This window comes from Macaca mulatta, chromosome 3 (genome assembly GCF_049350105.2).
Source record: "Macaca mulatta isolate MMU2019108-1 chromosome 3, T2T-MMU8v2.0, whole genome shotgun sequence".
NCBI classification, from domain to species: Eukaryota; Metazoa; Chordata; class Mammalia; order Primates; family Cercopithecidae; genus Macaca; species Macaca mulatta.
In genome coordinates this window covers 90,829,825-91,914,407 of record NC_133408.1, presented here as the reverse complement: position 1 = coordinate 91,914,407, position 1,084,583 = coordinate 90,829,825, and the positions used below count along the sequence as shown (strand labels likewise).

Sequence of the window (1,084,583 nt, the reverse complement as noted above, 5' to 3'; positions counted from 1 at the left end):
TTGGGAGGCTGAGGTGGGAGAATCACTTGAGGCTAGGAGTTCAAGACCAGCCTGGGCAACATAGCAAGACCTTGTCTCTACAAAAAAAAATGAAAAAATTAGCCGAACATGTTGGCACATGACTAGTCTCAGCTACTTGTGAGGCTGAAATGAGAGGATTGCTAGAGCCCAGGAGGTGAAGACTACAAGTGAGCTGTGATCACACCACTGCACTTCAGTCTGGGCAACAGAACGAAACCCTGTCTCTGAAAAAAAAAAAAAACCCAAAATTAAAAAAATAAAAAGAACCAACAAGTGGTTCATTGTTATCGCATTGGGAATTAGGTAAAAGAAAAACAAAAGAGCTCCTATGACTGGCTGTCTGTGAGCATTTGCTACGTGCCAGGCGTTATTCTTGGTGTTTTACATGCAGTATCTCAGATCATCTTCATAAGACCTTACCAAATAAGCACTGAAGCTAAAGTTTTGGTCACTTTTCTGAGGCCCCACGTTGAGCAAGTGGCAGACCAGGATTTGCACTCAGTCTACTCCAGAATCCACATACACTCTGATGTTTCTCAAATAAATAAGAAAAAGAAAATTTAACCTAAAGAAGAGGGGCAAATAGTATTAGCAGGAATTGCATACACAAATTCAAAGAGCTGGCAAACATGTAACAATAATACTAATAAAAATACAGATTTAAATGGCAATGGGTTGTTGGCCCACAGGTGGTGAAACTATAACCAACATTACTGAGAAACTTAACGCTCTTGGTGGGAATAGAAACTGAAACAGACTGCTTGGACGGCAACTTGGTAACTTCCAGGAATCTACTAACACACAGGATCAGATTGTCAAATCTGACTTCCATGAATCAGAGATCTTACTCATATCAAGCTTTCCTCATAGTTTCAAGGACACAAGGAATCAAAAAGTCCTGGCAAAGCAAGGAGAGGCCTGCGTCATCCTGCATGCCTCCCATGCTCTCGTTCCCACAGGAGACACCTGCTCTGTGGCCCAGGGTAATAGATGAGACCTCAAGGGAGGTTTGCGGTCCTCTCACTCAGCAGGGAGGCCTTAGGTATGGAAACATTGCATTTTATACCCTAGGTGGTATAGTTTTGGTGACTTTCTTAGGAGTTTTGTCTCACAAATCCATAAATTCTAAGTTTATTTGCTGTAAGCAACCCTTAACCAGCCATATCCTACTAAGCACATTCCACAGATAAAGAGTTCTCTCAGCAAATACCATTTGTCTATTTACTAGGAGATTCAGTTCTTAGGATGTTTACCAGGAATTTCCTTTACTGAAATCAAAGGCCAGCTGTGCTAACTCCCCACTTCTCAGACAAGCTTGCATGTGAGCAGAGATATATATAAAAGGATGATCATTACAATACTATTTTTATCTATCCATCTTCTATCTATTTATCATCTATCTATTTATTGAGACAGAGTCTCTGTCACACAGGCTGGAGTGCAGTGGTGTGATCTCAGCTCACTGCAACCTCTGCCTCCCTGGTTCAAGCAATTCTACCTCAGCCTGCAGAGTAGCTGGGATTACAGGTGCCCGCCCCCATGCCTGGCTAGAGACAGTTTTTAAAGGGAAAAAAATAGAAACTAATAGTGAAAAAATGAATAATCTGCAAGCCCATTAGCAGGAAATTCTGGTACATTTTTCCTACAAGACACCATGTAGTGGTCAAAAAGAATGAAGCAAGTGTATATCTAGATATTCACTTGGAAAATTTTCCAGAGCAACTTATGGGGGAATGGGATATACCACACAACATGGAGCCATGTATGTAACATAGATGCACATAAATAGATAAAAGTGTGAAAGAAACCACATGAAGTACATGGGGAAAAGGTTGGGAGCAGTGTGGGGTGGAGGAATGCTTTGACCTTTGACTCTGTTTTTAGAGTATTTGATATGTTTACAATGAGAGTATTTTCATATATCACTCATGTATGTGGGCTTGCGAACACTTCAAAAATAAAATCAAAATGAAAAATTGAGTGAATGGAAGACCAAATAGAGACTTCAGGATATTGGACTGTGAAGAGAAAGGCCTAACTGGGACAATAGTTTGGTGGGAAAACATTCAGGGAAGGATATTGTTGGGACTCAGAAAACAATACTCCAAAAAGAAGGTCTCAAAAGCAAGAGTTTTTCTCTGATCTTCTCCCACCCTCCTGTCTCTCAGTCCCATTCTCCGCCAGGGATAGCCATGGAAACTAAAGCCCCTCTTCCCCATGGTGAGTCATGGAAACAACAACCTCTTTTCTCCAAAGCCAGCCACAAAACCTAAACATATTTCTCTAACTTCCCCTTTGCCTTTCTGTATAAAACTGGCCATAAAGAAATGATCTGACCTACCTTGTTTGAGTGTAGGTCATGAGACCCTTATTCCAGACCGGGTCCTGCTCCACACCCAGAAGGAAGGAACGCGGCTCAGAGATGCCAGGAAGAATCTAGACAAGCCTTGCTGGCTTTCCCTGCACAGTCTATTCGCATTAGATCTACCCTTTTTGTCCAACTTCTACACAGCGGTCAATGCTTTGTTGAACCTAAGCATAAAAATGGCCAATTTCTCTGGTATTTTTGTGTCTTCATTCTGAATGCCCCTGTGTATACACATTAAGTAAATTTGTATGCCTTTTCTCCAACGAATCTAACTTTTGTGAGTTGATTTTTCAGTGAGCCTTCAGAGGGCCAAAAAGAACTTTCCCCTTGACCCCAAGTTCCCCTCAAAATTATTTTTAATGATAAACTTAATTATTTTTAGCTGATGTAGTAAGCAGGGTACAGACTATGCTACTATAAAAAAAAAAAAGAATCATAACAAAAATAGAAGAGGTAAAACAAGACAGAAGTTTCTCATAGGACAGTCCAAAGAGAGGGGAGTGATTCTGGGCAGAAAGATGGTTTTGAGCCTTGAGGGTGTTCAGGGTCCAAGGTCCTTGTCCCGGACATAGCCTGGCATGTGGCCCTTGTCCTCATGGCCAAAGAAAGCTCATCTGTATTACATCCATGGTCCATCTATCAGGAAAGGGGAAAGTGCAGAGCTCATTCTCAGTCATTTTGAGATTAAGACCAAGAAAATGTAGTCTTTAGTTGAGTGACCACAACCCCTGTTGAAATTCACCAGGGTTCTACTACACAAAGGCAAAATATGGTGCATTCAGGGGACTATCAGCAGGCCTTACCACTGCTTCTAAATCCTTCAATTTTGTTGAAAGCAAAGATATGAAAGCCACCTAACTTGCAAAAGGATTTGTTATTCTGCCTTTAGGGTCCAGGAAAACCAGTATTTGGACTGTCCCTTTTCTTTTAGTATTGGGAGGGTTTTACATCCCAGGAAAGCGACTGTAGAGAGTTAGGCAGAAAGCACGCCTTTCCTGTGTAAAGTGGGAGTAGAGGGATGACATTGGGAAGGCAGTGGGGAGGGAAAAAAGAACACCTCAGGCAATTTGGCTTATTAAACAGAAGGATGGCAAAGTGGCTTCATGCGCATGCGCCCTTTAGTAAGTCTTCGGCGCTCACGGGCTTGTGGCTGCCCAGATCTAGGACATTTGATTGTAACTGGGCAGCTTAACTTCAAAATACATTTTAAAACATTTTTTCGCCGGGCGCGGTGGCTCAAGCCTGTAATCCCAGCACTTTGGGAGGCCGAGGCGGGCGGATCACAAGGTCAGGAGATGGAGACCACAGTGAAACCCCGTCTCTACTAAAAATACAAAAAAATAGCCGGGCGCGGTGGCGGGCGCCTGTAGTCCCAGCTACTCAGGAGGCTGAGGCAGGAGAATGGCGGGAACCCGGGAGGCGGAGCTTGCAGTGAGCCGAGATCGCGCCACTGCACTCCAGCCTGGGCAACAGCGTGAGACTCCGTCTCAAAAAAAAAAAAAAAAAAAAAAAAAAATTTTTTCTTTTTCTTTTGGGTTTCAAGATATACCCTGGAAGCATACTGCAGGAACATTTTCCCTAAGCCTTAAAACAGACTCCATGTCCCTCCCTTTCTCACCATATATACTCCCTTCACGTTTATCCAACGTTCTGCTAGTGTCTAACTGTGTGCCTTCTTAGAAGTTCCAGAGGCTCATCTTGAGACAGACACAGGCTGGAGACTCAGCTGCAAAATTCCAGAGATTACTTCAAGATGGCTAATTAACAACCTAGTCATTGTTGAGATGACACCAGCCCAAGATCCAAGCAGACTGGAACCCAAGATAACCACCAGAGGCAGACATTGTTCTCAGCACAATCCTTGCATGCCTTCCTTATCAAGGTTTCCTTTTTTAAACTCCTGCCTTCCATCAAAGTGGCTGCTTTGGATGGGAATATGGCCACTTCTCCTTTACTAATTTTGGTTAATAAAATCATTTTCTTTCCACCAGACCTCGCTCTTCATTAGACTCTGCAAGTGATGAGCATGCAGACCTGCCCTGGGTTACACGGTCATGGGGTGCAACGTGAAGGTGTTTACCAAAGGGCAAATCAGGAGTGTCCAGAGTACATGGCAACACCTCCCAAGCATTGAACTTTCATGCTCATTTCATTGTCAGGACGTCCTTGAGAAGGAGGACCACCGGAGCCACAGCTGGAGGGAGTATTGAGTAGCGATGCTGCCCTTCCTGCAGGCAGCGAGGTGTTCGCTTTCTCATGCTCATGTTTAGCTCGCCGTTCTCTCCTTCCTTAGAGAACTCAAGTTTCTCATGTCTTTAACCGTATCTGTATTTATTTACTTGCCAAATTTATATCGACTGTATTTTCTCCAGTACTTTCTTTCCTCCAGTTTTGTTTTGGAAGTTTTGCTACCTATAAGCACTACTCACCTTACTGAACTACTTTATTAGTTATAATAATTTTTCATGGTTCTTTTTGGTGTTCAGAGATACCAACTTCAAATAATAATAATGTCTGCACCTTTCCAACATTTGTATCACACTTTCTAATTTTGTTCTCCCAGAACAATATAATAGTGGTGATAGCAGGCATTTCTGATTTAGTAAGAATATTCTAGTATTCACTATTAAATATAATGCTAATTGTTCACTTGACATAGATCTTTATTGTTTGTTATATAAAGGAAATTTCCTTATATCCCTCTTTTTCTATGGCCAGCTTCCAAATTTATAATCCAGATACAAAAATATGACATTTCCCCTAAAAGGAAAAGTATGAACCACGTTACTTCATAAATTGATGCCAGTTTGTGTCTGTGCTCTGGAAAAATTTAGATTTCAGACAATTTTTTTTTTTTTTTGAGACAGAGTCTTGCTCTGTCACCCAGGCTGGAGTGCAGTGGCTCAATCTTGGCTCACTGCAACCTCCGCCTAAGGGAATCTCCTGCCTCAGCCTCCCAAGTAGCTGGGAATTCAGGCATGCACCACCATGCCTGGCTAATTTTTGTATTTTTTAGTAGAGACGGGGTTTCACCATGTTGGCCAGGCTGGTCTCAAACCCCTGACCTAGTGATCCACCCGCCTCAGCCTTCCAAAGTGTTGGGATTACAGGCGTGAGCCACTGCACCCAGCCTACTTCTTGAAGATGTTAAAGACTTGCCTCTAGAACAACGTAACCTGGGTACATGTTTTGCAGATAGTTTGTGTATTCGTTATCTATTCCTGGGTAACAAATTACCCTAAAACTGAGTGGCCTAAAATGACAATAACACATTGCATGTCACAGTCACTATGGGTCAGGAATCTGGACTCCACTCTGGTTCAGAGTCTGTCACAGGGCCACAATCAGGTGTCAGTCCTGGGACTACAAGTCCATCTCAAAGCTCGGCTAGGGAAGGGTCTGCTTCCAGCTACTTGTCTGGTTGTGGAAGGATTCAATTCCTCACACCATGTTAGAACGAGGACCTCAGTTCCTTGCTGGGTCTTGGTTGGAGGATGCCCTCAGTTCCTTACCATAGGGGCCTCCCCATAGGGCATGTGGTAGCTTCAATAGAGTGGGCCAGTGAAAAGAGTCGAGGGAGTACAAGCAGGATGGAAGTAATGTTTTGCAACCTATTCTTGGAAGTGACACCCCATCACTTTTGCTATATTCTATTTACTAGAATCAAATCACTAGATTAAATCATGCTCAATTGGAGGGAATCACTGGGGGGCATTTTAGAAGCTTCCTACCAATTGTATTATAATGTTTAATTTTTTCTGTGTTTCTTGGCTCATATAATATTTCTACTTCATTTCTTTAAAAAAAATTTTTTTGAGAGTGCAGTGGCACTATCATAGCTCATTGCAGCCTTCCTGGGCTCATGGGATCCTCCCCACTCAACTTCCCAAGTTGCTGGGACTGCAGGTACACTCCACTGCACCCAGCTAATGTTTATTTTTTATTTTTTTATAGAGATGGGGGTCTTGCTATGTTGCCTAGACTGGCCTCAAACTCCTGGTCTCAAGCAATCCTCCCCCTCAACCTCCCAAAGTGCTAGAATTGTAGGCCTGAGCCATCCTACCTGGCCATATTTCTACCTCTTAAAGAGATTTGGTAATTGATCTATCTCTAGACACTCATTCATACTTCAGACTTTTAAATGTAAAACTGTACATTCGGCTGGGCACTGTGGCTCACGCCTGTAATCCCAGCACTTTGGGAGGCTGAGGCAGGTGGATCACAAGGTCGGGAGATCGAGACCAGCCTGCCCAACGTGGTGAAACGCTGTTTCTACCAAAAATAGAAAAATTAGCTGGGCATGGTGGCACGTGCCTGTAATCCCAGCTACTCAGGAGGCTGAGGCAGGAGAATTGCTTGAACCTGGAAGGCGGAGGTTGCAGTGAGCTGAGAACACGCCACCGCACTCCAGCCTGGGCAACAGAGCAAGACTCTTTCTCAATAAACAAACAAACAAACAAACAAACACCCACCAAAAATCAAAAACAAAACAAAACCCAGAAAAAACACTGTACCTTCTATTTTCAAATAATTTTTTAAAAATTGCTTTTGTTTTTGTTTTTGAGACAGGGTCTCCCTCTGTTACCCAGGTTTGAGTGCAGTGGTACAATCATGACTTGCTGCAGCCTTGACCTCCTAGGCTCAAGGATCCTCCTGTCTCAGGCTCCCAAGTAGCTGGGCCTTCCAGTGTGCTTCACCATGCTTGGCTATTTGTTTTTGTGTTTTTTGTGTTTTCCAGCCTATTTTCTCCCTATTGTTCAGGTTGGATACTTTTTTTGTCCTATCTTCCAGTTTACTAATACTTTTTTCTGTTCTCTTCATTCCGCTGAAGTAAAAACATCCATAGAGTTTTAAATTCTGATTATTGTATTTTTCAGTTTGACATTTCCACTTGATTCTTCTTTGTATCTTCTACTTCTTTGCTGAGACTTCCCATTTTTTCATTTATTTCAAGCATGTTTGTTTAACAGTTGCTCACTGAAGCATTTTTGGGATGGCTGCTTTAAAATCCTTCTCAGATAGTTTCAACATTTGTGTGATTTGGCACCCATCAATTGATTCTTCTTCTTCAAGTTGAGATTTTCCTGGTCTTGTATAAGTGATTTAAATATTGTGCAATGGACATTGAGGGTATTACGCTATGAAACTCTGTATTTTATCTAAACCTTGTGATTTAGTAGGTCTCCTCTGACATTATGCTGGTGGGAGGGAGGGGGTCTTGCCTTATTTCTGTCTGGTGCAGGGTGAAAGTCCAGATGCCATTGGCCCTTGAGGAGGCGGGGCTCCTTGTTAGTGTCAGGTGGGTGGGAATGGGAGTCCATGCTCCCACTAGGCCTCTGTTGGTAGCACCCAGGCTGGGAGTGAGGCATCTTGCCAGTGTTCCTCAAGTAATGTTCACTGCCAACAAGGAGGAGAAGGAGTGGACGGCAGTGAGACATCCGACTTCCCATTGAGCTCCTCTAACACTGGTAGGTGAGGGGAGATCATCACCACTGGGTAGGGTTGAAAGTCAGGATCCCAAGTGGCCTCTAGTGACTCAGTATGGGCTCTTGATCCCTGCTGTCAAGGGTAGGAGTCTAGGTACCCCACCTGGCCTTTGCTGACGTGAGTGGGGGTAGGAATGTATATTTTTCTGTGGTGTTTGACTGGGCTATGGTGATTACTGTTGCAAAGTTTTCTGTCTTGCTGGGCTGCTTCTTTTCTGCTCCTTTGGCTAGAGAGTGCGGGCTTCCCTTGGGGGCTTTTCTTTGTCTGCTGCCACTGGGTTGTTAACTTTGCCAGCATCCAATTCAAGATAAAGCGTGCAATAAGAACACCGAGAGAAATCACCTATAGGATGCTACATATGCAGCATATAGGCTTGAGTATAGGTTCCTTGGGTCTCAAGGTTTCTAGAGGGCTTTCCTTTTTCTTTCCACCTTTCAGTCTTCTAATGTTTGTTTTATATATAATGCCCATGATTTTAGCTGTACTTAGCAGGGGGAATTGGGAGAAGTTTTTCTACTCCGTCTCGGACTTGTTGATTGAAGTTTAACAGTTTGTAATTTCATGGGTTCTCAAGCACATCTTGTGGGATTTACTTATGTCACTTTAAAGGACCCTTTCTGTTATGGAGTAAATTGTTTTCTTTTCTTTTCTTTTCTTTCTTTCTTTCTTTTTTTTTTTTTTTAATGAAACAGGGTCTCTGTTGCCCAGGCTAGAGTGCAGTGGTGCGATCTCGGCTCACTGCAACCTCTGCCTCCTGGGCTCAGGCAATCCTACCATCTCAGCCTCCTGAGCAGCTGGGGCTACAGGTGCACACCACCACACCCAGCTAATTTTTGCATTGTTTTGTAGAGACAGGTTTTCACCATGTTACCCAGGCTGGTCTTGAACTCCTGAGCTCAAGCAATCTGCCCACCTCAGCCTCCCAAAGTGTTGGGATTACAGGCATCCCTGGCTGTAGCTATAAATTGTTTTCTTTAATCAATTCTATCAAGAAGTGCTCCAAAAGCTGTGCCTTGTTTTTAACTGCCTAGGCAATATTTGGTAGATTACTAGTAAGGTTGAGTATCTTTCACATGTGTTTATTGGATCTATGTATTGCTTTATTTGTGAATTTCAGGTTAGTGTCCTTTGTCCGTTTTTCAATTGTCCTTCTTATTTGACTTACATGTTAGGGATATTAGTATTTGGTTGTATGTGGTTGCAGCTATGCTCATCTCCTTTACAAGCTGTGCATTCTTTAGCTACAAATTGAATATTTTATCACCTACCACATAGATCTGTTGGGAGCATTAAATAAGACTATGAATGTTAACTCCTCAGACCAATAAGAAGGCAAAGAGTAAATTCCCAGTAAATGGCAGTGATTATTTATTGTGGAATTAACTGCCCAAGGAGATCTGGAGACAGGCAGAAATAAATCTCTTCAGGCTAGTTGTCTTCCCAAGACCAAGCTTTCTGCTCTTGCACTCTGAACAGGTTGCTGGGAATATGAAAATGCCTAGAAATTCCCTTGGCAAAGAACAACGCTTTGTGGCATTTGTTGAAGTTTTGTCACAGAGAAAATAACAGTAATACTATAATTTTAGAATTGCCTACTCTCAATTATAACATCTTTTATTAATTTCAAAACTTCCTTGAGAAGTTAAAACAACTTTTACTTCCACAAAAAGGCTGTATAAAATGGATTTAATTTGCCTTCTTCCAAAAGTTAACAGTTTATATGATTGAAGTATTAAAAAAATAACATGTACTTCACAAGGTTCAGAGGTTTGGGTGTAGTATATGAAGTTTAGCAAAATGTGAGACTTCACACTGAAAATGTACCGAGTCCAAACTCATTCTACTCACTGAATGACAGCCAATAAGTGAAGAGACAAGGAGTTGGAGGAAGGAAAGCAACTTTACTTCGGAGAGCCAGCAACCAGAGAAAGTGGCAGACCAGCGTTCTAAAGAATCATCTTAAAAGGCATGAATCTCAAGCTTCTTTTTAAATTTGGGATGGGGGAACAATGAGGTGACTGGTGACTATGGGTATCTGGGCATCAGAAGAAGGAGGTTGCAAAACTCCTTTGTCCTTGGTCAGGTCACAGTGCTCCTATAAATCTTTTTTTTTTTTTTTTTTTTTGAGAGGGAGTCTCGCTCCGTCACCCAAGCTGGAGTGCAGTGGCGTGATCTCAGCTCAGTGCAACCTACACCTCCCAGGTTCAAGCAGCCCTCTTGCCTCAGTCTCCCAAGTAGCTGGGATTACAGGCATGCATCACCACACCTGGCTAATTTTTTATTTTTAGTAGAGATGGGGTTTCACCATGTTGGCCAGGCTGGTCTCAAACTCCTGACCTCAGGTCATCCACCCACTTTGGCCTCCCAAAGTGCTGGGATTACATGTGTGAGCCACCACGCCCAGCTAGCTCCTAAAGTCGTGGAGGGACTGGCTGGAGCTGTGGCAGAGGAACACAAATTGTGAAAATTTCATGGACATTTATCAGTTCCCAAATAATACTTTTATAATTTCTTATGCCTGTCTTATTCAATCTCTTAATCCTGTTACCTTCGTAAGCTGAGGATGTACATCATCTCAAGACCACTATGATAATGGTGTTAACTGGACAAATTGACTGTAAAACATGTGTGTTTGAACAATATGAAATCAGTGCATCTTGAAAAATAACAGAATAACAGCAAATTTTAGGGAACAATGGAAGACAACCATAAGGTCTGACTGCCTGTGGGGTCAGGCAAAAAGAGCCATATTTTTGTTCTTGCAGAGAGCCTATAAATGGATGTGCAAGTAGGGAAGCTATTGCTAAATTAGTTTCCTAGCAAAGAATATTGATATTAATACTTTGGGAAAGGAATTCATTCCTGGGGGGAGGTCTATAAACAGACGCTCTGGGAATGTCTGTCCTATTCAGTTGAGATAAGGACTGAGATACGCCCTGGTCTCCTACAGTACCCTCAGGCTTACTAGGATTGGGAAACTCCATCCTGGTAAATTTTTGGTCAAACCGGTTCTCTGCTGTTGAACCCTGTTTTTTGTTAAGATGTTTATCAAGACAATGCCTGCACCTCTGAACATAGACCCTTATCGGGAGTTCTGATTTTGCCCTTGTCCTGTTTCCTCAGAAGCATGTGATCTTTGTTCTGCTTTTTGCCCCTTGAAGCATGTGACCCATTCCCTGTTCACACACCCCCTCCCCTCTTGAAATCCTTAATAAAAACTTGCTGGTTTTAAGGCTCAGGTGGGCATCACATTCCTACCGATATGTGATGTCACCCCCGGTGGCCCAGCTGTAAAATTCCTCTCTTTGTACTTTTTCTCTTTATTTCTCAGCCGGCTGACACTTACGGAAAATAGAAAGAATCTACGTTGAAATACTGCAGACGGGTTCCCCGATACTGCAAAGTCTTCTACATACTCAGAATGGCAGTACAAGTTGTATTGTTTCATCTGTTTTAAATCAGACCCTGAGACCAGTGTAAATGGTGAGGTTTACTCTCTGTGATGATTTGTGTAGATTTCTTGGGGCTTCTCTAAGTGGCCACTGAAACATGATTCCTAAGATACACCTGGCCATCCTGGGCTCTATTCCTTACAGAACACCCTTTCTGCTCCATCCTTTTATACCAGTGGCAAGTGTTGTTTTGATCTGAACTTCATGCTTTGTTGAGCATGGCTTGGGATACTTTTTTCTCTCTCTCTCTCTCTCTCTCTCTTTTATTTATTTTTTTTTCCGAGACGGAGTCTCACTCTGCCACCCAGCCTGGAATGCAGTGGTGCGATCTCAGCCCACTGCAACCTCTACCTTCTGGGTCCAAGCAATTCTCCTGCCTCAGCCTCCTGAGTAGCTGGGATTACAGGTGCCCACTACCACACCTGGCTAATTTTCATATTTGTAGTAGAGACAGGATTTCATCATGTTGGCCAGGCTGGTTTCTAACTCCTGACCTCAAGTGAACTCCTGACCTCGGCCTCCCAAAGTGCTGGGATTACAGGTGTGAGCCACCTTGCCTGGCCAAGGGATACATTTTCTCTTTGAGACTCCACAGTCCTCTCTTGAGATTTCCTCTTGAAATTTGTGTTTTGTCATTCCCTCTATCCACCCACTGTCGGGAGGGAGTTTTCCATGATTTCTTTGCATTTCTGCATGGCTTGTACATCTTTTGTAAGGAGAGTCACGGACTACTTTTGTTCTGGGCTATCTTTTCAAGGATATTTATATACTAAGAGAGCCTTGGAAGATACAGAAAATATTTACCTCTAGAACAAAGAGCAGATTTGCTTACAACCTTGGAAGATAGAATTTTTATTTTTATTTATTTTTATTTTTTTACAGGTAAAAGGCAGCCATACTGCTCATTATGAAAGATCCTGGTTCCTTAAGCACAGACTTTTTCTCCTGTAATGCAACTCAGAGGATGTGCAGATATCATCTGGACCTCTTTACATTGCCCTATGGGAATTAGGGTTGGTGAACCAGTGCAAATGCTGATACTCTGACTACTCTTCTTGCTATGTATAATATAGTCCTTTGTCTCTAACCCAGGAGCCTTGTGTCTTGTGATGCATCCATGAAACTGGAAGACCAACTCATTAGCCTAAAAGCAGGGAATAATCTTAGACCCTTTAGTTTGCTGCAGATGCATCATGCTTCTGAACCCCAATATTAGAGAGGCCCCTTAACCTGGGACAAATATGGAGACACTAGGGGAGACAGCCTGGACTGTGAGAAGCAATATTCACTGAGGACTGCTGAAGGATGTGCATTTCTAAATGTTATGCTTGGCACATGCACTTTTGGCTCTGGGATTTATATTAAATTGTGCTTCTATTTTTTGCAATCTGCCGATTTTGATGGACATGATAAGAAAGAGCAATGTAAAATGTACTGTTGTATATATCATTGGGATGGTCTGAAGGACACAGACTACAACATTATGCAGCGTTCCCTTTATGAGGGCCCACGGGAAAAATTTATCTCAGGTATTAGGAAAAGCTACATTCTGTTGAACAGCTGTGGTGTTTTTGTCCTGTGGACACTATAAATCTTGTAACCGATTGTGTCTCTTTATTGTCACAGCATCTCAGAAGAATAGAGCGAAATTTGTGGTCCAGCTTTCAGAATTACTCAAGACTAGACAGAATACATTTGAGAGTACTAAGTTTACTGTAGGTTGTTTTTCTTCATTGCATTTTCTCATTCATTTATTGTTACATTTTTGCACTATGTGTGTGTTTCTATTTTTATCTTAATCAAATTTTCAGGAGCTGATATGTCTACCAAGTTTATTGTAAGACCAGCAGCTTCCTGCCTCCCTACCCTCCTCCTTCCCATGCCTCCTGCACCTGGTGTCTTCCTCTCCCTTAGCTTAAGTCCTTGTTTTGTTGGACCATCTGAGACAGATGCTAGAAAGCACATTTATTGAGAGCTAATGTGTCTGAAAATGTTATCAGGTGACTATCACACTTAGCAGATAATTTGGTGAGTCACAGAATTCGAGGCTAGCAATAGCTTTTATTTAGACTTTTGAAGGTTTTGCTCCATTGCTTCTAGGTTTAGCACTTCAGTTGTGAAGTCCAAAGATCTTCTGATTCTTTTGTTTTCTTTTTCTTTTTTTGAGCTGGAGTATCACTTTGTCACCCAGTCTGGAGTGTAGTTGCATGATCTTGGCTCACTGCAACCTCCACCTTCCAGGTTCAAGTGATTCTCCTGCCTCAGCCTCCCAAGTAGCTGGGATTACAGGTACCCACCACCACGCCTGGCCAATTTTTGTATTTTTAGTAGGGACAAGGTTTTGCCATGTCGGCCAGGCTGGTCTCGAACTCCTGGCCTCAAGTGATTTGCCAGCCTCGGCCTCTCAAAGTGCTGGGATTACAGGTGTGAGCCACTGCACCTGGCCTTCTCTTTATTATTATTTTTTTTTACTCACGGAACAAGTTCTGATTCTTGATACTTTGATGTGACTTTTTTTTTCTCTGGAGGCTTTGTTGGATCTTTTCTTTGTTCTCAGTGTTCTGAAATTTCAGGAAAATGCTATACCTTTGTGGAGTCTTTTGACATCCACTATGCTGCGCCTTTGTATCTGAGAACTTGGGTCCTTCAAATGCAGGATATTTTTCTCGATTGTTTCTTGGATAATCCCCTCCCCTGTGTTTTTCTGGGCTTCCTGTTTCTTAAATGACTTTAATTTGGTTTTGGGACTTCTGGGTTAGTCTTCTCATGGCATTTCTTAATACTGATTTTCGTTCTCTCTTTGTAAGTTCTATTTCTTGCAAGATCCTTTGTACTGATTTCTGTTGCTGCCAGAAAACATTACGACATACCTGGAGGCTTAAAAGAGCCCCCCTTTATTATCTCACAGCGTTCGTGAGTCAGAAGTCTGGGCCTCACGTGGCTCAGTTGGGTCCTCTGCTTAGGGCCTCACAAGATGGAAGTCAAGGTGTTGACTGGCTTAGCTCTTACCTGAATGCCTTGGGAAGAATCTGCTTCCAAGCTCACTCAAGTTGTTGGCAGAATCCAGTTCCTTGTGATTGTATTAGGTTGATGCAAAAGTAATTGTGGTCTTTGCCATTTAAAAGTAATGGCAGCCAGGCGTGGTGGCTCACGCCTGTAATCCCAGCAATTTGGGAGGCCTAGGTGTGTGGATCACCTGAGGTCAGGAGTTCAAGACCAGCCTGGCCAACATGGTGAAACCTGTCTCTACTAAAAATACAAAAATCAGCCGGGTGTGGTGGCACACGCCTGTAATCCCAGCCACTCGGGAGGCTGGGGCAGAATTGGCTTGAACTCTGGAGGTGCAGATTGCAGGGAGCCAAGATCGTGCCACTGCACTCCAGCCTGGGCAACAGAGCGAGACTCCATCTAAAAAAAAAAGTAATGGCAAGCCAGGTGCTGTGGCTTATGCCTGTAATCCCAGTACTTTAGGAGACTGAGGCGGGTGGATCACTTGAGGTCAGGAGTCCAAGGCCAGCCTGACTAATATAGTGAAACTCTATCTCTACCAAAAATACAAAATTAGCTGCGTGTGATGGTGCATGCCTGTAGTCGCAGCTACTTGCTGGGCTGAGGCAGGAGGGTCGTTTGAACCAGGGAGGTTGAGGTTGCAGTGAACCAAGATTGTGCCACTGCACTCCAGCCGGGGAGACAGAATCTAAAAAAAAAGAAAAAGAAAAAGAGAAGTAGGTGTCCTAAGCCAGGGCTAGGACAGGGTACTTGACACAGGCTAAGAATCTGGCACTTCTCCCAGTGAGCATAGTTTCCATGTTTGCTCAATATTTATTTAGCTAACCATCAAAGGGACGGGATGGATTTTTCTCTTTTAAAAATTACATGAGCTGGGTGTGGTGGCATATTCCTGTAGTCTCAGCTACTTGGGAGGCTGAGGTGGGAGGATCACATGAGCCCAGGAGTTCAAGTCCAGCTTGGACAAAATAACAAGACCCTCTGTTTAAAAAAAAAATTGTGTATGTCTTTTCTTCAAATTTAAATCTAATTATTAGACTAAACTTATTATTAGACTAAATTATTAGACTAAATGTTTTAACTTCTTTAGGCATATCTTTTATTTTATAATTTTTCCATTGCTCATACTTCTATAGCATTACTCATTTGACTAATGATAAATGATAACAAATATAGCTGTAAAATGTTAAAATATGTTTACTTTTTTTTTCTATCATAGTGGCAAATGATTTTTGTTTTTTTGGTAGACTTACCTTGTATTCCTTCAGTTTTATTTTTTTCTGGATGGGGCATCCTTTTGGGAGGTTTATTAGAGGGTTACAACTTTTTTTTTTTTTTTCAGACGGAGTCTCACTCTATTGCCCAGGCTGGAGTGCAGTAGTGCAATCTCAGCTCACTGCAACCCCTGCCTCCTAGGTTCAAGTGATTCTCGTGCCTCAGCCTCCTGAGTAGCTGGGATAATAGGTGCCCGCCACCATGCCTGGCTAATTTTTGTATTTTTTTAGTAGAGACGTGGTTTCACCATATTGGCGAGGCTGGTCTCAAACTTCTGACCTCAAGTGATCCACCCACCTTGGCCTCCCAAGTGCTGGGATTACAGGTGTTAGCCACGGTGCCCAGCCTAAAGGGTTACAATTTAAACAATAAAGTGGAACCCTCATTCTTTGTCAACAGCACCACATCAAACATCATTGGGGGCCAGGACTTCTGCTGACGTTGTTCTCATTGTAGGACTGCCAGCTTATTCACATTTCATCACTGAGAGAGAGGCCAAAAGCGGCACCATGCAATGAGCACGTGGGAGGATTGCTTTTCAAATGTTTACTTCCACTTTGAGGGAATCAGAACAAGACCAATTATTGTTTCCCAGTAAGGTAAGAAAATACATGTAGGAATCCTAGCTAATGAGCTAACTGGCACAATATTTCCCCCTATTGCAAGGGATATCTTGGTGCTCGTTATGGGTTGGCCACCAGACAGGCTTGTCCTTTGATCTAGTTATGCCCTCAGCCTCTGCATTGGCCACCTTTCCTTCCTGGTACCCAATATCCTGATATTCTCTCTCCTGCACCCCATGATACAGCTCTCAGTGTCTTCATTCACACTCAGGTGCTAGTGTCTGATAACAGCATAAAGACTTCTGCCATGCTCAGGGTCAGGTTCTAGCCCCAGCTGAGGGCTGAGGGGAGTGGGTGGATGTAGGGCAGGGAGCTGGAAGAACACTGGAGAGAGAGCAGGTAGATGAGAGGTGGCTTTATTCAGCAGCTCCTTCACAGAGTCAGTGTTACATTTATGCACCACACAAACAATAGTGGCTGAGAGCCAGGTGATGAGCTTCTCTATGTTATGTCTACATGCTTATGATTATATAAGACATGGGACTGTGTGCCTGCGCCACAAACCTGCTGAGTCATCTAAGCTGTTTACCTGGGCCTATGCCTGCTGCCCTGTGCCTGCTTGGCTGCAGCACAGCCATGTTCCTTACACTACACTCCTTAGGCCAAGGGGATCCTCTTGATGGGGACCCATGCACATACAGCAGCGCCCTGGATCCACAGGCCACAACAACAATACAGAGAGCAAAAACCTATCACTAATATTCCTGCTATACTACCTATGATTATGAGAGCCCAATAGGCCAGAGCCCAGAGATGCCCACCATCTCTGCAGGGTCATCAGTAAGGTGCTCAATTACCTTAATCTCCTGTGACACCCTTTGTAAAGCTGCTGTTATGTTCTGGTGGTTGTCAGGGATAAATGTACAACATTGTGTCCCTACAAGGGCACAGGTGCCACCTTGGGCAGCTGTGACTAGGTCTAAAACCATCTGGTTTTGCAGCACCACCTTCCTGATCTGATCAACTTTGTCACTTAACAAAAGGAGAGCAACTCGGGTGTCATTCAGGGCCCCAGCTGTATGCTCTGCAAAGGCTGTAACCTGCTTTTCTACAGTAATGACATTTACTCCAGGGATAGTTATTGCTAAGGGATAGAACCACCAGGGGGCCCCCTGCACTGACAAAAAGCGGGAATGCAGTGCCTCCCAATTATGCCGGCGACTAGGCAATGTGGGAAGCACAATGGCAGCACATAGGGCCACCCCCAGGTACAACATCTGGTCCAACTGACTGGCAGATATGGCCATCCTGTGTCCCCACAGACCCATAAACTCTCAGGGGGCACAAAGTCCATGGGGGGGCCCAACCTTGGTAAGGCCACTTGTTCTACCACACCCTTGGTGTGGTGACATGTGTTGTGTTTGCACAAACCTCAGTAGGCAGCCATCCCACAGTGACTTTTCCCCAGTGCTGCTCTATGCATTGTGGCACCTGCAATGGGGGCACCACGTGGTCTCCCATTAGCCAGCCCCATCCATCATGGACACTATGAGTCAGCCAGGGGGCGGGGTCACCATGGGTTTTGCGACACCCCCGTCCAAAGCCCACTGTGTTGCATTCCACCCATTGTCCATGGGATCCCAAGTCTCTAGTGATGTTCAGTTCTCCACAGAAGCTGGATGCATATGACAAGGCAAGCCGTCCACAGCTACTGCTGGGAGGGCAGTGCAGATCCAACAGTTGGAGACATTGGTCACCTCAGTGTATGCCTGGGCCCAATCCACGATGCTGTTGGAGCACGACAAACTACGGCTGGAACGACAAAGCAGGCACAGGTACTAACAGGGGCAAATCATGTCCCTCAGGCAAAATACAGGCCAACTTTTCATCTCTGGATAATAATGCAGCTGCCAAGGGCTTCTGCCCTGAACTATGATACCACACCTTCTCAGCTCCCCATGGTTCTTTTGGGTCCTGTACCCGTGCCAAAATCACAGGGGAGCTCATAATAGGCCACACAGACAGTACATACGTCCCCCAGAGAAAGGTCCCTTCCCTGGCTGGTTTCTCAGGAAACATCTTAGACCACACGAAGGAAAGCTCTAGCATGCATGTGCCATATAACATTATGAATCACCTTCTTTGACCACTTCCTAACTCCTTAATCTGCCTTGCTGCCAACCTTCCAAATCCTGTTTTTGATGCTTTTTCTTCCATTTTTGTCTTGGTCTGTCTTTGGGTTGAGTGCTTGAGTGATTTGGCTTCTGCCGGCAATAATTCTGACTCTTCTCTCTGGCCAAGCTCCTTCAGGTGGGTACCCTTCCTGCTTTCACTTGACCTCCTACTTCGGCTTTTTCAGGCCTGGGAGTGGGGTCTGGGCAGCATGTGAAGCCAAGCCAGGGTATGCATAGAGAGCCCATGCTAGGGTAACACATGGAGAATCTGTTTAAAAGACCATTGGCTTATCTCCTGGACAGCTAAACCCACAGTGATATATACTGTTAGGGCCTTCCAACATCCATTCTTCCCATCCATTCTTTGTTTTAACATCAGAGTCACTATATAACTGGGGCGGGAAGTGGAGCAGGGAGGAAGAGAAGGACACTCTGACAGTGAAATTTAAGACTACATTTCTAGGTATGGCCATATGACTTAGTTCCAGCCAATGATATGTAAAGAAGACTCATTCGAAGGGGACCAACAACTAAGGAAGTTTTTTTTTTTTTCCATCTTCCTCTTTGAAATAAAGGCATTAAAGTTGGAGCTGCAGTAGCCATATTGGAGCAAGAGGATAGGTGCCATGTGCTGAGGACAGTAAAGCATAAAGATAAACACAGGTTCCTCATGACTTAATGATGCCACCAAATCTTCTTAGACTATCTCTAAACTTATTTTATGTGAGAGAATAAACCTCTGTGCGTTTAAGCCATTGTCACCTTTGGATTTCTGTCATATGTTGTAAAACCTAAGCTAATCATATATACCAACATCTTCTCTTTTCCTACTTTTATCTTGTTGCCACCTTTAAAAAAAGAGAGGAGTATCTTATCAATGATGACAACCTGCGGTTTTGGATTGCTTTTCTAAGTGGTTGCTGCCACCATTGCTGTTGAAGCAAAAGTGAAGCACATTGTTTTGATACAGTTTTAGTACTCCCCATGGCCGCAGACGCCAAATCCCAGGTACTTAAGACATTGACATCTACTGGAAATATGTAAGTACTAGTCCTTACCTCCACTCTGTATCCATGGTGGTGCGTCCTGTGTGGAAAATGTGCGTACAGTCTTTACATACAAGTTTCTGAATCACTTTTTCAAAGTCATTGTGAAAAAATATGATCTTTAGTGGGATTCCTGGGTGTTACCTGAGAACATTCAGCCTATTGTTCAGATTCATACTTCGCTTGGCCCCCAACTTTTTAATATCAAAATTTTCAAAAATACATAAAAGTTGAAAGAATGTTACAATTCATATTCATATCCCCACCACCAAGGTTCAATAGTTGTTAATATTTTGTTATATTCGCTTTATCTATATACCCACACAGATTTAAAGCTAAATCTGTATCTAGAGTGACATTTTTTTTTGGCTAACCATTTGAAAGTGAGTTGCAGATATCATTTTTTCACTCTTAACGTATCCTGAATTTCCAAATTGTGTTCTACATGGTCATGAGAGTGCCAAAGGCAGATTCCTAAGTGTTTTCAACCCAACAGTATGTGTAGCTTGGAAGCCCTTCAGCCTCAATATGGGCCAGATCAGGAAGGATGTTTTGGGACTGTTACAAAGTATATAGCAAAGATACTTTAAAAAAAGAAACGTGTACTCTTTTTTTTGTTAGTGTAGGGAAATATCTGCTTTGTTCCTAAAATACTATAAATTCAGCAAAATTCTACTGAATCAGTTTAAAAATATCTGAGCCATGATGTTGACTAGTGGTTATTTCTGGAAAGCCTTTATCTATTCATTTATAATTAAAAAAATTAAAAAAAAATTTAGGTTCAGGGGTACATGTGCAGGTTTGTTATATAGTTAAATTGCATGTAACAGGGGTTTGGTGTACAGATTGTTTTGTGACCTAGGTAATAAACATAGTACCCAATAGGTGGTTTTTCAATCTTCTCCCTCCTCCCACCTTCCATCCTCACGTAGGCCCTGATGGCTCCTATTCTCTTCTTTGTGTCCATATGTACTCAATGTTTAGATCCCACTTACATATGAGAACATGCAGTATTTAGTTTTCTGTTCCTGCATTAGTTCACTTAGGATAATGACCTCTGGCTCCACCCATGTTGTTGCAGAGGACATGGCCTCGTTCTTTTTTTTAAGGCAGTGTAATGTTTCATGGTGTATATATACCACATTTTCTTTACCCAGTGTACTGTTGATGGGCATTTAGGTTGATTCCATGTCTTTGCTATTGTGAATAGTGCTATGATGAACATACGCATGCATGTATCTCTATGGTAGAATGATTTATATTCCTTTGGGTATATACCCTGTAACAGGATTGTTGGGTCAAATGGAATTTCTGTTTTAAATTCTTTGAGAAATCACCACAGTGCTTTCCATAATGGCTGGACTAATTTTCATTCCCACCAGCAGTGTATAAGCATTCCCTTTTCTTTGTAACCTTGTTGGCATCTGTTATTTTTTGACTTTTTAATAATAGCCATTCTGACTGGTGTGATTTGCATTTCTCTAATGATTAGTGACATTGAGCATTTTTTCATGCGCTTGTTGGCTGTGTATATGTCTTCTTTTAAAAAGTGCCTGTTCATGTTCTTTGCTCACTTTTTTATGGGTTTTTTTTTTTGTTGCTTGTTAAGTTCCTTAAAAATTCTGAATATTAGACCTTTGTCAGATGCATAGTTTGCAATATTCTTTCCCATTCTGTAGGCAGTCTGTTTACCCTGTTGATAGCTTTTTCTCTGTGTAGAAGCCCTTTAATTTAATTAAGTTCTATTAGTTTTGTTTTTGTTGAAATTGCTTTTGGTGTCTTTGTCATGAAATTTTTGACAGGGCCTATGTCCAAAATGGTATTTCCTAGATTATCTCCCAGGGATTTTACAGTTTTGGGTTTTACATATACGTCTTTAACCCACCTTGAGTTGATTTTTGTATATGGTGTAAGGGAGAGGTCCAGCTTCAATCTTCGGCATATGGCTAGCCAGTTATCCCAGCAACATTTATTGAATAGGGAGTTCTTCTCCTATTGTTTGTGTTTGTCATCTTTGTCAAAGATCAGATGGTTGCAGGTGTTCAGCTCTATTTCTGGGCTCTCTATTCTGCTCCATTAGTCTGTGTGTCTGCTTTTGTACCAGTACAATGCTTTTTTGGTTACTGTAGCCCTGTAGCATAGTTTGAAGTCAGGTAATGTGATGCTTCCAGCTTTGTTCTTTTTGCTTAGGATTGTCTTAACTATCTGAGCTGTTTTTTGGTTCCATATGAATTTTAAAATAGTTTCTTCTAATTCTGTGAAGAATGGCATTGGTAGTTTGATAGTAATAGCATTGAATCTGTAAATTGCTTTGGGCAGTATGACCATTTTAATGATATTGATTCTTCCTATTCACAAGCATGAAATGTTTTTCCATTTGCTTGTGTAATTTCTGATTTATTTTCCGTCCCCTCCCCTCCCCTGCCGTCCCCTCCTCTCCCCTCCCCTCCCCCCCTCCCCTCCCCTCCCCTTCCCTTCCCTTCCCTTCCCTTCCCTTCCCTTCCCTTCCCTTCCCTTCCCCTCTTCTTTTCTCTTCTTTTCTTTTTTGAGACAGGGTCTTGCTCTGTCACCTAGGCTGGAGTACAATGGTGTGTGTGATCATGGGTTGCTGTAGCCTTGAACTCCTGGGCTCAGGTGATCCTTCCACTTCAGCTTTCCTGGGTAGCTGGGACTACAAGCATGCACCACAATGCCTGTCTTTTTTTTTTTTTTTGAGATGAGGTCTTGCTATGTTGCCCAGGCTGGTCTTGAACTTCTGATCTCAAGTGATCCTTTCATCTTGGCCTCCGAAAGTGCTGGCATTATAGGTGTGAGCCACAACACCTGGCCATCTCTGATTTCTTTGAGTAGTGTTTTGTAATTCTTGTGGTAGAGATATTTCACCTCCCTGGTTAGCTGTATTGCTAGGTATTTTATTCTTTTTGTGGCTATTGTGAATGGCATTGCATTCTTGATTTGGCTCTCAGCTTAGATGTTGTTGGCGTATAGAAATGCTACTGATTAGGCCAGGCATGGTGGCTCACACCTGTAATCCCCGCACTTTGGGAGGCCAAGGCAGGTGGATTACCTGAGGTCAGGAGTTTGAGACCAGCCTGGCCTACATGGGGAAACCCCGTCTCTATTAAAAATACAAAAAATTAGCTGGGCATGGTGGCAGATGCCTGTAATCCCAGCTACTCGGGAGGCTGAGGCAGGAGAATTGCTTGAACCTAGGAGGTGGAAGTTGCAGTGAGCTGAGATCGTGCCACTGCACTCCAACCTGGGCAACAAGAGTGAAATTCCATCTCAAAAAAAAAAAAAAAAGCTACTGATTTTTGTACATTGATTTTGTATTCTGAAACATTGCTGAAATTGTTCATCAGATCTAGGAGCTTTTGGGAAGAGACTATAGGAGTGGTGAGAATGGATACCCTTGTCTTGTTCTTGTTCTCAAGGGGGATGCTTCCAACTGTTGCCCATTCAGTATGATGTTGTCTGTGGGTATGTCATAGATGGCTCTTATTGTATTGAGATATGTTCCTTCAATGCCTGATTTGTTGAGAGTTTTTAACATTAAAAAATGTTGAATTCTATTGAAAACCTCTTCTATATCTACTGAGATGATTATATGGTTATTGTTTTTAGTTCTGCTTTTGTGTTGAATCACATTTGTTGATTTGCATGTGTTGAACCAACCTTGCATCCCATGAAGCCTACTTGATCATATCATGGTGGATTAGCTTTTTGATGTGCTGCTGGATTTGGTTTGCTAGCATTTTGTTAAAGAGTTTTGCACATCTGTTAATTAAGGATATTGGCCTGAAGTTTTCTTTTTTTGTTGTATCTCTGCCAGGTTTTGGCATCAGAATGATGCTGGCCTTATAGAATGAGTCAGGGAGGAGTCTCTCCTCAATTTTTTGGAATAGTTTCAGTAGGAATGGTACCAGCTGTTCTTTATACATCTGGTAGAATTCAGCTGTGAATCCATCTGATCCTGGACTCTTTCTGGTTCATAGTCTTTTTATTACTGATTCAATTTCAATATGCATCATTGATCTGTTCAGGGGTTCAATTTATTCCTGGTTCAATCTTTGGGGGGTTGTGTGTTTCCAGGAATTTATCCATTTATTCTAGTTTTTCTAGTATGTGTACGTAGAGGTGTTCATAGTCCTTTCTGAGGGTTTTTTGTATTTCTGTGGGTTCAGTGGTAATGTCCCTTCTGTTTTTTCTGATTGTGTTTATTTGGATCTTCTTTCTTTTTTTCTTTATTAGGATAGCTAGCAATCTATCAACCTTATTTATTCTTTCAAAGAACAAACTCTTGGGTTCACTGATTTTTGTATGGTTCTTTTGTGTCTCAATTTTGTTGAGTTCAGCACTGTTTTTTATTATTTCTTATCTTCTGCTAGCTTTGCAGTTGGTTTGCTCTTGTTTCTTTACTTCCTTTAGGTATGATGTTAGGTTGTTAATTTGAGATCTTGCTAACTTTTTGATGTGGGTGTTTAGTGCTATAAACTTCCCTTTTAACACTGCTTTAACTATGTCCCAGAGATTCTGGTATGTCATATCTTTGTTCTCATTAGTTTCAAAAGAACTTCTTGATTTCTTCCTTAATTACATTGTTTACCCCAAAGTCATTTGGGAGCAGATTGTTTAATTTCCATGTAATTGCATGGTTTCAAGTGATTTTCTTAGTTTTAATTTCTATTTTTATTGTGCTGTGGTCTGAGAGTGTGGTTGGTATGAATTTAGTTTTTTAAAATTTGATAAAGATTGCTTTATGGCCGACTGTGTGGTTAATTTTAGAGTATGTGCCATATGCAGATGAGAAGAATGTATATTCTGTTATTTTTGGGTGGAGAGTTCTGTAGATGCCTGTTAGGCCCATTTGGTCAAATGTTGAGTTCAGGTCCTGAATATCTTTGTTAGTTTTCTGTCTTGATTTTCTGTCTAATACTGTCAGTGAGGTGTTGATGTTTTTCACTATTATTGCATGGTTATCTGAGTCCTTTCATAGGTCTCTAATAACTTGCGTTATGAATCTGGGTGCTTCTGTGTTGGGTGCATATATATTTAGGATAGTTAAATCTTCTTGTTGAATTAAACTCTTTAATATTATGTAATGCTCTTCTTTGTCTTTTATTGGTTTGGAGTCTGTTTTGTCTGAAATCAGAATAGCAACCTCTGCTTTGTCTGTTTTCCATATGCTCAGTAGATTTTTCTCCACTCATTTACTTTGAGTTTATGGGTGTCATTTCATGTGAGATGGAACTCTTGTAGACAGCATAGAGTTGAGTCTTGTGTCTTTATCCAGCTTGCCAATCTGTGCCTTTTAATTAGGGCATTTAGCCCATTTACATTCAAGGTTAATATTGATATGGGCAGGTTTCATCCTGTCATTGTGTTGTTAGTTGGTTATTATACAGACTTGATTGTGTGGTTTCTTTATAGCGTCAATGATCTATATATGTAAGTGCTTTTGTGGCGGCTGGTAACTGTCTTTCCTTTCCATGTTTAGTACTCCCTTAAGTACCTTTTGTAAAGCTGGTCTGGTGATAACAAATTCCCTAAGCATTTGCTTGTCTGAAAAGGATCTTAATTCTGTTTTGCTTATAAGCTTAGTTTGGTTGGATATGAAATTCTTGATTGGGATTTATTTTCTTTAAGAAATGCTGAATATAGGCTCCCCAATCTCTTCCAGCTGGTAGGGTTTCTGCTGAAAGGTCTGCTATTAGCCTGATGGGGTTCCTTTATAGGTGACTTGCCCCTTTTCTCTAGCTGCCTTTAACTTTTTTTTCATTTTTTCATTTTTTTTTTTTTTTTTTTTGAGAATCTGATGAGTATGTGTCTTGGGGATAGTTGTCTTGTATAAAATCTCACAGGGCTTCTCTGCATTTCCTGTATTTGAATGTTGGCCTCTTTAGTGAGGTTGGGGAAATTTTCATGGATGATACCCTCAAATATGTTTTCCAAATGGCCTGTTTTTTTCTCCCTCTCTTTCATGGATGTCAGTAAGTCATAGATTTGTCTCTTTACATAATCTCATATTTCATGGAGGTTTTGTTCATTCTTCTTTATTGTTTCTTAAAAATTTTTATCTGACTGAGTTATTTCAAAGAACCAGTCTTTGAGCTCTGAGATTTTGAGATTTTTTTTTTTTTTTTTTTTTTTTGAGACCAAGTCTCACTCTGTAGCCCAGGCTGAAGGGCAGTGGCATGATCTCAGCTCACTGCAACCTCTGCCTCCCGGGTTCAAGCAAAGGTTGTGTCTCAGCCTTCTGAGTAGCTGGAATTATAAGGGCATGCCACCATGCCCAGCTAATTTTTGTATGTTTAGTAGAGATGGGCTTTCACCATGTTGCTCAGTCTGGTCTCAAACTCCTGGATTCAACCAACCCACCAGCCTTGGCCTCCCAAAGTGCTGGAATTATGGTGTGAGCCACCATGCCCGGCAAGCTCTGAGATTCTTCCCTCAGCTTGGTTGATTCTGCTGTTAATACTTGTGATTCTGTTATGAAGTCCTTTAAGTGAGTTTTTCAGCTCTATCAGTTTAGTTTGGTTCTTTCTTAAAATGGCCATTTTGTCTTTTATCTCCTGTATTGTCTTATGGTATTTCTCACAGTCCTTGGATTGGGTTTTGACTTTCTCTTGAAATGTTGACGATTTTCTTTTCTATCTATACTCTGAATTCTATTTCTGGCATTTCAGCCATTTCAACCTGGTTAAGAACCATTGCCGGGGAACTAGTGTGGTTATTCAGAGACAAGAAGGTACTCTGGCCTTTTGAGTTGCCAGACTTTTTGCACTGGTTATTTCTCATCTGTGTGGGGTGATGTTCCTTTAATCTTTGAAGTTGCTGTCTTTATATATATGTATTTTTTTCTTTTATCTCCTTTGATGCCCTTGGGGGTTTGATTATGGTATAAGGTGGGTTTAGTCAGCTTGCTTCGATTCTAGTCCACTCTTGGATCTTGGAGAAGCCCTTTCTGATTACTGTCTCCATACCCACGTTTTGTTGTTGGGTGTTCTGGTACACGGGGCTCCCTCAGGCAGGGGCCACAGTTGGCCAACAGGCTGTATGCCTGCTGGGTTGGCCTTAATTTGCTGTCTGAGTGCTTTCTGGCTGGGAGAAGACAGGGTTGTGCCTGCCCACAGAGTTCAGGTAGAAGCAGGACTACTGGGCTTGAAGCTCTAGCAGGCATGGCTGCCCTGGCTATGAGAGGCAGGGGTGGGTGGAGTCACCTACTCTGCCATTTGAATGTTTTTCCTAGGACGACAGGAGGCTGTATCTGCCAGCTAAGTTCAGACAGAAGTGGGACCCCTGGGCTGGAAATTCTAGCAGGTGTTGCCCACCTGGCTACCAGCAGCCAGAGGGTGGATGGGATCACCCGTCCTGCCACCTGGGTATTTCCCAGGGCAGTGGGAAGTTGCAACTGCTGGCTGAATTCAGACAGAAGTCGGACTGTTGGGCTGGAAGCTCTAGCAGGCATTGCCCACCTGGTTATCGGTGGTAGGGGTGGGTGAGGTTGCCTACCCTGTCATCCAGGTGATTCCCAGGACAACAGGGGGCTGCAGCTGTCAGCTGAGTTCACACAAAAGTGGAACTGTTGGGCCAGAAGTTGGTGCCAAGCTCCACCTGGTGAGGGGCGGATAGAGCATTCTTACTGCTCCCAGGCACCGTGACTGTGGTCCCTATTGAGTCTATGGCACTGGTGCTGGTCTTCTCTGGGGTCCCAGGCCTGTAGAGGTCCCCTTGGACTCAAGAGTTGACCCTGCAAATGTCCAGGTGGTTCTCTGCCTTAGTCTAGAAGTGCGGTGGGAGGTGTGGGAGGGCTAGGAGGATTCTCCCATTCTCAGTCTTGCACAGGTCCCCATGGGAAGTGTGAATCCCTCAGGGAGCTCTCACTCATCCTTTCTGGTATTGGAGAGGTTCTCTTGGCTCTGCACTGAGCCCAGACAGGCTGGTGCCCAGCTTCCTTCCTCTCTGCTCTCTGTGTTTCTTGGCTACCTTGATGGATCCCAATGTGTGTGTGTGTGTGTGTGTGTGTGTGTGTGTGTGTGTGTGTGTGTGTGTGTTGTTAAGATGGGGTCTTGTTTTGCTGTGCAGGCTGGAGTGCAGTGGCACCATCTTGGCTCATTGCAACCTCTGCCTCCTGGGTTGAAGCAATTCTACTGCCTCAGCCTCCCAAGTAGCTAGGACTACAGGCATGTGTCACCACACCCCGCTAATTTTTGTATTTTTAGTAGAGACAGGTTTCACCATGTTAGTTAGATTGGTCTCAAACTCCTGACCTCAGGCAATCTGCCCACCTTGGCCTCCCAAAGTGCTGGGATTACAGCCGTGAGCCACTGTGCCCGACCCCAGTGTAGTTTTTCAGATGATTGGCCTGCAGGGTCAGTGTTCACTAGCCCTTTTGTTTCCTTTCTGTGAGAGCAGTGCACATGAGCTGCTTCTTGGTCCAGTTCCATCTTGAAAGCCTTTAAGTAGGATGACTAACTCATTCTAGTTTGTCTAAGACTTTCCCGGCTTTAGCATTGAAAATCCTGGGAAACACCTCTGTCCCGGACAAACGAGGATGGTTTGCCATTTTACTTAACCTCCCTCCTAGAAAAAGTTGACCATATTTTCATCATTTACTTGATACATCTTTACTGAGTAGCTGTTGGGTGCAGACCCTGAGGTAGGGCTGGTGATGTCTAGATAACTATGACATGGTCTTTGTCCTACAAGAAGTTCACAGAATCCTCTATGTTTGCCATGAGTAGTGAAAGACAAATGTCTGTGCTTTAGAATTAAAATTCCTCTTCAGTGTGACTCGTAGAAGAAGAAATTAGAATGGTTTTATATAGGGAATCATCTTGACATCTAAACACACTTTGTCTAATTGAATGGGAATTTGACTTTCTTCATGTTTCCAACAATGGTTTCTTGACACAGAAAAGTTAGTGAGGAAGATAAGTTGTGGCCATAATCACCGGATATTTTCTGGGCTCAGTGCCTTTTGAAATATAAGCTGAAGGCTTTTCAAACCTGACAGTCCACTTGTGAAAGAAAGTTGTTGATAGATTCCTGGCAGGTTTTGCTCATGGCTTAGAGACAGTGTCTCTGTCCCTGAAGAAGGTGATAATGTTACAGGTGTTGCATTCTGGGCTAGATAGCTTGGTAACTTGGAGCTTCTTTATGAAAGAGTAGTGCTTGTCAGGCAGAAAATGCTTTGCAGCCACCAGACCTTTGAAATCTAAAATGCTGGGCAATATCTGACTGCTGGATAACAGTTCCTTATGTGGGCGTCTGGGCTTCCGGCACCAACCCAGTGCCTGGCAGAGAGGAGAGACTAACTGCAGTTCTTGTATCATATCAATGTGGATGGAAAAGGGAAAAAAAATCAGGTTATTTTAATATGTGGTAAAGTACAATTTTAAAAAATACAATACATTAAAACTTTAGTTAAAATATAGAATTATTGCAGACTGGAGAGGATGCAGGAAGCAGATGCTCGTGAATCCTGCGGAATTCATCTTCCGCTCTGGTTTGATTAGGTTTCCGCTGAAGTTACCTGAGTAAAGATGCAAATTACTGCTCTCTTGTTTAAGCTAAAAAAAAAAAAAAGACAAAAAAACTCCTAGGCAGAAAGTTGAAGAGCCTGTAAGTTGCGCCTCTCTCTGTCTATAGAGCTCTTGTATATCCTGCTTCCTCTGGATGGACTCACTTCTCAGGGGAAGAGGCCAGTTCTAAGCTTCCATTCATTAATTCAACCTTCTGAGCAATGCTATTACCACCTCCCCTTCACTCAAACTAGCAGCTTTTGTTACAAAGCCTTAGGGGCTGTCAGTAACATTTTATGTGGGGAAAAGGAAACTCACTCACTGACCTGTACCACGCTGTAGTTTGATCTTCTCAACAACTCTAGAAGCAGGCATTATTATTATTCCCACTGAACAGATGAGGAAGCTGTCTCTAGTTGCTTGGGTGGTTTGCTGAAGATCATGCAGCTAGCTAGTAAGTGATAGAATCCATACGTTTTAACTCCAAAATTGGTGGTTTATTTTGTCAAGTTTCTTCTACTTTCTACCAGAGACATGGTGACTGATAAAGTACTATTTTCAAAAAGGTAAAAGCATGACTATCATATATATACAAAATGAACACGTGAAAAGATTTCTGCATCTCACTAATTAAAGAAGGAACCAGTAAGATGCTAAATCCAGTTTAAAGGACACTTGAGAACTAAGGTATTTAGAAACAATATTTGGATAAGGTGGTTTGTTAGATACAAAACTGGTTAAAGTCCAACAGGATGATAAACTATAACTCTGGGTTTATCTCTTTGACTGAACAAAAATTACTTACATCTCTACTGGACAAAAGTCTGTAAGTTAATTTCTGTCCCTGAAGATTTGTAAAGCAGCCCAGTCAGCAGCAAGTCAAGACCAGCACAACACTGTGAGAACACCCTGTAATCTTTTATGCCCCTTTCTCCCTGCTTCCCTTTCTCCCTTTCTCTCCTTCCCTCCTTTTCTCCTTCCTTCCCTCCTTCCTTTCTTCCTTCCTTCCTTCTCTCCTTCCTTCCTTCCTTCCTTCCCTCCTTCTCTCCTTCCCTCTCTCCCTCCCTCCCTTCCTCCCTTCCTTCCTTCCTTCCTTCCTTCCTTCCTTCCTTCCTTCCTTCCTTCCTTCCTTCCTTCCTTCCTTCCCTCCTTCTCTCCTTCTCTCCCTCCCTCCCTCCCTCCCTCCCTCCCTCCCTTCCTTCCTTCCTTCCTTCCTTCCCTCCTTCTCTCCTTCCCTCCCTCCCTCCCTCCCTTCCTTCCTTCCTTCCTTCCCTCCTTCCTTCCTTTCTCTTCTTTCTCTCTTTCTCTCTCTTTCTCCCTTCCTTCCTTCCTTTCCGAAGAAAGGAAACTATAAAGTAAGTGGTATCAGTACCTTTACCTTCTTCCTTCAAGAAAGAAAACATTAGTTTCCTCCTTATGTCTGTTAAATTCAAGATATTTGGATATTTATACTTGTACAGAATTTAGATTAATCAAGTGCTAAAACTGGTCTTAAGATGATTTTTTAAAGGGACAGTTATATTTTGGTTAAATATAACTTTCTCCCTTCCTTCCTTCCTTCCTTCCCTCCTTCCCTCCTTCCCTCCCTCTCTCTCTTTCTCTCTTTCTTTCTTTTTTCCTTTCTTGTTTTGCTCTTGTTGCCCAGGCTGGAGTGCAATGCTGTGATCTCAGCTCACTGTAGCTTCTACCTCCTAGGTTCAAGCAAGTCCCCTGCGTCAGCCTCCCAAGTAGCTGGGATTACAGGCATGTGCCACCATGCCTGGCTAACTTTTGTATTGTTAGTACAGATGGAGTTTCACCATGTTGGCCAGACTGGTTTTGAACTCCTGACCTCAGGTGATCTGCCCGTCTTAGCCTCCCAAAGTGCTGGGATTACAGGCATGAGCCACCGCAGCCTGCCTTTTATGTCTATTTCTAAGTTTCAAATAATTTCAGATAATTTTTTGGACATGACCTTTGGTTGAATTTAACAGACATAAGGAGGAAGCTAATGTTTTCTTTCTTGAAGGAAGAAGGTAAAGGTACTGATACCACTTACTTTATAGTTTCCTTTCTTAGGCCATGTGTGATACATTACTATTGTTGACAAGTAAATCATCAGTAATACACATGGTAGCTCAAAACCTTCAGGAAATCTGTCATCAGCTTTCTAATGTAAAGAAAACTATGAAAAGCTTTTACATTTGGTTTAAAAAAAAGACTTTGAAACATGCTGTGATTACTACCCCCAAAATCTTATGTTCTTGTAGTAATTCACTGAATTTCTAATTAATTGAAATTCCAAGGACAAAAAGTGTCTATTTCTCTTTATTAGGCAAGTAATATTTGCCTAATTAATTTTCTCTGCTATAGGGAAAAGACAGACTGGACTTGGAATCTCTGACTGCTGCCAATTATGATAACTTATTGGAACCTTAGTTTTATTATTTACAAACTGATAATAGTGCTGAAATGCATGCATTCTTCAGTTTAAAAGCATTAAGTCTCACTTAATCTCTGTGCCACATGTAGCAAAATATTTAACCAAAATATAACTGTCCCTTTGAAAAATCATCTTAAGACCAGTTTTAGCACTTGATTAATCTAAATTCTGTACAAGTATAAATATCCAAATTTGGAAATGATGCAAAGTGACAATTGTATAAATTTTAAATTTTAAAATATCATACGATTTTCTGATAAGATTCCCTTGGGGGATGTAACTTGCTTTGACCAACTAGCCACAGCTGATGAAGGCCCATTCTTTTAACTGCTCCCATAAAGTTAGAGGTTAACTTAGAGAAGGCTGATATATGTGTGTGTGTGTGTGTGTGTGTGTTTTGACCTGATAGAAGATAACCCCAAATATTATGATTTTATGTAGAAAGTTAATCAGCTTTACCTCTCAGTTGTCATTCTCATTTCTGCATTCGTTTTCCTACTATTATATTCCTCATTTTCAAATGCTTTTGTCAGTTTTTTTATCTTTCTGCTGGTTTCCTCATTAAACAGTTAAGTAAAACTTTGCTTCATGTTCTCTATTTCTAAGAGAGGTAGCTTTCCTCAGTTTGAGATTAAGCTTTTCACCAACCAAACAGAAACAAAGAAAAACAGCCACCCACACCTGATTCCTAAATCTTTGAAGAGCTATGTAGATTTTTGCTGAAAATTCCCAGAGACATAGTGGATGGGATTAGACACCAAGCTGCCAAAATGTGTCCTGTAAATTTCTGTGTCCAGATGCTTTGCTGGCTGCTTAACTTCTCTGTATCTTTCCCAACTCACTGTCCCCCGGGCACCACTTTTTCCAAAGCTCTGCTCTTCTCTCTTGTGGTAGACACTCCTTAAGGCAATCCCTAATTCACACCCTTCCTCTCCCTAGGTGAGTGTGGGAGGGGTATGATGTGCTTCTGCCCAATAAAACTTGGCAAAGGTGATGGGATATCCTTCCCTTAATTAGGTTACGTCATATGACAGAAGTGGCGGGAAGTCAGTCCCGTGATTATCTAAGACTATCTGAGATGTCTAAGACTTCATGTCAGCATAAGGGAGAGGGCGACTCTCCTACTAGCCTCAGAGAAGCAAGCTGCTCTCATGTGAACTGTCTATGGAATGGGCCCAGCGGCAGGAAACCAAGCAAATCCTCCAGGAGCCAAGGTTCCCAATCCTACAGCTCAAAGAAATGGAATTCTGGCAACACTCATGTGAGATTGGACAAAGACCCTAAGTTCCAGAAAGAAACATAACCTGGCTGACACCTGGACTGCAGCCTTATGGGACCCTGAGCAGAAGACCCAGCTAAGCCAGGCCTGGATTTTTGATGCACTGAAACAGTGAGATATTGAATGAATACGGTTTCAAGCTGCTTGGTTTGGGTTACTTTGTTATACAATAAAACACTCTATCCCTCCTGGCTTTGCTCATTTGCATCGTTGTTAACATCCTTCTCAGCAAAACTAAAGGATCTCCCTTAAGATGCACATTCCTGAGAAGTCAGGGAGTGTGTGTGTGTGTGTGTGTGTGTGTGTGCATGCGTGCACATGTGCATTCATCATAAATAGACTGTAAGTCCCACTTAACCATATCACTATATTAATTTGCTCATTCCCTTGGTAAAATTCATTGACTGGTAACCATCAGAGGCCAGTGGAATGCTCCCTAACAGGTGTGTGCATTTCTGTTTCTACAAGCAAATATCAGAAGAGTCAATAGTGTTTACTCCCAAACGTGATCGTACCAGTTGTAAATGACATACTGTAAATGTCACAGTTAAACATTACATAAACTGAAAGTGTGAAAAGGAAATTTTTAAATGATAACTCAGAGATTCTATAAAGAAACTGCCGAGCACAGTGCCTCACGCCTGTAATCCCAACACTTTGGGAGGCTGCGCGGGGCAGATCACGATGTCAAGAGATCGAGACCATCCTGGTGAAACCCCAACATGGTGAAACCCCGCCTCTACTAAAAATACAAAAATTAGCTGGGCATGGTGGCACGCGCTTGCAGTCTCAGCTACTCAGGAGGCTGAGGGAGGAGAATCGCTTGAACCAGGGAGGCGGAGGTTGCAGTGAGCTGAGATCATGCCACTGCACTCTAGCGTGGGTGACAGGGTGAGACTCTGTCTCAAAAAAAAACAAAAAACAAAAAACAAAAACTGCGGCCATATTAAGTACAAAAGGGAATAAAGAGTAGAAATGTAGAAGAACAATGCTCTGAGATTATTTCATAAATTTCTTTAAATTTAGTTATCTTTAGAGACCTGGACAGTGCACATTGTTTGTTTACATAAGGAAGAGGTTATGTAATTCATTCTACAGACTCCTGCTCAAAGAAAAGGGGTGTCTTTACAATACATGTGATGAATAAAAAGGAATATTTGATCTGTGTGTGTGCAATCTCTTATTATGCTTTCTCACTTTACGTGACTTTTTCAATTAACTGATTGCGTTAGATAAAAGGGTTTCTTCTGAATTTTAATTATAACACTTTCCCCTGTCACAGTAAGATTGTGTACAATAAATTCTGTTTTTAAGAAAAGGAATGTTTTGAGCTCACTGGCTGGAAGTGTTTTAGAAAAACTCTTAGGCCTTGTCATAAAACTAACTCCTGAATTCCACTGTTTGTCTCAGAGCAGTGGCAAGAATAGCTGAAAAGTTAAACAATAGGTTTGACAACAAAATAGGTAAGTCATCTCAGGCGACTCTTGACGTGTTTCAAATGCAGAACATAATAGGGTTGGAGGATACTGTCATTGCTGACCTTGACACATTGGCTAGTGGGAATTAATTTATAAAAGGTAAATAACCAAGGACTCTCAGATAGGACTCCATCCCTTTCTCCTTCCCTCCTTCCCTCTATCTTTTAACATAAATAGTTTATAACCTCCATTTGTATTAAGGCATAATGAGATCCCAGACCTATTCCTGATGGCCAATACAAACACACACAGTGATCATATTCCTGGAACTAGAAGTCCAGTAAACTAGTTTACCAGTGAGACAGAATATTTGAAATTGGGACATTAATTTTACTTTTGTTATAGATTTATGTAAATAAAGGTTTGTGGCTATTGCTAAAATTACTGAGAATATAAATTTGGAAACTGCCTGGAGGGTTGCCTGTAATAATTTTTATTCTTTCCCTCAGTAGGCCTTTGGAGACAGGAGATACCTCTCTTAGCCAAGGGAGAATTCAAAATCTCACTCCAGGATCTGCAGATAAGAGGCTGTTAGGAAGTGGAAAAGAGCATCATGGGAGATTAGAGTTTTTACAAAGACTCAGGACAGTGGCTTCTCAGACAACAGAGCCCCTCCCTTGGGCTCCAAGCTTTAGACTGCCTCCCTGCCCCTCTCCTCTGGCCCATCTCCAACCTTGCACCTCCTCTGCAAGGCCAAGGGGACATGCCCACCCAGGGCCTGTGTTTCCCTTTCTGGACCATGCACCAGCATCAGGTCCTCAGAATTCCCCACCCAAATGGCTGGAGTCTGCTTGTGGGGCTGTGTGGGCCTCTTCCCTGTATGGAAGAATAACCAAGATCCCTAACCCTGAGAGGTCACTTAATTACTAATTGACAGCTTCCATAGTTTTTGTCCATTTCCAACTTAGGACCAACCAGAGAAAGCCAAATATGTTTCCCTAACCAATCACACAGGATGCCCTGCTTCCACCTAACCACCTCCAGCTTCCCCGTGCCAACAGCCTCTAATCAGGGCACACTGGGAGCACTTCCTGTTTTTTTTCCCTGCTACAAAGCCTTCCTCTGCCTGCCTTTGGGTCTCTGCCAAATTCAAGTGACAGTAGCTGACTCCCTTGCTAGAGCAAGCTCTGAATAAATAGTCCTTCTCTGTTCTCCTTTGGGTAGTCTTTGTTTATTTCCACAATTGCCACAGTTTTTCAGTCTCCCTGATTTTCATGTCTAAGCTGAAGGTGAAGAATGATTAATCAAAATATTTGTGTCTTTATTATTTATTTAATACACTTAAATGTTATGTAAAGTTTTCTGAGGAAGAGTGAAAAAATTAAAAGTATTGACTGTTGGGAACCATGAAATATATATATATAATTGATTGCATTAGCTAAAAGGGCATATATATATATATATATATATATATATATATATATATATATATAAAATACACATTCAGAAGAAGCACCCTACCTTTGCTTTTTGAGACAGGGTGTCGCTCTGTTGCCCAGACTGGAGTGTAGTGGTGTGATCTCGTCTCACTACAACCTCAGCTTCCCGAGTAGCTGGGATTACAGGCATGTGCCAGTGTGCCTGGCAAATTTTCGTATTTTCAGTAAAGACAAGGTTACACCATGTTGGCCAGGCTGGTCTCGAACTACTGACCTCAAGTGATCAGCCCGCCTCAGCCTCCCAAAGTGCTGGGATTACAGGCATGAGCCACCATGCCCTGCCCAGAAGAAGCCCTTGTATCTAATGCAATCAGTTAGTTTAAAAAGTCACATAAAGTGGGAAAGCATAAAAAGAGATTGCCCACGCACATGTAAAATAAGGACAGGGCTTTTCTTTGAGCAGGAGTCTGTAGAATGAATTATATTAGGTTGGTGCAAACGTAATTACGGTTTTTGCCATTACTTTTAATTGCAAAAACCACAATGAAAAGTAATGGTAAAAACCGCAATTACGTTTGCACCAACCTAAATATACAACCTCTTCCTTACGTAAACAACCAATGTGCACTGTCCAGGTCTCTAAAGAGAACTAAATTTAAACACACTTGTGAAAAAAAGATATGTATATTTGTGTATATCTTTTAATTTTTATAAAATAATTATTTAAAAAAATTACATTTATGTTTTTCTTTTAACAACTTGATTAATATCTCAGTCTACTAGTGTGACTATAAGTCTGTTAGTGTGAATTTGCAGGATTTATGATGAAAATTTTGGAAGGAGGTCAGCACTTGAGGAAGTAAGACTGGCTTGTCAATCAATATAACCTCTTTGAGTTGAAAGATTGAGTTTATAACTTTAGCGTTAAGTGGTACATGTACACTTGCAGTTTCCAATCTCACCCATCAGATGGTGCCAATACTTCACTAGCAGTTTTGCCACATTGCTTTGGTATCCTCCGATGTGGCATTTGAGAAGCACTGAAAGACTGATTACTTATGCTCTTGATAAAGTTAAGGTTTTTATTATTAATTCAGCTTTAGATGTAGTTAAAAATGTAGTGTATGACACCCTTCAGATAAATTTATGCCAAAGAATTAAGCCGCCTAAAATGAATGGAGAGCTATTTATTTTTCATAGCTATATCCTACTTTATATTTAATTTATGCAATTCCCCAAGACCAGTTTCTTCTTCTTCTTTTTTTAAATTATACTTTAAGTTCTGGGATACATGTGCAGAATGGGCAGGTTTGTTATATAGGTATACACGTGCCATGGTGGTTTGCTGCACCCATCAACCCCTCATCTACATTAGGTATTTCTCCTAATGCTACCCTTCCACTAGCCCTCCAACCCCCAACAGGCCCCAGTGTGTGATGTTCCCCTCCCTGTGTCCATGTGTTCTCATTGTTCAACTCTCACTTATGAGTGAGAACATGCGGTGTTTGGTTTTCTGTTCCTGTGTTAGTTTGCTGAGAATGAGGGTTTCCAGCTTCATCCATGTCCCTGCAAAGGACATGAACTCATTGGCTCCAAGTCTTTGCTATTGTGAATAGTGCCGCAATAAACATAGCGTGCATGTGTCTTTATAGTAGAATGATTTATAATACTTTGGTATATACCCAGTAATAAGATTGTTGAGTCAAATGGTATTTCTGGTTCTAGATCCTTGAGGAATCACCACACTGTCTTCTACAACGGTTGAACTAATTTACATTCCTACCAACGTGTAAAAGCTTTCCTATTTCCCCACATCCTCTCCAGCATCTGTTGTCTCCTGACTTTCTAATGATCGTCATTCTAACTGGCATGAGATAGTATCACATTGAGGTTTTGATTTGCATTTCTCTAATGACCAGTGCTGATGAACTTCTTTTCATATGTTTATTGGCTGCATAAATGTCTTCTTTTGAGAAGTGTCTGTTTATATCCTTTGCCCACTTTTTGATGGGGTTGTTTGTTTTTTTCTTGTAAATTCATTTAAGTTCTTTGTAGACTCTGGATATTAGCCCTTTGTCAGATAGATAGATTGTGAAAATTTTCTCCCTATTCACTCTGATGATAGTTTCTTTTGCTGTTCAGAAGCTCTTTAGTTTAATTAGATCCCGTTTGTCAATTTTGTCTTTTGTTGTCTTTGCTTTTGGTGTTTTAGTCATGAAGTCTTTGCCCAAAACCAGTTTCTACAAGTTAGATCTTTCCAAATTTCCATGTGCTTGCCATCTGCTTCATTGCGGACCAGCCAGGTAGTATGAAAACTTGCTCTGAAGCTGCACTCCTAACTGCACTAATTATTAAATCACAATTACTTTTGCACCAACCGAATAGCTCCTGGAGTGCTTCCTGGAGTTGGCAGTTTGCACATACCCTGGGAGGCAGAGGGCAAATTGCTCAGTGCTCCTCAGTATCTTTTCCAGGCTCCTGATGGAGTTGAGCAGGCTTCTGTGGTATGGCCATCCCTTGTTTCCTTTCACTTGACTCCATTCATTTGTTCAGTGGTGTTTCCTGAACAAGAGAGGTTATAACTTTTCCTCCTTAAGCTTTGTGCCTTGAGACTCAAGCTCTGTCTAGAAGTAGCAGAATGCTTTGCCCAGAAACTCTGCTTCTCTTTTGGAAGATGACCTGGAACTCACTGATATCATAGAATTTACTCAAAACAACCATAAACGTTCACATAAGCTCTTTTATCATAAATTGAAAGCATACATAGAAGGTCTTGGTACTCAATGAACTGGGAATAGGGGATTTATAAATTAATAATCAAATGAGGATGTCCTCTGCTTCACAGTTCCTTATCTGAAATTCTTTGGGCCAGATGTGCTTTGGAATTCAGAATGTTTTGACTATGTAGAGCTAATATTATGCATATGCTATATATTACAGAATGCTCTGGAAGGGTCTAGGGTTACTCTCTATAATCAACCCATTAATTTTTCTTCAAGGAAACATAAATGTTCATATTAAGTGGGATAAATAAAACCTAAATGGGCTCATGTCAGGGCAGGTCAAGTTGTGCCTCTAAATTGAGCTATGAAACAAATCTTTGGTTGTCAGAGCTTTTTGGATTTGGGGAATGTGAATAAGGTAATGTGGACTTGTATAAGGTGCTTTATGTGTTGTTTCATCTAGTCCTCATAGAAGTCCTGTGTTAAATATAAGGATATACGATGTGAGGAGCCTGAGGATTAGAGTGGTGAAGTAGCTTTCCTAAGGTTCCACAGCAGAACCAACACTCAAACTATGGCCTAGCTCTAAACAGGCTTAATGTTGCATCGGTTTCCACTTTACTAAATTAGTAAAATGCTAAAACTTCAAGTTCCTTGCCTATGTTTGGCTTTTTGCCCATAGTCTGCACTATTTTTTATTTTCTTTGGCATCCATGAGAAAGAATATGGTTGCATAGTGAACAATTTGCTCTCTGATGGATGGAGGGAAAGGCTCTCACTTGCACCTTTGCAGAGCAGCGGACTGGCTTGGGGAGGGAGCAGAGTTGCGGTGCTGGAGAACAAAACAGTCAACTCTGCAAATGTCAGATTTTCCAGTGGTTGGAGACTCCTGCAGTACACTTGGTCCACACAGCTAGTCAACCTTGATGTTGTCTGCAAAATGATCCAACAACTCATGAATGTCTCTCACTTCCTTTTGCACATTGTGCACTAGCTTGAACTTCTGCTCCTTTGAATGGGGACATCAGAAGTCACTTGGCTTAACCAAATTGTCAGTAGGCCAGGGAGGAACTATTGGCTTTATTCTGTGCATTGTCTCAGGATGGGAATGAGACAATGCATCCTGAGACAATGCACAGAATAAAGCCAATAGTTCCTCCCTGGCCTACTGACAATTATATTTTAAAATTGTGCTTTCGAGGCAATTCATAAACCATGTTCCTTTTTTTCATCCTAATTATCCTTTTTCTCCTTTCCCTTATTTCTTTTCCTGTGCCAAATTATAACCCTATTTATAGTCTAAAGTTTAGGGGTATACAATAGTTATATTTTAAATTTGTGCTTTCAAGGTAATTCATAAACCATGTTCCTTTTTGTATCCTAATTATCCTTTTTCTCCTTTCCCTTATTTCATTCTCTGTGCCAAATTATAACCCTATTTATAGTCTACAGTTTAGGGGCATACAGTCTTTTCTTCCCTGTTGTTTCTTCCTTGTAATGAAATCAGTAACTTAGCAAAAGCATGGATCAGAGCTCTTTTATATACCTGTAAAAATATTGCAGGACACGATAAACTTTGTAACATTTTAATGGACTAAACATTTTATAGACTTTCAAGATTTGTTAGAAAAATTATTCATCTATAGAACTACATATACCAATAAGTCATTCTTAAGGTGCTTTTAAAAGTCCCCCTTGGCTAATTTTTATGAAGGTAGATAGTAGATACACATACTCATGCGTTCACACACCCAGCCTTCCATCTGTCCATAATATTTATACCCAATGATATGCACAAACCATATGTGTTTCATTCCATGAGTTTTGATAAGTGCGTGTATTTATGTAACTCAAACCTTTATCAAAATAGATTATTCCAGAAAATTATTTCATGTTGTTTCCCAGTCAATCTCCAGCTCTCCTATCCCCAAAACACTTTTCTGATCTTTTGCCTCGTAGATTAGTTTTACCTGTTCTAGAATCTCTTATATATATGCATTTATATATTCAACATATATACATTCAGCATAATTTTGAGACTCATTTATGTTGTGCATATCAGTAGTTGATTTTATATTGCTGAGTGGTATTTCATGTGTTTATCTATATTGATGGACAACTGGACAGTTTCTAAGTTTTAGCTTTTATGAATGAAGCTGTAATGGGCATTGTTGTACAAGTCTTTCTGTAGACAAGCAACAGTTGATATTTAGGAGAGAGCTTGCTGGGTCATAGGGTAGTGCATAATTAGTTTTATAAGAAGCTTTTCAAAAGGGCTTCTATATGAGAGTTTCAGTTGTTCTACATCCTTGCCAACACTTGCTGCTCTCAATGTTCTCATTTTTGGCCATACTGGTGGGTATTCAGGGGATCTCTGTGATTTTACATTGCATTTACCTGATGATTAAGAATGTTAAACACTGTTTTATGTGTTTTTTGGCCACTCCTACATCTACCTTTGTGATGTGTATGTTCAAAACTTTACTCATTAAAAACATAGATTGCTTCTTTATTATTGAGTTGTAGGAGTTCCTTAAATATTCTGGAGTCATTGTCAGACCTATGTTTTGTGAATATTTTCTCCCACTCTGTGGTGCCTTTGAATGAGCAAAAGTTTGAAATTTTGTCTAATTTGACAGAATAATATTAATTCTTTCTAAAAATGAATTTATCAAGTTCTCTTTCATTTTTGGTTATTGTTTTTGTGTCTTGTCTAGGAAACTCCTGCCTAGCCCTAAATTGGGAATATGTTTTCTTCTAGCAGCTTTTTAGTTTTGGCTTTTACATTTAATTCTATTATCTATCTTAGATTAATTTTTACATAAGATATGATACAGAGGTAAATATTCATTGAAAAAATTCAGTTGTTCCAATAGCATTCATTGAAAACACTTTTCTTTTCCCTTGGTTTCTTTGGCACCTTTTTAAAAAAATCAAAAAACCATATAAATGAGGTGTGTTTCTGGGCACCCTATTCTGCTTCCATTGAGTTAGTTGTGTGTCTTGATGTCAGTAACACAGTCTTGACTATTAGAATTATGTTATACATTTTAAGTCAGGTAGTGAAACATCTCTATATTTTCTTTCTTTTTTTCCCCCAAAATTGCTTTGGCTAGCTTAGGTTCTTTGTAGTTCTCTGTATATTTTAGAATCAGCTTCAATTTAAAAAAAGCCTCTGGGATTATATTTAGGATTATATTTAATCTATAGATCAATTTTAGTAGAATTGACAACATTGAGCATTTAAATTTATGAATATGGTATTAATATAGATACATCCATTTATTTAGGTCTCTTAAACTTTCTTTCAGCAATATATTGTTTTCTTTTCTTTTCTTTTCTTTTTTTTTTTTTTTGAAACAGGGTCTCCCTCTGTCATTCAGGCTGGAGTGCGGTGGCACAATCTTGGCTCACTGCAACCTCTGCCTCCCTGGTTCAAGCAATTCTCCTGCCTCAGCCTCCTGAGTAGCAGGGATTACAAGCGCCTGCCACCACGCCCAGTTAATTTTTGTGTTTTTAGTAGAGATAGGGTTTCACTATGTTGGCCAGGCTGGTCTCAAACTCCTGAACTCAGGTGATCCACTTGCCTTGGCCACCCAAAGTGCTGGGATTACAGGCATAAGCCAGAGCACACAGCCAGTTTTCAATATAGAGGTCTTACATGTCTTTTGTCAGTTTACTCCAAAGTATTTAGTGCCTTATGATATCATTTTAAGTGAAATTTTAAAGAAAATACACTTTCCAATTGTCTGGGCTGCAGTATATAAAAATTACATCTTTTATCAGAATATAATCTTATTTTTATTAGATAACTTATTTTTTAGAAGCATAGAAATTGTGGATTGTATAGGCAGCCATGGATAAAATTTAGTCCTCCAAATAAAATTCTACCCTGAAGGTTAACAAGAATTGGATGACACCTGCACATAGCCTAAATTCCCATGGCTGGGCTTTTTTTTTTTTTTTTTTTTTTTTTTTTTTTTTCCCCGCCTCTACTGCAGTGTACTATTGCAGCCTTTTTTCCTCCTCCCGCCCCCCATGGCCTCCTCCACTATCAACTTTCTTCCCCAGAGGAGTGGTACATTATTTGCTACAATCGATGAACCTACATTGACACATCATTATCGGCCATAGCCTAGATATTTTCTTTATGTTTCATTTTCTTCAGTTTGAGTATGATATGCCTAAGTGTAGATTTTTTGACACATTTATCCCTCCTTGGTGTTCTCTGAGCTTCTTGGATCTGTGGTTTGGTGTCTGACATTAATTTGGGAATACCTGTAGTCATTTTTGCTTCAAATATTTCTTCTGTTCCTTACTCTTTTTCTTCTCTTTGTATTCCCACTGTAGTTTATCTACAGTTCTTGGATATTCTGTTCCAGGTTTCTCCCCCCTTTCTCTTTTCAGTTTGGGAAGTTTCTGTTGACATATCCTCAAGCTCAGACATTCTTTCCTCAGCTGTGTCTAGTCTACTAATGAGTCCATCAAAGGCAATCTTCCTTTCTGTTACATGGTTTTTATTTCTAGCATGTCTTTTTGATTCTTTCTTAGAATTTGTATCTCCTTGATTACATTGCCCATCTGCTCTTTTATTTAATCTTTATTTTTTAACAGGTATATAGTAGGTATATTTATTTTTATATATATCCTTTCTATTACATGTTTTTTATTTCTAGCATGTCTTTCTGATTCTTTCTTAGAATTTCTATCTCCTTGATTACATTGCCCATCTGTTTTATTTTAATTTTTATTTTTTAATGGGTACATAGTAGGAATATATATTTATGGGGTACATGACAAATTTCGATACAGGCATACAATGCATAATCATTACATCAGGGTAAATGGGTATCCATCACCTCAAGCATTTATTATTTCTTTGCATTATAAACATTCCAATTATACTCTTTTAGTTATTTAAAAATATATAATAAATTACTGTTGACTGTAGACACTCTGTTGTGCTACCAAATACTAGATTTTTTTTTTTTGAGATAGAGTCTTGCTCTGTCACCCAGGCTGGAGTGCGGTGGGGTGATCTTGGCTCATCGCAACCTTTGCCTCACAGGTTCAAGTGATTCTCCTGTCTCAGCCTCCTGAGTAGCTGGGATTACAGGCATGCACCAGCATGCTCAGATAATTTTTGTATTTTTAGTAGAGATGGGGTTTTGTCACGTTGCCCAGGCTGGTCTCGAACTTCTAACCTCAAGCGATACACCCACCTTGGCCTCTCAAAGTGCTGGAATTATAGGCATGAGCCACTGCACCTCACCCCAAATACTAGATCTTATTTCTTCTATCTAACTATTTTTTTGTACCCATTAGTCATCCCCACTTCCTCCCCTCTACTGTGTCTAGGCTCTGGTAACCATCATTCTACTCTCTATCTTCATGAATTCAATTGTTTTAATTTTTAGCTCCTACAAATGAATGAGAACATGTGATATTTGTCTTTCTGTGCCTGGCTTATTTCACTTAACATAAAGACCTCCATTTCCATCCATGTTGTGGCAAGTGGCAGCATCTTGTTCCTTTTATGGCTGAATAGTGCTCCATTGTGTATATGTACCACATTTTCTTTATCCATTCATCTGTTGATAGACACTTATGTTGCTTCCAAATCTTGGTTGTTATGAATAGTGCTGCAAAAAACATGGGAGTGCAGATATTGCTTTGATATATTGATTTCCTTTTTTGGGGGTATATACTTAGCAGTGACTTGCTAGATCACATGATAGCCCTACTTTTAGCTTCATGAGGAACCTCCAAACTGTTCTCCACAGTGGTCGTACTAATTTACATTCCCCTCAACAGCATACGAGGATTCCCTTTTTTCCACATCCTCACCAATATTTGTTACTGCTTTTGGATATAAGTCATTTTAACTGAGATGAGATGATATCTGTAGTTTTGATTTGCATTTCTTTGATCTGTGATGTTGAGCACTTTTTCAGATGTCTGTTTGCCATCTGTATGTCTTCTTTGGAGAAATGTCTGTTCAGATCTTTTGCCCATATTTAAGTTGGAGTATTAGAATTTTTTCCTTTAGAGTTGTTTGAGCTCCTTATATATTCTGGTTATTAATCACTTGTCAGATGGATAATTTGCAAATATTTTCTCCCATACTGTGGGTTGTCTCCTTATTTTTTTATTTTTTTAATTTTTTTTTTTGAGACAGAGTCTTACTCCATTACCCAAGCTGGAGGGTAGTGGCATAATCTTGACTTACTGCCACCTCTGCCTCCTGGGTTCAAGCGATTCTTAGGCCTCAGCAACCTGAATAGCTGGAATTACAGGTGCACACCGCCACATCTGGCTAATTTTTGTATTTTTAATAGAGACAGGGTTTCACCATATTGGCCAGGCTGGTCTTGAACTCCTGACCTCAGGGGATCTGCCCACTTTGGCCTCCCAAAGTGCTGAGATTACAGTTGCGAGCCACTGTGCCTAGTCTGTTGTTTCCTTTGCTATGCAGAAACTTTTTAACTTGACGTGATCCCATTTGTCTGTTTTTGCTTTGGTTGCCTGTGCTTGTGGGGTATTCCTCAAGAAATCTTACCCAGATCAATGTCCTGGAGAGTTTCTTCACTGTTTTCTTTTAGTAGTTTTGTAGATTGAGGTCTTCTGCATATGGATATCCACTTACCCATCTGTTCTTACATGTTGTCCATTAGAGCCCTTAACATACTGGTCATAGTTATTTTAAATGCCTAGGGTAATAGCTCCAACATCCCTGTCATATCTGAGTGTGCTCTGATGCTTGCTCTGTCTTTTCAAACTGTTTTTGCCTGTTAGTGTGCCTTGCACTTTTTTGTTGAAAGCCAGTCATGACATATCTAGTACTACTTCCATTGGGCCAGGCATGGTGGCTCACACCTGTCATCCCAGCATGCCTGACATCCTAGCTGAGGAGGGAGGATCGTTTGAGGCTAGGAGTTCAAGACCAGCCTGGGCAACATCGTGGGGCCTCGTCTCTAAAAAAACAAAACAAAATGAAACACCCCTGTCCCCCACTTCCATTGGATGTTTCTGCTTCTGGGTTTCTGCTTCAGTGAGCTGGAATTCTCCGCATCTGCCTCTCTCTCCAATGCTTGGGAAATGGTTTGCTCTGTGACTTCAGATCTCTGGCAGATCTAAGAAGGGTTGTTGATTTTCAACCCGTCCAGCCTTTTTCTTGTTAGGATGGAGTGACAACTTTCAAACTCACTACACACTGGATCAGAAAACAGAAACCTCTCAGTGTAATTTTAAATCACGTTTATCTAATTATAAGTGAAGTTAAACAGATTTTTATATTTTTTATGTGTAAGGTGCCTTGGATTCTATTTTCTCTTAACTTTAGCCATTCATACCTTCTGCCAATTTAAAAACTGAATTGTTAGCTTTTTCCTTCTTGCTTTTTAAGAACTCTTCATGTCCCGGGGAGATTAGCTCTTCATCTGTGAAATGGGGTGTGTGTCCCCCCATTTTGCCACTTGTCTTTTGACTCTGCTTACGGTATGTTTTCACCGTACAAAAACTTTTACTTTTAAGAAGTCAATTTATCAATATTTACATGGTTTCTGGGCTGGGCGCAGTGACTCATGCTTGTAATCCCAGCACTTTGGGAGGCTGAGGCGGGTGGACCGCTTTTAGCTCAGGAGTTTGAGACAAGCCTGGGCAACACGGTGAAACCCCATCTCTACAAAAAATACAAAAATTAGGTGGGCATTGGTGGTTTGCACCTGTAGTCTCAGCTACTCAGGAGGCTGAGGCTGGAGAATCACTTGAGCCTGGGAAGCGGAAGTTGGAGTGAGCCAAGATCTCACCACTGCACTACAGCCTGGGCGATAGAGTGGGAACCCATCTTGAAACAAACAAACAAACAACAAACAACAAATGGTTTCTGGGTCCTGAGTCAGCCATGAATTCTAAAATAGTTTGAAATGCATACTGTTAAAGAGGAATTATTTTATTATTATTTAAAACACCATTTGCCATAATTGCTGTGTCTCCCAAGGGAGTGGCATACTTTCCCTCCAGGGCAGAGTTTTCGGCAACCCCTCCTTGCGCCTACTAATGAATCATTTAATGTGGAAAGAGCGCCCTCAGAGGAACAATATAATGAGAAAAGAAATAATTTACTCCGCACAATGATAAAGAATAGGTAAGTTTCAAGGAGTACCTCCCTTAGGGCTTTAAGGGAGGAGTGGAGGGAGAGGAGGAGCAATGAGCAGTGTGGTGGGTTCAGCTGCAGAGGAGGGGCCCAGTGGAAAATCCTGGGGTGGGGCACTAAAAGGCAGGGACGTGTGACTGACTTCCAGTTTTAGGTCATCTGCTTCTCTGTGCTGCAGGACAACTTTCTGCATTCTTCCCAAACCATCATTAAGTATACACTGGCACAGCCAACAAGAAGAAAATGGGATAAGGTACGGTCAAGAAAGCAGAAGAGGACAAATGTGGTGGCTCACCCTGTATTCCCAGCATTTTGGGAGGCCGAGGCTGGAAGATCGATTGAGCCCAGGAGTTAGACACCATCCTGGGCAACATAAAGAGAACCGGTCTCTACACAGCTGTAAAGAAAAGTTAGCTGGAGGTGGTGGTGTATGCCTGTAGTCCCCGTTACTTGGGAGGCTGAAGCAGGAGGATTACTTGAGCCGGGGGTTGGGGGACACGGGTTGAGGCTGCAGTGTGCTGTGATTGTGCCACTTCACTCCTGAAAGAAATAAAGTAGAAGAAAGCTGAAGTGGATTTCTAGCAAGGAAAATAAGAAAGTGCAGTTTGGGTCTGACTCAGGAGTCATTGTGAGACAATTCCTTTCCCCCAAATAGTCCAGAGCAGTGGTTTGACACTTTGTCTGCACAAGAGAATCATCCCGGGGAGCACTTTGGAACCACAGATGCCTAGGATTTCACCCAGGCCAATTAAATTCAATGCTCTTTGGGTGTGACCCAGGCATCAGGAGAGTTTTGAAAGTTCCCAGGTTATAGCAATGTACAGCCACAATTGGAAACCACTGTCTAGATCAGTGCTTCTCCAACTTTAACATGCAAACAAATCACCGAAGGATATTGTTTAAATGCAAATTATGATTCAGTAGTAGGCAGGCTCGCTATTTTGCATTTTTAACAAACTTCCAGGTGAGGCTGGTCTGATGACCACATTTTGAGTAGCAAGGGATAGAGGTAGCTGACAGGTCCGTTCCACATATTGCCAAATTGGTATCCAGAAGGTTCTAATTTACACTTGTAGAGATTGCTACTTGTCCTCCTATATCTATCCTCCCTTCTCTTCTGGTAATAAAACTGCCTATTTTCAGTTACCTGCTTGGCTAGACAAACATTTTTAGCTTTCTTTAAAGGTGCATGGCCATGGGACTGAGCTGGGCCTCCTGGGGTGCAAGTGGAAGTTGCATCCTCAAGGAAGAAAGAGTGGCCTTCCTCTCTTCTTCCCTCTTCCTGCTCGCTCAAATGCAGTCCTGGTGGTGTTGCTCCGGAGGCTGTCTTGAATCACAAAATAGAAGTTATATGCTGAAGGTGGCGGCAGCAAAGAGAAGTTGTGTCTGTAATTGGTTCTTTCAGGTGGATTCTTGGTCTCGCTGACTTCAGGAGTGAAGCCTCAGACCTCCACAGTGAGTGTTACAGCTCATAAAGGTAGTGTGGACCCAAAGAGTGAGCAGCAGCAAGATTTGTTTTCAAGAGCAAAAGAACAACCTCTCCACAGCATGGAAGGGAACCCCACCGGGTTGCTGCTGCTGGCTTGGGTGGCCAGCTTTTATTCCCTTATTTAGCCCCACCCACATCCTGCTGATTGGTCCATTTTACAGAGTGCTGATTGGTCCATTTTACAGAGTGCTGATTGGTGTGTGTACAATCCTTTAGCCAGACACAGAGAGCTGATTGGTGAGTTTTTACAGGATGCTGATTGGTGCACTTACAAAGCTTTAGTTTGACACAGAGTGCTGATTGGTGTGTTTACAAACCTTTAGCTAGACAGAAAAGTTCTCCAAGTCCCCACCTAACCCAGAAGCCCAGCTGGCTTCACCTCTCAGAAGGAGTCCGTGGCAACATGGAGTCCTGTCTGAGCCCTGCACCACCCACCAATGGGAGTCCTTTATGTGAAAAAAATAACCTTTTTTTTTTTTTTTTTTTTTTAAAGAAAAACCCATTATTACTCTGGATTGTACCCATAAGCAGTTGAACCTAACCCTAAAGACACTTAGGCCCTCCAATAGAGTAGGAGTGTGTTGGTATGTTTCCCTCTATAACAACCATGCAGGAGCTGGATTTTGAAGAAGGAGGAGTGTTTCAGTTTCCCAGAGGAAACAGCCTACGGAAAAGCATGGAGCTGTGAGAGGGTGAGCCTTTTCTTCAGTTCACTGTCACTGCATAAAAACCCCCTCGGAAACTTAGAGGCTTGAAAGAGGAAGAGTGCATTATATTCCATGGTTCTGTGGGTTGGCTGGGCTCGAGCTCAACTGGAAGGTCCAAAATGCTCATTCACACTTTTGAGGCCTCAATGTGGGCTGAGGTACCTCAGTTTTTTTCCATTCAGCCTTTCTCCTTCACGTGGTGTGTCATCCCCCAGGGTTTCTCTCGCAGGAGTGTAGCCTGGACTTCCCCACATTGATAAAGGAGTTAAGAAAAAAATCACTTAGGCAGATAGTTAGGGTATGGGAGTCCTTGGTAAGTCTTTTCTCTTTAATGAAAAGCAGTGCCAAATCATTTTATAACAAAGAGCAGCCTGTAAAGTCTAACTGCAGACATAGACAAGCAAGCTGGGAGCTTGCATGGGCGAATGCTGGCAGGAACTGGGGACTAGACTTGTTCAAGATGGTGGCTCCATCTTCCCTTCTCTTTGTCAGCCACGTGTGCAGTAAAGAGGAGACAAGATGGCACTAATCAACTAAGAAGTCCATTTGCCTAATACAATGAGGGTGGGGTGACTAGCCTTCCACACTATGTAAACATCGTACCTGATAGAACCAATCTGTGAGCCCTAAGTAAATCAGACACAGCCTTCTCCAGCCTGCTTATAAAATCTGCTGCAGTCTGCTGCCTCCCTGCTTTTCGGATGCCTTCCTTTCTCTCTCTCTTAGAGAGCTGCTCTCCTGTCTCCTTTCTTCTATTAAACTTTCCGCTCCTTAACCCACCCACATGTGTTCATGTCTTGAATTCCTTCTCAGGGAGAGACAACAAACGCCAGGGTATATACCCCAGACAATGTAGCCGTTTCAACATGGTGGCTGTGAGATCTAAAAGGGTGCAGAGGGCAGCTTCACCTCCTAAGGGCAAGGCTTGGGTGTGGCAGTCTCACTTGCATTTCCTTCTCTGGGCCAGCCCAGCTTCAAGGGCTGGGAATAGATGCCGCCTCTCATTGGAGGAGAAGCAGGCACATGCGGGAGGGCAGCCATTGTTGGCAACCAGCTTTGGAGACTTACCTACTGCCCGTGTTTTGTAATGACAAGCTTCCTGTGACTGGGATGCAGAATCAAAGAAGAAATGGGCGGGAAAGAGAGCCTGGAGAGACATGGACTCTGCAGGTGATGAGTTTGGAGTTTAGGCTTCAGGCAAAGCTGACTCTAGCACATGTGGTGGTCAGATCACATCCTGGTTATAATGATGCTAAGAGCCACTGTTGATTCACCACTCAGCATGGTTTACAAATGTCATCTTCTTAATAAATGCAGGATAGCCTAGCAGCTAGGGGCAAGGACCCTGGAGCCAAACGGCTTGCCTTCAACTTCATAACTCATCACATTATTATTATTGAGACAGGATCTCACTCTGTTGCCCAGGCTGGATTGCAGTGGTTCGATCGTTGAACTGGGCTCAAGCGATCCTCCTGCCTCAGCCTCAGTCTCCTGAGTAGCTGAGAATATAGGTGCGCACCACCATGCTTGACTGACTTTTTATTTTTGTGCAGGGCCTTCACCATGTTTTCCAGGCTGGTCTCAAACTCTTGGGCTCAAGCGATCCTCCTGCCTTGCCCTCCCAAAGTGCTGGGATTGCAGGCATGAGCCACCATGCAGGGCACCTGATTCCATGTATTAGCTGTGCAGTCTCAGGCAAGTTACGTAATTGTTCTTGGCCTCCTGTCTGTAAAAGTAGGGAATCATAGCAGACTTGCCACATGTGGTTGCTGTAAGGGTTAAGTGAGATCATATATGCACTGTACTTGCCACTTACCCCTCTGTAAGCATTAGCTCTTGTTAATGCTCACAACAGTGCTGGAAAACGGTACTATTGCTCCCATTTTAAGGAGGAGGTAACTGAGGCACCAGGAGCTTAAGGCTTCCAAGGCCTGTTGCTTCATGAATTCCCACCGATTGTGTTTCCATGTGTCCCCAGCTCCAGGAGGCAGCTGAACAGAATTGTGTTCTTTCCATGAGACTTATGTGAGCCTGGAGTCTCTACCTGTCCCTGAAGAGTCCTTTGCTTCCCTACAGCCTCACTCAACCTCCTGGCTCCAGCTGATATTTGCAGAAAGTCACTGTAATAATATTAACAGCTGGGGGCTTTTCTGAGCCTGTGCAAAGTACGCATCTTGGAGGGCAGAGTCCTCAGGTGATACTGAAAGTTTCTGGGGTATGAAGCTCCCTTGAGCCTGGACAGGTCATGGAAGCCCTTGGTGCATCCTCTCAGCCATCTTTCTGCTGAGGTTTATTGGCTGGAGCTTTGTGAACCTGTGAGTTACATTAGCGCTCTGAGGCTGGAAGGCTTCCTATAAATGCTCCATGTAATTAATTATAAACAAAGCAGCCAGCCAGGAGCACAATACCCAAAGAAATCCTTAGCAAGCCTCAACGTGTGCTCTTTATTTCTCCTCTGCCTTTCCGTCCATCCAAGAGCTTCAAAGTGTAATCCTCCTTAACGACAGATTCATGATGATGAGACCATTCATTTTGATACTGCAGTTTTAAGAAGTGACCCAGAAAACAGGCTTTAAAAGCAACCTCTCCCATTCCCCTTTACCCTAAGCAAAGGCCCAGATTAAAAGAGACTTATCTTGTATGAATATTTATGCTACAGCCTCTGCCAAATCAGATTAGGGGAGTTCATCCCGCCAGGCAAACACAGGTTCTGTACTCAGATTTAATCAGAAACTGACATGTTAATAGCATATTGATGCATCCATCCATCAGGAAATCCATACAGCACAGTGAATGTGCACCGTGCATCTCGGGGCCCAGGAGAGTTGCTGTCTTTGTCACTTTTGGTTCTACTAAGAGAGCTGTTGTTGCAATGAAAGGAGTTCCAAAGACATTCTGCCTCACACCAAAGATGAGAGGTTGGGAATTCTGGTCTTAAAATGCCTGGGAAATCCCTTTCTTGACACTGCCAGGGAGTGTGTGAGACAGAGGCTGATTTCTCTACACAGCATCTTCCAAGGCACTTCTGAAGAACCAGACACCACAGGGTGTTAATAAGCATCATGAGAACAAAACGCTCAGGTCAAAATGTTGGGTAAATGATGAGTTGAGCAGACTTTTTTTTTTTTTTTTTTTTTTTAAGACAGAGTCTCACTCTGTCGCCCAGGCTGGAGTGCAGTGACGCGATCTCGGCTCACTGCTATCTCCACTTCCCGGGTTCAAGCGATTCTCCTCCCTCAGCCTCTGGAGTAGCTGGGATTACAGGTGCGCACCACCACACCCAGCTAATTTTTGTATTTTTAGTAGAGACAGGGTTTCACCATGTTGGCTAGGATGGTCTCGATCTCCTGACCTCGTGATCTGCCTGCCTCCGCCTCCCAAAGTGCTGGGATTACAGGGGTGAGCCACTGTGCCCGGCCCAGACTGTTTTTACTGTAGAACTTCCACCCTGTGACTTTCCAGGAAGCAAATAAATTACGCTGTGCATCCAAACTTTTTAGACTTTGGAGTTCTTCCTTCTCAAAGCACCACCCCCTCAGAGCATACAACTTTTTTTGTGCCATGGAGCCCCTTGGCAGGTTGGGGAAGCCTAAGGATCCCTTCTCAGAATAACATTTTCATTTTATTTTATTTTAGACAAGGTCTTGCTCTGTCAACAGGCTGCAGTGCTGTGGCAAGATCACGGCTCACTGCAGCCTTGAACTTCTAGGCCTAAGCCATCCTCCTGCCTTAGCCTCCTAAGTAGCTGAGACCACAGGCATGTGCCACTATACCCAACTAATCGTTTTGACTTTTGGTAAAGACGGGGTCTCACTGTGATACTCAGGCTGGTCTGGAACTCCTGAGCTCAAGCAGCTTTTCCACCTTAGCCTCCCAAAGTGCTGGGATTACAGGCGTGAGCCACTATGCCCAGCCAGAATAACATTTTTAAGTGCAAAAAAATAAAACATGTAGGATTACAAAGAATACCAATTCTATTAAAATAAAATATCAAAGAATATTTTGAGATATTAAAAAATGAGCATATATAAATGTATGTGCTTCTTTTTGGATGTGTTAAATAACAAGATAAAAAGTTGGTTCTAATAAGTACAGTTGTTTTAAAGTATTGAGGTTTTAAAGTGTAAGATATACTTGATCCTCATGGTTCACTGATCACATATTTGTGAATTCGCCTCTTTGCTAAAATTTATTTGTAACATTAATGTGTACTTGTGGCACCTTTGCAGTCATCTGTGCCCATGCACAGAGCAATGGCAAATTTGGGTTGCCCAACTAGCATGTTCCCCAGATGAGATTGGTTGGCAAGGTGAAGTTTTGCCTTTTTTTTTTTTTTTTTTTTTGAGACAGAATTTTGCTCTTTTCGTCCAGGCTGGCATGCAATGGCACGACCTCGGCTCACTGCAACCTCCGCCTCCCAGGTTCAAGTGATTCTCCTGCCTCTGTCTCCAGAGTAGCTGGGATTATAGGTGCACACCACCACGCTCAGCGGATTTTTTGTTTTTTTAGTAGAGATGGTGTTTCCCCATGTTGGCCAGGCTGGTCTCGAACTCCTGACCTCCAGGTGATCGACCTGCCTCGGCCTCCCAAAGTGCTGGGATGACAGGCATGAGCCACTGCGCCTGGTTAAGTTTTGCCTTCTTGTTTCAGCTTTCATACTGCAAACCTGTGTCCCCTTTGCAGTATACTTAGTGCCACATTTTTGGCATTTTGTGCTTTTTCCTGATGATGTTGCTGTTTAAAATGGCTACGAAGGGCAGCGCTGAAGTTCCATCTAGTGCTGCTAAATGATGTGCCACAGAAGGCTGCAACGCGCCGCACAGAGAAAATCACCCCAGTGGTAGATGAGCTCTTTGGAGGCAGGAGTTACAGTGCTGTTGCCTGTGAGGTCAATGTTAATGAATCCACTGTATATTAAATATGGTGTCTTTTCAACAAAAACCACACGGCAAACCAAGTTATGTGTTGACTGGTTGGTGAAAATGTTCAGACTGCAGGCTCATAGGAACCTAGCCTTGTGCTTCCCCTAAGGACAATGGTTCAGCATGTGCTAATTCAGTGTTTACGGCAACTTTATAGAACATAACTGTTACGAAAAATAAGAAGCAACAGTATCTGCAACAACTGCAATATGATGTGAAAGTATTTGTGACAAAGACTAATTCAGCTGTGTTTTGTTACCTACATTCACTATGAAAGGAAATGCTAAATTTTAGCATTTGCATTTAGAAGACAGTGAAGACTTCTTTTTTTCCCCATTCAAGTTTACAGGCACTATTAATTCTGGGGATCCGTAAGGACCCTAGTTAAGAATATTTTCTCTAGTGGGATTAAATCAGTGACAGAGAGCAGGAAGGGATAGGGAAGCTGGTGCAGATTCTGGGGAGATTCAGGTCCGGTCACATTGTTTATCAATACAAGTCCCATATAGAGATTTTTTAGCTGATCTGCTTCTTCTGGGGAGCTGACTTTATTTTTGTCACCGGGGCCTGAACCCAAAAGGCTCAGCACGAAATGAAAAATGCCAACTGTGGGTGGAAATAGACATTTTGGTAATTACTCATGCGGCAAATGGTGACCTCCATTTCAATAGTGAAGGGCAAGCCTGGTCTCTCCTCTGATAACAAGAGAGAGTATCTGTTTCTCTTTTTTCTTTTTCTTTTTTTTTTTTTTGAGACAAGGTCTCATTCTATTCCCCAGGCTGGAGTGCAGCGGCGCAGTCTGGGCTCACTGCAGCCTCGACCTCCTGCTGGGCTCAAGTGATCTTCCCAAGCAGCTAGGACCACAGGCGTGTGCCACCACACCCAGCTAATTTTTGTACTTTTTGTAGAGACAGGATTTCACCATGTTGCCCAGGCTGATCTTGCACTCCTGAGCTCAAGCGACCCTCCCACCTTCGTCTCCCAAAGTGCTGGAATTATAGGTGTGAGTCACAGTGCTCGGCTGGGAGAGAGAAATTATAAGAGAGTTTTGGGGTGTTTAGATGAAGATGACACAGGAACCCCAAGTCTCCTCACCAAGTGTGCCCAGGGAAGAAGGCGCATCTGATGGCTTTTCTTTCTCACTCTTCTCACTGTGATGAGCGAGGAGCGTGATTCAATGGGTCTAGTTCAAATGTGTCAAAAAAGAGGCTGCTGATTTTGCTTTTAAATAGCAAGAAATAACAATGTGACCTGGAGAGCAACACTAACTTCTCATTCATTTACTCATTCAGTGCTATTTGTTGTGCATCTGCAGTGGTCAGGCATTGTGTTGGGGGCTGGACACAGGAGTACACGTGACCAGCCAGGTACTGATCTCATGGAGCCTGCAGTTCAGGTTTTGGTGCTTTTTTCCACAGCCCCTCCAAGAATGGGGAGATGAGGAGGGCTGCATGTCAACCCAGGAAAGCCCTTCAGGTGCCTCTCAGTGGACAATCCTCAGACACCATCATTCTGGAAAACTTGAGGCTGAAGACAGTAGCTCAAGGGGCACCAGTGCAGAAATACAGGATAAGAGCTGTTATAAGAAGTACACAAAGCACAGGGACAGAGCATTCTCAAGCCAGAGAGAAAGACTTGGTCAAATCTCAAAGAAGGAACGTGTCTGGAGCATAGAAAATGCAGGCAGAAGTGAATGAGCCTTGCCCGGGCCCCTGATCCAGGGGAGAAGGCCTGACCTCAGACTCTAGTTTTGCAGGCAATAGTGGTATTTAGTATTGATTTCCATGTAGTATTTATTTGCAGTATTTGTGTTTTCTAAAAAAGTGAGATGAGGTCACCATCCTCTTCTACCTCTCAATTCCTTGGTGCTGTGCCTCAGAGTAAGGTCAGAGCTCAGGATTTGGGTACCTTTGTTTTCCTGCCTGAGCCCATTCAGAGGATGGAACTGGTTAGATGTTAGGTTGTGGGTGGTCAGGTCTAAGATAATTTAAACAGTCTTTTTTAGAGGGGTGGGAAGTGACAGGTTCAGAAAAGACATATAGGGTGGGAGAAGGGAGGTGGTCAGGCCGGGGGACCCTCCCTTTACTCTGGAGTCTTCCTGTACAGATTAAATAAGTGTACTTTGGGTATCTATCACCTTAAATATTTGTCTTTTCTTTATGCTAGAAACATTCAAATTATTTCCTTCTAGCGATTTGAAACGAAATGTACAATAGCATTTTGTAAACTATAGTCACCCTACTGATCTATCAGACACTAGGCCTTATTTCTTTTATCCAGTTGTATATTTATACCCGCTAATCAACTAATAAAATACTTTAAAGGGAAAAAATGTATTGTCATTTTTCTGGACTTTGTGAGGTTATGTGGTACTTGTTAACTTTTAAACACTTGTAATTTGTGTGATTTCTTTCCTCATTCTAAATGTGTATTTAAGTTCATATCTAATTTTGTATTTATAGTTTTGTGTTATGTTTTTCAAGGGGGGCTCATGAAGCCTGGTCTGCCCTCTTGTGTGAGTCCTTGGCAGCTGGCCAGCCGCCTGCATAGGAGGAGCCTCAGCTCGCCAAGCCATTTTTAAGAAGTTAACAACACAGGGAGGATCAGTCCCCTGGCATGCCAAGACCTTGGGTAAATTGCTGAACATCACTGGACTTCTTAAGTGTTTTTAGAAACTCCTTTTAGAACAATTAGCTATAAAGGGCACAGATACTCTCTTGCTTGGAATGGCACCCAAAGCACTTTATTAAAGGTTATTTCAGGAACAATGGAAGGGTTACTGATCCCAGGAGCACACAGCATTGCACAGTCATCCAGATATGCTTTTCATTGAGAGAAAGACATTTTGCAAAGACGCTGCTGAAGGAGACTCCTTTGGGCCTGTGACGTAGCAGCCCACACAGGGTTGTGGAATGAGTTTACCCATGCCTCTGCCTCCCTGTGCTCCCCAGGGGTGCATGCTCCTGAAAGGCTCAGTGCCCGCCTTGGTCTCCAAACACCTGTTTAATCTGGGGGTTGAACGGATTCTCCTTTCCCAGGATTTGGGGCCACTGGAGCTGCACCTTCTCCCAGAAACGATCCGCAAACAACAGCAAAGCCACCTGTGAGAGAGAACCCAAAGGAGGAGGAAAAGGGAAATTAGGACAAATCACTTACCAACAAGATTTCTCACGTGCTTTCTGCCAGAGACAGCCTCTAGGACGGCCCCGTGACTCCCAGCCCCATGTCTCTGTATAACCTCCATCCCTTGCTGGTGGTGGGACCTATCACTTGGTTCTAACAGAGGAAATGTGGCCGTGGTGAGGAGATGCTGCTTCAGCGATGCTGTCACGTTGTGTGAGGCTCGGCCTTGCTAGTGACTCGCTTCGGAGGCTCTCCTTTCTGGGCTGAAGCTGGGGGTGATCCAGCTGCCATCCAGCCTGAAGCTGGCTCATCAGTCCTGCAGACTCACGGGAATGAATCTGCCAACAGCCCGAATGAGTTTGAAAGTAGTTCTTCCCCAGATTAGTCTCCAGATGAGAACGTGGCCTGGATACCATGCTTTGATTTTCATTTGTGACACCCTAAGCAGAGGACCTAGTTAAGCTGTGACCCACAGAAACTGTGAGATCATAAGTGTGTATTGTGTTAAGCTGCTAAGTGTATGTAATTTGTTTTTCCAGTAATAGATTAAAATTCACTTTATCAGAAATTCACTTTTTATTCATCTGTGGACAGCTAGCATTTACTGCAGGCCTAAGGCTTGGGTTTTAGAGGTGAACATGGTATGTTCTTCCTTCCAGAAAGTCTCAGCCTAGTAAGGTAACCAGACATGCAAAATGACACCACCAAGCCCACAGAGAGGGCTGGGAGGCTGACGCACACATGGGAAAGGGAAGACATGTCACTTCTGTCTGGTGGGGGAAGGGGTGGGATCTCTCTGAAGAAGGTGGTGGCTGAGATGAATTTTCTAGGAGTTCCGCAGACAGATGATGTGGGGAAACAGTGCAATGGTAGAGGACACAGCATGTGCAAAGGCTCAGAGCTGTGGGAGAGAATGACATGTTTGGGGAACTACAGGTGCTTGGGAGTGGAGGCTGGCTGGGTCCCTGACTGGGTTGGGGGGGATCCTGGAAGGCTGTGAGTGCAGGGAGTCTGGCTGAAGTGCCAGAGAGGAATCCTTAGCTTAATACACAGCAGTCTCGACTCTTGCTCTCCCAGCCTGAGACTTGCTCTCTGGTTCTGCTGTCGCATATCAGGTTTCCCTTTACCCATGATGTTAGCTGGGTCCATTCTTGGTTGTCCAGTGTCTGGCTTGTCATTAACATGCCTTTGAGGAGGACGCTTTTTCTCTGCAGACCATGCCCTCATTTAGCAAATGGGACCTGGCCAGGCCTGCAGACTCCAGATGGCTCCATCTCAACAGTGGTTTTCAATGCTGAGCAATGAGAAATATGATTGCTGAAGGCCTCCAAGAGGGGAATACATTGTTTGGGAAGGATGCTCAGGGATATCCCCGACTTCTCCCCACAGGGCAGCTCACAGTCCCCTTCCTAATAGGCAGCAGGGCCAACTCCCTCTCTGGGCCCAGCCCTCTCATCTGGACATTGAGTGGGTGACAGAAAGTGATCCAAAGTCCTTTCTGTGTCTGACTATGTGTGAGATTTTAGTAGTTAGAGAAAACTAGGCCTGATTCAGTCACTGCATAAAGTCCCCAGCATTTTAATGTGTCCTGAGCCTTCTAAGGTGGACACAAACTTCACTCATCCCACTGCATAATCTCGGTCATGTCCATGCAGTGTCTCCCTCACAGCATAACACACAGACACCATACACACATACACCACACCCCTCACAACCCCACACCACACACACCCCCCCCACAAACACCACACACACACCACACTCCTCACAACCCCATACCACACACACATACATCACACACGCCCCACAAACACCACACACACACCACACTCCTCACAACCCCACACCACACACACATACATCACACACCCTCCACATACAGAAACACCACACACACACGCCACACACCACACACACCACACCCCTCACAACCCACACCACACACACATACATCACACACACTCCCATACCCCACACACCACACAGCATACACAGAAACACTACACATACTACACACCACACATACATACACCACACCCCTCACAACCCCACACCACACATAAATACATCACACACACACCCCACACACCACATGCCACATACACACCATACACACACCACACAGATACATCACATGCACACCACACACAGATACACCACATGCATCTCACACACACACACCACACACCCCACACCACACATACTCTCATATCCACACACACATCCTACACACACCCCCCACACACCTCAGATACCACCACATGCACACTCACCGCATACACATATCACATACACACACAACCCTTACCACACACACACCACACACACCCCCTATACCCACATCACACACACACCCTACATACCACACACACACACACAAACACCACATGTACCTCACCCCCAGACACCCCCACAGAAAGCACACAGATACTACACACACACACACAGCAAAACCACACACCATATGCACCCCACATATACTTCTTTGCACTTAAACGCAGGAGCACGGCAAAGGCTGCCTGCATAGCTGGCCAGTGCCCCAGGGAGGGCCGGATCATCTCTCACACAAAGCATCAGGGTCTTTGAAGACAGAGGCCTGGGCTTGTGGCTGTTTTCCTGCCATTTCTCAACAAAGGAGGCTGCTGCCAGGTCTGTGGAAAATTACTGGTTCTTCTTTTTTATGTTATTGGCTTTCAACTTGATACACCTAAGCTGTCTTTCTAACAGTCATGTGGCATCAAGGCATTTAGTTCCCTCTCTGTGTTAATAAGGCAGGAGACAGGGTGAGGGCAAGAAGAGGGAAACGAAAATGAAAGAGCTCAGATCTGAGCATTTGCTAACTGTTTGGTTTGAACGGAATTCGTTGGTTGTCACCCTAATAAGGAATAAAATATTTATGAGCAGGCATTGAGAAAATATTGAGCTGAAATGAGACTGGCATGCTTATCACTAAACTAGAGACTTGTGATAAAATGATCCACTGTAATCATTCATTCATTTGACAAATATTTACTGAGCACCTACTGTGGGTTTCTCATACCGCCATTTCCTGTTATAACTTCCACGAGGCACTGCACAGGGCAGGGCACAGCTACCCTTTCCTCTCTTTATCCAAGTTAGTTTCTTTCTCTCTCTCTCTCTCTTTCTCTCTCCCTTCCTTTCCTTCCCTTCCTTCCTTCCTTTCCTTTTCTTTCTTTCCTTCCTTCCTTTTTTCTCTCTCCTTCCTTCCTTCCTTCCTTCCTTCCTTCCTCCCTCCCTCCCTCCCTCCCTCCCTCCCTCCCTCCCTCCCTCCCTTCCTTCCTTCCTTCCTTCCTTCCTTCCTTCCTTCCTTCCTCCCTCCCTCCCTCTTTCTTCTTTCTTCCTTCTTCCTTCTTTCTTCTTTCTTTTCTTTTCTTTTTTTCTTTCTTTTTCTTTCTTGTTTTGAGACAAGATTTTGCTCTGTCACCCAGGCTGGAGTGCAGTGGTCAGATCTCGGCTCAGTGGAAGCTCCGCCTCCCAGGTTCAAGTAATTCTCTTGCCTCAGCCTCCCCAACAGATATTCTTTTATGCTTCTCTATTCATAGTCTAAAATATTAAAGCAAAACCTGTTCATTCTAGAAAAGCTGAAAACCCACTTAAGCAAAAAGAATAAAACACAATAAAATTCATCCGTAATTAAAATAGAGGCAGCCTCTGTTAACATGGGGTGTAGAGCCTTTCTGATTTTGTATCTTTTTTTTTTTTTTTTGAGATGGAGTCTCACTCTGTCGCCTATGCTGGAGTGTAGTGGTGTGATCTCGGCTCACTGTAACATCCGCCTACCCAGGTTCAAGTGATTCTCCTGCCTCAGCCTCCCAGGTAGCTGGGATTACAGGCACATGCCACCACGCCTGGCTAATTTTTGTATTTTTAGCAGAGACGAGGTTTCACCATGATGGCCAGGCTGGTCTCGAACTCCCAGTCTTAGGTGATCTGCCCGCCTTGGCCTCTCAAAGTGCTTGGATTACAGGTGTGATCCAATGCGCCTGGCCCTGATTTTATATCTGAATACACACACACACACACACACACACACACACACAGGATTCCTCTTGAATATCATCTTGTAATCTGCTCTTATTGAAGTCGAATTTAGACACAGTAAAATGAACTCTCTTTGGTAAACAGTGCCATGAATTTGACAAATGCATATAGTTGAGTCATTGCTCCTATAATCTGTAGTCTTATCATATTTACTTTGCTCTACATTATAAACATATTTCTGTGTCACTAAAGGTGTATCTGTTTTGTTTTGTTTTGTTTGTTTGTTGTTGTTGTTGTTGTTTTGAGACGAAGTCTCACTCTGTTGCCCAAGCTGGAGTGCAGCGATGCGAACTTGGCTCACTGCAACCTCCGCCTCCCAAGTTCAAGCAATTCTCCTGCCTCAGCCTCCTGAGTAGCTGGGACTATAGGCATGCACCACCACGCCTGGCTAATTTTTGTATTTTTAGTAGATGGGGTTATTCAGTGCAAGGTATGCCATCAGATGGATGCAAGCTAATTCATTTTACCAATGGAAACTTTTATTATATACCCTCCACCCCAGCATTTGTTCTCAGGATGGGAGGATGGAGACACCCTCCTCCTGCTAGTTCACACAACCTTGGCAGCCCAGGAGGTCATCAGCTCCCCTACTAAGCATGTGTGTGGAATAATATCTATTCCAGAAGCATGTTAGGGAATGAGTGCTCTGATTAAGTAGGATCTTCTGGTTAACAGAGGTTCTTTTCCAGGTATTTTCCTTTGTAGTTGAACGTCTTTCAGAGCCCACTTTCTTGTTAAGTTGTATATAAGTACATCCAATTCATAAGACAGTAAAGCCAGAAGTGGTTTCACGGTTCATCAAGTTAGCTTCTTGTAATACAGCGTGATGCTTTATTCAATCACCTGATGATCTGGAATCATGCTGGGCCATCCTTCCATTGGCCTGTGACTGCTGTGGAGAATGTGGGAGGAGAGTGGGCAGGATCTATACTGACTCCAGGATGCACTTGACTTTGATTCCTTGAGTAAAATCTCTGATAAGAACTTGCCTTGCTGTCCTGCGACTCTGTGTTTGGTCATTTAAAAAATCTTTTTAAAATACAACTTTTCCTTTTGTTTGTCTCCATCTCTCTGGACTAGTTCCTAACCAAATCACCCTCCACGCCACTACTACAGGCGTCTTTTTAGATCACAAGTCGGGCTATTTCTTTCTTGCTTGAGAACGTCCAGTGGCTCCCCATCTCCCTCAGGACCAAGGTCAAGCCCCAGACAGATCTTCCATGATCTGGTTCCTTAATAAGCAGTACATTTCTCCCTCTGTCAACTCCACGGTCATACTCTCCAGCTGCACCGAGCCCTTTTATTTCCTCCAAAATGCCATGCTTTCTTTCATATTCAGGTCTTTGTCCATGCAGTTGCCTCTGCTCAAAACACTTCCTGCAACCCCTCTTTGCTTCCCTTCACTCTACTAGTTCATGGTCTTAGTTTCGACATCACCTCCTCTGAAAACTATTTTTTTTTTTTTTTGAGATGGAGTTTTGCTTTTGTTGCCCAGCCTGGAGTGCAATGGCACGATCTTGGTTCACTGCAACCTCCGCTTCCCGGGTTCAAGCGATTCTCCTGCCTCAGCCTCCTGAGTAGCTGGGATTACAGGCATGCGCGCCATCATGCCTGGCTAATTTTGTATTTTTAGTAGAGACGGGGTTTCTCCATGTTGGTCAGGCTGGTCTAGAACTCCCGACCTCAGGTGATCCACTCACCTCGGGTTCCCAAAGTGCTGGGATTACAGGCGTGCGCCACCCCACCCGGCCTGAAAACATTTTTGAACACCTCTCTCTCCCATCCTACCTCATAATGCTCTGTGGTGTTCTGTACTTGCACAGTTGGAGGCATTTACTGCTTTATATTTAATTGTCTGTTTACTCATCATTTTCCTACTCTATACTATAATTTTAAATGGCAGGGCGTTTTCTTGTTCAGTTTTGAATTCTCACTGCATTTGACACTGGGTAGTCACTCAATAAATAGTTTTGGATGGCACTTTGCCAATCTGGACTTTTCAGCTCAATATACATGATAAATAGGCAGGCTTTAGGCCTGGCTATCTGTTCTTGGCCACTTGATCACCGGCTACCAGCATGTGAACAAATCTTGCAGGAATAGCATAAGATTATGGCACATATTGATTTTCAGCTTTTGACTGTGTTTTCAATAACCAGATATAGTGAAACTGTTTGAGTGCAAGACAGAGCCCCAATTTGACAGACCTTGAACCTCAAAATCATTTTAAGAGTCAGGGACAGAATGGTCATTTGATAGATGGGATAAATATATGCTGGGGGATAAAACAAAGCTGTCTTTGATCCTCTTCTTTTTAGTTTGTTCCTGATACTCTACGTGACCATCTTTTCATATGCCCATTGTCTACAGAATCAGAAGGGTAAGATGCTACTCTGTGCAGAGAATGACAAGAATTGCTACCTAATAACTGCTAGAAAGAAGGGAGCCAGGCGCAGTGGCTCACGCCTGTAATCCTAGCACCTTGAGAGACTGAGGCGGGTGGCTCACCTGAGGTTGGTAGTTCGAGACCAGCCTGACCAACATGGAGAAGTCCCGTCTCTACTAAAAATACAAAATTAGCCAGGCTTGGTGGCACACGCCTGTAATCCCAGCTACTCAGGAAGCTGAGGCAGGAGAATCGCTTGAACCCAGGAAGCGGAGGTCGCAGCGAGCTGAGATCACGCCATTGCACTCCAGCCCAGGCAACAAGAGTGAAACTCTGACTCGAAAAAAAAAAAAAAAAAATAGAAAGAAGGGATATACACAAACTCTTCTAAAACCAAAGACATCATTTTTTGGGGAATAGACCCTGATATTTAACCAGAATCTAGCCAATAATTTTCTTTGATCAACTCATCCAATCGATACACAGGAAGGTTAGAAATTCTGAGGGCATTATTCTGATTTTTTTTTTTTGTGGCTATTTAAATCTGTGAGGTGGGCATTTAATACTTACTTCAAAATTTGCTCAGCATTTGTGGGACACCACTTTTACTCATTTGTTGGAGAGTGGGCACCCTTCTAGTTCCTTTTGAGGTGATTCTTACCCCTGGCATGAGCACTGGTTGAGCCTAGAGTTGGAGGAAGGTAGGCTGTGTTTACCTTCATTCAGGCTCCTGAGGGGACAATCAGCCCTCTTGTGGCCTGGGTCTCGATGGCCAGTCAGGGAGCATCCTCAGGCATGCCCCTCACGTTTGTACCCTTTGGTAGCCACACCATGCTTCCCTAACTGCTGGAGCAGAAAGCTTCTAGTGATGAGGGATTGCCTGAGAGTAAATGGCCCATCCCTCCCCATAGAGGAGCAGCTTTCTACATTTTACAAGTGGCAGAACAACTCCCCCACTTCTTTTTCTTCTTCTTCTTAATAAAGAAATGTCATGAGCAAGTCCAGGACATACAACAGATAAAAGTAGAGCTTCTCTGGTTGAAGCCAGAATAATGGGATGGGAGTGGAGCCAGGAGGGGACACAGTCCCACCCTCTGGCTCCCCTTGCTTTGTGAAGAGACCAGAGGAGAGCTACTTTACAGAACTGTACTTTGGATCCTCGATAGAAACAGCTCTTACTGTAGGATACCGCTAAGGACATTGTTCTCCTCCTATACAGCACCCTTTCTAGGAGGACCATAGAATACGTTTCTCATGGGTCTCACTTCCAAAAAATCCTTGTTATTTTCCTCTTTTTTTTTTTTTTTGGAGTGCTTGATTTATTTTTCTTATCTTATGGAAGCCATGGCTTAATGCCCCTTTTAGCATTGCACAGAGCTGCCCTTCTGGCAGTTTCTCAGGACTGCCCTGCACATATTTTATGAATTATAGAAACTAAGTCAGGAATCCAAGTATAATTTCTACTTTATTTTCCTATTGTCCCAAATTTCACTTTGTTTTCATTAAATCTTCTATCTTATACGTGTATGTACCTTACCTCAAATCCTTTCTTTCTGGAACAAAACAGGATAAAAATAAACACATGAATGTGTAAGCATAATTAAAAACTAACAAACCATCCAATAACCTTCGGCAGCCACCATGTGACTGCGCTCACCTCGTTGGGGTGGAATCCATCCACGGGCTCGATGAGCTGCCAGGGCTGTCCGCCTCTCTTCTGCCACTCCTGTATGACTGCAGGACACAAAACGAGAGGGTTACAGACACACTTGCACAAGCAACGGCCAACATCCAAGGACAAGGACATGAGAGCTGCCTATGCCCTCCCGGGCCCATGTTGACTCAGCCACGGCTGTCTCTGAGCTGCTCTCTTGCACTGGGGGATTTCTGAACATAAAAAATCTTCCCACTGTGTGTGTGTGTGTGCTTTTTCTAACTCAGGAAGGGAATACATGAGAATGTTGGATGAATGTGGTTTGTGTAGCAGGGAGGGCAGTAGGAAAAGGTGAGCTCTAAAATATTCAACACCTATTTCAGTACATGTCACTTTTCGGTGGTGCGGTAGGATGGTATTACAGTAGGGGAAAGTCAAACATTTTGTTAACATCCCCTTTCATGGGTTGCCATTTGCAGACTCTGCCTGCATGTGTCAAGCACTTGCCTTTAAAAATCATACAGTATGTCAGGAATATAATTACATAAAATTATCTCATCGCCACAGTTAGAGGGAGTATGGCTGCAGAAAAAATATTATGAACCCCAAAGTGATGAAAAGCAATGAAACTGTCCTTCAACAGGGGTGAGAGACCAAGAATGTCAGTTGCTCTAAGGCAGCAGCACAATTAACTCTACATCATTCCATCATACAGTCAGTAAGAACTCCTCAAGGAAACTTCAAATCCCTAGGAAGCCTCCAGAGAGCAGCATCTGAGCCAGCTGCTCCTGGCGAAGCTACGCCCTCACTTTCCCAGCGTCCAGTGATGGGGGCAGGCACAACTAAGATTCCTCCCGTTCTTTACTCTTCATTCCCCAGAAAACTCAAGAACATAGGTCTGTGCCCTCTGTTTCTCCCCTTCTCATCCCAAAGTAAGGATGGAAATTCTGTCAGGGGCTTTGATTGGACAAGAGGGGCTGGACTTCCCATGGCTGAGTCAATACAAGGCTGCTTCTGCAGTTAGTCCTAATATTCCAGCATGGTATCCTCACTTACTACTTAGCCTCCATTCCCCAGGGGCTGAGGATAATGCTGCCCTTCTCAAAGCTCAGGAAAAAATTCATACTAGTGGTTTGGAGTCCTACACACTGAATCTCCAGCCCCTGTTAGCTTATTCTCTGGCAGAAAGACTGCCCCTGAGCCGCAGCCTCATATTATGCTTCTAGAGGCTGTTAGAAGAAGCAGCTATTGAAAAGTGGCCTTTGCATTTCTTGAAAACTCAAATTGAGGACACTGTCCACTGTGTTATGTGGTGTCTGCCACACAGAGTCTCCAGGGAGAAGTTGCGGCGTGCTGGTAAATAACACTTCTCTCTGAAGGAATGGTAGGTACCTCCTCTTCTAATAGGAAGCTCAGAGCTGCAGCAATGCTTAAACAGCACTCACTCTCATGCAAGTTTATTTGTTCTGCCAAGCCAGCATGCAGCTTTCGACAATATCTTTCTTGCCCTTGGCCATAGTGTCTTGTAAAGGGACAGTTTTGGGGAAGCTTGCCTGGTTCAGTCTTCAGCTTGCCTGGCCTGTTTTTCCTGTTTTGCCTGTTTTTTCTTTTTTTTGGGTGGGGGGGGTGCATGACCTTGGAATCCAACCTTCTTCTTGAGGTTCAATTCTAGCTGCCCCACCTTTCCCTCTGGACTTGACACTCTGAAGCTCCTGTGGGTTCCAGACTGCCCTGCTGGCTGCAATACTGGCCCTGCCTGCTCAGGCATGTTGTCCAGCCCATTCCCTGCCATTCCTGATCTGAACATCCAACAAATTGCCCTTAATGGAGAACCAGGCGTCTGGAAAGATTTCTTCAAACGCAGAGCCAGGATCACCACTCTCAGTTCTCTTTGTCCTTTTATGATCTTTGTCTCGTCTATCCTTGCAGTCCCACAGGAGTCTCTCAAACAACAATCAGCAATGATGCAGAAAGACCCAGGCCAGGTGAAATGTCAGCCTCCCCGTCCCCTCTGTGACTTCAGAGATAACATCATCTCCATTCTACTTGTGCTCCTTTTTGCTTCACCAAAGTTCTTGATGAACATTTTGTCCCTTCTCCCACTTTTCCCTTTATTTTTAGTTGGGTTTCACTTTATGCTGTACAGATGCTAACAGAAGAAAGAAAAGAAAGAATGAAAGAAAATCCCAACAGTGTGTTGCAAGGACTGAATGTTTGTGTCCCTTTCAAATTCCTGTGTTGAAACTCGAATCCACAGTATGATGGCATAGGTAATTATTCTATGAAGATGGAGCCCCCATCATGGGGTTCATGCCCATGAATTCATGCCCAGCCAGGTGTGGTGGCTCATGCCTGTAATCCCAGCACTTTGGGAGGCCGAGGCGGGTTGATCACGAGGTCAGGCATTCAAGACCAGCCTGGCCAACATAGTGAAACCCCGTCTCTACTAAAAATACAAAAGAAAACCCAAAAATAAAGAAACAAACCAAAAGATTAGCCGGGTGTGGTGTTGGGCACCTGTAATTCCAGCTACTCGAGAGGCTGAGGCAGGAGAATTGCTTGAATCTGGGAGGAAGAGGTTGCAGTGAGCCGAGATTGCGCCACTGCACTCCAGTCGGGGCGACAGTGTGAGATTCCATCTCAAAAATCAATAAAAATAAAATGAACCCCAGAGGGCTCTCTCACTCTTTTTTTTTTTTTAAACCATATGAGGATACAATGAGAAGTTGGCAGTCAGCAACATGGAAGGGGACCCTCACCAGAACCTGACCATGCTGGCATCCTGATTTTAAACTTTTAGCCTCCAGAACTGTGAGAAATAACTTTTTGTTGTTTATAAGTCACCCAATTCATGGTATTTTATTACAGTATTCTGAGACAAGACAGTTATTAAAAAATTCCCAGGTGTGCTAATAAGAGCAAGCCAATGGGAATTGAGCCCAATCAAGACTTCAGACAGAATCTACTAAAAAGTTGTGAAGAGTTGGATGAATAAGACATGGAGGCAGAGTCCTCTTGTAATAAATAGATGCACAGCAAACCAGGACCTGACCTGGACTATCCTGGTGTCATCTGATGCAGTGGTGGTAGGAAGCCTCTTAAATACTTTTTGACTCTCTATGTCTGCAAAGAGTTAAATGACATATTGAATCAAAATACATGCCTGAGATGGCTAAGAAAAAGTCTAGAAAAGGATTATGGTGATCAGGAGCTCTGGAAAATCCACAGTAGACAGCAAATTTGAACCTGTTAAGGAAACACAGTTTAAACAAGATCGTGTTCCTTGAGAAGAATGTTTACTAGGAGCCTGATATTACAAAGGTGAGATTTGCTTATACAGGAGTTTCTTAGACTGTGATTCAATTTTGGCATCTAGGCTTAAAGTAATTCTAGGCTATTTTCATTTTGATTTGCATTTTATGTGAGTTACTAATTACCAAACTAAAACCTATGGCCCTTAGAGAAAGAAAGAGAGGTGTTGATAGATGTCTTCATGGAACAAGATGATTCAATTATCAGAGTTAGTGATGCAGGTTGAGCATCTCACATCTGAAAAGCCAAAATCCAAAATGCTCTAAAATTCAAAACTTTTTGACTGTCAACATGATGCTGAAAGGAAATGCGTATTGGAAAACTTTGGATTTTGTATGTAGGATGCTCAACTGCTAAGTATATATAATGCATATATTCCAAAGTCCTAAAACATCCCCCAAAATCCAAAATCTGAAACACTTTTTGTCCCAAGCATGCAGGATAAGGATATTCAACCTATACTGTGTTTTCAAAATGAGAAGAGATGACCATTCCCTTCTCCTTCCCTTGGAGACTTGAGCAATCCCATGATTGTGGGGATTATAAAAGGAAAACTCAGGAAAAAAAGCACAAAGAAAGAGAAGGGATATTTACTTGCCAAGCTTTGCAGAGGAACAGGGTTGGGAGCAGTGGGAGAGGTCCACCTTTTATCATCACCATAGTCCAGCAATTCTAAATGATGTCGATGACAACACATTCCTCCCTGCTAGGAAATTATTCCTGTCTGTCAACTCCCATCCCTTCCCTACATTAGGTGGCAACTACAAGGGAGTCCAGCCTTTGGAAGAACTTGCTTGCCATATAAAATAATACAATAGGTGTTAAAAGAAAATGCTGCAAGTTTACTAAGACTACACCCTGTTTATTTACAGAGGTAAGCATCATTTTTTCCCCATATGATTATTATGCCTGTGAGGGCTACGGGTCATCACATGCATGTAGCTATCAGGACAGTAAAACTTAAGGGAGCTTCAGTAACTCACAGGCAAGTGTTTATTTAGGATTTTATCTGTATCATGGCCAATGTCAAAGGAAAGATCCTTTTTTTGTTTATCTCAGTATGAATTCTGCTTTCTTGGGAGAAATGCAATACCAGACACTGGTCTTTACTTTTTCCTTGATTGATTTTAGAGTGGGAGGTCCAATCAAAGATAACATGGTAAGTTGGTCAGTTTCCTTTCTACTTTGGAACATAACTTAAAATAGACCAATGAATTCCTATTTGTCCTTCAGAAGACCTGGATTAAGTTTCTTGAATGATCATGGATGATCTGTGGAGATTTGGAGCATGATGTATTTTGTTTTGTTTTCTTCTTCTTTAACATAGTTTATTTGTAAAATCAAAGAAACGGCTAACGACCAGCTTTCCAAAGATGTAACAGAAAGAATGGAGGAAGACTCATAAAACACTTGATAGCTGTTTGATGAACAGCAACACTAGCAGATATTTTAAAGAAAAGGCTGCTTTCTGGTCAGCACCATAAAGTCATTGGCTGATTTCACAAATGTATTCATGGTGAGGGGAAGCAAGAGCCAGGTTTACTCCAATTGAGCTATCTGGGAAGCTGAGGGCAGCTGGAGATATATTTAAACTGTCAGTGTAAAAATGGCTTTGCCAGCCAAGTGGCATTTTCTTTCCTCTGTGGGGAGGTGTGGTGCAGACAAAGAAAAAGAATATCACCTGCTCAAGTTGGCATTTCCTGAAGGGAGGAAAAGTTGCTGCCTCTGTTTAGTTCATAACCAGTTGGAGAATGAGTCAGCAAGAGACAAAAAGAGTCTTTGGAGATGAGCAATCACTTTTCAGTGCTGGACTGAGGCTGCCAGGGTGGAAAATGAACGGGTCTTGTGCCTACCTTCAAGAGACAGGGACCCTCAACTGCAATTTGCTCTGTCACAAGGATGTGAAATTGTGAATTTTAATATCATGAAAAATGAGAATATTTTTAACACAATGGTCAGATCACATACAGTACCAAAATGAGAGGAGAGATTTTCATGGGACTATCAGGACTGCAGACGTAATAAATAACTCTGTAGGATTTTAATTTCTGATAAAAGATTACTTTTCTTCTTGGTAATGAGATGCATTTCTACCATACCTTCCTTGAAGGAACTCAAAGTACTTCACAGACATGAATGGAGCTGGGGGGTGGGTTGGACATCAGGAGTGAAGGAGTTGCTTCATACACACTGACGATGGTGGGGGCAGGGGGATGGCCACTAGCAGTTATTGAGTCCTTACAACTTTACAAGTTTTGTTTTACTTGATCCTTACATGGGTTAGTTATTTCTATCCTACATGCAAGAAGACAAAGGCTGGGTGGTTATTTAATTCACTTGAGGCTACCCAGCTATTCTGTGTCTGAGCTGGAATAGGAACACAGTTGTAAATTCTGGGCTCTTTCTATAACCACACATTGTACCCACATGAGGTGGGTTTCTGGGAAGATGAGCTGCCCAGGCATGGGCGGTCACCCATGGAGATGGATCTTGGAGGGGATTATCCCTCCAGCTACTTTGGAAAATGCTAAAATTTCAAGTTAAAAATGTCTTTTGCAGTACCCAACTCTCAGCTTAAGTCAGGACACTACCACAGTTCCCAAAAACCAGACAGAAAAGCTAGCTCTTTCAGAGGTGGACAAGGCGGCACCTAGACATCAAATGCAGGTGCTGTATCAGATGTTCATGGGGGTGGGCCCCACAGTGGTCCCACTGTTCTCACAGGCCTTCCCTAGTGGGGTGTCCACTAACTTCCTGAGGAGAAGACGAAGAAGGCCCCATGGAGAAATGCCTAGGAGGCTTCTACCACGTTGATGTAGAATGTTCAGTTCAGCTTAATTCAACTTTTTGCTTTTTCACTGCGTCTATTATTGCTGTGAGGACAAGAAAGGACTGATGAGGCTCTGCTTCCAAGCATGTCAGTTCAGCAGTGGAATTCTGGGCAGACAAGAATAAAGCTCTTCTCTCTATATCCTCCACAGAGATAAGGACTCTTCTGTTTTGTTGACAATTATGTTCCCAGCACCTTCATAGCTCTGGGCACATAACAGGACTTACAAATCTGATGACTGACCCAGCTCTTAATCTTGAGGCATTATAGAGCTCCATTTATTAAACTTTATTTTTATTTTTATAGAGATGAGGTCTCTGTCAACCAGGCTGGAGTTCAGTGATGTGATCACAATTCACTGTAGCCTCAACCACCCAGGCTCAAGTGATCCCCCCATCTCAGCCTCCAGAATAGCTGGGACTACAAGCATGCACCACCATGCCTGGCTAATTAAAAAAATTTTTTCATAGAGATGGGGTGTCGCAATGTTGCCCAGGCTGGTCTTGAACTCCTGGACTTGAGTGATCCTCCCACCTCGGCCTCAGAAACCATTTACTAAACTGTAATGGGCATAGAAATGATCTGTGGATTGTGTTTGAATGCAGGTTCTGATTAGGTAGGTAGGTCTGGAGTGGGCCCTGGAATTCTGCATTTATAACCAGCTCTTGGGTGGTGTTGATTTTGCTTATCCAGAAGCATACATTGAGTAGCAAGGGTGTAAGGAAATGGTACCTTTTCTGTGTAACAGGCATAACATTTAGGAGGATGGCACATTACTTCATACAATCATCACAGAGAATTGTTAGGAAGATATGGTATCCCCATTTCCAGGGCTGGAAAGGGAGTTTAAAATATTCAGAGAATTGCCTGCAGTCCCAGAGATAATAAATGACAGAGCTAGAGATCACTCTGGAAAGTAAGAAAGTCCCATGTGAGTGTTAGACATTATTATATTTTTAATAACTTTATCTATATTCAAGGTTGATGATGATCAAAGATCACTTGGTGGTGCATTTGTTTACACCAGGAATTCATTAATGAGTCTTCAACTCTGCATTTTAATGAGAAGTTATTTATCAAAATGTCTCTCCCCATGAGAGAAATGTGTATCACCTAGGCAGGAAATCTAGTTAAGGGAGATCAGTCTTGTTGAAAGGATGTTAGGAATTGAACTACTAGAGTCTGCAATGCAAAATGTGTCAGCGAATGTAATATTTGATAATTCATGATGGCCATCTGCTCCAACCCAGATGCTACGGATGGGGGCATTGGGGGTGGGGGACAGAGATGATAAACTCTGGATGAGGAATCTTCCATCTTTCGCCTACACTGTGAAACCCTTCATTAGCATTATCTCATCTGGCAGTCAACAGGGGGCTTTGCTCTTGTATAAAAATTGCTTAGCAATGAAAATGAATCAGGAAGGATTACAGTCAATAAGCAATAATTTTTCAGACTCAAGATGTAAAGGGTAAATCAGTAGCTACAGTAATCATGCCTGTTTTTGTGTGGCCCCTCAGCAGTGACTACAGTGTTTGGACAGAATGCTAAAAAACAAACTTAGTAATAGTCTTTCCAGAAAGTTGGGACATGGGTTGATCACTTTGCCACGGGCAAGTTCTTTGGTCCCTCCCTTAGAGGTTCTGATTAAGTTCATCCTGTATGGAGTGTGGGAATCTGCACTGCTCTTGAGTCCCTGGGTATTTCAGGGCCCACTGTGAGAGGTGCCACCATATCCCTCATTTCTGTCACATCCATCAGGTAACCAGGGCTTTTAACCTGGGAAGAACAGGTTAGTGAGTGCATTAACCTGTAGGTTGCCAGCCCAAATCTCTTTCTAACCAGTCGCTGGCTCTATTGCATCAGGGATTCTAAAATGATGTTGAAGTACAGAGGTAATGCTGAGCCCAATCTTTTCAGAAAAAGTCCCACATTTTATCTTTTTTCAATACTGAGAGCTATTAGTGTGTCAGAATAGGCAGGAGTAACCCTGCCTAGTCTGCGGCCTGCTGGCTTATAAAAAGCAGTATAAAACCAGCTGCCCAGGCCCTAAACTAGCTGCTGCTTTCATCTTCTGTCAACACCCAAACAAAGCTACTTACTTTCATGGAAGGCAAAATCCATGTAGAAAAGATCGAAGTTTGTAAATTTCTCACTGGCTGCAATTTTTTTCAGTGTGTTGGAGAGTTGCTCTGCTCTCTGAAGAGAGATGAAACAGGGAGAATTCCATGAAATCTAGACTTTGACTTTAGTGACATAATTCAGGCAGAACAAAGAAATCGATCATCCCCATCCTACTCTACTTTCATTTCTCCAAGCCATCAGCAGACAGCTGCTCTGCACATTAAATTCTAGTCACATACAAATGGCCAATGAACGTGAGACAAATGTTAACATTCTTTAGGAATTGAATCAGTGTAAATTAGTGATACTAGTTTTTCCACCCTTGGGATTGTCAAAAGTAAGATAACCATGATATTGAATGTTGTCATGGGTAGGTGTCATTAGCTTAACTTTTCTAGAGAGCAATTTGGCAATATGGATCAAATCCTTAAACACGGACATACCCTTTGGCCCAGTAATTCTTCTAGGAATTTGTCTCAAGGGAATAGAGATGTACACAGAGACTTACACCTTTAGATATATGATTGTTCATCACAATGCTATTTATCATAGTATAAATTTGGAAACAATCTAAATGTCCAACACCAAAGGATGAAATAAATCATAATATATTCACATGTATAAACTTTAGAATGGTTTCAATATTATGGTGTGGAGAAACAATTTATGAACACTGGAAAGCATAACAGAGTATGTGCATTCTCATACTATGTAGGCAAAAAACCAAATATATTGATCTCTGGAAGTGGTAATGGGAAGACATACACATATACTAACTTTGGGTGGTGAAATTTTGGGTGATCTTTGTTACTTTTCTTTATTTTTTTTGTGTTCTCCAAGTTCAAAAAATTGAAATATGCTTTCTATGTAAAAAATGTTCAATAAGTCTTTTGTTCATTCATTTTTGTTTTTGAGACAGGGTCTTGCTCTGTCGCCCAGGCTGGAATGCAATGGCGCGATCTTGGCTCACTGCAACCTCCGCCTCCTGGGTTCAAGTGATTCTCATGCCTCAGCCTCCTGAGCAGCTGGGACTACAGGTGCCCACCATGACACCTGGCTAATTTTTGTATTTTTAGTAGAGATGGGGTTTCATCATGTTGATCAAGCTGGTCTCAAACTCCTGACCTCAAGTGATCCTTTCACCTCAGCCTCCCAAAGTGCTGGGATTACAGGTGTGAGCCACTGCGTCCAGCCTCAATAAATATTTTACAAAGAGATTATTCACCATCCATGAAAGAAGTGCAAATCATATTCTTTGAGCAATGGATTCCCTGAGAGAAGGGAGGAAGGTTCTTATTTACCTCGGGAGAACTTCTGTCATGCATAGGGGCCAAACTCAGCCAACTCTCTCCAAATCCACAACTATGCTTAGGACCAGCTTTAAAAGGTGTGTGTCTGTGTGTGTGTGTGCGCGCGCGTGCACAGGGGAGTGTTTGTGCACACATGTGGACACACGAGAGAGACAGTGGCTGAGAAACACAGTCAGCAGAGGACAGACCCAGAGCGAGACAGAAGGAGACAGGGTGTACCAGGTTCTCTTGGCTCCCCAAGCACCTGGAAGGTTTGATCTTGTTATTCACCAGCTTGGAGACCATCCCCCTGCCAGGATCCCATCCCCAGTGAAAACTCTGCAGCAAACACAGGGAAAGAATGATCAAAGATGGTATCAAAAGGCCTGTGACAGTCGTACCTCTGAAGTGAGAGTCCGCAACGTCTTGTTGGAAGACATCCAGCCGTGGCAGGGGCTGACCTGAGAGCGGGAAAACACTTTGATTACAGAGGAACAGGGTGGGTTAGCAGGCCTTGAAGCAAGCCAGTGAGTGCTCACCTGGAGGCAGTTCAGGAAGGAGTACAAGTGCGCATAGGTCACGTCTTTATTTAGCTGGCCTGGAAAACAGAACGGTCTGGTAGATTGCAGGCACTCAGCAATAGCAGCATTTAGAGACACTCGGGGGCTTCCCTGCCTCCCTTGCAGAAGGTCGCTATTTCCAGCGGATTCCCCTGATTTTTCATGCAGCATTGCTCTTGAAGAATGCCTGTGCTTTCCTCCTTTCTGAGCCTCTAGAAATTCAGACCCAGAGTTGGGGAGGAGCCCTGAGGAGCTCACTTCCATATAGAGCTCTGGACATGGGCCAGGATGGGGCTGGGGAAACTGGCCTCATCTGGACTCAGGAAAAAGAAATCCAAGTATCCTACAGCTCGATATGAATGAGGATGCCTTGAATAAAGCCCTTTAAGAGCAGCACTTTCTCCTGGCCGTGGTATGAAATGCTCCCTGCATGGGGCACAGGGAACATTCGAGGTGGCGGTTGACCTAATTCTCTTTTCGAGGTTTATGGAACGCACAGGTCTGACCAAATTATGCCATGCCAAGGGCCTGGCAGGACGTTCTGAGTATCTGAAGCTCTGACCACGTAGTTCCCTGCAGTTGGTGAGCTGAAAGCTGTGCAAAATGCTCGGGTGGCCCATGGGATGGGGAGGCAATACCTCATGTCTCCCTTTGTGGCACTGGATTAAGGGCTGTCCAGTGGATATCTTATTTGACCCTAATTAGTAGACACCCTTATTTTCTAGTGCAGGTTACAGAGGTACATAACAAAGTGAAAAGTACCAGATGAGGGTTCATCCAGTTTTTCTGAACATCAGCTATAGTCCCAGAATCTGTGGGGGTGATTTCTTCTCACTTCCAACACTGCTCCACCCCGCCTCCAGCATATACTCCCCCCGAAGCAATTAGACTTTCATGCTGTGGCTGACACACAAAATCCAGGGCTCCCCAAAGCTCGGGGGTGAATGACTGACACTGTATCCATTAACACTCCTCACACTCTTGAACACATAAAGGAAGATAATAGGACCTATCTCAGAATGAAGAGAAAGATTGAAGGTGATAGAACACAGTCTTATTTTTCACTTATACCTCTGGTTAGTTAGACTGGAAGATAGATTCAATTTTCTTGTCATAGAGAAAAAATTTATTATCTCTCTGTGTGGTTGAGTGAGTCCCAGGACGGGAAAGCCACAGGCTCATTACGGCCACTAAAGCCACAGTGACCCGCCAGGTCTGTCTTCTGCACAGGCTCCTGTATCTTCACATTTTAAATGAATCCCAAGCCCTCGGCTTTTGTCCTTGCTTTCATTTTATGGGTCCAACACTGAGCTCCCATTTTCCCCCAAGTTCCTACTTCTACCCACAGAGGCTTTGTTCCATTTTGTGTGTGTGTGTGTGTGTGTGTGTGTGTGTGTGTGTGTGTATACTTTTTGTCATTTGCTCCCTTCCTGAATGTGTCTCAGCTGCACTGACTGATGTTTTCCTTCTCCACTCCCCACCCTGGGTTCTCCACATGCTCTTCTGGCTTGGCTCTTCCCCTTTGGGGGCTGCCACTGAGTCATGACCTTCCGTCTCCCCACCTTCTGCCAGGGCCCAGTGTCTGGCTGCTTTTGCCTTGGTGCCTGGTGCCATCTTGTCTCTATGTTGGAACTGGGGCCTCATAGTGAAACTTAGGTAGCCTGGCTGGGGCCCTGCCACCCTTCTGGGCCCTAGTGTGTCCCCTCCCACTGAGGGGCAGCATCTCTCTGCAGCCTGATAGGAGGTGGCACCTCATGCCTGATCGTGCACTCTCCCCTCCCCACCTTCAGGCCCAGATTGCTTTGATATCCAGAGAGGCCGGAGTTTGTCCTGCTCCTGTGACACTGGGAACTTCATTGTTGACTCCGCCTTGGGGATGAAGGCCCGCCTTGGCTTTGCTCCACCCTGCCTGACGCCCTCTCCTGCTGTCCTGCTGATGGCCAGCACAGTTCCCAATGAGACCCTGAGGGGTACCCCCCTTCTGCACCTCCTCAGTCCCTCTCCCTTTCCCTCTGGAGTCTCCTGGCTCCACCTCCAGCTGGACCTGATTGAGAAAGGGAACATCCTCAGTGTAGGTGGCTAGGTCTGCTCAACAGGATGAAGGCACATTAGGTACATTTAGAAGAACCTGGGAAAGTTGTAATGAGTCAGTGTCCCTCCTCTCTGGTGTGTCTGCCTGTTAGAGGGTAGGGACTCTGGGGCTGGTCATGTGGAAGATTGGCTAGAGGTGCTTGTGATGGACTTATGGTTTCGAGGAAGGGAAGAGGGAAATGGTTCTTACACTGTCTGCTTTATTGGCAACATCAGTTGGTCCCCCACTCTTTCTTTTTAAGCTTTGGCTTTGATCTTTGTTGCTTTAATGTAATTTTGGCCTATTGATCCTACCTCTATGGGGTGCATGAAGAGAGGTTGTGTCTGTGACTCCCTGGTTAGAAAGTCCATCTGGATAGGAAAGCTGATCAAGAGAGCCCAGGGGCAGGCCAGGAGGACTGTCCCACAGTGGCCAGGAATCACCAGGGGCCGAGGAGCTCTGCCTATGTGTATCTGTGTGTCTTCATGTGTGTCTGTGTATGTGTGTTTCTGTGTCTGTGTCTCTCTGTGTTTTTGTGTGTTTCTGTGTCTGTGTGTGTGTATGTGTCTGCGTGTGTCTGTGTCTCTGTGTGTGTGTGCGTGTGTGTGTGTGTGTGCCTGTGTGTGTGTTGTGGGGAGCCAGTGGGCTGTCCCAGTGTTTGCCATAAGCTCCTCTGAAGATCAAAGGCCTGTTCTTCTCCAGCTGGCTAAGTGTCGGCTTGTGTCTTCGTAATCTGTAACTTCTTTAGGGCAGGGTCTCTGGTAACTATTTAATTCTGGAAACATAACTGAAATCTTAGGTACCATAGAAACCTAGAACCAACAAAGATCAGTCTTTGAAATGAAATGCCATGTAAATGTATTAAAACCACATTCATTCAGATGGAGGGAAAGCGCATGATAAAATAGAAACACCAAGGTATTTTAAAAAGGCATTTGGTTTCAAGTTTAAGAGTAATTGGGGCAAGATGAAGTTGCTGTTTTGTGGCAGAAGCTCTTCAAGGCAGGCCCACTAGCAGATGAATTTGCAGCCAGGAGTCCCTGGCTTCCTCCCTATCGTCTAACCCTTGGGATGGCCCCAGAAGGCCTGTGACTTGCCCATCCTCATGGGCACTCAGCACGTTCGCTATCAGGGTCCATGTGCTGCGTTCCTCAGCGGAGCTGTCTTTTCTCTCTCATTTGAGGACACAGACTGCATCTTATGTCATCTTTACTCAAAAGCACAGAATAGGAATCTCAGAGATATTTCTGGAATGATCGCCTTCCTTACGGACCATGGCTGAGAGGACTTGTGACCGGCCAAGCTTGACTTTTCTCGAAAGACCCATGCCAGTAGAATCCCAGTGTGTGAGGCTTGCTGTCTGGTAATTCCTCACGAAGACAATAAACTCCCACCAGGAATTTTAGTGACTAGGAGAGACTGTGGGATGCCCCAGCCCTCGGCAGCCAGTGACAGACTGGGTAGTGAGTCACAAATCTGGCTGAGAAGGAGGGATGCCAGGAGGGATTGGTCCCCCCCGCCTCCCTGGCAGGAGTGAGACAGCCACCTGCTCTTGTTCTGGGCCCCTGTGACCTGCTGAGTGGTGCTGTGGCATTTAACCCTGCCTTCACTGGTTGCTCAGGCTGAGTTCCTGCCCATCCTTCTGAGGGGAAAGGAGGCAGCAGGGACTGTGTCACTGACCAGGGGGTCTCCTACCATGCCTCTGTTTCCTGAACGCTTTCTTAATTTTTAAGAAGTGGCCCAAGTCAAGTCTAGACACTATGTTCACCACATTTCTAGGCCCAAATAAATGGAACTCATCCCCTTCCCCCCTACTTTTTTTTCTTTGCACAGCACCCTTAGCACAACCCTTAACGTGGTGCCCAGGAATCAGACTTAAGTGTCCAGCTGCTGACTAAGATGAGATCTATGGTGGCCTAGGCAGAGCAACCAAACCCTGAGGCCGGCCCAGCACGAACCCTGCTTCACTGCTGGCTCAAGATCCAAAGACGGGGTTTGGGGTGAGAGCAGAAGAGAGACAGCGCAAGAGCAATAAATAAAATTACTGTAGTTAATGAAAGCATCTATCTCACAGAGTCGTTTTAAGAATCACACCTTCTCGGCCAGGCACAGTGGCTCATGCCTGTAATCCCAGCACTTTGGGAGTCCGAGGCAGGTGGATCACCTGAGATCAGGAGATCGAGACCAGCCTGGCCAACATGTGAAATCCCATCTCTACTAAAAGTACAAAAAATTAGCCTGGTGTGTTGGCGGGCGCCTGTAATCCCAGCTACTCCGGGGGCTGAGGCAGGAGAATTGCTTGAAGCTGGGAGGCGGAGGTTGCAGTGAGCTATGATTGCGCCGCTGCACTCCAGCCTTGGTGACATAGTAAGACTTCATCTCAAAAGAAAAAAAAAGAATCACACCTTCCTAATGTGGCCCCCTCTAGAAGTCTATCATCTTGTGTGAGTTACGAGTCCTGTCAAAGGAGGCCTGGGGATACTGGACAAATCCCATCTACTTCCCCAGCCTTTCTAGGAAGGACCCTGATGCTTCGTTGAGAAATTTATAATTTATTTCCCATGGCAACCAGGCAGCAGAGATAATTTAGGATGTGAATAATTACTTATCAGCATCAAACAAATTTTAGATGGTTTTAGCTTTCTCCTTGATTGGATTTTTTTTTTTTTCAAAACTACTGATGTTTCTATAGAACAAACTTGTTCTATCTTTTTCTTCTTCCCATTTGTGCTGTGACATGCTAGGGTGTGATTAGCAGCCAGAAAGAGTCCACTTGAGAAGGACAAGGCAAAGTCTAGAGCAGTCTCTCAACCTTGTGTGACAGTCTTGATTTTGGGGTGCTGTCTCGTGCATTGTAGATGTTTAGCAAACCCCCTGGCCTCTGTTTGCTAGATGTTAGTTGCACCCCTCTTCTTCTGAGACCGAGTTTCACTCTTGTTGCCCAGGCTAGAGTACAATGGCGCGATCTCAGCTCACTACAACCTCCCCCTCCTGGGTTCAAGCGATTCTCTTGCCTCAGTCTCCCAAGTAGCTTAGACTACAGGCACCTGCCACCATGCCCGGCTAATTTTTTTGTACTTTTAGTAGAGACAGGGTTTCACCATGTTGGCCAGGCTGGCCTTGAACTCCTGACCTCAGGTGATCCGCCCACCTCGGTCTCCCAAAGTGCTGGGATTACAGGCATGAGTCACTTTACCCAGCCTAGTTGCACCCCTCTTCTATCTCCAGATGTGATAAAAGCAGGGTGGGGGTGAGTGGGTTGCCCCCAGTTGAGAACCACTGGCCTAGAGAATCCACAGAAGTGGACAAATCCCCCAATCATCCTTTTTTCTTCCCTCAGTCCTTTCCAAATTGCATGGAGTCATTCTTACATACCATTCTTACATTCTTTTTTTTTTAGACAGGTTTTGTTCGTTGGTTGGTTGGTTTGTTTTTTACTCTTGTCACCAAGGCTGGAGTGCAATGGTGCAATCTCGGCTCACTGCAACCTCCACCTCCTGGGTTCAAGCGATTCTCCTGCTTCAGTCTCCTGAGTAACTGGGATCACAGGCGTGTGCCACCACGCCCTGCTAATTTTTGTATTTTTAGAAGAGACGAGGTTTCACTATGTTGGCCAGGCTTGACTTGAACTCTTGACCTCAGTTGATCCACCCGCCTCGACCTCCCAAATTGCTAAGATTACAGGCATACCACCGTGCCTGGCCTCATTCTTATATTCTTACACACATTTTTCCTTCCTCCAGTCCTTTCCAAATTGCATGGAGTCATTCTTACATTTGATCTCATATTTATGAAACCAAACATGTCTCATAAATCAAGTGAATTGCATGGCATATCCGAAAGAATTTATGGAGGTGGCGTAACCAGAGTTCGTGGAAAGAGAATGGGATTTGAAATCAGAAAAATGGAAGTCAAGTCACTATTACTGTGATGGAGTAAACTGGGAACAAATTTCCCTGCCCCCAGCTTCTCTTTCCAAAGCATTTCTTAGTGTCGGAGAGACATTTGGAAATCTGAAAGAATCAGTTGAGGGCAGATGTACAATTTTCATATCCCGTGGTTCAAAGAGACATTCTTAGCCCAGGTTGGTGTCCTTTATACATGCAAAGCAGCCCAGAATGGAGTGAAGTTCCATGCGTGATCATGCTATTTCTAAGGGGGCGTGGTCAAAGTTGCATGAACAGGAAGAATATGCTCTACTTAGGTGAGGCTGGACAGTGTTTTGCTTGGATAGTAATATTTGTGATACGTGAGTAATTCAAGAGAAAAATGGTTTCATCCTTATTGGTGGAGAATCTGGGATGTGGGTGTCCGCTATTGTCCCTCCAATTAAGAGACCAGAGCTCTTTGAGAGCTAGCTAAAGGACCCTTACTCTTTTCCCAGGTGGGGAGAGGCAGAATTTCCTGAGGGAGAAGTAGGGGGGTTGTCTTAGACAGGGACTGCAGGAAGAGGACAAGGGAAGACTGGAAAGATATACACAAATATGCAAGAAAAGGCTCTTGATGGCCTGAAATGGGAAATCTTGCTCTCCACCTGCCCCCTCTAAGGAGGGCGTGAAGGAATGAGTTTCAGGTCTTCTTTGAATTTCTCACCTGACTCCTGAGAAGGTGCTTGGACTGCCAGCTCCGTTTAGTGGGTTGGGCTCAGGAGGTGAGTGGGGTAACACCAGGGAAAGGATAGCCCCTTCTTCATGATAGATTGGTGCAGGTGCTGTCAATATGGGGCTGACAGGAGGGTACCCAGGCCTCTTCTTATAGATGCTCATCAGGGAAGACTTAGGCCAGCTCCCTGTTCCTCTTCCTTGTTCAATTTTCTTCCTATGGCACTTATCACCTTCTGACATACTTTTGAGTCATTCTCTCACTGTAATATAAGCTTTCTGTGGGCAGGGACTTAGGACTATTGTGTTTTCTGCTGGTTACCCTGTGCCTAGAACAGTACATTCTCCTCTGAAATACAGAAAGCAGAGCCCTGCTACAACATATGCAGTGAACTCTGTGATATTTGGCAAGCTACCTAACCTCTCTGAGCGTTGGTTTTTTCATCTATAAAATGAAATGATTGTGGTTGATGAAAACATCTATCTGACAGGGTTAAGGATCACACTTCCTAATGTGAATTACTAGCACTTTTATGTTATTTGTATAGTATCAAGAATATTTGAGTTGCCATTAGAAAGCTCCAGGAACATTTTAAAGCCTTTCAGAGCTAAGGACCCCAAGAGAGAGTAGAAGCAGGAAACGAGCAGGCTGGAGGACCGTGCTCTAGAGAATTCTAACAGGCCACCAGGAGGCACTTACCACTGAGGTTCAGAGAAATCTCTGTCTTTGTCTCCTGTTTGGGCTTCCTCAGCTCATTTTACATTTCACCTTCTGTTAGAGGAGTTTCCTGGTTTGAGCGCTTACCTTTCGATGTGTCCTAATTCTTCGTGAATTACTTCTGCCCTTTCTGCCTTTGGATCTGATTCTGCTCACCTCTGGATAATGACCTTTAGATACTGCACATGGGAGCTCTGACCCATGTTCCATAATGGCATTTTAGGCACATTTCTATATGGTTTGAACCATATATACATTGAACTGTATATACATTGATGTTATTAAAGAGTAAAAGAATCTTCAAACTGATACCGAGAGGATGATATCTGTTGTGCAAATTATCCCAGAGAAAGGTTCCATCTGGTAAGCCATATAAAATAACATGGCTGCCATCGGGCAGGTGAGAATTTAGATGCTTCAGAGTCTGCATGACGTTGGAGTAGAGTTTCTCAGGAGTGGTCATGGCTGGGACTGGGTCACTCTTCCTGTTGGTGGAATAAATAGAAAATATATTGGTTGATTGTAAGGATAGATGCATGCAAGTTGCACGCAAATACAAGATGCCTCACACACACACACACACAGAGAGAGAGAGAGAGAGAGAGAATGTGGTGGTAATTGGAGCTATTTGTAAAATATTTCTGGATTTCCACCTTTCTGGCACATAGTCAGACTGGACTTATTGACTTCCTTGTGGTTGAGTGGACTATGTGACTATTTCTAACCAATGAGTGGTGAGCTGAAGTGACATGTGTGATATTTGGTGATGAGACACCTTTTAGAATGCTCTTTTTCTTTGCATGGGTATAGGCAATGTTCTAGATAGCTGCTTCACCAATCTGAGTCTCAGAACAGAGTCCCATGGTGATCTCTGATGGACAAGTAGTATGAGAGAGACGTAAACATTTGTTGCTTTATGCTACTAAGATTTTAGGGGCCGTTTGTTCCTTTGTTCCTGTAGCATAAACTCACTGGCCTGACTTACACAGTGTTGAAATGAAAGGGGTCTGGTATTGCTTATGATTTATTTGACACTTTGAGGTCTGTAATTTGGTCTTTAAAACTTTTCAAATGTATCACAGTTAGGAAACAGAATCTTACTGACCAAGTTATATGTCCACACTATAGCTTGCTTTTTATTCTTCAGTTTCTATGCTGGATTTGGACTTGCATGCATTTCCTGATGGATTTCTATTCCAGGCTATACCCTGCAACAACATTTCCAACCATCAATTCCAGCCTGCATTGCTGTCTTTATATAGTAGTGCTTGTGCTCTCTAGAGGGTATTTGATTTTTTAAATTATATTTTCTTATTTCATAAAAGTTAGTAAAATAAAAAAAGAAAGTGCTGAAAGTAATTATGAGAGACACAGTCCTAAAATCAAAGCATGTCAGACAGAGGTGAAGCTCCTAAGTGAGCTGAAAGTGATGAATCTTTGCCCTCAATCAGACATTTATTGAATTTAAGCTGACTTACTTATTTTCATTTGGTTTGGAAAAGAAGTAAGGAATGTACAAAATACTGCAAAGACATCATTTGAAGTTATGTTAAAATTGCACCCATTGGTTGATTTAAAGTTATGTTTAATTGGGTGCTATGCTCACCACCTGGGTGATGAGGTCATTTGTACTCCAAACCTCAGCATCATACACGATATCCGTGCAACAAATGGGCACATGTACCCCCGAATCTAAAATAAAAGTTGAAATTATTTAAGAAAGCTACGTTTAAAAGGCAAAGGGTGCTAAAGTATTTTTGGCATTAGTATATGTTTATTATTGTTCATTTCTTTGTACAACTGACTTTTGGACACACCTTCAGGAACACATCAAATTTGGATTAGGATCCTAAGCTGCATTAACTCGGGAGTAGAATACAGAATTTTCTAGGGTTTTCATCCACTCTTTAGGCTCTAACTCCCTGTCTTTTCCCTAAATGGAACAATGCTACAGTGTTACTTTCTCTTTTGCATACTTAAAATTCCAGTTTCCCCAGTGATCCTATAGTGGATTAAATAGTGTCCCTGAGAATGTGACATTACTTGAAAATAGGGTCTTTATGGTTGTCATTAGTTAAGATGAGGTCATGTTGGATTAGTGTGGGCCTTAAATTCAATGACTGAATCCTTATAAGAAGAGGAGAGGACACACAGACACACACCAGGAGGAAGGCCTTGTGAAGACAGAATCAGACACTGGGGTTACAGCTGCCACGAGTCAAAGAGTGCTGAGGATCGCTGGGAGCCACCAGAAGCAGAAAGACAAAAGGAAGGAGTTTTCCCTGGAGCTTTCAGAGGGAGTATAGCCCCGTGGACACCTTGATCTTGGACTTTCAGCATCCAGAACTGTGATGAAATACATGTCTGCGTTTTGAGTCATCCAGTTTTGGTACTTTGTTATGGCAGCTCTAGGGAACTTAAGACAGATTGTGAACCAGATAAAATAAGTCCATCACTCAGAGGCTGGGCCCGGGGCATAAGTGATATGGAAAGAGGGGACAGAAAGGAGCCCCCAGGGATCCATAATTCTCACTTTTAAGGGAGCTCATAAATGAATATCGGCACTGCCTTTTTGGAAGTCAGTTTTTCAAAATATATCCAAATTTGAAGTTGGCTTAACTTTTGACCTTGGAATTTCACTTTCGAGAAGTTATCCTATAGTAACATTTCCACAAATGTGCAAAAATGTGCATACAAATACTGCAATACTGCTTGGTGTAGTGTGTAACTGGAAAAAGACAGAAGCCTGAATACATAAATTAGGGTACACCTGTGCAATAGAACTCTATATAGCTGTTAAGAAGAATCAGATAACTAGATATCATTGGTTGCACAACATTGTGAACTGGGAATGCCCCTGAATTTTTGCTTTAGAATGGTTAGTCTTACATTATGTGAATTTCACCTGAATAAAAAAAAAGAAGTAATTTGTATGTATTAATATAGAAAGATGGCTAAAAAGTATTGCTGACTACAACAATACTTCTGGTGCTGTGGGGGTAGCCAGTAGGGTGGCAGTTGTGGTTGGTGTATGTGCTTCTAAACTATGTAATGGATCGCTAGAGTCTCCTAAGGGGGGAGAAAAAAAGATGTCTAATTTTACAAACTCTCAGGGTGTAGAACTGCATGCTAAATTCATGTTTTCCATTGTCAGGAAAAAATTACACTATTTTAAAAATAAAAATCTTCCTAGCCTGATAAAAAGCAGCTACAGCAATTTGCGACTAGGTTGCCTACCTACTAGAGCAGAAGCGTGGGGAGGGGCTTTGACTTGATTCCTATATGCATAGAAGCAGCACTGAAGAACCTGCCCAAAGTACTCAGGTTCTGTATTCACTGTGTGTTTGAAGTGTGACAACAAGGGTGAAATGAAAGGCAAGTCGGGTATCTATAGCCTTTCTTCTGTCATTGGTAAAGCTGGCACACACTGCCAATTCACTTTTGTCTTGCCACACTTTTTTTTTTTTTTTTTTTTTCTGCTGATACAGCCACGCTTTGGCACAAAGCAATTATGCTGAGCTAATGTTCTCCAACCACATAAGGGCAAGATGAGTTAAGATGGACAAAGTCTTCCCAAATCCCCATTAAATAATTATTTTTTTGGTTAGAGGCACAACCCTGATGCTAAATGAAGAATCTGAGCTAATTTGTACTTATGAAAGGGCACCCACAAATTAAGCAAGCATAATCAACATGGCTAGTTGCTAAGTGAAATAAAAATGGAAGCCTTGGTGTTGCTAATGAAACATTCTCCAGTTACCTTTGTTCCACCTTGTACAACTATAGAATTTACTTTTAATTTGCATAGCAAAATCAACCAACTCTTAGCTCAGGTAAGGGCAAGGGAGTCTATGTGACTCATGGGGCGATCACCCCTTCCAGATGCCATAGAAGGTGCCTTTTGACTTCTGTCCCTGAAAAGTTTTCCTTTCTTTTTTCTTTTCTTTTCTTTTCTTTTTTTTTTTTTTTTTTGAGATGGAGTCTCACTCTGTCACCCAGGGTGGAGTGCAGTGGCGCAATCTCGGCTCACTGCAACCTCTGCCTCCCAGGTTCAAGTGATTCTCCTGCCCCAGCCTCCCGAGTAGGTGGGACTACAGGTGCGCACCACTACACCCAGCTAATTTTTCTATTTTTAGTAGATACAGAGTTTCACCATGTTGACCAGGATGGTTTCAATCTTTTGGCCTCGTGATCTGCCTGCCTCAGCCTCCCAAAGTGCTGGGATTACAGGCATGAGCCACCGCGCCCGGCTCACTGAAAAGTTTTTAATGCCATTTTGATCTGTGTACTCTTTCTCCTCTGGTGATGTTTGGGGGAGACTTTGTGCTAGTATTCTGGAGACCAAAGAACCCTAGTGGTTGAGAACTATCTCCTAGGTCTCGTCTCTCTGGTGTCTGCCAAAGGACGAATAGGCTGGGCTGAAGGTATCTAACCCTTTCAACCCAGGTGTCCCAGGCACCTGCCACCTCGGATTTGTCTGCCCACCCCAGGGTCCCAGCGCCCCTTCTCACACACCAGCGAGCTCACCCCAGACACTCAGATGGATAGGTGAGAGATCGAGAGTGCTCAGCTAACAAAGAAGATGTGAAAACCAGCCTGGGGCACAGTGGCCACACTGGGGAAAATAATGAGAGAGAAATTTGTGCTCACTGACATGCTCTCACACATGTCAGGAGCACATGGCCAGGCTTGGAACAGATGAACACCCTCACTCCTGAGTGTGACTCTGAAGCCTGTCCTGCCCTAATGAATTGTGTCTGATCAGGCAAAATAAGCCTGATCATTTCATTACCCTGGCAGGTAAGCCAGCCAGATTTCACCTGGCCGGTGCCAGAGAGAGGTGTCCCTTCTCAAGGAATAAACTGATCAGTATGCGCAGAAAACCAGTTTCCTGGAGCCACAGCTAAAGCCCAGGTCACTGTAGTGGTCAAGTGCTCACACCTTACTCACAGCTAGCATTTGTGTTTTTGAAACACCCAGGTAAGAGAGTTAGACCTTTTCTTCATGCCAGCCAGTTACAATCACATTGTTGGGCTCTCATCCAATCCCCTTGAAGAGATATCTTTTTTTTTTTTTTTAAATAGAGACAGGGTCTTGCTCTATCACCCAGGCTGGAGGGCGGTGGTATGATCATAGTTCACTGCAGGGTTGAACTCCTGGGCTCAAACTATCCTCCCACTTTAGCCTCCTGAGTAGCTGGGGAGAAGGGGCATCTCGATACAGACTGGGAATGGGATGAGGCCTCCCATATTACCCCATGCATAGAGATACATTAAACGTCCCTTAAAAGTGGGCGTGGCCTGGAACATGCTGGCTGGTTGGAACCTCCTTATCATTCCCTTTGCTACCTATGTCTCTCACTGAGGAGTCTGGGAGAGAGAATTCCTCTGAGCAGCAGGAGCTCTTTCCATTCCCTTCCCTGCTGGCTTTTCTATCATCTGAATAAATAGCATGGATGGTTTCTCACTAGTCCAGGCTCCTTAGGGCCTGTGACCTATCAGTGCCTCAGCTGGCTTCCTCTTAATGCAGTGCTGGTCAACTGCCCAGGGCATAACCTGAAGCACTGGCGTTGAAGAAAAACAATAGTTGGGGGCAGACAGGCACAGACACCCTGTGTGGGTGGTCCTGGCTCTCTCCATAAGATGAAAATGTATAATTTATACTTTCTGTGTATACTCCTAAGAATATGATGCTTGTATGAGTGCCATCTGTCCTATGATTGTCCACTGTAACAAATGAAACTATATCCATTTATGGGGCTAGTGCTAGATGCTTGTATAATTCTATGGAATTTCCAGCAATTACCATGTTCATTTCAGGGATGCTGCACTGGGATGTTGGCAAAGGGTTGTCACTGGCCTTTATGATTGGACGTTCTGAGGCCATTCCCGTTTCCCACTACTGCCTCTGTCACCCCAAGGTTCTGCTGCTGTAGCTCCCCAACATTTGCCTTGTTTTCAGGAATGTTTCTCCTTTCATATCATTCACATTACATAGCCCTCAAGGGCAGTGATCGCAAAAGCACAAAGGAAGCTGAGTTAGCCTAAATCTAATTGAGCAGGGTTACAATGAGAAAGCCAGGTTCTCTACGTGATCTTTCTTTTTGACTTCCTGATGCTAAAAGCTATCTTCCAATCATGACCCTCATTCATTTAACCAGTATTTGTTGAGTAACTAGATGAGTTTAGAGAATTGAGAAAAAAGCACATAAATGTGTCACTTCAGTAAGAGCTAGCATTGTCATAGAAAAAGAAAAGAAAAAAGTCAAGCAAATATCCTAAAACTTGTTCCAGGACAGACTTATTATGTAACTCCTTGCTGCTTGAGCTTTTTATAAAATCCCTTTGCTCATTTTGGGAAATCTACTCCACCTTGACGTTCTGGCAGATGGGGAGGTATAGTTGCCATCTGTCTTTATTTTTTTAACCCCTCCACAGGACATCACAAAGTGGGCACCACAGGGACATCCCATACTGCCAACTCTGTTCTTTCACCCAAATGCTTGCTGCTTCTCTACCCAGATCCCCAGCAGGGGAGAGGCTGGCACAGGTCTCTGGCTGATGTCTGCCTGCCCTTTAGCTCTTTGGGAAAGGAAAAGTAGGACTGGGCTGGAGGGGTCTGGGTAAGCAGGTTTTGCTGGAAAAGTACAGTTTCAGGAATTTTGGCTTTTGGAGCCAGAGTCTCTTTCTGCACATGTTCTTTATTCAGTATAGTCAGTTTGCTCTCTGTTCCTCTCTGGAAGGACACGCTCTGGGGGCTGGGGGAGCAATGTCTGATCTGACCATAGCCTTGTTCTGTTTCATGATGGCAGCTAGAGCCTGAAGCACGGTGTTTCTCCTTCCGTTAGCTCCTTGATGTCAGGGGCTGTGGCTTCTTTGCTATCATATCCATATCCTGGAGCCTGGCACAGTGCTTGGCACATCGTGGTGCTCACCATATACTTAAAAAAGTGAGTGAGTCAAAGAGGAAATAAGACAGTGTGAACTACAGACAGGGAATGGAATTTGGTTAGATAACCTGGTTTGGCTCCCAGCTTTGACGTTCGATACCAGAACAGGCAAGTTCCTTATCCTTGCCAAATCCGTTTCCTCATCTGTAAAATGGGACAATCATCCTTGCCTCTTAGGGCTGCTGGGAGGATGGAATGATATAGAGTGATGTACCTCTTGGTTTATGGCAGTTCTTAAACGTGTTTGCTGTTTACTGGAAAGTCCCAGGTGGCTCTTCACAGACTTTGGTGCCAAGCATGTAGCCTTGGCCAACTTGGGGTTCTGGGGCCAGCAGCAAACCAGCCTAAGGGCACCAAGGTGACATCTGGCATATCAGAGTCTCTGGATCATTATGGCATCTCCTCCCCTGAACGCACTTCACTGATTATGTCTGCATCTCCTTTGCCATCTGAATTTTATCTGTACGGGCAAACACACTTTAATACCATTGAGTTTTGTTTTCAGCACAGGCTTGGAAAGCGCGGCAAGTGAAATACAGGAAAGCAAACAGGGGAGTGAGCAGGATGGCCCACTTCTAGCACAGTTGGGGTGGAGTCCAGCTCTGCCATTAATCAACCCTGTTGCCTCGGGCAAATCATGAACTTCTTTTGGCCTTACTTTCCTGTTTCCTAAAATAGTGAGTGGGTGGCTATTGCTACTGGGGAGTTGCTCTAAATCCTGTCTCACCATTTTTTTTTTTTTTTTTTGGCCATAATCACAGGACAGATGGCATTCATACATGCATCATATTCTTAGGGGTGTACACAGATTTTGAGAAACCTCCCCAAATGTTATATAGGAACTAAGGAATTCACCATTTTGAAGTCACTACCAATATCAGCAGTTTAGCAAAATTACCTTCTTGCTATGGGCCATGGGCATAAATAGGATTGGCCATGAGTTATCCGCAGTTCCTTTGCAAATGCTGTAGGTCTGTGCGTCTAAGCTGTCTCTTCCACATGAGGAAGTAAAGTAGATCAGAATATGAGTGACATCGACGTTCTTATGGGGTAGCTGTGCTTCTGCCTTATTTTATTTAAAAAATCACAATTCCCAATCTTGGGTTCTCAGTCAGTAGTAGCACATTTCTTGTGATATAACTGATCAGGATGCACCCATTTGTTGTTACATCAGAGTTGATAATTAATGGAGCAGATATTTTCAAAAGAAGCTTTCAGTGTCACAGATTGGTACCGTTGATTTCACATGTGTCTAGGACTTGCTTTTTTTTTTAAGATAGAGTCTTGCTCCATCACTTAGGCTGGAGTGCAGTGGCATGATCTCGGCTCACGGCAACCTCTGTCTGCTGGGTTCAAGTGATTCTGCTGCCTCAGCCTCTCATGTAGCTGGGATTATAGGCACACACCACCACGCCCAGCTAATTTTTGTATTTTTAGTAGAGACAAGGTTTCACCATGTTGGCCAGGCTGGTCTCAAACTCCTGACCTCAGGTGATCTGCCCACCTTGGCCTCCCAAAGTGCTGGGATTACAGGTGTGAGCCCCTGCGCCCAGCCGTGCTTCTAAGATAGAGAAATTCAGCTGAACAGCAGGCTGCTATAATGGAGTGGAGTTGGTGAGGAGAGGGTGGGGAAGAGCCCAGAGTCAAAGAATCTTGAAAATACTTTTTCTCAATAACTCACCCATTGCAGACATCATTTCCAATCATGGCATATATAACGATGGCAGGATAGTCCAACATCTTGTTTCTAGACAAGCTGAGAAGGCATAGATGGAATCTGAATGTCAGATACTTGGAAACCTAGCTATGTAGCCAGTGACACAGGCTGGGCCTTTGAAAATCTTGGTATGACCACCCTCTTGGCAACCTTTTTGCTATTTTTCTTTCATTCTAGTACAGCCAACCACCATTCCCACTTCCCATTTATTCTCTATAATCATTGTCCCACTTGCCTATTAGAGAAAGGCCACATAAATGCATAAAACTGAAAAGAATGGATTGAGGTCCTGGGTAAATAGACACAATACTATCTTCTTGGCATCTTTCACAGCAATTGCATCAATAAGCACAGGTGAGTTATTGGGTTACTTATGTCCATGTTCTTAGGATATCCTGGCAGCCGTGGACCCATAGTCAACTTTGAAAAGGCAAAGCCTTCTTGAGGCTCCAGTCAGGACAACTCGAGCCTTGTTTCTGAATTTCAAGCCCCAAAGAAGCACAAAAAATGTTTTCTCATTCATAAAGCAGGAATATGACATCATCCTTTTGTCTGTCAGACCTAAGTTTTACCAACTTTGTATGCATTTTTATCATCCTTCTTTGAGGACATATGCAAATTAATCACTTTCTATGCTCACTGGCCCAAGGAGTGATATCCTAGAGTTTGGATAGTGACTAACAAGCTATGTATGCTCAGTAAAAATGATTTTGGGGTAATAACAGAGTTTTCATTCCTTATTCAAAATGAGGAACCAAATTAAAAACAACTTTTTATCTTCCACTTACCTTTCTATAAATTTTTTCAAGTTTCGGGAAGATGCACCTGAATAATTAAAATTAAGAAAACAATTAAAGTTAGTGAGTTCAATTTCACACTATCAGTATGGGAGTCTGATTGACTGAACTCATGAAAGCAGCATTACTGTTTGGTCAAAGGTTGTTCTGATCAACACATTGATGGAAATAATTTGCTTCCAATAAGCTTCTGTAGTGTTTAATCCTGGAACTCTCCTTAAGGGCTTTTCTGTTTATTTACGAAACCAAAATTTCTTTGGATTCATGGGTCTTCAGACATTTCCTAAGCATACATGAGTAAATCTTCTAGTAGATGTGAGAAAAAAGTATATATCTACTACCAAACACACAAACTACCGAAAATATTAAAGAATGAGTTGAAGAATTAGAGGAAAATGCAAAGAATGTTACAAGAACTACCCACCTCCTTGGAGAGCCCCATTTAATCTCCTCCTATTATTCCTGCACACTCCCGAGGCTCCCGCAGGCTGTCTGGCCAACACAAGGTTCAGATTGTAGAGTTGATATATTTCAACTCTTGTAACGATATACAAGACCATCCTGCCCCATCCCGTTACCACCTGTAACATATCTCTTATATGAAAATCCAGACCAGGCATGGTGGCTCACACCTGTAATCCCAGCACTTTGGGAAGCTGAGGCAGGCGGATCGCTTGAGGTCAGGAGTTCGAGACCAGTTCAAGACCAGCCTGGCCAACATGGCAAAACCTCGTCTCTACTACAAGTACAAAAAAATTAGTCAGGCATGGTGGCGTGCACCTGTAATCCCAGCTACTCTGGAGGCTAAGGCAGAAGAACTGCTTGAACCTGGTTGGTGGACGTTGCAGTGAGCTGAGATCGTGCCACTGCACTCCAGCCTGGGCGACAGAGAGAGACTTGCCTCAAAAAAAAAGAAAATCATATTTGTTGAATACTTATTTTATTCTAGGTGCTGTTACACTTTTACAGCTCATTTAAGCTGTGGTACAATTGTGTGAAGTAGGTACTGTCGTATTCCCACTTTTAAACGAGGAAACTGAGGCCCACTTAAGTGGCTTGCCCAAAGCCACACAGGTACTCATTTGAAGAACTGCAGTTCGAACCAGTTCCTTCCGTCTGCCATGCTGAACTCTGGCTTCCTGTGGACAGTGCTCCTCTAGGCTGTAGTTGAGAAAGAGTGAACCCAAACTAATGTACTGTCTTTTTGTCCCCAAGAGACAGATCTGCTAGAAATAAGCAAGTAATTCTCAGGTGGGTGTTGCAACTCAGTGGATGAGTTAGAGAAACACCATCCTGTTGCCCCTTTCCATAGGAAGATTCTATAACTTCCAGCCTTGGAAGCTTGGGGATAAGTGCATTTTACCACAGACCCAGGCGTGTTCTTCCAGTTCCATGTGGGAAAAAGGGCAGTGTGCAGCCATGAAGGGTGTGCTGGCCTGTGTCTCACTGAAGCTGTGTAGCAATGCAATGATTGCCTCTTTTTCACATACAGCTAGTGGCAAGCTGTACAGGCAGCACTGATGTTCTCTTGGCTGATTCAGGAATGTTAGTACATTAAATAAATATTGCTTTATTTCCATTTTATTATGGTAAAATATATATATATATATTTTTTGTGTGTGTGTGTGTGACAAAATCTCGCTCTGTTGCCCAGGCTGGAGTGCAGTGGTGTGATCTCGGCTCACTGCAACCTCCACCTCCTGGGTTCAAGCAATTCTCCTGTCTCAGCCTCTTGAGTAGCTGGGATTACAGGCATGTGCCACCATGCTTGGCTAATTTTTGTATTTTTAGTAGAGATGAGGTTTCACCATGTTGGTCAGGCTGGTCTCGAACTCCTGACCTAGTGATCTGCCTGCCTTGGCCTTCCAAAGTGTTGGAATTACAGGCGTGAGCCACCGCATCTGGCCTCATTTCATCTTTTAACCCCTCTTGAGTGTACAATTCAGTGGCATTCAGTTCATTTACATTGTTGTGCAACCATCATCACCACCCATCTCCAGAACTTTTCCATCATTCCAAACCAAAACTCAAAATGCAATAAAGAATAACTTTCCACTGACTCCCCCCTCCAGCCCCTGATAACCACCCTTCTACTTTCTGCGCTTTTGCATTTAACTGTTTAGGCACCTCATGTAGATGGCTCAAGTCATACTTGTCCTTTTGGGTCTGGTTTATTTTACTCAGCATAACGTCCTCAAGCTTCATTCATAACACATTTTGTTTATCCATTCATTCGTTGATGGCCATTTGGGTTATTTCCACCTTTTGGTTGCTGTGAATAATGCTGCTATGGATAGTCCCTGCTTTCAAGTGTTTTGGGCATATGGTATACCTAACTGAAAGTGCTGGGCTGTATTGGAATACTACGTTTAATTTTTTTCAGAAATGGCTATGTCATCTTCTTTCTTTTTTGTAGTGAGGCAAGGAATCATTATTATTATTTTGATTTCAACTTTTATTTTTGATTCAGGGGTACATGTGCAGGTTTGTTACCTGGGTATATTGTGTAATGCTGAGGTTTGGGGGACAATTGATCCCATCACCCAGGTACTGAGCATAGCAGACCCAATAGGTAATTTTCTTTATTTTTTATTTTATTTTAAGTTGCAGGATACATGTGCAGGATGTGCAGGTTTGTTACATAGGTAAATATGTGCCACGGTGGTTTGCCGCACCTGTCAAGCCATCACCTAGGTATTAAGCCCAGCATGCATTAGCTATTTCTCCTAACGCTCTCCCCACCCTGGTACTCCCCCGACAGGCCGCAGCATGTGTTGTTCCCCTTCCTGTGTCCATGTGTTCTCATTGTTCAGCTGCCACTTATAAGTGAGAATATATGGTGTTTGGTTTTCTGTTCCCGTGTTAGTTTGCTAAGGATGATGGTTTCCAGCTCCCTCCATGTCCCTGAAAAGAACATGATCTCGTTCCTTTTTATGGTTGCGTGGTATTCCATGGTATATGTGTACCACATTTTCTTTATCCAGTCTATCATCAATGGGTATTTGGGTTGATTTCATGTCTTTGCTACCATGAATAGTGCTACAATGAACATACACATGCATGTATCTTTATAACAGAATGATTTATATCCCCTTGGGTATATAACCATAATGGGATTGCTGGGTCAAATGGTACTTCTGGTCCTAAATCTTTGAGGAATCGCCACACTGTCCTCCACAATGGTTGAACTAATTTACATTCCCACGAACAGGGTATAAGCATTCCTATTTCTCCACAAGCTCGCCAGCATCTGTTTCTTGACTTTTTAATAATCGCCGTTCTGACTGTCGTTTTCAACCTTTGCCCCCTCCTTCCCTCCCCACCTCTAGTAGTCTTGTGCCTGTTCTTGCCATTTTTATGCCCATGAGTATCCATTGTTTAGCTCCTACTTGTAAGTGAGAACATATGGTATTTGGTTTTCTGTTTCTGCATTAATTCACTTAGGATAATGGCCTCCAGCTGCCTCCATGTTGCTGGCGATGACATGATTTAGTTCTTTTTATGGTTGCATAGTATTCCACGGTATATATACACCACATTTTCCTTATTCAATCCACTGTTATGGGCACCTAGGTTGATTCCATGTCTTTGCTATTGTGAATAGTGTTGTGATGAACAATGGGTACATATGCCCTTTTGGTAGAATAAGTGATTTTCTTTCGGATATACACCCAGTAATTGGATTGCTGGGTCAAATGGTAGTTCTCAAAGTTCTTTGGGAAATCTCCAACTGCTTTCCGCAGTGGCTGAACCAATTTACATTCCCAACAGTAGTGTATAAACATTTCCTTTTCTCTGCAGCCTTGTCAGCATCTGTTGTTTTCTGACTTTGTAATCATAGCCATTCTGACTGGTGTGAGATGGTATTTCATTGTGGTTTTGATTTGCATTTCTCTGATGATTAGTGATGTTGAGTCTTTTTCATATTCTTGTTGGCTGCTTATATGTCTTCTTTTGAGAAGTACCTGTTCATGTCTTTTACCCATTTTTTTTAATGGGGTTATTTGGTTTTTGCTTGTTCAATTGTTTAAATTCCTTATAGATTCTGGATATTAGACCTTGGTTGCATGCATCGTTTGTGAATATTTTGTAGGTTGTCTGTTTACTCTGTTGATGGTTTCTTTTGCTGTCCAGAAGCTCTTTAATTAGGTCCCACTTATCAATTTTTGTTTTTGTTGCAATTGCTTTTGAAGACTTAGTCATAATTTTTTTCCCAAGATCAATGTCTAGAATGGCGTTTTCTAGGTTTTCTTCTAGGATTCTTATACTTAAGCTCTTACATTTAATTCTTTAATCCATTTGAGTAATTTTTGTATATGGTAAAAGATAGGAGTCCAATTTTATTCTTCTGCCTGTGACTTGTCAGCTATCCCGCATCATTTATTGAACAGGGGCCTATTTTTGTTGACTTCATTGATGATCGGATGTCTGTAGGTGTGCCATCTTATTTCTGGGCTCTCTATTCTATTCCATTGGTCTACGTGTCTGTTTTTGTACCAGTCCATGCATTTTGGTCACTGTAGCCTTATAGTATAGTTTGAAGTTGGGTAATGTGATGCCTCTAGCTTTGGTCTTTTTGCTTAGTATTGCTTTGGCTGTTCAGGCTTTTTTTTTTTTGTTCCATATGAATTTTAGAATAGGTTTTTTCTAGTTTTGTGAAAAATGATATTGGTAACTTGTTAAGAATAGCATTGAATCTGTAGATTGCTTTGGGCAGTATGGCCATTTTAACAATATTGATTCTTCCAATTCATGATCATGGAATATTTCTCCATTTGTCTTGTGTCATTCATGATTTCTTTCAGCAATGTTTTTTAGTTCTCCTTGTAGAGGTCTTTGGCCTCCTTGGTTAGATGTATTCCCAGGTATCTTATTTTCTTGGGATGTTGTAAATGGGATTATGTTCTTGATTTGGCTCTCAGCTTGAATGTTATAGAAGTATAGACATTTCACTGATTTTTGTACATTGATTTTGTATCCTGAAACTTTGCTAAAGTTGTTTATCAGTTCCAGGAGCCTTTTAGTGCAGTCTTTAGGGTTTTCTAGGTGTAGAACCACATTGTAGTGACGAGAGATTGTTTGACTTCCTCGTTCCTTATTTGGATGCTTTTTATATCTTTCTTTTGCCTGATTGCTCTGGCAAGGACTTACAGTACTATGCTGAATAGGAGTGATAAGAGTGGGCATCCTTTTCTTGTTTCACTTCTGAAGGGGTGTGCTGCCTAGGAATTATTAAAATGCACATAGCCATACAAATTCGGAGTAATCAGTCCATTTCAGTGTGCATTTACTCCTTTACCTACTCCATCCATTTCTTGAGCACTGGCATGTGCCTGCCGTAAAGCAGGGATTAACAGATGAGCTGGACACAGCCTCAATACCTTCCAAATAGTATCTATGAGGGTAGACACATAATTGAGCACTGGGAACATTTCTTTCTTTCTTTCTTTCTTTCTTTCTTTTTTTTTTTTTTTGAGATGGAGTCTCACTCTATCCCCCAGGCTGGAGTGCATTGGTGCGGTCTTGGCTCACTGCAACCTCCACCTCCCAGGTTCAAGGTATTCTCCTGCCTCAGCCTCCCATGTAGCTTGGATTACCAGCACCCACCACCATGCCCAGCTAATTTTTGTATTTTTAGTAGAGATAGGGTTTCATCATGTTTCCCAGGCTGGTCCCGAGCTCCTAACCTCAGGCTATCCACCTGCCTTGGCCTCCCAAAGTGCTGGGATTATAGGCATGAGCCACCACGCCCAGACAACAATTTTAAGAGATTAGTGAAAATCCAACCCCAATGCTTGAAAAAAGGAAAAGCCAGTGTGATTTGAGGCCTATTATCTCTACTCAGGGAAGGTGCCAGCTCTCATAACACTGAGTCCTCAGTACAGGGGCTCCAGTCTTTCTGGGAGTGAGTGCTCCCTGTTGTCCTCCAGAGGACAGAAGAGAAGGAGCACAGCCCCCATGCACTGTGTGGATCTTGCGGTGGCACATGCATCAGCTGGGCCCTTCATTCAGTTCCAGTGCCATGACTCTTAGCTTCTTATTTTCGGTGAGATAATAGATCGGGAGATGTTTAATTCTCATTCTTTGATTTTTCTCTTAATGAGAAATGAAAACTAATGAAAGCTCAAGCCATGAGTGGGGAAAAAATAATTAAAGGACTAGGTCAGAGCAATAATTTTCTTCATTATCTAGGGTACAGGTGGGAATTTGAGGTGCAGAGCACCCACAGAGCTTGGGAAAAATGAAAACGAAAGCCTGTTGTGACATACCACATGAGCATCCCCTCCTGTGCCCACATCCCTGGGTCCCTTTGTCACTCAGGACGAAGATGGGAGACCAATGGCAACTGGCCGTGGTAAATTTTTACAAAGCAATCACAAACAGCCACCCAAGGAGTCAGGACTTGTCTGTTCTTCTTTACTCAAGTGTCTATTTTCTATAGTAGGTATCCACACTAGGAGCCGAGAATTCTCTTTGTTCCGAAGTTCTTGCGCCTTCCACTATTTCTATTTCCTTTCGAAACCTGTTTTTTGAGATTATGTAATTAGTTTATATAATTCCCATGTCACACTTTCTTCTTACTTTCCTTTTTTCTGTTCTGTTATCCTTTTGCCAGACTCATCGACATTTGTGTCTCTCTCCTTCCCTGTCTCTATTGTCTTTCTTCCCCTGTACATAGACTTCTCCCCAGTTGCTTGCCATGCTGCTATCATTAGAGAAAATGCTGACTGCAGCAAGAAAAGATAGATAACTCCTAGCCTGTGGGATGTGGCAAAGTAAGGCAAACATTTAAAGAACTGGCACTGTACCCTTAAGAATTCCATATTCTGATCCCTGCGATCATAGTTTGATGAAATGAAAGAGGTTTGACCTTGGAATAGGAGCATTTTATGTATTTGTCAAGATGGTCCAAATGGAGAGCCCACCTGTCTCCAGTGACGAGAAGAAAAGGGTCCATACAGGCCTTCAAAGTCTGAACTCTGATTCATCGAGTTTCTTTTAAATAGGGTGCAGGGCATTGAAAGAAGAGAAACGTTTCACATAATCCCAGCATTGGTTATCCCTCCATAAATGCATATTCAGAAACACCTTTACGGAGTTGCTTTCCAAAGATCCTCCCTTCCCATGATCTCTCGAGTACTCTCTGGTTCCCTGGACTACACAATTTGGTCCTGTAGCCAGAAAGTCGGGGCTTTAGTGCTCTGCTCTGCTGTGCTCTTCCTAAAAATTCACTCATGGTGACCCCAAGTGATGGGAGAACAGAATAAGAAAAAAGGCAGGTCAGACGCAGTAGCTCATGCCTGCAATCCCAGCACTTTGGGAGGCCGAGGCAGGTGGATCATGAAGTCAGGAGTTTGAGACCAGCCTGGCCCACATGGTGAAACTCCATCTGTACTAAAAATACAAAAATTAGCCAGGCGTGGTGGCAGGTGCCTGTAATCCCACCTACTCAGGAGGCTGAGGCAGGAGAATCACTTGAAACCAGAAGGCAGAGGTTGCAGTGAGCCGAGATCATGCCACTGCACTCCAGCCTGGGCAACAAGAGTGAAACTCCGTGCCCCCCTGCAAAAAAAAGGCAACGGGGGTTTGCCCCACCTTTCTGGGACCACAACTATTCCAGTGGAGAGGCAGTCTCCCTCCAATCTCCTTGGAATTCTAGGCAACTGTATGTCCCCACTATTTCTGCTGTTACTGCCAGGAGACCACTTTCTCATGTCTAGAGTGAGAACTAGAAGGTTTCTTCTAGAAGTGACCTCTCTGTGCTGCTTCTGGGTTTTGGGCTGCCTTGAGTCCAGGTTGGAAGACGCCAGAGGATAGCATAATGCTAATCTAATTGTTCATTTGGCGATGGTCCTAATTCTGGTTTTCTTCTTCACTTGTCCTGCTATTTACTTTCCAGAGTGCTCCAGCTATTCCATACACTCTGTTCAGGTTTTATAGCTATTTTCAGCAGGAGAGACAGGGTGGGATATGTTTACTCCATTGTACTTGAAACCAGAAACCAGAATCTGTTAAAAAGAGTATGAAAAGTTCTTGAAAAATACTGTGTCATACTATGACCTAAAATGTATCTATTAACATTTTTGAACATGAATTAGAATTTTAAATATTACAGATTTTGCTTTTATTTTTATGATTTAGAGGTATTTTCAGGAGAATGATTTGTACAATCCATTAAAAAAATCCATCATGAGAAATTTAAATTCTTTCTCTTCTCTAAAAATATTTGCTTGCAATAAGCAGAAACATTGAGACTACTATATTGACCTTGAGCTCAAAATAGTAGGCACTTAACAATTTGTTGTGGCAGTTTCTGATAGTGTTTCTACTACTGTAAATGCCTTCAGATTCACAAGTGTGGCTCTGAATTTCAGCTAAATGATTCTCTAAAACATAGATTTTTAAAAGGATGTATAATAATAGCCTTTCCACAGTAGCTGTGATCTGCCTCCAGCCTCAAAGCCTGACATAGCCCCACAAATATCTTTCAGCCATGTCCAACTTCTCTCTCTCTCTTCCTCAAAGATGTTTACCCCTCAGAGCCTCCCAGCTCTGAGTCACCATCTCCCTGTCGTTTTTGAATTCCTATTTATTTCTTCAGGGCTCTCAGCTCAAATTTTAACTCATATGTAAAGTCTTCCCCTACTTCTACAGACAGAGTTAAGTGCTTCTTACATCCAGAGGCCTCAACTTGCCTTTATTTCACTGCCCTTTCACCAGAAGCACAATGATTTCCTTTTTGTCTTTGTTTCCCATTTGGTGATGATCTCCTTGAAGGCGGGGACTTTGTCTTTCTCATCGTTCTATTTCTAGCACCTATTGCAATATTGGAGAGAAAAGAGAGGAGGGGAGTGGTGGGGCAAAGTCAAGTGGAAAATGAGCAGAAGGAAAGTGAAAGAGAATACCAGAGGTAAAAGGCTCATCCCGGGATGCTTTGGAGCTGATAGAAATGACAGCTCACTCAAGCTATCAATACAAGCAGCAGATAACTTTCCATGATGTCCTTTATCTCAAGCCCTAAACAAAAGACATCTGTTGAAAGGACATCCCGCTAGGACTTCAGGAGTCCTAGCCATTGCCAATGACATTAAAAACGTGTAAGGCATTTGCTTCTGAATTTTTCCTCTGTAGTTGTGCTGTTTCAAGCAGTGCAGGATAAAAATCTTGACAAAACAGATGGATCAAAAGCACACACTCTTCACATTACAGTCACTGTCATGCATGCCCTGCTCCTATCTAGATGGTTTGCATGAAACAATAAGCCAGGAAGAGTTGCATGAGTAAGTCCTAAGAAATAGTCCCATTTGAATCAGAATGCCTCCATTATTTAATGAAACTTTAAATTTCAAGACCTTGAAAGTATTAAAAATGGGAATAATAAATAATAAATACATGAGTCACAAAAGAGTGATTTGTTTCTCTCTATATGAGGTATGTCACATTGAATTTTTTCTCTTTTAAAAGTTTCTAGTGATTAAACACTATATCTTGGAGATGCATTTTGTCCTTAGGAGAAACAGCAGGTTTTGATGCTCTAGGCATTGAGTATATCTATAAGCATTTGTCTTTTTAGATGAAGCATCTCAAAAATTGGTACCAGAATCTGTCTCTGTTGCTGTCACCACACTGTGTCAAGGCTCTGCAAACAGAAATGTCCTCATTGTTTTGTTATAAATAACTTTTGTCATCATCCTCTCAAGGTTTTGGGTTGAAACCAAATACTCAACCCAGTAGTTGGGCTCACCAGATATTTACTGAGTGCCTGCTTGAGCTTGACAAAGGTGCCTTCTTTGCTTCTTTACAACACTCTTTTCTGTGGCTTTTAAAAAAATATTTCAAAATTTTCATTTTGAAATGATTTCAAAAAGTTGCAAAAGTAGAACAAAAGTAGAACAAAGGATTTGTACGTGCCTTCACCCAGATTATCTAAATGTAAACATCTTTTTTTTTGAGACAGGGTCTCACTTTGTGGCTCAGGTTGGGGTGCAGTGGCACAAACACGGCTCACTGTAGCCTCTCCCTCCGGGGCTCAAGTGATCCTCCCACCTTAGCCTCTTGAGTAGCTGGGACTACAGGTGTGTGCCACCACACCTGGCTGATTTTTTTTTTTTTTAATTTTTAGTAGAGAGGGGTCTCACTGTGCCCAGGCTTGTCTTGAACTCCTGAGCTCATGCAGTCCTACTCGATTTGGCTTCCCAAAGTGTTGAGATTACAGGCATGAACCACTGTGCCTGGCCAAATGTGAACATCTTCAATAATTATAGAACAATGAGGACAATCAAGAAATTCACACTGGTATAATACTATTGCCTAATCTATAGACCTTATTTAAATTTCACGAACTGTTCCACTAACGACTGTGTCTGGGCTAGGATCTAATTTAGGATCACATACTATATTCAGCTATCATATCTCCATAGTGTCCTTTTAATCTAAACTGATTGCTTAGTCTTTCTTTGTCTTTCATGACCTTGACACTTTTAAGTAATACTGGCCTTTTTTTTTTTTGGGAAAATGTTCCTCAAGTTTTGTTTTTAATATGTTTCCTCATGAATAAATTCAGGTTATGCAATTTTTGGCAAGAATACAACAGCAGAAGCTCAGTTAGCTAGTTAAAGGTACAAAACCTATTTTATTCCATAGTAGAGATCATGGCGGGGTGGGGAGTGTTATAAAAATAAGTCCTTATATGTGTAACTGAATTTAGCTAAGCCTGGATTAACACTTATTTATAGTTTGTCTCTTCATCCTTAACTTTTTGTTTGTTTGTTTGTTTGTTCATTTGTTTTTGCCTCTGTCTCTTTTCAAGAAGGCCTCTTTTGATAAAGAGGACTGGCAGAGTGCTGGGTTCTGTGGGTTCAGGTATTTAATTCTGACATTTATCGTACTCCAGGACAGGTGTTTGCTGTCTTGTCAGAATAGGTAGCTAGTCAGACATGAGTGGGGCAGGGGAGGCATCCTGCCCCCAGGAGTGTCAGGCGACCACTTCTCTAAAAGAATAATTGGTCACAGCCAGCACCAGGGAAAAGCCAGCTCCCAGTAGATAGAAAACACCTGACAGTGGTGATCAGCAGCTTCCCCATAAGATCTCAGGAGTCTGGTGAGTGGACTCAAGCATGGGCACTAAGAGGCAAAATGATGGCATTTAACTGGTATATGACCTTCCTCCAGGAACACTTGACTGGTAAGGCAAAAGTGCCTTTTCGTGAGCACGCGTGTAACTTCAGTGAACACACTCCACAGAGCCCCCTCTCAAGTGCTGGCAGACCACTCTGCACATGGAATGCATATGAAACCCCAAGTCAAAGGTCAAACTACGCACTTGAATGTCTCATGTCGTCTGCTTGGTCCTCTTCCAAGTGTACTTTACTTCCTTTTGTTCCTGCTCCAGAACTTTTTTTTCTTTTTTCTCCCCACAGACAGAGTCTTGCTCTGTCGCACAGGCTGGAGTGCAGTGGAGCGGTCTTGGCTCACTGCAACTTCTGCCTCCCGGGTTCCAGTGATTCTCCTGCTAAGCCTCCCGAATAGCTGGGATTACAGGCAAGCGCCACCATGCCTGTCTAATTTTTTATATATTTTTAGTACAGACGGGGCTTCACCCTGTTGGCCAGGGTGGTCTTGAACTCCTGATCTCAAGTGATCCACCCACCTCGACCTCTCAAAGTGCTGGAATTACAGGTGTGAGCCACCGTGCCTGGCCACTGCTGTAAAACTTTTAAATAAACTTTCACTCCTGCTCTAAAACGTGCCTTGTTCTCTCTGTCTGCCCGATGCTCCCAATCAAATTCTTTCTTCTGAGGAGGCAAGAATTGAGGTTGCTGCAGACCCATATGGATTCCCTGCTGCCAACTGTCTGAGGCAGCAGAATAGTGATTTTAGAAGCCAGAACCCAAATAGTGGACAGTATAGCATAGTTGAGAGCATGGCCTTTAGTATGAGACAGACAGGGCTTAAGGTATACCCCTGACAAGCTAAAGGACCTTGGGCAAGTTACTTAACTTTTGTGAGCCTCTGTAACATGGAGTTGCTCTGTGAACTAAATGAAGATGGAGTGTATAAAGTACTTAACAGAGTGTCTAGCTTAGAGAAGATACCTAGTATTAACTAAAAATCTGTAAAAGTAATAATAGCAACCTCAAACAACTCTCCAGCTAAATTCACACATTCTGCTAATGGATGGCTCCGGAGAATTGGGCCCTGAACAATGGTTCCTGGTAATACTGGTGGGTAAAACATATGATTAACTGTCTAGGGCCAGTGAGGACATCAACCTGTTCTTTCTGGCTTGTAGTAAGGTGTTTCTGAGCCCAGGGCAAGTTCCTTTGACAATTCTCTTGCCTATTGAGGAAGCAAATTTTTTTCTGTCAGGTTTCTTTAGGTCAGCAGAGGATGGACTGCTCCCTCATGTCTACTCTTGTTAGGATATCTCCCAGAGGCAGCATCTCTCCTTCTGCTGGACACTGTAGAGGAGGAAAAAAAACATCCTTTCCTTTACCCAGCTTAGGCTTTGCAGCTGGTGCCCGGTACATTAGAGTGGCCAAAGGCAGATTCCCAAGAGAAAAGAAATAGAAGTTTATTAATATGTGCATTGCACGTGTATACATGGGAGCACCCAGTGATGTGTAGCCCAAAGGGGCAGTTAGAACTTGGGTTTATATATATCATCTTAGGCTAAAGGAAAGGGGATTCTGGCTTCTGAGTTGGGGAGGCAAGTTATGGGAAGGTAAGGAGGAAAAATACGGTAAATAGGGGTTGTTGAGTAAGGTTTGTTACGCAGATTTAAGTTTAAGGGTAGGGTGCCTTCCCCACTGATAACAGGTGTTAAGAGTCCTTCTCTTCCTGGTACAGGGAGCAGGAGACACTTTTACAAATGTAAATTTCCTTTATAAAATAACTGTCCTTGCATCTGCTGGTTCTCAATGGCCTTTAGCTCAAAATAATCCTTATGTCAAAGAGGCACATTTTGCAGGGAAATATTTTGGTGTCTCTCAACAGCCAGGGCCTGGACAACTCTCTGGAGCTGTTCCTCACTCTTGCAAGCCTTTCTGACTCATTGGGCACCTAAATCATCGTCCTACTTTCTCCTGTGGTTCATTCTCAGAGCAGTGCTGTGTTGAGAAAACAATCCAACAGGCATCCAGAGGCAGTACCGAGGTGTGCTCACAGCATATCCACCACGCACACCCAGTTCCCCTCTCTTCTGGAGTTTCCCTTCACTCTGATTCTGCCCCAGGGCCTCCCTCCTCAATCCCCTTCAGAAACTCTTTCTTCACCCCTTCTCTGCCCATGTTTCTCTTGTCCTCTCTCCTTCTCTTTCCCCTCTCCTTAGCCTTCCTGACCTGAATATGAATTGCATATACTGGCCTGAATCGTGCCCCTTTTCTAGTTTCTCTAGGTCTGCCAGATTCTCTCCCATTTTGCAGATGGTTTAACCAAAGCCCAAAGAAGGGAACAAGCAAGATGAGATTTTTTTCAGAGTGTGGATTGGGAGTGGGGGGCAGCCTACTAGGTTCCAGACCAAACGTGGTCTGCATAAGGGGGTGGGAGGAGGGGCAGGTGAGGCTGTAAACACAGGCACTTTCATGAAGTGTTAAAATTCTCAATTTTTTTTTTTAATATCTAGACACTTCATGTGAGTCCTCTGCTCCCCGCCCTCCCTGTAAGTGGGTGCACAGAGAGAGGAGTTCCCTCGCTGTGTGAATAGAAGACTGCTCCCCGGAAAACATGCCATTACGCACTTTTGAATTTCTGAAAACAAAACAACCCAAACAGGTGTTTATACAAAGGTTTTGCTAAGCTTGCTAAAACAAAATGAGGAAGGCTGCCAGTGAAAAAAACATATTCCAAGCGAGGAAAGTCTTGTTTGGAAACTGTAAAGAGTACCTGTGTGCATCTCAGTGCCTTCTCTGCAGGCCATGGGCAGCCGCAATGCAAATTCAGACCTGGGATTGGTTTGTGTTCAAAAGCAGATGAGTCTTGTTTACTTTAGAAGTATGTGCCTTACGGATTTTTATTTACTTAAAAAACAAAAAAAAAATATATGTATATATATATCTATCAGATTTTTATATATATATATAAATAAAACTATCAGATTTATATGTATATATATAAAACTACTGGATTTATGCACACACACAGACACGCACATATATATATATATATATATATATATATTTTTTTTTTTTTTTTTTTTTTTTTAGATAGAGTTTCCACTCTTGTTGCCCAGGCCGGAGTGCAATGGCACGATCTCAGCTCACTGCAACCTCCACCTCCCGGGTTTAAGTGATTCTCCTGCCTCAGCCTCCTGAGTAGCTGGGATTACAGGCTCCCGCCACCACGCCTGGCTACTTTTTTGTATTTTTAGTAGAGATGAGGTTTCACCATGCTGGCCAGGCTGGTCTCAAACTCCTGACCTCAAGTGATCCACCCACCTCAGCCTCCCAAAGTGCTGGGATTACAGGCATGAGCCACCAGGCCCAGCCCCTACTTAAAACTATATTTTATACCACTTTAATATTTGTTTTTCTTCTACTCCTGATTTTATTTTTTGTCTTTAATCTGTTTTTTTGTTTTATTGTGGTAAGAACACTTAATAGTAAGAACTAGTCTCTTAATGGATTTTTAAGTGCACAGTACAGTACTGTCATCTCTAGGCACAACGTTACACAGCAGATCCCCAGGATTTATTCATCTTGCATAATTGACATTTTAAACCAGTTGAACATCAACTCCCCATTTCCCTCCCTTTCCCCCAGTCACAGGCAACCACCATTCTACTCTCTGCTTCTGTGAGTTTGACTACTTAGATGGCTCGTGTAAGCAGAATCGGGCAGTATTCATCCTTCCGTGACTGGCTTATTTCACTTAGCATAATGTCCTCAAGATCCATCTGTGTTGTTGCATGTTCAGAGTGTCCTTTGTTTTAAAGGCTGAATAGTATTCCACTGTGTATGCAGAGACAACATTTTCTTGATCCGTTCATCTGTTGATGAACATTTAGGTTGTTTCCAACTCTTGGCTATCGCGAAGAATGCCTCCATGAACACAGGGGTGCACGTATCTCTTTGAGATCCTCAATTCTTTTGGATAAATACCCAGAAGTGAGACTGCTGGATCATCTGGTAGTTTAATTTGTCATTTTGGGGGAACCTCCATACTGTTTCCCATAGCAGCTATACCACTTTGTCTTTCCACCAACAGTGCACAAGGGTTCTGGTTTCTCCACATCCTAAGTTTGTTGTCTTCTGCCTTTTTGACAGTGAGCATTCTACCTGGTGTGAGGTAATATCTTGTAGTGGTTCTTACATTTTATTTTAAATTAAACATAATCTTGCCAGTTGTGTTTTTTGCCCACCATTAAGGTTTTTAAGTTGGCAAGCTGGATTCAGTTGAATTACAATTTGTGCTTTAGCTCTTCTCAAAGGTTTAATGGGACTCCTGAATTATTTAGGTTTTAAAAAAAATGTGTGTTAGATGTATAAGTCCCTGCTATGCGAAACAGAGGCTGAGCTAATATCGGCCCCATGTGGCTCCTGTTCCCCATGCGACTGGACATCAGTCTTAAAGCAAATTACTGAACCATACACCAAGGAAAGTGCAACAACGGAGGCGTGAACAAAGGGCTGGCCTGCTGAGCCAGGTGGAGTGGCTGACGCATTCTGCTGGGCGTGGGGCACGAGATCACACAGGACAGGGAGGGATGAATAAAGTCTAGTATTTACTGAGTCCTCGCTGAGAATGAGGCCCTCAGGATTAATGCCCGGGTCTCGAAGAGTGAAATATACAGCACAGGGGTAGGAGGCAGTTCAGGGTCCACTTTTGCACCCGTGGCCTCCTCAGCTGGGTGCTGCCAGAGTCATTTGCTGATGGTGTATCCCCCAAAGGGAGGGCATTTTTTGCTGGAGAGAGGCTGAAACCCCTCATCTACTTCTCCTCTACCTTAAGCCTCACCCCCAGGACGTCCCAGAATTCCCAGTTCAATCAGCCAAGGCTGCTTCCCACCCCCTTCCAATCCTTAGCCCACCATCCTCAGGGCTTCTTTACCTGCCTGGCCTTCAGCACTGTCTCCTCTCCCTGTTAATTCCTGCCCTTACACCCTGGCTCCTCCCCAAGTGGAGTCCTGAGCCCACTCCCCAGGCTGCAGCCATCTCCTGCCTCTCAGGAGTCCGTCTGCTGCTGCTCACTTCTGTCAATCTTAGTTTCCATCCTGTCCCTAGCTGTCCCTAGCCCAGCTTTTTCCTTGCAGAGGGAACCCCTTCTTTCTGCCTGATACTCAAGGCCAATCCAGCCGCCCCCAACTACCCTCCCGCCTGCTGCTCTCTCTTAGGATCTGGGTATCCAATCCTAGAGCCCTTCTGCTGCCCTCTAACTCTAGGAGCCAGAGGCCTTCTTATTATTAACATGTAGATTTTGAATTTATTTTTATTTTTTTCAAATCAACTTCTTTCTCTTAAAAATTTTTTGAAGTTGATTAATGGGTGCAAACATACAGATAGATAGAAGAAATATGACCTGGTGTTCCATAGACTAGTAGGGCAACTGTAGTTAACATTAATCGATTGTACATTTCAAAATAGCTATAAGAGAATAATCAGAATGTTCCTAGCATACAGAAAAGGTAAATATTTAGGGTGAGGGATATCCCAGTTACCCTGATTTGATTATATGAATGTATCAAGTGATCACAGGTACCCTGAAGATCTGTACATCTATTATGCAGCAATAAAAAAAAATAAAATTACTGCTAACAATGACAAAAAATCTTTTGAGATTGAAAAAATGATTGGGCCAGGCACAGTGGCTCATGCCTGTAATCCCAGCTTTTAGGGAGGCTGAGTCAAGAGGATTGCTTGAGCCCGAGTTCAAGACCAGCTTTGACAACATAGTGAGGTCCCTGTTTCTTACCAAAAAAATAAAAACAAATAAAAATAAATAAATAAAACATAAAAATAATCAGGTGTGGTGGTAAATGCCTGTGGTTCCAGGATTTGGGAGGCTAAGGTGGGAGGATCACTTGAACCCAGGTGTTTGAGGTTATGATGAGCTATGACCATGCCACTGTGCTCTAGCCTGAGTGACAGAGTGAGACCCTGTCTCAAAAAGAAAAAAAAAAAAAAAAAGAAAGAAAGAAAAGAAGGAAAGAAAAGAAAGAAAAAGCAAATGTTTTTCAAAACCACTGAGTAAATAATAATACAGGTGGTAGGTGGAATTAGCAACACTGCTTCAGTGGTACCCTAATGCTGGACATTTATGAAGCCCTGTGTTTCTCATTCAGCCTTCAGCAGCCCCCTGAAGTGCAGGCATGTACCGTTCCCATCCCTGTGTGCAAGGAAAGCTGTATCTGGTCAGTCAGGCACCGGGTTTTGTGATGAATTCCACAATGTCACATGGCATAATTTAAAGAACTGGCTTTAATGGGGAAAAGCTGGGTTTGCAAAAGATGAGAAGGCAGCTATCTCCAGCACTGCCTCATCCCACTGAGTTTGGGTGCAGCCTCTCCCCAGGAGGATGGGGAAGATGGCCCACTCAGGCTGGTTTGTTGTTTGGGCAACCCTGAATGAGATCCAGGGTCACCTTTGGCAACTGTGCTCACTGAACCGTGATCCCCATTTTACAGATGCAGAAACAGGCAAGAGACATTCAGTGATCGGCCCAAGCCACACACCAATTCCTGGACCCAAATTCAAAACCAGTCTACTTTAAACTTCAAGGAAAAGAGACAATTATATGAGGCAATCAGGAGAGGAAAGGCTCTGCTCTCTGTTTTCGGGGCCCTATTTTCCATCTCAGAGAAGGACCAGAGGAGCCAGCCAGCTCTGCAGTTCTTGTGTCCTTCCCTCTTCTATGTGCTGGCTGCCTCCCACCTTGGGCCATTTCGGTGTCTAGGAAGTTCTGAGAGCCACTGCAAGCCCTCCCTCTGTTGATTGTGAACAAGACTTGGCAGGACCCTTGCCATTCCTAACCCCTGCAGCAGAGAATCATTCCTTGGATTAAAGATGACTTCCCCATTCTCCATTTTAAAATGCGTTATAGGGTCAGGCACAGTGGCTCACGCCTGTAATCCCAGCGCTTTGAGAGGCCAAGGCTGGTGGATTACCTGAGGTGAGGAGTTTGAGACCAGCCTGGCCAACATGGTGAAACCCTGTCTCTGCTAAAAAATACAAAAAATAGCTGGGTGTAATGGCGCGTGCCTGTAATCCCCGCTACTTGGGAGGCTGAGGTAGGGGGATAGCTTGAACCCCAGAGGTGGAGGTTGCAGTGAGCTGATTGCACCACTGCACTCCAGCCTGGGTGACAGAGCGAGACTCTGTCTCAAAAAAATAAAAAAATGTGTTATAATCACTGACCGGGGTTCATGATAGAGTTACGTATAGATGTTTTTGAAATCTCTTACATAAGGATCAGGATGAAAATAGGAGCTGTTTCTTTAATTCTTACTACTGAATTTTTTAGAAACACTTTAGTATTCTATTCGACTCTTCCCTTTTTCCCCTTTTTCTCTTGCTGGTTCTGAAAAATCAGTGTAGCCCTATAAATATGCAGAATGTGAAAAGCTGACTTTTCCTATATCTAATAAAAACCTTGGAGAATAATTGAAGTAATTTGGCGTGGGTAGTCAGGTTACATGCTGCATGATATCAAAAGAAAGTCCATAGCAAGGAAATACAAGAGAAAATAGGAAGAGGGACTGGAGAATAAAACCAGAACATTAAATAATGAGTAACTGAGAAACTACAAAAAATCTTTTTAGAATTACAGTCTTAGAAAAATAGTCGAGGATAGTCAAAGAACACTAGACAAAGTATACATTTTACGCATTTCTAAGGACTGCAAATTCAAAGAAAAGGAAGAAAATATCCCCTCTTCCCCGGCATCTATTCATTAGACAAAAGTCTGACAAAAGCCACAGCCTTCGAGCACATTTTGACATGATTAGGTTCTCCTCCTGTCTCCTGTGCCCCGTTTTGTCTTTGCGATCTGAATTTTAAAGGAATGTTGTCAAGACAGCAGATCACGAAAGGACAGCCATTTACTATCAATTGTCCTAGGTATACTTTTTGGATTATCTTACTCTGGTCTTTATGATTTTATGAAAGATCACTGCATTTATTGTGGGTAGAAAGGTGATGTTGACTTTGTACACCTGGGTGTTGTGAAGGAGAAATGCTGGATTAGAGTCACAAATAACAAAGAGCAGCTTGCAGCCTGCATTTCTGGCAGAATCCTATCGCTCAGTGTCCTGCTCTAACCTCATACCTTTGGCTATGGAACCTTGGACAAGCCATGTGCTACTCCTTAGACTCAGTTTCTGTCAAAATTTTTTAAAGGTTGTTTCTATATAAAAATAAAATCATCAGGACACAGAAAAGCAGAAAAAAATGAAAGCAATCACCCATAATTTATCAAACACAACGATTTTCTATATTTTCTACCAATCTTTCCTAAGTCTACCTTTTTTCCCTTTTAAAAATATGGTGGAAACTGAATTGTATGATTCAATTTTATATCCTGATTTTTCTTTTGGCAGTGTTTTGTCTTTCTAAATAAAAATATATTTGACCTTTAGCCATCATTTTATAGGACTGCATAACATTTCTCACAGATGAGTTTTTTGTGTTTTGTTTTTTATAATCTTCATTGACAGAGGGTATTTGACAGTGTTGGGGGCTGTTTGAGTATCTCACTAAAGGAAAAAGAAAGTGCAGCCACAGGCCTAATGTTCACTTTGTATCTGTGATGAGTCACATGGCCAGATTTGACTGTAACTGTCCATTAACTATTGGTTGTGTTCACTTGTAGAGGGATGAGGCCAATCTCTTTCTGCAGATCATCTGGGATCATAGCCCATTGACTGTATTATCTTTGTTGGTATCTGAGTGGAGTGAGACAACGTGGGTAGAAGTGTCTCCTCTATAACTTACTCTCTTTGTGGCTGGGGAAGAGGTTCTTGGCTTCTCTATGCCTCCATTTCCCCAACTGCGACAGTGTGAATATTATTTTAATGCCCAATTCTGAGAAGTATATCTTAACACATTTGGTATTGAGTTGAATGCTGCAATCAATGGGTACATTGTAATTTTTCCTTCCTTTTCCCTCCCTCAACACTGCTTAGAGCTATTACAATCAATAGTATCTTAATACTGAAGAAATGTAATAATACTTGCCTTACAGTGTCTGTTGTTAAAAGGATTAACAGAAATAAACATAAAGTGTTCTTAGCACTTGGTAAGAGCTCAGTTAACGGCAGAAATTATTTTATTACTAAAAAAAATCTATATTGTTCTTAGAACAGGAGAGCATTTATTCTGTATAGAATATTTGTTATAAGAAATACATTATTTATAGGTCACGTATTTAGTTTAAACGCTTGCTGCTTGGAAAATTCCTCAACATCTTTTGTTAATTAGAGATAGCACAGGGATGGCAAATAGGTTTAACTTCATATGCCAAGCCTAATTTGTTGATGATGATTGTCAGACGTGCTGTGTTTCAAGAACTGCTGAGGCAGAATCAGAGTGTAGCAGACAAGAGTGCCAAGGCTGATTAGCAATATCTTTCCCAGGCTTAGGAAGACAGAATGGCAACACATACACTGTTTACCATCTCTGCATTACGGTGTTACAAAACATTACTTGGCAATTCCTTAGGCGTTAGCCAGGCCATGGCTTATCAATCAGAAGTTTCATCAGAATCTTGTGGCAATAGACCACCTCCAGGTCCAAGGTGGAAGGCTGAAACCCACACAGGTGAAACTGAAAACTCCAACTCCAGCAGAAACATGGGAGACCTTGCACCATCTGAGAGGGCAGAGCTTTTGCAATGACCTTAGTTTTGCTCAGCTCTTGTTCTGCTACTGCGCATTTAGGTCTTGCCTCCTGAGCCTCAAACATCCTGTGCTTTGGCCTTGCTAGAACTTTGCTGTTGGACGAATGATCTGCTCTCTTGGTCAATCCCTTGACTGCAGGTTGTTTTTGTTCTCCTTTGCTGTGGGTAAATGGCTCTAAGCACAGGGCCCTTCTTTCAGAGAGGGCAATGGTGTTGGAAGGGAGACTGTTAATTTTATTCTGTGATCCTTGTTATCTGAATCTCAGCTTTTGAGGTACTTATGAAATAAAATCAATCACTACAGGGACACTGATGAAGGCTTAAATGGAAAGTTACGTACCATTTCTTGAAATATTCTGGTAGTCCCTGTGATTACAGTGGTTTCTTTTCCATAAGCGAAGGTAAATAGATTTTTCTTCAATCCTGAAACAAATATATATGTATATATTTAAGGTCAGGATAGTCACATAAAGAAGTTTAAAAAAATCATGTTTTCATCATGCTTTTTAAAAAAATACAGTTAAAATGAACTCAAAAAATCAAATCTCTGCTGACAAGTTTTCTCTGAACTGTGAATGTAGTATTGGCAGTTGTTATGAGAAGCAGTTCTATGCAAGTGAGTTGTATGGGTGTCGTAAGAATACTGTTGAAGAATAATGTTGAAGACATAAAACTTTTTATTCTGTACAAAGACCTCTAGAGTCATCCCTTTCAAATACTTTTTACCAAGAGCTGCTGTACATTTCTTGAGCAATTGCTCATCTTTACCAACTCTGTTATTTTGAACCTGACCATGTTTCCTTTCTTTTCTTTTTTTTTTTTTTTGGTTGCTATGAAGCTGTGGTTGACACTGTTATTGTCTTTCAGCTTTATTCTCCCTTCATGCAGTGTAATGGAATTTTTAGCAAGACCCATGTCTGTCTAGAATGAGGATTGCATTTTCCAGCTTCTCTTGCAGCTAGGAGTGGCACATCACTAAGTTCTGGGTGAGATGAGATGGGATTAGAACTATCCAGTGGCGATTTCTGGTAATGCTTCTTAGGAAGCCATTGGATGGTGATTCTCGTTCCTTCTTTGTACCCTTTCTCCAGTCTCTTGCCCAGAATAGGAATGCTGCCATCTTAAACTATGGGAATAAGGTCCACATTGAGAAGGCAGAGGGGTGAGCTGGAAGGAGTTCCCGAGAACTGGGTGGAGTTGAGCTCCCATATCAATTCCAGACTGCACATTTTCTAAACCTTTTCTGTGTGAGAGAAATAAACTCATATATGTTGAATCTCTGTTCCTTGAATCTAATACTAATAAACACAGAGCTTACAGACAAATTTGACACCAGTATCAAGCTATAATTTTACATATTCTAAGTCATTTTCTTGGCTCCCTTTTGTCTCATCTTTGATTTTTCATTTTCTTTTGCTTAATTTAGATGTAAGTAGTTTAATTAATGCAACAAAATTTAGTTTAAATGTAATTAAATGTTATGTTCTCTAAACTTTCATAGGCTTCCTAAAATCTTTAAAACAAGACCAGATGTAAACTAAAAAATAATAACTTAGTTCAAAATATTTGAGTAATCTTCAAATATATTTTATCTTCTTTTCATTATTATAAGTTCACATCTCACAACCTTACATACAATCACCAATTATTAAGTGTTATATGAAATCTTACTAATTGTATTACAGTGCTTGGCAACTATCTCAGTGCTTCAGAAAGGTAAGCATATATTGTGTTCGGGCATTCAGGATGCATAGAAAATAGTGTCCCTTTTTTGAAGTCTGAGAAAACCAACGATAGTGTTTTTTAATAGAAAGCCATGATGCTTGAGCAATATTTTAAGTGTGAGATTTTTGCTTTGTAGTATAATTTTGAGGTGAATAATGTACTTATTTTTTAAAATCAAAGCTACCCAAGCACATAGCTTAAAAAGTAATTTACTTAATAGATGTTTATTGAGCACCTGCTACATTCCAAGTTTTATTCTAGGCACTGAGTTATACTGGAAAATTAAAATACATGATCTCTGCTTCTGTGTTGTTGATATTTCAACAGGAAAAGACAAATAAAAGAACTAAACATTATAAAAAAGCAAATGATGGAGTATGTAGAAAGTTATAAATTCTACGAAAAAAGGAAATGAGAATTAGAGTGGCCAAAGGAAGTCTAATTGAGAAGCTAAAATCAACAAAGACTTGAGGTGATGAGTCTCATAGAACCAAATAACTTACCTATGTGTGTATATAAGATTTGTGATGACAAATAGCAACCCCACACCTCCCTCCACTCTCCATTTCTCCATTTCCACAGGCAACTAATTCCAGCCTTAATTGGCTGGGTCTTTTGATATTTTTCTCCTCATCTCTAAGTAATGTACTTTTAAGGCTACTTCTTGATTGTTAGTCTTTAACATTATCTGTTCACTTTCTACTCTAGAAGAGGATTTAGCTATTGACAACTAATCAATGATTGCTTTCTATTTTCTTTCTAACTTTTTTATTTCTGTAGAGTTAATAACTGCCTTTTGTTTCTTTCCTTAATTTTCTAAGTATTTATCATTGTATTAGCCTATTCTAATATTGCTATAAAGGAATATCTGAGACTGGGTAATTTATAAGAAAAGAAGTTTAATTGGCTTATGGTTCTGCAGGTTATAAAGGAAGCTTAGCAGCATCTGTTTCTGGGGAGGTCTCAGGAAGCTTCTAGTCATGGCAGAAGGTCAAAGGGGAACAGGCATGTCACATGGAAAAAGCAGGAGTAGGAGAGCAAGCAAATGTGCTACACACATTTAAATTACAAGATTTCATGAGAACTCACTCACTATCTTGAGGACGGTACCAACAGGGATGGTGCTAAACCATGCATGAGAAATCCGCCTCCATGTTTCAATCACCTCAAATTTTTCATAAGCCTAAAACTGCTTAAAAATAAAACCCTATTTTAAAAAAAGGCCCTACATAGCTGAACTGAACTCAGCCTTCCCAGCTGTCCCTTCCCAGGCACATCATGTGAGTGAAGCCATCTTAGATCCTCCAGCCCAGCCCAGCCATTAGGTGATGTCATCGAGTAACCATAATGTCATATAGAGAGGAATAATTGGCCAGCCAAGCTCTGCCTGAATTCCTGAACCCCCCAAATTGTGAGATATAATAAAATGACTATTGTTTTAAGCCACGAAAGTTTGGGGCAGTTTGTTACACAACGATAACATAAATCTCTATTAGGTATTAGGGTTCTCCAGAGGGACAGAACTAATGGAATATATATATATTAAGTATTAACTCACACTCTCACAAGTCCCATAATAGGCTGTAGGCAGGCTGAGGAGCAAGGAGAACCAGTTCAAGTTCCAAAACTGAAGAACCTGGAGTCTGATGTTCCAGGGCAGGAAGCATCCAGCACTGGAGAAAGATGTAGGCTGGGAGGCCTGTCCAGTCTCTCTTTGCACATTTTTTCTGCCTGCTTCTATTCTAGCCACGCTGGCAGCTGATTCGATTGTGCCCACCCAGATTAAGGTTGGGTCTCCCTTTCCCAGGCCACTGACTCAAATGTTAATCTCCTTTGACAACACCCTCACAGACACACCCAGGATCAATACTTTGTATCCTTCAATCCAATCAAGTTGACACTCAGTATTAACCATCACAGTTACGATTTTTTTTCCCTCACAAGTCTGAAGGAATTGACTGATTTTGGCTTTCAGCCTCCCCAGCGTTGTTAAGTATGAAGCAATTCTGTGTCTTTATCTTTTGAAAGCCTATGGTGGTATTTCATTCCAAGTGTTCTGAAATGTTATGATGGCAGGCTTGGTGTGTGTCTGATTTTACCCACAGTGTTAGACTTTTGATAAATCCTTTTGACTTGGAAATTCATGATGTTCAGTTTTGAGAGATGTCTTTAAATTATTTCATTGATGATTTCTTCCTTTTTTTTTTTTCCTACAACAATTGGGTCATCTGAACTGGTCTTGTAATTTTCCCTGTTTCTCTGTCCTAGTTTCATGTCATGGTCCTTTTTCTCCATTTTTTGGATAATATCCTCAACTTTATTTTTTAATCATTCTATGAATGTCATCTGCTATTACCAGAATACTTTACAAATGACCTTATTGGTTCTCTGGATATCTTTTTAATTTTAATGTTATTGTTTTATGAATATAACATCTTCTTTTATCCTTTTCTGAAGCATTTGTCTGGTATAGAATTCTTTTATCTTTTTGAAGATATTAATTTCAGTTATTTTAATATGTAGGCTATTAAACTTTCTAAAAAGTTTTATCTCCCTTAGTACATAGTCTGTGTTTCTCTAAGTTGCTTTTTTCCCCTTTGTTTTTGCATTGTCTTTCATGTTTGAGGTTTCCTTCAGATGTGTGATGATCCTGGGTTATAGGCTTATTTTTAAATATTGAAACTGGTTGCCAGCTAAAAAACTGATTGATTTTGATTGAAAACTGGGCCCCTGGCTGTGCTTGTTGACTACAGCCCTCACTGCAAGATGAGCTGTCTGGGCCTTTTTTGGAAAACCCTGCTGTCAGCATCTGTGGGACTCTCCTCTTGGGATGTTCACATTCCACAGGGAAGGGTCTTCTAGTCTGCAGCCAGGAGAGTACAGATTGGGTTGGCAGCACTCTGGGGCATGCGGGGAAGGGTCCTCAACATTTAGCATTCATGCGCTTTCACAGGACACTCCTCTCCTCATTTATGTTTGGTGTCTTCGAGTCCAGAGGCCCTTGTCTTTAGCATTTCTAGAGAACAAAGCTCTAGTCTTACTCCAGAGTAAGGAAGGGGCAGTTGACCACCTGTGGAGAGTTGGAAGGGGTCTGAGGAGCTAACTGCTCTTCAGCAATCTTCCAACCAATACTTCTGGTTTAGTCTCACCTGCATTACTAGAACTCCCACATGTAACCAATCCCTAAGTCTTCCAGGGCTTCTGCAGTGTGAACTGGGCTGCTTCTTGGCATTCCCTCCCACCAGCTTAGGATGCAGCTCTCCTGAATCTACTAAGTCAGTTACCACTCATCTGTCTGATTTCTAGCTTCTAACGTTTTGTGGCTGTTGGCTCTTCTTGTTCTCTTTGTTCTCATGGACAAATTCATTTACTATTGTTAGAGTAGGGCTTTTCAAGGGAGGGATGTAAATGCTTGTGTTCAATCTGCTATCTTACTCAAAAGCCTACTCAAAAGCCTGAAATGGATACCTTATACACTGCATCGTTTATGCCCTCTGCCTTGAATATTTTATTATATTTTGGCAAAACAGATGGGAAATGGGCACTGGATCTGAGTATGATACTAAAATAATTTTATGGTCAATAAAGAGGAGTCATTTTTCTTTGGGGAAGTAATCCTTACCTATTTAGTCACAAATGTATTTTTGATCATTCTAAGAATGGAATTTATGTACCAAAATATTGTTTTGCTCATGTCCTGCTCATGAAGAGTAAATAGTGTGGGTATTAATATTATGGATACAGTTAGTTGCACCTTTCATTATAAGAATATAGAAATCTTTTCCAATAAGAGATCATTTTATTAACATTTCTGACTAGAAATAGTATCTAGAATTTTGGGATGAAAGTCTTGTACCAAGCACTAGAAAGTATTTCACATAGTAAAATATACTGCTTTCTTTCATCCCCATCCCAAATCTATAATCTCTCTTACACATTTTAGGAATTGCATTTCTCAAGGAGTGTTCAGAAATCCTGAGTATATAGTGAGATCAATATAATATTTTGATATGTCTGCAAATTGAGAAGATAGCTTTATAGAAAATTATATATATGCAGGGTCTTGAGCTTGTAGTCATAGGACAAGCTGAGGCTACTAGGATGCTATGCATAATGAGGTTAAACTATCACGATCATTCTGGTCTTAAATCCTCCTCCTCTTGCTCTCCTTCCTCCACAAAAATCCAGTGTCCCAGTGTGATCTTGTATTTTACTCTTTCTGTTCTGTTGCGTATATCAAAATCCAGTCCAATGTGCTAGGAGGAGGTGACTGCTTTCGGGCTTGTAAGTTGAGGGATGCACAAGAGGGGTACTTTAAATTTCTTTACTCCACACTTTGCCCAATGCCTACAGAACTGAATCCTTAACTCCGGGCACAGGTGTGGAAGTTAGCCATGTTAACTTTCCAGTTTCACCAGCTCCTTCTACTGGAGGGCCTGGCAGTACAGGCATTTCATGTGAAAACACACTGGTTGGGTTTTGACTTCCAGCACCATAATTCAAAATGAGTAAAACTCAAAGAGAATGGCTGTTACTCTTCCCAACATTGGCTCAGGGAACACAAAAAAATCACTTTCTCTGAGAGCTTCCTAATGCCTCCCCAACGCATTTCGGTAGAACAAAACAGAGTAATATCAAGAATGGGCCTCAAGAGTAATGTAGACAAATTAAAGAGGTTGATTTAAAATGGAATAAATGATTGCCTCCTATGTTGATTCAAGGCAGAACCTTGAATCTGCCTGGAAAGAGGCAAAAATGGAGTTCTTCCAAAGCCTTTGTAGCCTGCCAGAGATCTCTGAGGTAAACCAGATGTGATACGAGTCAAGTAAGACTGATGTAGCATATTCTGATGAAATTTCTTAGTCAATGTTTTTTGTTTGTTTGTTTGTTTGTTTGTTTTGAGACAGATTCTCACGCTGTCACCCAGGCTGGAGTGCAGTGGCGCAATCTCGATTCACTGCAACCTCTGCCTCCTGGGTTCAAGCAATTCTCCTGTCCCAGCCTCCTGAGTATCTGGGATTACAGGCGTGTACCACCATGCCAGGCTAATTTTTGTATTTTTAGTAGAGACAGGGTTTCACCGTGTTGGCCAGGCTGGTTTCGAACTCCTGACCACAGGTGATCCTCCTGTTAGGCAATTTCTGACTCTGTCCAGAGGCACAACTTGCTTGGGTATAAATTATGAGGCTCTGTTAAGTTGAATCTTAGGGAATAAGTCAAAAAAACAGGCTCCAGCAGTAGGGTTGGTGAGAAATACCTGGGAACATTTGATGTAAAGGGTTAGGACGGGGAGTAAATTAGGATAAAATTAGGTAACTTAGAGACTAGACAGGCTTTAAGACTTTATCCAGGGACCTTTTCTGCTAGGAAAATTTAAGAAAAGGGTGGATAACTGTCTTTCTAATGCGGATGGAGGTCAGGCCAGCATGGGGCCAGGGAGATAGACTGAAGACCTTTTAAGATTCCTTTCAGTCCTTTGATATTAGCCACATCCCAGAGTTCTGTGTAACCCCTAACTCACTGCATCATAGAACAACTAAGATGCAGCCTCAGAGAGTGATAAACATACAGAATATGACTCACTGTGGACTCAGAGAACTGGCAATAGGCTAATTATGCAGAGGTGAGGATGGCTACAGAGGAGGTCCTAGGAGTTCACATACAAAAAGATTAGCAGGACGACATGATAAATTTTGAATTTGGATCAGAAAAATAGTACAGGGAAATAGACTTCAGAGGCATTGTGTTCAATAATTCATGAGCTACTAGACTCAGACAAGGCTTCCTACCTGTTAGGTTAACCTCTCACTGAGATTTCCTCCCCTCCTGTTCTTTGAGCTTGAAGCAGTTGTAGCTTTCTCCATCCTGGCCTTTCCCAGCCCCAGATTTGATTCTAGGCCACTGTATTAGGGTAAACATTAAACTGTGATAAAATGGAGACATTTAAGGCTGTGGATGCTTATACACCTGAAAAGGTTAGTTGTGACATAGCAGATGGTTTTAATGACCTAAACAGCATTTCTCAAAGGATATTCTGTGAAACACCAGTTTCTTTGAATTTTTCTCATAAAACACACTTACGAATTCTACATCGTTCTGTGGTCAAATAAGTTTAGGAAATGTTTTATATATTTTTGAATATTTTATACTTTTTTGAGGATATACAATGCTTTTTGGCATAGTGAAGGCTATAATAAGACTTATACCAAATAAACTTGTTTCCCTTTATTTAAATTAACATTTCCAAAACTTGTTTGACTTAACACGTCTTTTAAGAAATGTGTGTTAGTACCCTTTAACATCTTGTGGAACTCGTATTTCATAGAAGAGTTTATGAAGAATATTGATGAATTATCTCTGTGATCTGTATTTAAGTATTGAGGTGGCCTAAAAGTCTCAAGTTCAGTCAGTTACAACGATTCCACTAGAGAAATTTGTAGAGTGTTCATTTACTTTGATTAATCTGGGTTGTAAAGTTGTATCATTCTGGGCAAAAATTCACATCAAGGTTTGACTTATCATTAGCCAAATTCACTTCTTAGCAAATCTCCTCTTTGTTTCATTTTTTCCACTTGGCTACTGAATTGATGTTTCTTTTAAATTCATTTTCTCCTATTTGTTGATTACATATGGATAATATTTTAATGTTAATTGTGTGATTTAATATTTTAATTAATTTTGCTAATATCTTGCAGAATACTTATTATAGGACACACTTAGAATTCCAAGGGTTTAAGTGACACTGATTTATTTTTACATATCACATCATGCAGTTCCTAATTCAGCTATACTCCTTTGCCTTTGTCCTTACCATTTCCCCCAAAAGGCTAATCCCAACAAATCTTATTTGATTTAGACAATCTGAGAAAATGCACATGAAGGAGGTTTGCAGATTGTAAAGCACTCTACAAGGGCAAACTGATATCCTTATGAGTTGGTTTAGCAGTTCTTTTATTGAGCGCCTGCCATGTGTCATGTACTGTGCCAGGTAAGAGGGCTACAAAATGAAGTCACCTGATTCCCACACTCAGGATGCTCAGAGTCTGGGCATGGGAAGGTGGAGCGTGAGACAATTAGTAAACAGGTATTATAAGTGAGGTGACATTGGTATTGTAGGACATGATAGGATCTCAGAAAATAATCATCCAGTTAGATGGGGGTCAGTATGAAGGGGCTGTCTGGAGGGGTATAAAAAAGAAACATAGCTGAAGACAGAGAGGCTGGGGGATGATCCCTGAGGGGTAGGTGCTGCAGCATGGGCAGAGGGCAACATGCTGTCTAGGACAGAGACAGAGGATAGGACAGAGACAACGGGTGATGCCTATGAAAAGATGCTCAAACTCACTAGTAATCAGGAGGTTACAAGTGAGAACAACAATACAATGATGTTACAGTGGAAAAAATTAAGAAGATGAACAATATCCACTACTGGCCAGGGTGTAGGAAAACAAATATTCTCATATACTAATTGTGGGAATATAAATTGGTATAGCCCTTTTGGAGGCCTTATTAAAATTAAAAATGTAAACATTTGGATCCCATAAATTTTTCTTAAGAAATCCTCACACATATTCCAAAGAGTCAGTACAAAATGCTCATTGCAGCATTTTGAAGAGTAATGAGACTCTGGATATAAGTTGGATGTCTACCTGTAGGAGAGAAAAACAACCATACTATGAAACACTACGCAGTATTGGATAAGAAGGAAAAGAGCTCCAAGAAGTATTGTTAAAGTAGAGCACTGATTTACAGTATGTTATATACAATATGATAGCCTTTATGGAAAAATCCGAACAAAGTGTTCATTTCTTCACGTACAAATGAAAATACACAGAAAGGGCCTGGACGGAATCACACTAAACTGATCACAGGGCTTTCTTCTAAGAAAGGGAGTAAAACTGGGGACCAAAAGTGGGGACTTCGGCGTTTACTTTATACACATTAATATTTTTTGTAAAATGAAAATATATTCATATTTTGAGTAATTAATAATGAAAATTTAAAAATAAATAGGGAAAAGGGGAAGTCATTGCAGGTGAAGGGATTTGTCAATATATGGCAGGGAGAGTCCCTCCACCAGGATCCACCGTGTCTACAGATGGTCCTTCTTGCCCAAGGATGGTGCCTCCTTATGCCTGGGTCCCATCCCTTCTTGCCTTCCCTAGACCTCATTCTTTCCTTCATTCCCTTTCTCTGCCTTTTGGGTCATCCTATCAATACAAGTATGCTGCAGGATTTTCAATTTTAACACGTCTTCCGGATCTATTATTCCCTTGCTGCTATTGCCCCATTTCTCTGAAGCAAAACCCATTAAAAGTTGTGCATGCTCACCCATGCTGAAGTCATCACCTCCTGAACCCATTCTCTCCAATCAGGCTTCCAGCTTCGCCCCACTGAAATGCTTCTGCTCCAGGTCTCTCCATGTCCCTGTCTTGCACACCCAGTGGTCATTCTCAGCTCTCATCTTCCCCTGCCTCCCCCAGCATTTGGCTGATGGTCTCTTCTCATTTGGACACACTTTCTTTCCTTGACCTCCAGGACTCTAAGCCCTTCCAGTTTTCTTTCTACTTTCAGGGTTGTTCCTTTTCAATCTTCTCTGCCCAGATCTCTAAATGCTAGCATCCCCTAGCCTCTCTGTCTTCAGCTATGTTTCCATTTTATACTTACTCCTTAGAACAAAAGCTCTCAAACTTTTGCTCTCAGGACCACTTCACACTCTTAAAATTATTGAAGACCTCAGAGAGCTTTTGCTTATGTGAGTTAAAGCTATCAATGTTTATCACATTAGGTATTAAAATTGGGAAATTTAAATGTACATTTCATTATCAGTTGATTTTAGATTATTATAATAAACATGTCAACATGTCACTTTTTTTCTGAAAACAAATATGTTTTCCAAAACTCTCCAAGGATGGCATTGTTTTACATTTTTGCAAATATCTTTAATGTCTGGCTTAATAGAAGACAGCTAGAGTCATGTGCTTCTGCATTCAGTCTGTTATGATGTTTTGGCGAGAGTATATTAAGAAAATCTAGTTTTGGCCGGGCTCAGTGGCTCACACCTATAATCCCAGCACTTTGGGAGGCCGAGGTGGGTGGATTGCCTGAGCTCAGGAGTTCGTGACCAGCCTGGGCAACATGGTGAAACTCTGTCTCTACTAAAATCCAAAAACTTAGCTGAGTGTGGCGGCGTGTGTCTGTAGTCCCAGCTACTCGGGAGGCTGAGACAGGAGAATCGCTTGAACCTGGGAGGCAGAGGTTGCAGTGAGCAGAAATCACACCACTGCACTCCAGCCTGGGCAATAGAGCGAGACTCCGTCTCAAAAAAAAAAAAAAAAAAAAAAAGGAAAGAAAATCTGGTTTTATATACACATGTAGTTGGAAAAGGGAGGAGCACTTCAGTATCCTTTTTAGATAACTATGGATAGCTGTCTTTGATTCTACACAAGAATTCGACAAGTAGTAGTTTCTTAAAGATTGATTAGTTGCAAGGTGGAATCTGAAATTATATCAACGATCTTTTACACTTGTTACATTAAAATGCATTGGTCTGTCTTGCACTTTTAATGAATCTTTTACCAATGCATTATCTAAATCATACACTAATATTTAGAAAATATTGGTTCCTGAGTTATCAAGATATTCCAAATGTTGATACATTTAATGCTATAGTATAAAAAAAATCATTTTTGTTAATATTGTTACATATCACATTAGAAGAGTCTTAGACTATTAGGAAACTGTCAAGTTCACACTAGAAGATGGAAATTTTTCAAAATTCAAGTATTTTCTTTGAAAACTCAAATTTTATGATTTTCAACCAATACTGTCAATTATTTTCCTTGAAACTACAAGCTCATTTCATTCATTTTAGATAAAATATCTGCCATATATCCAAGTCTGAAAAACCATGCTTTGTTATCAAGTAATTTTTCAGCAAAAATGGTGTTCCATGAAAAGTTAACTCAGCTCTCATCTCGCCTACACAAGTGCTTTTCCCCAAGACAGCCATCATACTTTGTTAATTTATTATACAATACAAATGTTTTATGCATATTTCATATTTCATCAGATTAAATTATTTTAAAATCAATTTAATAAAATTAATAATGTTTTTTCTGCTTTGTACTATGTGACATTTTTAAGGGAGGATGTTCCCCTCTTGTTTTAAACTGGGAGTGTGTGGAGGTGAAGAACACAGTGACTACTAATAGAGTTTGGTGCCAGCACTTGATTCACGCTAATGTGTCAACAGTTCTACCTACCATTGCTTTTGTACCATCTGTACAAATGGCTACATAGTGAAAAGCCAAATACTGTTTTAGTATTGCTGTGAAAGTAGTTTTTTACTTGTGGACCCCTTCAGAGGGTTGTAGCGACCCCACAGGGGTCCATGGACCACACTTGGAGAACTGCTGCTATGGACACTATCCCACTCCAGTCAGCCTGACCCAACTTCAGAGGACCACCTCTCTGGTTAATTATTTGTTTTGCAAAGTATAATTATAACAGGGCTAATCATCTGCAATTATATCACATGTAATTTGCGAATAATGGATTTAATAAGGTTATTAAGCCCATTAGTGTTTAGTACTTACGTGTCCTTTTTCGAAACATGAAATTAGGTTAGCAAATTTTAGCTGCAATTCCCTACTCTCCAATTCTCTGGCTTTACTGCCCCAAGTGACTTGGTTCAGTGTTGTCACACTGCTTTTCAAAATTATTCTCTCATATAACATCTATTGGGTAGGAGAGAGTAGATAACCTTTAACGCTTCGATTCCAGGACATCTCTCACTAAAGACGTGTTAAAATGCCCCTGAAGAGCATTATTGTGCCACTTATAACAATGGCTTTGTCTGAGCATTTGCTACATCTTTGGTTCAATATGCCAAATTTAAGCTGGAGGCAGAAATCTAGAAAATGTCATCTGGTTTGCACTCATTTTTGCTAATTACAGATCTCAGTCTTATTTCTCCAGCTTGGTGTGATAATTTTGGTAGCTGCTTTTGGTTATTTTGGCCTTCATTGCTATTTATGATGAATTTTAACTTTTTACTTTTTTGAAAAAGCTCTGATTGTTGCCCTGTTTTTCATCCTTATCCTTGGCCTGCAGAACCCTACTGACTGGACTGACTCCTGGCCCCACCTTCAGAACAAGGGGATATGAACAGCCAGAAATGCTCAGTTTAGATATGTTGGGTAAGGGTGGCTATTTTTGTTAAGGTTTTAGATGCCTGTTTTCCTCTTTTGGGTTTGCTGGAAAGATATAGTAAACATAAAGGACAATAATGGAGTCCCACGTTTATTTACCAGCCTGTCAAGCACTCAATATCACACAACACAGGGCTTACTGTGCATGAGACTGCACTATGCCACAGGCTATATACCTTGGCCAAACACTGTTCCAAGAACATCAGGCTCTGACCCATAAAATTAGCCATATCTTGTCTCAAGGTACAGACTAGTTAAGGAGTGGGTAGCAGAAGCAGGATCATCTCTCTTGAGCAATTTTCCTCAGTACTTCTAAACCAAGTAGCATCATGAAGTAGCATCATGTTGCCCAATAACCATGCCCAGTGAGCGTGGGAGAGAACTTCAGAGATCATCTAGTCCAACTCAACTTGAGCACATAAATGAGGTTGAGGAATGCTAAATGTTCCACCTGGAATAACACAGAATGAGCATCCTTATAACTGAAAATACAGACTTCCTTTCACTCTATCATGCCTACTCTGGGATTTTAAATGCTGCTTTCAAATGAGAAGTCCTTCCTTCTTGTAAACATTTTGGTATTGTTTCCCATCTTTCTACATGTGGTATTAGATCTTTGGCTTCTTTAATGTAAGCAGGATTTTCCTGTTATATGAATTGCTTTGGAAAGTGATCTGAACATGAAGTACTATTTTTAATTTTAATTTTTTTTAAACTTTTTTATTTTTACTTTTTTAAAGACAGGGTCTGGTTCTGTTGTCCAGGTTGGAGTACAGTGGCATGATCATAGCTCACAGCAATCTCAGCAGTCTCAAACTCCTGGGCTCAAGCAATCTTCCCATCTCAGCCTCCTGAGTAGCTAGGACTACAAGTACATGCCACCATGCCAGGCTAATTAAACAAACATTTTTTTTAGAGATGAGGTCGTGCTATGTTGCTCAAGCTGATCTCAAACTCCTGGCCTCCAGTAATCTTCCCACCTCAGATGCCCAGTAGCTATTTTGAATCTTTTAAAAATACTTTTTTCTTCCTATTTACAGTTATACTGCTCTATTGCCAAGCTCTTAACCCCCACAGACCTTTTTTTCTGCTTTTGACCTACTCAATTCCTTCCTGAATCACACTGAAGAAAAATCCCAATTTTTTTTTTAAGGGATATCACTTATTGAATTTTCTGAAGCCCAAGACTCAAGAAAACAGGTTTTGTTAACATCAACTCAACTGAAAGAACTAAAGGTTTGTAAAGCTAAGGGGTTATGTTTGTAATTAATGCATGCATATAATTTCAATTAAAGTTGTCTTATGAAGGGGATAATAAATTTTGAGAGGACAAAGAGCATAAACAAAGAATGAAAGGGAAGGAGCCATTTTCTCTCCTGATGCTTTCACAAGGTACATTTTCCAAGAACGCTGTTGATACCCATAGCAGAAGGCTGATCATGATGGTAGCCAGCACATTCTGGAGATCCAGTTGAATAGAGAAATCCACTAATTCTGTGGATAAGTATTTGGATTCAAGGGACATGTGCCCAAAATGCCCACAGGAGCTGTATACACCTCTCAGAAGTGCTGCTTCTGGGTCAACATTCTTTTCATTTTCCTGATTCCACAAGACGAGGACCTCCATCATATGCTAATCTCTTTGACATTTTATATACTTTATAACTTTTTATTCCTTTAATAAGGAGATTGGCCTAGCACAGATTATCTGCAGGCATAATTTATACAATGATATATGGATAGTTTAGCTGTAACTACTGCTGGGAAGGACATAGCAAATGGCGATCCTAGGCATGCAGTGTCATGCTGCCTCTGTTTCTGCTTAATGGGGGAATCCATTGCAACTCAGATTCCAAACAGAGAATTTCCCTTTCCATCAAAAGGAGTTAGTATATTCTTCTCCACTCCAGCTGAGTGGCAGTGAACACAGGCACAGTACACAGAAACTGCTGGCAAAAAGAGCATTCTGAGAGGAACAGCTAGGGAGCTTGCGGTCCCACAAACACAAAGAAAGAAAAGTTCCTGCAGGGAGGTGAACAACCAGCTACAGTGTGTGCCTCGTCAGAAATATAACAGGTAAGGGCAGGACTTAGAGTCAACACTAAGGAAGTTGCTTCAGTAGACTATGCGTTTTTTGTAAGTAGTAATAGAGAACTGAATACAAAAAGGTACTAGGTCAATAAAGACTAGCTCAGGATAGAGATGATTTTCATATAAGCCATACCTAGATGATCACTTACTTTGTGAGATGGCGTCAGAATTTCTCCGCATAATGCTTATGAGTTAGAAACCATTCATGTCTGAAGACTCTCAACTTTTCCTCTTTCCCTTACCCCATTATCATGCTTGATGGAAGATCCTGTCTGCCTGCTGGGCACTGATCAGGATGATGAGTAGAAACTTCTGCAAGATTGGAGAGCTAGTGGGATTTTACACTGATAAGGGAATAAACCCCTGGTGGGAGGACAGAACAGATGCAGAAAGGAAGAGGGAGCTTTCCCTCTCATCTCCCAACAGAAACTAAGAACAACCGAACAGAGTCTGGGAGCAGGAGCTAAGTGTGGGTCAAGTTTCGGGGAAGTTTAGATTTAGGAAATGCAGGGCAACTACTGGTGTGTGCGAGCTGTAAGTGGAAAGAAATGAGGAAACACATTTTTATCTGTTTGCTGGGCATGGTGAGTGGATTCCTCTTGCATTCCTTGAGTGACTCCAGTAAAGATTTAAACTACCTGGAAATTAATTTTAAATATCAGATTGGTATTTCTTTTATGGCAACTTCATGGGGCCAAAAGGTAGTTGAGGTTTATAGAGTCAATATGTAAAAATTTAAGCTTTCATTAAAGGCACAGTAAACTGTTCATTGTTTATACCTAACTAATTCTTTTTGTTACTGTCATAAAAGCCTTGATCGAGAGAAAATTCCAGATACTTTTATTGAGAGATGACTAGACTGGGTGGAGGGCACTTAAACATATCTATTTTTTTCTTTTCTGATGTTGACATCTGGGGGATGACCAAGGTTCTCTCTCCCATAAACCTGCTTTGGCTGGGTTATCTCTGGATGTGTTCCAGGTAAAGACAACAGAGGCTGTAGCAGAGGGAAGAGGGGACTGAGGCTGGGGCTCAGGAGGTTCCAGATGTCTGGGCTTATGGGGACCCTAAGGAGGCATATGATGGGTCAGTGAAACAGGGCAGGCCACACCTCCACATGGGGAAGACTTCTTTGGTTCTTAGTCATTTCTCCATCCCATAGCTATGTTCTCACACAGAGTACAATGGTTAGAGTGAGCCATGTTCCCACGCAAAGAATAAAAACAACACAAAGTTTGGGAGTTGTGGGCTAGAAGCATTCTTGCTCCCCAAATTATGGGAGGCAAGAACATGTCTTTGTTATGATATGACATAAGGTTCCGTGAAAACAGACCCTACCGCTCTTGGCTGAGCAACCTTGGTCAAGATTCTTGTTCTGTCTATTTGCTGTTGGATCTCTCAACCACAAATGCAGAGACTAATACCCGCTACCTCACAAGGAGGTTAAATGAGAGAATATCTATACAACACTCAGTAAATGCTTGGCATATAGTTACTTCTTACTTCTCAAAGGTTACTTCCTACTATCCCTATTAGTAAGTATTTTAGTATTTTTACACTAATGACAAGGACTAGCCTTTAAAAAAAAAACATGATTAAATTTGAAAAGGTGTAACTACACTGGAAAACACATCTCCTTGACTTTCCCTATATTCACAGGTTATTTCTCTGTCAATATGAGTACGTTTCCCTGAAGGTCAGTTATCTTCCTAATTTCTTCTATACCCCTTTTATCACCCCAGTCTCCCATGCGTTACCCCCCAAAGGAAATGACTGTTGATCACTTCCATGAACTCTTTTTCCTCGGAACCCCATGGCTCTGTGGGAGACCTGTCATTGCTATATCTCCCTTGCATTACCATTATTTGTTCACTTGTCTCATCTGCCTTAATTGCAATTGACTACAAAGATGGGACAAGCCTTATTTACCTTTAAATGAACACCTGTAACATATGTGCCTGGTTAGGTGGTAAGTATTTAAGAAATATTTTTAAAGCAGATGAGTAAAAATCATCAAATAAATTATTCATGGCATGCGATGTCCTTTGTTCATCAGAATAATTGCTTGTTAAAATAATTAATGTCTGTCCCTTGGGGGCGTTCCTGTTCCTTACAGATTTGGGTAAATCACGCCCCATGTACACTTGCCCTCCTCACAGTTCTCATGGCTTATCTCATGGTGCTTTCCAGCCTTCTGGCGTTGTTGCCTGAGTCAGAGAGGGGCTTTCTAGCTGGTTCTGTCCTGCCTTTAGACCTAAAATCAAAGCTCTACCCTTTCTTCTTTTTTACACATGGAAGCCATTCATTTGCCATCTTCCTTGTGCTTATTAACTGTCATAAATGTTTAGGGGATGTTTGGAGAGAAATTACTTCTCATATCTGTGACATTCTACCATTCAAATACTAACCAGGCCCTGCTTACCTTCCAGAGATCAGACAAGATCTGGTGTGTTCAGGGTGGGATGGCCATAGACTCATATCTGTGACTTTCTACCATGTTAGGGACACTTGCCAAGTTTCACCAGCATCACAGGTGTCCCTGCCAAGTGTGGGCTCTGGGAAGCAGACCTCAGGCCTTAACACCAAGGCATATGTAGTGAATTGGGTTTGTGTGTCACTCAAACTCACTAGGCCTGTTCTCTACAAATCTGGGGCATTAAAGCCAGGATGATTCTAGGACCTTGAGAAGTGCCAATTAGCTTCAGCCATTATCTTTATAAATACTAATTTCTGAGAACAAATAATCAAGTAAACTTTGTTTTTCCTTGAATCAGAAAATTTCAGTGATGTGTTCAGTATATTCCATCAGAAGTAAACTATGGAACTCTATCCCTACTCTGCCCATAGCAGGAATATGCTTTTCTTTCCAGCACTGCTAAAATGTAATTTGCATTACATCCTACTGTATGGTGGATGAATTCAAGTTCATGTTCTAAAAGCAGTTCCTAATAATTCTCGTTTCAACATCTTGGGAGCAACTCCCATCTCTTGTTCTTTCTTTACACAGATGTATTGAAATGTCTGAGGGCATGCAAAGACCCTTACCCAACAGTGGAGTCCAGAAATCCTGTAACACCAGAGAGTTGGGGCCAGTCGAGCTCATCGGTAAGGGCTGTTGGTAGATTGATGAAAGAGTTCTAAGGAAAACAATAAAGTAGCAATTATCAAAATGGTCATTTATTTCCTAAAGGTAGTAAGAAAATTCATGGCCTGAGCATCGCTCTCTGTCTGTCCGCCTCCCACTCTCAATCTCTCTTTTTAAGGGCTTTTGGTATTCAAGGCAGATGCCTCTAACCTTCAGCTTCATCAGGGAAGTCACAATGATCAGCACTACCCTTGACCTGTCTTCTACTCAGCTCTTGCGAAACATGCAGGACATTTGGCATCTCAAGCACTTGGGAGGGATGCTTTAGCAGACTGAACTTCCCACTCTTACATTTTCTGAGATTTTCTCCATTTTGCAGTTTAGGCCATCAGAAAGTCAATCATCTGAAAAGTAATTAATCTGAAAAATAATGCCCAATCCCTCAGAAAAAAAAAAATGCCTTCCCTGGGTTCAAAGCTATGGCCTTAAGGCATTAAGGTGGTGCCCTCTGACCTTCCTGGGTCTCAGACATTTTAGAGAATCTAACTGTGGTTCCTTTCCCCACAAAAATGCACATGTATTTAACCTGGCCTGTGATTTCAGGAGGCTCACGGATCCCCTGCAACTCCTGCACAATTTGTCAAGAACTCCTGATACAAAGTGTTGACAAAAATAGGATTCATTTGAACCACATTTCTATGGCTTGTGCAAAATCAACAAAGAAAAATGTGATGAGCTACAACCTTGTATTGTTCCTTTTATGAGTGACTTCTGGGACTAATCTCCCCTGTGGTCTAATTTTTAGAAAAAGCGTATCTAAATTGGTATGTTTGGAATAGGGCTGCCAGATTTAGCAAATAAAAATAAAGGGTGCCAGGCAGGTGCTGTGGCTCGTGCCAGTAATCCCAGCACTTTGGGAGGATTGCTTGAGCCTACGAGTTTGAAACCAGCCTGGGCAACATAGGTAAAATTGGTTTCTACAAAAAATAACAAATTAGCTAGGTATGATGGCATGTGCCTGTGGTCCCAGCTTCATGGGAGGCTGAGACAGGAGGATTGCTTGAGCCCAGGATGTCAAGGCTGCAGTGAACCATGATCACACCACTGTACTCCAGCCTGGGCAACAGAGTAAGACTGTCTCAAAAATAGATAAATACATACATAAATAATAAAGGATGCCCAGTTAAGTTTGAATTTCAGGCAAACAAGGAATAATTTTTTGGATTAGTATGTCTCATGCAATGGTTGGAATATACTTATACTTGAAAAATTTGTTGTTTATCCTAAATTCAAATTTGACCGAGTATCTCGTATTTTATCTGGGCATCTTTCTTTGGATAAAACCTTTAAAAGCCAATATTCCTTTTTTGCCTTCACTGACAGGAAGCCTCCATGAGTGGCTGCAAGAAGCCTCTGTATTTCTCAATATTGAAAATCCATGTTCCCTTTGGGTAAACGTGAAAACCTTGAGTCCTCCTTTAATGCTATTTTAAAATTTAAAATAAATTAAAGTATATCTAAAGACAAGCACGTCAAAGCAATTGTAGTTTTAGCACAATTTTCCAAATGGCACATGCCCCTGATCTCCTGCTTTTTCCTCATCCATGAAGATCCCTCTCCTAAAGAGACTCTGATGCTAGAGGCTGTGAGGGAAAGAAAAGCCATTAACCCCTTGAAAATATGTCTTTACTGTTCTTTCTTATTGCAAGGTAGTACATGGGTTTGTTTTAGAAATGCAAACATAATCACTTACAATGCAGAAATGAAAGCCCCCCATCACCTTCCCCTAAGAGATAACTCTAGTGAGATAACCATGGTTAACAATTTGTGTCGTGTATAGGACAGTTTATATGTGAAATCTACCACAAATCTTTAAACTGGGAAAAACTCAATCCTCCTACTTTCAGAGAGATAGAGAATGAGAACTCAAAATAAATAAAATGCAAATTTATATTTCTTAATTGTGGACTGTTATGGGTTGAGTTATGTTTCTCAAAAAGATGTGTTGAAGTCTTCACCCCACCTCCCACCTCAGAATGTGACCTTGTTTGGAGTTGTTGCAGATGTAACTAGTTAAGAAGAGGTCACACTGGAATAAGATGGGCCCCCTATGACTGGTCCTTATAAAACAGGAGGAAGAGACAGAAACGAAGACACGGGGGGGAAGGCCACGCAACGGTGGAGGCAGAGATTTGAATGATGCTTCTGCAATCCAGTTAATGGCAAAGATTGCCAGCTGTCACCAGAAGCTGGAAGAGAGGCATGGAATAAATGTTTTCACAGACTGCCAAGAAGGAACTAACCCTGCTGACATCTTGATCTCAGACTTCCAGCCTCCAGAATTCGGGGACAATCCATTTATGGTGCTTCCAGCCACCCAGCCTGTGGAACTTTTATATGGCAGCCAAGGAAACTAATACGTGGCTTGAATTGGACAATATGCTTGCTGCTTTTGTTATTCAAAGGACTAAGACATGAACCCCTTTACTGTGTTTACTTTCAAAATAATTCTTAGAACAAACAAATGTGTTCAAAAGCAGCAGTCATCCTGTGATATCCTGTATATTTTCTGCAGGTCTCTGAGCTTCCTCTGCTCCTCCTTCTTCAATTGCCTCCTCCTTCCACACATGCCATGAAACCTCCATCCTTATTCTTATCCTAAGTGTGATTTCCAGCACAGTTGGGGCTGGAAGAGGGAGGAGATGGTCAGGAAGTATGGCATCCTGGGATGCACTTGTATTAATGATGATTTATCCTCTTTAAAGAACCAGAAACAACCCCATGGAAAGAAAGCTCCCAGTAAATCTTGGAGGACCATGCAGTCTCAGTGACCGGTACTCTGTCACCCCTTAGCATTCAGCACCCACCATTTTCTGCTCAAAACTCCACCATTACTGTGACTCAGTTATTCTGTTTGGGTTTCTATTTCTCCTGCCACTATAAAGCAAAACTTTTCTCTGTGTTTTATCTTATTTTTCCCTACATCTTTCTGCTTACAATGTGTGTTTACTGTAGGATTTGAGAATATTCAATTCTGCCAGACAAGACAAGAAAAACAAATAGAATGGATGAAACTCACAAGATATGTTAAGCAGAGATAGTGAGTAAGCAAGTGGCTTGTGAGATGCAGGCAGAATTTATGAGCTGTGTTGAGTCAGTAACCTGCAAAACACGTTGAAATGTACAAGAATGATAGTTCTTTTCCACCCCACTCCCTCACCTTTTTCTCTGTCATCTGTGCAATGGTAACTCCAGACTTGGGAAACTGGATGAGGAACTAGGTTTCTGATTCTGTCTGGGTCTGCTCTCCCTTTCACAGGAAGGAGTTAGACAAGAACTATGCAGGCATAGAGATACCCTCTGTAGCCTGGCACACTAAGGGAGGGGTAAATAATTCTGAAGTGTGCCAGCAAAGTAGAGAAAGGGCTTTGCTCTAGAAATCAGGTGATCTGTCTTCTATGTCTAGCTCTACAAATACAGAGAAGAAACACAAATCAAGAAAACTCCATGATTGGCTCTGACACCACTGGAAATAGGTTCCGTACCCACTGTAGCCCTCATTCTCAGTCAGGGGTGGGTGATGAAGTTCTTGTCTTCAGTGGCGGAAGACGGGATGTTGAGAGGAGGGGTAGGGTAGGTGGGAAAACGGCAGGCAATCCTGTCTTGGGAAGTGGAATCTCCATGTTCCTAACGTTCTCCAAGCTCAGTTCTCTCTGGATCAATCTGAAGAAATGGGGCTCAGCTACCTGGGAGATTCCTGGAATCCTTGCTGATATCTTGGAAACCACAGTCAGCCTTGGAATCATCCCCAACAGGATTTCAGCTGGAGTGGACAGTGGCTGGTGCTGAATCACAACTGGGGCCAGGGTAAGTTTGCATTCCTCAGCGGGAGCCCTGGAAGGCCCAGGCAGACCAGCTGCATAGGTTTATCCTGGTCATTCAATTAGCTTCAAAATATAGCAAGCCTGTGCTTTCCTGGTTGAATGTTTTAGACTTCACTTCTGATGTTAAGCCAAGGTTTTACTGTCATTAGTGTGCAAACTTGGGGAAGATGTATTTCAGTTTCAGTATCTCCAACGGCTATAGAAATATCACCTTATTTACTTCAGCAAGACTGTGGGGAAGACCAAAAGACAGTCAGAAGCAGGTTGACAAGTCAGAGCCCTACTATGTGAAGCATCATGTTTAGGGCGGACCACCTAGTGTCCCTTTCCAAGTGAACTGTCCCAGGTTTAAGAGGAGTGATATTTATTTGCCAGATAATATAAAAGGTTTGAGCAGACCAATAGAAGTAAATTTGGTAGATAAAAATGAAAAGCAGTGGCTATTAATAGCAAATGTTTTATAGACCCTAGCAAAAAGAGAATGTTTAAGTCCTATCACATTAAACACTAAAAGCTTTATTCATGCAACATTATATCCAAGATATTTCAGGCATTTGAGGCAGGAGGAATGCAAATTAAGATTTTCCTCATCAACTCCTGCTTATTCCTTTTGAGCATTTATGTTCTTAGGAAACTCGTTTTAAATGTACCTTAAATGTACATATGTGAAAAAGACTGAATATTTACCAAGAAAAATTTTCCAAACTTAAAGAGCATGAGCAACCTAGTGAGTGTTAGATCACTACCGCATTGCTTCAAAATTTCTTCTGACCTTTATCAATGATAGATATTTATTTTTATGGCATAGTTGGCACGTGTATACTATTTTGTGTAATATTTCATTTAACGTTTCCCTGTGCGTGGGTAGGTGTGTGCGTATTTCCATGCATCGACAAAGCCCACTGGTTCCCATTTTTTATGGATATTTAGTAAATACAATAATTTGAATTTGGTAATATTTTAAGCCCTAACTTCAGCAAGCAATTGATGTTCTTAAAGCTTTGTTGCATGGGAGAAAGAGAGTAATGACACCAATCCCTCATTCATCTGATTCTGCCAGTCTTCCGGCAAAACAGGCAGTATCCTCAGTGCCTTCCTTCACTGTTTATATTTGGGCTCTCTCCATCCTGCACTGCTGTGGACGATCTGCACAGTATATTCCCTTTTCTATTACACGTACCTGCATTAGACCTGAATTGATTATTTTCAAACAGTACAAAGTCACGTGGAGGAATCTAAGTAACCACTGTTGGAAAAAGATGAAAAATGTCATCACCAGTTAAATAAGCATTGTTTTATCCATTCCCCAGAATTAAAGTCTCAAAGCACATGAGGAATTGTTACTTTACCAAAAAAAAAAAAAAAAGAAAATAGCTCTTGGGTTGGTATTTTTAATAATGCTGGAGAGTTTCAAGGCCCGGGAATCAGAGACAAGGACTACCTCCTTAACGTTGGGACCATAGGTCTCCCAGTTCCACTAGCTGGCTTCTCGGCTCCTCCTCCATCTGTCCTGCAGTGGTGCCTGCAGAAGGTAAGCAGGGTTCCTCCTGCTTTCTGTCTCTCAGTCCCACCGTGCCACCACACCACCTCCCATCTGCTCAGGTCCCCACCCCTCCCATCACCTTAGTGCCTTTATTGTGGGAACACCACATTATGCAACTTTCTGAGCCTTCCTTGGCCCTCACACACACTTTCCTGCCCGACTCCCATTTCTGTAGCCTCTGCTACATGAATCTGTCCTATAAATAAATGTCTACTTATTCACGATGCTTGGATGTGCTGTTTCCTAGATAACTTGCATTAAGCCAGAGTGGGGAAGGGAACTAATTCTGGGTTCCCCTTATGTGCCAGGCACTGAGACAGGAAACTTGCACAAATTGTTCAATTCAATGACACAACTCTATGAGGCAGCCTTCCTCCCTCCTCTCCTCTCTCTCTCCCTTCTACAAACACTTTAGAGCAACTAACATGTATCAGATTGGATATTCCCTCTAATAAAGAACAAGTACTCATACCTCAGACAAACAGCAGCAAATTAAATGACCAACCCTTATGGTAAATAGCAGTTTATACCCAGGTTCTGGTGAAACAAGAAAGGGAGAGGCTTCCCATAGCCCACTTGTATCTGCTCCTTGCTTTGCCCCCAAGCTGCCAAATCCCGTAAAATGACAAAATGGGCCAAGCTGGGCTAGACAGTCCTTGAACATGAGGCTTCCTGGTTGCCTGTTTAGGGGGTAGTCGCCCAGATACTGCTTTGGGTGAAAAGTTCTGAAGTGCACAGATGATTTAAGAGCTGCCGCCATCTTTTCCTTCTGTCTTTCTCTTGTATGGAGGCCGTGTCTAATTTATGAAGAGTGGAGAATGAATATTTTGGGGACAAATACGGAAACCATATGTGACCCTACACAGAAACCCACACACACCCTACTCTTCTGCACCCAGGGCCTGTCTGGCCTGACACATCCCGGGGAAAGGCCCCCAGGGAGATGGCACACACCACTGCTCTGGAGGTCTGTCTTCCAGTGGGGCCTGGCAGATGAAGTTCTGGGAGAATGTAGACAGGATACATCATCTGGTTTCTGCCTCTGTCATCTCAGGCTTAACTGGATTAGGTAGCACAGTTCTCATAAACTAAGGATTTAATATAGACAACTTCAAGAAAGTAATTTAACTCTGTGCATTTGATTTGTAAACCATATAATCTCCCTTGCAGTGAGATGAGTCTCATATTGAGGGAAAGTCCCTGTGGCCCTATGATTCATTACACACACAGAGGCACACAGAGGAAAACAGGGGTGGAGAGAGGGGGAAGGGGAAGGGGAGGGGAGAGGGAGAAACATCAGGCACCAGACTGTGCTGGGCACTCTGTTGGACATCATCCCAGGCAGCCGTGGGCTCCTTCTTCATGGGACTCACCGTTCTAGAGAGGCACAGACAATCAACACTTCCCATCTGGGTAACCTAGAACTCTTTCCTTAACCCTTCTGTGCTTCAGTTTCATTACCAATAAAAATAACTTAATAATAGTACCTATCTCATTGGGTGGTTGAGAGAATTAAAAAAGATAATCTATGCATGACATTTAGACTTGTAAGAACTCAATAAAAGTTGGTTGTTAGTCGTATTAAGGGCAGTCCAGAGTACTGTGTCAGTACATAGAAGGGACATCTGTCCCACATCTGGGGCTTTCAAGAAAGGAATCTTGAAGGAAGATTCCTTATCTAATGTGTGAGTCCTGGAAGGCTAGGAAGAGAGAATCAAGCACAGAGGGGCCAGGGGGAAATAGTTCCAGCATTGCTAACACCGCATGCAAAACCCCAGGGCTAAATTCATCATGTCATGTCCAAAGGAGACCAACAAACACCAAGCATTGCAGTTATACATTTTCATGTAACAGGTAGCCCCCAAATTTAGTGACTTAAAATATACTACACACCAGCAGACCAGCAGCAATAACTGCTCAGCACCTGGTACGATGCTTATTTGATGTACATTCAACTTCAGTGAAATAAGTCATTTTCAGGGAAAAAGTAGAGTGTTTCCTCTTCGACCCTCTGCCAGTCCAAAAGCTTATGGGGGCAGTGAATAAACAATCAAATAAAAAATTCTAGCAGCATATGACACGTAAATACAAAGAGGACAAAATGGCAAATAATACTCCATGTTTCATCATTTTGCTTGAATGTAGCTCTTTTTATTTATTTATTTTTACCTTGTCAGCTCCTCTTAGTTTCTTTCCTTTCCTTTTCTATTATTTATTACTTAAGCTCTAACTCTATGATTTATTTATTCAATGAATGAGTCGAGGGATGCATTTCTCTCACTGCCGCATACCAAATGAGAACGCATTGTACAGTTAAACTCTTTCTACTGAATTCCCTTCCTTCCATTGTTTTTTCCCCCCCAGGGTGATTGAATAACTTTTTTTAGATTCATAAAAGCAAGAAAACAAGAGTATAAAATATCCTCTTCATATACAGAGATAATCACAAATCAATTCTTTTCTAAGGCCATTGAAACAAACAGAAAAAACAAATTCCTCCAAGGGCCAGAAATGAGCACGAAGAGGTACACATCCTCGAAGCTGATTCTTCTAATACCTTTGATTCTGTAAAAGTTTAGTCATTTCTAAAACAGCCAGACTGCAATTTGTCTGGGATGTGGGTAGTTTTTCTTTTTGGGGGGTAATAACTGGAATTTGATACCGGAAGTCCAAGGTCAAGTTAGAGGGGAAAGTGGAGAAGAGCTCACTGGGGCCACCTGCTCACCAGGACTGACCTGGGCTCTTGTTCCCCATGACTGTGATCATAAATGACGATCTCATTTTCTTTCTCTCCTCTCTTTCACTTTATACCAAGAGGCGGTCCCAAAACCTTGCCATTCCACCCCTCTGGGCATACACATCTGCTGGCCCCGGGTGACTGCAGCAACCTCTGGCCAGGGGCCCTGCCTCCTCACTGTCTTCCTACATCTTCAGTAGTGTTTCCCAGAGTCTCATAGGGAGCTTCTTTGAAGTACAGATCCTGATTGGGTAGGTTTGTGGTGGGGCCCTAGAATCTCATTTTGAATAAGTGCCCTACATGACTGCAATGACTGGCCACGAAGGGAAACCCTAATCTGCAGGCTTCTGTAGCTATTCAATGTCATCCTCCACCACAAGGAATCTCCATGTCCCCAACCTCTCCTGACAGCCCTCCTCTCCTACCCCCCTCAACAACCTGGGTCCCCCTGAACCTACCCCTACCACCTCAGACCTCCAGGTCTCTCCACAAGCTCTTCCTCCAGCTCCACTGTCTTGACTGCTCAGTTGCTAATCAACAGCCAAGAGTTGGCTACATCTGGACTTCCTCTCAGAGCCTTCCTCACCTGCCCTGGCCTTTCTCTCTTAGGCATCCTCTTCTAGGTCTCATGGTAGCTTGTGCATGCCTAGCTGATTGCACCTAACCCTCTAGCACTAGGGCAGGGGCTGGCAAACTGTTTCTATAAAGGACTAGACAGTAAATATTTCAGGTTTGTAGGCTGTTTGGTCTGGTACGATGCTTATTCGATGCACATTCAACTTCAGTGAAATAAGTCATTTTCAGGGAAAAAGTAGAGCATTTCCTCTTTGACCCTCTGCTGGTCCAAGAGTCCAACCTCTGAGGTTTCTCTTTCTTTCTGTCGTGATTGCTCAGTTCTGCTGTTGTCATAGACAATATGTAAATGAATGGGCATCGCCGTGTTCCAGTGAAACTTAGTTTACAAAATCAGGGAGGGCAGCGTCTGGCCCAACAGCCATAGTTTTCTGACCTCTACTCTAGGATCCAACAGACTCAGTTTGTGTCTGGGCTCCATGTTTAACCTTTTGTCAGTTAGCTAAACTTGCTAAGTCTCAGTTTCTTTATCTATAAAATACATATAATAGTAGAGTCATTTCAGTATTGTCTTAGTCCCTTTCCTGCTATAGTCCATATTCTGCTATATTTTCTCAGTCCATAGTCTGCTATAGCAAGATACCTTATAGTGTAATTTATAAACATCAGAAATTTATTGTTCACAGTTCTGGAGACTGGGAAGTTCAAGATCAAGGTGTTGGCAAATCTGGGTCTGGTGAAGGCCTCTGCTTCGTAAATGGTGCCTTGTTGCTGCATTCTCACATGGGGGCAAGGGAGTTCTTTTACAAGAGCACCAATCCCAGCCATGAGGATGAAGCCCTGGAGACTTAATCCCTTCTCATTGGCCCCACCTCGTCATACTAACAGTGGGTATTTGTTCCAACATATGAATTTTGGGGGACACCAACATTCAGACCATTGCAAGTATTAAATAAGATAATGCTAAATAGGATACTTGGTATTTGGTAAGCACATGGTAATGTTTGCTTTATATTATTATTATTATTATTGTTAATTATTGTGAGCTTATTTATCTTCCCAGCTAGACTTTACATTTTCTGAAGCTGAGCTGGTACTTTTCACCTCCAGAGCCCCAGTTATCCACCTTTATCTATTTCTCTGTTTTTAATAATAGAACAGTGATAGTTGGGCATAGGGCTGCCCAGCCACGGACTGCAATTCTTAGTCTCTGTTGCAGCTTGGTGTGGCCATATGACTAAGTTCTGGACAATGGGGTATGAGAAAGAAGTGATATTTACCACCATCGTGCCAACTTCTCCCAAGGGATGTATGTGCCTTCACTTGGTCTTTTTTCTTCTCTCCAGGTGACAGGTGGCAGGATTAGGGGCAGCTACCTCGGACCCCAGGATGGAAGCTGCATGTTGAGGATGATCTAACTTTCCCCCAGCCCTGGACTGCTTCCCTCTGGATTACTACATAAAAGGAAACACTTTCATCTTAAGTCACCAAATCTGGGACTCTGTGACCACAGCTGAGCCCATATCCTGCCCTGTTAAGAAGAGCTGATGCATCTACTCATTCTTGTTGGCTCTGAAATACATGTTACCAACACGAGATCATGACCTCTTTGCTGCTTTCTGCTCTGCTTTCCTTTGAGCTCTTTAGCAGTCAGGCTTAGCGATGCTATCCTCAGTTTCTGCCTCTGGAATCTTTGGACTTTGTACTTCATGCATGCTTTTCCTTATATTCCTCCAGGATTGTGGTTTAGCTCATCACTCTGCCCAAACTCCAAACCATTTCCTTGAGTAGAAATTCTGTATGATTTCCCTAGGAAATTATGTAGAATCCAGTCTTGCCCCCTAGATATTTGACTAGAGCTGGGCTAGATAATCTCTGCTTACTCCCACTCCTTCTAAGGAATTGCATGGAAGGAATTAGTTGAAAAAAAATGAATGAACAGTGTATTACAATTAATTCCAACCACCCAACATTATTTTTAAATGATGGAATTTTCTCTTTCCATATCCCAATGAACTTGAGATTCTAGGTGTTTCCCCTGTGATGAGTAATTTCATGAGCTCCATTTGATGGGTAAGGAATGTGGGGGAGAGTGAAGCAGGTTACAGACATAATTAACCAGGGGGCAAGAGATTGTCCTCTAGTTGCAGCAGCAGGCTGGATAGCACAGGCATTGACGGACTCACACTGCCTTCTGATACAGAAGTATTTCATGTACTGGCAGAGCAGGTGTGTGGGCTGAGTAATTATAAATGCTTTTCAGAAATATGGAATTTAAAATAATTTCCTCTTGTAGTTTTCATAACGACTGGTTTTTGGCTTTTTACTTCTCTCAGAAGGCAGCAGGGCCAAGATGGTGGATGTTTTCAGAACAATGAACCTGGGAGTGCACCCTACATGGCTGGCAGGTGAGAGATCCGGATTCTCACCTTGAGTAGGGAGAGAAGGGCGTCGAGTTGATCAGAATTCAGGAACGGCCCGTCTGGCCTGTTCATGAACAGGGAAAGGAAACGGAAGAACATTCTGTCTCTTGTGGCCTGATTGCTACTGGAGAGCAGAATTCACCATGGTGAACACAACTCTCTTTTTCTGACAGAATCAATGAGAAGTAACTAGGATTGAGGTTTCTCTCCTCATTACCTAGCATCTTTAATCCGCTAGCCTGCAAGATGGCTGAGGCGCACAAGATGTAATTTTGTCCAGTTTTACTAAACAATAGCTTTACTTCGTCTTAAAATATAATAAGAAAGCACTATAATGCTTAGATATTTCTGGAGTCGACACGAAGGTAACTCAGATAGAATTTCCATATTTTGTATGCATCATGAAAATCTTCCTCTGTGCTTAAGGGAGGCTTTATGTGCAGTGATAAATCCAGAGAGCAGGAAGCAGGGCGGGTGAGTGAGAGTAGGGTGAGAGCTTCGATACTGCCTGTGCTGTTTGTGGGTTAATAAAGAGTAGCCAAACCTGATATACAAAATCATCTCAACGGGAGAAATGAAGTGCATATAAGTTTGAGAGATGGAGCCACTTTGCTCTCTAGTGAATATGCATTTTCAGCAGCTAGATTAAGGATTCATTTTGTCCTTGACACAGCACGAAATTCAATCTCCGTCTACTTACCCTACAGACAACAGCCTGCCAGGGGTCGTGCAAAGATTTTATAATAGGATCGGCAACAGCCTTAGCTAGCAAAATAAACATTTGGGAAATTGTATTTCAGAATCGCTTTTCTCTCATCACCCCCTCCCCCAGCCCATCATGCAATTCTGATTCAGTGAAATGCAGCATTTAATATTTTGGAAATAATTTTTGAACAGATGGGGGAAGAGGCAGGAGGGCAGCATCCCTTGCTGGCCTCAATGATCTTTCCACCTCCTCTTCTTTTTCAACAAACAACTCAAGCAGCGATTGTTTTTTCCCTTGAAAGAAAAAAAGAAAAAAAACAAAACCAGCACGAAAGTGTTTTTGGATTTGCTCTTCGTCTTCCTTTGACATCTTTCTAAGTTGAGGTCTTTCTTGTGGTTTGAGTAGGTCGATTTGAACCTGACTACTGAGGTTTAGATATTTCAGAGAGAAGCTCAGGTTGTTTAAGGAGAAAGGGAGCAGACAGGTCGGAATGAGACTCAGAACCCTTTGTGTCTGTGGAACCATGAGAGAGAGTCTTCATACTGTCTTTATTGAACTACAAATATCTTTCCAGATGAATACACTCCTAATCTAATTAGCTGTAAACAGGACTCCTGGGTGCCCCACTACTTAAGCAGAGGATGGCAAGAGCAGGAGAGAAGAGGGGCCACTGCACGGAGAATGCCCGACAGTGGATTCCTTTTCAGCGGATACAGCTGGGATGGGGTCATGTACACACAGACGTGTTTTCTGCCTTATAGGGAGACAAAGGCAAAGAAGTATCAAGTAGCCTCATAGAAGGCACAAGGGCCCATTATAAAACAATACCCACTTGTTTTTCTATAGCATTTACTGCGCTTGCCAGACAATATGATCAGGTCCTCGGTGCAGCAAAGGAATGGAACGAAACATGTCTGGGCTCCCTGAAGGGTCTTGATTTGTAACATGCATTCCTATCATCAGACCCCAAGGGAGACTCCTGCTGGAGTTTGAGGTCTTTCGCTGGCACATGAGACAGGCAGGACCACAGGGTGCTATGAGACAACTCCTTCCTTTTTCCCACTGCCCACTCATCTGTGGTGCTAATTCATCCCTTGCCCTGGAAGAAAATCCAGACCAGCCCAATTATGCCTGTGCTCATGCTCAGATAACATATACTCTTCTGGTTATATTCAATTCCATTTCAGAAAAGAAAAATGTTCAGTCTTCACAATTTTAAGTAAAACTTCTTGCTCCCTGTCAACCCTGGACTTGAGACTGGCCATCTGTACTCAGCATTGGGAATGTGGTCCACTTTCTTTGTCGACTTGGCTAGATTTTCCTTCCACTTGCTGGCTGAGGCTTGCGGTGGAGGGAGAAGAGGTACAGTCAGATGTGATTGCCTCTAGCTGGGCAGATATCCAAAGCTGACTTTCTACAATGAGGGCTGTCGTGGGGCTCTTGAGAGGCACTGTGGAGAACGGGTGACTGAACTTGCCATGGTAGAGTGAGTGCATTCTCTGCACCCCACTCGTCACTTAAGTTTGCTGCTTCAGCCCTGCTCTGCTGGAGGTTAAGCCCTGTGAAGTCACCTTGCCCCTGCAGGCCATCCTCTGCAGGATGTCTAGTGGCCCAGGCTAGCTCTCCCTTCCTGGGGCTCATGTCCTCGTCCAGGGCCCATGCTCTTTCTGTCCTGCTGCCTCGGTCATTGCTCTTACATTCCCCATGGGAGTGTCCAACACCAGTCCTCTTGGGGTTAGTCTCTGCAGACCCCTATCCAGTTCTCTTAGTGGCATCTTTACGGTGCAGGGGAAGCACACCCACCTTACCCCACAGGGAGAGCTGAGCCCCACTGTCCCTCTGACACCGGCCATTCCCAGCCTCAACTCTTCTGGACCTTTGACTCTGGAGATAAGCGACAGGTTGTGGAATTGGCTTCACTCCCTTCCTTTGCCGGTTCTGTGGACATGGTCTCATCTTTCACTTGGAAGAAATATGATGGTGGGAAGGTGGGAATAATTTGTCCACATTGGCTAAAATGTAGGTAGAAATAAATAGTCCAATTTTTAACATCCTGTTACAGAAATGATTCCCAATTTCTGACAAGATAGTCATCATTATTTATACTTTACAGATGAGGAAACTAAAGCTCAGAGTAAAGAAGTGAATGTAGGTGGCTCAGCCAGGATTTGAACCCTAGTCTGTTTGAGTCAATGTCTGAGATTATTCTGCATGTAAGTTAGGGGCTTGAGATTCTCCACTGGGCACTGTCATGACTATGGAGTCAGCTTACGTGATTCTCCTTCCATCAGTAGGGTGGCCAGACATAGACATCTAGTCTTGTCTGAGCCAGTCCAGGTTAATGCCTGTTGTCATGGCATAATTATGGTAGCGATCCCTCTTCTCTCAAAGTGTCCAGTTTGGACAATAAATTATATTCTCACCATAACTATTAATATTAGGAGCTGGTCGGGGGGGGGTCTGGTACAAAGGGACAAAAAGCACCAGAAGTTTCCTAGCAGGGATGGCTCTTTAGTAGTCTCCAAAGGCTGGCTGAGACTCTGTGGGAAGACCTGCAATTGGCAATGAGCTCTAGGCAGTCTCCCCCAGATGCAGGGATGCCGGGGGACAGCCCAAGGTCAACCCCAACCCGAAGAACCATCTGGTTGGGATAGGGTGATGTCTTGAGGAACCCTCATCAAGTATACAGGATGGGAAGGGTGCATCATCCACTGTTGAATCCAGACAGCTTCTGAGTTTGTCCATCTTGTTTCTTCCCCTCTGTACTTTTCCAGCTTAGCACACTTTCACTAGAATTACAACTAGAATTTTCCTAGCTGCTCTTGCTGCCTGATTCGCCTCTCTCCCCTTCAACCAAATAATTCCATCCTGCCCACTGAAATCAGAGTAAATGTTCTAGAATTCAAATCTGCCCCTTTCTCAGTTTAAAACCCTTCAATGGCTCCTGCTTGTCTTCAGGATAAACTCCAGGCCCTTTGAGATCCGCCTCCCATGCACTTCTCTAGGCTCTTGTCTCACCTGGTGCTGGATGAGCTTCAGTTCAGCTGCACCGAGCTCCTTCTCAGAAGGCTGGACTCTCTTGCTTTCGAGCCTTTGCCTGTGCTCTTTCCTCTGCTAGGGCACTCCTTCCTATGTTGGCTGGGACCCAACTACCTCCAGCTCTGTTCCTCTGCTTTGAACACAGCGTCTCTCCCTTCAGGCAGCCTTTCCTCCAGTTTGCGGGGCAGCGTGTGCACACTACAGCACTGATGGCTCTAGAGCTGCCACTTGCTCGTCTGCATTGCCCCATGGGGTTTTAAGCTCTATGGGCACCAGGGATCTTTCCATCCTTTTCCCCGTTGTCATCAGTCCCATCACAGGGCTTGGCACGTAGTAGACCTGGCTAGCATTTGTTGAATTAATTGACACATGAACAGTGCTATGCTGCTGGGCCTGGAGAGATGTGACTCTAGAATTTTTACCTAAGTTAGAACTGATATTTTGTTTACACTTGCCACAAGCCTGAAAAACCAGACAATGGAAACACGAGGTGTCTGAGCTCAACACACCTCATGGATATTGGCTAAGCCTGGTATTCTTACCTAGGCTGACTCCTTGCACAAATGAAGAGATTCTGTAGATAATAGTGTCTAAAAGTTGGAAGTTTTTTTTTTTTTTTTTTTTAAAAGGACAATGCTCCATAATAGCAAAATAAATAAATAAAATTAAATTAAAAAAAAGAATCAGTTTGGCCGGGCGCGGTGGCTCAAGCCTGTAATCCCAGCACTTTGGGAGGCCGAGACGGGCGGATCACGAGGTCAGGAGATCGAGACCATCCTGGCTAACACAGTGAAACCCCGTCTCTACTAAAAAATACAAAAAACTAGCCGGGCGAGGTGGCGGGCGCCTGTAGTCCCAGCTACTCGGGAGGCTGAGGCAGGAGAATGGCGTGAACCCGGGAGACGGAGCTTGCAGTGAGCCGAGATCCGGCCACTGCACTCCAGCCTGGGCGACAGAGTGAGACTCCGTCTCCAGAAAAAAAAAAAAAAAAAAAAAAAAAAAGAATCAGTTTAACATCCTGCTATAGGTGAGTGGTTTAGTAGATTATTGCATGGCCCCTGAAAAGGACATTATGGAACAGCAATAAATATAATGAGTATAAAAACAAAGTCGTAATGAGGAAGATACCTATGAATTGATTGAATAAAAAGAGAACTGCCAACTGCAAACTTGCTCTTCTTGTACAGCATGATGTGTGTATATATAATACACATATATACATATATGCACATGGGGCGGAGTGCTGGAAAGAGTGCAAAAATACTGTGAAAAATTTAAGATGGTGGGGTTATTTTTTACTTCTTAAAATTGGCTCTATTATTGGCATTTTAACTTTTTTAAAAAAATAAAAAGGATATTAAAAGAATATTTCAAAACAAGCCTGATACTCCAAAATGTTAAGGTGACTCTCTGGGTGGTAGTATTAAGGAGGAATTTTAACAATTTCCAAATAATTTCTGTATTTTCACATTTTTCTCAGTCATATATTTAACATATGTAATTAGATAAAAACAATAAAGCATATTTACTCTCTTCCTTCTCCCACTCTGGGCAGTCATGCCTCCTTCCCCATTAGCTTGATTGTGGTCACGTGACCGGCTTTGGCTGTTGGGTTGATGGTGGACAGGGCACGGATTGCCTTCTTGCACTTTGACATCACCATGACAAGCAGACGCTCTGGATAGATTGCCCAGCCAATAAAAATGAGAGACACGTGGCACACACCTGGGCCCAACCTGAAGCTTTGCGCCAAGACCAACATAGCTCAGTTGAAAACTGCTGATCCCAGACCACCCCTGGATGCACGGGTGAGAAGAAATGATGATTGTTTTAAGTCACTGGAAATTTGGAGTGGTTGGTGGTTATCATTTCGGCAATAACTTGGGGATAAAGCTTCATGTTCAGTATCAACATCCTAAGCAAAATAGATATCTTATTCTTGTCCTGCCTCCTTTTCTTACCAAGTGGCCAGGCTGAGAGTTGCTGGGTCAATTTTTAGCTTGGAGAGGAATGTTAATCTAGAGAGATTTTAATAACCCCAGAACACCAGGGGCTTAAAACAGGTGACAACATGACACTAAAACTGTAGTGTTGTTCCTCCTACCCATAGCATTATTACCATATTGATAAGACTGGTGAATTCCAATTATCGGTTATGCCTGATTTGGGTTTCTCATCAGCCTATTCTCATAAGCATTTCTCAAAACAATTTACTGCCAAAACGTGGGAGTGGGGAGTGACCCAAACCGTTACCAACAAATGCTGCTCGACAGCACTTGAATCAGTTCATTGCTGCAAACAGCAGATGAAAACTATTACAATCTAAATTTTACTTGTTAAGTCTCTAGGATAGGGCCAGCTGCTGGGCTTGCTGGAGTGATTTTCTTAAAATGTCTGCTGGGTGGGCCCCTCTTTTTCCTGGAGAATCAGCACACTGCAGAGTGAGCCACTGTCCTCCTGGAGAGTGTGGGCCCCAGGTTATGAAGAGAGGCACTCCTTTCCTCAGCCTCTGAGGCCAGGTGCAGGAACAGGGAGGACAAGTACAAGGATTTCAGGCAGCCTCATTAACGATCACCACTGCACTGCCAGAGCCAGGTGTCAATCTACTTTGTCTGGTTGGAATTCAACATACGGGTCCACAACATTTTCATAGCCCTTAGGCTCATTGAAGCACATGGCCTTTCCTGACACTGTTACTATCATCATTTACAGAGTCTCTGGTTAAGCAGCTTGTTCAGGATTATGCTGACAGGCAGTAATTCCACCACCTGTTAGTTGTGTGACCTTGGGCAGTCCACTCAATCTCTCTGAGAATCTGTAAAGCGAGGCTGTGTTGTAGAAACACCTACCTCAGAGGGCTTTTGCAAAGATTAAATTAAAAAAATGCATTGATTTTCCTTAACTGGTTTCCTTAGCTATTGCCTAAAACAAAACCAAAACAAATAGAACAAACAAATCTCCAAAATTTTGAATCACAATATTTGGTACATACAAATTCAATGAAGAAAAATGAGAAAAAAAAAAAGTGACCTATAATTCCACCATCCAAAGATAGCCAGTGGTAGGTAACATGCAGACCTACAACTTTCCAATTATTTTTTTGTTTGCACACAGACACACATATATTCACAAAATTGGCGCATACATACTATTTTGTAACCTGCTTTTGTTGCTTAACCAATTATCATAGACATATTTCTTGCCAATAAATGTCTATTAATATGTGTATTAACTGGTTGCACAAAATTTCACTGTACAAATGTAGTATATTTTTACATCCCCTATTTTTTGATTTTTAGTTTCTTTCCTCAGTTTTGCTCTTATAAATAAATACTTCTGTGATGAATATTCCTGTACATATATTCTTGAGCAGATAATTGATCATTTTAAAAGTAAATTTGCAGATGTGAAATTACAGATGTGAAATTTGCAGATGTGAAATTTTTAGTTAAAAATCACAAATATTTTAATGTTGCCTTATACATGTTGCCAAATTGCCTTTCAGAGAAGTTCTAGTAACTTCATCTCTTTTTGGTGAATTAACATGCCTGTTTCACCATATTTTTGCTAAAACTGGGTCTTTATCACCTTTATCTTTGTTTGTTTGACAATGATAAATGAATTGCATTGTTATCTTAATTTATGTTTCTTACTGCTGAAAATGAAACTTTTATATCTACTGGTTATGTTCTTGATCATTAAAAATTAGATTTTTTTCTTATTGCTATGTAGAAACTCTGTTAATTAGAGGATTTAAATCTTGCCTTATATTTTGTAAGTATTCTAGCTTTACATTTGTCTTTTAATTTTGTGAATCTTTTTGACTTTGTACACATTTGAAAATTGTATGTAATTATATCTAGTTTTTTTGTGTGCTTCCTTTTGCAATATCATGCTTAGAGAGACTGGAGTATTTCTTAAAATATTTTTTTTCCGGGAAGGCATATGTCTTGTATGTTTTCTAAGTCTTCGAATGACTGAGAATAAGCTTCTGTAGTCCTCATGTGAGAACAATAGCTTGGTATAGAGCACTTTCGACACAATTTTTCCTTCTTAAAATTCTGTAGAGAGGCTGTTCCGCTGTTTCCTGAAATTTAGTGTTGAGAGATAAGTCTGATGCCAGATGGGTTTTCCCTCCTAGTATGCTCCCCGGTTGTTGGTTTGTTGGGCAGGATGATTCCAAGAGTTTTCTTTATCCTCAGAATAAATAAGGAAAAGCAGGGAACACAGAGTCTATTTTATACCCTGGCCTGGCACGCTGTGGGGGTTGTGGGCTGAAGACAGATTTCCCCAACTCAAGAAAATTATCTTGCATTACTTATTTAGTCACAGCTTCCTCTCTGCCTGATGTCTTTTCTTTTTCTGCAGTTTCTATTCAATTGCCAGGACCGTTCCTGCATACCTCTCCTCTTTCCGTCTTGATTTTCACATCTAGCCTTTCTCCTGAGTCCCAGAATTTCCCCAGCTGCCTGACCGCTTTGCTCTCCTGTTTTCTGCACCATCCAACTTGCAAGTCAGTATTGCCGCTGCATTTTTAGATCAGATAGTTGTTTCACCTCAAGGCAGTCTTCCCTGATTTCCGAGTTCTTCTTTTTCATGTGTGCAATTTCCTCTCAATTATTGTTGAGAACCTGAATTTAACATTTTACAAAATGTCACTCTCTTTCCTCCCATAAACATTTTTCAAAAGAGCACTCTTCATTTGTGTTCCTGAGCAGTTTTTATGTATATCCAGATGTTTCCCCACTTGCTCATCTTTACAGAGGGAGGTCTATGCTTGCCCAGTAAAGCAAGCATACTTTACTGGGCAAGCATAGACCTCCCTCTGTAAAGATGAGCAAGTGGGGAAACCCCCATGAGCAAGTGGGGGCTTGGGAGAGGTTCAACCAGAGAGTGTTTGAGTTCATATTCAATTTCTTTAGGAAGAGGAAGTCAAAGAAAAAAAAATGATAGTTTCTGCAGGTTAATTTCTCTGGATCAGTTTCAGTTTTCTGGGAGAGGGAAGAGGGAAGCGCGTCCATAGATGGCTGTATGACAGGGCTTCCCCACTGTGCCCATGTCCCTTTCTCGAGGGCAGGGGCACCACTCCTTTCTCTAACGGACAGGGTGGCTCTTGGGACAAGTCTGTTGTGGCAATGCCCTCACATTTTTTATTGTGTTGTTTGATAGGGCCATCCAGAAGTAAAGGCTGAGAGTTGCTGTTCCCTGTGCACTGTGTCAGACCCGGGCAGGGCTTTATGTGTGTGCAACAGTGGGGCCCGTGAGGTCCTCTGCTTAGAAAGGGCCCTGCACTGGGTTTAATGCTGTGCTGTCCCATCTTGAACTTCTTAAAAATCTTATTTTTGAATTTGTGTTATGTGAGTGAAGTCCAATGGGCCAACTGAGTATGTGTGAGGGAGGGGATTGGAAACGGGGTCGACTCTGGATCCTGCCTCCTGCCATCTCTCAAGATGGATTCCTGGCCACTCACTCCCCAGCCTGTCTTCCCCTTCTTGCCCTGCAGCTGCTGGACCCTCCAACAAGGTGGCAACTAAATGGTGTCAATGGGGGAGGCCTGTGTTCCAATGTTGCCCTTTGGTCCTTTTGGGAATCTGGGCACAGGCAAGAGGAGGATTGGAGTTGGGCATGGTGGCAGCTGTCACCTGCCCCAGCCGGCAGTGCTGGCATCTGGTGGGCAGGGGAGGCAAACTCATTACCCATCCAAATAATTAGCATGTTCCTGCACAGAGGTTTGAAGACTCTTGGGGGTCAGTCACCTGACTGCTGTGGGTTGGGGAGACAGGCCCTGGGAAGGAGAGATTCCTGGCTTACCTGGGGACCTATGGAGCACTGGCAGGAGGAGAAACCCAGCAGCTCTCAGGCCTGAGTGTTTCAGGATGGAAGCCTCAGTGCCTGGGAGGGTCTGTACTTGCCCCAAGCATCTCCTGGCCCGAGGAAGTGTTCAGTCTGGTGACCCTGTGCTCCTGGGAAGCCTCTATTCCTCCTTCCAACCTTCCTGAGTCTGGCTTGCCTTTTCTGTCTTCTGGGCAGCTCAAAGCACCCTCCAGGGACAAGCTACTACATAAGAATTGTGTAATTTTAGTGATTCCACCAGCCTAGGAGTTCAGTGCTGTTACAGTGGCATGTAAAACTGGCATTGCATAATGTGACGATGAACATAACATTCATGCCAATAATTTAAAAATTTAATTTTTTTTTAGAATGACATTAAATAGTAAATAAGAAAATACCATGACATATTGAGGAAGACTGCCACAGAAAGAAAAGTGTTTATATTTTAGCAGCTTTAATGGAACTTTTGAACAAGTTTTGCTGAGGGCACCTGTACTTTTGTTTTGCACTGAGCCCTGCCAAGTATGTAGCTATCTCTAGGCACAGGTTTTGTTACATTTCCTTGTGATAACTTGTGGCCACAGGAAGCCCCAGCTGCAGGTGACCCATCTGACACCACTGTACCCCCTGCTTGGGTGTGTGGCATTCAGACTGCCCTTCCCTGCACCCTCTAGCTCCCACCCTTTGCCACACAATCTCCCCAGGTGTTTGCACAATTTGAGAGGAAGATAATGGCCCTCCTGATAATGCAGCAGGTGTGTGCTCAGGTGATGAACTGGTAATATACAAAGTTGCCATTATATGTCTACCCCATATTTAGGAGTCGTTCATCTGAGTAATGCATGCAAATCTCTCTTATAGTGCCTGATGCCTGATATAGAGTCAATAAATGTTGGTTTCCTTCCCTTTTCTTTGCCTTCTCTGAGTCTGTCATTGTTTGCAATTTTGCCTTGTGGCCCTCTTCTTCTTCTTCTTCTTCTTTTTTTTTAAATTAAAAAACCCTCCCAGACAGTCCCATCACTCTTTGGGAATGGATGGCGGGCTTGTCTGTCCCCTGACGCTTTCCACGGAGCACAGCAGAGGCTATCAGGAGCCGAGCAGCCTGCTCTGCCCAGAGCTTCTTGCTTGCTCAGATGTAAAACAAGCTGGACAGGCCCCAGAATGCCTCATCCTGACCTCCACAGGGAAGCCGGCCCGGTGGGCTTTGTCCTTTCTGTGCATTCTCCACCTTCTTGACTCCGCACTACTGCTTTCAGGGTTCCTGGCAGCAGCTGGGCTGAGGCTGGGGAAGTGAGTAGAAGGAACCTTTTGCCATTTGTCTAGGACTGAAATGACTGTGGATATGCCTTTCATGGCAGATTTTGCTAAAGAGGGAAATTTGCACCTGTGTGGAGTTGGCATCACATTTAGAGACAGCAAGGGGAAACGAAAACAAAGGCCAGCACATCTGGAATGATTACTGCCAAAATTACTTACCAAAGACATCTGCGATGCTGTGATCCATTCAGGAGAGATGTGAAAATGAGCCCCAGCTGAGTCTCCCAGCAAAATGATTCCCCTGGGCTGTGAACCTAAGCAGCACAATTTATTCACATTATTTATGCACTCGAGTAGTTTGGAGCCTCCAGACTGGGTAGTTACAAAAGCAGATACCCTTGTGTGTATTCCAGGCACCGAGCATTTTAACAGTAGTGCATTACTATTTTTTGCATGTTTGAGAGTGAGGGGCATAGCATTTTGGAGCCAAATGAGATTTCCAGGCCATTGGAGCTGCTAGCTAAGATGTAGAGATGCAGGTGTGTTTCCCAGCTTAGCATAAAACAAACTGCTGTACAACATCTTGAGTGAATGATGGACGAATAAGTGTATCAAAGCTTTATCTGAAAGCAGAAATATGCCCTAAATTTTGGTTCTGGAAACTGCTTTCTTGAAAAGACACTGATGTCCATTACAATTCACTTTAAGGGTTAATGATCTTATGGAGAAATTGTGATTTTTCAAGGATATTATGCCCTTAATCCATACAGGCAAAAACACTGGATAGACAATACTGGCTGATTAATGGAGAGATGGAGATAGAAAGGTCTGCATGCAGCCCTGTTTGTTTGGAGGTTCAGAATCACTTCATCTTACTCTGAGGCCCAACCACATGAATCATTCACCTGTGAACTCATTCTTCGAAATTCCTTAAAATCCTGACTCAGTTGATGCCTCCCAGAGGCAGAGAGAGGCGCCTCCTTTTTCCACTTCCAAACTCCTCAAGTCATGCAAGAGGACGGCCTAGCCTCACTGCAGTGACTCCCCAGCCTGGGCTTCATGGAAACCACTATCTGACCACACAAATGGGGACTGAGGAGGCCCAGGACATCGTGGAGGGCACAGGGAGCGTAGGGTGTAGGGGGAATCTAAGAGGCTTTGCACCAGGGTTTCACCTAGATCTGCATATATTTCATTCATTGGTTTAGTTGTTCATTCATTCTTTACTCATCCAACAAATATTCCTAAACTGCATAAATATGTAATGAGCCTTTACATTTTCTATTCCTCTTCCTGCCCTCTGAGGGCTTAAAGACAATTAGGCTTTAAGTTAATAGAAGGCAAAGACTATACACTTTTTGTCCAAGAAAACTCAGAACCAAGTATAGCCATTGGTTAGAATTGGAATCGTTGTTCAGAAAATACCTGTTGAATGAATGAATGAGGTGATTGTGAAAGTGGGGAGAGAAGCATTGCCTAAACATAAAACAGTGATGTTACCATCAAGTGTTGGCATCACCAGGAGCATATTTTCAGTCATGTATGGGGTGGTGAGGTTTCCCCAGTGGAACTGGTGGCCCAGATGTTTGTGCCATCTGGGCACTTAGAGCACAGATCTTTTGCCCAGCTATTTTTGGGAAGCCCTCATAGGTTATAGCCTGGCAGTCTCTCTCAAGTCATTCAGACATTCAGATACACATCTTTAGCCTAGTGGACAAAGAGACTCATCCCATCAGTAGAAGTCTGGGTGTCTGACCTTGTAGTGTAATTAAAGGGAAATGCAAAAGATTAAAAATGTCAGTTATGACTGCTGCTTATTTTCTTATTCGGAAAAGTGCTGGATTTCCATTGCTCTTTTATCCATTTTGCAACCTAATCCTCAAGTAAAAACATCAATTAAACAAATTGTTTTGCTTTTTTAAGATTCTGACCCCTTTCCTACTTTTCTGAACCTTTTAGATACTTTATTTTTTCTGATCTGTCATGAAAATAAATGTAAGTTGGTCAGCATAGAGTAAATCCTAGCATCGAGCACGTTCTGACTTAGGTGGTCTGCTCACTTCAGTTTGACTCAGACTAGAAAAGAATACTCTATTGTTATAACCACACTGACATCTGCAATTCTTACCTTCACAGAATTTCTTCTCATATGGAATGCCATCTTTTGGATCAATACCCTTTAAAAGAAAAATGATGCGATTAGCAGCTTGGTTTTAAATTTATGAGATACATATATTAAGCTCTCCTAAATGGCTTTAAAAGCACAGAGGCAAATGAGTAGACAAAACCCTTTAAAGTCTCTTAAGCCCCTATTTCAACATAGCAACGCCCTGTGTGAGTGAGTCGCGCTTGAGAGGAACTGAGGGTGGGACTAAAGAGAGAGCCAGACACTGTACCATTTCATTCAAGGAGATGCCGGGCAGGGTTCTGGGAGAGGTGCCTGGACCGGGGGTCTCACCCCTCAGAGCATAGAGGGCCGACTGAGTGACTGGGACACAGGGTCTGGGTGGATTCCACAGTCTCTGAGCTGGAGGTCTAAGTGTCCTGACATCTTCAGTACCTAAGATTGATGCTTCTAAAGAAGCAATTCTCAAGGGATCCATTTTGCACATTCCTTTACCCCCTGAGGACATTGGCAATGTCTGGAGACATTTTTCGCTGGGGGTGCTACTGGCACCTAGTGAATAGAGGTCAGAGATACTGCTAAATATCCTACAGTTTGCAAGACAGCTCCAACAACAAAGAATTATCCAACCCAAACATCAATAGTGCCCAAATTAAGAAACCTGGAAGTAATACTGGGCCTGTGAATGGGACTGAATTGGCACAGTTGGCATATCCTAAAACCTAAAGGTAAAGCTACCCATTTGTGGAGCTGCTAGTCCTTGGAAGGATTATTCATAGTATTCCAAAATGAAAGCACTTGCTGATCAGAAATGTGTTAATAAGACCGTGCTCACTCTCCAGTCTTTGGAGCTCCCCACGCCCATTAAAACATGAAAGAACCTATTAACATCACACTCAACCCTGGGGTCCCCAGGACACAGTCTGGGCAAGGTTGGACTTCATGGTTGTAAGACTCCCTCTGAGTTTATGATGTTGTGGTTCTGTGAGTGGTGTTTCCTCTGTGGAAAGGGATAGGTATGAAGGTGATATGTCCTTCTCCCATCACTGATAATGAGCTCTGCATCTTGCCTATTACTTTTTCCTCTTCACTGAAGCAGATAAATGAAGCAACTATTTACAGGCAATTTAGACAATTTATTTAGGTAGGTGTAAAAATAATTGCAATTTTTGCCATTAATTACAAAAACTGAAATTACTTTTGCACCAACATAATATCTTGAAGTTAGAGAATCTTAAGCTTCAGGACCCATCACAGCCCTTGCCCATGTGAGTGCTGGGAGTAACTGGGAGCATTAGCGTATTCTAGGTGGAGAGTGGAGGCCAGGCTGCAATCAGGACATGTTTCCATGTAAACACTTCCGGTAAGTCAGAAACGAGATCTCGAAAGAAAGGGAACTGAACTTCTGAGACTCCAGGAGTTTGTTATGATTTCTATGATTGTTTTAAAAATTACTCATTTTCCTATTTGATTTTGTATTTTTAAGTAGATATTCTTTTTTTCATAAGGAACCCTCAAATCTTGTAAGCTTAACACCCCACAAACTTGAGGCTGTTGCTGTGTTAGTTTGGCTTGCCTCTTTTCTTCCCCTGGGAGCTGCAAATCCATTATTCATAGGAAACTAGGACACCAGCATTAAATGCCTCAAGGTGTGAGTGGTAGGGTAAATACTGAGTAATTTCTGCTCTGCCTGGGTAGGCTTATGAAACAGAAAAAAAATGGCTGCAACAAAATAAGGACAGCATGTGGTTTGCTCCAACAGCTGTGTGGGTTGCTGTAAAACTTTGTTAACATCACTCTTCATTTAATTTCACACTGTTCAAAACAGTATAAAGGGATTAGATGTGGGTGACCTTAAGCAAGGCTTAAAGGGGCCATGACTGAGAAAGACTCAACTCTCATGACATCGCTGACACTCTTCATGCATCATCAGGATTCTATACCCCTCTTCTAAGCAGCAGGAAAAGAGTTGCTTTAGGCTGTCGTAGTCTTCCCTGGATCTAACTAAAGCAAACATGTGATGAACTTTGCAGGAGGCAGGAACAAAGGAGAATGGGGTTCAAGCTGAATTTAGTTGCTTACCCAAATGCCATTACAGTTTGAATCCTGATGGACATCCCAGTTGTCTGGCCTAAGAAAAAAATATTAACATTGGTCTTTGACATATGCTTGTCTCTCAGTGGTTGTGTTTCATGAATGAATGAATGAATGAATGAATGCTACATTAAGTGCCATGGCGAGGCAACAGCATTCTTCATGGAAGAGTGTCACATCCCATTGCGTGTTGTGACATCAGAAGCCTCCATTCAGCTTCCATGCTTTAACCTTGGTTTGGGTATTTGCCAGAAGCTCTGGACCAAATCCTGTCTTTTTCATCATTGACTACATTCATGGACCGCATTGTTGTGGAACGGTGCCGATGAACACAATGAACAAATCTGCATCCCATTGTGCCCCTAAATGCCCAAATAACTGGTTTATTCAATGCTTTCACACTATAGTCACAACAAAGGCGAGGGCTAGCATATCTATTTTTTGATACCAGAGATGCAATTGAACCTCAGCCCAGGGCTAATGTATGACATGTTTTCCATTCGTTAGAGGCGCCTCCTTACTCCCAGAGGGAGAGGTCACTATTTCTGGGCCCAATTCTGCATGGAGAACTGATACAGAAGGCTGGATAAGTGTCTACAACAAGATAATCCATTTACATGATTGTTTTTCCCACTTGACTGTAAGCTCCAGAAGAGGAGGCATATTTCTGTTTTGTTTACCACCCAGCATGATGCAAAGTACTTGGAAAATTGTAGGTCTCTGATAAGCATTTCTTGGACAAATGAACGAATGAATGCCGTTCTTTCTTCACTGAGCTTTACTTCAATCAGAACACAAAAATCTCTTCTCTCTGTAAGTGGGAATCCCCTAGGCTGGGGGAAGGAAATGTGCCTCCTGTTTCCTTTTCTGAAGATAATTTCAAAAATCAGCAACCAGCAGAAATAGTTACCTTCTACCTGGGTACACCGATTCGTCGCTGTCATTACAGTCTCTCCCCCGCCAGTGATAGCCCCGCAGGGTCTGAAATTGAAGAGCACACACAGGAGGGGTTCAGCCCGCTTTGATGTTATCCATGAGGAAGGTCAATCAGAGCTGTCTGAATGGCATTGACATCCGCAGTTTTTAATTCAAATTCAATCTAGGATCACTAAAGAGCACTAAGAAAATTAAGATTAATATAAGACATGCTGTGTGAAGTGACAAGTAATATAACACCAGGGCCAATAACAGGTGGTAGGGTGTGTGCATGTGTGTGCATATGTGAATGTATGTGTGTGTGTGTATGACATTAAGTGCTTGCTTGTATGTGCATGTGTGGGTGTGCATTGTGTGAATGTATATGTATGGAGGCACGTGTACATGCATGTGTGTGTTTATGTGTATTCATATTGTAGATGTGTGTGCATGTACACACTTGTGTTTCTGTGTATATGTGTTTGTTCATGTATGTGTGTCTACAAGCACCTCTAGAAACAGCAGACCCTTCCAACTTCCCAAAAACCCTCTATTAACCATCAGTCCTCTCAGGCTGTAAAACAATTGGCTTATTTGGCCAAATGATTAATGTCATTGGATAATTTAAAAGTCTCTACCCAAATGGATAATTATGCAGGTTTAAATATTTGACCTTAATGATTTGAATCAAGAGTTATAATAACGCCAGATAATATTTTTATTTTCTCCATTCCCAAGTAGAATATCTGAGATTTCCCAAACTTTTGGGACTTTGTGACATGTTACTTTGTTGTTGGTTTTCACAGAGAATACCCTGACATTTTAACTGTTCTGAATCAAATGCACACACACACACACACACACGTTAAAAAGTAAGTTAAAGTAGATTTAAGAAGTTCCAAAATAATTCACAAAACCTTTCAAGGCAACCATAGCCCTCATGGAGAATTCCAGCTGGAAATGGAAACAAAACCAGTCTGGGCCTAAGATTTACTTCAATGCCTTGTGTATCATAACAATGATACAAAATCCTTAAAAAATGTGAAATGGGTTGGGTGCAGTGGCTCATGCCTGTAATCCCAGCACTTTGGGAGGCTGAGGTGGATGGATCGCTTGAAGTCAGGAGTTTGAGACCAGCCTGGCCAACATGATGAAACTCTGACTTTACTAAAAATACAAAAATTGCCGAGGTGTGGTGGTGTGCGCCTGTAATCCCAGCTACTCTGGAGGCACGAGAAGCACTTGAAACCAGGAGGCAGAGGTTGTAGTGAGCAGAGAACATGCCACTGCACTCCAGTCTGGGGGACAGAGTGAGACTTGGTCTCCAAAAAGAAAAGAAATTGTGAAATGATGTGTTGTTCATCAAATTAATAATGCGTTCAAATGAAATTTAGTCCTGTCTTACTAAAGGAAATAAATTTGTAGGAAGCAATATGATGTTAGTGAACATCTGGTTATTCCTAAGAATACTTACTGGGAAAACGCTGTATTTGTCTGAATCTACGTCTTTGAATGGCACAGACTGTTCTATAGCTCTAGGAAAAAGAAAACAAAACAATCGGTGAGCTAAGAAAAAAAGTAACAATGTTGGTGAAAACAAATGGAGAGACATTTTCTGATACAGCTGTGTTGAGTCTGTGCCACAGAGGGCCATTCTAAACAGAAAATTAAGAGTCTGTGCGGTATCAGACAGAGCCAGCGAAACTTTGCCAGTCTCTGCTCTTTACCCAACAGAACTGTTTCCTCTCTGATATTAACTTGGCCTATACAAGGAAGTGAAATAATTGAAATGAAATTTTAAAGGGCAAGGGGTATCGATGTTGAGATTCCCAGGAAATATGAGACTGCACTTTGAGTTCAGTCAATGAATGAACTCAGCACTACAAATTGAATTTTTGCCATTTTGCACATTCTGTTATAGAAATCTTTTCTTAAAATTTTACTCCTTTCAATCACTTATCCTGAGAGTCTTGACCATTTAGCTGGTATTTGCTGGCAACTTTCACTCCCATTCATGAGTCTTGGAAACCAAGGACCCTGATGTGATGACTAAATAAATTGATGCCAAAGTCACGGACATCCCATGAGGGAGGATTTCCCCTGTGGAATCCTCACTACCAGGCTTTTCCCAGCTTCTAAATGTCAAACACTGTCTTGGGTTTAGAAAATCACTTACAGAGTAGCAGAATGATATAGTCATATGTCAATGAGGCAGGAAAATAGGGTCTGGAGGCAGGAAACATAAGTCCGATTCACACTTCAGCTATAATAGGAAATAGCCTCTCCATAGGGCAACGCCGTAAATGACTTTGTAACTTGACTTCATCCTCTTCATTGACATAGGGCGTACCCCAAGTAGAGGATATTGAAACTCACAAAATCTCTGTAACTGGGTCTTTGAGCCCCTATTCTCAGGCCTACTTCTACACTGTGGAGAGAACTTTCATTTTCAATAAATCCCTTCATTCCTTCCTTGCTTTGTGTGCTTTGTCCAATTTGTTCAAGATGCCAAGAACCTGGACACGCTCCACCATTAATGGCAAGATGAGGCTTTCTGTGGAGCTGAGAATTTACAGTGAGTAACACAACCTTTTATAGGAATCACTAAATGGTCTTTTGAATAAAGAGCATCTCAACAGTTCTGAGAACCTCAAGGCAAATAAATGCAACCCGAGACCATGCAGAGCCTAACTGGCAGCCTGGAGCCTGTGTTATGAACTCTGGGATGGGACAGAAGATCAGCTTGCAGGCCTCTTTGGTCAAACACTGAAAGGCACTGTGCTGGTTATATTAGCCTCTATGGTTCTATAGCCTGTATTCTACTCTATACTTTTGGGTCTGGGAATTTTGCAAAATACACTTACCAGGTTCTCTTGGGAACTGCACCTGGCACTGGTGGGAAGAGAGAGCAGGAGGAGGAGAGGAGAAGTTGTTTTCCCTGACTTTCTCTCTCTGGATGTTCCCTTCAGTGACTCCAGCTCTAGCCACAGTGGGCCCTCCCGAGGGTCCCAGCACCCGTGGGTGACCCCTCATCCATGGCTCCAGGACTGGCCCACATGGCCTCTTGTTTTGCCCCCAGCAACCCCACAGCATGTGGTCTCCCAAGCCTGAGAACACCAGCTCCTCCCTTTTGCTTCTTCTGTCCGCCTAGGGATACTGGCTGCCTCCTGCAGTCCTCATAGCTGGGTGGCCCAGCCTTCCCCCTTTTACTGTTTCAGGCTTTTTAGCACATTTTAAAGCTGGTAGCTTATATTAAATCCTCCTTGCACAGCTCTGTTTCCTGACTGGACCACTGAGAGGAGGGCCCTGGGATGAGTGAGTGCTGGTTATGGTACTCTGGAAAAGTAGGGAGTGTGGGGAGTCGATAGCCACTTGGTGGACCCAATGAAGAGGGAGCTGCAAGCTGATGTCTCATCACTAGTCCTTCCTACATCCCTGCCCTGGGGGACAGGGGAGGCTGGATCCCTGAAAGGACAAAGCAGCAGGCTCCCTCTTAGTGTCCCCGAGAGGAATTATCCTTTTGAATTCAAGTGCTCTTGCCAGATACTGAGTTGAGCATGGTGGTTCAGTAAAGACTCCAGAGTCAGTTGGAGTCGCTGCTCCATCCACCGCTTTCTCAGCAGCTCTGCAATTCTCAGAAGTTTATTTAACCTCCCTGAGCCTCATTTTTAAATCTGTAAAATGTGATCCTGCCAGCTCCCTCCCAGGGTTTATTGGGAGGATTAAGGGAAACCACATGAAAAGCCCCTGGTATTGGTTCTCACAAAGTGCTTGCAGCTGTGATTATGAGTGCCTGCTGTCCGAAAGAGGAAATTCACCTTCCCCTTCCATTTGGGGTGGGGTGGGGTGGGTTGAACAGGGCCAGAGAGAGAGCCACCCGCAGGAAATTAGAAAGGTTCTACTTGCTGACTCCACACATCCACACTTACAGAGTGAGTGAGAACCAGCCCTGGGGAAGGTGGAAGCTTATCCAGGAGCAATTCAGGTGTGGGCTGTAGCCAAATTCCACCCCCATGATCACCCACACCTTGATTTTCCCATGGTGGGAGCAGAGGGGAATGAAGCTTCCCCAGTGGGCTCAGAGGCTGTGACGCTGCTTTCCCTCATGCAGCAGAGGAGCTAGGGCAAGATCATTCTTGAGATCCTTCCTGCTCTGATGCTCCAGGGTTTCTAGATCCACCCCATCCCTTGTCTACTCTGAGCTACGAATGGTTTTCTCTCATTTTAATTATCTGTCAAGAAATGCAGATAAAGCTTGGACCAAATGACATGCAGTCATCCAACATCAGTTGTGACTGTTGAGAATTTGGAAAAGGCTTTGAAGGTCACATTTTCTGTGAGATTAGGCAGTTTTCCCCATGTATGTATTTGGCCTCTTGGACAGCGTTTATTTTTCTAGTTGAGAAAAGGAAGATAAAGAAAGAGAGCAAGAGCAAGAGACAAAGACAGATCAACAGAGACAGACAGAGAGAGAGAGAGAGAGAGAGAGAGAAATGGCATAGACCCAAACAGCCATATTTTCAGCCTGAGAAAGAAAAAAGAGCTGGAGGAAAGGTCTCCTTTGGGCGTGCGCCAAAGCTATCCCCTCCCACCTTTGTTATCTTGGGGGTGAGAGTTTGTCCTTGAAAGAATGAACAAAGAGTGGTCTTTAGGATTGGAAAGCTGATTTGTTAACATTTGTCTGCTTACTTTAAAGGCTCCAAGTGACTGACCAAAGCCATGCATTCTAGACATGAGTAGGTAGACTGAGTACTTAAAGTGGCATAAATTGCAACTTGTATAATCTCCACAATCCCTTCTTCACAGCCCACTAATCAAAATTATTTTCCACTTAGCAACAACTTCATTTGGTAGCAAAACTTGACCTGAACTGATACAGGGCAATTTGTAAACTTTGTTATACTTAGTGTGAAAATTCATATATTTCACTCTGAAATATAAATCTGATTGATCAAGAGGTGCCAGGGATAGCAGGTGGGTTATGGTATATGCACATTTATTACTTTACTAGAATATAAAAAATCTGAATTTCAAATCATATCTGGCTCCAAGGCGTTTTGTTTGTTCGTTTTTGTGTTTGTTTTTATAGAGATGGAGTCTTGCTCTGTTGCCCAGGCTGGTCTTTAGCTCCTGACCTTAAGTGATCGTCCCATTCTGGTCTCCCAAAATGCTGAGATTACAGGCATGAGCTAATGTGCCTGACAACTCCAAGGTTTTGGATAAGGCATTGTCGACTTTTACTACAAATTATTTCTGTAAAATTGCATCTGAACTTGATACCTTGCGTATCCTTAGAAATATCTAGCTGTGTGTTGAAATGTTCATTCATTCATTCCTTCATTCCACAGGCATTTTGGGAGTCCCTGCTATGTGCTGGGAATCATATTAGATACCAGAGATGAGTACAAGACACAGTCCTACAGTTCCTGCACTTTAGGAACTTGACATGGACGAAGAAATTAATGCATCAAAAGATAACTATAGTCCTAGATGAAAAATGCTGTAAGAGCGTTGTGCATCTAGAGAGGAAAAAAACGTTTCTAACCCTATATAGTGGAAGAAGTGATCTTAAGGTGAAACCTAAAGGATGTGACAGCATTTTCAAGGCAAGCAATTGGACTGAGGGCAGCGTAGTGGGAAGGAAAAGCCACGAGAATTCTTTCAACGTAGCTCCAGGTTCTGAAATTAGACTCCCTGGGTTTGAATCCCAGTTCTGCTGTCTCCTTGTCAGGTGACCTTACTCAAATCATTTAATCTTTTTGTGCCTCAGTTTTCTTATTTGTAAAATAGAATCAATATCATTAACGATTTCCTAGATATGGAGAGCACTCGAAAAAACAAAACAAAACACATGAGCTCTTACTGTTATGTGCAATAGGAACCCTGATTGCAAGGATGGCTCCTCGGGTGGGGCAGCAGGACTCCGGTGTCTGCTCTCATCATGGTTTGGTATCTAGAGACATCCCCATCCCAATCCATGGCCCCTCTTTGGATGTTCAGATTTCTGGCCACACGGCATTCTATTCAATGACCATGCAGTCTGGTGGTGCTCACTGCCCCTGCTCTATACCTGCCTGCCACCAGATATTAGGTGAGTGGGCTTGACCCGGGGAGCAATTATAACTGCGGCTGATTGTTATTAATGATGCAGTATTGAGCTATTCAAGTTCAATCTCCCTAAAACTATTTCATGAAACTGGGTCATTACGACAGAAGAAAAATGGTGAGAATGAATCTCCATGTGTGCCTGCCTCACATGGGTCTCAGGTAGCTCTCGAGGGCTGGGTGCGGGTTGGTTGCATCTGTGGGTGGATGTGTTATGTAGGTCTCTATCACTGAAATGAGAACAGAGAAGCCACGGAAGGGCACACCTGCCTATAGACGTGGCTCAGCTTGGAGGTGGGGGTGGGACTGAAGTGGGTCGAAGGAGCAGGGTATGGGGAAGGAGGAGGCTAAAAAAGGGAAAAAAAAATAGTGTTGAATTAACACAATCAACAGGGGATAGGATGGTTTGCACGTATTTATGTGAAATAATATGGAGGTTTCTGCATATAGACATTAAATAAAAAGAATAGATTTTTAAAAAGAGGGGATCCTCCTGACTTACCACTGTTGAAGTAAAATACAGGCAGTGTGTAGGCACTGTGTATCCTGATTAAAACAGAACACCAAAAAACTTGATCACCCCATGGTCATAGCCTGATAGCTACACATTTGTTTTCCTGGAAAAGTGGTGCTTTTCCTTCGTGTATTCCCTCATTTCTTCACTGAGCTCCTCCTGCTAAGAAATGGGATCCCTGCTCCCCAGGAGCTTGTGCGTGGTGTAGGAGACCAGCCAGGAAGAAGGGATTGAAGAATGGGATGAGGCGGAGCAGGCACTGGGGGGCTGGTGGCACCGAGGAGGAGCCAGGAGCACCCAGGAGGGCTGTGGAAGCGACTGAAAGTAGGCTGGGTGCTGGAACGTGTCCCTGGGGTGGGGACACCTCAAATGAATTTTGAAAGCATTAGACCGAGTGGGACAGTGGGCAGGGAGAGGCACTGGGCAGGTAAGGCATTCCTCCTGGGGGAATTTTATCAAAGGACTATGCCACAGAAGATATGCAGGTCTTGTCTCTACCACGTGAGGACTCCGTGCTAGTGGGTCAGGCATTTAAGACCTACTCGTTCCTCTAAAGCGTAGGGCTAAGAGTTGAGGGGGTCAATGGAAAGCAAACTGTTGGATTCAAAGGTCAGATTCATCCATTACCGGATCTGTGACCTTGCGCAAATGATTTTACCCCTTTAGAAAGGAGAAAATAATGGCGCTGACCTTCAATAGTTGGATTTACAACAGTTTTTGGTGCTTAGACAGCACCAGATAACTTTTAGTTATCAGTATTATTACTGAACCACAGATGGCTTTGAAGAATATGTGAGACTGCATTTATACGTGTACGTGCTTTGTAAGTCATAAAGCACTGAACCAATTGTGACCAGCTGCATATGACACTTGAAACACAGTGATTTTCAGAAAGAAGGAAAACACAGTTTTTGCTTTTTCATAAAAGAATAATTTTCCCTTTCAAACTGGACCCAGAAAATCCTTGGCTACTGATGCTCTTGAATTCAATTTTTCAAAGGTGGTTCAATTGAAGAGTTGTCACTTTGACCCTGTTGGGTCCTGCTGGCCCACATCTAACACAGAAAATGCATTCAGCAAGGAGGGGGCAGGGGTCTCGATTTAATGGGAGCTAGGCATGATGACATGATTGGGGGCCTGGGGAGCTGGCCGCATCTCAACCTTCCAGCATCTTCTTTCATGTCTAATATCTTCCCCCTACTCCCCATGTCCTGATGCTCTCTGCATTCATCCCCAGTCATGAAAAGGGGTGTTGCTAGCATTTCCGGCACCTGCAATGGCACTTTGCATAGCTGGCTAGCAGGGGCTTAAGCCAGCAGATTGACCAGGAAGAGTTTTTAACTGTTTAACTCTTGGATCGCTCTAAGAGGCTCCAAATGTGGGTCTGAATCATAGCTTCCTCCTGCCCCTGGATATTATTACAACAGATGAGAGCTGTTCAGTGGATTTAGTACTCATGAAGCTCATGAGATGAAGGATGGCAGAATGAGGAAAAGTGTCTTTGTTAGGGGTTGAATTGTGTTCATGAAAAAAACATGATGAAGTCCTAACCCCTGGTATCTGCGAATGTGACGTTATTTGGAAACAGGGTCTTTACAAGTGTAATCAAGTTAAGATGAGGGCATTAGGGCAGGCCCTCATCCAACATGACTGGTGTCCTTATAAAAGGAAATGACAGGCATCCAAGGAAGATGACCAGATATGAAGATGAAGCAGAGACTGGAGTGATGCAGCTGCAAGGCAAGGTATACCAAGGCCTCACAGCCACCATCGGAAGCTAGGGAGAGACAGAAAGGATCCAACTAGAATCTCAGAAGGAGCGTGGCCCTGCTGCCATTTTGACTCTGGACTTCTGACCTCCAGAACTGAGACAGAATTAATTTCTGTGGTTCTAAGCCACCCAGTTTGTGGTGTTTTGTTACCACAGATATAGGAAGCTATAGCTTCTCAGTCCAGGTGTGCAGCCTAACTCTCACCTCTGTGTGTTCTCAGCCATCCACAAGGCTAGGCTAGCACAGACTAAACTAATAGGAGCTCCTGCGGGAGAGGAAGAGTAAAAGAAGCAGGGACTGGGGCAGATGCTGTAGTTAAATAAATATCTCACGGCTAAAGAACATTATTCTGAGTCATTAAAGTATCACCTGTATGTGTAGCATTGGCAGTCTTGCACCTGTACTAGAAGGCAAGCATTGGGGTGGACATGGACACCTAGGAGTCTAAGTGTGGAGTCTAATGGCCTAAGAATTTCCTGGAAAATTTCCAGGAAAACACAGCACTCCCCCACCAGGTTTGGGGCAAAGGAATCTGGATTTTAAAACATTTCAAGATGATTCTGAGACATGGGCAGAATTTAGTTTACACTGTAATTTTAGATATGGGGAAGCTGAGGCTCAGAGACATTAAGTGGCCCAAGTTCTCAAAGTCAGCTCAAGAAGCAGCGTTGCAAAGGAGTCAAGAATATGTATATTCACAAAGAACACAGGAGATCAAGTGCACCTTGAGGTGTATCTTGGGTCCTCAGTGGCCCAGCAGAAGTTACTTCTTTAAGGCTCAGTTGCTTTCTCTGTGAAATGGGAATAATAATAACCCTTACCTCATTTTATTGTTATGAGAACTAAGTGAGGAAACATATCAGAAGTTCAGCACCTGGCACCTGGAACAGCACCCATACACCTGATAGCAGCAAAGCAGCAGTGGTCATACTAGAAGTAGCTTAGTGGGATTGGCTTGGTGGCTCACGCCTGTAATCCCAGCACTTTGGGAGGCTGAAGTGGGTGGATCCTTTAAGGTCAGGAGTTCAAGACCAGCCTGGCCAAAGTGGTGAAACCCCGTCTCTATTAAAAATACAAAAAATTAGCTGGGCATGGTGGTGGGCGCCTGTAATCCCAGCTACTTGGGAGGCTGAGGCAGGAGAATCACTTGACCCAGGGAGGCGGAGGTTGCAGTGAGCCGTGATCACACCATTGCACTCCAGCCTGGGCAACAAGAGTGACACTCCGTCTCCAAAAATGAAAATAAAAATAAAAAAGAAGTAGCCTTAGTGAAAGGTAGATCCCATGCTATTTTGCCTCTGAGTCCAATGCCCTCTCAAGACATTGTTTCACCCTTTAGTGTTTTGAACAGCAGTTACTGTGATGTCTAGCATAACCCCAGACTCAAAGTGGAGCTGGAATATGGACAGGAGGGTGTGGGAATTCTGGACAGTGTCTCTGCACTCACAGTCATATTCCTATGTATCTGAGTCAGATTTTTAACGTAATAGTTTGGGCTCTGTGAAAACACAGTCCCTGTCCAGCGTTGTGAATGTCATGCACTAAAGATGCTCAGAGTCTTCTCCATGCCCAGTTGCACACCCTTGTCCGTAGCTCACACGGCAGGGAGGGGCTGTTTCCAGGTGTAGTGCAGTGGGCACCTCGCTGGCAGGCACTTGCCGGCAGTGAGCCTCACTGCGGGCTGCATTCTAGCCTGGAGGACAGATCAGCTTTGAGATGCAAAGATGCTGGCATTCAGTATATTTCCCAAACGATTTTGTTCAGAGCTCGTTTGTCTTCTGGTTTCTGTGCAATGTTTTGAGAAAGAAACACTTTAACCTTCAGGGATGACTTTTAAGTGTGAAGATCATTTTAGTCATTAGAAAAAGGGGACAAGCAAAGATGTTATTACACACTAGTGTTCCGGAAGGTAGAAATTGTATACATACGATTTAATTTTCTGGCAGATCTTGGCCAAAATCGGGAGTGAACAAATGTCAGAACCACTTCTAGAATATCTCTGGGGAGACAAAAAGACAATAAAAAGAGAGTTGTTTAGTTTAAGGAGTGGTTCCCCAGCTCCTAAGGGCCCCTCTGTACTTGAGGTTTCTGGATCCTCCTTCCTCTAGAATCCAGCCTGTTTCACCTCTCTAAATTTACCTCTTGTTTCTGTCCCCACAATCCATATCCATGCCACTGCCTGTGCCTTTGCCCACCGGTCTCCTCAGCCCGAAGCCTTCCCTCCTTCTCTTCTCCCAGCCAGCTCTTCCCAGCTTCCCAGCCACCCTCAGTCTCCACCTTGTCCAAGGAGGGTCCGGCAACAGCATTCTTCTACCCAGGTGCTTTAAAAATAAAGAACATTTTCCAACAAAATAATTCCATCTCATAATGGAAATAAAAACTAAAAGGAGAGACCAATCTGGGGTCTGGGAGGAAGGAAGGTCCCTTCCCCTGCGGAGGAGAGAGGTGCACAGACCAAGCTCCTTACACTTCTTGAGCCATGGGGTTCTAGACAGTGATTTCTACGAGGCTCCAGATGTGGGCTACACTAAAAGCCCTGACATTTTACCAAACAGTGCTTTTAGAAAGATTGCAGTTTCCACAATGCTTTCCTCAAGTTAAAGAAAGAGAAGACAACAGGGTAGAAAAGTTAGGCACCAGCATTTATCAATGAAGGGAGAGAGACAGTGGATTCCTGCCAGCCCAGAGTCCTTCAAATGGCTATGAGGAGTGTTACGGGCCTTGGTGGTGTTTGACCCTGGCAAGAGAGAATCAGCAACCATTTCAGAATATAAATGAGGTACTTAAGGATTTTTGAGATGCCTGCCCAGCTTTCTAGGAGGAGAAATAATCCTGACTGGTGGCCCAGCTCCATCTAAGACGTGGAGACAAAGAGGCCGTCCTTGTCCTCAGCTCACCATTGAGTGGAGGGCATGGGTGGAGGCCCCAGCCCTGGGCACACTCTGTGGGGTCTGCAGAGGCCAAGGCACTAGCAGGTGTCTCTAGGAACCTGGAAGAGGATGCAGATGACCCTGCAGTGAGGCAGGATAGAGGCAGGTGGGAAGGAAGAGAGACGGCCTGGCCTGAGGCTTTGTGACTCAGTGGGGGGCCACAGTCTTGCTAGAGATGCACATCCTTGCCTTCCACATCCCCATGTCAGGCCTGCCGAATCAAAAACCATGGGTGGGTCCTGGCAGCCTATGTCTTTGTAGCCCTCCAAGTCATTCTGGTGCCCACTAAGGCTTGACAACCACTGCTCTAGGTCCTTGTCACTCAACGTGTGATCACAGATGAGGAGCATTGATGCCACCCGGGAGCTTTCAGAGATGCAGAGTCTTGGACCCGGCTGCAGACCTACAGAATCAGAAGCTGCATTTTAACAAGGTCCCCAGGATGCACGCTGAAGCTGAAGTAGCCCGGCTCCCGGCAGAGGGAGCGCCTGAGCAGTGCTGTGGAGGCATGAGAAAGCTTGGTGTCTTAGAGGAACGCCAAACATTCCCACCTGGCAGGAGCATTGGAATGGCAGAACGCAGGGAACCGTGGAAGGAAGGAGACAGGATGGGGGCCTGGAATGCAGCACTACATGATACCCTGAGGACTGTGGGGAAGCCGCGGAGGTGTCAGGCCGAGGAATCACATTTGTGTTTCGGAAAGACGTCTTTAGGCATGGGGGGAGGGCCTGGAAGAGGATCATTTGAGATAAGAGACCCTAAGGCCCTATCTCACGGTTTCAAACCTCGGGGCTATTGCCATGTTGGGCCGATAACAATTTGGTCTTTGCTGTGCGGGCTGCCCTGTGCACTGTGAGATGCTGGGCAGCATCTCTGGCCTGTGACCCCCAGATACCCGCTGCACAAATCTGCCTCCAGACATTGCCAAATCTGCCTCCAGACACTGCCAAATGTCCCCAGGGTGGGAGCAAGGGCCAATATTGCCACCGATTGGGAAGCACTGATGGGAAACAGGGTGGAGGAGGGTGATGGTGCGAAGAAGGGGTGGTTAGAAAGGTGACTCCAGAGACTTAGTAGCTGACTGAGATCAGGATTGTGGACACACTGCAAAACAAGCATCAGCATAAGTTTCTACCACAACATTGACGGCGCTTTGGAAGTACAGACCCTATCTGAGATCCAGAGTCCAAAGTCAGTTTGCATTTGAATGTTTGAGGTTCTTTTAACATTCAGTTTAGACTGAAGGCCTTGATCTAATTCTCCTAACAACAATCTAGATTTTAACACTGATGATAACCAACATATTACAAATTGATATGAACAGTTTTATAATTGCTACACAAAAGGTGCAACAGAATAAAACTATATAATTGCACAGCTGTTTGCTGTCAAAATTCAGCCTGACGGCTACAGCTGTCTTTGCCATTCATTGTGTAGAAATTGGGGTTAGGAAGTGGGTGGCAGATGATGTAGGGGACCCTAGAACTCCTCCTGGTTAGACGGAGGTTTTGATTATCTGGTCTTTTCATTACATAGTATGGGAAAGACCACCCTTCTTCTTTTTTTTTTTTTTGAGACGGAGTCTCACGCTGTTGCCCAGGCTGGAGTGCAGTGGCGCGATCTCGCCTCACTGCAAGCTCCGCCTCCTGGGTTCACGCCATTCTCCTGCCTCAGCCTCCTGAGTAGCTGGGACTACAGGCGCCCGCCACCGCGCCCGGCTAATTTTCGAGACCACAGTGAAACCCCGTCTCTACTAAAAAACACCCTTCTTCTTTTACAATTTACTTGCAAAGAGAACTGAGATGGGTGCCGAGCACAATGTATGAGTCTTGCTTGCCTATTTGCCAGACTCCTCCTTTCTGAACTTTGCTAGATAGAGACAAAATGTGGGCTGTTATTAACTCAGCAATATATTTAAAATATTGCAACTGGCTGCATCTAATCCCATCTAAAATGAGAGTCTCAAATCAGGGCTGTCCCTGGGGACAGGAGTCATGCAGCATCTTTGCTTTGCAATCTATTTAACCAGCTTCCTGAGCTTCTCCATGCACCAGGATGTCAAATGAATGCAGAACAACAAACCGGGGTTGAATAAAGAAAAATGGGCTGAATGGGGTAAACGGAAGCTCAAAGTGGGAGAGTCATCACTCTTCTGTACATAACCAGGCTGAAACTGAATTTCTGTGTGGCAAAGTGCTTTTCAACCCTTGTCGTGTACTGTATTACCTGGATTTAATTGGTCTGGGGTGGGGTTTGGACCTCAGCGATTTTTAGAGGCTTCCCAGATGATTCTATTGAGCAGGTGGGTTTGTGATCAGGGCTGTCATTTATAGTTGCACAGGTTGTCCACTGTACGATTCCAACATCCACACAGCCTGTGATATGAATGGTGCTCCCCAAAGTTTAGTACTAAGGAGGCCTTGTTGAAAGCTACTGGACTACTTGAAAGGGTACTGAATGTGGGGAGAGCTAGCTCTAGATTTAAATGTGGGGTTTCTCACCTACTAGCTATGTGGGATGAGCACATAACTCAACCTACCTGAGACTCAATATTCTCATTTGTAAAATGGGACTGATGACAAAAATACTCTATCTACTTTGTAGAAGTGAGAATTAAATGATTCCATAACTCAGGTCCTCTTAGATGCTCAATGCTCTGCCAAATCCATGAAAAGTTCCCTCTAGGAGCCTCTAAGGGCCTCACTGAGATCCAGGCTTTCTCTGGAATGTTTCATTTCCTTCAATAATGCATAACTGTTTTCAGGTCTGAATTCTCACCGACTGATAGGCTGTGCTGAAATGATATGTAACCTACTGAGTTCAGCCTTCTGTGCCCCGGCCAGGTCTGCAGTTACATCAGCCATCACAGTGAAATGAATTACTCTCTAAGCAGTTTTTTCAGAGACACTTATTTGCATTTTCTTTTTATTTTTTCCTTGATAGCTGTAATCTGGAGAGCAAATAAATTGGTGGAGGTTTCAGAAGAGTATTTTTATTGTTGAATTGTTCAGTAGAATTTTTTTTTCACTTCTCACAAGTAATTATTGGAATCCTGCCCCGTGAATTATGCTTGCAATTCTGGTGACAGAAGTAAAAAATTGTAAAATTCTAATTAGAAGTTAATGCCAAGGCAGTCTTTGCTAGTGAAGTAAACAATGCCTGGAGAATACGTTTTTAGGGGTGTGTTGAGAAGACTACAATACCAATTGTATTGGTCTCCATTTCTGCTTAGAGTTCTGAAGGGGTGGTCAAGAGTTTCCTGTGGTCTTTTAATATCTTATTCAACAACTTAAGCAAATTAGCTAAATGGGCTACTGTTGGCCCTTAATTATTCACTGAATTAAATAATGATTGGCAATGCAGACATTGTGATTGATTAATCAATTATGTAGAAATGCCTACATATTGCCTGTCACTTAACATGTATTTATTGGCCTTGTTCATCAAAACCCATATGCCCTCCATGAGCAGAGTTGTCAGATAAAATATTACACTAGATATACTAAAACACTATTCGTTGTTTCTCTGAAATTCAAATTTAACTGGGCATCCCATATTTTTACTCGCGAAATCTGGCAAGCCTAACCATGAGGGATTTTCCTCCCTTTTATTTCTATGTTGCCAAATCAATAATACCTCAAATGCAGTGTATCAAGGTGAATGATGAGCTAGCCAGCAGGGATAAGCCAAGGACGAGGTCTATGCCCTCCCATTGCTGATGGATGCTTCCTTACTGCCAGTATCTTTGGCACTGAGGATAATGTCGTACTTTAATGATCTACTTTTCTGCTTCCTTTTCAAATGGGGCTGATTTGCAACCACAGCCTAAGTCAAATACGTAAGCCTGTGAGAACTGATCTGAAATAAACATTCTATCTGTTGAACCAGAGTGTTATTACACAGAGGACAAATTAAGGAAGCATGAATAAAAATTGTGATAACTTTAACTCACAATTATTGAGGACTTGGTAAGTCCTAGGCAAGATCCCAGATGCTCTCTGAACTCTCAACTCTATCAGTGCCAACACTGGAGGACAATATTATCATCCCTGTCTTACAGACAAGAAAACTGGGGCTCAGTGAAGCTGAACACCGTGCTTAAGGTCACATTTTTAGAAAGTGGAGGAGCAGGAGGATACAGCTTCCTCCAACATGGTCTACTGGAAAGCAGCAGTTCTCAAATGCGGGTGATTTTGCTTTCCAGGGGACATTTAGCAATGCTGGGAGGCATTTTTGGTTGTTGTGACTGGGGAGGGGTGGATGGTGGTGCTGCTGGCATCTAGTAGGTAGAGGCCAGGGTTGCTGCTGAACACCCTACAAAGCCCAGGACAGCCTGCACAACAAACGATTATCCTGTCCCAGATGTCAGCAGTGCTGAGGCTGAAAAACCATGCTGTCGTGTGAAGGCAGGAAACACAAGTGGAAGCAGCTTGTAGCTATGGCATGTCGCGGGCTTATATCCAGAGTAGTCCTTGCCTTTGGAATGTGAAAGCCGGGGCCAGTGAGAGACGGCATGCCAAGGAAAAGGCTGGCGTTCTACCCACTGAGTGCTTACCAGAATTGGGGACTTCTTGACAATTCGTCTTGCCTTCTCTAGTGTAAATTTCCATGTCTCCTATAAAAGCAAAGTTAGACAACATTACAATTCATGTTTGATCGTTTCTTCCTACATCTTTCCTAAAATTAGGATATTTAAAGTCCATAAGTTTTCAATAAATGAACCACTCCATAAATTTGTAATGAAATAATTCACAAGAAGGCAATTTCACATTAATAGCTCTTTTTATTTTGGACTTTGCTTTGTGTCAGATGCAGTGCTAAGTACTTTGGGAACATTATCTTATTTACTCTTCAAACAGCCCTGCGAGATACGACCATTTCATAGATGAGGAAACTGAGATGCGGAAAAGCTAAGAGATCTCATAGCTAGGTTCTGAATGGCAGAGAGGCAATCTGAACCTCTGCTTCCTGACCCTTCTGCTATGCTGATCTCCATAAGCAACTTATCGTGGTGTCTAAAACGCCCCCAGCAGGAGACTGTCAATAGCCTACTTGCGTGTCTTGTGCTTTAGCAGTGAAGAATGGCTGATCATTGCTGTGCAAGCTAACACCTCATCTCTCAGTTACCTCCTCTTCCCCTGGTTGGAGATTCCCTGTCCTCTTTCAACCATTTTGAGAGCGTCTAAGTGCATCTTCCAAGTGTACACACATTGCAGATATAAAGAGTTAGCTCATTACTACCAGTGATGATTGCTGTGAAACTCCAAAGAACACTGTGTTGGCCTATTTGTGGAGGGGTTGGGGAAGAGTAACCCTGAGGTGGGTGGGGATGAGGAGGGTTTGCTCTCAGCACTGCTTCCCAGAGCTTTCAAAACCAACTGAATGTGCATATCCTGCCCCTGCCAAATCCCTCCTGGGCCTGCCACCTGTACAGCCCTAAAGTAATCTGCTCAACAATTGGAAAGCTCTGTCCGCTGGCTGCTAAGAGTGAGTGTTGATGACTCAAGAGGAAAACATGCTCTTTAGGTGAGTTTGGTTGCCAGGATGCCCTGCTACGGTGTATGTTTCTTAAAATATTGAAAGGCTAGTGTGCCAGTTGGTGAACAGCTGTGTCCCGAAGCCCCTGAGGGTCCTCCACTCTTGCTCTGACCGCCCAGCCTCTTCCTTGGACTCCCCCAGGCCTCCTTGTGATCCGTCAGCTATGGGGCCACTGTGATAGTCCCACCCAGTGGGCATCTGCAGGCTGTGCTCCAACTGCACCCAGTATCCATTCGGATTAGTTGGCAGCAGGCCAAAAGAGCTGGTCCCAATCTTCACTTTCGAAACATGACATCTTTAATAGAAAAGCTGCTTAGGGAATGGCCCCATTCAAAAAGTGACCTCATTAAATGCACTTTTGGCCTTTTCTGAAAATTCTAGCAAACCCTAAAATTCTCCTACTGTATAAATTAAGAATCTCTGGCATAGTCAGTGTAACAGACAACAGATTTTCATGCAAACTATTCTTATGGTGTCCCTTGTGGCTACTTTTATCAGCAAAGAGCTGTGCCCCTGCTTCTCTGTCTCAGAAATATTCCTTTGCATTCTCAGGCCTACTTTAAAATCTTCAGAGCCTTGCACAGTCCTTGATGCATAGTAGGTGCTCAGCAAACATGGAAATAAAAGGAAAAGAAGATAGTTGTGATATTATGTTAAACAAGGAAACTAGGCTACCAGATTTTATGCACATAGGAAAAAACCTTGCAAAGGAATATGTTATAATAATGATGGGTGATAACTTTTTCCTTTTTGCCCTTTTCTGGTTTTCTAACTTTTAAACAATGAATACCACTTCAGCAATAAATGCTTTCAAAAAAGAGCTCAATTCATGTTGTCTTGTTTTTTGTAGAAGAAAATGATGTGCTTGGTGCACTGATATGCAAGTGAAGGCCCTGGGGATCTGGCGGTGAACCCCACAGTGAATGACATAGACATCCCTTCCCTCCCAGAGCTTTCTCCCTGGCAAGGGGACTGACCTTGAGCAAGTACAGTAAACAGAAGTAGATGAAGCAGAGAGAGGGCTGAATCCCTTTGAGAGAACCAATCTGATTTTAACCAAGCTCACTTCTCTGGGGCTCAATGTTTGCTGGGAGGTAATGACAAGCTATGAAAACAGGGTGTGGCAAGTGCTGCAGCAGAGGCTGTGCTCAGGTGGGATGGGTGGCTTGTGTGTCCTCCCGGGAGGTCTAGAGCAGGTTCATCTGGATGTAGCTGAGTCCCCGATATTGGTGCATACAGGGGTGGCAGCAGGGATCCAGGGCTGAGGCTGCAAGGAAATGCACTGGCTTTTGCCAAGGAGGGGAGTCGAAGCACCCAAGAGTGGGAACAGAGTCCTGATCCCAGATGGACATCAACACTCACCCGTTTACTCAGAACCCACTTCCAAATTCCAGTCACAATAACTGCTAGGAAAATCTAGGTTTCTGCTGGAAATTGGGGAAGTGTAGGACCCACAACTAGAAAATTAGAAGCATTTCTGTAAGATGCAGTTTGGGTAACATCAAATTGAAGCAAAGAAGGAGCAGTCAGGCTTTTATCACACTCAAAGGTGAAGGCTCCATGGAGAGTGAGGGAAGAGCCCCTAGGGTAGAATCCTACCAGCACCCTTGAGGCTGGGGCAACAGGGGTTCAGCCAGCATAGACAGAATGGCTGTGTGTAGAGTGCAAGTTTAGGTGTAACAAAGATGTGGAGGCATGCCCTCGGACCCAGGGTTGTCTGTAGCCTTTGTCGCAGCGGCACTCACCACTGCCCCTTGGTAGAGGCTGTCCACATGTTTAGGGATGGCAACCTGGTGGTGACGGTGACAGACTTGTCCTGCAGCTGCATTTGCATGTACTCTACCTAAGATTCAGAAAATGGCAATTGACTCTACCCAACAATAAAGTGAATACTGGAGGGAAGCTCCAGAAGCCACCACTGGCTCCCTCTCTGGGCATCACCCAAGGCTGGAGAAGGGCCCCAGCCTGGCCAACTTGAAGCTGCTGCAGTGGGGTAGACAAGAGCCTGCAGGAAGCTTATGGCCTTGAGTCGGTGGGGCAGGGTGAGTAAGTCAGAGATTCCAGGCTCGGAATAGCTGTGCACAGGAGCCAAGGGGGCACAGGTGCAAAGGATGATGGTTTACATCACCCTCAGGGGTTGAGAAAGATTCTCAGGGGACCTGCAGCTTGAGCTAAGCTCCTACTCAAATCCCTCTTCACCCCTAGAAAGTATACACCCTCCCTACTTTACAGCACAGTCCACCCAGAGGTCAAGTACCTCACCTGATCACACAGGTAGGGGCAGACTAGAGGGAGGTCTGCCCGGGAATGAGGCCCAGAGCTTTCAGTCTTCCAAACTCATGCACAGCTTTCTCATTTACAGTGTGACAGATGGTAACAAAAATGGAGTTTCTGGCCTTCAAAAATGGCATCCCAGGAATTCACCTGGGAACTGCCATTCTAGAAGCACCCCCCTCCACCCCCTTTGGATAATTTCCCAGCTGCAGCACTGATGTCTTGTTCCCCCAATGACTCTGAGAGCTCCTGGGCAGGGGCTTGGGGCTCTGGGCTATAATTTTTGATTTCCCTTAACATCTTCAATAACATTGAGCCCAGGGCATGTAGGCAACAAGTGCCTGTTGACTTAAATTCACAAAATTATGAAAATGAAAAGGACTAAAGAGAGACTAAGAAAAGGCTGTATTTTTCAGATATTTTCTTTGAAAGCTCATTACAAGGGTTGCTTCTTCCTGAAGCCTTATCAGCTTTCCTAGTTTTCGGGTTGAGCTTTCCTCTTCTGTTTACTTTACATTCCACATTATAATACACTCCCATGCTTACATTTCACATTCCCCCACTAAACCTCGAGCTCTAGGTAGGTGAGGATGGTAACAGGTGCCTTTATGCAACCCCCGGACCCCCTGCACTGCCTACTTTTGCACCTGCCATGCTACCTTAGAAGAAGTAACATCGACTGAACAGAGGAATTAGAAAATTTGAAAAATACAGCCCTTTCCCAGTCTCTGTTTAGTCCTTGATCATCAGCGCACACAGTAGTATACAGCCATGGTGGCTCACTAAAACACTTCTGTCTAGAATGATTTAAGCGTCTACCCAAACCAAAGCCAGCCCAAAGTCTTCAGACAAGAGGAGAGGCTTGGAGACTACTGACTGCTATTGTGGGTTAGATTTTGAATTGTCTCACCTAAATTCATATCTGAGATGATAACCCTGCAGAAGCTGAGAATGTGGCCTTATTTGGAAAAAGAGTCATTGCAGGTGTAATTATTAAGTTGATGCAAAAGTAATTGCAGTTTTGCCGTTAAAAGCAAAGGAAGAGAAAAAGACACATAGAGGGAAGATGATGTGAAGATAGAGGGAGAATGCTCTCTATAAGAAATATCAAAAATTTCCAGCAAACCAGCAGAGCTAAGAGAAAAAGGCATAGAACAGATTTTCTCTCACAGATGTCAGAAGCTAAACCTACTGATTTCTTGATCTTGAACTTCAGCCTCCATAACTGTCAGACAATTGCTTTCTGTTGTTTAAGCAACCCAGTTTGTGGTCACAGCCCCACAGACTCACACAACTTCTCTTGCTCTCCAGGGTGATTTTGTTCTTGACCTTGAGCTAAGAGCAATTTGGATGATGAAAGAGCAAGGGCCAAGTGCTCATCACCATCAGTATTTTGGGCAAAGTGGTGCCGTTAGGATTTGTACTCTGCCAGGCATAAGCCACATGGGAGCCCAAGAAAAAGAAAGAAAGTACTGTGGTCTGATTTAACCATCTGGATGTGAGCAAAGCATCCGTCTTCAGCAGAAACTTTAAATACTGGTCTCTATTGCTATTTCCTATTTAAAATGATTTTGGACCATAGAGTGTTTGTGGGTTCAAACCCTGGCTTCATTAGTTACTAGTTGTAGGACCTTGGGCAAGTTACTTAAGCACTCTGAGCCTCAGTTTCTTCATCTGTAAAATGGAGATAATAGTATTGTGAGGATTGACCAAGATTGTACTTAAAATAGTGTCTTGCATATTAGTAAGTATGACATTAGTATTAACAATAATTCGTGTTTTTATTTTGGTTTGTAATGTCACCAATACACAACTGGAAAGAGTATAATAATTGCAACATCAACCTACAGAAATGTATGCTTTTTTCAAGGATCCTGAAAATTGTCCTGAGAAGAAAGTATTACTCTTCCTGTTTTACAGATGAGAAAACTGAGGCTCAAAGAAATGACACAATTTAACCAGGCCAGTCTGCAGGCACAGCTGAGATTAGCACTCTAGTTTCTAGACTCCAGCGCCTTTCCCACCACTGAAACATTGTTTTCCCAGAGTGAAGTAAGCCTGAAATTTTAACATAAGCAAGAAAATACGATCGATGAGGTTTCACCAGGGCTTGGGGAATGGCAAGTGTTGCTCCCATGGAGTGAGGACGGTTTAATGCAAAAGGTCAGATACCGAGGTGGAGAGGACTGGCTCTGGGTGTCAAAAAGCCACGCACCTGGGTGGAAATTCGTGCAACCCAGGTACAAGCATGGTGGCAGGTAAGAAAGCAGAAAGAAGTATTCTTCCAGTCAGTCATTACATTGTGCAGTTGTTCATTCTATTCATTTATTTTACAAATATTTACTTAGTGTTTATGTTTGATATGGTTTGGATTTGTATCCCTGCCCAAATCTCATGTCGAATTGTAACCCACAATATTGGAGGAGCGGCCTGGTGGGAGGTGATTGGATCATGGGGGTGGATTTCCCCCTTGCTCTTCTCATGATAGTGGGTGAGTTCTCATGAGATCTGGTTGTTTAAAAGGGTGTAGCATTCGCTTTGCTCTCTCTTCCTCCTGCTCTTGCCATGTAAGAGGTGCCTGCCTCCCCTTTGCCTTCTGCCATGATTGTAAGTTTCCTGAGGCCTCCCCAGCCATGCTTCCTGTACCAGCCTGCAGAACTATGAGCCAATTAAACCTCTTTTCTTTATAAATTACCCAGTTTCAAGTATCTCTTTATAGAAGTGCAAGAATGGACTAATACAATGTTGTGCCATGAATTACATGCTGGGGACATAGTAGGGAAAGAGACATCAAGGCTGTTACAATGTAGGAGAGAAGATTGACAGTAAACACTGTAATTAGAAAACAGTTTAGAAAGTAGTTGCTATTCTCCCTCTTTTATAGATGTGGTAAACTGACGCTTAGAGTAGGTAAATAACTCCCCCAAAGGCACAGAGCCAATGAGTGGCACAGTCCAGATCCACTTCAGACCCACTTGGCACAAAGTCCATGCTTTTTCACTCTGCTCTGGGAGATGTTAAAAGGTGTGCTAAAAAAGAAACATTTTTTTTTTTAAAGTTTAAAAAAGTTTGGGAAATCTGAGAATGAATTCCTACCTTGAGAAAGACAACACCATGCATTCCTATATTCAAGGTTTTGGGCCGCTTTGTGGGAATAAATATCATTTAGATTGGGCATTTCCTAAACATTCAAAAGTCCATTCAGCTGTATTAACTACAATGGTAAACATTCAAAGATGATAGCGAACAGGGGATCCTCAGGGACACAACAGAATGTCCTGAGACATTTTTAGCGTATTAGTGAATTGCACAGGACACATTCAGTAATTGGGCTTTCTCAGGTTCTGTGATGTTAAAGAATTGAATTCTGGTACACGTAGAAAGGAAAGAAAAATAGTGTTTTTAGACATGAGTTTCTACAGTGAACAATTTTGAGTGATCAAGTTCTCTGTTATCAATTATAGCATCAGAAGATTTGAAAAGTACAAAACGTGCCTTTGTTCACTTCACACGTTTGACAGCAGTGACAGATTCTCACAAAGGAGAAAGCCCCTGGGACGTAAAATTATGATTTGAAACGGGCGTTTTTTATTGTCAAAGAGCATGCATGAATGAGGGGGGAGGTGGGAGGTGGGGGAGACTGCTCATCTACCCCAGATCTCTTCTAAAAGTTTATTAGGATGGGTTGTTCCTCACGCCCAAATTCACTGGTATAAATTGATTTTTTAAATGGAGCAAGATTTGAAAGATGAGATCCTCCAGGGACTTTACTGGCCACTGGAGGAGGGAAGTGCATAAATAATTACAGCATGAGGCAGAGTCTGTGCCCTCCACCCCAATCAAATTCTTGGGTTGAAACCTTAATCTCCCTATGATGGTGTTTAGAGGTGGGGCCTTTGGGTAGTGATTAGGTCATGAGGCTGGAGCCTTCACGATGGGAGGAGTGCCCTTATGAGAAGAGGCTAGAGAGAGCCAACTCTCTTTCCTCCATGTTAGAACAAAGCGGTCTGCAGCCAAGAAGAAGTCCCTTGCCAGAACCTGACACTGTTGGCACCGTGATCTTGGACTTCCAGCTTCCAGAACTGTGAAAATACATTTCTGTTGTTTGTAAGGCACACAGTCTAGGGTACTTTGTTAGAACAGCCCTGACTAAGACAGGCAGATCAGAAAGAGCCAACAGAGAGGTACAGAAAAGGGCTTCAAGGCAATTTCTATTCAGTAGGAAGACAAAGGCAAGAAGTTCCACTGCTTATGGGTTTTTAACAAATAGTGGCATGTCTAGCCTTTGAGTGGAATTTGTAGGTCTGTTATTATATCTGCATTCTACTGCATCCTACAGTAGCGATTTTCCAACACTCAGGATTTAGCTCTATCAAAGCCCAATTTGGTTTTTAGGTTCTGACATTTTCCAGCTCCAATGGGCATTTATGACTTTAAATTATATGCAAGAAATGAAGTCTGTTGACGTCATTTTCTTCTTCCAGGGGTGGAAAAAAACGGTAAAAGTAAAAGAAAAAAGCCATTACTTTTAAATGCATCCCCTTTTATCATTGAATATCTCTTCTTCATATATATTTTACCCTTAGCCAAATTTTCTTCTTTCCTGCTTCTAGGCTAATTATGCATTGTATAGCTTTTAGTATCATCAAAGTATTTAATCACACTCTTGCTATTGCTTCTTATTCTCCAGGCAATACCTTTCTTAAAAAAGCCTTATTTTAAACAGCACTACTCCCACCGACTCCTTTTCCTGACATTATTATTCATTGTTTTTACCTCTACCATCACATACCACTCTGCTGTAGAGTTCTTAGTGTTCACACCACAGAGGTTCTTCTATGCTTCAAATTCTATACCAAACATCGTACATAGTTTATCTCTAAATTTTATACTAACTTTGCAAAATAGGAAATAACAGTTCTTAACTCTACTTTGTAAATGAGAAATCCAAGACCCAGTGCTGAGTGAATTGTTCTAGGCTTCACAACTAATACCATTGTTCCATTTTGACTGTTTCTTCCCTAGTATCTGGGCTCATAAACAAGCTCTCCAGTATAGGCTCTGTGGTCTATTTTTATTTATAGCATGTTGTCCTATTCTTTACACAGATGGTTTCTGGCAAATTTTGGGTTAATCAGATGGTGGATATGGTTCAGTAGTAAGGGTCTTTTGTTACATAGTCTTTTACTTTTTTTTCTATTTGCCTTCAGGTTGTGTGATCAGTCTTACTCTATGTTACATAACACATTAATTATTTGTATTAGTTTCCTACTACTGCTGTGACTAATGACCCTAAACTTAGTGGCTGAAGACAACATGAATATTCTTTTACAGTTCTGGAGGTCAGAAATTCAGGGCTAAAATCAAGGTGTCTACAGAGTTGGTTCCTTTTGTAGGTTCCCAGGGAGAACCCATTCCTTGCCTCTTCTAGTCTTTAGTGGTGATGGCTTCACGGCTCTGAACGCTGCCTCTGTTGTCACATTTTTTTCTCTCGCTCTGATCCTAATGCTTGCTTCTTGTAAGGATTCTTGTGATCACATCAGCCTCACCCAGATAATCCAGGACAATCTCTCCATCTAAAATCCTTAACTAAATTACACCCCCAAAATTCCTTTTGCTCTCTAAGGTAACAGACAATTATTGGGGGCTCAGATGTGAACTTGGGAGGTGGTGGGAGATTATTCTTTCTATCATACTTCTCATTCAACAAATAGTTGTTGAGTAATCAATGCATGCAGTGAACTCTGTTCGGCTCTGAGGAAATTTCAGGGACTAGCACTATGTTTGAGGAATAAAACAGCCAGACTGTCTCTGCTTTCAAGGAGTTTACACCCTAACAGAAGATGTAGACATTAAATAATAATTTTACAATTATTGAATTACAATTGTAATAAATGCTGGAAAATTGGAGTGTGAAGAATGGAGAGGAGTCATGTAGGAACTGGCTTAATTTTGGGCATCAGGGAAAACTTCTTAGAGGGAATGCCTTCGAGCTGAGCTCTAACAGGGGTGATTAATTAAGTGAAGATGAGGGCCAAGAGTGGATGCTGGGAGACCAGTGATTAAAGCCTTAAAACTCAAAGGATCTTTTAGAATCATTCCCAATCATTAGTGTCATTAGCTTTTCTTGAGCTGAGGGAATTAATAAGCATGTTCTCGAGAGAGATAGTTGTCATTTTCTGAATTTCTCAAAAGCAGGCAAGAAAAATGTTCATATCTCAAATATCATAGAAATACCTTCCTTGGAATAATTTGATTTCTTCCACTTATCAGAAGTCAATAGTAACATAACATTTGCATTACTTTTGCTGTTCTTTGAAGAGTCTTAACACCTCTGTGAGTTTACTAGCCCCCATATCAGTCTTTATACAAGTTTAAGTAGATAAATTAACAAGATTTCAAATATGGATGTTAACAAAAATACAGCTTTGAATCTCTGGCATGATTATGTGAAATGCTTGGAGAAAAGATTGAACAATAGAGCACAAGTCCAGACATAGTGTTCCAATGCCATCCTCAGTTCTCTTAGAGTTCTCTTTTTTTTTTTTTTTTTTGAGACAGAGTCTCGCTCTGTCACCCAGGCTGGAGTGCAGTGGTGCGATCTTGGCTCACTGCAACCTCTGCCTCCTGGGTTCAATCCTGTCTCAACCTCCCAAGTAGCTGGTACTACAGGTGCACGCCACCACGCCTAGCTAATTTTTGTATTTTTAGTAGAGATGGGGTTTCACCACGTTGGCCAGGCTGGTCTTGAACTCCTGACCTCAGGTAATCCTCCCACCTCGACCTCCCGAAGTGCTGGGATTACAGGCATGAGGCACCGCGCCTGGCCCCCTTAGAGTTTTAAGCCTTCACATATGCAGAGAGCAACTTAATTTTGTGGTCTCTGATATTGAAAGCCTTTTCTGCTTCTGTGATAATTTATTGCCTAATCATCAAAGAGCTTTGTGAAGTCAAAATACATAAGAAGGGGATAAAATCTCATTTTAATTTTTCACTTTTTAAATTATAAGAAGGGGTGAGCATTTTCTCCTAAATTTTCAGTCCTTTGATCTTTTTCCCTAAACCATTTGTTTGTGGCCTTTGCTTACTTTTTTTTTTTCTTTTTGATTTTTTTAGGAGCTTTTTGAATCAAAGAGAAAATAATTCATTGTGTGGCATATTACAAAACATTTACCCAGTATGCCATTTGTCTTCTGACTTTGTGAAGGGGGCAAGATTTTACTAGTTAGATGTATTAATATTTCCCTTTGTGACTTTTCAAGCACAAATTACAAATACAATTGCTCAGGGTTTTATAGTTCCATTTTTTAAAAGTGATTCAGTCTTTAATCATCTGGGATTTATTTTGCTATAAGGTATAGATAAGCATCTAGCTTAAATTTTTTTCAAATGTCTAGTCTTTAGTTTATTGTATTTTTTGATTAATCCAGTGTTTTAGCACTGATTAGAAATGCTATTTTCATCAAAAACAAGAATCGCAAATGCATTGGGGTTTATTTCTAGACACTATATTTTGCTCCATTTTAAGCTGACTTTCTGTGTCTAGAAGGCTATATTCCCTTGTCACTTATGTCATTGTTCATGATTTCCTCAGATGGTTAAAGAGGAACTTTTAAAAACATTGTCAATTATACAACTTTACAACCAACAATTTGAATTTTGATTTTTTTCTCTGTAAAGCTAAGATAATGGAATAACCTTATAACTGTGTGGGAGGATTTTAGATGATGTATATATGCTAAGTACTTAGTCCAATTTCATGTCAGTTGTCATTGCCTTTTATTCTATAGCCCCTAATGTGTACACGTACAATAGAAGCTTAGTAAAGCTTTGAGCTTCAAGTCCAGGTGGGCTGGCACCAGGATCTGTGCTCTTCGACATCATGTTGAATCGTCTCTCAGTTAGAGGTAGGAGACAAATTTGATTTCTCTGGAAAGCTGGAGGGGAATGAGTGTTCTGTGAGGTTTGTTTTTGTATTTATTTTTTTAGAATGGGAGAGACTTGAGCGGCTTACTAGGCCTTCTCATTTTCTTCTTTGGGTGTAGATAACTTCAGTGCACCTTTGTAATTAGTCAGCACATTGTTTTGAAAAAATCCATAGAAAAGGAATGAATTCCAAATAGTTTGGGTCTAAAACCTTTAATTCCCTCTGTCTTTCTAAGAGGCCTTATTCCTAGGGGACTGGGGACTGGAAACCCAGTAGCTGAGGTTAAGTTGATGAATCAATCAGAAAAGGGATAGAAATCAAGGAATGGTTGGGGAAAAGGATGCAGTTAGAAGGCAAGTGGGGATCCATGGTTTTGGATGTGTGGGAGGTGAGAAGCAGGAGAAGGGACAGTGCTTTCAGTCTTGTCAATGACAGCTTTCAGGCTTGCGCCAGCCTCCGGCACAACAGTTCTCACCCTTCAGTGCTCGTCAAAAGCGTTATGCAAGTGCAGATGCTAAAACCCCACGGAGGAATACCAGAGCAGGCACTCTGGGGTGAGTCCCATGTTTATTTCTGAAAACTGCTTCACATTCTCAAAGAAGCCGAATGCTTTGATCTCTCGTATAGTCCACTGAGAGCAGATACATCCTCACAAGGGAGAAAGGAAGGTACATTCAGGACTGCCCTTCTCATCCTATTTTTTACTCAACAAATCTTACAGAGCACCTACTATGTGCCAGGTACTATGCCAGTCCAGGAATAAGATGGTGAGCAAGAAAGACATGGTCCTTGTGTTCAGATGGTATCAAAGAAATAAATAAAGCGCTGTGAGAGAGCGGGAAAGGGGACCTTCTTCAGAGAGGCTGGTCAGGGAGGGCCTTTCTGGAGAGGGGGTACTTAAACCAGTAAGTGGACAAGGTGCTGGCCATGCAGGGAACTGGGAGTTCTAGGTAAAGGGCCCAGCACGAGGGGCTGATGCAGGCGAGGCAGAGTGTGCTGGCCAAACTCTACTCTACCCTGAAGGAGTCACCTCCACTCCTATTCCCTCCAGGTCGAGCTTAGCCCTCGTCTGCTGGGGTTTCCATTCCTCCTGGCACCCTGTGTGAGAGCACTCGTCTCTTCTCACTGTTTGTCTATAAGCCTGCCTCTCCTGCTAGAATATCCATTTACGTTGCTATTGCCTGCCACATTTGCTGGAATACCGTTCTACGTAATTCATTCTACATAAATATTTCCTGGCTGATAAAAAGAAAAACAATTATTCTGTAGAAAGTATGAGACTTCAGGAAAGTCTCTCCGTCTTCTAGGTATCGGTAGACTTATTTATAAAATGACAGAATCCTATCTGTCCTGCAGACTTGGGATGGTCAAAAGAGATAACTTATGAGGTACCTGGCTGTAGGGTTGGTACATGGTAAGCGTTCAAGAAATGTTTCTTGAGGCGTGACTACGTGAGCGAACATCTCAGTGGTTTAATTGTTACTGAGAAAGTTGGGATATTGTGCAAGATTCTTGAAAATTAAGGTGTTTATGATATTTTATGAAAAGTAAAACTAAAGCTGCCTTTACTTCCCTCTGGCTCTGAGAAGTGACTACTCTGAATGTGCTCCAGAATCTATGCTAAACACAGGCAGTGCTGATGTGAAGAGCTACAGGTCTGAAGTCCAGGGCCCTGGGTTGAGTTCAGATTCTGCTCACTACTTATGAGGCTTGAGTAAAGGCTTTAAGCCTCCACTGCAAAATATGTTTGATAATTATACCTATAAAATAGAGTTTGACCCTGTGATATTGGGTTAAAATCAGAGATATCGGTATGAGCTCACATCCACAAACACACACACAGAGACACACATACAGACACAGAAACAATTGTAGGTATTTGTGTATACTTGGGTTGTACACACATATGCTTTACTTAGCACTCCACAAAGAAGACCAGGACCTAAGAAGGCCAATAAGCAATGACATCCAGTAGCAATGGGCACACCTAGCACCCAGATCTTGGTTTCCAAATATCATTCTCCAACAAAAGGGACCAGGTCTCCTTAGGGACATGCTGACTCAAGGACAGGGGCAGAAGAATACAAGATAACGAGATGAGCCTGGATCATCTGGTAGTACCAGAACATAAAGTAGTATGGAAGAAAAAGAAATAGGACAGAGGCGTGTCAAAAGGACACGGGAGCCACCCTAAGCTTCCAATGGTAGCAAAACTGGAAAACTGGATACATTTGTGCAATAAAAGAGTGTATATTTGAATTATAACTCAAAGTATAAAGTACATATACATGAATCTGTGCTAATATAAATAAATGGCTAATTAAATAAATTAGGGAGGAGAGACATGTTTTTTACATAGAAGAATTTCAAAAGATATACGTAGACATTCCATGTTCTGGGAGTGGGGGCTTGGTCCACCCTGGGCTCACTGAGTGTAGGAGGCTGGACTTAGGGACTCACTTCTAAAGAACAGAGTAGAGGAAAAGGGGGGAAATAGTGACTTTGCAGTTGGGAAGCCTGGCAAATGACCCTTTCACCGAGTGATGAAGATTGATCTCACCAGCAATACCATGTGGCATCATTTAACCCTAATAGGATGTGATGAGAAGGGTGCTTCACCTCTGTGGTGTTCTTTCCAAAAACCCCTAACACTGTTGAACCAAGATGAAGACATGAACAAATCCCAATTCAAGGAACATTTTACCGACGTGCTTAACCTGTATCCCTGAAAACTGTCAAGGTCATGAAAAACAAGGAAAGATGAAGACTCTGTCACAGACCAGAGGTCACTAAGGAGACATGAAAAAGAAATGCAATGCATGTCCTGGATTAGATCCTAGAACAGAAGAGGACATTAGAGGAGAAATGGGTGTAATCCAAATAAAGTCTGGGCTTGAGTTGCTACTAAGGTATACACAGTAGTGATATTGACTTCTTTACTTTTGACTAAGTAATAGTAAGATGTTCACATTGTGGGGAACTAAACTTGGGTGAACAGTACACTCTCTTGCAGTATCCTCACAACTTTTTGTAAATCTGAAATTATTACCAAAAGACTCTTATTAGAAATAACAGAGTTTGTTTGAGACTAGACAATAACACATCTGACAGTGTGTTGTGAGCTCTTAGGGCTAAAAACAGCATTATGAGCATCAGGTTCTGTGGATTGTGCAGAATGAAATTTAGTGATTACAGAGTCTCAGGAAGTGTCCAATTTCCTGTCCATCTTTAATTCTTTTTCTAAACATGACCACCTGAGACCACCTACTAAAAGAGATGCCAGGTGTTTTATCTGACACCTAGTGTTTAAAAAATAAAAGGGAATTCCTGAGGTCAGCTTGTTTATTGCTTAGGCGAACCAGAATTTGTCATGTGTCACTTTCTCATATAAAGAGTGCAAATTTACTTATTGCCAAACCCATTTATGTCACTTGCCTGGTAGTTTGGATTCCAGGGAAATACGTTTCCTGTGCATACACAGCCTCCCCCACACTCAGCATCAGAGAGCTTTTGCTTCTTGTAGAAACCCAACTCACTGTGGGAAAAGCTGTTTCAAAGTCTGGGTTGCTTTCCCAAGGCAGCAGGTCTCCCCGCCACCCAGCAGTTCAGGAGGCCCCAGGGAAATAAGGAGAACCTCTCTCCACACAAGGCTTACATTCCGAATATGATTCTCTTTTAATGTAGATCAAAGTGGCTGAAGTCTTGAGTGTGCCTTGGAGATGTTGGTAAATGCAGCATGTACCTCCAGCACTGCTGTGGTTAGGAAAGGGGTCAGTTCAAAGCTATGAAGTCTGCCTGGAGATCTCAAGGTTTGGGGACCCAAACGGGAGTGGCTTAAAGCTAAGGAGGCTCCAGGATGCTTCTGGCTCAACCTGGGGCTCATGCAATGTAACACTCTGATCCAAAAAAGAGAGCTTTGAAGAGCCACTGGGTACACAAGAATAAACTGCATTCGGTTTTCAATTTGTGAGCTGTGGTGTCAGAATCATGGTTTTGGACACTGTGGGAGGGCTGGGGAGGGCTCAAGAGAGAGCCAGGTGCACGAGCATGCGAGTGCACACACACACACACACACACACACACCCCAGCAGCAATCAATGCGCTGTTTTGTGTGCAAATGAGAGGAGTGGTAAAAATAAACTCCCAAGATAGGTAACACAAACCACCTGAGTGGTCTTTGCAATGAGGCCTGCGGCTATTTTTCCTTCCCTTTCCTCCCCGTCCCTCTTCTCTTCCTCCTTTTCTCCTCTCTCCTTTTTCTTCTTCTTCTTCTTGTACCAGTGGGACATTGTAGATTTTTCTCGCTTTAATTAATTATGGATGAAGTTTGTCCTTTTTGAGCATACAGTAGATGCACTGTGAGCTCCAAATGCGGTTCCACCTTTAACTTTTGGCCCCACTGAAGCCAAATCTCTGTTGCCCTGCACTGCTTGCTTCTGCGCTGTGAGCTCCCTGATACAGAGGGGCCCATCTATCCCCTCCATCCCTGCAGCATGCATATCATAGGGGAGACAGCTTGCATCCCATTATTAGTATTGTACTACAGTCTGAGATGTGTGCAAAGCCAGACATAGAGGGTGCAGAGTCCTGCTTATGAGGAATTAGCTGGCCCAGGAGCAGTGGTTGCATTCAAAGTGACAATGCCCACAGAGTCTCAGTGAGGCAGAGAGCACAGTGAATGAGAATTTGGGCTTTAAGACAAACAGATCTGGGGATGAATCCTCTCATGTTCCTCACTAGCTGTATAGCCTGGGAAATTCCTTAATTTCTCCAACTCTCAAAATTCCTTAACTGTAAAATAAATATAGACCTAAGAGCACTGTTAAATGAGATCACACATGTCAGTCAAGTGCAGCGGCTGGCAAGCCATCAATAAATACCAGCTTCTGCTATTTTCGTTTTCATCCATATACCAAGTAAGTGTGTGCCTGGCATGGTGGAGAGAACAAAGACAGGCAAGGTATAGGCCTGCCCGCCTCCATGTGCTCGCATCCTAGTGAGGAAATCTATGAGACTTTAGTATCTTGATGTCTCTCTGCCACACCTTCCTCATCTATAAAGGGTGGACAACCATACCTACTCCATAAGAATAAACGCATGAATACACATAAGCATTTAGAACAATATTAGCACATTGTAAGTGCTCGAACAGTTATTTTACAACGATTGTTCAAAGGAGAGTTAACATTTGGTTGGAACACTTAGGAATTACTTTACAGAGAACGTGACCATTGACATGAGCTTGAGAGATGACATGGAGTTGATAAAGGTGGTCTGGGTAGAGGGAATGATGAAGACCCAAGGTGCAGGGTGGGAGGGTTGGGGATGGCTCAAGGGAGAGCCAGTCACTTGCTGCAGCACAGGATTCACCAACCTGAGGGAAAGGCAAGTCAAAGGCCCTGAAAAGCTAAGTGAAAATTTGTACTTAGTTGTGTAGATAACGTGGAGATCCCAAGCTCTGTTCAGGATCAGATGTATGCACTGGAAAAATCAGTGAGGGCTTGACACGAGGAAAGTCAGAATTTCCATCAGGGATGCAAATGAGAAGCTAGTGACACATCATCCACTCATTGCGCCAATACACATTTCCTTGGTATGTGTGAAGCACCGTCCTAGACACTGGGTGTACAGTGGTGAACAAGACAGAATTTACCACTGGAATTCAGAGCCTAGTGGGAGAGAAAGGAGGAAGTCACACAGGGACATACCTTGTAAAGCAGCAAGTTCAAGAAAGGAATACACAGGAGCTATGACAAGAGGGCTATCTAATAGGGCCCGCCTCCCTGAAGAAGTGACATATAAGCTGAGCCATGAACGATGGGGAGGGATAATCCACCAAGTGGAAGGACAGAGGGAGAAATTGCTTTCCAGGCAAATGGTTGGGCTGCGGTGGGAAAGTCGTATTTATCCTACAGCAAGGCATTCGTGGCATCAATGTGGAAAATGTATTAGAAAGAGGGAAAGAGCACATTTGGTTGGACTCACTGGGACGCTAGAGCAGAAGCTACATCAAAGACAGTTGAGGGAATTCTACATGAAATGATGCTGTTCACCCAACATGGGATGAAGCTCACAGGCAGAAGCCAGACACAAAGGAGCGCATGCCGCGTGAGGCCTTTGATACGATATTCAAGGATAGTTTCCTAAAAATGAACTAGCCGGTGGCGACTGACTTCGGAATAGTGGCTACTCTGAGGACTATTGACTAGGAGAGTCAAGAGAATTCCTTCTGGGGGGCTGAACATTATCTGCGTCTGCATCTGTATCTTCACCCGCCTTCAGTAGGTAATGTAAGGTCAGCTGAGAGAAAGGATGAGAGAGAGAGACCCAAGCTTAGGCAAGCCTTTATTTAACTTGCTGGCTGCTCTACTACAGACAGAGGAGGCAGTCCTGAGCTTACAAAATGAGGGCCTTATATGGGGGAGAGAGACCCTGGGGTTGTTTGTTGGTTAACTCTGCCACATATCACCTTGTGACGTTTATGGTACCAGAGGGTGTAGGTAAAGTTTGTTTATGTTTTTTACTACTTTTTTTTGTGCGACCTTCCCCTGTGCGGTCTGGATGGTTTGTAATTGGGGTTTGCTTTATTGCAGCAAGGCCTGATAGGTGAAGTCTGCTGGCTTTACCAGGGCGCCTAGATAAGGGCTGAGAAATGTAAAGACGCTTGGGGGAAGGGGAGGGGTGGCACAAAGAGGTTTGCGGGGGGCAGGGGACGGGTTGTGTTGGCAATACCAAGAAGCTTTTTTGGGGGCGGTTTGTCCCTAACAGGTAGGTAATTCCACCTAAGCATTCATACATGCTATGTGGGAGTGATTTGTAAAATGATAAAAAGTTTTGCTATATACCACTGAAAAATGGATGCTCAAAATGTAATGTTAAGGGAACAAAGTAGGGTATAAATTGTATATACACTCTCATGACTCTCAAAGAAATTATCAATACAATATAATTTATTTGAAAAATCAAAAGGAAGCACACATTTCGACATCTGTTGTTTCTGGTGGTAGGATTTCAGCTGGCTGTTTTAAGAAGACACTCCAGGGGAGTTTCTGAAACATTGACACCACGGTTAGAGCTCAACCAATCTCTGAGTAGAACAATGGGGGTATGAACCCAGTTCTGTTCTTTCCTCAGGAAGTGACTGACAGGAAGTCACATAACTTTTCTAACCCTCAGTTTCCTCCACTGTAAAAAGGAGTCATGATGACGCCTCCATCCTAGGCTTGCTTGGGAGCAAAACAAGATCAAGTGTGAGCCCCTACACCAGCACTGGGCCCACAACGAGTGCCCAGTCAATGTCAGTGACTGCCATTCAGGGGAAGCTCAGAGGCAGAGAAGAGGGAAGCTGTCCACTTATACACCCATTATCCCTCTTTTCTGGGTTATCTGCAGAGATGTAGGCTGGAGAGAGGGACCCAAGGCGGAGGGCGAAGGCCTAGAACAGCTGTCAGAGGAAAGTGAAGGGGGCTGTCCAGGGAGCAGTTGCAAGCTGCCCAGCAGCACTGAATGCCAGCTGGGGTAGAAGGTGGCGGTTCCCACATGAAATCCTCCAATTCCCTTGTAGCCAAAGAGGTAGTGGAAATGTTACAGAGTTAGGAATTGAGAAGGGGGTCAGGGTGGGAAGACAAGGACGTGAAATTTCAGATGTAAACTCTAGAGAGTATAAAAATAAAGAATGCCATTTTAAATGGGACAGTTTAACGAACTTTTTGCGACTATGTGTAGCTGTGGGTGGAATGTATATATGACATTATTATTTAAGGAAATTACAAAAACTGTATCATTTGCATTTCTACACAGAGACCCATTTCTTCCTTGCAATATCAAACAGCAAATATTATATTATGATATAATATTCACATGCTATTTGAACACATGAAAAAAATTTTTTTTTTTTTAATTAAAGTTAACTAACTCTTCTAGGTACCAGTGGAGCCCGCAACTCCTCAGGTGGAATTGGGGGAAAAGTAATTGGCACTTAGTCGGTAACAGAGGAAGCATGAAATATACACGTTCCTTGGGTATTTGTATTTCTTTCTTCCTGCTCAATGAAACAGGCTTATGACATTTAATACCGTCCATCAGCAAAATCATGGTCATTGGTTAGGCTACAAAGCACTAAAATGGACTTCATTTTAACATGGATAAAAAGGAAATTACAATTAAAATAGAAACCTGTTGTGTTATATCCAGAAAAACTACAATTCAAGAAGGAAGGCATAGAAGTTTTCTTTACAGGGAGCTCCTGAAAATTCATATTCTGTGGCCTAACTGGATTCAATATTATCCTCTCATCCAGAGTGTGGGGAGGGAATTGTGTGAACATTTGCAGCCTCCTCTCCGCAATCCAACTAAAAGCTACACAAAAAGATATAATGCACACAGGGTCCTCTGAACAGCTATCACTGAATAATAATGTTATCAATAATGATTACTTAGCAATCATTTTTTATTAACACTTTAAAAACTGTATCAGTTACTGTGCTAAGCAATTTTTCCATAGTAGCTCACCTACTTCCCAAAATAAACCAACGTGGGAGGTAGTTTATCATAACCCATTTTATGAGTAAGAGCAATAAAGCTCGGAGTAGGGTGACCAACTGCCCAGGATTTCTCAGGTTGTGGGGCTTTCAGTGCTCATGGTAGGAAAGTCCTGGGCAAACTGGCATGAGATGGTCTCTCTATGAGAGTGACTTGCTTGATTTTTAAGTGATAGGGATTTAAACCTCTGCGTCTCTTTTTTCAGATTTCCTACCTACTGGCAGCCCAGTTCAAAATTACAGTCCACAATGGTTGAACAGCAAAGACATTCTTTGTAGCATGGGAGTAGAGATCTAGGCTGAAATGCAGAAATATTATTTCTTGCGGGGTAATTGAAAATGTCATCTTGTCTCTCCCTCCCTGTCCCCAAAACACTGAGTGAGTAAAAGCTAAGTCTCCCTTTCTAACATTTCCAAAGACCTTGTATGTCACTGGAAACAGATGTTCAGAGTGAGTACACACTCACCTTGGGAAGAGGGTAGAGATGACACAATGGTTGGCCAGTGTTCTGTTTACAAAACTCCAGAGTGTGACATACCACATCCGCATTCATATCTGCACTAAGCCTGGAGGGAAATGGGGCAAAACAAAGGCTATTCAGATCTCTCAGGCATTAAGAAATAGAAGCTACTGCAAAGAAAGGTAAATCCCCAGAATGGATTCTAATACCCTCAACTCCTTGCAGAGTGGCCTTTGAGCCCAGTCCCGGGGAGCTGCTGGATGGTAATGATTTCCTGCCACGTTGCTCTCTCCTGCATTTAGAATGAGGTCCTAAGGGCGAGGATGGGGCACGCACAGCACTGAGCTGCCAGTCAGCCTCTCACGCAAGTGCTGGGATTCTTTTCAGGCAAAGCCACACATAAAATTGGGAAAGAAAAAGTGGACGGGGATGTAATTTGATGGAAACAATATTTTGAAGTTTGGGCCTTTGAAAGATATGGTGACCTTATAGTGAAAAATCATTTATGATATAGCCTTAAACACCTAACCTTATTTTCTTAGGCACAATCCAAATAATCTATTCTGTTCCCTTATAAACGTATTTCTTTTTTCTTTTTTTTTTTTTTTGCGGGAGATCGGAGTTTTGTCAGACCTCTGAGCCAAAGCTCAGCCATTACAACCCCTGTGACCTACACATATATGTCCAGATGGCCTGCAGGAGCCAAGAAGTCTGGAGCAGCCAAAGAAAAACCACAAAGAAGTAAAACAGCCAGTTCCTGCCTTAACTGATTAAAATTACAACATTTTATTATCGTGACTTGTCCCTGCCCTATCTTATTGATCAATCGACTTTGTGACGTTCTTCTTCTGGACAATAAGTCTTACGATCTCTCCACTGTGCACCTTGCAACCCCATCCTCTGCTAACAATAGATAACCACCTTTTACTGTAATTTTCCATTACTTACATAACTCCTATAAAACAACCCCTTCCCCATCTCCCTTCGCTGACTCTCTTTTCGGACTCAGCCCATTTGCACCCAGGTGAATAAACAGCTTTATTGCTCACACAAAGCCTGTTTGGTGGTCTCTTCAACGGACACCCTTGACATTATTATTACTCAAATCAGACTCCCCAGTTATTCAGGAACAGAGTTTTTGTTTTGTTTGTTTGTTTGTTTGTTTGTTTTTGTTTTTTTTGAGACGGAGTCTCGCTCTGTCACCCAGGCTGGAGTGCAGTGGTGTGATCTCGGCTCACTGCAACCTCTGTTCCCAGGTTCAAGTGATTCTTCTGCCTCAGCCTCCCCAGCAGCTGGGATTATAGGCACCCACCACCATGCCTGGCTATTTTTTATATTTTTTAGTAGAGACAGGGTTTCACTGTGTTGGTCAGGCTGGTCTTGAACTCTTGACCTCAGGTGATACACCCACCTCGGCCTCCCAAAGTGCTGGGATTATAGGCATGAGCCACTGCACCAGGCCCAGCATGTTTCTTATTCTTATGGAAGAAAGTACAATGTAACTGACTTGTGTCTCTCCCTGGGGATGGTGTAAGGCTAATTCTCTTAAAACATTTAGTTTACATCTAGATTCGATGGAGCTAAAACAAACTTTCCATGTCCATTTTTTCTTTTCCACTCCCAAAACTCTTCTTACCAAGAAAAATGAGTATAATTTTTCGAATGATGCAAACAAGTATAAACTCTTACTACATTTTACGAGCAAATTATTGATTCAAACCACAAGTCAAACCAAGACAACAAAAACAAAAAAATCCAGCAACACAGGTTGTTAATACCCAGAGACCAATCTTTGTATTCTGCGGAGGGACAGTGATGGAGTCTAGAAGATTCTTTCTTTGGGTTTCTTCCCAGCTCACATGACCACTTCGCTGTCTCCCTTTGCCCCTGGGGGTGGGCTCCTGGTACCTGTGTTGATATGCCATAGCTCCCAGCCAGTTGATTAGATCTCATTAAACTACTGTTTCAAGCAGGACCAATCTGATTCTTTCAAACATTTGGAATCGGTGTTAAAAATGTTTGGCTTCACCCTGGACTACCCTCAGAATAAGAGAAGCTAGAGTGAGCTGGGATGGTGCTGTCGTAATTTCCTGCCATGTGAACTGAGTATCTGGAAAGCCAGTCTGCAGGATGGGTTCTGAGGGCAGAACTCAGAGGGTGTGCAGCGAGGCAGTTGGAGGAGAGCGCACTCCCTGGGTTCCTTTGGTTTACTGGTTCTATTTTCAGTCTCTTTCAGAGGCCTGGGTACTTTTCTGCCCTTCAGTCCCGTGATCTGTGTGCTCTAGGCTCTTATAATAAATCCACTCCAACCTCTCCCCACCCAACTATTATAACAACTACCTCTACAATCACTGCAATGACTAACACCTCTCTTCTCCCCCTGAGCCTCCTCCTTTTTCCCTTTCATCTTGTGATTGAAAGCAGCAGCAGCTTACACATGTGCCAGCCCTTGAGCACCCCTGGGTTAGCACTGGAGTGCATGGCCCCTTTTAATCCCTGGCCTGAATGTGAGTCACTGAATCTGCTTGCTCCCTGCACTCTCCTCTCTGCTTTCTTTCCCTGATGCCCATTTCCCAGACTCAATTAGGTTGTCTGCTCTGCCAAAGGAATTTTACACCTGGGCATGCAGAATAACAAATGGAATTTAGAATGATAAAAAGCAAAGAAAAGAAAACAGAACAGAAAAACACTCTTGATTTTTCACTTTGTGAGTAAGCAGCAGTTATAATGGTTGCTAAACATCAAAACATCCTTAAAAATCTCTAAAAATCTTATCTTGGGACCACTACACCTCCAAACACTGGGAGGTGCCTTGAGCGTTTATTTCTATCATGCACCTTCCAGTAGAAAGAACGACCCTGTGTTAATGAAAATGTACCTTATCGAAGCCTGTCACAGAAAGGGGGGGCCACCTTGGAAATCTCCAAATATTTTGAGGATAACCAACATGTGAAAACAGGCTGGAACCATGGCCACTCAAATTTCATTCCAGCTGAATGCGGCAAACAGTGTGGCTGGCAAAATGGTTTGTCAACCTTTTGTGAGCACCTGAGTTAAGAGGGAAATGCAGGGTTCATCATGAAAGTCACCTGCTTAGCCCCAGGGTCCCTTCAAGGGAAGTCAGGGGGTAAGACTGCAACGAAGAGTATCAAAGACACCATCCCTGTTAAGCAGTGAAGCAGGCTGCTTGTTGCAGATAAAGTCCATTACCAAACTAATGTCTACCAGGGGTCAGTAAATCAGGAGGGGATGGCTGTTTTCACACATCTGTTCTCAACTTAATTGTTCATTTATTTAACTGATGACTGCTGTCTTTATGGGGGTCTGGTAGTTAGTGGACTCAAGAGAGTGATAAATAGGGCTTTGGTTAATCTTTGTTTTTAACCTAAGGCCAGTATCCCATCTGTGGCAATCCAGGACTAGCAGAGCCAACTCATCACGTGATATACAAGACCTATTCTCTTTTCCCTCCCTAATAGGGCACAACTTCAAGTAAGTGAACTTGAATGTGAGAGTGGAGATGTGGACCACTCAGAGAGCGAGGCTGGCCATCTCTGAACTGGGGAGTAGAAGAGGGGAACTGGACATGTGGTGTCCCTCTAGGTCCTCTAAGATAGAGATTCATCATCAAAAAGACATAAAGTGACAAGTACTCCTTTGGATGAAAAGAGAAAATGCTGAACTCCATACATTCACAGAAATTTAAAACCATTAGAATGTGCAAGATGCATAAGAAGTGGCAGTATGGTGTGTGTACTCTTGCTCAGCCTTGGGACAGAAGGCCTAGACTAAGCATCATTTACTGAATCTTCAAGCAGTCTGCAAACTCATAGGAACCATTCCCACCTTTTCTTTCTCCTAGAGCAACAGATAAAGCCAAGAGAGTCACATTTTTCATTTTTAAAAAGACTTTTTCTTTTGAGCAGTTTTAGGTTTACAGTGAGATTGACAGGAAAGTACAGAGATGTCCCATTGACCTCCCACCCCCACACATGCATAGGCTCCCCTATTATCAATATCTGCCACCAGTAATCTCTTAAAATTGATAAACCTGCACTGACACATTATTATCGTCCAAAGTGTTTAGTTCACCTTAAGGTTCACTCTTGGTGTTGTATACTCTACAGGTTTGGACAAATGCATAATGACTGGTCTTCACCATTATAGTATCATACAGATTAGATTACCACTGCCCTAAAAATCCTCTGTCTTATGCCTATTTGTCTCTCTCTCCATCCTAACCCCTGGTAACCACTGATATTTTTGTAGTCTCCATAGTTTTGCCTTTTCCAGAATGTCACATAGTTGGAATCATACAGTATGTAGCCTTTTCAGATTGGTTCTTCTCACTCAGTAATATGCATTTAAGTTTACTCCATGTCTTTGTATGACGTGAGAGCTCATTTCCTTTTACTGCTGAATGATATTTCATTGTATGGCTGTACCACAATTTGTTTATATGATTGGACATTGTGGCTGCTTTTAGTCTTTGACGATTATGAATAATGCTACTATAAATATTCTTGTGCAAGTTTTTGTGTGGACATAAGTTTTCTGCTCAATTGGGTAAATGCCCAGTGGTATGTATCCTGGCTTGTATGGTGAGACTCTATTTTGTTTTATAAGAAACTATCAATTTTTTTCAGTTTTTAAAAAATTTTACCTATTCTATGTACAGTGGTATCTCATTTTTAAATTTGCAATCCTGTAACAGCGTATAATGTTGAGCTTCTTTTCATAAGTTTATTTGTTATCTGTATATCTTTTTAAGTGAGGTGTCATTTAAGGTCTTTAATTTTAGGTTCATTTTTTTTAAACTGGGTTGTTTGTAATTGTTGAGTTTTAAGAGTTATTTTATGTATATATTTTGGATAACAGATGTTTATTAAATATATACTTTGCAAATAGTTTCTCTGAGTCTATTTATTTGTACGATGTAAAAAGTTATCACAAAACCCAAGGTCAACTAGATTTTCTCCTACACTTTTAGGAGTTTTGTAGTTTTGTTTTTACAATTTATGTCTCTGATCCATTTTGAGTTCATTTTTGTGAAGGATGTAAGGTTTGTGTCTGGATTCATTTTTTTGCATGTAGATGTCCATTTGTTCCAACACCATCTGTTGAAATGACTATCTTTTTTTCAAATCATATTGCCTTTGCTCCTTTGTCAAAGGTCAGTTTACTATATTTATGTGGGTCTATTTCTGGGTTCTCTATTCTGTTCCATTGATTATTGGTCTATTCTTTCACCAATACCCCACTGTCTTGATTACTATAGCTTTGTAGTAAGCCTGAGTTCAAGTAGTATCAGTCCTCCAACTTTGTTCTTCTCCTTCAATATTGTGTTGACCATTCTTGATCTTTTGCCTCTCCATATAAACTTTAGAATCAGTGTGTCAATATCTATAAAATAATTTGCTGAGATTCAGATTGAGATTGCATTGAATCTACATGTGTTAAGCTGTTTTTCACTGCCATAAACAAATACTTGAGGTTGGGCAATTTATAAAGAAAAGAGGTTTACTTGGCTCACTGTTCTGCAGGCTGTACAAGCATGACTCCAGCATCTCCTTCGAGTGAGACCTCAGGAAGCTTTCAATCATGGTGGAAGGAAAAGGGCGAGTGGGAAGTATCACATGAAGAATGAAGAGAGCAGGAGTGAGAGAGTGCAGGGGAAAGTACCACACTCTTTTAAACAACCAAATCTCGTTACCAAGGGGTTGACACTAAACCCTTCATGAGGAATCTGCCCCCATGATCTAATACCTCCTACTGGGCCCTACCTCCAACATGAGAAGTCACATTTCAACATGAGATATGGAGGGTACAAACATCCGAACAGTATCACTACAGATCAAATTGGGAAGAACTGACATCTTGACAATACTGATTCCCTCTATTCATGAACATGGAATATCTTTTCATTTATCTAGTCATTTAATTTATTTCAATAAAGTGTTGTAGTTTTCCTCATAAAGATCTTGCACATATTTTGTTAGATTTACACATAAGGATTTTATTTCTAGAGGCGATAATGTAAATGGTATCATGTGTTTAATTTCAAATTCCACTTGTTCATTGTTGATATATAGGAAAGTGATTCACTTTGTATATTAACTTTGTGTCCTGCAACCTTGCTATAATTGCTTATTAGTTCTAGAATTTTTTTTTTTTGTGCCGATTCTTTTGGATTTTCCACATAGACAGTCAAGTCACCCGAGAACAAAGTTAGTTTTATTTCTTTCTTCTTGATCAGTAGACTTTTTATTTCCTCTGCCTCTTATTGCATTAGCTAGGACTTTCAGTACAATGTTGAAAAGAATGGTAAGAGGAGCATCCTTGCCTTGTTCCTCATCTTAGTGGGAAAGCTTCTAGTTCTCAGCAGGAAGTATGATGTTCATTGTAGTCTTTTTGTAGACATTCTTTATCCAGTTGAGAAAGTTTCTCTCTAGTTATTTCTAGTTTACTGAGAGTTATTTTAAAATCACAAATGAGTATTGAATTTTGTTAAATTTTTCTGTGTCTATTAATATAATCATGAGATTTTTCTTTTTGAGCCTGTTGATATGATGGACTACAATATTTGATTTTTGAATGTTGAACCAGTTTTGTATATTTGAGATAAATCTCACTAGTTGTAGTGTATAATTCTTTTTATACATTTTTTTATTTAATTTCCTAACATTTTGCTGAGGATTTTTAAATCAATATTCATGAGAGATATTGGTCTGTAGTTTTCTTTTCTTGTAATGTCTTTGTCCGGTTTTGGTATTAGGATGATGCTGACCTCATAGAATGAGTTACGAAGTGTTCTCTTAGCTTCTATCTTCTGAAATAGATTATAGAGACCTGGTATACGTTCTTCCCCAAAATTTGGTAGAATCTACCAGTGAATCTATCAGGGCTTCATGTTTTTTGTTTTGGAAGATTATTAAATATTGATCCAATTTCTTTAATAGATATAGGCCTATTCAGATTGTCTATTTCCTCTTGTGTGTTTTGGCAGTTTGTGTCTTTCAAGTAATTGGCCCATTTCTCCTAGATTATCAAATTTGTGGGCATAGAATTATTCATAATATTTCTTGATTATCTTTTTAATGTCTTTGGAATTTGTAGCGATGTCCTCTCTTTCATTTCTGATATCAGTAGTTTGTGTTATCTGTCTTTTCCTTAGTTGGTCTGGCTAGAGGCCTATCAATTTTATTGATATTTTCAAAAAAACCTAGCTTTTGGTTTAATTTTCTCTATTGATTTCCTGTGTTCAATGTCCTTGTTTTCTGCTCAAATTTTTCTTATTTACCTTCTGTTTATTTTGGATTTACTTTGCTCTTCTTTTTCTAGTTTCTTAAGGTAGAAGCTTAGATGACTCATTTTAGGTTTTTCTTTTTTTCTAATATAGTCATTCAATGCTACAAATTTCTCTCTAAACACTGCTTTCACTTCATCACACGAATTTTGATAAGTTTCATTTTCAATTTTATTTAGTTCAAAATACCTTAAAATTTCTTTTGAGATTTCTTCTTAGGTTCATATGTTATTTAGAAGTGTTTAATCTCCATGTATTTTGTGATTTCTAGTTATCTTTCTTTTATTGATTTCTAGTTTAATACCAACGTTGTCTGACAGCAGACATTGTATAATTTCCATTCTTTTAAATTAAAATGTGTTTTATGTCTCAGAATGTAACGTATCTTGGTGAATGTTTCATGTGAACTTGAGAAGAATGTGTATTCTGCTGTTGTTGGATGAAACAGTCCTTAGATGTCAATTACATCTGGTTGATTGATAGTGTTGTTGAGTTCAACTACAGTAGTCTCCCCTTATCTGAAGTTTTGATCTCCATGGTTTCAGTTATTTGTGGTCAGCTGTAGTCCAAAAGTATTAAACAAAAAACTCCAGAAAGAAACAACTCATACATTTTAAATTGCATGCTGTTTTCAGTAGGGTGATGAAATCTTGCACCATCCCACTTCATCTCACCTGGTATGTGAATTGTCCCTTTGTTCAGCATACCCATGCTCTATACACTACCTACTTGTTAGTCACTCAGTAGCCTTTTCAGTTATCAGATTGATTGTCACTGTCTCACAGCGCTTATGTTCAACTAACCCTTATTTTACTGGATAACAGCCCCAAGGCACAAGGGTACTGTGCCTAATTTATAAATTAAACTTTGTCATAGACATGGCTGTATAGGAAAAAACATAGTATACATAGGATTTAGTACTTTTATCCATGGTTTCAGGCATCCACTGGTGGTCTTGGAACATATTTCTCACAGATAAGGGAAGATTACTACATGTGTTTACTGATTTTCTGTTGGCTGGAACTGTCCATTTCTGATAGAGGGATGTTGAAGTCTCCAACTACAATAGTGGATTTATCTATTTATCGTTGCAGTTCCATCGGTTTTTGCCTCACATATTTTGATGCTTTGTTTTCAGGTGCATACATATTAAGAATTTTTGTCTTATTGGAGAACTGACCCCTTTATCATTATGTAACTTTTATCCCTTTATCCCTGATAACTTTCCTTGCTTTGAAGTATGTTCTGTTTCAAATTAATATGGCTACTCTTTCTTTTGATTAATGTTAGCATGGTATAGCTTTCTCTGTCTCCTTTCACTCTATATTTATCTTAATATTTAAAGTGAGTTTCTTGTTAGACAGCAAATAATTGAGTCTAATTTTTTGATCCACTCTGAAAATTTCTGTTTCTTAGTTGGTACATTTAAACCATTAACAGTCAAAATGATTATTGATACAGTTAATACCTACCATATTTGTTACTGTTTTTTATTTGTTGCCCTTGTTCTTTGTTTTTATTTTTGTTTTCTACTCTTTTTCATTTCTCCCTTGCTCCCTCACTCCTACCATCAGAAACATGAGAGTTTGTGTGTGTGTGTGTGTGTGTGTGTATGTGTGTGTGTGTGTGTGTGTGTGTGTGTATGTGTGTGTGTGTGTGTGTGTTTCTAATAACTACTGTGAGAAATTAGTTGAACTCCTGGAGGCAAAACTCACAAAAGAGTGAGTGGGCACACCCCTATGACTTGGTTCCCCTGGAATTTTTAACACAAACTTGTCTACATCTAGCTCCAGCAATTTGTCTATTACAGTACAGATTATCTTTCTTTAATACTGGCTCCTGTGGCAATTTTTGCTCTGGAAAGTTGTGATTCTCTGTATCCACCTGTTTCTCCCCAGTTTTGGAGCAGCAGTTTGCCCAATAATTTTACTTATTTTGTTGTTCTTTTGTTTTTTTGGAGACAGAGTCTCCCTCTGTCACCCAGGCTGTAGTGCAATGGTGTTATCTCAGCTCACTGCAACCTTCGCCTCCTGTGTTCAAGCGATTCTCATGCCTCAGGTTCTAGAGTAGATGGGATTAGAGAGGTGCACCACCACCTCCGGCTAATTTTTGTATTTTTAGTAGAGATGGGGTTTCACTATGTTGGCCAAAGTGGTCTTAAACTCCTGGCCTCAAGTGATCCACCCGTCTTGCCCCCAAAGTGTTGGGATTACAGGCATGAGCCACCACCGCCAGCCCTGATCTTACTTCTCTTAAAGATCGATGAAGTATTGTTGGTTTTTCAGTTTGTTCAGCTTTTTAACCTGTTGTTAGAAGAGTAGTGACTTTCAAACTTCATAATGTTGAGCCTATCACATTTTCATTTACTTCCTTTTACTACCTTTACAGCTACAGAAGTATATAGGAGTGCAGCATACAGGAAGGGGAGGGCTTCAACACTTTGGCATAGCCAGCGAATTGACTGCTTGAATTAGAATTATGGTAGAATTACAGTCAATGATGATGACCATCATTATCATCATAAATCTAAAGAGGAGCAAGGATGACAGAGCCTGTGGCGGGGTTAGGAGAATAGAGGCTTTTCCACTTGAAAGTGCTCATATTTAGACCTGTGACATTACTTTCAAAGGAGGTTTTATATATAAATTGTAGTCACAGAGATCCCCCCAAAAAACTGAGAGATCTTCTTCATATAACTTAATACTCTTATCTTGTTTCTAGGTCACATCCTTTATAGTGTACTATAAATTTAATCATTTCTATAAATCTTGTAATTATCTTGTGAATAACAGAATTATATTGCCCCCCCCCCCTTTTTTTTAAATGGAGTCTCTCTCTGTTGCCCAGGCTGGAGTGCAGCAGCGTGATTTCTGCTCATTGAAGCCTCCACCTCCTGGGTTCAAGCAAATCTTCTGCTTCAGCCTCCCGAGTAGCTGAGATTACAGGCACCCGCCACCATGCCTGGCTAATTTTTACAGTTTTAGTAAAGACGGGGTTTCACCGTGTTGATTAGGCTGGTCTCAAACTCCTGACCTCAAGTGATCCACCCGCCTAGGCCTCCCAAAGTGCTGGGATTACAGGCATGAGTCACAGAGTGCAGTGGCTCTGCCCTGTATTTTTAATGCCTCTCCCAAAGCCATTAATTACATTTAAGGTATACCATAATTGTTATCAATTCTGTTTTGCGTTTTTTTCTTAAAACTGTTTGTAGTTTATGCCTGTCCTGATCTCAGAGAGCTCCTGGGCTTAGGACACAAGAACTTGTGATTTAGAGAGAAGCATAAATAGATACCAGGAAGCAACACTGCCAGACAGAGACCAGAGTCAGGCTTGCTGCAGGAATGGAGAGAGCAGTGGCGGTCTGGGCCACACAGAGGGGGACCCAGCTGTGGTCACTGGCTGGGATTGAGCTGCCCGCTGAGGCAGCTCCTCCCTGCATGACTCAGGTTCTTGGGGAAAACCCTGAGTTCTCAGGTATCCTTTTTTTTTTTTTTTTTTTTTTTTTTTTTTTTTACATCTTGTGGCTCTGCCTGTGGGAAGGAAATGTAATTGCTGCATAATTAGTCCATGAATTATTGAGAACTGAGTGGTGTGAAATAATGAGGAAGGATGCCCTTTGGGTTAGAAACTACATTTAATATTGGAAGACTGATATTCAAGTAAAACTAAATCATGAGGTTGTCATTTTCAGGGTCTACGTCAATCTCAAGGTGCGTCTGATGGCTTAAAACAAGCTGTATGAAGAACATGCCCAATGAAGAAAAATTTCTATCAGCTCACAACTAATACACATAGTGGGAAACCATGGACAAACAAAACACATGGTGGACAGAACCACAAAGTGAGGATCAGACATCTGTCGTTTATTCATTTATTACATCTGTGGTTCTTCCAAAGTGGCCCACCTCATGCTAGCGAGAATAAGTCTCTTTATTAGAAAGAAAAATGTGATTCAGGCTGGAGTGCAATGGAGTCATCTCAGCTCACTGCAACCTGCGTCTTCAGGGTTCAAGCGATTCCTCTGCCTCAAGCTCCCGAGTAGCTGGCACTACAGGCGCGCGCCGCCACATCCGGCTATTTATTTTGTATTTTAGTAGAGACAGCGTTTCACCATTTTGGCCAGGATGGTCTCGATCTCCTGACCTCGTGATCTGCTCTCCTCAGCCTCCCAAAGTGCTGAGATTACAGGCGTGAGCCACAGCACCCGGCCCGCTAGTCCCATTCTTTCTCCATACCTATGCCCGCTTGTCTCTTGTACAGTTCACATGCTGTACAGTTTGCATCTGCAGTGATGAGTACTGTGTCTGTCCTTTCTCTGATCCTTGTGCTTCACTGGTTCTCACACTACTCTATAGCCAGGTACAGAAGATCTAGTTGTGTCTGAATTGCCCCAGGCCACTTCTCGGTAACTCCCAGCACACTGCTCTTGGGAGCTGTTCTCTGGCACCCCCTTTTGGTCACTTGCATGTACTGCCCTCTTTGAGTTCTGGGACTTTTCAGTTTGCTAATCTGGTTCCCTGATCTAGGCTCCTACTAGGTGTATAAACAGATTCATCGAATAGACAAAAAGGGTTTCTTTTTTTCTTTTTCTGTCTTCATACTTTGAAAAAACTTTCTTCACAGCAGTCTAGTCACGGCTCATCTGTAATCATACTTTTTTTTAAAAAATTATTATTTCAACAAACACTTATTGAAGACTTTCTACGCTTAAGTATTGCACCTGCGCCTGGAGATACAAAGCTCTCTCCTTTCCCCCCCAACCCTTCCTACCTCTTTTTCTTACTTTCTTTTGTACTTTCATAAACATATAGTCAGTATTTTGCTAAGTACCTGCAGATAGATGCAAAGATGAATAAAATGTAGTCCTAGCCCTCAAAAGGTTTTCCATCTAGTTAGCAATTTAGAAAAGTAAATGGATAATTCGATTACAAATAGCTGTGGTAAATACCATGCTAAGGGTTTGCACAGGGTATTAGGAAAATGTGTGCACGCTCATGAATGTACATGTCTGTATGAGTGTGCTTTTGTGTGTACGTGTATGTGCCTGTGTGCATGTCTGTGGGTGTGCACGTGTTTGTGTGTGTGTTTGTGTATGTGTATGTGCCTGTTTGCCTGTGTGTGTGGGAGTGGGTTCATAAGATTTGTTTGGGGTAGAGGTAGAGGGTAGAGCTTTTGGATGTGCCAAACTGAGTGAACATCTCATACAAAGATCCTGAGGCAGAAACCTCCTGGTGTGTGGAGAGACTACAAGTGGTTCGGAGTGTAGTGTGCTATGGAGTGGCAAGGGGTGAGTCTGGAAATGCCCTCAGAAACCAGTTCCTGATGAGCCTTGTGTATGGGGCTAGGAGTCCTGCAAAGGATGTGAAGACTTTGAAGAATTTTACGTTCAGGGAGTACCATAGTTAGGTTTGCATTAAAACATACTAGTCTAGCTATAATGTAGATTATGAAACAGTAGGACAAAGGGCAAGTTTGTAGGCCTGGAATCCAGTTAGGAGGCAGTGCCAATAACAGTGGCACTAGCTAAGAATAAAGGGTCCCTGCCTTCCAAACACAGCCCACGGGTTATGAAAAATTGTTTGCCGTAACAGAGTGAGATCACTATTAAGAGAGACAGGTGCACAGTACGACAGATCACTGATGACCTCCCTGCCTGTATGATTTCCTTCTGTCTTTAAAATTTTGTGACTCTAGGCTACCTGTTGTAGAAGGGAATGCTGTCCTTTGAACATCTCTGCTGTAAGGTTAATGGCCCCTTGAAGAGGAATCATGTAAGAATGTTCCTAGGAACCAATCCAAATGCCCATCAATGATAGACTGCATAAAGAAAATGTGGCACATATGCACCATGGAATACTATGCAGTCATAAAAAGGATGAGTGCATGTCCTTTGCAGGGACATGGATGAAGCTGGAAACCATTGTTCTCAGCAAACTATCACAAGATCAGAAAACCAAACACCGCATGTTCTTACTCATAAGTGGGAGTTGAACAACGCGAACACATGGACACAGGGAGGGGAACATCACACAACAGGCTCTTTTAGACGGTGGGGGAAATGGGAGGGAGAGCATTAGGACAAACACTTAATGAATGTGGGGCTTAAAACCCAGATGACGGGTTGACAGGTGCAGCAAACCACATGGCACATGTATACCTATGTAACAAACCTGCACATTCATCACATGTATCCCAGAACTTAAAGTTAAAAAAAATAGAATGTTCCTAAGAGCACTGTTCACAAGAGTTAAAACCAGAAAGCAATTAAACATATAATTTATGTATAATAAATTATAAAATGTTTATAATAATATGTATTATATAATAATGAATGATTTATATTTGTATATTTTATATATAATACAACCATAGGAAAACCTCCATAATTCTTTTTATAGAAAGCAGGAGAAGAATGAACATGGAATTTAGGATGATGCTCACTTGGGTGGGAAAAGCCTGAGAATAAAGGGGAGGGACCACAGGGGCAAAGAAAGTTATTGTCAAGGTCCTAGACTTTGTTTTAGGTGGTGGGTTCAGGAGCTTATTTCAGTATTCAAAGTAACTAAATAAGAATATAGTGAGTGTAAGACAGCTATGTATGGATCATTGATGAGAGACTGCCATGAACTGAGAAACAGGGTTTATTTGATTCAGTTTCCTGAGTTCAAAAAAAGAAAAACAGTAGCTGGGCATGGTGGCTCATGCCTGTAATATCAGCACTTTGAGAGGCCAAGGTGGCTGGATCATGAGGTCAAGAGTTTGAGACCAGCCTGGCCAACATGGTGAAACCCCATCTCTACTAAGAATACAAAAATTATACGGGTGTGGTGGCACATGCCTGTAATCCCAGCCTCTTAGGAGGCTGAGGCAGGAGAATTGCTTGAACCTGGGAGGTGGAGGTTGCAGTGAGCCGAGATCACACCACTGCACTCCAGCCTGGGCTACAGAGCAAGACTCTGTCTCAGGAAAAAAAAAAAAAAAAAAAAAAAAAAAAGGAAAAAAGGAAAAACAGTAAAAGAAAAAGCAGACCGTGATAATGCGAGGAGCAAGGGCTGGGAGTAGGGAGGTGGAGAGAAGCCAGAAAATCAGCGAAGTGGGAAGAGAAGATGTGGCCTGGGAACCCAGGGAGGCAGAGAGAGCTCAGGAGAAAGGTTCAATCACCCAAGTACAGGTTGCCACACTGTAATTCAAGGGGAGCCTTGCGTAGAGTGACGAAGGATCCAAATCAGGTTCCAGTTTTCCACTATTACTAAGAGCTGGAATAACAGCTCGAGCCCTGTCCAGTAAGCGCATCAAGCTGAACACAGAGCCTCCCACCTCCCAGTTTTCTTGTTCTTCCCATGTCCCAGCAATGGAATCAGAGTTATGTGTCATGGCATACTCACAGTTTTATAATGTCTGATCCAAACTTGTCAATGACTAAATAGCAGGTGGTTTTCAAGAACAGTTTTTCTAAAAAATAAAGAGGATATTTTTATTGCAACGAATTTAACACACCTTAATAATGATTATCTTTACTAGGAACTGGAGCTGAGTGATTAACTTATGATTAATTTGAATATTAAATTTTAAGGATTTGAAGGAAACGTTACAGCTACTGTATGCATTAAATATCACTTCTATCTCAGATTTATGTGAATGCCACCTAACCGTCCAGGTTAAAGATAAGCAATTTATTCTAAAAACACAGTTAAATGTTGGATTTTCCTTTTCTTTCTTTCTTTGTCTTTTTTTTTTTTCTACAGGGAATATCGGCTATGACTTCATTTGTTGAAGTTGAAAGAAATGAGACTTGCATTAAAGTCAATAATCTGAAACATAGCTCTGTTACAAATGGTCTTTTCTGGTGTTTATTCGAAGGAAAATACTTCACTTGGGGTCCTTAGTTTTTGCTGTTATTATCCCAGAGATAAAAGGAGATGACAGTTACAGGTGATCCTGCACTGCCACCTTCATCATAGGACACAGATACACTCCACACACATACGCCTACTAACAACATAATCTCCTCCCACCTCCTATGAGAGCACATGAATGTTTTGTGAGTTCGTCCTTCCCACAATGAAACCTGTTGGTCCTGTTTCTCCAGTTTGTGAGTCTATTGTGGAGCTCTGGCAATTCAACTGAGGATCTTAGCAGAGTTAGGGATGGATCAGTTGTCCTAGAAAGAGATAGAAAACCCTCATTGAGGAGAATCTATCTTGTCATGATGCATCTCACATAGGGGGCCCAGACCTTGCTGGATGATGGAGTGGTGAAACAAGATAAATACGGCAATGCTCCCTGGTACTTCAATTTTGCTTAATGTTAAATAATGTTAAATATTATTTTTGTATTAATATAGATATATTATATGACTTTTTAGATAAAAAAGTATGAGACTTTAAATACACTGTGCTCGGCTGGGCGCAGTGGCTCACGCCCGTAATCCCAGCACTTTGGGAGGGGTGGATCGCCAGAGGTCAGGAGTTTGAGACCAGCCTGGCCAACATAGTGAAACCCTATCTCTCCTAAAAATACAAAAAATTAGCTGGGTGTGGTGGCTGGCGCTTGTAATCTCAGCTACTCGGGAGGCTGAGGCAGGAGAACCTCTTGAACCCGGGAGGCGGAGGTTGCAGTGAGCCGAGATCACACCATTGCACTCCAGCCTGGGCAACAAGAGTGAAACTCCATCTCAAATAAATAAATAAACAAACAAATAAATAAATAAATAAATTGTGCTCTTGAAGTAGGCAATTAAAACTGTGTCCTCACATTACGAGTGACCTTACAGAAATAAAAAGGATTATAAGGGAATGTTATGAACAGGTGCATGGCAATAAATTAGGTAACTTAGATAAAATAAAAAATTCTTAGAAAGACACATAATGCCCAAATGGACTCATGAATAAATAGACATTTTTAAGAAACATTTAACAAGTAAAGAGATTGAATTAGTAATTTAAAACCTCCCACAAAAGAAAGCCTAAGATAAGACAGCTTCACCAGATAGGATTCACTGGTGAATCTACCAAAAAGTTACAGAATTAATAACAATTTATCAAGAACTCTACCAAAAAATGGAAGCAGAGTGACCACTTCTTAACTTATTTGTGAAGTTAATATTACCCTGATACTAATACCAGAAACCTTCCTCCGAAAGAATGTAGACCCGAACTTCTCATGAATATAACCACAAGGATCCTCAACAAAATACAAATAAGATCCAGCTATACAGAAATTATACATCATGATCTGGTGGGATTTATCCCAGGAATGCAAAATTGGTTTAACATCTGAAAATCAGTTAACGTATTACTCCCCTATCAACAACAACAACAACAAAAAAATCTATATGATTATCCAATATAGGCAGAAGATATTTGACAAAATATAGCACTGCTTCATGATTTTATTAGGAATAAAAGGGAATGTCCTCAAACTAATAAAGGTTATCTACAAAAAACCTGACAACTAACATGATATTTAGTGGTGAAAGTTTAAATACTGTCCCCTCAGTATTAGGAAAATATAAGAATATCTGCATTCACTACTTTTATTCAACATTATAAGTTCTAGCTAGGAGAATTAGGCAAGAAAAAGAAATAAAAAGCATTCAGTTTGGAAAGTAAAGAAGTAAAACTATCTTGTAGCTGATGTGATCTTCTATGTAGAAAATCCTAAGGAATCTATTAAAAACTATAAGAACCAACAAAAAAGTTCAGTAAGGTTGCAGGATACAAGATCAATATGCAAAACCAATTGTATTTCTATATAGCAGAAGTGAGCAAATAAAAACTGAAATTAAGGAAAACAATTCCATTTACAGTAGCATCAAAAAGAACTAAATTCGTAGGAACAAACTTAACCAAAAAAAAAGTGCAAAATATATACTCTGAAAACTACATGTTAAAAGAAGTTAAAGGAGACCTAAATAAATGGAAAGACATTGCATATTCATGAATTAGCAAACTTAATATTGCTAAGAAAGCAATTCTTCCCAAACTGATCCACAGATTCAATGCAATCTCTATGAAAGGCCTAGCTAACTTCTTTGCAGAAACTGAGCAGCAGATCCTAACATTCATACGAAAAGTCAAGTGACTCAGAACACCAAAACAACATTGAAAGAAAAGAACAAAGTTGGAGGACTGACATTTCCCAATTTCAAAGCTAGACAGCTACCGTAATCAAGATAGCATGGTATTAACATAAAGACAGACATACCGATCAATGAAATAGAATCGATAGTTCAGAAACAAACCCTAACATTCAGTCAAATGATTTTCAGCAAAAGTGCAAAGACCATTTCATTGGAGGAATTTAACAAATGGTGCTGGGACAACTGGATAGCCACAGGCAAAAGAATGAATTTGGACACTTACTTCACACTATATACAAAAATTAACTCAAAATGGGTCAAAGACCTAAATGTAAGAGTGAAAACTGTAAAATTCCTACAAGAAAACATTGGCATAAATCTTAGTGACTTTGGGTTAGGCAATGTTTTCTTAGATATGACACCAAAAGCACAAGCAAAAGAAGAAAAAAAACCAGACAAACTTGACTTCATTAAAATACAAATAAGTTTTGTGCTTCGTAGAACACCAACAAGAAAGTAAAAAGACAACTCACAGAATGGGAGAAAAATTTTGCCAATCATATACCAAATGGCCTATCACAGTACTAGAATATATAAAGGACTATTACAACTCAATAATAAAAAGACAAATAGTCCAATTAAAATATGTACAAAGAATCTGAATAGACGGTTTTCCAAAGAAGATATACCAATGTCCAAAAGCCACATGAAAAGATACTCAACGTCATTAGCTACCAAGGAAATGCAATTCAAAGCCAAAATGAGATACAACTTCATATCCACTATAATGTGCTATAATAAAAGAGAGAATAATACGTGTTGGTGAGGATGTGGAGAAATCAGAAAGCTTGTACAATGCTGATGGGAATGTAAACTGGTGCAGCCAGTTTGTAACCAGCCTATCAGCTCCTCAGACTGTTTGACATAGAGTTACTATGTGATCCAGCATATATATGTGTATATATATATGTATGTATATACACCATATATATATGTATGTGTATATATATATGGTAGAACCAAAAACATGTGTCCACACAGAAACGTGTACACAAATATTTATAGCAGTATTTTGCATAACAGCCAAGAAATGTAAACTGCTCAAATATCCATCAGCTAATAGAGAAACAAATGTGGTATACCCATACAATGGAATATTATTCAACCATGAAAAGTAATAAAGTTATGATACATGCTACAACATAGGGAATCTCTAAAACACTATGCTAAGGGAAAGAAATCAGTCACACAAGACCAGATATTGTATTCCATTTATATGAAATGCCCAAAACAGGCAAAGTCATAGACACAGAAAGTAGATCAGTGTTTGCTTAAGGCTGGAAAGAGTGGGTGTTTGGGGGATGCTAAAAGGCATGTCATTTCTTTTGTGTAACAAAAATGTTCTAAAATTGATTGTGGTGATTGATTAACATGCACCTCTATGACTATACTGAAAGTCACTAAATTGTACGTTTTAAATGAGTGAACTGTATAGTATGTGAATTGTAGCTTAATAAAAGTGTTTAAAAACAGATTCCCTCTCCCTTGGGCTCCTTTTTAGGGGTGCTACTGTGGAGAGGGTCAAGAAGCTCTGATGTCATAGTATACTCAGAGACCTGCATTTCGTTCAGTACCAGCCCACTGGCTTCTGGCCTTGGAGAAATTGCATCCCCTTTCTGGACTTCCGTTTCCTCATCTGAAAAATGTGGGTGTAGGATTTGGTCCCTTTCACTATAGTGTCTGCTAAGTTTGGGGACTTTTGTAAGAGACATTCCAAATTAAGTGAAGGAGCTTTGGAAAAAAGTTAAAAGTACTGCTAATGCAGAACTGGCTTAGCCTAGAGCAGAGCAATTTAAAAACGGACATTAGGGTGTTCTTTGATAAACTTCTAATACTGGCTGAAAGGCAGAGAAAATTCATCTTCTTTCTGGTAAGATAAGCAGTGTGTGTGTGTGTGTGTGTGTGTGTCTTAGAATTCTGTTTAGCTCAAGTCAAAGCAGACGGCTGCAGGTTCCTCCCTCCCTGAGCAGGACCATTTGAACAGTTTCCGATAGTGTCTTCTGTGACTGTTAGCTTGAGAGGCGCCTGGAGCAATGGCTGATGTGGGACATGAGATGCCCTCTGAGAGCTAAATTCTGAGATCAACACCGAAGGGTACGAAGCAGAAATATGCAAAATCTCCGGAAAGAGCCAGCTATCCCCAGTCAGCCATGATCAGATGGTAACCTGATTGTTACTGACACACCTGAAGAAAAATTTGGCATTTACATATTGACAGTAACCTAGCTAAAGTAAAAATTATACTGTTAAACTCTGCCTGTGACAAGGAACATACAGGAATACTTAATTTCTACAGATTAAAAGAGACTTGGAACAGCACAGGAAAAAAGAAAATGTGGCTATTCCAAAGGGCAAAAAGAGTTAAAATAAGACCAATTAAGTAGTTATCATAATTTGCATGTATAGAGATGTATGTGTAAATAAAATGTAGGACATTCCAATTTGTAAGTTACTTGCATGTTTACTATCACTTTCTTTCTCATAAGAATCTTATGAGGGAGTAATTATTTTTATCTTCATTCTGTAGACAAGAACATTAAGACTTAGAGAGCTTAAGATCACAAACATAGCAAGTAGTTCAACTGAGATTAAAATATTTTACTCCAAAACGCGTTATTATTTGTAGTATACATTTCAATGTGCTTAGGATATTTTATTTGATATTTTATTCTATCTCAAGTGTAGCAGGTATTGTTATACATTGTTATATGTATAATATGTACACATTATTTCATACAATATGTATACATTATTATATACAAACTTGAAGCACAGTATGACCAAGTGACCACATAATTTTTTTTTTTTTCTTTAGCCAGTCTTGATCTGTTGCCAAGCTGGAGTGCAGTGGTGCAATCTCAGTTCACTGCAACCTCCACCTCCAGGGTTCAAGCGATTCTTCTGCCTCAGCCTCCTGAGCAGCTAGGACTACAGGCGTATGCCACCATGCCCAGCTACTTTTTGTATTTTTAGTAGAGACAGGGTTTCACCATGTTGGCCAGGATGGTCGCGATCTCTTGACTTTGTGATCCGCCCGCCTTGGCCTCCTAAAGTGTTGGGATTGCAGGCATGAGCCACCACGCCTGGCCAACCACACTATTTTATAAGTACATATTCTAGGATGCATTCAGACTTTCAGAATCTCCAGAGTAGGCACGAAGTGCCTTCTTCCTTTTAAGACTACATGAGCTTTTAACAATTATATCTACGGAGATAGGATTTCTGCATAGGTGACCCAAGAAAGTGAAGTTATAGCAAGACTCTCAGGGCTTATGATTCTGTTGACCCCTGACTAGTGAGAATGATTCCATTAATCATTTTTTCATTAACAATTCTGAGATTCTTCCAAGGTGCTTCCTAATGAGAGCCAAAGGCAAAAGCAGTGGATGAAACTGAAGGTTGGAAATGCTTTGCACGATTAGGAAAAAACTGTTTTATAGGGCACAGGGAAAGGCAACATGATTTACTAAGAGATTATTCTCAAGAATGGTGCTTACGTGATTTCCCTGCTAAAGCTTTGATTTTTGTACTTTTTTTTTAGCTTTGGAGGTGAAAGTAATACTTCACTAAAAAATAATTTAAAAATAATTGTGTGTTTATGTGCTTAATTTCATATCCTTCTATCCCCCATTCACCTGGCCTACCAGATGGAAGGCAATGCAATGCTTGATCCCAGTAGACGCTGTGGGTCAGGCCTAGTAAGTCTTCCAGGAGAAATCCTCAGCTAGGAGAACATCTATTTTTGCCACCCCATACAACTCACATAACAATTCTGTTTCTGTGTCCTGTTTTCCTCATCCATAAAATGGAAGCAATACTGCCCATGGTGTCCTTTAACCTGAACTGAGTGTTCTATTTTTAGCTGGAGGTAAAACATGAATTGATAAAATGAAAATAACCCCCAACAACCTTCTTAATCCTTTAAAATTGCTCCAATTGAAAAGGCAACCCATCATTGAAAACCAAAATATCAACCTTGTTTCCCTTGGTGAAATACCAGCTTCCACTTCATCAGAATCTGACTTTCAGCCTCTCACCTGATCTTATCAGGCTCTGACATTTCCTGTTCGAAGTCAGAAGAAGCTAAGATGGTACCTTGAACACCAGCAATCCTGTGTTGGGTTGTTTTATATTTTGCTAGTATATTAAGAAGAGGGAATAATCTAGGAAATAGGATTTTTAGTCAGTCTTTCACCTTTGGATGACGCAACTTTGCCAAAAAAGAGAACATCTAACTCGAGGTTATACCTGCCAATGTTGTCTATCACACGAAAGGCAACCAGTTAAAACAAGGCTTAATGATAACTGTGACTGCTCTTCACTGTTTTCCTTCCGTAAAATGGTAATAATATTTTTCTTCTTCTTCTGTAACTCAGAGATGTGAAAATACAAAGTAAAGCTTATAACAAATTTTGAATGCTCAACAGGAATAAAGAAATAAAATACAGAACTTATATGGTAAAGAAGTATAGAGTAATTAAGAGGCTTGACCTAGGCCTATATGCCTTAACATGTATAGATCATAAAATCATGTTGTGTGAAAAACAAAAACTTGCTGAGCAATGCGTACAGTAGACCATTGACGTCAAATTAAAGCCTTTGCACGGGAGGAGTATGGAAAGATGGTGGTGGAGGCGGCAGAATTTTGAAATCTCTTTGAATCTCTACAAAAAAAAAAAGGAGTGTAATCCCAGCACTTTGGGAGGCCAAGGCAGGCAGATCACCTGAGGTCAGGAGTTCAAGATCAGACTGACCAATATGGCGAAGCTCCGTGTCTACTAAAAATGCAAAAATTAGCCAGGTGTCGTGATGGGTGCCTGTAATCCCAGCTACTCGGGAGGCTGAGGCAGGAGAATAGCTTGAACCCGGGAGGCAGAGGTTGCAGTGAGCCGGGGTATTGCACCACCACACCTCAGCCTAGGTGACAGAGCAAGACTCTGTCTCCAAAAAAAAAAAAAAAAGAATAGCAAGACCGAAAACCCACAGAAAGCAGTTACCACAAAGCTGGGCATATCCATGAACCCCAATGTGCAATTAGGTGAGAATAAACCATTTTACAACCACAAGACCTATGGGCCATCAACTTCTGTAAGGGAGAAAGTAGAGGGAAGCAATGGATTACAGATAAAACTGAGAACAGGAGAATCCCCAGATAGCTGACAGGTGTTGGGTGGAAAGCATGGCGGGCCAATTAGTGAACAACCGCTGGACAGGGAGGGGTTTTGTGCAATCAATAGTTGGTGAATACAAGGAGTTCAAGACTAGAGAGAATTAGGGACTAGAGTCATCTGGCACCCACAAGGGACCCACTGGAGCTCCCTTCCAGGGCAAGTGACACACTGAGGAGAAACTGCTGGGTATAGAGAAAGTCCAGATGAAAGTGAATAGGAAAACAGTCAGAAAATCTCAGAAAGCAAGCTGCCACAATTTTTTTTAACACTACCCCAAAACAACAGAAGAAGGAGCTCTGTGCATTTAGAAAAACTACCCTGAACCACGTCTCTTTCTAAGGGTTTTTGAAAACTAATTTCACATAAAAATGAGCAACAGAAATGGATCTAGGTCAACTCCCATACAAAGTTATTATAAGAAGACAAAGATTAAGGAACAGAATAACATCCCTGCAGATAGTAAAAGCATGCCAGAAAGTCATGCCAAAAAAGGATTAAAACATAACATATTATTTCTAAACATATTATTTTAAAATGAGCTAAGAGGCATTAATAAAATGATATAAGACATGAAAAAATAGCAAGAATAAGAATTAGAAAAACTCAGATATGGAATAAAAGAACTCAGGAAAAAATAAAACATGACATAAGGAATAAAGAAGTGAAATCTCAACTAGAATGAATACAAGAACAAGTGAAAACAGTAGATGAGGTCTTGAGTGAAATAGAAGGTGGAGAGCAGGAACAATTTTAAGATAAAAAATAAATAAAGAGATTAAAATACATTCAAGAGATAGGCAAAATAGCAAAGACTGGCAAAGAAGATTCAAAATGTGGATGATAGAAATCCCAGAGGAAAGAAACAAAATCAAGGAAGCCGAACAAACACTAAAACATTCCTAAAATCAGAAAATGTATATTTGAAGTCACATCGAGAGAGCACACTGCATGGCTGACAACATCAATACACAGCAGCTGGCCAAGTTATCTTCTAGTTAGATGACTAAATGTTATAGAAAACAAATCCTCTGAACTTCAAAGTATAAACAGCAAATAACTTGGAAGGACAAGGTCAATTAGATTATCAATAGGCTTTTGAATACTGTATTTAAGATGCTCAGGGAAAGACATTATGTGCCAAGGAGTTTTATATACAGAAAAGCCTTGACTTTCTTGTATAAAGGGCACAGACAGCCTGTTATCAACATGCAAGAATGCAAGTAATACTTGTTGCTATGAGCCCTTCTGGAGGAATGAACTTTAGACAACAATTCAACTAGAGAGACAACTCATATAAGGGCTGGTGGTGAACATTAATCATTAGGTGCTGATGCAGCTAAGACTAAATGAGGGTGAAAAGGGAACGGGTGTTATATGCAGTGGTTATATGCTCAGATAATGTAGGACAATGATTAAAAAGGGTAGAGAAATGGGAAAGGCAGATGCAAAAAAACAATTTTAACTGCTCATAAGAATTAGAAAATATATTAATGATAGTAGCATTAGAATTGATATTCTGAGACTGTTTTATGTGCAAGGAAGGATGGGTAAATGAGTAATGATTGGAGATTTAAATTCTAGTAATCCCTTTGTGCTTTACAATTGGGACTTTGTGTGGAAAGGAGATATAGATACAATACAGAAGACTTTAAGAAAAAATTTTGTGGTTCTGAACTTGAATTTGAAGTGTCAGTATGAATTCAGATATTTTATCTTAAAGTTGACATGTGTAAATGAATATACATAGGTTTCCTATTTCTGTCCACTGAAGAGGCCTAGAAAGAATGGTCAACTCAAATTCGCCAGGTGTGGTGGCAGGCGCCTGTATTCCCAGCTACCCGGGAGGCTGAGACAGGAGAATCTCTTGAACAAGGGTGGCAGAGGTTGCAGTGAGCCAAGATCGAGTCACTGCACTCCAGCCTGGGCAACAGAGCAAGACTGTCTCAAAAAAAAAAAAAAAAAAAAGAGTGGCCAATTCAGTAACAATAATGAACATTCCTAAGCATCTGGTTTATGGTCTTGAAACATTATTTCTCACTAAAAGAAACCAGGACCTTTAAGAGAAATGACTGATTTCAAGCCTTGGGCTTGATATGTACAAGATACGGCTGGAACACTTTATCATACCAGTTAGTGAGGAAACTATTGAAGGTGACTGAGGCTCATGTGCAAAGGACTTGAGTCAGCTTGAAGGAGGTGCCACTGGTCAAAGCTCAATGGGATCATCTGCGCTTCATAAGGATAATAATTGCACTTGACTGAAACCCATCAGTATGCTTAAGTTCGTAAGTTTATCATGATATTTTAAGGAAAAACTAATTGCTTGCTGTGAGATGATAACAGAAAACCAATGCATTACCTTGAAAACTGATACAAGAAAAGAATCAAACATTTATCCTGCCTTTCCTAGATGCCTTTCCACTAAGTACTGTGGGAAAAATGTCTCTAAAATATGATGTGAGAAAGTGTCCAATATATGTCAATTAATAAGTAAGAAATAAATAATAGATTTGAATATCACAGTTTTAAAATCCCAATGAATTAATAGATCTCATCATTGAACATCGACAACTGCGACGATCACCAAAAGAGAGTCCTGGCACAGTGGCTCACAACGGACCTGTCATCTCAGCACTTTGGGAGGCCAAGGTGGACAGATCACTTGAGGCCAGGAGTTAGTGACCAGCTTGGGCAACACAGAGAGACCCTGTCCCTCCAAAAAAATTTCAAATTAGCTGGTGTGATGGTGTATGCCTGTAGTCTCAGATCCTTGGGAAGCTGAAGCAGGAGGATCTCGATGAACCCAGGAGGTCAATGCTGCAGTGAGCACTCCAGCCTGGGCGACAGACTGAGACCTTGTCTAAAAAACAAAAAAGAAGGAGAAGAAAAAAAAAACACATAAAAGATAAAAGCACCTATGGCGGCCTCCTGATGAAAGAAAACAATATCATTTGTAGGCTTGTCAAAGGAATCAGATTGGAAAAGGATCAAACCTCTGATCAAGCTGCCGATTTTCAGGAAATACAGAGCACAGAGAAACATACTTAATTATACTACAGGAATGCAATCAACACCATCCAGACTGTGGGAAACTCCACAGGTCAAGTTCCACAGCTAAGTGAGAAGAAAAAGGAAGGGGTGGAAAGGAAACTTACAGATTAAAATACACTCAAAAGACACATCAAAATTGTAAATACTGGGCAAGGTTTGGTATCTAGGGATGCCCACTGAGTGATAAAGCTATAAAGAAATGCAATAAAATAATTTTACTTTAAAAATCAGCACATTGAGCTTTTTGCAGGGGGAGGATGGGATGGGGCATGTGAATGGGACTTCAGAGGACGCCATTGATCTGTTCTTTCTTGACCCAGACTATGTTTACAAGGACGTTCATCTTTCAGTAACCAATGAAGCTATATATTTGCTTCTCATGGTTTTCTACTTTTGTCTTGTTTTTACAAAGAAAAATCAAAAAAATTACTGGCAGAACAATATTACACATTATTCATGAATCCATACAAGTGAATGTGTAAATACAAAATCTGACAAGAACGATACCCATTTAGTTCACTTGAAGGGGTTCCTGCTAGGGAGGTGGGGCAGGGGAGAATGGAACTGGAGGAAGGGAAAGCTGAAGCGTTCCAAGTATAGGTGCCATGTTTTAACTTCGCAAAAGAAAGATGTAATTATGATGTGAATATGTTAAAATATTAATGGTCCATTTGGGACATTCTAAACACACATGTTTGTGTATTATCCTCTCCCAGTCTTTGTTTTTGAATTCTAAACATTTTAGCCTGTGAATGCATATTATGACTAAAGGCAATAACTTCTCTGAAAAGACTTTGATGCTATTGGCACAGCGTACTGTGTCAATCAAAGATACAATTGCCATTATTCCAGCTACCTGACTTAACAGAAAAAATAATGTAGGCACCCTAGATGAATTAGTTCCCATTAAGTGAATAAAAATTTGACTCTCAAAAAAGTTTATTCATTATGACTGTTTGAGTAACAGTATTCTATAATGGAAATATGATTAATATTTTACTTCTACTAATATTGAAAAACAAATATGCAACTTGCTTGAACTCAATCAGTTTCTTCCTTTGGTGGGTGGATAAGGTACTTTATTGAGATCCAGTTTAAATTAATGAAATGGTCTAGATTATTTTCCCATTTGAAATTTTGAGATCAGTTGTTCTCCCCACCCAAAGCTCTGTGTTGGTAGGGCTAGGTGTACATCTGGGAATGTGAATGTTGGTCAAGTTAACATAAAATTATTTATTCATTATTTTGACTTCTTAGTACTTAAGGCAATGATCAGTAGGTAAGCAAATTATTAGTAATGTGGCAGCCATTCAACAGTTTATTCCCTAAGGGTCCACAGCAATTTCATTGTGCCATGATGGAAAAGGAATGTCAGGGAGAACTTGTCTAGATCATTTTTTTTTGTTTGTTTTAATTTCTATGAGCCCCATAAGAATATCAACCTACAGAAATAGCATAATCAGATTCTTCTCTGTCAGCATGGGCAGGAAGTAAAGGCAGTCATGATGACTCAGGAGTGAGAGGACAAGCAGACCCCCAGCAGCATGACCCGTCCCATATTTACCAGGCAGGTAGCTGCAAAGTCTCTCCATCGAGGCCTGGACCGTCGAGTTGTGAACTTGAGCGAGCTGTTCAATCACAGACACCACCAGCACACACCCTGCCAGGGAGGACAAGAACATGTCATTAGTGTCCTACAGAAAACTGAACTGGAGAGACAGGAGAAAGAAAGGGGGTGTGTGTGTGTGTGTGTGTGTGTGTGTGTCCTTAAGAAGGCCAACCTTTCCAAAACAGAGAAAGTGATGATGTTTACATGAGCTAGTGCAAGGAAAACAGCCCACATGGAGCAGAAGTTCAACAGATATTAGCTTCTCTCTTCCCCCACTTTCTCTCCTTTCCGCAGTAGATGGCTGCAGAATAGGATCATTCCCATCCTACACATTCGCTTGGCAGGAGGGGAATCCAGGATACAATTTTTAATTTTGGAAAAGCGATGGAAATTGCCTAGCATTTGAAGTCAAAAGATCTGGGATTGAGTCCTGACTTAGTAATCTTGAACTCACCATGTGGCCTTTCTGAACCTGGTTTCCTCCTTGCAAAGCAGGTAATATGTTTCCCATAGGGCTGCTGTGATGGTTAAATGAGATAAAAGTGAGACTGAGTGTGTCTTTGAAATCATAACACATTGTAAAATATTATTTTACCTCACAGCTACAAAGCATACTACTTGAAAGCATGCATGAACATGGTAAGTGTCTAGATGGACAATTGTATTAAGTTAGGAATATATTCCTTCTGTTACTTTGATATGTGGTAAGTGTGAATGCCTAGAGCTCCTAGGCTGACATTCCTAGAAGATTCTATCACTTGCCTTAATTTTCTGAGCAGCAGGGGAAAGCCAAACCTTTTTTTCCAGAGAAAAGGGACTCTTTTTTTTCCTTATAAACAAGTGGTTGGTCAAAGATCAATCAGTATGTGAGAAGAAATTGTTAGATTCCATTGCAGTAAGAAGAATGGACACTTGCTGGCAGAGGTTCATTTCTAAGGAGGCAAAGGAAGGTTCATGTCCTACAAAAGATGTTCCAGGGAGCCTGGGCCAGCAGTAGGCTCATGATTGTCCCTCTGTGCAAGGAGCTACAGACCCACATTTACACACATGGTATCAGTTAAACCAAATTCCCAGCAGGATTCCTTGAGGGAAGGTGGCTGATAATGGATATGAACAATAAAATTGGGCATTTCTATACATAAAGAAGTAAAATCTTCTATAAAATGAGAGATTGCTGATGAAGAAATGAGAGACTTCTACCTTCTAGGTGCTGCAATGTCTGATGGTGCTTTGGCCTCGATGTTCTGTCCCCTGTCTCTGGACAGAGAGAAAGGTTCACCACATGTGCAACAGTGAAATCTGGATTACCACGGTCTTCCTGGGCTCTGAGAGTACCTACTGGAGGATGCATTGATCACCACTAACTATCAAGGTTGATTGGCTGTGTTTCTAACCTAATGCATGGCACTTGAGGATTTCCTTACATTGCAATTAATTTAGTAGCTGATGCTTATCAGCACTTTACGGTCTTGCGTTTTCATATACATTTGTTTTATTTAAAAAATAACTTTTCAAAAAATACAAACACAATGCAAACTTATTTTTTAAATTTTACAAAATACAGAACAGTGTAAGAAAAGATAATAAACATCACTCAACCCACCCAGAGATAACCAATTTCACTTTTATTATGAATATATCCAATGCATTTAATACAAGTAAATATTTTTGGCATTAATAATGTACTTTTACACCCTGGTTTATGTCTCTGATAATCACCTATTAAGATGGGTGAAAGGTGGAGCTAAATAAATTTTAACAACTACAACTAAAAAATAATGATAAGTAATTATATTGCTATGTGATAAGAGGATGCAGTATGGTGCAGTTGAAAAGAGAGAGGCTTTGACATAAACTTGAGCCACTTACAAATGGTGTGACTTTGAACAAGGTACCCACCTTTCTGAAACTTTATTTCTGAGAGTTTAGAATTAGACCATATGTTCCTTGAGGGCAGGAATGGGGTCTTATCATCTCTAACTCTAAGTTCCTGGCACTGTGCCTGGGTCGGAGAATAAAGGCAAGAGACTTTAAGTTTTTTTTATATATATATATATATATAATATGTAATATAATATATATATTACATATGTAATACAATATAATGTAATACAATATAATATATATTATATATGTAATACAATATAATATATATATACACACACACACACATATGTATGTGTATATAGATATATATGAGATGAGGTCTTGCTGTGTTGGCCAGGCTGGTCTCAAACTCCTGGCCTCAAGCGAAGAGCCACATGAGTTGCATTACAGTGGTTGGTTGCTAGGGGCTCCCTAGCAAAGGGCTAATGGATGCACCTTCAGTTGCTTCCCAGCTCAGTCATCTCACCCAAGTTACTTCCTCTCTGTTCCAGTCTCCACTTGTGGACATGGCTCCACTCCTCATTCTGGCATGAAACAGCCAGTGCCCTCTCTAGGGCCAAACAGCAGCTTCTGCAGCATGTGGTCATGATGTGCTGCTGCTCACAATCAAGGAAGAATACAGTGGAGACTGGGTTGTATGTTAGTCTGTTCACGCAGCTATAACAAAATACCTGAGACTGTGTAATTTCTAATAATAGAAATTCATTTCTCACAGTTTTGGAGGCTGGGAAATTTAAAATCAAGGCACCAGCTGATTTGGTGTCTGGTGAGGGCTTGCTCTCTCCTTCATAGATGGCACCTCCTGCTGCATCCTCAAGTGGTTGAAGGGGCAGAAATGCTGGAGCACTGTGTCCTCCCATGGCTTTGATGGGCCCCAGATGAATAAAATACGATCTTTGTTCACAGGAAGCTCACAATGAATTTCCAAAAATCACATGAACTGGATGGTAAATACCAGTCAAAAGCTACGGGAGATGTGATTTTGGAGAGACCATAACAGGTAGGAGAAGAGCAGGTGAGAGAAGAGGCACTCCCAAGAGAGAAACAAGACTTGGTGGCCTGAAACATCCCGGTATATTTCTCCATATGTTTCTCACTTCAATTAGCAGCAACTTTTCTTTCTCATTAATACCTAAAATAATATTCTTGCAATCAATGGCATAATAGACTTGATGAGATGCAAGAATCGAAAACCAACAATAGTTTGGTGCAGCAGGAATAGTGGGTGACTGTAGGGCATAAAGTGACCTTTCCTTGGAGTCTGTCCTTGAGGAGTCTCCATTCCTATGACCCCAGTGATCATAAACCTTGGATGCTGTTTCCTCTCCCTGAAAATTCAACTCCATCATTAGCATTTGTTTTAATCCACGGCTTAGAAGGATAAATGCAAGGCGAATGGGGCAGCTTGAAACCAACCTGCTTCTTTGTACTTACACATGTGGGCTTTTCTTCTGAATTTTACTCAGAGAAATCCCATCAAGGACTCTTATGACAGTTGTGGCTTCTCAGAACTGCTGGCTAAAATTGGAAAATCATTAGCTAGATAAAAAGAAGCAAAAAAAAAAATCTGTCTCTGAACACTGGGTGAGTCTTACTGCTATCATCACTTTGCCCAGTGAAGAGTTATGATGATCAAAAGCACCCTGCAGAAAAGGCCATAATGGGGTTTGAAATCATGAACACCCAGGTTGGGCTGAGCTCTGATCTGGAGTCCTGCTCACTCAGCCATCTCCACCTGTCTCCAGTGGGCTCACCTCTCCTTCCAGTTGAATTGTTAATTTCAGGTGTGCAGTGAGATGTGTTCTGAATCCTTTAGCAGCAAAAATGGAGAAATGGACTTTTCTACAGTTTCTAATAAGAGGTTTCACTTCCTTGACAGGCTAACGAATGTTTTTCCTGGGAGAAATGCATGGGCAGAGTAATTCCTACCATTACAGACTATTCTCTGGCTTCTAATAAAAGGCCTGGCTCAGTTAAAGTGAATTTGTCTGAGTTGCTGTTCATTTAGGAAGTGAGGAGAGGGGGCGAGAGCTATGCATTTTGCTCAGTGGTCACCATCTGAAATCTCACATATGGAAAGTCTCTTCTCACCTGGTATCTGAAAATAATGAGTATAATAGAAACAGACACTCCTGGTAGCACAGGAAAAGAAGCAAATGGGCCCGAATAAAAACACCTGCCACAGGGATCATGTCTGGCCACATACCTCAGGTAGACTGCAGACTGGGCCAAGGAATCCTTTTGATGTGAAACAGACTCTTGAAACTCTAATTATAATCATATCTGTGCTGGCTGGAAATGAAGCCAACTGCAGAGAGCGGTCTATTAGATTTCCCGTTTGTCTGAAACCCACACTTCGCTGAAAAGCCTTGAAAGCACCTGGCAGTTTTCAGAACCACAGTCAGCATGACTATACTTCCTTTTTGACCCCGAGTAGAAGCATGAATAATTCATCGCATTGCTAGTGTGTGCCCTACGGTTTTCAAAATGTTTTTTGCATATATTATTATCTCATTTGAACTTCACAACTCATAGATGTAGGAATTATTACTCTTATTTTACAGATGAGCACATGGAGGCTGAGTGGGTAAGTACCTTGCCAAGTATACAGCTAGTAACAGGGGAAATTGGGACTTGAACACAATATTTGGCGAAAAGAAAACAAGAAAGAAAGGTGTAAAAATATTCACCTAAAATGTGTCTTACTGCTAGCCTTGTTTCCCTAAGATGCTAGTTACTCAGAGACCGTGGCACATAACTCTGGCGTGAATCTCACTGCATCCCACCCTTTCTTTCTTCTGCTTCCTCCTCTTAGAGTCTGGACATGGATAGAGAGAGGCAAAGGAGGAGAAAGAAAGAGAATGGAAAGGAGGAAAAGGAAGGCTACCTAAGGTGCTCTGGTATAGTACAGAGTAGAAGAACTGGGCGTTTAGAGAGATCTGGGCTCAAATACTGCTTCTATTACTTATGAATTTGTACATTTGGAAGGATTTTGGCACCCACGGAATGGAATAACAATGCCCCTTGTTTGGTATATTAGAAACAGCCACATAGTTTTTGCACTTCCTCCCATAAAGTGATGGTGTCTATATCCCAGCCCTTTGAATCTGGCCTTGTGACTTTCTTTGACCAGTATGTGAAGGAAGGGACAGTGTGTCAGATTGGAACTGAGTCCTCCAAAAGCTTTTCAGCTTCCACTTTCCCCCTCTTTGACACTGCAGCTGTGAGCCTGAGTCAACCTGCTGGAAAGGCCCCATGATGGAAAACCGAGGTGCTTCAGCCAACAGACCACCCAGATCATTCCAGATCACCCTGCCGTTGCCATTTCATCATCTACCAGCTGAGTGCCGCTGCAGGAGTGAGCTCCAGGAGACCAACTGAAGAATTATCCAACTATGCCCACCTCACAGAATCTTGGGCTCATAAATGATGGTCGTGTAAGTGTGGGGTGGTTTGTAATACAGCAAAGGCTATCTGCACACCTGGCAAAAGTATCGTGAGACTTACGTGATACAACACATAAAATGCACATGGTGCCTGGCACGGAGCAGGCATTTAACAAAAATTAGTTCATCTCCCATCTACTAAGGCCACCACAGGGAAGACACATCTTCTCCACGAACTCTTTAAAAAATAAAGGCACAGAAGCTCATCTTTGAAAAGTATGTTGCATTATCAACAACATTTTTACTTTCCTCGGGTTGAATCTTCTTTTATTGCAGACAACTAGTGTTTTCACTACATTTGAGTAGATTACACTCTGTGGCCTAACCTAACTACTACTTGAAACATTGTTTTTATGAGAAAATGCTCAGTGGGTTCAAGGCTGCCAGCGTTGCCAGAACATTGTCAACCAGAGAGGCACTGTTTTGGGCAATTAGTGGAGAAAACAAAGGCTGAGGGCATCGATGAGTGAGCAGAGCCCAAGCAAGGCAGTGAGAAGAAATAAGTAGACTGTGTTAAGAGACGTAGGGTGACTGGGTTAGCTGATTTAGAAATTTATTAAAAATGAATAATGAAAAAATGAGAGTGAGGATGTCAGGACACATTCGTCCTGTCATTCATTCAATATGTACTTTTCCGCAGCTACTATGTGCCCAAAAGCTTGAAGAGACACATGTGAATAAAAGAAGTCACAGACCGGTGGGGCAAACTGATATATAAATAAACAATCTGAGAAACCCGTAAGTATTGTGATAGAGGGACCTGGTAGTACTTTGGGGGCACGCTGGTGTAACCTCTCAGTGATAGCCTCTCAGAGGAGCTGAGTCTTAAGGGATAGGAGGAACTCATTCATCAGAAAAAGGAGAAAACGTTTGGAGTTTTTTAAGAATTGGAGGTAAGAAAGAGAAGAGTTGGCCAAGACTAAAATTCAGAGTCAGTGAGAAAGGAAGAGTGAGAGAGGTAGGAAGGGGCTAAATTGTGAAGCACCTTGAAGGCCATACTACAGACTACAGGCTTCAAGAAGTAGCATCTAGTGTGCAGACTGTGAACTAATGGTTTTCAGTGTTTAACTCTGTATCTTCTAAAATAAACTTGAAAAACTATGAACTTACACATTTTAATGGACAACAAGAAATTATTAATGGATATCAATCTAGTTACAAAGGATATAAATTTGGACCGATTGTAAACATTGCAGTGGAACTGTTAGAGTAACCTTCTATGTGTATCCAAAGGTATCTAAATACTATAGTGATTTCTATCTAGTCTTATCAACTTAAAAATACATGACCAAACTCTTATTTCACACTGATTAATTTTGCATTGATAATTCCTCTTCTTGAATTGAAGAGCCCACCTCCTTGAATTCTTCTTCAACCACCGAATTTTATCCAAATGTAATGTGTTTTTATAGTTGAAATTATTTTTTGATCACACTATTGATCAATAAAGTATTAGAATTGATCTCAATACTAAAAACATGTATAAAACTTAAATAAAAATTTTAATTTCCTGTGATACTTCAAATTTGGAGTCTGGATTGAGTTTTCTTTGTTAGTAAAATTAACTTCTCTAAACAATAGATTGCCAATTTGATAAACTGTTATAGATGATAAAGGTAAAATGTTATTGGAATTGCACCTCTTAATGACATTATTGAGCCTTTTTAATGGGTACCTATGTCTGTTGAGAAATACTACTTATTCATGTAAAGAGACAAGGTTCCTTTTGTCACTTTTGTTCCTTTTTTTCATTGTTAAACATGTAAGTACTGAGAAACATGTTTACTTGAATAAATAGATCAGAACTGAAGGACTTTTGATATAGCAATGTCGCAGAATTCTTTGAACTTCTTCTGAGGTAAATGCCAAACATGTTGGAGTAAACTATTGTTGAAAATTATTTTAAATGATTTATAACCTGACAATTTCATTAAGTTCCCCTTCCATTTTATTGAAAGCAAAGAACTAGATGCTACCTGACTTATAAAAACATGTTAAATCAATCATCTTTTACTTTCTCATTTTTTTTGCAGGGGGAATATGCAAAAACATTTATAGCAGTTACTATTTTACTTAGCAAGATCCCGTGAAAGCCTAATACACTCAGGCCCCGGCATGGTGGCTTACACCTGTAATCCCAGCACTTTGGGAGGCTGAGGCAGGTGGATCACCTGATGTCAGGAGTTTGAGACCAGCCTGCTCAACATGGCAAAACTCTGTCCCTGTTAAAAATACAAAAAAATTAGCCAGGGGTGGTGACATGCACCTGTAATCCCAGCTACTTGGGAGGCTGAGGCAGGAGAATCACTTGAACCCAGGAGGTGGAGGTTGCAGTGAGCTGAGATTGCACTCCAGCCTGGGTGACAAGAGCAAAACTCCATCTCAAAACAAATGAACAAACAAACAAACAAACAAAAACCAAAAAACAAAAAACACTCAGAAATAATTGGATAATGAAAATATTGTCCTTTTCAATACACTTTTGTCTATACTACATTTTAAATAAAATTCCTTTACTTTAAGGTGTGCTTTATATACATTTTTGTCAAATGTTGGAGCTGAGACTTCCTCCATTCAATTTATAAAAAATGTCCTCTGTATAAACCGAAATGACAAATCCATATTTTATTATTAAAGAAATTAATCAATCAAATTTTTCTTTCAGAAGAATGTAACTTCATTTTTCAACTCACTTCAATATTTGCATTCTAAGACCAATAGTTAGACATATAAAGATATAGAGAATGGACGGATAGATGATAGGAAAATGAATGGATGAGTGGATGGATAGATTGATGGATGAATGGTTGCAAAGAGGATAGACAGATGATGCATGGAACGGATATGTAGGTAAATTGATAGGGAGAGAGGGGGAGAGAGAGGGAGAGAGAGAAAAAAAATTTTACACTCTGCCCAATATTATTCCGTGTTTATACACAAATCTACTTGCTAACGTGGAAAGTTTTCAGCTGACAACAAATGCTTACTACTGCCAAAATTTTCACAAATGTTTTGTTGACTGCCTAACTGTTCAAATTTCGAAATATAACAAAAAAAGAGAACAAGATCCAAAGCCCACAAATGTATACCTGGACGATTTTGAAAGAAAATATATCAAAATATCAATAGTGATCATCAGGATTTGGGAATTGCAATTGATTTTATTCTTTAAAAGTACTCTTCTTCATCCAAAACATGAAAACCAAGCGTTCTTTTATAATTAGAAAAAAGCAAATTCTATTTTATCAAACATAACCTGTTAAATATGCTTTTTAATAGCTGCCTTCTACCTTAATACATTTTGGGAACATGAAATATGAAAATTTCTAGAATACCATTTTGTGTTTCAGGCTGTCTACTAGGCGTTTTTACAAATTCTATCTCATTTAATCTTCACCACATTCTCATGAGATTGCTTCTTTCCAGATTTCCTTAGAAATGTGAGGCCCAGAAAGGTTAAGCAATATACTTTAATCCTTTCAGATCAGCAGGGGCTAACCCGTGATTCAAATTCAGAACTATTTTACTTTAAAATTTATGTTCTCCACACTACATATATTAAATATATGTAGTGCCACACTACATATATTAAAACAGCATCCTTCCAAATTGAAAATTATCACACATGTTAATTAAAACAATCATTGCTATACTAACGTCTATGGGATTTGCAAGTATTGCTTCCAAGTGTGTGGCTAATCTTTTGGTTTTCTAATGATGTTTTGAGGAGAGCAAAGTGTTTAAATTGGATAAAGTACAATTTAACAACTTCTCCTTTTGGACCGTGCTAAGAATCTTTGCCTCATCCAATGTCACGGAGATTTTCTTGTAGAAGTCGTTGTTTTTTTTGTTTTTTGTTTTTTTTTGAGATGGAATCTCGCTCTGTCGCCCAGGCTGGAGTGCAGTGGCACAATCTCGGCTCACTGCAAGCCCCGCCTCGTGGGTTCACGTCATTCTCCTGCCTCAGCCTTCCAAGTAGCTGGGACGACAGGCGCCCGCCACCATGCCTGGCTAATTTTTTGTATTTTTAGTAGAGACGGAGTTTCACCATGTTAGCCAGGATGGTCTCGATCTTCTGACCTCATGATTCCCCCGCCTCGGCCTCCGAAACTGCTGGGATTACAGGCGTGAGCCACCGTGCCCGGCCTCTTTTAGAAGTTTTATGGTTTTAGCTCTTACTTTTAGGTCTATATTCTATTTTTTGTTCACAATTGTGTGTGATTTGAAATAAGTATCTAAATTCTCCCTCACCCTTTTTTTTTTGCCTATAGATATCCCATTATTCCATAACCATTTGTTAAAAGACTACTCTCTTGCCTTTGAATTATCTGGGAAACTGGGTTGAAAATCAGTTGCCTGTAAATGTACCGGTTTATTTCCGGGCTTCCTATTTTGTATCATTTGTCTGTGTCTGTCCCCACACCAATACCACACTGTATCAGTTACTGTAATACTTACAGTAAGTTTTGAAATCAGGTAGTGTAAATTCTCCAATAGCATTCTTCAAAATTGTGGCTGTTCTGGCTTCTTTTAATTTCTATATAAATTTGAGAATCAGTTTTCTAATTTCTACAAAAAATCCTATTAGGATTTTGATTAGAATTGTGTTTAATCTATAGATCAATTTGGAGAGTGCTGCCATCTTAACACTATTGAATCTTCCAATCTATTGACATGACACATCTCTTCAATTCCATAAAGGCTTCTTTAATTTCTTTTAGCAATGTTTTGTAGTTTTCAGTGTAGAGTAATTGCATTTCTGCTGTTAAACTTGTTCTTAAATATTTTTATTAATTGTGAGTAAGATTGTTTCTTAAGTTTAATTCTTAAAAGTTTGGTGCTATTATAAATAAAAAATCAAGCAGGGCGCGTTGGCTCACGCCTGTAATCCCAGCACTTTGGGAGGCCGAGGCGGGTGGATCATGAGGTCAGGAGTTCAAGAGCAGCCTGGCCAACATGGTGAAACCCTGTCTCTACTAAAAATACAAAAATTAACTGGGCATGGTGGTGCATGCCTGTAATCCCAGCTATTCGTGAGGCTGAGGCGGGAGAATTGCTTGAACCAAGACCAGGAGGTGGAGGTTGCAGTGAGCCGAGATCATGCCACTGTACTCCAGCCTGGACTACAGAGCGAGGCTACGTCTCCGCCCCCCCAAAAAAAAAATAATAAAATAAAATAAAATAAATATGAATTTTTGTATATCAATTTTGAATCCTGTTAAACTCGCTTATCAGTTCTGGTAGTTTTTTTTTGTGGATACCTTAGGATATTTCCATATTTAGGATTAGGTTGTCTGAAAATACAGTTTTACTTACTCCTTTCCAATCTGTATGACTTTATTATTTTTCTTTTTTTATTAAACTGAATAGAATCTTCAATACAATGTTGACTAGAAGTGGTGAGAATGGACATTTCTACCTTCCTCCTCATCTTAAGAGGTAAGTATTCAGTCTGCTATCATTTAATACAAAAAGTCAGAAGTACGGTTTTCATAGATGTCCTTTATCAGGTTGAGGAAGTCACCTTTTCCTTCACAATTTGTTGAGAGATTTTAACATAAATGGGTGACAAATTTTTTCAAATAATTTTCCTACTTCTATTGGGCTGACAATGTAATTGTGGCCTCTATTATACTAATTTGGTGCATTCCATTAATTGCTTTTCAGATGTTAAACAAGCATGCATTCTTAGGATAAACTCTACTTGGCCATGGTATATTATTTATTTTACATGTTGCTGGATTCAGTTTGTCAATATTTTGTTAAGGGTTTTTGCATCTGTTTGTAAAATTCTGTTATTTTCTTTCCTTATGATGTCTCTGTCTGAATTTACATGACAGAAAAACATAAAATGAAGTGAAATGTATTTCTTCCTCCTCTATTTTATGAAAGAAATTGTGTTGGATTGCACTATTTCTATTTTAAGTACCTTATAGAGTTTACTAGTGAAGCCATCTAGGCTTGGGATTTTCTGTACCTGGTTGAATAGTGTCCTAAAATTCATGCCCTTCCTGGGACTTCAGAATGTGCTTTATATAAAATAGGGTTCTTGCAGATGTATTAGTTAAGATGAAGTAATACTAGGATAGAGTGGTCCTTAATCCAAAATGACCAGTGTTCTTCTAAGAAAAGAGAACCACACGCAGAGAGGACAATGCCACATGAAGACAGACACACAGAGGGAAAATGGCCAGGGGATGATGTGGGCACGACTGGAGTTATGCAGCTGTAAGCCAAGGAATGTGAAGGATTGCTGGCAACCATGAGAGGCTAGGAGAAAGAGGTGGACACCTAAGTGCAAACTTCTAGCCTTCAGAATTGTATAAGAGGATAAGTTTTTGTTATTTTCAGCCACCTAATTTATGGAAATGTTTTTATAGCATCCCTAGGAAACAGACACAATTTCTAATTATGAATTCCATTTCTTTACTTGGTATAGGTCTATACGCATTTCCTATTTTTTCTTAAATCATGTCTCCTTTCAGAATTTGTGTATTTTATCTAAACTCTCCCTCTACCTTCTTGGCACAAAATTGTTTACGATCTTCCCTTATGATCCTTTTAATTTCCTTTGGGTCTACAATGATGTCCCCTCTTGTTTTATTCTTGATTTTGATGATAGCTTTATCTCTCCTTTTTAAATGATCTAGCTAAAGGTTTATCAGTTTTACTGATCATTTCAAAAGGACTATATTTTGGTTTCATCGATTCTCTCTATTGCATTCCTGTTTTTATTTTATCATTTTCTGCTCTGATCTTTATTATTTCCTTCCTTCTACTCAGTTTGGCTTTTGATTCTTCATTTTCTGGCTTCTTGGGGTGGAAACTTACATTATTAATTTTAGATTTTTCTTTTTAATATAAGCGTTTAAAGTTATAAATTTTTCCATAAGCACTGCTTTAGCTGCATTCAATAGATTTTAATATACTATGTTTTCATTTTCACTTAGGCCAAACTATTTTCAAATTTTCAAATAATTTTACTATTTTTATTGATACTCAATAGATATACATATTTTCATGGCACCCGTGATTATTAATACAATCATATAATGTTTAAAGATTAAATCAGTGTAATTGGGATATCTATCATCTTAAAAATTTGTCATTTCTTTATGCTAGAAACATTTGAATCATTCTCTTCTAACTATTTTGAAATGCACAAGAGGTTATTGTAAACACTAGTCACTGTACTAATCTATTGAACACGGGATATTATTTCTTCTATCTAGGTATGTATTTGTACCCATTAATCAACCTCTCGGGAGGCGGAGCTTGCAGTGAGCCGAGATAGCGCCACTACACTCCAGCCTGGGCGACAGAGCGAGACTCCGTCTCAAAAAAAAAAAAAAAAAAAAAAAATTGCTATTTACTTTATTGCATAACACATGGTCAGTCCTGGAGAATGGTCCATGAATGCTTGGTTGTCATTGAATGGAGTGTTCTGTAGATGTTACGTAGGTGAAGTTAGTTGGGTTATTCAGGTCTTCTCTATCTTTACATTCTTTTTGTTTAATTCTATAGATTAAGAAGAGAGGAGTGTTGAAATTTTCAACTCTATGGTTGCATTGTCTGTTTTTCTTTTCAAATCTTTCAGTATTTGGGGGCTTTTAAATTAAGTTCATATACATAATTAATATTGACAATTATATATAAATATAATAATTATTTTTTTCTTGATATTATAGCCCCTTTTTCATTATGAAATATACCTTTTTGTTTGGGGGATTATTCTACATCTTAAAGTGCATTTTTCTGGTACTAATATATTTATCCCTATTCTCTTACAGTTACTGTTTTTATATGTTTTTCCATCCTTTTATTTTCAACCTATTGTGTGTTTGAGTCTAAAAGTTGTCTCTAGCAGACAGAGTATACTTAGATGTTACCTTTTAAAATCTAGTCTAATCATCTTGTCCTTTGATTGAAGTGTGCAGTTCATTCACATATAATGTCATTTTCATATGGCAGCTATTTCTGGACATCTTGGGTTGCTTTTTTTGCTCTTCTTTCCTTGTTTACTATCTTTTTTGTGGGAAGCAAGTCTTTTTTGCACTATTTTACTTCTTTTTGTAACTTTTTTAAGTAACTTCTTATTTAGATGTTCATATTTCCAGTGGTTACTGAGATTACAGTATGCATCTTTACCTTATCATAATGTATTTTAACTTACTACTGATTTAATTGTGGTAAGATTTCACAATTTTGCTCTAATATTGCTCCATCCTCACCTTGTATTTGGGCTATTTTTGTCATACATTTTGTATCTATAAGAGTTATAAATGCAACAATACAGTTTTATAATTATTGCTTTAAACAAATTTTTATCTTGAAGTAAGAGAAGTGTTTGCGTGCATGTGCATATACATATATACTATTATTTTATATTTCTCTACATATTTACATCCCTAGTGCTTTTCTTTTTTTTTTTTTTTTTTTTTTTTTTTTTTTTTTTTTTTTTTTTTTTTGAGACGGAGTCTTGCTCTGTCACCCAGGCTGGAGTGCAGTGGCCGGATCTCAGCTCACTGCAAGCTCCGCCTCCCGGGTTTACGCCATTCTCCTGCCTCAGCCTCCCGAGTAGCTGGGACTACAGGCGCCCGCCACCTCGCCCGGCTATTTTTTTGTATTTTTTAGTAGAGACGGGGTTTCACCGTGTTAGCCGGGATCGTCTCTCGATCTCCTGACCTCGTGATCCGCCCGTCTCGGCCTCCCAAAGTGCTGGGATTACAGGCTTGAGCCACCGCGCCCGGCCCCTAGTGCTTTTCATTCCTTCCTGTGAATGCAAGTTACCATGTGGTGTTATTTTCTTTCTGTCTGAAGGGCTTATTTTTTTTTTTTTTTTTTACCATTTCTTGCATGGCATGTCTGCCGGCAATGAGTCTTCTCAGTTTGGTTTATCTGGGAATGTGTTTATTTCACCTTCATTTTTGAATAACATTTTAACTGGATTCAGAACTCTTGGTTGATAACTTCTTCTTCCTCTCAGCATTTTAAGTAGGGTATATATTGGAGATATTCAGCTCCAGACCACCACAATAAAGCAAATATCTCAATAGTCACATGAAATTTTGGTTTCCTAGTGTCTATAAGAGTTATGTTTATACCATACTGTAGTCTATTAAATGTGTGCTAGCATTATGTCTTAAAAACAAGGTACATATCTTAATTTTAAAAAGACTTTACCAGTAACAATTGTTAGAGATCATCTGAGCCTTCAGCAAGTCATAATCTTTTTGCAGGTGGTGGATCTTGCCTTGATGTTGATGGTTGTTGACTGATCAGGGTGGTGGTTGCTGAAGGTTGGGTTGGCTGTGGCAATTTCTTAAAATAAGACAATGAAGTTTGCCACATTGATTGACTTTCCCTTTCATGGAAGATTTATCTGTAGGAGGCAATGCTGTTTGATAGCATTTACCCGCAACAGAACTTTTCAAAATTGGAGTCAGTCTTCTAAAACCCTGCTGCTGCTTTATCAACTAAGTTTATGAAACATTCCAAATCCTTTGTCATCATTTCAGCAATGTTCACAGCTTCTTCAGAGTAGGTTTCACTTCAAGAAACCTCTTTATTTGTTTGGCCATAAGAAGCAACTCGTCATCCATTCAGATTTTATCATGAGATTGCAGCAATTCAGTCACATCTTCAGACTTCACTTCTAATTCGAGTTCTCTTGCCATTTATATCACATCTGCAGTTTCGTCGCTGAAGTCTTAAACCCCTCAAAATCATTCTTGAGGGTTGGAATCAACATTTGCCAAACTCCTCTTAATGCTGATATTTTGACCTCCTCCCATGAATGTTCTTCATGGCATCTAAAATTGTAAATCCTTTCCAGAAGGTTTTCAATTTACTTTTCCCAGATTCATCAGAGGAATAAGTGCCTATGGCAGCTATAACCTCATGTAATGTATTATTTTTTCTTTTTTTAAATTATACTTTAAGTTCTGGGATACATATGCAGAACGTGCAGGTTTGCTACATAGGTATACATGTGCCATGGTGATTTGCTGCACCCATCAACCCGTCATCTACATTCGGTATTTCTCCTAATTCTATCCCTCCCCTTGCCTCCCACCCCCCTACAGGCCCTGGTGTATGATGTTCCTTTCCCTGTGCCCATGTGTTCTCAATGTTCAACTCCCACTTATGAGTGAGAACATGCGGTGTTTGGTTTCCTGTTCCTGTGTTAGTTTGCTGAGAATGAGGGTTTCCAGCTTCATCCATGTCCCTGCAAAGGACATGAATTCATTGGTTCCAAGTCTTTGCTATTGTGAATAGTGCTGCAGTAAACATACTTGTGCATGTGTTTTTATAGTAGCATGATTTATAATACTTTGGGTATATACCCAGTAATGGGATGGCTGGGTCAAATGGTATTTCTAGTTCTAGATCCTTGAGGAATCACCACACTGTCTTCCACAATGGTTGAACTAATTTACACTCCCACCAACAGCATAAAAGTATTCCTATTTCTCCGTATGTTCTCCAGCATCGGTAGTTTCCTGAGTTTTTGTCACCATTCTAACTGGTGTGAGATGGTATCTCATTGTGGTTTTGATTTGCATTTCTCTAATGAGCAGCGATGATGAGGTTTTTTTTCTTCATGTTTGTTGGCCACATTAATGTCTTCTTTTGAAAAGTGTCTGTTCATATCCTTTGGCCACTTTTTGATGGAGTTGTTTGTTTTTTTCATGTACATTTGTTTAAGTTCCTTGTAGATTCTGGATATTAGCGCTTTGTTAGATGGATAGATTGCAAAAAATTTCTCCCATTCTGTAGGTCGCCTCTTCACTCTGATGATAGTTTCTCTTGCTGTGCAGAAGCTCTTTAGTTTATAAACACCTCTATGCAAATAAACTAGGAAATCTAGAAGCAATGGATAAATTCCTCAACACATGCACCCTCCCAAGACTAAACCAGGGAGAAGTCAAATCCTTGAATAGACCAATAACAAGTTCTGAAATTGAGGCAGTAATTCACAGCCTACCAACCAAAAAAAAAGCCCAGGACCAGATGGATTCACAACAAATTCTACCAGAAGTACAAAGAGGAGGAGCTGGTACCACTCCTTCTGAAACTATTCTAAACAATAGAAAAAGAGTGACTCCTCCCTAACTCATTTTATGAGGCCAGCATCATCCTGATATCAAAACCTGGCAGAGACACAACAAAAAAGAAAATTTCAGGCTAATATCCTTGATGAACATCATGTGAAAATCCTCAATAAAATACTGGCAAACTGAATCCAGCAGCACATTAAACAGCTTATCCACTATGATCAAGTCAGCTTCATCCCTGGGATGCAAGGCTGGTTCAACATATGCAAATCACTAATCATAATCCATCACATAAACAGAACCAATGACAAAAACCACATGATTATCTCAATAGATGCAGAAAAGGCCTTCAATAAAATTCAACACCCCTTCATGCTAAAAACAGTCAATAAACTAGGTATTGATGGAACATATATCAAAATAATAAGATATATTGAAGACAAACCCACAGCCAATACCATACTGAATGGGCAAAAGCTAGAAGCATTCCCTTTGAAAACTGGCACAAGACAAGGATGCGCTGTCTCACCACTCCTATTCAACATTGTATTGGAAGTTCTGGACATTGCAATCAGGCAATAGAAATAGGTACTCAAACAGGAAGAGGGAAAGTCAAATTATCTCTGTTTGCAGATGACATGATTGTATATTTAGGAAACCCCAACGTCTCAACCCAAAAACTCCTTAAACTGATAAGCAACTTCAGCAAAGTCTCAGGATACAAAATCAATGTGCAAAAATCACAAGCATTCTGATACACCAATAACAGCCAAATCATGAGCAAACTCTCATTCACAATTGCTACAAAGAGAATAAAATACCTAGGAATACAACTTACAAGGGTTGTAAAGGACCTCTTCAATGAGAAATACAAACCATTGCTCAAGGAAATAAGAGAGGACACAAACAAATGGAAAAACATTCCACGTTCATGGATAGGAAGAATCAGTATCGTGAAAATGGCCATACTGCCCAAAGTAATTTATAGATTCAATGCTATTCCCCTCGAGCTACCATTGACTTTCTTCACAGAATTAGAAAAAAACCACTTTAAATTTCATATGGAACCAAAAAAGAGCCCCTATAGCCAATACAATCCTAAGCAAAAAGAACAAAGCTGGAGGCATCACGCTACTTGACTTCAAACTATACTACAAGGCTATAGGGCTACAGTAACCAAAAGGCTACAGTAACCAAAACAGCATGGTACTGGTACCAAAACAGATATATAGACCAATGAACAGAACAGAGGCCTCAGAAATAACACCACACAGCTATAACTATCTGATCTTCGACAAGCCTGACAAAAACAAGCAATGGGGAAAGGATTCCCTATTTAATAAATAGTGTTGGGAAAACTGGCTAACCATATGTAGAAAACTGAAACTGGACCCCTTCCTTACACTTTATACAAAAATTAACTCAAGATGGATTAAAGATTTAAACATAAGACCTAAAACCATAAAAACCCTAGAAGAAAACCTAGGCAATACCATTCAAGACATAGGCACGCGCAAAGGCTTCCTGACTAAAACACTAAAAGCAATGGCAACAAAAGCCAAAACTAACACATGGGATCTAATTAAACTAATGTATTTCTTAAATAATAAGACTTGAAAGTCAAAATGACTTTTTGATTCATGAGTTACAGAATATATATTGTGTTAGAGACATGGAAATAACATTAATCTCCTTGTACCTCTTCATCAGCACTCTTGGGTGACCAGGTATATTGTCAATGAGCAGTAATATTTTGAAATAAATCTTTTTTCTGAGCAGTAGGTCTCCACAGTGAGCTCAAAATATACAGTAAACCATGCACAAACAAATTTGCCATTATCCAAGTTTTTTTGTTCCATTTCTAGAGTACAAGCAGAGTAGATTTAGCAAAATCCCTGAGGGGCCTAGGATTTTCATTATGGTAAACAAGCATTTGCTTTGACTTAAAGTCACCAGCTGCATTAATCCCTGACAAGAGAGTCAGCTTGTCCTTTGGAGCTTTGCAGCTGAGTATTGACTTCTCCTCTCTAGCTATGAAAGTCATACAGATGACATCTTCTAATAGAAGGCTATTTTGTCTACATTAACAATCATTTGCTTAGTATAGCCACCTTCATCAATGATCTTAGCTAGATTTTCTGGATAACTTGCTGTAGCTTCTACATCAGCATGTGTTCCTTCACCTTGCACTTTTATGTTATGGAGATAGCTTCTTTCCTTAAACCTCATAAACCAAACTCTGTTAGTTTTATACTTTTGTTTCCAGCTTCCTCACCTCTCCTAGCCTTCATAGAACTGAAGAGAGCTAGAGTCTTGCTCTGGATTAGGCTTTGGCTTGGGGGAATATCATGGGTGGTTTGATATTCTATCTAGACCATGAAAAGTTTTCTCCACATCAATGATAAGGCTGTTTCACTTTCTTATCATTGGTGTGTTTAGTGGAACAGTGCTTTAAATTTATTTTCAATAACTTTCTCTTATCTTTTTTTTTTTTTTTTTTTTTGCATACTTGGCTAACTGTTTGACATGAGGCCCATCTTGGCTTTTGATATGCCTCCTCACTAAGCATAATAATTTCTGACTTTTGATTTAAAGTGAGATCTGTGTGACTCTTTCACTTGGGCAGTTAGAGGCCATTGTAGGGTTGCGAATTGGCCTAATGTTAATATTGTTGTGTCTCAGGGAATAGGGAGGGCAGTGGAGAGGAGCAGAGATGGGGAAATAGCTGGTTGGTGGAACAGTCAGAACACACACGTTTATCAATGAAGGTTGCTGTCTTATATGGGTGTGGTTCATGGCACCTCAAAACATTTACAATAGTAACATCAAAGATCACTGAACACAGAGTCACAGCTCAGATATAATAATAATGAAAAAGTTTGAAATATTCTGAGAATTACCAAAATGTGACACAGAGACATGAAGTGAGCACATGCTGTTGGAAAAATGGTGCTGATAGACTTGTTTGGCAAGGGGTTGCCATAAACCTCCAATTTATAAAAAATGCAGTATCTGCAAAGTGCAATAAAATGAAGCACAATAAAAAGAAGTGCTGCGTATCATTTTACTACCGTCTGGCCTACAGAGTTCTGATGAAAGTTCAGCCATTGGTCATATTTCTGTTTTCCTGTAAGTGATAAGTCATTTTTTTGTTTGTGCTTTCAAGATTTTTATGTTGTATTTGGTTTTCAGAAGTTTGAGTTCGACTATAAGGTATCCAGATTTACTTCTCTTTGTGTATTTGGAGTTTCTTGAGATTCTTGGATCTGTAGGCTAATGTTTTTCTTTTCTTTTCCTTCCTTTTTTTTAAACAGAGAGAGCCTGTTTGTGTCTCCCAGGCTCAAGCGATCCTCCCACCTCAGCCTATGTAGCTGATTATATATCACCACACTGGGCTAATTTTTTATTTTTTATTTGTAAAGATGAAGTCTTGTTGTGTTGCCCAGGCTTGTCTTGAACTCTGGGACTCAAGTGATCCTTCCACCTCGGCCTCTCAAATTGCTAGGATTGCAGGTGTGAGCCACTGCACCTGGCCTTTTCCTCATTTTTAAAAAGGTGTTAATCATTACATTTTCAAAGACTTTTTGCTCCTCCCTTTGCTCTTTCCTCTCTTGGAACTCTCATTTTATAAATGTTGAGATATTGGATATTACACTACATGTTTCTGAGGCTCTGCTCATTTTTCTTCAAGCTTTATTTTCTCTACTCTTGGTTGGGATAATTTGTATTGATGTGCTTTTAGGTTCTTTGATTCTTCTTTGAACTCAAATCTTCTGTTGAGCCCATCTAGTACATTTTAAATTTCAATTGTTGATTTTTAAGTCTAGAATTTCCATTTGAATCTTTATTATAATTTTATATCTCTATTGAAATGTCTTCTACTTGCTGAACATTGAACACTGTCACAATATTTTCCTTTAATTCTTTCACTATGGTTGTCTTTAATTCTGTGGATATCCCCATAGCAGCACTTTGAAGTCTTTAATTCACTCAGAGTCCCTTTCTATTGACTGCTTTTTTCCTAAGTATGGATCTCGATTTTCTGTTTATTTACATGTCTACTAATTTTTTTTTGTTGTTGGAAACTGAAAGTTTTAAATAATGCATTTAGCAACTTTGGATTTTGTCTCAGTTTTCTGAGAGTTGTTGTCTCTTCTTTTCTAGTAACTTTCCGGGCTTCAACTGTGGATCTGCTTGTCCTGGAGTGTGGAGTTTCTGACATCTCTGCTCATGTATTAGTCTGGTTTTCTAAGGATCACACCTGTGTCTACATAGCTTAGAGTCATCGAGCAACTTGTGCTGAAACACTTCAAGCTTGTAAGGTGTAGTAACCCTACAAAGGCCTCTAACTGCTCAAGTGAAAGAAAGAGTCACCATCTGTTGATCAATCCACATGTGAGCTAAGGAATATATTCAAAGTGGCAGCCAGTTCTCAAGTTCCCCTGGGCTTTCACTTTCTGCTGGGCTCTTTTAGGTCTCCCCCTACACATGCATGGTTTCCCAATCAACTAGGGATATGTAGAGAGCTTATCTCAGCTCTTCCGTGATGCTCTTCTCCAGATTGTTTCCAGGATCTCCCAGGTAAACTTCTGGCTGATCGCCGTTGCTTCATCAGGGATCAAACCTTGAGCTAGCAAAGCTGTAGGTTCTGCTTGGTAATTCCCAACGGCCTCCATCACTTTTGGCCAGGAGAGCCATGGATCTTTACATCTCGGTGAAATCATCTGTCCCATTAGCAGTAAACCTGCTGGTTTTTGCAGCCAGTTCCACAGTGATAAAACTACTGTTCTCACTAACCAAGCTGAGGGCAGGGTAGATAGAGCAGCCTCAGGCAAGGAGGCCACAGTATCATTGCTTTTACTGAAGTTCATGCAGTTTTTCAAAAATAAATATTTCTCAATTCATTGTATGCCACTGATGATTTCCTGTGCCCTGAAATGCTTGTGACAATTTTTCCAGTTTTATACTTAGTCTTTTGCACAGAGGAATTTCTAACACCTTCATGAGATCATCATCAGAATTCTCTTTTGTACTTATTTTTATCTGAAGGAGCCTAGGGGTTTTAGGTTTACTAAAATAAAGGGCAAAGTAGACTTCTCTGATTACATTTGCATTTTGTTAAATTGCAGGGGTCATTTTAAAAGACAAATTTTTTTTTTCCAAAGCAACATTCAGGCAAGCATTTTCCTAACATTGAAGAACAACTGTTTTATAAGCAAAACGTTATGACATTGGAGTGATTATGTTTTCTTTCCAGATTTCCAGAGTGTGAAATCCATGAGAAAAAACTTGCATATAAAAAACAAAAAGCCATAAACAAACCCAAACTCCCAAAACCCCCCAAATCCCAAAAAACTTGTTCAATCTGCAACTTAATCTTCATCTATTAATTTCCATTATGTATTCATTTCTATTTGGTGAATCACTCTGGAACTAAGTCACATAAATTCTCCCTTGTGATATTATCTGGGTGTTTAGTTTGAAGGCTCTTTTTGATCTTTTAAAAGCATTTCTATGTGTGGTAGGTAGAATTATAATATTTCTGCCTCCTAGTGAACACATTTAATTCCCTACTCTGAATAAGGGCAGAACCTGTGAAAATGACTGGCTATCACTTCCACGGTTATATTCTGTTACATGGCAATGACAAAAAGGATTCTTCATATGTAATTAAGGATTCCAATCAGTTTATTTTGGGGTAAACAAGATTTTCCTAGATGAGCCAGGCATATTCAGGGAGCCCTTTAAATGTAGAGTTTTCTCTAGCTGGTTTTGAAAGAAAGAAATAGCTATGCTACTCACTCCCTAGGAAGAGAGGCAGACTCTAGTTATTGAGAGTGATCCCTAGCTGATGGCTGAGAAGCAGATGGGACTTCAGTCCGGCAACTGCAAGGAACCGTATTCTACCAAAAACCAGTGAACTTGCAAGAGGACCTTAGTGTCAAATCAGACTGAAGCCCTGGCCAACATTTTGACTTCAGCCTTGTCAAAAAAACTCTGAGCAGAGAACTCAGTGATGTTATGTCTAGGCTTCTGATGTGCAAAAACTGTGAGATAATAAATTTGTGTTGATTTAAGCTGATAAGTGCGTGGCAATTTATCACAGAGCAATAGAAAGCTAATACACTGTGAAATCTTTCTTTATAAATGAATCTGCCCTTGAAACACCCAAGATTTGAGAAGTTCTATTTACTTAAGATACAGGTTGGCATGAAATTATTCAGTTACTCAGGACTTTTTGCCTTACAATAGGTTTAATTTCAGGACTTCTAGAGCACAATTTCTATGCATTTCTTTCTTGATTTCCAAAAGAATAGATAATCACACCCTTTTGTGTCCTTGCTATGTACCAAGCACAGTTCTAAGTGACAGGCTGTTCGCATCACCCTGTGTAATTTTCATTTTGCAGATGAGGGGAGTGAGGTGGCGCTGAGGGTGAAGCTATGTCCCCAACGTCACATTTGTATGGAGTGACAGAACCAGGATTCAAATCTGACAGCCCCACGCTCTGCAGCTCTTAACCCCATGCCTTACTATTGCTTCCACAAGCGCATTATAGAAAGTGTGGAAAATTCAGAAAAGCACTGAGAAGAAAATGTAAATCACTAGTAATGTCTTCATTTAGAGATAGCCATATAATCACTATGAACATTTTGGCATTCATTCTATCTAGGAAAATAGCTCGTCAGTAGAGAAGTGGGCACATTATAACTTAATGGGGATTTTACTCTGCTTAATGCTTTGTAACTTCTTCTTTTTTCCCTTTCCCATAACAAATTTTAAAATGTTCTGTATTCTTACCCACAGTATTAATACATTTACAAAAAAAAATTACTTCCTTTGTTCCTGAAGCACAGTATGCTCTCGCCATGTATTCTTTGGGTTTTGCTCACTGTGTAACCTTTCCCCAAAGTCACAGGCCCTCCTCAGAGTGTCTTTGTGGTCTTTCTCTTCAGGTTTCGACCTCAGAGCAATCCGGGAAACAGGCAGACAGGTGGTAAAAAATTCAGATGATCAGAAATCTACCATTTATTCTAAAGTTGGGGTTAAATGCAATGATAATTTAAAAATAAAGGTAGGAGATTATGGAGAAGAGAGAGTGTATGGGAACCACCACGGTAAGGGGCACGTGCAGAGGGCAGTAGCTGTGTCCAGGGAACAGGGATGGTCCAGCTAGACCTCAAGGATCTGCCTGGCCCGTGAGGGTGGAACGTGTGGTGGGTCAGATGCAGGGCCAATGTCCAGATTGCACGACTGAGCCAAGACCATGAACCTCACCAGCCCCGAAGCTTCAATTGCTGGCACTCTTAGGGCTGAGGACAGAGACCACCTCCAAAGGCCGAGAACCATAAACACCAGAGTGACGGGTAAGTCCTCCTGGAGAACTTAGATCAACCCTCACAGAGGAGGGAAGGAAGAGGAAAAGCTAAGTTACCTAAAGAAGACTAAATGTAACAACATAAATGGCAAGATGAAATGTTTTCTGCTATCAGCAGAAACAGTGTCTTATGAACAGGCGTTTAGTTATAGAGAAATAGAGTGAAATTTCTGTGTGTCTATGTTGTGATAATAAATTTTCAACCTTCTGTTGGCTCTGTCTAAATCCTTCCTATTCTTGTCAGTGATACTGTTATTTTATTGCTCACATTGGCTTGAAATTATGCGGCCACCTCTGTCTGTTCATCAATCAAACTATGATGTCATCTTGGAGCACTCTGTGTGTGGTATGCGGGTGTGGAGAGGGGATTATAACCTGACACTGAAGGCACTTTATATTTAACCAAATGTGAGTAAGGGAAAAAGTCAGGTTTTTCTTAACCTTTTAAAAAGCTTCCTGAGTACCAAATAGTGCTTTTAAAAAAACCAACATTCAGTGAATTAATTTAAATGTCAATGACTTAGAAACACAAGGATTATTTTCCCCCTAAATCAGCCATGTAAAGAAATGTTTTGCAAAAATGAACATGTCTAATTATTGATTCTGCAACATTTGAAAAGTGGCAGAAAGAGGCACAGCCTGTTTAAGCATAGTCGACCCCGCATTTGCTACGTGTTCAAATGGGACGTACTGTTCAGTGCTAACAAATATGATACACTGGGGAAGGGGACCTTGGAGCTTTCCACAGCTTCAATCTGCTTTGGGAATACATTTATGGCCATGTCCTCAGATCTTCTCGTTGGTTCCTCACTGTGGGTTGCTCTTTGAGATTGGAGCTGGGGTTGTTTGTGATGGGGATGTAGGCTCAATAGCTCAGTAACTTCCGTGAGGGCTCATTTTGGAGTATCCCTCCAGTCACAACAATACCCCCGCTTCAGTGAGAGCTCCTGCCATAAGCCTGGCAGCCATCTCCGTACTTCAAACTCTCCCCACTCCCACCCACCCCTTATTCAGTGGACTAAAGACTTAGCCCAAATTCTGTCTGCTGGGAAGTTGGAATTGGTAACCAGAAGGTGAACCCACCTCTGTGGGCTGAAATACCACATACAAACTCAGGGCTTGTGGGAGCCAGTAGTCAGCCAAAGGGTGGAGAGCATTAAACCAGCTGGTCTGTAGGGATAGAGATGGAGGCAGCGGCAACGCACCAGGAGAGAGAACTCTCTGGGATCCTGGCAGCGAACATTTTTTGTTTCCTAGCTTGATTTGTAGGCCTGTTTTCTCCTTTTGATTTTAAAATTCACTCTTGGAATTCTCACAAGCAAATTTCCTCTTTTTTTTTTTGCTTAACCTAATTTAAGTTGATTCCTGTTACTTGCAACCCCAGGAGTTTCGCTCCTGGTTGCTATATTGGTGATGAGGAACTCAGTATCTGGGAAATAAGATAAAGGAACAAGCATATGACAAGAGAAAGTCAATAACTGCAACAACAGTTTTAAAATACAGGTCTTAGATATGACACCAAAAATACAAGAGACAAAAGAAAAATTAGATACACTGAATTCCATCAAACTTACTAAATTTTGCTCTTGAAAGGACACCATTATGAAAGTGGGAAGGAAACACAGAATGGGAGAAAATATTTGTGAATCATATATTTCAAAAGAGACTTGTATCTAGAATATATGGAGAATTGTTACAATTCAACAACAAAAACACAAATTTAAACAGGAGAAAAATGTTTGAGTAGAAATTTTTTTCAAAGAAGATACACAAATGGCCAATAAGCACATGAAAAGATGCTAACATCATTATCATTTGGGAAATACAAATTAAAACAAAAAATGAGATCGCACTCCACAGCTACTATGATGGCGATAGCAAAATGGTGAATAACTAAGTGTTGGGAAGAAGGTGGAGAAATTACAACTTTCATAAACTGCTGGTAGAAATGTAAAATGGTGCAGCTTCTTGGAAAACAGTTTGGCAGTTCCTCAAAATGTTAAAGATGGAATTACCACATGCCCTAGAAATTCCACTCCTAGGTATACATCCAAGAGAAATAAAAACACATGTCCACACAAAATCTTGTACATGAATATTCATAGCAGAATTATCCATAATCACCAAGAAGTGAAAACAACTCAAATGTCCATCAACAATGAATAAGTGACAAAACCAAGTAGGTCCATACAATGGAATATTATTCAGCCATAAGAATAAATAAGGTTGATACACGCTACAAATGAATGAACCTTGAAAACATTATGCTAAGTCAAAGAGGCCTGTAGCAAAAGGCCATGTTTTATATTATCCTATTTATGTGAAATGCCCATAGAGACAGGAAGTAGACAGGTGATTTCCAGGGGCTATAGAGAAAAGGAAATGGGGAGTGACTGCTAAGAGAACTGGATTTTTGGGGGGAGCAATAAAGTGTTCTGGAATTAGATATTGGTGATCAATGCACAACTCATGAATATACTAAATGCCACTTTTACACTTTAAAAGGGTAAATTTATGATACATGAATCATATTTCTCAATAAAGCTATTATTTAAAACAATATGGGAAAAATATATTACCCTGATTTACTCATGTCTACAATGACATAATCACAATTAAAGTGAGGAATCAGCCAAATTTTAACTAGTTATGTAACCTCGAACAAGTTACTTATTTCTGTCTTTGTTTTTTTACCTACCAAATGAGGATAAAGATAATACAGACTTCATAAGGTCATTACATGATTAAATGGGTTAATAAATGTAAACCTTTTGGAAGATAATTTGTCACACAATGTCCAGTAAACGTTGGCAATTATTGTAATTATTAACTTGCAAATGTAATTTGTGTGGCTGAATAGCACCTGCCTGTTGTGACTTTCTCCAGGCATCATTCCAATTAGTCCACATTCAAGTCAGAGAAAAGATGGAAGGTACTACCCCCATGGAGAAGCACTGGGGAAACCAGTAGCAAAACAAACTTTATGAGTAAGAAACAAATATGATTACTCAACAATAATCTTCATAAAAATGGATGAAACCCAACTAATTCAGTTGATCTTGATGAAAAATAGGAAGGAAGAACTTCTTACATGTGTTGGGAAGGTGATATAAATATTTTATGTTTTCATGATCTTATAAATGGAGGCAAGGGTATCCTTTTATGATCAAGGTAAGAATTTATGTTGGAATGGCAATTGAAAGACAACTGACAACTAACAAAAATGAAGAGGGCTGGACACAGTGGCTCATGCTTATAATCCCAGCATTTTGGGAGGCTGGGGCAGACAGATTGCTTGGGCCCAGAAGTTTGAGACCAGCCTGGACAACATAATGAGACCCTGTCTCCACAAAAATAAAAATAAAACAATTAGGCAGGCATGGTGGTGTGCACCTGTAGTCCCAGTTACAGGGGAGGCTGAGTTGAGGGGATCACTAGCCAGACTGTTGAGGCTGCAATGTGCTATAATCATACCACTGCACTGTAGCCTGGGTAATAGAGTAGGACTTTGTCCTTATTTAAAAAAAAAAAAAGGATGAATCATTCTTGCTCAGTTGGGATGATCAGAAATCCAGCTGCCTAATCACCTTTTGCTCAGAAAAGTTTTTATGGCCTGGGGTCTTTCAGCAAGCATGTGAATGCAACAGAATCTTTGAGATAACTGAAGCTTCCTTCTTTGACTAGCAATATTCAGGTAGAAGTGTTTCTAGAATTCTAAAATTTCTTTTTTGATATATATATATATTTTTTGAGACGGAGTCTCTCTCTGTTGGCCAGGCTGGAGTGTGGTGGTGCGATCTTAGCTCACTGCAACCTCTGCCTCCCGGGTTCAAGCGATTCTTCTGCCTCAGCCCCCTGAGTAGCTGGGACTACAGGCATGCGCCACCACGTCCTGCTAATTTATATATATATATATATATATTTTTTTTTTGGTAGAGATGGGTTTTCACCATATTGGCCAGGCTGGTCTCAATCTCCTGACCTCGTGATCTGCCCACCTTGGCCTCCCAAAGTGCTGGGAATACAGGCATAAGCCACCACACATGGCCTAAAATTTTAAAGTTTTAAACACTCTTTTTGAGGCTATTACTTCACCTTCCCCAGGTGGCTTTATGAGCGGGGTCCGCAGAGCCCACTTCCAAGCTGTGAGCCTCTGCCCTGCACTTCATAGTGCTCTGCTGGCTCCGGCATTTGCAGTTGAAAGAGTTCTAGAGAAAGGGTATTATCAAGGGCACTAAGGGCCAAGTTCAACATTCATTTTAAAGTATTGTAATCTTTACAAGGCTCCAGGTTCTTGTTTTCCTCTAAACTGAACAGTGAATTTCCTAAAGACAGACATTCTAAACATCCGTCTTCTCCTTTGTCTGTGTATCCCTGGCTCTGAGCGCAGGGTCTTGCGTATTCAGTGGCCATGTGACGAGTGAGTGCACGGAAATGTTTGGGGGACCGCCTTTCTGCTGGAGGGTTTGAAGGCATATAATCCTGCTTTTTGTCAGAAAGTTGTTAGGGTGTTGGCAACAAATGTAGAGTTAGAAGAATTCCAATCAACATTTCCTTCTTTTCTCTCCCCTCTTCCACACACTTCTTCCTCTTCTCTCCAGCTGCAAGACAGTGGACCTCACTGCTTCCTGAGATGCTTCCCACATGCAACTCTTTCAGTAGGTACACCCCAGGATCCCCTTCAGGAGACACTCGCTCCCCAGCTTCTGGAGCCATTGTTCTGAAGGATTACGCCGGCACTAGAATCCCTTGCCAGAACTGTCTCCACCAATGGGAGGTATCTCAAAATTACAGCCCTCCCCTGGGGTCAGGTCACATCCAAGGACTGTTTGATGTGGGAATTCCAAGACCTGCACCGACTTCAGGACAACTCTGAAGAGCTATTTTAGTCCTAGAGCTCTCAGTGGGATCCACTAGGCCTTCTTTTATGGCCGCAGCATAGTCCACCTTCTCCCTGCCAACCCCAGTGCCTTCCTCTCTTGCTGGTCTTTTTGCCAAGAGCACTTCTCAATAAACTCCCCTGCACACACATTTCTAATCCTGTCTCCCCCAAAAGCCGACTTCAAACAGTGAAGCACCAAGTTGGTCTGCCTTCAGCCCCTGTCTCAGCATATAGGCAGTGCTCAGTACGTGTTCATCACAAGACTGGACTCCTCCTACACCCACTCTCTTGCTATTATGACAACAGGTGAATAAGTCACCCAGGCAGAGTTAGCCAGAAGAAGTTGTGAGTTGCTGGGAAAATGGGTGCTAAATCATCATCAAACCTAATCAGCAACAGAGTCTCAAAGCTCTTGGGGCCATGAGAATTTGTATGGGCAACCAAAGTGTACCTCTGTGAATAATAGAGATGACCACACATTTCTTGACTCTCTCCATCAAAATGAAGGGTCTACGCCCCCTCCACTGGAGTCTGGGTGGAGGAACCTGTGAATGCTTTGAGCAATGGAAGACGGCAAGTAATGCTGTGCCCATTTCCAGGCCCCAAACTTGAAAGATTGGCAGCTTCTAATTCCTATCTTTTGGAATTCTCTCTGGGATTCTTAAGCTGCCAAGTAAGAAGGCCTACTACCCAAGACAGCCATGTGTGGGCACTCTGATGGCACTTCCAGATGAGCCAACCCTCTAGCCTCTAGCACCCCCAAGGTGCCAAACATGTGAGTGAAGCTGTTTTTGTCAGTCCCAGATCCATCTATCCACCATCCAAATACCACCTCCTAACCTCAGTCACTCCTGCATGGAGAACAAGAATCACCAGCCAGTGTTTGAACAAATTTTTCACCGATAAGATCATAATACAACAAAATGGTTATTATTGTAATTTTTGATGCAGCAATAGAAAACCAGAGCAACCCCATCCTGAAATCTCTCCAACACCTCCTTTTTACCCTCTATGACCTCACTGGGAACACGGCAGATAAAGGAATGAGTATCTCCTGTCCATTTTACTGAAGTGAAGGTCCAAGGATCTCAGCCCTGACAACTTGCCCAAACTCAAACATTTAGTTTGCAATGAGCCCAGAAGTAAAACTGATTTCATCTGAGCTTTTCTCAAGTGTATTTCCATTTGATAGGCAGTAGGGTTTTGTTTTGAGAAAAATGAAAAGGTGGTAAATAATTATTTAAGGAAACCAAATACTGGGGGAGGATGATCTCCCAGGCATGGTTCAAAAGACCACACACCTCTGCCTCTTGGTCTCTGGAAAATAAAGTCTTGGGGAATCTGGGTCTTAACTAAAACAAGACTTTGGAGGCTGGGCACAGTGGCTCATGCCTGTAATCCCAGCACTTTGGGAAGCCGAGGCAGGCAGATCACGAGGTCAGGAGTTCGAGACTAGTGTGGCCAACATAGTGAAACCCCATCTCTACTAAAAATACAAAAAATTAGCCAGATATGGTCATGCGCACCTGTAATCCCAGCTACTCAGGAGGCTGATGAAGGAGAATCACGTGAACCAGAGAGGCAGAGGTTGCAGTGAGCTGAGACTATGCCACTGTACTCCAGCCCAAGTGACAGTGCGATAATCCATCTCAAAAAAACAAACAAACAAAACCTCGGAAGTAGAGGTGCACCTCCTAACATGTACAATGACCTGAGGCCATGATTTTGAGGAAGTAGGACTAATTCAGATATATTTCCATATTGTCTCCAGAGACAATTCCTAAGTGTCAGAATCTGTGTCCAGATTTTCCGTTTGCAGCATGTGGCCACTAGACTTATCCAAGAGTTATTTTCCTGACTTCTCAAGCTAGGATTCTATTTTGAGGTCTGCTCATTGAACAATTACTTACTACTCAGAGTTCTGAGTCTATGTGGCTCCATGGACTGTACCATCTAAATGCCACCACTGTTATGAGGATTCCCATGTTATGAGAGCTACAATGTGAATAGCAAAGATCTTACCTTACCTCCTACTCTCATCCAAAAAAAACAAACAAAAAAAACCTCTTGGAAATAAAACACTTCATTAACAGATAAGCCAAGAAACCATATCAGTGCTCATCGTCTCCAGATGATCACCATATCTGGATTCTCTGAGAGACGGAAGGAAGCTAAGATGGTTGAGTCCTTACCGTGTGCACATGCCACAGATTTACACGCATGGTCACAATTTCCATGGTATCCCTACGAGATGGGTCTCATTAGCTTCAGTTCACCAATAAGGACACAGAAGCTGGGAGAGGGTTAAGTACATTGCTGCAGGTTTCCACAGCCAGCAGGAAATGGGAGAGAAGAGTAGGAGGCGGGCAGTGATTCAAACCCAGATGTGTCTGTATGAGGTCAAAGCCCATGAAAAGCAGTAAAAATTTCAGGTTAAAATAGCCTGAAATAATAGTTAGCTATACAAGAAGACAAAATTCCAGTCACCAATGAGGTGGAAGAGTTTTATGCCCAATTTAAACTAGTACGCTTTGTATTCACATAGATGTAGTGTCAATGTCTACCCTTGGAGTCTACATTTCTCTATGTCGGTGAGGTTATTGCTGCCTTACTTGGAATCTTACAACTCTTGATGTAATAAAATATGTGATTTATTATGCAAGCAAAGTATTGGACCCCATTGTTAAGTCTATATAAAAAATACAAAAATATTTATTTACATACCTACACAGGTGTGCCCATTCGAGTAGCTGGGCCTGGACAGGTCATTGTAGGCTGGAGAGGCCGAGGACTGAAGAGACAGGAGCAGGAACAGAGGTGCCACCGTAAGGATTTTCCAGGGGGACTGCATCTCCGAGCTATGCACTCCAAGTGATCACCTGGCTACAGAAGCTCCCAACTGAAGGATGCTGGAGCCGAGGCCGCAGAATCAACTGATATGTCTTTGCTTCTCTTCTTCACTCTCTTTGACACACACACCCCACCCTCTCACATACACACTTTTCAAAAAGTGTGAAGTGAAGAAAAGCACACATAAACACTCACAGACCCACAGCTTGCTCTTGAAAGAGCCACACACGAAGAGCTGGAGGGAGTCTCTGGTGTGCAGTTCTGCTGAGGTAAAAACTGCAGGATAAAGAAAACCCAAGTTGCACAGTGGCAGCACTTCCGTGCTCCCTGGCTCAATGAAGTCAGTGACCATAAACCCTGTGAGCCTCGAGGCTGGCCGGAACTGATCTGTGGGGTTGGTTAGGAGGCCCTTCCCCTTTCATTCTTGCAAAACCAAACAAAGCTAAAGCTAAAACTGAGAAGAAAAAAGAAAAAAAAACTAAGCCACAAGCACACAACCCTTTAACAATTTGATCAGCAGCACCCAAATATTGTAGAAATTATAATTGGTTTTATTCAGAACTTATTTAGTCTTGTTTTCAAGAGCTTTATACGGTAAGGTTGTGATCCTTATTTTGTTGTTAAAGAATATTCTGGTCAAATAATATCTTTCCTCTGGAGAAATTGGGTTATTCCTTGAAGGGTCAAGGCCTTTTATTTGGTGTGCAGAAAATAAGCAGTGCGGAAAATAATGGGCAGTTAGCATGGTGGGATTTTAGATCTAATGAGAAAAGACATGGGTTAGAATTAATCAATTCATAGTTGCTAGGCTGTGCACAATGCATCTTTTTTTTCTCCAGAATTTTGAAGTGCATTTATATTTCCTACCTGTGGATGATTTGTTAAGAGACTGATTTTCTGCTCTGAAGAATAGAACTGAACACTGTCTTTCTGAGGAAAAAAAAATCGGAACCAGATCCTATTTAAAAGACATATAATCTAAATGCTTCACTCTAAAATAAGATACAACAAAATCATATGCCATTTTCAGACAAGATAAGAGGACAGGGCCAAAGTACCACAGTCTAGATAAGTGTAGGAGGTCTTGTGATTCTGTTTCTCTCTGCTTAGGCTCTGAGGGAGCTTATTACAAATTTTGAAATATTATAGAAGCTATCTAAATTGTTAGCAATTAAAAAAATAGCATTTGGAGTAGCAGGTAAAGTTTTAGAGTAGCATCCTTTCCAGGATGTAGGAAATACCAATTTTTATGGTTTGAAGATTTCTTGTGCAGCCATTAGTCTTACAAGTACCGATGGGGCTACAATTCCCAAACCTGCAGCAGAGATAGCACAAGCCAGAGTGTTTCCCTAATTACACCCCCAGCCCGATACCGAGGATACCGCTGGGCGTCTTGAGTCACCCATGGGCCTGTGACTTCCTCTGAGTCAAAGGTGCTGCTCTTCAGTCCTTCACTCTGTGACAAAGGGGAGCTCTGGGGTCACTAGGACCACCACTGGGGTGAGGCGTAGAGAAGTTCCAGAGACTTCCAAGGGAGGCTAAATAAAGGACTGATTAGGAACTCAGATTGTGAAGATGGAAAGACTCATGTTTACATCTCATATCTACTGTTTATTCTGAGTAATATATTAGACCAGGGATGTAACTTCCCCCCCTTCGGTGTCTTGTTTTTTTTTGTTGTTGTTTGTTTGTTTGTTTTTTGAGACAGGGTCTTGCTTTTTCATCCAGGCTGGAGTGCAGTGGCATGATCACAGCTCACTACAGTGTTGACCTCCCCGGTTCAAGTGATCTTCCCACCTCAGCCTCCCAAGCAGCTCATTTCTATTGGGATAATGGTAATACCTGCTCCATTGCACTGCTGGAAGCACTCAAATAGATGATGTATCCAAACTGCAAAGCAGCATGGCTGGCAAGAAGTAAGTGCTTAGTGCATCTGGCTATGACCCTAGCGGGAGTGTGATGAAACCTGCACCCCAGGCCAGCTTCAAGAGAATTCCAAGACACCCATGGTAGTTGTAGGCCAACATGTCATACATGGGAAACGGCGAGGACAGGAAAAGGGGGCATTTATTGTATACCTTCCAGGTGTGCTGCAGCACTCCAGGAGTGTGTGGTCTAGTTTGTCTAATCCATAGATGGGTGAGGACTCTCCTGAGGGCTTCTGGAAGAACATTTGACACAGGCTTTGGGCCTCTTGAGGCTCTCCTGGTCTCAATGTATAGCTGTGAGCAGGTCTGGAAACTCTTAGAGTGAGAGGGATTTCTTGGCATGCAGGAAATACAAGTTTTATGCCCTTCATCGCATGTATGTGGACCAGGCAGTGCCATTCACAACCATCCCAGGGATGGTCAGCTCTGAAACTCTCTGGTGTGCTCAGGCTTCGGGGCTGGTCACAGTGGACATCACTGACTTAGCTGTACAGTATTGAGCAAGCCCCTTCCTGTTTCCAGAGGTGAGAGTCCTCAGCTGGAAAAGGGAGGTGAGACTATCTATTTTGTAGGAGTATGCTATAGTAATACCTGACACATAGGTTTTCAATAAATGGAAGCAATTTTCATGCTTGGAGAGTGAGTTCTCACTGGGCAAGATCAAAGGAAGAATGCAGAAATCAGAAAGTGATTTTGCCAACAGAAGCTGGAACAAAGTGCACATGCGCACAGACCACAGAACAAAACATCCCTCTCCATCACCAGGATGGAGTGGACCCTCCCATTTGCACAGGTATCCTTCACACTGGCTGGTATCATTGCACCTGACAGGGCTGCCTTGGCTCATCGAGTACTGAGTGCAAATGACTTGGGATCTCTCATAGCTTGCCAAAAAGCCCTGGACCTACCTGTGGTTTAGAACAACTAGTCAGGCCCTGGAGAATGTTCCTGCAGCCCCCCACTGTCAGATGTTCCAATTTTGAATCATCTCAAAATCTGCTCTTGAAAATGAGATTTCTTCCCTGAAGCACTTTGTTACTGATTTCACTCAGACAGCTCTGATTCAAACCACTGCTTTCCCGTGTGCTGCAGGAGGCTAAGGCTTTGTGATCCCCAAGTGTTGCACCTGTGGTCTAGCTTGTTCAGCATGAATACGTTTCCTGAATATTTTTTGACCGCATTAGCCTCAACCACTTCATCCACAGCAAGTTCCTTAATCAGAAAAAAAAAAAAAAAAAAAAAAGAGGTAGGTGATGGGAGATCCTGTAAAAGCTGGCACTGTCACCAACACGCATCTTGTCTTAGGCTTTCTCCTCTCTCTAAGGCCCAGGTCCACGCTGCCCTGTTACTCCTGGCTACCCAGGACTGTGTATGGCAGTCCTCAGTTCCCATCTACCAAAACCAGGCCCTCTGCTGCTCCTCTCCTCCCCAGTCAGAGCTTATTAACGCTAGCCCCGTTCTATTATGTTCTGCTCTCTACTAAGGACAGAGTAAATTAACCCATGCTGAGGATGCATGGGAGCTCATTAAAAGAGCTCTGGACTCAGGATAGGGGGCCTGTATCAGGGGCTCCCCTCCTAGTAGCTGTGTGCCCTGGGTAAGCTGCTCTACCTTTCAGAATACCAGTTTATTTTACTATAAAATAGGGCATATAATGTCAATATTTAGGAAAATTGTGAAAATTAGAGAGACAACATGAATTTAAAAACATAATATTAAATGTTAGATGAATGTGAAGCTGACAATGAATTCACATTATTCTTCTCAAGTAGCACTGAAATTTGGGGGGAAGGTCTTTAAATCAAGATTTAAAAAATGGCTACATAATAACTATATATTTCTGGTGTACATGTGACATTTCAATACGTGCATACAATGTGTAATGATCAAATTAGGGTAATTAGGATATCCATTTTAAATATGTATCATTTCTTTGTGTTGGAAACATTTAAAATTCTGTTTTCTAGCTATTTTGAAATATACACTGAATTGTTGTTAACCAAAGTCACCCTACTGTGCTATTCAACACCAGGACTTATTCCATCTAACTGTATTTTTGTAGCCATTAACCAACCTCTCTTTATTCACCCTTTCGCACCCTTCCAAGTCTCTGTTATCTATCGTTCTATTCTCTACCTCCATGAGATCACCTTCTTTAGTTCCCACAAATGAGTGAGAACATGCAGTGTTTGTCTTCCTGTGCCTGGCTTATTTCACTTAACATAATAACCTCCAGTTTCATCCATGTCAATGAAAATGACAGGATTTCATTCTTTTTAATGGCCAGATGGTATTCCATTGTGTATATGTACTACATTTTCTTTATCCATTCATCCGTTGATGGACACTTCAGTTGATTTCATATCTTGACTACTGTGACCAGTGCTGCAATAAACATGGGTTTATACTACAAAGTATGTCAGTATACCTTTCCAATATACTGATTTTCTTCCTTTTGAATACATACCCAGCAGTGGGATTGCTGGATTATATGTTAGATCTATTTTTAGTTACTTGAGGAAGCTCCATACTGTTTTCTATAGTGGGCTGTACGATTTATGATCCCACCAACAGTGTGCTAGTGGTGCCCTTTCAAAGCATCATTATCAGCATCAGTTATTTTTGTCTTTTTGATGATAGCCATTTTAATTGGGGTGAGATGATATTTTAGGGTGATTTTGATTTGCATTTCCCTCATGGTTCATGATGCTGAGCATTTTTAAATATACCTGTTGGCCATTTGAATGTCTTCTTTTGAGAAATATCTATTCAGATCATTTGCCCATTTCCTAATCAGGTTTTTTGCTATTGTTTGAGTTCCTTATATATTCTAGCTATTAATTCTTTGTCAGTTAGGTAGTTTACTAATATTTTCTCCCAGTCTGCAGGTTGTCTCTTCACTCTGTTGATTGTTTCCTTTGCTATGCAAAAAGTTTTTAGCTTGATGTAACCTCATTTGTCTATTTTTGCTTTTATTGCCTAAGCTTTTGTGTTCTTACCCAAAGAGTCTTTGCCAAAAACAATGTCCTGAAGCATTTTCCCACCTTTTCCTTCTAGTAGTTTTATAGTTTTTCAGGTCTTGCACTTAAGTCTTTACTCTGTTTTGAGTTGATTTTTGTATATAGCGAGACATTGGGGTCTAGTTCTACTTTTGAGCATATGGATATCCAGTTTTCCCAGCACTGTTTATTGATGACATTGTCCTTTAGCCAATGAATGTTCTCTGAGCCTTTGTCAAAAATGAGTTGGTTGCAAATACGCAGATTTATTTCTGGGTTCTCTATTCTGCTCCATTGGTCTATTCGTCTGTTTTTATACCAGTACCTTGCTGCTTTTGTTACTGTAGGTTTGTAGTATGTTTTGAAGTCAGGTAGTATGATGCCTCCAGCTTTGTTCCTTTTGTTTTTTTTGAGATGGAATTTCACTCTTGTTGCCCAGGCTGGAGTGCAATGGCAGGATCTCAGCTAACTGCAACCTCCGCCCCCTGGGTTCAAGTGATTCTTCTGCCTCAGCCTCCCGAGTAGCTTGGATTAGAGGTGTGCACCACCATGCCCAGATAATTTTGTATTTTTAGTAGAGATGGGATTTCACCATGTTGGCCAGGCTGGTCTTGAACTCCTTACCTCAAATGATCCACCTACCTTGGCCTCCTAAAGTGCTGGGATTACAGGCACGAGCCACCGTGCCCGGCTGCTTTGTTCCTTTTTCTTTGGTTATTCAGGCTCTTTTTTGGTTCCACATAAATTTTAGAGTTGTTTTTTCTATTTCTGTGAAGAATGCCATTGGTACTTTGATAGAGATTGCATTGAATCTGTAGATCACATTGGGTGATGAACATCTTAACAATATGAATTCTTCCAATCCATGAACATAAGATATTTTTCATTTTTGTTGCGTCCTCTTCAATTTCTTGCAACAGTGTTTTATAGTTTTTATTGCAGAGATCTTTTTAAATCTTTGGTTAAATTTATTCCTAGGTATTTTATTTCTTTGTAGTTATTATGCATGGGATTGCTTTGTTGATTTCTTTTCTAGATTGTTCAGTTTTGGTGTATAGAAGTGCTACCGATTTTTATATATTGATTTTGTATCCTGCAATTTTTACTGAATTCATTTATTGGTTCTAATAGTTTTTTGATGGAGTCTTCGGGTTTTTCTAAATGTGAGATTATGTCATCTGTGAACAAATCTAATCTGACTTTTCCCTTTCCAGTATAGATACCCTTTATTTCTTTCTCCTGCCTAATTGCTCTATTTAATTTCTTCATTGACTCATTTGTTGTTCAGGACTTCCAGTACTGTGTTGAATAAAAGTGGTAAAAGTGGCAACTTTGCCTTGTTCCAAATTTTAGAGGAAAGCCTTCCAGTCTTTGTCCATTCAGTGTGACATTAGCTGTGGGTCTGTCATATATGCCTTTTATTATTTTGAGGTATGTCCTCAAACCAGGTTGTTAAGAGTTCTTAATCATGAGGAGATGTGAAATTTTATCACATGCTCTTTTTTAGCATCAGTTGAAATGGTCATATGATTTTTGTTCTTGATTTTGTTAATGTGATAGAGATCACATTTGTTGTTTTGCATGTGTTGAACCATCCTTGCATCCCTATGATGAATCCCACTTGATTATGGTGAATGATCTTTTTAATGTGTTGTTGAATTTGGTTTGCTTGTATTTTGTTGAGGATGGTTGCATTTATTCTCATCTGAGATATTGACCTGTAGTTTTCTTTTTTGGTTATGTCCTTGACTGGCTTTAGAATTAGTATCATGCTGGTCTCATAGAATGAGTTTGGAAGTGTGCCTTCCTCTTCAACTTTTGTAATAGTTTGAGTGGGGTTGGTATTATTTCTTTTTTAAATGTTTGGTAGAATTCAGCATTAAAACCAGGTTCTGGGCTACTCTTTGATGGGAGACTTTTCATTACTGCTTTAATCTTGTTACCCATTATAGGTCTATTCAGATTTTCTATTTTTTTCATGATTCAATTTTGGTAGGCTGTATGTGCCCAAGAATGTATCCAGTTATTCTAGGTTTTCCAATTCATTCACATACAGTTGTTCAAAATAGTCTGTAATAATCCTTTGTATTTCTGTGATATTAGTTGTTGTGTCTCATTTTTCATCTTTAATTTTATTTATTTGGGTCTTTTTTTTCTTAGTCTAGCTAAAGGTTTGTCAATTCTGCTTATTTTTTTTTTTAAACTAACTTTTTGTTTTATTGATCTTTTGTATTTTTTGGTTTAAATTTTGTTTATTTCTGCTCTAACTTTATTATTATTTTTTCTGCTAATTTGGGGTTTGGTTTGTTCTTGCTTTTCTAGTTCCTTGAGGTTTATTGTTAGGTTTTTAATTCAAAATCTTTACGCTTTTTTGATGTAGGAATTGCTGTAAACTTCCCTCTTAGAACTGATTTTGCTGTGTCTCATAGGTTTTGGTATTTTGTGTTTTTATTTTAATTTGTCTCAAGGAATTTTTAAATTTCTATCTTAATTTATTCATTGACCCAATTGTTGTTTAGGAACATGTTGTTTACTTTCCATGGATTTGTACACTTTCCAATGCTCTTTGGTTATTGATTTTTAGAAAACTAAAAATTCCATTGTAGTTAGAGAAGATACAGTGTTCTTGGTTGACAGGTGGCTTCTTTTAGTACTTTGAATATAGCATCCCATTTTCTCCTGGCCTGCATGGTTTCTGCTGAGAAATCTACTGAAAGCCATATTGGAACTCTGTTGAATATGAGATGTTTCTTTTCTCTTGCTACTTTGAGTATTCTTTCTTTGTCTTTGATTTTTGTTAATTTGCTTATAATGTGCCTTTGTGAATTCCTCTTTGGATTGAATTTAAGTGGTGACCTCTGAGCTTCCTGTAATTGGATGCTGTCATTTTTCTCTGGATTTGGGAAAATTTCAGCCTTATTTCTTTAGATATGCATTCCATGCCTTTCTCTCTCTCATCTGCCTCGGGAATTACTTAAGTCTACTTAAAGAAATTACTTCACATGATTACTTCACATGATGGTGACCCATAATTATCATAGGTTTCTTCACTCTTCTTTCTTTTTTCCTTCTCTGATTGGGTTATTTCATAGGTTCTGTCTTCAAGCTTTCTAATTTCTTTCCTCTCTTTGGTCAAGTCTACTGTTGAAGCATTCTAATGAAATTTTTTTGTTTTTTTTATTAGAATTTTTATTTATTTTTTTAAACTTGTTTCTATTTCTTTGTCAAATGTCTCACTTTGTCCCTGAATTGTTTTTCAAATTTTATTTAGTTTCTACCTATTTATTTTTATGATTCTCTGAACTTCTTTAAGAGCATTATTCTGAACTATCCGTCAGACTTTTTGTAGGTCTTCAATGCTTCCAGGTCCATTGCTGGAGCCTTATTGGTTTCTTTTGTTGGTGTCATATTCCCCTGAGTTTTCACAATCCTTGCATCTTTGCATTGACGCCTGTGCATTTGAGGATGCAGTCATATCTTTCCATTTTTGCAGTTATTATTTGGTGGTGTTGACCTTCACTTCTTAGTATTGGTACTTAAACACTGGCCTGTTGTTGCTTCCTGTTCTGGGAAGGACTTATAATGAACTCTGAAACTAAAACACTACACTAGAACTAACTAATTGCTTCGTCATTGATTTTTGGTTTGGGGAAGACTTATAACAAATGCGAAAACTTAAACACTGCTCCAGAACTAAATTGTTGTCCTGTTGTTTCCAAGTCAGGTGAAAACTTCTAGTGAGCACTGCATATTAAATGCTGCCCTGGAACTATATTACTGTCTTGCCATTGTTTCCTAGTCTGGGGAAGACATAAGTAAGCACCAGAACTTAATCCTGACCTTTCAGTTGTTCCTAGCCAGGGAGAGGCTCCAGCAAGCACTGGAGCTTTGTGGGAAAATCCTGCCAAGGATTCAGGCCTTCCTGTGAATCATGTCCCCTGTGGTGCCATGGTGCTGGCCAGTCTCTTCAACATGGTGTCACTGATTGGGGTGCTGATTAGCTGCCATGATTCATGTGCCAGTCGCTGTGATCAGCCCCTTGCTCTTTGTCCCCAGTTCATGCCAGGTGGCTCAGCCCTCCTGGACTCCTAGTGCTTCCCATAGGAGAGGACCAGAATGTGCTTCCTGTGAAGATTCCCACACTGCTGGGGAGCTCATACATTCATCTTCAATTTCCTCCTCTCATCTTGGAAACTGTGAGTCTAGGGAACTCCCCTGTGAGTGCATTATGCCAGGCTGGGGAAGGGGTTTGCAGTTTGAAATGACAATTTATTTCACCAGTTTCAGCTACTCTTGATTCTGTTGGCCCAAAAGATTTCTCTGCTTCTCCTGCAGAATTCTTGTATATTCAGAATGATGTTCTTGTCTTCAAATCATTTCTGGTAATATTTTTGTAGGGGGAGTGATGCTGGGGGATCTTCTGTTATGTCATCCTCCTGATGTCACAATCTAAATCGGTATTGGAATTTTAATATGGTTTCCTTTGTATGTTATCTCAGAACACTTAAATGAATTTGTTTTAGCAATGCATGCACAAAGATACACAGTAGGACTTCAGAAAAGCCCAGTGGATTGACCAACCATTGATACTGTCACTGGTGGGAGGAACATGGGATGTAATCATATAGTGGGAGAGAACCTATCTCCTAAGAGGTACGTTGATAGCGTCCAGCAGGAAGAGCTGCAGGAAATACACCAATGATCTTTGAGGCATTAATAATGTAGCGATGGTTGTCCCAGTACTGCAAACTGGCCCAGCCAACAACAGGATCTATTCTTTAACACTCCTTTCCTACCCTCTCCCCATTCATTCCCCACCCACTCATTCATATGCTTTGAGATTCTGGAGATGTTTAGAGATATATTCATATCCACAAAGAATGGGGGTTTTGTGACACTTTTATTCAATTTCCAGAAATATTACATACATTGGAAAAAATATGCCATTTATAATCACAATTCTCTTCTAAAGATGATGAAGTACATTAAATAGAAGTTCTTTTGTCTGCTGGGCACCTGGTAGAAAGTTTGGGGTTTGGGGAAAGGAACCGTGGCAAGTGAATGGCTTTTTATATGTAAGGTGGAAGAATTTGGACACATGGAAGGGGATAAGAGTGGAGAACAGATAGAGAGAAGGGAGAAGCAGGGACAGATGAGACATCAGATTCTTCTTGACTAAAGAGAATGAGAAATGTTGAGAGAAGTGTTGGGAGGTGGGGTGGCAACAAGACCAGAGCTAATAGGAAGGTCTTATATAAATTTGTAAGTTTGTTGTGCTGTGCATGGGAGAAATGATATTTTGCCCAGATTGTGAATGGCATTTCTGTGGAAACCAATGAGGAAACTGAGATGTTTGGATTGGAGAATGACAGGGCTAAGGAGACACAAGTAGAAACAAGTGCATAGGTGCAGTGGCCATGCAAATATATACCTCAGGGATTAGCAAGTATAATATCTTGGGGAGGGCTTTAGACATACATATGCTATAAATTGGGGGCAGGGTGGGATTGAACTACCTTTACCTAGACCTCCAAAGTGTAGAGTTAATTTTGAATGCACGTAACAGAATAAAACAAAATAAATATAGCATAAACAAGCTTGAAGTGTATTTATTCATTCAGTTTTAGATTTAGAAAGTCCAGAGGTGGACAGTTCAGAACTGGTATGGCAGTCCCATGATGTCTTTAGGGACCTAAACTCCTAATTTCTTGTCCCACTCTTAGAGCTGACTTGCATCCTTAAGATGAGCTAAAGGTCTAAAATGACGGCTAGAGCTTGAGTCATCATGTCTATGTTCCAGGAACTCACACCATCACATATAGGAGCTTCCCCCAAAAGTCTCCCCTGACACTTTGCTTACATTTTATTGGCCATGCTTAGTTGCAAGGGATGCTGAGAAATAGCACCATATGACCACTCCTCATTACAAGGGAAGATGTTGGCAAAGTGTTTAACAAAAAAATCAGGGTTATAAAAAAGGGAAACAGGATACTGGGAATTAATTGTCCACCATATATGCCATGTATAAAATATATAAATGTTTTGTCTAAATTAAATATATTTGATCACCATGTATTATAAGTTTTTGGAAGGTGAGAAGAAGCACACAGTTCTGCCTGTTTTCCCCAGTGGGGTTTTCTTTGAATGCTGAGCAGATAGATGTTCCCTCTTTTGCCTCCAATCTTTGTCCTTGGGAGCTCATGAAAATAAGAACTGACAAAAATCCTCAAGAAAATAGCTGAGACTCAGATGAGTCAGGCTAACCTGTGGTTGGAGGGCCATTGTGAATAACAGACAGGCTCCTGCCTTACTGGGGGTTTGCCACTACATTAAAAAAAATGTTAGTTAAATCTCCTCCGGGGATACGTGCATGGATGAAGCCCAAGTAAAATCCAGTAAGCTTCAAATTAAACATGAACAAAGTGCCAAAAACAGCTTTATGGTTCAGATGTAGGATACAGAACACTGCACTGTATGGGACTCTTAAATGATATGGCCAAACTAGGGTGGTTGTGGTTGAGTGATATGAGAGATGAAGTGGCTAAACGAATGGCAATGCTGAGAACTGACCTGTACTGCAGTGGACAGTGACTATTTACTGCAGGGGTAGGAGGGATCAACCCCTCAGCTGCCCCAAATGCACAATGTAAACTCAGACCAGTTTATCACTGGCTTCTTTGAAGTTCCTGCATGAGGCCTAAAGGTCTGTCTTTCTGATATTCCATGTCATTGTACCAGGAGTTAGGGAACAAACAGAATAAGGGGACAGGGGAGAAGATCATAAAATCGCTTTACCTGGTGCTCAGCCCAGAGCGAGAGCTCAAAATGTTAAATCCACATTCATATCCAAACAGCTGCCAAGTGCTTTCAATGGAAGGGTTGGGTGATGGGAGGAAGTTGGAGTGCGGATGAATATGCTTTTATAGATTTGGGAAAATAGCCACTATAAATATGTGCTTAAATGACTTTTCGTTAAGATAATATAGACTTTTAGAGAAAAAGAAAGGCCCAGGAGCACAATTAAAAAATAAAATTAAAGAAAAATACTAATCTGAATCTAAAACACAGTAAGTCATATCATCCTATTGCTTATGACCCGTCAAAGCTCCCCCTTGCCCTCCAGATACAGAGCAAATTACTCAGAAGGATTCAAAGAGCTGTTCAACATCTGGAACCTGCTCTTCTCTCTGGGCATGTTTCTAATCATTCACACGTGCCCTGTGGACGATCACCCCAAGTTACCTGGATGCTCCCAGACACGCCCAAATGTTCATGCCTCAGTGCCTTCGCATGAGCTTTCACCTGCCTGGGACTTCCTTCTCCTTATCTTCTAGGACAATGCCTCCTTTTCCTTAAGGCTTCCTCTTTTTAGAAGCCTTCCCTATCCCTCATGTTTGTTCCATCTGTACCACTCCCCAGGCACTTCATCATTAGGGTGCTCATCTGATTACTCTATTGGCTGTGGGTTCCTGGAGAGCAGGTTATTGAGCCCCATCACTGTAGAATATGTAGCTGACTCATGGCAGATACTCAAATGTTCATGGGGGGATAAGTGAGCAAAACAGAGAAAAATTAGGCAATGTTAGATATTATGCCGGTACGGTAAAATAGATGGGGATTTTTAAAAATGTTCTCAGGAGCATTATGTAAAGGAAGTGCATTAAAGACACCAAATTTGGGTCTCAGAACTAAACCCTGATGCAAATGCCGAGGAATCAGGTCAGCAAAGAATGTACTGAGGGCAGAGCATCAAGTTAGGATTTGAGACGCAGTCCCGAAACTGGGCAGAGAGAAAACAGGAAATGAGAGTGTTATGTTGTCAGGCTGTAAAGTCTGAAGTCTTGCAATTTCCTCCTCTTGTGCTGCTTTTTGTAATAAGATGACAAAGTTCATTTCCCTAAAGACTGCAGGCCTGACCCAGGCCAGAGGAGTGGAGAAGCGCAACACTGGTGTCACCTAACTGAGCTCAGACCCTCAAGCCAGAGCTGCTCTGAAGAGCAGCGGAGAAGGGGGCAGCCAGACTGATGTTCGCCTGCCAGAGAGAGAAGACACAGAGGGTCCTTGGTCTCTGCGCCTGCAGCAGCAGGTCCTCGTTCAACAGCTCAGAGATGCCCAAACTGCTCTTAGCTGGAATGAATTACTTCTTGCCAGCCTTGAAATTCGTTTCAGGTGGGAGGAGAACACTGCCGTAAGTGGAGATTGCAGAGTTGGCAAAGTGAAGTGAGGCTGTAGGACTGGGACTTGTACTTAGTACCTTAAGGGACTGAAGCCTAGAGGGTCAGTCTGAATTGGCCTGCATTTTTCTTTTCCACTCACGCCCCAAAGAGTGCTTTTAAAAGTGACTCCACCATGGCACACATTTACACATGTAACAAACCTGCATGTGCTGCACATGTATCCCGGAACTTAAAATAAAATAAAATTTTAATAAAAGAAATTAGGAAATATCATTATTTTAAGGAGATGTTACTGGTCCAAATAAATAGAAATATAAATATGAAGTCAATTGTTAATTATGCAGATGCAAACTTGTTTTCTTTTCTTTTTTTTCTTTTGAGATGGAGTTTTGCTCTTGTCGCCTAGGCTGGAGTGCAATGGCGCAATCTTGGCTCACTGCAACCTCTGCCTGTCAGGTTCAAGCGATTCTCCTGCCTCAGCCTCCCCAGTAGCTGGGATTACAGGCACCCACCACCATGCTTAGCTAATTTTTGTATTTTTAGTACAGACATGGTTTCACCACATTGACCAGGCTGGTCTCGAACTCCTGACCTCAGGTGATCCACTTGCTTCGGCCTCCCAAAGTGCCGGGATTACAGGCGTGAGCCACCGTGCCTGGCCCCAAACTTGTTTTCATTATTTGTCTGCAGTCTCTGAGAAAGGATTGAAGTAAGGCGGTTTTCCATGGAAGTTGTGTAAGTTGGTCACCAGTCAATATTTCTAAAATGTATAGTTTTTAAAAGTAATTACATTTGTGAATTTCATGGGACCAAAAGTTCTGTCTTGTTTGTAACATTCAAGACAAGAAATGAACTCAATATCTTTAACGGAAGCCAAAAAAAAAAAAAAAAAAAAAAATCTCTGTTGCCTTAAAAAAAGAAAAGAAAAGAAAAGTGACTCTACCATTTTGCGTTCCCTTTAATTATATAAAGTTTCGAGTATTTTTTGTGTCCAGGTCTCACAGTTGACACTACTTGAAGCAGAAGAATCGCTCAGTTGAGCCCATCAATAAAAAAGAGAATAAAATGGTCATTGTTCTAAGCCTCTAAATGTTGGGGTCATTTGTACGTAACAGTTGATAATCAGAACAGGGTGTGAGATTGGAGGTTGGAGTATGGTCAGCCAGTCGGCCTCATGCAGGTTGTCAAAGGCTTTGGCCGACCTGCATTATTTCTTTGGTGCTTGTGCTTTGGGGAGCATTAGGGTTCTTCAATTTGGGTCACATCAGTCCAAAAGCAGTGGGCTTTTCTAGTGATCAGAGTAATTGCTGCATGTCCCAAAAGAACATGAACCCTGACTCAGAAAAGAAACACAGGAAACCTTCAACAACAAGGATCTTCACATTGGGCAAAGGTTACATTGTTTTGGCTTGCACTTTTCAGGTCTCCTAATAATACCGATATCACTTGTTTTGGGGTGTGTGTTGTTAAGGTGATGGGGCAGGGAAAGGAAAGTGAGGGCAGGGAGGTGAAGTTATCTATCTGGGGCTTGTTGAACGTATCACAACTGGAGTGGGGACTGAGATTGTAGAATCTTGTTAACATTTACACCTTGGAGCAGGGTTTGGGATAATCTATTATCTACCCTCAACCATGAGGTTGATAGAATCTCCCCAGAGCTGGCAGGTGAGACATCTATCTTGATTCCACCCATACCTCCAGAAGTCAAGGAAGGGGCCAGGACTCCCGAATCAGGTTAGAAGCAGGTAACACAGGCAGAACAGTACAGAAAACAAGGACCAGGGGCTTGAGATGACTTGGCCAGGGTCAAAGCCCAGAATGAAAGCCCGGTTACTAATTTCAAAGCCAGAATCCTTTCTGTTGTTTCTTTCTACATTCCCTCAAATGTCCTTGTTTCCCATATCCTGCTTTCAAGGGACCATTATGGTACTAGTCGTTCACATTTTAATTGAATAAATGTTTTGTAGGAGGATGTAAATTTTTTTTTTTAAAGATTGTTTTCGAATAGGACGCACAGGCCAAATGCAATCCAGATAAAATAACTTTGCTCTAATATATCTACATAATTATTTAATTCCATAATAAAAATCATGTGTGTTATTTGTTTGGCTAAAACGTGTCTTCTCTCTTCAACTTCCATATAAGTAGGCAGCAATTCATGGAGCAAGGATGTTGCCATGGGGCAAAGGTCCAGGTGAAATTGGTTTTAGCTTCCACATTCCTTAGACAGGTCTGGATTTGGCTGAGACTTTGAGGCCAACTCAGACATTCCCAGGTGAGTTGCTCCAGGTTGAAGGGAATGTGAGCTCCCTTTAAGTATATCAAATCTTGTATTCCAGGGCTTCTCCCAGAAAATACAATCCTCCCAGGTCCTGATCTAATTTACCCCAGAGAAAGAAAATATGTCAGCTATCCACAGCTAGAGAGGTCTGAAATTAGGGACTAATCCATCTCAGGGTTTTGTGCTTGGGGTAAGCCCTGGTGCCATGAGCCCTCTGTGCTGCCTGCTGGCTCAGTCTCTAGGCCTGACCCTTCAGCCCCCTGCCAATCTCTCCTGGTCCTTGTCTGACCGGATTCCCACCCAGTACTCTTACACACCGGGCCCCTGCCTCCAGTGAGCTCTTGCCCCTTCCTAAGGAGCTAGAATGACATCAGTCCACCATCCCACAGATGGCTGTGGAAATCTCACTGGGGAGGGGCACTAATCTCTCAAACCACATCCCACTGTGCACCTGACTTTGCATGTTACCTGTTGCCTGCATCTCAGGAATGCCCTGCCTGCTGGACCGGGCCTTCAGGGTTATTGGTATCTGCCTGAAATAAATTCTCACTCTCTGTACCCTTTGGACTCTGAATGCGGGACCAAATATCCTCCTCCATAAGGGCCAATCTCAGTAGCAGGGTTGAGGCCATCTCAACATTGTCCATCTTGGTTTTGCAATCATTTCCATCCTCACTGGTCTGCACGGCTAGAGTCCAGTTGGCTTTTCAGCTGAGGACATCTGAGTTAGAATGTCCCCAGCTTGAAGTCACTCTAGGATAGAACCAGAATTTTGAATCATTTCAATGCCTCTTCCTGCCTCCTGGAAAAAAATGTAAATGCTCGTGATGCCTCTATTAATGCCTAAAAAATTAGCTGGTGTCTTGGGTATGACCTAGAGTCACTAGCACCTGTTCCACCTGCCCAGTTTGCTCTGACCCAGAGCGACTCTGCCTTCAGACCTCATCCCTGGGTCTTCTACTGTAACCAGACTCTTGCAGGCCATTTGCTAGACCATCCATTACCCTGGCATTCACTGCTTTGCTGGAATACACTCAGAAGTGGTTTAGCTCCTCCAGAACCACCACCTTCTCACTGCCCTTTCCAGTGCCTCTGCTCTCCCAGAGTTCAAGCCAACAGACAATGGGATCATCTAACCAGGTGTTTCCTGTAACATGACTCATATGAAGTTGCCTCTCTGCAAACCTAGCAGGTAAAACAACCAGCAAGCACCTTTCTTCAAAAACCCTGTGAGCGTTCCCTCCTGGAGTGGTCAGAAAACCTCATGGCTACAGGTCATGATATAAGAAATCTTAATTTCAGATTCAGAAGCTTTCCTTCCACTCTTTGATTGAGAAATTGCTCAGACTCTAAAACTGACCTACTTAAAGCCTATTGTTTGGTGGGCTGTCTCAAGATGCGCATGTAGAACTCATTCACGCAGGCTTATACAGGCCACGCCAAGAACAAGACAGTAAGAGCATGGCACCCAAGAATAATGTGCTTGAATTTCAACATGCAGGGAAATAGTTCATTCTCAACCAACAGAAACAGAAACCTTTCATCCTGTCACTGTCAGCTCTGAAACTTAGGTCTTCTATGTCCATGGAGTCATAGGTCTTAAATTATATGCTATGGATGGAAATAATCAGGTAGTGGCCTTTCCTTTCCATTTTCTTTCATATATGAATTTTTAATGTAAATATAAGGAAATAGTGCTTGTTTTTTGTTTTTTTTTTTTTTTTTTTTTTGAGATGGAGTCTTGCTCTGTCACCCAGGCTGGAGTGCAGTGGCACGATATTGGCTCACTGCAACCTCCGCCTCCTGGTTCAAGTGATTCTCCTGCCTCAGCCTCCCTAGTAGCTGGGATTACAGGCACACACCACCACGCCTGGCTAATTTTTTGTATTTTTAGTAGACATGGGGTTTTGCCATGTTGGCCAGACTGGTCTCGAACTCCTGACCTCAGGTGATCCACATGCCTTAGCCTCCCAAAGTGCTGGGATTACAGGCATGGGCCACCGGGCTCAGCCATATTTCTTATTAATGGTAAAATAAATTATAAAGTCAGCCTATTTTAAGTGGATCCACAGTCTTCATAGGGTTGTAGAAATCTCTTCATTAATGAATTCATTCAATGCTTTTCTATTAATCAGCTACTATTGATCACCTACAGTCAGGCACTGTTGTAGACATGGAAATTAAGAAAACTTATAAAGATTTCTGCCCTCACTGTTGACTTATGCCATAAGGCAAATAAGTTTATTTCAAAATGGTTAAATTGCTTTGCTTTCTGTTATTATTCACCCACATGATCAGGGCTGGCAGCCATATGCAAAGCCCTTTGTTGGGAAACTCACAAACCCACTATTCCTGTAAAGTAGAAAGTTGCTTTTCTTTGTGTTACAGTGCCCTTTGAGGAGTAGCGGAGGCTGGGCTCTAGCGCTTGCATATGTGCTGGTCCCTATATTGACTTTAAGCATATTCCATAGATAAAAGGAAACAACTTCTTGTATCAGGAAATTAATGACATGAGGCTTTTTTATCTGTTCCTAATTGATCACCTTATGTAAAGAATCTCAGGCTGGGTGTAGTGGTTCACGCCTGTAATCCCAGCACTTTGGGAGGCAGAGGTGGGAGGATCGCTTGAGCCCAGGAGTTTGAAACCAGTCTAAGCAGCAGAGGGAGACCCTGTCTCTACAAAAAATTTAAAAATTAGCCAGGTATGGGATGGCATGTGCCTGTAAGTCCCAGTTACTCAGGAGGCTGAGATGGAAGGATGGCTTGAGCCTGAGAGGTCAAGGCTGCAGGGAGCCATAATCACACCACTGCACTCCAGCCTGGGTGACAGTGAGACCCTGTCTCAAGATAATCCAAAAAAGAATCTTATATTTTACGGTGTCACAGACCCCTTTGAGAATCTGGTGAAAGCTATGAATCCTCTTTCCAGAAAAAAAGAAAAAAAAAAAAAAAAAAAGGAGCTAATGCAAGTACACTAAAATTTACACATGAATTTAAAAAAATCATAGACCCCTGAAACTAACTTGTTTATTTTCATGGATCTCAGGCCCAAAGACCCCTGGTCTGGAAGCTCTTACTTTTCTCAAGTTTTTACTCTGAATTCCACATATGTGAAAATTCTGTGAAATGAAGTTTTCCTCTTTAATTTTAGCCACTTAGATTGAGATATTGCATGAAAACCTTGGGGACACCTGTTTTTGTACTAGCATCATGATACAAGCTCTTCCTCTTGAGCAAGGTCATTGGAGTGAACATCAGTCCCTGCGCTGGGCTGCTGGCATGAGATGATGTGTGGGAAACCCCAGCCCAGGCCTGGTTTCCTCTCTTCAAGCCAGATACCATGTACTGGCTTTCATTTCTTCTTTCCAGTTTGTGAGAATAAAACCAAAGTTCCCTTGCACATTTACTTTACATGTTTGAATATACACTTTTGTATAAGCTTGTGTTCCTCTTTTTGCCTTTTGCAAAATCTGCTGACTACCACATCTTGGCCATTCAGAGAAGAACAGGTGGATTTTCACCTGTGTGGGCTGCCTCCATTTTCCCTGCTGAGGAGCAGTGATTCTAGACAGTAAAGTGGTGACATTAGTTATGAAATTCTTTGTTTATGAAATTCACTTGTTAATGTGGTAGCCTGTATAATCACCCTCCAGAGATGTTTGTGTCCTAATCCTGGAATCTGTGAATATAGTACTTTACATAACCAAAGAGATTGTGCAGCTGTTTAGAATGGTACAGATATTGAAATGGGAGATTATCCTGGACTCTCTGGATAGGCCCTATATAATCATAAGGATCTATATAATCATAAGGCAGAAAGCTCAAAGAAAGAGTAGGAGACCTGATCATGAAAACAGGGGTTGGAGCAATGAGAGGAAGTGAGTATGTGCTGGGAACGAAGGCAGCCTCTGAAAGCTGGAAAGGCAAAGAGACGGATTGTCTCCCAGAGCCTCCAAAAGGAGTACAGCTCTGCCCACACTTTGATTTTAGCCTGCAGATCCCATTTTGTGTTTCTAACCTCCAGAACCACAAGATAATAAGTTTGTGTTTCTTGAAGATACTAAGTTTGTTGTAATTTGTTACAGCAGTAATTGGAAACTGATATAGTTCTTAACCATTCCATTCAAAAAGAACAAAGGGTTAAAGTAGAAGCAAGATCAAATTTCCCAATCTACTTTTGCTCTGTCCTCTGCAATATCTGCAAGGGAGGACAGGCTGGAGTTCATTTAGGTGTAAGTGGTTGTTTCTCTTCACTGACTGGCTCTAGATTGTTACACGTTCGTAGTTCTTGTGCATGCTTTTTATATTCTTCCTGTCTCCTCCCTCACTGTCTTCTTGTAGATAACATGCATGCCTCCCTGCTCCCATTTGCTATCTTTAATCTGCTAAAGGCTAAAAACCAAAGAAATTATAATTGACTTTAAAAAAAGAGAAAATAAGTTTTGAATGAAAGCTCAAGGGACTCTCCTATTAAGGAACCTCTCGGGGTTTTACTGTGGCATCTATTTTGACCCTCAAGACGTTTTATTTATTTCACCTACATTTCCTTTCTCGTCTGTGTTCAGCATTGTTGGGCATTCTGGGTAAGCGTTCCCCACATAAATGGGATTGTCACTGTGTTAATAGATCTAAATCTTACAAGTTTTTTTGCATCAATCAATAATTCAAGAATGATAAAGTGCCATGTCATACGTAGGTGAAGAGAGAGGTAATTAGAAGATTACTTACCAGTCGTATTGCTGTGTGCACCTTGATGCATTCTGAACCTCCGTTTCTCCAATTGTAAATTAGGCTTTATAATATATGCCCTTTCCTCTGCCTCACTTGATCCTTACAATGGCCAGATGAGATATTACACAAAAGTGCTTTGATTGTTAGCTGCAAAGCATAATAGAATAACACTTTTTACAAAACAAAAAAAAAAATCACAGTGAAATTTTTATTTATCTCTACTGTCCTTTGGATATACCAAGAAGTCTTTGGGTTTTTTGGTGGAAATTCCCTCACTCATTCTTTCCTCATCTGATTGTTCAGTTAACACTAGGAGAGCATGTTCCGTATGGCAACTAGGGCTGGATGAGGGTAACAGACGCCCAGAAGATGGTGTACTGTGATGAGCAAAACTTGGGAATTATACATATCGAGATCTGAATCCTGCCTTCAAGTACGTGCAGTTTAACCTCTCTGGTCTTAGTTTCCTTATCTACAAAATGATGCTAATGATACCTGCTAGGTTGGCCAGCCATAAAATATAACATATAAAATATATAATATGATATAAAATATAATATTCATTAACTATAAAATATATAAAGTTCCAGAGACATACTAGGCATTCAATATATGCTTAATAGGTATAATATTTGGGGGCTGTTAAATCAATATATTTTCACTTTTGGTGGTCCCTACACCTTTTTTTGTTTTTGTTTTTTTTTTTTGAGACGGAGTTTCGTTCTTGTTGCCTAGGCTGGAGTGCAATGGCACGATCTCAGCTCACTGCGACCTCCGTCTCCTGGGTTCAAGCAATTCTCCTGCCTCAGCCTCCTGAGTAGGTGGGATTACAAGTGTGCGCCACCACGCCCAGCTAATTTTTGTATTTGTGGTAGAGACAGAGTTTCATCATATTGGTCAGGCTGGTCTCTAACTCCTGACCTCAAGTGATCTGCCCACCTTGGTCTCCCAAAGTGCTGGGATTACAGGCTGAGCCACCGTGCCTGGCCGGTCCCTACTCTTAATTGTTCTGCAACTTTCATGTTGATTGAAACTGGAGGATTCAGCACATAACTCCTTCCATAGAGGCTTTGCCTTGGGCTCCTAGGTCTGAAGATGCACTGGCCTAGGTAAGGGGAAGGGAATGACCTAAGAGGGTTTCAGGTCAAATAAAATGGGAGAGGGAAGCATGTCCCTTTTGAGGCAGCAAAGTGGAGGGAGAGAAGAGGATCAGAGACAGGTGAACACACAGTCAGAGATATATGACACCACCTTTCAGCCCCAAACCAAGGCTCCCAGGTATTAGAAATATTGAGAGGGTAGCCAGGAGCAGAGGGATTTCCCGTTTGGGATCCTAAGAGTGGTGCCTGCAGCAGAGTGAAAAGTGTGGTGTTTGGGACCCAGGGTGGGGTGCCCTGGGCGACAGAGCGAGACTCCATCTCAAAAAAAAAAAAAAAAAAAAAAAAACTGTGGAGTTTGGGACCCTGGGAGGGGTGTCTACAGCACAGTAGACAGTGTGGTACAGCAGATGTGGCAGGGAGCCTGGGTTAGCATTCCCAAGACGTATACACAGTTTGTAGAAGAAGCAGAATTTATTGAGGATGTGGCTGATGAGGTTTGCTATTCCAGAGGGAAAGAGATCCCATACCTATGGGGGGAGGGCTGAGTACCCAGGTCAGGGTGGCAGCAAGGACCTGGTTGGGGCCAAAACTAGGGGGAGGGCTACGCCGCTGAGATGGAGCCCAGAGATCAACTGCAAATGCACCAGCTACAGATTTCAGCTCCAGAGGTCAGCATGGTGTAGGGGCCATCCACGTGTAGTCCTTTCCAGGATGCCAAGGAACTACAGAAATCAAATAAGTAGAGTTAGAGTCCATTCCTCCTCACTTCCCTGAACTCCCCGATTTCCCCACACCCAGAGGTCATCTTGAAAATGAAGGGCTAGGGAGATCTGGAAGATCAAGCATTGATGCACAAGCAGCCTGGCCACCCCCAAAAGAAGACTCTAACCCACAGAAACAGAGATATTACTAACTGGCGAGTTTGAAGTGTAACTGCCCTGCACATTATGCACAGGAAGAATGGAAAATTCCTAATAAAGAAGCAACCTCTTATGAACCTGAGCAAGCAAGCTGGCAGCATGTGTACCCCAGTACACGTGGCAACAATGATAAGGATGGAGGGGCCTGGAGTGGTTGTGACCCGGTCCTTGCCTGCCAGTGGGATCTCTTAGGCTTGTGAGTGGCCTCAGGCTGAAGGGCTAAGGGCCATGGCAGAAGCTTGACAGGAGAGGCAGGGAGCACAGAGCCAAGATAGGCTAACTTAGTTTAGGGAGTAGGGACAGCTTCCCAAGGGGGTTGGTGCAGTTACTGGGGCCAGGGAAGACGCTCACCTTTTATAGGGAGTGAGGCTCTCCTGGGTCATGAAACGGAGCTACAGAAGCCTGGTGCCTTTCTCAGGCTCTTCTGGTTGTAAGTTACAGAAAGCCATGGGAGCCCACTTGAGCAAATGCAGTGGAGGGGCACTGCAGAGGCTCATGGATTCCAAGAACAGAGACTGCAGGACCTAGGGAAGGCACAGGACTGGACCGGGGACACAGTAAAGAGCCCAGGAAGGGTGTCCTTTCTATTTGCCTCTGAGCCTCTACTTCATCTTCCCTTTAGCTTTGGACTGTCTTGCCTCATTTTTGGTTGGGAAGGCCACCAACAGCTCCTGAGCTTACGCGTTGCAGGGCCAAGTTTCTCTCTGACTCGGTTGAAATTTGCCATGAAGGGACTGGTTTGCCTCCTGTACACCCATCAATTCCACCAGAAGCAAGGGAGGACAAGGGAACAAAACTGCTTTCAAAACAACAATGTGGATGGGAGAGAAGCGGGAAGGTATGAATAAGGGGGTTAGGCTCTACCCTAGGCTGCCAGGAAGGATCAGTCACTCTCCCCAGTAAATTAAGCGAAGTCCAGAAGGAAGGGAGAATGATTTGGGGAAGCAGTAGGGGTGGAGAGAAGAGGTACCCACCTCCCCTTGGACTTGGAAAAACAGAGTCAGCACTCTCCTGGCCGTGAGTCAGAAAGTGGAGCTGTAGGGGGTGGCTGTAGAACCCAGGGTACATGTTCTTTTCACTCTTTCATTATGTCACCTCAAAGAAATTAAGTAAAACTGCCAGTAAGGAAAAAAGAAAGCTAATGGCGGGGATATTGCTCAAAGGCAGAAAATTAGTTAAACATTACACTGGGATTTCACAACAGGTTGGTGTACTGATTTTCTCACAGTTCCTTAATGAGTCTTGGGAAAAAAAGACATAATTTTAATGTGGTCTTGATTGCTTTATTCTCAGGCCAGCCTGAGAATTTTCTCATGATGTTAATTATTCATTTTTGTAAGAAGCCTGCATAAATAAAAGTATGAGTACCGGCTGTCCAGTGTGGCATTTCAGGAGCTTGGAGGAAGAGGATGGAGAAGGTGAGAGCTAGGGGGAAATTGAGAGGTGGCCAGAAAGAGAGGCTTTGATCATTTACAGAGTCATGAAGTTGCAGACAACTAGCTTTAGGCATTGCATGTAATTTGATGTTCTTCAATGTCCTGTAGCCTAAGACCAGCTGGAACACACCTGTAGTCAACAAAGTTAGGCTGATTAATGGGAAACTGCATGCTGTGGGGAAGTTGGAGGCATCTCAAAAGCGAGGATTAAGGAAAGGGCACCCAATAAAGCTTTGGGGGCTGGAGTTAGTCACAAGATGGTGTTGACAAGATTTCATCAGATTCTGTAAACTGGAGAGTTTCTAGAAAGGTGAGTGGTCTTATCTTTGGGGTTCACAAGTCAGTGTGGAGTTACTGACAGTTCAATTTCTCTATGGTCTTATCTGGGAACAAATGGGCCAGAAAGAGCTGGTGTTTCAAGGTTTGAACTTAGATTGTCTGTGATGCCCATTATGGTGTGGTCGGGAGAAATTGGCCTGCTTTGTAAGTGAGGCTTATGTTTTGAAAATTGTGGTTTCTGTTTTAATTCTCAGTCCCTGTCATCCCTCCACCAATATGAACCCCACTCTGCCAGTCTACCTTTTTCATTTACTCACTATTGTTCTAGTCCATCGTTATGGTTATTCTACTGACATGTTACATGTAACATAAAGAGCCCTACAGCTGCATAACCTCCTGAGAGACGACTTCTTTAGTTTGCAATGGAGAATTGGAGATGGTGCTCATTCACAGAAATCTAACACTTAGTAAGTCATCTTGTTTGATCACTCCATCCTCACAGGTCTGTGCCTTAACTGTGTGTGTCAAATATTATATATCTTAGATTTAAGAAACAATTTTGCTCAACAAATGACAGTATCAGGGAGCTATTAGGAGTTCTAACAACTATCGTCCTCCTGCTATAGGTCCAGACAAGACTTTAGCATGGCAGGCTGCCTCCTGGGGCTGGGTAGTCAAGAAAGGCTGACAGTGAGTGAGCTAGTCAAGAAGCACAGCAGAATGACGGTAAAATGCCACCTCATACTTACTAGGATGGCCACTATTAAAAAGGAACACACACACAGAAAATAACAGATGTGGGCAAGCATGTGGAGAGATTGGAACCCTTGAGCACTGTTGGTGGGAATGTAAAATGGTGCAGCTATTACAGAAAACAATATGGTGGAACTTCTAAAAATTAAAACAGAATCACCATGTGATCTAGTAATTCCACTCTGGGATATACCAGAACTGAAAGAATTGAAAGCAAGATCTTGAAGAGATATTTATATACCGATGTTCATAGCAGCATTATTTACCTTAGCCAAAAGGTACAAACAAATCAAGTGTTCATTGATGCATGAATGAAAAAGCAAAATGTGGCATATCCATACAATGGAATATAATTCAGCTATAAGAAGGAACAAAATGCTGACATCTGTTATAACATGGCTGGACCTTGACGACATTATGCCAAGTGAAAGCAGCCAGACATAAAAGGCTACATCGTGTATGATTCCACTAACATGAAGTACTTAGAGCATTCAAATTCATAAAGACACAAAGTAGAATGGTGGTTTCCAGGGGCTTGGGGGGAAGGGGGAACAGAGAGTTATTGCTTAATGGTTATATGGAGTTTGGGGAAGATGAAAATGTTTTAGAGATATGTTGGTTATGGTTGCACAACAATGTGAGTGTACTTAATGCCACTAAACTCTACACTTAAAATGGCTAAAATGTTACATTTTCTGTTATGTATATTTCATCATAATTAGAAAAATGTTTTTAAAGCTAAAAAATAGAAAGGTCTAGCAGGGGAAGAACCCACAGGTAGCCCAAACCCAAGTCCTTGGAGGAGGCTAGACACCGTGACTAAGGAAGTCACATTCATACACTAGATAAGGGTCAGGGAATGGGGTCCAACACTGAGGTCAGGAGCTGGTTGGTGTTAGAACAGATGATTCAAGGGATTAGCTAAAGGATTCCCTTTGTTGCTTGACTTTAGTATATTGCAGGGGTGAGTCAGACTCAAAGATGCAAAATCAGAGTAGATAAGGGTTTTCCTTCTTCTTTTTCTCCCTCTCTTCAAGAATATTCAGTGGATATTTTAAATAGCCTAGAATTCTCCAGTAAAGTGGTTTGGGGAATAGAATTGTAGACTCCATCCTCTAAGCCCATTGAATTCTTCCCCATCATAAGCAGAGCCAGATGCAAGTGAGCACATAACTTCTCATGTTAGTGAGAAGCTATTCATAATAGCTGGGACATATGGCAAAACCAACATTTGTCTCTCTAATGCTAGTGTTGGGAGCTTTCAAAGCTAGAAGGACCAGCTGTGGTATATAGACATCAGAAGGGGTGTGGTTAAGGTAGGGAGCCCCTATAGCAAGTAAAAGTTATAAATCTAGGCAGGCAGTCAGAGTTAGGGGTGCTCCCAGGAGAGCTATTAGATCTCCAGCAAGGAGCCACAGATCATGGGTCCAAAGAAGAGCCCGAGGGAGTGGAGTTTTAAAGAAGCCTGACTTTAGGTGCTGGTGTGTTTCATGCGCTGTATCTTTTCTCTCCTGTACCTTTTCTTGGTTCTTTGAAGCCTTTCTGGGTTTAAGGGAATGTCTCCAGTTTGGGGAAATGCTGGGCCCACTTTCTGCACTCATGCTTGGGAGAGGATAAAGAGAAGTAACCCAATAAAGAGAGAATGACCTAAGAGATATCTCAAAGGACTGGGGACCAAAAGAGGAGATTCCCCAAAAAATATTCTGTGAAAGCAAAGTAGTCAACACTTTGCCTTCCATGGGAAGTTCCACCCTCTGAACGTGTTGGTCACTGGTTTGTTGTCTTCTCAGGGGTGACACAAGGTATGCAGAAACCCTTGAGGTCCCCTGGTGGGCAGAGTGAACCATCAACAACAGGTAGTCAGAGCCCAGCCTTGTGGTCTGGAATTAAGCATCTAGAAGGATAGGGATGACAGGGGGAGGGCAGGAACCAATAGGACCTCACTTCTGGAGTACCTACAAAAACATGGAGAGATGGGAAGCAAACCAAGGACTTGGACACAAGGGAAGACAAGCTAGAAGCCCATTTGCCAGAACCAATTTATCACATTAATATGGATTAGCCAAGAAGCTGACAATGCTGTGTCCTTTTGGAGCAATTAAAGAAATTCCTGATTGACTCTAACTCAGGAGCATCTGAAAATGACCTGGTAAGGACATTATTAACAACTAAAAAATATCTACTGTAGATTGAATGCCATGCATGGGCTAGGCAGTTTTCATTTACTCTCCCATTTACTCTGGACAGTAAGGAAGGTGTGACTAGTCCCATCTTACAGATGAGGAAAGTGAGGCTCAGAGAAATAAAATTGCTCATTAGCAAACAGTGGAAGCAGAGTGTAAGGGAATTGCATCATGATTGTACATGCTTTCCCTTACGCTCGTGGATGTTTATGATCTGAACTTTATTGACTCGAGTTAGGTTTCTTCTCTTCATCAACACCAGCTATCCATGGGAAAAGTTAAAATCCTACATTGCATACGTGCCTTGGGAGCCAAATAAATGTGTCCATGTTCTTATTGACAGCTGCCTTTCCCTCCTCTTCTCTGTGAGACTGTGGAGGTGTTTATGAATGCTAGATCTCATGTTCTGCACTGTCAGGTTGACTCTGGATGTCTTTTAATTCTCCTCTCTGGAAGGAAAAAGAGATTTTTTCCTAATAGAGCAACCACTTATCACTTGGAATCTTTGAGAAGCAAAATGGTGGTCTTCAGATTGATCTACAAATTCCATTCACCCCTGAAAGGACCTGTAAACATAGCTGTCACAAGAGATTAGTCAAAAATGCATTTTTTTTCTGACAAAATGAGTGGGAACAATCTTCTGTTAGAATGATATCATACAAAATTGAGTTTAAAAGTCTGATTCTTGTGTCTTAATACTGGATGTGAGAGGCATACACATTCCTAAATTTATGGAGACAATATTTGACAGAGGTTTACAATAATATTCAAGTAGTGACCTTCACAGGCAGGGAAAGGGGCCTGGAAGCCCCCTCTCTGGAAATAGTCACGAGTGGGCTGGACAATCACTGGATGGAGACTGGGAGAGGTGAGCTGAACCTGGAGTCAACACCTACCTGCACACAACAATCACCTCTGGTAATTTACAAACTGAGACACTCAGAGTGAAGCTCAAGAATCTCTATTTTTTAGCAAGCACCTCAAGTCATATTCATGTTGCTATGCAAGCTCCAGTTCTCTGAGAATCATTGCCCTAGATCACTGTACTCCAAACTTCCCTGAAAATAAGAATCATCAGGCAGCACTTGTTAAACGTTTGCTACACCAGGCCTCTCTCATGGACTTGGTGATGACTCGTGCAGGGTCCATGAATCAGTGGAGTTTGGGAGTAACTGAACTAAAAGATTAACAGAATCCTTTGTATCACTAAGATTTTGTAGCTTAGATGAAAGCTTCCTTTAATTTTAGCTCTGCTCACATACAGTGAGAGTAAAGACAGATAACTCTGAAACAACATGGGTGTCATAGTCTGTTTTCCATTGCTATAGCAGAATACTTCAGACTGGATAACGTATAAAGAGAAGAGATCCATTTGTCTCACTGTTCTGGAGGCTAGGAAGTCCAAAAGCACAGTGCCGGCAACCAGCGAGGATCTCTGTGCGTTATCCCATGGTAGAAGGGTGAAAGGGCAAGCAAGCACATGATACAGAGAAGAAAAAGGGGCCGAACTCCTGATAACTCACCTACTTCTACAATAATGACATCAGGCATTAATCCATTCACAAGGGAGGAGCCTCATAACCTAATCACTTTTTTTTTTTTTTTTGAGACAGTCTTGCTGTCGCCCAGGCTGGAGTGCAGTGGCGAGATGACAGCTCACTGCATCCTCCACCTCCCAGATTCAACAGATTCTCCTGCTTCAGCCTCCTGAGTAGCTGGGATTACACACACGCACCACCACACCTGGCTAATTTTTGTATTTTTAGTAGACACAGGGTTTCATCATATTGGCCAGGCTGGTCTCTAACTCCTGACCTCAGTTGATCTGCCCACCTTGGTCTCCCAAAGTGCTGGGATTACAGGCGTGAGCCACCACACCTGGCCCCTAATCACCTCTTAAAGGTCCCACCTCTTACTTCTGTCAAAATGGCAATGAAATTTCAACTTGAGTTTTGGAGGGAACACTCAAACCGTAACAATGAGGGATTCTACGAAGCAGCGTAATAATGCTATGCTTCTCCTTTGCATATCCTCAATTCATTTATTTTTCTCTGTAGCACTTCACCAAATCAAAATTTCTACTTAGATTCTATCTTCTCAGCAGCTGCTTTCTTCTTTCTCTCTTCTTATTAATCTGATGCCAGCACAACTTAGGGGGCAGAAAATGCATTGAGAGACATTTGAACACAGAACGTCTGGCTCACCTTGATATGTTTTTCTTTTCTACAGGATCTTCACTTTGTCTTTTGAAACTCCAGATTCTCGGGGAAACTTAGCTTCCTTGGTATCTTGCTGATGGCTTCAAATGGTTGTACTTATTCTTGTTTTGTTTTTATACCCAGCTTTTATAGTTATTTTCAGTGGAAGGTCTGTCTGAAACCGACGACTCCATCATGGTCAGAAGTGGAGGTCTGCCTGTTTTGGTTTTTAATTGATTCAATACAGTAGCCTTAGAGATTCATTAAAAATTTAAGATTAAAAAGTAAGATTTTTAAATGTTTTTGTCTTCCTTCACATTTTCGAGATATGATTACATACAGCAAAATGCACAGATCTTAAATGTGCAGTTAGATGAGTTTTGACAGATGTGTATACTCCTGTAAATGTGTCATTTTATTTTTAATTATATTTTATTTATATTGCCTAATAACCTACACCAAAATAGCTTTGGCATAATCGTCAAAATTCACAGATCAAGGCACATTTTCATAAATTGAAATTTGACAAGATTTACTTAAGCAACCATGTGAATTACCATTTAAGAACAGCTCACTTCAGCACACAACCATGCCTGACTCTTAGAAAATGAATGAATATCTTCTGGATTAAACTGTTGACTTTATTTTAAAAATTAAATTGCTCAAGGCTTTGCATTGAATAATAGCTCTAAGTTTGGCAATCTTGTTTGAGTCATTTTTAAACCAATTTTTATCATAAACATGAATCATTTTATTGTTCAAAGATAGAAAAATGTAGATAGAATTCCCCAAAATTTCCTCATCAGTAAGTTTATTCTAGATATAACCATTATTTACAGTTTGATAGGTACTCTTCCTGACATTTTATGCATACAAAAATTGCTTAAATAAAATATTGTACATAAATTTGTATAAACTGTTTTCTCTTAAAACTTACCAATAACCGCTTGTCTCATGTCAACAATTATGTTTCCACACTTCCCTTTTAAATAGCTGCAGAGTTTATCGTATAGAATTTACTTAACAAACACTTTATGTTGGAACTTTGGATTATTTCCATTAATTTACCATTAAAATCCTCCCAGATTCAAGCGATTCTCCTGCCTCAGCCTTCCCGAGTAGCTGGGACAACAGGCATCCACCACCACGCCCGGCTAATTTTTGTTATACATCTCCAAGTTGAAAAATTTTCCCAATTCACCACTTATTTTCTTCGGATAAGTTTATATCAGTGGAACTGCTTAGTCAATGTTATGCAGATTTTCTAAAGACTTTTATTTTTTCATACAGCAATGTTTCTCATGAGAAATTATTTGCCGATTTGTACTTCATAGCCCATAGGAGAGATCTTAATTCCTCCCTTATTTCACTAACACAAGCAGAAAACGTCATGCCCTTGTTTTGATTTGTATTTCTTTTGTTACTATCGAGGTTGAGCCTTTTTTCTTATATTTATTTCCCTCCCATGTCTTATATTTTTCTTTTTTAAATGCCTATTTATAGCTTTCATCCTTTTTGGACTGCTTATGTTTTTCTTATTGATCTGTAGTAGCTTGTTATATGCTAACTGTTGGAATTTCATGTGTGCTACAGATACTGTCCCCAGCTTGTTATTTGCCTCCTGGTTATGTTTGCTGATCCAGTGCAGAACCCCAAGCATGGGGTGCAGAGTAGGAGGACATGAGAGAGCCAAGGCTGGAGAGTTAGGCACAGGCTAGGTCACCTAAGGGCTGGCTGCTCATGCAAAGGAGCAAGGAGGTGCTACTGATGAGGGTAGGACTTTAAAATATCTAGGGGGTGAAGTCTTCAGGTTTTGCTGACTGGATAAGGGATGTGGGATCCAAGAAGGTGATGCAGGCAACACCAACTCTGGCTTTGACCGCGAGGTGCAGTAGTGTCTTGAATTATTAATAAATGGTCATCAGGTAGAAGCATGTTTTGGAAGGAAAATGATAAGCATTAGAGTTACTGTCTTTGACGTTCCTGTAACAACCAGTATTTAGCTGTCAGAGCCTCACAGCTTAGTACAGTTCCTGGCACAATGGATTGCTTAGTAAAATTGAAATGAATTCATTGTCGGCTTCCGTCAAGGAAGATGATGATCTTCTCTTTGGTACCTTTTTGATCTCTATGCCTAGTACTGGCAGCCTCACGATTAATTTAATTTAATTAATTAATTTTTTTGAGATGGAGTCTCACTCTGTCACCCAGGCCAGAGTGCAGTGGCGTGATCTCGGCTCACTGCAACCTCCGTTTCCCAGATTCAAGCGATTCTCCTGCCTCAGCCTCCTTGAGTAGCTGGGACAACAGGCACCCGCCATCATGCCCGGCTAATTTTTGTATTTTTAGTAGAGACAGGGTTTCGCCACATTGGCCAGGCTGGTCTTGAACTCCTGACCTCAGGTGATCCACCCGCCTTGGCCTCCCAAAGTGCCAGTATTACAGACATGAGCCACTGTGCCCAGCCGACAATTAATTTTAATAATCTCACTTCTGCTTCCTAGGAACCCAAAGACAGTAAAGGTCACAAATGATGTACCTTTTATATCCAGCAGAGGGCCAGGACAGTCCTGGGGTTCATATTTCTTCTCCTCTACTCTGAGGTTTATACGACCCCCCTAAGGTAAGTGTTTCTACAGTTCTCATGGATTTCCTGTTAGCATCCAACAAGTTGCTTTTACCGCTTTTCAATCTTCAGCATCTTCTTTGTGGCTGGGGTAAAGAAGCTCACTGTGGACTCTCATTCAGCCTCGGGTGCACTGGGCAACCTCTGGGAAAAGCACTCCTCTGATGAACAGGGGAATGAACCACTGCTGCCACCCAGGCAGGGTTGGGGAGCTGCAGGCCATCCTGTTTGGTGCTGGTGTTCTACCTCTGGGGGCAAACAAAGGCAAAGAGGTTCTCAGGTTGGGGTGGTGGGTGGATAGAGAGGAGAGTATGAAAGAGAGAGATCTAAAAAGAAAAGCTTGCCGGAAATTCAGGAAAAAAAAAAAACCTCTTAATTCTGTAGTTCCCAATATTCACAGCTGTTATAAAGCTCACATTTGGGCTAATTCCACAAGTTATTAATCATCCACTGCTCGCTATATTGGACTTGTGGATCACATTAGAGCTCCACAAGCAATTAAAAGTCCTTCCTTGTTTGTGAAATGGCCTAACTATAAATCTCAGGAGGGTCAGCCCAGTTCTCCACTTGAGATACATAGAAGTCATGCTGATCTCCACTCATCCACCCCATGAACAGGTCGAAGGATTTGGCAACACGCTGAAAAACCTTTGTCCTGGGTGGTCGGGAGGAGTTGGAGGTGGGGCGAGGCAGTGCTATGGTCTCTTTCATAAGTAAACCTTTGCACTCTCTAATATTTTATACTGTCTCTTCTCTTTCATCCACACTTAAAATACTATGGAGAATACTTCATGTCCTGCCATGCCAGGCATGGATGATTCCAAGATGAATAAAACACAGTCCTTGCCCTGGGCTTACAATTTAGTGTCATCATTGCTGTACAGATGCAGGCACCAAGTCCTGCGTGGTCATGACAAAGGATGCAACTAACTCTATGTATTGGGCCATAGAAAAAGGCTTTGTAGAGAGAAGGTCTTTGTGACTCAGGTTTTACCAGTACAAGGGATTTCAGCAGGAGAAAAGGCTGGAGGGAGAAGCTATGAAGCAGAGGGACCCACAGTGCCTACCGAGGCATGGAAGATTTCTGAAGACAGTGGCTGCAGCAGAGGTTGTCTGGCAAGAGAGGATGGAGTTGAGGCTGGAAAGCTACAGTGTAGGAAGAGGTTGTTGCCATGTGTGTATATTTTCTGTGGAAGAAAAGGAAAGCACTGCTTCTACGGTCATAATAGGTTGTATGTAGAGAAAACTCTGGGACACCACGCAGAAGTGGGATGTGGGATAGAAAACGTAGGCTGGAGAACTGATGCTATTAACTGTAAATTCCACTTCATTATCAGCATCAAATATTTATGCAGCCTCTGGAGGGAAGGGAGTCCCACAGCCAGTGACGAGTGGAAGATACAGAGGTCAATCAAAAGGCACGGTCCTTGAGTCCCTGTGTTTGCAATTTAAGATGCACACACTGGGATGAAACACAAGAGAATGAACGGCGAGACAGACATAACACTTTTGCTGAACAACTCTTACCTACAAAGCTTTGCTATGCTTTTGTATTTTGTTGGCATCTTAGCACGTTGGCTTTCAAATGTTTTTGGCCATAACCAAAAGTAAGAAATATATTTTCATGCCATGATCCAGAACCCATACAAAAATTTCAGCGAGTACTATTGAGAGGCACTCTGGTATTTTATAGGCTATTACATTTTAATTTTTTTTAATTGCTCGTTTCTGACCCTCTAAACTGATTCTGTGACCCACTGTTGGGTTATAACTGGTGGCTTGAAAATTCCTGCCTTCCCATGTCTGGGAGGGGGAAATGTTGGGGGAAATGGGACAGAGGGGGGAGTGAAAGAGTGAGTGGGCCTGCAGTGAGGGAAGGGGCCGCATGAGCCATTGCCACATCAAGTTCCCATCACCAAAGAGGCACTAAATGAACAGGGCCCAGCCTGGGCCACAGTGAGACGCTGCCTCTACCAAAAGAAAATAGCTGGGTATGGTGGCACACACCTGTAGTCCCAGCTACTTGGGAAGCTGAAGCAGGAGGATTCCTCAACTCCAGGCTTTTGAGGCTGCAGTAAGACATGATGGTGCCAATGCACTCCAACTTGGGCAGTGGAGTGAGCCAACGGTGCTTCACTAAGAAGAAGTATTTATTTTTCCCCATATTAGGAGACAATTTCCTGATATCTGGTAAAGCTCTAGAGTAGCACTGATAAAACTGTGTTGTGGCTGGGTGCCGTGGCTCACACCTGTAATCCCAGCACTTTGGGAGGCCGAGTGGGCAGATCACAAGATCAGGAGTTCGAGACCAGCCTAGCCAACATGGTGAAACCCTGTCTCTACTAAAACAAAAAACAAAACAAACAAACAAACAAAAACAAAGTTAGCTGAGCCTGGTGGCACGCACCTGTAATCCCAGCTACTTGGGAGGCTGAGGCAGGAGAATTACTTGGAATCAGGAGGTGGAGGTTTCAGTGAGCCGAGATCATGCCATTCCACTCTAGCCTGGGCAAAAAGAGCACAACTCCATCAAAAAAGTAAATAAATAAAATCGTGTTGCATGGCAGATTTTGAGATAATAATAAATATTTCTTTAAAAATTTGTTGAGTGGTAAAATAAGTTTGGCAGATGCCAAAATATATATCCCCAATGTGGATGGTCACAGTGCATAAAGAGCTGAAAACATTTGCAGTAATAAAATAATTTTATCCTTTAAGAAAAACAGGATTTAATTTATTTGACTCTAGAGACTTTTCTCTTCTTTTTTCTAATCCCATGTCTTGGAGCACAGGTTGGGAAATGCAGGTGTAGATGGCACCATTGCAGAAGATGGGCTGAGGGTGAGGCTTACTGGCAGAGGGTTAGTGTCCCTGGGGACCTCCCCGCTGTGCAGGGCTTAACCAGGTCAACTTTTTTCCACAAGGGGCCAGATAGTAAATATTTTAGGCTTTTCTGTTGCAACTGCTCAACTCTGCCATTGTAGTGTGTAAGCAGCCACAGACAATACATAAAGGAGTGAGCAGGCTGTGTTCCAATTCGAGTTTATGTAGGGACACTGGAATTTGAATTTCATATGATTTTCCTGTGTCAAAAAATCTTATTCTTCTTTTGATTTTTTTTCCAACCATATAAAAATGTAAAAACCATTCTTAGCTCCTAGGCTGTACAAAAACAGGCAGTGGGCTGGATTTGGCCCGTGGGCCATAGTTTGCCAACTGCTGGTCTAAATATTGAGATACTTGCCTCTTTGAAATGCAAAGGAGAGTGCAAGACAGGTAGAATGTCCCCTTTCCCTCCACAGCCACAAGACACTTTGGAAATAGCCCTGATCCTGGGGGGAAAACTTCACACAGGCCTTCTTTGTGCCCCAAGATTTCTGCTATCCGTTTTAAACTTGCCACTCCTTCTCATACTGGTAAGGGACCCCTTGGCTTAGCCTAGAAACCCTTTGGAAGCCTTGCTTGACCCCACAGCTGGCTGAGAGCTCATGTGCCCCCCCTTCCATCTTATGTCTCTGGCTGCCCTTGCCCTGCACCCCATATCTGACAGCTGTTCTGGCCAGGAGCTACTCAGGGGTCTTCCTGTTCCACCAGAGCCAGAGAGAAAATCATCTGAAGTCTCGAATTTTATCTTAAGAGAAATAAATTTTAATTCTGCATTCTACTCTATGACACTTACTCTAATATAAAAAAATTAATATGTTTTCCTCAGAAAAGGATTCTAGTAAAATCAATGCTCCATGAAGAGCTGTGCTCACTTGGTTCAAATATCAACCGCTGGCACAATGCCACTTAGCCTATTTCTGGAAGCACAGGCCTATGTGATAAATTTGAAAATCCTGGCACTTAACGCCCAGCAAATCCAGTCCCAGCCCATCTTTCCAGACTCTCTTTCAACAATTTTTCTTCTGCCTACAGATACTAGGCCAGGTGGCCCACACTCCTGAAAGCCTCCATGATCTTTTAAGCTGATGTGATCTTTGTTGCCCATGGGATAACGACGTTTCTTTTCTTTCTTTCCTTTTTTTTTTGGACAAGTTCTCACTCTGTAGCCCAGGCAGCCTCAGCCTCCTGGGCTTAGGTGATTCTCCCACCTCTGCCTCCTGAGTAGCTGGGACTACAGGTGCATGCCACCACATCCAGCTAATTTTTTTTTTTTTTTTGTAGAGATGGAGTTTTGCCATGTTGCCCAGTATTCTCCATGATATTTGACTCCTGTTGTATACTCCTTGGTGTAATCACTTCTCCTCAAGTATGGACAGGACCTGGGACTTCCTTCTATTCCACAGAATATGGCAAAGGTGGCAGATGTCACTTCTAAGTTTAAGACGCCCTCACACTGTTAAACCCATCCTAGAGGTGCTCCTGGCTGGCTCAATGAAGTAAGCAGCCACAACGGGGGGTCCATGTGGCAAAGACTGTGGGTGGCCCCTAGTTGCTAGGGACAGCCTCTGACTGACAGCGCAAAGCCCAGAACTCAGTTCCGCATCTCCTTGGCAATGAACTCTGTGGATAACCTGAGTGAACTTAGAAGGGGATCTCCCCCCAGAGCCTCCAGGAAGAAATGTAGCACAGCTGACACCTCCATCCCAGCCTTGTGGGACCCGAGGCAGGAAATCCCGCTAAGAGGTGCTTGCATTCCAGACTTGTGGAAACTATGAGACAATACATGTATGTTGTAAGCTGCTACATTTCTGGTAATTTGTTATGCTGTAGTAGAAAACTAAGGCCCTCCCTTCCCCCAGTGGACTGTGCCCTGACAGCTGTGCTCTGTGTGAAGGGCATGCTCACTAAATACTCATCCCAGGAATTCTTAATGAACTAATGAAGCTTATAACACTCCACACCATATCACACACAGCTCATGAAAACGTTGGAGGCAGAACTTCACCATGAGCGAAGTATCTGTTTTTCAGTTTGTTTCTTTTCCCACTTCTCCATCCTCATCCCCATGGAAATATAAACAACAAGGTTACAGAAATAAAAATAGAAAACCAAAACAGTAGGAAAAAAATGGAACACCTATTTGTTAACCCCCAGAGCTAGCCTAGTTGTTAATGATTAACTAAGTCACTTAAACCTGAGCTTCCTGGCAGCCTGGTGAGGAAGGAGAAATTTTATGAATTCCATGGTTCCTGACTGTGGGATTAGGAAGTCCAGAGCAGATCTTTAGGGGTCACAATATTTTGCACTGGATCCGTTTTTTTCTTCTTTTTTTGCTACTGCCCTTTGGGGCTTAGAACATGGTCTATAAAAGTGAGCTTTCTCTAGGCAGGTCTGCCTGATGCTGTGGTATGAGAATCTCTTGAAGTTGATTGAAAAAGATTATGTATGTATTGAGAACTGCAGAACTCTTGGCACATAATGACTCAGTACAAACCTCTGCACTACTCTAGCCAGCACAACTCTAGCCTGGTTTCTAGCGTCCCTGTCCATAGGATGACCCCAGCCCCTACTTAAATGCCTGCCTGAGGAAGCTAAAACCTGCCAGGATAATTTACTATTTGTTCAAGCCAACACCTGATGTTAGGTTCCTGACCCTCTTTCCTTAGAGCGTTTACAAGGAAGGGCTTAGACTTGCTCATTCTACATGTGCAACATGAAAACTATAGTTAATAACTGTGTATTGTATTCAGATTTTTTGCTGAATGAGTAGATTATAACTGCTCTGGGATGGGGACTGATGAGCAACTGTGTGAGATGATCAAATGTTATTTTGTTTCACTGTAGTAACCATGTTACTATATAGTATCTCATAACATCATGTTGTGTACCTTAAATATACACAATAGCATTTATTTAAAATAAAAACAAAAAGAGCTTACATTTGTGAATATGCATCTCCTGGGACTCTGAAGTATCCTTTGCAAGGACCCGAAAGCCATTCCTGTGAAAAGTCATCATCAGGAAAGCTAGGGCCCCTGTCCCCTGTCTCAGTAGGTGGGTAGAATCCTAACTTGTCAGCTCACAAACACAGCTGGCCCAAAGGCATTGACACTGGCCAACCCTTCACAGTTTTTGCCTCTCTGACTCTGCTGAGCCCCTGCTTACTCCCTCCCTGCTCCCTTTGCAATCCCAGTCACCTCTATGCAAATTGCAATGGGTTCAACTCTTTCTTCTCCCGTCAGTAATTACTTAATAAAATCTGTTTTCACTGCTTTAACTAACATCTGGCTGGGTCTGTCTTTGACAATGTGTATATGTCTATGCATTTGTATGTGAGATACGCACGTGATTTTAAAGGAGACCCAAGGAAGAACTCCCAAACCCACCTGGGGGCCAGCAAAGGCTTTCTGAGGGTCCTAAGCCATGTCATGGAGGTTTGTTAGCAGAGAATCCAGGAGAAAAAAAACACAGAAATGCTGGTAGTCAAATTCCTTAAGGAAATAAACCCAGATTTTTGTTTGTGTATTTGTTTTGTTTTTGTTTTGTTAAGCAGATCACCTTGATGCGACGATTTGGCCTATCCAGGCAGGATCAACCAGAGGAATTCAAGGAGAAAGCAAATTGTTTTGCAAATAGAGTAAGATATGTTTTGCATTTCCAAAGGCAATGCAAGAAGGAAGGACAAAGGGAGGTGGGAACAGGCTTACTCCAAGAAGAGGTGAGAAGAGCTAGGGAAGACAGAGAATCCGAAGAGGGCAAGAGGCAGTCTGTATCCTGTACACCAGCGCCCCAACTTCTAGCTATATTTTTGTTCCCACCAGGCCTGAAGCATGACTCAGCACTTAATTACACTCCCAGAGGAAAATCCACCTCACAAGCATGACTGGCAATTTCAGTGGAAGAGTCAGAAGAAGATTTTACATCTTACACAGTCCTCATCAATTCCTTCCTGGTCTGTCCTTTTATCCCAGATCCCATTCAGAGGCTCTGCCTGCTGGAGAGAGGAGTGGGAGGAGAAGTGTCCTTCTTCAAGGCCAGCTTCACGGGCCCATAGCCTGTGAGGTTCCATAGGGCCCCAAGCTGAAAGAGCTCCACTTAAGATTCAGTGCTGTGCTCATGCACTCTTAGAATTATTACTGAGCTCTGTTCTGTAAGTGAAGTCCATGGGGCAGCAGCGCACGCGCAGGAGCATGGAGGCAGCGTAATATGCATGTCAGTTGCTCCTTGCTGCCCATTCCCATAGAGCATTTGCAATGCCCCAGCAGCAGAGGATGGATGCTGGTGGTGAGAGGTGAAGCCGGCTGGGCTTCTGGGTCAGGTGGGGACTTGGAGAACTTTTCTGTCTAGCTAAAGGATTGTAAATGTACCAATCAGCACTCTGTAAAACAGATCAATCAGTAAGTAGTCTGTAAAATGGACCAATCGGCAGGATGTAGGTGGGGCCAGATAAGGGAATGAAAGCAGACCACCCTAGCTAGCAGCAGCAACCCACTTGGGTCCCCTTCCAGGCTGTGGAAGCTTTGTTCTTTTGCTTTTCACAATAAATCTTGCTGCTGCTCACTCTTGGGTCCATACCACCTTTATGAGCTGTAACACTCATCGCGAAGGTCTGCAGCTTCACTCCTGAAGTCAGCGAGACCACGAACCCACCAGGAGGAACGAACAACTCTGGACACACCGCCTTTATGAACCGTAACACTCACCCGAAGGTCTGCGGCTTCATTCCTAAAGTCAGTAAGACCACAAACGCACCTAAAGGAAAATACTCTGGACACATCCGAACATCAGAAGGAACAAACTCCAGACACACCATCTTTAAGAACTCACCACAAGGGTCTGCGGCTTCATTCTTGAAGTCAGCGAGACCAAGAACCCACCAATTCCAGACACATTTTGGCGACCCAAGATGGGACCATCGCCTATCCCCAAGCAGTGAGACTATTGCCTATTGCCAAGCAGTGAGTACCATCGGACCCCTTTCGCTTGCTATTCTGCCCTATTTTTCCTTAGAATGCAGGGGGCTAAATATTGGGCACCTGTCAGCCAGTTAAAAGTGACTAGCATGGCTGCTAGACTAAGGACACAGGTGTCAGGCTTTCTGGGAAAGGGCTCTCTAACAACCCCGACTCTTCGGAGTTGGGAGTGTTGGTTTGCCTGGAACCAGCTTCTGCTTTTCCTGTACTTCTGGGCTGAGCCAAGGTTGACAGATTGGAAAGCCATTCAGCTCTGGGGTCCCGATAACAAGTTCATTGACCATGTCACCATGAGTGGAACTCTGAAAGTCATGTCGCCCAAGTAAGACTCGTCCATCTATTCTATCTACCCTGACCCTTGCCTCCTGGGTCCTAATGCCTGTCAGACAAACTTTCTCTTGCCTCTCTTCTCCGAGGCTAGTCCTGCTTCTAAAAACCACTCCCTGTCTCTGGTGCTTTTCTAGTTTCTCCTGTAAGAATGATTTCTAGTATATACTCCAGGACTCTATTCCCTTCTTTTGGCACCTGGGCTCACCAATCAGAAAGACACAATTTTTGCCCAAAGCCCCACTGTAGGGGGAACTCTCTGGAATTTTAGGATCCCTCCTCAGACAAGCAGGCCTAACAAAAGCTATTCCTGAAGCTACGATATGGGGAGCCTCAGAAATTGTATCCTTCCTATTCATATAAGCGAGGACAAAAGGTGTCACTCTTCTAACTCAGGAGATCCCTTCCCTCCCTCAGGGTGTGGCCCTCCACTTCATTTTTGGGGCTTCACATCTTTATAGGACACAGGTAAAGTCCCAATACTAACAGGAGAATACTTAGGACTCTAACAGTTTCTTGAGAATGCGTTGGTAAAGGCCACTAAATCTGATTTTTCTCAGTCCTCTTTGTGGTCTAGGAGGACAGGCGAGGGTGCAGGTTTTTGAGAATGCGTCTGTAAGGGCCACTAAATCTGATCTTCCTTGGTTCTCCTTGCAGTCTGGGAGGAAAATTAGTGTTTCTGCTGCTGTGTTGGTGAGGATGACTATTCCGATCAGCAGGGTCCAGGGACCATTGCAGGTTATTGGGCAGGGGAAGAAACAAAACAAACCAAAACCATGGGTGGTTTTGTCTTTCAGATGGGAAATACTCAGGCATCAACAGGCTCACCCTTGAAATGCATCCTAAGCCATTGGGACCAATTTGACCTGCAAACCCTTAAAAAGAAGTGGCTCATTTTTTTTTGCACTATGGCCTGGCCCCAATATTCTCTCTCTGATGGGGAAATATGGCCACCTGATGGAAGTGTAAATTACAATGCTATCCTGCAGCTTGACCTTTTCTGTAAGAGGAAAAGCAAGTGGAGTGAAATACCTTATGTTCAAGCTTTCTTTTCATTGAAGGAGAATACACAACTATGCAAAGCTTGTAATTTCCATCCCACAGGAGGACCTTTCAGCTTACCCCCATAGCCTAGCCTCCCTGCAGCTCGCCTTCCTATTAATGATAAGCCTCTTCTAATCTCCCCTGCCCAGAAGGAAATAAGCAAGGAAATCTCCAAAGGACCACAAACCCCCCTGGGTTATCGGTTATGTCCCCTTCAAGCTGTAGGGGGAGGGGAATTTGGCCCAACTCGGGTACGTGTCCCCTTCTCCTTCTTTGATTTAAAGCAGATCAAGGCAGACCTGGGGAAATATTCAGATAATTCTGATAGGTACATGGATGTCCTACAGGGTCTAGGGCAAACCTTTGATCTCACTTGGAGAGATGTCATACTATTGTTAAATCAAACCCTAGCCTTTAATTAAAAGAACGCAGCTTTAGCTGCAGCCCGAGAGTTTGGAGATACCTGGTATCTTAGCCAAGTAAATGATAGAATGACAGCCGAAGAAAGGGACAAATTCCCTGTCGGTCAGCAAGCCGTCCCCAGTAGGGATCCCCACTCAGACCTTGACTCAGATCATGGGGACTGGAGTCGCAAACATCTGTTGACCCTGTTTTCTAAAATGACTAAGGAGAATTAGGAAAAAGCCCATGAATTATTCAGTGATGTCCACCATAACTCAGGGAAAGGAAGAAAATCCTTCTGTCTTCCTCAAGTGGCTATGGGAGGCCTTAAGAAAATATACTCCCCTGTCACCTGAATCACTCGAGGGTCAATTGATTCTAAAAGATAAGTTTGTTACCCAATCAGCCACAGATATCAGGAGAAAGCTCCAAAAGCAAGCCCTGGGCCCTGAACAAAATCTGGAGGCGTTATTAAACCTGGCAATCTCAGTGTTCTATAATAGGGACCAAGAGGAACAGGTCCAAAAGGAAAAGTGAGATCAGAGAAAGGCCACAGCCTTAGTCATGGCCCTCAGACAAACAAACCTTGGTGGTACAGAAAGGACAGAAAATGGAGCAGGCCAAACACCCAGTAGGGCTTGTTATCAGTGTGGTTTACGAGGACACTTTAAAAAAGATTGTCCAACGGAAACAAGCCACCCCCTCGTCTATGTCCGCTATGCTGAGGCAATCATTGGAAGGTGCTCTGCCCCAGAGAACAAAGGTTCTCTGGGTCAGAAGCCCCCAATCAGATGATCCAACAACAGGATTGATGATACCTGGGGCAAGCGACAGCTCATGTCATCACCCTCACTGAGCCCGGGTATGTTTAATCATTGAGGGACAGGAAATTGACTTCCTTCTGGACACTGGCACCGCCTTCTCAGTATTAATCTCCTGTCCTGGATGACTGTCGTCAAGGTCCGTTACCATCTGAGGAATCCTGAGACAGCCTGTAACCAGGTATTTCTCCCACCTCCTCAGTCGTAATTGGGAGACTTTGCTCTTTTCACATGCCTTTCTTGTTATGCCTGAAAGTCCCACACCCTTATTTAGGAGAGATATATTAGTCAAAGCTGGAGCTATTATCTACATGAATAGGGGGAACAAGTTACCCATCTGTTGTCCCCTACTTGAGGAGGAAATCAACCCTAAAGTCTAGGCATTGGAAGACAATTTGGCAGGGCAAAAAATGCCCGCCCAGTCCAAATCAGGCTAAAAGACCCCACCACTTTTCCTTATCAAAGGCAATATCCCTTAAGGCCTGAAGCTCATAAAGGTTTACAGGATATTGTTAAACATTTAAAAGCTCAAGGCTTAGTAAAGAAATGCAGCAGTCCCTACAACACCCCTTTCCAGCCGCTCACTGGAGCTACCTTAGCAAGTGCTCTAAGAGTATAGAAAAATTAAAACAACAAATTCACACACCTTTTTAACATACACAACCAGTTCTGTCTACCCAGCCAAGGTATATTCTTCTTATGTAGAACATTGACCTAGATCTGCCTCCTCACTAACTGGACAGGCACCTGCACCTTAGTCTTTCCAAGTCCCAGCATTAACATTGCCCCAGGAAATCAGACCTTATCAGTACCCCTCAAAGCTCAAGTCCCTCAGTGCAGAGCCATACAAGTAATACCCCTACTTATAGGGTTAGGAATGGCTAGTGCCACAGGAACCGGAATAGCCAGTTTATCTACTTCATTATCCTACTACCACACACTCTCAAAGGATTTCTCAGACAGTTTACAAGAAATAATGAAATCTATCCTTACTGTACAATCCCAAATAGACTCTTTGGCAGCAGTGACTCTCCAAAACCACCGAGACCTAGACCTCCTCACTGCTGAAAACAGTCAGGGATAGTAAGAGAAGCCACCCAGCATTTACAGAAAAATGCTTCTGAAATCAGACAATGCCTTTCAAACTCTTATACCAACCTCTGGAGTTGGGCAATATGGCTTCTCCCCTTTCTAGGTCCCATGGCAGCCATCTTGCTGTTACTTGCCTTTGGACCCTATATTTTTAACCTGCTTGTCAAGTTTGTTTCCACTAAAATCGAGGCATGAAGCTACAGATGGTCTTACAAATGGAACCCCAAATGAGTTCAACTAACAACTTCTACTGAGGACCCCTGGACTGACCTGCTGGCCCTTCCACTGGCCTAAAGAGTCCCCCTCTGGAGGACACTACAACTGCAGAACCCCTTCCTTCCCTCTATCTGGCAGGAAGTAGCTAGAGTGGTCATTGGCCAAATTCCCAACAGCAGTTGGGGTGTCCTGTTTAGAGGGGGGATTGAGAGGTGAAGTCAGCTGGGCTTCTGGGTCGGGTGGGGACTTGGTGAACTTTTCTGTCTAGCTAAAGGATTGTAAACGCACCAATCAGCACTCTGTGTCTAGCTAAAGGTTTGTAAACGGACCAATCAGCACTCTGTAAAATTGACCAATCAGCTCTCTGTAAAATGGACCAATCCGCAGGATGTGAGTGGGGTCAGATAAGGGAAAAAAGCAGGCTACCCCAGCCAGCAGAGGCAACCCACTCAGGTCCCCTTCCACCCTGTGGAAGCTTTGTTCTTTTGCTCTTTGCAATAAATCTTGCTCCTCCTCACTCTTTTTGGTCTGCACTGCCTTTTTGAGCTGTAACACTCACCGTGAAGGTCTGCAGCTTCACTCCTGAAGCCATAGAGACCACAGACCCACCAGGAGGAACAAACAGCTCTGGATGTGCTGCCTTTAAGAGCTGTAACACTCACCGTCAAGGTCTGCAGCTTCACTCCTGAAGTCAGTGAGACCACGAACCCACCCGGCAGGAGCAAACAGCTCCAGACGCGCCGCCTTTAAGAGCTGTAACACTCACCGCAAAGGTCTGCAGCTTCACTCCTGAAGTCAGTGAGACCACGAACCCACCGGGAGGAACAAACAACTCCAGATGCGCCGCCTTTAAGAGCTGTAACACTCACCACGAAGGTCTGCAGCTTCACTCCTGAAGTCAGCAAGACCACGAACCCACCGGGAGGAACAAACAACTCCAGACGCGCCACCTTTAAGAGCTGTAACACTCACCGCAAAGGTCTGCAGCTTCACTCCTGAAGTCAGTGAGACCACGAACCCACCGGGAGGAACAAACAACTCCAGACGCGCCGCCTTTAAGAGCTGTAACACTCACCGTGAAGGTCTGCAGCTTCACTCCTGAAGTCAGCAAGACCACGAACCCACCAGGAGGAATGAAAAACTCCAGACGCGCCGCCTTTATGAACTGTAACACTCACCACGAAGGTCTGCAGCTTCACTCCTGAAGCCCATAGAGACCATGAACCCACCGGGAGGAACGAACAACTCCAGATGCGCCGCCTTTATGAACTGTTACACTCACCGTGAAGGTCTGCAGCTTCATTCCTAAAGTCAGCGAGGCCATGAACCCACCAAAAGGAAAAAACTCTGGACACGTCCGAACATCAGAAGAAATAAACTCCGGACACACCATCTTTAAGAACTGTAACACTCACCACGAGGGTCCGCGGCTTCATTCTTGAAATCAGCGAGACCAAGAACCCACCGATGCTGGACACAGTGGTTCTGTGGAGTGTGGAGGTTCAGCAAGACTCAAAGTGAGTATGCCACTGACAAACTGAGTTCTTTCCCAAGTTGATGTCGGTCTCAAAGAAAGACTATCCAACTGGAAAAGGCAGTCAGGTTTCATTCACTGGCCAGAGAATGAAGAATGTGAGCTCTTGCTATAAAAGCACCTTCTCCCTAAACAACAGGAGGCGTGGGGTTGTGAAGGACTGGGGACAGGGAGGGAGAGGCATGTTAGCATGTGGAGGGTGGGACTCCAGACACACAAACTCAACGTATAAAAATGTCTTCATACATCACATGTACACAAAATGGTAGAGATTTTCTTTTAGGGGAGGGAATTTTAACATTATTATGATATGTTCATGACCCAAAGGCAACTAGGGGTCATCTATTCCTGTTTGTGCCAGTTTGGGGGTGTTAGTTCCCTCTGGTGTCTGATCAGGGGTCAAGAAGCTCTGGCGCCATCTCAGGCCATTCAGTTTCTTTAAGCAGCTGTGCTTGTAAATTAAGGGACTAAGGAAAAACAGTAAGAAAAAAGAAAAAAAAACAAAAAAACCAAAAAACTTTCCCAGTTATTTCTTCAGAGCTGCCCTGGTAACAAGTACAAAGAGAATGCATTTGGTCTACCAGTGAATAAGCAAGTCACTGATGGCCCCAACAAACCACACTTTCCATTCAAACTAAGACTTGCTTCCAACACAGAAAAAAGGCAATGTTGCTCTAACAACCAAGAATCCTATCATACCCTTTCTAACTCGTGTGATATCAGAGCAAGATAAGACTAGGAGAAATGTCTTTCAGAAGCCCCCCAGGGGATATTAGTGGGGATGGAGGTGGGAGAGGGAGAGCTCTGAAAGGTCCCCTGAGTATAAGGGAATTCCAGCCTTTAAAATTAAATATCAAGGAACAGGGAGCCTCCAGCTGGCAAGAGGACTCTGAGTAGTAAACACCTGGGTTACAGTTGTGTCATGATCCCTAGAAAGAGGGGCAATATTATTAAAAGTCAGTTCTGCTAGTTATAGGAACACTGGCTGCTGAAACAGATAACTCCTACACATAATAAAAGTTTATTTTTCCCTGGGGTAGAGTCCCAAATAGGTAGTCCTAATCATCAGCAGGTGTTGCTCTCCCAAGTGGTGATTAAAGAACCTGGACCACTGCCTTCCTATGGCCCCACCACCCTTATTCCATGACTCTCCGAGTTGGTGTGGTCCTCTGCTGTAGTCTGTAGAAGGTAAAGAAGATCTTGTGTAGGAGGTTGGAAGATCTTGTGTAGGAGGTTCTTATAGGTCAAGCCTAGAAGTGGCCTGCGTCACTTCTGCTCACATCCTATGGGCTAGAACTCAGTTACATGGCTACACCAATAGCAAAGGAGGCTGGGAAATGTAGCCTTTCCTGTGTAGCCCAGAAGAAGAGGAAATGGGATCAATGAATACCAGCCAGTGAAGAAGTAGGGAAGGCATCCCAACAGAAGGAACAGCATCAATAAAGGCATGAAGGGAAGGGAAGGGAAGAATGCTATGGTGTCAGCAGGGAATTAAAAGCTACTTTAGGGTTGTCAGAGTGTTCCAAAAACAGAGAAGTTACCAATGAAATGCCTTTAGTCTAGCACTCGAGCCATCTCTCTTGTATAGGTCTAGCCATGGTTGGAGCATTTTAATGTGAAGAGTGCAATGAATATTTGTATACTGGCCAGGGGAGTGGTGGGTGCCAACTGTCTTTCCTCTTCTCTTCCCTGCCTTCAAAGTATTAAGATAAGGCATAGAGTGGGTGCAGGGGAGAAGAAGTGTGGAGTAGGGTCATCAGCCTGTAGCCTGGTTAAGTTCTTAAGCTACAGTGCTTAGCATCATCTTATGCTTCCGGACAGCTTGCCATTGCTGTCGATCAGACAGAAACTTGGAGCTGATATTCCAGGTATCAAAACTTAGCATTCGGTTGGCAAGTTCTTTGTCTTCCTTCCCCCCAGGAGCTTCATGCGCACTATTGGTGACTGGACACAGAAAATGGAGGCAGGACTGGTTTTAACATGACTACCAGCAGGCATGTTACTAACCTAACTGTTCTCCCAGATACACCCACCTCCCACTAATGGCTTCCTCAGGCTCTTGCTGTGCTGTTTTATTTCTTCTTTCAAAATACCTAGAAAAAGAGTCTAGAGCCTTCCAGGGAAATAGTGACATCCTCCTGGGACCATGATCCATGGCCAGTGTGAGGTGTATTATAAGGTAAAGGAACCAGCCATCTGCATTAACTAAGTCTAGCCAAGGAAATTGTTTCTGTCTGCCTGTGCTTGACAAATCAATTGATCTATTACACTGTTCCCTGGGTTTTCTGAGAGCAAGCTCTCAGCTTTTCTGCACAAATATATCCCAGTATTGAACTCAAGTAAATAGACAGAAGGTTATCAGTGATTATAAGAGAAAAGAGCCTTTCTATAACATCAATTCTCAGCTTGAAATTGCTCTTATCTGAGCAGTTTAAAGGGAGGAACCTGCCTCTTTACACAAAGCATCCCTTGTTTAAGGATGCTGTCTCTGTTGTTCCTTGCAGGCTGCACAAAGTGAGCTGCTAAAGAAAACACTACAGCCACCACCTTCCTTCCAGACTGTTTTTTAATGCCCTGTGTCTCACTTCATGATGTCCATACAAGTCCTTCTCAATGTCCACTTCTGCCCCCATCACACTGCAACCAAAATGTCCCAAAGCCACATGAACTGATGCTTCATGCACTTGTGGGAAGGGCTGGCTTCATAATTTGCAGGGCTCAGTGCCAGATGAAAATGTGGGAGCCCTTGTTCAAATAACAGGAAAAATTCCCATCCAGGGTACTAACTAAAATACAGATCTCATTTCTCTTTCTTCTGCGGTTTCTCTCTGGCCTTGTCATGATGTTTGTTATCTGTTTGTTTAATATTATTCTTTTTTTTTATGATGTTTGTTATCTGTTTAATATTATTCTAAGGAAAGAAAAATTAAACTCTTAAATTATTAGCTTGAATTTTCTCATTCACATTAGTATTGTGCAATATAATTTAAAATGCAATTATAAGGTTTAAATGCAAATATAAGAGCACTTAACTCTTATATGGAATCACCAAAGCCACACAATTCCTATTTCATATTTCATATATTCATGAATGTTTATTCTCTCCAAAAGAGTGAAAATGCTGAACAAAAACGAAAACAAAACCCTCACTCTTTATATCACTTCTTTATGTGCACACCTTCTACCAATACACTCTGCCTTTGGCTTACTGATGAGGAAGGAAGGACTTAAAGGAAAGATATCAAATGGCCTACCTTTCCCTTTCCTTCTTTGCCATCATTTTCAGTACATGGTTGGCAACTACAGGGAGCTAACAAAAATAAGAAAGGCTATGGCAGGATTCCTTGGTCATTCATGTTTTTCAGGATACCACTACCTCCTTTCTGCATGTGAAGAAAGCTCTGGCTGGAACAGAAAGCACAGCCTTCAGGACTGCTCAGGCCCCCCACTCACTCAATTGTAGACATAACACACTGACCTTGAACTCCCTTTGACTCCTGCTGAACTCCAATGCATGTGGGCCAACTAGGATTCCATACTCATGGTGCTTCTCAAAGGTAAATGGGGTGGTGAGGACCAGGACCATGCACAAGATAAAGGTCTGTTCTGCTCATTGCCCATGCTCTATTGCCCCACAGGACTTCATTTACAAAACGCAAACTCAAAGAAAAAAAATTAGAAGTTTCAGGATGGCTATGGCACAGCACTGGACAAGGTGTGGGGCCCTTCTGAGGCTGGCCCTGGGTGACTGCATAGGTCACTTGCCTGTGAAGCCAGCCCCAATGGTGGACCACTCCGAGACAGAAATAAACTACATTTGGATAGCCAATCCTGCCGGCCTGTTTTTCTCCACCAGAATTTTGACAACAGTAGTCAGATAGGACACATATAGATCTTACATTATCTGGGTGGATTTTGAATTATTGGATCATAACCAGGAATGAAAATCATAACCAGTTATGATACTGCTAACTTAGATGCCATTGTATTCAACATTCCCTAAAGACCATCCACAGGGTGTTGATACTAATTCTATCAAAGAACTGGTGAAAACCTTAGTCTATATTACCTGGAATATGGTCTGGTCTGTCCCAAACTATATTTTGGTCTCTAAAGCTCTACTCCTGTCTTGTTCCACAGCAGTTACTGGCAGCTTAACCAGAAGGTTAATTCAGATCGATGTGTTTCCCTCCTGTATTCCTTTTTACATACTGGCTCATCTTCCAAGATCTGTCACTCAAACCATGCTCTATCTATGGAAACTGAGTTTGAATGAAAGTATAAAATGGAATTAATTCCTGGAGAGAAGTTAGATTCTGGCAGGAATGCTTTTCCAGTTTTAGCCTGCTTGAAAATCACGTGTAAATTATTATTGGTATTCTAAATGACTCTGAAAGGAGAAAGAAAAAAGGAAGAAAGAAAGAAAGAAAGAAAAAAGACAAAAGGAAGAAAGAAAACATTACCACAGGAGTCAGGGAGCTCACTGAGTTGGAGGAAAAGCTACCAACCAGAATTTTTAAAGAATTTTAAAGTGCAGGAGAAGAACATCTCCTGTGGATTTAAGAGGAAGAACTTGAGGATGGTCACTTTTGACAGTGCCATTGCAATACCTGCTACACCATCTCTCCTGGAATTAAAATTCCCTGGACAGAGAGAGAAAGAGAATTGGTCTAGGTGGGTAGAGTGGTGGGCTTGGCTTGGAGATGTCTCAGCTGGAGAGTGGCATATTTGATTTTCTCATGCTATGATTAATGGGGAAAGTTTAATGTCCCTGTTTTAGTCTGCTAGGACTGGTATCACAACACACACTGATAGCACATAGTCTAGATGGCCTAAACAACAGACATTTGTTTTATTAATGGATATTTATTTTCTCAAAAGGCATGTGTTTTCTCAACAGACATTTACTTTCTCACAGTTCTAGAGGCTGAAAGCCCAAGATCAAAGTGTTGGGAGGTTGATTTTCTCTTGAGGTCTCTCTTTTGATTTGCAGACAGCCACCTTCTTGTTGGCCTCACATGGTCTTTCCTTGCTGTGTGCACATCCTTAGGGCTCTTCCTTTTCCTACATGAACACTCATCATGTTGGATTAGGGGTCCAGCCTTATGACCTCATTTTACCCTAATTACTTCTTTAAAGGCTCTATCTCCAAATATAGCCCCTTGAGGATTAGGGCTTCAGTATACATATTGTAGGTACAATTCAGTGCAAAACACCTCCCAGGTAAAATGTAGTGTTGTCACCAAATGAAGGAGAAAGGCCTGCCAAGCAGGCAAGAGCAGCAGATGCCCTCAACCTTGCTCCAAGGTGCTTGCCCCACCTGGGCCTTTTTTTTTTTTTTTTTTGAATGGATGTTATTTTTTAACTGATGCTATTTTTTTAATGGCATAAATGCATTAGGGAAGCGGGAGGAGATCTAGGAAGCTAAAGGAGTGAAGGCTCTTTCCAGTTAACCTCAGATCCATTCATTTCCCCATGCTTCCGCTGCAATACTATGAGCTAAATGAAGGAAGGAAATACTAAGCAAAGTAGGTAGGGGAAGAATGTGGAGGTGAGAGTATTCAGGATAACTTGACTAGACCGTGAGCCACTTCAAGTGTTGGTCAGATTTCCTTAGAAAATCCTCAGGTTAAGTAATACAACGATACTTTTTTGAGATTCACTAGACATAAAAACCAAACAAAGTCCTCACTGTCTCTCTCTCCTTTGCTGACATAAATGAAATCTCTCCTGATGCCTCCCTCTTCCTCTCCTCTCTCTATGCCTGGGCTTTTTCTAACTCTTAAGGCATCTAGAAAATTAGAGACTCATCACTAGCAATCAGCAATTAGGTTTGCGTTATTCTCTTATGTCTCTCCCGTTATCCACAATTCATTATTTTCATCTATAAATGTATATTTTCATTCAACAGCTCATTTGTACCAGGCACTGTTCTAGGTAATTTGGATATGTCTGAGAGTAAAACGGGTGACGATGCCTGTGCCAGGAGGGGTTACTCTCTAGCAGAGAGATAGAGAACACATCATAACATAAATATAGGTAAATTGCGTATTGCTGGTGAGGAGTGTCATGGTGGAAAAGTAGAACAGGATAAGGGGGATGGGGAGTGCTGGGGTCTGGCAATGTGTTGATTATATTAGAATGCTCAGGATGGGTGGACCTCTTGGTGGGAATGATGTACTGGAGCACCTCCACTAGCCCCTCCAGGTCCATTCTCCTGGGATGATGGTCTATACAGGCTGCACCATGAGCCCTCCTGTTCTGGGCCTCAGGCTTCCCATTGGGTTGAGCCAATGGATTACATTGGTAGAACTTTAGTAGCACATTGAGGTCAGAGTATTAATTCTAGCAAAAGAGAGCTTCTGCCATCAAGCTCCTTTCCTGTTAGGCCACAGGTTAGCAGTGGTTATAATCCTCACTGAAGGTTACAGCTCTTTCTGGGTTCCAATAGCTGTTCCTTCCCCTTGGGTTCAAATTAATGCTCCCCACCTTTGCTAATACCATGTGCTTCCCTACCTCTTCTTGGTTTCCATTAAGTCTTCCCATACCTTTGTAAAAAGTCCCTTTATTGCACTCTCCAATTACCTTATTTGGAATGTACTATCTGTTTTCTGCTGGAATCTTGACTTACATAGTAATTAATATGGAGAGTAGTGGCCCCAGGGTACAGCCTCTCAAAATGAGATTCTGTGATTGGGTTGCCCATATTTGAGGAATGCACAGATAACTTTGGGAGGAGAGGGAAAGGGATAAGACACTGGTAATCCATTGCATGCAAAAGCATATCTTTTTACCTAGTTCTTATTCCTTTTTTTTTCTCCCCAAAACTATAGTGAGAACCGATATGCTCAAGTGGCTGGCAGACTCACATTAGCTCCCTACCATGCAGAATGAGGATTATGTCCATAAGAGGAACCAAGTGGAAACCCCAAAATAATAAACCCAAAGCAAAATGGCATCTCTAGAGGAACTGCAAATATAAAGACCACCATCGGAGTCTTGGGAGACGCCAATTATTCCTATCACACCTCCATTTAACCAGTCTTTCTTTGGCCAGTGCAAAAGCCAGATGGGTCTTAGAGAATAATTATGGATTGTCCCAGACTTAATCAGGTGGGTATGGCAATCACAGCTGAGGTTTGGGATGTGGTATCTTTATGGCAGCAAATTAATATCCATTCTTGGCACCTGGTTCTCAGCTATTAATTGGCAAAGGTTCTCAATAAACAGGTGGGAAAGGTGGCTGTCAGCCAGCCTCCTTTCTTGGCCACATTGGTGCTTGTTCAATAAGCCGACATACAGAGTGACCACAGGGACAAATCGGTGGACTGATTTGGCTACAGCCACTACTGACTGCCCAGCGTTCCAACAGCAGAGGCCAACTTTGAGTCCCTAACAAAGCCCCATTCCATGAAATGGGCAGTGATTCATCCTCACAGGAATAGATGCATATCCTAGATACACATTTGCCTTTCTTTCTCAGAATTCTTCTGCCAGCATTCTCATTTGTAGACCTACAAATACTTTGTCCTTTGATATTGTATCTCACAAAATGTTACCACCTTCTAAGGTTCTTATTTGCTGGCAAAGATGTGGTAATGGACTCTTGCCTTTGACATTCGCTACTCTCTCCAGTCACCCAGAAGCAGATGGCTTGATAGATCAATGGAATGGCCTGATGACAATCCCTTACAAGCATGTGTCATGAGAGTGGCTTCAGTAATGTTTGGTGTTATTCTAAGAATCTCAAGATTTCTGCCATAGGAAGGAATGTTCTACCAGTAGACAAAGTCAGTGTTCAATTAAACTGGGAGCTGAGCCTACTTCCCTGCCACTTTGGGATTCTTCTTGGCATCAAACTGACAAAGAAAGGAGTGGTGGTTACTCTACTGGCTGGGGTCATTGATGCAGTGAACTTGTCAAACCAACTCTATAATAAGTTCATAACCAACTAAATAAGTGTTTAAACAAACTGAAGCCATCAATGTAACATAAAGGAGATGACTGACTGTAAATTTATCAAGAAGAATTTCTTCAGAGAAGCAGAGGACAAAAGTTTCAATAGTTAGTAGGTAATTACCCTATTCCTACTCTTCCAAGAGAAGAGTCAGCCAAGATGTTCTCCCATTGTGGCAAATTTCTTTTGGAATCAAGGCTTTTATAGCCATATCTGTAATTTGTTCTTTATTTCTATATAATTTTTATTCACAGCCACATCAGGGTTTGATGATTGGCCCATAAAATAAACACCATGCCAAGAACCTACAGGCTTTAGCCAAGACAAAACAGTTACCAAAAATTCTTGTTTGGGAAGAAGGCAATTTTTTCCCTCTATTTGTAACAATATTTTACTGCTCTCTATTGCAGGATGTTTTAAGCACCATGATTCTGCAATAGCACTGCACTGACTTGACATTAGCAGAAACGATCATCAAATCCCCTGGCCTATTGGATGTGTCAGATATGGTGCCTGTCAGACATAGTGTGATTGAGTTTCAATAGTGTCAAAGTCATGGGGTCAGCAGCGGTGAAACAGTATCAGCAAAGCAACAGTATGATTTGGTAGTAGGGCTGTTGTTCATCGTTGGAAGCAAACAGCTTAGCAAGGCAAAGACTTGGCTGTCCTTTGTCTAAGGGTAAAGAAAGGTATCCAGAAACTCTGTAAAGCTGCATCAGGAATCAAGGGCAAGGGAAACTGTGATCATACCAGCTAGGATAGACCTATGGCTGCAGTGGTTTCAATAGTCACCTGAGGATTACTGTTAACTTTTAAGCTGCAGCTACTTGTTCAGCTCTGCCTTGCTTGGTTAGATCCTGTGAATTTAAATGACCTTCACTGATTGTGTTCTTACTGCTCATGTCTTCTGACAAAAGCAATGTAGCCAGTTGGTTGGAGCTTGGGTGAAGTATAGACATCCTAACTTTGGCATCTACTAGCTGTGGGGCCTAAGGCAAGTTAGATAGTCTTTCCACAATTCTCAGTTTTCTCATGAGAAAAATGGGAATCATACTGTCTACTTCATAAGAATGTTGTAAGGATTAAAGGAGACAATGTTCATAAAGCATCTTAAATAGTATGTAGTGCCTATCAAGGCTGAACTAATGGTGGTGATGATGTTGATGATGAAGGCAGGGTACGAGGAACATGAGATTCAAACAGCCTTGGGCCTTGTATCCATTTTGAGGCACTTTTAATTAACTGGGCTGGGAAAGAGCTACACTAAGAGACTCTAAGATGGTAAAAATGAAAAGTATACACTAGGAGGATTGCGAAGCATTTGTATGAGAAGAGAAAGAGATATAATACATGGCAATAATACTCTTGGGGAAATAACCAAAATTAAAGAAATAAGACTGGACGCGGTGACTCATGCCTGTAATCCCAGCACTTTGGGAGGCCGAGGTGGGCAGCTCATGAGTTCAGGAGATGGAGACCATCCTGACCAACATGGTGAAACTGCTTCTCTACTAAAAGTACAAAAATTAGCAGGGCGTGGTGGCACATACCTGTAGCCCCAGCTACTCAGGAGGCTCAGGCAGGAGAATCGCTTGAACGCAGAGACAGAGGCTGCAGTGAGCCAAGATCATGCCACTGCACTCCAGCCTGGGCAACAGAGTGAGACTCTGTCTAAAAAAAAAAAAGTAAAGAAATAGAAGAGGAAGCATACAAGGAGAGAGAGACAGAGAGGGAAGGAGGAGTCACTAGGAAGATAGTCTGAAGGGTACTTCCAATTCCAAGGGAAAAGTGATTTAAAGAGAAGATGTTAATCGAGGGGTCATGCAGAATGAAGACTGAGAATATTGTTGGATTGACAGGAAGGTCTCAGTCTCATCAAATAAACAGTTTCCATTAAGTCTCAGCATGAATTGGTCAGGATTCAATCAGAGAAGCAAATCCAATAGGGTATGTATTTTGATTATGCATGTTCATTAGAAACATTAAATTGGCTTGCACGTTGTGGGAATGGGTTTGGCAAGCCCAGAGTCCATAGGGCAGGTAGACAGGAAGGATGAACCACCAGCAGGCTGGAATCCCATATGCACAGGGTGGAACTGCTATCCCCAGGCAGTCAGTCAAGATGGAAGATCCAAGGGGAATGGAGGGCACCTGCAGAGCCAGCAGCTGGGTGCAGCCTCTAGCCCAGGAAAGACCTAAGTCCTCTTTTAAAGGGCTTCCAATTGATTGATACAGGTCTGCTTTGAATAATCTCCCTTCTGATGAACTTAAAGTCAACTGATTAGGTTTTTTCTATCTGTAAAATCCCTTTACAGCAGTATCTAGATCAGTGTTTGATTGCAGAACTGGGACAACATGGAAAAACAACTGCTTCCTCCCTTCTGTCCTCCTCGTCCATGAAAGAATATGCTTTGTAGCCTGCCTTGACTGCAAACATACTAGAAAGGGAATTCTGGGGCTATAGTCCAGCCCAGCCAAGTTAATACATCACAAAGGTATCATGCTGGCACTGTGGGGGAGGCATGAAGAAAGCATTTCTAAGAACTTTGGGAATAAAGTGAGAGATATCTGCAAATATAAAGAGAAACAGCTATAAGAAATCTGTGCAAGGATGGTTCTAGTAGAGAGCAAAGGAATGAAATTGTAGTTGAAGAGGACAAGAAGGCCTCAAGAGCTCAGTGTTGCCAAAGGAAGGACTCGGTGCTGGGAGAGGCAGTCCACCATGGCCCCAAGCCTCCCTATGCACTCCTACTGGGCATGTCAACAATACAAGGGTCTGACCACTCCTTACCTAGGCCATTTCTCAGAGTTGTGTTTACAGCAGGAAATTTTGAGAAATGAAACAGCATCTGCTGTAGTTTTGATGTTTACCCCTTCGAACTTCATGTTGAAATTTGATCCCCAATACTGGAGGTGGGTCCTAGTGGGAGGTATTTGGGGTCATGAGGGCAGATCTCTCATAAATGGCTTGGGGGCATTCTCAAGGTAATGAGTGAGTTCTTGCTCTTGCTCCTGTGGAACTTCCCTCACAAACTGGTTGTTAAAAAGAGTGAGCTGGTTGTTAAAAAGAGCATGGCACCCGCCTCCCCACTTGCTTCCTCTCTGACCATATGATCTCTGCACATGCTGGCTCCCCTTTACCTCCCACCATGAACGGAAGCTTCCTGAGGCCCACCCCAGAAGCAGATGCTGGTACCAGCCTTCTTGTACAGGCTGAAGAACTGTGAGTCAGATAAACCTACTTTTTAAAAATAAATTACCCAGCCTTAAGTATTTATTTATAGGAACACAAATGGACTAAGACAACATCTTACCCCAGACTAAGAACAGGCTTGCTTCCACTCACAATAAAAGCAATGAATCCTCTAATTTCAGTGTTTCCCTACTGTAATGCAACCCATGGCATATTCAGGCACCCCATAGGCTCTCTCTGTCACTCTCATGGGACTTTGGGGAGTGGGTATGGGGAACCAACAGATACAAACCAACATGAAATTGTGGTTACTTCTTTTGCCATGAGTAATAAGTCCTTTGTCTCTGGCTCAGGAGTCTTATGTCTTCTACTAACATTGATAACATAGTAACAGGCTAGCTTATTGGCTTCTAAGTAGGGTAAATTCCCAGACCCTTCATAATTCTTGACACTGAGGTAAAGATAAACACATTTTTAGGGGCTATTAAAAGCACTAGACTTTCAATCCAGCAGAAAACCATTCACAACTAAATTTTTTTATTTAAGTAAACTCTAGCCTTCTTTAAAATATTGACTGATTGGTTCTTATAATCTGGAAAGCAAACTAAGCATATCTCTATCTAACCCCCAAACTCTAGTTTCAAATGTATTATCTGGGCATTGGTGTAGTCTAGTGATTTGCTTATAGAATTATAAGACCTGAGCTTGAATGTAAGCTCTGAGACTTACTTTCCTCAAACATACGATAAGGACAGTAATACCTGACTCTTGTAGTGTTGCTTCATGGATGAAGTGAGATAGTATATATGATACCTGGGGTCTCAGATATAGCAGACACCTTGCAAAATGTTGGTTTCCCTCTCTTTTCTCTCTTCCCATTCCTATCAGATACACAGTCTCATAATTGTTTTCTAGTTTTTCCATGTTTTATTTTGCATGTATTTTTACTCAAGCCACTGACATTCAGCAGAAAGTCTGCCCTTTAGATTCTTTAAAGGAGATCTAATCATTAACTGATTTCCATATTCCTCTCTTAAGATTTCAGCTACTTAAATCCTACCTTTTCATTTCTAGTCTGTGTTTCCATCATAGTCTTTTTAAAATGTGCTGCTTTCCATGTAATAAATGCCATCTGTAAGCACTTAACATTTTTAATACAAAGAGTGCTCACATTTACTATCCCAGGTGAGCCTCCCACAGCTCCCCATGTTCTGTATGGCGGCAGGAGCACAGTCTTCCCCTCTGAAGACCATCAGACTAAAATGCTGCAGCATCACTAATGGCCCTGCTGTCGGTAAGGGCAAAGCTGGAACATTAACCCTGGGGTCCTGCCTGCTCTGTCCACTCTTCCCTCTTCCTGTGCCTGTTTTCCTCACCTCTGGGCTTGTTTCTTCCAAGGTCTCCTTTTGACAATATTTTTGCAATGACTCTGTGTATTAGCCAGGGCTCTTTCCGTTTTTCCATTTCAAGTGACAGAAATTCCACTCAAAAAAGATTTATCAGCTCATGTGCCGAGCAGGATGAGGCAGTGAGTGATGCCAGGTGAAGCTGGGGTTGAGGGCTCAAAAGTGTCATTAGGGTTTTTTTTTCCTCCTCTCCACTTCTCAGCCCTGCTTCCTTCTGGTTTCTGGCCTCCTTCACTTCCTGCAGATGCATTTCCTTTTTGTGGTAGCAAGTGTGGCAGGCAACAGGTTCTATGCACATCTCCACTACTTGCTATTCAAGAGGAGAGAAAGTCATGTTTTTCATCTGTCTGTAGGAAATTCATGCCATATGGATTATGTGCCATTCATGGGACTAATCACTGGCCAAGCTCAGCATCACATACCTGTTTCTTCAATGGGAAGGTGGGGTTCTGATTTGAATGGAGAAAGCTTGCCTCAGAGGAAAACAGTTGAAGAAGGGACCACCTGACCAGAGAAATGCAAAGCAAAGCAAAAGCTCACCATTGTGTCAACCAAACCTTGCACTCTAGACAGTAGCAAGTAATTCAAATTTAAATATTATAAAAACTGATAATTTTTTTTCTGAATTTTTGCATGAGTTTTACTCTTCACAGTAAAGCTTATTCACTGAATTTCATGAGATTTAATTTAATGTCTGTGACAGCCTTTTCAGACAAACAAATTAAAATGCAGGAGAAAAAATGCTTGTCAGACCACACATCCTCATTTGGAGCTCAGAAAATGTAATCCTCATAGGTAAGAACAGCAGAGTCTACGGGCAGGTGTGGTGTCTGTCGTGCCTCACCTGCCCACCTCCAGTGCTTCATTTCTTGGCGAGGAAGTCAGCCTGCTTGAGCACCCATTGAATATATATTTAATGGTGCGACATTTATGCGATGCCAAGGAGACTTTGAAATGACTAAATTTAAAATAGATCTTTCTACCTAAACCAAGAGAGAGAAAGCAAAAGGAAATGAAAGACACTCTGTGAGTTGAGAAGACACATTGCAAAAGCGCTAAAACCAAATATGCCTGCAGGTTTCCAAAGCAGGCTTTTATTATTTTACTTTCTCTCTTTGTCTGTCTCTTTCTTCCTCTCTACCCCAGATGTACCAGGCAAATAAGTAAACAATAACAGTAATGATGATTCTGATGATGATATTATTACTAAGGATAACAACCCTTTATGGAACACTCATTACGTGTCAAACACTTTGCCAACCTTTTTATATCAATGATCTACTTTAATCCTCACCACCAGGGAGTGACTTTTATTTGTATATTATAGGGGGAGGCTGAAGTTTAGGGACATTCACTAACTTTTCCAAGTGTGTTCAGTTGATAATACTGCCACTGGCTTCCTATTGCTGCTGCATCATGTGATCATGAATCTCATGGCTTAGAAAACACACATTTATTATCTTACGTTCAGAGGCCGGAAGTCCAAAATGGATTTCACTGGGCTAACATTAAGAGGTTAGCTATGTCCATTTCTGGAGGTGCTGGGAAGAATCCATTTCCTTACCTTTTCTAGCTTCAAGAAGATGCCCCATTCGTTGGCTTGTGGCCTCCTTCCACTCCTTCCATCATTAAAGCCAGCAATGTCAGGCTGAGTCCTTTTCACACTGCCTTCTCTCTGCTTCTCCATCTTCTGTCTTCATCTTCTGCCCAAGCTTATTTCTCCACCTTCCACTTCTGTCACAGTGCAATCCTTGTGATTGCGCTGGGGCTACTGGGATAACCCAGCATAATCTTTTTATTTTAAGGTCAGCTGATTAGTAACCTTAATTTCATCTGCACCATTAATGTTCTCTGCCCCATAGCCTAACTTGCCCAAAGGTTTCCAGGATTAGGACATGGACATCTGTACTGGGCCATTATTCTGCCTACCACAAAACTGTCCTGGTTACCCTACTCCTTCCCTTTCTAGTTTCTGTCTAGTTCCTGGTCCTTGGACTTGGCATTTGAACCCCTAACCCCAGCTTGGCCACTTAGTACTCTCTAAAGATGCTGGCTACACATGCAGCTCTGGCTCTTTAGGCTCCTGGTGCTTGTGCTTCAGTTAAGATGGCTACATCCCAGACACTCATACACATATTCACAGATACACACAGACTTCCTGTAGGGAAACTTGGAACATCAAGAGCTTCTCTGAGTCTTCACTTGTTACACATTTGTTGAACCCCAACTGTATGTCAGAGATAAAAGATAGCTCTTGCCATCAAGATGCTCACAAAGGGAAGACACACAGGTAAACCAGTGATCACAGGACTTTGTGAGGATGCTGTGGGAGCAGAGAGGAGTGTATGTGTGTGCTGTTGGTGGAGGGATATGTTAGAAAATGATTCAAATGGAAGTTGATGCCTCAGTGGAGTCCTAAGGCATGAATAGGATTTATTCAGGCAGAGAAAAATGGGAACACACTCTAGGCAGAGGGAATAGCACATGCATAAACATGAAGGACAAGAGGGTACACAGCATTTGGAGAATGCAACTTGTCTGGTATGGATGGGACATAGAGTCCAACTGGAGAAGGGAACAACAAAGGCATAATGAAAAAGCAGGTTTACTATTTAGGGCAAAGGCTGGAGCAGAGTATTAAAAGACCCCAAAATACAGTGGCCCAAATAAGATAGCTTTTTATTTCCCTCTCATGCAGCCATTCAGCAGGCCTAAGCTGGCAGGTAGCTTTGCTGTATGATGATGTTCAGGAGCCATGTTGTTCCTCTACCTTTGTAGGTAGGGATGGGCCATGGCCATTTGTGTTCCAGCTTAAGGGCATAGAAAGTGAAGAAGTCTGGGGCAAGCAATTTTCTTCCAAGCAAGTAAGGTGCAAACTTCATCATGTAAGGCCACACTTTACCTTATGGGAAATGCAGTTGTTAGCTGGACAATGCCAGGAGAGAATCAAGAGTGGACTAGATATGGGGCCAACAAAGAGTCTGCCCCAGCATGAGAGGAAGGCAGGGCTGGATTAGGAGGACAATCAATGGCCATGTAACAGAATCTAACTTTTTCCTGAATCTGTCTCTTAATGGGACAGCATCATTAAGTGGTGACAGACTTAATTTCAAACATGCATATTCTAGCAAACAAGCAGGGACTGTATATGCGACAAAGGGCAAGACTAAGAAGCGGGAAATCCACCTAAGAAACATTTTGCAGTCATGCAGCCTCTGGAAAAGAAATGATAGAAAGGAGTAGATAAGATTGAGAACTATTTTGGGAATCTACAGGACTTGATGATTGACTTAGTATGGGGATTAGGGTAGACAGAAGAAATATGGGTGATTCTAAAATTTCTGAGCAAAAGAGTGAATGGAGGTGGCATTCACCAAGATATCAAATATAAGTGGAGAAATAAGTTTGGGCAGAGGAGAAATAAAATGAGGCAATTAGATTTACTCTTTGGAGCTCAAGAGAATCGTCTGCCCTGAGGATACAGATGTGACAGTGCCCGGCATGTGAGTTGTCATTGGAAAGCTAAGAGCGAATATTTCCTAAAGAGAGAGGACCAAGTGATCAAAGGCCCAGAGATGGAACTCTGTGGAACAGACATATGGAAGGCAGCGGTATGGGGGAGAAGCACTCCATGCAAAAAACTAAGAGTGTGCTTTGGAGCAAGAGGGGGAAAACCAGGAGACAGCAATTTGTGGAAGCAAATGTAAGAGAGGGTTTTAAAAATGAGGATGTGCTCAATTGTTAAATGCCAAATAAGTCAAGCAAAATAAGAACGGAAAACCCATCCATCATTCGGCAATAGGAGCTCATTGGTCAGCTTGGCATGAGGAGTGTTGGGCAGAATGGAGAGAATTGAAGATTAGAATGGGAGAAGTGTGGAGGGAAGGGTTGGAGAAAAATGAGAGCAGGGAGTAATTACTGAAGAAAAGTACTTTGGAAGAGGGAGAGAATGAAAGTCTAAGCCCAAGGGAGGAAATCAATTCAACAACAGGACACGGACCCAGAGCCATAAACAGAGCAGCACTTCTGCCTTCAGTTGAGAGACTTAGAGAAAATACCAAGAAGGGGTCAAACACCAGCATAAAGGTGGAAGACAGTAAACCAGGGGCAGTGATGCCCATCGATGATCTAAGGGTTTACTTTGGTTGGAGAAGTCAGGACTAGATGCAGAACATAAACCAAACCTAAAGGGTTAGTACGTTTCCTGGGATTGACAAATTTAAGCGCAAGCGAAGATTACAATATGAGTTGAGCCGGAGTATTAATTAATGTAATGAATTCCCTTCAGGTACAACCCGAATTAATAGCCATAAAAAGATACATTGGAATGATGTCAATTGGTTTCCTTTCTTTCCTCCTTTTATCCCCCAAGTGTTTTCCCCCAAAGTGGATTCTGCACTAAATCATGTTAATGATGAGCCCTCTCTGACTTGCGTTTGTTCCTCTGCTGGTGGCCCTCTTATCTGATTTTTTAACTCACAGAATTCCATATAGTTGTCTACAGCATTTCCCTGGAGAGCTTGTAGGCATCTACATTCTAATTTCACTTTAGCAACTTCACTGTGTCTTTTGTATTACATCAATAGCCTGTTCATTTCAGACTTTATCTTTTGGTATCAAGTTGGTTAACATATGATTTTGAAAATGTAAATATGCATACCTGCAACAAAATGCATCAGTTTGAAAGAAGAAAGAAGCAGGTTGTGTTTGCCTAAAAGCTACAAAACCAGGCAATATACCAAGCACTGAATCTGACTTGGTTCCTGTACAAATCGGACTTGTTTCCTGCACACCCAAAAGACGCACAGGATGAGAATTTCCTAGTGCAGTGTTTGCTTCATCACAGGTACTCAAATGCTGATTTTCTCTCTTCCTTCACACTCCCTCACAGACCTCACTATCAAGTAAGGGAGACAGGCATAATTAAATACGTATACAAGAAAAGGAAGGGGACTTTAGAGATAATGGAACTTCATTTGTGGAAGAAGAGATACATGGAAAAGCAATATAGCCTTGAGGAAGAATGAATAGAAACAAGTTCACACTACAATATTTGCCAAGATTCTAGTAATAACTACACTTAGATTTTGGTAAATCACTTTTACAAAAGTTGCTTTGTCTCGAGAGGGAACTGAGGTTGACAGATTTCACAACATGGGCTATGTTCTTTTCTGCACATTTGCTCTAACCTTTGTACTCTCCATTTTGCTGTTAACTCATCCAGTGAAGTTTTTATTTCAGACATCATATTTTTCAGTTCTAGAATTTTTATTTGATTCTTTTGACCTTTTCTATTTCTCTGCCTAGACTTTCTATCTTGTCGTTCATTGCTAACATATTTTTTTCACCACTGAGCATAATTATAAATAACTGCTTCATAACATTTGTCTGCTGATTACAATATATAAATAATTTCAGGGTTGGTCTCAGTTGATATTTCTTCTCTCGTGAAAATATGTTCCATCTTTTTGTTCACTTGTAACTTAGATAATTTTCCATTGTATCCTGGACGTTATGAATATAAAGTAATGGAGATTCTATGTTCCATTATTTAGCCTCAATTAGGAAAAAAAAAATTTAACTGCAAACTGTTTATTTTGGGTGGTTACTTTTGACTCGACTAAAATATTTTGTGATCATTTGAGCTTTTAGTCTACACTCTGTATGTGTGGCTTAGGGGTCAGCCAGAGCTGAGAGCAGACAAGTTGGAAATCCTCCCTCAGACTCTTTCCCTTCCTGCATTCCCTTTCTCTTCCCAGCAGCCATGGTGGCCCTGGATTCAGCTTTCCCTTCCACAGGCCAGAGAGATTGTGATATTTTTCATATTTTTCCACCAATGCCCTGCCACCCTGCAGGCCGCTCTGACTACACTTGGGTGTAAGTGAAAAGCTGTCCCTATAACTTCCCTCCTCTGAGCATGGACCACCCCACTCCTGGGTCTGCCTGCTCCTCTCACTCTCAAATGTCTTCAAGATGCTGCTTGTATTATGTCCAAAGCTTACAATTTGTATTTCCACGAGGCTCAGTCTGGTAGGATCTTACTCTGTCCTTACCAGCAGCAGAAGTAATCTGTCTTTGCTGACCAAAGATGGATTTGAGCTCTGGATCTGAACCAACAAACACACAGTGACCTATGAATTTTTTGGACAGGAACATTGAAGATGGCATGAGCTATCCAGTACAGATACATATCCATATGCATATGCATTTTTATATATTTTTATGAAATGCATTACATGTCTTAAAAAGCCATTTATGTAGTGTGTAGGTGTAAGTATATGAAAGAATTAGAAAGGAATGTATGCCTCCTCTCATTTTGTTGTTTAGTATTCCTTAAGAAGAAGCAATATTGAATAAAATATTAACTAATTATCCGAGATTATCAGTCTGATATTGCAGTATGTGGGGAAAGGGTTTGGGTAGAAGGAGAACTTGGGCTCCAGCAGGGGCTCTGGATTCAATATGCAGGTCCTTATCCCTTAGGACTCAGCAGATACTATGACCATTGTACTTTTCTATAATCACAGCCATACCCTTAGATGTAAGCAGAATGAGCAAAGCTCTTTGCCATTGCACTAAAAAAATCTAGGTAATTCCAATAACCCTGCCTTTGGAAAAGCAAGCAACTATAAAGATATCTTTTACTGCAACATTTAAATTGCAGAATATTGGACAGAATCTAAATTTCCAATAATACAACAATAGGGAATTGGGTAAATAAATAACAAAATCATACAATAAAATATTTTTCAGTTATAAAAATGATGCTGTAGAAGGGCACGCCATAACCTGGAGAGGGATTAAAGCATATTGTTAAGTGAAACAGCAAGTTATAAAATATGTACACTTGATTAAGTTCTTGCTGGGATATATCCACTTATCATCTCTTCCCTTAGTCTGCCATTAATCGTTTGCCTATTCAAGGAGAGATACCAAACTGCTAGAACTGGTTATCTCAATATAGAAAGATGATGGGTCATTTTAGGTTTTATTTTTCTTTTGCTTATTTTTAACTCTGTAGTATTTGTCTATGTTGGACATCTCTTACTTTTAAAATAAGAAAGATGTTATGTATTATCATGAGAGAAAGCGAAGGTAAAAACTAGCACGTGCTGCCATGCTAGGGAGAGTGTGTCTGTGAGATGGCAGAGAGAGCATTCATTCAGCACTGGGATAATGGCTCAAGCCTCTGTCACACAAACTCTGGTGAGAACTCTAGCTTTTTTTCTTTTCCTTTCTGGTTTTTGTTTTTGTTTTTGTTTTTTTTTGATGGAGTCTTGCACTGTCACCTGGGCTGGAGTGCAATAGCATGATCGTGGCTCACTGCAACCTCTGACTCCTGGATTCAAGCAATTCTTCTGCCTCAGCCTCTTCAGTAGCTGGGATTATAGGTGCCTGCCACCATGTCTGGCTAACTTTTTGTATTTTTAGTAGAGACGGGGTTTCACTATTTTGGCCAGGCTGGTCTCAAACTCCTGACCTCGTGATCCACCCGCCTTGGCCTCCCAAAGTGCTGGGATTACAAGTGTGAGCCACTGCACCTGGCTCAAACTCTAGTTTTCAACACTTCTAAACTCCAGTAATTCAAGTCTTGGTTCTGGATTGAGGACTAGTTCTTTTGATTATGAGGTGTCTCTAAATGGCTTCTACCTGTAATTTGAAAGCAGAACATACCTATGTTGACCCCTCACCTTGGGGCCCACCTTCCTAAAACCACATAGTTATGGTGTAAAAAGCTTTTTGCTTTTGTGAGAAGTTGGACCCCAGATGATATACCAGGAAACATCTATCACTTTTATGACTGATGACGACTGTTTTGCAAAACATATACACATATGCATGTGGCAAACTTCTACTCTAGAATGCATATACGAGCTAATTGACAGACATCATTTATTAGTGTGCTTAGTAGTGTTTTTTTTCTTGACACTTAGAATAATTTTCCCAATTATATTACATGCCCCTGGCCCCTGGCATATATAATATAAAAATAAATGTATACTTTCACATATTATAACTTATATTTAGGTAAAACTAATAATTGAGATTTTATTATTTTGAGAAATAATTTTTATGTTTATGGCTTTATTCCTTAATGTTAAAAACAATATATTCAAAATTACTTTAAAGTCGGTTTTCAAGTCTTTTCATTTATATATCTATTTCAGTTATTCACTGTATCAGTCAGGATACTGGCAAAAATCAAAATTTAACTAATCTAGTTCAATGAAAGAGTTTAATGAATGGATGATTTATTGAGATGCAGGTGGGGTTGAAGGAACCAAAAGGATGTGAAGACATCTAGGAACTAGCAACGTAGGAAGCTGTTAACAGGCTTAGACCCCGTAGGGGAGCCATAAATGGCTTTCCTCTACCGTCCTAGGTTCTTTGGCTAGGCTATGAATTACATTGATATAAGGCCAATTAACAGGAGAAAAAAACCATTTTAATTGTGTACATATGCCTGGAGTTTCACAAAATATGAGACTGAAAGATGGGTCAGATGATTGACGTCTGTGTAGCCTCCTGAGCTACAGAAGGAATAGGGATGTGGGGCTTCTGGGGCTTAGCAGCACACAGGGCAGGGGAGGGTGAGGAAGGAAATGTGTGGTGGTAGAGGGTGTCTTGTTCTGCAGACGAAACCGCTCTCGGGTAATAAGAGTCGTCTCTGAGCAGCCCTCAGAGGAAGCGATGACAGTCTGTCTGAGCATGATGTCAACCTCAGGTCTCTCCTGTGTTCCCCAGGGAGGGAGGTCATGACAACTGAACTCCTTCCGAAGGAAGTTCAGAGAAAGCCCTTCCCTATACTTGCTGTTCCCCAAGTGCCCCCAGTGGGAACTAACCAGCACACCAAGCAGCACATTTCAGGGTGATGTTTCCTGAACTCCTTCAACCTAAAGGGAAAAGAGGAGGAAATAATATTCCTGGAACTCAGGGAGAGGTGGGGCTGTGGAGGCAGGGCCACCCATGGAAGCTGTAGCTGTGGAGGGCACAGCCATGCCAGAGCAACATGGAGGAGAGGAAATGGGAAGAGAAACCTCATGTGTCTCTCCTTCCACCTTCCAACCTCCAATGGCCTGTAGTCAGTGCAAAGCCACCCAGCAGGAGAGCTGAATAAGGAGCCCCAAGGGTCGGGACAGAAGTGGGCAGAGGAAGGTGGAGAGCAGAGAATGAATGGTGAGAGGAAAAATGAAAATAATCAGTTTATTCACTCAACAAATATTTTAAAAAGGATTGCTATGTTCCAGACACTGGGCTAAGTATACTTGACTCGACAGGCTTTGTTTGGGATTTGTAAGTAGATCTGTTGGGCACAGCCTTAGAGGCAGATTCTTTCTCTTGAATATTATTTCTATTTACAGCATTTCAATAGGAATAGCTCTGTGCGGATTAGATTGCCAATGAAGTTCACTACTTTTTGCTTCTGCTTGCTGTTCTACATAATGGCACATTGTGAAAAGCCGTAAGTATAGAGCAGGCACGACTTCTTATAATTAAGTGTACGGGTAAAAGCACAGTTTAATTTGGAATTTTGCATAGGGGAGTTTTCTAGGCTTTTTGTTGGCTTTAAAGAAAAAGCACAAATAAGGAAGCAGAATACAGGAGAAGAGACAGGAGTCATGAACAAAAGCAAATAACTTAATGAGCTATTCAAAGGCAAATTCACAAACTGCGCTTCTCGAAGCCTTAATAAGAAGGATAGAGGCTATAGAATCAGGTGAGGAGTTCATATTATTACTGAGAATGTGGTGTCTGGAGAAAGGCAATGGAGTATCATCAAAGAAGCAGCATTCTGCTAAAAAAAAAAATTCTAGATCAGAAATCATAGAACATGGTTCTTAGTTCAGAGCTTCATAACTCCGTCTGTGGAGTGGACAATGAGTGTGTAGTTCCCTATTCTACCCTCTGGCAACTTTGAAGGCCTTTCCTTTTCTTTTTAAGTACTGCCCCATCCTCTCCTGTCATAGAAGGCAAGCAGAAGGATTTCAAACAGTACAAGTGTATCTTATAGCACACGCTAGATTAGTTCCTTTACTACTTTATATAAACTAATATTTCTTAATGAATGGATAAGGCTTGAGAATTGGAGCATCTGCCTCTGCTTGAGGTCCTGCTGCTGTGGAAACTGTGGACAAGTCACTTAACTCCTCGTTTCTCTTGATTCATTCAGTCACTCAATTACCTCATCTGTGAAGTGAGGGTAGTGTCTAGGGATCAACTGGAACACAGAGGGGGCTTTAGGAAGCCAAGAATCACATTAACTTGTATAGAAAATAGTCTGTGTAGTCAGGGCACAGTGGCTCAAGCCTGCAATCCTAGCACTTTGAGAGGTTGAAGCGGGTGGATCACCTGATGTCAGGAATTCGAGACCAGGCTGGCCAACATGGTGAAATCGCATCTCTACTAAAAATACAAAAATTAACCGAGCATGGTGGCAGGTGCCTATAATCCCAGCTACTCGGGAGTCTGAGGCAGGAGAATCGCTTGAACACAGGAGGCGGGGGTTGCAGTGAGCCGAGATTGTGCCAGTTCACTCCAGCCTGGGAGATAGAGTGAAATTCCATCTCCTCTCAACAAAAAAAAAAAAAAAAAAAAAAAAAAAAGAAAAAAAAAGAAAAGAAAAAAGAAAAGAAAAGAAAAGAAAAGAAAAGAAAATGGTCTCTCTGTGTATCTGCATGTTGATGTGGATCAGCACATTTCACCAGATTCTCCAAGACATTTGTGGCCCCTAAAAAGAATTATACAACTCAAAACCAAAATAGATTAGGCAAATCCTATTTTAAACTAAAAAATTCTACAACTTTTGGTTTAGATTACAATTTTAGAACTGCCTCCCTCAAGTCCTTTTCTTGAACATCAATTGATAGTGCCTTTGCCAACTCTAGGTTTAAGTTCCCATCCTCTTCCCAGTTTTAATGATCTATAAACAAATAAAGCAGTGTCTTAACAAGGAGATGTCATCAACTATATTCGAAGCATTCTAATTTAGAAGACCATTTCTTATGGTTTAATAAATATGCCCTATTTTATCTGTTTTAAAAAAATCACGGTTTAATATTTGGTTTTTTATAACATGCGAGGAACTACATACAGCTTGAGATAGTTAATACAGTTTCAGACCAGGAGACGATCTTGCAGTAGTATTGGCCAAAAGACCTTTCTGAGATGATGGAAATGTTCCATGACTCTCTGCTGTCCAATATGGTGGCCATTAGCCACAGCTGGCCATTGGGCACTTAAAATGTGGCTAGTTCAACTGAAGAATTAAATTTCTTATTTTATTTAATGTTAATTTATTTAAAATTAAATAGTCACAGGTGGCAAGTGACTATCACATTGGACAACACAGAAAATGTTCCACATGATCCATATTAGGCACAGGAAATCCCACAACACCTTCTAAAGCAGGCCTTCTCAACAGTGATGCTATTGACATTTTAGGCCAGATAATTCTTTGTTGAGCGGGGGGTATAGTCCTGTGCATTGTAGGCTATTTAGGGGCATTCGAACCTTTACCTACTAGATATCAGTAGCACTTTGGACCCCTATGCCCACCCCACCAGTTGTGACAATGTTTGCAGACATTTCCAAATGTCTCCTGCAGGGCATAGGTGCCCCAAGTTGAGAGTAAGTTGTCCTTGAGCTTTTTCTTGAAATTACTCAGGGATGAGGCACTCTGCCAGATAGACCACTTTTATGTTGGGTTCTTGACATTATTAAGAGGTTATTTCATACATCTTGCTGCTCATCATTTCTTCTCCTTGCTAGTCTTTATACTTGGCAATTGTGGTAAGCTGCTGAGGAGGAAGGTGAAAATAAACAAGCTAGTTGAAACGTGTCAGTATCAACATGAAACACATCTATAGTGGTTAAGAGTGTGAGCACTGAAACTACAGAGAACGGGTTCAGCTTCTGGCTCTGTCAAGAACTAGCTGTGTGATCATCTGCAAGTTAATTCAGTTCTCTGTTTCTCAGTTTTCCTATTTGTAAAATAGAAATGGTATAACCAGAGTTGTTTTAGGATTGAATGCAATGATGCCTATAAAATGCTTGGCTATTATTATTAGCAAAACTAATAACAGCAGCACCCTACTTTCTTGTTGTCCTAATTGTTGTTAAATATGGTATCTCATGTGACCTTCCCAATGAATTTTTTGTTTTTATTTTTTTGAGACAAGGTCTCACTCTGTTCCCGGGGCTGGAGTGCAGTGGCTTGATCACAACTCACAGCAGCCTTGACCTCCTGGGCTCAGGCGATCTTCCCACTTCAGCCTCCCAAATAGGTGGGACTACAAGTGCATGTCTTCATGCCCGGCTAATTTTTTGTATTCTTTTTTGTAGAGATGGGATTTCACCAGGTTGCCCAGGCCGATCTCAAGCTCCTGGGCTTGAGCGATCTGCCTGCCTTGATGTTCCAAAGTGCTGGGATTTACAGGAGTGAGCCACTGTGCCTGGCCCTCATAATTTTGTAGATATTGTTATTCACATTTGATGAGTGAAAAATGTTGATGTTCATACCACTTAAGTGATGTGGTCAAGGGCCAGCCTGGTGGGTGAGAATGTCAGTTCACCCAGTTTCAATTTGAGTGCTCTTTCTGCCAGACAGAAAGACCTCTGCACTATCTCGTGATCTTACCTTCTGGGTCTGTGATGTTCAGTCTGAGTGGTCCAGGTAGGGGGAGCCTATGTATTATAGGAAGAGCCCAGGGTGCAAAGGGCCTAGAAGCCACCTACCAAGATCTCAGCCTGAAACACTAAAGCCAGGGGATCTCAGAAGCCTGTGGAAAGCTGCTGTGAAGCTCCCTCTGCACTGGGGGCTGGATAAAGCCACCAATGCAGGATAAAGGCCTCTGATAGGTGCCTCAATGGGGCTGGCACATGAGTCCTCCTGGGAATGGCATTCTGGGAATTGTAGTTTCTGCTTTGCTTCTGAAGTGCAGAGGAGACCTAGACAGGGCTGGTGGTAATGCTGAGTTGGCACCTGAAAACCCAGCACACGTCCAAGAGAGTCATTCCATCACCAGCAGATTAGAGGAGGCAGAGTGGTGTGTGGGAAAGACCTTGGGTCCAAGTGCCTCCTGTGGCACCTACGCGCCCATTGGGCAAGTCACTTCACCCCTCAGGCACTTTGCCTATTAGGATCAAGTAATATAAGACACTGACTGATTCTCACATCGTCTGTAACGCAGCGAGCACTCAGTTAAGGTTGTTCTTGCACCTCCAGCTACAGACAAGTGTATTCTGAGGGCTATTTGTCCAGAGAGCTCTTGAATATTTTGATACCAATGCTCTTTGAACAGAGATTGCCAGTTGCCCCCATCCCACTCTTCTTTCCTCCATAGCAATAGGCCCTATGGTAGTTCAGAGGAAGACCACATTCTGGCCTCTTTTGAAGCTTGGTGCAGCCACATCCTCACCTGTGTCTGTAGCCAGAGGTGATGCATGCAATGTCCAGGCTTGCCTTTGAAAGGAAATGAATTTGTGCTGCCTCCCCTCTCCCTCTTTCTGCTTGCTGGGATGGGCTGTACTGATGAGAGCAGGGCAGCTAAGCATCAAGCCAGAAGGAATTGGGCTCCTTGTCCCTCTGGGATTGCCAGAGCAGCCAGGACAGCTTGAGCTCAGACTACCAGGTAAGTGAAAAACAAACTTATCTTGTTGCAACTCCTGAGGTCTCTTTGTGATAACAGCTTGGCCTGTATTCTAACCATATATCATCGGATTCAAAAACTCCTACATAATTTCTCAATTATTATATTAAGGCAGCTTTCTGTAGGGGTGTGAAAGCTTGCTTGAGACAGATTTCAAGCCAGAATGGCCAGTATCTCACTTAGCCAGCTAATTTTATTTTGAAAGACAGAGCCTGAAAATATTGGATGAGCAAAACCAGTGTCAAAGTTAGGGAGAAGCATAAACGTCAGGCATGGACTCTGAAGGGAGCTGAGATTCCCCCAGGGGAAGCAGGCAGCCCTCTAACGCTGCAAGGTACGCTGCTACCGGTGACAGGAAGGGTGATGAGAAATGCTTCAGATGTTTAAGTGACATCTGAAGCCAGTGACATTTCCTGGCTTCCATGGGCACTGCTACTATTGAAAACAAACACATTTGATGGATGGAGCAATGCTACCCGCAGCTGATGCCTGGGCGATCTGTGTTTATCAGAGCTGCACGCATGCTTCTACCAATAATCATAATTTAAAGATTCAAAGTGATAAAAGCATCATACTGAAATATCTGCCTGCCTTCACTGCAGGGCTGGCGTCACAGACACAAAGAAATGGAAGGTATCGCCACAGTTGTGGGGATGTCGCCATACACGTTTATGGTGGCATTTACTACATCATAACCTCCTCAGTAGTATTGATGTCCTTTCTCTAGACCATGAGTCCTCTGTGAATTACTTGCCTTTGCACTTTCTCCTCCTAGAATGATCAATAAATATCTAAATGAATATGAGTCTAGTTCAACCTTCTCACTTTGCAGTCATTTGTTCAAAGTCACAATTAATTAATTGCAGAAAAAAATCTGCTTTTTCTCTGGTAAACCGAGAATAACGTTTTTCTCCAGGCTTAGATGACTTGGGCAAATCTCTTGTTAGGATTCCTATAACCCAGACCCACATAAACACAGAAAACCACATACCTATATACACAGACATGCACTTAGATACACACAAACACCCAAGCACATGAGCAAAAACAAAACCACACAGGCTTTTACACAAAACACACACACATAATCACATGGGTTATACATGTGAATTTCAGTTAAAAAATGAGCAATTTTTTCATATACATAAGCCCTAAATAGGCATGCATAAATACACATGGACATACTTATACTAAAAGAATGATTTGCTGAGATAATTTACCTGAAATTCAAATTAAATTGTGCACCCTGTATTTTTATTTGCCAAACTGGCAACTGTAACACAGACACACATTTAGATTCACATGCACAGACCCATGCAGAAACACACAAGCGCATACATCCAACTATACACACAAACACATACACACCCAAGACCTAGTTTCTTTTAACAGATCCTGACAAGACCAAACTGGCCATTAGAATAGTAGTTCTAGCTTTCCCCTGGAGAGCTGGGGAGATGCCAGGGTGGGAGGGAGTGATGAAGGGAATGGTGTGGCTTGGAAAGGAGGCAGGAGGATGAATCTCTGCTCACAGCGGTCCTGTGTGGTGGGGCAAAGGGGAAACCCATTCTGCAGGCAGGGATGTGAGGAGTTGCTTTAGAGAAAGGACACCTCCCCCAAGACACACACAGGCACGTATACACACGCATGCACAATCTTACTTCAGCATTTGGAATCACATCGGTAACCGTCAGCAATTTCTTCTGCATGATTTTGTAAATAGGTTCAAACTCCAGAGAGAAGCATTTGCCTCCAGAAATCTGTGATGCTGAGTTTACAGGTATCCTTGGCAATGAATGATGGGGTGGGCTTGGATGAAATTCTACCTCAGTTTAGGGGGCTACCATGTAGCCCGGAGTTAGACAGCTGGTGGGGAATTCCTGATTCTACTTCCCTTGCTACCCCTCACCCCATGACCCTTTTCCATGACACAGCCACAAATATCGACTGAGTTCTCCTCAGAACAGTCTCAATCTGCCTTTTGCTCTTCATTCCCATGGTCATGGCCCTCCTCAGACCCCTGTGATCTTTCACCTGGATGTTGACCTCAGCCTCTTCCCCCTCACTTCCAACCTGCCAACAAATTTATCTTCTGAGATGTTACCAGAATGAGGTTTGATCATGGTCCTCTCTCTCTTAAAATCCTTTGATGGAGGTCAGTTTTCTCCACAATGAACATGAGCATGGCCTCTAAGACCCTTCAATATCAGAACCCATTCCAACCTCAGTTCCCATCTTTTCACCTCAGACATTCTGTCTGGCCACAACAAAATGAATTCATTTTCCCACAAACATCCAACCAATTACATGGCTTAGCTTCTTTCAGCATTCTCTGTGCATGGAGCATCCTTCACCGCCTCCCTTGCCTAGTGAATTAATTATCCTTCAGATCTACTTCAAATATCCTCTCCAACCCCATCCCACACTGCCTCCCAATCCTGTGGAATTAATCACTCACTCCTCTGTGCACCCACAGCGTTTGCATACACTTCTTTCTCACTTACCATTATAGTTATTTATTGACATTTGCAAGCTTCTCTCCCCCACAAGCTTGTGAGATTGTCTGGGGCCGTGGTTAATTCTTATTCATATATGAACCACCAGTGTCCAAGATGGTGCCTGCCACAGAAGAGGGTCTTAGGAAGAGATGTTGTTGGTAGAATTTTACTGGTAGCAGTGTGCATTGGAGTTCATGGAAGAGGCTTTGGAATCAAAAAGACCAAGATTCAAATCTAGCAAACTCCATTTATTAGCTCCAAATTACATAATATCTCTATAGCAAGGCAGAATAATGCCCTGCCCCATCAAAGATGTCCATGTTCTAATTCTTGGAACCTGTGAATATGTTGCATACATATCAGAGAGAAATTTTTATTGCAGATCAAATTAAGGTTGCTAATCAGCTGACCTTAAGGTAGGGGGAGTATCCCAGGTTATCCAGGTGGGCCCAAAGTTATCCCAAATTTCCTTGTAAGAGAGAGATGGAGACAGAATTGAGGACTAGAGTGATGTGATGTGAGGACTCAACCCACCATTTCTGGTTTCAAGATGGAAGGGGTCACAAGCCAAGCAATGTGGGCCGCCTCTAGAAAGCTGGAAATGATACAGACACAGAGTCTCCCCATGGAGCCTCCAGAAAGGGATGCAGCCCTGTCAATACCTTAATTCTAGTCTGGTGAGTTCCATTGCAGACTTTTGACCTCCAGAATTATAAATTAATGAATTTGTGTCTTAAGACATTACATCAGAGGTAATTTGTTATAACAGTGATAGGAAATGTATACCAGCACTAAACCTGTCCCTTCTTTGGCAAGGAAGCCAATAATGGTCCCAGTTACCCAGGGTGGTGATGAGAACCATGAAAGTTAAGCATGTGGTGCCTTGGCACAGTGCTTTGCACAGGATAAAGGCAGTGGTCAAAGCAGCAGCTGCAGTAGTAGTAGTTCTAGGAATAATAATATTATTGCCATTTAAGGTAGTCGGGGAGGTCAGTTGGGAGTTCAAAGAAATACCCGAGAAGAAGCAATCTGATTGAGTCTTGCAGGAGAGGGCAGTGGGTCCCAGGGAAGGCACGAAGGTGGCCATACTGAGGAGGGGGATTCAGGAAAAGGAGGTGGGTGTCAACCGTTGAAGACACCCCCCTCTGTCACAGAGAAGCTGCACAAGCTCAGGTGAGTTAGGGAGTTGGTCCCATCCCTTCCCTCCCCTTTAAAACTTCCTGGCCAATTCTGTACTTTTTTTTGTTTGTTTGTTTTGCTTTATTTTTAATTTTTATTTTTATTTGAGATGGAATCTTGCTCTGTCGCCGTGGCTGGAATACAGTGGCGTGATCTCGGCTCACTGCAACCTCTACTTCCCGGGTTCAAGTGATTCTCCTGCCTCAGCCTCCCAAGTGGCTGGGATTACAGGCGTCCTTGACCATGCCCAGCTAATTTTTGTATTTTTAGTAGAAACGGGGTTTCACCATGTTGGCCAGGTTGGTTTTGAACTCCCGACCTCAGGTGATTCACCAGCCTCGGTCTCCCAAAGTGCTGAGATTACAGACATCAGCCACCAAGCCCAGCCTCCTGTACCCTGTACTGTTTTATAATGTTGGCTGGGATAAGTGGCAAGGGACAGAGAGGGGACAGGTCAGCATTCTGGGAGTCCTGAGGACAAGGCCTCTAGGCTCTTTTTCTTCCATTCTGGATATCTCCTGGAGACTCCAGAGACACCCATCTTTACCTGTGTAGCTGAGACCTTTGGCTAAGCAAGAACTGCTATTGAGGTTGGGAACCTGGGTTTAGACCAGGTGACTCTATTTACTAGCAGATGCCCCTGGACAAGGCAGCTTCTCAGACCCTGGAAGATGATGGGACCAGATCTATGGTTTTCAATCTATGTTTCAGGGGATTCCTCAGGGGCTGTCATTGTGGGACCAGGCCCAAAGAGAGTCCTTGGGCTCCTGCTTGCCAGTGTCATCCCAGCACCTCTGTGTTTACCTTTCATGGAGATTAGAATTTCACACAGGCTTTGGTTTGGGCATTGGGGGAGTTGTTGGGGGCGGGGGGAAACTTTGAAAATCACCAGAGAGATCATCATTTCCAGCTTAAAGTTCAATGATATTTGGCCCAAGCACACAGTGAACATAGGTTATATAATGGGAGAGTCAGGAAGAATCTTTTGGGGGGTTGATTAACACTGCCTCCTGTCAGAGAACAGAAGGTCTATAATCAGGAGAAAATACTCTCTTTTCAACTGGCTTCTGCCTGGAGGTCCCACCATCTGGTGGAGAATCCTCCCTAGAATGTGGACAGCTGTGTGAAGACCCACCTGCTGTGGGAGTAACAATGGCTCAGGCCAATCCTCCTTCCCCACCATGTGGGAGAGCTGGCAGGTTACCAACGCCTGGCCTCCTGCATCCCACAGCTCCAGGCCTGGGTCCTGCCCAGGTGGGTTTCCCATTTAGAAAGTGAGATCTGGAGCCCTGATTCTCAGCCCTGACTGTACATCTGATCACCCAGAGAGTTTAAAAAGCTTGATGAGGCCGGGCGCGGTGGCTCAAGCCTGTAATCCCAGCACTTTGGGAGGCCGAGGCGGGCGGATCACAAGGTCAGGAGATCGAGACCACAGTGAAACCCCGTCTCTACTAAAAATACAAAAAATTAGCCGGGCGCGGTGGCGGGCGCCTGTAGTCCCAGCTACTCAGGAGGCTGAGGCAGGAGAATGGCGGGAACCCGGGAGGCGGAGCTTGCAGTGAGCCGAGATCGCGCCACTGCACTCCAGCCTGGGCAACAGCGTGAGACTCCGTCTCAAAAAAAAAAAAAAAAAAAAAAAAAAAAAAAAAAAAGCTTGATGCTCAGGTCTTCAAGTTTCAGACCTATAAACTCATTATCTCTGGGTGTGGGACAGGAGGATGGGCCCATCCAGCAAGAGACTCCTGACTCCCCGAGGGGCCAAGCCTGCAGCCCTGGAGATGCCCTGGAACCCTCTCTGCAATGGCAAAACATGAATTATATCACCACCCCCCTTCTCACTCCAAATTCTAGAATGACTATGGCTGTGATTTTGCAGGGTGTCATCAGCTACGCAACTCATCGTAGCAGCCTATAGCTCAACAGGTGAAAAGTCTCTCTTCACTTCTCAATGGTTTTTCTCCAGTGATCATTTTACTGGAGAAATTGTTCAGGTTGGTCTTTTGAGACAGCTCAGGATCTTACATATGATATGTTTCATGGTTGTCATAAAGATGAATGCCCTTGAAGTCTGCCTTTATTTGAGTGAGAGGTGCTGAGTACGTTGAATAACAATAAACCGCATTACATATTGTTATTATTGCTCAGCAGGAAAAGAACTATCTGTACAGGGAAATAAGCCAAGTTTCATTAGTCAGCTCACCTATCATGCATTTGAAATAAACCTAGTATGTATTCTTCTTAATATGACATCTGAGATTAGAAGTCGGTGTCAAAGTCAAACACCAGGAGAAAACAAAGACAAACACAGCTCTCTGGAAGGCTCCATTCTCATTAGAGTTTGCCCAAACATTTAGATGACTTGGTTATTTTTTAGCTCGTGACTTTACAGATAAGCTAACTTTTAACCAGACAAAAACACATAATGTGTCAACCTTTGGACGTGACTACAGATGGGCAGGGGTGTTTATGTCCAGGTAGACTCTGTAGATACTCCTTAGCTGAGTTTTTAGTAGACTGTTAGCTCCCAGTGTCACAGTACTTTAGTCTTAGCCACAGAAAGCTTTACTAATTTGGGCTTGCTGTCTTTTACCATCTTCTGTCTTGGTTCATTTGGAGGAGCTACTAAACAATAGAGTGAATGATAAGAGCAAGGAAGGGAGGCAATGAGGGAGGTGGAGGTGGGGGTTGAAGAGAAAGAACAATTGAGAAGTCCCTGCTGTAGTTCACATTCATGCTTTGCAGATGTTAACCCCATCTGAAATCTCATAATAGCACTACGAGGTAGCCCCATTCTCACAAGCGGGATCTTGCTGAACCCTAAGCTCCAGGAGCAAATCTGGTTTTGCTTATCAGTGTACAAGAGGCCTCAAATAAAATGGTTTTGTTTAATATTATTTTGTTATAACACTGATGAGAACAAAATTTGATTCTTGGCCGGGGCCAATGTCTACATGAAGTTGACACATTCTCCCCGTGCCTACGTGGATTTTCTCCAGGGCCTCAGGTTTCCTCCCGCATCCCAAAGATGTGCATGTCAGGTACTTTGACGTGTCTCTGTTGTCCCAGTCTAAGTGTGGATGTGTGTGAGCGCACCCTGCAATGGGATGGCGCCTGGTCCGTGGCTGGTTCCTGTCTGGTGCCCTGAGCTGCCAGGAGAGGCTCCGGCCACCTGAGACTCTGAACTGGAATATGTGCTTAAATAATTATCTTACTTGTTTTTATGAACCTTTCTTAGATGTCCATTTTACTCACTATCATTTCAATGTTTAATATTAGAAGTGTTTTGAGTCCTTAAGAAGTTTGGGGATATTTTTGTGACCAGAAATACGCCATAGGAACTTCACTTCTGTTTATCTAACTCAGGCTGTGCTAAAATTGATTTTGTTATATGCTGTTTCACTTAAAATCACAGTTTCCAAGAACCTATTGATGACATTAAGTGAGGACCTAGCCCATCGGGGGAGGTTGAATGACTTGCTGAGGGCAATAGAGCCAGCAATGGAGTCAAGCTTTGACCCCTGGCCTGTCTGATGCTCAAAGCACTTTGCACATTGGTCCACAGTGACTGTGATCCGAACATCTGTGCTTCCCAGCCAGGACTTTGCACAGGACAGTCATGGGCACCTTTTTTGTGGTGTGGGGAATTAGGCCACAGGTGCTCCTTCTGAGCTGCAAGGCTTTATTCAGCTGAGTGTGCCTGTGTGCATTTCCAAGAGCCTGTCTTATTGTAGGTGAGAATGGAAACTGAGGGCAGTGGAATCCCCTCCTTCTGCTTGCCTGCCCCCTTCACCAAGCACACATCTGTACTAAGTGGTATTTCTACCGCTGTAAGAGCACGTGACATCTCAGCACAAGTTGAATTGAGTCTTGACTCCCAGTTTTTTTGAGGCATTCCCAGCTGCTACCAAGTGCTGCAAGATGAAGGTGGGGCAGGCTCAGCAGATGGGAAGATACTACCAGAGAGGCTACCCTATCGCTTAGCACATGTTTGTATGTTTTATTACCTTCATTATCTCACAAGTAACCAGTGCAGATTGAGGCAAAGTTAGGCAATATAACTGAATTCAGAAATCATGAACGGATGGACAATTATGCAATACATAGCCCAAAGAAAGATTAAAAATATAGAAAGGAAGTCAATGCCAGCTCTTTACCTGGAACTCTAGGCTACATTGAGTTAATTTTTAATGAAAAGAGAAAATCTAGAATAACTCAATAATACTCAGTTTTTCCCTCCATGATGTAAGTATCTTTTTTTCATTAGTAAACTATGGTCCTGTCCTGAAACCTAAAAATAAAAATACAGTGAAGAATTTTTAAATAAATAGATACATTGCCAACAATGCCACAATTTAGAGTAATCACACTAGAGATTTGGAGGAATATAATTTCAGGTGTGTGTGTGCGTGCATGCGTGTGTGTGTGTGTGCATGCGTGTGTGTGTGTGCATGTGTGCACATCTACTCTTACAAGCATGGCACAAAAGTACATACTGCATATTTTTAACTTAAATATTACTTTGTTGTAGAAATACAATTATGCAATCTTTACAAGTTTCCCTCTTTAAGAACATGACATGGGCAGCCTTGCCATTTATTTTTCTTCTTTTACGCCTCTCAGGAAAAAAAATTAGTTTCTTCAGAAAAGTCTAACACATTTCTGATTAAAATTAATCTTCAGAATTCTGTTTGTGTGGTTATTGTGTAGCTTTTTTGTTATATAATGATGGTGTAGTTGATTTGTAGGGAGGCTATATAACTTTTTTATTATTTGTAACTATCTTACTGAAGTCTCCTATGAGTTCTAATATTTTTTTCAGGCAATTCTCATATGTTTTCCAAAGAGGAAATTATATTTCCTGAAAATAGTGGTAAAGTGCCTCTAATAGTTATAGTTCTTATGTAATTTTCTGTTCAATTGCATATCTTAGCACTCTCAGAACAAGATTGCCTGATAGATGCAGGTGATGATGGGCACCTGTGTTTCATTCCTGATTACTTGCTCTACTGTTTTACTATTAAGCATAATGCCAAGTATTTGATCTAGGTATTTGTTTATCATATTAAGAAATAAATCTTCATGATCTTCGACAAGATTGTTTTATTTTAAAACTCAAGAATGAAAGCTGAATTTTATCAAATGGCTCTGGGTATCTAATAGGGTGATTTTGTTTTTGCCCCCTCCTTCGTTAAGTTAATGTGATAATTACATTAATGATTTCTGATGAGAATATATTTTTTCAGATAAATTCCAGAGTGGTATGGGGGATGAGTAGGTGAGAAGGAATCAGAGGGGAAGTGGGAGCTGGAATCAGGACTACATTTTCCAGATGAAGGAAGGGTCATCTCTGGAGAGTACTGGACTTAGAAGGTGATGAAGTTGGAGGAAGAACATCACCATGGGGTCAGAAACCCCTCAACAGGATTCCTCATTTGTGATATGTTTATATTTTTAGTAAAGTAACCATGTAAAATAAATTTCAGAACATTCAAAAAATAAATAAGGAAATTGATTTTTTTTTTTGTGGAAAAAGGAGAAGAAAAAAAGAAAAGGCTTACAGTTTGTTATGTGACCAGCCCTAGATGGCTGGCGAGAGACAGTGAGGAGGCAGAAGCCCAAAGAAATAAGGCCTGGGATTTACAAGAACTGCTTTATGTTGCTCCGTAACTCAGGACTGGAGTCCAGATTCCTGAGAAACAGGGAAACCCTAATTGATGTGTGGGTAACAGAGAGATTTTCTTTTTTCTTTTTTTTTTTTTTGAGACGGAGTCTCGCTCTGCCGCCCAGGCTGGAGTGCAGTGGCCGGATCTCAGCTCACTGCAAGCTCCGCCTCCCGGGTTCACGCCATTCTCCTGCCTCAGCCTCCCGAGTAGCTGGGACTACAGGCGCCGCCACCTCGCCCGGCTAGTTTTTTGTATTTTTTAAAGTAGAGACGGGGTTTCACCGTGTCAGCCAGGATGGTCTCGATCTCCTGACCTCGTGATCCGCCCGTCTCGGCCTCCCAAAGTGCTGGGATTACAGGCTTGAGCCACCGCGCCCGGCCAAGAGAGATTTTCTATTGTTAAACCATCCTTGCATTTCACAGCTAATTTTGCTTGCTCATGGTATATTATTCTATTATACCAAATTCTATTATACCCTGCTGGGTTCAGTTTGCTAATATTGTATTAACAATATTTATACCTATAATCCTAAGATTGATCTTTTTTTTTTTTTTGGTATTATTTTTTCTCAGGGTTTGGTATAGAGATTATATTTTCCTTATAAAAAGAATTTATAGAGTTTAATTCTTTCTATTTTTTGAAATGATTTAAATAAAACTAGACTATCTGTATTTTGAAGATTTGATAGAAATTTCCTATAAAATTGCTGGGCACAGTGGCTCACACCTGTAATGCCAACACTTTGGGAAGCTGAGGTGGACAGATCACCTGAGGTCAGGAATTCAAAACCAGCCTGGCCAACATGGTGAAACCCCATTTCTACCAAAAATATTAAAAAATTAGCTGGGCGTGGTGGCTCATGCCCGTAATTCTAGCTGCTTGAGAGGCTGAGGCACGAGAATTGCTTGAACCCAGAAGGCGGAGGTTGCAGTGAGCAGAGATCATACTACTGCACTCCAGTGTGGGTGACAAGAGCAAGACTCTGTCTCAAAAAAAAAAAAAAAAAAAACCAGAAAAAGAAAAAAAAGAAATTTCCTATAAAATTATCTGGACTTTGGGATAGATGTAGTTCAATTACCTTGTTGTTTGTTTTTTCAGTTTCTCTACTGGTTACTGTTCCATGCGAGTTTTCTACCTTTTCTTGGAATCTATATTTTTTCTAGAAAACAATTTAATTCATATTTTGAAATTCACTGGCATATCACTTTATCTAAATTCTTTCGCCATGTTTTTAATTACATGCCATGTCTGCAGTTAATGGTTTCTTTCTCATTCCTAATGTATTTGTTTATTTCTTTTTTGAGGGAATGGAGATAGGAGGTAAAATTTGCAGATTTGTCGCCTTTAGAATCAGGGTATGGGAGTGGGAGGGATTAAGAGAAATGAGTAGTGGTTTTATCAATACAGTAGAAGCTCTCTTAATCCAATATCCACTGACTCACTGCATTTATCAAATTTTTTCACTCATCGTAAAATGTACCACCTGAGCTGATGTATCTAAAATGTTCACAATTATGACTTAAGTTTTTCATAGGTACCTCTCCCTCTCTCCCCAGCTGAGTGGGATTATCTGAAAACTGTTTATGCCAGTTGTGAATGTTATTGCAATTATATAATCTACTTACATATTATATTAACCAATGAATATGAATTTAGAAAAAGTTGTTTCCTAGAAAACTAGGTTGAATATTTTGGAAAGTCTTCATTTTTTAAAAAATTGCTTAAATATTGCTGTTGAGTTAGATGTGGAAGAGGCAACTGTCAGAATCAGGAAAGAAGCCAGGTGCATACCTGTCATCCCAGCTACCCAGGATGCTAAGGATGGAAGATCACTTGAACTCAGGAGCTTGAGACCAGACTGGGCAATATAGTGAGACTCCATCTCAAAATAAATAAGTGAATGAATGACTAACATATGGGGAAAAGCTTCAAGACACTAGGATTTAGTTTTCATATTACTTCTCAAGGGGTTGTTTATTTCTCTTCTCACTTTAAAGAAATGGAAAATAACAGTTATAGAAGATGCATTATGGGAATGGTTTATGTGAAAAAGATGATGGTGCATTCCAATCAGTGGGCCCCATGTAAAGAAAAGACTGCCATAAAAGGTTGAGGAATGACTGCACGTTTATGTTGTCGGTTCAAATAAAGCATATGTTAATTTGTATGACTCCTGGCTTTCTTTGAATTTTTCAGTTAACTGCTCCTGATTGTGGTAGGAAGAGTTTCTACTGGACATTAGCTACTTTTGTTTGTTAATTCTTTGTGTTTACTGTCCTATGGTTTAATTTGTCATGTTTTTCTAGCATCTGGAATTGAATGATTAGTGCCATGGACATTTCTCATTTTTTTTTTTGGTCCAGCGTCCTCTTCTTTAGGAAACTGTTCTTTCCTCTGCCACCTGTGATTCCACTGGGCCCCCAACAATGGGATCCTGGCTCACCTTGGATAGATCACCTGAGATAATTCAGTCAGACATTCTCTCCTGGGAAGCTGAATCTGGTGTGGAGACATTCAGGGATGGATGGCAGTTGTAACTGCGGCATCCTAGTTTCAGCATCTTGAAGGAAAGGTCCATGAGTTCCTAACGTTTAGTTCTGACTTCCCTTTCTTTCCTCTTTGATTCTGTGACATATTCCAATGGAAAAATTGGAGTCTCCCAATGGATAGCTCACGGAGGGCTGGAGAATCCTTTGAATACATTCCAGAATCAGCTTTTTAGTTGTTGTTGTTGTTGTTGTTGTTGTTGTTTTTTGGCAGCTAAAGAAACTTAACAGAAGCACTACATTTATTTATTCTAAATCTTACTTCTTTAATAATGTATTAAATGCTATGAATTTCCCCCAAGTACAATTTTCACTAGAATGTGGCATAATTATCATTAATATTGTCTAAGTAACTTATAATTGCACTTTTGATTTATTCTTGATTCCAGAGTTATTTAGGGAGAAATAGTTTTTGAGTTCCTTCCAAACTCAAAAACATGAGGGTTTTTCTTCTGTTTACCATAATTTTTTTTTAATTTTCATACATTCTGACTCTATAACCAGCACCTAGCATATTGCTTGGCAAATAATAGGCTCTCATTAAATATTGAATGAATGAATGAATGAATGAATGAATGAATGGAAGAATCAGAGAATGAGACCTATAGAATTTCTACCCTTGAATTTGTTTGTCTTTTTAGTCAATTTTGACAAAGTTTTATAAATATCTTGGGGTAATTTTTAAAAACGTATTTTTTGGTGGGGTAAACAGCTCTATATCTATTTATTAAAACAAATATATGTTTCAGAGCCTCTAAATTTTTACTATTTTTGTTTGAATTCCTGGTTCATAAGAAAACTGCATAAAACCTTCCATCAGGTTTTAAACATTGCCAAAAGTAGGGATGAATATTTCTCTGAGCTAGACTTTGAATCTTCTAAAAGCCATGAGATGGAGACATGATGGCCTGAAAGACATAGCCCAAACAACACAAAACAAGAATAAACAACCTTTAGATGTTACTCAGATTGCTTTCATTCCTCTGCTAAAGAAGAACAATAACATTTTTTTTTTCTGTTACTGTCCAATCTCAAACTCCCACATCAGTCTAGTTTCCTCAAATAAAAGGGAAGCACAAGAAGTTTGCCTTGTCACAAGGAGTCAAGGTTGATGGGCTTTACTAGGTGGCTGGTCCCCAGTGGGTGGTGGTACCTCCTCTCTTATTACTTCCGCTGGAGTGTAATTAGGGTGCCCAAGGATCACATCAAGTCACAATGTTATTAGATTTGAAATGCTAAGGGACCATCTTTGTTTGTTTTTCTTTTTCCCTAATAGAAACATTAAACGGCAAGCAAGCATCATTTCCAAACACAGAGAGAGTGCTCAGAGGAATCTTGCAAACATTACAGGGTCTCCCTGGGAAGGAATATGGAGCTTGGAAAAACTGCCAGTTTATTATATTAATTCCATTTGTTTCCAATGAGAATGATGGTGTTTCACATGGCAATACTAAAGAGCCCCAGCCCATTAAAACAGGTTTTCCAGGGGTTTTTCTACTGCATATCACAACTGTGGTCTTTGCTTTTCTTGCCTTTCTGTTTTTGTTTATTTCTGGGCTAAGGCTGGAAGATCACTTGAGCCCAGGGCTATGTTATTTGACATGTAAAGGTGTGTGACTGCTATATTTTCAATGTGAATTATCTTCCTATCCACTAAAAATAAGCCTCTTTGTTCTTTTTAATGCTCTTGCCCTAAATTCTACCTTGTCAGACAATTTTGCCACCCTAAACTTTTTGTGTATTTATGTTCACTTGGTAGACCTCTCCCTTTCTCTTTCATTTAAAACTTTCTGATTGTTTGCTATTAGATGCGTCTCTTGTTTAAGAAAATCTTCTTTTATTTGAGGATCTTTTTCTTACAAGAATGTAGCCTACTTATATTCATTTTTATCTCATTCATGTCCTCCCTAATAATGTAATATTTTTCTTTTTCTGCAGTAATATGTGCTTTTCTACTCTTAATGTTGTATATTTGTGTTCTATCTCCTTTGTTTTATTAGTTAGCTTTGTCAAAATTGAATCACCTTATTTTGGTTGTTAACTGTTCTGTTTTTAATTTATGAATTTCAGTTTACTGTATACATTTATTATTCATTTTCATGATTAATAGGTCCATCAATATTGGTAAAAGTATGGGTCATGTGTTTTTATTCTTTTTGAAATGTTTTTCATACAGTTTTGGCCATAGCCAATTAAAATGTGGATTCATTCTAGTCATTATAATCACTTTCTGAATCATCCTTAATTGCAGTTTTAATTTCTTCTTTGATTCCAGTGTTACTTAGCTGTGTGTTTTTCAGTTTCTAAGTAGATTTTTTTTTTTTTTTTTTTTTTGAAACGGAGTCTCACTCTGTTGGCCCAGGCTGGAGAGCAGTGGAGCGATCTTGGCTCACTGCAAGCTCCGCCTGCCAGGTTGACGACATTCTCCTGCCTCAGTCTCCCGAGTAGCTGGGAATACAGGCGCCCGCCACCACGCCCGGCTAATTTTTTAGTAGAGACGGGGTTTCACTGTGTTAACCAGGATAGTCTCAGTCTCCTGACCTTGTGATCCACCTGCCTTGGCCTCCCAAAATGCTGGGATTACAGGCGTCAGCCATCGCGCCTGGCCAGTAGATTTTTTTTTTTTTAAAGAATTGGCAATTAGTTTGCAGTTGCATTGCATTTTGGTGAAAAATCTGGTTGATATAATGTCTCTTTTGGAATTATTGAGATTTGCTTTTTAATTTAAGATACTGATTTTTTTGTAAATATACAGTGGATGGTTGTAATAAATGTAATCAACAACAGCTAGCTACCTAGCTAGAGATATAAGCTCATTAATTATACTAATTTTTATATTCTTAGTGAATTTCTCTGCTACTCTTTTGGGACAAGTATAATAAAGTTGACTATAGGATACATTTTTTTTGTCAATGTCTCCTCCTATTTTGAATATATTTTTCAATATTTTGATGCTATGTGATTAGGTGAATAGACTCAGTCATTGTTCATGGCTGTTGTATCTTTACTGTAGATGTTGTTCAAAATTTAAAACAGCCCTCTGTCCCATTTAGTAACTCTCTTTATTTCAACTTTATTTGATATTACTATTGCCATCCCTACATTCTTTTATTGCCCAGTGTGCCTGTATTCACCTCATCATTTTAAACCTTCTTACTTAATTTTAGTCAAGTCTCTGGAAAACCACATTTAATTAATTTTTTTATTCAACTAAAGCTGAATATTTCTTATTTCTAATTCTTCTATTTAATACATTCGTATTCACTTTAATAACTTTTTTCACCGTTTTCATCATCTTATTTTGTACTTTTAAACTTTTTTTCACCTTTTTCTTACATTTTATTACATTGACCAGATTTTCCTATTTTTTTCTGTTTCTTTAGAAATTAAATTTTTGTCTACCAATGATAATCTTCGGCTGACAATATATTTCTTTTGAATACCTCCATAAACTATAGGAGAGTTAGCAGACTCATGCTTTCTCCTTTCTTCTTCTCTTCCTGCCTACCATGTCCCCTTGGGTTTTACCAATAGACACTGGACTTTCCATCCAGATTAATAATAGTAATGGCTATCTGGTTAATTTAATGTCATGAGCATTAACTTTAAAGGACTATTTTTGACATTTGCATTATTTCACTCACACTAATATCAATTATTTAGAGTAATTCCAACCTTTGAATTTTTGTTTTATTGTTCATCACCATCAATTTCCTATCCAATCTCCAGACTCAACTTCTTGGTTTGGAGAAACTGTCCATCAATACTTCCACAAGTAATTTCTACTAAGAATAAGTGTCCCAACACGCTGCTTTTTGTCCTAGCATGTATGAGACATCCTTCTGATGTTCTTGTGCATGTTAAATATGACTTTATTGGATACGGAAGCCCCAGGCCATGATATTTCCCCATCAAGTGCCACGGTTCTTCTCTGTTGACTTTTGATATCTGGTATTTTTCAAGAAGTCTGGTGCCTACTAAATTGTTTCTATATTTGGAAGACTTGTTTTTAATCCCTGAATGCCTGTAAAATTTTTTCCATGTCTCTTGAGTTTATTCCACCACATAGGTTTGCATTTCTTTCTGGATATTTTGCCTGGTACCTGGAAACCTTTTGTTCAGAAGATTGCTTGAAACAAAGCAATTTTTCTTCTATGATTTGTTTAACCATTGCTGCTTCTCCTTTGCTCTCCCCTGCTTCTGAAATTTCTCTTTCATATGAAACACACATAGATATAATTCTCTGGATCTACTTTTCCATCTTTTTTTTGTTTTTTGAGACAGGTCTCACTCTGTCATCCAGGCTGTAGTGCAGTGGCATATTCTTGGCTCACTGTAACCACCACCCCCCAGGCTCAAGTGATCCTCCCACCTCAGCCTCCCAAGTAGCCGCGACTACAGGCATGTGCCACCACACCCAGCTATTTTTTTTTCTCTTTTTTTCTATGGAGAGGGACTTTTGCCATGTTGCCCAGTCTGGTCTTAAGCTCCTGGACTCAAGCAATCCATCAGCTTCGGCCTCTCAAAGTGCTGGGATTACAGGCGTGAGCCTCTGCGCCCAGCCATTACTTTTCATCTTTTTAAATGTATTCACATGGACTTCTTTCTTTAGCCTTTTTGTCTGAATTTTGGAAGACATAATATCATCTTCTTATTGACTCACATAAGTGTCTGTAGTATTCCATTTGCAGAATGTTGCTTTCATTGCATGTCTAAAAAGAAAAAAATTGACTTATTTTGAAAAATATAAATAACAGATTAATTCATCTTTTAGATAAAAGTTGAAGCAATTAAAATACAGTGAAAACTGCCCTTAACATCTTCCCAACTCATTTCCGTTTCCCAAAGTAAAAAGATACATATCTCCATCTTTTTTTCTGTGTATTTATACCCATCTAGAAATGTATGCTTTTGTTGTTGTTGTTGTTGTTTTCCATTATTTATGTGGAAACGTTCTATTCATACTGTTTTACAACCTGCTTTTTTCCTTCAACATTAGGTAGTGGAGGCCTTTCCACACTAGCTTAGGTTAGGGTTTCCTGGGAAACAGAAGCTGAGATAGAGATTTGTATGTAGGACGTTTATCGGTCACTGCTGTAAAGAGTAACGCCCCTGGGGGAGTAATGGGAGCAGGCTTGATCAGAAGGACAAGTTCAGTGGCAAAGCAATCACAACAAAGACCTCAGCCATCTTATGGGAGGCTTTGGAGCCCTTCAGCGCTCTTCCATGTTGAGGCAAGGGGGCCTTTATTTATCCTATATAGCTTTGAAAATGGATGTGAACTGCCCCTGGGGAGGGGCAGCTCCCCTTGGCCAAGGTCGGTTCCTGGGAAGGGATTCAGCTTTTAGACATCAGTAGGCAACCCACTGAGATGCTGGGGAAATAGTTTCTCCACCCTGAAGAGGGGATATAGACAGAGCATCCCGGCACCCACCACGTACTCCAGTGTAGATCTGAAGGTGCAAAGTCCAGGTGTGATGATTTTTAGACTGAGTGGAAGATTCAGAAAAAGAAAATTCTGTTCCAATAGCTGCCTGTTATGAGTAACGAATCAGATAAACATGACGTCCATTTGACTGTAACTTATGTAATTGTTAAAAATGAACATTTAAAAAAAATCAAAAGAGAGAAGAGCACAACAAACCGCCTGAAGTGAATTCCCATAATTTTATGTTGCCTCAGCATCCATGTTTGAAATTAGTTGGACTTTATCATACCAGAAGCAGGGCTTAGTCAACCTCAACATAGTGTCCAGTTCTGTACCTCTTCCCAGTTATTCAATCTGGTTGATCTAGATATCTGCCTTATACAACTGCCTCCTGGTGACCACTACCCCATGGGACATATAGATGCCTGCTTGACTCACCCCACTGACTCCCACACCTCACAGGGACTGCACAGACGTGCCACAGTGACACCTCTCAGTTACAGTGTGCCTCCACAGAGCTGGGGCCAGCTAGTTATAACCCCATCAATTGGACTTCCCACAGGAAACCCACCTGGGTTACGCATGTTACCAGCTCCCCATTGGCCCTGTGAGGACGGCTGCCCTTTTCTCTGGGATCTGTAAGTAATGCACTGCTTCTGTTACTTCCTGTGGTTTGTTGAGTGGCCCTCCCTGTATCTCGTGTCTCCACTGACTGACACACCTGAACCTAACTTCATTCCCCATCAGGGCTCTCTTAGAGAATGACTTTCTTGGAAGGAATAAACCAGACAGAAGTCAGACAAGAGCCACAAAAGCATCTGCCGGTATAAACAAGTTTCCCATGAGTCATGGGTTGGACACTGAGGCATTAGGCCATCCACAGGTATCCTGCCAGAGACACTCTAAGCACTCACGACTGTCAGGGCAGGGCTAGCGCTTACAGCCCATCTTCAAAGGGAGACCTCAAGATCAAACAAAGAAAACTACAACACCTCCATATCACCAGCAGCCAGATTCAGTAATAATCAAGATTTTGCAACATTTTCTTTGTCTATTCCTCTTTTTCCTTTTGTTGAGATATTTTAAAACAATGCCAGCCATCATGTCATTTGTGATTTATGTGTGTGTGTATGTGAGGTGTGTTTTGAGATACAGTCTCACTCTGTCACCCAGACTGAAGTGCAGTGGTGCAATCTCAGCTCACTGCAACCTCTGCCTCCTGGGCTCAAGTGATCCTCCCACCTTGGCGTCCCAAGTAGCTGGGACTATAGGCACGTGCCACCATGCCTGACTAACTTTCTTATTTTTGTAGAGATGGGGTTTCACTACATGTCCCAGGCTGGTCTCGAGCTCCTGGAATCAAGTGATCCTCCCACCTTGGCCTCCCAAAATGCTGATATTACAGGCATGAGCCACCACACCCAGCCCACATTATGTCATCTTTATCCCTGGACTTTGACATATGCATGTCTAAGATTAGATGGACATTTTCTTGAATACACTATCACACCTAATAAAATTGACAAAAATTCCTTGGTATCACACAGTATTCAATCATGTAATTAAGATTCTCTGAACATTTCTAAAAATGTCTTTTTGCCTTGGTTTGTTTGAATTAATATTCAAACAAGTTCTTCCCTTCCCATTTGGTAATTTTTTTCTCGTAAGTCCCTTTTAATCTAGGGCAGCCCTCTTCCCTCCTTCCTTTTTGTTTTATACCAGTCAGTTGTCTTATAAAATGTCCTGTACTCAGTATTTGCATCCTGGTGGTGTCAATTAACTGGTCCTTCCTTCTCTCTTCACCCAGGTTTTCTATAAATGGTTACCTTGAAAGATTTGACTGGATTGTGTTTCACCTTTTTTGGCGAGGCTCAATCAGAGGCGGAACCATGGGCTTCCTGCTGCATCACATCTGGAGGCAGGTAATGTCTGGATGAACTGCCTTAAAGCCTCTTCCCTGATATTAAGACAATCACCACTAACAATAGTAATCACTTCAGTCTGAGCTCTCCCTTTACAAAGCACTGGGATGCCTTTGACCATCATTGTCTGAATCAGCTCATGCATTTAATAATCCACGAACCACGTTTTTCATATTCAAGTCATCTTTTCTCTCATCATTTTGATTGCCTTTCAAAGGTATGATGTTCTCTCAAATTCTGTTATGCAGAAAACATATTTTTCAGAAATGTTTGTATTTGGTTGTTGTTAGTCTGTTGTGTAGGGAGATGTTTTCTTTGATTCCTTGTGTAAAGTTCTGTCTTTTGAAGTACTGAATCTTGTCAAATGTCTGGTGATTTTCCTTCGTTTGCTTCCTCTGAGAGACAGAAGTCTTTCTTTCTCAAGTATGAATAGCGATGGTGATTTCAGTCCAATATAGGGGACATGCATTCCAAAGACAGCAGTTGTTACCAAACTGAACTGGGGTCTGCTTGCCTGGCACAGCAAAGCCAAACACTGACATCAGGATTGCAGTTTGAGAAAGTGAAGCATTAATTACAGGGCAACTCATGCCCAGGACCCAACCTCTTCAATGGCTGACAAGGAAGGGTTTTTAAAGGTAGGGAGACAGAGGTTACAGGCAAAGCCATAAATCAATACACAAAGGCTATGTATTGGTTTGGACTGAAAAAGCAGGACATCTTGAGGTGGGTAGGGGTACAGGTCATAGGTGGATTCAAAGAGTTTCTGATTTGATTTAGGAGGTGACGCTTTGTCTGAAAATTTGGGATCAGCAGAAAAGAATGCTAGCTTTGGCTCATGGGTTTGATCTCCTCCAGGCCCCTCAGGAAGAAATTTTGACGGACGAACAGCAGTCAGAGTTCAGTCCCAGTTCCCCCTTATCAGAAGTCTGTGTGCCAGCAGATTCATTTGGTGGGGGTCTGGGTTTCTGAAAACAACTCAGGGACATATGTTAAGATCCTATTCTTAGTTTTTATAGGGAGCAAAACATCTCCTTACTCTAACTTCCTTGGCTATTGTTTGTTTGTTTGTTTGTTTGAGACAGAGTCCCACCATCGCCCAGGCTGGTGTGCAGTGGTACAATCTCGGCTCACTACAACACTGAACCCAGGTTCAGGCGATTCTCCTGCCTCAGCCTCCCAAGTAGCTGGGGTTACAGGTGTGAGCCACCATGCCTGGCTAATTTTTATATTTTTAGTAGAAGCAGGGTTTCACCATGTTGGCCAGGCTACTCTCAAACTCCCGACCTCAAGGGATCCACCCACCTCGGTCTCCCAAAATGCTGGGATTACAGGTGTGAGTCACCATGCTATTGTTTAAAACTAGTATTAAACAATAGCCCCATGGCTATTGTTTAAAACTATTACTGCCTTCTTGTTTATCAAGTTGCTCATTTACATCTCAGAGTTAGGTAGGTGCCTAGAATTTTCCTTGAAGGAACTCAAGATTTTCCTTCATTTCCCTATTTGGCAGTGCCCACAGGCCCCTAAGAAGGGTTCCCGCTCCAACTCACAGGGATGAGAGCTAGAATCAGGAGGTGAACGAACTGCATTCTTTGTACTTCCAAGTGTTCATAGGCTGAGAGTTGCCTCTTTCTCTGGGCCCCAATGACTGCTCTGACTTTTGGCTCCTCTCAGCTAAAATAGTGGGTGCAGGGAGCTAGGGAATGGGGCGTATAGCTGGGCTTGTCCTGTCCACCTTCTGGTTTCTTAATTGTTTTATATCTTTGTCTTGGCAATTAGAGAGGGAAAGGAATTAAATACTGAACAATATTGCCTAGGATAGGCCATAGGAGGCCTCAACTATATATCTGCTCCAATTCCCACACCACGGTAGTTCTTAAACTTTCTCATGTGCAAATCATGTGTTGGAAGCTGCCTTTCTACTGTGAAATTGATTTTTAAATATTATAACTATGTTTGGGAGCATTTAATATGTCAAATTCTGTTTTAAGCACTTCACCTGCATTACTAACTACATCGTGACAACCCTACAAGGTTGGTACTGTTATTATCCCTGTGGAAATAAACTAAGACAGTTCAAAGGAGAACAAACAGAGGCTTTTCGGGGCTTACTTACAGGAGAGAGTCAGCCCCCACCTCTTGTGTTTGGCAGTGACTCAAAGGCAGGCAGGGAAGTGGGAAAGCTTTAGAAAGGGAGGCTTCAGATATGCTCTGTTGGCATGGCAAAGCAGAGGTTGCTAGCTAGAAGTGGGGCATCTTATGGGATTTGTTAAGGGAGCATATGTGGCTTTGGCTTTTTCTGGTTGGTTCTGGGTTGGAAGGAAGGGCAAAAAAGTAAGGAAGCTGGCAGTCATTGCCCACATCCTGACTGTTCTGGGCCAACTACTGTAGAGATTGAGGATCGGAGCTCCATTGTCATATATGGTCTGGCCATTGTCCGTTTGTATAATACCCCTAAATTACAGCTAGGAAACTGAGGCACAAAGAGTTTAAGTAACTCACCCAAGGCATTGTAGCTAGTAAGGGCGGAGCTGGCATTTAGACCCAGGTAAGTCATGCTCCAAACCGCCAGGCAACAACACCATAGCTTCTCCTGTTTGATCTGGTCCACACCCAGTGCCTCCCCTGGTCAGGTGTGGCACCTAGAGCAACTGGCTTCACTCTCTATGTCTCTGTTTCTTCATCAAGAAGAAGGCAATTAGAAAAACAAAAAACAAACAAAAAAACCAATTCCCTCACTGGGTTTTTATGAGAATTCAATGAGATTACAGTTGTAAAGTGTCTGGCATAGGCTAGACCCACTGAATGTGTGATCTTGCTTTTGAGAGAACAGGATTGCACTTTGTAAATATAGGTTCCTTTTGAAAGTCCAGTCGATAATGATTTACATCCCCAAATCTTTTTTGTTTGCTTGCTTTTGATAAGGAGACTGGGAAATTTTATTGGAAACATATTTTAGGCCGCTTTTCTCTGAAAAGAATAAGGTGTTATGGCTACACACACCTCCTACTAATTATAATAAGATGTTTAAAAACTTACACATCATTTCTTCCAATCCTTTTCATTAAACTTGTCACAGATTGAAGCCATTTCTGCTATTTTTCTTATTTGGGCAGCCTCCATGGTGGCATCTGCTTTCTATTTACAGAGCCAAACCCACAGACTCCACACTGCTCTGATTAATTAGAAATCACCATAGCAGGATGGACTCTCTTCCTACCCTCCCAAACGGTGAATCTTTTTTTTTATTTAGCTCATGTTCCAAAATTAAAGCATTTGGCCCTTACAGTCAGCTTATTTCAGGCCCAATCAGAGGCTGATATTTTGCCTGACCATATTCCTGGTTACTGAAGGGGCTGCCTGTGCTACTTTGGGGAGTGAGGGACCCAAACAAAATATAGCAGAATCACAGGCCAGTGGGAGAGTTGAAATGTGGGTAACCTTGATTGACATTTACAAGGGACTAGCATTGAGCTCATAGGGATAGAAAGCATAGGAGAATGAAGGTTGGATGTGTCCTAGGGAGTTATTTGAACAGAGACCTAGTTCTGGCTCTGCACGCACCTGCTGTGTGACCTGTGGGTGGATCACAACTCATGGAAACCAGTACCTACCTTCCAGGTTGCTATGAGGTTTAAATGGAATATGAAGCACCTTGATAAGCTCCACTCATCCCAAGAATGGCATGCTATTTTCCCAACAACCATCTTAGCAAACGGTATGAAGATTCTACGATTGTAATTCACCAGTACAGAACACAGGCAAAGGCATAGATTTAGCTAAAGTTACTATCAAATGACTGTTTTTATAAGAAATGAAAAGAAAAATGATATGGGGTTTGATGTTCAGCTGCTTTCACCAAACCTCATCATCTCCATCAGTGAGCTGGACAGGCCAGATCCCAGTGGAGACAGGGAGTAGGATAAGATGAGGGGACCTTGAATTTGTGCCTGACTATATTCCTGACTTTAGACCACTTTCTGACACTGTTTCAGTGGCTCAGTTTTAAGTGAGCCCAATGAGTTTTAAAATCTATACATTGCAGAAGAACAAACAGAGGTTTGTAAAGGTTGAGTGAATTGCATTAAGTTTCAACTTCAACTTACAGCTAATTCCGCAAGCCCATGGACTGTGACACACTGGCTTAGAGGGAAATGATCTGACAGACTAGCCCAAGCATCAGGATTGATAAAAGCAATCTTTTATGTTTTATCATCTATGTTCCCAGGCTCTTCTATACCTTTTCTCTAATCCTCACCAAACCCTACAAGAAAAGTGGTTTTCATTCTGGTTTTACAGGAGCAAGAACTGCAGCCAAGAGGGGTTAATTGACTTTCCAAATGTCATGCCACAATTAAATGCAAGAGACAGAATTAGGAGACAGGTCTTGCTTCCAAACTAACTGCATCTTCTTTCTACATCACATGAAACAGGAATGTCTGGAAAGTGATATTCACTCTGTTCAAAGCCAAAGGAATTGAACTACTGGCAATAGCAGCTCTGTCCCAAGGAGAAGTCTGCGCAAAGGAGAGGGGCTGGCAGAAAGTTTTGTCTCTACACCTTCATTTGGCCCTTGGATATATTACCATGTGCCATTTCTGCTTTGTCATTCTCTCTAGCTACTAACTTTTCACGTATTATTGCCCCTGGTGAACCTGTGAACGCTTGAGCCCAGGGATGTTCTTTTACTTCCCTATAAACTCTAAATTCATGACAAAGTGTCTGCACATAAAAAGTTCTTGGGATAGCAATTCAGACGGCAATGAAGAGGGCTACTCCTGGAGGCAGTCCGGAAGGCTGTCTCCCCACAGGGGGAATATCAGGGAGTAGGGTTTTTTTTTCCAGCTCAGCATTAAGGACCCAGAAACTTGATCTAATCAACACAGACAATGAGTGTGGCTTCATTTCTCAGAAGTTGAGTCACATTAACCATATTCATAAGGCTAATGCATTGATCCAAAAACATCAATTTATGGACTTAAATGAGAACTCAATGTTAAAAGTATAGGAATACTTGATGCTTACTAAGACTCTCTGCTCCCCAGATAGAACCGACATTAACTGGAGAAGTTCTTTCTATACTTCCTTGTCAACTCATTCTCATCCTAGTAGACTTAGTCTTACCTTGGATCTCTTGATACTTTCTGACAAGTTATTTTCAAGCCTTGTTGACCAGGGAGTCATTTTTTTTTTTAACCTTACCTCTGTATATCTCCCATGGAACAATTAGGTGTTGATTTTATAGCTTAAATCTAAGAGTGGCATCTAAGAAGGCATCAAACTATAGGTTTTAGGTACTGGTAACACTAAGTACTTGTCATGTGAATAAATGAATTGAGTTCTGTATAGGTGTTCACCACCATTCCAATGCAACCCTTCTTGTCGAGACAGCCAGTGACCACCATACTGCTAAAACTATTGGTTAGCTAGGAGTCATAATCTGACTTGACTTAACAGCATTTGACAGGTAATTTCTCTTTCTTGTCCTTAACCTGGTTTCTTTATTTGGTTTTTATTTCAATTGTTAAGCCTCCTTGGCCTTTCTGCTGGTTTCTCCTCTTTTTTCCAACAACTTAACACTGATTACCCCATGGCTAAGTCTTTGGTTGTGTTCTCCTCTCCATCTAGTAGGAGCTCATAGTCTCATGGCTTTAAATCTATATGCTGACACTTCCACATTTGTATCTCCAACCTCAGCCTTTCTCTAAACAATAGGCTTATATTTCTGTCTAATTATTTGTTATTTCTACTTAGATGTCTAATGGACCTCTCAAACCTAGCATATTCACAACTAAACTCATTATCTTACTTGCTCCAATCTATTCCTTTCACATTTTTAATAATCTCAACTGATGATAGCTCTCTTCTTCTGCTTGTGTGGCCCACAAATTTTGGAGCCATCTTTGACTACTATCTTCTCTCATACTTCTCATTCAATGCATCAGAAATTTTCTTGGCTGTACCTGCAAAATATATCCAGATTCTACTGGTACCACCTTGATCTAAGCCATTATCATCTCTCACCTAGATTATTCCCAAAGCCTCCTAATTCTTCTCTTACTTCTTACCTTGCCATCTACTCTTATTATTCTATTTGTAACATTGCAAAAATATCACTTAAAAGCAATAGCCAAATGGTGTCATCCCTCTAGTCAAGACCCCAATGTATCTCCATCCCACTCAGAGTAAAAGCCAAAGTTCTAACAATGGTCCTGTATAACCTGCCCACAATGCCTACTCCCATTACCTCTTCGGAGTCATTTCCTACTACCCTCCTCTCACCCTGCTCCAAACATGTTGATTTCCTTGCTTGACCCTGAACATGCCAGGGACAACTATCAAGGGGATTTTGCTGTGCTCATTTCCTCAACCTGGAATACTCTTCCTCCACAGATCTGCATGGCTAACTGTTTTACCTCCTTCAAGTTTTTGCTTAAAGGTCACCTTCTCAAAGAGGTCTCCCATGACCCCATTATTCTAAATTGCACCTCTTCCACTCTACACTCTTGATTGCTCCTAGGTTGCTCTATTGTTTTCTACAGCTCATATCACCTTGTAATGTACAGAATAAGTATTTATTTATTATGTTTTTAGTTCATTATATCTCTGTTCCATTAACTAGAAACCCAAAAAGGTGGAATCTTGTTCTATTTGTTCAGTTACATATTCCAAGTACCCAGAACAATGCCTGGGACATAGTGGATACTCAAAGAATGTTTAGTAAATTGAATGAATGAATGAAGGGGTGAGTACTTTGCCTACAGGATTCCTCTCAAGCGATAACATCTCTATTCTAACATAACATATAAAGCAATAGATATGAGACACTCGGTAAGGAGAGATCACGTTCATGTACATATAGAGGGTGGGTAATTAAAAAATCTGAAAGGCAATGTATGAATTTTGTTCAGTTTTTAAAATGCATCTTCTTATCGCAAAAAGCTTAGAAAATGTATCCTTGGGAGCCACTATGAAATGATGGAAAGAATAAGACTTTGAATCAAACCTGGATTTGAGGTCCAGCACTATCATTTACTAGCTGCATGTTATGATGTCAGTTGCTAAACCTCAATTGTTCCATGTAAAACTGGTTGTCTCTATCTTGGCAGTTCCCAAACTATGTTCAATGCAAACCGTACTTTGATAGGCATTCCTTGGAAAATAGAGTCCATAGACACCCATATTTAGGAAAAGCTGGATTAAACAAAATTAAACAGGTTTCTTTTTTGCAGGATTTCTCAGAGCTTTTAATATGTTAATGTACATTATGAATATTAAATTTGATAATAGTGTACAGTATTTCCAGTACTTGTAACCATTAAATATTTCTTTTTGTGGAATATCTTTTAACATTTCTTGGGGCACCAATTGAAGATCTCATAAGATTGTTATAAAAATTAAATGTGTTAATATATATGTAGTTAAGCACTGACTTAGTTGACCTAGGTTGTTTATATCCTACACATTCCAAAGGTCTTCAGGACTAGTGTTTGGCCAGCTGTTGGGAGATAATTTCTCAGCCCTTGGAATATACTGTCTGAGAAGAGTGTCTTTGTATATCTAGGGCCTTGGGCCATGTTGTATCAGTTTGATCTCTGGAAGGGCTGGAGACTGAGAAGTAAGTTAGGGTCAGCTACATGGGTACTGCTTGCCTATGTGACTGACTTCTAACTAAAAACATTTGACATCAAGGCTCAGGTGAATTCTGATGGCAGGCCATACTTTATATTCAGCAAAATTATCCTTTAGAAATAGGAAAAACTCAGACATTTCTAGATAAACAAAAATTGAGAGAGTTTGTTGCCAGTAGACCTTCTTTACAAGAAATGCTGAATGTAGTCCTTCAGGTTGAAATGAAAGAACTCTAGATAGTAACAGTAGACAATAACTTGAATCACATGAAGAAATAATAAACACTGGTAAGATAGCTGCATATGTAAATATATAAGTAAGTATTAATGAATTTTATATTTCTTAGCTCTTCTTTTTCTCCTATCTCATTTAAAACACAATAATTATGAATCTACATTTACTAGAGTACATGTTTTTCTTCCTCCAAAATTTCTATGTTAAAGTTCTGATTTCCAATATGATGGTGATTAAAAGTGGGGCCTTTGGGAGGTAATTGGGTTTTGATGATGTCAGGTGTGTGGGCCCTCAGGATGGCATTAGTGTTCTCATAAGAAGATCTCTTTCTTTCTAACATGTGAGGATACAGGGAGAAGGCAGCTGTCTTCAAACCAGGAAGAGGCCCTCACCAAGAACCAAATCTGCTGGCAATTTAATCTGGGCCTCCCAAACTCCAGAATAGTAAGAAATGAATTTTTGTTGCTTCCGGCATTTAGTCCATGCCATTCTATTACAGCAGCCTGAGTTGACAGAGACACCATATTTATGGGCACTCAACAGATGAGGATATAATTTGTGACAACAAAAACACAAAGGGAGAGGAGGTATACAGAAGTAAACTTACGAAAATTAACAAAATAGATTGTTAGAGCTTAAGATGTTAATTACAATCACTAGGGCAACCATTAAGAAAATAACTAAAACATATATAGTAAAATAAATAACGAGAGAATTAAAACAGTACACTAAAGTATCTATTCAATACACAATGGATGTAATGGAAGCAGTAATGGAGGAATTAAGGAATGTAAAGACATAAGATATGTAGAAAACAAATAGCAAAATGGCAGAGGTAAGTCCTTTCTTATCAGTAACTACATTAAATGGAAATGAGTTCAACTTTTCAATCAAAACACAGAGATTAGGAGAATTGATTTAAAAAAAAAAACAACATGGCCCAACTATATTAGGCCTATAAGAGACTCAGTTTAGATTCAAAGATACAAATAGGTTGTAAGCAAAAAGATGAAAAAAGATATTTCATGCAAACAGTATCCCAAAATGAACTGAAGTGGCTCATCTACTACCAGACTCAACAGACATTAGGACAAATTTCTTAGCTCTTCTTTTTCTCCTATCTCACATCTTATTTTAAACGTATATAATGTTTTAAATAAGGACATTATATGATAATGAAAGACCAACCATCAAGATATATAACAATTATAAATGTGTATACACCTAACAATAGAGCTTCAAAATACATGAAACAAAACTAACAGAACTGAAGGAAGAAATAGTTCAGAAATAATAGTTGGAAAACTTTATACCCCACTTTCAATAGTGTATAGAACAACCAGAGAGAAGATCAGCAAGAAAATAGAAAACCTAAACAACACTATAAACCAGCTAGGCCTAGCACACATTATAGAAAATTTTACGTAACAACAGCAAAATACATGTTCTTCTCAAGTGCATATGGAATATTTTTCCAGGATAGTTCATATGTTAGGCCACAAAGCAAGATTCAATAAATTTTAAAAGATTGAAGTATGTTCTCTGACCACAATGGGGTGAAATTAAAAATCAGTAACAAAAGAAAATTTGGAAAACTCACAAAGATGTAGAAAATGTAAAAGCACACAGTTGAATAAATAATAGGTCAAAAAAGAACTCACAGTAGAACTTAGAAAATACTCTGAGATAAAAAACAAAAATAAAACAAATCATAACTTATGAGATGCAGCAAAAGCAGTGCTCAGATGGAAATTCTATAAACAACTTTCTTATCTTAAATCAATAACATAACTTTATCACTCCTTAAAGAAGAGAAAAAGAAAAGCAAACAGAAAGAAGAAAATAATAAAGATTTGAGTGCAAATTAATGAAATCAGAAATAGAAAAACAATAGATAAAAATCAATGAAACAAAAAATTGATTCTTTGGAAAGAGCAACAAAATTGACAAACTTTTATCTAGATTTACCAAGAAAAAAGAGAGAAGACTGAAATTACTAAAATCAGGAGAGAACGTAGGTATTTTCTAGATAGTAGTACTACCAACCTTACAGTACTAAAAAAGATTTCAAGAGACTACTATGAACAATTGTATGCCAACAAATTAGATAATGTAGATGAAATGGACAAATTCTTAGAAGCGCCAAAGCTGACTCAAGAAGAAATATAAAATCTGAACAGATTTATGATAAGCAAAGCAACTGAATCAGCAATGAGAAAAAAACACTTTCAACAAAAAAAGTTCAAGATTAGATGGCCTCATTGGTGAATTCTACCAAATGTTTAAAGAATAATTAACACCAAAATATAGAAGAGAGAGGAACATTTCCTTGCTCATTCTATGGGGCCAGTATTACACTGATACCAAAAGACAAAGCCATTACAAGAAAAAGTAAAATTAGAGACCAATATTCTTTATGAATATAAGTGCAGAATCCCTAACAAAATACTAGAGACAAAATCTGGAATTGTATAAAAAGGATTAGAAACCATGACCAAGTGAGAATTGTCCCAGAAATGCAAGGGTGGTTGAGCACAGGAAAATCAATCAGTGTAGTACACTGTATTAATAGAATGAAGGGGGAAAAACTTCCATGATCATTCCAATACATGCAGAAAAAGCATTTGACAAAATCCCAAATTCTTGCATACTAAAAACACCCAACAAACCAAAAAATAGAAAACTACTCAACCCGACAAAGGTCATCTGTGACGAACCCACAGATAACATTATTCAGCATGATGCAAGAGTGAAAACTTTCTTCTAAGATCAGACACAAGACAAGGATGTCCACTTTTGCCACCTTTATTCAACATTATGTTAGAAGTTCTAGCCAGGGCAATTAGCAAGTAAAAGAAATAAAAGGCATCTAGACTGGAAAGAAAGAAGTAAAATTATATCTGTTCACAGATGACATGGTCTTATATATAAAAAAAAAAAACCCAAAGAATCCATTGAAAAACCCCAAAACATTGGTGCTCATAAAGAGTTCATGAAGGCTACAGGATATGGCCAGCCTCAGTGGCTCACGCCTGTAATCCCAGCACTTTGGGAGACTGAGGTGGGCAGATCACCTGAGGTCAGGAGTTCAAGACCAGCCTGGCCAACACAGTGAAACCCCATGTCTACTAAAAATACAAAAATTAGTTGGGCATGGTGGTGGGTGCCTATAATCCCAGCTACTCGGGAGGCTGAGGCAGGAGAATCACTCAAACCTGGGAGACGGAGGCTGGATTGAGCTGAGATCGTGCCATCGCATTCCAGCCTGGGCAACAAGAGTGAGACTCCATCTCAAAATAAATAAATAAATAAATAAATAAATAAATAAATAAATAAAACAGTTTATAGGATACAAGATCAATACACAAAAATCAATCATACTTCTATTATACAGTAGCAATGAACATTCTAAAGATGACATTAAGAAAACAATTCCACGTACAATAGCATCAGAAAGAATGCCTAGGAATAAATTTAACCAAAGAAGTGCAAGACTTGTACACTAAAACTGCAAAACATGGCTGAAATAAAGATCAGTAATTTCTTCTGACTGCTATGATTCAATGAACCTTGCCTTTTCCTTTCTATTACTCATGCATTTGCCTCACCTCTGACCATGTTTTAAATCACCTTTGTATCTCCTTAGCTGCTCAATAAATATTTGAATGAAAAAACATTAACTTGAAATTGACAAAAGACTTAATGTAAGAGCTAAAACTATAAAACTCTTAGAAGGAAAGGTAGATGTAATTCTTTGTGATCTTGGATAGATAACTTTTTAAAACATAACGTCAAAAGCACAAAAAAATAGGTAAATTGGACTTCATCAAAATATAAAAAATTGCATCACCAAAGAATACTATCAATAAAGTTAAAAGACAATTCACAAGTTAGAAAAAATATTTGCAAGTCCTATATTTGACAAAGGGTCTAATAATAGACTATTTAAATCAATTTTGCAATTCAAAAACAAAAGACGGCAACCCAATTAAAAGTGGGCAAAGAACTTGAACAGATGTTTCTTCAAAGAAGATACACAAATGGCAAAGGAGCACATGAAAAGGTGCCCAGCATCATTAATCATTAGGGAAATGAAAATCAAAATTACAATGAGTTACCACTTCACTTCCACTAGGATGGCTATAATAAAGAGAAAAAAAGGAAAATAATTTTTTGTGAGGATGTACACATTTGAACCTTTTTTTTTTTTTTTTTTTTTTTTTTTTTTTTTTTTAGTAGAGAGGGGGTTTCACCGTGTTAGCCAGGATGGTCTCGATCTCCTGACCTCGTGATCCGCCCGTCTCGGCCTCCCAAAGTGCTGGGATTACAGGCTTGAGCCACCGCGCCCGGCCCACATTTGAACCTTTGTGTATTGCTGGTAGGAATGCAAAATGCTGCAGCTGCTGTGGAAGTCTGGCAGTTCCTCAGAAGGGTAAATGTGGAGTTACCATATGACCTAGCAATTCAATTCCACTCCTAGGTATCTATCAAGAGAACTAAAAACAGAGGTACACTAATGCTACCTTTATAGTAGCATTACTCATCATAGCCCAAAGTAGAAACAACCCAATCCCCATCAACTGATGAATGGATAAAAAAAAAGTTAGTGCATTCATACAATGGAATATGAGTCAGTCATAAACAGAATGAAGTAATGATAAATGCTACAACACGCATGAAGCTTGAAAATATTATGTTAAAAAAGCTAGTCATAAAGGACATGTATTATATGATTCTATTTGTATGAAATGTCCTAAATAGGCAAATCCATAGTAACAGAAATTAGATAGTGATTGCCCAAGGCTAGGGAAATAGTAGAATGTGGAGTGATTGCTTAATTGGTAAGGAGTTTCTTTTGGGGGGATGATGAAACATTCTGGAATTAGATAGTGGTGGTGTTGCTTGCACAACATTGTGAATATACTAAAAACCCTTGTACACTTTAAAATTGTTAAAGTGGTGAGTTTTATGTTTTGTGATCTTTATCTCAATTTTAAAAATCCAAAATGAGGGTAAAAACCAAGAAAGCAGAAGCCATGGGATCCAAGAAACAGGAGATACATTGAAAAGAGTTAGGATGATAGTGAAGGAAGTTCCTAGATGCCCACTGTGCATGGAAGATAGAGAGCAACCAGTTCAGTGGCTTCTGGGAGAATATCTGTGAGAAGATGAAATTGATATTGCTCCTGATGTGTTCAAAAATATTGAGAGGAGATTTTGAAGATTGGGGAAGAATCTGAGCAAATATAAAGGAAATTAAGTGTATTCATTTGGGTTTTCCAGAAAAACAGAACCAATAAGAGAGATGATGGATAGAAAGATAGTCAAACAGATGATCGATCGATCGATCGATAGATAACAGATGGATAGATAGATAGATGATAGATGAGAGAGAAGGAAAGAAGGAAGGAGGGAGGAAGGAAAGGGAAAAGAAAGGGAGAAAAGGAGAAAGATGAAAAGATAAAGAGATTTATTATAAGGAATTGACTCACACAGTTACAAAGGCTAAGAAGTCCCAAGATCTGTATTCAGCAAGAGACCCAGGAGAGCCGATGGTAGAGTTCCAGACTGAGTCCAAAGGCCTGAGAAGCAGGAGAGCTGATGATGTAAGTTCCAGTCCAAGTTCAAGTCTGAAGGCAAGAGAAGACCAGTGTTCCAGCTCCAAGATAGACAGAGAAAGAAAATTTTCCCTTTCTCAGCCTTTGTTTTATTCACTTCCTCAGTGGATTGGATGAGGCCCACCCCATCAGCAAGGGCACTCTGCTTTACTCAGACTACAGGTTCAAATATTAATCTCATTCAGAAAACCCCTCACAGAAATGGCTAGAATAATGTTTAACCACATAACTGGGCACCCATGGCCTTGTCAACATGACACATAAAATCAACCATCAAACTAAGTCAGTTTAAAAAATAGTCCAGTTATTAATTTCTCAGAAAACAAATAGCTGTGCATATCTTATGTGACTCAACTGAGAATAGCATTTATATTTGTATAGTAATAATATCAATATTAAATATTGAATTAATCAAAAATTTGACATAAGTATAACTGGAGTTTGAGGGGAAGAGAAATGTTTGTGTGTGTGTGTGTGTGTGTGTGTGTGTGTGTGTGTGTGTGTGTGTGACAGAGAGAGGAGAGATGATAATGGTGGGGCAAAGAGTATAAAAGAGCTAAATCCTTATCTTCCACAGTGGGAAATCATTTTATGCTGCCTAATGCTGAAAATCACAGTAGTGCTAAAAATCATATGTTATTTATTGATATGCAGCTGAAAAACAAGAGCGATAGTTTAAAAAGCTGCAAAGGTAGCCTTTTAGGAATGGAAACTTGAGGTTGTAGGTGGGGAGCAGGGCATTGTTTTGGTTCAGCTTGATTTTGGTAATAATTCTGGTAAAACAATTTGACTGCATAAGTATGCATGTATAACTTCGATTAAAATAAAAATCAAATTTTAAAAATGTATGGTATATGGAGTTGGAGAAGATCAAATAACAATAACCTACTTTTCCCTGCTAATGTATTGTACTGTATGGACTCCAAGTTTGATTATGGGAGACAAATTCTTTCTGCATGGGATCACATAAGTATGTCATATGTGTTTGAGTACATATGTCTGCACACATGTGCATGTGTGTTCATGGGCATAATAAGATATGCCTATTCTTACGTGTGCCAAAATGAAGAGAGATATATTCATACATATTCATACATATTCGGATATAGACTGGCTTGTAAGCAGCAAGAGAGTAAATAATGTGATGCTTACAAGAAAAGATAAGAGACAACTGAAAGTAATGGAATTCATTAAGGAAACCATAAGCAGACATTAAGTTTTTAAAAATCTAGCTAAACAGCTCTTCTTTAGAATGTGAAGGCATTGCTAGGTGAAATAATTGAGGATATGGAAATGACTACTTTTTTTCTTTTTGCTTTGCACTCATTTTCTATAAATAGAGAAATATAATTATCATTGTCAAAAACAATGTATTATTCATTATAGAACTTATAAACATAATTAACAACAAGTTCTTGTCAGTTTCTGGAACAAATCAATGAAAGAAACACTGAAGGAAATAAATATTTAAATGCCATCTGATATTTTTAAAAAGAAAATTTGTATTCAAAACATATAAATTTGGTTGATTAAAAATTAGCAACTGTTTTAGAAGGATTTGTGTGGTCGCATAGCATTGGAGACAGTTGTATACTCCTAGAAATAAATGAGCTTTGTTGAGATAGAATTCTGGAAGGGAAAGTATACAGCTGATTTTAACCCTGGAATCTCAGCTCTCCTTGTCTACTAAGAACCACCTGGCACAATTCTCAGAGGAATAGTTTGGCTTAGACTGGATAGAGATAACCAAAGGACTCACTGAGAAAATCTAGACCTGAATGATTAATGAAAACATACGCGGTGGCTCACACCTGTAATTCCAGCACTTTGGGAGGCCGAGGTGGGCGGATCACCTGAGGTCGGGAGTTCGAGACCAGCCTGACCAACATGGAGAAACCCATTCTCTACTAAAAATACAAAATTAGCTGGCCATGGTGGCACATGCCTGTAATCCCAACTACTCGGGAGGCTGAGGCAGGAGAATCGCTTGAACTCGGGAGGTAGAGGTTGCGGTGAGCCAAGATTGTACCACTACACTCCAGCCTGGGCAACAAGAGCAAAACTCCGTCTCCAGAAAAAAAAAAGAAAAGAAATAAAAGAAAACATATACGTATATGTTTATACAATAAATAAGAAAAAAAAATTAGATATAAACTCTGTTGTTAATCCCTGGCTTATTCTCTCTGAGATTGTGTTACAGCAGCAGTCCCCAACCTTTTTGGCATGAAGACAAATTTTTTCCACAGACCTGGAGTGGGGGCATGAAACTGTTCCACCTCAGATCATCAGGCATTAGTCAGATTCTCATAAAGAGCACACAACCTAAATCCTTTGCATGCACAGTTCACAATAGGGTTCGCGCTCTCAAGAGAATTTATCTAATGTTTTTGCTGATCTGACAGGAGGCGGAGCTCAGGCTTTAATGCTCACTCCCACCACTCACCTCCTGCTGTGTGGCCAGGGTCCTAACAGGCCATGGGCCAGTACCAGTCTGCAGCCCAGGGACTGGGAACTCCTGTATTATATCCATCCTTGGCCTATTCTTTTCCTGGGTGTTACACATTTCTCTTGACTTATAAAGGAGATGACCGATTGTTCACCCTTATTAGAACTTGGTTAAAAAGTCTTAGTACTTGGTTGTGTTTTCTACAAATACCATGTTTATTCTGAGTGTTTATCACTGATTTCTAGAGTAGGCATTGTTTGCCACCAATGTACTTGGCCAGCACTGGCTATGGGTGTAGGTTCCGTGAGTCTCTGTTCTGGCTGTTCTGCCCCGTACTCTCAGCTCTGATGACTGCGTGCTTAGCATACTGTAGGCAAGTTTAAAATTCTTTTTGGAGGGAAAAATCATTTCTGACTTAAAGCTAGAGCTGAAATCATCCCTCATTATATTTAAACACAGGCACCAAGATGTTTTCTTTGCAGCACCATTAGACATCCCTCCAGGAGCAGAAATTGGGTGTGACACTGTTCAATATTTTCAAGTTTGGCATCATCTACCTCTCAGAAGAGACTTGAAGAGGTAGTTTAGCCTGTTGTCTTTTCCTCTTTCTAAGCTGGACTGCACTACTAAAAGCCACAAACTGAACGGATGAATGAATATATAATGCCAGCTGTTGGCAATTTCTCCATGGTGGCATGCTCAGGTGTCCATCTGTATTTGTTTATCCTGTTCTCTCTTCCCATTTCTTCTGGTAAAAAACTCCCTTTATAGTTGAAGAATCCATTCTGTGAGATTTGGAAGGGTCAGATTTTCCCATCTCCCTACCCACTGAGAAAGAGAAAACATGTACGTTAGGAGTTTGGGGGCTAAAAAAGTGGGGGAAAGCCAATATGGTTGGGGAATTCATTCTCAGGACTTTGCCCAAGCAAGTTACAGAAATAGCATCTCATTTGCTTTCAGGACATGTGTTAGCACATATGAAATGTTGATATGTCTTCATTTTAATGCCTCTCTACTACTTCCTATGTTTATGTTAGCCTACCCCAAGTGTTTCCAAACTTCTTTGATCATCAAAATCACCAAAGGAGCTTGAAAGTGAAGATTGACAAAATGAACCCACATATTTTGGAATCATATCTAGGAAATGGGCTTTTTTTCAGAAGCTGCCCAGGGAGTTCTTCAGATGAACCAACTTTGGAATTTATTGTGCTGCATACAATGTGGTGTCCATCCGTGAAATCATTAGTTAAGTGATTATATCTCTGACTGCTGCAGAAAGGCAAACGCTTAACTGGCCACATATGATATTTCACAGTACCACGTGTTTCTGCTGAAAGGTCTGCCACTTTCAGCCCAGACCAAAGAGAGTAGAAGGAACTCCACTCCCCACTCCACAGGGCAGGCTGAACCCAGGACCAACACTGATGTTACAGAATAAAGAGGCTTCAATTAGAGCACAGAGGCAACATGCTACCAAAAATAAACCAATTAATTAATTAACAAATTAATAAATAAAACTCACTTGAGGATAAAAGTTATCAGTGGCCAATGTTTTGCAGGCTATATTTGAGGGAAGTAAAATCACTGTATCACTGAAAATGTGTATAATTAAAGTGAATAGTGAGTTCACTCACAAGCTGAGAATGAGGGACCCTGCTTCAAAACAGACATCTCAAGACAGATGAACCTGGAGCAAGAATAGAATAGGATGTACCCTAATGATCAGCAGATCTTAGACTAGCCAGAGAGATGAGGGAACCAGACTAGACCAGAATGGAGAGCCCTCTCTTGGCCACATGGGGTGGCCAGCCTCTCAGATGATACCCAATGATCTTGCCCCCTGTATCTGCACCCTGGTATAGCCCCCTTCAATGTTGTGCCTGGTTGCTTTGTGTGACCCATAGCAGATGGCCTAAGTAATGACACGTCACTTCTGAGATTAGGTTGAAGAAGGGTGCAGCCTCTGTCTGGGGGCACTCTCTCATTTGTCTGTGTTGTCTCTGTCTCGGATCACCTGGCTCAGGGGAAGCCATTCTGTAAACCATCCTATGGGGAGGCAGCTTGGGGAGGAACTGATGTCTTTTATCAGAAACCATGAGAGTAAGCTTAGAAGTGGATCCTGCACGTTCAGTGAATCCTGCGGTTCCAAGTGACAGCTTGACTGCAACGTCATCTGAGACCCTAAGCAGGAGTCGCCTTGCTTGGCCAGTCCTGGATCCCTGAACCCTTGGAAACTGTAAGATAATAAATGATTATCATTTTCACCTGCTGAGTTTTACCGGCATTTACCACAAAGCAATAGATAACTAATACACCACGCCAACTTCACTGTGAGAAAGTCTGTACATTTATTATCAGAAATGACTCTCTATCTTCAGAACTTGTAATTTATTGATGCTTTAGTCAATTATGTCACTTAAATTCTGGGATGTTGGTCGGTAGTTCTCAACCCATTTTTGTCATTGTCAGTCCTTTATTCCGCAAACATTTGATCATCTGCAGTACCAGCTCCTGGTTTAGGCTTTATGAATATAGCAGTGAGCAACAGTGGCAAAGTCCCTACCTCATACAAGCTTCATGAAAAGTAAATGAATACTTTAAAAGGCAATTGCATTTTATGATAACATGCACAGAAAAAATAAACAGATGACCTGAATGAGGGTAACTGGCTATAGGGCTGGAGTGGGAGGCGACTTCTCTTGATAGGGTGGGAGGGAAGGTCTCTCTGCAGAGTGGCATTTGCTGAGATTGAAGGGTGAAAACAGCAGGCCGTGGGAAGGGGCAAGGAAGGGAAGCCCAGGCAGAAGAAGTCAAGAACAAGGCCCTAAGCTGGCAAAGGGGACCAGAGAGGACCTCCTCCCTTAAAAAGCACATCCGAACCCCGTGACTCCCACCTAAGAGGCTCTCAAGATGTTGGTGCCCAGGTAAGTGCCCTTCCCTTCAGCAGGTGGCTAATTCTAGTTTCCTCTCCCCCCAAACACCCCTGGCCCTTTCTGAAGAGCAATAGGAAACATTCTCATATATTATTTTATTGAAATATTGTTGTATAAGCTAGAAAAGAAATATGATTATTACTGGATAGTATTTGGGAATCCTTGAATTTCACGCCTGGCAGTTTTTAACAAGCAACTCTTATACTCTTAGCTTTCTCTTTACGGGTTTCTCTCAAACTTTGAGAGAATTGGATATTTTGGAGACAAGATGAAATGTATTTTGTCGTATTTCCTCAATCCACACTCTTACCCAGCCTCTGAGGAAGCAATCCCACGATTTTCAGTCCTAGTCAATATCCCACATCTGCTGTGTGAATGAATTAAGGAGTTCACCAGGGTGGATACATGCCATTTTGTCTGTGTCTCTCATTCCCTTGCTGTCCTAATTCTCCCATCAGCCCCATTTTATGAGTCTTGTTATGCTTCCTAAGGAAGCTTGCTTAAACAGAGCCTCCCATTCCTACGAAATGCAGGTGCTGAGCTCTGAAGGGCACGAGACACCCTCTGATGCACTGGCCAGCTGTTCTGAGCACCCAGTGAATCATTCCTTCTTACACAATCCGATTGTGTGACTCTGCTTATGTTTAGCATCAATTAATTTGGAGGAAGATAATGTTTTGCATTTTGCAGTGTGACATTGTCAGAATCAGTCATCACTGTTAGCTTGATACCAATACTGTGTATTTCGGGTGATCTGGAGAAGGCATTGTGACCCTTGGAGAGAAGGTGGCCTGTGTACAGTCCTTCTGTTTCATGTGACAGTGCAATGTCACTGAAAATCTGGTTAATTTATCTTCCCTGCCCCCTAGACTCTCTCCAACATAAATTATAATGATGCTCAAAGTGTCACCAGATTGGTAATTGAAAGAACACTTGGCATCTTCAAGAAGGGTTCAGATGGGGAGATAAATTTATCAGAACATTGCTGAGCAGCTCTTACCAGAAAGTTCCTTACTCCTGTCTGGACCAGTTACAAACTGACTTAATAGGTCATGAAGTATGGTTTATACACAGATGAAAAGACACAGATTAATGAGTCAAACTAATTGCTGCCACAAATGAGTATGATATACAAGTTGGAAAGAATTAGAGATACAGGAAGGAATACTAGTTGAGATAACCCTGGATTGGATTCCTTTAAAGGCTAACAGAGGACTGCAGTTTTCTGCCAGGTGTTGATAAATTGTACGCTATGATTTGTTCCTTTGTTCTTATTTCCATTCAGAACATCTCTAATACATTGAGTATCCCTTTTGATGAGGCCATAAGAGAAATACATTTACCATTTAGTATGAATTGGAGAAGTAATAAGCATTTCAATGTCAAAACACAATCTCAAGACCTGGGGAAGAAAAAGGTTTCTTAGACACAATATATTTTTTAAATTAGCCAAGCTTGGTGGCATGTACCTGTAATCCCAGCACTTCCAGAGGCTGAGGCTGGAGGTTCAACGAGCCCAGGCCTTTAAATCCAGCCTGTGAAACATAGCAAGAGCCTATCTCTTAAAAAATTCACTAGCCATAAAGGAAAACTGGACTACATTAAAATTAATAACTATTTCATAAGACATCATTAAGAGTGGAAAAGGTAGGTCACAGCATAGAACATATTTATAAGACCTATATCAAATAAAATATTCAAATTCAGAATATAAAGAATTTATACAATTTAATTAGGAACAGACAAATAATCCAATAGAAATATGGGGGAACCATTGAATGGACACTCAAAAACCTGGTCTTCCAAATGGTCACTAGCTATATGAAAAGGTTCTGAAATTCAATAGTCAACAGAGAAATAATTTCAAACTACAATGGTGATACCAGTATACATTCACCAGGATGGCGAAAATGACAAAGACAGACAATACTCTGTGTTGGCAAGGACATGAGTCAATTGGAACTCACATTGCTGGTGAGAATGTAACCTGACATAATTATTTTGGTAAACTATTCTGCAGTACCTGTTAACACTGAATATTGGCACACACTAGGAGCCAGCATTTGCACTCCTAGATATATAGTCAACAGAAATGTGTACCTATATTCACCAAGAATGTGTGCAAGAATTAAGAGCAGCAGAAGTAGCAATAACCAAAATAAAAACCCAAATAGTAGGATGGATGATTAAATTGTGGTATGTGTTCACACAAGGGAAACCCATCCAGCACTGAGAAAGACTACAACTATATGCAGCAAAAGGAATCAATCTCAAAAATATAAAGTTGAGTGAAAGAAACCAAAGAGAAAAGAATCCATACTGCGTGATTTCATTTGTAAAAATTTCAAAAACGGACAAAACTAACCTAAGGAGTTAGTTAGAACAGGCAAGGCTAATTTACAGAGTTAAAAGGTTATGCTTGGAGGGTGATTAGGGACTGGAAAGGGACCCCAGGGGCTCTTGGGGTGCTGGTAATGCTTTGTTTCTGGATCTGTGTACTGGTTACTCACTTGGTGAGGATTTGTCAAATGTACGATTATGATTAGTATTCTTTTCTCAATGAATTTTATACCTAAAAGTTTACATGGAAAGCTCTCCACTGATGAATGAATGACCAAAATGTGGCATATCTATACAATTAAATGTTACCCAGTGTTAAAAAGGAGTGAAGTACTGATATCTACTACCATGTGGATGAACCTTAAAAGCACTGTGCTAAGTAAAAAAAGCCAGTCACAAAAGGCCACATATTGTGTGGTTCCATTTATATGAAATGCCCAGAATAGGCAAAATAATTCAGAAAGCAGACATGGTTGCCAGGGACTGGAGGGAGGGAGAAATGGAAAGTGACCACTATGAATATAGGGTTTCTTTTTGAAGTGATGAAAATATTCTAGAATTAGACAGTGGTGTTGGTTGCACAACACTGTGAATATGCTAAAAACCACTGGAATGCACTTTCAAAGGATGAATCTTATGGTGTGGGAATTAAAGTTCAATTAAATAAAAAACCTTCCTTAGTGTTAGTATATTGTATGCAAAGGCCTACATTTCCACAACCATCAAGATGCATGGACTTTTTCATTGATTTGTCAGCTGACAGAGGCTGGATCATCTGAACTATACATTCCACATTGGTTTGGGTACCCTGGATCAGGAATCCTCAAATTTTACATAGAGCCTGACATTCTCCTTGAAAGCCTTGGGGACTACCAGTAAGCAAACAGTTTCAAACATTTCAACCAATACCAGTGGATTGGAGGAAGTAAAACTTCATGTACATTAATGGGCTTAAAGTCCTGCTATTTCCAATGATTTGTTATTCATATGCCAATAAATACATATCAGTTACAGAACACTTGTTTATAATTTGATTAGGAAAAACTAACACTTGCCTCATGAATGGGCATGAATCAGGGGTCTCAAAATTATTCATACTCTTTGATTTAGTAATTCAACTTCTAGGATTCTGTCCTAAAGAGATAATTAGCAATGCCATCTGGATTAATTTAAAAAAGCATTAACCACAGGGTTGTCCTAGTGAAGCAAAAGTGCCCAAATGATAAACACAAAGAGGGATGGAGGCAGAGACTCGCAGCACACAAGAGATTCTGGGCATGGAGGCCCTGCCCCCACACTTTCTGAAGAACTGAGAAGTGTCCATAATGGATATTAGAATACCAAGCCAGATAGACCCAAGGCCCTAATCCAAGTGCCCCACCAGATATGTGAATTGTGAATTTCCTGTCTCATTCCTTTCCTCCTCTCCCGTCCATTCTTCTTTCTATACTTACCCCAATTGCTCAGGGCCTGACCTTGGCTAAAATCCCTGGAGAGAAGACTGATTAGCTTTTAGTCTTGACCAATTAAAATCAGCTGGGGAGCTTTGATCTGGAAACATCTCTAGAAGGGGCATGAGTAACAATGTTAAAAGTAGGACAATGAAAACAGTTGGAGTGTTAAAACAAGGACATCCTCATTCACTCGCACCAATGAACTCTTTGCCAAAATGTTTATCTCTGCCAAAATGTTTGATCTCTATGCTGTAGATGTGTATAGAAGCTAAGTGAGAGGCAGGGAAAGGCAGAGAAACTGGGCCACCTTGGCTCTCCTTGATTAGCTTCCAATTTGTTGAAGAGGAATAGGGCAGGGCCAGAACAGGTGAGTTTCCTTTAGTGGTACTCCATGGAATTCTAACTTCTGTCTTAATGTAGTAGGAGATAGTCTCAGTATTTAGAGGCTATGTTCTTATCACTTGTTCTACTTTCTATCTTAAAGTCAAAGAGACTCGGTCATCCCAATAATCCAAAGGGATTGTGTAATAACATTTTTAAAATCACTTAATTAAAACTCTTGTTATAAAAGTAGCACATACTTATTATTTTAAAAGTGACATTTACTCTGACACCCTAACTCACTCTCCAAAACAAATAGTTATAACTTCAGTGTTTTTGTATGTATGTAAAAGTATATATGTAGATATATCTAAGTACAATAAAGCAATTTTTCTCAAACTTTAGTGTAGATCATGCAGTTATTCAAGAGCCTTGCTAAACATGCAGATGGGGCCCAGGAATTTATGTTTTTAACCAAAGATAATGATGAAGGGGGTCTGCACCAAGATAAGCCCCAATAATCACCATCTCCTAGGATTCATTCCCTGTGCTTCTCTTCCTGTATCAAACATGGTTGACTTTAGTAACCAACAGAATATTGCAGACACAATTAAGTACCACTTCTGTGACTAGATCATCAATGTCATTGAAACTTTCACCTTGGATTCTCTTGGGTCATCCCCTCTGGAGGAAGCCAGCTGCTGTGTCCTGAGGACACCCAAGGAGCCCTACAGAGAGGTCATCATGGCAAGGAACTGGGGCCTCCCACAAAGAACCAGTGTCAGCATGCCAGCCATGTGATGAGCCACATGGGAGCAGGTCCTCCATCCACAGTCCAGCCTTCAGATGACTGCAGCCCCAGCTGACGCCTTGAACAAGATCTCATGAGGGATCCACAGACTGAACTATCTAGCTCAGCCTCTCCTGATTTCCTGGCTCATAGAAACTGTGTGAAATGATAAATGTTTATTATTTTAAGACACTAATTTTATGGAAATTTATGGCAGAAAAATAGATAACTAATGAGGAACAATGCTGTAAAGTATATTATTGATCCCATTAGCTACCTTTAAAAATAGTTACATATTTTACATCATATATTTTATGTCACAGGTGAGGTTTGGTGACAAGTTAATGCCTAACATTATCAAAGGCTAACATTTCTATAGATGTAACTTACTTCAATTCCAAATATTAACAGTACTAAACAGTAACACCTTAAGAAGGGACCCTTTCCTGTTTTTTATTTAACAATACTGTAGTCCTCTGGCTGAAATTAGATGTAAATCTCCTCATAACCCCTAAGAGGTTTTTCTTTTCTTTTTTTTAAATATCAAATAATAGGGCCAGTACATATACATAGATAATTCAGTATTTATTGCCAACCATCATGCTACAAAATTTACTTATCTACAATCTTTACTGTTCCTTCACTAGGTAAGAATTATCACTCCCATCTTACAGATGGGAGGACTGAGGTTCAGGAAAAAGGATTAAACTTCTACACACTTTTCAGCTGGCAAAAGGAGGAGCCAGAGCTTATTATTTTCAAAATGTCAGACCAAGTGTTAGTTATTGGCATTGGATTTGCTACTGTGGCCACAGACCTGAGTGGGAGTTGGGGTAGGTTATCCTGCTTTGGAATGTTCCTTATACAGACACCAATCAGACAGTGAACCGCTAATTGTTGAGTGCTCCTTATGTGCCAGACACTATGCCATGTTCTAAGAAGATAGTGGTTTAAAAAAATGAACATGGGTTCTACCTCTACCCAGTGTATAAATTGGTAGGCTGCTTACCCAAGATTTATTCTTATTTTTTGGTGGAAGTCACTGAGGTTAAGAAGCCATTTAAGCAGATGCCCAATACTTCCAAATAATGAATGTGATAAAGTGATATAGAGTGTTTTTTAATAGCACCAATGATACTCAGATCACATCTAGTCCAACTGTTTCATTTTAGAGAAGAATCTGAGGTTCAGAAAGGGTAAATGACTAATGAAACGGGAGCTAAACCTAAACCTGTGTGTAAGACCAAGTCCAGAGCTCCTCACACTCTAATCTAATAGCTTTCTGAATTTAAGGGGCTATGAGATAAAACCACCCCAACTGTCTGACTCATTATGAACTGGAGCCTGGCTGACTTCTCAACTACACCAGCTTCCATGCAGTGCTTCTCAATCCTGGCTACACATTTGAATCACCTAAGAAGCTTTAGAAAACTCCAAAGCCCTGGCTGTACTGCCACCAATTAAATTAGAATCTCTAGAGGTGGGTCCAGGCAGCAAGATTGGTTAAAGCAGTCTAGGCGATTCCATAGTGCAGCCGAGTTTGAGAATTCCAGGTTGAGATTCTGGTGATAGAGTCTTTCAGGCTCTTCCAGGTTTTGCTACTTTGCTTTTTACCATGCACTGGGTTGGCTAGTGCTCCCCAAAATTCATGTTCTTCCTGAAACTCAGAATGTGACTTTATTTGGAAATAAGGCTGTTGTCAATGTAATTCATGAATTTAAGAGAAGATAATAATGGAGTAGGGTATGCCATTAATCTGACTGGTGTCCTTATAAGAAGAGGCGAAGAGACACAGAGAGACACAGCAGAGAGGTGAACACCATGTGAAGACACACACAGCGGGCGGGTGGCCATGTGATGATGGAGGCAGAGATGGAGTCATGCAGCTACAAGCCGCGGAACACCAAGGAATGCCTGTCATGACCAAGGGCTGGGAAGCAGACCATGGCCCTGCTGACACCTTGATTTTGGACTTCTCAGGTCCACAACTGTGAGAGAATATTGAGTTGAGCCATACAGCTTGTGGCAGTTTGTTATGACAGCCCTAGGAAACTGCACTCCTCTCCACCAGCCGGGGACTACTTCCCACTTGAATGGCATGAGTCCAGCAGACAGGGTTTGTTACTACTTCTAGTCCTACTGTGATCCCCTTCTCTCCCTTGTGTGCCTTATCTCTGGTCAATGGTGAATGTCCTGGTCTTCTTCCTCCCATTCATCTCCAGATTTCCCATGCAGCAAACACATATAGTAGAGCTCCTCTTTACCTCAGAGTTCTTAAATTCCCTGGTTATGTATTTGGAGAACATTTTCCATGTTCTGCTCTTTGCTTTCCAATCTTTTCCTCCTTCATCTTGCCCCAGGGAGGAAGGGGAGGATAGTATCTAGAGCACAGACTTTAGAACCAGAGAGCATTAGTTCATCCCCTGGTTCTAACAGTTAGTACCTATGTGGTCATGAACAAATTTTTAACCTCTCTAAGCCTCAGTTTTCTAATCTGTAAAATGGGGGTAATACCTTCCACACAGAGTTGTCATTATAAGGATGAAAGGAAGCAATGTCTATATTTAGGATGGTGCCTTCAGCACATGGTAGAGATCAAGAACTCTCTCTCAAACTGCTCTTTCCTCTCAACCTTAACTTAGCATTCAGATGACCTCTATTAATTGGTCTAATGTCCTGTTCCATTGCTCCCATGACATCTATTCTCCCTGGACAAGACTATAGCCCATTGGAATCCCTCTTGTCTATTGTTCTTTGACTTATTTGGAGGCAGAGATAAGCCCATCCTTCCTCTTTATAATGTCAAGCAGTGACACATCATTATTCCAGCCCTCCAAATATGCCATCTGCAGAGGAAGAATTATTGACCAGGAAGAAATTTTGTTTCATGAGGTAAGAGGAGTGAATGTGTGTATGTGTATATACTTTGTTTTAGAATTCATTTCTAAAAATCTATATGAAAAAATCTATTGGGTCTATCCAGAGAGAAAGTGTACAGCTAGAAGAGAAAAGAAATCTAATCTCTGGTTAGTGCGAGAATTTGGGGAAATATATCTAGAACCTTCATGAAAAAGCCTAGCTTTTTATATAACATGAACAACAGCAACAACAAATAAATGGGAAAAAATAACAGACTTAAAATAAGAATTAATTTATTAAAGAGAAATTAAAAAGAAAATGTTATTAAGACAATGATTGGGAGAGACAGGATAAAATTTTAAGGATAGAAATTTTTAAAACGTAGAATAAAAAGTTCTTTTAACCCTAGAAGAAACCCTAGGCAATACCATTTGGGACATAGGCATGGGCAAAGACTTCATGACTAAAACACCAAAAGCAATTGCAACAAAATTGACAAATGAGATCTAATCAAACTAAAGAACTTCTGCACAGCAAAAGAAACTATCATCAGAGTGAACAGGCAACCTACATAATGGGAGAAAATTTTTTCAATCTACCCATCTGACAAAGGTCTAATATCCAGAATCTAAAAGGAACGTAAACAAATTTACATACACACAAAAAAAGCCATCAAAAAGTGGGAGAAGGATATGAACAGACACTTCTCAAAAGAAGACATTTATGTGGCCAATAAACATATGAAAAAAACCTCATAATCACTGGTCATTAGAGAAATGCAAATCAAAACCATCATGCCAAATACCATCTCATGCCAGTGAGAATGGCAATCATTAAAAAGTCAAGAAACAACAGATGCTGGAGAGCATGTGGAGAAATGGGAACACTTTTACACTATTTGTGGGAGTGTAAATTAGTTCAACCATTGTGGTAGACAGTGTAGCAATTCCTCAAGGATCTAGAACCAGAAATACAGCAATTCCATTACTGGGTATATATCAAAGGATTATAAATCATTCTACTATAAAGACACATGCACAAGTATGTTTATTGCAGCACTATTTACAATAGCAAAGACTTGGAACCAACCCAAATGCCCATCAATGATAGACTGGATAAAGAAAATGTGGCACATATACACCATGGAATACTTTGCAGCCATAAAAAAGAATGTATTCGTGTCCTTTGCAGGGACATGGATGAAGCTGGAAGCCATCACTCTCATCAAACAAACACAGGAACGGAAAACCAAACACTGCATGTTCTCAATAATAAGTGGGAGATGAACAATGAGAACACATGGACACAGGGAGGGAAACATCACACACCAGGGCCTGTCAGAGGATGAGGGGCAAGAGGAGGGATAGCATTAGGACAAATACCTAATGCATGTGGGGCTTAAAACCTAGATGAGGGTTGGTGAGTGCAGCAAATCACCATGGCATATGTATACCTATGTAACAAACCTGCACATTCTGCATATGTATCCCAGAATTTAAAGTTAAAAAAAAAAAGTTCTTTTGAATGAATCAATAAAATGATTAAAATAAAAATTCAAATAGATAAAAGGAAAGATTTAAATAAAAATTTAAACAATTAAAAACAAAACCTGAACCTCAAAAGCTAAAATGAAAACCAAAACAAACCTAAATTTATATACTATGATGTAAGCTAGAATGTCAAAGATGAAGGCATGAAAAAATAATAAAAAAGGAAGCTCTGGCTCTAAAACCCAGAAGGTTAATGATTGAATGGGCAAGCAGTTAAATACTCTCTAAAGTTTCTAGACACTTTAGAAAGGCAAAAAAATATTGCAAGAAACAAAAATCAAAAGGATAAGGAACACTAAAATGACCCAACAAAAAAGCATGTTAAAGTCGAGATATTGTCTTAGTCTGTTTGTGATGTTATAACAAAATACCTTAGACTGAGTAATTTATAAACACCAGAAATTTATTGCTTACAGTTTTGAAGACCGGTAAGTCCAAGGCAAGATCAAGGCACCAGCATTAGGCGTCTTATAAGTGCCTCTTGCTGCATTCTCAGGTGGCCAAATGTTCCCCGAAGCCTCTTTTATAAAGGCCTTCATCCCACTCATGAAGGAGGAGTCTTTATGGCCTCATCACCTCCTAAAGACCCCACCTCTTAATAGTATTACACTGGAGATTAAGTTTCAACATGAATTTTGGAGTGACACAAACACTCAAACCATCACAGTTATTAAAAATAATAATATCAATAAAGAAAAGCACATGAAAATAAGTAAGTTGCTGTTTGTGGAGCAATGGACACTTCCATACCCCGGGGTCCTTCGGGGGCAAGAACTGAGGCCCTTGTAACTGAGCTTGGAGGTCAAAGCTGTAGCCCAGTTGCTCTTCCAGAATTTGAAGGGTTGGTCTCAAATGCAAAGAAACCAGTAGCTTCCTTCTTCTCCCTTCATTTCGCACCCCCCCCAAAATCTTATTGTAAGACCCTGCCTTGCCATTTCCCTATAGGTCCCCCTTTCAATTAGAAGTCTGACTAGATAAGGGAGCAGGGACCTGGTGGGTTCAAGTGAATGGGGAGAATGGCATGTCAGTGTGGGGTTGTGGCAGAGAAAGCTCACCTCCTCCTATGTTATATTTCCTGGAATGTCCCACAGGTGCTCGCACTCCTATGTCCTAAATAAATGCAAACATCTTCCTCCGGATCTGTTCCTTCCACCCCGACCCTGCCCACTCTGTGCTCATTTAGCCCTGTAATGTCTCCACCATCAATTTAATCAATCAAGCAGGCAACCTCAGAGTCACGTGGGACTGTTGAGTCAGAAAAAGGATGGTTAGTACTGGGTCCAGGTCGATGTCCAGAAGTAATTCTAGAATTAATTCCATACCACTGGTCCTGCCCCGTGCTGCCTCACTTGGCATGACTCAGCAGACTTCTGGGCATGGTGTCATTTTAAGCAATGGAAATGGACTGGCTGGCTCCTCCATTGGTTGAAGTAAGTCTGGAGAGATCAGCTTTAACAGTTCCCGCCTTGCTTAGCGTATGTTTTATTTATTTATTTATTTTAAGATGGAGTCTCACTCTGTCACCCAGATTGGAATGCAGTGGCATGATCTCAGCTCACTGTAACCTCCACCTCCCAGGTTCGAGTGATTCAGCCTCCCAAGTAGCTGGGACTACAGGCACGCATCACCAAGCCTGGCTAATTTTTTGTATTTTTAGTAGAAACGGGGCTTCACCACGTTGGCCAGGCTGGTCTCGAACTCCTGGCCTCAAATGATCTGCCCGTCTCGGCCTCCCAAAGTGCTGGGATTACAGGCATGAGCTACCGTGCCCGGCGCATATGTTTTATTCAAAGGAAGACTAGAAGAGATCTGAGTGACCATGGAAGGCTTTGGGGCCCAGAGGCTTTTTAATAATCTCCATCAATCTCTCTATTTTTATCCCTCCACAATGAAGCAGGGACTGCACAAGTCACCTATGACTTCTATTAATACAGGAGAATTCAAGTCAAGGGACTGCAGGCCATGGCCCAAGAGCCTTTCCTCTCACTAATCTGATTAGACACTCAATCTTCTGTTGCTATGTGATTCAGGCCAACACTTAAGACACATGGCATGTCTGGGCTCTTGAGAGATGCACCGGGGTTTTCCCTGTATGAAGGCACTTTGAGCTTAACATGCTGTGAACAGACAGTGTCTGGAGGGGATGACAGGAATGGGAGAGGACGATGCCACTGCAGAGACTTCTGGCAATGAACTCTGACACTGACATCCCTGGGCAAATCACTGCCACTTGTTTGAAAAACAGCCTCAAGTGGATGTCATGCTGACGGTAATAGGATTTAAAATTAGTCTTAACGTGCCTTTATCAAAGGAGGCTTAATTGCAGGGTCTAATCAGTACACAAAATACTCTAACGACAGTTTTGCTGACAAAGTAATTCTAAACAGACCAGAGGATTTAGAAATGGGTAAAATCTTTGTGGAATTACTCAGTTTTGGTGTCACTAAAGTTGGCCTCCATTCAAGCCCATCTCCTCATGCTCTAGGTCTTCTGATTTAGAATTTATACATTTAGAATTTCTAAGATTTTCTTGCCTGAGATCCAGGAACACTATCTTATCTTAGTGTATCTTGTCTGGCCAGATACACTATTGCAGAGGAAGGAGCTCTGCTGTTTACCTGCTACGTGATCTTGGGCAAGTTACTTACCTCCTCTGAGACTCAGTTTTCTCACCTGTTAAATGAAGGAAATAATGCCTGCTTTGGAACGTTGTTGAGAGGATTTAAATAAATGAGCTATGTGGATCCATTTTTATGTTGTTTCTCTCTCCAATCCCAGAAAGCTGTGATGCTCTCAGCACTAGTGACCCTAGGGATGCTGTTACTAAATGTTTTCCTGTGATTTGCAAGTAGGATTATTGCATATGTAGCTCAATGGTTCTCAACTTGGGGTGATTTTGCCCCCAAGGGACATTTGGCAATGTCTAGAGCCATTTTTGGTTGTCACAACTAGGAGGAGAGGGGCAGGTTCTACTGGTGTCTAGTGGGGAGGGGCCAGGGATGCTGCTAAACATCTCAGAACATGCAGGACAGCTCCACAACAGACTTATCTGGCCCTAAATGTCAATAATGCCTGGCCCTAGAGGATGATATATATTAGCATTCATGGGTTCCCCTAAGGAGTATGCCTTGTATCCCTTTTGTTTGAAGAGCTTTTAAAGAGGGCTGAGCAAAAGTACTCCAATGGAATTGCAGTGAGTTCCAATTACTCAGCATAAGGGAAGCAGATCTAAATCCAGCCTGACTTGGCCAGTATTTCTATGTTCTTTGTTCTTCAAGTGGAGGTCTGTGAACGGCCTGCTAGCATCCTGCATCTTCTCATTTGCCCCTGACTCGAAGTATTTCCTGCAGCTTTCCTCCATGTGATATGTAGGATTTACTTAATTTTGCTGTCCTTCTCACCCATGAATGCTGAATATTGAGAAACATACAGAGATATCTTGTGTGTGAAGTCAAGAGCAGCTAGACCTGCCAGGAGGCTTTTCCAGAGGTCAGGAGGAATGGTCACAGGAACAAGATATTAAACTTCAGAAGAAGATGAATGGGATCACTGAAGGAGACCCTGAGGAAACCTGGCTACTTCGAGGGCAAGTGTATGACAGATTCATTCTCCCCAGCTGATTCCATTCAACTGGTGATACAAGTACATATAAATATACAGAATATTCTCGGTTTTATTTGCCTGGAAGGAATATATATTAAATACTAATGATAGTTATTTTCTTGATAGATATAACTTTTTCCCCTGGGTAGCTGTTTTTGAACTTTCTAAATTTTCTCTGAGTATTTTACATATTAAAAAAACAATGGATATTTTTTACAGAAGAATTGAAGAGTCGTTCCTTATATGTCTGCCTGAACTTTATATTCTGAGGATTTCTTCTCCTCTGTAAATCACAGGTTAGATGTTGGCAAGCTGCTGCTAAGAGATAAATTGCTCTCCCACCTCCCCAGCTGAGAGTCATGTCTGGGTAACAGCTGCTTCGATAATGACTTTATTTGGTGATGGATGTATTCTTGCTTTACAGATGCTGAGATGACTTGAGCCAAACGAAATTGCATGTATGACTGTTCATTTCTCCTCACTCTACTCGCAGTAGGTGCCAGAGACAGAGGGCCTCAAGCCAGGGCAGGAGGATGTGACATTGCTTTCCTCTTCATAGAGGTGATGTCACCCTTGAGCACCTGCTCCTAGAGAGCTGCATGCAGCTGGCAACTGCACCAGCACAGCAATATCGCCCACAGCAGGCTCCGCTGAGGCCAAGCCCCACCCCGCCCAGGCTCCTACTCTCCCTTCTGCTTTGCATTTTGTGATGATGGCATATCACTCTTTTCCAAATGAAAACAGAAAAATGCAAAATCCAGTCTTGAGAAGGAATGTTCTCACTTTTCAAAGAGCTACTGGTCTGTAATGTGAGAAAGCTAGAAAGCTGTTTATTGGAAGAACTGTGGATGTTTCTTGTCGCAAAGGAGTGACCCTATGGTGCTGAAAGGCATATGTTTCGGAATAACAACTTCTAGCATATATTTTGGAATGTAACCCTCTCAAAGAACTACCTTGCAGCTTTCAAGGACCACCGTGATCTCAAGGAGAAGTTAACTAAGAGCAAATATAGAAGAGAGAAGGACCAGGTAGAGGAAAGTTGGGAGAACCCAGGATAAATCCAAGTTTGGGGGTTATACTGAGAACAGAGAGGACGTTCTCTTACAACTTATGACCAGAACATCCACTAGCAAAATGTAGTGGCCTGTTTCCTCCATCCAAAAGAGAAATGGGAAGCCCCAAACTTGGGATCAAAAAAGTGAATAACACAATTATCAACGTGTGAAAGTCTAACACAAACTGTCCTTTTGAGGACAGCAGAGCCCATGGAATCAGATAAAGCCTAACAGCCCCTTACTTAACCCCTTTCTTACTGTGTGACCTTGGGGAGTGACCTAAATGCTCTGAGCTTTTGACTTTTTATAGGTAAAGTAGGTAGTAATACCAACCTCCTGGGAGTATTCAGAGAGAGAAATGATAAAATGCAAGGAGAGTATTTAGCACAATGCCTTGCACCAGGTTGTCAGTCAACAGTAGCTAACTCGTATCAGTGGCAGCCAAAACCACATGAGCACCACATGCCTGATGTCCAATAAAGGCACGTCGCAGGGATTTTGCCATTATTTCTGGTGCCACATAGAATACCCCTTAGCTCCTGACCCTGGTGCCATTTTTTGCTGCTTCTGCCTGACTCCTGCATGTTGACTCAGGTTCCATTTTTAGCTCTACTCCTGCAGATTGAACCACAGATGTTGGTTTTCTAGGTAATATCTATCTGGAATTGGGCCTATTTGCATAACACCTAGCACCACCACATAGGAAGGTGGGGGTGAGATTTGGATAGTGGGATTTGGAAAATGAGACACTGTTAATTCATGAGAAAGAAATATGAGGATTTTAGTTAATTGTAAAATCCACATGGTCAACAACACATTTGGGAGGAGGGATGAGTGTAATCTGATTCCAAAACTCAAAGGGGGGCCTCCAAGTGGCATGAGCTTGATTTTGGGCACTAGAAAGGTCTAGCAATAAGTATTTACTAGGCACTAATTATCGAGTATTCACTATATACTAGACACTATTCGTTGAAATGTATAAACACGATTTAATATAATCCTTCGACCATTGTTAGTAAAGATTGCACAAAGTTTTACCAACCAGGAAATAACTTACCTGAAGTCAAAACAGCAAGCAAGTGTTGAATATGGAATTGACACAGGCCTTCAAAGTCAATATATATATATTTTAACAACTAAAGAACTCTAACATTGGCCCCAAATTAGGCCTTTCCTCAACAATTAGTAATTATCACACACACACACACACACACACACACATTTTGTTTCTTCCTTCCTCTCAAACACTCAGAAGAGTTAGCTAGAAAAGCACTCATAGATTATTAATTTTTAGTGTCTCATTTTTTATGCCTCTCATCTTAAAAACTATGTTTGGTATCAACAGATCTTGCTCAATCTCTTAGAGTTTTAGGGCAACATTGTTACCTGATTCCAAAAACAAAATGAAATGGCATAATAAAATTAAAACGGTTGTGTTCTTCAGCTTTAAATGTGCAAAACTACTCTGCAAGTTAAGTAAAGCCTTTTGTTTGCTGGACTGTCAAAACACATTTAGAAAACTAATGGGTTTCAAGTGATCTATTTTAAATGGAACATCACTGAACGAAAATTTATCTGTTGAAGCTAAGCTGCAAACCATGTCACATAGGAAGGGTTGAAAAGAAATAGAAAAACAGAAAACTAAAAGGGACATAATAGTTGTTTTCAAATATTGAAAGGCTGTTGTGAAGAAGTCAAATTAAATGTATCCATATGGCCTTAAGGAGTGCATAGAGGGAAGTCACTAAATGTAATGAATGTTCTTATATTCTTGTGTATATTCAGATTATTCTGTGTTCAAAGGGGGACATTTTGGCGGGTAGTTGGTTTTTGGCTCTATAGTTTTCCAGCGGAGGCTGGCTTGAGGATGGACTTCCTATACTTGGACAGTGGGTCAGATTAGTGACTCCTAAGAGTCTGTGATTTTACCCATTAAATTGCATCATCCAAATAGGCAGGTATCCTCATTGCTGTTGGAAACTTTTGCAAAAATCTGAGACAGACAGAGTAGGAGTGAGGGTAGGGGTACCACTGCCCATGAGACTACAGGAAGGCCTGGTGAGAGAAGGAGTGAGATGAGAGAAGAAATGGGAGAGCTGAGGTCAGAGGTCAAGGGAAGCAAATTGAGTGTCAACAATAGGTGGTAGATAAATAGAAGCATGGTGTATTGGTAGAGGTTGGAATGAAGCAGGAAGTTAGAGTGCAGTGGGCAAGAAGGTAATGTAGGGGATCGAGTGGATAAAGTTAGTCCAGGTCCTTAATCTGCTGACACTGAATTTAAAAATTCAAAATAAACTTTTCTTATTTCAAATGCAAGACATGCTCCCATTACAAAAATCTGAAATATAGACTTTCATTACACAAACAAGAAAACATAAATTCCCAGAGTTCTAGTCAATCAGAGAAAACTACTAAAAACACATTATTAGGGCTGAGCATGATGGCTCATGCCTGTAATCCCGGTACTTTGAGAGGCCGAGACAGGAGGATCACCTAAGGTTAGGAGTTTGAGACCAGCCTGGCCAACATGGTGAAACCCTGTCTCTACTAAAAATACAAAAATTAGCTGGGTGTGGTGGTGGGTGCCTGTAATCCCAGCTACTCGGGAGGCTGAGGCAGGAGAATCACTTGAACCCTGGAGGCAGAGGTTGCAGTGGGCTGAGATCGCCCCACTGCACTCCAGCCAGGGTGACAGAGTGAGACTCTGTTTCAAAACAAAAACAAACAAAAAAAAACACATTTGTGTATATCCTTCTGAATGCTTTTCTAGGCATATATACAACACACACACTGACATTCTAAAATAAAATCCATATGCATTTTCATAGAGTTTTATGAGCTATTTTTTTCAGTTAACATCTTATTAACATCTTTCCTTTCAATGGACCACTTCACATGATTGTGAATGTTAGTCATGTATGTCACGGTATAAATGGATGTCTCATAGTTTATTTTAGTCTGAGGTTTTACAATTTTATTTTAAACACTGGAATCCTTTCATGAAACAAAATCATACATAGGTGTGTAGCAAATAAACAGATAAAACAAACAGAGCAGCTCCATTTGATGAGTAAAATTGCAAAGTCAAGAGTCAGTCATATTTTGAAAACTTTGGCTATATATAACCAAATTTTTTCCAGAGAGATTGTGAGAGCCTGTTTTATTACCCTTTCACCATCACTGAATATTTAAAAAATGTTCTCAAATTTTGTCTTGCGATGTGAATGTGCCTTTTAATATTATTTGTGACCTTAAACATTTTCTTTGTTTATTGATTTCTTTGCTTATTCATAGATAATTTATTTACTATTTTAAGTCCACATTTATTTTGGATTATACTATGCTAAATTATTCTGGTTTTTTGTTGATTTTTTAATACCACTTATACATTAAGAGAAATCATCTTTAATCATACAAAAATTTGCCAAGTTGATAGGCCAAAAACATGTATCATTTTAATGTGTATTTCTTCAAGTTTTTTTGATGGTATTTTTTTCAATTACTCCCCGGTCAGTTATACTGATATTTTGTTAATTGCCTGTTTATTTCCTTTTTACATTTTTCATCGAATCATTCATTTTTTCTTATTTATTGTTGAATTAATTTAATTTTCTTTATCTTTTTCCTCTTCTGTTGATAGAGAAGTCACACATTTTGTTTCTAATATTTTCAATAGTTATTCCCCAATTTTAACATGTAGAGTTGATTTAAAGTCTAAAGATTATCAGTATCTCTAAGCTTCTGAAAACTGAAAGGAGGATAAAGTAGTTTAGGTTATGTTATAGACTTTCATTGTACGTTACATTATTCTGTATTTTAATTCCACATAGTTTTAAGACACCTTAAATTAGTTATTATTAGTTAAAAGGTGTGTTAAAACTTAATACACCTTAAATTAGTTATTATCATTGTGTCTTTTACACAGCTATTTCTGGTTTAGATTTGCTTTCAAAATTATCCTTCTTTCTCTTACTCTTAGAGATCATCTGTGAGTGACAAATTCCCTTTAACCTTATTGGAAATGTCTTTATTTTGTTTCCATTCTTGAGTGACAGTTTAACTGGGAATACAATTCTACTTAAAATTATCTTCTTTCAATGCTGTGAAAACATATCATCAGCCCTCCATTCCAGAGCTTCTCCACGGGTGCTGCAGCATATACCTCTCTCCTCATTGCAATGCACTGCTGACTGGGCACTGGTATGCAGAAGAATTGATGGTCTTGTTGTCAGGGTGTCAGGGCAGGGCTTGGGCTGTGGCCCTTCCTGATGAGCAGCCTTATCTGCTTACCCTCGTGTGTTGTGCAGGCATCATAACTTTCAATGTACTCTGTGACATAAAAATACTCAGGCAAACATAGAGCCAAATCATGAGTGAACTCCCATTCACAATTGCTACAAAGAGAATAAAATACCTAGGAATACAACTTACAAGGGATGTGAAGGACCTCTTCAAGGAGCACTACAAACCACTGCTCAAGGAAATACAAGAGGAAACAAACAAATGGAAAAACATTCCATGCTCGTGGATAGGAAGAATCAATATCATGAAAATGGCCATACTGCCCAAAGTAATTTATAGATTCAATGCTATCCCCATCAAGCTACCATTGACTTTCTTCACAGAATTAGAAAAAACTACTTTAAATTTCATATGAAACGAAAAAAGAGCCCGTATAGCCAAGACAATCCTAAGCAAAAAGAACAAAGCTGGAGGCATCACACCACCTGACTTCAAACTATGCTACAAGGCTACAGTAACCAAAAGAGCATGGTACTGGTACCAAAACAGATATATAGACCAATGGAACAATAGAACAGAGGCCTCGGAAATAATGCCACATATCTACAACCATCTGATCTTTGACAAACATAACAAAAACAAGCAATGGAGAAAATAAATAATGTTTAATAAATAAATAATGTTGGGAAAACTGGTTAGCCATATGCAGAAAACTGAAACTGGACCCCTTCCTTACACCTTATATAAAAATTAACTCAAGATGGATTAAATACTTAAGTGTAAGACCTAAAACCATAAAAACCCTAGAAGAAAACCTAGGCAATACAATTCATGACATAGGCATGGGCAAAGGCTTCATGACTAAAACACCAAAAGCAATTGCAACAAAAACCAAAATTGACAAATGGGATCTAATTAAACTAAAGAGCTTCTGCACAGCAAAAGAAACTATCATCAGAGTGAACAAGCAACCTACATAATGGGAGAAAATTTTTGCAGTCTATCCATCAGACAAAGGGCTAATATCCAGAATCTACAAAGAACTTAAACAAATTTACAAGAAGAAACAAACAACTCCATCAAAAAGTGGGAGAAGATTATGAATAGACACTTCTCAAAAGAAGACATTTATGTGGCCAACAAATATGAAAAAAAGCTCATCATCACTGGTCATTAGAGAAACGCAAATCAAAACCACCATGCCAAATACCATCTCATGCCAGTGAGAATGGCGATCATTAAAAAGTCAGGAAACAACAGATGTTGGAGAGCATGTGGAGAAATGGGAATGCTTTTACATAGTTGGTGGGAGTGTAAATTAGTTCAACCATTGTGGAAGACAGTGTAGCAATTCCTCAAGGATCTAGAACCAGAAAAAGTATTTGACCCAGCAATCCCATTACTGGGTATATACCCAAAGGATTATAAATCATTCTACTATAAAGACAGATGCACACGTATGTTTATTGCAGCACTGTTCACAATAGCAAAGACTTGGAACCAACCCAAATGCGCATAAATGATAGACTGGATAAAGAAAATGTGGCATATATACACCATGGAATACTATGCAGCCATAAGAAAGAATGTGTTTGTGTCCTTTACAGGGACGTAGTTGAAGCTGGAAAGCATAATTCTCAGCAAACTAACACAGGAACAGAAAATCAAACACCACAGGTTCTCAATAATAAGTGGGAGTTGAATTATGAGAACACATGGACACAGGGAGGGGAACGTTACACACCAGGGCCTGTCAGGGGTTGGGGATCTAGGGGAGGCATAGCATTAGGAGAAATACCTAATGTATATGATGGGTTGATGGGTGCAGCAAACCACCATGGCATGTGTATACCTACGTCACAAACCTGCACATTCTGCACATGTATCCCAGAACTTAAAGTATATTAAAAAAAAAAAAAAATTACTCAGAGCCCTCTTCCATTGTTGCTACTGAAGGAGCAATACCTGTTAGTCTAACACTTGCTGTGAAGGTGATCGTTTTTCTCTCTAACATTTTCTCTGTCTTTGGTGTTTTTCAGGGTCATTGTGATTTTTATCAATGCATATTTATTTATCTTGCTTGGGAGTTTTTATATTTCCAAATCTAAGGATTTGTTTTACTAGCAAATCTTCAGCCATTATTCCTTGAAATACTGCATTTCCACCAATTGCTCTTCTTTCCTTTTGGAACTTCTGTTAAGAGTTCTCACCTTCAAGCTGCCTAACAGTCATTTTTTTTTCTCAATTCTTTGCACTGCCTTTTGGGTAATTTTCTCAGATCTGTTTTTCAGCTGATTAATTCTCTCTTCAGTTGTGTCTAACCTATATTTAACATAACACTGAGTTCATTTTTTCCAAAGCCTATATTTTTCATGTTTTATTGCTTTTGTCATCTCTTTATTGTTCTGGGGATTTCAATACTATTTAAAATATGTTTATCTTAGGCCAGACATGGTGGCTCACACCTGTAATCCCAGCACTTTGGGAGGCCTAGGCAGGCACTTTATTTGATTTTCATGTTTTTATTCTATTGTGTCAAGTTTTGGGGTGTCTAATCTTACTCTTACTCATTATAGATTGTGAGTCTTTTTTCTCCCACAGCCTAGTCAGAGAAGATTTCATGTTAGCTTCGTACGCCAATGGTTAGGGTTCCCCCACCAGCTAACTTGCAAATGAGGGTGTAGCCCTCTTAAGATCCTGGCTTTTGTGGGAAAACAGTTCTCTTCCTCATTAATATGCAAATGAGGCCTGTTCTCTAAATCCCCACCTGGACACTAGAACTTACACCTCTCTCAAGACAACTACCACCCTGGGGAGGCCACAGCCTCAGCCACAAGTTTAGTGCTTTGGATTTCAGTTCTTTCCTTATCACTGACACCTGTGGATTTCCCTTTTTGTAATAGAAGATCAGAGAAATCATCTAAAATGATCTGTATTGTTTTAAAATTTTAGTCATATTTGAAATAATTGTTTTTGGGGGAGGATGTTTTGGGTATTGCTATGAAACCTTTATACTTACATTCTGTCTCATGGTGTAAAGATTTTCTTTGTGGCCATCTATATGAGGAACATTTTCCAAAGATATATTATGTATATTTTTTGTAGACTATGTATATCTAAACATCTTTATTTTTTATTTCTTTTCTCTTTTTCTTTTTTTTTTTTTTTGGTCACAGGGTTTCACTCTGTTGCCCAGGCTGGAGTGCAGTCGCTCGATCATGGTTCACTGCAGGCTTGAACTCCTGGGCTCAAGCAATCCTCCCGCCTCAGCTAAGCAGCTAAGACTACAGGCATGCACCACCATGTCTGGCTTTTTAAGTTTTTTGTAGAGAAGAGATCCAAAACATCTTTCAAATTCAGTTAATCATATATATGCCATTATTTGAAGTCTCTACCTAAGGAATGGTGCTCATCACTTCTCTTCTATATATAATAGTATTGGTTTATATATTTCAAGGTGATTTTATTTAGCATGTAGATATTCTTGATGAATAAAATATTCTATTTTATTTAGCACACAGACAGAGACATGAAAAAAAGTACCAACATAAAAGAGTACAGAGGGTCTGCAACTTACAATGGTTCACCTAGATTTTTCGACTCTGTGATAGTGTGAAACTGTTGTAATTTGGATGTACTTCAAATTTTGAATTTTGATCTTCTCCTGGGCTTGCAATATGCAGTATATGAGATACTCAACACTTTCTTAAAAAATAGGCTTTGTGTTAGCTGATTTTGCCCAGTAGGCTAATGTGTTTTCAGCACATTTAAGGTAGGCTAGGCTAAGCTCAGATGTTCAGTAGGTAGGTATATTAAATGCATTTTCGACTTAAGATATTTTCAACTTACAAAAGGTTTATTGGGATATAACTCTGTTGCGAGTTGAGGACCATGTGTATTATAAAATAACTTTCTTTTTCGTATCTTTGTATTTTCAATTTTACTTTGCCTGATGTTTATTTGCTCTTTCCCCGCCACCTCCTCTCCCGACTCATTGCACTGGGACTTTGCCTTTGCTGGTATTTCTTGGTCAACTCTGCATTTGCAATTATTGTGTGTCATTTTGTCTTAGGCACATATCTTATAACCAGCATTTGTCCAGATTTTGCTTTTTCAGCCAGTCCGAGAAAGATTTGGTCTTATTTCTATTTTTGTATTTATATATCGAACTTTGAAAATACAGTTGACCCTTGATCAACACAGGTTTGAACTGTGCAAATCCATTTTTACGTGGATTTCCTTCCGCCTCTATGACCCCTGAGACAGCAAGACCAATCCCTCCTCTTCAGCCTACTCAATGTGAAGATGATGAGGATGTAGACCTTATTAATGATCCACTTCAACTTAATATTAACAAATAGCAAATATATTTTATCTTATGATTTTAATAGCATTTTCTTTTCTCTAGTTTTAAGAATACAGTATATGGGGGGGCGGAGCAAGATGGCCAAATAGGAACAGCTCCAGTCTCCAACTCCCAGCGCGAGCGACACAGAAGACCGGTGATTTCTGCATTTTCAACTGAGGTACTGGGTTCATCTCACTGGGGAGTGCCGGACGATCGGTGCTGGTCAGCTGCTGCAGCCCGACCAGCGAGAGCTGAAGCAGGGCGAGGCATTGCCTCACCTGGGAAGCGCAAGGGGGAAGGGAATCCCTTTTCCTAGCCAGGGGAACTGAGACACACAACACCTGGAAAATCGGGTAACTCCCACCCCAATACTGCGCCTTAAGCAAACAGGCACACCAGGAGATCATATCCCACTCCTGGCCGGGAGGGTCCCACACCCACGGAGCCTCCCTCATTGCTAGCACAGCAGTCTATGATCTACCCGCAAGGCAGCAACGAGGCTGGGGGAGGGGCGCCCGCCATTGTTGAGGCTTAAGTAGGTAAACAAAGCCGCTGGGAAGCTCGAACTGGGTGGAGCTCACAGCAGCTCAAGGAAACCTGCCTGTCTCTGTAGACTCCACCTCTGGGGACAGGGCACAGTAAACTATAACAAACGCAGCAGAAAACTCTGCAGACGCAAACGACTCTGTCTGACAGCTTTGAAGAGAGCAGTGGATCTCCCAACACGGAGGCTGAGATCTGAGAAGGGACAGACTCCCTGCTCAAGTGGGTCCCTGACCCCTGAGCAGCCTAACTGGGAGACATCCCCCACTAGGGGCAGTCTGACATCCCACACCTCACAGGGTGGAGTACACCCCTGAGAGGAAGCTTCCAAAGCAAGAATCAGACAGGTACACTCGCTGTTCAGAAATATTCTATCTTCTGCAGCCTCTGCTGCTGACACCCAGGCAAACAGGGTCTGGAGTGGACCTCAAGCAATCTCCAACAGACCTACAGCTGAGGGTCCTGACTGTTAGAAGGAAAACTATCAAACAGGAAGGACACCTACACCAAAACCCCATCAGTACATCACCGTCATCAAAGACCAGAGGCAGATAAAATCACAAAGATGGGGAAAAAGCAGGGCAGAAAAGCTGGAAATTCAAAAAATAAGAGCGCATCTCCCCCGGCAAAGGAGCGCAGCTCATCGCCAGCAACGGATCAAAGCTGGACGGAGAATGACTTTGACGAGATGAGAGAAGAAGGCTTCAGTCCATCAAATTTCTCAGAGCTAAAGGAGGAATTACGTACCCAGCGCAAAGAAACTAAAAATCTTGAAAAAAAAGTGGAAGAATTGATGGCTAGAGTAATTAATGCAGAGAAGGTCATAAACGAAATGAAAGAGATGAAAACCATGACACGAGAAATACGTGACAAATGCACAAGCTTCAGTAACCGACTCGATCAACTGGAAGAAAGAGTATCAGTGATTGAGGATCAAATGAATGAAATGAAGCGAGAAGAGAAACCAAAAGAAAAAAGAAGAAAAAGAAATGAACAAAGCCTGCAAGAAGTATGGGATTATGTAAAAAGACCAAATCTACGTCTGATTGGGGTGCCTGAAAGTGAGGGGGAAAATGGAACCAAGTTGGAAAACACTCTTCAGGATATCATCCAGGAGAACTTCCCCAACCTAGTAGGGCAGGCCAACATTCAAATCCAGGAAATACAGAGAATGCCACAAAGATACTCCTCGAGAAGAGCAACTCCAAGACACATAATTGCCAGATTCACCAAAGTTGAAATGAAGGAAAAAATCTTAAGGGCAGCCAGAGAGAAAGGTCGGGTTACCCACAAAGGGAAGCCCATCAGACTAACAGCAGATCTCTCGGCAGAAACTCTACAAGCCAGAAGAGAGTGGGGGCCAATATTCAACATTCTTAAAGAAAAGAATTTTAAACCCAGAATTTCATATCCAGCCAAACTAAGTTTCATAAGTGAAGGTGAAATAAAATCCTTTACAGATAAGCAAATGCTTAGAGATTTTGTCACCACTAGGCCTGCCTTACAAGAGATCCTGAAGGAAGCACTAAACATGGAAAGGAACAACCGGTACCAGCCATTGCAAAAACATGCCAAAATGTAAAGACCATCGAGGCAAGGAAGAAACTGCATCAACTAACGAGCAAAATAACCAGTTAATATCATAATGGCAGGATCAAGTTCACATATAACAATCTTAACCTTAAATGTAAATGGACTAAATGCTCCAATTAAAAGACACAGACTGGCAAACTGGATAAAGAGTCAAGACCCATCAGTCTGCTGTATTCAGGAGACCCATCTCACACGCAGAGACATACATAGGCTCAAAATAAAGGGATGGAGGAAGATTTACCAAGCAAATGGAGAACAAAAAAAAGCGGGGGTTGCAATACTAGTCTCGGATAAAACAGACTTTAAACCATCAAAGTTCAAAAGAGACAAAGAAGGCCATTACATAATGGTAAAGGGATCAATTCAACAGGAAGAGCTAACTATCCTAAATATATATGCACCCAATACAGGAGCACCCAGATTCATAAAGCAAGTCCTTAGAGACTTACAAAGAGACTTAGACTCCCATACAATAATAATGGGAGACTTCAACACTCCACTGTCAACATTAGACAGATCAACGAGACAGAAAGTTAACAAGGATATCCAGGAATTGAACTCATCTCTGCAGCAAGCAGACCTAATAGACATCTATAGAACTCTCCACCCCAAATCAACAGAATATACATTCTTCTCAGCACCACATCGTACTTACTCCAAAATTGACCACGTAATTGGAAGTAAAGCACTCCTCAGCAAATGTACAAGAACAGAAATTATAACAAACTGTCTCTCAGACCACAGTGCAATCAAACTAGAACTCAGGACTAAGAAACTCAATCAAAACCGCTCAACTACATGGAAACTGAACAACCTGCTCCTAAATGACTACTGGGTACATAACGAAATGAAGGCAGAAATAAAGATGTTCTTTGAAACCAATGAGAACAAAGATACAACATACCAGAATCTCTGGGACACATTTAAAGCAGTGTGTAGAGGGAAATTTATAGCACTAAATGCCCACAAGAGAAAGCAGGAAAGATCTAAAATTGACACTCTAACATCGCAATTAAAAGAACTAGAGAAGCAAGAGCAAACACATTCGAAAGCTAGCAGAAGGCAAGAAATAACTAAGATCAGAGCAGAACTGAAGGAGATAGAAACACAAAAAACCCTCCAAAAAATCAATGAATCCAGGAGTTGGTTTTTTGAAAAGATCAACAAAATTGACAGACCACTAGCAAGACTAATAAAGAAGAAAAGAGAGAAGAATCAAATCGACGCAATTAAAAATGATAAAGGGGATATCACCACCGACCCCACAGAAATACAAACTACCATCAGAGAATACTATAAACACCTCTACGCAAATAAACTGGAAAATCTAGAAGAAATGGATAATTTCCTGGACACTTACACTCTTCCAAGACTAAACCAGGAAGAAGTTGAATCCCTGAATAGACCAATAGCAGGCTCTGAAATTGAGGCAATAATTAAGAGCCTACCAACCAAAAAAAGTCCAGGACCAGATGGATTCACAGCTGAATTCTACCAGAGGTACAAGGAGGAGTTGGTACCATTCCTTCTGAAACTATTCCAATCAATAGAAAAAGAGGGAATCCTCCCTAACTCATTTTATGAGGCCAACATCATCCTGATACCAAAGCCTGGCAGAGACACAACAAAAAAAGAGAATTTTAGACCAATATCCCTGATGAACATCGATGCAAAAATCCTCAATAAAGTACTGGCAAACCGGATTCAGCAACACATCAAAAAGCTTATCCACCATGATCAAGTGGGCTTCATCCCTGGGATGCAAGGCTGGTTCAACATTCGCAAATCAATAAACATAATCCAGCATATAAACAGAACCAAAGACAAGAACCACATGATTATCTCAATAGATGCAGAAAAGGCTTTTGACAAAATTCAACAGCCCTTCATGCTAAAAACGCTCAATAAATTCGGTATTGATGGAACGTACCTCAAAATAATAAGAGCTATCTATGACAAACCCACAGCCAATATCATACTGAATGGGCAAAAACTGGAAAAATTTCCTTTGAAAACTGGCACAAGACAGGGATGCCCTCTCTCACCACTCCTATTCAACATAGTGTTGGAAGTTCTGGCTAGGGCAATTAGGCAAGAGAAAGAAATCAAGGGTATTCAGTTAGGAAAAGAAGAAGTCAAATTGTCCCTGTTTGCAGATGACATGATTGTATATTTAGAAAACCCCATTGTCTCAGCCCAAAATCTCCTTAAGCTGATAAGCAACTTCAGCAAAGTCTCAGGATACAAAATTAATGTGCAAAAATCACAAGCATTCTTATACACCAGTAACAGACAAACAGAGAGCCAAATCAGGAATGAACTTCCATTGACAATTGCTTCAAAGAGAATAAAATACCTAGGAATCCAACTTACAAGGGATGTAAAGGACCTCTTCAAGGAGAACTACAAACCACTGCTCAGTGAAATCAAAGAGGACACAAACAAATGGAAGAACATACCATGCTCATGGATAGGAAGAATCAATATAGTGAAAATGGCCATACTGCCCAAGGTAATTTATAGATTCAATGCCATCCCCATCAAGCTACCAATGAGTTTCTTCACAGAATTGGAAAAAACTGCTTTAAAGTTCATATGGAACCAAAAAAGAGCCCGCATCTCCAAGACAATCCTAAGTCAAAAGGACAAAGCTGGAGGCATCACGCTACCTGACTTCAAACTATACTACAAGGCTACAGTAACCAAAACAGCATGGTACTGGTACCAAAACAGAGATATAGACCAATGGAACAGAACAGAGTCCTCAGAAATAATACCACACATCTACAGCCATCTGATCTTTGACAAACCTGAGAGAAACAAGAAATGGGGAAAGGATTCCCTATTTAATAAATGGTGCTGGGAAAATTGGCTAGCCATAAGTAGAAAGCTGAAACTGGATCCTTTCCTTACTCCTTATACGAAGATTAATTCAAGATGGATTAGAGACTTAAATGTTAGACCTAATACCATAAAAATCCCAGAGGAAAACCTAGGTAGTACCATTCAGGACATAGGCATGGGCAAAGAGTTCATGTCTAAAACACCAAAAGCAACGGCAGCAAAAGCCAAAATTGACAAATGGGATCTCATTAAACTAAAGAGCTTCTGCACAGCAAAAGAAACTACCATCAGAGCGAACAGGCAACCTACAGAATGGGAGAAAATTTTTGCAATCTACTCATCTGACAAAGGGCTAATATCCAGAACCTACAAAGAACTCAAACAAATTTACAAGAAAAAAACAAACAACCCCATCAAAAAGTGGGCAAAGGATATGAACAGACATTTCTCAAAAGAAGACATTCATACAGCCAACAGACACATGAAAAAATGCTCATCATCACTGGCCATCAGAGAAATGCAAATCAAAACCACAATGAGATACCATCTCACACCAGTTAGAATGGCGATCATTAAAAAGTCAGGAAACAACAGGTGCTGGAGAGGATGTGGAGAAATAGGAACACTTTTACACTGTTGGTGGGATTGTAAACTAGTTCAACCATTATGGAAAACAGTAAGGCGATTCCTCAAGGATCTAGAACTAGATGTACCATATGACCCAGCCATCCCATTACTGGGTATATACCCAAAGGATTATAAATTATGCTGCTATAAAGACACATGCACATGTATGTTTATTGCGGCACTATTCACAATAGCAAAGTCTTGGAATCAACCCAAATGTCTATCAGTGACAGATTGGATTAAGAAAATGTGGCACATATACCCCATGGAATACTATGCAGCCATAAAAAAGGATGAGTTTGTGTCCTTTGTAGGGACATGGATGCAGCTGGAAACCATCATTCTTAGCAAACTATCACAAGAACAGAAAACCAAACACCGCATGTTCTCACTCATAGGTGGGAACTGAACAATGAGATCACTTGGACTCAGGAAGGGGAACATGACACACCGGGGCCTATCATGGGGAGGGGGGAGGGGGGAGGGGGGAGGGATTGCATTGGGAGTTATACCTGATGTAAATGACGAGTTGATGGGTGCAGCACACCAACAAGGCACAAGTATACATATGTAACAAACCTGCACGTTATGCACATGTACCCTACAACTTAAAGTATAATAATAATAAATAAATTAAAAAAAATACAGTATATGATACATGTAATATACAAAATATGTATCGATTGTTTATATTATTGGTAAATCTTCTGATCAAAGGTAGGCTATTAGTAGTTACGGTTTTGGGAATTCAAAAGTTATACTTGGATTATTTGACTCTGCCAGCAGTTGATACCCCTAACCCCCATGTTGTTCAAGGGCTAACTGTATAGCCTTTTATTTTGCTACCTTTTGCAATAATGATCAAGTTTCATCTCTTCTACAGCACCCTGTATATAATCTCTGTTGGATTCCATTTGCTTCCAGTAATTTGATTGATTGAATGATTGATACATCCAGCCTTCTTTGAAAGTGAAGCATTTTTGACACATATTCAGCCTCCAGTCCCACTCTTCCCCAACTCCTCTTTTGTGCTGCTGCCTGTGTGACAGTCGTGATCTTAAAATGCAAATCTGGTCATGCTGTTTACCCAGGTAAAATGTGCCAGTGGTTCTTGATCACATAAAGAATATATTTCCAACTTCTTGGCAAGACAGTCAAGATTCTTTACATTTTTTTCCCATCTTATCTTCTATTCTCTCTCCCATATTCCTCTCTGTTCTCCAGCCATGAAAGTTTCCTCTTTCTAATGCCTCAAGTGGTTAGGGTATTTTTTTATATGCATTTACAGCATACACCCTTACCTCCCCACTGGAATTTATTTTAAATTGTGGTTTTATTGCATTACCTCCAATCCTTAATTCAAGAAGTATATCAAAATTCTTAAATTTTCCACCCTTCCTTTCTCTTTCTCATTTTTCTTTACCATAAAACAGACTGAATTGGTTGAAAAACAGTCCTGCATATCTACAGGTTCTGCATCCTTAGATTTAACCAACTGAGACTGAAAATATTTGGGGAAACAAACAATAAGAAACATAATACAAACTCTAAATTTTGAAAATGATAGAGTATAAGCTATTTGTGTCACATTGACATTGTATTAGGTATTATAAACAATCTAGAGATGATATAAAATATATAGGAGGATATGCATAGGTTATATGCAAATATGATGCCATTTTATATAAGGGACTTGGGCATCCTGGGTTTCGGTATCCATAGGCTCCTGGAACCAATCCCCCATGGATCTTGAGGGATTGATTGCATATCATCTAGTTAAGCTATGCTAAAGATCCCTCCCTCAAACCACCGTGGATAACAGAGGAAAGGAAGGAAAGGGAAGGGATGGGGAGGGTAGGGGATTTCCTTTTTGAGCAGTGACAGTTTTCAGCCACCTCACGTATAATCCTCACAAGTAATAACATTTCCATTATAAATGAGTAACAGGCACACAGTAAATGACTTGCCTCAAATTATCTGTTTGGAGAAGTTCACCAAATGCACACTATCTCATTATTTCATCTCATTACTGTTCCTCCTCTCTTCCTGATTTTTGCTCACAGCCCTATCTCTTACCTATTCTAGGAGCTCAGGAGTCCTCTGCACTCTTCTGTCTCTCTCACCCCCATGCTAATGAAGTCTTCGCTTCTCTTTAATAACTTTACCCTCCTCCCCATTTCTATTGCTACTACCAAAGTCTAGGCTCAAATAATGCTGGCTTGGGATTATTTCAAAAATCTCCTTGCTAATATTTCTGCTTCCAGTTTTCTCCCACTTCAAGTTTGCCCGCACAAGGCTGTTTTGTATCTGTGATATTTCTGAATGGCAAATCTGACATCACACCTCTTAATGCACTCTCTTTTGCCCTCAAGTAAACATCCTTGCCAACTCTGTCAGGATTTTCAGGATTTGTGCTTTTCTTCCTCTGCAGTGTTATCACCCTTTGCTCTCTCATAAGCATCCTGCACAGCAACCACATTGAATGACCTACAGATTCTTGAGTTGTTCCAGATCAGCCTGCCTCCATGCTTTGTTCGCACTTTGCTCTACTTAGGTTTCTCTCTTACATGGTGAAAATCCCTTTTTCAAGATCTTACTCAAGTTTCTACTCCTCTCTTGCTTTCCCTTATACCATTTTGGAAAGTGTTGGTCACAACCTCCTTTCTACTATTCTACCTTGTACCTATTTATATAATGCTATTTACCACACTGTGCTGCAACTTGTTGGTTTTATATTTGACTAAGTTGCTTGTCATTTCCCTGACTTGATAAATTTTGTTCTCATTTTTACAAATGTTAATTTTACAAATTTTGTTCTTGTTGAGTTCCTAGGGCCTATCTCTAAGCACACTTTTGATTATTGAATGGATATTTCATTCCCCTTAAAATGAAAGGTTTGTGTTAATTGTATTTTCATAACTAAAACAAAATGGATGAAAGGTATGCATGTCACTGGGGACACCCATTGCTTTGTTCACTGTAAAAGCAGGTGGACAGGACATGCTGTAGTTGATAACTGAAGGATGGCTTAGAATGGACTTGCAATTAGACTCAGGAAATATTCAGCCTTGCACTTTCTCTTTTGCAATTACTATTAGCTTTCCCTGCCCTCAAATGTTGTCACAGAAGTTTGAGAGGCCAATTCATTCTCCTTCCTCCTATGTGTTCTGAACAAGAATAAGATAGGAATTTAAACATCAGCAGATTCAAATTATCAGTTTTATTTTGAGCAAGGCGAATGGGAGAACGCAACTTGGACTTCATGACATCAGTCTTCCTACTTTACTTCTGCCTTGGATTTGGCTGAATTGCCCAGGCTTAGGAAACTGCAGGCAACAGGAGATGAGTTGGAGGCGGTAGGCTTATTGCATGGGAAAAAAGCCTTGGGCAGCCTGGAGAGAGAAGGTGAGGTGGCCAAATATGGGCAACAATCCTTCCCCACATGGTCACAAAATGAAGGGAAACAGATGGCATACTCTTCAGATCTCACAGGTCCAAAGGATGGTCTAGGGAGGAGCTGGAGAACGCTGCCTTTTATAGTCCTGAAAAGATTTATTTCTATTAAATGCACCAAAGCCGGAGTGCCAGAAGAGAGAGGGGCTGGATCTTCCCAGCCAAGGTCACAGGACAGATACATTTCTTAAACCCAGAGTCTCAGGACCTCAGAGATCCTGGTCCAGAAAATTCCCTTTTTCATGGATTGGATCTTATAACCCATAAGTAAAAAATAATATGACTTTGTTTGCTTTCTTTGACCTAACAGTTACTGTTTTATCATGATGATGGGTAGATTAATAAATGCTCTTGACAGCAAGTACATGTTAATAACATCGAAGCTTAATGATCAACGAATTAACAGCTCAACACTCAGGTGTGAGTGCTCTGATGGGAAGAAGGAACTCCTGTGAATGGCTTTGGATTGCAAAGGACTTTTTTTCCTGCAATGCATGCAGTGCTCTGGACCATATCATCTCAACCCAGGTCAATCTGTAATTGCACATCCTGATGACGGTAAAGAGCAATGACCTGGATGCTTCCACAGCTTGTGCTGTGAGGCCAGAGTGGCTTGTGCTGCACCACACTTAATACTGCACCTTGGACCCTTCTGACATCCCTCCCAGGGCTGGAAGTTTACAATCCTGATAATGCCTCCAGTGGAAATGACCTAAGAAACATCCTTTGCTGGGCTCTGACCCATAATTAATCCACAGTTAGATTTATTTAGTTCTGGCTTAATTTATTTCAGGTCTGTGGGTTTGCATTCTTTTCACTGCTAAATGTACTTCCTCAAAGTTGTGATGTGTTTAATTTGACCCACTCTATAAATTATATCATGGTAAGAAAGAAAAAGAAGAGAAAGTCATGGTCAAGAGACAACAATGTAAAAGGGATAGATATTTTCATACAGTGGGTCTGATTTTCTCAGTGAGTAGAGATGGTCTTCTTAGAAGTAACATTCTCCACTGATGCTCCGAGCCTATGGTGACCTAGTAAAGGTGGAGGGTTTCCCACAGCAGTGTTTTTCAAACCAATGTACATACACATCACCGAATTCAGCAGGTCTGGGGCAGAGCTGAAGAGCTGGCATCTCCAACAAGCTCCTAGGTGATGCTGATGACTTAGTAGCAAGCACCTAAGTTACTAAATCAAAACACCAGCTCCCCAAATCATCACAATCCATTTTATTCCACAGCATGTTTAAGGGAATGTTATTTTCAGGAAGATGTTTGGGATTAAAATAATTAAAAAAAACCTGGAAATTCACACATTTATGTATCTCTTCTTTTCATTAAATATATATCTGTTTGGCAAAAAATGTTAGACTCTTTTGTACAAAAACAAAGCCAAAAAAAAAAAAAAAGAAAAAAAAAACACTAACCCAAAACTCTTGCAAATTGTAAATACCAGTAATAATTACAATGATGTAAACTTGGATGTCTGACAGTTTGACCATCCTGTGGAACTCATGTTGCAGCAGGACCTCCCAGGAGAAGGTAACACCAAACCCTTGGATAGCAACAGCCTGTCCTAGAGGCATTTAGGTTTAGTCTATTAGAGATGGAGCGAGACTACTGATTTCACCATTTGTGCTTTCAGCTAAAAGGCTGGGAGTGTGGGTGGAAATGAAGAAGGCAGTTCTGGCCTGGGGCAGGGAGAGGAAACCCCAGACTAGCTGGTGAGGAGGGAAGATTTGTCACGATCACAGTGCAGACGCAAAGTGGGCGTGGGACCTGTGGACTGTTCGGGAAACTGATGCTAGGGAGGATCACGAGGAGGCTGCGGCTGCTGCTCTTGGGACCAAAGAGGAACAGAGCAAGGCAAAAGCAGGGAGGGAGGTGGGAGGAGATTTGAGCACAGATCTCAATTCAAGTGGAACTGGTGGTACGAGATGATTCTAGAGAGAGGGGAAAGGAGGATGTGGGGTTTGGTCTTCTTACCAAATAGCTGGGCCATTTCCTCCAGACAGGGGCCGTGGGGCACTCCCCTTGGTCTGGTGGGCAAGTTTTGGGGCAGTCTGGGCTGCTGGCTTTCCTGCCACGGGGAAGGAAGGGCATGCCTGCGGGGGGCTAGGATGGAAGGGCCCTTTGGCCTTCTTACTAGCAGTAGGCTTTGCTCTTGTCCCACCGGTGGACTGCAGCCATGGGAAGTGACCTGAAGCAGTGGAGCCGAGGAACAGAATCAGGGTGGTGAGCAAGATGCCAGCTAGGGGCTGAAAGTTGCCGGGGTTAGAGGTGATGCTGAAGGGAGTGTGGACCCACAGCTTCCCTTTACCAAAGGAGGGTTCCAAGGCGTGGGCATGTTTTCATTCCTCTCTCCTGTTAGCTAGGTGTTCCAGTTTTGGAAGGGGCGTGTCTGGGCCCGGCCACTTCAGTTACAGTCATAGACGAAGTCATAGTTGCTGGGCTCCTTGGGAATCGGCGGAGGTGCATCAGGGATCTGGATGTTTTCCAGATCCAGTAGGCGGAGCTTGATTTCCATGCTGAGCAGGGTGTCCAGGTCATTCCGCGTCAGGTCGCTCATCATGTCCTTCCCGAGTAGCGCATTCAGTCCATCCGTCCAGATACAGTACTGGCAGGAAGGGAGGCAACAGCGATCATTACTCGTGGCAATTGCAGAAGTATTAATAGTAAAAATAGCTAACAGTGAATACTCATCACTCAGTAGGCTCTGCGCTAAGTGCTCTGCCTACTTCGTCATTTCATATTCACAACATCTCAATATAAAGTCGATACTTCTGTTATCATCTCTGTTTTATAGGTGAAGGAACTGAGGTACAGAGAAGTTAAGTGACTCAGTATTACATAGACTGGGTGGGATTTGAACCCAGGCAATCTGACTCCAGTGCCTGTGCTCTTCTCTGCAAAGAATGGCTCTCCGTAACAGCTGAGGATTGGAGTTCTCCATGACTTGCAATGTAACACCTATGTGGTAGTCTATGACTTTTAGGTATTGGTGGAATCTACCAGTCCTGGACTCAACATCAGGTGAAGCTGGCTTCTTTCTGACTCCAGTCATGGCTCCTAGTCTAGTATCTCATCTCTGCCTGTCTTGTCTGATTCCTAGCATTCACAATGACAGCCCTGTCCCACCCTGGAGCCAATGGCCAACAGTAGTCCCACCTTGGTGTTTCTCAGCTAAAGGGCTAGGAAATAGCCTTCTGCTGCCCAGTGTCTAGCAGCCAAAATGGTTAAAATTATTGGGCAATCTTAATGGGAGGAGGGTTGGCTGCCTGTCTGGGGACCTCTTTAGCCTTTGTCTCCAGTTCCTAAGGTTTCTTTTCACCAGGTCTCTGGGGCCTGATCCCGGGGGACATTATCTGTTTTGGAAAGACCTTCAGAGTCCCCAACTAAGAGTCTGATTCTTCTCCTTTCATAGCCTTTTGTCTCTCCAGGAGACTATGATCTCTCTGAGGGAGAAGGAGGAACTGTGCCTTGTCTGAGGACCTGCTTTTCTCTTGTTAGCTTCTCTCCCAGAGGCTGGAGTTCTGTACTGACCTGGACAGAGAACCATGACACCTGGTGGAAGAGGCACCCCTGCTGCATCACAGAAAGCTGCTTGGCGTTCTGGATGCTGGGCTCCACTCACACACTGGAGTTAGGTTTCTAACAGTCCTGTATAGGATTCTATAACAGCAATTATTCTCCTATTTTGTTCAAGTGATCTTCCTTCTACCATGCACTTCAGATTCCCAACTTTTCTGCCTCACTAGGTCAAGTGGCAATTCCAGACCCTCCTTAACCTCCTTTGGCACTGTGGTTATCTGGACTGTATTCCATGGTAGCAGATCTCAACATAAAAGTACCCAAAGTATACAGAAAAACACTATATAAATCTCCAGTCACTATGATGTGATAGAAATCTTCTGTGATGCACATCGGTGGTCCTACTTTTTAAGCTGAGGAGGTGCACAATGGGTGTATTCTGAGATCCGTGTTTGAGGAGGGCAGCGTTGATTTGGAAGGCTTTCGTTCTACAGTGGTTAGGTGATCTCAGCCAAAGCATTTAACCCATCGAAACATCAATTTCGTGTTAAGGGATTTCTGGAAGAATTAGTGTCCTCATGATCTGATTCTGAACATGTCTAACCATCCATTTCTGCAGTGCGTTTCTTTTTAGAAACAACAGGCACAGAAAATTTTATTTGAAAGTACATCGACCAATAAATAAAAACCCTGTAGTATTGATACTGAATTTGAGTTGGAACTATCAGTATCAATTCATTATGTAGTTTATCTTTAAAAAAAAAAAAACCCTCCTAGCTCTGTCCCCAGAAAGGGCTAAAAAATAAAATAATGACCAACCAAGAACCATTGCACCATGGTGTGCAATGACCATAAACATACCTCATGCTTAGATTCTGGTCACTAAATACCATTTCCCACTACAAGTAATAAAGGCTCCACAGAGAAAAGGCAGGAAACAAAGATAAACCTGGAGCACCCCATCATACCAGAATGCCAGAAAGTTGTCAAAGACATAAGGGGTCCTCCCAACAGGACTCAGATGCCAACCCAATGGTGTTCCTATTTATTCCAGACTAGATAACTAAGAAACTAATAATGACAATAACTGCAACATATTGAGACATAATTCTGTTTAAATGCATGATTTCCTACTCAACTCCTGCCCCCAAATGCCTCATTGTTCTTCTTTGAAAGACACTATTTTGAAAACTGGTAAAGAGAATCAAGTATTTATCCTGCCTACCATATGTAAATTGTATAACTTTAGGATAACCAAATAGTTGATGAGGCCAGTTTCTCTCTATCCCTTTAATAAATAAAGAAGGAATTATAAAATTAGGATATCAACCTTTTGCAACCTCTAATGGTTCCAAGGATCCAGACAACAATCATCAGTGCCTGCTAACATCCAAGAAAGGGGAGCAAGAAATCACCATGAAAGTACAAACACCACTGCTACTGCTTAGAAAGGGAGCCTGAATTTGATTAATCCTTTAACTACAATTCATAGGACATACAGGGGACAGATGAATATATGAATTATACTGCAGGTTGTGGTGAGAACAATAATACCCGCCTTCCGAAGATACCCACATTCTACTCCCTGGATCCTGAGAATATGTCAGGTTCTGTGGAAAAGGGACTTAAGGTTGCTATCCGCTGACCTTAAAATAGAGAGATAATCTTGGATTATCCAAGCAGGCCCAATGTAATCCCAGAGGTCCTTAAAAGTGAGAGAAGGAAACAGAAGAAGAGTCAGAGTCAGAGAAGTGAGAGGTAGAGGGAGATCCGACTATGGAAGAGGAGGCTGAAGTGATGTGATGAAAAGGTTCAACTGGCCATTGCAATGGATGGAGGCCAAAGAGTGCAGGTGGACTCTTGAGTGAAAAAGACAAGGGAAAATTCTTCCCTAGAGCCTCCAGAAAGGAACACAGCCCTGCTGACACCTTGATTTTAGCCCAGGATACTCACATTTGACTTTTGAAGTCCAGAATTGGAAGATAATAAATTTGTGTTCTTTAACACTAAATTTGTGGCAGTTTGTTACAACAGCAACAGTAAGCTAATACATAAACTTATAATCAGCACAGTCTAGACTATTAACATTACAGGTTTAATGACCTGTTTTTCCCAATAAATAAATTTCAAGGAAAAAAGGCACATGCTCATGATTGTGAGAGACAGAGAAAGAGAAATCTGTAGATTCAGAGAAACCTAAGAAACATGTCAACCAACTGCTACGCATGGATCTTATTTGCATTCTGACTTGAACAAAGTATGAAAGAAAAAAACACACAAATGAGACAATTAGAGAAATCTGAAAATTGACGGCACATGGTTTAATAAATAAATACCACATTATTAATTGATTTGTGATCAGGGTATTGCAGTTACAGATTTTAAATTGAGTCTTTATTATTGGGAGACGCATACAGGAATATTTATACATAAAGTGATATCCAGATTTGCTTCAAAATAATCATGGGTGATGGTGGAAGAGTAGATGGGAGCACAGATGAACCAGATTGGCCATGAGTTGGTGACTGCAGAAGCTGAGTGATGGGCCTGCCAGGAATGTGCGAGCTCAGTGCCTGCTCCTTCTCTTCCTAGCTCCACAGTGTAGGGGTTAAGTGAGGGGCTTCTGGAGCAAGGCTGCCGGTGTTTAAATCCCAGCTCCGTCTCTTACTACTTGTGTGACCCTGAACACGTTTCTGAAGCTCTCTTGCCTCATTTCCCTCTTTTAGTAAATGGGGATTCTTTCAGAGTTATATGAGGGTTAACTGGGGTGAAATATACATATAAAGCATTAATGGTGCCTGGCAGAGAGTAAGCCAGGGTCGTTATACTTATAGTTGACCCTTGAACAACATGGGTTTTAACTGTGTGGGTCACTTATACATGGATTTTTTTTTTTTCAGTAAAACTTCCACCAAGTGTGCCTGTCCCTCCTGCTTCCCCTTCCACCTCTTCCACCTCTCCAGCCTCTGCCACCCCTGAGACCTCAAGACCAACCTGTCCTCTTCCTTCTCCTCATCCTACTCAATGTGAAGACAATAAGGATGAAGACCTTTATGATGATTCTCTTCCACTTAATGAATAGTAAACATATTTTCTCTTCCTTACGATTTTCTTAACATTTTCTTTTCCCTAGCTTACTTTACGGTAAGAATACAGTATATAATACACATAACATACAAAATGTGTGTGAATCAACTGCTTATGCTATGGGGAAGTCTTCTTTCTGGTCAACAGTAGGCTATCAACAGTTAAGTTTTTGGGGAGTCAAAAGTTATGGGCAGATTTTCAACTGTGTGGGGGGTCGGTGCCCATAACCCCCATGCTGTTCAAGGGCAACTGTATCAACCTTTCTATTGTTGAGGGTATTCAGTTCTGGGAGGTCTCTCCCTGCTCATTTGATAAATGAGAATGTCTGTAATAGAACTTTCTATTGTATGTTGTAATTATGGAAATAAAATGAGGTAATAGAGAGGAAAGTGGTCTGAAGTAATTAAAAGTGTTCACAAGCATATGGCATTTTTCTCTTCATTGTATCTATAAGAAGTGGCAGATATGAATAAAAATCTGGCAGTCCCAGAGCATTTATCTTGATCTGGAATTAATGTACACTGGGGAAAACAGCCTTGCATAGATTTAAATAACATCCAAAGTTCTACTATTTTAAGTAGTTTTGTATACAGCTCTATACATCTTGAATATGGTGGCCTGTGTAGAACCGCAATTTTATTTAAAAACAGAAACAGTAGGACACAGTATCTATTTTCAGAAAGATGAAGACAAAGTCTTACCCTTCAGCAAACTAAATGTCAAGTGACACAGAATTATATTTAAGCACCATTCTAAATGCAGGATTTGTGTCTAATCTTTCCTCTCTCTTTGGGATATACAATTTTATTCAAAAGCTTCAAACCAGTGAAAACCAGATACTGAATAACTTCTAAATGAGCTAAATGTCCTAGGGGAAATGGGGAACAAAAATCAGATTCTATTAAAATGTTCTCTTCCTTTCTAAAAGCTGTTTATACAACCACATGCAAAACAAAAATTTGAATGGTATCATCTAAAAATAAAAGTTTCAACCATGATGTTGGGTTCCAGTTTATAAAAGAAAGTTAAATCAGCCATAACTGCCACTTTATCTTACAAATGCATTTTCCTAGATTTATGCTAAATATTTTAAATATAGCTGACAGCGTGCTGCAAGAAGAGAAACAAATTATACATATAACAAGATGTCAGAAAGGAATAAAAGCATCTCGAAAATAAAATCCCAACAGCAGAGACAGCCCTAAACCTCTTAAAATAGCTTAAAGAAATTTGGTAGAAAACCTACTTCCTCAGATGTTTTAAAGAAGAGAGACCAGTTTATCTTGGGAAAATCCAGACCAAAAACGAAAAATTCAATGAAAACCAAAGCTGTAACCAGGGCCGCTTCTTTCTCTGGATTAACAACTATGCCTTTGCTGCATTTGAGGCCTTTTACATCCTTTTTCTTTACCAGGCTACTAAGAAGTTGAATCTGTTGCAAGGGGCAGTTTGTCAAGAGGTTTCTATTCTACTCCAAGTCAGCAAGATGCCCCTTGGTGCGTCATTTTTTTGGGCAGATCTATTTTTCTTAAGCAAAATTTCTTTCTTTCTAATATTTTTCTTGAGAAAAGATTACATTCTCTCATAAATTATCCCCCCTGAGACCCTTACCTCATGCTTGTCAGGAGCGATGAAGTTCAGTTGGCAGTTTGAGTCATACAAGATGGAGAAAGCGAGTTCAAGCACCTCCTACAAGAGATGAGAGAAAACAGCACCTTAAGGAAAATCGGCACATTTCATTTTGCTGTTGCAAATGGCTGCACATTGACCATGGAACAGGGCCAGCTTGTCTAGACAAGCAGAGCTGCAATGAGGCTGATGGAAGGAGGAACCATGTTCTTCAAGGTTCACGGCATGATTCCTTCTCTCCATTCAGGGCGGTCTGTGTACCATCTCATTTAATTCACATGCAGCCCATGTAGCAAGTGTTTTCATCCCCTTTACGAGGCGGGGCTTAGAGAGGTTCAATGAGTGTCCAAGGTGACAGCCCCCGCCTCCGCCACCAAAACCGTGTTATTCTCCTTTCTTTGCATCTCCCTTCCAGAGAGGCCACAAAAAAACAGTAAACTCCCAATCAACAGCATTAAGGGCTGTCCTTCCTTCTATCATCCTAAGACAGACAGAGAGGCCCACCGAGGTATGAATTCACTAAAATGTGGACGCTACGCCAGCTGTAAGGAGGCTTCTAGGTGAACCCATTATCTTTACATCTGTCCTTTGACCTCTGAGCTACTGTACAGTAAAGGCTACACAAAGCTTAGGTTTTACCCAGCAGAGACTCCAAGGTATGATCGAGAAGCATGGTCTCACTCATTGGTGATCACTTACGGAGTACACACAATTAGCCAGGCCCCAAAGGTCCGGGGACCAAGTGACATTTTCATTTCATTGCAGATGAATGACCAATGGCCAAGGCACTCAGTGCCATGTCTAATATGTACATTAAACCACACTTCTCAGACTGTACATGCTGTACCAATACTGGGTAGGACGATCATTCTAGTGGTCTGAGTGGTCAGCAGAAGATGAGAATCATCAGCTCATCTCAGCATCCTGAGGACTCCTAGTCTGGAGGGGAAGGGCCAAGTGTATCCAAACCAATGCTCTACACTGTTCCAGCATGGAGGTTCTAGTATGCCTTCCTTCTCTGTGCTTCTATTAGGCACCAGGGATGACCATCCCTCTCCCCTCCTGTGATCTGAGAGTCATATTGCTCAGTAATTGCCCACAAAGCATTCTTTCTTAGGGAGCCAGATCTCTTCACATCATTCTCTACCTTGATATCTGTTAGAGAGTTTGTCTTTCACCTGTGACTCACAGCAAAAATGCTCCAGAAAGATAAAAGGCAAAAAGATGAGGTCAGTGCCTACAGATTTCAGAATTTCAGACGGATTAAAGAATTATTCCAAAGTGGCTGCATCCCTCTCCCGACACAGTCCATCATCTAACTATTTCTGGCTCTCGTGGAGTTCTCAGTGTCTGGTTCACCTCCAGCTGTCCCTCAATGAGAGGTGGCAGGACTTGTTCTGAGGATAGACCTACCAGCATCTCACATTCATAAGGTCTCCTCACCTTGACAGAAATAGAAACAAGGGAAGGAAAGAATGCTGAGTCGTGGAGTGGGAGCTATTCTGCAAAAATGCTCTCCTCATTTTCTATTCTTCTTCTTTAGGCCCTGACTCAGGCCTACCCAGTAAAGACAATAATGTAAAAAGGAAGTTTGCTGAAACAAGCAAACAAAAACAATTTGCCATTAAGTACAGCATCTGTTTCCATAACCATCTCTCTTGGGACTTTTAATTTATAAATTAAAAGAGTCACAGACTTACTATTAGTACTATAAATTCATATCATCCTTTAAAAAAAATCAGTATGAAAATCATATCAAGAACCAGAGATGCTATGCCTGAGATAATTTCAAAAGAAAAATTCAAAAGAAAGCAAAAGCCAAATATTATTATCTGAAAGAACATTATGAGAAACTAACCTCTCCCTCTTTTGGGTAATAAAGATATCATAAATTTGCCACCAAGGGAAATATGTTTGGCCAATCATTCAGTAAGATAATTATGGGGAGCCGAAGTTAAGTGGAGAAAAGCATGAGACATGAACACCGTGTACACACTGATCACAATTATGAATAATTCCTACTTATGGACAGAGACTGGAAAGAAATATGGGAAATGAAAATAATTATGGTAAGGTGACAGGTCATAGGTCATTATCTCTTCTTACAACTGTTTTTTCAACAAAATGCTATGCTATAATTTCAAAAATTCATAAAAATTATTCTCAGATTTGGCATGTTCATTAAAATGACAATTTCTTCACTAATCTTGGAGTCATTTATTAGGCAAACTCTCTGACTCATACTTGAGAGATTGGAGAAAAAGGAGGGAGTGAACTTTGCTTCTGAACAACCAGTCAGGATATTACAGGGGGCCCTCAGAGGTAAACAGGAAAAGGTAAAGTTCATCCAGGCCCCTTTGGGCTGACCCTGGGTGACAAGTGCCTGACTGCTCAGGGAGATCACCCCTGGCTGACAGGAGCTGGTGTGAACAGCACCACAGCCCAGATGTGCTCCCGACAGGATGCTGAAGTCACTCGAGACCGGAGTGTCAGCGTGGTTACTGCTGTGATACTTTCTCTTCTGCAGGGGGATGGAGAAGGAAGGAAAAGGAGGGAGCATGCGAACTTTGGGCTTTGCCCTTCTATGACATATACCACTCACGACGTGAATGATCGGAACTGTCATGACCTAGATTCCTGATAAACACAGGCAAGAAATGGGAAATTCGTGAGAATGTCAATTCCCACTTTAATTTCACCAAAGCTGCCTGGGAGGGGGTGGGAGGAATTAATTCTCTGAGCTGCATGTCTGTGTTAAAGGGTGCTATCGCTTATAATGGGTTTTATTGATGTCTCTGGCTTGCTGTTGTTGAGTCATTAGTGAAGGTCAGCTCTTCAGCACTTGGAGCAGGGAGGCTGCAGAGCTGGGAGCAATGGCACCTCTCAGGCTAACACTCCAGAAGCTGCCACCTGTCCACACCGTCCATGAGGGAGAAGGTGCCAGGTGGTGAAGGAGTAGACTGTCACTGATCTGTGTCCCTCTCAGGGCCTACTTGCCTCCACACACCACAACACTCACTTAGACATCGAATGCTCAGGGGCTTTGTTGCTCATGACTGAAGCTCTTTTATTCCTCTGGTTTTAATGCAGTGAAAAATTACATCTAGAAGCAGCTTCTCTCCATTCTCTGCTGCACTGATGCCTGCTTGCCACCTTGTCATGTGGAGGAAGCCTGAGTTCTAGGGAAAGTGGAGGCAGAGGAAACCGAACATCCTTTCATGCCCTGAGGCCCCTGACCTTTGTACTCAACGCTCTGGCCCTGGGACAGATGACAAGGCACACTGTGTCAGCGGATGCTCAGGAAAATGGTTCCTGGGTTTGGGGACTGCCATCTTCCATGGGTCAAATGAGGGACTGATTGATGACAAGAGTAGAGTTCTATGCAACACATTTTCAGTGTGCAGTGTTGGCTGTCAATCCTTATGTTGTTGGAGGGTAACGCACCACATTTGGCCATTTTGCTAGCATTCACTTAACTATGCTGGTTCTCTATTTATCCAGGTCATCATGAGGGCAAAACCTTTTGATAAAAGACACAGGATATAACTTGGCATGTGTGTGGGTGTTAAATTATGGTCACAGAAATAGCAGTAGATTTCAGAGCTATAGTGTATTACTGCCCAGATATCTATGAATTTGAGTTTCTATTTTAGAAGGCAAAAACCAATCATTCATATCATCCACTCACTCATGTAGTACACAACAGAGATTACCTTCTTCAGGTAGTTATAACTCTCCAGCCCCCATCTATCTTAGCAGTGTAACTGGCCAAGAGTTCTCCAACTCACATTCTTCTCCTCATCCCCATCCATCCTATACTCCAAATTCAGTGTTTCCCAATTAGAGGATGCTGTTCACATGAGCAAAGGCCCTTGTGCCTTTTCAGACTGTTTCCTCCTCTTGGAAAGTCTTCTCCTCACTTCTCTGCCTGGCCAATTCCTTTTCAAAAGCTAGATCAGATGCCATTTCCGGCATCGGCCTTTCTCAATTCTTCCAGGCTCCCTCTGTGTTTAATTTTTTTTGGCATAAACATATTAAATTGTAATTGCATATTTAAATATAAATCTTATCTACTGGACACCTAGGACCAGAGGCCAGGTCATATTTATCTTTGGATTCCTGGCACCTAGGACAAAGGAGATGCTCAATACATTGCTGAATGAATGAATGAGTGGATGATGAATGAAGTAAATGTGAATAAAGGGCTTTCTGGCTAAGACCAGGATTTTCAAACTGATGCAAGGACATCAGCTTCAGTAGAATATGCTTCTTATTTCAGGTTTAAGCACCACACTAGAAAAACAAATGCTTAATTCTGGCAAATAGGAAGATGGAAGCTTCTCATATACCAAATACACTCCTATCTGAATCAATGAATCTTCACTCTGGTGGTTTCATGTTGACTGTTGAACTAAAAGCCCCAAATCCAGTCAAACAAGTACCAAGAATGCCCACCTTAAAGCACACAGCCACAAACCAGCTTATCTTTATAGAGTTTGAATTTAGAATCCTTAATCCTTGTAAATCTAAACCTTCCAACTGAATTTCCATCTACTCATGGCAATTCTTTTCAAGTCTCAATGAGAAATTTTCTGATCCCTGTGTGAAGAACCCAGCATTTCTTGTCTCCATAAAAATGTGCCTGCTGCACTGACCTCTGTTAAACAGAGTAGACTCTAAGCTCCAGAAAGACAGGACCCCGGCTACCCCATTTACATCCTATGCTATTTCAGGCACTCCCATGCTGGCTGACTGGATGACTGACTACATGAACAAATGCCTCTGCAGCAGACACCCCAAGGGAAAGGACCAATTTTCTTCTTTCTGTTCTCAGGGTCCTGCTGGGAACATCAGCAGAGACTGAGTGGGTGAGAGGATGATCAGTTACCAACACTCTGCCATTAACGAACTATCTCCTTTACTGATGCCAATGTCTCAGTTTGCCTTGCTCGGTCATTAAGTTAACCATGGGTCTCATGGCACAAAATGTCAAAAGCTGTTCCACAGCTGGAAACACTGTCCAAAGAGCCAGCAATTTGCCTTGGTTATCGTCCATCCACTGTGCACTGACAGACCTCTTATGAACACATTTTGGTCGATTCTCCTTTTAGGCTGCAGGTCCCCCTTTCCTACCCAGAAATCCCAGAGGTAGACAGGGGGGCACCTCTGGAGTACAGGGAAAGGGGTGTGGGTTGGGGGGTTCAGCAGGTAAAATTGTGGCTTTCCTTCTGCCTTTTGATATTTTTGCTTGATGACATGGTATATATGAATGCTATTAACATTGCAAAACAAGTAAATTCCATATATTTGCCAATTAAAGGGCCAGGCTGCTTGAAATTCTGCTAGTATCATCCCTCATGTCAGACTGGAAGGGCCCAGGGTAGCTAGAAATATGGGCCAGTGAGTCCCAGGAACTAGCCTCTATTTGCAGTCTTATCTGTTTACAGTAGCGTACTCCATCCATCCATCATCCTCCAGCTGTCCATCCATCATCCATCTATCCATCATCATCCATCCTGTGTTTTATGAGTGTCATGACAATACGTGAAAAATAAAGGTTGCAAAACATCATTTACTCGGTTTTACTTTTTTAGTCTCCTTTAAGTAGAGAGGAGTCTGATACAAGAAGGCCAAATATACTACCTCACATGTTCAAATGAAATCATCTCCACATCTGTTATATTGGTGACACTCATTTTTTTCTTGGTTGGCCAGGCTAAAAGTTTATCAATTTTATTCATCTTTTCAAAGTACCAGTTTTTGGTTTTGATTTTCTCTACTGATTTCAGTTTCATTGATTTCTACTCTAAATTTTATTATTTCTTTTTTTTTTCTGCTTGCTTTAGGCTTAAATTGCTCTCCTTTCTTAGTGTCCTAAGGTGGAAGCTTTATTGATTTTAGTTATTTTTTCTTTTCTAATGTAGTTATTCAATGCTATAAATTTCCCTCTAAGCACTGCCTTCACTGCATCTCACACATTTTGGTAAGCTGGATTTTCATTTTATTTAGTTTGAAACATTGTGCAATTTCTCTTGGGAATTCTTCCTGGAACTGTGGGTTATTTAGAAGTGTGTTGTTAAATTTCCAAATATTTGGGGGATTTTCCAGCTGTCTTTCTGCTACTGATTTCTAGTTTAATTCCACTGTGATCTGAGAACATACTTTGTATAACTACTGTTCTTTAAATTTTTTAAGACATGTTTTACAATCCAAAACGTGGTCTATCTTGGTGAATGTTTCCTTTGAGCTTGTGAAGGATGTGTATTCTGCCGTTGCTGAGTGGATTATTCTATTAATATCAATTAGATCAAGCTGATTTATGGTGCTGCTCAGGTTATCAATATTCTTGATTTTCTGCCTGCCTGGTGTATTGATTACTGACCGAGGGATGTTGAAGTCTCCGATATATTAATAGTAATGAATTTGTCTATTTCTCCTTTCTGTTCTATCAGTTTCATAACTCATGTATTTTGATATCTTCATGTTAAGTTCAGACATGTTAAGGATTATTATGTCTTCTTGGACATCTGACTTTCCACATTCCATGGTGATGGTTTGCCTTCAACCTCAGTTCTAGGATAGGTCCAAGAAAACTTGCTGATTTTCACTTTGTTCTGCTGCTTTTTTTTTTTTTTTTTTTTTTTGAGACGGAGTTTCACTCTTGTTGCCCAGGCTAGAGTGCAGTGACGTGATCTCGGCTCACCGCAACCTCTGCCTCCCGGGTTCAAGCGATTCTCCTGCCTCAGCCTCCCAAGTAGCTGGAACTACAGGCGCCTGCCACCACACCTGGCTACTTTTTTGTATTTTTAGTAGAGACGAGGTTTCACTATGTTGGCCAGGCTGTTGGTCTCGAACTCCTGACCTCGTGATCCACCCACCTCGGCCTCCCAAAGTGCTGGGATTACAGGAGTAAGCCACCGCACCTGGCCCACTTCTCCTTTTTGTGAGGATGGGAGCACAACTCTCAAGCTCTTTACATGTTGGGGCTGAAACAGGTGGTCCCTCCACACCTATTTTACATAATTCCCTGTCTTTATTTAGCACACTTGAACTCTGGCAGGTTGCTATTTTTCCAGGTACACCCTTCCTGGTCTTCTCTGGGTTGCAGACTCCCAGACCCCTATTATTGCCAATTTCTCCACACTGTTTCCAGCTCAGCCCCAAGTGTTATGTAAACATGGGGACCTTCTTGGCTGAAGCAGAACCAGTGCTCTCCGAGATTGTGGAGAGAACACCTGACATGGGCAGCATATGGTAATCCTGGCTGGTGTTGAAGAAAGTCTGCCCCACAAGAGGCGAACCATGAAAACTGGAGATTTGCTGCTAAAGCTAAGGATGCTTCTCTAATCTGCTCAGCTATAGAATCTCTGTCTCCCCACAGCATGCAGAAGAGAGAAACGGAAACCCCCGTCGGTGCTGTGTAACAGAGAGGCCATAGATCCTGGCCTCTTGGGCATACCCTGCCATCAGTATGCTTGCCAATCAAATGTGTTACATGACAGTGCTGTGCTGGGCTCAACAAAGTAGGAGTTCCCATGGAGTTGAGGTGAGTTATACTTATAGAACTTAAGAAGGAAAGATCTTACAATCAGCCTCTTCAGCTGCATCCCCTGCCCTCTGCCTTCCTGAACAGTATTTTCACAGCACTTTTGTTTTTCCTTAACTATAGATAGGGCCATCCTACAAAGAACTGGATTCTCTTTGTCTTACAACAATAGAAATTACAGAGTGGAAACTATTTATTTTAACTCTGATTGGTAAATAGATTGTATATCATTTTAGTGTCCCTCTTAGACACTGACACTGGAAATAAAGATGCAATCTATTGCTCTATGTGACATTTTTGGTACCAGATTATCTGGGTACTCCAGATAATCTGGATACTTTTGTTCATTAATGGTATAGATCACAAGATTCTAAGAGGCATAAACAAAGAACTGGCTCCCTGATGGCCTCTCCAGCGGGCAAGAGAAATTCTTTTATCTTTTCAAATAATGTTCCCTCCTGTGCCCTCTGTAATGGAATGATAATGGAATGGTTGGTAAACTAGGAGGGGATGGTGAAAGGTATTGCAGTATGAAAGGTATTGCAGGGCTTAATACACACCTCTGGGAAAATTTTCTCCTTCAGTCTGAGTTGGAGATATTTCACAGCCTACTTTCCACAATGCTAAAGGGTATCAGGCCTTTAAAATTTTCTAAGATGCTTTGAGTCAGCAGCTCTCTGCCTGTCCTAGGCTTCGCTGAGAGCCCGGGGAGGATATTAAGAGCATGATTACAGCAGGAGAAAATGAAAGATGTTGGGGTGGAAGTTGGAGAAGAGAGAAATAAACATAAATGGGGGAGGTGAGGAGAGGCCCAGGGAATGGATGGATGAGCAGAGGGGGCTCAAGAGAGGACAAAGTGACAATAGTAAGGGCAATTCTCAGGGTTGGAAGTAGACAGGAAGTGAGAGAATGGAAGAGATGGTGAGCATCAGAAAAGTCATCAGGAAGAGAAAGAATGAGGGTAAGAGATGTAAATGGAATCGGGACAGGAAACAGGAGAGCTGAGTAAGAGAGGTGTGTCGGAACACATGCACACACACAAACACTGCTATAAAGGAGGGCTGGGCTGGCTGCAGTTGCTGACTGCATTGGGCAAACAGAGTTATTTGCAATAATCTGGAAATCATACCTTGTTTTGTTTAAGGGCACCTTTCTCTTTCATATGAGGGCAGTCCTTTCCCGTCACCACGGCTTTGATATCTGCCACCGGCACTGCAATTCATAAAAGAAAATGCAAGTAACTACACCATGTGAAAGCTTCGATGTCAATAAAGAAGCAGGACTAAGCACTGGGTCCGCTACTGTGGTTGTCATTCCCAGAAACTACTGCAAAAAGAGAAAAGAAGATTGTGGAAAAGAGGAAGAGAAGCCAGGTACTGTCCCAGGACTATAAACTAAAATATATCTTATATTCTCATAAAAAGCATCCCTGGGGAGAAAGAACTTGCTTGTAAGCAGAATTTGGTTCAGTGAAACAAAGACCTATAAAAAAACACCGATCATAGTACTGTTTGAAGTGATGGCATTAGAAGCAGTAGTAGAAATAACAGTGACCGTAGTAATAACAGTGATACTCATACTGATATTACAGAGGGCTCCTGTGTGACAAGAGCAATGCCAAGTGCTTTACATATATCAGTATCTCTTGCTATAGCATTTGCATCTATTTAGTTTCTGAGTTTTTGGATAATGAGAGAAAGCAGCCCTCCCTCAAAAAATTTATCCCACTCTAAATAGTTCTGAACTCTCACTCTCCAAAATCTCTTTCTCTGCCATCTCATTAATTCTGTAAAGCAGGTTTTATTATCCCTGTTTTACAGACAACAAAACTAAACTCAATTAAACAAAGGGAGAATTCCTTTCTGATACAGGATTCTGGAAATAATGCAGTTAGACAAAATGATGTTATCTTATGTCTTACTCTGGAGTTGGAGGAAGATAAGAAAAGATATGGAAGGGTTTGTGCACTTAAAACTTTTGTTAAGATCAGGTGAAAGAGTCTGGGAATAGTAAGTGGATCATGCCTGTAATTCTAGCACTTTGAAGGGCTAAGGCAGGAAGATTGCTTAAGGCCAGGACATTGAGACCAGCCTTGGTAACATAGGGAGACCCTGTCTCTACAAAAAATGAAATGAAAATAAAAAATTAAAAACAAAAAGATCAACTGTAAGAAAGAAGGCAATAGGATGGTTTGGAACCTTAATTTAAAGTAATGCAAAGTCATCTGCCCCTCTCCAATCCCTAACCCTTCAGCCCCACATGGGTTTATGAATCAAGGTATGCACACTGGCTAGTGTGGCTTTACCAAGAATTTGGGATATGTGGGAATGCCAAGTAATCAATTCCTTAGACTCTCTTAATGATGAAGATGATGAGAGATTTCATAGTTAAAGCTCACATCTTTTTATTGGGCAACTGGGTTGTGAAGGTGAGAGATAAGGATAAAATTACAGAATACCTAGAATATTAAAACAATAGACAGGAAGGCCTCAAAAGCTAACATTTTCCAGGTACCCTAAAATTGCTAAGAATTTGGTCCATATCTGTTGACACTCCTAGAATATTAAAACAATAGACAAGAAGGCCTCAAATGCTAACATTTTCCAGGTGCCCTAAAATTACTAAGAACTTTGTCCATATCTGTTGACACTCCTAGGCCTCTCTGTAACCCTAAGAAGAGTGGGGTTGTGATGAATCCTCCAGGAATCTCTGTAGGTTCCCCTGCCATATCTCACCACATCTTGCAACCTGATTCTGGACCCTTCTGGTAGACATTACTTGTAGTTATGAATAGCTGTCTCTCCTTTCCTTCTGGACACATAGAAAACTACACTTCCCAGCAACCTTTGCAGTCAGGTCATGTGATTAATTTTAGCCAATGAAATGTGAAAGGAAATGCTACTTTTCTAGGTGGAGGCCCTCCATTCTGTCTTCCCCTGCCGCAGAAACTGAAGGAGTGACCTGTTCCATCCAGATGGCACAGGAGAGGCTCAGGGAATGGATGGATGAGCAGAGGAGGCTCAGGGAAGACAAGGTGACGATAGTCAGAGGGCAATTCTTAGGGCTGGAAATAAACAGGAAGTGAGAAGATGGAAGACATGGTGCACACTGGTCTGTGTTCCTGAGTGACTATATGGAGCAGCCCTTTGCCAACCTGTGTATGTTGTATAAAGTGAGTGAGAAGTAACTTTTTGTTGTGCAAGCCATGGAGATTTTGGGGTTGTTTATCCCTGCAGCACATGGTAGCAATATAGCCCCACCTGACTGATCTCAGATCCCTTTTCTGCCTCTTTGCCTGACCCCCTTGGGGTTGGCATCTTCCTGTGGGTGGTCTCTGTGATTCCTGAACCCACCATTGACCATGAACACTGACTTCAGTTCTCCTCAAATCCATTTTCATAACCAAGAACTGGCCTCCTTTCCCTCAGTAGCTGATCTGGCTGCCTAATCCCTACCCTAGGAAGGGACATTTGGATACTCTGGGAAGTTGGCTAACTTTCCAATGGAAAACCACCATTGAAGGGAATGTGATATAGTCAACAAACTCATTCTAAGAAACGTTCTCAAGATTCAAATAGAGTTTGAGTCACAAGTGCCTTGTAGAAAGTTTTTGTGTTATAATATACAGCATGGTCCATGAACTAGAGAGAGTGTCCACAGTCTACAATTGGTAAGTTAGCCCTTAGCTTTGAAAACCCATTGTATGGAATGTGATAAGAGTAACACCATAGTCTGTCCTGGGGGTGGTCTTCAGAATCTCTAACAGAAAGGCTTCCAAGGAGAAGAGTCACTTTTTCACTAGGTTTTGTGGAAGTACATGTATATTTTTTAACATGCATTGTCCCTTGTCCTAGAGACCAGCTGCTACATCATTCATAGGATTATGACTAAAAGGAAAACAAAAAGTTCTAAAAATACAGTGTAGCTTTTAAAGGTTGCTTTTTGCATAGTTTGTCTCTAGATGCACCAGAAGATTAGGCATTGGAAAGGCTCAAATGCTGGCCTCTCTATTCTCATGAGCAGAAACAGAGGGGTCAGACCCATATCTCCGGAATCTACACTCTAAGGAGACCGCAGGGAGCTCTTGATGACTTCAAAGCCAGGCTAGCATTTTGATGAGGCCTTTTTTATGGAAGCACTATAAAGAAGGGGGGTCCAGATCTGTGAGAATCAGGGTCACCAGTGAAGAACGAACCCTCCCGCCACATTTACCCCCTGGGGCATGGCCTCATTTCTTTCTATGCTTTTTATAGTTTGAGCTGGGTTGAGACCATCTTAATTCAACACTCCTATTTTACAGATGGGAAGACTGACCCTAAAGGGAAGAAATCAATTATGCAATGACACAGAGCTAGGCTAGTAGGGGAAAAGAGCTGGGTTTAGTGATTCTTCTTCCACTCCATGTTCCCTTGTTAGGCCATGATTTCTCCCTTTGTAAGGGGCCAGCCCCCTAAATCATGCTGAGCACAGCCCTAAATGTAGTTATCACTTCAGATGTTCAGGAAACTCTTTGATTGCTAATACCCGTGGAAGGAAGTTTAATTGTGATTTAAAACAAAACTACTACTGAAAAAGCAAATGTGGCCACCCACGATGAAAACAGTTTCAGCTTTCATCACTGAGATCCAAGTTCAGGCAGAAACCATTCAGAGGAAGTAGCTAGGAAGGCTTGAGCTCTTGCTGTGTGCACAGCTCCGTAGTAGAAGCTCCTGTGGGTAGAAATATGAGGAGGTACAGGCTGATCCCAGGATAGCTGCATGAAGAATCTGGTCTCTTTGGCCTAGCAGATCAGCCACATGACATGGAATGGTGGGGAGAGATGTGCCTTTGGAATCAGAGTGCCAGGGTTTGAATTCTACATCCACTAGCCCACTACTACTTTGGGCTTAAGTTTTCAGAACCTCAGTTTCCTTGTCTGCAATGTGTAACTCTAACATTATCTATCCCATATGGTTGCTCTGAGAGTTAAATCCTGATGCTGGAGCTGAGATCACTGTTGATTTTTAATCTAGGCAGTATACAGTAGTGGGTGAAAATCTGGGCCATGGAGTTAGACAGTTACATTCAGATCTTTGCTTTACTATTTACTAATCTTATGACTTTGAATAAGTTACTTAATCTTTCTGTATCTCAGTTTCCTTTCTGTAAAATATGGACAATATTATCTACCTCTTTAGGTTGTTGAGAATAATTTACGTAAAGCCCTTAGCATAGGGCCTGGTATATAGTAAGCACTCAATAAATGCCATTTGCAATTATTCCCATTATCAATAATCAGATAATGTTAATTCTGTAGATGGAGGGACCTGAATTATTCTGTGTGCTTTGGTGACCCAAATTGCCTACGGTGCCTCCCTGTGTTGCTGCTCTCCGCATCCACTGGAGCAGGCTTAATCTCCACATGGGCGGGTGAGCCAGCACTTTCCTCCCTGCCCCCTCTGATGAGGGAGTGAGGAATGCTGGCCTAGATTCTTTCAAAGGGAGGCAGTGAGGAACCCAGGGCATGGCTGCAAAGCAATGGGGTCCTGTGTGTGTTGGGGGCTATGACAACCTGTAAGTCAGCTTGGGAGGGATATGGGGAAGGTGGGGCTGTAAGAAGATGTCGATTTTCAAAGGCCAAGTTTCCTGACAAAGAAAAGCAACACAAAATGAAAGATTTCCTAAAGCTTTGGAGAAGACAGCCGAAGAGGCACCCTCAATCATGTGCACTGTCTGTATTAAGAAAACTCCATTTTACTATTTGATTTATCAATAGCTCATTATTCAGCACTGATTAACTCAAGGGGCGCAAGACGATCTCTGCCTTGGTCTCAAGAGAGGGCAATGGTACATGGCAAGAGCAAAGACACTGAACATTAATTAAAGGCACGACTCATTTTTCCAGTGGAATGGGGTTTCTGACTTTTAAGGGTTCCAAAAGGTGGCTATTTTGCTCTAGGCAGAATGCAGAATTGGAATTAAATGCAAACCAAGGTGGCAGGCCTGCAGCAGGAAACCTCAGCTTCCTAGGCCGTTTTTTTTTTTTGTCTCAGGCACAGTATTGCTTCATTTCAACTCATTACATGAGTATCCCCATTTCTCTAGCACATACGTGCAGAAGGATACAATCTTACTAGTACACACACACTCTCTCTCTTTCTCTCTCACACACACACTCTCCCACAAGGTGTGGATAAATACTTGTGCAGATAAATAGATCCGCACAAGTATGCAATCTTAGTTCATCATGCAATGGATAAACTGTTTTTGGAGCAGCTCTTTGGAACTTCATTTCAGAGGAAAACGGTTGCTAAGAGTTTTGGAGGCATGGTCAGGAGGGGCTATCACAACCCCTTCAAGAACCAGCCTTGCTCAGTGGCCACTGTGAAAAGCTGTGTGGAGATTTGCAGCTGTGGCCTTGCTCTCCTGCACTCACCCTGGCAAGCCGGCTCTCCCTGGCATCAGCACCTCTGGTTCCAGGTTAGTTATTTTCACCCTGGAGTCTTGGGGGTGAGGGTCTTAGCAGAGCTGGGGGACATCAGCTTGTGGGCAAGACCAGGAACTGCCCCTACACAAGGCTTTGTTGCTGTGGCTGCCAATTTCCTAGGTAGCTGGCCATTTAGCATGGGGGTGCTGTGCTAACACCTGGTAAACCTGTCAGTCAAGTGCCTATCTTTGGGTTGAGAAGTGATTACATCCCTGTAAACACGGGGCTAAACACTATGTCCTGTTAGTGGGAGAGCAGATTCACTGGACCATATGGGGAGTCAGGTTGTGTTTGTTCTGTCCTGACCACTTTTCCCCTTGTGACAGGTTAAGAATGGGGCTGTGGGGCCCGGACCTCCTGGGGAGCTGCTGTTTGTTTCAACCAACAATAACCTCTAACTCTTTCTGTTTAACCACTGCAGAGCAGTGATTCCACATCGCTGGGCTCTGGTCAGTTCCTAGTTCACAGGGGAGTTCACACCAGTGAGATTTTCACCAGTTAATAGCAAATGCAGAAAAATGAGGACACCGGTGTGAGTTTTTCAGCGAGCTAATTTAGTTTAGCAGAGGGGACTGTCTTTTATCTAAGATTAGGTCCTTCTTACTTTTTATTTTCTGGTAATTGAGGGACCTTTCTTTCATGAAAGGGTTGTGATATTAAACTTTAGTTAGATTTTATTTTTTTAATACCCTTTTTTTTTTTGGCCCAAGTTAAAAGTTAGCAACATACTATTAATTTACTTAAACTTTTTTTTTTTTTATAATTATTAGTGAAAGCCACGTTTGGGGAATCACAGCTCTCAAAATATGCATGTCAGAACCGCCTGGAACATCTGTTAAAACAGAGATGGCCGGTCCCCACCCACTGAGTTTCTGATTCAGCTGGGCTGGGGATGGGGTCTGAGAATGTGCATTGCTAAGAAATTCCGAGGTGATACTGCTGTTGATGTTCCAGGGACCACGTTTAGAGAATCACTGGTCTATAGCTTGGCCAAGGTGGGGTGGGGAAGGCTTGAACTGTAAAGGGAGGATCCTCATTTACAGGTAGAGGCCCAGGACACCCCTAACTCCTGCCCCAAAGCAGGGAGGCATAGACAGTGTCCCAGGCTCTCTGTAGCAGTGGATTTCAGATTTCTTTCTGTAAACCCTGACTTAGGGAGCCAATAATGTGGGCTGGGAAGAAAGTTCTCCTATGAAAGAAAACAAGATTGTTTTCTGAAACTAAATGACACTACAAAGACCAGACTGTCCCATTTTTAAGCTGGAGGAAGAGTGAATGTTCCAGGCTGTCTGCCTGAGATGTCAGCGCAGAGTCTGAATGTGTCAGGAAATTTCCCACTCCTGGGTTATTTTCGCCTTCAATGGCCGTGAGTTGTAAGGAAGGCAATCCAGATTTGACTTCCATGGGCCCCAGGGTGACAGGACAGAAGGTGTGAGACTCTGGGTAAGGACTCTATCTGGGACACGCTTATCTGAATACTGCAAGGTCAAGGTGACTTTTAAAGGTTATTTAAAAGTGCTCTGAATGTTTTCTCCCTCTCGGATTTTTCTACCTGGGATATCCTCTGAGGCTACGTTCATTTTATCTCATTTCTCCTCAAATTAATTTATCACCCTTGTGTATTTCAGTGTTTCTACAATACTTGTTTAATTTGTATGGCTAACACTGTCAAAATAACCTGGCACCTGGTTCCGTGTGGGGCTAAAAGAATCCTGCACATTACTGTCTCTTCAAAAGCATGCATGTTAAAACAGACAACATACAGAAAAAGTCAAAAAATATACAAGAGAAATATTTAGCAAACAGTAGAGGTAACTGATCATCATTTTCAGTGTCTTTGAGGGAAACTAGCTATATTTGGACCTGCCATTAACTCTGTGTCATAACTATGGGATACACAAAATTGTAAAGAATAAATGTTGTAGGGGTCAGGCATATACATTATGAAAATAAGAAATTATTATGGGTTTTCAGAAAAAGACAACTGACAGAGTCAGGTTTGTATTGGTTTTGCTCCTTGACACAGCACCTGGATAAACAATGTAAAAAGCGGACATTTGAACCCCAAGTTTACGTCTTTCAGTGAAGATACCTTTGCATCCATTTTACATTCTCCCCTGTTCAGTTCCAAAGCCCAAGTCCATCCAGGTCTTGCACTTGATGAGATGGCTCAGGCCAAGACTTACAACTAGATGAGATGTGTTCAAAGGGCTTACTTAGGCTGATAGTTTCGCTGCATGATATATTGTGATTAGGAAACAACCAACGGACCAACACTCAGGCTTCTGCCAAGGAGAGCTACTTACGTTTGTCCTGCAAGGAATCGTGAGGCACTTCTCCCTGAGGACTCTCTTCTAAGTCTCCGTAATGCAGGACTTTGTGATTTGGTGAAAGTCGACAATACCAAAACTTGTCTGAGAGAAAAAACACAAGTTTACAAGGTAAGTGATTCTGGTTTATAGAAATATGATCCTGGTTATTTCTTAATACTCTTGCCTGGAGGAAACAAGCAGTTCATCTGATTTTAAGTCCTGAGGAAGGATGAATTCTAGGGCCCTGCACAGTAACTTCCCTTTTGAGTTTGATACTTACTTATCACCTGTCCTGCTTGCTATACATTTGGTAACCATTAGTAAAGTCATCGACCCCTTCAAGCTCAACAGCAATAGATTTTAAGAGGTGGTGGTTTCCAGAGGGTATTTTATCACTAATGATAACCACCATAGGAACTGCTCCGTATTCATTTACAGACAAAAGAGGGAGGGAGATGTAGAAAAAAACAGATTTCTCAGAATGTTTCTGCTTCCACTTTCCTCTCTGAGAATTTCAGACTGTTGAGACAGTTGTGTCCAAGGCCATATTTTAGCTGATACAACAAACCCCTACCCTAGGCTACTACACACACATTAATCATGAACGAATTGTTAGGCAACTGGTGATACACACGGTGGGTGGGATTCATGAGGAATTCATCTAAATAATTCAGGGATTTAGCTACAGAATGGGGACATGCACAATCATTCTCCTAAACAACTTCCTCAACTTTACTGCCTCAGTCTCTCAAAAGTGAGAAGAAATTTTGAGTAAGCCTATGAGGCAGGAAGAAAGAGGCAAAGAGCACTTTTTATAGATTAGGGACTTGAACTGTGACAGCAATGCTTGTGCAGCTGTCTCCTCCAGGAAGCCCCCTTTGATCCCTGCAGCTGAAGGGCCTCTCCCCATCCTCTGAGATGTTCTAGAGTCTCCTTTGCACCACCAGTTTGGCTTGGACTGGCAATATTGGAGCCTAATGTTAACACCTTAGTATTTCCCATTATCTGCTACAGACCCTAGGTAAGCAACTTGCCCTTGAGGGTGTATTGTGAACAATACTGATAGGAGAAGAGGACTCCAGCCCTGACAGTGTGGAAGACTCTCAGTCTCTCTGTTGACAGTCACTGTCTTCATAATTGCAATGTCCCAATCTCTTGGCACAGTGTCTGACACATAAAAGTTGCACAGTTGGTGTTGGCTAAGCTGATAAATGAAGACCCAAGGGGACCTGATCAAAATGCCTAAGGCAAGAAGTGTCTGTCACCTACAAGCCCCTTTGCGCCACTGTGCGGTTGGTACCCTTTGAGGCCTTGGCCAAGTTACCTCATTATTGTGCCTGAAATATAATTTGTTTTGAAGCCACTCTGACTAAAAAGCTCTTCATTATATTTTAAAAAAAGTGGTTTTCTCTCTAAAATTGCTGTCACTGCAAACCCATGGTTTAATTATGATTCTTTTAATAGAAATAGAAGTTTTAAGAATGGAAGTAAAAGCCACACAATGAACAAAGAAAATGCCCAAATTTGATCCACAAAAGGAGAGCGTCTCTGTGATTCTTATCTTCCTTGTCTTTAAATAGGGTTTGAGAATTCCGAAGCATAGTCAGAATACAGCAATCCATAGATTTAAAGGAATCTGAACTCTGGTGGAAAAAATTGAGCAGGAAAAAGGTCATTTAACAGCTAGGAAAACATTTGAAATTGCTAAGTTTCAAAATTATGCCATATATATACCAAACATGGGTCATTTTGCTGGGAGAGCATTTCAAAGGGAGAAAACAGTTATTCTCTGAGTAATTCACAGACATTTAAATTAGGCAAATGTGTACTTATGGGTTTTCCATGAGGACAGCAACTTTGGGAATTTGACTTGTAACTCACAACAGGAATTGTGAATTCCAGAGCAGGAGGCAATGGCTTTCCGAACGTCAACAGTGCTGTTGGGGGCCTGTGGCAGCTGCCTCTCCGCACAGGTTCTTTCCCCTGCCCTTCGTGGCTGTGATGGTCAGAAAGCCAGCTGGAGAAATCTGCCATAAAGTTTTCCTTTCCTTGCTGCATCTAGGTGATATGTTTGGCTAAGTGAGCAACTAAAGGGTGATAGAGGCTGGGAAGGAAGACAGTGAGAAGTAGTACTTGGACATGCTGGGCTTATTGTGAGTTAAATCTTAGCCTGTGCTTTATAGGAATCCCTTACTTCTCGAGCTGGGGTAAGTAAACTCTAGGGGTCAGCAGTGGGACTTGAAGCCAAGCCAATGTGTCACAATCAAACAAGATCAATGACAATTGATTTTGAGGAGAGGAATTAAGAAATTTAACTGGTGCACAGTATAATACAAACATACATTATTGTAGAGTAAATTGCACAGCTTAATATTCACATGTAAGATATATTGATTTGTAAGATTTCAAAAATTTTGCTGCTCTACTTTCAGGATAAATTTGTTTATCCAATGAATACTTGCTGTGTGGCTGTCTACAATGCACACAGCACTCTACTCGGTGTAGTGAAACATCTTTAGAATGGAAGGCAGACATGAAAGATGAGGCCAACGAGCTCAAGGAAAAGTAGCTCCCTCAGTTCTTCATGGCAGCTAAGAGAGAAAGATGTTGTTTCCCAGGTCTGGGAAGTAGGAACTGGGACAAATCAGTAACTCTGGCTAGCCTATGGAGAAAAAGAGGAATGCAGAAATCTCTTGTGCAACACATTCTTACATTTGGAAATGATTATAGAACAGTGGCTATTTATCAGAGTTTCAAGAGGCAAAACAGCCATCTTCCTTGCAAAGTTGCAGTTGATGTTTGTTTAAAGAAAACTCAAAGGGTCTGCAGCAGACAGACTTTCCTCCTTTCCAGAGCTTAAATTCCCTTGACTTGTATGACACCATCTTGTCCTGGTTTTCCTCCTACCTCTATTCTCTTATCCTATACAAGTTTCTTTTCTTCTGTCTACTACTAAAATGATAAAAAGCAAAAAGATCGGTACATCACAGATATAAGTGATGTGTTCCACTCCTCCTCACCAATTAGAAAGTCTTGGATGGATGGCAAAATATTGGAAAAAGGGGCTGAAAAGGCTGAGAAACTTGTCTTGACTCATAATCAAATGGGAGGCTACTCAGCCAGTATCTTCCTCACAGTAAAACGGGAGTCCTAAGGTTTGGAAGGCTTAGACGTTGTGTATTTCTGTCCTGAAGGGAAAGCCGCTACAAGGATAGCATCAGCACAGTGCGTCGACATGTTGGGTGAGACAGTTTCAGTGTCAGCCACCAGCAGCAGCTTGATTTGCAGTTTCTTTTATGGCAAGAAAAATGTGTATTTTCCTTTCAAACCCCAGCATGATGTTACTCGTTCCTTTATCCCTCTGGGCGATGAAAGAGTGAGTTGCATCACTAAAAGCAATTAGCAGGAAGCAGTGAGAACATTACCAAAGATTGTTTACTAGCATTTAGGTGAAAATAAGAGTTAATATGGAGGTCTTCCAGTCAATGACTAATGAGAGTATGTTAATAGCCAGGCTTGGTCTCCAAACCCAAAACAAAATATGGGGAGAATTTTGTGTTTCAATCTTGTGTGTGTGTGTGTGTGTGTGTGTGTGTGTGTGTGTGTGTGTGTGTGTGTGAAGGATAAGAGGGAAAAGCTGCTTCCACAGCTCACGAGCCTGGTAAGAAGGGCTGATTAAAGCTATTCCCAATGTCACATAGATTGCTATGGAGCTAATAACCACTGTCAACTGTAATTTTTTGCAGTGTCGTCCAACAGAACTTCCTGCAATGATGGAAATTCTCTATTATCTGTTTTATCCAATACTAAGAAAACAAATTATAAATTTTCTTTCATTTTAAGTAACTTAAACAGCCATAGGTAGTTCTATCAGATAGTGTAGCCCACTGTCTGTTTTCATCATCCAGGCTGAAGATAAGCTTGGGGCTGGTCCCCAGGTCTCTGGGAGAGCCCAGCAAGGTGAACAGTAGCAACCACTGCTAGGTGTGAAATGCCAGCCAGTTCAGTGAGACACAGGGCACAGCAAGAACCAAGCCCCAAGACTGCCGTGGAATCAGGACACATCTTTGTCTTGAGTGCAGAGCCCGCTGTCAGCAGCTGGGGGCTGACCCCGGGGGCCCTAAGAGTCCCATATTAGGGAGGAGAACAGGTTTTTGTAAAAGATGTCTTTAGAACACTTCCATGAGGATTCTGAATTTTCCCAAGGATAACCTAAAATGTGCCAAGTCTTCTGTGTGTTCAGAACAAGGTCAGCTTTCTGCCTAAGGTCCAACCTTTCCAAGTCACAAAACAAGAGGGACCCAGCAATGTGTTTAAAGGGAAATGTCATCTTTCGGGTGATGAGATCTAAGATTTTTTTTGTTGGTGCAAAAAAGGGAAACAACTATCGATACCGACGAAGGGCATCAAATCTTTCTCACTTCATTGAGCTTTCTTTAAAAGGACAGATTTGTGTTTTGATTCTGAATTCTGCCTCCCTGGACACAGCTGCTCACAGCAAATGACCCCTGAGTCCCCAGGTACTTTTCAAGATGATTTGGTCTAACAGATGCCTTGAAGTCACACATACCTGGGTGACACACCTGGTTCTGATTCTTATTAGCTTCGGGGCCTTGGCCTAATTATAAAAACCTCAGAAATCCCTGTTCTTCATAAGTATAATGGTCATAATTATATGAGTAAAATACACATAAAGTATGGATCCTACATCTTCCAGAATTGGTTCTCAAAACATATTTGTACTTTCCTGCTCTTCCAGTCAATAGTAGTCCCTCTCGTCCACACTACTGTCCCTCCATCTTTTGGGAACAATGATTATGCATTATTCTGACCTATTGGGAAGTGCCTTTTTTTTTTCCTGAAAATGAACTGGCTTTTCATAATTTGAAAATATGTATTTATTTATACCTGCCTTTTTGTAACAAAATATTAAAATAAAATTTCAACCAAGGATGGAGAAAGGAATGACCTGCTCCCCACAACAGGGCAATATGGTTACTGTGCCCGAACACACCACTTGGCTCTAGGTCTTCTGACGGGGCCTCCAGAGCAATGTAAGATATACCAGCCTTGTTGGCAGGAGTGGTAGGCATGCATTTTGCCCAACACTGAGTTCCAAGATAAGCCTGTCATGTCAGCACTTAGGGAATGCCAGTCAATCAAACAGACACTGTCCTCCGCAGGAGGTTTCATGTTATCACTTCTTGAAATGATTTCCAATGTTAGCCCTGGACTCTCACCAAGGCCATTCAATGTAAGTGATTCTGAAAGACCTTCATCTCTGAAATACAAGAGAAGTAGGGGGCAGTTCTTGAGCCTACAGATTCTCATGAAGCAAATAGTGGCTGGTATCATTTGGATCTGTGTCCTCACCAAATCTCATGTGGAATTGTAGTCCCCAGTGTTGGAGGTGGATCCTGGTGGGAGGTGACTGGATCATGGGGGCGGAGTGCTCATGGATGTTTTAGTACCATCCTCCCCTTGGTACTGTATAGTGATAAAGTCCTCTTGAGATCCGGTTATTTAAGTGTGTGGTACTTCCCCTCTCCCTGTCTTCCTCCTGCTGTGGCCATGTGAAGTTCCTTGCTCACCCCTTGCCTTCTACCATGATTGGAAGTTTCCTGAGGCCTCCCCAGAAGCAGAAGCTGTGATGCTTCCTGTACAGCCTGCGGAACTATGAACCAATTAAACCTCTTTTCTTTATAAATTAGCCAGTCTTAGGCATTTCTTTATAGCAATGCGAGAATGGACTCATACAGTGTCCCTAACACAGACAACTTCTGGGGTTTCATCTGAAATCTCTCCTGCAGGAGTCCAGGGAACACAGAAGCCAGGCAATTTCCATGCCAAGGATTCTGTGACCAGGGCTTATACTTCATGGTCAGTAAGTATAAGCTTGGGGAGAGAGTGGAGTGATGCAGGTTAGTGGCCTCCAATGCCACTCCACCTCCTGTGTTTAGAAATCTATATTCTGGCCAGGTGCAGTGGCTCACGCTTGTAATCCCAGCACTTTGGGAGGTGAGGCAAGTGGATCATCTGAGGTCAGGAGTTCAAGACCAGCCTGGCCAACATGGTGAAACCCCGTCTCTACTAAAAATACAAAAAATTACCCAGGCATGGTGGCGGGTACCTGTAATCCCAGCTACTCGGGAGGCTGAGGCAGTAGAATTGCTTGAACTCAGGAGGCAGATGTTGCAGTGAGCCGAGATCATGCCATTGCACTCCAGCCTGGGTGACAGAGCAAGACTCTGTCTCCAAAAAAAAAAAAAAAAAAATCCTATATTCTGAGGCGCTACGAGCTAAAATTAATAGTCAACATCATCAATGAATGTTTGATAATCTGCCCAGCATCAAAGTGCTATAGATGTATAATTTTACTTACCCCCTTACGGCTATTTGATAGAGGAACTAACATCATCCCCATTTGAAAGAAGAAGAAAGAGAAGCACAAAGACATTGAGCGGATTGCCCGAGGCTACCCAGCTAGTGAGTAGGGAGCAGGGACTTCAGCCCAGCGGATTGTGTCTTTTGAGAAATATTACCTCCCAGTTCTAATGTGGTTAGAATTCCCAGAAACCCAGATCTCTAAATGTCTGCATCTGACTCTTCCAGTAGCAGAGTTGCACATGAGACAGGCAGAAGGATCGCCAAGTATCAACTCAGGGATCTTCTAGCCAAACGTGGCATAGTCGAGTACTCTCTATTTGTTCCATCACTTTCCAGTTCTGTGGAACTGTAAGTTCTTTCATATTTTCCCTTATAAAGTTAACGACTTAAAAATTCACTCATCTGTATCCTATTCATTGTCAGACAAGTTTAAAGGGAGTATGCTGCTGGCTCCTGCACTGGGAGTGTCTGCTCTTGAACCTGTGATGACATCTGGCAGGCAGTTGTCCATCCCAGTCTGAGGTCTCATGTAGAAGTGCATATTTTTTGAAGGGATTAAAAATGTCATGTTCTCATTAATCTGTGTAAATCTAAATGGAATGTTTTGATGGGGTGATAGGAAACCAATTTCAGCACAGTCTGCTTTGAATCCCTATTTTTAAGCACAGAACCAGTCACCAGATTTGAAATCCATTTACCAAATACCAAAAAGCCTTCCTTTTTGCACTCGGAAGGATGATTTTGTATTAAACACAGATGGTCATGCTCCCTAGGGAGCTCAACTCATAAATTTATAATCTAGATGCTAATATTTTTTTTTGTTCAGGAGGTAGTTCATTATTAGAAAATTGGAAAAATTTACAGATACGGGACTAACATTTTTTAAACAACAACAACAACAACAACAAAAACGCTGTTAATTAATACATCTAGAAACAGGATTATTCTGATAGAACCCATCCACTTCAACCTAGTCAGGGAATTCTCATGACGCAGTAGACTAGAAGGTTAAATTGGTGCTAGGAGCTAGGTTGTGAGGGATTCTAGCTGGGCAGCAGTAGAAGCATTGGGTGTCTATTTGCCATTTCCCATCCCCAAACTTCTGTGTCCTTTGCCCAATGTCAAGTAAGTAAAAATCTTATAAATCATCTTTATGGGGGCAGTATATCCCAAACATTGATTTTTTCCAAAGGCAAAAAAGACATCAGGGCATACAATCGGCTCTCTGACTAAATGAGATCCTGGATCCCCTAATCCTGTCCTCCCACTTTACAGATGAGAACTTGGGGCCTTGAGAGGTCATGTGTCCTTCTAAAGACACCTAGATGGTTCATTAAAGAACTGAGAAGCCTAGCACCAAGTCCACTCACTCTGGCTCACTGCTTTTTTCCTACACAATCTTAAAGAACAATAGTAGCTCCCTTTTCTTGTTGTTTATTGTTGCCACATTCATAATCACCTCTCTTCCTCACGATAGCCCTAGGAGACAGGCATTGCTATCCCCATTTCAGATGGGGAAACTGCCCAAGGTCACACAGCTGGACAGTTGTAGAGGCAAGACCGCACCCACATTGCCCGGTTCTGGGGCTATGTCCTTGCCACTGAGCCCTGTGGTCTTCTTGGAACACCATTTACTCCGACATGATACCTGATGCAAGGAATGCGATGAGAGGAGGCATGAACTCATCCTTCAGTGGCTGAACGGGAGGGAGGAGTTCCCTCTTCCACTGCTCTCACTAATAGGAGGCTTTCTCTGTAACTCAGCCCTTATTATTCTGCCTATTGTCCTCTCCCGAGGCTCAGCCTGAAATTCACTCTAAGAGCTTCTCATCCTCTGTGAAGAAACTGCATTTTCCTTCCTCCATGAAGTTCTGCCTTCGGAAGTTCCTCAATGTGATGTTTAATGGTGACATGAGAAACACTTCCAATTTACTGAATATGCAGCACAGGGCAGTTAAAGTAAATGGCCGGGGGATGAGTTCAGCTGACAAACACAAAATGATTTTTGTCATTAGTGGGTGAGCTCTGTGGCTGAGCAGGGCATTCAGCAGGTTTCAAAATATCTGCCAAAGTTTCTCCTGGGCCATAACTGGTGTTCTTAGTATAGTTGCTAATGCCTATGCTTGCTCCTGCCTCTTCTTCAATCTCTTTGCCTCTTCCCAAATCTTACTTTACAGTTTTATGTTCTGGCTGTTTGCTTCTAGGAGTGTGTGGTATGAAGACTCTAGCTGTGCAATCAGCAGCATGTCAAGAGAGCAAGAAAACAGTCAAGGGTGCTTTACTTGTCCAGGAAAGAAACAGCTAGACATGTTTCCCACCTGTTGAGTCTAGTCTTTTGACATTCATTTGGATTTGACATTTTGAAGTTAGAATTTATAGAGACAATTCAGAAATCTGTCTTGAGAAATTATGTAAGTGATGCTACCCTATCTTAGTTCATTTACTTATATCCCCATATGAAATAATTCTGTCCTAGAAGAGAAGCAGTGTGGGGGATTTGACAATAAGGGCCATCCACGCTGAAAGCTTCAAGATCAAACCCAACAGTGGGTGCCAGCTCTCCTGCACCAAGGGGAGTCATTAAAAGGAAGGGTCCTGGAGCTGTGGAGTTTGAATCCTTGCTCTTCTGTGACTTTGGGCCAGTTTCTTAGCCCTTTAGCGCCTCCATTTCCTAATCTGTAAACTGGGCATAATCCTAGTAGTTACTTCCTAGGGTTATGGTGAGGATAAAATGCATGATAAAGTAATGCATTGTAACAGGTATCGGCCAGAACACAGATCTGGAAGTCAGAAGACTAGAGTTTCAGAAGCACCTGGCACATGGTAGGCTCATATACACGTCAGCTATTGTTGACACCACCACTAGCAGTTTTGTGGCACTAAATGGCAAAGAATGGCTCTTCATTTCTGTGGCTCTTCTGGTAATTGTGGACTTTGATTCTCTCTGGATGTGCATAGGAAGCAGAAATGACCTGGACTGCTATTCCTGTCCTGAGTACAATGCTGCATGGCCTACCCTTAAACCAACACCACACCCCTGTGATGCTCCAGGGAGCAGGCCACTGTTTACCCTATCCAAGTTTGGAGTGTCCCCAGAAACAATACCTTGCCTCCGCCGGGCGTTGAGTTTCCTAAAGCAGGTCCCTTCCACGAGGCGGTTCAGGCGTTGCTGTTTGATCAGCTCTAAGATTTCTGGCTGAATCTTCTCCTTTAGTTCCCTGTTAGAGGAAAAACACATTCCACAGCATGCCTTGAGAAACAGAGTGTGGCTTGGTGGGCATCATGGGCAGATGGGCAGGGGAGAACAAGTGCATCTTTTCATGACCATCTAATACCTCCAACTTGGCGCTTTAGAGAAGTGTTTATTAAGAGTCAGTGGCCAGGGGCATAAGTACAACACCACAATAGATTCTGTGACATTTACAGAATTCCACAAAGCACCAGTCACTTTAGTGATGTTTTTCCGGAGCTAAGTGTCCTGAGAAATTTCTTCTTTTATTTTCCAAAGCCACAGATATAAACTTACACAAAAATCCATTCAGCACTGCTAAGACAATCAATCCTTGGTCAACTTTTTTTCCCCTGTACCAGGTAAACTCTGAGACTGTATTTGTGATGATTAAACAGGCTTATTAGGCAATCACACGATTACTATTCCACAGCAAACACTGTATAGTGAGCAAACCACAGGACCACTTTTGCTTCAAATTCCATCATTCACAAATGGGGACAACACTGTCCCAGATTCTAGCCCACAGAGACTGAGATAATCATGGGATAAATGAAAGATTATTTGCATCTTGTCTCAGGCTAATGCAATATAATTTAGTTTGAGATCCATTATGCTGCAAAGATATCATGATAGAGTGAAATGGTTTTATTTTTTTTTAGAGCAGAAATTTTTATCACAGGAAATTTTACATAGCACCCTAGCATTTGAGTCTAGTAAAGCCAAAACTATTCTAGTTGAAGCTGGACAGAGAGACCCAGAGCCCATTCCTCACAGCAGTGTTCTAAGAAGCATTGGCCAGAACATAGATCTACAAGTCAGAAGACTAGAGCTTCAGTCTAGGCTCTGCCCCCATGACTAGCATTTCACGTAGCTCATCTAAGTCTCAGTTTCTTCATCTATAAAATGGGAATAAGAATCTTTCCTGCTGTGACTCCCAAATGAGACAGAGTACAAGTCTTTATTAAGCACTGAGCAGGAATGTAAGGCACAACTGAATTTGCTTTGGTGACATTCTCTCCTTTCCTCAAGCCAAACAGTTCATAGGCCTATATTACCCTGTAGTCAAGGTTCACACATTCATCAGCTTCCACCTTAACTCTGGACCTGCCCTCACGCTGAACTGCCAGCAACCTGTTCTCACATGGTGCTCCATTCCAAGGCGAGAAAGGGACTCATGCATGTTGGGCATCTACTGTGAGCCGGGTAGCGCAATATGCAGTTTTAGCTCATTTAATCTTCTTCCCCTCCCTCCTGAAAATAACATCTTTTGGGGAAGGTATTAATTTCATCATTCCCATCTTACAGAAGGGGAAACAACTCACAGAGGTTACGTGTAGAATATGGGCACAGACTTAGGTTTTCCTTGTGCAAACTGCTTTGATTTACTCATCAGAAAAAAGAAAAAAGTTACATAAAAGGATAAGGCCATCTAACAGGGTATTCTAGTACTCCATTAACACATTTTTTTGAGGCTTAAGTGCCCTCAAACATTCTCTCATTTGATACTGTTGCAACTGAACATCTATAAAGCATAATATGGAAATTCAGTCCTAATAATAGTTTGGGACATTTGTAAAGTCTTCCCTGTACAGGTCTCTTAGGGTCTCATTTCAGACTTTCAGATCACTAAACTATTTATTATCAGCGCGTAGCTCTTCTAAAATGGACTCAGTAAATTGCAGCTTTGATGAACCCTGCACTGAGTGGAAAAGAAAGCTGGTATCTGCCAGGGAGTTGCACACAGCAATAAATCACTTTATTTATAAATCAACTTCCAAGTCCAGGTGACCGGGCGCACACAAAGACATGGTACCAGAGGATGGAGAAAATCTGGGAGAAAGAGTTTTGGAATTTCATCAATTCTTAGGTTATAGATATATATATTTAAATAATAGTTTCACTAGGCCAGGGTTGAGTTATTAAAATGGAGCGGAGGATGCAGTGATGAAGACCAAGAGAAGGAAACCATTGAAGGAATTCTGAGTAATCTTAATTGATGCTTTATGACTTTTTCGTGTAAGACCCAGAGGTGCCTGCCACAACACATTTCATCATGGAACCATATTGTGAGGATGCACTATCAGAATAAGAGAATCTGCTGCTACAAGAATTACTCCTTTTTTTTTTTTTTTTTTTTTTTTTGTTATAAGCCCCCAAGGACTCCAAAATGTGACCAGGCAACGAAGGAAACGAGACAGCTCTTTCCTTCTATTGCACTACTTGGCTCATAGCAGGTGCCCACCAGCTCTTTCTTTTTCGAAGCAATTTCTTCTTTCCTGGCAAATGGACTCAGTAGCCGTAGAATTCACACACGTTAAGAAAACATAAGTAAGCCCTACAGTATGTTTCTGTGGCTGATATCTGCCCTCTGGGGTAAGCCAGGTAATAGCTTCATGGGCTACAACTGGCTTTTGAAATTCTGAGCTTGGGGTCAATCAGGCCAGAGCTATGGGTTTACTAGCTTTGCTTTGATAAATATCTTTCTCATTCTATCCAAAGGCCTTGCCAATAAATAAAAGGAAGAAGATTAAAGGAGAAAGGATTTAAAGAGTGTGTGAAGAGCAATTCAAAGTCTAGCACTGTTTCTGGAAAACAATTTCAAGTTCAGGTCCAGTAAGGCCACTGCTATACACAGAAGGCAGACAGCACCATTAGACTGGTGAGATTCCTTCTTTGACTTGGGGCCTGCCCTACTGAGCAACTACCCACTGTCCATCTCTCTGCTGAACCCCAAGCTCAGCTGTCTGACTGTCTAATTGGACGTCTCGTAGCTTCATATATCCAAAGCCGAACTTCTGATCCCCTGCTCCACTTGGTCTGTCCTTTAGTTGTTAAGGCCCAAAACCAGGAGTTCATCCTTGACTTCTCTCTTTCTCTTACATCCCTAGATATTTCCTAATCAATCAGGAAATACCTTTGTCCCTTCTCTTCAAAATGGATCTCATTTTCAGTACACTATAATCATTTCTCATCACCTCTTGATTGGGTTATTAAAATAGCTTTCTCATTGATTTCCCTGCTTCCAAAAACTTGCTTTCTCAGAGTCTATTTCCAATACAGTAATAGAAAGATTATTTAAACACCTAAGTCACATCACATCATTCCTTTGCTCAAAACCCTCCAATGGCTCCCCAACAAGGCCTTGTGTAATGGAGCTCCCTGCACCTTTCTGGCCTCACCTTCCATTGCTCTTTCCCCCTCAGTTATTTTGCTCCAGCCACACTGGCCTCCTCTTTATTCACTAAACACCCAGACCTCTCCAACCTCAGGGCCTTTGCCCTGGTGGTTCTCTCTGCCTGGAATACCCTTCTCCCAAATACCCACATGGCCTGCTCCCTTAGTCCCTTGCAAGTCTGTACTCAATTGGCACCATCCTAATTAGAGAGCTACTCTAACCAACATATTTAAAACTGCACTCTATTTCCCTTATCTTGCCTTGTGCCTCCACTGCATGTATCTCCTCTTAACATGCTATCATCTTATTCACCGTGTGTATTGCCTTTTTTCTCCCTACTAAAATATAATCACTGTGGGGGCAAGAAATAGGTCTGTTCTCTTCACTACTGAATTGCCAACACATAGAATAGTGTCTGGCACGTGGCAGGCGCTCATTAGATATTTGTCAGCTGTCTGAACACTGAACATTGTATAACTGACCAGACTGTCTCCCTCGCATTGGTTATGAGAAAGCTCTGAGTGAAGCATGTGGCAGATCTTTAGCGAGGATGCAGGTTTGCAGGGTAGGCATCAGCTTTATTCCTGGCTTTGTTTTTGCTTTTCTTTCCCACTGATTTCTGTTGTACTTTCTAAGACAAGGGAGAGGCATATATTAATACAAATACATGCACAGTGTCAGTTTTATCATTTACATATCAACAGTATCACAACTTGTTAAATTCTGATTACAGGCTAGTAAGACAGAACATTTCTTCAAGTGAATATTAAGGCCCGGGCATATGATAAGTGCTTTTCATGCATTACTTTGTCAAATCCTTATGACAATCCGGTGATGTAGACACTTTGACACTTTTGATATCTTCATTTTTAGAGATGAGGAAAGCAGGCTTAGAGAGCCTTAAACTTGCTTACAGAGCTACACTTGTAAATGACCCCAGGTCAGTCTGATAGCAAACTGGGTCGAAGTTTTACACATTTTGCTTCACTGCTTTCACTGATGTTTGTCCTCGCATCTCCCCTTCCTTTCCAACATAGTGTTAAATGATCCATTTTTGGACTATTCAAACTTTTTATAACCATTAACTCCGATTAATTGTGTGGATGGACTTATCTTCCTTGGTAAGTTGCACTAAATAAGACATAACAAATACCTCCTCTTTGAAACAATTAGTCAAGAGCTAAGAAATAAAACAGAGCTTCTTCAACCCACTGAATATATATTCCCCAAAATATTTATTCACATGGAGTTTACATTTTTCTTCTCAGGAAACATAACCATTTTGTAACAACAGGGTGTATTAACAGCTCAAGTGGTCTGCATGGAGCTGAGGTTTGCCACCATGCTGTGTGTGGCATACACAGAGGCAGCAGGCAGCCTGATGGCCACTGGGATTCCCCACTGGTGGTCAGGCCCCAGTCAAGTTGCTGTCCCTGTCTGCAAAATGAAAAGCTTGAACTGGATGGCCTTAAGGGTGATTTTCAGCTCAAAAATCCCAATATCCTAACCCTCAAGCTTGGGTTAGATCCATCTCCTCTGTGCTCTTCGTGTAACTAAGCACTGAGCCCAGTCTATGGTAAATCCGCCACCCCTAATCCTAGCCTGTGACAGAAGGAGGCCAAGTGTCTCTGGGTCTCTGCCTGCCCCCAGCACCTTGCGCAGGGCCTGGCATGTAGGAATTGTTCAATATATGTTTGTGAAATGAACAAATGAATGAAAACAAGCATACATGGTCTACTCCTCTATTCCTTTCTCTTAGGTGACTTGGGTTTATTGTGTGAGCCATTTTGGCAGAAGTTAGACTTCATGTAACCCCATAATGAATTCCTGTCTAGTAGATCGCTCTAATAGGCAAAACATACCGCAGCTACCCTCTGCCGGTTTCAGAGGTTGGGGTAAATATCAAACTGGTCCCTGGCCCTCCTGCTTAAATGCTGTGGCTCCTAACCACTCTCTGTGACTTTGCTGCAGCTACAGATATGCAGCTACAGATATCAAGACCTCCAGTGGGCCATGGTACTTCTCGGTCCTTGGCCGAGGGATGATGCAAAAGCTACATCCATGCAGAAGATTCCCTTCATATTTGGATTGTTTCAAAGATAAGAGCATCTTATAATACAAGGGGAAAGAAACTTCAGAATGTCACAGGCAAAGTCTTAGGAAGTGAAGATATAAAGCCAAAGTAGGAGTAAAATGTTCGCACTTGCCATGAGGTTAACAGTCTTAACTTGAAAAAAGTCAAGGTCAAACATAATTCATCAAATGTAATTCAGAGTCACTTGCCTTTAACGGAAGTGATTCCACAAGTCTCCCTTCAGGTTTTAAGATTTATTATCAAAAGCATAATAAAGTGTCCTATGTTTATACATCTGCTGAAACATGTTATGAAATCCAGTATACTGTAGGCCCTGGGATGGGGCAAGGAGCCATTGTCCCTCTTTGCAGGTGAGAAACTGCATCTCTGAGGAGCCAGTCACTTATCCAAAGTGCATCCTGCTTGGTGTTTCTAGCTGTTACCGTCTTCTGGCTGAGGACCAATGCAAAACCCCAGCAGTACCTCTTGTCAAGGCTAGCTGATGCTTATGCAGGTATGACTTAGGTTTTGCAATGATGAAACCAAAGCACCTTGGAAGCATTTTCCCTCCCCAGCTGACTGACCTCATGCCAACTAGTCTGCAGGGTTCTACTCCACAGTTTCTAACAGTGCTTCTTAAGATTGGAAAACAAATGTACAGATATTACTGCTTAGCTATTGTCCTTTTAGACCTGTGCACTTTTTAAACCTCATTTCAGTCTCTCACATTGCAAAGAAGCTTGGGCAGGGCAAACAAAATATTAGCTGAGGGGTCATAGACTTGAGGCTCAGTCCTGGCTCCTCCACTTGTTAGCATGGTGCTCACCCCTCCAGACTAGCGTTTGCATAGGAATAAGACCTGCCTATCCTGGCCTTTGCATGGGAGTAAGGCCTGCCCATCTCACAGGGATGTGAAGAAATGAAATAGCATGAAGGGTGCTTTACAAATTGCCAAGCATTAGAAGTGTCAAATACTGGAGGTCAACAAACAAAAAGGGAAAGAATCAGAAACAGAAAGAGAGCATGTGTGCGTGGTAGGGGAGTATAGCCTTCAGAATTAAAACTATGTTACAAGTTGGCTTCATGCAAAAGCTCAGAAGAAGCTGTGTCCAGTCTTCTGAGGACAAAATGAGAATAAATATCAAACACATATGCCTTTCCCTATTTTTTTCCTCTTTAAAATTGACCCAGCTCTTAGAACAGGACAAAGGAAGGGAAACAGAGCAGTTCTAAGAAAAGATGAAGCAAGCAAAATACCCTTCATGTGTGAGTTCAGAACATTTTAAAGATTGGAATACATGAAATTTTGCAATGCTTGCAAGTGGCGTTTCTTGCAAAGTCCTGTGAAGGGGGGCATGCTGCCTCCCCACTGTAGGACTGTAGGTTCATAGTCATGAAGGCCATATAGCATGCTGCGATGCCAACCAGTGCCAACAGGGCAAAGAGGAGGTAGTTCACTCTCTTCCTCTCAAGCTCTCACTCCCACTCATTTGGACTCATGCTACTTTCATTTTCATATTGCTTTACCTATGGATGGGCCTCACTCTGGCTGGCTCGGAAGGTCTTGCTATTCAAAGGGCACCTGCATGAAATATAGTTTTACTGGACAAAGGGAAAAAAAATTGTTCCAAGTGTTGGAAAAGGTCCAAACTTTTAAGCTACAAATCCCTGGAAGACTTGTCACTAAAGGGGCCAGTTCCTGGTTTAGATCCATTCTTCCAACACCTGGCCCACTCCACTCAGCCCAGCCCTTCCTCAAGGAGCTGCTGAGACTCCCCTAACTAAATAAGAGATCCCTCGGAATGTCTTCTGCTGACCTTCCCTGAGGAGCTCACGGCACAGCCCAGCTTCGTGATAGGCAATCATTCGAGAAATAGTGGGTTAGAGTCTTTTGGGAGACAGAGGTCAATACGGGGTAACTTACAAAATCGGGCGGGACTGGAAATCTTCCTGGTTCATCCTCTCGGACTGGCGGATTTTCAGGATCTCAGTGTAGCTCAGGTTCTGCAGTTTGCTCTTGAACTGGTCCAGGGAGCTAGGCTTGGTTGTAAGTGCTCTCATAACCTGCTCCTTCACCACCTGCATTACCTGCAGATGAAAGGAAAACCATCATTTTTCTGGGGGCTGACCTTTCCCATTCAGAAAAGTCTTTCCGAGTTAAGGGCTCCCTGCTTCCCTGGTGCCCTCTGCATGCATGCTCAATATGAACCTTGAGCGTGCTTTTCCAAAAGAGTAAACTTCCATCATGCCCATCTTTCATTTTCTCTTGTATTGCTGGAACACAAGAAAGGAAATGGATTGATAACAGGGAACTGGTAGGGTGGGGAATCTTGGGGTGGGAGGCGGACTCCACTTGCTTGACATATTATGTGACTGCTGCTGACTCAACATTGTAAACAATGCCAACTCAAGAGTCAGGAATGAACGAAGGCCAAGCAGCAGCTAGAGCCCTGCATAGTAATTATTTTTTTCCAGGAGAAAATCACTGAGATACAATTAACTGTGGAAGTTTGGTTGGCGCTGCTTCAAATGAATGTGAACAGATACTCACACCCCCCTCTCCCAGACTGCTTTCCCCATGTAGTTAGGGCCTGAGTGTTCATACTAATTATGCATTTGGAAATGTGCATGTGGTATTGCCTCTTTGAGCCAGGCGCTAAAAAAAGAGGTTTATTAAATTAGAACAGACATATCCCACTGGAAGCTTCACGAAAAAAGAAGAATATGGTAATTTTCTGCCTCAGGACAGGGCTAGCCCACAAGGAGGCAATTAACCACTGCCTCTATTAATGTGGGTTCATCTTCATCAGGATGCATACAGCAGGAAAAGACCAGAAAAAACACAGAAGCATCTCAGAGTGGAATCTTGCTGCTTCTTTTTTCACCCTCCATTACAGATGATAGCAACAAGTGATACCATTTATAGGAATCTATGTGCCAGATGCTATGGTAGGTGCTTTATCTATGTTTTCTTTCTTTAGCCACTCAAATCTATGAGGTAGATATTACCATCAACTCCACTTTACATATGAAGAAACTGAGGCTTTGAAACCTTAAGAAACTTCAAAATCATACCATTGGTCGTTAAGTGGCTGAGCTGGGATTGGATATCAGGATTGTAAACACCCGACTATGCTGCCACCCATGCCACCATTCTTCGTGTCATTTGGGAACTTAAAAATAAGGCAAACGACAGATGCACCCCTGCTATATGTTGAATTCTGTGCTAGGCAGTTTGCTCTTTATCACCTTATTTAATCCTCCCTCCAATACGGTGGAGGTGCCATTACCACTATGTAAAAGGAAAGGAAACTGACTGAGAAAGGATTGATGACTTGCCCCAAATCACACATATGTAGTTGAATCCTAGGATCCCAAGCAACCCAAGAGGATGGATTTGGCATAGACTAGATGTTGAACAAATATGCATATGATGTATTTCTTGCCTTCTATGAACTAATGGTCTCAGAAAGGTGGACATGGCCAAGGATCATTACAGTAGAAGTGCAGAGACGATAGAGATGACAGGCTGATGGACTTTGTTGGCAGGTGGATAGGCTTTTCATTGAAGACATTTCATGGGAAGGGAAATAAATGAATAATCTAGAACACCACTGTGTATCAGCTGCTTTGAACCTGGGTTGCATCTGAATTGGAATTAGTCACATAAGCATTGTTTCATGCCCCCAGCATAATGTCATACAGGCAAATTTCCAGTTGATCTTTCACCAGATCTGTTTTTTTTTTTTAACTTAGGCAAAATGCCAAATTTGGAGTGCTTGACAAATTTGGAAATTGTGACCATCTAACATCATGTGGCAAAAATGATTAAATTTGGTCAAAGTTGAGCTATAATGCTTTGCTGTATCATATGAGGGGCACCATAGGGGGTGCTGCTTTGCCCACTTAGAGAGACTCAGAATTGAGCCAAGGAGATCATTACTGTTTGCCAATGATATCTGGCTTTCTTGTGGGAGGTTGGACATGATGAGAGACAAAGATATAGTGATAAGAATACCAAAAATGAAGATATGATTTTCAAACAGAATCAGGTTAAAGCTAAGAGTTTTAGAGCGATCTCCACTCCCCTCATTTTACAGATGAAGAAGGTGATTCCCTCATGTCATTTGTTTCTTAAGGGGATGTCACAGAGATAATGGTGATTACACCACATCTGCCTAGACACAGCAATGAGCCAAAGTGGTCACGTGACCTGAGCTGACCAATCAGCATCCTTCCCCAGACTTTTCTGCCTCAGACTTTTCTGTCTTGAGGCAGACCCGAAGCATGCTCTCTTTCCCTCAAATTGAGAACTGTAAGACTATGTTCCTTCATATTTAGGAAAGGGGAAGATAATGAGACTAATGCCGGTAGAAGCACACAGAAGACAATAGATGTGTGTGTGTGTGTGTGTGAGAGAGAATGTTAATAGTTAAGCCTTGTTCAACTGTAAAGGTAATTCAAGTCCTGCATTTGGTTGTTTGGTTACAAGAGCCTTTTTTTTTTTTTTTTTCCTTTGGAAGATGGCTTGGATGATGGCTTGACTGTTCCTGTCACTTGCAACCAAAGAATCCCAACAAATACATACAGTGATGTCCAAGAGGAGGACCAGCTGTGGGGCTGAGATTGTCCAGGGAAAGGGAGGAGTAGGAGAGGGAAGCTGGATAGAAATAGCAAAGTTAATTCAACAAGTGACTTTAAAAAATCGCCTGCATTTACAGGCTCATGGGTGCACCTCTGCATGGAAATCATGATGATCCCTTATGGAATGTGGGGAACTCTTTAACTCCTACTTATAGATTATGCTTAAAATCCACTCCTAGAGCCCCATTCCTCTAGCTTAAGACTTTGATCCTTGCTAGATGCAAGAATACATAAATAGAATAATCCTTTGAATTTTCCCCAAATCACTTATACTTCAGTTTGAAGAAAGTATAGAACTTTTCCTAAGACTAGGTTGACAGGGAGAAGGAAAAAGCAGGCACCTGGCCCCAGAGGAAGGGATGTAAGCAGTGGGTATAAAGCACAGGACAGAGGTTGGTGGAGTGAAAGACTAGCTTCACCTACTTCACTTCACAGTTGTGTTGGCACCAGCCCTGAGAAGTTCTATGGTCACTCTGCATGTCAAGGAAAATAACCTCAGTGAAAGGTATCATTAATTTTTTTAAGAAGACAAAAGAGTTACATAAGTCAAACATTCCTCTGTGCCTTTGCAATTTAGCTACAAGGTTTACAACTGATAGCTTTATGTCTCTGTTACTGTTTTGCATGTGAAAGACATTCACAAATCAAGACATTCACAACCACCATCCTTAACTCTATCTTCCTTAGAAAACATCACACCTTTTACTATTTGTTTGAAAAACCCACAGACGGTGTTGTGGAGGCATCAGAAAATCAATAGAATTAAGCTTTTAGTTACAGTACGTGCTTTGCCACAGACATCAAAGACAGCACACTCTTAGAATCTGCATTCGCTGTTGGTATTGCCCCCTCATTCAATCGATGTCTGGACCCTGTCAGTGGTGTGTTTCTGGAGTCTTCTTAGCCCATATTCTCTGTAATAATGTTACAAATTACAAAAAAAGTGAGAGTCCCACAAGACATTTGTACTTCGAATTAAGAAATCCTTTTGGTTCCTTGGAAGACCAGGTTAAAGGTACGAGCATAGGAGGTTCCTAAATGGAATCAAGCATTCTGGCAAAGTCCACCTATGTCCCTGCTCTCATTGTTGGTCATGTAAATGTGCTCCTGTGTTTTATCACAAGACCTACTGAGTCTACATGTGCTCCTCATCCAATCAGTTCTCCCATCCTGCCTTTAACCCACAAGCTTCATCCAGCATCATTTATCCATTTTTTTAAACAAATGTTTTGTGAGCACCTACTCAGTGCAAGGAATGATGAGACACTGCAGGCCTTGCGCCGGATGAGCTCTCGGCCTGGGACAGTGGGAAGACACATACTTGCCTCACCCAAGGGAAGACGTGATGTCACAGGGGAGCAAGGGGTCAGGTGTTCACTCCACGAACACTTATGGAGGCCCTCCCAAAGGGCTGAGGGCATAGCACCAGGACTTTAGCCGGGGCTGGTGGAAAGGTCACATGCAGACAGGCTGAGGTGCAGGGGAGGGGCCATTCTTGGTGACAGCAGCAGCCTGAGTGAAGTCTTGGAGGGGGAAGGAGAACATAGCCGTGGGTGGGGAAGAGTGTTCGGCAGTTTTGTTTAGTTGGAGAAATCAGGTGGAGCTGCAAGGTGTGGTTGAAAAGCAAGCTGGGTCAGATGGGGGATGGCTTTGATGGCTAAAATGAAAACTTTGGATTTTTTTTGTTTGTTTGTTTCTGTAACTAAGGATATGTCACCAGAGGACTTTGGGGTCTGTGAAGGAATTTGATAATATAAAGTATGTTGGAACGCTTATAAAGAAGTCATTATTTCTGCTCTAGCTGGGGTAAGGAGGGGATGTTACAGAAGTCTCCATGGCTGAGACAACATTTTGCTTGGAGGATGAATGGGAGTTACTCAGGTGAAGTAGAGGGAGAAGGGAATTCTAAGCAGAAGGACCAGCATGAGCAAAGGCAAGGAGGTAGGACGTACATGCTTCAAGCATGGAAGAAAACATGCTTTTGGAGTCTACATTAGTAGCTTTTGGCAAACAGACAGGTACTAGCTGCAGTATAGCTTCTCAGCCTTTAGAACACCACACGTGATTTTGAATCCAGCATGCATGTTTCCTGGGGCTTTGACCTTCCTCAAGACACTCAATCTCTCTCAGACTCATTTTTACTATCTTTACTCATTTTTTTTTTTTTTTTTTTTACCACTCCTAAACTAGGAGTACTAATCATTTAGAATTCAAACAGTTGTAAACTGGATAATACCCCACATCCTTTACAGTACATACTGGATATCTAGCAAATGTAAGTTCCTCTTCCTAAGCCTTAGTTTGCTCATTGTAGAGTGCTAGTAATAATATGAAATTCACAGTGTTGTGAAATCTAAACAAAATATTATAGCCAAATTACCTAATATACTGAAGAGAACATATTAGACACTCAACCAATGTCAGCTCCCTTACAATCCCAGAAGGAATTTACGTATGTAAGAAGCTTCTCCTGTAAAAATATTTTGGACAGGGTATTCCTGGGCCACACATGCATCAGCTGACAACTTGGTAGGAATGCAACTTCCTGGGCCCACCCCAGATTTACTGAATCAGAAATGCTAAGAGTGGCACCCAGCAATCTATGTTAACAGTTCTCTAGGTGATTTTAATGCATGCTCAAGTATGAGAACCACTGATTTCGGCAAACATCCAGCACCCCTTCTGAGTCTTCCATATGGCATCTACATCTTCCAGCGAGTCTTGTCATATCACCAGCAAGCAGTGAAGCTAGTTATTGGTGTACATTTCATGCTGTCTAGATTGTAAGTCCCTGGAGGGCAGGAACTATTTCTTACTTGTATGATGGCCCATACTACTTAATACAATATATTCCAGAGTGTAATATGGTTGGTATGAGCAATGCCAGAGGCTTTTAGGCTCCCACCTTTCATCTGTAGATTGACACAACAAATAAGTCCTTAGCAGAATGATGAGTCTGCCAACAAGGTTTATAAAGCACACTTTCACAAAGCCAAAGAACAAAGCCTGTGGCTGTGGGATGGTGTCTTAGGGCTCCAGCAGTCATTTTGGGCTTCTTTCCAGGGAAAGAGCTGGAAGGCGATAGATCTACAGCCAAGTGAAGGGTTTCTGGAGAAGGTACAATGGTGTATGCTACTGGGCACTGCCACTAACAGGTGGTCAATACTTACAAAAAAAGTACAGTTTACCCCCAATCAGTGGTGTCCATTAAATTGATTTATCTTCACGGTGGAGAAAAGGCTGTCTTAGGAAAAACAGATGCCAAGCCAGTCTAGCTAAAAATGACTCATGTGGGGGAGACTTTATTGCTGGACCATTTTTCTTCCTAGGAATGTTCCTTACACACAACAAAAGGACTGAAGGCTCACAACAACCGAAGAATTGGAAAGATTCTGCCTGCAGAGGGGTCTGGGGGAAGAAGACCCTAAGTGCTCATGTGTGGGAAGGATAATTTCCCAGAGGCCAGGGATCGCTTTGGGGCTACACTCTAAGGGTACAATGTGGAGAAATGGCCTTGCCCAGAAAAAGTGTGAGAAGTGAGGGTACAAACTGATGGCTTACCTGGTAGGGGCAATTACTGATCCCTCCTTGGCCTACCTCCATATAGAGGTCTTTAAAATTGGGTCAGCTTCTGGAAACTCACATAGTTTTACTTTATAGTTTTGCCAGATCAGGGAGTGGAGTACCGAGGCCAGGCCATGCATGCAGGACACTTTGCTGAGTGGTGTCATGCATATTAACACGAAGGAGAGAGAAAATAAAGGTGCTGTCTGGGCTCAAGGAGTAGCAGTTGAGGTTTCTGAATTTATTTTAGGACAGTGAGGCTTAGACAGGGGTTAGCAAACTTCTGTTAAGGGCAGATAGTAGTATCTTAGTCTTTGTGAGCCATATAGTGTCTGCTGCAATTACTCAACTCTACCATGGCAACTTATGTAATGGCAGACAATATGTCAGTGAATGGGCATGGCTGTGTTCTAATAAAACTTTATTTACAAAACACAGGTGGTGGGCTGGATTTGGCCTGCAACAGTAGCTTGCCAATGCCTACTGTAAAATAAAAACAACACCTGGCTTTATAGTTAGGCATAAGTCATTTCAAAGTCTGGTTCTGTCACTTACAAGCTGGGCAAATCACTCAACTTCTCTGAACCTTGGTTTTCTTATCTATAAAGTAGGGGTAATAATCTTTAATTAGGATTAAGAGATGTAGAGCATTATGCCCAATATGTTACGACGTTTCCTCTGAATCACAGTCCTAGACATCTTATCCAAAAAAAAATCATCTCCTTGCAGCTTGCAAACAACTTACGAATCTTCACAAGATGACTCTGGGTGTTTTATAATACATGCAGGGTGGTTCAAGATTATATTCAGGACAAATTGAACAGAATTGGTTCCGACAGATTAAAGAGAGGTGTTTTCATCAAACAGTATTCTCAACTCTTGCCTGAATGGTTTCAGGGCTCGGAAGATGCTCTGGCCTGTCCTTGCTCTTTTCTGCCTCACCTCTCACTGTGGTTCCACCACTGCAGTCCCCTGGTGAAGGGGCTCCTCGTCTAGGGTCCTGTGGGGTCAGCCTTAATGTCAATGAAGAGAAACTGCTTTGAAATCACAGCTCAGCCAGTGTGCAACCTCTGGCTCCTCTCAATTTCATCATGTGTCCTCAATTATACCAGATGAATTCAAAACACTTTGTTCATTAATAAATGCAAAAAAGCTTCTCTGAATTTCACAAAGGATGTGTGGTCTAATCTTGGCGTCCAGTAATAAAAGAACTCAGCAAGTCATTAACTTCTCCTGCCTCTGTTTCTTCAGTGTGTCCCTAATGGCCCTCTGAGCTCTAAGCTCCTGTAAGCATCTGCCCGAAGGGGTGATGACACCTAATTTAGAGCCAAAGCCAGTGCTGTGCTTAGCATGGGCAGTGAGGTCCTTGTAAGTCTTCCTCTCTAGGACGGCATTTCACAACCCAACCAACACGAAGCTTATGGTGCATCACATCAAAAACGAAGTTAAGTGCTATGAGAAAAACAATGGTCAACAACAGACTGAAACTTTCTCCATTGGTTTTATTCTTCCTGGGTTATTCTTGAATGCAAACCACTGACAACTCAAGTCTTGTTCTCTGGGCGCCATATACCTGGATTTGTGACCATATGTAACTCTGAGGGTGTCTTTGGTAAGCGATGGCAAGTGATGTAGCAGTGATCAAAATAATGAAACTTCTTGAGCTTGGGAACCTGTATGTTGATGAAAGTCAGGAATTTTGCTCTGAGGATCAGAGTTTTCAGGAGTGGTGGGACGTTGACTTTGCCTCTTGAATATCTATTCCTTCTACTTCACGTCATTCTCACTGACCTCTCCCTGGACCCTTGCCCTTCCTGGTTTAGCCATCAACCTTCTTACTTCAACTCTGCCCCTTCCAGCTCCTCCTCACTCCAGCCAGCTTATTTCCAAAATGCAAAGCTGATCATGTCATTCACCTGTTTAAACCCTGCAGGGGCCCAGCATTTCCTCTTGGGTGAAGGCCAGCCTCTCCAATGCATTGCCGTCTACCTTCCCATCTCGTAGAGACGTCCTTACCTGGCCGAGCCCTTGCACCCCTCGATCTTGTCTCACTAGGATCCCCTCAGTGCTTGAACTTCACTCCTGTGCCTTCATTCTTGCCCTTCCTCCTACCCATGACTACTACCTTCCTTCTAGCCCCTGCTCATTTGTTAATCCTAGGCCTAGATGTTACCATCCTTGATCATTCTTCCTGACCTGCCACACTTCCCCCAAAGTCAGGGTTCCTGTCCCTATTCTCCCATCACAGCCCTATCACAGCACTGACTGTACCATAATATGACCTGTGCCCTCCTTTATTACTATCTCATCTCCAGAGCCTGCACAGTCCAGTCACAGAGTAATGATTGAGAAAATATCTGTTTAATTTATGAATAATGGGCTCACCAAATGACTACCAGAAAGAAACTGCCTCTAAAACCAGTGGTTCTCAACATTCACTGTGTAACAAAATTCACGAGATGTCTATGCCTGGCCTCATCCCTCAAGATTCTGACCCTGGAATGGGTTCTGGACACGGGTCATGTTCTGCAAAGCTCTCCAGGGGAGGTGCATACGCAGCTGGGGTGGAGGAAAACTGGTCTGAATTAAGAAGCATAAGAAGGTAGGAAGGAGGAATGACTGCACTTCCAGGGAAAAGGGAGAAAGGGCCTGCACCCTTTCATCTGTGCTGCCCAATGTGACTTACAGATGCCAACCAGAGAGCCGAGTCCTCTGTGTGTTACTGCCCACAGTTCTCCTAAAACTTGGTCTTCAACTCCTCCCGACAGCATGGATAGGATTGGTACTCTCATTGGGGACAGTCAGATTGGCGGACAGGGGACTGTGCCTGCTCTCAGCCTGCTTGGGTGGGTCCCTTAGACACCACCTGCTACCTGAGGCCAGACCACTCCCCCTGGGCTGCCTCAGTGAGAGGCATGTGGAGGGCCTCAGGCTACCTGGATCAGGCACTGTGTAGGGACTGCTTTAGCAAGGGCAGCCAACGTCTTTCAAAGTAGCTCATACCTCCTTGGGCAGCAGTGATGGTCAGTGTTCCCAGAATCTCCATCAGAGGTGGGCAGCAATGAGTGCCCACCCTGAGCGGTCAGGCTTGCAGCTGGCAGCGTCCAGGCAGTGCCCGGGGAACCTGAGGACAGGCTGTGATGAAAGTATAAAAGGTGACTTTTCAAATATGCCTCGAGAGCCAAACAGATGGCACTGAAGCAGTTGGGAAGGGAGCTGCTCCCAGTGCTGCCACTGCCTTGCTTGGATTTGCAGCTTCTAATGAAACAGGAATGGATGGCAGGGGACAGCGATGCTCAGGCAGCTTCAAGCATCCTGAGAATCTGGTCATAATCCAAAATGGGAGTGTTGAGGGCCCTGGTGTTAGACCCCTAAATAACTTGTTATGCAATGCCTTACCCTGCAGTTCGGCACAGGTGCTCACTGGGTGTTGCCCCACTCCTAAGACTCAGACACAGGCCATGAATAACTGCCATGCACCTCATGAGAAAGCACTTTAATTTAGGGCTCAAGGCATCTTTATAACTGGTAAAAATAAATAGGTAAACACATTAACCAGCAATTCATCTTAAACTCAATTAGTGCTCAGTTGAAGAACAATGTTTATGTAAGCAACATCCTTCTCACTTTCTTTAGCATCTGCAGGGACCTGATGCAAAAGAGGTGACAGAAAAGGTGAGGTTTGGGGTCACCACTTTCTCTTTGCAGTCTGCTCTTGAGACAAGAGATCAAGAGGCAAACAGCCATGTGACAAAGCTGCTTTTCCCCATTTAAATTTAGCCCAATTGCTGTATTTCAATTTGATTCCCTATTTAAATAGAGAATCAAATTGAAATACAGCACTTGGGCTAAATTTGCTGGTTAGCTAATCGAAGGACCTGGTTGGACAAGAGGAAGCTATTTTCACCAGTGTCTAATGGAGCCTGCCTCAGGCAAAGCCCAAGCAAATCACATTAGTGGGTGGCATTTAATCCGCAGCTTTAAATAAACAACATGTCAAGCAAGTCAGTTCAAAACATGTGACCTTGAGGAGACAGGGTGGGGGAAAAGCAGAAAGAAATAGAGTTGGTTTCTTGTAAAGAAGGCTGGAAAACTCTTTCACCAACAGGATTGGGAGAAAATGGCTATACCTTTTTAATAATCATGCTACTGTTGGTTTTTCTAATGCCTGTTCAAATTTGTCCATACTTCGCCAAACATGGGGTGAAAACAAAGCCTTCTACAAATCATTCTGAAGTTACAAGGAATGACCCTCCCATATGGAAGGTCTCCTAAACTACATGGAGTAACTCCTGGGGTGCTGCTCTCTTGCAGCTAAGTTTTGCCTGTCCTTGGTGGGGAGGGGATGGTGGATTCACTTCCCTGGGAGCTCCCCCAAAATCAGGGGAGGAATTCCATTGAAGAAGTAACTGAGACTAGATGGATTTTTCTTTTCCAAGTTACACCATCATGATGCCAAAACACAAGATGCTAGGAAGGGTTAGCAAATCCTTTTTGTCTTTGTTAATGAATAAATGATATCCACAGGCATTCTTTTCAACATTCAGGGTGTTTACCAACAACTCTGATACTCAATCACTGCCCCTTCTTCACTCAACTCATTGGTAAGGCCTGAAAAGGGGTCAATGGTCACTGTGATGATCTCTCATCAATGCCTGTGAATAAGCCCCACACACTTAGCTCTACCAGCATGTTTTGCATAAGCTGTTAAATAGTGACAAATGAAATGGGACAACCTGCCCCTCTGGAAAGGAGATTTGATAAACTTTTCTTAAGCAGACTGCTCAGGCAAGACCACAGGGGAAATGAGGTAGGAAAAGTAAGGTCTGGTTCCCATAAACCAGCTCTGATCTGCCATCAGGCAAGGATGGTGAACTCAGAGGAAATCAAAGACCACTCCAGCAAGTCACCCTGCGAGGAGAGTACAATCAACCAAAATGAAACTGTTCATGAACTTGCCTCAACAGACAGACCAGGCAGTGGAAGTGGCCACAAAGCTGAACTTCAGAGCCTACTCGTCAAGATTCTGTGATATATACAAGAAAATATTATGTTTTCACCCTTTTAGCACAGATCAAACTAACAGTGTCACATTTTAAGTGGCCCATTCTTTGTTGAGAAATTGAAAACACCATTTCAGTTTTCAAATAAATTCAGCCGAATTATTAATGAAATATTGTAAGAATAAATATGTTCTGATTGTCTACATTTTTTCTAATAAGTTGTTGATGCCTGGTATTATGTTAGAAGCATCAGAAGTATACTCAGGCCTGTATTTGCTCAGCTAACATTTACCAAGATTAATATGTGCTAATGGCTGGGTGAGGAGGTGCTGGGAGCAGAGAAAATAACCAGACCAGTATCCACCCCTGAGAAACTCAAAAGCACTTAGGTGAGGCCGGGCACAGTGACTCATGCCTGTAATCCTTGCTACTCAGGAGGCTGGGGTGGGAGGATCGCTTGAGCCCAAGAGTTGGAGGCTGCAGTGAACTATGATGGTACCACTGCACTCCAGCCTGGATGACAGTGCAAGACCTCAAAAAAAAAAAGGCACTTAGGAGAAAGTTGGTGTGTAAACAAATTATAAGAGTAGATCTCAGTAAGTGCTATTATCAATACAATTTAGGGGCAGGAAAACAAAGTGATTATTATGCACACCACTGTTTTTTTTGCTCTTAGAAATCTATGTCCATTCTTACCCTATTGCTTTAACAACCATATATCTCAGAGTGCAGTGAAATTATTTATTCACTACTCATCTCCCCAGCAGGACCTTGAGCCCTTTAAAGGAAGAGACCATGCTTCATTTGTCTTTTTATGACTACTGAATTTTAAAATCCCTCATACTTGGAAAATGTCCCTTTCGGTCCAGAAACTGAAGGTCAACTAGATTGTATTTCTAGAGTTATGTGCAAAAAAAAAAAAAAAAAAAAAATTCTGGCAAGTCTTCATGAAGGCCAGGGATGAATCCCTGTGATCATTTTAAGCAGAGGGAAAAAGAGGGTTGAGAGAGGAGCAATGATAGATTAACTCTTACTAACATACTGCTGTACCAATGTCCTGCTGTATTTCTCCCAAATGGTTGAAAATTGGGACACCCTCATAAATCCCCAGGCCTTTTCTCTTCTATGACTGGTTATTACAGTGTTCTGGCGCAGAAGAGTGCTTTCCAAAGTGAAGTAATTGCAAGCCATTTATAATCTTTAAAGGGGAACTTGTCATCCACCACAGCTATAAAACTCAGACAATTAAAACCACCCAGAGTGCCCTGACTCTGCAAAACCTGGACAGTTCCTCAGTCGTGTGAAGTCAATGAGCCCAAGCTAGATCTGAAAAGGTTCTTGTGTTTCTTCACTCCATCCCTCTTCCTTTCTGCTCCTCTGTTCTACCCCTCACAGCTGTGAAGCCAGCTATTGTAATGGTTTCCAGAAATCTGCTGGGTCTGCCATGCTCTCACCCGAATGCAGTCCCTTTCCTTACTGATGAGTCCTTTGGAGGACACAGAATAGACAATTATGTGGCATATATCTCACCACTCCTCTCTCCCATGCCAATGGCAGACATCACTAATCCATCACGGCACTTCTTTTTTCTGCTGAACCTGGACTCTGTCTGCAAGTAGCCACCACCAATCCACTAAATTTGGCATTCACAGTGGCACCATCCTCCATCTCCTATATTGGTGGGCACTAGTTAATCTTACCTAACACATAGAACGGGTCAATAACTTTGGATCAGGTTTTCTTATAAGTCCCAATAAGCACTAACTAGACTTCCTTGAGGACTAAACCAAGTGTTTTTCGGGGCCTGAACTTGTGTTCAGTTTTATGTCCTTGTGAAAGTTATTTGATCCAATAGCTAAACAGAATTTCTATATCCCTTCCCATCTTGGCTGCTGAAGTCAATACTAACACCTCTGACAATGATGTGCTGGTTGTTGTAAGGACATGCTTATGGGTCCTAGAACAGTGCCAAGCACTCAGCTCAGAAGGAGCCTGTTGAATATTTGTTGAATAACTGAAATAGTGAACAAATTCTAGACCTACTGATGTTGAGCACAACCACCTTTTTCCTTCTTTTCAAATTTCAATGATTTTGTAACTAGAAAAAAATTTCTGACTATAATCAATGTCTAAGGAACTTTCTCAGAATTATAATTTGGGTGAAATTACTGAGGATTTTTTAGAAGTAATGTTTATTTATAAATCAAAAATGTTCTTGCTACTTGTTTATTAAAAACAAAATGATTCCCAAAAGGATATAATTTGTATTAGAATTTTGTTATATAGCAAAGCCAATACCATGTTTTGTTATTTTTTTTAAAGATAATGTGAAAGAAGGGAAAAAACAGCATACATCTTGTAAAGTGACAATCAAAGTCAGCTTCAAAAATAAATAACTTTTAAACTACATAGTGTAATGGCAGTTCTCAACTTCTTATTTAAGAAGAGCATACATCTTATGTTGGACCTCACCATGCATCTCATCCTTGAATTAGAAAACGTATCTTTAAAAACTGAAAATGAATTCAATACCCCCCTTTCTCCCACTTAATTAGGCACAGTATCAAGTGAGTCAGGTGCATATAAAGCACCTCCTATCTGCTAGAGGCAACAGAATGCTGACTATTAGCATTTCCTGGGTGTTTACTAAGCACGGGCACAGTGCTCTAAGCTTGGAGTCTTTAAACTCATTATATCGTCACAAGAATCCTACCAAATAGGGACTATCCTTTTTTTTCAGTTGCAGAAACCAAGTCTCGGGGCATTTATACTGGTAAATGACAGAAGAGAGACTTGAATCCAAGTTCTGTAATTAGAAAGCATATGCTTTAAACTATTATAATGGAAACATGGAGCTGAAGTTGACTTCAGAATGTGAGAATTGAATCAAAGACTTTTTTTTTTTTTAGAGGTTTTTTTTTTAAATTATTATTATACTTTAAGTTCTAGGGTACATGTGCATAATGTGCAGGTTTGTTACATGTGTATACTTGTGCCATGTTGCTGTGCTGCACCCATCAACTCGTCAGCACCCATCAACTCGTCATTTACATCAGGTATAACTCCCAATGCAACCCCTCCCCCCTCCCCCCTCCCCATGATAGGCCCCGGTGTGTGATGTTCCCCTTCCCGAGTCCAAGTGATCTCATTGTTCAGTTCCCACCTATGAGTGAGAACATGTGGTGTTTGGTTTTCTGTTCTTGTGATAGTTTGCTGAGAATGATGGTTTCCAGCTGCATCCATGTCCCTACAAAGGACACAAACTCATCCTTTTTTATGGCTGCATAGTATTCTATGGAATGCTCATCATCACTGGCCATCAGAGAAATGCAAATCAAAACCACAATGAGATACCATCTCACACCAGTTAGAATGGCGATCATTAAAAAGTCAGGAAACAACAGGTGCTGGAGAGGATGTGGAGAAATAGGAACACTTTTACACTGTTGGTGGGATTGTAAACTAGTTCAACCATTATGGAAAACAGTAAGGCGATTCCTCAAGGATCTAGAACTAGATGTACCATATGACCCAGCCATCCCATTACTGGGTATATACCCAAAGGATTATAAATCATGCTGCTATAAAGACACATGCACACGTATGTTTATTGCGGCACTATTCACAATAGCAAAGACTTGGAATCAACCCAAATGTCCATCAGTGACAGACTGGATTAAGAATCAAAGACATTTTTAACTTTAACCTACGATTAATGAATGCTATTGCACTAAGTTGATGAAAAGATTAGTGAGTAATGCATAGCTCCTAGTGAGTAGTAAGCAAGCACTCAAGTAGTAAGTAAACAAGAAAAGTGTTTATTATAAATGAAATCCATCCACCATGAGAATTTTACTTCTGTTATTATTGTGATAAAGGAGTCTTGGAATCAGCATGGACATCTGACAGGTGAAAACTGGGAGTCAGGGAATTTGCTGGGGGTAGAAGGGACAAAGATGGTTTCTGCTTTGCAAAATGGTGTCTGCTGATGGGGTAGGCAGAACCGCCATCTCCTACAATGAATGCCCGAGGAACTGTAGAAGCTAAAAAGCGATCAAAGATTTTAGGTGCAAAAGGGGACACGCACCATTGAACATGGCATGAACCCGATTATTTAAATTAATTGATTCTTTTTTCGTGTGTGTGGGTTGGTAACTATGGGCTTGTATGTACAGGTACACAAAGATTGATTAAATGCTGAAAAAACTGTAATGCTGAAAATGTTACAAAGTATTTATGGGTTATTTGCCTAAGTTTTGTCTTCTGAGATCTCACATTATAAGTGACTTTTCCTTATTTGCTTCGGTTATTTTAAAAAAAATGGAAAGTCCTTTTCTTCAAGGATTTAATTCCAAACCTATGACTATATTGTCCCAAAGTACTGGTGAGGCCTCCAGAAGATGTCAGAAACAATCTTGGGAAGTAACAGAAAAATTCAATGCCAGCAATAAATAAATGAACGAATGACCAAATGAATAAACAAACAAATAAATGGGAGTGAGTTACAACTGAAGACCAAAAAGTGTCTCTCATCAATACTCCACTGCCCCTTCTTCTGCATAACGCATTGCATAGACAGCAGGAAACTAGGGGTGAGGTGGGCATAGACAGCAGGAAAGTATGGGTGAGGGAGGCACAGATTAGTACAGGACTCAACTCACACTCAATATTCTTTTCAAAAATATAACAACTTTAGAATCCTGGAGTTTTTGGCTAAGCTGGACTTTAGAGGTCAGGTTGATGCATCTGCCAAGACAGAATTAATTGGCTTACTCAAAATCATTCCCCAGATAGTGCCAGAGCAGGGATTTGAACCTAAAGCTGCCTATTCCCACCTGCTCCAGGCTGTCTGCTTTACAGGCACTGGTGCCAAATGAACAGGCTGTAGTGCCATGTGATTCACAGGAGGAAAGGCCACTTCCATTTCAGGGTGGTTGGGAAACACTAAGTGAACAAAGCAGGCTCTGATGGGTCCTGCAGGATGGGTATAATCTCAATCTAAAAAGTGGAGTAAGGGGAATGGTTAGAACTTTGCAGGTCAATGAAAAGGCAACTGCTCAAGATCAGTTTGGCTCTAGTGAAATATGGAAGGAAAGAAACAGGCACTGGCATCAGGCAGAACTGATTCCAAATCCTTGGCTTGCTCACTTGCCATCTGTGTGTCCTTGGGCAAATTCCTAAACCTCTCTAGGTCTCAGATTCCCAACAAATGGAGTGTACAGTGCAGACCCTGCACTGTAGGGCAAGGATTAAAAGAGAGAATGTTGGTCAATGAGCTTTGACAGGACCAGATATAAACAATGGCTGGAAATGCAGGATCTTAGAGCAGATGAATGAAGTGGTACAGTCAAAGATTATCAGGTAAGGAGGACACCCGGCACCTCCCTGGCTTTGTGTCTTTCTTGTCCTACTGCTCCTGTGTAACCTTCAGCACATCCTTTCACCTCTCTGTATTTTCCCCCCAAAATGGGCTTGGACATCCTTGTAACTTCTCACTTGAGTATTCTGAATAAGCTTGTGAGAAAATGCCTTCTAAAGAAGGGGTTATTTATCTTTAGGAAATCGATGTTGCTACTGTCTCTGGTCAGGAGTTGCCAAAGGAACTTACAGTATGAGAGAGAAAGGAGTTCTCTGCCAGGAACAACCACCCACATGGTGCTACGGAGAAAGGGATCTATCTGGAAAGGACAATGAAAAATATTTTGTGTTTGGTTTTGCCATGCCACTAAAAGGACGGCACCCCAAGCAGGGCTGAGACATTATCTCTACAACTTCAAGATCAATGCATCCTTTCCTCACTGCCCCACCTAAAGAATAAAAAATACAAAAGATACAATTTCAGAAAAGAAGTGGATGCCAAACCAACATGACACAGTAGGTGAATGAAATGAGATAGAAAAATGAGACATAGGAAGGACATAAGGCAAAATAAATACTATATGGGGCCATATTGAAACCTTTTCCAGTGTAAAATACACTTGGTAAATAAAAAGCAAGGCTGTAAATGGTTGTTCTTTTGGCATAAGGGCTTCCAAACGAACATTTCATGATGTTTACTGGTATAAAGTGCATTTTGTCTCAAGGTATGACTGGGAAGAAGATAAGCTCTTTAAGCAGGTTTCTAAATGGTGAAACTCAAAGCACAGAAACGATGCTGTTTTGTGAATACATCTGTAACATGCCTTAGACCTGATCCTGGGGTGTCTACCAAGAAGCCAGACCCAAAAATAATGTCTATTGCAGAATCTGTCCCTTCCCCTAGTTAGGATCACCAAAAGTCATGCTGGTATCTCTCAAAATGACTCTCCTGTCTCAAGAGCCCACTTCCCTCACTCCTATCAGCCAACTTTCAGCTATTTGTCTTTAGCTAACTGGGTTTCTAAGGTGGCTCTGCAAACTGTCTGCTCTCCACACATCATTAATCAGTGCCAAACTAAGCAGGCTCCAGGCCCAGCTGAGAATACAGCAGCTCGGCTCATCACCCCAACACCTCATGAGCAAACATAAGTGATGACTGTTGGGTAAACACTATGCAGAGAACGTACATCAGCTAAATAAGTATTGCTTTAGATGTTACACTGAGGAAGGCTACATGACAAATATTGATATCCAAGTTGTTTCAGACATATAGTAATTTTCTAACGCGGCGAAGCTTGATGGCATTTATTTAAAGTGTTAAATTGTGAGAAAGATGAAATCTGGGTCATTTAGTGAGTATACCCAGCAACTTCTGATATACTGAATAGATGTACTGGAGCTGTAATAATTCCCACCCAAGAAAGGATACTATAGAGGGTTTGTCAGTAGTTATGTTAAAAAGGGTATGAGAGGCCCTGATTACAAGAAAAGGTGCTGCCACGCCCAAGTCTCCTTAAGGAATGCCCATGCTTAGGATAGCATACCTATGGAAAGTCAGCCTAGAAAGGCAGCACGGTTAATTACCTCCAACACGAGTACTAAATCATAGGAGAAAGACAGGAGGGAGTTGCTTGGCCAAATCCAAATGAATTTATTTTTGAAATTACCAGAATATCCATAATCGTTAAAGTTGCTAAGGGCCAACCCCTTAGGATGTTTCAGGTATCTACTTACCTGTAGTAGAAAGGAGGAAAAAGATCAATGAAGTCGAAAGAAAACTGAAACTAAATGGGTCATATTCTTCCTCACTGTATTATTTTGATATCTTTCGTAAGGCATTTCAGCGATATAGAGTGGAAACAGCATGAGTATTAGGAACAATGATTTCTTCAGCAGGTTATTTATCAGCTCTGAGCTTTAATTTCCTGCTCTGTAAACTGAAGACAATACCTGCCTCAAGCATAGTTAGGAATATTAAATTAGATAACATAAGTGAAAGTGTTGAAAAGAATTTTTGGTGCACAATATGTGCTCAATAAATATTAGTTTCCTCTGTTTTTCTGTATATGTATGGCATGTATCACTTCTACCTCCACTATAAAGTTTATTTTGTGTATCTTTGTGAAGCTCTGAAAGTATCTCGAAGTCAAGATTTATCTGAGGATCCATCTCCAAAGCACTTAGCACATTGCTCCGGAGGGATATTGCCGAGAAGTGAATGACTCACCCCATCAGATAAGGAACGGTGGAGCACGCACAACATGAAATTTTGGGTCTGTTGCTATGTTACTTACACTGCGTGTAATTTATAAATTCACATTGGCCACATTCATTACACTGGGTTCCTCGAGAGAAACCTAGTATGTAGCAAGTACTCAATAAATACTAAATGACAGAAAACTTTAATATATCTCTGTATCTGTTTGGGGACCCTGTTGATCTGAAAGGCTATTGTATTAGAGGAGAGAAATGTCAGCAATGTTAGATGGGGGAATAAAATGTATTTAATAAGTTTGTTTCACGGGAAATTACATACAGCTTGTAGAAAGAGGCAAAATTTGGAGGTGAAAATTGCAGAATGTTTGTATTTCTAGAGCAAAAGTGAGTTGAGTTCTGAACACAGAGTTTGACCAACTGAAGCTGAGGATACAGTGGAAGATCAAGTGTATGTTCAACATTCTTACCGTCCTTGCGGTAGAATCTTTGCCTTATGTAACGAATTGGGACAAGAAAGGCCACACACCAGTCAATAAATAATAACAAAGCCTGAACATGTGTTCTGCTAGCCCCACCTGGGAGGATAGTTTGGAGAGATGTCTGTGAAACAGGCCAAGCAGAAGGTCATGAGGAAAAGGTTCTGAGTGATGTATACAAGAGTTAAAATGAGTCCCTATGCTATAGTTTCTGGGTACTGCAATTGTTTGCTAATCTGCTGACTTGTGCTGATAACAAAGCCTGTGATCCTAGCTAGAATCCTCCAATCATACAGCAGTGGGGTAGGATCTTTGAGTCTCTCAATATAGGACTTGGCAGCTCAGAGATTTGTTTGGAGTTTTAAAACTCCATGTCCCATTTAAAGCAAGGATTATTACTTGAAAGTTCTACAAACAAAACTGAAATTGTGCCGTATTTTGTGAACATGCACGTGTGTTTTTCTACCTCCGGAAAGTTTCTGGGGCTTTGACTGAAACTGGCTAGTGGCAGCTAGGCACAGGAAGCTATCTTGAAAGGAAAGGGTAAGGAAAGCAGCTCACAAATAAGAGCCCTGGCTTCACACGGATGATATGAAGCCCTGTTTAATTCCATGAATCCTGCCTCCTTGATATTGACCTGAGTGTCAGCTGAATGACGATTCATATGAATCAGCTCTCCGAAAGTATAGTATTATTTCTTCATCAACTTAGTATTGTTTGTGGCTAAAGAAATAAATTACTTGTATGTGTTAGGCCTAGGTGACTGCAAACAAAATGTCCTTTGCTTTTTAAAGTAGTACTATATTAGAAAGTTTAATGCTTTTTGCAACTTAATTTGCTTATATGAAATACAGATGATAAAATTTACCCGATAGAGTAATTAGGTAAAACAGATCATTCATATGAAAGCACTTTGTAAAATGTAAGGTACTATATGAAATGAATGTACATTTTTTTTTCTTTTTTTGAGATGGAGTCTCACTCTGTTGCCAGGCTGGACTGCAGCAGTCCGATCTCAGCTCACTGCAACCTCTGCCTCCTGTGTTCAAGTGATTCTCCTGCCTCAGCCTCCCAAGCAGCTGGGACTACAGGTGTGGGCCACCATGCCCAGCTAATTTTTGTATTTTTAGTAGAGATGGGGTTTCACCATATTGGCCAGGATGGTCTCGATCTCTTGACCTTGTAATCTGCCTACCTCAGCCTCCCAAAGTGCTGGAATTACAGGCGTGAGCCACTGTGCCCGGCCGAAATGAATGTACTTTCTTAACTCTCCATTGGATTAGAATGATCAGACACACATGAGTAAACTGCCTTCTGGTATAAAATGCAAGATTCCAGAAATTCAGAAATTCAAATTGTGAAATCCATACAGTTTTCATTTAGCAAAGCAGTTTTTTGTTTGTTTGTTAGTTTGTTTCAAGAGATGGAGTCTCGCTCTGTTGCCCAGACTGGAGTGCAGAGGTATAATCAGCTGACTGCAGGCTTGAACTCCTGGGTTGATGCAATCCAGGCATGCACCACCACATCCTGCTAACTAAAATAAAATAAAATAAAAAAATAATAAAAAAATAAAAAAATAAAAAAAATTAAGACATGGGGTCTTGCTCTGTTGCCCAGGCTGGTCTTGAACGTGTGGTTTCAAGTGAGCCAATCTTTCTGCCCAACCCCCTGAGTAGCTGGGATTATAAGGCTCAAGCCACTGTGCCTGGTGCTAACAAAGTGGTTTCTTAAACAATCAGCCCTATTAATAAAAGGCTAAGCTTACATGCATTTATTTTTGGTAATTTTTCTATCTTGCTCAGAACACTGCTCATAATATATGCATATTTGAAACAAAATTTCTCAGCCACGTTTTTCAATATGTTTATTCTTTTATCTATGGAAGGGGAAAGAGTGATTTCATACTGTAAAGGATTCTAGTCAGAAGAGAGAAAGCAAAGATCTCCAAAGCTGCGATCACATTCAGCCCCCATTCAGGCTTCAGAGATGGATCCACCACGAAGGGCTTTCCAGCCATACACATCTTTTCGGCTTGAAGTACAGAAAGAATTCATGAATGAATAGAGAAAGCCAAGAAGAATCAACAACTTGGTAAACCAGAAGGCTGGACTGCTATCTTCCAATCTCCCTTTCTGAGGCAAAGCAAAAATAGCATGGGTTTGTGTTGGCAATCCAAGATATCAAAGCAGGAGAGATGCTAACAGCTGAGTCAAAGCGAGTGACCTGATCAATAGGGAGGATGAATGTAGCCAGAAACCAGAGATGATGCGGCTTGACCCCCAGGCAGGAGGTGAGCACTGGAAAAGATGCAAGCATCAACGTGATGCCCAATGTGAGACAGAAGGACTTATAAAGAACTTCCCCAGCCACTGCCTAAATAAGGTTCTGGGCGGCTAACTGATGTGTTTATTCGGGGTCATCCTAGTGAGTGGAAAGAACAAACAGTGGTTTGGGAGCTGGCGAGCTCAGGGAGCAAATCTAAGCTTTTCCCTTTACTTTTATGAAGTTCAGTTTTGTCACCTTTAAAATGGATACAGCAATACCTCTCTCCCAGGGTTGCTGTAAGGATTCAGTGGAAGGCGGCACCTGGATGACTAGACCAAAACAGGTGTTCCATAAACATGGGAATTTCATCGTCCCTACCTCCAACAGGCAGGAGATTTAGTTTAGGTAATTCTTTTGGTGTTAACTTTCCTCTCTCGTCATTTCCAGTCCTGACATCTTTGCACGAGCAGGGAGATTAGGGATCATCTAGGTCCAGCTTCTACCCAAGTCGGCGATAATCCCTGCCACACTCCTGAGATGCAGCCCTTCAGCCACCTGCTGGGACAGACTCTGTGATATGGAGCTTAAATTGTGAGAAAGTGTGCCATAGTGGTTGAGATATGCCTACCTTATCAGGTTTTATAAACTCAAATAATGTAACAGGGTTTTTCAAAATGTAAAGCACTATATATAAATGTAACATGAGCAGAGAGATGAAAATATATCAGTTTATATTAAGTAGTCTAGTTTTTTAAGGCAGTGCTTCCAAGCTCCCCTATTCCTTTTAGCAGTAGAATCCCTTTTCCAATAGATTTTACTTACATAGTGCCTAAAGTACAAAACCAATAAGGCAACACTTGTGTGGGTTAAACTCAGGAGGGGACCTGTGCCCAGCCTTCCCTCTGGTTCCCCAGTTTCCACCCTCGTTCCTCTTATACTGCCTATCAAACAGTTGAGCTGCATCCCAGAGCTCCTTAGAGAAATAGCTGGAAACCTCCTGCTCTGAGGAGACAGAAAATTCTGACATCAGCTTCATATTTTCCTAGGCAAGGCAGAGACATCACAGAGGAAGGACTGGTTTACAGTGTTATTGGAGTGAAATGGCTCAATTTGGGTACAAGTGGTAATTAGCTTAATGAAGGCCAAAGCTGTAATTTCAACCAGCCTGGCTGTAATGCAATTTGAGGTACTTTGCAAGAATTTAGGGGCAGAAAGGAAAATTCAGCGAAATCTGACTGACAGAAGCTGCAGGATGCAATTTTTTTGAGATCTCTGATTAAAACTCAGAAAATGTTTTTAGTGCAAATAATACTTGGTTGCTTTTAAAATGTGAATAACATGATTTAATTTATTAACAGGTAATTATTAATAGTTTCAAATCCTGCTGCTAGATAGTAGTGTGACCTTGGGCAATAATACTAAATAAGACATAACTACCTTATTCACAAAAACAGGAATGATATCCTCTTGAATGGAAAATTGTTTCATAAAAAAGATACTTAAATCACTAACCACAGTTGAAAATTGTTGGATTTATCTACATTAAATTGTAAGGATTTTTGTTCAAAAAAGAAATTATTGATAAATTATCAAATTATAAATGGAGTGAATTAGTTTAACCTCTGAAACTGACAAGGGCTTAACACACCTAGAATATTAGAAAAATAGAGAATTGGATAAAGGATAGAAAGATGCAATTTGCAGAAGGAAAAATCCAAATGGGTAAAAAGTATGTGAAAAGATGCTCAAGCTGACTAGTAATCCAAGGGATAAGAATTAAAACAATTAAATGTCACTCTCAGACATCAGAATGATGAAAATTCAAAAGGTGGTTCATACCAAATGGTGATGTAAGGAGATGGGAACTCTCATTCATTTCTATTAAGTAAAACAATCTGAAATTAAAGAGGCATACATCATATCTGGACCCCAGGATCCAACTCCTGGACACATATGCCAGATATTAGTCTCACACAGGTCCCCAAGGGTCACAAATAAGGATGTTCGCTGCAGAATTCTTTGTGGCAGCAGGGAGCTGAGTGTCTATCAACTAGTGAAGATATAAACAAAATGGAATAAATGCAGACAATGAAATACTATGCAAATGTGGGAAGTTTATACAACAACATAGATATATCTGAAAACATAATGTTGAGTGAAAAAATAAGAAGCATTCTTACTTTCTATACAGTCTATTTATATTATGGAGATTTATCATTTATGTAAATTAAAACAAACACACACACAAAATAATATATATTTTGTAAAGACACACGTTCATTTTAGTTCTAGCATATTAGGTGGTTCTCTTTGGAGGGAAGGAAATGGGCGTAGGGAATGGGGGTGAAGAGGAACAATAACCAAATAAGAGGAGGGTCTTGCATGGCCTTAGGGTGACAATAAGCTACGCACTGAGCAGTATGCATAACTCAACTCCATATCTGAGGGCCAATAAATTCTTTAAACATTGTTGAGTTCTTGTACAGATTAAATCAGATCTATAAGTCAAACTTCTGGCAATGTAGGAGGTGCTCAACACCTATTTGCTCCCCCTGTGGCTCTCAGAAAATGTAAAAGGGGATAGAGTTTCCCTTTCTTTGTTTCTCTAATAATTTTATAAGTGAAAATGAGAGTCTCAAGAGAATGAGGTATGAAGAGTAGCACTCAGATATGAGTGTAGAAGGCTGGCTCTCCACCCTGGGTGCATATCATAGTCACCCAGGGGATTTACAAAGAATTCAGATAATCAGGCTCAATCCACTCATTCCCTCCCCCAGTGACAACGTGTATCATCATCTCTAGGGTCAGGAGGCAGAGGGGCCAGGGCCAGGGCCAGGGCCAGGGTCCACAGTACATTTTGAAAAGCGTTAGCCTTGGGTCAGAGGGTCTGTCTGTCCACTGTGCTCTCAGCCACTCATGTTCTTTGGATTGTTGCTTTTGAAACTTTCAAGGGCTTTTGCTAAATAAAGCGTCACCAAATTGCTCAAAAAGAAATACATTTCAAAATATATGATTAGTGTATACAGTATGGTATCCCATCTGCTCTTCCAAAATACTTGAGTTTTAGAAAATAATGTGTAGACAGGTCTATAAATTGCTACCTCCCACAAAACAAAGTAGACTCACTTTAAGGGGTAAGGAAAAATATTTTTTTTTCTTTTGGTTTACCCATAGCATAGCAAGCGAGCTAATCTATAAGAGCAAGCAAGCATGCCTTCATTCATTCATTCATTCATTCAGTGAGTCAGTAGGCACCTGGGCTAAAATAAAGTACTTTATTCTAGGGATGGTTCAGCTAACTTACAGGAATTTAGCATCCATAATAAATATAACTTGCACAAACACAGCAACTTTTCTTCTCACAGCTCAATACTCAAGCCAGTAAATATGCACCTTGGGTTGCAAGATCCTAGAAGGCAGAGAATGTAACTCTGTTGAATGTCACTATGTGCTCCATGTTAACCAGCATTTGGTTAATAGTGACTAGGACAATCGTTCATATCTATTACTATTCCCATAGCATTTAGTATCGTGTGAGTCTCAGCCTTTTCCAACACTGCTCAGATGCTGGCTGAAGACTTTGAGACTTCAGGCTATCCCTGACAAATTCCTGAACCAATCTCTCTGGCAAGTGATTGAGGCTCAGACTGGCACAGGAGAAGTAGCACAGTAAACTAGGAAGAATGTGGGCTTTGGGGTCAGAGAACTCTGGGTTTGAAACCTGGTTCTCTCGCTTATGGTCTAAGTCTCTTCATCTGCAAAATGGGATAATGGCATCAACCTTGTTGGGTTGCTATGATAATTAAATAATGTACATTTAGTGCCTAGAACAGAGTAGGCCTGGCAACTGTGGAAGGGAGGCTGCTGGCAATCCAAGTGTGTTGCTGCACACCCAGTATCAAGTATCCTAAAAGAAGCTCTGATTCCCCATTGCTCATGAAACTCCAGTTGGTATTTCCAAGCTCTGTGATGGATGCTGGGCTCAGGGGGAAGAGTTTCTGCAATTCAAAGCTCCCATCAGAATGGGAGCCCTTCCTGAACCCCATTGCTAATGTGACTGCAACTGAAACAACCTGTCTAATCATTTCCATCTCCCTCCCCCTGATTCATTTAAGGAATTAATCAATGCCTTAATTATGTGGACCATTCAGAACTATAACGTGTCATGACTGGGAACTCCCTATGAGATGCCAAAAGCCCCACCCCTTTTGACATCAACAGTGGCCTGGATCAGGGATGCTTTGGTTCTTTCCTCTGGGTATTCTAGTCTGGACTGATGTCCAATCACTTTTTTTTTCAAGGGCCAACCTCACACTTTATCCCTTCAGCCTGGCCACCAAGACCTAGCTCTTGCCTCTTCTACTCTGGCTAACATGCCCCTTGGCCAGGCCTCACAGCCAACTATAGGGCTTAGGAACTACCTGAAAAATATTTGTTGAATAAAAGAGTCAATGAGTTTGTGAAACTGAATGAATGAGTGAATGAAATGAGTTGCTTCTCATCTCTGAATGAGATTTGGATTAATTGTTTCGTTGGACTGTTGCCCCATGCAAGCAACTATCATCTGGCAGTGCCTCTGGAGGAAGAGACTGACCTCATATAGCTCTAAATATGAAGTCCAAACATATAGTTTGTTTCCTAATTCAGCTGATTTGTGGATATTAAAAACAACTGCCACAATGTCCAAAACTAGATGGTTCTTTAAAGTTAATCACAACATGGTTTTTGGTTTATATTCTAAAATATAATCTCTCACCCAATACATTAATTTACATAACCACATAATGAGATTCATGCATATATATGTGCACATATTTTAATGAATCTAAATAGATCACTATAGTTTTATGCATGAAAGGCTTTTAAAAAAATCTGGCATAAAACATAGCATATTAAATCCCTCTCCAACATGGTAATTTAAGAACAGAATTTTCCATGTTGTTTTCTACTGCTGATTTCATTTTCTACTGTTAGACTGACCACCTTGTGTCTCCTGAAATGCCATCTTGCTTGAATAGTCCTTCTTAACTCTCCCACAAGTCACTCTCTTCTCTATGCACCCCAAATCCTTTTTATAGGTCTCTATGAGCAGTGTCAAGGTCTTCATCTATGGTCTGAATGTTTGTGTCTCCCCCCGCCAAATTCATATGCTTAAATATAATCCCCAGTGCAGTAAAATATTAAGAGGTGGAGCCTTTGAAGGGAGAGGATTAGGTCATGAGGGTTCTGCTGTAATGAACAGGATTATTGAAGTTATAAAAGAGGTCCAAGGGAGCTTATTAGTCCCTTCCACCATGTGAGGATGCAAGAAGGCATCATCTATGGAGCAGGAAGTAAGGCTTTGCCAGGTACCATATTTGCTGGTGCCTTGATTTTGGACTTCCCAGCCTCCAGAACTGTGAGCAACAAATTTTTGTTGTTTATAAATTACCCAGTCTAAGGTACGCTGTGACAGTAGTCTGAATGGACCAACACAATGTCCTTGAGAAGCAGTGTGGCCTTGTGGTCAAGACCAGGCAGGCCCACTGGACCAAATCTTCTGCCTTTGGAACCTGGCTCTGCCACTTACTAGCTAGCTGATATAGGCAAGTTATTAAACCTCTCTTGGTCTTAGTTACTTCAACTGTAAGATGAGGACAAAAACAGTATCTAAAATCTTGTGAAAATTGTGAAACCCATGAGCAGACATTTATGTCCTGGCATCAGAAACACAGCAGCAAGCAAAACGACAACTCTTATTATTATTGATGTTATTATTATTGTTATTGTTATGACTACTACTCCTTTCTCACCTAGTTTGTGATTTCCTTGACAGGTAGAAGAGGTTCTCTTTCTTGCACCTGGTTCAAGAGTCAAGTAAAATTGTGGTTATACTTGTAGGCATTTACTAACTATAATGTATTCTCTAGAATTCCTCATTTTCCACACAGAAAAGCTCCCAAAATGCTCTTCAGTGAAGAAAGTGCTAGGATAGGATTCCTTGCACAAACCTCTCAATTATGGTAGTCTTTTATTTTTCAAGGCTGTATGTCTCCTGTGAAAGTTCTCTAAGGAAGGATCTCATCTGGGGTATTTGCTGGGCTTTAAAGATTGGACAGTGCCCAGGTAAAGTCAAATAATACCTAAGAGTGGTAAGATCCCTCTGCATATGCCTGTGTGGCACCGTCACATCTCTTTTCTTGTGGAGCTTTCCCTATTCCCCGTCAAACTCTTGAAATTCTAAATATTTGCTCCTTGCTAATTTTGTTTTTTTCTAATCCCTTAAGGAAATGAAGCAAATCTGGGGGAAACAAAGTATGGTACCTGTTTGCAGTAAACCAGTTTAAAGTTCTAATAAAATCAATAGGTGGTCAGGTGTCTAGTTGTGCAACTGAAGTAAGTTAACAAAGAGGAGAGGAAGCGGACTGAATGATGCTATTTTTGAAAGCAAACCCACAGATTCATTAGCTCTTTTACTAAGACTATATTTTCTCTCAACCTCAAAATTCACAAAAGCTCATGAACTTCTATTTTATTTTCTACTCTTAAACATTTTATCACTTTTTTCTCTTTTAAAGTCAGATATCACAGACTTGCAAAAAAAAAAAAAAAAAAAAAAAAAACAACAACAGATAATTGAGTTCTTTTATCAGCCTCCTCCACCAGGCACTTTAAAAGACATTTTATTTATTCTTGGCTTTTGGGAAAATTTCAGCCCACAGATTATTTGTCATTTTTTTAATTTTGGCCAATTTGTCATTATAATTAGTTTTATTCTTGGATTGCGGGATCTTTTCTTTCTGCAAATTAAGAAACCTTCCCAAAGATGACTTGACAGAGAAGGGAAAGGAAGGAAAACAAGTAAGACAAAGAAAAAAATGACAAGCTCCGTCTTATAAATGAATATGACTTAACAATTAACTTGCTGCTGCCAGGAGGGCATCAAAGGGGCATGGTGGCTGAGTTCCAGGCAATCCTAAGTGTTTCCATGTGGATGCTACACTCAGATGCCAGCACCGATCAAGGCCTAAGAACCGCCCTTTCATATTCGTCTTTCATGACAGCTTTTTAAATAATGGCTGAGTGTTAGCCTAGAAGTTCATTCTAATGGCATGTTTTCTATGGAAAGTGCTCAGAGTCTCTCAATGCACCTCCTGTCTTAAAGGTGACGATGAGTGGAAACGACCACCAGCAAAGTGGTCATAGAGGATGGGCACACCACTGGTCTCTAGGGATCTCACTGTCACAGCCCAGTCCCTCATCTGGGAAGCTGTGTCCAGACTTTCCCACAAGCTGCCACTCCTTCCAATCGGCTCTCTCAAATTCTAGTACCTGTATCCATGGAAGCCCCTTCTGTGGGCAGTGGAACTATGAGATGGGTTAGCTACCTCACTGAACTGTGAGGTCCTTGGTATTTTTTCTTTTCTAGCATCCCTCAGATGCCAATTAATTAATTAAAGAAAAGGAGGAAAAAGACCACATTCATAGGACAGAACACAATCTTATAGAACTAATGGGTTTGTTAGCATAACAATGAGTGAAATTTCTTCTGAAACTGGACTCACATCTTGCAGTCAAACAGTGTGTGTCAATGTTATATCTTCAGGTAGGAGAGTAAAGGTCAAGAGGAAATTCAATTTCAGTTTAAGAAAACAGTTCCAAGGAAGCTATGACCATTGAAAACCTACAAGGAAGAAAATAATGATAAAAACCCTTGTATTGGTTGGATCCACAGGATCAGAGGGCCTGGTGTGTGGGCTTAAGATTATCTAGGCCTTCCCCAGAGGAAGAGGCTGGGTGAAGACTGTAGAATTTTCTAGGCACTTTCTGGAATTTAGAACTTCAGTAACTGATTTTAAAAAAATCTTCTCAAGAATGGCACATCCTAAATTACCTCTGTGGGATAAGGATCATGCCTTAATCCATTCAATTACATTCAGGGAATTTCTACTTTGTATCACGTATTGGAAATTAAGAAAGGAACATAAATAATTCCAATCGATTATGAGAACTATAATATACTATAGATATTAGGCAGAAAAGTAGCACCAAAGAGATGTTTGAGGTAGGTCATGAATGATGAGTAGGAATTTCCAGGCAGAAGGGAAGAAGAGAGGGACATTCCAGGCAAAGCTGTGGAATAGCCTGGCACATCGAGAAAACTGAAAGTGGTTCTGTATGTGTGGAACACAAACATTGAGGAAGCTTCGCTGGAGGAAAGACTGGTGATGAGGCAATTATGGGCAATTATAGGAGCCTTGCACTCCAGGCCAAGGAGGCTGAACTCATTCTGCAGGAGCCACTAAAGGGTTGTGAACAAGGAGTGCTGAGGTCATGAGAACTGTGTATTAGAACAACTGCTCTTCTAAATACCACTCATTTCAACCACACTCCACTTCCAAAGTCTAAATTTAGATCTTATAAAACATTTAGATCTTCGACTGTTGCCCAACAGCTTTGGCCTTGACTTTACGGTTTAGCTTGCCTTTCCTAGGAGAAACGCCTCTCATTCTTCTTTGGGGGTGTGCTGAAACTGGGTGCGGGAGGTGTGCAAATCCATGGGAGGGAGGCTGTGCCCACTCAGTATGCATCACCACCAGCCTACATGATATGTAGGTGCTTCCCAGCGAGGGCCCTCCTGCTGGCAGAGCATATCTCCTTGTTCTCATTCTGGAACCCCAAATACTGAACAGTGTAAAAGAAAACCAATGCTGTACCAAAAAATAGAACCCCAGAGACCTCAGGACGAGTACGTCCTCTTGGCGCTGCCTTTAAAAAACACACATAAACAAAACCAAATGGAAACACAGAGTAAAAATGTGTTTTCTCCTGCTGAAGCAGCACATTTGGCAAACTTTTACTTAAAGGAAATATATTTGGTAAATATAATGCAAATATTTCATGACAAGAACAGTGTGCACTAAACTTATTATGTTATGGGGGGGAGGAGGAATGTAGAATCATTTCATCTGATGGAGGCCATCAGAGAACGCAGGGGAACAGCACCCCCATGGGGGGGGGTGGCACTGGCCAACTGGAAGGCAGGTGGGCACAAGAGAGCTTGGTGGTCTGGGGGAATAACTGAAAACTGAAGAAAAACAATGCACCAGCTGTAGGAAAGGTTGTGTTTTCTGCCCTCGCTTTGTATTCTATGGAGGAAAAAAAGCTGATGACTTTGAGGATAGAGAAGTGATTTCAACTTGGAACAGTTTTACCCCCTGTGGGAACACAGGGCAATGTCCGATTATCTCCAGTGGTGGCGGGGGTGCCACGGGCATCTAGTGCGCAGAGGCCAGGGATGCTGCTATACATCATACAATGCACAGGACAGCCCCCCAGCCAGGAATTATCCAGCCCAGAATGCCCACTGTGCTGCGGCTGAGAAACCTTTGACTCCTTGTAAAGTTTCTGCCTGCACCCACCCTTGCCTGCACCATTCCACTTCCCAAGGCTGCATCTGAAGACAACTGCCAGTAGATTTTTAAAAACACTATAATCTAAAAATAAAACCATTTTTATACTTCAAGGAACAAACAGAGCGATCATTTTTTTCGTGACTCTCTGAGTGCTTGAATGCTTCCAGAGTCTGGGAAGAGCAGCCCTGCAATCTATACATAGCTCCCAGCCCCTCAGATCTTCCCTGTGCCGTGTCTGGCCTTGGCCTATCTGGGTTGGCTGCTGCACAAAAGATAAGACCTTAATTTATGAAAGGATGCTATTCCTGGCAGGTAATGACCAGGTACTTCCAGGAAAGCCTCCCTTCCTTATGAGCAGAGTCTCTCCTGTCCCATTATTCCTTGGGTCCCTATATTGCCCCCAACCCATTTCAATTTTCCTGGGCCCCAATGCAGGGCCTGAAAGCCCAGCAACTCGTCCTTTTCTTTTCACTTTGCCCTGATCCCTCCAATTCTAATTGCAAAGACAGGCTGGAAAATGAATTTTTTAACAAGCAATTTTTAAAAAGGCAAAAGGTCCAAATGCCATTAAGGATCCAGAGTTCAGCCTGGCTATTACCTCCGACAAATCACCTACTCGTAATTTTCTTCCAACAAATGTCTGTGAGGGCTGCCAGGCTGCAGCAGAAATTTGTTTAATGACAATCTCTGGAAGTTTAAATACTCTGAGCAATGGTGATGGATGTTTCTATCCCCCAGCACCACCCCCTCAGCCTCTTTTTCAGCCACAGACCCAGCAACGACACCGAGGACTGACTACAGATGACTGCCCAGGTCCAGAGGAATCAATCTTGATTTTACATGGGCTCTGTTCCTTCCCATTTCCCTCCAAGTCCCTTTCATCTTCATTCTTCCATCCCCAGAACCCAGTGCGGTCCCAGCTTGGCTATAACTGCGGGGTAATATTTTTACCTTCCTGCCCTCCTTTTCCTGAACGTGTTACATAAGGAAGATCCCAGCTGCCCGAGGCAAAGGGGTGGAGGAAGGGAAGAACTCCAAATTCCACCCTCATCTCTACTCTGCTTCATAAGTCTCAGGACAATCGCAGATAGTCCCTTTGTTTTACACGTGAAGAACAATGCTTGGGCCTGGAGTGACTTACTCAAGATCGCACATATAGTTAGTGACAAGGTTAGGACTCAGACCTCACTAAACTCCCATCCTCCTGAAGAATTTGGCTTTGAATTTTTAAGCCTAGGTGGGCATTTTTTTTCCTTCATTCTTCAGTATGGCAGCATTAGGGCAAATCAGTTCTTCCTGTGACCCCCCCCTAGAGTCCCATGGGAGAGGTGACCCCTCCGACTAAGGGTGGAGTCTCAGGTTTTACTTTTTCCAGCTTTGGGATCCACTCAGAATTATACTTAAACACATATGACTAAACCTTCCCCTCTCCTCCTTTTTCCCTTAGTGTGAGGAGGAAAAGGACAGAAAGAAAATCCAGCTACTTAGTGTCTTACACTAACCCTAAGAGACAATTCATTCAGATGTGCTCTTAATATATGGAGTTGCAAATAACATAAGATCTGGTACTCCAGTGTTTCCATTTAGTAACTCATTGCTGAAGCTCAGAGGCCTCTTTCAACTCCTATTTGATATTCATGAGTTACATTTTTCTTTATTTCTAATGCAACAGAATCCCATAATTTAGTATGTGTTCTGCTTTTTGTATTAATTTTTTTCCTAATTCGATACATGTTAGAGAAAAATTAAAATCCCCATAACTTATTTTTAAAGCAAACAATAATTAGCCTGATAAGATTAGTTCCTATGGGAATTGTCTCTTGGTGATTAGTACCATTTAAAAAGATACCCAGCCTTTTGGTTTCAAAAAATATAACAAGACTAACACTTCTAGAGAACTTAGCATGCATTAGGGACATTTTAAAATGCTTTATATGGTTGCATTCATTGAATTGTCTCGACAACCCTAGGAGTAGATACTATCATTCCCATTTTACAGACGAGAAAACCGAGACAACTTGCCTGGGGCCACGCCAAGAACCTAGATTGTCTGGCTCCAAATTCCTTAATCACTATGCTATCCCTGCCTCAAGAGACATTCCTTAACAAATGAGTTTAATGAACAAGGAAGAATGTAAAAGATATATAGTACTGGAGATTTAGAAACAACTAGTGAAATCAAGATTGTTTCTTTAACCTAATGCTTCTCAAACTTGTTGGGCGACAGAACACTTTTACGTGTTATGCCTGTTAACAGTATCTTGAACACTTATTCCATGGAATATAATTTACAATCTGCTGCTCAACAGCAAGCCCACATATAGAAATCCTTGTTTAAATTAGTGCTAGTAGAGTTCTAGAGTTTACCTAGGCCGATTCTCACACTAACACCAAGAAGTAAGCTATAATCTTCCCTTGTGAAGAGTCAGAGTAGCAGAATTGAAAGCTTACGGTATACAAGGCAGCCCAGAACTGGGGACCACACAGTGGTTCCATACTCAGCCTTACTTTTGGGAGACAGTCCCACACTATTTTGTTTATGGTAAAACACATACCCCTCCCTATACATTTAGCATCACTCTAGGGATTAAACTTGAAGGAACTAGTTCATACTGGAGTATGAATGACTGACAGGGGCCCAAGGGCTATTTACATATTTAAATAAATTGGTTACTTCCAAGGACTGTCATTTTAACTACAGTAATGGGCTCAAGGGGAAGAGATTTGGGAGTTCAAATATCAGTAAATAGGTGATTGATCTTGAAACAGTTCTGGAAGCCAGCCTTGGGATAATCTTAATAATTCATGCCAGTCAATCTCTGATTGTTCAGAAATCCAAAATTTATCACTTTGTGGTTTAGTACTGTCTTTGGGTGATAGTAAATCTCTGAAAATCCTAAAAGGCAAATGAGAGAAAAAGAAGATTCAAAAGTTTTATTTATTTATTTATCTGTCACTTGTTAACCAAGAAGATAAACTCCTTTGATTCAAGTGAGGCTTCAGGATTAACGTCAGGATTCGTAAGTGCATCTTCGCTCTGCATGAGAAAACAGAAAGCTGGCTGTCTCTTGCCACCTGCACTTCTATCCAAGAATAGGATTATTTTAAGACATTCTAAATCTCCTTCTGCCTCCTTTCCCACTGACTCAACAGGGCCTTAACAGCAACGCTTACCCTTCCCCATCCAATCAATAAGACTTTAAGCAAATCATTTAGCGTAACCAGGCAAAAAGAACCATCTATAAATCAGGTGCAGAGGGCAATTACAACAGCCTCAGTGACATACAAATGGCATTTTGTATTTGAAAAGTGAAGTCTCTGATAAGAACAGTATATTACACCATCGTTTTTTTTCCTTCTATTCCAAGAAGCACTGACAAGAAATGCATCAGGGGCAGTGACACCTATTTCAGCCCTGTTTGGTTCCCACTGCCTGGTTAATAATGCTCATCTTGAAGGAGCAGGCCGAGTAAACTCTCAGCCCCATTCCCAGGCCAGACTGTGACTATTACCTATGGTCTAAAGTGCAGTCAGTCATCCCAGCCACCAGGGCTGTGGGAGAGGCCTCAGGGAACCACACGGTCCTGCTGAGGAGCTAGGGATCTTCTTCCACTAGATTAAGTGTGAAAGGGAGCTTTTCTGAATGGTGAGAATGTACTAAAGTATGGCATGTGACAGACAAAGAGCTGCACAGCATGTGCACCCACAACGAGGGACCAGAAAGACAGGAGGGACTGGTAGCAGCATGACCTCACTAGCCATGGGCAACCTTCACCTATGGAAGTTTTATCTGGCCAGCCACTGAGCTACGGGCTGCATCTGCCCTAATAGCGGGGATTACTAAGAAAGGGCAGTTGAGAGAGGTTAAGAGTTTTACTCGGGGCACCTGGTTAGCAAGTAGCAGACTCTGCAAGAACCAAAGCCCATACTCTCTAGTACTGCCTCTAATGGGGTTACCTTGGTCTAGGCAGCTACAGATTGGGGTATGGACTTCTGCCGGGCTTACTTCCTGATGTCCAGAGGCTGGCTGCACCACCAGCACTGCACTGACTCTTTCATCCACATAGAAGTGGGGTCAAGCTCCACATGAAAGTGCAAGTGCTGCCACCTCCTCTTAGTTCCCTAGGGTCACTCCCCTGTTCCGTCTCCTGCCTCCCAAATCTGAGTTTTCTGACGGAGTGCACATCAAAGCATTGGTAAATACACATCAAGGCATTAGATGTGATGGAATGCACATCAAGGCACAGGTAAATACACATCAAGGCAGCAGATTGAAAATTTTTCTATTTAAGTTGAGATTAAAATGATCATATAAATATTTCTTACTGGGGCAATATGCCACTCTCCAAACCTTTATTAAGCACGCTTTATGGTCCTCCAGCTCAGTGTTTATTGTGGCCCAGTTCAGAATGGTCAGCACTCATAAAATACTTGTTGAAAAAATAAACAATGAATGGGTCAAGCAGCTGATGGTTTTTATAGAGTATGTCTTAGAGTCACTGCAACAGAACAATGTGAAAGTAGCTGGCGATGTATACTAAAATATTATATATTCAAGTCTATGATGGTCAAATCTGTTGTATTGGCTTTCAAATGCACTTGAAAACCATCACTCCCAAGTGAGTCCCCTGGAAACAAGCCAGAGCTTGTCCGGTCAATGAGTTACTCCCAAAGTATAAGTAAAGAGGTTCATCAGCTTTGCATACTCCTTCGGGAGCAATTGGGAAAATGAATAGTCTGCTGCTCCATGAGATCCAAGTGGCCTAATGAAATAATGCATCTCCACAAGGCCCTAAATTATGTTTAGAGATTACGTTGTTCATTAGGTAGCATCCCTACTGTGAAGAGCACTGGTCGACCCAAATCACAGAGAGCTGGGAAACACATCCAGTGACTGAGGAGTCATGAGCTTGTTATCTGTATAAAATGCAACCAAACTGACTACCCTGGTGTGCGGGTCTCTCCAGCTCATGGGCAAGCTACTATTTTCCAGGGAATGTTTACGCCCTCTGGACATGTCTAGAAATGGTTAGGTGGCTTTTTGGGCCCAATGTAGTTATGTTAATAAAATCAACAGCAAGCCAATGTTGGGCTAATTCAAAAGCTGTATCTTGCTTCCAAATGGCAGATTCAGTGAATTTTATTCCATGTTCATATACTGTAATATTTTTCGATGTGCCTTTTTAAGATAGAGTAGAAAGTCTAACTCCATGCAATTCCCCCAATGAAAACTACAATTTCCTAACCTTTGAAGGTTCATTTCTCTTAGGCTGTCATTAAAATTACTTATGCTTGGCCGGGCGCAGTGGCTCAAGCTTGTAATCCCAGCACTTTGGGAGGCCGAGACAGGCGGATCACGAGGTCAGGAGATCGAGACCACCCTGGCTAACCTGGTGAAACCCCGTCTCTACTAAAAAATACAAAAAACTAGCCGGGCGAGGTGGTGGACGCCTGTAGTCCCAGCTACTCGGTAGGCTGAGGCAGGAGAATGGCGTGAACCCGGGAGGTGGAGCTTGCAGTGAGCTGAGATCCGGCCACTGCACTCCAGCCTGGGCGACAGAGCGAGACTCTGTCTCAAAAACAAAAACAAAAACAAACAAACAAAAATTACTTATGGTTTTAATTTTCTGAGTTGCATTTAGTGGGAAGCCTCCCAAGTCACAGGCTGTGCTCTGTTACTCACTCCTGTATTCCAGGGGCATTGCTCCTCACAAGAGTAGTCATAATAGAAATACCCGCTAAGATAGGATAAAATCATCTTCTACAGAGCATGCTCAGGCACCTCATTTTTTAATGCTGTGTTTTTAGAACCACCTCACTGATTTTTTAAAATAAACTTGACTCTGCTTCCCTCCCTTAGTGAGAAAGTCTATCATTCCAAACATGTCACGCTCACAATTGCAACTGTTTTCCAATAAGGCAAGTGCAGAAATGGTCAAAGCATGTTTTCAAGGGTAAGAAAGACATGCTTCCTCTCTTTCTGCACAAAGGGGGCGTGCAGAAAAATTCAGTGAATCTTTTCAGACTCACCTTTGAGGTGAGAACATGAGCACCTTCAGTCTCCTATCTCTTTCTCCATCAGTCCTCGAAAGGGGTCAGAATGGATAACAGTTTCTTCCTTTCCTATTGCACTTGATCCATTTTTGTCAATTTGATAGTTAAGAAATGTATTCTAAAATAATGCAGAATTTAATAAAATGAAAGCTTTGGTCACTATCATGCTTATTGGGCACCATGCTAGAGTGAAAAGGATGGATACAAATTTGGAATAAAATGTGCTTCCTTTAGAACACTTAAGGCAGCTTTTCGGGATTTATCCCAGAGAGTCAGTCTCCCAGGACCAGTACTAGCTGCTTAAGCTGTAATGGATGCTACTGGAATAGGGTCCTGTGGTGTAAAAACTTGTGGCCTTAAATAAAACTCTTCTTAAGACCTCAGTTTCAGGCCAGGCATGGTGGCTCACGCCTGTAATCCCAGCACTTTGGGAAGCCGAGGTGGATGGATCACCTGAGGTCAGGAGTTCAAGACCAGCCTGGCCAATGTGGTGAAGCCCTGTCTCTACTAAAAATACAAAAATCAGCTGGGCATGGTGGCAGGCACCTATAATCTCAGCTACTGGGGAGGCTGAGGCAGGAGAATCTCTTGAACCCGGGAGCAGAGGTTGCAGTGAGCCGAGATTGTATCACTGCACTCCAGTTTGGCGGCGACACAGTGAGACTTTGTCTCAAAAAAAAGACCTCGTTTCATCATCTCCCTAATCACCACACTAATATATACTCTGCAGAGTTGTTGTAGTATTAAATTATAAGCACGTGGCCAGTTCCCAGTGGCACACCTAGCACATGGTGGGTCCTGAATACATGCAACCTGAACACAAATCCAATGCTTGAGCTGTATAACCTTGGGCACACGTGGAGTTACCTCCACGAAAGGGAGAATGGTATTCCCTAGCTACAGACTTCCCTTAATAACCATCTGTGTGTATTAAACACTAATTGAGCAAATTTTATGTGCTGGGATCTTTTGGGTATATCTTTCTCTCTTTAAGGATATGTAAGAAAATCAGAAAGCTCAGCATAATATATTGTTTCAGGTAACCAGAAACTATACACAAGACTTTAAAGACTGAAGATACTAAAACACATGCTGAGGTGTAAGATGATCTGCTCTTTGGAGGGTTAACCTCATTCATTCATTCACAGAACACTGAGTATAGCTGTGGGAAGGGCAACTACTAGACACCATTGAAGGCTCCTGTCCACACACAGGGAAGGGTTCCCACACAGTACCTGGCTCAGGCTCCTTCATAAAAAGTATTAGTTTTCTCTTTTCTCTGTCTCAAGGATTTCCCTGATTAACTAGGAGACAAATGAAAATCAATTCAGGATTGGGTGATAAGTGATAAGAGAAAGCAATGTGCTAAATACCCTTCTGTCACTTCCCGTTTCATGAATGGAGAAAAAAAGCATGTTAGATTTAGGAGTCTATCTACTTCTAATTAAGAATCTTGAAATGTATGGATGAAAAAATGTCCTGAATTCAAACCCTGCTAAATGAAGTCTTTGTACTTCAGAAAAGGATTGACTGTGGCTTACTCTTGTGGGGGCAAGGGCAGCAGGGAGAATACAGTGCAAAGGAAGCGAAACAAACTAAGTGAACTAAGTGAAACAAAGCTGGAAGGTTCTACGGAGTCTTATGCTTCTGTAACTGAAGAAAAAGCAGGCTGAGAGGATCAGAGAGGAGACAGACACAGAACAAAGATGAGATCTGATTTCATTCTTCTGTGTCTCTAATATCCATTAGACTCTTGGATGTTTCCAAGATGTGGGCTCCTTGTACCTCTTCAGCCTGCTCTGTCAGGCTGGCAATACCCTGTGTGTGCTCCATTCATCACTGAGTGTCCAAGCTCAGTGCCCGGACAGCAAGAGCTCTCTAGATGTTTGTTCAGGCAACAGATGAGTGGGAAATGCTTGCTGTCCATGTCTGAGATCCTCTGGGGTGCTGCAGAGACAGTGGGTGGAAGCCTTCCCAGGGCTGGTGCTCCAGCCAGGGCTCAGAGAGTCTCAGCGTAGAGACTGACTTGGAAAAGATGTGAAGCTATCACTTCTGTCCCATTCTCAATCACAATCCCGCACTGCTATGATAGAGCGACAACGAGGTGTCCTTTTGGCCCAGTTAACTTCTGTTCAAAGCAGCTCAGAGCACATGGGGCTAGACAGTACCTTTATGCCACTCACCCATGCTTTGAGAAGACTATGAGACACCAGGCTGTAGGCGAGGAATCACTGTACCCCAAGTTTGCTTAGATAGGACTCTTCACAGTGTCACCAACTTTCTACAGCTAAAATGATACAGGAACAGTGTACAATGGCATTTTTAAGGATATTAATCCATTTGGTCCAAGGTGCCCCAGATAGGAAGAACTAGTCGCTTTCTCTAACAAGTCCAGGTCATTTTCTAGTTGAAGATCCACAAGGGCTTACATCTCCACTCTTACCTTGGAACTTGGTATGGGAAGACGAATAATAGTTCCTGCTAAGCCTCTAAGGTGAGAAGTGAGCTGTGAAATCACAATTGCATGGGAAGCACTTTAAATGCTCTGTGTGAAATACTCTGTGTGCTTGGATGCCCTAGAGTGAGAGGTGTGGGGCGCTGGGAGGACAGAAGTCTAGGACCAGGGCAATAGGATGTGAGCAACGCTCTCCTGCTAAGAGGCTGCATCTCTGTGGGATGAAGGGCAACCCTGTGGGATTCTTCCAGACACATGACAACTCAGGGAGTTCTGGGGAATCTGGCGGAGCAGGCAGAAGTTGGAGAGGATAATGCAGAGGCAGGTAGCACTGAGGCACCTGCCAGACAGGCAGCAGGCCTGAGGCTTCATGGCTGCAGGCGTGTGACTTCAGGTCTCTGATCTTCGGTGTTCAAAAGAGGCAGGGCTCACCTCGGAGTGCCAAGGGGCAGGACTTCAAGTTGCCCCTCCCATCTGAATGACAACAGCTCTGCTGTACAGCAATTATTTACTGAGTTTCCTCTAAGCCTTTTTTGTTTTGTTTTGTTTTGAAGAAAGGGTTTGGTATGGGAAGGTCTGAAATGTAGGCTCTCCCAGCAGGATCCTGGCAGCTTTGGGTGGCTTGTGGGGTTGGAGAGACCCCTCTGGGAATGAAGCAAAGAGGGCTGGGTTGAGGGTAAGTCACAGTTTTGGAGGGAATTTGCAAGGGAGAGTAAGTTTTTGTAGAGATTGGGCCATGATGGTAAGAAGCGGACTTTGGCGAACTAGGGCAATGTGGATGACAAGTCACGTGCCTGGCCAATTTAACTCAGCCCTTACCCAACCAAGAAAATGAGAGAGGTTGCTGCAACGCTTTCCTAAAAGGCTCAGGAAGAGAGTGGCCTGGGTAGTGGCTCTGGAAAGTGAGGCAAGGGCTGACAATATGTGCCTTTGCTTTGGCAGCTCTGCACGGAGGGAGGAGCGCTAGGTTTCGCACCATCCACACTCTAGTCCCTTCTCCCTGCACACAGCTCAGAGACCAAACCTGCTGAGGGTGCCTTCCCAGGGAAACAGGAACCCTCAGGCATGGCTAGGTAGGGTTCACAGCTGTGTACTTTTGGGCATTATAAAAGTTAATAACATTGGGATTGTTTCTGCTTTGGATGCAAATAATTGAAATGACTGAAATGGAAATGAAAACATGTGCTTTTGATGATTAGGCGATGAAAAAAGAAACAATTAGCATAAAGGTTAATAATGGGCAAAATAGTTTTTTTCTCCTTGACAAGAAGTCAGATGCTCACTAAAGAAAATGTCCTTGAAAAACTCTTGGATTTTGTAATCCTCTTCTGGTGACACTAGAGAAAGCTTTAAATAGCCAAGGGCCAGAGAAATTCTAAAGAAAAATGCACAGAAGGAGTTCAACTCCAGGTTCGAGCCAAGGACCCACGTTGTCCCCAAGGTCTAAGCCGAGGAAGCTTGTTCTTCATTTCTCGTCACTTGAGTGAGATGCCAGGGACACAGGAAAATTTTTCTTCCATCTGGGAGATTTGCTATTACTGTGAACAATATTATCAGGACCACCGTGGTCTCCACCACTGCAAGTTTTTCCTGAGAGGCTGTTTGGGTATTGCCTTTGATATGGTTTGGCTGTGTCCTCACCCAAACCCCATCTCGAATTGTAGCTCCCATAATTTCTTCGTGCTGTGGGAAGGACCCAGTGGGAGATAACTGAATGGGGGTGGTTCCCCTCATACTGTTCTCGTGCCAGTGAGTAAGTCTCACGAGATCTGATGGTTTTATAAGGGGAAACCCCTTTTGCTTGGCTCTTACTCTTCTTATCTGCTGCCATGTGAGACGTGCCTTTCACCTTCTGCCATAATGGTGAGGCCTCCCCAGCCACGTGGAACTGTGAGTCCATTAAACCTCTTTTGTAAATTGCCCAGTCTTGCATATATCTTTATCAGCCACATGTAAAGGACTAATATAGCCTTGTCCCTTCTAAAAAAAAAAAGTACTAGTACTCTACTGGCCTAACGGCAAAGTTGAGGAGAGCAGCTCTGTTTTTTGTTGACATCCTTATCTGATGATGCAACCTATCTGATATCTTGATCAAAGTGCATTAAGGCACAAAAGGAGGCAAACAATTTAATGAGCGGTTCTGCTGAGGCTGTCTATTCAGGTGGGGCATTTTCCCAGCACAGGCACCCCCAGAATTCTCTCTAAACACTCAATGACAGCACAACAGCATTTTCATTCAAAGGGGCACACACATTTTGAGGCTATTGATGCTCTTACTACAAGGCGCACAGCTGAGGGTTTTGAAGGCCATTTCTAAAAAGCTATGACTACACTACTATTCCAAAAAGCCCAGGAAAATGGCTGGCCCCTCCAGTAAGAGAATAAGTGGTGGTATGCTAGACAAAGTCAAAGCCATTTGGTCTTGAATGTTCATCTAACACAAGCTGTGTGATTTTGGAAAGAAGTGAGCAAGCAACTCCCTAAATCTGAGTGATTTCATCTGTACCCTGGGCCTCCTGCAGTGGATACTGTTGGTTGCTTACCTAAGATTGCCCCCTTCTCCTTCCTGAGAGGACCCTGTTTTATTCAGGTGTCCACTCACCCTCCAGGCAGCCCTAGCATCTGAGTGAATGCTGACCACCGCACCCACCTGCAGAGGTAGCTCTGATTGGTGTGAGTGCAACCCCTTTTACTGGGACAGTATTTGGTTCAGAAATAGGGAGTGGGCACAAATTCAAGCCAAGGACCAAGTAGAGGGTGGACTCAGTGTTTCTGTTATGTATTTTCGATCCTTCTGGGATCACGTTCTGAAGATAGCCCTGTCTCTTCCATGGGATGCTGTGGTGTGCAAATGTCCCTCATTACTGCCACTCCCTTACTAGCTGCTGAGCAATAAAACTGCCACATGGAGGAGGGAAGAGCCCAGGGAATCATGGGGAAATGGGCTACTGCCCCTGGATTATGCTGGCCCTGAATTCTACCTTAGTCTGGCTTCCAGTTAAAGAGCCAATACGTTTTCTTCTCTCAATTTTTTATTTTTATTTTTTAGAGATGGGGGTCTCACTCTGTTGCCCAGACTGGAGTGCCATGGTGCAATCATGACTCACTGCAGCCTCCACCTCCCAGTCTGAAGTGATCCTCCTGCCTCAGTCTTCCAAGTAGCTGGGACTACAGGTGTGCACTATCATGCCTGGCTAATTTTTGTATTTTTTTTTAGAGATGGGGTCTATGTTACCTGGGATGGTCTCAAACTACTGGCCTCAAGCCATTTTCCCTTCTTGGCTTCCGAAAGTGTTGGGATTACAGGTGTGAGCCACTGAACCTGGCCCACTTTCTTCTTAGAGACCATTAACATTTGGTTTTCTGTTGCTTACAAATGAAAGCATATGAAATGCTAAAGATATCTGTTAGGATTTGAGGGAAGATACATTCAAAAAAGAATGTGCTTAACACAGGATTAAGTATAGAGTAAGCACTGAAAATATGGTATTTCCTTTTATTGTAGTTTCTTTTTTGGGCCCCACTGCCTCACCTCAGTTAGGGGGTTCTCCCAGGGATCTACTTCAGTTTTATTCAGGCACAGGGACATCACTGGCATTTTAAATGTTAGGAGGCTTTGTTTTATTTCTGGCAGTTTCTAGGGGCAGGGAAAAGAACTATATTAAACAAATCTTTAGCACCGGTTATGGGTTTAATTTTGCTCCCCCCAAAAGATACGCTGAAGTCCTCATACCAGTACCTCAGAATGTGACACTATTTGGAAACAGTGCCATTGCAGATGTAATTAGTTACGATGCAGTCATACTGGAGCAGAGTTGGCCCCTAGTCCAGTATAACTGGTGTCCTTATAAGAAGATGGCAATATGAAGACAGTCACACAGGGAGAAGGCCACGTGACAACAAAGGCAGAGACTGAAGTGATGCAGCTGCAAGCGAGGGAATGCCAAGGATGGCCAGCAATTCAACAGAAACCCGTGAGAGGCGAGGAAAGATTCCCCTGCAGGTTTCAGACAGAGCAAGGCCCTGTAAGCCATGCTCCAAAAGTAGGAGACCATAACTTTCTCGTAGCCTCCAAAACTACGAGACCATAACTTCCTGTTGTCTGAAGGCTCCTCATTGGTGGTACTTTGTTACAGCAGCTCTAGGCAATGAACACAGTGCCTATTCAGAAACACGTAATGGAAGAAAATCAACTGTAAACCAGACATTTAAAATCACTTGTCTCTTGAAAAGATTTCAGACTGTTATCAGATGTCCTCTATTGATAATAGTGTATGCTACTGCTAAAGGTCTAAGATTTCCTCTCTAAAAGCACCACAATATCCATTGTTTAAAGATAATAATGGTTTGCCCTGTCTTCCTATTTGAATAAAATTAAATGCAGCAGTGAGAGGTATGAAACAAAAGTGGAGCTCCCACAGCTGCAGGAAGCTGGGGGGTTTCAGACTTGCTGGCAACACTCTCTGGTGGCCCCTGAGGCCACCCATGGAACTGCCAGGTGCCACAGAACTCAGGCTGAGAAACACTGTTCTAGGAGCTGCAAATAATGTCCGCTTATGGTCACATCCAGGAGTACAGTAGGAGTTCTCTTAAAAGATGGCCACCATAACAGACTTGCCAGTTTAAGAAACACCCTCCATCCTTTTTGTAAAATATACTGGCTGTTGCCCAGGCTGACACTCCAAGCTCATAGTCAAGATGCTGGAATGCCCCTGGGTTTCTGCTCCTACCAGCTGAGATGTGAGATTTAGGGGTCTTTGTCTCCTAAATGTGTTTCTTCCAGTTATACTTGTCCTTGTAATTATGTAATTTGATTGCATATTATATACACTGATGAAATATGAGTAGAAAAAGCTTCAAGTTGAATGCTTTGAAAGACTGGATGAAAACGAGTTGCTGAAACCAAGCCAAACCTGCTGTCGAACCACATGTGGGAGGGTCAACCACAAAAAACTAGAAGAGATTGTACTTAGATTACTTCAAAAGTGTCTTCAGAGCTCATTCCACTTTAAGAAAACTGAAACTGGAAATCACAGATTATGTCTTTTTGGCATGGTTTATCTAAGAATGGTAATTAGAAACTCCAATCTGCAAATTTAAGAAAAAGCTTGGGTCTCACATTAAAAAGTGGGTGATTTAACATGCATTTGTATGTTTTACATTAAAATAAAATATTTAAGGTATACATATGTCATATTATGATTAACCATAACCATTGTCATCAACTTTTTAATTAACTAATTAGCTGCTAACTCCTGCTACATGAGCTAAGAGGGCCTTTACTACAGTTTCTTCATTTTGCATACTGTGTTCTTGGATGGGAAAATCCTATTTCTCTATTTTAGTTGTCATCAATGGCTACCTACAATGTAAGGTCCATGAGAGAGATTTTTTGTCTATTTTGTTCAGTGACGTCAATTTTTTACAAATTCAATTGATTTAAACATCAAAGATTAGCTGGGCATGGTGGTGCATGCCTGCAGTCCTCAGTACTTGGGAGGCTGAGGTGGGAGGATTGTTTGAGCCAGGGAGTTCCAGGCTGCAGTGAGCTATAATCGTACAACTGCACTCCAGCCTGTGTGATAGCAACACCCTCTCTCTTAAAAACAAAGCTATAGACATTGCTGATTTAAGAAAAACATGAACATGTATTTCCCTGCATAATTGTTTAAGCTAATAAAAATAGAGACTAACCCCTAAAGCACTATGGACATAACTGTATTCTGACACATCTAAGACATGAGTTTTTTTTATCTCCTAGCCACAGCATACAAAGGCCAAAGACTTGGCCACTTACTGAAGACAGAGTCTAAGAACTGCTCCAAGACTTAACCTAGTCAGGCTGGGGGCTCAAGTACTCACAGAAGACTTAACCCAGTCAGGCTGGGGGCTCAAGTACTCACAGAAGACTTAACTTAGTCAGGCTGGGGGCTCAAGTACTCATAGAAGACTTAACCTAGTCAGGTTGGGAGCTTAAGTACTCATAGAAGACTTAACCTAGTCAGGCTGGGGGCTCAAGTACTCATAGAAGACTTAACTTAGTCAGGCTGGGGGCTCAAGTACTCATGGAAGACTTAACCCAGTCAGCTTGGGGGTTCAAGTACTCATAGAAGACTTAACCTAGTCAGGCTGGGGACTCAAGTACTCATAGAAGACTTAACCTAGTCAGGCTGGGGACTCAAGTACTCATAGAAGACTTAACCTAGTCAGGCTGGGGACTCAAGTACTCATAGTAGACTTAACCTAGACAGGCTGGGGGCTCAAGTACTCATAGAACTCTTCCTGCAGGCTCTGTGTGTTTCACCTCCTGCAAGAATAAGTCTACACAGAGTAGATCCTATTCCAACTTGGATATCTGTTTTGATCCAGCTCACTTAACCAAGAACTGCATTTTTTAAATATTCTCAGAGATGAAGTGGTGAACAGAACACATGAGAAGCATTGCTGTGGCTCTGGACCATGCCACACATAGACAAGGGTCCCCATGTTCGAAGTGCAGATCAACCCTTTCCCTGGGATTGTGGGGGGGATGCCCCACTCTCAGCCAGGCCGAGAAGGAGAGAGTAGGAATTGCGAAAGCCCCCTCTCCTGCTTTTACTGCTGAGGGATCTGGGAAGCAGAGGGGCCAAGTGGCTGGTCTGAGGCAGACATGCATGGAGTGGCAACTGACCCACAGTGAGAAAACAAATCTCCTGTTTCATTCTTCACCACACTGTATGCTCCTAGCAAAAGCAAACCAGTATGAATGAATTCATAACACTCACCCTATCCTTACATGTGGCGTGTGCTCAATAAATACTGGTTGGTTTTATTGCCTGACTCCACAGGTGGCAATCGACAGGATTTTGAGTGTGGAAATGATCAAGACTTTGTAAACAGGAAGAATCTGGAGTGGCATATGTTGTTGCCATCCCCTTAACCCCATTAGCAGCTGGGTGAGTGAAGAGTAAATAGACAACCATCTCCTAGTTCTGAGGCTGCTTTCCCTGAAGGGACTTTCTAAATGAGAACCTTGCCTAAATTGGCAATTAACCCAAGCTTAACAAGGGCTTACAGTCACACTGGGGCAAATCTGGTGAAAGCAACCTTAGATAGAATAGGCCAAGGAGAGCCTTCTACACTCACACTGTATGTGAGAAAGCAATTGGGTAGTAGCATTCAAGTCTTTCATCCCTAGGGGTGATTATCTCTACAGTGGGACTTAAGGAGAATGGGGAACTACCAAGGCTCCTCTGAGGCTGCCCTTTTGGGTTGTGGGTATTTGTATATTCTTTACTCCTTAAGAGGGTAATTTAGTGATTTAAAGCACAGGCTTGGGCAAGATACAATTGTAGTTTAGAATATTAGTTCTGATACTGGGCAAGATATTTTATGAATTCTTAAAGCCTTGGTTTCTTTTTGGAGAGGGCATGTATCTACTGCAGAGTTTTGTTGACAATATTGAGTACAGTAATCAATGCAAATTGCCTAGCACATAGATGTTCATGAAATATTAGTTAATTGACAACTAATTATTAGCAACAATAATAATGACAAATTAACAATCTTAGGGAAATACAAGAAAGTCTCACCAAGTCAAACATTTGAGTGTCTAGCATGTGCAGGCTCTCTGCTAGGCACTGGGGGACTCTACAACAAGAGTTTCTTCATCAGCAGGAGAGACAAGCCACGCACACAATTAGCTCTTGCATTAACAGCGACAGTTATAAAGGAAGATTTATATAGTTAGGAAAGTTATAAATGCACAGGAGAGGCACAGATAGTGTGATAAGTGGTTTGGAGAAGGAAAAGACAACTTCCAGCTGGGAAATCTAGAGAAGGTTCATGAAGGAGGTAGCATTGGCCCTGAGCTCTGTATTTTATGAAATATGCCTAAACAATGTAAACGAAATTCCAAGTTTGTTTCCAATTATGTAGTATACTCTTTGGATATATCCCATCACTTCTTATCCAGATTGGCTCTAAAAGAATAAATTGATTTCTGAAATTTCAGCTAAATAAAAAACATGCAGAATAAAAGCCTAGTACTTCAACCAATCACCTTCACTTCCTATAAGGTATATTCAGAAGTCACATATTTGCTTTTTATATAGTGTTTGGTATTGGCATTGTCTATGACAATGTGCCTTTCTGGTAGCACAGGTGTCAAGAGCTGAGAACACTAACTGTGGAATTCCTTAGATCAACGCTTTTCAGAGTAAGCTCTGGGTTACACAGGTTCCATGATATGTTGGGTGGGGCAAAAGAAAGAAAGGAGCATGAGATAAAGGAAAAGACTTTATGATGTAACATTTTGAGAAACTCCATCTTTTATGTACAAACATATTAACATCTACATGTTAAATCTGTTCGATTTCTTAAACCTAGCATATCACAAACATTTGGTCATGTGAGGCCTTTTATCTCCTAGCATGACACCTATTAATTTCTCAGTTCCCTTTAGAAATTGTCACTTTGAGCAATTGCCATGGCATTGCTAAAGGGTCATTAGAATAGAATGTCAAACCTAATAATTTGGATCTCTAGGAAGAAGTTCCATGGCTTCGGTCTTGTGACCAGTCCTGGGTAAATGGCCAAACATGTACTTTCAAAGGATTGAACTCATCTTCTCCATTTGGAAGACACTGCATTCACTCTACAAAACATCCTGAGAGGGGGCCTCATTTCTCTAGTTTCACAGATGAGCAAACTTATGCTCAGAGATGTAAATCAACTTGCCTCGGATCAAACGCCTGGGAAGTGGCAGGACTTGAATTCTGTTTCCTAAGCCTTTCTGCTCACTCCACCCCAGGTGCCTTGGCTTTGAAATCGTGTTAGTAAGCTAGCATCACCTTAGCTTCGTGCTGAATGATTTCCAGGGAGCAAGAGTTTTAGAGGTAGAGGTTAACATTGATTTGTAATTTACATAAAACCAATGGACTATACAATCATCATTTCACCAATGGCTATACACAGACAAATTTTTTTTTTAAGGTACAATAGTCCAAAGCACTCCCCTGTCAGTCCAGACCTCCAGGTAGCTGGTTCACAACCTGGTGGACGTGGATCAAAAAATAGTAAAGGCCATTGGGAGGCATCCCACCCTGACTTACTAAGGAGGCATCCCCCTCTCTGCCATATCTAGAACGTCTTTCCTCTTCTATCAGGAAGTGCAGCTGCACATTACTTACTTCTAAGACCCCTCAGCTATACTAGAAAAACAAAATGATTTACCAGAGCATGTCAACAATGCTTAAAATAGAAATATAAAGTAATTACAAGTGACAACCTTCAAATTGTAGTGAGGCTTAAAAGTAACGTTTTCTCTGTCTCAGGAGACAGGTGGGTGCTGCCGCCCTCTGAGGCGGCTTATGACATGGAAGGGGATTTCAGGAGGGAAATGAAGAGGACGTTTTCTTTGGTGTAGACGACAGATTATCTTTAGTCACATAAAAAATATAGATTTGTATGGAGAGGGAATAAATCTGGACAAATGGCAGGGTTTACCTTTTTTGAAGAAAGCACTTGCTTTGATGGTGGGTTCACTGTGTTTTGGCTTGAAGGAATGATAACAGGAGATCATATACGGCTTTGCATGCTAATTAGATTTAGTACCCCAGCCAGGAAATTTTTTAGGCTCTGTAAAAAATCTACACTTATAATGAACACTTCCCAAGAAAATGAATACATAGTACAGAAAGGCCTTTCCCAGTAACTGATAAGATGCTCCCAGGAAAGAGAAGAAAAGATGTCCAAGGATCTGGAAGGAAAAAGGCAGTCCTGACAGCACACCACTGAGAGCTTCCAGAATTCTCATGGATCAAAAATCACCATGACCAGCCACCTTCAGATCACGGTCGCAGCAGGCTGGCATGGGGGACAGTGCAGTGTGACACAGACTACGTGCGGAACCCGGGTCCTACCTCAGACGTGCTCATGGTGAGGGCTACTGCCTCATTCCCTTTGAGCTCTAGTTCCCGCATCTGTACACTGGGGACAACACTGGCCACTACAGCGGGTTGAGGTGGGTGAACATGCAAATGAGCAGGCAACACATTCATTAAAGTCCTTCCACTGCGTATGTTCGGTATCACTTATCTACTACGGTTACGCAGTTCTGTGACTGTTAACAATACCTTTTCTTTTATGCTTAAAAAATTCAGAGTAACATGGTGTTTATATAAATCCAGTCTTCCCTTTTCCCCATCTTCTGTAAGCTCTGCCTCAGCTAAGCTGCTACACTCATCCTAACACAAGGGCCACCGGCCTCCCCTCGTCTCTGTGCTCTCTGTTGGCATTTTAGATCCTCCGTCATGAGCGGCTCTTTGTTCAATTGCTTGTATCACCAATTTCATTCATAGACAATTTGATTGGAGTTTTGGGGGATAAGGACTGTCCTGTTCCTATTTCTATCCCCAGAACCTGGCATAGAACCATGTATAACTGAACTGCTATGTAAGAAAGTTTGAATGAATGAATAACTGGAATATTTAATGCCTCGAATAAGTGAAGTGTATTATATGCCTCTGAATAGTTTATTCACTCCTTACTCAAGAAACATGTATATTACTTTTAGTTTTCAGAACACTTTGCACTTTTGTTTTCAATTGCAGAGCATATTTTCATAACAAAAAAGAAATGAAACCTTAACCCCAGTTCTGAGTAACAACATTCATCTTTTTCCTCAAGAGCTCCCTTCCTGGCTTTCCATGAAAGTCGTGCCAACATCTGCTATGAGGGGGGATATACACTAGACAGGGTCTGCACAATCCTTTAGGAAAATCACAACAATGGGGCTGGTTTCACATTCAAAAAATGATCAGGAAACATAAAAATGATCAAGAAAAGAACAGGGAGAGTAAGAGAGCAAGATGAAGGTGGGGAGTACCACAGGAGGGGCATCTCTGCTCAGTGCCACCTGGTATTGTCACAAGCACACATGCAGTTCTTATGTGCTTCACAGTGATCTTAGAACGTTACATAGATTAACTATTCCTCATGGCAACTTTCCCTATTTTAAACATAAAGACATGAACATAGAAAGACTAAGTAATTTGCTGCAGATGACTCAGCTAGTAAATGTCAGAGCAGGAATCTGAACTCGGCAATCTGGCTCCAGAATCCCTGCTTGCCACCTAACATTAGACTGCTTCTTGGACACGACAATCCTAAGAATCCAATTATTATCATGTGTATTTTTAAAATGGGGAAGTTGAGATTCAAAGAGACTCAAACTTGACCGAAGTCCACCAGCTCACTCGAAGGAGTGCACGATTCAAACTGAAGTCTGCTTGATTTCAAAGCCCACATGATTTTCACTCTACTCCTGGGACCTCCCGTATAATATTTTCTATCCTCACAGGCTGAGCAAAAGATGATTCATTATTTTCTCTGCTCAGCATCTTGCTAAGCTCTACTGGTGAATATCAAGCTGTAATTTTACTCACGAAGCATATCTCTGGTCTCTTCCCCAATGTGGAGATCAGATTCTCTGATGACCAGGGCTCCTTGAAGTCAACGGGGCTTCACAAACATTGATTTGTTGCCTGCTGGATGCCAGGTAGTATAGAAAGTACTTGGGAAGCACAATGGACTGGATGTAGCCCAGCCCGGGAAGTGTTCCCAGCCCTTACTGAAAACATAGGCCCTCACACATGGAGACAAGATTTGGGAGAAAAGGCCCAAAGCCCTAAAACACTAGTACACTTTCTTAATGTAGAATTAGAGCTAGAAGGGGCTGCCCCACCAGAAAAGCAAAGGAGCCTTTGCTAGCAGTGACTGGTTGCCTTGAAGTGGGAATAAAGGGTCCTGAATTCACTCTGTGAACCCAGAGCAATGGCAAGTGTATTTGCTGTCCTTTCCAATGCCTGCTGACTCACGGCAGCTTTGCTCTACTCTCCGGGGATAAGGGTAAAGAAAATATCACAATAACTCTGCTTTGGGTGTGGTACCATCATTACTTTGTTATTCACAGGTGATTTCCTATTCCAGTTCTCAACATTGTTTTCTTCCTAATTTTCAATTATGATTGTTTTTAAATGCACAAGGTCCATTATTATCATACATTTTCTCAAAGCCTTTGTAGGATACAAAATTGTTTAAGTTACTACTGCTATCTTAGGTACCTTCCAGAATCCTCTGACTCACTTTTATATGGTTTCTTTCTTTTCTTCTTCCCAAAGGGTCTTGAAGGGGCTTACAATACAAATGCATTAAGTCAATGAGCCCAAAGAAAGAAACTGGAGCAGAATATAAACCCCAGGGAGGGAAGGAGGGAGGTACAGGCATACCCCAAACCAGAGACCAGCCTCAGTGACGGGCATTTAACTTAGCACGAAGCTTTCTGGGCATCCCTAAAACGATCATTTAGAATGCCATCACCTCAATCGGCTTTTTTACAGTTATGGGCTCTTAGTCACATAGTTGAAAAATAAGAAAGCCTCTTTTTTCCAACGGTGGCTCACTGTGTTTCCCTTAGCTCCCAGGATGGGGTTAAATCGGGCAAATTTCCCCAGTGAGATGACCCGCTGTGGCTCCATACCCCTCACATTCCCCTTAAGTCAGAGTCCACGCCTGCTAACATAATAGCCTGACATGCTGCCCAGAGTCCTTGAAGGTACTATTTTTAGCAACAGGGCCATGTGGCACACAGTCTAGAGTGACTGTATCTCACTCCATCCAATTTTCTTTTCAACGGGACCAACTTTAATTAAAAGGGTCGAACACATCCCCAGATCAGACAAATTCCCACTTTGGACTATAGAACCCGAGGAAGTGACATTTTTAAGAAACCCCTTCGGAATCCTGGAATGAAAGGCATCGGAGGTAGATTATTGAAATGACTGATCTCCACCTGTCCCTGCCTCTCCCTGCCAAAGGAAGATGGGATATGGACAGTCGGCAGGCACAGCAGAGGTAGCCTGAGCTGGGAATAGGAACAGCAAAGCTGACAGCTGTGCTTTTCTGCACCAAGCACCCTGGGAAAAATCAACACTTGGGCAGCCCTGCTGCCATCTGTGGAGTTTCTACAGCAGACAGGTTATTTATAGAAACTTGTTTGTGCAAAGCCAATATTTACCTGTCGGGGCTGTCAAAATTTACATTTCATCTGTGCCATTAGCCTGCTGTTTCCCTGTCAATAATGGAAAGTTCCATCACTAGGAAGGGAGACTGGGGGGGCAGCTATGAGGACTACAGTCCCCTCCCAGTAAGTGAAAGAATGAGTGGTATTCATGGTTACAGGGTAAGTGCATCTGTCGTCCAAGTGGCCACTGGACCCTCCTGCTATGCTATGAAGACAAAGAGTTGTCAGGACCCAAAACTGGAATTCTCCCAACTGCTTCTTTGTAATTTAATCTTCAAAGCCACCCCTGGTTAAAATGAGAATGGCATTTACTGCAACCATCTCTGTGTTTGTGTTGCTCCATGCCTTCCAAAGGTACTTATCTATGGTAAGTATGAGGGGTTGGGGGCTCTCCCTAAAAACCCACTTTCTTCTAAAATCATCAAGATCCTCCATTTTTCACTGAAAATAGTAATCTCTTCTACTTCTCTGAATATTCTCTTCAGTCTTTTGGGAGTTCATCTTCTCCTGCCTGTCCCTTAAATGCAGATGCACAGTCCTGGGGTCTTCTTCTCTTCTCACTCCCCACCTGCTTCCTCGGTGAGATCATCTATTCAAATGACTTAACAATTTTATCTAATTCTTGTCACTCCAATTTCTCCAGCCCATCTCACTCACCTTGTCTCTCTAGGCTCTTCAGCAAAATTTATTTTTTAACTGTTAATTTATTTTATCTTATTTTTTAAAAATTATTTTAGATTTGGGGGTACACATGCAGGTTTGCTACATGGAAATACTGCACAATGCTGAGGTTGGGACTTCTATAGAACCCGTCACCCAAATAGTGAGCACAGTACCCAATAGGTAGTTTTTCAAACCTTGCCCCACTCCCTCCCTGCTTTGGGAGTCCCCAGTGTCTACCGTTTCCACTCTTATGTCCCTGTGTACCCAACGTTTAGCTCCTACTTATAAGTGTGAACATGCGGTATTTGATTTTGATTCTGTATTAATTCACTTTCTAGCTTTGAACAGCACAGTATCTCCATCTGGATGTGCCCAAAGCACTTCACAGCTAGTTCATCCACTGAGCTATTCTCTCCCCTAATCCTGGTGTGCTCTTATTCTCACATTCTCTATCTCAACTGGAGGTACTATTACCCACCAATAAATCATCCCCAGTTTCTCATTCTCCAACTCAGTCTCCATCACATCGTATCAACAACCCAAACCTGTTGATCCCACATCTGAAACATCTATTGACCACATTCCCAATCTGGGACACGACGTTGATTAGGTGTTTATCTCCTAGCTTGGATCAGACGTTGGCCTCCTAATCTTTTCAATCCAAAGAGTTTTCTTTCCAAAGCACAGATCTGATCATGTCTTTCCTTAGCCTAAAATATTTCTGTAGTCTTCAGTAACCTTGGGTCAAAGTCTGAGCTACACAGCAATTTATACGAGGCCCTTCCTAAGCTGACCTCACCTCGCCCGCTGCATTTCTTGCCCCTTTCCTCCTCACACTCTGACCAGTGACCTAGAAGCATCCTTCTCTCTTCTGGCCTCCACCCAAGAGGCCACTCCCTCTGCCTGGAATGTCTCATCATCTCCCCACAACCACGTAGGCCCTGGGGATTCTTTTCCTAGCTGACTCTCTGTCCTCCTTCAGGATGTAGCCCAGGTTTATTTAATTGAATAATATTGCAAAATTAATGAAGGTCGAGTTCCAGTGACATAAGCTAGGTAAACACTTGTCTATCATAGACAGTCAAGTGAGTTATTGTGTATTCTTTGACTTACTATCCCCAACTCCTATGTCGGTTCCTAGCATGCAGATGATGCTCAATAAATGTAGTTTGAATAGATAAGTGGTGAAAAACATAACTAGAATCAAGAGGTGCTTGATTTTATATAAAATATTTATCTTAGAGAAGCTTATAAATACTTGAGAGGACAAACACTTGGTTCTTAGAATCATTTAGAGGGGTAGACAGTGGGTGGGGTGGGGGGGGGGTGGGGAGGGTCACTGTGTCCTGCACTGGTGGGTTGGGTGAAGGACACTAAGGCAACATGCGGAACCCAAGTTGACATCATCGTGTGCAGAAGACGCCAGACTCCTTCAACCAAAGTCCGGAGTACGGAGAAGATTTCACATTGAGTTATAGAATGTCATCTATGCACCAGGCACTTGGCATACATTGTCCTTTTATCCTTACAAAGGTTCTACAGAGCACATCATTTCATCTCTCTTTTACAGATGAGGAAACTGAAGTTCAGAAAAATTAAACCAACTGTATAATATCACACAGCTCTTACCCCTCCACAGAGCAGTAACTTCCTCCATACCACAACAGTCTCTACCATTTATTGAACTCTTGACTGTGTGCCAGGTGCTATTTGAACCATTTTAGATTATCTCATTTTTTTTCTTACACTATAACCCTACAATTATCTCCTTCCTATGAAGAAGGAAACTGAGGGCTAGGATACAAACCCAGTTCTCACTGTTCCTAAATCCATGCTCTTAACCACCATGCTATATATATCAAGACGCAAAAGGGCTTCGAACATGTTCCCACCATATAGCAGAGCCTCTAGGATATGCTCTATATAGAAGGTACTGCTCACTCACTCCTTTTTTTTGTTTGTTTTTGAAATGGAGTCTCACTCTGTCACTCAGGCTGGAGTGCAATGGTACAATCTTGGCTCGCTGCAACCTCTGTCTCCCAGGTTCAAGCAATTGTACTGCCTCAGCTTCCCAAGTAGCTAGGATTATAGGCACCCTCCACTACGCCCAGCTAATTTTTGTATGTTTAGTAGAGAAGGGGTTTCACCATGTTGGTCGGGCTGGTCTCGAACTCCTGACCTCAGGTGATCCACCCGCCTTGGACTCCCAAAGTGTTGGCATTACAAGCCCTGAGCCACCATGCCTGGCCTACTCACTCGCTCTTCAAAGCTCTCATAACACTTTTTCACCCTATGGTAGAGGTACTTACTTCAATCTGCCTTGTGTGATAGGAGACCCTATCACTGAACTGGAAACTCGGCAGGGTGGACACCACTTCTTATTCCACTGTGTTTCCCTCATATCCCCTTGCCCTGTGCCTTGGCCACAAATGGAGGATATAAGTATCTGTTGATTTTCAGGGAGACTCACACAAGAGCTGAAAAGACAGGTGGAACTTCACGGAATGTTCTCATCTGGTTCCTCTGATGACAGACCAGCTGAAGAGCCCCCTTCTCAGTGTGCATGGTCACACTCTCTCTCCTTGGCAGACATCAGGCCAGGTTCTCTTGCTCTGTCCTCTTCACTTGGTCTAGGCCAGGGTTCTTCAACCTTGGCAGTACTGACATTTGGGTCAGATAATTCTATGTTGTGGGAGCCTGTCCTGTGCATTGTAGAATGTTTAGCAGCATCTCTGGCCTCTATTTACTAGGTCTCAATGGCCCCCCACCCCCAACCCAGATGTGACAAAACTATCTCCAGATGTTGCCAAATCCTCTCATCCCCATGGCAAATCCCTCCTGTTCACTGTAGAATGTTTAGGAGCATCTCTGGCCTCTACTCACTAGATATCAGCGGCCCCCCTCCCACCCCACCCAGATGTGATAAACAAAATTATCTCCAGACATTGCAAAATCCCTCCTCCTATTTGAGTACTACTGTGTGGCCTCATGCCAATCACATAGGCAATGCAAACATCTTTCAAAGCAAATCCCCAAAGTCCCATGGCTAAGCTGGTTCTGCAAAATTAGCTTCTCAGATTTAGGTTACGGCTCTTTCGGTTGGAGTTCCCTCGTTCTATGTTTGCCCCACGCTCCTATACATCTCATTTCCATTCTCCCCATCTAACTCACCATTTTTTTTAGCATTTAAATCTAAAGATACAGCTCCCTGTATATCCTAAACAGACACAGAAAACAAGAAACAATGTACTATTCAAGACCCACCATCAACAAGGTGCGAGGGACAGCTGGAGAAAACGACTCCTGACTGGCTGGACTGACTGGCAAGCTCATTATTAGTATCTGTGAGAGACAGAGGTGATGCTTCCTTCAGCCCTGTGCGCAAGACTCAGGAACTGAGCAACCCACAGTAGCTTTTTATGTAACCAGCCCACCTTCTCTGCAGGAGATGAGCAGAGTTAAAAGATCTGTTTTCCTTCCTATTCCCTCCTGCAGTTCACTCTTCACAGTGGGTGACTGGGCAAAGGGTCACTCACCACCAAGCCACAGGTTTCTTCTATTTTCTCTTGGGCCCCTGGCCACTCCTATCTTCTGCTTCTGTCTTTGGTTCAACCCCTTGGGCTGTCTGTGTTTCATGGCACCAGGCAATTTATCTTTTTTCTCCTTCCTAAGGTGAAGGTAACAATTATACATCTTTAATCAAGGCTGGGGACTGACTCAATATTTTTTCTGATAGGAATGCTGCTCTTCCTGCAGACCGAGTCACTTAGGTATTTCTCAAATGTTCACTGCACACAAGACATTGTGCTAGAGGGACAGAGCACTTATGGAGATCAAAGCAATGGCTCCTTGATCTCCATGAGGGCTCAGGGGTCTGGGCTGAACTGAGGACTGGCCCACGAAGACAAGCTGAAGATGGACTCCATGAAGCTGTTTACAGTGGAATTTCAGACCCAGCATGTTACAGAGTGTCTGAGAGGAAGGTTGAGAGGGCATGTCCACTTCTTGCCTCTCTGGAGCAGTAAACGACCCATCCATCTACTCAGTTACTGAAGCCAGACACCAGGAAGTCAGTCATGATTCCCCCTCTCCACCACTACCCCTGCCCACACCCCTAATCAGTCAACAAGTCTTTTTGAGCTTATTTCTAAAACATATCTCACAAGTACCTTCTTACCTTATTCCTACTGTTGCCACCTTGGTCCAGGCCACCTCCATCTACTTCCTGGACCTGTGCATCCGCCTCCTTCCTGGTCTCCCACTTCCATTCTTAAGCCACTCCAATCTATTCTGGACTCAGCAATAGAGATCATCTTGAAAGGGAGTCCAGATCAGTGCAAGGCATTGCTTAAGATGCTTCAAGGGCTTCTGAACTAGATTAAAATCCTGTCCCTTCACTTTGGTCTGCAAGAGCCTATCTGATTTAATCCCAGCCCACATCACCAACACTTGGCTCTGGCCAAAATGGTCTTGGTTTCAGTTCCTCAAAAAAGCCAAGCTCTCTCCTGTCTTTGCTCATCTGGACCCTCAGCCTGGAAGGTGCTTTCCTCCACACTTCACATACCTACCTCCTTCCCATCACGCAGGCATAGCCTAAATCAGTGGTTCTCAATCTAGGGTGGTCACTAGAACCACCTGGAGGGCCCATTAAATACAGACCGCTGGGGGAGTCTCTGATGAATCAGACTGAAGCGGGTCTGAAATATGGTCTGAGAATCTGCATTTCTAGCAGGTTCTCAGGCAATGCTGATGGTGTTGGTCCAAGGACTACAGTCTTCTCTGGCCATGCTATTCAAAATATGGTGCCCACTCCTAGTAGATTCTGTCTCTGTCTCTTTTTGTTGACTTCATAGCACTTCTTACACTTGAGACCACGTTGCTTTGTTTACTCTTCTGTTTTTCTTTTACGTGTCGTCTTTGCTAGAAACTTCCATGAGGTCAGAACCATGTTTTTCTGGCTCAGAATTATGTCCCCAGTGACTGCTGCAGAGCCTGGCATACAGTAGGCACTCAATAGATGTTTACTGAAGAATGATTAAATGAAGGGGCGTTTAAAGGCCAAAGCAAGGGACTCTGAAGTCAAAGACTTCTATGTGGAAGTCAGGAAGTAGATTAGAGAAGGATCTGGCGAGGAAGCAGGAAGCAGGGAGGATGGTCTTGGCACCAGCAGGATGTCCCCAGATGGAGGGGGCATGACTGCTGAACAGGTGCATCCCACACAAGCCCATGCCAGAGAGATGCTCAGTGTCTCTGAGGCCTTCATCCACTCCCAAGGGCAGCCACTGGGCTCAGTGTGGAACATGCATCCTGAGAAGAAGCTTCCAGAGGATCCAGGCAGATTTGAAAGGAAATCAGTCAAAGAAGCCATCAGAGGCCCTGTAATTTAATGTTCTGCTTGGTAACCTCTTAGTGATCTTTCTTTGTACCCAGGGGCCAAACACAGCACATGGCCACAGGAGGTGGGAGAGAGATGGAGCCGGTGATGGAAGCACTGGTGGCATTTTAATGAATGCCTCCAAGAGCAAGTGGGGCGGGGAGATGAGCACAGTGAAAGATGACACTAATGAATCTTATCCAGCTGTGCAGGTTTAAGTGATTAATGCCCAGTACAGAGCAAACGTTTGATTAATAAGGCAGCACCTCCATATCATCACTCTAACCTTCTGAGGCTCCCAGGTAAAAGTAGCTCTTGTGAAAGGGACAGGATACATTCAAGTACAGTTCAAAGAAAAAAGAAATCACTCTAGACTCGGTTATGAAAATGAATGGATGGGGAGCAGGAATTGTAATGATGCTTTTTCAAAAGAGGGGAAAAAAACTGAATACATTCTTTTCCATCACAGTCTCAAGAGAGGTCCACTTACATAAGAGAAATTCTACTGGTGTGTGAATACCTGGGAAGGAAAAAAAAATACGCAGAGAGCAGAGGAGGAAGAGAGCAGTATCATCTCTTGGAGGAGACAGACCTCTTTGTTACTCCCAAAGCATTTCTTAGGTGACCCACTGGAGAGTGAACGACTCTCAAGACATTTCAATATAATAAGGTCAGCATGCCAAATAATGGAAGGTACTACTCTCTCTCTCTCTTTTTTTTTTTGAGATAGTGTCGCTTTGTCGCCCAGGCTAAAGTGCAGTGGCGCAATCTCGGTTCACGGCAAGCTCCCAGGTTCACGCCATTCTCCCGCCTCAGCCTTCCGAGTAGCTGGGACTACAGGCGCCCACCACCATGCCTGGCTAATTTTTTGTATTTTCAGTAGAGACGGGGTTTCACCGTTAGCCAGGATTGTCTCAATGTCCTGACCTCGTGATCTACCCGCACCTCTCTTGACATACTACTCTTGAAGGTACTACTCTCTTGACATTTAGACGGACATCACACAAGAGCCCCTAATGAGCTATGCAAATATTTTTAAGTCTGCAGCTGAAGTCTAAAAGCCCCAATTATTACTATCTGTCAGACAGATGTTTATCATACAAGTATGTTAGATTCAAAGTAATTAAACTAGACAGAATAGATAAGCAGTATTTTAAAAGGTGATCTAATCCTATCATTTACAGAAAATGTCAAAAATGTTGCTGCATATCCTTTTAAAAGTCTTTCTAAGCATGGTTGCAATATATAATATTGTATATATTGTTTTTTAATCTTTTTAAGGTAACAATATTTTTATATGTAAATGATGCTTATACACCATCATCTTTAAGGACAATACAGTTTTTTATTTATTTCCTCTATTGTTGAACATGTAACAATCTTAGCCACATAAAATGAACCCACTGAGATTCTGGCAACTTAAAGGTGTGTGTGTTTTGCATGTTGCTGAATGAATGAGTAGATTTCACTCTTCCCTGCTCCAGCTCTGGTACAGTATATAGGGTATGTTTTGAGTGTGTGTGTGTGCGCGCGTGCGTGTGCGTGTGTGTATTAGTCATTTCAGTAGGAACTTTGGAAGAAGGGGAATTAAATGTTTCAATACAAAATTACTATCTTTATTCAGAAGCTAATTATCTTTTAGTAAAAATTAAAAAGCTGTTTTTTTACTTTCCACTCCATGCCCCCAACTTGGACCCTTGCTCTGATCCCTAGGCAGGATTTCCTAATTCACTGTTGTTGCTCAGAAGAGCATCTACATACAAGTTCCTGAGGGGCAAGAGTTCTTCATGATCTGGACAGCAGACCCCACACAGCAGGATCTCACAGAGCTTGAAGCACTCGCTTCATCTTCACAGCAATGCTGCAACCCAGGTGCATCTTGCTCATTCACAGGTGAGAAATTGGAGGCTTAGAAAGTAAGGGAATTAATGGGGGTCACAGAAGCAGAAGTATCAGAATTAGGGTTCTGGCCAAATGTTTGGGTCACCTTCCGATGCATCATAGATGTTCCTTGAGGCAGGGGTGTGGGGGAAGCAAGGACAGAATGGGAGGTTTTGGAAGGTTGCTAGCCTGATTCCCACCCAGGGGCACTGCTGACAAATGAACGGTCAATGTGATGGGAGAATGCAGTGGGTTTGAGTTTCTGCTAGCAGCAAGCAGGGTAATCTGTTCTTGAATCCTCCACCCCAAGCATACCATAGGAGTTCAAAAATGCTAGCACCTCCTTTATTTGGTGCAGGAGAACAAGGCCAATCTCAGCTGGGGTGCCTGTCAAAGAAGACCTTCAGAAGCCTAGCAAGGGGTGCTTGCATTTTCTCTCAGAAGGTGAGTCCAAGGTTTTATTAATAGGCTGGGCAACTTCTGGCCTGATTTTACTGGATGCACATAACTTTTAAGATCTTTTAGGACAGTTTCTACAAGAAAATGGTCTCCTCGGTCCTCCTTCCTCGCAACTCATGAGATGTCTGCTCAAAATGCAGATTCTTAAACCCTGTCCCAATCCCATTAAATTAGGAATTCTGGAGATGGTTCCCAATATTTGATGTTTTTACAAGCATACCAGGTGAGACATGTTTCTGCATCCCAGAAGTTTGAGAAGCATTCAATGAGCCATTCATCTCTTAACCTGTGACCCTAAAGTTGTAACAAAGCTAAATTCTCAAAGTATACCAAGAGATCAGGAGGACTACGAGCTCCCATTTCTACAGTTTTATGGCACACAAAGGGGTTCTCTAATGCCTCACACGCAGTATCTTAGGAGCCTCAGAATAGCTCATCACCTCCCTCTACATGGCCGAAGGCATGAGACTCCAGGAGGTCAAGGGACTTTAGTCTAAGGTCGAGTAGCTCCTAACTGGTCACACTAGTAAATAAACCCTCCTCTCAGCTCAAATCTTCTTTTCCTGTACTATCTGTTTCTACACTACAGTTTCTCTACACTATCTCCTCTCCCTTCAAACTCACCACTATACCCCTTGGCTCCCATTCGCCAAAAGATACAGAATCTATTTTCAAGCAGAAATTCCGAAGTAAAAGTACTTGGAAAAACCACACACTGAACAGGTGTAAAACCTTCCTTTATGAAAACACCCACCAGATAAATTATTTAGACTTGTCACAGAAAAATGGTCCAATTCTGCATTATTTCAGTACAGTAACCTGATTTCTTATATCCTGGAGTATATAAGTATCAAGTAAATATGTGTTCTCTGCAGCATCTTGGAAACACATATACATCTTTTTATTCATCCTAAATCTGTCAAAGGTTGGGTGCCAGGAAACTCACAGAATCTTTTCCATATGTAAGGATCCAAATCACTTCTTTCTGTCTGTTGCTACATCCCCAGGGTCCCAAAGTCTACCCTATTCGTGCCCTTAATCCTTTACTCAGGCTGTTGCCTCATCTTTAAATTCCTTCCCTGACACCCTCTAGCCCATTCTTATCCAAAATGGGTGGTAAATTCTTGATATCCTTCAAAGTCTAGTTCAGATATCTCCACTCTTGTTCTCTGTAGGATCCCAGCTCCCTACTCACCCAAGAAGATAAACTGTTCTTACTCCTCTGTTTCAGTCTAATGCTAACTCAACTGGGCTACTGGATTCCACGTCTCTCTCCTCTGCTAGACCATTCGATGCTTTAGAAGATCCCTTTTTCATGTTTAGATCTCTATCTCTTAGCACACCGTGTGATGCAAAATAGGTGTACATCTCAAATTTATTTATTGCAGTATCTGTTCCCTTTCTGAAAGCCTTTTCTTGTCTAGGGTGCCCTGAAGGCTACACATACTTCTTGGAGGCTGAATAGGTATACTTCTTGCTTCTGCTTTCTGCTTCCAGACTACTATCCTTTCCACTTGCTAATCTCCTGCCCAGTTCCTTTGAGGTGCCTGCCATGGGACTACAGCCTTCCTTACGTTACTTATTCTCCTTTTGGTCATGCCACAATCCATTGATGATGTTCTTATCCTTCTCTTAGTCAGGGCAGAATCTATAATTCCCTTCAAATTCTGCATTTGCCTTCTTTTCTTTTTTGAAATAAAATAATTAAGTCAGAAACTTTCAAAACAAGGCCTTGTTCTCTTCTACATCCAAGAAGTAATTTCAGACCCAAATGCCATCCGATCAATCATCATGTTACATGTGTGTAAAGGACAATTCTGAAATAGGCAAGACTGCATATAAAAAAAAGGTCACTTTATTCAACAAGTTTTATTTTATAGCTCAAAAATGCACCCAGGCGTACAAGAAAACTAATTAGACTTTAAGACTACCAAGTGATGCCATCTTGTGACAGCTTATAGTGACAAAGCTTTTTAGCAGTTGTGAAAAAGACTTTCATCAAAAATATGTTGTTCCTATATAAAAATCATCAATTGGGCAATTTTTTAAATGACAACTTTGAAATGGGAAGAGTGAGAAAGTGGAACTTAATGAGTAAATAATCAGTAGCCTACAGGTTTGATTACAATGCCGGAAAAAATGGCAAGAAATCATGAGCCAAGGTAAGCGCGTGTTGATTGCCGTTTCCCAATAACTACTCTTCTGGTAGCCTGTTTCCCAAGTCCAAAATGCTCAGTGGTGAGCAAAGAAAAATATCATTTCCAAGTTATGTTCCATGGTAATGTTGTCGATTTCCCACAAACTGTGATCTCCCCAAGAGATAGCCAAAGCTATTTAAGGGCTGTCAGCCTTGTTTCTGTGGAGAGGATGGCACCAGCTCTTTTCCAATGTAAATATGAAGTGCTCTCCATGAAAACAGTATTTGTGGAAGCATTCAACCAACTTAGTAATTCCGAAATGCATTCAGGCAAAGACCCCAGTTGCTGAGTGGTGATTTCCTAATCTAGAAAGTAATGAGCAAATGAAGGGGTATGGCTCCTGGAAACCTTGAGGTTGCCTTTGACAGGATTGAGGCAAAGCCCTTGCAGCTCTGCAGCCCCTACTGGACCACTGCTCCTCCTTTCTGCTTCCAGACCACCATCCTTTTTACTCCCTAACCCTCTGCCCAGTTCCTCTGAGGTGCCTGACATTATACTACCCACCATCCTTCTTTATGGAACTTACTGTCCACCTGGTCATGCCATAATTCATTGACGATTTTCTTACTCTCCCTTCTCTTTATCATCATTCTTAGTAACTTCAATATCCTCACAGATGATCTATCCACAAAGTCCTTATGGTGCCCTGAGCTTCTGGTGCAATTTTCACTCTCCCTTCTCCAATCTTGCCCACCATAAATAAGAGTCCTAACAAGTAGCTACATTTAGTGCTGAGTATCCCATTCTCCTGTCTGGAAGCAGCCCTGTCACACCTCTTATTCCTGGGTACCTCAGTCAGGAGCAGGAGCCCAAGACTCCATCCAGCTTATCCCATAACACCCAGGTTTTCACAGATCCACTGTGTCAAAGGCTCTGCTTACTCCCTAATTTAAGCTCCTATCTCCCTACTTCTCTACCATCACCAAACCTCTCCAAGGTGCCTTTTGTACCTCAGGGTCTGTCATCAGTAAATTCTCATATATCTTCTCCAGGCATTTGCTTCTCTTTCTTGCCCTGATAGAAACCTAGCTGACTCTCCAGGCAACTGCTATTCTCTTGCAGCCTCCTAAGTTTTTTGTCCCACACCCTTGGTACTGCTGGTCTTGAAGGCCAGATAGGTGTACCTCTTGCTCTTCCTTTCTGCTTCCAGACCACCATCCATTTTACTCCCTAACCCCCTGCCCAGTTCCTTTGAAGTGCCTGACATTATACTACCCACTATCCCTGTTTATGGTACTTACTCTCCACCTGGTCATGCCACAATTCATGGACAATTTTCTTACCCTTCTCTTTATCATCATTCTTAGTAACTTCAATATCCTCCCAGATGATCTATCCAGTATCTAGCTTCTCAGTTCCACAATCTCCTCAACCCAAAGATCTTGTTCTTTATAATCTCCTAAAGCAGGCTTTGCTGTGATTGTAGCCTAAGCGCTGTCATTGACAATACAGAATCATTGCTGAAGTCTTAAGTTTACAAGCACCATCTCTTGTCTTTCCAATTCACTCTTTCTAGTATGCCCATTCTGTGGAGTCCTGATTAGATAAGTAAACAGCAAGGAAGATGCCCCAGGTGTGGAGAGAACAACTGTTCTGAGAGAAGGCTAACCACCAACAACCTGCTGACACAACATCCTGTTCCCAAATACCTTGCTTTGAATGTAGCCCCAGCAGCACAAACTTATCTGTAGGTAGCCCCTCCAGCACCACTATAAAACTTCCCTCCAGATCCTGTCTCTTTGCAGACAGCTTCTTCTCTGCTGTGCTGCCCATTGCTTTAACTCACTACTGTCTTTGTAAATTATCTTACCACCCACAATGCTGGCTCCAATCAGTTGCAACTCGCAACACATTCCAAAAGTTCTTTGATCCTACTGTGACTTTTAACATTGCCACCTTTTCCATCACCCCATTCATGGCTTCACTTTCCTCATTACCTAACTTCTATTCCATTATAATTATAATCTCTCCTTTTATATTCATGAATACATCCCCAGCACCTCTTCTCTCTATCATATTTGCTTAGCAAAACCAACCTTGCTTAAATCCTATTCTCTGCCTCCTCCACCCACCTGAACAGCTGAACAGGCTGCAGAAAAGCATACAATGGTGCTGTCTGATCTCATTTTAAATTTATGACCTGAACTAACAAGAGAGTTCTTAGTTCTGTTTGAAATCTGACTATATTTTTCTAGCTGATTCACTCTTCAGACAACTATGTACAGCTTCTCCTCTATTCACAAACCTCCAGAGTCCTTCCCTCCCTCCTTTTTCATCAGATAACTTAGATCCTCATTTGACTAAGAAACTAAAAGCAATCATAAGAGAACTCCTGTAATCAGGCAGTGAATCAGAGCTGAATCTGCTCTCACTGGGGGCACCAGTGACCTCCATGAGGTCAAATCTGATCACTTGCCATCTTCATTTTACAACAGAGTTTGAAACAGCTGATAATGGCCTCTTCCTAAAGAGCCTTTCTTATCTTGGCACTATAAAACACCACACTTGTTGTTTGCATACTTCTTGCTTCCTAGTATCGCTTCCTCAGTCTCCCTTGCTAGGTTTTTCTCATCTTCCTGACTCTATTGGAATGACCTGAGTTTGGCCCTTGGACCCCTTCCCTGTTTTCACTCACTCCCTAGGTGATCTGAACTAGTATCATCTATGTGTGAACAACTACAAATTATATCTGTAGTCCCAACTTCTGCCTTGAACTCAGATGCATCTATTCCACTGCTTTCTCTATATCTGCACTTGGGTGTCTATCCAAGCATCTCAGAGCCAACAGGTCCAAGCTCAACTCTTTCTTGCACTTGCTTGCCCAAATCTGTTCCCCATCTCTATTAGTGGTGCCATCAAAACCTAAAGTCTTACTTGTCTTTATCCAGTCTCTCCCACCACAATGCCCATCTGTCATATTCAGTCAGAGCATCCTGTCAGCTCTACCTTTCAAATAAATTCAGAGCATGCCCACTCTTTGTCATCTCCAACCCCTCCACCTTAGTCTATGCCACATATGCCTTTGCCTGATCTGCAGCAGGGGCCTCCTCATCTGCCTCATGTCCCCTCATTCCCCTGCAGTCTCAGTGGTCTTTTAAAATCTGGCAGATCATGTCACTCCAGTGCTCAAAAGTCTCCAGTGGTTCCCTGCCTCACTCAAAATAAAAGCCAAAGTCCTGACCACGGTTTTCAAGACCCTGAAAAATCTGGCCCCTGGCTAATGTTGAGGCTCATAAAATAATACCCCAAAGTATGGCTCTTTGACATCTGCGTACTTTGAACTAAAGAAGCAGCCTCAGAAACCAGGTCTCTTTGGCCCTCTCCTGTCTCCATTTCTTACCCCTCTGCCTCTTCCTAAGTGAAGGGAGGGGCTTTCTCGGAAGTTCCCTTTTCTGACTGAGGGAATTTCCTCTAGAAGTAATGCAGTTGTCTTGAGCTCCCTCTCTGTAATCTCTTTTAAAAAATTTTCTCTAATTTTTTATTTTTTGAGATGGAGTCTCACTCAATCTGTCGCCCAGACTGGAGTGCAGTGGCATGATCTCGGCTCACTGCAACCTCTGCCTCCCAGGTTCAAGCGATTCTCCTACCTAAGTCTCTTGAGTAGCTGGGATTACAGGCATGTGTGACCACGCCTGGCTAATTTTTGTATTTTTAGTAGAGATAGGGTTTCACCATTTTGGCCAGGCTGGTCTTGAACTGCCGACCTCAAATGATCTGTACACGTTGGCCTCCCAAAGCATATAATCTCATCAAACAAGGAGGATTAACTCCCAGGAAAGACCAGAGTTGACATCCACACCCGGCCTACTGGAACTTTGTCTTAGTCTATTGTCTGTTCCTCCTGTCCATTCATCTCCCCTAAAAACCATTTACTTTTCCTCTAAATGTGCCTACAGCCCCCAGTGCCCTCTTTCAAATGAGAAGGGGACATGCATTTCTAAATTTCATTGAGCTATTGGGTACTCACTTTCCTGTGATGCCCCCACACAGGTAATAACTTTATTTGCCTTTTCTCCAGTTAATTGGTCTACTATCAGTTGATGTCAGCAGACTCAATTATGGAAACTTCAGAGGGCGGAGAGGAAATTCCCTTTGCTCTAACACTAGCTCTCTGACTGAGTCCACTCACAGGCCTCTCCTTGTTCACTGCCCTCCAGGCACAATGACTGACTGGCTTCTTAAAATTTTATTTTATTTTATTTTATTTTTTGCCTTGCTTTCTAAATAAACACACCAAGTTTGCTGTCCACCTCAAGCCCTTTAAAGCCTATTCTCTCTTTCTGAAATGTTCTTCCCCCAGCTGTAGTTCTGTAGCTCTCTCTTCACAGCTCAAGGGTTACCTCCTTGGAGAAACAACCTTCAGCAAGCACGACTGAAAAAGCAGCCCCCATCCCCCCCACTCTCTCACCCCTTAAACCTTCTTTATTCTTTTTCTATGACACTGCTATGACTGGACAGTATTATCCACCCATCTATCTATACTGTGAATACTTACATCTTCTATTTTAAGAAATAACCATTCAACAAACTGAAAATAGTACTGTAAAAAGGCAGCTTGGAGATCCCTTGAACTAGATAAGACTTCGATGAAGATCAGTGTTACGTAAATGACAGGCTACGTAAATGACAGACCTGGTCAAATCAAACCAATCCACTGGGCCCTATGCAAACCAGACACCGCCTCCTCCAGCGTCCCAATATAAGCAACCACTTTTCTGTCACACATGGGGTTTCCCTTTGTTCAAATCCCCCTTCCTCTGTCTCTATACGGGGGAGTGTTTGCTTTTTCCTTTCTTCTTTCTTGCCTAACAAACTCTCTGCTCCTTAAAACCACCCCACGTGTGTCTTTGTAGTTTTATCTAAACTGGCACAAGACCAACGACCCTGGTGTTCCTCCAGTCATTGATGCCGTATCAATAGCACAATGCTTTGAAAACTCAGACAAGCTAGGAAAAAGTATTTTCCATTATTATAAGCTTTCTCTAGGTCAAGGATCACATTTCTCCTTCCCATATACCTTCTCAGAGAGGCCTGTTACACAAAATTCCATTCTTTATCATGCAGGCTTTAGCTCAGAAGAGAACCTGGGCCTGCCATCACCCAGGCACGGGGACACAGTGTGAATAAGACAGAGACAGTCTTTGTGGAAATTACATACTAGAGGAAAAAAGAGAAAGAAAAGCAACCAAAGCTGTTTTAAAAGCTAATCTCTCTATTTTTCAGAAGTGATATTAACAATATTAGTAGCCAAACTAGGAGTTCACATTACATGGTATGAAAATTACAGAGTTTTAATCCATTAAACTACTATAAGATTAGCGAAAGATAAAATAGAAAATAAAATGCTATTATTGCAATATCCTTTTCAGTTTCACAAAGTACTTTTTCTAAAAACTTCACCGTTAATTCAATGGAAACATATAACTGCTCAAAAATCTTTTTTTCTTTTTGTTAATAGTTTGATATTTATGAATACGTTGCCTACAAGAAACACAAATCATTAAATAGCTTTTAAGCATTTTTTCATAAAGAACCTAAAATTTAAACATTCTTCTTGAAAAAAAAAGTAGTTTAACATAGTGCTCTAATAAGATTGAAACAAAATACCCCTCTTGCCCATCTGTCCCACAGAATAGTACTTTCTACCCGGACCTTTAATGTGGCCAGGCATGTAAATAGTATTATCCTAGAGCAAATCTTCAATTTCAACTACCTGCTTTGCATTAACAGAGAAGCAAAAAATCCTGACTCAGCAAGAAAAGACTTCATACCTCAAAAATGGTGTTACTTAATTAAATTAGACTTCCTAAATGGAAATGATCTTTTAATCTATACTTGCAAACATGCTGCTCTTTGGTGAAATGCTTTTAAAATTATTCCTAAAATAACCACACTGTGGTAGAAAATTTTTGGCTGTAGCTTAGGGAAGTTTCCAGCTATAACTGGCCTCATGACCTAGTGTCGGTTCCAAGCAGACCAGTTTCCACAGTGCCCATTTTGGGGATATCTGAAGAGCCAAGCTGCTTGAACTGAAATCACAGTGGAAGTTTAAAGAATACCGATTCTCAGGCCTCAGCCTCGGTGACTTGATCAGGAAATGAAGGCCGGTATGTCCAGCTGAGGAGTTTGAAGTACATCTAGAATACAATTTGGGGCCATTAAAAACTTTGAGGCAAGGGAGTGCATCATGAGATGGACATGAAAATGAAGTATGAAAGATGGATTAATGTGGGAGCCAAACCCAAGAAGTGGAGAGCCCTGAAGAAGTTCTGTGGTGACCCTGGGTCACTACAGAAAAACATGAGGGAAAGCTGAATGATGTGGGAAGAAGGTAAGCATGAGATTCAGGGCATTTTTTAGGAGGCAGAATGTAGAGTTTGGTGACTAATTGGATGTGGTAGGTGTTGAGTAAACAGAAGGAGCTGAAAGCTCTTTCCATGCTCTGGCTTGAGTTAAGCATCTAAGGGAATTAATGGGGGTGGGGTGGGGGTCAGAAGAAAAGCACAACAAAGGAGAATCTAAAATTCATGAGCTCCTTAGGAGCTTTGAAGTCCTCCTTCCGCAAAAAGGATAGCTTAGCATTGTCTGCAGTTAGCATCAATAAACAAAGATCTTACATAAAAGCTTTGGGTATGTGTGTGACTCAGTAAGACGCAGAATCACAAATCACTGTTCTCTCCACTACTAGAAAAGTATTACGGAAAATTGGAAAAGTGAGAAAAGATATATTTAAAGAATGTTCACGCAGTATTGTTGCTAATAGTGTACAACTGAGAACAACCTATGTGTCAACTCTAGAAGACTGGTTAAATAAATCCTGATAGAGTTACACACTTGAGTGTCATGTAGTAATTAATAATGGCATCTTTGAGCCAGGTGCGGTGGCTCACGCCTGTAATCCCAGCACTTTGGGAGGCTGAGGTGGGCAGATCACGAGGTCATCGAGACCATCCTGGCCAACAAAGTGAAACCCTGTCTCCACTAAAAATACAAAAATTAGCTGGGCGTGGTGGTGTGCACCTGTACTCCTAGCTATTCGGGAGGCTGAGGCAGGAGAATCTTTTGAATTCAGAGGTTGGAGGAGGCAGAGGTTGCAGTGAGCTGAGATCGCACCACTGCACTCCAGCCTGGTGACAGTGAGAGACTCCGTCTCAAATAAATAAATAAATAAATAAATAAATAAATAATAAAGGCATCTTTGAACTGCATGTCTTGATGTGAAAAGAGGTAAAGAAAGGGGACCACAGAACAGTTGGGATAGTGTGATACACATATACGCAGAAAAATGTCTAAGAGATAAATACCAAAATGCTTGCAGTTTTCTTTGGGTGGATAGATAAGAGGCATTTTTCCTTTCAGGATGCCTACTTTTTCTAATTTCTCACCTGTAAGCTTGAATTAGTTCTATATAAAACAAATGTCTTAATAGGAACAAAAAGCACCACTGAAATTTCGTAACTGTTGATTTGTCACCTATATGTCTATATCCAATGTGTCTTCAATTAGTTATACAGAACACATGTGTTCCAGCCTCCCGAGAGAGTCAACTTTGAAGGACATCTTATAAAACCTGCCCTTTCCCTGTCTCTACTAAAAATACAAAAAAATTAGCTGGGTGTGGTGGTGGGCACCTGTAGTCTCAGCTACTCAGGAGGCTGAGGCAGGAGAATGGCGTGAACCCGCGAGGCGGAGTGTGCAGTGAGCGGAGATCGTGCCACTGCACTCCAGCCTGGGCGACAGAGCGAGACTCCCAGTCTCAAAACAAACAAACAAACAAACAAACAAAAAAACCTGCCCTTTTGCCCTGCCCCTGGGTACTGTGTATTAAGTCCTTGATTACAGAAAAGCTATAAACCTGACTGGTTACTTTAACTCTTTCCCCTCACCCTGAACTGTCCCAGAGTCATGCTTTAATGCGACATCTGAAATTGACAGAAAGCGATTAGAGAACCTACTTTTAGATCCTATGAAAACCAGTATTTGTACCTGCTGTCTTGTAGTATAGTTATTTGTGTAGGTTCTTTACATATCCTATTAAATTGCAAGCCCCAGGAAGGCAGAATTTATGTCTGATTAAAGCTTGCATTCCCTAGAGTGCCAATAGTTTTTGTATATTTGGCATTTAATATTCATAAAGAGAATTATTGATGAATTACTGTATAAGACTCAGTGAAATACAAATATTCCTTGACTTATAATGAGATTATGTCCCAAAAAACCCATCATAAGTGGAAAATATTTTAAGTTGGAAATTCACGTAATGCTGAACATCATAGCTTAGTGTAGCCTACCTTAAACATGCTCAGAACACCCACATTAGCCTACAGGTAAGCAAAATCAACTAACATACAGTATATTTTATAATGAAGGGTTAAATATTTCATGTAATTTATTAAATACTATACTGAAAGTAAAACCAGAATGGTTATATGGGTCCTCAAAGTATGGTTTCCACTGAATGTGTGTCGCTCTCACACCAGCATAAAGTTGAAAATCTTAAGTGGAACCATCGTAATTTGGAAACTTAAGTCTGTACATTAGGTTTAGAATTTAGTAGTAGATGTTTCTTTCCTTAAGAATGAAGGGCCTTCCTTTTTTAACTAATTAGAATTATGTAAGCCATTCTTTTCTTTTTTTGTTTTTTCTACTCTGGCTTTGGGGAACACAGAACTACATTTTAAATTCTCAATCCCACTATCTACAGTACCCTACAGTTAACTTCCTTCCTTCTTCCTCCACATGGTCTTGAGCTTTTATGAACCAAATGAACCTGTGCATACACAACGCATACGTGAGTTACCACAAAGCCATTTTGGAAGTCGAAGGAATACAAACATAAACAGCTTAGTCATAAGAAGTTTAATAATAAACAAACCAAAGTTAAAAGCAAACTTAAAATGAAAAATTCTGAGTTTCCATCACAGCCTAGTACATGTTCTCCAACCAGCCTTGCTTCCCTCTGACCTCTTGGCCACGATCACCCCAGCATCCCACATCCAGGATGGGCTCTGGCCATCTTCCCATTCCTTGAATACCTCTTGTCTCTGGGCTTCCCGGAACTTTCCTGGCCTGAAACACTTTTTCCCAAGCTCTTGATGTGGCCACTCTTCCTCAGCATCCCGGTTTCTTCCACAGGCTTTACCCACCCATCCTTTCCCCATGAGTTCCCTCCCTAAGATCCGTTTCTCCCCATTCTTAATGTATTCATGGCATCACGGCTGGAGTGGCCTGGCTGCCTCCCCAGCTGCCTCCCTGAGGACAGTCTCCTTGTCTTTCCTCCTCACTGCTGCAACCCATTGTCTAGAAGAGGGAGGGCCTGGCTTATCATAGGCACTGAATAAATATTTGTTCCAGCAGAGGATGAATGAATAATTAAAGGCACTTTTCCCCTAGGTTATACAGAAGAAACCTTGTTCTTTCTCCCAGAAGATTGTTTTCGGACTCGGCTATGGGAGAAGAGAGGGAGGCACTGGAGAAAATGGCTTAGTAAGGGGAATTGCCGAGATGCTCAACCTGGTTTCCCTCAGAGTTGCCCTTTCGTGGGTTTTATATGTAGGGTTCTACTCTGCTTATAATAAGGATTTGGCAGCTACAATAAAATGTGAAAAACAATGATCAACGTAACTGATATGCCTGCAAAAGAATCCTGTCTCTAGTCAGTACTGAAAATTGAAATCAAGTTTCTATAAAAAACCTAATCCCAATCATTACATGTTGCAGTCCATAAAGATGACAGTGGAAAGGTACAAATGGGAAAAAAAAAACCCATTCCAAACACATCATTTCCTCTGCATTACCTAACAGATCATTAACACTGCTTGGAAGCATCACATCTGCCCGTATGATGTGACCTTAATTGGAAGCAAGCATACTTCCCCACATAAGGATATATATGTTGGATATAATGCTTACATTTTGATGTCTTGATCCCCCATGCTGCCTGTGTTCATATTTCATTTTTTCCCCTTACCAAATGCCTTCAAAGCAAAACTCGGAAGGAAAAATGAATACACTTCATTTATTTTTAAACTCTGCCAAATCATCTCAGACAGGTAATGGAAAGGAAAAGAGGAAAATGCTTGGTGTAATAGAGCCATATTTTTACTGCAGCTCCTCCATTTAATTCCCAGGACCTCTGGCTGCCTTCCTTTCAGGACGCAACCCCATTCAAATCTTACATTATCTTGCCTACTTTCAGCCATTCATTATTGCAGAAGTCACGCCACAATGGCATTCTGCCAACATGAGTTTAATGTCACTTTTATACGACCTAACTGTATGCCTTGGAAACCATTTGTGAAATGGGAATCAGACCTGAATCTACGGGTCAGCTTGAAGGTTATTTATATTTGGAATCCTTTGTGTAACAATGAATATTAAGACCGCGGGTTTTTAAGTGAGACTCCTAAAAACTTGGCCTGTATCTACTGCTCCCCAAATAATGCTGTTTCACATGACAAGGACACCCCTTCTCGAAGCAGAAGCAGCAATGAAGAGAAAACACCCATCCACAACAAAGGGCTCTTTCCTTTCTCAATCAATAATTCTGACGAATCTGTTCTCTACAACTTTACATGTGAGTGATAAATGATTTGAGGAATGTGTTGATATTCATATGAACTGTCTTCTTTTTCCTCCATGGATGATTAGCATCAATGAATTGAATTAATGTGCCACTTGACAGTTTTGAACAAAGAAGTGGTAAAAAGACATCACCAGAGCCCAGAGAGAAATAATGAAAAAGAAACTTTGACCATAAGACAAATTATTCTTCAGAGAGGACCAGAATAGAAACACCAGTTCAAATTAGGGCCAGTTTTATTTAAGAGATGCATTAACCATCTGGAAAACATGATAAGCAGCATGTTGATTAAATCAGCAGGCTGCTCCAAAGAGGCTGGCTGGCCACTGGAGAACACATTTCAGGTATGGGGGATGTTTAGAAATAGAAATGGAGAAGAAAGCAACAGTGCCAAGATATAACATGCTTGGTTGTAATTTATACACTGATATGGCTGCAGGTAGAATAAAGTAGCAGCTAGTCTTTTCACAAGTGTTCACTGGAGGACATCAATCACAAACGTCTCTGGTTTCTATTCTCTTTAGTAATGTATACTAAGTTTACAAGAGATTCACTCTTATATTGCCTCTCTTCTCTAAAATATATAGAACCATATGCTCTAGGCCAATCAATTTGAAGTTTGAATGTTTTTTCTCACATTCAGTACTAAAAATTGGAATCAAGTTTTCTATAAAACACTGAATCCCAATCACCATGTATTCCACAAAAATGACAAAGGAAGGGTACAAATGGGACAAAAGCCCATGGTTGAGATGCTTGTTAAAAAAGAATACGTATTTCTGGGCCATACTCCTGAGGTAGGGTCCAGTGATACGTCTTTAATTAACAAGTGCCCCAGTTAACCCAGCGTGGCATCAGTGCTGGGCCTTGGCTTTTGGTTGGTCAGTTCAGGAGTTTGTTAAATTGCCACTAGGGGGAGTGTTGGCCAAACTTTGCACTTCTGGCAAAGGGAGGGTGCTGCTGACCACTTCCAGAAAGCTCAGATTCAGGGACAGAAAGCACAGAGAAAGGAAAGAGCAAGAGAAATTCATGTCCCTGGATAGGTAACACCGAAAGGAGTTTCTGGTAGGGATTCAGGCACCTGGCGATGAACAGCTGACATCTTAGAGATTAATGATAAAAGACCCAATGATGGAAACACGAAATAAAAAAGAATTCAGGTTTTGGAAAGAGAACACATCCTAGCTAATATCTTCTCCCTCCACCTCTCATTCATGTCCCTTTCAGGGAAATGGAAAGTGAACAAACTAACCGGGGAACATTAGGATTTGGTGGCATCCTGAGTCTTGATAAATTATGCAGGCATGATTTTTGTATGTGCTTTGCCTGTTACTAGAACCTTTCCATTATTTTTATATTAAATTTTTGTTTCAGTAATTTTATTATTGAATTACAGAAATACTACCTTCTAATTGAATAATATTAGGAAGAAATATAAAAATGAAAGGAAGAAGTTAAAAATCACTTGTAATCCTTACACTCCAATAATGAGTGTTAGCACTGTGGTGTAGAGTCTTCCAGAATTATTTTTAAGTTTATAATTCCATGCTATTTTTTCTAGATGAAATATTGGTTTTACTTCTCCCCACAACCATTCATATCATCAGCTCACTCCCATGACATGAGTCTTCCTAAGGTCTCTTAAAATATCAAAGAATATTTATTCTGCACTTCTGATTTTCTTAGGATGAACTCTTTGACTTGGAATGGAAGGATAAATATCACAGAAAATTTTGAGTTCTTAATAAACATTGCCACTTTCAGAAAGACTGTACTATATCTATACTTCAACTGGCAAAGTATGACACTTTGCTTTATTAGCAATGTATATATTTTATCCCAAATATATTATTCACAGGTAGCCTATGGTTATTTTGTTTGTGCAGGCATGCGTGTCTGTGTGTACTAATTGAGTTTTGTAAAGCACACGAATATTGCCACCGATTAAATTCATTAATTAAATTTTAATCAGCTCCATGTCTCTGTCATTTTCAATTAAATTTTGTTAATTCTTATGTTTTCTCTATATTTTGTTTGATAGACTGTCAATTATTTCTATTAAGTAATTGCCTTAATAGCAATAGTTCTTAGATTCACTTATTGATTCTATTATTTCTTTTATTTTCTAGTTTATTGCCTTTTATTATCTTTCCTTTTGTATTCTTTGGGTGCTTTTGTTATTTTCGAACATGAGTTATATCCTGAGTTCATTTGTTTTTATTCTTTCTATATACATAATTTAAATACAGTAATTTTGGGGCTACAAATATACTATATGAGGGCAGCTTTGGCTATATCCCATAAGTTTTGGCATGCGATGTTCTCACTGTCATCATTTTTTAAATCTTTAGTAGCAGTTTAGATTTCCTCTTTGGTTCAGTGATTATTTAAAAGCCTTTGAGAATTTACTGAGGATCTTTAGCCATGTAAGTGATGCATTTTTGAAAAAGTTGCATGGATACTGAAAAATAAGGCCTACTCTCAGGGGAGGGTGTCAATTCAGTGTGTACCTACCTATTAGTTGACACGTTAATTATATTATTAAAGTATTCTATATATTATATTTTAACATAATACAGTTACAATGTAAAGATATGCCATCACAGCTATATTTAAAGGTATCCATACAATATGTACATATTATTTATATGTTGACATGTTATTTATATTACTGAAGTATTCTATATATTATATTTTAACATAATAGAGTAATAGTGTAATGAATGTCAGTCCAGCTATATTTTTGTTCATTTCTTCTTGCATTTCTAGTTTTTTCTCATATTTGGGTGATAATGATATATGGTAAATTCAATATTCATGATATTGTATATTGTTTTTCAACCCAATTTAAGATCTGTGTCATTTCACAAGCAGTTTAACTCAGTATGTTTACAGCCACAACTGCTTCCTCCCACTTTCATCACTTCCCTAGTTTTATACCTTAAGTTGGTGCACATCAGGATTGACTGAGGAAGCTGCTGGTGATATATGTGTGTAGTATGTGGGGGGGGTGTGTGTGTGTGTCTGTGTGTGCTGTTTAAAAACATACTTGCTTAAGCCTCCCTTGAAATTCCGGCTTAGAAAGTCTGGGATCATCCTGGGGCTGGGTCTCAATTTTTAAAAGACTCAACCGGTGACTATATCCAGCAAAGGATGAAAATCACTGCTTTAAATATTTCCAAAACAAACTCTAAATAAGTCATATTTCTTTAATAATTAAAGTCAAGAGTAAAACATTCCCTTTATGAACCCCTTGAGTCGCTTTCCTGTTCATATTATTGTAAGGGGTTTAATTTTTATTAATATTTTAACAAGATTTATGTTGTTCAAAAATCCACTTTGATGGTTAAATAAAATTATTATAAAAGTCAAAACATACCGATAGTAAAAATATGTATCGAAGAATACTATACTAAAAATAAACCTCTTCGTCTGGATTCCCCAGTCTCATTCTCCAGCATTAACCACTCTTGATAGCATTGTATTCATTTTTCAGGCTTTCCTTATACATGCAAACACACATATACATGCACACACACACAAATATATTCATACACTTAATACACATACACACACACACACGCACACATACACCCCAGGGATCATGCTGTATGCTGTCCTAATACCTTCTTTGTTCCATGAACTATTTCTTGGTAATCTTCCTTCGACAAATACACACAGATGCACTGCATTCTATACAATAAAATCATATTACACAATTTATCCAGATGCGGCTGGGCAGCAGACATGATAAACTGGTTGGGAAAACCATGCCAGTGTGGACTGTGCTGTTTCCAAATGTGGTAGCCACAAAACTGTGGCCTGTAACTTAGTCCACTGGAGGCTTCCCCCTCTGTGGTTAACTAGCTAATGTTGCTTACAACCTTATAAGCTTTTCACTGTTTTCTAAGATCCCTGAGAGCAAAAGCTGGATTGTATTCTTTTTGAATTCCTTCCATGTCTCTGGCATATTACTAGGCATGTAGCATTCACTTGATAAAGGTTTTGTTGAATCACTGAATACTGGTAACAAGTGACAAAACGACCACACTTTTACCACTCTTCTGAAATAAGAGCACAATAGTTTCCTGTCTTCTCTTTTCCTGAATGCAAGAACAAAAAACAAAACCTGAGTTACTTAGGTATGTGGTTGTGCAGCGTCAGAGCTGGCCAGTCAATCTGGAACTCCCGCTTCTCCAGAACTCTGAACTGTGGGATTAGGAAGAAACGTGGCATTCAGAACATGGATGCAGAGTGTAAGGCTGCTCACATGAGGGAGATATCAGGGGAGAGGCCAGGAGCCTTGCCATTCCAGCTACCTGGTGCCCGACAGAGCTGGACATCAGGATGGACACACCATCTTCACTGCCATTGCCAAGGAGATGGGCCACCCCTGGGACATGTTCTCCCTGCAACTGTGGAAACCTAGGTATGGAGGCCTCACTGGTGAAGTTGTGTGTACGACTCATTTCAACTTGAAGGGAGATTGGAAAGCACTACCTGGAGAAGTCTTCAGCAAAAAACGAAAGTTCTAGAAATACTAAGTTTCACCAAACATTAAGAGGATAATTATCTACAAGTACTTAACAGGCCTTACCACCAAGGTGAGGCATGAACTGTTCAAGGTGCTTTGTGGAGGTGAGAGAAAGTTTTGGCAGGTGGTGATAATTAAATTAAACTGAGAAAAATTACATTTCAGCTGGGCATCCAGGGAAGCCTCCCTTTGAGAGAGGTCTATTAAACAACTGTCCCAAAGGATACACTTAAGCCATTTAAAGTCAAACTGAGCTTGTTATTTGAAGACATAAGAAAAGAAATAATTTTAAATGGGGGAACAGGAGGAGTTAAGGGAAGAAGTAGCTGACTTAATTTGTTACATTTTTTTCTGTTGCTTTGAAGGGTTGTAAACATTACACTTCCACCTCTCCCTGGGAAGGAAACATCCAGATTCCAGTGATTCAGAAAAGCAGTATTACCAAGAGATCTAAGCGTGGTGTTATTTACTCACTAAATTTACTCTTTGAAATGTGTTTGGTCAGCTGTGCTTGGCCTCTGTGACTAGCCGTATTTGTCCAGAGGCTAATTAGCTCGAAGGGTAAAAAGATCAGAGAGTTAATCCATAATCTCGAGTGACTGATGAAACCTAACTGCCAACTGGTGTCGGAGCGGATCCTTTTTTAAAAAAAAGGATTAATAGGACATGCTAGCTATTCTCAAATATTAACTTTTCCAAGAATAAGACAGGATAAAACAAGAGAAAAGGCAAGCAGAGATTTTTTTAAAACCTCTCCAACATTTGTAAGGTAATTTCACAAATAAAACTTCTAGAATTCCAGGGGAGCATGCGGGCTTTCTTGCTGTGTGATTCATGAGTCTGGGGTGCTCTTAGGCACTGGTTGCTTTCTGGCCCCCCAACAATGGCAATGAAAGTTTCATTGTCGAGCACTTATTATGTGCCGAGCACCAAGAGTTTTACATGTTATTAATTCACTTGGTCCTCCAAGTAATCTAAGAAGCAGGTATTATTATTCTATTTTATAAGAGACACCATTTGGGCCAGAGGTCACACAGCTAATGGGATTTAAACCCAAGAGCTCTGGCTCCAGTCTTTGACCTTAATTGCTCTTAGGGGAAGGAGATAAAAATTCCTATCCTGATGGCCCATGCCATGTGGCAATTTCAAAACACAGCTAAAAGAAACAGAAGTCCCTGGGCTTTGGAAAGTCCATGAAAAGAAACTGTGCTTTTGAGTGCACTCTATCAGTTTGCCAGGGCTGCCATGATGAAGTATGGCACATTGGGTGGTTTAAACAACAGAAATTCATTGTCTCACAGTTCTGGAGGCTGGAAGTCTGCCTTAGCAGGGTCGGTTCCTCTTGAAGGCTGTAAGGGGCTCTGTTCCAGGCCTTTCTCCTTGGCTTGTAGATGACCATCTTCTCCCTGTGTCTCTTTACATCATCTTCCTTCTATGCACGTCTGTCTCTGCATCCAGTATTCCCTTTTTATAAGGACACTAGTCATACTGGGATTAGGGTCCATCAGATGTCCTCATCTTAACTTGATTACCCCTGTAAAGACCCTATCTCAAAATAATGGAACTTTCTGAGGTTAGGACTTCAATCTTTATCTATATATCTATGTCTATATATACATAAATTTGCCTAGGCTAGATGGAGTACAATAGTGTGATCTCGGCTCACTGCAACCTCTACCTCCTGGGTTCAAGCGATTCTCCTGCCTCAGCCTCCTGAGCCTGAGCAGCTGGGATTACAGGCACCCACCACCATGCCTGGCTAATTTTTGTATTTTTAGTAGAGACAGGGTTTTGACATGTTGACCAGGCTGGTCTCGAACTCCTGACCTCAGGTGATCTACCCACCTCAGCCTCCCAAAGTGCTGGGATTAGGGGTGTAAGCCACCCACGGCTGGCCAGGACTCCAGTATATATTTTTGAGGAGGACATATTTCAATCTATAACACGCATCAAGGTTTCTAAGCAGACTTAAATGTCCACTTGAGTGGTACAACCTAATTGGTGAAGCCAGAGCATGGTGCAGTCTCCCATCCATCCTACAGGTACATCCTGATAAAAAGCCAGCCCTCCGCTTCCTGGAGGGAGACTGCTGTTCTTTTTCTACCCTAGCTGGCTAATTAGAAGTGCTAGTATAGGGAAAATTTTTCTGATCTGCATAACTGAGGCCTGACATTTAGGAGGACTGTGCTTTGACACTGTCCCATTAGGGCCCTATGTCTCTATCAGCTACCCTCTAAGTTGCAGAACAATAGCCTGAGTGAGGGCTGAGATGCCCACATAGGCCTCAATTTGCCTCATGAGAAGGAAACAAGCTCCGGCCCATCATTAGGATGGTCTTGAACTATGGAAGCCACACTAGTGATCCTGTCTTCTAAGGCAGTGACTTCCCCACTCCCTATTTTAAAAACTGTATGTATGGCTCAGACATTTTTAAGTCAACAGTTGAAGTTTTTCATCAGGCCAGGCGTGGTGGCTCACACCTGTAATTCCAGCACTTTGGGAGGCCAAGGTAGGCAGATCACTTGACGTCAGGAGTTCGAGGCCAGCCTGAGCAACATGGTGAAACTCCATCTCTAATAAAAAAAAAAAAAATTAGCCAGGCATGGTGGCACATGCCTGTAATCCCAGCTACTTGGGTGGCTGAGGCAGGAGAACTGCTTGAACCCAGGAGGCAAAGGTTGCAGTGAGCTGAGATCATACCACTGTACTCCAGCCTGGGTGAGAGCGAGTCTCAAAAACAAAACAAAACAACAGAAAATTTTCATCAAAGTTGAAATAGTTTCAAAGAATATCATTTTCAGTGTACTACAATATTGACATTTAAAAGATAAAACTGGCTGGGTGCTGTGGCTCACGTCTATAGACGTGAGCACTTGGGAGTGCTCCCAGCACTTTGGGAGGCTGAGGCGGGTGGATCACCTGAGGTCAGGAGTTCCAAACCAGCCTGACAAACATGGTGAAACCATGTCTCTACTAAAAATAGAAAAATCAGCCAAGGGTGGTGGCGCATGCCTGTAATCCCCGCTACTTGGGAGGCTAAGGCAGGAGAATCGCTTGAACCAGGGAGGCGGAGGTTGCAGTGAGATGAGATCGTGCCACTGCACTCCAGCCTGGGCAATAGAGTGACATTTGTCTCAAAAATAAAAAGATAAAACTGTATGCCATCTTTTAAATATATAGTTGAATATACATACAATAGTAATTTGAGATCCATATCACTCACTTAAAAATACATGAATAATCTCTACTTGAATAGTTGGAAATCATAATAATTATTTTCCTCCTTGAATAGTGGTCAATAGGATTTATGTAAAAGCCTCAATACCAAATATTTTAGGCTTTCTAGGCAGTCTCTGTCACAGCTACTTAATGTGCCACTGCAGTATGAAGGCAGCCACAGACAGTACACAGAAAAATGGGCACAGATGTGTCCCAATAAAATGTATTTACAAGTCCAGGCAGCAGGCCACAGGCCATCATCCTCTAATGCCTGACCTAGAACCCAAACTCCCATTTTATTTCCCATTTTCCCCACTCTACCTCAATCTTACTCATACAGAATTTTATCATAATGGAATTTTATGCTTAAAAGTCTTTTATTAATCATCCTATCATACTTCTCTGAAACAAAAACACATACACACTAAAATCTAACTTAAAAAATACTTCCTGTGAACAGAAGGCTCTAATAAAACTTTTCTTCTTGATTGAGCTTAACAGCATAATTATTATTAATATAAACTAATTTAAACATGACTTTATTACCAATTTTGATACATAATTTCCAAACCCAAGAGAAGTATCCCATTGGGAATGCATCTCTTAACGTGACAGACACCCACTTATGGTTCCTTATTTAAAAGATAGGTCACAAGTCCTTTTGTTTGGCTCTCAGAGAAGGTTTATATACTTTGAGCAACACACCATAGTAAGATCTGATGGAGGTGAGCGGGGGGCTTTCTTTTATCAAGAGAGAGAAGAGCGGTTGGGAGAAGTTGGTGTGAAAGCCACAGGTGCGGTTGCAAAATGATCAGTTTTAATGTATGTGTGGAAGCTGAGAATCTGAAAATGGATTATTGTGAGGCTAATTATCCATGCCTTCCTTTCCCCTGAAAGGTCTTCACACCCTTCAGAAGAATGAGCACCCAGGTTGAAGATTACTTTTCCAGTGTATTAGCTATAGATCTACGTACAGTTGGTGTTGAAATGGAGGCACCTGACCTCAGTAAAAACGTGGGCTTGGGAATCAGACACACTTGAATTTGAACTTCACTCTGCCACTTACTAACCGGATAATAAGCTAACTCTCTCTGTGACACAATGCCTTTTAATACTGCTTTTAACACGCTACTGAAACTGTTAGGAAAAGGACAGAGACTGAGAATTGGAGTCTCCCTGAGTCTGGCCCTCTATCCTTTGAGCATAGGAGGATGTACTCTTCAATAAAACTTGTTGCTTGACAGAGCATGCCATGTGGTAATTTTAAAATAATCACTACACTGAAAATTTTAAAAAAGGTTTAAGAAATCCCACTAAAGGAATATGCAAAATGCCTGGCACACAGAGAGTGCAGCTCTTAAAACCATCAGTGCAAGTGTTTCTGAGATTGGTCTGGCCTTGAAGCAAGTAATGGGGAGTCAGAGTGGTAGACAGAGACAGATCACCATACACAGTGGGTAGGATTATTGTATATTTACCTACAGTATTCAAATTTGGGGATAAGAGACTTTCATCTCCATTGCCATTTATACTTCTACCCAAGTCACATGGAACTGCAACAGTTCTAGATCACCATAGGTACAAATTCTTTCTCTTTTAACAGTTCTAACAGTTCAGAAACTTTTGAAAAAATTTGGTCCACCCAGGTTTCTACTTGTAGGTTGCTTTGTAAGACTAGGATAGTGTACACCTCTTGAATTTGTTTTTACAGTTCAGTTTCTCTTGGGTGTTTAGAGGGGAAGGAAGGCGGAAGGCAAAGATAGCTGTCGGACAATTTGTTTTCACTGATTACTTTCAAGTAGTTTTCAAACAACTCTTATAAAGGCCCAGTTTTTGAAAGTGGATAAATTTTCTTTATGTAAACAGGCATGGAAATGAATGCATAGGTGAATGCACAGATGACTTAGTGAATACATAAATAAATGTGGTTTGTTGAAAATTTTTCTTATTGTAGCTTCCATATTCCAGGGAATTCCAACGTTGAGGCTAATGATTGCCTGAAAAATAAATCTCCATGCAGGTTAATCCATATATACTCACAATTGGGAATCCCAAGGCCTAGAACAGTACCTGATAAAGGACTGGCATTCAGCAAACATTGGTTGTTGAATAAATTGAGCAAGAAAATGTGAACTCTGTCTCTTGTTAACAGTGGATATTAGCAAGTCAATGACGGTCTCTGAACCTCACTTTCTTTACCTGTAATAAGGTAACTGCATGCTACTACCCTCCCCTCACTCCCTGTTGGCTCATGGAGCCCAGATGTACAGCCCCAACAAGCCATACCAGAGGGCCTAAGTTGTCACCAGATGAAATCTATTTGACATCCTACGACTCAGGTTACTTCAAGATCTAGGATGCTATAGGTTTATATCAAATAGATGTCCAGATGTGACAGAGAAAGAAATCACCCCTTCTCCTCTCTTGACAGAATACATCATGGGTATGAAGTGCGTGGCCGGCGGGAGTGGAGGAGGGGTGGAGAAGAAAGTCATCAAGAAGTGGCTGGGAATCTGCATGTGAAAGAACCAAAAATGTACACGTTTCTCAAACATTATGCCTTCAAGAAGAAGAAAGAGTTGGGCTAGGATGGCGAAAGCTCAGCTATCCAGAAAGATTTATGGGCCATCTGCCGAGACCAAAAACATCTTGACTTACAAATGTAAAAGCCACCGATTATTTATGGCAGGTCACAGCCTTCTTGAATGCCGCCAGGCATCTCCCTAGAAGCACAATATCATTTGATGTTGACTGGCTTCCAAAACCAGGAAACTACACATCGCTGTAGCTCCACATTCTGGAGCTTCTGCTACCTTAGAAATAGGTTTCCAATTATTCCTCCTTAATAAACAAGGCTGAGTTAGGAGATACTAGATTTGAAGCATAATAGTAAGATCTTATTTTACAATCCACAGAGTACATGGGATATATTAATAAATGTGCTCTCTAAACATTTCTATGTACCAGATAGAGTTGATAAGATCTATATTTTATCCAGGAGAAAAAATACTAAATATTGGAGAGGCAACATGGTGAAACCTAAATCTTACTTGGTGGCTATGCTGAAACTTGACCCAGGCCCTGGGTTTTAAGTGTAGTGCCTTTCCCTCTGGGTGGCCTCCAGTGCTAGCAGGGTTGGAGTGGTGTCTCAGGATTATCTAGGAGAATAATCAGAAAGTAGAGAGACCCTTCCATGGCAAAAGAGCAGAACTAGACATTCTGTGAGACGTGAAAAATAAATGGTGTCTACCCAAGGGATGGAATCAGACTATTTTCTCCTCACATACATATTCTAATTTAGTAATCACTCACACAGACATCATTCATATTTTCATTTGTTAACAGCCTCATGGGAAACGTACCTACTTCTCTTTCTACAGATGAGGAAGCTAAGGTTCAGAGAGATTAAGGAGTCCCTCTACCCAGTTCTCAGAAAATTTTAGAGGCAACAGAAGGATGGCTCATAAGGTGGTCTTTGCAAAGCTTCTTATGCCTGCTTTGCCCAGATATTTGACCCTGGCTTAGGGAATCTAGGATGTGGCTTTTATCCCACCATCATTCTCTAAAGCTAAAAGGTATGGCCCTGCTACTACCCTCATGGTACTAGAAAGAGTGCCCTGGAACATTTAGCATGAAGTAGTCTAGGTTTAGGGACAGTACCAATGTTGGTGGTTTTCAAACCAGCTCCTGCTTTGATATCCCTCTTTGTATATGACAAAGTTTCTGAAATGCAGACTTCAAATTGCTGGCTCATTAGGCAAGGAGGGGGCTCCATCTCACCTGCTGGGACCTGTGACCTGGAAGACTTTAGTTAGAACTGAGTTGCCCAGAGCAGCTTGACTTGGGCTACCAGTGTGAAGGCCTGAGTTCCATTAGCTGATGGGTGCTTCTTTCCAACCAGGCAAGTGGATGTCAGAACTGCCCCAGATGCTATCTTAAATGTTCAGCTGCAAGAATTCCATCCAAGTTGGAAAGAAACTTTATTTCATTATACTTCCAGGTCTGGGAATGATGCCAGTGAACAGCTCTCCTTGACAGGTCTCTCATCACTTACAGCTTAAAGGAAAAGAGAAGTGAGCTCCCAAAGTGCAAGGCTGCAGCCCTCCTTGTCAGATGGCAACACCTCCACGGAACAGCTGAGCAAGAGGATGAGTAAAGAGCTGTCTGCCTTATCACCAAAACCCTGCATACTGATGATAATTCCCTGTATGCTTCTTTTCAAAGTCTTGCACAAGGCCCTGAGCTGAAGCAAGGACATAGGAGAGGGATGAAAAATCAGTTTCAGCTGTAAGACAATTCTGATATCTCACTAGTGGTTGACTAAGTGCTATGTTAAGAAGGATTCTGAAGCTAGATCTGGATACACCGGGAAAGATTGTTATTTTCAATGGAACATGGGCGCCAGAAGACAGACGGATAGATAGTTCAGAAGTTTGACACATATATGCCATAGGAAGTCACCAAGTCTAAACTTCAGTTTACCCATGTAAAGTTGCTGAGAATCACAAAGGTTAAATAACTTGCAAAACTTAGTTGCTAAACTAGAAACCACACTCTAAAGCCTTGGATTCTAGATTACTGCTCGCCATCATATGAATACTTTTCTAGTCATTATTTCTAGAATATCACAGATTGCTTGAAATGAGCTAGCAAATTAGCAGACTTCCAAATCCTGTGGTAATCCAAAGATACTTATTGTAATGATAATTCTACGTATGTGATGTTCAGCTACTTCCCAGCATCTCTGCACTCACTGAAATCCCAAATCACTAATTTCCACTCATGACTGAGAGTATTAAGCCTCGGCTTGGCTGAAAATCAGCAGACATGCAAAGCAATTCATCTTGCCCTGATATTCAACCCTGCCTATGGTTTAATCTATTTGTTCCACCAGTGTTGCTTCACTACAAAAAGTTAAGTAATATTATCAAAAGAAAGAAGTTGTAAAGGACCCACACAATTTACTCCAACCAACATTCACAAGGCATTCTTTGGAATTCTGTCCAAAATGCAGGAAATGGGGACCATTGGGTCAGAAGGCATTCCTGATAGGAAAGATAGTATTCAACCACATGGATTTTTTTTTTCTTAATGTTTTGTGGAATTCTTAATAGAGCTCTTGATTAAAGGAAAGTTTAAGAGGACTGAGCTTAGAGTGAGCTTTGGCAAATGGAGGCCAAATGAAGGCCAAAGCTCACTCTAAGCTCAGTCCTCTTAAACTTTTCCAAAGTTCACTCATTTCATCCATTTGATTTGGGTGAAATCATCAATTGGGGACATCATTAGAAGACTAAGACTAGTTGCCTCTAGGAAGGCTTTGCAGGATGGTTTTGATGTAGTTATTGAAGAGATTGATTACTCTTTCATGGTGAGTTTTACGTTAAAATAAATGTTTGGGGGAGTGAAGATATAGGATAATATCTGGTATTGAAGGCACGGATTTGAAGACCAAATTAACTGAAAGAATTATTTAGTCAATATTTTCTCGCTCAACAAAATTTGCAGAATTGAATGAGATGATAGCAATTAAATCACTCCTTAGCCTGAATTTATACTTGTCTTCATGAAGAATTATCTGCTTGTAGCAGAGTTACCTTCTCAGTTATGGTTTGTTTATAATTAAAATTAAACCCACGTTCCATACTGAGTTGACAGAGGGGGCCACAGAGCACAGTACATAGCAGGGCCAAGATAAGTAAGGATTAAGAAAGAAATGCCACAGATGGATGAGTACTGACTTTCTGTAAGAGGAAACAGCATACTATTTTAATCCCCCCTTGCCAAACAGTGTAATGGAGAAACTAAGATTCTGCTGTCCATCTTGAGTTCACTATGAGCAATGGTGAAAGCAAAAGTTAGTATGTTTGTGAATACTAACATTCTGTTTCTCTGTTACCAGAGCAGGTGGTCCAGGTACCCTGTGGAGGTAAAAGAGATAGAGGTGCCGTGGCATGATGATGGAGTGAGAGAATTTACGGGCCTAGTGCGCGAGGAATGTTCTGAGATCCTAGTGCCACACTATCCAGTAGAGTAGCCACTAAACACGTGGCTAGGGAAGCCTTGGTGAGTAAGTGTGGTGAGTGTGACTGTGCCGCTGAATTGTAAATTTTATTTAATTTTAGCTCATTTAAATTTAAAAACCAATACTCAATTCAGTTATTGGAAAACTTTGATGTATGTTTGGAACAACTTGTGCACATGAATCTACTTTTTTAACTATGAATTTTATGAGATCTAAATACAGATTTCCTGTGAAAATCCAGTATCCAAATTGAGTTGTGTTGTAAATGTAAAACACATGTCATATTTCAAGGACTTAACATGAAAAATTCAATGTAAATATTTTGTTAATAGTTTTGTAGAAATTTTGTAGTTTTGTAGAAAAATAGTTTTGTAGAAAATGTGTAGTTTTGTAGAAAAGTTGAAATAATGATTTGGACATAGTGGGTAAAATAATACATATCATTAAAATTAACTGGCCTGTTTCTTTTAACTTTTTTTCAGGTGAACTACTAGAAAAACTAAAATTACATACATAACTTGCATCATATTTCCATTGGACAGCAACGATGTAAAATGAGATCTGCTATATTGTCCCTGTAGTACATTTTTTGTACACTTGTTAAAATGTCTTCTACACATTTACATACCTAGTATAATACTAGAAAGTGCATAATACTAGCAAGCATAGCCAAGAACCCACATTGTAAAAACCTGTTACCATGACCCCTACAGATTCCTTTCCACTTAGCATTGCAATCTTGCTTATTTTTTTATATCAGATAAGACATCCTGATAAGATGAACAGCTTTTCTTCTTCCTTCTAGCAGCCTAACCCCTTCCTTCTCATTTTTTATTGTTACATCTTCATTGTGAATCCATTTATAAAACAGATACAAGGGGAGATGCAGTGGCTGAACCGGGAGTGGAGGACTCACACACCCATCCAGCTCCACATTGCCCTAGCAGTCATCAATTCTCCCTCGAACTCTGAGGAACACAGTTTCTATTTCTGAGCTGGGCCCACCTCCCCTGCTCACAGGTCTTGAGAAAGCATGGTAGTCCTGGTGATTCCTGCAGCCATTGCAGTTCATAGGCACCCCCAAACTGGCTGCCTGGTGGTTCCTGGTTGTTCGTCACCCTCGCCATTGCTTTGGCCACTGCAAATCATTCCTGGCAAATGCAAGCAAAGGGCAGCCATGGGACACTGGTGACCTGTCACCTCTCCCAGATGGCCCAGGAGGAACTGGTCTCCTAGGTTAATTGACCCAAATCATACCAGGTAAAAATGCTACAGGAATGAGATGGGGCATCGCACGTAACATAAAGGGACAACCAATGGGGCATTTTGTGATGAGCTTTTTCTTAGCTCAAACTTCCCAAATAGTATTATTAATAATTCACCCAACCACCCCAAAATGCCTTTTCAATTTGACTTTAATTATTGTGATGACTGTTTAATTCAACTACCTATGGTCTGACTCCACTTGACAGACTGATAGGTTGATGAAACCATCTTCCCCTATCTACTCATTCTTCTTCCATATATGAATGTAGCAACAAGTACATCAACATGCATGAAACACCAAGCACTTGTCAGTTCCTAGCTGGATAAACACAGGCAAGGTCCTTAATATTTTGGCAACTAAATTTCCTCATCTAAAACAGGCAAAAAACATTAGTCCTATTAGGGCTGCTGGAAGATTCAATGTATTATTATATCTACATATAAAATGTACTGAGCAGTGCCTGGCACACATTAAATGGTCAGGACAGATTGAGATGGGGCTGCAGCATTTAGCGGACCCATATGAAAAGAAGGAGATGATGAACTTCAGGGTATGATACATTCTTGGCTATTCCCCCAGGACAGGGATCTTGCTTTACCCTAAAGTGCCTGATAATCAAAGTGTTATGTGTTTATGCATGAATGCATTTGGGGGGTGTGGGCAGAGAGGAGGTTCATAGCTTTCACATTCTTAAAGAGTTCCATGATCCAATAATAGCTTAAGAACTACTGTTTTAGAATTTTTTTCATAAACATTTTTTACTGCTTCCATAAAAGGCTGGTTTCTTCTCTCATTCTTACCAACAGGTGCCAGCACTTCACTCATGTAAAGTGACACTACTGGGGGAGAGAAGGGGCCAAGGCAAAATGGACACTGACTCTAAGGAGCTGACTGTCACTTAATGCACATCCTCTAGAAACCAGACTTCCTAAAAACCGAGCATCGAGGTGTACTGAGGAGTGTGGTGCAGCAGGCAGAGTTAACACGCACACAAGCTCTTCCAGTCAGGCAGAATTCTCAATGTATGCAGCCATCTGGAGCCTCATGGGATCAGAGAGCAGCCTATATCTCTAGAAAGGCCTTCGGCTAACAAACAGGTCACTGACCTTGTCAAGTGACCAGGTGTCCCTGATGCACTGTCACCTGCAGTTAGGAAATTCTCCCTCTCCTGCAACATCAGCCCTACTTCTTTAACAGACAGAGTAGAAGGTCTCTCCCAGACACCCAGTCGCCCTCACCCTGCCTTGAGTCTTCTACAGGCGCAAGATTCCTAGCTCTTTTGTTTCTTTAACCATTCCTCACAGGTCCCATTTAGGATAAAGTAAATTCTATCCTAGAGCCACGTGAAGACCCACAACATTCTCCTCTGCAAAAGGACATTTTTAAAAAAGGACAAACCAATAAGATTTCTCTTGTTTGACTATTTCCTGTGCATTTCTTCATAAACCAGATGATAATGCATCATTCTCTTTTCCTCTCTCCATTATTTGAAGTCAAGTGGACTGTAAATAGAAGACATCAAGTGTGCTATGACACTTTCAGGCACATAAGACAGGAAATCACATTTTTTAAAAAAAGCAACAGTGATGAATCCTCAAAATCAGGAGACAAACAGGGGAAAAGATCTTAGGCAGAGATAGAAGCCCCAACTTCATCCCCCACTCTCTGCACCCAAGCCAATGGCAATACCTTTCCTCTCCCCGTTTAGAATGATTATAGCTGGTCTGGAATCCTGCTCTGTGCTTGGATTGCATCTTGCCATATACATTTTTAAGTTTGCAGCTAGAAGGGTCCCTACAGGCAAAGAGTTTCTCATTCCCCATGCTCCCCTCCATTGCCTGTTTATAGTTCTTCCTGTTTCTACCCAACGAAATTGAAAATTTCATCACCAGTGTCAGAAAATTAAACCCCAGGGAGCAGAGCAATAGCTCAGAGCATCCCTTTCCTGGCAGAGAGCCAATCCTTGAATATAACTTTGCAAACCCTCTCTGGTTTTTCAGAGGTTTGAAAGGATGCAAAATAGAGTCATTTTGAAGCATGCTTTTTGACTGCTAAAATCTTTCCAACTGCACTTCAATTTATCTTTGCAATTAATTAAAAAACACATTTCAGTTTGGAGACAGGTTTCATAAAAGAAGGAAAGGACATGACCTAGCTCAGTTACACATTTCCCAAGCAGAGAACAGTGGCACACGGAGAAGAGATGCTTCGTTCCGTGGCTGGGGATCTGAAGAAGTGTTTGACAGACCATTGTAATAACATCTGTCTTCACAATGCAAACACCAGCAATACATTCAAGGAGCTCCGGGCTCCGTGCCTGCACCTTTTTCTCTCTTCCTAGCAATACACAGGGTTGACTCTTATTATTAATGTAGCTTTAAAAGCATTTTCTTTTGAAATGCATCGACACCCAGGGAAATAAAGCAGAACTCTGTTCCTTACACTAATCCTAACAAGACAACCAATGTCCAAGTATAATGTACAGTCAACTACAAATCGGATCAGACCAAAGCAAAGCATGCAGTCTTTTGAATTCAGAGTCTCCTACATCATGGGAACCCTTGAATGCCCGCTCTTCCATGTGCTTGTTCCAATTCAGTTTTCTCGGCAGACAATAGGACAAAGCTACATTTAGCTCAGGCTGCTAATACCAGTGGACAGATGTGTCAGACGGAGGTTTACTCACCAAGCTCCCGTAAGTCCATCTTTCCCAACCACAAATACTGATTCTAAGCTGCTGCCACCACAAAGCGACTTAGAGTCGTCCCCCTGAAGAACAATGTGCTGGAATACCACCAGATGGTTCCTGAGTAAGCTTGTTCATGAAACAGGTTTCCAGTTGAGCCATGTGAACAGAGACCTGCCGCACACCTTTGAATGGTATACACTCCAAGTCCAGAGGAATAGCATGTAGCTTTGCTTATGTTTATGGAGCTGGAGCCCAGGGATGCTCCGATTGGCAGAAGTCGAGGAAAGATCAGCCAATCAAAGGGCGCCTCCATTTCAGGGAAACTCCTGCTCATTTATTTAGCATCTTCAGAGATCATCGGCTTTTCTAGGAAGAGCTTTTCTCTTAGAGTATCACAAGAGAAAAATAATAACTTCGTTTCTATTTTAGTGTCCTATGCTCTTTTGTCAATAAACACATAGCTCCCCTTCTTGGTACTTCTCAATATCTCCCGTTTTTTCTTATAAAGAACTAAAAAACAAATAAGGACAAGAAGAAAAAGAAAAAGCTGGTGATGGGCTGGAGATAGTTCATATTCATCAGCCTCCACCTTGTTGGGAGAAAGGGGGGAGTGCCTGGGCTCAATAATTACTGATTCTGTTGCCATAGAAACAGACTGGCTGCAGCGAGTTGGATTCGTGTAGAACATCTGCTGCCAGACCCATAATCAACTGCAATCTCATCTCTTCCCCCTCTCTACTTTTATTTGATTGTGAGTTTGCTTTCTCCTACCTTCTCTTCACATACAGTTTTTATCCAGAAATGTCATAGAACCACCTCGTGATACCTTGCCATGTACACACAACGCATGCACGCCAGGGGTGCTCACATAACCAGGAATGCAAGCATTCCAGCGTGCATCCCAGCAGGGGTCCTACTGGGAGGATCCATACTCTAATTCCTACCCAGGATGTAAACAAACATAAACAGCCTCCATCTCTAATTAAAATGACTGCAACTTTTAACCTAGAGAATTAGAGGGACATCTTTAAAAATATTTGTTGCCTAACAGCCCTGAGAGCTCCGCAAATAAAAGTTAAAGTTTTCAATGGTATTCCTCAGAGGGCACTGCGGTGGTTCCTAGCAAACCTCTGGAATGAAGTGATTACACTGGCGGCTTGTGGAAGATTTTGTAAGTACGGAGTGTTCAGGCCCAGCTCTTTTCTGCATTAGCACCTCACCAAGGCGCCCTGAACACTGGGGATCTCCCTGGATTTTCTCAGCCCATTTTCATACCCTCAGACTCCTCCCCTGCTTGCTCCAAATTCCCCGGGTTGCATGACTAGAATTAATGTCACCAACTCTGAATGTGCTGCCATCTCTCTCCTTAACAGCAGGGGCCGCCACTGAGCAGTGAATGGCTACACATCCTGGTCAGACTCAGGAGGGGGATCATAAGGTGGCAATCTCACTCAGGGGTCTGCGGAAGCCCTCAGTTCCACAGAGATTGACGGAAAATGGTAAGTGTCACAGAAGGCACTGATCTGGGCTTATGTTAGAGAGAAAGGAATTACTTTGCCCTATCGTCATCTGCCTTGGCATCATAACAACCTCAAGGAGAACCTTCTCTTCCTTAAAGGTCTCTGCAAGCCTGGGACCCTCAGCCCATAATGACCCAGATGAGGCTTCTGAGGAGGCTGGGACCTGCTCTTCGTGTGTTTCTGATTCTTGAAGCCAAACTGAACTGTCCATCTACCACACATCCACTGTCCAAACAGCAACAGTAGCCCTCGGCCTCCTTTCTTCCTAAATGAGGCTCAGTATAAACCCCATATCCATCCAACTCCAAATGCTCAGCTATACCCCACTGGTGTTATTGTTGTTGCTGTTGTTTGACAGTCTTGCTGGAGTGCAATGGTGCGATCTCGGCTCACTGCAACCTCTTCCTCCCGGGTTCAAGCGATTCTCCTACCTCAGTCTTCTGAGTAGCTGGGATTACAGGCATGTGCCATCATGCCTGGCTAATTTTTGTATTTTCAGTAAAGATGGGGTTTCACCATGTTGGCCAGGCTGGTCTCAAACTCCTGACCTCAGGTGATCGATCCACCTTGGCCTCCCAAAGTGCTGGGATTACAGGCAAGAGCTATGATGCCCAGCCGCCCATTGGTCTTGATGTTGGATTTGCACCTTCAAGAATCTGAATGCTGGTTTTTCATTTTGTCGATTTATGCCACTAAGTGTAGGAAGAAAGTCTCACCCAGGTGCAGCACCCACTGCCAACACTGTCAATCTTTCTCGGCTCTGCCCAGACAACTTTCACTCTCAGGGTGGTGGATGGCTCAGGTTTTCTCTACCAGCTTTCTGGAACATCTCCTCTAACCCATCCTACCTAGTCTCCTCTGCCATGGGAACACCCAGCCTTTGCCATCCCATCCTCTTGAAGGGTGTCCAAATCCTCACTGTTTATGACAAAACCATCATTCCATCCAAGTCTTCCTCAATCAAAATTTAATTATCTTCTCAACAAATATTTAGCAAGTATCTATATGCCAGGCACTTGTGCTAGTGATACGACAAACTGACAAGGTTTCTACCTTACAACCTGCAGACTCTAGTAGAGGAGGCAAAAATATTAAGCATAACTGTGATATGGGGTATAAAAACAGAGCTACTAATTCTGTGTTCTCTTAGCACAAATAATCACTTAGTGAGATCAGGAAAAGCATTTCAGAGAAAGTGACATCAAGCCACAATCTAAAGGAAGAGTAAAAGTTAATAAATTGAGAGTGAGGGGAAGAGTGACCCAAACAGAAGGAATAACACATGTGAGCTAGGAGGCAACATGGCATCTTTGGAAACCTGAAAGAAGCCAAATGTGAATGGATCACAGTGAGAATGACTGGGAGGACAGTGTAAGATCAGACCAGCAGATGCTTAGAGACCAAGTTAAGGAGTCTGGTTCTTGTTCTACAAGCAATAAAACCCATTGCAGTGCTCCATTAAATGACTCCTAGCCCCTCCTAACGCACCAACATAACCCAAGATATTCCTTAGTTGAGCTGAATGACAGATTAACAGAATACCAACCTGATTGAAACAATCTATTTCAAGACATTTCTGATTTGTTGGGTTGATCTAGCTAACATTTACTGAGCAATTAATAATCCAGGAATTAATCCAGCAATTAATAATTCAGCAATTAATAATCCAGGAATTAACCTAGCAGTTAATAATCCAGTGCATTCTAAGCACTTTATCTAGATTAACCAATTTAATCCTCCCAAAAGACCTGTGAGATGTCATTCAACTATTTATACAAATGAGGAAATTGAGACATAAGGAGGTAAAGCAACTCGACTGAAATGACAACAACAAAAAAAGTAGCAGACCCAGGATTTGAATCAAAGGATTTGAGCTCTGGATTCTTTAAGTGTGATCCACAAGGATCACCTACATTAGAAATTCTCATTACATGCAGATTCCTGGGGGGAAGTGCATCTCTCCCCAACCAGAATTTCAGGGGGGTAGAGTCACGAATATTTTCCTAAGCACTCCAGGGCTTCTTACGCACACCACAGTTTAGGAATCACTGCTAAGAGATGTTTTCGTAAAGGAGGAGAAGACTACCCCAAAAGTAATCTTCCACGTACAAAATGGAAAAAGGCATTTTTTTGGAGAATGGGACAGAGGGTCTCACTATTTCAAACCATTACAAAAGACCATCTACATGAGAGTAAGATCATCCTTCTTTTGAATGACTGCAAATTTGGTTGTATCATATAATCCAAAGTTAAAGTGGAGGGTGGGTAGACAGCACAGTCTGGCACTTGGTAGTTATCCTAGTAAGGAGGTTTATGAAGAGAGAGCGTGCAAGTTCGTAAAGACCACATTCATGAGGTAATACAGATGCTATTAGATCCATCAGCAATAAGGTAGGAAGACTATGTATTATTATTGTTGACACTACGTGAAATGTCATAAAGTTTTTTAAGGTAATTTTTATCCTGAAAAACTCATTTTTAATACAAAATTGCAAGATAAACAGATAATTTGATTTTAGCCTTCAATCCTTCTCCCCCTCATCTATTCAAAAGTTAGCAAGTAAAAGCTCTTTCATTCACCTAGCTAGTCATGGTTTTAGTTCTAGAAAATAAGCAGCTTCATCAATATTTTTAGAGGGGCTGCTTCACAAAAAAATAGCTATAGCAGCATCTTTGAGGACACTTCCAAAGAATTTTTCCATGGGATCTTGTCCAGTGGTTTTGTTAAGGAGATCACAGGCTGGGTGCTCTATTTAGTTAACCTGGCCTTTCTGGCGATTTTTTCCCACTCTAGATTGTGATGAAAAGAGTATATACAAGCTTACAGAGCTGCTGGTGAGCCTCAAAAAGAGGGAAACCCAGATTTTGTTAGCATGATATTTGGATGACTGCTTGTCAAGCTCCTAAGAACTGGCATGAAGCTATTCTGCATACACCTAATGGACTTGTACTCCACGGGCTCCACATGGATGACAGGTAGCCTATCATCCAGCTTCTGAACACATTCAGATTGACTATGTGCTATCCACAGAAAGGAGAAGGGAATCACAGTATCAGATACTTAGAAAATTTAGGGGGTTGGGTGGGAATCACCCCTGGGCATCTGAATAAAGGTCAGAAGAAATCCCTTTTTATTTTGCTTACACGTTACAACCTGTACCCTTTGTTCTGCTTGGAGCAGGCACTGTCAGTACCATTTATCCCATATTGTCTTGGGGCAGATTCAACCTCATGAAATTTTATTCCTTTCCATAAACATGATTTATTGAATGTATTATTACTAAATCTGATGTAATTCTTATACATTTGTAATAGTTTTTAAATAAATCCACAAATCAAAAAAGAATGTTAGGTGGTATGCCTGTATTTTTGAATAAAAAAATATAGTGACTGTTATAGAATAATTTCTAAACTGGCTGTCCAAATTCTCCTTAGTTCACTTATAGGTCCTAACTGAAATGAGCACCTTTTATATTGAGCCTTTAAAAGGCAGATGAAGGGATTCCATTTACTGGGCCCTATGAGAGGTGGCACTTACAGCCATTCCTTTCATTTTCCAACTCCTGTTCCCAAACTGGATGCTTCCACTGAGTATCCATTTCATCAGGATGCATGTTCCTTGCTGGCAATGAAGGTCATGGTAATGGTCTCTACAGTTTATGACATGGCTATGCTGCAACCCATTTTTGTTTGATTAATTCATTCTTATGAGGGAGGTCATCAGGGTCAAACACAGCCTCATGAAAATTCCAAACAGGTAGGGTGTATATGCACTAGGCGCTTCTCCACCTACATCTCAGCCCTCTTATGGAACGCCCTCATACACACACGTGCACATGCATGAGCCCACACACACAAAACACGCTGACATCGCTTCCATAACAGCAACAGGCTCAGTGCAGACTGCATCAGACCATATCTCCCAAGGGTGTGAGGTAAGAAGTGGCGACTCTTCCTCAATGGGTCAGAGGTGCAGCCACTACTGGCTCAGTGAGACACCTTTATTTCATTCAAGAGACTTTGGAGAGATATTTCTCTAGATGTTGGGCTGACCAGTATAGTTATCTCTGATCATTTTACATGGTGCATTTTTAAAACCAAAACATATGCAAAACTGCAACTGAACATAGGAGACCTTTTACAACTCTTTTTATCCTCAAAGGGAGATATCAATAATATTCCATAGAAACATTCCCATACATAGGCACCTGCATCTCTTTTCCTCACTTTCATGGAGAGATGATCCTGAGCAGAATGTGCAAACCCTGCCACACTGTCACTTTATCTTTTGGTCCCAGGATGCTGAGCTCTCTGTGATAAGCCTGGACATCTGTGGAAGCTTAGGAGAGTAACAGAAAATGCAGATGCAGTGCTTACCATGGGCCTCCGCTATAAAAGGCCCCATTTACAAATGGAGAAATGAAGGCCCAAGACATTCAGATAACACGTCTCCAGTTGCCATCTAGTAAGTGGGGCACTCAGGATTCAAACTCAAGTGTCTATCTGTGGAGCACCTTGAGCAGCACACCCCATAATGTGGCCTCACAGCTCCCCAGGCAAGCAGCTGGAGCAGGTGGGATTGTTCCCAAGCATCCTAAGGCTGAGCTATAAAATATGAGTCGTTAATGAGAACTTTATTTCCCTGGGCTTTGCTACTTTTTATTACCCACAAAATGCCTAACATGTAAGTGGTACCTACAAACAGTAAGAAATAACACCAGGATCCACAAAATGCATACCCATCTATAAACAGATCCCCAACCCATGCATTTCTTCCTGCCTCTTCCAGAGCACCAGGCTCAGAGAGGTGACCATGATTTGGATTCACAGGATTGGAGAGTCAAGGTCTGGAAGTTCCTGGGGCATCACAGACCTAATAAGTGAATGGGCTGACCCAGAAGAACATGGGCCTGAAGAACAAGGGCCAAAATGATGCATCTCTGATCATTCTGAAAGCCTTCAAAGGGATAGTTGGTGAAATTCTGAGTTTATCACTTGCCGATTTGAATTTTCCAAATATACCATGGAAATGAATTCCAGAATTGCAGGCTGATGAAAAATCAAGCCAGAAGAAAAAATGAAAATGCCAAAATTGTCAGCTCAGTCTTGCCAAGCACATCCACTGGCAATATGGTGACAAAAAGCGACTGGGCCAATGGTAGGATATCCTTTAGATGGTGCAAAATGAGAAACAGCTACTTTGCCATAGGAAAAGGAAAGCTTCATCACATCCTCCTTGGTTTTCAGATCTAATGAATAAGTAAACCTCTTCTAATTCCAAAACACACCCATTTCACATGCAAATAATTCTACCTTTCAAGAAAAAAACTAGTTTCTGATATTCTCATTAGAGGACTAATTTAATTGCAATGTGTAGAGATTAAACCCATGGCTCACCATGTTTTCTCAAATGATTAAACATTTGATGTCCTTACTTTTTCTGCTCTTTCTTCTCACAGATGCAAAGGTATTTTATCAAATGAAAAGGCTCACAGATAACCTATGCATTCTGGTCTCCTGTGACAACAGGGATTATGCCACAACAGAAAAGGGTGCACCAGGGATGCAGGGAAGAATATAGGGTCTGATGAATAAGACAGAAACCAACAAGGTCAAGAACACAAGCAAACTCAGCTTACCCAGGCAAGCAAGGAAGTAGTAGCAGAAATTGGAGATGAAACTAGAGATAAAGGCAGTCAGTTCCAGGGAGATCATGTTCTGAAGGGGGTGGACAAAGCAGAGAGGCTTAAAGGGGGATCCAAGAGGTCTGTACAGGGCTAGATATGGAACCGCAAAGGGAGGGTACCCAGAGGCCCAATAAGTTACCATATGAAATTCTAGGGTGAGTCCTGTTTAAACCCAGTTGTTTTAACTTTGGTTCTTGGTAGTAAGTTGGTTTTATCAGAAGCCAGTCACACAATGAATATCAGCAACAACCCATAACCTCTCTAAACAAACTAACTAAGGGTGTACCTGGTCTTAGCGAACCAGCACTGCCATCACAAAAACAGGATTGCTGTTCTTTTTTTTTTTTTTTTTTTATATTTTTCCCCCAATGTGTTTTGCTTTTTAATTTTATTTTCTAATGTACAACAGTTTTATATGGACAAACCAGTTGATCTTTATCTTTTGATTTTGATTCATTTATCATTTTTAAGTTTTAAAATCCTTTCTCACCCAGAGATTTGATAAATATTATATTATTTTTCTGCTGTTCTTAAATCCATCTTTCGATAGCAACAGCATGTACGAGCCAGATCGCTTCAAACTGTTCTCTTTCTATGAATACTTCCAATCAAAGGAAGTTTTGAAATGTGAACCATGACCCCTAAGCAAATGATATTTGACAGGTTATTCTCCATTTTCACCAAGAATAAGCTCTATAAACTAATTTGTGGAGAAAATAAATTTAGAAAAAAATATAATTCCATTTTATTGTCCAGTACTTGCCTGCAACTTTTAGCTACTAATTGCGGAAAGGAGTTAATTTGATAATAAAAATAAAAATTGGCCCTAAAGTATAATAACCAATCCATGTATATACAATGCAAAAATGTATCCCTGCCCCCACCAAGTCATCTTGAGCTAAATATAGAACATGGTTTCCAAAATGCATTACCTACAATTCTCTCCACACAATGAAAAGCATGAGAATGACGAAGCAAATCTTTCAAATAATCACATACATTGAACCTTGAATAAGTGCTCTTGCTTATGTTTTGTGAGAGTCTATTGTGTTGGACCTCTCAGCTGTTCGAACACACATTGAGAAAACATATTTCACACTCAAAAAATCCCAGTTGGGAAGTGAGGAGTCCGTGCATTTATTCAAGTAATATTTAGGAAGTGCCTGAGATAATGCACTTTAACATGTTGCCTTGTGTTTCCTTCAAGTCTTGGGAACCCAAGAATATAGCCTTAATATCTTGAAAATAATAAAGTTCCATTTATTACATTTTGTGTTCATGAATTTCATTATATTTAATATCTTTTGCAAGCAGACTCTATTCTGCTCACCTGGAGAGCCTCTATTCTTATGATGCTCTCTTAAAGTTCTTCCTCTATGTAATTTTTCCTTTGCATTCTTTCCATACAATATATGTGCTATGGCTATTGCACATTAATCTCTTTTCACAGCTCTCCCCAATACTGGGAACCTTTAAGGCTGGATTTACTAATACAACACCAGGAATACCATCTCTAGATATATCTGATAACTTAGACAACAAGACAAAATCCTACTGCAAACCTTACATGTAGACAGGTTATACAAGCCTTCTTCTCTTCTTCTGAGTACTTCTGTCATTCTACCCACCATTGTAGGTACAGCCATGGGATGAGGATATCTGAAAACATCAAAATGACTCATCCCCTGTTGTCTCCCATTCCTTCCTCCTCCCACTCCTGCAATCCCAGTCTGAGAGGGACTAGGGTGCTCTGAGAAGCACTGCTGAACACTACCCCTTTCAGAAATTCATTTCACAAGCAATCCAGAGCTGGGTCCAGCTCTGTCTGCAATGTGGCTTACTTTTTCAAAGGTGTCACATCTGCTTAGAACTTCCTTCCAGTTAATGAATCTTTCTTGAATCAAACCTGAGAGGGCTTTTGATCTCAGTACCAATCAACTTCAGGCTAAGATGCTGGGCACTAGCTGGGCTGGCAAAGCTGGCCCAAACCCATGCTCTATTTCAAGGAAGAATAAACAAACTTAGTCTGAATTTATAACATGGAATGTCAAGATAAAGAAATTCCCCGTAGACTGACACCACTGATCAGACCACACCTGAAGTTTAGTACCAGTTCTACACCCACATAATTTAAAGTGTTTCTTTACAAAAAAGATTGTAAGGTAATACATGATAGGTAGCGAAGATGGGGAACATTAAAAACATAGTAAAAGAAAAATATAATTAATCACACTATGCAAAAGAAACCATTTTTCTTTCAAACCCATAACCCAACATCATAGAAGCCATCATTAAAATCATTTAACCCGGCTGGGTGCCGTGGCTCACGCCTGCAATCCCAGCACTTTGGGAGACCAAAGTGGGCAGATCACGAGGTCAAGAGATCAAGACCATTTTGGCCAACATTGTGAAACCCCGTCTCTACTAAAAGTACAAAAATTAGTTGGGCATGGTGGCATGCACCTGTAGTCCCAGTTACTCAGGAGGCTGAGGCAGGAGAAGCACTTGAACCCAGGAGGCGGAGGTTGCAGTGAGCCGAGATTGCGCCACTGCACTCCAGCCTGGGCGAGAGAGTGAGACTCCGTCTCAAAAAAACAACCACCACCAAAAAAAAAAACAACAAAAAAAACAAACGAACAAACAAACAAAAAAACAAATCATTCAACCCTTTTTAGTTTGTAGTTTTATTAGTTGAGATATAATTTTGCATGCTGCTCTACTCCCATTTAATATAGTACAAAACATATTTCTGATATTTAGATACTATTCATGAATATCATTCTGAGTAAAAAAATTCTAACAGAGAAATAAATGTATCCATAAATTAATTTATCATATCCCCACTGTTGAATAGTTGGGCTATTTTCAATTTCTCACTCATAAGTAACAATGAAATGAACATCTATATGCGCATCTTTGCTTTTCCCCCCTTGAATGACTATAATTCTAAATAGCTGTATTATACAAGATGGCTCTACAAATGAGATAATCAATGTTGGTGAATTTCCAACATTGAGTCAAAGGATCATGAGCCAAAGGAACCCTGTCTCAACCAGTTTCTTAAAATTCTACGGAAATGTCAAGGTTTCTGCCAGCAAAGTGGTAGCAGGGCATCCTTTCGCATCGTCATGAATGCCAATTCCTCCTTTCTGTTTTGCAGAAGGAAGTGCAGGTCTTCTCCCCATGCAGAGGGGTGTAATTGACCTCACAAACAGCTGGAAGCCAGAACTCCAGCCTCAACCCAGCGTGGTCTGGGAAGGGAAGTCTTTGCCATCATCTCAGCCCTGTCTCTGTGCGGGAGCACATGCCAGCATGAAAAATCAATTGGCTTTTGTTAGACAATAAATCTCACCAAAAGAAAATCCAAAGATGTTTTTAAGACAGTAAAAAGTATTCCTTTTCCTTCTCTTTTGGAAATAGCTTAATTTTTTTCATCTTGGTCTTAAAAGAAATTGCCACTCGAAGAATCACTCTTTTTCCTGACATAGCCACACAACACCATTCAATGCCAAAATGAGTCCGTAAGACTCAGTTTGTTCTGTAGGTTGCAAAGTTTGTTTTAGGGTGTGCTTTTTCCTTTTAAGACCTTATCAGCTGATTTAAAAATAGATATTATTAGCTTTTTTTTGTTCAACAATAGGATAAAACTTCAATTTAAGTAACATTTGTTAAGCCCATATATATTTCTTTCTTTCTTCTTCATAGGCACTCTGGGGTAGAAAGGTAAGAATCAGTCCTCTACCTTGGGGTAGAGACAAGAAGGAGAGAGAGTAGATAATACCCATAATCTAAGATCATGATTTTCAAGCCTTTGGAATTCTGCAGCATTGCCTCAAGATAGCCATGAGGTGGGACAGAGAACGAATGGGAACCCAGTTAAATCAAAGATAATTGGCTAAAATAAGTTTCCAAATTTAGTGTATGGCTAAGTTAAGTGCTACAGGAGAGGGGAAGAAAAGTGAACCTAAGAGGGAAAATTACTCCCGTCCCCATGGAGGGGCTTGGCAGGGCCCATGAGTTGGACCTTGAAGGACAGACAGATTTTCACCAGAAAGAGTGAATGTTCCTCCTTGCTAAGGGAACACAGTTAGGGACAGATACTGGGAAGTGCAAGGCATGCTGGGCACTCAGCATGAGTAATGATGGGTTAGTAGGAGGTGTGCTGCTAGACATAATAGGCATGTTGTTTGGAAGAATGGTTTAGGACAGAATGTGGAGTTTTGCTATCCTGCTGGAAGAAGAGAGAGCCAAAGGTTTTCGAAGACAGATGTCTTATGAGAAGAGCTGTGTCCTAGAAAGGTGTTTCTGGCAGCTAGGGGAAAGAGAACTTAGGCTTGGGTCAAGTCCAGATTTAGGAAGACCAATTAAAAGACAAACACATCATCTACACAAGAGATGATGGTGGCAGGAAGGCAGGATACAGAACAAATTGAGTCCATAAGTGAAAGGCACAGGGTGGCTAAGCTATGACAGGAGAAAGTGATTCTTGAGAGCAATAAGATTTCTTTTAAGACCAGAAAAAAAATTAAGCTATTTCCAGGAGAGAAGGAAAATGATTTTGTTTTTTTCTCTCTTAACAACACCTTTAGATTTTCTTTTGGTGGTATTTACGGCCTGACAAAAGCCGATTGATTTTTCATGCTGGCATGTGTTCCTGCACAGAGACCAGGGCTGAGATAATGGTGCAGAAAAGCAGAGTTACAGCATTAAAAGGCAGGTGGCCCTTCTCATACGGTGGCGGATCAGTAGGACTTGGGGACCTATTAGGGAGAAAACATAGGGAAGCCAGAGATCACTCCTGGATTTCAAGTCCGAGATACGGGGTGGACTGTGATGTCACTCCTGGAGTTAGAGCCCACAGAAGCAGCAGCAGGAAGGAAGCCATGAGAATGGAGAGTTTAGTTTTGGACATCCCGAGTTTGAGGAGTCTGCAGACCATCCACAGGGGTGGAGCTCAGAAGACAGTAAGGGTGGAATTCTGTCTGCCTCAGATGCTGGTTGAAGGTGGAGAGGAGGCGGTGGTAGGAGAGGAAAAGACGAGGGCCTCGGGAAATGCCTGTGCTAAAGGGGTCAGTGCCATGGGAATGAGGAATGGAGAGGATCCCAGGAAGCACAGGAGGAAACACAAGCCAGTGCCTCAGAGCCAGGGATGAGGATGAACAAGAACAATCAGAAGGTGTCCTTGAGCTAAATGAAGCAATTGCAGCAGGTGGGGGTGGGTGAATATCAGACCACCTTGAGGCGAGGAGGTGGGAAAGTGGAGATGCCATTCTCTCCTGGAAAATTTGGCAGTGCACAGACGGACAGAGATTGGGTAAGAACTTGAAAGAGGAACAGGGTTGGAAAATACTGTTTAAGGACAGGAATGATTTGGGTATATTTTTAGGTTGAAGACAAGAGATGGGGGTGGGGGAGGATACAAATAGCATGAAGGTGTAAGGGATAAAAGATGTATTTTTATAAATTTTTTGATGTCTATCTTCTTCATCAGAGTGGGGATTCATAACAATGTGACTTCTTTCCAGTCTTAAATTTAGAACAAACTCAATGACTCCTCTCAATTCCCACTTGCCTCTTACAAATCATGTATTTTGTGGCTACAGAAGTTTTCAAGTATTCAAAATATATATTAATGCACTTTGGAGTCATATTTCTTTTCTTGAGCTCAGTTATATTTTTAGTTACCCTTTAATTTTTTTTCTAAAAATACTGCTAGTAACTGGAACAACAACAGTTATTTTATTTCTTCCATATATATTCAATGTGCCATTTGTATATATATCTTAGGTGTATTGTATGTATATACATATATATATATGTCTGTATCTGTATCTGTCTCTGTATATCTATATCTATCTTGCATGTACGTTCATTTCCAAAGTCACAGGAAAAAAAATTTTTTAAGGAGAGAGTGGCCCACAGGGTCAAGTGCTGCAAAGGTGGCAAACAAGATTGAGATTTAAAACTGTCCATCGGAGGTCATTCTTTGTCAAAATCAGTGACTTCTGTGGCTAAAGAGGTTTTCAAGGACTGATACTATATTTCAGTGCTTTTTAGAGTCCTATTTCTCTTCTTTTGCTCAGTTACATTCTCGGTGCGGCCAGAAGGCAGGCTATAGTGGATTATACATGAAAAAGTGAGCTGGGAAACTGAAGCAATGACTTCAGAAACCAAGCTGGAGGGGCACAGGTGAATAGGGGGTTGAGAAAATCATTGATTTATTATTAAAAATGTGAGAGATTTGTGTTTATTTATATTCTGGTGAGAAGACCGCGTGTGAGAGGAAGAGACTAATGATGCAAAGATTAGAAGTGATAATAGACAGAGAGCCCCAGAGGAGGTGAGAGGGGATGGAATTCAAAGCACAGAAGGAGGCCATCCCCGGGGCCACAGCCTTGTCTAGAAGGGAGGGTGGTGAGTGCAGGATAGGAGAAAAGCCCCGGGTCACGCAGGAGGTCACAGGCAGAGCTGGACTAGAATCCATGCCTCTCCAATGCCTCATCTGGAGCGTCGTGTGTGCTGTGTGATCTTCATGTCATTTCCCTCACGGGGATGGCCCCAAATGCTTTTCATTTATTAAGAAGAGTGGAACAGAACTACACATTTTGTAATTCAGAAATGGTCCTATATTGGCCATTTCATGAGGTTCCACCTAATCTTGGTTCATTTAACCCTCAGAACAACTCTATGACAATCAGTCTCTAGACAGAGAGACTGGGATACAGGGCACGGCAATTAACTTGCTCAAGCTCACCCAGCAAGTAAACAAAGGAGTTAAGGTGTGAACCCCACTCTTTGGGTCCAGGGCCAATGCTCCTGACTGTTAGACTTTACTACAACTTATTGTGGTGAGCTAAATGATCACAGAATAAGAGAACACGGAAGAGAAATAGGTACTATGAATAACACAGAAGAAGACTGTGTCAGGAATCAACAGTGAATACTTATGGGTAAGTACCGCTGATTCCATGTAATGTACAACAATTTTTGGTTGAGCCATTTGAAATTGCTGTATTTGTCGGACAAAAACAGTCCAATACTGGCAGTTGCATATGGCTCCATGTCACCTTTGTGTGTGTGTGAATCTGCAAATCCCTTTCTTGATTCCTCAGTCATGCAGGGGAGCAAAGGCTGAGGCTGCATCTGTGGCAGCTTCAGGTCTCCATTATCAGCCTAAAAGCTTTTATAACTTGAAAATTTAACGAATAAAATATTCTGGTAAGCTGCATCCAAAAAACACTGATATCTTTTACTCACAGCCTTTTCTTCCTGGTACATGCACAAGCAAATTTTTATCCATCTGAATCCCTGACCAACGAGCATCTGCTCAGTTGAGGCTTGGAAGCAAATGTCCAGGCTTGCCCAGTGCCAAAACCACAATAAAGCAAGCCAAGAACCTTTTTCAAACACACATTGGGGCAAAAATATGTCCATTTTATATACACTTTTTGTGGCAATGAATGCATTTTAATAGGAAAAGCATCTCTGTGTGACGCGTGGGTCTTACCCTTTTCTACTTCTGCTTTAAGAACACATAGTGGCCAGGGAGCTTTCGGACAGAATCCCGTGCTCTGTGATTCACAAAATGGAAATCTGGCATTATGTGCCAATGACATTTACTTCTGTGGCAGCTCAAGCGGCAAAAAGCCATATGCCATACACCTCAGATCCAGCCAAGCCACGCAAACAAATATGTGAAAGAGAAATAAGGAGAATAGGACCAGAAGAGTTCTGGGAAGTTGATTGCCTCCAGCACTTAAAACACTCACTGAGGCAAAAACTGGGTCTTCCCACTCTTATGACATTCTAAGGGGGATGCATTTTTCCCCCAATTTAAGAGAACTTTAGGAGGTAAAGGTAAAATACAAAAGATAATTTTTGTGAACGACATGATGTGTTCACACATGTGATTCGACATTCCTGCTGCACAAGCACACATTTCCTGGGCGTGCTTGGGTAAGCTCCCGTCCCCTACATGGGATGGAAGGTTGACAGTCACATTTGTTCTTTGCACTGGAAGATCTCTCGGCAGCCATTCTGGGAAAGAATAAGCACCATTACTGATGTTATTTTTCCCACTGGCCTGGAAACAAGGCTAGTGGGAAAAACAGTGCTCTTGGAATGGCCAGAGTACATGGGTTAAGCAGGTCTAAGAGCAATATAATAAATGAGTGAAGGTGAAAATGAAACAGAGGGAGATACATATATATATATGTGTGTGTATGTATATGTGTATACACACACACACACACGTTTTTTAACAAGGAGTTCCAACCAATCTTCTTGGAAAAATAACAATTCAGTTTCTTTTGCAAAAGTTCAATGTCTTTGAAACTTTCTATTCACCTTGTATAAAGCTACATACGTAGAAAAATGACAACTGCCATTTTTATTAAGAAACAGATGGCAAAATCATTTCATAACTTCCTCAGAGTATTAGCATCCAAAGAGATTCTGATGGAGGGGTGTAGAAGTGTTTCTCAATCAGGCCTGTTGGCATTTGGGGCAAGAAAATTCTTTATTGTGTGGAATTCCAAAATACCCATGGCCTTCAGAAGTTGAACAACAGTGGCCACCCCATATTAAGATGGTGTATATGAATTTAGCTTATTGGTCAGGTGGACCATTTTTAATGATCATTGAATTAAACATTTCTGGCCATTAATTAATTCAACACTGAACACCAAGTATTTGAGCAGATACTATTTAAAAGTACCTGGAGGATATTAAGACATAAAATCTAGCTCTTGCTTCCAATGATATATTGACTTTATTTAGGAAGACAGATTTAAAAATAAACAACTACTACAGAGCTAGAAGACATTCTCCAAAAAAATTTGAACTCCATGCTGTGGGAGCAGATGTAAAAAAATTCATTCTGAATAAAAGGGAGATGGTAATTATCTCACTAAGGTGGCACTTGTGCAAAATCCTAAAGGATAAGTAAAATTTCAACAGGCAGATGGGGGAAGATGTTTCTGGTAGAGGGAATGAGATATGAAAATGTAATTGCACATACAAGAAATGGTGGGCAGTTCAGGTAGAGCCTAGGGTAGGTGCAGGGGAAGATATGGAGATAAAGCAGAAAAAGTATTTTAGGTGAATTAAAGATAAATCTGAACATCTTGCTAAGGCCATAAAATTTAATGAGTCAGGGAATGAACAGCCACTGAAGTTTTAAAAGCAAGAATGGTATGGTCAGATCTGTGTTGAAGGAGATTTGGAAGATGGAAAGGTTTCCAAGCTGGGAGATAAGTTGGTGTAACAGTTGCTGTCTTAGTCAGCTATTGTCACCATTAATGCTGTGTAACAAACAACCCCAACAGGTAAGAAGTTATTCTCACATTCACAGATCTACAGGTCAGCTGAGGTGGCTGTTTCAAGCTCTAATTCTGTTGGCTGACTGGAAAAACTGTGCTCCATATATCTCATTCTGGGACCTACAATGAAGGAGCAGTAGCTGCCAGGGGTATGTAGTTCTCATGATGATGGCAGAAGTGCAAAAGCCCAGCTCAATCACTTGAGCAACAGTCAAGCTCCTGCTCATTTCACATCCATGCACATCTCACTGGCCCAAGCAAGTTCACTTGGCCAAGACAAAGGTCAAAGGGTGGAGGAAATATACTTCACCCATCATGAGGTCATGGCAAGCATGTGGAATTATTCTACTACCATGAAGCAGTGAAGAACTGTGACCAGCCATTCAATCTATCACATTGGGGTGAGAGAAGAGGAAGACAGAAACTGAGGCAATGATGAAAACATAAAGGACCATGTGGTGATTGTACTGACTTTGGCCACTAATCAGTTTCACAAAGAGGGACTAGCCCATAAATTTCTAAGTAGAAACTTACTAGACTGCCAGCTCTACGACAGCAGGAACCATCCTATCTTGCTCACATCTGTATTCCCAGTGTCTACCACAAACACTGTGTTGTAGACACAAATAAATATCTGTTGAAAGAATGAATAGCGTTTGAAGAGTAAGTTGGATAGTGACCCCATTAACCAAGATGTGGAATGCTGATGTGGCTGTGCTGTACGTATGATGGTGGTGAGACAGCAACTCTGAGTACCTTCTAGATCCCAGGCATGGTGCTAGATACTCAGAATAGAGAAAGAGCAAGACTCTGCTCTTAGGAAGCCCGACAGACAACTGCAGTTCACTGAGATGAGTTCTAGGATGTGGGTATTCCTAGGGACACAGTAAGAGGGACATCTCAGAGGCATCTGAGTGAGTTGTTGCCAAAAGTGATAGCTGCAGGCTTGAGCACTTTCCTAAGGAAGACAGTGGTCTGACTGATATCTGAGCTGATTACCTGCCTAAATGACTGCCTCCTACACAGTTGGCCTGAGCATCCATTATTTTTAACTTTACCAGAATAGGAAGAAAACACATAGAAATCAGAAAATAAAGGGAAGAAGGAGGCGGGGAGGAGAAGAAATTCGGTTTGGAATTATCATCTCTCAAATTCAAGTTTTAATGTAAATTTTTCTCCCTGTGATGACTGCCAAAAAGGTGCTGGAATGCTGGGAGTGGTAGCTCACACCTTTAATCCCAGGTATTCGGGAGGCTGGGGTTGGAGGATTGTGTGAGGTGAGGAGTTTGAGATGAGCATGGCCAACATAATGAGACAACGTCTCAAAAACAAGAAAGAAAAGAAGGAAGGGAAGGGAAGGGTAGGGAAGGATGTGGAAGGAAGGGGAGGGGAGGGAACCACTGCCAAATGTAGACTTACTTTGATACCCTCTTCTGGCCTCTCAACCTCTGTCCTTGCTTCAGCCTTGTTTGACTCAATGACTTGGTTCTATGACTGGTGACAGAGCACGAGGGTCAGTGTGTGGGTTGAACAAGGCAGATCAGTGTTTAGCTCCTACTTTGAAAAATGAAGGCAGATAATCTTGACCCATAAGTCACTGTTGCTCAGATAAAAGAGCACAATTCTGAAAAATTTGCACAGAATATAAGCAATGTAAATTAGAGGCTGAATAGGCATATGAAGTTGAATATGCATGTTTAATGATTTAGTCATTAAATATATATTTTAACTACCAAGCACCTAGATCTGGTATTCTGCAGAAAACATTTGGAAATCTCACTTAGGATCTCCTAACTTTTTCTAGCTCTTGTTTTGGAGTCTTTGCAAATAGCTTCCAATCCCACTCTCTCATTCCGACTGCTTGGTTTATCTTGTCTAGGGCCCCTTGTTGCCCTCAATCCTTCATTAATCACAACATCTGGTACCCTCAGTTGGCAACAGGGGGGCAACTATATGACAGCACCTACGTGCTCTTCTGTTCTGCCTTAGGAGACTCATCTCTTTTTAGAAATGTGCTCTCAACCTCCCATGTAACATCACTTATATTGCAATTATGAGATAAATATTTTCTTTTAAATCAATGAGGACCTGTATTTCATGAGCGATTCCCACCTAATGGTACCCTTCTTAGCTATCCAACTCTGCTTCCTATCTGCCCTTTAATTTAAAATGCCTAAATCTCATCATGCCTTACTTAAAATGTAGGTAATTTCCTTTTAATTGGACATATACTAATAAAATGGTTTCTGCGCCATTATCAAACCTTTCATATAAGCCACAATGGAATCTGGAATTCAGGTCATAGAAACCAGTTAACAACTCCTACACAGCTCCAATGTATATTAATAAAAAGGAAAGAAGTTTCAGAAGTCACTGAACAGAGTTATAGAAAGCAGTTAACTTAAAGTCATCATTATTCTCATGCTCAGGGATGGTCAGAAATTGAACCAAGGAACTGATATATCTCACTACTGTCCAGCAGAAGAACCAATCAATTATTTTCTCCTCCTAATTGGCAAATCTCAAGTTAGCACATGCGAAGAAAGATACACTGGCTCTGGAAAGACTTCAGAAATGAAAAGCACTTTATGCAAAATCTTGAACACAAAGGAACACCCACGAAGTATATTTACTACTGTCAGGCTTATTCAAACTGTGAGATTTACTCTTGGTCAAAACCATTTTTATAAATGCTCCTGTTATAGAAAATGTCCAGAAAACAAAACATATTAAAAATGTCTTCAGCTAAAGACAGCAGTCAACCTTTATTTAAGCAGGTTTTAAATAGTTTAACCATTTTTATGAAAATTACATAGGCTGGGGGCATTGGCTCATGCCTGTAATCCCAGCACCTTGGGAGGCTGAGGCAGGCGGATCGTGAGATCAGGACACCAAGACCATTCTGGCCAACAAGGTGAAACCCTGTCTCTACTAAAAATATAAAAATTAGCTGGGCGTGGTGGTGCGTGCCTGTAATCCCAGCTACTCGGGAGGCTGAGGCAGGAGAATCACTTGAACCAGGGAGTTGGAGGTTGTGGTGAGCCGAGACTGCGTCACTGCACTCCAGCCTGGTGACAGAGGAAGGCTCTGTCGAAAGAAGGAAAGAAAGAAAGAAAGAAAGAAAGAAAGAGAGGGGGGGGGAGAGAGAGAGAGAGAGAGAAGAAAAGAAAAGAAAAGAAAAGAAAAGAAAAGAAAAGAAAAGAAAGAAAATTACATGAACAGTGTCAACAAAATCCAACTCTTCCTGGATGACTCAAGATTCCTTGCATTCTCCTTCCTTATAAAGAGATGCTGCCAGGGCTGTAAATTCAGGGGGTAGAGGGTTGGGAGATGCAGGGTACAGTGCACAACCCCAGGACAGTCCCTGAAAATGGATCACCCTCTGAGGTCTTCTCTATGTTCTTCATAAAAGCTGCCATGGACCCCATGCAGCTAAGACCACCACGGCAGCACACTTGGAAGTTAAGTCACTACTGGCTGGGCACGGTGGCTCACGCCTGTAATCCCAGCACTTCAGGAGGCCAAGGCAGGCGAATCACCTGAGGTCAGGAGTTCAAGACCAGCCTGGCCAACATTGTGAAACCCCATCTGTACTAAAATTGCAAAAATTAACCAGGTCTCAAGGCAGGAGCCTGAAATCTCAGCTACTCTGGAGGCTGAGGCAGGACAATCACTTGAATTCGGGATGCAGAGGATGCAGTGAGCCGAGATTGTGCCACGGCACTCCAGCCTGGGTGACAAGAGCAAGACTCTGTCTCCAAAAAAAACAAAAACAAAAAAAGAGTCACTACTAAGTTAATCACTAAACTTGAGGGAGCAGTATGTCCACCTTTCCTGAAGATGTTTGCTGTCAGTGTTGCCATGAGCATCCTTTTCCTTTTCAGATGCATTTGGAAACCCGTGTCACCCGGTCTTCTCCCAGCTCTCCATTACTGTGGACTGGTGTTGGCTCCAGGCCACTGCTGAGCCTGCCAGTTTATCTGCTTGATGCCATCAGGGTGCACAGCCATCCTAGCTGTGGGTAATTTCCTATTCCCATCTTACACATGAGGAATCTGAAGCCGACAGAACCGAGTCCCTTGCACAAGGTTACCCAGCTGGAAGGGAGGCCCTTGGCATTTTTATGTACTGTCCCCAGTCCCCTCCCTCACCTGCAGTATATTTGTTTGTGGGTGGGCTGGGGAGGAGTGACCACAGTGGTCAAAATCCCCTCTATGGCCAAACTAAAGTTCAACGCACCCCCATACAGAGGTATAAAACAATCTGTATTTATGGGTATTTGAACAAACTATCTGGGGAAATCAAGGCAGCTCAATTACACTGCACGACCAAGTGCAAATTACTGCCACTTTAGGTTTTGCCTGTTGAGATTAGCACCTCCTATTTGTATAGGGCAATTTGCAAAGCAAACCTAATGATAGCTTAATCCCCAGTGACTCTGGGAAGTATTATTTATTACTACTGCCACTACCAGTTTACAGGTGAGAAGGGATTTGGTGGTTAAAGGACAAGATCAAGGTCACACTGCTGGTGAGGGGCCAGCTGGGACTGCCACCAGATCCTCCAGCTAATTCAGCCTTGGTTCTTGCCTTTGCACCATGCATTCTTGATGAGGGTGTGGGGACATCATCCTTAGGGAGGGCACAAAAATGGTTCTTGGAGGAGTAAATCTTACTCTTTTTACATAAAAGGCACAGTTATACATACATACACAAAGAGATATACAATATATCTGTAATTACAATTTCGGGGGAGGGTGATTGGGGAAAAATACCTATAAAAACTCTCTAGCGGGGTGATAATGCAAAAGAGAATGAGAAATATCGCTCTATACCACAGCGCTTCCCTGACTTGGCCAGAGTCATGTTACCTGTCATTAATCCGTATCTGTTTATGTATGACAATGGGGTCTATTTGAACATACACTTATTGAAAAACATAAGTTACCAAAGTCACGTTCCCAGTCTGTCTGCTGTCTCTGGATAGTATAATTGACACTGATGAGGACTGGAGAGGACATATCTTGATTGCTGTCCAACAGAAAGTGACAAACTCCATGGAAATAGGTAACACTATCTTACGCGAATAGCTTAAAAGCAGACACACAAATGAAACTCTTTGCTACCTATCCAACAGGGAATGTCAAAGAAATAATAATTAAATCTATTCATAGAATGCATTTGCTTCTAGAGGAGGTTCCACTGCCTGTGTGGCAAGCCTAAGACCTTTGTGAAACATCAGAAGCCTTTTGAAAAAAAATGCTTGTTAATGGCCTAGACAGTTGAAAAATGGAAAACCTCATTGTACGACATTAGGGCTCTTTAAGACTTCTCCTCTACTCAAATATTCATGTTTCAATTAAAACATACACCTACTTTATTAGCCACATCAGGCCCAGTTCAGATCAATAACAGCAGCACTAGATGGAATCCTAATGAAGATAAACAACGCTGAGTCCTCCCAGCTTCCCCTGGGCATGGATGCACAAAGCTTCCTTTCACAGCTTGCTCCAAGATATTTTACAGTCACCTGCCTCATGCAAATGAGGAGACTCATGTTTATTCATGATGAGAGTTACAGACCACCTTTCATTCCCTAGGCCAGCTCAGCTAACCAACAGAGCGCCGTCTGCACCACTATGAAGTTGAACTGTCCTAGTAAGGGGACTCCTGAATATATAATTGTCCCCTGAAAAGCAGGCACAGAAAGTCAGTAAGCTGCAAACAGTTTGAGAAGCAAACACATTTCCCTTTTTTATTCATGTGTTAGCTGCCTTTAAGGTTTTAAACACAATCCCTTTTCTATCCCACACTATAATCCACTAGATGTGACTAGCTGGTGGTTATTTCCTATGAATAATCTTCATAGGGGATTTCTCAGGATGTTTCCTTCTGTCCTGCTCTCCCATTCTTCCTAATTGAGATTTTCTCCCATTGACTCAGATGAAGCTCACAGCCTGGCCAGGGGCAGCTGCAGCTTTGTTTAATGGGCCTGGGTTCTCCCTATGCACAGTCTCTGCTATTTTAAGGGGTGGTTTTTCATCTGCAAGCCTGAGATTCTAAGCTCTATTGTGTGCGCTTAGTTTATTATGCTGCTGGATAAAGTTTCAAAATAGTGCTTTTTACTCTAGAGTGACTTCATTTTACAAATGAGTTTCTTCCATTTTGGTAATCTGAAAGTGTGGCACAATCATCTGATCTTGGCTTATAATGTCAATTTTGATAGCGTCTAAAGTAACACCAATGCTAGGAACAAATATTTTGATGGTTTCTAAAAGGGCTCAATCATCAGCCAAGAGATCTGGGCAACTAGTAATTGTTGGGGAAGACTTAATTGTCATCAGCCATTAAATATGTGAAAATCATGCGACCTTCTGATTTTTAGACTGCTACCGTGTGTTTCACAAGGAAACTAAGGTACCTAATAAAGTTGTCTGGAGGAAGACACTTCCAAAATCCATGAAAATTTCAGCTTAAAGCCTACTTTTGTCAGTTACATGGGTTATTAATTCAGTTCAGAATTTAGTGTGAAATTCATAGCTTCACTTTTTTTTTTAACATAGCCAAAAAATGTCTGTCTGTGAAAAGGGCAATTTACTCATTTTTTTCATAGAAAGGCTTTACCTTTTTCAGTACACTCCACAACTACATATGCCATTTTTATTTCCTCGAGGCTTTTTTTTTTTTTTTTTTTTTTTTTCTGACAGAGTCTCTCTCTGTCACCCAGGCTGGAGTACAGTGGCACGATCTTGGCTCACTGCAACCTCAAAGCATTTTTACACTAATTACTTCAATTTATTATCACCCCACCAAAAGAGAGGGTGATAGATCCTTTTAAAAACTATTATTATTTTTAGATTATCAGACAGAGCTCTGGAATAGCAGACTTAGGATGAAAATCTGAGTCACACAGGTCAACAAGCATCCTACTCCATCAATGCACGAAATTTATAGTAGCTTGTGATAAGTGTCACATATGTCAATGATGGGGGGTCTATTAACATAAATCACCTTTAATGGTCAAATCTACCTTAATGAAAATACTCATTCATAGCTTTCCCCCTCCGATGATTTAATTAATCTGTGGTGCGGTCGGCCAGTGGGATAACAGGGTTTTCAAAAGCCCCCAGGTGATTCTAATGTACAGTTAATGGTGAGAAACAGTGCTACACACAGACATATATTTTAAAGTGTACACTCTCATTAGATTTTTTTTTTTTTTTTTTACAGTGGAGTAGTTAGCCACACATGCTTTAAATGAGATTCCCATACCTAAAATATCCAAGTTACTTGTGTCCCCTTTCTTACCCTGCTCAAAAATGAGGATTTCAATGAAATGATTATGGGGCTACTTGTGTGCTGAGGTATCCAGCTGCAGTTTAGCTCTTCTCTAATGCCCATAAAAATGAATAATGCATGCTCTAAAATATTGGTAATAAAAGACAAAACATAGAACACAAACTCAATGGCCTGAATCAATGGATTATTCTGCAGAGTGCTATATTGAGAAACTGAAAGAAAGTACTTTTCAAAGCATAAATATTTTAATCACTCTCCAATTCTACTTCTCTTATATAAATAAAAAACATTCCATCTGCTGCTTCCCAAGCCCGGAAGAGCAGACGACAGCTGCTTTTCCAAACACCCTCTTCCAGCAGTGGCATTAACTACCAAGCACTCGATATCTATAAACTGGTGTCCCAAGCAAGGCGGGCTGCAGCAGCTATTCCTGCCTCTGATAGAATCCAGTGTAGTTTGTTGGGCAAATCAAAATTTTAAATTGAGGGGCACTGCTTCTCCAGTGAGGAGCTAAAGAAGGCAGATAGCTAAGCCCTGCTCACAGAGCCCTGGGTCCCAGGGTTGACAAATAAATCCACCTTCCACGCTCTGTTTACAGTGGCAAGAGCCTGAGATGGTGTCCAAGAAAGTTGAAAAGAAATTATGTTTCATGTTGGGCTTTTAAAAGCTATTTCTGAATTTGAATGTGGACAGTCAGGGAATAAGAAAAAAAACATTAAATCTACCAGTAATTCACAACCCACATTTGTTCCTAAATTCAATCTCCTCTGCTACCAAGTTAATAACAAGAAGAAAAGTGAACTGATTTAACTTTCAGCTCTTCTCTCTTCTCCAATTTATTATCAGGTAAAGCAGAACAGTGGCTGATAGATGGGCAGCAGGAAAAAATCAGAAAGGCAGTCTTCAAAATGAACTAGAGGCTGTCACACAGGGGCTTCCTTTTTAAAAAGGCTAGTGGAGGCAGAACAGGGCCATAAAAGAAAACGGATATAATTATATCTGTATCTGAGTTGCCACTAGCAGAACTCTGTGACAGGTATTATGTCTACCAGCAAAAAGAAAAACAAACGAAAGGCTCGTCTGTCCATGTTTCATTAATTTAAACTGATCTACACATCTAAAAATCGAATATAGCTGCAAATCAAATACACACTGGAGTAGGCAGAATAACAGCTTCCCATTGGTGCCTGTGTTCCGATCCTCAGAACCTGCAAATACGTTACCTTCTGCAGCACAGGGGATTGGGGCTGCAGATAGAATTAAGGTTATTATCAGCCAACTTTAAGATGCGAAGATGATGCCGGATTATCCAGGTCAACCAATGTAATCACAAGGTCCTTAAAGGTTTGGAAGACCAAGGCAGAAGAGGGATCAGGGTGATGGGATGGCATGTGAGAAGGACTCAAGCTGTCCTTGCTGGCTTTGAAGATGGACAACAAGGACATAAGCCAAGGAATGCAGGTAACCACCAGAAGGTGAAAAAAGCAAGGAAACAAATTTTCTCCTAGAGCCTCTGGAAAGAAACAGCTCTGCTGCTGCCTTGATTTTAGCCCAGTGAAATCCATTGTTGACTTCTGAACTATGAACTGTAAGATAAATTTGCATTGTCTAAGCTACTAAATTTGTGGTAATTTGTTATATCAGCAACAGAAAAGTGATATACACATGATAAAAATGTAAATACCTGATACATTTTTCTGGTTACTTAAGTAAGGCATGCACAGTACTGAGAAAAAGGGAGGAAAAAAAAAAAGCAAACACAACAAAAGTATTTAACGTAGCAAATTAAAATTCCTTGTCCTCCCCATCCCTGATTTTCCTCTGATATCTGCTCTTGCCTGATGGCTATCTGGATGTGAGGCAGGACCCTCTGGCTCTCAGGCCTGGAGCTGTTTGTCCTCAGCCATAAACTGTCATCCCTACTTGGCAGTAGAGGTGTGACCCCCCAGCATTAATCTATGATCTGTAAACAACACAAAAAGATGGCATTAGAGCTACAGTAAGAAACTGCACCCAAAACCTGGCTCTTAGGTCTTACTGAAGAGATTTCACAGCTATATAGGCTAATTATGATAAAAGTTTCAGAGTGACACTCTGGGGGATTTGCTGTCTCCTGCCAGGGCCCTGAACAGGCAGGATGTCTGCCACCAATCTGACCACATGGCCAGAAGCCACAGGGACCCTAGAGCTATGGTCACCTCCCTCTACCAGCTGTGCCCACCTCCTCCAGCCTGGGGCCTCTGGCTTCCTTTGCTAACAAGGAACTCTTGGTGCTTCATGTTACAAACTGTAACTTCTATAGGATTTAAGTGTCTGAATGCTCATCCCCAGAGTCAGTCCTCTGCAGAACTTTCATAATATTTCCTACACAGCTTATCTGTGCCTAGATCAACACCAATAATATCTGAAACATTATTATTTGCAGATATTATTCTGCAAAAATGCAGAATCTATAATTCAGGAGAAGCAGGATAAATGAGATCTCTCAGAAAGCAGACATCTGATGCCCAAATCCGTAACAGCTGGTGAGGTCTCCTTCTCCTGGAGGAACAGGTGTCCCCAGCTCGCAAAGCTGAGGACTGGATGGCTTTCACACAGCAGCACATGAAAGAGCTAAAATGATCCAGGGCAAAGTGGCCTTAGTCCCTTAGCCAGTTTCAAAGACTACTGATTTAACTCTCTTTTTTTGGTTTGATTGAACAAACGCCTCCCTGCTCCCCTTTCCCTCTTTCCCAGGGATGATTTGCACCTGAATTGCAAAGTCTCTCATAATCAAGTGAAGTACACTTAGGAGGCCGCAGTTATAATCATAAGGAAATTAATGGGCTTCTTTTCTCCACTTTCCTTCTTGAAACGTGCCTGTCTTCCGGCATAGCTGCTCAGACACACAACGGCTCTGGATTGCAGTTTCTAGACCAATGCTCTCCACAGAAGGGCATTACTGGGGTCTATTTCAATGAATTCAATTGATGACCAAGATGCAAAGGACAGATCGTTGGGATGACAGAGATGATATGGCAGGTGAGAACACTGTGCTGAGGAAGAAAGTCAGATTAGGACCTGCCTGAAGCTTGGGGTCCTTTTCCTGATTTTCTTTCTTTTCTTTTTTTTTTTTTGTTATTATTATTATACTTTGTGTTCTAGGGTACATGTGTACAATGTGCAGGTTTGTTACATATGTATACATGTGTCATGTTGGTGTGCTGCACCCATTAACTTGTCATTTACATTAGGTATATCTCCTAATGCTATCCCTCTCCCCTCCCCCACCTCACAACAGTCCCCGGTGCGTTCCCCTTCCTGTGTCCAAGTGTTCTCATTGTTCATTTCCCACCTATGAGTGAGAACATGTGGTGTTTGGTTTTCTGTTCTTGCAATAGTTTGCTGAGAATGATGGTTCCAGCAGCATCCATGTCCCTACAAAGGACACAAACTCATTTTTTTTTTTATGGCTGCATAGTATTCCATGGTGTATATGTGCCACATTTTCTTAATCCAGTCTGTTATTGATGGACATTTGGGTTGGTTCCAAGTCTTTGCTATTGTGAATAGTGCCGCCATAAGCATACTTGTGCATGTGCCTTTATAGCAGCATGATTTATAATCCTTTGGGTATATCCCCAGTAATGGGATGGCTGGGTCAAATCGTATTTCTAGTTCTAGATCCTTGAGGAATCACCACACTGTCTTCCACAATGGTTGAACTAGTTTACAGTCCCACTAACAGTGTAAAAGTGTTCATATTTCTCCACATCCTCTCTAGCATCTGTTGTTTCCTGACTTTTTAATTGCCATTCTAACTGGTGTGAGATGGTATCTCATTGTGGTTTTGATTTGCATTTCCCTGATGGCTAGTGATGATGAGCATTTTTTCATGTGTCTGTTGGCTACATTTTCTTTCTTTTCAATTGGTGTTGGTTCAAGATGCCACAAACCAGAAATATAGTGGGAAACAAGGATGAGATGTATATCCAGGGAGAAGGTGACAGGGAAGCAATAACCAACAAGCATATTAAGTACAGGTGAAATTCAGATATCACGTTATGCAACAAGCACATGCCCATGAAAGCCCCACAGTATGACTGAGGCCTAGACCCTTCGACTCTTAGTCACAGCCCTTAGTGCTGGGTGAGTGGGCATGGGTGACAAACCCGACCACATTCAGAGCCATCAATAGCAGCAAATTAAAAGTACTAAAGGCTGCAATATGCCATTAGTTATTATTGCTAATTAGGCCTTTATCTAAGGACAAAGATTTTGCTTCTGTATGAAAGCATGGATACTGCTTCTGCTCTCTTTAAGTTGGCCAATGCCCTTCCCTCTGCTCGTTATTCACACACAAATGGAAATGTGAAAGTCACACTCTAGTGAGATGTTATGATATAGAAAACCAAAGGACATCTCAGTTCAAAGGATCAAATGCTTACTGTAAACCAAGAAATGTTGCATATAACCTTAATGACTCAGTTCTTTGAAAGAGATCTTTCATTTTAACAAAAATTCTTTTGACACAGCACGGGGCAGATGATCACAACACATCCATAATCCACAAAGAAACCACTGGACTAGGTGGAGCAGTCTTCCTGATCTCATTTGCTGTGTACCAATCTCCTACACAGGTGGAGGGAAGGCCCCTTCCCTGGCAGATCTTGCAATATTGACAAGGCATCCCAAACTAATGCTCTGAAAGGAAACGTTCTCCTTGATAATGTATCTCAAGAACAACTCTCTGCTGGTGGCTACGACTTAGACAAAAGGAACAAAGCTGCTCCAAGCTTACCCCCAGAGGGAGGAGGTCATCCCCAGCACACAGATTCATGTCTACACAGGGATGTTTGTCTTTCTCCACTCTTGAAGCAACTGTCATTGCAATCTTCCTCATTTCCCCACCTTGCCAAATGCCTTCTGCACAGACAAGGGACCATGCAGCAGGCCCCTTTGGTGTCACAGGAATCCCCTGCCTCTAACTGAGATCCACATTACCTTGTTGAAGTCTTCAGAAGTTGCCCTCATTTCCTTCCATGTCTTGTTCAGGAGCTGGATACAGATGCAGAAAAACTCCTCAAAGGATCTGTCGTGGGTGAAGAACATTGGGTGGAAGTCGTTGCAGGTCTCACTAGCTGGAGGAAACATGGAAAACAAGGAAAGAAGTTTTAAAACAGTGAAACGCGAGGACATAACCACAGGTAGGTGCCCCAGAGGGAGACAAGCGGAGGTATCTTTGGTTCAGGCAATAATGGCGAAAAAGCATTTCTGAAAAAGCAACCAAAGGATGGTCCCCATACAACTTGGAAGCTTAAGGGCAGATAGCCAGACCTAGCCTTAGAGACATATTTTGACTGACAATAGTCAGTCCCTAACCCATGCCAGGACATGACCCCCTTGGCTTTGCTCTAAAACTGCTGTGTTGATTATGAGCCCTATATCTGCCTTCTTGACCTTATACAGATTATTCAAACTGCCCTCTCAGGCACAGCTCCTCCATCACCCTCAATTTCCTCTTTCTTATCAGAATAACTGGCAGAAGATGGGTTTTCCTGAATACACGATTAATTGCAACTTTGAAAATAGCATCCATGTTTATTTCTCCAGGGGGCTCTTTTCTCTCTTATGGCAGTAAGCAGGGGACATTTGAGATCATTAACCATCTGATGCCATTAACCATTTGTTTTACATTTCCAGGCACAGATGGCTGGAGGTCAAAGCAACCCGAATGGCTTTGAAGGCGGCAACTGGTCCAGTCCTGGGCAAAACCGTAAAGTCAGCCAAAATTGCCTTCAAGCCCCCACTGGAGAGCTTCCTTGGGTCAGACCTAGTGCTCTGAACACTGAACTTTAGGTCTGGTTCCTACTCTCCTCCTCCTCCTCCTCCTCCTCCTCCTCCTCCTCCTCCTCAGTCCAGCGCCCTAGCCCCTCCCATCATCCCATCAGTCAAGCTTACATTTTTACAGCCCTTCTGTACATTAAACCTCATTTGATCTTTACAGTTCTTCTTATCACTCATGTCTTATGGATGAAAATACTGTGGAGCCCATGGAATTAGGGTTTGTGACCCCCAAAACCAATACCCTAAGGTTTTTAAAAAATAAATATATATGCTGTTACATACAGTGAAAGTCTGTCTATTTTATTTGGAATCTTTTTTTTTTTTTTAATTTTACTTTAAGTTCTGGAATACAAGTACAGAACGTGCAGGTTTGTTACACAGATATACATGTAACATGGTGGTTTGCATGAGGACTGGATGACTTTCAGGCTTTCACACAGCAGCGCATCAACCCATCATGTAGGTTTTAAGCTCTGTATGCACTATCTGTCCTAATGCTCTCTCTCCCTTAGCCCCCCAACCCCCAACTAGCCCCGGAGTGTGTTGTTCCCCTCCCTGTGTCCATGTGTTCTCATTGTTTAACTCCCACTTATGAGTGAGAACATAAGGTGTTTCATTTGCTGTTGGAGTATCTTCTAAGGTCAATTCATCCTCAAGGCTCAGAATGGTGGGGTTTCAGGCCCTGGAAGTCCAGGATAGGATGGAGGGAGGGGTGGGAACAGACTTACAGCAGAGACCTTCTGTTCTCGGGGAGAGCCCTGGTGCCTGCCATGTAGATGAGCAGTGGATCTGCTTAGAATCCTACAGAGCAGGCCCCCAGTGAACAAACCCTGATCAAATCTCATGGACACACACTCAAGGGTACCCAGCCACCAAGCTATTACACACCAACCTCTTCTCTCTTCAACCTTCATGAACACAGTGAATTTCAGACTTCTCAACAGTTTAAAACAACAGCAACGTAGTGTATATTTGCACAGCTCACCACTTCTAAAGGGCACAACCTGATTTGAAGATATGGTAATGCTGTTTTCTTCCGAATAAAGTAAGGGCATGGGCCAGGAGCAATGCACAGTCCTGCAGGAAGAGTCCAGGGGTTGGGGGACAGAAGATTTGGGTTCAAGTGCAGCCCAGGCCAATCAGGAGCAAGTCACTTCACCTTTCTAAGCCTCAATTTTCTTAATTAAAAAATGGAGGGCTGGGCACAGTGGCTCACACCTGTAATCCCAGCACTTTGGGAGGCCTGGGGGGTGGATTATCTGAGGTCAGGAGTTTGAGAGACCAGCGTGGCCAACATGCTGAAATCCTGTCTCTACTAAAAATACAAAAATTAGCTGGGCATGGTGACACGCGCCTGTAGTCCCAGCTACTCTGGAGGCTGAGACAGGAGAATCGCTTGAATCCAGGAGCTGAAGGTTGCAGTGAACCGAGATCACACCACTGCATTCCAGCCTGGGTGACAAAAGCAAAACTCCACCTCAAAAAAAAAAAAAAAAAAAAAAAAAAACAGAGGAAATGAAATCGCCTCTGCCTTCTCCCTAGGCTTCAAAGCAGATCAAACAAGTCAACTGATGGGAAAGGAAAGTACTTTGGACAGGATAAAAGTTAACATCAATATGGAGGGAAGTGGTGGTGATGACAATAAATATTGCACCTGCCTACGGTTTCCAGGAACGTGAGTTTTTCTGTGATTTTTTTTTCCCACTAATTCCTAGTCCAACCTGTTCACATTTCAGCAGTTAGAAGCAAGAACATATAAGTCATCCCACCCCAGCCTGAGTCTAGCAGAGAGATGGCAAATGTGAAGTTCTGACCTGCGACACAAAGCTATTTAAGAAACTCAGAAGATCAACACTGGCAGCCTGTGCAGTTTGCTGCCCTGGGAAATGAGTGGTCGGTCTCACTTTCATAAGCACCAAAGCTAATGAAATTTACAAATCTTCAGCTGTACCTTAAAACACTGTTGCCATCTAAGAACTTGTTATTAATCCATATTATCACAGTATCATTTTTGGATCTAGTGTGATTATATGTGTACTTTATGCCCTAGTAAAAGTTTTTATGTGATGAGTGGAGCTAAGATAGCCAGACAAAACTGAGACTTGCAAGCCCTGCTCTTGCTTGGGTAAAGAGGGAGGGAAGTGACATCATTAGTAATTAACTAAACAATTTGTTGGGTACATATGACATGCCAACGGTTCTACAAGCACTATTCTTGCAACAACCCTCGAAGGTAGGCCTTATGGACATCCTCATTTTATATATGAGAAAGGTAAAACTTGGATAAATAACACCTTCCATCATGAGCTTTTTTTAGTCAGCCCCAAATGAGCATCTGAAACCCACAGTCAGCTGCTCCAGCAGCAGACTTCCTACCTTAGTTGACATCAAGAGCTCACTGCATTTCTTTGTGGTTGCTGCTTTGAAAATTAATTCCTCCACCCACTCTCTTAGGTCTCCCGTACTCCTCCTTCAACATAAACCCAGATCATGACCTGCAGTCCAATGTGGATCACAGCAAGTACGTAGCCAGCATCTGCTGACTGAGAACACTCGGCCATGAGATAGCAGTACCAAGGCCAGCAGCCACGCACCGGGCACTGGATGACGGACTTCATAGTCACTTATTATGTCAGGCACAAAAGGAAGATATTACTAACTTCCTTTTAAAATTATAAATAGGAGATTTAGAAAGGCTTGGAGACTTGTCCAAGGTCACATAGTTTGCAAGCAGTGGTGCTAGGATTCAAGGTCGAGTTGGCTCCAAAGCCCATCATTGTTCTGCTTCACTCGCTTTCCTCATTCTGTTTCTCAATTAACCCTGCCTCCAATGCACTTCCACAAACACAAATCTGAAACAAGTGTTTTTCTATCCACAGAAAATATTTATGAAGTAAAATCTTACAAGAGGCGCAGCTTCATCTATGAATGCTTATGTATATTTACTGTGTGAGATTCCTCTGCTTTCCTCCTAGTACTCGTGGCTTACGTGGAGTTAGGTTGGAATCACCAGGGTTCCGCTCCCCTTCTGGACCTTACGTCTCCTTTCCTGGGTCTGGGCAAAGCTGCACTCTCAACAACTGTGTTGAGCAGCCAAGAAATCGTCTACATGGTTCCTAGCTTCTGCTGAACCAACTCTTTTTTCTTCCTCAAGGTATTTTATCTTTCTCAGCTTCCGTAACATATCAAGGTTTCCTCAGGTACTCAGTCACTGGGGAAAGGTCACACTGGATGAATGCATTTGATTTATTTCAAGAAACTCACAAGTTGGGTTTCATGTTAATAGAACTTGAGTTTTGTTCATGACAACAATGTGCCCAGCTAAAAAAGTACAATTTGCAGCCTCCCTTGTGATTAAGAGTCATCATATGACCCAATCCCAAATAACAGGTAAGTGAAAACTGTTGGGCACAGTTCCCAGGAAAGACCTTTAAAAGCGGAAAGACTTGGTTGACTTGTGGCCTTTTGTCTCTGCCTCCCCACTTCAACTTCTTCATGTCTGAAACACAGGAGTGATGACCGGAGCTCCTGCAGCCATTTTGTCAGCATAAAAATGAGGGCTATACCCTAGACAGTTAGCAGGAGCTCCTGATGACACTGTGGAATCACCACAGCAAACTGGAATTGGAATTCTTTTGTACATAATTCTTTGTACACAATTTGTTGGTATGTAATTTGTTTAAGCCATGTGAAATTACTAATATTAAAAAGAAATGCAAACAAGTACATTGACAATAGCATAAGAAAACGTGCTCAAGATCACTGGAGGTCAGAGAAAACACAGGAATGAGGAGGCAGGATACTACAGCGGTGAGAGCGAGACAAACTTGCATTCAAATAATTAAATGTGATGCCCCCTAGTGTGCCATAAAACCTTAGACAAATAAACGCTCCCTGAACCTGTTTCCTCATCTGTGAAATACATAACCACAGAAAGTTTGTAAGCACCAAGTTAGATTACGTACATAAAGTATGCAGTAAAGTGCCTAGCACATGGCATAGGATTAGTAAACGGTGGCTATTAGTTACTATTTTTTTTTTTTTTTTGAGACAGACTTTTGCTCCTGTTGCCCAGGCTGGAGTGCAATGGTATGATCTCAGCTCACTGCGACCTCTGCCTCCCAGGTTCAAGCGATTATCCTGCCTCAGCCTCCCAAGTAGCTGGGATTACATGCGTGTCCCACCACACCTGGCTAATTTTGTATTTTTAGTAGAGACGGGGTTTCTCCACATTGGTCAGGTGGGTCTTGAACTCCTGACCTCAGGTGATCTGCCCGCCTTGGCCTCCCAAAGTGCTGGGATTACAGGCGTGAACCACTGTGCCTGGCCTAGTTACTATTTTTAATCAAGCACCTGGCATAGGTTTAGTAAATGGTGGTTATTAGTTACTATTTTTTTTTTCTTTTTGAGATGAAGTCTTGCTCTGTCGCCCAGGCTGTGGTGCAAAGGTGCAATTGTGGCTCACTGCAACCTCTTCCTCCAGGGTTCAAGTGATTCTCCTGTCTCCTCCCGAATAGCTGGGACTATAGGTGCCCGGCTAATTTTTGTGTTTTTAGTAGAGACAGGGTGTCGCCATGTTGGCCAGGCTGGTCTCAAACTCCTGACCTCAGGTGATCTGCCTGCCTTGACCTTGCAAAGTGCTGAGATTACAGGCATAAGCCACCATGCACAGCTGGTTACTATTTTTAATCAAGTACATGGCATAGGCTTAGTAAATCATGGCTATTAGTTACTATTTTTAATCATCATCCCCAGCACATTATATAGCTTCTTTTTTTTTTTTTTTTTGATACAGAGTCTCGCTTTGTCGCCCAGGCTGGAGTGCAGTGGCCAGATCTCAGCTCACTGCAAGCTCCTCCTCCCTGGGTTCACGCCATTCTCCTGCCTCAGCCTGCCAAGTAGCTAGGACTACAGACGGCCGCCACCCTCGCCCAGCTAGTTTTTTGTATTTTTTAGTAGAGATGGGGTTTCACCGGGTTAGCCAGGATGGTCTCGATCTCCTGACCTCGTGATCCACCCATCTCGGCCTCCCAAAGTGCTGGGATTACAGGCTTGAGCCACCGTGCCCGGCCTATAGCTTCTTAAAGACTCCAACAATTCTAGGAGATGAGGAAGGAAAGAGGAATCTGGTGAACGGCCTTTAGGGTCCCGTAGGTAAGGGCGGGTAGAGTCAACCAATCATTCTTGATGATTATGTCAAAAACCTACTGAAGTATTCAGACTCCAAAGCTGAAACTTCACATGAAGAGGTAACTATGTGCAGGGTAATCTTTTAAGGACTTTTCCTGTCTGAACTCTCTGAATGTGTAATAATGACAAAGGTACTATTATTATCATCCCTGTTTCACAGATGAGAAAACTGAGAAGCTGTGAAGATGAGTAACTCGCAACGACAGTGCCAGAAATCAAATCCAGCATTCTATCTCCAGCACTGCTGTTTCTGACCTCCACATGAAGGGGTTGGCCTGCCATCATTCTAAGATTCTTGAAGACTCCTCCTTTGCAGGGAGATACAGGCAAACAACAAAGTAAGAACAACTTGGTTCTTGACTGGTAACAAAAGAAACAGTGATGTTTGTGTATGCGGATACAAACTTCATCAGTTCGCTGTGAGGATCAAACGGGAACAGTGACTAAGACAGCAAGCTCAGTTCAAGTGTGGGCCAACGGGGTGGCCATGTTCACCATTTATCAAGTGGAGCCTCTCCCAGGCTACACATTTATACACATGAGCTTGTCACCTTGCAGAGACAGCCTAAGTCTAAGAATAGAGTTCTTAGGTTTAAATAAACAAATAAAAACAGGAAGGGTGAGGTTTATTATTGTTTTTAAAGGAAAACAACACTTACTGAGAAAAAAAATTAGCAGACAATTATTTTATAAACGAAATTTAGAGAGACACTTTCAATGAGACAAAAATAGTAAGACGTTTAAAAACGAAATTGTTTTAATGACACTATTTTTAACACAATGAGATTTTACTTTATTTAAAAAATCCAACACAATGGTTTTTTAAGTCTGGAATATTAAGATATTTTCAGGACTGAGGGTACAACAGATTCTATTAATTTGCTGGTATCTCATTCACTTATAAGCAAGCCAGCTTTGAAAGCAGCTATAACCTGAACATATATGTTTTTAAAAATAAACATAAGAATGCTGTACACTTATGTACCACTTTGCCTGTCAAAGTAGATGTATTCCTATTTTGCACTGGGTAATGTGTGGTGAGGCAGGTACTGTCACTGGCTCTCAGAGAACAAGGATTACTGCAGTGTAGCAAACAAGCAATGAAAAATGAGTGTAGGGAATGGTTCTAGAGCTGACCATACCCTTGCAAAGGTCACTGCAGCTCCCTGGGCTCCAGATTTCCTACCTGTAAATGAGTTGGGCTAATTGATTTGTAAGGCTCTTGCCAAGTCCAAAATTACAGCAGTCTCCATACACATATACACCAGATAATGTATCTTCAACTCCCCAAAGTCCATCCAAAATTATAGAATTTAGAGAGTCTGCCTGCACTGAACTTTAGTTCCTAAACTACTATTTCCTTTATTGACAGGATGACGACACATTTAATTTAGAGTGTAAAGACATTAGAGTGGTATTTGATAGGTTTAGCAAATGTTTGATGAGCAAGGATATATTCTTTCTTTCATAAGAAAATTGTCAATTGTTTTTACACTTTCTCAACTTGTTAATCGTACCTAATGCAGACCATTTCATAAGGAAATTACTTGACTAATGATAGAATGACAAGATCACAGGAAAATGCATACCATTTTTGCTCTCACAGAAATTTTCTAAAGACAAATACACATTTTCAGATGCTGAAAAGCTCTGTTTATCCTTTCTATGACCTTGGTGATGCTAAGAGAGACTCTGAACCCATTCACAAATAACAGAGATTTGGGAAGCACTGGGCAAGTATGAATATTTTTTACCATGACTTCATGAGCTATTGCAACAGACTTTGGAAATGGTGCACTTTGAAAAAGACACACGCACTGGTCTAACACAATGGACATTTTGTTGTAAAATTATGAATTACAGGAAAAAGGGAATACATCATACACACACAAAGGCATTTAACATAGAAAAACTGCTAGAGCAGTCATTAAAATCTGCCTGGTGATCCACAGCACAGAAACTTACAGTAGAACTATTTGTGGTTCTATGGTCAGTCTGGATAATATATTTATGAATTCTCTGATGCAGATGTATATTTATACCTTTGTATAAAAATAATCTTACCCTACTTAGAAAACTTTGAGTTTTCTATTTTTAAACCTGGTATTCCTTAACGGTTTGATTTTGGAAGGTGGTACTGCGTGGGGAGATGCTAAAAGTTCAGAACCTTTTGTAGGTGGGAGAGGTGAAAAGAGGAGAGTGGGGTCAAGAACTTGAAGTTCCTTCACTGCCTATGAGTTCAGCCTAGATAGAAGCTACCACCCCTGCTATTTCAGGACAGGGGATCAGAGGCTTTAAACTTTCACAGCTCTTCTCAGCTCCTGAAGTCTGGTTTAATAGAACTCTGGATAGTCTTTTGTATCCTCAGCCATCCTAAAAATAGTATAAAATTTATACTAAAAAATAGTATGAAATTTATCCAATGCCTCATTGTTCACCTTCCCTTGGGCCTTTTTTTGAGGACATGGAGAGAGGAAAAAAAAATACCGACTAGTGTTAAGGCTGAAAATCAGACTCATAGCACCAAAAGACAGCCAATTCAGCAAAAGTAATCAGAGGCCACATCCCAGGCACACGGTGTGTGTTAATAAAAGAGCAGAGCTTCTGCAGCCAGGTTGGCCTGCATGCAAATTTTGACGTCACTACTTAATAGCAATGTGACCTTGATCACCTTAAAATTCCTCCATGCCTCTATATCCCCATTAAAAAAAAAAAAACAAAACAATGGCATCTATCTTATCAGGTTGCTGTTAAGATTAAATGTAGAGTGATTCATATATTAACTGAGATAAAATCAGCACTCGATACATGTCAATTTTAGTAGTTTTAATAACAAAGTAACTACTATCGTACCTAGCTAAAATGCCAAATTTGGAAAACTTTTGGGACCAAATATAAAGACTTGTAAAATGACAGCAATGAAGACAGTGTGATATTGGTGTATGGATGGAAAAACAACAATGGGACAGAATAGGGAGTCCAGAGATCCATATATACAGTTACTGGATTTATGACAGAAATGACACTGCAGTGGAAAGGAATTTCAATTTGTTGAACTGGGCCAGTTGTATATGCATCTGGAAGAAATGAATTATGACTCCCTATCTGCAAAGATCAATTCTGCATGAATTATAGATCTCAATGTGAAAGGAAAAACAATAAAGTTGTTTTCATATAACATAGGAATATATTCATGATTTTAAAGTGGGCAAAAGTTTCTTAAACAAAACAGAAATATCATTAATCATAAGAAAACAGTTTGATTCTATTATATTAAACTCAAAAACTTGTCAAAATATACAATAAAAATGGCAAATTTAGAATACAGAAAAAACTTTAACATTATCTAATAAAGAACTGCTATCTATGACACATAACCACTTCTATAAGCTGTAAGTCCCTAAGAAAAAGACAGACAACCCAGTAGAAGAATGGGCAAAATGTAAATAGGCACTTCACAAAATAGGATGTCTATGTGGCCAACGAACACATGAAAAGGGGCTAAGCTTTTTAAGTCACAGAAAAAAATATGTAGCTTTAAACCACAATGAGCTACTTTCATACGTCCACCATAAGGGCTAAAATAAAAGATGGAAAACAGTAAGTGTTGATAAGAATGTGGAACAAATGGAATCCACTGTTGATGGGAGTGTAAAATTGTTCAACCACTTTGTAAAACAGTTTAGCAGTATTTACTAAAGCTAAAATATTCTTACTTTATAATACAGCAAGTCTAGCCAAAGATATAAACCCGACAGAAATGCATACATATGCATTCCAAGAGAAATGTATATGAATGTTCACAGAGGCACTATTTGTTAGAGCCAAAAACTTAAAACAATCTAAATGTCCATCCAGCAGATTGGATAAATAAATTATGATTTATTCATACAGCAGCGTACTTACTACAAAGAAATTATTTTTAAAAATGCTACACACAATATGAATGTATTCAAATAACTTTCACAATAACATGAATGAACTGAAACAAACATAATGTGGAGCAAGAAGAGCCCCACACTAAAGAGACCATAGGATATGATCCTATTTATTTAAAGGTCAAAACAGGCGAAATTCATTCATGATAATGGAAACAGGGTATTGTTCTTTCGGAAGGGAGAAGAAACTGAGACTGAGAGGATGGCCCAAGAGGGCCTCTGAGGGTTGTTTAATACCTTTTCTTAATCTAGATAGTAGTTACATGGGCAGTTGGTGGTTTGAAAATTCATTGAGCTGTGTGTGCTCTTTGGATTTGAACACCTCTATGTAAGTTACACTTTTTATGAAAAGTTAACTTAAAAAGGTGGAATATGAGCTCTCTAGGAGCAGATATCCTGTCTATCCAGCAGACAGGATAAAACTGTAACATTTCATAATACGACTTCAGTGGGCTTCTCAGAATGAGTGTTGTGTGTATCCTGCCCATCACCTCTAGAAATAGGGATTGACATTTTATATAACTAGGTTTACTGGCTGGGTAAAAAAGTACGTAACTGGTTTATGCAGGCATCCTGGACCAATCACCTAACTGCTATCAGCTTCTGAAGTTGGGCAGGGGGTACCTCTCCATACCTGGACTTTAATTTAATTTCATCTGTTGGATGGCTAAATGAGTATATGCATGCATTTTCTTGTTTTGGAGATGGAGCCTTGCTCTGACACCCAGGCTGGAGTGCAGTGGCACTATCAGGCTCACTGCAACCTCCGCATCCTGGGTTCAAGTGCATGCCGCCAAGCCTGGCTTTTTTTTTTTTTTTAATAGAGACAGGGTTTCACCATGTTGGCCAGGCTGGTCTTGAACTCCTGACCTCGAGTGATCTGCCTGCCTCAGCCTCTCAAAGTTCTGGGATTACAGGCACGAGCCACTGGCCTATGCATGCATTTTCTTTCATGAATGGGGATCCCAGTCTTACTGAAGGGTACTGCAGATGTTGATGCAAAAACTATAATAAACTTGACTAGCTGTGTATGAACTGTAAAGAAGTGTTGCAGGGTTCTTTCAAATCATCTCCCTCTCTTTTTCCTTCCCTCCCTTCCTTCATCCATTTATGGGTGCTTCCTTTCTCCCTCCCTCCCTCCTTTTCCCTTCCTTCTGTCCATTAATTCATGTGCACATTAGTCCATCAGTCGGTCCATCCATCCATCTAACTAGCAAGGTGGTTACGAGCATGGCCCTGGAGCCAGTCTGTCTGAGTTTGGATCCTGGCTCTGCCACTTATTATCTGTGTGACCTTGAGCTCATGAGCAAGGAGAGATGGGTAAAAGCCAAGGCTGAAGAAACCAGCAGACATCGGTTCGCACAACGCTTTGTAGACCGCATTAGGGAGGTGAACTCATTCCACCTGCAATGGGAAGCGACTAAAGGGGTTTAAACAGGAGTGTGAAAAAGTGACAACTTTCCACCTCTTTTTTTTACTCTTATTTTGGTCTCTGTTTAATGAAATTAAAATTCAGGTGATTTGGCCGGGCGCGGTGGCTCAAGCCTGTAATCCCAGCACTTTGGGAGGCCGAGACGGGCGGATCACGAGGTCAGGAGATCGAGACCATCCTGGCTGACACGGTGAAACCCCGTCTCTACTAAAAAAAAATACAAAAAAAAAACTAGCCGGGCGAGGTGGCGGGCGCCTGTAGTCCCAGCTACTCAGGAGGCTGAGGCAGGAGAATGGCGTGAACCCGGGAGGCAGAGCTTGCAGTGAGCCGAGATCTGGCCACTGCACTCCAGCCTGGGCAGCAGAGCGAGACTCCGTCTCAAATAAATAAATAAATAAATAAATAAATAAATAAATAAAAATAAAATAAAATTCAGGTGATTTGAGGATTCTTGTTATTATGGAATCCAGTGAACTGATATTTCAGCATATTAAGGATGAGTGATGAACCAGGTAAATACCTTAGCACAAAGTGGTTAGGAGTGTCATTCTGGAGGTAGGACTGCAGCTAGAATTCTCCCTCTGCCACTTAACTGTGTGATCCCAACCAAGTCTGTTCATGTCCCTCAGCCTCTTTTACTATGATGAGAATAACAAAAACTCGTATCTTGTAGAACTGACTGAAGATATAGTAGAAAGATTCCCATAAAATGCTTAGTCCAGCACCTGACATTTGGTAAGCACTTCATAAATATTAGTCATAAAATGTTATGCAGAATAAAAATATGATTTTTTTTTCAAAAAAGTCCTTGCTTTAAGGTTTAACTTGTGGTGAAATCTTATTTACTTAGCTTCGCGTTAGAAAGGTACCCTAATCTCCTAGAAAGTTATAGAGCAGCATTCCCAAGGTCATCTTCTGAGATGTTGAACTGAAAGGCGAAATATGCAGAAATTCCAGCAAATTGAGATTTCTGTTAAGTGCATACCAAGTAGCCCTTGGGAATTTGCTTATAATTGAAAAATGGTCTTGCTGATAGGTTCTGTGTTTGCTCTTTTCCTTTGTCCTCCAGTTGAAAACAATCAAGACGTGCACAGAAACAAAACCTGGATCATTTACCCTTCATCTGTTGGCAAAATAATCATTTCTGGAGCTGCTTTTAGGTCTAAGAAATGTTCTTTCTTGGCCCAAAGAGAAAAAAATAACAGTAAAAAACAACGAAAAAAATTTTTGGAGAGGAGTATCAAGTTTGTGGTGTGAATTAGCAATACAAAACTGAGTATGAAACACACTTATCTTGCTAAATACATTTTACTTACCTTCTGGGAGTGGTGTTGATGGAGCATAGGGAGATGTGGGTAACTCTATGCATCAATCTGACTGGGCCAAAGAGTGCCCAGATTAAACATTATTTCTGAGTGTGTTTGTGAGGGTATTTCCAGTAGAGATTAACATCTGAATAAGTGGACTCAATGAAGTAGATAGCTCTCCCCAAGGTGGGTGGGTAACACCCAATCCCTTGAGAGTCTGAATAGAACAAAAAGGTGGAGGAAAGAGGAACTTAGCCCTTTTTCTTGCCTCTCTGCTTGAGCTGGGACATCTCATCTCATTTTCCCCTGTCTGTGGACTAGGAGTTACATGATCGGTTCCCCTGGTTCTCAAGCCGTTGGACTTGGACTGAATTACACCACCAGCTCTTCTGGGTCTGCAGCTTTCAGATGGCAGATTGTAGGACTTCTCAGCCTCCATAATTACATGAGATTATTCCTTATAATAAATCTCATATATATATACTTACATACATATATAATATATATATTCTATATATACATGAGATTTATAAGGAATTCTCTCTTTTGCTGTCTCTCCAAATATACGTATATTTTATATATATATAAAAAATATATAAAAATAAAATATGAGCTATCTATTTTTTCTATTGGTTCTGTTTCTCTGGAGAACCCTAATACAAGAAGGGAGAGCAGAAGATGAAGAGGAAAATTCTAGTTGTGTGGTAAACAGTTCAAGGCAGGGCAAAGGAAAATATATTCAAGTGATTTCTGCATACTCTTGTTAAAACTTTATGAGGAAAATTATTCAGAGAAATGGCACATTAAGAGACTATCATACGGCAAATTTACTGTGGATATAAGTAATTGCCTGTCCAACCATGTGAGATGGGCACCTGAGGATTATGTTGGGATACAGGCAGATTAATGAGCAGTTGGGATGTCCCTCACTGAAGACCCATTAAGAACTGTGTCTGTCTTGCAGAGCCATGGTGTGACTTTAGATTACACCTTAACCTGGGGCTCAGAGCACTAGCCAGGTCTAAGGAGCTGGCAAATGGGCTAAAAATAAGAAATTCTGTATTGGATAAATGTGAATTTAAGGATAAATGCCAAGGATTGCTCATTGCACAGGTTCTTTCTTGTCTTTGGTGCTCAGTAACTGACTCCCCTTCAAAAGTCATTACCTTGTAGTGATCACCTGTAGTGTTAGGGAAAAAATGCAAATGCTTTAGCAAGGCATTCAACACTCATCTAAACTTGAGCCAACTCCACTACTTCTTGCTTTTCTCTGATCTATGAATGCACCCTAAATTCAACCATAATTTGTACCTCTGTGTCAAACAAACCACCCCTGATTGCATTTCCACATGCTTAGCTGATGGTTTTCCCTCTATTTGGAGCCCACTGAGTAAACCTCCAAAGCCCAGACCTCTGCTAATGGTACTTCACTTCTAAAGCTCTGTTCCACTTCTTGATGCTTTCATAGGTCTTTCGTTTCCTCCTTCCATTTGGATTCCCACTCCTGATTAGAAGCCTAGGGAAAGTGGGGAGGCTGACTTAATCATGTCTGCACCCTTCATGGCTCACATGACCTCACATGGTCAGCCTTCCAGAAACACGTGACTGTACTCCCTTCCTTGGTTTCCTGCCTCCTCATGCCTCCAGCTACATGCTTTTCTTCTACGTGGCTTTCATTATGTTCCACTTCATGCACAGATCGTGGAGTATCCCCTAACATACATCACAGCCCTCCTGCAGTGGGGCCAGCACAGACACACAGCACTCTGGAAGGCTCCCCACAAGCTTTACCCAGTGCCTTAAAATAGTCCATCCTTCAAAATGACCCATTCTTCCTCCCTCTCTCCTCCAACTTTCTGAAACTGAGTGTAGATGTTCTCTTAAAAGAGAACAATGAATAACATCACAAAGAAGCAAACTCATTGCACAAATTCAGCAGAAAACAAAAGCAAATCTGATTATGTTTTTAAAATACAGAGACATAGCCCTCCTCTGTACAATTGCCAACACGTAGTCCCCAGAAAGGGGATTCTCTTTACCATGCACCACCTGCCCCATTTACAGGAACCTACTTTGAGCAGGAGTACTGGGCTTAGTGCTCATCTCAGCCTCTGCCAGGATGAACATATCGCCTCAAGGACGGCATAACATTGTCAACTATGTATTAATCCTGGACAAAGGCATTAAGGGAGATGCAGGGGATATTAAGGGAATGATCCATTGACAATCATGCTTTGGTCAATGTGAGATTTGAAAGGATAGAGACGCATACTAGTAAACAAAAATAGAGTTAAATCTTGTAATATTTTTGCCTATATACTGTTTGGTTCAGTGTCTTAAACAAGTGAGTGTGGCAAGGACCATAGCTCTTTGCTCCCCAAACTCGTGTGGGAAAGGTCATGAGTGGAACACAGAGAGGCGCTCTTAGCACATGAACGCAACCCCAGACCCCAAGAAGCATATCCTCAAGCACTGTGGTAACTATTTAGGAAAAGGTCAAGTTTCACACAGCCACTTAACTGAGATTTACAAAAAAAGGGAATGCTAAAGGATAAAGCATTAAATATCAAACCAGTAACGGCTGGCTGGAAAACTTGAAAAGGACATAATCTGAATAACACGACACTTGGGGGATCTGCTTCAGCAAATTAGGAGAGCCGCCTAGAAAGGTGAGTTGTTTATCTTAGAATATTGCAATGACCATACACCGGGAACTGTTTTTTTGTTTTGTTTTGTTTTTTGTTTTAAACAAGTATTTTCTCATTTAATCTTCATAACAATATCACAAAGTTAGTGCAGCTATTATCATCCCCATTGTACAGATGAGAAAACAGAGGCAGAGGAGTGAAGGAGCTTGCCCAGACTCACAGAACTAACAAGAGGAAGAGCCAGGGTTTAACAACAGTTTTAGTACAGAATTCCTGGTACTTTGCTGCTCACTGGAGAAGAATTTCCTTTCATGGAAAAAGCAGAAAGTTAATACTTTCTAGAAAGCTTACTTGCCGTGATTTTCAAAAATAGTTGATTCCACTTCTTTTTTTCTCTGATCTTCCATTTTTATGGAGACTTGATCTTGTCAACTATCTAATTTTTGGACATGCAATCCTTACAGTTGATAAAACAGCACAGAATTTTCCAATTTATCCATGGCAAACGTGTATTCCCATAGAAATGTTATTGTTTTAATATTACTGGGAGGAAAAGTAGACAATTCACAGACTTTTCATTTCAAGGACTACTTATTTGTTTATTGGTTTTATAAATCTTGCTCTTTTAAAAAAAATTCTTTTTTTGAGAGAAAGTCTCGTGGTCTTGCTAGGATGGAGAGCAGTGGCATGATCACAGCTCACTGCATCCTTGAACTCCTGGGCTCAAGCGACCCTCCCGCTTCAGCCTCCCAAGTACCTAGGACTGTAAGCATGTGCCACTACACCTAGCCAGTTCTTTATTTTTTGTAGAGAAAAAAGTCTTGCTGTGTTGCCCAGGCTGTAAATTCTGATTTCAGTACACAAGATACCAAATGCATCTCCTTTAATACAAGGCTAATATCCTGAAAGATTAAGAAATTCAAGCTAATCAGACCAATTTATTTCTTGCCATGCATTTATATAGTGCTTAATATATAACAGCCACTGTTCTCAGTATTTTACAATTATCAAGTTATTTAGTTCTCCTATGACCCCCTATAAGACAGGTTTGGGTCTTATTTCCATTTCATAGGTGAGAAAAATGAGGCACAGAGAGGCTAAGTGACTTGCCCGAGTCACACAGCCAGAGAGAGGCAGAGCCAGATGTACATGCAGGAGGCAAGCGGCTTTCACAGGTTGTGATCTTAACCAGATCTGTGTATAACCAGTGCACTCAGAGGTCTCCTTGGCCCAGAAGCTAAATAAATACATAATTGCTGCCATTATGCAGTAGGAGATGTGAATTTGCCCACAGTTCACATAAAAAGACCACAGGCCTCTTTGATCCTGACTGATCACATACATATCAAAGATTACCCCAGGTGTCTCAGATTTTAGAATCTCTCATCAGTAAGTAGCCAAATTATATCAGTTTGATTCATTACAAACAATTCCATGCACACTGATTTCTTTAAAAAAGGAAAGAAAAGAAAAGAAAACAACCACAAAGATTACATAAGCTGGATTTCTTTATTTCACAGAAAGCGCCTCAAAACCAAACCAAAACAACCAAACACAACAGATGTTAGTGTTTTGGTGGTATTTTGGGAAATAAGTTTGAGTATAACACAGCATACTCACTAGGGTGTGCTCTCAGAATGTATTGCACTGTCTTGAATGTACAGACATCCTGGAAGGGAATCTGGTTTTGCAGTTAATAAAAATTATTTGCACCATAAAAACGCCCTAATAAAATTAGGTTTAAACTCTTGTTATTGGTATAAGGAGTCTACTTTTTCATTCTCCACATCATTGTAAGCTAATTGGTATTCCTATGAATAAAACATTATTTTTTTTATTCCTGGGCCACTGGGATGGAGGCACGTATAGATTCTGCCTTAGAAATCTGTGTTTGTGAAGAATTAGAGTCTTAAATTAATGGGAGAAGATCTTTTTTAAAACCTTAGTTTCCTCCTAAGTTGTTTGTAATACGGGATGTCTGCTACTTTTTTTCTTCAATCTTACTAACTTATAATGATAATCAACCCCTGAAGGTTCTATAAGATCCCTGCAAGTCTTTTCAGGTGGCTGTAATCCAATCACAGACATTGCCTCCAGGAGAATTTGCCCTAAACCAAATTCAGTGAGGGCTACTTTCCTCTCCAACTTCTTGGCCGCCATCTTTCTCTCTCTTCTTTTTAAAAATCTTCACTAAGTAGAGACCATTTTAGATAAGAACACAACTTAATGAAAACCTAAGGATGAGACTAAACATAAGATGCTTTTAAAGGAAGAAAAATACTGATGAAATTGTTCAGAACTTCCTCCTATGTGAAATAAGAGTTGATACTCTCAGGCGTTTTTGTTCCCATTCCTTGCAGATATTTTATTTTATTTCTTAGTCATTCAATTTTGTTACTAATATTTGAAACTGGTTTTTTCTCTCCCTTGACAAATGCATTCTGAAACTTACATTTTATAAACACCTGCCAATTCTCTAAAACCAGAGAGCATTTTTACTATTCTATTCTCCAACACATAGAAGTGACCCAGGACATCTTATATGGTTAATACAATGTACAATAAGATACCCAATATGACAACATGGTTCTTAGTAAGAAAGACATCTATCGAGTATGTGTATATATTCACGCAGGTTCTTTATGAATGGCTTCAAAATTATTTGATAGTCATTAGGACCTCACAGGGGAAAAAAGCATCAGCTCACTAATACTGGAGAAGAGATATTTAGATAATTGTTCTTCTTCCCAATCTCATTGCTCTTTCTTGTCTCCTTCACAGATTTGTTTTTTGTTTTTGTTTGTTTTCCTTACGCCCAAAGTTCTTTTCTCACCATTCTTTTCTTCTCACTCTTCACTCTTGCCGAAGGAGGACTAAGCTGGTCCTGAAGCTTCTACGTTCATAGATGCCAAATCTCTACTTTGAACCAAGATAGCTTCCCGAGCTCCAGACAACTCCTTAATGGATACGCCCATCTTAGCCGTCTCTTAGCCACCTCAAAGTCAAAATTAACAAAACGTTAACTCCTAATCTTTATGGCTTATCCAAACTTACTAGGTTCTCCATCTCAGCTATTTCCACTCAGTTGGCCAGGGTAGCCTTGACTCCTCTCTCAATCACCATCTCACAAATATATTACATTTACTCCTTTCCTTTCCCATTGCCACTGACCTTGGTTCAGGTGCTCATCACTGCTCTTCTGGATTAAGACAAAAGGCTACAATGGTCTCCCAGCCTCGGGACAGAACCATTTCCCTCACTGTCTTCCATGAGGAGCTCATGAAAACCTAACTACAGTCACGTTTATAGCCTCTGCTTAAAATCCTTCAGATAAAGTAATGCCTCTTCACAACTGACTCGCCCTGAATGAGATGGTTTCTGGGACAGCTTGAAAAAAGGTTTCCAGAATGCATTTGCCAGGAGAAAAGAAGAAAACAACTGCAAAATTTTGAGAAAATAAGAGAATAACCAAAAACATAAAATAAACTGTTCGGAAGACTTCTAGATTTAATACATGCTTTTCCCTCTGCCTTAATCACCCTTCCTCATCTCAGTCCACTCCTCAGTGGTAACTCCTGCAGGTCTTTCAGAATCCAGAGCAGTTGTTCCCACTTCCGAGGGATCCTTTTACGCCCATTCTCTATAGGTCAAACCTTCTAAGTGTCTCCATCTCACCCTCTGCCAATTTTCCAATGCTCCGTTTGCTTTTATGTCTCCCTGTGGAAATTAGAAGACCCTTGAGGCTTAGGAGTATGCCTTCTCTCTCTTTATATATTCAGTACTAAGGGCCTCAAAAAATGTTTGTGGAATGCATGCTTACACGCGAAGTAGGCCTTATCCAATGCAGCCAAGTTCTTGAAGTCACAACACTCAAAAACTCTTCTTCTCCTCACATTTGAAATATTGCACTGAAATATTATATTCTTGATAGTGACAGTTAATCATTAAACATCCTTCCCCACTGGCAAAACAAAACATGACCACAGGAGAAGGCTCCGTGGAGACCATGCCCACACATTTCAGTGCCTGGGCTAAAATAAGCATGTAAGTGTGTAGGACTAATCATCATATTGCACCAGGAAGCGCGCCCTTCCAGATTTAAAAATATACTTGTTTGTCTTGATTCAGGCTGCTCCTCATTCCAGGCCTGTGTGAGTCATTGGAGAAACATCCTATTAGAGTGCACCCCTACTGATTGGCTTCCTTTGTATGTTCACGGTGACTCAGAAGAGATGACTCACAGTTCACGCTTATGACAAAAAGAACTTGCTCTCTCTTCCTTTTCATTACCCATGTTTTGCAGGCTTTATTGGCACCTTTGAAAAACATCTAAGGGAGCAAGGGAAAGGAAAACACAGGGGGCAGCCTGAGTATTGGCATTACTTATTTTTAACAAGCAACCCTACTTAAAGCACCTTTTATCAGAGCAGCACAGATATACTTCAGAGGCCTAATACATCCAACACTCACATTATTCCTGGAAGGTCACTAACTGGATGCTATTGCTCCACCGTGTCAGTTGATGGGAAGGAGCGATGCTCGAAGGACATAAAGATACTTCACAATGTCCCTCTGCAGGGGTGGCACCCAACACTGGGCTCTCAGAGCCGCTGCTGATAAAATGGCTGGTTAGATCATGCTGTCTCGGTTATAATACCCAAAGCCTTGGCCAAGGAGAGAGAGATTCTCCAAAATAATCAGTGGTCAAGCAGTGAGCATGAAGCAAAGTGAGAGGACAATCCAACCATGACAATCTTCTGGTTGCCTCAAGACGCTCATGACCTCCCACTGGAAGAAACTGTTGGGCTCTGTGCCAGTCACAAAGAACAGAGGTTAGTTCCCTTCACTCTACTTCAGAAAACATTTCTGAGTGCTTATCCACAGAGATGGATCAGGCATAGACTCTGACCAGGAGAGCAACAAGATAAAGTGTGGTGAGTTATACACCACAAAATAAGGACGGGTCAAGTGTCTACAGAGTCCAGGGGAAGAGTTGGCTTTATTTTTTAGAGAAACTGGCATTTGAATTGCACCTAAGGATGGGTGGAATCTAAATCATACTTCTACACTTCATCTTAGCCAAAACGCCAAGAAGCGATAAAATCATATTTCTGAATGTGTTTTTCTTTCAGAATAATTTACTAGTCAGGCTCATTTCAAATTCCATTTACATTCAGACTCCACATTCCATAATCGCTGTCTCCTGGAAGCCATTGAAATGCATGCATGTACGTCTGCCTGCAAAGGAGACACTTCTGTGTGCAGTTCTGTCGGGGTGGGTTTATGGTGCCCAAATGAACGGAGCAGGAGCAGCGCAAATGGGCTAAGTCCAAATTGCTCCCCCTTCCAGGGGATCCTTGTGCAGTGAGCTCTGCCTCTGCTTTAATAAAAGCGGATAAAAATACTTGCCACCTACTTACCTCCAAGGCACACTGCAAGGCTGGATCGTGTTCACAGCAGTGTGAATTTTTCAGGAGATAAGTGCTCTATGAAAACAAAGCTTTATTATCATAAATGTTGAGAGAAAATGAAGCAAAACCAATGTCTAGGCCATGTGTTTAGTGTAAAAAAACAAAAAACAAAAAACAAAACAGAACAAAAACCAAACAGACACCAGATTATAACTTTCTAGCAAGCTGGCATTCCAGTGTCAAGGCCTGAATGTCCCTTCCCAGGGAGTAGGGCTACAAGGGTCCCGGTACACGGAATATCTGATGAAATGAAGCAAATGCAGTATTTTGATGACAGATGTTTCTGATAAGAATACAGAATTTGGAAAAGAAATTGCAAAGCAAATCTGTCCCATGATGTGAGATGAGGGACATGAATACTACAGACCAAGATCATCAGAACTGATCCCTAAAGAACTGTGAAGAGGACATGTAGAGGACACTAAGAGAAAGACTATTCATTGCCCAAGGCAGAAAGGAGTGGGTGGTTCAGAATCTTCAGGGGTGCGGAATAAAGACAACAGAAGAGAAAGGGAAGACGTGAACAGTTAGCTAGTAACTCCATTAGGTTTAAGATAAGAGAGACAGTGCTGTGCAAAAAAAAAAAAAATAATAGAGCATTAGAGGACTTAAATTGTATTCCCATGTACAAATTAGATATACGTTTAGGAGGTGAATTATTTCTAATTCCTCACAACCTCACACAGTTGAGAGATCAGAGGGAAAAAAACATGTAATATAACATGAGTTAAATTGTGCCCTCCCACCCCCAAATTCCTATGTTGAAGTCCTAACCCCAGTAAGAATGCGACTATATTTGGAGAAACGGTCTCTAAAGAGTGAAGCTGAAATGACAACAGGGTGGGCTCTAATCCAATAGGACTGGTGCCCTTATAAGAGAAAGATATTAGGATACAGACATGAACAGAGGGAGGCCCATTTGAAGACACACGATAATATGGTCATCTACAAGCCAAGGAAACAGGCCCCAGGAAGAAACCAACACCTTGATCTCAGACTTCTGGCCTCCATAATCATGATTTTTAAAAAAATTATGTTGTTTAAACCACTCAGTCCGTGGTACAGTTGACCTTTGAACAACATGGAGGTTAGGGGAACCAACCCTTTGTACAGTCAAAAATCTATGTATAACTTTTGACTCCCCCAATACTTTACTAATATCCCACTGTTGGCTAGATGCCTATCAGATAGCAAAAACAGTTGATTAATACATATTTTACATGTTATATGTATTATATATTGCACTCTCACAATAAAGTCAATCAGATAAAAGCCTTACTGGTCCTTATGACCCCCTGATCTAGAAGCTGAATTAGGGATGTTGTTTGGGGGCAAGTAGACCATTTCAGTTTCTTTGATTTTGAACTTATGGGGTTCTGGGTGACAGGGGCATTGTCCAATATGGAAAGCACTTTAAAAAGCAGTCCCTTACTGGCAAGGTACTTTCTGACTTCAGGAACAAATATCCATGGAACCAATCCAGAAAAAGGGTTCTTTTTGTCCAGAGCTCCTTCTTGTACAACCAGAAGACTGGAAGCTGGTGTTTATCTCCTTCCTTCAGGGGTTGGAAGTGAGCAGCTTTATAGATAAAGGCAGCCCTGATCATAAACCCAACTGCATTTGTCCAGAACCAGTAGAGTTAACCTAGTCCTTGCAGCCTTAAATCCTGGTGCTTGCTTCTCTTCCTTACCAATAAATGTCCTTGGTGGCATTTTCCATTTCTCCAAGATAGGGCACTTTCATCTTCATTAAAAATCTGTTCAGGCAGATATCCTTTCCCCTTAATGATTTTCTTAATGGCAGTTTGGAACTCATATGCTTCCTCTTGTTGATAGAAGCTATTTCTTCTATCAGCTAGACACTTTTAAAGATAAACTTCTTTCTAAAATTATCAAACCATCCTTTGCTGGCATTAAATTCTCCAGCTTTTGATCCTTCATCTTCCTTTTGCTTGCAGATGAAAGTGTTCTTGCTATTTCCTCACATGGTAGAAAGAGAGAGATGGCAAGCTCCCTGGTGTCTTTTCTGATAAGGGCACTAATCCCATTATGAGGGTCTCACCCTTGTGAACTCATCTAAACCTAATTACCTCCTAATGGCCCCATCTCCAAATACCTTCACATTGGTAGTTAAGACCTTCAACACATACATTTGGAGGGAGGACACACTTAAGTTAGTAGCACTTGGGAACTCTGAGATTGAGGCTTTTTCTTGAAAGAATTAGAAAAAGTTTTATGAGGTTTAGAAAATGAGTCACTGCTGCATTTTTTTTAAAAAAATGATTTAGTTTGCAAGGACAACCACATGGGTGCAAACAGGCTCACAAAATGAATGGCCCTTCATATTACATACTTATCAATGGGCAGAATGTACAGATTATGACATGCCATGGTTTGAGGTCAACTGGTTTTGTTTGTTTCAAAATGCTGACATTCCTTCCATAATAATAGGAGCTGCTTTGACTCCTAGAAGCCTCCTGGCTGACTGAAGCCACTGACTGTAGGCCATGGGGAGGGGGAGATACAAGGGCAGGTTCTTTTGTAGTAGGCTCCTGCTGGTGGGCAGGGCACATAGCAAACTGTGTCTTTGTTTCTTTCCCCACAAAACTGGAGAACAGATCTATCATTCCAGTTTGTCTTAATACTGACTCAACAATGAGGGGAACTGAAATGCTGAGAGGGCAGTTTGGACTTTTCACAGTTACACCATCAGAAGGAAGCACTGTATGAGCACAAAAACCCATCAACATTGTCCTTATGGAAACAGGGAAGCAGAAGCTGTTGCAGTCTGCACCGTCTCCTTATGGGAAAATTTTCCTTTTTAGTCTGAGGCTAGTTGACTCTATTTCAGCCTGTGTCTAATTCCTCTTTCTATCAACAATCAATACTTACAATTCACACGGTTTATTTAGATAAATAAAATTGTTGGTTTTATTTATTTGTTGACATGAATTAATCTCTCTCTACATGAGCAACATCATGTTGATTGAAGATAAATTACAGGTGCTGATCCAGAATAATTAAAAAGTGCAAAAGACGTAAACTCTCACATTTTACTCAGATTTTTAAAATGTTATCACAGAAAGTTCTGCTGGACAGTATTGTAATGTAATATTACATTATATTACAGTATATTACAATGTTGTTCAGTAGGCTTTCCTGTGATAATGTAAATGTTTATGTTTGTGTATGTGTATGTGTGTGTGTGTGCATGTGTGTGTACTGAGCACTTGAAATGGGGCTAGTGTGACTAAGGAATTAAATTGAATTTTAAAATTTTACTTATTTCTACTTGATTCAAATTTAAATAGCTGTTTTGGTTACTGTAGCCTTGTAGTATAGTTTGAAGTCAGGTAGCGTGATGCCTCCAGCTTTGTTCTTTTGACTTAGGATTGTCTTGGAGATGCGGGCTCTTTTTTGGTTCCATATGAACTTTAAAGCAGTTTTTTCCAATTCTGTGAAGAAACTCATTGGTAGCTTGATGGGGATGGCATTGAATCTATAAATTACCTTGGGCAGTATGGCCATTTTCACGATATTGATTCTTCCTATCCATGAGCATGGTATGTTCTTCCATTTGTTTGTGTCCTCTTTGATTTCACTGAGCAGTGGTTTGTAGTTCTCCTTGAAGAGGTCCTTTACATCCCTTGTAAGTTGGATTCCTAGGTATTTGATTCTCTTTGAAGCAATTGTGAATGGAAGTTCATTCCTGATTTGGCTCTCTGTTTGTCTGTTACTGGTGTATAAGAATGCTTGTGATTTTTGCACATTAATTTTGTATCCTGAGACTTTGCTGAAGTTGCTTATCAGCTTAAGGAGATTTTGGGCTGAGACAATGGGGTTTTCTAAATATACAATCATGTCATCTGCAAACAGGGACAATTTGACTTCTTCTTTTCCTAACTGAATACCCTTGATTTCTTTCTCTTGCCTGATTGCCCTAGCCAGAACTTCCAACACTATGTTGAATAGGAGTGGTGAGAGAGGGCATGGTACTGGTACCAAAACAGAGATATAGACCAATGGAACAGAACAGAGTCCTCAGAAATAATACCACACATCTACAGCCATTTGATCTTTGACAAACCTGAGAGAAACAAGAAATGGGGAAAGGATTCCCTATTTAATAAATGGTGCTGGGAAAATTGGCTAGCCATAAGTAGAAAGCTGAAACTGGATCCTTTCCTTACTCCTTATACGAAAATTAATTCAAGATGGATTAGAGACTTAAATGTTAGACCTAATACCATAAAAATCCTAGAGGAAAACCTAGGTAGTACCATTCAGGACATAGGCATGGGCAAAGATTTCATGTCTAAAACACCAAAAGCAACGGCAGCAAAAGCCAAAATTGACAAATGGGATCTCATTAAACTAAAGAGCTTCTGCACAGCAAAAGACACTACCATCAGAGTGAACAGGCAACCTACAGAATGGGAGAAAATTTTTGCAATCTACTCATCTGACAAAGGGCTAATATCCAGAACCTACAAAGAACTCAAACAAATTTACAAGAAAAAAACAAACAACCCCATCCAAAAGTGGGCAAAGGACATGAACAGACATTTCTCAAAAGAAGACATTCATACAGCCAACAGACACATGAAAAAATGCTCATCATCACTGGCCATCAGAGAAATGCAAATCAAAACCACAATGAGATACCATCTCACACCAGTTAGAATGGCAATCATTAAAAAGTCAGGAAACAACAGGTGCTGGAGAGGATGTGGAGAAATAGGAACACTTTTACACTGTTGGTGGGATTGTAAACTAGTTCAACCATTATGGAAAACAGTATGGCGATTCCTCAAGGATCTAGAACTAGATGTACCATATGACCCAGCCATCCCATTACTGGGTATATACCCAAAGGATTATAAATTATGCTGCTATAAAGACACATGCACACGTATGTTTATTGCAGCACTATTCACAATAGCAAAGACTTGGAATCAACCCAAATGTCCATCAGTGACAGATTGGATTAAGAAAATGTGGCACATATACACCATGGAATACTATGCAGCCATAAAAAAGGATGAGTTTGAGTCCTTTGTAGGGACTTGGATGCAGCTGGAATCCATCATTCTTAGCAAACTATCACAAGAACAGAAAACCAAACACCGCATGTTCTCACTCATAGGTGGGAACTGAACAATGAGATCACTCGGACTCAGGAAGGGGAACATCACACACCGGGGCCTATCATGGGGAGGGGGGAGGGGGGAGGGATTGCATTGGGAGTTATACCTGATGTAAATGACGAGTTGATGGGTGCAGCACAGCAACATGGCACAAGTATACATATGTAACAAACCTGCACGTTATGCACATGTACCCTACAACTTAAAGTATAATAATAATAAATAAATTAAAAAAAAAAAAAAACAAAAAAAAACAAAAAAAAAAACAATGATCTATTGAGTAACTATTACATAAAAGAAATTAGTCTGGATGTTGAATTACAGAATATATACTCACAGGATACTCATATTTTAGTTGGAGAAGCTATAAAACAAAAACTTACAAAATAAAATAAATGAATATCTAGCAAAAAAAAAAAAAAAAAAAAAAAAAAAAAAAAAAAAAAAAAAAAAAAACAAATTTAAATAGCTACCTGTGGCTAGTGGCTAATATACTGGACAGTAGTTTTAGAGAGACAGATGTTCAACTTAGACACCTACCACCAGACAAAAACCATCCCCAAAGCACAAAACTAAATAAAGCCAAACAAATAGTTTGGGATCATTTTCCTTATTACCCCCAAGGGTAATGGTTACATGGTGACTTTGTTAAGGACAAAAGTAGCTGTGATACTGTACAAACAGTTCTTGCAAAACAGGTCTTCCAATGCAAGACCAACAGAATTGAACTCCCATGTAAAGGACTTAGCATCATTATGACAAAAACATTAACTGATACAGGAACAGCAAAAATATAAACATAATAGCACCCAGCTGCTATCAGCATGTGCGTGATGTGACACGCAGAACTCTGTGGATGCCAAATCCCCATTCCTCCCCAGCATACGGCTTTGTTTATAGTGGAACAAAAACAGCTAGTCACAAACCTAAAGTAATGTATGTTTCACACACAATGTTACTGCCTGTTAGTGTATTTCTCCATCGGTGAAGGAGTAACAGGGCATTATGTAGCTGCCTCATCAGCTATATCCTGGTGGGTATAAGCAGCAGATGTGCCTGCCTTATTCTTGTATCATTAGCGTTCTAGCATTCTAAAAGTTATATGGGGCTGGGCGTGGTGGCTCACTCCTGTAATCCCAGCACTTTGGGAGGCCGAGGTGGGCAGATCACCTGAGGTCAGGAGTTTAGACCAGGCTATCCAACATGGCAAAAACCCGTCCCTACTAAAAATACAAAAAAAGTTAGCTGGGCATGGTGGCACATTCCTGTAACTCCAGTTACTCAGGAGGCAGAGGCAGAAGGATCGCTTGAACCCAGGAGGCAGAGGTTGCGGTGAGCCAAGATCATGCTGCTGCACTCCAGCCTGGGCAACAGAGACTCCGTCTCAAAAAATATATAATAAAAAAATAAAATAAGTAAAAGCTATGTGGGAGTAGGAAGTTGAGATCAGAAAAAAGAGGGGCATATGTGATAGGTAATGTCAACACTTGGTACAGGAAAGGAAAGAGGGAAAAACGACTCTCAGGTTACACTGTTGCACTGACCTTGGCTGTCCCTACAATGTCCTTAGGGGAAAGGAATAACACAAAGATTAATGTGATCATTTGTCATTTTATAGCCATAACCTGAACAACATAAAGCCTTATTCATCATGGACAGACTAAAGGACTCTGAAATATACAAGGTCTATTTCAAACGGGAAGGTCTTGGCCCACCTCGCTGATCTACTGTGGCCTGAGTTGGGATTGCAGCAGTGGTCTGTATGTGCCAAAGGAAAGATACACGTTTATCAGGCGTGAGTGTTTTTGTATTTTTTTTCACTAGTCCAACATCTCCCAGAAATTCTCAGCCACAGTGAGGAAGTGGGGAGCAAGGAAGCGGGGAAACACTGTTTGAAAAGTATCACCAGAGACAAAAAGGATGAGTTTATCACATACATGTAAAATAAATGCATAAATTTAAATTGAAGTCATAGCCCCTGAAATATTGGCAGAAGAAAGGAGAATGAAGATAAGAGGATCAAGCTGTGCTCAGTGGTGACCTTGCCAACAAGAACACATGAGTTAACGTGGCAGAAAAGCAACCCCCCAAACCGGCTGTGAGCCCTGCAATGGCACCGTTTCTCGTTCACTGAGTTGCACCAAAGCGGACACAGGTTTTCTTTATTTTATTTTATTTTCTATGTTGATGAAACACTTGTCGCTAATTATATTTGCAAAAGTAAAGAGATTCATCACTTACGTTTCACGATATCTGTAATTGTTTTAGTGTATTCTTGACAGGCCTATTTTGTTCAAGAGAGTTACAAGGTCGGGCATGGTGGCTCACACCTGTAATCCTAGCACTTTGGGAGGCTGAGGCAGGTGAATCGCTTGAGCTCAAGAATTTGAGACCAGCCTGGGCACATGGAGAAACCCCGTTTCTATAAAAAAATACAAACACCATCCCACCACTGCACTCCATCCAGCCTTGGCTGTTTGAGTGAGATGCTGTCTTTAAAAAAAAAAAAAAAAAAAAAATAGAGAGAGAGAAAGAGTGTTACATATGCACTGGGAATTTGAGCTTCATATTTTTACATTTCGCTGTAAAGGAATATTCAGAGCCATGCTTTAAAACCCAGTTCATGGCCGGGCGCGGTGGCTCAAGCCTGTAATCCCAGCACTTTGGGAGGCCGAGGCGGGCGGATCACAAGGTCAGGAGATCGAGACCACAGTGAAACCCCGTCTCTACTAAAAATACAAAAAATTAGCCGGGCGTGGTGGCGGGTGCCTGTAGTCCCAGCTACTCAGGAGGCTGAGGCAGGAGAATGGCGGGAACCTGGGAGGCGGAGCTTGCAGTGAGCCGAGATCGCGCCACTGCACTCCAGCCTGGGCAACAGCGTGAGACTCCGTCCCCCCAAAAAAAAACAAACCCAGTTCATATGGGGCACAATGTAGTAATGAATTAAATATTTCCATACTAACCCTATTGCTGCTGGTAGGCACTGATTTCTCTTAGTTGAATTCTGATTTCTTCCTTCCCTGTGCTAATCGGCAGGAGCCCATCAGCCCAAAGCAGAGCTGCTCAACTGCCCTGTGAGTGATGTCACAGTTACAGCTGAATGTCTTTGGGCCTGGTCAACTGGAATTCCAGGTAGGGACTGGGAATATATGTATGCAAAAGATGCAGGCTGTACCAGAAGACAGTAGAGATGTGTCACTAGTGACCAGACGTTCACTTCCAAAATCTGAGACATCCTCAACATCCTGAGAACATCTTTCTTTAAGTTCTAATGCCCATGAGTCTTATTTCCAACTGTAAAGCCTTTGCACTGGCTGTTCCTTTGGCCTGGAATATTCATTAACTCCTCATGGCTGCTTTCTTCATAACATTCAAGTCTCAGCTTAAATGTAACCTTTTCAGAGAAGCTCTCCTGGGCCACTCAATCTAAAGTAGCCCCCACACTCTAGAGTATCACTTGGATTCAGTTCTGTGCACCACATTTTCTGATACATATTTTCTTCTTTGCATATGGGTGTATTTGTTCCTTGCCTATCTCCATGCACTTGAAGCAAGCCCCATTTGAGCTGTATATGTAGTTCATTATCGTGTCCGCATTGCTGGGAACAGTGTCAGTCACCTAAAAATGGCTGCATACATATCTGATGCCCTCACAGTGCTCACTGTGGCAGGTTCAGGAGGCCTGCTCTCCCCAGACAATGCCAGGAGCCTCCTCCCACTCCAGTCCCTTCTCCCTTCCAATTACCACTAAACAAAGAAACAACAGCAGCAAGAGTGGGCAACAGAACTGCCTTCTCTCAGCTAAAATCCGTAAGAAAGCCTAAGTCAAAGATCATCTGATGGATGATCCTGTACTGTGTTAACTGAGCCCAGCAGTTCTCATCCCTGTGCCCCAAGCATCTTATTAAAGGCTGCCAGGTAGCTGTACTCAGTTGCACATTAAAATCACCTGCATTTAAGAATTAGTGGTGCCCCAGAAAGCAGAGGAGTGGCTGCCAGGGCCAGGCGTTGGGGGAAAGGATGACAAAGCGGGCACACAGGAGGTTTTGGAGTGATGCAAATGTTCAGATCTTGACTGTGGAGTTGGCCATATGACTGGATGCTTGTGCTCATGTCAAAACACAGAGAACTGTACTCAAAAGGGGAAATTCTACTATGTGTAAATTGTATCTCAATAAACTTCATTACAATGATATACTAATATCTGGGCCTACCCCAGATGAATTAAATCAGAAAATCAGAGTGTGAGCCATAACATGAACATTATCTGAAAGGTCCCTGGTGAATCTAATGTGCAGGCAGGATGGAGACCAACGAGAGTTTGGCCTTGTGGCAGCAGGACAGTCACATAGAGCAGGGAGCCCAGCACACAAGGAACTGGGGCCAAAGGCCGGCTTTGCTGCCTGCTTTAGATCAAGAACTCAGGGATCCTTTGCTGCCTGCTTTAGATCAAGAACTCTGGGGTCCTCAGGTTCATGAGCCGAGTTCCCCTCTCTCTTTATAATGGCGATGCCATCTCCATTCCCCAAGACTTGAAATAATGAAGTAGTCTTTTTTTATACACGTCAGACACTCTCAACGAGAAGGGTGAAGCATGAGATGTTTATTTATAAGGGAAAAGCTCTACATCCCCCTAATTTAAAAAACAATTACAACGAACAGGTTTGTTGTTATTTTTGTACAAAACAAAATAGAGCAAAAAGGCTATGCTCAGGCCAGGTGTGAAAATGCTCAATGAGGCATGAATTGACAACTCTGTCCCAACCAGAGGGTGAGAGGGTCCTTACTAGTCAGCGGGCACAACGATTGTAATGGCCACTCCTTTCTTTCAGATCACCTGGAAGACTCACAGCAGCCAACCTACATGAAAGTCATCTGTAAACCGTATCCCATTAAAATAGTGTGACTGCACACTTCCTGCACTAAGCACTTCACATGTGTTATATACGAATCCTCACAACATTCTAGGTCTGCACTATTATTGCCTTCAGTTAAAAATGAGGCAGTTGTGGCTTTCCCACCATCTCCACATTACCAAATCCGGGGTGCCTGGTAAATCACCATCTCACTCACCCATCATGGTGTCTGAGGTGGTGATCACCCCTCCCCATGTAGACGGCACTCTCTCTCAGCTCTCCCTATGATGGGTGCCTGATTCACTGTTTCCCCCTCCTGTTCTTAATGTCCAAACCTGGAGCTCAATCTGCTGGTCTTTGCTCCAACACCTGTTCTCACTCTCTGGGTGATGAACTCTTACCCAGTCTCCTGGCTCCTCCCTCTTTCTGCAGCGAGATGCGTGGTTCCAACTATCTGCATTCCCATGTCTCACAGACATCTCAAATGTAACATCCAAGCCCGGGTGTTTGTTTTGCTTCCATCCTCAAGTCCTCCCCTTCCCTAGTCTTCCCTTCTTTAATAAAGTATGAATTAGAGAAGTAATGTTAGCAGCCATGTGCTGTCATTTGCTGTGGCTGTTGTGGGCTATTTTTTTTTTTTTTTTTTTAATTTCCACACTAGGTTTTGCCCATGTTTTGCTTAAAGTGGCTATACAGCTAAGCTCCGGGGTGGAGGTAATATTACTAGGCTGGTATGAAGCTATGAATGCTTTACTAGCATGGTCAATAGAGACTGTTAGAAAGAGTAACTAGTTTTATACACAGATACACACTACCAGTAAATTCTGAATCCAGACCACCTGGAGTAGCAATCAATGACTAAATGCAAGGTGATATTGCGGGTAGAATCCTGGAATACGAAAAGGACATTAGATAAAAACTAAGAATATCTGAATAATGTATGGACTTTAGCGACCATTACTATTACTAATGGTAATAAATATGATACACCGCTGTAAGATGTTAATAACAGGAGAAATGGTGCAGGGGACATACGAACTCAGTGTGCTCTCTTTGTGTTTTTCTTGAACTGGACTAAAAAACAAACTTTCACTAAAAATCTTTTAGTGGTATAAGAATCTGAGGACTTGCATTATCTGCTTGCTGCCTGGAACTTATATGGCACGTTATTATCATTTTAAAAAACTTCTCTTTTTCTCCCAAATCACAATAGTTCAAAAACTTTCTAAAAATGCCTTTTTTCCTTTGCTCACTTCTTTTACTCAGCAGCAACTTCTCTTTCCTCTTTTCTCTACTAAATTTTAGTAGAGAGGAAGTAAAAATACCACTTATTTGAACTTGGGAGGAAGAAGAGGTTTTTTAAAAAAAATATGTATTTATGCAGTGCCACATTCCACAAAGGAATTAAGAGAAAAGGAAAATAGTTAAATACATCTTCCTTTTCCTAGATTCCCTAAAATAGTCTAGGATTATGAAACAGTCTATATTTCTATGATGGAAAGTATCTTTCATGCAATACTTCAGCGTTAACAAAGCATTTCCCCACAGCTTACCACACATATCTAGATAACAACCACTGTGAGGTTTAGAATCAACCCTATCTCATAGGCTCTGAGAGGCGAAGGATAGACTTCCTAGGTACGCAGAGCTGTCTGCTTCCTGCAAATCCCATGACCGCTCCTCTACCCAGCTGGTCCTGGAGCCCACACTGTCTCATGGGAGGCAGGCTTGAATGGATTAAGCCCACAGAAACAACTTGCCAAAATCTAAATCAATCCTAAGTTTATAATCACCATGTCCACCTTTACCTACACACAATCTTCCTGCTTCCTGAATATAAATAAGCCAAGAAAGAGTCAGTTGATCTTTCACTGTTGCCTATAACAAATATTTTTCTTGACTCCTTTTAAAATTACATAGAATATGTATAACTATCCAGTAATTATTACATACAATTTCAATAGACTAACTCAGGGTTGGCCTCTGAAAGAGAGAAACTGCTTTTCTACACGTATAAGCAAGTCAGAACATCTCAGATGACACTGCCAGAAACATCAAGTATCACTTTTCTCATAAGGAATCCCAAGATATTAGTCCTCAGTAATGAGAAAAAAAGCCCAGGCCTCTGCCCAGTGGCCTTCGTGTAAAAGAACAGTGTGGAACTGACCCACGTGGGGCTACTTTTCAGGCTTTGAGTTGGCCAAAGAAAGGACCCTAGTATGATTTCTTTCTTTAGACCAGCAGCTTACATTTTATATGTTGATATTTTGCAATCATTAGTGAATCAAACAGGGGAATGAGAATGATGAAAACAAAACAAAACAAAAAGAAATCAAAGTATGAGACAAATCAAAGAATGAAGCAAATGTCTGCTGTTAACCTTAATTCTCTGAAACTCATGGAGGGATCAAGGGGAAGGCCACAATGTCTATCTTGCATCAGATTTTCTTAGGTCAAGAAGGGGCATCTTTGAAAGATCAAGGGAATTTCTGGAGCAAAATAACAGCTAACACAAATTCACCTTCTGAATTTTTTTTTTTTAAGGGAACCTGGGAATGCTAAGTGATTTCAGTACAAAGAACAAAGGAGTTTTCAAATCCTTTTCAAGCTTGTGGAAGGCACTGGAAGACACTGGAACAACTCACTATGTGCTTGCTAATGAAATAGAAATTTTCCTTCTATGTTTACAAGCCAGATTCACCAATAAGAAACTTATGATTTAGGATCATAATTTTCCAAATATTATACTTTTTAGAAAGATGTCATAGTTGGTCTTAGGTAGTCACTGTTGTTGCTTATTTAACTTACAAAGGAGAAAGAGAAAGAGCTGAACCAAAATGAATGTGTAGAGGCACAGAGCTATCTATGGCTGGTTTACCTTTCTGTCCCCACCCTATAGCGCTTTGTCCATAATACATGTTTGTTGAATACAAATGACCTGGCATTTCATTTTATAGGCCAATTTAACGAATAGCTTGTTAAATCAGAAATAGTTCATTAATCGGTGTTCCTTCCTGTCTCAGCCTTTCCTTCTCTCTCTATAGCTGGTGTTTGCTTTAAAACACCTAAGCAAGACAGTTGGGCTGACCACAAAAGTGGGTTCAGGTTCAAAACTGGACAGACATGACACCCTGGCCCCAGTTAAGGCTGGGATCTTACAAGCACATGAGATATGTAAGGGTGGACTAATGACGCTACTCCGGTGTCACCTGCTCCCCATAGAATCAATACATTAACATTCCAGATCTTTCTGAATCAGGAAATTCTGGCTGCAACACAGTTACCACCTCTTTTCCTGACTGGATTGTTGGGCTTATTCTAGTTAAATATCATAAAGCGTAACCATGGCTTGTCACTACAAATGTGTCTGAATTGTGGCTAAACAGGCTGTATATGTATTGGAAAGGCTTTTCTCTAAATAAAGTATATAATTTTTAGTACATAAATGAAGTTATCTTTTTGTCAGCAAGAGATATTTGTGCATTCAGTTGGGCCTATCAGATAAGTATCTCCAGGAAAGAATTCATACAGTACAGACTAGTTTTCTCTTTCCAAATCTTCCTAGTAAAAAAAATTGTGATAGTTATTTTTGAAAAAAGGTATTTTAAAATTAAAAAAACCCTGCTTTCTTTGATTAGAATATGTCAATACCTTAAATATTTACAATCATGGTTTATCTGAAAAATCATTCCACTCTTATCATAAATCATTGGTTTGCCTTGTAGAACTAAATCTTTACATCTTGAAATTTATAACAAAACAGTATTGATTTAAGCTAGGGTTTCTCAACATCAGTACTATTAGTGTCTGGGGCTGGTTAATTCTTTGTTGAGAGGGAGGCTGTCCTGTGCATTGAAGGGTATTTAGCAGCATCCCTGGCCTCTCCCCACTGAATGCCAGTAGCACCCCCAAAGTTGTGACAACCAAAAATGTCTCCAGACACTGCCAAATGTGCCCTGGGGCACAAAACCAACACTCACTGAGAGTCACTAATTTACACACTAAAATCTAGCATAAAAATCTATTTTATCAATTACATACTTATAAAATAAATTTCCTTAAATTATAAAAAATAAAGCAACCAGTTGCATTATAGAACTGATTCCAATTCTTTCATAAGACAGCAAATGAAAGAAGATTCCTGTGCATTTGCATAATCATTATGACTATTCTGTGACTTGAAATGCTGAACAAGACTCTGACTCCTTGGTACTAGAGAATGGAAGCCTCTGTTTTGAGATCTGTTCCCCATCCAGCCCACAGGCAACTCTAAAGCGAAAACATGGATGAGAAATTCACCGTTTATTTTATTCATGGCAAATAAACCAAATAAGTAAACAATGTATATTTGAGCGTTCTCATGGAAAGACTTAGCCTGAACACTTATTTAAACACGTTTCATGAGACAATCGTCAGAGTGATTCCTTTAACATTTTCAAGATGTTTTCCTATGTATTACCTCAGCTCAAAATCACATAGCCAATGTCCTTTGAAAGACTTAAAAACAGGGCCTAGGTACCTGCAGTAACCTGTTTGGATAGTTAAAGTTCAGTTGACTCAGAATATCCTGTATTTGCTGAAAGGGCTTGAATTACATTTCTTGATATGGGCAGCTTTTTATCTCTTTCACAGACATGAAAACGGAATGGAAATGGCTATTCCCAATGAGTTTAGAGGAAGTGACGTGGTGAGGGAGACCCACTGGGAAAGCAAGCCCTTGCTTTCTTTTCGATTCATAATTTGGTAGAATTTGTAATTATTTAATTTCTTTTTAAGTTGTTTTTTCTGTCTTCCCACTGGAATGGGAAGACCGTGTTTTAAGAGAGACCACCCTGTTATGTTTGTCTTGTTAACGGATAAACATTAAGTGCCTAATGTACCACCTTGGACTCAGGACACAGCTGGCTCTGAGTCGGGTGTGGGGAGAGGGTCACTGCCTGCAGCCTAAGCAGGGACAGTGCCGCTTTGGGACTCCCCAGGCCCTTTCCCCCAAAGGGCCCCTGGTTCAGCTCTTGGGCCGGGATTCTTCTCTGATCACATCAGCTCCCAAGGAAAGGCTATTCTGCTGCAGAAAGGATTCTGCTTGGCGACCCTTTGAAACCAATTAAAACTATGTGATGCGCCCAGCTCTCTTCTCCTTTCGTATTTCAGCTTTTCCCTTCCAAAGGAAACCATGGGCAAAAACGTGAAAGGTGCAGAGCTGCTCTGTCCCAAATGTGGCTTCTTCTTGGGAGCCTGCTGTATCCATCTCTCTAGGACAACTAGATAAACCAGAGGCTCAGGTCAGAAGCCATTTTTGTGTCATATTCGTTCATGGGATTCAAAGAAAGCTGCTCTCTGCAGGCTTTCTTCAGGAGGAGAGGAGTCCGTCACAGATTTCCTATGAAGGTGGAAGACTTCCACAGGCAAATGATATCCAAGTGTTTGAGAGCTGTAAAACTCATTGCTCTTGTTGCCCAGGCTGGAGCGCAATGGCACGATCTCAGCTCACCACAACCTCCGACTCCCAGGTTCAAGCGATTATTCTGCCTCAACCTTCCAAGTAGCTGGGATTACAGGCATGTGCTATCATGCCTGGCTAATTTTTTTTTTTTTTTTTTTTTTTTGTATTTTTAGTAGAGACAGGGTTTCTCCTTGTTGGTCAGGCTGGTCTCGAACTCCCGACCTCAGGAGATCTGCCTGCCTCAGCCTCTGAAAGTGCTTGGATTATAGGTGTGAGCCACCGCACCCAGCCTATTTTTTTGTTTTTTGAGACAGAGTCTTGCCCTGTTACCCAGGTTAGAGTGCAGTGGTGCAATCTTGGCTCACTGCAAACTCTGCCTCCCAGGCTCAAGCAATTCTGGTGCCCCAGCCTCCCAAGTAGCTGAGACAACACGTCACCACACCCAGCTAATTTTTTGTATTTCTAGTAGAGATGGGGTTTTGCCATGTTTTCCAGGCTGCCCTTGAACTCCTGAGCTCAGGTAATCTGCCCACCCTGGCCTCCCAAAGTGTTGGGATTCCTTGGCCTCCCAAAGTGCTGGGATTACAGGCGTGAGCCACCATGCCTGGCCCCCAGTTCTATTTCTTAATAGTGCAAATCATAGCCTTGAAAGAAAACCAAGAATTAACTGTTCTCTGCTATGGTGTACAAGCCTTACAACAACTCTGCAAGGCAGTGCACGCAAGTCTGGGGACCTAAAAAACAGCATGGGGACTATTGTCAATAATATTGTACTGTATGCTGGAAATTTGCTAAGAGGGTAGATTTTAGGTGCTCTTAAAACACACACACACACACACACACACACACACACACACACACACACACGGCAACTATGTGAAATAAGCCAAACTGGCTTGACTGTAGAAATCATTTCCCTATGTATATGTATTTCAAACCATCATGTGGTGCACCTTAAATACATACAATTACAGAAAACAAACAAACAAACAAACAAAAAAACCCTATTTGATAGATGTAGAAGCCAAGTTCAAAGGTTTTTTTTTTTTTTTTTTTTTTTTTTTTTTTAAATCACAACCTTATCTGCACTTCAGTGAAAGACATGTCAAACATTTGTTGCTAATATTTAGTCTGCTCCAACCAAGGTTAATGATCATCCAAGGAGACAATTTAACCACAGAAGGTAATACATATGGAAGGCATCATGGTTTACTCTAAGGGTTTCAGGTAGGATGCCCTGCCATAAATGGTGGTATTTCCCATAAAAATTCTTTCTTTGACATATTCAGCTTCCTTCTTCTTTGGGTAAATGCGTAGTAATTGTTCTGAGCCATTCTGTGAAACAAATGACTGGATATTGTTTTCTTTCAGAATCGATATAAGTAGCATCAAAACTTTGGAAAGAACTGCAGTGCTAAAAGAAATGAGAAGTGATAAAAACTGAACTGTGTCTACTTGGCCTCTTATGCATGCTGAGTGAGATATGATAATAAGAGCTGTGCAAATGTACACTGGGTCACTTTAGCTCTGAAGAATATTTTACTCAGGAAATAAAGGTTTTAAACTATTCAATAAATGGGCTGCTTCTTTAGTGACTCTTTCTAATTTGGATAATTTTTGGAAGACTAATAAATCTGAACTTGAGTTTGACCAGATGTTAAAAGACTGGCTTAAATTATGAGACAGTATGAATTATTTCACTTTCCAAGTTCTTTCTATGAAATATTAATCACAGAATCTCACTTGCTGAATTCTGAGGATTAAATGTTTCACTTGCTATATTTCCTGAAACCTTGTTTTTATTTACCCTTATACTTAAAGTTTTTTTTTTCTCATTCTGCAAAATTCACATGAACCTTGGAACGCATTTACTAACTACATAAATGGGTGTAACATTGTTCTATAAATTACAACTAGTGAGCTACTTTAAATGAATCCTTTCTTCAAGGAATTTTGCCATTAAAATCTGGCTATATAATTTATGAACCTTAAATGGTTTGTCTTCTGTGCAAGTTTTTATAAAAACTAACTGTCATTAAACAGCAGAGGTTCTCAGACCTTTCATTCCCTTACGATCCATGTTTTTCTTTTCCTTTAGCATCTCTTTTTCTTCCTTTTAATTCTGAGATCTCCAAGATCCTTTCACTTCGCTCAATCCCAGTTGCCTGGGTTCTTGGGGAGCAAGGCTCACACCAGTGAATTTCTGTCTGTTGAGACCCCACAGAAGAGCAGAAGCACCTTTCCCTGCTAGCCCAGCAGTGTTCTCCTCTCATCAGGAGAATATGACTGCCTACTCTAGACAGGCCAAGTTCATCCAATCTCTGCTTTTGTTGTCAAGTTATTCCATCAAAGTAGTTCTTCCTGTTGTCATTTGGTAACATTTACTCAAAGCTATTTCATTTCATGCAAAGTCATGTTAGTTTAAAGAACTGCTATCTCCAGTCATCAAGAACAGTGCTTTGTATGTATGAGAGAAATAAAAAACATAAAAAATTCCAACTTTTATATCTATTCTATGAGCTCTCATTGAACCCTTAAGGCCCTGTTTTTCAGGCTGCAACCTACCATATCCAATATTTGCCTTCATATCTAAGTCTACTAAGATTCAATGAATCTATACCATGTGATGACTCTGGAAGTTACAGAAGATGCAATTGTTTAATAAGTCTATATAGATCTATGAATGTGATGTTTCACCTGCTACACAGTTCCTTATCCAAATCTCAAACCTCTTGCATAACTCATCTTTCTTGAGAGAGAGGTCGGTGAATGAGGAATCAAAGTAGTCACAGTACCAGTTGGATTTAGCAAAGGCAGCAGAATTATCAGATCAACAGGCAAGAGGTGCAACCTGAATTGCTGCAGGGTAGGGATAAGGTTAGGGACAACCTTAGCCTGGGAGGAAGCCTGAAGGCCCAGCCTCAGTTCAGCACCAAGGAGAGCACCAAACCCCCAGGTCCTGTTTGTCTGAGGCTCCCTAATGATGCAATCTGTCTCTTCCATAAAGAAAGCCTGATAGCAGCGTCTGTGATTTACAGAATGTTGAGCAGATGTCCTGGGGTTGGGTGGGTGTCAGGCAGAAAGAATCTAGTTCTCTGATTTTATATCCTTGAAAGTACTTTTGTCAGAATATTCCTCTAAGAATCTGCATTCATTTCCAGACATGGACAAAACACATTAAAAAAAGTCTTTCTTTAGGTTATTTATTTTGTGAGAAGTTAGTACATATGCACATGGCCAAAAAATCAAAAGACAAAAAGGAAACTCTAACTTCAATCATAGCAACGCCCATGAAAGATTGCCATGTAATTTTGGTTACACCAAGAGAAGTGCCCCACAACTTTGCAGAACATTTTCATTTTGTTAAAACACAAGCACACACACACACACACACCCACCACCACCACCAACAACAACAACAACAACAAAAGACTACTGTCTGGTTTCCTAACAGTTCCAAACATTGCTCCTGATTTATCTTCTAGAGTTATATGCAGTAAGTCAAATATCTTTTCACTCGATGATTATTGAAATACTTGAAGAGAGTTCACGTGTTTCCTCTTAAACTTCCCTACTCAAGGCTAATCATACCCCATTTCATCGACTGTTGCTTCCAGACATCATTACCTTCTTCTGGATGTGCTCTTGTGCCACAGAATGATTCCTAATATTCCCGGTATGATCTGAGGCAAGCATATTTATCACAGGACTATTAACTCCCTCCTTGGATCTGGAAACTATATTCTTGTGAGTATAGCTGGATACTGCACTGGTTTTACTTAGCAGTCATTTAATAGCTTAGATTGACAGGGTTGTCAACAAAAATGCTCAAGTCCTTTCACCTTGGGTTATTGATCAAAGTCTCTTCAGTTCTACATGTATGCAATGTGCAACTGATTCTTTAAGTAGAGAATTATATCAAGTTAAACAAATCTTGATATTTGTCCCATGGTTTCAGTCTACTAGAACATTAAAAAATCTTTAATTATGAAATAAGTACTCCTCTTGGCTTGGGGTATCCTGAAAAGTCTGATAGTATAATTTGCATTCCTTTATTCAGATTATGGATTCAAATCTTCAAAAAATACACAGCTAAGGATAGACTCATGCTCCCTCCACGGAAATGATTCTCAGATACCTATAAACATGTCCTTAAGCTAAAACCTAGATACTATATTTAGGATACCTGTGTAATTTAATATTTATAACATAAAAAGTTATTTCTGGTAGAAATTAAATTTAGTAAACCTAAAATGGCTCCAAGTATTTGTTACTTTCTCTTTTAATCATCAAAACCTAGTCTTTTCCAAAATCCATTAAAAAATGTCAGTGGCAATAGTTTCAGAATCTACTTTTAAAGACTGTGATGATGAGATTCACTCTCAGCCCCAGTGGCCTACCAGGAAGATGAGAAGATGCGTAAGACATGGCCTGTATTTTCAAAGATCTTGGAAGAATGGGAAATTGGTTATGAGCATAAGAATGGCACTGCAAGAAGAAGGTGATATATGCTATCATAAAGAAGTACACAAAGTTTCAAGGGGCCATTTTGCTTTGGGGTTAGTAATAACAGGTGAAATGTACTAATGTTTTATTAAATATTTTAAGGAAGTCTTGAGAAAAATGTGAAGTTTTTCAGCATTTTGTATAATCACAATGCAAGGTAAATTTAAGAACTTGTGTTTATTCATACTACACTCAATGTATATGAGAGATCTAATTCATGTAGTATTTTAGAGAATCTTTGGGTTTCAAAGTTGGCAGACATTTTATCCAACCCCTTGTAGATAGCATGCATGCCTACAGTAATTCAGAGGATGGCACTACTATGTAGCAATCTCCAGTTTCTGGCACCTCTCCCAACTTCATTGAAAACCTGCTACAAAAATTTCATTTTCCATTGGCTGTAAATGTGAAACAGACAAGCTTCTTTGATTCAAACATCTTTCCAACCATTCATGCACATATTAGCATATGTATTGCATTTCTTGTCCTAGCAGGAATGCTACTGCTCAAAAACAACAGCACTGAGCATATTCCATCACCCAGGGAACAGATTTCTAAGAAGCTTATCATTTAGCTTTGCCACTACATCCACATTTCCCTGTCAGCCATGTCAAAAAGCAGTTGTGACTCGTCCTGCAACATAAACACTGGACATTAAAATGAATGTGTGCACATGGCTTCTGTGACCAGTGGATGCAGATACAGAAATAACAAGAAACAAAGAGCTGAGACATTTATAGTAAAGATACTGCCCAAACTAGAAGCAGCAGAATATACTGTGAAGAACATAGGCTTTAAAGATTTGGGTGAATGCTATCTCTACAACTTAGAAGTCCTGTGTATTTGGGCAGGCTGATTTCCCTTTGTGAACCTCAATTTCTTAATCTTTTGGCAAATGAGACTATAGCAGGAGACAAACAAAGACTCCTGGGTCCATAATTATGCAAACTTCAGACTTTCAAGTATGTGTGTAAATCTAGAATCAAAGTTGTAGTAGTCAAGATACCTAACCCCTTCCACACTCAACTGCCCAAATATCCTCCCAAGAACCAACGAAATGTGGTCACTTTTTGCAGGACCTGCCCCAATCAGCTTGTGAGTCAATGTTCAAGAGGATGTTAGCTCTAGCCTCCTGTGGGCGGAAATTTCTCATTGGTTTTGCCTCCCTGAATTCTGAGGGTAAAGACCTTCTAGGCAACACATGCTCACCACATCTGTGTTAAGTCTTGGGTCCTGCAGTACCCACAACTGGACCATTGCATCCAGTTGAGTGGTACCAATTCTGGGGACACCATCATCCTCACTGTCCATGTCAGCCATGCACCCTGCAGTTGCGCCATCCAGGTACAGTGGGCAGTCACAATCTTTCTAAGGGAGATGTCCTACCTGTAGTCTCGGCTGAAAGGGCAGCCCTAAATTTTCATGTTTTACACCATATAATTCATTAAGATTTAGCATTCAACTTAACCTTAATTAGGAACCAATTAATCACAAAACATTCAGAAACATTTGATGCTTTAGGAAGAACAAAAGAAATGTAAAGGCAGAATCCTACCCAGAAAGAATTTACAATTTACAATGGTCTGGCTTTCCTCAATAATATTTCAGGAAGATTTCAGTTCTAGTAAAATTTGTTGAGTCGTTCTCACACTTTGGGGGAAAGGCGATTTATAAACACAAGCTATTTTATTGACTATAGATCCCTAGCCAGTTCTTTACAAGGTCGTGTACCCAAGAGCGAAGAAATGCAGTGATTAAAAAGCAACAACAGTTGCAGTTTCTTTTAAGTGACTTTCTTGACAGGGGCACCAGGCAGGGTCAGCTTTTCACATGTCAGTTCACAATGAGATAAATAATTCTTGGAGCACTGTCCTTTAGAATTCCTACTGCAACCTCCTGGCTCAGACCAAGCAGAGCTCCTAGGAACAAGCTTAAACCAGATCATGCTCCATTAGAATGCAGTGTCAGTGACTGTCAGAAAACTGGACAGGATATCCCTACCACAAACTGAGTTTATTTCGTCCATCAATTTTTGAAGAGGAAAAGGATGACATGGAAAATTAAAGAAGCATACTCTTCTCTGGTTCTTTCCAAGCAAACAGATTTGACTTGAAAAGCAGGTTGAAAGGCACCAAGGGCAAGGTCCCTTTGAACACCAAGAGGAAAGATGCCCTGGCACCAACAGATGGCAACGTCTATCATCCAAATAGCCTATTTCATCCTTGTGTGAGTGTGCATGTGATGGTGGAGAGGGCAGGAGGAGAAATACAATGATATACTCAGGGCAAGAACAGTGGAGTCCAGTGGGGGACTTGGGAGTCAGAGTCCTGAGTTCTGGCTCTTATTTGGTCCCCTTTTAGCTGGGGCATCTGGTGCCAGTTACTGCACCTCTGAATAGGTTCTCTCATCTGTCAAATGGAAATGAAGACAGTATCTTTTTCATAGGATGGCTTCAGTATTAAATAATTACTGTAAAAAGTCTTATAAGAAATGTCCTACACATAAGTACTCAAAAATATATGTATTATATTTTTATTAGGTTAGGTATAATATAGAAAAGATGAGGAAAAGGGTGCTTAACGCATTGTTAAATAAACGAAAACAAACATATAACCAGACAGATGTAAATTCTAATCATTTTGTGGGAAATTATATTACAAATGGCAGGTTTTACCTTATTTTTTCCTTTAATACATTTGGGCTGGACTTTACACCCTGACTCTGATATAACATGCTAAAATCAATGATATTGTGGTACACAGTTGTCATGTGTTTTGAAAAAAAAATTAAGAACCATTTAGGAGTACGTCTAACTTTATAGGATTAAGGAGAATCAAGTATTAGAAGGCTGACTCCCTTAGTGATCTCCAGAAGGCACAGCCTGCCCTTTGTGGGGTACATGTGTCCTGCCACCTGTTGCTCTAGGTAGAAAATGGGAAAATGATTTCGAAGTGACATCAAGTTTTCCTTAAGCTATCAGGTTCTCATGAAATAATCTACACAATAGCTTCTTTCATGAGCTTTGTTCTTTACAAGGCCTTCATTACTCCTTCATTCAGATGTCCCCAAGATACAGAAGCTTTATCCAACTCAGGAACACCACCTTAGCCCAACAAATTCAGAGCATCATTGGTAGAGAAGAAACTAGTCTGTCCTTTTCAACGCAGATGTGTGCATACACACACAAGCACATGCCCACCATGAATTGACCTTTGGGTTGATTAGTGAGAACACTTCTCTTCACATTTCCAAGCTTCTTCTAAAAATTGAGTTTAGAGGGGAGTGAGTACTGGCAGTTCAGTTAGTTAATGATCTCTACTTTCAGACCAGAAAACATTTTCTGTTATATTTGTGCATTGCCATAATATTACCAACTTCCTATTGTGTCAACTAACACCATTTGAAAATTCTTATACCATCACTACCATTTAATAAAGAGCAAGGGGTTATCAACCCTAAAGAAGATGGCAGGAACTGGTTACAGAAAAAGGTTATTTCTTCAGTGGCACAAAGAAAAGACAAAGGGCAACTCTACACAGGCACACACGTGTGTTCACAGAGGTAAGTGCATGCATGTACACTCACACACAGTGTACATTATATGACTGGCTACTGAACAATGAAAACTCCACTCCAGGCTAGCAAGGTCTTCAGTCGAGAGCTCCTTGGACTCTATCAATGCTAAGGTCCCTTCTCCTTCTCACTGTTTTTGATTATGTGGGCTGGTTTCATACAAATGTTAAGTCATCTTCTCTAGGATGTTTCACTCAGGTCACAGCAACAGAGGTGCACAATTTAAAAAATCCCACTCTCATAGGAGAGGTTTTTTAGCTAGCTTATATTTTCATTGTAAATTTTAAAATTCACTTAAAAAACCTAAAAGGCAAGGGGTCATGCACCAACCTCTCTCCTGCTCTCAAGGGCACACCTACGCTGTCCCTTCACTTCCTGCTGCACTGGGGTGGGGGACACGCTAACCAGAAGTGGGCAGAGAAGAGAGTGAGGAAAAGAAGGGAATCTGTCCAGGCTTTCATCAGACTGACTGGAGGTACTGGTGTGAAATGATTTTGTGTCTGCATGAGAGTAAATGCATACCTTCTGAAGGTTCCATCAGGGCTCCATTCCTTCTGTGAGAGTGGGATGTGACCTTTCCTCCAGAGAATCTCAATGCAGGAAGCCCTGGGGATACCCCAGGACCAGGGAAGCCTAGAAGACACTTCTAGGAAACCAACTGTCCCTGATTCTACATGGGCCATATCCTCATCTGAGAGTACTTGGTTAAAGGATTCCTCAAAGATTGTGAAATGTTTCAAAAATCTACAGTTAGCAGTCTGATTTCATCCATACCCCAAACAGGATTTCTCAGAGATTTCTGGAACCCATCATGGGTTTCTTCCTTTCATAGGGACACCCAAGAAATGATCAAGGGGGATGTTGGGGAAGGGTGCATACCCATTAGGCACAATATCGCCATACATGAGGCATCCCATTGGCTCACGATGTCCCACTCGGGCCACCTGAGGCAAGGAAAGGTCTCCCTGTGGTTAGAGTCTCAGATGAGAGTTTCATGCTGGAATATTTTCCAGTGCTCAGTGAACTACCCTGAGATGGTTCTTTTATATGCACTCTGATATATTCCCCATATTGGTGAATATTTTAAATAAACCCAGGGGAGCCAATTCTGATCCACCAGGGAAAATATCACTCCAGCGGGGGCTTTTACAGACAGATGCTCTGTGGAACAGGGTTCCAGCAAGTCACCACCCTTTGCAGTGCTTGTCAAAAATGGAAGATTAAAATTATTTCAAGGCAGGAATGCAAGTTTAGGGCCAATGTATCAGCTTTTTATGGGAACATCATAAAAATCAGATAACTTATCCTTGCTGAAAACTAATATTATGTGCGTCAATCTTCTAGTATAGTGTAGTAGAAACTATTTTATGGACTATTGTTATATTTTTCCTCTTTCATTGTGTGACAGAAGCCATTTCTGTGTTTCACTGCTTTTCAGTATGAACTGCCATCAATAATATCTCACAGAGCCAAAAATGATTCACTATTATGTTAATCATTTGAAATTATTTTTAGCTGGGAAGGAGATTCAGACTTTAATGGCCACTTAAGGAAACGTGGCTTTGAAGTCATGTGCAGCAGGCCCCAGACAGCACAGCTGAATTCTAGGGAGGTTTCTTTTTTCTTTATTATTGTCTTCCTCTCTCAAATGTTCCCACCAGAGACCTCATGGCACCAGAACAATAACGGTAACAATGCCTTTCATTTTCTCATTAGATCCCAATGGCTCCAAATTACCACTCAGAGCTGGAAATGCGAAAAGGGAAAGGAATGATAAATAAATGACTTGCCCAAGGGCAGGCGCAGAACTACACATGGGCCACCTGTTGGCATTTAGTTCTGACAATATCACTTTTAGAGGTTTCTGTGATAGCACCACAGGAAGAGGATGGAAACAAGATACCTGGCAAGGAAATACATGGATTGAGCACCTACTATGGATTAGGCCCTTTGTTAGGGACTTTCATATCTGTGATCACACTGACCTTCATAACAGTCCCATGAGGTAAGAATTATTACCCATGCTTTCATAAAGAGAACTTAAGTAACTTGTCAGGTGTCACAGAACCAGCAAGAGGCAAAGTGAAAGTTTAATCATGTAATTCCAGCGTTGGCACTGAGAAAGTGAAAAATTGTCTTTTAATGAGGCATAGTTCTTTTTGGTTGGAAATGGGTGTACGGAATTTTAAACAATGGGCCGAACATATACACCCATGGAATACTACACAGTCATATAAAAGAATGAAATCATGTCCTTTGCAGCAACATGGATGCAGCTAAAGGCCAGTATTCTCAGTGAATTAACCCAGGAACAGAAAACTAAATACTGCATGTTCTCACTTATAAGTGGGAGCTAAATACTGGATACACAAGGACACAAAGAGGAGAATAACAGACACTGAGAACTACTAGGAGGGAAGAGAGGGTGGCAAGGGTTGAAATCTAACTGTCAGGTACTATGCCCACTACCTGGGTGACAATGGTACACCAAGTCCCAGTGAAATGCTATTTACCCATGTAACAAATCTGCACATATACCCTCTGAACCTAAAAGTCAAAAAATAAATAAAATAAGAAACAAGAAAAAACCCAAGTGACGAAAACATAAAAATTTTAGTCAATAATTCCTTTGAGTTTTACTGCCCATGAAATATTAGATCTTTGGCTTTTTAAAAGTTTGATTTACACTATAAACTAAGTAAATTAATTAATATGTCAAAAATTGGGGGTAATGTCCCAAGACACCTGATTCTGGCCCAATTTGGTAATGGGCTAGAGAGGAGGGAGGCACAGAGGGAAGAGAGGAGGACAGAGACACAGAAGGTTTCTGTCCACAGAGGCTCCCAGACTAAGATTCCGATTTCCAAGTACACATCTGAATAACTATGTCTGTCAATGACTACTCTCAATTTGCCAAATTTGGTTATCATTTATATTTTGCTTTTGCAAAGATGATACCTGTCACAACCTTAGGTTTGCTTTGGCATAAACTGTTTTACCTTCATTTGTCACTGACAGAACAGAGTGCTCAGAGAACCAGAAACAGATTAATGGGGATTGGTGGGGGGGTCATTTTACACGGAATTATAGCCAAATAGAATAGGTAGTTTTCTTTCATTTTGAAGATACAAGGGATTTGAAAGGCACAGACCTACTGTATAAAACCAAAGGTTTCTACACAGAGGTAGCCTTCCTTCAAAGCACTGAATACAGCCACAAAGTAGAGATCTCCTTAACGCAAAAAGACATGTTCTAGAGAGAAGCTTTATTGAAACAAAGAATACAGCAGGCCTAACGAATAGCGGAACAAAGTGACTGGGGTTGCCCAGAATTCAGTCTCATGGTGGTAGCACTTATTGACCCAACCTCTTTCCTCCCTCACTCCCACCTGTCCTTTTTTCCTTCCACAGTGCTTTTGTGGCCACCATATACAAACCAGACATTGAGGTGGACTAGCGGAGAACAGTGATAAATCAGCCAGTGGTCTTCAAGAAGGGAACACGTAAGCAGCCGTTAAAAGAATCAAGTCATTTAGCAATGGGGTACCTTAAGGAGACTGTGCTGTCTGCTGCCTTTTATAATGAGCGTGGATTATTTAAAAACAAAAAAAGAACGATAAGCAAATTATATTAAATACACTGAATAGCATCAGTACTCATGGGGTTTTCTCTATGACTCAGACATTTAGATTAATCGCCAACCTAAAAGGTTTCCACATTTTAATATTTTTCATTCAGGATTTTATCCTTTTCATTCCTAATATTCTGTGGCCCCAAATGTGCTTCATCTAACAAAAATGGAAGGTCACACTGAAAGGCAACTTGTGACTTTGGACAGAAATAAACCCTGGCCGGGTTATATTTCATTCTATGAGAAGTGTTCAGCATTCAACCTGCAGCATCCTAGTTGACACAGCAGCATCCTGTAATTACCCCTAACGGCCATTTGATTTGATAATATATTCACCACCATGTATAATTTACATAATGTTTTACAATTATCCATTAACATGCAAATGTTAGGCTAAAGATTATGTGGCCTGGAAATGCAATGCAAGTATTTCTCTGACAATCACGCTCTTCGTGTATATAGATACCTAACCTGATAGGCCCTTCAATGTTAGTGAAGGAATGACTCATGGTGATTAAGAAGAAATGAGAATAAGCCCAGCATTCTAAATTTGCAATTCGCTTACCAAAGTACATAAAGCCATGTTAAGTTCAATAAACACTATGACGATGAACATTTTTCTCTCTAAATTTCTTACATGGATCTCTGGGACGTCAGAAAGCCTGTCAAAACCAGCACCAAAGGTGGGAAGTAGTTCAGACACGAGCATCCTTTAGACATGTAACTACCATGAAAATAACTCGCCAAGTGTATATTAAGACACATTAATCAGATAAACTGGGCTGTGAAATTAAATCCTCTTTCTCCTTTCCCCAACAATAATCCATCTACAAAGGGAAAAGGAAATGAAAGTGGGGAAAGGGATAAATACTTATGTCACTTTAGCATCACTGTTGATGTGTTAAACGTACAAAAGCCAGGAAATTCAGTTACCGTTCCCATAGCAACTGCAGCTTGCCTCCTGGACCTGGTAAATTAAGTTATGAAAATTAATCCCACTTAGAACATGAGGAAACACTGCCTCTAAGCAAGGGAAACCACAGTTAGGTCGAACTTTGTACTAACTGAGTAGCAAGCTCTCCTCAAGATGAGGTCCAGAGGAAAAGACACTTGCGTGAGCAGCTCACTGCAGGCTGCTCTTCAGGAAAAGAGGGATTTCCTTCAACTGGTATGACCTGACCAGCTGACAGCCCAGTGAGTGGGAGACTAGACATTCCAGAGGCATCAGAGAGAGAATAACAGACACAGCTTCCCCACACATGGAGGCCCAGGATGTGAACTTATTTAATCCTCCTGGTAAGAAAAGAAGCCACCATACACATGGTGTACCTTACTACTACTTGTAAATGCCAGTTCTCTTATGATTCAATGAAAGACCAACAGAGAACAGGGGACCGAAATCTGAAACTGAAGTGAAAGGTAAAGCTTCAAATCTTATGTGATTGTCATTCAAATGGTGCTTACACCTGGACCAACTCTGATTGTATTACCTGAGGAGGGCTGTAGGTTGTATTTTAAATAAATAAGCAGCTTTTGGTGACTAGCTAAATTCTGGTGAAAATTCACCCAATTAAGATTTCTTTACTATGCTGGTACTTACTTTCAGGTTCAGTAAGGAATCTAAATATTCAAAATAAAAACGAACAAAAGGTCCTACAGTCAGTACTAAACAAAGTTTAAAAAATTGTAAACAGGCATACACTTTCCTTCCCTAATGAATACAACAAATTAGTTTTGGAACTAAACTGCAAACATTCTCTATAGTATCAGCAATAGACACAGAAGTCAAATGGCATATTATTTAATAGTAAGCGTTTTCAAGCCATGATCACAGTCTTTCTCTTCATCACAGCTTCTACCATCATCCCGGGCTGCTTTTAAATCCACTTGTATGACCCTTGGCCTCATCTCCAATGACCCTTCCTCCGATTCACCTCCGCTATCTCCCTCTGCAGTCACCCTTGAGCTGAGAGTATTGAGAAAACGCATAATCACCAGAATCAGCACATTCCAACACTCAAGTTTTTGAAGCCAGCCTCCTCTCCTACCTCCTTAAGTACTAAACACACTGCTGTAGTTTTTCAACCTAGTCAAAACTGCAAGTTCAACCAGCCCCCTCCTGCCACCACAACCTCTTTCTCCCATGCAGATTCCATGGTCCATTATTATAATCATGCTGTTTCTACCAAATTCCCTAAATTCCTAAATTCTTTCATCCTTGGATCTTCTGCCGCATCCACTTGTCATAGTCCTAACCATAGAGGAGCCCCATGGGCTTCTTCCTCTGGGCCTACATGGAGCAGCAGAAGTGTCTGCAAGAACACAGTCCCACCAGATGGCCTCACTGCAGTCAGGATCTGAACCATCAGCTGGGCCCTTGACACTGCCTGGGCATTTTCTCGTGTTCCTCTAGTCGGCCTGCTCTCACATGTTCCACAGCATCATTTCGTACATTTTCTACTATCTTTAAACCTTGCTCACTGACTGACCTCATGCTAGGAGGGTGATGTTGCATCCTTCATAGAGAAAATGGAACAACTGGTGGGGAGCTCATGTCCCAGGGAGCTCCTGCCCTGGGATCTGCATATCCTCTGCGATGCAGTAGAAACTGCAGGGGACTATGTATGAGGGCTGGAGCATCAGATCATCAGGTTCCAATCCTGGCTACATGGTTTGACAGTCAGTGGGCCTTGGGCTAACTACTACACCCCTCTGTGCCTTGGATTCCTCATCTACGAAGACACAAGGATGCTACCTGCCTCAGTGGGGTAGCTGTTACAGGAAGTAATATAGGCAAAGCCTGCAGAACAGTGTTTGGCACACAATACGCACTCAGAAATGTTTGTCTTGATAATTATCACTGTTATTATGAATCTTGGCTCTCTCCTCTCTCATCCTTCTTACTTTCCCTCCTATTAAAATCCTTCCTGCTTTTAAAAGCCAATCTCCCCATAAGTACTCAGATGCTATCTCCTTCCCATCTGCAGAGACTAGGCTCCAGCAGTGTCTCCTCTCTCTTCTGCACGTCTCTCCTACAGTGGATTCCATCTATCTGTATTCAGATATGCTCAGCAGTATGCGGTACCTGTTTAACAGCTAGCTTTTGGTGGGGATGGTGGGGTCTTAGTTGTGTTTGCCAGTTTCTGTGGTGTAAATATTCCCACCATAGCCGAATCTAAGCTGCCCACTGTTTAACGACTGGCTACCAAATTTGCTGAAAATAATTGGCTCTAGTCCATCGGTGATATATGTTGGAGTGTCTTTCATCTTTAAACAAACTCCCAAACACCACCATGAACAAAAACAAAACGAAAACCCAGCCAGGATTCTAACACACACCTCTACCTCCCACCCCAAACAGCTTTTGCCCTATCTCTTCATTACCCTTCATGGCTACCTTTTTTTACCCCCTGAGGTGGGGTCTTTCTATGTTGCCCAGGCTGGTCTTGAACTGGGCTCAAGGGATCCTCCCACATCAGCCTGCTAAATAGCTGGGATTATAGGCATGCACCCACCTGTGGCTACTATCTTGAAAAGAGGTGTCTCCATCACCCCAGGCCTGACATCTACTCTGCCTTCCATCTATTTCCATCCCTCCATGAGAACTATGCTAGCTAAAGACTCCAATGTCCTCCAGGAAAGAATTCAGCCCTCTTCTAACTTGACTCTTCGCAGCATTCACTGGTGCCTCCGCGTCTTCTGGTTCTGCCCTTCCCCCTCAAGTCACTCCTTCATGTGGTCATCCTTCTCTTCCTCTAGGAGCCCTTAAACAAACGTCTTCCATAGGTTTGCATGCTGGACCTCTGTTCTTCCCACTCCAAATTCTCTTGAGACAATCTTAACTCATCTCATAACTTTACCACCAACACACATGGAAAAAAGTGCCAATTTATTTTCTCTGCATAGGTTTTCTTTTTGGGTTCTCTGTCTGAACGTATCTATTTTGAAAATGAAAACACTCGTGCTAGCAGACTGGAGGAACAAAACCACCATAGAGACACTGCCTGCCTTAACAACATTCAGGCAATCTGGGAAAAAGAAACAATCTGAAAAGTTGTATCTGTGACTCACTGATATGGTTGGGCTGTGTCCCCACCCAAATCTCACTCTGAACTGTAATAATCCCCACATGTCAAGGGCAGGGCCAGGTGGAGATAGCTGAATCATGGGGCAGCTTCCCTCACACTGTTCTCATGGTGGTGAATAAGTCTCACAATATCTGATGGTTTTATAAATGGGAGTTCCCCTGCACGAGCTCTCTTGCCTGCTGCCATGAAAGACGTGACTTTGTTCCTCATTCACCTTCAGCCATGATTGTGAGGCCTCCCCAGTCACGTGGAACTGTGAGTCAATTAAACCTCTTTCCTTTATAAATTACCCACTCTCGGGTATGTCTTTATTAGCATCATGAGAACAGACTAATACACTTGCCAGCCAGGTGGTAAGTCACAACCACGTGAGGAAGAGGCAGAATCAAAACTGTAGGGCACTGAGTGTGGCATGTCCATTAATGCAAGCACTTATGCCTGGTTGTATAGCCTTACTTCTCTGAATCTAGTATTTAGTCATTTGGGGGCAATGGCAAGAATGAGGCAAAACTGAATCTTCCTCAGCATGAAGTGGTTCTCCAAGCACAGATGCAGGCCCCTTCCTGGCTGTGGCCACTGGGTTGTCCCTTGGTACCCAGTACCCAGGCCTTCTGGGATCATTCTCCAAAGAAGGCACTGTGGCTACAGGCCAGTAGGCCTCTGTGCCTCAAAGAGCCCCAAAGAGTTCTAGTGTTCTATACCACTGTAGGATGACAGTGGTATTAATATATAGTTTCAAATAGTTGGAAGGAGGATATCGAATGTTCCCAATACAAAGAAATGATAAATGACTGCGATGATGGATATGCTAATTATCCTGATTTGACTACTATACCTAGTATATATCAAAACATCACTGTGTTCCCCATGAATATGTACAATTATTATTTGCCAATTAAAAAATAAAATAAAAGAGCTATTGATACAGAGAACATTGAACTCAAGTGCTCACATCAGTTTTAGGGTAAAGCAAAATTAATTTTAAAAATCCAGAAACTGAGGGCACTATGTTTTGATCTGCTCTGATACTTGGAAATCCACTTGCATTACCCAGCTAAGAAAAACTAGTGGGTCACGATAACCTACAAGAAGATTTTTGACTGATTAGACAGTGATACCCATCAAAAGGACTTAGGAGTGAATTATCTGGGCAACTTCTGGGGCAGGAAATATTTTTTTCCACACTGAATTTATGAGACAAACTTTGTCAGAATTTAAAGAAGATCTCATAAAACTCAGGATCCATGTATTCTCCAGAAACTCATCCATTCATTTTTAGGTAAAAGTCTTAAATTTATAGATGCCACTGATTACTGAGAGTGGCAGGCAACCCAAGCATTCATCTACAGACGTGATGCTTTGAGAGTAAACATTCTGATCACATGGTGCTATGGCACCATCTCAACTGAAAAGAAAACTGAGAAATCAACATGAAAAAAGTATCCAGTCCACACATACCTGCTGAGAATCTCACTACTTTTCAGGTCTGTTGGTCAGTAGGGTACAGCAATAAACAAAATATCTAAACATATGTGCAACAAAGAGTGACAGAAATGCAAAGTATTTTCTTCCTATACTTCATATTCTAATTATTGTATTATGTACAAATATTTATTTTCTTCCCACACTTCCTTTTCTAATGATTCTATTAAGCTATCTGCTTCATCATCAGGAAAAGAAGCGGAGCTTTGTTTAAGGAAAAGATGTCGAGAGAGATAATTTCAGAAACGGCTTCAGATGTTTAAAACATTACAACAACTTTGTTTCTAAGTTATCTCTATTAACTTTAGAACTACAAAATTAACAAACTAGAAATAGAAATTGTTCGTCTGGAACAGCTTGAAACTCATAATTTTTTTTTCTGCAAAGACAGAATTTTTCTGTTATTAACACCATAAAGGTTAAAAAAAAGCTTCTTGGAAATGAAGTCATGTGGCTAATAAATGTGTTCTTGAAGGCTCTTCTTGGACTGGAGTCACTCAGAAATCTCAGAAAGATGAGTTGAAATATAAACTCTAGGCAGGCTATTCTCACTCATAAATAAAACAGTTCGAACTCTGCTTGGGGTTATGAGAATCCAAAATTCAGTATTACGGAGGTGCTCAGAACATTTGCATTTGAACATTACAGACCAAATACTGGGCTAAGAGAATGGAGAAGACCAACAGGTAATAGCAGGCACAGATGGCCTGGGCACAGGTCTACTGCTCTCCAGTGGAACTGACTGTGGGTCACCTGCTCCACTTTGACACATGGGAAATTTCATATGCCTCATCCCTTTCCCAGGCAGGCCCTAAATGAAAGCTGTGGTGACACAAGATGGGTTGTGCAATAAAGCAGTTCCCAGCTGTCTGGGCGAAACTCTATCCCAGTCTCCCTATCTCAGGAAAGTACAGTATGTTAGCAAGTGAGAGTGACGTTAAAGAGACATTCTTGAACTTACTCTAGGAAATCACCTGTAACCTTTGGCACTTTACCTATTCTTAGTAATAGAATATTTGTGACCACTAAGATGTGATAGTGTTACACTTGAGAGTGGCCAATGTATATGACACTTATTGTCAACATTAATTCCCAGGACATACTCCCATCTCTTCTTATTGCAGTTGCTAGTATACCTGTGAGGCCCACTCTGTTAAGGCAGATGACTTTTAGCATATTCCTCAGTAAAACACAAATAAGAAAATCAATTTCATAAAAGAACAAAACATTTAAGATACAGGTAGCTCAGAAATTAACATGCAATGTCTCAGACTTAAATAACTGAGAGAGTAGAGAGAACTATGATTGGTTCATTACCCGATATAATGATATAATGAAACTAAGGAGTGTTCACGCTGGTTTACAAAAGGGGAGATAGTGGTGCTCACTAAAGCACAGATAGCTTGAGGGATTCCTACAGAAATCCCCTTTAGGAGGTCTGGGCCCCACAAACAAACATTACATAGTAATGAGCCCGACTCCTAGGTCATGAGATGCTCCCCCAAATTATTGAAGGCTATAAATCTTAAATATAAAGGTCGCTAATACAAACTAATTACAAAATAGCAGTTTGAATTTAAGTAACAATTCTACAAGTCAAATATAAAAGTGTTAATGACCTCATTTTGAAATGATTGGTCACATGTCTCCAAAGCCTCATCTCTCCATGTAAGAGTCAGGGTTCTATCCTGACAGTAGGACACTCCTTCATTCCTCTAAGATTGCAGCTGCTGCTCTCTGGGAGCCCGTCAGTGGTGGGAACAGCTCCACTTCCATTCTAAATCACTAAGAGCTGCAATAAACGGTTACCATTTACTCCCAGGGTTGGCCAGTAAGCCCCTCCCCACTTCCCCAGTAAGTCTAACTAGAGACATTAAAAAAATGTGCTTTATCTACACCTTGCAAGTCTGGTCCTAAGACCTCTCTAAATAGATCTAAGCGATCTATTTAGAAGGAAAAGAATCTGTTTCTTGATGAAAACCACTCAAATTAGTAAATTAATTCTTGGTCTGATAAAGTCAAAACAAATTCCACTCCATCACTTCCCAACCCCTTCATCTATGAGGCAGGGGAAAAAATCTAGAACCAGAGTTACTAAAAGCAGAAAAGTTCTAGCAGCTGCAAACATGAAAATTAAGAAATTCCCTAGAAGAGAAATTCTCAAATTGTGCCTCACTGTAGCAAAGGAAAGTGAATGACTAATAGGTGCTAAAATTTCTAAAGTCTCACATCTCATAACATGCCCCAAATTTATAATTTATTTCATAACAAGCACTTTTAGCTCAATCTTTGGAAGAAACGTTTCAAATGGAACTGATCTCCGATTTTATACTAAAAGTTAATGAGAAAATGGGTCTCAGAATTAGTAATCAACTTTGCTAAAATGTTCCTACTGACTTAAAAATTAAGAATTGGAAGAATTTTATAACTAAAATATTGTTATATTCTATTTTGATCCATCTTACCAGCATAAGTTGAAATTTTTCTTATGTGAAGTTACTCCAATTTCACCCTTTTTAACTTTGAGAACATGAGTTAATTTGTGTGCTCTCTCTGCATATTTTTATCTAAATCCTAGATTTGCTTGAAAATGTGAATTTTATCAGTTGTCAGAGGCAACTCAACATAGGAGGGTGACAGGGGGAGAAAATAAAATTATATTCAAATGAAACTTAAGCTGGCTCCCATCTGGCTAAAACTTTAAGGCTTCAAATAAATGCAATTTTCTTTTCTTCACCTCATCCAATCAGACATAGAAAATATTCCTCTAGGGGGTAAGGAGATAGCAATCCAAGAAGGCAAAAGAGGGAAAACTGCCACTGCATCCTCTTACAACCTCATCACCCTACGTTCCTGGCACCATTGGATGGCAGAGAAGCCCATGCTGCTTAAGTCTCTTCATTTTGTGGCTCTTCGCAAGCCTTCCACATCTTGGGAGTGTGATTAAACAGACGTGAAGAGGATATGAGAATACATATGAGAGGCTGGGAAAAATTCATATGAAAATGCAATCCTCTTATATTCTTTATTTCCTTTTCATCTATAGTAGAGGGCTAAGACCATAAAAAGTACTTCTTTATCAATTTAGTTCACTAAAAATATCGTACCCTTTCTTGATTTCCATTGGAATTTGTGAACCGAGTGTGTGTGTGTTATACTTAGAACACATATTTAAGTATCAGCCTGGGATAATAGCTGTAAATTGGAAACGATAATCAGAAAATACACGGGTTTCCAGCCTCCTGTTCTCATCTGTGGTCCCGCGTGTTCTTGAGCAAGGCTTTCTTGTTTGGTCTGGCCATCCCTGGCTTCTAGTGAAACATGGCGTGATGGATTTCAGAATGATGGGTACCAGCTTTACTCTGTTGTCAGGGAGGGGTCCTGGCTCACCCTTTGGAACTAACCACACCTGGATTAATAAACGAGGGTAATCCCGTTAAGGGGAGCATCTGTGATGTATTTTCTCTTCTGGGACATTCCTTTATACACAATTCACAAAGGGGAGGCATACTCTCATCGAGGAATCAGTGCATCATCCTAACAGTTAACTCAATGAGATTAGTGGAGATTTCTGTCAATTAGCCTAGATTTACTTTCACCACGTTCCCCCACCGATTATCCTCCACCAACTGAGAACTACTAGTCAAAGAGGCAAAACTCATTGTCCAGAGAAAACTTTTAGGAGAACTGAAAATAGCCTGTATCCTGATTTTGATGGTGGTTACATGACTGTGTACATTTACCAAAATTAAAGAACTGTACATCAAAAAAAGGGTAAATTTTACTGTATAAATTATCCCTCAATAACTCTGACTTAAAAGGAGAACAAAGAAAACTGAATCTCACCTGGCATTAAACCAGTATGTAATAGCCTGAATGACTCAAAAACCATATATTGAGTGGAAGAAGAGAGACACAAAAAGCTACATATTGTGGGATTCCATTTACATGAATAGTAGGTAGAAAAGAAAGAAAATCAATTATTCATCCCTTCCACCTCCACCCCTACACATACAAACCTCATACTCTTCACCATGCCCACAATCTTAGGGGAAAAATAATTGTATTTTTCCCAAAACTGGCCTCATGCTCTCAAAAAGAAACTAGCAAGAGATTTCATAACTGTGTTTCAGAGTCTTGAGTGGGACTATTGTTCAAGAAGAGAATCAATTTTGGATGTTTTGATTCAAATCTCCTAAGGAGAATTCAACTCCAGAGAGAGCTCAGTGGTGGTGCACATGCAGTCTCTCTACCTTCCCCGCTCCTCATATTTAATTAAGCTAAAAGATTTCAGTACATTCAACAAGTAAGGAAGACAATACAATTTAATAACACCTTCCTGTATTTGGTGTAACTTGAAAAAAACAAAACTCATGCTACCATATTTTCTCAACTAACATTAGCTAAAAAGATCATCCCCCAGTATCTTGCTAGAAGATGAAAATAAGAAAAATCCCCTGCAGGCAAAACTAACTTTGTTAATGCCCCCATTTCAAACATAATCTTAGATCAGACATTACTCTGGAATATTATCCAGCCTTTAAATACACACACACACACACACACACGCACACACACAACATATATAATATTAGTATACTCAAAAAGGTTCAGGAGAGCCCTTAAGCTGGGAGCTGAGGCTCAAGAGTAAACAAGTTCTTCTTGAGAATGAGGAGGAGCATTCTTTCTTTTAAATCTAAAAGTATTAACTCAAAAAGAATCTAAAACTGAACAAAAATTAGACACTAACCCAAGTATTCTATAGGCTTTTGGCAATTCAAAAACCAGAGTGTTAAAGTGCATGACGCACCAAAAAAGGGTCTCCTCTGAAAATAGGGCTTGGGCCCTGATATGGTTTGGGTGTATTCCCACCAACATCTCATTTTGGATTTGTAACCCCCACAATTCCCACATGTCGTGGGAGGAGCCTGGTGGGAAGCAATTGAATCATGGGGGTGCATCTTTCCTGTGCTGTTCTCATTATAGTAAATAAGTCTCATGAGATCTGGTTTTAAAAATGGGAGTTCCCTGCACAAGCTCTCTTTGCCTGCTGCCATCCACGTACAATGTGACTGCCACGTGGAACTGTAAGTTCATTAAACCTCTTTCTTTTGTAAATTGCCCAGTCTCCGGGATGTCTTTATCAGCAGAGTGAAAACACACTAACACAGGCCCCTCAATACTTAACTTCTTATGAACTCGGAATGCAAATCAATATAGCACCTCTATTTTAATATTTTTAAAGCAGTAAACTACATAAGTAAAACCACCACTCCATACGCATCCCAAACGAGGAATCGTCTATTCCACCTATTACTTTAAGAGTCAACCTTCATAGTTCCTTTGTTAATAACATGTGTCACCATTAACAAGGAGGAGCCTGCAGTGAGGGGGTGCCACTGGTTTATCTTCTTCATAAAACATAAGGCGGGTACCACTCACATGCAATTACAACAGAATCAACCATTTCAACACACAAAATATACATGGACAATGCATATGTCAAAAAATGTTTAACCTTTCTCATAAAACAGCTAAGAATAAGACAATATCCTGAACTCTCAAGGTGACAAAGAGGTTTCTTGGTTCTGTTTTATTGTTGCTATTCTTTTTATCATACCCCTGGCTAAGGGGCCAGAAACATCAAAGGAAACTTTTCAGAGGGCAGTTTAGCAATATGTTTCTAGTAACCACACATGCCCACTGACTAGCAATTTCACTTCTAGGAATTTGTTCTAAGGAAAGGATTAAAAATGAATCCTTTGGATTAATTCTGGTATTAGCCAGAGGTGTTTTTTACAGTAAAAATTTGGAAACAACCTAAATATATAGAAATAGACATCTTTTGTACATAATTTATGATATATATATATATACACAATGGGATGCTATCTAGTCACTAAACAATATGCCCTTGAAAAATATTTTAAGATATGGAAAAAAGTTATTGATGATCATTTTGAGGGAAGGAAAAAAGAAACCAGGATTCTGAACTTCAGAGGCAGTATGACCCCATATTTCTTATATATACATGTATATGCAAACATATGTATTTATGCAGATAAGGTGAGGATACAATTATAGATACAGTAGAGGCTAAAAGGGAACACATCACTATGCCTATGCTGTTATCTCAGGGTGGCAGAATAGTAAGGGGCTTTAATTTTCTCCTTTAAATATCATTCCCATTTTCTAAAACTTCTACATTTTCAACAGTAGACAAGCATCTGGTTTTTATTGTTGTTTGTGAGTGCATGTGTGTGCTTGTTTTTTTTTTTTTTTCCTTAGAGACAAGGTCTTGATGTGTCACCCAGACTAGAGTATGGTGGCACTGTATCCTTCACGAACATACCATAGTTCACTGTGACCCTTGAACTCCTGGGTCTGTGCTAGGACTACAGGCACATACCAGCATGTCCAGGTAATTTTATTTTAATTTTTGTAGAGACAGGGTTTTGCTGTGTTGCCCAGACTTGTCTTCTGTCCTCAAGAGATCCTCCTGCTTTGGCCTCCCAAAGTATTGAGATTACGGGAAAGAGCCACTCTGCACCTAATGTATTGATTTTATAATATTAAAATATATTTCTATATATATTATACAGTGCAGATTTTGTGTGATTATTTTAGGAGTAGGGAAATGGCAGAAAAAAATTCAAGAACAATTATGTGACTGTTTTAAAAAATGAAAATACTGATCCTCTCAAAAGTTATAATACAGTATAATTAAATATACAGTATAAATATATAGTATGCAAATATACATAATTATATAAATATATTTATATGTATAATTATATAAATATATTTATATATCAATATACCATATATTTATGCATATTTATACATAAATACACTTATTCATATACTTTCATATGTTTTATATATGCATAAATTCATATATAGGGTATAAATATATAGCATAATTTAAATATAATAGAAAATATTTGGAAATAAAATCTATGCTATGTCACTTGTCTAAACAGTGGTAGAAATCAAAGGATTACTGTGGGTAAAACAGTTTTATTAATATTCTGTTTTGTTCTATAGAACTACTCTTTGCTCAGTAGCTTAAAATGATGTTAGAATACAAACAAATAAGAAATAATTCACGATTCACTTTTCACTTATCTTCACCAGATCAATAAACTCCCAGTGCCTGGAATGAGATCTCGGACATAGCTGACGTACAGTAAGTATTTGCCTAATAACTCTGTGGCCTGGGTTCTCGGGAGGGTGAGGGGATGAAGACAAGAATCCTGTTGTCTTTGCTGTCCTATCTGGGCACCATGCTTGCAACACGGTAGGTGCCCCATAGAAGTGCACTGAATTATACTTAGCCTGGATCCAGGGCCCCCAGAGTGTTGTGTGGTGGTGGCAATAACCCGGCTGTGAATGTGGGGTTAATATTAGACCAGAAGCAGCTAGGCAGAGAACATACCAAGGAGGAGTCAGAAGTGAGGTGGTTTAGCTTGTTTAGGGAGTTGCAAATGGGCAAAATGCAAGCTGATTTTGGTCGTGAGTTTAGTTTTCTTTTGAGTTGCATTAGAAAGTTAGGGCAAAAAAGCAGGCAGAAGCCAGATTACAGAGACTTTCAAGGCCCAAAGCAGTAAGGGTTTTTCCACAGACCTTGGCTTGAATGGGAATACATGACTATTCACTCATTTTCTTCTTATTTGGGACCCTGAAATTGCTTTCTCATGCCGCACTTATTCCCATTCCCTGGATTATGTGTGAGGATGTCCAGGAGCTATGAAAGGTGTATAACATTTAGCCAGCCATTTCTGCCTGGGTTTTAGATACAGGGCTTTTATATAGATAGTAGTTGATGGTTTTCATTTGGAAATATTTTTAATGGAATATTATCTTTCCAATAAAACACTGGCAATACACTGAGACAAATTAGAAACACAGAAGCTGTTTTAAGGCCTACCTCCAGGAGGATGAGACCAAGGTTCTATTTGGCAGCTAAAAGGATGGACACTGTCCTTTTTTTTAAAAGATATGTCTTGTGGCTTCTTCTTATGTGCATGTAGGAAATGTCACACATTCCTACTTTCTAATCTATCAAGAAGCCCTTCTAAGAGGGGGAGAAGCCTAGGGCTATGGGGACATCACAAAGAGCCAGAAGGGGCACCAACAGAGAGGCTGTGGGCAGGAATCGGATGGCGACAGATGACGATCAGCTTTCCTTGCATCACCGCGTGCCAGGCAACTCGTCCCTTAAGATAAACCCTGACAGAAAATAATGAATTTGAATAAAAAAGTGTAATGCACACATTAATGTGAAAACAGACAATGCTCTATTGAGTAAGTAATTTCAAGGTGAACTGCCTTATAATGGGGCAGGGGTGAGGAGAACTTTTTAAACTATTTCAGCTGTGACCTACAGTATGAAACACATTTTGTACTGCATCCCAGTACACAGGCAGACGAATGTAAAACTGATTTAATGAAACACTTCCCTTTGCTACTTGTGAAGCACTCTAAAAATTATTTTGCTCCATTTTGAAACCACTATCCGAAATTCAGTAAAGTGATTTCGTTACCCCGGATGAGTCACTATTTGCAATTACTTCAAGAGAGTAATCCATTTGACTGCCTCCTTCCAGTTATTTTTTTTCCTATTTCTTGAGATAAAAAGCCTCCACAACCACATCTCATGAACTACTCAAAGCTAGAAATCAAAGGACTCAAGGTCATGACTAAAGAGAAATAGTCAAAAATGAAAGAAATTATGTTATTATCTTAAGCATAAATACAGACAACCACGTGGCATGGGATCCGATGAAATAAGAATAAAGGTTCAGGAAACGGTCTCTTCTGCCCATCTCACCAGCCACGATGACCAGTGTTTTAAGAGAAAAACAACACAGTCAACAGACAGAAGGTTAGACTGATCTTGTTTGGCTGTTTAAATTTGTTTCCTTACCACCTGAGAACCCAAACCTCTAGCCAGCCAAAATAGTTCAGTAAGTGTTATTGGCTACGATTTTAACTTCTCCTCAAGGCTAGGAGCAGCAAAGAAACTGGGGCTCCATCCCACATAAAGAGAACAAAGATCTTGAGTTCCATTGGTGAGAATCTAGTAGCAGCAGGACCCATCTGCTGGTTTCTCACCTCCTTCCCACTGCCTGCCAGTGATGGTATCATCCTCAGGGTACACCATCCCCCACCACAGACAGCCCCGAGAGGGCAAACTCCTGGCCAGCCGGGTTCCCAATGCTGCCTCCATCGGGATGATGGTGACAGGCAATATCTGCTGAGCACAGGCTGTGTGTCTGGCACTGCGGCTAAGACCCTTCCCATTGTCTTCTACCATCCCATGTGACTGCCTGTGCTGACTGGGAGGTTTTACGGATTATTTACTGTCCCAATTGTGCCCCCAGAAACAAAGAATTTAACTTTCTAACAAAACTGTCTTCTGTTCAGTTCAGCATGGTAGCCACTAGCTGCCCCACTCCAAACCGTGCAGCCTCTCCAAGCTTTACATACATGTTGGATTAAAGGACAATCTTATACTAGAATTGGGATGGAACTGATACTAATTATGGGGCAGATGGAGCTGGAGGGAGAAAAGCTGCAAATAAGTATATGAAAATATGCAATTCAATACAGTGTGAGATGTGCCTCAACAGGGGGAAGGGCAGGATCAAGCCCAGATCTCAGGGAGCTGTGACCTCAGGGAGAGGGGCTGAGAAGTGGGTCTGAATTGCACAAGCACAGGGATGGAAAGGACATTCTGGAATGAGGACCCAGTGTGGGCCATGGCCCAAGGTGAAGAGAAGGCACATCACACTGAGATTTCTGTGGCATGGAGGTGTTGCAAAGAAGTCTGGGCTTCAGCCTAAGAGGAATCGTGGCCCAATGAGGGGTTTTAGACAGGTCTGACAATGCTGTAGGAGAAAACACACAGTTGCCGGATGAAGCAGGGGTAGACTAGAGGAGGCAAGGATGCAGGCCATACAATGGTGATCTGAATTAGAGTGATAAGAGTGCATATGCAGAAAAATCAGGAGATTTAAGAAATATGGGTACTGAATTAACAGGATGTGGCCACTGGCTGGCTGCGGATGTGAGGCAGTGACTGAAGATGGAACCAAGTTTCAGGCGCCGACAAGGGGGTGAATGTAACCCAGGGGTCAGGAGGAGCCACAGGTGGAGAGAGGAGCTAGTGCATTTTCACTTTTTCTTGATTGTTGGAGCCAGGCCTTCCAGTCTAGCCCACTGTTAGGGAGAAATGAGCCGGAGCATACGAGCAAAGGGGAATGTACCTCCTGCCTTCATGAGTAGAGGGAAAGAAACCTACCTAGGAAGCATGAATATTTATACATTTAGTTTTATATTTTCCTCCTTTATTTTTTACAAGTAATGTCTATTCATTATCAAAAATATAAAAAGTACAGAGAAACAGAATCAGGACTGACCTAGTCAGGAGGCCTGGCAGGCACAGTGCTGCAGGCCCGCGATGCTTTCAGACGCCCCTGAAAATATTTTAATTTCATTTAAATCAGAAAGAAAACATAAATAGAATAATAATGAATCCAGCCAGGATTATATCCATCTTTATATTAATACAGTCATAAAATGTAAGTTTTAATATTGTTTTATGAAGGAAGGGACCCATAAAGGCAAAAGTACCTAGGGCACACGAAAGTAATAATATGGCTATAGTGGAGATGAAGAAAGAGCATCCATAAATCCCTATCGATAAATCTCTACCTATAAATCTCTATCATAAATATGCATAAATCTACCATGCCTAATCCAAAAGTCTCTATCGTGTCTATATCTATTACCATCTATCTTAATATCTTCCTATATATGGATCACCTCAAATCCCACCATCTCAGTTAGGTTTCTTCCTCCACCCCCAATTTTTTAATTAGTTCAAAAACTGCCTTTTATCTGCATCTACATGACTGCTCAGTGAAGTGCAAATGCTTCAGCTTTTCTAGGGGTTAATTTGGTAAATACATAAAAACCTTTAATATTTCAGACCATTTGACACAGAACTTCTTCCAAGAATTAATTTACAGGAAATAATCACATGGAATTACAAGGATGTTCATCACACTGCTATTTCTCATGAAAAAGAGAAATGTCCTTAAATATCCTGCAATAAGAGTCTAGTCAAATTAATTACAGTAGATACAATGAAACACTAAGCAGACATTAAATAATGATACAATTACATTTTTGTTATAGTGGATAGTTACAATATATTAAATAATAGAATATTAAAGAAATACATACTCTAATCCTGTTTTAATGCCCCAAAATGTGGAAAGGTATATATGAATCCCTCTTGATGGTGGGATAATATATAATTATTGGTTCTGCTTCTCTGCATGTTTAAATTTTTTAGCATTGAGCACATATTACCTGTGAATTTAAAAATACTAAAAGTATGCACTAATTCAGAATCTGTTGGTAGGCACTTGGCTAAGGAAATTATTAAGATGTGTGTAAAGACAGAGATACAGGTCTCCTTCTTCATCAAATTTTCCCTCTCTACCAAATCTTCCCCAGGAGCATATAAACATGCTGTTATTCCCCCACCAATAAAGAAATCTCACTTGACTATAACTTCCCTTCCAGCTTCCACCTTATTTTCTGTATCACTGTGAAGCAAAGGCCCTTTAAATGGTCATCTATATCAGCACCTGTCAAACTATCTGCAGTGAAAACCAGTTTGTTTTCAATTTCTAACTTGTTGTTTAGAAACAGACACTCTTGGAAAAAAGTATAATAAAATTTAATCACCAGAAAAATGATCATGGGCTTCACTGAAGGCTATGGTGATGTCAAACTGTGTAAAAGTTTCTAAAAGCCTCCTCTTCACTATCTCCTCACAGCCATCATCGGCCAACACGGAGCAGCATGCATTTCTACTAACCGTCCCATTGCCTCTGCCCCTACTTGCTCTTAACTCATCTAGTTGGGCTCTCTCCTCCCCCGCTCCAATGAAATCACTCTTGTTCAGGTCACCCTGACCTCCACCTTACTAAAATCAATGGTCAGTTATCAGTCCTCATTTAACCCCACCACCTGCAGCATATGACACTGCAATCTCTCCTTCACCTTAAATTGAACTTTCTCTTGAGTTTCTTCCTATGCCCCTGGAGCCCCACACTCAATTCCTTCCCCAGTCTCCTCTTCTCCCCAGCCTCTAAATCTTTGGGTGCTCTAGGGATCAATTCTAGGGCATCTTTGATGCTTTCATTCAGTCTCATAGCTTTAACTATTATCCATATACTGGTGATGCCCAAAGTTAAATCTCCAATTCAGAACCATCCCCTAAACTCCAGACACATATATCCAACTTTGAAATCAGCATCTCCAATTAGATGTCTAAACAACATCTCAACACTAACACAAATAAAACAGAACCCCTAATCTTCTATGCCCCTCCATCAATTTCAGTGATGACTCCCTGCTTCTAGTCATCCATCCTTCACTCCTCTTATTCCCCACTCCACATCCAGTCATCCAGGAAAATCCTGTTGGCTCTACCTTTAACATAAATCCTGAATCCAACCTTTTTACAGTACTGCCACTGCTAACACTCTGGTTCAGGACACCATCATCTCTCAACTTGCTTATTGTAGTGGGGTGTATTAATTTGACCTCCCACAGTCTAATCTCAATAGATGAGCCACACAGTTCTTTGAAATTATAAATTACATAATGTCACATGTATGCTCAATCTGCCCAGTGGCTTCTCTTTCCACGTAGAGTAAAAGCCAAATTGGTTACAAGGGCCTACAGGTGCCTGAAGAATCTCTCACCCACTATCCCTTTTTTTGTTTTGTTTTGTTTTTTGAGACAGAGTCTCGCTGTGTCACCCAGGCCGGAGTGCAGGGGCGTGATCTCGGCTCACTGCAATCTCTGCCTCCCGAGTTCAAGCAATTCTCCTGCCTCAGTGTCCCACGTAGCTGGGACTACAGGCGCCTGCCAACACGACTGGCTAAATTTTTTTTTGTATTTTTAGTAGAGATGGAGTTTCACTATATTGGCCAGGCTGGTCTTGAACTCCTGATCTCATGATCCACCTGCCTCAGCCTCTCAAAGTGCTGGAGTTGCAGGTGTGAGCCACTGTGCCCGGCCACCCACTACCCCACTCTTACACTATCTTCCCCTGGTTCTCTCTGCTTCAGCCCCACTGGCCTCTGTGTTCTTACTTTCTCATGGCGAACACTCATGCCTCAGGGTCTTCATATTGGCTGTTCCCTCTTTCTGGAAAACTCTTGTCCAGATACCATCTTGGCCCACTTCCTCACTTCATTCATAATTTGGATCAATGTCACCTTCTCAATGAGGCAATCTCATGAGTCCTCCCTTTTCTGCTCAATTTTTCTCCATTGTATTTTTTACCATATGACATACTTCTTTATCTGTTTATTATCTTTCTCCAACTAAAATATACTCTCTTTAAGGGAATGCATAGTAGTCAGATTATTTCACTGCTATAGCCCCAGTGCTAACATGTTAAGTGTATTTACTAAGCAAATGTTCATCCCAGTGCTCTTTATAAGAATAAAAATTTGCAAACAATGTAAATACCTATCAATAGGAAACATACTTACATAAAATGAAATACTATTTATATCCATATCCACAAAATGACCCTATCTATAAAATTGAATACTATGCAATTATTAAAAGTTTGAATGAACTACAAATGAACATATTTTCTGAAAGGAAAGATGTCTCTAATACATTAAGTGAAAAGAGTCAGGATATAAACTAATATGCGTATTAGTCCATTTTTACAGTAAAATCACATAGGAGAATTTCGTATAGTATATGTGATATGGTTTGACTGCATCCCCACACAAATCTCATATAGAATTTTAGCTTCCATAATTCCCATTTGTTGTGGGAGGGACCCAGTGGGAGATAACTGAATCATGGGAGTGATTTCCCCCATACTGTTCTCATGGTAGTGAATAAGTCTTATGAGATAAACCCCTTTCACTTGGCTCTCGTTCCCTCTTTGCCTGCTGCCATGTAAGACGTGCCTTTTGCCTTCTGCCATGATTGTGAGGTCTCCCCAGACATGCGGAACTGAGTCCATTAAACCTCTTTTTCTTTAAAAATTACCCAGTCTCAGGTATGTCTTTATCAGCAGCGTGAAAATGGACTAATACAATATGCATTAAGGCAAACTCTTGATCTAAAACCAAAAAAAAAAAAAAAAAAAAAAAAATGATGAAAACAATGGACCCTGCGAGACCTTACATTTGAGGTTTCTTCTGATGATGGCAATGACACAGAAAAGTGGCAGGATGAGTTCTCACCCAGGCAAGTCCATGGGAAAATAAGTTAGTGCATTTTTGTAGGATTCTTAGGGACTCTGGCAAAAAGCAATTTCTCAAACAATTAAATTGCCAATAAAAGACAAAGAAACATGAGAGCTATGCTTCTTAGGTATGACTTGCAGAAATGTTAATAGCATTTGCATTTAGGTTCATTTGTTCCTCCAAGTGTCAGGTTTATTTAAACACTGCTGTTTCCATGTAAAGATGGGCCAGGCACCTGCCACAACCCCCAAAAGCTGCACTGGCATTATAGAGTGGCCACCAAACCTAGCCCAGAGGATGCTTACGTGGGAAAATAGAGGGGGAGAAATCAGTTGGGCAGAAAATAATGAAAACAGAGGGATTTTTTTTTCCACTTCCTATATCTGTTCTGGCAAAATTAATGTTTAATTCCTCTAAAAAGATTCTGATGGTTGATATTTCGAAGTAGAAAAACATGCAGAATGAGAAAGGCATATTTCACAGCCAGGCACGGTGGTTCACATCTGTAATCCCAGCACTTTGGGAGGTCGAAGCAGTGGGCTTGCTTGAGTCCAGGAGTTCGAGACCAGCCTGGGTAACACGGTGAAACCCTGCCTCTACCAAAAAAAAAAAATATAAAAATTAGCTGGGTGTGGTGGCATGTGTCTGTGGTTCCAGCTACTTGGGAAGCTGAGATGGGAAGATCACTTGAACCTGGGAAGCAGAGGTTGCAGTGAGCTGTGACTGCATTACTGCACTCCAGCCTGGGTGACCCTGTCTCAAATAAACAAACAAACAAACAAATGGAAAAGCCCATTTTGCTTAAATGTCTGTCCAAAAGCTGAGAGTCATCATACCTGCAGGGGAGAGGTAAATCCTTTGGTCCATGCTTTGAGGTTGCCTATTCCCCAGGAGCCCTTTATAACAAGGCCTGTGGGCATTTCCATAATTCTCTTGTACAGAATGGAATAGCCAATACATGTCACTCAAGAACAGGTGACAACGAAGTTCAAGTAAAACTAATGTGGTGGTTACAGTCAGCATATTGGTTACATAACAAGGAGTACCACAGTAGCTTTTGAGTTGGTGGCCACCTGGACAATCCCAGCACTTCCCCGCCTAGGAACATGAGGGCCATACAGGAGATGCTTGTCTAGAGCTGCTTGGTAGTGGAGCCAGAACTAGAATCCAGGTCTTCTAATGCTTAATCTCTCTTAGGCACTGTGACCGGCTCTTGCCACCCCACGGTAATATCCACTTAGCCATGATCTGAATTCCCAGGAAAGGATAAGTCCAAAGTTGGGAGGGGGCAGTCGGGCTGCCTAGGAATCAACTGCAGAGTCTATTAAGCTTGCTGATTTCTGGATTCCCCTGCAGGAATTTGCATTTCCCAGAAGCTCCCCGAAGTGAATCTGATACACAGCCAAGTTCAGGAATCACCGGACTAAGTTATACAAGACAGAAGAGCAAAGAAACCAGCAGATTTCCATGTAAAAAAATGCAAGTCATTCTCCTTACTCACGCTATAAAAAAAAAAACATGGAAATATGCAATTATAAAGCTCAAAATAGCTTCTTCAGGGAAAAAAAACTGTGATTCACACTTCTAAAGATGCTCAGGCCACAGCTGCAATCTGTTCTTGTGGCCAAAACCCTTGGGAAGCAAAATTAAGGGAAGCCACATTGGGCTTGTTTGCTGGGATCTAGAACTGTGTCCTGCTCCCTGCAGACAGGTCAGAAAGGCCTCTCTGGGAGGAAGAGAGCGAGCTCACTCCAGAGAAGACAGGCAGCCAAAAGACCTGCCAGCTGGAGCTGCCCCTGATAATCTGGCTTCTGACAGCCACCATCCGAGAGGACCTGGCTCCCATCAAGTCCTGGTGGATAGGTGCACCTGCTGAGGAGGAGGCAGCTCTGCAGAAGTGCTGTTTACTGGCCTCTCGGAGTCCTTGCTGGAGTCCTGCCTAGAACAGAGATTGAACTCTGTGCTGGTTAAAGTCGAACTCATTTCCCATAGAGCAGGAGTGGGTAGAAAAAAAGCAGCAAGCTGAGAGCTGTCTGGAGGCAGTTGGGGATATAATAAATTAGGAAGTCACACAGCTGTGTGTTCTGAAACACAAGATTGAAAATAGATCATTTTTTCTCCTCTTGGGGGAACATACTGTAGTGTTGATATTTTCTAATTCAAATTTGGACTCAGTGGGCCTTCTCAACCAAATTACCCTGTGGAGGAGGGGGAGGGAGAGGAATGAAGAGAAGCCCTTTAGTATAACTCATTCTCACTTATTTTAGAAGAAAACAAGAATGTTGTTTGAGAGGTTTCAGGGTAAAATGCAAAGTTTATTAAAAATTTAGCAATGTCTGAAGAATATTTTTGGAACTGACCCTGAAGCAAATAGAAAGCTACTCTATTCATGCAACAAACACTTATTAAATGCAGACGACATGTAAAACACTGGGCTAGAATTTAAGATGGAAGATGAATTCACTATGAGTCTAGTCCTCAAAGGGCTTACAGTCTGTAATGAAGACACAATATTTACAAAAAAAGTGAAAGCAGTGGGTGATAGTATTGCACCATAGTTAAGGGCAAACAGCACAGGAGAATCTCACAATAATTCACTCCATCTAATATCTGCATCACCTCAGTCTACTTAACCTCTCCCTTCATCTCAGGTTCTTTATTTGTAAATGGAGACGCTGAGGGGGTTAACAGAGGTAACATGAGCTTATTATTGACTCTGGGAATCCTCTGTTACATAGAAAGCGTCCAATAAAAGGCAGTGGTCACCCTCTTTTTTAAAAAGCAAATGTTTTCTCTGTTTTTGAGATGGAATCTCACTCTGTTGCCCCGGCTGGGGTGCAGTGGCACGATGTTGACTCACTCCAACCTCTGCCTCACAAGTTCAGGCGATTCTCCAGCCTCAGCCTCCCAAGTAGTTGGGGTTACAAGCTCCCAAAAGCATACCTGGTTAATTTTTGTATTTTAGTAGAGACGGGGGTTTCAGTATGTTGGCCAGGCTGGTTTCAAACTCCTGACCTCATGTGATCTGCCCGCCTCAGCCTCCCAAAGTGGTTGGATTACAGGCGCGAGCCATTGTGCCCAGCCAAAATCAGCAAGTGGTTTTTGATTGAAGTTCAAGTGCCCAAGGTTGGGAGACCTGATTAGCACTGACCTTCTAATCTACTCCAACCACCAGGTAAATCTTTACAACCAAAGGCCCCAGGTGAAGGATGAGAAATAAAAGCATTCTAGAACTTTCTGTCCTCAGCTGCTCCCCTAACCACTGCAGACTCCCTGAGGGAAAAACTGACACTGTGGGAAGCCACAGTGTCTGCGAAAAGTGTGTTAAAGACTTTAGCTCTGGGTATGCTTCTGTGTTTTTTTTTTTTTTTTTTTCTCCATTTGTTTGTTTCACTCATGTATATTTTGGTTTTGAAAACTTTACAGTTAGCATTTCGTTACCTTTTCAGTGCAGTTTGACATCCTGATTTCTGTGGTTTTACTTTCTTTTAGTGATGTTAGTTTATTTTACTATCTATTAGAAACTTCTAGCATTCTGCTTATACTTTCCCTCCAATTTCATGCTGCCATCCATGTTAATATTCTACTTTTACAACTTATGAGGACTTTGGAGGGTATAAATGCTGATGACAGTGATTACTACTCTGGAAAAAAACATAACCCATGGGTCCAAGCTTGAAATTTAGAAGAGATTGGCATCTCTGGAACCAGGGAAAGATGGTTTTTGCACTTTACACCTTTGGAATGAGACTAGTTACTGTGATACTCATTTTACTGATGAGACTTGATGGTGTCATCCTGCAAACTGCCTCCGTCATTGATTGGAATCCTGTTACATTTGTGATTTTGTTTTATGATGTTTCTCCTGCTATAAGATGCTTGCATCCTGAATTTAAACTTCCTCATGTATATAAGCACTGGCATTTTAGGAAAACGACATCTACCAGCATTGGAAAAGACTAGAAGGGAAGGTGGACATAAGTTTCATTCAAGAAAGGTCCCTGACAGCAACACCGTTGATCTGCTTTGGGGAGAACTCGGCAGCAGTGAGTCTCTCTCAGATCTCTAAGGGCAAGCAGAGGTGCTCAGCCAGACTCTGGACACCACTTCCAGATGGAGCCTCACTCTGTGGCAGCGGAGTCCCTTCATCCTCCACAGCCTTCCCGGGCAAGCCTCCTGCCAGGCAGGGCTCCAGCACCTTTTGCTCTTTCAGAGACAAGAGGCTGGAGTTAGAACTGATTTAAAATAGTTCTATTTTGAAATTTTCTTCAGGTTATATTTTTTAAAACAATTTTTTTTTTTTTGGCTAAAAGAAACATTTTTGTAACAATTCATGACTGTGTGTGTGTGTGTGTGACAAGAGGGAGAGAGAAAGAGGATGAATGATAAAACGTATGTGGCAAAATGTTAACATAACCATAGATGAACCTGGGTGAAAAAAGAATGAGTTATTTGGGCCAGGTGCAGTGGCTCATGCCTGTAATCCCAGCACTTTGGGAAGCTGAGGCAGGCGGCTCACTTGAGGTCAGGAGTTTGAGACCAGCCTCACCAGCATGGCGAAAACCCATCTCTACCAAAAATTCAAAAATTAGCCCGGTGTGGTGGTGCATTCCTGTAATCCCAGGTACTCGGGAGGCTGAGGCAAGAGAATCACTTGAACCCAGGAGGTGGAGGTTGCAGTGAGCCAAGATCACACCACTGCACTCTAGCCTGGGCAACAGAGTGAGACCCTGTCTCAAAAAGAAAAAAAAAAAAAAAAAGGAATTCTTTGAACTTTCTTGCAAAAAAAAAAAAAGTTTAAAAAATATATTTTTATTTACATTATTTTTCTATTGCTATTCTTTATCAATTCTCCCTTACCAATTCTCATATCCGTATTCTTTCAAATGAAGTCTAGAGTCATTCTGTGAAGGTTTCACCCTAATTCCCAGTGGTACTGTGGAATGCAATATGAGCCTGTCCACTAATGTAGAGGAACTTGCATCTTTTTCACATTGTTTTCTTACCAGGAAGAAAACATTTTGCTTCTCTATTTATTTGAAATGTCTATTGTATATTTTGGTAAAGTCTTATATAGTTTTCTTCACCTAAGTTTCTAAGATGTTTTCCATTGGGATTATTCCAGAGTAGTTTACATTTTCATTGCTACTGTTAAATAATCTTTTTTTTTCCATTTTGTAATTAATTATTGCTGACATATGGAACATCTACTAAGTTTTGTTTATTCACTATCTAGCTAAACCACATTAGCTTATCCTTTGCTTCTTCAGGGATAGAAAATCTTACTACCTATAGTTTAAAATATTTGTTTCTATCGATGAACTCTACCTCTAATGTGTTTGTAAGTTTTCCAGATCAAGGAAAAATAGTAATGGTGAATAATATGAGCATCATATAGCATCCCAGTTTAGTCTCAGTTTTTTATGGGAAAGCTGTTTTGGTATCTTCATTTTAAGAATGATGCTAGCTTGTCACTTTCTGGCAGATTTTTCTTTAATGATAAGAATGTGTCCTAGTCCATCATCTTTAATGAATGTATTAAATATTATGAAATACTATTTTAACATTATTGGGTTTAAATTGAAATTAGCATCTGGGTTTTTACATTGAGCTTATTCATGTGATATGGAGCACTGACCTGTTTCATATTTTCAAGCCCCTCTTGCTTCCCTGAGACAAATGAATATTTGAACCAAATTCAGTGTCCACTGCCAGCAAATGCAAAGGCTTTTGTAACACGTACTTTGCTAACATTCATCATCCATTTTTCCATTTTACTTTTTATTTGCCCTGGTTTTTACCACGTATCATTATTTTTTATTATCTTCAAGGTTTCCTATAAACCGCCCCAATTTTTAGGGGAAGTGAGGCCAGGAATGAAAGAAAAAGAAAAGAGTATGTATTAATAAACAGTAGAAAGCATAACAAAGAGACACAGAGAAAGTGCTACAGGAGTTCTGAGGATGCTGTAATGCCCTCCCTCAGTGAGGGTGAGGTGAGGAATCAGAATGGTCACCCAAACCTGACACTTGAGATGAACCAGAAGTGTTTCTCTAAGGCGTAAGAAGACAATGGGAGCCTGTGCCTTTCAACAGATCTGCATCTCTCATTACCAGCGTGGGCAAATCTACCAAGCTCACCTCTTAGGCATGACCTCTAAGAGACAACAGGAATGGATGCTGACTGGGGCCAGCTATGTATCTTTTCAGAAATAATGTAAAAAGGAGGAAGTCCTTAAAAAGCCTAGGATAAATATTGTTTTCATCCATTTATAATTGAGATGTGCTTGGTATAGTCTCCTTTTAAACTGCCAAGTTTAGTTGCTCTCTGCAACCATTTCCTATGGGGATGAACATTTTACTGCAATTTCAAAAGTATCTTCAAGTACTGCCTTCTGAAACAAAAACAAAGCACCACAGAATTTCAGATCACGCACAGAAACAGTTGGCTTTGCTGCAAGATGCATCTTGGTATCTCTAAGCTTGTGCATATTCAAGATAATTTATTTCTTCCACAAATAGGGCATTTTGCAGTTAACAAAGCACTGTAATTTACATTGCCTCACCTGATTCTCAGAAGAGAATGATGACGATGACTGATGATGATGACAATGATGATTGATGATGATTGATGACGATGATATCCCCAAGTTACAGATGGGGATACTAAGGGGCAAGATGAAGATTAACCATCATGGCAAAAGCCCTCATATCAACTATCCCTATCACAAGGGTTTCTGATTCTGAATGCAACAATCTAATATGAGGTTCTCCTGCCTTCGAGAATGCTATTATAAATCCCACTATCAGTTTTATAATTATTTACAACAATCACCTTCAAATGACTTTTATGCTCTCTCCTATGATTATTTTAATTTGGACCAAAAGTATCTGCAACTTCCTAACATCACAGTTAGGCTTTAGAACAATTGTTTTGTTTTACTTTCAACTTAAGGTTGAAATAGAATATAACAGTACAATGTGAAAATTCAGGGCAGAATCAAGATCTGAGAGCATTCCACTTTGCATAGAGCAAGAGTACAAGCTCGTATTTGGAAGGAAAAAAAAAGGTCCTTAAGAGATTTAATTGTTAAAAGCTAATTTTCTTGAGTTTTCTTTAGCTAGAATGTTTTGCCCAAGAATGAAAGTGATGGATGGTACTTCTCAAGGTACGAAAACACCAATGTCCCAGAGTCAAGTGTCTATTCTAATTGCTGCTGCACTCCAAACAGTCCTTCAGGTTGCTCATCTGTGTTATTTTTACTTGCTAAAGCAGAGGTGTCTGGGTGATGAATTATACAAGGTGCTCTGCTCGGCACCACTGGTGTGTTATAATAAATATTGCCATGGAAAGACAAAGTAAGGAAATGGTGAATGTTTTCATAGTGTGTGATGTAGGTTTCTTTCTGTTTTGTTTTGTTTTTTTTTTTAAAAAAAAAAAAACCAGAGAAGTAGTTATTAAATTGTAATCTAATTATAAATGGTTAAACAGGTGAATTTGGCAAAACTGTTTCAAGGCTTCAATCACAAATGTATGTCTATTCTGCCCTTCAAAATACACCTGAGAATAGCTCCTACACAAAAGTGTAACTGAGGAAGTGGAAATACCCATTTGCTAAAACAACAGTAATGTAGTGGAGCCCTAGCATCTTAGTGATGAAAGAAGAAAGGCATTATAATCAAACCTCAATTTCCATTTTTCTGCAACCTTTGATACTGCTACATTACAAAAGACACTAGTGCATTTCCCCAGTTCTCAGTACAGACAAAATGACAGAGGGCTATAATCTGGCTTCAATTTGTTATAGTTTTCTGCACCAGTAAGGACACTGCAGAAAAGACTGTAAAGAGACAGAACTAAGGGTTTCAGGTAATTATTTCTCCCATCTTAACAGAACTCCAGTTTTCTTTAGATATCTAACATCCTGTGGTCACATAACATTCTCAGGAGAAGTATCTTATACTAATGGGTAATGGGTAATGACTAATCCAACCTCTGGACAGTCTCATTCCCTGTCCATGGCTGGGCGAGGCACAGTCAGAGGCCACAGTGTCAGCCAAGAAAATATGAGAGAAAGTGTGCTGAAAGTCTTTCAAAAACACTTCTACACATCTAGAAGAGATCCACCGGAAGAGATGGCCTCTTGTTCCTCTGAATATGTGAAGGTAGCCATCATCTTGCTACCAGACACAGAAGAGAAAGATGAAAATAACTTGGGTCCCTAATGACATCGCCAAACAGGTATGCTAACCAGCTCTAGGATCTATACAACTCTGGACTTATGCAATACATGTTCCTAGCAGGACATTTTGAGTTGGGATTTCTACTATCTGTAGCTGAAATTGTCCTAACTGCTGCATTATTAGACCAGGGCTGGGGTGAGCCTGTACACCATCATGCTCACAAGTTATGTCACACCCAGAAAATATAATCTAATTCTAGTGTGTTATGTCCATAACTGGGACATTTCTTTTCATTATTAAAATCCTTCTATTGGTTTCCACTACCTGTAAGGTAAAGTCAAAACTCTCTGCATGGCAAATAACTTGTGATCTGACAGCTGCTTCTTCTGCTAGCACCTCTGCCCTTTGCTTCCTCCCTCAAACCCTCTGCATTAACTACACAGAACTAGAATTCCTCGAAGCTCCAGATCTTCTAGCTCACCAATTCTCGCTACCTAGAATTTTCAACAGCCGCCTCCCACCATCCACACAGTCATGCCTGCCTGATACCTCTTTGTCTTTGTTAACCCCACACGCTGGTATCGCTTCTTCTCTATCACATCTTCCAAGATTCTCCTTTCCACAGCCCTACCCAGTTCTTCACATACCGAAGGAACCAAATATTGCCTCCCAGAGACGTGAACGTGACTCAAATGTAATGTTACAAATGGAAAAATGTTTTATAATCATTTATTTATGTAAAGGATCCCCCAGTTAGCGTGAGCTGCCTGAGGATGGAGAATGGGTTCTAAATCCATGTCCGCAGTGAACCTGATCCTGACTCATAGAGGAACCCTAGTTATTAAGTAAATAAATGAATGAGTGAGGAAAATAAAATATCTTAGCTCTATCTGACATCAGAATATAATTGGGTAAGGTTCTACCTATTCAAAAGAGAATAACTGGCCCATTTGTACCAGAAATCAAGTATTCCAGCCACTCATCAACAATTTATTCATTTATTTATATTTTTACTTTTTTGAGGCAGAGTTTCATTCTTTTCACGCAGGCTGGAGTAAAATGGGGCAATCTCGGCTCACTGCACCCTCCGCCTCCCGGGTTCCAATGATTCTCCTGCCTCAGCTTCCTGAGCAGCTGGGAATACAGGCATGTGCCACCATGCCTGGCTAATTTTGTATTTTTAGTAGAGACAGGGTTTCACCGTGTTGGCCAGGCTGGTCTTGAACTCCTGACCTCAGGTGATCCACCCACCCCAGCCTCTGAAAGTGCTGGGATTACAGGCACGAGCCACCATGCCCAACCAACAATTATTTCTTTCAGGACAAGTGCTTTAATAACAACAACAAAAAATAGCTACCATTTCTTTTTCCACAGCTAGAAGCTGGGCATCTTCTTAATGACTTCACATTGATAATAAGCACATGTGTATTTATCTGTGCCGTGCCTCCTGTCTTCTGTAAGGGTACCACTCCCTGCCCCCTCCACTCTCACTGACCCTGCACACACAAATATACCTCTTCTTTTGAAGACTTGCTCCTTTCTTGAAATAGTCTGTTTTCACGCTGCTGCTAAAGACATACCCAAGACTGGGTAATTTATAAAGAAAAAGAGGTTTAATGGACTCACAATGCCCCGTGGCTGGGGAGGCATCACAATCATGGTGGAAGGCAAAAGTCAAGTCTTACATGGCAGCAGGCAAGAGAGAATGAGAATGGAGCAAAAGGGGTTTCCCCTTATAAAACCATCAGATCTCATGAGACTTATTCACTACCATGAGAACAGTACAGGGGAAACCATCCCTATGATTCAATTATCTCCCACTGGGTCCCTCCCATAACATGTGGGAATTACGGGAGCTGCAATTCAAGATGAGATTTGGGTGGGGACACAGCCAAACCATATCATCTCGCAATCTTCAATCCTGTTCTTCTGACTGGGGCTGCCAATTATCCAAGCCAGGCTATGGGGATATGTGACCACGTCCAGGTCCCTAAGTATTCTTCTTTGTAATTTCTGAAATTGAAACTAAGAGAAAATATGTCTTGCTCACAAAAGAGCCTCATGAAAAAAGCAGGTTAAAAAGAAAAATTTAACCAATATATAGAAGATAAAGAAACAAGGGACACTGTTCCAGGCCCTAGATCCAGCTGTCGCTTATGCCAGAGCACCCTCCTCGCCTCACCGAACTTTCAGTTTGCTCTCTTCTTCTTCTTTTTTTTTTTGGAGATGGAGTCTCACTCTGTCACCCAGGCTGGAGTGCGGTGGTGCAATCTCAGCTCACTGCAAGCTCCGCCTCCTGGGTTCACGCCATTCTCCTGCCTCAGCCTCCCAAGTAGCTGGGACTACAGTCACTCGCCACCACACCTGGCTAATTTTGTATTTTTAGTAGAGACGGGTTTCACCATGTTAGCCAGGACGGTCTCGATCTCCTGACCTCATGATCCACCCACCTCGGCCTCCCAAAGTGCTGAGATTACAGGTCTGAGCCACCACATCCGGCCCCAAAATTACCCATCTTCTAACTAGGACAACATCCATTATCTCACTTAAGGCTCCAACCAACTGTGCACAGCATGTACTATCTTTATCTCATAAATAAGGAACCAGAGGCTCAGAACAGAGAAGAAACATGCCCTAGGCATAAAGCCAGTGACCAAGATAGGTCATTCAGATGCCCAAAGGCAATCACTCTACTTTCTTGCCGCTTTCTACACTGTCTCTCTCTCTCTCTCTCTTTTTTTTTTTTTTGGCTTCCTAAATTCCAGTTTGAGCTCAGTAAACTCAGACATTATGCAAGTAAGTAGGTCTTCCCTTCACTAATAAACATAGATGCCATTGCTCTTGATTAACTCCTGAGAGTGTTACAGACTTCAAATGAATAACCTTGACGAAGTGCTCTGAGAATGTAAATAGACATTATTTTGGACCATGCTATTAGAGGTAACATTTGCTTCTTGCAATGTCAATAATTAGGAAGCAGGAAATAGTGCTGTTTTTTTTTTAAAGCAACCTTAGAAAATGGTACATAAATATTTGGTATTAGTAATTAATTGAACATTAATATGTTTGCTTTAGACACCAAAATATAATTGTTATTTCAGAAGTGGGTTTCCTCAAGAGAACAAAAATTAAAATCAAAAGAGAAACGCTTTCTAGAAAATTGGATCTTTCTGCTTTTGTAAACATCCTTTCTCTCCACCAGTTAGAGTTTTAATTGAGTATTTCTGTGGTCTTAGCACTTCTTTATAGAACAAAAGTGACCATAGTCTTCAAGATTAATTATTAACACAAACCTGAGAAGTGCTCAGAACCATGAACTTAGGAATGGAGAAAAACAGACATATATAAGCCAAGTGAAGATAGATTTGTGTGTAAATCTAATTTTCCTCAGAAGCAAAATAGGCATTTCTTTCAACATAAGGGTGTATTCAGATTAGCTCTGCATATTAGTAACTTATTTAATATGGCAATGGGCAAAAAGCAATCAATTAAAAAGCAATTTTGCTCTTACCACAGGGTGTTTTATCATTTGATGTCTAGCATTCAATCAGAATGTAACATTCTTTTAATATTTTATGAGCAGAAAACAACTCATTTTGGCATGTAGGCTTCAGAAACATGAGTGTTTTTTGTAAGCCTTGACAAATTTCCAGAATGGGCTTTGCAGATGATGGCAAGCAACAAGTCAAACTAAAAACTTAAACTTACAACTATTACAACATTGGGGAAATTATGCTTCAGGACAGATGATGGGCATGTGTTAAAAAACATAATGACAAAACTCATAGGAAAAAATATCAGTCCCAGCTCATTCTCCCACTTTCTGAAGTGTGTAGGAAGTTTTCTGAACTCCCTCAGGGACAAGGACCACATCTGGTTCCTTTGTACCTGCAGTGTCCCTCATAGTCTGTGGCATGTTTTAAGTACTGGATAGATTTCATTGAACAAATTAATAAATGTGTTTGTCATCTTAGGTGAAGAGAGACTGCTTTGACAATGCCAGGCCTCAGGTGTCCAAGCCCAGTCTCGATGCAGAAACCAGGCCTGAGTGAGTCGTGCAGAATGTCGGGAGTCTTCTCTCCACCAGAAGGTGGGAGATGGAACAGTCTTCAGTGCAGGAAGAGCATCTGTGGCACTTCCAGGGACCCGCGAGGTGTTTGCCTTTATCTCCACTCTGTTATTTCAGCCCACAGAGTTCTGTCCTGATTCCTGGATTGACCACCAGATACTCAAAAGGCCAGGGTGCCACTCTGCACCTGCCAGAGGTCAAGCCCTATCCCCTATTCTGTCCCCACCCCATCCCCAAGTACAAAATGAACACTCACCTGAGGAGGACTACCTGCCCAGATTCTTGCCAGCTGAGGTCCCCTCTGCCCACTGGATGGGGACCCAGTGACCCAAAGGCCAGCCCACGTCAGGGTCATGTTTACCCTGCCTGCACCTGCTCTGGAATTCAGCCATCTCTTCCAAGCTATTTCCCCCAGGCTGAATACAAGCTGTTCCCAAAGAGCTTCTCTCACTGAGATCACTGCAATTTCAGCCAGAAAATGAACACAACTACTCAAATCATCACCCCAAATACTACCAATCCATTTCTAGACATTCTGCTCTGGAGAGAACCTGGAGGTGTAGGAGCACAGTGCGGTTTCTGAGTAATTCACTCAGGGACACAAGGCCCTAAAGTAGCAGAGTTGAGCTCAGTTCCCCTCTATTACCAGCAGTCTCCACCTCCTACACCAGATCACTCTTCTTTGTTTACTTTTTGCAGGACAGACATATGTCCCTTGGGCAAAGGAGAAGAGCAGATAGCTGGGCATGGCATGTCATAGAACATGAGTGAAGGCACATAGACAGTGTGCCTTCTGCTGCCATCAAGATGAGCATAAACAGCTAAAGGGTGTCATCAGAAAGGAGGGGACAACGAAGGGCAGTGCAGAGCAGTACCCTGGACACAGAAATACCCATCTGGTAGAACACCACTACTCACTCTAGTTCCTGAAAATTAACTAGATGGTCCAAACATGCTTTCCAGCCAGCAGCCTTCACCAATTTCTTCCATGAAATTGAGATAAACATGAAACAGTCACAGTTATCAGATGGAGAAATTCAGCAGTATTTGTTTGATTTAGGACTTACATCCTTAAGCTGAGTAAACAGTAAGTGATACTGCAGACTGAAATCTCAGCGAGTTAAGTATAATTAGGGAGAAGGATAACTCAAGTCAAGGATCCACGTAAACAGAAATGTTCACATTGGGTGAGCTATAAACCAGAGTAGATGAATGCAGAGATCTCTCAGGTTACATTGCTACTGTTCCAATGCAAAAATGCTCATGGTCCATGTCAACATCGGCTGCTTCCTCCCATGAGCCCTCACTGGAAGATGATAAAGGTTCCCACTTGGCCAAGCAGGCTCAATTTCTTAGTATTTTTCCTTACTAAGTATTAAATTTTCTAGTTTATTTCAGCAGCACCTGTAGTCAGTTCTACACTGTAAATAAAACATAACTCTTTGTCCAATGTAATCATCGGATTCCTCCCATTAATCATTTCAGGCCATTATTTTAAGCTCTCAAGCAAGCAACTGAATATTTATATTTTCACAGTAATACCAAACACCCCAACATTTTTCTGTTGTAAACAGTCTTTTCTGGTGCTCATGTGATTAAGCCTGTGAGGAAAGATTTATATGTGTGTTGGCTTCTAAATGTTGGATGGAATGGAAGTAAACCACTTTAAGAAGACTCAATGTCAACAATGATAACGAGGACAGGTTAAATCATATCCACCTTCATAGGTTAAAGCCAAATTATGCCAATGAATGAAAGGCAAGAAAATTCTCATCCTTTCTTTTTCTGTATGTACTCTCATAAATTTTGTGATATAAGAAAAAGAGCAATAAAAATATTGCTGACCACATTTTTCATTTTCAGCTACCTATTTTCTTTAATAATTTCTTCTTTCTTAGAGAAAGTATTCCAAACAACAGAAACACTGGGAGCAAGAGAATTTCATTAAGGTATTCAATTTTTCTTTATAGAGAAAAATTGCTTTGAAAGAAAGAAAAGGATCTACTGGTAGGTTATAAACTGGAATTTTAAAAAAGAAATCCATAGTTTTTTTTTTCCTCAACAGAAGCAAGCCTGTTTTAATATGTACTCATTTACATGATATTTGAAACTCAGCCACAATATCTGTAAATTTCTCCATTCCCATAGGTTTTAATCACATTTACTTCCAGAGCAGACATGCAAAAGTATGTATTGTAAACCTGAGCCAAATAATAATCAACCTATGCACAGTGATGACCATAAGAAGCTGTCGGCGTCTTGGGATTTCTTCATACAGGTAGGGGCACAACCCTGGAAGCTGGGACTCTGCCAGGCTTCACACCCATGTGGGAAATAAGTATACTTACGCAACTCGCCCACTTTCAAGATCTCACACAGCATCTTAGTCAGCTCTATACTACTGCGGCCAAAGGGACATTCATGCTTATCTTCTCGGCTACTGTTCTCAAGCACAATCTGTAATGGGAAAGGGAACAGATTAGAAAGGCAATTCAATTGCAGAAAACATTAAGAATATCAACTTCATTCCAATAGGTGAATACACAGATCCACTTCAGATCCCCAAATGAAGACTCCCGGGGCCAGGACAAAATAGTACTCCAAGTATATAGGACCTAAAAGTCTCATTTTCCCCCACTAAATCTTTGACAACCCTCTTCAACCCTGTAAGAGGATATTTTGCTTGTTGGTTCCCCATTTACACAGAGGAGCCTGTGGAGAGCGTTTTGGAATAGTACAATAAAGACTTTTTTATTTCAGTGACCAAACAACTCTCTCGTCCTCCCATTTCTATCCTCTTTTCTTGGGAATAGTAACTCCTTCTGTGACTTCAATCTCAAACCTCAATAGGGTATTTTCCAAGGAAGTCCATATTCTTACAAGCTCTTCACCCTCTGGCATCAGTTGAATAAATCATGCCTGGAAAATGTGACATGATGGACCAATCAGAGTCCTTTCCTGAGACTTCATACTAAGAAAAACTGGGGCCGGGCATGGTGATTCATGCCTGTAATCCCAGCCCTGTGGGAGGCCAAGGCGGGTGGATCATTGGAGGTCAGGAGTTGGAGACGAGCCTGACCAACATGGCGAAACTCCGTCTCTACTAAAAATAACAAAAGCATCTGGGTGTAGTAGCAGGTGCCTTTAATCGCAGGTAGAGAGCAGGCTGAGGCAGGAGAATCACCTGAACCCAGGAAGTGGAGGTTGCAGTGAGCTGAGGTAGTGCCACTGCACTACAGCCTGAATGACGGAGCAAGACTCCACCTCAAAACAAAAAACAACAAAAAAAAAAAAAGAAGGGAAGGGAAGAAGGGAAGAAAAGAAAGGAAGAAAGGAAGAAAAAGAAAGAAAGAAAAGAAAGAAAGAAAGAAAAGAAAGGAAGGAAGGAAGGAAAGAAAGAAAAGAAAAGATAAGAAAAGAAAAAAGAAAAGAAAAGCGAAGAAAACTGGCTCAACTATGCTGACGGTGCCCCTGGGGTGTGGACTTAGGAGTTTAGGAGTTACCCGGATGTTGGCCCTTAGAAAAAAGAGAAAATAAAACTAAAATGCAAAGTAAAACAGAGAGGAGAGGCAGCGAGAGACCTAGAAGTGTTTGAGACTGGTTCCACCTGTTCCTACTGGTCCCCTGGTCCTATAGCACAGCTACTTCCCTGTCTTTCTCCTTTGGTTGCTCAATCCCTCCTCTGAAAATCCTTTTGTCCATCTAATAAATTATCCTCTTTTCTTAAGCTAATTTGAGATGTTCCTATCACTGTCAACTAAGGAAATTACTCTACACACAGATGGAACAAAAGCAAAACAAAATAACAAAACTCTCAAGTTATAAAATGTTATCCATGTCTAAAGCTGCCTCTCCAAAACTCATCCCCAGTAAGAGTTTTCTGGGACTTCCTTAATAGCTACAGCACTTTGAATGACCATCTCTCAGTAGCATCTACAATGCTGCTGTGCAGTGACTCATTCTGTCACCTCCACAGACTATGAACTCTTCAGTGGCAGGGACAGGTGTTTTATTCATGTAGTCAACAGTATTAATTGAGCACCTATTATTTACCAGGAAGATGGCTGAGCTCCATAAAATAGACAAGGGCCTGACCTCATTGAGCATTCATTCTAATTGAAGGACACAAAAACAAAAGACGTAGTTACACAGTTTATCGCAAGTGCTATGAAAATAAAATAATAACTTGTTGAGTGACAGAGAGTAACAGGGAATACTTGGGGAGGGGAGTTTAGATAACCAGGTGATCAAGGAAGGTTCTCGGACTATTGAGAATCAAGCAATGGGAAAGATCTTGCTATGTCAAGGTATATGAGAAGGAACATTCCAGATAGACATGAAGGTCAGAGCCCATTGAGGTGAGTTTGGCAGTGGGCTGGCCTCCCCAAAACATATGCACTTAGTCTGCCCAAGCACAGAGAATTTCACTTCACTCAGCCTGAATCACCCTTTTCCTTTTCAGAGAACCCATTCTGGAAAGCAGGAGGGGAGAACAACTAAGTTCCATTAATCAGTGAATTTTATTTCCCTTCTAAATGTTTTCTGAGACAGCCAGATTAGAGAGCTAATCTGAAGCTCCTGATGATGGGAGAAATGAACTGAAAAAAAGAAACAGAGCCAGAAGACAGTACATAAAGAAAAGACAGAAGACAGGTAGTTTTCATCGGCTCCCAGAGAGCACATTCCCTTGTATTTCACATTAACATTCTATTAACATTTCATGAGCACATTAATATTTAATGAGGCTGTGATCTGCATACACTGTAGGTAGAATTACTGCAGCCAATAAATGCTTGGGAAACATTTCCAAGGCACAGTTTATTACCAGGCGCTAAATTAAGTAGTAATTTAAGTAATCAATATGTAAATCAGCTTGGAGAAGCCCTGCTCTTTATTTTTTAATGCACCATCCATCTTATCACATTTACCCACGTATAGAAAAATAAACCTGCCACCTTCTTGACTGATTTCTGTTGTCAAGGCAGACACAAATACTTAAAGCTATGTGTGTAACTCTTGAGATCAACTTTCTTACAAAAATACTGTAAAAAAGATTGTAATTATGAATGCTACTAGTTAGACACTACTTTAGTGAGAGATAATTCTTAAGCTGGACAATGGCTTTTATTTAACACATTGATACATCTACATTCAATTTCGACATTCTGATATTAACCATGTCCATCAGAGACATTTTGAAAAGCTCCATTTGGAAATATCAAAGCTTATTTTTCATCTTTATTTTCCCCCTTACTCTTCAGTTTTAAGAGCAAATATGCTAGAACAGAAATCACAGTGAAGTACTAAGAGCTGCTATTACCACTCATCACACACCAAAATAAGTTCTTTCTGCATGTTTTATTAAAAAAAGCTGGATATCTGTGCAATATGAAGTTATGTTTTATAAAATGCTTCATAGTTTACAGAGTATATTTATATATTCTCTATCAATTGACTTCCAACAAGTACATCCATTGATAAGGTAGGTATTATCAGTCTCTTAAGAATGCTGAAACAAAAGGTAGAGGTGACTTTTTAACCCTGGAGTCCTTTTTTTTTTTGAAGATGTAGTGTCACTCTTGATGCCCAGGGTGGAGTGCACAATCTTGGCTCACTGCCACCTCCGTCCCCCCCACTCCCCCTCCCAGTTTCAAGTGATTCTCCTGCCTCAGCCTCCCAAGTAGCTGGAATTACAGGCGCCTGCCATCACACCCAATTAATTTCTGTATTTTTAGTAGAGACAGGGTTTCACCATGTTGGCCGTGCTGGTCTCGAACTCCAGACCTCAGGTGATCCACCCTCTTTGGCCTCCTGAAGCGCTGGGATTACAGGCATGAGCCACTGTGCCCAGCCTTGGAGTTCAATTTTTAAGGTTTCCAATGACCAAATCTCTTCCTGTCTCCTTATAGTTTACAAATTGGCTTCACATATATACCAAGAAACTCAGTAGATTTCATATCTAAAGAGGCTAAGGGGAATTTGATCAATTTTTTCTATCTACTTGAAGTGGTCTATAAAGCCCTACTCCTTCTAGACAAAGCTATAAGGTTCTGTGTCATCTCATTTATCCCCTGAAGATGACAATTCCTCATGGTGAGTGACCAAAGCTGCTGCAGTGTCCCCACAGACTTTATTTCCATAAATTCCAGGCTTTCCTCTGAATGCTCTGTGTTTCTTGGCACTCTTCTCCAATTGTGTAGATCAGGAACCTCTTTGGCTTGGGCATGACCATGAAGTGTTGAGTCCAAGGCCAGCCTCACCCAAGTATGAATCCCTTCTCTGGCTCTCTTGCCCTCCTTGCCTCAGCATACATGGCTGATTGATATTCACCTGCTCGTCTCTGACACAATCTCTCTTCCACTTTCTATTGAAGTTCTCTCTTTTTGAATTGGGAGAGCCCAATTCATTCTGTGTCTCCTGCAGCCAGCCCTGGAGGGCTTGAGGGCTTCCTTCACACCCTGTCACCTGTGGAGGCTTCTCTTCCACTGTGAACCTTTTCCATGTCACTTTGATGCTAACTTAGGGTCAGGTGAGGCACAGTGGCCTCCCCATAGGCCACACCAAGGACAGTGTGTGTGAGGTGGTACTGTCTGCAAAGACAGGGGACATAAAGCAGCTATGAGAAGCACCGATAATGTAGAGACCTTGGACAAAGGTGCCGCCAACTAGGATGAACTTGCACGAGGCGCTGCATCTCTTTGTGAGATACGAAGACCTTATATAAAACCCACTTCATGGGACTGTTGTGCTATCAAGTCACGCAACAAATGCAAAGTCCCTAAAACTGCCTTCAGAGAGTTCGTGCTTTTATCTCTTTATTGCGCTCCCTCTTCCTGTTTCTGCATGGCCCATGGCCAACATTTCATGCAACACTTTTACCAGCAGCTAAAACAAAATCATGACTGCAGTGAGACTGGCTCTCTGATGACAGGCTTCTAGGGACTCATGAAAGTAAGCCAGAGGCCTTCTGGTTGTTTTAGCATGAGAGGCAGAGAGAGATATAAAAGTAGGTCCTCACCTGCTTACAAGAAGAATGCAAGATAAAAAGTCCCATGTGCTGGTGTTTAGGCAGGGCTCTCCCACAGGAATGCGGGGTAATAGTGTGAAGAATGAACAAGGATCCCACAGAACAAGTCAATGCATGACATGGTGTTTCTGGCAATAAAGTCCTCAAACTAAACTGTTCCAGCCACCATAGGGCAATTGTCCTGAGAATCCTTGTCAATGTCACAAATCAGTTTCCTGACCCACTGCAGATCTTCTCCTATGCTAAATCAACAAATAAATAAGAAGCCTTATCAGTATCAATGAGATCTCCCCACACTCCAACACAGGGTCAGTGTCCCCTTAGGAATAGTATCAGGCAACTCCCCAGAATAAAGTGTTAGTCCTTAGATCATATCCCAAGACACAGATCTATTCCAGGGTCAAAGAGTAAGCCCAGTTTTGATTCCCCTTATGGAGACTTGGGCGCCACAGGGGAGTCACTTCTCCTACATTCTCCCTTGGTTCTAATGCTAATGATGATTGGTGCCAAGAAAACTGAAGACCAGCATGAGAAAGAACCCTGAGTTGCCTCAAGGGGGCTGCACAAGAGGTTACTTGTGATCATGAATTTCAATCAAGTCCAGAGAATTAAACAAACATGTCCAAGCTCCAATAGGATGGTTTTAAATGAGCAGAGGGAAAACACTAAAATTATAGAAAGTGTGCCAAGCAGACAAACAAAATGGAACAGAGCAGAACCACAGGCTGCTAGTTCACCAGATCTGCCTAGAAAGGTAGTGAGGCATGGAAGTAAATAAACCCAAAAGAAAAAAGGCTTTAGGGATGCTGTCAAGATGGCAGCAAAAGGCAACAAACAGCTAACATTTATAGAAAGCATTTCTCTCCCAGGCCTTCTTCGAAGGGCTTTGTACAGATTGTCTCATTCCACACACATGTACCAGCACATGACAAAATACTAAGCCATCTCACTTTACAGATGAGGAAACAGAGACAAAGAGATGTGTCATTGGTCCAAGGTCACACAGCACAGAAATAAACAGACCCAGCATGGAAGCTTAGGTGGCCTAACCCCAAAGCATATATTCTTGGTTACCAATTCCTATTGAATACAGAAAGGGTGAAATATTACAGTAATAAAGCTTTGAGCAGGAAAGACCTTCACATAGTCACAAAGGAGTGATCAGCACTGTGGCTCTGGACAGAAGCAAACTTCCTGGATCTGTTTCTAACAGACAAAATCAACTTCTTGGTGACTTTGTACATATCCCTTAACCTCAGTTTTCTCCATAAAAATGAGGGCAGGAATACGTATCCATAAAGGGTTGTAAAGATTAAATGGGAAAACAAAATGGAAATAAAGGTTTCCTTAGTGCCTGAAACACCTTGAACACTTGATGGAGACAACTGATACTACTATCACGATAATAATTACATAAGCTCTTGTTCCAAGGTATTACTCTTTGCATTTCTGAAATATTCGTATAGCTCTTGGGAAAAGCTGTCGAAAAAAAGACAACAGAAAATAAAACATGGTTGCTGTAGCCGTTATTAATCTTGCTTTTTGTGATAAAGTAAGGACTTGGGTGAAATAAATAATATTTCTTTCTTAGATGGGTTTCCTCAAGTTCTTTTAGCATCTCTTTAGAAAAGTGTGTCTTTAATGTGTGTCAGAATCACCTGGAGAATTTACTGAACGCAGGCTGCTGGGAGGCTCCCCTAGGGTTTGATTGAGAAGGTCTGAGGTGGAACCCACAAAAATAAGTAAGTCAGTAAACCAAGTCCTAAAGTTTTCTGAGACAATGAGGGGACTGAGGGAGAGAGAGTTAGAAAAGGATTTAAGAGAATATTTAAAAGTTATTTTCAGCAGCATGCTCTTAACTAAAAACTCCATCCCCTCACCTTCCCTGAGCCTTAACTGGTCATCTAGAGAGAGGCAGCCATCCATGGTTTGTCCAGGCTGCGGAGGCCTCAGGCCTTTGGACAGGGCCAGTGCTGCCAGGCAGCTGAGACGGGCTTTCAGAAGATTGGAAATGACCAAGTTAAGAATGTGAGTATAACTGACCACCAGGGAAAAGGACAAAAAACTTAAAGCGATATTTCTAAGAGCCAAATAACAATGCATCCCAGGAAAAGTAGAAAAAGAATGTATTAATATAATGGGTCAGACTGTTAAAAAAAAAAAAAAAAAAAGAAAAGAAAAAAAAAGGCACACAGGGAATCAAGATAAATAATAATCTGGACAAATGAGAGGAATGGTATAAAACCCAGCTAATGAGGTGAAATGCTTCCAGAATAAAATTAGGCAATTGCACATACAGAGGCATAATAAAGGCCATAAATATAAAATGGCAAGGAATTGACTGGGTAATGGTATAGTAATTAAAGCCTGGAGGTTCATAATAGACCTCAAATTGAACATTAATCAACCAAAAAAGAAATGCTCCCTGTACAACAAAAGCAGGATGTGTGAAACACACAGAGCAATCACAGCCACGTTTTGCTGAAAGGTCCTCCCTTTGAGCATCACATTGGGTAGCACAAAGAGGCCAAAGGATTAAATAATAGCAGAATGACTTGTGTTTGTGCCTGCACAACATTACTGAGGGAAGCCGAGCTCTGTTGACTATTCAAAGGCCAGGAGGTATCAGGGGCAATCCTCCAGCTGACTCCCCCACCAAAGAAGCTAGGCTAAGAAGATCTCCCCTTTTATGCCAGTACATGTGTTCCTGGGCCCAAGGATGGGTGCAGGTGTAGTGGGCACCTGTAGGCTTCACTCCAGGTTTATTTAAAGCAATAGTTCTCTAACTTGAACTTCTATTAGAATCCTCTAAAAGTTTATTAAAATGCAGATTGCTGGATTTCACCATCCAGAATTTTGATCAGACATTCTGGGGTGTACTCACGAATCTGCCTTTCTAACAAGTTCCCAAGTAACACAGATCTGCTATTTTGGGACCACACTGTGGGAACCACTGACTTAAAGGTCTGTCACATCTACACTCCCAATTTCCATCATTAGCAAACCTTTTGTTTTTAAAGACATGTAAAGCAATGAAAGTAGAAAAAGAAATAAATCTGATTGGTTCTGGTTTGTTTTGTTTTTCCTGTGACTAATAAAAAAATCATTAATAAGAATCAAAATCCATAGAGAGAGAAGGCAGAATGGTGGTTGCCAGGGGCTGAGAAGTGAGAATGGGGAGCCACTGCTTAGCAGGTATGGGGTTGATTTTTGGGATGATGATGATGTCTTTGGATCTACACAGAGGTAGTGATTGCACAACACTGTGAATGTATTAAATGCCATTGAATAGCTTACTTTAAAATGGTTAATGTTATGGCATATGCATTTCATCTCAATTAACAAAAAAGAGTTAATATATATTAGACGATTACCATGTGCAAACTCTCAAGTGTTTAGCTCATTTGGTCCTCACAAGACATTGATCTGGGATGATGATGTCATCTTTGGATCTACACAGAGGTAGTGATTGTACAACACTGTGAATGTACTAAATGCCATTGAATAATTTACTTTAAAATGGTTAATTTTACGGCATGAGCATTTTATCTCAATTAACAAAAAAGAGTTAAGACATATTAGATGATTACCATGTGCAAACTCTCAAGTGTTTAGCTCATTTGGTCCTCACAAGCCATTGAAGCGGGACTACATTTTAGAGCTTAAGTAAGTTGCATGCTGTTTAGGAGGAACACTGCTATGGTTTGAATGATGGTGCCCCTTCCAAAGTTCATGTTGAAAATCCCCAGTGCAACAGTAATAAGGGTGTGGCCTTTGGGAGGTGATTAAGTCATGAGGGCTTCTCTCTCATGACTGGGATAACAACCCTTATAAAAGGGCTTGTGATTGAAAGGAGGCTCTCACTTGCCCTCTCTCCCTTCTACCATGAAAGGACATCATGCTCCTCTCCTCCAGAGGATATGGCACCAAGGCACCATCTTGGAAGTACAGAACACAGCCCTTACCAGACACCAAGCCTGCTGATCCCTTAATCGTGAACTTCCCAGTCCCCAGACCCATAAGAAATAAATTTCTATTGTTTATAACTTACCCAGTCTATGGTATTTTGTTATAACAGCAAAAACAGACTAAGACACTATAGGTGTTGGCTCAGAAATGGCCCAGGACAACAGTCCCACAGGACATCCAAGGACAGGACATTGGGTGTGCCCTGTAATACAGAGGGGAGTAAAGTGTGGCATTCGTACAAAGTCCTGTGGTATCGTTGAGGTAGAACTCCCTACTGCACACTCTTTAATGCAAACCACACACACTTCACTGTAATTTTTTTTAAAGTTCACATTTTAAATTATTTTGCAGACATATACAATCCCAGTACTTCTCAAACTTTAAAGTACTCACAGATCACCTGGAGATCTTGTTAAAATGTGGATTCTGATTCAGGAGGTGTGGGTTGGGACCTGAGGTCCCACATTTCTAAGCTCTCAGATGATGCTGATGTTGCAAGTTCAAAGTCCATAATTTGAAAATCAAGGCACTGCTTCCCCAAACTACCAGCTCAATTCTAGCCCTAGTCTTTCCCAACATCCTTACAATGTATTACCCTTTGACCAATTCCTTCATTCCATGAATATTTTTAAGCATTGATTATTGCTGAGCAACTTGCTAGATACTAAAAATACATGTATGAACAAAAGTCCATTTTGAGGGTCTTGCAATCTACTTGGAAGATACAAGGACATGGGATTGGTAGGATGAGCCAACTTTCACTTCCTTTTATGTGCCTCTATATTGTTTGCATTTTTCACAAAGAACTATCACTTTGTGCAGTGAAGGTGCATATGAGATGCAATGGGCAGACAGGGGGCTTCATGGAGAGGGTGAGCCTTGAGTTCAACCTTGAAGAAGAAACTGATGTCAAACTCTCTCCTAAGGCATCTTTTTAACATTCCACACCAGAAGTGAGCTGTGGAATGCAAGAAAGACTAATTACAACGGGAAAATGGATGCTGAATAAAGGCAGAGAAGCCCCTATGCATCTTGGGCAGTATGAGCAATAAATCAAGATCACGGGGCAGAGTTTTGACTCTCTCAACATTACATTACTGAATACAAATGCCTTGCATCTCCTTCACCGGAGTGCAAAGATACCAAGATGTTTGGCTTTTGTCTGTCAGTCACTGGTGGATGAAAAATTAAGTCTGACATTTCTCAACCCTGACTTCTTACTGAGAAATTGTCACCACTGTCTGAACAATTACTGCTGTCTTAAAGCACAGTTACCCTCCACATATATTGTCTGAAACATATTTGAATATAATTCACTTTACAAAACAAACACATTCCAGGAAAGCTAGTGGTAAAATGAATTTCTCTAAGTCAGCTCCCACCTCACTTTCTCACTTAGTACATTGATTTAGAAATTCACTCTGGTTTGGGAGAACAGACTTGAGAAGATGGAAAGGTGAGGAGAAAGAACTATTTCTTATTATCCTCTTCTGGACAAATAATAAGTTGGCCATTTCGGGAACATATTATCAAACAGAAAATGTTAATTTTCTGATTATGCACATGACAAGTTAGCTACAATGAAAAAATTATTGACTGAAATCTAATTAAGAAATTGGGCCATAAGTTGTTTTACTTGAGGTTAAAAAAGCATGTGAAAAGGAAATCTTTTCTTCTTATTACATCTAGCTTTTTAAATGGAGTTCATCTCATTACATCTCATTCTGTGTATGAATCATAAATATTGCCTATTCCTGCTAGAGGAAGATCTCCCTCTGGTACAGCTCTCCTACCACGCTAGGCCAAGACGCAGCTCCCTCCTAGGGAAACTACCTCCCCGACACCCCTCCCTGACACTGCCCCTCCCACACCTGTCTCAGTTTTCCCTCTCCTTCAGACCCAATCCAGATGTCACTTTCTCCATAAAACCTTAGGCAATAAAACCTTATGTACAGTTTTCCTAAACAAGCCTTTGAAGTGTGGACTTTGTCCCAGGGAGATTTGCTCCAGAGTTTTTCATTCACATAGCCACATTGTCCCTGGGGGCACACCAGGCACATGCTTCACTGCAGAGAGTTTCCAAGTGAGTTTTCTCCCGAGTAAGATAACCTTTTATCTGTATCTTTCTTACAATAATTCCCATTTTATGCCCCCAAATTATGGTAAAGTGTAGGTGTCTTACCTTCCCCGACAGAGTCAACCCCTTGAGGTTGGGAACCACTTCCTCATTTGTGAATCTCTGACATTGCAGCAGAGTTGCACATACAGTAGGTGCTCAGTAATGAAGCAGTTACTCAACAAGTGCAGGGACACTACGAGACATGACTCTGGCCTCTGGTGAGGCTGGCAGTGCCCACAGAGGGTTCAGTCAGCTTCTCCATCCCTTACATGAATACCAACTTGCCTGGCTTTAGCATGAGTGATTCCATAACTTATTACATCTATATGTTCAAATGCATCTTAAGTGAGTCATCCCTGTCCTCCATATTCCCAATCAGAAGCAAGGGCTTACATGACGTACTGAGAACCTCTAACTTTCCTCTTCATCAGGAGGAGGCTCAGAACCCAGAGGCTACTCAGCAGTCAGGGCACGTATTCCCACAGAGAATCCAAGCTGGGGAGAAAACTCACTTGGAGACTCTCTGCATTGAAGCATGTGCCTGGTGTGCCCCCAGGGATGATGTGGTCATGTGGATAAAAAACTCAGAAGCAAATCTCCCTGGGCCAAAGCCCACACTTCAAAGGCTTGTTTAGGAAAACCGTACACTCAACCTTCTTTGTGTATTGTGAAAATAAACATTTACAGAACATTGGAATGTGTGAAAAATGTCCTTAGTTGTGTGTTTATGGAAAACACTTGGCAAGTATTTGCTATAAATGCTTCCTGTAAATGTTGTGAGTGAGAACCAGCAGGAAAATGTATGAGATGAGAGGAAGCCAACTCCCACAGCAAAAGAATGTCCCCTTCCCTTCCACACACCCCACGCACTGCCTCCACTCTGCACCCTCCACCCCACCCCTGCACAAACGAGGCCCCAGGGATCTGGGAATGTGAGGGTGGGGGACAGAGAAGTGGCAATCTGCGAAGGGGCCTCGAGGCTCGGCATTCCATGTTGGAGTGCAGAAAAGGAAACTGACTCGTGTTTCCTAGGTGATGACGCCCCCTAATAGGATTTCCTTCCCTTTCATGCATATTGGTTAACAGTTCTGATTCCAAGTCCCTCGTTCCAGCTGGAAACATGGCCTCAACACCCACCTGGTCTTCCCCACACCTGAAGACTAGTTTGCCTCTCAGTTAACTCTTGGATGCTTTCAGGTGAAAAGTAAAAAGTGGAAAGCAAGAGACTCAAATATATTTCTTTAGAACAAGATGCATGGGACATTTCTCTTAATTCCTCAACAATGGGCAAAGACCTCTGATGATATGAACTGAGAAGGGAAGACAGTGTTGCAGGCCACAGCAGTGAACACCTGTGGTTTTGCCAGGAAGCAACCTTGACCGCCTCCAGATTGCCCTCTGGGATGAACCAGGTCCTCCCCTGCCACATGAGGTATGTAGTGGGTACTGCAGAGAGGTTGGCTGCTCTTGGTTCCAAAGCAGCCTCCGTGATAAACAGTCTCAGTGTTGAAATATCAGGGAGATCAATTATCTTGCAGATGTTACACGCCAAAAGGCTACTTTTTTTCATTTCAGAATTCTTTCCTTTTTTAAGAAATAAAAGGACACAAATCCAATGTGCTTAAGCCTGCCAAGGCGAAGAGGCCCAGCTGCCTGACTGTATTTATATCTGCACAGGTACCCAGGGGAACTCCAGCCTCACTCTCAGCCTCGTCTCCAGGTCCCCTACCTCTGCCCAGAGGTCCTCACGTCTGTACCTGACTGGAGCTAATGACAAACATCCTTACACAGCAACTTTTATGTTGATTTGCAAAATGATTTAAGTACATTTCTAAAAACAAACATTAAGTCAAAAGGTCTCAGCATTTTTGCCACTTAAAGTATACCTATGTAACAAACCTGCATGTTCTACACATGTATCCCAGAACTTAAAGTATAATTTAAAAAAATACATATATATAAGTATTGATAAACCATAATCTAAAAATGATGTCATTTCATACTTCCCAAAGCAATGGAGGAGTTCCCTTTAAAATCATTTCACCGGCTCATCTAGACTTAACATGGGAAAGAAAAATCCATAGTCTCCTCTGATGGAAGAAGAAAGGGGCTATGAGGTCCCAGACTCTCCCAATCAGCCCCATGCTGTGGCTCTCCCCAACTATGCACCAGCACAGCCACTCCTTAATCATGAAAGAACCCAGGATTTCCTCTCCTCCAAGCAGCTGCACCCTTGCATGGCTGGGTATGTATGGTGGTAAGCGTAGGGGATTTTTTGGTAAGCTCTTTGGGGAAGAATTCCTACATCCAATATATATTTATGAATTCAGAGAATTAAGAAAATTCTGAATTGAGAAAAGACTGTCAGTTACTTCATTCTCCTACTCCCTTTGCCACCGCATTCCACCAGCATCAGCTGCCCCAGGACCGTGTAGGCCTCTCTCTTCCTGTCCAGATCCTCTTTTGTTTGTCCTTCAGCCATTCTGACAGTAGGTTCCTTGGGGCTTTTGGTCCAGCTCTGTGTTCTCTGCAGGCTCCTGCCCTAAGAGTCAGTAAGAGAGTGTTTCTCACCTCAGGCCATGACTTGGTACTATGGAATGGACATATGACTCACCCATTGAAAAGATCAAGACATATAAGTTAACCTCACCCATTCCACAGTCCCTCATATTGCTAAGAAGAGCAAATGGGATAATGCCTGAGAAGGCAAAAGCACCATCAACATCCAGCGGCTGGTGCCAGAGCAGGCAAACCAACTGCTGCATCACTTTCAAAAGGCTTGCAGGCCATAGACTGCTAGGAGCTTGAAATCAGCCACAGCAGGAGTATTGATACCACAGAAACCAGCAAATGCTGCAAAAATACTAATCAGATTTTTTTTTTTTAAGAAAAACTTATGTATTAGCATACTACCAAATCCAATGTAAAGTATTAAAAAGTCACCACCAGAGCTGTCTGGGTCCAAAGGCCCCATTCGCAATTTACTATCTATTGTAACAATGGGCAAGTTACTTCACCTCTCTGAGCCTCAGTGTTCTCATCTGCAAAATGCACACAATGATAGTGAGAATTCAATAAGGTAATGCATATAAAATGTTCATAACCATAGCTGGAAACATTCATTACTCAATATAGTTTAGCTTTCTTTTTGTTCCTACCATATGCAGAGTAGAGCCCTAAGCTACCAAGCTATCAGCAGAACTGACCCTTCTGTTGAAAACTAAATGTTGGTCTTCTTAGTCATTTGCTTATAGAGAACTCATGTCTGCTCATGTAACATATGCACATCTTCATGGCTTTCATAACTGAAACTTGTTGTAAGGCTTTATCCTATGTAGCTCAAACTGCCCAATTTGATGGTTCCACCAGGTCATGGAAAAAGAGATTCCTTCCAAGTTATGCTTCAGTTTTGATCTTCTGACACATATCACCTAAGGCCATAAAGGACTTCAGAGGGGGTAAAAAGAGGAACACAACCCTGTTCAGAGGTTCAACACATCCTATCTTTCATCATTCATTTAATTTAGATGGTCCGGTGACAGAAAGTAAGGACATAGGGCAAAAAAAGATGGTTCCTGCTCAAAATTTTCATGTTTGAGAGAGATAATAATCAAATAATAAAACATATGATTATATAATTCCAAACTAAGTGCTATAAAGGGAGTAACATGGAAACAAAACTAATGAAAGAGGAGCCTGAAGGGTAAGGTCCTGCAGGATTAATCTGGGGATAAGTGGGCAAGAGGGGAAGGCATGGAGAAAGCAGGAGCTGAGTCAGCAGAAAAAGCATGTGCAAGGGCCCTGTGGCATAGGAGCATCACCAGTCAAGTACTGAAAGATTGGCTAGGGTGACCTTCCTGATCTTGGCAAATGCAAGTTTGTACACAGGTGTGAATGACATTAACCAGGGTCTTAGATTCAAAAAGTCTCCAGATATCAGGACCAGTGTTACAGAGCAGCATTTGATAAACCAACCAAAGAGAAGTTAGTTGTTAGGGTTGTTATATGTGTTGTTAAAATTGTTTCAGTTGCTTTATAAAACAGAAGAAAAATATTGTCTATTATTTATGATGTATGCCAAATTCTGGAACCTTGGGTTTTACCAGTGCAGGCAAAAAGTTGATAAAATTAAGGTCAATGTAAAAATAAAATTACCCGACAATGTCAACCACTACTGGGTGCACCAGGTGTATGGCATAGTTCCTAAGGGGGAAGCTATTTTTAACTAATACAAAGGGACATTTGGGAACATTACCACCTAAATTTTATTATACCAGTCCAAACTGCCCTTCTGATTTGGTAGGCAGGTTGCTAATACTGGCTGGGCTCTGGTCACATGAATCCTGTTCAAAAAGGGAAGTCAGCAGTGACTCACCCAAGCCCAAGCATCAGCATATCTGGGGCAAGGCCATTTTGGGGCATACCGATATAGTTTCTAATTTGGTTTTCATTCCAGGACGGACAAAGGCCAGAAGGGCAGCTGCATCCAGAGAGGTTAGAGCGTGTTCCAGATGGAGATCTACTTCTGTGGTTTCCATCCACGGGGTGAATCTGGCCAAAAGGTGGAACACCAGAACCCTCTGGGCGGAGTCCTGCCACTCACTCGATCCAGGCACTCATTTAACAAATGTGTGCTGAGTGTCTTCTGTGTGCCTGGCACTGCCTCCGGCACTGGGGTACCGCAGTAACATCATGGATACTCTGTGCTTTTATGAGGTTTGCTGGCTAGTAAGGGTGAACAGGAAATAAAGAAAACAGTGAATACAGAGCATGTGAGAAATGTTAAATTTTGAGAGAAATAAAGGAGGTAAGGTAGACAGGGAGCAAGAGGAGGAAATCAGTATTTTATATCCAGAGGTGACAGAAAGCTGCTCAGAGACTAAAGGAAGTGAGGCAATGAGCCACGTGGCTACCCAGAAACAGATTCCTAGGAGAGAAAGCAAAAAGTAAAAGGCCCAGAGGCCAGAGGTATCTGGTATGTTCAAGGCCAACAAGGGTGCTATGGATGGAATTGTGCCCTTCCAAAATTCACATGTTGAAGCCCTAACCCCCTGTATAGCATGTGACTATATTTGAAGGTAGGGCCTTTAAAGAGGCAATTAAAATCAAATGAGGCCATCAGGGTAGGGTCAGAATCTGGTATGACTGGTGTTCTTATAAGAAGCAGTGACAACAGGGTGTGAGTGCACAGAAGGATGGCCATGTGTAGAGGTAGCAAGAAGGCAGCTGTTTACAAGCCAAGAAGGGAGGCCTCAGAGACACCAACCCTGCCAGCAGCTAGATCTTAGACTTCCAGCCTTCACAGCTGTGAGAAGATAAAGTTCTGTAGTTTAAGCCAACCAGTCTGTGATATTTTGTTATGGCAGCCCTAGCTGACTTATCCAAAGGGGGTCTCTGTGTGTGGAGTTGAAGGAGGAAGGAGTAGGATAGAAGGACATAAGGATGGAGAGCCAGAACACTGCAGAGCCTTGAGAGCTGTAGCAAAGGTGCTGAATGTTTACTCTGAGTTAGATGGGAGTCACTGGAGGTTGTAGGCAGATGAGTGACGTGATCTGACCAATACTGGAAGAAACACTATGGCATCTTAACATTCTGGCTACTGTGTTGAAGACAGAAAAGATGAGCAAGGGTGGGAGCAGGCAATACCAATCAGAGGTTGTTACACTATTACAGGAGAGAGGTTTGATGTACTGGATTACTGTAATGGTGGTAGAAGTGGGGAAAGGAGGTAGGTTTCTGGAAAGCAGAGTCAATAGGATTTTGAGAGTAGAGTCAATAGGATTGAAAGTAGAGTAAACAGAATTTGCTGGCATTAGTTTGTTGGTAACTGGGTCTTAATGGAAAAAAGAGTAACTCACTGAGCCAGAGACTTTAGTCACTGGGTTGGCCTACCAAGGCAACCCATATTCAGTGCCATGAAACATTTAAATAGCAAAGTCCTGAGTAGGTTTAGCCACACTGAACCCCTGTGGAAGGCAGAGCCATTGCTAGAAGGATATTTGTAGCAAAATATCAATTGAATGGGGAATTCAAGCAACGGAGAAAAACATACAAAATCAAGCATCTAAGCTTCCATTTTAGAAAGCTAGAAAAAAAAAGAACAAATTAAAAATCAAAGTAAGATGAAGAAAAGTTAAAAAAAAATAATGGAGTGGAAATCAGTGAAATTGAAAACTGGAAAGCAATATAGAAAAATCAATAAAATCAAAAGCTAGTTTTTTGAAAAGATCAATAAAAACAACAAATCTCTAGCCAGGCTCAACAAGATGAAAAGAAAAATGACAAATTATTAGCATCAAAAATGAAAGAAGAGTCAACTTTATGGATCCCATGGATATAATAAAGGAATATTATGAACAACTCTATGCTCAAAAGTCTGATAACGTAGACGAAATGGACCAATTCCTTGAAAGGCACAATCTACAAGAACCCACACAAGAAGAAATAGACAATCTGAATAGACCTATATCTATTAAAGGAATTGAATAAATAATTAATGACCTTCCAAAATGGAAAGTATCAGGCCTGGAAGGTTTCGCTGGTGAATTCTATAAAATATTTAAACAAGAAAATGATACCAATTCTCTACAATCTGTTCCAGAAGGTAGAAGCAGAAGGAGTAGTTCTTAACTAATTCTATAAAACCAGTATCACCCTAATACCAAAACCAACGGCATAAAGAAAAAAAAATACAGACCTATATAGCTCTCATTAACATAAATGCAAATATCCTTCACAAAATTATCAAATAGAATCCAACAATCTATAAATAGAATCATGTACCACAAGCAAGTAGGATTTGTTCCAGGTATGCAAGGCTCATTCAACATTCAAAAATCAGTTGATGTAAAGCATTGTATCAACAGGCTAAAGAAGAAAAGTTGTATAATGGTATCAATAGACACAGAAAAAGCATTTGACAAAATCTAACATTCATTCATGATAAAAACTCTCAGCAAACTAAGAATAGAGCAGTTCCTCAGCTACATAAAGAACATCCACATAAAACTTACGGCTGACATCATACTTAATGGTGAGAAACTTGACTCTGCCCTAGGATCAGGATCAAGGCTAAGATGGTCGCTCCTATCACCCCTAGGTAACATCTTACTGTCAATCCCAGCTAGTGCAATAAGACAAGAAAAAAATAAAAGGATATACAGATTGGGAAGGAGGAAACAAAACTGTCTTTGTTCACAGGGGACATGACCGTCTATGTAGAAAATTCCAAAGAATTAATACATAAATTCTTGGAACTAATAAACAATTATAGCAAGACTGCAAGATATTGGCTTATCAATTGTAACAAATGAGCCATTCTAATGCAAGATGTTAGTAACAGAGAAAGCTTACTTTTGCTCAACTTTTCCATAAACCTAAAACTGTTCTAAAACACAATGTCTATTAATTAAAAAATTAAAAAGGCAGAGAGGTCTGCGTTCTCTTAACTTGAGAAAAACAGAAGAGAGAGGATTCCCAGAAACCTTTCCCCTTCAAAGAAGTAAGAAGTGAGCTGCAGTTCTTTTAACTCTTGCATTAGAACAATTAAAGCAGAAAAGGGAGAAGAAATAGCAAACCCCCAGCAGAGCAGCTGCTGAGGTTCGCACAGTTAAGGTAGAAAATGCACATTTAAAGGTGGAAGCTTGGTCAATTACAGCAGGAAGAAAGAGGGCTTGTCACAGAGCAGGTACTGTACTCAATAAATATTTAACTAGCTAAACAAAACATAAAAATGAACAATGTGGGCTGAATTTGGAGAACTGGGTTGGAGAAATAATGGAAAGATACTAACTGGATCTAAGATAGAGAAACCACAATAGTTACTGTGAGCTAAGTCTTGGCTGGTACCTCAGTGAGGGAGTCAGGCACATGTGAGCCTTCTGAAGTTTTTAACCTTTCAATTCACACTGGACTTGGGTTTACAGTATGTCAACTGCATACAGTTCACTATGTAACTTAGTTTCATTTTTCTCAACAAATCCATCACTGTTTTAAAGTCCCACTGTGTTTTAAAATTTTCTGAGAGAAAAACCAACACAACAATAACAGCAAAAACCCTCTGGAGAAAGCTAACCAAAAAAGTCTGAAACCTCTTTCACTAAAGACTCTCCAAGATGGGTCGCTTTTGCATCAGAAACCATGAAAAGGCAGCCTGGGTCATCCTAGAAAAGTACTACACGTGCCTGGGCAATGACTTCCACAGGAACAACTGTGTGGGCAAGGAAATCACCATTATCTCTGACAAGAAGCTCCGCAACAAGGGGGCAGGCTGCATCCTGCGTCTGATGGAGCAGATTTGGAGGGGCCCAGTGAGAGGCATCTCCATCAAGTTGCAGGAGGAAGAGAGAGAAAAAAGGAGAGATAATGATGTTCCTGAGGTCTCAGCCCTGGACCTGGAGTTCACTAAAGTAGGTCCTGACACTAAGGAAACGCTGAGACTTTGGGGCTTTCACAGACTGTCCAACGTGTGGGTCTCTCGGCCTACAGTTGGGATAAATTTCAAAACACCACGTGGAGCTGTTTGGATCTTTCTGTAATGCTGTAGCATTTTCAGTTAACCTGGAACAACAGCAAACAAACAAGCAAGCATTCTGAACTTAATGCTCAGATTGGTACCAAGAGAGACAAGGAGGTAACAACCACCTTTCAGCTCTGCTTCAGATTTCAGACACCTCATCCAGCACCCCAAGAACACACGTGAGCACCCTAGGTGGTGTGAGCACACCACATAGGCACTGCTACAGTCAGCTAACAGAGGTTTGTGGACATTGCCTTCCCTCCCTGGGACAAGGGATCTTCTGAGATAAAACCAAGCCCACATTTAACAATGATCTCATCCTCATGCTTGAAGTATTCCATTCAAATCACTGGCTTTGGAAGTCAGAAATTCTTCCTTCCAGCTCAATTAGTAAATCTAATCACATATTCACACTCTCAAGGGGTCCCGATTGTTTGGCAGTAACAGCTTGGTTATTCACAATCAACGAAATTAATGCCACTATTTTTAAAACATTTAAAAATCCTGTATATACGAACAAGCCTCCAAGCTGTGGACCTTGGTCAAAGAAAGAACAAAAATTAAAGGCAGGAAAAGTACTTAAATGAATTATGAGACAAAGAATCATTTCAAACATCCCAGCAAGGCTGTGCCTTTGGGGTCCTTGTTATTCTAAACTGAATCCTTTCTCCACATCACCTAGAAGAAAAATGTCACTCAAATGAAAAATGTTCCTTTACATGGGATTGTGTGTTTAATTGGCAACATATAATTTTATTTAAAAAAAAAAATGAAGAGCAATTGCTGTTGAAGCCATTTCGGGGATGAGAGAAGGGGAGGCTCTGTCAGCACACTGGGAACAAAAAAATGATGTGCACTAAGCGTTATTCCAATCATTTGCTTCATAGTTAAGTTTAATTACACATTACACACTGCCCTGTAATTATGTCGCTTGGGGAACTGCCAATTTACCCCGTGAAATGTTAAAAGTCCCTCAGTTTATTTTAAAGTCTGGGCATCGCCTCCACCAGCACCCTGCCTTAATGCACAGGGACTACTTGGTTCCTGTTCCCTTCAATGCAGACTGGTGTGTCCTGCGAGGGATCCACTCTGTGGTCTGACTCCTGGTACAGAGGGCTGATGACGCGCAGAGCTCCCAGAGCACTGGTCCAGTGCAGTCTGTTTGTAATATAATCTTGTGACTTTTTTTCTTTAGAATTCACAATGGGAGAAACTGGGAAACATGCCTCTTCCTCTTCTTCAGTCTCAGGAGGTTGGGATTAAAGTACTTTATTCTCAGCCAGGGAATAAACGCCCAACCAAAGATGAAATGTCTGCTTTCTGGGAGTTTACAAGGATGAAAAGATAAATACCGAGCAAATACATATGAAACTCCCAGAAGACTGTACATCAGTCAAGTACTACTTTAAGGAGTAGGAATGGGAACAATCAACTCAAATGGTTGAAGCACCTTCTATGTGCTGGCGGTGTGCTCAGAACTTCACAAATGTCATTTACAGACTATCAGCATCAACAGGCACTAACTCGAGTGCCTTCAAGTACCAGGTAGATAACTAGAAAGCAAGAAGCAGTCAGCCATAATACAAGAAGGTGTCTGGGGCTCTCAGTGAATTGGGGAGGGAGTGTAAGCCCTGACAAAAGGCAATCAAATTCTCTTCTTTTTAAAAACACTGGGTCAGTGAAGCAAAACACATCCGTAGGACTCATTTGAACTGTGGCTACCACCTCCATATGAATCTATAAGCCCTCAAAAGCACATGGTATGGACAATGGACACATATTATCTGGATTTAAAATTCAGCTCTGGTACTACCTTAGCTGTGTGACTTTGGGCAAGCCACTTAACCTCTCTGTGTGTCAGTTTCCTCATCTGTAAAATGGAAACAGTAACAGTGGCAACCTCAGAGGGGTGCTGCAAGAAATAAATGAAAATGCTCAGCTTAGTTGTTCTAGTGAGCTCCAAACATGTGATTGCTGTTATCACTGATGTTTATGCTTCCTGACCGGAAAAGCTGAAAAGAGATTCCCCAAAACGACTCTGAACTTGAGGTGGGCCTTGAAGAGAAGAACAGAGAGATCTATAGACTGGAAGGAAAGGGCACAAGGTTTCGTTATCTTCCCACGTCTGGGAACATTGAAGGGAAATTTCAAATAATGTATGTGAAGTACTCAGAACATAGTAAAGGCTCAAAAGATAGTAGCTTTTCTCACGCTAGATAATTTCAGAGCATTTTCTTGAGGTTTCTGCCTCAAAAAATCCAGGCCTCCCTGTGTCAACCATTAGTTAGGATCTAAATCATTACTTCTCCCAACTATTTTGTATAAGTATGATTTACTATGTACGCATCATGAGGAGGAAAAACCCACTTAAAGGTTTTAAAATAGTATAAACTAAACATACTTTAAATTCTTCATTTGTTTAAAAAAGTGGCTATAATGAAACAATCTTGAGAAAACAATTCCTCAGTAGAAACAGCCATCTTTACTCACAGTCTTTCTTACTTGATACATTATAAATATTTCTCTTCTGATTTGGTATAATATTAGAAACATATATATGCTCTCACAATTGCATGAAACCATTGTGATTAATCTTATTTTTAAAGGCATTTCTATTTTCCCCCCTCTCAAGAAATTCATCATCTTCTATAACAGTCAGCCAGTATGCAAAGATTTTCCAACTAGATGAAATGTTAATCATAAATTATGAGGGATGCTGAAGCAAGAACTGTAAGGTACTGTCACCGGATTGTATATATTAATTATGTGATTTTTTTTTTTTGGTATAGCAATTATATCTCGATAAAACTAGAAAAGAAAAAAGAATTGTGGATATGTAAGGAACACACAGTTTCCAGGATTTACTTTTAAATTTGTTCCTGGAAACCTCAAGATTATACAAATTCAATTGGGTAACAGCTTTGTTGGGTAGGATTTTATCAACTGGTTGGGTATCAGTTTAATTAAGAAAATATTTTATTTATGACATAGCACCATGTCCAATCAAACAGAGAAAAGGGGTCAGGCTTGTTCTATTCCACACTGACTGCCCACCAGAATACTTCTCTAAGAAGCAGTGCCATTGTTTAAAATTAGGTCGCTGGGAAAGGGGGCAAGCCCTAAGTGATTCTGACATAAGCAGTGTAATAACTTACAAAAGAATGAAATATTTACCTCCTCAATACATTGTGAAAAACTGCAAAGAAGTATCTAGCAATGTTTTTATAACTTGAGAGTTGTGCCCAGTATAAGTCACATCTAAAAATCCCAAAGGAAACAAGGAATCTCTCAAGTAAAAAAAACAAATAAACAACTACTCCCTTCACTTGCTTGCTTTTCTATTTCAGGTATTTCACAATCAGATCCTGCCTTTCTTCACCACCACAGCTACTGCGCATGGCTCCATGCAGGTGTATGGTGGATGTTTGGTAATATTTCATGAAAAAGTCAATGAATGAATGAACGAATGAATGAATGAAAATGAATGTTAAAAGGATTTTTCTTCTTTTAGTTGGATACTTTTAGCATCTAAGAAATGGACTGTTTGTTTTCTATGTATATTTTTTCCTCTGAAAAAGATGTAAGCAATAATAGAAACATCTCATTTGCGGGCACTTGGATTTTATTGTTGCATGTTAAATGTTTATCTAACTTTTTTAGAGCCTGGGATTAATGCGCAGTTTGCTTCTGTCTGACTGTGATGCCAAGAGGGTTCAGATGACTGACAATAGTTTCTGAACATCCGAATACTTCTGCATGTTACTTCTCCTATCATCACTCTGAAACTAAAGACTATCTCTGAAACGTGAAAAGCTTTGCAATGACACCTTCCCTGGGCTCACTTATTCCTTAAAATAGCAACTTTTGGGTGTCAATCAAATATCTTTAGAAATGGCTTCCTGACCATGCTAGATTTCAGAAGATCTTTAACTGAATATGATGATTTGTTTGATAGTCCTGTGGACCTTCTACATTTTCTAATCATTCTCTCTTTGAATCTGTCCCCTTTCCCTCCATTCCAAGGATAACACTATTGCCCTCATCATACTCCAAGCCCAGAGACAGAAGGCTACACAACTGGAAGGAGCCTGAGATTTGCAGTCCGCATATGTAAGTTCAAATTCTACTTGTCGACTGGCTATTTGACAGATCAGAACTCTGCACCTCTTTAAGTCCCAGCTCCTGAATTTATAAAATGGTGATAACAATGCTTGTTCCTAGGGATTACTTGAAGACTGAGCTCATCTATGCAGCCTGTCTTGCATGTTACCAAAACCACACTAGGTATTCATTTGCTCTGGCCAAATGGGAAGGTGAATATTACCATGCAGAATTACGTCATCCTGAAACCACCCCATCTGCTAGTCATAGCCTTTTTCTTAAGTTTTTCTTATTATTCCAGTTCCACCTTTGAGAGAGCCCTAGGTTTCCTTGCCATTGCTTCCTGCTTTGTGGTTGAATCTTGGCTCCCACATTGGCCAGCATAGGTCTTCAGTCAAACTAAAACCAGGTAATCTGGGTTTCTCAGTAGTTCCCAGTGAATAATTAAATGCATCAAGAACATGGGCTGGGCTTGGTGACTCACACTTGTAATCCCAACAACTTGGGAGGCCAAGGCGGGCAGATCACCTGAGGTCAGGAGTTCAAGGCCTGGCCAGCATGACGAAACCCCATCTCTACTAAAACTACAAAAATTAGCTGGGCGTGGTGATGCATGCCTGCAGCCCCAGCTACTTAAGAGGCTGAAGCATGAGAATCACTTGAACCCAGGACACAGAGACTGTGGTGAGCTGAAAATGCACCACTGTACTACAGCCTGGGTGAAAGAGTAAGACTGTGTCTTTAAAACAAACAAACAAACAAACAAAAAACAACCCCATAAATTCTAAGTCTAAAGATTTTGTTTCCAAGGGAGTCACTAAGCTTCCTTCTTCCAAAACACTGAGAATTGTTATTCCAGGGAGTAAGAAAAAAGCAAAACAAAACATCTACAACACACTCAACTCTGTACCATTATCTTGTCTCTGAAAATAATGACAGCAGGATCACAGGCATGAGCCAAGAACCCTCCCCTCCACTTGTCTCTTTACTGAGATAGCCTCATACCATTCCCTTGGTGGGGAGAGCTGGGGAGTGAAGCATTTCTAGAAAAAGTAAAAGCAATTATACCCAGAGTAAATAAGACTTGGGAGTCTGAAATAATGCTATGCCCCAGATTTTACTCGGTGCACAGTAAGATACTCAGATTTGCAACTCCTCCTCGTGTTCTGAGCCTGTCCAAGTGTGGGGTAATTCAGTTACATCCACTGCTTTTGTCAGACACAGTTACAAAACTTTATTCGAATACAACATGAGAAACCGGGCTGCCCATCACAAAATTCGCATAGCAAAAATATACCTTTATTACTGTTAGGAGGAACAAAGGCCATGATTCTCCAATGGTAAAAAAGAATTGATCATGGTCAAGAGACCATTTAAACCAGAACTAAAGAAACTCTTTACTCATGTGAATTACAAGAAATGATTAAAAGCCACTATGTGCTAGGCTCTGTCAGGGGCTAGAATATAAACGAACCTTGGTGCCTGCTCACAAGACGTTTACAATCAATTAGGGAAACCGAAAGTAAATACAGTTAAGGTTGTACAATGTTCTAGGATTTAAATTGTGTGTCCACGGTGCAAAGAGAGTGGATGGAGTCATCCGGGTAGAGGGTCAGGAAGCCTTCTTCAGACAGAAGATGGCCTTTGCCATGAGGACTGTCCAACAGACACATGGTGTGGGACAGGCACTCAGGCAGAAGCAAGAATGGGAGCAAAGACATAGTGGTAGAGATTTGCCTGGCTAGTTAGGCCTACCATCATTTATATAGGCAAAGGCTACTATAGCGGGGGGATGGGGGATGGAAAGAGGGAAAGGAGAGTCGGTAGCAAGAGATAAAGTCACGGAGATAGGCTGCAGGCCAGGTATGGTCCCTGAAGCACCCAGAACTCTGGTTAGGAAGATCATCCTAGCAACTGGCACAGAATATGGGTTTGAAGGTTCCAGACATTAGCAAGGAAGCCACTAAGATAATATTGTGACAATATAGATGAATGAATTGGAGGGAATAAGAATGCTTAAGGAGTTAGAATATAGAGTGTGATGTCTACATGGGTCTGAGCTCAGCCACCCAGATCTCACTGCCTACTGCATATGTCCTCCTAGACAGATGTCCTACATGCATGTAAGAGTCTGGATGGTCCAGATGCCTGCCCCTGCACAGACCTGCACTATCTATTTCCTTAATGACGCCACTGTCTATTCCCACTCAAGGCAGAAACCTCCCTCTTCCTTGGAGAAGGTCAAGTTGATTTTAGTTCCAAAGTAACTCATTCAAACTGTTCCATTTCATTGCCACTCCCACTCCCCTAGTTCAAGTTATCTCCATTTCTCTTTTATTTTTGCCCACATTTTATTTTTGCCTCTGGTCTTGATTTCTCACATTGGTTTTCTAGTGGGACAGTGATTTGTCTAAACTTCATTCTCATCTTGATTTAAAATACTTCAGAAATTCTTCACTGCCTTTAGGTCCAACAGACCTCTTCGGATGGCTTAAGACATCCCCACTGAACTAGCACATTCACCTCACAAGCCATGTTCCATTTGCCAGTCCCTGCCTTGGCCATCCTATACTAGCGTGGCTCCCCCGAACAAAGCATGCACCGTTATACCTTTGCTCTCGTGGTTCCCTCCACATGAGGTAGTACTCTCCATCTCTTCCCTTCACCGGGTTAACTAGTACTATTCAACAGCTCTGAGCCTAGATGTCACTTCCTCCAGGAAGCTTTCCTGACCTGACCCCCACATCTGTGTTGGTGACTTTCCTCTGTGTTCCCAGCATACTCAATCAAGACACACGCCAAGTGACTTGGAAACTGCCTGGTATTTGTCTCTTCACCCCACACCCCACCACCACCTCTACTTTTGATCTCTAGACAGTGAACTCCTCAATGTCAGGACCCATGAGCAACTTGTCTTCTTGAGGAATCCCCATCCTTTGGCTCACAGCTGGGTATTTGATGGTTACTAAGGAAATGTGCAGCCTCAGGGACTGAGACAAGCAAAGGTCCAGAGACAGAGTCATGGGGGTCCTGTGCATTTGATGGGCAGGCAGAGAAGAAACCCTCCAGAGAGATTAAGAGCAACTGTCAGCAACAGAGCCAAGACAGATCACTGGCTGCTGGGCAACAGAGGGTCACTAGAGAGTGTCAGGTGTCAAGGGCAAGGTCAGTGAGACAAAGGATGAGGAAAGTGCTCTGCATTTGGCAAGACAGCTTCCAGAAAGCAATGGAGAAATGTCTTGGAGCAGGCGGCTGAAAAGTGAGTGGCAGGCAAGATTAACACAGGGCAAAAAACAACTTGGGAACACATGGCTAGAAAGTGGGTGAGGGACCATGATACCTGGGAGTTACAAGGGCAACGAGGGAATATTTGTGCATATATACATGTGTGTTTGTGTGTGAGTTACAGTTATTTAAAATCTCAACTATAAAACTGACTGGCAAAGAGAGTGAATAGTGAGGCAATATTCAGGTACAGAATAAGCATTTATCAAATGAAAGATATAAATAACAAATGAAAAACTGCATTCATAGAGAAGATATACATCCTCAAAACAGATTTTTATCAAAATGTAAACTGAAAAGATTGAGCCCATCTTAACGTTTCAGAAAAGACCACTGAGCTCATAAATCAAAATTTAATTAGCTGTCCAGATCACTATTTCCACTACCTATAGCACTACTGCCATATCATGGAGATATCTATTTTCAAAGTCACCCTAAAATTTCCTTGCAGAGATCTTCAGACTTTATATATGCTCTACTAACCCCATGCATTCACATAAATAGCCTTAGCTTTCTATCTAGTAAATGCCCCAAAGTCAAATGGGACACAGAAAAAAATTAGGGAAAGGACACTTCTGAGAAACCAATAAAGTCATCTGAGATACAGGAAAGTCTAACCAATAAAGAAAAGTGCCTGTGGACCAAAAGCCACACTTTTCTTTACAAATAGGTTTTTTCTTTTAAGTCCTTATCAAATATAAAGTTTTGTCAGGCTGTCATGGTATTCATTTCACTTACAATGTTTAAAGAACACATTGAGGAAAACAGACTTAAAACATTAAATTACTTTTCATGAGACATATGCTTCTTATGCAATTAACAATACATTCAGCATCAATAAGCTCCAATTTTAGAAACACTCATCCATGAACATTAATCAGTTAATGGTAAATTCAATTTCTACTTAGCTTCTACTTTTCACGCTCAACTCTCCAAGGCTATACTACATGGTATCTCAAAAATATTAATTTACTTACTACAAAAGCAGATTACACTCTTAGAAACCATCTGTGCAACAAATATATTTGCATGTAAGTCAAATCAAAGTTTTATGGAAAAACAATTTTCTTATGTGGGACTGTATTTCTGACCAAACACCTGATCCCAAACCTTTTAGAGAAATGACAATAAAATTATCTGTATAATCAAATTGCAAATAATATTTCAGAATAGGTCAAAGTTTCCCAAAATGCATATATATAGAACAACACATAGATTTACAATATATTGCCTACACAGAACTCAGTGATCTGGCATGGCCTTATTCAAGGAGGTCACTGCTGGGTGGTACAGTTTTTCACTGTACAGACGGTCCCAGAGATTACAGATTTTGGCCAGGAGCACACCACTAGGCATGATGACAACCGAAGAAACATGCCCACATATTGCCAAATGCTCTCTAGGGGAATAATTACTGTCCCAACTAAGAACCGTCACGTCTCTCTGGTTTACAGAGGAAACTTGAGCCCACACCAAAGGAACTGCCCACACTGACATCACTGGATGATGATAGTGCCAGGCCTCCAACCCAGGTCTCCAGGGAGCCAGTGCCACAGAGAATCCAACAGAGAATGTGAGATTAATGGACATGCTCTTACTATATTTTAAGTTCAGCCTTACTCTTCCTGCTTTAGGCGACTTGTTCATCAAATACTTTCTAAGCTTACATCTAGTCATCATTTTAACCACTCACCAATTCCCCTGCCCCATTTATTCATATCCTTCCCTGATCTCAATCTTGGATCTACCTCATCTTGACTGAGTCTGGGTTCTTCTCCCTGAGGACAGGGTAGAGGTGTCAGCACAAATCCAGGGCTCCAACCGAGTAGCCCTGATAGATGAGTGTTCTCTGCCACTGTCACCTTAGGCTCCCATTCATTCATACTCGGTTTCTTCCATGCCAGCACTGCCCAGTCAGCAGGTGGCATCTTCCATTTCACAGAGAAAATAGAGTCCCCCACTTCCTTCTGCTCCACCCACAAATTAATCTACCTTTTTGACTGAAATTTGACTAGTCTGACGTGAAATGTAAGAAGGCATTTCTCTGCCTTCCCCATCTCTCCTATTTTTCTTTGTTTCTGTTTATCTTATTGTTCCTCCAGCATCAGACTAAACAGCCACTGAATTTGGAGTCATGCAGGTTTTTGGTAGGTAGTTCACTTTTGTTCCTTGTTATTTAAGAGTTTTTGTCATAATTCAATATTGGACTATATGAAATGGTTTTCCAGTATCTAATGTATTTTTAAACGCCATCAAAAGAAAATAATTAAAAGTTAAAATCCCCATTTCAGTCCCGATTGATCTCAATTCTGATTTTTTTTTTTTTTTAGTTTACTAAGAAAGCCAGAAAATATGGGATGATTCATCTAAAGCTAATCCCTCCGTATTTGTGCATTTGAAATTAACATTGAGTAGGAAACACAATATCTGAAAAGGGCCTTCATACTTACCCGGATATAGGCATCTTGGTGGTGCTTGGCAAAGTACAGCATGTTGTCCAGAGCCAACATCCCAGGTGGAGTCTGCGTGAAGTCCATGGCAGGGTTGACATGATTCTGTGAGTAAAACAAAATGCATGATAAGGTGATTTCTTCAGCAGATTTCACCAACCACCAGAGATCCAATTTCCCTCCTCGAGAGTGAAGTACTACAAGGCAAGCTACAAATAATCAAACATGATGACATTTTCTATCTCCATGTAAACCTACTGAGGTGGATGCAGCAACTTCTTTCTACTGCTCCTCAGGATAGCAAAACCAGATTTATACCTGGGAGTAGGAAACCGAGCTAAAGATTCAAATACAGGATTATTCTTAGACATGTGACATTGTGAGAAAAAGAAAATGATACGAAAATTATTTCTGGTAGCTGCACTAAAATGAAACCAACAGCATTTGGGTAGAAAAAGCTGGGATAAAGCCACACCTCTGGTATTTAATTCGGAAGCTGACTCCAAGGAAACTATGGCCTATTCACACCTTGACTCCGCATCCTTATGTGGGAGGTTAAATACAGCCGCATGCATTGATGGACTTTGTGAACTGTCCAGGTTTACACAGTCCATAGGCCTCTGAGCACAGGCACCGGATAAGTTCAGATATCCACAGCGTCCTGACATCTGTCTGCTCTCAGGAAGTCTGAGAACCTTCCTCTCTGGTCTTTAGGGTCACCATACACAGCACACAGAACCCCAAAGGTGAAATAATAGTTGCAGATATGCAGAACTCAAACACCTCAGCAAATGAAAAACAATCCAATTTAAAAGTGGGCAAAAGACATGATTAGACATTTTTCAAAAGAAGACACACAAATGGCCAACAAGCATATAATGCTCAACATCAGTAATCATTGGAGAAATGCAAACAAAAACAACAATGAGATACCATCTCACACCAGTCAGAATGGTTATTAGTAAAAAGGCAAAGAATAACAGATGGCAAGAAAAGGGAAAAAAGAAAATGCTTATATACTGTTGATGGGAATGTAAATTAGTGCAACCTCTATGGAAAACACTATGGAGATTTCTCAAGAACTAAAAATAGAACTACCATTCAATCCAGCAATTCCACTACTGGGTATCTACACAAAGGAAAAGAAATCATTGGCTGGGCACGGTGGCCACTCCTGTAGTCCACTTTGGGAGGCTGAGGCGGGTGGATCATGAGGTCAGGAGTTTGAGACCAGCCTGGCCAACATGGTGAAACCCCTAAAGATACAACAAATTAGGTAGGTGTGGTGGCACGGGCCTGTAATCCCAGCTACTCAAGAGGTAGAGGCAGGAGAATTGCTTGAATCTGGGAGGCGGAGGTTGCAGTGAGTCCAGATTACGCCATTGCACTCCAACCTGGGCAACAGGGCAAGACTCTGTCTCCAAAAAAAAAAAAAAAAAGAAAGAAAGAAATCATTATACCAAAAATCACCTGCACTCTTATGTTTATTGCAGTACTATTCACTATAGCAAAGATAGAGAATGCACCTATGTGTCCACCAATGGATAACTGGATCAAGAAAATGTGGTACATATACATAATGGGATACTATTTAGTCATAAAAAAAAGAATGAAATCATATCTTTTGTAGCAACATGAATGGAACTGGAAGCCATTATTTTAAGTGAAATAACTCAGAAACAGAAAGTCAAATGTCACATATTCTCACATAGAAGTGGGAGCTAAATGATGTGCACACGTGGGCATAGGGTGTGGAATGATAGACAACGCAAACTCAGAAGGCTGGGAATTGGTGGGATGACAAGAAATTGCTTACTGAGTACAATGCACTATGTAGGTGATGGGTACACTAAAAGCCCTGACCTCCCCACTATGCAGTATATCTATGTAACAAAAGTACACTTGTACCCCATAAATTTACCCAAATAAAAATAGTTACAAATATGCCTAAGAGGAGAAGACCTGGCTGATCTGAACTCTCCATATACTTGAGATCACTCAGCAAAAACACCACAAGACTCTTAGTAAGATTAGCAATTTACTCTTCACCATTAATTACTGAAAACAACGACCAAGAACTATTCTGAAAATTCAGATCTGCCATTTTTTCCAAGAGGGTGGATAGGAGGCAGGATTAGTTGCAGCTTCCACTCGGAAGGATAGAGCAGCATGTGGAGACTTACACCATGAACTTTTGTTCCAAGAACTAATGCAGGAACATACCAGGAAAGCTGAGATAATTCACAGACGCTTTGAAGGAACTGGATCACCACTGCAGGCTCCCTGGGAGGCAACCAGCACACTAAACAAAAACATAACCAAGGACCCACACCACTTCACTCCCCTACTAACTCCACTGAAGCAGGTGCAGTTATCCATGGCTGCAAGACCTGAAGACGGATCATATCGCAGGACTCTGCAGACACGTGCCAGTACCAGCACGGAGCTGGGTAGCTCTGTTGGGTGGCTAGACCTAGAAGAGCAAACACAATCACTACAGTTTGGCTCTTAGGAAATCACATTCTTAGGAGAAGGGGGAGAACACCACATCAAGGGAGCACTCTGTAAGACAAAAGAATTTGAACAGTAGTCCTTGAGTCCCAGATCTTCCCTGTGACTTAGTCTACCCAAATGAGAGGGAACCAGAAAAACAATTCTGGTAATATGACAAAACAAGCTTCTTTAATACCGCAAAAGATTATACCAGCTCACCGGCAATGGATCCAAATCAAGACAAAATATCCGAATTGCCAGAGTAAGAATTCAGAAAGTGGATTATTAAGTTACTCAAGGAGGCAGCAGAGAAAGGTGGAGTCCAATTTAAAGAAATAAAAAACACTGTAATCCCAGCACTTTGGGAGGCCGAGACGGGCGGATCACGAGGTCAGGAGATCGAGACCATCCTGGCTAACACGGTGAAACCCCGTCTCTACTAAAAAATACAAAAAAAACTAGCCGGGCGAGGTGGCGGGCGCCTGTAGTCCCAGCTACTCGGGAGGCTGAGGCAGGAGAATGGCGTGAACCCGGGAGGCGGAGCTTGCAGTGAGCTGAGATCCGGCCACTGCACTCCAGCCTGGGCGACAGAGCAAGACTCCGTGTCAAAAAAAAAAAAAAAAAGAAATAAAAAACAGGATACAGGATACAGGAAAGAAAAATTCTTCAGTGAAATAGACAGCATAAATAAAAAACAATCAGAACTTCTGGAAACCAAGAACACAGTTAGAGAAATGCAAAATTTACTGGAAAGTAACAGCAATAGAATTGATCGAGCAGAATAAAGAACATCAAAGCTCAAAGACAAGGCTTTTGAATTAACCTAATCCGTCAAAGACAAAGAAAAAATACTTTAAAAAATGAACAAAGCCTCCAGGAAGGATGGGACTATGTTAAACACCCAAACCTAAGAATAATTGGTGTTCCTAAGGAAAAAGAGAAATCTAAGTTTGGAAAACATATTTGTGGCAGTAATTGAGGAAAACTTCCCTGGCCTTGCTAGAAATCTAGACATCCAAATACAAGAAGCTCAAAGAACACCTGGGAAACTCATCACAAAAATATTATCACCTAGGCACATAGTTAATAGGTTATCTAACGTTAAGACAAAAGAAAATCTGAAGAGCTATAAGGCAAAAGCATCAGGTAACCTATATCGGAAAACCTATCAAATTAACAGCAGATTTCTCAGCAGAAAACTTACAAACTACAAGGGACTGAGGTCCTAATTTTAGCCTCCTTCAACAAAATAATTATCAGCCAAGAATTTTGTATCCAGTGAAACTAAGCTTCATAAGTGAAGGAAAGATACAGTCTTTTCCAAACAAACAAATGCTGAGAGAATTCGCCACTACCAAACCAGCACTATAAGAACTGCTAAAAGGAGCTCTAAATCTTGAAACAAATCCTCAAAAAAACAAACAAAATAGAACCTCCTTAAAGCATCTATCTCAGAAGACCTTAAAGCATAAATCTCACAATACATATATATTGTATATATAACAATAACACAATGAAGAAAAACACAAAGTATTCAGGCAACTAATAGCACAATGAATAGAGTAGTACCTCACATCTCAATACTAACACTGAATGTAAATGGCCTCAATGCTTCACTGAAAAGATACAGAATGGCAGAAGGGATAAGAATTCACGAACCAAGTTTCTGCGCCTTAAAGAGACACATAAGAACTCACATAAATTTAAGTTAAAGGGGTAGAAAAAGATATTCCATGAAAATGGACAACAAAAGTAAGCAGGAGTAGCTATTCTTGTATCAGACAAAACAAACTTTAAAGCAACAGCAGTTAAAAAAGACACAGAAGGATATTATATAATGTTAAAAGGACTAGTCCAACAGGGAAATATCACAATATTAAATATATGTGTATCTAACACTGGATCTCCCAAATTTATAAAACCATTACTACTAGACCTAAGAAATGATATAGACGGCAACACAATAATAGTGGGGGACTTTAATACTCACTGACAGCACTAGAAAGGTCATCAAGACAGAACGTCAACAAAGAAACAATGGACTTAAACTATACCCTACAACAACTAGACTTAATGGATATTTATAGAACCTTCTACCCAATAACTGCGGAACACACATTCTATTCATCAGCACACGGAATGCTCTCCAAGACAGATCATATGATAGGCCACAAAACAAGTCTCAGTAAATTTTCTTTCTTTTTTTTTTTTTTTTTTTTTTAAGGCAGAGTCTCACTCTATCACCAGGCTAGAGTGCAGTGGTGCAATGTCACTCACTGCAACCTCCACCTCCCAGGTTCAAGCAATTCTCCTGCCTCAGTCTCCCAAGTAGCTGGGATTACAGTCGCATGCCACCACGCCCAGCTACTTTTTGTATTTTTAGTAGAGACGGGGTTTTGCCATGTTGACCAGGCTGTTTTGAACTTCTGACCTCAGGTGATCCGCCCAGCTCGGCCTCCAAAAGTACTGGGATTACAGGCATGAGCCACTGTGCCCGGCCCAAGTCTCAGTAAATTTAAGAAAACTGAAATTATATCAAGTACTCTCTCAGACCACAGTGGAATAAAATTGGAAATCAACCCCAACAGGAATCCACAAAACCATGCAAACACATGGAAATTAAATAACCTGCTCCTGAATGATCACTGGGTCAACAGGGAAATCAAGATGGAAATTAAAAAATTATTTGAACTGAATGATAATAGTGACACAACCATCAAAACCTCTGGGATACAGCAATGGTGGTGCTAAGAGGAAAGCTCATAGGATTAAATGCGTACATCAAAAGTCTGAAAGAGCGCGCACAGACAATCTAAGGTCACACCTCATGGACCTGGAGAAACAAGAGCAATCCAAACCCAAACCCAGCAGAAGAAAAGAAATAATGAAGATCTGAGCAGAACTAAATGAAATTGAAACAAACAAACAACAACAACAAAAAAAATATAAAACATAACAGAAACAAAATGCTGGTTCTTTGAAAAGATAAAAAAAAAAAAGACTATTAGTGAGATTAACCAAAAAAGAAGAGAGAAGATCCAAATAAGCTAAATTGGAAACAAAAGGGGAGATATTACAACTGATTCTAGACAAATATAAAAGATTATTCAAGGCTTCTATGAACACCTTGATGCATATAAACCAGAAAACCTAGAAGAGATGGATAAATTCTTGGAAATATGCACCTTTTCTAGATTAAACCAGGAAGATACAGAATTTCCGAGCAGACCAATAACAGGCAGTGAGATTGAAATGGTAATAAAGAAAATTTCCAACACAAAAAAGTCCAGGACCAGATGGATTCACAGCTGAATTCTATCAGATATTCAAGTAAGAATTGGTACCAATCTATTGACACTATTCCAAAAGATAGAGAAAGAGGGATTCCTCCCTTAATCATTCTATGAAGCCAGTATCACCTTAATACCAAAAGCCAGGGAAGGACATCATAAAAAAAGAAAACTATAGACCAATATCCCTAATGAACACAGATGCGAAAATCCTCAATAAAATACTAGTGAACCAAATCCAATAGCATATCAAAAAGATCATTCACCATGATCAAGCGGGTTTCATACCAGGGATGCTGGGATGGTTTAACATATGTAAGTCAATAAATGTGACACACCACATAAATAGAATCAAAAACGAAATCATATGATCATATCAATAGATGATCATCTCAATAGATGCAGAAAAAGCATTTGACAGAATTCAACACCGCTTTATGATTAAAACCCTCAGCAAAATCTGCATAGAAGGGATATACCTTAAGGTAATAAAAGGCATTTATGACAAACTCACAATCAACATTATACTGAATGGGGAAAAGGTGAAAGCATTCCCCCTGAGAACTAGGACAAGACAACAATGCCCACTTTCACCACTATTCAACATAGTACTGGAAGTCCTAGACAGAGCAGTCAGACAAGAGAAATACATAAAGGGCAGTAAAATTGTCACTTTTTGCCAATAATACAGTTGCATACCTAGAAAACCCTAAAGACTCATCCAATAAACTCCTAGAACTAGCAAATAAATTCAGTAAAGTTTCAGGATACAAAATTAATGTACACAAATCAGTAGCTGTGCTACATACCAAGAGCGACCAAGCTGAAAATCAAATCACTCAACCTCTTTCACAATAGCTGCAAAAAATTAAAATACTTAAAAATATACCTAACCAGGGAGATGAAAGACCTCTACAAGGGAAACTATGAAACACTGCTGAAAGAAATTATAGACAACACTAACAAATGGAAATGCATCCCATGCTCATGGATGGGTAAAATCAACATTGTGAAAATGACCATACTGTCAAAAGCAGTCTACAAATTCAGAGCAATTCCTATCCAAATAGCACCATTGCTCTTCACAGAACTAGAAAAAAGCAATCTTAAAATTCACATGGAACCAAAAAAGAGCCCACATAGCCAATGCAAGACTAAGCAAAAAGAACAAATCTGGAGGTATCACATTACCTGACTTCCACCTATACTATAAGGTGATAGTCACCAAAACAGCATGGAACTGGTATAAAAATAGGCACATAGACCAATGGAACAGAATAGAGAACCCAGAAATAAAGCCAAATACTTACAGCCAACTGATCTTTGACAAAGCAAACAAAAAAAAAGTGGGAAAAGGACACTCTATTCAACAAATGGTGCTGGGATAACTGGCAAGCCACATATAGAAGAATGAAACTGGATCCTCATCTCTCAACTTACACAAAAATCAACTCAAGATGGATCAAATACTTAAATCTAAGACCTGAAACCATAAAGATTATAGAAGATGACACTGGAAAACCCCTGTAGACATTGGCTTAGGCAAAGACTTAATGACCAAGAATCCAAAAGCAAATGCCACAAAAACAAAGATAAACAGATGGGACTTAATTAAACTAAAATGCTTCCGCACAGAAAAAGAAATAATCAGCAGAGTTAACAGACAACCCACCAAATGGGAGAAAATCTTCACAATCTATACATCTGATAAAGGACTAACATCCAGAATCTACAAAGAACTCAAACAAATCAGCAAGAAAAGAACAAACAATCCCACCAAAAAGTGGGCTAAGGACATGAATAGACAATTCTCAACAGAAGATATACAAATGGACAACAAGCATATGGAAAAAATGCTCAACATCACTAATGATCAGGGAAATGCAAATCAAAACCACCATGCAATACGACCTGACTCCTATAAGAATGGCTATAATCAAGAAATCAAAAAATAATAGATGTTGGCATAGATGCAGTGAAAAGGGAACACTCTTACACTGTTGGTGGAAGGTAAACTAGTACAACCACTATAGAAAACAGTGTAGAGGTTTCTCAAAGAACTAAAAGTAGGTCCACTGTTTGATCCAGCAATCCCAATAATAGGTATCTACCCAGAGGAAAAGAAGTCATTATATGAAAAAGATACTTGCACACGCATGTATACAGCAGTACAATTTGCAGTTGCGAAAATATGGAACCAGCCCAAATGCCCATCAATCAATGAGTGGATAAAGAAAATGCGGCATATTTATACACACCATGGAATATTACTCAGCCATAAAATAAAATGAAATAGTGGCATTCACAGCAATCTGGATGGAATTGGAGACTGTTGATCTAAGTGAAATAACTCAGGAATGGAAAACCAAACATGGTATGTTCTCACTCATGTGGGAGCTAAGGCGTAAGAATGACACACTGGACTTTGGGGACCTGGGGGAAAGAATGGGGGTTGGTGAGAGATAAAAGACTATACATTGGGTACAGTGTACACTGCTTGGGTGACAGGTGTACCAAAATCTCAGAAATCACCACTAAAGAACTTATTCATGTAACCAAACATCACCTGTTCCCCAAAAACTTACTGAAATTAAAAAAAAAAAAAAACTGAAAATAAGAAAGTTTAAAAATTCAGATCTAAATGGTAAATAATTTAAGACAAGTTTTTTTTTTTTTTCCAGGTTAAACAGATGAAAAAGAAAAGTTAAAGAGGTGTGAAAGAAAACTGCTTTTGCCTCACGATCTAGATAATTTGTATGAAATGACATACTTTCATTTTGGATAAACAGCACGAATCTCTGTTTTTCCAGGGCAATTTTGGTTAAAGGCAATTTTTTTTCTAACTTTGGTGCTGGAAGGCCTTTCTGTTCACTTGTTCAAGGATCAAACAACTCACACTTTTCTACATTATTCAAGAGTACATCTAAACTATCTTACCCATGCTGATCTGAAATTTTGTTTATAAGCTAATAAGCAATATCCGAAACTATGAGAGAGTAGTGCTGCCTACTGGCCACAGTTCCACAGTTTAAATAGCATCGCTGTCTACAACTAGAGGTTGTATAAGTGCAATGATTTGAGTATTTTATTTCAGCATTTTATCCTGATTCATTTATTCCAATGTTGGAAAGTTTTTAAAATATCAGAGAACTGTTACTAATGATAAGAATGATACATCTCAAAATAAATATGATTGTAACAAAAATAAAAACCATTCTGCATGTCATATACAGTGGGGTCCAGTTTTAATTGGAAATAAATGACCAGAGATTAAGTCTAAAAAGTAACTTACCATTAAAGATTTTGTAATGTTTTTACTTATTTAGTAAAGAATAGTAAAAACTCCCTACCCATTACACACAAATTGATTATTTTGACTCTGATACATCGAATTCTCATGAACACAAGTAGCATTTAAGAAGTTAACATTTGCTAAGTACATTCTGGGTGTTAGCACTATTTTGCACTTTACATGTATTAAATCTCACACCTGGTAGGTGCTATTCTTATCCCAATTCTACTGATGAGGAAACTGCCGCTCAGATGAGTTAGGAAGCTTGCCCCAGACCTCACACCTGGCCGTGGCATCACAGGGAAAGATTTCACTGGACAATATGTCTCAACCATCTTTCGTTCCTATTTTTTTTCTTACCACCAGTTTAGAGATGAATCCATTTATTTTGGTACTGCTAGCATTTAGACTTTACATAGACTGTGAAAAGTGTATTTAAGAAAAAGGTAGGCTAAGCAATATTAGCCATTGTGCAGCATAGGCCAGCCAACACAGGAGGGGAGCCAAATGTAAAAGAGAAACATGATATTTAGTTCAGACCTATTTCTAGTGTTGCTATATGAGTTTCAAAAATAAATACATAAAAAAGGAAATCTAGTGGAAAAAAAATTGTATCTCTGAATCTAATTCTAACAATTCCCCAAAGCTATGTTAATGAAGCTGATGGAGGAGAAGATCCCATGGCTCAAGAGTTATCAATCTTCTTTGAATTTTGCACCCAATATGCCCTTCAAACCTCCTTTCATCAATCATACCCCTCCGCAGGCTTTCATTTGCTATTTTCAAAAAATTCTTACAGTTAAAAAACAATGTAATTGAGTTTTAGGGTTCCTTTAAAGAACTATATGACTAATTAGCAAATAGTCTCAATAAAAGAATGCCTGCTATGCACCAGGCATGCGCAAAGTGTCTTGCACACGGTGTTCTCAATCCTCACAAAACTCTCACCAGGTAGATACTGTCATTATCCCCCAAAGGAAACCAAAGCACTGACAATTGGGTAGCTTGCCCAAAGTTTCAGAGCCAGTTGTGGCAAAGCCAGACTGTGAACTCTGAGCATGAGCTTTTTACCAGGTTGATCAACAACCTAACATTGCTGGGAATTTCACGAAGATGTCCAATGCAGGTTCTCCTCAATCAACGTTATTCCATCTGGCAGAGTGGGCCTGAGATCCATCTTTTATTTATTTTTTATTTTTATTTTTTTCGCGACCAAATCTTGCTCTGTCGCCCAAGCTGGAGTGCAGTGGTGGAATCTTGGCTCACTGCAACTTTTGCCTCCCAGGTTCAAGCAATTCTCTTGCCTCAGCCCCCTGAGTAGCTGGGATTACAGGCGCCCGCCACCACGCCCAGCTGATTTTTGTATTTTTGGTAGAGATAAGGTTTCACCATGCTGGCCAGGCTGATTTCGAACTCCTGACCTCAAGTGATCTGCCAGTCTTGGCCTCCCAAAGTGCTAGGATTACAGGAGTGAGCCACTGCAGCCGGTCGGTTTTTTGTTTGTTTGTTTGTTGTTGTTGTTGTTTTTGAGATGGAGTCTCATTCTATCATCCAGGCTGGAGTGCAACGGCATGATTTTGGCTCACTGCAGCCTCTGCCCCCCGTGTTCTAGCAATTGTCCTGCCTCAGCCTCCCAAGTAGCTGGGATTACAGGCATGCGTCACCATGCCTGGTTAAGTTTTGTATTTTCAGTAGAGACAGGGTTTCCTCATGTTGGCCAGGCTGGTCTCAAACTCCTGACCTCAGGTAATCCACCCGCCTCAGCCTCCCAAAGTGCTGGGATTACAGGCGTGAGCTACCACTACTGGCCTATCTTTTTAATAAAAGTTATAATTTATCTACCCCCTCAGACATTATAACAGACCCATGTCTCTCTCATGTTCAATAAACCACATCCCTAATTGTCTATAGCAAATAGGCTCTTACTGAACAAAAGCCAATTAGAAAATTGCCTTTGATTTTCAATGACTTACCCTAAATTATGGAGCATCACTACATTTTTTTTTTTTTTTTTTTTTTTTGAGAGGGAGTCTCGAGCCGTTGCCCAGGCTGGAGTGCAGTGGCCGGATCTCAGCTCACTGCAAGCTCCGCCTCCCGGGTTTGCGCCATTCTCCTGCCTCAGCCTCCTGAGTAGCTGGGACTACAGGCGCCCACCGCCACGCCCGGCTAGTTTTTTTGTACTTTTTAGTAGAGACGGGGTTTCACTGTGTTAGCCAGGATGGTCTCGATCTCCTGACCTCGTGATCCGCCCTTCTCGGCCTCCCAAAGTGCTGGGATTACAGGCTTGAGCCACCGCGCCCGGCCGCATCACTACATTTTAGATAACAATAAAAAATATTTTGGGGTAAAGAGTGAACTATGTTCTCATTCTCTCTCTCTCACTCCAGGTATCATTTTCTCAGCTTTCTTTTTTTTTTTTTTTTTTTGGTTTCAATAGTCAGTGAAATAATTTTACAACCACAAATTTTAATAACAGGAAAAGGAAAAGAATTTCATGCCAAAACATTTAAAAGCTTTCTGTACTGTGACAAAAATACTCTGAGAGCCCAGCAAGGCCAGCAACTCCCCTACTCCTTTCTTATTTATGAGATGCTCTGGATACAGATTTATTTTCTTTTCTTGTTCCATGTTATTTTTTTCCACCTGTCTTGAAATGGAAGCTGCAGGAGCTTTGATAAACGGCTTGAAATTTTCCCTGGTTTTACTGCAAAGCCTGTGTACCTCTGGTACATTCTTCTGAAATGCCATTTGTTAGTTCCCGTTGAAATGCTGCTCTGTGAATCACAGCAGACAGCTCTCAGCCCCTAGAGAAAAGGGAGATGGCTGCTTCCTTTTCCAAAACACCAGAGTTTTTTACTTTGGGAAAGTAGTACCAACCAGCTGAAGATATTATGAGTTATTTTGTAGTGAGTGCCCAAGGTGCCGTTTGGGTATCTAGTCTGAGTATCTAGTTCCTGGAAATCAGTTTCTTTTCTGTTACCTGCCTGTCAGTTTTTCAGCCGCATGATTTCAATCACACATCCAAGAGAAGGTATAAGCTCTAAGACAGAAAATCTCTAAACCTATTCTGTGCCCACACACCATGGCCATTGGAGAGCTAGAGTAAACCTTAAATATAATCTAGGCTAGTCCTCTTATTTTATAGACAAAAAAACTGAGCCCCTGGTGGAGAGTAGCAGTGCTTAAACTTGAGCAGGCATCTAAATTTCTTGAAGGGCTTGTTAAAGCACTAATTGCTGGCCCCACCCTGAGTCTGATCCAGTAGGCCTGGGGTAAGGCCCAGAATTGCATCTTTAATAAATCGCCAGGTGATACAGCTGTTGCTAGTTGAGGACTCTTTGAGACCCACTGGTAGATAGGATGGTTCATCTCAAATGACACAGGTAATATCAGGAGATCTAGAGTCCAGATCCACCATTCCTCAAATCCCCATGCAGCTTCTATATTATACCATGCTTTAATCCACTGGTTCCCAGGGGCACATGCATTTTAAATATACTTGCTGTTCCTTGTCTCTGTGCTCAGGACTCTTATCAATAAAACAAACCCCCTTATTCAGAAACAGGAATTATAATTTAGAAGCTTCTCACTCCAATGGCTCAAATTTCTCACTAAAATAATATGTATTAGCACCTCCACAGGGAAGTAGCAAACTGTAATCAGTCAATATTTCTACTCTTGAATACTTCCTGGCTTGGAAAACAGTACTGGTACTAGCCTGAATGATTTTTAAATGATACGTGTTTTTCAATTACCAGTGCCATGCTAGTCCTTTATTAGCGTGGATAATAAAGAGCTGATGATAACAATGCTTGCCAGATGGCATATCATGGGGAAAGCCTTTGAGGATTTAGGAGTTAATATTTGTGTTATATGAGTGCCTACATTTGCTGAACAAATATAGCATTAAAAGCAAACTTTAAAACAAGTCACATTGAGTGAATATTCATTTAATCTATGAAAAGCTCTATTCGAGGCTATTTCTTGAGCTGGTGGTTCAAGGTCACATTCTCTAAGGGGAAGAGAGGTCATCTAGGAACTCTGTCAAATGATATATGCCTCCCTCTCCTCACCTCTTCACCCAGGAGAAATGAGTATGTGGGTGTTTCAATAAGCTCCTGAGAACAGCAGTTCTCTGTCTCAGACGCACCTGAAAATCCCCTGGGGAGCTTTAAAAAAAATTCCTGGTGTCCAGGTTCTAGTCCAAATCAGCTCAATGAGAAGCTCTGTGGTTGGGAGCCAGGTGGTTGAATTTTTAAAGCTCCCCAGAACATTGATTCCAGTGTCCTTCCAAGGTTGAGAACCACTTTCCAAATCATTCTCAAGAACATCAGAATCTCCTAGAGGGCCTGTGAAATTCCAGGTTGCTGGGCCTCACCTCCAGATCCAGTAGGTCTGGAGTGGAGCCAAGAATTTGCATTCGTACAAGTTCCTAGGTGCTGCCGATGGCTTCTGGACCATACTATAAGAACCACTGCTCCAAAGCCACATTAACCAAATGCAAGCGCATGTTAGGGAGCTATTCATAGCAGCCCATGGAGCTGGTGCCCTTGACTCCCCCTGTACCAGGTGTTGGATTGGGCAGTGACTCTTAGCGAATGACTGTTTTAGATGGGACATACATTCTCTGAGTTGACACGGGCCCCACCACTCTCTCCTCACCTGGTTCTTACACATTTGTATAATGAGGTTTTTGAAGGCCTCTGACTTTGTAACCCCCAACATGGACCAGTGTCCCAAAGATCCTTACAAGTAGCCTCTAGGAATCTTCAGGTTCTGCTGTTGATCCCTCCCCATATATAACAGGAATCTATTAATAAGAATCAATAGATTGGATGAAAACAGGGAAGACAGTCTATCAAAACTGACCGAAGACGGAGACATGGTGAATACCCTGAGAGCAGAAAAATAACTGCGACAAGGTGTTGGCACTGATACTGATGGGCTTCACACCCGGCACTCCAAATGCAAAATTCCAATTATCTTCCCAACCACCCATCAAAACAAGTGATGAGGTACCTGTTATGGTTCTCATCCTATGGATGAGGTCAGAACTTGCAACTTGGGAAAGACAATGGCTAATAAGTGGCAGAGTCACCACTTCAATTCTGTAGCTTTTTTCCCCTTTAGGATCAAAAGATCTTTGGTGACTAGGCATATGGGGTCCATTAGCAACAAGAAATTTAATCAGAGAAATATAAAGTCCCTTAAAAAGATTTTTAGAAATTCAAGCACATGTGTACAGATTAAGGGAAATCTGGCTCATGAATAATTCATGAGATCCAAGCTCCTCATCATTTCTTTAAGGTGAGGCACAAAGCTGCCTCCTGAAAGAAACACCCAGGAAGATGCTAGGGATCTAGGCCAATAGATTCTAAGCCCCCTGGATTCCCCACTGTACCTCCGTCTCTGATGTACATCGTCTTCTCTTTGCCTGACCTCCTTAACACTTCCACTCATCTGTCTCATTTCATTCACCCACCTGCTACCTCCTGGCCCCAACCTTGGCTCTGTTTCTCTGGGCTGGGCAACTCCACAACTGTACCCCTGGTGTGATACCCCAGGTTCAAAGAAGCTCTAGGACCACCTCCAAGTGTCACTAAGGGAATCTCCTCCCTGAAAATGTTCTGAAACCAAGCAGAGTCCATGACTGTTCAAATTATCAACTAAGAATTGAAGTTGGCAACAGGTCCAAGAGGAGTCAAGTTCATGTGGCAACCAGAAGGCTCTGCCATGTTGGGTTTTATTAATAGGAGCACAACAAGAACAGAAGAGGTTCCACTGGACTGGGCCCTGCCCAGGTCACATCTGGACATGATGCACAATCTGGGGGTCACAATGTAACCCAGTTCCTGACACATAAGAAATTGTACACACAAGAGTGGCCGGAAAGAAGCAGAAATGTCAGAACAGAGAGGCATGTCAGAAAAGTTGGAAAAAAAAAAAAAAAAAAACTAGTTAGTTAGCCCAGGGAAAATTAGAAAGGTGTGTGAGGTGTGGTGATTAACTGAGATGGAAGTTGTAGGTTGGACCAACACTGTCTTCAGGCATCTGAAAGGGTATTGACAGTATTCTGTGCCACTATAGAAACAGGAATAGCAGAAAAGATTTTGTCCTGAGCAATACTGTGGTCAGGGCGGGATGTACAGCAGGGACACTGTCTAGGGAAGGGAAAGGCAAATAACCACTAGATGGCTTGCAACCCTGAGCTCCTTCTCATCACACAATTTTGGACGTCCACTACTATGCAAGGCACTGTGCAAGACAGAAATTATACATTTCATCGAAAGATGAGTTTAAAACAAAAATAGTACCTGCCTTCGAGGTACTTCTATTTCAGAAGTGAGTTATTAAAAGCCTTAATAATACAGCAAGACACACACACTCATAAATTATACAGGCACAAACAATGGAAGATCATACACCAAAGATTCTGGATTTAAGGCAAACTTTCCTAGTTAAAAAATAATACTCTTTTACATTTACTCTTAGAAAAGGCCATGTACTGCCAGGTATGTAAATTCATGAAAATCTGAATTGACTCTCACTTCATTATTTTGAAGAAGCAGAACTGAGACTTCCTGAATGAAAGAAAACACTGGAGCATATTTTATTTGGTATGTTGATTCAACAGTCAATACAAAGAATTACCATAAAAACTCAATTAAAAAATGCTTTGGGGATAAATTTCCTTTAAAAATGAAGCTGGTTATGATTTTTTAAAAAGTCTTTATGAATAATGAAATAGTGCTGTCAAGGTTTATAAAGATATCTGCAACTTTTCTACTCAGCTGAGCACATGGGGGATTTGGAACAATCCAGATATCATGGCTCATTCTAGCAACAGTGCCCTATTCTTTCTTTCCTTACCTCCCAACTCCTCCTTGTATCACTCCTTTTATGAACCCCTTTCTCCCACCTCTTATCACTTTAAAACAAGGGATAAATACATGTCATATACAGTGGGCATCTCTGTCTCCCCTTTTCATTCATCCCCAGGGAGAGCACAGGCTATGATGTCCAACAAAGAACACAGCACATGTGCAAACAGTACTCCTGGGCCTTGATAATCCGTTATGAAGCCCATTCTCCTTGAGCCCAGCACAGCTCTCCAGGCAGCCTCTGGTGAGGAACCACCATCAGCATGGGAGGGGAAACCTCTCTGCCATGGTGAAGCAAGGAGCTGATCAAGCTGCAGCTGCTACAAATGGACTCCCAGGAAGTCAAAGAGATGCAGAGATTTCTCCAGAGCCTAGCACTGTCTGGCCCTAGCATAGGGCTGCAGCACAGTTAGTAACTGCAAAAGCAGGAGAGGGATAAAAATCTTTCTCCCTGAAGATGTTCTTCAGTGTTTTATTTACAATAGCAGAAGGATGTAGATGGTGACGATGGTGATAACAACAGCTGTAACCGTGGGGGTAGGAGCTAACACATACATAGCAATCACTAGTGCCAAGTACTGCTCTAAGCCAGGGGTTAGCCAACTACAGCCCAGGGGCCAAATGGTTTTTGTACAGTTGAGAGTCTAAAATATTTGTTCTTTTATGTTTTTAAATAGCTTTTTAAAATCAAAAGACAAAAAAATCTATGATATGAAAATGACATGAAATTCTAATTTCAGCGTCCACAACAAAAGTCATATTGGAACTCAGTCATACTTATTGATTTGCACATTGTCTGTGGCTGCTTTCACACCAGGGAGCTGAGACACCCAGAAGCTGTGACAGAGCCTTGCATATGGCTCACAAAACTTAAAATATTTACTACCTGGCCCTTTATAGGAAATATTTGCAGACTCTTGTTCTAAGTGTTTGATCCTCCCAGCGACCCATGAATTAATCAGAAAATCAGTCCTTGTCCAGAGTTAAAAACTCCTTAATCAAAAGTTCAATATCTTAACAAAGAAATGCTAATATTTTGCTCCCTAAACAACACAGTGGCCCCTTTGTAAATGTTTAATGTTTTGCTCCCCTGGATAAATACTGTAATGATTTTATAGACTCCCAAATGTTTCACTCAACAAATTCTCTGTCCTGCAAATGTTATGTTGAAAGGAATATTTTCAGGAACCTTAGCTCATGGCTAGAAGGTCCCCATTCCCCTGCCAGCTAGTATCACAGTGACTCAATGCCCAACCTTTGTGTCTTAGGGCCCCTTCTCCTCTTTTGTTTAAAGACAAACCTCAAATAGGGCCTTTGATATAAATTCTGACATAAAAGACGACATGCTAGGGATCTGAGCCATGGCTGGTAACATAGCTTACCTCCCTTCAATGTACTTCTTATAAATGGCAACGTCTGAAGACTTTGGTTTCTTTTCTGCAACAGGTTATGCATAATTCTTTTTTTTTTTTCTTTAACAGGCTACATACAACTCTTACACCAATTTTAAAGTTTAACAGACAGAGATAAAGAGAGATTAAGCATCTTGCGCACATTCACACAATTAGTGTGTTGGGATTTGAACCAAACCGTCCAGAGTCCATGTACTTTACTACACTAAAAGGAAAATTTGTTAACTACATGATGGAAAACCGACTTTAGGGAACACTATGCAACATTTATGTGCATAGAGTATTTACTTAGGATGAATGAAAAGGGTAGGGATATAAAATGCAGCCAGTTGTATTTTGTATACAATCTCTATAGTAGCATATAGTCCTGGTCAATGTATATTTTATATAGAATATTTTCTATAAATTCTTATTATATAAAGTATACATGGATCAGCAGTATCAAGACAAAGACTTAGTATAATTACGTATTTTTTGAATGCATTAAAATCTGGAAGGAAATTTGCCAAAGTAGCAGTAATATTGATTTGTAGTGGTGGGAAGATGGGTAATTTTTTTTTTTATCTGTCCATATCTTTCTAACTTTTTCTAATAAAGATGTATCGATTTTCACTTATATTTGACTAGGGGCATGTCCACTCTTCTCTAACAAGGAAATAAATTCATTTTGCAGGAGAACATGAGAAACAGTTTGGCTTCTCATCCTGGACCCTGCTCAAGTACTCACTGAGGCACCTCCCTGCAGGTCAGCATCCAGCTGTGCCAGAGCAACTCACGCTGGGCAGAAAGGCTCATACCCACCTGCCCAAGTCAGTGCTCTGCAGTCAGGGCAAGTGGCCTGCATTCTGCCCACAGCATTTCAAACAGTGTGGGGAAACTCGGGTGTGGATAGAAGAGGCCAGGAAGAGGATCTGTCTGATTTGAATCCTCAGAGTCAGGGGCAATCTCAGGTCCTGAGGTCTCTCAGGCTTGGGCCTCTCCAGGTGTTTGCCTAATTTTCCTTTCCTGCCAGGGAATAGCCCTCTGGGCTTTAAAGGATCCCCATCCTTTATTGTGATCCTTGAAGCCTGCACCTCCTGGAGCCTGACCGTTCACACCACACTTCACATTTCATCAGGGGCATTCTATGAGACAGCTTCAGCACAGGTGAATCAATTCATCGTCAACTAGGCAATTAGGCTGGCCCCAGGTGGTCCCCTGTAAACCTTGAGAACTGGGTAATAGAATCCCCATGGGGCCTTCTAGCTCCCAAGCCTTCCCACCTGTAAATATTCAGGGTAAACATATTGGGTTGAACCACTGAAGTGACAATATCTGGCCATTTTTGAACTACAAAAATGTAATGTTAATCATATGAGTCAACCTAATAGCTAAACAGACGTAATTGGCCCCCGTGATCCTGAAAGTTTCTGAAAGGAGATGCTTTTCTGGAGAACATATTGGAAACAATTCCAGCAGGAATCAACTGGAGCTGAGGATAAAAAGACAAGAGAGATGGACGTAGTTCTGGTTTAAAAATCAATGTTGAAATTAAAATTTTAAATTAACTTTTTTCAAATGCATCGTGTGACATCCCACGACAAAGCCAGCAAATACCGAGGAGAAATTTTCCACTCTCTTTCTCTATCAAGGGTCAGGAGCAGCAGATATACGGTGGCTTCTGCTTCAGTTTTGTTTTAGCCCATGGAAATCTGCCCACCTGCCAACACAGCAACTGTGCCTTTCCCAGCCCTGAGAACAAGCTTTTGAGAATGACGATTTGAGTCCATCGCCAACCAGAGAAGTAATAACCTTGAGGGAGGAGGAGAGTATTGGAAATGTTAAGTAAATAGCATGTGAATGCCGCATTGCCCCTAACCTTAGCAAACAGATTAGATGGAGTCAAAACTACTATGTTAAAAAATAAAAAATAAAGCTTTGGTGTCCTTGTGAACCTCATACAGTCATGGTTCCAGGTACAGACTAATGTGACCTTTGATATCAGAGGAAGCTGTGCCTGAAATCTGGATGGCAGCAGGTGGCCGCCATCCTGCAAACCCGCAGAAGAGGTAGGGAAGGCCTGGCACACGAACGCTGCCCTGAGCTGCCAGGGCTGTGTGGGAGTGGTCTTCATTTGAAGTTGGGTGCAGAGAAAGTGACTTTGTCTGAGAAGACCTGGGTGAGAGGTTTGGATCCCCCAGGTATGTTCTGGCACCTTGAGCAAGGCTCTCTCTTTGTAAAAACATTTCGCTGTTTGGGCTTTTTTTTTTTTTTTTTTTTTTTTTTTTGATGTTTTTCAAATCTCAACAGTAATAGCCACTTAGTACATAGAATGTACCAAGTGTGATCCTGTTTTTGTACAGAAATGACCAAATATACCTATGTGTGCATGTGTGTGGAGGAGTGTGTGCGTACATGTGCACATGTATACACATGATCATAAAAGCATTTAGAAATGGTGGGAAGCATACACTAAGATGGTTAACACACAGTACTGGAAAGAAGGGAGGCTGCAAACAAGACAGGGAGCTTCATTTAGTGAAGTTAAGGAGAAAAGGCTATAGTTCAAAAAAGAAGAAAATGAAAGGAACAGAATTTGTGATACAAACTTCTATGTAAATATATTAGAAAGCACTAGATTGTTCATCTACTTAGATGTGAGCATGTCCATGATGAATTGAGAAATAAAAAAGCAAGTTTTTGTATAATGTGTATAAGCTGGTTGTGTTGGGGCAAAACCCAAACGAATGGTAGTCCTCTGCATATGTCTCCAAGCAGTATCTGCCGGAGTGGACACCTATAAGGGACACATGTGGGGAAGGATCTACCAGGCTCCTCAGAGAAGTAATGAGGGGCAGGAAAAGCTGGAACCAATTTCTGAAAGTCTATTTTTTGATAGTAATTATACTAACCTCAACCTCCTCCAACAAGTGGACACTTCAGGAATTATACTTCACAGAAAAATGACTTTAAGAATAGACGTATGGGTCACTTCCAAGATGGCCAAATAGGAACAGCTCCGGTCTACAGCTCCCAGTGATACTGACGCAGAATACAGGTGATTTCTACATTTCCATCTGAGGTACCTGGTTCATCTCATTGGGACTGATTGGACAGTGGGTGTAACCTATGGAGGGCAAGCCAAAGCAGGGTGGGGCATCACCTCATCCAGGAAGCACAAGGGGTCCAGGGATTTCCCTTTCCTAGCCAAGGGAAGCTGTGAGTGACTCTACCTGGAGGAATGGTACACTCCTGCCAAAATACTGGGCTTTTCCCATGGTCTTCGTAATCGGCAGACCAGGAGATTCCCTCCCGTGCCTGGCTTGGTGGGTCCCATGCCCACAGAGCCTTGGGCTGCTAGCGCAGCAGTCTGAGATCAACCTGGGTTGCTGGAGGTTGGCAGGGGGATGGGCATCTGCCACTGCTGAGGCTTGAGTAGGTGGTTCTATGCTCATAGTGTAAACAAAGCAGCAGGGAAGCTCAAACTGGGCAGAGCCCACCGCAGTTCAGCAAGGCCTACTGCCTCTCTAGATTACACCTCTAGAGGCAGGGTGTATCTGAACAAAAGGCAGCAGACAGCTTCTGCAGACTTAAACGTCTCTGCCAGACAGCTCTGAAGAGAGCAGTGGTTCTCCTAGCACAGCGTTCCAGATCCAATAACGAACAGACTGCCTCCTCAAGTGGGTCCCTGACCCCCGAGTAGCCTGACTGGGAGACACCTCCCAGTAGGGGCAGACAGACAACTCATACAGGCGGGTGCCCCTCTGGGACTAAGCTTCCAGAGGAAGGATAAGGCAGCAATATTTGCTGTTCTGCAGCCTCCGGGTGTTACCCAGGCAAACAGGGTACGGAGTGGACCTCCAGCAAACTGCAACAGACCTGCAGCTGAGGGAACTGTCTGTTAGAAGGAAAACTAACAAACAGAAAGGAACAGCATCAACATCAACAAAAAGGACATCCACACCAAAACCCCATCTGTAGGTCACCAACATCAAAGACCAAAGTTAGATAAAACCAGAAAGATGGGGAGAAACCAGAAGAGAAAGGCTAAAAATTCAAAAACCAGAGCATGTCTTCTCCTCTGAAGGACTGCAGCTCCTCAACAGCAGGGGAACAAAACTGGATGGAGAATAAGTTTCACGAGCTGACAGAAGTAGGTTTCAGAAGGTCGGTAATAACAAAGTTCTCCGAGCTAAAGGAGCATGTTCTAACCCATCACAAGGAAGCCAAAAACCCTGAAAAAAGGTTAGATGAATAGCTAACTAGAACAATCAGTGTAGAGAAGAGCTTACATGACCTAATGGAGCTGAAAACCACAGTACGAGAACTGCATGAAGCATACACAAGCTTCTATAGCTGATTCAATCAAGTGCAAGAAAGGATATCAGTGATTGAAGATCAAATTAATGAAAAAAAGCAAGAAGACAAGATCAGAGAAAAAAGAGTGAAAAGGAACAAAGCCTCCAAGAAATATGGGACTATGTGAAAAGACCACATCTACGTTTGATTGGTGTACCTGAAAGTGATGGGGAGAATGGAAACAAGTTAGAAAACACTCTTCAGGATATTATCCAGGAGGGCTTCCCCAACCTAGCAACGCAGGCCCATATTCAAATTCAGGAAATACAGAGAACACCACAAAGATAGTCCTTGAGAAGAGCAACCCCAAGACACATAATTGTCAGATTTACCAAGGTTGAAATAAAGGAAAAAATGTTAAGAGCAGCCAGAGAGAAAGGTCGGGTTACCCACAAAGGGAAGCCCATCAGACTAACAGTGGATCTTTCTGCAGAAACCTTACAAGCCAGAAGAGAGTAGGGGTCAATATTCACCATTCTTAAAGAAAAGAATTTTCAACCCAGAATGTCATATCCAGCCAAACTAAGCTTCGTAAGTGAAGGAGAAATAAAATCCTTTATAGACAAGCAAATGCTGAGAGATTGTGTCACCACCAGGCCTGCCTTACAAGAGCTCCTGAAGGAAGCACTAAACATGGATAGGAACAACCGGTATGAGCCACTGCAAAAACATGTCAAATTATAAAGACCATTGATGCTAGGAAGAAACTGCATCAATTAATGGGTGAAATAACCAGCTAGCATCATAATCACAGGATCAAATTCACACATAACAATATTAACCTTAAATGTAAATGGGCTAAATGCCCCAATTAAAAGACACAGACTGGCAGATTGGATACAAAGTCAAGACCCATTGGTGTGCTGTATTCAGGAGACCCATCTCATGTGCATATAGGCTCAAAATAAAGGGATGGAGGAAGATCTACCAAGCAAATGGAAAGCAAAAAGAAAGCAGGGGTTGCAATCCTTATCTCTGATAAAAACAGACTTTAAACCAAAAAAGATCAAAAGAGACAAAGAAGGCCATTACATAATGGTAAAGGGATCAATTCAACAAGAAGAGCTAACTATCCTAAATATATATGCACCCAATACGGGAGCACCCAGATTCATAAAGCAAGTTCTTAGATACCTACAAAGAGACTTAGACTCCCACACAATAATAGGAGACTTTAACACCCCACTGTCAATATTAGACAGCTTAATGAGACAGAAAATTAACAAGGATATCCAGGACTTGAACTCAGCTCTGGACCAAGTGAACCTAATAGACATCTACAGAACTCTCTGCCCCAAATTAGCAGAATATACATTCTTCTTAGCACCACATCACACTTATTCTAAAATTGACCACATAATTGGAAGTAAAACACTCCTCAGCAAATGTAAAAGAACAGAAATCAAAACAAACTGTCTCTCACACCACAGTGCAATCAAATTAGAACTCAGGATTAAGAAACTCACTCAAAACTGCACAACTATATGGAAACTGAACCTGCTCCTGAATGACTACTAGGTACATAATAAATTGAGGCCGAGAGCAGTGGCTCACACAAGTAATCCCAGCACTTTGGGAGGCCGAGGCAAGTGGATCACAAGGTCAGGAGATCAAGACCATCCTGGGTAACACAGTGAAACTCCGTCTCTACTACAAAAAGAAATACAAAAAATTAACCGGGCGTGGTGGTGGGCACCTGTAGTCCTAGCTACTTGGGAGGCTGAGGCAGGAAAATGGCATGAACCCAGGAGGAGGAACTTGCAGTGAGCCAAGATCATGCCACTGCACTCCAGCCTGGGTGACAGAGCAAGACTCCGTCTCAAAAATAAATGAATAAATAAAAAATAACGAAATTAAAGTAGAAATAAAGATGTTCTTTGAAACCAATGATAACAAAGACACAATGTACCAGAATCTCTGGGACACATTTAAAGCAGTGTGTAGAGGCAAATGTATAGCACTAAATGTCCACAAGACAAAGCAGGAACGATCTAAAATCAACATCCTAACATCACAATTAAAAGAACTAGAGAAGCAAGAGCAAACAAATTCAAAAGCTAGCAGAAGACAAGAAATAACTAAGATCAGAGCAGAACTGAAGGAGAGACACAAAAATTCCTTCAAAAAATTCAATTAATCCAAGAGCTGGTTTTCTGAAAAGATCAACAAAATAGACCACTAGCAAGAATAATAAAGAAGAAAAGAGAGAAAAATCAAGTGGATGCAATAAAAAATGATAAAGGGGGTATCACCACTGATCTCACAGAAATACAAACTACCATCAGATAATATTATAAAAACCTCTATGCAAATAAACTAGAAAATCTAGAAGAAATGGATAAATTCCTGGACACATACACCCTCCCAAGACCAAATCAGGAAGAAGTTGAATCTCTGAATAGACCAATAACAGGGTCTGAAATTTAGGCAGTAACAGCCTACCAACCAAAAAAAGTCCAGGACCAGAAAGATTCACAGCCAAATTCTACGAGAGGTACAAACGGAAGCTGGTACCATTTCTTCTGAAACTATTCCAATCAACAGTAAAAGACGGAATCCTCCCTAACTCATTTTATGAGGCCAGCATCATCCTGATACCAAAGCCTCACAGAGACACAACAAAAAAAGAGAATTTTAGGCCAATATCCCTGATGAATATCGATGTGAAAATCCTCAATAACATACTGGCAAAACGAATCCAGCAGCACATCAAAAAGCTTATCCACCACGAGCAAGTCTGCTTCATCCCTGGGATGCAAGGCTGGTTCAACATACACAAATCAATAAACACAATCCATCGCATAAACAGAACCAACAACAAAAACCACGATTATCTCAATAGATGCAGAAAAGGCCTTTGACAAAATTCAACAGCCTTTCATGCTAAAAACTCTCAATAAACTAGGTATTGACAGAATGTATCTCAAAATAATAACCATTTATGACAAACCCACAGCCAATATCATACTGAATGGGCAAAAATGGGAAGCATTCCCTTTGAAAACCAGCACAAGACAAGGATGTACTCTCTCGCCACTCCTATTCAACACAGTATTGGAAGTTCTGGCCATGGCAATCAGGCAAGAGAAAGAAAGTCTATTCAATTAGGAAAAGATGAAGTCAAATTGTCTCTGTTTGCAGATGACATGATTGTGTATTTAGAAAACCCCATCATCTCAGCCCAAAATCTTCTTAAGCTGATGAGCAACTTCAGCAAAGTCTCAGGATACAAAATCAATGTGCAAAAATCACAAGCATTGCTATGTACCAAGGACAGACAGAGAACCAAATCATGAGTGAACTCCCATTCATAATTACTGCAAGGAGAATGAAATACCGAGGAATCCAACTTAAAGGGATGTGAAGGACCTCTTCAAGGAGAACTACAAACTACTGCTCAACCAAACAAAAGAGGACACAAACAAATGGAAAAACATTCCATGCTCATGGATAGGAAGAATCAATATTGTGAAAATGGCCATACTGTCCAAATATTTTTATAGATTCAGTACTATCCCCATCAAGCTACCACTGACTTTCTTCACAGAATTGGAAAAAACTACTTTAAATTTGATACGGAACCAAAAAAGAGCCTGCATAGCCAAGACAATCCTAAGCAACAGAACAAAGCTGGAGGCATCATGCTACCTGATTTCAAACTATACTACAAGGCTACAGTAATCAAAACAGCATGGTACTGTTACCAAAACAGATATACAGACCAATGGAACAGAACAGAGGCCTCAGAAATAACACCACACATCTACAACCATCTGATCTTTGACAGTCCTGAAAAAAACAAGAAATAGGGAAAGGATTCCCTATTTAATAAATGGTGCTGGGAAAACTGGCTAGCCATATGTAGAAAGCTGGAACTGGATCCCTTCCTTACATCTTATACAAAAATTAACTCAAGATGGATTAACGACTTAATGTAAGACATAGCACCATACAAACCCTAGAAGAAAACCTAGGCAATACCATTCAGGGCATAGGCATGGGCAAAGACTTCATGACTGAAACACCAAAAGCAATGGCAACAAAAGCCAAAATAGACAAATGGAACCTAATTAAAGTAAAGAGCTTCTGCACAGCAAAAGTTAACTATCATCAGAGTGAACAGGCAATCTACAGAACGGGAGAAAAATTTTGCCATCTATCCTTCTGACAAAGGGCTAATATACAGAATCAACAAAGAACTTAAACAAATTTATGAGAAAAAAACAAACCCATCAAAAAGTGGGCACAGGATATAAACAGACACTTCTCAAAAGAAGCCATTTATACAGCCAACAGACATACGAAAAAATACTCGTCATCACTGGTCATCACAGAAATGCAAATCAAAACCCCAATGAGATGCCATCTCATGCCTGTTAGAATGGCCATCATTAAAAAGTCAGGAAACAACAGATGCTGGAGAGGACGTGGAGAAATAGGAATGCTTTTACACTGTTGGTGGGAATGTAAATTAGTTCAACCATTGTGGAAGACAGTGTGTGGCCATTCCTCAGGGATCCAGAACTAGAAATACCATTTGACCCAGTGATCCCATTACTGGGTATATACCCAAAGGATTGTAAGTCCTGCTACTCTAAAGACACATGCACACATATGTTTACCACGGCACTATTCACAATAGCAAAGACTTGGAACCAACCCAAATGTCCATCAATAATAGACTGGATAAAGAAAATGTGGCACGTATACACCATGGAATACTATGCAGTCATAAAAAAGGATGAGTTCATGTCCTTTGCAGGGACATGGATGAAGCTGGAAACCATCATTCTCAGCAAAATATCATAAGGAGAGAAAACCAAACACCGCATGTTCTCACTCGTAAGTGGGAGTTGAGCAATGAGAACACATGGACACAGGGAGGGGAACATCACACACTGGGGCTGTCAGGGGGTGGGGTGCTGGGGGAGGGATAGCATTAGGAGAAATGCCTAATGTAAATGATGAGTTGATGGGTGCAGCAAACCAACATGGTACATGTATACCTATGTAGCAATCCTACATGTTGTGCACATGTACCGTACAACTTAAAGTATAATAATAATAATAAAATAATAGACTTATGGCTCTAAATTGAGAATATTACTTCAAAATACAGCTCTGAAGAAACTTTCACTTAGTATTTTCACAACCATGTTGTCAAAGCATAAAAACGTTCAGGGGGCTGGCACAGTGGCTCACGCCTGTAATCCCAGCACTTTGGGAGCCCGAGGTGGGTGGATCACCTGAGGTCAGGAGTTCAAGACCAGCCTGACCAACATGGCAAAACTCTGTCTCTACTAAAATACAAAAATTAGCCAGGCGTGATGGCATGCACCTATAGTCCCAGCTACTCGGGAGGCTGAGGCAAGAGAATCACTTGAACTGGGAGGCAGAGGTTGCTGTGAGCCAAGATCATGCATGGCACTGCACTCCAGCCAGGGTGACAGAGCGAGACTCTGTCTCGGAAAAAAAAAAGAAAAATTCAGGGGAATAACATACATCAGCCTCATGAAAGGAGAAAGAGGAAGAGAGGATGTGAAGGGGGCTGTACAACAACTGTATCTGTAATGTGCCATTTTATTAATAGTCATAACATAAAGTCACGTTTGAAGAAAATACAGCAGAAAGTTAGTATCTGTATAATCTGAGTGGTAGGTACATATATGAATACCATTTAATTCTGTTTTTCCCTTATGGTCAAAATATTTCATAATGAAAATTTTAATTTAGAAAATCTACATTTTATTAATTAAAGGCACAATGAAACTAGTATCTGACTATCACAAACTCAAGTAGGTTTGATAGTTTCAGGACTTTGTGCTTTAAATATTATGGAATAATACAATGTAAAATCAAAAGTGGTTGTTTGCCAAAAATGCAAATGCGTGCTTGCATTTGATAATACTTTTGCAGTGATTATGCTATCTTCTCCCTCTGCTGTATGCTGGTATGTAAAAGAGAGCTGAAATATATTTTCAACAATGAAGAAGGAAGTAAAATATTAAAGGTGACCCTTGGAGATCAGTTTTCATATTACATTTTGTGAAATTCAGTAGATTCCTCTGCTTCTCTTAGATAAGAAATGTTAATGGAACATTTCAATCCTCCACAAATGAATCTTTCCTGAACAGACCTGGAGCATATATGCACAGTCTTTGTAAAACCATTCTGAACATATTTTTATGAAATCCTCCCCTGTCTACAAAATAGCATGATTTTCCTTCCTATTCCCCCTTTTTCCTCCTATTTCCCCACTGGCACCTGATGCAAAGAAGCTTTTGCTGGCTTCACACGCTGTCAGAACAGCAGAGGAGCAGGGCGGTTTAAAGCTGCCACAGGTACTGCTTCTCTCAGTGGCCCCGTATGTTGGAGGTTGGAAGGACTAAGTCAAACGACAGTTCAACGGAATCATGAGTAGCCCCCAAATGTCCCCAGAAGAGCCCACCCTTGAGAGAACAGGTGCCTGGGAATCCTGTGTCCACCAGTCACGTGACTTCTGCCTGTCCAGATGTCCCACCCCAAACTGGCTTTCTGCAGGAGCAAAAGAGCCTGGTCCTTCGGGCCTGATGGTCTTCATCAGGTAAGAGGCTGGCTACTTGCAACAGGTGAGAGGAGCAGACATGGGGGCAGCACAGCGTCATGATTGGCAGCACAGAGGTGGAGAGAGACCAACCTGGGTTCCAACGCAATCTTCAGTATCAGTTGATACTCTTAGAAAGTTCACCTCTCTAAAGCCACTTCTTCCCCTATAACACTGCAGAGGTACTACTCTCTCACTGGCCTGGTGTGAGGGTTAAACGACATGATACCCAGAAAATGCTCTGAACAGAACCCAGAACCAGGTGGGCCCTGGCGAGGTGGCAGCTGTCAACTATGAGCTTCCAGTCTGGAGTGGCATCAGCATTCTCCACTACATTCTTCTAAAGCTCCCTCTTGAAGAAATCCTGGTTCTTACGCCGTGCCTGGTTCCCTTCAAGACATCAACTGACCTTGAGCTCTTACTAGATTTCAGATGTCATTCATGTGAAGTTTGGCTTTCTCACTGGCTCCAGGATTCTGATTCCCAACACCATTCTGAGCCCACACTTATCTTGAATCCCGTAAACATTGTACTAAAGGAGCCTCCTTCCTGAGACTGTTGAACTGTACATATCTCCATCCCCAGGGTTTTATCAACATAATCAGACAACTAATTAAAGAAGCAAAAGTCCCCCAAAATATTGTGGGGATATTCTACCTTCTCTATCTCAGTGAATTAAGGAATGGACATTTTCAGTCTCCTACCCGTATGGTCACTTGTTCTATTTATGAAGATTTCTCTGACAAAGAATTTAATGGCCTTTCTTGTTTTCCACTCATTTATACTTTTGGCAACATCTTACCTGACTTTTGAGTGCCGACTGACTACATAAGAAAATACAGCACTGTACTGTGAGTATTCTGTCAATTCAAAATTCATGACCCTAAACCACTTCAAGTTTGAAACACTTTAATTACTACCTTAAGAAAATGGCTAAGTACACTAGATAAGGTGATCAGTGCAACATTCAAATACACAGGAAATTTCTACTCCCTGATGTCTGTGTGTTTCATTGATTGGTGTTTACCATAAAGGCTTCCACTAAGACATTATAGAAAGCCTTCAGGTAATCAAATAAATACATATCTCAATTAAGTGTGATGTCATCTTCTACACCATCTCAAGTGAGGGAGGGTTTGTAAATAGATAGGTCAACAGAATAAAAGGGGAGGAGGGAAGGAAAGCAGGGAGAAAAATGGGATTAATGCAAGAGGGAGGGAGGTAAGAGAAAGTGCAGGGTGGGGGTAAACTGGAACCAAGTAAATTTAATGCCTGATACACTCAATTGATTCCGAAGAGATCATTCTGAAGACCCAACCATGCGTTTCTGAAGCCTCTGAAAACAGAAAAATCTCCTCAAATCCCCTGAAAGACAAGAATAGTAACTCCAGAAACCACCACACACATTGTTGAGAGCTTAGAAAACCCCACACCAGGTGCTGGAGGAGCAAAGATGAACAGCTGCCTCGTGGGGCACCCCTGCATCCGCAGGCTCTTCTGAAATGTTCTGGCTAGATTCCTTGCACAAGCCCAGCTTCGGCCCCTGAAACTTCCATCCACACAAGGAGAATCATGTGCTAATCACAGGGGAGTCCCTTAATGAAATCTAACTCATGCACAGGTTCAGCAATCTAGTTTTAAACCTCATAAACAGGCATTTTCATCTCTGCAGGTCACTATGAACTACTACCAAGAGCACTTGTCAACCTATAAATACATAACATAATGATGAATAGTAACTATTTCACTTGAGAGGTTTAAAGCTCAACAAAATGAATTTTTTTTTAAAGTTTAAAACAGGACTCATAAAAATACAGAATAAATATATGTCAAGATTTACTCAACTCAATAATGAAGAAACCATCAAGATAATAAGGCTGATCTAAAGAGGACTGATGGAGAATGTGTTTCTAGCCTTTGAAAATGTTAGTAGAAAATTGCTAGGTTACCTGCAAAGCTGGTTAATGTCCTAAAATGCATAAAACATAGGGTTCTTTCTTTCACTAGACAGCTATTGCCAAAAATCTATACAGTAACACACAACTTCCCAGTGTCTATAGACTCCAATTAAGAGTGAAAAACAAAAGTTAAACATAAGGAAGTTCTCCTGAATAATTAAATAATCCTTGGTCAGGTTTATTTATTTTAAAAATGTTCCAATATGATATTGAAAGGATATGCTCCTCTACTTTTTTGCCTTATTTCCAAGTTTTAAATAGTTTTTCTTAACCCATTGGCTATAATTCTACACATTTCAAAGAAAGGAGAATACAGCTATGATTTGAGCCAGTTTCAGTTACCAATACAGATATCTTTCCATTGCTTTTCCTCTCTTCAATAAGAAGGTCATCCTTAAATCAGATTTCTGAATTTCTTACAGTAAAACAAATATTTGAATTATTAGGGGAAAAAGTTTTTTTAACCTGCCACTTAAATGTTCAAATTGAGTCACTTTAGATGTCTTGAAAAAAAATGTATTGTTAATATTTGTGAGCATTCTAAGGAAGGGGAGAATCACACTAAGAAATTAAGACATTTCAAAATCTCAAGTTTCTGCTTTTTTTTTTTTTTTTTTTTTACTTTTTCACTTTTCTTCCCACGTCAGATGGGTCATGTGATGACATCATCACAAGATTTGAGGGAGGTACATGTCACACATGAATGTGAAAACCCAATCATCATGCTTAGGAACCAACAGGAACAGCTTTTACTTTTGACTTAGCATTTTGGTTTATGAGCTCAGTAAAAGTCCACAATTCTCATCTGAAACATTAAAAATTCTAGAAATTATATTTAATCATTATCTTTCATTAACTCTAAAATGCACATCTTTTTCCTTTTTTTTTGAGACAGAGTCTCACTCTTGTCACCCAGGCTGGAGTGCAATGGCACGATCTCGGCTCACTACAACTTCTACCTCCCGGGTTCAAGCAATTCTCCTGCCTCAGCCTCCCGAGCAGCTGGGATTACAAGCGCACGCCATCACGCCTGGCTAATTTTTTTGTATTTTTAGTAAAGACAGGTTTTCACCATGTTGGCCAGGCTGGTCTTGAACTCCTGATGTCAGGTGATCCACTCACCTTGGCCTCCCAAAGTGCTGGGATTACAGGCATGAGCCACCATGCCTGGCCCAGCCCAGATGCACATTTCTTTTCATCTATTACCAACTCTAAATTTGGGTACAATTTCACAATGAATGGCATCTTTCAATTGCGGTCAGATGGACAGCAGTTGCAAAGCAACTTTCATGTGTGAATATTTAAAAATTCAGCATTGAATTGAATTAGCAGAATGGGTCTCAGCAACTGTAATGAAAACCCTGAGATATACCAAAGCAGTTACTAACCCTAGGCACCAAATGGTTGTTGGAAGTGCTGGGATCTGTTCCTTTACATTCCCAGCCCAGCAACAGTCAGAATTGTGTTAACATGACAAAACTGCAGTGGTAAACAGCTTAAGAACTCAGCATCAGTGAACTAACTTACCCTTTCTTCCTTTCTTTTCTTCCTTCCTTCCTTTCTCTTTCTTTTCTTTCTTTCCTTTTTTCTTTCTCTTTCTCCTTCCTTTTTTTTTTTTTTTTTTTTTGACAGAGTCTCAGTCTGTCACCCAGGCAGGAGTACAGTGGCGCTGTCTCAGCTCACTGCAGTCTGTGCCTCCTGGGTTCAAGCAATTCTTGTGCCTCAGCCTCCCAAGTAGCTGGTATTACAGGCATGTGCCACCTCGCTGGGCTAATTTTTGTATTTTTAGTAGAGATGGGGTTTCACCATGTTGGATAGGCTAGTCTCAAACTCATGGCCTCAAGTGTTCTACCCACCTTGGCTTCCCAAAGTGGTGGGATTACAGGTATGAGCCACCATGCCTGGCTGAACTTTCATTTTTAAAATTTCTTTTTTCCAGAAACTTTGAAGAAAGTGTTAATTCAAAATAAACCAAAATAAAAATTCTTTTAAAACTATTTCACCAATATTCTTTATAGCACAAAGGGCAAATCGTGTAGCAAGTTTAGACACTGAAGAGTTGAGTTGAAAATGATTCAGAAGACTTATATTTTCTTGTGTAGAAGTGTCAGGAGTAAAAGTTACCTGATGTATTTTTCTTGTATTTTTTTATATGTTTATAAGAGTGTTCAATGATAAATACCTATATATCATTAAGTCCAGAGGAGTTCTTTCAATAAATATATTTTTAAAATATATTAGATACACTCAATTCCTTCCTAAAAGATCATTTAAATAATGGGAGGTGCTGGGAAATAGTTTAACTGGCTAGGTTTCTTTTTCTCAGTTGTACATAAACTGTGTATCCACCAATCAGTGGCATCGTGGGCAATAACATATGGACATACAAATATAGATATAGCAGCAATATTTAAATATCTGATTTCTGGGTAAACTTGCCATTAAGTAAAAATAATCCATTAGTTTATTCTTGCAACCAGGCCTTACTTTCTTTTCTAATACATTTTAGACTAATGGGAAGCAATAAAGAATCTAGCTTAGAGAGCTACTTATCCCCCCATCAACTTCTAAACACAATCAGATCCAATCCAAAGACAAAGATCAACAATATTCACCATGTTGGGTCTCTTGTTTTTGAATTTTGTACTATTATCTGCTCAATATATAAGTAAAGTTAGTAAAAATATTTTTAAAATAAAAACTTGTCATTGGGAGGAACATAGTTTTGACATTTAGAAGATACAAGCTGGACAATAATAGAAGCTAGGCGTTATTAGAGCCTCCAATGAGTATACTGTAAGAAAATTTTCAAAGACAGAGCTGAGTTTCCACGACTTAGAGTGAGTACACGCTCTAGGGGAAAAGAAAAAGCAATTCCATATGGAGAGTTTTAATTTTAGATGGCTTCTCTTGTCAGCTTCATTTCTGTTCCTCCCCTTCGTTGAAATTCACTGTTCTCAGAAATTCTGTAAAGGGTTGAGGGTGGAAAGAGAATTGTCCGTGCTTACATTAAAAAAAAAAAAAGTCATCTCAACCTGAAGTCCTCTTCTGAGGCACTTAAGATAGGTTCAAGAAAAGAAATTTACTCTCAGTATCTAGGAAATGTTCTCTCTGTATTTCTCTGAACATAAGAAAGTCTAAGTGAGACATTTCAAGGCATCCCTCATTTCATTTCCTCCCTGCATTCTTACCCAAAAGGCCAAAACACCAAAGCTAGCTTATTATATTATTCCTATTCTTTCACAGACTTCATCAGCTGAATGCAGAAAAGGTAAGATTTGATGTAAATGGAGGAGCTAAGCTGCTATCAGAAAGTACCAATAGCCTTGATTAGGGTATTAAGAGTCTATAGCTAGTGGTCAAAAGGCTTGTCCTAGGCAAGTACACTGCCAACAATACCAGAAATAGAACTCAAGACAACTACTCAGTTACCAAGTAGAGCATTTATATGTTACACTGAGAAGGAAAATTGCTATCTTCGTTACAACACTGAAGCTGAAAAAGAAATTTGTTCCATGTACGCATATAAGTACTGCATGCTTGATACAGCAAACAGAGGTTTCCATTGACTATTTTCATTGAGTCCAAATTTCCCTTCAGTAGCAGACAGCTCTTACTCATCTCAGCAAGCTGCTCACAGATTGACTTTCTACTGTGCAAAGAGTAGAAGGCAGCAGGGAACTCGGATGCTGAAACAATGAGAAAATTAAGTTGAGATGGATATGTAAGAACCTTCCGTTATAGTAAACAACGTTCACAAGACTTGACTTTCCTCTTCAACACAATGTGAAATGGCATTTCCTGTATCTTAATTTAACCTGCCTAATAAAATGTTTATAAAAGGATTACATCATCTGCAACCATACAGAATTTAAGGCAAACTCATTTAACTCTAGAGATGCACTCTTTGAAATTGCATTTAGAGACTATGTGATATCCAGTATTCTCTGTCCTGGCCAGCATGGACCAGCACCTAGGACTGCAGGCCACCTCTTCTTGTTCATGCTACACCATCTTCTGGTCCCAAGTTACCTTGTGAGGTTTCAAGAAAAAGGACCACTGAGGGAGCACAAGCCATGTCACAGAGATCCCCACTGATGGAAGGAAACAACAGAGTGGATGGCCAAAAACTCTTTGAATGTTATTTCAAATCTGCCTTGGATTATATATTGGACCTATTATAAGGGAATTTATTTCAAATTAAGTAGTGAAGCTACACTGCAAAAGCACAGATAGCTCTTAGTCCATGCTGCTGTTTCTGAGTGAATAATTAAATAAGTGAGCCTGAAGCGGTTTCAGCACAGTCCAAGTTTTCCCTCTCTCTGACCTTCTCCTCCAGCCCTACAGCAGCGTCTTGAGCAGATATAACTCAAAACACAAACCCAACGTGAAATCCTTCTTGATCAAAGCCTGTTAAGCTCAAAACTTATGTAGAGAAGAGAAAAGAAATATTTTATTTTTAAAAGGCCTCTCTTTCCCCTTCAGGCTCCACTGAGAACCACCACCCCAAACCTGAAAGCCCAAAACAGATAGTGCCTGCTCAGTCGGCTTTAGTGAGGTTAGACAAAGATAAACCACATGGTGGTGGCTTCCCCAAGCCTCAGCAATTCCAAGAATTACTAACTGAATCCATGGCCACATCAGTCCATCTTCTGGTGAAGCTAACGTCATCTGGCTTGTGTCCTGAATAATACCTTAGTGATTATCTGAAGATCATTGATACTCAGCCTTGCTCTCTCTTTGTCCTGACTCTGTCCAATTACCTCATCAAATTCCTTAACGTAGTAAATGAAACCATGATTGGGGGGTTTAAATCTTTAGTCTTGTGCCCCTCCCTATTCTACCCCAACTTATTTTACACATCTCAAGCAAATGAGAGCATCCATTCTATGCTTAATACCCTCCCCCTTCCTTTTTCCTATAAAGGTGCCCATCAGTCATCTCACATTTTTGTTAATCACTACACAACACCAAAGCCAAGAAAAGGACTGGATTCACTGCAACTCTCATTCCGGGAGGCAAACCTACTTCACTATGAATCTCTGTTCATTGTGTTTGGGGTTTAGAGAACTCTATTTAGGAGTCTAGTTTAATCACCAAAAATTGAGCCCCCTAAGATTCACCTGATATATTCAAATGTTTTCTGATGATTTCTAAACAGTCGACGCAGGCACTGCGCCTAAAGAGGAAAGGGTCAGTTTGCCCCTGGGTTCCTGGACACGTCAGTGTGAAGCTTCAGAACTCATCAGCCATCTGTATCGAACGGCTATCTGAGGATGCATGTCAGAGCTCTTGTAATTCAGCATCCAGCAATTGAGCTTAAATGTCACTCCTGGCTAGATATCCAGGCATGCCCTGTGCCCACTAGGTCCCATGGGTACAACAAACTCCAGGCACCAGTACGTGATGTTATTCATTGAACGGCACTCACTTTATGATCTGTGGCTGGCACACTGTTAATTACACGGCAAGGAGAGGTCAATATCAGGCTAAAGTGGAACCCAGCTGTCCCACAACATAATCATGTCCACCTGAGACACTGAGCTATCACCCTTAAATCACTTGTAAGCACTAGCTTCCATAGCCTCTCTTCTATCAATAAGCCACACCACAAATACAGTCCCTGAATCCTGCAGTTTTTTAGCATAAAGCGACATTTTCTTAGCATACTCCAAATTTAAAGCCTATTTTCCCAATAAAAGAGGAAAGGGGTCAAGAATGGTAAAAAATCAAAGGGGAAGTGGAATCTAAGATGAAGTGGAAGGAGCAGAGAGAAAGGTGATATAGAAAAAAGGAGTGGGAGGGAAAAAAGGAAGGTGGGAAAAGTAAAGAGAAACAGCATTTAAAACACTGCAGAGACAAAGATCAGCAGAATAATAAGGAGACAAAGCGAAGGAGTGAAAGAAAAATAGGTTGGGTAGTGGTGAGATGAGCATATCCGTAGTGTTTGTTCCTTCCAAATTTTGAATACAGGCTTCAGAGCAAGCTGTTCACTATTATCAACACCTTGTGCAATGCAAATTAGTCACTACCAAATCTCTTTACATTTGTCTGGAATGGCATGACAATAGTAACGCATCACAGAAGGCACTGTCAGGTCACAGAGTCAGTCCTCCCTTTAGGACAGCTGAAACCAAACAGCAGTTGATACAGGAGGCCCACCATGGGGTTATACCGAGGGTCACCTTCCAACAGGTTTCTTAACCCTCTGGGGACACCTGGCTTTCACTCTTCCCCATGCCCAACACAAAACTCAACAGGCCGGGCACTGTGGCTCACACCTGTAATCCCAGCACTTGGGGAGGCCAAGGCAGGCAGATTGCCTGAGCTCAGGAGTTCAAGACCAGCCTGGGAAACATGGTGAAACCTTGTCTCTACTAAACATACCAAAAATTAGCTGGGTGTGATGGTGCACACCTGTTATCCCAGCTACTCGGGAGGCCGAGGCACCAGAATCACTTGAACCCAGGAGGCAGAGGTTGCAGTGAGCCGAGATTATACCACTGCACTCCAGCCTGGGCGACAGAGTAAGATTCTGTCTCAAAAAAACACAAAAAACAAAAACAAAAAATGACTCATGATCACTTTAGAATGGACAGTGTCTCTGTTCTCAGTGTAGAAGATCATAGTTACTTTTAGTTCCAAGTTGAACTGCAATACTTGAAAATGATTTTCACAGCAGCATAGGATTCAGATTAGATGTAAGAAAGAACTTTCAAGTGATGTTTAGAATGATATACAGGAGATCGTGGCTGGTTCTACAATAGTCTTTGGATATAACTGAGAATATATTGTCATTTACTAGATATAATTTCAGTAAAGCCTACAATGGGCTAGACAAATTAATTTCAGAATGGCCTTTAACATCCCAACAATTTCCCAAGCTCCCCAAAGACTCATCGACTGTTATACTTTCACTATTCAGTTATTTCCTAGAAGAGCTTCCTCAGAATCCTAACAATACTTTCACAAAAAGGACAGCTTCCTTATTGTCCCCTCCTCCCTATGCATTGACAAAGCACTTTCTTATAAATGACAATGTGCTAAAAATAGTCACAAATAAAACAAAAAAAAGGAACATATAGCCTAACCACTATGAAAGTCTCCAAATACTTTGATCTATTGCAGTGAGATAACTGAAAAAGAAAGAGAAAGCTGTAAGAATAAAAATGCACAATATTCCTTGCAAAAATACTAGAACACTGAATGTCCAGTAATTAAAAATATCAAAATATATACAATGCATCAACTCAATGGAATTAACAGCCATAAAAGTAATTGTGGTATAACAATATGAAAAAGTGCTTGTGAGATAACGCTTCAAATAAAACATAGAATACTCTCTTCCCTCCTATTACAATTATTTTACCATTTACAAAATGACCAAAAACTGGAAGGAAACAGAAAACAAAAATAACAGATGCACTGTAATGGAAACATGGAACTGATTTTCTTTTATTTCTGTATTACTTTTATTCTGATATTGGTTGCAGTAAATGAAAGTTAGAAGATCAAGTAAAGAAGGGAAAAGGAAAACACAGTTACAGCTTTTAGAAGACTATACAATCAATGTCACACAATACTGGCATAGACCAATATGGAAGACACAGCTCAATGAGAAAATACAGATATGGTGTAGCCATTAAAAATGCTTAGGAAGGTCTGTAGATGTATCTTGCAGTGGGAAAAGTGACCCATGCAGAAATGGACATTGTATGTTACAAACTAGATAAAAGGTGGGAGGAAGAGTTTCCAGTGGAACTGAAATTAAGAGCTTCAAGGAATTAAAGAAGACCACTTTTCCAAATAGATACGCAGAGTGAGAACGCTAAACATAGTATGTTCTAGCAGAAGATTGTCAGATAAAGCAAATCTGAGATTTTACTTTCTCTGCCCTATCAAGAAAAGTTTCTGCACATAGTGGCTTATAAAACTCATGATACTGACAGGTGACAGAGTGCTAGCAGCCCTCACTCTCAGCGCCTTCTCAAGCCTCGGTGTCCACTCTGGCCACACTTGAGGAGCCCTTCAGCCTGCCGCTGCACTACAGGAGCCCCTCTCTGGGCTGGCTGAGGCCAGAGTCGGCTCCCTCTGCTTGCAAGGAGGTGTGGAGGGAAAGGCGTGGGGGAGAACTGGGGCTGCTGCACAGTGCTCGAGGGTCAGCGGGAGTTCTCGTGCACTCCAAGTGGCTGGCCAGCGCCACTGGCCCCGGACCTGAGAGGCTTAGCACCTGGGCCAGCGGCTGTGGAGGGTGCGCCCGGTCCCTCAGCAGTGCTGGCCCGCGGCGCTGTGCTCGAATTCTAGTCGGGCCTCAGCCACCTCCCTGCAGGGCAGGGCTCAGGACCTGCAGCCCCCAATGCCCAAGCCACCCCACCCCCACTCCCCACATGGGCTCCCACATGGCCCGAGCCTCCCAGACAGGCGCGGCCCCCTGCTCCGTGGTGCCTGGTCCCATCCACTGCCCAAGGGCTGAGGAGTGCGGCCGCAGGGTGCAGGACTGGTGGGCACCTCTGTCTGCGGCCCCAGCGTGTGAGCCACTTGGCAAAGCTAACTGGGCTCCTGAGTGGGGTGGGGACTTGGAGAACTTTTATGTCTAGCTAGAGGATTGTAAATGCGCCGATCAGCACCCTGTCAAAACAAACCAATCAGCTATCTGTAAAATGGACTAATCAGCAGAGTGTGGGTGGGGCCAGATTAGGGAATAAAAGCGGACTACCTGAGCCAGTAGCCGCAACCCGTTCGGGGTCACTGCTGCTCACTCTTTGGGTCTGTGCCACCTTTATGAGCTGTAACACTGCAAACGTCTGCAGCTTCACTCCTGAAGTCAGCGAGACCACAAACCCACCAGAAGGAAGAAACTCCAGACACATCTGAACATCTGAAGGAACAAACTCTGGACACACCATCTTTAAGAACTGTAACACTCACCATGAGGGTCTGCGGCTTCATTCTTAAGTCACCGAGACCAAGAACCCACCAATTCCAGACACAATACTCTGTGGCAATGGTTGCCAAACGCATTCACACACAAAACAAAAAATGCAATTAAAAACATCATGAGCACAAGAAAGTACAAAGAAGTGGCATGGGAATAGTGCTTCTTTCAATAGTTCTCAAACTTCAGAGCTAATTAAATTTATTTGTTTTCCCCAATTGGAAGCATAGTAATTAGGGATATTCAAGTTACAGCACAATAATTTAAAATGTATTTTGAGAATTTGAATTAAATCTTAGGAAATAAGCAAAAGTGACCTTCCTTCTAAAGACTGACTTTGTTTTTTAAACTATTTGTATTTGTTTTACTCTGTTATGTGTCACATTTCATTCCTGTCACTCTGTGTTCAAGAGAACACTACTTAAAGATTTCTAATTTAGTGTGTACCTAATGAGAGAAAGCTAGAGAATGATTGCTCCAGCTGCTGGGTGGTCATGGATTGATTAAGGTTTGTGGATTACTCTGGCCCTTCTTTTCCTTGACTCACTGTTTACTATGTGGTATATACTGGGACCTAGAGAGATCATAAGTGAAAGGAAATTGGATAAAATCTGTATCTATATTTTTCTTTGTATTTGAAGGGGAGGCTTACATTATAGATTGAAATCAGCTTTCTAAAATATCCACAGATCCATCAAACCGAATAAATGCCCTTCCCCAAAACTCAAGACAGCCAATGCATGATTCAGGAGGGAGTTAGGCACTGGGGAACTTCCTGTGATGGCTAATTTTACATGTCAACTTGCCTGGGCCAAGGAACACCCAGATAGCTGGTGAAGCATTATCTCGGTGTGTCTGTGACTGTCTCTGTGAGAGATTAGTAGTATATTAGTCCATTTTCATGCTGCTGATAAAGACATACCTGAGACTGGGTAACTTACAAAGAAAAAGAGGTTTAATGGACTCTCAGTTCCACATGGCTGGGGAGGCCTCACAATCATGGAGGAAGGTGAAAGGCACATCTTACATGGCAATAGGCAAGGAGAGAATGAGAATCAAGCAAAAGGGGAAACATCTTACAAAACCATCAGATCTCGTACGACTTATTCACTATCACGAGAACAGCATGGGGGAAACTGCCCCCATGATTCAATTATCTTTCATTGGGTTGTTCCCATAACACATGGGGATTATGGGAGCTACAATTCAGGAGGAGATTCGGGTGAGGACACAGCCAAACTGTATCAATTAACATTTGAATTGGTGAACTGAATCATGCAGATGGTTCCCCAGTGTGGAAAGGCACCATCCTGTCCACTGAGGGCTCAAATAAGGTGTAGGAAGATGGAATTCACTCTCTACCTGACTGCCTGAGCTGGAACACCAATCTTCTGCCTTTGGTCCTCCTGGTTCTCAGGCCTTCAGACCAGCCTGGAATCCATACTAGCAGCTCTCTGATCTCCAGCTCTCCACTGGCTTTCGTGTGTGTGTGTGTGTGTGTGTGTGTGTGTGTGTCTGTGTGTGTGTGTGTGTGTGTGTGTGTGTGTCTGTGTGTGTCTCTTTGTGTGTATATATCTTACTGGTTCTGTTTCTCTGAAGAACCTTGACGAATACACTCACTCAATCACTTTTCCTCTTGCATTATTTCTTCCAGTGTATAACATTTTACAAAGTGATACACCCATGCTTTTCAAGTGGAGTTGAAGAAAGTACTTAGGGTAGAGAAAGCAATGTTCTGAGTTGATATTCTTTGATGGGGATATCCCATACTATACAGATACCTTAAGCAGGTTCTAAGGATTTTGCATGAAAAAACAAGTAACCGATCCACATCATTCCACTTTAAAAAGCAGTACAGGCCAGGTGTGGTGCTCACATCTATAATCCCAGCACGTTGGGAGGTAGGATAATTGCTTGAGCCTAGGAGTTCGAGAACAGCCTGGGAAAAACACGGAAAAACCCCCATCTCTGGCTGGGTGCGGTGGCTCACACCTGTGATCTCAGCACTCTGGGAGGCCGAGGTGGGCGGATCACCTGAGGTGAGGAGTTCAAGACCAGCCTGGCTATGGTGAAACCCTGTCTCTACTAAAAATACAAAAAATTAGCCGGGCGTGGTGGTGCACGCCTGTAATCCCAGCTACTCGAGAGGCAGAGGCAGGAGAATCACTTAAACCCAGGAGGCGGAGGTTGCAGTGACCCGAGATCACGCCATTGCACTTCAGCCTGGGCAACAAGAATGAAACTCTCTGTCTCAAAACAAAAACGAAAAAACAAACAAAAAATCCAAAACTCCATCTCTTCAAAAAAAGAAAAAATAAAGAAAAAATTAGGCAGGCATGGTGGCGCCTGTAGTCCCAGCTAATCAGGAGGCTGAGGTGGGAGGATCGCTTGAGCCCAGGAGGCAGAGCTTGCAGTGAGCTGAGATCACACCACTGCACTCCAGCCTGGGCAACAGAGCCAGACTCTGTCTCAAAAATTTTTTTTAATTTAAAAAAAACAGTATTAGCACCACAGAAAGATATTTGAAACTACACAATACAAGAGAATAAAAATTGTAAAAGTCAGGAGAGATGTACCTCCTCATACGATGTGGCAAAGGCACTTTGCCTCTGTAAGCTTCTCTCCAAAAACCTATAACACCAGTCTAACCATGAGAAATAACAGACAAACCCAAACTGAAGAACAATCTATAAAACACATGACCGGACTTCCTAGGAAATATCAAGGCCATTAAAAACAAGGAAAGACTGAGAAGCTGTCGCAGGTTGAATGAAGCTATGACAACTAAATGCTATCTGGGATCCGAGGAAAGAAAAAAGACATCAGGGAAAAACCTGGTGAAATCCTGAAACACTCTGCTGTTTGGTTAACAGGATCATACACTGTTAATATTTGGTTTTGATAAATGTACTTTGTGTAAGACATAATGTGTATGATATTAGCATTGCTGGAAGCTAGGTAAAGGGAACAGGATAACACCCTGTACTATGGTTCCAATGGTTCAGTCAACCCCAAATTATTTCCAAATAGATAGCTTAAGAAAAAAACGCAATAGATAAGTTTTTTTTTTAGAGGGAACAGACTGGCAAGAGGAATTTTGTTCACGTGGCTTAAAAGTAATCCAAATTTCATCTGAATGTTTGCAGACAGCCTTTTTTTTTTTTTTTTTTTTTTTTTTTTTTTTTTTTTTTTTTGAGATGGAATTTCACACTGTCTCCCAGGCTGGAGTACAGTGGTGCAATCTTGGCTCACTGCAACCTCCGCCTCAAGGGTTCAAGTGATTCTCCTGCCTCAGCCTCCTGAGTATCTGGGATTATAGGCGTCCACCACCATGACCGGCTAATTTTTTGTATTTTTAGTACAGATGGGGTTTCACTACGTTGGCCAGGCTGGTCTCGACCTCCTGACCTTGTGATCCACCTGCTTCGGCCTCCTAAAGTGCTGGAATTACAGACGTGAGCCACCGCGCCCGGCCTTGCATATAGCTCTTTCAACTTTAAAAACAAAAGGCAAAATATTTTAGGAAAGGCTGAATTATCAAATACATGTGAATGGGGAAAGAGGAACAAAGACTTGGGTAAGGCTGGCTACACGGATGAAAGAAAACGGTGGAAAGATAGATAATCACTTCCTTGGATCTACTGCTAAGATTAGCTGTAAATTCGTAATAATGTACACAAAAGAAATCAGCAACATATCAAAATTGAGATTGTCAATTTATTCTCCAGGTAGCAAGGTGCTTTTGCTTGGCAGAGGAAGTTACACAGCGAGGTAAAGAAAAGGATTCATCCTTCCAGGCAAAGTGTGCAGGAGCCCAGCAGGCGGACTGGGGAATTTTTCACCATGCCATAGAAGACTGACTTAATCCTCTTAAGAACGTACGTTGTAAATTGTCATTTTCTCACTCAGCATCTGACAGTGAATGAACATATAGCAAATTCCATTTGGTCAACGATATGAAAGAATGATTTGAACCCAAACGGCTGCACAATGTGCTTCTGCATCACCATCTTCCAGTCTTGAAGCCATAAACCTCCCATTTGATGATGCCCGAAACTAAAGGAATAGCGTCAGATTTTCCACGGTCTTCAGGAAACTGGCCCTCATATCACTAAAGCCCACAGAATTGGGACAGCTTTACAATGTAAGGCTAAAAACTGCCATCACTGGTTTTTGTAGGGGTAATAGGATAATCAATGTTCCTAAGTTTAGCATGTGGAAATCAGGACCCGTTTTCCCTTAGGAGGGAGATGATATATAAGAACTTGAATCTAATCATGAAAAGCATTAGCCAAATCCAAATTGAGAGAGATGATGCACAAAACCATGGTCTGTACTCTCCCAGAAATGTCAAGGTCAAAGAACACACAGAAAGGCAAAGCGCTATTCCAGATCAAAGGAGAGCACAAAGGAAGACAGCTAAATCCACACAGGACGGAGGACTGCATCCTGGTCTAGGAAAGAAAAAGTGTACAGAAAATTTGATGAATTTTGAGTCATGACTGTGGATTAGATAATAGAACTGTATGAATGTTACATGTTCAGGTTTTTATAATTGCACATAGGGCCATATTAGGAAATACATACCTACTAAAGTATTTAGTGCTAAAGGGGCACAATGTCTCCATCAGGCTCTAAAGTGTTTTTTTGGGGGAAAATGTATGTATACACACACATGCACACACCCACACACATGCACACACACATGCGCGCACACACACACAGAGAAAGTGAACACCAGGGAGAAAATGAGGCAAAAGGTAAACAGTGAATGTATCTGGCTGAAGGTTATGCAGAGTTCCTTGTACCATTCTTGTAATTTTTTTCCTAGTTTAAAATCTCATCGAAATAGAAACTTAAAAAAATAATGATTTTTGGAACTAGAGGGTGATTGTGCAGTATTACAAATGTACTAAATGAACCGTCTACTTGAACATGTTTAATTTTATGTTATGTGAATTTCACCTCAGTATATAAAAATAATAACGAAGAGTCCCAAGAGACTCTCCATAATTCCAGTAGCCACAGTTGCCTGGACTCAAAATGGGGACAAGTGACAGGCATAAAGTGTTAGATGGCAAACCCTTAGCATGCCCAGTGGCCACAAGTCAGCCTCCCTAAAACAGGGGCCAACTTTTTGTCCTGAGAACCGTCTCTGAACCTACTCCAAGCCTCTACTCATCCCAGGTCCAGGCTAAGTCACCGAGAAGGAGGATGCCCGCCTCACCCCTGCAGGGTGGCTGTTCACCACACCTGCCCCTCTGTGGGCTACTCTTCACATTTTAATTAAATCATCGGGCACTTCCTGAGGCAGCTCTGTCTTGCATTTTCAGACTGGATGGCCTCTGAGTGTCCCCGTATGAGCCAAGACTTTTGACAGAAATGCAATCCTAGTTACAGAAACAAGAGGCCAACTTATATGAAATTGAACTGGGAGGTACATATAAAGACCATTATACACAGGACATAATACCACGTTCCACAAGTAAAGAAATTCTCAATAAATACTTGTCGAAAAAAGAAAGCAGGAATGTATTGCAGCCCTCACATCACAGATGAGTATGTGATGCTCAGAGAGGTTAAGTATTTTGCCCAGGGTCACAGCTAGTAAGTGCCTAACTGAGGTTTGATTGAAGGTCAGCAAACTAAAGTCAGTACTTTGAACAGTGACCTCCAATTACTCCCATGTTTCTTTGAGAAAATACGGTGTAACTTACGGTTGCAACAGGCACTGCTGAGCACTGCATCCCTAGTAAAGGAAAGAGTTATTTTCTCTGCAGAGAAAACACAGAATACACATAAAATACCTGCTTATAAAGTACCAGATATTTCAAATGTGTATGCCAACATATAAGCTGTATTTCCCCTCTCCAATTGCCCCCCTCTCAAATAAGAAAAAAAATTAAAAACATGTTTACATCCGTTTTGCCCAAACTTTGATGATCAGGCTTGGAAGGTAAGAGGTGACCAGCTAAGGGATGGGGTTTGGTGTGAGTTTCCCACCCTCCCAGGCTCCTAAGTCCAAAGGCATGGGAAGGTGCTGCCCCCTCGTGACGACATGAGGTAATCAGCTCAGTACAGTGAAGACTAGCGCTTCACACCCTCTCAGAGTTTGGTAACATTGGCAGAGTTTCAGAGTTTCATACACTGGCAGATATGGTAGGGCAGATTCTAAGCAATCACTGTAACAATCACAATCCCACCCCATTCACTTGCACTTAAATGTGCTCTTGAGGCAGGGAGAGAAAATGGCAGCGGAACAGCTCTCAGCACATAAAAGGTGGGAAAAGGCTAAAAATGATAACATAGGAAGGTAAATAGATCACGAGTGCTCCTGCTCTCTCTCCTTTCTTCCCTCCCTTCTCTCCCTCTCTCTCTCTCCCCTTTCTCTCCTCCCTTCTCTCTCTCTCTTCCTCCCCCTCCTCTCTCTCTCTCTCTTCCTCCCCATCCTCTCTCTCTCTCTTTCTTCCTGCCCCTCCTCTCTCTCTCTCTCCCTTGACAGGCACTTTTGCATTTGCATTCCTGAGTTCTCTTAACCTTTTACTTAGAGTGGTGCAGTATGGTTTAGAGTAAATAAATTTTAAAAGCCCAGAGGCTTAGGAATGATACAATTATCACTGAATTTTGGTGTCCCTTCTTACCCTGTGTTAGACTCTGGGCAGGTTACTCAACCTCAGTATAGTATTTTTAGATATAAAACCACTTTCACCAGTTAGCTGTGAGAAGAGTGTGTCAAACACGGTGGAGGGGCCCTCATATGTGGTAAGTATGCAAACAATGTTTAGTTCCTCTTTCCCTCTAGGCAGGCACTCCATAAGGACGGCTCATAACTTTGCTATGCTCTTTTTTTTTTTTTTTCTGGAGAAACCCTATAAAAATGTCAAAAAGGACTAACACACGGAAAACAGGTTTGAAATGCAGAGACCAACCTGCATGGAGTCGAAGTGATTGGTGTGTTGACACACTATTATGGAATAATTTTAAACAGAAATATAAGTTTAGGAGCAGACATCCTAAAAACTGCCCAGAAGGCCTAATGAAGGAAGGGAAGCTGCTGAAGAGGAGGACGATCTGGCACAGACGAAGAAGGAGGAGGAGGAAGGAGGAGGAAGAACAGGTTCAACGAGAGTGAGCAACATGTTCATTTTCACAGCAACTAAACACATCAAACAAAAATAAAACCCAGCTATAAATAGTAAACATTCTGCCAGTGTACTGGGTAAATAATATTGTTTCAGTAATTAATGTCATTTTTTATAAACCGCCCCTAAAGCATTTACAATAAGGATGTGACAATGAGGAGGAAGAGGCAGGGGGAGAAGAGGACGGACCCAGGGCCCCAGAGCTTTATTTGTTCATACACTACACATGAATCCAACTTTTATCAGGGAAAGAGATAAGAAAGGCCTAGAAGCTGACCTCCTGTTACTCAGGACCCAGCAAAGGAGCGAAAAGGAGGTAAATTGGAATTTTCTCTATAAAGCACAAGAGCACAGAGGTGCTCACAGCAGGACAGAAGCAGCAGGAAAGAGGGAAGGGTCATAGTCTATGTCCCCCAACTCCCTCAACTTTCTGACTTCACTAAGTACTGCATTCCAGACTTATTTTTTTTTTCTCAAGGCCAAAGAGAATAAGGTTTAGAAGATCAAAAGGTAGACAGAATTGTCCTATCTGCTTCTATTTCACTGGTAAAAGTATAATAAAATAAAGGCAAAATACCTTATCTTTACCCTTATATAATAATAGCTTACATTTGTAAAAGATCTATTATATATTATTACGTACAACTTCAGATATTTTATTTTTTGTTTCTAGAATTTCCATTTGGTTGCTTCCTACCATTTCCATTTCTCTACCAACACCTGTTCTCTGCTAAGATTCTCATTCGTTGAAAACATGGTTTGTTTTTCTCACTGGGGATAGTTATTACAGTCATTTTAAACCTTTTGTCTGTTAGTTTCAACATCTGGTTCATCTGGGAGCTGGAGCTGATTGATTTTCTTTTGTCCTCATTCTCCATGATCTGAGAATTTTTTATTCTTTTCCAGATATTATAAATGTTAGGTGGTGAAAATTCTGGATTCTGTTTTTTTCCCAATGAGTGTTGCTTCCTTTGTTTTAGCAGATAGTTCTCTTGTCTGTGCACAAACTGCAAACTGTTTCTAGGGCTACAACTCTGGTCTTAGTGAGATCTTCTGTCCATAGCTAGGGTGCTTTGAGTAGGCTCTATGCATGTGTGGTTCAGAGTCAGAGATGTTGGGAGATATGGTTTAGGGGTACCCTCTCTGGCCACCTTTGTGGTCTGGTTCCAGGCACTAATGAAACAACTGAAGACACTTGTTGATATGGGCTCCTATAATTGCTCTACACAGTCAAGGCCAAAAATGAATATGTTGCCTGGAAAACCATACTTTCCAGAGGACAAAATTATTGCAAGCCAAGGGTTAAAATATCCATTTAAATCAAACTGCTTTGGCTGAAACCTTTTACTATGTTTATGAAGTCCATCACGGCATGGTGGCTCACACCTATAATCCCAGCACTTTGGAAGGCAGAGGTGGGCAGATCGCTTGAGCCTGGGAGTTTGAGATTGGCCTGGGTAATACAGCAAAACCCTATCTCTACCCCCCAAAAAAGACAAAAATTAGCCCTGGTGTAGTGGCATGTTACTCAGGAGGCTGAGTTGGGAGGATCACTTGACCCCAGGAGGGTGAGTCTACAGTAAGCCATGATCATGCCACAGCACGCCAGCCGGGACAAAAAAGTGAGATGCTGTCTCAAAAGAAAAAAAATAATCCATCACAAATTACTTCATTGCTATCCTTTTTTCTCTTGTTCTACATATTTGACTAATCTTCATATCTATTAAATAGGAACTCATAATTTATAACGAGTCTGTCTATTATAACTAGATGGACAAATAGAGTATAGGCTAATGTAAAACATTTTGCATTTCCTCTCCCATCATGTCATTAAAAACTGTCTTAAAGAGCAGAGTTATTGTGAATCAAATATGATAGCCTAAAGGCAAAGAATCTACAGATTATGTTAATTTGTGGCCAATCTTTATTCTTAGCAGAGCAGCAGCTAGCTAGAGTTTTAAATTAGAAACCACTTCTACGCTGATATTACAATAGAATTTGATACTGAGCCCAGAATATTTAATAGGGAGATCTAAATAGTATCATTTGTAGAGATGAAAGCTTTAATATTACTCATTCTTTCCATTTACTAGTTGTTAAAATAACACTGTACTTCAATTTTCTTAAAGTAAATGAATAGAGCTCAAAAATAATAAATAAGTATTTATGTGATATCTGAGTTCCAAGTAAAGGTCCACTTTCTGGGCAGGGGGTCGTAGTGGGCATGGTAAACCCACTCATATCACCCTAGATTCAAGCTTTTGTTGGAAAAACAGTACTGTATGTATATACATACCATATATATAATGTGGAAGGACCACATAACCCTGGACGTGACTGATTGTGCCAAGGTGGTTACGTGGCTCAAGTCAGACAAGATTTTTGATCCAGACAATCTGAAGTATACTTCTTAGGGATCATTTCTATAGGTCTATTGATAATAGCATACAAAAGAATGAAATACAAATAAATTTAAAAGATAAGAGTACAAAATTTATACTCTGAAAACTACTACACAACACTGTAGAAAGAAATTAAAGATGACCTGAAAAAATCAATGGGCACCCCATGTTCATGAATTAGGCGGCTTTATATTAAGCTGGGATGGCAATGCTCCTCCCAAACTGATCTACAGATTCAATACAATCCCCACCATAACTCAGCTGACTTCTGTATAGAAATTAACAAGACAATCCTAAAATTCATGTGGAAATTCAAGAGACCTTCACTAGCCAAAATAATCTTGAAAAAGAACAAATTTGGAGAACACACACTTTCTGATTTCAAAACTTACTACAAAGTTTCCGTAATCAAGACAGCGTGGACTTGACATAAGAATAAACATATAGCAATGGAACAGGATTAAGCCTTCACATTTATAGTTAATTGATTTTTGACAAGGGTGCCAAGAAAATTCAAAGAAGAGAGAACAGTTTTCAGCAAATGATGCTAGGAAAACTAGATATCCACATGCAAAAATGAAGTTAGACTCCTTCCTTACACTATACACAATTAACTCAAAATGGATCAAAGAACTAAATATAAGGGTGAAAATTATAAAACTATTAGAAGAAAATGTAGGTATACATCTTCATGGCCTTGAATGGAACAATGATTTCTTAGTTATGACACCGAAGGCATAAGCAATAAAAATAAAAAACAAACTAGGTATGTATCAAAATAAAAATCAAATTTAAAAACTTTTATGCTTCAAAAGACACTCTCAAGAAAGTGACAAGGCAATCCACAGAATGTGAGAAAGTTTTTGCAAGTCATATCTGATAAAGGACTTGTAACTAGAACATATAAAACTATTACAACTCAGTGATTAAAAGATAAACAGCCCAGTTAACAAACAAGCAAAGGATTTGAACAGACATTTCCCCAAAGAAGTTATAAAAATGACCAATAAGCACAAGAAAAGATGCTCAAATATTATTAGCCATCTGGTAAATGCAAATCAAAATCACAATGAGATACCACTTCCCTCTCATTAGGATGGCTATCAGCAAAAAGTCAGATAATAACAAGAGTTGATGAAGACCTGAAAAAATGGAAATCTTCACCAGTATGCTACTGGTGAGCATACACATTGGTGCAAGCACTTTGGAAAAGTCTGGCATTTCCTCAATGCCAGGTTAAATATAGAGTCAGTATGTGATACAATCATTGTGCTTTTAAGTACAGAACAAAGAGAAATCCAAACATACACCTACACAAAAACTTGTACACAAGTGTTCATAGCAGCTTTAGACATCATAACTAAAACTAGAAACAACCCAAATGCTCATCAACTGATAAACAGATAAATAAAATGTGGGATGTGTGTGTATGAGAGAATAAAATCAGACAATAAAAAGAAACAAAGAACGGATACATGAGACAACATAGATGAACCTTGAAAACATCGTGCTAAGTGAAAGAAGCCAGTAACAAAAGACTACGTGTTGTATTATTTCATTTATATGAAGCATCCAGAATAGACAAATCTATAGAGAGCAGAGACTAATGGTTGCCTGGGGCTGGGGAGGATGAGCAGATTGGGGTGACAGCTAATGGGTCTTGTTGGGATAATGAAAATGCTCTAAAATGGACTTTGGTGATGGCTGTACAACCCTGTAAATATACTAAAAGCACTGAACTGTACATTTTAAATGAGTGAATCACATGGTCTATAAATTATACATCAATAAAACTGTTAAAATATGAGTTATGTTCTCAGTTTTACAAGTTTTGTAAAAGTGTTTAAATAAAACTTTGCAATTTACCCCATTCTTCTAATAACATATTATGCTGTTAGTGTACTGCATTTAATAACTTTGTTTACTATAGATATTATTATAACCAGCTTTTTATTATCAGTCATTTACTCCAAATGAATTCTGACAGTAAAGAAAAAGGACTGTGCAGGTAGACTGTAGTAAACTGTATTACTGTAAATATGGGGCCACAGGTGCACTGAAATGTGATAATTTGACTATTTCAATTAAACAATGCCTTAGCTAATTTGTGTGTAGACTAAAAACTGTTAAACACTTGAATTCACAGTGACTGACAGAGCACAGTGAAAAGAAAATAACAACACAAGGTCATTCTTCAAGGGAACTCCCTGAATATTCCATTTCTAGAAATTCCTATCCCAGCCCAAACTGGGGAATCTGAAGGACTCCAATTAGTCAATGCCAGTAGGTCTTCTTTGTCTAATCATTTCTATTATCTTGTGACAAGAATCTCCATTCACAGAGTTTAAAAAAAAGGGGGGGCATCAAAATCTTGTCTTCAATGGCAATCATATTCACTTTTACCGCGGTTCAGAAATCACAGACTTCACACACCAGGTCTTCCTGATCTCTAATAACTTTTTAAAGAGAGGTGTTTAAAAGCACCATCACGACTTTGCAAATCAATTAGCTGAGGTTAAAAAAACATAATGATTTGCCCAAAACTAATCAGGAAGAGCTGCAGAAAACAGAGCCCCAATCCTTAGGTTCCAAATGACACTTACTGATGAGACGTTTTTGTAGAACTGGATTACTCCATTATCCTTGGTTAAATGAAGTTGTACCTTACAGTCATTTACTCAAAGGCGGGGGCTAGTGCTTAACATACAGACTGTGCTTCATGTTAAAACGCGCGCACACACACACACACACACATTCACAGGCCACTGGAGGAAGGTTGAAAGAATAATAATAATAATAATAATAATAATAACAACAACAATAACTAAGAGCAAGAGAAGACTATAATAGGGAGATAGGAAATGTGGCTGCGGGGATTTAGAGAAAAGGCATCTTAAGAGTTTTTTTTTTGAAACCATAAAATTAGTAAAGAAAAAAGAAAATCTTCAGATTTATGAAATAGCCTAGGAAGGCTTAGAAACAGCCACTTTCTAAGACTAATGGTAAGGGTATAAATTGTCACCAGTTCTGGAATATTTTGTAATATGCATGGAAATCTTCAAAAACACAACCCAAACCACTAAATCTTGCTGGGGATTAGGGTATGAAATGCTTGGATGTGTCCCCCACAGTCAACCCCATGACTGAGCCTTCCATGAGAAGCTTCTATGAGAATATGCAGAAGAGACAAGTTTCATCATTGCTGCAGCTGTAGCTCATGTGTTTCTGAGATTTTCATTGAACTTTCCGACAATAACTATTTTAGTCCTTTTCCTGCTGAATTATATTTACGTTATAAAATATGCCCAATCCTTAACCAAGGACCTGCACTACTAGAGATTAAGTTGTAGGTCTATTTGCTGTGGCACTGTATATAATAATTTTTAAACTGGTAACAACATATTCATTCAAAATTAAGAAATTGCTTAAAAGACTTTGGTAGTTGTGTGTGGAACACCATACTTTTAATCATGATGTTTGAATGTTTATGTACATGAAAGAGATTCAAACTGCACTGCCATGGGACAAAAGGAATTCAAAAACTATGTATGATGGACACACAGTGCAGGCATAACATACATTCTTAGAAGCATCAGACTTTCAGCCTCCATCAACAGATGCAGATTCTAATGTGAACATGAACAGGGAAGAAAAGAATCCTTTTGAGAAACACTGGTTTCTGCAAGGCATTCCGAAGGAGATCCAAGTGACTTATGCAAAGATGACAGTTGCTTGAACTCTGAAGCTAATGAAAAATGAGTGTATATAACATATGCTATGTAACTGAAGAAAGACACAGGGGAGTTCATGGGAACCCAAGGAAAGAGATAATGAGCACTGAGACCTCTGGGAAGGAGAGAAGGCCACTCTCTGGGGGCCACATGGGAATGTAACTGTGATTATTCAAAGACATAAGCACTAACTCTCTCCATGAAATCCGATTGTTACCTAGCTTAAGCAATGATCTCCCAAAAGAATGAGAGACACATTTCCAGGGAAGAATTCAGGGAATCTTAATAAACTGTTGCTAAAACTTGAAAAACAAAAAAAGTAAAATAAATGGCAGCAGATTTTTGTGGAACAAATGAAGTACATATTCACCACATCATTCAATAATTTATAAAGCCTATGTCAGTCCCAAGTCACAACACTGAATAAAATATTATCATCCTACATTTTTATCTAAAAAATGACATTATCAGTTGGTTTTTATGGATGCACCAGAATGTAAACCTCTAGAAAACCCTGAGGAATCTGTGGTTAAACAATCCTGGACTACAAATCTCTCTACAAACCATGCCAAATCATCAGATTTTTAGAGACACTTTATTGTTCTATCCCTAGCAAAAACAAAAAAAGAAGAAGAAATGGTATTTAGCAGAAATTCTTATACTGAATGAAAGAGCAGCAGCAAAGGCTCTTTATCAAAAGGTCAATATTTATAAGCCACAATGCAAGTGATAAAATGTTTAGGAAGACATACAATGAACATTACGCTGATAGACTACTGATTACTAAAAATTGCTTTACTTTAGGGCAAGTTTCACTTGTTCTGAAGGTTGCATGTATATTAATTTCCATGGATATTAATAGTAATAATTATTCAATAATCCCAGACTAATGTGGAGAGAAGTCTCAACATGCTTTCCACAGGGATATGTTTTTTAATCAAAGTTTTGTACCTAAAACATGAAGAAAATCTTCCATTACGGTCTATCAGATGAAGCTAAGCATATACTAAGATGGCATCATAAACTATCCTATTCTAGGTTTTCACATACAAATGTTATTTTATTTATTCATTTATTTATTTAGAGACAGAGTCTCACTCTGTCACCCACGCTGGAGTGCAGTAGCATCATTTTGGCTCACTGCAACCTCCGCCTCCAGGGTTCAGGTGATTCTCCTGCCTTAGCTTCTCGAGTAGCTGCAATTACAGGTGTCCTGCCAATCATGCCCATCTAACTTTTGTATTTTTAATAGAGATGAGGTTTCACCATGTTGGCCAGGCTGGTCTCAAACTCCTGACCTCAGGTGATCTGCCCACCTTGGCCTCCCAAAGTGCTGGGATTTCAAGCGTGAGCCACCGCACCCAGCCAGAAATTTTATTTTAAAAATTCATTTTGAAAACATATTTCAAAAACCTATATGATCATATTTTCATGAAACCATACTTTCTTATACAAGCACAGAAAATATCTGGAAAGATAAATATCAAAACTATAACAATGTTTCATTTACATATGTAGAAATACGGCTGATTTTTATCTAAATGATTTTGATTACCTACATTTCTGAATTTCTGTGGTAAGCCCATCGTGCTTTCAGAATTAGAATAGTTTTTTAAAAACCAACTAAATCAAAGTAGTTAAAAAACATATAAACAAAAATCCACCTCATGGAAAGAAGAAGTACTTAAAGATAGAAGGTACAAATAAATATAAAAAATAATTGTGCCAAAAATGTTCTTACATTTTGACCCAAGAATCTAACAATCCATTCTAAGGAAATAATCCTCAATGCGGAAGAACAGTTATTCGCATATGTTCATGGAACCCCTTTTTGTAACGTAAAAAAAATCGTAAATATATAGGAGAATGTTTAGATAAATTTTGGTTCAACCACTTAATAAAATGTTATCTGGTCTTGGCTGGGCATGGTGGCTCACACCTGTAATCCCAGCACTTTGAGAGGCCAGGGCAGGTGGATCACAAGGTCAGGCGATCAAGACCATACCGGCCAACATGGTGACATCCCATCTCTACTAAAAATACAAAAATTAGCTGGGCATGGTAGCGCGAGCCTGTAATCCCAGCTACTTGAGAGGCTGAGGCAGGAGAATCGCTTGAACCAGGGAGTTGGAGGTTGCAGTGAGCCAAGATCACACCAATGCACTACAGCCTGGGCGAAAGAGGGAGACTCCAACTCAAAAAAAAAAAAAAAAGAAAAAAAAAAAAAAACTTACCTGGCCTCTGCACGTGATGTTTATCAAGGTATACTGAGGACACATGGAAATGTTAGGAAATCAAACATAGAGGTCAGTCTCCACTGTGTAAAGGACAGAGTTCACAGAAGAAGAAGAAAGATGCTAACAGTAGCAGTGTTTGCCTGTGGAAGGTGAGACTATGAGTGTTTTCTTGTGTGTGTTTTTCACAATTTCCTCTCCCAAGTTTTCCCCATAGGGATGTCTCTCATGGATTAGCAGAAAGAAATACTGGTAAAAAGTGGGCCCGGGTCAGGTGCAGCGGCTCATGCCTGTAATCCCAGTACTTTGGGAGGCTGATGCAGGTGGATTACGAAGTCAAGAGATTGAGACCACCCTCGCCAACGTGGTGAAATCCCATCTCTACTAAAAATACAAAAATTAGCTGGATGTGGTGGCGGGCACCTGTAGTCCCAGCTACTCGGGAGACTGAGGCAGGAGAATCGCTTGAATCCAGGAGGAGGAGGTTGCAGTGCCGAGATCGTGCCACTGAACCCAGCCTGGCGACAGAGCAAGACTCCATCTAAAAAAAAAAACTGGGCCGGGTGCGGTGGTTCACACCCATAATCCAGCAATCTGGGAAGCCAAGGAGGGCAGCTCACTTAAGGTCAGGAGTTCGAGACCAGCCTGGGCAACATGGTGAAGCCTCATCTCTACAAAAACTATAAAAATTAGCCAGGCATGGTGGTGCACTCCTGTAATCCCAGCTACTCAGGAGGCTAAGGCGGGAGGATAGCTTGAGCCTGGGAGGCAGAGGTTGCAGTGAGCCGACATTGCACCACCGCTCTCCAGCCTGGGTGACAGAACGAGACTCAGTCTCAAAAAAAACCACACATATATATATAGATACATATATATTTTATATATATAGGAGATACATTTTTTAAAGAGTGGAAAGAAAAAGTTCATGAAATCAAAATACAAAACAAAACATTGCAGATGTGTACCCAGACCCAAAAATGGAATTTTTGTGAGGGATTTGAAGAATTCAACCTGATTACTTACCCCTTCGCTGGGTTTGTATTACTTTGTAAAGCAAAAAATGCTGAGAACTTTGTGAGTGCTTTGACCACTTCCCCTCTGGATTCTTGGTGAGAGGGGAGGCTCAAAGAGGCCAAGCTGACTCAAAACCCCTGTACCGGGTCGGGCTACACTGCCCAACCCGCACAGTGATTGTATCCAACCGAGAGCCCCCTGGCTCTCTATGATCTGCCTAATGTTTTCACAGAACTCTCCTTTAAGACGGAGGTAATTTTTTCTAACATGTAAACTGAGTAAGAACAAAAAGCCATTATATAAGCAGCGATGGAGGGAAGGCAGCACAGAGCGGTCACCCCTCGGGTTAAGGATGTTCTCTGCCAGGGGTTATCAGAGAGTGACACGGAGGCTGGAGTCACTACTCAGGGGGCTCCCTGAAGGAGCTTAGAGGCGCAGCCTCCTTGGTAACCGGCAGCCTTCCGCAGCACACTCATACTCTGCACTAAAAATAAGGCAGCACTATCTATACAGTGTTAGTCACTAGGAAACGGCGAAAATATGACTGCACCAATGGCCTGCTACGGGAGGAGTATCAATTGTGTTTTCCAGCTCTTACAAACAAATCAGAATCCCTGCGTGATAGGCCATCCTCTTTCCAGTTTTCTCTTATCACCATTTTCTCTCCTGCTGGCAGATGAGCACACACATGCACACACACTTGTGCACACACACGTACATACATGTGCATACACATAAACACGACTGTAGTACACACTTAGAAGAACCCACTGTAGGCTTCAGCAAATGATCTCACCTGGTGCTGCCTCAGCAACTTGTCCCTCTAAATACATCTCATTGGCACTTCTCATCCAGAATGCTCTGGAAAGCCCTGGCTCTCCTGGAGAAATTCTCCAGAACAAGCACGGTACTTGACGCATGAAGGCGGGAGTCCTAGGCGTCACACACTCGAGGTATGTCCTGGCCACTTTATTCTCTGTTCTATAGTTTCCCAGATCCCCTTTCATTAAATTAGGCTAACAAAACACTTGCCATGTTTCTGTAAATCTCCAGCAAATGTTAACTTGTGCTAGGTATTTTTATTTCCATTGGTCTTCTAGCTGTCTCCAGCTGAAAGTCCTGACAGTAATTCAAATGTCCTTTATCCTAAATGGAACAAGCCAGCCCCTTCCCAAAGCTGCGTCTCCTATCAGCAGAAAGAGCACCCCAGCTTCCTGGCCACACAAGCTGTGCAACACTCCCCACATCCAATCTGTTATCAAGCCCTGTACTCCACACCTTTTCTTTCACATTTGTTTTTTCCCTTTCTATTCACCTTCTATTTCTAGTTTCGGCCAATATCACCTCCAGCCTCTTCCACCTTCCTGCCATCTTTTTACTACCACCAAAGTGAAATCCTCAGCTTTAACTGCATTATTTCCTAACTTACAAATTATCAAATATCATCCAAACACCACAGCACATAATATTTTATGGCCCAGCCTCAAAGGAGTAGAAATTGAAGGAAATTTCACATTCTTCCACTTTCCACTCCTTGTTGATCACCCACGCTCCTCCTCCTCCACAGCTCACTCATATCCAAATGCTCCCTATTCTTTAAGATTCATCTTCACTGTCCTCTCCACTGTAAAATCTCATGGAGTCCTCAAACAAATTCTCCTTATCCCTTTTTGGAATTTCAGAAACACTTTATAGTCTATTTGTATGATTCTCATAGTATATATCAACTTCTACCTATAAGTAAACGTGTGTCTCCCTTCTTGAATGGTAGAATCCTTAACTGATCATTCATTCATTCATTCAACACACACTTACCATATGCTTATCCAGTGGGAGGAACTGTGCTGGGTGCAAGAGATGCAAAGGTGTGCTAAGTAGACAAGGTCCTATCCCTCTGGTGGGACATCAGGTTAGTAAGGAAGTACAAACTACGTGCTGAAACAGGGGTAGGACCTGGACTGGGAGAGCTCCCAGCAGGCTCCCCCTGTCTAGTCTAAGAATGCAACATACTCAGTTCTTAACTGAGAATTGTAGAGGAGAGGGGATGAGAGTGCCAGGAGAGAGAACAGCACACGAGGTCCAGAGTGACAGGGAGTTCACTCAACAATCAGTTCCATGAAGGCCTTGGCTTCTCCCTGATTCATCTTTGTGACTACAGTCCGCACACTGCCTTAAATATCATAAATGATCATAAGTGTTGGTTGTACCAACAAATGAATCAACACATTAGTCTCTTATTTTTAGTCTAAACTCCAACATGACCCTGTTCCATAGCATGATCCGTTACTATCAAGGTGCCCTACATGTGACCGATGGGATGCCATCCTTCAGTGAGCCACTCAGATAGACGGAGGAAATCCACAGGCCCCTGTCCCACGCCTTGGATGCCTGTTTGGATGCCCAGCCTCGCCCAGCTGGCTGGAGGCGGGGCTCCCTGCAGTGAGCAGCAGTTGCAGGAATCTGTGATGCTTCCCCAAAGTGAGGAAGAACTGGGCCTCCTCCCACAGCTTTCCTATCTGCAAAAGCTGGCATGGCTCATCTCCTAACAGACATGGTCCCAGACGGACCATCTCCAGCAGATGCCCCTGAACTGTAAAAGCTATACGGCAGAGGCCTCCCTCTTCCTGGTCCCCATTTTCCGGCCCTTTCCCTTTGCCCTAATGCTCATAAGTGACACGGAAGGCTGCAGTGGAAATGCGGGAGAACCCTTCCGAGAAACATAAGCAAAAGCTTTAGTATATGACATCGCGGATAAATATATAAAAGGGCTGGGGGGACGGAGAGAACCAAATTCAAAACTGCTAACTTCAGGCTCCATCCATGAACAACAGAAGGCAAAAAATGCAGGCCGATTTCTGCGTTATCATGAAACAGGAAGATGAGCACTCAGGACCTCAGCCATGAAAACACTTGCTTTCCCTCACTGCTTTGCGCTGGCTATGCAGCAAGGTCATCAACAAATGAACAACAGGAAAGCAGGCAAAGGCTCAATAAGCCAAGAATGGAGACAAGGCCTCCTGGATTTACCTGAATTGAATGTAAAGAGAGACTGAGACCTTGTAGCCAACACGTTCCCTTTTCCTTAAATAGCAAGACAGCACAGCCTCGAGGCTGAGGTGGGGGAGGACTGGCCTCAGGGTGAATGGGGCCAAACGCTGGCCCTGCCACTTGCTTGCTGTGAGCATTTGGGAAGGATTTACAGCATCCCTGGAAAACTGGAAGCATAATTTTGCTTTCAACCCCCAGATAGAAACGTGGTCTTGCTCCTGCTGGGTTTAGCTTGAGATCCAGGAAGGACAATGCTCTGCGCATGTCCCCTTAAGAAGCAGCAAGTGGATGGCCGGTGTGTGGTCTTCATTAGTGGGAATACCACGCTAAGTCTAGAAAGGCCACAGTGAGACAAGCATTTGGTAGCCTTCTCAAGGACTCCAAGGGAGTGGAGGGTGTCCCTGGCACAGGAGGCTAGAAATAAAGCTTCACTGAGATCTGCTACTTTCGTCTGTGTCACTGCCTTGCTCCCGTGAGTGTCTGCACCTGTGACTAAACAACTTGAAAACAAAAATTAAGTCTGCATATGTCTCCTTGTCCTGCTCAAACACTGTAGCTATTGTGGGCAGGTTTCAAATCTTCTGAAGCTGTAAGCCTCTTTTTCTTCATCTCTAAAATAGACATAATAATCCTCGTGTCTTGTGTCTTGTGGAGACAGAATGAGATACCGCATATGGGAACTTTCTGGCTCAGGTCCCAAAGAGTCCCCTAGATGCTACTGCTGCTGGGTGTGGCTGCTGCAGCTATTTTCTGCAGTTATTTACTGGGATAAGACCAGTGGAAACCCTAGCAGGCCACCTAAAAATGATAGATTCTCAGCAGTCTAGCCAGTTTGGTAATGTAAACATTTAAAGAGGAGGGACAGGAATAACAAGAAAGCAAAGGGTTAATAAATACCCCTTACCCTTTTAACCATGTTGTCCCAAGCACCATCTGGGGAGTGTGCACCACTTCTCATTGGAAAGTTTGTAGGTTTGCAGAGTTCATGGAAGATTCTTCCTGCTCCTCTTTCTCTCGTCTTCAGAATGAACAAGTACAGGAAGTGTGCAGAGATGCCCGCACAGGGCCAGTTCTTATGTAACCATGTGATTCTCAAATTGGTTCTTGTCCCTTCCCATTGGAAAGGTTTTGACAGTCTTCCTACACATACAAAATGCCATCCCCAGAATTAGAATCCCACGCCATGAAGCCGGCTCCCAGCATAAAAATTACTTCCTGGCAGACGTGAAACAGACATGTCCGAGTCTGGACATCGTGCTCACATCTCCTCTCCCGAGGTCACATCGCACTGAATTCAGAGGTAGGAAGGACACTGTGACAAAGTCACCACTTGGAAAAACACAAAACAAAATAAAAAGTATCGCAACAGCACACTATCTCAGGAGAAAGGATAAACATAGAAGGCATGCTAGCTTCGCGTGGAGCTGTTCGATAGCCATCAAAAGCAGGGTCAATGGGAAGCAGGTAACTGGATCATGAGACTCTTAACTGGTCATTCCTTCCCTCTCTTGCCTGTAACCCAGAATAACCAGCGTGATTCTCAGGGGTGCTTTGATATGATCCTACTAGAGGCAAAGTCACGAGTACAGGCACCTACAGAAAATCTTTGGAGGAAGAGGTGCTGGATGCCTATAACTACCCATCCCAGGCACCAGGACCCCATCACCACTCAGCCCCGCCAGATTCTGGTGGTCCTCTGTCCTAGCAGTGCCTAGCCTAGGTCCAAGGCACTCTCCAAAGGGTATCATGGATAGAAAAGTGTTTCCTGTCATGGACAGTCACATTGATTCAATGTATATTGTGGTTTTGAGCCTTACCTGCTTTTGAAAATCTGCACAAGAGCAGGCACCATAAAGACATCCTCGGCCATGTGCCTACATGCTAATTCCCGAGTAGCAAAAATGCACAGCAAAAAATCCACCTCTTCCTTCACTAAAGAGGCTCTCTGAGGGGTATAAAACTCCTGCACTGCTAAGCACTCTTATGAAAATTCTCTAGAATTCGTGGACTTTGGGATATGCCACTCCTCAGGATTAACTGTTTTTGAAGCCACGTTGAAGAATGTCCCCAGTCATCTGGGGTGTAAATGCATTCTGCAGACTCATTTCCACCATCAGATCCAAATAACAATCATCAATTGTAAAAAACTTACTAAAATTGGCTCCATGCCAAGGCTTCTCAGCACTTAACATCAATTAACTCATTAATGTCCATAACAAGCCTGGGTGGGAGATACTACTAGATCCAACTTACTAATGAGGCAAGGAAGGTTAGGTAAATTGTCCAACGTCACAGAGCTAATGAGCAATGAAGCTGGGATGCAAAACCAGGCAGTCTGGCACCAAAGGCTGCACTCATAAAAGCTATGTTTTATTAGCCTCACACAGAATTGACTTGCTTATATATCACGAGACCCTGATGTTTCCTCGCCCTTGGTTCCCTGTGTGTCACCCTTGCACCTGCTGGATGGTGCTCTTTTGCTCTAATGCCCCATGTGCAAAGAAAGGATGCCAAGGAAGTTTGCACGATACACCAGAGACGAAGGACTGACACTGTTTAATATGTTGCCTCTCCTTCTGCCACAGCCAGGGTACAGAGTTATTGGAGATTTTGAGCTACAAGGGGGAAGGAGGAAGATTCTGGCTGGAAAAGAATTCTTCTGAACCTGCTGAACTTAGCCCCCACTAAGTCCTCCACCTCATGAACACATCAGAGCTGCTCTTTATCCAAGCGCCATCAGCCTGCAGAGTTTCTCACACACATGCCTTTGATAGGCGCGCCCTCTAGTGGCCAGAGAACAGATTCAACCTTAACCGCCCACAAATGTCCTTCCTAAGGCATAACAATGCGTGCTAAATAGGAAAGGAGTTGGAAAAACACGAGTGGAAGAAACCTATCTTTTCACCTGGTGTTCAATAACCACCCTGGAGAAATTGTGTCTGGAGTTAAAGTTAATTACCGTAAAAAGTAAGAACAACGAAGGTCAAGTATTATCATGGCAATGAATCATAGGTCGTCTGTTTTTAAGTTTTCCCTTAAAACACTTCCTTTAAAAACATGAAAACAGGCTGAACATGGTGGCTCACAACTGTAATCCCAGCATTTTGGGAGGCTGAGGTGGGATGATCACTTGAGCCCTGGAAGGTGGAGGTTGCAGTGAGCCATGATGACGCCACTGCACTCCAGCCTGGGCAAAAGAACAAGACCCTGTCTCCAAACCACACCACACCACACCACACCCCACCCCACCCCACCCCACCACACCACACCACACCCCACCCCACCCCACCCCACACCAAACCAAAGTTTTAAAAGTCCAATTATTCATGCATCCCCTTTTCAGATGGAGTCCACAGGTCACGGGTGCTTCTGAAATTAGACTATTCCCAGCAATCAGTACTCCTCCCTGCTCCCCCCCATGCCGGGGTAGGAAGAAGGGAATAACACATCACATACGAAAGTCACCAAACAGATGGAAATAGTGGCAACAGCACATGCCCTGCAGCAAGAGCAAAACATGGGCCGACTCTTCACCCGAGACAGTGACAGAGAGCTTGTGTTACAACTGCCCCCAGGGGTCCCACTGCACCAGTTGGGATGTCCTTTCTCAATGCAGCGGATGGCAAAGGTGGGTCACAGAAGAAAGATCTGCAGGTATTCTAAGAGGGACTTCTCGATCTCTCTGCACCCCTAGGAGGTATGATGATGCTACACTGAAGTGGAAATGGCCCCATGAGACCTTGAGTTATCTGAGAAGAGCCCATTGTGCAGAGGCCCTGCCCCGTGACTTAATGTGCTTGGTTCGCTTGGTTCAATGACAGGAAATAAATCTCATCTTCTTCGGTTTTTCAAGAGTTTTCCAAAGCTAACTTTTTCTTTCCTACATGTGCAGCTACAACTTGTTTTTCATCCCCCCACAGACAGACAGGGTCTCGCTCTGTTGCCCAGGCTGGCATTCAGTGATGCAATCATAGCGTGCTGCAGCCTTGACCTTCTGGGCTCAACGGATCCTCCCGCCTCAGCCTCCCAAGCAGCTGGGACTACAGACACGTGCCACCATGCCAAGCTAATTAAAAAAACTTTTTTGTTTTGTAGAGACAGAGTCTCACTTAATTGCCCAGGCTGGTCTTGAACTCCTGGCCTCAAGTGATCCTCCCTCCTATGCCTCCCAAACTGCTGGAATTATAGGAGTGAGCCACTGCACCCAACTAGCAGCTACAACTTTAAGACAACTATGGTCTCTGCATATAAAATTAAACATGAAGACAGTGCATGCCATTCTCTCTGTCATTTGACCAAAAGCATCCAAGAAACACAGCACAGAGGCAACCCTGAACATGTACGGGCAGGGTGCTGGCAATCCTCTCTTCACCTGTAACGAATGAGCCACTGAAAAGGATGCCCACCTGCCAATCAATGAAGTGTGCAACGAAACTCTCTGACAGTTTTTGCCTGACCCATCGGCCGCCCACTTTGGCTTCTCTTCCCTTTTAAAATTCTCTTTTATGGCCAGGCACCATGGCTCACACCTGTAATCCCAGCACCTTGGGAGGCCAAGGCAGGTGGGTCGCTTGAGCTCAAGAGTTTGAGACCAGCCTGGGCAACATGGTGAAATGCTGTCTCTACCAAAAATACAAAAAAATAGCTGGGCCTTGTGGTAAGCACCTGTGGTCCCAGCTACTCAGGAGGCTGAGGTGGGAGGACAGCTGGAGCCGAGGAGGCAGAGGTGGAAGTGAGCCGAGATTGCACCACTGCACTCCAGCCTGGGTGACAAAGTGAGACCCTGTCTCAATTAAAAAAAAATGCAAATAAAAATAAATTCCCCTTAATATTTGTAAGAGTGAGGAAGGAAAAGTTAGAGATGAAAAGAATGCTCAAGAGGCTCGAACGCTCCCCACCATTAAAACAGAAATCTCAACAGTACCTCTAAACATACAGCTCCAGAGGTGGCTACTGTTTAAAAAATGGAAAAATGATTCTAAAAGATTCTATTTACCTGAGAACCACATGTCAAGAGTCAGATCAAACTTCCCCAGACAGCTTTGCATAACTCCCCACCAATGCTGGTTCACTTTAACTCCCTTTACTATCCTGCCCTCTTCATGTTATTACTGTCACATATTTTAATTATGTGACAGAACTTTCAACCCCCAAATACATTATTATTGTTTTTACAGCCAATATTCATAGAGATTTTCCATTTCCAGTGCATTCTTTCCTGTACTTCCATGTTAAAGCAGAAAGCAAAAATTACTTGTACAGGTTGCCTGCCCTACTTAAAATACTTTCATGGTAGAATAAGGAAAAATAACTGGGAATGAGAGTTGGGAGACTCGGGTACTGGGAAAAAGCCCATCTGCCATGAACATCAGGCAAATCCCATTTAATACGGAGGCCAGTTGCACATCCAAGAATGCTTCTAGCTCCTTCTGGGCCCTGATGAAAGCTTTAGAGCCCTCTAAGGAGACCCCGAGAACCCGAGAACCCCCTGTCGTGGCCTTTAAACTTTAAGCAACTTCAAACCCTTCAGGCTTATAAGCAGGGTTGCAATGTAACAGAAACGTCCCAGCAGCTAGCCGGCCAGAGTTCAGCGGGCTGGCTGAGAGCCAATGGCTGTGTATTTGCGCCACCTGGTGGCTATTTCTGCTCTGGTTCACTAAAGGAATTTCCTGGCTTGTTGAGGTCAGGGATGCCTCAGAAGTTATTACGACTGGGGTCTGCAGCATTTCAGATAGGAAAAAGAGAGTCTCTGATCTGATCCAAGTGTCAAGGAGGCAGAGAGTATAAGATATGGTCCCTGAGGAACAGGCACATCTGCGTGAGTTCATGCAGCCCGAATCATCCCGGGTAATCCCTTCACCCATGTCCCCCAAGGATCCCTCAGGGGAAAGGGGCTGACTGGGGCTGGTGGACTGGCTAGGATTGGCAGAGCTTCGCTACAGAGCACCCTGGGACCTCTTGCATTCTATATAGCTATAACCATACAGGATTTCAGGAAATGTGTGTTTTTAAATATACTGTCCTTTTACTTTGAGGTTTATGGGTTATATCTAAAATGTATTTGAAAGCAAAGTGCTTGTTTAAGAATACTATCCCAGTTATTAATATGGGATATAGGGAAAAGTGATTCGATTGACAAAAACCTGCATTATCTTGTGCTTTCCAGAGATGGCCTGTTGCAAAAAGAGAATACCACAAAAATTAAGAGAATGTCAAAATTTAATTTCTTCTATTCCCACAAATGTATTCTAGATTCTTACTAATACTGTCCTTGTACTCCAAGAGACTGCACCACATTCTTAGTGATGAAAGCCTGTGGTAAAATCACATTGGGATCAGTGCTGAAATACAACGCAAGTCCACTGTAGACTGGGTTCTCTTCATCTAGAATGATTTTTCTGAGAATTCACCAGGTTTCAGGGATGTAGTATTTTGGTATAGCAGGCATTTTAAGGCAGTTTCTGGCTTTAAAATAAATGAATTGAATCATAGTAAGTTATAATACTTTCCCTGTGAATTCCAACATGGTACTGAGTAGTACTGAATGATTTGCAGAAATTATTTAACTTTTCCTTCTTACTATAATTTACACTTCCCTCAGGTGGCCATTTTTCCCCATCAGTGAGAGAATATTGGGGCCAGGCCGTAGTGCAGGAAAAAATGAGTCGCCTCTTTTTCAGGGTTTGTGGGTCAAATTGGTCCCAATGGCTTAGGATGCATTTCAAGGGTGAGCCTGTTGATGCCTGAGTGTTTCCCAGCTGCAAGACAAAATCGCCAGCGTTTTGGTTTGCTTTCTTTCTCCCCCTGCCCAAGAACCCTCAACAGTCCCTGGACCCTGCTGATGGGAATAGCTGCGCTCACCGATGCAGCCGCAGAAACACCCCCTGCCCAAGAACCTGCAATGGTCCCTGGACCCTGCTGACTGGAACAGTTGCGCTCACCAACGCAGCAGCAGAAACACTAGTTTTCCTCCCAGACCACAAGGAGGACCAACAAAAGTCGGATTTAGTGGCCCTTACCGACACATTCTCAAAAACCTGCACCCTTGCCTGTCCTCCTAGACCATAGAGAGGACTGAGAAAAATCGGATTTAGTGGCCCTTACCAACGCATTCTCGAAAACCTGTTAAAGTCCTAAGCATTCCTCTGTTAGTATTGGGACCTTACCCATGTCCTATAAAGATGTTATGCCCCCAAAATGAAGTGGACGGCCATACCCTGAGGGAGGCACGGGCTCTCCAGAGTCGGAAGAGTGATGCCTTTTCTCCTCACTTATATGAATAGGAAGGATACAATTTCTGAGGCTCCCTCTATCGTAGCTTCAGGAATAGCTTCTGTTAGGCCTGCTTGTCTGAGGAGGGATCCTAAAATTCCAGATAGCCCCCTCTACAACGGGTATTTGTGCAAAAATTATGTCCTTCTGACTGGTGAGCCCGGGTGCCTAAAGAAGGTAACAGAGTCCTGGAGTTTATACTAGAAATCATTCTTATACAAGAAAGTAGAAAAGCACCAGAGACAGTGGTTTTTCAGATGCGGGGACTAGCCTCGGAGAAGAGAGGTGACAGGAAGTTTGTCTGGCAGGCGTTAGGACCCAGGGGGCAAGGGTCAGGATAGATAGGATAGATGGGTGAGTCTCGCTTAGGCAACATGCCTTTGAGAGTTCTGCTCAGGGCCGCAGGATCAGCCAACTTGCTTTCGGGCTCCTGAAGCTGCATGGCTTTCCTCTCTGTCGACCCTTGGCTCAGCCCAGAAGTACAGGGGAAGCGGGAGCTGGTTCCAGGCAAACCAACACTCCCAACTCCGAAGAGTCATGGGGTTGCTAGAGAACCCTTTCCCAGAAAGCCTGACAGCTGTGTCTTTAGTCCAGTGGCCATGTTAGTCACTTTTAACTGGACAACAGGTGCCCGGTATTTAGCCCCCGAATTCTAAGGAAAAATAGGACAGAATAGCAAGCGAAAGGGGTCCGATGGTACTCACCGCTTGGCAATATGCAATAGTCTCACCACTTGGCGACAGGTGATGGTCCCATCTGGGTCAGCAAAATGTGTCCAGAATTGCTGGGATCTTGGTCTCACTGACTTCAAGAATGAAGCCACAGACCCTCACAGTGAGTGTTACAGTTCTTAAAGATGGCGTGTCCGGAGTTTATTCCTTCTAATGTTTGGATGTGTCCAGAATTTCTTCCTTCTGGTGGGTTTGTGGTCTCGCTTATTTCAGGAGTGAAGCTGCAGACCTTGGCGGTGAGTGTTACAGTTCATAAAGACGGCACGTCCGGAGTTGTTCGTTTCTCTCAGCGGGTTCCTGGTCTTGCTGACTTCAGGAGTGAAGCTGCAGACCTTCACAGTGAGAGTTACAGCTCACAAAGGCGCGCGGACCCAAAGAGTGAGCAGCAGTAAGATTTATTGCCAAGAGCGAAAGAACAAAGTTTCCATAGCATGGAAGGGGACCCGAGCTGGTTGCCACTTCTGGCTCAGGTGGCCTGCTTTTATTCCTTTATTTGGCCCCACCCACATCGTGCCGATTGATCCACTTTACAGAGAGAAGATTGGTCCATTTTACAGAGTGCTGATTGGTCCATTTTACAGAGTGCTGATTGGTGCATTTACAAACCTTTAGCTAGACACAGAGTGCTGACTGCTGCACTTACAATCCTTTAGCTAGACAGAAAAGTTCTCCAAGTCCCCTACCCAATTAGCTAGACACAGAGCGCTGATTGGTGCATTTACAAACCTTTAACTAGACACAGAGTGCTTATTGGTGCGTTTACAATCCTGTAGCTAGACACAGAGTTCTCACCCGACCCAGAAGCCCAGCTGGCTTCACCTCTCATTACCATTTAAGAGCAGACTTTCTCCTCCCCACTTATCACAGACGGGGGGCCTCTGGGATTCTCCTCTCCATAGTTTACTTCTGCCCAAAAGCTCCCTGGGGACTTCCCAGTATAGTAGACTCTTCTTATTTGCAGTATTTGTGTCCTAGAATATTGCTGCAAGTATAACTTACTTATAACTACTTACTTATAACTACTGAACCATTGCTCCTAGGAACAATATAGAATTGTTTCTGCGAGCCTTTGACCATAACGTTTTTGCCAACCAGTGAATATATAACCTTGTTTTATGTGTGTTTCTGTTTAAAGACACCCTATTTAGTATACGTTGTTGATTCATTAACATTGAATGCTCAGCCAACAGTTCTAGACTGCCTCAACAAAGCTTAACAAACCCGTATATTTTTGTATTTTTTCTGCGTGGCACATCACAGCCTTCTTACACTTCGAAACACTAAAACGGCACTTCAGCACCACATTTAAGGGCCATGTGAAACTGAAATTACCATCAGAAAGCAGGAAGCACAAAAGTGAGAAAAACATGGCCTAGACAGACTGGGAAAGGGACACCTGTTTGAGGCATGAGAGCTGAAACAGGAAGGCAGGGCGGTGGCTTGTTGTCTTGTTCGACTTCAGCTGGAACATCTGAGTTGGGCAACTCAAATTTTTTTGCCACTATGCATTTGTCCCAGAATGATCTAAAAAAGCACTTTGAATATTGATTTGGGCGTTACAAATAAATTTCAGCAAATAGGCAAATTTGCAAATATGGAATCCATGAATAATGTGGACTGATTGTATATAACAAAGCCCTTTGAATTTAAAATTCTTCTATAACTCTTCCCTCACTCCTAAAGCCAACTCTACTTCTGTCTCTGTTTGCAACATAAATGCTGGCCATGATAAATGACCTGCAGTTTCCCAAGCACCCAGTGTTCTTTTGCCTTTAACTGTTACTTTTACCACGCATTTCACATTACCCTCCTGGGACAACCTACAACTCTCACATTCTGCCATCACAATCCATCATGGTGTCAGAGCACTGGGTGCCGTTCCAATATTAATAGCAATCATAACATCGTAATAATAGCATCTAGATTCACAGACTATGTAGCAGGAACTGCTCTGAACAACTTACAAGTATCTACTAATTTAATCTACACAACACACGTATTGATAGAGAAAATTATTACCCCTCATTTTAAAGAATAAAAAAGAGACATGAAAACGTCAAGTACCTTGCCCAAGTCACTCAGCCTGTGAGTGGAAGAGTCAGAAATCGATGTCAGCAACCCAAATCTATAGCCCAAGCTTAATCACAATGTTACTCTCACAATGACTATTGACACCTAGTAGCATTGAGACAAAGATGCTTCCTTCCTTAGTATTAGGATGGAGACAGAGATAGAGAAAGAAAAATATAAATATGCAGTTCATTTAATCCCTGCCATCTCTATTTGGTGAAAAACTGTATTAAGACGACACCAACCCCTGCATATGTAATTTTGTATAATTATACTTGTGTAACTACAGGTAATTACTTTCTATCACCCAAGAAGGTAGAAAATCCTCTTAAAAATTTGAACATGAACCTTAATTCTGAAATAATGTTTTTACCGTTACCCATAACCTCTTCCACCTTCACATTTTAGTCATTTTTCCCTCCAGGATGATCCTGAAATATTATGAAAAAGTTTTGTAAAATGTTTCATGTTAAAACACATTATATCGTTTAGAAACAATTAAAAAAAAAAAAACAGCTTATTTTCTCCCCAGTCAATACAAAGGAAAGGAAAACAAAGCAGCTAGGGAAAAAAAAAAAAAATGCCTTGTCTGATTTTAATATCTGCTTTGATTCAGAAGGGATCAGAAAGATGAACTACAGACATCTCCTTTTTCACGCTCATCCACTAGACTGAACAAGGAAAAATTCACAAATAGGCTACAAATTGGAAATCAAACCAGAGACAAACTCTGAAAGGGCTCTAGCCATGAACACAACACTTTGCAGAGTGTGAAAGCCATGGTGCACAGGTCTTGGTGGCTACAATCAAGAGGGACAAGTTTGTAGATAGCATTTCCCCTGCTCTCAAAATAAAGTCATCCTAGAGGTGAGGGTCTGCCTTCCATTACTCTCAGGAATCCATGTGCCCTTTCTTAGAAGTTCCACTAAGAATAGCATTATCCCGGAGGGGCACAGTGGCTCACACCTGTAATCCCAGCACTTTGGGAGTCCAAAGTGGGTGGTTCACCTGAGATCAGAAGTTTGAGTGCAGCCTGGCCAACATGGCGAAACCCCGTCTCTACTAAAAATACAAAAATTAGCTGGGCATGGTGGCACACTCCTGTAGTCCCAGGTATTCAGGATGCTGAGGCAGGAGAATCACTTGAACCTGGGAGGTGGAGGTTACAGAGAGCAGAGACTGTGCCACTGCACTCCAGCCTGGGTGACAGAGCGAGTCTCTGTCTCAGAAAAAAAGAACAGCATTATCGCAGACAACTCTGTCTCTTCCCAAGGGACCTACAAAGGCTTGTCCATTTTGAAACCAGAGAAATCAGTAACAGAGATCTTAGAAGATGGCTGGGGTAGTGCCTCATGCTTGTAATCCCAGCACTTTGAGAGGCCGAGATGGGCAGATCACCTGAGGTGAGGAGTTTGAGACCAGCCTGACCAACATGGTGAAACCCGTCTCTACTAAAAAGAAAAAAAAATTAGCTGGGCGTGGTGGTGGGCACCTGACAAGAGTAAAACTCTACCTAAAAAACAAAAAGCAAAACGAGCTCTCAGAAAGAAGACGAAGCACCTTTTCTGTGTTATGACTAACCTTACAAGCCACTCAGCCACCTAGATTGTGACTTTAGAATTATTTTATCAGAAAAATCTGCTCCACTGGCATGTTGTGCTGAGAAGGAATGTGATGCCCATCTGCCTCCTCAAAGGTGTTGTGGTTTATTATCCTTTAATAAACTGTTCTTCTTGCCTTGTTGGAGCAATGGCCCCTTTTAACTTGGAAAACTTAAAAGACTGCAGATGATTTCTAAGATGTGTTCTCTCCAAAAGGAAGAAAGGGAAGTAGCACTGGCTGAGTGCACCTCGGTTCCAGCTGCTGTGCTAGTCGTGGGCAGACGGTCCTGTGGGGCCCTCCCATAACCTCAAAATGGAAAAGATGCTGCCCAGTTTCACAGCTGAGAAAACCCATGCCCAAACAGGTTAAATGACTGAACCACTGGCCCATGGCTCAAAAGCAGGAAAGCTAAAATTAAATCTAGGCCCAGTGAACTCCAAAACCTTGTCATGGGATGCTTCCTGGGCATTGCCTACTTGGGAGCAGAAAAATGAGAAATAGCAGTCTTCATCTTATGAACTGAACTTTTCTTCAGAGGGATCCAAAAGATGATCCCAACCTCAAATTAATCCTTAACGTTCAGTAAGGAGTTTAACAGGCAAGATGACTCCTCTTTGGGAAGTACAGAGAGCATTCTGCATGGGACTGCTTACAGCATCTAGAGATTTTGCAGCCAGACCCTGGTATCATCAGCTAGCTTTCAGTGTTTTCCCAAGACCGTCTCTAGGTGGTGCCATGACCATGCGGTTCTGTTTACTGAGGCCCATCTATTTCTGGCTGACTGGGTACTCAAAGTGAAAATATCTGCTTGTCAAAAGTTGGATCATTTCCAGCATTCAAAATCATTACTAAATAGTCGTTCCAACTTCTCAACTCTCTGATGCAAGACTGTGACCTGGGAGAAGTTGCAGGGGAAGAACTAAAATCAAAAACTAAAAAAGAACCATGGAAAAATAAAGAAAACCAACACTCTCTTATGATTATTCTCTGTGCAGGGTCTTTGCTTTTTCTAGGATGACTTTTCAAGTCCTCATAAGTGCTAAAGGTCTTAACACCACCTCCAATTAACATTGTTAAAATAAAAAATAAAAAAAATTAAAAAACTATTATTCTGTACTCATGAAGCAGAGCACTCCCCAGACAGGGAAAACTAAGACAGAGACATACCAAGACTAAGCTGTACAAGGAATTAACAAGAATGTTTAGACAGATGGAGCTACATTGAGAAAATTTACTCCGATTTTGGCTCACGGAATACCCTGGTCACCTCACGTAAGAACAGGGCCTGAAAATAAAAACGAGATGCTTCATAGCACACACTCCCATTCCAGATACCCCTCACAGGGACCCAGATTCTACAGTAATCCTATTTCCTCCATGTGGTCATCCCACAACCTCCCTCTCTCCTCAGTCCCTCCATACTGTGCATTCTGGGATCCAACTACCCCCGAGGAAAACCACTACTGGGATGGAAACACATGCATCCCCGGGACAGCACATGGAAAGAATTCAGGTTTTGGACTTTCTACATAGCTCAGAAGAAATCCAGGCACTGGCAGGAGGAAGACGATAAAATTGCAGTCACAGGAGCACCTTAGAACCAGTCTCTCCTTCAGGAGAGGAATCGATTAAGAGTATTTTCCAAACGTACATGCCCTGATTATTCCCTGGTAATTTTGATATGACTTGAGGGTAAGAGAGATTGCGCGATTTCGCAAAGCTTCCCAAGTGACCTCGATACGTCTTGCTTACCACATAAAAGTAAAACTTGGAAGGAATTGAGGGCAAGGCAGAAAGTGAGTCCCATCCACCTTCCCTGGACCATCGCTCTGGCAGAGTGGCTCTGCCAGCAAGGTCACTGCCACCCTGGAGCTTTTGGTCATACACACACAAGTACAGGAAACTCACCCGCTCCACCAGTCATGACACTTTTTGTTAAAAATTTAAAAAACTTATTCAACTAAAAGATAAAGTGGAATGCCAAGGTCGAAATATAAAATATGATGATATAAAAATAATTTCAGAATACCTCTGTAAGGCAAGCTACAAAGCTGAATATTCAGTAAGTATTCTTATTTAAAATGTCATATTAAAACTAACACTAGAAAAACAATAACTTGTTAAGAGTGTTAGTTTTTTAGGTTTTTAGGCATTTTTAGTTTAAGAGACACTACTGGAGAGTTAAAGAAATGATCAGTCTGACCCACTGCTGGTTAAAATGGGCATGACTTTCTGTGTTTGGAAAGCAATTTGACAGTATCAAGAGCCTTGAAAACATCTTATACAAAGTACAGTTCCACAAATTTATCCTAGTAATGTAAGCATGGGTGTGCATACATTCTGGGCTGTAAGATATTAATTATAGACTTATGGTAATTTCAAAACATTGAATCGTTTAGTAAAAGGCCTTGGTTAAATACAATGCATTACATCTAAATAATGAAAAACAAATCAATAATGAAACACAGTACATGTTTAAGTAATATGAAAACATTTTCAAAGAATATTCCCATGAAAGACAAGGCTTCTCAAATAACACATAAAGCACGATACCATTTGTCAAATTACATATAAATATTAATGGTGTGTATATATACAGATATATACATTGTGTGTATATATACAGATATATACATTGTGTGTATATATACAGATATATACATTGTGTGTATATATACAGATATATACATTGTGTGTATATATACAGATATATACATTGTGTGTATATACGTATATTTGGGTGTGTCTGTGGATATGTATATGCACAAATACATATATATAAAACATATACACTATATATATACACACACACACACACACACATATAGCACATATATTTTTTTTCCAAGGAAAGAGTATTTGAAACTATAAAATAAGGCCTGGTGATTTCTAATCACCAAAGCCAAAATCTCAGTAATGCCATTTATGATGGGGATTAAAATGGAAATCCAATTTTACACCTGCAGAATTTGATATTAGCTTAAGGTCACTCAGAGACTTCATGGGGATAAAATCAAGAACATAATGCAAATAGAAATAAAAACAATGGATTATATTCGGGACAAGCTGTGTTCTGATTTGCAAACTGAAAAAAAAAATCTAGGAGACAACCTATTAAAATTCATAGCAAGAGAGGCCTTTTAAGCAAACATAAATTGTGTTAATGTCATCATGATTAAATTTCAGGAGACTTTCAATTTGACTTTGATATAAAATTGATGTATGTAAGTAATCCACTCACTAACCCAATAATAAGATCCATCCCACAGCTGCCATCATTCATTTAAGTCAAACACAAATCTTAAGCGTCTTGTGAAGTAGATTTAATGAAGTCAAGATGCATCCCGGCCGAACTACTCTTGGTTACACTTAATCAGAACTGAATAAACAAACTCAGTATTAGTCACACTTGTGCAAGTTATTCCATTTCACTGAAGCCAGAAGAGATTTTCATGTGATCCTGCTTAAACCAGCTAAACATCTGGAAATGTGGAAACTATTCTGTAAAGCGCAAGAGGACCACACGCTCGGAAGAGACATCAGTTATGTGGCTGAGGTCAGGCCCGGGGAGGCTGGAGGGAGAGCGCATACTGGAGATAGCTTACTTACAATGAAGCCAAGTTTCTTATAATCTCGCGTGTACATGGACTTGCGTTTCTCCATGCTGCCACTGCTGTTATTAGGTTCAGACTCGGCATCAAAAGCAATTCTTCGAAGTTCAAATATGATGTCCCTCTGAGCCTGAAGGAAACAGGGAGTAGAAAGAAAAGGGAGGGGAAAAAGCTGCTTTCATTGTGTGACATTACATATACTCTTTCCCTGGGGTCTAAATGAATCACTGCATTCAGGCAAAAGAAAAACAGATCAAAGAGAACCAATGTTCTAAGTTACAGCTTTGCAGACCGGTCTTCCCCTGTCAGTCTCCCTGCTAGTCAGGCCTAGCTGTATTCCACAGTGGTCCTCTTAGCCAAGTAGTCATCTGGAGCACGAATATTGATGGTCCAGTGCAGTCTTAACTGAGAGGCCCAGATATGATGGAAGGGTCGTGATTGGAGAAAGCTAAGCTAGAGAAACTGGGGATACTGTACAGTTGGGAACAAAGTAAGAGGTACCCAAAGTGCCTCACCCCACTAAGTTACTTCATGGAAATAAACACAGGACAAAAAAGAAAGAAAGGGTCAAAGGTGCAAACAACCCAAGTGTCCATCCAAGGGTAAATGGATGAACAAAATGTGGCGTGGACATCCAATGGGATACTATCCAGCCTTTGAAAGATGGCATTCCCAATAGATGCTACAATATGGATGAGCTTTGAAGATACTACGCTGAGTGAAATAAACCAGACACAGGAATATGCATATTGTCCGATTCCAATTATATGAGGTCTCTGGAGTAGTCAAATTCATAGACAGAAGGTAGAATGGTGGTTACCAGGGGCTAAGAGGACAGGGGAATGGGGAAATAGTGTTTAATGGGTACAGAGTTTCAGTTCTGCAAGATGAAAAGAGTTCTGGAGATGGATGGTGGTGATAGTTTCATAACAATGTGAATGTACTTAATGCCACTAAACTGTACACTTAAGAATGGTTAAAATAGTAAACTTTATGTTATACATATCCCACCACTATAAAATAAACATATAAATACATTTTTAAAAGGGTTTCCAAGCAAAGAGGGTCACTCAATATTAAGATGCATTGCTCTCTGTCACTAGAAGTGGTAAGATGACAGTCTCCTCTCCCTGGGATGACCACACCTTGCCAAAAACGTGGGGCACATTCACTGCCTCTCAAAGCCTCTCCATCATTCTTAACTGCATGGCCTTGCTCCATGAATGAAGTGCCGCGGTGGCTACACACTTCACATACGCGGTTCACATCTGCAACAGATCAGGCCCTCACGTGCCAATAATGAGTGTTTTCCTTTCCAAAGCTGCAGCACTGTTTAAGCTGAAAATGTGCTACGGCAGGGCTCACAGCTGTTTCCTCTCACTCTACCCTCACACAGCAAAAGTCCCCAAAGGCTTCTGAATGGAGATATAACCTTTCATGCACAACAAGAGACCTAGCAGAGAGCTACAGCCAACAGCCAACCAACAGAAATGCTGGCCCAGAAATCAGGTTTAATCTGGGACCCTACTCTTGGCACTGATCTCTAGAGGATGAAAATTGCTGCCTCAACCCTGTAGAATCAATGCCACATAGAGTCACCAAGAGGCCCTCGTTGTCTGGGAACTTGACTCGAAAGCTACTACCATTAAACGTACTTGGGCCCAGGGGCTAAGGTCTGTGGTCACGTGACATCAAACTTTCTTATTCAATAAAGGCAGAACATGCATGTTTGGAGCCTAATGGAAGAATGCATTTGGGTATATTTTCTGATCCTGGATTCACCTAATTTTGAAGCCATGCCCCTATGTTCTGAGATGATAATAAAACGACATCATCTCAAACTGTGAAACTCCCTAGTTGCAGGGTACCTCAAAAAAAGACTTTTAATGACACTTTCTGTCCGTCCTATGCTTTAACTGCTGTCCAGTGAGCACTCACCTGGTCCTGGGGGTCCATTTTGGTCATCATCCTGTCTTCCAGGAGGTTAAAGGTGAGCACTTGCAGAACATACAGCTGGTGCGCCATCTCATTGTTGATGGCCCGCTGGGCTCGGATGACATGCTAGGGAGATGGTTCACAAATGAAATTTTTTAAAAAAGAAAGAAAAGGAAACAACAAGAATTAACCCTCAAGTAGGCTCTCACAGTCTTCATTGGGAGGTACAAGGAATGGAGAAGGTAGGCGAGGGCACAGGGAATTTCAGAGCTTTCCTTTACATTTCAGAGCCCAGGAAGGTTCCTGATCTTCAGGTCAGAGTCCAGGAAAAAACCTACTGTAGGCAGGCATGAGTGGAAGGGGAAAAGCGCTGGAAAAGGACTGGTGACGGCAGCCATATAAGTCAAGAGAAGATGTGCTTGAAATGGGGGTGTCTCCAAGACAACTGTGGATTTCTCCAATGGAAGCATCTGTCACATACAGCAGAAAAACCCATGGTGCATACCCATAGGAAGCAATCTTGCCATTATCTTACCCTAGGACTGTCTGACAGGTAAGCCCACTTCAAAACAGGGAAAAGTTTCACAAGGAACACACAAAAGCAAAATACCCATCAAGTCTTAATCCACTGTGGGAGCTACATAAGGATGTCTACCATCAAAAGCAGACAGCAAAAGCTCGTGAATTACTTTATTCACTGTTAACAATTAAATGAAAGATAAAATGACTCTTCCCCATAGAAACAGAACTGAAAACAGAACAAAGAACGAGTGGCAGGACAGGACGACTGGATAGGTCCACCCCCAATCCCCTCACCCCCACCCAGAAATGGGACAGCTGCCATCAACTGAACATTCAGCATTTGGGACTAACACATAGCCTTTTCAACACAGATTCTGGCCGTACATTAAAAATGCCAAACAACGGATCAATGTGGTGAAACAATCCATCACATCAGTTATTTCAAATGTTAGCCCCAGTCATGCCTTGCTATCTGGAAGACCAATTCTCTTGGCAATCTGTACTTGCTCCTGGGTAGACTGCTGCAAACCAACTTCTAAGTGGCTATTCAGTAAATGACAAAGTTCCCCATTGTAGAGAAAAATGATCTTCCTCCAGGACTAGAGGAAGTCTAGGTCCTTAGAGTGCTGCCTGGGTGCCTCTCAACCTGGCATCCACCTGCAATCCATACCCTAGCTGTTAGTGCCATGCTGAAATAGCCAATTAAAGAAGGAGGGGTGAGAGAAGATTGAGGAATAGAAGAAAGAGGACAGGGAGAAATCAGAGAATACCAAGTCACCGAACCAAAATTATGGGAAGCAGGGAAGCTAGACAACAGGATGGTTAGGAGCAAATCAAACCCCTTATCCTCCAATCTTCAGAATAGCATGTTAACTCATAGCACACACTTAGTATCCAAAGTGTGTGGGTATCTCTTTTCTTAGCAACTCGAAAGTACTGCCTCCAAGTTCTTACAGGAGAGTACCAACCTCGAACTTCAGCCATCAACATCTCATAAAAGAAGAGATGTTGATTTTTGAGACAGGGTGGCCACAGTCATTAATGCCACTCATTTCTCAGGGCATTCTAACCCTGAGTGCCACATCAAGGTAATATGAAGACACTGAGCTACACATTGATGCTGTAGCTTCTACATTTATTGAGAGCCAATATAAAGGACAGCAATTATGAATACTTGTGCACTTCCAAAACCACAATTGGACCTAGATGTATTCAGATGCTCTCCCAAGGTTCATTTCAGATTTCAGTTCCAGAGGGAAAAGTTTTATCTTTCCCGAAGAACTGGGGGACCTCTTTTTATCAAACAATGAAAATTACACTCACATGTTTCGTGTCATCCTTGACAGCCAGGAAGTTTAAAATCGAACTAACTTGGTCACAAATTGCAGTCATTACCACTGGCTTTGGGATCTAGAACATTTATTTTCAACATTAATTTTTGATGGCTTACTTGCATTGGTCGGGGAGGGAAGGGGGATAGTGTGTGTGTGTGCGTGTATAAGCCACTTGTTTTTGGTGTTTTGACATCTGGGACCTTGCTGACCCTGGAGAGACTGCCCCTCCCAGATCTAGCCAATTCCTAGAGCTAATAAATGACTCCTTTCATATGCAAATGAACCAGTCCAGAGCCTTGGCAACCACACCCTACTCCTCTACAAGCTCTGGCTCCTACTCTTAGGACCACTATTCCCCTGCCCTAACCACCCAGGGCCAGGTACCAGACAACCAGAGACAGCCCATAAACTCCACAGCCCACTGAAATTATTCAAACTAGCCAATCCCAAACTTGCTCAGCCAGCTTACCTGGCCTCACTTGTCCCTTCCCTCAAAAACCACAGTAAGGGCTCTTACCCAGATCTCCTTGGGCTTTCCCTGCCTCCCGACTCAGAAGCTTCCCCTGCCCCCACAATCCCCCAGTGGCACGGCATGCCCCCTCCTTTGGGGAACTATAATTAACAAACTTTTCTTTCCAATGCCAGCCACCTCCTGATCTGTTGGCCTCACCATACCCGAATACTGCTAAAACCTGCATTTGAGGACCAAGTGTTTTTAACTGTAAGCTTGCTGAACTGCTCTTTGGAATCACACAAAAAGAAATTCTTCTTTTTCTTTCTTTTTCCTTTTTTTTTTTTTTTTTTTTCTTTTTTGTAAGCAGGGCAATCAATCAACCTGCTTCTTTCAAGTAGCTGGTAAGTCAAATAGCGGGTAAGACCTCAGGAAATCTTGTTACTTGGTTTATTTCTAAACATTTACAAGGTGACACCTTAGGGCTTTTTTTTCCACCAATGTTTAAGGTCATTTTGCATTGCAGCGAATGAGTGGCTCCCATCTTCATCTTTCCTTCCTCTCTCTTGCCAGGGGGCCCCAAAACTGATGTTCAACATCTCAGGACTTCTCTTGGTACCTGATATGTTTACAGCTAGCTTTCTCATTAAAAGAGCAAAACCTCATCAGGGTGAATCTTTTAAGCCTGATTTCCCTAACCTGCCCCACTGAGAGAGCTATCCAATCCCTCCTGCCAGAATGCCTTCCCCCTTCCTCTCTCTCCAGGGCAGTTCCAGAAACCCCTCCCTCCGATCCAATGAGGCAATTCCTGTGGGAAAGACTTTATTTATTCCAACTCCAAAAGCTCACTTTTTCCTTCTTTAGAGTTCCTACTGCTTCACCACAGAAGCAAGTCACAGAACAAACCACAGATTGAAGCCAAAAGAAGAGATTAATACATGCACCAGGCCACTCCTCCCCCACAAAGAGGTCACAGCACATAGGTACTCACTGTTAAAATGATGGAACGCAATTGCTTCTGAGCCAAAATATTCGCCATCTCCTGTGAAAGAAAAACACGCCCACACAAAGGCTTAGGTTAGAAAGCTACATTTCGACATGGCCAAAAATGACTTTATCCTGGGGTGTGCTTCGTAACTGTATATCAGCAGTATTTCGTATGAAATAATGAACTCAAACAAGCAGCAGTATTCAAATTATTTTTTTGACTGTTCCATTTAGAATGTAAAAGCCATGTCCAAAAGCAAAGGAAATGTATCTGGCACCTGCAAAATTCTTTTCTTTAGGAACTTCTTCCTTCCAGAAAAAGGTGGGTGCTAAATAAAAATCAGGCACTCCAAACAAAGCAATCGTTCTCTATTAGAAAGCCTCATCATCTTTTATTAGACTACGTATGTGCAGAAAGCTTTCATTAGGCAACACATGCCTGTAGCAAGGAGATTCCAGTCTCTTCTAAAAGTCATTTCATCTTAATCTGTGCAAAACCCAAGAGTGAGTAATACATATACCAGGCTACATAAGTGATCTGAGTGGAGTTTAAGTGAAGGGCAAATATCTGGGTGATGCAAAGCTCTAGAGTCTACACTCACTGAGCTCTGCAAGGCCTGATTTCTACAGGTTGTGTTTCATGCCTTAGCATCTCCTGAGTGGCATGGAGGATTCAAGGGTGATTTTATTAAAGGGAATGATGCACAGACTCCTTTTATAAATATTGACAAGTAAAGACTAAGGGAAAATAACATTAAGCACAGTCTTGGAGCACACATTTTAAAGTAAAAATACTGCTCATATTCAGGAAGACACTTGATTGTTGTTTTGTGGTAGGGGGTGTTTTTGGTGTTGCTACTCTTACTGAGTAGAGAAGAAACTAAGCTATGGTTTAAAAACAGAACCATGATTTCGACCAAGGTGAAAACAAATTTGCAGAAAGCAAAGAGAACCAAGAACATGGGGGTGGGGGAGATTTCTGAGGGGGGCATACAAGCAGGGGTAGACAGGAGCAGCATGGGAGAGCAGGGCCCACTTTACGCTGACAAAGGGAACGTGGGTGACTTACAGTCAGAGGACAATCAAGGATGTCAACATTGCTCTCTACATCAACCTAACGGCGTCATCGCCACCACAGAAAGGAAAGCAAGCAGGAGAGAAGAAGGGATGGAAATTCAGAGGACTCTGTTAGAGGTTGACCACTTTATTTGAATGCCCCTGCTGACCCACTGCATTGAAAAGTGCTTAAATACTGTAAGGTGACAAAAAAGCTAGATGGCCCTCAAGTCAAAATCCAATACTAGGTCTTCTTCCACGCTCTTGAAAACAAGAAAGCAGGAGCAATGACGCATTGAGAAACAAGTCAAATGGTAACCCAGAAGGAACCTTCCCTTCCACTAGGCATAGAAAGCAGTGCTTTCTTCCCAGTCTTCATAGAAAGGCCCACTGGTGGTGGTTTTTTTGTTTCTTCTAGGCCAGATGTCAAGTAAAAACCTCAAAGGATCCTATAGCTGTTTTAATTTCTTTCCTTTAAAACATGAAATTATTGCTCATAAATAAAAACAGAAACAAAAATTTCTGTTCCTATGTTTGCCTATCAGTTTATAAAATTTAAAGTTAGAAGGGACAATGCATGTCCAATTTCTACTAAAGAAATCATTGTAATTATCTGTTTACAATGTTTATTGTCTACATAAGCTGTGGGTCCCTCATGAGCAGAAACTTTTTCTTTTTTGTATTGCAAGCCCAAAGAACAATGTCTAACACCTAGAAGACAATAAATGCTTGATAAAATAACAAATAAATATTTTACACTATCCTCCTAAGGAACAGCAGCTTGGTCAAAGAGAAAATAGAAATATTCATACCTCCATTTCTTAGTCTAATAGTAAGGAATTGTTGGAGTAAATGTGAGAATCCATGGGGAATATTTTATAGCATTAAAATTATGTAAAAGTATATAGATAGATACAAATATGAATCCAGATATACTGACATGGAAAGATGTCCACAAAATATTGTTTAGTTTCAAAGGCAGTTTAGAAAAACTACACTGCATGTAGTATGCTCACATTTGGTGGGAAAAAAAATGATGTATTAGGAGAATTTTTGCACAGAACAAAACAGGGAAGTAACACCATGAAAGTCACAAGAGTTGTAAATAATTGCAGTGGTTTTGCCTCTGGGAATATAATTACAGGAATCTTTCAAACTTCTTCCTTTTGAGTTAGTATTTTCTGATTTTTCTACCAAATCTTTTAACTAACAAGTTTTTTAAATAGTGCTTATCCAAAGTATATAAATATTTGTAGAGAAATTTGGAAGGGATCTCAGCAACGTATTTGCCATTGAAATAGTGAACTGAATAATGGTGCAAGTTGTAAACAAAAGGATGCATTTGGCCACCTAACAGCAACCCCCTCCCCGACAAAACTAGCACAGCCCTTCCCTCCATTTGTGCCAGGAAACAGAGAATCTCCTACATCCCGGAGGCATGGGAAAGGAAGGCCTCCACCCCTGGGGGAACCCTAGACCCTCTGGAACCCTTCTCCAGAGGAAGAAGCTTTGCCCTAGGTCCCAGCACAGGCGTCTCTCAGTAAGGCCTACTTCACGGATGCAAAGGAAAAAATAGCACAGGTCCTTCTGACCATGGGGGCATTTTTTTCAGTAACAGCAGAAATAGGGTATAAGTGTTTAAAAGCATTCCAAATTCCAAGAAAAGCCAGATAATGGAGTCCTATGAATGTGTCTGGCCCAAGTCAAAAAAAGAAGATGAAATTTTAAAAAAGTATTTGAGTGAAGTAGAATCAGGCACCCCAAAAAAAGCAATGGTTCTAAGGCTTTAAACAGGTAAAACAAAACAAAACCAACAAAAACAAAAAATAGTGCTCCTGCAAATCCAGTAAATACATGTTTAGATTACATTTCTATCTAATTGGAGTGAGAAAATGGGCTTGGTGTTATCCAGGCTTCGGGGAGCTGTTTACTTGGCAAACACAGGGGAATTCTGTGAGTGACATCTCTTTGACAGGTGTTGGATGGGATGCTTTGCAGGTAAAAGCAGGGATAAGGTTGGGACTCAAACTCTGATTCTTACCCGCTCAGTAACCTGGTCAAGTTCTTTACTCCCTTTGAGTCTCAATTTCCTTACTTATAAAACAGAAATAATGTGGCTTTCTCTGAATATGAGAATAAAATGAAATAATGTAATATAAAATACTGAGCACTGCCTGGCACATGCCAGACTCTCAATAATATTATCATTGATGGCTGACTTTGGTCAATTTTTCTATTTGCCAAAAATTCAGAACTTTTAATTTTTCAGAACATATGCCAGCAATGCCAACGTCAAATTCAGACCAGCTGAAACTTAGAACATAGAGCCCAGACTAAGGTGTACACGCTCAGCTGTTAATATAAATCCACAGCAACCTACGTGATATTACCAGTTAGCTCAGTCTTCTGCTTCACAGGCCTCTACTGACCTTCAGAAAATAATATCCAACAAATTTTTCTTCATTATGAACCTGAAATCCCTTTTTAGAGCTATCTCGCTACTTACTGATTTTTTTTTTAAATTTAAAAATCATGATACTCCCTTTACTTTGATTAATAACACTCTTAATTTCAAGAGTTTATAGTCTATGAAGTCCACATCACCTTTCCATGGGCAAGTCAATTAAATACGTTGTAGCTATTTTTAGAGCTTGATTGAGTCATATAATACTTCATAAATTTCTGCTGAATTATATACAGTCTTTCTTAGTTGGAATCTTTTCTTAAATGGTTTAAGGTTATTAGACTACACTTTGAGGTGGTTTATTACTCTTTGCGGTAGTTTATTAGAATAATATATAGCTAAACTGTTTCCTGTCAATCTTATGTTGCATAGTTTTCAAAGAAAGACTTAGTTCACAAAATCCAAACCTAATCTTATGTCGACATTCCATTATATTACCATTATCAGCAATGTCCTGAAATTCCCTATTTGTCCATGGTCATGAGAGTCCAATTTAACAAGTGAACAGTAGTGCTTGGTATAAAATAAGATGCCGTATGCATTTTATTCATGTCTAGATTCAGAGATCCAAGTGAAGCGGCCTTTTGAGTGGGCATGAACTTTCATCTCCTCTAATCCATCTTCTTCTTTCACAGATGGAGAAAGGAAAGGAAACTTCCAAGAGTTGAGATCAGAATGCAGCCTTCCTGACCCCACACGCTACACTCAGCTACCATGTGGCTGGGCCAGAAGTCCCTGGTCTGGCCAGCAGAAGGACCCAGTTCCTCCAATGCCCACGTCAAGTTTGTGGATATACACAGTGAGAGCTTCCAGACAACTTCCGGGCTGCTTGGGAGTTATGAGTTCAGTATTTAGACTAAAATATCACAGAGGCAGCCCTATCCATGACTTCACCTCAGATCTGCAAAGCCCCTCCTAAAAATCCAGCCAGGGTAAGAGCGCCCCCACCACAGGCTTGTGGAGGGCAGGCACCTCCACCTAGTTCCAGCGAACACCAAATCAAACGTCCGGGAAACTATTAATCGACACCACTCCTTGTGCAGACACAGCCCCCCGGGAATGAGTAAGAAATTCTAAATGGAAAACAAACCAGAAGCCGTCATGTTTAGTCACTGAGGTTAAAAATCCTTGGCAATGAAAAAGTAAAATAAAATCCAAAAATTCTTGTCATGGCATTCAGTAGCAGGTTTGCTTTCTAATTTCTTCTAAATGAACTCACTGGCAACTGCCATCAAGACCCTCAGCATAGTTTCTAAGTGGGTGAAAAGAGCTCATATTTCCACCTATTTTTTTTAAGGAAGGAAACTGTGACCAGGGTAACATATTACAGGACACATTGATTGAAAAAACATGAATGGATTTTGAGGTGTGAGCTACATTCTAAGACAAGGCAAAATTCCACTTTTTCACGTCCCCTCTGTAATGCTCCTTTCCTTCGTGAAGAAATAAAGGATCTACAGACAAAGGACACCATCAAAGGAGAGGTTCCATCTATGTACATTAAGGGGTTCCTTCCTCTTTTTTTTTTTTTTAAAAAGATAGTCTCGCTCTGTCGCCCAAGCTGGAGTGCAGTAGTGTGATGTCAGCTCACTGCAACCTCTGCCTCCCGGGTTCAAGTGATTCTCCTGCCTCAGCCTACCGAGTAGCTGGGATTACCAGTGTGTACTATCATGGCTGTAAAACAGGCCGGCTAACTTTTGTATATTTAGTAGAGATGGGGTTTTACCATATTGACAAAGCTAGTCTCAGCTTCCTGACCTCAAATATCTGCCTACCTTGGCTTTCCAAAGGGCCGGGACTACAGGTGTGAGCCACTGCACCTGTTTTTTTTTTATACAGAGGAAAGAGATGGCTCCATTTTCCCTGCCACATCCACACACAGAAATAAGTAATCTCACCAAGCAAGGAGCCCCTCTGACATGTGAATGCAGTTATCTCCACCAGGAGCAGCCATCTGCATATTATCCCTCCTGTCCTCTCACCTTCCATCGCCTCCCTCCCTGGGAAAAACGTGGCGCCTCTCAGGGTCTCCCTTTCCTGATCCAGAAAACGAGGACTGCACTTCCCTCACCCTAGTGAGCATCCCATGAAACGACAGAAGGTCGCGGGGACTCCTAACTCCGCTTCCACCCAGCAGCAACGTTTTCACCTTTGTACATCTGGTCTTCCAGGTTGCATTCTATTTCATGAAAAGGCTCTATTGCTGGAACACTCCTAGCATCCCTCATCAGTCAAGGGTTTACCGTCTCTACCCACTTGCCCCTGGATTTGGGAAGGACCCCAGCGGGCCAGCTGTGCAGCAGAACATAGCTGCTGTGGAGAGTCCATATGTGGCCAGGACAGCAGAGTGGCCCAACGAGTCCCCGGATGGAAGGAGAGGGCGTTCTCCGCACACAAAGTTCCTAGCCCTGACATAGCCGTTAGACTAAACAAATGCAACTTACCTGCCTCCTGTCATCAGGAGCCTTCAGGAAAAGTGCATTAATCACTGCAATAGTATAGGTTTGGATTTCTTGATCTGACCTGTAAAGATACAGAACAATTCAGAAAATCAGAACACAAAGTTAGAAGAGACTAGCCCTGGGTCAAACCCTGAAAAGCCTCAAAATCAGCCTCCTCTCCCAAAAACAAGTGAGAGACAAAGGTAGGGCCTAGCAAATGCATTTAGCACTGAGAATGCATTTCAAACATCACAAGGCGGTAAATATACAACTAGTATTACCAGCTCACAGTACACTGGTCAGTGCAGAATGCCCAGAAATACAGGCAGCCTTCTCTCTTATTCAGATCGAAAGCATAAACCTAGGGGATGTTGTAATTGATGTACTACTAGTAATAGTTGTTTGTATGTATGTATGTATGTATGTATGTATGTATATGTGTGTGTACATATGTGTAATTTTCTGTCTGATACAAGAAATATATCAGGGAGTAGTTTCAGATGTCTCTACATTCTTGGGCTAATTGGGTGGCTCTATTACATATTCTAAAATTCTATTTCCAAATATAAACATTTAAATAACAAAAAGAACGGGTGTTTGTTTATAAATCTCATTTTCACTGGAAAGCAACCAGAAATAATAAATGAAACAAAGCTCTAATGTAAGGCATGTGGTAAACAGTAAATAAGGAGGACTCAAGGCATAAACAAAGAGTGACTTATGAGCTACATTTAGGAATAACTTATCAGGCCAGCAAGACAGAAGTGGAGCTTAGAACCAGGCCAGGATAGGGTGCAAAGCCCAGTTCATCACAGGCTGGCTGAGACCTTGGACAAGTTCATGGGTATCCCCCAAGGCACAGTTACCTCATCTACAACGTGGGGTTAGACACACTTACTTCATGGGATTGCTGTGAAGATAAAATGAGATTATGCATATAAAATCCTTAGCACAGTACTTGGAGAATAATAAACTCTTCACTTTGGTAATGTGCTTTGGGATGAAGATGTGTGCCTTTGAGATTCCCAGAAAAGACACAGTATATAAATTAATGCAGTTCACACTCAAAGGAAATGTGAAACTGGTCTTATTTCTAGAAAAGCTACCTACATTCTCATCATTTTGAAGAATTATGATTCTGAGGTCACAATCACTGAGGCCACCACAATCCTCAGCTTCTGTGACTTAAATTTTAAATGCTGATCATCTTCCCACCTCCAAATGAAAAAAATATCTAATATAATCTACTTTGGTAGTTTATATTATAAACACAACAGTTAACATTTCAGAGAACCATTCCCACCCTGCACCACCAACCCAAATGGGCCAATCGGGTTTCCTCTTGAGAACTGCGACCTACTGGACCAGGGACAAGAGTTAGTGGGAGTTGGGTCATTGTAGTGCCAATCACAATTCTAGAGAAAAGGCCATCTGCTGAGGACTCCAGGGAAGCTATGGTTTCTCTCCTCCTCAAGGCTTAGCTACTTATGTCATTTCTGGATTCTACAAGGTACCCCAGTATTGTTCCAATAACCTCCTTTCCTGTGTGAGCGAGCTCACAATGTTTATTATCACTGCAACCCAAAATACTTTAATTTCTAAAGTAGCACTGTACAATAGAGTCCTCCTCAGATTGGTATCATCAGAGACAACCTTCCTAGTTACCTAAGGGAGGAAAGAAGGAGAAAAATGCCTCAAAGACTGCAGGCTGCAGAGGCAGCTATCTTACTTCCATTTTATAGCTCAAGCCACTAGAAACAAAAAAAAAAAAACCTTTATTTTATTATAAAATACAAAAGAAGCAACTCACTAGAATCACCTTGAGCATAACTAAGAAAGAAGCCTGCCTTTAAAAATTCCTAGCAAAAAGGCATAACATTGCATTTCTAATTAACTATGAAAATACTCATTATATCACAGAAAACATTAACTTAGATGGTTTAGGAAAAAGAACTTAAGAGAACAAATCATCCTGTTTTACCTTCTTAAAAGTAAAACTCTGCCAATATCTACCAATATGCATTAAAATTGAGAGCTTACCAAGGGCCAGGTGTGGGGACAGGCAGCGCCAAGAACCAGTCTGGAGTTCAGTGAGGGACAGGGGCCAACGGAAAGTAACCATGCCATTCCAGTGTGACACATGGTTTGGTTATATGCCAAATTGAGATTTTTTTCTATACATTTAACCAAACGATAAAAACACAAAATGTTTCCCAGTGCATCACCGTGGCCATCTTCCTGAAGCATTTCTCCTCCCCAGAGCATCTCAGCATGCTTACCCTTGCAGGTGTGGAATGAGCTGGCCGATGGTGATCTCCTGTGCCACTTTCTGGTAGAGGTCATGGCTATTGAGCACCATCGACTCCAAAATGGCCAAGGACCGCTGCAGGATCGAGATGTCTATGGCTGACTTGTTCACAAAACTTGCTATCTGAAAATCCAAGTGGGACACAATTGACTGCTCGTGGTAAGTAGAGCAGAGACGTGGAGAAGGGAACAAATGAAGCAAATCGGGAACTCATTTAAGAAACACCAGGCACTGAGGATGACCTGGAATTACAGCAAATAGCAAGAAACCCATCAATCCAGGGATGATTCATGATATCATCACAAAGCATGATTTATCACATCTCTATAATTCACTGATAAGCAAATTTTTTCAAAAAGACATACTTCCAAAGATTATTCTTTCTGTATTTCCCAGGACTATTCTCCTGAGTTTCATCTTTTGGGGGCAGACAATTTCAACACATATATTGTAAGGATGCCTGTGTTTCTCTGGGACGGTAATTTCAACATATGATAATTGCCATTCCTCTTGCATTCCCAGGCTCCTCCCTCATCCACACAATCCATGGCTTTTATATGCTTATTATGTTCTTGTTGCATTCTTAGGGGACTCGCACAAATCTCACTTGTCAACACAATTCAACTGGCAACTTCTCAGTCACTGGTCACTCTCTTAAATGAAAAACTCGTTACCCCTTTCTTCCAATTTCTGATGGTTAAAATAAGTTCTTTTCATCTCTCCTAAATTTAGCAAACAGGAAATCATTTAAATGAGCAGTACTAAAAGTTAAAATACTAGTTTAAGCTCCAAATTAGATTCTCTAAGGAATTAATCACTAAATCCCCAAACATAATAAATCACATTGTAAGAGGAAAATAAAAAACAGAGGTTAGAATAATGGATCACAGTAATCCAAACACATGGGTACCATAAAGGTCTTATTTTAGAGGCCTCATTAAAAGTTATTACTGTCTGTTGACAACTCACAATAAAAAGCCATTATTATATCAGTATAATGACTGCTTTCTTAAAAGCTAAATAACTTGGTTCCACAAGAAGTAAACACTTGCTGTTTCCCCGTCAACACTAATTTCTCCCTTTCTGCTGCCCCAGAGACCACTCGCCTCATCTCCTCTCCATCCTTGCACATGATAAATGCACAGTGCACCATAGCAATTCCCAGGTACCATCGGAATTGTCCCTAGTCCGCTGATGTCCAGGTGAAAGGAGGGGTGGGATATGCAGATCGCAACACTCTGCCTACCCCAGCTACATCTGGATCTCAGAGGTGGGAAATGAATAATGTGAAGAAGTGCGGTGACATTATGATTTTACATTCTGAAAAGCTATTATTTTAAAATACAAACTTCAGGAAGAGTATGGAAATTTTAAGGTTCTCAAAAGACTGCTTCAGCTCTTTTCATGGCTAATAAACTTCTCCAACATGTTTACTATCCTTGGCAAGCCCTTGACTTACTCCTCACAGTCTGCTCCAATCCACCAAATCTACCATACTAAGGCCACCCTTCTTTCCCTAGGGCCATCTTTCTCTGACGAAAATCCAATTACTATTACACTGTGTTTAGGGTTTAATGCTTAATTTAGACATCTTCTAAACAGAGAATAAATTCTCTGACTCCTCCCTTACCCCACCAAACCATTTTTCATGCTCTCGGCATAATTCTTGGCACTGGTATTAGGAAACTGAAGAACTCATAAAGAAATTCATTGACAATACTTCAGATTTTCTTGCAACTAATTTTCTCCTCATTCCCGGCTCCCCTGCTTGTCTCTATTTATTAAATTTGGATGTGCCTTAAGGCTGCATGGAGGCTTCTGCCTGAGAAGCTGTTGCTGATATTGTCAAGCACCCTCCACCTCCATCTTCATGCACTCTTTTCATTCAGCCAATATTTACTCATCAATAATTGATCCATTTCAGTAACATGCATTGCTTGTGTGCTATACAATAGGCTTGCCCTGTCCCACAGAGCTGGAAATACAAAGATGAAAAGAACAAACAAATTTCAAGGACCTTACAGTCTTCTATGGACAGATAAAAAGGCATTTACCATGAAGTACACTGAGGGCCTATTCTTGGCATCCAAAAGGATGCCACCATTTGGATATTTCAAAAAAGCAAAAAATTAAATGGAGGGAATATCAATCTCATTGTCTTCGTACTCCTCTCTTCCCAATTATCACTCTTTTCTAAGAATCCATAATCATTAGTGATTCGTATTTCCAGCTCCCTATTTTACATCTCTGGGATACATCTGACATGTCTCCGTTTTGATACATAGTATATACATAACACTGGCCCAGTGGTCTAACTCATTGCTGGGTTACTAAAACACAGTCTTCTGCATGTTCTTTTATGTTCAAGTTTTCCATCAAATGGAAATTTACCCCCTGAATTATTCCCCTACTTCCATAAATATCCTTTTTACAGTATTTCCTTTCTTGAAATATTCAATCAGAACTCTCTGTGTTTTCTTCTTTTTATTTATTTACTCATTTTTTTTTTTTTTTGAGATAGAATCTTGCTCTGTTGCCTAGGCTGGAGTGCAGTGGTGTGATCTCAGTTCACTGCAACCTCCACCTCTCCAGTTCAAGCAATTCTCCCACCTCAGCCTCTTGAGTAGCTGGGATTACAGGTGTGCACCACCACACCAAGTTAATTTTTGTATTTTTAGTAGAGACGGCGTTTCACCAGATTGGCCAGGCTGATCTCGAACTCCTGACCTCAAGTGATCCACCTGCCTCGGCCTCCCAAAGTGCTGGGATTACAGGTGTGAGCCATGGCACCCAGCCTACTCTCAAGTGTTTTCTGATAGGAAGTACACCTTCTCATAATGGGTTTTAAAGTTCTCTATGAATCATTAACTCTTCCCTGCTCCCAGTGGGCTTGCTCAATGGTGGCAAAAATAATCTGCTGTCTTTGCTTTAATTTAGGCATATTTATATCCCACATACATATTCCATTTCCATTAGTTATTTCTACATATTTTTCTCCTAAGAAATGAATCCCTTACTTTCATGAAAGTATTCTTTAAAATTCATTTTTCTAGTAATTCATTTCTTCCTTGACATAAAGAACCTAACCATTTCAGCAATCCTAAAGCATGTTACGTAATGAGCATTTTGTGTAACACACCTGGAGCACTCAATGCATTAGAGTCCTATGTACAAGTCTGAAGTACATGCTAATAGTTTTCTGAAACTTAACTTCTTTCTTTTGTCTTATTTGTCACTGGTTTTAGCTAGGTATTCAAATGACCTAATATTTTAACTGAATGAGTATTAATAACCAAGGCATCAGAGCTGATCCAAGTGAAAGTAATAACTATCGTCCTCCAGGGAACTTGAGACCAACTCCTTATAACTGAATGTATAAATCAGTTAATGGACAAATGTCTGTATGTCCAGTTTGAAAACTATAGATCTTCGTATAGCTAGAGGTTATTCATGTCTATTTAAATTTTCATTTCCTTTATCCCACAGAAGAGTAATAATGATTCCCTCTGCCTTTCAATTTATCCCAACTCCATCACTGCACTTCTGGGTGACACAAGTGAGCCAACCCAAGCCAGCCACAGTCCAGCTTCTCAAAAGTAGGCCCGTATCATAAGGAAGTAGTAAGTAAGAGGAGTCAGCAGTAATTTTATATACACTAGCTCCTTGTACTGCTCATTCATTTGAAAACCTTAGCTAAATAAAAGAGAAATATTTATGTAACTTTTAAGAAGCTAAGGGGTATTACAGTGCATGAATCAACAATCCAATAAATACTTCTTAGAATCACTTAGAATGAGATCTTAAAATTCTCCTGTTATCAAAAACTAAAAGAACCATAGAAGGCCGACACAGTGGCTCACGCCTGTAATCCCAGCACTTTGGGAGGCTGAGGCGGGTAGATCACGAGGTCAGAGGATCGAGACCATCCTGGCTAACATGGTGAAACCCCGTTTCTACTAAAAATACAAAAAAATAGCCAAGCGTGGTGGCGGGCGCCTGTAGTCCCAGCTACTCGGGAGGCTGAGGCAGGAGAATGGCGTGAACCCAGGAGGTAGAGGTTGCAGTGAGCCGAGATCGCGTCACTGCACTCCAGCCTGGGTGACAGAGCGAGACTCTGTCTCAAAAGCAAAACAAAAAAAAACAACCATGGGGAACATGAAGCTCCACTCCTGTATTTAAAATTATCTAAGTAGAGGCCTGTAAATCTCTCAAATTTTTAAGAGGCAAAAATTACCAGGTCTTAAACCAATATGGTGGGATGTTTGTCCAGGTGCTGAAAACATTTGTGGGGTGAGCCAGGTTCTCCTGCACAGCTAAGGTTTTCTGGAGCATTTATGTGAAACCTTCCTTCCAAAAGAAGGCACTGATATTATAATTGGCTAGGGAAAAACCAACTCATAACATATAAAGTTTTTTTTTCTTTTCTTTCTACTCCGTGTTTTCTTACTTTGTCCCTAAGTAGCCGAGTCTTTAAAAAGCAACAACATTATATATTGGTATCAAGGAATTCCAAGTTTCAGAGTTGTTTATGAAATGATGCTATTTATTGCAGCCAAAATTTGTAAACCAGAATCTAGATTCACATATAACAAAACAGATAAAGTAATAGAGAAGGAGACAGAAGCTGGCAGGGAAAAAAAATATTTCTCCAAAGTGGTATGAATTTGGCATTAATAGGAAGCCAACTCTAGACCACAGAGATAGGCATCTTTTGTCAGCCCATTTCCTAGTCGATTTTTGTTGAGATAAAGCTCCATTTAAAAGACAGTTGCCTACATACAATTCGTGGGTTGTCAAAGTGCTGAATTTGGTCCAACTAATGAATAAAAAAGTTAACCTTACAGAAAAGTAAGTAATTTTTTGATGACTATTTTTCAGATTCATGTAACACATCTCTAAGTAGCAATGCAAAGAAAATATGACTGGGAATGAGGACACGAAATAGATTAAATGTGTTGCTTTTTAAAAATACTTACTTTTTTATTTAAACCACCGAGACTGTCAGTCTTTACTTTCTTACATTTAATATGATTTTTGAATTAATTTCAATGAATGAAAAATATTTTCTTAAGTTGTGAGAAAACTAAATGACTGTCATTCTCTCTGGCCACTGCTCACAAGAAACACAGTTTTCTAATTCCTTTCCACTCATAACCGAAATTTTACTTAAAATATATTTAAATATGGTACCACTTTTTTCCCTTCTCTTCTTCAAATTCTCTGGGTATTTTTAATGCTTCCAAGCAAATTTTATTCATTCATTTCACAGAAATGTATTAAGACCTTACTCTGTGCCAGGCCCCGAGGATAAAGTCATGAAGAAAGCCGTGTTTCTGCCTTCCCGAGGTAATACTCTATTGGGAAAGACTGTCAAACGAACAAAAAATGCACCGAAATGTGACAAGTGCTGGAACAGGGGCATTCAGGAGATCCCAGGGGAATAGACAGCAGAAGAAATCACTTAACTCTAGCAGTAAGGTCATGGAGGAATATGTAAGAGACAGGCTGGTTAAGCGAGGCTCCGGGAACTATGCCTTCTACCACTTGGAAAGCACAGGTGCATGATGATGAGGAGAAGCGCTCTGACCATGTGACCAAGGACACCCACTCACTATGTGACCTCATTCAACCTCGGCAAGCCACTGCATCCCTGCCTCCTAACCAGAAATAACAAGACTATCTGTTCTGTTCTGGAAAGGATTGCTGTGTGGAATCAAAAGAGCTAATGTTGGTGAAAGCACAACATAATTTCAAGGAATTCACATTCAGTACAACATTGTTGTTACATTCTATAGCAAAAGAGGCTCTCATAACAGACAAGCCAGGCACTCTGGAGGTAGAAAAGAAAGCCTGCTGTAAATTCAAAATGTTAAAATGTTTGTTAATTATTAAAAAATCAATGATACTTCCACATCTTCAGATTTGGAACTGCTTCTCTAGAACTGATCTTAGAGAGGCAAAATAGTGCAATTTATTTTCTCCTCTCATAATCTAATGCTTACGTTCCCTGCCACCACCAAAGGTGGCAGGAAGGTACTTCATAACACATCGGGATTTTTTTTGGCTTCTTTAGCTATTAGGTTAGTGCAAAGGTAATTGCGGCTTTTGCATTACTCTTAATGGCAATTCTAACAGTTCCTTTCCTTTATAGCAATTCATACCACTGACAAATACAGGCAAAAAGGGGCCTCTTCCTTTTCTGTGCATTTTCTACAGGGTTCCTTTTGCTCATCCCCTTTGGCTTTATGGATTTACATAACGAAAGAGAGTTGATTTCGAGATGTGTCAACAAGGCCCTGGGTTTCCATCAGCTCTGGTCTTAAATGAACATAAAACATAGTGTAGGCATGACATCTGTGGGCCCTCTGATCCTACCCCCCTCATTCAACAGATTAGGGCCATCCCATGCCCTTTGATTCAAGGCAGCATCTCCCCTAAGATAATGATTAATTTCCAAAAAAAAAAGCAGCACATTTACAGTGGGGAGATCCAACAGATGTCACCTAACCATGTAATCCAGGGTAACATCACCAGTCAGAGGACAGTGACATCATGTGCCCATGAAAGGACGCACTGAGAAGGATGCACCATAACTTCTGTAGCATTCTTGCCAAAAATGCATAACCCTCTTTAATTGAACCATGAGGGAAATATCAGACAAACCCAAATTGAGGAACTTTCTACAAAATAACTGACTGGTACCTTTCAAAAATGTCAAAGCCACAAATGACAAACAAAAAAGCTGAGGGACCGTCACAGACTCGGGGAAACTAAAGAGGCATGACAACCCAATTCAATGTGGGATCTTGGATCAGATCCTTAACCAGAGAAAGGCATTCATAGAAAAACAGGTGAAATCAAATGCCAGCATTGCACACAGCTTATTTATTAATTTTGACAACCGTACTGTCATTATGCAAAATGTTAACTTTAGGGGAGGCTGGATGAAGGGCTTATAGGAACATTCTGTACTAATTTTTTTTTTCTTTTTGAGACAGGGTCTCACTCTGTCACCCAGACTGGAGTGCAGTGGTACAATGTTGGCTCACTGCAACCTCTGCCTCCCAGGCTCAAGTGATTCTCCTACCTCAGCCTCCCAAGTAGCTGGGATTACAGTGCCACCATGCCTGGCTAATTTTTGTAGTTTTCATAGAAACGAGGTTTCACCGTGTTGGCCAGGCTGGTCTTGAACTCCTGACCTCAAATGATCCACCTGTGTTGGCCTCCCAAAGTCCAATTTATTGCAACTTTTCTTTAAGTCTACCATTAGTTTAAAATAAAAGGCTTAAAAGCTTCAAGTGACTCTTACCGGATTTTGCTCTGATTTTCTGGCTTGCACAGATTCACTGAAATTCTCTTTCTAGTAACTGATACTTATGAAATAAAGTTATGAATTCCAAACATCTCTTTATTACTAATACAACAGTAGGGAGGAGATATGCCAATGAATTTATAAACCATTTTGCAAATACAAAGAAAGGAAAAAATAAATCAATAAATGATAATTGTCCATGATTTAATCTACATTTGAGAGTAACAAGATCAAGACTGTTTATTTTTAGTCAGAAGAATGGAAACAGAGTTGCAAATGTGCTATACTTCAATTGCAAGGAATGGTGGGGCTCTTCTGCACCCTCTCCCTGCACCAGGTCCATCTTCATTTGCTTCCTCCAAAAGGAAGAATTGGTAGAACTGGGTGATGTCTGAGATATTCATTGCACCATGATTACAAGTAAACATACTCATTCTGCTTAAGACACATGGATTCAGGTAGCCCTCCTTTTCATACATCCTTGCTTCAAACCTAGGTATGCAGATCATTGGTATACTTTGCCCCTTTCCTTTTCCCTGGACAGCAGGCTGAGGATAAAAGGCTCAAGAAGGACAATAGTAGGAACTCTGTTTAGGACTTGAAACCAACAGAGTCACACACAGGGATTCAACAGACACTTGTGCAGTTATTAACAGTGTGACACACTGATTTGGCCTGAGCTATTGCTGTGTACATGCAATCCCTTATAATCTCTTACAATCGTTTTTATATAGAATTTGGGTTTCCTGACACCCACATACATAATATTATAAAAAATCATACCCATTTTCATATATAAAAGAACTAAATGAAAGACAATTATGAAACATCCTCACAGCAGAGAAAAATAGCTATGAAAGAAGACAGCAAGGAAAGCCTAAAGAGGCAGAGTCCGCCTTACCTTCTTAATGAATGCCACCGAAAATGTATCCCAGGACACTATGCCATGGTCCATCAGCTCAACGAAGGCCGTCAGGGTGAAGGACAGCATGTCTCCAAAGCTGAAAAAGACAGGGAGGCACAAGAGTCAAGAACCCCAAAGGTGAGCAAAGACACTGACGCAAGAAAGTTCTGGGGAAGTGAATACAAGCAGAATTTTAAAAGATCAAGAGATAAACAGCAGGACCACAGGTGACTTTCTCACTAACATGAGTGACAAGAAGGGGCAGGATGGCCTTGCTGAGGTCAACCAGGGCTTCAGCATCCAACAGACCTGGGCTCACACCAACTCTTGCTCTGGTGAGCTATGTTGTTCTGGGCAATTCACTGACCCTGTCTGAGCCTCTATTTCTTCAGCTGAAAAACTGGGTGGTGATATCTATTTAGCCACAGAGCTACTTACTTAATAAAGCATGTAGCATATAGATACTTAGTAAATGATGACTTAAAGAAAAGCTTCTTGGCTAATGAAATTTGGAGTCGCTTAGGGAGGGCAATGTGCTTCCTTTATTACCCATACACATCAAAAGAGAAAATTAAAAATACTTCTATTAAGAGAATTAGTACTTTTTTTTTTAAGTGGTCTATACATCCCTGTGTGGACACACAGACACAAACATATATGCAAGTAAACATACTCATTTTGATGTTGGCCAGCATTTCGTCTTTAGTTAATAACTTTTCTGGCATATCGATGGAGATAATCACTCCACATAATGGGTTTGCTGACAAAGACTTGCTGAGATTCAGCAGGCCATAAGGTGGGCCTAATATGTGGTTTGAAAATCCAAACAGAGATTAGGCTCAGACAAATGCAGTTCCACCTAGGACCCTTATTAGACAATATCCTGGTTTCTAGAGCTTTCAAAACAACACTTTAGTAGAGACTTAGATGCACAGAATCTTTTACAGATATTCACCTTTATTGTAAATTATCATCTTCATAAATATTAACACCTTTATGATAAATACTCTTTCTTTGAGTACAATGAATTATGCCAATCAAGATCTGCACTATGTATTACACAACAGCACTGATTCCTAGGCTCAATTTTTTAAAAAATAAAGTTGGTTATATAGATTTTTCATTTGTAGGCTCATGCATACCATTATCGATACCCTACAAAGTCTCCTAACATATTTAGAGTGAACCTTCCCACTTATTTCCAACTAGTAGAATAGAAAACAGGTAACATTTCTTTCGAAACAGCTTCTCAATTTCCCTTCTTCCTACTGTTCTATTCGGCCCAGCCTCAAAAACAACCTTTGAAATTCTGCACCACCACAGAAGACGTCATGCTAAACGGAACCTATAAAAGGGGAAGTGGTTCTCAGGGAAAGACAAAGATCCAAAGCTGCCGGAGACCAGGGAAAACAGAGGGGATGCAACCAGCTAAACGAAAACGGCTAAGCAGGTAGTTTCTGGAGTCAGACAACAGGGGTTCTCCCTCCAGCCCTAAGTAGGCAAGTTATGCAACATCCCATGCTTCTGTTTCCTCATTTATTAAAAATGGGGATGATGATGGCAGTGGTCATCACACCTAGCTCACAGATTTTTGGAGAAATGAAAACAAGCAAACATGCTTAAAGGCCTCCAAATGCTGTGCAGTGAATAGTAAGTAGCGTGTGAGTGTTACTACATTCTCACTATGCAAAAGTGAAATTTTTAAAAGGTGAATGAAGCACAAGATTTTCAAATATTTCACCTTGTGTTAAGGATTCTCTGTTCTTAGAACTAGAAAATGAAAGCAAAAACAGCAATGCAAGGAAAGCCAAACCATTCAGACCAGATGGAAAAGCAGCTAATACCTCTGGCTTTTCAGAGCTGCACGGGGCAACCTCGATCTTACAGGTGCCCCCTAGGTGGCATCAAAGGATCATGCCTCAAAAAGAAATTCCAAACCAGACAACACAAACTTATTTGAAGAACAGAACAGAACATTACAAAGACAGGTGGAATACTGAGCTGAAGAGAGTAGTGAGAAAGGTTAAATAAAAATTCTAGAATGACTCTTTCTACAGACAATGGGTCACATGAAAATCCAAATATCCGACTGCAAAAGGAAAAAAAAAAAAAAAAACAGAAAAGAAAGTAAAAAGATTGCCTCAGGAAAATAAGAGCCAGGAAATAAAAGCAATTAGTAAGATTTATTAACAGACTGGGTAGGCATTAGTATTACTGTGAAAACATTATTACATAGTAACATATAGCATTAGCAGTAAGCAATGTTAGCTCATTTATTTTATTTACTTAAAAAGAGGAAAAACAAGAACCAAATGATAACTAATAGTGGACATCTGGTCATACCCAGCATACTAAAAGACCTCAAATGTTAAAAAAAAAAAATCCCCTATACACGCCACGGGAGGACAGCATTCACAGCATCTCTACAAGGCAAAAAAACCTGCCTCAGTGACATCAACAGCAGCACAGGCAATGGAACAGGCAGTGGCAGAGAAACACACACACTATTGAATCAAACTCTTGGCCTGGTGCCGTGGCTCATGCCTGTAATCCCAGCACTCTGGGAGGCTGAGGCGGGCGGATCACCTGAGGTCAGAAGTTCGAAAGCAGCCTGGCCAACGTGGTGAAACCCTGTCTCCCTAAAAATACAAAAATTAGCCGGTCATGGTGGCAGGCACCTGTAGTCCCAGCTACTCTTCTTGGAAGGCTGAACCCAGGAGGCGGAGGCTGCAGTGAGCCAAGATCATGCCATTGCACTCCAGCCTGGGCGACAGAGTGACTCTGTCTCGAAGAAAAAAGAAAACTAACAACAACAAAAAAAAACCTCTTCTCTGCACCCCCATTAGCTAGATAGCACTCAGATAAGATGAGGAAACTAGATGACATTAGTCTTTAGCAGATCCTTTAAAAGCAAAAGATAAAGTATATTTATGTCCTCTAATATATGAACGCAACATGACTCTGCTCCCTAGCTACCTGCTCAACAGAACCCTAATCCAATTGATCTTAGTAACATCTGGTACAGTCAATTGTTCCAAAAATACACTCCAGAGCTCTGTCTACAGACTCCTCAGACAGAACAGACTTCAAGGACTTTGGGGAAAAAAGGCTGAAGAGAAGGAAAAAGGGTATCATTTGGTTTCCACATCCGCACGCTTGTTTGGGAGTCAAGATTTCAATCTCTATGGCTGTTAAGAAGGTGGAGCACCATTTCTGAGACTGCAAATAGAGCTATCTGTGCTTCTCAAGTATCCATTAGTGGGAATGATTGGTAAGTGAGAGTAAAGCTTTTTCACAGCATACACCAGTCAAGGTACTCAGAGGAAAGATAATTCTCCTGGTCTATCTAATGACATGACAGATAGGGAGAGGCAGATAGGAATATATAATAGGACCTATTTTACATATTACTAGTATCTAATATTTATGTAAAATACACATAGGTATATAATATATACATATTACATAATATTCTGTATTACATACATATTCTCTATATAACATATATAATTCATTAGGACTGGTTGCTGGGTGACATAGTAAGTTCCCATACGAAATAACTTTTTCCAAATTCAACTTCAAACTCTCAGTCACAAAGAAATGATGGCCATGCTAAAATTTTATTACATTCCAAATCAAGGGATTCAATCACCTCTTTCAAGTGAGGTGGCTATAAAAGCTCTTACTGAACCTTAACATAGGTGTTTATTTCCACTCCTAGAGGAGTAATTCAGGCTCCAAACAGGGAAAGCAGAGGGCAAGTTCTGCCTCTGAAATCAGTGCTGGGTACAGAGAGTCAAGGCTAAAAGAATTACAGATAAAAAGCAATCACATGGCATATCCGGGAACATTTTTATTTGTTTGGATTATTTGTATTTTGTAAGTGTTAGGCTAAAGATTGTGCAGTACTGACAGCCACAAATTAAGTCAACTGCAAATTTTACATGCTGGTGGAAAGCCACTGTCACAGCCAACACACCATGTGTGCTGGAATGATTCAAATAAATGTTTCTCATCAACTTAGTAGACACCATCTTCATTCCAACAAAATTCAGCCAATCTCAGAACAAGCATGTAAATTTCTGCTACTAATTTTATAAAAGAATAATGCTTCCAAATGTTTCCATAGAGTGGTAAGCCCAATAGAATTTTTTATTTTTATTTATTTAGTTTTTTTGAGACACAGTCTTACTCTTTTGCCCAGGCTGGAGTGCAATAGTGCGATCTCAGTTCTTTGCAACCTCCACCTCCCAGATTGAAGCGATTCTCCTGCCTCAGCCTCCCAAGTAGCTGGGATTACAGGTGCACACCACCACGCCCAGCTAATTTTTGTATTTTTAGTAGAGATGGAGTTTCGCCATGTTGTCCAGGCTAGTCTCAAACTCCTAACCTCAGGTGATCTACCTGCCTCAGCCTCCCAAAGTTCTGGGATTACAGGTGTGGGCCACCAAGCCCAGCCCCAATACAGAATTTGAAAAAAGATGAAAATAAGGGTCACTTTTAAAGCTATAACAAATTGTACTCAATAGATCATTAATTGTCGAGGTTAATGGCCATAGTTCTGCCCTGCCCTCTGAGGTTTTCCATCTGTTTTCCTCCTTGAGGAAGTAAAATGTATACACATTTAAAGGTATGGATTTATAAGTCATCCTTTAGAAAGCATGACTTACCTTCAGAAAACATGACTTATGTCAGCAAACATTCTTCTAGCTCCTTTGTTAAAAATTTCAGTGCAGGTTGATTCTGGACTCTATTCTACTACATTGATCTGTTTACCCCCTTATACCAGTATCAGACCATCTTGACAGCTAACCTTATAGGAAGTATTGAAATCAGTCAACGACACTCTTCAACTTTATTGTTGATCATTTTGGCTATTCTAGGTCCCATGCATTACCATTGGTTTTTAGGATTGATTTGTAATTCTTTTAAAAAATAATTGATATAGCACTGAAGCTATAGTTTGAAGATGATATGCTTTGGCTCTGTGTCCCTGCCAAAGGATGTCAGAAAAGAACTGCCATCTAATAATATTATGTCTTCCAACCCATGAAATCTATCCCTCCACTTGTTTAGATCTTCTTTATTTTCTCTCATTTATTTTTAGCAAATAAATAGATATTGCATGACTATCGATATATTTATCCCTAAATATAACTTAAGATCTATTTCCACAAATAAATTATGATTTTGATACTTTATAAGTGAAAATTTTAAAATGTCATTTTCCAATGGTTTCTGTTAACATACAAAAATACATTCATTTTTATATATTGATATTGTATCCTGAAACCTTGCTAAATTCAATTATATCTAGCAGTTTCTTTGTAGATTCCTAAGAATTTTCTAAATAATCATGTTTTCCATGAATAGAGATGGTTTTACATCTTCCTTTCTTATATTACGCTTTTAAGTTTCTTTATTGACTTATTGCAATAGCTAAGAACTCCTACACAAGGTTGAACAGAACTGCAGAAAACAAACATATTTGCCTTATGTAGGGTAGAAAACATTCAGTCTTTCAACATTAAGTATGATGGGGTTCTTGTAGATGACTTTATCAAGATGAGGAAGTTCCCTCTATTCTTAACTTGCTGAGAATTATTATTAATAGATATTAGATTTTATGAAATGCTCTCTCTCCATTAAGATGATTTTTCTCTTTAGGTTTTCTCCTTTATTTCATAAAACACTGAGCTGCTTGATTGATTTTCAAATGTTAAACTATTTCTGAGATAAGCCCTTATTGGTCACAAGGTATTATCCCTTTAATATATTGCTTGATTATATTTATTAATATGCCTCTGGGGATTTTTGCATCTGGTCTATAATTTTTATTTCCTGTATTGCCTTTGCCAGGTTTCGGTATCAGAGTGATACTGGTATCATAAAATAATGAGTACTGGTCCCTCTCCTCTATTTTCTGAAAGCATGTGTTTAGATTTGGCATTTCTTCTACACTATATAATATAGAATTCGCCAGTGTAACCAGTTATTGTTGTATGAAAGTTTTCGAGAAATGATTTCAATTTTTTTTCCAAGATAGTCTCGCTCTGTCACCCAGGCTGGAGTGCAGTGGCACAATATTCGCTCACTGCAACCTCTGTCTCCCGGGTTCAAGCAATTCTCTGCCTCAGCCTCTCAAGTAGCTGGGATTACAGATGCCTGCCACCATGCATGGGTAATTTGTTTGTATTTTTAGTAGAGACAGGGTTTCACCATCTTGGCCAGGCTGGTCTTGAACCCCTGACCTCGTGACCCACCTGCCTCGGCCTCCCAAAGTGCTGGAATTACAGGCATGAGCCACCGCGCCTGGCCAATTTCAATTTTTTAATAACTATGGGCGTCCAAATTTTCTATTTCATCATGAGTCAGTTTTGATGTGTCAGTTTTAGTCCTCCGGGAAGCAGATGCTGAGATTGAGCTATGAGAACAGAGATTGAGTGGGAGTTTGGGCAATGTCCGTGGAAGACAAAGCAGGCAGAGAGCAGGATTGGGTATAGAAAGCCTTGGGACCATGAAACAGATCTGACGCCTGGGAAAGGAAGGGGGAGAGGAAGCAAATGCAGATCTGAAAATGTCTTAGCCAACTCAGTGGGATGCTGCAGAACAAACACTGCCTCTTAGAGAAATCCCATAATGGGTAGAAATGACCAGGCTCTGGTATCACCACCATGTTCAATAACTAAAGACTGCCTTGGGAGAGTACTGAAAGCTGCCATGAATCTGGAATGCCATGAATCTGGAATGTGTGATAACTGAAAACTATCAGCCAATTGCACCCTTCTTGGCAAGTTCTTTCCTGAAAGGAAATCAAAGCCATGCATTTCCATGGTTAACACATTTGGTAAATCTGTTTTCCATGGCATTTGTCTATTTCATCCTAAATTTTCTTTCTTTCTTTTTTTTTTTAAAGATAGAATCTCACTCTGTTGCCCAGGCTGAAGTGCAGTGGCATCATCTTGGCTCACTGCAACCTCTGTCTCCCTAGCTCAAGCAATCCCCCCTCAGCCTACCGATTAGCTGGGACTACAGGCACAAGCCATCACACCCAGTTGATTTTTGAATTTTGTTGTAGAGATAGGTTTTTGCCACATTACCCAGGCTGGTCTTGAACTGCTGGGCTCAAGTGATCCACCTGCCTTGGCCTCCCCAAGTGCTAAAATGTTAAATGTATTAACGTAAAATTATTTGCAATATTCCTTTATTTTATTTTTAATGTCAGTATGATTTGTAGTGATATTCCCTCTTTTATCCCTGGTGTTGATATGGGATTTCTCTTTTTTTTTTTTCCTAATAAATATTTGGCTTTAATTTTCTCTATTATTTGTCTCTTTTCTATTTCATTGATTGGTATTATTATTATTTTTTCTACTTACTTCACATTTTTAAAGCTTCTTAAGTAGAAACTTAGACCACTGATTTTTTTTAAAAACCATCCTTCCTTTTCAACATAGATATTTAAAGCTAAAAATTTCCCTCTAAACACAGCTTGAGCTGCATTCACAAATTTGGGTATACTGTATTTTCATTACTGAGTAGTAATGAAATTCATTACTGAATATTTCATAATTTCAACTGGGTTATTCCTTGACTCTTGGATAGTATGAAAGAGTGTTTTCTAATTTCCAAACATCTGAGGCTTTTCGGCTATTTTATTGTTACTGACTTCTAATTTAATTTCCTTGTGATCAAAGAACATAATCTGTGTAATTTTAATCATTTGAAAATTCTTCAGCCTTACTATGGACTATCTTGTGAACATTCTATGTGCATTTGAAAATAATGCATATTCTGCTGTTGTTGAGTCTGATGCTTTATAAATGACAATTAAGGCAAGACCTTTGATAGTGTTGATCAAATCATCTATATCCTTATTATTTTGCCTAGGCTGTTTTCATACCAGTTAGGAAAGACTGGTTTTAAAACCTTCAGCTATGCTAATGGGTTTGCCTCTTTTTCTCTTTAGTAGTCCGTTTTTGCTTCATGTATTTTAAAACCTTATTATACCCATGTATAATAATTTTAAGTGAGCATACACATTTAAAATACAAAGGAGGATTAAATCTTAATGAGGTGACCATTTTTATTACTAGTCACCTTTCTTTAACTCTGATAATATATTGCTTCCAAGTCTTATCTTTCCTGATATTAATAAAACCATTGTTTTGTTATTATTAGCATTTGCATGGCATATGTTTTTCCATCCTTTTATTTTCAACGTACATGTGCCCTTGTCTTTATAGTACATCTCTTATAAACAGCATAGAGCTGGGCCATGCTTTTTAAAAAATTTCATATGACAATCTAAACCTTTTCATTGGGCTGCTTAGTCTATTTACATGTAATGTATTGATATGATTAGATTGAAATCAACCAACTTATTCGTTTTCTATTTGTCTCAACTATATTTTATTCTACTTCTCTTTTCTTACCTTCTTTTGAATTAATCAAAAAAATTTTTAGGAGTCTGATTTAATTCCTCCTTTGTATTTTGCCTTATGCTTCCTTGCACTGTTTTTAGTTGTGACTCTGTGGATTACAATGTGCACCATTAATATACTAATGTCTACTTAAAGGGAAGATTACACACTAGGAAGCTTGCTGTAGTGTAGTTTCTCTTATACCTCCATCCTTTGTGCTCTCATTGTCATACATATTGCATCTACATATGTCATAAACCCTACCAAACAGTATTATAATTTTTGCTTTATATAGTTATAGCCTTTTAAAGAAATTAAAGGCAAGTAAAATTATATTTTGTCTTTTTATATTACCCACATATTTACTGTTTCTGTTGTTCTTCATATTTTCCTACAGATCTGAATACCTATCTAGTATCATGTCTCAACACTCTGAAGAACTTGCTTCATATATCTCCATCGTTATTTTCTTCTGTAATTATTTCCTCAAATATTTGTCTTCCCCATTCTTTTTCCTCTCCTTTTGGGACTCCAATTAAATGTATTTCAGATCACTTATTATCTCACAGGTCAAGTACTCATTATTCATTTTACCTACTTTTCAGATTGGGTAACTTACACTGATACATCTCCAAGGCTACTGTCTCTTCTTCTGATATCTTCAACCTCATACAGTAAAATTTTCACTTTACTGTGCTTTTCAATTTTATAACTGACATCTGGTTATTTTTATGGTTTCAATTTCTCTATTAAGACTCCCCATCTGTGCATTCATTACACTCACACTTTTCTTTAGTTTTTAACATATTTATGAAAGTTTTGTAAAAACCTTCATCTGCAAATTCCAACATCTGGGTCATCTCAGGGTCAGTTTTTACTACCTACATTTTTTCTTAACTGTAGGTCATCTTTTCCTGTTTCCATACATACCTAGTAAATTTTTATCATATACTGGACATTGTGAACAAAACACTGTCAATATTCAGAATTCAGTTTTGTTCCTCTGAAGAGCGATGATTTTTGTTCTAGCAGGAAGTAAAAGTGTAAACTCTGCAGTGAGTGACAGCTGACATCTTTGCTCAAATCTTTTAGCTTCCAGTTGCTGTTTTTACCATTAAAGTGTGCGTTCATGCTTCAATGATCAGCAGTGGACTGGGACAGGGTTTATATGTGGATGTGGAGTCTCCCACTCTCTGAGCTTCTCTTCTTTCATAGATTCCCTCTAATTAGCTGCTCTGCAGTCCCAAAGTATATCTTCTTAGTAACTTACTAAGACTGAGGCTTTCTGCCACCCCATGCTGCCTAGATAAGTAGGTGTTCTCAGGGAAAAAGCTTCAAACACAGAAATCCCATCAAAGACCCATCTGGTCTCTCAAGGGTTAACTTCCCTCTACCTTCTGCCTGTTTTGGGTTGCTATCCAGTGCCTTCATATAGCTGGTTTTAGATGTTTTGTTTATCATATTTTGTCCAGATTTCATAATTGCTATCTGTGTTAGTCTGATTGTGCCACTCTGCCATTATCAGAACCAGAGCCTTGACTATTGATTTCTGTCTATGATTAATCAACAAAAATCATGAACTACAAACTGTCCAGGATATCTACACACCAAAAGATTAAAACTACTGGCTAATAAATTTCAAAGAAATTATTTTGGCTTCAGGGCCCCAAATTCCTCCATATTTGCAAATTGTATTAAGTAGATGGGGAGAAAGTAAGTTTGAATCCCAGCTCCTCCACCTGATTTTAACTTCTGCACCAAGGAAATACCAAGCTTGTATGTTAAATATAAGTGTGGATTTGGAGTAATGAGTGTAAACACTGAGACAATGCCCAGGATAAAGTCTCATAAAAAGTGGCTTCTGCTGCCATTACCATTAAGTGCTTCTACTGTATTAAATATATCAAAATGAAATTTAAGAAGCTTTACCCAGAAGCTCAATATTGCTTTCTATTTTATTAGAATTTAATAAACAGAAGAGTTCCTGCAACTCATACTTTTCTGTGTGTGAGGGGTAGAAGAAGATGAAAGATTTGAGACCAGCATAATACTATAGTACATTGAAGGTGATCAGGATTTTCTCTGAGAGCTTACAAAATAAGGTTCACCTTTGAGATGCTGGTCAGTGTTCCTTCTCAAACTGACATTATCTGCTTAATGGCTTGGCACCATGAAAATCTGTCCAGCTTACTTCAAAGAGTTTGTTAGACCATATTTGGACTCACCCTGTTTAATGGTTAAGAGAGAAACTTAGAATGGAAAACTCTAAGAAAGGAGTTTCCTATCTTCAGACACAATTATCCAATTCACTTCATAGGTAGATGATTGAGCACTGTCTCAGACTCAAAGTAAATAATTTTCATTGCATCCTTCAATCTTGGATACTTTTTAAAATGTGAATCCTTTTTCTTTCTGAGCCATTGAAGAAAATCAAAGACTTTTGACTTTGAACATCACACAGCCCACAAAAAAGAAAGTTTTGTTTAAAGTAATACATAAAATTATGCTTAGCATTGCTCCAGAAGGAGGGTAGCAATCTTTCTGTGGTTATAGCATCACTTAGTGGTTATATACATAAAATACTCCTTCTACTCCAAAGCAAAAAAGGGGGGAAAATACATTTTTGAAGAAGCTGTTTATAAAAGAACATCAAACAGAAAACAAAAACAGTAAGAAATCACTTATTCAAAATACTAGATGCATAGTTCTACAATCAGTCACAGGACAGGGTTCAATTATGCAGGAAAGTAGGAAGGGTTAAATCATCAATATCCATGGATCATATATTCTTACCAAGGCTTCATGATCTTCTGCAATTTCTGGTATCGCCTGCAAAATTTAAAAACAACCATGTGAGGGGCGTACTTAAAAGCAATGATTTTTACATAAAGAACATATCTTGAAGAAAACTCAGGATTAGATTTAGGACAGATTTAACTACCATGAAGTAAAAGAACTTTATCCATTTCAAGACATCATTCAAAGTAACAAACTGGTGTTCTTTAATGATCAGAAACAGTCAATCAAAAGATCAGCATTAAACTACTGTCATCAACCAGTTGCATTTGCTTATGAGTAAAGGCATCCAGAACCGTCCATTTAGATCAGAATGGGTCTGTGTTCAATGGAGCGGGGGGTACACAAAGGGATAGGAATTGATAAATTTTCAATGAAAAAACATTGAGCCAAAAAGCACTAGACTATAAAGAAATAATTTATTATCTTTCTTTGGTAGAATGTCCACTAATTTTACTTGCTCTGTTCTCCCTCAGGTGGCTTCTTCTGCGGGAAGACGTTGCAATCAATCTCTTTGCAATAAGACATTGCACTAGTATTGAACTCCAAAACTGGAACTCTGGGCTGGTGGCTTAGAATAGGCAAATCTGGCTACAAGAAAGGGTAATTATTATTATTATTTTTTAAAAATAACTAGGGTCAAGAATATGAAGAAATAAGTGGTTCTAAACTGCCCAAACCATCTCCCATTCCTCAAGTCTGCCAAATCTCTCTGGCTTTAAGTATGATCTTCCCTCTATAGGAAACATCCATCCCCTCTTTGCCCAACTCACTAAGTCCCACCCCCAAACTCATCTCATTCTAGGCTCCTCTGGGAAGTCTCTCTGATTTCTGATTTCTCTTCCTCAGACAGCATAGGTAGTGCCTGCATCTACAGGCCACAGGCCCTGAGGACACATCAGCTATAAGCCTCAGGACATCTCACTGTCCTTCTAGCTGTTTAAGGGCTGGGGCTCTGCACTGTGGCAATAGTGTAATGTGAGGCACATCCCGAGTAGGGACTGACATGGCTGACAAATGATTTTACTCTTCAGAAATGTTCACATTCTCAACCATATAAAATGTACCCACTTCAGAAACTCAAGTCACCAGGTGAAGACTAAATTTAGTCTCTGGTAAAATTTGCGGGAAGAGGATTGAAAATGTATATAAAGAGATCTTTTTCTTCCTTTTCTGCTCCCCCTCCTCTACCTGTCTTTTCTTTTAAAAAATATTTACTATTTCCTACCCTTCCTTCATCAAAAAGGAACTGGGCAGGGTGAAAGGGTGAAAGGGGGAGAAGGGGAAGCAGGCCCGAGCAGAAGTTGGCAGCACGCAAGGGCCAGAGGTTACTCTCCACTAAAAGGAACTGGGGCTCCTTGGGGAAGTGGCTCATGTTAGGGGGTGGGGCAAGGAGATCTAGATAATTCTGGAACATCTTGTTAAGCCAGAAAGTAAAGAAATGCTCAAAACATAATGAAATACAGGTCAAAAGGACACAGAAGTCACCTTAGAAAAGCTCCCACAGGCCAAATCAGGGACATGTTGAGCATCAAAATCAATAATAATAGTGATAGATTAAGCCCACTGAATAAAACAGGAATGAATGAGTCCACATTGTTACAGAGTGATGTGCTGATGTTGAAACACCAGATCTCTGGGGAAAAACACACAAATCTGCTTGATATTGTTTTCCAATTTCCACGGTGTAACAACTCTCACTACGGCCAACTTAAAGAACCAACATGAGATCAACGAACGCAGAGCGGAACAGAATTGTACAAAAGTGGCTCTCAGGAACTAGTATGAGCTCCCCACGGGAGATAAACATGTAGGTGAATAAATACATAGGGAAAAAACAGAGCTCTTACTACCAAAGAAAACCAACTAATACATGTAGAAGAAATAATAATATTCAAAAATTCCCCTTTGGAAATCATCAGAGCAATAATTAATTCAGATAAGAAATGTCAATGCCAAAACTGATGGGTGAAATTGGGGTGAGCAATGAGGCTTTACATAGTTTCACTGTGTCTCCCTACAAACTTTTCATGAATTAGCTGCTAAGGGAGGGAGAAAGTATTACAGTGGAGACATCTGGAAGATGCTATCTTAATGAAGCAGTCAAAGTTACCACTTTGTTTTGTAATAAAACAAAGAGATACCATGTGCCATCAACAGGACAAAATGGGAAAAAAAAAATCACAACCATCTGTTGTATTCCAGCCAAAGACGTACAATATGGGTCTCCATAAGGAGAAGGGAAATTTTTGTTGTAATGTTTGTTGTGATGAGAGAACACTGGAAAAATGTGTAAAAAACAAAATTCTGTGTTTCAGTAAAAAACTAAGCAGTGCCTACAACATATCCTTTGGGCTATGAGATTCTAGGCCTGTTGGCTTTTAGTTATTTTACAACTCTTTGTAAGGTGTAGGTAACTGATGTGTGTGTATATACATATATATATCCTGTCTTGCAGTGATTTAATTGACTTCCTTTCCACTGGTGGAAAACCAGTTTTGTCTCCATTTGCAATTCATCTCAACATTCCTCTCCTTCATATATATTTGTGCTCTTTTGACCTTTCCTTTAAAGTTACAATATCTGCCTGGTTTCACCATACCATATGAGTAAAATAAATTATTTTAACACACGTTTATTTGTATATCTGAAATCAAAATGTAATATAGAGGGAAACCTCTAAATTAAACATTTTGCTGGGGAATCACAGAATTGCAATTTGAAGCATACACATAGACCAGTAGACTTTGGTATGTCTGAGGAACAAAGAAAACGTTGGGATTTTTATTAGAAATAGGAATGTTACCTATAGTTTTGAAAGAAAGTTTATAGGCACAAGAATTTTTGAGAGCTGCTAAGCTCTGATTGCAGTGGTAGGTAAAACCAGTCCTGGAGTCACAGCAGGTCATTCCAGCAGCTACTAGATTAAACTGGTCTTAGGGTTACATCAGGCCACCTTAGCAGCTGGGCTTACAGATAATTCAATTCTTGGAGTAGGTGCACCATGTGCCCATGTGCTTTTTGCCTCCGTTCCTCAACTGTGACTTAGTTGGGTGTGACAAGAATTACCCAATTTGTACAATCAATGTTCACATCTGTATGAGAGTTATGATTTTACTTTCCCATGAAAATTACCTTTAACAAATTACCCTTTAACAAACCCAAATTAGAGGGTATTCTATAAAATGGCTAACCTATAATTTGAAAACACCAAAGTCATGAAAGAAAAGGAGTGAGTGAAGAACAATTCCAGATCAGAGGGGACTAGGAGGAGACGGGCCACCTGTGTGCAAGGTGCCACCTGGAGCTAGATTCTTTCCATTAAAGGATGGAGCTGGGACAATGGGTGAAACTTAAATGGGGTCTCCAGGAAAAGAGCAAGTGGCAATTTTCTGCTTTGTTCTCGCAAGTTTTAAGTTTAAAAAGGTTTTGAAATAAAATTTTGTGTGTGTGTGTGTGTGTGTGTGTGTGTGTGTGTGTAATATATAAAGCGGTCGCTGTAAAGTTTTAAAATAACTTTCTGGCCTGGGGCCTGAGCATGCTTATGGTTTTTATACGAGTTCCGCCTCCTCCAGTATCCATGACCTTGGAGAGCTCTCCCTGACCAGAGCACAGACATAACTCAGTGCTGAGTCACAGTGCTTCATACTCCTCAAATTTGCACCCTCACTTTGGCTTCAGATTACGCATAAGGAGAAGAGAAACTGTTGTTGCAACGTCTGTCTACTGCCTTAAGTGGGATTTTGTGTGTCTGTGTCTGTCTGTCTGTCTCTCTCGCTTTCTCTCAGTATACCCATTTTTTTTAGAGAAACGTGACTAGAAGAGAAATTACTCTGGAAAGGTTGATGTTTCACAGTGGCCAGAAACCTCTCACCTCAGCCCAAGGAATAGCAACTTTTCTTTTTTTTTTTCGCCAGCAGAAGATAATCTGTTCTTCAAATGGGCTGTGTGACCCCTTCGCATTTCCATTACCAGAGTGAAGGACAAAGAGGCACAGAGAAAGCAAAAGGAGTGAGGAGGGGGCAGATCCTGTTTAGGGAATTTTCTGCCACACAATCTCTGACAAAGCCCAAGAAGGTTGGCCTCTTTGGCCTTTGTGATGCAAATTTCTGGCAGAGCCCTCAAGAGCTGTTCAGTTGGAGCTCCCTGAGCAATGCAGAGTGCACTGCAGGCTCCAGGAAAACAGCAGACAGCCCTGGGAAGATGTGGCAGCCTTCACAGCTGGGGTTGACTGCAGAGACCACAGGAGCAGCTTCTTTCTGGCTGGGTCTGTCGTCTCCGAGGAGGTAAAGTGCAAAACGTGCATGGTGTCAGCTGGCCTTGGCTGCAAGGCAGTCAGTAGATGAATCACTTTGGCCTGCACTGGAACTTCCAGAACAGCCAAGGCTTCTAAGAGACACCAAGTTCTCAGAGTCAATGGCGTAAGTTAGAGCTGATCATCTGTGTCCTTGGAGGTTAACAAAGTTTCAAAAAAGACATTTATCTCTTGTGTGAAGGCAAAATTCCAGAAAAGGTCACACATAATGGAAAACTGTCATACACATCTTTGTGTTATCCTCTATGCACCTCCTCTTACCCCTCACATGCCTAACCCAGTATCAGGAGTATGGTTCAGCATTCAGTAATATGCATTTTGCTAAAGGAATAAAACATACAAATCCATCTCAAGTGTGGGTGCTAGGGAACATCAAAGCAAAGTGTATAATTCAAGTCATACCTCAGTTTTCACAACACCCAGAAAATGAAAACAGCTCTGGTTCAGGCAAGATGAAAAGAATCTGAATAGCGAAAGGTTAATATGAGACAGAGGGAACCTGTTTTAAGACTGTTCTTGTATTAATGCAACAATGACAATTTTTATATACATGTCATCCATACACACAGCAATAGACTTTTCCATCTGTGTCATATGTATGACACAGTACGGAGGGGACTAATAATTTATACAATTAATGTTTCTTTTTAAGACAATTACGTAAGAACTTTACATATCACTAAAATAACTATGGGACTCCTTCCAATGTTTCTAATACTACAGCCAGATTTTGGAGAAATGACCTCAACGAAACAAATAAAACAGCACTTATAAATTCCCCAGATTAGTTAGAACTCCACAAACACCACTGCTATCTTTCTGAGGAAAACCAGAAAGCCAGCCCAGTATTGACCAAGGTATTGGAAATAGACATACTCCCACAAGAATGGTAAAGTATAAATTAGAACATTTCTGCAAGCTATTGGGCTATTCTTATTTTAAAACAGCTTTAAAATGTATATATTCTCTGAGTCAGGAATTTTATTCCAACAAAATAAATTAAATATCCACAAAGATTTTGCTAAAAGAAAAGCTGATTTTAAAATATTTAGAAAGCCAGGCCCGGTAGCTCACACCTATAATCCCAGCACTTTGGGAGGCCAAGGCAGGAGGATTACTTGAGACCAGGAATTCAACCCCAGCCTGGGCAACACAGAGAGACCTTGTCTCTATAAAAAAATATTTAAAAATTAGCCAGGTGTGGTGGCACCTGTAGTCCCTACCTACTCAGGAGGCTGAGGCAGGAGGACTGCTTAAGCCCTGGAGGTCAAGGCTGCAGTGAGCTATGACTCTGCCACTGCACTCCAGCCTGGGCAACAGAGCAAGACTCTGACTCAAAAAAAAGTAAGAGAAAATAAAATAAAATTTCAGAGAAAAACCCTGAAGACAATATAAATGTCCTACAATACGGAAACAGTTCACCATACTATGCACATTCCTCAAATTATTGTATATTAATTATATATAATAAGCTATAAAGCTGCAAAAATGAAACAGTATGCAGGCAACAAAATTGACGGGAGAATAATATTTGTCACATGGAAATATTGTTAGCTACAAAAAACAGGTTATAAAAACATGAGTATTATAATTCTACTTGTATAAAGCCTGTGCATATGTGTGTATCTAAAATATATAAAAAAGGATATTCACCAAGATATTAAAAATTGTTGTCTGTAGAAAGGCACGCTACAAATGATTCTTATTTTTTCCTTCTGCTTATTTATATACTTTTCAAATGACAGATAATAATTTTTCATAAGGAAAGAAAGTTAATTTAAAAAAACTTTCCATCCCAGCACTTTGAGAGGTCAAGGTGGGCAGATCACGAGGTAAGGAGATAGAGACCATCCTGGTTAACACGGTGAAACCCCATCTCTACTAAAAATACAAAAAATTAGCCGGGTGTGGTGGCAGGCTCCTGTAGTCCCAGTTACTGGGGAGGCTGAGGCAGGAGAATGGCGTGAACCCGGGAGGTGGAGCTTGCAGTGAGCCGAGATCGCGCCACTGCGCTCCAGCCTGAGCGACAAAGCGAGACTCCGTCTCAAAAAAAAAAAAAAACAAAGAAACTTTCCAAGTTCATCATAAATACATGAATTTAACTTTTGCTCGCAGTTGACTGTCCTGCCCAGGGTGGTGTTACAGCTTACTCATGTTCCAGCGGCGTAATTTTCCCATCACATTGCCAAGTGGGAAGGAAACTGTAAGTACCCTGCCCTTTCATTCTTGGAAATGTTTCCCCTGTTTTTCTGCCCCTAGTGATGACTGACTAACAGTGGAAGGACACAGAAGTAGGCTGTCTCATTGTGTGTGTGCACAGAGGCATGGACAAAGACGGCGGTGTTTTATTAAAACCCAAAAAAGATTATTTTTTACGACATTGGACTTAGAGTTGTGGATACAATTTTTCTTCTTTCAAATAAAATAAAATAAACATTTCTGAGAAACGCTTTGATATCCATCTTTTTGATATTTGTCTCTGGAAACACTGTCCATTCCTCAATATCCCTTATGTTGCTCAGGCTGGGAAAATATGTTTCCCCACAGCTGTATTCGCGTTCACATCTATGTTTCAAGCAGAAATTAGGAATGAAATTTCAAAACCCCATGATGGATAGAACAATTAAACTCAGGTTTTAAACACTGTGCTTGTGCTCTGTCAATATGATACTTCCTCATTGTTTCTCTGTTACTGACTTTGCTCCAGGGCCCCACCCAGTACCAGCTGGAGAGAGACCTTTTAAAAGCCCAGCCCTGCAGTGGCAAAATCTCTCACCATTTGCTTGCCTGCAAAGGATTTTATTTCTCCTTCACTTATGAACATCTCAAAATAATAAGGGCTATTTCTGACAAACCCACAGCCAATATCATACTGAATGAGCAAAACCCGGAAGCATTCCCTTTGAAAACCGGCACAAGACAAGGATGCCCTCTCTCACCACTCCTATTTCAACATAGTATTGGAAGTTCTGGCTAGGGCAATCAGGCAAGAGAAAGAAAGAAAGGGTATTCAAATAGGAAGAGAAGAAGTCAAATTGTCTGTTTGCAGATGATATGATTGCGAAATTAGAAAACCCCATCATCTCAGCTCAAAATCTCCTTAAGCTGATAAGCAACTTCAGCAAAGTCTCAGAATACAAAATCAATGTGCAAAAATCTCAAGCATTCTTATACACCAATAACAGACAAACAGAGAGCCAAATCATGAGTGAACTCCCATGCACAATTGCTACAAAGAGAATAAAATACCTAGGAATCCAACTTACAAGGGATGTGAAAGACCTCTTCAAGGAGAACTACAAACCACTGCTCAAGGAAAGAGGACACAAACAAATGAAAATGTCCATACTGCCCAAAGTAATTTATAGATTCTATTCTATCCCCATCAAGCTACCATTGACTTTCTTCATAGAATTAGAAAAAAATACTTCGAATTTTACATGGAACCAAAAAAAGAGCCCATATAATCAAGACATTCCTAAGCAAAAAGAACAAAACTGGAGGCGTTACGCTCTCTGACTTCAAACTATACTACAAGGCTACAGTGACCAGAACACCATAGTACTGGTACCAAAACAGATATATAGACCAATGGAACAGAACAGAGGCCTCAGAAATAATGCCACACACATCTACAACCATCTGATCTTTAACAAACCTGACAAAAACAAGCAATGGGGAAAGGATTCCCTATTTAATAAATGGTCCTGGGAAAACTGGCTAGCCATATGCAGAAAACTAAAACTGGGCCCCTTCCTTACATCTTATACCCAAATTAACTCAAGATGGATTAAAGACTTAAACGTAAGACCTAAAACCATAAAAACCCTAGAAGAAAACCTAGGAATACCATTCAGGACATAGGCACGGGCAAAGACTTCATGACTAAAACACCAAAAGCAGTGGCAACAAAAGCCAAAATAGACAAATGGGATCTAATTAAACTAAAGAGCTTCTGGACAGCAAAAGAAACTATCATCACAGTGAAAAGGCAACTTACAGAATGGGAGAAAAATTTTGCAATCTATCCATCTGACAAAGCGCTAATATCCAGAATCTACAAGGAACTTAAACAAATTTACAAGAAAAAAAAAACAACCCTACCAAAAAGTGGGTCAAGGATATGAACAGACAATTCTCAAAAGAAGACATTTATGTGCCAAAAAACATATGAAAAAAAGTTCATCATCACTGGTCATTAGAGAAATGCAAATCAAAACCACAATGAGATGCCATCTCATGCCAGTTAGAATGGCGATCATTAAAAAGTCAGGAAACAACAGATGCTGGAGAGGATGTGGAGAAATAGGAATGCTTTTACACTGTTGGTGGAAGTATAAATTAGTTCAACCATTGTGGAAGACAGTCTGGCGATTCCTCGAGGATCTAGAACCAGAAACAGCATTTGATCCAGCAATCCCATTACTGGGTATATACACAAAGGATTATAAATCATTCTACTATAAAGACACATGCACACGTATGTTTACCGCAGCACTGTTCACATCAGCAAAGACTTGGAATCAACCCAAATGTCCATTAATGATAGACTGGATAAAGAAAATGTGGCACATATATACCACGGAATACTATACAGCCATAAAAAAGGATGAGATCATGTACTTTGCAGGGACATGGATGAAGCTGGAAAACATCATTATCAGCAAAGTAACACAAGAGCAGAAAACCAAACACCATATGTTCTCACTCATAAGTGGAAGTTGAACAACGAGAACACATAGACACAGGGAGGGGAACATCACACACTGGGGCCACTGGGGCCTGTCAGGGGTGAGAGGCTAGGGGAGGGATAACATTAGGAGAAATACCTAATGCAGATGACGGGTTGATGGGTACAGCAAACCACCACGGCATGTGTATACCTATGTAGCAAACCTGCACGTTCTGCACATGTATCCAAGAACTTATCAAGTGTACAAAAAAAAAAAAAGCCCAGCCTTGGATAATGAGGAGGAGGTAAGTCATCTCTGAATCTCATTATTCCTAAAAGTAAGGCGAAAAATTCTAGCAACATTTCTTCAATGTCTACGAAAATTTCCACGGGTCCTGCTTAGGAAACCACCACCTTCTCCAGCTGGAACCTTGCCTAGGAGTCATGACTAAATGCCTTTCAAATTGCAGGAACCTATTTAATTTGTGTGGTTTCTATCCCAAAGATTTCCTGTTAATTAATTGAAGTCTTGCTCTAAGTTTAACAGAGAAGCCAGGATTTCTTACAAGAAAAATGACTCTTTTCTTTTTAATCTTAGCAAAAGATCTGAAAAATTTGCTGTGGATTAAATAAGCCACCTCTGAGCGTGAGATGCAGGACCAGCAGAAGGATGGCAGTAGGCCTTGCAACTCCAGTCCCTCCTTCCTCCATCCCCGAAAGTAGCGTAACTTTCAACTTACATAAAACAGGAAGGGGGTCACAAAGGTGACCCAGAGAGAGATCACTCCTTCCCACAAACATAGTGTGATGGGAAAGTGTAAGAGACCAATGCAAAAGAGAATATACCTAACACCTGGCCTTAAGCTCTATTTATCTGTCTGAAACCGGGCTGTATGTTTCAAGTTGGGACAGCTTACTGATTATTATAAATACAGTCATGTGTTGCTTAACAATGGGATACATGCTAAGAAATGCATCATTAGGTGATTTTGTTGTGTGAACATCATAGAGTGTACTTACATAAACACACATGGTATAGCCTACGACACACCTAGGCTATGTGGCACAGCTTATTGCTTCTAGGCTACAAACCTGTACAGCATGTTACTATGCTGAGTAGTGTAGGCAATGGTAACACAACAGCAAATATTCGTGTATCCAAACAGAGAAAAAGTATAGTAAAACCATGGCATAAAAGATAAAAAATGGTACAGCTGTATAGCGCAGCTCCATTATAATCTCATGAGACCACCATTATATTTGTGGTCCACCACTGATCGAAATGTTCTTAAGCAGTGCGCGACTGTAGTTAAGATATTAATGAGCATAATACTCCTCTTTTTAAGAAAGGCATTCAGTGGCTTTAGTTCACATAAAGTACGTTCAATATTGACATTCTCTCACATTGTATAATACGTGTGCAGCATGGAGAGAGAATTCAGAACTGCTGTCCCCCATCCTAGGTCTGAGGAATGGTGAATCTTTTGGGCTGTTCTGCAGGTGAAGATGTGTCATAAAGTAAGGCCACAGCACTGAGAAAAAGAATGTTGACAAGGCACACACATAGCATCAGTTCTGCCTAGTTCCTGATGCTCCACACTCACACCAGAGAACCCAAGCCTTCGCTGAGAAGGGGAGCTCCCCAGTAGGAAGGCACATTCCTTCCTCCCTCCTGGTGGAACTCCAGCTCCCTCAAGGACAGTTCACACTCATCTCCTCTGTGGGGCTCTTTGAGATATAATGGGTTCCAGCCAGGAACGGTGGCTCACGCCTGGAATCCCAGCACTTTGGGAGGCAGAGGCAGGCAGATCATTTGAGGTCAGGAGTTTGAGACCAGCCTGGCCAACGTGGTGAAACCCCGTCTCTACTAAAAATACAAAAATTAGGCTGGGCATGGGGGCTCCCACCTGTAATCCCAATACTTTGGGAGGCCGAGGCGGGCAGATCGTGAGGTCAAGAGATTGAGACCATCCTGGCTGACACGGTGAAACCCTGTCTCTACTAAAAACACAAAAATTAGCTGGGTGTGGTGTCACACGCCTGTAGTCCCAGCACTCTGGGAGGCAGAGGCAAGCGGACCACTTGAGGTCAGGAGTTCGAGACCAGCCTGGCCAACATGGTGAAACCCCATTTCTACTAAAAATATAAAAATTAGGCTGGGCGCAGTGGTTCACACCTGTAATCCCAACACCTTGGGAGGCCAAGGCAGGTGGATCACGACGTCAAGAGATCGAGACCATCCTGGCTGATATGGTGAAACCTCGTCTCTACTAAAAACATAAAAACTAGCTGAGTGTGGTGTCACATGCCTGTAGTCCCAGCACTTTGGGAGGCAGACACAGGTGGATCATTTGAGGTCAGGAGTTTGAGACCAGCCTGGTCAATGTGGTGAATGAAACTCCATCTCTACTAAAAATACAAAAATTAGGCCAGGTGCAGTGGCTCACGCCTGTAATCCCAACACCTGGGGAGGCCGAGGCGGATGGACCACCAAGTCAAGAGATCGAGACCATACTGGCGGACATGGTGAAATCCCATCTCTACTAAAAATACAAAAATCAGCTGGGTGTGGTGGCACACACGTGTAGTCCCAGCTACTCGGGAGTCTGAGGAAGGAGAATCGCTTGAACTCAGGAGGCAGAGCTTGCAATGAACTGAGATCGTGCCACTACATTCCAGCTTGGTTACAGAGTGAGACTCCGTCTCCCCCCACCCCCCCAAAAAAAAGAGAAACCAAAAAAAACCTTAGCTGGGTGTGGTGGCACATGCCTGAAAACCCAGCTACTCAGGAGGCTGAGGCGGAAGGATCACTTGAACACAGGAGGTGGAGGTTGCAGTGAACAGAGATTGCACCACTGCACTCCGGCCTGGGCGACAAAGACTCCATCTCAAATAAAAAAAAAAAAAAAAAAAAGAGAGAGAGAGAGAGAGAGAGATAATGGGTCCACCATCTAGACTCCTGGCTCTCAGGAGGAATTATACACAATAGAATTCTGCCCATATAATAGTCTCCACCAATTTCTGGAAGGCAAGGCTCATATGAAAAAATGTTCCCATGTTCAACTCTTTTGCATGCACACAGTAGGTCATTAATACATGCTGACTGCATTTAATTTCAAGTAATTAATGACAAGTATTTAATCATTCAAGTATTATGTTTTAAAATTACTTCAGGGATGATATCTTGACCTGGTTTTATACTTTGAAACATAACTTGAACTAGCTTGAGCTGTCAATAAAGAAAGAAATATAATTAGGTAATCTAATTTTTTTAATGGATTAAGGGAGGGAAAATTTTTCTTAGGGATAGGCAAGGAATATGAGGGATTAATGTTTTGTCGAGTTATAATTTCATTGTTGGCAAGGCCCTCTGAGATAATGACATGATATTTTTCCACATGAATCTGAAATTTCTAGCACTTGATGGATTTCTATTTTGTCTCAGACACTAGATGTTGGTGGGCAAAGGATGGAGAACTCCTGAAATTACAAACCCACTGCCTTGCCACTATCTTAAAAACTATTTTGTTCCTGAGTCTAACCAAGGCTCTGGTCTTTAAAACAGTTTGCAAGTGTAAGGAATGTAATAATATTCAAAACGCTGAGACACATAGGACAGCTGTGGAAGTTAGGAAAAAAGACGCTTACTCAGTGCCGCTCTCCACCATCTGCGTGAGGAGAGAGATGCCATCCAGGTTTATAAACTCCTGGGCAAATGTGACATCCCGGGAGAGGCTGGCCAAGTCCTTCAGGGCTTCCAGTTTGGCATCCATACTCGAGGACTGGATTCGTTCATGGAGCTGCTGGGCATTCTGAGCCTTCCGGGGCGAAAGCAAAGGGAAGAGTGTTGACAAAGGAAACCACAACAGCAAAACAGATTTATGTTTCAATGAGAAACAGAGCTACAAAGGCCAAAAGCACAAGACTATCTGCATATTACAGAGTGGGCATCTCAAGGACAGGCTTCAAGGCTTCCAACCCAAACATTCCACCTTCAGAGCGAGGTCCGCTTATCTCACAACAGGAAACAGTTGTGTTCTTCTCAAAGGAGTTGGGATTTCCATTTCGAGGAAAAGACCAAGAGCAAGAGTACAAGAATATTAAAGCCCTAGAAACTGAACAGGATGTGGCAGAAAGGAGGGAGGAAAGGGGAAGTATTTACCCTTTAAGTAAAATTATGTAAAAGCAACTGAAAGCTATTTGCTCAGTTAAGCAATTACACAAATTTATACAGCATGCTCACCTGTTCAGTCAATACTGTGAGTAATAACTGCCTACACGTGTTCGGAAGCTTCATTAGCCACCCAAATGATCTTTCTAGGTTACTGCAAATCTTCCAGCACTCCACAACCATGCTTGTAAATTTGAATTTTCAACAACATGTGTTTCACATGCATTGGCTACTTGTGTGAATTTAAAACTAAATAATTAGGAAACCAAATTAACAGCTATGCCTAGAATTACTTTCAAGGCATTTACACTTGGCTTCTACATGCAGGACATAGAGGAATCGAAATATATTAAAGAAGCTGAACTTCTGGGTAATAACTTATAGTCCAGATGTCTTATTCATCCAGTCGAGGTTTTCATATCTACCTTTCAGTTGAGGCAAGCAGTAAGAAACACAAAGGAATAAAATGTTCTGCCTGTGTTTTTGCTTAATACAGATAACTGAGTATCTGTCGTGGTTTTATTTAACTCAAAATCACTGTGGTGAAGCACTATGCCATCATCATATTCTCCTTCTCAGGTACTTGCTTTCTCTTTTGAAATCGTGTTATATTTTAGAGAGGGAGAAGATAGGGTGTTGACCACATTAATGAGGTATCTCTCCTCAACAGACACTGGTTACAACTCTCTCAGGAACCCCCTGTGAACTATCACAGGTTAAGGTTGCAGAGTGGAGGCAGGAGAACCACATAGGTATCGAAGGCAAAACCAATGCTGGCCACAGACCCTGCCTGGAATGGGGGAGGGAATCCACGCAGGTCCTAAGAGCAGAAGGACTCCACCCCAGCAGGTCCACAGCCACAGAGCCCTCCCTCCTTGCCCAGCGCCCCCTCCACTGTCACCTGGAAGCAGCCCTCAAGAAGAGAAAAGAATTCAACAGGGGAACTGATCCAATTCTTTAGGACCCGAGACAGGGATAGAACCCATGCCCCCATCACTTGGTCACAGATGTGCTCAGGTCTCCCATTTAATTAAAACCAAAAACAGACGCTTTGCATCAGAAATTATAAAAGGAAAAGAGCAGGGAGGAAAACAAGAGCCCTCCCTACTTATCTATTCACTGATCTACAGATAACCCACACATCACTCAAATACTAGAAGGGAGAGTGGAGAGCTGGGTGAGAATTATTTATTTCTTAAAATTGTTAAGGAATATAGTATTTTCCAAAATTTTCAAATGCATATACAGCATTCACATGAACATATAATAGTTAACCCAAGCAAATCATTTCAAATTCCTTGAAAAGTGTATTTTTTCTCCAAGAAGGATGTTTGCATTTGCTATCTAGGTTATGACAATAATGAGTACCCAAAAATTAGTTCATTGTCATTATTAATGCTAACTAATAGTGTTTGATGCAGTTGATACCAATATGAAAAACAGCCAACAGTTACCTAGCACTTTTTATGAGCCACTATTCTAAATACCTTCAGTTAATCTGCACAATAGTCCCACCAGGTAGGTCCTATCATAGTCTTTGACAAAGGAAATTGAAGTTCAGGGAAGTTAGGTAACTTGCCCAAGGCCACACAGCTTATCAGGGCTAAAGTTAAAATAGAAACTGGGCAGCTAGATTCCAGAAAACACACTGTAAACAGTGGATCTCAAATTGTTGCCTGTGTAAGAATCACCTGGATGACTTCTTAAAACACAGGCCATGGCCACCCCTAGAGTTTCTGGTTCTAAAGGCCTGGGGTGGGGTCCCAAAAATTGTGTGTTTAACCAGACCCTAGGTGGTGCTGCTGCTGGCCTGGGAATTACACACTGAGGACCACTGCTCTACATCACTCAGGATGCTGCATCTCTCTGTGATTATAGAATAAGCAGCACTGTGGTGTTTTTCTTTCTTTTTTTTTTTTTTTTTTTTTTTGAGATGGAGTCTTGCTGTCACCCAGGCTGCAGTGCACTGGCACAATCTCGGCTCACTGCAACCTCTGCCTCCCGGTTCAAGTGGTTCTCCTGTCTCAGCCTCCTGAGTAGCTGGGATTACAAGTTCCTGCACCATGCCTGGCTAATTTTTGTATTTTTAGTAGACACAGGGTTTCACCATGTTGGCCAGGCTGGTCTTGAACTCCTGACCTCAGGACACCTGCCTCGGCCTCCCAAAGTGCTGGGATTACAAGTGTGAGCCACCACACCCAGCTGATTGTGTTTTTCAACTACCACCTGATCTTCCCCAGCTGTAACACAAGGAGGCCCTCCTGGTTTACGGTACCTAAAGAAAGTGTGCTTGCCCTTCTAAAAGCTGTGCACTTTTAAGGAAGAACCTTTGCTAAGAAAACAAAGAAAAAGTCAACAATGTGGAAGCTAAGTAGATGGAATTTACTATACCTACTCTTATTAATATATAATTTATTATACCTACTCTTCCTACTTCATTTACATGCCTTCATACTTACCTACTTAAAAGTAAATAAATAAATAAATTTTAAAATAAAAGAAGTGAGGAGAGAACGGAAACCTGAGAAGGACTAGTGTCCCAGGCAGAGGAGTCAAGACTGCGGAGTCCTCCACAACCGCTCATGGGTTGCTGCTACAGAAATTGAAAATATTTTACCAAGATGGTCACATGTAAGAATAGCAAAGCAATATCCTAACTTGCTGGGATCTTAGCCAAGGAGTCACTCCCATAATAGCAGTAAAGCCTTCTCCAAACTGCCACACTACAGCAAAGCTCATAGACTCAATGGCCTGGAAAGTTCCTATAGAACTATTCACCCCTCTCCTGCACTCAGCCCAGCGCCTGAGAATGATGTGTTCTATTGGCATGGGGCTCTTCTTAACTCCCTGCAGGCCTTGCTCCTTCCCTTGGTACCCATATCTAAGGAGACAGCCGTTCTTCAAAAAGTGCAGTTCCCACAGTGTTTGCTTTGGGGTAAATTTCCCTCTTCATCCTAGGACATAGGTGAACAACCGGAGGAGATACGGTCACTAAAGAGGAGGGGAGGAGTGTGGCAAGCCAGGAGGTGAGAGGACCATGATGGAAAGCTCCATGAGCCAGGAGTCAGAGGCAGGGCCACTTACATCTCTTTCACTGGCTATCTCTGCAGCCACAGTGAACTTCTCTCTTCACTTCTCTTGGCCTCATTTTCCCCATTGGTAGGTACACCAAGGAACTGTGATGAGATCATGTTTAAGGTTCCCTTCCACCCACAGTGTGACAAATTGCATCTCACCTGGGCAGTAACCCTCATCACAGAGTCTGCCAGGAAAGGGTGATCCACAGAGGTGAGTCCCACAAGTGACCGCCAATCAAAACGTTATGTCAAACTGGTGGGACCCTTTTAATGCAATATTTTTTTCAACTGAATCCAGAACAGGCAGGGATATACCTTCTTTTTATCTTCTCTAATTTCTAAATAATCTGGAAATACAGCTTTTATTACACAAAAAAAGTGGGAATCAAAGGTTTTGTTCTTAAAATATTGGAGTTTTGTAAGGAAATTTTGTTTTTGGATATTAGTTATTGCAGATCACTCTGTATATAATTTTGCTTAGCCTCTTCTCAGACAAGTCTTTCCAGTTATCCAGTGGAAAGGAATGTCCCTTCAAAATCCTCAGGATCCTCATTCACTGGTTCAATATACACTTCTGAAAAGCTTGACATTGTTCTGCACATTTGGGATACAGCAACAAATAAGACAGCCAAGGTTCTCACCCTCCCGGGGCTCACCCAAGCTTGGTGTGGCAGGTGGATAACTTTTAAAATTAACAATAAAAAATCAAATATTGATGTTTTATAGCAAAACCTAAAGTGGAGGGTTTGCGTTAGAGCATGACTGATGGCTTCTTTAGATGGAGTGGTTTTCAGGGACAAGCAACCTAAGGTAGTGACATCCAAGGAAAGATCTGACTGACAAGAAAGACCCCACCACACTGGGGAGTGGAATATTCTGGGCAGCATCAATGGTTAGTGTCAAAACCCTGATTCAGGTGGAACAAGCCTGGTCTGTCTGGAGGGAGAGAAAGGAGAGGACTGATGTGTCTGGGGTCTGCAGGCCAGGGGGTGTGGAGGGAAGTGAGGGTGTGGAAGCGGCAGGCAAGGTAGCCTAGGATGTTCATGAGCATGCAGAGCTGAAGGAATCCCTGGTGGTGATGTGCTTCCCTGAATGGATGCATGTAAGTATCTGAGATGAATGTGTGGTACAGTTGGAGCCCTTAAAACAGCATTCATAGCCAAACATTGAGCAGCCATCGTGTTTACCAATAGGACAATGGTGAAATAGTCATGATATGGTCATAGGATGAAATATTATATGGAACTACATGTGGAACTTTTAGAGAATGTAAAATAATGAGAACATCCTCACGAGGCAATATTAAGAGAAATAGCCAGGATGCAAACATATTTTATTGTTTGCGGGAGGTGGGAATATGTGCTGTGGAGCGTGTGTATCTGCTAGAATGTCATGTCACCCAACATATAGAAGTGTGGCATTTACCATGAGTTCAAAACACATTTCACTAAATGAATGTACAAATGAATACATATATATATATGAATGTCTAAATGAATCTATATATGAACCTATAAATGAATATACATTCATGTATGCACACATATGTATTCACGCATTTGCATACAAATAATCAAAGAAAGCAAGTAGATGTGACCTGTGCTTATTTATGAATTGTAATATTCTAAACAGTTTTCTTTGCAGGAAGCCTTAGTTTTTGCATTAATCTGCACCATTTTTATATTTGGGAGGAAAGAGTCAACATTATTAAAAAAATAAGATAGCCTTAGTTCTGATTTTTCAAGCAACCAGCACACATGAAAAGAATCTAATAGTCACATAGATCTCTGTATCAGACAGCAAGTTATATTTTCTGGTATTGTTCTAAGGATAGAAAAAAAGTTTTACTTTGGGCCATTGAAACAGCTAGATGTGGCTACCTCATGTCCCAGATAGGAAAGGGTTCTGGAACTCAGACTCCAGACTCCAAGGGAGGAAACAGCTCATAAAGGATTAGCCGTGGGCACAGGAAAGGGTACCGGTAGTGTGTGTGTGTCAAGCATTTAACATCTCTCTCCCAAAGATACAAGTTAAAATCATCCCCAAGAAACTGCTAGCATAACTCTGGATACATGATGCCAATTAAAGAGTAGTCTAAAAACATCCTTAGGTTCAACAGTTTAATAGATATCTTCAAATGTACGGTCAATGTTGCCCAGCAATCCAATATTTTCCTGGAATGTTTGCTATGCCCTTTCAGAATAACTCCTCCACATCTTTTCTTCTCTCCTTAAACCCCCTCTATGCCTTTCTGCTGCCTCACCTCCACTGGTGATCATTTCATTGAGGAAATCAAAGCAATCAGCCAGGAGTTCCTTCATCTTCCTACTTCTAACAGCACCAGCTGCTGGCATCTCTACCCTCAAGCTCTGCTTCCTCCTAATAGATGCTGTGTGGCAGGGACCCTGTTTCCTACCAAAAGTCAACTCTTCCCCTCAGCTCTGGATCTCCTCTCCCCTGACCTTCTCAAGTATTCTACTTCAAATTTATCTCCCTTTCTTCTGTATCATCAGTTCTCTCTCTGCAGTGGATCATTTCCAACTGCAAAAGTCTCCCAAATCTCCCATCTTTAAAAAAAATAAACAGAAAGGTAAAAACAGCCATTGACCCAATTTCCCTATAGCTACTTCCTCATTTCTCTGCTTGCATTTTCAGCAACAGTTTTGGAAGAGGGAGTAGCTCTAAAGTGTTGCCTCCATTCTACCTCCTATTCTCCCCGCTCTTATGAGGCGCCCCTGTCCAACCCTGCATGGAGAGTGTCTCTACGATGCTATTAATACCTGTAGGTGGTAGCCCAGGAACCACCCTCATCTCATCTTCCTTATTACCTGGGCAACCTCCAACACACGTAAATACGCCCTCCTCCTTGAAACACTTGGCTCACCTGGCTTCTTGTTCGGCTCCTCCTCTAAACTTTAGAGTGTCCCCAGGGGTCTGTGCTGAGCCCTTCTCCTCTACTTTCCCCATGGTGACTTCTTCCAGCCCACAGCTTTAAATGACATTTCTACGGGGGTGGCTGGCACATCTGCATCTCTCCAGGCTTCCTAGTTGATGACATATCCTCATGGACACATAATGAACATCTCAAACTTTTCATCCTCTCCACCTTTCTATTCCAGTAAACAGCACGCAGTTAATTTTGCCAGAGCACCGGGAAGAACAGGACATCCTAGCTCAAAGAGCACCACATCCTGAAGCTCTGGGGCTTGCCCTCCATAACACTCCTTCCAACTCTCCAATTCCCTACAAGACAGGTAGCCCAAGCCCCCTGCATCTCCTGAACCTGCAAGAAACTCTGACCCTGTGCCCTGGCCGCCGTTGCAATCTGTCCTTGGGCAGCAGCCTGGGCATCCTGTGACTCCTCTGCCCGCCAGCCTCCAATGGCTTCTTCTCCCATGAGCCAGGCTGCTGAAAGCGATGGCAAGAAATAGAATTTAAGGCATTTTACAACCCTTTATTAGTTTCTCAAACCAGGAGAGAAAAATGGAAAACCTGAGTTGAAAAATGGAATTTCAAAAAAAAAAGGCATTAATGGGCTTATTAAGAATCTCCGATAACCTGAATCCACACAGTGACTGAGATAATACCATTTTTCTTATTGCCAGAAGGAATAAAACCCAAAAATCATTATGACAGGCCCTCTGACCTAGATAACGCTGATACCAGCTCCCTAAACCAGAAAGAGCAGAAAGCGAAGATTATGCTTACAGCTGACAAGGCAACACTAGGGACTTGATGAGCAGTTCTGCTTTCTGTAATACGTCCACATAGGCCAAAAGAAGGCGTAATGGGCAATAATTCAGTTCGCATATAATAGGGTTCACAAAAAAACTCATAGTTTGCAATCCTGACATGTTTTTAGCATGGGACATTATGATTCGCCTCTTTTGTACTATAACGGACTTAAATATATATTTGTGTTTTCTTTAATTAAAAATAATACCAGCAAATGAGAGAGGTAGAAATATATGAGTACAGCCGGGTGCGGTGGCTCACGCCTGTAATCCCAGCACTTTGGGAGGCTGAGGCAGGCGGATAACTTGAGGTCGGAGTTCAAGACCAGCCTTGCCAACATGGGGAAACCCTGTCTCTACTAAAAATACAAAAATTAGTCAGGCATGGTGGCGCACACCTGTAGTCCCAGCTACTTGGGAGGCTGAGGCAGGAGAATCACTTGAACCCAGGAGATGGAGGTTTCAGTGAGCCACAATCGTGCCACTCTACTCCAGCCTGGGCCACAGAGCAAGACTCCATCTCAAAAAAATAATAATACACACACACACACACACACACACAGAGTGCTACTGGAAGTTATCAAATAAAAAAATAAAGTTAGCCCAAAGTTAAGTTTCTTGTAGGTATCCCTTGAGAAACATTGTATCCCTTTATCTGAATATACACACACTTCCTTTCCACATACATAACAGGCATCCTTCTTTTTTTTTTTTTTTGAGGCGGAGTCTCGCTCTGTGACCCAGGCTGGAGTGCAGTGGCTGGATCTCAGCTCACTGCAAGCTCCGCCTCCCGGGTTCACGCCACTCTCCTGCCTCAGCCTCCCGAGCAGCTGGGACTACAGGCGCCCGCCACCTCGCCCGGCTAGTTTTTTTTTTTTTTTTTTTTTGTATTTTTAAGTAGAGACGGAGTTTCACCGTGTTAGCCAGGATGGTCTCGATCTCCTGACCTCGTGATCCGCCCGTCTCGGCCTCCCAAAGTGCTGGGATTACCCCCCCATGCATCCTTCTATACAGGATGTTCTGCAACCTGCTTTTGTGTTAATAACAGGCTTTAGAGATACCTCCTCGGCAGCACGTATCACATTCTTACTAACAACTGCACAGTATTCTACAACATAAAAATTACCTACAGCACTTACCTAGTCCAACTGATAGACATATTAACAGGTTCCCAGTTTTTGATCACTAAAAACAATGATGCATATAGCCATGCTTGGGCGTGTGTGTGTGTGTGTGTGTGTGTGTGTGTGTGTGTTCATCCTGCAGTGCTTTTGTGAGTCTATTTATTATATAAATTCCCAGCAGCAGTACTGTTAAGACAAAGGTATATGTATTTTAAACTTGGGTGAATACAACTAAATTGCCCTCCAAAGAGGGCACACAAATAGACTCTACTTCAAATTTTCAAAATCCTGACCCCACAGCATCTTTTCCTCACACTTTGATTATCTAGGACTGTAGATTTTCATCTGTAAGAGAGGCTGAAGTTCCTCCTAGATAGATAGATAGATAGATAGATAGATAGATAGATAGATAGATAGATAGATAGATAGACAGACAGACAGATACATACATACATGCTTCTGGAATTCTTTCCAAACACAAAGTTTTTGTGGGGTTGTTTTAAGTTTTTGGTAGTCAAATTTACTGATCTTTTTCTTTATGGCTTCTGTGTTTTGTATTCTATTTAGAAGTTTCTCTCCACTTCAAGACTACAAATATAGTCACCGTAAGCACCTCTTAAAACAAAAATTTCAGAAGAGTAACAACAATGGTCTGGCAAGCCAAGCTTCTTCTGCTACGAACAATAGCCAAAGCTGATTTTAAAATATGCTGCATGCAACAGAGGACCTCAGACTCCATGCCCACAGCTATTATGATCATGGCAGGTAGGACACACTATTCAGCTCTGCACTCAGAAGTCCCCCAAACCCTGACTGCTCCAAACGTCACACACATTTGCACACATTCTCTGGGTGTGTTCCTGGCGCGTGCACGCACTCGCTGTCTCTCTCTCTTGCGCGCGCGCTCTCTCTCTCTCTCTCTCTCTCTCTCTCTCTATATATATATATATATATAAAACTCTGTCGCCCAGGCTGGAGTGCAGTGGCATGATCTCAGCTCACTGTAACCCTCGCCTCCCGGGTTCAAGCAATTCTCTGCCTCAGCCATCTGAGTAGCTGGGATTACAGGCACCCACCACCATGCCTGGCTAATTTTTGTATTTTTAGTAGTGACGGGGTTTCGCCATCTTGGCCAGGCTGGTCTTGAACTCTTGACCTCGTGATCCACCCGCCTTGGCCTCCTAAAGTACTGGGATTACAGGTGTGTGCCACCGCACCCAGCTTATATTTTTATGGTAACAGGAGATGGATAAACATACCACACTAGAAAGATACACTTGTTTAACACGGCCACTAGAGAGACTGTCTAAAGATGTACCATGCAGTGGAGAAGCAGCAGCCATGTACAAGGCCTATTACAAATTAAACAGTGCAGGTTGTTTGTTTAGATCCTCTAGTATCAATGACCTAATTCTCTAGGAACAATCTAGAGGGACTGTTCTGTGATAAATGGAGACAGAAAACAAATTGATCAATCAACAAAAAGACCACCTTTGACAGAGTGGAGGTAAAACTCAGCATAGCTACACATTACATAAAAACAGGAGTGTGTGTGTGTGTGTGTGTGTGTGTGTGTGTTGTGCGTGCGCGCGTGTATGTATATCCATGTGGGTGTTGAGATGTCCTTATCTGGCTTCAGGGAGAGTTCAGCTGAGGCAGAAGCAACTTCAAAAGCTAGTATAACACCATCTGCTGGCTTCTTTATGGTAGCTTCATAGGTGTTTTTTTTCTTTAAACATATTTTTATTGTGTATATAAAAATGAACGAGTACATGCAACCTGTATTTTTCAGCTAAATGCAAAATTATAAAAAACAACCTATTTAAAGTTCACAGGTCGAAAATGTCTTGCTTATAGAGTAACTTCCCAATTCTAGACCCTGTGGCCACAGCCACAACACAACGTGGTTGCTTAAAAATGCAGATTCCTGGGGCCAATTCCCAAATACTGTAATCCACCCTCTCTATTAAGGCACCAGATATCAGCATTTTCAAAGTTTCACAGCTGATCCAAGTTTGGGAACCACTGCTTTTTGGAAACCGTAAGCCAGTCTCTTGTAGGTGGGCTCCCATCTTTAATAGTGCCTCTTACACGGGCTTTCACATCTTTCCATTCACTGAGCTGGGAATGTGAGGATCATTCTCTCAAGAACACAAATTCCATTCTCCCTGATGACAAGTCATCCTAAGTTTCCTTTGGGATGCTGAAAAACTTCACCCTGTCTCATATCCAGCCTTCTTTCAAGGAGTGACTTAGATTGTGGAAATTTTGTTCATGAATCCATAGCAATAAAAAAATGAAACTAACTCCTTCTTTGCCTTAGAGAAGGCTTTGATTAAAAACCTGTCTTTTAGACTCTAAAAGGAAATAAAAGGCAAGGTCTACTTTTTCTGTCCAGCAAGCAGATGATTACATTTAGCAGGATAAATAGAAACTACAAAAACCAAACAAAACAATGGCCTAAAGGTCAAATTAACATTCATTCATGCTGACTTGAGTAAGAAGACCAATGCAAAGTCAGACAAAAATGCCTCAGCTCATCATGTAGCCACTGAAAAATGAGTAAAGATTATAATTTCCATTAAGTAGCAAAGCAGGCATCAAAGACAGTTCTGCGAACTGTAGCAACTCACTCCACTGAGCTCATCACTGTTTTTAGGTTCAGGATGTTATTGGGTAAAATGTTTAGGAGTTTCTAAGCCACTCTAACGTAATTTTCAACAATAAGAATTTATGGTAGTTATAGTACCCGCAGCTTAATTTTGGCCAGATGCTTTTCCCAATTTTTAAATTTATTTTTAGCCTACCACATGGCTCCAGTGGAAACTGAAAATGATAGTTAGACACAGTTTTCATCACATATGCAGAGTGAAAATAGTAACACGTGGTGTATTTGGGGCAGATTATTTTTTTAAGAAAGCAATGAAATGCACTGTAAAATAACATAGTTAAATACACTAATGTTACTACCTAAAGTATCGCCAAGCAAGTAGGAAAGATCAAGAAAAGAGACATCATCGACTACAATAGTCTAAATATACTGTAGCATCTTGTTTAGCAGCTTTAATTCAGAAGACTCTAAAGTTCTTTATGTAGAATCAGCTGTCAATGGAACAGTGAAGTGGCCAACATTTGTAAATTATTTTTATGAATTGTTGTAATAACCCATTAAAGCTACAAAGTACTTAAACTCTCTCTTTCACACAAACACACACATGCACACTGACTTTAAAGGGAAATAACCGACTTTGGTTTTGTTTGTTTGTTGTCTGAATTTGCTCAGATGGCATTAGGTGGATGTGTGAGCAGGTGGGTAAAACCAGTTGGTACAGGTGAGTGATCCCAGTTGTAACACAGAAGTTGTCAAGACGACCTCCAAACTCAAACCTTAAAGCAGAGGTGTCCAATCTTTTGGCTTCCTTGGTCCACAATAAGAAGAAGAATGTCTTGGGCCACACATAAAATACACTAACGATAGCTGAATAACTAAATAAAATACAAAAAACCTCATGATGTTTTAAGACAGTTTACGAATTTGTGAATTCAAAGCTATCCTGGGCCATAGGTCAGACAAGCTTGCCCTTCGCTTGGAGTAAGGTCTTCCTCCTCTGCAGTGGGAAATCTATGGAGGAGCATTCCTGCTAATCCAGAATCTGCATGTCAGGACATTCTGGAAGCCTTTTGCTTTGCACTAAAGTCATCCTCAAAAATTAATATCTCACATATAGCAGAAACGCAGAGCAAAGAATTTACTGGGAAGTTAGAAGCTGAGATCAACTTACTGGAGATTTGGTTAATCGAAGGATAGTGCCATTTTTTATCTCATTGCGGTTCTGGAAAAGAAATAAAAAATCTTTGTAAATCTTCAAGTAGAAGCTTGGTAAAGAAGAGAACAAAGGCAAATATAATCTAGCAGATAAAACAGGCATTCAGTTTATTCTCACTTGAATAATTTTTAATTATTTCTAGAAATGCTGTTAACTTTCTATCTGACAATATTCAGTACCAAGGAAGCGAATATAAACCCAAAGAAAAGGAATATGAGTCCCAAGTATAGCAAACAAAAAAAGTAATTTTAAAAGGTTATTAAGGTCATATGACCTGACTCTTACATTTCTACAATTCCTGACTCCTACAATTACACTCTTACATATTTACCCAATAGAACTGAAAGCATGTGTCCACACAAGAATTTGTGCACTAATGTTTACAGAAACATTATCTGTAATAGCCAAAAAGTAGAAACAATACATAAGTCCACTACTTGATAAATGGATAAGCAAAATGTGTTCTTTCCATTCCGCAGAAAATTAATAAGTCATAAAAAAGGAATGAAAGGCGTGGTGGCTCACACCTGTAATCCCAGCACTTTGGAAGGCCAAGGCAGGCGGATCACCTGAGGTCAGGAGTTCAAGACCAGCTTGACCAACACGATGAAACCCCGTCTCTACTAAAAATACAAACAAAAAAAAAAAAATTAGCCAGGCATGGTGGCGGGTGCCTGTAATCCCAGCTACTCAGGAGACTGAGATGGGAGAATCCCTTGAACACAGGAGACAGAGGTTGCAGTGAGCTGAGATCGCACCACTACACTCCAGCCTAGAAAACAAGAGTGAAACTTTGTCTTAAAATTAATAAAAGGAATAAAGTACCAATACATGCTACAACATGGATAAACCTTGAAAACATTACACTAAGTGAAAGATGCCAGACACAAAGGCTTCATGTTACATGACTGCGTTTGCATGAAATGTCCAGGATGGGCAAATCAATAGAATCAGGCATTAGGATAAATGGTTGCCTAAGGCTGGGGGAGGGAAGCAATGGGAATGACTGCTTGGTGGGTTCAGTATTTTCTTCTGGGGTGATGCAAATGTTTTGGAACTAGATTGGTGATGGCTGCACAACACTGTGAATGCACTAAACACCCCCTTTAAAAGGTGGATCACTGTGACATCTGTCTCAGTTAAGCTGTTTCTTTAAAAGGGTTATTAAAGAGCTTCGTTTCTTAACATTTGCTGGTTCCTTTTGCATGTTGCCTTGAAGTTAAGAATAAATAGCATAAATAAGCAGCTCTCCAATCAGCCTGCCTCCATGTGGCAAGTATATTTGAAGTGAGTGTTATGAAGCTACCACTTAGCATCTGATGTGGTTTGGCTTTGTGTCCCCACCAAAGTCTCATCTTCAATCATAATCCCCATGTGTTGAGAGAGGGACCTGGGCGAAGGCAATCGGATCACAGGGGCAGTTTCCCTCATGCCGTTCTCATGAGAGTGAGTGAGTTCTCACGAGATCTGATGGTTTTATAAGGGGCTCTTTCCCCTTTGCTTCTTTCACACACTCACTCACTCGCTGCCATGTAAGACGTGCCTGCTTACCTTTCTACCATATTTGTAAGTTTTTTGAGGCCTCCCCAGCCATGCAGAACTGTGAGTCAATTAAACCCTCTTTTCTTTATAAATTACCTAGTCTCGGGTAGTTGTCTATAGCAGCGTAAGAACAGATTAATACAGCATCTTTGACATTGAAGATAGAATTTCATTGGTGGTTTTATTTTCTTCCAGTAGAGTATATACCACACATAATTTCCAGGAGGAGGCCTTCCAGGACTCACCATGGTTGCATGCCCTACCTGGTATGCTGAAGTTGGGGGTTAATAAATCTGCCTTCAGGATCACTACCTTGCATAATATAAGATCAAGCCACAAGCTGGAGTTTGCTCAGGACTCAGTAGACACACTGAGGTGGTAGGAAATTTCTTGATGAGATGCCAAAGACACATAAAATTGCTTGCTTCCTCAGCCAATTCTGATGACTTTTTGGACAATGAATTTTCTAAAAGAACCACCCAGAAGGGGGCAGCCTTCAGGCCAGAATTCCCTCCAAAAGAAAAGCAGATCTGAACATTTCACACCAAGTGCAGGCAGGCCCGAAAACCCAACACCACCAGATCTGGGCCCTACGTGTGCAATTTAGCCCAGTGTAGAGCATCCCCTGATGCACTGGGTCACCTCTGGAGAGAGCCAGCTCGTCATTACCGGAAGCAGGTAAGCATGGTACTGAATGTCTCTTGGCAGGCAGGCTGAGAGAGGAGATGGGGAAATGAATTCAAGTCATTTTTAAAATCTCTTTTCAACTCTAAAATTCTGGCTCTGTGAGAAATGAAAAGGAAGATGGCAAATACTAACAACAGAGTTCTAAGGAAGCCGAATACATAACATACCCTTTCTTTGCTCAAGCTCTAAACAACTTGAGAAAATAAGATGGAGAATGAAAAATCCTTTGTATTAGTGACTATGAAGAACAAGTCTCAGAGTGAGCCAGCAGACGTGCTGATTGAACCCTTGGGTCAGGCACACCTGTTCATATAAGGCTTAAGGCAGTTCTCTTCCTAAGAGGAAAGAGGTCTAATTTATTCTTACCAAATTTTCCAAACAGGAAGGGAAGAAGGCTCTAGGGGTATAAAAATGTCAGGAGGGTTTAGAAACAATCTTTTTTTTTTTTTTTCCCCAGAAGGAGTCTTGCTCTGTCACCCAGGCTAGAGTGTAGTGGCACAATCTCGGCTCACTGTAACCTCCGCCTCCCATGTTCAAGCGACTCTCCTGCCTCAGCCTCTCGAGTAGCTGTGACTATAGGTGCCCACCACCATGCCCGGCTAATTTTTGTATTTTCAGTAGAGACGAGGTTTCACCATATTGGGCAAGCTGATCTCGAACTCCTGACCTTGTGATCCGCCCACCTCGGCCTCCCAAAGTGTTGGGATTATAGACGTAAGCCACCACACCTGGCCCAGAAACAATCTTTCTAATAATCATGGAAGTTTGGAGTTGTGATGAGGCATTCCTAACAAAAGCAATAAACTAACATTTATTGAAAGGAACTGGGCTGGGAGTTTTTGTTTCTCATGCTTATGTAACCAACATTACACCTCTATGCCACGTTAAAGATAAGAAAGCAAAGCTGCTGAGAGGATGAGTTATTTGCCCAACATCATGGAGGGGATGAGAGGACTCAAACCCAGGTAATCTGGCAACAAAGGCTGTGCTCTGTGTGCCTGACAAAGGCAAGACCCAGACCTTGCATTTACCCTCAGAGGGGAGAGTTCATCAGTCGCTCAACATACATGACAGCAAATAATCAAGACTGGATTCCTAAGTGCTAAGGAATGCTCCCCAGAGTCCCAGGGCTTCCCCACCACACCCAAGGCGACCTACTGGGTGCTGGGTGGGAGGAGGGCTGGGAAAAGTTCCTCATTGGCCTCTAGGCTCCCTCAGGCACTCCTTCAAGGTTCACTGCTTCCTTTTTGGAACCCAAGCAAGACTGCTTTCCAGAAAGGGTCTTGATGATTGTTTGTTTCAAAGCAAAGCATGATTAAATCCTCTGATAAAGCTGGGCTCAATTCCTGCTCTGCTTCCCACCAGCTGAGTGGACTCAGTACAAGCTACTTAATTCCTCAGACCTAAGTTCTCTTCCCAAAAGTGGGAAGAACAATGCACTGTTAGAGGTGAATAAGAACAAGAGGAAACGGACATAGGCACTGCATCTAGACTCGAACTGGCTGAAGAATGGGAGCAATTCCTGCTGTCCCAGAGACAGCAGCACCTTCTGCCTGTGCCTTCTCAGTCAACAATTACATTTATCTTCTCTCCTTTCCTTCCCCCATGCTTTTAAATCAGTGTCTTGTACCTCAAATGAAAAGGAGATATGTAGAAGAACTAATAAAATATGCATTAAAAATTTAAGGTCCTGGCAGAAAGGCAGAGCAAACTCAGAAACAAAGGCAATGGTAGACCACTGCATATTCTATCCAGAAAGTCAACTGGATTACAGCTTTTTCACCCTGTGCTGATGACACCTTTGGCTTTGTAAGAAAGGCCTAACTTAAGATGTAAACTTCATTAACAAAGGAAGAGGCTTGTCATTGTTCTGATTTCATAAATCCCACACAGGAGGCATAGTCCACAGCTTAAAAGTGATGGGGCCACCCAGACTGGACACACAATTCACTTCCAAGCGGGAAAACCTGGTGCAAGTGGCATGGCTGTCCTTATGCTCCCAGCTTTCTCATGTCCCCGGCTTTCTCATATGGAAAACGAGGATATTGCCTATTTCCTAAGGTTATTCTGAGGACCAAGTGCGATAACCCATTTAAAGTCCTTAAAACGGTGCCTGGCACATTGCAAATGCTAGAAAGAAATGAGAGAGACAGAGAGAGAAAGGGAGAGAGTTCACTGTTTATTATTAAGCACAAAAATAATACGTAAAAAGCACATTGCTATATTCTTATTTGTTTTTAGCTAGACCCTATACGTAAATAATAAATAAAAATAATAATACAATCTATGTTACACCAAGGACAGAAACATCTACCCAGCAGGATAACAAATATTAGCAAATGCATACCTCTTCTGTAAGTTGACCAGCATGTCTAAGGAGGAATTCTGTCTCACAGGCATGCTTCGTATTGGAGGCAGGGAATCTCTCACCCACATTTTTTATCCTATTCAACCCTCAGTCTGTTTCAGAGGGAGCAGCCCTCTAAGCATTAATAAGTGCTGTCTATGTGCTTTTACTTATTCATCTTTTTTTGTTCATTGGCTGTCTCCCTCACCCCTAAGATGTCACCTCCAAGAGAGCAGATAGTTTAGTATGTGTATATGACTCCCATCCAGAATAGTGGACACCTATGACCCGGCACATGCCGGCACTCAAAAACTATCTGTTGAATAAATGGCTAAATTACTCTATGCCAGGCACAGATGAGGCACCAAGGCAGATACAAAGTTAAATAGGACTAATTCCTGTCTGCTGGGAATTGGTCAGTGAGAGAAACTGACATGTAATAACTGTATCTGTACCATGGCAGAGACCTGGGGGTGACCAGCGCTGCATCAGCACATAGGTGTGATGCGAGGAGAGGGGAAGAACAGGGTGTGCAGCAAAGGTTTTTAGAGGAGATGACATTCAAGATGGCCCTCTGCACATAGGCAGGATTTCCCAGGAAAGAGGTGGAAACAGCACATCTCAAAGCTCTGAGGCACGAAAGGACAAGACCTCCTCATGGAACAGAGAAAAGTCCTGTGTGGTCGCTTAGAGCTGGAGATGCAGGAAGAAAAGGAAGACGGGACACTTGAAAGGCAGACTGAGCTTCTACCATTTAAGAAGAGGGAGGAGCAGGGGTAAGAAAGGGGTGGCGCTCCAGCTCTGATTTGCTGTTAGCAAACGTGTCATCTCTCTCAAGGAGCCAGCTGGGCAATATGGCAGTCGTATCTGTCCACAAATATTCTCCTGAGAAGGAGAATTGCAAAGCTCAGGCTTTGGGAACAAGGGTCATGTGGCCGCTTCATGAGAAAGGAATCCAGAGCCTCTGGACTGAGAACAGAAACCGTCTACCTCACCCCCATACTCAGCTGGTCACTAAGAATGCACACCTTCCAATGTCTGCAGTAACAGCACTTTGTATGCTTCCTCTGTCTTCACTGGCATAACTTTATTCTTCCAGAAGTCTCCTGCTTAGGCAGATGGCATGACTGCTCATTACAGAACTTTCTGAAAGACCCAGAAACTCAAATGAAAAACATCAACTGTTTATCCTCTAAGGTTCTTTGAATCCCTTGCCTCGAAACCTGCAGTTTCCACCAATCCGAACTGTTGTATCATGACCCATACATGCTTTGAAAGACCCAACTAAACCAAACTTCCAATTCTCAATAAATTCTGACTTTACTTTCTGTGATAGCCTTTTTTTTTTTCCTTTTTTTTTTTTTTTTTTTTGGTACAGCTGGGGGTGGTGTGGTACTGGGTGGCCTTTTTGATGTGTCAACTTGACTAGAATACAGTTCCCAGTTATGTGAATACTAATCTACATGTTGCTGTAAGGTATTTTGTAGATGTGATGAAAGTCTATAATCATTTGACTTTAAGTAAGAGAGATTATCCTAGATAATCTCAATGGGCCTGCTTCAATAAATTGAAAGGCCTTAAAAACAGAGTTGTTTAGCCGGGCATAGTGGCTCATGCCTGTGGTCCCAGCTAATTGGGAGGCTGGGGTGGGATGATTGCTTGAGCCCAGAAGGTCAAGGCTGCAGTGATCTATGATCCCACTACTGCACTCCAACGTAGGCAACAGAGCAAGACCCTGTCTCTTCAAAACAAGACAAAACAAAACAAAAAACAAAACACTAACAATAAAATAGAGCTGAGGGTTCTTTGAAGGAACAAATTCTATCTGTGGACAGTAGATAGCAGATTTAGTCTGTGTCTCAGAATTCCAGCCTTCCCTGTGGATTTCGCGTTTTCCTAACCAGCTCCCATAATCCCACGAGGTAATTCCTTGCAATCAGTTCAAATACATCTCCTACTGGTGCTGCATCTCTAGTGCAGTCCTGACGAATTCACCTCTGCCTGAGATACTGACAAAGTGTTGCATGCTGATGTTCTCCCTCAACAAGGTGAGCAACAAGGTCATCTCTGTCTTATCAACAAGTGGTATGGGTGACACTTGGGAGCCATCTTTTGACAGGGTCAATCCAAGCAACATTCATCTGAGGCAAGGTCACTTTTCTCAGGCCAAAGAAACCGCATCAAATGGCATATGAAAGTGTGTGGAGGGCCAGGCGCTGTGGCTCAAGCCTGCAATCCCAGCACTTTGGGAGGCTGAGGTGGGTGGGTCACGAGGTCAGGAGTTCGAAAGCAGCCTGGGCAACATGGTGAAACCCGGTCTCTAATGAAAATACAAAAAAATTAGCCGGGCGTGGTGACGGGTGCCTGTAATCCCAGCTACTCAGGAGGCTGAGCAGGAGAATCGCTTGAAATTGGAAGGTAGAGGTTGCAGTGAGCGAGATCGCGCCACTGCACTCCAGCCTGGGCAGCAAGAGCGAAACTCTGTCTCAAGAAAAAAAAAAAAAGTACCTCACTGGGGCATTGCAACTGAATGGAGAGACTTGGCTCTAAGGCTTTAAAGTGGCAAATGGGAAGGGGATCATCATGGCGGACGGGAGGCAGGACTAGATTGCAGCTCCAGATAGTGCAGCGTGCCGAAGTTCGCATTGTGGATTTTAGCTCCAGATAGATTGCAAGGACAAACCAGTAATCCCGAGAGGACCCACAGACCCTCTGAAGGAAGCAGACTGGCTCCTGCAATACCCAGGAGACACCCCAAATACTGTGAGTGCCCCAACTGTGGAAGTAGGAAAGGGAGACCCTCCTCTCCGAAAACACTCCCACTAGAGAAGCTGAAGGTCTGTTTGCAGGAGAAGTTTCCAACCTTACCTGGAGCTGAGCCAATTTAGAGAGCAGAGAGAAATACAAAGTAGAGGAAGCAGCAGAAAGGTCCTGGGAGCTCCCTGCGTCGCCTAGCAGGCCATTACGGCCTGGCACCACAGGGATCCAATGGGAGGGTAGACACTGGAGCAGCAGGTATAACTCCACAGAGAGAAGGAAATCTGTAGCCGAACTTTGTATGGTGGGAGTGAGACTGGCCCTTCAGTTAGCGTGGGAGCTGGGTGAAGCCTGTCACTGCCGGCCTTCCCCCACTTCCCTGACAACCTGCATGACTCAACAGAGGCAGCCATAATCCTGGAGACATCACACTACCTGATTTCAAACTACACTATAAGGCCATAGTCACCAAAACAGCATGGTAGTGGTATAAAAATAGGCACATAGACCAATGGAACAGAATAGAGAACACAGAAATAAACCAAAATGCTTATAACCAACTGATCTTCAACAAAGCAAACAAAAACATAAAGTGGGGAAAGGACACCCTTTTCAACAAATGATGCTGGAATAATTGGCAAGCCATATATAGGAGAATGAAACTGGATCCTCATCTCTCACCTTTTACAAAAATCAACTCAAGATGAATTAAGGACTTAAACATAAGACCTGAAACTATAAAAATTCTAGAAGATAACATTGGAAGAACCCTTTTAGACATTGGCTTAGACAAGGATTTCATGACCAAGAAGCCAAAAGCAAATGCAATTAAAACAAAGATAAATACCTGGGACATAAACTAAAGAGCTTTTTGCATGGCAAAAGGAACAGTCAGCAGAGTAAATAGACAACCCACAGAGTGGGAGAAAATCTTCACAATCTATACATTTGAAAAAGGACTGATATCCAAAATCTACAAGGAACTCAAACAGATCAGTAAGAAAAAAAAAAAAAAATCCCATCAAAAAGTGAGGTAAGGACATGAACAGACAATTCTCAAAAAAGGATATACAAATGGCCAAGAAACATATAAAAAAATGTTCAACATCCTTAATGATCAGGGAAATGCAAATCAAAACCACAATGCTATACCACCTTACTCCTGTAAGAATGGCCATAATCAAAAAAATAAAAAAAATAGTAGACATTGGCATGGATGTGGTAAACAGGGAACACTTCTACACTTCTGGTGGGAATGTAAACTAGTATAACCACTGTGGAAAACAGTGTGGAGATTCCTTAAAGAACTAGAAGTAGAACTACCATTTGATCCAGCAATCCCACTACTGGGTATCTACCCTGAGGAAAACAAGCCATTATTCAAAAACAGATACTTGCACATGCACGTTTATAGCAGCACAATTCACAATAGCAAAATCGTGGAACCAACCCAAATGCCCATCAATCAATGAGTAGATAAAGAAACTGTGGTGTATATACATGCATACACACACATATATACACACACACACACATATACACACACACATATATATACATACATATATACACACATATATACACACACACATATACACACACACATACACATCTATATATGAGATGGAATACTATGCAGCCATAAAAAGGAGTGAGTTAACAGCATTTTCAGCAACCTAGATGAGACTGGAGACTATTATTCTAAGTGAAGTAAATTAGGAATGGAAAACCAAATGTCACATGTCCTCACTGATATATGGGAGCAAAGCTATGAGGACACAAAGGCATAAGAATGATACAATGGACTGTGGGGACTTGGGGGGAAGAGCAGGAGGGTGGGCAAGGGATAAAAGATTACAAATATGGTGCAGTGTATACTGCTCGGGTGATAAGTGTACCGAAATCTCACAAATCACCACTAAAGAACTTATGTAACCAAATACCACCTGTACCCCAATAACTTATGGGAAATAAATAAAGTGTGTAAAGAAGAAAAAAACAATGCGGCAATACTCCCCACAAACAGGGAAAGGGATTCCATGAAAGCAAAGAATGTATCTATCAACTCACAGTGCCAACAAATTGCCACATGCCCTCTCTGGAAAATGAGTCTTTAATCTTTCATTTCTCCTATGATCTTCAGACCATCTGTTTTAGAATCACCATGGGTGAGTATTAGGATGCAGATTTCTGGGGATTCCCCTCCACAGCCCATAAATCAGGGACCTGGTTTGCTGCATTTTCACTATGATCCCAAGTAACTCTGATGCAAAATGAAGTTTAGAATCACCACAGTCTAAACTTTTGTTAAGACTACACATGACATTTGGAATAAATATTCTGAATTTTGAGGTAATAAATAATAAAGTTTGAAGCAAACAAAACTCATGCCAGCTTCTCAAAAATGAGAAAACCAGCAGAAAGAACATTTCTGCAGGGAAATGTCCTGACTGAACACAATGTATGAGGAGAATGACAAATGGCCCAGTGAAAGCCAGCCAAAGCCCTGCTGTCATATTTACCAATACCCAGCAGTTCCAGACTGTACCAGCCCCTGCCATTCACAGACATCTCGATAGGATGTCTTTGTGTCTTTACTAGTTCATCGACTCAGCCTCCATGCAGATTGAGTAATAAGATGGCACAGAAAAATGTCATTGTTGTCATATGTTTCCCTCTGAAATCTGTTTTTCTCAGTATGCCAACTTTCTACTGAGTCAGATAAATTAAGAATTTTGCCCACTCAAAAATCCCAATTCTATTCTCCTTCCTGTCTTTTAGCAAGGACAACAGGAGGTCCACAGGGAGGAAGGCTTCCGATCCCCTGCATTCAGGCCCTGTGGAGGGCAGGAAGCTCCAACATCTTCCCTGGCTCCATCTCTTCTCACTCCCTCTCCATCCTTGTCTGTGTCTGTCTCTTTCTCCAGATGTGAGGAGGCCCTTACTTTGGATATGTTACTGTAAAATAATGCAGTTGTTCAGGTCTATTTCTTAATCATCACAGAGACTGTTTTTGCATGCATGCCTGATCGCTTTTGTCCACTGTGTGTCCATTTTTTTGATGTTCACATCTTCAGGCTAATGAAACAACTGAGGGCAATATATGATATGCTGGTTGCTAAGTTACAGAGCAATGTCTCCAGACAGGACTACGGATCTGACCGTTAAGGAGGCATGTTAGAACATTAAGGAGGCATGTTAGAAATACCCTAAAATAAAATCCAGACACCACCCAACCCCCGCCAAAAAAAAAGGGCGGGGAGAAGGCAAAGAGTTGGGGATGAGGAAGAAGGATAAGGAAGAAAAAGTGGTCAGCTGCTGTAAATGCCCATTCCACATAACAGAGGCTCCAGCCTTCCAGGGGCTGCTCACCATCAGAAACGGCAACCCCGCCACCCCATTAGAGTGGTAGCACTTCGTTCCCACCCATTAATTTGAAGAATTTGTGGTTTGACTTCTTTTCTACTCTTTTTTCATGCTCCTAAGTGAGAATTCCATTTTCAGCTGTTGTCTTTTTCTCCAATCATTTCGCTTTCCACAGGACCCAGATATACTGTACCCAATTCCCAAAGCCGAAAAAAGAAAGAACAAGACAAGTATTAAGAGATATCTATTAACTACCTATTTGTGGTCTGTAAACACAGAACATGAAGGTGAAGGGCCTGTTCTGCAATAAATGGTTTGCTCTCTCTATATCTGTAATAAGATCTGGGTCAGAAGGAGCAGACAGAGGTGGGTAGACAGCTCCCAGGAGCCAAGGGAATCTGTCAGGACATGGCAAGCCTGAGGGAAAGGACAGAAGGAGACTGCCTGTCCCCTTCAGTGTTTTAACCAAGGACTTGTGGAAGATAGAAAGAAAGAACAACATGCTTTTCTGGAGATGACAAACTCGCTTTAAAGGAACATGCACTACCAGATGTCCACGATTAAAAAAAAAAAACAAAAAACAAACAAAAAAGCAGACCCCTGTTGAAAGACATGAAGTTGCTTGCTTCCTTAGTCAATTTCACATGATAGAAGCCAGCACATACCTACTTTTGCCTGGTGTCCAGGCTGGGACTAAAAGCTCAGGGTAGAACCCAGTTCATGTCCACATCTCTAATACTGTAGGATAAGAATTACTGACTCGAATCTGTTAAACAGTAATGGAATACAATTATGTCGATGTGAATCTTGGACTTGGCCTTGAAGTTAGATGTAGGCAGTCCCCTTGAGCACAGGAGCTGAGGGGGGCCATCTTGGCATTTCAGACAGTGGGGCAGCCCCAGCAAGGGCATAGTGTGAGCACTAGAGGAGTGTGATACCTGTCGCGGGACAGGTGCTGTGCTGGGAGAACAATGAGGAGTTAGGGTGATGGAGCCACAGTGGTCTGGCAACTGCGAGAAGCAGAGGACTGGGAGGAAGGAAGCCCTGGTTGGGCCTGACCAGCTCACTTCCCATGTGACCTTGGGCATGTCATTTTGCTTCAGTCCTTCATCAACAGAATGGAGGCAAGGGACCCAGGGCCATTGGTCAGTTCTCTCCTCTTCTCTTTCATTTGCACTGCCATAAACAAAGAGGAAACGTTTACAGCTTTTGAGAGAGACTACTGATAGGATGAAGGGGATGTTTTAGGGAAATGAATTTGTTGAAGCAGCTAATGAAATGGGAGGGGAATGCGTTCAGTAGACTGAGCAAGATGAGGGAGGACTTCAGCAACACACTACTCCCTCCCTCCATGGCAGAGCTTGGCCCTTATTACATCAGACTGCAGGCTCCAACCTTGGCATCGCCGGCTCTGAGCATCTCTCAGCCTAAGAGTTAACAACCCAGCAGACAAAGCCAACATTCGAAAGGTAAAGGAGGAACAAGTTCTAAAACAAGGCTGTATGTCTTTGCTCCCATACACAGCACCCAGTAGAGTCAACAGGATGATTTTGTAACATATGACTAAGGCCTTTGAAATGTTCAAATTCTATGAATTTATCCTACCAACACATCAGAGATGCAATAAACATTTTATGAAAGACGTTTGCTACAACACTGTTTACAGAAAAAAAGGCTAAAAGCAAGGCCAAATATTCCAGTTATTCATTTATTGTCTCTCAACTCAAAACCATTCTTGGCCCTGCTTTCTGACAGGTTGCCAGCTGCGGCAATGTGACGCTTCACCAATAGAGGGCACTGGAGTGACTCTGCCTGGGGAAAGCACATTCCCTTTGGGATCCACCATTACCATTTCATGGGCAAGTCCTCAAGCCACCTGCACCCGGGCTCTGCTCTCCCTACCAGGGACTGCTTCAAAGCAGCTCTGCCTACCCAAGCTTCTGACAACAGAGACGCATCTATAGTGCCGCACAGCCAGCTGGCCAGCTGCTTTCCTCTGACAAGTCTCTGTACCACCCATGGGTCGTGACGTCCCTGTGGTGGCCATGCCCTCTTTGAAGAACCCTGGGGGATGAGCAATGCCTGCTCTTGGTCTTTAGTTCCTCAGTTACCCACTCTTCCTCAAACTGGAGGCCATAGCTTCTTTTCTGCAACTGCTGCTTCTGGACCCATAGGAATTCTCTTTTACTCACAACTAACCAGCTTCTACTAGCTGTCAAAGATTTACACTGGAATATCCCCTGTTTAAATAACAGTATGGTTTCTGTATCCTGATTAGATGCTGGCTGAAATCCAAAGTCTTGCAAATGTCCCCTAACACAAAGAAAACCTGAAGTAAATTATGGTAAGGCAGGCCAAAGATATACCATGTAGCCATCGAAGTGCTGCTATGAAAGAATGTTCAGTAATATGGGACCCTGGGACACTGTATTGTGGTGACAAAAGCAGGATGCAAAATAGTAAAATTGCACCAAACATATAGAATATAATCTGTGTTCATGCACTGAGAAAGTACTGGTGACCAGTTGGATAATCCCATGTACATCAACATCACTTGCAACATGGAAAAGAAGGGGAGAAAAGCAGCGAAAATGCCTAATAGTGTGGGTATTAGCCCGACCCAGCCAATGAGGAGTGCCCGTGTTTCCAAGGGAGAAGCAATCTCCCTGGTTTTGGACAGAAGGGACCTGTATGAGTTGAGCGAACCACGTTGAACAGTCTTATTTTTCCACCCACTTGAGATAAGAGACCTGACTGCCAGCCCTTTCCACTGCCAGCAGTTTTAACTTACCCCTCAATCAAATGCCATGTGCAAATGCTTAAACATGGGTTGCAATGGGCAAGTTAGAGCCTGTGGTCTCAGAAAGCCACAAAGTGCTACAGAGACAAGAAAAAAGAGCTGCACTTATAGGAAAGAAACTCGTGCTTACAAAAAAATAAATAAATAAATAAATAATACATTTCTAAAGGGCCATTCCAGTGGCATGAACACGGATCACCGAAGATGCTACTACAGCTGGGAAAATACTGACTCCATGGCCTGTTCTAGGCAAAACAATACAAATAGTGGTCTGTGGAGAGAGGATGAGATAAAACCCTTTACAGCTCACAGCCAAGGAACAATGTGGTTGGAAACACTAGGGATGGAGGAGTGGCCAAGCTTGAGGCATCAGGGTCTCACGTGACATCCTGAACATAACCTGCTGTGGCATGAGCCACCCAGACACTAGTGTCAGATGGGCCCGATCCAAAACTTGGCTTCACCAGTAACAGCTCTGTCACCTGGGAATTTGGCACAGCCCCTGGCACACAATAGGTGCTCAGTGAATACAGGGTAAATGAATGACGAGCAAGACAACGTCTTGGGGCCTCCTTTTCCGCAGTGCTACATGAAGACAGTCAGATCCATACTACACAGTGTTATTATGGGCATTGCTTTGAACAGTGCTAATAAAGCCTCGCTTGGCTCATTCAGTAAATGTGTAGGATCCAATATGTTATTCATAAAAAGGAGACAGCTTTGGTACCACACTCCAAAAGAAATGGAAAATCTGCCAAAGGAGGAGGGAGAGAAGGGAGAGAATCTCAGGCAGAGGAAATAAATACAAGTCCACCCATTTGGATCCCCAGCCTAAGACAGTGAAATACAGGAATTCTTTTTCTTTCTCTTTTTTTCCTAGTCTTGGATGTCTTAGAGAACTCTGGTGAAGCCTATGGATCTTCTTTTCAGAATAACGTTTTTAAATGCATAAAATAAAATAAATAAGCTTGCAAAGAAACCAAACAGTTATCCAAATATTTTTAAAATTGTATCATAGGCCGGGCGCGGTGGCTCATGCCTGTAATCTCAGCACTTTGGGAGGTGGAGGCGGGTGGATCACGAGGTCAGGAGTTTGACAGCAGCCTGGCCAATATGGTGAAATCCCGTCTGTACTAAAAATACAAAAATTAGCCAGGCGTGGTGGCATGTGCCTATAGTCCCAGCTATTTGAGAGGCTGAGACAGAAGGATGGCTTGAACTCGGGAGGCGGAGGTTGCAGTAAGCCAAGATCACACCACTGCACTCCAGTGTGAGCGACAGAGTGAGACTCCTTCTCAAAAAAAAAAAAAAAATTGTATCATAGTAATATATATACTGCTTTATCAATGCATGTATCAGCAACCTTTTTCCAGCCAGACAGTAAGCATTTTAAGCATTGCAGGCTAGAACATCTCTGTTACAACTGTTAAATGTAAATAAATGGGTATGGCTGTGTTCCAGTAAATTTTATGTACAAAAACAGGTGGCAGCTTGGACGTGGTCCACAGGCTATAGTTGCTGACCCCTGTATTAAAGCATTAAATAACAAGATCTATTGTAAGGTCTAATAACTACCATAATTTCTAATTAGGCATAAGATGATAAATGATATTTAGAGATAACTGTGATAACAGTAATAAATGGATGTATCTTTAATTTCTGTTGGTAATAAAGGTGCAGATACTGCTTATCCTATCATGGCTTGTTGCTGACATTTGTGATTCAAGCTATGAAAAGTTTACATTTTTATACAATTGTAATGTTTCTCCTACACAAGTTCATGAACCCCAGGATAAAATAGTAGCTTTTCATTGTACTTGGAAGGAGATCCAAATTCCTACTATAGTTTAGAAGACACTGTGATGCAGCCCTAGTCAACATCTACAATTTATCTGGTACCTCCTCTCACTCCCAGCTCACTATCCTGTTCTTTTGTTCTCTAACACACCAAGCTCTTTCATGCTGCAGGACTTTTGTGCTAGCTGTTCCTTTTCCTGGAATGCTGGGGTCTGGCTCCCTGTTATCCTCCAGTCTTGGCTCAAATGTCATCTGTTTGTTTGTTTGTTTGAGACAGAGTCTCGCTCTGTTGCCCAGGCTGGAATGCAGTGGTGCAATCTCAGCTCACGGAACTCTCTGCCTCCTGGGGCCAAGCAATTCTTCTGCTTCAGCCTCCTGAGTAGCTCGGATTACAGGTGCACACCACCACACACGGCTAATTTTTGTATTTTTAGTAGAAACAGGGTTTCACCATGTTGGCCAGGTGGGTCTCAAACTCCTGACCTCAGGTGATCTGCCAGCCTTGGCTTCCCAAAGTGTGTCACCTCTTTTTTTTTTGAGACAGAATTGCGCTCTTGTTCCCCAGGCTGGAGTGCAATGGCATGATCTCAGCTCACTGCAACCTCCGCCTCCTGAGTTCAAGCGATTCTCCTGCCTCAGCCTCCCAAGTAGCTGGAATTACAGGCATGCACCACCATGCCCAGCTAATTTTTGTATTATTAATAGAGACGGGGTTTCTCCATGTTGGTCAGGCTGGTCTCGAACTCTCCACCTCAGGTGATCTGCCCACCTCATCCTCCCAAAGTGCTGGGATTACAGGCATGAGTCACCACACCCCGCCTTGTGCCACCTCTTTAAAGAGACATTCCCTGATGCCTTAAAGCAATCTAGGCCAAGGCCTACAGATGGACAACCAGGGCCTTGAAGAGTGAGGCAGATTGCGCCAAGCTGGCACAACCACAATGCAAAGATGGAGAACCCAGACATTAACCTTGGTTAGCACAAATCTTCATGGCAGAATGACTGCCTTAGTGTATAAATTTGTTTCTCGACACTCATATGGTTGGAGGATGAAGGGCCTTAAGCCCTCAATTCTGGAAACCATGTGCACCCATATGTAGTCTTATTTTTTTGAAATCTGGTTGTTTATAAACATGAAACCAGGCAAGTCACATTTCTGGGTCATTCTTGAACCTATATTCTATGGCCAAGCCAGCAGACTAAACCAAAGGAGCAATACCTACCACACTCTGCCCCCATGTCTTTTTTGGGGGCTCTCCTACTCTCTTTTCCTCATAGCGCTTACCTCAATCTAAAATTAATTGCCTTGTTCTTTTTCTAAACCTTTCCTGTCAGTTTGCACACCCAAAAGAACAAATGCCCAAGAAGAATGGGCATCTCCATGTTTTGTTCATCACCAGTGCCTAGAATGGTACCTGGTATATCAAATGTGTTCAACAAATGCTTTTTGAATGAATGGAATGAATATTATAACAGAGTCTGGAACAATAGTGAAAATATCTATAAACTAAAGCTCACTGGTAACAATCTCCTCCCCCCTCTCACAATGCAAATAAATTTCAAACCATCCTTCCTTTCCTTCCCTATTCTATAACCTTCAGCCAACCAGTGAATGCTTATTTCGTACCTACTATGAGCACACTTATTATTAAGCATTTTTTAAAACAGAGAGTTGAGATATATTTGCTCAGGTTCCACTACCAATCCACATGTCTGCAATACGTCCTGCACGGAAATGAACCATCTGCCATCAGCTGTTCACTGACGCCACAGCACTAGGCAGCCTCAACACTGAAGCAAAGTTATAAACAGCCCAGGCATCTATAACTACTGTGCTCTGAGGCCCAAAAAGCTGTCCAGGACCATTCCCAGAAATGTACCTGCTCCAGCCCTAAGAGGAAGGGCCTAGCAAGAGATGGAGAGAGGATGCCAGAAAGAAACCCCAGACAAATGGGATCTAGACTGAGAGCTGGAAGCAAACAAGCCAGCAGCACACACCTGAGAAACTGCCCTTGCATTGTATTCGAGATTTTTTCCCTCTATCCTATTTTCTCTCTCTCTCTCTCTCTTTTTTTTTTTTTTTTTTGGCAGGGGTGAAGTTAAAATCTAAGGCTTTTTTGGAGGAGTTAGTAGGGATACTAGGTGTCAGAGGAGAGAGTTAAACACTTCAAATATTAAAAGCATTAAAAACTTGTCTTCATCTTACCTTAGCACATTAGCTTTTCTCCTTTGGCCCTGGACCACCCACACTATGCTCTAGGCCTTGCCTCCAGAGCTGTTGGGAGGGACTAATACAACACAGGCCTAAGCTCAAGTAGGGCAGTAAGCAATTAAGAAAGCCACGCTAATTCAATTAGGATGGGTGTTTTCCTTAAGAGCTGATCCAAAGATAATGACCAGAAAAAGTATTTATTTTATAGACTTACTCTCTGCCATGATGAATTAATTAATTGATATTAAGAGACACACTGGGTGAATTAAGTTCCTCTTTCACATACAGGCTCTGTAATGAGATTTTGGTTTTTTAGTATTAAAAAAATCCTGCTAAACAAGATAACATACGTCAGAGAAACATTAGCTCATTTAAAAGGAAACGCTCTTAGAAAAAGGGAAAGATTTAGATAAAACTAAGTTCAAATCCAGGCTGTACACTAGTCATATACAATCATATTAAAATTATGTAATCTCTGATACTTAATTTTGTTAATCTTTAAAACATGATAAATACACCTCAATATATTTGCAGAAATTAATTAAGTTCAGCAGAATTTGCTATACACAGAAACTATTCAACAAGAGGTACATAAATAGCTATAAACAATGGAAGTGCTTAAAACAGGTATAATTTATGATGGATACAAAATTCTGAGGTACATAGGCATATATCTTACTAAATATACATACAAAAATTTTAAGGGGAAAAAGGGTTAAGCTTTATTGAAAATGTTAAAGAATATTCTAATAAATAAAATGATACATTGTTTTCATAGATGGGAGAATCAATATCTTAAAGAAAGCAAATTTCCCCCAAAATTAGTCCATAAATTCAATTCAATTTTAATCAAAATTTTAATGGGATTTGACAACCATATACTAAAATTCATATGGAGGAATAAAAGGTAGAAGCAGGGTGATTTTGATGATGATGATGATGATGATGGAGAAGAGGAAGAAGAGAGGAAAAGAAAAAGAAGAACAAGAAGATGACGACATTGAAGAAGAGAAAGAGGAAGAAAACGGCACAGAGATTCACTCTACTAGGAATCTAGTCTTGTTACTCAGTTGGAAGCTATCAAAGCTGTATGGTAATGGAACGAAATAGAGAGCCACAGAGACCCCTATATTCACAAAACCTTGACAAATGACAGAAGTGACAATGCAAATCATGGAAGTGGGAGATAGACAATGAATAATGCAATAAACAGTGGTAAGACAACTGGCTGTCTCCATAAAAAGATAAAATTAGATCTCCATATAATACCGCCCTACACACACTTTCAAAATAGATTGATGACCTATATGAATACCAAAAATTTCTAACTTTTGAAAGAAAACACAAGAGTATCTCTTTAAAACATACAGAGAAAGTGCTTTTAAATAAAATGCAAAAACCCCAGGTAACATAGGGGAAAAAAAGGATAAATCTGATAGATTAAAATGGTCTTACAAACCTCTGTTTGACGAAAGACACAATAGAAAAGTTAAAACACCTATGGACTGGGTGGAAATTTAGGAAAAAGAATTTGCTTCCAAAACATATAAATAACTCCTGTAAATCCATGACAATGAAACACTCCAAACCCACTATTGGACAAAGAATGTATAGGCAGTTTATAGAATGGAAAACTGACTAGATAGTAAACACAGAAAAATAAGCTCAGCCTCAGCAGTTGAGAAATGTAAATTAAAGACATGTAGGCCGGGTGTGGTGGCTCATGCCTGTAATCCCAGCACTTTGGAAGGCCGAGGGGGTCACTTGAGGTCAGGAGTTCGAGACTAGCCTGTCTAACATGGTGAAACCCCATCTCTACCAAAAATACAAAAATAAGCAGGGCGTGGTGGTGGGCGCCTGTAGTCCGAGCTACTAGGGAGACTGAGTCAGAAGAATAGTTTGAATCTGGGAGGCGGAGGTTGCAGTGAGCCGAGATCATGCCACTGCACTCCAGCCTGGGCTATGAGAGTTAAACTCGGTATCAAAAAATTAAAAAAAATTGTTAAATTTAAAAACCATTTTTTCTATCATAACAAATTTTATTCCTGGGTTTCACAGTATAATTTTAAGTTTTCCACTAAGATTTTAATTAAATAACTTCTGTAGTCTGTATCTTCTTCTTTATATATAAAGATGAGATTTGCTTTTGGTGTCGTTAAGTAAATTTTATACAGTTATTTGAACTAAGAGTTATCAGTTGCTACTGCCTGACTTTTTGACACCATACAACTTACACTCTTGAATTGATATCTGATGTTTTCTCTCATTCAGATGGCATATACTTTTTAAAATAGAGATAAAAGATTAATATATTTTCAGAATCAATACAAATCTGGAAGTATGTTTATGCTGACTTCACACTGCAAGATCTTGAGGTCTGCCTGATGTTTACTTTGCACATAACCCACTTTTCTATTCATGGGCTTGGGTTTTCTCTTTCTTTGCGCCTATAATCCCAGCTACTCGAGAGGCTCAGACAGGAGAATCCCTTGAACCCGGGAGGCGGAGGTTTCAGTGAGCCAAGATCCTGCCACTGCACTCCAGCCTGGGTGACAGAGCGAGACTCTGTTTAAAAAAAAAAAAAAAAAGACAGGAGAAGTCCCATGGTGCCCCAGTCAGTTGGCTAACATTAGCCAGGCTATGCAAACAAGCACTGGTTGGAGTGAGGGGAACAGAAAAGCTGGTAACTTGTGGGTGGGACTGCAAGCTAGTAGAACCACTTTGAAAAGCAGTAAAGGTGAGAATGATGTTTCCTCTAATCCAAAAGCTTTCTACATTCTATTCTACAGAAACTTTTAAACAGTCCCACACAAATACATGCATAGTACAGTATTCTTTGTGATGCCAAAATTGAGGAAACAACTGATTATTGGTTTAAAAAAATGGATAAATCAACTGTGTTTTATGGGCTATCACAAATTCATCTCAAATATATTACATACATAATTCGTCTCAAAAAATACTACTCTGAGTGAAAAATTTAAATGCAAAAGTTACCTACAGTAGGATATCAATGCTTTAAATTTTAAAACATAAAACAATTCTTGATATTATTCATAAACACATACATATGTAGAAAACCTATAAACATTCATGAGAATGATATACATCAATTTCAGGCTAGTACTTACCTCTGGGGAGAAAGGAATAGAAAGAGAGGCAGAAAAAAATGATAGGGTAAGGTTTTAGCTATGCTTGGAAGTGTTTTTAAAGGTGATGCAAAACAGTAGACAAAATGTTAACATCTATCAACATCCAGACGGTGGGCTGTACAAGTGTCAGTTATATCATTTTTTGTAGTTTTTTGATATGTTTGAAATACTGTATGATTTAAAAGTTTTAAAATTACTACTTAAATGAATTCTGATTTCAAAAAACAGTATCACTAGCACAAAACTCATCTGTCCGAAAGGATGGCTGGATTTCTTACATCTATGCATTACTTTATAATGAGAGAACAATTAAAGATAAACATACACTTTGAAACAATGTACTGAATATAAATTAGCCTTGCACAATCTTGCTTTTCCTTTCCCTGCCAACAGTTACATTCTTACAACAACCAAAATGCAGTCTTTTTAAAAAGCGCCTATTAGTCAAGACAGTGGTTTTCAAATAATGGAACCCTTTTGTTCTAGAAGGAGAAAAAAAGTTCAGATAATGCCTCAGAGCCCAAATAGAGAAAGAGATATTGTATCAACATTAATATGTTTTTTGAGCTCAGGTTTGTCAATGTATATTTTATTAAGGTAATAGGCAGGAATAATGAGGCTTTTTTATTAACATAAAAACTCAATCTCTGATTTATAAGTGATCATTATAATAATATAGCAAGTTTCCACATTCAATGTGCTTTTGTGTGTTGTTGTCTTACTTAATGTGGAGGAAATGTGAATACATTCCCCCCGTGTATTTGCCAGTTTTCCATTGCTGTATAACAAATTACCATAAACCTAGGAGTTTAAAACAGCACAGATATATTTATCTCCACAATTTCTATGGATCAGGAGTCCAGCAGCTTTTAGTCGGGTGTCTGTGAGGGGTGAAATCAAGGTGTCAGTCAGCTGGGTCCTCATTTGAAATTCAGAGCCCTCTTCCACATTCACTCAGGTTGTTGCAGAATTCATTTCCTGTGATTACACGACCGAGATCCCTCTTCCCTCTATTTCCCGCTAGCTGTTGGCCGGGGACCACTCTCAGCTCAGAGAGGTTGGTCTTAGGGCGTTTCTCTGTACCCCTCTCCACAACAAGGCAGTTCGCTATTTCTCGGGGCCAACAGGAAGACATCTCGTTAATGCTTCATCTTCTTTCGTCTTTTAAAAGTCTATCTGATTAGGTTAGGCCCACCAAGATATTCTCCCTTTTGATTACTCCCAAATCACCGGTTTAAAGACCTTAATGACACCTACAAAATCCTTGTTGCCATACACTGTGACACAATCACAGAAGTGATAGCCCCCCTTATTCACAGGCCCAGATCACACTCAAGAGGCAGGGATTAGATGGGTATGTACCACTAAGGGTGTGGGAATTTTGGGGCCATCTCAGAATTCCACTTACCATACACAAGGCATTATCTGTCAACATAGAGCATTAGCTGGAAACTGCTTTTAAGAGCTTACCTTGAAATCTCAGGAATCTTTCCAGATACTTGGATATTTATTTTATCACGTAAATTTGTATAAATAACATCTAATCTCAATTTTTGGTTCTTAGAATAAATACTGGAAATCAGGGGAAAAGTACTCAAAACTTATAGAAAAGAGGAAAATTAGGTTTTCACTTTTATTAGACACCTGACATGCTCCCAAGCCAATAGGCCTGAACTATCCCTGACCTTCCATGAGCCGAGGACACAGGTGCAGCAGCAGTGAACTTGCTGAGATGATTTTTCTTGAGTGGGTGGATTCATGCCTGATTTAAGATAAAAGCAATCTTCCCAGTCAATGACACACTTTATAAGAAGTGTAAATGTATGCACAGGGAGAGGAGGAAATGAAATGCTTTATATTGAGGCCCTCTCAAAATCAACTTAGCGTGGCAGCTTAAGCTATAATAATAATGAAGCTTGCTTTCACTGTGCTCCTATCCATTATCAGCGTTTATGTTGATTGTTTTTTTCATGTTTAAATCATACAAAACAATATGTTTAAAGGTTGTATAAGTCAACTCCTTCTGCAATTTCTGAAGCACCTCTGAAAAGTCACTGAAATGGAACTTTCTTCACAATAATATAAAAGATCTTATTTCAGTTCCAATTCTGGCATTCAGAAGCTATGTGACCTAAAACTCTCAAATGTCTAAGACTACTGTGAATGCTAAAAGTTTGAATGAAATAACGCATGAAAGTGCCTGGCACCTAGGGGGTCCTTCATAAATGATGGCCACATATACCTAGATGACACAATTTATTTGACTCATCATTCAACTTTTATCAATATTTTATAAGGAAATAGTTAAGGAATTACATATAGACTTACTTTAAAAAGCGACCCCTTTAGCACTGTTTGAAAAAAAAAGAGACAGAGAGAGAGAGGAAGATAAACAATTTAAAAGTCCAAAAACAAAGAACTGACTTCAAGAATTGAGTTGAATTCTTTTCAGCCATTAGGAAAGTTTGACAAATAAATAGGAAATATGACTCACTGAGGAATGACTATGGGCTAAGCGCCTTGCAAACTGTGTTGCTGGCATTACCTTGTTTAATCCTCATTATATAATAAAGTAGGCAGAGTATATTAACTACTGTGTTATGATGGCTGCTATATGTTAAGTCTAGAGCTGTGAAACAATGTGTATAGTATTTTCCACACTTGTAAAATATAAATATACTTCTAGACTTAAATATGTTTGAAGCAGATATAGTAGAATGCCACTGGTTTTCTCTAATAGGATTCTGATCTTTTTTTTTAATTTACCTTTTCTTCTTCTAATATGTCTCAATATGCCTAATCTGTATAAACGTTTTTTAAAGACACTTGAGATTTTGTATCTGCTTGCTTCAGAGCAGCAGGCACTGAAAAAAGAATGCTTTATACTAGTTGTATTAAATCAGTAAAGTGGCAGCTCATTTTTTAACATCTAAAAATCTGAACCTAACTACAGTGTTGACAAGTCTAAAGCTGCAAGAGGGGGGATTTGAACATCAAAAAGGTGGAATAAAAGTAGGTGGACAGAGACTAGGAAGTTTTTAAAAAGATGGCTAATAACCCAATAAAGGAGACGGTAGTGAGAAAGAGAGGGAGCAAAATAAGAATGAAGCATGGAGAGAAGGAAAGGAAGGAAAAACAATCACAAGGAAAAGGGCCAGAGGAGAAAGAAAAATAAACATTAGGGAGTAGAGAAAAAATGAGAAATGAGAACAAATATATCGGGAAAAAAACACGACTGGAAGAGGAAGTTATCCTCTCCTATTTATCTCCTAATGAAATGAAAAATCTCAGTTAAGATCACAATGAATCACTTTTAAAGTTTGTGTTTTGTAGTATTTCTCCCCCATAGGAGTTCAAAGCAAATGAATCGTGCTTGATGACCAAGGTTGCCTTAACTTACGCCATTCCCAGAAACAGAAAAGAGCTGTAGTTCATCCACCCATCCACCCCTCTCCAGCCCTTTCTCTCAGTCAAAGCACCAAGTATAAGACTGCCTTGGAAAAATAAAGAATCGTTACTGCTTTACAAGTGCAGTTGATGGCAACAAAGCACTTTTATTTTTTGACTTTAATCTTCAGATATGGTAAAGGCAGTGAATCCAATTTCTCCCAAAATTGTGCTCAAAAGAAGGTGTAAATATCAAAGTGCCAAATAAATTTCCTCTACATTTCTTGGTTTACATGATTATTGTCCCCCCTCCCCACGCTTAAAAGAAGCAATAGATCTGTACCATTTATCAACAGAGAAAATTGCCGCATTCTTGCTGCTCTGTGTTTGTATGATGCACACTTTCTTCTGTTTTTCTTACTTTATCTTTTAGTTTCTTCCTCTTGGTTTAAAAAGTTAAATAATTGCAAAAGCAAAAGACACAGTTTCATCTTTGGATAACTTCTGGAAAATAGTATACCTATCTGACAACTTTCCCTGAAAAAGAAATGTAAAGACATGATGGATGGTTTAATTAAAAAGCCCCCAGGTTCTTTGCCACTCCTTTCCTGGAAAGGAGGGGTCTACGTCCCACCTCCACTCCCCCTTTTTTTTTTTTAAAGACAGAGTCTAGCTATATTGCCCGGGCTGAAGTGCAGTGGCTATTCACAGGTACAATCATAGTTCACCACAGCCTGCAGACACCTCAGTCCCCATAGCTGGGACAACAGGTGTGTGCCATGCACCAGGGCTATGTCTCATCCCCGCTGATCAGGGCAGGCTTGTGACTACTTGGAGCAATAGAGTACAGCAGAAGTGATCCTGTAAACCTCTAAGGCTAGGTCATCATGAGCCATGCAGCTTCTGCTTGGCTCTCTTAAAACACTTGCTCTCTGGAAGTGCCCTGTTGTTGGAACTCCTTTTCAGAACACTGCCACCATGCTGTGGGGAAGCCCAAGCCGCATGGAAAGGACATATGTAGGGCACTCCAGTTTACTATCCCAAATGAGCCCAGTCTTGGAGGCATCCAAGCCCAGAAGCCAGACATGAGTGAAGAAGAGGCTTCCAAATGCTTCTAGTCCCCAGCTATTCATGTCTTCCCAGTTGTGATTCCAGGCATCAAGAAGAGACAAGCCATCATAAGGATGGAAAGATGTCATGTCCAAATCCTGGCCTGGAGAATCAGTGAGTGTAACTAATCATTTCTACTGAGAATGAATTTTTGCTTTGTTACTAAATTTGGGTTGTTTTTTAATGCGTCAATAGATAACCAGAACCATGGGGATCAGAAAGAAACAATCAGACAATAAATTATTGTAACTTAATTCTAATCACAGTGCAAAGAATGGGCAACCCAGGACCCTAATGTCACTGGGTGTCATCTCCAGAAAAGAGTTGCAGGCACCCTACCTTTCCTGGGTGGAGATAAGTTCACCTTCCTCTTATCTCTCCCCAGACTTTCTGCCTAACTTTCTACCTTTCTTCTATTTCTGCTTTTCTTTTTGGTCTTTTTCATGCCTGACCCCTATGCCTGCCCTTGGGTCACCAGTTCATTTTCATAGTAGGTGTTCATTATTCCATTAAACAAATATTTATAGAGTACTGCGCTAGACACTGGGATAACCAAAGTGAGGAAATCTAGCTTTGTGTCTGACCTCGTAGAGCAAAGAGTGTAATGAAATGTTTTTCCATCTGTGGAGCACAACCATCAGTAGTCATAAAATCATCCTGATGAGTTCTAACATATATTTTAAAAACAGAAAACAGACTAAAAACAACAACAAAAAGGTATTCCAAGTAGTCAGGTCACCACTTTTTCATGGATATTTTATTTACCCATGACACACAAACACAAAAAAATATATACAATGTGTATTTCCAAACTTTGAGAAACATAATCTGACTGCTGTTCAAAAATAAATCACATTTTAGAAGTATAAAAAATATGAACAGGAGTGTGCTTAGAAGATTTGCGATTAAGTTTCTGGCCTGGAAACAAATTATAAGAATCACAGAGCCATTCTTGGAGCTAACGTTCTCTACTAAGAATGGTTTTTGCTTTTCACTATAGTTAGTTTTGTTTGGAAAAAGTGCTCTGGTGTTTTTAGGATCATTTTTGGTAAAGAAGTGTCTGTTTGGAGGAAACCCATGTGTCACTCATTCTCCAGCTGAGCATTACACAGTTAAATGTTTCAGTACTTGAGTCAATCTATTCATTAGTTTAATAGCTGAACTGGAGAACATGGAATTATCATGACCTCTGGCATTTGTCTTTGCCTGCAATTCTAGAGGCAGTCACATCTTACCAAGCATAAGCTAGGGAGCCTAAGCTACAAAGTTAGCTGCCTGTGTAATCATCTTGTTATAGCCTCTATCCAACAGTCAGTGGTAAACATTAAATAACATGTCATAAAACCCACCGACATCTGAGTAATGCTGGTGGCGGTCGCTGCCCTGCTCTTCCAAGCTCCCTCTCATTTAGGTGACTCAACTTAGGCTGGTTTCTTTTTTCTTCATCCTGAAATAAGTATATATGCTTCCAAATCCTCTCTAGAGGAAACATACCAAATGATTAAAATGATAGCTCCCATCCAGTTCCCAAACTCTAATTAGAAAAGTCTAAAACCACCCAAAAATGTTTTTAGAGACAACTTCAGAAAGTCTACTGCCAATTTAGTTTGAGTCACTATAAGCAAAGACACTAGGGCAAAAGAGGGGTGATGTTGATGGAAAGAGGAATGGCTGGCTGAAGCCCAATGCCAGTGCTGGATAGCTCCTAGGGGAAGTCAGGACAATCTGAGGAGGGTGTGGGTGTGTGTGTGTGTGTGTGTGTGTGTGTGTATAAACATGCACTTCAATTTTCACAGGTTGTGATTAATGGATTGAGAAAGGGTGGAGGAGGCCAGGCTCGGTGGCTCACACCTGTAATCCCAGGACTTTGGGAGGCCGAGGAGGGTGGATCACCTGAGGTCAGGAGTTCAAGACCAGCCTGACCAACATGGTGAAACACTGTCTCTACTAAAAATAAAAACATTAGCTGGGCGTGGTGGCATGCACCTGTAATCCCAGCTACTCAGGAGGCTAAGGCAGGAGAATCACTCGAACCCAGGAGGCGGTGAGCCGAGATCGAGCCACTGTACTCCAGCCTGGGCGACAGAGCGAGATTCCATCTCAAAAAAAAAAAAAAAAAGCAAACTAGAAGATGTCATATTTCAGTGTTTTTCCTGTTTGCCAAAATTGTTGCTCCAACTTTTGTTTTAAGCAGCTTGTTTTCACATATGTATAGAGAATTCTGACTGCAAACAGTTGCATTCAATTGTTCCTTGGTTATTGAAAAATGTGTCACCACAGTAGAGTGTGACTGTGCAAAACTTTTCCTTTATTTAATGAAAAAGTGTGTGGGGGGTAGGGGAGAGAGTATCAGCAAGGTTTGTAAGTCAATGCCCATGTTTTCCTTCACAGAAACTCTACAGTTTTGTATGTATGTAAGCCAACAATTCTATCTTCTGTGACACTGCTCCCACAGAGTTAACTGCCTGAACTGAAGAACTGAAGATGGGTGAGCCACCTGAATATTAATGGATGCTAGCCTGGGGTGAAATCAAGTAAAATTCATTTCTCAAAATAGAACAATAACGTAATTTTGAGTACATTATCTCTCACAAACACCATTTGGTTCTTAGAGGATGTTATTTGCTATAATGAGAACAAAACTGATAATACTTTGAAATTGTATTACTGTTTGGTGATCTGCATAGTGATAGTTTATTTGTATATTATAAGGTACCAGAGAGTCTCTGTTCCTTATTTCCCTCCCTCTCACTATTGCTGTAAACTGAGATAAATTCCGAGAGCTGACCAAGTTCTCTGAAATAGATCATTCATTCTAAATTGGGGATTCTAAATAAATAGCTCATATATTCTAAATCCATGGGTTTTTCAAATTGGTTGTTTTCTGGAGGGGGGAATACAAGTCAATTTATCTATAGGTTCTCTACCTTGTCATTCCTGGTAGAGAGGGAACAAGAGATTTTTGTAAATTTATGTCCTGCTGAATATCATTTTGTGAAATCTCATGAATCTTTTAAGAATTTGTGGTCAATATCCAGCACGGTACAGATTGTGTGTGTGTGTGTGTGTGTGAGTGTGTGTGTGTGTGTGTGTCTGAATGTACGTATTTCTTTGAAAAAGGTAATTAATCATTTGTTGCAGACTGAAAGCCAAACTAAACTTTCAACACCATTTTAAGACTCTAAGAGGAACATTAAGATTCATTTATTCACCTACAATTTCTCCACTGTGAATAATCTTAACGTGTATGTGCATCTTCTGGTAATTGAATTAACCAACATCATACATAATTTATCAAGCACTAATTGTACTTTTATCTACAAAGAAAACTATGTAACATAAAACCCACAACCTTACAACACCTACATATTATATTCACAGAACCATGTGAGACGCACAGCTGGAACATACAGTTTTTTATGTAAAGTACTTGGAATCTTGCTGAGAGGAAAACATAAATCAGCACGGAAATAGTTAAACAGCTCAAGGCAACGATAAAGCAATGTAGGTCCTGATCAGCTAATACAGACACCTGAGAGAAAAAGAACTAGTAGACAACAACACCTACAGCAGCAGAGAGGAAGGGTAGAGATTTATAAGAGGACTGAATTAAGAGACGAATCTCCAAAAGTGGGGCTACAGTTACGTTAGGCAAGAAGCCAGGGTTTCTTCCAGCTCAAACAATTTAGGATTGGTAGGAAGAGGATGAACTGTTGTCCTGAAATGGCAGTCATTTAAATGGCATTGCTCCTAGGTATGTGTGTGTTTCTAAGATTCAGCTCTCGAAGCAAGCAGTATGTCATTTCATCTCTTTACCCTCAGCAGCTAATCTAGTACCTGAAATAATGGGAGAGAGATAAAGAGAACTGAATTCCAGGTTAGTAAAGCTACACAAAGGAGACAAATCAAGATATATTTAGAGAACACTACAGCAGTTTGGCTAAAATTGAGTGAATAAGAGAAAGAATAAAATTGAAAATGTTGACTTGTGATGCACCCTTTAACTCTGGCTTAAGAAAGGAGGTTGGACTTCATTCTCTGTTAGCAACAGTGGAAACCAATCAGAATGACACCCCCAGCTCAGGGAGTGCATGGGGAGTCCGTGCCTACAAGCCAATATGCATTCAAAATACGGTTTTTCATCCCATGCAGGAATAGCGGAAAGATCCAGAGGCTGCTCACACTTCCACTGGAAAGTGAGCTTAGCACTAGGACCAGCTGTATTTGTTAAAGATGCCTGAACCTTAGCCTTGAGCTACAGAATCCGAATCTCTAAATTTGGAGCCAAAATCTACATTTAAGGCTGAAAGTTACTGCTTTGGAAGATGAAAATACCGGAGGTGGAAATATCACAGCTTTGCTATCGAAAAAATAAAGCACTGCAGAACTCTATGAATATACTAAAAACCATTGTATCATACACTTTACATGGGCAAATTCCAGGGTGTATAAATCTTACCTCAATTATGATGTAAAAAAATAGTAGAGGAGTTCATATCCTAGTCAAAATATTTTTTAAGGTACACAGAATCATATGGTCAAATTATAAACCTAAGTGACTCGAAAATCATATTCCTAATAATCTTTTCAAGTAGGACCCCTTTTAATCACCCCAATGACTGGAATTGTTATCAGCCCAATCTTCCTCTAGATTGAAAACTCTGTGGAGACAAGGACTGTACCTTAATTATCTTTCTCATCGTAGCACATTAACTGTCAAATCTGGGCAAATTCATTTCTCCTTCTTATAGTCCTACGCTGGGAGTGTCTGAATCCTAAATTAGGTGTCCAAAGGAGAAGTTAAAATTTGATATAGATTAGTCAGGTGACATGTTTTGGCTGTGTCTCCACCCAAATCTCATCTTGAACTGTAGTACCCATAATCCCCACATGCCAATGGGAGGTAACTGAATCATGGGGGTGGTTACCTCCATTCTGTTCTCACAGATCTGATGGCTTTATAAGGGGCTTTCCCCGCTTCACTCTGCACTTCTCCTTGCTGCCGCCATGTGAAGAAGGACATGTTAGCTCCCCCTTCCACCGTGATTGTCAATTTCCTGAGGCCTACCCAGCCCTGTGGAACTGTGAGTCAATTAAACCGCTTTCCTTTATAAATTACCCTGTCTCAGGTATGTCCTTATAGCAGCATGAGAAAGGACATGAACAAATACATCAGGTAACTGAATATTAACATTTTATCAGGCTGTGTAAATAGACAAATTTATCAAGAATATATCACTTTGGAAATAAATAAAATGAGCAGTTTTATTCAACTGCAGTGTATCATTACTACCCTCAGCCAAGCTGTCAAGGAGATAATAGATAGTAAACTCTTTAAAGGCAGACATTTAAGACTATCGTCTTGCTCTATGTTTTCCTTGGAATCAAAGTGCTACCCAACATTTGTTGTCAATCTCTATGTGTATTTTAAAACACCCATGCAGCCAGGCATGGTGGCTCACGCCTGTAATCCCAGCACTTTGGGAGGCCGAGGCAGGTGGATTACCTGGAGTTCAAGACCAGCTTGGCCAACATGGTGAAACCCTGTCTCTACTGAAAATATAAAAATCAGCCGGGCATGGTGGCACATGCCTGTAATCCCAGCTACTCGGGAAGATGAGGCAGGATAATTGCTTGAGCCTGGGAGATGGAGGTTACAGTGAGCCAAGATTGCACCACTGCACTCCAGCCTGCCAGACAGAGTAAAACTCTGTCTCAAATAAATAAATAAATAAATAAATAAATAAATAAATAAATAATAAAAAAACACCCATGCATTCTTTTCCTCTCCAAGTCAACAGTTTTCTCATTGTTTCTGGCATAGGTTAATGATTCTTCCAACAGAGTGTACTCAGTGTAATCACAAGGGAGTCTGCAATTCAATCATTTGTCATCAAGTCCAGCTGAAAACCATCTCAAGGCTTCCCAATGATTTTAGGATGAAGTTCAAGATCTTTAAGATGACCTTAAAAAGTCTTGAAAATCAGGGCATATGCAAAACTTTCGAGACACATCTGGATGGTCCTATGCTGGCTTTATCACTATTTCTCTGCACACCATAAATCTGGCCCACTTTAAGAGGCTCCCATTTATCCTCCCTCCTTTCTTCCTAGATCTCTGTCTAAATGTCACTTCCTCAAGGATTAATTAGGCCCAGACACTCACATTTCTCCTTTGTGGCACTCACTGTCACTGTAACTGGTTAATTTCAGGTAAAGATTTATTCTGTCTGTGAGAATCTGGAAGGTTAGAGATATCCCCAGGGTTTAGCACGGTACCTGGCACACACTGGGGAGTCACTTCTAGTTTTCTCTATTGGGTGTGTTCACATGTGGCTTTTTTCCTCCCACCATGGCCATTTCTCTCTGGCTGCCCAAATGATGAGTGAGAGTCCAGATAAGCAGCCTGTCCAGGAGAGTCCAGTGTTGCCAAAGGCTGGGGACAAGAATACAAGCAGCCTTTGGGCATCCACACAGCATCCATAGCAGAAATCAGTTTGGTCATCAGGCAAAAAGGAAAGAATTGGGTAGCAACACACGGGTTTAACAGAGGAGACAGTAGGCAGCAGGGTCTCAGAACAGGAAGAAGAGACAGCACAGGAGAATTGCTTGGAGTCAGGAAACCCTGAGGAGATAAAGGGACAGGCCAAAGGGAAAAGCAGTGTAATAGTCCGTTCTCACACTGCTAATGAAGACATACCTGAGACTGGGTAATTTATAAAGGAAAAGAGGTTTAATGGACTCACAGTTCCATGTGGCTGGGGAGGCCTCACAATCATGGTGGAAGGCGAAAGGCACATTTTACATGGCAGCAGGCAAGAGAAAGAATGAAAAATCAAGAGAAAGGGGTTTCCCCTTATAAAGCCATCAGCTCTTGAAAGACTTATTCACTATCACGAGAACAGTATGGAGGAAAACTCCCCCATGATTCAATTATCTCCCACCAGGTCCCACCCACAATATGTGGGATTATGAGAGCTGCAATTCAAGATGAGATTTGGGTGGGGACACAGCCAAACCATATCAGGCAGAAACGTTTTTCTCCACCCATTACTGCCTATGGACTGGCCCAAGAGGAGCTAGCCCAGGGCTGCTGGTGTGTCTTGCTGAGGCAGCCACAGTGACTTCTGTTGATGAAACAGAATCCTTCACCAAAGGCAGCAAGAAAGGGAATGTTGCATAGGGTATTAGGCTGGTTTAGGAAATTTACAGCTTTCCTGGGCATGAGTTTGCTCAAATTAAAATGCCTGCCCTAGAGAAAGTTCTTTGATTGAGAGTAACAAAGACAAGCATAAAGTGATTTAAGCAAAGGGGCGGGAACCGAAAAGCCACAGCAGGTCTCTCACAAGGATGCAAAGACAGGAAGCACAGAAACCAGAGCTGGAAATCAGGACTGCAGGCTTCTCCCTGTCCATCTCCTTTGATTTCCTCCCAGGCCTTCATCCTGGCTTACCTCTAAGTCTCAATCATTTCTGGAGACTGGGATTACTCTGCTTACTTACAGTTGGATCTACCGAAGCATGATAGTTGAACTGAATTCTGCAAAATAGTAGAGTAATCTCCTGACCAGAATGAAATGCACAAATCCAAAGGAATGCACAATTCTGGCTGCCAGGGATTCTGGGAGGTTCGGGAGCTGTCTGAGAACCCAGGGCACTTAGGAAGTGGGAAAGACAAAAAAAGGGGTGTCCCCCAAACAACCCTACTTCCTCACCAAAGGTGCCTGGGGCCAGCTTTGCAGAGAGGGCCTGAATGAGGCTTAGCTTATTTCTGTGATTACAAGATAAGGAATTTATCTAAATAAGACATTGAGTGATACATCACTACACTTCATACATGCTAGAGTAGGTCTCAATAGGGAGGAAGTAAGTATCATCCTGCAATCAAAATAAAACCTCAATTATCCACAAGCACACAATCCAACCTCCTCATGGCTTCCTCCACTGTGCCCTATGCTTTCTGGGGACTCACCTCCATACATGCTTACGATTAGGGATGACAAGGCAATTTTCCTGTTTGTCTAAAAAGAATGGTATTCATGCAATCGCACTGCCTTAGGCAGTCATACGATCCATACCAAAGGCAAATATAAATGCACTTTGTGAAGCTCTAGTATGTGGAAGACTACCTGTTACAACTTCCTCCAAGTTACCCTCAGAGGGAATAAGGAAGCCACAGACTGAAGCTGGTAACCAACGTTCATAGTCTGTAACTTCCTGTATTTATTGTTTTGGGGACAGTCACCATTAGGATCACTGGCTTGATGACAGTGATGCCCAAAGAAAGGGCATCATAAACAAATTGGGGCTGAGGCAATGGTACAGAGGGTTTCTCAGAGACGACATAGAGAGCTCTGGGATCAGACCCACCGGGGTCCAAGCCTCAGCTTGGCCACTTCTGATCTGTACGACCCACACAAGTTGTTGAGTAATCTCTCTCAGTCTCACTTTTCTCGTAAAATGAAGATACCAATACCTGCATCATTGCACTGTGATGACAGTCATAAACAAACAATGCTTAGTGCTGTCTCAATAGAATTCTTATTCAAAAGACAAATTCCACTTAAACATACCCTTCACTTAACATTTTTTATTCTCTCTCTCTCTCCTGGACATCACCATGAAATAGTTAAGTTTCTGGAGCAGAATTTTAACTTGTGAATCACTGAATCTTAACTTTCTCTGAGGCATTTCCAAGTGATGCTTCTGCTGAATGCTACTTAACATGACATTTTCCCCCACTGCACCAGAAAAACCTCAGTTAATGGCCTAATAAGCAAGGGAAGACTATTTCAAAAAATGGGCTTGGAGAACATGAGAAAAGCAGGGAAAGTGCCTTCTGGAAGATCTTAGAAGAGAATCACAAGCATCCATCAACCTCTATTTCTATTGGATTGATTGGCCAGCTAGAGAACTTTTTTTCTGAAACTACAGGTGATTTTCATCTTCAGCGAAAAGACAGAGACCATCTCATATATAAGGGAAAATCAGTAACTAACAGCATGCACAAGTTTCAATAATGAGTCACCGGTTACCATAGTGATGCAAATATTACCTAACAACTCACTGGGCTGTAAGTAACCAAGATGATGCTACGTATATTATTTTTAAAATGGGAAAAAATGTCTGTATTTTTAGGAATACTTGCAAGGAAGTAGATGGACCTAAGCAGCAGACTGAAGGCAGCCCAGGATCAACCCTGTGGAGCCAGGAGTCACCATCATCTCCTGCTCTGTCCGTGCGGAGCTCCGTGACACATGCAAACCCACAGCTGTGCCCAGTGACAGCTGCATGAGGAAGAGCGATGACATTGTATTTACAAACAAAGAACTATGATAGGGAAGATGAGTCTTCTCAATCCCTAAACTCTTCATAAAAGAATAATCTCTGCTACAGCCCACTGAAGATGAAAAACTCCACATGACAGACTTGGTGGCCAGTCCTTTATAAACTCAGTTTCAAGAATGTCCTCAGGCAAAACAAGATTCCCAGAAAATAACTAAGATGCACCATAAAATAATAATTTCCCCCTTTCTCTACAGTTTGAATGTTCTGCATATACATGAATTTTAATTAGGAAAAAAGTATAACCATCATATGATGTTAATAGTTTTCAAATTATGCCAAGAAATGGCAACACACAAACACATTCCTACATACTTTGTTTTTTTGTTGTTGTTGTTTTTGTTTTCAAGATGGAGTCTTGCTCTGTCACCTAGGCTGTAGTGCAGTGGTGCAATCTTGGCTCACCGTAACCTCCACCTCCCAGGTTCAAGTGATTCTCCTGCCTCAGCCTCCTGAGTGGGACTACAGGCATGTGCCACCACACCCAGTTTTTTTTTTTTTTTTTGTGATGGAGTCTCGCTCTGTCACTGAGGATGGAGTGCAGTGGCACGATCTCAGCTGACTGCAACCTCTGCCTCCTGGGTTCAAGCAATTCTCCTGCCTCAGCCTCCTGATTAGCTGAGACAACAGGCGCGTGCCATCACACCCAGGTAATTTTTTTGCATTTTTAGTAGAGACAGGGTTTCACAGTGTTAGCCAGGATGGTCTCTATCTCTTGACCTCATGATCTACCCACCTTGGCCTCCCGAAGTGCTGGGACTACAGGTGTGAGCCACCACACTCGTCAACTTTTATATTTTTAGTAGAGATACGGTTTTGCCATGTTGGTCAGGCTGGTCTCGAACTCCTGACCTCAGGCGACCCACCCGCATTTGCCTCCCAAAGTGCTGGGATTACAGGTGTGAACCACGCGCCCAGCCTACATTCCTAAATTGAACTTTGTGCTCAACCGCTGGACAGAAGGCGTAATGTCCTGTACACATGGGTCCCAGTTCTCTAGAAAATAGGCCCCAGGGCTGTTTCTCCCAGTGGTTCCAGGTATCCAGCATCAGACCGCCCAGAAGGTGCTTTAAAAATGAAAACTCCCAGGCCATATCCAAGTCCCACTCACTCTGAGTCTCTGGGGTTGGGATCTAAAGCCCCACTTTTTTTTTTAAGGTTCTCTGTGCCATGCTTATGTTCTCTCTGAAGTCTAAGAACTCCATCTTTAGTGATCTTCACTACACTGAGGTCTCCAGACAATGGTGACAGAAGACAGGATGTCACTGGGGGCCATCTGCCAGCACAGATTACTCAGAGCCAGAACTATTCATGACTCAACAGCTTTTTTACCACAACCGAGGGTAAATCACCGGTGTAATCTGCATGTATTATGTATGTGGGTAGGAGAAACAAGTATTTCACAAGCAACACAGGAGATATACTCTGACCTAATCTACTCTACTACGTTCCAGTGTTTAATGCTCTGGCAACTAACTGAATTGATTTCACTACCCAGTAACTGCTATGAATGAAACCATGGTGATACCTTTAACTGCTGTCATTTAACTTGGATTTCTACATAACTTCTTTAATCTCACAAAGAATAGCATGCAAATTATATACATGCAGTATAAAATAAAGGAAAAATATTAAGAAACTGAAGCAAAGGGAAAATAAAGATAGGAAACTAAATGTTTATACGGAAGAAGTCAAAGGAATCAAAGGTAAACTTAATAAATACAAGGCATGGCAGGAAACTGAGTTCACTTGTTAACTCCCAGCTTTGTTTTTTCTTTTTCTCTCAAGATGGAGCCTCGCTCTGTCGCTCAGGCTGGAGTGCAGTGGCATGATCTCAGCTCACTGCAACCTCCGCCTCCCAGGTCCAAGCAATCCTCCCACCTCAGCTTCCCGAATAGCTGGGATTACAGGCACCTACCACCATACCCAGCTCATTTTTGTATTTTTAGCAGAGACGGGGTTTCACCGTGTTGGCCAGGCTGATCTGGAACTCCTGACCTCAAGTGATCTACCCTCCTTGGCCTCCCACAGTTCTGGGATTACAGACGTGAGCCACCGTACCTGGCCCCTTTCTCAGCTTTCTGGCAATCAACATGAAGAAGAAAACAGCATCAGTTACAAAATTCCCAGTGTCCATCTGGGAAGAACGACACAATTTCTGAGACGCATTCAGGCCTTGGCGGCCTCTCTGCTGCTGAACTGAATCCCTCCCTCCGTCTTTGGGGTAGAGCAAGGGACTCATCAGTGGAAGTAGGACCCTTGTTACTGCCTCCACCTTCTACCACCACCTGATTCATGGGTAAAATTACAGTCACTCTAGGGACTACTAACTGGGACGAACAAAGCCTGAGGCCACCCGATTCTCCCTCCTTCAAGAGCACTTTGTACTCACTTCTGTTTCAGCACTGGCCACCTTGTTATAATGACAGCTGTTCACAGGGGTGTTCCTTCCCTCCCTGCTGACCCCACAAGATCAGTTTCATGAAGACAAAACTGTTTCATATGCATTTCAGTGAGCTCGGCCTAAAGTGTTGAATGCAAAACTATTGTGGAAATTCCAAAAGACAAAAATCAAAGAAGCACAAAAATCTAAACTTGCTTCTTGTAGAATCAAGTATGAAGCATTAGTCTAACCATTTGTCCTCAATGATTCAGTTTCGTACCTGTTACCCAAAGCCAGTATTTTTATAGCCCAGGTTAGTCTTAAGGAAGAAATCTGTGAACAGATGTAATGTGCGTGGCTCAGTTCCTGGCACACAGTATGCACTCAGTAAATTCCAGTGTGCCCTTCCTCTATCAGGGATCTTGTACATATTAATTTTACTTGCTCCCAGGGCCATTGCTGTCTTCACAAATCCCTCCTTCTCCTTTACTCTTGCTAAAAAGAGTTCAAATCACCCAAGAAGAGAGCTGGGTTCCCAAGATTCATAGAACACTCTTAGTGCCTACATACATAATGCCACATTTGAAAAGCTTTCTTATCATTATTTCATGTACATTAAGCAAGGGTTAGAGGGTATTTTGGAAAAACAAAATCTGAGAAAGAAAAACCCAACTAAGTCATTAAGTATCAAATAAATCCTTTAACCAAGCAGTAAGAAAGAGATAACATATTCACTCTTCGAAGGCAACTGCAGTTGCTGAACAAGACATGAAACATATTTGGTCTTTACTCTTGAGCTGCTAAATATCATCTTGTGGATGCTAAAGTAGCAGTTATTTGCTTTACAGACCCTATTTTCATGGATAGTAGAGACATAAAATTTAGACCAGCATGTCTAGTCCTGAACAGAGGAAACATCATCATGATTTACTTTCCTTCAACATGTGTCCCATATTAAATAATGTGGTTGACCTACCTTTTCTGTGATATAGAAGTTTGAACTATCAGCATGCTGCAGTGCATAATATTCATGGTTGGGAAGAGACCACCTTAAAAATACAAGCATATACTGATTAGAAAAATGAAAGTGGCCATTTTCATTTGTGTAATTTTTTAGTGTTGGATTAACTAAGCACCCTGTGATTGGAACTGGACCAATCCCAACATATACCACAATGCAGTTCCTAAAGCAAAATGACTTTAGCCTACCTTCCACACCCTGAGACCAAACATTTCATGTGTGGACTGCCTAGACCTTATGCTAGCCCTGCTGCTCACCTTTAAGCATTTCATCTTCAAGGCTTGCTGTGGCAGATTTAAATACAAATCTTTACAATTCTACTGATTTTAAGGGATTGAAGCAAAGAAAGAAAATAAATGCAATTTAAGTTTTGGATATTCGGCACATTTTAATTGTCTCTGTATTCTACAATCCCCTATCAGTATAGTTGTTACAGACTGAAACACTCCAATTAAGTACTCTAGGCCTTACACAAATTTCAGTGAACACAACTATTTTCACAGTTCTGGTTTAAAAGAAAAAAAAAAAAAACTCATGCAGCTACCATATATACATTTCCTTTGTATTGTTTAGAGCAGCCACAAAAAAGTAGGAAAGTCATATCATTGTGAGATCCCATGGGGCAGTACAATTACCCACTGCCTTGTCTGTTCAGTTCTTTCATCCTCTATGAGGACCTGAGTGGTCCTCTCAGTTTATACCAGATCAAGTGTGTACTGCGCCCTCAAAAACTCGTAGAGTACTCCCTGCTGGGTAGGACAAAAGGAACACAACTTCCTAAAATAAATAAAGCCAACCCCACTGTGCACATAACAGTCATTTCACACTTTCTGCTCTATGAGGACTAATGGTAAATTCTGGTGGAAAAGGGTGTGATACTCCTACAGAGTAATTCTTAGTGACTTTGAGCAAGTCAGTGGGTGACTTATGAATAATATTTTACTATTCTACTGGAAATATATTATTTGCTTGTCAATTTATCAACTAGAATGCCTTAGATAAATCCTGAGTAACACTTACCCATCACAGACTTCCTTTATTATTGCAGACAGTGGTTTTTTCTGCAAAATAACAAAAAAGGAAATACTTTGTTAGTTTCATTTCATCATTTTAAATTTAAAAAAAGAAGAAGCTTCATAAAAGGATACCTAAGCAAAGAGAATTTACATTCGCTATTCTTAGTTGTCAATAAGCCTCTTATTTTTCTCAAGGTAACAATCTACCAGCTGTTACCACCAAATGTATTGATTTATTACCGCTGTGGTCCTTTTTTCTATACTTAGCATTATTAGTTGAACAAAACATGCATCATATTTAATCTAGCCACACTGAAATTAGGGTGAAAATATAGCTTTGTTCAAAGATCTCACAGACAACGGAAGCCCATGAGGCCAAGTCAAAACCAGAATCCCTCAGGAATAGTACATGAATCAGGCAAGCTGCAGTTTGGCTTTATGCAAAAATCGTGGATTGATGATATTTTTATGAGAACATGTGGCAAATGGACTATGAAGTGTTACGAAATGGTTCTTACAAAGTACATAGAATTCTTCCCCTGACGATGGCCCCGATAAATGCCAATCATGCAGCAGCTTGAGCCAGATACACTCCAGTAATGCGACCATGACACCATGTGCCCTGGTGTCAACTGGCGGGTGACTACAGCTGTGCTCTTGCGCCTAACAGCCACACTTGTGCTCTGCCTGCCTCCAAGATAGAAGGAATGCAGCAGAGAGACACACCAGCTCTCCTAGAGATGTGGAAACTCTTCCTGTTTTGGATGCAAACAAGACCCTGTCTCTAGGATGGCGAGTATCATGTCAACCCAAAGAACAATCACAGACAAGAAATGAATGGGGAAGAGAGGAAGAGAAGATGAGAAATCAGAGAAGTACAATACATGGTCTGGGTTTTCAGATACAACCATAAAAAATCTGTCTACATATAAGCAAGTTTTACTCCTGTCTATATGAAGGGAAATGTGGTATCTGCAAAGAGATTCTGAATCCAAGAGATCAGTTCAAATCCACGCTCTATCACCCTGTTTGCTGTTTAAGTAACCTGCAATTTTCTTCATTTGCTGAACCCCAGTTAGTTTATCTGTAAAATGGAAATAGATTCTACCAACCCCTCAAGTTGTTACAAAAATTAAATTATATTAATTATATTTTTAAATTAATACAAAGGGCAAAAGACTTCAAAAAAGGATTAGGACTCCTGAAAGGGCTCCATTTCCTCCTTGCATCCTCACTCTTGGACATGATACTATGCCTGCCCTATTGGTGAATTCTGAACACCATTTGCATAGTCCTCTCCAAGGGCCTCCCTAAACCCTACTAAAGGCCCAGTTCAGTGTGCAGTGTCCCTCTAATGAACTCTCTCCCACTGGAGCTCCATCCTCTATGAGCACATTCACTACCATGTGTGCAAAAGAATGTGTCTTTGCCTACAACTATAAACACAGTTGGAGGTGTTCGTTGCAGCACTATTCACAATAGCCAAGATTTGAAAGCAATCTAAGAGTCTATCAACAGACGAATGGATAAAGAAAATGTGGTACATTTATACAGTGAAGTATTCAGCCATAAAAAGAATGCGATCCTGTCATTTGCAATAACATGGATGGAACTGGAAGCCATTATATTAAGTGAAATAAGCCAGGCACAGAAAGACAAACATCACATGTTTCCATTTATTTGTGGGATCTAAAAATCAAAACAATTGAACTCATGGAGAGAGAGAGTAGAAGACTGGTTACCAGAAGCTGGGGAGGGTAGTGGTAGGGTTTGTGGGAGAGGTGGGGATGGTTAATGAGTTCCAAAAAAAATAAAGAATGACAAGACCTAGTATTTGATAGCACAACAGGGTGACTATAGCCAATAATTAAATTGTACATTTTAAAATAAAAGAGTATAACTGGATTGTTTGTAACACAAAGGATAAATGGTTGATGGGATAGATACCCCATTTTCCACAATATAATTATTATATATTGCATACCTGTGTCAAAACATTTCATGTACCCCACAAATACATATACCTACTATGTATCCACAAAAGTTAAAAAATGAATAAACACAGTTGGAAAGAAAGGGAAACCTAGAATTACTGAGGAGTAGAAAGATGGTGGGGGTATTCCTTATATCCTGCATCTGTCCTCTAGAATAAGATGACAATGGCAATTGGGTTCTACTGTAGTTACATGTTACGCAAGTCCTAGGCCTTTGCAAGAAGCTGTCCACTGTTGATGGCTCTTGCTGTGAACTGATGAACAAATGTGTTCTCTCAACCAAATGACTAAGGAACTTCAGAAACAAAACTTTTTTCCATTAGACAAGAATTTTGCCCTTCCAGCTGCCAGAGATCCCTCTACGCTATCAATTTGTGATGACTTATCAGAGAATCTCCCCAAATCTCACTTCATGCACCCTCAAAACTGAAACACAAATAACAGAGCCAGGTTTTAGTCTTACATAACACTGAAACAAAAAGTCAGGTCAAGAAGGTATTGTTGAGGTAGCGGAAGGCATCAAAAGCAACTGTTCCTGGATTTAGACTTAGAGACTGAAGTCTCTTAGAGGAATTACTTGGATTTCAATTCAGGTCTGATTCATAGAGAATCGAGTTTTAAAAGACAGAGGTCTCTAGGGTACTATTATACCTAGAACATAATGAAGTTGGATATATGAAAGGAATAAAGACCACAGATGCACAAAGCTTAGAGACTTAATAGAGAAAGATGAAAGAAAAACTGTAAACCACAGAGGAAAAGGAATTATAGTTGAGTGAACACCCATAGGGTAGCCTAGCCAATTAAAATGAGTGTTACATAATGATGGGCCCCTCCATTCTTCCATCTACCTCAATCAAACGTTAGCCCTCACCACCCAAAAATTAATTCCAATAACCTTTTCACCGTTCTTGCCTTCCTTTTCCTGTCTGCCTTATTTGACACTGTTACTACTTTCTTCTTTTTGAAACCCCCTTTCCAGAGCTATGATATAGTACCATATTTTCTTCATTCTCCTACACATACAACTAATCCTTCAATGAAGTCCAAGAAATCCTTCATAGTTGCTCTTTTACCTGTAGCTCTCTAACTCCAGATTTTTTTTCTCATCTTTTCTGCTTTTATTTAGTCAGTCAGTTCCTCATGGATCTCATTCTATTCAACTGTCCTAAGTCTACAGTTGTAGCCCCAAACACTTTCTTGCAAATCTTTGACAGTCTCTTAGACGGAACATTTTAACTGTCCTGCAGGGATCTTATTAAAAGTGGAAACAAAAATCACCACTTTCACATTCCCTACCCCTCAATCTACCCAATGGTAGCACACGCCCCTCAGATCCCACACCCGATGCTGCCATGACTTCTCTGCCCTTATTATGGCACCACTACTGCCCAGGAGTCTCGTTAACCTTTATGTCTTCACTCTTCAGATATAAGGTGCTAACAGGTTATGTACATGTTTCCTCTGTGATGTCCACAGCATTGCTTCTCAAGGCCTAACTGTTCTTCTGAACTCCTGACTCTCCTCATTCCAACTCCTGCCATCAAATAGATCTTTGAGTGTACACCCCAATCTCATCACCCTTAATTCTGCTGCTTCTGACCCAGCACCTTTCCTGAGTACCAGCCCATCATTAATAACTATTTGCCATGAATTTCCAATCAACTGCTTCCCTAGAAAATCAACCCCAAATCGTATCTTCCATCAGTTCCTACACTCAACTTGCCTACTTTCAGCAGTTCTTTGAGGCACATTTCTAGCCAACTTGTCCTTGTCTTCTCTTTCTTCCTTAATACATTCTGTGACATACACATTTGCAAGACACTAAGTCTCATCATTACTTCCACAACCTCTCTCTCTTTAATCTTTCCAGACCTTTCCTACCACCTTTGTTCTAAAGATCCCATCACCAGGTCCCTGCACATAAGTCTCCACATCTCCAATTTCTTTTTCTCCAATCCCCATGTCAACTATAAATACACAAAATTAGACTTGCCCTACAAACTTTGCTTATATCACTCGTTTTTTCCAATAAAAGTGTCAGTCCCAGCTAGAAGCGGTGGCTCACGCCTGTAATCCCAGCACTTTGGGAGGCTGAGGTGGGCAGATCATGAGGGCAGGAGATTGAGACCATTCTGGCCAAAAATGCTGAAACTGTCTCTACCAAAATACAAAAAAAAAAAAAAAAATTAGCTGGACGTGGTGGTGCATGCCTGTAGTACCAGCTACTCAGGAGCCTGAGGCAGGAGAATTACTTGAATCCAGGAGGTGGAGGTTGCAGTGAGCCGAGATCATGCCACTGCACTCCAGCCTGGCGACAGAGCAAGACTCTGTCTCAAAAAAAAAGAAAGTCAGTCCCTTAGCTTGTCACCCAAAGCCATCCACAATCTGGTCTCCGTAAGTCTACTATTCTGTACACGTTCCCCATGCTTCTGGATCTTGATGGTGAATCACCAAAAACAAACAAACAAACAAAAATCCCATCTCCACACTTTCGCTCATGCCATTAGCTTTGTTGAAATGGCCCTCTCCTTCTTTCTGTTCCAACTCTAACAAGGAACTCTTACCTACCATTTAACGTCTATGTCAAAGCCACCCCCTCTAACCAGATGCCCCCTTATCTCCCTAAATAGATGTAATTACTCCCTCTGTGGACTTAGCAGATTAAATGATTCACTTCTGAGGACTGTATATCTATCTTATCTCCCCATCCCTTGAGAACAAGGCATCTTAATTCATCTCTGTAGCCTTCCCCACCCCTCAGTACTAGTTACCACAGTATGTAGGTATTAACAGGATCTAATAGGAGACTCAATACACCTCTGCTAAATGAAAAAAATCTATACATTCACGAACTTTCCTTTAAAAAACAACAACAAAAAGCCAACTATTTTTAATGATAGCCTGGATTAACCAGCATATTTCCCATTTCCTACCACTGCTGGGTGACTGAGCAGCTGCTGGCCATAAGCTGTTAGACACTGAAAGCTGTCACTACTCCCTGTGCAGTCATTCATGTAGGAATTAGGCAATTCATGGCTTGGAAGAGCACTGAGCACCAGCTGACAAAGAATGTAATTCAACAGATAAATCAGATACCAATCAAACAAGTGTCACCCTCCATAAGCATGACCGAAGAGGTGAGCCTTATACTCTCATAAGCAGACAAGACTGACCAAGACACCCCAACTACCTTGAAAACACTAGCCTGGTATCACCGCTTTTCTCATTTCCTATAGAAAGCCCTGTTTGATGTGAACTCATTGCCTGACCAGTAAATTCCAAGCCAAATGCCAGCCCTGCCTTATGGACTTTTTAGTTAACTTTTGCCCAAAAAGTTACGTAAGGTATGTCTGTCTATCTGTCCAATTCTCCAAGACCTGGGAGTAGAGTGATATGAATAATACATTAATAGCTTTCTGTAGACCCACTGAATAATCTGCTTTCCATTTCATTGAAAGAAAAGCCCCAGGAGAAAAATTAATTCAGTTCAAAATGATGAAACTGCTTGATTCTTCTCCCTATAACTCCATATACCCTAAAGGAACTAAAAAGTAACTCCTTTTTTTTTTGTAGATGGAGTCTCACATTCTCACCTGGGTTGGTGTGTAGTGGCATGATCTCGGCTCGCTGTAACCTCCTCACCTCCCAAGTTCAAGCGATTCTCCTGCCTCAGCCTCCCCAGTAGCTGGGACTACAGGCGCATACAACCATGCCTGGCTAATTTTTCTATTTTTAGTAGAGACGGGGTTTTACTATGTTGGCCATGTTGGTCTCGAACTCCTGACCTCGCGATCCGCCAGCCTTGGCCTTCCAAAGTGCTGGGATTACAGGCGTGAGCCATGACACCTGGCCCTAAAAATTAACTTCTGTACCCTATTGGAAAATATTTGGGCTGGGCATGGTGGCTCATGCCTGTTATCCCAGCACTTTGGGAGGCCAAGGCAGGTGGATAGCTTGAGCTCAGAAGTTTGAGACCAGCCTAGGCAACATGGCAAAACCTCATCTCTACAAAAAATATAAAAACTAAAGGCTGGATGCAGGGGCTCATGCCTGTAATACCAACACTTTGGAGGCTGAGGCAGATGAATCACCTGAGGTCAGGAGTTCGAGACCAGCCTGGCCAATATGGTGAAACCCCATCTCTACTAAAAATACAAAAATTAGCCAGACATGGTGGCAGGAGCCTGTAATCCCATCTATTCAGGAAGCTGAGGCAGGAGAATCGCTTGAATCTGGGAGGCAGAGGTTGCAGTGAGCTAAGACAGCGCCAATGCACTCCAGCCTGGGTGATAAGAGTAACACACTCTGTCCAAAAAAAAAAAAGTACAAAACTACAAAAATACAAAAATTAGCCAGGCATGGTGGCATGTGCCTATAGTAACAGCTACTTGGGAGGCTGAGGTGGGAGGACTGCTTGAGCCCAGGAGGCAGAGGTTGCAGTGAGCCGAGATAGTACCACTGAGCCGAGATAGTACCACTGCACTCCAGCCTGGGTGACAGAGCCAGACTCTGTCTCGGAAAAAAATTGGTTTTAGAATATTGAGGCCAAATTATTTTAACTGCTTCAGTATGTTTCCCTAATTTATACAAATCATCACTAAATTTCTTAAGCTTTTTGTTTGGATGATCAAAACTGCCTTCTCAGACTCAACAGAGAGCTGAAAAACAAGAGCAGGATTTTTTTTCAGAATAACCTGGAATATTAGGCAGTTACCACATTTCTATGTGCGGGGATTAAGGCCCATAAGCACAGAGGCCCTGACCCCACATTCTTTTCCCCATTCCCCTTCCCAACAGTGAGGTCATCTTGCAGCATATGAAAGTCTTTCTTCACTTTATAGTATATTCTGGCGAAATTTTAAAGTTTGCAAAAATATTGTTATTTGTTAGATGAAGTATGCATTTCCATATGAATTTGACTGGTAAAGTACCATGTGTCAATAGCTACACTCAAGGAGTAGTTTTTCTTATTAAGGGTGTATTCCTCTCTTTTTATCTTAATTCTTGCTCTAAAAGAGTTCTTTCGTTAACTTAATTTACTAAAGAGAGTAAGTCCACAAAGCAAATTTCCTACACAAGAAGATTTATTGCCAATTTTTGTAAAATAAGTTAGATTTAAGGCTGGACGCGATGGCTCATGCCTGTAATCCTAGCACTTTGGGAGGCGGAGCCAGGTGGATCACTTGAGATCAAGACTTTTGAGACCAGGCTGAGCAACACGGTGAAACTGTCTCTACTAAATTACAAAAATTAGCTGGGTGTGGCAGGCACCTGTAATCCCAGCTACTAGGAAGGCTGAGGTAGAATTGCTTGGACCCAGGAGGCGGAGGAAGAAAAAAAAAAAGCTAGATTATTGAAAATGGCCAAATTCTCTACCAGCTGATTTTCAATCTATATCTCTCTCTATTCCTTAAAGTGGGTATTGGGCTTTTGCTTTCCTTTCTACATTCGTTTTCCTTTGCCTGTAACATAATGCTAGTACCACTAATTCCTAAATCCATGTCTCCCCTCTGAGCCATCTTCTAGGTTTAGTCCTGCATAACCCGTTATGCGGATCCATTCATCACAAGGATGCCCTGCCACCCTTTTAAATTTAACACTTCTTTCTTTGTTACTAAACAATTCTCCTTTTGCCTCTTTTTGATCTCTTAAAAAAATATGATCACTCTCTCACTCAGAGTACATGTTCCTTTAAGGCACTGGAGACCCAGCCACCTGGGGAGTCCCTGGCTGTTTATTTAGGAGGTGGCCAGTCCAGCCTTCCTGGAGGCACTTTCCCGGGAGACCCTCCCAGCTGTCAGCCCTCATCAGAGCCCCTCCCTGCCCTGCCTCTGATGAGCACTGGCAGGCCCTGGCTGTGCAGCCACCTGTTCCTGTCTGTTGGCCAAGGCACCTGGCTTAGGGACTTTACTAAGCCCAAAAGCTCACCTTGGAGAGCTCAAAAGTCTGTTACTGCCCAGATTTCTGCCTTGACACCGGCCTGCTGAGGCTGGCAGCACCCCCAGCCAATGTGCCCACACACCTGTTTTAGCCACTATGGAGTGTGGGCTGCCGTTCTCAGCTCTGACATCCACTTCTCAGGCCTCTGCCTGCCTCAAAATGGGCATCACCCAGGAAAAAAAAAGGCTGCTTCCATCAAGTTTATTCATTTCAAACGTTTCTAATGATATGGGGAAAATGTTCATGAGGTAGTATCAAGTGAATAGACACCAGAAAAGCTTTTAGAATGATGAATTTTTATTGACTACGTGTTTTTCTCTCTCTTCCCCTCAACTATGAGCTCTTGGATGACTTTATTATTTATTTATTTGAGACATGGTCTCACTCTGTCACCAAGGCTGGAGTGCAGTGGTATGATCTTGGCTCACTGCAGCCTCAACCTCCTGGGCTTAAGGGATTCTCTTGTCTTAGCCTCCTGAGTAGCTGGGACTAGAGCTGTGCACCACCACACCTGGCTGGTTTACTTTTTGTAGAGACAGGGTCTCGCTATATTACCCAGGCTGTTCTTGAACTCCTAGCCTCAAGCAATTCTGCAACCTTGGCCTTCCAAAGTGCTGGGATTACAGGCGTGAGCACCACACCTGGCCATCAAAGACTTTAGAGGACTTCCTGGGATTGAAATTGAATCCCGGCTTCTGCAGTCCCTGGCTTTGCAACTTGGGCTTGTTACTTCTCTCAACACTTCTGTTTTCTCTTCCTGTTATGAAGATAAATTGAGATAATGGTGTAAAATCCTTGAAACAGCACCTGGTACATAGTAGGGCATTACATAATGTTATCTATAGATAGCTTCTTTTATTTACTTATATCCCTTGTTTGGATGCTTCACACATACTTTAAAAAAATGCTGGTTAAAGAAATTGAGTGAAAAAACAAATGAAAATCCAATTCCTCCTTCTTCCTTAAAGTGACTCCAGCCCGACGCTGCCTTTGGCACTTGCCGCATCCTGCTGGTTATTTTTAAATTCATCTTCTTGTGTTTTGCCACCTGCATGGCACTTACTTTGGCGGCAGAGACTGCCTCCGGGACACTGTCCCCTTCCAGGTGCGTGGCTGCTGGGCCTGGAAAGGCATGCAGTTAATGAACATTGATTAAAAACCCATCTTCTGTTTCCAGACTTTTAGCTTCTTTCTCTTTTTTTGTGCCATGGAGGCTCAGGGGAGCAGCTAAAGATGGATCACAGCAAGCGGAAGACAGAAGTGGTCCCCAGTCCCCACCGCTCCTCCACCCTTCCATTCAGCGATAGCCTCATGGCCCTCTAACTGCAAAATGCTTTTCCACAAAGACTTAAAGTTTTTGGTCCTAGACTATTAAAAAGCATTTCTCCAGTGCACAAAAAAAAAAGAAAAAAAAACCTGACAGATGTTTTATTCTAACAGTTTGAGGTGGTATAGCACAGCACTTGGGATTTTACTTTGCTTTTATAGGTAGAAATTCATTGAACACATTCTGCTCAGCAGTTATTAGTAATGTTGGCTCAGGAAGAAAAGAAATCCAGCTTCCAAATGTCAGGACGCCACTGAGAGAGGATAGCATGTTGACTATGAAGCATACAATGTGACTTGAAGGAACTTTAATGTACAATAAGCCATCCAGCTCCCAGAGGCACCTCGTGACATTGTGTCAATGACACCAATCACTTTACAACAGTTTTACTCTTCTTCCAATGATCCTATGACCACTCTCCATGCTTCTGAGCCATCTACTTTTTCATGGAGGAATCGGATGTGTTCTGAAAAGGCTGTGTCCATACCCTATCTTCCTAATAACAGCCTGATGAATCTGAAAAATAATGACAAAGCCACACTTTCCTTAGGCAAATTCACCTGGCTCTTGGAAAGCAAGTATTCTGACAACAGTTGCAGTGTGAATAACAGGCACAAGATTCAAGCAATTATCAAAAATGACACAGGGGGCTTACAGCAACCTCTTCACAGTCGTAAAACCATGGATCACATTAATTTTAAAAACTGAAAGATGGGCGGGGCACAGTGGCTCACGCCTATAATCCTAGCACTTTGGAAGGCCGAGGCAGGTGGATTACCTGAGGTGAGGAGTTCAAGACCAGCCTGGCCAGCATGGCGAAACTACATCTTTACCAAAAATACAAAAATTAGCTGGGCGTGGTGGTGTGTGCCTGCAATCCCAGCTACCCAGAGAGCTGAAGCAGGAAAATCACTGGAACCTGGGAGGCGGAGGCTGCAGTGAGCCGAGATCACGCCACTGCACTCCAGCCTGGAGCAAGACTCCATCTCAAAACAAAAACAAAAACAAAAAAATTGAAAGATGATAGGCTCTGCCAACTTTTTCTTGACAAATGATGATTCATTTCAAAAAAATGGTTAAATGGTTTACCAAAAGTGACTTGTTTCAAGCTTCATGAAACAAATTAGGTATTAGATTTTACCAAGATAAAGTACAGTCTTTGTGTCATAAAAATCACTAAACTATGAAGATAAATGAAGACAGAAACAATTATGTCGAATGTATTAATGGGTTAAAGACAAGCAGACCTACATTCTCCTTTAGATATTCTAACATGCTTCTGCTCAGCAGACACTGTATTTCCCTTCAATTAGAAGGGAAACTGCAACTTTAGAAAATGACAGAACTATAGAGATGAACAATGCAAACATAAAGGACTACTTAGATCAATCATAATCTTTTGTGATTCTCCTCCTAGTTCCTGATTAATTTAGTGAATATTGTTACATATCAATGTTGCCATAGATATCAAGAACAATTTTTTCCAAAATTTCCTTATCTCTGACAGCAACAACAACCACTGTCCTAATTCCTATATTGTCTTCAAATTTCCTTAATATCAGTCTTTTCCAAGTACTTCTAGATGACTCTAGACCCATAGAAGGCCACTGCACTCCACCATGCCTTTGCAATCAAGTGTTCCCTTTCACGTGGAAATGAATGATTCACACGGAGAATCAAATCAGGCCTTATGGTCTGCTTACCTTCACCCATGTGAAATAATTTATTTATGTGTGTCAAGTTCACCTTTGGAAAGTTAACTGTATTTATGTGCATAGCTTAAAAATAAAAATTCACAGAGATTCAGTAGGATAAACAGAAATGACTGTCAGTGCTAATGGATAGGATGTTATCAGGCTAGGAGAGTAGATATGAGAAAGCCAATAAGCCCTGAAGGCAAAGTAGGGTTCAGGCTCCATCTCCACACAGGATTATGAAGTTTTATCAATGGCAAAGAACCTGAGATTGAAAGTAAGACAGCGGTCAAAAGAACACTGAAAGGAACAAGTGACCAAAAAAGTATGAAATTAGTTCATGTTTCTCATTTAGGTTTTTTTTTTTCCTTGTATTTTTTGTCTCTCTATGCTACTAGTTGGTCTGTGTGTTTGTGAGTGGATGCACTAATGGCAATTCATCCTCCTTTCTTGAGTGGCAATGGACATGAGACATCCGCCAGCAGGTAGTGGAGGGATGTGGCTTCTGAGTCTCAAAAAACGTTCCATTAAGCTAATGGTGGCAATCTGAGGCAGAACCTACAGCACTGAAGAATAGTAACACAGGCTTTTCAGGAAGGGTCTAAACTATGCAAACAATTATGACAATTTCACATTCTTTCGCCACCCCTACCTTCAATATAACATCAACCCAGACTTTACTATCTTCTTTTACTATGATCACTTGGCCAGCCCTTCTAATTATGATACAGTGTAGCAACAGCTACTGTTTTTTGAGTGTCTACTATACACTCCCTACCAGATAATATTACTAAGTGTATTTCACTAATGAGAAAACCATATGAGGGATCTTAAAATATTAAGTAATTTGGCCAGTGGTTCATGTCTGTAATCCCAACACTTCGGGAGGCCTAGGTGCACAGATCACTTGAGCTCAAGAGTTCGAGACCACCCTGGGCCACATGGCGAAACCCCATCTCTACAAAAAGTACAAAAATTAGCCAAGCATAGTGGTGCATGCCCACTGTCCCAGCTACTTGGCAGGCTGAAGTGGGAGGATCACTTGAACCCAGAAGGTCAAGGTTGCAGTGAGCCAGGATTATGCCACTGCACTCCAGCTCTGGGCAACAGAGGAAGGCTCTGCCTCCAAAAAAAAAAAAAGAGAGAGAGATGCTATGTAACTTGCTGAAAGCCTCATAACACATGGGACAGAGTCAGAATTTGAACCCAGACCTGTACAATTCCAGAATCCTTACCATTTAACTCCATCGCAAATCATCTACCAAGTCATCAAAACCATGAACAACAAGCCCAAGTGCTCAGAGCTAACACCTGTGGAGTGGGTGCTGGAGCTGGGTGCCTTGGTTCCTGACACATAGGAAGTTCAGGACAAATGTTATTTGAAGTGCAATGTTTTAGCATCACCATATGAATAGTAGATGATCCTTCCTCACGCATATATTATAAAATCCTAAATTAATGCTGGAACATTTGATACCAACCAGAAGAGCCTCTCTGCTCAAGCTCACTCTGGATGCCCAAATCACCATCTCCAACCCCTACTTCTTTGTAGTCCTTTCTGTCTCAGACCAATTCAACTTGAATGCACATCCTTTCATAACCTCAAACTCAAATCTTACCCCAAAACTGTCTTTCCCAGTTTTCAACTTTTATTCATCTTCTTCTAGTTTGTCAGAATATAAACTCAGAATCAACACTACATCTTCCCTCTCTCCTTCATATTGTTGTTTGTTTTCTTTCCTGCCAATGCAATCCGGGGTGACTCTCAAAGCTGTCCTCTTTATTCTGCCTGTGGGTACAGGGAAGCAAGTACAAGTCAGTGCTATTTGGACTGCCTAAGGCATTCTGGGTTGAATTTGCATTTGGGCAAATGCAATGGCAGAGCGAAATGGATGACCTCTTCGCATACGGAGGAGCTGACAATGTCGCACAAATGAAAGATGAGACAGAGGCTCAAAAGGCAAGATAGAGGAAAAAAATGCCTAATTCCCGTAGACAACTCTTTTAGTTTTTAGTTATAATTGACAAATAATAACTGCATATTTATGGGGTATAAAGTGATATTGTGATACATGTGTACATTGTGGAATGATCAAATCAGAGTAATTAGCATACCCATCATCTCAAATATTTATCTTTTCTTTGTGGTGAGAATATTTACAATTCTTTTACTGATTCCAAAATATGACAACTTTTAAAGGTTTGGACCCATGTGGGTTTTTAGACAGCGAAGTAGCATAATCAGGTGTGCATTCTCAAATGATAAGGGATTGCACTGGGGTTGAGAGAAGTTAAACAGGAAAACTGGCCGATGTATCAAACCCAAAGGAAATATGAAAGGAGATATGCTGACACCTGAACAATTTCCTGTACCCCTTTGTAAGTTGTCCATGAGGAATGTTAGTCCACCTACACAGTCCTCTACAGATGTTTTCTATCTTGGCAGATGTCACCAGGATCCTTCCAGTTGTTCATACCAGAAATCTCAGAACTGCCCTTAGCACTTTACTTTGCCTTAGCCCACACCCATAATCAATCATCAATTTTCTGTCAAATTAGTCTTTCCATATGTCACAACGGGACACATACCTAACTTCTTTCTATCTCCCTATCTCCATCCCAGTTCATGGCATAGTTGCTTCTTGATTGGGCTACTGCAAGAGCAATCTAACTAGCCTCTCATTTTCCATTTTGCCCCCAAAAACCAATTCTCCAATTGGCACCTTCTAAAAGTACAACTAACTATGTCACTCCCCTGCTTATACAACTTCCATTTTCTACTCCCTTGGACAGGGTATTAAGTCCACATGGCTTCTGATGGGAGGGCCTCACAGACCCAAGTGGCCAAATGCAGAGCCCCTGTTCTTTCTCACTGTCAGATTTCCCTTTAATTCCAGAGAAACATGATATTAGCCAGAAGCTCTTTAAATATTTTGTCTCCAACATTCATTTCCTTATTAGTGGAACTGCCAATTAGACATAGATTATAGCTTCTTAATTTATCCTTTTCAATACAGCTTAGCATTCGTATTAATATTTTTCATTCCTTTCTCTTTTGAGCCATGTTCTGAATGAATTCCTCATTTTCAACCTTCAATTTACCAACTCTCTCTTTAGCCGAATCCACTCTAGACTTACTCTGTGTTTTATTGTTTTATCTTTCTGCTGTTGGTTTTTTTTTTCTTTTTACATTTTATTAACATATACAGTAGTCCCTCTTTTATTTGAGGGGCATATGTTCCAAGACTTCCAGTGTATGCCTGAAACCTCAGATAGTACTGAACCTGACTGCCATCAATCAGAACATGTTTCTCTTCATACCTTCCACCCCCAAATTTTATGCCTCTTGATCTTAACTAAGCATTCATCATACACTGTGGCCATAACTTTTGCAGTTTGAGGTTTGAGAGCAAAACTAGCATGAATTATTTTTCTTTCTCACAATTTCACAGATAGAAGATTCATTCTTACCATATGTCTTAGCAACTGATTTTTTTTTCCCTTCCCTAGTAAATCTAGACCTTTCACCTTTTCACTTAAAGGAAGCTTCTCTTGGGTATATCTGAAATGCCAGAATCACTAGTCTTACATTTTGAAGCCATTATTAAGTAAAATAAGGGCCACCTGGACACAAGTGCTGCCATACCATGACAGTTGATCTGATAACTGAAATGGCTACTAAGTGACTAACAAATGGGAAGTGTCTACAGCATGCATACGCTGGACAAAGGGGTGCTGCAAGTCCCGGAGGGACAAAGCAGGATAGTGCAAAATTTTATCACAGTACTGTGAACAGTGCACAATTTAAAACTTATGAGTTGTTTACTTCTGGAATTTTCCATTTAACATTTCAGACTGTAGTTGGTTGGGGAAAGCAAACCCACAGATAAGGGAAAGACTACTGCATTTTTCTGGTTGTTGTTTTTTTTTTTTTTTTGAGACAGGGTCTTGCTCTGTTGCCCAGGCTGGAGTGCAGGGGCATGATCTCGGCTCACTGCAAGCTCCGCCTCCTGGGTTCATGCCATTCTCCTGCCTCAGCCTCCCAAGTAGCTGGGACTACAGGCACCCACCACCATGCCCGGCTAATTTTTTTTTTTTTTTTTTGTATTTTTAGTAGAGATTGGTTTCACCGTGTTAGCCAGGATGGTCTCAATCTCCTGACCTCGTGATCTGCCCGCCTCAGCCTCCCAAAGTGCTGGGATTATAGGCATGAGCCACCGTGCCACCAGCGACTACTGCATTTTTCACTTATAAGGTATCTAGTTGGCTCTTTCTCATGTACACCTGTTCACAATTTATACCCATTTGCTTTGTCCTCATAATCTCCTGTTTGTGTAAATATTATGCTCTCTCTTTTGAAGAGATGTCTTTGAGGATACTCAACACACACTGATGTTAAGCTCTCTCCTGCTCTCTGTACTCCTCCACACTGACCAGAAGGAAGAGGTCCAGATAGGGTGGCAGCAGCAGATGTGACCAAGACCAGAAAATACAGACAAGTTTTCTGTGATGACTGATTGGATAACAAAGATGAGGGAGAAAAAAAGAGTCTAAAAGACACATGGTGTCAGCTTGAGCAAACTGGGTGTAGTTCACATCTGTCACCAAGAAAAGGAAAACATGAAGAAAAGCAAAACTGTATGGGTTTGAGGTGGGAGGAACAAGGACTGTTTTGAATATGCTGAGTTTGAGATACAAGAGCCATGCAGATGAGCAAGGCAGACAGGCAGATGGATGGTTGTTTATATAGGTCAGGGTGGTCAAGGAAGAAATGACAGCCGGAAATTATGAGCATCTCATGATTATGAGGCTGATCAATCCAAACAGATCACCACCAACTTCTCCCAGAGTAAGGATTCATCCATCATCATTTTGAGATGGTTTGTCTCAAAGTCACTGATTGTCTTTTAACTACAGATGGCTTTGATGGAAAGACACACAAAGATTTTCCTAAAGTCGGTATTTATAAAATGTAATAATGTATTTAGAATACGTGGTGCAAACGAGGCAAGGAATGTCTTCACCACTGCCATTCCTGTTCACATATTATTGTCTGTATCAATAGACAGAAAAAGTATCAATATCACTTATTTCCTTTACTCAACAAACACTCCTTTATGAGTTTACCACGTGCAGGCCCTCTGCTGGCGCTGGGGACACACTTGGCCCATGCAGAGCATCACACAGTGATTACAATGCTGACAAGTGAAGCCCTGTGGGATGTTGCAAGTTCTACACAGCAAGCGCCCTCATCCAGTCTGAAGAGTCAGAAAAGGCCTTAGAGAAAGGTCTAAGGAACTTACACTTCATCTGGGATGGAAGAATAAACAGGTGTTAGACATGCAGAGAACTGAGGAGGGTAATTTCTAGTTAAGAGAAAAATCACATTTTTAAAGACTTGAAGTGGTAATAAATTTGTGTTTGTGAAAGGAGAAAATGTTTGCATATGATGAGAACTCAGATGGTGGTGTTGGGGAACTCCACAGTGGCACTAAGCAAGGCAGTGCACTGGCAAGAGCTGGAGGCAGCCCGGGGCCCTGCCAACCACAGCAAGGACGTCTGGATTCTATTCTAGGTGCAATGGAAGCCAGTACAGAATGTTAGGCCTAGGGGAACGGATTGAAGGGGAAGGAAGAAGCATGGCCTGGCAGCCAGCTGTGATGCTACTGAAGCCACCTAGGGGAAATAAGCTAGAGCAGTGGCAGCTAGGACGGAAAAAGGATGGATGGACTCAAGCCCACTTAGGAGGCTGATTCTACAGGACTTGCTATTTGAGGGGCTGTGGAGTATGTGGGGGTGGGAGTCAAGCATGATGGTGATGCCACTGACCCATGAATGCATTTGATGGAAAGCTAGGAACAAGAAACTAGAAAAGCACATATTTTATTTGCCGGAGGCTGCTCTCATTTCCTTGGAGTTCTTGACACACTGCATATTGGTCAACGTACTCCTGAAGTACAAGCTGTTGTGTTCCTGGGTACCCAGAGTTCCTTCTCAACACTGAAATTCACATATTTAGATACTCTGCCACAATTAACCTGCTGACCTAACAGGAAAATAAGCACAAAGTGTAACATTCACAAAAGGTTCTAGAAATGTCAGCGGTCTTAGTCACGAAGTCTTAAGAAAACATAGTTAATAGGTGTGTTCTGAGTTGCCCAAACTTCTGAGTGACAGTGTTGTGGAAGGAAGTAGGACAGAAGAGAACCCCACCAGCAACCACCTACAGAGCAAACTAAAAATCTGCATTTCATCTGCAGAAGGAAAAGGAGAAAGGAAGAGTTCATTCTTGCTCAATTAAACTCGGCTCAGTTAAAGGGAGAGGTATGTTTGCTGTGTTTTTCTTCAAAAACATGGCAAATTTTTAAGATTTTATGAGGTTATTATATAGACTCTCTCATTAAAACCAGAAAAGGAAGTACCCAGTCACCTTATTTTAAAGGAAGTTTGAGAAATAACTGTTACATTACCAAATCCAAAAGTTGCAAAAATCAGACAAAGGATGACTATTCCTCTACCAATATCTTTTCACCTATTATGACAGTATGAAAGCAGTGGTGCAGTACCACACAGTCTTTCTTACACCTTTCTTAACTGGAGCAAAATGAGCTCTTAAAGCTATGTTTGTACTCTCTGTAAAGTAAGGAGAGACTAAAAATTTTTAGCACCATTTCCCTCATGGAGAAATTGAGGCACTACCTTTAAATGACTCACTAAAAGTTACTGCAGGAGCCAAAGGTAGCTTCTGTAGGGAGAGAGAGAAATTTCAAGGGCTTCACAGCAATGTTTTCAAATGTAGTTCCAACAGCATGAACATCACCAGGGGAGCTTCACAAAAACAAGGATCCCTGAACCTTGGATCACTACACAATGATCCTCTGTGTATTTTCAACATGTTTCATAAGTGATTCTGATACAGAAGCAAGCTCAGGAGGCCCTGACCTAGTCCATTCTTAACAGGAGGAGACTCAGTCCACCGCCCAAGAGACATTTGGCAATGTCTAAGCCTGGCCAACATGATGAAACTGTGACTCTACTAAAAATACAAAAATTAGCCAGGCATGGTGGCGGGCACCTGTAATCCCAGCTACTTAGGAGGCTGAGGCAGGAGAATTGCTTGAACCCAGGAGACGGAAGTTGCAGTGAGCCAGAATTGCACCATAGAACTCCAGCCGGGGCAGTAAGAGCAAAACTCTGCCTTAACAAGAATAAAACCAAAAAACTGCCTGGGTTTTAGTGTCATACAGTGCTAGATTCAAATCAGTACCTTCCTAACTGAGTAATCTTGGGCAAGTTAATGAACCTTTGAATAATTATGAAGTAGGGAGCCTAAGTCGATCTTGAAGGCTGTATAGTAAGGTGATGAAATACCACATGCAAGGCCTTCTGCTGCCTGCCACATAGTGTGTGGCGCTATTATTACTACTACTACTAATGAGCAAAACTCCATGTAAAGTACAAAAACTCAAATGGGTTTTACTCAATGAGATTTTCAAAGTCTCGTGTAAATCAAATTTATGCATATGGAATTATATCTTAAATATGCAATAGAAATATGGTAGTTGAAAAACTGCAGGCAATCGCACTTACCTAAAATGCATGCATCTGTTTTTCTTTTAGGGAACTAACCCCCTCCCAATATACTGGGGTAGGGGAGATGTTATAATTTTTCTGTTTGGAGAATGAGGACCACCAGTGTTTTATTCTTATCTTCACTGTTCAGAATTAAAACCTATTGTAGATACACAGTAATGGAGATCAATGTGATGAACCAAAGGATACAAATGTATGTAAGCCACAGGATGACCTCCAAGAGCTTATAATCTATTTCAAGAGAAGTGAGCACGAAAAAAGAAAAATGTGAATTACGTTATGTGTGAAATGTATTAACTGCAAATAAAAGCTACAGGCAAAGAAAATGGTATAAGAAATTAGAAAGCTGGAGAAAAGACTGCATTATAATGTGATCAGAAAACGTTTGAGTACAAAGGAGGCTCTCTGCAGTGCTTAGCAAAGCCAGGATTTAAAGCAGTGGAGAGCTGGGAGAAGGCAGGGGGCATTAAAGGTGGCATACTTTTAGAAGGAAACGGCAAGAAATGAAAAAAGACCGTGGATGTGCGGGAACAAGCATCTAAAGGAGCAGCTTCTACAAAATGGAAGGGTACCTGGGAATCACATACAGTGCCTGCAGACACTACCTTGGCCCAGGGGTAATTCTTATGAAATATATGGAAGGATACAAAGTCACCCTAAAGAATCTGACTAAAGTCTCAGAACACTAGAAAGCTCAAGAATCATCCATGTCTATTTTTTAAAACTGATAAACTTTTTTCAAACAAAATCTTCCCCCAAATCATCCACAAATGAAAATGGGACAATACAAAGGTACTGCAGCAGGAGTGAGTGAGGAGTGCCCAGAAGCCCTCGGCAGCCACCCCTCTGCCCCAAGCCATTTGAGAAGCAGAACTAAGGTTGAAAACTATGTATCTCTTCCCATTGCCCTTTTTGGGCCTGAATATGCTCACAACCTCTTCTCCAAGCATTTTTCTGATGCACACTTAGTAGAGATGATGGATCAATCCCCTCACCTGCTGAGATGGCCCGTGCTGGCTTTTCTTGAGCAAAAGTGGAATCTCTCTCCTAGTACAAATAGGATGGAGTTCCTACACTTGGGCCATGAAGAACACATCTAGGCAGGGTGTGGTGGCTAATGGACTGTAATCCCAGCACTTTGGGAGGCTGAGGTGGGAGGATCGTTTAAGTCCAGGAGTTCGAGACTAGCCTGGGCAATATGGCAAAACCCCATCACTACTAAAAATACAAAGATTAGCCAGTCATGGTGGTGCACACCTGTAATCCCAGCTACTCAAGAGGCTGAGGCAGGAGGATCTCTTGAGCCCAGAATTAGAGGTTGCAGTGAGCTCTGCTTGAACTATTGTACTCCAGCCTGGGTGACACAGTGAGAACCTGCGTCAAGGAAAAAAAAAAAAAAAAAAAGAACATATCTAAGGGTCCCTTCTCTGCATGATATAACCTCCAAAAGTTGGTAACACCTGTGAGACCCCTTTCTTCAGGTTAACATATGGGCAGTTTCACTAACCATTTGTCTCTTCTGTAGACAACTGAAGTTAGAAGTTAGAGAGGGGAATCATATATCCACCCAACAAAGAAATGAAACTAGTGAGTAGCTGGCAGGCCACGCTGGTGACGGGAACTGCTGTTATGTATGTAGGCAGAGGTGAAACTTTAACATCATGAGTGAACATGGACTCTAAGACAAAAAGTGTCGACAGTGAACACACAGACCAGAGGGCTTCGCACGGAGGCTGGAACTGATCTGGAAAGAAGAGGAACCAGGAAGGAAACAATCCCAGATGAATCAAACAAGGAGGAAGAATCTCAGGCACTGAAGCTAGAGGATGGGAGGGAGAGTTTCAAGAAGATGAGAATGAGCAACTTTGCTGAGTGTAACCGAGAGGGTGGGGACAACCAAGGCAGAGGTGCCACCAAAAAGGGGAGCCCTGTAAAGAGGTAAACTGTTGTTCGTGCAAAGATTAAAATAAGCATGGAACAACATCGATGGCATATACTGGAAACATTTAAATAAGCTTGGAATGGAAAAACAGAATAAAATACTACCAAAAGAGAGTTACTAGGTCAAGGGGAGGATTTTCCAAGGTAAGAACAGAAGAGTTCACTGTTGAAGACAGAGAAGAAGAAAAGAACAAGAGAAGAGAACATGGATGGGACAAAGCCCAGGTAAGGTGGAAAGGATGGGCTAAAATCTATGTGGAGCATTGGGGACTGGGATAAGCTGAAAGCACTGGAAACAAATTGGGACCACCTCTTCCCTCCTCTGCTGGCAGTAGAAGCAGCAAAACAAAACAGGAAGGCATGAGACAAAGGCATCAGGTAGTCTGTGGTGCCATGCAAATATGCAGGCAGACAAGTTCTAAGGCAAAGACAGAAGTGGTAGCTTTCTGGTCTGTGTCTTCCTTGAAAAGCAAGGCCTGAGGGGGCAGGGCAGGGACAGGAAATACTGGAGGCTTGAAGACTTTATGCAGGGAACAGAAAAGCTGCTGCTCAGAAATGGTGAGTGGCCAAGATGGAAAAAAAAAATCACAAAGTACTAGGGAGCCAGTGAGGATTCCATAGCACAAACTGGCTATGTGTCCAGTCAGGACACCTCTTTATTACCAGAGGATGCCTCCCACTTATCTTTTAATTTTGTCTCCTTCCTAAACATGTAAAAAGCTAGTCAGAGAAAGAATGAGAACAGAGGGCAACTGTTCACATGGAACTGCGGGTGAAAAGGAAAACCAGAGTACCTAATTTTCTAATCTAATGAGAATTTGTTTAAAACTAACAGCAATAATGGCTGCCTTTATTAAGGAATCACTCTAAACTATGCAACATGCTACATTCTTTTCACATGTTTTCTTTAATCTTCACAAGGACCATCAAAGTAGCAAATTAATATCCCAAAAAGACTAAGGCTCAACAAGGCTGAGATTTTCACAGAAAGCAGGGCTCCAGGACTGCTATGGTCTGAATGTTTGTGTCTCCCCAAAATTCACCTGTTTGAAACCTGGCCCCTATGGTAGTGGTATAAAAACATGCTTGACAGAGCCTGTTCGCCCCTTCTGCCTATGGGGAAACATACAAAGGCACCATCTACGAGGAACAAGCCCTCATCACACACCACATCCACTGTGCCTTGATCTTGACTTCCCAGCCTCCAGAACTGTGAGCAATAAATTTCTGTTGTTCGTAAATTGCCCAGTTTAAGGTACTTTGTTATAACAGCTGAAGGAACTAAAACAAGCATCCAGGTTTAAATGTCCTTGGAGCCTATACATGCCCCTTTTGCCACACTGCCTCTTACTACATGCTGCTTATCGAAGTGTTTGGGATTCCAGACTCTTGACCGAGAAACACATACATTATTCAGGACATAATAAGTTAACAAGAACAGTGGATGCGGGAGCCTTGATGTATCCAGACAACAAACATCCTCAGCCTCAAGTGGCCCCCCAAGCTTGAAATTCAACAATACATTGTGAAGGCAAGAGCAGGAGTCAGGAACCAGTGAGCTGGTAATTCTTTTGAGACCTTCCCGTGATACAGCGAAGTCCATGTGTAAGAAGCTCCTGGGGGGGTTTCCTGCTGAGTGGAAACACAGAATTTTCTCCTAAATATTTAGAAAGAAGAGAAACAAGTCCATCATGGGCAGACGTCCCTCTGACAACTCCAGGCACTGATGGAGGGTGGCTGAGCAGAACTGAGTACCTGATAAGATAATCACTACTCAGGAAGCGCCTCCTCCCAGTGATTCATTCATGAAGTATCTTTTCATTTTAAGGACTGTTCACCAGGCAAGGAGAAACCACAGTCAAAGACAGGCAGTTCCCAGTTTAATGACTGCTTCTCAAACTGTGGAAGCCCTTGGATTAGATTCATCTGGTGCTTATCACAGATGCAGAAGAAAGGCCCTGTCCCTGGCCAACAGAATCACGATCTCTGCGGCTGGGGCTGCATTTTGCACAAGGTGGTATATGCATATTGTATAAGTTCACTGGATGCTTCTTGTACACACTCAAGGTTGAGGACCACTGGGTTCAGTTGATAGACAAGCACAACACAATGTGGTAAGTGGAGGGGCACCCAAACTTTTGGGAGACAATAGAGCAGCAGTGCTTAACCCAACTTTTGGAAATGGTTTTTAGTGAAATAGCAGCTATCCAGGCTAAAAAGAAGCAAAGAGCTTTCTAAATGAAGCTAACATGCTATGAGAGAGAGAGAGGCAGGTTATGTGCTCTTTACTGAACAAGGTAGAAGGTAAGGAGAAAACCCAAGTAATGATCATTTCTTCTACTCTTCATTGCATGTGAAAACATACTTCTAATTCTCATGCCAACTTCTGACTCAATCAAGAAACATCTGACAGCAACACTTCCATAAGTCTCACTGTAATTCCGGCAACTGCAGGGCAAGAGTCTGGGTTCCTACCTGTCTGTCTAGGTTTCCATAAGTGATTAACAGGAGGCCTACAATTTAAGCAATTGTTTACACTTGTCATCTGTAAAATCAGAATAATCACCAAGAATCAGATAATGCAACATCATGTACCTCTTGATATGATGAGCCAAAAAGGACACATCATTTCTCTACATTTCTGCCAAAAATACAAAACTCGAATCTGATCAGTAGGATATGTAAGAGAACCTCAAACTGAAGACTTTTTCTAAAACAGCTGTCCTGTACTCTACAAAAACGTCAAGGTCACAAAAGGTAAAGACTGAGAAATTTCTAGAGATCAATGGAGATCAAAGAGATCTGACAATAAACATACTACATGATCCTGGATGGGATAATATACCATAGAGAAAATAAGGCCCTATAGAGGACCTTATTGGGACAACTGATGGAATTTGAATATGAATTACAAACTTTGAATTTGACGATAGCATTATACCACTATTCAATTTATTTCTGGTTTTAGAAATGTACTGTGATTATTATGTAAGAGAATGGTTACGATATTAGGACATACACACTGAGTGTTCAGGGGTGAAGGGGGATGGTGCTTCCAAGGCTCCATCAAATGATTCTGGAAAAGTAGGTACAGAGTTCTTTGTACTATCCTTGCAATTTTTGTGTGTTTAAAATTGTATCAACATACAAGTACTTGTCAAAGTTATCAGGCCATGAAAAACAAGGAAAGACTGAGAAATTGTCCAAAATGGAAGGAGACTGAGGAAACATGACAATTGGTATCCCTGGATTGGATCCTCAAACAGAATAAGGACATTAGTGGAAAATCTGATGAAATCCAAATAAAGTTGGTAGTTATGTTAATGTAATGTATCAACGTCAACTTCTTAGTTTTGACTAACGTAACAAGATTAAGATTTTAACCTGAGGGGAAACTGGAAAAAGGGTATAAATGTAAGCATACACAATCTTTGTAGCTTTCTGTCAATCTAAAATTATTCCAAAATAAACAGATAATTTAAAATATATACATTAAAACACACACATAGCAAAGGACACCTCCAAAGGCAGAGAACACTACACTCACCTCACAGGTAAGGAGGACTGTCTATTAAGAGCTGCTGTCTTAAAGCAGAGGTTTTCAAACTGCACTGACCATGGCAGAATCAGAATTAAATAGTTTACCAGAACCACTAAATTAGAGTCTCTTGGGATGGGACCACTGAAAACAGTTATTTCGAGTAAGTGCCTGGGTAGTTCTGATGAGTACCGGGCTTGGGCACCAGGTATCTAGCTCAGCAAGTCTCAGATTGAACTATGCACAGGGATACCCTGGGGATCTTGTTAAAATGCAGACTCGGTCAGGAGGTCTGGAATAAGACCAGAGATTCTGCATTTCTAATGTGCTTTCAGGTGATGCCCAAGCATGTGATCCAAAGCCCCACAGACTGAGAAGGGCAATGCAACAAGACAGAGGGCCCGAGTGCATGCCACTGCAGGGCATTCAGGACCTCTACACGTGTGTGAGACCAACTTCTATCTCATTGAAGCCATCGGTCTCTCAGGCTGTGGCCAAACCTAATCCAAACTACATTTAGTCTGCACCAAGTATCTCCAAACATTTTCTTAAGGTAAATTTTAACTAGCATCTCAAACCACACATGAAAGCAGATAAGCATCTGTTGCCTGACTCAAAAGTATCCGAAACTATTAGGCATCTCTACTCTTCTCTATTTGTATAGGTTGCTTCTTGAGTCACTAGAAAACTACCTTAGACAGCAGTTAAAATGACAATGATGTGTGGTCTGATGACAGCTTTTTTGACAAAAATCCCAAAAATTTACCCTTTCTTACATTTAAGTTTAAGTTCAATTAATTCTGATCTGACCCATATAATTCATTTTAATGATTCCTTTGGATTCACACAATTCCATATAACTCTTGCATTGATCTGCCGCCAGATAATAAAATCTGATCAGGAAAAAAATTGTAAATCATAATCGTAAAATAGCATAGAGAACATAAAGATTGGAGTTGCCATGGTATTATAATTTTTAAAATGTAGAAAGCCATTTAGAACCCTATATTATATACATTATAAAACCCGTAAGTATATATTAGGTCTCAACCTTTTATTTCTTAAATCATTTGCTCTTGAATGACTACAGTAAAGTGAGGACAAAATGAACCATTCCGAGATAACCTATAATCAAACAGTGCATGAGAATCACACCATACAATTCTCAAGACTCAAGTTAAAGGATGTCTTTATGGGTCAAACCACTTTTATAAGTCTTCTTGATATTTTTTAATTCAATAAACACTTGTTGAGTATTTACTTCATGGCAGACAATATGCTAGACACATAGTGAATTTTACACTAAAAATAAAAATTACAATTGGCTGAAATCCAAGACTGAACCCTTCTATACTAATTTCATTATAAAACTATTAATGTAACAAAGTATCAGTGCATTTCGCTGCTTCTGCAAAAAATGAAGAAAAAAGTGATTTTAAAAATTAAGTTTTGTCTTGTCTGTGTTCCAACAATCTGCACATATTCATGTGTCATGGCAAGGCAGGGATGGGGCAGCCTCCACTGTGTCAACTGCCCAGGGCCCGATCCACTTGTCCCTCCCACCTCCTTCCCAGCTTCAGACACAAATCCTGCATTGACACAATCCAAGTGGATGCTGGAAGAGTATAAAAACTCCATCCATCACTATTATATGTGCCACAGAGATCAAGCTACATTGCAACTATTACTGCACAGATTTTTCAACACAGCTAGAGGAAGAAAGGGAGAAGAGCGAACTATCCAAAGTCTATGAAAATTCCCATATAGAAAGGAAACTGAAAATAAACACCCAAGGCTGTCACGTTACTAACCTGATCAATTTCCATGAGTTTGGGGTAGGCGCCCGGCCATTCTATGGCCACCTTGACGATGTCCGCGGGTGGCGGCATTGTAAGCCCCCAAAATGTTCAAAGCCAGTGGGACTGGGGATCCTACAGTGTAAACGGCCACACGTGTCTATACCTAATGAGGAATGACAGAAAAAGAAAGAGAAGTCACTCAGTGCCGATGCAGGGTGAATTTTGCTTCATCACTTCCTGTTTTCATGGTGGTTTGGTATGAAAAACGGCTCCCCTTGGTGTCTGGGTGCTGGAGGTGAGGGGCACAGCCAACGGTAAGACGGGCTCCTGAGGAAAGAAGAAAGATGGGGGTACCCGTGCCAACGCCCTTGAGTCAAAGCCGCCAGGAGACGCTGCCCTGTGGGGCACGGCTTGTGTGAATCTTCAGTGGAAAGAAAGCTATTCCTTACCACTGAGTTCTGTTCCAAATGGTGCCCAGGGTCTGAATGAGCCAGGCTCACTCTCTGTCCAGACATGCATGTAAATGTCTGGCGCTCAACAGTCTCCGGAAGGACAGATTGCCCAGGAAGTCATGGTCAGGAAGCAGTGTTTCTTTAAAGTGTTTTCTGCGTGTCACAAATAGATCTCCGCACTATAGCAACCAGGATATCATGAAGGAGAAACACCCTGAGAGCTCACACACATGCACACTCATACTCCCCCCACAAGGTCAGTTCCCACAATGCACCTTCGGTGGGGGGGGCGGGGCAGAAAAATGTACAGCTGTGGATTGGATGGCATTCAGAACAGACTCTGAATTCTCACTTGAATGAATCGTGCTTCTTACACAAAGGAGGCAACCATTATCCTCTGCGACCTCTTCCCAGGCTAGCCCATTTCTTTTTTTTTTTTTTTTTTTCTTTTTTTGAAACAGAGTCTGGTTCTGTTGCCCAGTGGCACAATTTTGGCCCACTGCAAAATTCAAGCAATTCTCCTGCCTCAGCCTCCCGAGTAGCTAAGATAACAGGGGCCCACCACCATGCCTGGCTAATTTTTGTATGTTTAGTAGAGACAGGGTTTCGCCATGTTGGCCAGGTTGGTCTTGAACTCTAGGTGATCTGCCCACCTCGGCCTCCCAAAGTGCTGGGATTACAGGTGTGAGCCACCTGGCCTGGCCCCATTTCTTTTTAAAATTAGTTTGTTAACAATCATGTGATACAAACTTGTGTGTTTGTGTGTACAAAGATGTACATTGTAGAGTCTCTTCTCCCAATGTCACCCACCGGCCCAATATCTGCTTTCACTCCTTATCCTTCCAGTTATCCAAGTGATTAGGTATCCCTCCAGAATTTCTTCAAGTATAGAAGGCAAATACAAAAATACATTATTGCATTTCCACTTTCTTTATATAAAAGGCAGCTTTTTTTTTTTTTTTTTTTTTTTTTTTGAGACAGTCTCCCTCTGTTGCCCAGGCTGGAGTACAGGGACATGATCTTGACTCAAGACAACCTCCAGCTCCCAGATTCAAGTGATTCTCCCGTCTCAGTCTCCCAAGTAGCTGGGATTATAGGCGCACACCACCACACATGGCTGATTTTTGTATTTTTAGTAGAGACAGCATTTCACCATGTTGGTGAGGCTGATCTCAAACTACTGACCTCAGGTGATCCGCCCTCCTCAGCCTCCCAAAGTGCTGAGATTGCAGGTGTGAGCCATCGTGCCTGGCCAAAAGGGAGCATTCTTTTTGTTTCTTTCAGTATATTTTCTAAATCCTTCTATGTTAGTACAAAGAGAGCATCCTGATTCTTTTTACAGTTACATAGTAGTTCATTGTGTGGATGTGTCCTATTTGATGAACCAGTCCCCTGCTGTGGACCACTGGGTGATTTCTTAAGTTTACTTATCATAAACCAAACTATGATCCATAAACTTATGTCTAACTAATTTTGCACATATGCAGGTACATCCTTACAATAGATTCACAGAAGTAAAACTGCTGGGTCAAAGCACAGATGCAGTTAATATTGATAGCCATTTCCAAATTTCTCTCCATTGGACTGGTATGATGTGGCCTATTTATACCCAGCCTCACTAACAGAATGAATTTTTGCAAACCTGACAGGTTGAAAAATAAAATCTTAATCTATTTTTAAATTCTATTTCTCTTATTGTGAGGTTGAACATAAAGAGGAAAAGACACACCCTCCCTTTTTGTGAACAGTCCAAACCTTTGCCCCTTTTCTATCAGGTTCTCTTGTCTTTTTTGAGAAATTGGTATCTGTAATGAAGATCTTAAACATGTGCATTTGGTCCTTTATCAGACCAGAGTAAGCCTTGTCAGTTACTATCCCAGATCTCAGCAGTAGCTGGACGTTACTGAGACAACAGAGATAGCAGAGTTAATGGAATTCTCACCACCACCAGCAGTTATATAAATAACTAACTTCAGTGCAGCTGACAAGTAAAGGAAATGAACCAAAACAAAACCGCTACTCCTTTGACCAAAGACGATTAGGGAAGCCTGCTGAGAAGCTAATCAGTGGTAACCAGCAAGAGCAAATCTACAAAGCACTGGTTTAGTCACTCATTCAACAAATAATTATTGAGCCTCTGCTCAGTGCCAGGTCTATTCCCCGTGCTGGGGATACAGAGCAGCAAATCTGGGAGTTAGCAACAAAGGATATGAAGAAAAATCAAGCAGGGAAGGAAACTGAAGCCTGTGCCTCTACCAGTGTGGGAGGGGCAGGAATACAATTTTAAACAGGAAAATCAGGGAAAGTTTCACCGAGAAGGCAGCATCTGAGTAAAGACATCTGAGGCCAGATGTGGTGATTCACGCCTGTAATCTCAGCACTTTGAGAGACTGAGGCGGGTGGATCACTTGTGGTCAGGAGTTCAAGACCAGCCTGGCCAACATGGTGAAACCTCATCTCTACTAAAAAATACAAAAATTATCCAGGCGTGGTGGTGCTTGTAATCCCAGCTACTCGGGAGACTGTGGCAAGAGAATCATTTGAACCCGGAAGGCAGAGGTTGCAGGGGGGCGAGATCGCACCACTGCACACGAGCTTGGGCAACAGACCGAGACTCTGTCTCAAAAAAAAAAAAAAAAAAAAAAGACATCAGAGAGGTGAGGATGGGAGACCTGTGGACATCTGGAGAAATCAGTTTCTAGGCCAAAACAACAGCAAGAGCAAAGGCCCCAAGGGAGGAGCATGCCCTGTTATGTTCCTGAAACAGGGTACTTGCTGAAGTGAAGGGCAAGAATAGGAAGAGAATGTGTTCAGAGAACGGTGGGGTTATCCTTGGTAGGTTCAGTTTTCCATACTCCTGACCCCCTGGACAACTTCCACCACACCTCTTGGTTTGTGACTTCTAAAGAAGGAAGCTGTGTGTCCCTGCACGCCTATTCAGAGTGTAAATCAGCACAGCTTTCTAGAGGGCCTTTGGCAAACTATACGAAAAGCCTTAAAATTTTGCATCCCCTTTGAGTAATTTCAATTTTCTAGAATGTTATCCTCAAGAAATAATTATTAACCACAGCAATGCCAATTTCTGTTTTGTCTGTAATTCTCGAAACTTGAAAACAATTGAATATTCAACAATAGGGACTTGTTAAGTAATTATAGTGTCTGCTATGTGCAAATGCAAGCAAACAATCTGTACTCCCAACTTCCTCTCCATAGTCTGTATGCTCTTTGAATACTTGAGAGCTCTAAAAACAATGCATTATATCTGTGCTACATTACTTCAATTCGAGATCCAAGTTCAATTACATACCCTAGAATAAGAATTAAGAAAGCAGGCTCTAATGTGCAGAGAGACTCTGTGAATTTTAGGTAACACTATTCAAAAGAAAGCATACACCATCTTGGGGGTTAAGACAGTAAATAATAAAAATAAGAATGCATTTTAAGCACCTTGCCCCCACCTGTACATAAAATCATCTAGAATTACAGCAAAAGAGGTCAGCTAACCTTTTAGGAATCAAAGGCCACGCTTGTATTTCTACCCTTTTAACTAGTATTTATTTCTCAAAGACCGTTCAGGAAAAACCTGTTGAACAGGTGAGAATACAATAACGTTGGCTCCAGTGGAGAGTCAGAGGGGAGCTGTACACAAAGCAACCATTGAGAAAGCAAAGGAGCAAGGAGGCTTCCCCTTGGGAATTCACTTAACCAAGCCCAATTAGACCTCACCAGTTTTCCCCAACATTAACAAACCACAAGGGAAAGGAAGGGGGACACAGCAAGGCTACTCTGGGGTACAGCCAGGTGCACAATTGCAAAATGGATGATCTAGTTCACATTTTATCATCAGAAGTGCAGACCTTATCCTCTTAAATTTATATCTTCACTAGGAAACAGCACCTAAGGCTTCTATATATAAAATCAGTGTTACTTCTGATGAAATTTAGGGAAGAAAGCTTCTAGCCTGGGCTTTCTCATTCCTGGCACAATTAGCAGCTGGGGCCATACTTCCTTGCTGTAGGAGCTGCCCTGAGCATTGCAAGATGGCTGGCAGCATCCCTGGCCTCTGCCCTCTAGAGGTCAACAGGCCCTTCCCCTCAGTCTCAACAAATGTTCACGTGTTGTAGAAGGGACCCAGTGGGAGGTAACTAAATTACAGGGGAAGTTTCCCCCATACTGTTCTTATGGTAGTGAATAAGTCTCACGAGATCTAATGGTTTTATAAGGCGAACACCCTCTCGCTTGGTTCTCATTCTCTCTTGTCTGCTACCATGTAAGAGCCTCCTGCCATGGTTGTGACGCCCCTTCATCCACATGAAACTGTGAGTCCATTAAACCCCTTTCTTTATAATTACCCAGTCTCTGGTATGTCTTTATTAGCAGGATGCAAACAGACTAATACAGGTGGCAAGCTAGCAAATCCTCTAGGCGGATTACCGACAATCAGGGCAACACACCCCATCCTTGAAATGGACACAAGGCACACGGTCTCATTGGGCTCTCCAGGAAAGATCAACACACAAGCCCAACTCTTCGTGAGACATAACTGAGAAGGAAATCCATTCTAAAATCTTCAGCCAACAAAGTGAGCATCCTGGTGTCCTATGTTTCCCCCAGCACAACTCTGGGGTTACCGGACTCCCTTTGTCAACTTCTGCCCACTACATCTGGAGTACTCTAAGGGCAAGGTCCACATCGCATTCACAGTTACAGATTCAGGGCCGCAGTAGGCAGGCATTTTAATACATGGGTGTTGTATGAATGCATCCCCTCCTCAATGAACATCTCATTAGAGCTACCAGCAGTACAACTGAGCCTAGTGTTGTCAAAATTACCAAAGTAGATAACCTAGTATTACTTAAATTGCCCAGTAAAATACAAGTTACAAGAAGTTGTGTAGACAGCCAGGTATAATAATGCTTATACAAACTAAAATTTAAGAACCATTAAAGGGAGAAACAAAAGGGAAGTCTAGGCAGGTGGCTAGACATTCTAATCATTACGCCTTCCAAAGTCACTATCAAATCCCAGGAGGTGGGTAAAGAATGGGCGGAGAATGCTTACTGTTCCTGCTTGCCTGCTGGCTTGACTTTATTCCATTCCAAATATATGGGAATTGTTTCATGTTTAATACTAAGATTCTATCACCTTGATATGCACTTTAAATGGCATGTTTATAGTTGAGTGAATTAAATAAGAAAGAGGAATCACTTCTTCTTCTAGAGTTAGGTACTGAAGTCTGCATAGCAGTTAACATCTGACTCTATCACCCATGAACAAGCCCACTCTTCTACTAAATGTCTCCCTAGCTTTGGGTTGCATTTTGAAGACAACGGAGAGAAATCGCTTTGATTCCCACCTAGAAGCTCATCTCTCTACACATTGTTCTATGCCCGAAGTTCAACGCCCCTCTTGCTGTAGTCTCTTAAAGATGTTACATGTCTACAGGTTTTTCCATACAGCATAATTAATTCTTTGGGTTCCACAAAGCTCCCAAATATCTGATCACTTTTGTTTTTTCTGAGTTTCCCATTTGGTTTTAGTTTTGGGTGCCTGCAATGGCTTTGAACCCTTTAATGCTCTTTCTAGTCTTTCTGTTGCACAGTGAACCCTACTGAGAAAAAAATTAAGCCTGTAAGGCCATTCCTGCAGAAGCTGTGTGTTGGGGAAACGAACACACTTGCCCTGGTGAACCGTGTGTCCCCTCCCCCACTGCACTCACAAGCCCAACAGATGGGCCAGTGGAGGCCAGGGCAGATCAATGGGTGATAAACACCAAACAGCTGGAGAAACGATCTGCTTCCACTCCTCAGCCCCTTCCTTCCTCCCCAGGAAAGCTGTCCTCTGCCCGCTAACAGTCATTATCCACTGATGATGGATAATGGGTTTATAATGATGATGGGGATAGTGGGAAGGGAGCTGTTCATCTCATATTTTTAATGTTGAGTTGTCTCTGATAGAAAAAGACATAAACCACATTTTCCTCTTGCATTACGTTAGTCAGAAAGGGAAAGGGCTTCAGGAGGCGCATCCACTGAAAGCAGCCTTCCCTCTTGGCCCTGCTGTCTTCCTAGAGCCCTCTAGTCTTCACTTTTTTTTTTTTTTTTTTGAGACAAAGTCTCACTCTATCGCCCAGGCTGGAGTGCAGTGGCGCAATCTCAGCTCACTGCAACCTCCACCCCCCGGGTTCAAGCAATTCTCCTGCCTCAGCCTCCCGAGTAGTTGAGATTACAAGCAGGCACCACCCTGCCTGGCTAATTTTTGTATTTTTAGTAGAGATGGGGTTTCACCGTGTTGGCCAGGCTGGTCTCGAACTCCTGACCTCAGGTGATCCGCCTGCCTTGGCCTTCCAAAGTACTGGGATCACAGGCATGAGCCACCGCACCCAGCCTAGTCTTCACTTTTGACAACACTGCCCTGCATGGTACACTGAACCTCAGCAGGGGCCACTGAAACAGGCTTTGGGTAAAAGTTTTGCTCTTCTCTTCTTTGTGCTACCATCCTTCTTATGCCAGACAGACTGAAATTCTCAATACCTTTGGTGTCTAGGTCAAAGAATACATGAAGCCAATGGTGCTGTCAGCTGACATTCAGGATGTTACGAGTGTCCAGGTTTGCTGAAGCCAGTCTTTGTTTCCCATGGGAGCAGCAGTGGTAGGCACGTGTCCCCCAACCTGCCCTACACTGGAGGGTCTGGATGGATGGGTACATGGTGCGGGTGTCATTTCAGGTTCCTGTATCAGGGACCTGATGGCCATTCTGAAAACAGCCCAGGGCCAAAGAGGAAGTTTGCAGCTTCAGAAATGAGGGAACACGGTGTGTTCAGAACAGAACATACAAGCACTCAGCAGAGAGAGAATAAACAGAAAATGGAATCGCGTGTGGAGGCTCAATATTTCATTTTCTGTATACGCTGTTGACAAAAGCCATGTATGCTAATCTTAGCAACAATTCAGCCCATTCACTTGACAGGTGGGGAAATGTGCTATTAGCTACGGTTGGCTTGCAATATAATGGAAACTTGCAGAGAAAAATCTTTGCTTTCCCAGTGTCTGGCATTGACATCATGAAGGCTAGGGGACAGCTGCCAGAAAGAGTGGCGGGCAGAAGCCCAGAGCAGGCATGTGGCTGGGCACCGTAGACACACACTTTACTCACTCTTCTTCACAGCCCTGACTGACAGGTGTTATTTGCAGTAAATTAATGAAGATACTAAATATTAGCTAGTTTAAAGGACTTCCTTCAAATCCTTAAACCCTCTCAGGGCGATAGACGCCTCTTTAGTATGAGAACGGTTAAAGGTGAATTGTGTCCCCCCTCAAAATTTGTATGTTCAAATCCTAACCCCCAGTACCTCAGAATGTGGCTGTATTTGGAGACAGGACCCTGAAAGTAGTAAGGTAAAATTAGGTCTTCAGGCCAGGCCCTAACACAGTGTGTTTGTCTGTTATCCTTATAAGAGGAGGAAATTTGAACACAGAAGGTACAGAGGGAAGACCATCTGAGGACACAGGGAGAAGACAGCCATCTGTAAGCCAAGGAGAAAGCCCTCAGAAGGAACCAACACTGATAACACCTTGATCTCTGACTTCCAGCTTCCACAACAGTGAGAAAACCCTTTTCTGTTAGTTAAGCGCCCCCGACTGTGGTACTTTTTAATGGCAGCCCTAGCAATCTAATAAACCACCAAAGACAGAATGCGTCAAAGAAGAGCCTGATGATTTGATACAAAGAAGCTTAAAAACTTCTGAATTCCAAAAACCTTCATAAAAATTGAGACAGTGCTTGCTTCAGCAGCATATATACTAAAACTGGAACAACAGAGAGGATTAGTGTGACCCCTGTGTAATTTTTATATATTGAAGTATGTATTTTAAAAATTTAAAGACGAATAACAATCTGAAAAAAAATTTACAATAAACATCATCCAACCTAGTATAATAAATACCCTTAATAAGGATCTCATAAATTTATTTGTTAGCTGGGCACAGTCGCTCGCGCCTGTAATCCTAGCACTTGTGGGGACGAGGCGGGGGGATCACTCGAGGCCAGGAGTTCTTGCTCTGCTGGGGATGAAGCTGAAGCTGCAGCCATGCTCTATGGGGAAAGTCATCCGCAACAGGAAAGAATGAGGCAAGGAGAAGCTAAGACAAGTCAAGAGGAAAACATTCAAAAGGGAACAAGGACAGGATGCCTAGCTATGTTCAGTTTCTGTCGAGTTTTCCTTCACTTTTCCTTCAGTTCTCTGAACTACCCTAATAACCTTCCTAGATAGACAAACTAATGAATTCCTCATTATGCTCAGTAAGCTTGAGTTCAGTTTCTGTCACTTACCATTGAAAAACTCCTAATACATCAACCTAACCATATCTGTTTACTGCCCTGAGTGCCAAACTTGTCATTAAATGACTGGAAGGCAAAAGAGACTGAAGTTACACACTCTAACCCTGCAATCAAGAGGAAATGATCTTTTGCTCCCCAATTCTAGAGCTTCATATAGCTGTAAGTCCACATCTGTGACCTAGCGCTCAGCACCTAGGCTCTGCCTTTCCTCTGGGGGACTGCTACCAGAAGTCACACATGGACTGCACTAGTTTTACTCTGGCATTTCCCACACAGCACCGCTTCTCTGAGTTATTTATAAATGCAATGCAAAAAGAGGATTCTTGGAAAACACTGAATGGAATAATATCTAATAACTAGTTCATGTACTATATACTTTTCAAGACAATTTTATGAATTAGGTACCATTACCAGCCTGTTTCACAGACAAGCAAACCAAGATGTAAAGACATTAGGTATCTTGCCCAAAGTCGCACATCCACATATGGAACCCAGCCAGAATGTAATCTACATGTCTGATTTCATAAGCTCATGTTTGTAACAACTATGCCATTTTCTTTTAATACAGATGAAGTCTCACTATGTTACCGGGTCTTGAACTCCTGAACTTAAGCGATACTTCTTGCTGCAGCCTCCCAAAGTACTGGGATTGCAGGCATAAGCTGGGCTCTATGCCATTCTTTTGAAATAGTTTCCTTTACTGCAGGACTTCTCAGGGACTTTAATGTAACACGTGTTCTGTGAAATGTCCATATGCAATCTACAATATTTCCCAAATGTATCTGTCCAGGAAACTTTTTTTTTAATAAAATATCTTGTGGCACAGGTTTCTCATAGGCCATACTTGGAGACCATTTGCCTTCTCGGCTGCGCATAAAAAAAGAGAATCGCTGAATAGACTTAGCCAGGAATGTAATGGAAAGTGGCAGAGAAAACTTTCCGTTAGTCCCGTATTGAATTATCATCACCTGCATCTATGGGCTTGTCTCCAGGAAAGTAGCCCAATTCTTTTGAGTAACTCTTTCCAACTCACAGAGAACAGTAAAAATTCTATTAACTGCAGCTTCTACCGTGCAAAGCAACAGAATGATAAATAGTAAAAGAAACAGAATACTTGCATTTGTAATCATTTGAACATCTCATTTCCTGCTTTAAATCTGTAGATGGTGACTTGGGACCTCTAGGATATAAACCTTTCACAGCCTGCATCCAGGTACCACCGGTGCATCTTCCCCCACCCAACGAGTCCCTGCTCCCCAAACCCCACGCACTTGCAATGGCTTTGTAAGTCAGACATGGAAAACTGGTTCTACCTTAAGACTGTCAATGATCAATTTGCGGCGGCTGCTGGTGGCCCTGCGTGAAGAAGGAACCCCCAGCCTAAATCAGGATAATCCTCCAGCTAGCTATGGTCTGGGTGAAGGACTAGAGAACTTGAGACAAATGTTTGCAGTATCTCTTCTCAATTCATAAATGGCTTGCCATTTCCTGAGCCTGCCAAGGTCCTCTGTGTCCAGAATTGGTGGGTTCTTGGTCTCGCTGACTTCAAAAATGAAGCCGCACACCCTCGCGGTCAGTGTTATAGTTCTTAAAGATGGTATTTCCAGAGTTTGTTCCTTCAGCTGTTCAGATGTGTCTGGAGTTTATTCCTACTGGTGGGTTCGCGGTCTCGCTGGCTTCGGGAGTGAAGCTGCAGACCTTTGCCGTGACTGTTACAGCTCTTAAAGGTGGCACGTCTGGAGTCCTCCTTTCCTCCCGTGGTATCGGTGGCTTCAGGAGTGAAGCTGCAGACCTTCACCGTGAGTATCACAGCCTATAAAAGCAGTGCGAACCCAAACAGCCAGCAGCGGCAAGATTTACTGTAATGAGCAAAAGACCCACACCCCTACACAGCCAAATGCGACCCCACTTGCAGCTGCTAATGCAGCGTGGCCTGCTTTTATTCCCTTATCTGGCCCCACCCACATCCTGCTGATTGGTCCATTTTACAGAGAGCTGATTGGTCCATTTTACAGAGAACTGATTGGTCCGTTTTACAGAGAAATGACTGGTCCGTTTTGACAGTGCTGATTGGTGCATTGACAATCCTTTAGCTAGACAGAAAAGTTCTCCAAGTCCCCACTCGACCCAGAAGCCCAGCCAGCTTCACCTCTCGTTTTCACCCTGTCTTTGTTCATAATGTTCTCTCTACCTCCAATGTCCTTTCCTTCCCTTGGGTCTGCTTCAAAAATTCCCACCTAGATTTCAATGCCTATCTCACGCGCCAGCTCCTATTAAAGATTTCCCTTACCTCACAGCCTCCTGTGCTAGAAGTAACTGCCCTGAATCTGTCTTCTTAGGTGCTTACAATGACCTACCAGAGCACTTTTCCACACCTTATCTTATTCGTTTATATGAGTTCCCTGAGGGTAGGCCTCATATCTTATTCATCTTTGTTGCTCCAGACCTGATCAGACAGCATGGTAAAGAGCAGCTCGATATTTTTCAGACAAGTGAATTAATAAATGAACCACTCTTTCCTTAAAACCAAATTCAGAGATTAAAATTACAAATGTGAAGGATTACTCAAGCCAGTGATGCATTTTTAAAATCCAGAATTCCTTGCACAGAAAACCTTCCGGCATTTCTTCAAGCAGCAGCTATTCATTTGTTCCCACTGGACAGAAATAGAAAGGGAGCTGCTGAGAAGTGAGAGCAGGGTCTATTCCAGATTCCTTTTCCTCCTGGAAAAAATCTTTCAAAAACAGGATGAGACCTGAGCTGAGCCACTAGCTCTCTTTCCTTCACTCCAAGCTCTCTTGCACTTTGGGAATCAGCATTTCAACTGGAAAGTTCATCATTTTGCAAACTAATGCACACACTTCCTCCCTTGTTCTGGTTTTCTGGATATTTGCTTTTCAAATTCCTTTTCAGCTGTTGTAATGCCAGTGGCTGCTCCCTTCCTCCCAGCAAGCCCTGTCACTCGGTGATGTGTGCAGACAGTCCCCAGTGAGGAGGCAAGGCTCGAGCTCAGTTCCCTATCGCAGAACCCAGACTAGAGGCCACAGGAAGTGCTGGAGCATTTCCACCATCCTGTGAGCCAAACATTCAAAGTTTCCAAACCTGCTGATCAAAAAAACAATATGTGAAACTTCTTTCTCCAGCCCTCTCTCCAGCAACAGCAGAGCTCTAACTGCTACCCCTAAGAAATTTGATTGCATCACATTATCAGTGAAGGCCCCTGCAGAACTCTGGGCTGTGCCTCCACTGGGTTTCACCTGACAACCCTCATACACAGAATTAGTCATTCTGATGCATAATGCAATACCACATGGCTGCCTCACACGGAATACCATTAGGCTCGGCCTTTTTCTCCCGGCCTGGGGTCCTTATTCCCAGAAGAGCACAGACTTGTATGAGGTCTCTGGGGTCAGTTGTTGGCCTGGATGTTAATCCTGGTTCACTCACATTGAAAACGCTGTGACTCGGGCCGGGCATGGTGGCTCACACCTATAATCCCAGCACTTTGGGAGGCTGAGGTGGGCAGATGACCTGAGGTCGGGAGTTTGAGACCAGCCTGACCAACATGGAGAAACCCCATCTCTACTAAAAATACAAAATTAGCCGGGCGTAGTGGCACATGCCTGTAATCCCAGCTACTCGGGAGGATGAGGCAGGAGAATCACTTGAACCTGGGAGGCAGAGCTTGCGGTAAGCTGAGATCATGCCATTGCACTCCAGCCTGGGCAACAAGAGCTAAACTCTGTCTCAAAAAAAAACAAAATAGAAAACGCTGTGACTCTGGACAAGTTACACAACATGCTGAGCCTCTCAGTATCCTCATCTGTGAAACTGGAATGACAGTGGTACTTTTCTCATGGGATTATTATGAAGATTAATTATCTATAAAGCAATTAGAGTAGTGCCTGACCTGGTATTATTATTTGCCAGACATGGGGTAGCTGGATACATAAAACTGAGGAAACACATCTGTAGTCCAGTCTCGTGAAACACACACAAGCCACACTGCATGAGAATTCCTTTTGCTGTAAACATCATAACCGAATTGGACAAACAGCTACGGTACTAGAAAGGAAATAATAACTTCACCTTAAGTTCAGGGAGTTTTTTAGATTTGAAGTTTTGAGGGCGTACAGAAGATTCCAGGTGAATGATTGTGTTGACAGAAATCGGAGAGGGGAAAGTTAGGGTAAGATTCTGGAAGGATTGACCTACATTGCAAAGGCAGGAAGTCACAGAGAATTGCCTGAGCAGATGCCCTGATGGAAAATAAGAGAACTATTTTCTCTCCTGACCACAGGTCTAGTACTCTAGGAAAGTTCTCTGAGTACACGAAGGTGACCGGGAGTCAACTTGTCCTAAATCCTTTCTCCCCAAGGAGAACCGGATGTCATCTTGAGTTATGAGGCAGCTGAGTGCTTTAAGAGGGCCTACAGGCGAGCCTCTGTACAGAGGGGGATCTGCTCCACTATTACCGCACAACTTCCCCAACTGTATGTTCTTCCAGCCTTGCAGAGTGACATCTATCTTTTTCTGTCTAATCCTCCCAGCAAATATTCAGAGGGTAGTGTTGGGGCTTAGAAAACAATCAATACCCCAAAGTATGGAGCTTTGACATGCTGAGTACTCTGAACTAAAGAAGACTGGAAGGTGCTAGAACCAAGGTCTCTCTGACCTCTACTGCTCTCCTTTCTCCCATCTCTCTTTCACCGCTGAAGCAACTCATAAAAAACAAAATTCCGTGGTGTCTATGTGCCACATTTTCTTAATCCAGTCTATCATTGATAGGCATTTGGGTTGGTTCCAAGTCTTTTTTATTGTGAACAGTGCTGCAATAAACATACACATGCATGTGTCTTTATAGTAGATTGATTTATAATCCTTTGGGTATATACCCAGTAATGGGATCGCTGGGTCAAATGGTATTTCTGGCTCCAGATCCTTGATGAATCACCACACTGTCTTCCACAGTGGTTGAACTAATTTACACTCCCACCAACAGTGTAAAAGTGTTCCTATTTCTCCAAAGGATGAGTTCATGTTGTTTGCAGGGACATGGATGAAGCTGGAAACCATTATTCTCAGCAAACTAACGCAGGAACAGAAAACCAAACACCGCATGTTCTCACTCATAAGTCGGAGTTGAACAATGAGAACACATGGACACAGGGAGGGGAATATCACACACCAGGGCCTGTGTGATAGGGGAGTGATGGCATTAGGATAAATACCTAACATAGATGAAGGGTTGATGGGAGCAGCATACCACCATGGCATGTGTATACCTATGTAACAAACCTGCACATTCTGCACATGTATCCCAGAACTTAAGGTACAATTAAAAAAAAAAGAAAAGAAAAGAAAAGAAAAATGATCAAGGGATAGGAAGACAAATTCACAAAATTCCTTTAAGCATTAACTTATGTTAATGAAAGAATAATAAATACAAAGAAAAAATTCCTCTTCCACAAGGTAGGTCATAGAAACTAGAACCTCTCTCCCCCAAAGTAAACCATGAAACCTATGAAGGTCACTCTCTTCCTTCTCCCCCAAGACCCTTTTTCCAGAGGGATCCTGCCCTATATCCAGGAGGAAGAAATGCTACACAGAGAGGCCAATAAGAATCTGAACCAACAGCCCTTGCTGAGGTTCCTCCTCAGTCATATGGCCATTACGTCACACCCTTTGTCCAATCATAGTTCTACATGGCTGTCCATTCTATATCAAGCCTAAGCATAAGAATAGTTATGAGGCTTTGGGTCTCTGTTTCTGGGGCTTTGGGTCTTCATTTCTGGGGCTTTTGGTCTTCGTTTCTGAAGGCTCTCATGTCATATAAAACTTTGATTAAATAAATGTGTTATGCTTTTCACTTGCTAACCTGTCTTTGGTTTCAGGAGTGTCAACAGTGGCCCATATGATGGTTGAACACAGGCATCACACTATCACACACTGATAGTAGGCATGATTCACCTGGGGCCTAATGAGCTTTGCTGGCGAGACCTCAGCCCAGCTGCCCCCCAGAAGCTGTGGTTTTAGTGGAGACTAAGACACAGTGATTACTCAGCTTCATTCCAAAGGTTGTCTTATCATGGCTGTAAACAGCAGAACCTCAAATGTTTCTCAGGAAAGATGCAGTTAAAAAACAAATTTCCCCCATTTTCAGGGTGGTAGATATTTTACCTCTCTAGTTATTAGCCACAACGCTACCCTCACTAGTAAGACAAACAAACCTATAGATTTTTTTCCTTCTCATCTCTTTCACCTTAGGAGGCTCTGCCAAAACTCCCTGGATTTTATGATACAAATCTCTTCCTTCTAGTTTTTATCTGAGCTCCCTCACAAGTTTGTTGCAGTTCGATTTAAGATAAAACAGTCAGGGCACATGCTATCAGCATGGCCATACGGCCACACTGTGAGAGCTTTTCACACAAACATCAAGATGACAGTGGAGCCAGTGGGCCATGCTTAAGAACAAGAAGGCTTGTTCCTGCTCAAATGCATAGAGAAGTAAGCTCTGAGGTGGTAAATGGCAGTCCATGGTGCATATTTGGGGGGAAAGTGGTATGTGGTTCTATTCTGAAAGCCAGTATTATTGATTACATCCTAGTGTTGCTGATCTGCTCACTGGTATCCCAAGGATAACATTCTGAATGAATTGTTTTTTTCATGCTCATTTTCCCTTCAAGTTAGCCTGGGCAGAGAGCTTCCCCACAGCCTGTCTGCACTCCCTGGGAAATGATCAGATTAAAAGCTGGTAAGAGGAAAATAGAGAAACTTCCAACCCTGTGTTGGTAGTTTGCTAATTTCATAGTTCTGAAAATTTACTTTGATTTCTCCTCTAGCCTCTATTAACAGGATGCTGATAATTTCAAATGCTTTGTATCTGCATTCAGTTCTAGCAAACTTGGAACTCAACTTGCTAATATCCACTTTGACAAGGACTCTATTGTGCCATAACCAAACTAATGACAATAAAAACAAGTACACAAACACCAACACACAAACCCCTAGCTAGACTGATGAAGGCAATTGTGAAAAAAATTAGAGAAGGCCATCTTGCATCTTATCATTTTACTATTACAATATACTTTGCCTTGCCCAGAAAAATACCAGATATTATAAACCCATGTGGAACACTTGAGTTCTGCTGACAAGTCTGGTAATGGGTATAGAGTCTGGGGCCCAATTATCTGAGGTGTGAATTTGATGAGTAAGTTTAAAGAAAACCAGATTCCACTGGACACCTAAGAATCTTACTTTTCTTGACCTTTCAAATCAAGGTCAACTCATACAAACTTTATAGAGGAAAGATGGGGGAAAAAAAGAGAACAGGCTATGGAGGCAGACAGACCTGGATTGGAATGTAAAAGCAGGTAATGTGTTAAGCCCGGCCACAAGCTGACCGGATTTGCATTTTACCTTTGCCTGCATGAAGAACACACTGGCATGGGGCAAGGATGACAGGGGTAGGTTGGTAAGAAAGTGACTGATGGCAGTGACTTGGGCTGGGGTGGTCGTGGAGACAGAAAAGGTGATGGATTTATAAGCTATTTAAAAAATCAAAACAATTGATAATAGACAAACAGGGAGAAGCTGGAGTCATTGATGACCCAGGATTATGACTTCTGTAACAGAATAGGTGGTGATGTCATTTCTGAGATAGGACTACTCCAAAGAGAAGATGGACTCTTGGCCAATTTGTTGACCAGTAACAAGGCAATGGGTGTAGAGACTCATCTGGAGGAACCAGTGGTAAAGTCCAAGCCGTCAGTGCCAAATACAACCTTCCTACTCACTTCTTCCTTGCAGGACTATCTGCTTTACTGCAGATCACATATAAAAATGCACAGTCATTTTCTCCTAATAAGCAGGAAGGCAGCAGAGTACAGCAGTTAACAGCCACTGATTGGACTCTGACTGTCTGTATTCTACTCCTAGTTTCACTACCTCCTAGCCTTGTGGCTTTGGGAAAATTCTTCTCTGTGCCTCAGTTTACTCAACTGTAAAATGGAGAAAATCATAGCACCTATGTCAATAGTTTCTTAGGATGAGTACTAAAATAACTGTAATAGCCAACACACCTAGGTAACTTACCCTGTGCCAGGTACCCTATTAAACAGTTAATATAAATTAACACATTCAGCCCTCACAATAGCCCTGTGACAAAGACGCTCTCATAATCCCCACCCTAAACATGGGTAGATGGAGTCACTGAGGAAACCGGTCACTCATTTGGCTAGTCAGCAATCTAGCCCATCCGCAGTGTTCTGAACCGTTACCCTAAACGTCCTGGGACCTTAACAGGCACAATGCTTAGAGCAGCGCCTGGCACCGAGTAAGAGCCAGCCAACATTATCCCTGACTCTGAAAGTCACATCCCGGCTGGTTCACAAGGAAGATAAAGGCTTTATGCACTTTTCCATTAGTGATCATGGTCACACCTTTCCACCTTGTACTTGTATAATACTGACTGCGACACAGTGAACTTGCTTCTGACTTTGACTCTGTGGACAGGAATCAGTTATGGCCTGAGATTTTCAGGCTCCACAAAGACTCCATTCTTGATGCTGTGATAGAAGCTGCAATTTGACACTACCTCTGAGAGTCAGCTCTGCAGGAAAAATACCCCCTGGCTCGGATCATAATTTCCGGTCTGGTAAAACGGGGATCTCTTCGTGACCTACAAGCTTTTACCTTTTCACTTCATGAATGGATAAACTTTGTGTGAGTTGAATACACTCCCCCTCCCCTTAGAGAAAGAACAGAGAGATTCTTTTATAAGCAGATAACGTGATTTTATTTCCACTAACAAGGAATAATCTTAATTGACATCTTGCTCTGTCAGAGTACAGCCTCAGAACAAGTACTCAAAACTGAAAGAATCACTTTTTGATAACAGACCCCAGCATTTAATGAGCTTATTGTGGCAAAGAACCTACATGCAAATCAATTCACTCAGGTACAAGAGAGTTCAGTGGGAAGTTACACGGCTTAAAGTGAAAGTTTATGAAACTTAACTGAGATTTAAAAAAAAAAAAAAAGGTTGACATTTCAAACATCTACATAAAGTTTTTCTAGGTAAAAATTAGTTCAGTCACACACTTAAAAGACAAAACTCTAGGGGTCCAACAGATACATAACTTTTTGGAGAAAAATCTAGAATCTGCCTGTGGGTTGGCCTTGGTACACCCAGGAGGAGATGAAGTGGCTGCCTATTCAGAGGTGGGATTAAATTAGGCTCCTCACATTTCAAAGATTTCAACCCAGTACTCAGCCCAACTGAGTAGTAAGGTCTGTGTGGTTTTCAGTAACTGCAATGTGTAAAGAGAAATTGTGCTCTGCCCCCTTATCAGTAAGTCTAACACTGAATTAACTGCCATCCACAAAGGTGGCGTCTACATCGTTCTCAGGAAAATGTTATAAAAACGTTAAGATTAAAGAATAGAAAATAGTTTAATAATTTATGGCAAAACTATGAGATAGAATAAGAGTCATTTTTTTAAAATGACATTAAAATACAAGTGACACTGGACAATATTCACAACATATTTTCAATGACTCATTTACATCCATTGACATTTGAATATTAATAAGTATTTACTTCAGGACACACTCATGATGATGATAAAAACTTAGAACGACTAGAATTCTTATACATTGCTGATAAATAGTAAGACTTTGAAAAACGGTTTGGTCCATTTTTAATAATATTAAATACACATTTATCATATGACACAGCAATTCTACTCTTAGGGATTTACCTAAGAGAAATGAAAACAAAGATAGGTGTATGAATGTTCATAACAACTTTATTCATAAAAGCCAAAAGCTCAAAACAACTCAAATGTCCATCAATCGATGAAAAAACAAAACGTCATCCATATAATGGAAGACTACTCAGCAATAAAAAAGAATAAACTCCTGATACACATAACAATAGAAGTAAATCCAGAGTGAATTATGCTGAGTCAGATACTGGCACACTCTAGTTTATGGGCCAAATCCAGCCCTCTCAAAGTTTTATTGGAACAAAGCTACACCCATTCAGTACACATTTCATACTACCAACAGCAGAGCTGAGTAGGTAGATCCTACAAAGACCATACCACCTGTAAGCCTAAAATATTTACTATCTGAATCTTTATAGAAAATGTTTACCAATCTCTATGCTAAATAAAAGAAGTCAGTTATAAAAGACCACATACTGTATGATTCCATTTCTAGAAAATTCTAGAAAAGGCAAAATTATATTGATAGAAAGCATATCATCTGGGCACAGTGGTTCATGCCTGTAATTCCAGCACTTTGGGAGGCCAAGGCCGGCGGATGGCTTGAACTCAGGAGTTCAAAACCAGCCTGGGCAACATGGAGAAACCCTGTCTTTATAAAAAATACAAAAAAAATTAGCCAGGCATGGTAGCACACACCTGTAAGTCCCACCTACTTGGGAGGCTGAGGTGGGAGGACCTCTTGAGCCCCGGAGGTGGAGGTTGCAGTGAGCAGAGGTTGCACCACCACACTCCAGCCTGGGAGACAGAGATCCAGTCACACACACAAAAAGAAAGCCTATCAGTGGTTGCCAGGGGTGAGGTGGGAGCAGAGTCTGCAAGGGGGCACAAGGGAACTTTTTAGGGTGATGAAACTGGTCTATTTCTCTTATACAAGGTAGCATGAAGAAAATAAAATAAAGCTTTAAAATGGTCTGTTTTTTGACTGTGTTGTGATGGTTACATGACTACATACATTGGTCAAAATCACTAAATGAAAATTGATTTTATTGTACCTCAATAAAAATGTATATGATATATATATATATAATTTCTCCATGACATCCTTGTGCCAGGTATTGCCAGGTACTACCTCCTGCCAGGTATGCTTCCAGGTATTGGGCATAAGACATTGAAAACAAAACACAAAGTTTCTGCTCAGATGGTACAGTTATAATATGATGGGGCCTCCCACTGTGCCCCAGTGGACATCTGGCATGGGTAAAGCCTGTGATAAGCCACTAGGACTTTTAAGATTGCTTGGATCCATGGCAGAGTTTAGCCTAGACTAACTAATACAGGGCTCATTTTTGAGTCCTTGTCTTTCTTCAGACATTGTCTCTAGGTAGTCTCATCCAATACCACAGATACATTTTAAACGTATATCCTGAACCCAAGCCAACCAACCTACCTACCTTCCTTCCGTCCTTCCTTCCTTCCTTCCTTCCTTCCTTCCTTCCTTCCTGCCTGCCTGCCTGCCTGCCTGCCTGCCTGCCTGCCTGCCTGCCTGCCTTCCTCCCTCTCTCCCTCCCGCAAATAGCCAACTGCCTACTTGACATAGCTACTTGGGTATCTCACGAGCATCTCAAATTTAACATATCAAAAACTGAACTCTTTCCTCCAGAAGCTATTTTTCCTTCAGATTCCTCACATTAGAAAATGGCTTTGTGGTACACCTTTACACCAGATTTCCTGCTTCCCCACTTCTGAGCACTCTAGGGAACTGCACTTCTAGCCCTCTGGCAGGATAAGGTCACAGCCATATACATGACTCTTGTGGCTAAAGACATGTGAGTGGAAGTGACAGAGGCACTGGAGAGCCAGGTTCTCTCTTCCCTTGCCACAGTGAATTTGGTAGAACCTGAACTGATATGGAGGCAGACTAGACCACTGAGTTTGAGGACAGCTGCTCTGGAGGGTCACTTGGACTTATAGCAGATTTTGCAAGACTGCAAACTCTGTTGCCGTGGCCTGAAATGTTGAAGCCGCTGTTGCCACAGCATGAACTAGCCTCCTCTGAGGACTTCAGGGCCCTCTGACAACTTCAGGTGCTTGTGCCAGACCAAGGAGTCCTTCTTCACACTCCTTCTCCCTCCCCTCCATGTCCAGTCTACCACCAACTCAACCCTCACAAACATTCCCTAGGCCAAACTAACATTTCCCACCTGGGCTCTTGCAAGAGCCCTTAGATCTATTCTCCACATAGCCTCCAAAGTCGAAATCACAAAGACTTTCAAACACCTCCTCTGTTTAAATCCCTTCAATGGCTCCCCACTGCTCTCAAGCTCAAATCCAAAGTCTTTAACATGGCCCACAAAGGCCTGTGTGATCTAACCAGGGCCCATCTGTCCTGACCTCATCCTGGGCATCCATCCATCTCTCTCTCCCTCACCCCATTCCTCTCTCCTATCCCCATCCCACGTCAGTGGCTCCAGCCCTCTCTCAGTTGCCCAAACCTGCCAAGCTCCTACCATGAAAGGTAGTCTCTCTTCCTCTCCATTTTTCCTTTCTACCCCCAGCTACTTGAAATCACTCTAAAGCACACCTACCTTCTTTCACTTCTCCCCTTTCATTTTTTGCTAGAAGGGGGAAAATAAATCTTGAATGTGCTTGTCTTTGAGTCAGAAGACAAGAGGATGAGCTATGAAGTTAAATTCTCAGAAATCACGTGACCATAAGATCTAAACATTGGTAGGAGTTGAAAGAGAAGGAAGACACCTTCAGGGCTTCAGAATCAGGGGACAGAAATTAAACCAAGTAACCAGAAAAACCGAAGAAGTCAGGGAAGGGTTCAGCAGAAAATCACACCCTAGGCCTAGAAGGACTCTAACCCCCCACAGCCACCACCACCCACTCTCACCCATGCTTCTTCATTTGACTAATGCAAATCCCTCTGGAATCCCTCTCTCCATTCAATTCTGACTAACACTCTACCAGGTCCTTAGGCCTCTCTGATATAAAGGAGTCCTCTCCCCACAGAAGTCAGACAATACCCCCCCACCATACCCCATCCCTGGGTCAATATAGGGGCAAAGGCTGACATGCTCTCAGCAGGCCAAACTTCAATCCTCCATCAGGGTTTCCCTCAGAACCAAAGACTACAAGCAGTTTTCATCTATGCCTTTATTAATATAAAATGAGACTCCAGAGAGACACAGGGGACCCTCTCATGGTTGAGTGTATTCTGCCAAATATGTATTCTGCCAAATATGATGTTAAATCTACGACTAAAATTGTTCCCAGTTTCAGACAACAAGCAACAATATTGAAACATATTTATTCTTAAACTAGAGATCTCCTAAAGAGAGATTCACGGCCGGGCGCGGTGGCTCAAGCCTGTAATCCCAGCACTTTGGGAGGCCGAGGCGGGCGGATCACAAGGTCAGGAGATCGAGACCACAGTGAAACCCCGTCTCTACTAAAAATACAAAAAATTAGCCGGGCACGGTGGCGGGCGCCTGTAGTCCTAGCTACTCAGGAGGCTGAGGCAGGAGAATGGCGTGAACCCAGGAGGCGGAGCTTGCAGTGAGCCGAGATCGCGCCACTGCACTCCAGCCTGGGCAACAGCGTGAGACTCCGTCTCAAAAAAAAAAAAAAAAAAGAGAGATTCACACTTGATCATTTTTGCTTTCACCTAAATACCTAAATGTTTATCCAATGGGAGAAAGAGACTTCTTCACTTGTTTTCAAAACCTTTAACACATAGGAAAATGAGTTGTAGGTTCTAGAAGGCATACTTTAATGCTTTAATTCTGGCTTAATTTTTTTTTCAGAATATTTACCTTCTGTAATTAAGATAGGGAAAAATTCAACTCAAAACCAAATTTCTTCTTCTTCTCATTTCACCATCTTAAAATTTGGCAAATTTTGCTTGAGAAGGAGAGCGAACTCGAGTGCTTTTGTGGACACATCCTGTTTTTCAGGCGCCAGACAGCTAAGGATATTGGCTTTTCTATCACCATTGATAGAAAGATAACACAAAAAGCGAATCCTATTGAAGGTGGGTCAGAAGCATCTTCTTAACAAAGCTCAGAATGTTTTCATAAACTCTTTGTGTCAAGGCACTTGGAAGCTGTTAACGATTCCTGGATGATGTCCAAAATGCCATTATATTTGACAGTCGTGAATGACTGTCATAACTTGAAAGGTTAGAAATGTGAGCGGGCTTTTTAGCTTTTATCAAACAGAAAGTTCCTCATCCCGACACATTTCCATCCGAGCCTGCCGAGAATGGGAACACAACAGTAGTTTTCCTGTCCGTTCCCACCAAATGGAAAACACAGCCGTCCCCTCTTACGGAAATAACTTCTAACACCAGGCCACCTTTCCACTTTGTGTTTTAAATTCTATGATGTGATCCTAAATTCTTGCAGTAATCAAAGGCTGTGAAACTTCAGAGTGAAGGGTCTTTCAAAAGGACACCGGAAAATAAAAGAGGTTGTTTTGCTGAGCACTGATCAATTCCCCAGCCGGCTGCAGGGGATCCTACTGAAGGATGGCCAAGATAAGAGTGGACCCAGGAGCTTCCGAGCTCCACAGAGTCAACCCTGTACCCAAGCTCCCTCTGGTTGGTGTGGACCAACACCAAAGTCACTGCAGGACAGAACGGGCAGCAGAACACCTGCTCAACAGTGGACCTGAGGAAGCTCTCCAGCTGGAAAAAGCAGAAAAGAAGTCTTCTTCTACCCAGCATGGGCGAAGCACCAGCTCTCAAATACCAACTACTCATCTCAGTCATTCTTTCTTATGACCAAAACTTTGATTTCAGCCATCATAGAAGCTCAAACCCAGGGTGAAAACAACACAGGAAAAAATGTGGCTTCTGAGGTAAAGTGGGGAGTTGAAGAACTAACCAATGCATTAATCAATGCAGACAATCTGAAAATTCTTCTTTCCTGAATAGTAGGTTCCTTTCTCTCAGTCACTTAAACAATTTTTCCAACTCACTACTTACTTTTTCAAGGCAGAGACATAGTAAAGTATTACCATAAGCGGCATTCTCCCTCCTGTATTGTCGTAGTATCAAATGTGTGCAGTGTTTTTAAGCTTCACAGGTATGAAAATGTAAAATGGCTAATATGAATTGTAGAACCTACTAGAGAGTACAGCCACTACATTGATAAGAAAATATCTGATAGATGAATGCCCAAGATAAGATTTCACTTCCATTCACCACTTACAGGGACCTCTCCACCAACGAGGTTCCCAAGTTTATTAAAATGACCTAGAAGTTATTTCTAAATTCTAAGTTGTTTCTAAAATCACATCATATTCAAAGGGGCTAAAAGATGAGAAAGAAAATTCAGAAAGAATGCCCTGATTTTTACTCCTTGATTTCTATAGCATGTATTCTTCTACAAGACAAAGGAAGAAACTATTGCCATATCCTTTCGGTGGTCTCAAAAGAATATCCAGCATTTTTTTTTCTTCAGAGTTAAATTACATTATATACAATAAAAATAAAAATTATTATTAATAATCATTTTATATCAGACTGTAGCATTAACTATTTCTCATATATTAAGAAAACAAACCACCCTTTCAACATCTAAATCACTTGATCACACATAGGGTCTTTGTGAGGAAGGTCAGCAAATACTGCTCTATAATCTCATTTTATCAACAGGGGATTGAAGCAAAGAAGTTAAGATCCAGTTCAAAATGAGATCCATTCCAATCTCCCAACACCTAGAGTTTAGAACAGGAGCACAAGCAAGACAAAGTTCTAGAGTCACACATGAATCATTTACACTTGGTTAAGTTAGATGTTTCTACCTGGAGAAGGAAGTCAGACTGAGAATCTCCCGTCCTCACACAATGAGGCTCTACCACAGAGGAAACTCAATGCTGGCTTATTCCTCTGTAATCTCCCCCTGGTAGCATCACCTCCCCACGTGGTGCAGTGAGCCAGGCCAACTTCAGCAATAGCATTCTCCAAACTCCTCTAAGGGAGAAAGAGAGATTCTGTATTCATTTCAAGAACATTAACAAGAAGCTTCTTCCCATCAATCACTGAGTTTGGAGATTCTGAGACAAGAGAGAAGACCAGGATGCATTGTTATTCCCAGAAATCAGATAACAGACTGATGAATTCTTTGAGAAAGTAAACAAAAATATTACGTGCCTCTAAAATATACTTACATAGTTTCATCATATCAATAAAAGCAAAATCTCTCTAACGAGGCTCTTGCAAGTCCAGCATTTCCTGGCCTCTGTCTCTTTCTCTGTCCCCTACCAGTTTCTCCTGACTTGTTCTCTTGTGACCACACCTGACTCCTTCAAGTTCCCCAGACTCACCACACTGTCATTCATCTGCTGTTCCTGAACTTCCCGCAGCTGACTTGCTCACTGTATTTGGGGCTCAGACCAAAGGTCATCTCCTCAGGGAAGCCTTTCCTAGGTAACCTAATGCCAGTAAAATGGGCACACACACATTCCCAGTCATCCCTCCCTCTCTTTCTCTCTCCCACTCACTCCTTCACTCACCGCATCACTACCTTGCAATGCTACACACTGGCCTATGTGTTAATTGTCCTGATTCCACTCTGGAGAGTCAACTCTATGAGGGCAGGGATATTTTCTTCATCATTTTACCTGTGGTCACATAGTATGCTATCAACGAATATCTGGCGAGTGAATAAGTGAATGAAGGAAGAAAAGGATCAGATTGGAAGGATACCACTGATTTCTTAGACACTTTAAGAAAATTCTTCGGGAGTACAGTGAAAAATAACAGGCTACGGGTGCAACTCGCTACGTGTGTGACATGGAAGACTACAGAAGACTAAGGAAGAAAGAATAGGTTAGTTAAGCATAGTGCAAATTGAATATCACCAATGTGTAGCAGGAAAAACTGGTGGGCCTAAGACCAGCCACAGTTATGGAATCAGAATGCTCTAAGTCCCTATGAGAAACAAACAAACAAACAAAAGACACTGGAAACAATAACCCAAATGAGGTAATTTGTACGAAATTATTTTATAGCATATAAAGCAATCAGAAAATAAGTATATAGCAAGCATATATTACCTCCTCCTATCTTTCCCTCCTCACTAATTTCCACTGCAGACATCAAAAACAATCATGGGCCGGGCGCGGTGGCTCAAGCCTGTAATCCCAGCACTTTGGGAGGCCGAGACGGGCGAATCAGGAGGTCAGGAGATCGAGACCATCCTGGCTAACACAGTGAAACCCCGTCTCTACTAAAAAACACAAAAAACTAGCCGGGCGAGGTGGCGGGCGCCTGTAGTCCCAACTACTTGGGAGGCTGAGGCAGGAGAATAGCATAAACCCAGGAGGCGGAGCTTGCAGTGAGCTGAGATCTGGCCACTGCACTCCAGCCTGGGCGACAGAGCGAGACTCCGTCTCAAAAAAAAAAAAATCATGGATAATAAATGTAACTCCTTTCTGCTACCATCAAACAGGACCAATACACTAGTCAATCATAATTTTTTAAAGCATCTTAGGAAAGTAGGCAAATTAGGAATGGCAGAAAGCTTCCTTCCTAAAGTATGTCTACAGAAACTCTATAGCAATCATCATGCTCAACTGTGAGCCATCAAGCTTTTCCTTTAAAATCAAAAACAAGGCAAGGAAGTCAAATATCACTACCTCTACTCGATATTGTACTGGAGATCTCATTCTAAACATTTTAAGAATGGGAGTGGCAAATTTTTCATTATTCAGATAATATTATTGTCTATCAGAAACTATTAGGATGAATAAGGCTTTATCAAGGTTTCTGAGTATAAATCAATATATTAAAGTGACTAGCAATTCTATACACCAGGAACAAAACATCAGAAAGAACTATTTCTTAAATATACATTTCATGATAATAATAAAACAAGAAGATAGTGTTGGAGTGCAGAAAATGATGCTTCACAATACAGAGCGTTGGCATGCTAAGTGCTTTGAAAAGTGAAAAGCCTCAGAAATAAGCCTCAGAACCAAGGTTTCTCTCTGACCTGCTTCCACCTCCCTGTCTCTGATCTTCTTTCCCAAAGCACCGGGAGGGACTCTCTTTGGAATTTCTTAAGACCCCACTCCTTAGGAATCTCATCAAATAGCCCAAAAAGATCAACCACCCAGGAAAAGAAGAGAAGAGACTGTAAGTCATCACCACATCCGGACAGGCTTTTCATCTATTCTCCTAAGGGCAGCTCTCATAGATTACCTGGGAGGCTTTATCTGCATAAGATGACCTTTGCTCACAGTGAAGTTCCATCCCTCACCTTCCTGACACCTCCCTCAGAGCTCAGGGGAACTTATTACTTACTTGCCCATTCTCTATCTCCTCTCTCCCATAAATGGAAGGGTATATAAGCATCTGGACTATACTGGGCTATTGGTAAATCATTCTCATGTGATTTCCTGCATTGTGCACATTAAATACATTGTATGCCTTTCTCTCCTTTTCATTGGCCTTTTGTCAGTATATTTTCAGCAAACCTTCAGGAGATGAAGGGGAGAAGCTTTCCCTCTTGGCCGCTGCAGCAACACTTAGGAATATATGAAACAAAATTTTACAAGATATTTCTGTATAAAGCAATAAAAGTTATTGAAAAATATTAAAGAACACCAAAATAAATGGATAAACATACAAAGTTTAAGACTAAGAGAGCCCAATATTATAAAACTGTCAACAAGGTTATGTAACATTTATAGCCTCGAGAAGGACTTTCACCCATATGGAAGCTTGATATGTGCCAAAAGTGACAGCGCAGACCAGTGACTGGGGGAGACAGGAGGGATGAAAATCCCTTATCTGAAACACTTGGGACCAGAAGTGTTTCAGATTCCAGATTCTTTCAGGTGTTGTGGTATTTGCATTATACCTGCTGGCTGAACATCCCTAATCCAAAAATCTGAAATTTAAAATGCTTCCATGAATATTTCCTTTGAGTGTCATGTCAGCACTCAAAAAGCTTTGCATCTTGAAGCATTTCAGATTTTGGATTTTCAGATTAGGGATACTCAACCTGTATTTAATAAGTGGCATTGGGACAATGTAGGGGGCAAAATGAAATCAGCCTCTACTTTACAATGTACATTAAACAAAACAATTCCAGAGATTAACTATTTGAATGAAAAAGAAAAACAGACATCTCAGAAAATCTTAGGATACAAGAATAACCTAATAACTAACGGGTAAGAAGGATTTCTTAAGCAAGCTATATATAGCCCAAAACATAAAAAAAAGAGACTGACCAATTCATCTACAATATAATTAAGAATTTCTGCTTATTAAAATGTTTGATAAGAAAAAAATATATCCAAAAAATTTTAATAAGAAAAAATAGAAACCACACATTGAAAGAAGATATCTTCAATATTGGGGCTCAGAAAATGCCCTGAAATATGGTGCCTTGACATGCTGAACTAATGAAGCAGCCTCAAGATCTCCATCTGACCTCCCCCTACTCCCTCTGATCCTCCTTACTATTCAAAGCACCAGGACTGGCTCTCTCAATAAGTTCCCTTATCTGATTGAGAAAACTTCTAAAAGAAATGCAATTGCCTCAAAACCCCTTCCCTAGGAATCTCATTAAATAACCAGGAAACGTTAACCACCAGAGAAGAGACTAGAAGTCTCTGTGCTCAGGACACCATGCCCAGTCAGCCTCCGCCTCTGCTCTCCTGAGGGCAATTCCAAGGGAAGACCTGGAAGACTGTTATCTGCATAATAAGACCTTTGTTCACAATGCAGCTCTGCCCTTACCTTCCTGTAACTTGTCTGCAGCTACTATTTGTCCTTAGGTCCCATTCAGAGTCCAGAGAGAATCATTTACAAACCACTGGTGTAGTTTTTTGGGCCCATTCATTTACAGCTCTCCACCTCCTTCTCCCCAGTGAAAAGGATATTTAAGCATCAACCATCTGGTCCTTTCTTGAGTTGTCATATGTTTTGTATGGCTCCAGTGTTTAAGTACATTAATGAGTTTGTTATGTTTTTCTCATGTTGATCTATATTTTGTTATAAAGGTGTGGGCTGTGACTCTTGTGATGGGGAGAAAAGGGATCACCCCCTTCCTGCCTCTACAGTAACATCTATAATGAACAAAGATTTAGTACACAAAATATATAAAGAACTCCAATGAATCAATATGAAAAGGACAAGCAACCCAAAAGACATATTCAGGCATTTCATGAAAAAACAAGAAGGTCAATAAACCTATAAAAAGATGGTCAACCTCATTAGTAATCAGAGGAATGCAGAGACCCCCATGCTGACACCATTTTACACCCAAAAGGCTAGAAAATGTATATAATCTGACAGCCACCAGGTTTTGGCAAGTATGTGGAGCAACAGGAACTTTCATGTACTCCTGGTGAGAATTAAAGGTGGCACAACTACTTCGGAAACAAGTTGGCATTGCCCAGTAAAATTTTAGGTGTGTGTAGCCTTCAACACAGCATCTCCTCTCCTCTCCTGGGGCTACATCCTGGAAAAACTCTTGCTCATCTACACTAAGACAGATGGACAAAAATATTCACAATATCCTCCTAATAGCAAGAAAATGGAAACAACTCAAATAAATGTCTATCTCTCCTGAGAAAAATTAACTGTCCCATATTCATAAAATGGAATATACTCTGAAGAATAAAAATGAACTACATCTACATGGGTGAACTACCTTCTCATAGTTGAATCTCAGAAACATAACGTTAATATTGTACAAGCCACTGAAAAACTCAGAATCATTCCACTTTTATAAAGTTGCAAAAAAAAATTATTAATATTTATGTAACCCCAAAATAAAACAAAGAAATTACTAATAAAATATTCAGGACAATCTTTACTTGAGTTAGAGAAGAGAATGGGATCCAGGATTGAAAAGTACTGCTAGCATTATATTTATTAGGCTGCATGATGGGTACATGGATATTCATCTTATAATTCTTCACTAAACAATACATAGATGCTCTAATGCATCATTTGCTTATATCGTATACTTAATAAAGGTTTAACATTTCATTATAATCTATTATGAAACATTTAGTTTTAGCTTTCACTTATTTGGAAAACTTACTTATGTGAAACACCAAACTTAAGCACAGTAACAAAATGGGGGGGTTCCTTCAGTAATAAATATGAAAGTACAGATAGATATTTCAATTGGCTATGTCTTTGGAAACTCCAAGCAATGTAGAGGAATCTCCAATCTGCTAACGAATGCTTCTTTTCTTTCCTAGAGAAGTCAGGTGCACATTTTCTATTAAGGTAGAGTTTAGTAACTTCCAGATTGAATAGCACAGAATAACAGCAGTCTCTCCTGGTTCTCCTAATTACTGAACTGTTTCTTATTCGTTGCCTGAATTCCCTCTTCTTACTCATCCCCTGCATTTAGTAGTCACTCTCTTGATGAGTTGCGAAGAGCAGCCGATTGCCCTTGCTTGCAGTGTGATTATTTAGCAGCTCCTGGGAGATGATGGCGTTGGAGGAGGTTGGTTCAGAGAGAAATCAGGAAGCAACTGAGATGCAGACTAAGAAATACCTTCTCTCAGTGCCCTGTTACTAAAACTAATAACTAATAACTGTCAAAGATAAAATCCTGAAATGACTTAAATTGCTACAAATACTGCTGGTAATTACCCTTTAGTCATTCTCTTGACCTTTTGCAGTGAGTATGTGATGAACATCGCCTCTGCTCAGTTTCAGTAAAAAAAAAAAGATAGCACAGTTCCAAAACTCTAATTTGTTATAAAGAATCTAGTCTTGCCCCCACATTTTAAAAATAAGAAAACTAACCCAAAAAAGTTAAGTGACTGCAGCATTTAAAATATGAAGAATGAAGACCATAACCTCTGAGGTCAGAGGGCCTGGGAGGGAACCCTGGATCTATCACTAACCAGCCGGGGGGTGATTCTGGGTAAGTCGGTTAAGCTTGACAGGCCTCAGTTTCCCCATTTGTAAAATGGGAATGATAATGCTATAACTCACAGGGTTGTTGTAATGATTAAATGATTGCAATGAGTCCCTGGTACATAATACATGTTCAATAAATGATCATTATTATTTTCTAAGTTCACAAAGTCAAGCAGGTCAAAATAAAATTTTCCAGGAATTTATATTGTTATCCCTCCTAACTTACACATCTCATTTTTAAGTTATAGCAATTTAACAATGAGTGATGTTTATAACTTTGAATTACATTAATAAAATTTTCTCTCTTCCCCAGGGCTAACAGAAACATATGCAAGTGTATTTCAAACTAATAAAAATGCAATAATTTCATAAACAACTGTCACCCTACTTTCTGCCAGTCCCTTCAGTCTAGTTTACGTATTTAAAGGAAATTTTCCACTATATTTCTAGATTAATCCCTCACACATTAGGGGATCTGGCAATTGGTGCTTCTCAGCACACTTTTTCATCATTATCTATTTTTCCAACCTGGCAAGGAGCAGAAGGGAACAATTATCATGAGATAACATCTCTTCCAGTCAAACAGGCTCTTAATGATGGTAAATGAAGCCAGAACCAGCCCTGAATCCTAAGGCTACTAAAGGGAAGAGCCAGACTTCCACAGCTAGTACAGAAGTGGCACCCATGCTGTGTCACCTACAGGGAAACATCACACAGGCAGGTAAATGGTTCTGTCTGAAATCCTGTCCATTGTCTGCCTTGAGAGTCAGCATTTCATGATGCAGCAGGAGATGGAATCAGGTGTAACACTGCAGACGGCGCTAGCAGAGGTCGGTTCTGGGAAAGGCACACTTACCCTAAAGTGAAAAGCAAATCATTTCACCAATCCAACATGCAAAAGTGGTAGTTTAATCAATTTACACTTTTGTAGTAAATCCCTCTCTGTTAAGTATTTTGCTTTATTTTTCCATTAAAAGAATTAAAAGGTAGCCAGGCGCGGTGGCTCACACCTGTAATCCCAGCACTTCGGGAGCTTGAGGGGGGCGGATCACCTGAGGTCGGGAGTCTAAGAGCAGCCTGGCCAACATGTTGAAACCCCGTCTCTACTAAAAATAATTTAAAAAAAATTAGCTGGGTGTGGTGGCACATGCCTGTAATCCCAGCTACTCTGGAGGCTGAGGCAGGAGAATAGCTTGAACCCAGGAGGTGGGGGTTGCAGTGAGCCGAGATCATCCCACTGCACTCCAGCCTGGATGACAGAGCGAGACTCCATCTCAAAAAAAAAAAAAAAATCCAAAACTTATTTGTTTATGGCCCTATTTTAATTTTTTAATTTTAGCAGTGCTTTTATTTTAAACAACTCAATATGTTATCATAAATGCTTAATGGCTGTGCAAACAATTTGCACTCACTTTAAGTCAACACAACTACCAATGGAAGCTCAAAATCTAAACAGAACCAATCCTTAATTCTCAGTTCTCTCCTTCCCCTGCTGCCTCAGGGAGGCCTACTCGGAACTCAACAAAGGCTCATGTTGAAGGCACCAGCAAAGCAGGAGCACCCAATCATTGAGAAAATAAAACATAATTTGTTACTTCATATTTCTAAAGATGTACTGAAGTCATCATTATGGGGGAAAAGGACAGTGTTGGATTTTCTTACTTGTTTTATTGTTGTTTCTCATTTTAACTAGAGGTAGGGTGTGGGCACGATGCATAAAGTTCCCAAAGAGCTAACGTGGCCGTGACCCAGCTTCCGTCTGCTTTTCCCAAGAGCTCTAGTTTATTACACCCTGAGAGCATATTTAAAATATTTAACAACAATACAGGATGCACAATGATCCATCGGAATGAATGCGGGTCCTAACACCAGTATGCCAATGAGTCTTAGCTCAGGGTCACCTAAGTACCCACAGGGAAAGAAGGAGAGGGGAGGCTGAGGCTTTGCTGTTGTTATGCAACCATCATGTCTAACTATATTAGCATCCAGCTCTCATTTCTCCATGTTGTCTGAGAACTAATAATTTTTTTGAAATCTTGCTAAAACCTATATATGCTATATCCAATGCATCATTACTGCTTGCCAGATAAAAAAGAACATTAGTTGGTTGTTTAAAAAAATCCCTTGGCACCGGGCGCGGTAGCTCATGCCTGTAATCCCAGCACTTTGGGAGGCCGAGGCGGGTGGATCACGAGGTCAGGAGATCAAGACCATCCTGGCTAATATGGCGAAATTCCATCTGAACTAAAAATACAAAAAATTAGCCAGGTATGGTGGCACGCACCTGTAGTCCCAGCTACTCAGGAAGCTGAGGCAGGAGAATCGCTTGAACCCGGGAGGCGGAGATTGCAGTGAGCCAAGATTGCACCACTGCACTCCAGCCTGGGCGACAGCACAAGACTCCGTCTCAAAATAAATAAATAAATAAATAAATAAAAATCTTGGCTGGGTGCAGTGGCTCACGCCTGTAATCTCAGTACTTTGGGAGGCCGAGGTGGGTGGATCATGAGGTCAGGAATTCAAGACCGGTGTAGCCAAGGTGGTGAAACCTCATCTCTACTAAAAATACAAAAATTAGCCAGACGTGCTGGTGCATGACTGTAATCCCGGCTACTTGGGAAGCTGAGGTGGAGAACTGCTTGAACCCGGGAGGTGGAGGTTACAGTGAGCTTAGATCATACCAGTCCACTCCAGCCTGGGTGACAGAGGAAGACTCTGTCAAAAAAAAAAAAAAAAGAAAAAAAGAAAGAAAGAAAGAAAAAAATCTCTTAACTTTACAAAGTAATTTTTTTGCTCTTTGTTTCCATCTTTCTGATTATTCTAATATTTCTTCTCCCTAGAAGCAATGCAGCGCTCAAGAGAAGGCATAAGCATATTGTAGCAGGTTACATTTCCCTTGCTAAACACTTGGTAACTGAAAAAAGAAAAAGAAAATATTTCTGTTTTTATAATCTAGTAAACAAATATTAAATGGTTCCTAACCAAAAACCTGATTCTGGCAACATGACTCCTGAGCAGTAAACAAGCTAGGGAACAATAGCTGGTCATCACTCACCTATGCGGGTCTTAGCAGAATTCGGGCCCCTCCCATAGTTAGCCTTGTCTATGCCCAGGAATAGCAAGGGCAGTTAGCTCATGAGGTTCAAAGCAAGATGGAGTCAGGTATGATTCGAGCCCCGGTCCTGGACCCTACAGCCACCAAGATGTTGATGCCTAAGAAGAACCAGATTGCCATTTATGAACTCCTTTTTAAGGAGGGAGTCATGGTGGCCAAGAAGGATGTCCACATGTGTAAGCACCGGGAGCTGGCAGACAAGAATGTGCCCAATCTTCAGGTCATGAAGGCCGTGCAGTCTCTCAAGTCCCGAGGCTGCGTGAAGGAACAGTTTTGCCTGGAGGCATTTCTACTGGTACCTTACCAATGAGGGTATCCAGTATCTCCGTGATTACCTTCATCTGCCCCTGGAGATTGTGCCTGCCACTCTATGCCGCAGCCGTCCAGAGACTGGCAGGCCTCGGCCTAAAGGTCTGGAGACTGAGGAACCTGCAAGACTCATAAGAGGGGAAGCCAACAGAGATACCTGCAGATATAGTGCTGTGCCTCCTGGTGTCAACAAGAAAGCGGAGGCTGGGGCTGGATCAGCAACTGAATTCCAGTTTAGAGGAGGATTTGGTTGTGAACATGGTCAGCCACCTCAGTAAAACTGGAGAGGGTTATTTTGCATTGAATAAACTTACAGCCAAAAAAAACTTTAAAGAAACAAACAAACAAACAAAAAAACACTGATTCTTACAGCCCTTGAAGGAAGCGATGAACCAATTCAGTTAGCAACGTTTAGAATTATACCTTTGATCACAGACCTGATCTAGTGCCCACTGTTTTTAAACATTGTGCTAAACCACCTTTGCAAAAAACTATGACAGTGAAAGAAATCTGACATACCTGACTCCATCTTGCTTCAAACAGCCCTTCCTCATTCCTAGGCATAGACAAGGCTAACTATGGGAGGGGCCTGAATTCTGCTAAGACCTGCATAGGTAAGTGATAACCAGTTATTGTTCCCTAGCTTGCTTACTGCTCAGGAGTCATGTTGCCAGAAGTTAAAAGATTTGTAACTTCTCTAATTGTTTTTATAGATAACATCAGATTGTAAAACCTAAGATTGGTCTTTGACATATGTTTCAGATTTTTTGCATTCTGGTGAACTGACTGCCACCTCAGGGACCTGACTCATCTCCAGGAGCTGATTCAATTAGTACTGTAACCCCCACCCAGAAACTGACTCAGCACATGAAGACAGTTTTCCACACTCCTATGAGTTCATCTACAACCAATCAGCAGCACTCATTCCCTAGCCTCTTGACCACCGAATTGTCCTTTAAAAACGCTTGCCTCCAAGCTCTCAGAGAGGCAGATTTGAGAAATGTCTCCTGTCCTTCTGCTCGGCTGCCTTGTGATAATTAAACTCATTCTCTATGTCAACACTGCCATCTTAGTGTATTGGCTTTATCTGTGTAGCAGGCAAGAAGAACCCACTGGGGTGTAACATTTTCATTTATCAGAGATTAAAAAATTGCAAGAAATCTGTGAACTGGTAACTCACGGCATCCCTTAATTATCCATTACCAATGCTCCTTGACTTTCAATGGAGTTATATCCTGTGAAGTTGAAAAGATCGTAAGTGAAAAATGCATTTAATATACCTAACCTCCAGGACATTCATTATAGCTTAGCCTAGTCTACTTTAAAGGAGCTCAGAACACTTACATTAGCCTACAGTTGGGCAAAATTGTGTGATCTCATGGCTGACTGCAAGTTTTGGAGAGTATTATACCTCATATTGCTAGCTTAGAAAAATATCAAAATTCAAAATTTGAAGTACGGTTTCTACTGAATGCTTATTGCTTTTGCACCACTGAACCCCCAAAAATCTTAAGTTGAAGTCAGGGACCATCTGTAGTTAAAAATATCTATATCCATAGGATGTGGCATATCTTACCTAGTTTCAGGAAAGTGAAGCTGCCAGGCCATGTGTCTCGGGGTAGCCAAAGTGAAAAGTCACTTGAGGCAGATCTTCCGGGTTCAGGGATGAGTCAACACAGTGGCCTCACACAGTTATGTAAATGGAATGCGCCAGTACCACCAACGATGGTAGAATGGGGAATACCACCTTTTTGTGACTAGAGGAGGGTCACCCCTCTCAACGCTCTTTGGTAGACAGAGCAGGTCACTGGGGAGAAGGTAGATATACTTGCATGTGGATGGGAGACACTTCCAGGAGCCCTTTTCTCCCAGCATTCAATTTAGACTCTCTGATGGGCCAGGATTCTTCCAAGAGGAAAGGAAATTTAGGGTCTGAAGGGACGAACAGCCCATCAAAGTAGTATTCTGAATTTAAGCAGAACCTCCGGGAAATCCAGCCACCATTGAACCCCCTCCAAGGGTGTTTGCTACGTGGGAGAAGCCGGCCCCTTGGCACCAGGAAGTACAAAATCAGTTGCCATAAGCATCAAAAAGCACAACAGGGCCTGCTATACTTCCCCAGTGAAGCTCAGCACTACTCTTATTTGTTAAATTGGTATATAAATGTACCTGTCTGTGCAGCACTTATCAAAGAGTACTTCAGTATATGGAAATCAACCTTGTCTTTTCTCCTTTTAGTCTACTGACAGTTAATGCACAGCCCCCATCCCTCAGACGGTGCAACCCTAAGAGGAAAAGTTTTCTTCCCAAGGCAATTCCCAAAGATGGGAGGAGGAGTCAGAAGTCCAACCCAAGTTCAGAAACAAAATCCAGAAGTCCCTATGGATAGGTTGGTCCAGCTGATGGCATGGCTGCCACTGAAGTTTCTACAGTCCCAGCGTGCTGGGATGGAGACTCTGCCCTGGGACAGCAGCTGAGCTTGGGAGTGAACTGAAAAGCTATAGCCTCAGAAGGCCAATGCTGGGGCACTGTGTGGCCTGTACAATAATCTAGAGCAGATAAAGCTCCCCGTTCTCTCTCTTCCTGGTATCCTGAAGCAGATCTGAAACCTGCACCAGGGAAACCACAGAAGTTTGTGGAGAGAGGCAGAACTGAGGAGATGAGTATTAACCGACTTTCCACCTAATGCATGCAAAAGAATGTCCAGAAAACTGATACGAAAATAGAAAGAGGGGTTACCAAATTTGGACTCTGATAAACACAAATCTACAAATCTCCCTCCAGAAAAAGAGGGAGATGAAAGGAACAAATGTCATTTTAAAAATTCCTACCACCAGGGTATAAATGAAAAAAAAAAACTAATATTTACAGATGGTCTTCTATGTAAATGCACTTTAATTTGCTATATTCTTGACTCCGTGCCCCATGATCTACTTCTCCTTCAACATTTCCCCTTTCAGAAAATGGTACCTCTGTTCAAACAATCTGAAAATCATTCCTGATCTTTTTTTTTTTATTTTAAACATTCATATTCAAAAACCAATAGATCTGACCTTGTGAGTATCTCTTCCAAACCTATCTTCTCCTTTCACCTCTACTGCCACCGTCACTTTTGCTTGGACTCCTGCAGTAGCCTCCTAACTGGTCCTTTGCATTCACTTGCTCTTCCTTCCACTTCCAATTCCATACACTCCAGAGAACTGTAAAATATCTTATTACTTCCCTGCTCGGAATCCTTCAGTGGATCCCCATTGCTCTTAGAAATCTTAACAGGACTTTATCTTGCATCACATTCTTCTTGTTCATTACTTTTCAGCTACTAAGGTCTTCCTTGAAGGGGTCGGGCTCTAGACTGCCTCATTCTCCACCTGGGAAGCTCTTCTTCTGGTAAAATGAAGCTCATCTACCCATCTTGCTTTAAATTTCATCTTTTCAAAGAGGCCTTCCATGCCTCACCATTCCAACTTCCCAATTCGATACTTATTCTTGTCAATAACAGCTTACTGTTATCCTTCATAGAACTGGTCATAATCTATAACTTGTGATCTGAGAGATCAAAACAGATACCCCTTTATCAACTAAGATGGACTCTAAGGTTAAGAAAAGAAAGTTTTTTATGTGTTGAGGTGTCAGGACCCAGTTGGCATAGCAAATTTCCAAATTCCTATGGCTCTAAACTTCGTAACAAATGGAGATATCAGACTCCTCTTAAATCTGATTTGCAACCCAGGCCACTGCAACTCTGATTGGACAGAGGATGGCCCTCACAAACATTCTTTTTGGATAAGGTACTGCAGACCTTAGGCCAGTTTCAGCAGCTTATAGAGGATGCATACAAACTGCCTTTGTGTCCTAGAGTTCACCTTTGGATGTAAAGAGCCTTTTCCAACTCATTTTAATTTTAAAACTATGCCCCAAAGTGAACGTGGGATGTATGTTGCATATATGTTTACCCATTGTGCATGTACTTGGATCATCTCATAAATATGTACAGCTTTTCCCCCAAACCTGCTGAATATGCATGACTCTTGTGTAATATGAATCCTGTAAGGCATAAAATCCAAGTTGTCCTTCCCCTCTTCCAAGATAGAGCACCTTCAGTCTATGTACAGACTTCCTCTTCCTGGCTTGCAAGCCCGTATTACTAATAAAGCTCTCCATTCTACTATTTAGCTATCCTGGTGACTTTCTGAATGACAGACAATATGATTATTTGTATGCTTATTCATTTTGTGTCTTCCTATTCCAATACACTATAAACACCATGCAGAAAGAGGACATGTTGGTTTTGTTTATCACTGATACCCATTTCCCAATATAGTACCTGGCTCCATAGGGGATGGACAATTATTTGCTGAATGCTACTGAAAGGAGGTATTTTAATATCCATTTTACCCAGGATAGGATGACCGTATGACCCAGTTTGCTTGACATAGCCCTTGTTTAAATGTGTTGCCCTGGCATAATGACTGATAATGTCTCAATGTTACTTTTCGAAGCTGAGAGTCAGAAAGACTGAATACAATCCATTCTCACCATTAGAAGTAGTTGTGTTCTATAAAGTCACCACAAACACTGAATTTGCCAACATTAAATGATTGCTCCTGAAGGAAAATACGGAGTTAGGTCCCTCTGAGAGTAATGTCACAGCATCGTTGTCAACAAATCAATGTGCAACTTTATTTTATGTGTGTTTCTATTTAAAGACACTTTCTTTGATACATATTATAGATTTATTAACTTCGAACCCATGGACAACAGCACAGTGACTCATGCCTGAATGAAGCTCATCTAACACTCATATTTCCTCCATAAGGCACATACAGCCTTCTTGTGCTTAGGAACATTAGACAGCACACCAGTACCACACCTAGGGCCATTTTAAACAGCTAAATCACCAACAGAAAGCACAAAAATGTGAAAAATGTGGCATTAAATAGACCACAGAAAGAGTACTTGCTTACAGTATGAGAAATGAAACAAGAAGACAGGCCTAGAAACATGCCCATCAGGTGACTCAAAGTTTTCATTGCTCTGCTCATCCACAAATGACCACAAAAGTGCCATAAGCACTGATTTGGGGGTTACAAATAGATACTAGCAAGTAACTGGATTCTCAAATACAGAATCCGCCAATAGCACAGATAGCTTGCCTAAGATTACCCAGCTGCTGTAGAGTGAGAACAGATCCCAGATAATGTCCAACTTCACGGTCTGTGTCATTCATAAGACAACTATTACTAAAAAAAGAACCAGCCTTTCTCAGAGTACCATTTCTCTAATCTGGGTGACCATAATTATTTAAACCCCCTAGATTACTGGTTTACCAAAGTTCCAATACCAAAGGCAGAGTTTGAGAAGCAGAACTTCGAGAAGCAGAACTTCATGAAGTGAACTTAATTCTGTACCAAAGTAGTCAGTAATCTACAACCCTGCATTAATGAAGAGTAAAACCACTGGGAACTGGCTACTATCTCTCAAGTGACAATTCACAAGGCAATCCCAGAGTACTTACAATAACAATGGGTGGTTTCATGATGGAATGTAGACCATAAGATAAGTTACATAAATATAAACTTATGGAAAAATAAAATTTTTCAGAGTTCAAGCTTGAACCATCCACAAACCAATGTTGAGGGAAATTTATGTCTAGAACATGAGAAATCCAGTGTCCACACCTCTTCCCAGTCCATAGGGATGGAGAGTCTTCAACAGGGTTCCAGGATCGATCACTCTCATCATTCCAAAAATCCCTTCTATGGTGAATTTCTCATTTCTTAGTAAAAGTTCATTTCCTCTTCTAAAACACATTCAATAACAAGGGTTGGGATCCTTCTGCAAGTTTATGAACAGTGGGAATAAAATATTTTAAATTATATATTTTCAAGTTGACTCTTAAGGAGCCAAAAAGAAAAAGAAAAAAAAAATTATATATGAGCTTTCTTTAAGAATTCAGCAATCTATACATTAGAAAAATACTTCCTATTGGTCCATTTCATTCTAACTGGCTCCTCTGGTATGTCAAGACTCTCTGGATAAAAGATAATTTTGAAATATTTTAGCTATTTTATATACATTTAAGGCAATCTCAGAAATACTTGCCTTACCTTTAAAAAAGAAAAGTTTCCCTCCTACTACTTGGAAACCACTAGGATAAAGGGTGTTCTGCAGTTTTGGAGAAAATAAAATGTTCTCTCCTAAGCCCAATTTAGAGTTGATCATTCAAAATAATTTCAGACATACATAAAAGTTCCAAGATGAATGTAAAGTATACCCTTCACCCATATTTCCCAAATAATACCATTTTATCATGGTAACTTTATCTCACTTTTTCTTGTATTATTATTTTTTTCTGAATCGTGAAGGAGTTCAGAGTGTGCCATTCAAAAATACACCACTTTGGCATAAGAATTATTTTGAGCTGAAGGTAATTTTTTTTAAAAGCAGAAACAGGACATGCTCTTGGCCCTCTCACTATCTGCCTGAAAGCAGAAGATAAATTCTTGTAAAGGTGTCCCCACCATCCCATACCAGGAAGGGGATGACAACCTTATCACCTGAGATGAGATTGCATCGGGATGGACCTGCACAAACAAACCTTACTAAATTAACCCTTATCTGCCATTAGTATTCCCCATGTATTTACCTTCCCATAGTCTGCCACCCCGGGAAGCCTAAAACCCTTTTCCTTTGTCTTATCACTTCTCTGCAAATTTATTGCTATTTGTTAAGATACTAGATAAGCCCAAGTTCTAACCACTCTGTAGAGATACTCATCACTCAGTTTCTCCCAGATGTATGCATGCTGCATGTACTAATAAACTTCTGTTTGCTATCTCTTGTTAATCTGTCTTTTGTCAGTCTAATTTGCAGGGCCCCAGACCCAGAATCTAGGAGGGTAAAGACAACAGAAGAGTTCTCCTTCCCCTTCAATTGTATTATGAGTAAGTTGCAGATGTGATACCACTTTTCCCCTCCATACTTCAATGTATATTTCTAAAGAACAAGAACATCCTTGTAGATAATCACAGCACAATTATCAAAATCAGGAAATTAACATTGATACACACTATCATGCATATCCCTGTGAAGAGACCACCAAACAGGCTTTGTATGAGCAATAAAGCTTTTTAATCACCTGGGTGCAGGTGGGCTGAGTCCGAAAAGAGAGTCATCAAAGGGAGATAGGGGTGGGGCCGTTTTATAGGATTTGGGAAGTTAAAGGAAAATTACAGTCAAAGGGGGTTGTTCTCTGGAGGGCAGGGGTGGGGGGGTCACAAGGTGCTCAGTGGGGGAGCTTTTGAGCCAGGATGAGCCAGCAAAAGGAATTTCACAAGGTAATGTCATCAGTTAAGGCAGGAACTGGCCATCTGGATGTGTACGTGCAGGTCACCGGGGATACTATGGCTTAGCTTTGGCTCAGAGGCCTGACACACACTATTATATAATCTACAGGCCCTCTTGAAATTTCACTAATTATCCCAGTAATGTTCTTTATTATAAAAGAAAAATGAATTTGCTTCATGGTCTAAAAGCCAATCCAAGATTACTTAGGGCACTGAGTTTTTCTGTCTTTAATCTCCTTTAGTCTGGGATAGTTCTTCACTCTTTGCCTTTCATGACCCTGACATTTTTTAAGAGTACAGAAAAAAATCTACAGAAGTTTATCTAACATCTCTCCTCACAATGAGAGTCAGGTTATGCATTTTTGGCAGACCTATCACAGGAGTGATGTTTTATCAGAGGGCATATGTAGTTGGTTTGTCCCATTAATAGAGACGGTAACTTTGACCACTTGGTTAAAATTGTTCTTCCTGGTGAGGTAATGAAATTTTACTTGTCGTTTATGTTACATGGCATTTGAGACAAAAAAATTTCAAAACATTTCATAAATGAGCACACTTATATAAGTATCTACTGCTTACATATTTTGTTACATTTTTGGAAATTTTATTTGGGGATTCATCTTTAATTTCTGCCTATTTAATTATTCCTTTTATTATTGGGTATAATATTTCTAGCACATTTCCTTTTAATGTTGCAACTGTGTTATGGGAAAAGAATCTAATCATAGATTATTTTAGGCAACACTTAAAAGGATACATGTTTTAGGTAAATTTCAAAACATACAGGTTTTTTGTTGTTATTGTTTTTTGAGATAGAGTCTCACTCTGTTGCTCAGGCTGGAGTGCAGTGGCGTGATCTCGGTTCACTGCAAGCTCCACCTCCTGGGTTCACGCCATTCTCCTGCCTCAGCCTCCCAAGTAGCTGGGACTACAGGAGTCCAACACCACGCCTGGCTAATTTTTTGTATTTTTAGTAGAGATGGGGTTTCACCGTGTTAGCCAGGACGGTCTTGATCTCCTGACCTCGTGATCCGGCCACCTCAGCCTCTCAGAGTGCTGGGATTACAGGCGTTAGCCACTGTGCCCAGCCGAAACATACAGGTTTTGATGGCTTCTATATTTTACTTATGGTATAAAATATGTTGCTTAGACAGTCTACTGAATTCTATTTTAGTCATATCTACATTGATAATACAGATTATTACCTCTCTTAGTAACACAGACTGAAAACAAATGACACAATTAAGATGATAATATGCACATGTAATTACCTGGACCCAAACAAGATTAATGAGGTGTTATACATATCAATAAAAAGTACAAGCCATTAGAAAAGGCACAACATTTATAAACAAGAGTGAGCAAAATAATTAGATAGAAGAAAAATTAGAAGTTTCCAATTTGTTTATTTGTCAAGAAACCAGTAAGTTCTAGATCTACTTGAGAGGCTGCCTCAGAAATCTGACCTCAAAAAATTACTTCTTTCACTCTAATCTGTAATAAAACTAGCAATGGTTGCACACACAAAAGACATGAATAAAAATGCACACAAATTCGTTTGAGCCTGTGACCATGTTCAGATAACAGTGTAAGTATCACATTTGAAAATATGCAGAATTATCTGACAATATGCAAAAAGTATATATTCCATGCTTTGCTCTGAAGTTCTAAGAATAGTAAACACTGCCTAGCAATTACTTTGAAGCCTTGCTATAATATTTTACCTGCCGCATATGCATAAACCTCTCCTAGCTGCTCCCTGGACAGTGCTAAAAAGTCTACCTCTAGCTGATCTCTCCAACTCTACTCTTGCCCACAGTAGTTGATGTTCTAGAATGATCCATTTGAGACCTAAGTCAGGTCATGTGGCTGCCCTACTCAAAACCTTCGGAGGCACCCTATCACATTTAGAAAAACATTCAAAGCCCTAGCTATGGCCCATCTGCCTCTGTGGTCTGGCCTCTGGCCCCTTTTCTGTTCCTCATTCCATCTTCCCTTCCCCTCCAGCCACATTGGCCCTGCTGTTCTCCAGCAAGCCAAGCACAGAGCTATTCAGCTGCCCATAACATTTCCCAAACTGCCCTGTGGCTCATTCCCTTTCTTCACTCCGGTTTCCATTCAAGTGTCCTTAGAGAAGCGTGACTTGGCTTCTAACTAAAATGGTGCTCCCTGTCCTTCCCACTCCACTCCCTTGTTTTATTTTCTTGATGGCACTTCTCAGGGTCTGAAATCACCTCAGACATTTGTTTACTTGTTTATTTTCTGGATCCCTGAATAGAAAAGAAGCTTCATGCAAGCACAAGTGTTTGGTTTTCCACTGTATCCCGTGTCTAGAAGAGGGTCTGGTAGATATTGTCACCTAATAAGCATTTGTTGAGTGAACAGCTGAGCGAGCGCCTAGCTTCCCACATAGCAAAATGCATGCACATGCACAAAATACGAAGGGATGGCCAATCTGCCTTCACAGAAGCAGAACCACCCCTAGAGCTTTTGAGGAACCGCCTGGAGAACTTTGAAAACTACCAGTGCCAGGCCCAGCTTCCGGAGATGCCCAATTCCCCAGGAAGTCCCTAGTGTTATGTGCTCCACAGCTGACTGTGATCCAGGCAGGAGCCAGAAACTTCACCAAGATCTAGACCCCTCCTCAACTGGAGAGCTCCAGGCCAGTCTTTCAGATGCTGTGTGTTAGTGGCCTGCCTTTTACCCAGAATGGCTTCACCTTTAAGGAAGTGCCTGCAACCCACAGTGGTGCAAGCCACAGTGATTTCATGCCTGGCCCTGGGGCTGGTTCCTTGAGGAATCAGCATACTTCCTCAACAAATGTGTTTTCTTTGTGAAGAAACGGTGTGCAGACAAAAAGTCGCCTTGGATTTGGAAGCCTATCGGATGTTGCAATTGTTTTGAGCAGGTAGCTGGGGAGGGAGGGCTGGAGGCAGGAATCAAGGACTAGGTTTGGAAAATGGGCAGAAGGTGACAGAGGTAGATGGTTCCTACCTAGGGAGACCACTGAGAAAAGGGGGCGGGGGCTGGAGAGGGGTAGCCCAGTTCATCTCTCCATAGTACTTAGAGCCCTGGACTCACTGCCCTTATACACAGCCTCCCACAGACCCTCACCACAGCCTTCCTAGGGAGTCATTATTATCCCTAAGTGTTAAATCAGGATGCCACAGGAGAGAGCAGCTAAACTACTTGCACCTGGTCCCAGCAGGTAAGTAGAGATGCAGGGTCCACACTCAGGTCAGGTTAGTAGAGATGCACGGTCCACACTCAAGTCAGGTAAGTAGAGATCCAGGGTCCACACTCAGGTCAGTCAGGCACGCAGCCCGAGTGTTCTTGGTTTCAACAAAGAGCCACCCATTCCCTGCCGAATTTTGGTTGGAGCCTCCTCCCCCAGCCCATCCCTGCACACGGCCTAGTGTCTGCTTCCTTCCTTCAGTGGTTATTAGCCTCGCATGCACATTGTAATTGACTGAGAGTTTTTAATAAAATACTTGATCTTCACTCCCAGAGAGTTCAATTAATTGCCCTGGGGCGAGGCCCAGACAGTTTTTTTGTTGTTGTTTTGTTTTGTTCCTGTTCCCCAAATGACTTTAATATATAGCAAGAGTAAGAAACCTCTGTTCCAGGTCAATGGGAAGTAAGGGTGGGCCCCAGTGAAAACATCACAAATAGCATAAAGAATAAACCCATAGAAAAGAAAGAACCAGAGAGGCACTTGAGTATGCAGCTTCTAGCACAAGGGATATGGCTCTGGCCCCTCCTGAAAAGAAGTCTGAGGTACTAAACTCGACCCAAGAGTGCCAATGGATTAGTTCCGAGTGCTGCCTTAACAAAGCACCACCAACTGTCTCACAGTCGTGGAGGCCAGAAGTTACAAGGCCAAGATGTCAACAGGGCCCTGCCCCCTCTGAAAGCTCTAGGGAACCATCTGTTCCAGGCCTCCCTCCTAGCTCCCGGTAGTTCCTTGGCTTATGGCAGCAACACTCCAATCTTCACGCCGTGTTCTTCTTGTATGTGCTTCTATCTCTAAATGTCCCCTTTTTATAAGGACCAGTCATATTGGATTAGGGGCCCACCCTACTCCAGTATGATCTCATCTTAGCTAATTGCATCTAAAACCACCCTATTTCCAAACAAGGAAACATTCTAAGGGCCTGGGGGGTTAGGACTCGAATATACCATTTTTGTAGGGGACACGATTCACACCAGACAGGCATATAGAGCCAAACTTTGAGGCAGTGTTTCCCAAGCAGGCGCTTAGGAACTCATTCCTGTGGGAAACCGGATGTCTATTCCACTTGCTGTCCTGAAAAGTCATGGTGTACTTTTGTATAGAAAAGGCTCAGAAAACTCCTTCAGGAAACCAATCTGTTTGGCTTGATTTATCCTAGTATCTCTAAAATTTATTCAACCATGGGACCCTTTATTTTATCTTGAGACAGGCCCTGACTCTGTCACCCAGGCTGAAGTGCAGTGGTACAATCACAGCTCACTGCAGCCTTGACCTCCTGGGCTCAAGAGTTCCTCCCGCCTCAGCCTCCCGAGTAGCTGGGACTACAGGTACATGGCCACCATGCCTGGCTAATTTTTTACATTTTGTTGTAGAGATGGGATCTCCCTATGTTGCCCAAACTGGTCTCCCCAAGCAATCCTCCAGCCTTAGCCTTCCAAAGTGCAAGGAACCCTTTAAACATCACCATCTAGTAACAATCTGTGGAACACACTTTGAGAAACACTGCCTTAAAAGTCAGAGTGTGAAATGAGCCATTATTATCCAGACAGATAAATGAAAGCCTCCTATGAGTGTGAAAGTGCTCACCACCAGAGGAGCAGACAACTCGATACAGAGACAACAGGTCTCCCCTTAACATACACAGATACTAAGAACAAAACAAGACTTACCAGGACCAAAATACTGCTTTTTTTTTTTGGTACGGTGTTGTAATAAGTAATCCTGACTTTTATTACACAACGTATGTATCTGATTTTTTTTTTTGGTAATATTATAATCACGTGCCACCACATTTCAAAGAATGACATTTCAGCTTTCTGAGAAGTTGTAATCGGGGAAGAGGAGTATTATAATTTGGAGCAGGGCACACTGACTGGGAAAACCACATGTCCTCCTGGATCCCAATAACATCATGGAGAAAGATGCTGCAGTCACTCCATGATGCCAAGGCACATCACGTGCAAAAAAAAACACACAAAAGACTGCCGCCAGCTGGGCATGGCTCATGCCTATAGTCCCAGTGCTTTGGGAGGCTGAGCAGGAGGTTCTCTTGAGCCCAGGAGATAGAGGTTACAGTGAGCTATGATTGTGTCATTTCCCTCCAGCCTGGGCAATAGAGGGAGACCATGTCTCTAAAAAAGTTTTTAAAATAAAAATACCACCATCACCTGACCCACACAAAAGACGTTCTGCATGTCAACAAGAGCTTTGGAAGGGTTACCTTTAAGTAGCACACAAAATAATCCAATACACATTTTAGAAGTGCGGCTTCTAAAAATAAAACCACGTAATTTACATGTTTTTGAAGCAGAACTTCCTCAAACAATTCCCTGAACACAGGGAACCATGGGCTGTTTCAGTATTGATGGGCTTACATTTTTCCAGTTTTCTCTTTTGAGCAAACTAGGCTTTCTTTTTTAAACTTTAATTCAAGGAAAGAAATAGCAATGCAACACCAAAGCACTACTTTCCACAGCAGCAAATTAGAGAGGACTAATTTGTGGGCATGGCTGTGCCCTGTTATCTGTACCTTGTCACTTTAATTTGGCACAACCCAAACCAGGCAGTTCCTTTCATTTTTACTTTTCCACAGAGCAGAATTTTAGCCTTCACGCTGGGTTTCAAAGAGTCCAAAATAAAACCAGCCCACATTAAGCAAAACAGCCACATAAAACGTTTCCTTTATATATGGAGGAAAGGACTGTCAACGTTCAAAAGAATTTTTTTTGAAGGCACTAAACAGTCTCGGTAATGTTTTAAAAGTCTATTTTAAAACGTTGAGCATTTTTCCCTCCATCGTGCTGATGCGCATGTAGACCAACATGTCTATTTCCTCTAGCGGAAGCAATGAAGTTGTCACCTGAAATCTGCACACTTCAGTCCACTGCTAAAACATCTCAGGCATGCGAGAGTCTCCAAGAGTCAGGAACCGTCCAGGTGGAAGACAAACCTTGCATCCTGCCACCTCGTGGAGCATGAAGAGGCAGGAATAATAGCCTGGACACAGGTAGTACGGAGACATAGGAGTCTCCAGACCCTGATATCCAGCTTTTGCTGGGAAATTCAGTTGTCCTTTAACCATAGGAAAGAGTCTATCAAGAGTGTAGGGGAACCAAATACTTCCACCTCCACCTAGGGGTATGCGTAAAGAATGAAGCACAGGCATCCCCCAAGATTCTTACTAATTCTCCAGCACATGCAACCCTCATTACCGAGAGCTGCTCTTTGAAACAAAAATTAATCACCGTAAGCAGAAAGGCATGCTTCCCACAGTCTCTCCCATGTTGCCCAACTTCCAAAATCTCATAGCCTTCCCTATCCCACCTCTTGAAATTCAGATTCCCTAGTGCTTTCATCCCCCAAGAAGTCACCTTCTGGAACGTTCCAGAAATCACTTGGTTAAAAAATCAAAAGAACAAGAAATGGCTGTGTATAGGCTATCACAGCAGCAAGTTGTAAAGCTGCACCATAGACATAAAAATGCAGACTTTTTAAAAACACAAATGGTAACAGGAATTTAGAGCTAGTGCCCCCACCCTAAATCTGTACTTTGCAGCTGTCACTGTGAACATAAAGTCAGCCCCTTAACTGAGCAGGAACCCAAGAAGCATTCCTTCACAGCTGTCAGGCTTGCGCCACTTGCATGGAGTATGAACGGTTTCACATGAAGCCTGCACTCACTGTGCAAGGGAAGGTCTCGCAGAGTGCAGGGTGGCAGAACTCCCCCCATCAAACAGGGAATCTGACTGACAAAGACACAGGTCAGTAGGGTGCCCCAAGGAGCAAATTTCTTTTTTTTTTTTTTTTTTTTGAGACGGAGTCTCGCTCTGTCACCCAGGCTGGAGTGCAGTGGCCGGATCTCAGCTCACTGCAAGCTCCGCCTCCTGGGTTTACGCCATTCTCCTGCCTCAGCCTCCCCAGTAGCTGGGATTACAGGCGCCCGCCACCTCCCCCGGCTAGTTTTTTGTATTTTTTAGTAGAGATGGGGTTTCACCGGGTTAGCCAGGATGGTCTCGATCTGCTGACCTTGTGATCCGCTCGTCTCGGCCTCCCAAAGTGCTGGCATTACAGGCTTGAGCCACCGCGCCCGGCCGCAAATTTCTACACTCTGCCTTTTTTTTTTTTTCTGATTCCCAGAAGCACAGTGGCCCAGGGACAGATAAAAAGCAAAAGCTACAGGTTCCTAAGCAGACCTCAGGCCCCACCTGTTTTGAATAACATGTGTTTCCAGTGATTCTATTCCTAATCCTTTTCATGGTCCCCATAGTTTAGGACTCATCACCATCCCTGACCCAGTAAAAAAATCAAACAGATGTCAAAGACTAATGGCAGAGTTCATATGGGGCTTATGGGTTTGTTTTGGTTTGTTTGCAAATGGAAACCAAGTCTCTGCTCTTTGAGACTTATAGGAGCTTAGGACCCACCACCACCACCATCCCCCGGCCCTCATGCTATTGCTTCTATCTACCAGGTGTTGAGGGCCATGAGCTTATCAGGAGTTTGCACTTTTAGATGAGAGGACAATCTGGTTATAGACAACTGCCAGGGCACACAGGTGGCCAGGGCAGGACACCAAATTGACCTGGTGACCCTGTAGACACTGTTTCCTATCCCCAACTGAATATGTGATAGAGGGAAGTGGTTCAATGTTCATATCAAGCCCAAATCAGGCATATTCTGAGAAAGTAGTCCCTTCCTTCCTTCCTCACTCCCTCCCTTCCTCCCCCACAGCTCTTTCTTTACTTCTTTCTTTCTTTTTTATTTTTAAGATGGAGTCTTGCTCTATTGTCCAGGCTGGGGCATAGTGGCTTGATCTCAGCTCACTGCAACCTCCACCTCCTGGATTCAAGTGATTCTCCTGCCTCAGCCTCCTGAGTAGCTGGAATTACAGGTGCCCGCCAACATGCCTGGCTAATTTTTGTATTTTTAGTAGAGATGGGGTTTCACCATGTTGCCCAGGCCGGTCTTGAACTCCTGACCTCAAGTGATCTGCCAGCCCAGCACCCCAAAGTGCTGGGATTACAGGCACGAGCCACCACACCCAGCCCAGAAGAAGTTATTTATAAAGGCATTTGTGTGCAAGGCCTTATAATATTATGACAAAAGATAAAACAAAATATAAAATTATAGTAAGTTGAGGACCCTTAGGTTGGACCAGTGTGAGCCAGTCTATATATGTACTTCCTCTCTAAAGTTTCTTTGAAGAAAACAGAGTTTATTCCAGGAGGTGCACAGGGCCTTCGTTACTCATAGAAGGACCCACACCTCCTCTAACCGGCCTCTAACCACCGAGCCGTCCAGAACCCCCAGCTGGGGGCCGACTTGCATGCCACGTTTCTGATTTCAGGAACCTCTTCAGAAACAGCCTCTGCTACTCAAGAGCGTCAAGATTTGGGCAAGCCCCCATGTCACGCTCACCAGGGAAGAGATGGCTTTTATACAAGGAACCATTTGGGACCACAGGTTCCAGGGCTAAGTACCCAGAAGGCCTGCAGGAGGAGAAGTGGCCACCTGTGCAAGAAAGAGCAGCAAAGCCTGTGGGGGAAGTGTGTGTCCCACCCTAAGACAGCATTCAGTTGTAGAAAGAGAACTGTAATCTCCACACACATGCAATGGCCCTGCATGGACTTTGCACCCAGAAATGGAAGAACTTGAGTTTCCAGCAGGGAGACACACTGTTCTCAAATGAGAAATATAGATATTCTGGCTAACTTTCGAAAGGAAGTCTGCAACCCAGGGAAGTTAAAGAACTCTAGAGATAATAAAATATTCCAGGATGGTAAACATTTTTTTTTTTTTAAATAATCTTTCTTTCCTCTGATGTGGCTCCAGACTTCAAAACAAAGCAAAACAAAACAGAAAGAGGGAAGTTGCTACTCTAGAGGTCAGCATCTCTGTAACTCAAGTTCCCACATGGCCAGTGGTCTCTGAGGAAGTACAGGGTGGCAAGGAGAAGCTCTAAGGAACCTGAATAAAGTGGCATATGCCTCTGACAGTTAACGTATAAAACCAATCCAGAAAGAATTAACACAAGATCTCAGATCTGCAAAGTCATTCAAGAGTCCATGGGGCTTTGCAGATGGCAGAACTTGGTAACAACCTAGCTGAGGCCATTCGCGTATCTAAAGCAAGAGCACATCAGTCAGAAGCAGAGGTGGCCAACCATGAAATCTGAGCAAATTGGCACTGCCAGGCTACCCCAGCTCTATACAAGGGAGGGTGGCGCCACTCTAGCCTCTCTGTTCCACATCTGCTGCCAGGTGTGAAGCCTCCCTACAGAATGGGGGATGGAGCTGTCCTGACTCTGGAGGCCTCTGGACTTTCTGATCACACTGGCTAGCTCTTCTCACTGTGATTCTACATTTACCAAACACTCTCCTGATTACAACTCCTTCCCTTGACATCTGCTTACAGGGAGGAAATCTGCTAGTCTGAGTACCAGTGGTCTTGATGACATTTCCTACAGTCTTGATGACATTTCCTATCATCAAATTGGCCTCTTGCTTCCCAGTCACTAAAAACCTGCTTTCCCAGTCACTAAAAACCTCTTGCTTCCCAGTCACTAAAAACCTGCTAGTTGCACCTGCCCTGGGAGGTAACTGTGCTCCCCTGAAGTCTGCTGTCTTCTGAGCCTGTCTGCACTTAAGGCCACCTCCTGAGGGTTGCTGAGAAAGGATGCAGGTGTTCTCTTGGCTGTGCCCCTTGGCTTCACCACCTCCCCACCCCCAACTCATTCCAAGGTCTACCAAGGTCACTTCTGCGCACATTTCCATCAGGAGATAATACGAAACGTCTTTCCTGGGCAACTTGTCCACGGGGAAAAGTCTAAGCTTGCTCATTGATTTTTTTTCTTTTTAAAAACTTTTTATTTTGAAGCAATCTCTAACTCACAAAATTTGAAGCTATAATATAAATAAATTTATTTCTTCCTGAACCACTTGAGAGTAACTTGCCAACCCAATGGCTCACCATCCACTAATACCTTAGTGTAGATTTCCAGCAAACAATGACATTCTCTTACATAACCAACACACAACCTTTCAAATCAGAAATTAACATTTAATAATATTTGCTCCTGTGACCTCGTTCAAATTTCACCAAATGTCCCAATAATGTACTTTATAGTACATTATTTCACCAAATGTCCCAATAATAGTACTTTATAGTATATTACATAAAAAAAGAAAATCCAGTTCAGAATCCCACACTGCTTTAAGCTGTTGTGCCTCTTCAGTCTCTTCATTCTAAAGGGCTTCCCTCAGTTTTCCCTTGATTTTTCTGACCTTGACCCTTGTGAAGACTATGGACTGGTTATTTTGTGCCTCAATTTGGATTTATCTGGTGCTGCTACTGATTAGATTCAGGTTATGCATTTTTGGTGAGAATATCACAGAAAGGTGAAGCTGTAGCCCTTCCCTTGCCTGCTGTCAAGTGGTGCCTGGGTTTGGTTTATCCAAAAACCAATATCACTGTTCATTTGTTCCTCAGTTTGCTTTTTATGCTCAGATCCCCTTTTTTATGCTCAAGTCCATACTCCAAGGAGAGGCTGAACTAGAAGGGCCTTGGGCATATCTTGATCTATAACTTTTCTGCCTTTTATGGTATAAGTGCTCCCTGCTCTGCCCCCTAGATAGGACAAAGTGGTGGAAAGGAGAGATGATATGCTTTATGGAAAATAAAAGAATACCTGAAGTCCTACTCACACAATTTTTCCATGGCTAAGTAGAGGTAAGCTGCCTTAACTTTTTGACACAAGAAATACCTCTTTTTACTCATTCATTCATTCATGCCACTTATATTTACGGGGAGCCTCTCCCTATTAGGCCCAGGGACACTAATATATGTTGGACAATGCCCTGCCCCAAAGGAGAGAATGGTCTCTTACAGAATACTATTACTAGAAAGCTACAGGACATTAGTGAGAAGGAGATGCTTGACCAGGTGGAGGGGGAAGCAGTCCAGCACCAAGGAGCAGCTCAACATGGTCTGGCATGTTCAAAAACCTGAAAGAAGATGTAAATAGGGCCTCAGTCAGACTGTGAGCTAAGCTGAGTGACAGGTGAGGGGAGACTAGAGAACAAGGAGACAGGAGCTGGATCAGACAGGCCTCAGACACTCAGCAAGAGCCTATACCTGGGCTGATAAGAAACATGAATCTCTGAAGGTTTGGAAGCCAAGTGCCAAGATCATGCACATTCTTACAACGACCTAAGGAACCCATCTGCAGAAGGAGAATCATTGGGGAACAGAAGGGAAGCGAGGTACATAAGAATATACATGAGGAGACAGTGGAAGTGTCTTCCAGAGCAGAGAGGCTGATGAGGGTTCATCTAGGGCAGGAACAGTGTGGAGGAAATAGAGACCAGATTCCATAGAAACACCAGATCTGCAGAATTTTGCAGGAATGTAAGAAGTGAAGGGCTGAGAGTTATCAGGAGGGCCTGGGGGCTTCTGGATTAAGTGCATGGCAATGGGGGTGCCTTTGATCAGAATGCAGATGAGAAGAGTAGGTGTTGCTAACTCAGCACCTCTAGACACAAAACCAATTTCCCAATATCTTAAACTTGAGACTCCAGCAAATTTTCACTGAGTCTGATTACTGGAATGTTTCAAGGCCAAAGTTTGCAGTCATGGATGAATATCATGGCAGACTGAGTATTTTAATTACATTTTAGTTCCCAGTGTTACCTCCTGCAGTAATTATCATGAGCATAGCTGGGAGTAGTTTGACAGTACCAGAAAGAGACAGAGAGCTGTGTTTTAAGAGTTGCTAGGCCGGGCGCGGTGGCTCAAGCCTGTAATCCCAGCACTTTGGGAGGCCGAGACGGGCGGATCACGAGGTCAGGAGATCAAGACCATCCTGGCTAACACGGTGAAACCCCGTCTCTACTAAAAAATACAAAAAAACAGCCGGGCGAGGTGGCGGGCGCCTGTAGTCCCAGCTACTCGGGAGGCTGAGGCAAGAGAATGGCGGGAACCCGGGAGGCAGAGCTTGCAGTGAGCCGAGATCCGGCCACTGCACTCCAGCCTTGGCGACAGAGCGAGACTCTGTCTCAAAAAAAAATAATAATAATAAAATAAAAAAATAAAAAAATACAAAAAGAGTTGCTCATCCTAGGCCAGGCGTGGTGGCTGACGCCTGTAATCCCAGCACTTTGGGAGGCCGAGGTGGGCAGATCATGAGGTCAGGAGTTTGAGACCAGCCTGAACAACATGGAGAAACCCTGTCTCTACTAAAATAATACAAAATTAGCCGGGTGTAGTGGCGCACGCCTGTAATCCCAGCTACTCGGGAGGCTGAGGCAGGAGAACCGCTTGAACCTGGGAGGCAGAGGTTGCGGTGAGCCAAGATCATACCATTGCACTCCAGCCTGGGCAACAAGAGTGAAAATCCATCTCAAAAAAAAAAAAAAAAAAAAGAGTTGCTCATCCTGCCTCTCTCACTGCCACCTACCATGTATGCTTCCCTAATCATTTCCAGTAATTCTAGAATTAGGGCAGCCCATTGTTGACTTAATTTCATAGCACACACTTCATTTATTTCCTTTTAAGGAAAGTAAGTTACAACCAATTTTGTTTTCAGAACTTGATGAGATCCTTAAGAAAAAGTGAAAACACGCCGGAATGATAAAAAGCTGAATTTAGAAACTGTACATTTACATGTTGAAAGATGAAAACCCAGGGTTTGGCTAGAGTCTAGAAGCAATTATGGCTCTTCTTCTCTCTCAACATCTTGTATGTTATGCTTCGTTAATGTAAAGCAAGCACCTCTGCTACTTCTTATTTTAAACCACTTCTCTATACACACACCGTAAGCAAATATTCAGGGCTGAGGTAGGAGACAGGGACTTTCCAAGTAAAATCTGTGTAGTGCTACAATGAATGAAAACAAGTGCACAGACATTTTGCACACTTTATTTCTGATTAATGGTGAGAAGAAAATGCAATAGCATCACAGTTTTTTGTAGGCAGTCTCAGCCTTTTTGCCTTTACTTATTTCTTCCTTTTATTAATCTACATTCTTTTGTGCACCTTATTGAGTCATCCTCAGCTGCACTTCATCACTGCAGTCCTTGGTGAGAATAATGTGGGTTTTCATGGTGACATCACAAAGTGTATTCAACAGTGGACCTTATTCAGATGAACCTTTGCTCCCTTGGTGGCTCCAAATTACTAAGCCATCCATCCTGTATCAGGCCACTTGAACACCTTTGAGCCTCCTTTCTTTCTAAGCACAGTAGACATAATGATAAGCTCACCTAAGAGGATTTACATGAAGATTAAATTGCATAAAGCAGCCTGGCACAGTGGCTCATGCCTGTAATCCCACTACTCTGGGAGGTCAAGATGGGAGGATTGCTTGAGTCCAGGAGTTCAAGACCCCTGGGCAACATAGCGAGACTCTGTCTCTACAAAACAAAACAAAAAAGGAAAAAAGTAAAATGTATAATGCATGTCAGAGCCACTAATATAGTCCCTTAAAGAAAAAAAAATGATAAAATAAGATTGCTGAAGTAGATAAAAAAACCTAAGTAATGCTTTATAGGACGTTAAAATGGTACTTTGGGGCTATCTTTTCTAATGGGCAAGAATCATTCACACTGCTATCACACAGAAACCCTTTGCATCACTGTCCATTTTCTATAGTATTCATTTACCCTTACGGATTGTACAATATCCTAACCAACAGCAAATAGTAAATTAAACAATAGCAGAGAAAGTCACCTACTCCTAGAGAATTGGATAATCTTGAGTGGGGACAATAATTCTGTATGACATTGAAGGGACATGCAGTTATACTTTTGCCTATGTGCCTATTTCCAAGTGTTAGATGTATATATTTTTCCTTTACACAACAATATCACAGGAGTTCAATAAGTGTTAGCCAGAAATTAGCGATTCTGAAATTACTATACATGAAATTCCATAGGACGTTGGCAAAGGAGTGATAAGAGGACAATTGGGGGCATCAAGTGCTTCCACTGAGTAAGAAAAAGAAGAACCTTAAATATGACTATATTGCATTATAAAAGACCACCTGTCCACCTGGTAGCTGAACCCAAAGAGAGACTGAGGTAGACTGAAGAAAGGAACTTTTCTCAGACAGAAAGAAACTGGCTGGAATATAGACAACCACAGTAGTAAACTGTAATGAACAGGTTAGAATGTCTGCAAAATATATAGTCAACTGAACCTTACTTAATTTACTTAAATATCAAGGCAAGAAACAACATAAGACCCACAAAAAACACTTAAGACTTTTTTTCATGATCTCTCAAATTAGACTTTGTTAATTTTATTTGTCATTTCCTTTTCTTCTCTTTTGAATAACAACACTTAAAATATCTCATGCTCAAAAGCGAAATATTTAGTTCTCAAAGGTTTGACAGAAAATTGATAGTAGGCTCAATCCCATCTTTGGATCAACTCTATGAGGAATACATAGGGTAAAGGTATGGGTCATAAAAGGCATCTGTAAGACAGCCCCATTGGGCAGCATCCATGTACAAAAGGCGTTATGGACAGCACGCCTGTGAAGATGCAGCTGGACCCCTCAGATCTGTTTGCCTGTGATTTCCTTCTGGGCAGTATCACCTCTGTGCACCTCACTTTCCTCATCAAGATGGATAATACGATTCCTCAAAGATCTAGAAACAGAAATACCATTTGACCCAGCAACCCCATTACTGGGTATATACCCAAAGGAATATAAATCATTCTATTACAAAAATACATGCATGCATATGTTTACTGCAGCACTATTCACAATAGCAAAGGCATGGAACCAACCCAAATGCCCATCAACGATAGACTGGATAAAGAAAATGTAGTACATATACACCATACTATGCAGCCATACAAAGGAATGAGATTATGTCCTTTGCAGGAACATGGATGGAGCTGGAAGCCATTATCTTCAGCAAACTAACACAGGAACAGAAAACCAAATACTGCATATTCTCACTTATAAGCAGGAGCTGAACAATGAGAACACATGGACACAGGGAAGAGAACAACACACACAACAACATACCTGTCAGCAGGTGGGATACAGGGAGGGAGAGCATTAGCAAAAACAGCTAATGAGAGCATTAGGAAAAATAGCTAATGCATGCTGGGCTCAATACCTAGGTGATGGGTTGATAGGTGCAGCAAACCACCATGACACACGATTACCTATGTAACAAACCTGCACATCCTGCACAGGTATCCCAGAACTTAAAATTTAAATTTAAATTTAAATTTTATAAAAGATGGCCAATAATACACATTTCATTAGGACTGCTGTGAGAATTAAATGAGCTCACAGAGCTCTCGCACAGAGCCTCCCTGACACATAATAGATGCTAGTAAAGATGTACTACCTTTTTCTGCCCCCCCCGGGTTATTGTTTTTTAATTGTATAAATACATGAAACAGCAGTAAAGGGCTTTTGAACTCTCTTCTCATCACCTAGAAAGAAAGGAGGTTACTATTTTTGGTTTTTATTTTCCCTTCCTATGTTCAAAAACATCAAAGTTTCCTTCAAACAAAAACCCAATCCATATATTCATGGAAATGTAAACAGTCAATTAATCATTATTGTCTTTCTTCTGAAGCCCTCTTCACTGCTCCATTCAAGAAAAAAAGACAAGGCAACTCAGGGAGGAACCAGAAAGGGATGGATTCACTAACCTTGTTTATCTTTCTGCTTTGTCTCCAGGATTCTATTTACCTCCTGATGTTAGATTCCTGGACACTTGAAACAAAAGTCAACCTTTCTATACAAGGAAACTAAAGGGCTGAGGTTTCCTTCCCTAAGGAAATGACAAGGAAGAATGTGGGACGGGAGGACACCCCCTGCTCGTGTGTACTGCTGCTATCATCTTATCCTAAGTTTTCTGCCGCACTGACACTGATTCATTCCTCTCGGAAAATGGAGAGAAGGATAACTTCAGCTAGGGCAGCACTTCGACCCTTCTGCTAGACTCAGTCAGCCCCCTGCTAGACTCATGAGCCAGGTCTGCATCTACAACGTGAGGCCCTCCTTCGCCCCCAAGCAGCACAGGAAGGTTTCTTTCAAGGCACCCTGTTCCTGCAGGCCAAACCCAGCTCCATGAACATTACAGCTTAGTAGGGCATGGAGCAGTATCCCATATGTATGCTTATGTACGTGTACCAGCCCAAAGAGCCAATGCCTGCCTGGTACCTATCGCTGAGCCCTCTGGTCAGAGTCTACATCCTGCCTCTTGGGCGAATGGCGATCCTCACTCTCCTGCTGAGTTTCTGCCTTCCCATCCAGCAGCCACCTGGATCCAGAGGCACAGGGGTTCCAGGTTCTGGCTCCTCCTTGATCTGCCCCCTGCCGTGATATCATAGCCTGCCCAGCCTCTGCCAGGAAATGCCCAGGAGGGCTGGGACCACATCCAACAAACTCTTGCAGAATGGAGACAGAGATGGGAGCAAATCTCTCCCAGGACAGGAGTGGAGGCAGTGGGTTCCTGGACAATTTTATTGCAGATCAATCTAAGTTTTAGGTTTTGCGTGAGGATTTTCTGCCAGTGAGTTCTCACTGAAGGGACCACCAATTTTGCATTCTACCAGGGCCAGGGCATTCTACCACGGCCATTCTACCAGGGCCACTCTCAGGAAGCCCTGGGCATAGCCACTTTGCACAGGCACATGCTATTCCTCGACCTCAGCCCAACAAGAGCCCAGCACACACAGGGTAGGGAAGCCAAGTATTTGCCCACTAGCTGCTGTCAAGTACGTGGAGAAGGAGGAAAATCAGAACCTTTCATCTTATGCTTTGGGTAGATAAACATTCATCATGCTTTTGGATAATGCATGACATCAGCCTCCGGTATTCAGAATACGCTGAGTGACTGTTTTGGTGGGAATTTTACAAATTCGTAAAGAGGCCAGAAGTTCCACCACCTAAAGACATCTGCAGCATCATTACTGCTACATCTTTAGGGGAGATTACGTGCTCTTCAAGGGCCCATTTCCTCTATAATTTCAATCCTCAATTTCCTGTGACCTGAAGTGGGAGTAATGCTATAGTTCCCGCTCCACACACGGCATAAACCCCCTTCCCCCAGGGTTGTTGTGAGGATTAAACAATTTGAAATGTGCAAATTATCTGGCACAAAAATGCATTCCAAAATTTACTAGTTCCCTTCCCCCTGCATTTATGTGAAGAATGCCAATTAATTTTAGTGAAGCAGAGTTACTGATTTAGTGACAAATATACAGGCTTCTGGGAGACTTTAGCTCCAACTTTGACACTTCCTAGCTATTTAATATGGTACAACTTTGATGTGTCACTGTCTTCCACAGCAAAATGGGAGAACACTTATTTTGGAGGGAGTTATACATTGTAAATGAGATGACACATGTAAATATAGAACATCAGATAGCATATGCTCAGTTAGTACAGAGGCCCTTTTTCTCACACACAGCAGGGCTCATTTATTTAAATACTGCACCGACAAGCCTGGAAAGCCAGTGTACCTTCCAGGATCAGGCAGACAGAATCTGCATCAGTACACTGTCCATAGATCACAATGTGCTGTGTGGACCATGAAACCACTGGAGTTATTTCAAAAAAAAAAAAAAAAAAAAAAAAAAGTCAGTTTCACCCAATAGCAAATTCAGCATAGACCTAGTTTCTGTTTTTGTTTTCATGTATTTTTCTATTCCATAAAATTACTTCAGGGCATATATGCAAATTACAAAGCATTTTAACTAAGATATACTTTAAAAGCCCAGAACATTTTCCAACCCAGATTAATACTATATCATATATTAAATGCCCACCTGAAAAGTCCACAAATTTCACATAAACGTGTGAGAGATTTAGGAAACAGTGGAAGAGAATACAGATCACCCCTTTCAGTTACTGCAGAATCTTTGATAAATTCCATTTGGAGATACCAGGAAAGATCAAAACTTCTACTTTTTAGGAATAACACTTAGACTGATGGCCATCTTCTTATCTTCCCCCTCCAGACCATCAACTTGACAAGGAAGAGCTAAGATTTAAGCCACTTTTTAAATGGCAAATAAATTCCTTTTTCTTTAGGACAGAAGACAAAACAATTTTCTTCCAACCTGTGCACAATATGGGTATTTGGTAAAGTTTTCAAGGCAAAAAATCCTAGGGATTTTGCAAAGGACTCAGGACAAGACTAATAGCCTTGTCTCATCTTGGTCCAAAAGTCTGACTCTTAGAATTGAAAGAGACATCCACCTAACTGAATGCTTTTACCCTTAATTTTAACTGCAGAAGTTTAATTCAAAGGAAACCCCTAGGAACTCTACCCTGGGAGGAAGCTTAAGTAAATGAAGGTATGCTTGTCTAGGAAGAAGAGGGAAGCCGGAGCCCTGCCCTCTCAAATTCCGTTCACTCTCCCTGCTGAGACCCCTACACTCATGTCAGAAATATGGGGCTCCATAAAACACAGTTTGAAAGTGATGGAATAATTCAGCCCTCATGCACAGATAAAATAAGAACATTGAAGTGATGGGTTCAGGACCTGCTACCCCAAAACATGGCACCTTGGCATTTGAGAAAACAACAGAAGCAGGAAGGTCACTCTTACCTTCCTGTCACCCCTTTTCTCCTAAAGCAGGTCATAAAATCGAGGAAGGATTTTCTGACTTTTCTTTAAAGCACTTCATAAGAGCCTTATAAGAGAGTGTATTAGTCTGTTCTCACAATGCTATAACGACATACCCAAGACTGGGTAATTTTTAAAGGAAAGAAGTTGAATTGACTTACAGTTCAGCATGGCTAGGGAGGCCTCAGGAAACTTATCATCATGGCAGAAGGGGAAGCAAACATGTCCTTCTTCACAAGGCGGCATGAAGGAGAAGAATTCAGGTAAAAGCAGGGGGAAATCCCTTATAAAACCATCAGATCTTGTGAGAATACACTCACTATCACGAGAACAGCATGAGGGTAACCACCCACATGATTCAATTACCTCCCACCAGGTCCCTCGCACGACCTGTGGGGATTATAGGAACTACAATTCAAGATGAGATTTGGGTGGGGATACAGGCAAACCATATGAGAGAGACTCCTTCCCTATACCCAAAGGAAAGGAGCTGAAGACATAGAAATGACAAGAAGAATCTGATCAAACAGGCTTGCTAAATTTCCCACAGTTCATTACAATTAGATCATAGATAGCCCCTTTGTCCAATCATACATCTCTAAGACTGTCTACTCTTCACCAAACCTAAGCATAAAAATACACAGGTTTACCTGCTTCTTCAGGTCTTTCTTTCCTATGAAGGCTCCTGTGGCACATAAAACTTACCTCGAATCCTTTTCTATTGTCAATCTGTTTTTTGTTATGGGGGCCTCAGTCATGAACCTGATGATGCGTGGGAAGAAGCTATTTCCCCTCCCATACAGTGACAAAAAGTTACAAGTGGCTCCAGCAATATTCTGCTTGATAAATGGATGAGGCCAGGCTGTGAGTGAGAATATCATTACAGGAAGAAACCAATAGCAGAAATTAGAGAGACTCCAAATTACTGTTTCCTGGCCTCCATGCAGCTAGAGTGACTACAGAACCCATTTGGGGTTAGTAAAACATCAGAGAAAATCTGCTGGGTTTTTCATTGGGGTGGGAGTGTTCACTTTTCTGATAAAAGGGACAAAATGGAAGGACAGCTTCCTCTTCCTCTTTCGCCTTCCTCTTTCTTCCTAAGTGTTTGGGGACATGCTGCCTGGTGCTATAGCCGCCATCTTAAGACCATGAAGTATGAGCAGAAGACAGAAAGCCAACATACTTATGGAAGAGTAGAGGGAGAGAGTCTGGATCCTTGAGGACAGTCTTGAGCTATTTAATGAATCTGAAGCCATCTGATCCCTAACTTCTGGTTAAGTAAACAATTAATATCCTTATACTGAAGAATACTGTTAGTCTTTATCTCACCTAGCACAACACGCTTCTCTGGATATTTCAGAATCAGGGTATTACACGTTAAAAGTAGTACCTGCATTTTTCCACATATTATCTTTAATTTCTGTCCCCAAACTAAAGTCAATGGAAAATCAAAAAGCAAGGGGGAATGGTGTAACCACCTTTGAAGATAGTTTGGTCCCTTCTTCCAGAGTTAAACATAATCTTGTCTGTTACAATCTGGCAATAATGCTTCTAGGTATTTACCCAAACAAGTTGAAAATCTATGTCCACACAAAAACCTGCACTCAAATGTTTACAGCACTGTTCTTCCTATTTGCCAAAACTTGCAAGCAACCCTGATGTCCTTCCGTAGATGAATGAATAAACTGTAGTATAGATACACAATAGAATATTACTCAGCAATTTTTTAAATGAGCTATTAGGCCACAAAAAGACATGGATACGTTTTAAATGCATATTTCTAAGTGAAGGAAGCCAGTCTGAAAAGGCTACATACCTGTATGATTCCAATTATATAACATTCTAGAAAAGGCAAAACTATAGGGACAGTCAAAAGTTCAGTGGTTTGCCTGGCACAGTGGCTCACACCTGTAATCCCAACACTTTGGGAGGGTGAGGTAGGAGGATCACTTGAAGCCAAGGGTTTGAGACAAGCCTGGGAAACACAGTGAAACCCCCCCAATCTCTGAAAAAAACCTCACTGGTTTCCAGGGGTTTGGAGGCCAGGAGGATGGTAGGGGGGTGCATAGGTGAAGCATCGTGGATTTTTAAGGCAGTGAAATTATTCCGTATGACTTTGTAACAGTAGACACATGACATCGTGCAACTGTCTTTTTTATTTTTTATTTTTTTTAAGACAAGGTCTCACTCTGTCACCCAGGCTGGAGTGCAGTGACACGATCACAGCTCACTGTAGCCTTGACCTCCTGGCCTCAAGCAATCCTTACACCTCAACCTCCAGAGTAGCTCGGACTACAGTCACACATCACCACACCCAGCTATTCTTTTATTTTTTGTAGAGATGGGGGTCTCACTGTGTTTCCCAGGCTGGTCTCGAACTCCTGGCCTCAAGTGATCCTCTTACCTCAGCCTCCCAAAGTGCTCGGATTACAGGCACGAGCCACCATGCCCAGCCCATTACGCAACTATCAAAACCCATAGAACATCCAACACATAGAGTGAACCTTAATGAACTGTTGTTGTTCATTCATAATAATGGATACTAGCTTAATTATAACAAATGTACCACACTAATGCAAGATGTTGATAATAGGGAAAACTGTGGATAGCAGGTGTATATTGGAACTCATTGTGCTACCTAGTCAATTTTTCAGTAAATCTAAAACTTCTAAAAAATAAAATATATTAATGGGGAAAAAAAGCAAGAGAAAATGAGGGGTGGGAAAGAGAATCTCTAACATTGTAATCATTTTTTCTCTCCAATCAGTCCAGAAAGAAATTCATTTTAAGGCATGCATGGGAAGGTTTGGGCCAGCACTTTCCATCCTCACTAGTCCACGCCCTCTCCCATCCCACCAAGACCCATCTCTGAATGTCTAGGTGGCTCCCCTTTCCACCTTCACTCCATGTGGCAGGTCTATCCCATGCACACTGCATGCTGCCCCATGCAGGTGACTGTGCACCATGATTTCCATGGGTATCTTATGCTCTTTCTCATCTGGTCCTATCACAGCCAATGCCCGCCATTGGCACAGCTTTCTGGTGCATCCCTAGGTCCCACACTATTTTTAACCTTTGATGTTGATATATCTGACAAACAATGTATCCTTTAGATGCTTCTCCATGTTAATGGAAGTAACAACCTAGTTTATAATAAACTCCCTGAGCCCTTGGGGTTGTTCTAATAAAGGTTCTCCTATAACCAAGACACTGTTCAAACAAACACACCCCATCTGTGAGGCCCAGATGCTAATCAGTGTTGAAATGTTCCTCCTCCTTGTGGCAATGTAGCAAGGTTTGCAAACTTAGCATGAAAAGGAGATACTACATCCCAGTACCAAAAGTCTCCTGGATCTTTTTTTTCCATAGTTTTCTTTGGGGCTTGGAAGGCTGGCTTAAATTTTTAGTTCTAAATAGATTGTGGTTGCAACTGGGTAATTGTTACTTGATGAAAAACAAAATATCTAGTTCTTAAAAAACATTGAGCTATTGCTTGGCTCACATCCCTTCCCCTCTTTTTACCCCTCATTTTTTATTTTTTTCTGAATAAAATGCAAACAGCACATGATCAGGAGTGTTCATCGGAACTATGGGCTCTGAAATTTGCTGGAATAAGGCATTTGCTGAGCAAACACTTCCAGGAGAGAATTCACTGTGGCCAGACCAATGAAGCAGTGGTAATGTGGGCCACCAGCAGTGGGGGACTGAAATGGTTGTGTGAGAAAGCATAACTTTGAGTGACAATGGGATTTTATCTGAATGAATCTTTCCCAAGAATAAGGCATGGGTGCTTTTTATACTTCAAGACCAAAACAACAACAATGGGGAAAAAAAAAAACTAAGAATTCCTCCAGAAATGTCAGGCTTTATTGCAGGTCCCAGCTCTTGCACATATTGTTCCCTCCTTCTGGAATGCCCAATGTTTCTGACTCCCTCCCTACGCCCCAGCCTCCACCTTGTCTCACCTCTGCCCCCATGTCTGTCACACCCAGAGCTTGCTTATCTGCAGTTATTCTTCCAAATCACAGAGAAACACTATATCAAGATAGGAGCAAACACACTTCCATGTTGCTTTAACTGACACAAATACGTGTGATGAAATGAAATGCACGGAATCGCAAATGGTATCCTTATAGGCAATGTGTTCCTTCATTTCACATTTTAGGCAATCACAAAGCAATTAAACTTGTGTGTGCACAGGGCACTAAAGTCATGTGTGGCATGCTTCCTGGGACTCAAGGTGTCGGGCTTCTTAATGGGAAACAGGGAGTCAGGAAGATAGGCTTATTCATTCCCCAGCAGTTAAAACACAGACTGGCTGGATCACAGCCCAGCCAATCCTCCTCCAATACTCCAAAGGCTTTCCACGGGAAACCAGAGTGTCTTGAACTTGCTAGCCTCAGAGGACAGTGCATAGGCTGCCCTGCCGCAGAGGTCAACTCTGCTGGTCCCGAAAGCTAGCCTGGCCTCAAGAGAGCTGACCACGAAACCTGGGTCAGAATTCCCTGGAGAACCCATCCTACTATGGAAAATGTCAACACTTGCTTCCCTTATCAGTAATTCCCAGTCCACCGCAGCTACAGGCAGACTCGGAAGTCAAGCTCAAGCTGCAGAGCTGAGATACCACTGGGATCTAGGGGTATTTTCAAGCTGTTAAGCGGACCTCATCTCCCACTCCTTGCATCTTAGGGTTCATTCTGTCATTCATGGGAACACTTGAGGACCCACGCTGGTTCAGGCCCTGTGTCAAATATAATTAGTTTGGGAAACAGAATCTTCTTGTTAGTGAAAATAAAGATGGTGCAAGGGAGAAATCTGCAGTTGGTGCAAGGGAGAAATACGCGGTATTACTCTTTCATTTTTTTTCCCTCTCTTTGTATATATTCCACCCTCCCGGCAAATGTGAAAGATTTCCGTTGGATGAGATACTGAATTCAGTAGCCACAACAATGAGGGGCATAAGGCAATGAGACTAAAAACATATTCTTAGGAAAGAAAAATGAAAGTGAAGAAGTAAGAAAATTTTTCTTTTTTTTTTTCTTTTTTTGAGAGGGAGTCTCGCTGTGTTGCCCAGGCTGGAGTGCAGTGGCGCAATCTCAGCTCACAGCAAGCCCCGCCTCCTGGGTTCACACCATTCACCTGCCTCAGCCTCCCGAGCAGCTGAGACTACAGGCGCCCACCATCACGCCCGGCTAATTTTGTGTGTGTGTGTGTGTTTTTTTTTTAGCAGAGATAGAGTTTCACCGTGTTAGGCAGGATGGTCTCGAACTCCTGACCTTGTGATCTGCCCACCTCAGCCTCCCAAAGTGCTGGAACTACAGGCGTGAGCCACCATGCCCAGCCAAGAAAATACTCTTAGTCTTGTTTCTTGCATCTTTAAAATATAGCATTAACTAGAAGATCTCAAAGTTCCTTCCAAGATTAAAATGGGATGATTCACTAATAATCAGGAAATATAAATTAAAATAACAGTAAGATAGATACCCACATTCACTCTTCAATTGGGCAAAGATGAAAGAATTCATCAGTATTAACTGTCAGTAAGAATTTGTAGTAAACAGAATCATACACGCTGCTGAATGGGAGTGTAAATTAATATAGCCTGTGTGGAGAACACTTTGGTAATTTATAATAGAGTTTAAAAAAACTATGTCTATACAAATTCTGCACATGCATGTTTACAGTAGCCTAACTTATACTTGACAAAACTCAGAAGCAACTAAGATGTCCTTTAATAGATCAGTGAATAAACGATGGTACATCCACACAATGATACAGTACTGGGAGATAAAAAGAAATGAATTATCATGCCATGAAAGAACATGGATGAGGGGTGGGCGCGGTGGTTCATGCCTGTAATGCTAGCACTTTGGGAAGCTGAGGTGGGCAGATCACGAGGTCAGGAGTTCGAGACCAGCCTGGCCAACATGCTGAAACCCTGTCTCTACCAAAAATACAAAAATTAGCCAGGCGTGATGGTGGATGCCTGTAATCCTAGCTACACAGGAGGCTGAAGCAGGAGAATCACTTGAAACCAGAAGGCGGAGGTTGCAGTGAGCTGAGACTGGGCCACTGCACTCCAGCCTGGGCAAAAGAGGGAAACTCCATCTCAAAAAAAAAAAAAAAAGAACATGGATGAATCTTAAATGCTATTCTAAGTGAAGGAAGCCAGTCTAAAAAGGCCACAGATTGTTTGATTCCAACTATATGCCATTCTGGAAAAGGCAAAACTATTGAGACACTAAAAACATTGGTAGTTGCCAGCAACATGCAGTAAGAGAGGGATACATTCGTGGACTGCAGGGGATTTTTAGGATAGTAAAATTCTTCTGTATGATAGGATAATGGTGGATAAATGGCATTATGCGTTCGTTCAATCTCACAGAACTGTAAAAAACAAAAAGTAAACCCTAAGGTAAACTATGAACTTCAATGAATAATAATGTATCGATATTGGCTCATTGCTTGTAACAAATGTTAATAAAAGGGAAGCCCTGCTGGGGAAAGAGAGGATATGGAAACTCTGTACTTTGTTCCCAATTTTTCTATAAACCTAAAATTTATCTTAGAAAAAAATTGATTAATTTTTAAAATATTTATTAATTTTAAAAATAGTAATTTCAAAAAATTGTGTCAAGTCTATAAGTGAATTTTACATTGGTAAAGAACATTGAATACCACAACAAATATATACATTGGAGTTTATATCCACACCATATTTGTACCCTTGTGTTCCCCATACTAAAGAAATAGCTATCATGCAACAAGGGTTCAATAAACTAATGCTTGTGAAACTGCTCTGAAAGTAATAGAAAGCCCGGCAGAGGTTTAATTCTAATCACATCCGGTTACACAATAGATACACATAATGAAGTTGAAACCCCCAGGAAGAATCTGGGCAGTCTGGCTACCTGATTATGTATCACTATCTAAGATACCTTGGAAAAAAGATGGCAAAGAACTCAGATAAGCCTCTACTATCTGTCTTTCCAATGCATTTCAGTGAGATTCTGCTATTGGTAGGAAGTGGAAAAAATAACAGCAGAGCGACATTTGCACTACTGTGTACACTGCAGCATTAGTCACAATAGCCAGGAAGGAGAAGCAGCCTGAATGTTAATTAATAGATGAAGGGATAAAGAAACCGTAGGAATATACATACAATGGAATATTATTCAGCCTAAAGCAGAAGGAGATCTTGTCATGTGCTACAACTCAGATGAACTTTGAGGACATGATACTAAGTGAGATAAGTCAGCCACAAAAAGACCCATACTGCATGATTACACTGATAGGGATTATTTAAAGTAGTCAACCTCTTAGAAACATAAAGTACAATGGTAGTTGCCAGGGGCTGGGGAGAAGGGAAAGGGGAGGTTGTTTATCAGTGGGTATAGAGTTCCAGTCACTCACAATGAAAAAGCTCTAGACATCTGTTGTGTAAGAATATGTATATAGTTAATGCTATTGTACTGTATGCTTAAAATGGTAAAGTTGTAAATTTTGTGTTGCTTTTTACCACACACACACACACAAAAGTTTTTTAAATAAAATAACAGCCTTGAGCATGACTTTCACAGAATAATCTGGAAGTTTAAACATTGTTTACACATCGGGCCATGGCACAGAAAGCCTAAGTAAAACTCTGAAACGACAGAGAACACAGAGTTCAGAACAAACTCAGCACAATAGCAGCAGAAAGGTGATCCAGAAGCTGACACACAGCAGGGTTTTGCAAGTGGAAAAAAAAAAAAGTGAACACAATTAGTTTCCTAAAACCTACTGGATGCCAAAAGTTCATAGGTAGCTTTTTAGGTTGTGACCTTGCTTTGAACTAATGCTGACGTCTATTAAATAACTTCTCTTAACTAGTGATAATAATGAAGAGAGCTATCATTAATGGGTCACTAGTTTTATGCTGATTTATATGTATCATTTCATTGACTCCTCTTAGCAACTTTATGTGGCAAGTGTCCTGTTTGTATACTGCTGTATAACAAACCATCTCCAGACTTATTGGCTTCACACAACAACAATCACTTTATTTTTCCCATGAAACTACAATTTGGGCAGGGTTGGGTAGGTATGGTTCATCTATGCTCCATGCACAGTCAGCCAGGGCAACTCAACTGGGGCTTGCTGCGGGATCCACTTGTAAGATGGTCACTCACATGGCTGGAAAGTTGAGGCTAACTGTTGGTTGGGAACTCAGCCAGGCCCGTGGGCCAGAGGCCTCAATTCCTCCCACTTGAGACTCTCCATGGGCTGCTTGGGCTTCCTCCCAGCGTGGTGGCTGGGTTCCAAGAGATACACTGCAGAGCAAGATGGAGGTGAATAACATTTTTATGATGTAGCCTTGCAAGCCATATAGTATCACTTCTGTTATGCTCTGTTGGTCAAAGCTGTCACAGCATTCCACTCAAGATCAAACGGAGGAACATAAACGCTATTGCTAGATGGCAGGAATTTCACAGGGATATGGTAAGATCATGTATAATAAAAGATACTGATATGACCATTTTGGAAAACACAATCTACCACAGTAAATATTATCAATATAATCCCCAATTTACAAGCAGGAAAACTGAATCTTGAAAAGGTAATTATCTCCCTCCTTCCCCCAAAGTCACGCAGCTATTAAGTAACGAAGCCAGGATCCAAAACCAGATATATCTGACTCCCAAGTCAGAACCCTTAACTACTATGACTATTTTGCTCCCAACTTCCTCTACAATTCCTGCTATAATTATTCTAGCTCAGAGAGTCTCTACCTTCTTTGCATAGGAAGGATTATTTTATGTAATTGACATGAAAATAAATGAACTCCCCAGTACTATTGCAGTTTGGTGAGTGACACATAGAAAGCTCCCTAAAGTTCTGCTACATTAGATGTGTCTTCTCTCCTCTACTAAAGTATAATCTCCTTGAAAGAAAAAAACAAGTTTAGTAAAACCTGGTATCCACATAAAATTTGATTCAGTTCCTTGATCACAGCAAGGGTTCAGTAAATGCTTATTTGAAATGTATCTACTTGTCTTCCTGTCTTTCTTTCCAACCCTCCCCACAACCCCAGACTGTGAGCCACTAAAAAGCAGGGACAGAGGGTCAGATGCCTCAGTTCCAATAACCTTCTGCTCTAGTCCCTCCCACCCCTTAACACATACACAGCCCTACACAGTGCCCTACACTTCTACAAATGTCATAATGAACAAATGAATGAATAAATGACATACATGGATGAAAATGAAATGAACAGTAATCCAGGTTTATAATTGCTTTCTTCATTCAAACAAGGGAAAACTAATACAATGAGAAAAACTAGATCCCATCATAGAGCCTGCTGTCCTAGCCCTAAACGAAGGCAACCTGACACATTTTGGTAGAGAAACAAAACAACAGTGGGTTTCCTGTTGGAGAAAAAAACAAAACAAAACAAAAAAAACTGCAAAGGGAAGAAGACAGGAGTGGAAAAAGTTTTTAGCTAACTAATGAAAAGGATGGAATTCATGAGCTATCTGCTGTGACACTTTTTGTCACCCTCCTCGCTGGATCCTGGGGTCAGTGCAGAAGGCATAAGGATAGAGAAGGAGGAAGAGAATTAATGTTTACTGCACACCAGGCACTCTGTTAAGTAAGAGCTTGGCTTTTACTCCTACTTACACATTTTCATAATAAAACCTGGAACAGCTAGAATAGGAAGTAGGAACAAGAAGTAGTGTGACATTTTCCTGGTTCTCAGAAAACCATTTTAAGAAATAATTATGGAGATGTAGCAACTAATTCTACCTTACCAATATTCTAAATGGGAAGTCCCACAGATATTAATACTGGATTGTTAGTGGATAAATTCAAGGAGCAATATTATTCCCTGTCCACATCTTTGCAAACAAAGTTCCCTCTCTTTCATTTACCACTAGCCATTGGTTTCTTCTAGCTTTTCAACATCCTACAACACTTTATTTTAAAAAGAAATCACTGTAACAAGCTATTATGCTCTTTCTTTTCCAGGAACAAGTGGGTACAATAAATTGTAGCAGTGATGAAAGTGGAAAGTGACAGTGGAGAAAAATTAATATCGTTGTGCTTTTCATCCTCAAAATTCTTTAAATAAAATTTAATTTTCTGGCTCTTGCCCTTTATGTGTGCTAAGTTAGAGAGAGAAAATGTATTCAGCTTTTCCAACTTCTCTATTGTATTAGAGGGTCTCTTTTCATACACTCTACAGAAATGGCCATACAGTCTACACAAATGGCATTTTTTGTGTGTGTGCAGGGCCAAGGAAGAAGGGGGAACCTCAGAAGTATATTGTTATGTTGAGAAAACTAATATTCATATGACTAATGAGCATATTTTTCCTGATCTGGTTCATAAACTTTTTCCGTTATTCTGGTAATTATCAAAGACACTTAATTTAAAAGCACTCACATTCTCCACTTCTCAGAACTCTGCCTCCCACTCCAGCAGGAACGGCATGATGGTGTGAGATCACATGGTTACGGAGGGCTTCAGCTTTGATATTGCTGAGAATGGTGGCTCATGTCTTTCACTGCTTTAAACACAGTGTTATGGTTCAGTCCAAGTACATATTTAACTAATATGCTCCACAGAGGAGAAAATTCTGTTCAAATTCAAGTCCCTTCCTCACTCTCAACTGCTTCCTATCTCTGCCCACAAGCACGCGCGCACACGCACATACACACACACACACACACACACAATGTTTTTGGAAGAAATGGTACTAACCATCATTCAGTGCTACACATCATCTTTCAAACTATGTGTTTATAATACAGAAAATAATTCTTATAACTATATTTTGCAAAACAACATGAAATCCTTTTGTTCTTTCTTCAAAGGAACAACTGAACTCCAAAAGAAAAAATCACAGGAAGGAGTGGATGGGTCCATGAAATGGCTTCTAGAGAGTTCTATTCTCAGGACCCAGGGTGTTAGTGGTATCCTCCTGGACACTGAGGAAAGGCTGTGCCAGCCCCCTTCACCACCACCTCAGCCTGAGCCCCTGACTTCTACTTTATCTGTCTTCTATAAGAGGCTTCTGTGGTAAGATGTCTCTTGGATAAATTGCCAGTTTCTACTTTAAATGACTAGTTTAACAGATGAAGACATTATATATACCATAGTTTACCAATCAAAAAACTACAATGTGCCAACTAATATAGTTAAACACTGTGCAGACACAACAACTAAAGAAAAACTAATGCAACTATCATTTTTGCTTGTCATTTTTTTTTCAAGAATGGTATTGGTTTTAAAACATGGGTGCATATCCTCGGATGCTCCTCCCTTTAAAAGGTGAATCCTCTGCCCCTAGACCCACCTTAGTGACTCTTCTCTAACATGCAGAGTATGTGGGAAGCTATGCTATGTGATTTCAAAGGCTAGGTCAGAGAAAAAAGATGCCACATGATTGTCTCTGCCTGAAACTTTCATGCTGGGGGAGACCAGATGCCATGTCATAAGGACACTCAAGCAGCCCTAAGAGACATCCATAGCCAGCAGCACCTTGTCAGTCACAGGAGCACACCATCTTGGAACAAGTCCTCCAGCCCCAGTCCAGCCTTCAGATGACTGCAGCCCCAGCTGACATCTGACCGCCACTTCACAAGGGACCCTTAGCCAGAACCACCTGGCTGAGCTGCTCCTGGGTTCCTCAACCACGAAAATTATGAAAGAGAATAAATGATTCTTGTTGAGTCAAGCCACTAAGTTTTGTGGTGATTTGTTAAACAATAATAAGTCACTAACATGAGACATAACTGGACCAATTTATTTATTTATTTATTTATTTATTTTTTGTATTTTAACTGCTTCACAACATTTAGGCTCGAAATTCTCAATACTTGCTCTGTCTGCAATCCCCCCTCTTCTCCCTTCCCCTTGCACACAAGGACTTTCTTCATCTCTCCAGGAATCTTTCCTTCCCTCCTCCAAACCCAACAGCCCTTTTTCCAAGCCTAGCTTTCCTCTTGGTCCTTTGTATTATGGTTATTTGTGTGCCTGTCTCATCTCCCTGATCAGACTGAAAGACCAGGAAGGCTAAGGAAGTCTTGTTCAACTTTGAATCCACAGAAAATACCTTACACATAGCGGCCTTTGGTTGATTTACTGAACAAAAGAAGAGAATATCAGTTGGTGCAACCTGACAAGCAGGACAATCACCAAATTAACCAAACTGTCTGAAGATATTTTTTCACTTCTCAGAAGAAAGCCCCTTGGTCAAAAATGAGCGTCCATGTAACACGCAAAGTATGCCCTTAGCTCTCTTTTTCTTGCCGTCTAAAGTTCCAGCCTGTCACTCAAGAAAACACCCTTTAGCACTTTCCTTTTTTGGGGGCGGTGGGTGGGAGAAAGAGTCTCACTCTGTAGCCAAAGCTAGAGTGCAGTGGCGTGATCTCAGCTTATTGCAACCTCTGCCTCCTGGGTTCAAGCGATTCTTGTGCCTCCACCTCACGAATAACAGGGATTACAGGCGTGCACTGCCATGTCTGGTTAATTTGTGTATTTTTAGTAGAGACCGGGTTTTGTCATGTTGCCTAGTCTGGTCCGGAACTCCTGGTCTCAAGTGATCTGCCCGCCTCGGCCTCCCAGAGTGTTGGGATTAGAGATGTGAGCCACTGCACCAGGCCACTTCAGCACACCAAAAACACAGGGAAACTGTGAAGTAGCAAAGTGAAAAGGTATATGACAGTCCATTTACCTCCACTTTAATAACAAAATAATGATATTTTAATATAATTAATTTAATATCAAAATAATATTAAGTGAATGATTCCATAATGAATCATGGAATTCATTTGAATGATTCATTCCATTCATTTTCCACTAAGAAAATTAGAAAACTTTCTTTGATGTTAGCAGCCAACATCCACATCTTATCAGGTCTATGGGATTGGTAATGGGAAACTGAAATACGCTAAACAGTACCTCTTAGTATCCTGCTGGAAAATCTTTCTATGCTGAGGGACAACTACAGAAATATTCACCAAAACTATCTGAGGGGGAAAACCCCTATCCATTACATGTAGAATATTAACACCTACAAGGTGGAGAAGAGAGAGGATGGATAAGTTCATTAATCTAAATTAAGCATATCCAGGTCACTGGCTATGGCGGATACTTGTTGGGGCACACATACCCCAAGTCACTCTTCTTAAAAATTACCTAATGTTTGTTCTGGCATTCTCTGATCTCCACCCTGCGGGTGTGTTGGGGGAATCTGCCCTGTGGCCAGCTCCAAAGTCCAATCCTGTTTGACAGAGACAGAAAAAAAAAGAAACCCTAAATGACCCAGAGAGTGGCTGAATCAGTCTAATTCTGTAGCTCACCATACCTCTAATCTCTTCAATTATATAAGCTTTTATTGTTTAAGCCAGTCAGCATTCAATTTTCTGTTCCTTACCATCAAAGTCATCCTACCTGCTGCATTGGAAAAATCTACCGCACATCCCTGGGTGCATTACAATGAACCTTTCCCTGTGGAATAAGACAAGATCAAATAAACAAGTAAACACTGGGCAGGAACATTGCAAAAACACTAATAATCCTTTTTTTTTTTTTTTCCTGTAGACTGCAATGCACATAGCATACATTAAAAATCTTGAGAAATATCTAAAGCCAGAAAAGCTATTTAATGGTTTAAACCGGTTATCTAAGTTGATTTGACCTTGGTATTACTAATTACACAAAACCAAGTAATATCCTACCTTCTGACATACATACTTTGGGGCCATAGTATTCATCTTCATGGCAATTAAGTTGATTCTTAGTTATATGCATACAAAGCCTGTTAATTTTTAAATCCACACTAATTTCTCTTGCAATCTGGAGCCTTGTTGGAATATCTCCCACTGCTTTCAGCTGCTGCCTGAGCAAATTAGCATGCATGTACTCCTGAACAAAATAGATTGAGCAAAGCGAATCTGTGGCCCCCAAAGTTATGTTACATGAAAATACAGAGGTCTTTGGAATCACTGAAAAGTTCTGGGCTATATGTGCATTTCTGTCCTCAAATGCAAAGATGTCCCTATATCTTCAATATCAAGAGTGTAGGGTTTAAGAGCATAGTTCCAGAGTCAGAGACTATGTGTGTTCAACTCTTGGCTCCTCCACTTTTAAATGTGTCGACTTGGCAAGTTTATTTCCCCAGTCTCAGGTCCTTATTATAAAATGTGAGTTATGATAGACAGTATGTAAAGTCTAGCGTGGATATAAAAACCAAATGATTGTAATAATAATTCATCTAAAGCAGGCAACACAGTGCCTGACACATAATAAATGTACAACAGATGTTTCTTGCTGTGATTGTAATACCTGCAATTGATACTGAAAAGGAAAATAATTAATGCATGAAAAAATGTATCTTCCCAAAGATATATCAGGGCTTCAGGGAAAAGAAATGTGAATTAAAGTAATAATAACTCTCAATATAAAGTGAGTGGATCCAACTTAAAGTTAAACATTAATTCTTGATTATTTGCTTTGGGAAGAGGAAAGAACAGAGTACATTAAAAATAAATAATACCCCAACAACTCATAAACCCAATAACTACAGCACAGCTTCAACATGTCTTAGAACAGAATTCCCAAAACATTGATTGACCCATATACAAATTAAGTTAAAAACTTATTCCATAATGAAATCTACAATCTTAAAAACCAGGATTTCAGATGATCGGTATCATTAAATGAGCACACAAATTCAAAACTGTGCAGATTTGCAGCTGACTTATAACAGAAATAAATGAACTAACTAGAGATAATTCCTTTACTGGGCTTCCATCTAAAGCTAAGCTTTACTTAGGCTTTCAAATTGTGGCACTTACTTCCTAAATCAGATATGCCACCAAAACCGTCCACTTTTGTCAACTGTCAGGAAAACTGACAAAACGAAGTTCACAAAGATGAAGCAGGGAAGAAAATAGCAATTTGACTTGCAGTCCTCTCTCAGTTTTTCATTTTACGAAAAATTTTATATACACATATATTTTCCAAAGTTATGGAATATGGTTTAGAATCTCAGGAATCCCATTCTCATTGAATAACTAAACTAGGAGAATAAGAAGTGTCACACAGTGACAATGCCACTGTCAGGACTTACTGAACCCCGTAAAGGACCCATGGCCACCTCACCCAGAAGAGCAGCCTTGTCCACGCACACGCACAGACCACGGTATGAATGGTGCCCCTGGAACTGGGCAATGCATAATCTCCATTTCTTAGATTTCCACCCTAAAAGGAGGGCCACATTTGCTTAGAACAGTGCAAGGCCTAGATTCTCTGGAATTTTCCCAAGACAGTGACTTTGCATTTGCTTACAATTTGAAAGCCTAAGTAAAGCTTAGCTCTAGATGGAAGCCCAACGAAGAAAGTATCTCTAGTTAGTTCATGTATTTCTGTTATAGGTCAGCTGCAAAGAGTAGCCTACAAGATTTTAATCAAGCAAATACTTGGAGCAAAATGAGTGCCGACAACAACCTTGTAAGCAAAATTTGTGTGCAGGTGAGTCAGAATGTGTTTTGTGGCACTGAAAGAGTTAACCACCAGTCCTATCAACAGTGTTTACTTTTGTGTTTGGCTCATTCACTTCCTCAATTTCTCCACAAACCTAGCTTATGAAATCAAATGACTGCAAGCCTAGCCATAAACGCTAAACCCCTACTGAGCACTTTCTGTGAGCGGGATACTCTGCCAAGCATGATTTCATTTAATTCTCTCAAAGATCCTAGAAGAGGGCACCGTTTTACAGTCAAGGAAACTGAGGCACAGAAGTTTTGCTGGTGGACACACCACTGAAGAGGGGATAGAAAGATTGGACCAGAGGCAGCTGTTATGCATGGAAAGGTGTCCCCTGAGAAAGACACGTTGAAGTCTTTTCCTGCTATCTGTGAATGTGACCTTATTTGGAAATAGGTCTCTGCAGATATAATCAAATTAAAATGAGGTCATCTGGGCAGGTGCTAACCCACTAGGACCGGTATCTTTATAAAAAGAGGAAGATGTCTACCAAAAAAAATGCAAAAATTAGCCGGGTGTGGTGGCACACACCCATAGTCCCAGTTACTCGGGAGGCTGAGGCAGGAGAATCGCTTGAACCTGTGAGGCAGAGGTTGCAGTGAGTGGAGACGGCGCCGTTGCAGTGAGTGGAGACGGCGCCATTGCACTCCAGTCTGGATGACAAAGCAAGACTCTGTCTCAAAAAAAAAGAGGAAAATGTCATGCAAAGACAGACACACAAGGAGGCAGCCATATGAAGACGGAGGCACAGCCTGGAGTGATATTGCCCAAGTCAAGGACCACCTGGGGCCACCAGAAGCTGGAAGAGGCAAGGAAAGAGCCTCCCCTGGAACCTTCAGGCCAACTCCTTAATTTTGGACTGCTAGTTTCTAGAGCTGTGAGAGAACAAATCTGTATGGTTTTAAGCCATGCAGTTCATCAAAAGATGTTAAGGGAGCCCCAGGAAACAAAATCGGCATTGCAGGCTCTCCCCAGCTACACTTTCCTGCCTCCATTTTCTGTCCACTTGACCTGACCTATCTGCCAAGAGACAGAAACCAAAACCTTCATTCCACATTCTTTTTTTGTTTGTTTGTTTGTTTGTTTTTGAGACGGAGTCTCGCTCTGTCGCCCAGGCTGGAGTGCGGTGGCCGGATCTCAGCTCACTGCAAGCTCGGCCTCCCGGGTTTACGCCATTCTCCTGCCTCAGCCTCCCGAGTAGCTGGAACAACAGGCGCCCGCCACCTCGCCCAGCTAGTTTTTTTGCATTTTTTAGTAGAGACGGGGTTTCACCGTGTTAACCAGGATAGTCTCGATCTCCTGACCTCGTGATCCGCCCGTCTCGGCCTCCCAAAGTGCTGGCATTACAGGCTTGAGCCACCGCGCCCGGCCTCCACATTCTTTTTTTGGATTCAAGATTGCTACAGACAGAAAGTGCAGCACATTTTGAACTGTCTTTAGCAGTGTGTTTTTTAAAATTAATTTTCACATTAGAGCATTCTACCCCTAAGTATTTTCTAGATCAGCTCAGGCATCTCTGCTCCCCATACCTCTACCCCTGACAGCTGCCTGCAGCACCACAGTACTCCAAGCAGTTAGCAACTTCAAAACACATTTTCTAAGGCAGTACCTGGTGGCCTGGCCCAGTACATTGCAATAAGGTAGGGCCCGTAGGGAGATTCCAGAATCTGGAACTGGATCTGCCCAGGCCCCAGGGGTAAGCAAGACCTCTGGCAAGGAGAGAGAGCTTCAGGAGCGGGAAGAGAGTGTGCTGTGCCAGTGGAACTCTGTATCTGGTGAACGGCAACACCATGGATGCATCAGAGTCAGCTCGGATAACCTGGCCAGCATCTGCCAGTCAGATGCTGACCTGCAGAAGTCTCAGGCAGGGCCAAGGGTGGAGATGGAAAATCCAGAAACACACAGGTGCAGGCAGGCAGAATTAGAGAAGTCATCTTGCAGGTATTATAAGGAGGTGTCAGTCACTAGGTTAAGCGTGGGAGCAAACTGTAGCTTCTGCAGTGAAGGGGGCAGTGAGGCAAGATGAGGATGGTAAGAGTCGAGTGCCCAGCTCTCAGGGTGCTGCAGAGGCTAGGATTCAGGCACTTGTAACAAGACTAAGCAGCTATGGAACATGAGTCGAGGGAAGAAGAGCACCCAGCGTGATTGGCGTCTCTCCAGGGTTGGGTCCCAGGGTCCTAGAGACTCACCCAACAACCCCACCCCTACCCCCCAGGGCTGAGCCCGCAGAGGAGGATGTAGCAGGGAGAACAGAAACAGCCGCTCAGGGTGCAGGCAGGCTCTGACCCAATGTGGACTTCTAAATGCCTTAGCTGAAATGCAGAAAGCATTTTCTGGTAGAATAAGGCTAGGTTTCCAAGCTCAGAGAAAACCCAAAATAATACTCTTACAATATTTGTAATTAAAAATCTACATAGAAAACTATGCTAATTGAGAAGAGAGTAGTATTTTTTACCTTTGTTAGAGTCCTTGGTGAACAGTAGAATAAATTAGGGGAACAGGAGGAAGAAGGCGGAGATGGCTATCGGGAAATGTCAACATATTCATGGGTTGTTTGTGGTTGGATAGGTTTGTTTTGTTTAATCTGTTTTCTATTAGAAATGTATGGGGTTTTTTTTTTCTTTGTTGTCCTCTCAGGGTTGTTGTAAAATTTGATATGATAATATGTGATAACAGTTTGGAAACAAATTAAGGCTGCAATATTGCCATTTACGTGGAAGGATCAGAACTATCATTATTTAAATAATTGTACCTCAGGCCAGGTCCTGTGTGTGCCTCGTCTGTAAGTACTATAAAGATGAATAAAGTTTGGTCATATGTGGATCATCCAGAGATGACCAGTGGTAACATTTTCATATCATTTATTTCAGTATTTTTTAGTTTACTTATTTTTACACGATTGAGTTCACACTATTTCACATCATGCTGTTTTCACTTATATGCATTTTCCCTTGCACAAAACATCTTATCATCATTTGTAATTGCTGCAATATTCCATTGCATGGTGATATAATTCAACCATTTACCTGTCTTTGGAGAATGAGGATGTTTTCATGATTTACACATACCGAATATAAATCACTGGGGGCTTTCAGAGGCTGAGAGGTAAGGCCCCTGAGTCAAAGCACAGGACGAGTCTTGTGCTCTCAGTACCGATAGCCAAACTGCCTCCCAGCAAGGTTGCAGCACTGTTCACTCCAAGGGCAATGTGAGAATAGCTGCCCTGGCACACTTTAACGGCACAAAGTGCTCCATGGGGGCACCTAGCAAAGATGGTTTTATTAGGTTGTAAGAAGGGGAAAAACACATTTTATATTTGGCCATTAGGAGCAGAGATATATCACCATGAAGCTAAGAAACCGTAATCTTCAGAGCCTTTCACTTGACTGAGCCCTGCCCATTCTCATTCTAAATAAACCATTCACTTTAGTACCCAATTTTGTGTTATTTTCATAAAGTGGGCTCCACAAAACGTGGATGGATCCATCACTGTCTAGGAAGAACATTCGAGGCTGTGTTCAATAAACCAGTGACACTTTCCACAAGCACAGAGCTAAATTACATTGCCCGGCCTTTCCTGCATGTGCCACAGCTGGGATTAGGTTCTGGCTAAAGGAAGGTGATATGCTGGCTAGACATTGATGCCCTGTGTAACTCCACTGACCACTTTGTTAGAGTACTTGGTGAACAGCAGAGTTAATTAGGGGAATAGGAGAATGTACTTTAAAGTGATCAAAAACTACACTCTTATTGTATTGTCACTGATATTTTGGGGTCATTTATAACAGCTTTTAGAATTAACTACAGTGACTAAAGCAAAGCCTTCCAAAACTTAGCCACAAAAGACCTGTCCATCCTGCTGGCTCTCTTTGGATGTCTGTATCACAACTGCCTTACTAATTTGGCATCTTTCATTCTTACTTCCAACTCAAGCAAGCATACTGATCTACACAAGTGTGCACACTTGTATCTGATGGCCTCAGATTTCATTGCTGGAAACCTGCTTCTGCCACGCAGTATGTAAAAGTGAAGCCCAGAACCCTAAGCCACATCTTCCTCTTAAAGTACACTCTGAGCAGTACAGACTAAGCTCTTCCTAATGAGGAGATGGAGCAAGTGGCAGAGTTAAACAATTTCCAGCAAACACTTTAGAATCCTGAGTTTTCTGCAAAGGAGCACAGATGTTCGTATCTCTGACAACAGCCAGAAGCCTCTGCCAGGACATCAGCCCATTTCAAGAGAAAAACAGACACAAATACTAAGTATATGCCAAGTTTCCTCTCAAATAGCTTTTCCCCCTGTTTTCTTATTTCATCCAGTTTGACGTTCTTTTTACCTTGCCCACCACATATTTTGTGATCTCCCAGTGCTCACCCATTTTGCAATGATCAGCCAGAAGGCCTCAAAATTGCTTGCACCCTTCTGAAATACATTCTGCTCTATATCCAACAACTTCCTCAAGCACCTTATCAAAATATCACATGTTCCTTTGGGCCACAATTAATGTTCTCACCCCAGATGCTATAAATCTTTCCCTGTGAGGATAGTCCTCATGATATCAAAGCTAAGAACAGTCAAGCCTGGAGATTCTCGAATATAATCAAAACTTCTAAACGCCAGGCTGTTTTGAAGCCAGCACATCAATTCATTCCTGGATTCTTAGGGGCTGAATATGCAGCAAATGGATGAAGTTGCAAAGGAAGGGGTGGAAAATTAAAGGCTTTATCAAAATGATAAAATGAGATTGCAATGGATTTCTGAATATTCTTCCAACAGACAGGGATAAAAACAGCCACGCATTATAGACTTCAGCAGAAGAGGGCTGGCCAGAAGCGTTAACCATTCTCATTGGTCAAAACTGGCCCCTCTGCTTGGAGTTTACAATGCAGTGGGACTTAACCACAAGGAGCTGGGGCCAAGAGTGACGGGCAGTGGTGTTTCTGACCTGAATGGGACCAGGAAGCCAACCTATCTTCCCAAAATGTAGACAAGGGGTGCCTCTGTCCCCATACAAAGGATGACCTTTAAAGAATGCAGTTCCCAAGCCAATTGCATTGTGCAACTGAGATATTTGTGGTCTCGTCTGACTGGTTAGCTCTCATGCTTAGAACATCTGGCTAACAAGATTAAAGCTTATCCCAGGATAAGAAAATTAGCTTTCCTCTATTTCAACACCACATACTCATCCTCATCCCAATTTGAAACAGCTACACAAAGCAGGCAAACAATATTTATTGATTATCCATTATATGCATAGCATGGAGGAATAAATTCAATGGGGGAAATGAGCCTGCATTATTCATCAAAGTCTTTTCCAGCCCTGGAAGAGTCTTATTTCTGTGGGTTTAGAAAAAGAATTTACATTTCTCTGGCCAAAAGGTTGGAGTTATTGGCTTAATTCATCAGCTTTTCTTTTCCCCAAAAAAATCTGTGCTTCACTTTGGCCTAAGGGACCTGGTACAAGTCACAACACATCAGCAACATTAATAGAGAAGCTCGTGTGGCTTTTCTGCTTCTCTTAGAGGATTCAGCTGGTCGCAGGAATATACAAGACTTTCAGGGAATTTTGTTTAGTCATGAAGCAAATGGCTTTCATAATTTTAAATGTTGTGATGGATTTTAAAACACTGAAACAGGTCTACGAGTAGATAGATGAAGCAGGCAACACTTACCTTCCTATTTAGAAAAAAACAGTTTTAAAATTCATTTACTGATTGTGTAAACTCCAAAACGTTTTCCAGTAGTGACGCACTGCAAGACTTCTTTGGAAATCTAAAAATCAGACGAGCATGATGCCACACCAAATGAAGTCATGATGTCTGAAGATACCTCCAAAGGCCATTTCAGACTCTCTGGGCTTGGGGGAAACCATTTAGATACTTTTCTACCTATAGTTCATAACAAAAGCTACCATTTATTGGCCACATCCCATGAGTCAAGCCTGTTAAGTCTGCACAGCAAACTCTAGAGATCTGTATTGTTACCCCCATTTTACAGATGGGAATAGAGATTCAAAAGCATTACTAACTTGTTTAAATTTTCGTATCTGGTAAACGAAGAAAATGGGATTCAGGTCCCATTCCTTCAGGCTCCTGGTGCCATGCTCTTAGTGAGGCACTAATGTCTTCCGTGTTATAGGTTGTCACTCTAAAATATATAGGGGAAAACATGGCACCATTTCCCTTCAGTAACATATGTCATAATTTCATCAAATATTCCTCTTATAACCTACAGTAAACTACAGATATGATTAAGCCTGTGTCTCTTTACCTAATGTCTAAAGATACTTCTGAGGCTAAATAAAACTCACAGCTGGCCAGGCACGGTGGCTCACGCCTGTAACCCGAGCACTCTGGGAGGCCAAGCTGGCAGGATCACCTGAGGTCAGGAGTTTGAGACCAGCCTGGTCAACATGGCGAAAGCCCGTCTCTACTAAAAATACAAAAATTAGGCAGGTGCAGTGGCGGGTGCCTGTAATACCAGCTACCCGGGAGGCTGAGGCAGGAGAATTGCTTGAACCTGGGAGGCAGAGGTTGCAGTGAGCTGAGATTGTGCCACTGCACTCCAGCCTGGGTGACAGAGCCAGACCCCGTCTCAAAGAAACAAACAAACAAACACACAAACAAAACCCTCACAGTGTTCTACTGTATTTCATTTTTGAAACACTGATTCCTATTTTTTTTATATATGTATTTGTCCCTTTTCTGCCAGTAGTTTATTTCACTCTGCATGGCTTTATGGATCATACCAAAATCAATTTCTTCTCAGGGAAATACTGCCTTGGGAAAACTTAGGTTTCCACAAGAAACCTAGCAAATAATTTGACAGATAGTGTCCGATTCATTATCCTTTCTCTTTTTAAAAAAACGAATGCCCTCTACCAGAGAAGCCACATTTCTAATCACTAAAATACCCATCTCTGAAAGTGATGATGCCCTTCCCTTAAACTAAATGATCTCTCTGGATGAAGTGTGTGTCAGTACTTGCTGGGGGCTACGCTGGGTGGTCATCCTTGGGCCTCATGGGTAGGGGTCTTTCTAAAGCAGGGAGTCCCCTGTGGAATAGAGATCAAGGTCCAGTGGGGCACTTGCCCTCTTCCCAGGACAACAAAGAGAACTAAGAGGCCAGGACATGCCACCAACAGATCATCATTTCCGCCAGAGCAAAATAGTCTTCGTCAGCCGCAAATTCTTTCAAGAAAAAGATAGGCAAGTAGAAAAGCCATATGCTTTGATCTTCTTTACCTTTCCTGCCAGCACTGACCACCTGGGCAGCTCCAAACCTCCAGTCCAGTGGACGAAAAACTTCTCATACTATACTAATATTAGCCAGTTTTCTTATGCTAGAATCAAATAATGCCGAGAAAGCTATCATCCTTCTGTGAGTCCTTCTCAGTACTCATGGGCAGGGATTCAGTATCTCACAGTAGGCTACATAGTTTAGAAAATTGCTAGATGGATGGATTGCCCCATACCCACAGGTATGAGCTGATAAGATTCTGAGTCCCATCCGTTTTGCATCTGAACAAACTATATACGCCTCAAGAATTCATCAATATTAGCAATTGGGCTAGGCCTTAGAGATTCTGGCACATTAGCAAAATGGTCAAAAGCCTGGTAATCAAAATATGGCTGTGATCTGAAAATTCCAGCCAGTGACACAATTTAGGAATGCCGAAAAACCTACAGAGATGATTTTCAAACATTACTCATGTCACAAATAATCTGTCCTGTAATGAGCATTCGAGGTCAATGCTGTTCAGAACCGGGTTTCTTAGCAAGGCTGACCAAGAGACCTATTTCAATCTGGGGACCTCTTGGAACATTTTGTTTTAAACGTCCCAAAGAGTAATACACACCAGAACTAATAATTATCCTATTATTATTTTTAATAATAAGAATAATAAGCCATTTTGTTATAGAATGGGAAAGATTCCAATCCATCAACAGCTTATTCAACGAATATTTATTGAGCCTGTGTTATTGCTGCCTCATACTAGAAACTGGGAAAACAAAGATGAAAGATGAAAAAGGCAAGCCCTCTCTGCCTTGAGAAGACCCAGGAAATGCTAGGGTTTCCAGTCTTCATAGATTTATGGTCTTCTTAGTCAATTCAGGATGCTCTAACAAAGTACCATAGACTAGGTGGCTTATCAACAACAGAAATTTATTCCTCATAGTTCTAGAGGCTGAAAATGTGAGATCAGGGTGCCGGCAGGGTTGGGTTCTGGTGAGGGCACTCTTCTGGGCTGTGAACTGCCAACTTCCCATTATGTCTCACATGGCAGAAAGAGTAGCAGAGAGCTCTCTTGGGTCCTTTTTATAAGGGCACTAATGCCAGAGGGCTCCACCCTCAGAACCTAAGGCCCTCCCAAAGACCCCACTTTCTAACACCATCATATTGGGTATGAGGATTTCAACATAAGAATTTGAAGGGGTGGGGGTGTGGGCACAAACATTCAGTCCATCATGATTGTTATCCAAAACTATTTACATGTGGCTCCTATTATCTGTGTCTTGTCTACTGGTTCAATGCTATACCACCAATTCCCAGCATGCTTGGCACATGGGAGGCACTGCATGTCTATCTGTTGAATGAATAAATTAATTAATGACATAAGCTCTGCCAACAGCTAGTTTTGGCTTTGGCCAAGTAATCCCAAACCTCAGATTTCCCATGTGTAAAATGAGTTTAAAACGTTAGCTTCCCCAAATAGGTGCTCCACAGAGTACTGGTTCTGCAAAATGTAATAGGTTTTATTGGAGAAAAAGGGAACCTGTGGCTAAGTGATTTTGAAAATCATCAATATTACAGAAGAAAGCTGATTTCTAACTGAGTCTTCTCCATCTGTAATATGCTGATATACTGAGAACTTCTCAGGGGATGTTCTAGGCAAAGTCCCCCTCTCCAATGAGGCTATAAAAATCATCATTTGCAAGTCTCCAGAACAAGGCTCTGGACCCTCATGTCCAGCAGTTTAGCACCAACAAAAGGATCCATTCTTCAACATTTTCTTTGATGTGAACTATTCTCAGGGAGCTGAGATGGACAGAGGTGTGGTCCCTCCTTCACCTCAGCTCTTTCTGGCTCTATGGCCCTGGGCAAGTTACTCAACCTCTCTGAACTTAGAGTTGTCTTCTCTCTCTCTCTTTTTTTTTTTTTTTTTTTTGCTGAGATGGAGTCTTATTCTGTCACCCAGGTTGGAGTACAGTGGCACAATCTTGGGTCACTGCAACCTCTGCTTCCGGGGCTCAAGTGATTCTCCTATCTCAGCCTCTGAAGTAGCTGGGATTACTGGTGTCCGCCACCAAGCCCAGCTAATTTTTTTAGTTTTAGACGAGACAGGGTTTCATCATGTTGGCCAGGCTGGTCTCAAACTCCTGACCTCAGGCAATCCGCCCTCCTTGGCCTCTCAAAGTACTGGGTTACAGGCGTGAGCCACCACACCCATCTTGTTGGCTATAAAATAAAATACTAGTAGCAATTAATTCAAAAAAGGCCTGTAGTGAGAACTAAATGAGATAGCATATATAAATCACTTGGTACTATTCACAGGAGACGCTCTGAAAGGTCAGCTCTCCTTGTTATTATTCACAAACATACCAGCATTTCATCTGGATTCCAGTTTCAAGGTCACCAACAGGTAAACTTTGGCAAGTCAGTCCTTGTCTTGCCTCAGAAGTGGCACAGACAAAATCCAGGTTTTGGTTTACATCAGTGTTTCCCAAACTCTAGTTCTTCAAAGACCATTTCCCAGCCCTATTTTACTCAGTATTTCTCTTACAATTATTGCATGTTAGTCTCATCCTAAACAAGGAAATCTAGGAAATCACAGGTTTGATGTACTTGTTATTCTTTTTCCAAGACATATGAAGATGAATAAAAAACTATTTAAATACTTCTTAAAAGCCAGCATTATACCTAACTCATTTTCATTGCCATACACCGAGAAACATTTACTCAGGATTTTTATCCAAGATCCTTCTGCTAAAAAGATTCTACATCTTTTTTTCCTGAAAAAAAAAAATCACAAACTAACCTTCGCAAACACTAACCTGAGCCTCCTAAGGCAATCCAGTAGTTCAGAGCACAAGGGGGTCTTCTTTAGAAACTAGATTCAAATTTAGTTGCTAAACTAAACATCTGAACATCAGAGATCACAGAAGGTGTGGAGATGACTCAATGGCTTTCCAAAGAATGACATCAACTTCCAGAATACAGTGACATCTCTGTGATGTGCTACATTAGCTGAGGTATGAGGAGACGTTTTTAAAGATATGTTTCAGGCGAAGACTTTTTCAAATTCTAAAACTAAAATTCACAAAAAGTCATTGCTCTCCCTCCAGGAAAAACACCTGCTGTAGAACTCTTGCAGTTCTGCATGGAAGAATCCTGTCACCTCAGTCTGGGTCAGCAGTGACCAACACCGAAACGTGTCACAGATCACTCCAATGGGAATATCACCATCCTTCGGAGGCCACCAAAACCAACACCACTATTGGATGGCTGAAAACCTATAAAAATATTTTAGATTAGTCATAAACAAAATGACTCAGGATGATATTCTGCAAACATTTTATGGATTCCCAAACATTAAGCCTTTTCAAAAGTAAAAGTGAGCATAAGTGGCAATGGATAATATCGTGATTTTTGCTTTTAACTGCAATTATTCCTAAGCCCTTTTAATAGCTGTCACTTATTCATTTCTAGGCTGTAGCAAATTACAGTAAGAGGAGAAGGGAGCTGACAGCTCATTTCTTCTGTGAATGGCATGCTCCTCCATTTCTGCAAGGCCTGTGGGCCCCGCTTTATGGCACATTCACCATCCCCAGGAAAATCCTGCTAAAAGAAGCAATAAAGACAATAGTGCTCAAGTCTCCCAGCTTGGAGGCTTTAGGTACTCCAGCAGAGTTTCCCAGGCCTCCATGCATTCTGATCAATAGGGGAGAAAAATAAGTTATCCCCATAGATACCCCAAAGGCATTTTATCTTTTTATCTACATGAAGGATGTATGCTTGGGGTGTGTGTGTGTGTGTGTGTGTGTGTGTGTGCGCATGCACACATGTTGGAGGGGAACAGAGACAGTTAGTTTCATTTGAAAGGAATTAATAATGCAGGTATTATTAATATCATAAACCTTATCCTCTCAGGACACACATCCCAGGGAAAAGAGAGCTAGGTCAAAGGCACAAGACAGTCCATAAAAAATAAAATATTTTTGAATCTAAAATAGTACCTAATAAAAAAAAAACTGAGTGATCACTTTTGGCACCTAGAAAATGATGCAGCCTGTCCCTAAATATTAAAGTAATACGAATACAAAAATAGCTTTTAAGAGGAGCTTTCAGAACTCGAGCTAATGAATCCAGTTTATGTTGCTGCTTAGCAGTCTTGACGAAATGGAACATTTGACTCCTGACAGGGATTGAGCAGAACCAGCTAACCAATGTGTACATGCCTGGAGCCAATCTCATCTGTGTCACCAGAGCGACAGTCAGAATCCAGAACCTTGAGATGACATTTCTTTTTGTAATATTGGCTTTTTTTTAAGTCAACATGTAGCCTAAAGATCAGAACAATCAAACGAAAATGTGTATTAGAAAGACCCCTAGGAAATATTTTTCACCACACCTTCAGAAATGCAAAGACCCAACAGATGAAAGAGCAATCCTGAAATTAATTGCTGCTCAGAAGATCAGCTTTTCACTTTTTAATTAACATTCTGTCCTTAATCCAAGAGCCAGAAGAAAAACATACGATGTATAGTGCTTACGCACCTCTTATGGGGAAGTGTTAACCTTTCTTCCTCAGCCTTTCTCTATTTTCATCAAAATGTGTTTAAATTTAAGATGCAGTCTTGGCAGAGTGTGTAGCTCAGTGATGCAAATAGTGTGGGATGGTGCCACCCAGAACTCTGTGTGTGGGAGAATAACTAGGAAATCAACTTTCCTTTTCTCTGTGCAACTCTATTTCATCCAGAGGAGGATGTGGGCACACGTACTGCAGGTTGGTTTTGGTTTTTTTGGGTTTTTTTTTTTTTGTTTTTTTTTCCAACTGGGCAAGGGAGGAGGTATAGAGAGGAAAAGCCAAGTGATATTTTGGAAGGATTTGCAAAACACCTGGGTTTAAACTGTCAGGATCCAACTTGTCTTCTTCCCTGCTTACCTCCTTCAGTGATTCCACATCCATTCTGGGTGCTGCAAATTAAGAGATGGAATAGTTACCTCTGTAACAGTCATAGATGTGGTAGGAAGAGGCTGGCACAGATCAGGCATCACAATGAGCAATCCCAAATACGTTGGAGTGATTTGTTTGAAACATCTCTTAAATCTTTCCTAGAGGTGCTAACAGGCAGGGAAAAAGGGCTGATCTTCAGTTTTACCATTCTCCCATCTGGTCAGCTCTGAAAATCCCCTCCTGGGCATATTCTACATGCCAGGCAGTGGGCAGAGCACAGACGATGCACAGATGACTGGCTACGGTACCATCACTATGTTCAGGTGCTCTCAGGCCAGCAGGGGAGATGGGAGAAGTGAATGAACTGATGCGTTTTGTTTTTGTTTTTCTTTCTTGCACAGAGGCATGAACTAATAATCCCCTATGGAGGGCTGCTCAGTTAGAAGCCAAGAAGGTTTTCTGAGAGAGACATTTAAGATGGCATTAGGATGTGAAGGATGAGGAATGAACTAGAGGGAAGAGGCACATAGAAGACATTCAGGGCATCCCTAAGGGGGCTTCAGACTACAATCACCTGGTGCAGAGAGTCTTTGTATAAATAGAGATTTTAGGAAATTACTCCAGAATCAGAATTTCTGGTGATGAGATCCTAGATTCTAGTTTTTGCAAGCTGCTGAGATGATTCTGAATGCAGCTGACTGACCTACAGATTTGTGTTTGGGATCCATCAATCACATCTAGCATCCTCCCTCCACATTTATAAATAGCTGAGAAAAATTTGGCATTGAAGGAGAGCACAGATGATAGTCAGGGTCAGTCCCAAGAATAGGGCCCTGGCCTCTTGATTCCAAATTCAATGTCTGGACCACCAGTCCCCGAAGAGCTCCACCAGGAACATCATCTTCCATGAAGCACGTCTTTGGCCAACAGGACACAGGCCTCTTCTGCCATCCCCACCTGGTTTCCGCCTGCATGAGAGCATCAGCCACGCATTACAGCTGTGCCCACTGCAACCTCATCTTCCCCTGCAGAGGGCAAAGGCACTCCACATGTATCATCATTTCCTGGCCTCAAGTGCTCAAAGAATGAGTTAATGAATGAAGTCCACAAATAGGACTCAGAAAAGGCACTCCTCAGAGGCGATGGGAAGTATAAAAAAGGTCGCCTCTCCCAGACAGACTTTATTTTCTCTGAACAGACAAAAAAAGCAAAATCCAGAAATCAAACTGCGGTACTGAAAAACACAGCAAACTTGAAATTTAAGTCTTAATGCAAAGGACAGAAAAGGCTGTGACATTTTTTTTCAGACACAACCTGTTTAAATGAAATGACATTTTTTTTCTACAAAAGCTGAAATCAAGCATCTGTTTCAGATTGTCAGCAAACTTGAAGGGCACAAGAAGCCAGACAGGAACAGTGTGCTCTGTGAGCTCACCGCTGACTCCTAATTCCATCCCTTTCAACCAGCGACAGCCTCTGGCCACAGAATTTTGGAGCAGAGGTTCAAAACTCCTACATCCTCTCACATCTACTGTGTGCCGGCCGAGGCCAAAGAACTCTGCTCTTCATTGATTATATTTTTTCACTTTATCTTGACAACCACACACTGGCATCATTTCCATCTATACAAGAGGAAACAGAAGCTACGAGAACTTAATAAATTTCCCCCAAGTCACAGAGCAAGTGAGTGGTGATTAATCTCAACCTGGATCTGTGTGGGTCTGGATCCCACAAGGCAGCTCAGGGAAGTCTCTAAGGGAACAAATGGGAGCAAGCCTCGGAACAGGCGCAGAGCCTAACTGAGCACTTTCTAGTGTGGCATAGTTATCTTAATGGACAGCAAGGTCAACATGGCCATCAGAATAGTGTACCTTGGCCAGGTGCAGTGGCTCATTCCAGTAATTCCAGTGCTTTGGGAGGGCCAAAGCAGGAGGCTAACTTGAGGCCAGGAGTTTAAGACCAGCATGGGCAACACAGCAAGACCTCACCTCTTCAGAAAATAAAAAGATTAGCCGGGCATGGTGGTGTGCGTCTATAATCCTAGTTACTCAGGAGGCTGAGGTGAGAGGATGGCCTGAGCCCAGGAGTTCAAGGCTGCAGTGAGTTATGACTATGCCACTGTACTCCACCCTGGGTGACAGAGCAAGACCATGTCCCTAAAAAATAATAATGATAATTAATTAAAAAAAGAATAGTCTAACTTGCACAGGGCTATACTGTTGGCTGGATGATCATAGTATTTCAAAAAGTGGGAATAGATGAGAAGCCTACTAAATTTCTACTTGATGTGTATAAGTGGAAAAGTCCTAGGTCAAGTGAACAAAAGTCTAATCTGAATCATGAAAACAGTCATGGTCCCTCAACCAATCCTCAGACGTGAGAGTCAGTTTACAGTGAGTTTCCACGGGCTCAACTAGAATGAAAGGAAGGCTGGGTCCCTTTGAAATAGGGCCCTGGTACACTGCCAAAAGTGTATTCGTTAATCTTTCTCCCAGCCTTCCCCAAGAAGACCTACGTACAACCTTTTACCAGGGTAACTGCGCATTGGGGAAAAAGGAAAAATCAGACGTTTTGGGAACTAATGGACAATGGCTCTGAATGAACACTGATTCCAGAACACTCAAAACATCACTGTGGCCTCAGTTAGTAGGAACTTATGGGGGCCAGGTGATCTACGAAGTTTCTTTGTTTGTTTTTTTTTTTGTTTTTTGTTTTTTGGTGTTTTTGACACGGAGTTTCACTCTTGTTGCCCAGGCTGGGGTGCAATGGTGCAATCTCGGCTTACCACAGCCTCCGCCTCCCAGGTTCAAGCGATTCTCCTGCCTCAGCCTCCCGAGTATCTGGGATTACAGGCATACGCCACCATGCCTGGATAGTTTTGTATTTTTCGTAGAGATGGGATTTCTCCACGTTGGTCAGGCTGGTCTCGAACTCATGACTTCAGGTGATTTGCTCACCTCGGCCTCCCAAAGTGTTGGGATTACAGGTGTGAGCCACCACATCTGGCTTGATCTATGAAGTTTTAGTTCAGGTCCACCTCACAGTGGACCCAGTGGGTCCCACACCTCATCCTATGGTCATTTCTTAAGTTCTGGAATGCATAATTGGAATAGGCATGCTTAGCAACTGCCAGGTTCTCCACACTGGGGAAGCAAGGAGTTGTTTGGTTATTGTACTGAAGGAGAAAGGGGAAGTAAAAGGTCTGAGAATGCGGCTCCAAAGGCCTGAATATGCTCCATTTCCAGAGTGAACTGAGAACACTTAAGTTGGGGGTTTACCATGTGTGTGCTACTTGGCTTATAAGAAATGGGCTCAGCTCTGCACTTGAACATCAGGATAAATTGTTCCAGCAATGAAGAGCCAAGACACTATCAAGTTTCCATTGCTAGCTGAAACCCCTGATAGCTGCTAGAAAAATAATATGCAATTATAGCCTAGAAACGTAAATTATCAAGGCCACGGTGCTCTCAGAATGTAATAAATGAAATGTGGGTAACCACACATGTGGTAAAAATCCCAGCCCCCAATGTGTATCACAGATGCCTAGTCACCCACAAGCACTGGGGAGGGAGGAAGGAAGAAACAGACGCTTCAAATTCAACACTGGCCGAACCGTGGATGAAAGGATGAAAAGCCAAGAAATCTTTGCTATGTTCTTTCCAGTTATGGTCTTCAAATGTCTATGCCCTGTAGGCTCTTGGGTGACTAGGAGAGAATTATAAGTAGACAAGCAAGTAAGAATACTTCTGCAGAGAGTAATGCAATGACAAAATGTTGGTTTCTTCTTCTGTAATGTTCATTTTATCTAGAGTGGATTTGGGCACAGTGGAATGACACTAAGGCAGTAACTGTTGCCTCCTAGGGTTAGGGCATTGCACGGCCGTGTGCCTCTCCAACACCCAGAGGCTCCTCTATCAGTGACCTTGGGTCTTCAGCAAAATTGGGGACAGCGAGAGTTACATGCCAGACATCCCTAAATAGAGTATCCCCAGGGCCCTTACTCAAAGACGAAGAAACCATTTTAAAGGACTGTGAAAAGGACGCAGCGCTCACATGCATGAAAAATAGTGCTTCTGTCTACAGACATTTACTGAGTACTTCTTATGGGCTCAGCCTGGGAACACCTGCCATGAGCCCTCCAGGCTACTCAGGGAGAAGGACATGAAACAGAGTGTGAAACAGCACAATCAATGCCAGCACAGGGAAGCACTTCATGTGTCCAAGGAGCAAATGCCAGAAGTCACGGAAGGTTCCCAGAGGAGGTGACCATCCACTCATATCATGTGATCCAGGCACTTCACTCACAAAGGAAGCCAGGGGCCTCTCTCTCCCAGCCCACCAAACTGCCGGACACCTCTGGCATGACTTCTCTTTTGCTTGGTGTTTCCCCTTAATATTCATTTCAACCTGATTTCACCTGATTCGGAATTCTGGGGTCTTATGCTCACTTGCAAGGGAAGAATCATGAGCCCACCTTATCCCTCACTGATGGCTTCTGAGCAGTATTTGAAGACGGGCAGTATTTGAAGACCCAGAGAGCAGGGTGCCTCAAGGAAAGCCCCCCAAAAGCGAATTCTTCTGGTGTCCCTGAGTCTTTATGTCTCTGAAAATAATTCCCTATTTTGGCGGTCATGAACGAGTCTCTCCCCTATACATGCCCTGTCTCCTGCTGCAGGGGGCAAAATAAGTAACACCTACAGAGGGGCTTTTCCTCTCCCCTCCTCATCAGGCCAGGCTAACCCACCCCCTCAGAACCCCTGCCTGCCCCCAAATCTCATCTGGGACTTATGGAACAAGATTTTTATTAAACGGCGACAAAGATGAAAAGTAAAATATCAGAGACACACAGAGAGTGAGCCACAGATCTGAGAAAACAGCTGCATATGAAAGGATTAGAAAATAAATGAAAAAAGTAACTCAAAGGATTTAGAATCCATTTCAGGTGCACTGGAAGAAAATCCCCCCGGGATTGGGAGAACAGATCCAGGTTCAAACCTGGGCAATAGGAGGTTCTAAGGAGGTTCCATCCTCTTCTAGCTGCCTGATTAGGTGGTACCTTGAGGTTTATAATTTCTTTTTACTCACCACTTTCTAGGATGACGCTTCTTGAAAGAAGAGAAAAGTGAAGTCTGGGACCACGTGCACTTGCATCACCTGAGAGGCTGCTAAAAATGTGGTTTCCTGGGTCCCCAGTGATTCTTAAGCATTCTGAAGTCTGAGAACCACAGAACTAGGTACTTCATCATTCCTAAGTGGTTGCATTACCCATGCTAAATCACTCTTTTAAATTGCTGTTTAAAATTTAAAGAAGACACTAGTGGCTAAATTGATTCTTTTAGAAATGGTTAGATTCTAACAAGAGTGATTGTACAGTCACATTGTGACCAATTTTAAATGATGTAAAATTTACACATTGAAGCCAGAAGGATCTTTTCAAAGCATAAATCTGATCACGTCACTCCCTTGGGTAAAAGTCTTCAGTGACTTCCCTTTGCCCTTTTGATAAAAGCTCAGCCCCATGATCCCGATCAGCCCTCCTCTCCAGTCTAATCCACGGCTGGAGTGCTCCCTGCCTCAGGCACTCTGCTCCCCAGTTCCTGCAACATCCAAGGTCAGCCTTTTACACAGCCTTCACGTGCTAGTTGTCTGTACCCAGTAACATTCTTTCACCCTCCTCCCTGACCTCCCTGACTACATTAATCTCCCTGTTGTAGGCTCCCCCGGCATCAGTAACTTCCCCCTTCAACAGCCCTTAGCAGAGTTCAAACATCACACTTATTCGTGTGATCCTTTGATCAATGCATACTTCCTCCTCTGGTGTGTAAGCAGCCCAGCTGTTGTTGAAATCAACAACAGGCCTACTTTTCTCTCGGAAGGAGGCTCACCATTGTTTACGTATCACCTAGTACACCACACGGTACACAGCAGGTGCTCAATAAATACCTGTGAATTAACAAATGAATATTTCCGTTTGGTCCAAGTGCCGAGGTGTTTACAACTAATTGATCATAACCAGTTACGGATTTCTTTGTTCTACCACTGCTTCACTTGACTAGCCTTGAAAAAGCAAAAGGAGAAAAATAAAGACTATTTCCGAATCAAATGCTGGAACAAATTCAGGCACACAGTAGCAATTAAGAATTTAAAATACTCTGATCCCTTTCCTGAAAGGTAAAGGCAGCAGTCTCTCCCTAGCCAAGGATTAAAGTCCTATGGTGGTTTCCCTCCCCCTGCATATGATCCAATACTCTTCAAAGCACTTATCACTTCTAATGGATGGACCAAACTATTCCTAATACAACTTCTGGGTTTCGAAAAGGTGAAACTCAACATTAAAACTACTGTTATGCCATTTCTCTGGGCCTTGCTTTGATCTAGTCATGAAAAATTGTCTTAAAGATATATGTTGAGATAAAAACAAATCCGAGAATTTTCACAACTTCTTGTATTTTCAGACACCCTCATCTGCCCGTCTTATCATTCCCAGGTCCAGACGCCGAGTCTCAGACTGTTTCATTACACACTTGCACATGCTAGAATTGTTAGCAACACATTTGAAAAGATTCAACATGGCCCTAAACCAGTTGACAATAATTAGATGACAACGCTTGTGACTGTGGGAGGTTGTCTCACTGGGTATATAAAGGAATCTCTATTATGCGCTCTTCTCTCTACCACCCTCAGGCAGTCAGCCACAGCTGGGGTAATGCTTTGCTGCCCCGATCGCGCTCTTTTACGTGCTCCTGAGGCAGCAAATTGTTCACCATCCTTCACCAAGTAGCTCAACTCAACATAATGATCCAGTGTGACAGGTTCAACCGAGGCAAAAGTGACGAAAACTTGGCAGCAGGGGTATGTACCATATGGTATGCTGCAGAAAAGAGGGTATGGTTTTGAGTCTATGTGAAGTTGGGCAGCCAGCTTCCCAGACACCTGAATTCCCTCATCTGTAAAATGGGTACATGTTTGAAATCACTTTTAAGCTGCTAGATATTTTGGTATGAACATAACTCTCCAGTGAGTTACTGTAGATCGTATTTCATTACCTAAGTCTTCTTATGGGTCTTTAAACATGTATTTACCACTGGATTCTATTTCAAGGTACACACCAATCCTGATATATAGAAAAGAGGCGTTGCTACACAGTGGACACTCTAGCTGCTGAATAACCCATGTTTACCACTCTCCTAGGTAAAAGAAAGTGACCAGAATTTTTTCACACTGAAGACTGTGTATTTGTCAGGTCCAATAAAGATTTACATACAGTCATTAGACAAGTGATTTTCATGACTATAGTAATGGAAGTCAAGGTGGAGACCAAAAGACATCATTTTCAAAGCACTAATTTGGAGAAGCAGTTTCTGTTTGGCACATGGCTGTCTGACACTCCTACTTCTATCCAGGGCATTTTAGTGTCTAGATTAAGGTTTCTCTCTTTTTCAACCCACTCCTTAAAAGCTGTTACTAAGTGACTGTTTAATGGGTACATGAGCTACTGCTTAATGAGCTGGTGTGCCTGTAAGCTAGTTGCTGCCTTCCTGAAGAAGCAGTAAGTGGAAAAAGCACCCAAACAAACCGACCATAGCCAGAGAGAATGATTGGAAATGGAAGCAGGTGGCTTCTACTTAGGTGGCCATAAAATGAATTGTCCGATCCAGGGCACTTTGAAAGTGAAAGCTGGTGTAATTGAATGTGCTGGGACAATGGGGCCACACTGGGTCTATACACTTGGGACTACAGACATTCTTCTTTTATTTTTCCACTTTTATCCCCAGGATAATTTTTAATCTGGTTGGCAGCTTGATCATCTGGCTCAGATTAAAGAAGAAAATGTAACACTTTACAACCACCCATCTGCCAATGAACATTTCAGCAGTCCCCTACTTGGTGGAAGGTTCCTAATGATTCAAAAAGGGACATTTCCAAAACACTATTGGACCCATTGACCCTCTTTTACACGTAACATAATCATATGAAACCCAGTTCAACTGAATGAAAGTCCTGCCAATTGCTCCTTCACTGTTACTCCAGTGACATGGGGTTTCTCCCAGGGCCCCTGTGCACACTTGGACAAATGCAAACAGCCCCAAAAGCTGGAATCAAGAAAAGGGAAAGAGCTCCAGTGGAGCCATCTCCATTCTCTCCCCTCAAAGTAAAAAAAAAAAATTAATAATACAATAAAACAGTAAAATCTCAGGTTAGCTCAAATTGAACTGGACATATATCTATTTAGAAGAGCTTTTGCTTGAGAACCCTAAATTGCTAACTTGAGTCATTACATCAGTTATTTTAATTCACAGTCAATCATAACTCATCCCAGTCTGTATTTTAACAGTTGGTACTTCTCCTGTACTGGTTTAAGTTTCATTTTTATTTAACAAATAGTAATCATTCATATGTATGAGGTACGATTGGATGTATTGATACATGCATACCTAAGGAATGATAAAATCAGGCAAATTAACATATCTATCACTTCAAATATTTAGCATTCCTTTGTGGTGGGAACATTTAAAATCCCCTCTTTTAGCTGTTTTGAAATATATAATATATAATTATTAACTATTGCCACCATGTTGTGTAATAAAATCACCAGAACTTATTCCTCCTGTCTAACTGAAACTGTCTATCTGGCTTTGACCAACATCTCTTCTTTCCCTGCCAACCCCAACTTTCTTCTTGTTTTCTTGAAGAAAAGACATATTAAGCAAACTAATTCTAGTCAAGACTTTAGGAGGAGTTACCTAGGTCACTTGAAGAAAATTAAACACAAAATGCATGTTTTTATATGATTTTAGCAAGATAGTTTAATAAAGAACCTAACTAGAAACTACTGAATCAGTAATAATAACCTCAATAATAATAGCAAACCCAACCCAATGCCTTTAGGGTACGCTACTTTACAATCATGATTGCATTTAATCATCTCAGCTACTCGAAGAGGTAGGGACTTACATTACCTATATTTGAAAGATGTGAAAACGAGGCCAAGGAAGGTCACTAACTTACCTGAAGTCACCCAGCTGTGTACTCAACAGGAGATCTGAACCCTCCATTAACAAGTGTGTGCTTATGTCGCTTTAAACCACAAAGACTCCTTTTCCTTTTCCCCAAATCCAATCAGTTAGCAAATCATTTAATTTTGTCATCAGTATCTACAGGCAAACACGGTGTGTGCAGGCCTGCCCTCCTTTCCCTCTGCTCAGACTCTGGCTGGCACCCGCTGAGGGGCTCAGGCTGGAAGGTGGGGGCTGGGCAACCTGTCTCCAAGTTTCATTGGCACAGCAAGCACACTGCTTTGTTTATTTATTCATCTGACCAAGACCATGTATTTACTTAGGCAGGCCTAGCAGGAGCTCCCATCTTTTCTCTGCCCCTCCCTCCAGCTGTATCATCTAATCTATCCTCCAGGTTGCTGTCACTGGAATCCCACTGCATCTTTTCCTTGCCTAAAACCCTTCGGCTTTCATTTCTGCTCAATCCAAATGCCCAGCTCCTGGGATTGCTGATGTAAAGCCCCTTCCAGACTGTCCTCCACCACCCTGATTGCTATATTCCCTGGACGTATCATATTCTTTCTTTTAATACTCAGCTTTCCAGATCTTTCTCAAAAGTCACTTCATTTGTGAACACCTACCTCTGTGATCTGCAATCACGGTAAACATACCTTTAGCATACTGTTATGACCATCTCTTAACAGATCTGCCTCTGTTACAGCCCTCCCTACCCCTTCTCCACATATGGAGTGCCCAGGCTACAGCATACAAATTGGCTGTAGCAAGCAAAATGGCTGTAGACTGACTGAATGACTGAATGAAGCATTATGATCAGGGCTATAAGCCCAGCAATAGTTTGGCTTGAAAATATTTATATACGTTTCAAGGATAAGCCCAACATCTGTTTTTAAAATATATTACAATTAAAAAATAAAGCTTTACTGTGCTTCTCTCATAAAAACCCAAGCAAATGTTTCTCAAAAACCTTCAGCTGGAGAATGGACAGTAATTGAGAAAGTAGTTCTAATGAGTCAAAGTCGCTTCCTGGCAGTGCAGTAAGCCTAGAGATGATGGAAACATATTCATTCCTTGACAAAATGCTTAATTTCATGTGATTTGTGCTGACTTACTATAAAAGTGATAGCACTGGAGAAAACAGGATTTAGCAGCTGATATAATCGTTTCTTTGCTTCTAAAGGCCTTTCATTATTAGGAGAGCTGCATGGGTGTATGTGTGGCGTGTGTGTGTGTCTTTGTCTCTCACACACACATATGTACAGCACATTTATTATTTAATATATCAAATAATCAGTCCCATTCCCCCAAACCAAAATTTTTGAGTAGTGGTCACTTCCCAGAGTGGTCCACAATGGGAATAAGTGAGGCACAGGTCCACTATAAAGAAATCTAGGGGGCAGGCACAGTGGCTCACGTCTGTAATCACAACACTTTGGGAGGCCAAGGCAGGCCAATCACAAGGTCAGGAGTTTGAGACCAGCCTGGCCAATATAGTGAAACGCCGTCTCTACTAAAAATACAGAAATTAGCCAGGCGTGGTGGCAGGCACCTGTAGTCCTAGCTACTCAGGAGGCTGAGGCAGGAGAATCACTTGAACCCAGGAGGTGGAGGTTACAGTGAGCCGAGACCATGCCACTGCACTCCAGCCTGGACAACAGAGGGAGACTCTATCTCAAAAAAAAAAAAAAAAAAAAAAAAGAGGCTGGGCGCAGCAGCTCACGCCTGTAATCCCAGCACTTTGGGAGGGAGAGGCGGGCGGATCACGAGGTCAGGAGATCGAGACCAGACTGACCAACATGGTGAAACCCTGTCTCTATTAAAAATACAAAAATTAGCCAGGCATGGTGGTGGGCACCTGCAATCCCAGCTACTCAGGAGGCTGAGGCAGGAAAATCGCTTGAACTCAGGAGGCAGAGGTTGCAGAAAGCTAAGATCGCGCCACTGCACTCCAGCCTAGGCGACACAGCGAGACTCTATCTCAAAAAAAAATCTAGGAATCTGTGCGGTGGGGCGAGTTGGAGGGTGGACAGGAGTCAAGTAAAAACCAGCCTGACTGAGTGTTATTGGAATTCACTCCTCACTTGACCAAAAATGAGCAATCTGACCAAACTCCTCCACTAGCTCTACCTCCCAAGCCACATGCTTTCTGAGGGCCAAGGGTAAAGTCAGCTGTGGTTATGCATTTGGGCTAAAGAGGCCAAAAACAGAAAAAAAATTATTTTGAAATGGATTACTCTTCAAAATTAAGGGTAATTGTGTGTAGCAGCCTGGAAAATACAGCTCATCTAGCTCTGCCACTGAACCCCACAGCACAAAACTCTTGTGCTCTAAGTGCAATTCTGAACTGGAAAAAAAAAAAAAAAGGCACAAAGAGCGGAAGGAAGGGTGGAGGGTTGCTATAGGGCTAGCTAGTCATAGCTAGTCTATAACCCAGCAATATTTCTATGGCACTTAAGCCACTCGATGGTATTCTGGACTACGATAGCAGCCAAGCAGAGAAGGTAAATAAAAGGCTGACAGATAATTACATAAGAAAATTAACGTGGCAAGATTAGGACAGAAATCTAATGGACAAAGTGGGAAAGGACTTCGCATAAAGCAGTACCTTGAAGGCTTCTCCCTGACCTGCTGCAATGTCCTGGTCACACTAATGGAATATCAATATCTGTTACTATCCAACTAGTCAAGGTGGATTTGACAAGCAAAGGAGGAGGCACTGAACTCACTTAACTCATTCCCACACAGACATTTCCTTTGTCTTGTGACAAAGGCCTCTGAACAAGCCAAGCTGAGCTTTGCTACCCACCTTCCTCATTTCATTTATCTTACTGCCATTATGTAAAGTCAAGACAGTAACCAGTGGTCAGAATTCAAAACCTTGTTAAGAAACTGAGACAAAAACTCACTAGTTACAGTGTTTTTCAGTCATAGGTACTAGGAAGAAACATACATGCAAACGAAACTTGAAAAACATTTGGATTAGAGAAACAATTGCAATATAGGAGGGAAGAGAGCTAGAAAGGAAACTTGGAGAGCTGGAGGAAAGAAATGAACATAAAGAGTGAGCCCTCTCATTTGTTAATACACCACCTTAGACTCTAAGGAATAGCCAGTAAGTAGAAAAGCAGGGCACTTATAACTGCTGTTGAAAGTCTGGACTATCTGATAACACACAACTGGTCTCACTAACTCAGGAAGACAAACCAGCGGTTCTCAGCCTGAGGACAGGAGAGTTGATAGGACAATCTGCAATACCTGGAGACATCTGGGGTTGTCACAAATGAGTAATGCTACTAGCATTAGTGAACAGCAACCAGGGAAGACAGTAAACATTCGACAGTACACAGGACAGCCCTTACAACAAGGGATCATCCAGCCCGCAATGTCAACAGCACTGAGGCTGACACTGCCTGAAATAATGGGTTAGTAAAATGGCCAACAGCCTACAAGTAGAAAAAGAAGTGTACAAGTAGCCTCAGCCTCGCCCAAAGGAGAAACCATCCCAGTCAAAGGACTCCAGTCTCTGGTTTCCTTAGTTAGTATGAATCCATCAACAAGAGAATTAGCAAAAGTTATGATAAGCTAGAAAACACTGTCAAGTATATTTCTCTTCCAATTGGTTCCTTCCCAGGTGGTTCCATGCTTTTGCCTTCACCATGACTCATCCAGAGAGGAATAATGTTGGCTGAAGAATAGATGCCCATTCTTCTTGGCAAATACTGTTCTCATTTTTTATTAATAAATTGCCTTCTGGCTCATACGCTTCAATATCATGAAGTCGGTTGATGGGCATACTGTCCCTGAGAGAAGAATCCATTGACTCTCAAAATTAAGGTCAACTTTAGAATGAGATACCCAAAGAGAGGGATTGACTCTGAAGAACTAGGACTCAGTGGCAGCAGAGACATCCCTGGATACCATGGCAACCCAGGGCACATCCGTGTGCAGGATATACAGGAGTGAAGAGCCTCTCAGGATGCCACTGAAGCATAGCTCCACATGGGATCCTGGCCTCAGAAGCTGGCAAGTCCAGGGAACCAACAAAAGAAGGAACTAACCAGCGCAGACATCACGGTGCAGCAGAAAGAAACAACACAGTAAAATGAGTCAGAAAAAATGGGTTTAAGGCTCAGATGCACTCTCTAAGTATCCTTGTGACATTTCATTCTTCCAAGCCACATCTGTAAAATGGGATAACAATACTATTCTGATTGTTCCCCATCATTTCCAAAACAGCATCCCCAGAGGAAGGGTATGTCAGGGCACAGAGAAACATGTCGCATTGATCCTGTGACTCCAACTCCACCAAAAGAATGCTTTATAGGGCTTACCTGATTATCATTCCCTTAAACCACCGTTCCTTATGCAGAGTACAACCCACTGAACACATCGCAGTCCTATAGTCTGGCAAGTTGTGCCTTTCCAGTGTTTTCTACTGATGAAAGTTTTGTTTCCTACCTTAACTGTTAGAACTAAAGCAGTCAAAACTGTAGCCTCAATTCCTAAAATTGAAGTTCCAATAATAAATCTGTTCAGATTCTGGAAATCAGTGTTTGTGGGGGCCTGGAACACTGAGAATCATCTCCTTCTATTTATACATGTGACTAATTTCTCGACTCAGCACTATGCCAGTTTGTTACTGTAGTTAATTCTGTTTGATGAGCTAGCATTTCTTCTCCCACACATAGTCCTATCTGATACTTAACTGTTCATCCCACCTCAGGCCAGTGACCAAATTCTGCTCATACCATACCTGCACTTATATTGCAACAGGTTAGAAAACATAGCACTAATACACAAGTAGTTAATGTAATCAGGAATCCCGATATGGCTTTGCAGGCTTTAGTTCTGGCTAATATGGATAAGTTCCAATTGTTAACACTCAGAAAACCCAAATTATCCAGGGAACTGAGCATTGCAACCAGTGTGTGCACTGTACATACAGGCTGGCTTTCCTGAACCTAAAAACGCTGTGCTGGCATACTGGAAGGCTTTCGTGGCCACACACATGGTCCTGAGAGCCACACCCTGTGGAATGACTGTCCTTCATGATCCTTTTATTGTGGGCAGTGAAGAAGTTCTCAGACTTTTTTTATTTTTAAGACATGGGGTTACCCACCTCTTAACTCTTTGTCACCCAACCTGGAGCACTGTGGTGCGATCACAGCTCACTGCAGCCTCAGACTCCTGGACTCAAGCCACTCTCTTGCCTCAGCCTATCAAGTAGCTGGGACTACAGGTGCATGCCATCGTACTCAGCTAATTTTTTAACTTTCTGAGAGATGTGGTCTTGCTATGTTGCCCAGGCTGAGTTGTCAACCTTTGACTTTCTTCTTTCAACAGCCAATCCAAGCCCAGGTCAGCTAAAATGCTTCATCTAATCATGCATCCCAGCAGTGTGGCTGCCACCAGAAGAGATTACAACTGTCTTCGTAATTAGAATCATTCATATGGGGAACACTAAATGTAAAATGTGAAAGAAGTTAAGCAGAGTAAATTTCCAAAGACCTCAAAATGGTGAGAAAAGGGGATATCCTGTCGATTTTATTCTAAGCAAGGTTAAAGAGTTATTGCAAAGGGAGCTACTGCCTCTCTGCATCACAAAAGTGAAAAGCATGTCACTTGAGTTTCTAGTTCCTCCAAGATGGCAGCATCAGGGCCTAGCACACTGGCAAGTTCTACAAATAGTAGCATTTTTAAAAGTTAAGTCAACAGCTGACAGAACTGCATCTGGTTCAACATTTGGAAATAGCATCTCTTGCAGGGGGATTAAACCAACAGTATTTTGTTAATAGGAGATCGCTAAGTATTTCTTAAAAGGATAGCCCTCTAGAACATCTTCATCAGAATCCCTGGCAAGTTAGTTAAAGATGTAGTTTTCCCCAGAATTATTGAAACAGACTTTAAAAATCGTTACCCACATTGAGCAATACTTTGACATGAAGACTGGGTGTCTGTTTTATGAAATTATGTTTTCCACACCACTTTTCTCTTTCATGTTTTAAACTGCTGGTCTTGGCCTACTAAAGTGATACCATGATCCACTCATGGGTTACAACCCTAAGCTTAAAAAATACTTCTCTGTTTGATTAGAAGGAACCAGAACTAGAGTTGCACAATTAGTAGCAAACACTCCAGGCTTTGTGATGCAGAGAAGGTTTATTAATCCACCACATTTTCCAAATTCAGTAGAATGTCTTATAAACCAAACTATCTACTTGGATGGTTTCAGGCACCAAAAAGCGTTTACCAGCTTGAGCTACAAACCTTAATGGTATCCACTGTCTTAGATCTATAACGGAAATGTTACCTCCATAGGAACGATCACCTTTAACCCTTGAGCATTAGGCAAGATGATGAAGTAAGCAAAGTGTGTGATCAGGTGAGCTCCTTGCCTCACCCCCAGCCACATCCTCTGGCAAAGACTTCAAAGCCCTTTCCCCACCCTCCCCACCCACTCACACCAAACACCCAAAGGGGGTAAATTACTTTGAAACACTCAAGTATTACCTTCTTTTCAATACAGTAATTTAGTAAATGTTCAAGACTTAGCTGCACCTGCAGAAGGCCTTCATGTTTTCTCACTTTCATTTTTCTTCTCCTAGGCATTTCTCATCTCCCCTGCATCTGCCACACAGTCTCCCTTACAGCCTCCTGTCTTCACTTCCATATCCTAGGAGAGCAGAATGGGATACAGTAGATGCCTCTGACTTCAATCCCCTTACAATAATGCCCTTCTTCCTAGGCGAAAGCAACACAGACTTCTTTAAAAGACCTTCTCCAAGGAGAGTGATGAAACACCAGATCTGGAATGGTTATGTGGGGTTTTTTTGTTTTGTTTGTTTTTGTTTTTGTGTGTGTGTTTTTTTTTTTTTTTTTTTTTTTTTTTTTGAGACAGAGTCTTGCTCTGTCGCCCAGGATGGAGTGCAGTGGCAAGATCTGGGCTCACTGCAAGCTCCGCCTCCAGGGTTCACACCATTCTCCTGCCTCAGCCTCCTGAGTAGCTGGGACTACAGGCACCCGACACCAGGCCCGGCTAATTTTTTGTATTTTGCTTAGTAGAGACGGGGTTTCACCGTGTTAGCCAGGATGGTCTTAATCTCAATCCACCCGCCTCGGCCTCCCAAAGTGCTGGGATTACAGGCGTGAGCCACCACGCCCAGCTGGTTATGTGTTATTAAGTGCACTGGTTGTGTAATCTCTCAAGGAATCACCCCTCTGTTCCTTTCTTCAGGCTGAAAAGGGGAGGAGTCTACTCGAGGCAGAACAGGGTCTAAAAGAAGAGTGGCTTGGCATGGGGGAAAGGACGGGGGAAAAAACAAAAGCCCATTACCTGGGCTTCTCACTTGCACTAATGCTGCAACATTTTCCTGGTATATTTCCCTGGTGGATCTCTCCCAATATAGCCACCTCTCCTTTAGTCAGTCTACAAACACTTATTGAGCACTGAAGTCATGCTAAGAATCCATCTAAGTTCTGGAGCTGTAAACAAGACAAGGTAATCACTACCCTCATTGAACTTCTGCTCTAACAGGGAGAGAGACAATACTCAAATACACAAATGACTGTATAATGCCAGGGAGTAAAAGGTACTAAGACAAAAAACTGAGTAACATAAGAGGCCCAGGGAATGTCTGGCTGCTATTTTATATGGGGTAGCCAGGGAAGGCCCCCTATAAGCTGACAGCTGGGCAGACACCTGAAGGAAGCAGGGGAAGTCAGTCATCTGGACATGTGGGAGAAAAGCTCCTCCTGTAATTTCATGGGCAAAGGCCCTAGGGAGAGAACTCAGTGAAAAAGAAGAATGTGAGACGGTGAGGGTGCCTGCAGTTACCAAGGACAGTAAGCATGGTCATCACTAGAACTGCCCATCTTCTTGCCCAATGACTGCTCCAGGCCCTGAGTTTCCCCAGACTCCCATCCGGGTCTGCCTCCCAGCCGGGTCTGCCTCCCAGCCTGCCCCTCCCTGATACCTACCATACTTCTTGTTCTCCAGTTCAGTACCCTCCTGACACAACCCCTCCCCAAGAGTCACAGCAGTCCAGGTCATTTCCTCACAATTTACCAACCTAATAAAAACAAACAAAACAGAGTAGAAAAAAGGCAGCATCCACATTTAACCACAGCCTTCCAGAGATAGGAAATGTACAACAGTAAAGAGTAAAGCTTCAAAAGGTCAGCTATAAGAAAAATTAAAAGTATGCAATGTGTCTGCAGGGGATCTGGCCTCCTAACTTGCCATTATTTTCCCCCAGATCTATAAATCGGGGGACAATAATCCTTGAAACAACCTTGGAAAGTAGGCATGGAGGTGAGATAATGTGAGAACCCAGAGGAGAACCTGAGAACCCAGAGATAATATGGGGCCAGAGGAGACAACAATAACAGCTGCTGCCAGTCTTTGCAATCTCAAAGTGATTCTGAGAAGGATTATATCCCTCTATGTCCCAAAATTGGTCGCAGGGTTTTGGTATGTAAATACAGGTCATTAATTACCTTTATAGAAGCAAAAAAGAAACACTCAGATATTCTTCCATAGCCTCATCCCCAAGGCACCGGCCGCGCCCAACAGGGAGCCTCCGCCTCTGGAGGCCCCATCCCCTGCGTTAGGTTATCTAAAATCTTAACCATAACGAATTAGGCCCGAATCATTCACGGCCAACGCAGCTGGGAAGCCCATGATCCAGCGCGAGGGGCGTCCCAAATACGTTCACTGGGTCTCGGGGGCCGTCCAGGGGCTCTCAGAGCTGGGTCACTACCTGGGACCAAGCCTGAGTCTGGTCCTTTGGGTCAAGGCAGGTCCCGTCCCGCCTCCAACTTCAAATCGCCCCCTAGGCTGGAGAGGGTCACTGGGCGGGTAGTTCCTGGCTGTGCGGTAACACTTACACACACACACCGACAACACCCTCCCACACCGACAACACCCACCCCCCCACACACACACACTTACACACACCGATGACACACCACACACACATACATACGCGCGCACACACACGCGCGCGCGCACACACATACACACACACACACACACGCACACACACACACACGCCACCTCGCGCGCGCTCGCGGCACAGCACCGACTTCCCAATTCCAAACACACGCGCGCACCCCCGGGACAGCTGAGTTCTGTATTTCCTCTTCCTCAAAGAGACTCCGGCGATCGCGGTTGCCACTCTCCGCTCCGATTCCCGGGCCCCCGGCATGCCGCCGCCCCCTTCTCTGAAGGCGCGCCCGGTGCATCCCCTCTCCGAAGCTGAGATTTCCACGAAGCTCCACAAAACCCCCCGCCGCCTCTCCCGGTCTCGGCGGAGACCCCGGTGTGTCCCTGGGAGGAGAGTATTTACAACCAGAGCCTCCGGGGCTCCCGGCTGCCCAGACCGCCCTCTCCGGCCCTCCTGGCCCCCATCCCTCTGGCCCATCACCGCCTCCTCCCACGAGCGCACTCGCCGGGGGATTCCCTCCCATCCCTGAGTGCAGGAGAAGACGCAGAGTCCGAGCCGCCAGCAGCTTCTCTGGCTCTATAGGAATCTTGACTCCAAGGTCCCAGCCCCACATCCCCCTTCCCCAACAACCTCGCGCCCGCGTCGCAACCCTCCGGCGCCCCCCTCCCGCAGACCCTGGTCGAAACGTCTCGGCGGGCTCCCGGGCCCCGGGCCCCGGGCCCTGCGCTTCATCCCCGGGCGCTGCACCTCCAGCGCCCCCTCCCTCCTCTCCCACTCCCACTCCCGCCATCCCCCGAGCTCAGACTTCCCCAATTGCAGAGCGCCCCGACGCGCCCACAGCTTTCACCCTGCCGAGCGCGGCGGCCACCCCCGCCGGAGCCGCGGCGCCCCCAGGGAGGAAACAAAAGTGTCTCCGCGGCTCCCGGAGTCCCCCGGAGCAGTACGGCTCCTCCCGGCCCCAGTCCCGGCCCCCTCCCCTGCCGCGCCGAGGTCAGGAAGTCGGGGCGCGGCGCCAGCCCAGGAAACTTTACGAACCTGCTTGGGGTCGCAGGACAGCAGCGGCAAGGGTTCCCGGCGATCAGAGCTGCGGCGACCTGCCACCATTGAAGGGGAACTGGAGGCTCTGTCGCCCAGCGTGGGGCCGCGGCGGCGTGGGTGGCTCTACCTCTATCCTGTGCCCATCCTCGCCCGCTCCCGCTCGCCCCAGCACACGCACTTACACTCTGGGTCGGCCGGCTGCTGCACCGCCGGCTGCCGCTGCTCTCACTTCCTCTTCCTTCCTCCTGCTGGCCAGAGACACATTTTGCATCTGCAAGGCATCCGGAGATCAGCCGCGAACTCTCCTCCCGAGCGGACGCTGCGGAGTTGCAGCCGCCGCCCCTGGCACCTGCGCCAGGACACTCGTGGTCTGCGCGTTCGCCTTGCGCCCGCACCCTGGTCCCTGCCCACGGCACTTTGCCTAGGGGAATGCCCACGACTTTTTGAAGTCCCCCTACTTATAAAGACAGAAATGTCAAACACCATGCATGCCTCAAATCTGCTATAAATAATATGTGTGCAGAGCATGACTTCGATGAGCTCACACACGGCGTTTGGAGGCACTAATTAACTCCGTCACCCTTATAGCGCCACCTCCGGGAGGCCAAAAGCGAGTAGAATCTTTTCACATCTTTTTTTCATTTTTGGCAACCGGTTCCGGATATTAAGGGGAAACTTCGGTGGGCTGTTTGAACGCTACTTTAAGACGTGTTTGTTTTGACGCTGTGCCTCTACCCTTGGACAGAGTGGCAAAAATAACAAAACATTTCCTCCCTCTCAGTCGACATCTATGTATTTACTAACCCTGCAATTGAAGCTACAAGATGTATTTCTAACCAATTAAGCCAGGGACTTCCTAATTTTGCATAACTTTGCATAAGGCAAGACGTTCTACCCCTAATTTGGTATTTAGAATAAATTACTTAATTCTTGCAACCTACTTAAATCATTTTCAAAACAGAAATCAAAAACGTTAACTCTCAGCCTAGCTGGCAGGAGGGAAGAGGGTTGCAGGCGAAACACCTGTCCTCCCCCAATTCAGCAATACCTACATTGGCTCTACCGGAAAAGTCAAAGGCAGTTAGGCATTTTCTTCTAATTGGCAAAGGAAATAAGTTGGGGGCTGGGAGGCATCAGAATCAAGGTGGAAAACTAAGCTCCCTTTTAAGATCCTCCCCCTCAAGAGCCACAGGCAGCTGTTGAGCACTTGAAATGTGGCTAGCCCTGAGATGTTCTGTAACTGTAAAACAGACATACAATTTAATATTTTTAAAATGAATGTAAACTAACTTGTTAAGTATTTTTATGTTGATTACATTATTGCAATACATGAGAATAGTTTGATGTAATAAGTCCATTGGGTTCATCATGTATTGGGTTAACATATAAGCATACATAAAATTAATTTCACCAGTTTCTTTTTACATTTTCTGATGTGGCCACTAGAAAATGTAAGGCTACACATAGGCTCTCATTAGTGGCTCACCTTATATTTTTAATGAACAGCTCTGATCTAACTCCTTATTACACACATGACTCTGGGAGGCAGTATTAGTATCAAGAGTGCCTGGGTCCACATGGTTATAAAGCCAGTAACTAGGGTGACTGCAGGAAAGCAACTTAACTTCTGTATTTCCTTATCTATAAAACAGTAATGATACAATAACAAAAATCAATAGCACAACTATTAAATGAGGTAATTTAATAAGTAGTCAATAAATGGAGCCTTTACTAACAATGCTCTGAGATGCTTGTAGTGATGAGCATGAATTGGATCTACAACCTTGTAGCTAAGGCATATAAAGACCTTAACTTTAGTGCATGCGTGGTGAGCACTCAGTAAACATTAGCTGTCATAATTGTTCCCTCCTTGCACAGCAATTATGCAAATCCACTCCCCTGTAACCTTTGGTCTTCACATTTTTCCTCCATGAAGAGGTCTTTCAGATCTTTGAAGATAGCCCTCAAATTTTACCTAAACACTCTGTTTTGAGGATTAATCATCCTCAATTACTCTGACTCTTCTTCATGTGATATAGCTTCAAGTCTCTCTCATCTGAGCCATCTTCTCCTGGAAGGGTATGTGTCTCTGCCCTTAAAAAAAAAAAAAAAGGATAAAAAAGTAGTTGTCTTATAGATTAATTACCTAATTAACCATTAGCAAACACAATACAGCCTGAGATCTTTTCTCTCTCTCTCTCTCTCTTTTTTTTTTTTCTCAAATACATCTCAATGTTGATAGGAGTACATGGAGAAGACTGGAAATTCTTTATGGTGTTATGCTTAGGCCATGCACGTGAACATGGAGTTGATCTTTGGAACCAAAGTTCCTGATCCACTTTCTCTAAGTCCCTTAGGATTGGATTCAGGCATCCAGTGTCTCCCCATATTCACGGATTACATAAAAATATTAAGATGCCACATGACATCCCACTAAGGAGCTCCCTCCGCTAAGCTGGGAGCATAGCATTCTTTGGTTCACTGGTTATTAATAAACTGCTTAACAGTGCAATTGCCAAACTTCAATTTTCGATTCTATTCATAAAGACATCTTAGAAGTGTTGTCAAGTGTCTTAGAGGAACCTGCCTTCTCCCTGGGCTCTGCTGGTGGTCAGCAGTGGATACAATAGAGTGGAATATGTGGTGTTGTCATGTATGTGGGCTCCATCTTTGGACCTGGTTGTTGTGTATAAATCCCACCGTTACCATTTACTGGCTGCATTACTCTTAACTCATGAGATTGAAACCGTGCCTACCAGATAGGGTTGAGTGAAGATTAAATGAGTTAATTCATGAAAAATTCTTAGAACAGGACCTGACACATAGAAACACTCACTGAATGTTAGCTATTATTATCTACAATAGTTCTTCAATGGACAATTCATATTAACAGACTCAAAAAATAAAAGAACAACATCCATTCCCTCTTTTCACATGTCAGTCTCCACCCATAATGGTGAGAAAGAGCTGTTACCACTTTCCCTTCTCAGTTCCTGGTCACAGCTCAAACCATTCAATCATTAGGTCATGCTTTAGCAGAGAGGAGGGCCATTTTATAGCAAGGAACAGAATCCAAGTGCATCCCCTCACTTGCACTTCTGTTAAGCCCACTTGGGCAGAGCCTATACCTTTGTGCAGACAGGCCAGCCTCATCCACATCTCAAGTGGTTAGGGAGACGGATTCAGGATCTCCTCTGTAGAACCATCCATCTTAGTTTCAGGATAAGCAGAGGAAAAGAGAGCAGGGTAGGGACAGATGGCTGGAAAATCAAAATCACTTAAGCCTCAAGTCTAAGCTTCATTCCCCCACCGTGTTTTTATAAGAAAGCTTTGCATTGTTAATGGACAGAGAGGTATTTGGGGCAGTTTCTCAGATTTAAATACTTTGATCTTGTGTTTCCTATATCTTTATCTTTCCTTGTGTGTACAAAATTCCAAACTAGGAGGATTGAGACCCTATCAAAATGTCACCGTGCAAAGTGTCACCATGAAACCCCAAACTGAAATAATGGCCTGTTGTATTTTTAATCAATGATGACTCACGTTGATCAACTCCTTCCTAAGTGCTCATAAATATTAATTTCTAATTTATTTTTTAAACTTATTGGATTCTAAATGGATCCTGTGCATTTAATAATACATTCAGTAATTTGCTTCAAATTTCTGCTCCAAATCAGCACCAAATTCCTTGATCTACAGTTTGACAAATCTATTCCCTTTTCTTGTGTTAGAATCAGGCTCATGCTGGTTTGCCTCCAGTCTTCAAACAGCTCTGGGGGCAGAGAGAGTTGCCTCAGCTCCAGGAAGCGGCTACACCAGGGATAATGAGATCTGGGCAGCAGGCAGACACCTGCAATTTACAGCCAACAGGGTCAGCCCTGGAACAAGCAGAGTGACACAGAGGGCTGCTGTGAGAGGGCATTCCTTTACTTGATCACTCATTAATTCAACGTGCAGTGAATGCCTTAAGTGTGAGTTTAAAACGGAGAAAGGGAGAGTACAATCATGAACGAGAGAAACATGGCTTGCCCCCTTTTGGCATTTCCATTCTAGCTCAGAAGACAGATTTTAAATGGCCATTAAAAACAAGTGAGGAGTATAATATTAGGAGAAGGACAGAACACTGCAGGACTGTATGGAGACAGGGATGCTAACATCACCTGTAAGTCAGGAAAAGCCTCCTGGGGAAGTTCTGTTGATTTGAAACCTGAAGGGTGAGTGAGGAGGTGTTATCCAGGACAAAAAGACAAAAGGAAGTGGGTTGGTAATGAGGAAGGATTCTAAGCAAAAACAGTTAACTTTGTATAAAGGTTCACAGCAAGCTTGTCCCACCCATGGCCCACAGGCCGCATGCAGCCCAGTACGACTTTGAATGCAGTCCAACACAAAACTGTGAACTTTCTTAAAACATGATGAGTTTTGTGATTTTTTTTAGCTCATCATTAGTGCTAGTGTATTTTATGAGTGGCCCAAGACAATTCTTCTTCTTCTTCCAATGTGTCCGAGGGAAGCCAAACAATTGGACACCCCTGGAGAAATCATAGTGTGGGAGGAACCTTAAAAAGTCTATTTGGCCCAAGTCTGAAAGTATCAAAAGTAAATCTAAAAGCAATGGGCAAAAGCCAAAATTTGGAAGCCCTTGAGAGTCATATTACAGAATTTGGATGTATTAAGGATGATGGAAAGGCCTAATAAGTTTTGATTTGGTTTGTTTTCCACTGAAATGTTTTAAGCAACTGATTGTTGTGGTCAGTTGTTGTTTTAAAGGTCATCCTACTAAATAGTGAATGAATTAGTGGGGAGACAAAAATGCACGTGGGAAGAATAGTGTCTTAGTCTGCTCATTCTGCCATAGCAAAATTCCATGGACTGGGTGGCTTAAACAACAGAAATTTATTTTCTCACACTCCTGAAGGCTGGAAGTCTGAGATCAGAGTGCTGACATGGTCGGCTTCTGATGAGGGCTCACTTCCTGGCCCGCAGACTGCTGCCTTCTTATTATATCCTTACATGGCAGAAAGAGCAAGAGAAAGCTCTCAGGTATCTCTTCTTATAAGGGCACTAATCCCAGCAGGAGGTCACCACACTCAAGGCCTCATCTCAACCTAACTACTTCTCAAAGCCCCGTCTCCACATACCATCACATTAGTGGTAGGGCTTCAACATAAGAATTTTGGGGGAGAACAAGCATTCAATTCATAACCAACAGATAGGGAATTATTGCATTGAGGTCAGAGATGGGAGCCTAAGTCATGCATTAATGGAGAAACTGAGAACTAGAGAAATTCAAGTGTTAGTTATGTTTGCGGTAGAGGGCACATAGAACTGATGTTCACCCTGGTTGGGGAAGCTCTCAAACTAGCAATTTGCTTTTGTCTTCCTTCATTGGCTCAACCAAACCTAAACTGGCTTAGCTTTCTTGTAGCCTAGTATCCAAAACAATATCACCGACAACATTTATTCCCAGGTCAAGGACAGACTCAAGATATAAAAGGGATGACTCCCCTCTTGTTTGACTTTCTGTGACACCATTACCTTGCGTTCATCTCCAGTGTGTTCCCATTTCTTTTTTTTTTTTTTTTTTTTTTTTTTTTTTTGAGACAGAGTCTAGCTCTGCCACCCAGGCTGGAGTGCAGTGGCCGGATCTCAGCTCACTGCAAGCTCCGCCTCCCGGGTTCACGCCATTCTCCTGACTCAGCCTCCAGAGTAGCTGGGACTACAGGCGCCCGCCACCTCCCCCGGCTAGTTTTTTGTATTTTTTAGTAGAGACGGGGTTTCACCGTGTCAGCCAGGATGGTCTCGATCTCCTGACCTCGTGATCCACCCGTCTCGGCCTCCCAAAGTGCTGGGATTACAGGCTTGAGCCACCGCGCCCGGCCGTGTTCCCATTTCTTAATCACTATATTACTGTCCATTGGTGAAGAACATCCACCCAAAAATGCAAAATTTATTGTCTGCACCAGTACCCCTCTGCTCCAGCCATTCCACCCTACTTTTAAACAAAAAATATCTCCATGGACTTCCAAGTCACCTATTAACCAGATGTCTTCTCCTGTTTTGAGTTTTTCTGGGTAGATTTATCAAGACTTCTTAGATCTATATCCATTGTCTACCACCCAGAGTCCAATGAACAATAGCCAAATAAATAGTATTTATCAGTAACTCAAGGAATCCATCCAATATTACAATAAATACTGACAAGAGGATTGACTCAACCGTCTCATGAGAGCAAAATTTAAAGAGTATTTAAATGTCCATGCTTTGATGTCTACAGATGTGAAAATCCTAGCTCTACTTCTTAGTAGCCACTTAACTTATTTTTCTCTAAGCCTATAAAACATGGATGTTGGGATAATGATACTTCTTTCAGACAGTGCCTAGCACATACTGAACATTCAATAAATGGAGCCCACATGAATGCTAACCACTATATACTTGTAATGGTTATTAATAGATTGCATGACAGTCAGGTGAAAGTATCAATATTCTTTACTTTGTCTTCAAAATGTTTTAAATAAATATATGTCCATTTACTATTATTAATAAATATTATTAGTAAGCAAATATTTGCTAACTTATAGATAATATAATGAATATATACATTCACAGTCCTAGTTAGTCCCTAGAGGTCAACACACTGAGTTTTTTCTTTTTTGAATTTTTTGGTAATTCATGCCATGCTTCTAACTGTTTGTACTATTTTGTTTGACCAACTTCAGACAGTATTTATTAACTCCCTCCTCTGAAAAGTTTTTATAACTTTTGTTTACTTACCTCTCTTTCCTAATTCTTCTATTATTTCTTTGATTGTATAAGAGTATTCTGTTTTTTTATTGATAAATTTTCTATCTCATGGGCCTTCTGATATTCTCATTCATGTCACTTAACTTTTCTCTCATTGCTTCTATTCCTTATGAGTCTTAGTACTGCCCTCTGGGACAATCCTCTGGCTCTGTCTTCCAATTCATTAAGTCAGTCTTTAGCTTTGTCTATTCTTTCTATTTATATAGTTCAATGGTTTTTAAATTTTTAATGATCCTAATTTAAATTTCTTAATTTTCTCATTGGCACTTTTAAATAATTACCTCTAGTGGGCGCTGTGGGCACACCCCCTCATGCCGCGGCTCAGGACGAAGGTGCTCCATCATCCAATCACACAGCTGATGATTGATGCATGAATACAACTCCAGAGCTCCCCATGAAGTTGGCTGGGTCCTCTGTTGTGACTACATTGCATCTCAACTTCTTCCTCTGCTCAGTCCTGCTTACCTCAGTTTTTCTCGAGTATGGATCTCAAAGGTACTCCAAAGTCACCCTCCAGTAAGCAAACCTCAGTCTCAGAGTATTTGTCCTGGACAACCTGACCTAAGACATTACCTGCTCTTGTTTTATGGATATAATAGCCTCTCTTATTGCTGTGAGGATATTAGTACTTCTTTCAAATTCTTTTTCTTTTTTTAATTTACTCTATTATCTCTACTTTCCTAGGTTATAGTTACTCAGTTTAAGTTGGATGTCTCCTTGTTTGCATGCTGAACTTTACTAATATGATTCTCCGTTCGCCTGCCAGCTGTTTCTATTTTCTGCAGCTTGCAACTGGTGATCCTGGAGAAGAAATGGATTACCAGGTGGAGATGCTGGTAGTTTATTTCCAGTGTGTGGTAGCACTCCCCCTCCAGGAGATGAGAGGATACATGGAGCCCCTCCGTTTCAACCCAGTTGCTCACATTCACTGCCCTGTGGGGAAGGAAGGGTAAGGCTGTGAGCTCCTCCGCAAAAAGTGATAGTTGGGGCAGAGAAGAGAGAGAGCAGTCCCACAATTAATCAGTGCCCTTGGACACTCTCCTGTCTGTGGTGTGTTTATGCCAGACTCAGAGCACACTTGAACCAAATGACTTCTAATGTTGTAGTAGTAATTTTCAGCTTAGATTTGGGGCTGTGGTGTTGGGCATGGTGGCTCACACCTGTAATCCCAGCACTTTGGGAGGCCGAGGCAGGTGGATCACCTAAGGTTAGGAGTTCGAGACTAGCCAGGCCAACATGGTGAAACCCCGTCTCTACCAAAAACACAAAAATTAGCCAGGTGTGGTGGCACGCACCTCTAATCCCAGCTACTCGGGAGACTGAGGCAGGAGAATCGCTTGAACCTGGGAGACGGAAGTTGCAGTGAGCCGAGATGGTACCACTGCACTCCAGCCTGGGTGATAGAGCAAGAATCCATCTCAAAAAAAAAAAAAAAGAAAGAAAGAAAAGAAAAAGATTTGGGGCTGTGGTTTCCTTCCATTTTAATCTCCTCAGTCTCTGATCTAGTACTACATCATTAAACCTGTCACCTTTGAGGAAGAATGTATCAATGGTCAAGATCAAACAGATTTTCTCTTTTGACATTCTCTCGATTGCCCCAAATTTTGATATAATTCAATATACTTTACGGAGATACCATGCATTTCTTTGTGTTTTGCTCTCATTGGAGTTTTAAATTGGTGAAACACATGGAAGTCTTCTATGTTGTAAAAAATGAAATCCACTTTCCGCCAGGCGTGGTGACTCACACCTGTAATCCCAGCACTTTGGGAGGCCGAGGAGGGTGGATCACCTGAGGTCAGGAGTCTGAGACCAGCCTGGCCAACATGATGAAACCCTGTCTCTACTAAAAATACAAAAAAAATTAGCTGGGCATGGTGGCACGTGCCTGTAATCCTAGCTACTGAGGAGGCTGATGCAGGAGAATCGCTTGAATCGGGGAGGCAGAGGTTGCAGTGAGCCGAGATCATGCCTTCCAGCCTGGGCAACAAGAGCAAAACTCCATCTCAAAAAAAAAGAAAGAAAGAAAGAAATGGAATCCACTTTCCTCTTGAAATGATCCTCCACGTCTAAGGATTATACCCCTTCTCTTCAGGTCCAGTCTTGCTCTTTGGCTCTGCTATGAATAATGTTGCATAATTACAATGCTGTAAATTCTGTTTTTCAATTTTTAGAATAAATCTATAGATAAGCTTTAATTATAGTGTCAAGATAGAAGGTAGCAGAATGTAAATGTAGTAAACATCCACAATGTAAAAGTAATATTAAGTGTGGAAATCTAGTGTCCTCATGATGCATATCTACCCTTCTAGCACCAAGTCCCACGAAAGAAAAGATATAAAAAGAAGACTCCATAGCCACACTAGGAAAAGGAAGAAAGAAAAAAGGAAGGGGAAAAAGGAAGAAAGAGAGGAAGGAAAAAAGACACCAGAAGTTTTGGAAAACAGATTTTGTCCCAGTTTGGCCCACTTTCCTGCTGTTTGCCAAGGGTTTCTTCTCATTATTCTCTGGTCATTTCCACTGTTTCTTGAATACCTTGTCTGCTGCTTTCAAAGACTTCTTTCTCCTCTGAAGTACATACGCATCTTGTAATTTTTTTCCAGAAAGTATAAATGGAAGGTAAACTTTTCTGAGAAGCTGCATGTCAGTAAACATCTTTGTTTTGCAGTTACATTTGATTGATTGTTTATTTAGTTATCAGATCATAAATATCAAAATGTTTTTCATCAGAATTATTAAAAACATTGTTCCTATCTTCAAGCTGATAAGAAATCTGAGGCCCAGGTGATCTTCTTTTGTGGTATGCCTCGTGCGTGTGTGTATGTGCCTATATGTTCTCATTTCTAGAAGCATTTAGAATCTTCTCTTTATTCTTGCCATTCTGAACTGTTATCAGGATGGAGATGGGTGTGAATATTTTATCATTCTTCCCAATTGACACTACTTAGGCAGTTTCAATCTAAAGACTTGTCCCTCTTCAGCCTAAGGAATTATTCCCCATTTTAAAAAAATTTTCACCCTATTTTCTGTAATCTCCTTCCTAGAAGTTCTATGTAAGTCAGTGTTGGACCTTCTGCATCAACTCGTTTTGTCTCCTATCTTTCTTTTTTTTTTTTTGAGATGAAGTCTCGCTCTGTCGCCCAGGCTGGAGTGCAGTGGCTCGATCTCAGTTCAATGCAACCTCTGCCTCCCAGGTTCAAGCAATTCTCCTGCCTCAGCCTCCAGAGTAACTGGGACTACAGGCGCATGCCACCATGCCTAGCTAATTTTTTGTATTTTTAGTAGCGACGGGATTTCACCATGTTAGCAAGGATGGTCTCAGATCTCCTGACCTCGAGATCCACCCGCTTCGGCCTCCCAAAGTGCTGGGATCATAGGCATGAGCCACTGTGCCCAGCCATCTGCTACCTTTCTTCCTTTGTTTGCTCAGTGCTGTTCTGGAAGTTGTCTTTGACTTTATCCTCTGACCCTTATATTGAATTCTTTCAGCATCAGCCATCATGTGTTTTAGTATTTCTAATTATTCCTTTTTTTTAATGGCAGCCCATTTCGCTTTTAAGGACATAATATTGTCTCAAATCTCTGATGACATTTTGATTAAAATTTATTGGGTTTTCTTTTTAAAATTCTCTTTGTTTCCTGAGTTGTCTGTTAAGCTAGGGTCCATTTTTTTCTGTTTCTTGGCCTTGATTCTTTTTTTTTTTTTAATACTTTAAGTTCTAGGGTACATGTGCACAACGTGCAGGTTTGTTACATATGTATACATGTGCCATGTTGGTGTGCTGTACCCATTAACTCATCATTTACATTAGGTATATCTCTTAATGCTATCCGTCCCTGCTGTCCCCTCACCACAATATGCCGTGGTGTGTGATGTTCCCCTTCCTGTGTCCAAGTGTTCTCATTGTTCAATTCCCACCTATGAGTGAGAACATATGGTGTTTGGTTTTCTGTTCTTGCAATAGTTTGCTGAGAATGATGGTTTCCAGCTGCATCCATGTCCTTACAAAGGACACAAACTCATCCTTTTTTATGGCTGCATAGTATTCCGTGGTGTATATGTGCCACAATTTCTTAATCCAGTCTGTCATTGATGGACATTTGGGTTGGTTCCAAGTCTTTGCTATTGTGAATAGTGCCGCAGTAAACATACATGTGCATGTGTCTTTATAGCAGCATGATTTATAATCCTTTGGGTATATACCCAGTAATGGGATGGCTGGGTCTAATGGTATTTCTAGTTCTAGATCCTTGAGGAATCGCCACACTTTTTTCTAAAATGGTTAAACTAGTTTACAGTCCCACCAACAGTGTAAAAGTGTTCCTATTTCTCCACATCCTCTCCAGCACCTGTTGTTTCCTGATTTTTTAACGATTGTCTTGGCCTTGATTCTTAACTCAGGCACTGATGTTTTTTTCTGATAGTTTAGTAATCATTAGTTTATATTCCTAATATTTATGTCTGTGAACACAGATGGCGTATGTGTGGCTGTTTTCAGCTGTTATGAAATTTGATTTCCCCAGCAGGCTTCTCCCCAGACTGTGAGGACCCCCTGTGAGCCCTGTGGATAGGGGATACCAGCAGTTCTGTCTTTAGGGTGTCCGTACACAGAACTGGCAGGCATGCTCTCATCCCCTCAGCTCACTGCTCCCAGTCTTGGGGATGTCAATTACAAACTTGCAGCCCCAGCCTTTTCTAGGCAAATCTTCCACCTCTGCAGACAGCAGCTCTCCATTTGTTAATCAGTGGTAAACAGAACAGCTTCCGGTCACTTTCTAAACATAGATGGAATCCACTGGCCCAGCTTTTCCATACCCTGTTCCTGTCACCGCAGTCCTTGATGATTGCTCCACAGTCCATTCTTGTTCCCAATGCATGCAGGCTCTGAACTTGAAGCCAGCATGGGGTCTCCTGGACAGATTTGCTCCTACACCTTTATAGCAACCTTCTGTGTCTCTTCCAAGTAACAGCTCCCTCCACTCGGGTTGACACTCACTAAGATCCCATTTGCTCTCTAAACTACACAAATTCCTCAGAGCTCTGGACTGTGGTCCTCCCTTTCTGTTCTCCCTGTGGTTTCCTATTGATCCCCTCTGTCTGTCTGTTTTGTTACTTCAGTGGGATTTCTGGAAGTAAGTGAGAAAACACAGATGCTCAGGCCACCATCTTCAATGCAAACCTCCCTTAATTTTCTAAATCACTTGAACCTAACTTGGCATCCACTGGCTGAGTTGACTGGAGATCCAGTCTCTGTCAATTTTATGGGGTTTTCACCCTCTCTATGATTATAGGAGTGAACTGGGCTGTTTATAGGTGACAACAAAATAAATCTCTTTGTTCTGGGCCTCATCATGATAGACCCTCCATGTTGGGGGTAGACACTGCTCACTCTCAGCCACAGGTGGCTATGGGGGCCTCACTTGCTGTGGGTACCAAAGCCTTGGTGCCTCCATGCAGCCAAGTCTTCTCCTTAGGGGCAGTGCAGCTTACCTGGATTTTTCAATATGTCAACTTCATGAAGATTTCTAAAGGAAAAGACAATAAGCAGAAGTGAAAAGACAAATCCAGAGTAAAGGGATGAAAGACATCAATTCGCACATAAAGAATGCATTGAATAAGTCTTGATAAGAACCTGACTCCGGGGGGAAATCTATAAATATATTAGTTGTGTCAGTTGGAGAAACTTAAATATTCATTGGAGATTATATGATATTATAGAATTAGCCTTACTTTCTTAGATATAAAAATTATAGTATGCTTATGGAAGGGAATTTTCCAATACAACTATATAAATCAAATTTGGCAAAATTTAACAATTCTTGAACCTAAGAGGAGGGTACACAGGCATTCTCTGAAGTATTCTTTTAAGTTTTCTGTATATTTTTAAATTTTGTTGATAAAACATTGAAGTCAAAATTGTGCTTATTCGAGGGAGCAGTCCTGAGTTATTTTATCAAAAGACGCCTGGTACTCGAGGTTTGCCCACAGTGGCAGAATACATGGGCCAATTAAATTGAATTAACAGATTTTTCTGTAAGGTGCTCTCTCTGAGCCTCAGAATCTTGTTCACTGGAATGAGTTGAGATCTACCACGTGTTTTGAGGGGAGGGGTAATCTACAAGAATATTTGAAGGATTGTCTTCTGTGAGATTTTTTAAGGACCACAAAAAGATGAGTTGAAAATTAATGAATTCTTATGTTTAATAAAAACTTAGTCTTTGTTTAGTTAACTTATGCTTACTTCTATTTCATAAACGCTACATACTGTGTCTCTGGTTTTTTTTGTTTTTTGTTTTTGTTTTTTTGTTTTGTTTTGTTTTGTTTTTTGAGACAAGGTCTCACTCTGTCACCCAAGCTGGAGTGCAGTGGCACGATCACAGCTCATTGCAGCCTCAACATCCCAGGCTCTAGCAATCCTCCCATCTCAGCCTCCTGAGTTGCTAGGACTAGAGGCGCATGCCACCATGTCCAACCAATTTCTGTATTTTTTATATATATAGAGATAGACAGGGTTGGTCTCTAAATCCAGGCTAGTCTCAAACTCCTGGGTTCAAGCAATCCTCCCACCTTGGCCTCCCAAAGTGCTGGGATTACAGGTATGAACACCACTGCCTGGCTGAGGCACTGGTCTTAATCTCTGATTTTTTTCTCATTAAGCAATTGGGTAAGAGTCTGTCTGGAGTTTCTTCTTTAGTCATCCAGGTTCTAACTTGTTCATTAACTCTTTCTATGCCTTACAGTATTAAGAGGTAAAATACTACCTTTCTTTCTATCTATCAATGAATTACAATCACTATTACTAATTATTTGTGAGGTCCAGGAGTAGCCTCTTATAGAGTATCTTACACTTTAGATTTGTCTGGTTTTTCCTATGGTGTCATTGTATTATTCTGCTGTCCTTTGCGTTTCCATAAAAAGTAGGTTTCATGAGATTTAGGCTGAACATTTTTGGCAAGAACACTTCATGGGTGATATGGAGACTTCACATTGCATCACGTCAATATCAGATGCATCACATCCTTGTCAATCTGTCCACTATGATGGTGCTAACTTTAAACACTTGGTAACGTTGTCATCACTAATGAGGCTTTCCAGTGAAAAGGTACATTTTTCACTTACAAATAATAAGCCATCTATGGAGGGATACTTTACATTGTGCCAATATCCTATCCTAGAACCACATTTGACCCAGTAATTTTCGCATCTACTGATAACTCTCCCCAACTGCAATTTTCTTCCCACTTTCTTCCCAGTTTCTTTAGTATATTCCCCCACTTCTGACTTCCAGTAACCATATCTCACTTCACACCTACCTTCAGGTCCCCTGGAATTGGTGTTCAGTCTTACTGTCAGCTGGCTTGAACTTATCTTCTTTTGTTCTCTTTCAGACTCAACTAATGTTTCCAATCCTACCGTCTTTCATTGTTTTTGCTCCAGTGTCTCTCTCTATATAACTCAGGTTAGTACTGTCTCCTTAGGCATGGCAGGGATGTGGGCATACATACTGTGCTAAAAGAGCTTCTTTCTACCAGAGCATGCCATTTACTATATCAACACTAATACTTTCTGGAGATATAGAGAGGGCTCCAAGCAGTGGAAAACACAGTGGAAAATGTCACAATGTATTTTGTCATAGAAGTGTCCAAAGAAAAACAAGGTAATTGTTCCTTTTTTGTTTTCTGCTAGTAGAAGTAATTTTGTGTCTTGCCAATTTGTGGAATCAGATAGTTGAGAATTTTCCTGTCAAAGACCTCTCCTCCATCTCAGTGCTCTTTCTTCTGTGTTTCCTGGGCTAAGTTCTCCCGCAAGCTCAAAGAGTAATGGTGCACGTGGCTGTGTAAAGATCACAAACCAGGAAGGAGGGATTCACATATTACATACTTGACATCAAATAGGTCATGACCCTGGTGTTACATTGCTCCCATCAGCTTTCTGCTGTTTGAAGCTTTGATTGGTTTCTTCTAAGTTTCCTCTATTTTCACTTTTGGGCTTCATTAGTCTTCCATCCCTTGGTTCCTTAAACCTCTATAGAGGTTTTCTATCCTCCATAAACAATTTTTTTTGCCACCAGTTCCTTGTTTTCTGAGAAAGTAAGGCCCTTATATTCTAAGCAACAGAATCTCCCCAAATTTAGAGTTCAAAAATATTTTCCTTCCTTCCTTCCTTCCTTCCTTCCTTCGTTCGTTCCTTCCTTCCTTCCTTCTTTCTTTTTGTAATACAAGGTCTCACTGTCACCCAGGCTGGAGTGCAATGGCATGATCTCGGCTTACTGCAACCTCTGCCTCCCAGGTTCAAGCGATTCTTGTGCCTCAGCCTCCCAAGTAGCTGGGATTATAGGACCTATCATCACACCTGGCTAATTTTTGTAATGTTAGTACAGACGGGGTTTCACCATGTTGGCCAGGCTGGTCTTGAACTCCTGATTTTGGCCTACCAAAAAGGGTTGGGATTACGCCACTACACCCAGCCCAAAAACGTTTTCTTAAGCTACAAAAAATATTGTGCCCCTTTGTAGCCAATACCTCCACCCCTCCTCTCACCCAGCCCTAAGCAATCACTGACGTGTTTTCTGACACAATAGGTCTGACCTTTTCCAGAAATCCACGTGAATGGAAGCACAGAGCATATTGCTCTTTTACGTCTTGCTTTTTTTCACTGTGATGTTGTTGAGATGAATCCATGTTGCGTGTATCAGAAGGTCATTGCTTGTATCGTGTAGACATATCATAATTGATTTGTTTATATATTTATTTACCTGTGGTTGGACATTTGGATTGTTTCAAATTTTTAGGTATTATGAATTAAACTGCTACAAGCACCTGCGTCATTTGTACATGGACATACATTTTCATTTACCTAGGGTAAATGTCCTTTTCATTGATTGTGGTGATGATTCCATGGGTGTATCAACTTGTCAAAACTCATCAAAAATGTAACCTTAAAATTCATATATTTTGTCTTCCAGTGGGTGACTGCTTAAGCAAACTGTGATGCATTCCTACCATGAAAAACTACTCAGCAATACAAAAGAATGAACTGTTGCTACAACTGCTTAATTTTCAGGGAATTATGCTGGATGAAAAGCTCTACCCTAAAATATCACATGCTATATGATTCCATTTAAATAGCATTCCTGAAATGAAAAAAATTATGGAAATGGAGAACAGATTAGTGGTCGGCAGGCATCAGAGAGAGTGAGAGTGAGGAAGTGGGGAGAGGAAGGGGGTGTGTGTCTATATAGAGGCTACATGAGGGAACCTTGTGGTGATAGAGCTGCTCTTTATCTTGACTGTGCCAATGTCGATATCATGGTTGTGATATTGCAATATTGTACTATTTTACCGTTGGGAGAAATTGAGTAAATGGTACATAGAATCTTTCTGTTTTATTTCTTACAACTGCATGTGAATATACAATTATCTCAAAAAAAGTTTAATTTTTCAAAAGGTGCATTGTATTGTACGCAAATTATGCCACCTTAAACTTTTTTTTTTAAATGTCTTTTTTCAGTCTGCAGAACACTCACTCAGTTGCACTCTCCAGAGACCACTCAGAATTTTTTTGAAACACTGTTACCTTTTCTTCCAGGCATGTGGCACAATCATCAGGCACTGTGAGCCATTTAGCTCTTCCAGCTTTTCCCTTATTCATTACCTCTCCAAGAATCACAGCCACATTTTCCAACGGCCCCTCCTGGGTCACCATACACACTCAAGGAGTCAGCACAACTGAGTTTATCCACCAGCTTGACCCCTCTGAAGACATATACACCTAGAAAAATTTAGCTCACCTATAATTCTATGTACACTATTTTTTAGATGTAGGTCTCAGATTGATGAAAGGTTATTTTCAACTCTCAAAGATCCACCATAACACCAATTTTATCTTAAGATCCATGTCCCAATTTTTGCAATTTATTGTCAACACCTTATGTTGTTTGTCCCCAAACATGACCTTATCTGTTTTTTTATCTTCACCGGAAAATAAGTGAGAGAGAGAATTAAATGTGAAAGGAAAAGATGGAGTGTGTAGTAATTTTACTATTGCCAATTTAGAGTCTTTAGGCTTGTAATGGTCCTTAAATCTTATAGAAAAAAAAAAAAAAGAAAAAGTTTTGCTACATATTTGGATAAAATTTGGAGGAATAACATTAAATCTCATGATAATAAAATAGCATTTATGACCAAGCACAGTAGTTACTTGCTTCCAAGCATGTGAATTTGTTTCCCTAATGAGTCTAATATTTAGGGCATGAATGAGGACAGTAAAGGGCAAATAAGATTCCCTATTTCTTTGCCTGAAGGCAAAAATGTTAAATAGCAAAATGTTTTAGATGAAACTAAAGAAGTTAGGCCTTCTTTTTTGGAAAATACACCATGGATTTGAAAATACACCATGGATCAAGGTAGGTCACATGAATAACATAATTACGTTATCTTAAGTACTCATAATTGAAGTGAGATCCTCTTTAATTTGCATATGCACTTATGAAAATTGGAAAGCTTTATAATATTGGGAAAAACGGTTCTATGGTTTATTCCAAAGAGACTAATTATTAAAAAAAAAAATTTTAGCATCTTAGCTTAGGCAGTAGATTGTGGGTATGTTCCTATTTCATTAAGGTAAATAATCTATTTGAAGTACTGATATTCCTTATCCGAAATTCCTAATCTGGTGAGGCAAAAATTAAGTGAAGAAAGGCCTTTTATTTTTGTTCAATTTCACAATAACCAAACAAAAAATATAGTATTATTCCTATTTTACAGATGAAACAAAATTAAAGAGGTTAAGTGGTGTATTAGTCTGTTGTCATGCTGCTGACAAAGACATACCCAAGACTGGGCAATTTATAAAAGAAAGAGATTTACTGGACTTACAGTTCCACATGGCTGGGGAGGCCTCACAATCATGGCAGAGGGTGAAAGGCATGTCTCACATAGTGGTGGACGAGAGAAGAGAGGAAGTTTGTGCAGGGAGACTCCCGTTTTTAAAACCATTAGATCTCATGAGACTTTATCACTATCACTAGAACAGCACGGGAAAGACCTGCCCCCATGATTCAATTGCCTCCCACCAGGTCCCTCCCATGACACGTGGAAATTCAAGATGAGATTTGTGTGGTGGCACAGCCAAACCATATCAAATGACTTGCCAAATTCAGACACCTATCAAATGGCAGATTAGGACTGAAAGCAGATTTTTCACTCCAGAGCTCACAATTGTTCTGCTATGACAAAAATCCATACCACAACTCTGCACTTGATTTTATGGGGACTATTGAGAACTTAAATTCAAAGACTGGCCAGGCACAGTGGCTCACACCTGTAATCCTAGCACTTTGGGAGGCCAAGGCAGGTGGATCACAAGGTCAGGAGATCGAGACCATTCTGGTTAACACGGTAAAACCCCATCTCTCTTGAAAATACAAAAAATTAGCCGTGTGTGGCGGTGGGCGCCTGTAGTCCCAGCTACTCAGGAGGCTGAGGCAGGAGAATGACATGAACCCGGGAGGCGGAGTTTGCAGTGAGCCGAGATCGCGCCACTGCACTCCAGCCTGGGTGAAAGCGAGAGAGACTGTGTCTCAAAAAATAAAAAAATTAAAAAAATAAAAAAATTCAAAACTATCAGATGACTAATTGGATTTGGGGGAAATGCCTTTGCAGTCACAGAAGTGAATTAATTATTGTTGGATATTTGATTTAAAAGCATTTTCTCTATTTTAAATAAATATTTTAAATATTGTTATTTAAAATGAACACCCTTGCACATACATCTTTAAACACAATTCCTAAGAGTGAAGAAGTTGGGTCAAAAGATGAATCTGTGGCACATGTTGGTATATATAAGTGAATTGTCCTCTGGAAATGCGCCAAAGCAATAAACTCATAAATGCCTTCTGTTTCTGTTCTCTTTCTCTTTTTAATCCTTACTGCACATTACCAGGCTAATATTCCCAATAAGCTATTTATTCATGACTAAAATTAAAGGTTATTACCCATTGTCTGCAAATGACTCCAAACTCTGTGTAACATTCAAAGCCTTCCACTCTTAGGGCAGCCTATCTCTCACAGTTCTCTCTCTCTTACTTTTTTATATGACCTCTGTGACTCAGAGGCTGGACATGCTGGGAACCTAGGGTCTCTCGGCATCTCAGATGTTCATCTGCCACTTCTTGTTAAGGCTCTAGCCAAAAGGGAGGGTAAAGATCGAAGAAAGTTATTCCCGGAAAAAGAAAAGAAAAGAAAAAGTCATTGTAATGAGCTGATTTTTTATTTTTAAAAGTTACTATTTAGGAAAAAAAAAGGTCTATATATAAGAAGAATTTTTAATAACGTGAGAAATTACATAATGTGGTACAAATCACAAGATACTGAATGAAAAAAGAGAAATTTGTCTGTGTATTATATCTCAACTGTATATATGTATACCCAGGAATACCAGTGCTCTCTGAGTGAATTATTTATTTATTTTCTTTGTAATTTAAACAGTGGGCACATACCTGCCTTAAAATTTCAAAGATTAGAAACCATTTGTGCTATGCTGTTGATATGAAGTCTTGCGTATTATGTCACTTCTGTCTTTTGGGTTCTCTCACCCTCCTGTTTTAGTGTCTATCACTCCTATGGGACTTGGCAAATCAGCAAAGGAAACCATTTCCTTTTGAAGTTTGTAAACCCAAGAGCTAGGACTGCTTCTTTTGCAATGCTGTGCACTTCGCAAAAACTTGAAATCACTTTCAAGATGACTAAATGCATAGATGAGCAAATGGCTGGCTGCCGGAAACACTCCAGAGAGTTGAGTTGTATCTCTTTGCTCTCAGAATGGGCAGAGCAGCTATTGGTACAGAAAGCCAAGCGTGTTCTGTCTTGTGGTCCCTCTGTCCTGTGAGGACTCATGTTCCATGTTTCTTTGTCTTTTCCTGATGTGTACGCATTTAGTGATCTCTTAGTCAAAGGACGAGACTCAGTTTTTCTCCTAGAACCTTGCCTTCAACGCTGATGAAATGCAGGGCTCTGGTTAGTCTAGTGTTTAGAAAATCTACTTTTTAAAAAAATTTGCCTAGAAACTATTGACATAAGCACATAGTCATAAATTCAGTAAACCTTAATAGACTACTTCCACTGAGACAGTTCCCTTATGCATGTCTTAGGCATATTTAGACACTCATATTTAGAACATTTCATCTTAAATATTCCAGATTTCGTGGGAGGTGGATGGCATTTCCTAAGTTCCTTTCCCACTCGCATGAAGAAAAAAAAAGATCACACCTACTGCCTCCATTCATTTCTTCTCAACTACCAGCAGAATTATTTAAATTACTGCTGAAGGTTATTCAATAAGGAGTTTCATCTTGTTACTAACATTATTAATGAATTGGGAAAGACCACTTTTCTTTGATGGGGGTGGCAAACATTCTAGTGTTTATCTTATGTCATTCATACTTCCTTTCTTTTCTCCAACTCTTACTTCTCAGAGGTTAGGAATGGCAGACTCTGAAGTCAGAACTTGGGACTCAATGCTGCCTGTAACAAGTGGTACTTATTCTGTTATCTTGTACAGTCTCTACTCTCCGACACTTGGATCCTTGTATATAAAGTCAAATAGTCAGAGTACGTGCATCACAGGCAGTTTTGAGTATGGTATTAAAATAGTATATTTTGATTGGCAAATTTTAATTACTCACAGGATGTCAGCCATTATTAATTTAGCTATGTAGGAGAGTACAAAAACTAACAAAAAATAGTGTAATTAACAGAAGGGTTCTCCCACACTCAAACCAGTTATTACAAGTATTGCTATTTGGTCAGTTGATTCCTCGTAAATTTTAAGTGCACTTGAAAAAGAAATACTACAGTGTGTTCAAAACCTGTGTTTTGGCTGGGTGCGGTGGCTCATGCCTGTAATCCCAGCACTTTGGGAGGTAGAAGCAGGTGAATCACCTGAGGTCTGGAGTTCAAGACCAGGCTGGCCTACATGGTGAAACGCCATCTCTATTAAAAAACAAAAATTAGCCAGGCATGGTGGCGCATGCCTGTCGTCCCAGCTACTTGGGAGGCTGAGGCATGAGAATCACTTGAATCTGGGAGGTGGAGATTGCAGTGAGCCAAGATCGCACCACTGAACTCCAACCTGGGCGACAGAGAAAGACTCCATCTAAAAAACAAAACAAAACAAAGCAAAAACAAACCTATTTTGCAAAGCTTGTGGATATGAGGAGGAAATTATTTCTCCACCCTCCTAGGCAGCAAAGTTTCTCTCCAGGGCCAACTCCCTCTTCTTTCCTTCCTCACCTCCAGCCCCCTCTGCAATCCATTCACTCTTACTTTTGCTTCCACCATGGCATTGAAACTGCTTTGACAAGGCCACCAACAACCTCCCATTGACCAGCTCAGAAGAACTCTTTCACCCCGATTTGCTCACCTTCCCAGCAGAATTCCACTCAGTGAGTTGTTTACTCCTTCCGAAATACTCTACTTTTGTTTTCTTCCAAGTCACAGTTCCCCACCTTACTGGGCCCTCCTTCTTGGGCTTGTTTGCCAGTTTTCCTTTCTCCATCACACCTACAAATATTTGAGTGCCCCAGGAAGTGGCCTGGGTCCTATTCCATTCTTTTCTAAATGATCTGTTCTTCTCTCATAATCTTAAATACATATATATGCAAATATCACCCAAATTAAATCTCTGAGCTAGATATTTCCCATGAAACTTAAGCTTGCTTACCCACCTGCCTACTTGAGATTTCCATGTTCAAACATATGGTATCCAAAACTCAGCTATCTCCAAAGCCCATTGATATGGTTTGGCTACGTCCCCACCCAAATCTCATCTTGAATTGTAGCTCCCATAATCTCCATGTGTCATGGGAGGGACCTGGTAAGAGGTAATTGAATCATAGGAGCAGGTTTTTCCCATGCTATTCTCCTGATAGTGAGTAAGTCTCATGAGATCTGATGGTTTATAAAGGACAGCTCCCCTCCACATGTTTTCTTGCCTGCTGCCATGTAACACGTGCCTTTGCTTCTCCTTCACCTTCTGCCATGATTGTGAGGTCTCCCAAGCCATGTGGAACTGTGAGTCCATTAAACCTCTTATTTTTTGTAAATTACCCAGTCTTAGGTATGTCTTTATTAGCATTGTGAAAACAGACGAATACACCCATGCTCCTCCTTCTTTCCCATTTTAGTTAATGGCACCACTGTCCAAGGAAAATACATCTCATGTCAATCCACTTCCACAGTGATCTTTTAAAAAGAGAAATGAGGTCATGTCACGTTCGTATTTAAAAACCTTAAATTGGAACCTATGGCTAATGGCTTCCCTGACCACTACAAAACTCCCCACTGACTGCCGGGCCGCATTATCTGGGTCCCCTGCATAACTGACTAGCTCATGCTACTCTTCTGTCTTGTTGAGGACTCTCACCCTCTGGTCCAGCCACACTGACTATGTTTATTGTCTTTGAACACAGAAAGCCCATGCTATCCTCAGGGCCTTCGCACACACTCTTCTTTCTGTCTGGGATGCAAAGTTACCTAGCTTTCCACATGGCTGGTTCCTTCTTGTACTTCAGACCTTGGCCTAACTTCTCCTGAAGTAGCCCTACCTTGACCACCCTATCTGAAGCAGACCCTCCCACAACTCATGGATACCACTCCATTTATTTTGGCCACTGCTCTGTCAAAACTGTTACCTTAATGCTGGGTGCAGAGGTCATGTCTGTAATCCTAGCATTCTTGGAGGCCAAGGCAGGAGGATTGCTTGAAACAAGGAGTTTGTGACCAGTCTGGGCAACAAGGCGAGATCCTGTCTCTATAAAAAGTAAAAAAAGTTCACCTGGCATGGTGGTGCATGCCTGCAATAGCCCTAGCTACTCTGAAAGCTGAGTTGGGAGGATTGCTTGAGCCTAGGAGTTCAAGGCTGCAGTGATCTGTGATTGTGCCAACTGCACGCCAACCTAGATGACAGAATGAGACCCATCTCAATTTTTTTTTTTAAATACCATGTGAGATAACAAAGTTTATATTTTAAAACCCAAACTGTTATCTTATTTATTAGGTAAGCTTGGGAACTCCATGAGGATAGTACCGTGTTTACCTGTTCATTTCTATATCCTGGAGGTCTGGCAGAGGGCCACAGTCAGCTCTTGGTAAATACTGGTTTACTGAATGCATGTGGGTCGTAGTGTTCTAAGCAAGGGGACTGGGGATGAAGGAGACACAGGTCCTGCCCTACTTGATAAGCATTGTCATAATGACTGTGCAATGCGCAATGGAAAGCCATAGATGAAGGAGAAGCTGCACTGAGGAGGCAGCAGCTGCATTCAGATGAGTACACACATGCTGGGGAATGGATGCTTGGGCCAAGTGAACAGCAGGAGCAAAGGCCTGAAAGTGTGGGAAAAGCATGCCATGTTTAAACTGTTTGCTTAAGAAAATTTTCCAAAGAAATTAAAAGTAATGCAGATCCATAGAACTTGAGTGGAAAAGTCAGAACCTAAATAAACTCAGGTGATGGAGAAAGAGTTTTAAATTTGAGCAGAAAATGCAGCTTCACTAGTATGGCTTATTTAAGCTATGGGTAATTAAAAGCATATATAGTAACAAACACCATCTGGGCTTTGCAGGTGTGAATAAAGTCAAAAAAATATAGAGGGAAGAATTGTTTAAAATGGCTCAAGAGGCAACTAAAACGAGGCGGTGATGTTAATGCTTTTTGACCAATAATGGGAATGAACATGCTGATGGCAACAACCCTCTGGCAAAATAATCTTATTTACAGCAATTCATTTCACTTAAATTCAGCAAACGTATACCTAGGCTCTGGACTAGGTAGTGGAATTTAAAAAGTAATAATCTCGAGCCTCTAAGAACCCATACCTAATAAAAACATGGGCACAGGAGCAATTGCCATTCTAGAATTCAAAAAAAGAACCCTCTACGTAACCTCAGTAAATGTGTAAACAGTTGTTTAAGACCACAGGAATTACATTTTTCAAAGACTGCAACTGCAAGTTTACACAAAGCCATTTTCTCATGGGTTGTTTGAGCCTGCACAGGACAGTTCTGATGGTGAGTTTCAGATAGCAAAACAAATGTCAGTCACTGGCAATTGATTGGAAAATGTCAATGCAATATTTTTCCCTTTATGCCTGAGCGACATCTCTTAAAATTTTTTTGTACTTAAAACCAATATACTCTTATTTTAGAAAACATTGAAAATTTTAAAAAATATGTTTCACATGTTACATACAGAATTTTAATAGACATTTTAAAAACTAAAAGTAAGATCATATCATGATGTGTTTGCATTCATCTTCACTGATTTGAAAGTCATATATAGTGTATTTTATTTTGTTATTATCTTTAAATTTTTTAATAAAAATTGCTATTGTCTTACATCAAAATCAAGAATGAGAGCAATTGTTTGAGTCCACCTTATTATAAGAACTGTGGGGCCGGGCGCAGTGGCTCACACCTGTAATCCTAGCACTTCTGGAGGCTGAGGTGGGTGAATCACCTGAGGTCAGGAGTTCCAGACCAGCCTGGCCAACATGGTGAAAACCCGTCTCTACTAAAAATACAAAAATTAGCTGGGTGTGGTGGCGTGGGCCTGTAGTCCCAGCTACTTGGGAATCTGAGGCAAGAGAATCGCTTGAACCTGGGAGGTGGAGGTTGCAGTGAGCCGAGATTGCGCCATTGCGCTCCAGCCTGGGCTACAAGAGTGAAACTGTCTCAGAACAAAACAAAACAAAACAAAACAAAAAAAGAACTGGGAAATTTAAAAACCTTTTCTCTATCATAACCAATTTCATTCCTGGGTTTCATAATATAATTTTAAGTTTTCCACTAAGATTTTCATTAAATCACATTTAGAGTCTGTATCTTTTTTTATATATAAAATTGAGATTTGCTTTTCATATCATTAAGTAAATTTTAAACAGTTATTTAAACTAATAGTTATCAGTTGTTACTGCCTGACTTTTTGACACCATAAAACTTGTACTGTTGAGTTTTTCATTTAACCTTCTCTCTCATTTAGATGGCAAATGTACCTTTTAAAACAGATGTAAAGGATTAACATATTTTCAGAATCAATACAAATCTGGAACTATGCTTATGTTGACTTCACACTGCAAGAAGAGCTTCTCACATGTGATAAAATTCTTATGTTACAATTTTCCCCCAAAACTCTGCCAATGTTTTGTTTTTACTATTTAGTGTCACAGAGAAATGACTGAGAGCTGCCTGATTTTTTCTTCTTTGCACGTAACCCACTTTTCTACTCATAGGCTTGGGTTTTCTCTTTCTTTGCAATTCTTATAAATTAAGCATCTGTCAGAATGTAATCTAATTTTTCTAGGAATGTGATGTAACTTATTGAGTTGGATTCCTCAGTATTTTTTTGGTCTAGAAAAGTATTCTACATTCATGTCTCATTCTTGTTCTTGATCGGTTCTTCCATTTTCTTCCTTAGGAACACCAAATAATTACTCAGTGAACTCTCTAATCTCTGTCCTAAACATTCATCATCTTACTTCTTATCATTTTTTCATTCCTTCATTCTCTTTCTCTGTGTGTTCCTGAGAGCTTTTTAAATGTTGTCTTTCTGATCATGGATTTGATTTTGTGAAGTTTTCATTTTTTCTCCTAATTGTTGTTATTTTGAGTTCTGCTGTTAGATGTTCGGTTTTCTTAAATGCCTTTCTCATCTCATTCATCTCTCTCTCATCTTAGAATCTTTTATTCTCTATTTTTCCTGCTTCTTCTCTCCTGTTGAAGTTGACAGTTTGTAATAATTTTCTTTGCTTTCTGAAGGAAATCCATTTTGGAGGCTTGTTTTTCCTGTTTTCAGCATCATGTTTGGCATTCTTTACTCTCTGGTAGTAGTTTTTTTCATGGGCATATTTTGTTTCTGTTTTTGTTTTGTTTGTCTATTCATCCCAGGGGAAGATAAAGCTATATAGCCCCAAATTTGGGGTTTCGGCAATCAGGCGTAAACAGATCAAGAAGAAGGCAAGCTCTTCTCATTTCGTGGCAAACCAGCACCCCTAGATAAGGCACAGATTGCATTTTCCAATCCAAACCCATCGACTGTAGAATTAGAGAACATTCTTTCCAAACTCCAGTAATAGGGTGGTAGAAAAACTTAGTTTTTGATGTGGTTGAATATTCCCCTTTCTTCTCACATTTTTATTTGTATTTTATTTTTGGAAGTCAGGAAAAGCCACTTTGGGGGACAATAACCTGCTGTCATTTTTTTCTCCTCCATGAAATGATGTTCAGAAAATTCATTTTTCCAAAGCTCTGAACTTGTATTGAGGTATAAGAGCTTCTATCAAGACATGGTAGGATTGTGGATTTGGTAGGGTTGGATTTTCACCATAGGATAGATAACTTCCCTGCTGCCATCAGCAGTCTGAGGCCACCCTTTTCTGTCACATGATGAGTTGATGCTCAGCAATAAAGCTGAATGCTTCTTTCTCCACCAGTAATTTTCTTAGCACTCAGAGAGGGCAAACCCCCAAGACCAGGATGCAGATGGTTCCCAGGCCATAGCAGCTGTTTCCTCACATTCACATGAGACCCTTTTTCTGGATTTGGAATTTGTAGGTAGCCTGGTCTTCTGGTAACTGGAGGTATGTGCTGGGACGGAAGTCACTGCATGAAATGATTGGTTTACTAATTTGGCAAGCTGGACCTAGGCAAGTGCTTTTAAGCAGAGGAATTAAACCTGTTTGAGGTTACTTCTTTGTGGTTGTCTTTCAGAGCTGAGTGAAGGAATAAAGCAATTTAGACATAAGAATAATGGGAGTCGGTGCAGGGAGAAAAGAGAAAGCTAAGTCCCCAGAGCTACCTCTAACTCCATGTGCACTTATTTTTTATTTTTTTTCTAGAGACAGGGTCTTGCTCTGTCACCCAGGCTAGAGTGCAGTGGCACAATCATAGCTCACAGAGGCCTCAACCTCCTGGGCTCAAGCGATCCTCCTATCTCAGCCTCCCGAGTAGCTGGGATTACAGGTTGTGTGCCACCACGCTTGGCTAATTTTTACTTTTTTTTGTAGAGTCAGGGTCTTGCTTTGTTGCCCAGGCTGGTCTCTAACTCCTGGCCTCAAGCTCCCCTCCCTCCTTGGCCTCCTAAAGCACTGGGATTACAGGCATGAAGCATGATGCCAGGCCTCCATGTACGTTTAAGCCTCCAACCACCTTCCTAAAACAAGTAAGTTACTTCCTTTAGAATCAGCACCAGAAGGTTAGTGAGCATTCTCCACCTTTTCTGCATAGAGGAAAACACGTGGTAATAGGTGTATGAAGTGCAATAGCCCCTTTCCCAGGTAGAGAACCCAGTGTATGCTGGCCACACAGCACTGTACAGTTGGCCTTTTATCCAGGTTTTAACTCACCATCTTTCCACACACTGTTCTGTTTACCAAATCTTAATCTCTATACTTTCTATCCTGATATTAAACATTATTTTTGGGGGTGTATTAGTCAGGGTTCTCTAGAGGGATAGAACTAATAGGATACATATAAAGGGGAGTTTATTTAAAGTATTAACTCACATGATCACAAGGTCCCACAATAGGGTGTCCGCAAGCTGACGAACAAGGAGAGCCAGTCTGAGTCCCAAAACTGAAGAACTTGAAGTCTGATGTTCGAGGGCAGGAAGCATCCAGCACAGGAGAAAAATGTAGTCTGGGAGGCTAGGCCAGTCTAGTCTTTTCACGTTTTTCTGCCTGCTTTATATTCTAGCCGCACTAGCAGCTGATTAGATGACGCCCACCCAGATAGAGGGTAGGCCTGCCTTTCCCAGCCCACTGACTCAAATGTTAATTTCCTTTGGCAACACTCTCACAGACACACCCAGGATCAATACTTTGCATCCTTCAATCCAATCAAGTTGACACTCAGTATTAACCATCACTGGAGGGTTCCCATTTAGTTCTTTATTTTTTTACAAATTGAATTTTCCCAAATGCTTAAATTAATGCATAGCCCTAAAAAGTAACTATTTCTTCTTCCTCAAAGTGTCAGCAGCATTGACAGTGTGCAGCTCTGCCCTGGCAAATGAGCCAGCTTGTTAGCACTTGTTTGGGTGAGGCAGGAGAGGACTAGGGGATGAATCCTGAAGGTTACCAACCAACAAAAGCTATTTTTATTTCTTTCTTATTAAATGCACTATTCCCTCTCCCAACAAATTCTTGCTTTTATTATCCTAAGTTTTTGATGAATTTCATAATGAAATTTTTAATGAAATGATTTGTATGACAATTATTAAAGAATTCCGTGCCTAAATTTCCTTCAAATATTAAGGTGCAAATGTGACCAGAAGTCAAATGTAACCCTACTGATTTTTAAAAACTAATTATATACAACATCCAAACAATGAATATTAATTGTCTACTATGTGTCAGACACTATTCTAGGTACTGGGCATGCACCAGTGAGCAAAATGGAGTTCCTTCTGTTATAATTTAAACTTAGGATAATTTTCACCATAATATTGGCCAAAAACATGTAGAAGCCATATGGCCAAACATACAAATATAGGGATTAAAAATCTAAATATTCAGTCTTTTCTACCTGGGTCCCTTCTGAAAAGGCTGGTTTACTCTAACACTTTGTTGCCCAGAATGGGCAAGGCAGAGGAATACCTGTTCAAGTAATGGCTGGAAGAGGCTTAGGTCCATGAGGCAGGGTAGGAGGGTTGCAGCTTTTTCTATCACAAAATATTGCCTTGGTACCACCAAACCTGGTTTCAGATTCACAAATATTGAACTTCTCTCATGAGTTAATGCAACTGCTGTACATGCTCTGGCATTAGATGGGCAGTCTGTCTGAGGGTTCATCGTTCTCTGAGTCTCCATGGGTGTTTCAGGGGAAAGTTGGGAGAGACCAGTTTTCACTAGCCTCTAAACTGCTACTTAGATGCCATATGAAACCAGCAATGGCTCATTTTGAAAGCCAGATTTTTAAAGCCTGTTTCTTCTGCAAACAGGTGAAATGTCATTAATTTGAAATCCATAATCTAATGCTACATGATGAAAAAAAATCTAACTTTATCTCTGACCTAAGGCAATACAGAGTATTTTTTTCCCCAAGAGGCAGAAAATCTGTTGTGTTAACATTGGAAAAATTAGGGAGAATCATGTTTCCTCTACCAAGGGGTAAAGGCATTTTCTAAACAATCACTGGTCACAAGTGACTAGAAAGATGCCCTCTCCCTCATGCTTGGAGGTGGAGATCTTGCTGACAAAACAGTGAAGGTCAAGGGTGAGGACACAGCCGGACATCCTTACCCAAAGCCCAGCTGACACTTGTGTTGTGCCATTTAGAGTCTATGTTTTTGAATGAATAAATGGTGATTTATTCTTGAGCTTATGCAAAACACTTCCAGGAAACTTCCAGAAATATTGGAGTGGGGAGTTCTTTATAGGAAGCAAGTCTCCTGTGAATTGGTGATGTTTCCTCTGTGGATAAAATTTGGCCTTTATTGCAACTCATTTTTAAATTTTTTTTTTTTTTTTGCAGAAATTCTTGTGAGACTGGAACAACTTAGAATGCTCTGTGAATTAAAGTGGTCTAGTTGTACAGGTTTCAACATTTTTTTAAGCTACAGAATTCCTTTTGTAAGCAGAAACTTTGCATTTAAACCAAGTAGAAGTGGAGCTTCACTGGTTGCAACAGAGAGGAGGAACTGGAACACGTTGAAATCTATAATCTAATGCTACATGATGAAAAAAATCTAACTTTATCTCTGACCTAAGGCAATAGATTTTTTTCCCCCAAGAGCCAGAAAATCTGTTATGTGTTTACACTGGAGCTCCCCACAGGAGCCTGCAGGACAGTCTGAAAACAACTGGTTTAGGACTCATTCTGGGCTAATTTTCTAAATATTGTGAATATGTTAAAATAGATCTAGTCTTTGTCCTTGCTCTGCCTGATTCCAACGTTAAAATGTGGTCATTTGATCTCATTCTCAAGATCTGCTGATTGCCTAATTAAATTTTGGAAGATCATTCTACCTGTGTACTTGGCTTCGTGCGGAAGAGAAAATACTGTCAATTTAAGCTCTGAAGAGATTGATTACTGTGACAAATGCTACTCCTTAGTTTGCCATTTGCCATCAACTTTACTGGGCAGGCTTCTAGTTTTCAAAGCAAATGTACAGAGGATCAAATTTCTATCTGAGATAAGTAAGTTTCAGAGAGCTACTGTGCAACATATCACTTACAGTTAACAATATTGTGGTATTTAAAAATTGGCTAAGAAGATAGATCTTATGTTGTGTTCTTATCACAATCAACCAATCAGAAAATAAATAAATGAGTAGGAGGAAACTTTTGGAGGTGAGGGATATGATTATGGCGTTAATTGTGGCAATGGCTTCTTAGGTTTATACCTATCTTCAGACTTATTAAGGTGTACATATTAAATATATACAGCTTTTTGTGTATCAATAAAAAAAGTCTGAAAAAGAAAATCTCACTTACGTAAAACTCACCATTAATATGTCACATCATGGTGAATGAGACTTGTGGAATGGAAGCAGGGATGTTCAATCTTTTGGCTTCCCTGAGCCACATTGGAAGAATTGTCTTGGGCCACACATAAGAGATACTAATACTAATGATAGCTGATAAGCTAAAAAACATTGCAAAAAATTCTAATGTTTTAAGAAAGTTTACAAATTTGTGTGACCAACAGGCTATGGGTTGAATAAGCTTGGATTTGAGGTTGAGATAGGAGTTTCACTTGATCATTTTCGATTTATTCTTTCATAGCATTCATTTCATTGATGATTTCATTGATAGAACTTCAATTGATAAATAGTTTGTGTTTTCTTTTTTTTTTTTTTTTTTTTAATTCTTTTTTTTGAGACGGAGTCTCACTCTGTCACCTAGGCTGGAGTGCAGTGGCCGGATCTCGGCTCACAGCAAGCTCCGCCTCCCAGGTTCACGCCATTCTCCTGCCTTAGCCTCCCGAGTAACTGGGACTACAGGCGCCCGCCACCTCGCCCGGCTAGTTTTTTGTATTTTTTAGTAGAGACGGGGTTTCACCATGTTAGCCAGGATGGTCTCGATCTCCTGACCTCGTGATCTGCCAGTCTCGGCCTCCCAAAGTGCTGGGATTACAGGCTTGAGCCACCGCGCCCGGCCAATAGTCTGTGTTTTCTAAGAGTCCAAGAGCCTGGAGTTTGCTTTCTTCCTTTTTTTTTTTTTTTTTCTCTCTCTCCTAGTTTCCTTTTTCATTTTCAACAGGCTGATTGAGATATAGTACACATAACACAATTTGCCCTTTTAAAGTATAAAATTCAATAACTTTTGGTATGTTCAGAGTTATGCAACCACCACAGTCAATTTTAGAACATTTTTCGTCACCTCAAAGGAAAATCTCATATGCTTTAGCTATGACAGTCTTGTAACCTCCACAGCCATAAGCAACCACTAATCTACTTTCTATCTCTACAGATTTGCCTATTCTGGACACTTTACATGAAAGGAATCATATGATGTGTGACCTTTGGTGACTGGCTTCTTTCACTTGGCATAATGTTTTTAAGATTTATCCATGTTTTAGCATGTGTCAGTATTTCATTCATTTTTTAATGTATTATAATATTCCATTGTATGGATAGAATGTGTTTTGTTTATCCATTCATCAGTTGGTGAATATTTGGTTTCTACCTTTTAGCTATTATAAATAATGCTGCTATGAACACTTGTGTATAAGTTTTGCTGTGGTCATACGTTTTCACTTCTCTTGAGTATATACCTAGAAGTGGAATGACTGAGTAAAATGTTAATTCTATTTTAATGATTTGAGGAACTGTTGGACTGTTTTCCAAAGTGGCTGTACCATTTTACATTCCCACCAGTAGTGCACGAAGATTTCAATCTCTCTACATCCTCACCAACACTTGTTATTATCGGACTTTTTTATTATGGTTATTTTTGTGGGTGTGAAGTGGTATCTCATTGTTGTTTTGATCTGCATTTTTGTGATGACTAATAATATTGAACATCTTTTCATGTGCTCACTGACCATTTGTATATCTTTTCTTGGAAATGCTTATATAGGTCCTTTGTGAATTTTTAAATTCCGTTATTTATCTCTTTTTATTACTGAGTTTTAAGGGTTCTTTATATATTCTAGATACAAGGCCCTTATCAGATAAATTATTTGCAAATATTTTCTCCCATTCTCTGGGTTTTCGTTTTCTTGGTAGTGTCCTTTGAAGCACAAAAGAATTTTGATTAAGTCCAACTTATCTATATTTTTCTAATGTTCCTTATGCTTTTGGTGTCATTGATTATGAATCCATTGCGAAATCCAAGGTCACAAAAATTTACCTTTATGCTTTCTTGTAAGAGATTCATAGTCTTATCTTTTACATTTAGGTCTTTGATTCATTTGAAGTTAATTTTTGTATATTGTTTTTATTTTTGTCATTTCTTCTTTCATTTTTAGGTCTTGAGAGACTGAAAGAGTCAAATTTGTTTAAAACAAATTGACCAAATAACATGTGAAAATATTAATAAACTGGCTATTGGTGTGTTGAAGAAGGGAAAATGTAGGCAGTAAAGCTAGTTAATTTTGTGTTTGTGTAATATATTATGTGGTCTACGTTTCTAATGCCTCCTGTATAATATTGTGGTTAAACAATATTCAGAATCCTATCTCCACTTCCTCCTTGCAATGAACACTTCTTCCATGTTAGTTATGAATATTCATATCTTGTTTCCATTGTTGCTATAAATGCCGCTTCAAACAGTGTTGCTTACATAACCCAGCTTTTGTTCCCTATTAAAAAAAATCTGCTTTCTCCACGGGCACACAGCATTCACACACACATACACACACAGTGCAGCCTCTCCCCATATGCTCATGTGTTGGCTGGCACGGATGTCTCTGCAATTCACCTCTTCTCATCATTCACCTTTCAAGTTATTTTCACAGGCTCATTTCAGCAGGGATTAATCTGGAAAATAAGAAAAAATCGTAACAGAGAGGAGGGGCAACATAACACCCTGGAGCATTTAGTCATTTCTTTGTATTTTAGGATAAAAATGTAAGATTTAGCTACAGAGTAAGCATAATGCATAATTATCACATTGGGATGCTAAACACAGGCACTGCATTCACTCCGTGCATAGAGTGAGATCTGGTTCATGGAAAACTGCAGGTTTTGCATTTTTCCAGCAAAATAAGTGAGTGGGGGTGGAAGGAGACTGGCATTCTGATGATTTTTTCAGAATACTAATGCCTGCCATAGGCGGTGGCAGTGTTGGGTTGGCTGGTCTCTTCTGTATTATGCCCACAGAAAAGGGAGGCTCCCCTCCTCTTTAGGCGTCTTTTATGGCAGCAGCCCAACAGGAAATCTGACTAACCAACATTAATTCTTTTGCACCGCTATGGAAGAAAACATTCTCCGAGTGCTCAGGAAGAATCCAGACAGGAAAAGTAAAGCCATTCTCATGTGGTCATGGGAGAACAATTAAGTGTCAGGTAGTGTGATCCTGAATGTGAGGGCCGAAGGGGGACAGAGAAGGGAGGTCAGTGAGCCTTGCTGGTGGGAGTGGAGGGTGTTGGGAAGCCTTCATGGAGAAAGTGGGCTGTGGAGAATGAAAACAATTTTTAAATGTAAAAGGGGAAAAAAAGGAGAGCACACCAAGTGAGAGGAAGGAAGGATGGAGGGTGAGCCTAACATAGCAGTTACGATGGACCCAGCCTTGGGCAGAGGCCTTGTTATGATCCCCTTTGAGTATTTAAACAATTCTGAAAGGTGTGTTAATTGTCCTTTGGTGGAGTGTAGTGACTTGCTCATGGTCACTCAGCTTCTAAGCAGTGACATAGTATTTGGTTCAACAGTTCTTTGCCCTGGCAATATGCCTTGTTGATGCCATCCTGCAGTAACAGAGACTGGAGTTATTATCAATTCTCTACGCATTAACTCTAATTCCACTCTACTGCTCCCTCTCTGAATCTACCAGGCAACACAGAAATTCAGGTTCACTGTTTCAGATCAGTGGGCTCCAAACATGTTGATCCTTCGGCTCATCTCAGGAGTTTTTAAAAAAAAAAAAAAAAGGCCTGTTTCTACATCCCACTCCAAACCAAATGAAACTGCATGTCCAGAAATGAGATTTCTGATTGTTCTCCAGAACCTCACTTACTATCTTGAATAAAGTAAGTATCAATAAATATCTGGCAAATGAACAATTAATGTACTATCTAAATCATTTTTTAATCTACTGATTTGAGTTCCTCATTGCCTTGGTTTATTCCTTCTGTATTATACCACGACCATCCTTCTGTGCAAATGTCTGTTTCCGGGTGACAAAAATAAGGACTGATGAGCTTTTCCCAGTCAGGAGTCCACTATGAACCAAAGAGCATTTTACTAGGACTTGCAGGAGGCAAATGCATATCTTCTGGCACTGAGGAGAATGCACATACCAAGTCTTCTGTCCTTGCAAACCTGGCTGTCATTTCGTCCTAATCCAAACCATTGTGTTAAGACAAGCCTTAGCAGTTTCTCTTTTTCCGGAGCCAAACATCCAGTGCTTCTTACCCTCTCTACAATTGTTGTCCTCTGGAATAGAAGGGTGATTGACAGGCCCTTGCTGATTATTATCTGAAACTGGCCTAAATTAACTTTGGTTGCTGAGTGGAGGGGGTTGGAAGATGAAGGTAGGCAAGTAAACTGATTTGGTCTTTATTAATTCCATTGGTAATCTGATTTAATGTCAAGTTGTAGGTTGTTTGGGGTTGGGTTGTGTTCATCAGAATGATTTAACACGTTGCTTGATTCGGTTCCAAATTGAAGTGCTTGATAAAGTGGTCCTGTGATTTTTCCACTACTTTCTTTCTGCATCTATCCACTTTAGCATGCTACCAAGGCGTCGTCTGGATCTCATATAGATAAGTGATTGGAGATAGGTGACGACGTGATTAGAAATACTGGAGTTCTCTGAGTTTAAGAGTGCTTCAGTCATAGACATAATTATTAGTGTAATAAAAACAGGAAAAGTCTAGCTGAGATTCCCCTCCCTTTAGTATCCATGGGATTTGAGATGATATTTCAGGCTTAGTTCATTTTTCCCTTCTGCATTTATTATTCCATTATTATAAAATGTCACTTTGCCTATAACATATTTCGCCTTGCTGTCAAATTTTATTTGGTTCAGCTTTTAAGTCAGGAACATTTGTGACTGAACACTCCTGTCTGTCTGTGCCAAAGGAATTTTCCAAGCTACAGTGTTTTTGTTAGTTTCACAAATACTCACATTGTTTTTAAGGTGGAGAACAAACCTTTACTAAAAACAAAAACAAAAACCATAATATGCAGAAGACACACATTCAGAATTTAATTGAAGTCTTATGGGAACATCCTTTACTGTAGAAACCAAAATTTTGAAATTGTCATTAGAATTGATTGGGATGGAAGAAAAAAAAGCAAATCATCTATGCTTTCAAGGGACAGTTAGTCACCAGAGAGAATAGCAAGCTGTTTGATGCAAAAAGAAAAAATTTCTTAAAAGCTTTGATACAGATGAGATGATTCAGTTTTGCTATGTTACCCTGGCCTGTTCCACACTACCACCCACCATTTCAATTTTGCTGGCCTTTCCTTTATCATCCATCTTTCAAAACTGTCATTCAGATTTCCAGCTGCTTCTCTAGCACATAAAACACCAGCCTGCCTGGTGGAAACTCCACTTGTTGTCCTCTTCTCTTACAGTTTCTTTCTAAAAAGAAACTCTCCATTAAATTAATTCTCCCTGTACAGTTTGATGAGAAGCAGTCAGTTACCAGGAGCATGTCTTTTCTCTTAGTCTTTAAAAAGGCAACATAATAAAATATGGACTCTATTAAGAAAAGAAGTAGTTTTGTAGGAAAAATACAGTAGGATGCATTCAGAGTTCATGCTTACCAAAGATCTGTACTACTAGACAACATTGGTCTTCTTTCTATAATCTACCAGATTGCATTTGCCATAAAATAAGCCTTCTTCATTGCTGTTTGCAGTGCATCTCTTTTATGCATAAACATAGGCCATGAGGTATTTTTGAAGAAAGGCAAAGATTCTTACAGAAATGCAGTTTTCAAGTGTTTTGTCAATAGACAAGATAATTTACCATTGCCTCCAAGGACACAAACACTTCTGATAAAAGTGTAATATGTTAACAGATTTTACTTATTTTCAAGGAAGGGGTTTACTCTGATGAGGTTGTGCCTTTGCAAAACCCATTGTGGATGGAATTCCTACCTTTATTGCAGTTCTGGACATGCCGCTTAGACCACCCTTTAGAAGGGCTCACAATGCCCATTGTCAGCTATCGTAAAGACAACAGATGAGGGCCAATGATTTATGGCAAGTGCCAAACTGATGCGTATGTAGTTAATGGATTGCCTCCCTTTCAGATTTCCTGGTTGTCAACCAGCTTGCTCCATGTGGCATTTCATATTGTTCTTTATGTTTGTTCTGTATGTTAAGTTGCAACATCAATATATGAATGAAGACTGAGGCAAAGAAAGGAACCACTGGAGAAAAAGAAAATACAAATCAGAGGTTTCTACAGTTTTGGTTAATTTACAATAAAATTGGAGGTCTTTGGATACAACATTAGTCAACTTCTCACTGAAAAGCACTAAGATGTGAGGATTTGAGCTCACAAAGCGTTTCACTTGGCCATTGCCAATGCCTGGAGCCCAACCTTTGTTTTCTAGAGTGGAGACTGACAGATATCAGAAGAAAAAGTCAAGAAATGTGGTGACAGCTGGAGGAAGGGAGAGAAGCTGAAAGGACTTTAATGTCACACACAAAAAAACAGGTCATGAGCAAAATAATAGACCATGGGCCACTGCTCAATGAACCTGCTCCTGTACTTACGTCATTCCCTAATACTTGAGACCTTTGAGGCAAGAAGGGAAGGTGAGGAGAGGAGATTACACCTTTTTCAGGTATTAAAAGCCAGAAGAAAATATGGTAACTGCACCACTGAGTTAAAATGCCAACAGGCAGCGAGCATCTCTAGTTCAGTCACATAGATAGCCCCTTTAATGGCAATTTGCAAAGGTGGTTTTTGTACTGGGTCCAATTGTCTTGATAAATAGTGGAACTGGTGAAAACCTCCTGGCAAGGAACTTGCAGTAATTGAATAGATCCCCAGGCTGGCTGCCATCCGGGAATATAGTTCCAGATGCCTGCTTGGCAGGGCCACTGGCTGCTCACCCCTGCTCTCAGAACTAGAGGCTGCACTCTCACTTCGAAGGAGTCTGATTTCAACATTTTAGAAGAACAATTGTATTCAGCCTTCAATGGGCCTGGGAATCCACTGAGCTGGCTCACTGCAATTCTCCCATGCATAGAATAGACTGTAATTTAATGTGGATTTTCATTTATATCTCAACAGAATGGGTTTCCTGCATGAATCACCTTGATTGTGGTGGTTTTATCCTGGGCCACTTAGCCACATTATAAACGATCTTTAGAGGCATGAGATAAATCTTCTGCCTTTTTGACTCACCATTTTACAAACGAAAAAAATGTAGACTTATTTAGCTATCTATTTCCAGAGTGGCCAACAGGGTTTTGGGTTGGTTGATGTCAGATGACGAATGGGCACTTCTGGGGCAGTCTATGAAATGGCTTGTGTGAGAGTTCCTTGCATTCCCTGCCCTGTCCTTTTTCCTTCCTAAATTCTGTTAGCAGATCTTCTTCCACCTTGGAATTCATGCTATGCGCATGGCTCTATCTTTTCAAAGTTTCAACCTTTCTCCTAATATGAACTTTAACAGGTTCCTCTGAGTACTAACTGTGAACAAACATTGGCACAGCATTTCTGGTCTGTATGAACTGGAATGAGTTCCATGAACTTCCACAATCAGCCTCATTAACTAGGCAAAGCTATGGAGTCCTTTGAGTTCCCCTCCAATCCCCTTGGGGGGGAAATAAAAAGTAAAGATTGCATTTTATATAGGTGCCTTCTGAACAAATCGTTAATGTTTTTCCTTTTTACCTTCCCCAGTGTTTTCAATCAGTGTCTTATTTCGGGGACTTTTTCCAGTTGCTCAAGGTGGAGATTTCCTGGAGCATTGTGTCTGAAGACAAGGCACCTGTGTGCTCTAGGGTCCGTGCTCTGGGTGGGCCTTGCTCATCTGCACAAGGTTGCTTTGCTTTTCTGTCTATTGCTGCTCCCTTCCTGGAACCCAGCATTGCTATCATCTGTTCCTGTCCGGACTTGGCAATGATACATACGGTATCACTAACTATGCAGAGCCAGTGGGGTGATGGGGAGCACAGCTAAGTCCTTCCCGCTTGCTGAAGGTCTCATCCTGTCACCTGGCGAATTCCCCTTGTTCGGGGGAGTCACGCCTCCAGATGCATGTGGGATTCTTCTTCAACAGTCTAACTTTGGTTTCTAATGAGGATTTCTGAGTCACCCTGGACTTTAGATAGACACCTGGAAGAAGGCAAGTGGTTGGCCCTCTGATGCAAGTCACAAATGTATGGATGTTGTTCTGTGTTTCTTGTACAATAACAAATAGTGCCCATCTCACGCATGAATTTTTCTTTAAATTTTTATCTTAAATTCAGGGGTACATGTGTGGGTTTGTTACACAGGATAGTGCCTATCTCATACATGAGTGCTTCTTTTTTTTTAAGTTCAGGGGTGCATGTGTAGGTTTGTTACACAGGTAAACTTGTGTCATAGGGGTTTGTTGTACAGATCATTTCATCACCCAGGTATTAAGCCTAGTACCCATTAGTTATTTCTCCTGATCCTCTCCTTCCTCCCATGCCCCACCCTCCAATAGGCTCCATCATGTGGGATTCCCCTCTGTGTGTCCATGTGGCCTCATCATTTGGCTCCCACTTGTGAGAACATGCAGTATTTGGTTTTCTGTTCCTGCATTAGTTCATTAGTTTGCTGAGGATAATGGCTTCCAGCTCCATCCCTGCAAAGGAGATGATCTTGTTCTTTTTATAGCTGCATAGTATTTAATGGTGTATATGTACCACATTTTCTTTATCCAATCTTTCACTGATGGGCATTTATGTTGATTCCATGTCTTTGCTATTATGAATAGTGTTGCAATGATCATACACATGTATGCGTCTTTATAACAGAATGATTTTTGTTCCTTTGGATACATGGCCAGTAATGGGTTTACTTGGTTGAGTGGTATTTCTGTCTTTAGGTCTTTGAGGAATCACCATTCTTTTTTTTTTTTTTTTTTTTTTTGAGACAAGGTATCACTCTGCTGGGGAGGTTGGAGTGCAGTGGTGCCAATATGGCTCACTGCAGGCTCACTGCAGCCTCAACCTCTCAGGCTTAAGTAATCCTCCCATCTCATCCTTCCAAGTAGCTGGAACAACAGCTGTGTGCCAATATGCCCAGCTAATTTAAAATTTTTATTTTTTATTTTTTTGTAGAGATGGGATTTCACCACGTTGCCCAGTCTGGTTTTAAACTCCTGGCTCAAATGATCCTCTTGACTCAGTTTCCCAAAGTGTTGGCATTACAGGCATGTGCCACCCACCACGTCCAGCCCAGATGTGCTTTTTCAAATTGACGGCAAATTCCCCAAGAAGAACCTTGATTGGTTGTAAATAATACTAACTGCAAAAGTCAGAAGTTCATTTCCTGGGCAAAATGAAATGTGGTGGTAGTTTAAAACTTTTATTTTGAAATCATTATAGTCTCATGAGAAATTTCAAAAATAGTACAGAGAGGTTCCATGTTTCCATCACTCAGTGTTCCCCAATGGTACATCATTTTTATATAATGCAGTACATCAACACAATCAGGGCATTGGCAACATTTTTATGGCCAGAAAGAATAAGTACCAGAAAGCCAGATGCACACCTAATAGTCAGAGTTCTGGTCCACTAGTTGATTAAAGAATGGTTTTAAATGAGTCATACATGGACTCTTTGGGCTACACACACACACACACACATACACACACACACACACACACAGTCCCAGTTAAAGCCATTCCAGACCATGCTGGATTCCATTCCTACTATGCAAAATGTGGTGAGTTATTCAGACAGGGGAGCTTGCAAAAATAAGGGACCTACAAAGAATCTTAGTAACATAAAATAGGTGTTCTGGCCGGGCACAGTAGCACGCCTGTAATTCCAGCACTCTGGGAGACTGAGGCAGGCAGATCATGAGATCAAGAGATGGAGACCATTCTGGCCAACATGGTGAAACCCTATCTCTACTAAAAATACAAAAAAAAAAAAAAAATTACCTGGGTGTGCTGGCACGTGCCTGTAGTCCCAGCTACTCGGGAGGCTGAGGCAGGAGAATCGCTTGAACCCGGGAGGTGGAGGTTGCAGTGAGCCAAGATCACACCACTGCACTCCAGCCTGGTGACAGAGTGAGACTCTGTCTCAAAAAAAAAAAAAAAAAAAAATTAATAGGTGTTCTTGGTTCATCTGGTCACTCCTGGTATCTTCTTGTAAAATACAGTTCTCTAGATATTTTGAATACTATGTTGTCTGAATGGACCTTAGGATGAAGGAAGAGCCAGCTTTATTAAAAGTTGTGTACCTAGGTTTATTAAAAAAAAAAAGCGTGGTCAACATTTATTATAATGTAAGAGTTAAGAGCTTGGATCCTGAATTCAGACAGGTCTGGTTTAACCTCCAGCTTTGTCCCTGACCAGAATGTTGACCACAAGTTACTTTACTGCTCTAAGTCTCAATTTTCTTATCCATAATATAAGGACAACTATAGCACATGAGAAATTGTTAGAAACAGATAATGGGTGCCACAAAGAAATGTCAGCACGGAGACAAAGGATCTCTCAGCAAGGGAATCTTTATTTTCTGCAGAAAGGGTGTCCCTCGCAGATGGAACAATGGTGAGAGCACACCTGAACAAAAGAAAAGCAGACATATTTATCCCTTATGCATTTTGGTCATCCTTACTGCTGTGTCCTGCATCCATTGGCTGGAGCTGGACCTCACAGTTTTAAACTGATACATGATTTGCTAATAACCTAAAACTTTACTAAATAGCTAAGTGCAAGGGAGAACAAAGAAGAAGAGGAAGTTGCTTACAAAAGGTTTAAGGAAGCAATAACATTTCCAAATAAGGAAGAGGCATAAGCTATGAGCTAAGACTTGCCTGGGCCTGTCCAGGCATGCCTGAGTAAGCCAAAGCAACTAACTGGACTAAAATGTAAGAACTAATAATTGATAGGAGGCTTTAGAGTAAGGAGCTATTATTCCCAGTGTCTTATTATTTTATTTTAAACCAAGCAGAACTTTGAAGAGGAACTTTTCTACTTTCTACAGAAATAAATGTTAATTGATTAGGAACTTTAATGCATATAGTAAGCATTTGTAAATTTTCACTGTTTTTATGCATAATCATCTCTGATCAGAGTATTCTGTCAAGTAATTGTTATTCCATTCAGTTTCTTGGTTGTATTTTCAATGCTGGTACAGATGACTTCAAAAACATCTTCTATCCTTGTGGTATGAAAAGTAGGTAGTGACTACTCATTATATTTTGAGAACCATTTTTATTGTTATTACAGTTATTATTTTTAAATAACAATTGCTCAATATCCTATATTATAAATTGTATAACTTGCAGATTATTAACTGCTGATAAGTTACTGTATCATAAAAGAGTCTAAAATTGGATCAAAAACAAGTACAAGATTTTAAGGTCTAAAATGCATACAATCTAGGCTCATATGACTAAAGTTAATGCAGCTAGATCCACAGTTACCTGGACATTAATTTCCTCAAAAATATAAACAGAGGCCAATGGAATTGCTTGTAACAATCAGTCAAACATACACTACATGTGAAGGAACATTAATTGTTTTTGAAAAATTTTTGTTATAAAAGGTGGATCTGTTACCAGGGTTGCTTATGTCTTGTTTATAATTGTAGGTTTTCTTTTTTTAGCAGTTGAAGAGTAGTTTAGTAACGAGTAGCAAAAAAAAAAAAAAAAAAAAATCCAACATCAGCCCTCCTTTAGTTAATAATGAATAAATCACTGAAAATTGCATGTAAATAATTTTACACTTAGATTTTAGAGTGGATGGAGAAGGTTTTCCTAAAACATGTTTATTCTTCTTTTAAAGCAGAATATTACATCTCCAATTATGATGGTGCAAATTAGAATTTTTTAAAAATGGTTTATTGCAAAGCTTTTATATGGAGAATTATCAGCAAATAGCCTTGATAAAATGAAAAGAGCCCTAATTGTGGCAGTTGGAAGTTTTGTTGCCAGATAATAAGATAATGTGGAGCTTTGTAAATAGACTATTCTGCTGTAATCTATCACAGAAGGCAGATATCTCTGATTGGCAACATTTCCTTTTAGAGTTGAAATTTCAAAGGTAACACTTCATGAGTAACTCTTTCGGATTCTTATTCTGAGAAGCAACCCAGTGAATGACAGTGCTGGAAAGAAAGGACTTGTATTCCTGACACCAAATCAGATGCCCAGGACCAAAATCCAGTCCTGTGGTTCCAATTGTCATTAGCAATGCATAACTATGCTTCCTTTGTTTTCCCTTTTTGTTATTAGCTGTGGGAAGGACAAAGTTGCTGCTTTGAAATTTCTATGAATTGTGTTTTTAGAGTACCAGAAATATTAGAAAATATTTGTTTCCACTTTGATAACACTGCCATCTAAGACAAACTGAAGAAATCCATGGCTGTCAGCAAGACTTTCTGGGTAAAGTAGATTGATCAACACAGGGAAAGACAGTGTTTAGCAGAAAATTTAATATTGATCTGATCTCTAGATATGGGATGACTTTCAGAGCATGAAAACACTCAAACAGAAATGTCAATATATTTGCATAGAAATGAAGAGATTTCGTGTGTTCAAAACATAAATACAATTAAATGCCAAACAAGAACAATATTTAGCTACCAATAGGCCCAAAGGATAAAATTTTTTAATGTTTGACAAGTTTATATAATAAGAGTTACTAAACAGCAAATGATGGAAACAGATGATTCACATTAGAAGAAACACAACTGGCTGATAACTATATCAGGAAAGCACATAAAGGAGCTAATATTAAAATAATTAACCTAAAAACAAAAATGAGAGTCTTTTTTTCTATCAAATTAGCAAAAATTTAAAATACTGGATATATACTGAACCTTTCAATGCTGACAAAGATTCTTTCAGTACAGTGGGGACCAGGGCTCTGGAGTTAAATCATGTGTCTACAACTTGATTGTACGACCTTGGGAGAAAATTACATAACCTGTCCTTGCCTCAGTTTATCATCTGTAAAATGAATATAAAGAATGCCTATTTCATATTGTTATGAATAAAGTTAAATGAGATAACACAAATAAAACATTTAGCATCGTGCCTGGCCATAAGACATCAAAAAAAAAAAAAAAAGAAAAAGAAAAAGAAAAGAAAAAAGATAGCTGCTGTCTGCTATTCTTATAGTTATCAAACAATGCTGGTAGACCTTAATCCACAAACTGTAGCAACACTAGAAGGTGACATGCCAAGATAGCGCCATTGCACTACAGCCTGGGCAACAGGAGTGAAACTCTGTCTCAAAAACAAACATAATTTTAATAGCCATGCTGTGTTCCACTATAGATATGCCCAATAATCAATTACCTACTGTTGAACATTTACATCATTTGAAATGTATCTTTATGACCATCTTTATATATAATATTTAAGCATATAATGTTAGTGACTTTCTTGGAACAGTTTCCTAGAAATAGACTTGAATATTTTTAAGGCTTTTGATTAAGTATTGTCATGTCACCTTCTAGTGTTGCTACAGTTTGTGGATTAAGGTCTACCAGCATTGTTTGATAACTATAAGAATAGCAGACAGCAGCTATCTTTTTTCTTTTCTTTTTCTTTTTCTTTTTTTTTTTTTTTGATGTCTTATGGCCAGGCACGATGCTAAATGTTTTATTTGTGTTATCTCATTTAACTTTATTCATAACAATATGAAATAGGCATTCTTTATATTCATTTTACAGATGATAAACTGAGGCAAGGACAGGTTATGTAATTTTCTCCCAAGGTCGTACAATCAAGTTGTAGACACATGATTTAACTCCAGAGCCCTGGTCCCCACTGTACTGAAAGAATCTTTGTCAGCATTGAAAGGTTCAGTATATATCCAGTATTTTAAATTTTTGCTAATTTGATAGAAAAAAAGACTCTCATTTTTGTTTTTAGGTTAATTATTTTAATATTAGCTCCTTTATGTGCTTTCCTGATATAGTTATCAGCCAGTTGTGTTTCTTCTAATGTGAATCATCTGTTTCCATCATTTGCTGTTTAGTAACTCTTATTATATAAACTTGTCAAACATTAAAAAATTTTATCCTTTGGGCCTATTGGTAGCTAAATATTGTTCTTGTTTGGCATTTAATTGTATTTATGTTTTGAACACACGAAATCTCTTCATTTCTATGCAAATATATTGACATTTCTGTTTGAGTGTTTTCATGCTCTGAAAGTCATCCCATATCTAGAGATCAGATCAATATTAAATTTTCTGCTAAACACTGTCTTTCCCTGTGTTGATCAATCTACTTTACCCAGAAAGTCTTGCTGACAGCCATGGATTTCTTCAGTTTGTCTTAGATGGCAGTGTTATCAAAGTGGAAACAAATATTTTCTAATATTTCTGGTACTCTAAAAACACAATTCATAGAAATTTCAAAGCAGCAACTTTGTCCTTCCCACAGCTAATAACAAAAAGGGAAAACAAAGGAAGCATAGTTATGCATTGCTAATGACAATTGGAACCACAGGACTGGATTTTGGTCCTGGGCATCTGATTTGGTGTCAGGAATACAAGTCCTTTCTTTCCAGCACTGTCATTCACTGGGTTGCTTCTCAGAATAAGAATCCGCTTCTCAGGTTCATGCAGTTCTCCTGCCTCAGCCTCAGCCTCCCAAGTAGCTGGGATTACAGGTGCGCTGCGCCACCACACCCAGCCCAGTAGTAGAGATGGTGTTTCCCCATGTTGGCCAAGCTGGTCTTGAACTCCTGACCTAAGGTGATCTGCCTGCCTCGACCTCCCAAAGTGCTGGGATTACAGGCGTGATCCACCATGCTTGGCCTAAAATTATGTTTTTTAAAAAGAAGGTTTAGTTGACGTGTACGTTTAAGAAACAAATTTAAAAAGCAAAATATGAAATTATACATATAGCATTTATATATGTCAACACAGGTATAATTTAACACCAAAAATATAGAAAAAAATGGAAAGAAACCAAACATTTTAGTAGCTGTTATTTCTGGGGAGTGAGATAATGAGGATTTAAAAAAATATACTTCCATGTGCCTTTTTTTTCCTACAATGAACCTATCTTACTTTTTCTACAATTAAGATAAAATATGAATTCAGAAAAGATTTGAAAAGGCATAGTGTTCCTCATACAATGTGACGTGTTTTCCAAGAAGTAGGAGAAAAAACAAGACTAAAGAAATCTGTAGGGGACACAAATAAAAACACCTTTATATCATGATCTTGAGAGGCGACAACGTTCTAGCAGCCCTCGCTAGCTCTCGGTGCCTCCTCCGCCTCCGCGTCCACTCTAGCCCCACTGGAGGAGCCCTTCAGCTGGCCACTGAGCTGTGGGGGCCCTCTCTCTGGGGCTGGCCGAGGCCGGAGCCGGCTCCCGCCGCTGGCCGGGAGGTGTGGAGGGAGAGGTGTGGGCGGGAGCCGGGGCTGCGCGCGGCGCTCGCGGGACAGCGCGGATTCTGGGTGGGTGCGGCCTCGGCGGGCCCGCACTTGGCGCGATAGGCAGACGCCTGCTGGTTTTGATGGGAGTCTGAATCCAGTGCGTGGACTGCCGTTCCCTCTTTGCGGGATCGTTGGCCACGAGAGCAGGTCTCCATCTCTTTCTCACTTCTCCTCTTTTCCCCTTGAATGTCTGGGACGAGCCCCCTCTGGGCTCACGGAGTGCCCGGGCTAGGTGCCGCAAAATCCCGTGTCAGCGGCAACCACAGGTGAAGCTGCTTGGGCTTCTGGGAAGGATGGTGACTTGGAGAACTTTTGAGTCTAGCTACAGGATTGTAAACGCAGCAATCAGCACTCTGTATCTAGCTAATATATATAAACGTGCCAATCAGCACTCTGTCAAAACGGGCCAACCAGCGCTCTGTAAAGCTGACCAATCAGCTCTCTGTAAAGCAGACCAATCAACTGGATGTGGGTGGGGCCAAATAAGGGAATAAAGGCAGGTCACGCCAGCCAGAGGTGGCAATCTGGTTTGGTCTTCTTTGCAAGGTGTGTCAGGGTTGTTGTTTTGTTCTTTGCAATAAATCTTTTTGCTGTCAACTGTGTGTCTGCGATGCCTTTATGAGTTGTAACACTCACAGCGAAGGTCTGTAGCTCCGCTCCTGAAGCCAGCGAGACTAGGAACCCTCCCTGGGAGGCATGAACAATGTTGAACGCGCTGTCTTAATTAACTGTACCACTGCGAAGGTCGGCAGCCTCACTCCTGAGGCCACAGAGACCACGAACCGACCAGAAGGAAAAAACTCCGAAGACACTCATCTTTAAGAACTGCAAAACTCACTGCGACGGTCTGTAGCATCATTCTTGAAGTCAGTGAGACCAAGAACCCATGAATTCCAGACACAATCTGACTTGTCCTTGTGTGTGGTAAACTCAGTCTTTACCCACAAGTGAGTTTGTAACTGGTTCATCTGTCCATTGGGAATGTTTACTGTGGGCCTACCATGTACCAGGGACTACGCCACGCTTGGAAGACCTGCATAGAGTTTACAGCTGGTGAGTGTTTTGTAATTCCAGATTGAAGTCTCCAGAAATGAGCTCAGGCCTTCCCGGGTTTAACATTTGTAATCTACTGTAGCCACTTTTCAATGAAAAATATTAAGGGCTGTTTTTGTTCATTAGAGGGAATGTTTTTTTAAAACCGAAAGGAAAAAGCAATGCTTTCGATGTGTGTGAGATGTTGGCATGGTTAGACGTGGCTGGAGGAAATACTGCGTAGGTCGTAGATGTTTGAGAACCCAGGGTTGCCAGCTGTGCTGCAGGTCACAGAGAATGCCATTGTTTTTGGAAACTGTTGCTTTTGTTCACCAACTCCCACAGCTTTTACCGAAGAGAGAACAGACGAGCAGTTACAGCTCTCCTGTACTGTTCCTTTGTAAAGTATCACTAGCCTTCTTGTTAGCATTTTTTCCATTTAATGACCTTGATAAAGATAATTGTTAAAAATAACTCAAGGAAAACAGATTGAAATAAAGTCTTTTCCCAAAGGAAAATAATGAGCTCCCCTTGGTCAACGTGCCTCATAATAAGAGCATACTCAACATGTATGTATGTATATATATGTATGTGTATATACACACAAGCAATAATGCAGGTGTGCTTTTTGATAAATGAAAGCCCTAAAGCACATTTAGACATTTTTGTTAAAATACACTATGCTCTTAGCACACGAAAAATAAAATACATAAGATTTATATAACTTGAGGGGCCCACACAAAGCTTTTTTATAAATGTTATGATTCTAGCCACAAGTAAAAATAGATTAGAAAGATTTATTTGAAACAAGAGCTCGACTACCCACGATTCAACCACATGCAGTTTCACCTTTTGTGAGAAAAACCAAGAGCAAGAAAATAAAACAGCCAGACTAGACACGGCACGGTATGCACCACTGCCGTCATGGAGCAGTCCCTTGCGTAACGGCCCCGCTCTCCCACTTGCGCTATGCACGTTCTTAGCAAAACACGACTCTCATCCTTCCAAGGCCTCTGCAGGTTAGAAATAGAAGGGGCCCTCCCTGCTGCCTTGGTGTGTTGGTAGCAACACAAAATAACAATTGAAAGTAAGGGGGAAAAGTAAGAAAACCGTACCATGGAGAGGCAACAATTCCCAGAGCAGAGTTGCCTGGGTTCATGTACTCTAGGTACAAACAGGTCTTTAGGACCTTGGCGGACCCTGAAGACACTGCCGCTTTCAAACACTACCCACGAATCCATTTTCACACTTATTGTGCTAAGTTGTAATGAAACGGTTACATTTTCTCAGTTGAAATTGAGTAATGGGAAATATATTTTAGAATATTGTCGGTTTGAAATATTTTAAAACAAGTGAGTTTAAAGAAGCAAAGTTGTGATTCTACAAAAAACTGGTTTAAAACAACAAAAATTCATTTCAGAGGATCCTAGAGAGCATGCGCGCGAACACCACACACGCGTACGTACACATGCATACCTACAGTATACACACATGCACATTCATACACACATTCCTATGCAATAATTAGCTGAACTTCAGGAAGATGGTTTGTGTCTCAAACTAGGGAAAACAAAATAAACTGCTTTGCTTAAAAAAAAAAGAAGTTTGAAAATATCCACAGGGAGTAAGCAATACGTTTCTTTCAACTCCAGAGATCAATGTAATTAAAAGATCAATGTGTTTGATTCACCGTTTGAATATCTATTGTAAATATCACCCATTCTTTCCAGAAGAGATTCATTTTCATTATATTCTATAAAATACATTTTTCCCCTTCTGCAAAGCTGAACGTACTTTCCAAATATCCTGTTACATAGAGTTGAATCTGCCACTCTGAATTTTCTTGGAGAGATAGTAACCTAGCAAAATCTCATCTGGAGATTTTACAGTGAAACCTATAATCCCTGACCTTCAAGATACAAGCTATATAGGAAGCAGAAAAAAGTTTCAGAACATCACAAACTTATGAACCAATTGTGGTTTCTGACTACTAGAAAGATTGAGAGCAATCTAAATTTAGTTCTCAGAATTTTGCATAACAGTCAAGCCAAGTGCATGCTGTAAAAGCAAATTGAGGTTCCCACTTTGTCCCCACCACTCTGATACAGTAATGCTGGAGGCTGGTGGCCTTGCCTAATTTTAATTGTCATTCCTGGTGGTAGGTGACTCACTCTTTCAAGGGCCCTGGCTATTTGAGCAGACTTTTCCTTCTCTCTCTTAACGTCTCTGTTTTTTTCATCAAACACTTTGGAATTCAGATATAAGATAGTCACCTCTTCAAACTTAAAATTTGTCCTCTTGATTGGAGATTATTATTCTAAGTGAAGTAACTCAGGAATGAAAAACCAAACATCGTATATTGTCACACATGAGTGGGAGCTAAACTACGAGGACACAAAGGTGTAAGAATGACACAGTGGACTTTGGGGACTCGGGGGAAAGGGTGGGAGAGAAGGTGAGGAATAAAAAACTACACATTAGGTACAGTGAACACTGCTTGGGCGATGGGTGCACCAAAATCTCAGAAATTACCACTAAAGAACTTACATAACCAAACAACACATGTTCCCCTAAAACCTATTGAAATGGAAAAATAAATTTTAAAAAACTACATTAAAAAATTATCCTTTTTTTTTTGACCTTGTTGAAAAAGAACATACTCATCCCTTTGATAGCTTTCTTGGCCTTGAGTATACCACCTAGCGGGAAGAGGGGTAATTGCAGGTTCTTTTGAAAACAAAGAATGTTTTGAATGTTTCCATGACTCTAGGGAGAATTGGCAATCAGATTTTTTTTCCAACATTTCCAGGAGATGTGAATGAGCTATAATTTCTCCAAGGTATCATTAAATCTTAAGCACTTAGCAAAAATATATTTAATAACATACTTAAAATTATTGCTGGAATAAGCATTTTGTTTAGGGTAAACTTTCAGAAAGATTTAGACTGGCATTTCATTTTTGATATGATACACGTATATTTTATAGTACATTGGGCACCTTTGTATAGTTACTATGTTAAGTTTGTTTCTTCCATTACTGTTACTGTTTGAGAGGGAGTCTTGTTCTGTTACCCAGACTGGACTACAGTGGCACGATCTTCGCTAACTGCAACCTCCACCACCTGGGTTCAAGAGATTCTCCTGCCTCAGCCTCTCAAGTGGCTGAGATTACAGGCACCTGCCACCATTCCCAGCTAATTTTTTTTTTTTTTTTTGTATTTTAATAGAGATGGGGTTTCACCATGTTGTTCAGGCCGGTCTTGAACTCCTGACCTCAAGTGATCCACCCGCCTCAGCCTCCCAAAGTGCCAGGATTACAGGTGTGAACGACCGCGCCCAGCCTGTTTGTTTTGAGACAGGGTGTTGCTCTGTTGCTCAGGCTGGAGTGCAGTGGTGCGATCATAGATCCCTGCAGCCTGGACCTCATGGCCTCAAATGATCCTCCTGCTTCAGCCTCCCAAGTGGCTGGGACTACAGGCACACACCACCACTCACGGCTAATTTTTTTTTGTATTTTTTTGTAGAGATGGGTTTCACCAGCCCAGGCTTGTCTTGAACTCCTGGACTCAAGTGATCTGTCTGCCTCAGCCTCTCAAAGTGGTGGGATCACAAGTGTCAGTTACCTTGCCCAGCCACATCTATAGGTTTGTGTATAATTGAGTTATGCCTATTTTGTGGGATTTAGGGCAGAGTGTTAAATCTTCTAAATTATTACCAGAGTTTACAGTTGAGTCTCTGCTTTTGTAATAAGATGTTTGTTAGAGAGATGGTTGGTTCTGAAATCGGTCAGCTTTCAAACTCTCAACTTTCACGTTTTTCCTTATCCTTAGATATAACTTGCTGGGTGATGTCACACTTGTTGGGTGATGGTGGTTTCAAAGGTGGGCTACCAGGCTGGGCGTGGTGACTCACGCCTGTAATTCTAGCACTTTGCGAGACCAAGGTGGGTGAATCTCCTAAGCTCAGGAGTTCGAGACCAGCCTGGCCAATATGGTGAAACCCCATCTCTGCTACTAATACAAAAATTAGCTGGGCATGGTGGTGCATGGCTGTAATCCTAGCTACCAGGGAGGTTGAGGCAGGAGAATCGCTGGAACCTGAGAGGCAGAGGCTGCAGTGAGCTGAGATCGTGCCACTGCACTCCAGCCTGGTGATGGAGTGAAACTCCGTCTCAAAAAAATAAAATAAAGATGGGCTGCTTACATAAGGAACTCAGGGAAATCACTGCTTCAAAAGCATTCTTGACAAACGATGCCAGAGAAAATTTAATTTTATGCTGAATGCAAAGCCACAAACATAAATGGGTAGTGTAGGGTTTCCTTTTCTAAGATTTCAGGAATAAAATAGGAGAAGCCAAGTTCTGTCCTTGTCCCATGCAACATTATAAATCAGGAGTGCATTTTGATACACACTCCCAAAACTATGCCTTAATAGAATACAAGCAATAAATATGATACTATAAATACATACAATAAATGTATTATAAATATGACTCTGTAAAAAAGACCGTCCTCTTCTCTTCCTTTCTTATTTGTAAGACATCATCATCTTCCAAGTTGTCTTAATTAACTGCCACCCATAAGCATGACTGTTGTCACAGATGGGTGCTATTCAAAACGGTTAGCAATTCATTTACACACGCCCCCAAAGGAGAAAACACGATTCATTCAGTTGAAAGAACTGCCTGTGAAAGCAGAGTGGAATTCTCAGTGGTGGAAAAGATAAAATAGATTGTCCCGAAATAGACTGCCACTTGGAAAGTGTCTTTTGTTTCTGATGGTGGTTAAGAGCATAGTAAGAGCGTGGCCTACTCCAATGGAAATCGTTCCTCACCATGCCACAAATAAGTGTGACCACTCTGTCACTTCAGAAAAAGAACTGGTTAAGTACATTATGCAGCATTTCTAAAACTGTGGGTCCATAGAACGTTACTTTCTCTGAATGCTCATAGATAGATGTATTTGAAATAGTGTTGTGGTCAAATAACACGACCAGAACTGCTCTTAGTGTAGGCTATCGTAGAGTGTTTAATTTCATTATCAGTGAAATCCTTTCTTCTCCCTGAGGAGCTCCTGACGCTAGTGTTTCTAGAAACCGGCTTTAGGAAACATTGACTTAAGAGGTTATATTATCTCAGAAGTATTCCCATGCACACGCACAAATATCTGCATGCATATATTAAATATGAATTTGGAAAAACTGGGCCAGTGTTCTCTGTGCCCTGTAATTTACTACATAGTTTACTGTGAATTATACATTTCTAATTATATATGTATAAATACACATATATATACACTTAGGTATTTATTATAAAATTGAACTATTCATTTCATGGTGAAATCTTTAGTTAAGAATCACTAAACAGCACATGGTCTCTGCCTTCAAGACCTCGGTTGGGTGGGAGCAAAAACAGACATGGGAAAAAACAGTTTCAGTGTATGTGGAGAAGATGCTTTCGAGCTACCGCTAAAGAATGTTCTGGGAGACCGAGAGAGGAAGTTTACTTCATTTTCGGACAGACTAAGTATTTCATATGTTGGACATACTTCATTTGGTAATAGCGGATCTTGGAGAAGACAATGCTTGAACTGAGTACTGAAGAATAAATAGGGATTAGTAATTCAAAGAATGAAGTTAAACAGGGCTTGCATTCCAGGCAAGACACATCCTGAGGCATAGAAGAGCGTGTCAAGTAATAGGTGGGAAGTTTTTCTTTTCTTTTTTTTTTTTTGAGACAGAGTTTCACTCTTGTTACCCAGGCTGGAGTACAATGGTGTGATCTTGGCTCACTGCAACCTCCGCCTCCCGGGTGCGAGCGATTCTCCTGCCTCAGCCTCTCAAGTAGCTGGGATTACAGGCATGTGCCACCATGCTTGGCTAATTTTTGTATTTTTAGTAGAAACGGGGTTTTTCCATGTTGTTCAGGCTGGTCTCAAACTCCCGACCTCAAGTGATCTGCCTGCCTCGGCCTCCCAAAGTGCTGGGATTACATGTGTGAGCCACCGCGCCTGGCCAAGAAGCTTTATTAGGAAGGAAGAGGGGAAGATGAAACTGCAAGACACTGAGAGACCTGGTCATGGAAAGAGTGCAGACACTCTGGTTTTCAAACATCGTGACACATTAGAATCAACCAAAACTTGTCATTCAATAAGGCCAAATGATGAGTAGGGTGATCTGTATTTTGGATAAGTTATTTAAGTGATTTTATGTGTCCAGCCAGCATGAAGGCCTTTGGGAACCACTGCTATAGGATCACGGAAGGGTTTTGAGTCATTGAATGAGTCACTTTGCATCTTGAAAAGAAAACCTCATTAATTCAAAATACCGTGAAGACTAATATGTGCTCATTACAGAGAGAAATGCACAAACAAAATAAAAAGAGGACGGGGCCCTGTCTTTTTTTTTTTTTCTTTTTTTTGAGGCAGAGTTCCACTCTTGTTGCCCAGGCTGGATTACAATGGCGTGATCTCGGCTCACTGCAACCTCCACCTCCTGGGTTTGAGTGATTTTCCTGCCTCAGCCTCCTGAGTAGCTGGGATTACAGGTGCCCGCCACCATGCCAGGCTAATTGTTCGGTATTTTTAGTAGAGACAAGGGGAGGTTTCACCATGTTGGCCAGGCTGGTCTTGAACTCCTGTCCTCAAGTGATCCGCCTGCCTCAGCCTCCCAAAGTACTGGGATTACAGGCGTGAGCCACCACGCCTGGCTGACAGGGCTCTGTCTTTTATCCTTCAAATCCAATTCCCAAAGGCAACCAGTCTTAATTGTTTGATTTAAACAATTATGTATATAGTCTATACTCAGGCATGCAAACAGAACTAAATCAAAATAAGTAACATCATGTGCATTGTTCCAGTTGTACTACATTTATTAATTCCCTTAATTTTTGTAACAACTTGGTGGGATAGGGGTTAGTATTACTGCCAATTGACAGATGGGAAAATGAGGACTTAAGTTTTCTAAGGTGATACAACTAGTAAGTGATGAATCCAGGATTCGAACCCTTGCTATGTGGCTCCATTACTCTCTATTGCCTCTCATATTATTATGCAATTATTTTCTTTAAAATATACTTTGCATCCTTAATAGGTTAAACATAGAATTTCCATGTGACCCAGCAATTCCATTCCTATGTGTATACCCCAAAGAGTTGAAAACAGTTACTCAAACAAATAACACGCACATGCAGGGTCATGGAAGCTCTATTCACAACAGCCAGGAGGTAGAAACAACACAGACATCCATGGACAGATGAAGGGATTAACAAAACGTGTATGTCCGTATGATGAAATATTATTCAGTTATAAGAAAGAATAAAATACGGACACACGCTACAACATGGACGAATCTGAAGAAAATGATAGTAAATTTTGAAAGTCAGACATGAAAGGCCACATATTATATAATTCAATTTACATGCAATGTCCAAAATAGGGAAACAGGGACAAAAAACAGACTAGCAGTTACCAGAAGCTGAGGGAAACAGTAATGAGAAACGATGCTTAAAACAGGGTTACCTTTTGGGGCACTGAAAATGTTCTGGAGCTAGACAGTGGTGAAGATTGCACAACAGTGTGAATGTGTTAAATGTCACCGAGTTCTGTATTTTAAAATGATTTAAGTGGTGAATTTTATGTAATGTGTGTGTATTTTACCAATATCGCTATTTTTAAGTAAAGAGTTCAGTGGCATTTAGTATGTTCATAATATTGTATAATTATTATGAACAAAGGCTAGAACATAGTAGGTGCTTAATAAAGGTAAATATGTATTTTTATAAATTTGTTTTTAATACAAGTATGTGCTCTTTAAAAAGATTCAGGTAATACAAAAAGTTTTAGTTATAATTATATAAATACAATAGCTAACACATTCATTGTTTTAAATTTATTTCTTATTTTTATTTTGAGACAGGGTCTCACTGTGTTGCCCAGGCTGGAGAGCAGTGGCACAATCTCGGCTGAGTGCAGCCTCTAACTCCAGGGCTCCCAAGTAGCTGGGACTACAAACATATGCCATGACACTCAGCTACTTTTTGGTAGAGACGGAGTCTTACTATGTTGCTCAGGCTGGTTTCAAAACTCTTGGGCTCAAGCAATCCACCTGCTTTGGCCTCCCAAAATGTTGAGATTACAGGTGTGAGCCACCATATCCAGCCTCATTCATTGTTTACAAGTTCTAGACACTGCTAAGGTTCTATGAATATTAATATGTTTTATCCTCTTAACAGCTCTATGGAATGTGTTGTTCCCGTCCCTGACTTATAGATGATACAACAGAGGCCCAGAAAGGTTAGGTAACTTGACTAATATCACATAGCTCGTAAGTGGCAGAGCCAGAAATACAAACCATACACAGCTTGTCTCAGCATTGCTAATATCAAGTGTCACCTTCTCTCATGACATGAGACGTCCTTTCCTGTTCATATTTGGGGAGGGGAGGAGATGGTCTTCCATGCACCCCTGAGTCCTCCACTTGAGCCCTGCTCCTCTGTGGCATCTATTCCATGCCACAGTGGGTGACATTTCATCGCATTCCCATTCTGGCCTGGAATCCACTGGTGCTGTGACCCTCACTTCACAGGTCCCTGATGGCAGACTGATGGGTTATGTTGGGAGTTGGAGGTGGGGACCTGACACAAAGTTGGTTAAAGGGTCAGAAGGATTAAAGGGAATTACAACATATGAGGGAAAGAATTGAAAACTTTGCCTTTAGTGTGAATATCCCCTGAGCCCATGACATGAACACTCTTGTAGGCCTCTTACAGGAACCCTGAGTTCCTGACTTCCTCATCCACAGGGCTCTGCTCTTGCCTGAGAATACCTTCTTCTCTGAGCCTTTGTTCTGTGACTTTGCACTGTCCCTTAAGGAGATTCTATCTTGGTGACAAGGTTTAGTCTCCCCCAGCCACATCCATTCCTCTCCCACAGTAATACTGTCTCCCATTCTGACCCTGGAGCTCCCTCTGGTCAAGCTGTTGTGTCCCCTTGTGGAGTATTTTGAGGGGAGTTATTCTTCCACTTACAGCTCATTATTCTACTAAATATTCCACTAACATATATTCTATGTACTATGAATATATTTGGTGCATATCATTTCATATACGTTGTCTTTGTATTCTTAAACTTGAAACCACATTAAAGAAAAATGCAGTACAGTATGTTTAATTGCTTCTAAGGTTAACTAGCTCATGGACGTTTATTAATGCCAAACACAGCTTCATAATTATTTTTTGCTATTTTAAACTAAATATTTTTATTATTTATTTATTTTTTACATTGAGTTCCTGCCCCTGGACCTTTATGAGTCTTAATGGTTGTGTAAAACTCCATTGTGTGGCTAAACCATCATACGTGTTGAATTCCAGCTTGATGGATGAAGAGGTTGTTACCCATTGCTGTCTATGGCACACACTTCCCTGAATACACATTTTTTTCACGCGTATTTGCCACGTTGCAGAGTTTCCTAAGATTTGCTAGTTTAGAAATAATGTAATTTATGTAATCCACTCACAATAAGTACCTTTATTTACTTTTAAACCACAGAAAAATGAGTAAGTAGAAGAGTGAAAACAAATGCATGTATGTATATTTGTGTGTGTGTGTATGTATATTTATGTGATGTGTGTGTGCTTATACATATATATGATACATTAAGCCTTTCAAATTGGGATGGGATGAAGAGAATGCATTGGTTAGAGTTGAAAATTTGATGGATATTTGTCACAAAGTGGCAGGTACTTATTTAAAAACAAATTCCAGATGAAATATAAAAGGTAAAGGACATTAGATGTCAAAAATGTTAAAACTTCTGTGCTTTTAAAGAACTATAAACAAAAAAGTAAAAGACAAATGATAAACTCAGGAAAATATTTTCAGTCTCTATTAAAAAGTGATGCTGGATTTAATATATTAGAATGGTTATTAATGAAAAAGAACAAAAACCCAATGAGAACATGGGGTAAGGATATGAAAAGGCGTTTCATGGAGGAGAAAGTACAGTCAGTAAGCATGTACTGATAAAAGAGATGATGTAGATTTAAACAACAATGGTATCCTACTTTTGTCTTTAAACTTAAACACATTAAAGTTTTTAAGTTTTATATGTATTTAAGTTTTATAGATAAAAGTAGAATCCCATCGTTTAAGTACATTACATTAAGTAACATAATTACTCCATTTGTGAGGGTGTTGGGTTGTTGAAAAGCAGGCTCACTCATTTTTGGTGGCAATAGAAATTGAAATTACTGTTTCAATTTTTGTCATTAAACTGGAGAGCAGTTTAGTAATCCATTCATTATCTGTTAACCCAGGTGTATTCTTTAGCCATAGGAATGTATATAAAACTGGGTGTCTAGTTATCCACCCATGGCACTGCAAACATTGCCACCATCACCACCCCACCACTCCTGTTACTACCATTACTACCTTCTTCCCCCTTTTCTTTTTTTCCTTTTTGAGATGGAATTTCACTCTTGTTGTCCAGGCTGGAGTGCAATGGCACAATCTTGGCTCACTGCAACCTCCGCCTCCCAGGTTCAAGTGATTCTTCTGCCTCAGCCTCCTGAGTAGCTGGGATTTATAGGAGTGCACCACCACGACCGGCTAATTTTGCATTTTTAGTAGAGATGGGGTTTCTCTATGTTGGTCAGGCTGGTCTCAAACTCCTGACCTTAGGTGATCCACCCACTTCGGTCTCCCAAAGTGCTGGGATTATAGGCGTGAGCCACCGCGCCTGTCTGATACCATATAATTCTTAATACGACCTTCTAAGAGAATATATTTTTATCTGCATTTTTCACTTGTAGAAGAAAGACGATCTGTATGATTAAGTAATTTGCGTAAGGTCATCCAGCAACCAAGATTTGAACCGAAGTATTCTAGCATTCTAGTGATGATGGCAGAGTAGTCGAAATGATGTTTATCAGTTTCTGCAGTAAATCATTTCAGAAATTTTTTACTTCTTCAAGTATTCAAGATAGTTCCTTTCCCTTATGTGGATTATTTTTTTCATAAGCTACCCTAACCCTTTTGTTCTACTTAATCTTCAAATAAAAAGTGGTCTGGGCGTGGTGGCTTGTACCCGTAATCCCAGCACTTTGGGAGGCCAACGCAGGAGGATTGCTTGAGCTCAGGAGTTGGAGACCAGCCTGGGCAATGTAGTAAGGCCTCGTCTGTACAAAAAATAGAAATATTAGTTGCTTACAGTGGCAGGCGCCAGTAGTCCCAGCTACTTGGGCGGATGAGATGGGAGGATTGCTTGAGCCCAGGAAGGCAGTGAGCTGAGATCGTACCACTGTACTCCAACCTCCCGGGCGACAGTAAGATTACCCTGTCTCAAAAAAAAAAAAAAAAAAAAGTGGCGTGGTGGGGTGGCTGTTAGCACTGTATGTGCAAAGCCCATGGCCCTATTTTGTATCTATATGAGTTCTTCCTGACATTTCATGCAGTTTTACGGCAGACTTCTTCAGCTTCAGTGGACTTTCATCCAGGGCATTTCTGCTGGCTTGAGATTCCTGATACTCTGAGCAAATGGAGAAAATTAAAAACTTGCAATCCCTAGGCTGTCCTGTTACCTATGTGGGTCCTCTGTTCTTGTCTTTAGCTCTTTGGTGGATGGTGGCTCCCAGAATGCAATAAACTGCCATTGTTCTGGATGTTGCAGTTTCTGACTAGATGGAGAAAGGAGAGGCACCCTGGGAAAAGACTAACAGTACCCGGCTTGTCTTAAAAACCTCTATCCAAGCATTAGAAAAATGGCTGAATGGAAGAGTCTGAATCAGGAGGTTGAAGCTGGGAAAGGAGGAAGCACATCTGTTCGTATTTTAGAATGGAAACCTCTATTATTTTGGGAGGAAAGCACCAATTAGTCATCTATTGTTTTTGTCAATGGGTTGACTTTGGAGTTAGTGTTATAGAAAAATTTCTCCCAGATTCTGGCAAGCATTCTTTTTTTTTTTTTTTTTTAAACAAATTGTATTGTGCCTCGTTTAAAAAAAAAAAAACTGTATGTGTATTTTAGTGGGAAATAGGAGGATGTGTCAGGGGCTGCTAGCCAGATGGGATTTTTAACCAATTCATTTGTAAATTTGTAACATAATGAAATCCTGTCGCTATTTATCTCTTCAGAAATGAGCACAGCTAGTTATTTGACAATTTCTACATGAAAAGCTTACTTTTTAGAAGCACATTATGAAAGAATCTCTGTGCATAGAATACTTTATTCTGCTGTTTATATTCACTAGGACCTTATTACAACAGTTTTGAAGTTAGTAGCTGCATTGATTGATTGCTTACCTTTTTCCCCCGGTAAGGCTGTAAGTTTGGGGAAAACTCTTTATAAAAGATAGCTTTTTATGTGTGTGCATGTGCAACAAGGGGGGAAGGGAACTTTCTGAGGAAATGTTGGCTAAGTTAGCAGATAAATGCCATGTCTAACTGAAGATTACCTGACCAAAAATGAACCGTCAGCTAATTTCTGTCCACAAATATGCCAAAAACTCTAGGATAAATTGACATTTCTGGTTTCAGCTGTGAAAATAGGAAGGCCAAAGTATTGAGAGCATAATGTTCTGTAATAATAATTGCATTTTGCAAGGTCACCATCCTCAAGGACATCCTTAAGTAGCTATTGTTTTATTTCAGAAAGGACTCTGGCTCCTACTTGACTCCAGTTTTTGAAAACAGGTTTGTCTCTAAAACAACAGCATTGACGTAAGCTGTAGCTACAAGAGTGACCAAGGGTGAATGTCAGCTTGGCCCTGGAGATGAGTACATATATATATTTTTCAAGTTTTCAAGTTTAATCACCAATGCTTTCCATTGATTTAAGTGAATACAAAGTCACCATAAGATCACACTTTTAAAATGACTTAATCTAACATAAATGAGCCTTTATAAACCAAATGAATTTTCAGCCTACATGGATCTTATCTAGTTCTTTGTAAGAAATCTGTGAGCTAGGCATTATTACCATCCTCATTTTACAGGTGAGAAAACTGAGGACCACTAGGTCCCAGTCCCTTGGGTGGCGGAACACAGCAGCCGAAAGCTGCTCCTGTGACATGACCAGAGGTCTTGGGGCTATGAGTCCAGGGCTGTTTCCACCATTACAACAGTCTCTGAATCTAGACAACGCTAGAATATTTTTCTCTTGGATTGAAAAAGTCTTTCCTTTGTCCTAGTTTACACAGTAACAGCTTAGAAAAATCGCTTTATTTAAAAACTTTATAAAATCTGCCTAACAAAATTACAGCAAGATTGTTTACTATGTAGGGAAAAATGTTTTAGTGCTATTACCCCAATCAGATTCTTACTTTTTTTTTTTTATTGTGGGTAGAAAGACATAACATAAATTAGATTCTTTTCATTTTTGTATGTCTGAATCTAGACACTTTTGTTGACACATTCCCTGGTGACTGTAATATGTCTGTATCTTTTTCATAGATATTTATTCTATTTGCTATAATTTATTGATCACTATCTGGTTTCAGTAACTGGGATAAGCTGTTTCATATTTTCTCACTCAATTTTCTACGCTCGTATTTTCTTCACTCAATTTTCTCGACTCTTTAAAGTAGACATCAGCATTTTCCATTTTGTAAATGAAAAACGTGAAATTCAGAATGGTTCGCTAGCTTGCCAAATTTAATAGTGAATTAGCAAAGAGAGGATGTGAGCTTTGCTTTTTATCCAAATTACCAGCGTAATGACAATATGGGATTCAATCAAGGGGCCCTTCTAAAGTATAGCTAACACATTTGTTAGACCATTAGTTTAATTCCAGGTTTTTGCTATAATAAATATCAGAACTGAGAAGGGTTTTGAAGGCAGTGTCTCCCACTATTTAGGTTACTTCCTTAGGATAGATTCTCAGAATGTAGTTCTTAAAGTCAATTATTATGGATAGTTTTACTGTCCTTGATATATATTTCTAAATTACTTTGCAAAAGTGGCTTTTCAATTTGTACTGCAGCCACTGTTGAATCTAAGTTATACTTTGCTTACATTCTGCCTTTCTCCTAAAGCCTTTTCAGAGAGTTATGGCTATAAAACAAAGTGTAAATATTTATGGGGAAGTTTAAAAAACCACTTTACAGATAGCTCCCTAATGGCATAGGAGCAGCGGAGCATGGAATGCACTGTTGGTACTCAGGGAGGCAACCATGCACCTTTGCATATTTAAAGACTGATAGGATGCCCAAATGCATGCAGCAAGGCATGCAGTTCTCCCATTTTATCCCTCTCCAGTCAGTATCGTGCTGAGCTTTCCATGTCTGGGCAAAAATTTGAAAATGGTTCAGAAGAGAGCTGCCATTAAATAATCAGAAAGTAAAGCTCGTAAGTCAGGATACAATGAGATGAAATGATTTGGCTGGGAAAAGTATTTGAAGTCTTCAGTGCCGTGAGGAAGAGGACCAGCTCTTCTGTATGTAAGATGCAGTGAAAAGGTCCCAGGTTTTGAATAAGAGAAAGCTGACTGTGGACCTCGACTCTTTTACCTACTGTCTATGTGATCTTGGGCAAATACTGATCTCCCTGCATCTCAATTTCCTAATCTATAATATGGGCATAATATCCATTTCAAAGTAGTTGTCAGAAGGACTAAATGAGATGACATGGTAAAGTATCCACAACAGATGATACACACCAAATTCAGGATGGTAGCTTCTCTGCAGGAGGAAGGAAGGAGAATGGGACAGAGACAGGTAGCAAAAGGAGCTTTAATTTTAACTGAGATAGTTAGCGTCTTTTACTCAAATTCAAAGAGATCTGAAGCAAGCATAAAAATATGTTGACGTGTGGATCTGGAGACAGTGCTTGTTACATGATTTTCCGTACTTTGTTTATGTTTTTAATTAACAGAGATAGTGCAAGGCACATAGGGAACACTCCACACAGATATAGATTCTTTTCCACAGCCCTCATCAGAAGCTGAAGAGCATAGTCTCCGTTAAGATGAATTTAGGCAGGACCCACGGAAACAAATCCTGCGGAGAGCCTGAGCCAAGTGGAATTTGCCTCTGGGGAGCTGCCCCTGCCTTTCACAATGGAGCTCCACACGGGCAAGTTCTTTCTTCCTCTCCTCCATGTAGATGGAATAAACACAGCATCCCTGCTCTGCCTTACTCAGCTCTATTGCTCAGTCCAGAGACACGTTGTTGTTATGAGATCTAAAATCAACAGCCGGATTCGATTTTCTGTATGGAATTTTCTATCAAGGAAGGTTGTTTATGTCTTAATCCACTGCAGCACGCAAGCCCTGCCAACGTATGTGTCACTGTGATTTCCATATTGAAGACTTCCTTTCCTCCAAATGATGTTTATTTAGTCTGTACAGTTTGTTTAGATTTTCCTCATGGAAATTGTGGTTTTAGGGTTGTGAAAGTAACTCTTACAGAGCTCCTAAATGTGGTGAGCTCCACATGAAAACTGGTTTTCTTGAAGCTTATTATCAATGGATCACCATGCACAGAGGGTAATGGAGCTTAGAGCGGGCGTCCACCTATCTTGCAACAGATAGTCACATAAGGCACAACACAGGGTTCAGCAACTCAGGCTTTTCAGACACCGAGACAACACAAGGCTGTTCCGTTGTTTAGTTGTTCTTTTTTGACCTCCTATCTTTCTATCTCTACCCCCACTGTCCTCACCTGGATTCTTAGGAAGGAAGAGGCTGTGTTTTTGGAGACAGAAATTAAATGAATCAAGCCTATCCTAATGTGTATTCCTAGGAGCTCCGCCATCATTCGTATAGGAAAGACTCATTGTTCACGCATGCAGGGCTCAGAGAGCAGTATTCTTCCACTGCCCAGGAAAGAGAAAAATAGTGTCCCCTTCCCTGTTATTTTTGTAGCATTGATGAAGGGGGCACGTGCTGTCAACTCGGGACTATGCAGCACACAGGAATTTCAGAACATTTTATATGTTATAAAATTGCAAGTTAACAGCAGACAGGGATATTTGAGGAAATTAGACAGTCTTTCAAATCATTTATCAGAATGCTTACAATTCCCGTTTCAAGGCAGGTGAAGTAATAATGGATGGTTGGGGCTTGAAATCATATTCAATGCGTGAAGGAGAAAGGCCATCTGCATCTAAATTATTTGAGTAAATGGAAGAACCAGAACTGCCTGGGCAGATATTGCTGTTGCTGCTGCTGCTGTCGCCGTTTTAACTCGATTCTGAGTGGCAGCCCTGGGAGAAGACAGAGAGAGAGCTAATGCTCATTGCCTTAAAGAAAACCTTCCACGCGAATCCACATGCTACCCTTGTACCTCCTAGGCTATTTGAACCAGAAGTCAAAAAACAATCGGTGAAGAGTTTGGTTTCCTTCGAGAGGAAGCCCAGCATTAAAATGCTCGTCTCTTCCTTGAGTATGACTCCCTTGGTGTTCTAAAATAATAAAACGGCAATATCCTTTTAAGCCAAAAAGCAGTCTCCTCAAAATAATTATAGTACATCAAGGATAACTTGCAAATATGCGCTAAGAAATCAAGACAAACAGAAAATTAAAGGAAAAAATAGATGTTTCATCAGCTAAGGCCCATGCGAACGGCAGCACTTTCATAGCATTTGGTCATGGCAACATGGCTCAGCTGGAAGGAAGAACACCTAAAACCTGAATCCCATTAATTTTACAATAGTATTTCCATAGGGTTTCCACTGAGACTTAGCAGGGTTTTTAATATCCTTTTGCGGGAACATCAATACAATTATTTGTGGAGTACTTTGCAAAATGATCTGGGTCTATAATATACAGCCAGAATAAAGCGAAAAAGCCTAGTTTGGAACTCTATTACCACCAACAAACCCAGCTCCATGGAGCAATTATTTTTATGTGGTGATTTAAATTATGCAATAATTTAACCAACTTGCTCTGCGAGGGAATCATTTATCCTCTGTTCTCTAACATGGCTGTCTTGGAAAGACGTACACTTTGAAAGAGAACATTAAACTAAGACAGCAAATGAGAGGAAGAAAGAATGATCACAAATACAAAATTTAGAGGAAAATGCCACCTCGACTCCCTTCTGCCCTCTGCTGGGTATTGTAGTCCTTTTAGTCCACCTCAGTTCTTTCTACAGGACAGTGTTGAGGTGATCTGGGTATGACAAATACTTCTATTCTGGTGAATCTTGTAGGTAAATATGACGCAGGTGAGTCAAGTGGTGCTTTGTAAGTTTTCTATTTTTTAAAATTGGGACAAAATAAGACATAAAAGTCTTCATTTTAGCCATTTTGAACTATACAGTTCAGTGACATTAAGTATACTCACCTTATTGGGAAACCATCACCACCAACCATCTTCAGAATGTTTTTTCATCTTGCAAAAGTGAAACTCTATCCATTGAACACGAACTCCTGCTTCCCACCCTTCCCCTAGCCGGTTTGCTTTCTGTCTGTACGTATTTGAATGCTCCAAGTACCTCATGTAAGAGGAATCATACAGTATTTGTCATTTTGTGATCAAATGTTTATTTTTAAAACTCAAAATGAAATACTATAAAAATATATAGGTAGCAATGAGAGGAGATGAACGAAGGAGTATGGAAGAGTTTTGGGACAAGCATATGAAGGAGGAGAGAGGGAGTTAGCAAGAACAAAGTGACAAAATGAGAGAGCAGCAGTGTAGCAAATCCTGGCAATGTGCTTCCTTGTTAAAATGCTGTGACTTGGCGGGATGCGGTGGCTCACGCCTGTAATCCCAGCACTATGGGAGGCCGAGGTGGGTGGATCACTTGAGGCCAGGAGTTCGAGAACAGCTTAGCCAACATGGTGAAAACCCATCTCTACAAAAAATACAAAAAATTAGCCAAGCGTGGTGGTGCATGCCTGTAATCCCAGCTACTTGGGAGGCTGAAGCAGGAGAGTTGCTTGAACCCAGGAGGCGGAGATTGCAGTAAGCCCTGAGATTGAGCTGCTGCACTCCAGCCTGGGAGGCAGAGTGTGACTATCAAAAAAACAAAAACAAAAAACAAACCAAAAACAAACTTGCTGTGTCCAAATAAGCACAGAAGAAGTAAATTGCACAAGGACCTGCAACTAGCATGTGGTGGAGCCTGGTTTGACTCTATCCTTTTGGGCTCCAGAGGTTCATTGGACCTATGTCCTTACGAACCAATTTCTTCCAGTGCAGTTTCTCGTCTTTTAAAACATTAAGACATTTTCCAGGGATTAGGAATATGGCCCTTGCTTACTGTTCATCTCATGCATGAAGTGATCACCTATCAGTTAACTTTAGTATGCCTGACCTCCAAGATCTTGAGCCCCAGGTATCTGCCATTATCCCACCCTTTGCCTGAAATCTTACAACGTAAAGGTAGCTGTTTACCCCTTGCGACCCTGGGATTAGGACAATAATTGTCCCTTAGGTCTACTCCATTTAGGTAAAGCTTCTTGAAAGGTGCCTAAGGGTCTTCTAAACTGTGATTGGTAGAACCAGCAAAAGGATTAGTTGAGACAAACGGAAACCACACTGTATTCCTTCTACTAAGCACAGGTATAGCCAACAACCAAGCAACAAAAAGAAAGCCAGTTAATGTTGGTGTACTGCCAGGACCGTTGAGCAGCTACCTTCTCGCCAGCCTAGTGGAGTACTGGGAAATGCTCATGGAATCTACCGCCGCCACCTGGTTCATCTCTAGGTCCCACTCACAACAGAACCCTCCATGGGGGTCTCCTGGCATCTGGACTGATTACTTTAGTTGCCTTCCCTGAGGGGGCTATGAGTTCACACTTAAAGTCACAGAGTCATCATCTGCTGCATTTCTAACGCTCTAGCTGCCGATGTTCCTGTTTGCTCTTGGCAAGTCTGTGCAATTGCTGGAGAGACCTTCTCATTCTGTAAATCTACCAGCTGTTTAAATAAACAGCAAACATAGTGACCTTCTCACTGTCGGTTCTGGCAGTACTGGGGGAGTTCGGTAGTTTTAAAAGACTTTGGTGGGAAGAGAAAAAGTTCTTGTTTGGAAGACTCACTTCCCTGCCTTGGTCTCTGAAGGACCCTGACTGGGGTTGCTTACCACACTAGACTGTCAAGATACCCCTCCCACACAACAGCTAGGCTTAAGAGAGTCCATCTGCTGCTTCTACAAGATTTTATTTTGCTGTTTATTTAACAGTTTTATACCCACTTAATATTATGCTTTCTTATGACATTTACGATTGAGTTGTAGTGACTTAATAAATGCTTAGTGGCTGAATAAACCATTAGAGCAAAAAACTTGTGTTAAAATATTCAAGGTTTTATTTCTCAGAATGCAGTCAACTCTTACCCATTTAGATGACAATAAACTGGCTCACAGGAATCAAAGTCAAGTTATAGAGAACATTTTTATTTAAAATTAGATTTATAAGCATAACTCTTATATTTCCACTCTGGTTTACTAAGACTAGGTAATTTATATAATTATAGTGTGAACTACCTTGTTATATAAGTCAAGAGGTGTCTTTAGTTGGTTTTGGTCAGATGTCCACCTGGACTGGTCTTCCTGAGGATGGAGGTCTGTTTGCATGGGTCCTTATAAAGCTGGCAAAGTGATGCTCTCTTTTTTATGCTCTGCAAGTGAGTGGCCCACCTCCGGACTGGAGCCTATATCCTTAGCTTGCTTAGCCTGATTCTGAGCTCCCAACCTTAGCTCCATCAGCATGGCCCCTAAACAGCTGCAAACTACTTTCTATCTCAGACTTCTTAATCACACAGCAAGTGGCTCAGAACTCAAGATCTGGCTTCCTGCAGAAAAACTCTTAGAACCCAGTTTGCCCTCTCACTGGCCTCTAGCAAGCTCCTCCCTCTCAGGGGTGTTGGAAGCCTCCATGGAGGAGATGGTCTAAAGACCTAGCTCAGTTCCCTGCAGTAGATGCTCACATCATACACAGTGGCTCTCGTTACAGTGTCAAAGCGGGTCTGGACTTACATGTTGGGGCTCTGGCTTTCGGTTCCATCCCTAATTCTTGTTTTTACTTATTTTTTTTTTTTTACTTTTATTTTTATTTGGGTGAGGACTTGCCACTGGTTCCCTTCGTAATCCAATCTAGGTTGAACAATGACTTGACTTTCTGGCCACGTCGATGGCCACATTTTCAGCTGTGAATTTCCTAGATGCTTAGGCTTTTCCAGAATACAATGATCTTTTTAAAATTCACTGAAATAGTCTGTAAAGCAGCAGTATTCCACTGGTTGGGTTCCCACCCCAGCTCTTGTCTTTCACCATCTGCTTATCAAAGTCTCCTCCAAATGTTGTAGTTTTCTCATCTGGAAGGTGGATATAATAACAGTGCTTCATGGGTACGTGTGGGGATTTGACAACCAAATCCATGAAAATCAGTAATTGAATGCTGCTGTTATTGTTAATGTCTTTTCTTAATACAGAGTTCCAATATTGGATTGACTTGTGGTTAGAGACGGGGGGATGGAGAAAGGAGTGAGGGCAGAGAACAGGGAGAGAGTAGAAGTGTGTTAGGCCCTGGGGAGGGACCAAACAGAGCCTGATGCACCAGGGGTGACTTAAGATGCTTTTGCCTTGGAGCCCCCAGCCTGGGCCTGATACCCTCAGAAATCACAGCCTGGTTCTCTTTCCCTCCAGAACCTGAATTGGCTGTCAGTGACCTTTCAGAGTAACCTGTTTAGGAACTTCTCTTGCCCCTGATGATGAGGGGAATTTAGGGATTGTATCAATGACTCCAGGGTTTGGGAACTTAGTCAAAGGGCCCCTATTAAACATTTGGTGGCTTCCTAAAGGACACCTCTCCTTACTTATTCTTCTAACTCATTGAAGGGCATCGTTAAACCAAGAAAGAGTTACTTGACACAGCATTCCAAATACCCAACTCTAGCAAGCAATATACCTGACCTTCGTCTAAAGCCACTTATTTAAAGACAAAATCCCTAACATCCTCTTCTGTAAAATGGAGATGATAATACCTGCTCCATGGGGTTGCTTAAATGAGGTAGCATTAGATTTGAGAGTGCTAGGCATAGAGATTGGCACTACATAAAGAGTTCAGCAAATATTTCATGCTGCTGCTGCTGCTGCTGGGAATGATAATAGTTATAAGTGAGGCCCACACCCAGCGAGGATTCTGAAACAGCAACACAGATGTCCTTGACTGGGGCTTCACACAACAATTGCTCATGGTGCTTTTCTAGTGATTTAGAGTTTACAAAGCTCTTTCACACACTTTATCTTATTGGAGCCTCACAAAGGCTCAGTAATTGAATGCTACTGTTATTGTTGATGTCTTTTCTTAATACAAAGTTCCAATATTGGATTGACTTGTGGTGAGAGACGGCGGGGGGTGGGGGATGGAGAAATTTAGGAGGAAGATCTTCCAATGAGGAAGATTTGGGACAGAGCAATATTCAACTAGCCCTCTGTGTAAGCTCCAGAGGATGGGGTGAGGAGGGTGTAAGGAAGTGTGAGGGGTGAAAATTGTCTTTCCTGCTCCTGGATTCTTCTCCCAGCTTAAAAAAGTCACAAGGAGTCATCATTAAAAGCTCATTAGACATGAAGCTTTGGAGGAGTGGAACCCAATCTCTTAGTTCTTGGCCCCCACCGTTCTGCTGCAGCCCGCTCCTTCTAGGGACTGAAACTCACATGACAGACCCTCAGCACATACTAGTGACCTGCTCACCCTGGGATTGAGGCTCACACGGCAGGCACTCAGCACACACTGGTGACCTAATCACCCTGGTTTTACCAAGGAACAAGTTCAATGGAAGAACTGTCCTATGGTTGTTTTTGCAAAAGCTGCAGAGAGTCTGGGACTCAAGAAAGGACAAAGACTTCCTCTTTGACAGGCCATGGGAATTCAATTCAGAAGGATTCAGGCGTGTTCCTGTTTTAGTTACATGGCCTTAAGCAACTTCTCTCAGTCTCGGTTTCCTCATCTGTTAATTGATGATAGTATTAACTGTTTTGTTCTTATAAAGATTAGGGAAAATGTCTTGGCGTATATCAGGGATGCAACAGATTGTAGTTATTATAATTATGACTGCACCTCCAAAGTAAAAGGGTGATGGGATAGAGAAAAGGAAAACAAACGTTGTTGCAAAAATATCATAGGCTACTGAATGTTTATGATTATCTGGGGCCTATCTTACAACTAAATCTAGGTTACACAATAGAAATAAAATAAAAATGAAACATCCCACCAAACACATACCCTCCTCAGGTCCAGCATTAAAGTAATGTGTGTATTTATTGGTCAGACAGGCTGAACCTGCTCTGTTAAATGCCTGTCGGTGTTCCAAGGACACCACCACACCTCTGCAACATAGACCATTCCCTAGGAAACCTGACAGAAATCTACAGGCTTCACAGTGCTTGGGTCCTCTCCATTTGTGGCTGACGTAATTTTTTCTTTACTTTTCTTCCTTTCTTTCTCTCTCTCTTTCTTTTTCTTTCTTTCTTTCTTTCTTTCTTTCTTTCTTTCTTTCTTTCTCTCTTTCTCTCTTTCTCTCTTTCTCTCTTTCTCTCTTTCTCTCTTTCTCTCTTTCTCTCTCTCTTTCTTTCTTTCTTTCTTTTCTTTCTAAGACAGTCTCACTCTGTTGCCAAGGCTAGAGTGCAGTGGCATCATCTTGGCTCACTGCAATCTTTGCCTCCCCAGTTCAAGCGATTCTCCCACCTCAGCCTCCCGAGTAGCTGGGATTACAGGCCCCCACCAGCACGCCTGGCTAATTTTTGTATTTTTGGTGGAGACGGGTTTTTGCCATGTTGGCTAGGTTGGTCTCAAACTCCTGACCTCAGGTGATCTGCCCGCCTTGGCCTCCCAAAGTGCTGGGATTACAGGTATGAGCTACTGCACTTGGCCATGTAATTTTTTCTTTAGAAGACATGTGCACATATTTGTGCGGGTTTGTGTGCAAGCTGATCCTGAAGGTTGGGAGTTGACGTTCTTCCTGTCCAAGTCCTGTGGCCTCAGGGCTGTTACCCATGTACCTGCCCAGGCAGGAGTCATGAGATAGAGAACATTTTATTAACTTAGTAGTTGTTCTAGAATCCTTCTTAGGGAGCTCTGCCTTTGAAGACTTCTACTTAAGTCAAAAGTAGTTTCCAGGGTCAGAGAAAGGAAGGACATAGGAATATGTAATGGAAGGAGAACTGTCATGGTAGGGGTGTGGGAAAGAGGTTGAGGAAGAGAGGAAGAGAAGGAGAGAGGAGGAGAAAGGGTGAGGGAGAAGGCAGAGTGCTGTGGGCTGGACACCATTCCTCTTTCCACACATACCTCCCAATCGTGATAAATACGATAATATGATAACTGTACACTGCTAGTTGTGGTTAGTTCCTTGTAGAAAGCTATGGTAAGTGGATTCTTGGTTGTCACCAGGTGATACCAGTACAGCAAAGGAGGACAAAGAGGCTGAAAGCCACAGGACACAGGGAATGCTAGATCCACAAGAATTTGCAAAACTTGGGGAGAGCTTTAAGTTTTTCCAGACTTGGATGCTTTTGGGTTAAAAAAAAAAAAGTCTTCATTCAAGGGACAGAGATGGACATCATTTGTCACCGCTCTCCCCCAACTTACCCTGTGCCTAGATGCCAGCCTGTTTGCTGCTCCCGAGAGCCTTGCACAAGAAACCTTTGTCCTGGCTATTCCCTCTGCTGAAATGCTTTGCCTCTCACTCCTTTCGCTCTTGGAATGTGACCTTCCTGAGAAGCCTTCCCCACTGCTGAACCTAAGGTGGCCCTCACCCTGCTCTCTACCAATGCAGCCCTGTTGTCATATTTTTATAGCTGTCATTACTCTCAGACATTTATACTACGTAAGTGCATTTATTGCCAGTTTCCCCCGACTTGTACATGTGCTTTCTGGGGGCAGGGCCTTTGCCTTTTGTGTTTACTTCCTTGTCTCTAGCACAAGATCACTCAATAAATACTGAGCAGTGACAGGCAGATGGCACAGTACTGAACCCACACCCCCCCTCAGGACAGCTCAGGTCCAGCCTGTGTACAGCGGCATCAAGCACATTCCTCAAGGGCTGCTGCTAACCTTGATGATGATGTGGTTCTTTTATCTCTTCTCTCATTCTCTATCCTCCTCAACCTATTTTCTGCTGTTAGAGCCTTTGGGTATCTGCTAACCTTTCCCTCGCGTCGCCTCTCATTCTTGTCCCTTGCAGTGCACAAAGCCCACTTTGTTGTTCATCCTCACACCACAGACCCCACACCACCCAGAGTTAGCATCTGTGGGCATGTACGTGCTTCCGAGGCCTCCTGCTGCCTGGTCAAGGGTTTGGGGTTTGGAAGTGATCTGGTCTGGATTTGAATTCTGGCTTTGGGCTGGTTGGCTGCCAGACTAGGAAAGCATCTTACCCTTTGGAGCCTCAGTTTCCAATCTTGTGAGAATGGAGATGGTTTCACTGGCCTGGAAGGAGGAGTGAGATCAGCCCCTTGTTTCTCCCAACATGTGGCCAAGGTGCTGCTCAGTAGGAGGCAGTCATTGTTGTCATTCAGCCCCTGGAATGCCCACACCTCATGGCCCCTGGGGATTTCCTGTGCACGAAAATGGAGCCGGAGTGGCATTTTAGGTCTAACCACTTTTAATGTTTTATCATAACATACATAGTAGTTGGCCAAGCGTCACTGGGGCTGACCCTGCATGTTTCCTTGGCGTTTTTACAAGGTTGATCTCTTGGACGCTGTTACTCACCTGATTCATGGCTTCCTTCCAGCAAATGCGCTCTGGGATCCCACCCCAGGAAGGTGAGTTTCCAGCACAATTATAAAGACAAAGAGAAATAAGGATGTCTTAGTTTCTTTCAGGTCACCCAGAGGCAGAACCTGAGGCATGAACTTGGGTGCTGGTGGCTTAGTGGGAGGTGATTCAGGCAGCACAAGCAGGGAGTGGAGAAATGAGACAGAGGAGAGAAGCCAACAAAAGGTGCATGGTTGTGAGGGTACCTGTGAACTGTCCCTCTAGGAGCTCCCTGGGAAGCTGTGTGGAATATGCCTCAGAACTGCCCCACCCAAGCACAGAGAGGCTGGGGCGCTTATCCACAAACTCCCATCCTCCCTGGGTCATACCTACCCACAACCTGAACTACTGAGAAAATCCCAGGGAGAGAAGCCTTGAGCAGCAGGTACTTGAGATTGGAAGTCATCAGCATGCTACAGACTGTCCATTGCAGCTGTAAGGGAACTCAGAGCAGGGCTGAGGGGCTGTGGGGTGGGACATTGCTGCAGGATGGAAGCAGACTCTAGGAAGGAGATTTGTAGGCAGGAAGTATTTTAGGCGTGTTCTTGGGATCTACACCTGTTGGGGGAAGGGAAAGAGGCAGGAGTGGGCAGAGGGAGAAGTTTATTTGGCAGCAATGCAGCCTCAAGGAGGGCCCTAGCTTACCCCACAGGGATATTTGAAGCAGAGATGGCTCTTCAGAGGGGTCCTCAGTTGAAATGGAGGAAAAAGGTCCTTATTTCTCCATGTGAGCCAGTCACTGGATAAAGGTTGCCCTAGGCGAGACAATACCTTCAGCCAAGGCAATTCACTAAGAGGACTGAGAGCTGAGGGCCACTGATCAGTAGCCCACTGGACAATCAGGTAAGTGAGTCCTTCATTCCTGAACGGAGATCTGGGGAGTAGAAGGGGACTTCAAAATGCGTGTAAAAAAATAAAATTAGAAGATAAAAATCAAAATATAAACTTTATTTCTCAACATAAGCTTTATCCAGCTCAATACACTTTTGTAAGTGATGATACCAGTCATGGCAGCAATGGGCAGAAGCCACCCCTAAAGAACTGAGGGTTCTGGGAGTTTAGCCATGTCAGTGTAGGCTTTTTTACATCATTAACTGAAGAAAAGTGGGTGCCCTGTAAAGATTACTTAAGATTAGGAGACAAAAAGAAGTCAGAAGGAGCAAAATCAGGAGTGTAAGATGGATGCTTAATGATTTTCCATCAAAACCTTGGCAAAATTTTCCTTAGATGACGAAAGGAATGAATCAGGAGCATTGATGTGGTAGAGAAGGACTTCCTGGTAGAGCTTTCCCAGGTGTTTTTCTGCTACAGCTTTGGCCAACTTTCTCAAAACACTCTCATGATAAGCAGATGTTGTCATTCTTTGGCCTTCCAGAAAGTCAACAAGCAAAATGCCTTGAGTGTCTTAAAAAATTTATTGCCATAACCTCTGCTCTTGACCAGTCTGCTTCAGCTTTGACTGGTCCACTTCCCCTTCTTGGTAGCCATTGCTTTGATTGTGCTTTGTCTTTAGAATTGTACTGGTAATGCCATGTTTTATCACCTGTTACAATTCTTTGAAGAAATGCTTCAGGATCTTGATCTCACTTGCCTAAAATTTCTATTAAAAGTTCTATTCTCATCTGTAGCTGATCTGGGCACATTGAGTGGAAAGTTTGCTAAGCTTTAATATTCCAGTCAGAATTGTGTAAGCTGAACCAACAGAGATGTTTATGGTGTTGGCTATTGTTTCTTCTATTAATCATTGGATCTCTTCAATCATGGCACGAACAAGATTAATTTTTTCCTTGAAATTGATGTGGATGATCTGCTTTTGCAAGCTTCACCTTTGACATTGTCTTGTCCCTTCTTAAAATAAGTTACTCATTTGTAAACTTATGATTTCCTTGGGACATTGCCTTCATAAACTTTTCAGAAGTTGTCAGTGATTTCACTATTCTTCCACCCAATGTTCATCATAAACTTGATGTTTTTTCTTACTTCAATTTTAGCAGAATGCATGGCGTTCCAATGGGACTCTTTTCAAACTGATGTCTTGCTCTTAGTGCCTCAAACTATGTCCTGTTTAGACATCTTATAACAAGTTAGTATGAATTTATTTTGGTGCAAAACATTTTGAAATCCATGCATAGTTTTTTCATAAGATGTTTTTCCAACGAACTTTTGAAGACCCCTTGTACATCATGGTGTCTGCTACAGACATCAACAACATTCACATCACACAGTTTTGAAGAGAGGGATAGAGGTGGAGAAAGTTGCAAGGACACAAAGCCATGTCTTTGACTATAGGTAAGTGTTATTAATCTGGGCCACAGCTCAGCACTTGTTCTTACTTAGGATGAGAAAATGACCAAAGCCTCACTCTCCTTCTGACCTTAAAATATGACATACTCACCCTCCTAGGGCTCTCAAAACTATTTGGGTCCACCATTTGGTGTGATAACAGATCTGGTTTTTCCTAATCTATTGTCGATGGTGACAGTAGTGATAATGGCAATAAAGATTTATAAACTCATGACAGACATTGGCAGAAGCCAGGCTCCCTGAATCTATTACAAGCTGTCTAGTTTTGGGGAAGCTTCTAATAAACATATCTCTGGTGACTGCTAGGGAAGGCATTGAGTGAAGACATACAGTATACAGTGGCCATAACTGGCTAGAAGGTTCTCCTGATGAGACTGAAGACCTAAGCTGGAGAGCATAGGTCTTTCTGGCCCTGTGGGAAAGGATCTTAAAGTGACTAGCATGTTCATCAGCTGTGTAGAGGTTACAGAAACCCACATGTTCCTGAAATTCTTCCCCAGCTCCCCATAAATCCAGACCGAATTAATATAAGTTATAGCTCATCTTTGAACATTTTTTGTTGGCAAATGAAAAACTAATTTTGTCAATACAAACAGTTGCAACGACAATACAAGTATTTCTGGGGCCTTAGCCTCTAAGGATGCCCAGGTGCCTATAAATCACTTTATTAGTGTTAGATATCTATCTGCCTTACCCTCTGTCTGCACAAACACATTTGAAGTTTTTTTTTTTTTTTTTGGTCACATTAATGGGTTTCTTGGCTACTTTTTCTTGAGTTCTGTGCTGCACAGGTTGCCATGATTCCTGAGCCTGAAAAAGCAGTTGACAAATCCACTAAGGTAAAGTGCCACCCACACTGAAAACTATTTGTGAAGTGGAAACTCTCTCATAGCTTCTGATTCATTCAATGATGCTTTGACCAAAATGCCATGTCATAGGTGAGCAGAATATGTGATGGGAAATATGGGCAGGAAACATGCTCTGTTTGACGGTCATGTGTTAGGGGAGGTAGGAGTAGGGGCTTCCTAGGTGAAAATATAACTGTGTGTTAGTCTCAGCAGTTCAGGGTGGGCTTTGTAAAATGATGAGAATTCAGTGGCTTTGAGTAAGGCCTTGGGGTGCCATGATTAAAATTCTTAGTTGTAAAGTGAGGGCAAAGATCAGGCCAACATCCTAGGAGAGAGGGGGAAAGAGGAGTGAATGGTTTTATTCCACTGGTGCTTTTAGTCTGGGGCCAAGCATGGTAGGATATCCAATCACAGTTTGGGTCTTGGCTGTTGTGTCCTCAGAGATAAGAAAGTCACTTTTATAGTTTATCTTTATTTCAGTGGGAGCTTGGGTTCATTCTGGAAGTATAGGTTTGAAGTAGGCAAGGATGAAATGTTTGGCATATAATAGATATAAAAAAATAGTTGATGCAAATATTCCCCTGGCTAATCTTCCACACAGTTTCCCCACAGTGTCTGACAGAGAGGCTTCAAGGGAATGAAACACCCTGGAATTGCCATGAGAAGCCTTCTCTACTGTCATCAGAGCAACATAGGTAATTTTGGAAGTAAAGGGGTAGGAATGGAAGGTGATAGCCACATGAAGCACTTTCTCTCCATCTTCATGATTTCTTACACTCTTCATTGTTCTCTCAGAACTCTGTCACCTACCATGATGGTTAATTTTATTGTGTCAACTTGACTGGATCCAGGGGGTCAAATTGAATGGATCATTGGGGTGACCAGATGTTTGGCTAAATGTGATTTCTGGGTATGTCTGTGAGTGTGTTTCTGGCTGAGATCAGCATTTGAATTGCTGGACTAAGTAAAGCAGATGGCCCATGTGGTGGGCATCATCCAATCTGTTGAGGGCCTGAATAGAACTAAGGGCCAAGGAAGAGAGATTTTGCCCCTGCTGTCTGACCACTTGAGCTGGGACATCAGTCTCCTACTCCTCTGAGACTTAGACTTACACCATCAGCTCTCTTGGTTCTCAGCCTTTACACTCATACTCAACTACATTACTGGCTTTCTTGGGTCTCCAGCTTGCAGATGGTGGGAATTTTCAGTCTCCACAATTGTGTGAGCCAATTCTTTCTTCTCTCTCTCTCTCTCTCTCTCTCTCTCCCTCTCCCTCTCTCCCTCCCTCCCCCTCTCTCCCTCCCTCCCTTCCTCCCTCCTCCTATTCGTTCCTTAACTAATACAGATTTAATGCTATTGTATCCTCTCCTCACAATTCATATATTGAAACTCTAATCCCCAGTGTGACAGTATTTGGAAATAGGATGCTTTGAGAGGCAATTGGGTTATAAAGGTGGAGCTCTTGTGATGGGATTAATGCCCTCATAAGAAAAGGCATGAGAAAGCTTGCTTCCTTTCTCTCCTCTCTATCTCTCTCTCTGTCTTTGCCATATGAAGATACAGTAAGAAGGTAGTCATCTGCAAACCAGGAAGAAGACCCTCACCAGACACTGGATTTGCTGGCACCTTGAGCTTAGATTTCCCAGTCTTCAGAACTGTGAGAAATGAATGTTTGTCATTGAAGTCACCCAGTCTATAATATTCTATTTTAGCTACCTGAAATGACTAAGACACCTACATTTAAGTATTTCAACACTACTGGCAGAGCAGGGGTGGTGGTGTTCCCTACTACAGACTTGGAAACAGACATGGAAAATGATTCCAGCTACTTCCTTGGGGCAAAAAAGTTATAAATGTCAGCAGGGCATAGAACCAGGTCTCAAATCCTAATGTGTTGTGTTTTCTGCCAAGCAGTAATGACTTTTTGTCTTATGTGTTTCAGGCCTTTTTGTTTCTACACACCCAAATTGCTCTCCTCCTCTCTCTTTCTCTCACCCTCCCTAAGTTAATCTGTCTATCTATCTATCTATCTATCTATCTATCTGTCTGTCTGTCTGTCTGTCTGTCTGTCTGTCTATCTATCTATCTATCTATCTATCTATCTATCTATCTATCTATCTATCTATCTATTCATCCATGTAGGAATGGCCCACCAGGCAAGTTAGTCTTTTAATCAAGGAATAAATGTAAATGACTACTGGACAATAGCCAAATAGCTATTACTGGTGAAATATTTCTTTAATTTCAGCTACATGAATTCAGGATTTGTTGATAATTCACCCAGAGCATAATATTTGCTATCTGTTGAGATGAAAATAATTAGTAAGAATTCAATAAAAAGAGAGTTTTAATTTATTAAGAAAACAAATCATTTAAGAACTTCAGACTTTGATGAACTCACACAATTAATGTTAGTCTCTGTGTATAAACAATTAATGTACTAAATATCCTGTCCGTTAAAGCCAGCTTAGCAGGGTCTCAATTTGGAAACACTGTTGGTTGTTTGAGTAATTCTGTATCATACTTGAGTAGAGTATGATATTAAGTGAAAATGAACTTGAGAATATAGGCTATTATTAGAAATGAGAATTAAAGCAGGCTGCTAGAGCCTTTTTTTATCAGAAAGTAGAGAAAGATAGCCATAGGACACCAGGAAATAACACCATTTAGCCTCCAGGGAAGAAGCACAGGGAGAATAATGCTGCTTTGCATTAACCTACCCCATCCAGGTCAGAGGAAGTCTAATGTGAATGGATCTGAGTACACAGATATTTAATGAGTCCAGTCACTTGCAGGTGGAGAATTTTGAGAAACAAGGGGAGGAGGCTTGGATTCTAGGTCAGAATGGAAAGTTTTTCTTTTTGCTTTTCTCTCTCTGCAGATTTTCTTTTCCTTTCTCCTAGAACTTCTTTCTTAAAAGGAGTGAGAAGCTGCCTCCCCTGCAAGCTTTCCTTTTTGCCCTCCTGCTACCTCCAGTGGCTTGTTGGTCAGAGTCAGATTCCCCTTTTCTTCCCTGCTTTTCCTTGGTCTGCTTTTCTTTAGCCTGGTCTTGCCTGGCCATTTGAAAACCAGTAATAGAAGGCTAGGATATGGGTCTGGGTGTAAAGGAAATGTGTAAGTAAGTGCCTCTGCTGACTTTGTCTCTAAATCCCATGGCTACTGAGTTTAAGCAAGACAGTTATAGAGACTCCATTATGGTTTTCACACTGGGATCTGGTCCCAAAGCCCCAGTTAGCAATAAGGTGATATTTACCTAGTCTTATGCTGTTTGTGTTCTGTTGCATTAATTATCTATTACTGCATAACAAATTATCCCAAAACCTAATGGCTTAAAACAATACATATATATTATTTTACACAGTTTCGTACATCAGAATCCAAGAGTAGCTTGGCTGGATGTTTCTGGCTTGGATCACTCATGAGGTTGCAGTAATGATGTTGACTGGGGCTATGGTCATCTGATGGGGCTGTGGTCATCTGAAGGTTCAACTGGGGCTGGAAGATACATTTTCAAGCTAGCCCTCTTACATGGCTGTTGGCAGTTTGTCTCACTGTTACTGACTTGGCAGAGGGTTTTTTTTTTTCTTTTTGAGATGGAGTTTCACTCTGTCACCCAGGCTGAAGTGCAGTGGCACTATCTCCGCTCACTGCAACTTCTGCCTTCTGAGTTCAAGCAAATCCCCTGCCTCAGCCTCCCAAGTAGCTGGGATTATAGGTGTGTGCCGCCACACGCAGCTAATTTTTGTATTTTCTTTTAGTAGAGATGAGGTTTCACCATGTGGTCAGGATGGTCTTGAACTCCTGACTTCGTGATCCACCCACCTCAGCCTCCCAAAGTGCTGGGATTACAGGTGTGAGCCCCACCATGCCCGGCCTGTAGAGGTCTTAAATTCCACATCACACTCAACTTCTCTATAGGGCTGTTTCAGTATCTTCATGGCACAGCTGCTGGCATTCCTTTAGTGTTTCAAGAAAGAAGGAGAGTGAGCAAAGCGGAAATTGCAATACCTTTCCTGACCAATTCTCAGAAGTTACACAGTGTCACTTTCAGCATACTCTCTTCTTTCATACTGAGTCATGTTAGAACCTCGAGCCCACACTCAGGGGAAGGGGAATTAGATTCCACCAGAGATTTTGTGGACATATTTTAAAACTACCACACATCTCAAAGATTGTTAGTGCTTACTAATACCTGTATGTTTCCTGTTATTTTGGGTACAAAACTAAGTTTTATATCCTAACCCCTTTTCAATTATGTAGGACCCTCTGACATAGAGTCAATGGAATATGAGCAAAAGTGATACAGTCTCTTGGAGGCCTGGCTTACAGAAGCACATGTTGACCTCTGTTCTTCTTCCCTTTTCCATGATAACTTGGAAGATATGTTGAAGATACTGCCTCCAAATGCCTAGTATCACAAGCTGGAAGGGGCCCTGGAGTGACAGGCAGACTCTCACTGGTGATAACAATGGTCTGTAGTCTGAGAAAGTAATACACCTTTATCATTTCAGGATGCTCTCTTAGAGAATCTAGATTTATTTCTCAAAGAACGCGTGCAACAGGGACTTAAATTGATGTAGGGTATGTGTATGAGTGTATGGTAGATACGTAATTTTTAATGTATTAGCATGGAAAGTTATTTCAAATATATAGGTGATAATTTCAGCAGTGATAAGTTGGGGATACTTTTCTACATCATTTTCATATTGGTTATAGAATATTTTCCAAATTTTCTAATGTTTGTCATAGCATGTATTTTTTTAATCTTTAAACAAGAAAAATGTATATTTTATGAGGAAAATAAATTCTTGCCTTTATTTTTATTTTTACTGTTTTTGTTATTTTCTAGTTTTCTTTTCTCTTTGACGGCTTACTTTCTTCAGCTTTTTGGCATCCAGTCACCAAGATCCAACAGGTTACCTGCCTAAGAAAGATGATTATGTGCCCTTCTTGTTGCCCAGTCCCTCAGCTGAGATTCTTCTAGACTGTAGGGATTGGAAATCGTAGGTGTCGTACTCGGGAGCACTAAGGAGACCTGGTGGGACTCCTGTAGCAGAGATGGGGTAGGAAGAAGAAGCCAGGACCTGATGTGCTGGATGGAAAGTATGGCTGAATGATGAGAAATCACATTTTGTTGCCCTAATTCAGTCGTGATTTTGCTCTTCGCTTTTGTAATTCTTTACCTTTTTTTTCAGTTCCAGAAGTTCCTATTACATCTCTTCTTTCATCTTGACCTCTTCTGTCTTTATGGTTCTCTGGTCCTGTTTTTTTAAGGTCATACCCTCCATGTCATTTTGAAGACATCAAGTCAATATATGCTAAATTTTTTCTTTCTTCCTTTTTCTCTTCCTTTCTTCCTCCTTCCCCCGCTTTTCATTCTCCTTCCCTCCTTCCTTATCTTCCCTCTCCTTCCTTCCCTCTCCTTCCATTCTTCCTCCTTCCTTCTCTTCCTTCTCCTTCCTTCCTTCCTTCTTTTGTTGTTGAAAGCCATTTTTAGAAATATGATCTAAGTTTTCAGAAAGCGTTACCTTTTCCATAAGCATCAAGATATTTTATGAATCACCTCATGTTTTTAATTTGTTTGTTTCTCCATATTTTAATAGAGAAAGATCTTTCTAGACCAACAGATGGTATGTTGGCTTAGAGGGTATCAAAGAGATTCAAAGAGAAGTAAGAAAAGTACCTGCCTCCTGAGCCTACCATCTCAACATGACCCCAACATTCTAACAACTCATCACAATACCAAATAACAACCTGGTGACAGAGGGATGCAGACTTTTCTGTGGTGTAGGCAAGGGAGAAAGGAATGCTGCCTAGAGATAGAGGGAAGCACTGAGAAGAATAAATGTGGCCGGGATCTTAAAGAATGGCTCATAATTGACTCAGTAGAGGAGAAGTAAAACCAGCATGTGTAAGGTTGGGGGATGAAGAAAGCCTCAGAGTGAGTAGTGGAATAGGGAGCATGTGAGTGATGTCTGAGGACGTAGGGACAGGCAGCAGGCAGTCATGGAGGGACTGGAAGGCCATGCTGATGATTTTAGATTGTACTTCGAGGGCAAGAAAGGAGCCACTGTTACATTTAAGTAAGGGGAGGACGTGAAGAGTCCTGCATTTTGAATAACTCCTTTTGGCAAGGTGGCAGCTTAGAGGACATAACCAAAGAGTGGCACTGGGCCTGGGGTGATTTCACCTGCTCCCTGAAGGACCCGTGGAGACTGGTGGGTCCATGGGCAAGATGCTACCACTTACTGTGAAAATATGTTTTCCTGGTCCTTCATTCAAAAGACTCCAGCGAACCATTTTCCTTCCTCCTATTTAAAAATAAATATTTCCATTATATGAAGCATTTAAAATATCCCTGGATTGTTCTTTCCAGTTAAAAATGTATTTTATTTAATTGTACTTTGTTTATAAGGCTGCCTTTGCTTTTAAATAATCTGAAAATCTACTCAGTGGCTGAAGTAATGACAAATGTTTTGCTTCACTTTGAAACTCTTTCATATTAATTTCTCCTTCTGTGTCTCCTATGTTCTGTTCTCTGAACTTTGGAGACATTAACATGCAGCTCAGTTTGTGTCTGTTGCCTTCTTCCTGCCTGCTGGGATGTGGGGAGGCATGTCAGCTTGCCAGTCCCCTTTCCAGGGCCTTGTACTCTGGGACTGTCGTGGCATCTGCCAGGCTGTGTTTCTTCACAGGGCCTTTTGGCAGCTCCAGTTTCTTGTGAAAATAAGATAATACATGTAAGACAAACGACTGCTGCCAAGTGTTAGGATTTGGGCTGTGTCAGGTGGCGGCGGGTGCTGTGCATTGAGCAGTAGCCATTGGGAAGTCATTTACAATGATGTTATGGCAATTTTGTTAGGAGGGGTGAATCCTCTCTCCAACAGCCTCTCTTTGCATAGGAGCAGAGACATCAAGAAAATACAGTTCTCTGCCTGTGTTCCTTAGCCCCTTGGGGAGCCTTTCTGTGGTTGATGTTAGGCAGTGTCTCTCCTGTTGATAGTCATCATTCTACGGGATGCTGAAAGGCAGCTGGAAGAGAAGCTTCTGGAAACGTAGAAGCCAGTGGAGTGAGGAACAATTGATGGGGCAAACGGTGTCCCAGAAATATATTTCTGTAAGGAAGCTTATGGGGAGTTTTACTGCTTTAAGTTTTCTTCTAATTGTTTAGTGAACTTGCTTGGATCTTTATGGCTTTAGTCAATTCAGGCTGTCCTAACAGGCAGCCATGAAGGCTAAGAGTTGGAATTTGAGCTTGAACATCAGGACTAATTGAACTCCTGCGTGGTCTGCTGCAGCAAACCCAAGGGCAGATTCTCTGCCACTTCTTCACAAGGTTTTGTCTAGGAGAGGATATGCTTTAGTCCTTGACAGAGCCAAAAGGAAGCATGACTGAGGACAGAGGTGTGTCTTGGAAGACCATGGGTAAAAAGGCCAGACTAGAGAAATTAGGGATTTTGGAAACTGAGGCCACCCTGGATGAAACCCATCACCTTTACGGTTCAGTGCAGCTCTCTTCACATCCTTTGCTTTCTGTTCTGGGTCTCTAATCTTTTTCATGAACTCCAGGTGGCCTTCTGGGAACCCATTGGCTCACTTATACTCATCTCTTTCTTTCCTTTCCTTATGGGGTGAAGAAGAGATTTTGCATTTTGTTACACAATAAAATTTTCAAGAAAATTGTTGAAACACCTCAAATACCTGATAGAATGATTCTCAACTCTTGTTCAAGTATTCTATTTCTGCTTCTTTTGAAAGCAAATACTTTTTTTTTTTTTTCCCCTACAATAAAACCTATACATTGAGTTGAGGCCAAAGTTTTTCAAATGTATTTTGTGAAATTCCATCCTATAAAATGCTCTTGGAAAAATAACGTTGTGGAAAATAGTTAAGGAAATAGAGAATGCTATTTCTTTTTCATAGAAATTCAAATTGCTTGAAGGCAAAAACTGAAGGAATATTGCAGAAACAAAACACACAAAAAAAGAAACCTGTTTAATTTTGCTTAACTGATAATTTCCTAAAGTTAAGTCATCAAATAAGCTATCTACTCCTCATTTAAGAACAGAACCTTCTTGGGAAAATGTTTCTCCAGATTCCTTTTGGTCACACTGAGAATTGTAGATGACACACAAAAACCCCAAATCACAAGATTCTGGGGGAGCACCTGTAGTCATATAATTTATTTCCGTCTATGGAAGTCCTTAAGCAATTCTGGAGAGGTTAAAATCTATCCTCATTTTAAACATTGCCTGAAACTTCCCTCAGTAATCTCATTCTCTTGTGTCATCATAGCCTTCTTCCACGTATCCACTCTGAAGGCCTCAGGAGTACAGTGTTTGAAAGCATTTTTTCACATTTTGTCCTAAACTTAGAAAAGGAACATCTGGTCTAAATCAAGCTACTGGATAAGAGACTTTTGTGTAACTGAAATTGAGAACCATGATTTGAGTGGCTACTTAGGTTTCTCTGCCTATACTAAACAAAGACAGAATCTGGCCTTTCTTTAGGTATCATGTTTTTTTTTTTTTCTTTTTTTCCCCCTGTATTTCCTAATGCCTGTCCGTGTTTCTTCATCTACAAACTGGGGGCAGTTAATGGTATCAGCCTTGCCTATCTCCATAGCTGGTGACTAATAATAATAAGATAAAGTACAAGGAAGCGCTATTTATTTGGAAGAGAACGATAGAAGTGCAAGGTGGTGTTATTACCTTAAGCAATTTACAGGGCACACCAAAATCCAGGAGGCTTCAAAGTCAAATTCAAACCTTGAGTCTGTTTCTTGAAGCACTGGAAGGACAGTGTATGCTGGAGAAGGTGGGGCCCTGGAGGATGGGGTTCAAGGTCCATACTGGGCACTGGTCAGCTGCCCAGTTGTTAGATCTCTAGGTAGAAACAAAAGGAACTGGTTTTGCTACCCCTTAAGGACACGGGGGCAATCTAAAATGACTTTGGAGTTTAGCATCCTAAGGGAACTGTAAAAGAAGACAAGCATTCTCTTGCTTTATAGTTGGACTATCAGATGGTAAATTGGGGAAAATATAGCAGTGCCACATCAGTGACAGCTGAGGTGGCCTTAGCAAGCCTTATCCAAGGTGCCCACAACACAGGTGAAGAGAAGCTCAATGCCACACGTTTGTTGCCAGCACAGTCTTATATCCATGACATCTCAAGGGATTCCATAAAATTAACAGACTCGGGGAGGCTTGGCAGGGAGTTGTAAGTCCTGCAATAGTAAGTGGGAAAAAGAGCCAATGCAAGCATAATTATTTCTGTTCATTTGACCCTGGTTTGAACTTTACCCTTTACTCTCTGCCTGGTGTAACATAGATTATATATAAATTTGAAACTGAAACTCTCTGTATCTCTATATGTATATCTGTAGATATGTATATCATCTATATCTATCCATATCTATATATCTATATATCTGTCTGTGCATATATGTATTTGTATAGATCATGCTCCTATGAGAGTAACCTCAAAAAAGGTTGTAATAATCATGGAATAACCATTAGTTATGATTTGTGGCAATTACTCATCACTTAATGCTTTTTACTACTTTAGCATATCAGTACTTATTTTCAGAGTAATGTTGAGATAACTGCAAAAGTAAGTTAGCATTCCTTTTATTTGCACAATGTTCAAGAGCATTTGCTCTGGAGTTAGTCTAGGTTCAAATCCTGGTTCTTCTACTTGCTAGCTGTGTGAGTTTGGGCAAATTAATCTTTCTAATCCTCAGTTTCCTTAGCTATAAAATGGATAAATAATACTGCAAAGACAAAAGTAGTGCAGTGTTCTGAGGAAACGCAGAGAAGGGGTAATTGACTATGAGGGGGCATCTGGAAAGTGTTCATGGACTGCTCTGTTCTCAGGAGGTAGTGAAGGAACAGGAGAAGCAAGACAGGGGAGAAAGGCTGGTGCCGGATCAGAGAGGTCTTTGGATGCCATCCTAAAGAGTTTGCAAAAGCTTCAAACAACCCTAATATATACACACTCCTCAGATACGGAGTTGAGGCTACCTAAATTCTCAGAACTTGTTTGTGTTTTCTGACTGTATGTATACCTAGGAGGAAAGGGTTTGTTATTCACAGTGTAATGGAGTAATGCACTATTTACCCAGTAAGATGCAGTTCAAGTCATCCAACACAACTGTGTTTTAGAAAATAGCTGTCCCAGGTCTCAATCTTTCCATGGCAAAAAGGGCCAGGGAGCTTCCCTAGGTGTTCATTCATCCATCCTTGTTCCCGACACCTACCAATTCATCCACCCACCCATGCAACAAGTATTTACTATTGGCTCTTTGTCAGGCCCTGCCTGGGGTACTAAAGACATAGATAGAAATAAAATCTGATACCTGCCCCCAGGGAGTGCACAGCATAGTTGGGAGATACACATGCAAGACACATTATGACCCAGTAAGCCAAGTACTTTAGGAGAAGTCAGGATAGAGTTGTGGGGCCCCCAGGGAGAATGGGGAGACATCACTTCCGGGGGCATTTCAGCTGGGCCCTGCAGGGTGAATAGAAGATACATGTGACTGGCATCTTGAATGTGAATTACATGTAAAATAACACATCTTATTTAGTTGAAATGACTGTTTGCTTTCATGGTAAAGGAGAGAAGGCAGCTAACATTTGCTTAGGGCCCATATGTACCAGGTTTAGGTACTTTTACAAAAACTTTTCTCATTGTACTTTTAGCCAACTGTGAGGTAAGTACTATTCTTATCCTCTTTTTACTGATTAGGAAACTGAGGCTCAGAGATGGTGAATACATTTACTCAAGGTCTCACAGCTAAAAACAAATGAGTTAAGAAAGAAATATGAGTGGTTCAAGGCCTCCTATCTGGGTTTAGATAATCAGCATAATAACAAAAGTATAATAATGATTTCTAATAAAATATAGTAATAGTGATATAGTGATGATCTGTTGAGCATTTGCCATAGCAATGCTACCAGCCTTGGTTCTAGGCACTACATATATGTGTGTGTGTGTGTGTGTGTGTGTATATATGTGTACATATATACATAAATTTATATAATTCTTAAGCTCACCTTGAGACGCAGGTGCAATTATATATTACAAATGAGGAAACTGAGGAACAGAGAGTTGAAATAACTTGGACAGTGTCATTCAGTGACACAGGCAGAGCCAGGACTTGAACCCAGGCAGTCTAGCTTCATAACATGTGATACATTCTGTGCAGGGGTCAGGGGAGCCCAAAGCAGATATCATTGTTTGCCCTTCTCACTCTAGTCAATGCTCATTTTACTAACACAGGGAAAGTTGTAATTCAAGTGAAATTAATTCAGAATAAATACCAGGGGATGGTTAGAGGATAAAAGTAAGTAACAAAACTATAATCTGGGGGTTGTGCTGGACAAAGTGTGTGTGCATTATTGTAATTGTGATTGTAATGACTTCCTGTAGCAACAGGGCTGATGAGATTCATAGATATAAAAGTGTCTCAGGGCCAGGCATGGTGGTTCACGCCTGTAATCCCAGCAATCTGGGAGGCTGGGGCAGGCAGATTACTTGAGACCAGAAGTTCGGGACTAGCCTTGGCAACATAGTGAGACCTCCAACTCTACAAAAAATTAAAAAATTAGCTGGGTGCGATGGTGTATACCTGTAGTTGTAGCTACTTGAAAGGCTGAGGTGGGAGGAGCAGTTGAGCCCAGGAGTTGGGGGCTGTAGTGAGGTATGATCTCACCATTGTACGCTAACCTGGGTAGCACAGTGAGACCCCATCTATAAAAAAAAAAACCTGTGTCTCAGACTGTTTTTTGTCCGACCACTTTCTTTTTTCCTCACTGAGTTCTTGCCTCAACATCAGTTCAGAGTTACGTCAAGGGACAAGTGTCCTAGCTCACCTTACACTAGGAATTATTCTGTGCCCAAGAATGTTAATCCACATGCAGTGGGTCTGGGGATGGTCGAAGAGTCTACATTTCTAAAAGTTCCTAGGCGATGCTGGTGCTGCTGGCCTAAGGATCACACCTGGAGAAGCATGGACACTTTGTTGTAAACAGAAGACCTACTGCTGACCACAAGCTAGCAGCCATGAGCTATAGCTGATGTAAGGAAGGACACAGAAGGACAGACCAGCCAGGGTGAGTGACAGCTAAGGTGTCCTGCCCATTTCCCTAACCCATGATAGTCTGCAGAGCTACCGGGTAGCATAAGATAATAATTGATATTCTTTTTTTTTCTTTTTTTTTTTTCTTTTTGAGACAGAATCTCACTCTGTTGACAGGCTGGGGTGCAGTGGTGTGATCTCAACTCACTGCAACCTCCACATTCTGGGTTCAAGCAATTCTCCAGCCTCAGCCTCCTGAGTAGCTGGGACTACAGGCATGCGCCAGCACATCCGGCTAATCAGCTAATTTTTTGTATTTTTAGTAGACACAGGGTTTCACTGTGTTGGTCAGTATGGTCTGGAACTCTTGACCTCGTGATCCACCCACCTCAGCCTCCCAAAGTGCTGGCGTTACAGGTGTGAACTACCCTGCCTGGCCAATAATTAATATTCTTAATGAGGTGACCTTCTTTTGCAAATACAGTCATTGTCTTCTGGATGATATATTGAATAAATTAGGAAAGTATACAATATGTGGTAAAAATATTTCCATCAAGCATTGTTAAATTAAACAGCGTGGGAGTTGCAGGTAGTGAACATCTGTTACAGAGAAAAAAAAAATACCTCTGCAGATTTCCCAAAGGATTAGGTAAATAAAGCATTATCTAAATTTGTAAAGCCATTCTCTAAGCTCCTGTGGTGCCATGAATTCTGTGGTGAGATAAAATTTCAAGGAAACAGCAGATGTTTCCTAACATATTGTTGCCTTAGCCTTCCTCTCATTGAGTTGCCCATTGCTGTGGGAGATGGTGGGCTCAGAATTAGTCCAGTATCTGAATAGACGCCACTGTTGTGAACACTTCTGGTAATAGAGCCAGAGCCAAGATTTTTGACAGAAAAAGAGGTTTTTTTGAGTTTTTAAAGAGTGAGGAAAAATTCAAGATGATGAGAGAGCTTGATTTGCCTCTAGTACACGAAATCAAATCTGATTTGTTGGTAAGAAGGATATTCAAGGACGCAAAACCTCAGACCCCAGTGGATACCTAAGCAGTGAAGGGATCTTCTTTATCCCTCAGCTGAGCCCTAGACCTGGGGAAGGGAACTCCAGGTGAGTTGGAGACGCTTCAGAGCATCTATTTTTCTGGATGTAGCCTGAAGAGGTAGCGGATCCATGGGCCAAAGTGGGTGAGGTACAGTGGACATGGGATTGTGTGAGGGGCATTGCTAGAGTGGCTACATTTAGGGACTTTATTTTCTCCTAAAAATATCATCAATCCCCTCTTTTAAAAATGTGTCATTTGTTTTGCCTATTTTTTGAACTTTTTGTAGTTTTCTTCAGTGACTTGCTTTTTTCCTTTGCCTAATAAGAGCTTTTGAGATTCCTGCATGTTTAACCTGTCCCTGTAGTTCACTGTTTCCCCTGCTGCATTCTACTCCATTGAATAAGCACACCACCATTTATCCATTCCATTGTGATGAATTTGGGGGTGGTTTCTAGTGTATTTTGCTGTTACAAACAAGGCTTCCATAAATGTTTTTGCACGTGTTTCATGACAAGTTTCTTTTTACGGCCATACTTCCTGACCCATCATGAGAGACATAGAAAATGACAGCATTTGTTCAACACACAGGGGTAAACTGGAGGGTGTTTGGAGGCATCTCCATGGGTCTTGGTGCAAAAAGAATTTTTTTATATTACGTAATTGTATTAAAAATGAGTTCGTATGAAATTTCCACATGGAATCTTCCGATATTTTTAAAAAGAGAAACTTAAGCTTTCCTCCTTGAACATATATAGATTTTTTTAAGTCAGGCTTTATGCATGAAATGGTTACATGCAATTTCTGGTCAAGATTTAAAATGATGATCTCTTTAAATTCTTGATAGTCACCACTGATGAAAACCATTGCTCTTAAGGTAAGTAATAAAAATTTTAAAATCATCTAATAAGAATTCAAAAATGATAATCAAATTGCTCCTTTTTTCCACTGACAAGTGTTACATTGAAAATACCTTGCTAACGCAACTCAATTTTAAATTCAATCAAAAATTTTTATGTCAACTGTTACAAAATAATGAGGAAGCTCTGATTTGCTGAGTAGGCTTGCATGGCTGGAGTAGTTACCCTGCTACTAAATGGATGTCGCAAAAGAGACCTTCTGCTACAAATGGCTGGAACCATTCAGTTTAGACCTCTGACTAATGGTACATCTTCCAGTAGTCCTGTCTGACCTCCCAGCCCCCAGCCCTAGAACCCAAAAATGAGACTTCTCAGTTTGTACCCTTTGAGAGGAGGTACCCCACTGGTATTTGGGGAGGAAAACCTGGCCGTGTCTTGGACCAAAGCACTGCTGGAGGACTTCCTTGTTTGTGTGGCACAAGACGTAAATATCCGAGTTGGAGAGGATCTCTTTCTTACACCTAGGCTGTTGTGGATGGGAAGCATGAATGGGATTTTGTTCAGTGGGCTCCCAGCCTACTGGGTGTCCTGCTGATTCTGGGTCTCCTCCACTTCAGCCAGTACTGAAGAGCAGTCAAAAGCCACAGCCCAGAGGGTGCTGCTGGCTAGAAAGCTTGGCTCACCTTGGAATTGTCTGGATGTTTTAAACAATACTGATGTATGGGTCTTATGATGTATGGGTCTTATGAGATTCTTTTTTAATTGGGTACAGCCTGAGGATCAGGATTTCTAAAAAACATGTCAGGTAACTGTGATATACAGCAAAGTTTGAGATCCACTCTTAGAAGTGGACTTTTTGGATTGTAAGTTAGAACATTTTGAATTCTCTGCAACACCCAATTGTTCTACAAAGTGGTTGCACCTATGTACCTGTAGCACATGAGTTCCTGATCATTGCTTTCTATCCTTCTGCTGTGCTTGGTATTTCATCACGTTGGTGGTTATGAGATGGTATCTCGTTGTGATTTTAACTTGCATTGCCTTGTCTAGTAATGACATTCAGGATATTTTCATATATTTGATGGCTTTCCTGTCTCCTCTCCTGTGAAATACCTATTCAAGTGTTTTGCTCATTTTTTTTTTATTAGGTTGTTTGCTTTTTTCTTATCAATTCATTGACGTTCTTTTATTCTGGATATTAATCTTTTGTCAGTTAAATGTTTTACAAATATATTCTCCTAGGTTGTGCCTATCTTTTCAACTTTTTATGATGTCTTGGTGGGCAGTTCTTAATTTTAATGTTTTTAAATATATTATAGCTTTTAAAAATAGTTCCCCCCCACCACAGTTTTTTTTCTTTCTTTCTTTTTTTTGAAGGCAGGGTCTCACTCTGTCACCCAGGCTGCAGTGCAGTGGTACAATTATGGCTCACTGCAGTCTTGACTTCCTGGGCTTGGGGGATTCTCCTGCTTTAGCCTCCTGGGTAGCAAGGATTACAGGTGCATGTCACCACACCTGGCAAATTTTTTGTAGAGACAGGATTTTGCCATGTTGTGAAACTCCTGGGATTAAGCCATCTGCCAGATGTGGCCTCCCAAAGTGTTGGGATTACAGGTGTGAGCCACTATGCCCAGCCTTATTTTGTCTTTTTAAATACATTCTTTCCTATCCTGAGGCCATAATGGTGTTCTTTTGTTTTCTTCCAAAAGATTTAAAGTTTTGTTCTTTGCATTTAAGTCTTTATTTCTATCTACAATAGATTTTTTTGTATGTCTTGAGATCGAAATCTATTTTTTTTTTCTCGTAAGGACCACCAACTATTCCAGCAGCATTATTAATTTATTCATCCTTTCCTTCCTAACCTGCAACAGCCAGTTTCTCAAATCAGGTGATAGGCTATTTCATGCCATTCTCACAGAACACATGATTCAAATTTATGCCTTGGAAAAATTATAAATACTATGAGCTATTAGCTATATAGCACTGTTATAGTCTTCATAGCTCATGTGAGGAAATAAAAAGGTGTTTTTTAAAGGGCATTATCTATAAATCATTTAAAGGAAATCATTTATGAATGATTACCATGCCCATGTTACAGATGAGGAAACAGGCTCAGAGAGGTTAAGTCACTTGTTCAAGGTCACACAGCCAGTGTTCAAATGCATTGTGGCTCCAGCGTCTGTGCGTTAACCACTGTGCTGTGCTGCCTCTCTAAATGAGTGCACATTCTAAACTTTATGGTTCCTTAAAATTATTAATCATTAATGCCTCTACTATACTGATCGACTATATGGAAGTTTAAATATGCAAATTAAGAAGCATAAGATAGCCAAATGGTTTATAAATGATACCGTTAAAAAAAAACCACTCTATTTTTAAGTATTCAAAAATATCAAGAAATCCACAGAAAGACCTTCAATTCTTCAGAGTCTCCTAATGACTGTAAACAGTCACTCTAGCAAGCAGGTCAGAGTCTACAAATGCACTTCCGTCAGCCAAGTTCACCTTGAGAGTTAGTGCTGCAGCTCTTGGTTATTTTCAAACACTGTCATTTGTTTTAAGTAAAGAAAACAATTTAGAAGAGACTTGGTTCCGCATAAGCACTGATTGGGTTCAAGAGGCTGGGAGTGCAGGAGGCCAGATCCCAGGGAGGTGGCAGCGCTTTGCTTTGTAGGTGCCCATTTGGCTTAAGATCCTAAGGTCTCTGTTGCCAGAAGGGTCGGGCGGAGGCCGGTTAAAGTCAGAGCAGGAGGATCATCTGCTTTTTTGTTTTTTCTAAAAGCAGTCGGAGTAAACCAATCTGAGACAAGAGGCTTTCGTTCGTGATAATTGGTTTCTCCTGCAAGCAAGTTGGCATGCAACATTAGCTGTTTGCAATTCTAATGACCTTTTGGTTGAGTACAGACAAAATTGCCAAATGGCTCTAAAATAACTATGTATTCTGACCTCTTCATCAGTTCTCTCCTGGGCAATATTTCCATAAGAAAACGGGAAGAATGGTGCTCATGCCTAGGAGACCTTTTTATTTCTCCAAATTATTTGCTCTCACTATACTTTGCAAAGGCAAGGCCCTGTTTTACTGACTTCAGCTTCCTGTCATCAACTTTCACGTCAGATTTAAGGGAGACCTGGTTCACAGATGTTAAAATCCCAGCTCATTTTTCACTGTCTTCTATTGACACCAGTTGCTGTCAGTATTGTTGGGAGCAGGCAAGAGTTAACTATTTAATACCTTTCTCACTCTACTATCACACTCACAAGATAAAACAAACAAACAAAAACAAACAAAAAAAACCCAAACAGCAATCAAACATATAAACAAACCCATTCAGATGTTGAGCATGGAACCAAAAGGTAAAACTCTAGACTCTTTTGTGGAGCACCCTTGCTGAAGATAGGTTGAAAATAACAAGCCTTTGCTCCAAGAGTGGAACATGTTTTTACATTGACATTCCAAAGACTAGGACAAGCTGTGTCCTCTCTTTTGTTTATTTTTTCATGAGGCTGAAGAGGGATGTCTTCCTTTATAGAGAGAGAGAAGGATTTTGGAAAAAAGAAATGGGGCTCATCTGTGGAAATAGCAGTAGAGATGGTTTAGGTCAGGGAGGAGAGCATTCCTGTTGCTCACTAATAAGGGGGAAATGTGTAACCATATGTCCCATTACGGATTTTCTTAGGTAGATGAATCTAATGCAATTTTGTTCTTTTTTGATTAGAGCAATTAGAGGCTTCGCTAAATGTGATTTGATTTTTATATTTTTTAGATTATTTTACTTTCAAAACTCACCAGTCTCTTGTGAAGCAAATCACCTGTTTTAGTTCAGAAGATACTGTATCTATGTAGGGCCCTTCTATCCAGAAGCCCAAGGATGGGACTGTCCAACACCTGCTGTACTGTCAAGGTCAGGGATCAGTGCAATGCATCCAAGGTAGCCTTTGCTTCCCTGCAGGGGTTGGAGTGAACATACACTGTAAAACCGGGGGTAGCTGAGGTGTGTTGAGGCCTTTGAGGATGAGACAGCTGGCAAAACTGGTGAGAACAGCCCTATTTGCTCTCCCGGGCGTGGGAGGCCTCAGCACTACTGGGGAAACTCAGGAAAACCATGAGTTTAGTGGGGAGGAGATGAGAAGCCTTGTGACAGAGATCCTCATCACATCACCCATGCTTCTTTCTGTGAGAGAACTGCCGAGCAGTTCTCAATGGTGTGTTGCCTTTGGCATTCCATCAATTTAGCAAAAATGTACAAGTCATTTACTATGGAGGAGTAGGAACCCAGAGAAGTTAAACAAATTATTCCAGGAAGTATAACCGGTTGGTGGCAGAGCCAAGACTGAAAGCCAAGTCTCAGGGCTTTTGGTTCCCGGTTGACCACGACACCACATTGCTGAGTATTTACTGCCTGCCTCTTGTTGCCTTGAGGTCATTTTGCTTTAGGAGCTGTTTTTATACCAAGAGATGACAGGCCTATTTTGGTAGCCGGGGGAAGGGGAGGACAAAAGAACATGCAACAAAAGTAATATTTCTTGTATCAGCCTTCAGAGCTAGGTAGAGAGGGCCAGATAATAAACAACATAAAGACCAAGAATAAGAGAAATATCTAAAACTCATTTCTATCCTCATCTACACAAGACTGGCCTCTGTGACTACACATGTAGCCGCCATCTGCGCCGCCTTGCTTCCTCTGGGTAGTTCTGCCCTGCGATTCTTCCTCCTGAAGGAAAAGTGCAAGTTACACAGCGCAGTGGCACTGAATGCAATTTTGAACGATGTGAATTTGAAAGAGTGGGACCTAAAAATATTAGCAAAGTCTCAATAGGCTATGCACATTTCGAAAAAACTCAGTAACTCTCCACATTAAAAAAAGTGTAAATAATTTACACAATTTCAGAGCAGGGGACCCATCAGAATTGTCTGCTGTGTTCACACTGTAAATGTGAAACAAACTCAATAATTCTCCAAATTAAAAAAAGTGTAAATAATTTACAGTTTCAAAGTAGGGCCCCCATTGGAATTGTCTGCTGTGTTCATGCAGTTGCCAGATGACAGTCCCGCTTCAGCTGGTGAATGGAAACATGCGGCTTCCATTGTTGGTGGCTGTGGATCACTCTCATGTTGACATGCACCAGAATTTCTGCAAGGGATTTTGGTTATTTTTGTACTGTTATTTTAATATTCATTGCTACTTAAAAATTAAAACTTTTGAATCTCGTATCCTCTAAGTTGTCATTAAGCCATATTGCCTGGGCTTGTGCTGAAAAATCAGTCACTTTGTGGTGGAGGTTATGTAAATTTGAGTGCCCAAAGGGAAACTTAGAGAAAACATTGAGAAAAGAAAAAAGAAATATTAAAAAGCAAACATGTTACGTGTTTGTGGATTAAATACATTTTGAGGCCCGGCGTGGTGGCTTATGCCTGTAATCTCAGCACTTTGGGAGGCTGAGGTGGGCCGATCACTTGAGGTCAGGAGTTCCAGACCAGCCTGCGCAACATGATGAAACCCCATGTCTACTAAAAATACAAAAATTAGCTGGGTGTGGTGGTGGGTGCCTGTAATCCCAGCTTCTCAGGAGGCTGAGGTAGGAGAATCATTTGAACCTGGGAGGCGGAGGTTGCAGTGAGCCAAGATCACGCCATTGCACTCCTGCTTAGGCGACAGAGCGAGACTCCATCTCAAAAATAATAAATAAATAAATAAAGTAATTGATTAAATACATTTTGAGATTGTAGTCCCTCCACAATTGTTTTACCTTTAGAAAAATTAATTTTGTATTATGAAAATTTTAAGTTCTATGGGGGTCTTGAGGAATGCATCCTTGACCCAAATAAGAATATGGTATACCCAAATGTTACGGGTGAATTGTGGCTCCCTAAACGATGTTGGAGTCCTCACCCCTGGGACCTGTGAATGGGACCTTTTTGGAAATAAGGCCTTTGCTGATGATTAAATTAGAATGAGGCCATTACACTGACCCTCATCCAATATAACTGATGTCCTTACCTAAAAGGAAAATTTGGACACAGAAACAGACATGCACAGAGGGAGACAATGTGAAGACAGGGAGAGCATCATCTACAAGTCAAGGAATGCTTGAGGCTACCAGAATCTCCGAGAGGGGGCATGGAACAGATTGTCCCTCAGAGCCCTCAGAAAGAATCCACTCTGTTGAGACCCTGATTGCAGACTTCTAGCTTCCAGGACCTGGGAGAAAATACATTCCTGTTTGAGCCAGTTTGTGATACTTCGTTATGGGAGCCCTAGCCAACAAATACACTAAGTGGCTGACCTGAGTTAAAATAATGTATTTTTAGGAGGGTACAAATGTTGTGGTCCCAATGTTTTGGCCAACAGCAGAACCCAAGGAATGGCCCTTAGAAGGAGGGAATGCCCACCCCAGTTGCTACCAGTCCAGGGGAAAGCCTTGCTTTCTCAGCCATTTATGTGCATGTGTGATTAGTTCATCAGATGCATTTCTAAGAGATTGGCTCATGTCAAGGTGATGAGTGACGACTTTGACTGGAGTGATGAAATTCCAGGGAAAGTGGAAGCATTGCCCAGCTGACCAGGCATACTACCCAGGATCTGGTTACCACTACAATAGCATGAAGGGAAATTGATGGACCAGTCAAGAGGGTTGAAGTTTGTCTAAGGATGTCATACACAAGGTCACAAGGTTTGCAACCTGTTTTTTTTTTTTTTTTTTTTTTCTTTTTCCCACTATGGGCTAGGTCTGTGCAGGTAACAGAAGGGTATGGCTGCATGGAGAGGTCAGGAAAGGAGTCGGGGAGCTGAAGGGAGGATCCAGGTGCTGAGATAAGGGGACAGAGCTGAGGGTTGAAGGGAAACAGTGGGAGGCACCATGGTTTGCTTAATGCACTGCATGGAGCCAGGACCCTAGGTGGGACAAGGCTTGGCTTTCGGTGGACAAACATCAAGGCTGGAGGAAACAGAAACGGAAAGGCTCCTCTGTGCTTGGCCGAAGAAAACTGGCAGCACCTTCCCAGTTACAGGGGAGGGATTAGGGCAGCATGGGCTGTCTGGACAGGGTCATTCTGTAGTCATGTGTTCAATTATTCACAAAGCAAGATGGTTTCTTGGGGTGATGCATATTTTACACGTAGGCTGGTGGTTTTGGAGACAAAATAAGTGCCAGTTAGGCTGCTGTGCTTTCTGATGCAGAAGTGTCTTATAATGACTTTGTGTGCAGAATACGGAACAGAGTTAAGCGAAGTGGTTGATAGACAAATGCACATTTTAGTCTTTTGAATGGCTAAGGCCCTTTCTCTGATCCGGCAGGAACCAAGTTTTTGCTTTCATTTCTTCTATCCTCTTGATCCCTCCCTTCGTCATTAGATGAGCAAACATGGAGGCAAGTGGGAATGGTGGAAGGCGGGTAGGAGATGTAGGGAAACAAACCGTTACATATCTTTGGGGAGGGTGGTTTTAACAGCAATCCCAATAACAGCAACAGGATTGCCAGTGGCTGATACTCACTGAGGACTTGCTATGTGCGAGCCCTAGACTTGATATGTTGATTCCCACTCTAAGTATGCAAGGAAGCTCTAATTAATCCTTTCCTATAACAAAAAACTGGTGTCTCCCAGATGTTTAGTATTGGTCTACATTACTACTCTTGACACACATGGCTAAGAGTAGACTCTAGTGATGTACAGTATTATATCATAATATCTAGCAAGCAGAATTTTTGGCCTAGTTTTTTTTTCCTCACATTTCTCATCATAACACAGGAGCCAGATGACACCTTAGTCCCTTGCCGTGTTCTGTGACAGTAGGGAAGACCCAACTTACAAGACAGCTTATTCTCTTTTTCCAAGTGAGGTCTCAATGTAAAAGAAATGGCTGTGGATGAAATGAGCAGTGAAGGTGGAAATGTACCAGTTTCAAGGTGGGGGGTATGGTTTGCCATATGATGAATTTTAGATGTCCTTGGTGTGTGCAAGCAATATCCATTATTAGAACAAGATAGAGCTGGGCAGCAGCGTCCAAAGATGTGAGTGGTTTGGACCACTTGTTCCTGTGAATGCTCTTCTGTGGGTTGAAATTCTGAGGCTATAAAGATAACATTTCAGAAATGACCCCTTTTGTGTGCATTATTTGTTGCCGGTTGGGAGAGGAAAGTTTCTTTTTTATGTGTTTAGTTGACACCTAATAATTATACATACTTATGGGGTACAGAGTATTTCCATACATGCATGTGATGTGCAGTGATCAAACTGGTAATTAGCATATCCATCAGCTCAAACACCGATCGTTTCTTTGTGTTGGGAACATTCAAAATTCTTCTAGCATTGGACCACACACAATAAATGATTGTTAACCAATTCCAAATTCACCCTGTGGTGTGAAGAGGAAAGGTTCTTTGTCAGACGTTATTCCAGGGCACTCACTTGCTGGCATGCTCCCTGCCTCTCCTGCTCCATTCCTCAGCTGCCAAGTGCTGGCAGGGTTGTGTGTGCAGTTGCAAGTTGTCACTTGGGTAATAAAGGAGAGGGAGCATAGCTTGGCAGACTCTCCAACATGGCCATGTGCATCCTGTGCAAATAGAATTATGATTAGTGACTAGCGTGGCAGCTGAATTGGACTAGAGAACTTGGCCGAGGTCAAGGTAGGCTCAAGGAGCAGCCTGGGTGAGGCTGTCTGAGGCGGGAGATGGCACAGATGAGGGGCAAAGCCCAAAGGAAGGCAGGCAGAGGCTGATTACTTGGGGGATCCTGTGTAAGGAGGGGATCTGCAGAGCAGGGGAGCTGGGAAGGGTGGTGGGGATCTGAACCCATGTCCTGTGCACGAGGCCTGACTCCTCCTGTGGCCAAGCTTGAGCTGCTCTACTGCCTTTGTAGGCTGCTTTGTGAGTTTTCTCCAGCAGCCATAAAAGTTACCTCCATCTTGGTGGCTTAAAACAGTTCTGAAGGCCAGAGTTGAAAGATAAGATTATTGGCAGGGTCGCACTCCCTCCTAATGCTCTAGGGGAGAACCCTCCCTTGCCTCTGACAGCTTCTGGTGAATGTCAGCGTGCCTCGACTTCCCTGGCCTGCATGGCTCCAGCATGCCTCAGTGGCCACAGCCCCTCCTCCGCATGTGTCTTCTCTTCTGTCTCTCACAAGGGTACTCGTCATTAAATTCAGTGCCTACCTGGGTAACCCAGAATGATCTGATCTCTTCATTACTTCTGCAAAGACCCTTTTTTGAAAGAAGGTCACAGTCACAGGTTCCAGGGGTTAGGAAATGGACATAATGTTGGGGACCACCATTCAACCCATTACAGTTGCTGAGAGAATTGTGAGGGCCTAAATCCATATTGTTTCTTAAAAAAACTTTTTTTTTTTTGTTTCAGTTGAGATCACACATATTCACTGGGCTTGAATTTGCATGTGGTATTCAGTGGCAGGCAAGCCAGCTTTCAGGATGTCTGTTATCCAAAGCTGCACTCTTAGGGCACCTCCAGATGACTCTTGGGCTTCCCAATCCGATCTTCTGCTTCTCCTCCGCCACATGTGCCCTTCATCTTGTGGTAGGCAAATCAGACTCAATACCTACGGAGAAAGCAAAGGACATCAGTGACCGTCTCATTCACATGTGTTACAAATGATTGGCACAACACTAACCGACTCTGCCCTAGACTCATAACAGATATTAATTATCTACTGTGACACCAGTTCAGACAGAACCTATCTATGATGGTTAATTTTATGTCAACTTGATGGGGCCACAGGATGCCCGGATGTCTGATGAGCATTGGAATTGGTATGCCGGGGAAAGCAGACTTCCCAGTGTGGGTGGGCCTCATCCAGTTCATTGAGGGCATGGATAGAACAAGAGGGTGAAGGAAGGTTGGATTCACCCTCTCTCTGTCTGACTGCTTGAGCTGTACATCAGTCTACTGCCTGCTCCTAGTTCTCAAGCCTTTGGACTCATGCTGAAATCTACACTATTGGCTCTCCAGCTCTCAGGCCATCAAAACACAGTGCTGCACTTCCTGGGTCTCCAGAGTGCAAATGGCAGATCCTGGGACTTCTCAGACTGTAATCAATACCTTATAAGAAATCACACACACACACACGTTCTATTGGTTCTGTTTCACTGGAGAACCCTGACTGATACAGAGCTTCAGACCTCTCAGGCCAGGCCTTAGCAGGCACTGTTATGGATTAGAGATAGCACCCAAAATGAAATCTCTGCCACTTCTGACCCAAAACGAGCCTCATTTCATAGATAAGGAAACTGGGGCCCAGGGAAGATGAGATAATTGAAAGGTGGTTGCCTATTCAAGTGGTATTTTATCATTGCATTTCCCATGTCAAAAAAAAAAAAATCAGATGAACAGCCCATAGATTTTCAAATTATTATTTTTTTGACTTTAAAAACACCTAATATTGAACTGATTTTCTTCATATTTTTTGATAGCTTCCCAAGCCACATAAACACCTGGAGCCTGTCACCCTACCAGTGTGACTTATGACATGCTGTACAGCCATTCTGTTTCATAGCTTTCAGGATCCATCTGTTAGCTCATATAAAACAAAGTTTATATTAAATGGGATTTTAGAAATATCCTCATGGCCCAAATTGAACATCATATGACGGAAAACAAAACATATGTTGGCAATTTTGCTTTTGATTATTGGATTGGGTGATTTGAGTTCCAAAGGGGAAAGAAAGAACTCCTCTCCAGACCTTACTGTGATCCTGTCAGAGTATTGTTCCTAACACCTCCATTTATTTTTTTAACAACTATTGTAATTACTACTTTTATACAATATAAAAGTAATATATATATTTTAATAAATTCTTTTAATCATTTACATTTTTAAATTATGGGCAATAATAGTTGTATATATTTATGGGGTACATGTGGTGTTTTAATACAGGCATACAGTGTGTAATGATCAAATCAGGGTAATTGAAATGTCCATCACTTCAAGTCTTTACCATTTCTTTGTGTTTCACTCTATTAGTCTGTTCTCATGCTGCTAATAAAGATGTACCCGATACTGGGTAATTTATAAAGGAAAGAGGTTTAATTGATTTACAGTTCCACATGGCTGGCAAGGCCTCAACAGTCGTGGTGGAAGGTGAAGGAAGAACAAAGTCATGTCTTACATGGCGGCAGGCAAGAGAATGTGTGCAGGGGAACTGTCCTTTTATAAAACCATCAGAACTTGTGAGAATTATGCACTATCATGACAAGACTACAGGAAAAACCTGCCCTCGTGATTCAGTTATATCCCACCATCCCTCCCATGAGACATAGGGATTATGAGAACTGTAATTCAAGATGAGATTTGGGTGGGGACACAGCCAAACCATATTATCCACTTTTTTAGTTATTCTACAATATATAAGTTATTGTTAACTCTAGTTACTCTGTTGTGCTACTGAATACTACACCTTATTGATTCTAACTGTATTTTTGTACCCATTAATATCCTCCACCTTATCTTCTCTCTGCTATCTTTTTCAGCCTCTGGTAACCATCATTCTACTCTTTATGAATTCAACTTATGTTTTTCTCTCAGCTCCTGCCCATGAGTGAGGACATGTGACATATGTCTTTCTGTGCTTAGCTTATTTCACTTAAGATCATGTTCTCCAGTTCCATCTAAGCTGTTGTAAATGACAGGATCTCATTCTTTTTTATATACCTCAATTTCTTGAGAGCAGTTCCCATCCAACTCTGAGTGGCTAAAATGCTGACTTCCTTAGAAATTTGAAATTGTCCCATTTAGACCTCTTGTTAAAATAGAACAGCTCAAAAACATTATATTCGATACAGCTTTTCCAATAACAGTTCTTTGGGCCGCTACAGTTTGGAGAAAAGTTGAGAAAATAGGAGTGAGCATTTCAAGTTTGAAAAAGAAAAAGGAGAAATAAGGCTAGAATTCATTGTTAGCTTGGTCCATTTACTCCTAAGGATAATGCCTATTTGATGCAGTTGAGCAAAGGGACATTGATGGGGGGATTCTGAGGCAGAAGAGGACTCCAATTTACAATATTCAAAGGGCCATATACAATACTCTGTCAAAGCATCTACAATGACCCTGTGAGATAGCTGCTGTTGTTTCCATTTTACAGAGGAAAAAAAAAAGTGTGAGAAAATTATTTGTCCAAGGTCAGCTAGTAAAGGGCAAGTGAAGTAATGGATTTACAGTCGTGTCTTTTAATTAAGTAAGGTATCCCAGTAGGAATTCATGGTAGCTCCTGATGCTTTTCTTATTCTTGAATAGGATATTTCCCTAGGGGAAAATGCTACAAGTAAATTAGGATCAAATGTGGAGGAAAGGAGCAGAGGAAAACTATCATGGGGCGCAAGATACAAAAAGGCAAATAACAGAGAAGAGGTTGGAGAACTGTGTGATAAACTATTCCCTTCACCCCCACACTCCAGCTAATCTGATTTTGTAAGTCGTACAGGCATTGTTAATTACATTTTGACTATATTTTGAGTAATGATTAGAACTACCATACCAAGTGCTTGGCAATATCTAAGATTAAATGTCTCATTTTTAATTCTCACCATAACTTGGGGTGCAATGGGATGTGTATTGTCATCTCCATTTTACAGATTAGGAAACATGCAAAATGCGACCTAATTTGCCTCCAGTCCTGGGGCCGAAGTGGGATTTATTGCCAAGGCTGTAGCTCTGCACAGGACATTTCTAGGTGATGTCCTGTGGTTTGAAACTCCTCTGAGTGGCTTAATTTTTTGCTTCTCTTTCATTGGGGAGGATAAAGTCACCACCAGGTCTTTTCTGTGTTCTTTGCTTCCTTTTTCTCTTCAGCATCCACAGTCATGACTTGCTCTGTTTTGGTCTGGATTTCAACTAGCTGAAACTTAATCTCTGATACTGTTAGCTGAGAGAGAGCATCAAATATTAATCCTCCAGGGAGTGTGTTTTTTAAAGGAGACACTGGAAGGGCAAAAGGTCTTTTAAGACTCAGATGATTCCGTGATAATGAAAATTGAAGCGGGGTGAGGGGGAGAGAGTTTTAAGAGGAGGGGTTGTGTCAGGGCTTCAGAACCGGTAGACACCATATGGAACCAGCAGCATTGGCATTACCCGGGGGTTCTGTAGAAATACAGAATCCGGGGCCATCCCCAGGCCTACCAGTGTGCATTTTAACAGGATCCCCAGGTAATTTGGGAGTACATTACAGTTTGAGAAGCACTGGTGTAATCCATGCTCTGACTTTTTTGTCTGAGCTCTGGCAGTGGGCTGAGCTCAGCACTGGAACTGAAAGGTAAACTTAAACCTCCTTTTTCAAGTGAGCAGGTAAGAGGTAACTTAAGGAAAGAGCAGCAGAAAATCAGTTCTGGGCATACAAGAGTTGGCAGTATGTTGGGAAACACAGTTGACTGATTCAGAACAATAAATGGGCCAGTCTCAATGTGTAGTTGCTGAGTTAGCAAAAATCTACCAGGTCAAATCAAATTCAAAGTGTTTTAGCTTTAGATAAGCAATATCTAGTCTCTCCCTCATGAGAGCCAATGTAAAATAGTCTAAAATTTTTATTAGCAGTGGGAGAATTGGCAAGATCCTGTTTCCTCTGGGAGCCAATGCAGTCATTTCTCTCACAGTTCATGAACTGACTATTTTCCCTGGAACTGAAATTGTTAGTTTCCTTGAGCAAAAAGCAATTTCATTTCTCTCTGATTTTTTTTCTAAGTGCAGCTTAGCCTGAAACTCGGCACTGCCCTGCTCTGCAGACATGTTCCAAACTGACCTCTTCTTCTTAACAATGTCATCTTGCAGATAAATCGGACCCTAAGAATCAGGGAAAAAAGGAGCCCCAGAACTTGGCTTTTTCTCAGCTTATCACACTGAGTTTTTGGCAAATGTTTTTCAAACCTTAAGTGTTTTAAATTTTCCCTAATACTGTTTACCTGGCAATCTCCTCCAGGAATGCTGAGTGAAGGTTAATGAGATGATGCAGCTGCTTTGATCTCCTGGGGAGAAAAAGAGGGTTATAAATATATCAAACCCAATGACTAGATACAGATGAGATTTTAAAAAGTAAAATGATACGTCATTAACACAATCACCTATCCGCATTAACCATGCTGTTTCCATGCTGTTTTCTACTTATAGGCTTGAGCCTAAGAGTCATTCTTAGTCATTCTCTAAGAGTGTGAGAGAAAGACAGCGAGTGCTCTGTTTACCCACATCTGGTCATTTTCATTCTCCTGCTGCAGACCTTCTAATGCCTTCTCACTGTCTTCAGAATTGCATCTCAAAACTTTAATTTTTGTGTTTTGATCTTTCTTCACCTCTCCAAGCTCAGTTGATCACTTCCTGCCTCTCCTTTGCTGTAGGGACATTTTCTGTTTGCTAACACACCAGCCTTTCTCTCCCTTCAGGGCACTTTCTTCTGGCATTTTCTGGCTATTCTATTTGCCCAGAACACTCTTCTTCTCCCATCTTCCCAACATCTTCACCTGGCCATTTGGCAGGACCTGGCAGGTCTCATCTGAGGTATTCCTTCTCTGGGCTCCTGAGCCTTTCAGAGGACCCAGATCCTGGGCTCTGAGAGCCCCACATGATTTCATTGCCTCAGGTGCTTAGACCCTTTCTGGTGATTCTCTGCTTTTTCATCTTCCTCTCCTAGACCACTGGCCTCAACCTGGGCCACACGTTAGAGTCGCCTGGGTACATTTAAAAACTCCTGCTATCCAGATCACATCTCAGACTAAATAAATCAGTCTCTGGGTGTGGGATCCAGGGATCAGTATTTTTAAAAGCTGTCTAGGTGATTCCAGGGCACAGGTCCATTCAAGAACCACTGTACTCAGTGGTAAAATCCTGATGAGAGTGGGTACAGCCATGAGCATTACCATAGTGCTTGGTATAAATTGGCATGCAATAGAGCTTGTGGATTGAATGAGTTGAGTGAATGAGGCTTTGGCTTTGCAGTTCCTGAACTTTGGTTGCCAGCTCACTCTTGGAAGTATTAACCAAAAAGTGACTAATGCAGATCTCAATAGATAGAGGTTTATTTAGCCAAGGTTAAGGATGTGCCTGGAAAAAAATACAAGTCACAGGAGCATCTCTGACCTGTGCTTTTTCCAAAGGGGGTTTTGGGAACGTCAGTAAAGGGGAAAGAATAAGCAGGAAAGGAAAAAAGGAAGAGGAGGCAGGTGGTTATATTTTTGGGAGGCTCTGATTAGGCTCAGCAATATCTACAGTTTGCATGTGAAAAGAGGGGCTGGAGTAAGAGTCAATTATACATCGTCTTCCACTCAGTAAATCGTACACTTCACACAACATAAAGTGAATGTCCAGTGCAGTGGCTCACACCTGTGATCCCAGCACTTGAGGCCCTTGAGGCCCGGGTGGGAGAATCACTGAAGCCCAGGAGTTTGAGAGCAGTCTGGGCAACAAGGCAAGACCCTGAGTGTCAAAAAATAAATAAAAAATTAGGCACAGTGGTATAGGCTGTAGTCTCAGCTGACTAGGCTGAGGCAGGAGGATCCCTTGAACTCAGGAGATCAAGGCTGCGGTGAACTATGATTGTACCACTGCACTCCAGCCTGGGTGACAGAGCGAGACACTGTCTCAAAAAAACAAAAACAAAAACAAAAACTAAAGCAAACATATGAAAAGAGGGAATAGAGGGAAAAACCAGTTATACATTCATCTCAGGGTAGACAGAGGGATGATTTCTGGTCTTGTCCTTGTCCTGTGGAATTAAACCGGCAATTGACATTATCAGAAAGTAATTCAACAGAATTTGGTCTTAGGGTTAGTTTATGGGGCGATATATATACTAAAGCAGGGGCGCCCAACCTCAAGTCCATGGATGGGTACCATTCGGTGGCCTGTTAGGAACCGGGCCACATAGCGGGAGGTGCGCGGTGGGCCAGGGAGCATTACTGCCTCAGCTTCACCTCCTGGCAGATCGGTGGTGGCATTAGATTCTCACAGGAGCACGGACCCTGTTGTGAACTGCACATGTGAGGTGTCTAGGTTATGCACTCCTTATGAGAATCTAACTAATGATTGATGATCTGAGGTGCAACAGTTTCATGCCAAAACCATACCTCTCCCTTGCCCCAATCCGTAGAAAAATTGTCTTCCAGGAAACTGGTCCCTGGTGCCAAAAAGGTTGGGGACTGCCGTCCTAAAAGATTTAGGGACTCACAGGGAATTTCCTTGTGAGCAATTTCTGCAGGAGGCCATCGGGGAGATATGTGGCCTTCTATTGTCCAAGATTAACTTTCCCTTTGGTGTAGTGAGTCTGGGATCACGGGATGGTATTTTCTTTCACAGAGGATCAGGCCTTTGGGTACCTGAGGCCCTGACATTTCTCTTCAGCAGGAATCAATTCATTTGATTTTCAGAAAATGTGACCAAGTTACCCGGGTACTTTTATCACCCTTTCTGCTCCCCAGCTCCCCACCATCAGCCCATTCTTTTCACAGGCAGAAAGCCTATTTAGAAAGCTAAATTAAGATTAGATAAGAAAAGGAAGGAAGTTGAACATTGTTTTTATTTGGCTCTGAGGCCCAGAAAACCTCAGCTTTCTGCTATAAACATTCCTGAAACTGCATATTCTTGACATTTGAGATGATTTATCTGAAAGGGCTTTGAAAACCATAAAGCAGCATTACTGTTATTACTGCGTTTCACTTATTCCCATAACAAGGCTTCATAGAGTCTTTATGATTGCCATAGGTAATGGGAATTTAAGGGGCAAAAAGGGCAGCCACTCACCCCAGAGTACAGAGTGGGGTGGAGTGTCCCGTGTACAACTCATTGGCATGCAAGATAGGAAGTCCAGGAACTGGGAACTCAGGGAAAGGAGTGCTAGCTACCCTGTGCCTCTTTCCTTTGGATTCTGAATGCCTTAAGGGCAGAGGCCATCCTATTTATACACATTTCCTCAAGGTCTCATGTAATACCTGGCACATAGTAATTATTTGAATGATGATGATAAATTATGGGCCATTTGTTTGTTAGGATTCTTTGAGTTCCAGGTAATGGAAAACCACCTTGAGTCCATCTAAACATGAAAAGATTTATTGGAAAGATCGGGGTGGTTTAGAAAGTCAACACCACCATCAGAACAGAAAAACAAAACCTAAAAGCAGAACCTGGGGAAGGCTGTGCCCAGGGCTCTTCTAACTTCTCATGCTGAAACCCCGGGCACCCGCAGGGTCACTCACCTCCCCTGCTGTTGTTTGTGTTATGTTCATTCTCTCCTCCTGCTGGTAAGCTGCGGATATGCAGTGGGCACAGGTGAGAGATAGGAGTTTGGCGGCACTGGTTTCCTAAGACACAGGATACAAGACCCCTCCAATAAAACAGGATGCTGTAGAGAAGCTGAGCAAAACCTACCAAAACCAAAAAGGCAACAGAAGTGGCCTCTGGTTACCCTTGCTGCTCATAATGTGCTAATGATAACACACTAGCATGCAAAAAGACACTCCCACCAGTGCCAGGAGGGTTTACAAATGCCATGGCAACCTGGCGGCCCACTCCCCACCCCTAAGAAATTACCTGGAAAACTCGTGAATAATGCACACTTCGTTTAGCATATGATCAAGAAATAAATCACAAAAATAGCCAACCAGCAGCCCTCAAGGCTGCCCTGCCTATGGAGTAGCCACGTTTTTATGGCATTACTTTCTTAATAAATGTGTATTCACTTTACTCTGCTGGCTTGCTCTTGAATTCTTTCCTGCACTTAGCTGAGGACCCACTTGGCTTCCTGGGCTGACCCTAATTTTGGGGTTTGCCCTGTGACGCAGGGGAAGCTGGTGGTTCTGAACTCTGAAGTTTTCAAATCTTAGGAGAGGGAAGGGCTGTCTCTTCTGAGCTTATTATACCACTCCGGGGGAAGGACTGTTGCCCAGGAGAAAGAGGTCACCAGTCACTGAGATAGACTACAGGGGTGTACGTGTGAGAGCACGGTGTGGGGAAGAAGCTCCTCAAAGAAGGCAGATTTTCTTAGAACAGCACCTGCTGGCATGTAGTGGTTACTGGAGACCCCCTGACTCCAAGGAAGCAGATAGGATTAACAGGGTGTGACTCTTAGTTGCAGAATTTTTGGAAAAGTACAATAAGATCTAAATGTCCCTCTGCAGATAGACTAAATTATAAAAGTGAAGGAGAACTTTTGCAAATCCTAGGCTAAAAGCCCTTTGTTTATAAATCATGCTCACTTGCTTTCATGTTGCTACCAAAATTAGGATGGCATTTGTTCCAGAGTGTCCCAAATCTGATAAGACAAGATTATGACTATGACTTTTAGTCTGAATGAAATAATAAGAGTGCAGAGACGGGTGCCCTGCCCTGGTAGGAGTGAGTTGTTCTGGTAACTCACGGAGTTTTGGTGGCTCTGATCAGTGCTCTAGCAGCTCTAGAGTTGGATGGCTCTGTAGCTGAAGAAGCCTCAATCCAGGATTGCAGGTGCTATTTAACTATTTCCTGGTACTTCCTTTAATAGAGCATAGGAGAGAGAAACTTGAATAAGTCTCTATTTCTTATTATAGTTCTGAAGTTTCCATTTTATTGCAAACAAAAAACTCCAAGGTTGTCTTGCTCAGAACCAGGAGGGCTCTGGTTGGTCTTAGACCAGTGATGTTTCCACAGTTCTTTCTGATGATCCAAAGTTCTAGAAATTGTTATGCACATGTCTAATTGAAGAGACAGCCTGAACAGGGTAAGTGTGAGCAACAAGGCTGTTTATTCACTTGGGTGCAAGTGGGCTGAGTTCGAGAAAGGAGTCAGTGAAGGGTGGTGGGAGTGAAACTGGTTTTACAGGTTTGGGGTAGGTAGTGGAAAGTTACAGTTGGGGCAGTGTTTTCGGGCAGGGGAAGAATGTCACAAGGTGCATAGTCACAAGGTAGGGGGAGGTCACAAGGTCGACTGATGAGTTAGGGTAGGGCAGGAACATATCACAATGGTGGAATGTTGCAAGGTCGGTTAATCAGTTAAGGCAGGACTTAGCTGTTTCTTCTTCTTTAGTGGTTCTCTTGTTGCTCCAGACTTTGTGACTCCAGGAAGCCTGTACCTGTGGGTCACAAGGGTCACAATGGCTCGACCGTGGTGTAGCCTGTTCACAGGACCTTATAGAAACAAGGCAGAGAGAGCACTGGCTTCCCCCAAAGTGAAGAATTGGGACTCGCCTCTCCGATAAGAAACTTCTGGGAGAGTTGGGACTGTGGAGGAAGTGACAGGGAAAGCCTCTTTTGCTGAAGGTTTTCACACTGGCTGTGTAAATTTGGGGTGGCAAAATGGTATGAGGGACAGAGGTCATTGAGTCCTGTTCACAGGAGGCCAAACACTGGAGACAATGCATGGAAAGCAGAGATTCCAGGAACAGAGTAGATCCAGAACAGGTCCTGGACCCTGAAGTGGGAATGAGCAAAGAAAGGCCCCAAAGGGGATTTGAGATCTGGGTCCAAAGACACTGAATAGAAGCCAAGGAGGCTGAATAGAGCTGTCAGCGGGAGGGCTGAGTCAAGAATACAAATGGTAGTTGGGTAGATAACCAGGTTGGGAAAATGAGCTGGGGGTAGACTTCTTTACATTTTCTCAATTGTGGTCTCCTAGGCTAGTGACCCCGGAAAACACAAAGACAGTAGCATTCATATAGCTCTTTTTAAATAGGGCTGCTTTCCTGAGGCAGGCTTTGCAGCCAAAGTTCCCATGCAAATTTCCACTGAGTGTTGCCACATTTTAAATAGGGTTCTTTGGTGAAGCCACAGTTTCAGAGTAGCAAGAATTTTAAAAATTGCTGTTTAAAACAAACATTTCATCAATGCTTCTTCCCTCTGCTAGCATAATTGCTCTTAGGGCCAAATTGTTTTCTGCTTAACCAAATGAATTAATAGATATGTGGCTCTGTTGGGGACAGCTCCCCTCCTACTGTACAAGCAGCCACACCATTTGGAAGCAGAGGGCAAAATATAGAGAAAACCGAATGGCTCTGCATAAGAAATCAAGCTGAATTCAGAGTGTTTGTGGTCAGAGGAGTGAGGGGGTGAAGGACGAAAGGGGACCAGATGAGCAACATGACAGAGCTGGGTCCTGAGAAGAGATGACCCATAAAAATATCTGAATCTGCCCCTCCTGGTGGTAGGGCTGGTCAGGGGACCTCTAAAATGGGCAAGGCTGCCCTTCAGTTTTCTCACTTCATTAGAAATAATACTACAAGTATAGGATAGTAAAGTATATCTATCATTTTAAACTGTAAAGGCAAACTGAGTTAAATTTTGATTTCAAAATATTCCATTTTGTCTGTCTGATGATATTCTGTACTAGAAGCCCTGCCCCAAGTCCTTGCCTCCAAATCCGTAGTAAAGGTGGGGTTTGTGAGAATCAAGGAAGAAGGGACCATATTTCATCTTTGGGTCAATGTGGAGTGAAGAGAAGGGAACACCAGCAAGTATGAGGAGAAAAATGTGGCAGACTCAGCAGGAGGATGAAAGTGATGCAGTGGATTCTGCATAAGCAGTGCCTGGGAGAAATAGGAGTGGGCCCTGTATTTTCCATCATGTCTGGGAAAGAAGCTTGTATTAGTCTGTTTTCTGCTGATAAACATACCCGAGACTGGGCAACTTACAAAAGAAAGAGGCTTAATGGGACTTACAGTTCCACGTGGATGGGGAAGCCTCACAATCATGGCAGAAGGCAAGGAGGAGCAGGTCACATCTTACGTGGATGGCAGCCGTCAAAGAGCAAACTTGTGCAGAGAAACTCCCGTTTTTAAAACCATGAGATCTCATGAGACCCATTCACTATCAGGAGAACAGCATGGGAAAGACCCGTCCCCGTGATTCAGTCATCTCTTACCAAGTCCCTCCCACAACACGTGGGAATTATGGAAGCTGCAGGATGAGATTTAGGTGGGGACACAGAGCCAAACGATATCAAAGCTGGAGCCACTTTTTTGTCTTACTTTATTTTTAAAACAATTCCAGCCTCTCTAATAAATGAAAAGTTTGAACATCCTGAAATGTTAAAAGAAGAGCCTTCTGACATCCTGTATGCCCACAACAGAGAGTCAAGAATTAACATTTGCCATATTTACTTTATTTTTCTTTATATGTGTTTTAATTTTTATTTGTATATTTACTTATTTATCGAGGCATTTACATATGAGTTGTGGAATATCATGACACTTGAGTACTATAGACTTAAGTATATATAAGCCACCGTTATTTAAATATGAATAAGGGTCAGCTCTAAAGGCTGGGGGACTCAAAGATCTCCAGATAACTGGCACCAGAGTTACAAAGGTGCACAGAGAAAGGCTCCCACTCCTCCTCCTGGGAAGTCTGGACCCCCGTGCAAGTGAAGCCCTGTACGCATCCCCACTCCCTCAGGTTGGCTTTGGTCAAAACCATTCAATAAGTCTCTAGAAAGTTCCAAACTTTCCCATTTCTTCCTATCTTTTTCTGAACCCTTCAAACTGTTCCAACTTTTGCCCATTACCCAGTTCCAAAGTTGCTTCCACATTTTCAGTTGTCTTTAGAGCAGTGCCCTCTTGGTACTCTGGGTACCAATTCTGGTACCAGTTTTCTGTATCGGTTCATCCCCACATTGCTATAAAGAATTATCTGAGACTGGGTAATTTATGAAGAAGGAGGTTTAATTGACTCACAGTTCCATAGGCTTAACAGGTAGCATGACTGGAAGGCCTCAGGAAACTTTCAATCATGGCAGAAGGCAAAGGGGAAGCAAGGATCTTCTTCACATGACAGCAGGAGAGAGTGAGCAAGCAAGGGAGGGGGACATGTCACACACTTTTAAACCATCAGATCTTGTGAGAACTCACTATCATGAGAACAGCATGGGGGAAATCCACCCTCAAGATCCAATCACCTCCCACCAGGTCCTTCCCCCAACATTGAGAATTACAATTCAACATGAGATTTGGGTGGAGACACAGAGCCATATTATATCAGCCCACCTTGTCACAGCATCATCTTGTCTTCTCTTTCTCACTCTCTTTTCTTCTCCCCAGGACATTTCCCCCTTGTCTCTTTTCTTGAGTCTGTTTCCTACTCTTGTCTGTCTGCGAAGTATCTCCTTGTTGCTTTCATCCCAGACGGGGTCTTTCTGAGTACCTGGAGTCGTAGAGGACTGATGTGTTTTAGAGGAGGACAGAGTGGAGGAAGTGTGTCAGGGGAGCAGAGGGAGTGGTATTTTGGGGAAAATGGTTTTGGATGCCCTTTAGCCCAGAGTAGCCCTGGAAATGGCTTGGGTGAAGGCTGTCTTGGACCACCTCTGGTGGTCGGTTTGTCTGTCCATCAGCCTGCTCTGCCGGGCTCTGTATGTCTGTCTGGACATAATTCTGTCTCTGTTTATGCCTCAGACTTTATTTCCTTCCCTTCCTGCCTCTATCTTTCTCTTTCTTTCTGGCTCACTCTCTCCCTTTACCTCTCCCTGTCTGTCTAATACAGCTCCTCTCTTTACCATTTTTTCCTCCTTCATGTTCAAATGGTGCCAACTTGAAGAAGCCAGCTGAAGCAGGGGCAGGATCTGCTGCTCAGCAGCATCTGCTCTTCTGTTAGTGATGTTTGTGTCCAGACACCATCTGAGAGGGGCCTTTTAAAAGGGCAGTATGTGTCTCTGAAGGATAATGTTGGCAAAGGCAAATTAGAAAAAGGAGATAAACCATTTTGTAATGTTATGTTTATTTCCATTTGGACGTAAGTTCTCATGGAATAAATGGGCAACATTCCAATTTCAGGACACTTTGTTCACCACATTGCTTTTTTGTCTCCATGTGGCCTTCTTGAGAGGATGGAGTCTCTCCTAATTTATTAAATCATTAAATCTCCTAATTTAATAATTAGGGCATTAAATTAATTACAGCATTAAAGAAGAGGCAGGCACTGCATTCCTGGAGTTCAGAAGATCAGATCTGCTGCCTTGACACAAGGGCCTCACAGACAGTCCCCTGGTGTCCGCTGGAGTTGTGGTTCCTGCTGAGGCAATGAGGACCTGGGCCAAGAAATTAGAAACCCCAGTGGCATCTTGGCATGCACATCTCCCAGAGCACCCAATAAGCCCCCTGTAATGTGCCCACCCAAGCCCATGACTCGCCTCAAGAATTCGCTGCTCTGGTTACTGTTACACTAGATCTGGCTGGTACATAGGCACAGATACGAGTGTAGGTGAATGGAACGTGGTCAGTGGGACTTTTTGTCTGTTGGGTACCATTTCATCCTCCTAATTGGATCTAACAGAAACACATACCTGCTTGGGCAGGCAACTTCTAAATCAGACACCAGCTGTCACAGGAGCAACCTGTAAGACAGCCATGCTGGGTTTGCTGCATCTGAATTCTGAGTTAGATCACTACCATCTGATTTTCCCTATCTTCCTGGAGAAACCTCTAGAGGGAACACTTTGTTAAGCCAAATTATTTAGCTTCACTGCAAATGCTGTTAGACACACAACATCTTTAACTTCAAGGCAATCTATATTTATTGGGAACCAATTAGGTCCCCTCACTGTGCTGAGTCTGTAAATGGATGCATAGGTGGCTTAAGATGACCTAGACAACAGACATACGGAGTGAGGAGATTGGGAAGGAAATTGAGAACCTCTCCTGATAGGTGGGGAGGGATGGCATAATGCAAGCAGGAACTTGAGGAATGCAAAAGACTTAGGTAGGTGAAGAAGGGAGACAGCAGGAATGTCCAGAGGGAGACAGCCTGCAGCATGAAATATTGCAGACTAGAGCTGCTCCTGGAAGAGGGACATAAGGCTAGACCAATAGCCTGGAGCTGTTTGGTGGAAGGCTTGGAAAGCCCTTCTGACAGTTTGGCTGTTTTCACTGTGTCATGGGAACCATTCAAGCTTCCTCTGCTTTCTGAATTCAGCATGGACTGAGTTCATACAGTGGGCTCACTTTTAGAAACGGGGATTTTGTTGTACGCTTACACTTTAGCAGAAAATGCAGGGCTTTGACACTTGGTTTCAATTCTGGAGCTCTGCACATCCAAAGAGAATTCTGCACATCCAAAAACAACCTTGGGCTGCTTGCTTCCTTCCTCCCCTCCTCCTTCTCTTTTTTCCCCCTTTGTCCTCTCTTTTTGTTTCTTTTTCTTCTCTTCCCACCACTTCTGTCAGAATCTCCGCTCTAAGCACAGTGAATGGTGTGCCCAACTGGGAGGCCTTGCCTGTGCCAGCTGTCCCATCTCCCCAGGCTCCTGCAGCCGTCTTTGCCCAGCACCAACCCAGGTGCCCAGCTCAGCACTTGGTTGATTCTCTGCTAAGAATCCATTAATGGAAAACACTGGGGAACAATGCAGACTTTACTGAAGAGTCCTTTGGGGGCAGAGCGGGGTGTTTTCATCAGACATTCCACAGAAAATAACTTTAAAATCTTCAATTGGGCATTTCCATTCTTTCAAGTCACTTTCTGGCAGTGTGGTCCCCAGACATGAGCTTTGTTTTTCTTTCCCCACAGAATCCACTGGCTCCTTTCTCCTCCTTTCACTTTGCATTAAAATAAATTCCTCTTCTATTAGGCAGAGCACTCCAATCTTGCCCCAGCAACTAGCTGCAGTCTGTGTACCCAGTTGGTGTACCTGTCTTGGTGGTCATCTGTTGGCATCTTTGTTACTTCAGCACCCAGCAAGAGGTACAAAACAACACCTGCATGGGTGCTTTAGGACCTTAGGAAGATGATAGGTTTGTATTAGGTTGGTGCAAAAGTAATCGCAGTTTTTGCCACCACTTTAATGGCAAAAACCGCAATTACTTTTGCAATAACCCATATAGTCAGCCCTTACTCTTCTGTTGTCAGTAGAAGAAGAACCATGTACACCCTTGATGAAATAACTCTGGTCATATTTGATGAGTTCTAAATAATATGCAAGAGGCTTTCCCTATTAATGTCCCGACTCTCCTCACTCTGTGACTGGTGTCAAAGATCTAGTCCTGGTGGGGTCTGACTCAACATCTTTCTGCAGCTCTCTGTTCTTGTCCCTTACACTGTGAAGCAATGTCTCCATCCTGCCTTTTCATCCTCCTCACAGTCCTTAGCTGCTGCTGGGTAACCTCAAGAATGGCTTGTAATGCCACAGTCCCCGGCACCACCTCCCACTGTCTGCCATTTGTGGTGGTTCAGGTGGCTGCGTTTGCCTGCAGGATCAGTGTTCTGCACCCTCTGGTGATAGCAGTGAGAAGATTCACTTCAAATCTAGAATTTATTCCCTAATTGTGTCATTTTGTGACACTGCTGAGGAACGTCATTAAATACCACCTTTCCCCCGTTGTAGCAGACTTAGATATTACAGTCCGGTAACTTCATGGCAAGTACCCTGTGGGTCACATGAGCTTATGACCTTGATTTTAAGTCTCTGTTCATCTCTATGTAAAATGGTGTGAATAATACAGACTTGCAGTGTTGTGGTAAGAATGAATGCTTTTTTTTTTTCTTCTTATGCAAGTATCTTGGAAACTAGTGACTATTTAGATGCTTCTTTCCCACACATTCCCGTGAATTTCGCTTCACAAATACAGAGTTGATGTTATACTTTTATTGATCACAATAAACATCTAGGAAACAAGAATCAAGATAATAAGCTAATATTTGTTAAATACACAGTTCATATTATTATAGAAATTAGGGTAAAAACTAGACAAGGGATGGGAGAACAAAGGAGCAGACTGAGGAAAAAAAACATAAAAGTGTTCACCCTTCCATCTGGATTCTAGAAGATTATCAGCTGAAGAACTGAATACATTAAAATATTATATAGGCCTTTGTTTTAGCCTGGAAATAATTGCTTCTCTCCAAAGGAGGATAACTTGTCCTGATTGGTCTTGGTGTTTCTGCTATGAGCAGAACATAGAACCTTTCCTTCTCCACCCAGGGTCTTCTCCATGAGCTTTCTAGCCATCCCAAGATGAACTCTGGATTTTTTTATTTTTTTAATTTCAGCACTTTCTTCCCAAATAAGGATATGAAATGAACTCTGAGTGAGTGAGTTTGAATTTAGGCTTTACCACTTAGAAGCCAGGTGACCTTGGACAAGTTCTGAGTTGTGTTTTTCTGTAATTCCGTAAGATGATATTTACCCCATGTGAACCATGTGAAGTCACCAAGCAGCAAATACAAACTCACCGAACCTTGGGTCCAGTCCACCATTCCCAAGTGTAAGGTTTGCCTTCACCATGTGCATTTGCCAAAAGGCCAG

At 41.5% G+C, this 1,084,583-nt stretch overlaps 3 protein-coding genes, 4 long non-coding RNA genes, 1 other non-coding gene and 1 pseudogene across 17 annotated transcripts; 3 read left to right on the top strand and 6 right to left on the bottom strand.

Moving 5' to 3' along the window:
* Positions 1-56,194: 56,194 nt before the first annotated feature.
* Positions 56,195-252,865, bottom strand: AOAH (acyloxyacyl hydrolase). 2 transcript variants are annotated; one of them, XM_001102698.5, is made up of 21 exons: positions 252,451-252,865; positions 221,032-221,127; positions 208,490-208,556; positions 193,805-193,904; positions 173,614-173,673; positions 168,057-168,127; positions 159,212-159,272; positions 157,733-157,803; positions 156,811-156,859; positions 154,732-154,780; positions 152,823-152,917; positions 130,570-130,661; positions 112,836-112,918; positions 91,658-91,694; positions 90,834-90,908; positions 82,516-82,688; positions 74,793-74,851; positions 74,655-74,714; positions 72,943-73,039; positions 64,702-64,778; positions 56,195-56,574 (listed from the first exon to the last, which is right to left on the bottom strand). In XM_001102698.5, exons 1-21 carry the CDS (start codon positions 252,575-252,577, stop codon positions 56,446-56,448), a joined length of 1,728 nt encoding a protein of 575 aa, XP_001102698.4. In that variant the 5' UTR covers positions 252,578-252,865; the 3' UTR covers positions 56,195-56,445. The 2 variants fall into 2 exon arrangements, with proteins under 2 accessions (XP_001102698.4, XP_077853061.1); XM_077996935.1 differs by lacking the exon at positions 252,451-252,865 and adding an exon at positions 222,277-222,408.
* A 14,843-nt stretch (positions 252,866-267,708) lies between these two features.
* Positions 267,709-290,674, bottom strand: LOC106997458 (uncharacterized). Of its 2 annotated transcripts, none has more exons than XR_013415401.1 (7): positions 286,595-290,674; positions 284,101-284,435; positions 281,568-281,778; positions 275,687-279,812; positions 274,320-274,514; positions 272,690-272,839; positions 267,709-268,714 (listed from the first exon to the last, which is right to left on the bottom strand). It is a non-coding gene; the product is annotated as an uncharacterized LOC106997458 (long non-coding RNA). The 2 variants fall into 2 exon arrangements; XR_013415400.1 differs by having other exon boundaries at positions 275,687-275,807.
* LOC114676935 (uncharacterized) lies at positions 275,998-350,262 on the top strand. Its single transcript, XR_013415403.1, has 6 exons — positions 275,998-276,130; positions 284,066-284,184; positions 290,627-290,710; positions 290,895-297,465; positions 341,564-341,639; positions 342,809-350,262. It is a non-coding gene; the product is annotated as an uncharacterized LOC114676935 (long non-coding RNA).
* LOC144339870 (uncharacterized) lies at positions 338,889-366,905 on the bottom strand. The gene is made up of 2 exons (XR_013415402.1): positions 356,285-366,905; positions 338,889-340,285 (listed from the first exon to the last, which is right to left on the bottom strand). It is a non-coding gene; the product is annotated as an uncharacterized LOC144339870 (long non-coding RNA).
* Positions 366,906-394,625: 27,720 nt separating this feature from the next.
* Positions 394,626-970,566, bottom strand: ELMO1 (engulfment and cell motility 1). Of its 7 annotated transcripts, none has more exons than XM_015133709.3 (22): positions 970,181-970,566; positions 863,270-863,420; positions 837,433-837,473; positions 836,368-836,440; positions 798,464-798,514; positions 786,224-786,393; positions 773,586-773,621; positions 762,367-762,466; positions 754,125-754,276; positions 751,849-751,927; positions 745,889-745,939; positions 742,594-742,716; positions 740,654-740,785; positions 666,617-666,721; positions 637,496-637,604; positions 555,040-555,176; positions 434,774-434,937; positions 427,474-427,586; positions 417,976-418,083; positions 410,333-410,415; positions 401,640-401,717; positions 394,626-396,027 (listed from the first exon to the last, which is right to left on the bottom strand). In XM_015133709.3, the coding sequence occupies exons 2-22, from the start codon at positions 863,345-863,347 to the stop codon at positions 395,827-395,829; spliced, it is 2,184 nt and encodes a 727-aa protein (XP_014989195.1). In that variant the 5' UTR covers positions 863,348-863,420; positions 970,181-970,566; the 3' UTR covers positions 394,626-395,826.
* Positions 472,283-508,100, top strand: LOC144339869 (uncharacterized). The gene is made up of 2 exons (XR_013415399.1): positions 472,283-487,710; positions 493,850-508,100. It is a non-coding gene; the product is annotated as an uncharacterized LOC144339869 (long non-coding RNA).
* LOC114677272 (small nucleolar RNA U13) lies at positions 697,505-697,606 on the bottom strand. The gene has a single exon (XR_003728558.2). It is a non-coding gene; the product is annotated as a small nucleolar RNA U13 (small nucleolar RNA).
* LOC705955 (small ribosomal subunit protein eS10 pseudogene) lies at positions 896,889-908,913 on the top strand (annotated as a pseudogene). The gene has a single exon (XR_013415398.1). The product of XR_013415398.1 is annotated as a small ribosomal subunit protein eS10 pseudogene (transcript).
* On the bottom strand, positions 931,306-985,484 carry LOC144340197 (uncharacterized). Its single transcript, XM_077998177.1, has 6 exons — positions 985,366-985,484; positions 982,294-982,328; positions 973,696-973,848; positions 969,996-970,452; positions 936,727-936,783; positions 931,306-931,601 (listed from the first exon to the last, which is right to left on the bottom strand). The coding sequence occupies exons 1-6, from the start codon at positions 985,482-985,484 to the stop codon at positions 931,457-931,459; spliced, it is 966 nt and encodes a 321-aa protein (XP_077854303.1). The 3' UTR covers positions 931,306-931,456.
* Between the last annotated feature and the right edge of the window lie 99,099 nt (positions 985,485-1,084,583).

Excerpts from the sequence above, each read along its gene's own strand:
- AOAH (XM_001102698.5), bottom strand. The coding sequence starts at position 252,577 with ATGCAGTCCCCCTGGAAAATCCTTACGGTGGCACCTCTGTTCCTGCTC. Across the intron at positions 154,781-156,810 it reads CAAACTGTAATGGCATTTGG|GGTATTGATCCAAAAGATGG; the intron begins GTAAGCAACTAA and ends TTTCTTTTAAAG. Across the intron at positions 112,919-130,569 it reads TTTCTGGACTCCACTGTTGG|GATTGAAGAAAAATCTATTT; the intron begins GTAAGGGTCTTT and ends TATTTGTTTCAG.
- ELMO1 (XM_015133709.3), bottom strand. The coding sequence starts at position 863,347 with ATGCCGCCACCCGCGGACATCGTCAAGGTGGCCATAGAATGGCCGGGC. Across the intron at positions 786,394-798,463 it reads TTCGATTAACCAAATCTCCA|GCTCAGAATGCCCAGCAGCT; the intron begins GTAAGTTGATCT and ends TCGCCCCGGAAG. Across the intron at positions 754,277-762,366 it reads CGGTGGCATTCATTAAGAAG|ATAGCAAGTTTTGTGAACAA; the intron begins GTAAGGCGGACT and ends TTGGATTTTCAG.
- LOC144340197 (XM_077998177.1), bottom strand. The coding sequence starts at position 985,484 with ATGGATTCATCTCAACAACATCACAGTGAAAAAAAGCAAGACGTAAAA. Across the intron at positions 970,453-973,695 it reads GGGAATAGATTTGTCAAACT|GGGGACTTCAAAAAGTCGTG; the intron begins GTAGATCAAGGA and ends CTTTATAAGTAG. Across the intron at positions 931,602-936,726 it reads AGATTTTTCCAATGCAGCAG|TGTATCTCTTGGAACCCAGC; the intron begins GTAGGATGACTT and ends CTTGCTCTGCAG.